This window comes from Camelus dromedarius, chromosome 13 (assembly GCF_036321535.1).
Source record: "Camelus dromedarius isolate mCamDro1 chromosome 13, mCamDro1.pat, whole genome shotgun sequence".
NCBI classification, from domain to species: Eukaryota; Metazoa; Chordata; class Mammalia; order Artiodactyla; family Camelidae; genus Camelus; species Camelus dromedarius.
Window position 1 is genome coordinate 56,054,415 of NC_087448.1, and position 1,153,433 is coordinate 57,207,847.

At 39.4% G+C, this 1,153,433-nt stretch overlaps 9 protein-coding genes, 6 long non-coding RNA genes and 1 pseudogene across 24 annotated transcripts; 7 read left to right on the top strand and 9 right to left on the bottom strand.

Moving 5' to 3' along the window:
• Window positions 1–3,246: 3,246 nt before the first annotated feature.
• On the bottom strand, window positions 3,247–76,683 carry KPNA3 (karyopherin subunit alpha 3). The gene is made up of 17 exons (XM_031466414.2): window positions 76,525–76,683; window positions 43,303–43,347; window positions 30,039–30,128; window positions 29,820–29,849; window positions 29,681–29,733; window positions 29,449–29,544; window positions 26,522–26,607; window positions 24,419–24,505; window positions 23,885–24,054; window positions 22,625–22,669; window positions 11,657–11,788; window positions 10,571–10,699; window positions 8,256–8,360; window positions 8,088–8,159; window positions 7,749–7,911; window positions 5,597–5,691; window positions 3,247–5,178 (listed from the first exon to the last, which is right to left on the bottom strand). Exons 1-17 carry the CDS (start codon window positions 76,591–76,593, stop codon window positions 5,080–5,082), a joined length of 1,566 nt encoding a protein of 521 aa, XP_031322274.2. The 5' UTR covers window positions 76,594–76,683; the 3' UTR covers window positions 3,247–5,079.
• A 46,729-nt stretch (window positions 76,684–123,412) lies between these two features.
• LOC135322745 (uncharacterized) lies at window positions 123,413–143,001 on the bottom strand. Its single transcript, XR_010383524.1, has 3 exons — window positions 142,862–143,001; window positions 140,354–140,460; window positions 123,413–123,530 (listed from the first exon to the last, which is right to left on the bottom strand). It is a non-coding gene; the product is annotated as an uncharacterized LOC135322745 (long non-coding RNA).
• Window positions 143,002–145,152: 2,151 nt separating this feature from the next.
• SPRYD7 (SPRY domain containing 7) lies at window positions 145,153–160,684 on the bottom strand. 2 transcript variants are annotated; one of them, XR_010383623.1, is made up of 6 exons: window positions 160,361–160,684; window positions 155,955–156,071; window positions 154,356–154,522; window positions 150,368–150,470; window positions 146,953–147,688; window positions 145,153–145,584 (listed from the first exon to the last, which is right to left on the bottom strand). XR_010383623.1 is itself a non-coding variant. In XM_010995180.3 (5 exons), the coding sequence occupies exons 1-5, from the start codon at window positions 160,464–160,466 to the stop codon at window positions 147,591–147,593; spliced, it is 591 nt and encodes a 196-aa protein (XP_010993482.1). In that variant the 5' UTR covers window positions 160,467–160,684; the 3' UTR covers window positions 145,153–147,590. The 2 variants fall into 2 exon arrangements, 1 of the variants encoding a protein (XP_010993482.1); XM_010995180.3 differs by having other exon boundaries at window positions 145,153–147,688.
• Window positions 160,685–164,544: 3,860 nt separating this feature from the next.
• LOC105101925 (uncharacterized) lies at window positions 164,545–227,949 on the bottom strand. 2 transcript variants are annotated; one of them, XR_010383625.1, is made up of 13 exons: window positions 226,864–227,949; window positions 225,867–225,966; window positions 225,389–225,507; window positions 225,072–225,143; window positions 211,896–212,092; window positions 209,760–209,826; window positions 191,247–191,359; window positions 183,346–183,402; window positions 180,142–180,275; window positions 179,511–179,811; window positions 170,186–170,507; window positions 165,400–165,541; window positions 164,545–164,967 (listed from the first exon to the last, which is right to left on the bottom strand). It is a non-coding gene; the product is annotated as an uncharacterized LOC105101925 (long non-coding RNA). The 2 variants fall into 2 exon arrangements; XR_010383624.1 differs by lacking the exon at window positions 226,864–227,949 and having other exon boundaries at window positions 225,867–226,857.
• LOC135322751 (uncharacterized) lies at window positions 184,569–189,194 on the bottom strand. Its single transcript, XM_064492908.1, has 4 exons — window positions 189,101–189,194; window positions 188,094–188,246; window positions 187,911–188,049; window positions 184,569–187,802 (listed from the first exon to the last, which is right to left on the bottom strand). Exons 1-4 carry the CDS (start codon window positions 189,192–189,194, stop codon window positions 186,977–186,979), a joined length of 1,212 nt encoding a protein of 403 aa, XP_064348978.1. The 3' UTR covers window positions 184,569–186,976.
• On the top strand, window positions 187,651–199,455 carry TRIM13 (tripartite motif containing 13). Of its 2 annotated transcripts, XM_031465984.2 has the most exons (3): window positions 187,651–187,773; window positions 188,329–188,441; window positions 197,822–199,455. In XM_031465984.2, exon 3 carries the CDS (start codon window positions 197,830–197,832, stop codon window positions 199,051–199,053), a length of 1,224 nt encoding a protein of 407 aa, XP_031321844.1. In that variant the 5' UTR covers window positions 187,651–187,773; window positions 188,329–188,441; window positions 197,822–197,829; the 3' UTR covers window positions 199,054–199,455. The 2 variants fall into 2 exon arrangements, with proteins under 2 accessions (XP_031321844.1, XP_031321843.1); XM_031465983.2 differs by lacking the exons at window positions 187,651–187,773; window positions 188,329–188,441 and adding an exon at window positions 191,222–191,327.
• On the top strand, window positions 199,555–205,376 carry KCNRG (potassium channel regulator). The gene is made up of 2 exons (XM_010995178.3): window positions 199,555–201,363; window positions 205,136–205,376. Exons 1-2 carry the CDS (start codon window positions 200,783–200,785, stop codon window positions 205,374–205,376), a joined length of 822 nt encoding a protein of 273 aa, XP_010993480.2. The 5' UTR covers window positions 199,555–200,782.
• Window positions 227,950–253,041: 25,092 nt separating the features above from the next.
• LOC105101921 (uncharacterized) lies at window positions 253,042–735,188 on the top strand. Its single transcript, XR_004141159.2, has 8 exons — window positions 253,042–253,587; window positions 254,143–254,193; window positions 265,372–265,495; window positions 266,182–266,283; window positions 274,702–274,791; window positions 280,956–281,018; window positions 511,996–512,118; window positions 735,041–735,188. It is a non-coding gene; the product is annotated as an uncharacterized LOC105101921 (long non-coding RNA).
• Window positions 286,388–290,342, top strand: LOC135322780 (uncharacterized). Its single transcript, XR_010383626.1, has 2 exons — window positions 286,388–286,628; window positions 290,139–290,342. It is a non-coding gene; the product is annotated as an uncharacterized LOC135322780 (long non-coding RNA).
• A 104,420-nt stretch (window positions 735,189–839,608) lies between the features above and the next one.
• Window positions 839,609–842,085, bottom strand: LOC105090980 (uncharacterized). The gene is made up of 3 exons (XR_837323.3): window positions 841,681–842,085; window positions 840,430–840,490; window positions 839,609–840,102 (listed from the first exon to the last, which is right to left on the bottom strand). It is a non-coding gene; the product is annotated as an uncharacterized LOC105090980 (long non-coding RNA).
• A 36,080-nt stretch (window positions 842,086–878,165) lies between these two features.
• Window positions 878,166–890,311, bottom strand: DLEU7 (deleted in lymphocytic leukemia 7). The gene is given in 2 exon segments (XM_010982392.2): window positions 878,166–878,372; window positions 889,853–890,311. Coding segments are annotated over 2 exon segments (666 nt in total).
• Window positions 890,312–920,985: 30,674 nt separating this feature from the next.
• On the top strand, window positions 920,986–932,676 carry LOC135322746 (uncharacterized). Of its 2 annotated transcripts, none has more exons than XR_010383525.1 (3): window positions 920,986–921,704; window positions 925,341–925,417; window positions 932,191–932,676. It is a non-coding gene; the product is annotated as an uncharacterized LOC135322746 (long non-coding RNA). The 2 variants fall into 2 exon arrangements; XR_010383526.1 differs by lacking the exon at window positions 932,191–932,676 and adding an exon at window positions 929,194–930,136.
• A 775-nt stretch (window positions 932,677–933,451) lies between these two features.
• RNASEH2B (ribonuclease H2 subunit B) lies at window positions 933,452–995,290 on the top strand. Of its 6 annotated transcripts, XM_031465974.2 has the most exons (12): window positions 933,456–933,764; window positions 949,782–949,859; window positions 955,147–955,218; window positions 957,261–957,368; window positions 959,764–959,840; window positions 963,569–963,683; window positions 973,152–973,216; window positions 974,803–974,908; window positions 977,341–977,422; window positions 979,355–979,397; window positions 981,847–981,927; window positions 984,428–984,859. In XM_031465974.2, the coding sequence occupies exons 3-12, from the start codon at window positions 955,173–955,175 to the stop codon at window positions 984,542–984,544; spliced, it is 840 nt and encodes a 279-aa protein (XP_031321834.1). In that variant the 5' UTR covers window positions 933,456–933,764; window positions 949,782–949,859; window positions 955,147–955,172; the 3' UTR covers window positions 984,545–984,859. The 6 variants fall into 6 exon arrangements, with proteins under 6 accessions (XP_031321837.2, XP_064349251.1, XP_031321838.2 ...); XM_031465977.2 differs by lacking the exons at window positions 949,782–949,859; window positions 981,847–981,927; window positions 984,428–984,859 and adding exons at window positions 992,924–993,049; window positions 994,734–995,290 and having other exon boundaries at window positions 933,452–933,764; XM_064493181.1 differs by lacking the exons at window positions 949,782–949,859; window positions 984,428–984,859 and adding an exon at window positions 994,734–995,290 and having other exon boundaries at window positions 933,454–933,764.
• Window positions 995,291–1,019,291: 24,001 nt separating this feature from the next.
• LOC105091014 (guanylate cyclase soluble subunit beta-2) lies at window positions 1,019,292–1,052,210 on the bottom strand. Its single transcript, XM_010982426.3, has 13 exons — window positions 1,052,144–1,052,210; window positions 1,041,385–1,041,545; window positions 1,039,115–1,039,214; window positions 1,038,030–1,038,226; window positions 1,036,936–1,037,047; window positions 1,035,646–1,035,749; window positions 1,033,945–1,034,161; window positions 1,030,317–1,030,637; window positions 1,027,920–1,028,068; window positions 1,027,225–1,027,371; window positions 1,024,516–1,024,670; window positions 1,021,902–1,022,053; window positions 1,019,292–1,019,503 (listed from the first exon to the last, which is right to left on the bottom strand). Exons 1-13 carry the CDS (start codon window positions 1,052,208–1,052,210, stop codon window positions 1,019,292–1,019,294), a joined length of 2,094 nt encoding a protein of 697 aa, XP_010980728.3.
• Window positions 1,052,211–1,077,259: 25,049 nt separating this feature from the next.
• C13H13orf42 (chromosome 13 C13orf42 homolog) lies at window positions 1,077,260–1,096,535 on the bottom strand. Its single transcript, XM_031465635.2, has 4 exons — window positions 1,096,057–1,096,535; window positions 1,080,290–1,080,437; window positions 1,078,335–1,078,566; window positions 1,077,260–1,077,434 (listed from the first exon to the last, which is right to left on the bottom strand). Exons 1-4 carry the CDS (start codon window positions 1,096,459–1,096,461, stop codon window positions 1,077,260–1,077,262), a joined length of 960 nt encoding a protein of 319 aa, XP_031321495.1. The 5' UTR covers window positions 1,096,462–1,096,535.
• Window positions 1,096,536–1,132,761: 36,226 nt separating this feature from the next.
• LOC105090984 (PRELI domain containing protein 3B-like) lies at window positions 1,132,762–1,133,337 on the top strand (annotated as a pseudogene).
• Window positions 1,133,338–1,153,433: the final 20,096 nt, after the last annotated feature.

A 1,153,433-nucleotide genomic window follows, 5' to 3' on the forward strand; every position in this document is an offset into this window, starting at 1 on the left:
TTCTGACTCCACATTCCTCCTGCAGGAATGTGTCCATAAAATAGCCTGCCTCAAAAACCGACTTTATCTTTAAAATGTTATGCAAAATGTGTTCTTTACTCCCTACACTTAGGCTTATATCATCATAAAACTGTTTTACTTACCATCAAGTAAAACCACCGTCCTTCAGATGTGCCTGGTTTCTCTTCCAGCTTCATGCATTCCTTGGCACACGGTCCCCATTTGGGGACCACAGATTGAAAAAAGAGAATTACTCAAGAAAGTAGATAGTAGGTCTTTAGGGTTGGCAAGAGGGATACTGTAGAAGAAATTCCCTGCAAGGAACACATCCTTTACAGCACAGCTCAGCCATACATAGATCCCCTGCTTTTAATCATTTTTAATAAACTTGTAAGTTTCCTGATGAGACCTGTCTCTCAGAATGCTTCAAATGTTTTTCCAACTATGCTGTAATTTTTGTGGTCCACCCCCAGCTTTCCCAGAGAACGTCAAGATCTTCAACTAAAAATGTTTGGAAAACACTGCTACAGGGCAGTGTTGAGAAGACAAAGGGCAATCAACACATTTAGTTGTTTCATACAACTTTTAGCCACGTGATACATTTAAGAGAATAGTTACTCCATATCCCTGCTTCTAAGTCCTTTGCAGTAGATGCGCTCAGTACCACCAGGAGTTCCCACAGGTGATTGGGGAAATGTAGTTAGCTCTAGCTCCGATTTCTCTTAAAAGTGAGAATGGAGAAAAGGCACATTTTGGTCTCCTCTTTTTATCTTACGCATCTGAAAAAAAAAAAAATGCCTGGGACCATTCATAGAACAAAAAGGCATGATTTAGGCTGTCTCATTTGAGAGGAGAAGTTTCCTACAGGAACTGATTTAGTTCAGTGGTTCACACTTGGGGCAATTTTGGTCCCCAGGAAATAGATGGCAGTGTCTTGAGACATTTTTGGTGGTCCTGAGTGAGTAGAGAGGTGCTACCCACAGTGGGCAGAGCCTATGGATGCTACTGAACACCCTACAACACGCAGGACAGCCTCCCACAACAAAGAATTACCCAGCCTAAAATGTCAATACTGAAGGGTTTGAGAAACCCTGACTTAGGTTAAAGTTAGTTGAGGAATTTCATAGGCAAATAAAGAGGCCAAGGATGTGAACAGGCTGCATCCCCACAACCCTTTTACTAAACACTTTCTCTTGATGAGAGTACTGAGCCCATCTACATACAGTTGACCCTTGAACAACGTAGGGGTGGGGCACTGACCCCTCTGCACATTCAAAACTCTGCCTATAATTCAGTCAGCCCTCCACATACGCAGTCTCTGCACACAGCAGTTCCTCCGGGTCAGCTGTTGCACATCCACAGATTCAGCCAACCTCGGTTCATGTAGTACTGTGTTGTTTGCTATTGAAAAAAATTCCCTGTATAAGTGGACCCACGTAGTTCAAACCCATGTTGTTTATGGGTCAACTGAATACAGGTATACATAATGTTTCTGAGAATCATTCTACCCAGTTTTTTAGTTATTTAACAAAGTACAACATTTATATGAAGAATATTCTCTTAAACTTACGACAGATGACTGGTGGGTTGTAGAGAGCTATATGCCTTAAGACTTATGGTGTAATATACAGAAATTATATTTTCTATCTCCAAGTAGATTTAATTAAAATCTTCGGTTCAACTAGGGTTAAGAAAATTCATAACTATCACTGTAAGACCACTGACATTCACAAATTTTTACTTGCAATAATTAAGTAATTAATCTCCTGAAAAGGACAACTGGTCTGAAGGAAAATTATGGCAAGATTATATAGCAGTACTACAATTTATTTACTTACACACCGAGTTCTTTGAAAAATAATTTGAAGTGGCAATACACAAATGTAAAAGTATTTGTATACTAAAAATTTAGCTGCTCCTTTGTTCTTCTAATTAATTCAAGATTTCATTTAGATCCAGAACTTCTAACAGGTTAAAATTGTTAGGTTTATTTCAATTACTATCTTCCATAGTTCTTGTTTTCAAGGATTAGACAGGAGTTAAATAAAGTTTGAATTTTTGCTTCATGAAAGTCATAATTACCCTACCTTCTTCAAATGACCTTTCTCTGAGATATGGTATTTAAACCTGAGATATGTAGAGAGAACACCATGTGATGATGAAGGCAGAGGTTGGAGTGATGTAGCTACAAGCTGAGGAATGCCAAGGTATGCTGATAACGACCACGAGCAGGAAGAGACAAGGATCCTCCCCTAGAGAGAACATGTCCCAGCCATCACCTTGACTTCAGACTTTTAGCCTCCAGAACTGTTTAACAAGAAGTTTCTATTGTTTTAAGCCATCTGGTTTGTGGTACTTTGTTACGGCAGTTTAGGAAATTAGCACAGATTTTCGTGCTTATTTGTGACAAGATACTCTTAAATCTAGCATTGTTATTGGTCATCCTGGTTTGTTATGGTGGAAAGGAGATATTAAAATACAATGCAAGAATAATTTATGATTCACCTCCATTGTGGCCGATGTTTGGAAAATAATTCCAAATTTAAATTTAACCACATAGAAAACAAAATGAGCAAATTAAGATACTTTCAGAAATAAGTTCTTCAATGTTTTGTCGTATTTGATAGCAGCTTTTTATTGGTTACAAAACCTAAGCCCATATACAAAATTAGGAACACATTTAGATGCCTCTTTTGAAAGAACGTTTTAGTCTTTTTAAACTGAGTTTAAAAAAAATAAAAACAATGCAATTTTTCAACACTGTTTTGAAAACTTAAAAGTGCAGCAATATACTTAGTTTCCTTTATCTACGAAATGGTGCAATTCCAATTCCAAACTGATAAGGTCACAACAAATTGAATCAAGCAAATGCATACATATGTCTGCACTACTTGATGCTAATGTTCACTTATGTTAGTTTGCACTTGAAACACAAGAGGAAATAGGAATCGGCACAGAAGAGGCCCAATTTTATCTCAATGTGTGCAAAATTTAAAAGGTAACTGTCAGTAAGTATGGAGAGTCCAGAAGAAACTAAACTGGAAGGGGTACAATTCACAATATCAAGAAGATTTGGACTTTAAGGGTTTCACTGAAGTTTGTGACCTTAATTAGCTTTGACTTTGTTATTCCTACTTTTAGTGAACACCACACAGTCTTGAAAATTTAGACTACAGTGTCTGAACAGGATGCAGTTATCCATATGAAGCTTTAACGCAAAATTTGGATAAAGAAAAAAAGGCACAATGAACTTCAACTCAATTTTATGTGCACAAGAGTTGAAAAATCTGAGCCACCTTAAAGAGAAATTGATTCTAAAATTTATAAAACCTATAAATAATCAGAGGCCAAACCACTATATTAAAACAGATTCTCTAGCAAGTAAAAATCTTGCAGTTTAAACATACGCTTGTATCCCCTTTAGATACAAGACAAAACTCACTCTTTAAAGTGGCTCCACCTTGGCAGATACATATATTTGTAATGAATGCACACCTGCTATGTGTTGTTTATCAGTGAAAACACCCCTGCTGATCCACAAAGCTCTGATGGCATCTGTCTCATCTTCATCACAGTAAATACAACCCCCCTCCCACCGCATAACTAAATTAGTTTAGATTTTCTATCCCTTCACATCAATGCATTGGGAAATTATACCCAGTAAACAACAGCAACAAAACCATTTCTGTGACAGCACAAATTATTCAGTTTAAAAATTTTCAAATCCATATTCTTTCATTAATAACTAACTGGGTCAGACAATTTTCCAAAAGCAATGACTTTACATAGTAATACCAGATTTTGCAGAATTACTTAAAGATCACTGCAAATCAGGTTTATGTTAAATAACTGCAGATTATTCCTCTACGCAGATCCTTGTCTGAATCTTTTATTATATGAATATACTTTTCGAGTAGGATCTGGATGAACTTTCCAATACTCAAAGAAAGAAGTTTTATGACACTTCTAAATAGTTGCTGGTATGTTGCCAACCACATTATCAAAAGCACTGGTTACTAAGTAAAAAATATTTTAAGACTAAATTACAGTAAACATGAAAGCTCCACAGTTTAAACCCAATATAAATCAACCATATCCAATTATCAATTTAAAACGAAAAATATTAACTCCTGAAAGCTGAAAGCAAGATTTTCTTTTTTAATATCACCAATGGGTACTTCAGACCTTTGTATTTTTTGTTTTTATTTGTTTATTTCTTTATAGTCAGGGACTCTTGCTTTCAACTTAAACAGAAGTTCAAGTCCGTAACAGGTTGCAGCTCAGGTAAAATACCATGCACAGCATTTGATTACTTCAAAACAGCAGGAACACACAGGCTGAAGTGAGTGGTCAAATAGGGCTTGCTGTTCTCAAAATTAGGTATAATGGCGAAAGCATTACCATCCATAGCTAAAGTTCTTCCTCCAACCCTGGCTTCTGAGGCAGATAATAAACACATCAATTACTGGTAGATGAAGTACAGTTTTTGTTTTTTAACTTATCTGTTTAATCAATAACCAAGTTTCTTTTTTTAAGTTACTTTTGTGTGTGTGTCAGTTCCACCAATGAAAATCATTTGGCTTGTACTTTAAAATCTATTCTTCCACATAAAGAGTATGAAAATGTTTGTGGAGGACAATGACGGAGGCTCAGATCAGACTGCACCTCTTTAAAGTCTTCCAACGTGTGTATGCGTCATACCAAAGTGTCTTGATCCACAGCGCACCATTTTCCAAAGGAGTATCAAGTGGGCAGCTGACATGCCACCACTATGGAATATTCTAAACTGGAGACTGCAGCTGTCAGCGGGCGGCACCAGGGAACAGGGAAAATTGGGGTAGTCGAGACTGTTAAGGAGAATTCTAAAACAGTTTAGGAAATCATGCATATGCATTTACAGTCCATGTGATAGTGGCTTTTGGCAACTGCAAAGTGACTGAGACATGGCTTGCTTTAGAAGCATCGAAACAAAGAGGCATGTACGTTTTGGAGCCTTTTGTAGCTGTTGTTCTTGTCATTTGGTAGCCATCTGGTGGTGCTTCATGTTGAACGTGGGAAAGATGCTGCACTCAATGGAACTTAAAAATTAAATTCTTTTGTTTGAAGGTTGGCTGTTGGATCAAAATTGTAAGTACCTCCTTGTGTTGCTTCAGGAATGAGGCTAGGATCTTCATCAATCTGTAAGGAGTAAGAGAAAAATCCTTATTATGTTAAGATACTACACATTACAGTGTAAGCAGAATTGATTTACTTCTTAGGAGAGAATTCTATATGAATGCTCTTATCACCAAAAAATATTTAAGTAAGTCAATAATAATGATATTAAGAAATTTAACAATTTAAAACTGAATAAACATATAAAAATTATCCCATTCTTAAGTTCCTGTATCTGTAGATTTATTTCACCTATTTGAACAGATACTATTTCTACAATTACTATTTCTTCCCATTTAACAAATTATAGAAGCAACAAGGTGACAGAAATACAATATAAACTTAAGTCACATTAATGATAAAAGGAAGATTCTTAGTGAACTTACTTTATGTATAGATTTTAATGTAAATGCGGACATACCATACTTAAACATATACTTACATCATCACCAGAGAAATACTGATCTATGATTTCAAATGCTAATTTATATATGTCTTCATTTTCGTGTTGCTGTAAAACTTCAATTTTCTCCAAACCTGTAAAAATAAAATAATCAAAATAATTATGCACATACTAATCAAAACTATGTTCATTTTAATCATGGAAAATACTAAGGAACTCAGAACACTCTCCCACCACCCTCCAAAGATGATAGTTTGTCTAAAAAATAGATAAAAACGTGAGCTGCTCTGGTTGGAGAGCAGCTCCCACTGATTTCTTTCTCTTTAGAAGCCCTTGAGGTACACCCTGGCCCTTGAGGCAGGCAGTTTAAAAAATACCTAAAAACTCCATTTGACAGATGAGGAAGCTGTGGCACAGAGATGTAAGGGGATTTATTTTAGGTTATGCGACAAGTTAGTGACAGAACTAGAACGCAAATTTCCCCAGGCTGCTTTAATAATAACCAGACTATTGCATATAGTAATTTTTATCTTTCTCTTTGTTTTCCAAATGTTACTATTTTTATATAGCTACTAAAATAAAATTTCAGAAACTTAATGATTGATATAAATAGAAGACAAAACTTTAAATTTTGAAGTAATTTCTTTTTAAAAAATGAATAGGGTGTTTATCTCCTATAGCCACTGAGAACTTGGGAAATATTTTTTCAGAACAGTAACTGTAGGATGCCTTTCTTTCTTTGCATTTTATTTATCTTGTTTGTGGGGTTTTTTGCTTTTGTTTTGGGGGGAAGGTAATTAGGTTTATTTATTTAGTTATTTTAATGGAGGTACTGGCGACTGAACCCAGGACCTCATGCATGCTAAGCATGTACTCTAACCACTGAGCAACATCCTCCCCCTCCCAGAATGCCTTTATTTATATTCCCAATATATTTACTTTATGTATCAGATGCACAGGTCTATTAAATCCTTAACAATAAGTATTCTTCCTTGAAATGTCTTTTTTTGCTAGGTTATTTTGAAATACTTTACTTTTTTATACAGTAATATACAAATGAGAAAAATGGGAAAATAGGTGTCAAAGATAATGGATGTAAAGTGCTTTATAAATAATAAAATCTAAGTAAATATGTATCCTAGTTATTAAGTATTTCTCTCATAGACAGAAGCAACTATATTGATAAAAAGTTGAAGAGTACCAATTCTGTAGCTCAAACTTTCTGGGTTAAGTTGTCCTGAACAGACTACAATGTTAATTTCAAATTATCTTCAAAAGTAAAATATCTTAAAAACGAAATGAACAGAGAATTAATAGTAGTACGAAGTCCAGGATTTTAATCATGCTTCTATTTCTTCTCTGACCATGGACAAGACCCCTTAACGTTTCTATTTTCCTCTTGTTATTAAGAAAATATTTCCAGGCTGAATATTCTATGATGTTATCTCATTTGTTTTCTCTTAAAAAAATAAACTGGGTAGTATAATCATACAAATTAATCATCAAAACATAAAAAATAAAACATGGTGTTAGGATAAGTTAATTTAAGGTTTGGGCAGTTTAGTACGTTCAGGCACCTCTAAAAACAGAATTATAAAATATATGCTTCATATGTCATTACCAGAGAAAATAACGATTTAGTATTTCAAATCACTGTTCTTTCTCATTAAAATTTCAAAGTAACTGCTCTAGTAGTAACTTTAGCATGCAGTTCTAGCAATCATAACACTGAAACACAATATCTAGGTGACTCTGAAATCATTAACCTTCTCTAGCAACATGGAATCGGATTTCATAAAGTGAGGGCCACAGAATCACGTGATAATAGGTATAACATGAAAAGTGTTTCACTGTCAAAGAGTTTGAGAAATGCTGAATTAAACAAAGCTTTTAAGTTTCTTTACGACAGTGGTTTTTCAGAGCTTTTCATCTGCTCTCATGCAATGTGACTTAAAGAGGAGTGTGTGCTTCCTAAAGAGCAATGTTAATCTCTAGGACGGTTATGGAGTGACTTTCACAACCAGTTATTTTCTGGAAAATCTTCTTGGAATACTAGTACAGCTAGCAACATCCTCTAATGATGTTAACAGCAATGTAACCAGACAGTTTTCTTTCTAATTAGCTGTCTTTAAAGGAACTAATGTTTCAGAGTTTCAGTGCTCAACTGTTTTTCTTCCATCAACCCTCTTACCTCCACATTCTTCTATTATTTCAGCTACTGTGCTTGCTTCGTCACCAGCCATTATCAGAATGTTTTTCAGACCATCTAGAACCACTTGAACAACTTGAGAATCTTTTACTGACAGTAAATTACAGAATGGTGGTATTACATTTTGCTGTACAAGGTATTCAACCTAGAAAACAAAAGAAAAGAAATACTCTTACTTATATAATTATCTTCCCCCAACCCCCCTCAAAAAAAAAAAAAAAAAAAAAGTACAGGTCCTAAAAACAATCAGCAACTTCTAAACCTAACAGCAGTATGTACTTTGCAATATGAACAATTATAATAGTTTTTTTCCAAACTCACTTGATCTTTTCTGCCACTTATCGTTAAGTTACTAATTGCCCAAGCAGCTTCTTTTTGTGTTCCAAAGTCACCCTGAAGGTTAAAAAACAAATGTTAAAATGAATTTTTTTTGTCCAAGAAGTCTTAGTTATAATGTATTAGCAGACATGAACTCATAATATGACTGACCTTAGCAAGTTGATGAATAATCATAGGGATTAATCCAGCATCTATTACAGCTTGAACTTGTTGCTGGTTGCCTGCTGTAATGTTAGAAAGGAACCACACTGCTTCCTAGAATTGAACAAAATAAAAGGCACTTTTATTTGAATATCTTTAATGTGTTTATATTTTTATTTTACTGTACTTTATATATACAATAACAAAATCATCTCAGTTGCATTAAGGGAAATGCATCTAAAAGGCAATCAGGTTATACAGAATCTCCCATTTTAAGCATATAATGAAACTTCTATACCTAATATCTGGGCCCATTAACTAGCACTGATCCCTTCAATAATACAGATGCCTAGGACTGCAGGCTAGGCACTATTTTAGACAATGATGATATGGCAGTGAACAAAACAGACAAAAAAATCTTTATTCATGGAGCTTACATTCTTGGTGCATGAGTTCCCTCTAAAAGACAGACGACAGAAATAAATAGAAGACTGAATTTCTTAATACTTTGTTAAAACTGCTTCTGAAAGGTGAATTGCTTTATTGTAAAAATATTTACTTGCAAGATATTTTTAGAAATTAAGCTTCTAACTAGTCTAGGATGGTCTATATAACAAATTTTATTGTAACCTTAAAGGATTTATGTCACAAACAAATAGGTTTATTGCAATTTTAAATTGTCAATGTATGTCCTCTTCCTCAAAATTGTAAATTTATTTTGCCATCCCATTGTGGTAGGATGTTAATGGCTGGTGAATTGGTGTTTAATAGAGTATATGGGTATTCACTACACTATTTTTGCATATTTCTTGTAGGTTTTAAAATTTTCAAACTAAAATGTTGAGGATAAAAGAAAAAATGACTTGGTAACTTATACCTCCAAGGAACCATAATGTAACCAAGAAGCAAACAGCACAAATACTCAAAGTGAAAAACTTCTGAAGCCAACTACCTACTTGCTGAAGCCGAGCAGGTATCCATATGAACCCTTTTCCTTTGCCCCATGATACTTTCACAGAGCATCTCGGATCACAGGCCAGACCTTGTCTCTACCCACTCTGTCCAGCTTCCTCACTTCTCTGCTCTGCTTCCAATTACAGAATACATTTAGCTGTAAAAATCACCTATGTTATTGGAATTTCTACAGTAAAAATAACTGGCCTAGAGTCTAAAAGGCACTGGCTTCTTTCCCTTCATTGGAACAAAAGTACCTATAAATGTGATTTCTGACAGCATACTTTTCTATAAGAATCCAACTGTCAAATTATAGTCAAGCAATTATATAAATATAGTTATGACACAGAAGAAATGATCAGTTCTGCTGGTTTGGGGGATGGCGGTATTTCAGTAGATGAAACTAGATTAAACTAAATGCAAATCGAAACCATGAGACACCACTTCACAGCACTAGGGTAGCTATAAAAAACAAAACAAAAACAAGGAAGTGGAACCCTCATACATCGCTTGTGGGAATGTAAAATGCTGTAGCCGCTATGGAAAAAGAGTTTGGCAGTTCCTCAAAAAGCTAACATGGAATTACCATATGACCTGAAAGTTTTACTCATAGATATATACCCAAAGGAATTGAAAGCAGAGACTCAGACACTTGTACACCAAAGTTCATAGCAGCATTATTCACAATAGCCAAAAGGGAGAAACAGTCCAAGTGTCCATCAATGAATGAATGAATGAACAAAATGTGGTATATATGCACAGTGTAATATTTATTCAGCCATAAAAAAGAATGAAGTTCCGATATGTGCTCCAACATGGATGAATCTTGAAAACATTACGCAATGTGAAATAAGCCTGACATGAAGACTGAACTTAAGCACATATTTAACAGTAAGTTTACATCTCAAGCTTAAAAATCTTTTTAAAAAGCAATTTTAATGATCCTTTAATTTAGGTACTGTATTATGTCCAACCTAATATTGTAGGGAGATTAAATTATGATCTCTCCATTTTTTAATAAAAGATGGCAGCCCTCCTCCCAAAAAACAGGTACCAGTCATCCAAAGGAAAATTTTGTATGCACTCTCACACAGTGGCTACTAATTTACTGATTGTTGCAACTGCTCAATCTACTGAAATAAAAACACTAGTTAATATAAAAATAATTTTTAATATGTGATGATCATGGCAGCACTTACAGCAAGCAGTTGTAACAAAGTAACTGCAGGGGCGATTCAAAATAATTCTCATCTTAACTGCAGTGATTTTGAAGAGAATCACAAACAAGTAGCGATAGAAACAAGGAGGCAGTTAAAAATGAGACATACAAAAAGAAAGAAATGCAGTGATGAGGCTGTTATGTGCCTTACCTTATTTATCTTCTCTTTTGGGTGTGATAAGAGATTCGGGAAGTGTGACAGGACATCGCAGTTGAGAACAACCTGGGTCTGCTCGTCGGTACCCGTCACTATGTTGCCAACCGCTCTGAGTGCTGCTGTCTGGGGTGGGGATAAAATGTTTTCCATAAATGTATCTGTTTATGATGAAACTGATGCTATGTTTTTCTCTAATCCTGAGAAAATGTAAAAATGCAAGGGGTGCATGATTAACATTTACTGCATTCTTACACAAAGCGTTCTGCAGAACTTAGAAGCAGTTCTGAATTTTAATCAACAGTCTTGTGAAAATTGGAACTGTGGAAAAATTGAGTGGAAAATTATTGGGAAAAAAGACTTAAAAATAAAGGGAAATTAAAGTAAAAAAATGTAAAGGTCCATTTTTAACAGCTATTTTTATCTGTTACTAAATTGGTACCACAGAAAGATTTTAATAAAGGCCTGGAATGGGCACACATTTCTATCTAGAAGTCACTTTGGCAGAAGTGGGATGAACAGATTTATCAGCCACCTACCCCTAATTAGGAGAACCTAGAGAGAGAGGAGGAAATGCAGTTAGGAAACTGTTGCAATTATCTGGAGAAAAGAAAATGAATCTTGAAGTAAACCAGGGGCTCTAGATATGAGAAGAAAACAGATTTGAAAGCTATATAATAAAGACTGACAGGGTTTGTAATGGAGGGGAAATAAAAGGAGGAGTTAGGGTTCCTGGCTTGGACTCTGCTGTCCACGGAGAGGGGACGTAGGAAGGGGAGCAAGTGTGTGGGAGAAGATGAGATGTTCCATTTCTGTCTGGTTGAAATGAGAATGGAGTGCTTGCAGGAGTTCTTACAGGATATGTCTAAGGATTCAAGAACAACTGGCTATATGAGTCTGAAACTCAGCAAGGAATCTGGATGAGATAAAGATTTGGAAATCCACAAAATCAGCTTCAGTAAAACAGCAGAAGAAATATTGAAGATATGTGCATATAGACAGAACTGCAGCCTGGTTGTACAAGTTAACTGGTTATAGCAAATACAATTTTATACAAATAAAAAAAAAAGCCTAAATACTTACTTGAACTTTCACTTCTTGGTGGCTCAGAAGGGGCACAAGAAATGGCACAACCCCTGAATCAATAACCATCTGTATCTGCTCATTACCTCCGTCTGTCAGATAGGACAGCGCCCAAACTGTATCTACAAGAATCTACAGGAAGTAAAAAAGAATGAACACTTTTTATGTATTTGTTTGAATGCTTAAAATACGTAACACACTTATGGGATGGTGACATAAAAAATTATTAAATTTTATGCCTTAGCTTGGTGGCTTTAGCTTGCTTGGCTGATAAATCTATTAAGTACTAGATAAAACTTTCTCAACGGCTACGTCAGGTCACTCTTCACAAAAATGAGACCAGAAGTCTGGGACAACTTCTATCCCAACTTCCACATTTATATATTAAGTAGATAAATTTAAAACAGGCAGAAAGTAATTCTCCCTCCTACCACAAATTGTATACCCAATAATCACAAGGAAACACTTTATATATAGAATGAGATCAGCAGACCAATATTTCATGCGGCTTCAAGTCTAGAAGAGACCAGAAAGATCATCTATCTATGCTGGTGATTTCAGACATGTTTATTAGCATGTTTAATTAATTTTTCAGACTATTAAACAGATTAAAAAAAATGATTTGGCATTTTAACTTTGAAAAAAAGTTAATTATTTGCAAAGTCCTTGAAAAATGTCCCCAAATGAAGAGCATGTAGTATAAACTATGCCTTACACCCATCTAATTTTGCAAATAATAGAAAAACCCCCAAAACAAGTTCAGGTTTGTTGACTCATTCAAAGTCAAAGAGCTTGTGTGTATTTTTCCTTGGTGTCTTTACTGAGGAATGTAACCACAGGTCTGATCTCATGTGAAATCCAGAGATGTTTCCTAGCAGAGTATCCAAATTAAAGACATTCTGTTGCTCTAAAGTAACAGCAGCCACCTGAATTCAAATCCCTTCATGCATCCTTCAAAAAACCATATAGATGAATAAGAAGAGCAAATAAAACCACATATAGCCCACACCTTCCACATCACTAGGACTATGAGAATACTATACATTTCAAATTTTAAGAAGATAAAAAACTGAATTCTAGCTTTTGTATGGACCTCTTGCCCTAAGTCTATGTGAGACCAGAGCGGAGAGGAGAGGCGAAAGCTTAAAGTAACACATCCCAGTAAAGCTACTCCACAGCTGTGGGACAGAGACTATGCAGCCCCCAAATCCTACAGTATTTACTGTTTGTCCTTTACAGAAAAATCTGCTGACACCTTTACTAGAGGATGAGCTTCATTCAACTAAAAGATAAGTGAGGAAATATTTCATTGTAGATCAAAGACTAGTGCAAATGTGAAGATACAAGCAGAAGAATAATTTATAAATGTTACATGTTCTGGAAAAACAGAAATATTGCAACTTCAAAATGGGAGGACAGAAGCTATGCCTGAAAGCTGCACCCATGGACCATCCCACACCCGCAGGAAGGCCTCCCTCCTGGAGGGTGTTTGCAGATGCTGTGTGTGTGAGCAAGGCTTGTCTACTACCCACGCGCAGTAACAGGTAATAAGATTTAAACAGAAATCAGAGCTTCATAATATAATACCCCAAATGTGCAGGATACAGCCAAAAATAACTCATACCAAGAATCAGGAACATCACAACTGAAAAAGGAAAAGACAGTCAACAGATGCCAATGCTGAAATGATGCAGATATTGGAATTATCTGACAAGGATTTAAAAGTAACTGTCATAAAAATACTTCAGCAAGGTACTATGAACACATTTGAAACAAATAAAATATTGGAGGTCTCGGCAAAGAAACAGGAGACATAAAAAAGAACCAAATGGAATTTAAAACAAAAAAACTCAGTACCCCAAATTTAAAACTCACTGGAAGGACTGACTCAGTAGTAGAATGGAGAGAGGAAGAAAAATCAACAAACTCAAAGATAGATCAGTACAAATCATCCAACGGTGGGGGGGGGGGGGAGGTGATTGCAAGAATGTATAGGGATGGTAACAAAAGATCTAACATTTGTATCATTAGGGTCCCAGAAAGAGAGGTGAAGCTGAAAAAACATTTGAAGAGATGATTGCAGAAAACTTTCCAAACTAGGCAAAAGACACAAACCTAGACTCAAAAATGGGAAGATGAGGTCAGAGAAGAGAGAAAATAGAATAAGCTCATCACTTGCTGTGTGGGTAAATATAGGAGTCAAAGAATACCATCAAACCTCTCAAACCAGATGGTAAAAAAGCAAAGGGCATTATAAAAGGGTTAAGTATAAAAATAACATTAGAACAAAAATAAACCTTCCCAAATACCAATCGAAATTTTAAAAGAAGAAAAGAAAGAACACTAAGTAGAAAATAAAACACACAGAAATCATAATAAAATAATAGGACAGAGTTGAAACCAAATGTACCGAACAATATGAATGGGCTTAATTCACCTATAATAAGAAAAAGATTTTCAAACTGGCTCCCAAAAGAAAACCCAACTCTATGCTGTATATAAGCGACACACCTAAAACAAAGTCATTCAGAAAGGCTAAATATAAAGGTACAAGCAAAAGTGTACCAAGTAAATGATAAGAAAGCAGAGACTTCTGTCCTGTTGGCAGACCAGCAGAATTCAGTCTACAAAGTACTACAAAGAACAAAGAAAGCTACTTTGTAAAATTCACAATTTACAATGAATATATAACTGTTATAAACATCTATTCACCAAATAACTCTGCAAACACCACTACAAAGGAGAAACTAAAAAGGTGCAAGAAAAAGAAATATACTGATGTAGATTTTTTTCACACACTACTGTCAGTATGAGAGGTCAAGTAGACAAAAAATGAGGACATAGAGTTTATGAATATACACTGAAATTTAAACCTCGATAGTAGATAATGTAACTTGTAACTTGTATATGGAGAACAAAAATATTATTAGGTCCAAAGAAATATCAAGCATATAAAGCAGAAATTATAAAACTATTATAAGACAATAAAATTAGATACAATGTAAAATATTTTATAAATATAAATAAAATATTAGATAATAAATAAATAATAAATAATATATTATATAAAAATAAAATAAATATCAAAAGGCTTTCCATATGGAAATTTAAGAGCCTTATATCAAACAACTCTTGGATGAAAAAGAAAATACAAAAAATTTTCTAGAAAGTTATAATAAAAACATCATATATCAGAATCTACAGGATTTATTCAAAGCAGTATTCAAAGGCACGTTCATAGCCTTAAAGATGTATACAACAGAATACAATAGAACTTAAAAGACTGAAAAGAAATCCCAAATAAAAAACTAGAAAAAGAACAGAGCAAATCAAAAAAAAGTAAAACAAAACAAAAACACCCCAATAAATACAAAAGTAGAAAGTAATGAGGTAAAGAACAGAAAAATCACAGATCTAATTAATAAATTGGAATCCTGGTTCGTTGAAAAACTGAAATGGAAAGAAGTCCTAGCTAACACAATTAGAGAAAGTGGTGCAGAGAACACAAATGTACAAAATAAGAAATGATGAAGAAAATGACCCTTGAAACAATAAATTAAAAACAAACAAAACAAACACACAGAGACTACTTTGCATACTTACATGCAAGCAAAGCTGAAAACCTAGGTGAAATGAACAATTTCTTATAACAACAGTTTACAAAAAACTGACCCCGTAGAGACAGCTTAAACAAGCCAATTTACATAGCAAAAACAGAAAATTATCAAGGAACTAATCCCACAAAGTATCAAGACCCAAAAGGTTTCAAGGGGCAAACTACCAAATATTCAAAGATCAGACAGACTCCATGCTATATAAATTGTTCCAGAGCTTACAAAATAAATGAAGCATAATGTTAATATTTAAACTTTCAAAATGCAATAAACATATAATATTAATACCAAATAAAGATAGCATAAAGAATAAAATTGCAAACCAGTATCACTTATATGAATAGTGATGTAAAAATTCTAAATAAATTATTAGTGATACCACACCACATCAAGAAAATAATACATGATCAGTGGGATTATTCAAGGAATGCAAGGACAGTTCAATTTTAGGAATATCAATGTATGTCATATTAATAGATTTAAGGAGAAAAATCACATGATTATCTTCATAGACAATAAAAAATTCCAACACCCATTCTTGACATCAACACTCAAAACAGAATTTTATGGATATTTCCTCAACATAAAGAAAAAAACCCAAAACCAAAACCAAAAACCTATAACTCAATACATCAAACCCAAAGAAAAGCCAAAAGACAAATTAGGAAAACATTTTAAATATGTATCACAAATAAAGAGTTAATATCCATAATACATAAAGAGATCTTAGAAGCTAAGGAAAAAAAGACCAAAACTCTGACAGAAAAATGAGCAATAGATATGAACAGGCTATTTGCAAAGGTATAAAAATGGCTCTTCAACATATGAAATCACGTTCAACTTCACTCAGAAAGGTAAAACATATATTACAAATGAGATACATTTTCTCATAGACTAGCAAAAATTAAGAATGTGACAACACATTCTATTGGCAAGGCTATGGAGAAAGTCACTTTTGTATGTTGCTGCTGGAAATGCAAAATGGCACAGCCCCTATGGCAGGGAATTTGGCAGTATATAACAAAAAACTACAATATGCTCCCTCTCTGACCTAGCAATCCTGTTTCTAGGAATTCACCCTGAAGTATATCTCCAATAATATGAAAATACACAAGATTACTTCCTGCTCCATTAATTGTATTTTCAGAATTCAGGAAACAGCCTAACTGCCTACCCAAAATAGTGTGTTTGAATAAATCATGTCCACAAAATGGAATACTGTGCAGAATGATACTGGTTGCTTTGGTCTGGGAGGTTTTAGGAGGCCACTAAATGAAACGTAACTGTTTCCATTACATAGCCTCTAATTACTAGCAGAGAATTTTTTTTTCCCCCTAACTAATATACAGGAGCCTAGAAAAATAAAATATTTAAGGTTTCTAAGCTGAGATCAGTTAATGGTTTTTGGTGGGATCTCCACGAGAACAACTGAAAGGCTGATGGAGGAAAGTAAGCTACAGGTAGGCCTCAGGCCCCCTGAAATTACAGACTCTTAAAGTCTTTTTAGTTTTGTTTTATAATATATTGGGCCTTCACTGAAAAATGTCACTTTAAAAAAGTTTTAAAATGTTGAAATTCACAGCACAAGATTATCAGGCTATTCTAGTTCCTTCTATTTTTATCAGTTTGCTTTCCTCATCTCTATTATCAGGCTAACAGTTACCCAATGTCTGATGTTTGTAATTTTACCTTTTGCTGCCTTTTCCCATCTAAGCTGATTCTCCTATGTCATACCTTCCCCCTCTACTATTCTTTTTCCTTGGTTTCCCTTTTTCTGGATTTTATGCTAAACTATGTGGCTTTTATAGCCACTAATAGTCCAAGTATACTCCTTTCCTTCCAGCTAATAATCAGATTAATCATGTGCCAATGAAGTCTTCAGCAATCCTGAGTTACTTTTTCACTAGTCATGTCTGTTTTTCTCTGCTACAAAGTGTTAAAACTTTTTACTTGAGAAATATTCCAGACAATTGATGAATGGTAGAAAGCTGATCTCTAAATACACAGTAGGAGACACATACACACATGCAAAAGACAGATAGCTCAGGTCAAGGTTTTGAACTAACAAACTCCTTGAAAACTGGCATCACATGAATCAAAGGAAAATCTCTAGCAACGCAAAGTCTTCCAACAAGAATATACTCATCTCAAAGGGCTTTACTGATTTTTATCACCTCCAGTAAATACGCTAACAAATAATGTGCTGTTAGGCACCCCTACTGAAAACTGCAATTAACATGTATAACACTTCCTAGAAGATAGATGTCTGTGGAATGTCTATGGAATGTTAACTTCACACATGCTTTAGAGACAACTAGAGCTGAACCAAGTTACTATATACTTTCAATTAATCTTTATATGTTTGGTGTGCTCAGATCCTACACATTGCAAAGAAAGGATTGGCCCTTGATCAGCTCCTTCAAGATAACCTCTGAGCCCTTGGATAATCCTGCCTGATAACACTGCATTCCTGAGACCTTGGACCAGACAGACAGCTTATGCTAACAATGTGATTCCGTGGTAAATATCTTTTTGTTTGACTAGGGCCTTGAGCCACACTCTATCAATTTGACTTCTGGGAGGGGATAGAGATCGAGCAGTTAAAAATCAGTCATGCAAGCTGTCCAAGCTTATGTGACTGACCCCTCAACAGAAACCCTGGACACCAAAGTTCAGGAGCTTTCTGGTTGGTAATACTTATGTCGCCATACATGATTGCTGGGAGAATAAAGCACTGTCCTTACCAATCTACTGGGAGAAGACAACTGGAAACTTGCACCAGGTTTCTCCTAAACTCTGCCCTATGTGCCTTTTGCCTTTGTTGATTTTAATGTTGTGAAATAAGAAATATAGTGGTCTCTGCCCCAGTTTCTAGCATAGGGCTCTAAAACCCTTACAAATTGCTAAGTGATAAGAACACTAAGATCATTTCTTGCTCCAATATTTGGTCTTTGACCCTATCCCTGACACAGGGCTCCTAAACCCTTGTAATTTCCTAAGTGATAAGAGCATTAAGATCATCTTTTGCTCTAATGAGGCAACTCTGGATGGCCTCCTGGATGAAGACTGGTTACCAGAAAGATGCAGCCATGATTAGACCCTTGGAATTTGCAGCCCTGCCCTTCAAACTCTGGAGAAGGAAGAGGGGCTAGAAGTGGAGTTAATAATTGGTCATGTCTACATTTGAAAACATCCATAAAATCCCAACAGTTGGGGGTTGACAAGCTTCCAGGCTGGTGAACATATCAACACCAGGAGGGTGAAACACCCTAACTTCAAGAGGATAAAAGTTTCTTTGTTTTGGACCCTCCCAGCCCTTGCTCTATGTATCTCTTCATCTGGCTTTCATCTGTATCCTTTATCATATCCTTTAAAAAGCTGGTAAATGTAATTGTTTCTCTGAGTTCTCTGAACTACTCTAGCAAATTAACTGAACTCAAGGAAAGGATCTTGGAAACCTCTAGTCTATAGCTAGTTGGTCAGAAGAAGAGGTGATAACCTGGGCTTGTGACTGGCATTTGAAGTGGGGCAGTGGGTAGGGGGAAGGAGGGGCTTTCATGTGGGACTGAACACCAGATCTTGAGTGTAGGATTTGACACTATCTTCAGGTAGATAGTGTCAGAATTGAATTAACTTGTAGGATACCCAGTGTCTTTTGCTGTAATAAATGTTAAGCATGAGTGTAAAAGCTTTTTCAGTGATTCCTTCCGGCAAATTACTGAACTTGAGGGTGGTTTGGGGGACCCCGAAACATTTATCACCGAGTATCACTAACAATCAAGTCTTAGCACATAACCAATCTGCTACAACTGACTAATTTCATCTGTACCAGGAGCAAAGTAAGGTAGATTTGTATCAAATGTTGGGTAACACTCAACACTGCCTGGGCATGTCAAGCCATGGATGAACAACTTCAAAAAGGATAGGTAAATCAAATGCTATGGAATCACCACAACTGCACTTTAAGCAGCACAATAACTAGAAAGCAAATGAACACAGATTGACCTGAATCAGTCCAGATTTTTTCTCTACTACTCGGGGTCAATATTTAATTTTTCTTTTAATGTCACAAAGGCATATTAAAGTCCGTAAGCTACCTAATTCTCTCCAGACTCCAACCCCATTTCTCCATCAGTCTCACTAGTCACTGTCTGATAAATGAAGTCATTCCTGCTGTTCTGTATCTCTCCTTGCTGCTATTCCTGTTTTTGGTTGTGTCCTACCCTAAGATCCAAGTTAGAAAGCCAGGTATTATTCCCATCTCCTCTTTTCTCGCACCACGCACATCAAAACCAGCAAATTTATCATCTAAACATTTCTCTAGTCTTCCCTAGTCTTTTTATTCCTAATGTCTAAGCTCTAGTACTGGTCCTAATTTTCTCTCATCCATACCGCAAAATTACCACTGATCTGTCTTCTCAACTCCACTTTCCTCTAAAATCTACACTCCACTCAGTGGAATGAACTATCAATCCATAATACAAAATCAGATCATTACTCTTTGGTTCCCTAACAGCTACAAGATCTTAAGGTGGTATACAAGACTCTGTATGATCTAGAACCTGCTAAATCTCTGCCTTATTTTTTTCCCTACTCTTTGCTTCGTAAGTTATGCTTCCTTCTTTCTTCTTAAAAAAGTAGTTGGTCCTTGGCTGGTTCTTTTTCCCTTGCTGCCACTGCTCAAATGCAGAGAATTCCACAGAATTCAATTTTTAGCCCTTCTTATGAATCTTACTCAATGTCCATATTTTCAGGAATCCCTTAAATACTGATAAATCTCAAATCTGTATTGCCTTTTCTTTCTTAAAAACATTACTATGCATGAACAGCAAGTAAATCAGAATCAATTGTCTGTCCTACAATAACCTCATCATCTTCCTAGACCAGTCTCATCCTTTTGTTTGACTCCTTCTGGTGATGGTTCATGGCATTTTCACCCATATAGACTGCCAAAGTAGAAACCAAAGTAACTTTTATTTCTCCTTCTTCTTGATCCTTTCCTATTGAAGTTCTATTCACTTTATCTCCCCTAACTGCTTCAAGTTCATGCCTTCATCAACTTCCTTAAACCTACTATGATAGCATAATAGGCCAGCCTACATTCAAACTTTCCCCGTTCCAGACCTTCCTTACCTCGTCCAAGTTATCTGACTATAACACACATAAGCACATCACTCCTCTATTTAAAAATCTTCAATGACTCTGCACTGATTAAAAGATAAAGCCCAAACTCCTTAATACAGGATTCAAAATCCTGCAGCTTAACTCCCCAGCAAGTGTGTTGGGGGTATTAACTACCCATATTCTCCACAACCCTCCATGTATTCTCTTGAGTCCTTAGTATCTTTCCTTATATACTTGAAATGACTTTTTTAACCTGACAAAATCCTGCTCATCCTATATTTTAAACCCTTAATAAATGCCAGCTATGAACATACTCATCCCTGCCACCTCTATCACCACTCCACAACCATCCTTCTCCTTATAATGATTATTTCAAATGTTACCTTTTTAGTGAAGCATTCTGGTTGCCAGAGAGAATATGTGCTTTCATAATTCTAGCATTTTGGTCATTTTCCTGTTTTACTTTTCTTGATTATTTGCAAACCATATTGTTTGTTTATGTGATCATGGTATGAAAGAGCATACAATTCTCAGCTATGGCTCTTATACATTGTATGAGTTTACTTAGGTTCTTTTACTTTACTGAGTTTCAATCTCCTTACTTATAAAATAGGACAACAAAACATATAAGGGAGCTTGTAAGATAAAAGAGATTATAGAAACAATTTCAGCACACCAAGTCATTGACAAAAGTTCCCTCCTTTCACTCTTTTTATCTGCTTCTAATGTTTAGGTCTTAGAAGGCAGAGCCTCCATGTCTTCTTCACCTTTGAGCCTACAATTCTTGGCACAATTCTGGCTTATGTGGAATAATCTGTGTTTATTAAACCTGACAGATATACTTATTACTATAGTACTTTGTCACTCTAATACCTCTAGTTTTCAAATAAATATGACCAATAGATGCTAGGAGCTTTTATTTCACCTATAATCAATTCCATAATGTCCTAGGGGAAAAGTCTTAATGGAAAAATCAGGTATTTTGCTTATTTCCCCTTTAATTATAGCTGTCAGAAAGCTTAGGACTAACTTTAGCATTCAAAAGCAACAAATACGTTTTAAAAAATAATTTGCCTCTTCCTCCTTTCTTTTAAGATATTTATTATCTTATATCTTTTGATAAATCCCTTTTATATCCATTTTGGAAATAGAACAGTATATTAACTAAACAGATTTCACTGAATTTCTATGAGTGTTTAGACTAACACATCACAAATAAAAAGTTACTTTAGTTACCTTTAAAAGATTCTTCTCTAAGAGCCTAAGGCCTAAAATTAACTAAGGAAATGTGTGGTTCAAAGTTTATATAACTATATTGCCTCTTTAGAAATGTTAGCAATGATGTATTTTCTTCATCCCAATGATAAATTACACATAATTCTGACACACATACACACACATTATGTATGTGTGTAGACAAAGATAGGATTATAAAAACACAAACATACAACAAATCAGAAAGAGATCTTAGTTAGAACATGAGAAGCCAAATCAATGCTAGATAACACCAGAATTAATTCTAAATTCAGGGAAGCTTATCCACTGTTTTACTCTGTAGAAGAATAACATTTAGCGTTGCTTGCTACATTAGGAGAATTTTTAGATTGCCCAATAACAAAGTTTGCCAGAATACATATAATAAATGTTTAACTAAATCCCATGTAATGAACAGATTATCCAAAAATGCCTTTGCATTTAAAACTATACCTGATATCCTTCAATACTGTATCTCAAAAGGCAGTAGCATGGCAGGCAGTGTAGTTTCACAGAAATTAAACAAGATCTGTCATCAGAAGATCTGTTTTAAATACCAACTTTGACCCTTACAAGCTCAACAATTTTGGGTAAGTCACTTCATCTTTCCCTAAGGCTCAATTTCTTATTCTTTAAAATGGGGACAGTAATATATAGCCTATGTATTGTAAGAATCAAATAAGATTTTTTAAAAATTAGGTGCTTTACCACTTTATAAATATTAACACTTAAAAACACTAATGATACAAATGACTAAATTAACTACCTATGTGATTTCTCTTAAGTTAACATTTTTGTTGTCTGATTTAAGATAATAAATTTAACCTTTATCCTATTTCTGAAAACTACATATATATTGTGGAAGCTTGATAAGCTAATAAGATATAAGTTGACAATTATTAAAAGCATAAGAATAAATAACCCGTTCAGTGCCATCAAGGGCAAAATCTCAAATCTAAGCTTCTGTTTTACTTACGTTTATGTCTGTATGGTATATGAGGACACATAATGCTGGCAAAATCTGAGGAAAGAAGATAAACAACAAATAACACTAGAGTTGATGAATATGTCTTTGTAAAAATGATTAACTTTGACTTTTTAAAAAGCAGTAAATACTATTTTCAGGGCAAGAAAAGTAACATTAATTTTGTTTGAATTTGTATTAGGAAAATGAAAATCTGATTAAGTTCAATCTGAAAAACCAAAAATACACTTCAGATGTCTAAAATATCCAGATAAATCTAGCAGAGATTAATGTACCTTAAAGGAAAACATTTGTTTTCAATAATCTTGTTTATGATATACAATGTTAACTGGAAAGAATGGAGATACAAGCATATAGCATAACTATTTTTAAAAAGCTATTCTTAAAACTGCCATCATTGTCTCACCTACCTGTTTAAAGTAAAAAATAAGATTTTAATTAATAAATTACTTGAGTCAAATCAAAATTTTTGACCTTAGATTTAGTAAAAAAAAAATTATGACAAGTACAAAGTATAAAGTTTGCTGCACTCAAGACATTACAGATCTTTTTTAAAATCAGGAAGGAAGGGTGAAAGGGGGGGAATCACTAAGTACCCTTTCCATAAGAGCAAGAGGTGGCAGAAGATGGTGAAAGATGTCAATTAAAAAGCTTAAAGATTCACAGTCAACATTTCTCTACACAGAAATGTTTAAATGATTAAAGATTACATAGGACTTTTAAAAACTTAAAATACTCAAACCTGTTTACAAAGCATAAACAGACAAGATTTTACTTTGTTTTAATTAGCAGATTTAACACAAAGCATGCCACATATTTAGAACATGAATTTTGTCAGGAATCAAGAGAAATTTCAATTGGACTTAACACAAAATCACTTAAGAATATTTGCATATAAGTACACTACTTTTATCTATAGCAGTCCCTTATTTTTTTAGTGCTAAACCAACAGTGCAAGGTAGTAATAAAACTTTCGAGATTTTATTTTTTTCTTTTGTATTTTTCAGTTTTCCTTTTATGAACATAGTCGTTTAAAAATAAGAGTTAGTGTGGACTGACATTCTTTTAGGTGCCCCAAGAGTCTCAACTTTCATTTCACAGGAATCAAAAATTAAATATGATATGCTACTTAAAAAAATCTCATACCTGCAATGAAATCAGAATATGCATTATTTCATTCCCTGTACATGAAAATCTAAAGCATAAACATAGGGAAAATATACCATCTGGCCTTTGCAATTCTTCATTTACCTCCTGAACTGTCTCCATAGGCGGTGGGGGGTCTTTATTCCTGCAGAGATTGACAATGACCCATGTGACGTTCCGAAGGAAGGTGATGGGAATGGAGGGATTGATGAAGGACAGAAGAGGTTTGACAACTCCCAGTGATATGACATAATCTCTACATTGAGGACCATCACCTACAGAAATGAAAATTGTATTTAAAAAAAAATTACATTCAGGATGAGAAAGTCTGAAATGTATGCAATGACTCATGTTGGGACACTGATGTTCTATGTTTCCTCACCATTAGTCAAGGGCATCAAGGGCTGCTGTTTCTCCAGATTTTGATTTGGGGAACACAAATTTAACCTACCAATCCTGATAGCAAATTGCATATCCATTTCAAAAAGGTACCATCTTACATTAGTATTTATGAGGCAAAAAGACAGTCAAGCCATGTTAAAATTAGAGGAAACATAGTGTGTAATGGCTATGCCAATGTAGGAAAAAAGTTAATTGAGATACTTAATTGGAATCTTTTCAAACCTAAATGCAACTTACCTATAATGTTTCCCAAAGCCCATACTGCTTGTTCACAAACATTCTGATGTGGTGAATGGAGAAGTCTCAGAAAAAGAGGTACGGCATCTACGATAAAGAAAAACGATTTATACTGCAAGTGTTGATGAGTTTACACATTTCAGCCTAAATAAACTGATAAAACATACAGAGCCTGGAGCACTACAGTTGCCCAATATAGTTCATTAAATGATAAATGTGGCAAATACATTTACCCTAAGAATAATAAATTTTAGTATTTTCTTCTAGTAATACTCAAATAACAGACCTACTGACAGTGTCTAAAAGTTGCTATTGTGCTATTAAAAGAAAACAGCAGCATGAAATTCTATCTAAAATGTATTAAATTAAAGTTTCTACCCTGAATGTTACATGTAAACTTAGAATATAATACTTTAGTCAATGTGATCCCAATCACTGATATGAGATTAATTAAAGAACTGATTATTCTCGTATCAGGCCTACTTTATATTTCACAATAATATATCATTATAATGCTTACTCTTTACATAACTTACACGTTAACTCAAATTCTAAAACACTGGTATCATACTGATTCTAGTAGGAAACTAAGAATAAGTTAGATCATTTTCTCTTAAATTTCAGTCAATTGTATACTACCTCTGGGATTTTTAGCTGTATCTATGCACCACCTGTATTATTTATTTAACATTTAAATTAAAATTGACTCACTTTTTAACCACTTTATTGAAATATAATTTACATGCAATATAATTTATCTGTTTAAGTGTATAATTCAATGATTTTTAGTATTTATACAGAGCTCTGTGGTCATCACCACAATCTAATTTTACAACATTTCCATCACCCCCAAAAGAAATCTCATACCCAGAACAGTCCTACTACCCACTCCCAGCCCTAGGCAACCATTTACTCTGTTTTCAGTCCTCGAGATTTTCCTATTCTGGACATTTTCATATAAATGAAATCGTATAATATGTGTTTTTTTTTGTTTAGATTGTTTCACTTAGCATAATGTTTCTGAGGTTCATCCATGTTGTAGCACATATCAGTATTTCATTCTTTTTATTTTTAAAAATTTCATTTTTTTATTGCTGAATCATATTCCATGGTATACTACATTTTGTTATCTACTCATCAGCTAATGGATATTGGGGTTATTCCTATTTGGGGAATATTATGAGTAACATTGCTGCAAACATTTCTGTACAAGGCTTTCTGTTTTTCATATCTCTTGGTTCTACATAGTAGGGGAACTGCTGGGTCATATGATAACTCTATGGTTAACCTTTCAATAGACTGTTTTTCAGAGAGGCTGCAATATTTTACATTCTCATCAGCAATATATGAGGGTTTCAATCGACTCATATTTGCATTTTAACTCATTTTATCACTTCTGTAAATAGAATCCCAGTATCACTTACCACATATAGAAAATAACCAAAAAATTTTAAATGAAAACAAAAAATTGTTATTAAATTATACCCAGTAATCTCTACTGAAAGCCCTAGTCTAGAAATCTGTTCCTCTTTTGTTACAATCAATATCTAACTGGAAACCTTCTCCCTGACATCACTGAAATATCTAAAACAAAAGAGGAAGAGAACAGTATTCTCACTCCCTGATTCAATGTAACTTATTGCTATATCATTTACTACTTAGCATCATCTTGAGTACCACCTAATGTCTGTTAAGTGCCCCACACTTCAGACTACTTAGTGACATCTTTCAAAGAGCTTTTGTCAGATTGGGTCAACACACTAATAGCCCGTCTTAAGGTAGGCAAAATTTTAAAAATACTTATGTTACAAGCTAAAAGGCCTAAGCTACTCAGCACCTTGGAGGTACCAGAAACAAAAAATTTTAAATTATTAGGAGATGATCTCTACCCAAAAAGATAAAACTCTTATTTACTTTTTAGTAACCACAATTAAAATTATTTAATGATAGATTAATGATAGTTATGGTAAAGATATCAACTATCAAAAGTAACTTATAATAGTCACAAGCTTAAAAATGTTGTAAGATAAAACTTTACACTAAAACTCCACTTCCTTCCTTAAAAAAAAAAGGCCCAACGAGTAAGGAAGTTAATGTACTTACTAGACTGTACAACAGCTTGAGTCTGTGCAGAAGTTCCTGATGCTATATTAGTTAATGCCCAAGCAGCTTCAAACTGTAATGAAGGACTGTAAAGAACAATAAAAAATCTTTAGACACATAACTACCATTTACATTTATGACCCACAGATTATCCTTTACCTTGTCTTTGAGTTTCACTTTGCTATGTCCCATGTTGGACATCTACACCTGAATGTCTCAAAGTCCACCACTGGGTCTCAAAGTCAGTCAGTAAAAACCAACTTCTTTATGTCCATCAGTAGTTGCAAAATTCAGTCAGTCTTTATTTTCCTTGACTCCTTCCTCTCCCACAGACATCTAATTAATAGGTCATGTCTATTTTACCTCATAAATATTTATTATATTTATAGCACCAACCCTAATATCACTGTGCTAGCTGAGGCCCTCACCATCTCATCTGAATCAATGCCACAACTTCTAGACTGGTCTTAAAGCTCTGATTCCACCATACCATCTGCTTTAAACACTGGAGATATTACAAGGCTTCATAATTTTGCTGAAAGAATGAGATCATTGCAATTTGGAATAGTGATGGAAGACCTCACAAAGAAAGTGAAAACTGAACTAGCTTTTCAAAGAATGATAAAGAAAAAAAGGCACTGATAGCTAGAAATACAAATAAAAGTATCATGGGTGGGATAATCATGATGTGTACAGACGACTAGGAAGAGGTCAAGAGAGCTGAAGCCAAGAAGATATGCAAAAATATAATATGGGATGCAACTGGAAGGTAGGGTATCTAAGTGTGTGAGTTGTGGAGGGGGCAGGACTCAAATCTCAGGTTTCAGAACTTGAAATTAATTCTATAGATATACTAAGTATAGAGTGCCACTGAAAAGTAAAGAAAATAAAATTGGAGTGCATGGTGTGCAGAATAGATTAAAAAAGGTTAAAGACTGATGTAGAAAAAATCTGTTAAAAGGAAATTATATTTATTAAATTAGGATATAGCTGAGAAACATAAATTCCTTTAAATAGAATACCAAAGGGGGAAGAGGTAATAGAGAGCAGAAACCAAGAAGAGTCAGGTTAGGGACTTAGAAGAAACTATAAATATCAAAGAAAGAGAGTGAGGTTGTTAATATCAAAAGGTTAGAGAGATACAAGAAGGAAAAGGTTTTATGGTGAATAAATGTCGGCAATATAGCAGGTGGTGAGGTTAAAAAGATGGCACAGAAGGGAAAATGGAGGAGCAGACAAGAACTACATGATGAATTTTGGCAAAATAAGAGGGTATCAGGGCAGAAGAGAAATAAAAGGATGATATGAGCAAAGATGAGAAAGTGTATGTTGTCCCAGATTGGAAGAAGAAAGGGTTATTAGGTTATGCTAGGTGGTTTGGCAAAATACTGAAAATGAAGGTCTTAAATGAGAAAACAAAGATGTAAAAAGTACAATTACAAAGCCAAGGAAAGTCTTCTAAGATGTCATTTGAAAAAAGAGAGAGAAGATAGAGAAAAAATAAATAATGAATGCAGTAAGTAAACAATAAATGAACATTTATTATAAACTTGGTATTGTGTAGTGTTTTTATATATATTATTTCATTCCTCACAACCACCCAAATTTTATAGATGAGGTATTTGCGGCTTAGAAACTACCTGGGTTTGGTCCACAGCAAACCCTGAATTTAAACCAAGTCTATTTGGCTCCAAAGTCTATGGTCTTTTATATTATAACACAATTTTCCATGACAAATCCATCAAGTCAGATCAAAACTACTGACAATTTTCTATTTTTACTTTGGGCGGTAGTTACACAGTTCTGTACATATTTTCGTGTACTCTTCTGTATATATGCTGTATTTCACAGACATACCCACACAAATGAGTCTATGCCAAAGACTGGAAAGTTAAAAAAAAAAGGAGAAGAAAGAAAAGCAGACCAAAAACAAAGAATGCCCTAAAGGCTGAGGTACATATAACTTTTTTTAAGAACTGAAATAACAGTTATTTTTACTTAAATAAATCATGTTACAGGAAATATATATGATAGTATAAAAACGTGTTAAGGGATTTTGGAGGGATGGTTGTGGCACACCATGGAAGCAGAAGAAAGTATTTTTAAATAATAAGAACCCTCAGTGGCAGCATTTATATACCACTATTTTTATCTAGTTAAATGAAAATCCCATAGACATTTAGCAAAATATTCCAAGTTTTAGTCTAAATGTGCCTTAAATGCAACATTAGCCTTTGTTTTAATATATTTTGGAGTTCAAACTTACATTCTCATCAGTTAATCCAAACTGATGAGGTTTAAGATACAGCACATCAAGATATCTCTAAACACTAACAGAAATGGGGCCAGTACCTCAAAAGATATCAAGTGGTGTTTTCCCCTTTCTATTTTGGAAAATTATAATCTGCCCTCTTACTTTTAGCCTATCACAAATAAAAAGCATGATGTTAGATAACTAATCACAGTTAGAGTTCTGTTAAAGACTTTGTAGAGTATCAGTGAATTAGCTGGAATACTCCCAGGGTAAGAAAGAGCTACTCAGTTCTGGAAGCCATTCATGTTGACTCAAGTCAGGAGGTTAATCTATATATAGACGCATAAGCAAAGAGTGACTCAAACACTATTTGGGTTGTTTTAAAATATTACTTTAAAAAACAACTAGCAAATAAAGACTATAAATATTTGAGATAAGTTATAATAGACAATAAATAAGCTAAAATTTTCCTGGAAAATATACACACACTTCATAAACTAAAAAGAGAAACTAGCTCTGCTGAGTATGATCAGAGAATAAGGAAATTACATTAAAATGCGTGACAAATGAGAAATGTAATAAACGCAAAACCAAACTGAACCCATTGGTTAAATAACAATCACTAATTTTCAGTTAGCTGAAAAACTGAACAGGAAGTCAAATTCATACTTACTTATCATCCCTTTCTAGACATTTGACTAGAATTGGTAAAATCCCAGATTTTATTAGGTCATCAATTGGGGGGTTTCTGTCACTGGATAGTAGCTTTCTAGAAAAACAAATATAAGAAATTAACTCTACAATGTTCAAACTGTGAACAGAAATAACAATGCACTACTTCTAGACCATCAGCTAAGACTCCCTAGGTGTGACATAATTCTTTCTGTGAACAAATTAGTATCTACCTTGCAGCCTGGACAGCACTCAACTGGACCACTGGGTTATCACTTGTGGCATTCTGCAACACCAAATGTAAATTTCAGAAATTAAAAATAAATCAATTTCAAAATACTTCGAAATGAGGCTATTAAATTAATAACATACCTGCAATATAGCTTCTAGTGTTACATTTTGCTTAAAAAGAAAAAAAAATAGTTCAGCAAAGAGTTTAATAGCAAAATTATACTTATTAAATAGTCTACTAAAGTTAAGAGTTAATATACTTTAATTATCATTGTAAAATTGGTCTTAGACTAACAATGAAGTTCTCCCGTTATTATAAAAAATATTTTAAAAACACTTTATAAGAACATGGCAACTTACTGCTTTAAAATCAGCATCAACATCTGAATCTTCTAAACTTTCTTCTTGGGGAACATTTCTTTTTTTCAGTAAATGTTCATCTCTTTTGTTCTGAAAGGCAATCAGTAAGTGGTTAAGAAGTCATGAAGGTTACTATTAGTCAAAAATCTATTAAAATTATTTCAGTTTTATCATGCAATTGTGAAACAAACATTAAATCTCTACCTAAGGATAGTATGAATTAAGTGTGTATGCTGCAAACCAATGACAGGCCACATTCTGGATTTGGTAACAAAATTAACTGGTTTAAAGACCACCTTTCATACACACACACACACACACACACACACACACACACACACACTCAATTTATTAAGCACCAACTGTTTTGACTAATACTGTGCCTCCTAATCTGCAGTGAAGATTTAAATTTGGGGATACATTATTATTATTACAAAAGTCTAACAAATGTATTTCAACTAGTATGCTAGCTTTCAACAATTTATCGCTATTGGTAGCCTAAAGCAATTCATTAAGAAGTCAGGTTAATGAGAAAAAGTTCACTGTTCAAATGTTAAGGTCTGTACGTTTGTTGGGAGTTTGGAGAATGGGAATTCATTAGCATAAATGCGACCTACTTGCCATTATCTCAGATTTAAACTCTTGCTATCTGGCTTTTACAACAAGAATTCTCTACTAGCAAAAATATTTCTACATTTTACTTGATTTCAACTCTTTGTAGTGGCAACTTGGGCCTTTTCACATAATATATAACTTTGGATAAATTACAATTTTCTCTAAGGTTTTAGTTTGTTTATAGAATTAAGTCAAAATAAATTAAAGACTAAATGATTTCTAAGATCCTTTTTTTAAACATTTTTTTACTGATTTATAATCATTTTACAATGTTGTGTCAAATTCCAGTGTAGAGCACAATTTTTCAGTTATACATGAACATATATATTCATTGTCACATTTTTTTCTCTGTGAGCTACCATAAGATCTTGTGTATATTTCCCTGTGCTATACAGTATAATCTTGTTTATCTATTCTACAATTTTGAAATCCCGTCTATCCCTTCCCACCCTCTGCCCCCTTGGCAACCACAAGTTTGTATTCTATGTCTATGAGTCTTTTTGTGTTTTGTATTTATGCTTTGTTTTTTTCTTTTTGGTTTTTTTTTTTTTTTTTAGATTCCACATATGAGCAATCTCATATGGTATTTTTCTTTCTCTTTCTGGCTTACTTCACTTAGAATGACATTCTCCAGGAGCATCCATGTTGCTGCAAATGGTGTTATGTTGTTGGTTTTTATGGCTGAGTAGTATTCCATTGTATAAATATACCACCTCTTCTTTATCCAGTCATCTGTTGATGGACATTTAGGCTGTTTCCATGTCTTAGCTATTGTAAATAGTGCTGCTATGAACATTGGGGTGCAGGTGTCATCCTGAAGTAGGGTTCCTTCTGGATATAAGCCCAGGAGTGGGATTCCTGGGTCATATGGTAAGTCTATTCCTAGTCTTTTGAGGAATCTCCACACTGTTTTCCACAGTGGCTTCACCAACCTGCATTCCCACCAGCAGCATAGGAGGGTTCCCCTTTCTCCACAGCCTCTCCAGCATTTGTCATTTGTGGATTTTTGAATGATGGCCATTCTGATTGGTGTGAGGTGATACCTCATTGTAGTTTTGATTTGCATTTCTCTGATAATTAGTGATACTGACCATTTTTTCATGTGCTTATTGATCATTTGTATGTCTTCCTTGGAGAATTGCTTGTTTAGGTCTTTTGCCCATTTTTGGATTGGGTTGTTTGGTTTTTTCTGATTAAGTCGTATGAGCTGCTTATATATTCTGGAGATCAAGCCTTTGTCAGTTTCATTTGCAAAAATTTTCTCCCATTCCGTAGGTTGTTTATTTGTTTTACTTATGGTTTCCTTTGCTGTGCAGAAGCTTGTAAGTTTAATTAGGTCCCATTTGTTTATTCTTGCTTTTATTTCTTCTAGGAGAAAATTTTTGAGATGTATGTCAGATAATGTTTTGCCTATATTTTCCTCTAGGAGGTTTATTGTATCTTGCCTTATGTTTAAGTCTTTGATCCATCTTGAGTTGATTTTTGTGTATGGTGTAAGGGAGTGTTCTAGCTTCATTGTTTTACATGTTGCTGTCCAGTTTTCCCAACACCATTTGTTAAAGAGACTGTCTTTATTCCATTGTATATTCTTGCCTCCTTGGTCAAAGATTAGTTGACCAAAAGTTTGAGGATTCATTTCTGGGCTCTCTATTCTGTTCCATTGGTCTATATGTCTGTTTTTGTACCAATACCATGCTGTCTTGATGACTGTAGCTCTATAGTATTGTCTGAAGTCTGGGAGAGTTATTCCTCCAGCCTCTTTCTTTCTCTTCAGTAATGCTTTGGCAATTCAAGATCCTTTTTGATGTAAAATTTCCAAGGGTTTACTATCTAGTCCTCAGTACAATATTTATAGAAGTGTTTGATTATAATAGAAAGTTACTGATGATGTATGAAAATTAATGTTATAATTCAGATCAAATAGAAAGTTAAAGCTAGAAATATATATCTGAAGCTTAGTGGCTTATCTACATGACATCTACTTTTGTACTATGTATAAGCAAGCATGTTTAAACAAACTGATATTTATATACATGCTAATCCTTAGGAGATTACCAATTTCCAATTATAGCACAGTATACTTCTTTAGTAACTACTTAAATAATTAATTCTACAGTATTTTTAAATTATGCATGCCACAAATATTAAAATCCATGCATTGATATTTTATAGCCTCAAGAGGCTTCCCACAAAATAGTTAATGATTTATGTTGGGAAAACTTGGCAGACAGAATCTTGACCAAGTGGCAAAGGTTATCATCAAGAGTAAAGGAAAAATTAACATTTTGTGCCTTTTGCTCTGAAGTACTGAGAAAACAATATCACTTTTGTGGTATTCCTGACTAAAATAATAGTAGTAGTAGTAATAATAACAACAAACTGAGAAAAGTCAGACAAATCCAAACCTGTCATTCTATTAAAAAACCAGTCTGTACTCTTTAGAAATACAGTCATGAAAGATAACAACTGAGGAACTGTTGGATTGAAGGAGACTTAAAAAACATGACTACTAATTGTAATGTCTAATCCTAGATCAGGTCTTGAATTTTAAAGGACATTATTGGGAAAAACTGGCAAAACATGAATGGAGTCTATGGATTTGGATAGTAGAAATCTACCCATGTGAACTTGACAAATGCACTAAGATTACATAGGAAGTTATACGCTTTTGTGAGATATAAGGGTATATAAGGGGCACCATGCTGCAGCTTCACTGGTTCAAGGGAAAAAGTGTGTGTGTGTGTGTGGATAAAACTATATATATAGTTACATATATGTAAAAATCAGAGAGACAGTGAGAATAAGACAACTATCAAAAAATGCTAAGAATCAAGGAAGCTGGGTGCTGAGTGAAAAGTGTATGGTTTTTCTTGTACTATTCTTGCAACTCTGAATCTCAAGCTGCAAGTTTGAAATTGTTTCCAAATTTAAAAAAAAACTATGTAGTTTGTGATCTGTAACAGTTAATCTTAAAATCTATTATATCATATAATAACTTTTAGCATCTCTTAGAATTTAATCCATTTAAAAAGTTTCAGCAGAATTTAAAAAGATAAAACAAAAATTATTCTAACCCTGATCCTATTCTATTTTCATGCTCTGCTCCCTCTAACTATTCCAGAGCCTGAATAATCAAGCTTCCAAAGGCCTTTTAGGGATCTTACTCCCTCTATTCCTCCTACTCTCCCAGGTATTTCAGGCTTAAAAGGAATACAAAGCATAAACACAACTAAAACCTCCTCTATACACACAAATCCAATCCAGGAATAGCATTTTGTCATTATATGCTATGTTTGCTGTCTTTTTTTGGTAAGGAAGCTCCTCTCTAATCCTAATTTGCTAAATTTAAAAAAATCTTTTTAAGCTGCAAATAGGTGTTGAATTTTATTAAATTGTGCTTTTTTTTTGCATCTATTGAAATAGGCATATAACTTTCCCCTTTCATCTATAAATGTGGTAAATTAATTGATTTTCTAATGTAAAACTCAGAACCTTGTAAGTCCTGGGATAAACCTTTCTTGGAATTAAAAATAAATATACATACACATATATATATTCATTACTGGATTATTTACTAATATTTTATTGGGGATTTTTTTCACCTATGTTTATAAATGAAACTAGCTTATAAGCATCTTTTCTCATGCTGTCCTGGTCTGGTTCTTGGTGTCATGGTTTGCTAGCCTCATAAAATGAGCTGGTTAAGTGTTCCCTCTTTACCTTCTCTGAAATCATTTAATTAGGCTGAAATTATCTGTTCCTTGAATGCTTGCTGGAGTTCCATCTGTAAGGTTACCTTTTCTTTTCAGGGGGTGGGAGAGGTTAAATTTTTAGCTACTGATATAATTTCTTTCATTATTTTAAAATTCACCTAAGTTTTCAAATTTATTGGCATAAAATTGCTCACATTCAAATTGTGGTCGATTGTTTGCAAAAATGGCTATAATTCCCTTTTCCATATCCATGCCCCTGGATAGTTGGGTCCTGCACTTATTCTAGGTTGGCTGTGTGACTTGCTTTGGCAATGGGACATCAAGTAAATGGACTTGAAAAGTGCCTACACAACCGAGCATGTCCTCTCTTGTTGCTCTTACAATTTGAGAACTACCATGTGAACAACTCTAAGTTAGTCTGCTCAAGGATGACGCTATATGAAGGACAACCAAAGTCTCAGCTGGAACATGTGAAACCATCTTAGCTCATCCAGTCACCAGCTAACCCACCAACTGACTAGAGATGAATGATGGAGCCCAGCAGAGAGAGAACTGGCCCAGGCCAGAAGAATCACTCTGCCAACCCAAAGAATTGTTAGCTGAATAAAATGGCTGTGGTGTTAAGCCACTTAGTTTTGGAGTGGTTCATCATGGAGCAAAGACTAAGTCATGTACTAATATTTTGAAACCTATGCTATATATGAGTTAATGTCTTTTATATTCCTTTCTCTCTACTCGCTATAAAGTTCTCTTGTAAAATATCACTTCAACGGTATTCCACAGCTTCTGACATGCAATATCTTCCTATTGATCCTATCTTGGCATTACTAATTTCCATTAGCATTTCTTGATGCCCAAGGTATTTAGAAGCGCTTACTTTTTTTTTTTTTCACAATTTTAAGGTTTTTGTAACTGCCTTACTCACTGATTTCTAATTTTATTTTATTGTGATAAGAGAACACAGTTTGTACAACACTCTGAAATTAGCTGACATATGCTTTATTCCAGAGTTTCCCAAACTTTCTCAGTTCATAGTGTAGGCAAAAGATAATACTAGTTTCCTTTATTGAGTAGTTAGGTCCAAACAACTAATAGTACTTTGAGGTAGAAACATATAAATGAAAAGAAAAAAAATTTATTTCACTCAGACAAAATACGTGATTGAAAAAGACAGTGCAATCTGATGTTTAAATTGTGAACTATCTCAAGGTCTAATAATTCTGTGGTATCTGAAATGTTAAGTTGTCACTGTGTTTTTGTCAAAAATTTTAGAATATCCTAAGATATCTCTTTGAGTTCATTATGGAGTGTATACAATATACGGTGCAACAAATATGGCTTTATACTATTACAAAACCAATTTTCAAATTTGTGTGGGATTTTATATGTGTTCATTAGATAATATTTGGAAATTAAATTATCTACCTTTTAATCTCCTATTAATTGGGTGTTTATTGTTGACTAAAATACCTCTCACGATGATTATGTCTTTGACAAATTTCTCCTTGTAATTCTGTCAATTTTGGCTTTGTATCTATTTGGACATATGTTATTAGGCACATACAAGTTTACTGTTATTATAGCTTCTTAGTAAATGTTTCTTATATCAAAAATTAAGTAACAACCTTTACATTTGAATTGAAAACATCCTAACATAGTCCCAAATATCCTAGGGCATGAAAGTCATACTTTTTACTCTTAATAAAATTCATTTACAAGCCAAGGAAAGATAATCAGTCTTTGGGTAGGTTTCTGGTGATTTGATTAATCATTAAAGGAGGCTTCATCGAAACCAGTAACTTCAACTTGTAATTGATAATTTAGAGATTTTTACCCTCCTAGATAATTCACAAGTTCAGCATCCAGAAAAGGTATCTTTCTCTTTTGTCAAGTGGGAGGGGAGCTCAGAGGATATGGAAACTAGCCTGGTTTCAACATCTATCTCATCTACAAACACACACATAGATTAGATCCATTTTTAAAGTTCCTTTAGAAATCTATTATTAATCTATTAACCTGTGCATATACTTAACGCTTTTTAGATCTTCTGTTTTCTGGTAATTGGTTGAACCACATGGAATTGCCACTCTGTAGATCAAAAAGGTTAATTATGGGCAATTTCTTATGACTTAACCTAATTTTTTTGAGTTAATAAATTCTGTATTATTAATCTTATATCCTGAAATTCTTCTTTTTCATTCCATTTTGGAAAAAGTGGCTTGCAATTCTATACTAAATTTGTGGAACTGATGTCAGCAGCTACTTCTTTTAAATATTATGAAAAAGATAGATAATTATTTACCAGCCACATTTCAAACCTGAAATAATTAAATCTGTTTTTACCCAGCAATATCTTCATTGTCTTAAATCTTTATCTAGTTTTAGTTCCTGTAAAATTTAAATCTTTATTTTACAGATAAGTAAATGGGGACACAGAGAATCTGGCTAAATTAAATTATATACCTAGGAAATATCAGTTAAGATTTGAACCCAGGTTGTGGCTACAGATTTTTATTTCTTAAATATATTCAATGGCTTGCTTCTTCTTAGAAGTAGCCCAATTCTGGCTGTGTCTAAATGCTTGTAAAGAGGTAGAAAAAAATGCTCAAAAGAGAGACTTTCCCCTCAATATTAACATTTATGAAGTGACACTACTGCTGGGTGGTTACATGAATATTCACCCCATGAGTTTTATATGTTATATTTACATTTGGAGCAGTCTGCTCAGTTTGTCATACTTTGAAAATTAAAAGAAAAAAACCCCCACCAAAGTATTACTTGTTCATCAATCAGGTAAAAATCTGACAACCTAACACAAATTACTTTTCCCGCAGGAACACTGAGCTGATCTTATCAAATGGCTGCTTTTCTTGGACTCTAATTTACCAATTCAGGGTTTTTTAAATGGAAACTTTTATTGAGGTAACTGTAAATCTGCATGCAGTTGTAAGAAATAATGCAGAAGTCCCTTGTACACTTTGCCCAGGATACTACCCCATGGTATCATTTTGCAACATTATAGTATAACATCACAACCAGGACAGTAACACTGATACAATTCACTGATCTTATTCAGATGTTAGGTCTTATTTGCATTCACTGTATGTGTGTTTATGTGTATTTAGTTCTATACAATTTTAACACCTGTATAGGTTCTTGTATCCACCATTATAGTCAGGATATTGAAAAGTTCCAAAACCAGGAGATGCCCTCCTGCTGCTCTTTTTATAAGCAAACCATCTCCCTCTCACTTGCCTGCTCCAACTAAACCCCTGGCAACCATTAATCTGTTCTCCCTCCATTTCTAAAATTTTATCATTTCAAAAATATTCTCTAAATGGAATTATATAATATATAATCTTTTTTATGAGCTTTTTTTGCCCAGCATAATTCTCTGGAAATTCATACAAGCTGTTGCTCCTATCAATATAGTTCCTTTTTATAGCTAGGTGTTATTTCATGAATATACCATAGTTTAACCATTTGCCCTCTAAAGGACATCAGGTTGTTTCCAGGTTTCGGCTATTATAAAATAAAGTTTTTATCAACATCTGTGTATAGGTTTTGTATGAACACCCATTTTCTTATCTCTGGGTAAATGCTTAGGAGTGTGGCTGGTGATACATATACTAGTTACATGTTTTCCAGACTGACTGTACCATTTTACATTCCCACCAGCAACATATGAGTGATTCAGTTTCTCTGCATCCTCATCAGTATTTGGTGTTACTGCTTTTTTTTTTTTTTTTTTTACAATTTTTTTTTTTTTCTTTTTCTTTTTGGAAGTACTAGGGATTGAACCCAGGACCTCATGTATGCTAAGTATGTGCTCTATCACTGCACTATACCCCAACCTCATTATCACTATTTTTTATTTAAGCTGTCCTGATATATGCTTAGTTGGTTTTAATCCATATTTCCCTGATGGCTAATGATGCATTAATCATCATCATTACCAACTGTATATCTCCTTCAATGAAATGTCTCTTTATATCTTTTGCCCATTTTCTAGTTGGATTGTTTGTTTTTTTACTGTGGAGCTTTAAGAGTTTATTACATATGCTAGATAATAGTCCTATAATGGATATATGGTTTTCTTCCAGTTTCTAGCTTATATTTTCATCCTATTCATGGGCTTTCACAGAGCAGTATTTTTTAATTTGCTATGGTTGATTTTCCTTTTATGAATTACAAGTTTATGGTGAAGTATAAGAACTCTTTGGCTCCTGGTCAGTTGCCTCCATTTTTTCTCTAAAAGTTTTATGCTGCACATTTGAGTCTAGAATCCATTTTGTGTTTTGTATAAGATGTGAAACTTAGGTTGAGGTTATTTTTTCCCTTTGTTTTGCATATGGATGTTCTAGTACCATTTGTTGAAAAGACTATCCTTCCTCCATTGAATTAGTTTTGCACCTTTGCTAAAAATCATTTGGGTGTTTTCGTGTGGGTTTATTTCTGCATTCTGTCTTTTGTCCCACAGATCTATCCTTCTGCTAATACCAGACAGTATTCATTATCCTAGCTATTCCACTAGCTTTAATATTGGCAAGAGCAATGGCTCCTATTTTATTTTTTGTCAGGATTTGTTTTAGCTCTTGCAGAGCCTGTGCCTTTCCATATACATTTTAGAATAAGACTGTCTATGTCTACAAAGAACCTTGGTGAGATTTTGGTAACAATAGATAAATTTGAGAATAGATATCTTTACTATATTAAGTCTTCTAATCCATTACCACAGTGCATGTTTCTCCCTTTACTTAAGTCTTATTTGATTTCTCTCATCAGCATTTTATAATATTCAGCATACAGATTCTATACATGTTTTGTTAAAATATACCAATGCATTTTATTTTCTTTGGAGTGACCAATGAGTGGTATCGTGCTTTTAATTTTGGTTGCTGAAAGCTCATTATTAGCATTTATAAGTGACTGACTTTTATGTGTGATCTTGCTGAAATCACTTACTAGTTCTAGAAGCTTTTTTCTTGTAGATTCTTCAGCATTTTTTACATAGATTATCACGTCATCTGCAAATAGGGACAGTTTATTTCTTCTGCTCCAAACCAATCTTTTAGTTCTTTTTCTTGACTTATGGCACTGGCTAGAACTTTCAGCACTAATGTTAAATAAGAGTGGTGAGAATGGACATCCTTGTCTTGTTCCCAGATTTAGGAGAGAAGCTTTTCATCTTTCACAATTAAATAAGATGTTAGCTATGGGTTTTTGGCAGATGCTGTTCATCAACTCTAAGTAATTTTCCCTTCTATGTATAATTTTTTGAAAGTTTTATCAAGAAAGGGTATGAAATGCTTTTTCAGCATCAACTGATATGATCATATGATTTTTCTTCTTTAGCTTGTTAACATGGGGAATTCAGGATATTTTAAAAAAGAGATATTTTACTAAAAAGTCAAACAACTAGTCTAATCTGTCCAACAGGGCATTTTGGTGGTGTTTTTCTTTATGTAAGAACTTGACTTGCTGTAACCCCAGATCTAATGACAGTAAAGCCCTATGGCATATATGACTGATCAATCATCAAGAGAATATAATATAAATGTGCTGAAGTTATAAATGCCAGTGACAGGTTTTGGACTGATTTTCAATTTATGAAGCATTATTCAGTTAAACATTTACCACTATAAATGTATGAGGCATCATAACATAATGGTTAAGAGCTCAGCTCTGACATTTTTCAGCTGTGTGACTTTAGGCAAGTTATTTAATTCCTATGTAACTCTGTTTACAGCATGATATAAAACAGAAGTTTAGACTTCTGCGTAAGTATGAATGCATAAGGGCCTAATTAAATAAGAAAGCAAGAAATCTAGGAGGTAAAGGAAGAAAAGAGAATTCAAACAAAAAGAATTTGAGGCCAGTAAAGCAGTACATATAAATAACTAGATCTCACCTTCAATTTTGATAGATCAGTATCAGTGTCATTAAGTATGGTCATTAGATTGGCTAGAAGTCCTTGAACTGTTACAAGTTTGTTACAAGATAAGGAGTTTGTGCTAGAAACCAACTGTGAAACTAAACACACCATTTAGTTCCATCATTTATTTATTTAGGAAGAAAGATCTTCTCAGTAAAGAAAGTAGTGTCTTGTTTAATATTCTGACACAAGCTCCTTAACTTGTCACATATCAGGACTTTTGAGTAGCAATATTCTATATCTAAAATGTTTTTCTTAAAATTTCAATAAATGATTTAAATTTAAGAAGAATTTTAAGCTATTATAATTCAATTAAATTCTTGGATTTGAGCATTTAATGAGTACCAACTGCATGTCAAGAATTTGAGTAGGTATTTTCAGGTGGGCTGGGAGAGAGACCTGGGATGAGGCGAGAGGTTGGGGGAAGCGTGGTTACTACCTTCGCTTTAGAAGGTTACCATCTAATAGAAAGGGGTAGAGCTCATCTAAGAAACACTGGGGACTAGTTCTCTATTCTTGTGTTTTCAAGAATCTCAATGTCAGTAATAACAATGCTATGATTTTCTCCTCAATGGAGCAGTACAGATAGCAAGGCTGGAATCAGAGGCAGACACTCTGACTATAAAGAATAGAGGAATCTTCTCTTGAAGGGCTCTCCACACTTCTGTAAACTTGCATTAAAATCAATTAAGTTTTGTCTAATGTTTAGGCTTTGTTTCAGGAAGGGTTCACTTTCTGCTATTTACTCAGGGAATTCTTAAATGTGAAATAAGGAACTGCTTAAGATTTCTTTAGTTAATTTCATTTAGATCCTCCTACAAAGATTTTCAAGAATTAATCATAGTAATTAGAAAGGAAATAATGTTATCCAGAAGGAGAAAAAAAAAGATGAGATAAAAGGTCTCTAAGGTAACCAAGATGAGTATTTAAAAAGATGTACTCTGACAAGCAAGAAATTTTAATTCTATGAATTAAATAGAAGTCAGCACAACTATGTAAGGAAGAAATCACCAAATATAAATATAAGTGAATAGCTTAGATTTATAAGCATATCAGAAGGGCTAAAGAACTTAAAACAGGGGAAGGTTCTGAAAAATACCAGGATCAGTACAAAAGTTTTAGAGTTGTATTCCAAGCACAAAAAGTTAAGGGAAAGTAAAGCGGATTTTACTGGGGATCTGGGGGTTGCTGGTGTATTTCTTCATATGTACTTCATAAAGAGATGACAAAAAAAAAAAGAATACTTACTTGCTTCCAATTTTATTCCTACTGACTCTAACAAAGAGAATGATCTTCACATGATGAATGAAAAACCAGGCACAAAAGGACACACACCAGTCTACATAAAGTGCAAAATATGCAAAATAATCTACAGTGTTAGAAATCAGGATAATGGTTACCTTTAGGGGACAGATGCACCTGGGAAGGGAACTTGGGATACAGGTAATGTTTTCTTTCTTGATATAGGAGCTGGTTACACAGATGTGTTTACTTTGTGAAAATTCATTAAGCTATACACTTAAGTTGTATTGACTTTTTTGTATGTATGCTGTATGTTAATAAAAAGTTAAAAAGGGGGAAAAAAAGAAGCTAAGTCCAAAGTGCTAAGACTGGCAAGGAGCTCACCTTACTCACTTCATTAAGCTAAGGCTTAGTTCACTTCTGCGGTCCAAATGACCTAAGGATCTGAAAAAACTTGAAATATGATTGCCAAATCACTGCTATTCATCTGTAAGTATTCACGAAGAAGTTAAGGAGTTGAAAGAACACAGGCATTAGCAAGTATCTTTTAAATTTAATAAAAAATGGGGAAGAGGGTTACAGAAGATTTCAGGAACTATATACTATACCAATGAGTATATCATCAATGCTGAACAAAAATTCCTGACACAAAGTGGGTATTAAATAAATACTTATTGAGTAAATAAATGCACAGGTTTATTTAATTCTAATGACTCACTGAGAGTGTGTGTACTTTCAGAATCAAGACCTTCCTTCTCTCTAAAACTGAAAAGTTTCAAGGCAGTAATTTAATATATGAGTTTCAGGAGTAAATCAGATCATGAAAAGGATCTAATCCAAGACAAACACTAAGATTTAGAAATGTATTTCAAATCTATTTTTTTAAATGTACATGTAAATAGAATTTATTATGCATACTTTCTTAAATGATAGTTAAAATTCGCTTAAAATGTGCTTGTATGAAAACACAATCTGATGAAGATAATTCAAAAATAATAGAAGAAAATAAAATAAATTTTAACAGCAGATGCATTCAATTGGTAAGATATAAGGCAATTCTAGGACACTATGAATTCATCTACAAACAGAAACAGACTCGCAGACTTTAGTACACAATCTTACAGTTACCGGCGAAAGTGGGTGGGAAGGGATAAATTTGGGAGTTTAGGATTTACAAATGTTAGCCACTATATATAAAAATAGACTTTTAAAAAAAGTTTCTTCTGTATAGCAGAGGGAACTATGTTCAATATCTTGCAGTAACCTCTAATGGAAAAAAAAACGTAAATGAATATATGCATTTACTGAGACATTGTGCTGTACACTAGAGATTGACACATTGTAAATGACTGTACTTCAGTTTTTAAAAATTTAAAAAAAGATATAAGGCAATTCTACTTTTATTTTTCTAAAACATCTTTAACAAGTTATGTATATACCTTTTGTATAAGGAAGGTGGAGGAATTCTGTCCAGCACATAGCCCATAGAAAGAGGATATTAAGAAAACATCTGAACTACAACAGATGTCGTGAAAATTTCAGTGATAGTGATCAAGTACTTCATACAGTACCTGGTACTTCAATAAATGGAACCTATTATAAGTCTATGCCATTATAAACTATTTAATAATACAGTTTTATGCTGTGTAGTTTTAGGGATGACCACTGATTTGCCATAGTATTTTCATTACTCAAGTTATATAAAATTTTAACTTCAGAAAAATCCAATTACTTTTTATTAAACACAAATCACTCTTACCTTTCGTAGTTCAACTGTCACTTCATTTCTGTGTCTTCGCATTGTCTGAAAAGAAAAACAAAAAATTCATAAGTATCTAAATATTGATACTGCTATATAAATTAAGGTCCTAGGCATTTAAGATTAAAAATTTTTTTAGATTGCATTCTTAAGTATTAATCAGTTTTAGACTTTAAATGATGAACTACAGGAGGTTAAAAAGCCAGAACTGTCTATTTTACTGGGTATCTGTTGGTTAGTTCTGTGAGGAGTGGGAAGTGAAGCTTGGCTGCCTCGGATCCATTCTCCTTTCTGAACTACCCTCAGGTTTCTTCAAGGATCTAATATATTCTCCACTGTGTACAGTATTGATGGAATCTCACTCTCTCCTAGCATAAGACTCAAACTTTGCCAACAGAACTCTCTCCTTTAACTCTGAACCTTGAGTAAGATGGAATGAAAAAAAAAAGCACATTAACTTCTAAAGGGAGTATTTGGACAAGGCAGTGAATTGTGCCTATGTCCTGGACTTGTATTCCCAATTAACTGGTGTCCCTACTCATTCTATGAACTTCCCCATGTTTTTCCAATAAATTATGGTTTTGCTTAAGCCAGCCAGAGCTGATCTCTGATGCCTGCCATCAGTGTATTCTATCTCAAATGATTAATTTTTTTAAAAAAGTGACTCTTTGTCATAGCCTTAAAAGTCACATAAAAATAAAAGTAAGTTTGGGATAGATACTTTTTATCAGAAGTTAAGAAGTATCTTTCTAAGTTTACTAAGAGAATCTATCTGGAGTGTCTCAACAGGAATTATTGAAATGACTAGATATCCCCTCTCCCCTTGACATACTGATATGATGCGTTATTTTATTACATATGTAAGTATGGTAAATGCTTACATTTTCAGAATACAGGCTCATAAAGGCTACATGTCATGGTCTATTATAATTTTAAAACACCGCCAGATCCAGTATGCTATGATTTTATTTAATGATTCTTTTGCTATTTGCTCATTCTGTAGAGCTTTGTCTTTCTTCACTTGAAGATCAGAATTGCACTACTGTTAAAAATCTGCCTATATGGGCATCTAATCCAATTGTTACTGGAACTAAAAAGAAAAAATATTTTTACTGCAATAACTACGACACTTAATTGTTTATAAATTGTTGTAAGATAATACATAACAAAAAAGATCCAGGCAGCCTATCCCCTCCAAAATATGATCAAGTTACTGCCACACTGCAATTCCTATTAAAATACTACTTCAGCATGGATAGAGGTGGTGAGCTAACCTCTTAAGTACTCTACATTAGGAATCTACACCTCAGAGAGGGTTAGTATTTGAAGCACCCAAATCATGAGTTTGCTCCCAATTAGTTAGTGCTTCCAATATCAACATCTGAATTTAGACACTGGTTTGTTAACTAGTATAACAGATGCTGGAAATAATTTTTTATTGCTGAAATGGAATTGTTCAAGATACATTGATTAACTAGGTGCCTTGATTCTCACCTGTTTGCAATTTAAGAATCTGGCAAACCCTGCAGTCTGTCTTCAGACAAGTTTTTGAGGCTAAGCTTCCCTTTGATCCTGTGTCCTACCCCACCTTCGAGGATTCTGTCCCCTAATCCTAGTCAGATCTTTGTGATATCTGCTTAGGTTTGAAGTTTTATTGCAAGGTGGTAGTTTGGAGTCTAAAAGGGTTAAACCCACAAAACAAGCTGTATGACTTTTTGACTGCTTGCTAATACATGTTTGTATAAATAGCGAATTCTGTCTAAAGCTTGTTTTATTATTTTATTATAATATAACTCATGGGTAGTAAAATTTCCAAATGGAAGGGATCTTTTTGCACATGCCCACATTGTTAAGATATGATGAGAGTAGACTCTCTACAACTGAAAAGAAATTTCTGGGAGAATTCCAAGAGAACAGCAAAGGAAAGAGAGGATCCAGATGAAAGTGGTTTAGTGAAACAGAACCAGATCTCAGGAAATAGGAACGAACACACACACACACACACACACACACACACACACACACACACACACACACAGTCACTTTGTTAAAAAAAAAAAAACTAAGAAGGGATCTAGAGTGGTAAAGCTAGAAAAGCTATCCTGACCGATCCCTTGCTCCAAAAAGTTTAGGAAAACCTATTATAAAATGAACAACAGAAAAGGATTAGGGTCAAATTCTATGCCATAAGACATAGGAGCAGCATGTTGCACTGAAACAGAGCAAATATTAAAATCTATAATTAAAGGGAAAAAAAATCCTGAAACTAACAGATTTGAAATGAAATACTGAAAGAGCATACCAAAAACCCAGGAAATCAACCCAGAAAAACCAATACTAAGATACATTAGTAAGACTAGTGGATTTCAAAAAAAAAAGAAGGAGAGAAGGGAAAGGAGAGGAAGAAAGGGAAGGGAAGGGAGGGAAAATGCCTCTGGACATCAGGCCAAATAAGAAGAAAATCTAATGATTTATAAGGTAGATCTAGTAAGGGAGTTCAACAAGGTCACAGGATAAAAGATAAAAATACAAAAATCAATTTGCATGTCTATGTATTAGCAATGAACACATGGGCACTGAAATTAAAAATACAGACAATGTAATTTATAATCTCTCAAAAAATAAATACTTAGGTATGAACCTAACAATACATGTAGAGGACAAATATGTTGAAAATGATACAACACTGATGAAGGAATTCAAAGATCTAAAAAATTGGAGAGGCACTGTGATTATGGATTAGTAGACTCAACTTGATGTCAGTTCTCCCCACAATGACATACAGGTTTAACACAATTCCTCTCAAAATCCCTGTAATACTTTTTGTAGATACAAAACAAAAACCAAAAACCAAACAAACAAAAACAACTACTCTAAAGTTTAAATAGAAAGTCAAAGAAATTAGAATAACTAAAATAATTTTGAAAAAAAAATAAAGTAGGAGGAACCAGTCCACCCAACTTTAAGATTTGTTATTATATAGTTACAGTAACAAACACTGTGTGATGGTGGAGGAATATATACACTGATTAATGGAACAAAACAGAGAACCCAAAATAGACCTAAACAAATATGCTCTATTGATTTTGGACAAAGGTGTGAAAGCAATTCAATAGAGGAAAGACAGCTTTTCAACAAATGGTACTGTTCAGGTAGGTACTGACAGACAAATGTACGACCCTCAACTTAAGACTCATACCTTACACAAAAAAAGACACAAAATAGATCACATTTAATGTAAAACCATAAAACTTGTAGGAAAAAATTAAGAAAAAAACCTTTGGGATTTGAAAATAGGCAGAGAATTCTTAGACTTAACCCTAAAAGTATGATACATACAAGGAATAACTTGGTAAACTGGACCTTATCAAAGGTTTAAAATTTTTGCTCTGAGAAAGCTCCCATGTGAAGAGGATGAAAAGACAAGCTAGACACTGGGGAAAAAATTGCAAACCATACATAAATATGATAAAGGACTAGTATCTAGAATATATAGAGAACTTTCAAAGCTCCATATTAGAAGAATTAACTAATCAGAAAATGGACAAAAAAAAATGAAGAGACATTTCATCAAAGAGGACATGCAAATGGCAAATAAGCATATGAAATGATGTTCAATAGTATTAGCCATTAGAGAAATGCAAATAAAAACCAAATGAGTTATTACTACACATCTGTCAGAAAAGTAAAATTAAACAACTGTGACAACACCAAATGCTGATAAAGATGTGCAGAAACTCATACATGGCTGCTGGGAATGTAAAATGGTATCTGGAAAACTTTCTTAAAAATCTAAACATGCAAATACCATAGGGCTTTAGCAATTGTACTTCTGGACATTTATCCCAGAGAAATAAAAGCTTACGTTCATAAGAAACCTGTACACAAATGTTTTATTCATAATAGCCCAAAGCTGGAAGCAACCCAGATATCCTTCACAGTTTAAACAAATGGTGGTACATCCATACCATGGAATGCTACCCAACATAAAAAGGAATGAACTATTGATACAAGCAACAACTTGGATGAATCTCCAGAGATTATGCTGAGAGAGAAAAAAAAAAAAAAGCCAATCCCCAAAGGTTATATACCATGTCATTCCTTTTATATAATACTCTTGAAATAACAAAATTATAGAAATAAAGAAGAGATGAGTGGTTGCCAGGGGTTGAGGAGGGGGCGGGATGCGAGGAAGTAAGCATGGCTACAAAATGGCAACAGGAGAGATTCCTGTGATGAAGGACATGTTTTATATCTCGACTGTATAAATATTAATATTTTACTATAATGATGCAAGATGTTACCACTGGGGGAAACTGAGTACAAGGTCTCTTTGTATTATGTTTTACAACTGCATGTGAATTGACAATTATCTGAAAATAAAGTTCATTTAAAAAAAAAAACTTGTAAAAACAGGGTATACTTTACATCAGATACCGAGAAGGAGAGGAAGAAGTTACAACCAACTTAAATAATGCACATAATAGGGCATAAAGTTTCTTTTTGTGGTAATGAAGATATTTAAAAATTGGATGTGGTAATGGTTGCACAATTCTTATGTTTAGTATGAATTTACTAAAAACCATTGAGAAGACGTGAAAATGTGTGCAAATTATATCTCAATAAAAATTTTTAAGCATATAATACCACATCCAATACAAAAATAAACTTAAAATGGCTTAAAGACTTAAACATAATTCAAGACACTATAAACCTCTTAGAAGAAAACACAAACAAAACATTTCCTGACATAAATCTTGGCAGTGTTCTCCTAGGGCAGTCTAACCAGGCAATAGAAGCAAAAGCAAAAATTAACAAGTGGGACCAAATTAAACTCATAAGCTTTTGTACAACAAAGGAAACCATAAGCACAACAAAAAGACAACCTACAGAATGGGAGAAAAATATCTGCAAATAATGCAACTGACAAGGGCTTAATTTCCAGAATATACAAACAGCTCATACAACTTAATAACCAAAAAAAAAAAAAAAAAAATCAAAAATGGGCAGAAAACCTAAACAAGCAGTTCTCCAATGAAGACATACAAATGGACAATAGGCACATGAATACGTTCAATATTGATAATTGTCAGAGAATGGGAATGTAGTTTGGTGCAGTCATGGAAAACGGTGCGGAGATTCCTCAAAAAACTAAAAACAGACTTACCACATGATCCAGCAATCCTAATCCTGGGCACATATCCGGAAGGAATTCTAATTCTAAAAGATACATGCACCCCAATGTTCATGCAGCACTGTTTACAATAGCCAAGACACGGAAGCAACCTAAATGTCCATTGAAAGATGACTGGATAAAGAAGCTGTGGTATATTTATACAATGGAATATCACTCAGCCATAAAAAGAATGAAATAATGCCATTTGCAGCAACATGGATGGAATGGAGATCATCATTTTAAGTGAAGTAAGCCAGAAAGAGAAAGAAAAATACCATATGATATTTATATGCGGAATCTAAAACACACACACACACAAATGAACTTATTAACAAAACAGAAACAGACTCATAGATATAGAAAACAGTGTTGGTTACCAGAGGGGATAGAGGGTGGGGAAGGAATAAAAAGGGAGTTCAAGATTTGCAGATACTAACTACTATACATAAAATAGATAAACAACAAGTTTATATTGTATAGCACAGGTGACTATATACAATACCATCTAATTGCCTATAATGAAAAAGAATATGAAAAGGAATATATATGTACATGCATGACTAAAACATTATGCTATACACCAGAAATTGAAACAACATTGTAAACTGACTATACTTCAAAAAAAATTTTTTTAATGCATATAATACCACATACAAACCACTCTTGGAAAATAAATGAATAAATAAAGCATACCAAGCCTCTACATTTAACAACCAATTTACAGGATATGCAGTGAACAGGACATACTAAACACCATGAGGTTGCAGCCATCAAAATTCAGGATAAAACCCCCATTTCTCTAGCAAAAACAAGCAACAAGGCAAAAAAGAAGGGGAGAAGGATGACTGGCTTGGGATGGCATAGGAGCCTATAGATTAAAAAGGATTTAAAGACATATCAATCAATCACAATATATGGACCTTATTTGGATACTGATCCAAATAAACTATAATGTGTTTTATACACAGATTGGCGTGTGTGTGTGTGTGTACTACATGTAAAAGAACACTGGGGAAATCTGAACACTCGATATTTAATAGTAAGTTACTACTATTAATTATGTTTAGCTGTAATTTTAAAAATTACTTTTAAAGATACATAATAAAATATATAAAGATTAAAGTAGAAAATAAATTCACCAATAGAACAGAGCCCCAAAATAAACCCAAACATAAATGGAAACTTGGTATGATAGAGATAGCATTGCAGACCGCTGGGAAAAAAGACCAAGTAATTATCCACGTGCCAAAAAAAAAAAAAGAAAGAAAGAAACTGGATACCTACTATATCACCCTACACAAAAATCAATTCCAAATGGTTTGAAAACTTACAAAAGCAGTACTTTAAACTTTTAAAGAAAAATATCTTTATGATCCCTTAGTGAAGAGAGAGGACACAAAATGCTAAAACGAAAAGAAAAACTCCATTAAAATTTAGAATTTCTATACTTTTAAAGATGCCACAGAGAGTGTGAAAAGACAAGCCAAACTGGAAGGATACTTGAAGTATGAGTAATAAATAACCAGAATATATAAAGCACTCACACATCAATAAGAAACGAAAACAGAAAAAACAGGAGAAAGACAGGAAAAGGCATTTCATAGAATAAAACAATAACAGCCAACAAGGAAAGGTGGTCAGCCTTAGTAATCAAGAAAATTCAAATTAAGACCACACCCAGATACCATTTTGCACTTAAGGTTGACAAAGCATTAGTAGGTATAACATCACCAAGTGTTCATAAAGATGCAGAGCAACTGGTGAAATGTCTGTTTGTCCAACCATATTTGGGGAAAAAAATTTGCCAACATCTGGTAAAGCTGAAAAATACCTATGGACACAATTCTACTCCAAGGTATAACTCCTACAGAAACTCTTGCATATATGTACTGTAAGATATATGTAAGTGGCTTCTGACATCATTGGTTTGTAATAGCAAAAAGCAAAAACAAAAATATTGAAAGCAACTCAAATATTCATTAAAAGGAGAATACATGAATTGTGAGACACTCATTACTCAGCACAACGTGGATGATTAAACTACAGCTACACGAATAAATCCAGAAATGTAACATTACATGAACGAAACAAGTCGAAAAAAAATCTTTCTGTTACAAATACAGTACAAATTTTTCAAATTATAAAAAAAACAAGCAAGTAAAACGAAAAACCATGTCATTTCAGGATACAGACATGTATAGTAAATTTAGAAAAGCAAAGTAGTAATTTACACATCCAACAGTGGATTACTTTTGGTAGGAAGCTAGGGATGGAATCAGAGGGGTAGGTTTTGTTCTAGTTCTTAAACTGAATATTGGATTCACGGATACTTGTTCTATCGTTGCTTCAAAACTTCTATCTACATTACCTATTTTTGTATAGATAGTATATAATTTTTCGTGTTTAAAGGAGAGGAAAGAACACTACTGATATTCCACCATGCATTCTGAGTTGTCAGCAGTAGTAATCCACTGACATTTTGCCATCTCACTTGTGCCCAGTAGCATCAACATACCAAGCTGCAGTCATACAAAGCATAAACTGATGCTTATAATTCCCCATCAGATTTCAATCCTCAGAGTGATCCAGAAAACACAATCCTCAGAGTGATCCAGAAAACAATGGCAATCTCAATAGCACTCTCAATTATAAAATAGTTTTATAATTTAAAACTCTCATTCACCTTCTCATGCTACACTTTGCTCTAGGTTAGTAGTTCTCAAAATTTTAGCCTGCATCAGAATAATCTGGTTTGTTAAAACACAGACTGCTGGGCTCCACTCCCAGAGTTTCTCAAGCAGCAGGTCTGGGGTAAGGGTTAAGAATTTGTTTCCAACAAGATCCCAGGTGATATTGGGTATTGATGCTGCTGGTCCAGGAACCACATTCTCAACCATTGCTCTAGGTTAACACTCACATAAAATATAAAACACAATTATCACTAAAGTAGAAGGCATTCAAAATTATGCTGAACAATTTTCCTCTAAGGTACTTACGTAAATTATTCAACACACATTGAATACACCCATATTAGACAAATTACATTAGTATGCTACCTTATAATGGCAAAACACAGTGGTTAGAAACATCAGCTTTGGTATAGGTTTAAATCCTGGCTCCCCCCACACAAACTTACTGATATTTTGGGAATGTTACTGGCATCTCAGCTTCTTTAACGAAAAATTATGATAACAATGCCTCATAGGATTATTGCAACAAATGAGTCAAATTCATGGTAAATGTTTACAACAGAGACAGTGTCTGGCACAGGAAGTTCTCAGTGAACATTAGCTATTTTCATCATCATTAATGATGCTGCCATAGTCCACGTGTCAGGGTCAAAGTCACATCTACCTCTATACCAGTTCAAGACTGCTGCTTTTACCCAGCTATGGAAAAGGCTTATACCATTTAACCGTATCACCTTGTGCCTACTCTCATTTATCACCAGCACCCTTATAATCACTGAAGACTCTAGCATTTGGCTTAGTTTTCCTGTTCAAACCAAGCCTTGATAATATCCTTGGTGTCTTCAACAACCCTTCAAACAGCCCAGTTCAAGAGGTTGGCCAGGTGCAGACTAGGGTTCTTATTTTCTAAGTTTCTAGCAACCCTTTCATTAAGAACCAGCCACAGATGTGCCAGTCCAATTGGGATAAATTTTGGGGTTTTACATTTCATTCAAAAACTAAGAAATATTCAAATTTTAATACGAAATGGGTAGGCTTTCTCTTAAACACTATGTACAGTGTTCTCTAATTTGAAGACTCTTTGACCCTAGCAGCAAAACTCCCTAGATCCAATTAAGGCATTAGACAATTTCCCATTAATTAGCCATTCGAAAGACTGACCTAGATCCACAAAGATTACTTTAGTCCCTTAGCTCGTTGATTCTCTCCCAATTTATTAACCCTTTCCTGTTTTTCTCCTTTCTTACATAGTCCTCATACCTCAACACCTCTGCCCCCCAAACTTGTATCTTGTTGCCCCAGTAAAAAGCTAACCCCGGGTCACTTCAATTCTCACTCCAAGAGCAGAGCTGCTAAGTGCTACAAGAGAAAAACCAAACAAAAACAAACAAGCAAGCAAAACCCCTCAACCTCCAATATGGGCATTATCTATCTATTCTAGGTCTCTAATCGCCATTAGGCTCTCAGTGCTTGCTATTTGGAAATCGTCCCAGTCTTCTCAGGATAGATTTTGTACAAAAAGCTACTGCTCTCAAACCCCTTTTCCATATCCTCCTTCCTCTCCGCAGAAAACCAGGCCTTGTATTTATTAAGAAAACAGAGACGATTAGATAGTAGCAATTCCCTCAACTTCCTATTATGCAGATTCAAATTTCCTCCTCGATCCCATCACCAGTAAACTGTATCCTCAAACATCCTCTTCTCCTTTCATTCTATCTCAACACCCGTGCAAGAGGGTACAAGAAGTAGCATCACATTGTGACTGTTGATGTTTAGTATCTTTTCATGAGCCTATTGGCCATCTGTGTATTTTTTTTTTTGAGAAATATCCATTTAAACCCATTGCCTATTTTTGAATCAGGTTGTCTTTTTATTATTGAGTTTTAAGAATCTCTTATATATTCTAGATACAAGTCCCTTATCAAACACGATTTGCAAATACTTTCTTTCATCCTGTGGGCTTCATTTCACTTTCTTGATGATCTCCTTTGAAGCAAAAATATACTTTAATGAAGTCCAGTTTATCTATTTTTTATGTGGTTGGCTGTATTTTTGATGTCACTAAGAAACTACTGCCCAAGACAAGGTCACAAAGATTTATACCAACTTTTTTTTTTCTCCTGGAGTTTCCTGTATGTTAGCCCTTACATTTAGGTTTTCGTTCCATTTTGAGTTAATTTTACATAGTTTGAGCCTAAGTTCATTCCTTTACATGAGGATATCCAGTTCAGTTGTCCCAACACCTTTTTGATAATAAGACAACTTCCCCTTGTTGAATTATTTTGACACCCTGTTGAAAATCAATTGGTTGTAAATGTAAAAGTTTTTTTCTATACTCTTAATTCTATTCCATTGATCTACATGCCTTTTTATGCCAGTACCACAGATGAATAAACCATTACTTTTGATTGATAAACTGTTAAAACAGTACTACTAATCATATGTGAAGACCTCATTCAAGGATAAGCCCCACAAGAAAATACCAAATTATTTTAAACTGAAGGTAAAGGGATTTTCCTCACCAGCTGATGACAGTTTATGTGCACAACTATATTTTTTAAGCTGCTACCCATGAGAAATGAATAAAATGTATGATGGGGCAGGAAGGGAGTATCTGTAAGGAAGTTTAGTTTCTGAGAAGGAAAAGCACTCAACATGGACAGTAAATTTCAGATGTCAGACTTGAATCATCCCTTCATCTGTAGCTCCCTTCGGCCAGCATCCTTTAAATAAATCACTATATTTGTAAATAAACAGATTTTGGTATATTCCACATCCAACAACCTTGGGAATTTAAGCAGCTTAAAACTTTAAGCCTAGACCTCTCTCCTGAGCTGGAGTGTCTCCTAGATCACCTCCCCAAATACCTCATCAGTTCCTTGACGTATTCAAAACTGAGTTCATCAGTTTCCTCACTGATTTCGCTTCACCTGTTTTTACCCTATCTGTAGAAAACAGTACTCTTTAAACGTAAGACATTAAACCACCTCAAAAAGTGGTTATGAAGATTACATGAGATAAACACTAACAAAAGTACCAGGCACAGTTTGCATCACAAAGTAGGTAGTTATCTTTGTTTATTTCCCTTTTCTACAGGTTGTAATCAGCATTTCTATTATTAAATCCTTCACTTCTGTCCAGAGTATTTCATGTCAATGATTTTATTTTTCATTTCTAGCTATATTAAGTCCTTTTCAAATATGCCTGATCTACTTCGGCATATTTCCCTCATGTTTCTGATTCCTTCTTTAAATGATTCAATCATTTAAAAATATTATTTTATAGTCTTTCTCTGATATCTGTATTACTGAATTTCTTAGGAGATTTAAGACTATTTTTGGTATCAGTACATTACCTATAATAGATTTATTTCCTCATTGCCTTATAATTTTGGATTATGAATCTGGGGTAAAAGGACTTTCCTGTCCTTTTTCCTGTGCTAGAGGGACTGCCCAAAATTTGAAATATTTAGCCTTTTTCTAGTAGTAATTAAAAAGCAAACAACTTAGAATTTAAAAACCAGAATTTTATATTAAATTTGTTATTTGAATTTTATCATGTCTGGAAGATAAACATTATTTTGACTTAAAAGATCTTATTAAGTATGGGAAATTAAGAATGAGTAGGGAACTCAAAACCTCCTTCCCTACTAAGTACCACCGGTCTGCTAGCTACAGTTTAAAAAATATCACAAAGGATGGAGTTTACTAGTAAACCTAGTATCAAAAAATTGAAACTTGTTTCAATTCCTCAAAAACGTCTATTCTAATTCCATTGCAAACAAATTTTCATTGCACCTGTAGTCCTAAATATCAACTAGAATTTTTTAAAATTGAGGAGAGTGAGATTTTTCACTTTACAAATAACTCTGCAATGGTATTCCTTTAAGACACAAGAAGGCTGGAAAGATAGGACTAGAAGATTGATTTTCATGTCTCAAGAATTTAAAATTTTTGAGCAATACCATGAAATAATTTAATGCAAGAAGAATGCCACCCAAAATAGAGAAAGGAGAATTGTTGCACATTATGAATATGTTCATTATCTTGACTGTGGTGATGGGTTCATGACTGTATGTGTCAAAACTTATCAAATGTGCACTTTAAACATGTACAGTTTATTGTATGTTAATTATACCTCAACAAAGCTGCTTTAAAAAAATAAGCCTTAGAGAATATGATTCAAACTGTAAAAAAAAAAAAAATTTCTATGTACCTTATTAGGTGTTAAAGCAAGAGTGATGCAATGGAAAGAGTGCATGAATGGCTTTGTCACCAACTTGTTATGTGATCCTGGACATATTACTGAAACTCACTGAACCCCAGATTCCTTTTCTAAGAAATGAAGGTACCATGATCTATCTTCCTTATTATTTCAAGTGAAAGTATGTGCAATAACAGGTCCTTAATGAATGTCTACCGAATAGGATTATTTACTGTACAAAGTGAGGTAGGTATACCTATACAAACAATTCATTCAAACTTGTGACTTATTAACTCATGAAGTTTCAATGTGAGTACCAATAGCATATATATTTAACTTATACATACATGTAAATCAAGGTCTAAAATGTACATACTTCTATTACTATTTTTCATCTTTCTACTTTTAAACTGTTCGCATCTTTGTATATAAAATACAGTTCTTGTGGATAGTATACAGTTGGGTCCTGCTTAATCCAGTCTAATAATTTCTGACTTTTAGTTGGAGTACTTTAGTCCATTTATATTTAATGTAATTGTGTAGCTGAAGTTAGGCATTTGCTGTGCTATTTTTGTTTTCTACTGTCTCAATCTATTTTCTGTGTTCCTCTATTCCCACTTGCCTGACTTCTTTTAGGTTAATCAAATTGTTTAAGTATTCTGTTTGATTGCTCTACTAGCCTTTTAGATTTGCTTTTTTATTTTTCATTTTATTAGTTTTCTCACTAGGGATTACAATTTGAAACTACCTTAAAACAATCTATGTAGAATTAATGTCCTACGACTCAACTTCCATTAAATAGCCCAGCATGTGTGTGTGTTTGTGCATGCACAGTACATGCATAGTACAGCAGATTGCCAAGCATTTGGGCAGATCTTACATGCAAATTTTAGGACATTCTTTTTTTTTTAAATTGAGATATAGCTGATTTATAATGTTGTATTAGTTTCTGGTGTACAGCATAGTGATTCAGTTATACATATATATGTATATTCTTTTTCATATTCTCTTTCATTATAGGCTATTACAAAATATTGAATATAGTTCCCTGTGCTATACAGTAGCATCTTGTTGTTGATCTGTTTTATATATAGTAGCTTGTATCTGCTAACCCCAACCTCCTAATTTATCCCTCCCTCAACCTTTCCCCTTTGGTAACCATAAGCTTGTTTTCCATGTATTTCTGTTTTGTAAATAAGTCCATTTGTGTGGTATTGTATGATATTTGTCTTTCTCTGTCTGACTTACTTCACTTAGTATGATAATCTCAAGGTCCAACCGTGTTGCTGCAAATAGCATAATTTTATTCTTTTTATGGCTGAATAGTATTCCATTGTATAAATACACCACAGCTTCTTTATCTAGTCATCTGTCAATGGACATTTAGGTTGCTTCTATGTCTTGGCTACTATAAACAGTGCTCTATGAACACTGGGGTGCATGTATCTTTTTGAGTTCCCTCCAGATATATGCCCAGGAATGGGATTGCTGGATCATATGGTAAGTCTATTTTTAGTTTTTCAAGGAACATCTATCCTGTCCTCCATAATGACTGTACCAAATCATATTCCCACCAACAATGTGGGAAGGTTCACTTTTCTCCACACTCCCTGCAGCATTATCGTTTGTGGACTTTTTAATGATGGTCATTCTGACTGGTGTGAAGTGACACCTCATTATAGTTTTGATTTGTATTTCTCTGATAATTTAAGAGTGATATTGAGCATCGTTTCATGTGCCTATTGGCCACCTGTATGTCTTCACTGGAAAATGCAGGACTCACTCTTTTTATAGCTCTTGATCTTCCAGGATTTCCACCTAAGTTTCCAGCTGTTTTGTCATCCTGGAACTCTGTACTCATACTTCAAGCCAATAAGGCTGCAGTATCCTGCCCCAAGAAGCGAGAGGATTACAGAGTGATCCTCAGACACTAACTCACAAATTTCATCAGATAGTTATGTTTTAATAATAGGCTCCCCTCCAGTTTCTGCCTACTTCTGATCACTTTCTAATACCTTTAAATGAAATATTTAATATATTTTGTCCAGAGCTGATAATTGTCCAGTAACTCAGTCTAAGGTACTACACTATTATTGAAAGACAGAACTCCATGTTACTCTTATTACACACACTTTTCCATTCTGAAAATGCCTTCAGTAGGTAAGGTAATTTGTGCTAGTATTAGGCATAATTTACCTTCTTCTATAATAACAGCTTTATTCAGATATAATTCACATATCATAAAATTCACTTCTTTGAAGTGTAAGTTTAACAGGTTTCAGTATATTCAGAGTTGTGCCACCATCACCATTATCTAATTTTAGAACATTTTCCTATAAGAAACCACATATCCTTTATCATTCATTCCCCTACCCCTACTCCACAGTCCCTGGCAATCACAAATCTACTTTCTGTATCTATAAATCTTACTGCCTGGACATTTCATTTAAAAGGAATCATAATATGTGGCCTTTTTTTTTTTTTTTTTTGTCTTGGCTTCTTTACTTAGCATAATGATTTTGAGATTAATTTATGTTGTAGCATATTTCAGTACTTCTTTTTGTTGCTGAATAGTATTCCATTGAATGGATACACTACATTTGGTAGAATTCACCAGTGAAGCCTTCTGGTCTTGGGCTTTTCTTTATGGGAAGTTTTATGATTATGAATTCAATCTCTTTACTTGCTGCAAGTCTATTCAGATTTTCTATTTCCTCTTGAGTTAGTTTCGATAATCTGTGTCTTTCTAGAAATTACTCCATTTCATCTCAGTTATATAATTTGCTGGCTTATAACTGTTCACAGTATTCCCTTATTATGTTTTATTTCTGTAATGTCATTTGAGTCTTCTTTTTTTCAGCAGTATAGCTAAAGGTTTGCCAATTTTGTTGCTACTTTAAAAGAAATAACTTCTGGTTTCATTGATTTTCTCTATTGTTTCTCTATTCTGTTTTATTTACACTGGATCTAATTTTTGTGATTTCCTTCCTCTCCTTCCTTCTGCTTGCTTTAAGTTTAGTTTATACTTCTTTTTTCAATATAGGCATTTACAGCTATAAATTTCCTGAGCACTGCTTTAGCTTCATTCAGGAAGTCCTGATATGTTGTGTTTTCATTTCCATTCATCTCAAAGTGTTTTCTAATTCCCTTGTGATTTCTTTGACCCATTTGTTATTGAGAAATGTGTTGTTTAATTTCTATGTTATTTGTGGAATTTCCTAAATTCCTTTGTTACTGATTTCTAATTTTATTACACTGTGGTCAGAGAACATATTTACTGCGATTTTAATATTTTTTAATATATTGAGACTTATTTTATGGCCAAACATATGAACTACCCTAGAATTTTCATAATATATAAACATTCTACATATGTTCCATAACATGTGGAATGTTCCATGTGAACTTGAGAAGAATGTGTATTCTGCTGTTGCTGAGTGAATGATCTACAAGTGTCTGCTATGTGGCCAAAACAATCTTGAAAGAAGGGACAAAGTTAGAAGATTTACATAAGCTGATTTCAATAAAGTTACAGCAGTAGACAGTGAGATAATGGCATAGGAATAGACATACATATCAATAAAACTGAATGGAGTTCAGAAACAGACCCAAACATATACAATCAATTGATTTTCAACAAAAGTACCAAGGTTATTCAATGAGTTCTAGATGAACATCAACCCCTATCTAAAAGTATACACAAATACTAATCCAAAATGAATTATAAACCTAAGTGTAATAGCTGAAACTAACAAACTCCAGAAGGAAACACAGGAGAAAAATGCAAACTAAAACCATAACAAGACACCACTACACGCTCACTAAAATGATAAAAATTTAAAAAACTGCCAATACTGGTGAGGATGTGGAGCAACTGGAATTCACATACTGCTGATAGAAATGTAAAATGCTACAACCACATTGGAGAAGAGTTTCAAAGTCTCTTACAAATTTAAAGACAAACTCACCATGTAATCCAGCCATTTTACTCCCAGGTATTTATCAAAGGAAACACACACACACACACACACACACACACACACACACGCCCCCCACACAAGCTTGTAAACAAGTATCATAGCAGTCTTACACATAAGTGCCCCAAACTGGCCAGAACCCATATATCCAGTAACAAGTGAATGGATAAATAAATTGTGACATATTCACACAATGGAATATGGATCAGCAATTAAAAAGAATGAACTCTAAGTAAACAAAACAATATTAATGTTACATGTTATAGTAAACAAAATGAAGCCAAACCCAAAGGAGTACATATTGTGATTATATTACATAAAATTGTTGAAAAGGCAATCTAATCTATAGTGGCAGAAAGCAGATTAGTGTTTGCCTGGAGCTGGGGGAAAGGGAGAACTGACTGCAAAGGGACATGGGGGAACTTTGAGGGGAAATAAATATTCTACATCTTGATTGTGATTGTGGTTACAAGGGAGTAATTATTTGTCAAAACTCATCAAGCTAAACACTTAAAATGGATAAATATACCTCAACAAAATTTATTAAAAGCAGTTATTACTTCCAGAAAGAGAGGTGGTAAGGGTGACATGTCTCATTTTCTCCTTTGAATTTATTCTATCAGTTGTGTATATTATCCCTGTAATTTAAAACAAGTTCGTTATTCTACTGAAAAGTACTCAAATTATTTAAAACCCTTCCTAAATTAATTTGTCTCAAAAATTAATTTTTCTATAATGTATAATTATCAATAACATTCTAATTTTTTTCTCCTACTAAAAACCGTTCTGTGCACCAGACTGGTGTTTCTTATCACCACTGTAGCAGTCAATACATATTCCCTGTAATTAAAAAAATTTGTAAGCAGTCAATAACTAACTCTTACCAGTGTTATAAATAAAACTTATAATAATGTTTATATGACACTTATTTAATACTGTGCTTATTTATTTTATGTAAAAGTGATTTTATTTACAGTACTGTTACATAGCCAAACTGACATTACTAAAGTTTACTAGGCAGAAGAGCTGACAAGAAGAGCAGGAAGATGCTAGATCTTTTCTTAAGATTCCTAAAATACCCGAGGACACCAGGTATCTTCTATTTCACTAACAAAAAACGAAACAAAACAAAAGGTAGCCATCCTCTGAAAGTTTGTAGTACCAAAACTATCCCTTTGCTACAGTCATCTGAGTCACTTTCACTGATTTAAGAGAGCTGGGACTCGAATTTCTCCTCTTCAATTTCTCCTCTTCAAACCCTCAGGGAAAGGGTTATTTCGAGCCACACTAGCCCCTCAAAATCTATAGCTATATGAATTCAACACTTGGTGGCAGTCACTAATAGGACCCTCCTGTAACACCTTGACCTGGGTGTCCAGATGTCTGGTTTCTTTCCAGTTATAAACTCAGAACTTTAAGTTTCTCTTCCGCTTCCTTCTCCTTTTTCTGCCCCTTTTCGGAAGGCAGCTCTGGACTTCCTGTCAAGCTTGTCCCTAACATAAGTATATTTGGTCAACTTCCCTTCCTCTCAAATACCTGTCCTACTAAGAAGCGTAGTTTTCTCAGAAACAGGTCCAGCACCAGAAGAAAAGCATATGGAGGGATATTTTGGTCATGTTATATTTAAAGTTTATCCATGACCCCAAACATCATATCCTCACTAAATGCCATCATGTTCACAAACACAAAACCTTAGAATTAAATTGGAAAAAACTGGTAGGGCCCAGTTTTTCCCTGGTAGTGGAGTGAAAAACCTCCAGTGCATGGAGCTAATGTCTAATTTAGTAGAAAATTCTGTCTGCACTGGTACCCAATACAATTTATCCAGAATGTGTTCTTATTATGAAAATATTCTAGCTGTTTTTCACAAAAGCTAAACAATATACTAAAGAGCTTATTACAAGAAGAGAATTATCAAGTAGTGTAAAATAGTGCTTCCCAACTTCTGTCAGATCATAGGGCACACATGAAATATTTGTACAGCACACTGACATTAAGGGCCAAGATCTCAAGGGCTCCACCACTCAGATCCCTGGCGGGCCACCCTGAGGGCTGCATACCAGATGAGAAACAGTGATCTAAGAGATCCTTGTGCTAATGCTCTGGGTCACTGCAACAAACTAGAGGGAAGGTCGTCCATACACTGTTGTCAAGCAATTAGCTTAAGAAAAAAAATTATTTCTGCTATATATATATAACTAACCTACACATCTTGTTCAAACCTTGAAACATTCCTACTTCATGTTATCTCCACAATAAAGCTTTGTCAAATCTTTAAGGCTGGAATTCCCAAACCACCTTTACTTTTATCAAACTATCATATTGTCTTATCATTACCTATAGCTGTATTATTTACTCTATTAGATTAAATCCCCCTTGAAGGCAGGGATCTCATTTCATTCATTTTTATTACCCTATGCTCCACAATATCAAAAAAAGGTAGTTTGCACAATTAATGTTAAACCTGAACTTGCAGTGAGTCACTCAGTAACAATGCTATTTGTACTTTACCATAATCACATGAACTTTCTCCTTCTGTATTCCAAAATTTCATTAATTCAACTCCTTAAATATTCCATTTTCCCAGAGTTTCAAAAGGATACACAAAAATGTTTGTTTGCATTAGTCTCACATTCATAAAACTTAGAAAACAAAAGCAAATGTCCAACAATTACAGAACTCTAACAACCAAGTATCAATTCCTTTATTCCAATCAAAAACAATGTTCCCAGATCTCAACACATAACTGAAAAACACACTGCTGCTACCAGTCATAGTCCATAACAGTAACTTTATATTGTCCAAGGGGACTGAGGAAGCATTTTAAATTATTGTCACGCCTATGAAAGGATTTTAGCCAATGAGAATTTATTTTCATACAAGAGTAAATCTGAATTAAGAATTACCAGTTTATAAACTTTCTCCATAAAATTTGTGAATACATCTGAAATTTTATTTAGAATCATGATTTATATTTTATCTTCTTCTCTTTCCCTTTAAAATATATTTAACTTTTAAATAATAGCAAATAGAATAAACAGAAGTAAAACTAGTAAGTTAATAGATAATTAACTTCCAATATGAATTAGTACACAAATTAATGTTATGCAGCACTATTTCCAAAATACTCTATCCACTTCCTATGTTTCTGTTTAAAACACCAGGTGGCATAAGTTATTAAAAAGTTACTTTGCAAAGTTAAAAAGAAAAAAAAAGCTTCAATCAATGTTCCTAATTATAAATTATTCCAAAACCAAGATACATACATATGATATTCATGGAACTAGATTCAAGTTATCAAAACTGGTTCAAATTTACAAAAAGATACCAACTGTATATAGTCCATGGTTCTCTGCTACACAGATTAACACTGTGTAACACCCAGCTTCTAGGTTAGGTATGCATAGGTGTGCACGCATCTCTACCGATAGCCTGATATTTAGTGAACATGATCCTCCTTTTCAGGTCACCTATTTAATAAGAAAACTTTTTGTTTTGTGTTTTTTTAGTCAAGGTAACAAACTGAATATATCAAGCTGTTCAAGAGACACAGTGTTTTAACATATTTCTTATAATATGTAGCATTCATTAGTCATTTTCATTTTAAAAACTGAAAAAAAATCACTATCAAAATATTATAAATATGAATAAGCCTTTATTTCCATAAATTCTCCTCATTCTATAATAATTTGTATACTATCTTTGGAAGTTAAAAATTAACTACATGTTATCAACATATTTTGAGGGAGATAGGATTATTTCTTTATTCCTTTTCTTAGTTAGAGAGTAGAGAGGGAAAAATTAAAAATACTATTTACTATGTCACATTCTAACCTTGGACAAGAAGGCTCCTTTCGGTTACAAATGTGCGGTATAATAGTGAGTATTATTACTTTGAAATTTCATATCAAGTGTTTTTAACTGCGTATTTAATATGACAATTATTATTTGGGGTGTTTAAAGTACAATAATATCATATGTCTTACTATGACACTGTGATTTACAATATGAAATACATAGTTGGTCTTTATCCACTTTATCCACTGTACCTAAAACCTTGGTAATTTCCAAAGTGTGGAGAGCAGGAAAGGTGTCTTTTGTTATGTTAATAACCCTCCTTTGACAGCCTCAGGTAACCTAAGATTGCGGGCTGGCTGTCAGGAGAACCAGATCTGTCATTAGAGGGTTGGAACTTTCAGCCCTACCCCTCAACCTCCAGGGAGAGCAGTGGAGCTGGAGTTCTATCACCAATGGCCAATAATTTAATCAATCATGCTTTCATAAAAACTTGAAAGGTCAGTTCCGGGCTAGTGAATATACGGATTATTGGAGATTAGTGCACTCTGAGAGAGGATGGAAGCTCCACTCCTTTCCCACACACCTTGTCCTATGCATCTCTTCCATCAGACTGCTCCTGAGTTGTATACTTTTATAATAAGCCAGTAATCTAGTAAGTAACATGTTTCTCTGGGTTCGTTGAGCCAAATTAATCCAACTCGAGGAGGTTTATGGCCAGTTGCTTAGAGGCGTGCAGGGGTGGGGGTGGGGTGGGGGGCAGTCTTATAGAACTGAACCCTTAACCTGTAGATTTTATGACGCTATCTCCACGTAGACAGTGTCAGAATTTAGTTGAATTGTAGGGCACCTAGCTGATGTGGTAGAATTGCTTGGTGTGAGGAAAAAACCCTCACAATGGAACTGGTGTCAGAATCAGACTTACCTCTTAGACATACATGTTAAAATACTGACATATAAGACAGGATGTCTGTAATTTGCTTCAAAACATTCCAGAGAAGGGTAAAAGTGGGTAGGGATACACATGAAACAACACTGGCTAAAAATTAAAACTGTTTTAAAATGGTACCCAGGAGTTTGATACATTATTCTCTCTACTATTGTATGTTTCAAAGGTTTCTAAAATATAGTTTTTGCTTTTAAGTGTGTTGTGTTACCCAAGTACTGGAATCAGAAAACCTGGTTAGCAACTAGGTGAGTGGACCACATTCACTACTTCTCTATGCCTTTAGTTTCTACATCTGTGGGAAAAAGGGTCTGGATTCAAGTTCTACATCTTGCTAGTTCAAATTTTTTTTTTATGATTGAACTAGGTATGATTTCTTTATATTTGTCTCAACTAACAATTCTAACTATAATCTAGAATGCATTCTTAGCTAAATCTGATACAATCAATTGAAAATTATTCACAGCTGTTACCAAAATACTACTACAGTACTGCTGGTCCTCTGCATCCCTGGATTCAAAGGGCCAACTGTATTCATCTACTATATATGCCATTTTATAAAGGGACTTGAGTATCCACAGATTCTGGTATCCAAGGGGGCTCCTGGAACCAATCTCCCACCAACACCAAGGGACGGCTTTACCAATCTCAGCTGGGTCTTCATTTCTAGATATTTTACATTCCCCTAAACACCTTTTCTTCCAGTATCACCTCTCTTAGACCCTTTATTCTCTGGAGATAACTTTGTTAAAAGAAAACAGAGGCCATCATCAGGCATAATCTGTTCCAGTTTCCCTACCCCACTGCAGCCCATCCTCACTTCTGTCTGTACTTCTCTAAGTCCTTTCCAACTGAGGCTGCTTCAAAACCCAACCACAGTGTACACGTCTTACCTCACCTGGCTAACAGCTCCCCACTACTCCAGACTCAATCATTCATTCCTTTTCTAGCCAGGTTAAGTCTCATATGCTCTAGTTTCTTCAGTTTAGCCAACACACATTAGTTAGTCCCACGAATCTCAACAAATAACAAGCAAAAAGCCTTCTTTAACGCTACTTCCTCCTCAAACTCAGCTGTGGTCCCTCCTTCCCATGGCTACCAAATTTTTAAACTGAGTTTTTACTGCCTGATCCTATCTACATCAACTCCAACTCACTCCCTACCCCACCATAATCTAGCTCCCAGCCCCCACCTCTCTCTGGGTTTTCCCCTTATCAGTGGCCTCTAACTACAATGAACAGCTTATTTCATTACTTTCACTGTTTTATCCCTCATCATACCTCTCTCCTCTGTAGCATTTGATACACAACTATTATCCCTCCTTCAGGAAGCTCTTCTCCACTAAAGTTCTGACCTACCACTATGCTGTAAGGTTCCTACAGACACATTCTTCAGGGGATTTTCTTTAGTCCCCTAAAATGATGTCGTTCCTGGGATTCTTTCCTCCCCTAGTCCTCTCTTCCTCTTATCCCTATAAGATAATTCTATATTACCATCTTAAACACTCCAATCACTGCTTGAGCTATTTTCTAAAACTTCACCACTGATGCATCATTCTAGAACAGGGGTAGGCAAACTAGGACCTATAAGCCAAATCTAGCCCTCCACCTGATTTTGTAAATAAGTTTTATTTGTTTGCCTGTTGTCTATGGCTGCTTTAATGCTCACAGCAGAGCTGAATAGTTGTGATATAAGCAGTAAGGCCCTCAAAGCCTAAAATATTTAGGCTTTTAAAACTATTGTGGCCCTTTGCAGAAAAAGATTGCTAACCTCTGTCCTAAAAGATAAAATACACCAAGTAAATAGTCCTAATAATGTCCTGCCTTTGGACCTCAATGCCAGTGCTATTAGTCAGACCACCTACCTATCTCTGAGATCCCTGAGAGTTTTCTAACTGTTCCTCCCAAGCTCCTTCCCACCCTCACCAATCCATCTCCTATAGCGCAACCAAAGCAACAGTTCTCAATGCATGAAATCCACTTCCCAATTTCAGATTTTCCCCACAGGAGAGCTTTTTCACAATCTGATCCCTACCTATCTTTTCCAACTCTCTAACCACTCCACCTGTAAAAAATACTGAGTGAATTTGGTTTCCCCAGAACATATGACGTTATTTCTTACTTCCAGGCCCACCCAAGATTTACTATCAAAGAAATAACTAAACATTTTTCTAGTTTTAGCTTAAGCACAATCAATTCCTTGAAGCCTTTCCAGATTCACCTATGCACTTCCCCTATGTGCCCACTGTACTCTCTACTAATTCCATTATAATAATTATTTGTTTGTTTTTACATCATTTCCATACTAGTCTTCCTTGAGCAGGGCCCTGAGGCAGAGTAGGAGAATGGTTACTAAAGGCACAAGTTTTTACAGCAGGAAACCTAGGACTGAATGCCAGTTTTGCCTCTTACTAGTTGTATGTTCTTAAGCAAATTATTTAATTCATTTTCTTCATCTGTATAATGGCAACTTTGTGAGGATTATTTAAGATTACTCTTTTAAGCAGAGTACCTTGGACATAGTAAGTACTCAGCAATTATTGGTTATCATTACTTTCACTGTTTTATCCCTCACACTTAGCTCAGAATTCAGATAACTGCTGAGTGAAGTAACTGAAGCAAGCTAGTTCTGCACACATTATTTTCAGCTGCATACTGGATATTTCCATCTGAATATTTGGCTCCCAAAACTCATTATCCTTATTCCTGAACTGTTTCAGTTAGAATAGAGCCTGGTTTAAGGTTTGCCCAGGACTTTCCTGGTTTGAACAAAGTCCTGTGTCCTGAGAACTCCCTCAGTCCTAAGCAAACCAGGACAATTATCACCTTAAATTAGAGTTATGTTGCAAACAATAGAAACAAATGAGTTAATTTAAGAAGCAAAGAGGGGTGGGCAGGAGAATTTACTGGAAAAATACAGAGCAATTCAGAGAACCAAAGGAAAAGCTAAAGAATCAGATCTATGAAAAAATCAGGATGAAAGCAACCATGGATCTCAGTGGCAGGAATTAATGAAATTTTTCTTCACAGTATTTCTGCCAGGATGAATCACTTAGGTTGCAGTGTCAGCTCACTCAAGATTTAAATGCCAGGGGACAGCATTTGATTAGCCTTTTTTGTGTTATCCAGAAAGGGTGAAGCACTTTAATTTAGCAAAGGAGGCCAGAGCATTTAGATTAAAAATCCCACCAAGAGGTATCCAATGGCAGAAGAGTAGCTTCCAAAGGCCAAATCGACAAGAATGCTATTTCCAAAAGAAGGGGGAATACGTGTATGGTTACCATATCAACTGTTGCTTGAACACGCCATGCCTTTAACACTCCGTGACAGTCACTGTTATTCATATTATTTATCTTTTTGTCTTGGCAAACTCCCACTCCTTCAAGACCTAGCTCAAGTGTGATCTTCTGTGTAATCTTACTCAGTTCCTGCAGATACAGTCACTCCCTTTCTCCATGCACTCAAAGTACTTTGCAAACTATGGACCTATATCATAGAACTTAATACTGTATACTAAGTATATGCTTATGTATCAGTCTCTCCCATCAACTTGAACTTCCTTAAAGCAAGGACAGTATTATTCATATTTATAATATTTGGAATGAACAATGCCTGCCTGGCCCATAGCAAATGCTAGATAAATGTTCAATATATCTGTTATCAAAGTCACTAGGATATAAACTGTATATGAAACAACAAATTAAAAGGGAATAGAAGAGCTACTACAGGTAAACGTGCTGACAATATCAAAAAGAAAGCTGACAGACTAAGAGCAAGGGAAGGACAGGCCAAAAAAAAAAAAAAATTATGATAAGCAAAACTCCACAAGCATAGAAATTAAGGCCAAAATTCTGACAAACCTAAGAAGTTGAAGGCATCACTTACATAAAAGTAACAACTGATAGCCATATGCATAATGGTGATTCTTAAAAACCAAGAGAACAACTAAACTACATTCTCTTTAAGAAGGCGAGACATGTAATAGGCATATTCAAAAACACTGGCATTCCAAAATGAAAAAAAATATGGTACATAAACAAATAAACTTATAACCCAGAAAACACAACAGTTCAGAAAGATTAATTCCAAGTAATACGTTCATGATTTATTTTACCATATTTTAATTGTTAATGTTGGTATCCTAAGCTGTGACAAAATTTTTCTTAATGGCAAAACTGCCACAAAGTATAGCTACATCCTCCTTACATGTTTAATATTGCTTTACTTTCAAAGTAAAGGAATAGAGACTTGGAAATGTGCAGATAGACAAATCTTACGCTAAAAAAACAAAAAGTCAAATTAGGAGTGCTGTCAGTCATGGAAAAAGAATGTCACTGACTCTGAAATTAGATTTTCTAGATATATTCTCTAACTCCATTTCTGGGTTCCAGGAAATCAAGTGACTTTTTCACTTCAAATGTTATTCAAGCTTTTATCACATTTCATCTAAACAACCAAAATTCATTTCACCAAATGTAGTAACTATGACATCACGACATGAAACTACTCTTTATCATCTGAACCATCTGATCAAGCTTATCATCACTATTAGGATATATTCTGAAGCACAAAGCATCACCAATTGAAGTTTTTTTTTTCTTTATCAAAACATGCTTAAACTAAAGATAAGCCTTCAAAATCAACTTCCAGTTTACAGAAAATCCAGAGGTTGCTAAGAAATAGGAGGAACAAGTTAAGCAACACCACAAAGAAAGACAAATTCAGTAATCAGGACATTCTAATAGGTTGAACCATATGAAACTGATGATATTTAGCTGTTCTAAACCTCAAAAATGACAGTTTCATGTGGTTTAATATAAGAAACCTGACATGACTTCTTCAACAAATTAATGTCATTTTAAAAATGGTGGGGGAAAATAGCCAAAAGGTGGAAGCAACCCAAGGATTTGTCAGTGGATGAATGGGTAAACCAAATGTGGTATATCCATACACTGGAATATTATTCAGCCATTAAAAGGAAGTAAATTTTGACATAAGCTGGAACATGGATAAATCTTGAAGATGCTACCAGAGTGAAAAAAAGTCAGTCACAAAAGGAAAAACACTGTGTCATTCTACTTATATGAAGTTCCTAAATTGTCAAATTCATTAAGACAGAAAGAAGAGAGGTTGCCAGGGACTGGGGAGATTGAGGAATGCAGTTATTGTTTAATGGGGACACAGTTTCAGTTGAGGAAGATGAAAAATTCTGGAGATGGATAGTGGGGATGGTTACACAACAGTGGGAATGTACTTAATGCCACAGAACTGTACACTTAAAATGGTCAAAATTTTATGTTCTGTATATTTACCACAATACATAAAAAATGGTAGGAGGAACCTGTTCTAGATTAAAGGAGACTTAAAAAACATAACTAAATGTGATCAGATCTTCTGTAATCATGGTTCTAACAACCAAATGCAAAAAAAAAAAAATTAAATTTTAAAAAAGGTAATTTAAATGTGGACTACATTAGATACTATTAGGAAATGATTAATTGTGTTGGGGTGATGTGGTATTTAAGAATGCATTCTTATTTTTTAGAGAAGTAGCCTTAAGTCTTCAGGAGTCAATTGTCATAATGTATAAGAAACTGTTAAAAATTATTTCACTATGCATGTGTCTTAATCTCCCAGTATTTTACCTATCAGAATAAAAAGCTTAGACTTGATTAGGGAAGCAGTAAGAAAAGACACTAAAAGATTAAAAGTTTCAGTTAAAAAACATACCATAGGAAAATTACTGTGCCAGTAGTACTTAGAACAGATGTACTCACTGAAGAAATATTATAGTGTCCTTTTTGTTTCAGCCACTGTACTAAGAAGTAGACAATGGAGGTATATATATGAGGAACAGGTAAAATATAATTAAAATATATTATCATAGCTACAATGAGCAAAGAAATGTTCCTAACTCAATCTAGAAGGATGAGGAAGGATTCAGAAAGATTTCTCAGAAGAGCTAAACTGAGAGTTGAGTATTTAAGAGGGGTAGGAATTAGTCAGGCAACAGGAGGCAGGGAAGGATATTCCAGTCAGCAGGGTAACCCTGAGAATAGAAATAGCACTGGCAAGCAAGGGAGGGAGGGATTCCAGATTACGTATAAGCATATAAGAAGTTCAGTGTCGCTAGAGCTTAAAAAGCCAGAGGTGAGGTGTGTGAGGGATGGACACAAAACCTGGAGAAGTAATCAGGTACAGCCTCACTGAAAAATCTCAAGAATTGGAGAAAGAACACAATTTGGAGGCAACTTTTAAACTACTAGGTGATAAATATAAGGCTGCAAGTAGGCTGGAGGCAGTGGAATAGAGAGGCAGGGCCCAAATCCAGAGACAGCAGAGATTCAAGCTACATGACTGGCATCTGACTGAATGTGGAAGATGAGGAAGGAGTCCAAGAAGCCTCTCAAGTTTCAAGTTCAGGTCACAGCAAGAGTGATGATGCCATAAACAGAAAAAAGAAAAAAACAAAGACAGGACATAGCTTTAAACACTCTGAGCCTGAGAAGCTGATGTGATGCTCACGTGATTAATTTCCACCAGATGATTAAAACAGATTTAAGTTCCTCACACTGAAATGATGGCTAAAACTAAGGGAATTGCTGATAACCGGCAAGAAAAAGTCTATAGAGAAGTGAGCAGCAGACAGAATCCCAAGACATGACTATACTCAATGGACAGAAAGAAGGGTTGGCAAAGCCAACCAAAAAGGAGTAAATCAATGAGGCAGAAGGACCAGGAGAGATCATATGCCACACTGGTGAATTCAAGATATAGTATATCTGCTATATGACATATAGATTCCTGAAAAACTTCATATTCTGCAAAATTAGGAAGAAAGAGGGAAATATATCAATATGGTTGGGGCAAGAAGCACCTTTAAGACAGAGTATTAGTTAAATGGAGCCAAGACGTGTACTCCTGGGCTTGCTTATGTTCAACTGTGTTTCTGCACTTCAATTGCTTGTGTTCAACTGCTGTTACTTGGGAGGGCTAAATGATTAATGTGCTGGTAAAAATCAAATATGAAACCAACATGAATTTTGCATGAACTAACATCATTCCTTTTCATCATTCAAGTCCGAATTAGTTCATGTTACAGAAATACGTTATACCAAAACAGATTGTCACAGGAGGTCAGGCAAGTTTCAGCACCATAAAGTCAACAACAAAAGAAATTATCAACATTTTAGAATAATATTGTACCTTTCATTCCCAAATGTAGAGTGTTTTCAATTATATCATTCAGTCTCTTAAATATTTATTAAATGCTATATACTAGTCACTAAATGACCCATCCCAGCCCAAGGTCCCTACCCTCAGTGGGCTTCTGGATAGGGAACACATGCTTTAACAGCTGCTATATACTCAGAATTTGCTGTACATCACAGCAATTTACCTCAAAGAGGTAAAGAAAAATTCACTTGGAAAAGCATTAGAGAGAAGTTAAAAAATAGGAATTGATAGTACTGAGTATGCTATTAGTCATGAAAGACCCTGTGGAGAATTTCTGAAGGGTTTTTTGAACTATAATGACATGATGCGGCAGAATTATAATCTTGGCGTTCCACAAATACATGAATGAGTCTGAGTGAAGAAAGAGTTTGCCAGAGTGAGCCCCACAAAACAGCAAAAGTATACAGGAGAACAGCATTTACAAAGGCACAGAAAGGAAATGGATTGGTTACCCCACCATGTCAGGTATTTTATCATGGATGACAATATAAAATATACAGAAAATAGAGGGAAAAGTGGTAGATGAGATAGAAAAGGCAAAGTCTTTTGTGAAATTATGTATGGCATGCTAAGGACTTTTAATTTTATCCTCAAGGCAATGGGATGATTTGCCAGGAATAACACAAAAAGATTTCAGGAAGATCAATCTGTAAGATTCACTGGGGAGGGAAGTTATAGGGAAACCAAGTGCACTGTCATACTTGTATAAGTGACAGTGACAGAGGCCTAAATTAGGGCAGGGTGGTAAGGTTGGTAAGAAAGGTAAAAATATCAGATGATTAACACAGAAAAGTGAAGAAAGGGAAGAAGGGAATCAAAGTCAAGGAAAAGGTTTTAATCTTGAACATTCAGGTAGGACCTCTTACCAACAGAGGTTCCAGAGAGAGAGAAAGAAGCAAGTTTGGTAGTGCTAGATGAATTTGTGGATAAGATTTTTATCCCTAGTGTTAGAAACTGAAGCATAAAGTTTAAGTGTTAAGGCCAAGGATATGGGGGGTTATTTTTCAGTGAAACCAATTAACTGGCTTCTTACTAATAAGGAAATTTTCCAAGAGTGAAAAAACAAACGGCAAATAAATCAAACGATAAATAAGATGTTTTTATTAGCAAGGCTTTAAAATATCAAAATAAGAATTTCTCTGATAGTCAAAATTTCTTAAATATTTTCCCCATTAATTAACTTCCAGATGTACACGATATGTCAAGTCTCAGGCACTACTAGGTGAAGAGACAGTAAAGCACAGGGAGCAAGAGTTCTGGCTTTGGCGTCATGTTGCTTCACTGCCAGTCTAGGCTCTGCCACTTAAGCCACCCTAGGACTTAGGGCTAGCTACTTAAGAGTTGTAGGCTTCAAGTTTCCTCAGCAGTAAATGTGGGTAATAATACATACTTCATGGGATTATGAAGACTAGCTAAATAATCCATATAACGTACTCGGTAGAGGTACATTGTAAATATTCAATAAATGTTAAAACATTTTAAATAGTAATTAGTTATTGTCACCGATGAAAATGTCACATCCTTGAAGTATACAGGAGCAAGAAAAAGAAAAGTTGACTGGATGGCAGTTACCTACATGTCTGATTTATAAGTATTCACTAAGTGGACCATTTCTGTTTTGTGCACTCTTCCATAAGTATATTTGAAAAGTTTTAAATACTTTTTCAAAAAGGAAAAAAGTCTAAGAACCAATGCCTTACATAAGGTCTGGTATTAAAATACACATTCCACCTCAAATAAAAGAATTAAGAGTTTCCTCTTCACTATGTATTTTCTAGTTTTAGGTACAAAATCCATTCCCCTCAGCCAAGCCCTATAGTGTGGTCTGTGATAATCACTCCCTCCCCATCTCCATCTGTAAACCTCAGGACAACCTTTATCTCTTTCTCTCCTGTGAGCTTTACAGAGAAGAGGAAGAGAAAGGAAGAGGAGGTTCAAATCTTCATTCCATGTTAGGACCACTCTCAGTCTCAATTGTTGGGAAAATTCCTCCTTGCATATGAATAACAGCACTATTCCTCTAGAATTAATTCTAGATACTATTACCAGTCACTTTTTTCCATTGCTGTAATCATGTTACACCTTCTAACTCTACGCTGGAATAAATCCCTTCAGATTTCCTCATCAAGAAGTTTCTAAGGAACTCTGCCACAGAAATACTCTCAGAATTCTCATCTCTTCACTTTTTAATCTCTTCTTTTTTACCTGGATCTTTAGTTACTAATTGCTCTTATGCCCTGTTCAAGTTTAGTACATACTTCCTATAAAATTCACCAATCTTTCTTTTGCGAAGTGATTTCCAACTGAACTGACCATGAAACTACTTTCTTCCTCAATCTTCTTCCTATTCACAATTCCCTGGTATAACTTCACACTTTTACTTTCTTTAGGAAATATGTATTTTATTCTAGCACTTGGCATCTTATTTGTGTATCAGGTGGCTATATAATTTACAATATATTTTATCTTGTATCTATCCTATATGTGAAAAGGTAGGAATGATACCTCATCAAAGTACACCTCATTGTTTCTGAAATTGCCTGATAATCACTACTACTTAGGCACAGAGCTAGGCTGCAACATAAGTCTCTAGTGTAATATGGTTTCTAATGGATAAGACTAAATTAGATAGGGTGTCTACTCATACCAAATTCCACAATAAAGGCACCTGATCAGACTTGACCCCAGCTCACCCTTTAGTCACATTTCTAGCATCCCTCTCTAGCGGTCCTACTGCATTCTCTCAGGACTCTTCAATTACTGCTCCCTCACGTCTGGAATGCCCCTTCCTTGCCCTCTCCCTTTCCCTGGCCAACTTTCTTTCATCCTTCAGGATCAACTCACTCCCATTCATCGACTAGGAATCAAACAGAACATCTCCCTTGAACGCTCAGCTCCAAGTCAGTATCTTCTCATGCATTCTGAGGATACCCTTGAACGCTCAGCTCCAAGTCAGTATCTTCTCATGCATTCTGAGGATACCCTTAGGGATGTACTGCATCATAACTAACAGTTTACTTTTCCGTCACTCCTGCTGAACTGTGAAGATAAACTCCTTGAGGCAAAGACTGAACATCGTTAGATACCCTGTAGACAACTAATGAATGAATGCTCACACCCACTCCATGACCTTGTGCAGGCTGTATAAGCACTTGTGAATTTCCTCATCTAAAATACTTTCCTCCTGTAAAGTGGGGATAATGCTACACCTAGCTCATAAAGCTGTCATTAGGATTAAAAGAGGTATCATGAAGCTCTTAGTATAGTGTCTGCCACATGGAACCACCATTTAAATGTTTGCTATTTCATGCTTTTGTTACCTTCGTGTATCCTGGGAATTGTAATGTTGTGACCAATATTTTCAGCCTGAAAGGCTTAGCAACCATGCATCTTTTTCAGGCATCTAGAAGTCATTGATTATATTCTGATCATCACCATATATTTACTATGTGTGTATTATGTTCAAGAGTCCTTAATGGGTACCACAGAGCTCCCAGAACACAGCAGAGGCAAATGATAAGCCAAAAACCTGTATCAATATCCAATAGGGGAAAGAATGTTAGTTCTTCTATACAAATATGGGTATTTTTCAAACTACATTTAGTTTTGCTTTATAATAGGGAGTAAGCTTTCAAGAACAATCACTGATGGGAAAAGTTCAAAATTAACTCCTATCATCAAGTGGACCAATAACAAGAGGCAGTTCCAAAATTTCTTGTTGCTATTTCTAAGTTTCACCCTTGCTTATAAATATTTCTCACAAAAGAAATTAAACCATTTCTTCAGGACAGAAATAGATGACCTTTATTTGTCTCAATCAAATGCGAATTCCATAGTATTTCCTTAGGTTTTTTTCCAATTGGTATTTAATGTTTTCCAAATGGTATTTAATGAAACATGGCCTGAATTTCATCTTTTTCTACAAAACAGAACGCTGAATGGTATATATTCCCCACCACCTTTTCTCTTTTAGACAGGATAAAATGCACACTTCTTAGTCACACTGGCCCCCTTAGCAAGAATGACAAAAGAGCAAATCATGTCACTTAGTATTAGAAAAGGAGGCTGTGGACTTGAAAACACTTTCCTCCTAACAAATCCAGAGATCAGACTCTCAGTGAAGTTTGTGCATTATACTACATTGCTTTCAGTAGCTGCAGAGAGACCTCTAGCGCTGCCAGGATAAGCCGAGTTTGCAAATAGTACCTGCTAATGTCACCTTAACGAGACAATGGCAACATGCTGAGTAGCAACGAACTGACTGACCACGATGAATGTTTACAGTTTTGCAACCACTTGGAAATTCTACCAGCTTAGAGCAAGAGATACACACAAGGCCGTATGAACCTATGTATCCAATTTATTCCAGTAAAACATGTCAAAGAAATGATTACCCTATGCACACCTCCACTACAAGGCTAAGAAAACACATCCTGCGAGCGGAGGTAGGAACAACGTCTCTTCCAAAGCCTCAACACAATAGATGGTAAACTATTGTCCACCTTCGGTTTGCTCCAAATGCCAGCAGTAACAAGAGTATGAGCTGGAACAGCTCAGCACGACTGGTCCAGAGAACAGCGCTGGAATATAAGAAAATGGTCCTGGCGCATCCTACCCTCCCCCATCCACCACCCTCAAACAAGTCAGTTACCCGGCTGGTCCCCACCCCCCTCTGCGGGCCGCCACCGCCCGCTTGGGCCCGGCTCGCAGAAGGTAGGCGCGGGGACCGGCAGAGCCGAGGCTCCATGTGCGGCAACGCGGGAGGCACTGAGGGGGCTGAGCCGGGCGGGAGGTTGCATAGGCAGCGGGCGCGAGCCGCGGCCGCCCCCTCCACGGGGCGGTCGACAACCCGGGGCGGTAGCATCCCTGGTCCGCGAGGCCCCGGCCCACGGACCCCGCCTCAGCTCCACATCCCTTCCTCGCCGACAGCAGGCCGCGCCCGCGTGACGGGGCCGAAAACCCCGGCATTTCCCGGTCTCTGCGTCGGCAGCTCCGGAGGGCGGCTGCAGCCCGGCCCGCGTCCCGCCGCCCGCTCCGCCCAGCCCCGGGCCGCGGTGACGGGAGGCGGCGGCCAACTCCGACCCACCGCGAGCCGGCGAGAACCAGCCCGGCGCCGGCCCCCTGCCCCTCCCCGCCGCCTCGGGGCCGGCGCGGCCAGGCGGGCGAGCCGGGCGGGCCCCAGCCGCGGAAGCACACTCACTTCCACATCTCGGCCCTTATTCTTAAAGCTCTTGATGCGGTGGTTCTCCAAGCCGGGGTTCTCGGCCATGGCTGCGCGCGGCTCCAGCGGCGGCTACTCCTGCGGCTGCGGCGGCGGCGAGTCTCGGCGCGGGAGGGGGAGGTAGAGGAGGGCGGGAGGGGAAAGGAGGGGGAGGGGGATAGGCGAGCACGTTCCGTGACGCCTCCGAGCGCGAGGTGGCAGCAGCGCCGGGGGAGGTGCAGGCCGACAGACTGGCGGGATGGGGCGGGAACCCTGAGGAGCCGCGCGCGCCTGAGGAGGCTGGCGTCACGTGACCGGAGGCGGCCTCCGGCCTGGACGCTCGCCTGGCTAGATGTGCCCTGTGGTTCTCGGGATGACCCCCGCCCCTTCCTAGCAAAGCCTCCCCACAACCCCTCAGGGCTACAAGTCCTGTGGCAGCAATAAAGCGACTTAGAGGCTTTTACTGGCCTCCCGGGACGCGGAGCTGCAGGCGGAAACTACAGTTCCCAGCATGCCACTCTCTGGCAGGGGTAACTCCTGCTCTTGACAGAACCAGGAGGATGCCGGGAACCCTAAGCGCGCGGCTTTCCACTTGGCTCGAGGTCCCGCCCCCAAGGCCGCCTCTGGGCGGGGAGTGGGAGGGGCTTCCCCGGAGATGGCACTTTGCACCCTATTGGGAGGAGGGGGCGGGGCTCCCTGGGAGGAGCAGCTCGCTTCGCATAGCCTAGAAAATTAGAAACGGACGCACGCTTTGCGGTTTGCTCCATTGCGTCTTTAGGGGGTCTCCTGAACTAGTAGCCACCCTCATTCGCTATTCCTTTGCTCTGCTTTGGTATTATAATTAACACTTATTTCCACCTGACATGTACATATATATGTATGTGATATATGTGTTTATGTATGTGTTATACCTGGCTTACTGCACCGAAATTAGCTCCAAGTAGGGACAGTGGTGGGTTCTAATGCTGAATACCTCTGTTAATACAGTGCTTGGCACGTCATGAATACTCAAGAAACACCTGAACAGATTAGCTCTGTAGCGTCCGTTTCCTTCTCATCCTCCCAAACCCGGTTCTGTGACCTGCACTCTGGCAGATTTGGCATTTCTGTACCCGCTGCGCTTCTTGTTCCACTACGACACATAATCTTCTTAGCTTTCAGGAAGTAGTCAAGTCCTGGCCCACAGACGCTCCAGAGTATAGCCTCTCCCTTTAGGGTCATCGTAGAAATGATTAAGGGAAATTTGGATCCGTAACCCTGATAGTTGCCTTCTGGAGCAGATGGGCTTCTTTGAATGTATGTGAAATAACTTAGTTTCAGAATCTATGGCAGATACATGCGATGTTATAGTACAATTCAAATGACACTGAGGTCATTTAACGGTTGGGAGAAATATAACCATAAAGAGATTAAAGAAAACATTAGTTTTATAGAGAATCCGAGGTCCAGGGGTCATTAATTTAGAAGCCTTTGCTGGCCAGGCTACGTCCAGGACATTTTGGTGAGGGGGTGGGTGAGCCTGTCAGTAAACACAGGCTCATTTAAAGGTTTCATGCCATTGTCGCTATATCAGACTATGGGCCAGTCTAGCTAAAGCTCCAGGTTTTCAAGGGAAGCCAAACAGCTGGGTTCTTTTTCTTTCATGTCTTTTTCCTTAAATGTCAATTCATGTTTTTTAATGCACTTTAGGGAGTTAGTCACTTAAGAACTGCAGGCCCTCACGTTATGTGATCCTAGTCCAACCACCCATTTGACAGGAAGAAAAAAACACCTAAAGCTTAGAATGAATAAATAGATTACTTCAACTTGTGTTCTTAAGGCGATAGAAGTTGCATGTCTACCACTCTCCCTAATTGAAGAGAAACTTTCATGCTATTGCTCAATCTCTATTACAGCTTAGCAAGGCCTTCTCTGTTTAGGCTACTTTATGCCTTTCCACCTCTCTTCTTCACCCTACTTGCTGTCATCAATCGTGTAAGTCATCGTTTTAGAGTTTTAGACATATTTAGTGAGCACATACCATGTGTTAGTTGTTGCGCTAACACTGGGATATATTTGTAAACAAGACAACCTGGTTCCTGCCTCCACACAACTTTGTGTCTATCAGAATACACAGACAATAAAATAAGTTATCACCTCCAAAGTGTGGTGGGTGTCAAGGCTCACAGCAGGGAGATCCTTACAACTTGCTGATTCCTAAGATCCTAACATATGAGGGCAGAGGTCCACATACCACATATCTAAAAGTTACAAATCAAGTTTACAAACTTAAAATATATTCTAACCTTTGACATTGACAAATGCACTTTCTTTACAACCTGGAAGTCTGGGTTTGAATGTAAATTTCCTGTTTTCTTGACTTCTGCTTTAGAATGTGGCTGTGCAAAGAAGGATGCAAGCCAGCCCCTAGCCCACTTTATGTTCCCCTTCTCTTTCATGTCCTGGCTCTTCCTCACCCTGGGACACACCTTGAAAACATGTATGCATACTCCTACCCGCGATGTTCAAGTCCTGCCACTCACTCCAAAGCTCTATTCACATCCCCTTACTCACCTCAAGAGATGCCCCCTGGCCACTGCTCAGGCCTAGAGTGTGCAAAGCAGTGGAATCAGGTGTATCCCCAGGACAGACCTAGGAAAGAGGCCTGGGAAGACCCTGGAAGCAGGCTTGGCCATTTGAGCAGGGAATCCCAGGGCCCTGGAACCCAGAGCTGTGTCTAGGAGCACAGGTTCCAGTGAGCATGAACACTGGCCCCATGGACTTCCCTTGGGTGCAGAAGAAGAAAGCCAGAGTGAGGTCTTGTAAAGGGTAGCATCCAGAGCAGGGTCCCTTCTTTCCCTGGTCTAACTTAGTCAGTTTTACTCTTTGCCATTATCCTTGGTGACTTCAACATCCACACATCTGGTACCCTGGCCCCAGAGTCACTCCACATTCTAAACTGAACCAGGTTTCTACCACTTGAAAGCCCCACCAAGCTTTGAAGTCCTTGATTTCTGGGAAATAACTATCTTCAGTGACTCAAATTTGGTGCATCTCACTGTTAGCCACCATTTCCTTTCCCTCACTCTAGATTTGTCTTTACTCTGAAACTTCTGACAACTCTTCTTTTAAATGAATTTCTTTTCCAAACATACTTTGTCCACCATCTATCAAGCATTGTATTCATCAGGCACTTACATTAAGGGGCAGGGGAGTGGGGAGCAGGGCAGAGACAGGAAGGAAGGGCCCTTTGCCTGGGTTGTCAATCAAACTCTTCTTCCTCTGACTCACCACCCACCTTCCCAGTGGACAGTCAGGTGGCAAGAGACAGAAGGCAACACAAACACAACAGATCCAAAAAGGAACTCATGATTTTCTCCCTAGGTCAGCTCCTTCTGCAAATTCACCAACTCTGTTAATGGCATAACCATTCTTTCAGGGACTCCACTCAAAGCTAAGAACCATCTTTAATCCCTGCCTCTTTCAACTCCCTCACCATGTTAATTCGCCATTCAGTACTTCTTGAATCTGACTCTTCTTCCCATGCCACCCACAAGTCTACCTCAACACCTCCTAACCAGATCCTCTGCCTCCTCCATCCTCTCCACAACACTCTGACTCACTTCTCCAGATCTTCCTGATTTTACCTCTTCTCCCATAATCCAGTACACTCCTCCCCCTCTGCCGTTGTCTGTCAAATCATTTCTAAACTCTTCAGTCTAGTGATTAAGATCATGTGGGATCCAGCCACACTGCAGTACATGTCTCTCTTTCCTGACTCACCTACGCATAACTTGTGCTTCAGCTAACATGTTTCACTCACCTTTTTCCCAAGTAGTATGCCTTAACCTTTCCAGCCTTCACATCATTTATTTTTTTTTTTGGACTCTAACTGATATGAATATATGCTATTTGCATATTTGCTATTGTTATGGCAGATACGTTTGGATCTTTTATCATCTTGTTTTATACTAACAGATTGATTTCTTTTTTTTTTCTATTGAAGTATAGTTGCTTTACAATGTTGTGTTAGTTTATGGTGTACAGGAAAGTGATTCAGATATATATATTTTTTCATATTTTTTCCATAATGGTTTATTAGAGGATATTGAATGCAGTTCCCTGTACTATACAGTAGCACCTTGTTGTTGATCTATTTTATATACAGTAGTTTGTATCTGCTAATCCCAAATTCCTAATTTGTCCCTCCCCTTACCTTTCCCCTTTGGTAACCATAAGTTTGTTCTCTATGTCTAGGAGTCTGTGTTTTATAAATAAGTTCATTTGTATCATATTTTAGATTCCACATAAAAAGGATATCATATTGTATTTGTCTTTCTCTTTTTGGCTTACTTCACTTAGTATGATAATCTCTAGGTCCATTCATGTTGCTGCAAATGACATTATTTCATTCTTTTTTATGGCCGAGTAGTATTCCATTGTGTATATATACCACATCTTTATCTGATCGTCTATTGATTGACATTTAGGTTGCTTCCATATCTTGGTTATTGTAAGTAGTGCTGCTATGAACATTGGGCTGCATATGCCCAGGAGTGGGATTGCTGGATCATATGGCAGCTCTAGTTTTAGTTTTTTAAAGGAATCTCTATACTATTTTCTATAGTGGCTACAGCAAATTACATTTCCACCAACAGCATATCTTTGCTTTCTGATTTACCTAGGAGGCCCAGGCCTATCTCTGCCTGTCAAAATCGGTCCGTTTTTAAAGACTCAGCCCAAGAGGTTGCCTTCTCCATGAAGCTTTCCCAGCATGGTACAGTGGCAGGAATTTCAGAATCTAAAAACTCAGACAGTAAGGCTGACTTCCTATCAGAGCAAGCCAGGCAAGTCACTTACCTTCCCTGAAGCATCTTCTCATCTACAAATGAGGATTCTGAATCATTGGGTTTTTATGGGAATTGAGTTCTAAAATGAATGCAGAAGAGCTTTGAAATTGCTATATTAATATTAGCTGTTACTCTTTCCAATCGGGACTGATATCTTTCTCTGATCTTCAGAAGAACTTACCTACTGTTTCATATTGCTGCAGCTTCTGCTGAGTCTTGTCTCTTATTCACCTATAAACCCTTAAAATGGCTTGTACATATTTGTATTCCCCAGCTGAGAATAACTGGATCTCACACATGTTTTGTGAATGTATAAATGAATTAACAAGTGAATGAATTAGCTCCTTCCTGCATGATCACATTTTGGCTATTTCATTTCTCTCTTAGAGCACTGGAAGCAAAAAGCAAATATAGAAAATTGCAGAAAATGACATTTAACTTCATCAATCCAACTACCTAGCACTACTCTTAAAAAGTTTGGTGGCAAAGAAATCTAAAATCATGAGTTCTCATTTACTGAAAAGCAACTACATGCCAGGCATTTATATACATCACCTCTTACCCTCCTGAGAACACTGCATGGTTGGAATAATCATCTCCATCTCTCTCTTGGGCATGTGGAGCTCCAGGCTATGGTTCCAAGGCCAAGCGAGGTTCTGTGATGCCAGCAAGAGCAAAGGGAGAACGCTGATGAAGACCTCCACCTTCCCCAAAGAACAGATACAGTCCTGGGGTCAAGGAAAGCAAAACTGCTCTCCTAGGAGCGTTCCTCCTTGAGAGGGCATCAGCCCTGGAAATAGCTGTGCCCAGGAGCACAACCATCTCATAACCCGTGACAGTTAGTAGCGGCAGATACAGCGCTGTTCTGGCCCACAACACATGGAGACACCCCCTTGATCTAGTAGAAAGTAAAGTGTTTCCACAGGACAGTGAAGTTATAGTCAATTAAAAAGAAAAAAAGAAAAAAACTCTAGACTGGTTACCAAGAAAGGAATTAAACAAGTGTGAAAAGTTAGTCTCTACTGGAAAGAGAATTTACAGTCCAGTCAGCAGAGCTAGGAGACAACCCAGCCAGACGAATCGTAAGTCCAGAGGTCAGACAAAAGGGGGGTTACCATGTAGAGTTCTATTAAGTAAGCATCTATGTTTTGTTTGCATATCACTCTTTGTAGGAGATGTAATCTGTTTATTAATATTGAGCATTAAAGGCTCTCATTTGTAAATATTCAGCTCTAAAACCACTCATGGAAAACAGGATAACTGGAGGCAGGAGACACCTGAAAATAGAAATCAAAAAAGCTTGGTTAATTACTTTGACTGTGAACATACTCCTATGTTTCTACTAATTGGGGAATTTGTGATTCTCTAGATTGGAAAATGCCTAGAGAACTGGGTCTTTCAGTAAGAATATAGTTCTAGGCAAAAATTTTTCCCAAGTTTTCAAATTGCTATGTCCCTTAACACTACCAATACATTCATAATCCCTAAGTAAAATATACAATAGAAGTTTTCCAAAAGAAGTTTTTCCTACCTAAATTTTGAGTCTCTTAACTTTGAGGTCTATCTCCCTTTAAATATTGTAATTTAAATGACTTTGCTTTAGATAAAAGGTTATTTTTTTCTCCAACTACTTGTTCACATTTGCTCTCTTCGATATCCAGATCTACTGTGCATGAGATTACAGTAGCTTGAGCGTTTATAGACCAGACAATGTGATATCCTACAGCTGTGCAGCCAGTAGCCCCATGTGGCTATAAAATTTAAATTAAGATTGATTAAAATTAAATAAAATTAAAAACTGATTTCCTCAGTTACACTAGTCTCATTTTAAGGGCTCAATAGCCACCAATATAGTGGCTACCATTTTGGACCACAATGATACAGAACAGCTATCACAGAAAGTTCCATGGGACAGCACTGCCTTAGAATGAACACAGATTTAGTTAGCAACAGACAGATCTGTGTTCAATTCCCATCTTTTACTAGGAAGTTTTTAAACCTCCAAAACTTCAGTTATTTAAATTATAAAGTAGAGCTAGAAATACCTACACCTATAGTCAGTTAATGGCCAGCACATTTTGATTGCTTAATAAAACTATGATTATTAACGCTTAGGGATAAAAAATCCAAGCTTTTGAGACTCAAATTCAAATCTTCTTCATACTATGAGGACTCAATAAATCTTGCTGGCTAGTCAAACAGATTAAATTAAATCAACAATTTAAAAACATCATAAGACATTCCTATTTTTGTTTCCTTACTTATGACATCAAAATTCTATAGGAGAAAAAGAAGTTGAATTGCCCTGGAGAAACCTAAGACGTGGGTAACTGATGAAACCCATAAATTGACCCAGGAGATTTCTGATTCCCAAACCATCCCTAAAATTTAATTCAGGAACATGTTAAGCAAATGTTTGCATTTGAACAGGAAGTCTATTGGTGATCTAAGTCTGGCTTGCAGAGCAAATGAGACAAAATTCCCACTCCCCTCTCCCCATCACCCTTTAGCTTGGGGATAAAATCCATGCAAGTTGCACATTCCAGCACTTTTGAAAGTGCTTCAATTTATCTAAGCGTCTCTCCAGCCCCACCCACTCTCCCCACTTTCAGATCAATATGGAGCCTTGTATAACAGCATCCGAAACTGAGAGAGCCAGCTGTGGACAATGTGCCCGCAGAGCTTAATCCCCGCCACTCTCACAGAGGGACACATTACAGTTAGGAATGCGAGCAGCCAGAGCCAAGATAATTCCAGACTCACAGGACAATTGTTCTATCAACCACAACTACACAAAACAACCCAAACAAAAATAACCAGGAGAAGCTATGAGTAACTTACAACTCATCATGATATGAATTGCTAACGTCACACTTACTTGGAAATTCCGGTTTTTCTAAGCTTCTCAACGAAAAAAAAAGGAGAAGCAAGATTATGCAATGAGACGATTAGACAGAGAATAATACTCTCTCCTTACATTCAAAGCTGTGTTGCAAAATAGACTAATTAAAGAAGCCTTTAGTTTGTTTCTCCTTCAACTTTAGTTGAGCTTTGCTTAGGTATTCTTTCATATCAAAGAAGAACAATGAAGGGAGTTATCTCTCTTGGAAGATTATAGCCCAGTAACTGATGGGAACACGGCTGGGGCAGATGAATACATTGAAAATACATAGAAAGGGGGAGGGTATAGCTCAAGTGATAGAGTGCATGCTTAGCATGCATGAGGTCCTGGGCTCAACCGCCAGTACCTCCTTTAAAATAGTAGTAGTAGTAATAATCATAATCATAATCATAATCATAATCATAATCATAATAATAAATAGACCTAATGAACTCCCCCCAAAAAATTTTTAAAAAATACATAGAAAAATACTGTAAGAATATTTTCTGATCCACAACATGAGCAGATTCTATTCTAGTCACTCAATGCCAAGAGAAAAATCTGAACCAAGCCAAGCCCTGCCATATGAAATAGCCATAATTCTGAAAAACTGTCTTCATTAGTAGTCATTTGTTTACTGTAGAAATGAGAATAATGACTACTAACATTGAGCACTTACCATGTTCTAAGCACTGTTTAAGTGATTCACTTGTGTTATTAACGACCCTACAAAGTAGGTAGATAATATTGTTTCCCATTTTACACACGTGTTAATGGAGTCACAGGGGAGTAAAAATGACTCAGCCAAAGTCACACAGCTGATCACTGTGAGAGCCAGGATCTAAGCTTGGGCAACCTGGATTCATTTCACACTCTTGCCTCTGTGGGCAGTTGGAACAATGACGAACTTACACAAACACCAATCCCTTACTACACAAAAACCTACGATTGTAGACCAAGACGAATATCTTATAGCTATGGTTGTTTGCAGAAATCAGCTAAAAAGAACCCCAAACATTTGATTGGAGCCTATTATTGTCATCAAACCCCCTGCTCCTTGGTTTACAAAATCCCTAGTAGGAAGAGTATCTCAGCTGGCAGTAATTTTGAAAAGTCAAGAGGTGAATCCTGGTCTCATTCTTTTAGCTCTAAAATCAAACTGCACTTAAAGTTGGAATAGTCCGTGGATCTTTCAATCTTCCTTCTTTCCTTCCTTCCTTCCTTTCTTCCTTCCTTCCTTCCTTCCTTCCTTCCTTCCTTCCTTCCTTCCTTCCTTCCTTCCTTCCTTCCTTCCTTCCTTCCTTTCTTTCTCTCTTAATTTCTTTCTTTCTTTCTCTTTCTTTTCTTTATGTGAATGAATAAATTCCCCCTTTAAGAAATCTGTTAGAGTTTTAAACAGAAAGACCCATAAACAGTACACCCTTTTGTGCAGCCACTGACCTCTCTACCCAGCCTACGGACGGTCTCAGGGGTGGCCTATAACCTCAGCCAGTCTATTCAGAGTGAATCTCAGGACTTTTGTAGGCAGGATCAGAAAAGAAGCTCTCTTTCTACTGAACTTGAACCTGGGAAGACATAAGCCTAGAGATGCTGTACTCCAGGGTGCTGGAATTCACTGTATGGAGTTCAGGGTACCAACCCAACGAAGAGAAGGTAGAGTCAAGAAATGGAAACAACCCTGTGACATCGTTTGACTCCTAAACCCTTTTCAGTGCCTTTAGCCAACAGAGTTTATTTTTTGCTTAAGTTCTATCATTAGTGATTGAAAGAGTTCAAATATACTCCTTTAAGTTTCTCAAATTTACCTTCTCTCTTTCTATGCCTTAAATCAAGCTGACATCCCTTCTTTACAGGATATTCCTGTCTATTCTTACCTTTTAAGGACCCTAACATGTAGTGGCTTAAAACAACGATATATTATTATTTTTCCTGATTCTGTGTATTGGCAATGGGCGATAGTCCAGATTTAGTAGTCAGCTTTACCACAGTAAGGATGGACTTCCTGCTCCCAGTGCTTGTAACAACCAGTGTTCCTTGCTCTGCCATCACGTCTGCCATCCCATCGGTGAAGGCTCTGCTTCTGCTCCATATGTTTTCACATTCTGGGACCAAGGCTGCAGGACCAACTCCTATTTGAGACATGCCATTCCTGTGGCAGAACAGAAAAAAGCAAGAAAGTAGGTGGAAGCATCCACAATAGCCCCTAAACCCTCAGTTCAAATGGTGTCTACACTATGTCCTTTCATACCCCATTGTCCAAAGCAAGTCCCTAGCTTTGAAGGCTCCACATAGCTGTCAGGATAAATTAGGTTAACACTCAAGGCCCTTTTGATAGGTTAAGATAAGGAGATACATAGATGCACACATGCACACAATATAGGATTATACCACTCTTGAGCCTCAACCTGAGATCCAGGACCAGGTCTTTTCTAATCAGGGGAAACTCTGGAAGCCTCTCTCCAAACAATTATCAGGCTTCTCTTGAGCCTGTTCTGATTATGGGCCTTAGTTTTAGTAACTGGGATCCTCCCCTTTTTAAAAATCATAGTAAGAAACATATAAGATGAAATTTACCACCTTACCCATTTTTCAGTGTACAGTAGTGTTACTTGTACCTTGCTGTGCAACAGATCTCCCCAACTTCTTCATCCTACATGACTGAAACTTTATACCCATTGAACAACAACTCCCCGTTTCCCTCTCCCTCTAGCCTCTTAATCCAGCCTATTGCCCCACCTGTAGGGTCATGGTAGCTCTGATGGACTTCCCTGCTCACCTGCCAGGGCTGCTGCCAAGTGATGCTCAGCTCCTTGCTGTCTTTATACAGCCTTCATCACAGAGCTTCTTCTTCAAGCCTACTACTGGGTCTGCCCCCAATTACAGCCCCACCCATGAACATCTACTTTCTGCCTCTCTTCTGGCTACAAATCAGGAACTGAGATAATAACATGGGTAATATGAGGTAATAATGGCATCTATCATTTATTGCGTATCTCCTAAATTCTAGGCATCATTCTAGATGCTTGACAGATAGGATCTCTAGCCCTTACATAACCTAGAGGTACTGCTATTCCCAGGAAAGTCTCTGTTTTCATCAGGCACCATTCTTGATGTAGATTTCAACCCTTCCTCAAGTACCACAGAGCAATTCATTAGCACTAAAAGTATTTGCAAGTAATGTGGGATGTGCTGATTCCTCCCCAGAGGAGTGCAACAGAGTTCTACACTGCACATCCAATAAAAGTAAAAAATCTTCAACAGAAGTGGCTTTTCTCTGATGTCCTCTTCTGCTGTGCTACCATTATGTCTCCTCCTTTTCTTCCCACCTCCCAGGCTTAGCCTCCTCAATTTTATATTGAACGTATATTAGAGTAACATGTAACAGAATATGCAAGTAAATATAGCTTAAACAATAAGGTTTATCATCTCTGAAGGTATCTTTTCCAGGTTTAGTTAATTCAGAGGCACAGCAATGTCATCAAGCACCCAACCGGTGCTTTCTGCCTTACCTCTGTGGATTTTCATCTTCAGAGTTGTCCTTCATGGTCACAAGATGGCTGCCAGAGCTCAAGGAATTATACCTGCAGATAACTACATCTAAAGGTAGGAAGAGAAACATTTCTCTTTACGTCCCCTGCCTCCCACCCTAAATCAGAAAGGGAAACGTTTCTCAGAAATATCTCAGAAGATTTATCTTTAAACTCATCTACTAGGGATAAGTTATAGACTCGTAGTAACAAATATTAGCATTTTTAGTCTCTGGAGTTGGAAAGTGGGTTCTGGCAGCAAAGACAAAGGGTGGAAGAGGATGGTTGTTGAGAAGAGATCCACCAGTCTTGGCTATACAAAGCAGCTTGGTGTCCTGCTCACTTCTGTGCTTTGCAGAGTAAAATGCCCAACTGTTAACAGGCCATGCTCCTGGAAGTCTAGCTCACAGACATCTAATATTACTTAGGGAGCCCCCCTGACCCTGCTGGGATTATCAAAGCAGAGGATATTAAAACTCCTCCCTAAAAGGACTTCTGGAAATACCTTTCCTGCCATCTGCATACACACAGTAATTCTGCAGACTGAGTGTTATTACCCCAACATACAGATTTGGAAACTGAGAAGCAGAGTCTTGAAGTGACTTGCCCAGAGTCCAGCAACCACCACACTGTAGATCAGTGTTTCAATCCAGGGCTGTCTGGCTCCAATGTCCTTGCTGCCAATGAAAGCAGAACAAAGAACCAAAACAAAGGGCCAAAGAAGCCAGAATGGGTTTAAAATTTACCAGAAGGCTAAATAACTTCTTGGCCCTGTAATAATTAAAAACCATCACAAGATTCTAAGGAGGGATGTAATTTCTGTCCTTGGCTATCTTTAAAAGATAAAACAGAGCAGTGCTTTTTAGCACTTGGCTGAGAACATGAAGGCGTTTTAAAGTATCTGAATGAATGAACACAAGTTGTGCTTCTGAGTTCCTGACACCCAACCCTTTAAGTGGGGCCTGGGGAGATCTTTATTCAACAGCAAAGATTCACTGAGGACCTGGCCTCTGCCCCGAAAAAGAAGGTCTGAGGCCAAGAAGCTGGGTAAATAGATATTTTTGCCTCCGTGTGGTAAGAGCTATTATGGAAGTATGAAGAGAAGGCTGTGGGAGTGCTAGTCGGGGAGAGGGGTGAGAGGGGGGATGACAGAAAAACCAAGATCATCATCGCCCTGACTGAGGTCATGCCTGTGTTCCTGGTCAGTGCAGTCACTCACATTCAAAACAAGGACCCTGAGTCATGAGGAAAGAGCTAAATTGAATTCGGAACACACCGTTACACAAGGTAGGGTGGGGGAAACGTTTTGAAAAGATTTCCTTCCAAACTGGTTTACAGGAAAACATTTTAGCCATTCTAAATGTAAATTTCAGGATTTTGTTTGTTTTGAAGCTTGGTTTATGGAACACTTCACATGGCTTATGTATGTTACTTCATGCAATGTAGTAAGTAATTTGCATATATTATCTTATTTAAAGCTTACAATAATCCTGTGAGGTAGATAGTTCTATTTTCCCACTTAAAAACATTAAAATTTTTAAAATTCTCTCTCCTATTCTTTTAGGTGCAGAAACTAAGGATCAGAGAGGTTAAGCGATTTGTCCAAGATCTCTCAGCTCCTAACTGGCAGACCTGACCTTCCCCACAACAAGACCAAGATGCCTTCCAGGAAATTCCCAGAAAACACATTATTTCATGGGAAAGGTTAGTACACTGGATCCAAATAGAGAATCGGTGTCCTGTACTTGTATTTCAGTAGAAAATCAACAGAAGTCATGATCAAGGTTGAATGATCCATCAGTGGAAGGAAGAGAACCATTTTTTTTAATGGATACTATACGATGCTCTATTCTCACATATGCTTCTGTAACTAAGTATAATAAATAAAAATTCAGTTTTAAGAACAGTTTTGTCTCCCTGATCATTTGTCTGGACTGTAGTTTCTCTAGCTTAGGCAAATTGAGAGATGCACTGCAAAATGGGAACAACACTGAATCTAAACCTTGCCACTCCCAGACTTGTCCATCCTGTAGCTGTCTTTCAGAAATGCAGATTCTTGGGCCCCTCTCCAGGCTTCCGGAATCAGGATCTGCATTTTCCCAGGATGCGCAGGTGGTCTGCGTGCACATGAAGTTTGAGTTTGCTGCTCCAGACAGAGCCCTTCCCCTGGCATTCTCCCTCCCATCTTGGATAGTGTTCTATGAGTCTATGAAAACCCAACACATAGTAGGTCATGTTTTGGGTTCTAAAAGACAATTTTTCTATCAAAACAACATTTTCTATCTTTTAAACTGTATTTGGTTTTCCTTTAACTTTATCCAGTAACTCCTTTTGAATAGATTTTTAGGGAGATCTATGGTCATACAAGAAAAATGGGGAAAATGGTGGGGAAAAAGAAGTCAGTGGGGAGGAAAGGGGGAATGCCGTGGTTTCCCAAAGGGCATAGAACCATCGTGCAAAACCCTTGTTGTGTTATTGAATTTCTGCCCAGGTCAGAGGCAAAGCCCATTACCTGATGTGCCCACTGGGTGGTCTGGATTTTGAATAATGGCCCCTCCCATCTGGAACACTTTGCTGTTTTGCAAACGTTTCAATGGCTCTGCTGAAAGCAATGAAACAACAGCTGGTGAATAATCTCATTTTATATTAATAGAGCAGTGTTGACCCATCTAGGTCCCTCAGTACTTTACAAAACAGAACATCCTTTCTTTCCGAGGGCAGAGAAGGGAAGTCCCAGCCATACTGCAGTACAGTGCAAGTAGGGGCCACTGTGGAATTAGGGGCAGAAAGAGCCCTTTTCTTCCAGACAGAACCCACTGGACTCTTTCAGATGAAAGTTAAGTTAGGCTGAGGAGGATAGGAGAGAATATCTGCATTAAATCACCAGACTTTACCTATGCTAAGAAATAGCCACAATGTAAGACGAAATTTTTTCCCCAAACCTGCCTCAGTTTTCTTTACGTGAAGTTCTTTCTGTGAAGGCACAGTAGAGATGTCAAAGTTAGGTGACGATCCTGAAAGATAAATCTGGGCTATTTTTAATACCAGGGCTAGCTGGTGGTTTAACACGGAGGAGGAGTCGAATAAAACGGAACGTGACGACACTGGCCGTTAATCAGTGCTCTTGCCTGTGCCAGCAGCACGTTCAACACGGTACAGAATTGCAAAGGAATAAAATAGAATCTGTGATTTTGAGGCACTTCATTTAGCTGGGGGATTTATTCAAGACAAACGACTAGAAGGAGGGATGTAAGGTACAAACATTAAAGATACATACCTTAGCCAATTATACTATCATTGACGCATACAGGGTGGGAAAACTAAAATGTTTTGATGAAGAAACATCTCTGGAGGTTTGGTTGAAACTTTTTTTCACCCCCAGGAGAAAAGAAATGCTTTCTTTTAACATTATTTAACATTTACTAAAGCTGAATTGGGAATTCCTCCCCAATTCTTTCAGTGTGGAATAGAAGAGAGCTGCGAGGTGGATTTTCAACATGGCACCAGAATAGGTAAGCTCTTCCAGGGCTAAGCACAGAAGTCAGGGTGGGCACTGAAGCCTGACTAGAGGGCAGGAAGGAGAACGGTGGAAATTTCTTAGAACAGTAGTTCCTAATCTCTACCCTTTGTTTGGTTCAAGGATCCTGTAATGGTTAATTTTATGCATAAACCCGGCTGGGCCACAGCGCCCAGATATGTGGTCAAACATTATTCTGGATGTTTCCATGAGGGTGATTTTGGATGAGATTAACATTTAAATAGGTGGACTTTGAGTAAAGCCAACTGTCCTCTGGAATGTGGATGAGCCTCATCCAATCAGGTGAAGACCTGACTAGAACAAGACTGTCCTCCCCTGAGCAAGAAGGAATTCTCCAGCTCAACAGCCTTTGGACTTGAACTGTGGTATCAGCTCCTCCTGAGTCCTCAGCCTGACAGCTCACCCTGAAGGTTTTAGACTTGTGTGGGCCAATTCCCTAAAATAAATTTGTCTATCTATACATGCTATGGGTTCTGTTTCTCTGGAGAACACTGAGTAATACAGACCCCTTTTTGAGTTTTTAGAGGGAATTTCTAACGAATACCTTCTATGTGCCAAACTGTAGACCCTTTTCCCAAAAACACTGCACACAAACACAAAATTTACTTACGGTCTCCAGGGAATCACCAAATCCTTGAAGCTAAAGCCCCCTGGGCCTCCAGCTAGTAAAAGGAATAGAACTGAATACTTTCCCTTCCAAATTTTCCTGTCCCGAAAGCAGTTACCACCTGGCAGGTGGAGTAAGAAGCAAACATACACGAAATTATAAAAGCACCAGGAAAGCATCCCACCGGAAATCTCCCTCTCCCTCTCCCTCCCCTCTCTGAGGGGCCAGGGACTTGTCCTGTTCGTGCTGGCATGCTGCAGTGCGGGCTGTTAATTTAACTGGAATGAGGCATTGCTGCCTCACATGGTGTGGCTGAGACTAGCTGGTTATTCCCAAACACCAGCATTGCCTCCTCAGTGCTCTGCTCCTGAACCTGTTCTCACTGACGGGCTGTGAGTGCAGGTTGTATGTGCTGCCTCCTGTCAGAGGCCATTCAGATGAAGAAGCTCTTCCCTCCCCTGCAGCAGAAAAAGCAGAAGGGTTTTTTGGAGGTGGTAACAGAGGCCCTGGATGGATGGAGCTTGAAAGAGCAAGAGGCTGGATGTCCTTTCTCTACCCCCCCTACACTGGACTGTGATGGAAGCAAGAAATAAACCTTAATTTTGTTAAATTACTGATATCTGAGAGTTGCTTGTTAGTTTATCCTAATACACATGGGAATTTTGTCATTAGGAAAAATGTATTCGTGGAAATACCAATTTTAAAAGCTAATACGATTTACACCATTACTACCTATTGACCTTAGCAGAGACTGAAGGCCGGGTCCTGATGAAATAGCCCTAGTTAGGCCTAAGGAGTCCAAACTCAGAGATGGCTTGAGGTGACCAGGCTCCGGCCAAAAGCTGTCATGCTGCACGGGTCCAGAGGGCACTGTTCACACAGGCGCTGCGGTTCCCTGGCGTCATGCAGTGTATGACCTGCCCAGCTCTTGGGGGTCTCCTCTAAGTTACTACTTACTAAGGAGAAACTGTGCTGAAGGATGACTTATTTGTTGCCCTGCAGTTAGAAAATAGGATTATTCCCATTTGTCATAGGAAATCTTTCCTGATGACTCCTCTGGACGTGCTGCTCCCTCTTTTTTATACTTTGTATTATGGGACATTTCAAAGATTACAAAACAGAAAATAATGTAATGGACCACTGCCAAGCCTCAACAGTCATCAACATGTGGAAACCCTACTTCTCTACATCCACCTGGATTATTGTGAAATTAGTCCCAGATGTCACATCATTTCACCAACACCTATTTTAGAATTGTATCTCTGAAAGATAAGGGCTCTTTAAAAAAATAACCATAACATCAGTATCATATCTAAAAACCTTAAGTTATCAAATACTCAGTGTTCAAAGGCTCCAAATTTCTCATTATTTTTAACACTTTTCTAAAATTAGTATTTTAATACAAACATGGTCCACACATTGTAGTCAGTTAATACATCTTCTACATCTTTTTTTAACTGCCTTCTTTTCGTCTTTCCTTTTAATTTGTTTTTTGGAGAAACTGGATCATTTGTCCCATAGAATTTCCCATATTCTGCATTGTGCTGATTGCATCCCTGTGGTATCATTCAACATGTTTCCCTAAGCCCTGTATTTCCTGAAAGGTACTGGTTAGATCTTTATTAGTTCAGGTTCCATTTTTTGACAAGGATACTTCATAGCTGGTGCTGTAAACTTCCTATTGCATCACATCAAGATCACATGTCTCACTGTCTCCTCTTTTGTGATGTTAGGATTGATTAGTGAATTCAGGCATTGCCAGCTTGATCGGTTCATTTAAAAGTGCCCTATAAGCTTTTCCCTTGATAGTTTTTAATAGTCACTGATGATCATCGCTTAGATCTATTATTTCATTAGGGATTGAAAAAGTATGGCATTCTAATTCTACCATTCCTCCTTCACCATTAGCTGGAAAGCTTCTGAAATAAGAACTTTTCCTCAACAACAATTCAGCTATCCTGAGATACAGTTCATATAGAAAAGACAAGACAAATGCTCAATTCTTTCCCTTTTTAAACTTGTTTTCAGAGTGATGAGTCGGTTCCCTAGCAACCTGCAAAGGTGACCTATGAGGTTTTTTTTTTCCTGGTACAATTATAAACTCATGGATTTTAATATATTTGATGAACTTCAATCCATTGCAGATGCTCAAATTATTCCATCTTTGAACATTAAGAGTCTCTTTACATTGGCTCCTAACCTATCTTTTGGACACAACCCAGGCATCTCTGAAAGCTTCTTTGCTTTCTAGTATGACAAAATGTTCATTTCCTGCTCCAGCTCTGGAATCAGTGATTATCCACGGAAGCCCTGGTTTCCTTCAGAGACCACAGTTGAAGGGAGGGACCTCATTCTGGGGACCAGGGGACATTTATTGCTCCTGGGGTTGCCATGTGAGTAGACGTTTTCAGTGGCCAGAGCCAGACTGGCCCCCGTTCTGCTCTTACCTCCTCCTACTGGCCTCATTCACTTCACCCCAGGCACGCCCTCCTCCTTGCTCACTGTGTTGCTACAAGGAACAGAGCGCGCAACTCCTGCCGAGGGCCCCGTCATCGCCCTCGCTGTTCCCCCGGCCTGTCATGCACTTCTCCAAACACCGCTGGCTCACTCCTCATGTCCTCCAGGCCTCTATTCCAATGCCACCTGCTCAGTGAGACCATCCCTGAACGCCTTATGCAACACGGAACATGGAGTCCCTTCCTTCCCCAATACCCTGCACCCCTCTTCCCTGCCTTAGTTTGCTCCCAGCACTTAGCCTGTAATACCATGTAACTTACTTGTTGCTATTTTGTTTGCCATCTGTTTACCCACTAGAATGTATCTTCTAAGAGGGCAGAGACTTTTGGTTTATTTTGTTCAGAGCTGTATCCCTGGCATTTAGAACAGGGCCTGGGACAAAGTAGCTGTTTAGAAAATAGTTGTTGAAGAAATGGATTGAGAAGAAATAAGGCTATTGTGACCGACCCTAGCCAACCTGGTCTTTCAATTATTAGATTCTTGCCAAACATTTGTAACCTCCCCAAATAAGAGTTTTGCAGGGAATGTAAGCTCACTCTGCCCCATGACTTCACTGTCAAGTCTGGATACAGGACTTGAATTCAGTCACACACACTTGATATGCTCACTGGCCACTGTAAGGACTGTGGCTTTTAGGCTGAGTGAGATGGGACATGTGAAAGACAAGAGTCAAGGATGACTCTCCAGGGTCATGTTATTTTTGTTTTTGTTTGTTTATTTGTTTGTTTGCCAAAACCAAAACTTTTAAGGTAGGGTTGCCATTTGATGAAATGGGGAAGGAAACGAGAGAAGCAGTTTTGAGGGACAAATTGATTTTGATGGGCCAGTGAGATACTGGAGCTGACGAGTGGGTAATTAGATAGAAAGGTTTCAAGTTCAGAAGAGAGGTCCTGCTGGATAGATAAATTTGGGAGTCATCAGTGCAGAGATGGTACTTAAAGTCATGAGACAACAAGATGAGAGGACATGGAAAGGAGATGAGGTCTGAGGATTGATCCCTGGGCACTTAAAGGTCTGAGAAAAGAGGAGGAACCAGCAAAGGAGGCTGAGAAAGAGTGTCCTGGAAGGCGGCCAGAAACCGTGGAGAGCGTGCTGTCCTGAAAGAGTTCCAAGGAGGACGGCATGAACAACTGCCTTAAATGCTGCTCATGGGTCAAGTAAGATGACCACTGCATTAAAGATAGTAACCAACCATCCCTAGGGGATAAATCAAAACCAGCACGCACATACATACCACCCTCCCCATGCTGACTTATCAAAGTAAACCATAAACAACATGACAAGGTTTTTCTGGGTGCTTTTTACTTGATGGAGGGCAACAACATGGCCCCATTCTGACTTGAGCCAGGGTGGGGAGCAGGCAGCCTGGTGTCTCTGATCTTCAGGGTAACACTCAGGCCACCCCAGACATTAGAGCGCCAGAGCATTCCCTTAGGCAGGGTTAGAGAAGTGCCTTTCACTCCTGGGAAACACCACTCCGTGGGAGGTCCCCTCACCTGCGTGTTAAGGGGAGGTAGGGCAGCTTCAGAGCAGGCAGGTGAGGTCGAATGAGCTGCTTTAAAGTGGTAGTGGTGGCGGGTGGCAGTGCCTTCGTGGGGTGGAGGGGTGGCTACCCTGTGTGGAATCTGCCTGCACTTAATATCTGCTCCTGTCCACTTTCCCATCCCCTTCCCACTTTCCCAACAAGGAACTGGCTCCCTCACATCTTCATTTGATCCCACTTTTCCCCAACCCCTGACTGCCTCAGGCTCTCCACAGGGAACAAAAAGGGCATAATTTAAAGGAAATTCATGATAATTGTGAACAATGATCGCTTTGATGCAGGTGAGATTGAGGCAAATCTCTCCCTTAGTGGAATACAGCTAATTCCCTGCCTGGAGAGCTTGCCCCCTTTCCCCTTGGGCATAAGTGCCTATAGGCTCCAAAACTGAGGAGACGGGGCAGCAGGAAGAGGGGACCCTGACCATTAGTCTAACGAAGTTCCATATAAAATACAAGGACAGAGTATCTTTCGTCAGAGCTGTCTCCTCGAGCCTCTTGTAAGCAATTGTTTGTTTTAATGGTTTCTAATTAAGCATTTTTGTTCTAAAGGTTTCACCTATAAACCTACTGCAAGACAGTGGCATATATTATCTGAAATCAGCTTGACTTCAACCCCAGCTAATTCATCCATAAAATGCAATGCTTTCCAGCCACAAAAACCTTTAGACAGATTTACCTGAATGGATGTGGACCCATCCTCTAGACAAACTAGGTGAAAAAAGAGTATTTATTATAAATTTTTTTCTTTTAATTATTTTTTGGGGGAGGTAATTAGATTTATATATATTTATATTAGATTTATATATATAGGCTTATATATAAAAAATATATTTTTCAAATAGTGGTATTGGGGATTGAACCTAGGATCTCGTGCATGCTAAGCACGCACTCTACCACTGAGCTCTGCCCTCCCCTCCAGAGTATTCAGTATGTTACCATTTGTGTAAAAGAAAAAAAAAAGGCTTAAATATGCACAGAACATTTCTGAATCTGTAACAGATTGGTAGAGAGAGAGAAAAGAGATTTGTATCTCGATATATACCTTTTTGTTGTTTTGTAATTTTTAGAATGCACATAAAACAGCTATTCAAAAATTAATTCTAAAAAAGCTATAGAAAGCCAAAACTATCCAACTGATAGACCTTGGCCTTCCAAGGAGGACTTGTAGATGAGAAGTGAAGAGGGGAGCTTTTAGAGGGATACACTAATCTCCTAGGGAAGGTTTCAAAGGTGTCAACAGACACCCAGAGACAACTGCTGTTGAAAGAACCTGTGAAGTACTTAAGTTCTCTGACACTTAGGAAATCACACCCTAGCTGTGATACCATTATAGATGTGAGAATGTGGTAGTTTAGAAAGCCCAGGGCAGTTACCTCTGGTTCTGGAGACTGTCCCAGGAGTCTCCTCTGCAGTCTTGAAGGATTGTGTCAACACCACGCATGTCTTCAACAACGGCTGTTTGTCTTTTCCTGGTGGAGGGTGGGGAGAAGGCACAGAGGTTCGGAGCCCAGGCAATGTGCGGAGGAGGTGGAGGCTTTGGATCCCCAGCTCTGTGACACCTCCAGTACTTGCCATCTTGGTGGGGAGTGGGGAATAGAGAGAAGCTTGGTTTATTCTCTAGGAAATGTCCTGGGACTGACCCACAGCACCAGGTTAACCTGAATTTGGGGTTTAATTCTAAAAAAATCTTATTCTGGGAAACAACTTCTCTCTAGTTGTTACTTTCTGGTTTCGTTCTAGAATTGCTTTAATCATGTCAAAACCAAGCTTGGCATTAGCTTTGAATGGAGAAGAGAGGTAAAGAGACAAGGAGGGAAAGACACTAGTTAAAGCCAAATTGCTGATGACTTATGGCCTGCCCTTCACTTTACCCCTTTATCAATAGCATTTCTAGTGAGCTGGAAGCACCCAGGGGGGAAGACCCAGGTAAGCATTCCAACTCCAGTGTTATTAGTGCAACCACCCGGAGCACACTGAATCCGCGTCCTCCTTGGGAAAGGAAGATCGTGACGGCTGCTTCAGTGTTACACTTAGGATCAGATGAGAGCCTTTGTGCAATTTAATCAGCACTTTTTGAGCAACTATCATGTGATAGGAAGAGGGATAAAGCAGTCCTTGTGCTAAAGGGCCTCAGTGACAATCTGAGAGCTAAGTGCTGAGCTGTGGATTGATTGAGGGAAAGAAAGAAGGGTGTAGATCTGCAGAGAGTTTTTTAAAAAGTCTCCATTACAGCAGTTAAAGAAGATTCCCCACACCCCTGGCGCTCTCCGCCATGTCGCCCTCATTTATCTTCTTCACATTTGTCAGTGTTTTGTTTCTATGTTACAGCCAATCCCCCGCCTCTAGAATGCGATCTGCTACAGTACCCACCTCTGCCTGGTTTCCCTGCTAGGTCGCTGGCACCTAGAGTCCTTCTCTTCTTTCCTTTCCTCTTCTTATCTTTGGAGGTGGGGGACAGAAGGGAGAGGGGTTAGTATCTTGACTGGATTTTAAGATTATGATAACTTCATAAAATGTTTTAGGGATTTTTTAGTTTTTTCCTATGGCCTGAAGTACAGTTGTCCCTCGCTATCCGCAGGAGATTGGTTCCAGGACCCGCCATGTTTACCCAAATCCGCGATGCTCAAACCCTACATATCCGTGATTCCCCATCTGCGGATTCAAGCAACGTTGAATTCTGTAATACTGTATGCATTTATCGAAAAAATCCGCATATAAGTGGCCCCCACAGTTCAAACTCGTGTCCTTCAAGGGTCAACTGTAGTTTAAACAACACAAAAATTATCCTTTTATTAAAACAGTGCTACTCAAAATGTGCATGAAAATGTAAATCAACTTTGTCACTAAGTATACTGTTTAATTCAGCTTTTTCTTTACCAGACAAAATGATATTATTTATGAAGCCATTGTGACAGCTCTGGAAGAGATAATGAGGATGGGGGTAAAGGATGTGCTATTTACAATATTTAAAACTTGAAGACATTCAAATTACTTATTGACATGAAACTGATTTTAACATTACAATACCTCCATCCAATAGAATGTAATTCAATTATTATAAATAATGTAGATCTATAATTGATATGAGAAGTTATTCACATTTGGGGGGGTAAGTACTTTATTTATTTACTTATTTTAATTTTTTTTTTTAATGTAGGTACTGAATTGAACCCAAGACCTAGTGTATGCTAAGCATGCACTCTACCACAGAGCTATACCCTCCCTTCCTGATATGGGAAGTTATTCATGTTTATAAGTTAAAAAAATTGCAAAATAGTTTGCAAAGTATTTAAGTTGGGGGAGACTAACTCTGCCTCATACCTGCACATAACCATTTATATGTGAAAATTTCCTCAAAGAATATATCCCAAAATACTAATAGTGCTTAATTCTGGGTGGCTAGATGAAAAGTGCTCTTAAAAAATACCCTCCCCTCCAAACTACAACATCAGTACAAAATAAACTGCTATACACCCATCTATTCAGCTTAGACTATAACAAGGCCATAACATATTTAATATTCAAATAAATATGCATATATGCATTTAAAAATATATTTCTCAATATATGAAAAGTTTATATTTCTCCATAGGTTCTCTTTTCTGATATTTCCTGGTACCACCAGGTTGACTTACTAAATTCAAAGGGGGTCATTTCAGGACACCAGTAATAAAATCAGTTGTTTGTTTTTTTTTTTAACAAGACTTTCGTGATGAAGGAAGCAGTACATTGATGTATATTCTAGTGTGAGCTCATTTCCCTGCAGGCCAGTAACAAATAGCTCCGATCACTGGCTACTTGCAGTAGTACTGCATCAAAGGGTAGCTAGAACCCGGATGCAAAGCCCCCTGGGCTCACTGCTTTTTCATGCTTACACTGTAATCACTCCTCTAATCTCTTCCATGGGTATTAATTGGTTTAGACTTTCTTTCCTTTTCTGGATCAATTTTGGTAAGTTATATTTTAGAAGGAAGCCATCAATTTCCTCTATTTTCAAATATATTGTTGGAGTGTTGCACATATTTTCTTATAGTTCTCTATATCTCTTCCACATCAGTCTTGATTCTTAACCGAGCAGAGGGAAGGGCAGGTAGTAAAAGACTGAGGACAAAAAGGGTCAAAAAGATTAGGGTTGAAGCAGGAGAGCTGAGTATTATGCCAGGTACTGCAGATACAGAGATATGCCAAGTCTCACGGGGCTTCACATTTTGTGTCTTTTCATTATCCTGTGTTACTTCATTACTCATTGCTACTTGGAGAAGTAGATACTGCTTTCCTTCTTCAGCTTATGGAATAGTCTAGATAGAGGGCGGCCAAGGGTTTTTCACGTTTTTGTTTGTTTTTAAATTTTTTTAATCAAAAAAAATTTAAGAAAGAACACAAACAAGGAATTTTCCTTTGCATTCAAAGGCTGACCTTAAGACTTACACAAAAAAGTCAGTGCTTATATGGTACTAACTAGTATTAATAATGTTTAAGTTTACTTACTTTACTTACATTGGACTTAAAGAGCAATTCATCGATTAGTTAATCAAGATATTAAAGTTACTCATAAGATAAATTGGTCCAATTTAAATCTGTAAACATCTTGCCAGTCTTTTAAGACACATTTCAAGTCCACTGTTTCTGTAACGTATTCCTGGGCAAGTCTAGCCTGATGAGATCTCTTTCCCTCCAGAGAACTTTCAGAACAACTATGATCCCTATTATTGATTTGTCAGTTAATTATATACCTCATGGGACCGTTCTTACTCTTTTTCACCTGTTCTGTTTTATTTAATAAACTTTGAAAAATAAACTCTATTTTTAAGGCAGTTTTAGATTTACAGAGAAATTACAAAGATAGTGCAGAGTTCCCATATACCCCCCAACTAGTTTGCCCTGTGATTAACATCTCATATAATTCTGTACATTAGTTACATTTAATGAACCGATATTGACACGTTATTATTAACTAAAGTCTATACTTCATTCATATTTCCTTAGTTTTTACCTAATGTTACTTTTCTGTTCCAGGATCCCACCTAGAGTACCACATTACGTTTACTCATCATATCTCCTCAGGCTCCTCCTGGCTGTGACAGTTTCTTAGCCTTTCCTGGTTTTTGATGACTTTGACAGTGTTGAGGAATACTGGTTAGGTATTTTGTAGAATGGCCCTCTGTTGGGATTTGTCTGATATTTTTCTCATTAGACTGGGGTTATGAGTCTTGGGGAATAAGACCACATAGGCAAAATGCTATTTCCATCACATCATTATAAAGTATACATACTATCAACACGATTTTTGACTACTGATGTTGACCTTGGTCATCTGGCTGAGGTGGTGTTTTTCAGGTGTCTCCACAATAAAGTTACTCTACCCACCCTCCTCCTTTCCATACTGTACCCTGTGGAAGAAAGTCACCATGCACAGCCCACACTTAGGAGCTGGGATTTATGTTCCACATTCTTGAGGGTGGAGCATATACAAAGATTATTTGGAATTCTACATGGGAAGTTTTTCTCTTCTCCTCGATTTTATTTACTCAATCACATGTCCTTCTATTCCTTAACAAATAACATGAAAACAACATCCCATTATTGGACAAATGCTTCTAGCCCTCTTCTGGAAGGTGCACATCCTCAGGAGCCTGCATGGTCCTGACCCACAGAGCTAGCCCTGTGGCTGGGGCAAGTAAAAGTCCTGAGACAAATTTCAGCAAAGGGTATCCCAAGAAAAGGGATACTTGTCCACGTAAAGTGAGTTTCCAATGTCTAAACTAAATGAGAAAAATTAGGATGGCGACTAGAATCCATGTAACCCAATAATCTAAGTATTATATCATCATCTTCATCTTTATTTTAACTTGGTATTTAGGAGAATAAGTCCTTTACTCAAAAATCCACCAAAGCTTCTGCCTCCAAATCCTGTGCTCTTTTGCAATCTGTCCAAATTATATCCGCTATTCATTGATTTTTTTTCCCCCCTTGGCAGCAGTTAGCAGAACTGAGTTACCTATCGCTTCTGCTTCTGGTCTGTCACTGCCTTCCCAAGTCCCTTCCTGCTCCCTTCCTGCACTGTGGGGAGTTTCTGCATGCTTGGAAAGTCTATCTCTGAAATTCCTCCTCCTTTTTTCTGGGCGTTTGTAACATCTAGAACAGCTGTATTGCAATAGAAAATTTTGCTTTTGTCACTAGGAAAAAAATCTAAAGAGTAACACTAATTTTCAGACCCTCAGCTTGCCTGTCTTCACCTTTTTAATTGATGGTACCTCCTGCGTCTTCCTCAAACTCTGTTTCTCAGTACTCTGGAGCCTCTTCATCTCTTATAAGCCATCCTCCACGGGGCCATTATCCTATGACATCTTCACCAAGGTGTTAACAGACACTCTTACAAACTCGTTACTCAGTAATGTTTCCTCCACAAGGTGTTCTATATACACAGTTGTGCTAGATAACTTTCAGATAAAAACTTCCATGTATTATTCTTTCCTGTAAAACTTCCATAAACAAGAGTCAAATCCTTTTGGGAAAAAACACAATGAAGGTAGAATTTTAGGTAACAACGAATGAGAAAAGACTCTAGAGAATAATAACAACCTTCCTAGTTCCTGAAATTATATTGATTTCCTACCAAGCATGCCTGGAAGGAGGGCCCTGGAAGCTACAGATTTTTTTTTCAATTTCTTTTTTTCTTTTAAAGATTTTATCACCCAGATTCTATTTTTATTTCCTGGGAATTGTTTTTTTTTTTTTTTAATTTTGGGGGAGGGGAAGTAATTAAATTTATTTATTTATTTTAATGGAGGTACTAGGGATTGAACCCAGGACCTTGTGCACGCTAGGCATGCACTTTACCACTGAGCTATATCCTCCCTTTTCTTTTTTTAGCTGAAGTGTAGTCAAGCATGCTACAGCTTGATGTGTCTGTTGTGCTCCAGTAGACCAAGGTCAAGACCTTCCCATTAATATAAAGTCAATTAGTTGTTTACTTTGTCAACATTAATATTCAGTATTATGTTCCTGAGTTCACCCCAGTATAAGAAGTGCATCACTTTAGGTTCTACTCCTAATTCTGCTCTTGATCACCAAGTGATTCTGGGCAAATCCCTCGGGCTCTCTGATCCTCATTAAGTCACAGCTGCAAAACTGAAGGCTCACTCTAGATGACAATAGCTCAGATTTATCAAGTGCTTACTATATGCTAAATGCTGACCTCGGTGCTTTTCGTGAATTATTTCATTTTATCTCTAAGAGGTTGGTACCAGTATTTCTTCCATTCTACAGGTGAGGAAACTGAGGCTCAGAGAGACTATAACTTGCTCAAATTTCCTGAAAAACATAGAATCTAAGTCAAGGCCAAGAGCTAATACTCTTGGGAGGTACAATTCCCGGGCAGTAAGAGTGAGGGGAAAGGGAAGCGAGGCAGGGAAGGTTGGGAAGCAAAGCCAGGTGATGTGTTACCACACTGGCTAACACTTTATCACAAGCCATGAAGCCACTCAATTGGTCTCTTGGCAGGAGCAGCTGCTTGGCCTCACAGAATACCTTCACGTTGGCTGCATGGAAAAACCATCCTGCAAGAAGGTCTGGTAGAAGGAAAAGAGGAGAGGGTTTGGTGTCAGCTCTCCCCTGTCTCACGTCTACTGTCTCAAGTTTGCTCCAAGGTGGGGTGGGGGTGAGGTCAATAACCTCACACTTCTGGGGCGTGTCACCTGGCCTCTCTGGCAGTCACTGGGGAAGCTAGATCCCAGCCCTGTGGGCTGGTACTTCATTTGAGTCTGGAAATGGTGGGAAAAGCCATAACTCCAGGTGGTAGACCTGTGTGGGCCACACGTGGTAGCTGAGGCAAACCAAGAGGCTGAAGAGATGGGTGAGGCTGGGAGGTGCATCTGATCCACGTGGACAGTATGATGTGGAAAGGTGATCTAAAGCCAGATCATCTGACTCTAGGACTAGAACACCAGAGGTCAGTATGCTATTGATCTCTGAGAGACCTCAGGTGTATTCATTTCTATGATCAAGTACATAAAGGCCCAATTCTTGTCCTCTCACTGTTCAAGTCTTAGATGACAATAGCCCCTCTCTTATTTTCCTAGTGAAACCTTATGCATTTCTCAAATCCTACTTGGGTAACAATTTTTCTCCTTCTGATTCAACCACTCTCTCCTCTAAATTTTTTGTGCCTGTTTCTATTATTGTGTATTTGGTATTTATGGGTACATACTTGCATCATACCAGGCTGTGTGTTTACTGAGGGCAGGAATCTTACTGGGTTTTCAGATCCTATACCCAAGGTCTGCCTAGACAGGGCATTCAGTGAATGCCTGTGGAACTGGCTGATACACAGTTTTACACTTGAGCAGGCTTTATTTTTAATTTTTAAATTTCAGAACTGTTTTAGATTTACAGAAACAATCTAAAGATAGTACAAAGAGTTCCCACATGGCCTGTGCCTACTGTCCCCTATTATTAATATCTAACGTCAGTACAGTACTTTTGTCACAGTTAATGAACCAATATTGACAGATTATTATTAACTAAAGTCCATACTGCATTCAGATTTTCTTTGTTTTTACCTATTGTCCTTTTTTCTGTTCTAAGATCTGACATTGCGTGTAGTTGTCACATCTCTTTAGGCTTCTCTTGGCCGTGACAATTGCTCATACTCTCTTTGTATTGAACGACCTTGACTGTTTTAAGGAGTGCTGGTCAGCTGTTTTGTAGGATGTCCCTCAACTGTGATTTGTCTGATGTTTTTCTTCTCATTAGACAGGAGTTACGGGTTTGGGGGAAGAAGACTGCAGAAATAAAGTGCTCTTCTCATCACACCACATCAAGGGTACGGACTATCAGTGTGATTTATCACTGTTGATGTTGACCTTGATCACCTGGCTGCAGGAGTGTTTGTCAGGTTTCTCCACTCTGAAGTTCCTCATTTCCCCAACCCCTTCTTTCCATATCATCCTCCTTGAAAGAAAGTCAGTATGTGCAGCCCACTTTGAAGGTGTGGGAGCTATGCTCTGCCTCCTGGAGGGTTGAGTGTCTGCATAAATTATTTGGAAATCCCCTGCATGGGGGATGTGTCTAGCCACCCCCATGTATTTATTTATTCAATCATTTATTTATATCAGTGTGGACCCCCGGATATTTATTTTGTACTTTGGGTTATAATCCAGTACTACTTTCTTTCTTTTGTTGCTCAAGTGTCCCAACTTTGGCCACTGGGGGCTCCTTTATTTGACTCCTTAGTCCCTTTCACATACTTCCCTCATTGAGCAGTTTCTTTTGTATTATTTTGTTTTATTTGTTTTATCTCTTTATTTTCTAGCCCTACAAGATGTGCCAGGCTCATCTTATGTATCTCTTGTCCTAGTCCTAGAATCAATCATTTCTCTAAGGACCCCTGGTTCTTTTTATTGAAGATGGTACTCCAAACCAAGACGTGGGCACCCGATAGGCTCATTGCTGCTGTAGTGTTGTTGCTTCCCAGTCCCCAGCTGACAGAGCAAGGAAACACATGGGTGTATACTAATTGGGAAGATTCTTTTAATCGTACAAAGCACATTAAAAAAAAAAATCAGAACAAGTTGGACTTCTCTGGCCATTCAGTTTCAGTCTCTTTTGCTTTCTGCTCCCCTGCCAGTTCCTTTGTGCCAGTCCAGACCATTTTGTCCTGCTCCCTTCCTCGCCTGCCCCTGCTCTACTTCCTGCTGCTGTGAGCTCATCCCTGAAGGCTGCATTTCCTAGGCTCCCACGTCATGGTTCTGCCAGCAGCGGGTGGAGGGCAGCACCTCCAACAACAAAGGTATCTCCTCTATGGTTCCGGCTCCTGCTGGACAGGCCCACTGTGATGCTTCTGACGTCAACTTTGTCCTCTGTCCTCCTGCCTAGAGGTGTCAGTGACGTCTGACTGTGGTCTCCCCGCCCCCTGTGGGCTGCTCTGCTTCTATCTCACATGCAACCATTTCTCTGAATAAATTTTCTGTTTAAAATATGCAGGGCTTTCTGTTTCACTCATTGAACGCTGAGGCAGACTTGTGAATAGTTTTTTTAAATAAAGTGACCCCAAGAAATGGGAGTGGGGTTTGGGTAAAAGCAGGAAGGGGGAAGAATGAATCCAAAGCTGTACTATCAAGCCAGTCACTGCTGTGGGGAACTGGGACTTTAATCCCACTGGGGACACTGAGTTGCTGGGAATAATGGACCTTAGAATTGTCAGGCTGCCTCCAGCTGCTCCTGGGTTGCACAGAGGTGGGTAATTCCCTTGTACTTCCAAGTTTTCACACATATCTGAATGGCTCAGTGGGTCCCCACAGGCTTGCGATGGGTGGTGGCAGAGAAGTCCCCACCTCCACCCCAGTGGAAACCTAGAGATTCAATAGGCAGCTGAGGGGGAGGGGCTGGGGGATATACATGCCTAACTGCTTGCCCCAGCAATGACTGAAGTTAAAAAAAAAAAGGGTGGGCCAGGAGGATGTGGCGCAGGCACACAGGTATGTGAAACACTTATCCACTTTTTAACAGGCGCTGCTCTTCATGGCTCTATTCTAGGTCCTCTTCTTCTCTCCCTCTTCCCTCTTTCCGATCAATCTCACACAAACTACCTAAACTGACGCAGAAGGATCAGAGTGTGATGTGTGCTTTAAAAATAATCTACTAGAACCACTGACTTACTTTACTTTTACCACTGCAACATTCCCTTTGCAGAGAAGAATGGCTTTTAGATACTTCTTCCAACTGATTAAGAAAATGGACAATTTTCTGTTGAATTTATACTGGTTGAATTATTTGTAACTAGATTAGTGAGGAGTACTCAGCAGGAATTTATGATGAAGCTGGTGAGCAAATTCAACCTTCTAGAAGAACCACAGTGGTGATCATTTTAAGTGAACAAGCACATTCCTTACCACAAACATTGCTAAAATGCAGTTCTCACCAACAAATATGCATAGTTTCAAGATGACGCGTCAACTGTCCTTGGAGGAAAATCGTTAAAATTAAACTCTGACTATGGCATGAATGCTCTTTTAAATAATCAGAAACCCAACTACACCATGGCCAGCTAGAGACTGAATACATATTTAACTTAAATATTATCGAAAGTACTACTTGAATATTCACTAATGTCCTCCCTTCTCACTCGAAACAGTGTAATCACTTTGAGTACTCTCAGCGATTGTCTTCATTTTTTTTTTTTTTCACTCAGAGATTCTCATTAAGGGTCAGTGAAACTTGTGGCATAAGATTCAAAACTGGGGAGAAGATTCTAGGAAGATGGTGGAATAGGAATCGCCAGGAATCTGTCTCCCCACCTAGACAACAAATGCATTGGCAGAATCCGTGTGATGTGACTATTTTGGAACTCTGGGGTGTATTGAAGGTTTGCGACTTCCAGGGGAAGGCTTAGACAGTAAATTATGGTTAATTGCAACTGATTTTGTTCACTTTGAGCTCTTAGCACAGTAGCAGTTACCCATCTTCTACCCCTCAGAACCTTTGCAGGCAGTTGTGCACATGTTCCTGGAGCAACTTGCACACACCCTGTGGGAGCCAAGGTGGGAAAAAAGGACCCCATTCTCCAAATACTGGGCATCTGTGTTCTGATCACTGATTGCTGCTTCTTATCAGAAAGATGCAGGTAAAGAGATGGGCTGTCACTGTTATTGACCTCTCCCCACCACTGTAAGTACCCCCCTCCCAGCTAAAATGATTTCTGGGGACTTAAAGGGCTGGCACCCTTTCTCACTCCCCTTCATTTTTCTTTTTCCCTTTTGGGAGCCAGACATTAAAGACTAGGACATTCAAAAGCAACTGCATATACAGGGAAAATTAGAAAGTTTTCAATTGCATAGGCTCAGGGAAAGGTGCAAGCTCACAAAAGACATAAGAATACCTTAAGTTTACACCTCAGGCTGATTCTTGGCACTGAGACACCATAAAACAATAAAAAATAAAAATAAAAACAATAACACAAAACAGCAAACCCTAAGGAAAGGTGAGAATATGTTTTCCAGAGTTACCACATTATTAGATTCACATGTCTAGTTTACCAAAAACACTCAAAAGGTATACAAGAAATAGGAAGGCATGACCCTTATAAAAGAAAAAAAAAAAAAAACCCAGAAATTGTCCCTGAAAAAAGCTTTATGGCATGATGACAGACTTCTTAGACAAAGACTTTAAATAGCTGTATTAAAGATGCTCAAGGAACTAAAAAAAGATGTGGAGAAAGCTTAGAAAATGATTTGTGAACAAAATGGAAATATCAATAAAGAGAAAACCTAAAAAAACAAAAAGAAACTATGAAGCTGAAAAGTACAATAACTGAAAGAGAAATTCACTAAAGGGAGTCAGAGATAGATTTGAGCAAGTGGAACAAAGAATCAGTGAGATTGAAAATTGAACAATGGAAATGATCGAGAATGATGAATAGAAAGAAAACAATAGAATAAAAGTGAACAGAGCTTAAGGGACCTGTGGCATATCATGAACCAGACCAACATCCTGGAAGTCCCAGAAAGAGGAGAGAGAGAAAAGGGGGCAAAGAGAATATTTGAAGAAATCATGGCTGAAAACTCCCCCAGTTTGATGAATGGTATCAATATAAACATGGAAAAAGCTCAATTAATTCAAACTAAGATGAACTCAAAGAAACCCACACCAAGACATTATAATCAAACTTTCAAAAGGCAGAGATAAAATTTTGAAAAGAGCAAGAGAAAAGCAATTTGTCCCATACAAGAGATCGTCATTAAGGTTATGTACATATTTCTTTTCAGAAAATTTGGAAGTTAGAAACAGTGGGCCAACATATTCAAAGTGCTAAAAGGGAGGAAAAAACCTGTCAATCAAGCAAGAAGCCTAAATCCAGGAAAACTGTCCTTCAAATGTGATGGAGAAATTAAGACATCCCCAGATAAACAAAAGCTGAGAGAGTTTGTTATCACTAGACTTGCCCTATAAGAAGTGCTCAAGGGGGTCATGCAGGGTGAAATGGAAGGTTCTAGACAGTAAGTTGAAGCCAGATGAAGAAATAAAGAGCTTAATAAAAGGTAAATACATGGGCAATTATAAAAGCTAATATTCTTGTAACAATGGTTTGTAACTCCACTTTTTGTATTCTATGTAATTTAAAAGACTGACACATTTTAATAAAACAATTGGTAGTCTAAAAGCTAGTATTATTTCAACTTTGGTTTGTACCTCTACATTTTGTTTTCTATATAATTTAAGAGACTGAAGCATTTAAAAAAATATTAGCTTATGTTTTGGGGCACACAACATATAAAGGTAATTTTGTTATATCAACAACCAAAAAGGGTCAAGATGAAGCTTAAAGGGGCAGAGTTTTTTAATGTTATTGAAGTTAAGCTGGCATAAATTCAAATTAGAGTGCTGTAACTTTGGGATGTTAAATGTAACCTCTATGGTAACTACAAAGGAAATAGCTAAAGAATATACACAAAAGAAGTGAGAGAGGAATTTAAATGTTTAAAAAAAGTTAAAACAAAAAACCCTAAATAGAAAGGAAGATGGTAATGCAGGAAATGAGGGACAAAAAGTTATAAAGCATATAGAAAACAAATAGCAAATGACAGAAGTAAGTCCCCGCTTATCAATAATTACTTTAAATGTAAATGAATTAAACTCTCCAATTAAAAGACGGAGATTTGCAGAATGGATAAAAAAAGCATGTCCCAAGTATGTGTTACATACAAGAGATTCACTTCAGATCAAAAGACATAAATACACTGAAAGTGACAAGATGGAAGAAGATATTTCATGCAAATAGTAACGAAAAGAAAGCAGGAGTGGCTGTACTAATAAGAGACAAAATGTACTTTAAATTTAAAAAGGGTTAAAAGAGACAAAGAAGGATACTGTATATTAATAAAGCTTTCAATATATCAAAAGATATAATAGTTATAAGCATTTACATACATAATGACTGGCCATCAAAATGTATGAAGCAAAAACTGATAGAACTGAAGGGGCAGATAGTCAGTTCTACAATAATAGTTGAAGACTTCAGTCCCTCACCCTCAATAATGGATAGAACAACCAGACAGAAGATAATTAATGAAGTAGAAGAGTTAAAAAACAATAAATCAACTAGACCTAACAGGCACTTTACCCAACAGCAGCAGAATACACATTCCTCTCAAATGCACACGGAACATTTTCAGAATAGATCATATGTTAGACCACCACACATTGTCTCAATAGATCTTAAAAGACAGATAATACACAGGATATTTTCTCTGACCACAATGGGGTGAAGTTAAAAATCAATAACAAAGAAAATTGGAAAATTCACAAGCTTGTGGAAATTAACACATTTCTAAATACCAATGGATGAAGAGGAAATCGCAAGGGAAATTATACTCAGAGACAAATGTAAACTAAAACACAATGTACCAGAATTTATGGGACACGGCAAAAGCAGTGATATGGAGGAAATTTATAGCTATAAAAGCTTACATTAAAAAATAAGAAAGAGCTCAAATTAACAAACTAACTTTACAGCTTAAAGGCCTAGAAAAAGAACAAACTAAACGCAATCATACACCTGGAAAGGGGTTAATATCCAGAGTATATAGTGAATTCCTGAAACTGAACAACAAAAAATCCTGATTTAAAAATAGACAAAGGACATGAATAGACATTCCTCCAAAGAAGATGTACAAATGGCCAAGAAACACATGAGTAGATGCTCAACATCACTAATTAGCAGGGAAATACAATAAAGTGTTGGCAAGGATGTGGAGTAATTGGAACACTTGTGCACTGTTGGCAGGGATGTAAAATGGTATGGCCACTGTGGAAAATAGCTTGGGGGTTCCTCACAAAATAATTAAAAATAGAATCACCTATGATCCAGCAATTTTACTTCTGCGTATATGTCCAGAAGTACTGAAAGGAGGGTCTAACAGAGGTATTTGTACACCCATGTTCATAGCAGCATCATGCACAACAGCTGAAACGTGGAAGCAACCCCAGCATCCACTGATGAATCAGTGTAAAAGCAAAAGTGGTGTATACATATAATGGAATAATATTCAGTCTTAAAAAGGAAGGAAATACTGTAAAGTGCCACAACATGGATGAGCCTTGAGGACATTATGCTAAGTGAAATAACATTCAGAAAAATGCACACTGTATGATTCCACTTACAGGAGCTACTTAGAGTTGTCAAAATCATGGAGACAGAAGGCAGAAGAGTTGGCTGCCAGAGGCTGGTAGGACAGGGCAATGAGGAATTATTGTTTAGTGGGTACAATTTCAGTTGTGCAAGATGTAAAGAATTCTGGAGGTGGATGGTGGTGATGACTGTACACCATGTGAATACACTACTGAACTGTGCACTTAAAAATGGTTAGGACGGCACATTTTATGTTATGGGTAATTTTGTCACAATAAAAAAATTGGGGAAAAAAATGAAAGGGCAAGAACAACGGAGAAAAAAAAAACTCAACAATGGTACTAACCTCAAATGAATCAAAGAATTTGAAAAAGGTCGCTTTACCCTTTGACAGACTCCAAATCCAGCCTTGTCTCCCAGTCCTTAAGGGTGACACTGAAGGACCACCCCCACTGGAGAAGAGAGAAAGGAGAGAAGAGAGCAGAAAACAAGAAAACAGAAGAGAGAAAAGGGCGTTGTCTCACAGAAGGGCATGAGGGTGCCAGCTTTCAACCCAGGTCCTGGACGGGCATAAACAGTGTTTGTTTTTAATTAAAGTTAATGCCCTACATTGTTTGTTTTACAAACAAAATCAAATCTCTGGTTTCTTTAGACAAACTGGAAACTCTTTCAACCCTGGGCCTGCAATCTCATGTGACAGTGGCAGAAGCTGGCCAGTAGTGGCCCCTTAAACTGGACACATACTCTCCTCTGTTCCACTGGCTCAAGTAGGCACTGCAGGTAGAGAGGGCACATCCAAACACCAGGGGCGGCCCCAAGAACAGACCAAAGGACCCAATGGCTCATCACTCACACACTCTTAAACACACACACACACACACACACACACACACACACACACAAACCCTTGCATCCTAAACTCCAGCCATGATGAAGTTCTTTAGTTCCTCTCACTCTGTCTCCTCTCAGCCTTTGCTCAAGCTGTTTTCTTGCCTGAAATGCCTTCCTCCACCCTCTCCCATTCCCTTGGCCAATTCCTACGCATCCTTCATGACTTCCTTTAGGGAGATTCCGGGCCTCCAGTAACTGGGTTCAGTGACTGTACTGATAGGCATATAGGTTCAGATGGATGTCAGAGAGACCGCAGATAACTGCGACTTAAAAAGGCAGATATTCCTTCTCTTTCTTGGGAGGGTCCCATCTGGTGGGGCCCATCTGGCTCTTCTCTAACTGCTCTGCCATCCACGGCTGACTTACCCTTCGGGCACAGCAAGCATGGTTCCCGGGGCCTGTGATGTTTTTAGGGGTTCATGAAAATGTTTAATTTTAATTTTGTTTAGAATCAGAAGAAATAATGAATATAATAGTAATGAATATATAAAAATGAGTCCAGTGATGATGACCTTATCATTATATCAATGCAGGTGTAAAATATAATTTTTAATATTTTTTTTTGGAGGAAGGGACCCGCAAAGACCAAGGTACTTAGGGATTCCCAAGTCATACTGTGGCCCTGCCATCATCCTTGGGATTGTTATGGCCGTCTGTATGGTCCACTCTGTCTCAGCAGCACGTTGAAGGGAGGGAAGAAGGAAGGAGGGAATATGACTCTTCCCTCTATGGGCGTAACATGGGAGTTGCACATATTATTTTTACAACCATTGTCCAAATCTTCATCCCATGGCCACACCCAGCCATAATAGAGGGTGAATATGCAGTCTTTATTTTGGGCTGCCTGGTGCCTAGATAAAAAGGCTTTTGTAATGTGAGACCTGAGAGCTGCTGTTGGGAGAACCAGCTCCCTCTGCTGCAGTGACCTTTCCAGGTGCTTCCCTGGATCCTTACCCAGAACATGCTGTCCACTTTGCCACAGCCCCCATCTTGTGGCCATCTCACTCACGTAGGTATTTGACCCGGCCGTTGGCATTTGAGTTTCCCACCTCTGGACTAAAGAGATTACAGTGTGTCCAGAGGCAGACAAGAAGGTCGGGTGGGCTCTCTGACACATCTCCAGTACTTAGCAGAGTCTGATGCAAAGGTGGCTGAAAAGGAGTTCGGATCGATGCTTCTTTCCTAATGTTTAATTTTAAAACTTGGCTGCCCTGCACATTTTCAGCATTCAGTCTCTGATGGCTTGGGAACCAACAGCCTAAATTTTCTGCTCTTTCTTTGCACTACATTTCTGCTTAGCTTGATTTCTTTGGTCTTCACTCTAATTATTTTTTTTATGAGACTAGATGTGAAGTGGTCTAAAATTCAACATTAAAGGTTAATTTATATCATACTAGATAGGTAATTTTCCACTTGGTTTACAATATTACAATACTGATTCATTTTAAAATACTTCTTATGAGGAAAATTTCAAACATATCCAAAAATGAAAAAATCTTAACGGAGAGAGAATGATGAATTCCACTGCACATCTATCATTTAGCTTCAACAGTTATTAACTTATAGCCAGTCTTACTTCATCTATACCTCCACCAACTTCTCCCTACCATCAGATTAGTTTTAAGTAAGTCCAAAACAGTATATCATTTTATCCATAAATATTTCAGTCTATTTGCCTGTATCAGTTATTCATCACCTTCATAACAGCCACCCCAAAACACACTGGCTTGTAACAACAATTTATTTGCTTACACTTCTGCAGTTTAGGCTGGGTTCAGCTAATTCTTCTAATGGCCTCCCCTGGGTGATTCATGCAGCCACAGTCAGAAACCACGAGACCCTGGAGGTCTTGGCTTCTGAACCCCCATGGCATCACGGCTGCCTCATGCTGTTGGTCTAAACAGTTCACAAGGTCAGACCAGAGGTCCCACGAGTGGTGGGAAAGTGAAGTCTTCCCTTGACGAGAGGGTCTGCGAAGTCCTGGGGCCAAGATTTTCAATCTACCACAGTCTCTACAAAATTAGGCCTCTAGTTTTAAAACAGAACCACAGTTGCACAGTCAATGAACAGTGCAAAAGACAAATTAACAATATAGTATAATAACTTATTACTGATTTGTAACTTCAGAATTATAAAATGAAAATAGTGTTCATACAAATACAATGGTGTTCTGGGATAGTGTTTTTGGTTTTTCTTGGTAGGTATTATTAGTGGGGATTTGAACCTGAATGGAAAAACAGTAATTTAAATCTCCAAGATTTAAATCCTAATGTGACTAACTGGCTCCTTGAAAAAGCAACTTAAAAGATTTTAACTGTTTCATGATTAAAAGAATAGGGAGCTTTTTCTAAGAAATTATGTATTTAGTTCACCGCAATTTGCTTTCTAATTTGCTGAAAAGTAATGTAAATGGACTACTAAAATCTTTATTCATGTTGCAGTTTCTGAGAGTTTAGAGTGATGGAGAGAAACAAACTGGGGCTGAATCCCCAACCTCTTCAACAATGATCCTAAATGTGCCTTTGTGATAAGCCACAGCAGCTGCAGACCCCAAAGACTGCCAGTCTGTAAGTGGCCACAAATCCCAACTGCCAGGAAGCTGGCCAGGTGCAGGCTCTGTCCAGCCAGCAGGGCTCCTTCCAGTGTCATTTTTAATTGTAGAGTCACTCAATTAACAGTCAAGGTTGAGGTCCTGGGTTCAATCCCCAGTACCTCCTCTTAAAATAATACATAAACCTAATTATCTTCCCCCGCAAAAAAACAATCAAGGTCACAATTACATAATTGGTCTTAACAACAGCAAAAAGGATTCAAAACTAATTTACAAAAAAAAATAGAGACTTTACAAAAAAAAATCTATGGAGGCTCTGAGCTCTTCAGAGAGCAGAAATTGTTAAGGAACGTGAAGGGCAGCATTGAATAGCAGGAGTTATGAGGATTAAGAGCCCCAGCTTTACAGTAGGAGGCAGCTTGGTCCCCTGTTACTGTGTGACCTTAGATAAGTTACTAAACTTCTCTGAATTTTAATGTCTCATAGTGTTGCTTTGAGAGTTATATAAGACATTGTGTATAAAGTACTTAGTTGCAAGCCTGGCACACTTAAGCATGAGATACATAACAGCTATTATTGTGAAGCACGTATCAGTCATCTTTATATGCCCGGATCCTATCAAAGTGCTCAGCGCAATGCAGATGGTCAGTCAACGTTTGTTCGATGAACGCTAATGAACTGACTGAATGTGGCTGTGCTAAAGATGCACATTATCTCCTGACCAGCACCATTCCTTCCTTGGAAAATCTGCCCCTGATCCTCCCTTAACCCATCGGGTCTCACTGCTGCTGTCTGGCCAAAACTGAGTCACCAAGAGTGGACACCAGGCTCAGACTTAGCCCATCAGATGGTATTGGGCCCTAGCCATGATGTCCTGGAGACCAGGGGTTGGCAAACCATGACCCAACCCTTGAGTCAAATCTAGCTCACTGCTTGATGTAAATAATAAAATTTTATTAGCATGTGGCCACAACCATTCACTAAGGTACTGTCCACGGCTGCTCGTGCCCTACAAAGGCAGAGTCAACTTGAATAGCTGCCAACAGAAAGCACAGAATCTGCAAAGCCTAATACATTTACTAACCTGGCCCTTTATAGACAAAGCCGACCAACTCCTGGTATAGACCAACAACTGGCAACCATTTTTGCCACTGGCAGCTTAACAAGTAAGCAGAAGAGGCCATTTGCAGAGAGAAGTGGGAAAATGGTCCAGACAACAGGGCACTTGGCCACAGAAAGCAAGAGAACAGAGAAAGGAATGGCAGAGACAAGAGAGGCTTGACAAGGGCTGGAGGGTCCACTTTCAAGGGGGCTGCTCTTGAGGTTGGCAAGCAGTGCCAGCTGAGGGCTGAAGCCTGGGTTCCTCCCTGCGTGGACGCCCCCCTTCTCCACCCCGGGGACGCCTAAGTGTCCTCAGGAGTTGCAGCTGGCTTCCCCTGGAGCAAGTGACCTAAGACAGCGTCTTTTACGACCTAACTTCAGAAGCTACACACACACCGTTGTTGCCACAGTCATGTTGGTTACTCTCAGGCCAGGCCTATTCAGTGTAGGAGGGCCGGGCACCCGGGCAGGAACACAAGGCAAGAATCACTGGAGGCTGTGTGCTGACCTTCCTTCTGTGAGGCCCCTCTGAACTCTGCCCTGGGATTCAGGGAGATTCTCCTTACTCTTCTAAGAACCGCCTCCTTTTAAAAAATTGAGATAACAAGTACTTTTACCTGGGATAACAAGTATTTTTATATCCTTGCAACCAATGAACCTTGACTGAGAAAGCCATGAAGAGAGAATGGAGGAGTGTCTGAGGTCTTGGCCTTCCAGGGCCCTTCTTGGTAGCCTCTGTCTCTTCAGTGACATGTGGCACTCCAGCCTAGCCCCTCCTCATCTAGGCCACAAGAGTGACTGTCAGGCCCTGGGGATATGGCCACGAACAAAACAGAAAAAGACTGTGCTCCCTGGAACTTACATTCCAGTGTGGGGAGACCGACACTAAAGAAATAGAGAACATACCAGGGGGAGATAAGCATTATGAAAATAATCAGAGATAAACAGTGAGTGTGTGCATGTGTACGTGTGTGTGTGTGTGTGTGTGATTTTATAAACGGTGGTCAGAGAAGGCCTCTCTGTGACGTCTGAGCAAGACCCACACGAAGAGAGAATTTTGGAGGAAAGGGGACCTGGCAGATTTGCTGGGACGCCAAGAAGTGGGCAGTGGGTTGGGATATGGGGTCGGGGAGTGTCTTTTAGGATGGGACTGGAACATGGCCAGTAGCCAAGGAGCATCTTGTGATTCCAGGACGCAGGAGACAGAGGGATGAAATCCAGAGGCTAATGAAAGGCAACGGCCTCTGACAGCTGGGCGCCTTCTCCCACTGTCACAGGAGGGAAGGTGGGATGCAGTGCAGATGGAAGCAGGATGATGATGGGATGGGAATAAGTTCAGCATGACTGCTTCTGGGATTCTCAGTAGAGGATGAAGGCTGAGTGATCGGCCATGAGGGTTCAGAAGATTTGGGGAGAAAGAGAAAGATGATGAATGAATTTCTGGTGAGCCAGAAAACAAACCACAAGGTCAGTGTTCCTGAACCTTTAACGTGGAAATGAAACACCTGGGGACTTTGTTAAACTATAGATCCTGATTCAGTAGGTCCAGGTGGGGCCTGAGCTTCTCCATGTGTAAAACCCCTCTACTGATGCCTGTGTCATTGGTCCAGGACCACGTCTGAAGTAGGAAGGGAAGTACGTAGGATCTGTGGGCAGTGTGTAGGGACCTCATGGTCTGTGGCCATGAATTACAGTGAGAACATTCACCCGGCTAGTGTTCTTTTCTCACTGCTGGGTCCAGGGATGGAGCAGGGGGTAGTTGGGTTTAATCAAGGCTGAAGAGAGAGCCAAAGAGTTAGTGGTATTTATGAGGAAGTGCTTTTAATGATGTGGCATTTAACCTAAGCTGAATCAGGCAGGAAGGGAGTGAAAAACTAAGCTATGATGGGCGATGAAAAAATGATAAGGCCAATGAATCATGGGCCTTGATGAGATCAGAGAATTGCTGGGATGGGAGTGTTAGAACTGATAAGCTAGAAAGAGAGGAAGAGGTGGTCAGGAGGTTAAGGGGCTTCAAATTGAGATTTAGAGGTGACAACAAGGTCAAGCATATGACCTCCAGAGTTAAAGATCATTCATGGGAAGAGGTCAGGAATGGAGAGGCCAAAGCATTAGATGGATCCTTCCCCAGATAGTGACGGAAGTGGTGGGTGAAAATGAAGACAGTCAGCTCAGTACTTAAGTCCTTAAGGAACAAGGAGGAGTGACAAGGGGCTGGCAGTTGAAAGCCACCAGGAGGGTGGCAGGGTTTTAGTCTGATAGCATGAACTTTGAAGGAGCTTTGTGCCAGCTCCCGGCCAGGGATATGAGACAGACACACGTCCTTCTCCTAAGTGCAGTGGGGAACCATGATGGGTTTTAGACAGGTGCTACAGACTGAATGTGTACCCCCCTAAATTCATATGTTGAAATCCTAACCCTTAATGTGACTGTACTGGGAGGCAGATCTTTCTGGAGGTGAAGTTCCAACCTCATTAATGGGATGAGAGCTCTTATAAAAGAGACCCCACAGCTCCCTTACCCCTTCCACCATATGAGGTCACAGAGGGAGGACAGTCATCTGTGGACAAGGGAGTGGGCCCTTACTACACACAGAATCTGCTGGCACCTTGATCTTGAAGTACCTAGCCTTGAGAACTGTGAGAAATAAATTTCTGTTGGACAGAAGCCACCCAGTCTATGGCATTTTGTCATCATCACCAGAACAGACTGAGAAAGCAAGGAATTGAGATTTTGTGAGGATCTCTCTGACTGCTATGCAGAGAAAGGACTGAAGGGAGGTTCAGTGGTGTCTGGAGGCTATTATTTGGTTGTCAAAGTGTGGACTCCAGCAGCATCAGCATCACCGAGAACTTGCTAGAAATACACATTCTTGGGTCCCAACCCAGACCTACTGAATCAGAAACTCTGGGGGGCAGGGCCCTACAATCTGAATTTTAACTGAAGCTCTCCCAGTGATGAGATGCAAGTTAAAGTCAGACAAAAGAAAACGGTGGTTTGGATTAGGGCAGTGGAGAGGGAGAGCGTGGAGCTATATTTTGGTGGAGGAAAGACCAGGACAGTGTGGGATGTGCGGGTGAGGGGGCAGGCTTCCAGAAGAAGGAAAAGGACAGGTGGGAGGATTGTGCACAGAAAGGGAAGGATGAGCTCATACAACTCAGTGACAAAAACACAAACAACCCAACCCAAAAATGGGCAGAAGACCTAAACGGACATTTCTTCAATGAAGACATACAGTTGGCCAATAGGCACACGAGAAGATGCTCCATATTGCTAATTATCAGAGAAATGCAAATCAAAACTACAGTGAGATATCACCTCACACCAGTCAGAATGGTCATCATTAAAAAGTTCACAAACAATAAATGTTCGAGAGGGTATGGAGAAAAGGGAACCCTCCTACACTGTTGGTAGGAATGTGATTTGGTGCAGCTACTATGGAAAACAGCATGGAGATTCCTTAAAAAACTAAAAATAGACTTACCGTATTATCTAGCAACCCCACTCCTGGGCATATACCCAAAGAAAACTCCAATTTGAAAAGATACATGCACCCTAATGTTCATAGCAGCACTATTAACAATAGCCAAGACATGGAAGCAAACTAAACATCCATTGACACATGACTGGATAAAGAAGCTGTGGTATATTTATACAATGGAATACTACTCAGCCGTAAGAAAGAATGAAATAATGCCATCTGCAGCAACATGGATGGACCTAGAGATTATCATACTAAGAAGTGAAATCAGAGAAGTACAAATGTCACATGATATCACTTGTATGTGGAATCTAAAAAAATGGTACAAATGAACTTATTTACAAAACAGAAACAGACTCACAGACATAGAAAACAAGCTATGGTTACCAAAGGAGAAATAGAGGTAGGACAGATAAATTAGGAGTTTGGGATTAGCAGATATAAACTACTGTATATAAAATAGATAAGCAACAAAGTCCTACTGTACAGCACAGGGAACTACATTCAATCTTGTAATAACCTATAATGAGAAAGAATACATATATGTATAACTGAATTGCTATGCTGTACACCAGAAACATTGTAAATCAACTATACGTCAATAAAAATAAAATTTTTAAAAAACGATAGGGAAGAATGGAGGAGGAGCCAATCTGCTGGGCAAGATCAAGAGCTCAGTTCTGTCCATGGTACAGAGAAAATACATTCTGGAGAAGGTGGCTGGGAAGTGAAGCTGAGGATAAAATTCACATTTTACATTAGCTCCCAGCATGAAATTGGGGATGTGCTCCTGCAGGAAAGCTGCACCAGCTCCCGTGGGACATGGTGTGACAGTGCCAACCGTGGCTCTCTAATGGTCTGGTTAGGTTTGTCAGTATTCCACACTCAGAACTGGGGGCATGGTGGAAGGAATGCTGAGCTTGGAATGCAGAGGAGTCAGGCTCCAGGGCTCAAGCCACTTCCTAGCAAGTCACTTCACCTCCGTGAGCTCCAGCCTCGACATCTCTTCAACATACATTCTGAGATCTGTCCTAACTGTTTAAAGGGGCGCTCTAGGGTCAAATAAGCCAGTGCAAAGAATTCATTGATGATTCTAAATCATTTTACAAATGTAAGGGAAGCAGTATTCTAAATACTCTCCTAATTATTGTTAGATTCTAGTGTCAGAACAGGTTTCTGCTTGGTAGCTGTCCCCTTGCTGGGACACGATGATACTGCAAAGATGACCAGTCCCTCCAGATACATTTTCCTTCCTGGTTACGACCTGCAGTCCACTGTATGGGGTCATTCCTTTGACTGGACTTTGTGCCCTGGCAAAATGCAGGTTCCCCCGAGGACACACTCTTTACAAAAAAGGTTTACCATTTATTGACCACATACCACATGCCGGTGTTTTACACTCATCATGTTCAGGGGTCTCAATACAGCTCCCCTTGCACACAGACAGCATTATGCCTGCAGACTTTAGTGTGGGCAGGAGAGATATGAAAGTTGCCTCGAGGCTGCAGCAGTTGATGACATCACCATGTGACTCAAGAGACTGGCAGAGTCAGAAAGGAGCCTGTGTTCCTTGTTTTACAAACACAGAAGCCAAGGGCCTTGTCGACGAGCTCAGATTGGGATTGGTTAGTGCAAGAGAGGACCAGAATTCCAGCCTCCCAGCTGTTCCTCTAATCATGCCTGTCCCCTTAAAAAGAATTGCTACAACCAAACAACAAGAAGTCCAGAAAGACTTGGCATATTTTACATGAGCATGGTCTTCATTAAAGAGAGTTTCCTGAGTATGTGCACGGTGCCAGGTCTCCCATGAGCAGTAATCTGCTGGATCATAACTGTCCTGTGGGCAGATACCTAGCAAGGTACACATCTCCATGGTTTGCATGTTGTGTGCCCAGAGCTGTTGGCAGGATGGATCGGTGGATGTATGGATGGATGGATGAGTGGATGGATGACTACAGGAAAGAGTTGGTGAATATCACCTGGACAGCCTCAGAGGACAAATTCAGTGACACAGAACATCACATTACTGTTGGCTATTTTTTCTGGCACAGGAGACTATGTCTTGGAGGAAAAACTCTGCCGTTGCCCAGCAGTGCAGACATCAGCAGTCAATTACATGCAGTTACTACTGTTGTTTTTTAGTGTGTCCTGACATCTTCAATGGAAAGGCAATAAACAAAACACTTGCTCCTCAACTGTCCTAAATAATCTTTGGAGTAGTTGTGAAAATCAACCATCCCGCAAGATAGAGAAGAGGAGAAAAGAAAAGGAATTAACCCTCAATGCCTTCACTTTCAAAATAAGTTAAAAAAAAAAATCACCAGTGGATGCAAAGAGAGGCAGAGACGCCTAGGGCTACAGAAGTAGCAGCAGGTTCCAAGGAGGAAAGACAAATATTGATAGAGACTGTTTGGGCTCTCTTGTCCCTGGGGTCTTTGGCTGGGCCCATGACTAGGTCTGCAAGTCACTTGGCCCCCTGTGGAGGGCTGGTCACTTGGGGCTTCTTCTGGCCACAAAGGAGTTTTTCTGCTTTTGGAGTCAGGCAGAGCTGGGTTCTATTCCAGTAGCTGTGTGATCCTTGTCCGGTTACTTAACCTCTCTGAGCGTTAATTTACTCATCTTTGAGAAAAACAGGACTGTCCAGAATAAGTGACACAGCACATTAGGCAACAGGGCGCGCTCAGCGAAGTGCTGGAAAGTAGGGGGCTTCCAGCTCCCCGAGTTACTGAGGGCAAGGGCCACGGGACGAAGGAGGCCAGCTGGAGGTGCGCCCTCCACGCGGCCTCAGAGCCACTCTCCGACTTCCCTCCGCCCGAGTGGCGAGCCCAGGCACGGGTTCTGAAGGCAGCGCGCCCCCTAGAGGCCGACCTCAAGAGCAACGGTTGCTTCCTAGACTGGGCTGAATGAAAAGCTTACAGGTATAGGGTGGGAAGAGGCTGACAGGACATGGCAAAGCCTTTGACTCCGTTTTCAGGGCGCCTGAAGTGAATCTTGTCGGTACCAGGCTGCACCCCAGGTGCTGAGCTGACCACAATAGGGTGAGTTGAAAAAGCTACTTGGTTTGTTCAAGCAGGAAAGACTCAGATTCAACCAACATTTACTGTGCACTGTGTTCCCATCTCTGTACTGGGTGTTTTTTGCTTATGTTGTCTCTTTTCAACTTCTCAGGTACCCTGTGAGGGAGAGTTTATCCTCTGTCTTTCATATAAGGTAACTGACGCACCCTACGAGAAGGTATTTGCACACAGCTGAAACGTGGCTACGTTGGGATTTGTATTAATTTGCTAGGGCTGCCAAAATAGAGTATCCAAAACTGGGTGGCTTAAACACCATAAATTTGTTGTTTCACAATTCTGGAGGCTAGAAGTCTCAAATAAGGTGCTGGTGGCGTTGGTGCCTCCTGAGAGGGCTGCGAGGGAGGGATCTATTCCAGGTCTTTCTCCTTGATTTGCAGATGGCTGTCCTCATGTTCACTCACTGTTCTCTCTGTATGCATGTCTGTCTCCAAATTTCCTACCCTGGTGACCTCATTTTAAGTTGATTACCTCTGCAAAGACCCTATCTCCAGATAAAGTGACGTCTGGGGCATTGTGAGTTAGAATTTCAACATACGAATTTGGGGCGGCACAATTCAACCCATAACGGGATTTAACCCAGGACTCTGATTCTAACCCTGGCACTTGCCCACCTAGTCAAGCATTGGTGTACACTGGATTTACCAGGAGAATTTTTTTTCGAAGTATGGATGTCTGGGTTATGATTTAATTGGCACAGTGTGTGTTTGGACGTTAGGATTTTAAAAACCTCCCCAGGTGGTTCTAGGAGCAACCCAGGTTAAAACCACTGGCTTAGAACACCTTTCTACCACCATTTCCAGACTTCACCTCAAGGAAGGCAGCCTCTGTCTCCTTGCTTCGTGGCCAGGGAAAGGAGGCCAGATTTGTCTGTAGTATCTCAACCTTGGCCCTATTTCTGTTCCCCTGTTTTTATGCTTTAAGTACATTTGTTCTTCGCATCTGTCAGAATCAGGGTCTGGCACAGTGCCTGACCTACAGGAGGCCTTCATAAATGTCTGAAGAGGTAGAGGAGGGAAAAGAACCACAGAAGAAAAGAAATGCAGAGGGATGGAATTGGGGAATTCTTGAAAATGAGATATTTTTGGACAAAGGAGGTTTCCTGACACCCACTGACAGAGAATGTTAGCACAAACCATGCGCAGTGGTGGGTAATCTGCCAGGGACCTGCCTCCCAGTGATACCAAACGAGAGCATCAAGTCAGATTCACAACTTTAGATTCCATAATTGTGCTTGAAATGAGGGCTAATTAACCCTGGGTAACGGCTTCCCCTTCTCCTCCGAATCCCCAGGGCTGGCAAATCACAGTCCAAGAGTCTCCTCCTCATGCTGAAGATCCCTGGAAGACAGAGAGTGAAGTCCTGACTCCATTGTTTTGTGAGGTGGGGAGTGAAGGACCCTGGTTTTCTTGTGCCCTGGCTTCTGTCCACCTCTTGGGCCTAATCCACCCTCTGCGTTAATTGGGGCTGCCTGGGAATGACCTAATTAGGACTGGCCTTCCTCTCTATGCATTACCAGGTGGAGGAGCCTAATCTTTTCAGGGGAAAATGAATTTACCCGTCAACATAATGAGAGATTTGGGAAGCACACCTACCTGGAGTTAAAAATAACAAATTACAGAATCCAAGTATACATATGAAAACAAATGAATCAATAATTTAATTTTGGCCTAATAAACATACGAAAAGAAATATATGACAATATAAACCAAAAAGAAGAAGACAAAATAAGAAATGTTAGGTGTGAAAAATGTAATAGCTGAAAAGGACACTTCAGATGGATATGACAGAATGGATAGATCTGCAGAACAAATTAGCAACTTGGGGGACCTGGTGGAGGAAATCTTTCAGAAGGAAGAAGGAAAAGGACACAGACATTGGAAATAGAAAGAAAAAGCTAGGTTATTTGGAAGACAGAAGTAGACGTACTACCACGTGGTTAATAAGAGTCCTAGAAAGAGAGGAAAAATAAAAATGAAGAGGAAGAAATGTTTGAGGAAAAATTGAGATAATTTTCTATAATTATAAAAATATGACAGATCAAAGAGATAACAGTGGAGAAATAAGGGAAAAAATCCACACCAAGGCATTTTATAGTAAAAACAAGAATTTTAAAGAAGTATAAAAAATTTTAAAAGAAAGAGATCACAAAAAGAGGACCGAAGTCAGGTTGACATCAGATTTTTCAATAGCAACAATTAAGTCAAGAAAATAGTGGAGTGGTAGTTTCAAAATATTGAAGGAACAGAAGTCAGAACCAGCCTCTATCTTTATGTCCAGTCTGCCACTCAAAAGCAAGGGCATGATAAAAAAATATTCTCCAACACAATAGTCTCCAGAAAATTTATCACACGAAGACAACACTGGAAACTGTTTTGAAAGAAGGGCTTAAATAAGGGGAGAGCAAATCTAGTAGATACTACAAGAGATACGCAAAGTAAAGTTCATCAAGTACACTCGTGAAATTTGTTGGACTTAAAAGAATAGCTATGACTAAAGGAAAAAACAAACATATCCCCAATAAGCCGGCATTAAAATGTAGATAGTAACATGAGGTGAGCATGGGGAGTAGAGATAACATGAGTGTATAGTAAAGACTCACTCTTATTAGGGGAATATATAGCTATTAATTTAAAGAAAGGATTAACAATAAATACAGAAAAAGTGGGTCAGACTGAAATAAAATATTAAGGTCGCTGAAACAGGTCCTAACATATAAATAATTGCAGTAAGATATATATAAACTAAATTAATCAGTTAAAGAAAAAGATTGACAAGTCGGATTTTTTAAAAATCCAGGTATGTGCTGTTAACAAGAGACGAACATAAAGCATAAGGAAAATGCAAAGGCTGCACGTAAATGAATGGAAAAAGATACATCAGTAAAATACTCATCAAAATCAAACTGGTTTATCTACAGTAATACTAGATAAAATACTAACCTAAATATAACCTAAAGACAACAACATTAAGATGCATAGTGTGCATACATGTAATAAACAAAAGAATGCAAAATTCATGAAACAAAAATGATGGAATGACAGACAGAAATGCATAAATTCACCACTGTAATGGACAATTTCAACAATCTTCTCTTGACTTCTGATAGGTTGAAAAGACATCCCCTTCTTCCCCAAATATATTTAAAATTCTTTGTAGAAAATACAGGTAGACACAGTTTAGACCTTGGGGCAGGGAAAGATAATGTAAAGAAGACATAAAAATGTTGACTATGGAAGAAAAGTGATAAATATTACTATATAAAGTTAAGAACTTTTGTTCATCAAAGTTACCTTAGAGAAAGTGAAAAGTTATACAGAAGATATTCCAAATACATGAAACTGGCAAAGGATTGTTATCAATATATAAAGAACTCCTACAGATAAGTAAAAGGAAAAAAAAGCATAAGAAGCCAATAGAAAAAAAAATAACTTTTTACAGAAGCAGAAACACAAAGCCAATAAATATATGGAGAGATATTTAACATAATTATTAACCAGGAAGTGTAAATCCAGACTGCAATGACATACAATCTTACACTCATTCTGTTAGTAAAAACTTAAATAGCCTGATAATACCAAGTTTTATCCCATGCTGGTGGGAGTGTACATTTTTGTAACTACTTTGGGAAATGGCTTGGCATTTTCTCCTAAATTTGGACATTTATGTACTGCTTGAATTGTGTCCCTCCAAAGGTATGTTGAAGTCCTAACTCCTGAAACCTTATCTGGACTTTGCAGATGTAATTTGCTAAGCTGTCATCATATTGGAGTAGGAGGGACCTTAAGTCCAAAATGACTGATGTTCTTGTAAGAAAAGAAGAGATAGAGGAAGAAACACTTGGAGGAGAAGGCCATGTGAAGACAGAGATAGAGATTGGACACATTTTTGTATTTCTACAGGGAAGAATACATTTTTGTTGTTTTGAGTGATGTAATTTGTCAAGGTCTTAGTTTTTGCTTTAGATGGTGAATTCATGGGTGCTTACCCATACCTATATCTATATCAGTATAATCATATCTACTGGAAGAGGACACCTAAGGACCACTGAGGAAAGTATGTCCTAACAGGATTATGATTAATCCTAATCTATATCTGTATCTGAGGCTACACTCCCCAAAACAGTTAGGTTTGTCCAGACTGGTTCATTATTCTACAAATGGGTACTTCTAACTCACTTCGATTTTCACAAAGGTCTGGAAGTTGGAACAATTTTTCCAAGCCAACTCTATGACTAGCGGTGTGGTTAACCAATCTAGATCAAACACGTGGGTCTGGCTTGCGCAGGAGTTAGTGTGCCAACTCAGTTAGAAAGCACCATTGATTAAAATAAAGATATCCAGAGACTGAAAACTCACTGAGTTCAAATGCAATCAACTCTGTAGATGGGAAAAAGAAAAAAAGAAGGGCATAAAAGTGGCTGGGACCCTCTTAGAGACGTAGAGGTAACAAATAGCTTTGGCAGGAAGTTACAGACAAAAACATGAAACCACAACTCTGAGGAAAGAAGTATTAATCAGGGAGTACTGAGGGGATAAGGACCGAAATCTCAGGTGGAAGAGAACGGGAAGATGGAATCTTCACTGCCCGTGGGTCAGAATGTAATGTTTCATGTGTGTCCTCGGCAAATATTCCTACCATCTGCTTTTGAAATGATGGAGTTGCCTTTCAGTTTTAAACACCATATATGTCAGGCACCTCAAGGACCCCATATTCTGTAGGCAAAAGTGAAGAGAGAGTCGAGAGAGCACAAATCTGTTTCATTTAACTGTATGAAAGAGTTTTCTTTTCTCCTTTCAAGGCCTGGCTGGTGCATGGCTTCGGAGCAGTACTCACGCAGGGATCTGGGAGGCTTCAGGGAAACCCACACCCAGAGGGGAGTTTGCCAGTTGAGGAGCACTGAACTGCCAAGGTGTGAATCTGCAAAAGTTGACAGCTTTAGTGATACGGTGCTGGCCTTGAGATTCAGTGCACCATGACTTTTATTTTATGGTAAGGAAAAGGATATGAGAAAAGAGAAGGGTAGTATAAGTATGTTTTTCAGATTTCTTCCCTCTTCTCCCCTATGAATAAAAGGGCAAACATATTACTGAGCAAATGTTCTTTAGAAAAATTTGATTTATTCTCATGCTTAGAAATTTTGCTACAGGGATAGTCATCGCCACTGTTTACATGAGACATTCCTACTCTGAAATCTAAACGCTGAAGTATTTACTATGCTTAGATAACTTACATATTTTCCCTTGTGAGTACAGCCTGCTCAGGTTCATACATACCACTGTGTAATTCCCCAAGCACTGTTCCCAGTTTAAAGCAAGATGTTGGATGCATTTGTGGAAATTGATGTGAAAGGTCTTTGCTCTTTAAAATACTTGCTAACCAGGCCACTTAAAAACATGCCTTTGAATTTGAAACTGAATTGGAACTGAATTTGGCTTTGGTCAGTAAAGTCTCCAGGAAAGTTTATCAAATTGGAAAAAGAGAAATCAGCTTCTTTTTCTAGAATTTGAATGGAGAGACCCAATACAGAGGATGGAAAATCTGTCATGATGGTGGCAGAATCTTAAATTAAAAAGAGAGAGAGAGAGAGAGAGAGAGAGATACAAATGAATGCATCTGAGGAATCCAGAAATATCCCTAGTTTCTGGCCCTCCTGAGGCTTTGATTCATGAAATACCCTAATATATTTCTGTAACTTTCTGCCACACTCTAAAATGTTTACAATATCTAAATAGCCCAGATAATAAGGAAAAAATTCAGTTGTGAACAGAGCCCAGAAGATGGTACAAAACATTTCTTTGCTGTTCTTAACACATCATTGTTCAGTCCTAATCCCCAACTACGTTCCATGACAAGGCCCAGAACACATCTCCCTCACTAAAGCACTGAGAATTGCATGAGTGGAGCCCTCGCAAGCTCTCTCAATGGAGAGCTCTGTGGTTCCTCTCCTTGGTAAGCCATGTGGAAGATACCATCATTGACATGGTCTCTCCAATTCCAGTGGGGATGATGGGATCTCAGAGGAGCAGAGGCAGTGGCAGCTCTTAATCACCAAAGACAAAGTGGATGCATCTACTGTCAGGGGTTATCAGAATGCCTTGGCCTGCAGAGATCTTTGATGGCTTAATTTATCCTGCTGTTCCTGCGAATGAAATAGGTAGGCAGTCTACTGGAGTATTGCTTGAGCTATATGAGAGGGGAAAACTCTAAGTAGGGTAGCCAAATTGCCAGCCTTGAGTGACCACTGTGGACAGTCATGGCCTCTTATCCAGTTTCCAGGTGTAAGTCAAGTTACAGACCAGAGCTCCTTGATTAAAGAGGAGGCAGGCACCTCTCGAGGAAGAACCCTGCTCTCTCCCACATAACCAGACACAGGGTCCAGAATCTCCCGGAACACAGGGCCCAGAATCAAGGGGTGGAACTGGGGGTGAGTCTTCTTACTATCATACCCAGTAACTCACTCACAGTTAATTTTTGCTTCTCATCCTAATAATCTTGAGTTCTGCTGGTCGGGAGGTCTTAGTCCCCGAAGAGGAAATCTCACCACCAGGGGAAACAACAATGGTTTAATTAAATCGGAAGGTGAGACTTCCACCGGGTCGTTTTGGGCTCCTTATGCCACTGAACCAACAAGCAGAAAAAGGGTTACTCTAATGGCTGAAGTGACTGATCTTAATTAGTACTAAGGGGAAACCAAGTCACTGCTACATAATGGGGACAAGGAGGACTGTGTCTGGAACACAGGGGATCTTGTAGGGTGTCTTTAGCATTAATGTTAAGAGTTAATGGAAATCACAGAAACAAACAAACACAAGGTAATTGACTGCTTGATTCTTTGGGGAATGAAGTTTTGGATTATTTCACCAGAACCCCCACCAGCGGAGGAGCTGACGGAGGGAAATTCATAATGGGCAATGAAAGAAAGAAGCTGTAGATATCAATGATGGCCTCACGGCCAGTTACAGAAGTGAAGACTGTATGGCTTCACATATTTTCTCTTTGCGTGTTCTATGTAAGTTTCTATTTTTATATGCTAACCATTTTCATCTTTATCTTTCTTCTCATTTTTATTTTATATATAAGTGGTTGGAAGTTACATTTATAACCTAGTCTTTAGGATAACCGAACAGTAAATGGAATTGGGACAACATTTGAAGCTTAGTTAATATAATCAGTGGTGGATATAGTGACTGCTTGGACCTTGCTTCTCATCATTTGGGGGATGGGTGAGAACTTCTTCACTTGTAAGGATACCTGCATCTTGTTACATAGAAATAGGAAGCTGCTTTGCTATTTTACAGAAGTTGTAATGTGTCTGGAAGGATGCAGATGGATGCTAAATAACCAAAGGAGTGGGCTGTGTAAGTTATCAATTTTTTGCCTCTCAGCTCCCAATCCATACTTCATGGCCAGCTCTAAAATCATGGAGCTGAATCTTGTAAACATTTCTCATTTGCCTGCTGACATGATGCTAAGTGTTGTCAGTTGAGGGTACTGTAGGGGACACTGGAGGAGGGAGGAGTCATGCTACCTGGTTCCAATGTGCTTCTCTCATTAGGCTCCTGCAGCAAAGGTGGCTTCTGTCAGGCTGGGCTCCTGCAGGATACAGGGGCCAGAAGCCCCCAGTTGTCAGTGCCATATGGCATGTACAACCCTGTGGGCAGCCTCCTCTGATCCCACCTTGGGCAGCTTCACAGTATAATGATGACAACATGGTATCTGCCTGTGAATAGCTTTCCTTAGCATCCCAGAGAGCAGCTTTGGGCAAGTTACAAGGCATGGTGCCTTCCTGTGCAAGGCTTACCCTAGCACCCCAAATGGCTTGTATTCAGTGAGTCTCACTAGCACAGCACCCCAGCAAACTGCTCTGTCATCCTGACAGCCACGGCCACACCTGCGTGGTGTGGATCTCAACCTTGGAGAATGGGCTTCATCTTTGGTAACCTTAAGCCCCAGGGTTAGCAACTAGTTCCTATTTCTGCTACTTCTACAGTCTTTAGAGGTTCTTTTACCTCTTACAAGTCAATCTTCTGTTCCTCCAATCCCTTATTATAGTTAATAATTATTTATATTAAACTTTCCATGTTAAAGTTACTGTGTGGTTTCAGTCTACTCATTGGACCCTGACTGATGCATAGAAAAAAATGAAAAAATGAACACTGACCTTATTATGGGTTGAACTGTGACCAAAGATATGTTGAAGTCTTAACCTCCAGTATCTCAGAATGTGACCTTATTTGGAAACAGGGTCATTGAAGAAGTAGTTAAGATAAGGTCATACAAGAGTAGATGGCCCCTAATCCAATATAACTGGTGGTGTTCTTATAAGAAGATGGCCATGTGGAGACACAGACATGGGGAGAATGTGTGATGATGAGGGCAGAGATCAGAGTAAAGTGTCTAAAAGCCAAGAAACAGCAAGAATGGTCAGAAACCACCAGAAGGTGGAAGAGGCAAGAAAGGATTCTTCCTTGGAGCCTTTGGAAAGAGAACGGCCCGGCTGGCACCTTGATCTTGGGCTTCCAGCCTCGAGAACTGTGAAACAATGACTTTCTGTTGTTCTAGGCCACCCAGTTTGCCTTCCTTTGTTATGGAAGCCCTAAGAAACTACTACAGACCTTTAGCTTAAACCATATACAAATGGATCACAGATCTAAATATAAAACCTAAAATCATGAAACGCCTAGAAGAAAATACAGAAGAAAATCTTTGTGACCCTGGAATAGGCAAAGTTTTCTTAGCTAGAACACAAAAGAAGCCATTAAAGAAATGGCTGATTAATTGGACTTTATCAAAATTTAAAGCAGTAAAGAAAAGTCATATGAAAATGCAAACCACATTTATCAGGCAAAAGATTTATACACAGAATATATAAAGTACTCTTACAACACAGTAATAAGAAGACAAACAATCCGATTAAGAAAGGGTCAAAAGATTTGAACAGAAATCTTAGAAAAAAAAAGCACACGAATGGCTACTGAATATTATTTGTCATCCAGGAACTATAAGTTAAAATCTCAGTGAAACACTACGACATACCCACTAGAATGGCTGAAATTAAAAAGACTGACTATAGCAAGTGTGCGTTAGAATATAAAGCAGCTACAATGCTCATACGCTGCCATAGGGGATAGAAAATAGTGCAATCACTTTAGAAAACAATTTGGTGGTTTCTTAAACATTTAAATACACACATCCTTATAAAGCAGCCATTCCGTTTCTAGTTTGTACCTAAGACAAAAAGTCTTTGTCCACACAGACTTGTTAGTAAATGACCATGGAACCCTTATTTGTAATGGCCCCAACCTGAAAACAACCTAAATGTCCAACAGCAAGGGAATGGATAAACAAATTGTGGTATGTCCAAGCAGTGGATCGGTACTCAGTGGGGGAAAAATGGAGAGGCACTACTGAATACGGATGAATCTCAAAAGAATTATGCTGAATGAAAGAAGCCAGAGAATAAATACATACTACATTATTCCACTTATATAAAATTCTAGAAAATACAAACTAATTATATAGAAGGAAAGCAGGTTGTCCAGGGACAGGCTGAAGGGAGGTATGAAAGGGAGGCTGAAAGAGGCATAAGAAAGAGGCATGAGAAAACTTTTGAGGGCAAAAGAGATGTTCAGCATTTTGTTTGTGGTGATGATTTCATGATGCGTATCCGACTTATCAAATGGTACTTTAAATGCATACAGTTTATTATAAGAAAAATTATGCCTCAATAAAATTGTAAAAATGGGACAGGGGAAGCAACACATGTTGGCCTGGGTCAACAGCCTGTACCATGTCTCTCCTTCTCATTTTCCAGAAGTATGTTGAGTTCGTAGATTCTGCCCTCGGTGGTAGCCTCTACAGGGACACTGGGGAGGACCCTGCACGCCTTTTGCCTTAGCAGCTCGTATCCTGTTGGCGGTGCTGGTGTGTGGAATTGCACCATCACAGCCTCCTTTTTGCCCAGCTTGGAGTTTCCTGGCAACACAGCTCTCTTTAAACCCTGCTTGACCACCTTTCAATTTCATTTTCATTTCATTTTCAATTTCATTCCATCTTTCAAATTCATTTCATTCTGAGCTACTTCAATAGCTAGGAATACTAGCAATCTTGCTGAGCCATGAGTGACAACAGGGACCCAACTTCTGCTTTTTCTCTCTCGGAAAGCTCTAGTTTTGTCAGTTTAGGTCATTTGCTATAGTTGGCACTTCAGACTAGATGGTAGGGAGGCTGAGGCTGCTAACATGCCAAGACAGGCAGTGGTGTCTCAAATCGGGGGAAGGGGGCTACTTTCATTAAATAGAGGGTTCAGTGTACAGGGAAGGGACCAGGCTTCCCCCTCCCAGGCTCCTCCCAGATGTCCTCTCCCCTGGTCAGTGCACTGCTTTTAGGAAGGGGTAGTGTGACGAAGATTTTTAAATATTTGTTTAAGATGCTCAAAGAGAAAAATTAAAGCACAATAGGTATTACAAGTAAATGAGAAAAATGGCTTATTCAGTCCTTAGTTTTTCTTATGTGACACAACTGCATGTGCTCACTAGTAGAAAAGCACCCCCAGGTTGCAAGTCTTCCCTACCTGCCAGCAGACTACTGATTTGTGTGAATGCTTATCCAGAATCCGTCAGGTTACCTATATAAGGCATTTATAAGGTGCTGTCAGTTTGGAAGTGGACTGAATTTAATTTACTTTTACTTTGTTGTCATTAATATTGCTCCTTATCTCATTTGCCCTGTCCCTAATGTTGAAAAAGAAAGTCACATTGCCACTGATAACCAAGATGCTAAATCATGATTACAACTGACTAATAACAAGATGATCTTTTTAAGAAAACAAGATTGTCTTTTTCCAAAGAGCATGCACGTATTTGGAACTGATATGAGAAATTCATCTGTACTCAAATGATATCACACAACAAACCCAGATACCTACAGATCCCATCTTCATTTCCCTGTGATTTTTACCTATGCTAACAACTTTTGTAGATTGGCTGTTTCCATACTTTGTTTTGCTGTAATGCACTTTGTAGATGCTGTGAAACATCATTTTGACTAAATCACTTGAGACTTAAATCTTTAATAAAAAGCATCAATATTCAGTAAGGTCAATCTTTTGAGTTTCTGTGACTTGGCTAGGAGCCCTTAACACTAGGGGTTAATATTAGTTTTCCCTGGGGCCTTCCACTAGGGCATTACTGTGTAATGACATGTCACATAAACTTCAAGATATATTTTGGACATTTTGTTGTTTGGTCTTTGTTTTATTGCACAGTGTGAAATCTATATCAAGTTTGGTTAACCTGTATAGAGATGGTTTATGTTGATTACAGTGTATTTAGGATTGCCTGTGCTACCTAAGTTTCTTACTGATGTGTGTGCTGGTAGGAACACATAATTTTGTATGTTTCATGTATTGAGTTGTTGCCTTTTTATTTTATAAATACTTATAACAAACAGAATTCAAATGTTTTTTGCTTCTGTGAAGATTAATTTGGAAAGGTTTTTAATGACATTCCACCAATTTCAGATTTGCCTGCGACTGACTTTAATATGCTGTTGTCCATGTTCCAAAAAAGAAAAAAGAATATGAAATTATGAAAGATAAATAGGCAGAAATTAAACAAGAACAAGTGAGTATGAAAAATAATGAATGGGAAATTAAGAATAGAGGCCTTGTGTGTAGACAGCTCTTTGAAGAAGTTTTACTATGAAGAGGAACAGAGAAATGAGGAATTAGCTAGAAAGAAATATGAATATTTTAAAAGACAAGAGATGCTGGCGTTTTTCTGCTGATGGAAATGAACACCCTGTGATTCAGCAATTCTACTCTTAGGTATAAAATCAATGAAAGGATTGCACATGTGCACCAAAAGGCATGCACAAAAATGTCATAGCAGCATTTTTGTATAGCTCTAACTGGAAACAATCCAAATGTCCGTCAACAGCAGAATGATTAAATACATTGTGAGACAGTAGGAAAAAAACTATCCAGAGACTGGACTGTCATGCTGGCTTGGTCAGATCTTTCATCTGCTAGAAAATTTTACTACCAAGGACATTCCTTCACCCTTTCAATTTAGTAAGTTCATTTATTCATTCGTTCAGTTATTTAGTTCATTGAATAAGTAGTTGTGAAGCTTCTGGGCTCTTCATCTACGCAGGCTTTTCCAAGTCCTGGGAAGGACTCTTGCAACATACTCCTATGGTTGTGTGTTTTTGTAAAATTTATAAAAATAAGACATTTTAACCACAACTGGTTAACAGCAGCTGTTGTCTGTTTCACTTCAACTTCTCCTCTGTGTCACTTCCCCTGTGCTGGGTATGCTGGAGTAGCCACAGGTCCTTGGGCTCTGGCTCAGGGGCAGTTGAGCTGGGGGATCTATTTAGTGACGGTTTCTTGGGAGGTAGCTGTGGGGGTCACGGTCATTTCACATATAGTTAAGTTACTACTAGCTGCCCAGACATGGGCATGGCTCCAGGCTCTCTCCAGCCATCCACTCTTTGGACTTCTCTGATACTGTGACACGAAGAGACAGGGCCAGAGGTCATATTGCTTCACGAACGTGTCCTGCTGTGCCTGGCACCAGAAATATGTGGGTACTGGAAGAGAAGCAAGGCTTGAACTACAGAGCCAGAAGCTAATCTGTGGAACATTCTGATCATCAAAGATGAAAACTGTGGGCAGAGAATTTAGTTCTGATGACTGGAAGGTTCTTTCCCGTGAGGAATATGCTTGATCATGCCCTGAGATCTTACGGGTCATAGGGGAAGAAACTCGATATAGGTTCTCCTCAATTGCATAACCATCTTAAATATTTATAAGGCCTTACTAGCCATAATTTGTGAAGCTGAAAGAAGCTTTCCTAATTTATCAATAATAAAAAACAAATTTCAACCAATTAGGCCAGAGAATGTGCTGAATAATCTTTCTCTTTTCTTTACGAGATAATACAAAGATTGTCATCACATAAGCAGGTGATTAAAGAGTATGCAGCCAAAAAATGTAGAGAAAAGACTATTACAGAGGTGATTTAATTATCAATTGATTAAACATATCCTTATTTTTCTTAATTGCATAATGTTTGTAATATTTGTAAACTTAAAAAATTTTGTTTCTCATTCTTAATATTCACTTTGATGCCTAATGTTGTAGTTATTTGTAGTTTCATATTTTTCTGAATGAGGGTGCCCCAGACTGAATAAGCTTTAGGCTTCATAAAGCTAGATCTGTCCCTGTTTCACCCCAAGAGTGAAAGAGAATCACTGTACAGCCAAGCAAGACAGTGACCTGATCAGGCCACAGCTGTTAAAGAAAATGCAGAAAGAACTGTAAGATCTAACAGTCTCACAGGCATCAATATTATTAATGGGATTTGCTTATTCTTTGTTTCAAGATGCATCCTTCTTAAAACCATGCAGTGAAAGGATATGTGTGTTGCTTCAGTCTGCTGAGTGGTGGGTCTGGTCCCTTCTAACGTTTGTGTATTGCTACTACTGTTATCATGGAGTGCGTACTACGTGCCAAACACTCTGCTGAGCAGATGACACACAAAATCTCATTAACTCTTCACCACAATCCAGATAAGCATTAACTTCATTTTATAAAATCAATTCATTCAAACACGTTCATTGAGCACCCATATGTGCAAGGCAGGAGGAACAGACAAAATGGACATGATCCCAGGAATCTTGGAGGCAGACATTAAGCACTAGATGATGAAATGTGCAGGAACAAGGAAATCTGACTCGTCTGAGGAGCTAGGGAAGGCACCCCCCGAGAGAGTGAGAAACTGAGACCCTGTCCAAGCAGCAGCCAGCCAGGCAAAGAGTGACAAGAGCCACCCAGGCAGAGTCATCAGCATGAGTGGAGGTAAGGACTGCAAGGCTCATTTTATTCATTCATTTGTTCAACCAGTATTTCATTCACAATATGTGCAACTATCACCACTATGAATTTCCAGAACTTTTTCATCTTTCCAAACAAATAATTCCTCATTCCTTTCTCCTCCTAGCCCCCAGTACTCTCTAGTCTGCTTTCTGCCTCTATGAATTTGCCTGTTTTGAGTACCTCAGATAAGTGGAACCATACAATAATTGTCCTTTTGAGTCTGGTTTATTTCATTTAGCATAATACCCTCAAGTTGTTCTAGCATGTGTCAGAATTTCATTACTTCTTAAGGTTGAGTAATATTCCACTGTATGTATATACCACATTTTGTTTATCTGCTCATGGGTTAATGGACATTTGGGTTGTTTCCACTTTTTGGCTATTGTGAGTAATGCTGCTGTGAACAGTGAGTCCTTGTTTTCAATGCTTTTGAATATACCTATACCTCGTAGTGGAATTACTGGATCATATGGTAATTCTACGTGATTTAACTTTCTGAGGAACTACCAAACTGTTTTCCAAAGTGGTTGAACAATTTTACATTCCCACAAACAACGCACAGAGTTCTAATTTCTACACATCCTGGCCAACACTTGCCATTTTCCAATTTTTTTGATAACAGCTGTCCTAATGAGTGTGAAGTAGAAATCCACAATTAACTGCCCTTTTCAGGTATAGATTAGTATCAGTGGGCATATGTGGCTCCATCTGAAGTCCTGTGTTACTTTCTGTTTGCATCTGCCTGAATTTTAGGGAAATCAGTGCTTTCATGGTGATAGAACTCTAAATAATGTTTTACTTAGAGCTTCTCAGTCTTGGCAGCACACTGAAATCACCTAGGGACCTTCATAAACTACAGACCCCAGGGGCCAAAGCTGGAACAATCTGAGCAATAAAATTAGTCAAGTAGCACTGGATTATAACCCAAAATATAAATAAATGTCCATGGGTCCATACTGATATAAATAGATGATTGAATAAATAGATAACTGGGGAGAATAGACAAATTGCCTATGCAGAAGAATTCCAAATAAATCATGTAGCTACTCTGTCCTCTCAGAGGTGGAGCATAACCCCCTACTCCTTAAAATGCATCCCTTCCCCTCTACAACCAAAAAAGAGGCACAACAACAAGGGGGCATCTTTGGATTTTGGAAGCAATATATTTCTCACGTGATGGTGTTATTCCAGCTCGCTGACTGACTGGCACAAAAAGCTGCTGGTTTTGACTGGGGAAGGCTCTGTAACAAGCCTGCACTGTCAGACAAGCGGTTCTGCTGCCAGGGCCACAGGGCCCAGCAGAGCTTAGAGTGTTGATGGCAAATAAAAATGCCACTTGCTGAAATGTAGCACAGGCCTTTAGGATGTTGGAGCAAAGCTCCGCCATCCTCTGCAGACAACTACTCTCCTTGTGTGAAACAGCTCATAGCCTGCCCTTGGGCCTCCGTAGAGACTGAATGTGTACTGTGGGCCCCCAAATTACCCTGCAACCTGAGCTGCCCATCAAGAACTGGGTGTTATATGACCACCAAGATGTGAAGCTGAGTATGCACAGCAGCACTCCATCATCAAATACAAGTGGTATATGTGAGAGGAATATGCAGGCCTGAAGGCTCAGGTAAGTTACAGGAGGGAGGGGCCCCAATGCAGTATAAGGATAGGGGGTTAAGAGGCACAAACTATGTATAAAATAAGCTACAAGGATATATTGTACAACACAGGGGATATAGCCAGTATTTTGTAATAACTATAAATGGAGTATAACCTTTAAAAGTTGTGAATCTCTATATTGTATGCCAGTAACTTATATAATATGGTACATCAACTATACTTCAATAAAAATTTGAAAAAATAAAGTGTAAAGTTCAATGTCTCTTCAATGTCTATTTTAGTCTATTTACAGAGTCGTGCAACCATCACCACAGTTAATTTTAGAATTTTTGCATCCCACCAGAAAGAAACCCATACCCTTTAGCCATCACCCCCATGTCCATCCAATGTCCCCAGACAACCACTAATCTACCGTCTGTCTCTGTGGATTTGCCTATTCTGGACATTTCATGTAAAGAGAATCATACAAGATGTGGTCCCTGGTGACTGACCGACTTCTTTCACTTAGCATGTTTTCAAGGTTCAGCCATGTTGCAGCATCCATCTGGACTTCATTTCCTTTTACTGCCAAATAATAGTCCATGGTACAGGTATAACTACCACACTTAATTTATTCCCTTATCAGTTTATGGGCTGCTGTGGACTGAATGCTTGTGTTCCCCCAACATTCATATGTGGAAGACTAATCTCCAATGTGATGGTGTTAGGAGGTGAGGCCTTTGGGAGGTAATAGGTTATGAAGGTGGGGCCCTCCTGATGGGATTAGTGCCTTTACAAGAAGAGACCCAAGAACTCTCAATCTTTCTCCACCCCGTGGGGATACAATGAGAAAAGGGCCATCTGCAAAGAGGCAGAGGCTCCTCACCAAAACCCAAACACACTGGCACCCTATCTTAGCCTTCCCAGCCTCAAGAACTATGAGAAATAAATTTCTCTTGTTGAAGCCATTCAGTCTATGGTAAAGGTAATTTGTAGTAGCAGTCCAAACTGACTAAGACCTTTGCGTTGTTTCCACTTTTTGGCTAATGTGAGTAATGCTGCTATGGACATTCATGTAAACTTTTGTGTGCACAAGTGTTTTTCATTTCTTTTGAATATGTACCTACAAGAGAAACTGCTGGGTCATATGTTAACTCTATGTTAACCTTCTGAGGGATTGCCATCTTTTTCCAAAGAAGTGCACCACTTCACATTCCCACCGGCAGTGTCTGAGGGCTCCACTTTCTCCGAATCTTTGTCAGCACTTGCTACAACATGTCTTTGTGATTACAGCCATCGTAGTGGGTGTGAAGTAGTATCTGGTTGTGGGTTTGATTTGCATTTCTCTGATGGCTAATTATAGCATTTTCTAATCAGAATAAAATAAGTGCTGTTTTAAAAAATATTAGTGACTGCTCTTCTTTCAGTAAGACATTATCAACGTCCCACTTTCCCTGACGTTCTGTGATTCTGCATTTCAAACTGTGTATCTGATCTTTTGAAGTCCTTGAGAATTTACTTGTGAAAATGTCTTCTACTCTCTTATTTTTTCTATAATGTCATTAACTTGTATGGAAATTTGTTTTTACTTGAGTTTATTACAGAAATGATTATCCTCAATCATGGGATTTCACTCTTTCCCTGCGAATGAATTCTCCCCCTTTCACATGTTAGAACAGCTGACAGCAGCACATTCACTTTCAGACCAACCTAACCTGCATGCCCAAGAGGACCACACTCAGAGAGGGGAGGACAGAGCTGTCCTGGTAGAAATGAGACACACCTCTGAACCCCCTGTGGACATGCTGAAGCCACTCCATCCAGACTGGCAGATTCCTAGGCATTGTGGTAAAATAACAATAATCCAAAAGCTATGTGATGTTGGCCATCTTCATTATTTCCTTTTCCTTCCTCAAACTGACATAGTGTTTCCAGACTACATAAATAATTGTCAGCCTTTTTGAGGTTAAGTCACTAAGGGTTTTGAGATATATCTGAGTCTGAAGAGCACTGAAATGAAGCTTATCTTCTAGCCTCCTTTTCAAGCTTTGTATCATATCACTTAGGATTAGAGTTACATTTGACTCCAAAATAAAAATGGCTCCTACAAGAGGGAAATTTATTTCTTCTAACGTATAGGTCTGGCAGTGAGCCGTTCAGAGCTGATATGGCAGCTCCATGGTGACAAGGACCAGGGAGACTTCTATTTTGTTGTTCTGCTGTACATAGCATGCATTCTTAAGATCACTTTGTGGTTCAAACTGGCTTCCGGGGCTCTAGCCATTGCCTTCTTCTTCTTCTAGCCACAAGAAGAAGAGAGCTAGGAAGAAGGCACACATCCCTCCTTTTAAGGGTACTTCCTGGGATTTATATGTACCACTTTTGCTTGCATCCTTTGGGCCAGAGGAACAGTGACACAGTCATATCTAGCTGTGAATGAGGCTGGGAAATATTGTCAGTATTCCCTATAGCCATGTGGTTGGCTAAAAATGGAATATTCTATTACTAAAGAAGAGTAAAACAGAGCAGATACCAGGAGGCGACCAGCAGTCTGACACTGCATCTAAGAACAATGAAATGCCATATAGTGAAGTAGTTAACAAGTGTGAGTTTGAATCCTCATTCTGCCTCCTCTTGGCCACATGAACTCAGTTTCTGTATCTATAAAATGGTGGCGATTGTACCTACCTTATAAGGTTGTTCTGAATGTGAAATGAGTGAATAGATGTAAAGTCTTACAACACTGCTGGGCGGATAGTTCATGATCAATTATTTTATCTTCTTTTGCAGTCCCTCTGAAATGCAGAAGCAAGTTATATTACTTATGCCTACAGCCAGCTTTCAATTATTTTCCTGAATAACCTGAATTCACTAGCGAGTATTTGCTAAAGTATTCCCTAGCACCCTATTCAGAAGAAAAAGAGTTCTTTGATTAGAGGCCTAGGTGATGTTGCACACTCTGTCTCCCTCTCTTGGTCACCAGCCGGTTCTCTGAAGTCCTACAGTAAATAGATGTAAAATTTCCTAAATTAGTTGGCCCTTTGAACCATTTTTGCATGATATCTAATAACATCCTGTAGAATTGGTGTTTTTTGGACACACTTGGGGAAACTCTATGTTGACTAGAAGCAGATCACAGGAAAAGCTAAACTACAGATCAGCTCAAAGTCCCAAATTGCCAATTTTTAATGGCCATTAAAATAGATTAAAATACATTTGTATTAACAGATTAGATCCATTTTTACTCCAAGGCAAATCTATCAGACCTGAATCAGTAGTCATTTTAAAATAATCAATATGTAATGAAGAGTGAAGCAATTAAATAATTAAGGCAAAGGTCGAGTTTACTCAAGCAATTGTGCTTGTATTGAGCTCCTTTTGTGGGCATTAAAACTTTATTTTTCTCTTTTTTTTTTATGTTATAAAGACTTCTGAATCATTGCTTCTCAAAAATTTAATTCTGCAGAAGGAATGAAAGAGTTCTTCAAATTAAATATTTTCTTTAGCAAACCCAATCCCCCAAACAAAGGCATGTAAAATAAATCCCAATGGTTCTAATTTACTGTTACCATGACATATTTTCACTGGGATGCTAGAAAAAACAAGTCTGTCTATTTGCGCTAATGGAGAGCTGTCACATAGATAAAGGTAGGTATTTATTTCATCATTTCTGGCACCTCTACAGGCACCAACCACCAAATAAGGGTAATCAACTGTGAATCTGTCTAATGGTCTATCCTGGCCTTTGTTCAGTCTTAGGTGGTTTTATGAGGATATGTTTTGTAGGGCTGCTAAACTATCTTTCAGATTGTCAACGTTAAAAAGATATGTTCTAAATTTCTAGCTTCTATCAAAAACCCTTTAGAAACCTTTAGAAATTGTTCATGGATTTATCTAATCTCATACGGGGCAGAATGAACTTTACACAGCACCTGACAGAGTAAGTGCTTATATTTATTTAATGAATATTGAATTACCTGGATTTTGCTGTCACCTCGGCCAAGACACCTAATCTCTCTTGGGCCACTTTCCCCATGTGGGAAGTGAGGATTCGGACAAATGGTCTCCAAGATGCCTTCTTGCTTAACAATTCAGTTTCAAAACTAAGTATCCCTATACCACCGCTGGGTGGAATAAACCTGTTCCTTACACAGCGTGAAAATAACATGGAACCATTTGCTTCAAAATATTCCTTTTTTTTTTTTTTAGTTTCAAGGGTCATTGCCTTAATTACTAGAATTCTGGAATTTGATAGCAAGTCCAAGTTCACCCTACCTGTAATGCAATAAACAAACCAAACACAGGTCAGGAAGGACACGTTTTGTGTCTTGTTTCTTACAATGGTTGATAAGATTGTCTGCTTAATTTTGAAAACCCTTCCTCATAATAGCATTTTACATATGCATTTGATTGTGACCACACACTGGATTAGAACGTCAGAGATCTTTTTCTGACCTTGAATAAGGAGACCACCATACTCATAGTTTTTACAGTTTATCCCCAAATATACAATCTCAGTTTCTTGTTCATCTCTCGTCACTTCTGTCTACTCATAGAACTGCGTGAAACCTCGTTCACCCTGTTGAACTAGCATTACGTTCCTATAAGCGATAGTATCAATTCCCCCTTTCCAGAATTAATATAAATTTTAATGTCCTAAGTCCTAGTACAGATCTCTGGAGATTCTGCCTCTCCCACTCCTTGTTTTCAATTTAACTTGTTTGGAGACTTGGCAACAGTGTAAATGAATCGCAATCAGAGAGTTTTGAAAAGTATCTAGTTCAGTTGCTAACCAGGCAGGAACCATATTTACAAGATCTCTGGGATAGTCATCCAGCCTGTGTATTAATGATGTTTCCTTATTTCCTGTGTTCTTGATGCTTTACTGGGGCCTCACTGACGGGTTAGCGAAGTCCTAGAGACTGCAAACAATTCACCCCAGGGGCCTGCCTTTCATTTGCAAATCAACCAATTCAGAGCCCCCTCTTTCTCTATCTGGTTTTTACATCCCATGTCAATCAATATTCCCCTGTCTTACTCACTGCAGGACCAGGTACCAGACAATTTGAGACAACACCTAGATCCCAAAGCCTGATAAAATTATTTAAACTAGCGAAACCAAAGGAAACCACAATAAAGGCTCATGCCCATGCCTCCCATAGCTCCTTCTGCCTCCTGACCAACCCTGATGCTTACCCGTGGGTCCCTGTGTGGCATGGTGTGCCCTCTCCACTTGGAAACTGTAACAAATCATCTTTTTCAATGGCAGTAGTCTCCTGCTCACCATACCTGAACAATAACAAAACCTACATTTTAAAAACAACTGTTAAGACAATTTCAGGGACCAGAAGTTCATTTCTTGTGAGGCAGCAATTTCAGCAGGGAACTAAATAGGAAAGTTCTTTTCCATCTTAAACGGAAATCTGCTTCCCTGTACCGTCCAATAATTCTGCCTCCAAAGCAAAAGAGAATAAATCTACCCATTTTTTTTTTTATTAAGCCATGAACCATCAGATATCTGAAACACATCTAGGATGGTCTTTCCTGAAATACATTTGTGAGAATCACACACCAACCTGTAGATTCTTTTGACTTCCAGTCTACTTTTTATATTGATTAGCATTTGGCTTCAATAGCCCAGTGGATTGAATTTTTTCCCCCAACGTTCCCAGTGTCCTCAAGGACCATTCACTCATGCATGCATGGGTTGGTCAAGCAGATGCTCGGCAGCCTGGCAGCCTTCACTAGTCTATCACTGTCCTTGATTTCCAGTGCAGGGTCCCCTGGCACTGGTCTACTCCACGCGGGGCTTCACTAGCACTTACTTCCTTGGTCTGGGGATCCGGTTTGTAGTGGTGCCAGGCACGGCATCAGCTTAAATTTCTGAATCCTTTAAAATAAGTTGCCATGAAACACATTTTATCTTGTAATTAACTAAGTTGTGATTCTACTGCAGCCTTTTAGATTTCTAGGTATGAATGTAAAATCCATCATTCTCTAGTGTACAGGGCTTCCTCCAGAGTCACTCCTTCTTTCCTCTTACTGTTTAAAATTTTTTTTTTCCCAAACAGTATGTTTATTGTAAAAAAGTGTTTATCAGATATATTTGTTAATAGAAGAGCTAGTTCCCTGTAATCTTATTCCCAAGATAATTTTTGTTGTGTATTATATATTTTTTCCTATACATAAGGCTCTAGTTTTTTTTAAATGAATCATGTACATACAAATATTTAACAACTTTTTTTTTCATTTATCAATACATCTCGGGTATTGTAGAGCCAAACTTATGAATGAATTACAATTAACAGAGTTTCTCGAGGGCAGGGACTATTGTGTTTAAGTATTTATGAAACATAACATACAAATGATTTAATTTTTGAATCACTACGTTGTAATGATTCCTATGGAACTACAGATTACACATTTCTGCCAATACTGGGACAATTTTTCCTTTAAATTTCCATAGAACCCTTGAATAGTGGGTGATTAATTTATATCACTTATTTTAACATTGTGTTTATACCCATTATTTCAATAATTTGGTCCCAGTTATTTTAAAAGAGTAGGTAGAAAGGGAGTATCATATCCTATTTGGTAAATGGAAGATTGATAGTTAATTGATTCTATTACGTTTCTACTCATTCACATGAACAGCTCAGTTAATTCCCCAAAGTATTTCCCTACTAGGTTGCATAAATAATGCAAATTAATGTAAGTGGTAGTTGATTATATTCCATTTATGAGTACTATACTTGGTTATATATGTGCACAGGGAAATTCTGCAGTTTTGATTACAGACTTTCATACAGAATCTACTGTTTTTACATTATCTAAAAGAAATCATTCATTTAATGTATTTTATCAAGATTAGTCTAAGATTTCACTGACATTTCCAGCTCTGCTTTTGCTGGTCCATATCTAGACTCACATTACTAAGTAAACATACAGTAAAAAGTAGACGTGAGCAACACTATAATACATGTGTCTGTTTTTGTCAATGATTTAGAAAAGACTTAATTCAAATTATATTTTGTACCATTCTTAAATTAACTTATAATAGTTTGTAATCCAAGTTGCAAATATATTCAAATAACCTTAACAGTGAGCCAAAGGCAGTTAAAAGCCAAATTCTCTTTTTCTGGATTATTTATGAGATTTTCATTGTTTCACATTATCTAATATTGCAAATCCCTTGCAATGTCTAAATCATTGAAATAATAACATGGATAATCAATCACTGATTAACTTTCAATGTGAGTATAAAAAGCTACAGCAATGTGAACAAATGGATTTTTGCAATAAACACAATCAAGACAGTGGACAGTCTCTTCAGCCAGGAACAAATGCAGGTTTTTGTGTGTTAAAATACAATGTTTTATGTCCCATCTACATCTTACATTTAGCTGTCACTGAATACTTAAGCCACGGGTATATACCATACTAATATTCTGTTGGCTTCAAGAAAGGCTTTGTTTCTCCTAGCTCAATGTAGTTTCTTTTTAATAGACTTTATTTTTTTTTAAGAACAGTTTAGATTTACAGAAAAATTGAGAAGATAGTACAGAGCATTCCCACATATCCCCTCTCCCAGTTTCTCCTGTTATTAACATATTACATTATTATGGTACATCTGTTGTAATTAATAAACCAATATTGATACAGCATTATTAACTAAAGCCTAGTTTATTCAGATTTGCTTAGTTTTTACCTAATGTCCTTCTTCTGCTCCTGGATCACATATGACATTGACTTGTCATGTCCCCTTGGGCTCCCCTTGGGTGTGACAGTATCTCTGATTTTCCTTGTTTCTGATGACCTTGATAGTCCGGAGTGCTGCTCAAGTATTTTGTAGGATGCCCCTCTACTGGAATTTGTCTGATATTTTTCTCAAGATTAGACTGAAGTTATAGGTAATTTTCCTAAGAGAAATTAGATACCTACAGATTAAAAACATATCTAGATATCATCAAACTGTTGCCATGGACATAACTCATGTACCATTTTTGGTACTCTTCCTAGTCTGAATGATTAGAGGTAGCAAAGATAGTCTTGAGAAAAGAATATGATGATTTAAAAAAAAGGTGGGCTTTAAAAAAACAACTAAGAGGTAGATAACATTATAAAGAGAGCAAACAGTAGTCATATTCTCTTTCCCAAGTAAGCATGTTCTTTATGAATTAAAATTACTAAGTCAGCAAGTCAGACAAAAATGCGTAAATAATGTAGTTAGTTCAAGTCTATATATCTAAAGAAGTAAATCTGGGATTTATGTAAATAAATGTTACTTAAATATATCTACGTTTTCAAAACAAACTGTCATGTTTCTGTCTACCAAATGAACAATAAATATTGTGTAGTATTCTCTTGTCTATGGGTCAAAAATAATCTTAAATCCTTAGAAAATCTATAGCAGGCAATCATTCTCAAAGAATTCTCTCCCAGGCAGTGGCTCTCAGTCTTCAGCGTGGACCAGAACCACCTGAAGGGCTTGTCCAAACACAGATTCCTGCTATTCCCAGCAGTTTCTGATTCAGTGGGTCTGGGGTGGGGCCCGAGAGCGTCTACTTCCAACAAGTTCCCAGGGGACGCTGCTGCTGCTGGTCTGAGGCCACACTATGAAAACCACTGAGCAGGGTCAACAAAGATACTACATTCATTAAGTGCCTATGGTAATGAAGGTGTCCTACCCATGTTACCTTATTTAACCAGTTACAGAATCTTACCAAGCAGGTATGATTATCCCTTTTATATCTGGGGAACCTGTGCTCAGAGAGACTGAGGAACTTGCCTGAAGAGACAAAGGGATCAAGTGGCAAAACTACAAATCAGATCTCCCTCAATCCTAAAGCCACGTTTTTCTAGTACAACACACTGCTCCCTGTTGATAGAAGAGCGAGGTGTACACGTCGCTGGCACACTCATCTGGAAAGGAGATTGTACCAAAGATATGTACAATCATTCATTCAGTTAAGTGGGGTGTTATCTAAAGAACAGGGATTCTTCCTGAAAACTAGGCAAAGGCTCAGGGTCATGGAGAGGATTCACTTATTTATGAACTTCTGAAATAATCAAGGGTGAAATGAATTTACTGTATAATTAACGAAACAGGAAGGACATATATTTAATATAGTACTGAATATTCCTTAATTACTACTATTTTATTCTTTATAGAAAAATGCATTTAAATAAAAGTCCTTAAAAGAATAATCTCATTTACATTTATGTTTAAAGCATTATACTATTCTAAACGTTTGCCGCGTACACATCACCAATCAACCACTACTTACTCAGGTATCGAAGTAAAGAGGCATGAAGGTCTTCAACAAAATGCTCTGACAATTACTACAACATTTAGCTCCTTTCACAAAGAAAATTAAAAGCAATGACATACAGACAAAATAAGCAATTAAAATGTTAAGAAAAGTGATACATTTTATAGCAAATAAATTGCCAAAAATGAAGTTGCCAATAATATATGTCACTTTGTTATACTATATTAAAAAAAGACACTGAGACACAAAATTATTGTACTATAGACTTAAAATCGTTAGTGAGGTCTAAACTTCAGAACGACCAAAAAACCCACCCCACTCTACATCTCTATCAAAACAAATATTTTACATAAGAAAGATTCCCTTTTAAATATCTATGTACATTTTTCCACTTAATACTGTTAACCAAACCCATACTTATATTTATTTAAATAAGAATTAAATAAAGTGCCCCAAATGCTGATTTCCTATCACAAAACGTTAAGTATTTTAAATCACAACTTCAGGGTGATATACTGTACACATTGGTTCCTTAGACAATATTAACAGGCATATTTTTAAGAATATATTTTCATCTATAGGTCAAATAAAGCTTTATTAAATGGTAAACACTTTAAACAGTGCAGAAATACAAGTTTCAAAAACAAATACATTCAGAAGATCTGCTGTTCAAATAGTATCTTTTCAAAACCCGGTGGAGGAGTATGATAAAATTCACTGAACTGGCAATCCAAAATTGCACTGTCATCAACTAGAGATAGAAAAAGAAAGAAAATAAATTAGAAGCAAACACCTTAATTTGAATGAATACATAATTATAAAATTAACTGTTTCATAATGTAGTAATGTTAATAGGCAAGAAGAACAAACACATCTGCTATCTGGGTTACAAAACATGATCCTATTGGGTAAAAATATCCAAACAAAGAATAAAATCTATCTAAAACACTGAAAGGAAATCAAAATATTAAAATATTACTAATAATTATTTCTAGATAATGTAAATATGGGTAATTTGAGTTTCTTCCTTATTTACCTATCTATATTTTCTCAATTTTATATATTAAGATGAATTACTTCTTAAATATTTAATTAAAAAAGTGATAGATTCACAAGAAGTAGCAAAAATAATACAGTTAGTCCTGTGTACCCTTCATCCGGCTTCCCCCAGCAGTAACATCTTATACAACGACAGAACAATACCCAAACCAGAAAACTAACGTTAATACAGTACTACTAACTAGACTGCAGGCCTTATAACCAGCATTTACCCAAGAGAAATGAATGCACAGATCCATACAAAGACTTGTACATGAATGTTCACAGCAGCTTTATTTGTAATGGCCCCAAACTGGAAACAACCTAAACATCCACTAACAGGTGAGGGAAAAAACCAATTGTGATATATCCACACCATGAGCTATATTATTCAGTAATAAAAATGAGTTACTGATTAATGCTACTATGAACACAGATGAATCTTAAAATAATTATGCTTAGTGTAAAAGCCAGACCAAAAAGAATACAAACTGCATGATTCTATTTATATAATACTCTAAAAACGCATAATCGGTAGTGACAGAAAGCAGATAGTAGCTGCCTGGGATGGGGTGGGGGGAGGTGAGCAGGAAAAATTATAAGGGAGCAGAAAGGAACTTTCAAGGGTGATTGATATGTTCATTATCTTGACTATAGTAATATGGATGTCCACTTTACAGCCATTTGTTAAACTGCACATATATGTTTAATGCACATTACTAAATATTTTATATTTCATAATAAATGCAGAAGAAAAAAGTTAAGTACTGGGTTTGACATTCATGAAGTCACTAGTGATTTTAACAACGGTGGTTTCAGTGAAGCGGTGGAAGGATCCAGGATTAGGGGTGGGATAGAGGACAAATGGAAAGGGAATCTGAACTTCATTTTCATCTTTGAGAGTATTGGACTATTAAAATATTTGATTTAATTGGACTGATTTATATCAATTTAGTTTACTATATGTAATTTACTATCTTTAACTTTATTATGTTAAAAATAATACTGAATCAAGGAAACAATTTAGAATAAAAAAACTCATTTGCTACTCTCATTTGTATAACTCATTCTACTAATTTTTATTTCATTTCTCAGGCTAAACTATTATGAATATTAAGCTACATTAAATATTAAGCTACAATAAAGATATTTCTTTTAGGCTTACCCAATATTGCAAGGAAACTATCCTGTTGCGTTTAATAATTTATTTTTATATGCAAAGACACAGAAGGGTAAGATCACTGAAAAGTAATATTTAGGAGAAAAGAAGATTAATGAAAACCTTAACTAAAAAGTGAAGCACAGGCTTTGGTTGTTATTCTGAAATTACTAAATATTTGTATTTGTTATTATATACTTTTCTGCCATCCCCAAAAAACACTGCTACTTTTCTAGTAAGTTACTACAAAAAAGTTAAGTTAGTTTTTATTATGGCTCAAGTCTAAGAACTTAAAGTAATTAAATGAGAAAATGTTTTCGATCTATTAAAACTATAGGCAGAAGAATTATACCTGTTGATTTAAAGTTGATAATATAAAAAATGAACCAGAATAGAGTGATAAAGGCCCTGAGCTTACGTATTTTTTTTATAAAGAAAGATACCTTATATTTTAGAGATACATATAAAATGATATGTCTGGCATTTGCCTCAAAATAATACAAGGAGGAGAGGTGAAGACCATGTTGGGAAGAGATGAAACCTGACTGACTACTAGCTGATAATTGTTTGAAAATGGGTGATGGGTACGTGAGGGTTCATTATTCTATTCTCTTTACTTCCATACATGTTTCAAATTTTCTGTGATAAAAATGAAAGTAAGTGGTACAGAGTCATCTCTAATAAACCCAATTTTTGGAGAGACATACTTGCATAGAAGCTACAGTACATGGTCATCAAAAGCAAAACAATCAATATGAAACCATTCTACATTATAATTTCTCTTGGAAGAGTTTTAACATTAAGGTAATTTTATAAAGGTTAATTAATGCTCAATGCTCAATATATGAAATTCCCATCCCTAATTTCAAAATATTCTTTACAGTTACATTCCCTGGTCACCTAACCCTTTCTAATAACTGGTAGAAATATCTTTGTAAATTCTGTAGTTTTTTGGAACTTTCTAGAAGGTAAGACTACATGATGTAAAAGGGAATATGATTATTACATATTTAAGTATAATCACTGTATTTAGTTAAGTTTATTTTTTAAATACATGGGGAATAAAAACCTTCCTTAGTCCTGAAAAGTGGGACTGTGATAACCTACAGAGAGTACATTCCATACACAAAGGTCCTAACTGTCCAGATTTCCAAATGATAGTTATAAAGTAAATGAAAATGCCAAGCAAAAGTTAACACATGTTTAATAATATTTAGAAATATTTTAGCTTACCATAAACAACTGGATACACGGTCCCTCGTATACCTGATGCTGGACAATGCATGTTTTTTCCATTCAAATATACATTTAATTCTACATGGTCATATGTAATACCCTAGGAAGCAAAGTAAATATTAAAAAGGGCAAAAATAGAAATGTTCCATAAAAACCAAATAGTCAGAAGGCACTGACTGGGAAGCATGGAAATACAAAAAACTAAACAAAATGTCACATTAGCTTTTACTAAGGTTTTACAACTTGGTAGAATTGTACCTGAACTGAGCCAAAAAAATTGGTGGTGATTATGTGGTGGGGGGAAAGGTAAAATCCTGAGTCCACATTAGAGGTAAAACTAATGAGATCAGTTTAAATCCTAGTATTTATATTCACATAATCTGGATTTTACATTTTAAATATTAAAATGATGTAAGTACTTCCATATTGTTAAGTAGAAAGACCTTTTAAACTTATATAGAAAACACTACTCTCTACATGCAGAATTGATCTTGAGGGGGGAAAACAATGAAGTTTTCGCCATTAGAGATTATTACCTGTCAGTGTTTTCAACTGTGACAAGTTGTCTTTATACAACTTATTTCCAAAAAGAAATAATATATTTCTGTAACTCTTTACCTTAGTTTGAAATATGCCAAGTGTATTACCAAGGTAAAGCTGGTATTCACAACTGCATAGAATTGGTAATTAGTATCAAACTGGAAAACAGAAAAACAGCTCAAAAGATTTTTAAAAAGACAATAGAATAAAAATGTATTACTTTGTACATTATTAATGGTACAAACATCACAACTGATAACAATTATTGTTATAAAAATGCTGGAAAACACTTTAATAACCTTTATTATGTACCAAGCACTATCCCAGGTGCTTCATATTTACTCATTTAATGCTCACAACAAGATAGGTATTATTATCATCCCCATTTTATCATAGATGAGGTGGCTGAAGCACAGAGAGGTTAAATAATTTACCTAAGGTTGCACAGCTAGGAAGTGAGAGAGCTGGGATCTAAACCTATGAAGTACGGTTTCAGAATACTTATTCTTAATTGCCATGCAATTCAAAACTTTTCAACTTTTAAAACTCTGCTTAAAACTTTGTACAATAGTTACTAATTGATGACAAAAGAGAGCTTTCTTTTGAAGAATTAAGAATAGGTAGTGGAGACCTTTCAATAGAGAAATCATCACAGACCAAGAAGCAACCACTTCAAGGATTTCTGACTCTGGATAAATTATATGAACTTAAAAGCTTTTAGAAATAGAAAAAGATCTTACAGATGACCTAGTCTTAACGCCCTCACTTTCCAGTTAAGACAGCAAAGGCCCAGATAAGTCAATGTGTTAAGTGCTATGAAAGAGTCTCCTCAAATCTTAGCAAAGCCAGGGTTTAGACTAAACACTGAGAAAGATAAACAGTGTGTTTGTTTCATTTCAGTTTATGTATTTAAATATAATAATAAAGCTAAATGACAGCTAGGATTAGCTTTCTTAATAAAGAAGTCTGTTTTCACTTTAAAAACAAAAACGTAATTACAGAAACTGCAAAGTGTGTTACTCTCTTTATAGGACTACAGGAAATCGAGCAGTTCAGATCAGCAGGTCGCAATCCCGTCACCCTTTCCCACCTGGTGGCAGCATAACCTATATCAGGCAAGCAAGTTTCAAACCCCAGCCTCCTGCACCAATCCCCAATCCCAAAGAAAGAAGTGAGAAAGTATGTAAGAACCCCCACCCTCCATCAGCAGAGTTTAAATTCAAGTATTTTCTAACTTAATCTGTCCTTTTACATGATCTAGAAACTAAGTTTGATTCTGTCATAATGATACCAAATATTCAACGTGTTCTAAGGGTTTATCAATAATTGTTTGCAGGTTTGGTGAACAGACTCTGAAATGCGACTGCCTGTACTGTAATCCTGGGATCATTCCAAATAAGAAGTTAATTTCCCTTTGATCTGTAAAATGGTAATAATGCTACCACCTATTTCACAGGGTCATTATGAGGAATAAACAATTTAAGGGAGCACCTGGCCCATAACAGATGCTAGAGAAGTGTTTGCTGCTGTTATTATTACATAGAATGCTTGTAAAACTTCTCTAAAATTAAACTGAAAACTGCAATTTTAAAATGTAATTCGCACTCTTCAAAACTGTATCAATAAGGGTCAAAAAAGCATAAACTGTTCCGGGTGTGTGCCCCGAGTGCTGCAGTGGGTACTGGAGAGCTGTAGGAGGTACCGTATGATTATCCTGTAATCATTCGGTTAGATGTTGAAAGCTTATTTTTCTCGATTTCTCCTCAGAGAATGGTACATGACTGAACTTCTACACATATGAGAATGTTTTTCCTGTCTTATAATCCATTCCACTTGTCTTATGCCATTGTCAGTAATTTGGTGAAATTTGTTCTCAGGTGTTTGAACTAGGCAGACAAAGTTAATATGGTAGGATAATATTTTACCTTTCAGGATCCTGCATATATTTCATCTTTTTGAGTCCTCCTTTTATTAGAATGGGCATAAAAGCTCAAAGTCTAATTTAATAATGCTGACAGACTAAAAACGACATTCTTAACTCTGTCAATTTGAGGTATCAGTCATCTCAAGGAATGAGTTAGGAGGGCAAGAACAACACACAGCAGAAGTTCAGCACATCAACAAAGAAAAACATTTGTTACTGATTATCCTTTTTTATGTTTGAATTTCATTTTTTAGTGTAAACAGGTTGATGGCACTAACTTGACTTCAAGATTCTCTTTCAAGAAATAACCATTTCAGTAAGGGTGTTCCATATTACGGACATCTGGCAATGATCTACAAATTCAGAGCCAACTATTCAAAAAGAAGAATAGGGGAAAGCAGATTTTTAAAACGGTTTATGCCTTTAGTTTCCTTGTTTTCTTTAGTTAATTTAGGAAAAACATACTTTCAATAATTTACCTAATTAAAAATTGTTCTTCACGTTTTTTAAATTGCAGAAAAGAGGAGAAAGATCAGACCATAATTAAAAATCTTCATTTTCACATCTTCCTTCACTCTGTCTCCAAAATACTGTATATTTCTTTAATTTAATAATCTGGATTTACTTTGTCTGTGTCATTTTATTATTAGGAACTCTCCCTCATTATTTAGATTCCTTTCAACTTGATACGAGAGCCAGGAAACCAAGGCTCTGTGTATAATGCACCTTTGCTAAAACGGGCCTCAAGAATCCTGTTCTCAATCAATAGCTAATGGCCTGAACTCAGTGTGTAAGGTTTTTGGATAATACCATTTGAAAGGAAGTATCTGGAAAAGACAGAAAGGGATCTCTGGATTACATTTTCAGTACGGTGGCTTCGGTAAAGACTTAAATGTACATAGTTGGGAATAAAAATAAAGAAGTCTTAATAATATGTATCCCCTCCTATCCTCTGTTTTCCAAAAAAAACTTTTCTACAATCAAGCCTTAGGATTTTGAGTCCAGTTCTTTGAAGAGTTCTGAAAGTGAAGGAAGTTTTAAAAGTTTAAGTTTAACAAGGACCAACACTCTTGATAAAATGCTGTTAATTCTTTAACAGAAGATCATAACAAGTTAAGTAGTAAATGTCAAAATTTTCTCTAAGAGGTCTCCAGCTGCAAAAATACCTAATATTTTCTAATAAAGGGTCACCAATTCTTACAATTGTGGGCCAAGATTTCTTTTATGTGAGAGAAGCAGGAAATGTTCATCAGCAGCCAACCCGTCATAATTTCTCCTAAGTGGAAATAAGGGTTCACGCTGATCTTCCTGGCCAGTGGCGGCTGGAGAAAGGAGAGGGCAGTGAGGTAAGGCAGCAGCCTCCACATCAGCGCTCTCTCTCTGGAAAATGTACTACCTCATTCGATCCAATCCCAGTGCTCTGGAATTCAAACCACAAACTCCCAGGGAAAACTAAATATACTAGAAGCAGTTCAAGTTTAATAATTTACGGTGGAAAACAAACGCCACAAGGAAACTCACCACCACATCTCCCTCCTGTGGAAGGCTGTTTGCTGGCAGCCTGTTTTTCTCCTCGTTGTTGTGGTACAGGGCGCCATCATTTCTCATCACCAGACTGTGCACATCTCGGCCAAGAGGGATCTGATTCAAGTTAACCTTCTGGGTTGCAACGCCAATACCCCAGATTCCTAAAAACACAATAGTTTAAATGTTCCCCAAATCTGAAGAATACAAATATGAAAGCAGTTGTTTTAAGAGTGTAAATTGTTTTTAATGAAAGTGGTATATTATCACTGAACTATTTTTTGTTAATCTTTAAAAAAAACATCTTTTAAAAGTAGTTTGTAAACTACACTATGTTCTCTGCAGATGTAGCACAGCCTGAGCAGTAAGAGAGTGGGCCCTGGAGTCATACTACATTGGTCTAAATGCTGACTTTGCTGTGTCACTGGGGCACGTTACTTCATCTCTCTCTGCTTCCTCACTTGTGAACTATGGATTCTAACAGTACCACCTTTCCTCCTAAGAGCTGTGCACACTGCGATATACTTTGGCACAAATGCCTGAAACTTTTATTGAGAGATGAATGCTACAAATTCCAACAATGAATTTATTTCAGAGATATCATTGAGGATACCTTCCTTTACAGAAAATCCACGTAAAAATTTGTATCAGATTTAATGCTCAAGGAAATATTTGCTTCTCTTGAGAAAGGGTATGTTATACTTGAGATCACAGTAACTGGAGACATTTCACAGCCAGTGAGTTAATTTACAAGAGAATGGAGGACAGATTCACATTTCTTTCACATACTTAAGAAAATCAGTATTTAAAATGAGTTTAAAAAACAAGCCCCAGAGGGATGTTTTATGTCATTCTCAAGTAAGAGTAAGAGTAGAATTAATTTACTCCACTCAAGTTTTCCCATTCTGTACCTGTATCATTCATGCCACTTTTCATGAGAAGTTTCTTATAATAAAGCTTAGAAAAGTTTCCCCACAGTCAACACTGCCACAAGTTAACTAATTAATAACTGTCAGTAATACTCATGTAGAATTGCCCTACAACTCAAGAAACTTCAGTTTAAAAAATTTTTGATTGAAGAAAAGTTGATTTACAGGTGTACAGATTCATAAATTTTAAGAGTCTTTATTTAGACTTCTATCAGATTTCTAAGTCTGCCAATTGCTTCCAAAAACATGGAAATCAGGGAATCTTATCAAGAGTTAAACCATAAGATTAATTTTATCCTAAGATAAAATAGCAAGAGTCTACACCATATATGCTCATCTAGCTGCCATTAATAATTAACTATATTAATAATAATGCTCACGCCTTATACTGATCCAGTATGTCCTGTCTTTAAAACGCTTTATACATATGGTTCATGTGATGCAGAAAGAGCAGCTCCTGTGATCCACTGCATAGATGAGAAAACTGAACGTAATTTAACTAAATTAACTAATTAAACCAGGATTGCACAACAGGAGGTGAAAGAAAAACATCTTCTAAGTAAGAATTTAGTGCTTTTTTATTACCTCATTAAGGTTTTTCATATATTGAAAATTAATCCTAATAGAATAATTAGGACTTATAGTAGTAAAGTACCATTATACCAACCTGTGGACTGGATTTTGAATTCAAAGTAGCTCTTGTTTTGATGTAAAGGTGCACTGGCTAAACAACCTCCTGTTCCACATATTCTTCTTCCATTTTTTACAATGACAACATCTGTTCCTGAACAAAAAATACAGACACCGTGTAAAGTTTCGTATTCTCTTATCCAACAGTCAAGGTCAATTTCTGTTTCACTTTTAATTTTTGGTCTACAAAAAATAGGGACACTATACATGCTCTGAAATACGAAAATACTGATAAATTATATAAATATTTAATTCACTTTTCCCCCGGAAGAACATTTATATTTAATATTAATTTACGGCTAGAAATTGTGTTTAATTAGGCAGTTTCAAACACACAGTGATAACTCTGAATTATACTGAATATTTAAACACTTAAAGTAGAAGTAGACTCTCTAATTTTAGCCAATGAATCAATTTGGTGATTTCATAAATCTCTTAATTAAAAACATAAAACACTTAAACTTTGGCAAACCAGTACAATTTTCAATAAAATTCAAATGAATTAAAACAATCTATTAAAAACTGACTGAATGTCTACTAGGTACAAAGCCCGACGCTAGTGCACTGGTCAAGTAAGCACTGAAGATTAGTGAGATATAGAAAGGAACATACATCCATGTTTAAAGAGCTGACATGGAAAAATGCTAATTTTTGGATCTTACAAGATAGCTGCTGTCAATCACATTGCAAATATGTAAATGAGGTTTTAACATCATTAAATGCATTTTATTCTCATGCAAAATTTTTAGTTTAGCTCAAATAACGTGATAGATGAGCGTGAGAAAAACAGTCTCTTGATGACGTGACTCCAATACCAATTCTTTTCCAATTAGGAAAGCATGTATATCAGAGAACATGAAGAAACTTAACATAATTCTAATATGCAAGAAATATCCCATAACATCAAGGCATGTGACTCCCAAGATCTTTGACCAGTATGACTTTGCTGGTGATAAGTGTACAAGTCAAGCAGATCTGGCTATGAAAACTGTAGGGAACTCCTCCAGTGGGGGTTAAATAAAACTAGAGCATAGAAACAAAAGATATTAACAGGGAGGCTGGTCTCTCATTAAGTCACTGTTGAATTCATACTTAAACAAACAAAAAATTATTTGGGACAAATACATAAGAGAAATACTAAATTTTCTGATTCCATCACAATTCTAAACTGGTTGATATAAGAGAGATACTCTCTTAAATAAGGTAAAACTAAGATCCTATTATATGATTATTAAAAATTCATTAGTATTCATTTTTTTTCTAATTACAAACGTTACACCCCAAATTCTGGGAGAGTGTCTTTATACATAATTTACATCTGGCTGTCTTATATGCCTCCAGCAGCTTCAACTGGAGAGCATCCAGGGCCCAGCTCCTCCTTGATGGCAAAGACCATGGAGTGCTTGGTATTCGGCAGATGCTCGACAAATAACTGATACAGAAAAAAATGAATATGCTCTGCTAAGCACTTTGTAGTGGACATGTAGCATCTATTTTCCCTTTCCCAACAGACTTCCCCCTGGAGATCAAAACAGTTTCAAGGAAGCTTACTCAGTCTCCGGCTTTAGGGGTACAGCTTTGACCTAAGTTAAGGCAATCAGTGCATTCCACATTTTTTGGCCACAGTGACTGAGTAAAAACCACTTATACGACCTAAACCACTACCATCACAGATAGTCTCAGGACTTTTGCAGAGAGAATGAAGGAACAGACTCACTCATTCTTGCTGGACCTGAATGAGGAAGCCTACAGCCCAGGGAGAGGCTGCAAGTTATCACGGACACCAGCCTTCAGGAATAAGTAGCAGAAAGCAGAAGAAAGAGATGAAAAGAAGCCCAGTCCTTGGCAGCGCTAGGTCTTTCCTGAAGCTAGTGCTGCCTGTGTGCTCTTTTAATTTACATGAACCAATAAATTTCCTCCATTCTTTCAACAATTTTGAGTTGCAGGTTTAACTGCTTATAACTGAAAGCATCCTAAGTGAAAGACATTTCAAAGAATTATGCCAATAAGTGGCATTTTTTTCTTACCCAGAAATGCTCTATGGTTCTCATACATAACTCTGAGATGGAACCACAGAACCAGCTCTGAATATGGTATTATTTTCTTATCTCCAAGGTATTCTGCTAGGTACTGAGATGTTTTATATAGAAAGATGGATAGATTCAGAAACCATTCTGGAATGTGTGTGAATTATTAGGGAATTATTTTAAGCTTATTCCATTTCTCTTTTTCAGTATAAATGTATCCTATACCTAGATCTATATGATTTGTGTAATTTTATTAATTATCAGTATTGCTTAGAAAGTCAAAACAAATCTGAATACAACCAAAATATATATAAACATAGCCAAAGTGTATTTTTAAAGAAATATTAGGTATTTCCAAATGAATGACATCCTTTTCAAAGTAGCTACCCTGGAAGACTTTCATTTCTAAAAAGTCAATTCACAATTACATATGGAGGTTGTGGCAAAAATGAAGATATTTATAAAAACTACGCCACAGAAAATACCAAGAGGAATTCCAAATGGTTTCAAGTTATGCAGCGTCACCCAAATAAGTGACAACTTTGAGACGTTCCTTTGGATATGAAATGAATAGACTACTTTCTTTAAAAAAAAAAGGCAATCACATTCTAAGGTTATCTAATAAAACCTTTCACATATCCAAGTACATGCATACTTGCTCACTGTGCTTCTCATATTTTCAACTTAAGATCAATTCACGCTTGAAACCTATTCCTAGCTTGGTAGCCTCTCCAATTATTCAGTTTCTAAAATCAGACTTCTGTGACTGAAGAACTTGAATTTACTGGAAGACAGGTTAAGAAAAAATTTCCATGCAGGTAGAAAACTGGGGAGTGACATTACTCTACTGAAAGATGCTGGGCAGCTTTAAAAAAGGAGAACATAGTGGAATGAGTACAGTGACCAGCTCTTCATGGAAGAAGAGATCAGAGAAAAGGTATATTTTAAAGAGCAGATTGTAGTAATTCACGAGTTTTGTAGTAGAGACAGAAAGAGCTACAGCTCCAGGAACTACATGTGGTTTTCCTTTACTGTATTCCCAGCATCGAAAACAATGCCTGCCATCTGACAGTCACTCAATAAATATCAGTTGAGTGAATGAACAGATGAAATGGAAACATTTTCTGAGGAAAGTCATAGAATTTGAACATCCGCTGTCTATAAATGATGATGAATAAAAAATAATTTAAAGAGATATACGTATACATACATATATTTACGTATTAAGGTTCTGTATTACACTTGGGAGACCTAAGAATCAAAAGTAAATACCCACGTACAAAGTGGTATACAATGATCACATCTGTGGTTTAGTACATGCTATATAAATATAATGAGCAGAGTGTTTCTAGAATTATAAAGAATCTGGGCAGAAGAGGGTTTTGCTATGAATATTAAAAATTTCCTTTGTTATTTCAATGCGCTATCCTTTAGCCAAAGGGAAATGGGAAAAACCTAAAGTGCAGATGTATATTTAGAACAGAATAATCCACAAGAACACAATATTCTGAAATAACTATAATGGAAAATCTCTCCTTCTCGAACCATACTCTAGAAGCAGGGAACTACATGGGACCAGCCTAAGAACAGAAAGAGTAATAGGGTGGTGACAGAGGCTACAGAGGGGAACAGAAATTGGAAGGAAAAAACATAGATGCCAAGGAGCAAAGTGCTGTTTTATTTTTTGCAATAGCCTGACCTGATGGGAAGAGGCCAGTCAGATGAAATTACAACACCTCGAACCGTGACTAAGGAGGAGTCGGACAATGGGAGGTTTTAGCTGAAATGACAAGTTCTGACCTGAGCTGTGACTTCAGGCTTCTGCAGTTTGCCTTGTTTTGACTCTTAAAAGGTGAGAGGAAAATCGTTTCAAATAAAATCGATAACTAATAGGCTGAGAGAAAGCTGTCAGAGCAGAAGGAGCAGCTGAGGTCAGACCTAAAACATTCTGAAAATGTGTGGGATTGGATTGGAGCAGGACAGGCACTGTAGGAGGAGCACCAGGACACTCCGCGCTCCTCTCGCCTGGGTACGTGGGACGAGTCTCAGGAGGCGGCAGCTCGGAGGAGATTCCTGTGAAAATGGGTAGGTCCACACACCCATCTCCCCAAGACAAGCGCAAACAGGGCTGAGTAGCCCTGACCACGGAACCGGGCCGAGATGGAGTCGGCCGGAGTCCTAAGGAGATAAATCCGCGAGGCTAAACCCGGTCGACGGCAGCGTCGCAGGGCGGGGAGCAGGGGCCGGAGCCGGGCAAGGCCCGGCCGCGTGTGGTCCCCGCGACCCCCGACTGCCCCTGTCCCGCCGCGCCCGACCCGGGGTGGGCCGTTGGGTCTGGGGAAGGGAGGGCCCTTACCCATGTGCTGCGTGTCCAGCTGCACGGCCGGCATCTCCTTCAGAGGGATGTGGCCCGTCCCGCCATCTCTGCAGCACCGCAGGCAGCAGAACACAGAGGCGGCCATGTCTCAGGGACCGCCGCCGCCGCCGCCGCCGCCGCCGCCGCCGCCTGCCGCCCCTGGACCGCCGCGACACCGCCTCCCACTCCTCCGCTCCGCCTCCTGCCTCCGCCCGAGCGCCGGAGGGGGTCTGGGTGGAGCGGGAGGCCGGTACAGCGACGCCCCAGGTGGGGAGGGCGCAGCGCAGGATAAGGCGAAGCCAGCCTAGACGGAAGATACGGGAGGCGGGGCGGGGCTAGGGACGGGGCGGGGCAGAGGGTGTGACGGACAGGCTGGTGGGCGGGAGACGGCGTGCGCCTGCGCGCAGGGTACTTTTTCTTTGGGTTGGCCCCGCTGGTGTATCCCAATACTGACTGGAGCGCGAGGTTGTCCCAGTCCTGCGTACGCCCGGCGGGTCCTCGGATGCTCTATTTCAAAAACTCTGCCCCCAACTTCGTCATTATCTTTAGGGATGAATTGACAGAGGCAAATCTGGCTGGGGGAGGGGAGCTTATTTAAAAGAGCCCCAAGATTTCCCCCGCGCTCCCAGGACAGAGAACTTTGCCTCGACCGAGAGCCCCCACCACACTCTCTGGCTTCTGAAGAATTTTGTCAAATCCTAAACAGACGCACAGGGCCCAGAAGTAATGGCTGTGATTGCACCATGGACGTGCACCGTGGGCTCTAAGTTGTCGGCCCTGCTGCATTTTAGGTGCAGAGATGCGCTTTCCGTGGCACTTGGTGCCGCGCCGGCGCGGGCGCGCAAAAGGCTACCCTAGAAGGGGGCCACTGGGGCGGGCCGTAAGGGCAATTCTTGACCGGCCTCTTCCAAGCTCACCCTCTTGGTGGACTGAGGGTTCTGATGAGTGTGATGGGGACCCCGGAGGCAGCGGGACGGCTGCGGGGACAACGGAGGAAAGTCCTCAGTTCCTACCGCCTGTTTCTTCCTGCTTCCACTTTAGGGGCTTCCCATGGCCGGCACCTGTACTCTCTGTGCTTACTTAGATTATCTGTCTCTGACCCATTTTTCATCTTCAGATACCACTTGGCGCTTGGAGATGGTCTGGGACGACCTGTAGAATTAACCTGGCTCAAACCTCTATTCTCAAATAAGGTTTCCACCCTGAAGAGTTCCCTACGGTTCAAGGCCCGGGAAACCGGATGCAAAATGTCCCCTTAAAATGTAATGGGTTCCTCCATATAACTTTTTAGTAACCTGAGTACAAATATCCTTTATGGAGAATTTTTCTTAGAATGAGAATTTTTTCAGGGTCCTGGGTCTCTTTGATGTTTATACAAATGGTGTTTTCATTACAGTACCTACGAAAACCTCCAAGTTTTGTACACTGATGTTTAGTTATTATAGAATTAATAACCAACGTGATTTTTAAACCCATTACTGCTTGTAAAATACTTTCTTGGTAATTATTTTACACGTGGAATTATCTTTTACTGAAAATCTTAACCATTATAGTAAGTGTTAGCGTTCTAGTTTTTTCCATTGGGAAGGAGTGGAGAGCTGAATAGAATATTCGAGAGAAAACGTTTTTCTGCCTGTTTGTGAGTTGGGCAGTTTTTCACATATTTATCTAATTGAATTCTCTAAAGTTTTCAGAGTGAATATTGTCCCTATTTTATAGACGAGGAAGTAGGCTTGGATGGATTACATAATTTGTGTAGCTTCCGATGACTAGGAAACAAATGAGGTGGGATTCAAAGCCATCAGTCTGACTCCTAAACCTGTATTTGCTCCACCAGATCATGCTGCCTCTCAAATTCTGACGTTCCAACTCTTGCAATTAATGCAACAATCTTCTTAAACTTGCTTTCAGTTCAAAATTCAGATTTGCACTTTATTTTTGTATTTTTTATTAATCTCCAAACTGGCCATAAGCTGCCATAACTCATATATAGGCAATAAAATAAAATTAGTTGTTATAAGGTAAAATATTTATTCAGAAATATTATTAAAAGTGGTACATGTTTTAAATATATAATAAACATTCAGGCCATTTAAGTTAGTCACATCTTCAATGAAAAGCCCGACTATTAGATGGCTGTGAATTGGCCTTCACTGTTGAGACAGAATTACCATAGTCTTTCCTGGCTGCAAAAGTAATTTGCTAGGGCACTGCCCAGTGCACTTTGCCCCCATTGTAGCAACTCAAGTGTACTCAGCAGTGTGAAGCAAGCAAAACCGGTTAGCTCCTGAAACAGACTTCCCTGTCTTGGCAGATGAATGCCATCCATGAACTCACAGACCTCATTCTGTCTTATGTCAGGGATTCTATTGTCCTCTCATTATTATTTTCAAAGAAATTATCCCTTCGTTTTGAAAAGCACAATGTTAGAGATATTTTGATAGTCTCTCACAGCTATCACTTTAAATAATAATCACAAGTAAAGCCTACAAAAAATTTCCCAACACTTAGTTAGAAGGTCGTTTATCTAAGTCAAAAGCAATAACAGAGAATGACTACTTGAAAAAAAAAGTCTGTCTGCTTCAGCGACATACGCCAGGAACTCAATAACTGATAGGACAATAATGTAAAGCATGTGTTTCCGAGTTGAGTTTAATATCACTCTCAGGATTGTCTTTAATGGTTTTTATGCCAGTCAGACATCTCCTGTTGGTGAACTTTACTCTCTGTATTGGGTCATACAAAATGGTTTCTTTCTTAAAAGCTCATTTATCAGTTATTAAGTCAAACTTTTTTTCTTGGAGTAATCCAAGCCACATTTGTGATCTTTTTAAAAATCATAAACATTACAAAAACCTCATACTTCTAAAAACTAAAAATGTTTCTGGGCCTTGATCTATTCATCATTATAATTTTGAGTAATAGTAACTGATATTTATGTGGTATTTACTATTGCCAGGCACTGTTTGAAGTACTTTTTCGAAACTAATTTAATCCTTGTAACAACTCCATGAGGTTAGACTGTCCTCCACTTTACAGATGAGGAAGCTGAGGCAAAGAAAAGATAAGAAACATGCCCAAAGTCACATTGTCCGTAAGGGATGAAGTTGGATACAAACCCAGACAAGTCAGGCTCTCGGGTCTATGTTCTTAGCCACTATGCAGACAGACTCCCTAGAGTGCTACATTTAAGAATAAATTCCCAATTTTCATTTGTTCCCTTCTCTCCTCTTACCTCATAAGTTGATATTAAATTTACCTGGCATTAATTGCACTCATTTAATCTGAGTTTCCAGAATTATAAGGTAAATTACCTATATTCAACAACCAAATATTAATGAGAAAAGTAACACTGAGAACCTTCTACTTCCAACATACTGACATTAGTCATCTTGCAGCTCTGCTGTTAGCAGCACCATCGAATATTTTCCAGGAGTGTCCTTCATAGGGTGTCTCTAAATGGCCCAAAGAAAAGGATATTTAGTACTTTCAATTGCTAAGACACTTAAGCTAGGTTGGAGACTTGGAAAATATAGAGATCTGGCATTAGGAAGGGAAAAGAAGATGAGGTGGAATAAAGGAATTTGATAGAGGTACAGAAAAATAAGAATAACAGAAGATAAAGCAGAACAATTTTTTTTTAATTGAAAGGAAGAAAAAGAAGCCAATAGCAATTGCTCTATAAATAAGGTCCTCAGGAATAAAAAAATGTGATTTACCAAAAACTTTCAATTTGGAAGAACTGTACCTTAATCTCCTCTTCTGTGGAAGATAAAGCAGGCTGTCACTCCCCAACCTCAAGCTCTCTTACTTAAAATGCAAGTGTCCTAGTGTACTTCTAAATACCTTTTCCTCACCAATTTAGACTCTAAGTACAACTACAATGATTAGGAAAAAGAGACATTGGGGATTTTTTTTAAAAAGGAGGCCAGCGAGGTAGGGAGAGAAGCAAGAGAGAATATCATGTCAAAAACCAAATGAAGAAAGACTTTCAAGAAGGAGGGAGTGAACAATTGTGTCATATGCTACTGAGAGGATGGATAAAGTGAGGACTGAGAATGGCCACTGGATTTAGGAACATGGATGTCATTGGCGAACCTGATGAATGATGTGACGGTAGGGACAAAAAGCCTAACTAGAGTGGGTACAACAGGAGATGGGAAGAGAGGAAGTCGACACAATAGGAATAGACAACTCTTTTTATTTTTTTAAACTGTACAAGAGAGCAGAGAAGTGGAGTGGTAGTTGGATGGAGATGTGTGGAGTCCAAAACATCGTGGGGTCTAGAATTTTTGTTTTAAAGATGGGAGCTATTACTGTTTGTTTGAATGCTGATAGGGAGGGATCCAATAGTGAAGGAAAAATTCATTATTCAAGAGAAAGAAGAATTGTTAGAACCATATCCTTGAGCAAGCTGGGGGAGGGTGGGAACTAAAATATGGATGGTGGAGTTGACCTTCAGTAAGAGCATGGACGATTCATCCTTAGAAAAGGGAAGGCAGGCGCATAGAGGTCTATACAGTTGAAGTAGCTTTTGATACCGTCACTTAATAACCTCTTCACCCATCATTGGTTTCTCAGGAATTCTGATACCAGGAAGAAGGTAACTAGGACAGCAGAAATGGGGTATTAATGATAGTGGAAGGGAATATTACATGTTGTAAATTAATAAATCGACATTCTGGTCGGTTAGTGAGTGGCTTCGTTTGAGTCCCATCAACTCTGGAACCCTGACAAAGTATTCCAAAGCAATTTAGACAGCTGACAAACTAAACACAATGTTGCCATGAATTCTTGAGGAGTTAATATTCTAAAATTTAAAAAGCTCCTAAAAATTGAGAGGAACAAGAGGAACAATTTCTAGAAAAATGGGAACAGATGTGAGCAGTCAGTTCACAGATAAAGAAAAGCCAATGGTCTTTAAACATGTGAAAAGATACTCAACCTTATTCATAAGAGATATTTAAATTACTTGGAGGAAATACTATGTTTCATATTAATGAAATTTTATACTTAAAACATTTTTCAGAATAGCTTACCAAAAAAAAATCAATATACCACTTCTTATATATTAGATTGTCAAAAGCCCAAAACTTCAATGATGCACTCTGTTGGAGAGGCAGTTATTCTCACACGCTGCTGATGTAATGACATCTCATGATGAAAAAATGGGGAAACTCTCTGAAAAAACAAAACAAGTAGAGTTACCCTGCTCCACTTTATTCATCACTTTGATTTAGTGCAGAAATAACTTATTCCAATTGAGGTTGGGAAAGGAGGTTCTTGATGCCTAATTAATGTAGTTCTGGAATTCAGGAAGAAAAACTCCCTTATCCCAGACAAATCAGACAAAACTATTCAAGTCATATGCAAGATTAAGTGTGTTGAAAATGGCCCCAAGTCTGAAAGGGCAAATCACCATCACCATTGTACTCAGTGTTTTGGAGGACCTACTATGTGCTGAGCACAGTGCTGAATTCTCTGTAGTCCTTCTCCTCAGTCCTCCCACCAATTCTATAAAGGGAGGTACTAGTATCCCCATTTACAAATAGATTTCTGAGACATCAGTGGTGTCCAAAGTCAAGCAGCTAGAGACTGGCAGTGGCAGGCTTGTAACTCTGAGGACCCCATCTCAGTGCCTCTCAATATTTCTCACACACATAAGAAAGATTGTTTTTGAGTCCCTAAAGATGAGCTGAGTCATGGTAGAAATTATGATTTGGGTTACTGACTGGGGAATTATGACAAATGCTTCATAATAATTTTCTCAAGGACTATGATGCTTTTGATCATAAGGCTTTTGGGCTTAAAACACTTTTGCCTAGAGACTGCATCTCTTTACAGGAAATACAATGTTTTGGTAAATTTGTACCTTGAGCATCCTCCAGGCTTCTGTGCAATCCCGGTTCCTAGGTAGCTCTGTATCTATATCTCTATCTGTATATGTCTATGTCTCTGTATGTCTGTATATGTCTATGTCTCTGTATATCTGTATCTACATACCACATTTTCTTTATCCATTCATCCATTGATGTACATTTAGTCATATGCAAGATTTAGGTTGCTTCCACCTCTTGACTATTGAGAACAGTGCTCCAGTGAACACAGATGTGCAAATATCTCTTTGAGATCATGCTTTAATTCTTTTGGATATATACCTAGAAGGGGATTGCTGAATCACATGGTAAGACTACATTTAATTTTTTGATGAACCTCCATATTGTTTTCTATAGGACATGCCCCATTTCAATCTCCCACCAACAGTGCACAAGGTTTCCAATTTCTCTGCATCCTCACCAACATTTGTTATTTTCTGTTTCTTTGATAGTGGCTGTCCTAATGGGTATCAGTTGATATTTCACGATTTGATCTTTATTTCCCTGATGATTAGATGTTAAGCATCTTTTCATATGCTTGTTGGTCATTTGTATATCTTCTTTGGAGAACTGTCTGTTCAAATCCTTTGCCCATTTTTAAATTGGATTGGGGTTTTTTGTTGTTGAGTTGTAGGAGTTTTTTATGTATTCTGGATATTAACACCTTATTAGATATATGGTTTGGAAATATTTTCTCCCATTCTGTAGGTTGCCTCTTCACTCTGTTGACGGTTTCTTTTACTGTACAGAAGTTTTAAAGTTTGACATAGTCCCATTTGTCTATTCTTGCTCTTGTTGCTTGTGTTTTTGATGTCACAGCCAATAAACCACTGCCAAACCCAACATCATGAAGCTTTTCCTCTGTGCTTTCTTCTAAGAGTTTCATAGTTGCAGGCTTCATATTTAAGTCTTTATTTTGAGTTAATTTTTGTATGTAGTGTAAGGTAAGGGTCCAACTTCATTGTTTTGCATGTGGACATCCAGTTTTCCCAAAAGCATTTATTGAAGATACTATCCTTTCTCTGTTATGTAGCCTTGGAATCTTTGTTGAAGATTGTTTTACTATATGTGTGAGGGATTATTTCTGGGTTCTCTATTCTGTTTCATTGACCTGTATGTCTGTCTTTTTGTCACTATCATCTTGTCTTGATTTCGATAACTTTGTAATATATTTTGAAATCAGGAAGTGTGAGGCCTCCAGTGTCCTTTTTTCCTCAAGATTGTTTTGATTCTCTTTGGGGGCTGTGAGATTTCATGGTTTTTTTTTTCTATTTCTGCAAAAAAAAATGTGCCATTTGGATTTTGATAAGGATTGCATTGAACCTGTATATTGTTTTCGATAACATGGACATTTTAACAATATTAAGTCTTCCAACCCTACAACTAACATAATATTTGATGGTAAAAAACTGGACACTTTCCTGATAAGATCAGGAACAAGGCAAAGATATCCCCTCTCACCACTGCTTCTCCACATCACACTGGAAGTTCTAGCTAATACAGTAAGACAAGAAAAGGAAATTCAGGTATATACACTGGGAAAGAAGAAATAAAGCTTATTTTTGTCCACAGATGACATGACCATCTATGTAAAAAATCCAAAAGAATCAAAAAAATAAAACTAAAAAAAAAGTTCCAGAAGGCCCTAATAAGTAATTATAGCATGATTGTAGGATATAAAGTTAATACACAAAAGTCAATCTCTTTCCTATATACCAGCAATGAACAAGTGGAATTTGAAATAAAAAAACACATTACCATTTACTCTAGCAACCAAAACAATAAAATACTTAGGTATTATATATCTAACAAAATATGTACAAGACCTGTGTTAGGAAAACTACAAAACTCTGATGAAGAAAAATCCAAGAACTAAATAAATGAAGAAATACTTTGTGTTCATGGGTAGGAAGACCTAATGTTGTCAAAATATCAGTCCTTCCCAACTTGATCTATAGATTCAATAAATCCTAATCAAAATCCCAGCAAGTTTTTTTGTGGATTTCAACAAACTGATGGAGATGCAAAAGACCCAGAATAGTCAACTCGATTTTGAAGCAGAACAAAACTGACCCTACCTGACTTTAAGACTTACTATAAAGCTACAGAAATTAAGACAGCATTGCTACTGGTGAAAGAATTGACATATTGATCAATGGATCAGAATAGAGAGCCCAGAAATGGATCCCCATAAATGTAGTCAATAAAAAGGAACAGACTGTTGATTCATGTAACAACATGGGTGAATTTTTAATGCATTTTACTAAGAAGAAGGTAATTGTTGGGGCTGGGTGATGAGTACATGGAGATTCATTCTTATTCTCTCTGCTTCTGTGTATGATTGAAAATTTTCATAACAAAAGTTTTCAAGGCTATTTTAATGACATCATAATGTCCAGGCACTACACAGATCTAAAGTTCCGTATTCTGATGCCAAAACCTGCATTTTGAAATGTTGCACAGCAAACTGCAAGTTAAATGAAGATCAAATCTGGTAATGTAAATACTTTATTATCTTAAAGCATATAGAAAGCTCTTTGAATAGTTTTCAACACACAATTTTGAGGGAAAATAAGACATATTGGCTTAACTGGTTTTAAGAATTTAATTTAAGCCTGGCTGTTAGAAAAGGTGCTGAAAGCTACCCAGAACAGCCTGGACCACAGCAGTGAGACTCAGGTCATCTGAGCTCCAGGACATTGGTCAGGGATGAGAGCAAGCTCTTTTCCTTGTATGTGTGTGTGTGTCACAGGCAAGTAGTCCTAACTTTACTAGAACCTGGCAGATAGTCTAGTCAAAGGCCAAAGTGATAATTTAATAATTCACAAAGCATTATTATATAATGGATTATTACTAAAATAATAACTAGAGCTCTTTTTTATAATAGGTTGAAGAACCTATGTTTACTATGAATATCTATTATTCATTATTTATTACATAAATAGTATTTTTTATTATTATTTACCTAATATGTAAACTACTCTATGTTTACCATTCTTCAAGATTAACTATTTTATGTTAAAGCTATATGAGAAAGCGCTGTCTCAACCTCTCTACAAGATGTGAGAAATTGTAAAATACCTATGGAAATGCAGTGTTTTGATTTATCACCAAGCACAAGACATCCATCTACCAACCCCTCCTCTCCATCCTCATTCCCACCACCACCTCCTGTGAATTAGGACAGAGAAGAGAAATATAAGTAAGACATAACGGGGTGAATTTTCCATTCAGCTCCTGCTATTACATACCAGCTGACCAGGTCATGGGAATGACATCTGTAAATTTGTTTTACACACTTTCACTCAGTTTACTTTACAAAGCTTAAATGCACTCTGTTCAAATTTGCTACAGATACATTCTTAACATTTCAGGCATGCATAAAATTAGAGGTGTTGTTTTTGTATTTTGCCAATTATATAAAATAGGGAGGTGGTGGTTGTTTTTGGCAATAGGTCTCACATTTGCTGAGAATTAGGTGAGGATTTTCAGGGTGCAGGAAGCCTGTCTAAGGGCTTCCTGTGAAGCCATTGGCTGAAAGTTTGGTTTAAACCGCAGTGTCCAGGACTGGCCTTCAGCAGGTCAGCATGCGGCCACAGTCTCAGGGCTGCACAGCCTCCTGCCTGTCCACCCCGGCACCTGTCCCACACGGCACCTGTCCCGCCCGTTAGTGGGTGTGTGTTTGTTGGGGGTGGGGGCAGGGGAGAGACTTTCACATTTTACTTATGCTCCTCTGTACTGTCCGCATATTCACACATTTACCTTTGTGTGGTGTGTGTGTGTGTGTATAAGAACATTGAAGTTCTACTTTCTTCACCTGCTTTTTTCAAAGACATGCATTTTCTTACATTGAATTGTAAATGTAAGATGGTCACCCTGGTGCAGCCCTGCTGGTGGCTACCCACACTCACCCCTTCCTCTGCTTCCCACCTCCTCTTTCACGTCTCACCTTTTGCTTTTTCTCTGCTCTCATGAGGTTCCAGTGTTGTCTTTCTTTCATCCTTTGCATAGATTTTTCTGAACTGCACCCTTTGTAGGAATTGTTTTAGAGATTCCCCCAAAGTCTTCATTTGTAATTACATCCACCTTTGGTTGCCATAATGGCTATCTTTTTAGGCCTTGCTTCCAAGACACTTTGTCCAGAGTGAGTGGCATATTTCTCCACTTTTTTTCCCCCTCACATATTTTGAAAAGAATTAAGAAAAACGTGTTCTTCCTCTTCCAGTTCTTTTTCCTCCTGGCTTATATTTTTGTTACTGGCAGAAGTTTCTCTAAAGTAAAAGGAAATCATTGTGAGAGGAGACAAAGAGTTAACTAAAGGGCACACTGAGTTGCTGGGTGTGTCCAGAGTCCGATTAGGTTTGAGAAGAGGAACAGAAAGAATTTTTGTACTTTAGAATTTGAGGAGGCCTCCTGGCCTAGTCTGAAAAACACAACCAGATGAAATTCTATTTTAAAAAAATCCAACAAGTTCTGGTTGGGAAGATAAGCTAGCATCTTATTACTAAGAGGTCTTGGTTATGTATTTTTTATGCACTTACGACTTACTAATTTATATCAAAATCCTGACCCCTGTTCTTTACCTCTGCCCCTTTCCCAGTTAAATCCTAATCTTTCTGTGCAGCCCCTCTGGCGCCCACCCTGGAGAGCCCGCTGTCAGGATTACTCCCAGGCAGCCGGGGTTCAGGGAAGCGCCAATTAGCCGTGTTGCTCCTGTGCAGGTCGTAGTTTCTTCGCACAGAGAAAATGCTAGGGTGAGTCACAGTCCTCCTTTCCTAACAAAAGGGCATTGTACTATGCTGTTTGATTGCCACTCGCGGTTGCAAACGTGTGTGACAGGAGGCTCAGCTCCAGAGACGCACCTCTCAAGCTGCATTCTAATGAGCTACTTTGGGTGTGCCCCAATAGACCGTGAGATCCTTTAAGACTGCGACGCTTTATCTTCGATCCCCAGCCCTAAGTGCACTTGCGCCTAGCTCAGGACATTGCTAAGCAAGTGTTGTTTGGTTGGAACGCTGCAGGAGAACGGCAAGGGCGAAAGTTTGTGCCTGTGCCCCAGGAGCCGGAGAGGCTCCCTTCCGAGGCCCGCTCACCCGCACAGGGCCAGCAGGGGGAGCACTTGCACAGTAGATAGAACATGTTTTCTCGGCCCCACTTGTTTACTTGAGCGTTAGTTACAATTTTGGTGAACCCGAAGGCCTGAGACCCTAGAAATTTAAACTTAAACATGAATATACACGTTAGAACATCACCTGTTGTACAGAACAAATCCGCATTATGTTTAGTTCGAAAGGCACAAGAATGGTTCAGAGTTAGCTTAAAGAGCACTAAGTCAGGAGGACATCTCACACAGTCAGATCTTAAGAGGAAAACCACCTGGTCTTCCAGGGAATTTTAATAATTTTGAAGTTGGAAGGCTCCTTATACTCCTTTGACGAACTAGTTCCTCTAATCCAACCTTCTCATTTCTCAGATGAGAAGCTGAGGTTTATAAAACCAGTCCTCTAGACTTAAGAGGATGTAGCTACAGAAAAATTACACAGTACTTTTCTCAAAACTGGGTTTTAGGCGTGTGTTGAAAACTTGGAAAGGTGGCCATTTGGAAAAATTGCACCTACAATCCTGCTTTCTCTCTCTCTTCTATTTACATATGTATATACATTATAAAAATATGTAACATTTATATATAATATAATATATATTTTATATATAATAAATATGTATTAAAGATACATACATTTTTCCCAGGCCCTTTAGAGGGTCAGCATAGCCTACTAGTTCAGCATACGGCTGTGGCCCGCTCAGACTGTCTGGGTTTGAATTCTTGGTTTTGTCACTTATTAGCTGTGTGACCTTGAGCAAGTTACTTAACCTCTCTGTGACTTAATTTCCTCCTCTATAAATGAGGTTAATAACAGTACCTGTTTCATTAGATTATTATAAGGATTAAATGAGTTAATCTTTGTAAAGCTCTTAGGACAGTACTTGGTATATTAAAAAGCACTATAGTTATTGTTAAATAAAATTCATAAAAATTTGAAAAACACTATTTTAATAATGAATTATAGATAATATTCCAAGGGCACTTTTTAAAAGATTGGAGGTTGGCCTTTAATATATTTCTTAGGGAAAACTGATTGTGTAATAAATGATAACAGTATGAGAAAAAAATGTGTGGTTAATAAATCTGCCCACCAGATTGAGAGTCTGAAGTTTACATTATGATTCCAGGCCAGGCTCTGGTTTCCAAGGTCCGGAAAAGTGATCTGACTTTTTTTTTTTCTCATTTTAGAAAGCTTAAAAGACATCAACCCCAAACTCAAATGCCCAAACCTTCAAAGAATCATGTGCTTGGAACGCTCTAAATACACCTGCCCCTCCTGTCCTCCAATTTAAGAGGAACCATGACTTCCTCTCCTAGGCTAGTTCTTAATCAGCTTCCCCCTCTTTTCCTGTGTCTTCATTTGAGGGCAGCTGGTACTTGTATTCTGCTTGTCAGTTGGGATTGCAGGGAGTGGCTGGCAGGAAGGATGAGCAAGGGTAGTCTGTCCATGCCGAGTGGATGTCGCAACTTCAGGGTCAGCTATGGGAAAAGGGATTCCCTGCCTTTCAAGAGGCCACTAGGATTCGCCTGAGGACCAGGTTGGGGCATTCAGACCCAGCTCTAAGGGGCTGTCACTGGACAGGTCAAGGCAGTTCTAAGAATGCAGAATAGGAATTAGAGGCCCTACTTGAGGAGAAACACAGCAGAAGAGCAGCCCAGGGGGAAATGCCCCAGTCCCTTGCCTGAGGACAGGAGCAGGGTGTTGAGGGGAGGTCTCCAGGAAGAGAAAAGGGTCCACAAAAGAGGCCCTGGCTGTGAGGCGGGCAGGGCAGAGGGTGTCTGGGAAGAAGAATGGCTGGTCTTTAGTTGGGTAGGGGACCCAGATCACCAATGATCAGGGAGATCAGGTGAGGCAGAAGATGCTAGCAGGAAAGTCCCTGAGGAAAGTCCCCACCAGCTGCTTTTCACCTGCTACCTGGAGGCTGCCATTGGGAGGCTTTGAAAGAAGATACCGCCTTACCCTACTCGCGCACTTGCCAAGCTGGGTGACCCATTGAGAGAAGCTGCTAATTGTAACAGAGACAAAATGTTATCTGTACTAAGTTTAAAACAGTTTTCCAGGGGGAAATGAGGGCAGGCCAATGCAGCCAAAAAAGAGTTGGGATCTGCCTTTGCAGAAAGCTGAGTTACACTGACAGAGAGGGTTGCCAGGTGTCCAGTATGGAAGCAGACAGCATGGCATTTTAGCTTCAGGTGTATTAAAATGCAGTAAATACCTGCTTTAAAAAAAATTATTATCTCAGATGTTCTTTTTCTTACATTTTGATTGACTTTTAATCAGCAGAAGTTTGTAATTTCAGCTTTTAATTATTTCTGCTAAGTATTGAATGGACAAGCACTACTTAAAGGAGCTTTATAATTTTCTTGACATGTGAGGAATCCTTTTAGGTATCTGTCTGCAAGTAAACAGTTTCAACACTAATGTTAAGCGTTCTGTTAAATAAAGTAAAAGTTTATCCCTTAGGAAGGCAGGTACACTCTACAGAAAGTTTTCCCCCCTCAGTCTCTGTGGGGTGGATATTTTTGTAATCCTAGGAAATACAGTTATCTCTAGGACGAGAAGAGCTAGCATTTATTGAGGATTCACAATGTGCCTGACATTGTGTGAGCATTCGATGTCCTCCACCCTCTTTCTCACAACCGTCCCAGGAGGGAGATGCTCTGATTATCCTCATTTTATAGAAGAGGAAACAGGCTCAGAAAGATTAAGCATTGAGGCCAAAAATGTAGACGTTATCTTCAATTCTTCTGTTTTTCTCCCACCCCTCATCCAATTTATTAACATGTTCTGTCAGCTATTAATTTCAAAATATATCCAAAAATCTGATCGTTTTTCACCCTAGCTCAGGTCCTCATTATCTTTCTTGCCTGGACGTTTCATTAGCCTCCAATTGCCCCCCTGATGCTGCTCTTACCCTGGGTACAATCTTCCTTCCACACAACAGCCAGAGTGGTCTTTTTAATCTGTAAGTCAGACCATGTACCATCTAATGACTTCCCTTCACATTTAAAATAAAATCCAAAGTCCTTACCAGGACTTACAAGGCCCTACACGATCTGGCTCCTGGTTGCCGTGCGCAAAGTCTTCATTCTGTTCAACAAAGAATTACTGAGGGCCTACTATGTGCCAGGGACTATTCCAGATGCTGGGTATACTGTTCCTGTCTAGAGCTTACATTCTAGTGGGAGGAAACAATAGTCAAGGAAATATGGAGGATTACACCTATTATCCTGTAATAACCTAGAATGGAGTATAATCTGCAAAAATACTGAATCACCAACTATGCTGTACACCTGAAACTAACACAATATTGTAAATCAACTATACTTCATTTTAAAAAAAAGAAAAGAAATGTAGGCTATCAGACGGTGGAGAGGGCTATGGAGAGAAATGAGGTAGAAAGTAAAATAGGAAGTGTGAGTGGCAGGCAGGGGCCACTGGGGTGACTGAGTGGATGACCAGGAAGGTCTCCTGAGAAGGTGACAAGGGAGCAGACACCTGAAGATGAGGAAGAAGTGAGTCAAGTGGATTCCAAGGAAGAACATTCTCGGCATTGGGAACGGCAAGTGCAAAGGCCCCAAGGAAGAGGCCTGCTTGGCATGTTTGAGTAACAGCAAGGAGGAGCAGAGAGAGTAAGTAGAGGAGTAAGTGGAGGTCAGAGAGGTCCTGGAGGTGGTCAGGGAAAGGGCAGACCATGTAGGAACTTGTAGGTCCCTCCCCTGCCCCGCAGCAGGGACTGGCCTTGGAGTGGGGGGGAGGGGGTGGCTGGGGAGGAATATGAGCAGGGCAGTGATGTGACTGTGTAGAAGGGCAGCAGTGGCTGCAGGGAGACTGGTTCAGAATCAGAGCAGGAGCAATAGGGTGGTGCTGGGCCAGGATGGTAAAACCACTGGATTTACCAAGGCGAAAGATGTAGCAATGGAGGCAGTTTCAGTGAAATGGTGGCACAAGCCTGGCTGGAGAGGGCTCAGAGAAAATGGGGTGGGGGGCGGAGACATGAAGGCAGTGAGTAAGGAATATCAGAAAGTGGGTGGTGGCTAGGGGTACAAGAGAGGTCAAGAGAAGACTTTACTAAAATGGAAGAAATTGCAGCAATTTCTTATGCTGATGGGACTGATGGAGGAGGAAGAGGAAGGCAACTTGCTGGAGCAGGAGAGAGGGGTGAGTTTGTGTACCTGTAGGAAGGCCTTCAGCTCCAGTGATGGGAGGCAAGGCAGGGATCTGGCACAGGCGAGGGTGGTTGGGTAGCTGTGGGGGTGGGAGCTTGTGGGTCTTCTCTGTTGTTTGCTTCTATTTTCTCAGTGAAATAGGAAGTTCATTAGTGAAGAGTAAGGATTGGGGAGGAAGTGTTGGAGGTTTGAGGAAAGAGAAAATGGTATGAACCTAAGAGGAGTTGAGTGTCCATGCAGGGAAGTGATTATACTAATGGACATATATCTAAGCTGGTTAAGGAGGGAAGTGAGGATGTGAGGGAGGAGAGGAACAACCAAAGGCAGTAAGACAGTAGACAGTTGAAGTTGGGGTACTACAGGGATTGGAGGATAGGAGGTGATGGTGGGAAGTGGGAGGCTTCACGTGCCACCTTCTTTCTCCTACACTCTGTGTCACCTCACCAGCCTTCACCTGTTCTTCCAACACTTCAAGTTTGTTTTTGCCTCGGGGCCTTTGCACTTCCTGTTCCCTTCATATCTTTACATGTCTTGGTCCTTCACTATACTCAGCTTTCTGCTCTGTCATCACATCCTCAGGGAGGTTTTCTCTCTTCACCGAGATAAAACGTAGTCTCTGTCTTCTGACCTTGTTTCATTTTTCTTGATGGCATATATTGCCTCCTGAAGTTACACTATATTCATTCTTATGTTTACATTCTGTGTCTCCTACTAAAATGTAAGCTCCACAATAGTCGGAACATTGTCTTGTACATTATATCCCTGGTACATAAAGGGCAATCAGTCAATCAATAAATATAAATGAATAGTGAATACATGAACTCGCCCAACTCAGCTAATAGGTGATGGAGGCTTCCACCCAGCCTCTGAATCTAGATCTTTTGCTCTTAACCACTCAACAGGGAGAAAGAACTAGAAGGAGAGAGAGAGGCTGCTGTAGCCCTCTTGGAGCTTTCAATCTCTGAGATTTTAGGAGCTTCCCTATGGATAGAGTTTGAGGAGAGGAAGGAAAATACCTCAGTACTGGAAGCTTCATCGGAAAAGGCAAATGGTAGAAAAATAATTTCCTGGATAAGAAAAATAGAAGGGCAAAAAACAAACCAGTAACGGTATATAGGTCTGAAATTGGGGTATTAATCAAAGGCCACTTAAGCCTTACATGTGGGTTTGTTTTTTTTTTTTCAAAGAGAATGCATTAGGCAGTGCTTTTGGAATTAAAAATTAAAATAAAAAATTATCCATTTTTAAAAAGAAAAAAAAACCCTTTAAAGGGAAAATTGTGGAAAATCTGGTGATAAAAGCAAAGGCTGCAATTTTTAGTCACCATTTCTGGGAGAGCAACTGATTTAGAAGATTAAGCAGTGCAGATGTAAAGCAAAGAAGCTGAACCATCCATTTTCTGGATTACACTTAAATCTTTGGTTTCATGAAGGATGACTTGGAGCAGCCACACTAGTGATGCAAAACTTATTCTCCAGTGTTATTCTCCATTTGCGAACTGGATCCATTTCAGTCAAACTTTGCCTTTGCAGACTTGGTTGCTTCTTTTTAAGTCTTCTTTCAAATTAGGTTACAGAAACAAGAGCTGAATTACACACACAACTGCAGAAACATTTCTACTATCAAATGTAAGATGAAAAATATGAATATTGAGAGAGTGCCTTTAGTGTTGAAACTGATCAACTTTCTTGGTAAAGTTCTGTTTCTTAACACAGTCAAAAATTGGTGGGTAGGGTGTCCACATGCCCTGAGGAGGCAGGCAGGCCCCTTTAAGAGCAGAAGTTGGGGTCATGCAGATGGATGTTTGAATCAGTTCTGCTCCTCATAGTGGGATGACCTTGGTCTAGTCATTTAACCCTGTTACTTTCCTCATTGCAAAATCCGTGTCCCCAGAGCTCCCTTGTGGGATGGCGTGAGAATTAATTGAAATGATGTGTGCCATGTCACAGAGTGATTTGCTTGATAAATGGACGTCATTATGTAAATTGCTGGCAGACTACTTCTTGCTCGTGGGCACCTGTGTTTTTGTTCTCACTCTGTTCATAGACAGTGCCAGGATATAATTTATCATCCACACCGGGACCCACACCAAACCAGAGAGGACTCTGGGCTCTTAGGAGTAGGTCCAGACTCTCCCCAGGCAAACCAAGACATACGGTTACCCTCCCTAAGACTGAGAGGCCCATAGCAGGGAGGTGGCTGCCACCAGGCTGCTCCCTCCTGCTGGAGGGACAAGCAAGGAGAGGGTGAAGTGGGCAAAGACGAGGCTTGCCTGTATCGGTGTGCTAGTTAAGAACTAATAGCCTAGTCTTTGAAACATTAAGAACACAAGAAGCTCTCTCCTCTTCCTCCCCCGACACCTTATAATTTGGCAAAGGATATCCCTCTTTGGGGCCCAGATAGGGCTGGAGATTAAGCCAGTATGTGCCGAGATAGCATCAAACCACAGAGGTAGGATGAGGATCCCAACATGGTTGTGAGTAGGTCTTTTGTTGTGAGCCAGACCATGGGGATTTATGCTATTGTGTTTATTTCTCTTTGTTACTTGCCTGCACAGTTATACCTAAGCCTGCAGGAATTGAAGGATAACTGGCACTCCTTTAAAATATCCATTGCCAGGCCCCCATCATAGATAGACCTGAATCCAAATCTCTTGACATTCTGTATATTTAAATTAGTGTATGGGAGCAGTTTCTGTGACACGGCAAGGTTAGGAAACACTGCCCTTGCCTTGAGAAAAGTCCTTTAAACTTTCTGGCTTTGACTTGGTTGTGCCACGGGATATTAAGAAATGCCTTTTGTCATCTCACGCTTGGGCTTCAGATATGAAAGGAAGAATGGATCTGGGGAGGCTTTGATGGAGCAAAGATAATCAGAGCAAGACTCCCAAAATAAAGACACATCTCCAGGACAGGGTTTAGGGTCTGGTGTCTCTCTGTTTCTGGCCCTACAGTCACTTTTTCAATGTCAACCTTGGAGGAATTTATATTCATTATAAAAGCAGTGATTCCATATCCGTGTACTTTATCTAGTTATTGCTCTTTCTCTTCTTTCCCAATCCTGTTTCCAGAAAGAATTGTTCATACCTCCTGTCTACACTTCCTTGGTTCCAATTCACTCCTGACTGCAGTGGAATGAAGCCTGACCTGGGAAATCTGCCCTGGGTGACCCTGAGCAGGTTAATGAACCACTCCTGCCTCAGTTTCTCTACTGTGACTTCTACACAAGGTAATGCAAGAAAAATGTCTGACATAGTTCCTGGCATGCAATAAACACTAGATCCCCTACCTACCTCTGTCCCCACCAGAGATGAAATTTCTCTTCCTAAAAGCACTGGAGACCTAATTGTAAGATTCAATGTTCTTTTTCAGGACTCAGTTTACTTTTCTTGTCAATAGTTTAGACCATTCTCAGTTCTTGAAATTCTTATTTTTTCTTATCTTTACATCACTTTTCCCAGTTTTTGCCCCCTGGTTTTTTTCTCTTTTTTTCCTTTTTTTTTTTTTTTTTTTTTTAGGGGGGTAGGTAATTAGGTTTACTTATAGAGGAGGTACTGGGGATTGAACCCAGGACCCTGCGCATGCAAAGCATGTACTCTGTCACTTGAGCTATCACTCCCCCCTTCTTTTTCCTTTACATACACCCTAGACTTAGGTGTACTAATGGAATTATGTAGCCATCACCAGAAACTAACACAACATTGTAAATGGACTATACTTCAATTTTTAAAAAAAAAGGATCACTATATAGACTATGGAAAGATGCCAAAATGATTACTTCAACATCTTAAGTAGAAATAATGCAATGTAAAATGCCACATGTTAGAAATAGATTTAAAAAAAAAAAGGTAAGGTGCTGATGGTCTCAAGATGGCATTATGGCCACATCACCCAAAGATAATAGAATTTTACCCTAGACTGTGGCCACACCCACACTCACACCCAAAATTCCCCAAGGGAGATAGATACAAAGGGAACATAGCAAATGATAATTAACATACCATTTGTTATGAGTTCCTTGGTAAGCTGTGCCTGAGCACTGCTTTGGGCTTCTCATCTGAAGACCTCCTCTATCTTCTAGGCATAAAAAAACTCTTACTTCTGCAGGAGCCACATCAGAGAGGTATTCCTGGTCCTCTGCCTGAGAGGGAGCAGATCTTGGTTTCAGCAGTGAACAAAGAGGCAGCAAAAAAGAAAAGAAATTCTCTCTTGGGTGTGCTGGAGCAGGTTCATATTGGTTTGAGAGAGCTGATTCTGATAATCTCTTCCCAGCTCTGCATTCAGTGAACTCATGTTGATAACCTAAAATCAGCCATGGTGGGAGTATTTATAATATGGAAATTGGTAAACACTACAAAGATGCCTCCCCATCCCCTAACCTTGCCCAAAGCTTAATGTTAACTGTTTATCAGGACACCCCTGGGAGAGGGCAGAAAACATGCTAGCCTCACCTACTCTGAGCTGACCGCTCTCTTTCATTATAGGAAGAGAGAGCAATGTCTAGATTCATATCTGCAAAATAATGATGGTGATGATGATAAACACTTATTGAACACTCTAGGTACTGGGGTCCCTGTACCAAGTGCTTCTGATGCGTAACATTCATTTACACTCAAATGGTGTAAACATTACCTCTGTTTTATATATGAGGAAACTGAAGATCATGGCAAGTAATCTGCCGAATGTTACACTGCTGGTGATTCTGGACTCCAATCCAGGCAAGGCCTTTCTAGAGTCTCAGCTCCGACCTCCATGATGACTCCTTCCTGGGAAAGTGGGAAGAGAGGTTGGAAACTTTCATCCCAAACTAGCAGTTGACAGCATGTATTACTATAATTATTACATTTAAAAACATGCGTTCTTGTATATTGTGATACAACTTTTATATAAGATTTTCAAACCTGCAAAATAATACTACATATTTTCATAGATATTTATATATGTGGTAAAAGTGTAAAAACATACATGGAGATAATGTGGGTACATGGCTATTTTTTATGTTACCACTTTTTTTTGTATATTTAAACTATTTCATAATAAAAATTTAATATATTCCTATAGAAGGTAATCAGACTCGTTTTATAGTGAGGTTATAGGTAGTTCTGATCATTTATTTAAAAATTTAATATTGTTGTACTATCTTTTTTATTAAAAAAGCTAAAAAAAAGTACCATGAATGTACCAGGATTAATTTAACTCGTAACTTGTTGATGGATAATTAGGATATTTCTAATTTTCCTCGGAAAGTCCCATAACAAATATACTTGGTATATAAATTGTGGTGTTTTTGATTCTTTCCCTAGAATAAATTTCTAGAAGTTGAATTAAGTGTATATATTTTGAGTGTTTTCAATACAGATTACCGAACTGTCCTCTAAAAGGTTATATCCATCTATATTGGTTTCCAGCAGTAAACTGGACGGTCTGTACCACTCAATGCTGGCCTACTTGTCCTTATAATGTTTTAAATCTCTGCCAAGTTAATGAACTAAAAAAAAAGCCAAGTTTTGCTTGGTATTTCTTTGATTATCAGTGAGACTGAAATTTTTTTCTCATGCTTATTGATCATTTGTATTTCTTCTTTTTGTGTCCTGTTTTTCATGTATTTAGCCTGTTTTTCTATCTTGTGTTTGCCTTGTTACTCATTTGGATGAGAACATAGTTATATACATTGCATATATTTGTTCTAATTCAGTTTGTCTTCTTTATTTACAAATTTATCTTTTTTTATATGTTACAAAATTAATTGATGCTCAATGTAAAAATTTAAAAAAATGTACAACATAAATACTGAAAATTTCCCAGTTCCATCTTCTCAACTTAGTAATTTGGTGTATATTCCTCCAAATGTTTTTTCCCTAGCCATATACCATGAATTACATTTCTTTTCAAGTTTGGAGTCATAGTATACATACTGTTTTTAACTTGATTTTTCACTTCCTATATCTTATACATACCTCATTGTCAATACATATTGCTCTGTAGCTTCTTAATAGTTGTATTCTATTATGACTATATTGTATTTTTAACATAAAAAATTTTACATTTTTATTTAGTCATATCATCAAGTCTTTTTTTATGGCATATTGCTTAATTTTTATGCTTAAAAAGAAAGTTTCCAATTTTTTATAGGAATTCTCTGATGGACTATTCAAGAAATTACCCTCATTTTAAGAGACAAGTGATATTATGAAAGAGAAAAGACTACCAACACATCTGTGTAAACTATAGGAGTCCGAAAAACTTTGCAAATGAAGGGGAAAAAATGTTGTTTTGACAAAATAAAATATATTAAAGTGCCTATTTCAAGTGAATAAAGTTCAGAGTACATTACCATTTCAGCTGGTCTCAACAGCTAATTTTTAGAAGTTTGAAATATACCAATAATCTTTGAGAGAATTCTTACTTCTCTAAAATACTCAAGAAAAAAGTTTATAATCACTAGGTTAGGTGCTGGGAATGCAATGATGAGAAAACACAAACACACACACAAACACACAATCTCTGCTCTTATGGACTTTACAAACATTATTAAATTATTACACAAATAAATATATAATAACAAACTGCAGTGTGTGCAATGGAAGAAGAGCATAGGATGGTATGAGATGATTAAGAGGGATCTGTCCTTGGCCTGGAACATCTTGGAAAGCTAACCTGGGATGTGCCTGTTGTGCTGTACTTGGGAGACAAGGATGGAGCTGGGATTTGGTTGCTGGTGAGGGGGTGCATTAGGGAGGGAAGAAACTACAGTAGGAGGGACCCTGAAGCTGGAAAGAACCAGAGCCTCAAGCAACACAAGGTCTAACTCAAAGGCCTACAGACAGGAAGGATTGTGCATGAGGAAGAAGCATGCCTCTGCTAAAGTATTTACATTTAAAAATGGTGTAACTACAAGCTATCAGTTAGCGATCCCTGCTTTACAGGGAATTTGAAAGTCATTAAATGATAGTTGAAGTCCTGAAAGTGTCCTGAACCTGAGTGTTCAAAGAATTCCAGGATTTAAATGCTGGGTACAAGAGAATGACCCAGCAAGTGTTCCTGAGTTGGAGAAAGAAAAGCCAGGTGTGAGCATGATGTTACTAAAGCCCTGAGAAAGGACTTCTTAAGGAGGAGGGAGTGAGCACTGCTAAGAAATCAAAGACAATGAAAATTGAAAAAATGTTCATTGAATTTCACAACACAGAGGTCAATGACCTTCACAAAATGCTAACCTTTGTGCTCATATTGTATAATGAGTCTCACGCATCTTCTGGATTGTCTGTGTCTTTTGCCCGGGACGGGTGTGGGCTGCTTTATATCCAGCACAAGGTCCCGGAGATTCAGCCACATTCTAGCAACAACCAGTATGGTGTTATAAACAAGAAGACCACTATTTTGACAAGGCATTACCACATGCTTTGATGTCAGAGAGACTCAACTAGGCTCATGTTAAAAAACAGAAGCATGCATTTCTTGTGTAATGCTGTATAGGTAGGTATCTGATAAATTTAGATGTTCAGAACCAAAGTTCTATGAGATGTACTATTGCCTTTACTTAAGACAAAGAAAGTGTGTTGAAATTACAGGAATCTACCAGCTATTGAAAACTGTAATAGAAAACTATTGTACCCTTAGTTGTAGAAGAAATGTTCTAAAAAAGGTCTCATAGAACAGGGTGAGAGTAGTTTTCTAAATTGAAATTATAAGACTTTATTGTCATAACTGACAGTTTTCAAAATAAAAATAGAGCAAATAATGATTAGTGAACTCAACAGAAACTTTCCAAAATAAACAGTTTCTACAAACCAAGTTCTCTTAAACAATTGCAAGTATTAATACACTATTAGTCTTTACCTGAATGAATCATTTCTTAAGGCCCTCATAAAGTGACTCTTCATCAAGAATAAACTTCTATATGTATGGAAAGTAAATTTAGAAAACCATTAACGGAATTGAATATAAATCATTATTAAAATATCAAAACAGAGCATTACATTTCATAGTATATGTAATGATTTTTAAAGCTCTAGTGAGGCATACTCTAAAATGTAGGTTAACAACACACTAACTTTAGTCATACAATATACTTAAGATAATTATATTAAGATAAATTATATATGATTGATATATAAATATATATACATATATAATTTTCTCTCAGAGGATTTTAGGAGAATATTTGTCATGGTTAATTCTTTCTACATTTTACTTACAAATTGAGAACTTTAATAGACAATATATTTGATATTAGGTAGTTCAATAGGACAATCATATATGCTGACTTTTATATACATTATTGCATTTTTGAAATCAGTAATTTCCAATAACCTCAAAAGTATTAAAATAAAGGAAATTTCTTCTCCCTTAAATCTTGGACCCTATTATCAGATTAGTCTTCCTAAAATTCTGCTTTTATCTAGGTAGTGCTACATACATAATTATTCCATAGCTTCCCGTTTCCTTTATTCTGACACTTCATTCTGACATTCAAAACTTTCCACAGTTTGGCCTCAAACTTTATTTCCTGTTTGAGGACTCAATATCAGTGAAGTTCATTCCCACCCTGAACTTGTGTTCTTCACCTCCAATGTTCTTCCTCTTTCTGGTCTTCAAATTCTATGATCTATAAAGGTTCTGTTTGACTCCCACCTCCCCTGTGAAATCTTCCCTGATGTTTCTGATGCCTTCCTCTGATCTTGTCTTCACTGCTCACGTTGACTCTTAAAAAACCACTATTACGTTCTATTACTGAGCTAGTTCATGCTTTTGAGGCTTGCCTCTTTGACCAAACGGGAAATTCCTTGATTAGTGTCCTTGGTGTCTAGTGCAATCCTGAGGATAAAATTATAAGCATATGCTAATATCATCTTAATTATATCTGATATTTAACTTTATTCTTATAATTTTTCTTTCCATCTACAGAAAAAGCACAACTAAAGGCCAAGTTTTCTGTTGCTTAAGGGTCTCTCATTCTCTCCCAAAGCTAACTGATCTTGGGGTTTGCTCCATTTAATGCATGATCTTCACTGTGCAACTGAAATATATGAAACCTGGAATTTTCTTCAAACCAAGGATGAATTCCTTTAATTTCATCAAGTCTTAGGTAAGTTTCTGTCTTTTGTGATAAATGAAATTTTACTGGTATTTCTTCCTTTTGATGGAATATCTTGGATGTTCAGTCAATTTCTCTGAAACTGTAGAGCTTTAAAAAAAACACTGCAAAGTCTTTCATTGAGTGAGAAGGTTTTTCCTTTTCCTCTCCTTTCCCTAAGTACAAGGAAGGAGGTACATCAGTGGAAAGATACATGCTTTTTAAAAGGCTGCCCTGGGCTGGGTGTAGAAAAGCAGAAATTATGGTATTGGCTTCACCTCATGCATAGGCAGTTTAGCTCTGCTTAAGACTATCATGCTTCAGCCTTACATTTACCAACCCATAGCAACTGTTACCCAAAACCCAGCATGGTTTTCTTGTTCCATATAGCAGTAGCAACCATTTATTAAGTACCTCCTATATGTCAGATACCATGTTGGTTGCTTTTTATGTTCCCTAATTTTCATCATGATCCCTGTTTTACAGAGGAGAAAACTGAGGCTTAGAGATGCTAAGTAACTTGAACAACTAGTAAATGGCAGAGCTAGACTTTGGGTGCAGAACTGATTCCAAAGTCTCTGATCTTTTTGCTACACCTTGCGATGTCAGTGCCTTGTATTGTCACGAATTCTCGTTGGGAAATGTTGGGGCTTGCATTCATGACTCTGGCAGCTATTGGAAGGGAAGGACAGAATAATAAAGAAATGTTCCAGTGTATCCAAGGAGGCTCACCAGCACCCCTCTCCTGCACACAATTGCTCCAGTCTTAATTATCAGATGTGTCCCACTCTGACAATTTACATTTCAGTGTACACCAAATTTGGCACTGTCCCTTTTATGGAACATGTGATCACATGTCTTGGTAAGTGGAAGGAAAGCTGGAAGATTTTACCTTTGTCAAGACTCAGAACAAAAACAACAGCATGAAATAAATCACAATTAAAATATATATATGTGTATATGTATACATATTTCAAATGTATAACATTAGAAATTCTACCTGTAAAAATATATTTGTCACAAAACACAAACTTAAGACTATGTCTCTAGTCTTACTGCTGTGCAGACATATGAATTCCAATCTTCAGCTGTTAGTTTACTTATTTGAAGAATAGTCAATAGAAGGAAATTCCAGTGTAACAAGAATTTTGACAATCCCTCAGTGTTATCTCTAATGGGATCTAGTTACATTGTGCTTTTCCAGGAAGGATGTAGCTGGTTATATAGTTTTAATCCAGCAGTTACTCTCTTTCTCTAGTCACACTGTATGTGGTGATTCCCTGGTTGCTGTTTTATTAGAATCATGGGAGGAGAGAGAGATTCTTCTTCCTTTTCTATTTTTCTACACTTAAGAGAGTTTAATATACAATGTTCTCTTAGTAGTTGATTTTTTAAAACAGTCTAGGGATTTCTATGCATATTTAATTAGTGTTTTACATTTAGTTGGGCAGTTTATTAATTAGTATCTACCACCAGCCAGATACATATAAATATGTATTACACAATTACACAAGGATAATTTGTGATTTATGAATTATTAACCTAACTTTCACTCTTGTATCATTTTAATATTAGGGTATGCAAAATGTTTCTACAAATCAGGTGTTTTTTTTACAAAATGACCCTAATTTGGTAGGAGACTGGGGTCCTGTTTTCGTTGGCACTGACAGTTACTGTGCTGTAGAAAGAATCTACACCTGGAATCTGACTTTGCAGTTTCAGCTCTGCCTCTTGTTTTTTACCTTGGAGAAATCCATTTCATCCGTTTCCTCACCTGTAAGGTGAAGATCATAATTTCCATCCCACAGTATTGTTATGAAGACAAAATGACATAAATATAGGAACTGTTCTACAAAGGCAAAATTGGGTTCAAGGGAGATGCACACAAACTGGGTTTAAGGGACCCCAGGCATGGCAAGCACCTGGACATCTCAGAAGGGGTGGGGAGAGTTTTTTGGTTTTGTTTGTAATAGGGCTTGAGCCAAGCATTATTAGTCACCAGGCCTAAGTACTATTTCTGATAGGCCTCGAATACCTTTCCTTCAAATTCTACTTCCAAAGCCCACACTTCCCCAACTGGGGGCGAACTCAACAGCAGAGCACATTCTGTGATTTTTGTCCTTGCTTCACTTTCCCCCAAATTGCAAGTTTTGGAGTAGCCATTCCTTTTCCTTTATAAGTATTCTTGGAACTGGTCATTAGTAAGTGCTTAATGAGTCTGATGTTAGACAAGGTCCCTATAGAGGTAGCTGGAAGTCAGAATAGTGAGCGTAGCGGCAGATAATTTAGAGCCACATTTAAGTTCTTTCTCACTAAAGGAACGGGCAATGGTATTTTCCTTAAAAAGAAATCTTGATTGGGTAGCCAGTGTTCAGCCTATTGGGTAGCTAGTGTTCAGCCTAAAGTCTGCAAAGAAATAGGTGCAAGGTTGCTGAGACAATAAACCTTATTTTGGTTGTGCTCTGGCTGGAGCCGTTGGCTCGAGCCCTGGCGTTGGTCCCAACACGAGTGCCCGTCCCACCCTCCCTGGATTGTGGGGTGCGGGGCAGACAGTTGTCTCCGTCCCCTCAAGCCGCTGTGGCCGGGCTTCTGGTCCAGAGAGATGCAGATGAAGCGGTGTGAAGGGTTGGGCTTTTTTTTTTGTTCCTGAAAATGCAACGAACAAAAAAAAAAGTACAACAATCCAAACCCAACCATCTCGTTGCGCGCCGACTTTCTTCCCAGGCGGCTCCACCCGGGACGACACCGCCTGCCGTTGCCCGCGCTCGGTCCAGGCCAAGCCCGCGGGTCCGCGCGATCCACATCCGCTTCCAGGCGCCGCGGGAACGGCGCTTCGCGGACGCGCGCAGCCCCTCTGAAAGTCAGAGAAGCGCGCAGCTCGAGACCCTCCCCTCTTCCAGGCGCACCGCGGGTGGTGGCGGTTGTCTGTGGCGGTTGGAGACACCGGAAGGACTCCCGCCTCCTCTCACCCACTCCCTCCCCCAGGGAAAGGGAAGAGCCGGGAGGCGGAACAAAGGCGAAGCCTGGCTGGGGAGGAGGACCGAAGTGCGGGGGGAGGAGGGCGTTGGGGCGGGGCCCGGTCGGCGCCGCGAGTCCATTTTGCAGCCGTTCCCGGCGCGTAACGCGCGGTGTCGGCGGCTGAAGGACTGGTCGTTGCGCGGCTCCGGGCGGGTCCCCTCCAGCGACCGCAGGTCCGAGATAAGTACCCGCCGCCCCGGCTCTTCAGAGGGAACCGGGGTGGGGGGGGGCACTTGCCCTGGCTGGGCAGGCACCTGCGTGGGTGGGGTGCTGGTGGAGAGCTCAGTCTGCGCTCGAGTCCCAGCAGCACAGCAGAAAGCTGCCGGGCACTGGAACAGGGGTGGGGAGGAGCGGCGCGCGGGTGGGCGGCCGGGCAGGGCGTTTAGACTCTGGCAAACCTGCTCCGCTACCGAACACGCCCGGCTCCACTGCCAGCGCCTCGGTATCGCCTACAGAAAGAAAAGGCGACCGTGAACCAGAGTCGGCACGCTACCGCTCGCTGGCATTGAACCTGGGGAGGCTGCCTGGCGCCGGAGGAGGGCGCTGTAACCGACAAGCTCCTTAGCACAGAGATCTTCAGCCTCTGCCATGATCTTGGCTTTTTCACCTGGTCCTAGCAGGCTGGCTTTTGATTTATGGGGGATGACTGAAAAAAAATTGAGGGTCAACACTAAGGGTCTTGTCCAAATGAATGCATAATACGCTCTATCTTTGTTTTTTCCTCGCAGTAGCCTCATTTGATTACCAGTCACGACTTGGAAACAAAACAAAACCGAAACCTGATTGCTTTGCTCTGGGAAATAGTAACCCTGACCAATACACCTGCTTTCAAGGGACAGAGGTAAACTACAGTACTTTTCCCTACATCCTAAGAAAAAAGAAAGCACTCTTTCTTTAGGCCCAGAACCTTTACAAATTGAACTATGTGTAGAATATGTGTTCCCACCCTCGCAGATGGTCTTTGTTCTTTTCATATTTTGTCAAAACTCAGAAAAATAGATTCTATACTTGGAAATTCTTTCTGTGGCAATTATTTGAAATATATTATAAACCAAAGATTTATATTGTAAAGGAAAAGAGGCTACAGTAGCATTTTTTTAAATAGTTTTTTTTTCCCTTCAAGCCGCCTTGCCAGGGCTTGTATAACAGGGCTTGCACAACAGGGCTTGCATTTTCTGACTCTAGAGACCCTTATGTAATAGGTATTTTAAAAGCAAAATTTCATTACATAGCCACTCCCTCTGGTAGCACTTGATAGAGCTGTTGTTGATTAACTGGTTACACTTCTGTCTTGAACAATGAGAAGATGTATTTCTTCCAGTTTGTCTATCTTTCCCTAAAAATGCCATCTTTTTTTGCATCAGCAGATGTACTAAGCTTCCCTGGCAAGTCCTTCCATAACACCAGGTTATTTTCATTCTTACATTTATTGGTTATCTGGTCTTACTTACGCTGTAGCTATTGTTCAAATATGCCCTTTTCCATCAATGTGTTTTATACCTGCTGTGATATGTAATACTTTGCCTGCCCTTGAAATTAACAGTTCAAGAGCATCCAGCTCTCTTTTAGGACCTTTCTTGGTTAGTACACTCATGCTTTTAACATAAAACTGTAAATGTGTATTTATAGTTTCACAGTATCTGTATACATACTTACTTAAACCACCTTACATTTATGTAGTTCAGCAGTTTACAAAATTGTCACACGTTACTTAATCTTTCCAAGAACACTATAAGTTAGGTACCTTAAAAATCTTCATTCGACAAAGGGCAAAACTACTGTTTGAAGCTAGGTGTTAAGACACCGGTTCAGTGCTCTGTACTCTTCACAGGAGAACCTGTTACAACCTACTTTGTAAAAATTACAGAATTTTAGAAGGCAATTAGAGAGTCCATGATTAAACTACTCCATTTGATGAATGAGGATACTGAATTCTTGACCCACTTTCTGGATAGTGCTAAGGTCTAAGAATTGGGAAACTCAGGTCGTATGCCTTTCTTGCTCTATATGATTTGTGGTGGCTTTTTTTTTCCACTTATAAAGTTAGGTGTTTAGCTAGATGATCTCTAAGATGTTTTTAAGCCCAGTACTTCTGTTTTATTTCTACCTCATAACTTTAGCACCATATAGTCTTTCTATATTGGTAATACACAGACACATACTAATATTAACTGCCTTAAATTGTTTTCTATTTTAAACTTGGGTAAGTATGGTTAAAAAAAGTATGCCTTTCTCTTGTTTTTTTTTACTAAGCTCTATAAAAGTATGGTTCTGTTGTAAGGTCAGGAACTGCATGGAGAGGTAGAGCACTCATATGTCACTGGTCAGAGTTCAGAAAGTGGTATACCCTTTCTAGAGGGAATCTTGGCAGTCTTTTCAAGAGCCTTAAAAATGTTTCTACTCTTTGACTCATTTAACAATACACTTAAAGGAATCATCTAAGGCACTAACTAGAGTGTTGGACTAAGATTTTTCTATGGGGTGTTCATTAAAATGTTATGATCCCCACAAAACAATCAATAAGGAATAGCATATCCATGAGGTAGACTTATGTTTTAGAAGAAGTTATAACAACAGGGGAAATGCATATAATAAAATAAGTGAAAAGTGGATATAAAGTTGTATTATGCTAATAGTTTTGTTAAAATATGTGTGTGCACAAACATACACACATAGAATTGGAAGAAATATACTAAAATAGTAATAGTGGCTATTCCTTGCTGATGTGATTATGGGTAATTTCTCTCTGTATTCTCTGAATTCTTTCTAATCACATTACTTTCATAATTTAGGAAAAAGAAAACCCAATTGCATGGATAACCTCCAACTTCAGTATGGTGTCAGCTTTCTATGTCCTTTTGTAAGGCATTTCTCACACCTTTTAAAGTCACAATATCTTTGTAAATATGCTACATTTCTGAATTTAGGGCAGGAATTGACTTTTGGCTTATATTTCACCTTTTTAAATATATCATTGCATTATCCATTTTTGTTGTTCATGAAAGACACTGCCATTGTCATTACCTTGGCTTGGGACTCTAGATATTAGAATGGTACTAGAAGAATAGTACTTATAACAGTTAACAAGAAAAAGGTGTCCTCTGACACACAGAATAGTTACATTCCAGTTAAGCCTTCTATAAAGCAAATTCCCATAATGTGAACTTTCTAACTCATTTCCATTGTAGATGTAGATACATTTCTAAGAAAAAGTTGAACTGAAAATTTTTGCTGATAGCTTAAATTACTGTCTTTCCTATGGCATAAGCATCACAAGTATATCCTACTTGGCAGTAGCCTGGCTCCCCACTTAAAACTCCCAGAAGAGCTCTTCCTTTCCTCCCCTGCATATGTGCAGTATTGGATATGAGCAAGGAGTGCCAACATAGTACATAGACTACAGCCGACCAAAAAAACTGATTAAAGTTTAGCATAATTAGATTTCTGCTTGCAATATTTTCTAGATCGGGTTTACTTAGAATAAAATGTGTATATAATTCTACACTGAGCAAAAGGAACTTTGTTCATACCAATTACATTTCCATCTCAAGTAAGTTCTTGTTAGTTGGTAGGTAATACTTATCAGTTATCCATTAAATACCTATTTTCACTTTCCACAGTATTACATGCTGTTTACTTCACTTACCTAGATAGATCTAGCTTGCCAGCTACGGAATGCTAGACTTTGACAGTACTTTCTGCAAGCTGGAATTAACTTCAAATGCAGGTAGGTGATGAGAACTTTTAATGGATACCAACCTGTTGGGGATAATAATTTAGGTTAATGATTGCTTAGTATATTGTTGTGAAAGAAGACAGTTTGTTCGAGGGGTAAACATTTTGCCACCTTCATTTAAACCTATTTACATTTATTTGGGAGGAAAGAAACCAGACATTTCTGGTTCATAAAAGTTTTACAGAAGTCAGTAGTTCCAATTTAAATTAATTCTAACTCTTTAAGTCAAAGATAAACAGTCTGTGTTTGGTTGGTACCAGACTAGGAAAATAATTTAGGCTATATATGTTTCATTCAAATTCAGATACTTATTTCATTCAAATTGATTTCATCTGGGTGGGGAAGAATGGGATTCAACACCATTTATTTAGTATCTTCATAGATTTCTCAGTAGTTGTAGATCAGGATATCTGATCTAACTGGAACCCCAAAACTATTGATTAATGCTGTGGATTTACAGAATTACAGAATAACATCTTGTGTGACTTATCAAGTCACTCAGGAAAAACAAAGGAGGGTAAAGAAGATAAGGAGGGAAAAGAAGATAAGGGTAAAGAGGCATGTGGGAGATAAGGAAGGAATAAGAATAAAATCAAAAGATTATATTCCTTAAAACAGTATGCGGAAGATGAGTTAAAAGACTAAAAGGAAAGAGTCAGAAAAAAAAAAACAACAAAGGAAAGAGTCAAGGCAAAATAATGGCACAGAGAAGAGACTGAAGGAAAGGGAAAAAAAATTTTTTCCTGAGTTTGTCTGGACTAGGAAGATAATATTCTAGTTTTTATGTTTTTGAGAATGTAATCTTAGTCCAAAAACTCTTTGTTAGCTTTCTCAGTAGGTGGGCCGTCCAAGCTGCTGGACCTTCTGTACTAGGTTTATTTTGTCCTCATCAGGAATCCTACTAGAAATACCTTGCGGGGAATTTAAACTACTACTTACTCTAGGATAATTCCAGAAAGGATAATTTACTTATATTTCATATGGACACATAGGTAACTTTTATATTGTGTTTGCAAGGGCCACATCACAATCAGATAACCTATTTTAGATACTATATGTGACATAGTAATTTTAATATTCCTTTTTTATCAGAAATCTTGTCTTTATTAGATCTCACTTTATCCTGTTTTGATCATGTAAGTTTTTTGGAACAGTCTCTAAAAGCCAGAATGAAGTGTTAATAACACGTTGATACAAAGTACTTAAAAACTTTGTAAATAATTTTCATATATTTAGGTTTCTTTCACAATGTTTGTACAATGAGGAGAAAAACTGTATTGTGTGTAAGTAGTTTGTCAGAGATCATAGATCGAGAGCCAAACAAGTATGTCGTTCTCCTCACAGGCTTAGATCCAGAGATTTCCAATAATACATTTTTTATTTTATAAAAGATAAAACAATAGAAGTTTAAAAAATTTTATAAAAGATAAAACAAAGAGCAAATTAAGCTCTTCTTATAGTTAGCTAATGTTTCTGAAGTTTTACTTTTTTAGCTCAATATGGTTTTCATATAATTAGTTCCCATCTTTAGTTTTTTTCCCAACTTTGTATTGTGGAAATTTTCAAATATACTGAAAAATTTAAAAAATTACTACAGTAAATATCCTTACAACCTCTACCTAGATTCAATAGTTGTTAATAGAGTCTTAGCAAGTTTCAAGAAAGCATTATTAGTGGATCTCATACTAAAGTAGAATACAGTATACTGCTTGAAAACAAGATGAACTAGTATGATGAGCAGAAATGAGGTTTTAAAAAGGTGAGCCCTTTTATTCTAAGAATTGTTCCAAGATAACGTTGATAGCTCTCTGTTTAGTAGAGCTCACGTAATTGAGTTTTGTCTGTGAATTGAGATTCAGTATTTGCTGTCTAGTTACTTGTTAGGTATTTAGATACTGCTTTGAAATTCCTGATTTCAGAATACCTCAAAGCAGGATGGAAATTTGGTTTAAATCCCTCAGATACAAAGTATAATATATTGGCTTTTCTTTCTGTCTTCTAATGGGATTAGGGGAAAAAATCATGGGTATTATTTTGAACTATATGATATTGCTATAGACTAATGAAATTCAAAGATTTAACTGGAAAGTTTCTTTTAATAAATAGGTTTTATTAAAATTAACTTTTAACAGTGAATAAAATGAGCACCTTTTGAGTTACAACCATTTGGAGTTGATCATTTAAAAACCAAAGGGCTTCCAGAAGGGAGAAGTCATAGATACTAGCTTTTACTTCTATCTTATGATTCCTTTCCTAAGTGTTGGCTTTTCCATTTTTAATATTCTAGTTGTTGGTTTTCATTTGTAGAGACTGTTGTTACTATATACTCAATCAAGGTAGGATTAATAAGTTCTTGTAGTCTTCCTTGAATGTGGATATCTGGGAAGTTTGCCTAAAAATAAATCTGTGGTGGTGTTATACAACTGTGCATTTGTCCAAACTCATAGAATGTGTACCAAAAAGAGTGAGTTATATTCCACATAAAAAGTATGGTTTAAAGTATAAATATGGTAGGAAAATTAAGTTGAAAACCCAAGAGGTGGTAGACAACTACTTTCTTTGTTGGTATAAACTTGAGGAAAGTTTTAATTGGTGGAAAAATACATTTTTATGCTTCAAAATTTAGAGTTGATATTCAGAAACACATTTGAAGGAAGAAATGAATCTTGGAAAACTTGTTTGCCTTTATGTACTTAATTTGACATTGGTTAAGTTGAAATTTTATGACTGGTGAACAATGATTTTGTTCCCATAAAGTTTCTTGACCTCTATATTGGGTAAAAACTTGTCCCCCAAAAGAGGGGATATGTACTTTAGTTTCTTCAAAGGAGTAAGCTCAATTGATTTATTTAGATTTTTATGTGTCAGCCACACTTTAAGAAAAGGATCTATAAGTTCTTTTACTGTGAAGCATACCCTTCACTTAGTGAGATAAAAACTTTATTTATTATGTATTCTCCTTTAAAACTTTTAAGGCAATGGACTTGCCGTGGTTTCTTGGGTTGTTAGGTTAATATATTTTAATTTTCCCTAAAAGTCAGCTGTGGAAGTGGTCACATAGCTTTGTCAGAGAAAGTTCTGAGTATAAAGCTAAGAAAAGAAGAGAAAAGGAAATAGTGTTTAGTTTTAAAGTAAATGAAAAATGAGAACCTTTAAATTATAAACATTAATTTGTAAGTTTATCACTAAAAATGGAACAGGATCTACCATAATTTTGATGCAATTTAAAAAAATGTCTAAATTCTCCTATATGTGACATTTTCTTTTTTAATTCTGATCATACTGGATTGCCTTAAAATTCGTGGCTCCTCTTGCAGTGTCCTTCTCAGTTCTCCTCAAAGTTTCTCTTTGCCTTGTGTGCCCCTTTCTCCTTCTCATGCCAGATACTTGGAATCCTTCGTTTTTCTTCTTATTTATTTAATGCTTGGATAGTATTCTCTGGAAATATTAACCTTGCAAGGCTGAGTAAATTAGGTTTGCTTTATTGAATGCTGCCCCCATTACTTTTGTGTTTCTACCGTTTCATCCAAAGTCTAGCCTTAGCATAGAATTCTTAGGTGAAAGATGATAGAGAGCAATGGAGGTGATGCAGTATAGAACTAGGACTGGGGATAGAGGATCATCAGAAGTGTTCCTTCTTTGTTCTAAAGGATCAGAATGTTTTAAGGCAATTCTTTTTAGCACACTGACCTCAGTCTCTATAGCCATTCTCTTCCTAGTGCTTTTCCCCCCAATCTTTTTTTGGTGGGGAGGAGGTAATTATATATGTTTGTTTATTATTTAATTTTTTAATAGCAGCACTAGGGATGAATCCAAGACCTCGTGCATGCTAAGCACACACAATACCACTGAGCTATACCCTCCCCCACAAAGTAGTTACAAGGGAATCTACATCCCAATTCTTTTTTTTTTTTAAGTAGAGGTACTAGGGGTTGAACCAGGACCTCGTGCATACTAAGCATGTGCTCTACCACTGAGCTATTTCTCTCCCCTCTCATGCTTTTCAAAGGTTGTATGATTTCTCCTGTCACAAAAGATTTCTCAGAAAAATAAGCTCATTACACGTTTTTGCCATATGACACTAAATTTGACAGAATACTCTTTGCTTTAATTCTACATATATATGTATTATACATTTATTATACATGTATCTCTCACAATGTAAAACCATAAAGTAATTAGTCCTGCAAGCTCAGCTTATCTTTTAAATACTATTTATCTTGTAGATTGTAGCTCCAATTGTGATTCTTAAAATTACTGTTAAAAATTTATTTTCTTTTGGTTATAGGATGGCTCATAGATTATTAGACCCTATTTTATTACTTTGGTGGTCATGTGATATATATACATATTTATGTATATACGTGTATATACATCCTTCAGTAAACTGAATGAGGACATATTTAGCACTATTTTGGGTTTTAAAACTTTAGGAATAAAAGTTTTAAAATGTACATTTTAAAAGAAGAAACTTGCATTGGAGAAACGGTATTCTCTAGCTCAGATCTCAAATATTTTGCTCGCAGGACCCCTTTACACTCTTAAAAATGGAGGCTCCCAAGAGCTTTTTTTATGTGTGTATTATATATATTTACTGTATTAGAAATTAAAACAGGAAATTTTAAGATAATTAATTCATTTAAAATAACAATGATAAACCTATTACATGTTATCATAATTTGTGAAAACTATTTTTCAAAACACAATTGTGAGAAGGGTGGCATTGCTTTATATATATTTGTAGATCTCTTTAATGGATTGCCTTTATCTGCCTCTGCATTACACCTGTTGCAGTAAGTTATCTGGGTTGAAATACAAAGAAAATCAAATCTGGCCTTGCCACAGATACGTAGTTGGTGAAGGGAGGAATATTTTAATAGCTTTTTCTGATAACTGTGGATCTTCTTTGATACTATACCAAAACTCTACAAGTGGTTGTTTCTTGAAAGTTAGTTGCAGGATAGAATCTGAAGTCATGTTTTTGAACATACTGGTCTTTTGATCTTTTACTCATGCATGATTTATCACATGCACTAGTGATTTGAGCCAGTTGGTTCAAATAGTGACTTACGTCATTATACAATGATCTCCCCCCTAAAAAAACCAAAATCCACATTTGTTAATATCATCACTTATTTTGTTAGAAAAGTCTTTAATTAATGGTAAGCTATCATGCTCTTAAGTGACAAAAATCCAGTTTTCACTAAAAATTCAACATTTGTCATTGGCAACAAATAGTGTCATTTGTTTTCCTTGAAGCAGTGGGCTCATTTTGTTCATTGTCAAGAAAAAGTTTGTCAGATATCTAAGTCTGAACAGCCATTGTTTGTCATTCGTTCTTTTACGTAAAGGTGGTGTTCCATGAAAAAAACAGCTGGTTCAGCTTGCAGCTCAATCACCTAACTGCTTTTCCTCCAGACAGTATCTGCTAGTATACAGTAGAAATGCTTTGTGTTTATTTCACTTTGTCACACAAAATATTAAAAAGACATGTATACAAGGATCAAGATGTAATAAAATGAACAATTTTTACTGCTTCATCAAGAACATTCTCAAATGAAACTGGCTACCCCACCCCTGCCCCACTGTGGGTGTGTGGTGGTGAAGAATACAAAGACCAGGAGTCCAGTTTGGTGCTACCTATTGCCTTGTTTGGATCCTGTTAAGGCTCCAGCAGTGTCTGCTCACCATTGCTTTTCCAATGCATTGTCAACACAGTGCTGAAAGTAAATAACAGCCCAGTGTTACTATGAAAATAGTACTGTTCTCATGGATGCCCTGGAAGAGTCTTAGGGACGCCCAGGTTTCTGCCCGCCACATCTTGGAGGACTGATTTCTCTAGATGGCACAAGATGGCTTTGATTACTGTTCCTGTGGTTTTAAAAAATACTCATTTAATTCTCTAGGGAAGAATTAATTATAACTCTCTCATTTTATGTTCTTACCTCTGATTTTAATAATTCTAATCTTGCCTTTGAAATAGGAAAAAAGCTAGTTTTTAATAAAAGTCTACATGAAAGTACACACTTGAATTTATATTTCTGTGCTTCTTTCTTTGAATAGCATACCATTTCATAATTGTGGGCCCAAACTAAAGAGCTCATTCTGTTCAGACACTGAGTAGCTTTGTTTCTGACAGCTAGTAGTCAGCTCTGTTTTAAAACAAGCAGTTGGGCCCTGCTGGCTCAACTTGCAGTCATCCTAGTCCTAACCCTGTCTCAGCCAAAGACTGTTGTTGGAAAGCCCACACAAAGGCCTTGTGTACAGGGAGCCCTGCTAATAAGGAGCATGTTCTAGCCCCAGCAGATTAAATCTGCTTTGGTTGCATTCCCTTCCCAAATTTTTCACTTGTTTCCTTTGTTTGACTGGTTATTTCAGTGAAAGATCATTTTTAATGCCTGTGAAGATAGTTTCTTCTAATTATTCCATAGTCCAAGTGGAGGGGAGTACTGGAGTAAAATAAAATGTTTCTTTTTCTCTGATAGGAGATGTGATGGAGCTGCTTGAAGAAGATCTCACGTGCCCAATTTGTTGCAGTCTGTTTGATGATCCTCGAGTTTTGCCTTGCTCACACAACTTTTGCAAAAAATGCTTAGAAGGGATCTTAGAGGGGAATGTGCGGAATTCATTGTGGAGGTCATCTCCATTCAAGTGCCCCACATGCCGGAAGGAAACTTCAGCTACTGGAGTCAATAGTCTGCAGGTTAATTACTCCCTGAAGGGTATTGTGGAAAAGTACAACAAGATCAAGGTCTCTCCCAAAATGCCAGTGTGCAAAGGACACTTGGGGCAGCCTCTCAACATTTTCTGCCTGACCGATATGCAGCTGATTTGTGGGGTCTGTGCAACTCGTGGTGACCACACCAAGCATGTCTTCTGTTCCATTGAAGAAGCCTATATTCAGGAAAGGGATGCCTTTGAGTCCCTCTTCCAGAGCTTTGAGACCTGGCGTCGGGGAGATGCTCTTTCTCGTTTGGATACCTTGGAAACTAGCAAAAGGAAATCTCTACAGTTACTGACTAAAGATTCAGATAAAGTAAAGGAGTTTTTTGAGAAGTTACAGCACACATTAGATCAAAAGAAGAATGAAATCCTGTCTGACTTTGAGACCATGAAACTTGCAGTTATGCAGGCCTATGACCCAGAGATCAACAAACTCAACACCATCTTGCAGGAACAGCGAATGGCCTTTAACATTGCTGAGGCTTTCAAAGATGTGTCAGAACCCATCATATTTCTGCAACAGATGCAGGAGTTCAGGGAGAAAATAAAAGTAATCAAGGAAACTCCTTTGCCTCCATCTAATTTGCCTACAAGCCCTTTAATGAAGAACTTTGATACCAGTCAGTGGGAAGACATAAAACTGGTAGATGTGGATAAACTTTCTTTGCCTCAAGACACTGGCACATTCATCAGCAGGATTCCTTGGAGCTTTTATCAGTTATTTGTGGTAGTCGTTCTGCTTGGCCTTCTTGTCTTCTTCAGTCCTACCATATTCCTAGAATGGTCTTTATTTGATGGAATCGCAACTTGGAAAGACAATCTTTCAAATTTCAGTTCCTATCTGACTAAATCAGCTGATTTTGTAGAACAATCAGTTTTTTACTGGGAAGAGTTGATGGATGGGTTTTTCATTTTCAGTGAAAGACTGAAGAATTTTACTTTGGTGGTGCTGAACAATGTGGCAGAATTTGTGTGCAAATATAAACTATTATAAAATCTGTTTCAAGTACATAGTTCTGTGTCTTTTGTTAGAAATTTGTTAGAATACAGCGTGATAGTTCAGATTTGGTCAAGATTCCAGTCAGATCATTTTCCTCCAAAAGTATTCCTCTCAAAAAGAATGTCCTACACATGTTGAAAATTAGGTAGCATAAAGATAAAAATGAAAATTAGGTAGCCTAAAGATAAAAATGAAAATTTATAGTTTAGTCCTGAACCTTCCTTCCTCCTTTTTAAACTGCTTTTGAAATAAGCACCCTACCCCCAATATTGGCTGTGTTTATGCTATGGAAAAAGGAGGTGGAAGAGCACATGACTTAGTATTGTATTGATGAGTTGGTGTAATAATGATTGTTCTTAAGCATGTAATAAAGACTACTCCTGTAAAGCAACTTTATTTTGAGAGTGAACATTCTTTTAAAAAGGAATAATATGTGGATAGATTGAATTTCCATCTTTTTCTGCAGAGTTGATTTCCTTTTTCAGTACAATGTATATCTCATGTATACAGAAAGGCATTTTCTTGTTCTAAACTTACATTTTTAGGAGGGTGGGGATTTCAGCTTGCCTTTTATCTGCTTAGGTTTTGTAAATGTATCACCAAAGGAATTTGGTGATAAACTATTAAGTGTTAGGTGGCTTTGCAAGCAGAGGCATGGGTAAGAAAAAATGTCTCACACATGGCAAGAGCAGAAAATGGGAAAGCCTCCTTTTTACTGGCAGCTAAGTGTTGTTCCAGAGTATCGTGGTAACTGTACAACCAACCAATCCACTTGTTTAAAAAATTTAAGAGCAGTAAGACTAATTTGACAATAGATGAAATAATCTATTAGCTATTATAAAGTACACAGTAATCAGCTAAATTCAAATGCTGTCGTATCTACTCACATGAGATAAAGATGCCCGATATCCCACAGAACAAAAATACCTAATTTTATTACCCTGTATAGAATTCAGATGAAAACAAGAAGTGGCCTTATCTTAGAACTGCTTTCAGTCGACCTCATTTCTGTCATGGGACAAGACATTCCTTTGAAAGCCAAGAGTGTCTTTACCCTAGTCCATTAATTGGTTGAGAGGAGGTAACACAAGCAGGGACAGGGAATAAAGGTGGCAACTAAACTTAAAAGTACAAAGGAATCATTCTAGCTATGAGAAGAAGAGTCGAATTAAGCTGCTAGTTGAGGTAATGGCTGCCTCATTCCCAACTGACAATTCATGACTGAACCACTAAATTGCTAAAGGGATCATAAGAAATTAAGACAATGTTTCTCTGTAAATCTTACCTCTGCCATGAGGACTTGTAGATAATAGGCCTGGGGAAGAGGAATGCTTTTCTGCTCCCAGCATTTTTTTTTTTAATACAGATTTACAAGGGGAAGTTTTCATGAAGAATTTTTTTTTAATGGGATACAGTAAAGGAATCTATTTGACACTTGTCCTCAGATGTTGGCAGTTTTCCTTAACTATCCAGTTCCTCCTCTGTTGCTTTTTCATTTTGTATACTACAAGTTCCCAAGCAACTCCCAGATTTATAAACATAGCTATGGATACACTATTTGCTTTACAGCAGTTACCTGGAAATCTAGGTCTCTGTTCTTGTTACTTTCCCCTTCCCTACATTTCTTAATCATACATAACAACATTTGCAGTTATAGGTTGATTAACAAGTGCCTAAGTCTATGGCTTATGATTTGTAGCCTCCAGTTTGAAGCAAGAGAAGAATGAGTAGTCAGGAACTGGTTACTTTGAACGTTGGAGGCAAGATATTCACCACAAGATCTTCAACCATAAAGCAGTTTCCTGCTTCTCGGCTGACACGAATGTTAGATGGCAGAGACCAGGAATTCAAGATGGTTGGTGGCCAGATTTTTGTGGACAGAGATGGTGTTTTATTTAGTTTCATCTTAGATTTTTTGAGAACTCACCAGCTTTTATTACCCACTGACTTTTCAGACTATCTCAGGCTTCAGAGAGAGGCTCTGTTCTATGAACTTGATCCTCTGGTGGATCTCTTAAACCAAGAACACCTACTACAGCCAAGACCTGCTCTTGTGGAGGTGCATTTCCTAAACCGAAACACTCAAGCTTTTTTCAGAGTGTTTGGCTCTTGCAGCAAAACAATTGAGATGCTAACTGGGAGGATTACAGTGTTTCTAGAGCAACCTTCAGCACCGACCTGGAGTAGTAACTCTTTCCCTCCTCAGGTGACCTTACTTCCACTGCCTCCACAAAGACCTTCTTACCATGACCTGGTTTTCCAGTGTGGCTCTGACAGCACTACTGATAACCTAACTGGAATCAGGTATTTTGTACTTTAAAAGCATCTCTTTTATACAAGTTTCTGATGTTTCCTCTCAAAACCAAAAGTTTCTCATGCCTGAAACTTTTGGAAAAAATGACTACTCAAAATAATTTTGAGGGGTAACCAGTAGAGTTGGGTGGAATGACCAGATTATTATTGTCCAAACTGGGATACTTTTCAGTGTGTAAGAAGGAATTGTTATTACGTGAGACAATAGAAGTAAATCAAGATTGTCCAGGGAAAACGGACTATGGCCATTCAAGTTGTAGGAGGGAATAATTTTATAGATTATGTTCCATTGCTATGGAATGAGATGCTTTTTTCTCCTTAAGAGATTCCTTTAGTGGCTGGCATGTAGTAAAGTCTCAACAGTTTGTCCTGATTTCCTTACAGTCTATGTATATTTGTTCTTTCAGTCCTGATTTGCCTACTGATTTTTCTCCATTCCACTTTATTTTTAAACACCATTAAGGCAGATATACCCCATGGCAAATTTGGTATCCTCTTACATCTTTGGCACTCTGAGAAAACTCAAAATATTGGGATAGGCTGTCAGTATATTAAGGGTAGTTGCTTCTGAATCAATTATTCACTTTCTCCCCCTGTTATTCTTGGCTGGACCCTAAGGCTGATTTCCACTCTGCTGTCATGGACACTTCTTTCCCCTGCTTAAAAATGTCTTAATGCTGTCCCACTATTATTTTACTAACTGTAAAAGCTGGCTTTAATTTTCAGAAAGAAAAAGAAGTCTGCATATGTTCTTTACTAATAGTATTTAAAGTAAAATAGACTTTTTTGAGGGTAAAGGTAGATAGACATATTTTGAGATATTTTCTTAACTTTCGCAGTAGCCATCAGGAACAATCAATGTTTGCCCCCCCTCAACATACCCCTTGGTCCTGTACATTAGCTTAAGAACACTGGGCAGTATGATAACTCTTAAGTTTTTACGAATTATAATTTCTTGCCCTTCCAAAGAGGTCTGAATGTCATTTTGGTGAAAGAAAGCCAGTTAAATTAACAGGCTAATTGTGAAGAAAACCTAAGACCCAATTTTCATCTCAGACTGTTTTAAGATACCTCTGGGCCCAACTGGTGTAGCACTAACATAAACAGAGGGGAAATTATCAGTTTTTTGTTTTTTAAAATTTGATTGAGTGGTTAAGATCTTTGAGGATCCCTTTCCAAAAAGTTAAAAACCTAAGGAAAAGTGGTGTCATAATGATTTTAAGAAGAAATGTGCAAAGTAAAAAGATATCCTGGAAATACTAAATGCTCTTTTAAAACTATGCATTTGGAGAAAATATAATCTTAAAAAAATTAGACACTTAAGTTGGGATATTCTTGTACACAGTGACTATATTTTCTCCTTTGTTATTAAGTGTTTGTGTTTTATGAATAGTACTACAATTTTTTCATCTTAATGAGAGAATGGCATTATATTTAAATTCCAAAATAGACAGTTGGAAAACTGGAAGCTATTTTTAAAATTGACTTTCTTCTTGCATCACCAAATAGTATTCTTTTCAGTTGTTTGAAGTTTAGAATTTTTTCCAGCCTATAAGTGTTTGTGATTTTTTTCTATTGTATCAGTTTCAAAGTAGAATTAAATAATTGGAATAAGGTGACATTATTAGAAGTTCAGGTGATCAGATAAAAACTCTTGATCTTAAAAGGCCCACCTGAGGTATATAACTGCCTAGCTAGCAATCTTTTTTTTTTTTTTTTTTCTTGCTCACTCCTTGGTCTGGAAAGTAGAGGATTAAGCCTAAATAGCTCCTAGAAGTCTGGTGTATCATCCAGTTGTTAATAAGTATGTTCCACTAACATGACTTACCATTCTAAGGTCTTGTTAACCTAGCAGGTTGCTCAGTTATTATCTCTTAAGTTCACAGTACTAGAAATATTTGGCTTGCATCTTGCAGAGGTACAGTCATATGATACCATATTATCAAGCTCAAGTTATAGTCTCAGGATTCCAGAGCCTCTTTGATAGCCATATTCTATCTGATCTTTCCTTTTTAAACTAGCTCAACCTTTTAAGTTTTTAAAATAAGTTTTGATTTTCTGTTTCCCATTGATTTCTTCTATCCTTTTCTTGTGCCTTGAAATCTTTCTTTTCTCAATCTGGCCTCTTAGGGAATCTAGTATTTTGGCCCAGTGTTTTCTTGAGAGTACATTCCACTTTGTTATCACCTACTATATACTATTTGCATCTTAATTTTGTGAGATGTCCTGCAACTTTTTTTCCTTTGACAAATGTTTCTAGGTTATATAATTAAGATCTGGGGCTTGGGAGTAGATGAAATGATTTACAAATGTTAAAAATTTGCTGTATCAAGCATAATAAATATTTTTTGATATTTACTTTGTAGTTTTACAATTCTTACACTTTATGATTGAATTCTTTTCTTTGCCTAGAATGAGTTTCTAAATGTGAGCTGCAGTAACCACACTCTATTTCAATCATAATTAAAAGGAGACTAGGGATGTCCCCAAGGCTCTTTTTATCCTATAAAACCACAGATAGTTTAGGTTGCTGCCTCAAACTAATTTAAGTTAGCCTTCTCTTCACATCTCACAAACACATGGTGGGAGGACACAAAGACATAAAAATATCCTGGATGGTAGATGAAGAAGGGGCAATACAGCTATTATTTGCAGACATGTTGATATTATTAAAGCAACATATCAATCTGAAAAGTTCAGGTATATTTTTCTTGAATTTTATGTATTAGTTCTACTGAGTTTTCCTGGAAATAGAAAGTTTTGTCATTTTGACTCCAGAAGCCTTTCAACCCCTCATTTTCCTCTTCAACAATGAACAGTTATTGAGTGAAAATTGACAATAAAATCTTCTTGATAAACTGGGAGTTCGAGATTTGCAGATACTGACTGGTATATATAAAATAGATAAACAAGTTTATACTGTATAGTGCAGGAAAATATATTCAATATCTTGTAGTAGCTTATGGTGAAAGAGAATATGGAAGTGAATACATGTATTTTCATGTATGAGTGAAGAGTTGTGCTGTACACCAGAAATTGACAGAACATTGTAAACTGACTATAATTCAATAAAAAAAATCATTATTTTACAACAACAACAACAAATCTTGACTTTTTTTCTTTCTTTTTTTGTAGGGGGAGGTAATTAGATTTATTTATTTATTTCTTTATGTAATGGAGGTACTAGGGATTGAACCCAGGACCTCGTGCATGCTAAAGCATGCAGTTCTACCACTGAGCTCTAATCTCCCTCCTTGACATTTAATATCTACAAAATTGCACCTGAAAAAATGTATTTGATAGGAGTAAGTCATAAAAAATTTATAATGTTGATGCTGATAATGGGTAAAATTATATCTAGGGGGAAAAATGTTAATGTATCAAATATTCATTAAAATGAATCAATTAAATTGATTAAAACAATATTTAGTAAATTGAAAACAAAAATTGGAAATAAATTACATTATATAAAAATTAAGCTAATTGTTTTATCAAATTGTTTGCTCCAGAGAATAATTTCTGAATGAAATTCATCAGTGTTAATTATATTCCTAAACAGTGGAATTAAAATGACTGGAGATCACAGTAAGGTCTCTCTTTTCAGCAGCCTAGAATTACTGATTTGGATTTATAAATTAAATCTCTAAAAAAATCTGATAAAAATGGTATGACACCTTTATTTGAGGTTATAAGTCAAATTTCTGTGTTTAGTTTTGCTAGTATAAAGGGATGCTTTGTAATTTAACATTTTTGTGTGTCCTAGGTATGTTTCTATAAAACCTGATAACCGAAAACTGGCCAATGGAACTAATGTCCTCGGCTTACTGATCGACACTTTATTAATGGAAGGCTTCCGTCTGGTCAGCACCAGAACAGTATCCTCTGAAGACAAAACTGAATGTTATAGCTTTGAAAGGATAAAAAAGGCTGAAGCTCTTGCCATGAACAAAACACTGAAACCAGAGACAACCTTCATGCCAGAGCAATCTCAGAAAAAGAAATGAGGTTCTCTGTTCTCTTTTAGAGTAAAAGGAAATTGCCATTTTGTTGTTTGGAAATTCCATTTTAGGGCATATATGTTAGTCAAATATGTACTCAGCCTAACTTTTTGGCCTTGTCTTCTACCATGCCATCTTTGGGCAACCACAACTTCAACAATGCTTAAGCCACACTAACTGCTTGCTGCTCTTTAAACAACACCGTGCACTTGGTGCTTTGGCATATGTTCCTTCTACCTTCAATGCCTCTTTCTCTTTCTCTTCTTCATAAGCACTTATAAAGCATTCAAGAATGGGCTATGAAATCAGACTGCTTGATTTCTAATCCCAATTCAATCCCTTACTAGCTGTATGACTTCAGCAAGTCATTTAACCTCTCTGTGCCTCAACTTTTTCACCTATCAAATGAGGATAATAAATATATCTCCCTTATAGGAATATGTGAGGATTAAAGGATATAAAGTACTCAACACATTGCCTGGCACACGGTAGGCACTCAGTAACTGTCTGACGAAGATGATGAAGGAGGGTGGCCCACTTTCAATTGCGCCTCTCTTGTGGTCTTGTTTTCCTCCTTTCCTAGGCATATTAGTCAGCTCTTTCCTCTATAAAGATGTATATGCCACCATAAAAACACAGTTTTCTCACTTGATGTGAGTTCGATCCACTCAACAGTTCTAACTCTGCTCTGTGTAAAGCACTGTGCTGAACACTTGGTGAGAGAAATAATACTTTTGTTACCAATTAGCATCTACTTTGGTGAAAAGCTTTTGAATAACTTCTACTGACATTTAAAATACACATTTTACTTTGACTTAGTGAGTCCTCTTGTAGGAATTCCTTATACATGTGTCATTTAAAACATCAGGATATCCCTAGTACCTCCTCCAAACATAAATAAATGAATAAACCTAACTATCTCCCCCTCATAAAACAAGCAAACAAACAAACAAACAATAAATAAAACATTAGGATAAACATGTAGGAAGGGCATCATTAAGTCAAAGAGCACCAAATACTCTGCACATTGTAGGGTTAAAAAATGTTGAGTGGAAACAGTTGAGAATCATTTTAAAAAGTATAATTCATTCATTCAAAAACATATGTTAAACATTTGTTGGACACTATACTAAGTTTTCAGAATTAAAATATGAGTAAGACAAAAAAAGTTGTAGGGAAGAAAGATTTAAAAAAAATTTTCTAATAGTACCTCAAAAGGTTATATATAATGGAAAAGTGCAAAATATTTCAATTTAATAATGTTAAGGTTAGTAACTGAAAATAATGACCCAGATAAAAAAAAAAAGCCTACAAATGAGTATTTTGTTTTTGGTGGCACTCATCCTCTCTTTACCACAGAAAAGCCAACTTAGTTGTTTTAGTCTGTCACCTTAGTTTTGGGGATGATGTGTTTGGTCTCGTTCCATTGCTAGCATCATATTCTAGGGTACAATATTTCTATTCTGCTAAGTTTTTGGCATGTTTGTGATTTAACTAGCCAGATATAGTTGGCCTGGTTATATATGTAACACTGTTTAACTCTGTATAGTGCTTCGCTGATAAGATTATTAAAAACTGATAACTGGTTAAAATAATACTGAAATAAAAAATGTTGTAACTATAGATTGCCAGGGAATAGGACAGGAAATGTTTAAACTGATATTAATGTGTTCTTAGACATTCATATTTGCCAGATACTAGTTTAAGATGAGAAATAAAATGTTCTTTTTAATGTGCTCCTAGAAACATTACCTAGGGAAACATGCAATATACATAAACTTAATTAATTAATTATGGACATTTGTGTACCAATACTATTCGAGACATGAGAGACACAGCAAGGAACAAAATAAGGCCTTCCCTTCTGGAACTTACTACAAATACAATTCATAACATTGACAATGTGTTTAAATTAAAATAACTTAAGCCTTTAATTAAACAGTTTCTCAGAAGTCATGGGTTCACAATGGAGAGGTTTCTGCAAGGAGATGGGTTACCAAAATTAAAAATATATATATTATTCATTAGAAAATGTGTGCTTTCAGAGTGGATTGAGTTTCTTATTTCAGTAAATATTTTCAAGATTATCTCATCTGGAGACACATCTGTCAAGAACATCTCAGTAAGCCTCTTGAATTCACTCCAAAATAGAATGGGACACTGTAACTGGAATATCAATACATGCAAAAAATTGAGTCTTGTTTTAGAAAGGGAGGCAGGCAAATGTAGTTGAAAGAAAACAGGGGTATGTCAGATTCACTGCAGGCAAATCAAAACCCTTGCCTGCTTTAGAAAAAAAGCATTTAACATTTTCATATGGGTACCACTTAACTCTTAACTTCTTGACTGAATTGATTTTACGAAAATTATAAGAAAATAATGGCAGAAGCTTGTCTTGGCCAACCACGCTTAAAACTTTGATCTATCAAATCATATACTCCTATCAATCCATCTCATATACACAGGTATGAATCATCACAAAGCAGGCTAGATTTGTCAGTCTTAATGATACTATCAATAGTTGGGCCTCTCCTGTTCCCCCATGTATGTTTGTTTCAGTCTCTTTCCATCACCTATAGTCTCATTTCTGATAAGGGCTTTAAAGATTTTAATTTATTCTTAAACGTCAATAATTTAACCTTGTAAGTGATTGGAAGTTATCCATACAGAGATTTTCTGAAAAGGAGCTCTAGTATTGAATATTACTCCTGAATTTAATAAACAAGTCATAATTACAAAGAATTTTTAGGTTATGTTAACATCAAAAATAATCTGGGCTGCTTTCAAAATATATCTGCAGTCAGGAGCCTGAAGTTGTATAAAATAGTCAAGGAAAAGTAGCTTGAGAAATATATGGTTTAGGGAATCATAAATTGTTTCTAATTTTTCTCATATACTGTTTACATCTGACAAACCTTGGCTTCATTTTACAAGTCTTTGTATTCGTTCTCTACCATAAATAATAGAAATGGTCACATTACCAGAGACCTCGTTAGAATAATAAAAGATTTGCTAAGACTTCTAAGTCTCCCATATTCTACTGTTATTTTCCCCTTTGTGCTGGGGAAGTTTACTCTGTAAAAGCATATTTAGCAATGTGGAAGTCACTAAGAGGAAATTTCTAAAAAGAAATTTGGGAAATTTTATTATCTTCCTGGAGCCAGTGAGCCTATGGAAAATAGCAGGATGACATCACATTTAGTGTTTTAAACAAAAGTTCAAGAAATAAAGACATGAGATGAAAATATATTACCCCAAATACTCAGATTTTCGGAATATCACCAACATCATAAAACCATAATTACTCACCAGCTTTGCCACAGAACTACACTTCATGAATTATTAGGCCTTCTATTGACTCTATTAATGATGAAAAGTTATGTACAAGTTTCACCAAAGAGTCATCATCTCATAATTATTAGGCTTAGAAAATGCCTTAATATTTATCTAAACTATGAGATAGATCCAGCCCCGAAAGTATTTTAATAGATAAAAAGCTGACACCATACATGGTAAATGGGAAATGAGTGTTAAGCATGTTACAGAATGAAAAGGGAACAAAATACAGCAAAATAGGTAAGACTTTGCTCCCCACACTGAAATGTGCCTAAGATTTATCATACAGAGCTTTCTGCACCTTCGGACTTTACACCAGTACCTCCAATCCAGAAATCATTGCTTTAAAGTGGCTTTCTTACTCTATTAGTTGAGTAAAAGACACCAACTACCAAGTGTTTCTATTTCATGCTACTTTCCTCATTTCACGCTCTGGTAAGAATTTGAATTTCTTTGGGTGCCCAAGTTGGAAGCCAGATAGGAGAGTTCTGTCTTACCCTTCATGTAGTAAGAGACCCCAAGAAAGTATGGCTGCAATGTCTGAGGTTCCATGAGTTCTTTTAAGATGAGGACTGTGGCTGTGCTTTATACTTTATATTTCCCCCCAGTGCTGGACATCTAACAGTCTTAATTAAATGGAACTGAAAAATTTGGAATACTGTAGTCTCAGTGAATGGGCACTCAGAAAAACAAGAATTATAGTAGATTCAAAGATAGATGAGGATACTTTATATAAAGAGTCTGAAAGAGTTGATTCAGTTTAAAGACTACAGAAGAAAAATCCATGGTATTTTTCTATTAGAAGCTTTGTGAGTAATCATACACAAAATGAGATGAAAGTATAGATGTCTACAGAAATATTAACTAGTTGAAAGTTATGTAAAATTATACATTTAATCAGAGTAAAACAGCGCAGCCAAAACTGGAATATACCATAATTTTCTAATTAAAATTCAGTGCTACAAGAGTGCTTAGTAATTAAAGAAATAATAAGTGAATACAAATTCAGAATGAATGTTACATGACTATAACCAATATTAAATCTTGACTTACCTCCATAATTTAGGAGTCACGAAAAGATAGTAGAAGTCATCAGACCAGGCATATGAGTCAGATGTAACTAGGATGAAAATACAGAAAAAATGTTCCCACTTTTGAGTAACCTGACTTGAAGATATAGTTACACTGAATCTGGATACACTGAATCTGGATTAATCAAATGGTTCAAGGATTTAGGTAAAATGTTCTAAAAGATCCTGTTATATTCAGAGAGTAATTTAACATATTACTGAGTTATATAAAGGTTATTTTACAAGAATAGATTAACATTTTATGTTTTCTTGCATATCGTTAAAGTAGAACATATTAAAAATTAATAATGTAGAGTAATAGTTCTGCCTCATGATAGGCATGTAATAACTAGGTAAACAGACCGAGATACTCTAACTTTCTAAATAGGAATCCTATACAAGAAGGCTTAGCACCAAAAAAACCAAAATGTTTGCTTTCAATTCATTAAAAAAAATTTTTTTTTTTTTTTTTTTTGCCTTGGTCAGTTTTTAAACCTCTGGCTACGATTTAAGCAGTACTGAATTCCTGTTTGATTTTTTTTTTTTTGGCTGACACTTCCTCAGTAGCAAACCCAATTTAGGGTGAGAAGGAGAAAAAGTTTTAGACCTCTTAGAACGTTCATTTCCTCTTAACTGTGTTTCTCCATCAAAAACATGTATTCAAATAAGAAATCTCAATTATCTAAACCTATTTTTGGCCATCTTCCGGAATTTCTTGTTATATCTCCTTTGAAATGCCACAGTTGCACTCTCGGAAAACTTGTCTTCCTGGTTTTCAAATTTCTGTTTATTATTACAACTCTTCAGCCAGAATGCCAGGTCTTTGTGCTGTACTGTTTCTTGAAACTAGAGACTAGCACATTTCCCACAATTCAATTACTTGTCTTTCCATTTGAGAAATTAAAGCCACGTCAGTTTTACAAAGTTTTAACTGACTGAATTATTTGGACGTTAAGTTCTCAATTTCATTCCCTCAGTGTAATACTGGGAAAGATCTTTGTTAATTAGAAGCAAAGGTAAGGTTCAAGAATATTAACACATTTAGTCATTCACCCTCGTAACTGATAAAAATGTAGGGATTTTCTTACAGGCATAAGCTTGAGATATGACACTCTAAGGAAAAAAATAGGAGGTTTAATTCAATTTTGGAAATGTTTATTTAAGATTACATACCCAATCAAATATTTTTTAACACAAATGTATGTGTTTATATATTCCTTTCTAAAAGAAAGGGACACATTGTCCTCAATCATTTCAGTTAGCTTGTCTGCCCTTGTTAGCTTTAAGTGGCTAACGAACAAATTCACCTCTCCAGACTGATTTTACATGGAATTCCAGTTCTGTATATTCAGTGACTTTTAATTAAAGCATTTCAAAAGGAATGTCTGGATATCATCTTAAATTCAATATTACAAAAATGGGACTCAATATCTTTCCTTCTCAAACAAGCTTCTCTTAACTGTCCTCTTTCAGTGATATTATCATTGTCTTCTAGTATAGGAAATGTATAATTTTTGACATTTCTCTTTTATCCAATTCATCATGATGTGCTACAATTTTTCCTTTGGGATATTTTAAATTTATTCTCTCATATCCATTCTCATTGCTACTATTCTGTTCAGGTTGTCTTCACTCCTAGATTACTCCTAGATAGTCACATGCCTAGTTTCCTTGACAATAGACTTTATTTCTTAGAATCCTTCTCTATATATTATAGTATTGCCACATTTAATTTCCAAAAATTCCATCACTTTGTAAATTTTCATTATTTTGTTTCAAGAGGCTATAATGCCTCCCTATTCCTTGCTATATTAAGACTAAAGTCCTCTAATTGGTAGAATTTCTAAGCAAAGACCCAATAAGTTAGTTCTAACCTAGTTATCTAAATTCATGTACCCTTTGCCTCAGGTCTTAAGGTAAAGGTCCCAAGTCACTTTTGGGGGAATCCTGCATTCTATTTTGGCTTAAATTCTCACCCGCAAGTCAGAAAAGTCCACTACTTTACACTAGGTATATCTTAATTTATAAGCATACAGTCTGCAAATTACAAAATGAAGACTTTTAAAAACTGAGTCAGCAAAGACAACTAATCCCCCTGCAGTTCCCCAAATTTACTTACAGTCTTGTACTGAGGAGATCACCTCATGGGGCATTTATTGCCCTTTACTAGAGTGAGCTGTTGTTGGCACTTTGCTCTGTACAATGTCTGTTTCTACTTCCAGTCTCCAGCCTCAGTCCTTTCCATGGTCTAGGTATCCATGGTACAGTCAGTTCTCACATTTTTTGTGGGGACAGTGGTGATGTCAAAATAAATGCCTAGAAAATAGGTCATAAAGCAAATCAGTATAGAGGGGAAACTGCTGTGCCACAGGAACCATTCTTAAATTGCTGGTTGAATTCCTGATTTCTGGCTAAATGCTAAGTATAACAAATATGTCAACTCCCTCGAAGCCAAATCAAACCCAACAGCAACAATAGACTTTTCAGAAACTGTAATGTATATATAGGTTCTGGAAATCAGACATAAATTTCCTATAGATGTTATATAAAAGCTCTAAGGGTAAATAAAAAATAAGTCCTTATCACATTATGAATATGACTAGAATGTCACAGCAGAAAACAGATGCTACATATTTGATCCACAATTTTCTTTGCGTTCTTAGATTTCTGACAGCTTTTTGGTGTGACTTGGATAGTCTCTTGTAAAATTGTCCAAGAAAGTTTATAAGAAAATCCATTTCACTCAATAAGGTAGCTCTAGTAAGCAGAATGATTCAAAAGCATGCCATTAACTTTAGAGAGTTAAAGAACTGCAGCAGATGCTCAACATGTTTATTTTTGTGATTATGGTAATGGTGTTTCTTAAAAGGTACGTTTTAATGTAAGGACTTTTCATTCTACTACCATCTCCCATCTCCTCAAAGAAACAACAAATAGAAGCCAGTAGAAAAGTTAAATTATACTTTGTTGAAAAGCTTTTAAATGGTCAATTAGATCACTAATGTATCTCAAAGCAATATCAAAATTTCACAGGCGTTCCAATTATTCATACCCCCACCCACAGGTTTCTGGTTTCGATTAATCTCTTAAAAAGACATTTTAAGGTAGCTAAGACTGGAGGCATGAATATTAATAGGTAGCACAAAATGAGAGAAGTCCTGATAAGTGAAATAGTAAAAGATGGAGAATTTCTAAATTACCAGGAAAGAGCCTGGGCATTTCTATATTTATCTAGCTGGTATTCAGTTTTTCCAGAACATATTAATTTATCACCAGGGTATTAGTGCTGATTTTCAGCAATCAATTGTCATTTATTAAGCACTCTCTGTTAGGCTTGCAGAGTATGAAATAAAAAATAAGATAGCCTCTGTCCATAAAGCAGGATGTTCTAAGTCAAGTATAGGAGCATGAAAGATAAAAATGGCATTTCTGGCTGAGGAGGAAAAGTGAACTGGGGAAACTTCATGCAGGGAATAGATAGCCTAGGAAGATTTAGACTGCTGATGATGAGGCAAAGAACATTCTAGGAATAAATAATTTGAGCTAAGCCTTGGATGCAAATTAGAAAGAGGTTTGGAAAAGGAATACATTATTTCTATTTGGCTTAATGACAGTCCTTAGGTATTAATTCACAATCATTCCCATAGTGGTAAGGTCAATCTCAACCTGGGCAAAAAACATCTCGGAAAATAGACTTTTGGCTATGCAACCCCTTCCTCTCAAGATTTCTCACTTGATTGCTGAGTTAAAGGCCAAAGATTTCCTAATGTTTAGCTTAGATTTCCTTCCAATATTTCTTACAAATTATATTTTTTTCTTCAAATCATCACATCTTGGCTTTCGAAGGGCAGTAGGCAATCAGAATATACTCTTGTTTTCTTCAATCAGAAATTAGGGCACCTTATGCAAAGGAAGGAAAACAATCTCAAAGATGGTTACACTCCTTTCGTTACCTATTATCCAATACCAATCTGTTTTCAACACTAGTATTTCTGCTTAACTCCTTCCTACTTGACCATGCCTTGGTTCATGTTTTCTGCATTCTTAAGTCTCAGATTCCTTCATTTCACTGAATTAATTCTATCTTTTCTTTAAGCCCAGCTCATTTGCTACCTCTTCTAAGAAGTCTTCCCTGTGTTGAGTCTAATCCACACTTCCTTTGAGCTTCAACTGCACTTCAAGTCAGACAGACAGACTATACTTCACTCTTTTCTAAATAATAGTTTCTTGTAAGTTAGTATATTCCCATCTAGGCTAAAGTTCTTTGCTGACAGGGGCCATCTTTTTTAGACTACAGTGAAATACTGGGCATAGAATAGGCCCTTATTAAAAAGATGATCTCACTTGAAAAATGCAAACAAGATTTTTAAGGTATTTTAAGTAGTATTTTGATAACTATTTTTGATGAGATGAAATTATACTCACTTACAGAAATTGAAACCTCAAGTTATCACCAAGTCAGATTTTCACACTATTCAAAATAGACTTGCATATGAATAAGACTGTCCTACTCTGCCACATGTACGTAACATAACCATGATCAAAACCAATAGCCATTCTTGATAATCTAATCCCTTCTCATCCAATTTCTGGCAGTGGGAGAGATTTACAAATTCATGGCCTTGCTTACAACCAGCAGACTATAACTGGAAGGTTTTTATTCAAATCCTTTAGAGTGTACACTTTTCAAGTGTGTTGTCAAATCATGAATACAATATAATTTTGTTCAGTTTGAAATAAAGTGAAATTTTGCTTAAAGGAAACAAATTCTTCAAATTAAATCATTAGTTAACTTAAAATTGTCTCTTGCACTCTACTTCAGGAAAAAAGAAGTCAATTAAAAAAATTGTAATCAAGATCCTCTGGATTTTATGGCTTAAAACACACTGAACACAACTCTTAAAAATTCTATACCTATTACATTATGCTGTGTTACATAATATTTTTTATGACTTGATAATAAGATCCTTACATAAAATTTAACAATATTCAGCATACTGTTTAAGGAAATATACTAAAATATTATAATTTTTTATTAATGTTTTAGAAAATACTGAAAGGTTTAAGATCATTGTCAACATCAGTTAACTAAATCATCTAGTACATTGTTCCATTAATTCAATTAAATGCTTTATCTGATAAACATTTAAAAATTTCTTACTTTTCATTCACAGTGAGTGCCTCTCCTCCAAGTTCCTGTGGATTGTTTTTCTTTTTATTGACCACTTCCTTATACCATCACAGTGATGGTCAGACAAAAAGGATAGGAAAAACAAATCTAAAAATTTTTTCTAGAATGGAAGACTTAAGTATACAATATCCCAAATTCTAATGTGATAATTGAGGTTTCCACATACACTTTTTCCTTTGCTTTTATGGGTATCAATGTAAAGAATTATTCATAAAATGAATATATTGGAGGCTGACTCTGTTCTAGGATTATAAAAATTCGGGACAAGACATATCCAAGTTCAACCTTATAATTTAAAACTGAGGCTTGGAGAGAAACAGGAACTTGCTTAAGGTCACACAACCATAAGCTGAGTCTATTTTTAAGTATTTGAATATGACCACATTTAACTTCTTTAGGATAGAAACAGTTTAAGCTATTTACATTGTCATTCCTCTGGCAAAGTAACCAAGCTACCTAAACATTTCTTTAAGATAATATTCACAAATATGAATTTCATTATACTGCATTATAACCTTTCATTCTGTTTCATCTTATGGTCTTCCAAACCAGTGGGAGAGCTTTAGCTTCTCTTAAATGCTCAATTGTCATCTTAATAAAATGCATTTTGGTGACATTGGAGAGACTAGTATCACAGGCAAGTGCCTCTGAACAAAGTAACTTGTTGGATGAATGAATAGTGGTACACACATTACTGAATGAGAATCGAATGCTGGAAGTTTCATTGTCTGAGGTCAAAACTGAGGACAAAATAGAAAATAACCCATGTCTAGAAACATCAAATTAATTAAGGGACATTATTATTACTTGATTTTCTACATGATTCATAATTTTTGTATGAATACTTGAAGGAATCCTAATCCTAAATTACTTCTTTAGATATGTCTATATTAGAGCAACTTCTTTTCCCTAGGAGCAGTAACAGAACTGAAAACATAGTCTAAAATATTTAATCTAAAAAATTTTTGTTTCTGTGAGAAGTTTCATCTTTTTAATTGTGAGAAATTAAATATAAAAATATTGAATATTAAACACTTTGAAAACACAGCAGAGAATGTAGGCTAGAGCTTCAGTTAATTTGGGAATATACTTGGGTCCTCCAAACAAAAGAAGAGCCCGGAGGCCAAGTGATTTCCCAATGCAGGGCAAAGCATCTGAATGCCATGGATTTAGGCAGGTAGGATTCAGAGGCTGGGTACTGTGGGTTCAAGCAGGCAGGTAAAGTTCAGTTTGGGAGATCAGCAAAAAAGAACATAAACACAGTGCTAGGAAAAAGGGTCACACTCTACGATCTCAGTGGGAAAAATGCAAGTGAAAACTCTTTCTTGATGAGGCAGAAACAGAGGCAGTTACAAACAACTGTCCTGGTTGAATTACTCACAAGTTAATATGAATTCATTGGCTTAAGCAAGGTTGACTTGGATTTTAAAGCGGTCTTAAGCAATCAATTGTAGGGCCAATCAGATGAATGAGGAAGGAAAACATGAACCAGTAAATAATTTTAATACTTTTAAAACACTTAATATATTTAAAAAACTCTAAATCTTGAGATGTCAGTAAAGCTAACTGGAATTCCTGACTTTGTAGTGCTTTCTTAAAACATCTCAGAAAGAGTATCTGGGAAACCATTTCAATCTGCTAGAGACAGTTTTCCTAAGACTTACCTGGCAAGAACTATTTCATGTTTCTCATTTCTTTCCCTCCGATCCTTCAGTGGAATTGTGATATTGGTGATCTGGATATAGATTTGATATAATTGAGTCTAGGAGAATCCCACTGAAAAGATCTAACTTCCGGTTATCTACCAAGCAAGTTGCTTTGAGTAGCCATACTAATATTGGTATCAGTGTATTCTATAATAAGGAAGGGAACTAACATAATACTGAGCGCTATGTGAGGTCATCAGCTCTATTTACTCTTTACTACATTTGTCACCAAATGAGCTGAGTTCAGATAGTCTGGGCTTAAGCCTATTAGGCTTACAAGCTAATCATAGAGAAATAAGGAAGAAAATAATCACAGCATGATGTAATATAAGTAATAATGAAACTATTATAGGGGTGATAGAATAGAAAAGGGAGTTAATTTTCTGTGTGTATGTGAAGGTTGTGGGAGGAGGTTGTCCTTCTGAGGTAGTATCTCAGGATATTTCTAAAGGCTGAGTAATAACTAGCTAACCTGCCTGGTATTGCTCTATAAGAAAGAATGAAGTTAATGATTACTAAGCCTTGTTACTAGTCCAGTTCTTTAAATTGATATGCAATACTAAGAAAATGGAATGTCTGATAGCTTAGGGATAGGTAGTCTCCAAAATAAGGTTACAATTTAAATGAACTGTATAGTTTGCAGGCTTTTAGTTACAAAAGGTCTATTTTCTTAGATTTAGATGAGCTTCCAAAGAGACATGTGAAGTGAGATGACAATGCTCCTTGATGCTTTGATGCCTTAAAAATAGTGTAATCAAGTATGACCTACAGATAATATAGACTCTGGCAGGTAGGAGAGGACAGTTTTCTCAGGGAAGGACAATGCTATTACACGAAGGGCTGACTGAATTCATATAGATGCACGTATATCTGTGGACCACACACACACAGGACACAGACACATAAATACCTAGTTACTGAACCATACTTTTAAGAGCATGCCTCCTTGCAGTGGGACAGTAGTACCATCAGAATATTTCAGAAGATAATTTGTGCTTAGTATAGTACTTCCACATACAAACCTATCTTAAAGACACTTTGGAAGGCATCACTATCATTTTGAGTATTTAGCATTAATATTTATCTCCTCTACTCTTGTTAACTGTAGGACAGAGGATGTAGATAAAATTACTAAAAGCATGAGCTCTGCAATCAAACTACCCAAGCTTGAATCCTGACTCCTTGCTTATTAGTTATGTAACACTTAGGCATGCTATTTCCCCATGACTGTTTCCTTAGCTTTCAATATGGGAATAATGATGTATCTTCCTCATAAGGTAGTTAAGAGAATTGAATGGGTTTTTAAATGTAAACTGGCAAAGGATAAACAAAATGCTAGTAGTTATTTGTCACTAATAGCACCTGAAGCTTTAGTGGTTTCCATATCCACCTATGAAAAATCATCCACAACTCAAGGGATAAGTATTTAAATGTTTTGATTTGATTGATTTGGGTCACTTTCACTAAAATAACCACTCATAATAAACAGTAAAAATTTACTGGCCTATTTCCCAGAGGGGCAAATAAACATTAACAAATATGCCAGGGCCAATGTTCCTTATTGTATTTACAAATTCTCTCCTATCAAGAATCTCATATACAAATCTGGAAAAGAGCCAGAGAAAAGTACTTGAACTGTAAAAACTAAGAAGCCTATATTAAGAGATACCATAAAAATTATCTTCTCAGCCAAACCATAACATTGTTTTATCAAGTCTCAACAATAATTCTGGCTCAAAAGACTAGTAAAGATACTACAGAATGATTTCCTTCATATTTGATGACAGAATTACTAGACAACTAGACCCCATGCCAATTTCAGAATGAGACTAATCTTTCTAGGAACATCCCACTTAGTAACTGAGCACCTATTATTTGTCTGGTAAAGTGAGAAAATGAAGCTGAATTCGCCTATATTTGACTACAGAAAGAGAATTCCAAGAGAGGTAATCCTAAACCCAAGCCATGGCCCTTCAGTCTTATTAACATCCAAGCATCCTAGAAAATAAACATAAAAGAATGTCCCATTAACATTGTGGCTCAACTTTCCTCAAATCAAAACTGTATGATTAAGAATTTTTGTAGAATTGGTTCCTTTCTGTGAGTTTATCCAAATTCTTCAACTTTATTATCCTTTGAAGTCTTAAGACGAAAATGAAAATGTAATGATCCAATTCTATACTGGATTTATCCAACAGCCTTGAAAAAGTAATCCTTCTTGAAAACAAATGCCAACTTATGAAAGTTTTTGGTATTTAAAGATTGTTCCAATATTAGTAATTCATTGTTAACATTTTCATTGTTTCATAGTTTTCAGACAAGTGACATATACTTCTTAAAACCTTGATCTTGAACTTCTTAAAGAAGTATCTTCCTTAGCTACTGTCAGTTAAGATAGTTTTCAGTAAAAATTGTCTTAAAACAATCTAGAAATTTCTCTATAGTTGCCTTTAGTCAAACATGGTTCTTTGTCAGCATGAATGTCCTTACAGTAGAATCTTGAAATTTAGATTTATGGTAAAATCAGTCAGTTAGCGATTTAGTAACACTTCAAATTTTTGTTTTCAAGGCAAGTTTATTCAAGCTGATGTACTGATTTTCTACATTTCATATGATGTCTTTAAATCTTACTTTCCCTCCTTTATTTCATCACTTTTGAGGTCACTCAAAGCAGAAAGCAGTATATTTCCATTATGCACACATCCATAGCTGGTAGAAAGCCCTTGCTTAGTTTATATTTGCATTCCTGAAACTTGATCTGCTCAGTTGTGCCCTCCAGGGCAAAACAGAATAAAGTCTCAATATTGTTCTTTCCTTTTTTCAAGCAAGCTTCTCAATAACTTCAACCACCCCTTATGACATTTGAAGACCTCTTATTTTTTCAGTTCTCTGACTGACCTCTAAAATTGGCTCACATCCATCCTCTCCATGTGGCCTGACATGAGCCATATACACCGAGACTTCAAATCACAATGGTTTGGGCGAAGAAGTGTTTAACATATAGCAAAAGTTTAGCCTAAATAAATGAAGAGTTTTCATGCTAGTTTTGAAATTTGTTGAACCTTTACCTAAAGTCCAAAAAATAAACAAACAAAAAAACTCCACTCCAAAACCAAAAAACAAACCACTCAAGACCATCTGGTATTATTAAAAATAAGAGTAAATGGAATGAATTCTTTATTTATTTATTTTTAGGAACTTGGTTTCTTAATGAATAAATTAAGTATTGTAAAATCATCACAAATTTTTGCTGAAGATTTTAACTATGAGGAAATTTCTAGAACAAATAAGTCATGAAGTTTTAAAGATGCAAATTCCAAATTTTAGAAGTAAATACGTGTGAAAATTACATTCTAATTACATTAAAAAATGGTCTGATAGCTTAAACTATTACATACTTTGGGTGTTTTCCTTATTTTTTCAAAGGATACAATGCTCATTAAAATGGTGATAAAAATGACATAACGGAGGATCTAATGTGAAATCTGTACCATAAGCTTGTTTTTGTGACAAACATCCCTCCCCTCAGATGGTCAGATTTTTAGACACTCAAATGATAGTTCTTTTACTCTATCTTAGCCAAGTTATTTTCAGATTCTAAACCTGTCTAAATTAAACTCCTGTTAAGAGTTTAGTTAAATTACAAAATATCAATGTGAGAAAACAGGTTGAGATACACTGTTTTTGCTTACATTCTAAATGGGTCACTGTAACAGGTCATACACTATGAATTCATACATTTGTGTCATGTTTACACTTTGATAACCATAGCCATGTGTTTGAACTAAAATGTCCTTAATTATCAGCAAATGTTTTTGAATATCAAATGTGAATTCCACAATTTTACAACAGCTCAGCTTTGTGATAAATTTGATGTGATTTTGGGGGCAAAAAAGAAACTCAATTTATTATACTGATTTCTTAGATTTAGATTAGATTTCTTAGATTTCTCTCTTTCAGTATATCTTGAGCAATACTTATTTTCAGTAACTGTTTTTCTTACTCTCTTGCTTAAAATTAAAACCCTTCAATGACCTCCTTTGCCTCAGAAAGGCTCTTAAACTATGGAAAAGTATCCTTGGGAATGGCATGCAGGTGTGGTAGAGAAAGCCAGAGGGTAATAAACAAGATGCATCCGCTCATATGCTCAAATTACTAAAATATCTTGAAGAAAAGAAATTAATAAAATAATTCAAGTATTTTACAGTAAAATATTACAAAACGAATGATAAAATTTATGGTATTTTTTAAGTTTACAGTTGACCCTTGAACAAGGGTGTCAGAGGCACCAACCCATCTCATAGCCGAAAATCCATGTATAATTTTATAGGTGGCCCCCCGCATCCACGGTTTTGCATCCTCAGATTCAACCAACTGTAGACCATGTAGTATTGCAGTATGTATTTATGGAAAAAAGAAACCCCGCATGTAAGTGGACTCATGCAGTTCAAACCCATGTTGTTCGGGGGTCCACTGTACATTAGATAAATGTAAAGGAAAAGCTTCTGAGCCAGAGCATAGCCCTTATCTCTTTTCTAGAGGGAGATGTTCTTTCCAGTTCCTGGCATAGTTATGAGTTAAGAAATAAATTTGCTAATCCAACTATACAACTAAAAGGGAATAATATATAGCTAATAACAGTAGTTATCACTGGATGGTAAAAATGTGACTTTTAAATAGAATTTTTTGCCTTTTTTGAGGTTTCTATGCCTATATTACTTTAATACCAGGAAAAATTAAAACAAATTTCTTTTTAAACAGAAAAATCCTTTTTCGATCTGAAAGTCAGTTTCACTGGGCCATTAAATATCCATAACTATAAAATAAACCAAGTTTGTTTTTCTTTACATAGTTTATTAATATAGCTTTAAAATTAAAATATATTTATCTACTCTTTTTCTTATACTTACCTTTTGTGGTTTGGCAGGCTAGAAGACTGGGGAAATGACAATAAAACTGTTCAACAAAGAATTCAAGACGTGATTCTTGAATTCCTTTTCAATATTCCTTTGAGGACACAGAGTAGATTGCTCCCTTTAAGCTGATTTTAAAATTATCTGATTTTTGAAATTACCTGTTCAGTTCTTCTCATGATAGTTAATTTTTCATTATCACTTCTAAAATTCTGAACCCACAGGATTTCCATTTACAGATTTCCAAAGGAGGTGAATACATATTGGTAAGTCTGCTCCAAATAATTGTTTTTATTTTTCAAGGATCTCTTTCCTTTTCAAAAAACAAATTTTCCCCCAGTCACAAAAATCATACATGCTTATTTATAATCAAGAATAAGAATTATCTCATACCCATATTAAACCAGTAATAACAACAGTTTAGCATATGTATTCTTCTAATGAGTTTGTTCACACTATTTGGTAATACTTTCTCACTTAATCATGAACAACTTTCTAGCTTATTAAATATTCATTACATCATTTAAAATAGCTGCACAGTATTCCACTCAGCATGTTATTTAATCAGCCTTTTATTATCAGACACTTTGAAAACTTCTGATCTTTTAATATTATAAACACTATAATAAACACATGGATTACTTCTTAAATGAATATATTTATTAATAGCTTTTACAATATTAGAAAATTGAAATAAAGAATCTATTATTCTTTCAATGTGCTAAAATCCTAGAAATATAACTGGTCCACATTCCACCATATGTGAGACATATATATTGTTATATACAACTGAGAAAATATCAACTATATCACTTTTCAGCATAAAATCAATTATTTGGACTTTAGGATCTTATATTTAAGCTGATGTTTTGAAGTTCTAGATATCTTAGTCCACCTGCTTTTCATTTTGTTTCTTAAACTTTAAATTTTTCTTCATATTATGAATACATTTAAAAGGTTAATACAAATGAGTAAATGAGGTACAATTCATGATTCAAATGTTATGTTCCTCAGGTGTGTTAAGTGAGAGAAAAAGGTTAAGAGCTACAGATATAAACTGTTCATAATATGGGAAGGAGGGATAATGCTGGACTGTTAAAGTCAGGAAACAACCCACAAGAGGTATGACCCACTTTTTAAAAATGTATAGGAATTAGAGAATTGGGGTGGTGAAATGGCATAACCAAGATACAGAGATAAAATAACAGATGGAGGACTAGTCTGCTTGAAGAAAAATGGAACAACTTAAGAAGGTTAGGGCAAGACCATGATGTATAAGTTAAGAAGCTTGAATTTTATCCTATAAGCAAAAGCACTGTTTTAGGAAGATTAAATTAGTGGGATATACTATAGTGGATAAAACAATTATAGACAAAGAACTCCTCAGATAAAATGCTAAGAGAATAGGAGTAGGTGAGAAATATGGCAATAATTTTAAGAATGGAGAAGTCAAAGATGATGTTCGTTCAAGTAAATGACAAACATGAACAAGTTTAGAGTGTCTCTTGGAACTATTAGCTTTAACTAGCTAAACTAAGCAAATGAAAAACAATTTCAGAGCCATCAATGCACAATTTGTAAAAACCTGATCATAACACATATTAACCAACCATTTAAACATTTTGTTTATGTTGTAAATGGTCTCAGCCAGAGGTTCTAACCTTGTGTCAGATCCATAAAAATATTCTGTTCTGTCTATACAGGTCAAATAGGCTGAGGCATATACAATTGTCAAGGTTCTCTTAAAGAAGTATGGAAAATTAAATTTGTGGATTAAGCTAAAAGCTTAAATAGACATAAGACCTGGCCCTTATAAACTTTGATACTTGAGCTATGATTCTCCCCTCTTGTACACTTGATCATAGCCACCCTGACCTCCTTGCTGCAATTTTTGGTACACACCAAAAATGTTTCAGCCTCAGGGTCTTTGTAGTTGTTATTTCAATTAACTGAAAGGCTCTTCTCCTAGATACCTAATGGTTTGGTCCCTTACCATTGTTTGTCTTTGTTCAGATGTCATCTCTGTAAGGCATTTTCTGACTATATTATTTAAAAAATGTATCTGCCTGCTTTCCAAACACCTTTTTCCCATTCCTACCTCCCTTGCTTTATTTTCCTTCATAGAACTTACCACCATCTGACATACCACTAATAGCACCTATCAGTTTTTTGTCTATTCTATTACCCTCACCTCACTCCCAAGATTGTAAGCTCCATGAGGGCTGGAATTTATCTATTTTGTTAAGTGCTGACCATCAGTGACTATATAGTAGAATAAGTAAATTTGTACCCCTCTATATATAAATGCTTCAAATCTACTTTTAATGTTCCTTGTTCTCTATACAAATGCTTCAAATAGCTTATCTGGCTATTTTTAATTAGCCAGATATTTATGGATACATAAAACAAATTAATATAAAATCTACACAGACTATGTTAAAATGTACAAATTCTCTTAAGAAATGATGTACTAGGGGGAGGGTATAGCTCAAGTGGTAGAGCACATGCTTAGCATACACAAGGCCCTGGGTTCAACCCCAGTACCTCCTCTAAAAATAAATAAATAAGTAAACCTAATCCCCCACCCCCCTGCAAAAAGAGAAATGATGCACCTAAACTTTCTCAACTTACAACTATGACACAACACTCTATTCTCCTGCTTCATGCTAAAATGGTATTTTTAAACTGATCACATAGAAACTTAAAAAAAAATTATCCTATAGTTTACTATCATCTGTGTTAAAGTCTAAACGGTGAGGGTGGGGAGGGTATACTCATTGGTAGAGTGCCTGCTTATCATGCATGAGGTCCAGGGTTCAATCCCCAGCACCTCCGTTAAAATTAATAAATGAATAAACTTAATTACTGCCCCCAAATTATAAAAAAAATAGTCCAAAGGGAAGAAAAGGTTTAGTGGTACTACAAGAATTTATATCCCTGAAAATATTACTTCCACAAGTGTAATAAGCATTCCAAAGATTATGAAATAATGAGATGTGGAAATAAGCAAACTCTGGAGTGATTTTAAAGTTTCTACCACTTCCTAAAGACATTCTTTAACAGAAAAACCCATGCTAAGTGGTTAAATTGTAAAACAAAGATGTATAGACTAACTTTAATAACAAGTTAATCAACTGAGGAAATCTTTAGTGTAAAAGTGGCTTAAAAATTTTTTTTCTCAGCACAATTTTTCAAACAAAATCTAATCCTATAGCATAAGATAAATGTAAACAATAACAAGATACTCCAGGCAGTTTACATTTTTTTAAAACACAAAAGTCTAATAACAAGAATATAATAAATACCAGATTATTCAAAATCCCACAGAATTAAGGGGGATCTGACTCATCAATATGCTAATCTAATGTATTTTTCATGAAGTTTTTGCATGAATTCCGTGTATTAACAATCAAGAAATAGACCCAAATAGAAATTATAAATGAATTTAATTTCAGTATAATAAAGACAATAAAACAGCAACTAACTTGTCACCTTGCACAGTAATTTTAACATAAAAGGTTTAAACTTGTTTTGCCATTTTCTTCATTGGATATAGCCTAAAAAAAGAAGACATAAGAAATCTGTGGGTATACTTTATAAATAAACAAGGTAAGAACATAAACTCTTAAATTATAGTGGAGAAAACTAATTCTCCATTAAAGGTGTTCAATCTATTAGTAATAAAACCTGTAAGAAATCCCTTGGTAAGAGGCAAGAAAATAAAAATGTGAGCTGTAAATGTACTGATGATGGTCTCTTATTTCTTCTCCCAGATATGCAAGTATTATGTCTAAATACTTACTAGAGCCAAAACTATCTCAAAAGTTTAGGGCATTAGTTTTTCTCCTTTTTGCTAATATTCAATGAGAAATGACACTTAGAATAAAACCTTTTCCATGGATAAGGATTAGTAATATCCACCTGCAAAACGAAAAAAAAAAAAACTGATTTAGAATGTCAACCCTTAAATATATACATTAATTTAGAGATTATAGTTCATTAAAGTATAATCCTGCTAATCCGATTATGGCTAACCTGGACATATATCAATAATCGTACTTGGTGGCTTAAAAACACCTCTAATTCTGTAACAATTAGAATGATACAAAACCGAAGAAAATCTTTAGTGTTAAATATGGCATTTGGCCTGTGACCAAATTTTCAAATCAACTATCACATATCAATATATGTGATCTTAAGAGATTTACATTTGAATATAGTATGAAAACTGAATTGTTTAACTATTAGAATAGCCCTCTCACTATCTCCTGGATACTTGCCTTTAGTCCTCTGAGTTAGCTCCAAACTCAATCCATACTCCAAGTAACAGATTTAAGATGCTCAATATTGGAATTATTTGGCATCAACTTAAAAAGAAACCTGAATGAAAAAGATTAGGATTTTTTTCCAAAGAAGATGGAAAAAATGAAAACTTAATACACACTCATATATAAGTATTTCATCTTCACAAAATAAATGGCCAAATTAAGATTAACATTAAAGGGTATAACTTTTATTTTACTATCTGCTCTTTTGAAAGTATATTAACTCTTACAGGTAAAACTTCAAGTCCTATTGAGTTACCTAAATGTATGTTTTATTAGGTATTGATAGGTTATTTCCTCTTCTCTAATAAGAGACTGAAAAGAAACTGCATACTATTATAATACATTTCAGTGTAACAGTTTTTCTATATTTTCTTACTCTCCAAATATTTCAATTTTTCTTTAATACATTCTCAAGATTAGAACAACAAAAGTTTTTATTTAGCTCCAAATGATCCTTTTCCACATTTGGAGCACCTACATATATTCACTTAGTAAATGTAAAACGCAGGTTTTCTCTCTTGTCATTTAGGAGGTAGATTAGGCTAAATATAATTTTCTAAAATCTGACTTTAAATACATTAAGGAAAACAAAACAAAAAATAGCAATTCAATTCCTGGATTGTTCTGGAAAATACTGGACAAACTATGAAATTCATTCAACAAATATTTCTAAGCTTCTATGTATTAGATCCCAAAATATTTTTAGTGGAACCAAAAATTATCATATATTTGTTACATTCTTTCATGAAATGGTTGAGATGAAATAAAGGAAACAGATTAAAAGCCTGAAGACTGATTTTTAAAAGCACCAAGGTAATATTATCTCCTTGCAAAAACTGGCATTTAATTGTAGCCAATATTGTATATTACTTCCTTATTCTGGGAAAAAATTTTTCTGAAAAAAAGCTGTTCTTAAAAATGAGAGCTTTGTCTTATATATTTTCCTTACCTTCAAATTAGAACTTAAACAGAAGATTTTTGAATACAATGCCTTAAATTATATCGGAAATACTTTTAAAGTTTCCAAAACAGACTGTTATAATTGAAAATGATTCATTAAGAACTGCTTTTATTTTGTAGATTTTCTGCTTGGTTACATGAAAGGGGTAAGATATTCCTTGTAAGAATTAAGACCAGAAGTATGGTACACTACACAAACACACTCTTCTTATCCTGAACATCAATTTTTAGTTGAATAACTTAATAAAACACCAACAAATAAGGAATAGAAGGTAAAGAAAATATTTTCCTTCAAACTGTAATTAAACGGAAAATTTTGACTGTGTTGGCATCTATAAAATTAATGACTACCATAATAATTTTTGGTCTTACTCTACTTAAATATTAGATATTTAAAAAACAAATAAGGTTTCATATTTTTTACTTTACTTTCAAACAAAAATCTTTGGCTAAGGATTTAAAAAACATTTAAATAAAAACAAGAAAAAAACAATATGATAGTATAAACTTACAAGGCATAGAGTTAAGATCCTAATCTGCATGTGTAGCAAATTTCTTAATTTTAGTTTCTGTTTCCTGAGCTACTCAACCAATAGGCTGGTCACCTGTAAGGTCTTTCCTACCTTTAAAGTTATGATTAAGTGTATTCTGAGACACAGGATTTCAGAAATTTCAGGTTTTGATACTTTCCCTTACAAGAAAATATTTAGAAATACTACTAAAAATTATCTTCTATGTTGTTTAAAATGTGTATTTTATAATGTATATTTACCTGTGAGATAAAAAAATTCTTTAAAGTAATTTCATTTTACTAGAGAAAGGAAAAATAAATACTTCTGTTCTATCTGAAGTAAAAATAAGTTTATTTGATGCTGTATGAGCTCTTCCAATAAACTCTTGATGGCATTCAATACAATTATTAAATTGCAATTACACTGTTTTAATAAACATAATACACTTAAAAGTTAGTATTAACTTATTTTTATAGAATCACACTAAAAATGACAAGATTATCAATAATACTGAAATTATCAATAAAACTGAAAATACATTGGTAATACATATATTAAAATATGACTGTAGAGTATGGCCAACCTTACTTCAGCAGCACAGTTAATACTGGAGATAATTTTAGAATCTTAACGCCAATATTTACGTGCTGCTAAGGCACTGTTGACATTGCTATCATAAGAGCTATGAATAAAAAGAAATATATTTTCTTCAGAAGATCAGACCCTTGTATTTTTGAGGCAGCACAATATGGCCTGCACTTTTTCAAAATCCACAAACCATTATGTGCTGCTACTTTACTCCAAGGTTTTTAGTTTTTAAACACACATTAGCACCTAAAGATACAAAAAAAAAATTTCTTTTAGAAAAAAAGAGGATAAATACATTAAAAACCCATGTTTAGAGTCTAACATTGACATAGTATGCATAATTAGTTATTTCTTGGAAGCTTTTGTAGCATAATAAAACATTTGTACACTGAAGATTTAAGAAAAGTCTATTATGTGCAAAGCATATTGCTATAGGTTAGAACACAAAGATGTATGAGGAAAATAAAAGCATTTTTTTCGGTGTCATCTTTAGTCAATACAGTTAGGAATTTAATCAAACTTTTGATGTATTAATATATATGAAATTATTTTTTCCTTTTATAAACAAAAAGTGAATTCATAAAATCTGGACTTTACCTTGGCAAAAGCATAATTTACAAACTCCTTGCAGTATACCATTCAAAAGACATCTTCATCAAGTAGGTAAGACTTCATGTCAAGGTAAAAACTAGAAATGAATACAAGAGCTCAGTTTCAATAAACTTAAGCTAGCAAAATGCAAATATACTTTTAAAGGAAAAAATCAGAAGTCACGTGAAATATTTTACTACTAAGGTAAAAATATTCAGAAGACCTAAAACAAACCAATTTTCTGAGATAATTTACATTAAAAAAACCCAAAAATTATTTTACCCTCACCATTAATCTATTGGAATAGTTATTCTGTTAGAGGTGGATATCACTTTGAAGTAATTTTAACATAGAAAGCCTTGGGAAAAATGAGTTAACTGTACCCAGAGATGAAAAATACAACAGGAACCCTGTGGCTCTTGATTGTCTTACTTTCTTCTTGTTCCCATTCTTCACAGGGTAAGGAAGTATACTCCTAAACAGTTTTCACATACTTAGATAGAGAGATTACTTCTCTCTCTAAAAGATATCAGAAAACTACTACTACTCTAGTTCAAGTTTGGCAACCTCTTTTGCCCCAGTTTTCTCATTGCTAAAATGGCTATGCTAAAGCTACAATACTTCTATTACAGCGTGATGTGCACCGAAGTTTGCCCCTCCTTTCTAATATCCAATTGCTTACACAAAGCTTAACTGTCACATATTCTACATTAATTTTTATGAATATTTTCCCACTAAAATATAGCTAATTTCTTACTTGAATAACCAGTTTTGTGTATTACTCTTTTATTGGCTCAAGGGTCAGCACAATTTTTAATATATAATCAAAATAGATCTGTTCATAATGATTTGAGAAACACATAATACATATTTTTATTTATTAGTTATATTACAGAACTGTCCTTTAGGCTATCCTGCCTGCTCAAGCTTACTTTCCAGACAAAAACCATACCCACTTTCCAGACAAAAATGTAAACATGACATTTTCAAATAATCTATATACATAAATGTTTTCATTTTAAAAATATTTTACTTAACACCTACTATGTGCGAAGCACTGTCCCAGTTGTTATGCTAGTTGGTACACCACTGTACCAAACAACATAATCCCTTCTCAGAATTTAAAATCATTTAAACTACAAAACACAAAATCATGAAACAAGTAATTCTTTAAGACTGCATATTGTTCTTTGCCCAAGCACAGCATACATATACATTAGATGATTATTCCAAAATCAAGTGATTATTTCAAAATCAAGAAGAATCAATTGGGTTATTTCAATTCCAATCCTTTTTTCCCTAAATTTATAATTTTAAACTAAGCCAAGTATGCCAAACTTGAAAGAAATAAATGTGAAGACTGCAAAATGTGAAGTTTTATAAACCTTAAAAAAAGAAACACTTCATAGTAAGAAAGTCTTCATTTCTTAGGTAACAAACAAATTTTGCAATTTTAGTGTATAGTTCTATGGCATTAAGTCCATTCACAATGTTGCACAACACCACGACTCATCTCCAGAACCTTTTCATCTACACCAATTGAAACTATACCCCCTAAACACTAACTGCCCTTTCCCCAATAACTGCAGACCCTGGAAAACACCATTCTACTTTCTGTCGCTATGAATCTGCCTATTCTATGTACCTCGTACAAATGGAATCATACAGTATTTGACCTTTTGTGTCTGGCTCATTTTACTTAGCGTAATTTTTTCAAGGTTCATTCAAGTCATTGTATATATCAGACTTTCCTTTTTATGGCTGAGTGGTATTCAATTGTGTGTATATACTACATTTTGTTTATCCAATTCTCAATCTATGGACATTTATTTGTTTGATCTTTTGGTTATTACAATTAATGCTAAGAACATGGTATATAAATGCTTCTGAGTCCTCATTTCAATTGTTTTGGGTATATACCCTAAAGTGGTATCACTGGATCATACAGTAATTCTATTTTTTTGAGGCCTGTATTCCATAGTGGCTATGCAAAAGTTCCAATTTCTCCACATCTTTGTAAACACTGTTGTTTTTTTTTTGATAGTATCCATCTTAATGCGAGTGAAATAGTGTTTCATCGTGGTTTTGATTTTCATTTCCCTAATGATTAGTGATGTACAGCATTTTTTCTTGTGTTTATACACTTATATATCTTCTTTGGAGAAATACCTATTTAAGACTTTTACTCATTTTATACATAGGTTTTTTGTTGTTGTTATAGGAGTTCTTGGTATATTTTGGACATTAATCCCTTACCAGATACAAGATTTGCAAATCTTTTCTCCTATTTTGTAGGCTGCCTTTTCATTCTGTTGATAGAATCCTTTGATGCACAAGTTTTAAATTTTGAAGTTCAATTTATCTTGTTTTTGCCTGTGCTTTTGGTGTCATATCAAAGAAATCCTTACTGTCATGAAGCTTTCCCCCTATGTTTTCTTCTAAGAGGTTTATCATTTTAGTTCTAACATTTAGGACTTTGATCCATTTTAAGTTAATTTTTGTATACAGTATGAGGTAAATGTCCAACATCTCTTTTGGATATCCAGTTTTCCCAACACCATTTGTTGAAAAGACTGTCCTTCCCCCATTGAATGGTCTTGGTACATTAGTCAAAAATCATCTGAACATAAATACAAGGTTTATTTCTGGGCCCTCTAGTTTATTCCACTTGGTCTATACGTCTGTCTTTCTGCCAATATCATGCTGTTTGATTACCAGAGCTTTGTATTAAGTTTTGAAATCCGAAAGTGTGAGAGCGTCAACATTGTTCTTCTTTTTCAAGATTGATTTGGCTATTTGGTGTCCCTTGAGATTCCACATGAATTTTAGGATATATTTTTCTCCTTCTAAAGAAAAAAAAAGTCATTGATACTGATAGTGATTGCATTGAATCTGCAGATCACTCTGGGTAGTAATCTTACCTTAACAATATTAAGACTCCCAATATATGAACATGGGATATATTTCCATTTATTTGTATCTTCCTTAATCTCTTCTAGCAATGTTACGTCATTTGCAGTATACAAGTCTTTCACCACTGTGGTTAATTTTACTCCAAAGCATTTTATTCTTTTTGATGCTACTTACATGGAATTGTTTCATTAATTTCTTTTTTGGATTGTTTATTAGTGCCTAGAAATGCAACTGATTCCTGAGTGCTGATTTTGTACCCTGCAACTTTGCTGAATTTGCTTATTAGTTACAAGGTTACAAGGTTTTTCTGTATATACATGCTATAGTTTCTCTCACCTTAATTTCATCTCTTATAGATGATTAATTTCTGTGATATACTGCAACTTTACCACTGATGTTTTAATAAACACCCTTAGAGAAAGGTATTTTCCTATCAATTTTTATTTCTATTTTTAACTGAGATAATTAAAAATCACTGCTTTCTATTTGAAAACCTGACAAATTTAAAATATTAGAAAACATTTATTTCCACATGGCAGAAAAATAGGAAAATTCTTGACCTAAATGTATTAATAAACTGAAAGATCCCAGTGGAGTTATTCTAGCCAGGTCGAGAAGGTACATCTCTCTTTACCTGTGTTCAACAGCAACAATAATCTTAGGCTAGTAAACTTTGATTTTTCCTTTTCACTTATAAATTATCTTCTACTTTGGAGCTGCCAAAGTAGGTTTTTTATTATGTCATCAAGAAGGGGTTATTTTAAATTCAAAATTTCTTTTGAATTTATAGATTGTTTCCATTGTCATATGATAGGAATATTCGGATGCTAATACATGGCATGAAAATATTTCTACTGCTTTGTTGTTTAGATATATCCTTTATGCGTCACTAAATTACTTTAGATTTTTCAAATATTTAATTTTACTTTTAAACTGGCATCAACACAATTTATAATAGTTATTACTTTCTTCAAGTATGGTTCAAATAATGCATATAAACCTCTGAAGAGCTGGCTGTATACAGCCCCGGGGCAAGAGAGTGACTATCCTACCATAGTACACTGGAATACTACACAAGTGGTATGATATGTACATGTTATACTTGGAGAAAATGAAAAATTAGAACATCCTTTAATACCTTTAAGCAAAGGCCTAAATTGTGGGGGTCTAACTAAACTGCTTAACAATTTCACTAAACATGGTGATTTTTTTCATTTAAAGAAATAGTTTTAGGACATGTCCATATACAAAAAATTCACAGGCAACAGATTAAAATTTGCTTTTCTTTTACTTATTTTTTGGATACAAATGCTTAGAAACAAACACTTTTATTAACTAGATAAGATACATTTAAAATTCAGTGTTAAGAACAGGCTTGAAATAATATTAAGGTATAACCCAAAAAACTTAGTTTTTGAGTTTAAGTGAATATAAAATTGTACCATTTCGACACTCCCTTGAATTTTTCTGAAGAAATTAATGACTGATTACTTAGAAACTTTGTGTGAAGTGGATTTCAATCCAGACAATTTATTCCAGAAAAGTCAGATGTGTGTGTCACACACTTCCCTCCAAAATGTTATTTTATTATTAATTTTCTAACAATAGCTTCCTTATATACAAAGTTAAACTACTTAGAAGCTAAACATTTATATTTCTTGAGCTTTTAATTTTTGATGACTTTACTCCCTAGATATGACTAAATCACAAATGTACCATAACGTCAGCCAAGAAATACAAAAGGTTTGATAAGAACATAAACATGCTATTTATATTAATTTTTTTCTTCTTAGACACATTTTTCTTTTGAATTCAAATTACAGATACTTGCCCACTGCTATTCTCTCTTTACACTAATTTTCACCTTGTGTCAATCATTCCTTGTATTCAGTTAGTCAGTAAGACCAACTGATCTTTTCTTTGAGATCTCAGTTCATCAATTTCTTTGCCATTCTTAATTTCATACCTTAAAATTAGGTCTAAGTACCTTATACCTACAATTGCATTTCAGCTTGACTTTCTATCTTTAGTCAATTAACAAAACTTCCTAAAGAATGTATCTGTAGTTAAGAATATATCTGTAGTTTCCCAAGTGGAGTCTGTACTTCTCTGTCTAGCATCAAAGTCTGTATAATCAGGACCTATGCAGTATTTCCTATTTCTCTCCAATGAAAGCACTCTACAATTCCAGTTAAAAGATCTCTTTTAAGAGCCATGACAACCAAATGCATTATGTGGACCTTTTTGAAATAATCAGAAAATTTAATAGCAACTAGATATTATTATAGTAAGGAATTACTATTAATTTTGTTAGTGTGTTCAAAGTATGGTGGTTATATATTTAGGAAAAAGGGGTACCTATAAGTTAGAGAAGCACATTAAGTATTTATGAGTGAACAAAAGATTGATCAAGTATGAAGCTACTGCGGACAGCAGATGAGTAGCAAGTAGAACCAAATACTATTACTCATCATTTGAGTAGTGACTATCCTCCCAGTAAGTGATTTTTCAAGGCTCCAGGAAGAACTGAGATGCTTATAATAAATCGTTTTCCAGTTCTCTCCTCTCCTAAGCTGTACATTCCCACCTGATCTCTGAATCTCCGAAGCTACTGCTGGAGGCTAAAATACTCACTAATCCCCTTTCCATTTATTCCTACTTTTAAGGACAATTAAGTCTATCTCCTACAGTAGATTCCTACTTCATCCTTTCTAGCTGATACTGAACTGTCCATTCATAGTAAGTTCTGAACATTGACAACTGAGTACTGTGTTGAAAAGGTACTTGGTTTCATCATTTCATACCTATCCTCCATTGAAACTGGACTAGCTATATGGCAATGCTTCCCAGTATGTACCATGCCATTTTTCCACTCTGTTATCTTTGTCCACTGGAAACATCATAGTGCCTCCATCCTTCTATACCTCCTTTAAAGTTTGCTGGCTAAAAGAAGAACCACCTTCCTTAACTAGATATGGAAAGAACCTTGATGCAGAACCGAAAAGAGAAAAAAAAGAAAAAAAAAGCTATTAAAAAAATCAGAAAACAGAACCATTCAGTTCTTGTCCTTTAATCTTTATACAGTAGTCTTAGTTCCAAGTCTGGCTGTTTATATTTTGGCCTGTGGGTTCTTATGTATCTCTACTAGCTTTTGATCTATCAACTTTTCACTTTTACAATCTTCTAAGAAAAAAACAGTCATTTTGAAAGGTGAGACAAAATAAAGTGTCTTGCTTAAGAAATCAACTTGAAAATGAATATGAGTAAATGGGAATATTTAACTACCTTAAGTTAATTTTCTTAGATTTAATTTAAAAATTTAAAATATAGTAAAAATTATACATTTAACATAAATTAGTGATTTTCCCCCTCACGTCCCTATACATAATATGCTACTTAAATTTTGTTTCCGTTAACATTTTTGTTTCGGTATAGTTACTTCTATCTTACACTATTCTAATTTCAGTTCATCTAGTTTATATAAGGCATTATTGCATTTAACAATGACATTAAAAAGTTCAAGACATGTCTCCTAAGCTCTTAAATCACCCTGAATGCAACAGAATTCACTGGTCAATTTTTGAATTTCTAACTTTATCAAAGTAATGAGCAGCAGAAATAATTTATTCGAGGTGGCAGTGATACAGAACAGTGAATCTGAAGCCAGGAGATCCAAGTTGGAATCCTGTCCCTTGTAAGTCTAGACTTTAGGTTAGTTATTTTAGTCCACAGAGCCTCAGTTTCCTCTTTATAAAATGGGCCTATTAATGCCTACCTTATAGACCTGTTGTTAAGATTGTATAATCCTAAACTTTTATGAGCACATCTAGCAGTGAACATGTATTCTATAAATGCCTGTAGGATATGAAACACACTTTTGACAAACTTAGGGTTTCAGTGGACTGTGAGTCAATATGAACTAACAGAATTGATGACAAAGAGAAAGTTACTGGAATTAGGCTGCATTAACAGAGTATCCTATTCATAAGAGATTGACTGTATTTTCTACCTCAAACCACATTGACAATACTGGGTTCAGTTCTATATACAATATTTTAAAAGGAATACTGACAAAATGTAGCAGACCAAAGTGAAATATCCAGCATACCAATGGTCTAGAATTCATACTATGAGAACCAGTGGAAGGACTTGTGTATGTTTAGCCTAGAGAAAAGATACAAAACTATTTTTAGAAGATATATCTAGGGCCAAAGATGAAGTTATATATCAAAATGAAACCTCTCTCCTACAAGAATTTTATTTGCCATCAGTTATTACTGACACAAATACAATTTTTAACACTAAGGAAAAAGTCTATTTTATTATGGTTTTAATTCTAGTATTCTGAGGGCTAAAATAAAATGAATGTAGATCAATTTAAAAACTGGCTTTTAGAAAAATTCAATGTATTTTACTGAGCTGTCTTGTTAAGGATTTGGAAGATAAAATTGCCAATTTTAAGTTCTGACTATAGGAGACCAAATACTAGAGGCATAAAGAAATAATAACCTGTAGAGTAAAATTAAGGAAAAGAAAACTGAGAAAAATTTTAATAAATTCATTATTGGATATTAACAGGAAGAATGAAATTGACAGTCTAGGCAAAACTTCAGGTGCGATTGCTGATAAGTGGATATATATTTATGCCAATCTGCATTCAATTTATTCCTGTTTTTATAGGGAGATAATTTTGAAGAATCAAATGGATAGGCAGGGGCAAAACTGAATAGAGTAGTCTGGGGTGTTATCTACTGTATTTATGCTAAGAACCTGAAATCCCTATTATACCAGAGTTCATTAGACTTGTATATTTATTTCCTATTTAAATCAGGGCCTGCGCTATCGAATTCTGCCCTGTTTTCATTTTCTTAAGAAAATATCCAAAGTAACTCTATAAATAGTAAGTTCTCTACTATTCTTTGAGTCATCTATCTTGAACCGAGAAGTTGTTCAAGGTGGGAAAACAATGAATTCAACCCCTTTCTATAATTTTGGCACTAAAATTCAAATTTTATGGTTACACTTTTGCTGAGATCAGAAACACAGCCTTAAACATTAAAGCTCATATTTAACTCAATCATCCTGTTAAATATATACATGTCAAATATATAAAACTTTGAGGACAGGAACACCTGGCATTCAATTAAGCATTGTTTAATTCTCAAAAATAGCTGTTATTTGAACAATAATTGAAAAATGGTTGTTGCATACTGTCAACTTTATTTCACAAATTATAAAACAATGTACAGCTTTAAGAGCCTGGAATTGATATGTTTACTAAATTAATATCAACTGATCATATTATTAAGTTTGCAAAGACTTCTTCACCACCAAATGCTGACAGTACCTAGCACCCTTATGAATTTTTCTGCTTTGGATTATAACACTCTTTACTATAATCCAAGTGCCAAAAGAGCAATTTGATTTTTTTCTCATTTGGCACATAGCTTTCTCTCAGAAACATTCACATTATAAAATTCTTCAAGATAATTAAAATTTCCTCAAGAGTGGCACAGGTAGACAGTAATTTACACAAGTAAATTTCCATTACAAATAAATTAAAAATAGGAGAATTTTCAGCTATATCTAGGGATTCATACCAAGAGTATTACACTTTCATTGAAAACACAACAGATTTTATATCATTTGCCATACTGATTACTTAGTGCCCTACTGATTATGACATTCTGATTTTATTTGCAATACTTTCAGTAAATCCTACTTTACACAGTAATTCAAGAACTGACAATATTTTCTAGAATGGTATGATTACATGCCATTGCTATTCTATGGCTAACTAGATAACATTTCTGAAAACTTATCTTTGATAATCAGTCCAATGTGAGAAATAGTTGTAATTTCTTTTTGGTAGCCTATATCATGGATACCAGGCAAATTTAATAACTTCCTTGAATTACAAAGTAACTTATCTCCATTACTTTTGTTTACAGGACTACTAACACTGATAGCACTGAATAGTGAAGTTTTTGCTTTACTTTTTGTTTCCTATTTATGAAGTCAATGTCTTAAAATTTTTGTTGTTGTAGATTAAAGACAAAAAAGCAATGATCTTAATGCTGACAATGAACCTAAAGATGTTATTTTATTTAGCACCAAATGATACATTTATTTTAAATTCACATAACAGAAATAAATAAAAATCAAAGCATAGCTCAAAAAAAGAAAAAAGTAGGAAAAATTATGACTATTTCTGAATATTTTATGTTAAGCAACAAAAGTTTAAGACCTTAAAACTTGAAAACAAACTTGAAAAATATTTCATCTCCACTCAATTTGTAAAAATGAACCCAAAACACTGCCATTATTTAATTTTGACAGTATCAAATATATGGAACAGTAATATTCCAGTTTCTGGGATATCCATATTCCATAAGTGAAAAATTAAAAAAAAATCCCTATCTTAAAGAAACAATGGCATAAAACAAACATTAAAAAAAAAAAGCAGAAGAGTGAACATCCACACAATCATAAAGAATCAATGAATACTCTCATTGTGTATCTATCTTTCTGGGTATTATTTAATTGCAAACATCACCATTTTAGTATCTAAAATTAAAGGTAACTCCAGGCATACTACCTAGGAGAGACAACAGAAAACATTCCAACTATGAAATACAGCAAATGATCTATGTTTAAAAGATGCTGAAGAATATCCAAAAAAGGCTGCTTGCTTGGAAATTTATAAAGGAGATGACATGAGCTTAAGAATGTGATGGTATCTGTACTTATAAATCTGTTGGGAATTAAATGATACTTTTTTTTTTTTTCCTTTGGAAAAGTGAGCTGCCCTCCAGTCTACAGTAACAGCGCAAGACCAATTGAAAAGATTTCTTTTTCTAAGAGTTAAGTTGAAGAAAAGCTGAGCTGGCTTCCAAGGGACCAATTAAGAAACCCAACCCTGGATTATATAGGATTCTTTGGGGATTTGCAAATGTTTCCATTCTAGTTTTCCACAGACAAAAATATAAAGGGAAAAAAATCAGAAAAAGAAGTGATCTGTGGCATTTGGCCACTACTCTTCAAACTGGCTCATTATTAAAAGTTTTCAATATGTAATTGATTCCTACCCGAAAAACTACTTACTGAGCTCAATGGCTGATCTATGATCATGAAGTCACTCTTGACACATACACATTATTCACTGGGTCACTAATGCAATGGTATGAGGTAATGTAACAGAAGTATCTGAAGCACTAGTTTTCATTTAAACAGCCCTATCCCTCAATATCAAGAACAGAAAGAGACGCACCTGAGTTTCTTTTATTTAGTGATATTTAGATTAGCTCAAGGAATTGATGGAAGAGAATCTTTCTTGTAACTGATTTTAGGGTCTCAAATTTAGGGAAATAAATATCTTCTGCATTTACCATGATCTTGATTTTGAGAGTTTTTCTAGGGGTATAACATCAATTTCAGGTAATCTATTAGAATTATTCCCTTAGAATTTGTAAGTTTCTCAAAAGTTAAATGAATCAGGGTAAAAATGTTTCTTATTCTAAGAAAGAGGTGTGCATGTGTATATATAAAGGAAGGAAAAGGGATTGCCTTCCTGTTTTTCCTACCTCCTGAAGTTTTAACAGCTAAATTTTAAGCACCTCACAAAGAAGTCTGCAGTATAATCTAGCAAAATGCAGAAATTATTTTTCAAGTGGGGAGAACATTTCCAATTTATAAAACCATAAAATAACTGTCAATAGCATGAATAATGATGATAATAAAAAGGACCATTACTTATTTGTAAAATTCTTTGAAGGAAAAAGGTTTACAATTATGATTCTTAGATTTAGAGATAATAGAGCCTGGCTGTAAAGTACTTTACAAACAGAAAACTTACCCAAGGCAATGGCATTATTCTTGATCTAAATTGGACTAAATAAATACCAAACTTCAATGAGTTGGAGGTAGAGGGATGTTAGAAAGTTGTGATTCTAGAATGGTAGAAAAAATTCAGAAATAAAGCAAAACATGACACTGAACTTTTTATAGCAATAGTAGGGGGACTGTGAGTTAATACTTACAAGGTAAGAACTGCTGGGCTACGTAGGGGGCTTGTTCTATTATGGTCTTCATTTTATTGTTACTAAACCTACGAAAAAGGTAAGAGTGAAGACTATAAAAATTTGATCACATTACTTAAGTTAGAAAATTTTCAACTGAGGTTGACAATTATTGTTTTCTGATTCTTACATAGCACAGAATAATCACAGATTAGAAAAACCCAGCAGCAGATTTATATATTTCAGTCCAGAGTCTATCATTAGTTTTTAAAATACACTTTTCTGTTACTATTATCTTCTTGAAGTTTAAAAATCAAATATATAAAACTCATACTTCAATGTCTAACTTGGAACACACTGAGGCTTCTGGAGGACATCATATAAGTACAGATATTTTAAGATAAATTCAAGATCATACCTCAAGATTGACCAATCTCTCTCTTACACACATACACATGTATACTACTGCAATATCTAAAAATCTATATATTGCTTCATTTCAAGAATTCTCTTATAATACAGTATAAATACAAAGCTTAAACTGAAACTCAAAATGCATGAAGAAATTTCTGAAAATAGTATGCTATGATTATGATCTATGGCCAAAAGAAAACATAGTTGTGAAATTGCCTGAATTAGAGTAAATGAAATAGTAGTGATAAAATAAGAGAAATTATTTCCATGGTTGTCCTTTACTTACAAAAGTAGGAAGGATTAAAAGCCAGTGTGCAAAGGAAAGAAACATTACAGTTCATCTTTAAAAATAAAAGAATTTAAAAATATCCTAGCAACTTAAGTTGGTTAGTTTGATTTCTGTAGGCCATGATTATAGTTGTAGTTCTTACATCAACTAATGGTTTTAAGTACTTACTACAAGACACAGAATAGAGTGAATAAACCCAATCCATGCTCTTAATGGAGTATTCCAAGTGTACATCTTATTGTAGAATATCTTCACCAAAAAAGGGACAGTACTGTTTCCCACTTACTTGAAAAGATAAAAATTTCAAATCCACAGGAAAAATCAAGAGAATAGCAAAATAAATCCCCACATCCTACTCCTGGCTTTCCAATGCATCTGCATTGAATTCTAATATTCTGCCATGCTTATTTTTTTTTTTTAAAGAAAAAAGACTATATACAAATAGTTGAGTCCCTTTTGTACCATACCCTGGATTCCATTCCCCTCTTTCCCAAGACATAATCACAATCCTGAACTTGCTATTTAATTCTTACGCATCTTTTTACATTATTATTACAAATTCAATTATTGAAAATAACATATATCATTGCTTTCAAGCTTTATATAAATGTTATACTGTAGCTAACCTTTTGCAATTTGTTTTTATTTGCTGAAGTAAGACATTCATCATCATGATACACATAGCTCTCACTTTAACAGCTGTAAAACAAACATTTTTCATCACGTGACTGTGTCACAATTTGCCACTCTCCTATTGCTTAACATTTACACTGCTTTCAATTTTTTCCTATTACAAGTAAAAATAAACAAGGCTTTTCCACAAATGCCTGAGTTTATCTAGAACATCTAGGAATGGAATTGTTGGGTCCAAGCCTATGTATATCTTCAACTGTTGTAGGATACTGCCAAATGCTCCCACAAGCAGCATATAAAAAGTTACCCTTTCTGTATTTTCTCCAATACATATTTGGAAATACATTTAAGAAAAATAGCTACTATCTAAATGAAAATTTAAAAAATTCTTAAGTGATCAATCCCTTCTGTTTTAATTATGCACAGGTCTAATAGAGGTATTGTTTCATTATGTTCCAAATAAACAGACTTAAAATTTGGTCCAAGGTACTTGCACAAAAATTAAGCTCTTATAATATAAATTTTCCTTATATGATTAAGGAAATAACAAGATTGAATCTAAAACTACTGTGGTAGAAATGATAAGATTCATAGTTAGTTAGTGAGCTTAGATTCATGATGACCAAAGAGAAAAAAATAAAAGCAGAAAGTGTGAAGAATCCTTCCCCATTTCATTTTGGAGAGTATTCTCACATGTGTTGCTTCTAAAAAAAACTCACTTAGAGCTTGTAAAAAACACAAATTCCTAAGTCTAGCTCCAGAGATTGATTCAGCAGATCTGGAAAAATACTTTATTCTAAATTATTCTGGTACAGGTGGTCCATAGACACTTTACACAGTAATTAGAAAAAAACAAGGTGTTTTCAATATATAGCATTACATAATTCACTTTTTGGTTAAGGGTAGATAATAGTAATTAATATGTTATCTGTTAAATTATATCAACATGTTAAAGAAAATATTCTAGTATTAGGGAAAAAAGACAAAAATAAACAAATAAAAAAACACCCCATAGTTTTACCTTTTTAAAAGAATGCTATTACAAATGTTGGACTGTAACTTGGGACATTAGGCTTATACACTAATAACATCATTTGCAGTTTTTCACCAAGAATGCTACAGATGAAATCAGAACTTTAATAGAAATCCAATATTCATTTCCCTTTAACTACAACCTATTGGAATTTTAATAAAAGAGGAGAAAAATATAGATATGAAGGTTATGCAAATCTGTGCGAACTCAAATTGTAAAAATAAAAAACACTCTTCTACACTATTTGAAATTACAGAGTCCTAATTCCAAAAGATTTAGGATAACCTAAACTTTCCAGATACAAAGTTCAGATATAAGACATTATTTTAATAGTGAGAAAAAAGTAAAGACTTTTAAAGAGTTTCTATCTGTAGCCTGCTTTGTCTTTATATAAGCACAAAGTAGTATAGGGTGTGTTCTTTTTAGTGACAGTGAAATCAACACAAGTTTGGCCTTGTTTAGACTGGGCTCTAAAATCATGATAATATAAGCTTAGAATTTGGTCCCAAAGTGAAAGAAACACCTCTATGTGGCCACAGTCAACTTTTCTTTCCTCAATGTATTACCTAACTTGTGTTATCGGCAACTAAGGATTAATAATTTTTTCCAATTTACCAGCTTAAAAGTGAAAAGCATGAAATATACCACATATACTTTCAGAATCAAGACTATTTTCCATTTATACAGATGGAATTAAGTGAATAAAAATTAAATAAACCAAAACTAGAGTAAATAGTAAAAAATAGTTAAGAGTCTAAGAGCTTTAAGCATCTACTGTTCTCTTTATGCTACTTTGGGAAGAAAATACTTTTTTGTCAATGACTGTATTCATTATATTATATATGGGTTCCTACCTGGTCTGTAAAAGCTGATGGGTGCCGGCTCCTTTGGCCACTATTATTGTATACTGATGCTATTCTGTACAAGCAGCAGCAATCTCCTAGTCCTTGCTCCCAACGTAAGAAGCAAGAACAAGGGCTGTGGTGATACTTGTTTTTTCACTGTTGCTGCCACTGAAGCAGCAAGCTGAGAAAAGCATATGCCACTAACACACAGATGAAAAAAATGATTCAGCTCAACCTATCCAGAAGCTCTGCTTGTATAGCTACATGATAAAATTATTTAAGAAGAAATTTTTTCTTTAAAGAGTAGGATGGGGAGATAAGAAAAGACAAAACTGGTGTTTTGATTAGAAAGGGTATCTATAATGTATCCAAGGGGAAAAAAATTAATGACACTTTAACACCTAGTTTAAATTTAGCTGTTCAGTTATCAAAATTCTCAGAAAAGTTTTAAGCAGGTTCAGGGTGAATTCATAAAGAGTATCTTCTCTACCTATTTTCCTGGAAAATAAGAAAGTATCTAAATTTCAATCAAGAAATGAAATTATATTATGCTTAGAAAAAGCCCCAGTCTCCAGGTTCCACATATCTAATCACCACCATATGTCTGACATTAGACACTACTAGCAAATAAGTAAGATTTTAGCCCAGTTTTTACAAAAGTTCCAACTAAAAATAAATTTTACTCATGTAATTTATCTACTTTGTGTAATACAAAGTTAAAAACTTACTAAGCACATAATATCAATTGATGATTAAGAAACAGAAATAGTTTTCTGTCAAACTATCTTTAATTCAGAAAAATTAAAGACAGAAAAAACTATTTTAAGTCAGAAAAATTAGGACATCTGTAAATTATTTTTAAAAATGCTAGAACTGGCCAATAAGTTTAAATAATAGCTACTCAAGAAAGCTAGGTCTGAGATTTTTAAAAAGGTGTAAAAAATAGTAATAATTAAAATTCAGATAATCTATAAAAAAACCCCCAATCTTTAATTTTTATCAAAACTGAAAAAGTAATTTTTCTGCTTACCAGCAGCTCAGTAACAAATAATGCTAATAATAAAAATGAAAAAAAAAACAAAAACCCTGAGGATCACAGGATAACAAAATCATTAAGTGTATTTGTTTGGTATGAAAGCCATACAATAAAAGAGTAAAAGCAAATATCAAAGAAGGATTTAAAAAAATTAAGACATTTAGAAACAGTAGTAAATTAATCAACTATTAGCCAGTGGGTTAATCAGCCTTAGCAACTGTATTTGAAACATGCTGTATGCTTTTCTTCCAAGTGACTTTAATCATGAAAATGGGAAAGTAAAACTAAGCCAAATCAAATGTATTAATGAAATATCAAAAGTGTGGTCTGTGGTGCTGAGAACCGAAATTCTACTTCAAAATTATATTAAGTTAAAAAAAATCACATTAATTAAATACTGCATTTTGAAAATGCTTATCAGAAAATATGAATCTGACACATTAGGTCTTATTTGAAGAAAACCAAATCGGATTCATGATGTATATATTGGTCAAAACAAACAAAAAATACCATAAAATACACATATGTACAAAACTGCTTCAAATAAACATTTGAACATTTAAACATTTTTCATTAAGAAATTGAATCTATAATGAATTATTAGCAACACCATACCCTCCATTAAAAAAAACTGTTATTACTGACAAATTGCTTAAAATATAAGTTTGTCCTTACAAACTAGAAATATACATCAATGACAAATAATGAATAATTTCAAGTCCCTTCATACGTAGATAAGTTAAATTATCTCTAGTTTATCTAAATAGTCTTTCCACTCTAAGGATAACTATTTCAATAAAACTACAACACTGACAGTATAACTGTATTTTAGGGGCAATTAGGAATTTTCCTGAAAATGAATGTTATTTTAACCCTGAAAATGCATTTAACCAAAAGTATAAATATGACAAAAATAAGATAGAAATCTATCACTGAAAAAAAGATAACACAATAAATCCTTTCCCCCAAATCCTGTCATAATGAACAACATATTAAAGCTTAGTTGGATACAGATAATCAGGTCTGTAAATTTAAAACAGCCAAAACCCTTACAAAATGTCAAATTTATTTACAAAAGGGGTAGTTAAAGGATAGCCAATCACATATAGCAGTAAAACCCCTTATTAACCCATCTCCAAAAATAACACATACTACTAATTAGGTTAAAGTTTCTCACTCCGTAAGAACTGACCAAGAAGAAAAAAAAAAAAAAGACTGTTATTATCTACATTGATTCTTTCAAATGTTAAATTATTTACTAAGCTAAAAATTTGGAAATTTATAAGCCAGTATACAGCTGTACAAGCAGGATAGTTTTATGATGCTAAATACTTGTGTCCAAACAATAAGTTTTGACAACACAAAAGATCACAATCATAAACTCTCTTAATTAGGAACAACTCTGTGGATTTATGTCTTTTTCTACAATATAAACTCAAAAACTGTCTCTCTTACCCCATTTAAGTTACTAAGGCTGTGTGTAAAGATACTTGGATTGAAAGTGATGATTTAAACCTGAATTTTTTTTTTCAGACTCAAAAACTGTATTTTTTCACTTTTCATCTTCATGTTCTCTAACCTCAAAAACACTGTTTAAGTTAAAGGGGAAAACAGTTTTCATTTTCACCCTATTCAAACTAAGCTGCTTTTTCATAACATTCTCAAATCAAAGTTATGAAGACTTTCTATACCTTGTATCTATCGCAAATCACCACCTTACAGTATAATAAACATCAATATCTGAACCTCACCCTTAATTTTATTTTAATATTTTATTTTAATATTTTACTTAACCTTAACTGTTAACAGAGTCAGATCCTGGATTATCTAATATATAACAACACAGAAATACCTAATTTTTTTTAGTATTTTAATTGTATCTCAATGTTCAAACTTTCTTAAACACACAGAGAATTTGCTTAAAATTTTTTTTTTAACACTGTTTAAAGATAAAAGTAGTTCTATGACCACAGGGATAAATACACTTCACTCTTAAGACTAAATTACACTTTTCTTATGAAAACAAACCTGTACGATTTCCTGTATCTTAAGTATATAAAGTAGTGAAAAAAATTTTAAGAAAAAATAATAAGATATTATATTTTAGTAAACCTTACTCTATTTAGCAAGTAGTGTTTTAAAAAATATTTAAATAATACTATGGTTAATACTTTATCATGTAATTAATACCTTACTACTCAAAAACTAACCAAGTAATACTTAGTTAATGCTGTTCAGTGAGTTCATTTTCATTACACCAGATTACAATTTAGAAAACAGTCAAAATTTTTTTTTAGCAAAGTATCTGAAATTTTCAACTAAAACAAAATAAATTTTATTTCAAGGAAAATAAATATGCTAGAAAGTGGTTCTGTGATACAGATTTTGGAGGTAAAGACAAATCACTAGCTGTTTTGGAATTCTGCAGTTTATTTTTGAAGAGTTTGCAACTTTTGATATGAACAATTTAAATATTTTACTCAGAGTACCTATGAGTAAGATACCAGTTTCTGCTTAAGAAAGTGGGTTTTTCAGTTTCAACCAAACTGACACTTTTGGTTAGGATAGTACTTGGAATACTTTAAATTCTCTTAAAATATTTTCATTAATCTTATCTAATTCTGTAAGCTCTGTCTACCACTATACCTATCAAAGAACAGAGTACCAAATTCCATTTGATTTAAATCTTCCATTCTATAAGATGAAAAATCCACTATTTAATTCTTTTACATATAACACTGTCATAACAACTATAGGAAGAAAAACCGAATGTAAGTATATATACTTATTTTTAGAACAGATAAATTCACTTGGAGTTGGACCTAATATAAGATGGTAAGTACATCCACTATATAAAGAAATCTAAAGTTTTAATAAAGCAAGAGAATTCGATCTTGGCCACTTCACTGGATGGTTTCTGTCTATTAATAAGTCTTTATTGATTTTAGCTCATTTAAAAGTTCCAGCTTTACCAACTGTCTAGCTCAGTTATATTACAAAGTTATAAAATTGTATGCTTTTAAAATTCATTAGTATACCTTAATCTCCTATCATGTTCCAATGCATTATATGAATGTTCAATCAAAGAAGTTAGGTTGTTCTCCAGAATTGGCTCTCTCCTAAAGGTCAAAACCTGCAATAAAAATGTCATGTATTATAGCATGAAGACACTCAACAGATTTCCGCCTCCTGCAGTTTCACAATTGATCCCTGAATGCAGAGGTAAGATTTTCAAAATGACCCCAATCTTGCCTATGTTCAAAGAAACCCTAACTAGAAAATGTTTTAAAAATAGTAATATCTTGATTAGAAACACCTGTGATATGCTTTATCATCCGAAGCCTCTACAAACAAATCAGATTAATATATTTCTGCTTTCATTTCTCTTTAGGGCATTCATTTTCAAAGCAGTGTAGATGAGTGTGTTTATGTAGGTAGTTAGAGGACTGGTAAAGTGGACTCTGTAAATAAAATATCAGAAATACAGTTTCTCTGTGTTTCTAAAACTTACAAAATCCACACAGTTTAAAAAGTTACTCAAGGAATAGAGACAAATTTTAAACTACCTTTACCCCAAATTATCATGTGTTAATGCTGACAGAAATTACCATTTTCAACCTTAGTCTTCTGCCAAGCCTGAGTGAATAATAATATTGGTATTTCCAAATATTTTAAGATATCACAGTCTAACAGAGTAAAACTTAGAATTTACTTTTTAAACAAATTAAAATATTTATAGTAATAAATGGATGACTATTGGGGCCAATAGTTTTTTAATGTGTCCAAGTAGAGGTGGTGTAATCAAATGTATGTAAGTGGCCTTTTCATTTGTTTCACTTGAATCTTAATAATTCAGTGGCAGTCAACTATATAAAATTATTAAATTGTTAAACTACCCAAAATTTATAATGTACTATATGTGAACCACAATGCTCTGAGTATTCCATTCTTATTTAAAAATAGCTTAGGAAAAGAAATGATAACCACAGAACTTTATTTCTCTGCAGCCAAATATTTGATTGTTTTATGACAAAAAACATATATAACTCACAAACACTAATCCTCAAACTATGATATTTTTAAAAATTAGAATAATTTCCATAGTTTTCCTCAAAAGATGTGGACAGTTTTCTGTATGTGAGCACTCCAAAAATTAAGATATCTAAATATTTAAAAATCATGGGACAACAGAAGAAACCAGTATGTACTTCATGCCAAATGTTAAGTTTTTAAATAGTAGAAAACAAAAAATATTAGATAATAAGGAACAAAAGAGGTTTAGATATAAGACAAATATCAAATGTGTATGATAAAAAAGTACAATAATCCTTGAAATACTAAAATTCAAATCTCAAATCTATTACAAAATACAGCTTTTTTATACTTAGAACCCAAGACATCTTTCCAGTGTATAGATTCTTTAGTGAAGTAAGACAGAATTTAACAAAAGTATATTAAACTTCTCATAATTTGTTAAATATTAAGAATAAAATTTGCACATGTATTTAGTATCAAATTCCAATATTTTAAATTTGTCTTTCTAAAAGAAAGATCCTTTAAAGCATCTTTAAGGCAGGCAAAGGAAAAAAAAGGTAAAAGAAAATCATTTCCCTACAAGAAAGCAGCATTTATAGGAAAGCTCTACAGTCACTAATCAGAAAAACATATAAACGCATATTACTAATGTGACATTCTACCACTGATGTTACTCTTATAATATTAAGACAATGACGACTTTAAAGTTCTAATACTGTCACTTATAAAAATTAAGTGCAAAAATGGCTTAATCTCATTTCGACACTTATTTGAAAGAAAGTGGTAGTTTATTACTGATTTTCTTTGGTCTTAAGAGATTTGGGGCTACCAAATTTCATCAAGTCATAGTTTGAATTCTAATTACATGCCAAAATTAGTTGCCTGGCACAGAGTGTTTCAAAGTTTGCTGAATTAAAGCAAAACAAAACAAAACTACATGTACACTAATACCCTGACAATTCTTTCTAAGATGTGTTTTCTTGTTATAAATGTGGTTTTTACTTATAATCAGACCAATATTTCTGTTTCTTCTAAAAAAGGGTTAAAAACAAATCAGTGAAGATTAGTAAGCTTTATTAAACAACAAAAAAGACAAGCCAATTTTAGGCTCGTAATATTTTAATAAGACAAATTTTTATATAATAAAATTTCAAAATCATTGGTAAATATATACTCTAATTGATTTTTTTCTTAACTGGAGAAAGCTTATGCATCATGTAGAAGAAATATCTAATATAGTCTCTGGGTATTTTTTTTTTTTCTTTTTGTAAACCAAATCCACTGATCAATACTTTGGATTGAAGTATTTTGTGACGTTCTGAATACATACTAATAAATAAACAGATAAAAATAAGTATGTCTTCACAACACAACAAACAGACAAAAGTGTAGCACACAAAGCATGATGAAACAAGGGATCCAGAACATGCAAGCTACTTTGAAATTTTCATCCTTAGATCTAGATAAACATTAAAAATGATACTAATCTTTTTTTTTTTTTAAAAAGCAGTGTTACATTCAAACACCTGAGGCTTTATTTTGTAAATGTTCAACCAAAACAATAGCATTCAAAGTCTAAAATTGCACTTTTATTTGAATTTTTAAAAAATATTATAAAGGCCAAACAAATGAAAATCAATGCTACCAGGAAGACTGATACCTCACCTTTCCTAGTTCCCTCTCCCCCACAATATGTAAACAAAGCTTTAAAAAGAGCGGAGCTACTGTAGCAACACCTTTCCCCACCATTGTTTTCCTGTGGTAATGTAAGACTTTTCTAGTCCTTACCATAGAATAGAAAATAAATCAGAATTAACAATTTCTGCGGAGACATACAGATATTATACATAATATAATAACATACATGTGCTGGAACTCATACCTACATGCCTACAAATCTAAAACCAAAGTCTTCCTCTTATCTAGCGCCACATAAAAGGGAAAAGATTCTGACTGCTGTGAATTTTATTTAGGTGCTAGTGTGTTCTCAAGCTTTAAGTGTACAATTTTAAATAAAGGAGTCCTTTCACTTCTTTTAAAAATGGCTTATTAAACAAAACAATCCTTCACCTACCACCTCCCAAAACAAACAAAAAAACCCCATAAACCAAAGCACTAAAAAAGCATGGTTAAATTTAACCAGCCTGGTGGAATTTAAAGCCTTTCCCCACCCCACCCTCAAAACTCTCTAAGTCACATAATTTGAATGATAATTAAAACACACACACACACACACACACACAGAGTAAAAAAAGCAAAACCCACTAGTTTTGGTATCTTAGGTAAAACTACATTTAAAATAAAAATGGGGTCTTCTACAATTTCATTAAAGCAAATTTTATAGAGGATAAGTAGCATCTTTTATGAAATTTTCATGAGATGATTCAAATTAACAGCTTTGAAAAAAGGTAATGAACATAGGTTGTGTCATTCTAATTCTTGTTATGAAGGCAATACAAAACAGTACGATTTATAAACTCAGCTATTCCACTTATTAATATAAGTCATATTTATAGCCCTATAGAAATTCACAAACGTCTTGGGATCCTTCCATTTGAATATTTTCTAACAATGCACATGTGACCTAATGTGAGAATACAAACTCTAAGTTTCAAAATTTCAACTACTGCTCATTAAAATGATGTAAATTTCTATTAAAAATATCTTTTAAAAAACCATCTACAGCTATCTTGTTTATCAGTAAGTTTACCGATTTTCTTTGAAAACCACACCCGCCTTTTATCAAGATGCAATTAAACGGAATGACAAGCTTGATAATAAATAGAAATATAATGACGGCTGTCTCAAGCAACATTAAAGAAAAACCAGCTGAAAATCAACCAAATAAAACACAACACACCCACACTGGTGTATGCAACGTATTTCTTTATAATGAATTTATGAATGAAATCATACACCCGCACCTGTGCTACTTACCGGTTATATTGTCTAAATGAAGCAACATAAATTTCTTGTAAATAAAGTTTTAAGTCCATCGCAATGGCTGAGTTAGCAAAACCTATACATCTTTAATTAGATGTGACAAGTTTTAAAAATGTATCTGATTTTTGTGTAAAATGTGGAAAAGCTCATTCTTAACATTAAGAAAATTAAAGTTTCTTTTCATGAAAATAAAATTCTCTCGTAATCTGTATCAAACAAATATATGTAGCTTAAGAGGAAAATTTTTTGTCAAAGGAATAAAAGCCCTAAACCCTACAGTCAGTTTTTAAATAAAGAACGGAGCAACATATAAGTCTTGTAATTTCAGCTAGAAGAATTACATTTTCTCGAAAATCGCCTTCTCTAGATTTTACTCTTAATATACATTTCAAAACCACTCGAAAATCCTTTATGAAAGAAAAAATATTAAACACCAGCATTTTTTCTTTTAAACTCCCCGTCTTAGCGTTTCATAACTATTTCCGTGGTTTTCTAAAAGTATAATTTTTGGAAAGTCGAGAATTATAGTCTTAGTGTTCAACATTCAAACCCCCCAGTCCCGCTTCCCTCCAGCCAATCAGGGGGTAACAAGTTCGGTGTTTTGGGAGCTCCGTTAGGCACAATTTGAAAAACATCACATTGCGCTCTCCTATTCTCTTCGGGGAAAGATTCTAAGTGAGGGCGGGTCCCTCAGTCTTCATAGAAATAAGAAATCAATCAATCGTTACATCAATTCCAGCGGGAAAAACTCTTTAGGCAGGCGGTCCTAAAAAGTGTGTGACTGTGGTCCCCATGAAGCGTTATTCCTCTTTTTGAACAACTGAATAGCTGCTGCAAAAACCATCTCCTGCATATTAGCAACTCAAAGCCGCGCGCCCCACACGCAAAATATCACACCAGCAAAGGGTTAATCCAAGGCGCCTTCAGCGCAGAAAAGGATTCAAGATCCACTGTATCTTCAATGACGAATTCTACAAAAGCGATTATCTATAAAGTAGTACTTAAAGTAGTCACTAGATCAAATCATTCAAGAGTTGCCGAGTAAAAATCGGTATAAACGACGAGAAAAAAAAATCACTAAAGGCAAAGACAAATAGCCCTCTTCCCTCCGCCCCAAACTCAAGAGAGTTCCCAAGAAAAGGTGGGGATTGCAAAATTACCGTTAAGTTGTCCAGTTAAAGACTTTTTGGGAGGAAAACATCAATACAGTTTCAGATTGCCTTTTTCCTTGTGACATGTTTCAAAGACTGGAGAAGGAAAAAGTCTTCTAAGAAAAGTGCGACTCAGAGAAGGAAATCGCAAGGTCGAAGCCCCATCTTTCATCTCACCCATGAACACTCCCCCGCCCCCCTCCAAGAAAGAACGACACCGTGAGAGCAAATGACAGAAATGCCGAGCAAAAAGCGAAAGTCCAGCATCTTTCCTAGGAGCCCGCTAAAACCTCAAAAGCCTGCCCCCGCCCCATCTTGCCCAAATTGGAAAAGCCAGAAGCGGTGAATGCTACCCTTGCCTGGACCTAGTCGCGCAGAGCGGGAGGGCGGCGTGGTGAAACTCACATTCCTAGGGCATCTCATGCTTTTAGCATCAAAGATGACAATATACATGGCTGGGTCCCGAGGAGGGCACTGCCCGCAGATCGGACCGGAGGCACCCGCTACTCCGGGTCCTCAATTTTCCGCCAACCTTAAGTTTCTTGTCAGGGGAAGACGGCCGTCAGCGGGCCGGGAAAACTGCGGTGAAAGACGGCTCGGTTCGGCAATGGGGGAGGGGGCGCTCGTCCCCCTCCTCCTGTCAAGGAGCCGCGGCCTGCCGAGCCCCGCCGCGCCGGGTCTCCGGCCCCGGGCGGGGGGTCCTGCTGACAGATCCACTGGGCGGCGGCCGCTCAGCCGCAGCGCGTCCGCGTCCCGCTCAAACTGCAACTCCCCTCCCCCCACGCCCCCGTCTCTCCGCGCTCCCGCCACATTCCGCCCGCCGCCGCCAGCTTAGACACCCAATTACCCCCAACCCTATCTCCTCGCATTTTTTGCGATTAAAATGAAGGCGGACTCAGGACCCACTCCTTGCAGCCGCCACCGCCTGCCGGTCCCACCACTGCCACCGCCCGCTCTACTTCTTCAGGCTCTTACCGGCTGCGCCAACCCTGCCGAAGCTCCGCCAACTGCCCTTTGCTCGAAGTAATTTTTGACGATTTTTTTAGTGATTTTTTGGCGGAGTCCTAGTGGCGCTATACTCTCGACAGGTTATCCCGTCTCTTCAGCTAGATTGATGAGACCAGGCATCACTCGAAAATGGCGCCGAAAGCGCTGAGGCTCCTCATTCAAATTCGTTAGAGCCAACCCCGTCGCCCCGGGGCATGCCGGGAACGCGGGCTGCCTCCACAGCTGTCAATACCGCCTCCTAACCCCCCCCACTCTAGCCTTCCCGACACTTCTGCTCATGCGCAAACTCCTACCCCCAACCCCCGCTCCTTGAACATGCGCAGAATCGTCGGTTGTTCGCCGCTCTCTCTCAGCTTCCTCAGTCGTAGTCCTCCTACCTCTCCTTTTGCGCGTGCGTGCAGCTCCTAGGCTCAGCCGCTGAGGTGGAGGAACCGTGGAGACTGTGGGCCCGAGGGTCCATAGATGACACATCAGTCGGTAGGCATTTGTTCTACTGTTCGAGGAAAACAAATAAGGGTGCAGCTTAGGCAAAAAGAAAAACATATTATTGCCAGTGTCTAAACTCCTAACAACGGAATGTTCTGAGACCGTGTGTATGGATACACGTGTACTTAAAACAGCTCCGCCGGTGTGTAGAGCTCTTGCTGTAAGTCAACACTTTACGGAGGGAGATACCGCCTTAAGCCTCAGAACAACTTTATGAGGTAGGTTCTATTATTAATCTCGGTTTGCAGACCAGGTAACTAAGGCTCAGAGACTTTAAGTAATTTCCCTAAGGCAGCACAGGTAGCGAGCACGTGGACGAGTCCGCATCTGTCAGAATCTGGAGCCAGGGCTGTGCGATCCAGCCTGGGCAAACACAGGAGGCGTGGTTTCCCCTGCTCCACAACTGACAGTGTGTGTGAGTGTGTATGTGTGTGTGTGTGTGTGGAGTCCGGTTCTAGGCGCTTTCATCGAATCCCAGTTTCCTTTCTTGGTTTTCCTTGTTCTTAAACATTCTGATCGGTTTGGGAGAGGTGAATGGGTTATTGGGCAGTCTTTGGGATCACAGGGTGATTTTTAAAAAATGGGTGGTAAGGGAACTTGATCTAGCAAAGACAGGTTTCTGTTGTGCGACACGTTGATAAAGTGATAACAGCTAGATACCACGTGTTGACTACTCTGGGCTGGGCATGGGGCTAAGAAAACGCTTTAAGGAATGATTATCTTTATTGCTCACAACAGCCCAATGAAGTAGGTGTTACCTTTATTTTATACAGGTGGACACCTGAGACTCTGATTAAGAAACTTGCCCCAAAGTTTTACAACTAGTAAGTAGAAGCACAAGACCTAAGCATATTTGTCAAACGTCAGAGACTGGGCGCTATGGTAGGACAATAAATGATAATAAAGTTATCAATATTTGAACACCTTCTATTAAAACTTCTTTTAATCATTCATTTGCTTGGGAGAATTATCCTACCTGATGCCAGATTATTAAGATGAAAATTTAAAACAACATAAACAAACAATAGTGCCATTGATCCTAAATGATTACATTTTAAGATTATTTTTGACTGGTTGCTTTTTTCCTGATCCCAAGTTATAATTAATTTTCTAAAGAATCCAACAGTTTAAAATCTGAGGCATTGTTACACTTTTTTCTCGTTTTTGTTGTAAAACAACTTGTGATGAATCACAACAGTCTGAGTATACAAGTACATACATCATTGTGAGGGTTAAATAAGACTGTATATAAAAGTGCCTGATTTCTAAGAAGTAAGGAAATGGAAGAAAGTTAGCATGGCTTGCATTATTGAGGTACAACTGGAAGAGAAATGGACTTTAATAATCTGACATCATCAAGAAGTAACATGGTTGAGTAGCATATGTCTTACATCTCTATGGTACTTTTGTGTACTGGTTAAGTGAGTCGATTCTGGAACCATACTGCTTGGGTTGAAGCTCAGCCCTGCTACTTACTAGCTTTGTGACCCTACACGAGTTATTTTTTCCTCAGTGTGATCTTTTGTAAAAGGATTATTGCTAGTATCTCATCCAGTTGTAAGGATGTAAATGAGCTAATATGTTAAAGACATTTGAACGGTGCTTGGTATATTAGTAAATGTTAGCTATTGTTGTGAGTCAGTCATTGACACCAATCTCTTAAAATGGTTTCTTTAGAAGGTGTTTTAAAAATCAAGCTCATTAGGAATTAGCATTTGTGTTCAAGAGGCCCTTAAAATGATAAATCAGCCCGACAAATTATTTTTGCCTAGTAATGATTTCTGTCAGATGAATAAAGATGTTAATCTGTTTTGCCATTTCATAAGAGTAACATGAAAATGTAATCGTTTTACTGCTTTTCTAATTATTAAAGTTAAAGGGAAAAAAAGGGAAAAAAGCAGGCCAGTCTAAAATATAAAGTAAAAACCATCCAAATTTCTATCATCCAGGGATAAACACATATTCTTTGTAACTTTAAAAATATAATATACCTGTGGAGAGAATCAGCTAAGTGAACTCTGGATAATTTGGGGATCTTATTTGTAAGATTGTACTAGAACATCATGAATTGGTAAATTTTTAATCTAGCCCCTTTTACGATTTATTCTGTCAAGAGAATTCTAAAGTGATGATGGTATTAATAAATAATAACATTTATTGAGTACCTACTATGTGTCAGCTATATCCATTTTCTCCTTGAATCCTCAATACAACTCATGAGGTGGATCCAACATTATCTCCATTTTGCACAGACTAAAGTTTGTATAGGGGTCACTTTTAGAAGATTTAAATCCTATTTTGTTTAAGATTCTATTTAATAAACCAACAACCCTTCATTAAAGCTTCTTGATTCACTAAAATGGGAGAAAACAAAATCAAGTAACTTGGTTCCTATGCCTGAACAGAAAAGCCCAACTGGACAAAAAAAATGTGTTTTGAAAATGAAGAATTTTATGTTTGACCACAAGGGGGTGCAAATTCCTGAGTTCAATTTTAAAGAAAAGAAGGAAAAAGCACTTTTACTTCACATCACCAGATTCACAGGTTAAAAAAAAACTAGTAAGAATACCATTCTCAAACTTTAATACTCCACACAGTGATACATTTATGAGAAGAAAAACCTGTTATTTGGGGACTCAATTGGAGCAGAAATTTTCATACTTATTTCTTCTTCAATACAGCAAAGAGTTAATCGTCCTACCCGCCCCCACCCCTTTCCACCCACCCAGTTTGTGTCTCTGCATACTCTTCTTGACTTGTCATAAGAATAAAACTGAAGTCATAATTTAAAATTTGAGGTTTTACTTGGAAACTGCAATGCAATCACCAGCAAACGAATGGTAAATATGGGTAGTGTGGAGAGCAGAGGTCTTGTAATTTTAATGCTTTTTTTTCCCCTCCTGCTGTTTCTGATGAGTAAGCTACAAATGATGGAATGTTGGCTTCAACATATTAGCTTATTTAGATAAAACTGTGAAGGCTATAGTCTGTTCATCTTTTAAGAAAGAATGAAGACTCTTAAAAGAAGAAAACATTTTGAACAGTAAGTTGAAAACTTAGTATACAGTGGTGAATATTTTAAAAAGAATGTGCATAGATGCAAACTGCATAGATGTAAAAGGTACATAAAGTAGCTTTTATTTTCCTGTTGGCCTGGTTTCTCTGAGGTGGACCTAATTTTTAAAAAACCTTTTCACTTGGAAATAATTTCAAGTTTACAAAAAATTGAAAAAATAAAAATTGTTCAGAGAACACCCATTTCATTTAGTTGTTCTTATGCAAGGTCTCTCTCTCTCCAAATATATATATATTTATAATGGTCTCTTCACCCCTAAATACTTGAGTGTATTTCCTGTCAGCTTCATATATTTACACTGAAATAACACTTCAATCTACCATCCATATTCCAACTTTGTAGGTTGGTCCTTAAGTATTTCCTCCTCCCTTACAGGAGCTAGTCTGGGATCAGGTACCACATTTAGTGGGTCTTAACCCTAGCTTCTTTTATTTTGGAACATTTCCATAGCCTCTCTTTATCTTTTATGACCTTGACATTCTTAAAGATTATAGCTTCTTTCTCTACCCTCCTTTTTGATAGAACATTGCTTATTTTGTCTTTGGTCTGATTTTTCTTCATGATTAGGTTGAGGTTTTGCATTCTCAAGTGGACCACTGCACAGGTGATATTGTGTCCTTCTCAGGGTATCCCTTCTGGAAGCACATGATACCCATATGTCCCTCACTGAGGATGTTAATTTTGATCACCTGGTCCATATGTGGCCCTACCTTTCCAATGTATGTTACTAGGTTTTATCTTCCTGGCAATTAATAGGCAATTTGTGGGGAAATAGTTGAAGATATATCCTGCTCTTCATCAAAATTCTTGTTTAAATTTAGCATCCATTATTGCTGATGTAATTTTACCATGATGGTTGCAAAATGATTCAACAAATCTAGACATTTACCAAAGTCCATAACAGAACTGGATATATAGAGATGAAAAATATGTAGTCCTTGTTAGCAAGGAGCTGAAAGTCTAACTGAAGAAAAATAAATTCTTTAAAAAATTGTGATTTGAAATGCAGAGGAAGAACATTTAACTCAGGTTAGGAATAGGTGGCTCAGGAAAGCTTTTTAGGAAGGAGTCTTGAAGGATACCTTAGTCAAGCCTTTAAGGATCGGAGTTATCCTGGTGTAAAAGAGAGCAGAAATAGGCCACAGAAAGCATTTTAAGCAGAATCGCTGGAGTGTAAGAAAACAGGGAAGTCAGAAAGAACCTGGCATGGTCAAGAATATTCAGATAATTTGTGTGATTTGTTGCCTGGGTGCCTTTGGAGGAGTTGAGACAGGTTAGCCTGATTAAGTGGATAGAGGTTAAACCATGAAGGGCCTTGCATGTCACTTTTATATTGATGCAATTGAAAAATCTTAAACCAATGAGTAATATGATCAGATTTATATTTGAGAAATTTATTTTAACAAGGGTCCTGGAGAACAGATGAGAAAATGCAAGGGTAGTGATAGAAAGTCTTGCAGAGGCTATTATAATATCTAGGCAAGAAATAAAAAGTACTTGAACCAAAGAATTAGAATGATGGTAAAATGAAGTATAAAAAAGATTGGATTTATTGATTCAGTATTAATATGTAGCTATTCCCAGGTAACTATTTAGCACTACTCTGTGTCGTGTATTGTTCAAGATACTGAGCATACACGGGTGAACAAAACAGGCACAGTTCTTCCCCTTATGGTGTAGTCTAGTGATGGAAACAAGGATTAAGTTAATAATTAAGTTAATAATCATACATTACAACTGTGATAACTGTAATAAGTACTATAGTAGAAAAATATAGGATGCCATGAAAGCATACACCATGGAGACCTAACATTGGAGAGTTAAGTAAGGCCTTTCTAAAGTGGGACACTTAAACTGAGACTTAGGAACTAGCTAGGCCAAAAAGAAAGGAAGACCATTCTAGGCAAAGGAAGAGCATACATTAATGCCAGAGCAGAGAGGACCACTAAATTCAATGCCCATACAGCTAGAGTAGAGAAAGCAAAGGTGGAGAAATTGGGAAGGTAAGACTAAAGAGGTTTAGGAGCCTTTTGCATGTGGATAGGAGAGAGAAGGAGGTGTATAGCATGACTCCTAGGTTTCTGATGTGGGCAGCTCAGTGGTTGTTGGTACCATTTCCTGAGATAGGGAAAACAGAAGAGGTTTGATGGATTTTGATATGGGAAATGTTGATTTTGATATGCCTGTGGGCTAAGTATGTCCTCCCAACCTCACTATAGAGATAACTGGATATTAGGATTGAATTTTTGATTTAGAAGTCTGGACTTTAGGGGAAAGATCTGGTTTGCATGTTGTTTGTAGATTTACCGGTTAACTGGTTGTAGATGGTGGTTTAAATTGTAGGATTAGATGAGATCACTGAGGGAGGTATGTAAAATGATGAAAGGGCTCAACATAGAGCCTTGGAGAACATTGGTAGCTACACAAAAAATGTATACACAGGAAAAAAATTTGCTATAAGCAGTAAAGACACATGAAAAACTGAAAAGTATTTTAACATATAAAGCAGATAAAGGGTTAATATACTCAATATATAGAGGCAAGTCTGTAAGAAGAATAGAAGTTAACAAATATACAGTAACAAAGGAAGAAAAACAAACACAAAAAAATGAATGAATATTTGAAGACACCTTAAAGTGAATGTAAAGAGGAGATACCTAAGTTTTCACCAACCTATCTCATTGTTATTGAATTACTGTTTAAAATCAATAATTGAGGAATGTTTTATTAAGAGACTGTAAGTGCTGAGTTTAACAGACTAATGGGCCACAGAGTTCTTACAAATCTATTTTTTAAAGTATTTGCTTCACTTGTTCCATAAAAAATTAATCCCATTTGTTAGGATGACTTTAGCATTGTGACTGTAGTCACAGAACTTCAGAAATGTGGAGAATGCAATTCAGTGATCTTAAGGTGTCCAGAGATATGCAAAACGAACAAGGTAGTAATGAAAGTTAGCTACAATCTTAGTGGTAGTTGAAGAGTTAGGTTATGTGTAATTTGAATCTGGGAGATATGTCAGTAAACTCACTCCTTTTTGGGGGCTCTGATAATTAACTTCAATGCCTGGGATGGCAACTTTGCTTGAGAAGGCAGAATTTTTACCAATGGGTCAAAGTTTTAACCCCAGGAAGATATAACATTAAATATAGAATGATTTAGTAAATCAAGCATATGCTACAATGGCTTAGGAGTGATCTATATTATTTTTTTGAGTTACCTAACTTTTATTGGTATAGATAGCCCACTATTTTTTTTATTGAGGTATAGCTGATTTATAAGATTAAATAAATTTCAGGTGTACAACATCATGATTCACAATTTTTAAAGATTATACTCTATTTATACTTGTTACAAAATTTTGGCTGTATTCCCTGTTACTGTGCAATATATTCTTATAGTGATCTATGTATTTTAAGTTCTTGTAATATTTAAGAAAATTAAGCCTGTTAGAGTATTTATCAGGTTAACCTTGAAAGGTGGAAGAGAATCTTAAACTCTGGTTGTTTAAAGTATGGGGACATTTAAAAGAATTTAACATTATCTATAAGTTTAATTTATTAGATTTAAAAGAGTTTAAGTACTTGGAGAGGTTTGATTTATTAATCAAGCTTTGAGTACATACAGAAATAAAAGTTACAGAATTCTAAATGCTAAGTATTTAAGAAACCTTAAAAACCTCCTTAGAAGTGATTGTTGTCAAAACTTACAAAGAATAACCAGATTTTCAAGTTGAATTTAAAAGTTAAGGAAGAACTAAGTTTTTTAGTTCACAACTTTGATAAGAATTTAAATGACCCCTGAATAATCTTTTCTATGCACAAAGGGTACCCTGAAAGATATTTTAAAAATCTCACACTGATGGTATGAGTGAGTAAAGGCTGGTCACAATATAAATTAAAACAGACTTTTGGAAAGTAATTTAGCAATTATAAAAAGGATTATAGAAATATTCATATCTTTCCTGTCTGAAATTCCAATTTCAGGAATCTAGTGAAATAAATTCAAAATATTGAAAAAGATCTATGCAGGAAGATGCTCATTCCAGCATTTAAAATATAATAGCAAAAAAGGGGGGTTAGGTTGAAATGTCTAATAGCAGTAAGATTATTGAGTAAACTGTGGGAAATCACTGGATTGACTATGAGCATCATCAAAAAATACCAATATGTGTTTGCATACCAATGTGGAAAAATGTTTATAAGTGCAAAATGTAAAAAAGAGATGTAATTAGGATGATTAAAACTACTAAAAACACAGAGGAAAGATACAACAAGAAAAAACTTTCAACTCATATCCAGGTTTCTGATCAAAGCTAAAAATATACACATTTTAAAAAGCCAGTCTAACATTTGACATTGTTGACACTTCCAAACTACCCTTCTGTGGAATATTGCTATTCTATGAGTTAGTCCAGTGATTCTTAAATGTTGAGAATTTGTTAAAATTTAGAGACCCTTTCTCTAGAGAAATGTGCATATGTGAACTGTTTGCATATAATTTCAGAGATGGATGATGATCAGTGGAGATCCTGAAGAAAGAGAGGAAGATGGTGGCCAGAATAATAGTTCTCCTAAAGACATCCACGTCCTAATTCCTGGAATCTCTGAATACGTTATTTTACATGCCAAGGTGGTATTCAAGTTGCAGATAGAATTAAGGTTGTTACTCAGATGACCTAAAAATAGATCATTCTTAATTATCTGAGTAGGCTCAATGTAATTCCACAGTTTTTCTAAATTTGGAAGAGGGAAGCAGAGTAGTCAGTGTCGGAGTGGTGAGATGTGGGAAAGATTGCTGGCTTTGAAGATAGAAGGGGGCCATGAGCCAAGGAATGAGGGCAACCTCTAGAAACTGGAAAAGGCAAAAAACCAAATTCTTCCTTAACATCTCCAGAAAGGAGTGCAGCTCTGCCTACACCTTGATTTTAGCCCACTTAGATCCATTTTGGACTTTTAACCTCCAGAACTATAAAATAATAAATTTCTGTTGTTTGAAGCTGCTAAAAAAATTCATGTTAATTATTATAGTAGCAGTAGGAAAGTAATATATGTCCACAGCCAATCGTACGTGTGTTCATGTGTGGCTGTGGTAGTGAATATATATATGTACATACATAGAGGTGCAGTTCCTGGTTTTTTCATAATGGCCTGGACTGGTAAATAATAGAAATGGATCTTATTCTTTACCCTTTATCAAAAGAAAATTGAAGGGTTTTAATAAACTTTTCATTGACATATATAAACTTTACATAAAAAGCGTTTAAAATTATAACTCATGGCATTCTCAGAGACTTTATTGACTTGGGATGAGCCTTGTCCTGGAAGTTGAGGAGGACAGGAATCTATTGACATTCATTTCTTACTCATTTTAGCAAACAGGAAGTAAAGTTGAGACCTTTTGGTCTCTAGGATATATGACCAAGGATATGTGATCAGTTTTCTATGACAGTTGAGCCTCATGCTACATTTCTATTCTTAATATGTAAAAAAATTATGTCTGGTAAAACAAATCTATAGGGAAATAAGAAGAATAAAATACAGCACGTTCTCTTTTGGCAAAGAAATGCTTACGTGTTTAAAACAAATTAACTTTTTAAGGCAGCTCTGAAGAAGTAATTTATTTTAAATAGGTGAACAGTTTATAGCTCTTGTGGGAACACTTTTTCCTTACTTTTCTTCATCATAGGATTAGGCCCTATGTTTTTAATTTAAGTCCTTTAATTTTTGCTGTTAACATTTAATTTACTTGATGACCCCATACTGTTAACTTTTGACCCAGTGAACTTGGGATGGTATATACAGACTATATACCTAATTTTTAGAGAAACTCTTACAGAAAAAAAAAGTTTGAAGTGAAACAGAAGATTAAATTCATTTCAGTGTTCCAAGTAGAGAGTTATCATACATAATTAAACAAATAACTTTTTTTCCCCTTTTGGGGGATGTATTTTTGTAAACATAGTGTTTTTTTTACAATTAGATGTTTATGCCATTGGCAAAATAACCCAAAGCTGATGACTTAATTGCAATACTTCTAATAAACTGCAAAACTACTAATATAGTAGATAAGAAACTTTTTCCTGACAAGAAATTTTTATAGCATGTAACTAAATCTAATTATCTCTCCGTCTATCTTCACTTACACCTAATTTCCTTTCCTTTTATATAAAATTGAAATTCCTAAATTTTAGTCCTTTAGTTGTAGAAAAGGTAGTATATACAGTTGTTAATTATTATAAAGTTCAAAGCTTCTTCTAAACTACCTGATGTAAAAATACTTTGTGCATAACTTTTATTTGCCCTTAAAACTGGACCTGTGGACTTGCTTTTGAACATTTCCCCCCAATTATAAAATAATATATGAATCCTATCATTTATTGAACTGTTTAACATGCAGCTTAATAATTATTATGGGTATCTTTAAATATGCCACATTTACTTTATTCAAAAGTGAACAGACAGTTAAGCAGTAACTGCCATATGCTATACACCATTAGGTACAAGGGTATTAACAAGTTTTCTGATCTCTGGAAACAGTGCAAGCTATACGTGTTTCTGTATAAACCTTCATGGCTTGCTAATGAGGTAACATGGTTGTTGTTTCGTAATCTAAATACTAGAGGGAATGCTATAAAATGTGCTTTAATTTTATTACCATTTTTTAAATAAATGGAAGTATTTTTGTGTGGTTTTACAGTCATGGAGGGAAATAATGAGATTTTGCACCAGGGAAGTAATGGTTAGACTAGAGATCAGGAGAAAAGTCTAGAATGACTCCCTAGTTCCTGGCTTGGTGGTAGAGTACAGTGGTAACCAAGACAGAGACAAATGGAGGAAGAATAGGGCTTTTGGGAATGTGTTTGTATGTATGGGTGTGGGATGGAAAATGGAAGGGAGAGGGAGAGGAGAAGCTCAATGAGGCCATGTTGAAGATTAAGTGCTAGTGGGATATCCATGTAGAGCAGTTCACTACAGAGCTCCACATACGCATCTGAGGCTTAGGAGAAAGGCCTGGGCTGGAAGCAGATGTCACTGAATAGGTGATCATTAAAATTATGGGGGAAATGGCCACCATTGCTCATAGAGACTGCAACAGTGAGAGCAAATGAGAACCAGCTTTATTAGTAAATGGGCAAAGTGGAGGCAGCAAAAGGAGAAGAAATAGCAGAGGGATGGAAGGAAGCACCAACTGAGCTCAGTGCTGGAGAAGCCAATGGGAGAGGAGTTTACAAGGAAAGACGTCAGGAGGGTCAGAAGATAAAGACAGGTTCAAGTAAATTAAAAAAGATCATGGGATTTGGCAGTTTTGCTATTAGTAACGTTTGCCAGAACATTTGCAATGCACTTTTCATGCACTGATGGTGGCAGAATTCTGTTTGTGTTGGGTTGAAAAGTACAGTAAAGTTGAGAAAGGTTACAATAGATTTCTATTATTTCAAGGTTCTTCATCCCTTCTTCAGAGTAGAAATAAAGGATGGTAGTTGTAGGGAGGAGGTTACAGGATAGAGAAGGAGACTCCATAGTGAAGAGAGTTTAACATGTTTATAAAATGTGGGGGAGAGTCAGCAGGGAGGAGAGATTAAAAACAGGAGGGATACAGGTAAAGCCAGACTTGTAGGAGATGAGGGAATAGATCAAGGGTGCAGGTAAAGGTACTGACTTGGCAAAAGCAGAAGGATCTTCCTCTGAGGTTAGAAAGTAGGTGGTGAAGATGGTTATAGGTATAGCTTATAAATGTAGAGAAAAAAGGTGAGGGAGATTCATAGCTGATAGTTTTGATTTTCTTCTGATAAAGGAAACATAAAAGAGGTAAGGGCACACAGGTGAAGTAGCAAGTTTGAGTTGAAGTAAACGTATCAAATACATGCTCTAAGGAATGGGAGAGGGAGTTCACCAGGGAGCAAGGTTATTAGCAAGGGATTGATGTACTGGAGACTGTAGGATATGAAATGATATGTAGCTCTGTGAGAGATTGTGGTTTGAAAGAAATGGGAATAGCTGAGGTTAAAATAAGGTAAGAAAGGAGGTGTTAAGGGAGTAATGGAGTGAAAAAACACTGGAGTGATAAGTGGCTGTGGTCAGAGATCAATATATTGGAGTCCAAGACTGTGGAGCAATTTCGTGGTATGTGGCTCTGAGTATGGATGGCTGAATGAAGTGGTTGTAAGATGGTGAAGTCAGAGTTCAAGGCTGTTGGATGGGTTGTCTGTATGGATGCTGAAGTGGCACATAGTAGCAGAACATGCAAGGGAGGTGGATACTGGAAACCAGATGCCGAAGTCCTCGATGAATAAGGGAGGGAATGACTGGGCAATTAAGTAATGGGAATGAAAGAGAGGAAGAAGGAATACAACATTTCCAAGATTGTTGATCGTGCCCTTTTTTCCCCCCTGGAAAATTAAGAGTCATGAGGGCAAAGACTATGTCTTATTGCTGCAAATATTTGCTGACTTAATGAATAAACAAATGATGACCTCATTATTTTGAATAAATATTTATTCATGTTGAATTAGTATTTCTGAAAACTTTGGGTTTTTCTATTACAAGAAATTGATATTAAAGAAAATACAAACAAGCAAGATATAGGAAAAATTAATAATCCCACACTCAGAAATAACCACTGTTAACTCACTGTTACTGAATTTTCACACCTGTTTGTTATTCATATATATTTCCTAGCAGTAAATATTCAACTATAATATACTTTAATGGCTGAATAAGTATTCTACTATAGAATATAAGGATGTACCACAGGCAATTTCTTATTTGGGAGTATTTATATTGGTTCCTACCAATTTTTTTCTACTGGTAAAAGGAACAATCTAATAGTTAAATTTTTGCCTTACTTATTTCCTTAGGATGCAGTCTTGGATGTGGATTTTCTGGTAGGGTCTTCATAACAAGCCTATTTATCTTTATTTTAGGCCTATTTCTAACAGGCTTATTTATGTGAATTCTTATTCTAACCTGGATTGGAATCAGAAAATTGGACAGTGTTGCAGGTACTGATTGATGCAGGCACACTGACAGCCACAAAAGTGAGAACTGGTAAGTAAAAGTCCTTCAAAGGAATAATGATGTTTTAAAAACTTGGAATCAAGTACACTTTTCATGGGTACAATAAGAAATGATCCATCAGCTGAGTAACAGGATATAGTGGTCAATTCAGAAATATATATTTAAATTAAATAAAAACCTCTATGAATAATCTACATTTGTTGGCAGCATCCGATTTTAGGAGAACTTTTAATAAAATAATGAATAATCACCAAAATCACTGCTCCTCAGATTTTTTCACAAAAGTATGGTTAATAGCAGAGAAGAGTGAATAATTGCCCTAGAAGCTTGGTCCCAAGATAGTTTCAAGTTTCATGTTTTGTCTTAAATTTGAAATGAATGTGCATTATATACCATAACAGTCCTATGGTTAGTATAAATATAATGCTTATATTTTTTTTCCAAAATCTCTGAGTAAAATTGGTATCTAAGAAGTGATCCATTTTTACTCAGTGGCTTTTAACACCCTGGCATACCACAAGTTCCCCTTGCCCCAAGCTGGATTTTCAGAGGCTATTTCATGGTTGGATAATACACTGCTTTTCAGTTCTCTCTTACAATTTAGCCAAGGCTATTTATAGTAGTATATGGCAGAGAGTAGTAGATTAATTGATGCTTACCCACTTTGAACCTGAGAGTATTATAGAAACTCTGAAAATTCAATATTTTGCCAACAGACTGCACTACAAGAAAGGTTAAAAAAAGTCCTTCAGACAGAAGGGAAATGATACCAGATGGACATACAGATTTATACAAAGGAATGATGAGCACTGGAAAAGGTAACTACATGGGTAAATATGTACTTTTTTTTCTATTTAGTTTTCTTTTAAGATAATCAACTGTTTAAATAAAAGTAATAACAATGAATTACAGTGTTTACAACATGCATAAGTAAAATATATGACAGCAACAGCATAATGGCCAGGAGGGGAAAAATAGAAGTATATATTTGCTGTATGTGAAGTGGTGTAATATCACTTGAAAATAGACTGTGATAACTTATATAGACTACAAACGCTAAAGCAACAAGTAGAATAACAAAACAGTATTAGGTAAAAAGCCAACAAATGAGAAAAAAATGGAATAACAAAAAAGTTCAATCCAAAAGAAGGCAAAACAAGGAAAAAACAATAAGCAGATGGAACACAGGACAGATATACCAAAGAGAAAATAGTAAGATGATGGACTTAAATCTAATCATGTCAATAATCACATTAAATGTAAATGATCTAAAAATATTTATTAACAGGCAGAGATTGTCAGATTGAGTAACAAGCAAGATCCAACACACTTTACATACAAAACACAAAAACATTAAGAGTGAAAGGATAGAAAATGATATACCACGCTGATGCTGACACCAGTCTAAAGAAAACTGGTATGGCTATATTAATATGTAGAAACAAAGTAAGATACCAGAGCAAAGAATATTACCAGAGATAAAGAAGGTCATTTCATAATAATAAAGGGGCCAGTTAATCAGGAGTTTATAACAATCTTAAATGTTTTTGCCCCAAATAACAATAGGTTCAAAATACATGAAGCAAAACCTGATAGAATGCAAGGTGAAACAGAGAAATTTACAATTATAGTTAGAGATGTCAGTACTTCTCTTTCAATAATTGCTAGAACAAGTTGAACCTTAGCAAGGATATAGTAAACTTAAACAACACTATCCACCAATATCACCTAATTGACTTTTCTAGGACACTCCACTCACAATAGTAGATACATATTGTCTTTAAAGTGTACATGAAGTATTTACCCGGAATGAGCATATTCTAGGCTATAATGAGCATATTCAACAAACTATTGCCTTAGGGCCAAATCTAGCCTGGATTTGGCCTACGAACTAAGAATAGTTTTAACATTTTTGAAAGATTTCTTTAAAAAAAATTGACAGAGATTGTGGCTCATGAAGCTGAAAATATTTGTTATCTGACCCTTTATAGAAAAAGTTTGTTGACCTCTGTTTTAGATCATAAAACATGTCTCAGTACATTTTAAATGATTCAAGTCATACAGTTTAGGTTCTGATCACAAAGGAATGAAATTTGAAATCAATAACAGAAAGCTAACTGGAAAGATCCCCAAATACTTAGAAACAAAATAACATGCTTCTATATAATACACTGATTAAAGAAGGAATCAGAAGTGAAATTAGAAAGTGTCTTGAACTGAAGGAAAATAAACGTAGAACATATCAAGTTTTGTATAAATGAAATGCCTATATTAGAAAATATAAAAAATATGAAGTCAATGACCTTAGCTTCCACCTTAAGACACTAGAAAAGGAAAGCAAATTAAACACAAACACACAAAAGCCCATGAAATAATAAAGATCAAAGTGGAAATCAATGAAATGGAAAACAAACATCAATTGAGGATATCTATGTACTCAAAACCTGGTTCTTTGAGATCAGTAAAATTGATAAATTTTCAGCCAGACTGGTCAGGAAAAAAAAAGAGAGAGAAGACACATATCAGGAAGACCAATAATCAGGAATGAGAGGGTGAATCATTACAGATTCTATATATATTTAAAGGATAATAGAATATTATGAACAAATTTAGGCAAAAAAAAAAATCAGCAACTTAGATGAAATAGCTAAATTCCATGAAATACATAAACTACTGAAGGTCACTCAAGAATAAATAGATAACCTGAATGGTCACTTATCTATTGAATTATTAGTTTAAGATATTCCCACAAAGAAAATTGGGGTCCATAGGGCTTCACTGACAAATCCTTCCAAACATTTAGGGAAAAAAATAATCCCAATTATACACAACCTCCCAGAAAAGTGAAAAGGAAGGAATCCTACCCAACTTGTTCTTTGAGGTCAGCATTACCCTGATATCCAAACTACACAAAGACATTACAAGAAAAGTCAGGCCAATCTCTCATGAACATAGATGTAGAAATTCTAAACAAAATTTTATCAAATAAAATCCAACAATATATAAAAGGGTAATATTATTATTGGGTGGGGTTTATCCCAAGAATACAGGATTAGTTTTAACATTCAAAAATCAATCAGTATAATTCACCATGTTAAGCTAAAAAAGAACACCTGATCATCTTAATAGGCGCAGAAAAAAAATTTGACAAAGTCCAATATTCATGCCTGATTTTAAAAGTCTTAGCGCACTAGGAATGGAAGGGTGCTTCTTCAGTCAGATAAAGGACATCTACAAAAAACCTACAGATAACCTCATACATACGGGTGAAAGACCACATGCTTTCCCCCTAAGATCAGGAACAACACAAGGATGTCTGCTCTGACCACTTTTCTTCAACATACTCAGATTGGAAAGAGGAAATAAAACTGACATAATCTTCCATCTATTCCACTTGGTGGAATTGACAAAAAGCTACTAGAACTATTAAGTGAGGTTAGCAAGATTGTAGGATACAAGATCAATATATAACAATCATTTATGTTCTATGTTCTAGCAGCAAACAATTAAAAATGGAAATACAAAAAATACAGAGCTTTTACAATAGCATAAAAATATGAAATACTTGTGAATAAACCTGACAAAAGGCATGAAAGACTGGTACACTGAAAACTGCAAATACTGCTAAGAGGAATTAAAGATGACTTAAACAATTGGGGAGATTTACCTGGTTCATAGGTGCATATTGTTAAGATGTCAGTTCCCCCCAAATTGATCTAAAGGTTCAATATAATCCAAATCAAAATTCCAGTAGGCTTAAAGAAAAAAAAGAAGCTGATTCTAAAATTCACATAGAAATGCAAAATATCTGGAGTAGCTCAAATAATTAACTTTTATTTGTTTACTTATTTACTGCCTTTAGGTAACTTTTGGAGGCAAAAGAGTATTAGTTTAAAAAACTGGCATTGGAATCAGATCTGAACTCAAAATCCTAGCTCTGCCCATTTACCAGCTACATTGTCTTGAAGATGTAACTTAACTTGGGCCTCAGTTTTGCCCATCTGTGAAATGGGTGAAAATACTTACCTCATGGAGTTGTTGTATTGAGGTAATCAATATTTGAGCACTTAACACAGTGTCCAACATACATTATGTACTGAATAAATGTTCCATTGCTAGCTACTATGAAGACACTTGTACATATTGTGGAAATCCAAAGCCATATTAGATTAGACAGTGATGAAATCCTAAACATAGTTTATGATATAATCTTCTGTTTACAGAAGTCATATCACATAGATTCCAAAAACTCTTAGTTCAAGGAGTGTCAAACTTGATCCTTTCCTATTTAAAGAAAGATGTAGGGTAGCACATTCTAAAATTGAACCTTCTTTAAATGTGGTTTTCTATTTATATAGTTCCATAGCCAAGATTTGCTTTGGGACTGGAAATTCATGTTGACCCTGACAGTTTTACATTAAACAAACTCTACATTTAAGGGCTGAATAGTTTGGATGACTTGTGTTAATGTATCTCTTCTGTTTTTTGAAGCCATAGCCTATATCCAAAAGTACCACAGTCGATGAAAAGTTGTAGGTATTTGTTTTGTTTGATGAATGAATGAATGATTATTGTTTCTCTCTGGCAATCCAAACCCAGAGCGACTTAAAAAAAACTACATATTTGCCTATTCCAGTAAACATCTATCCATTATCAATCTAGTTTTAAATTACTTCATTTTCCACATCCCTTAGCAATTATTTATTGTTTGTACGTGATTAATGTACTCATGTTACTTTTCACATATTCCCATACCTTTTTCTGTGTATATTGTGTTTTAAACTAAAAGATAATGCCTCTAGTGTGCAATAGTTTATGTGCTGCTCAGCAGTGCCTCAAGTGCTGCAAAAAGGTAGACTCTCAATAGATGAGCAGGCTACCTCCTTTTGAAATATATTCTCTGGGTCACTGTGATCTGCCTTGAAAGGGAGTTTAGATACACAGGTTCTGTTTTTTTGTTTTTTTGTTTTTGCTATTTCACTCATATATTGTGTGACTTTGAGTAATTCCTTCAGTATTCAGTTTAAGAATAAATTAAGAAACAATTTCCTAAAGAAAAACATTTTAAAGTTACAAAAGCATCTACATGTTGGTACCATTTCCCTAGAAATATTTAATGTAGTATGAAAGTCTGGACTGGTCAGTTTTAATCTTTTCTTGGTATTTCCATAGAAATATCCATGTAGCAGAGACTCTGAAATAGCATTATATAGAGAATGTTATTACTATAGAAAGAACCATAATTTCTTCATAGAAAAGAGTCAAAGATAATATCCTGGAGTTTTGCAATACTTAAGCTACTCCTAAGTTGTCTCACAACGGAATTAATGTAGGGGAACACATTCAAGGAATTGCTGAGGTTCAGAATAAGAGTGTACAAAGTGTAAGAGTGTTTTCTATCATGGATTTTCAAATAGTTAAATTAAGAGTCATTCACTCTCTGGCCTCTTTCTCCATTTACCCTGTCTAATGGCAACAATAAAGTTGTGCAACCTATAGTATACATAAAAGCAATTTCTAACAGTGCCAAACCAATAGCAGTTTCTGGGTCATTTCCATTCCTTCCTCCATGAAAATGTACAACATTTAGGTTATTCCACATATTTCCCCCACACCCCAAACTGTTAGGTTGCCAAAGAAAAACCAATCAGGTTTGCCTTCATGTAGTCATTCTAAATACATGTAAAATCAGACATTAACTTGAAAATATGAGGGGAAGGAAAACATCAAACCATAGAATGGAGTTTTAGTTTTACTGACATTTATATATCACACTTCCTGTTTATGATTTCAGAAGTGCAACCATGCAGAGCTTCTATTAAAAACCGAGTAACTGGGAACAGTTTGAGGATTACAACGGCAACTTACTCAAAGGAAAAAAAAACCACTGAACTTACTGCTTGTGGAATTGCTATCTTTGTTGTGTAAAAAGTTGAATATTTTTTAAACATCATTTACTAGTAGTGTAATTAAAAGGGAACTTGATGGCCTTGCGCCTTTAAAACAAGCAGCCCAGTCATGGTCTTAGTTCTGAATTTGACTAGTTGATGCGATAAGAAAAAACAAGCCAACCCCTTCCTTTCCATATATATTTATATATGTGTGTATGTGTATAATAACCTAAATGTTGTACATTTTCATGGAGGAAGGAATGGAAATGACCTAGAAACTGCTGTTGATTTGACACTGTTTAAAATAGCTTTTATGTATAGGTTGTAAAATTCATTGCTGTCCAAAGACAGGGTAGATGGTGAAAGAAGCCAGAGAGTGAATGACTCTTAATACACATATATGTACATATGTAAATAAAGGTAATTCTTGCAAACATTTGCTTTTTCCTCCCATTTTGAAATTTCAGTTGGCTGTTGTTATGCATTAATTAACAATTAGTTCTGCCTAAAGGAGGGAAAGGGTAGAGGTGAATACAATTCTTAATAAGAGGCCTTTTCTTCCACTATTAACTTGTTCTATTTGGAGCATAACTATATGAGTTAATTTAAATTTGTGACCACTTCAGAGTGTGTGTGTGTGTGTGTGTGTGTGTGTGTGTGTAGATTGAGAGCACCCAAGTGGGCATTGGCTGCTAGCTACACATCAAAAATCCATGTTCTCACTTCGTGGCCATACAGATAAAGCTTATTCCCAGCCTCCCTTGCAGTTAGCTGTGGACTTGTGACTAAGTTACAGCCAATGGAATGAGAGTGGAAGTTATATGTGCTACTTTGAGTCTCCACCCCTAGAAACTCCCCTTAATAGAGAAGACTCCCCAGGGAGACCTTGGAACTTTGGTACTGAAAACCTAGGTACTGAAAGACCTTGAAAACTAAGTATTAAACTACTTGTTTATTTTAGCAAGAAACAAACTTGAGCCATTATACATTTTGGGGTTATGGCAATTAGCCTACCCTAAATTAATTCAATATACAAAACTTACACTTGCAGTGTCCCTGTTACACTGAACTCCTTGGCACCATTGACATTGTAATGCATATAAATGGCATTTCGGAAGCACAATCAAGAGGCTACCGGTATGGATATGTATGGATGTATATAAATGTTCCCCCCAGGAGTTGTGCAACACTGCAGCTCTGCAAAAGGACCTCTAGCTTCTCCCTTGGGTTTTATTGCGTAGGAGCATCAATTTGTGCAAAGGCACTTCCCTTTTGTGTCTGTGGTAATAGATTAAGGTGGAATGGATCACTCAACCAGAATCTTAAGGGGGAACTGTATACTTAGAATCCAAATCAGATCTCTTTCTTGGATCTGTTCAATTGTGTTAGCTACATATTCTGCCTTTAACCATTACCCTCTGGCATGCATTAGGCCAACAGGGAGTGTTAGGAGTCCCTGTTCCCTCAGCCACTCAAGTTTACTGCTGTGGGTAATAGAAACTTTTTTGGGCTTCACTTTCCCTATCTGTAAAATGAGACAGCTGGATTATGTGACCCCAAAGATCCCTTCACTAAAATTCTACTATGTATGACTACAACGTCCATAGCTATTGGTAGAAATAATTGTTAATATGAATGTTCCTTTGGATTCCAAGTTGATGCTGTACAGGTGCTTAAAAGTAACTTGAAGTTTTAAGAAAGATGTTTAACTTGCACCAATTTCACAATAAAAGAGGCAGAACAGAGGTTCTACTCTTCTCCCAAGTGAAAATTATTAAATTGAAAAGATTTTTAGCTCACTCAGGATATTTTTAAAATTATAAAGCAGTGTACCACCTCTCTGATCTCTTTACTCAGTGGGTGCAGTATCAAAGCTAATGCAGAATGTGACATTTATTGAAATACCACAAAAAAGTAAAAAAGTAAATCAACAGATTGTGTAGTTGTTCACTGAATTTACCAGTTAAAAACCTTAAGTTTTACTATGCCTAATTGTATACTTATGTTCTAATGTTTCAATGTAATAACAATTAATACTACATACAACAAGTTCAGGATCATGGCAAAATCACTAAAGTCATACTTCTGTCATAGTCATAAACATATGACTTAGTGCTAAGTCACATTTTTTGTTATAGGTGACAGTAATGAATCTTTACCTGTTTGTCTGCTGGTAGAGATTTAATCTCATGGATTTCAGCTTTGGTTGAAGCTAAAAAATATACATTATCTGGACTTGATGGAGCTGGCTTTAATTCACATTCTGTTGCTTCAGGGGAGCTGCAAAAGTATGGAACTTGCTCAGGGATGAGACTGTTTTAGAAAGGAGAAAGGACAGGCTGTATATCATTGTCCAAAGTGGAGGTTTTATGTTAAGAGAAAGCCATGTATAGGCTGGGGTAGATAAGAAGAGATACAAAAAAGTCACAGTAACTTTTTTACCCACAAAAGGAGCAAGGCAGAGAGCCTGCAATAGTATTTTGAATACTAATAAACAAGTATGGATTCTAAATATCCTTAGATAATTGCAGATATTGGGAAACAACGTTTAAAATGAAAGCATAGATAAATAATTTTTAGTATATCCATATGTTGGAATGCCATGGAGATGTTAAAAACATGTTTTCAAAAATATTCAATAACATGAGAAAATAATCATTATAAACTACAAATCCTTTATTGCTATTAAACAGGAATCAGTCTTGTTGTTTCCAACCTTTACATTCTCCTCACGCTATTTCCTCCCTATCCCCAGTATAAATAGGAGCACAATGGAAGAAACATTTTAAGGAGAGTTGCATAGACAGTGAATTTTAAAGTGAAGGGATTTTAAAGTGAAGGGATTTTAGAGATTATTTAGTCAAAATCTATCATTCTGCAAAGGAAACTGACCACAAGAAAATTAAATGTCTTGCTTCTAGCATTGCCACTTGCTAAAACCTGGGTTTCCTTACTCCCCAGATTTGGCACATTTTACCTTCTACTATAACACGCTACATCTGAGACTGGGTCAGACTAGATTAGAGAGAGTACTGAAGGTCAGGCCAAAGAGTATGAACTTTATTTTAGTCTGTCTTTTTTTTTTTTTTTTGGAGGCAGTGGGTATAAGGCACAAGGGAATGACAATGATCAGAATCATAAAATATCTGTTGAGATCATCTATTTCCTAATAATCCTAAATCTGTAACTTTTTCTTACTCAGTACCACTTTAAAAATTCTTGGGAGAGTACTCAAATCATTTCTTTGTCTCACATAAATAATGCTGAGTAATAGACATGACTAGATTACAACTTATAACTATTTTATTTATTTGTTCATTTGCTTTTGTCTGTTTCTTCCACTAGAATGTTATCTTCCAGGAGGGCAGGCCTCTGTCTTTTTGTTGACTCCAGCACCTAGCAAGTATTTGACACATAAAAGATGTTCAGTATTTGGTGAGTGAATTAATAAATGACAAGCTTCTAAAAAGCAGTAATCCTTTATTTACTTTGTCTAGACTTCTTCTGGAAGTTTTCCCAAGTTTCGCGATTCCATCACCATTCTCATTTTTAATTTTAGAATTGGATGAATCTGCTTTATTCTACTTATGCTCTGCATTTCAGTCTAGCACAACTGAACTAGTAATTCTGGCACTCTTAAACTCTTGTGCCAAATTTGCTAAATTTGAGAATGACCTTGACCTGTAATTTTATTTAGATTTTTATCCTTAGATGAATGAGTACACTTACACCATGAATTAGTGGTGTATGTGTGAGATTAAACTGAAGATGAGCCAGGAGACAACACTGTTGGATGAGCGTATTTGGAAATAGGAAAAAAGAAATGGTAATACCTTGAAAAATAGAAGCATTAGGCTGAATTAAGTATACATTTGAACTTCTATCTCAGATTAAGTGTAAGTTTCAAACCTGACAAAAAAGAAGTAAATAATATTTTGAAGAGCGGATTTTTCCTTAAAGGTTATTAAAATAAAAACAAAACAAAAACACTTGAGCCTAAATTTAAATACTAATCTCAATTTTAAAAGGTAGGCTTATTTTCAATATAAATGTATACAGAGAATTAAAAGAGATTTTTTTTTTAACAACAAAATTTTTACCAGATGGAAGAAGCTTAAAAATATTGGCCTTTTAGCCCATTTCTAGGAATTTATCCTAATTTAGGAAATAATCTGAAATGCTAAAATAGATTTATGCATAAAAAAGCTCACAGCAACATTATTTATAAGAAAGTAAGGAATATAGCTTAAATGACCACTTAAGGAAACACTACTCCACACAAGGATCATTATGCAGCCATTGAAAATGTTTCTAAAGAGTTTTAAATAACTTGAGGAAACATTTCTGATAAATTGTTATGGAAAAAGGCAGTGTACTCAAGCAAACAGTTTAAACTACATAAGCTTAAAAAGCTTATGGAAATATGTCAACTGCAATAGTCAGTTACCTCTAAATAGAGGAATTATTGGTTATTTTTTCCTGCTGTCCTTTTTAAAATATCTTCTTTATTTCAGTTAAACATATTTTCAAATTTGTCTTCACTTGCATGTACTACTTTTGTAATCAGAAAAAGAAACCAATTACTTGGCATAGATACATGTTTATGTCCCAATGGTATGTTTTCTGTATCATAACATGAGTATAAAGACTGTTGACCAAAAGAAAAGTTTGATATTATTTGAATCCAAGTAATGTAGTTTCCAAAACAAACACTGATACATATCCTATAACTTGTAAAGCTGTGATGGTTTAGTACAATTTACTAATTATTTTGACATGGCAGGCTCTCAGTATGTTCACTGATGATGGAGATGGTTAGAGAAGGGATACTTCAATTAATTTACCAAGTTCCTTGAATCCGTCAGTTAGCAACTCTCTAACCAAGAGATTAATGGTATAGTCTGATGTCAAAAAGCTGTCCATAAAAATCTCCCTTAGTTCGGGTGGTACATGTTTGCAAACTATTATTTTGTACTTCAAAAAGAACAGTCTCTTACAAGCTAATTTTTTTACAAACATAAGAGGGAGAAAAGTTTTTTCTTACTTTGTTTATATTGGCAAGCTATGAGCTTCAAGTAAGATTCTCTGATCTGACACCACCAGTAAAAAAGGTTCCTTGTGGAAGTAATGGCAACTATACTTACCTTGTAGGGTTGCTGTGTTTTAGAAATCATGTATGTAAAGTGCCTAGCATAGTGCATGGTGCACAGGCATTCAGTAAACGGTGGCTATTATAATAATACATAATATTCTTATGACTTATCTGTTATGTTACTATATATATGGTGAAATGAAAAAATGTGCAGTGTAGTCTATTTAAAAACATTTATTCTAGATTTTCAGATAAAGGTGGGGAATGAAGGCAGATCACAAAATCTTTCTCCCCAAATACTTCACCAAACAGTTTACACACAACAAAGAACAGGTAAATAACTCCTTTAAAAACATCACCAAAAGTAGCCAGAAAAAGAAAATGTCTGCAACCTAAGCCAACAAAAGGCCGAAATAATACTATTATTTCAAAATAAATAAATTTGGAACAGCAAGAAATGGAATAAGCATGGCTAGGAATCAAATTCTCACCAAAAGGAAAGTCTGGCCATCCCAGCACGTTCCCTGGTCAACTCGAGTTGATTATGCCTCATCTCCTCTCTCCTAGGACTCTCGCATTTCCCGCTCCTCACTTCACACTCTCATTTTATTGATAAATAGAACCTGTCACAAAAGAAACTCATATTTCCCTTGCTGTACCTATCAACCCACCGTCATCTGTACTCATTTATACTCTCTTTTCCTTAAAAGGGTCAGCGTCCTTGCTCTTATGTAAGGCAAGCCCCTCTACTTGTGCCCTGGATCCCATCTTTTCTTGTAGAGTCAAGGATTCTGCTTCTGTGATTATCATCTCTATTTCCTGCATCCTCAGTTTCTCACTCTTTATTGGATTATTCCAATCAATAAGCATACTGTAATATTTCCCAGCCTAAAAATACCATCACCCTAGACCTCATATCCCCCTCTACTTACATGGTGAATAGGAGCCCATTTTTCTGTTCCCCTTTGTAACAGACTTTTAAAAGATTGTCTAACTTGGAGTTTCCACTTCCTCATCACCATACATTATCTTTTTAGTCCATTCCAATCAGGATTATTGTCTCCACAGCTCCACCTAAACTGCTCTAGCTGACATCACTAATTACCTTCTTGCCAGAACATTATTCTCTTCCCAAATGTTTGGAACTCCCAGATATATTCCTCACACTTTTTTTCTTCTCCATCAATATTCATTCCCTCCTAGGTCATCTCACCCAATTTTTCTGGTTTTAAATATTGCTTGTATTCTTAGAACTCCTAAGATTTTTTTTTTTATCCCTAATACCTCTTTTTGAGCTCTGACCTCATATCCAGCTGCCTGCCCAGAAACTACACTTAGATGTCTAATAAAGACCTCAGAGTTAGCTCATTCAAAATAAATATATTTATTTTCTTCTTCCCCTCAATTTCCTTCTCCCCAAGTTTCCTCCATGTCAATAAATGACATTATTTTTTACCCAGTTGCTCAAGACAAAAACCTAGAAATCATCCTTAGTTCTTCTTTGTGCCAGTTATTAAGCTGTTATCTCTTAGAATAAACTGTAATTTTAGCATAATACTATGCTCTGTGATGCTGGGACTGGGACTCTCTGCAAACTACTACTATTTCTACTTCATCAGCTGAATCCTTGCTACAGTCCGTCAATAAGGGGCATTAGAAAAAAGACTAAAGGTCAAGAAGAGGGGAAAAGAACTTGCTCCTCCTTGTTAGCTTTCTGCACCTGCCAGCACTGCCGCAGGTATGGCCCTTCACCCTGACAGCAGCGGTTTGACCCAAATTTCAACTATCTTCCACTCACCTAGAACCAGCCCCAACATATGCTCTCAGAGGTACCAGCATCAAGTGGGCAGCAGCCCCTCACCGCCCCAGGTCAGAGCTCCAGCCCTGCCAAGCCTCCTCTCCTAGCTCCTGGGTTCTAGTAACTTAGGGTCTTCCCACATTTATCCAGGACTAGGGGTAGTAGCTACTTCCTGAAGTTACTCTATTGTCTCACTGTTCCCTTTTTCCTTTTCCAGTTCAACAGCATCTGTTTGACCAATTCGTTATATTCAGTTTATTGCTGTTGAAATAGTTAGTAGCCAGAGTGAGTCCTCTAAAGCAAATACCATCTCCTTGCTCCTCATCACAGTTAGATAGAACAAAACTCAGTCTTCTCTCTAGGGCCTCCAGCTCCTTTTGTGACCTGGCCTATCTAGTTCTCTAGTCTCATCTCTTATCACTTTCTGGTTACTTATTTGGTTCTAATCATTCTTGAACACACCGCTTTTCTACTGCAGAGCAAGCCTTTGTGTTTTCTCTTCTCTATATCTGGATTGCCCAGGTCTTTGCCTAGCTCCCTGCCTAGCTTCATATATGTCTCTTCTCAAATGTCATCTTAGGCCTGCTCTCACTGCAGTATCTAAAATGGACAATTCCTTCCCCCACCCCTCCATTTCCTTACCTTAGTTTCTTCTAATTGTCACTACCTGACATTGTGGTGTTTGTTAACTTCTCCCTCCCCTATCCTCAAGTAAAAGCTTCATAGCTTCATAAAGGCAGGGATGTGATCTTATTTACCACTGCTGGCACTCAGTAAATTCCAGTTGACAAATGAATTTAATAAATAAACTGCAGTGAATGCAGAAGAAAAGTGGACCAAAGTAACTGCAAAGAAGATAATATGCAAGTGAGACAAAGACAGCATGAAACATAACCTGATTCAGCTCCCTGAGTACATGATGCAACAAATGAATCAGAAAAAGCACTTAAAGATGTAATAGAAGAGAGTTTCCACAAAATCATGAAACAACTAAGTCTGCAGAATAAAATGTTCAAAGAAAAATGGACATAATATTCAGTATCAAGGCATATACTGGTTGAGTGACAATAAAGAATGAAGGAAAATCTTCAGACCTCTGGGCAAAAAATTAAATAACTTATAAGAGGGAGGAAATCATGCTGGCCTTAGACTTCCTCTAAGCAATATTCAAAGCCAGAAAACAAAGGAAAAATGTCTGCAGTTTTAAGGCAAAGCCAGTATGATGCCACACTATTATACCTAGATAAGTGTCATTCAAAAATTGATGAAAAAGGCAAACATAGCATCTATGAATCCATGTAGGGGAAAAAAACCCTACTTAGTTAAGAGCAGATAACCAAGTGATGAATCAAAATTAATACCTAGGAATTGAGAATCAAGGTGTGTTGTGCCCGCTGGATTTTAAAATACAGATCAAGACCAAATGACTAAAGGGATTAAGGTTATAAAACAGAAACATTAAGAAAACTTTGACTTTTTAAGAATAATGATGTAACAAATAAAAAACACATTTTTTTTCATAGGAGGGTCTAATGGCATTTCTAAATTGGTAACACAGAGATTTAAAAAATCTCCAAGCTCTTAATTTTTTAAACTTTGGATATTTTAGGAAATAAGATATCTTGTGGCAAAGAAACATTTTTCTAAAAGTTTAGCAGTTCCTTCAACTTATCCTACTACTACCAAATTCAAATAATTTTAAATTTGATACTTGTTCTCCTCTTAAATAAGATTATGTTGTTTGTATAAGTGCATAGAATATGCCTACCATGATGGTCATTTAATATTGATGGTAAAATTTGGGATCTGAGGAAATTTTAATAAAACTTTCCTGTAACTTTCTATATTGTTTACATTATTTATAAATGAACATGTATTGTTTTTAGGAAACCAATAAAAATACTATCCTTAAAATACTATTATACACAACAATGTGAATATACCTAATACTATTTAACTATACATTTTTAAATGGTCAAGATGGTAGATTTTATGTTCTGTGTTTTTTATCACAATTAAAAATAAAAAAATACTGTTGCAAAACTTATGATAAAAAATAGGTCCAGCCATTATGGCTTTACAGATGAATTCTGACTATACCAAATTCTCCCCAAACCAACTTTCCAGTTACCCCTCAAATTACACCTTTTACATAATATTCTGTACTTGGCTATACCAGTATATATCTAATTTAATTTTAGAAACAGATTATTCACTGGCAGATATTATTGTTAAGTATGCAAAAAGATGAATATAAAAAGTAACTAATATGTTGTGTTACTCTATTAAATATCTTAGTGTTGTAAGAATATAAATATATTTCTATTTATATATTTGGAAGGAATCTTTTAATGATTATTTTCTGGATTGTTAAAATAGTATGAGCTCTTTTTAGAAAATATGAAAAAGGTAAAAATTACCATAATTACATAACACACTTGGGTACATTCCCCCCTACCCTTTTCCTTTGCATATAAATCAATAAGAAATAGTTTTATAACCTGAAAGATTTACCTGCACATTAAATTAAATATTAGTGTTTCTCTGTGGCATTAAATATTCTTAGTGGTTGCAAAAATTCCATTAGATTGATGTACTATGGTTTATTTAATCGCTCCTATACTGGTGAATATTTAGATTATTTCTTCTCTATAGATGCTGTAAGGACCATATGTAAATCTCTGACTTAACAGTTGATTATTTTTTTAGGATTGGTTCCTGGAAGTGGAACTACTATCTCAGAGATTTGGACATATTTAAGACTCCAGAAAGGTAATACAGTAATAGATGAGTTTGTAAATTTCATTGCATTCTTAGCAACATGAGTTATTAGCACTTATTTTCAATCTCTGTCAATCTGATGAAGTGACTTTTTCTGTAATTTAGTTTGATAAAGTTGTGTTTTTGCTCATACATTCATATTAATAACTTTACTATTTCAAGGACTTCTCCATCATGCTTAACATAGAGCCTTGCCCAATGTTGAAGAAATGTATTTTTTTATTGACTTTGACAATATTTCTTTTAAAATAAATTATATTTTGAACATATAGAAAGGTGAAGAAAAATAACATAAAGAAGGATTCAGATTACTTTACTTAATAAAAAGTAAGACTGTATTCAATTCTTAATGCAGTAGTAGACAGAGCATGATTACTATCAGCTAGCAATGTCCTATTTATTGAATTTATTGATCAAAATCATATTGAATTTATTGCTTAACGTGCCATTTTCACTATAGCACTTTCCAAAATGCTTCAAAATGCTTAGTTTATAAGGTTAAGAGAAACATTCACTAGATAACTACTTTGAAATAATTTCCTCAACCCTGCCATCATTTAAGAGGCTGAGAAACAGACTGGCCCACTTCCAACTTTCTTTCCTGTTATCTTTGCTATGAAGTCATTCTATAGATAGGGTAATAACCATTCTGGCCTACAGAGAAATAGCATCTGTAAAACTATATGGCACAGTTTGGCTGGGGTTGTTCCTCCTTCAGAACTGCATTACGTAATTTTAAAGTGTTTACTTAAGCTCCTTTGGGCTGCCTCCATGGTAGCTATGAAGTCACTGAGAATTAGAAACAGTTTGGGCCTGATAACAAAGTCTATTAGTTTAGCGTGAACCCTTTGTCAAGTTTTTTTTTTTTTTAATCACTGCTGTATAAGGAACTTTAAAAACTTTAATTTTAAAAGATATACTTAATTCATTTAACTTGCTACTTCAAAAATCATTAAGAAACACACACACACCCAAAGGGTTCATAAATGTACATTTGCTCATTACCTAGATGTATTTATTTTAAAACCTGTACTCTATAGCATGAATTCACAGTGTGATTTTTGACTCAGTATAACTGTAAATAATTATGCAAAATTGCCAAAATGTATACAGGTATTACATAGCCTTTAGGAGAGTATGAATTCTTAAAATAGCCTAAGCATCACTTCTATCTAAATCATAAAGGAAGTCTTTCTAAGAGAACATGAAAGATACATAAATTATATCAGCTTTGGGAGAATTTTAAAAGATACTAAGTTATAAGAAAAGATTATTTAATCTTGATTACACAAAGAAAGGTAGTATTTTCAGTTCCTTCAAAAGATAACTCTTGAGCCCCTTTACCAACAAATAACAATGGGTACTGGTTTTAAAGAAAAATAAAGCAATATGCATTATAAAAGTGAGAGAAGAGTCATTCAAGTTTTATATTGTAATAATCGAGTGTACTATCACCTCAAGGAAACATGCAAATTCTTAAAATCCCAACCATCACTTTAGAATTACTGAGTTTTATGAATAAACAAGCCCAAGTAGAGTCAAGATCCTGACATCTAAAAACATATAGCCCTTTTTTTAGAAATGTTATTTTGTCTTAATTATATAACATGAATGTATTATAAAATTACTTACTAGAATAATCTCCATAGCATTTTGATTTTTAACTTTAAGAAGTAAGGACATTCATTTATGGCCTTGCCAGTGATCTAGTAAGGTCCAAAGCCAGGGACAATTCAAGGGGGAGATGAAAAAAACTTTTAGGACCTGGATCATCTCCTTGGAGGTACAGCCACTGTGGGGGGTCCTACCTAGCTTGGGAGAGAGAGGTGTCTGTGTACAGGAGGCTTGACTTGGAGGGGAAGGAATGGTCAGGAAGGAGAAGTGGGGAAGATTATAAGACTGCCACTCAGATTGGCTCATGATTAGCTTTGCTGTAACAATGAAATGCTTGGGTTTTTATATTCCATTCTATGTCAAAAAGAGGATATTTATTTGGTTTCTTATGCTTAAACATTTTTCATGTAGACATATTGTTTATAAGTCTATTTAGCTGAAATTAATATGAGTGATGATTTTAAACACACTGCAAATTCTTTGACACTGTTCCCATTAAAAGGTGGAATCTAATTCCCTTTCTAGAATCTATATGGCATTATTTTTTTTAACATTTTTTATTGATTTATAATCATTTCACAATGTGTCAAATTCCATTGTAGAGCACTTTTCAATTATACATGAACATATATATATTGTCACATTTTTTTCTCTGTGAGCTACCATAAGATCTTGTGTAAATTTCCCTGTGCTTTACAGTATAATCTTGTTTATCTATTCTACAATTTTAAAATCCCGTTATATGGCATTACTGATTTGCCTCTAACTAATAGAATACGATGGATAGGCATCTCCAGTCTTCTAAGATTAGGTCATAAAGAGTGATACAGCTTCACCTGGCTGTCAGTCTTGGGATCCTTAGAACCTAGCAGCCCTGTTGTGAGGAAGCCCAGACCGTAAGGAGAGGCCACGTGCAGGTGTTCTTGTTGACAGCCCAGCTAAGGTCCCAGCCATTCATCAATACGGATTGGGAGACATGCAAGTGAACATGCCTTCAGGTGATGCAAGTCTCTAGCCTATGAGCTGTCCCAGCTGACTCCCAGTGGATTAGAAACAAGCTGTCCATGTCCTAGTACTAATTGTGGACAATTAACTGATTTGGAATTGCCATTAGGAATAAAGAAACACCATCAGGGGGCCCCATTTTAGCCAAAGTCCTTTTCCTTGAAGGCTTAATGGTTGAGCAGGGGAAAAAAGAAAGCTTGATTCCCACCATCTCTCCTTTCCTTCTTCCCTAGGTATCCCTGGTTTTTGTTTTGTTTTGTTTTTTGTTTTGTTTTAAAGAGGGGAAAGCAAGATTTAATCCTCTCCTGCCCTCATCTCCCTTCTGAATTCAATCTTTAGGATGGTACTTTTTCACTGAAAGGGTGCATAGCCTTTTCAGTCGTATATGGGGACCAAACCAGCCACATGTTTTCATTCCTTATCAAGGAAGCAAAACAGAGTTCCTCCTCCTGAACGTGAAGCCCACGCTTCCTCCTAGCCCACACCCCTGACCAGAAATCTGGGTCTGCATCCCTTGCCCTGGCCCTACACAGCCAATCCCTTTCTCATTCCACCTACTCTTTTAAATTACTTTTCTTAAATCCTTCTCTCTATCCCCACTGCCACTAGGTACACAGCAGTGATCCTAGTCTAGTCTTACTTAGATCACAGGCTGTTTGACATTCCATCCTTCAATCTCCACAACCCCAACTGGTGCAGTCTTTTCAAAGACTGGTAATCTTCTCACACCTGACCATGCATTTTCCATTAGGAACAATCCTTTCATGGTTCTCCCTTTCCTATAGGTTTTAATCCTGAGGCCAAATAGTCATTTACTCACAAAGCTGAGTAAACCCTTTGAAATTGTATGTAAAATTGTAGTAGAGGTCTAAAGGTGAACTTTTCTGCTCTTAGAAGGGTGTATGTCCCCCCAAAGACTAAAAATGTGTACATCTCAGGCTAAAGTCTAAACTCCCCAGCATGGACTACAAAGGCCTGTGTGACCTGGCCAACCATCCAGCCTCCTTTTCTCTCCTTTCTTTTCGCTCCGGTCACATCCCATCCATACTTACCTCACTGTAGTTCTTCACTACAGGCTTGTATATGCTGCTTTACTGGCTCAGCTTGGGAAGCCCTTTCCTTTCCTCTTAGCTGGCCTAACTTTTGCCCTTCCAGGAAACAGCCTTCTTTCTTTTAAGAAGTACCTCAGGCGGCCATGCAACCTACAGAAAGCTATGCAGGCTGGACAAGCTAGGTGTGAACTCTTGCCTCCCTAAGCCAGCCTAGCAATTGCTCTTTCTTTTAGCATCTACCTTCTGGATTTCCAAACTAGGATTGGGAGAAAAGAAAATAAAACCGAAAAGTAAAACCTGTAAAACAAGCAGTGGCTGATAACTGTTTGTGCAGCACTAATACATAGCAGAAGAACTCCAGGCTGTACTATACGTTTTTGTAACGCTTTCTTGGGAGGGAGAGATTGGGTGGTAAATGTGTAATTTATAGTTGCCAGCAGAGTTTTGATGATAAATACAACACACCTTCCTGTTACAGAATATCCTGTAAGAATTTTCAATATCATCCAGTTTTCCTTTCTTTTTTTTTTTTTTACACCCAGCCACCACATGGTGTTACTTGTTTAACAAATCCTGCAATTAATAAACAACAGTTCTGATATTCTGCCATCTACTAGGACTGCTGGCTCATTTATCTGAATTATTTCTCTTTGGGTCACTTGACATCACCAAAAAAAAAAAAAAAAAAAAAAAAAAAAAAAAAAGACGGTCTATCATCAACATGTATCCCTAAAATTCTCCATCTACCCTGGAAGATGTTTCATCGGTTCATCTTTCTGATGATAAACCATGTTCTAAGCCTGCTCATAAGACCTGCTGTGTCTTATAGCACAGGCTGTAAGTCAACCTTTTCCTCTTTCAAAAAAGTTGTCTTTTAATTGTTGCCTCCAAACCGAGCTCTTTGCCCTCTTTGGGCGCACAGATCTGAGCGAAGTGTATTTCCCTGCTAGTAACGCATCAACTTATAAATAGCGCTCACCGCGCTGAGTCACCAAAACCCCGAGTTTCCCCAAATAGCTTATAACGACTGCTGGAATTGCGTCCCCCAGAGCAGTGGCAAACTCCTGTCACACACCCGCGAGGCTGGATTGCAGGCCCCCGCCGCCGAGCGGGTCTCCAACCACCCGGCGTCCAGGGAACGAGGGCAAGTCTGCCTTTTCCCAACCAGGAGTTGAGCGTCGGACCTCGGGCGCGAGGATGGCGCTCTCGGGACGCGGCCGGACTTGGCCTTGACCGCTCAGGGGCCGTCCCCGCCCCCTCCGGAGCTGGGAGCCGTAGGGGGCCGGCACCAGCCTCCGCCCAGCACCGCCCGCTCACACAATGGGGCGCGTCTCGAGAGGCAGCGGCGGCTCCCGCTCTTGTCCCAGGCCCGGGACTCTGGGTGGCTAGAGAAGCAGCTAGGGGCTAGGGCCGTAAGGAAAACTCCTGTCTCCCCTCCGCCCACTCCTACACTTCGAAATGGCTGCAGCCCCCAGCTTGGGGGCTAGGGGAGCAGAAATGGGGGAGGGAACGGAAGTGCCACCCCCTGCAGTCAGGGGATGGTGACGTCACCCTACTGTCAGCCTGTAGCGGGGGCGTCTGCCCGTCACGTGACCCCAGCCCCCACCACTCCCCGCCGAATCCCGCGCGCGCGCTCCCTCCCCCAGCCCCTTCTCCCCAACTTTCGCCCTCCCCGCTCCAACACGGCTGTCAACAGCACCAGCTCCGCCCCCTCCCCCGCGCCCTGTGTAACCGCCACGGCGGCGCGGCGGGCGCTCGCTCTCAGGTCCGGGCTCCTGGAGGAGAGCGTGCCTCCTGTCCTCACCTAGCTCACAATTCCCGGCGCGCTGGGTGCGTGGGCAACGGAGCCAGGGTGCGCGGTGGCGTGCGGCGACAGCGCTTCTCCGCTCAGCCCTCCCACAGCCGCTACAGGACGAGGCGGAGACGCCAGGTCCGAGCTCGCGGGGGGGGGGGGGGCGAGTTGCACTTAATAGCCTCCTGGTCCTGGCACGTCTCCGCTGGGGGTCGGCCCCCAGGCGGGAGCGGCAGCCGGTAGCCCGCCGTCGACCGCCTGCTCGGCTGCCCGCGCCCCCGCGGCGCTCCCGCCTCCGCTCTCCCAGCCGCCTGGGCGGCGCACGCTAGTCCTGCCTGGCTTCGTCTTGGGCTGCGGCGCGGCCAGTGGCCGCACGAGGGGCCAGGCGCGGACCGTCTCTTGAGCCCCCTCGGTCACCCTACTGTGCACTGCTGGGGTTCCAGATTGGGTGGCTGTCACTGCTGCGCCTGGTTCTATTTTTTCCCTTCAATTCCCTTCTAAAAGTAGAGGCTTGGAGGAGGGAAAAGAAAACCCAGTGTAGAAAGGGGCGGTGTGGACTGACCTGTCAACGGCGGAGGAGGAAGACCCCCGTTCGGGGCGAGCTCCCGAGCCCGCGCAGGGACCGGAGCCTTGGGTTCGCGCGAAGCAGCACGGCGGCAGCAGCTGTGCCTCAGCTAGGTGTCCCCCCTCGCCGGGGCCCGCGCTGCCGCGCCCGCCCCCTCCCCCGGCGCCGCGCTCCCCGCCCCACTGCCAGGGACCAGGGAACCCCCCAGCTCGATTTTTTGTGCAGTTTCAGCAAAGCTCCGAGGAAGTTGGTCCTTTTGTTCCACTATTTATAGATTGCGTCAACATTGCGAAAAGGAGAAGGCGGATCGGTGGCCCCTCCTCCTCCCCTCCCCCCGCCGGCTCCTGGGAGAGAAAAGCCCCAGCACACGACCTAAGTACACAGCGCGCCAGCCGCCTGCCCGCCCCCGGCCTCCAGCTCGCCGCTTCCCCCTCCTCCCAGCCCGGCCCGAGCGCTGCCAACCCCGTCACGTGCCCGCCCGGGAAAACCAGCTCCCCGGGGCTCCGCGCCGCCCGCCAGGCTCCGTGGCGGCGGCGGCTGCCTCGCTCAGCTGTGCACCCAGCTCGCTGGCTCCGGCCGCGGCCCAAGCGTCGTGCACAGTGTGGACACTCGCGCCCTAGCCACCCAGCGGGGTCCGCGGCTGGTGGGTGTGCTCGCAAGCCTTCTGCGCTTCCGCCCTCCTCCCGCTTCCCGGTTTCGGGAGCGCCACCGCCCTGGTCGCGGCGTGTGTGCGCGTTCGGGCCTCGCCTCGGAACCAGGGGCCTGACTTGTCCCTTGGGCGGCCGCTTCCCAAGGCGTTGAGATGCCAGTACCCCTGGCCCCCGCACGACTGGCTGAGCGCAGGGGACTGAGGGACGCGGGGGTGGCTGGCGGCCGCTCTCAGGCTAGCCCGCGGAGCGCGGGAAGTAATGGTGCGGCTGTTCCGAGACGCGCGGAGACGCTCTCCCTCCTCCGCAGGTGCAGCGGGGCGTTGCGCGAGCTCACTTAACCGCTTCCCGGACATCTGGGGACCAAGGCGTTTGCAGACCTGAGCCGCAGTGGGGTAATACAGTTTTTGAGGAGTTACTGGAAGTTAGATTTGTCACAAAACCTTTCGAACTTTCCTTTAAAACCTGATGACGAAATGATAGGCCCCGCCATATGCCCCGAAATGAAACTGAGCTCCCTGCCGGCCTAAAGCCTCTGTTCTGAGCTCGAAGTAAACAAGGAGGGCGGTAAATAAGAGAGGAAGGCCTTATAACAAAACCAAGTGCAAGTAGCTGGTTTGAGTGTAATTTAACCTTCGCAGCTTCCGGTCATTTTCCTAAGTGATTTATTTAGATTGCAGTTTAACTTTACAGAGTTGGAATAAAATAATTTAGCCCTTCAGATCACGGGTGGAGGAAAGCTGGGGCTGAGCTGGGACGAGTGCAGGAAACACGTCGGACCTTTCCCGGCAGCTGGGCAGTGTGGTAAACAGCCTGCAAGAGTCATGCTATTTTCTAAGGAATTTGGAGTGACTGTTCCCTTGCACTCACTCTTGTTCGTGCTTAAGTGCAGGCCGGAGGAGGGGGGCTGGACTCTGCGCGGGCCGTTGCCCCGAAGCGCGCTACCTGGCCGGGTACTGGGCTCGTGCAGACCTAGGAGCGCTTTCGCACAGGCCACACGGGGCAGCAGCAGTATTGGAGAAACGTTTCCGGGTTTGGGCCCCCTTTTTTCCCCCCAAAGCGGGGAGACCTTAAGCCATGGTTCATCAATTTAGGATGTGTGTTCTTCGCTCGCCATAAACAGAGAGGCGAGATGAAGTAAAGCCAGCCTGTGCAGTGACTGCTGGATTTCCCAAGCGCGAAGCTGAGTGGACCAGCAGCAAATGGGAATGAGCATTGGTCCCCTCACACCTGATGGTGCTCAGAGCCTGGTGTGGGGACCGGATCTTACTCTCCCCGCTCTCGCGCCTTCTCTTTTGGTTTCCATCCAATTTAGTGAAAGGCCCTGGCTGCCCCTCTTCCTGCCTTTCTACCCTGCTTACTCGTCTATATTTGAAAGACACAGTCCACCTAAGAAGGCGAATTCGTTTAGGCGCCAATTTTGTTGCATCAGTATCTGCAAATCACGTTTCTTTGCATGACGAAAAGAAGCCAGGGTCTCTTGGTTCTTCCCGCCCCTGCAGGGGACAGGGGTGCCAGGCCTCAGCCTGAGCCTTTCCCTCCCACGGCCCCGCTTAAGGCCGAACCGCAGTGTCCCCACCACTTTGTCAGGACACGCGCTTTTCACCAGCGGTCCCCCCTCCCCAACTTTGTTCTTCCATAGTCTTCCCAGCTGCGGAGAGAAGGGAGCGAAAGCAAAACGAAAGCACCCGGGGCGCATCAGTCGCCGCGGCTTCCCTGAGCGCGGCCGTGGGAGGCCAAGGTCTGGGGTCCGGAGGCGAGGGTGGGCGCGGGGGCTGCGCGGAAAACGGGTGGCGGGTGGTCCCCGCAGGGACCCGGGAGCTGCCGTGAGCTCCGTCGCTCCTCCTCCCCCTGGGAAAAGCGACCTTGTGTGAGGATGTAACAGTCCTGAAGGGAAAGTTTGGCCTGGGTCTTGAGTTGAAATTCGAGACAGATTGGTACCGTGCGGAGGGGACGCGGAGGCAAAGGAGTGTGGCGCGGGGGCAAGCGTTGGCCCCCGGCGGCTGATCCAGGGGTGAGGCCTCGGCGAGCTGGAGCGCAGCGAGGGCGCGCAGAGGCCGCGGAGGACTGGAGGCCCACGGCATTGTTGCTCGGCTGAGGTGGGATGCTCCGCTGAGGTGGGATAAGCAGCCTGCTTCCCCGCAAAAACCAGAGTTCTTCGCTGTATAAAGACTTCAGGAAACTTTGGTGACATCCTTCGCGCCCGCCCTCCCCCAGCGTGGTAGTCTCTGCGGGGACAAAGGCGGCCTGCAAAGATTTCGACTAGGCGCGACCCGTGTGGGCGGCTGTAGCGGCCGCAGACTTTTTCACTTAAGAGAAGGATAAGAATGCCTTTACATGGTGAAGGTAACCCCCACAACCACCCCTCAGGGGTGACAGCCAGTCAAAAATCTGATCACCTAAAAGGTGTCCTCTTTCCCCCACTCTCCCCCGCAGTGAACCAACACTGGGAGATCGGCCTGAGAAACGCTCGCCTTGTCTCCACTACGCTTGTGTAGCCAACGCCCAAAAAGCCCCACCTTGCTCTAGTAAACATCTAACTTTCTTCTATTTAATGGCACCTGTGTTGTAGCAATATCTGTGGGTTTTGGCAAGTGTTAAAAAATCATTTCATCCTAAATGAGTAAAATGTGGAAAGTTTTTTTGTGTTTGTAGTTTGGGTCTGTGCTTTCTCTCACAGGAACCTAATGCATGTCGCAGCCCATGGCTGTTACACCTCTAGCTGTGCAGGGGCACTTTCGCACCGCGCCCTTTCGCTCTTTAAATAATGCTACTTGGAATTGTGTTCTTTAGATTCTGCATCGCTGGTTATTCAGTTCACCAAAAGGACTGAAAGAAAAAACAGCTATAATTTAAAAGATGCAAAATTGAGTTCTCGTTGGCGAACCTTGGAAGGCAGTCTTGGTTTCCTGCTAATGTTTTGCTGGTAACAGGCAGTAGTCAATCCCAGACTAGCTTTGCTCGTTTTTATTCCTCCCCTTTTCACCACAACTGCAAATACCAGACATTTCTAACTGTAAAAAACACGACCCACTCCACCCAAATTTCTATATACAATCGTGAGAGGAGACCTGCAGGTGAAATAGACCCTAGGCTATTACTTTTGGAAAGAGTCTTCTATTTCTTAAAAAGAAAAAACTTAGCAAAAGCTATTTTTGACTCAACAGGCTATTTTGCCTACTTTCACCATGCTTGCCCTTTGGTTTCGTATGTGGCCACTGTTCTCACTTTCTTGCGAGTTTTCCCCCTTGTAACTTACTTTTGTTAAACAGAGATTCCATTAGGTTATCTTGCTAAACTGGGCACCTAAAATTATGAAGTTGGTGTTTTCTCCTCCACCCCACTTAAAAAGTACACACACAGCTTTGAAAGCCGGTAGCTGTCTTTATTTCTCACCCTACTTTTTTTTTAAATCTCTACATTCGGAAATGATGCTTTGTCTGGGCTGGGTTCAGACTTCAGTCAGTATCTAAAACGTTACCTGCCTGGGCAATCCCTTAAGCCATCGAAAGCCCAACCTTGCGCGGGCCACTGGAACCCGCACAAGAAACCTCGACTTGGAGTCCAGTTTGGAAAAAAATCTGCTTTTCGCGGTGAAATGGGAACTTGCCCAAGCGATGCATCTGGCTTTAGATTTTATGGGGAATATGATCTGGAAAAGGGAACGCCTGTTTCAGGCGCGGCAACATGCCCCGCGCGGGTCCCTGGGGGCTCCCCACTGCAAAGAGCGCGCGGGGCCTCGACCCGCAGGGCCTCAGCCAATCTCTGGGCGCCCTGGTTTGGGTTAACCCCACGCCAGCGTTCTCCTTTCCCGGTCTCGCCTGGGGTCGCTCTCCGCGGCTGACGGAGCTCTTAGACTAGAGGAGAAAGTTGGAGACTGAAGATCAGATGTCCTTAAAGGGGCTGGGGAGAGGGAGAGGCTCTTCGCAGTTAGTGCCAAGAAACTCGGACGCCCGGCGCTCGCCGCGAGGCGAAGAAAACTATCCTGGGGGAGCACAAGTGTTCCTGAGACTTTGCCAAAGTTTGGAGAGTCCGGAGGCAGCGTGTCTCCCACTCCCGCCCACCACCGGGTTGTTTCATAATCCCCTCCAAGCTGCTTTAGGCGAGGACCCAGGCGGGGTGGGGTGAGGTGGGGAGGATGGCTCCTCTCTGTTTCCCGCCCCCTCCGCAGCGGAAACGTCTTAAGGGGTTAAAATGGCGCGGCGGAATGGGCGTGAGGAGTGGTGCCAGTGTTTGACCCTGAGGCGCGGGGGAAGCGCGGTGGGGTGTCGGATCCCGGAAAGGGCCGGGAAAGCCGGGACCAAGGGGAGGTGTGAGGCGAGGGTTTCTGCTGTTGGGGACTGGTTCCAAGGCAGTTGCCGGCGGTAGTGGGGGGACGGGGCCGGCAGCAGGGGAGTCAAGCACTGTTCAGTGCACGTCTTGGCCCCCTTGCACAGGGTTATGTCAGGAGAGGGCCCTGGCACCGAGCTCTGGCTCGCGGAGAAGATACTCCCTCCTCAGGCTCTCTCCGCGAGCGGGGCAGGGCGGGCGCCGAGGGGCGGGCGGTGCGCCGCGCGAGCCCAGAGAGCTGAGGTCGGCAAGTCGCCTTCGGAGCCGGCGGCGGCGCTTCTCCAGTCTACGTGGAAAAAATCATCTAAAAGAGCACCCTCCTCCGCAAACAGCCCTTTAGCCCTGGTAAAGAAGATAGAAAAGGACTCAGGGAACGAGGGAAGCTCAATACAGAACTTCCCAGAGTTTCCAGGTTTGTCCAGCGACTGGGAATCTTGACAGTTCTCGAAGAGCTGCTTCCCATTCCGTCTTCCAGAACAAAACTAGAGAAGCGTTCCTCCAGAGGAAGGCTGAAGTTCAGGCCCACGTGGAAACCGAGCAGCCCCCGCCGGCTGACCGTGGGCTTGCTTCTCCCGGGGCGGCGGGGAGCGTCCTTTCAGCGCAGCCCCGGGCGGGAAGAGCGCAACTCGGGGCGCGCTCGGCGCTGGGCCCCGCAGCGGGCCCGGACGTTAAGGCAGGAAACGCCTTGTCCCGTTTTTGGTCTCCCAGTCAAAACATTTGGCTGAATCTCGAAATAACTTTTTTGATAGTCCGGAAAAGAAACACGACAAATAGACTCACCATCAGCCTTGCGTCAGAGAACCATTTCCCCTGGACTACAGTGAGATTGGTTTTTTCATTAGTTGCAGGAACTGCATTTTTGATGATTTACCTGCCTGCTTAAGCTCCTGGGTGTATTCTCCTCCCCTCCTTTCCAGTTCATTGGTTGTCGAGTCCTTTCTCTTTTTTTTTTCTTTTTCTTTTAAAGCTCGGGATACTCAATGATTCCATCATATCCATTGTAACATATGTAGATTCTAGTCTCAGTCTCTGTCAATGGTCAGTATAAGCCACAATGTTTGCATAGTCCTCACAAAACGGGTTATGTTTTCTGTTCCTTTGATCCACGGGGACTAAAAAATTTTGCTTTGCATGTTCCCCCCCCCCCACATCGATTTCAGTGACGGTGCTTTCCTCCTAGTTACAAGTTACTTCTCCACCTTCTTTATTTTTATGGGGACCTAAAGAGTTAGGAGAAATTCAGTGTGTGCTGACTCAACTTCACTCCCCACCGACCCCCACGGGATTAACACTAAACGATGTAATCAGTTAAACCAAACAGACTTTAATATCATTAAACATGGATTTCTCCATTAACTTTGGCAATTATGTCACTTCGAAGAAGGAAGTAATAAAACCGAAATTCTTGCGAATAAAATAAAACTATGGAAGCTGTCCATTTGTGATCCGGATACAGAAGAAAAAGGGTTTAGCCTTTTTATAAAGAGCTCTTATTGATAAACAATTATTAATAGGAAATAAAATTTATAAAGCCAGCCCTAGCAGGATGTCTGCACATAGTAGGTATTCAATGAGTATTTAGTCTCCTTTTCTTCTCTCCCCATCCTTGGAAATTTTGGCAGGAGATACAGACTTCCCAGTGGCTAAGGAAATTATGCTCAAACTTCGCTTCTGGTTCATGTAATCTCCACTCAAAAAAAAACAAAAACCACAAAATTTATCCAGGGAACTTAAATAGCTTATTAAAACTTAATGGAAACAGCTAGACAAAATAAAAGGTATGGTGATTACATACATACAAATCCGTAACACACTAAATTATTTCGAACTTTTCAGTGGCTGTAGTACGTAACTTATCATTTGATTTCGTTTACCAATTTCTACAGTAAAAACGAAAATTGTGGGCTCCTGCTCACTTCTCGCGTTTCTGCTAGAGCAAGCCTTCACCCACACATTGATCTATCTCGACCTCATATTTTTCATAGTGCAAATTTATCTGGACGCTGCTCGGCTATGCAGTTTTGAGAGCTATGATTTTTTTTTTAATTTTAAAAAATAAAATGAGAAAATAAAGAGGTTGTAGCACTCAGGAGTGGAGAAACCCCACCTGCCCGCTCCCTGCTCCCCAGTCGCAGACTCGCTAGAGAAGAGAGTCTCCCGGAGCTCCCTTGCGGATCCCACCCGGTCACCTGGTCTGAGCATATTTTCTTTGGGGCCCATTAGCTGGGAGTAAACAGTCACGTCGTAGTGAATTTCCTGGCAACTTTGCACTGCTCTTTAAACAGCAGAGAATTCCCGCACGTTCGTCTCCGCTTACAGGCTCCTGCCCTAAATTGTTAAGTATTAAAAAAGTGTTCCGAGTAGCCCCTTTGCCCTTTTATCCTTCTAAATGACGAGGCTGGTCACGGCGGGTGACCTTGGCGTCTGCCACAGGTCTCAGCCTCCTGGAGCGGGGCTGCCCCGCCAGCAGAGCCGGCGAACAGGGGCACCTAATCAGTCGGTGGCTCCCGCGGAGGTAAGCGCGTGGGCACAGTGCGTGCGTCGCAAACGCACCCAAGTTTAACGCGCCGCACCTGAGGAAAACTTGGGGCACCAAAGTCTCCTCTTTAGACAAGAGCTCTTGGCGGGGGGTGGTCCGCGGAGAGACTTAGTGGCGCGGTCGTGGCTTCGGGACCAGGACTTTACTCTTTTGAGATCTTTTTATCTCGTTCTAGAAAAAGCCCCCCTGCTTGAACCTATACAGATACCTCCGCACACTCCCCTCCAGTGGTCTGCAAATCCGGGGTGTGAGTGTGAATCCTGAGTCCTGCACTGGGTTCCCGCTCGCGCAGAGCCGAGGTCACAGTAAGTTCAGAGACGTGGATCCGGTTCAGATTTGGAAAAAATATATTTCAAGTCCGGCCCGGAGCTGCTGTCTGGGGCTCAGCCTGGCTACCCCTCAAAATCCTTCCCAGAGCGCAGACGTTGAGGATTTCTATACTTCGGGCAAACTGGACGCCGCGCCTGAAGGGCCGGCGGAGTCTCTATTCGCTTGCCCTCCGTGGGCTCTTGGCATCAGTGCGACCAGGACATGTCATTATTGTTGCAAATGGAGACATGAAGCGAACCACCGTCCTTCACCACCCCCGCGTCCCGGAATAACCCCAGGGCTCTCTGGTTTGGACGTCCAGGGGGCAGATTGGCCACGGCTCCCAGGACCACTAGTGTCCCACCCGGGCCTCGCACCGAGGGGCGGGGGGCAGCGGCAACGGCATCGCGCGCAGAGCTGGGGACACCGAGGAGCGGCGGCCGAGGGCAGCCCACGCGGGCTCTGGCGCCGCCGCGAAGTCGGAGGCGCTTCCAAGCTCGGCCTGAGCGAGGGGCGCGCAGGGGAAACCGCTTCTTGAGAGTTTTGTGGCACAGGCAAGTCTGGCGGGGAAGGGATGAGGGGCAGGAAGGAACTCTCTGTCCCTGAGGGTCTCGCGGGTGAGCGGAAGCGCTAAGGGAGGGTCGCAGGAGCCCAAGAGCTCTGAGCAGCTACGCTGGGCCTGGCTTGCGCGACCCAGCGACATTTCCAGCCCAGGCAGCTCAGTGGCCTCTGCTTTCTGTGTGCTGGCCGCAGTCTGGCCACAGGTCGTTCAGTCGGGGCCGGCCTAGCCCTCAAGGAGACCTCTGCAGTTGGCCGGATGGCAGGGAACCCCCCCAGGCGCCGGCCTAGACGCGGAGAATTCACAAGCATATTTCCAGGCCCCAGCAGCTTCTGGGCAGGGGTTAGCACGGAGTCTTCTTCGACCAAAAAAAAAAAAAAAAAAAAAAAAAAAAGGCCAAAAACAAAAAACCACAAGTTTCCCAGATTTGCAGTGAACTCAAGGCTGACTGCTTTCTTAGGATCCTATAGGTATTTTTGCCTATGGAGGTGAATTTGAGCCTTTCTTTCCCTAACATGAGCTGGTCACAGACAGAAGATGGGTTACAGGCCTGGGAAGGATTCATCCCCTGTTAAGATCTGTGCTTCCTTCTTGGGTTGCTGTGTGTCCCCCATACTGCTGGGCCTGCGGGAGATCCTGCACTGTGCTGGGATGGTGGGCTTCCCTGCAGGACAGTCTGACATGGGGGTGACAGGACTACCTGGAGATGGCAGAGAGGCATGTTAGGGAGGAGACAGGGCCTGAGCTGTGTGGAGGACTGGGGGTAGTGAAAGTAGGTCTCTCCCTATGAAAAAGAGCCTTGTGGACTTTTGCTGCCTGGGCTAAGACAGGGTGGTATGCCCCATCTAAAGTGGATGGGATAAGGCCCCAGCTTCTGGAGACCAAACTAGAATTGCAGATCTGTATTTTTCTGGCTGTGTTTTCTTGTGTTTTAAGATTCTTCCCCATTTGTTTTCTGTTTACTCTTTAGTCAAGTGTTTCTGAAAATCTTGCCAGAAGGAAGTCATTCAGTTAACAAATATTAATTGAGAGCCTACAGTACACCAGAAACAGTTCCTGTCCTCACAGAGTTTACAATCCAATGTTCTCTACAGAGAAAAAACCCAGGCAATTAAAATATGCTGTGAAAAGGGGCACATGGGCATATTCGTGGTGAAGTGAACGTGACTGTTTAGGGCTGTTTACAAGAAATTCAACATTTCTGAAACACAAAGGGGAGCAGACTGGGTGGAGGAGTAGAGAGACAGCCTCAGGTGATTAGCTTGGACCAGAAGGGGAACTTAGAAGGTGAGCAGTGCATCGTGGGGCTTTCATGCTGGTGGCACAGAAAATGAAGCTCAGGGGACCACGGTGATGCCCTCTGTCATATGTCCTCTTGGTTTCCCTCCTGGTGTTAAGATTTAGAGGATTCACTTTTATTTTATTCTGTTATTCTGTGCCAGGACCTGCTGAGGCATAAATAAAACACATCTATGCCTGTTCTACCTACATGGTTAATATGTCAGACCTTGAAAAGAAAAAAATAAAAACCTAAAAACTGATTTTAAGAGAACCCATCTAGCAGAAAATTTTGTGAAAACACTGCAGTTAGAAAATTGACATTTGAGATTAAACCTTAAATAGTGAGTAAGACACAGTCCTGACCTCATGGAGTTTACAATCCAATGGAAGATACAGAGAAATAAATAATTGTTCTACCATCCTGGGATATAAAGGGCAGCAGACAGGGCAGGCTTTAAACTCAGAAAGCCGGGTCATGGGAGTGGGGCATTTAGCTCAAGGTAGCTCAGGGAAGTCCTTTGGGGAAATCTGGAGAACATTCACAGGAAAGAGAAAACTTTCGCAGGTTGACACAGCCCTTATCCTCTCTGAAATGTTGGAGCCTTCACAACATTTGTGAATCTCAGGACTGCTGTAAGCTCAGAATTGCTCTAGAGGAACAAAAGAAAGATCTTGCAACCAACTAGACCGAAAAAAAAAAGTGCTAGTTTGATGTCACAATGATTAATTATGAAAATATCTACGTGTAGTACCTTTAATTGGAGCTACTGAATCCTTTTGTAGCATTTTGGCAGTGGCAGGAGGGAATGGTTCATTGATTGCCTGCTATGTTTCATAGGCACTTCACGTGCATTGCCTTTTCGGACCCTCATAACAACGTCATGATGTTGGTGTTTATATTTCCATTGTATAGATTAGGAAACTGAGGCCCAGTGAGTGTATTATGCAGGGTCACTTGACGAGTAAGTAGCAGAACTTTCTGACTTCAAGTCTGTGTTCTCTTCGTTCTTCTCATGAGGTCTCTTCCCAACCCAGAGAGTGATGATCCTTAAAAAGAATCTTATTAAGAGAATTCACATATGAGGACTTCCAAATCCTGTGGGAAAAAATCGGGTTGGGTAAACTTATAGTATCCCTTTAAATTGTATTTTTGGGTTGCCAGTATAAAAATTAAGGCAATCACAATAGGTAGGAATGTTTTATACAGATTAAATTCACACATGATTAATTTATCTTTACCATCATTTGCTTGCTAGAAAAATTTCAGAATAAAGAGTTGCTGATGTATGAGTTTTATTATATAGAGAAACATGTATGTGTAGTTTTACATTTAAATGGAAATTCCCTTTTGGTTTCCTAATTCATAGTCTCTAGATGACTTTCCCTGGGTTGTGACTGAATATGGCATGTCATTAGTATGTAGGCCATCGGGTGTTTGTGATTGGGAGAGGGATGATGGTAATATTATAATTTCATAGATTGATAACATTTGATAAGTAAAAGGAAAAGATGTTAGTGGGTTTTTTTAATCCTAGGATTACATTTGTCAATTAATCAATTCAATAAATATCTGTTGAGCACATACTACTGCCAGATACTGTCCTGTGTGCTGAAGATACAACATTGATCAAGACAATTCCTTGCTGTGAAGAGTATGTCAGGAAGGAAGGAACACAACGTGTGCTCAGCTCCTGCAATGTGCCAAACATTCTCCTCCACTCATTTAATCCTTCACACAGGCCTGCTTTCTGTCCTTGTGTACAGAGTACATGCACAAAAATGAAGCCTCAGAAAATTTAAATAACTTGTTCAAGATCACACAGCTAGTAAATGGCAGGACTCCAATTCAAACCCAGCAATAAAGAGTATGCTTTTTTCACTACACCACACTGAATCCTTGGCTGTTCAAATACTAAAAATTGTGAGTACTTGCTAGTCATTTTGTCCCTTTTTGGCCTGGGTCCTCAACTAAAACAGCTGGATAACTGTTCTTATCCTGTTTACCTCATGAAGCACTCTGAAAACCCAAAAGCACCGTAAGAAATTAAAAAAAAAAAAGCTATTCCTAATTGTTTAGCTTAATTTAATCTTACAGGAGAAAAAGCATATGAGCTCTAATAACAAGTTTATTATTAATAATCTATTGATGGGAAAAAACCCTTCTAATCCAGTGGGATCAGAATTTGATGAATCATTGTTGTCCTTTGTTTAATTAATTAATTTAATATCAAACATTTATCAGACACAGTGGAATTGCACTGAACCTGTAGGTACAGAAATTACAGCAAGTTACTTTTCCAAAAGGGACTTCAGATATAGTGAGTGAAAGAGATATAAACAAGTAAATTATGAAAATGTGCTATGACAGATGCCCAAGGTCTCTTGAGAGCTTAAACATTCTGAGCCTCCTTTGCCAAGTTTAGAAGTTTTGTTTCCTAAGAGTGTTTGTCAAGCTAGAAGACACCTGGCTAGCTTGTTGTAAACATAGAATCCCACTTCACTCTTGTAGAAGCAGATCTTCTGGAGGTGGGACCTGACTCTCCATTTTAAACAAATTCCCCAATAGCTCTTATGAAGGCTGACTAGACCTGAATTTGGAAAAAACTTAGACCGCTTGATTATAGTCAAGTGGCCTAAAGAAAAACAGTCCCCCAGCCCCTGACAGGAATTTTGTTATACTCTACCAGCAAAGGTTAAGAATCCAAACCCACTTAGGGAATTCAGTGTGCTAAAGGGTGGAAAAGGTTGACAGGAAATTTTCAGAGCAGATATAGATGACATACAATTACAACACATTATATGGGGGTAGCGGGAGCATTTTGGCTAATAGTTTTACCCATGAGTTCATTTAAAACTGTGAGTGGATGCCACTCAACTCCAGAGCGTCTAATTGATTAAATAAGAATAGAGCAGAGAGTTCCAAATGTTCTATTTTTTTAAGACAAGAAATCTTTTATTCCAATGACACTTTAATGGAAGGCTGACATAGAAAAAAGAACTGCTGGGGCTGAAAAAAAGGATGGATGAGGAAGAGATGGCTGCCCTGGAAACCACCAGCAATGCAGCTGTGGATTCAGCAGCCTGTGAGGGCTTTGAGGGAAGGACTAGACTTGTCTACTTTGTGTTCCAGGCCTGGTGCCATGTGGACACGTAAGAAGTGCACAGTGTTTGATGACTGCTATGGACTGAACGTTTGTGCACCCCCCTGCCCCCAGATTCATACGTTGAAGCCTAATCAATGTGATGGTATTTTGGAGATGTGGCCTTTGGGAGGCGATGGATTATGATGGTGGAGCTCTTGTGAATAGGATTAGTACCCTTATAAAAGAGACCCCAGAGAACTCCCTTACTCCTTTCACCAGGTAAAGGTACAGTGAAAAGACTTCTGTCTGTGAATCAGGAAGCAGACTCACATCAGACACAGACTCTGCTGGCACCATGATCTTGGACTTCCCAGCCTCCAAAATAGTGAGAAATAAATCTCTATTGTTTATAAATTATCCAGTCTGTGTATTCTGTTCTATCAGCCCAAATGGACTAAGACAATGGCTGAGTGAATAAATGAGTGAAATGCCATCATTTCTGCTTCAAAATGTAGTTGAGAAATGCAGAACTTGCTAATATATATATATATATATATATAATATGTTTATTTATATATATATATTTAACATTAAAGACCAAAATAAATAATTCATTTAGTGGCTCATTTTCATCACTAAATTCTTTTGGCCACTTATGGTCCTTCTTGCCTTCGTTGAACATGAATTTATGAAACATTTGGTTTTCACAGTCTAATTTCCTCTAGGACTGTTTCTACTTGAATTAAGCAGGAAAAGAACCCAGATGAAGTCAGGAAAACTGGTGAAATCCAGGCTGTTTTTTGCAGGGTGGATAGTAGGACAGGACAAAAAGGGAGAAAGGAAACCATTTCTTTGTAAGAATCACACATGACTAATTTTAAAAATAATTTTTTTACCTGATTATAAAAATATTTTCATTGTAGGAAGTTTGGGAAATGCAGTAAAGCACAAAGAAGGAAATAAAATTTATGTTTCCTGTCATCACCCAGATATAATGCTGTTGTTGGTGTCTATCATTTCAGTCATATCTTTATATAGTAGTCTTTTTGTTACAAATTAGGATCACATCCTAATATGTTTTAAACTTTCTTTTATCACTAAATAATATATATGAATATTTCCTATGTTATTTAGTATTGTTCTATAGCATCATTTGAAAATTTCTACATCATAATCTATGGAAGAATGTACCACATTTTGTCAAACAAATTTCTTATTGTTGAACATTTGGGTTATTTTCAGGTTTTTTTCCCACTGTTATGAAGACTGTGACATTGAGTATCCTTTAATCTTTGTGTGTGTGTCTGTGTCTCAGCATTTATGGAATGTGTATTTTTTAAGGCTTTTGACCCCCACAGTGGCTAGACTCCTGCTGATGTTGGTTGCAAGTTCTTGCTTCTCACACCAGAACTTCACTTTTCATCTGCAGTAACAATCTGGCTATTTATGATCAGTATTGGTTACGTGACAGTGATCACATCATTTTCCTAACTTTAGGAAGGAAGAAAGGATATTAAAGCCCTAGGTGTAGATATTTTCCAGATATTTACACTTAGAAATCTATCCCAATATTTTGTTTTTTCTTAAAAAACAGCCAAGTCTGAGGAAGGCTGATTCCCTGGCTACAAGGCTGCTGCCTCATGCTTGCAGGGCATTCTGAGTGTTTTGTTCCTAACTTCAGAGCCTCATCCTTCAGCCTAAATGAGATATTACCCGAGAAGAGCCTCTGCCACCATGACCACCACCACTTCTGAACTGAGTCTGTCTTTGGCTGTAAATTTGCTTTGGGGACTTTTCTAGATTTAAATTTATTTGTGTGGAGGCTGAAACTAGTCACTTGACCACATTTGTGGTATGAGTCACATTAGAATAAAGATCTCACAGAGTAGTAAATTTTTCTGTCTAAATTGCATAAATGATGGCAGTGGTATTAGCACTTACAGCTTACAAACAATATCTTCCCCCATCCCTTCCAGTTCAGTCTGGGTTTTTTTTTGTTTTTTTTTTTTTCATAATCTGTATACAAAGTGTGTGTGCGTGTGTTATTTTGGAAATTTTGAACAAGATTTCCATATGTTGTTGTGGTATACTGCTATAACCAAGTGTTAATTCAACATAGCACACACACTTTACCCACACTTTTTTTTTTTTAATTTTTTAGGGAAAGTACGCTGACTTTCTTTTCTTTGCTCACAAAACTGAAAAATTGGCAGAATCTTTAACTTGTAACTTGGCAGTATTGCAATTTACAGGCAAGAAAGGCAAGCTAAATTGGGTGAAAATTGCTTGAGATTTTTTTTTTTTTTTGAGTCTCAGACATGAAAATCATGTAACTGAGTGTGCACATTCAGACATTTTCTGCTTGATTTTTAACCACATCCATTGGCACTGCCAGGGGCAGTTAAAGCTTCCCAGTGAAGGCGTGTGATGTCCAGGGGAAGGTGTGGTGATTTGTGACTATCCTATCTGTGCTGTTAATGTTAAAATGACTGTTCGTTTACTTATTTTGAAATACTGATTGGGGGAATGTGAAATGTGATTTTATTCGAGCTTCATAAATCCATTTAATCACAAATTATATAAACATAGACTCGGGGGTTGGGAGGTCAAAATCAGACCCGTTTGCATGCCTAAGCTTTTTCTGTGGGTTCCTGGAACATTCATGTGCTCTAGACACAACAGGAACCTGACAACTCTGAGGACAGGCTTTCTCTTTTTAATGCTGGTGGCTTTGAAACCATCTTCAGAATGAGGGAGGACTCATGAAGTAACAAAAATCTGTTTCCTTTTTAAAATATTCAGACAGCAGCACAAACATCTGGGAATTTATTTAAATACTCTGGTTCCCTGAATTACCCATTTCCTTAACATATATTTTACTTATTTTTCAAGGGGGATAAATTTGCACTTTGTGTTTTTCCCAGTTCAACTGTGTTAGGCTCCTCATTTTAGCATTTTGTTTGCTTGATATTTAAGAATACAAGGTAAAGCCCGATCATGCAAGTTATGATTTGAGGAGTGTATGTGTGTGGGGTGTTGTCAGGTGTGAGGGGCAAATGATTTTTGCGTGTGGTCAAGTTCCATTATATTATAGTTTCACTTCTTATAAATTAAATAAAGAAATAAATGGCTGAAAAAGATCTAGTGTATCTTAATAATTAAGCAATAGTATTTTACTAAATACTTTAATTAAGCAAACTGCCATTTTTTCTCCCTTTCAAAACCTAATTCCTCTTTCCAGTTTCAGAAGTCATGAGACTTCTCTCTCTTCTTTCTTTTCTTCACTCTGCGATGTCTCAGTGGTGAAAATGTATGAGTGGTGGAGGGAGGTGGGGGCACTGGTCAGAATACTCAGGAAGCTAGGATGAGAGAAACCAGCTTGATCTCTGCACTTGGAAAATAGTTTATGTCTATTTAGGAATGTGAAATCTGGTTGGATGTAAAAACTGGGACATACTTAAATATTTCAGTATGCAATATCATGATAAGACAGGGCAGCATTTATAGCTTCCTGGATTGTCAGTGTGGTTTGGTCTCTTTTTCTGTTTTACTTGTCATATTTGTAGTAGGTAAAGTCAGTATGGTTTTAAATGTTCAGGACTGGGCTATTTTTGAGTAATTGGACTGTATTGTCATACGTGGCTTGTCAGTTTGTAATCAATTAAAGTACGAGAAAAAATATGAGATCTGTTGATTAGGATGACTATGCTAAATCGAATTTATCTAGTTGATTTATTTAGTGGGCGTTTTAGAACATCATAGTTAATACTGTGAACTTCAGTGGATTATAAGCAACAGTTGTTACTGTGCAGCATTGGACATGACAGCATTGGGGTTAGTCTTAATAGATACAAATTTAGTGGTACAACCTGGCAGTTGCCTATTTTATTTTATTTCCTGCTGCCAGTGTGAATACTATTCATTTACCCTCATCTCATAAAAGTAGGTTATAGAACATGTTTTTAAAAATATTCTAGCTATATAAACTGGCTAGTTTATTTACTTTTAAAAAGTTATACAGTAGTTAATTGCATCACTTATTTTCCCCCATTGATTTAGTCTCTGCTTGCTTAAATAAATGAAGGAATATTCTGGATGTTGGCTTCTCTGTGGGAAGGTATATATTTGTACCACATTACCTGGATTCTCTTCTGTGTCTCTTTCTGGTTCAGGTGGGATTATCAATTTCATACCTAGGTCTGTTGAAATAAAAACTGAAGGAGGGGGGCCTCCCAGTCCCCCATTTTCTGGAATGTTAAGTTGCCTGACAGGAATGAATACACAGCCACACTCCGGTACCCCGCCACTGTCAGTGAATATACACACAGATCCCAACTGGGAAAAGATGCCCTGTGTGGAAAAGATAGGCCTAAGCCTCTTTAAGTTTGAGGATGTGTTGCAACAAGTCCCAGAAGTAGTTCATCATAGAAATCCAGAACTGCACATTTGACTTTGTGATACACAGAGCCAGAGCCAGGTTTTCATTAGCAGGGGTGAAAGTGCCTCATTCTGTTATATCAGACTTACTTGATTAATGAGAGGGCTGAGAGTTATGCATGTTTCTGTTTGTTTTGGGGTGTGTGTGTGTGTATGTGTGTGTGTAGAGGGTGTCTGGTGAGAGCCAGTGTGAGAACAGTTCTGTGAGTCTGATCCCTTTGGAAACAACCCCAAGTTTCTCATCTGACCCTGGTAATCTCTGAATATCACTTAGCACAATACCTGGCACTTAGAAAATGGGTCTGTTTCATAGCTGCAATAGAAATCGATCCGTCTGCCATGTCCTTGCTTCCTCGCTGTCTCCAACCCCCACCCCCAAATTTGGCCTTTCACCCTGGGATTTGGGTCACAACCTTTGTGGAAGGGTGGAAAAAAGCAGAATTGGCAATTATCCCAGTGATCTGGATTCTAATTAATTAAGGTCTACTTCTTTTCTACTTTTTTGGGGGGAATTATGCCTCTAGGCATTTTGTGGGAAGGATGCATTTCTTAATGACTAGTTCTACCTTAAGCTGTTTTTGGACCCAAGAGGGGATATAAAAAATAATTAGCTACAGGGGGCACAACTGAAAGTATAAGATTTACACTCAAGCCATGAGCTTTATTTGCATATCAAATAAATGACAGAGTCATGCTTGATGTCTCAGAATCTCTAGCTATCATAATCAGTAAAGAAAGTGAAACCAGATGTTTTCATTTAAGCTTTGACTTGTGTTACTATTAAAATAAAAATCAAGTTTCTTTAAGTATCCTTCCAGGTCCAATCTAATCATTTTTTCTAGATAGAATTCTCAGAAAGGCCAATGGCATTTTGAGAGTGAAACCTGGTGTTTTACTGGATTTAGCAGTTCTCCATGAAGTTACGTAGAAATTTCGTTCATTTGCCCTTTTGCTGTATATTTCTTAAAGTGCTATTTTTGTTGTGGTTTTAGTGATTCTCATCCAAAACATAGCAGCCTCATGTCATGGAAAAACACTGGACTGGGAGAATCAATTCTCATCTCAGTCCTTCTATTAAATAAAAAGATTTGAGCTTTTGGAAAACCACTTTAATTCTTTGGACCTCAGTTTCACCAACTGCATGTCGGTCTGCCACGCAAAGTCACTTCTTTTGCTTACCGTTTTAAGTCCTTATTAGAACAAGCACATTATAGTGAACTAAAAGGATACTTATCCGTAGAAATAGGACATCTCAAGCTTCAGAATAACACTGCTTAGCATTTAAAGTGTCAGTGTTGGCAGAGTGTGTAAGTCTCAGCATTAGGAAAGCAAATACCATTAATTTATTGAACTGACAGTTTGAAAAAATTTAAATGTATTAAGAATAGCATTTAATGTTTCTTTTTATTATGCTAGTAATCCATGTTCATTGCAGAACATTTACAAAATGTTCTGAAAAAAGGAAAATTGATCTTAATCTCGCCACTCAGAACTAGTAATATTTTGATATATTTTCATTTCTTTTGACTCTATATTTCTCTTATATTCTATGCCGTGTATGATTTATTTTTACAAAGTTTGTTATTTTTTTACATTGTTTGTGCTATTTTGTATCTTGTTTTTTACCTGAGAGAACATTGTGAATTTCTTCCCATGTCCTTATTCTGAAACATGATTTTTGAAAGATTTTATTTTTGTTTTTGGACTATAAAACAGGTATCTGCCAGATACAAAGATTTAAGCAATAACTAGTTTTATAAAGCAGAAAATTAAACTTTCTCTTTCTTTACACGCAGCCAACTCACTTTGTCTCAGTCACATTTCTTGGAGGTAACTCCATTTAGAACTTGGGGTGTAGTCTTATGGTCATTAGACATGTAAATATATAAATGTATATGTATGCCTGTATGTGTGTGTATATATGAGTTTTTTCCTTAAATAATAAGTTCATTCCACTCAAGCCACTTTATACTTTGTGGTTTTTCAGGCAGCATCACAAGTGGATAGTTAATTTGTTTTTTCTTCCAGTCTTATTGAGGTATAATTGACATACAGCACTGTATACAGCATAATGATTTGACTATGTACATTACAAAATGGTCATCACAGTAAGTTTAATGAATATTCATCATCTCACATAGATACAAAATTAAAGAAATAGAAAAAATTTTCCTTGTGATAAGAACTCTTAGGATTTACTCTCTTAAAGAACTTTCATATGTAACATACAACAGTGTTGATTATCTTTATCATGCTGTACATTACATCCCTGGTTCTTATTTTCTTATAAATAGAACTTTGTGCCTTTTGACTTCCTTCATCCAATTCTTCATCCCTCCACCCCTGTTTCTGATAACCACAAATATGATCTCTTTTTCTGTGAGTTTGTTTGTTTTTGAAGTATAATTGATCTCCATCACTATGTTAGCTCCTGTGTACATCATAGCGATTCAGTATTTCTATGCATTTCAAAATTATCAATGAGGTCATTGATCTAAGGATATCTCCTATTGCTGGACATTGTGGTTGATTTGAAATTATTTTATTTTGCTTTTAAAAGTGTTGCATAAATATCTTCTATCCAGATTTTGGGGTCATCTTCCATAGAATGAATTCCTAGATGTAAAATGACTGGGTCAAATGTTATATACTTCTGGTACGTACTGCCAATTTTCCTACAGAAGGGTCATCCTGGATTTCATTCCCCAAAGCTGTATATGAGAAACTGTGTCCTACCCTTTTCCAACTCTGAACTAGTCAAAATTTAAGGCAAAATTTTCATTGTCACTGTGCCAATTTTTACCTCAATTTTAGTTTAGGACATTCCTTTCAAAATATAGGGAAAATAAGTAATTCAAATTCTCTAGTGCCTTGATCATGTTTGATTCCTCTGGTGAGACTTTATAAAGAACGCTTGGGAATTTTAAGTTCTACTATACTGTATTTCTGTTTTTATTTAGTATGATGAACTCATAGATTAATAATTTTTATATATATATATTTTAATTTTTGAAACTGGCAGGCTTAAATTTCCTTTCCTATTAAAATATAAAATCCTTTGGGAATGAAACATATTAAAGGACATTGTCACTTATATTCCAGTAACTAGAGCCTGGTTTGATTAAGCTTCTAAAAATCTTTGTTAGTGGGAGGGAAAGAGAGCCCAAGACTGGAGGATAGGGCATCTTAGCCAGGGGAAGGGCCACTGTTGGAGGAGGGAAAGAGACCAATGGAGATTCAGTGTAATGAATGGCAGTTTAAATACATTGGAGTTAAAAATGACCGAGGTCCAAAGCTTTTTCTTAAGCATATAATAATTAAGGTAACCATATTTTATCTGCGTTGAATACCACACTTTAGCACTTTGGTTTAGCCAACTGTGACCATTAGAAACAAACCACAGTTTCATTCAGTCTTTAAAGAAAAGTCATGTGTTACATTTTAGCTGAATATTTTCCTGATCTTTAGATTTTGTGACTGGAGATGCGTTGTAGTTATTGCTATGCATTTTCCCTAGAAAGGAGAGCTCCCAAATAGGCAATGTTTTGAAATACAGCCAACTCTATTTTAATAAAGCACTATACCATGGGGGTTCAGTTTATGACAATGGAATACAGCAATAACTAAGTCACAAAGGAATTGAGGTTGTGGTGTAATGGGGAGCAGGTTCAACCCTAAGCCAGGATGGTTGTGTTCAATTTTTGGTCCCAAATTGGTTAATAGCCTGCATTAGTCTGGACAAGTAATGTAGGTCATGATGATGTAGGCATCTGAGAAACAGCAGTGTGACCAAGTAATTCAGTTAGGGCCATAACATTCCATGATATCTTTGTTAAACTGGGTGGTCAAAATACAACTGGATAAAAAGAACACCTGACCACCGAGTTCAATTTAGGCCATACAAACAGGGCTTTTCTTCCTCTTTGCCTGAGTTTCTCCAGCTGTAGCAAAATGTTGGTGCCAATAAGATATGATGTAGAATCTATAACTTTTTCTTCTATTCATTTATTCAGCAAGTGTTTATTGACCATGACCTTGTGTCAGGTCCTGTGCTACCACTTAAATTTACAGTGGTAGGAGTCAAGGGAGTCAGGCTAGAAGACACACATAAGAGCCCATGCTACATGTGGCCTCCCTGGGTTCTACATTGCAATGCAGATGCTCAGGCCTGTCAAGAATGTCACTGCTGACTCCCCAGTGGGCAGTAAGAACCTATCTTTCAGTTATTGCTGCCTGACCCTCCTTGCAGTATGGAGAGGTTGGAAGGGGGAACAAAAAAAAAAAAATCAAAATTTGGATGTTAAAAGTATCCCTGTCCTCATTGATCTTGGTTCCAGAATTTCACTGTGGTACTAATATCTTAAGTCATTTATTTCACAGATGGCAGCAATTTGTTTTTGATAAGCAGCTCAATACCTTTTCAATCAGTGAAAGATCAACTTGTCCACACAAGAGGATGATAAAATTAAAGACACGTTCCAAATACACTTTCACACACACAATTCACAAATATATGCAGGAACATGCAGCTATTAAGGCACCCTGCCTTGTTGATTCTTAAGAATAGAATTTGACCTAGAGTTGAGAAATACAAACTGAACCACACATATTTGGGGAAAAAAAATTATGCCTTAAGAAAAAAGTTCCAATGCAGAAATGTGGTATTTGAGAAACAAGAACTTGTCAAACACCTCACTTTGTCTCTGTCAAAACTGGCATTGTGGAAACGGCATCTTGCCAAAGTGCATCTAAACGGTATTTAACTTTATTGAGGCCACAAAGTAGGGAAGGTTTCATCTTCAATTTTGAAAAAACCGTTTTTCTTTTCTTTTTAAAAAAGTGTGCTGTCATCATCAAGATTAAAAAGTTTAACTTCATACATCTGAATGCACTTATTCTTGGATTCTTATTTAATAAAAATTGGAAGAAAAAGACTTGTAAAGAAAACTCTCAGTGTATTAAGTGTGGCACATTCTTTGAGGCACAGGAACCCGGGGTGCTCTAAGAAACACTTTGAGATTTTCAGGACTTTCTGTACCTAGGATTTAGATCAAAACTGCAAGGCACATCTGACCATCTCAGGACAAGGAATATTCGTCTCAGGCATTGATCATGCTCCATGTCTTGATGAAAGATTGGGATAGAGTCAAACCATGTGTCTCAGTGTGTGACTTTTAACATTTGCACTCAGCATTTATTAGCTGATGAGTTACTGGAGACTGGCATTCTTCTGGACATCTGATATTATCTAGCTATTTAATTGTGGTCTAGAGTTGTACCGAGGGGTGCCTTGGACAGCATGTTTTCCAAGTATTGGGCAAGAGTGACTTTCACAAAACTTGCAGCTGAATGTAACGTTATCCAATGGTAGTTTTGAAAATACAATGACTGTGCAAGAAATTGTGGAAAATTTAGAATGACTAAGACTTAAATTTCCAAGACTATCTTGGCTTTATGAATTAGATTCCGATATCTTTCTCCAGTGTTCTCTCTATCACCCCCTCTGACAATCCCCAGACCCTGTTTAACGATCCTCAAACCCTCTCTCTAGCCCACTTTACTGCTCTGCATCTCAGATTTCACTTCTTAGCAGTCCAGTAATTTAAAGCAAGAAGAGAATACAGAGGAAAGGAAAAAAATTGATCAAAAGTTTGGAAAAATAGGACTATATGTGGGTTACAGGAGCCAGGATTATTCAGCTTGAAAGAGAGAAACTGGTGGGAGGCTTAGTAAAACTTTTCAAGTATATGAAGGGTTATTGTATGAGACTGGTGACCAGCTGTTCTCCTTGCTGTTGAGAGAGAACAAAAGGAAATGGTCTTTAACTTCAGCAGGGAGGAGCTAGGCTGGACATAGGGAAGAATTTCCCCAAAGTGAGGTTTGCTAAACATTGGAATGGATTACTGTGGAATCTCTCTCTGGAAGTGTTTGGAAATAAGTCAGAAACTGATGTGGGAGGAATAGTTTAGATAGGTGGAGCTTTGCCTGAGTCCCTGGAGAATCAACCAGATGACCTGCCCTGTCCTGGTCCCCTGAGTCTACACCAAGCCAGCTGGACCTCAGCCTGACAAGGTATGGAAGAGTGCCAGGCTAGCTCATGCCTTCATCTGTTTTAGCAGACGCTGGGCTAGAGTTCATTCTGCCACAGGCTTGATTTTCTTGGTATCTAATTATTATTTGGTGGGAAGTAGTGATTGGGGCAGAGCTGGAAGGAAGTAAAGAATACAGCCTTGTCACAGGCTAAAATATACATCAGCCCCCTTCAAAGAATTCTGAGTGAATAAGGGTAAAGTCTGTGAAGTGTGAGGGGCCCTTATAATTTCTCTTTCTTTTTTTTTAAGCCCTCAAATACTTTTTTCCCCAGCAATATAGCTTCTATGTGTTCATGAACTCTTCCCCTTATTTTAAGCTTTTGAGATACAGCAGTATATGTATGTCTCCGAAGGAGTTTAGTTCTTGTTTATCAACTAATTAGAATTGTAGGATTTTAGGCTTGGATGGAATCTTGGAGAGACCATTTAGTTTAACACAGTGGAAGAATTTTTCTAACTTTATTAATAATCTCCAAATTGTATTGCCATGACAGTAATAAATACTGTTAATATTACAAGAATTTAAGTAAAATTACATTAACCAAAATAACTCACTGTGTTATTTTTGTTAACTAAGCTGTAAGTATAATACTTTCTACTGAATTGAACTTTTCTATTTTTTTTTGGATTTATTTCATCGTTTAGACACAGTTTAAGAGATTTGACAATATTTACTCAGTTTTAAGTACTAAAATTTTAAATACTGGCTAACAAAATATTCTTGGTTGCTTCAAACGTCATTATTGCAATAGAATTGCAAGAAGGGATTGAGTCAAGATTCACCTCTGATTATGAACACACACACACAAAGTCAAATGTAAACCCTTTGTTACTGAACAGTTAAGGTGAAAGATTATACTACTGCAATTTTTAACCTAAAGATTTTTCTCTTTCAACTATTTTAAGAAGTTGTGAGGTTAAAACTGTGTTTTAAACTTTACTTCTGACATCATTCTACAAAAATGTCATTAAAAAAATGAAAGTAACATTTTACTGTGCAGCGTCAGACTAATGAACATGGTGTATTCTTTCTCTTTTAGTCATTTCCTTTAATGCTCCATTCACAAAGATTCATAAAGAAGAAACTGCAGTGAGGACGTGCTTTGGCAGGCAAGGAAGGGACGCGCTCAATTTCCCACCCCACTGTTTAGCTTTGAACTATTAATATAAAGCCCAGAAACCTGAACTCTTACCTTTCCCTTCCCCAGTAGGGGAGTAACCAGACCTATTCATATTAACCTGGTGAATATCCAAAAAATTAATGGGTCAGTCTAATAATAGTCTTAGGGCTTCCTAAATTTTCTTTGTTCTTGCAAGATATTCAGGTCTATAAAACCTGATTTATTCTTAGGAACACCAGCAGGCTGCTTGAAGTTGGATTTTTCATCTAAATAATATAACAAATGGGGAAGTAAGGGCAAGAAGCCAGAGAGAGCTTGGTGCTTCCGGCCCAGGTAACACAGTTAAGTCAGCAAGTGTTTCAGGTTTGCTAACAGTGACAGCCTGAAGCTTGGGTTTGGTCAATAGTCTACATGTGCCCTCTCTCTAATCTGGAAGGTCATAAGTTGCAGAATATTTTTTCAGTTTTTAAAAATCTGCTGGCGGGTTATCCTGAATCTTGAAACAGTTTTTGAAAGGAGCAAACGCTAGAATATTTGATGCATCTTATGGGTCCATGGTAGACTTCAACACATGTGCACACACACACTTGTTCTTAAGACTTCTATGTGGTCAAGAGAGCTTGCTGTTCAGAACTCAAAGTTGGCCTAAGACAGCAGACTACAGTACTTGCTTTGTTTGTTCTGTTTGACTTAACTAAATGTCTTCAAGTTTCATTTTCAATTTTTATCGTAAAAACTGTGAAAGCAGGGTATTTGCTTACTGCTGGGATTTGATTCCATCTTAAAGACCTGGAGCAAAAGTTTTATACCAGTTTCAGAAAGTTGGTGTTTTATGAAGCATATATACTACAGGGTATAAAAAATGTAAAGTAACCTAGAAAGAGTAAACAACAACATAACAAAAACTAAAAAAAAACCCAAAGTTGAATACTTCGTACACCTCCCAGAATAGAAACCCAGACTTTTAAATAATTGCAGCATGCATTTAACATGAGAAATCTATGAACGTTGGTTCCCAATGGTTAAAAGATCTGATGGGGTTGTAAATTTCTGTCCTCTTATTCATGTTGGCCAGCCAGCTATTCATATAGTCAGATTCAGTGGATTCATGGGAGAATTTGTAGCAGGAGTTCTGGTTTGTCATTCTGTGTAATGGTTTCTCTGTCTGTTTTTATGATGCTCATCCTGTTGATTCCACTCATTATGGCAGAAAGGAATTATTTTGGATTATGATTTTACTATTGATATGCATTTGATACTTTGTCTAAGATAATAAAAGAATCAGGTAAAGGCAAGAACATTTTAGCTTTTTAATTAAGATATGCATTCCTCACCTGCCCAGCCTAAAAATTGCCTTGTAGGATTACAGGGATGGGGAAGGTTCCTGGGAAATCATTTTTAAAGGAAAAAAAGAATGATACATAGAGTTAAAAAGCAACATTATAAACTGCTAAAGGACTGATGTTTCAACGCAAATAACACCCAAGTTATATAAAAGCCCTGTGTATGATATGTTTATTGTTATTAGTTTTTAGGCTTTATAGTCTTTGGGGACTTGCTGGTCTGGATTTCTGGTTTAGTAGAACACACCCAGCTGCACTGTGCATTTGCGTTCTATGGAACCGTTGTGTTTCATCCCTATTTACCTCATCCTTGTGGGCAAGCATCTGCTTTTTCATCTTACTTCTTAGAATTGCAGCTGGATTTCTGGAATTCTGTGGCTGTCTGGTATTTTCTTCTGCATATTAATATGATTAAGTTGTACCAATGGTTCTCTTTTGATCCCTTCAAAATGAATTTACTCCTAATATTTTTAGATTATAAAAATAAGATAGCTTTGTTGGAAAAATATTCAAACAGTGTAGAAAAGTATAGAGGTTAACAACAAAAAAAGTCCCTGAGATAACACCGGTAATACGGTAACACATTGGTGATCATCCCTTCAGATGTCTCTCAATGTACATATAGTAACATATAAATATATATAAATACACATAAACTTTTACATAAATGAGATAATACTGTACAAACTGTCTTGTAACCTTTTCCCATACTAATAACTATAGCTCTACATCATTATGTAATGGATGCATTATGTACAGTATGTATGGAATGCTGAAGGCATTCAGTAGGCCCTCAACCAACAGTTGCTGAATGAATGAGCAGTAGCTTATTTAACCAATCTCCTATTAAGGGACATGATTTATTTCCAATTTCACTTTGTAAATTACACTGCAATGAATATTCTTTTCCATCTTCTTCGTTTGGATGTACAACGATCTGTTTAAGGAAGCTTCTTAGAAGTGGAATTGCTGGGTTTAAAGGTAGAAATATTTAACAGTTTGGCAGTGATACATTTGCTGAGTTGCTAAATTTATGCTGAAGTCATTCCAGTTTATACCAGAATCAATAGTACACAAAGGTGTCTGTCTCCACACATTCTCCCCTACACTCTGATTGTTGTTAGTCTTTTAGAATTTGCCATCCTGATAGAAACATTGCTAGACTGGTTTTATTTGCATTGCTCACATAACAAACAAAGCTGAATATCTCTGAATATTTATTGGCCATTATGCATTGCCTTTTCTTTGTCCAGCAGTTTTTCTCTTGAAACACCAGGGGCTTGTTTTATTCTGCTGACATCATTTAATTTTATAATCCTAAAATATACCCCAAACAGGTAACAAAAGACTTCCTTTAATTGGGTATACTGGGAAGTGAACATGTGGAATCCTTATTTGTCAGAGATAGCAAAGAAGAGAATTTGGAGATTTTACCTTAGCGTAGTGTCTTTGTCTGAGGACTACTACTCAAGCTTTATGAGACTTATTAAAGAGGCAATAGTCATCTGGAGTAAAGATTATGTTGTTCAATATCTGGATTCCAAAAAAGTGGGGGAGAATCAGGTCATTATTTATTACTCATATATATTAGAATGACACACTTTATTTCCAACTAATAAATACTATGTTCACCTTTCTTCTTCTTCCTCTTTTTTTTTTTTTTTTTAATTGTCAGGCTTCCAAAATTTGTGTGTGTGTGTGTGTGTGTTTAATTAGAGAGAAAGTCATTCCTAACCTCATATGTAGTGTTGGGACTGTCACTTATTTAGTGAGGCTATTTTTTTTTCAGACTCAAGTTGCTGCTGAATTCCCAATAAGAATAAATCACAGGGGTTTAGTATCTTTCCACAAAATGATAATAAAATGTCTGTTTTTAAAAGCAAGTAGGTTATGCCCAGTGGTGTTAGTTTAAATTCTTAATGTCCAGACCAAAATGCCAGGGAAGGAACCTCAGTTTTTTGGTGATGATAAGGTGAACTGGCTTCCAGCAGAGAGCTTTTGCAGCTTGCGAGGCGCCCCTGCACTTCCCTAGTCTTCAGCCCCCTTTTCCACTTGGCACACCTTGTTCAGCCCTCTAGCCTTGCGTGGAAAAACGTCCTTGTCAGTGAGTACTTGTGGGCTTAGGGTGATAAGGATTCTAAAGGAAAGAGTGAAGCTTGTTTCAATTCAGGTAGTTGGATTAGTCACAGGGGTACTTAATCCATTACAAATAGTAGAATCCTCCAGCGAGCTTCTTTGTGTCCATCTGAGTATTTTGTACTTATTTAAAGGAAAAAAATGAACAAGTGAATGCAAACCATGCAGGAACTTCCCAGCTAACAGAATTAACAGAGTTCTAATTTTCCTGATTCTAAATAGTGTAAGCATTTGGGTACTTTTAAAATTTAATTTTTAAATATAGTTTAAAATTGTGGTTAGGATATATATAACATTCAGTTTACCACTTTGACTGTTTAAGTGTTTGGTCAGTGGCATTAAATATACACACGTTGCTGTGCTGTCGTCAGCACCATCCATCTCCAGAATTCTTTTTATCTTGTAAAGCTGAAACCCTGGACCCATTAAACCATAACTCCCCATTCTCCCCGTCCCTCAGCCCCTGGCGATCACCATTCTACTTTCTGTGGAGACTTTTTTGAGGGATCTTGTATTATATCTCTTTCTTTTAAAACTAGGGTAGATGTCCATCAATCAGGGATGGTTTTAGGTGCATTCCTGTCTGGACACATAGTTAGACAGTCCTATAATTTACACATCTTCCTGAAATGCATTTTGGGTCATTTCTGCACAGCACTTTTAAAAAATACTTCATATGAGTACTGGAGGTTCTTGCATCTCTTAGCCCACTAACTTTTTGAAGCCATAAGAATATCTTATTAAGGATTATGCAAAGTAACCGCCTACAAATCCTGATATTATTACACTGCCCCAAAAAACTTCAAAGCATCAGAAAAGTTTTTTTTTTTTTTTTTTGACTAAAACCAGATTCAGCTGGCTACCCCACTTGGCTACAGAGTACTAAAGAAGAGACTGAACTCGATCCTGCTGCCCATGCATACACAACACTCCCATTGACTCTAGAGAAGACTTAAGTGCATGAAAGGATTCCAGGATCAAAAGGTTAGCTCTACAGGGAGCTGTGTCTGGCTCAAGCAATCCATTTTTTTTTTTTTCCCTATTGACAGTGAAAACATTTTATAGTTCTTTTCCAAAGTTTTTCAAACTTTTACAAAAACAGGCTACTTGTGAAAAAGTGAGAAGGCATCTAATTGAGCTATTTCCAGAGGAGATCATGGCAGAGACCAACAGGGAGGAAAAGATTTCTAAATCACAGTGATACTGGCCAAATCATTAGTATTTTAAAAATGAAGCATTTGAGGCACCAGCTGAGGGAAATTTTCATTATGAGACTCGGGCTATGAAGCAGAATGTTAGCTAAACTAAAACACAAGCTCATGAGTTTTTATCTTTGTCTGCTGATGACTTAACACTGACAGGGTTATGGGACCCTTGCATTTTATGAAATCTATGAAATAGGAAAACAATACATGCTATATCTAAATAATACAGATGTGCAGATGCTTAATCAACGTTTAATTCACTGCTGGGAAGATAAATGCCTTAAAACATTTCAAAAAAGAGAAACTTCCTTAAGAGTAATTAACAAGCAGAGTATATTGTAATAGCATTTTTGAGGAAAGTGAGATATGGTTCTACATGTGAGTTTCCTACATTTGTTGAAGCTCCTTAGTATATTTAAGAATTCATTCACTTGTCAAGCATTCTTTGGTGCACTTAATACGTGCCCAATGTTAACCTAATAGTTTTCTAAAACTTCAATTGAACAAGTACGCAAGGAAGTGGATTACATTTAGTGAAACAGGACAGCTGGGAATAGGTGTGTGTGTCTCAAGTATTTTGCATTCTCAAATCACTCTTCATTAGTACATCCACCTCAAGAATTTTCTCCAGCTTCACCTGGAATGTACAAATTTTGATTGGCAAGTGACTTCTGTGATCTGCCTCTTAGGAATAACTGTTATAATGTTTATCCTAATACATGTACCAGGACGGAGAATGCTATGTTGAACTAACTTGAAAAGCATGTTTTATAATCAGAAAACTGATTTAATGTCATTAGAGTTTTGATCTTAAGCATCCTTTCTTGTATGAGCAATGGAAAGACTTGGTGAGGAGCTTGTCTGAACAGTTCTCTTGCATTTTCACATAATTGGGCTTGACAGCTTTCTGCCATTGCACAGGATAACTGCAGTTGATGGTGTTCATGTTTTTACTTAAGGACCATTGAATTGTATTAGAAACTTTATACTACTTTCTTGTAATCCTGTAAGTCACTTTTGAGTTGCATGATTGAAAGTGAATAATAATGTACCGCAAAGCAAAAATTACTCATGCAGTTAAAGCTTTTTGTGTGTGTAGTTTTAGAAACAACCAGTCCGCAGGGAATAGGACTCACGAAAGAAATGAAAATACATGCTCATCCCCACCCACTCCTTGTTGTCTAGGCCTTTTCAGATCTGGTGAAAACATTAAGCCACTTACCTAAGTGGTATTGGATAGCTAATTTATTCGGCTTCTGGAAGGTACTGGGTTGATGCTTATAGAGGCAGGGTTTACAATTTGGGAGGATGGGGGAAGGTTCTAGTAAGTTGACTTGCTGAAGTGGATCTAGCAAAGAGCAAGGGCAGTGACTCACTGAAAAAGGGTTCTTGAGTGGGCTTTCAGAAAGTCTAGGAGGTATGGAAGGGAGTGGTTTCTCTCTCAGACTCCCAGTGTTTTCTGCTAGCCAGTTAACATCAAGGTCTGAAAATTTTCCCATTAGTGTCATTCAGGCCATTGTTCCAAGAAGGGCCCTGCTAAAATTCACATATGTCCAGGAAGAGTAAGATGATAGATATTCATAGGTGTTAACAGAAAAGGAAGAAAGGCCCTGAGAATATTATAACATCTTAGAAGGCAGGCCGGGGGTAGGCACACAGCATGGAACTTTGGCAGCTTGACCTAGCATAAACATCCTAGAATGATGGCTTTGTTGGGGTTAGGGTGATAGAAACAATGGAGTAACTCCAGTAAAGAGGGTTAAGTGTCACCTAAGACAAATGCAGCCTCTTTCCCAACCTGACTCAGGATTTGATCCTTACAGTAGTTCTTCATGGGCGATTAGAAGGCCTTAGCCTGTGTATGGGAAAAGGCTTCACCTCAAGTCTTCACTCTGCTTGACTAAAGCTGCTTGGGTTGGGGTGCTGGGTCAAGGGGAAGTTCTGAAGCCAAGTCCAGGCTCAGGGGAAGGAATTCCTTCCTTTAATGATGTCTCCCACAGGTCCAAGAGAAACGAGTGGTCTTTGCAACCTTAGATTCTGCTGCATTTTTGAGGATTAAGTAGATCAACAATGGCAGTGACAGCTCACTCCAGTCCTGGCAAGTGGGAGAAGAGCTTGAGACATCCAGCTAATGAATCTGTAAGAGTTTCAAGGCAGCCTTGTTGGGGCTAATATCTTTCTTGCACATTTGTGTTAACCTGGAAAATTGCTTCTTGAAGAGAAAAGGAAGTGATATTGTTAGACTTGGACCAGCATTTCCAGCACATCTATTGATGGGCTAGCTCCTCAGTGTTTACATGGCAATGAGATGAGCTGTTATTAGGACTGCTCACATCATGGGGTATCAGAATGTTTTTTTGCTGCAGTAGACCGGCTATACAGATGAGGAAGTTGAGTACACTGATTTATTGACATTACTGTTGACATTTTAGCTGTGATTCTTAGTTTTTTCTCTAGTGTCAGACTGTAAATTCTCATGTCCTTGAGGGAAAATTTTGGAAGACTATAAAACACTGAATCATATTTAGTGCAATGAATTTTTCCTGAGTGCTTGCTGTGTTTCTGACACTGTGCTGAGTGCTGTGGGGGATACAAATGAAGGAGGGAGTACCCTCAAGGAACATATAATTTATTAAGAGAGACAAGGTATTCCTGAAACAGTGACATAATGAGTATAAGACAGTATATGATACCTATACTTACAATGATGTAGTAGTTTAGAAAAAGGAAGGAACGGTGGGATTATTTAAAGAGCTAAAATACTCACAGGCTGCTCCTCTCATTTAGTGGTCAATGACTCCAGAACCCTGTGAGAGAAGGATGAGGAGAGTGGAAGAAGGCTTACTCATCTCTGGGTCCTGTACAGTCAATGTCTATGGAAACTTGAGGACTGATGGGAAAATTATTTTTCAGAAATGGAGATGAAGGTAGTAATTGTGGAATATTAACCAATGGTAGCTCTTGCCTTTTGTCTGTCCACCCAGACAGCCAAGTGTACATATATACTCTTCTAGGTACTGCAGTCCATTCCTGGATGGTCACAGGTCTGACCGAGGTCATAGGTACTCACTCTGATTTCTGGTTTTCCGGTCAAATGGCTGGTTCAAGCAGGGAGAGACAGAGAACCAAATATGGACTCCCCTTTTCTTCCTCATTGCTTCTTCCCTTCTCTGACCTCCCTGCCCCATTCTTTGTCTTTTTGCTGATTACCTTCTCTCCCTTACTCCTAGCCGTGCATCTGCGTTTCCCTAGCATTCCAAGTTTCTTTTTCTTTCTTTTTTTCTTTTTTTTTTTTTTTTTACAGCTGTTCATGGCTCTCTATGTGCCATTGTCTCTAACTCTGAAGAAGGAAAAAGAATAACACAAGCAAGACCCTTCCCTTTTTCCCATGTTTGAAAAACCACCCCCTGGAATATAGCTCTTGAAGTACAGGGGCTGAATTATCTTTGTTGTTCTGTGCACATCCCAGTGTGCTCAAGACAGTCTATAAAATTTAAGTGAGAGCAATAGCAGTCTCCTGTCTTATACAAGCCATCCTCGGCTTCGTCCTAGATAGGTATGCACTGCTCTCTCTCTCTCTCTCATTCATTCATTCATTCACTGAATAAAGAAGTAAGCAGAAGCCAGATCCCATTAGGCCTTCCAGGGCATAATAAAGAGTTTAGTTTTGATTCTAAGACCTGTGGGAGACCGGGGGCCTGACACAGACTGATTTCGGTTTTCAAAAGTTTCTTTCTTTCTGCAGTGTGAGAATGGATGAAAGAGGTCAAGGGCAGGATGAGAAGTTCCTCAGAGAAGCTATTGCAGATTCCAGGCTAGAGGTTATGATGGCTTAGACTAGGGTGTTTGGAGTAGCAATGGGGAGAAGTGGACCAGTTCTTGCCAAAATGTGTGCTCGTAGTCCCACCCCTATTTCTCATGCTAGCGCAGCCTTCGTTTGTGGCTGGTGGGGGCGCTGGCTTCAGCATCCATGTGCTTAGGTTGGTGTCTGAGCAGCTGGCTCAGAACCCTAGGACCTAGGGCTCGCTAAATTGGATGTAATCCTGTCTATTCATGCCTGTTGTAGGGGCCTGATGTTGCCCAAGATGTTTGATAATTTGACTATTACATTCCGTTGGTTTAAAATACTTTTTAATAAAATAGAGATGCTGGAACTGATGGTTTAATACATCACAAAAATGCTTTCTCCACCCATTTCCTACTTCATTTGCATTGTTGTGTGAGGTATTTCATCCGATCCATCTGTTGAAATGAGCATTTTAATATTTAATATTTCCAATGTGGCTTTGGAAAACACCAAAAAGCGCTGGATACAGCAGGGGTCATTTGCATAGATAATTTGCTAAGGGCTGGGTGTGTGCTAGATAAGAAAGACTCGGCCTGCTGCTTCCAAGAAGCTTGAGAAGAAGAGAAAGTAGCAAAGTTACTGAGTATCCTTCAGTTGCCGGCCTTTTGCATTCACCACTCATTCAACCTTTGCAGCACCTCCGAAGTGGGTGCTGTTCTTACCCCTTTTGTATGAGGAGGAGAGAGGTCACACTGTTGTTCTGTGCAGAGCCGTGAGCTAAGCCCAGAGCCATGGTCTCCCCCCTTCACAAGATGTCAGATGTCTCCTGTTTGGATACTGCTTCGGCTGCTTTACAGCTCCAAGTGCTTAGGGAAAGTATCTCTTACTTAGCCTCAGTTTCCTTACCTAAAAAAATATGCATAATAGTATTGACCTCAAAAGGGTATGTATGAAGCACGTATGAACACACGTTACACACAAGTACACTGTAGCCAGTGATTAAGTGTTGTGTTTCCTCTCTTTTGTGAGTCAGCTTTATGGTAAGAGGAACTGTGATGTGATTTTGTTTTCGAGCCCTAAGCAAGAAGGCAAGACGTTTTTTTCAACCTCACCACTGCTAGAAAAGCCTGCATTAGGCACTTGGGTTTAGGGGTTAGGAGAGGGTTGCAAGATTGTGGGACTGTGTCTGGGGAGAGGTATTCCCAAGCTCCCTGGACTGTCTAGCCAATTCAGGTAGCAACAGGAGGGGAAAGAGCTTTGTTTATCTAAGACATATGAATGAAGGCCTCAAATCCTGTGGTGTCAATTTTGTGTGTCCTTCGGAGCTGAAATTAATGAGTATTTCCCTTTGAAGGATCAGCTCTACAGGCAATATGAAATGGAATAAAGCGACCTCAAACTGCCTTTTTGTGGAGGATCATATTAATTTTTTCAGTCTGACGAAAACCAATTTGCCTTCCCTGAAACTAGACATGTAAGCTTTGATGAGCTGACAAGGGGGAAAAAAAGACAATAATCACAGCCTCGCAGTCTATAGCGGGCTCTTAAAAATAATGACTGGATGATAGTACTGCTAATTTTTGTACAGAGTGGCCCATTATAAGCATGTGAGGAAAATAAGAAATGACCACTTTGGGAGAAAAAAAGGCCAAAAAAAAGTTAATCTTAATTATTGGGTTGTACCGTCATGGTCTCCAAAGTTTTCTTAGAGGAGATCATGGAGGCGACGTTTGGGGGAGATTCTCAGTCTCACTGGCTGACTGTGGTTTATTAAAATCATTGAAGTGTAGATGATTGCTCGACCTTCACTCTTCCTCCCTTACTTGGTGTCCGCTTTCAACTGAGTCTTATCTGATGTACAGGGAAACCCAGGGACTTTGTTAGACTTATCAAATGTCTTCTCCATCCTTGGATTACTTCTCTTCCAACTCTGTGTTCTGTATGGTCTATTCCACACCAGCAGCCAGTCTCCAGCAATCCAATTAGGAAGACTCTGCAAGAGGTGCTACCCACGTGTCCATGGGATCATGTGTGTTTTTTAAATTTTGCAAAAACAAGCTGTTTTAAATGCAGTTACTCAGGATCACCTTTTCTTTCCCCTCTGACTTCCTTTCCATCACAATTTGTCAGCTGCCATCTGAGTGATGGGCATATTTTGGATCTGGCTAAGAGGAAGTCGAAATGGGGATCCTTGTAGTTTAGTGGGATATTTTTATGTGGTTTGCAGTCCCTTTCATGGCCATCTGCATGAGGAATGGCTTCTGGGAATACGCCATTCACCAGCATGTATGGGTGAGCCGAGGTGAGAGCCAGAGGTCCTAAGGATATGAGCCAGTCCTATGGCATGCATCACTGGAAGTACAGGGATGGTGGAGGGAAAAAGGTTTGAGAAGCTCAGTTTCTTAGAAGAAAAGTCTTACCTTCAACAGACATAAAATTGTGAGCGGAAGATTGATGCCTAGCCAAATATACTCTCTTGTCTGGAATATGCTTGATTATGCTGAATGTGCAATTATAAACTCACTATATGTATTTTCTTTTTTTCATGTGAATAGCATGGAATAGATTTTATCAGAATTCTTGGGTTTGTAGGGCACAGACTGCAGGCAGTACAGCAAGAATGTGTGAGAAGATGCATGCTTTCCATATCCCATCCTGGATCTTGTCGTGTCATACCTGTTGCATCTTATCCCAGCAAAACCTGGTGGTTTCAGGGGGAAAGATGTGCAGAATTGCCACCAGAGCAAGAGAAGCAAGTATTCTGGTGACAAAACTCTCACACATATTCATCAGTAAGCCACAGTATGTGATGTAAGGGGAATTCAATTATCTACTTAGGTAACCCTGTGCAATTTAGGAACATTTGAATTGTTCTCTTGTTTGTCTTAGTTTCAATTAATTTTGTATTTTTTCCCCAAATTGTTGCTCATACAAAAATTCAGATATGATAGGAAAGATGTATCTCTGTTGAAAGCCAGAAGTGAAAATTGAAAGAAAATATTTGTGGTATTTACCATCTTTTTAAAAATTGTGTTATTTCTTTACTCAGTTTCAATAAATAATCTTTTTTGTATAGAATTTTGTATTTTATTTTCCTTAAGGAGAGACACAACATCTGTATAAGCTTTAGGCCCCATCAGACCTGAATCTGCTCCTCTCCACACGTTCACTCTCGCAGGTGGACATATTCAGTAGCAGCTGGGAGTACCTGTGTAGAGAAGCAACATGCTGTAATGGAAGGAGAAACCTGGATTCTACCACCTGCAAGCTGTGTGGCTTCAGCAAGTTTCTTAGCCTCTCTGAACCTTAGTTTCCTCAGCTCTAAAGTTTGGATGATCCTTCTTCACAGGATAGTTGTAAGACCTAAAGGAGCACTCAGCATAGCTCTGGGCATGTGATCAGCACTTGATAAATATTAGTTCCCTTTTTGCCTCCCTCTCCCTTGAATGGTTCACAGGTTTACCTTAGGTCAGGGACCCAGGGGAGGAAATATTTTGTCTTTTTCAAAATGAATTCTGATATAAGGCTATTAAAAAGAGAGATGAGGTTTCCCCTGTGATTCTTGTCTTTAATAAGCCCTAGATAAAATGAATCACAATGGTATTTTCTCTGAGTATAAAGCAAAGAATGAAGTGCTTTCATCAGCTGTGTAGCATATTGGGCTGAAAGTTCGAATTCAGTATGTCTGCCACCACACACACACACACACACACACACACACACACACACACACATACACACGCATGCATACACACACACTCTCTCTCATGTTCATTTCTATGGCTGAAGAATTAGATAATTCTGAATCACCGAAGTTTTTCTTCAAAACTTCATCTGTCAATAAAAAAATATTGATAAGCAAAGCTCCAAGCATGTGCTAGATTCTCATGAAATGTAGGAATCTGGGAACTGGGGTTTGCTGCTCAGGGGTGTCCTTGTGCGCTGTCGTACCCTGGGACAGCACAGCCTTTCTGATAGGATTGTTTCAGCCACATACATGCAGACATAGTCTCTGTGTGGTGGGTGGTGGGAAGTGGAAACACGAAATTTGCTAACCACTGTCTTGCTCTCGGAGTATGAGTTAGTCTGCAGAGCAGACTAGCTTAATGCCTATGATGCTAGACTATGAACTCATTTCTTCAAGGGCAAGATCCAAGAATACATTTTTTTCAGTTCCTACCAGGGCTAGTATATAGTAGGTGTTTGGAATAGCTACTGAATTGATTTATAGTCTATCTACATACAGTAGGAGTAAAAAGAAAGACCTTTAAAGTGCCCAGAGGATTTTTTTTTTTTGAAAGAAAACTGCAGCTTTTGACTAATAAGCATGATTATTAGGTCCGTTGCTGTGATGTTTTAGAAGGGGAATGTTTTTCAAATGAGGAATCAGAATCAGTCTACTTCACATGCTTTGCTGATAAGCTATTCCTTCTCTGTATGAAAGAAATCAAACACAAGCAAGCCCAGGGAAGTCTGACAAGTGAGCATGCCTGCAAAGACCAAATAATCACAAGTAGACTGTCAGCTGAGTGAAGACCGGCGTGGAATCTAATCTGCAGGCAGCTAGAAAGAAAACTTGTTCTGAGACTACCTCTGTTCCCCCGTAACTGGCACACATGACTAATCTCTAATGAAGAGGAATTGTTGGTTAAATAAGGAAGAGGCTATGTAATACATGTCCTAATAGGTTATAGATTACCTGCCAATTGTTTAAGAAACCTGGGTGCATACAGCTTATCCATATTTTATTTGAGGTCATCTTGGTTAATTTTCCTGCTTTCTAAACTACTAAGTGAAATAAACTCACTCAGGTGTTATCAAAATGAACCCACCTATTTTGGTTACCATTGTGGTGTCTGGATGAGATCTCAGGATCTAGCCTATGTGGCTGCTACACACACACACACACACACACACACACACAAGCATTTAAAACTATTCATCCACGCCCATTGTGTGCCAGGGAGTGTGCCGAGGACTGAGGATGTGAGCCAGGCACCATCCTGTCCCTCCTGAAGCTTATAATGCGAAACAGATGTGCACAGCCACCATGTCTCTTATCTGGGTGTTGCAGAAGACCTAGGGCTTTTCCTAAGCTTCCAGCCGTGTTTCCAGAGGTGGCTGGGCTTGTTCTCCCAAAGTACAGGACATGTAAGTTATCACTGAGACAAACACCCCACTCATTGTCTTCTGGGCCACTTAAACCTTGATCTATTTAATTAATCATATGAAACAATAGAAAAAGTTAAAGAGATTGATAATCTCCTGAAGCCATATTTTAAATGCCAAGTCTTCCATGGAGTAGAATATTTAACAAAAGTTGATAATTTTACGGCCGTTAATAATGCCTACCGTTAATTGCAGTAGTTTTGCTTTGTACAGAGATGACTGGGATACATTTTAATTCTGGCTGGAAAATAGCATTGAAATAGTACTTACTTTATCTTGTCATATTTTTAGTGCTTGGGTATTTGGAGTCACTGAGACGTACTCTTTTCATGTTGAGGAACGTTTCAGACCGCACCATGGCTGACTACAGCAAGTTGAATAAAATTCCTGCAGTTCATCCATTCTTCTCCTACCAGCAGGTGTCATTATGGAAATATGAAAATACTGTAAATTCCAAAGCTGTAGGAACTGGCTGTGAGAAAGAGATATTAAAAAACAACAAAAAGTAATCATTTGGTGCTAACCAAAGATAGCATGTTTAATTACTAATTTGGCAGCGTTCTACAATATAATGTAACTGACACAGGATTTCAAGGCACGTGCTTAATTTAATTAGATTAAGCAAATAGTTATTAAAACCCACTCTAGGCTCATAGGAATCTCAAAAGAAAAGTAAGACATAATTCTTATCCTTAAGGAGCTGGCATGGTATCTGGGAAGAAAGGAATACATTCACAAAATAATAGTGAACAGAATGAATCAGCCCTTCTTTTTAACATGCCAGATTGAAGTGCACAGATAGTAAAAGTAGCAAAAAAAGTTCCAGCTGGAGTGGCTGTGTAATCTTGTCGATTCTGGACTATTCAAAGTATACTTTTTATATATTTAAGTAGAGAGGAGCTTCAAAATTATTTGGTAACTTGATGGCTCATTTTCTCCTTTCTTGCTAACTGCTATCACCTATTTTTCTCCATACATCTAAAGTAATTATAATAATTACATATGTATTGGTTAACCAAGGATGTAGTAATTGGTTGTAATAGTTTGCTATAATCAACTGTTAATATGATCAAGTCTTTCTAAAAACGAAGGGAAACACTACAAATAGGCATTTTTGTGAGGTGACTTACACCAGGAGTCTGGGTAAGACTGTTAGTGTACTAGATTAGGAGCCACGTTTCATCTACTCTGTTTTCCTCTCTAAACTGTGAGCTCTTCCAAGGCATGGGATGCGTGGCATTCCTCTTTGCATTCCTACCACTCTAATTCTGTGTCAGTACATGTTTTGTTGAATGGCTAGATGCATGAAAATATTACCAAAGGATAGGGTATTGGCAATCCTTCGTACATTATGTTGTTAGAATATATGTTGATATTAGACCAAGAAATCTCATATTGAATAATTCAGAAAACTGAATTGAAAAATTGATAGCATAGATCCTAAAGTTTTCTCCTTTGATTCCATTAGTCCATCTAAGGAAATTTGTCTCAGAAATTATTTCAGCATACTATATGTAGGGCGTTATAATTCATCTAAATAGAATGTTCTTAATTTTAGACTAAAGGATGTATATATGATTTATTTCATAACTTTTTCAATGGCTTGTTTCTGTGGTAGTAATCAATCTTTTTCAATGAAGACTGTTTACTGCACTAATACAAGTCATTTTTATTTGAAAGCCATTATTAATTTACCAGCTGCCACATAGTGAGGCTGATGTCCTCAGCCTCCTTTGGTAGATTGAGCTAGCTATCCTGTTTTGCATCACTTACTTAAATCTCCAGCTGCTTACTGGACTTCCCCATCTTGCTTTTCTCTTGTCACCTCCAACTTAACATGGCAAAGGGGGAAATCATCATTTTAACTTATAAACCACTTCCTTCTTTTGGCCATACCTTTTGTCTTAACGGTACCATTATTTTTCCAGTCCCAGGCTAAAAACTTTGATGTTTTCTTTTTCTTAAGCCCTTACCCTATCCAATCAACCAACAAATCATTTGTACTTCTTTTGTGACCATTTGTTATAAATTCTTTTCTTCCTATCTATTTCCATTGCCATGACCCTGGGTTAGACCAAGCATAGGTGAAATAGCCTCCAGGATCATCCTGTTATCAGTTTCTCCTCTTTCTTTTTTTTTTTAAACTCCATGAATGACTGTGAATATTCTAGCTAGAATCATTCAAACATCAGTACCAAGCCCACCCTCTATCAGAGTTGCCATGGCTCCTCATGATATGCTATCTGATAACCAACCTAGCTCAAATCTTCTACACTATTAATGCTTTGCTTCAGTCATGAGGAAAAAATGTAATTTTTCAATCTATCTGTTCTCTCTCTGACTTCTAGACTATTTTATTGTGGTGAAATATATGTAACATAAAATTTACCATTTTAACTTTTTTTTTTAAGGATACAGTTCAGTGGCATTAAGTACATTCACATCATTGTGCAACGATCACCACTACCCATCTTCAGTCCCAAACTGAAACTTTGTGTCCATTAAACACTAGTTCTCCATTTCCTGCTTCTCCAGCCCCTGACAACCACTATTCTACCTTCTGCCTTTACGCATTTGGCTACTCTAGGTATCTCATGTAAATGAAATTTTATAACATTTGTCATTTTGAGCCTGGCTTATTGAACTTAGCATTATGTCTTCAACATTAACCTATGTTGTGGCCTGTGTCAGAATTTCCTTCCTTTTTAAGGCTCAGTAATATTCCATTGTATGTACATACCACAGTTTGTTTATCCATTCATCCATCAAGGGACATTTGGATGGTTTTAACATATCCTACTAGTTACAAACAGATTAATCTACCTACACCTTTCTTTCATCATGTTATTTGACTGCTCGAAGTCTTCAGTGAGTTCCTCCTTATGGATGGGATCAGGTGCAGCTTTCACAACCTTTACCCACTGCTTTCCCTTCTCTGGGTCCTGACCTGTGTACAGAATATTACTGTCTGTTATTAATCTTCAATACTTGCTTATGAAAAACTATTTCTGAGTGTCTGCTATGTATTGGGCCCTGAGATAAGTGCTGCCCATGTAGCAGTAAATGAAATGGACCTAGTGCCGCACCTCATGGAACTAACTTCAGAATAAAGTGATTCCTTTGTTCAAGCCACTATATTCCTCTTTTTAGCCTCAGAAGCTGGCTACTTTACCCAGTATGAAATCACCAAAAGCCATTTGGTGAATGACCAACTCCTCCTCAAAAGCTACTTCTCCAGTAATCATTTGACCAAATGATGAATTTGCTGAAAAGTTGAGGTTGGTTCCTCCCTCCTCTTTCTGGTGTCATTGGTGTCATCTCTTCTCCTGGAGATATATTGGTTAACAGCTGTTTAATATCAACATTGCCTGTGTATTACATTCTAGATCCTGAGTGTTTCTAGAATATTTAGCACTTTGTATGGAATGATCAAGTTTTTTTTTTTTTTTTTTTTTTAACACTAATTGTTGTCTTAATCACTTTTACTCCATCCCTGTTGCTTTTGCTTCTGCCCCTGTGGGTCTTCTTCCATTGGCCTGGTGCAATGACTATGACAGATTTTGCCATCCAAAATATTTGTCAGATGATTGCTCAGTGAATTGGTCATTCACTGAATTAGTTATTACGGGGCTAGTCATTTGGCAAATTAGTTTCCAAAAGTTTTTTAAATGTCTTTTCTCCCTTGTAGTCAATTAAAGGGAAGCATTTCCTCTTATTTTTCAACTCTGTTCTCTCTACTTGAACCATAACATCTTTTATAGCTGTGTTGATTTGTCTTTGGCAGTAGCCTTCTTATTATCTTGTGACTAGAACCAGTAGTTGGTTAATCATAAGAAATTGATTAAGGTGGGGGAATCATAGAAAATGATACAGACACATCTTTTGAAATAAAATAGATCAATGCACATTCTATTAGCCAATCTTTTAGTGTATGGTCAAGGCTTTCCTTTGAATATTGGCCTGCTGATTCTTCATATCATCTCTCTTATATAAACCGTACTCATAATGAATCACGTATGATTTCCAGTGTCAGTTTTTTTAAATAGGAGCAAGATCTTAAAGATACTTGTGATATAATGAGTCCAGAGTCCTTGTATAGTTTTTATTCTTCTTCCCCGTCATTAACAGTTTTATCACTCATAGCCAATTTGAGTGCAGATTTTCTTAGCAACTCATCTTTACTGATTCTTTAAAATAACTTGATTTGCTTCTTAAAATATGACTCTCTTTTCATGTTTCATTAGATAACATAATATTTAATTGAATTATATAATTAGAATAAGTACAAATGGCACAACTTTACTTCTAACTGACTCTTGGAAAGCCTACTATGCAATTGGTGGGAGAAGAAGCCTGCAGGCTTGTGAGAGAGGAGCTGCTGGCCGTGAGCACTAAGGGTATGGTGGTATCAGCCCGTATGTTTTCCTGAGGACATGGGAGCACCATGTGCTTTGTATGTGTAGGACTTTAGTGCAGGTTAAATATACAGTCTTTTCAGAAGAATGGCTAGAATGTATTTTTTCATTCTTATCGCCAGTGGTGTGTACATGATTACCATCTTATAATAAAGTAGGAGTTGAGGAGGGACCTTTCAGAAACAGGTAGAATTTGTCCAGTAGAACTGCACAGAACGGGTAGATTCCCTTCAGGTTCAAATGCACAAATCCCTCCGATTCAAATAACAGGAAACTTTTACATTTGATGTAAATTTACAGTGTTGTATCAGAGACCCAGTGCCTGTGGGAATGAGGGTGGAGGGTAATGAAGAGGCAGGTCTTAGATTCTCACAATTGGTCACTTTAATTCTGGGGCAGATGAATTTTTTCACACGGACCACCTCTGCCAGAGGAACTCCACTCCTCTGCCAAGTGCTGCAGCCCCTCTGAGGGAGCCCCTCAGTGCACTTCACGTGTCTGCCCACCCTCTGGCTTGCCCTGGCCCTCCTGGGAAGGGTATGCTAGTGGCGTACTGTCAGAGTCTCCTCTGCTTACTTCTGTACGTGTGTGTGTGTGTGTGTGTGTGTGTGTGTGTGTGTGTGTGTGTGTGTAGGAATTGTGTGTAGGATGGGAGTCAGGTTGCAGGCCTTGTACCTAGGCAGTGTGTCCACCAGAAATTCCTCAACAGTCCTGACAGCAGACGCTCCCTCCTTGCTTTCCTATATTGATGCAGGAAGTCCATACATAAGCGGTTAGAAACCTGTTGTCTTTTATCCCAAAGCTCCCTCCCTCTTTACCTACAACTCTGCACTTTAGGCTCTTGCACCAGGCTGTACAATGGACATTGGTCTTTTTCCTCTGCTGTAATCAGATGATAAACTATAGGTTAGACTTTGGCAATCAGCAGTTCTTTCTTTCTCAGTGTTAGTACCATTAAGTTATTCTTCCTATTCAGATTCAAGGCAATGGAATAACAATACCAATAAGTTATTTTGTGCTGAGCTTGATGGTTTTACCGTGGTTTATGGCTTCATTCAATGAGATGAATAGCTGGATTATTTGAGAGGGATGTTTTTGGAACAAAACATTCTGAGGTAAGAAAGGAGTTGGCTTCCGCTTTCTGCTCTCCCTTTCTTGCAGTCCCCGTCTGGTACTTTTTAATGATCTGCTCTTAGCATTGTCTCATGCAGGTGTAGGTACATCAGGACATTAGCTTATCGACGCTCACTGTTACTTAATTTTTTTAAAGTAAATATAGTTTTGACAGGAAAGAAAGCTAGATCTATAAACAATGTCAAGGCGAGTAGAGACCTTAGTCTCAGTCTTGAGAACAGCTTTTGGAAAACAGTGGGATTTCCTTATCTTTGATCTTGTTTTCTAACTGCCCAAATCTGCATTGTCACAGATGGGCACGTTTTTGCTAAATCAAGGAAAAGATGAACTCTGTGGCTTTGGAACAACGGTTTCTTCAATTGCTTAACCCCAGGCAGAATACGGTCCTTTTGAGAAATGGCAACTGGGCTGCAGACATCTTTCTTCCATCAGAAGAGGAAATGGATCCTCAGTCAGCCTCACTACATACAACTCTCGCTTTATGTTAGCTCGCGTTGGAATCTTATAGACTCTGCCCTCGATCTCTGAACTCGAAAATCTCTTGTAATACTGTAAATTACCCTCATTGGCTTCCCTTTTTTAGCTCCAGTGAATAATCCAAGTGTTCTCAAGTTTCTGTTCTAAAAATGTTCCTCCGGGGATCTGCAGTGAAAATGAAGCATTGTTTTACCACTGAACACTGCGTGAACCCAGTGCCGGCTTTGATTTCGAAGCTGACCACATCTGAGGCAATTCTCCTGTCTTACAGCTATGGCTGAATTCTCCTCTTCTTTTCATTGCCTCTGGGGCTGGGGGCCTCTGACTGCGGAAAGGTGGGGTGAGAAGTGTGACCTGCCATACAGAAAGGAAAAGCTGGTGCTTACTCGCCCAGTGAACAGAGACCCTCAATAAAAAAGGCGTTGGAAACAATACCCCCTTAAGACAGTCAAACATGAGAAAAGCCCAGCAGAGTGGTGTGCACAAAGCAGATGGTCAGTCAGTATTTGTGGCATGAATAGTTGGACGCCACAGAGGGTGACGGTCGTGCTATGCCCCGCTCAGCCTCTCTGGTGGCAGCCTCCAGCTCTGTGTATCCTCTCAGATCTTAATTCTTCACCCCCTGTCCTCTCATCATGCTGTCCCATTGTTGCTCTGCCTTTTCTTCTCTAACCCAGGGGGAAGGACAAGGCTAGTCTGGGACTCACATTCTTAGGCAGGACTAGGCTGATGGCAATTTAAGAGGACATGAAATGAGGACACTTCAGAATCAGATCCCTATGCAGCCTCTCTCAAATGCAGACATAGTCACCTGCCTCTACCATGGGCTCTCTGGTCCTGATGCTTGGATAGGTGGGATGGTCATAGGTGGCCAAAGGGCTTTTATAGAAGAGTGACTGTTCAGTGTTCAAGTTGGGTTTCCAATGCTGTAAGCGAAGGGGTTTAAAATTAGCTGTGTTCACAGCACATCTTATTCCAGCAACCTCCGGATGAATCGCATGCTTCTGGACTCTGGAACTAGGAAGTGTTCTCCTCTAGCTTCTCAGCTTTTTAGAACATGGTTTGAGTCTGTTGCCATTGTCACTTTTGTCTTCCATAGGCCACAACTATCTGTTAAGTCAGTGGAAAACAGACTGTGGCTTTTCTTAAATTAAACTCTTCTGGGGCAGTGTCTGCTCTGGAGGTGGTGGCTCCTTTCCCCGCCTTTAGGATAATTTTGAGAATCTAAGGAAAAATTACTCTCTTTTGGACTTTCAGCCAAGTGTATCTGATGCTGAGACTAAACATTCAAACAGATTTCGAGTGAGTGACACTGGGTCTTCAGTTGTGGGGTCAAGTTCACCACTTTGATGTATCTTCTTTCCCATTGTTTTTTTTTCCTTCTGAATAGAATGGAATCTTATTAACTGTGTGTTTAGCTTAAACAAACACAATTAATACTTAGATAATTTTGCTCCCTACTCCAGCCAGTGAGTGTTTGCCTTGGAGCACGCAGGACAGGGCAGGAAAGAACCCGCTGTTCCCTCAGTTGTCTTAGTTTCCATGTGCTGCTCATGGTGTGAACTTTTCCTTGTGCTGAGTGTGACTTTAATATTGGTTGGTTCAACATATTGTTGTTACCACGTAGTCTCTAAACAGGAGCTAATTCTCTGGTTTCAGCCAAAGTCATGGTCATCTGTTCCACCTTTGGAGGAAAATCTGGATGCGCTGGCCTGAACAGAGGGACTGTGTGTCTCCAACATGTTGCCTTCCTTGGGGATTTTTCAAGGGTCATTTTGATCCTATGTAACTTTAGCCCTAAGTGCTGATTTAAAAATCTTTCCCCTAAGATATTACACTGTAGTAGTATCTGATTTCTCTTTGGGGCAGCTTTTGTGATGTAATTCAGGTGACATTCTGTGTTCCTTTAAAAAAAATTATGTATTTATTTTATGATATCATATTTTTAAAATTGAATTATGGTTGATGTACAGTATTACATGTTACAGGCATATAATATAACGATTCACAAATTTTTGAAGGTTATACTCCATAGTTATTATAAAATTTTGGATATAATCCCCATGTTGTACAATAAATACATCCTTGTAGCTTATTTTATACCTGATAGTTTGTACCTTTTAATCCTCCACCTTCATCTTGCCCCTCCTCCTTCCCTCTCCCCTCTGGTCATCACTAGTTCCTTCTCTATATCTGTGAGTCTGTGTCTTTTCTGTTAAATTCATTAGTTTGTTGTATTTTATTAGATTCCACATGTAAGTGATATCTTACAGTATTTGTCTTTCTCTGTCTGACTTATTTCACTTAGCATAAAGCCCTCCAAATCCATCCATGCTGAACACCAGAAACTAGTACAACATTTTAAATCAAATGTACTTCAATTAAAAAGCAAACAACCAACCAATCCATTTAAAATATGGGCAGAAGAACGGAATGGACATTTTTCCAAAAGAGGAAACGCAGATGGCCAACAGGAATGTGAAAATTTGCTCAACGTCACTGATATCGGGGAAATACAAATCAAAATCACAGTGAGACACCATCTCACACCTGCCAAAATGGCGACCATCAAAAGGGACACAAATAACAAATGCTGGCAAGGATGTGGAGAAAAGGGAACCCTTGTACACTGTTGGGTGGAATGTAAATTGGTGAAGCCACATGGAAAACAATATGGAGGTCTCTCAAAAACCTAAAAATAGAACCTCTGTGTTCCTTTTTTAATCTAAAATATTTTCTAGTTTTGGTAGGTGATGAGCATATAATTGGAGCTTCTATTTATTGCCTTCTATCCATGTGCTATATAGGGTCTATGTAAACTTTCTGTTGCTCTGGGATATTACGGAGGAAACGTATAACCATGCCTGGAGTCCAAATATTGGGCACATCCCAGGTTGCTTTTTTTAGAGTTGATTGATGGATGCCTGTGCCACAAGATACTGAGTCATAAAAATTAGCTAAGATTTCTGAAGATGAACACCAAAGCTCAATCTTTCCACTGTTCTTGATAATAACCCCACTATTTATTGTAGATCCTAAGTTATTATAATGGGAAGGGTCTGCCCTGACTAGTGGTTGGGAAATATGTTGAAATCTGAAGATAAGCTTTGTCTACATTAAATGAAACTCGCATAGAGCCAGGCCTCCTTGTATATGTCTAATCTCTTGTAAGTATGACATTCAACAAAAGTCTAACTAACTTGAGAAACCTTGAACCATAATGTGAATATTTACTCTAAGGTTTATTTTTAAGAGATTTCAGTATAGGGATTTTACATGGTGAAATCACACAGAAAGCATCCTAAAAATTCCCTTTGCACCTCTTTCCTTGTTGCCAGCTTCCTACTCAGGACAACTGCAAAAATCTCTCTCTTGTTTTGCAAAGGGTGCACTTCTGGGTGATCTCACACAGCACACACTGATCTTCTGTGGTGTATGCAGCCCTCAGGAACGTGTGCTATCTAGCTCTGGTGGGTTCTCTTATGAGCATAGGCTACCCTTGCCCCAGAATGCTGGTGAATGAAATTTCCATATCAGTATGGAAGTTTTGCTCTTATTTACTCTTTGATCTTGGCTTGAGACATATTGCTTGTTCTTATGTTGATCTGATGCATTCAGTCAAGTCTTCTAAGACCCTGTGAACCAGACCAATCTGCCTTCACTCTTTCATTAAATCAGTGGGACCACTAAGAGGGGAAGTTACAGTTACAGTATAACCAGACAGTGGGCTCAAAGCAACACAACTCACTTCCCTTCTTGGTCTCTCCTTAGAAATTATGTTGTTTAAAACAGCCTGATTCCATGAAGGTGGTAAGTTTAGATATAAATGGCCCGGACTAAATGTGGCAGCTCTGAATATGGTGGTAAAGTGGGGCCCGTGGCTAGTTCCTTTTTAGTCTGGGTGTGACTTCTACCCCACATCATTCTTTGAGTTGCTGCAAGAGCAGGACATGTGGCTGTGGGTCTGGGGAGAGAAAAACAACTAAGGCTACTTGATATATCCTTATCTTTTACACAAGTTTGCTATAAAATTTATAGAAGCATCTGTATTAGGATTCTGCAAAGAAACAGAACCAATAGGATGTGTGTGTGTGTATGGAATATATATACATATATATATTTGGCTCATGTGACTATGAAGGCTTGCAAGTCCCATGATCTGCAAGGTGGGTTTGCAAACTGGAGATCCAGGTGAGCTGATGATGTAGTTTTAGTCTGAAGGCTGGCAGGCTTGAGATGATATTTTAGTTCATGCCTGGAGAGAGGGGGAAAAAACTGATATCTCAGCTTGAAGGCAGTCAGGCAGAAGGAATTCTCTCTTACTCATCCCTTTTGCTCTATTCTGGCCTTCAACTAATTGGATGCCCCCCCCCCCCCACACACAGGAGGGATGGCATCTGCTTTACTCAGTCCACCCATTCAAATGTTAATCTCATCCAGGGACACCCTCTCAGACACACTCAGAATAATGTTTGATCAAATATCAGGGCACTCTGTGGCCCAGTCACGCTGACATATGGATTTATCCATCACGGTATCCACGAGATTGCAGGAGTACGTAATTTACAATTCAATTTCCATTCATATATATATGGGTATTACTTGATGGAATATGATCATGCTTTTAGAATTCAGTGGAAGGAAAGGCATGGGAAAGTTGTAATGAAATTATTTATTTCTGGTGTTTTTCTCAAAGAGTTATATTAATCCATAGATCTCCTTTCCTCTACTTCATTTAACAATTTAGGATATATACCTTATATTACTGTCCTTGGCACCAGGAAATGAGATGGTTCTTCTCTATTCTATGGAAAGATGAGGTTCTTTTTCTCTCTAGAAGGTGACATCCATCCACTCCATGAAGTCTCTAAATGGTTTACCCAACTCAAAAGGAATAGTTAAGCGAGAGTTTCTGCCTGAATGCTAGCTTAAAGAAATCCTGTGGGTTTTTTTTTTTTTTTTTTTTTCCATTAGCTTCATTTAACTTGGGTTGTCTCAGAGAAGCCTGCTTGAGCTGACTCACCTCAATACGATGATACCTTTTGGGTTTTGTGTTGTCAGCTTTCTTCATCTGAGAATTTGACTGATAGAGAAATCTGTCAACAGATTATAGCCTGATCCAGTTGGTGGACTTATTTGGACCACAGCACAGGGAAATACCTGTTGGGTGGGACGGGTTTTCTGAATGTGGGGGTCTTTCTTTCAGAGGTGGCTAGTACAAGAGCTCATAACTTTCTTAATCCAATTACCTGGGAGGCAAAATATGCTGTAGCGGTGGTATTTCTGTGGTAAAACTTCTTAAAGATCTTTGGTCTAGTAACTGGCCCAAAAGAAAGACTCAGGAGAAAGACTGGCATTACTTGCAGTCTGTGGTCATACTTATTGCTCTCCTTTGTGCCTTCAAACCAGACTCCCTACTTGGTCACGCGATCCCTCTCCCAACCAGGTTCCTTCCTCAGGGTGGTTTGTGGCTGGTACAAATATGACCTCTTTGTTAAACAGACTTGGGCTGTTCTTTGCTCCCATCCAACCAATATCTCAAACTTGACCATTGTTTTGTCTTTGCAGCTTTGTGCTTTCGCCTTTGGGTTGATGCCCCTTTTCAGCTTCTTCCAGTCCCTGACTCTTCTCTAACTCTTCTCATTTCTAGGTCCTTGAAATAAATACCTCTTCCAACCCCACTCTGGGCACTGGGGCCTCACCCTGTGCTTACTTACCCAGGCCATGGTGGGAGGGGCAAAGGAGGAGAAATCCAACAAATACTCTATGAAATCCAATTTTCAAAAATCCTGCACTTAACCACAGCTAACTTTAGAAATTTCAAGTTCATTTTATAGTGATTTGGATTAAATTTATATATCACATAAGTCTATATAAATAAATAAATACAGATACGTATTTATTTTGTTTTAAGATTATTTTCTTTCCAGACTTGTGTTTGCTCAGATTAGAATTTTGCTCCTCTAGGATGTTAATAGTAAAACCACTAAGGAGAATGTAAAATCTACTAATTATAAACAGCCTCTAACATGGATAGGGTAGAAGGCCAAGCCAAAGGGAGAAAAATAGGAAATTTGAGAAATAAGAGCAACATCTATTTTGGAATGGATAATTTTTAGATTACATGTCTATCTAATAAAGTCCCAGCATTTTCAGGGGCAAACAAGAGTTTGATGACAAAAGCTTTAGGTGGTTAAAACATACAGGAAGCCAGTCCTAGTGATTAGCCCTGTTTGGGTATCACAGTGCCACTTTGCTCAGGGACTCAAACAAAAAGTCTATCTTTACAACTTTTCTAAATATAAACATTGTTATAATTGAGTAAAATTTCTCTACTGCAAGAAAACTCTTCGTCAGAAGGAGTTAAGAATTAATTATCCTCATATAATTGGACTTGGTTTTTCTCATTAACAGTAAAAAATGGTCGCTGCTTGCATTGTTTTTACCCGGGGGCTTACTGGTCATAAAGCACTCTAAAAACAAGTTAATTTGTAGAGTTTATTTTGACAAGAAGTAAATACAAAGGTAAAGTGTAGTTTGTATAGTTCTGTTATCATGGCACTCTTGGGCATAATTTATATATAAGGAAAATAAAAGAGCAAACATAACTTTCAAGCTGATTGCCTGTAAAGAACTTAATTGAAAACAGTTTTCTCCTTTTAAAAAGTGATTTATTTTTAAGTGTGCTTTTAAAAACAAAGGTCTTATTGATAACCATTTTAAGTATATTATCTCAACGTGGGATTTAAGTAAAAGGTCAAATCTTGTAGAAGTATTTTTGGTATGACTCAGTTCTGATCACAGACACACTTTATCAAGAAAATGAAATTAGTTAACATTTTCAGGTCTGAGCATTTGTTTAAAGAGGGAGCAACTTTTTTTTTCTTCCTTCCCACAAATAGAGACTTTAAGGAGAGAACTTTGAGAAACATGGAAAACAAAGAATTCAAAATGCTGTTGTGTTCTTTGAACAAGTTGCACAAGTTAATTCTACATGAGAGAGGAAAAGCATTGGCTATGTTGCACGAAGGAACTTAATTCACATGCGTAAACTTTCCAGTATGGACAGATGAATCTCAGATCTTTTTTGCTTGAAATTATTTGCATTTATTCAACTTGTTCAATTAAAGAGGCTACATTTTATGTCGGAAAATCTAATGTGGAACTGTTAATTTAACATTTAATTCCTGTCTAGTAGTTAGTCTTTCATCCACCCTAGCCCCTATCCTGAGCATCTGTGACTTGCCTTTTTCCTGGATCTAGTGTGATTCCTACAATTAGTTAATTGGCCCATGATAGACAGTCAGGCACCCAGTCACCCTGGGGCAGGCTCCGTTTGCTGATGGAGCCACTCAGTGCTCACAGATGTTTAGTCATTCAGCCCCTTTCCCCAGGAATAAGCCCCAACAATTTAAGTAATTAACCTTTGCTGGTCTAGAGGTTGATCAGAGTCAGGGAAGGAAGGACCTTTTTGCTTTCCCTTTCAGTCTTGCTGCCCTCCTCAGCTTTGTGAGTGACACCTGAAGTGTGTACTCAGCAAAGACTAAGTGGACTCAAGCCCTTAGAGAGCACTGCTTGGCAAAAGCTCTGAGCATCCTGAAGTAGTAAACAACAGGAGTCTATTATTCCCTAATTTTCCCTGATAGGGAAACCTCTTTGATATTGGACTTCATTGTCTTTACCCCATTTCCTGCTCCTGAAGCAGCTAAAAGGAAATGGCTTCGTCCAGGAGTCTGAGGGGACTACTGCTTGGCCCGCCAAGCCCTCCAGGCCTCCCTTCTGTCTGTGCCCTTAATAACCTCTGATTAGATATGAGAGACACTGCCAGGCTCTTCTTGCATTTCCATCCTATTCTCTGGCAAGCAAATGCCAAATCTTGGCTCTTTTCCATTTAAAATAGTTCTTCCACTTTGCTGTGTGAATTGGGGTTAGAAATACTGACTTATGTCATGCCAGACTTGCTTCCAGCTTGCCCACTCTCCATTACCCCCTTCTTCCTTGCTAACAGAACCTTGATTTTGTTCATTATTGGCAGCAACACATCCAACCTCGGGCAGTGGATCTTGACTGGTCTCAGCCAATTAGAATATCTTTCCCCAGTCTCCCCTGCAGTTCAGGTGGCAGAGTAATCTAGTTCTGGCCAGTAAGACTTAAGCAGCATAAGTCCACAGGGAGGAAGCTAGTAGGGAGGGGCAAAGGAAGGCAGATTCCTGGGAAAGTTTTTGTGCTCCTGATAAAAGCATACAGAAACTGCTGGGCCTTTTGCCTCTTTACCTTGGCTTGAATGTAAATGTAGTGCCTGGAGCTGGTACAGCCATTTTGTGACCCTGAAGTATAAACCTGACTCCTTGTTATGTGAGAATAATAAACCTCCTCCCACATAAGCTACTGTCATTGGAGGATTCCATTACTGGGTGCAGAATTTTTTTTTTTTTAATTTACTGATTTTATTTATTTATTTAACATTTTTTATTGATTTATAATCATTTTACAATGTTGTGTCAAATTCCAGTGTAGAGACAATTTTTCAGTTATACATGAACATATATATTCATTGTCACATTTTTTTCTCTGTGAGCTACCGTAAGATCTTGTGTATATTTCCCTGTGCTATACAGTATAATCTTGTTTATCTATTCTACAATTTTGAAATCCTAGTCTATCTCTTCCCACCCCCTACCCCCTTGGCAACCACAAGTTTGTATTCTATGTCTGTGAGTCTATTTCTGTTTTGTATTTATGCTTTGTTTGTTTGTTTGTTTGTTTGTTTGTTTGTTTAGATTCCACATATGAGCGATCTCATATGGTATTTTTCTTTCTCTTTCTGGCTTACTTCACTTAGAATGACATTCTCCAGGTGCATCCATGTTGCTGCAAATGGTGTTATGTTGTTGGTTTTTATGGCTGAGCAGTATTCCATTGTATAAATATACCACCTCTTCTTTATCCAGTCATCCGTTGATGGACATTTAGGCTGTTTCCATGTCTTGGCTGTTGTAAATAGTGCTGCTATGAACATTGGGGTGCAGGTGTCATCCTGAAGTAGGGTTCCTTCTGGATATATGCCCAGGAGCAGGATTCCTGGGTCATATGGTAAGTCTATTCCTAGTCTTTTGAGGAATCTCCATACTGTTTTCCACAGTGGCTGCACCAAACTGCATTCCCACCAGCAGTGAAGGAAGGTTCCCTTTTCTCTGGGTGCAGAATTTTTAATTGACACACACTAAAAGGTAGATGTGTAGAGAAAATACAGTTCCTTTAATTTTTTTTTTTTTTTTTACAATTGAGTTCATCTTCTTCCCCAGCTTCAGTTTGGAAATGATAGTGGTGGAGGTAGTAGTAGACACTGACATTTATCAGTTAATGTTATTTTAATTTATTTTGGGTAAATGACCCAGTTGTTTGATTTTCCTTCCACTTCCCTTGTATCTCTCCAAGATGATATTTGGAGATAATGGGTAGGGTTTCTTGAGCAGTGGCATGCTCTAGCTCACTTGCACTGGCTTACCAGAACTGATGGTTAAATTTGGGGGAATTTTTCAAGTCAGTTTTTAAATACAATCTTCAACAATTAAGTTATACAAACTGACAATTAAATAATACTGAAAATAGAGGTAATACTCAAGACTCATCACTTCCTAATTATTTGACTGTATTTTACTGTTATCTATGCTCTTAAAGTTATGTCTGTTGTATCTGTAAGTGGAAATACTATATAATTGTATGCCTCTATAAACCTCGTCTCCTCCCACCCTCTGAGTTCAATGGTGTAACACTGGTAGTTGAAGTCTGCTTTGGTGGAAGTATTGATGCCAAGGAAGCCCCTAATGCCACAAAACAGGGCTTTTCCTCTCTGGATGGTTTGTTGTTAATCATTTATTGGAGCACCACTGGCATTAAGTCATCTCGAGGTCTGTGCAGAGACTCAGGCCTTTGTGCTGCCCTGTGTTCTCCACGCCAGTGGAGAAGTGTCTCTGCAGGTCGCTGACCATATGCTGCTATCTGCTTCTGATGAACCCGGGTCTCTCTCTCGTTCTGGCTGGACTCTCCCCATTGGTTGGTTGGTCTTCCCTAGATAACCTGACCCACCTCATCTCTTGCTGGCACCAGACATGCTCCTGAGGTCTGTTGGGATTCTCATTTGTTCCCAGACTGGGTGGTTTGTTCTGTGTTCCTTGGCCACAGGCTCTTTTTGCTGCTGCCCTGGCAACCTTCTGGGAAATCCAACAGGAAGTCCTCCACGGGGCACATGGGAATTTCTACACCCCTTCCATGCCACAAGGAGCTGAGGGAGACTGAGGTGCCACTCAAACCTTCTTTCTTCTAATGATTCCATTTTTCCTTTTCTGAGGCTCCACCGTATTGGTGAGGAAGTTATTCTGGGATGAGGTTTCTTTTGGAGTTCCAACAGGAAGTGGAGGCAGAAACCCTTCCACTTTTGACTTTTCCCTCAGCTTTTACCTAACAACCACTTACTTTGAGATTTAAGCCCAACACAAAGAAATCATGCCACACATGTATCCCTGCTTATGTCTGTTTTTTTGAAGTCACCGTCATTGGAAAGTTGTCTTTAATTTCCTTTTCTGGTTGGTAGGAAATATTTCTAAGTCATGTCCTCCTTCCTGAGGAAGGAGTTGCTTTTTCCCCTCCTCTGAGGGCAACATGATGGAGAGGCTGCAGAAAACCTGATTTATAGGAAAGAATGAATTAAAAATACAACTTAACATATATAAAAAATTTATCCCCATCATGTTTGTCCATATGAGTCATCTTGCCAAGCCTTTCACTCTTCAGAACTCCATTAACTGAGAGTAAGGACTGAGGTGAGGAATAATCGACAGCCCTTTGTCACTGCAAAAGCACCAGAATTAATAAAATCTTTGAATCCTTTTGGGTACTAGAAATAAAAGTAGGTGTGAAAAAGAATAAAATGGGCTTTAAGGGGTTTAAATACACTGTTGCAGGGGCAGATTAGGAACTAGGCAAAGACTATTGCCATTGCTTTGCTGTCCCCACTTGTAACAGTTCTTTCAGTGCCCCGGCATCTCGGTGACTTCAACTGAGTCCCAGCCATCTGTCAAGCAACCTCTCCCTTTGTTAATTGTTAATGGCTTAAGATGTCACCACCTCCTTAATTGCATTTAAAAGCTTAAGTATATTTTTATTCTTTCTGGTTATAAATAGCAATTCATGGTCATTTTAGGAAATATCGATAAACATAATAAAAGTCACATACAACCATTGTCTAGGGACAACCGCTATTAATACCTTGGTGCACATCCTTTATTAACTGTTCTTATTCAAATCACTTTAAATGGCTTCAGAGTATAGATCACATTAATTTTTTATCAGTTATAAATAACAACTTATTTGTTATTTAACGATCACTTCAAAATCATTAACTGATACTTAGAACCTATCGACAAGTCATGGGGAAGGTAATTTTGTCATAGAGGTCTTCCTGGTGTTCCTTAAATCACTCCATGCCTTTGTTGTTTTTCTTCTCAAACTTGGAAATCTTTCCTCCCTCTTTTACATCTATTAAAATCCTCCCATCTTTAGGGCCCACTGACGTTTTATCTGTTTCACCTCCTTCCAATATCCTGCTCACAGTATTTTTCCCTTTCCGCGAATCCTTCATTGCATGTGGTGTTCATTTAGCACTCATTTGTACATTTTTTCAAATTGTTGCCAAACTATTTAATGTCTCATAGAAGTGTTTCGGGCTAGCAATGACTTTCATGATCACCCAGTTTATTTAAGAAGTAAGACCCAGAGATCTTGTTATTACAAAGATTCTATAGCTGGGATTAAATCCCTGTTCCCCTGACTCCCAGACAGCTTTTCACTGTCTCAGACTGCACCTCTCCATTGACTAAACTAGCTAATAAGCCTTAAATGCTAGGAGCTACTATTAGCACATTCTCCATCGTAGGGAGAAGAAAATTGATGTGCAGATAAGTTGAGTAATTCAACTCAAGGTCAAACAGTTTGTAATTGGACGGAAACCAACTGCACCCAGACCACTGCCTCCAGGATTCCTGCTTTTTACCTCACTTGGTATCACCTCACGGCCATGCTCTAACTTCAGAAAGGAGAGTTGGATGAGAACTGAAGACTGGGTTTGACAAATAGGAAGTTTTTACTTTTGCCAGGAAAACTTCAATATGGGAGTAGGATTGGGAGCTAAATTACAACAAGCTGAGAAATGAATGGGAGGTGAGGCAGCTGAGAATATGAGGACCACACAGAGGCTTGATGGTGAATGGAAGGGCACTCAGGGTGGTGCTTTGAGGAATAGGTGGAGTTGAAAGAAGGCTGCCATTATTGATTGATTGGTTGGATGAAGAAGACTCAAGAACCGTCGAAACATCTTAGAAGAGGAAGACAAGGATGAGATCAAAATGCAGGAGTGACTGGTCCTGAGAAGGAGCAGGATACTTTTATTTCTGGACAAGAAAGATGTGGGGAAGATGAGTGGAAATAAAATGTGAAATGTGGAAGGGATGGAAGCTGTGGACGACTGTTTCGTTTGGAAGGTAGGGGCTAGTGCTGGGGTAGGGCACTCAAAGAACATAAAACAGCTTTGGAAGTGCTGCTGTAGAGAAATACAACAGAGGAATTCTTAGGGCAGAGCTGAGATTGGAGCTATTACATTTGTAATTTAGGTAATCAACATGGTTTTGAAATTCTCTCCAATAGTACCAGAACACTCAGAATTAGGGAAATCAGAGAGTTGCTGGGGATGGTCAGGGAGGTGGGACAGGTCAGGACAACAGGGCAAGAGATTGGAAATGTTGATTAGAATGTTATTGTTGTGACTGACCAAGTGTTACTGTCTGTATTATTTTTGACCAAGAGTTCAGAACTAGTTGTGGAGCTATATACTTTTACATCTTTGATATGCCCAAGGACAAAGAGCATTCAGGCATAAAGATGCTTTCGCACTGAACGACAAAAGTGTATTTGCTTCTCAACTCCCCCTGCAAACCTTGGTCCTGGAGAAGAGGGAAGGGGGATCCCTGTTGCAGAGTGCATCTTACCATCCCAAAGTAGTGAGTATATGTTGATGGAAGATAAAGGGAGTGAGAATCTCCTCCAGCCACTTGTGGGACCCCTAGAGTGCTAAGTGACTGTCTTCAGGATGGAGAGTGACAGCATGTCTATCAGTGGATGCCAGCAGTGACATCATGGTGAGAGAGTGCTTCTGCTAGGACAAGAGCCCCAAGAGGAAGTGCAGGACCTCATTTTTATGAGGCTAACCGGGAGTAGCCACGGTGCTTATCAGTTGCCACTTGCCATCAGCTGTTTTCTTTCTGCTTGGTCCCAACCAATCTAACATACTTACTAAAAGTTCAAACCAGCACTTACATCACCATCATAACATAGCTTACAACTGTAGGCCTAGAGGATTTTACTGATTTGATCAGTAGTCTGATGATCAAAGGAAGGGGGTTCATTATGTGGGCATTGAGCCAAGAAACAATCTCATGAGGGGTTTTCCTGGCATTTCTCTGGCCACAGGTATGGAAGAAAGTGTCAGGAAGGGCTGATTAATAGGAGTAAAGGCAGGGATCCAGGGGTTGGATGTTTGGCGGGGCGGACGAAGAGGTTTGATGGGAGAGGCAGCAAGGGAAGAGTGTATGCGCAGAGAGCAGGGTATTCAGGTTTATGTTTTAGATGCATTCTGAGCCAGTGCTGTAAAGAGGAGAGCATGAACTTGAGAGTCCGACCAGCGTGGTTTAGGGTCCCCCGCCCCTGCTGTCTCTAAGTAGGGGTGCTATAGCCGAGCTTTTGGTTTGTTGGGAGGGTTATAGATAATGATGTGAAGTTACTGGTATAGTGCCTGGCCTTCGCTCAGTACCTGGAACATCTGATTGGCCAAGTCATCAAGGAGAGCACTGGAGTTACCCAGATGCTGTGCCGGCGGAGGCTTCCACTTCACAGTGCATGCTGTGTTTTGTTTCTCATCATTGAGTTGCTCTGTGAGAGAAGCATGTGTGTGTACACATGCGTATGTGAAATTCTTACAGCTGCCCTATTGGTTGAGGAATAAAACTGAGAACCAGCACGAGCTCAGATTTATATTCTGAAACCACCGCCAGTCTGATAGAGCCATCCTTTGATTCCGTCACAGCTTTTTTGCAGTCAGGCACTGATACACTTTACTTCTCCCTTACTGAAGTGAAAAGGCACAGGCAGATTAAGAATTCATGGTAAAAAAAAAACTACTGGAGGCGTGATACTCACTAGAATTTCACACATTCAAGTTTGTTATTTTTACTTTCTTGCATCTATTATTACATGATAGATAGCATATGCTTCAAAGGAAGAGGCTCTTAAGGAAAGACAGAACAGCAATGGTTTGGAAAAGACAGTGAAGAGAAGGGGAGGCCTTTTCATGGGGTGGGCCTGGAGGAGTGAGCCACCTCCATGTCACTCAAGGCTTTTCTACTGTAAACCCCCGAGGCCAATTCAGAGGTTCATTCTGCCTCTCAATTGTTTTTCCTTCTCTGCTGCAGGCTCCTGGGATAGAATCTTCTTTTCTTTCCTTTTAGCAATTGCTAACACTCCTTTAGGTTTCTAATCTCAAAATTAGCCACGGAGTGGGACACATCCCACTGGTTACCTTTCTCTTTATTGACCCTGAAGATCAGCAAATACCATTACAATTGTTTTGAATTGTGGCAAAACACATATAACATAAAATTTAGCGCCTTAACCGTGTTAAGTGACCAGTTCCCTGGCATTAAGTACACTCACATTGTTGTGCTACTGTCACCACCATCCACCTCCAGAACTCTTTTCATCTTGCAAAACTGAAACTGTGTAGCCATTAAACAACAACTCCTCATTCCCCGTTCTCCCAGCCCTTGGCAACCACCATTCTACTTTTTGTCTCTAGGAATCAGCAAATACCATTTTTGTTTTAAGGACTTCAGAGCTCTTCACTGCAGAGCAGCAAAGAGAGCGAGAACAACAAAGGTGGAAATGAGCAGTGTAACTCCTGTGTGGCAGGAGCTCCACCTTTCTTCTCTCTCCGGGTTGTTCATCGTCAGTCTGTTGTAGGTGGGAAACGTCAGGAAGCTCTGGCTTGATGTCTCTTCTTCCTGCGGGTGGGGTGTCTTGGCTGCTGCAGGATTGTGGGTGCCCCCACCATCTGCCCCCTGCAGCTAGTGAGACCCAGGTCTCCAGCTCTACTCCACAGAGCTGCCTGTTCTTCAGGCCTGTCCTTGCCATGGATGGAGAACCCCGCCGAATGATGATATGGGGACCATCGCCCCTTTTCTCTACGACCTTCTTCCTTGGTGGTCTTCCTCAGGCAAAGCCCACCCAGGACCATTATGGATTTGGGAGGCAGATTTACCTGCTCAGTGTAGATGAAAGAGCAAAGGTTGTGACTGGATCCAACTTACTCATTGCCTCAATCCCCAGGGATAGTTTCTTTGGGAGAACACACGCTGCTCCTCTTGACTACGGCAGGTGTCCCATCCCACTGCTTCCCTTTCTTTCTCCCACTGAACCCTTTTCTCCTCCTCCAGCCCCTCTTTCAATTTCCCTGTGCTGGTGACCTACATTTTCCCCTAGGAAGTGCTGCTTGCATCCTCTGGAGGGAGAGTCAGCACTCTCACCCCTTTTTGTTTGTTACACACTTCAGCTCCTTAGGCTTGCCAGCAGCTACGGGAGCACCCTTACTGGGGAAGGGGTAGGCTCTGGGTCTTGTTGCAGGCAGGAGACTTGCAAGCTCTAGAAGTGGGGAACTCAACAGTCCCTTCTCGCTTGGGGCTGGGTGGGCTTGGCTGAGCACGACTTCAAGGAGAACTAGGGCAGCTCTCAGGCTGTCCCTCGGAAGGCTGAGCAGGCTCTGTGCCGGCGGAGGCTTCCACTTCACAGTGCATGCTGTGTTTTGTTTCTCATCATTGAGTTGCTCTGTGAGAGAAGCATGTGTGTGTACACATGCGTATGTGAAATTCTTACAGCTGCCCTATTGGTTGAGGAATAAAACTGAGAACCAGCACGAGCTCAGATTTATATTCTGAAACCACCGCCAGTCTGATAGAGCCATCCTTTGATTCCGTCACAGCTTTTTTGCAGTCAGGCACTGATACACTTTACTTCTCCCTTACTGAAGTGGAAAGGCACAGGCAGATTAAGAATTCATGGTAAAAAAAAACTACTGGAGGCGTGATACTCACTAGAATTTCACACATTCAAGTTTGTTATTTTTACTTTCTTGCATCAGGACTTTTAAATCTTGCAAGGAGAGCAGACATTTGGGATTTTTCTTTCTTCTGTTCTGTTTGGAAATAAATTCCTTTAGTGTGACAGTTCAGAAAAGCTGTTTGGACTGCCACTCTGGAATGCTCCAGAGGTGGGCAGGGAGGAGGCCTCGTGAGTCCATGGTTAAGGAGTGACTGCGCTGGGAGCTCCACTCAGCCATCTCCAGTGAGATGCAGTGAGAAGACACGGTTGGAATCTGACCCATAAGGAATAGCCGGCGTTCTCAAGTCAAAGTCATGTTTTTAGGTTTGCTTAGTTATTTAAACTTGGTTCCCAAGGCAGGCCTCTGGTCGTCATTCCCAGGTATCATTCGAGTGGGACTTGGGTACCTGGGATCCGCAGGTATGCCTGGTGCCTCTGGAAGGCAGGGCCTGTACTGATGTCTGCTTTGGGTATCTAAGTGGAAACATTTGCTGTATCTCAACTGGGCTGGCAGATTTTTCCATTTACTACTGTATGTTTTTGCCGAAATAATAATAATACATCACATAAGAGGTTTCCCTGCCTAGGACAGTGGTTAGAGCAGGAGCCTGTGGGGTTGGCCTGCCTGGGTCTGGATGCTGGTTTCACTCCCTGTTAGGCAAATTACTTAGGCTTTAGGTGCCTCTGTTTTTCCACTTATGAAAGAGTTATGATGGCACCCACTTTTTAGGATTGCTGTAAAGATGAAATGAGTTAATGCCTAAAAAGTGTTCAGGGTAGTGGCTGGGATATTGAATGAAAATGCTCAGTAAAGCTGCCATTACCATGACATCTAAAGGCACTTTAGGGACAAAGCTTTTACTAAGGTTTTATTTCTGTGTGGGCAAAATGGGTGGACAGGCTAAGTGTGATCTCAAGTTCTTTTAGACTGGCTGTCTTTTGTTACCCTGTTCTCCATGGCATCTCTCCCCCACCTTCCAACCTGCGGTATTGGCATTCTTCTTCTTGTAACTCAGCAGCTCTCAGGAGAGGCCCACTGCCCCGAGCTGCACATTTCCCAGGGACACATCCATCTTAACAAAATACAAACAGATGAATGGAGTTGAGAAGTTTGGGGGACTGGTTAATGACCTCCTAGGTCCCTGACTGGAAGTCACAACCTTTGAGAAGTGGGGAATGGGAACGACTGAGGGAATCTGAGCCATCAAGTCATACCCAACATGTACCTTCCTGAAGTTATTTGCCCTACACATTCTGCCAAGTAAGATTGTTTGGTTTACAAACTCCTCAAACCTGTGCACATCTTACATACATGCTTGTGTAAATTAATTTAGATATTCCAATTGCTTTCTTCTGAAAATCTAGTAGAGATTTGATTCTGAAGGCCTAGGAGTTTTGTTTGGGGAGCAAGGGGGAAGAAGGAAGGTGCATTTTGGAATGTGGGAGGAGGGGTGGCTTGGGTAGGGTGCTGCAGTGGGGGTTAGGACCAGAGGCAGCAGGTGGACCTTGTGTCTCTGAGGGCCAAAAAGAGGTAACAGGGAGACAGGTTAGGGCTCAGAAGAGCAGTGAAAACCTGCCCAAAGTAGCGCAGGATGGAATGACTGTGTTTGAACAGGCCTGGGTCATAACTCACATCTTTCACCTAAGAGCTCTGCAGGCAAGTTATTTCATTCCCTAATCATGGGGGTTTTTCTCTTTGGGGCCCTAATCAACTATCTGATGCTATGCCTTAATTCTGTGGTTTAACATTTTGTATTGCCAAAAAGCAAGATCTTGGAAATCAAATCTCTTTTATTTTTTGGTGTTTCAGACTTTTTTCTTTCTGAGGTTAAACGTGGGTGGAGAGGTTTATTGGTTTGCTAGGGCTGCTGTAACCAAGTGCCACAAACTGGGGGGCTTAGAACAGAAATGTATTGTCTCTCAGTTCTAGAGGCCAGAAGTCTGAGGTCAGAGGATGTTGCACAGTTGGTTCCTTCTGATGGCTGTTGAGGGAGAAATTTGTGCCTCTGTCTGAGCTTCTGGTGGTTGTCTTCTCCCTGCATCTCTTCAGGTTGTCTTCCCTCTGTGCATGTCTGTCTCTTTGGAAAGTGTCCAAATTTCTCCCCCTTTATGTGGATACTAGTCGTATTGGATTAAGGGCTGATTCTGCTCCAGTATGACCTCATCCTAACTTAACTAATTACATCTGCAGTGACCCTGTTTCTAAATAAAGTCACTTTCTGAGATATTGGGGATTAGAACTCCAGCATATGGATTTGGGGGGACAAAATTCAACTCATAGCAGGAGGTTTGAAAGTAGTCTCTGTGCATCTGAGCTCATACAGCAAGGACCAGTTTTCTCTAGATTCTGTTCCTTTGTTGAAGTGATATCAGCTTATCATATGTTTCCATCCTAACCTCCAAAGTGTCTGCATATCTCAGCACTGTTTGGTAATCTTTTCATCTTCATATGTTTTGAGTATGGAATGGCTATGATAATTTTCTGACACTAAGGTCTTATCTAGTGAAGGCTGTAAGAATTATTTCTCCGTGGGTCATTCCTCTTGGGGTAGCTGTATAATTTGAAGCAGAAAATTTCTTGCCTAATTTGCAAATATAATTTAATATTGCTAAGTGTCAGATGGCAGGATAAATTCTGAATGTCTTTACTAGCTTCTCCATTGCATGGGCAAGTGCAGCCTGTATCAAGTGAGTCTTAACGCTACCCTAGTGCTCCATAAGCAGCCATTTCTTTCCCAGATATTTGACTTTGCCATTCCTGGGCCCATCTGCATGCACAATTGTACACTCAAAATAAGGACATTAAGCAGACTATGGTAGAAGGAACAGCTTTTTAGTTCACCCAGTTGTTTCCAGTTTTCTGAGCATCTGATGACTCTCAAAAGGAAGGCATCTTATTGGAGTAAATGTCACCCTGCTCACTAGACTTATGATTTGAAAAGGATGGTTGGTGCCCACAAGAAACTGAAAGAAGCCAAAGAAAACCCAGAACCCCTAGAAAATGTTGGTAAGTTTAAGGAGGCATGCTACAGAAAAGAACAATGAAGAATCATTTGCAAATTTATCTCATTTAATCTTACTATAAACTTGTTTCCACTGAGGAACTCCTTCTAGTGAATAGAACACAACAAATTTTGAGGAGCTTTTTAAGCTTCTTTGACTGAAGAATTGTTCTTGGAATTTATCCCAAGGATATGATCGGACAAGTAAATATTGATTTTTATATAAAGACATTCATTTCTGTGTTCTCTATAATAATCAAAACTAGAAATCATTTAAACACCCAATAGTAGGGGACTAATTAAATACATTATGATGGTATGTCCGTTTACTGGACTGTTACATAGTTATTTTTCTTTTTTTTTTGTAATGTTATATAGTTATTTGATGATGTAGAATTTATTGACATTGACACATATTTATAATACATAGCTAAGGTTACAAAATAAAATGTCTATGTGAAACATTTTTATAGGGAAAAATGTTTTCATAAGCCTAAAAAAAGTATAGAAGGATATATAGTAAAATACTAATAGTAATTATCCTAGAAGATTGAGTTATTAATTGCCTTCTATTAAAATATTTTCCCACATTTTCTGAATTTTTTGCAATAAGGATGCATTACTTTTATAATAAAATTAACAATGAATCAATATGAAAATTGTCTTTGGAGGTTCTGGATGGCCACTTAATATCTGGAAGTTTTGCTTTTCCCTACTTTATAGTTCTTGATCAGTTGGCCCCCAATTAAATTCTGACATTATAAACCTCCACACGTTTGATCAAAAGGCTTATATTTAATAAAGCCACTGAGCAACTTTTTGCCACCAAAACAGTTAAAAACCCATTCTACCCGGAGGAGCTCTGATCTTCCCTGGATTGCTGACCTTGATTAACCTCATGCGTCTGAGCTCATCTGGGTAAGTCCAGAGCAGAGTCTACCCAGTTTTCAAAAAAGATCAATACCTCACCATATGCTTGTGGGGGTTTTGATCTGAGCATATGGCTCAGCTCAGAGCATCAGCATTCCAGGCCTGCAAGAGCATGCCTTCTCAAATTGTCTGCTCTTCATCACTTTCATCAAAGCCTGGCTGAGAGAAGTGATATTTACGGAGGATGGTTTAGAATTCATCTTTTCCTTTAGATGCTACAAGTCCTGTGCTTGAATCAAGCCAAACCAACATTAACTTCTATGCTTGGAATATATTTTCTATATATTTCTATATATTTGCTTCTCATGAAATTATATTCATTTAAATATTATCCTAGAAAAATAGGAAGCTTATTAAAAGGCCACAGTGCTGTTCTCACAGAACTTTCTGGAAGAATTCTCCCAGGCCTTAGGGAGGACTAGGAAGAAAATGAAAGATCAGAAAGAGTCTTACCTGCACTTCTAGTTTCTGCTTCTTACTGTGTCAGTTTTGTTCTTTCCTTTCTTTGTGGACCCAGCCTTCTGAGCATCTCTGACCCAGGAACCCACACGTGCATGAGCAGAATAAAGAAGGTGGCTTGAGTGCCACCTCATCCCCAAGAGTGGAGGAGACTGGTCAGGGTTGGGGAGGGGAGCAGCTAGGGGAACTGGGTATAGTTTTCAGAGAAAACACATCTATTTCATTCTAAAATTTTTAAAGAAAAAAAGTATTGTCATGTTTTCCTCATTTATAGAGCATAGACTATGACATAAAATCTTACTTTCTTCTATTTTATTGCTTCTGTTTTATCTACTTCTACTCCAAACTGCCTTTGGAGGTAGTCTGTATTTCTATTACTTAGAATTCCCTTTGCTAGAAGTTCTTGCTCTGGAGATAACTATTCTTACACCCTAGACTTTTTAAATTGAAGAATATGACAAGAAATAGGTATAGCAAATAATTTAGTGCATTTTTTGGTAGGAATGGTGTCAAGGTAACTGTCAGGGACATCACTGCATCATCTCAAAGTTTCAAATGATAATATTGCTTTAGCATCATTGTGCTAAATATTAGATTAGAAAATTAAGTATAATTGATTGTTACTTTTCTGTGTGGCTCAGAGACACATATAAAGCTCAGCTTTAGCTATTATCCTAGGCTCCTATGCTGTGTATTTGTGTTTTCCTTTTTATTGGTCTGAAACCCCCACTTTTATTTATATTCTCCCTGGTCCTGATGCTCTTCTTATTATTTAGTTTTATCAATTATTGCATGTATTTTTATTGGAAGCACCTCAAAATCTTTAGGAGGGAGGTCATTCATAAAGAAAGATCAAACTGTTAATATTCAATAAGAGCTTAATTCCTACCTCACCCCACCATGTACCCTTCCATCTGTCTACTTAAGTGAGTTTTATAATTGCTGCTTCTTATAATCTAAAGAAGTTATTAATGGAAGTATCATGCAGGGATAGACACAAGGAGAGGTGTAGGGGAAACTTTTCTATCACCCTGTATATATAACATTATGTAGCAATTCCCGAGAATGTCTTATCCATAAGGTTGGTGTCTAGTATACTTCTGTGCATGCTTTTTGCATATAGAACTTTGAGTCAACAGACGAAAGTTGTCTCATGTTAACAAGAGTCCGCTTGCGCATGTGATGAAATCTATTTGATACTCTTTGTTAATTCATATGATGCCCTTTTAATGCTTCTATTATTTTAATATAAAACACAAATTATGGTTGTGTATCTGTGTCATATGTACACCTATAATAGTTGTGTTATATGTATATAGTGAATAGATATGAGTCAGATATAATACCTGTGCCCATAAAGAGATACCTAAACATGGTATCTCACCCCCATTAATACTCATCAGATGCTCTTTTGTTATTTTATTAGAAAATGTTTAGACTTCCAGAAAAGTTGAAAAAATTTTGTAGGGAACAACCATATGCTCACCATTCAGATTCCATAATCAGCATTTTACTATACTTGCTTCATGATGCGTAGATACCTACGTACCTGTCCCTCTGTCCATTCACCAGTACATCTTATTTTGGGGGATATATTTCAAAGGAAGTTGCAGACATCAAAACACGTCATCCCCAAACACTTCAGCACGCATATCTTTAGCTAGACTTAAACATTTTCTATGATTTTTCCCTCTTTGAGGTAGAAATCCACATTCAGTAAAATGCACGTACCACTGGAAGTTCTGATAAATGCATACAGCTGTGTGACCCAAACCACTATTAAGATATAGGACATAACTATCATTCCAGAAACTTTCCTTCATGCTCCTTTCCAGTCATTCTCCCTGCCCAAACCCCTCAGGCAAAAATAGTCCTGATTTTTCCTATCATAGATTTGTTCTCTCTTCTACAATTTACAACTTGAATTAGACAACTGCGTTTGAGAATAAAAAGGAGTTTTTCTTTTATTGTTAACACTATTTAAATTTCTGGGCTGAAGAAACGTGGCCTTCAGGGTCCTAAAGCACAGAGTCTCATAGACTATTACCAGTGGGGGATCATCCAGGGCAGAGCAGTACTTTACCCCTGGATCTGGTTGACAAGAGATAGCTTTGAACTATGTTCTTGTGCAAGTCACTTCCATTAAATTTCCTCCTTTGTGGCCTGAAAAAGTGAAAAGCTTTTGGAAGGGAACCTAGTGAGCAATTATACAGAAGTCTGCAGGTGTCTGGCTAAAGATTATTTCTTAGCTCAAAGCTAGGAGACACTCCGCTGGCCGGCTGCCCCCTGGGAAGGGGACACATCCTGCCAAGAGGCCCCCAGTTGGAATGGCAGGCAGGGGAAGAACAGAGAACCCCACGGAGGAGTGGGCAGTCCAAGTCTCGGCCACTTCACCCCAGGCATTCTTTGTGTTTTTTTTTTTTTTTTTCCTTCTCTTTTTCTCCTGTTGCCTTCTCTGTCCTCTTGACCTTCAATTTCCTTTCTTTTCTTTCTCTTCCTTTTCTGCCACTCCCCCGTAGCAGCCCAGCATTCTGATCCCTGCGCTCGCTCCCAGCGTCGGCCAGACGCCCCTCGGGGTGTTCCTTCTCACAGGCTTTGGGGAGCGTAGCGACAATTCCTCCACACCCACCGCCTTGCTCCGCTCCGTGTCCCACAGAGCAGGGCTGGGGAAGAGGGAGCCGCTACCCGCCGAGGCTGTGAGTCAGCACTTCTCCCCGTGGACGCGGGCCTGGGGAGAGACCCTGGGAGAGGATGTGGAGGAGGCGCTTTCCTTTCCCAGACCCGAGCTCAGACATCCCCAGGGGCCAGGGCGGGGGTGGTGGGGATGAGCGGTGAGGGGGTGGGGGTCCGGAGCACGATTGTAGTGTTCCTGTGCGTGTGCACGTCACCGAGTTTCTTTGTGTGAACTAGTGTCACAATTCTAAGATCTGTTCTGAAAGTCTTTGGCGCTTAAAAAATATTACTTGAAAACGAATTTTACATAGGTCTTAGAAGTTTGAGAAAATATACCTAAGTGTAAGAGGGAACAGATAAATACGAACTAGTTAAATTACATTATCATGTCTGAAAAGTATAATGCGATTTTCAAAACATGCTAAATGGTTTTAAAAATCCTTGAGGGTTTTTTTTTCCCTTAACTTTTCCCCTTATATGAAAATTTTCAGTTTGATGTTTACATAAAACAGGCACACAATAGGTATTCAGTAAGTGTTTGTTGGTCACAGGAAGTGCAATAAATTAGAGAGCATAAGAGATTACTCTGTATTTAAGGGATTGAGATTTTCTGCTATTTTTAGCCAAAGAACAATGTGTACTTTAGAATTCAAAGATTTCTTATTAATGATTGGGAGTTTGACTGTTTTGCAAAAACTGGTAATTACATCATGTTTTATGACAGTGTGATGTCTTTCTAAGTCTAGGCTTGATATATAGTGAATTATGTGAACTTACTCCAATTTTGAATAAATACACTGTAAAAAAAAAACTTTGGTTTAATTATCTTCATGTAGCTTGCCTCACAAAGTTTATCTCAGTAGTCACTTAAAAACTAAATTCCCGAATTGTCGCATTGTATAGAAATATCCCAGGAACCCTTTCTGGGCTGGACAAGACTTTTATATCAGTTCCTGACACATAGTGATACATTCTTGAAGTTGGTTGTGGCTATAGCCAGTTTGCATTTCTGGATACGATGATATGGTTTTTAATTAGTCACAGCCACTGGTGCAGACAGTTGACTAATTTAAAAAATGCTAGGCAAACACTTGGGCATTGTATCCTGCTCACAGTCTCCACAGATAATTCCTTTTGTCTAACCTAGATGTCTCCTGATGAGGTTTAGACTCATTTCCTCTTGTTCTGCCCTGAGTGGTGACTAAGGCCAGCTGTGCTCCAGCCTCTAAATGCTGCGGGAATTTCGAAGGAGTTGTTCTTCCAGGGGACCTAACTTACCTTGGAGATCCCTGGTCCCTGTGTCCTTATCTCCTCTATGGAGAATGTGGAATTACTCCTCAGAGTTGGTTGTAGTTTAAGCCATACCGCATCTCAGTGCTGTGATGTGTGATTCATCAGGCCTCTGGTGAGAAAGGTAGACTTTCAGGAATGAGTAGCAAACATTTTGGCGTGTCTTTTGGTACCAAGCACACAAGGTGGTGGTGTACTTCACACATCCTAGAGAACCACATGTGCTCTATATAGAGCACAATTATTAATTAATGCCATATGAAGAGGATGTCTGTGGGAACAATTTCTCTCTCCCATGCCAGGATTTTCTCAGTTTAACATGAGTGTAGGTGTTAAGAGACCTATTATTAAAGTGTCCTGAGACTAGTGGGTCTGTTTGTATAACTGAAAGAGTTTACATCTAGAATGAGGAAATAAACGATGACTAAAGCCATAAATCCAGGAATCTTTGTTCTAAAATGAAACATTGCCCAGTTACAAAGAGTCCATTTTATTTTAGAGCAATATGAGACTGAGGAAATTCTTCTTCTGCAAATCTCCTTGGAAATTAGGATGGGGTTCAGCCTTAGTAAAGTGTTGCTCAGAGATTTCCAGGGGGAGTAAAGGAAAATTTCAGCATGGTATATGGTACAATGATCCTTCAACTGTCCTGCAGAACACTGGTATTCTTTAGGCAGGACCAAGTAGTTTTGCCACTAAAATAATGGAAAAAATGAATGCCTTTTCTTGATTAAAAGAACGAATTTTCCCAGCATTATGTTTTTTATCCTGATACTATTTTAAGCTTTGATACCTGGTCTGTGCCAGAATCTAGTGTAAGAGAGTATTTGATTAAGCATAGCACACTAACTTTTAAAAATATATCAGTATTTCATGATGTTTTTCTCGTGTTATGGAAGTACTATTACTTTCATGTAACCCACCACCTGAAAAACTTTAAGAACTGTGGATATGATATAAAGAACACTGAACTAAGTGTCAGGAGTACCAAATTCTAATTCCAGCTCTGCTATTAACTAGCTAGGCGTCCTTGGGTGAGTCACAGGAAGCTGCATGAAGGCGGAAAGATTTGAATAGGGCTTTGAAAAAGTCAGATTTTGAATAGGCAGAGATGGGTAGGAGAAGTTACTCCAAGGGAAAGAGGAGAAAGGAAAGGGGAGCAAAGGCTAGAGAAGGATGAAGTGTATGTGGGTGATAAGAGGGTACATCTGATTCTCACAGGTTTTTTTGAGTTCGTTTAGGCTCAAATGCTGGCCTCGTGTCTCTGTTCTCTACTGTGATCTTATGAGGGAATGTATGTCAGTTTATGTATATATGTCAGTTCACCATGCTGTGCTGGATTAAGCACAGACAGAGGGGAGCCCTGAGACCACAGAGACTTATGTTATGAGCACATACTACATTGTAATTATCCTACATAACAATAGACATATAGATCAATGGAACAGAATTGAGAGTCCAGAAATAAATACATACATTTATGGTCAATTGACTTTTGACAGGGTTGCCAAGACAATTCAACAGGGGAAACAATAGTGATTTCAACAAATGGTGCTGAGACAATTGTATGTCAACATGCAAAGGAATGAGGTCAAACCCCTACCTTGTACTATACATAAAAAAAAAAATATATATATATGAAGTATATATATATTTAAAAATATATATATATTAAAAAGTATATATATTAAAAGCTATATATATTTATCGTAGTATACTATATATACTAAGAAATTATCAAAAACTCAAATGTGAGAACTAAAAATATAAAACTCTTGGAAAAAATAACTGTAAATCTTTGTGACCTTGGATTTGGCAATGGTTTCTTTGTTGTGACACACAAAGAACAAGCAAACAAAGAAAAACTAAATAAGTTGGGTACCTTCAAAATAGAAAACTGAACTTCAAAGGACAATATCAAGAAAGTGAAAGTAAAGTCACACAATGGGAAAAATATTTCCCAATTATACATCTGACAAAGGTGTAGCTAGAATAAGAAGAACTGTTACAACTCAACAATAAACAGACAACAAGCCCAATTAAAAATGGGTAAAACATTTGAATAGACATTTTCCCAAAGAAGTACATAAATGGCCTATAAGCACATGCAAAGATGTTTAACATCCTTAGACATTAGGAAAATGTACATCAAAACTACAATGTGATATCACCTAACACCCAATAGAGTGATTAAAATAAAAAAGATGGACAAGAAGTATTGGTGAGAAATGTGTAGAAATCGGAACATTGTATACATTGATGATGGGAATGTAAATGTTGTAGCTGCTTTGGAAAACAGTTTGGTAGTTCCTCAGAAATTTAAACTGAGTTATTATGTACAGCCCAGTGATTCCAATCCTAGGCGTAGACCCAGGAGAATTGAAAGCAGATGTCCACACAAAAGTTTATACATTAATATTCATATGAGTATTATTCATAAGCTAAAAAGTAGAAACAACCCAAATGTCCATCAACTGATGAATAGATAAGGAAAATGTTGTATATGCATGCAATGAAATACTATGCAGCTATAAAAAGGATTTAAGTACTAATACATGGGTGAACCTTTAATAACTTATGCTAAATGAAAGAAATCAGATACAAAAGGCCACATATTGTATGATCCCATTTATATGAAATGTCCAGAATAGGCAAATCCATAGAGACAGAAAGTAGATTAGTGGTTGGCTGGGACCAGGGGGAGGGGAAAATGGGAAGTAGCTGCTAATGGGTACTAGCTTTCTTTTTAGGGTGATGAAAATGTTCTGGAATTAGATAGTGGTGATAGTTATACAACTTTATGAATGAACTAAAACCACTGAATTGTACTCTGTCTATGAAAGGATAGATTTTATGGTATGTGAGTCATAGCTCAATTTAAGAAAATGCCAATTGAGAGACAGTATACAAAATACCTGTTCAGTAATCCTCAAAGCTGTCAAGATCATCGAAAACAAGGAAAGTCTGAGAAGTTGTCATACTAAGAGGAGCCTAAGGACACCTGACTACTAAATGTAATGTAGTATCCTGGATGGGCTCTTGGGTTGGAAAAAGGACATTACAGAAAAATTTAGGAAATTTGAGTGAAGTATGGACTTTAGTTAATAATAATGTATACATATTGACCCATTAATTGTGAAAAATATACCATGCTAGTAGAAGATGATAGTAATAGGAGAAACTGGGTGTGAAGAAGAATATGAGAATTCACAATAATCTTAAAAGTATTCTAAAATTAAAAAGGTCTTTAAGAAAAAACTAACAGGGGGAAAATGTAATTATAAGCCTATTGAATTATTAGACATTAACTCCTAGAGATAAATAAAATCTTGAGGTTTCTTCTGACTTTAGAAATGTGATTTCCTGTGCAACTTGGCTAGTTGGGTTTTGGGCTGTAAGTTTCACTAGTCAGCTTCTCAGTCAGACTTGGCTTAGTCATATGTTTGTAGATTCCAGGGAGACAGAAGCACTGAGGGAAGAGCGTTCCCATCTGTGGAAAGCTCCCTCAGACCAGCTCCTCAACCTGGCTTGTGTGCAACTTCAGTTGTTCTTTTGAACTGTCATCATATCACATAAAGGTGATGCACTCTTGTTGTGGCAGGTATTTGCTGAGTGCCTATTACAGTAGGCATCTGGGAGAGACCAAGGTGAACACAGGCACAGAACCACACATATGAAGCTAACTGCACATTATATCACAAGTATATTGTGACAATGAGCATGATGAACAGGGTGCTTTGAGATCTTATAACATATCTCACCTGGTTGGCAACTAGAGAAGATTATGGAGGAAATGCGGTTGAGCTGAGAAGAAGGACCATAGGAGTGCTTCAGATGAGGAGGTGGGAGGGCATTTCTGGCAGAGGGAATGGCACTGGGAAATGTCTTAAGGGGACAAGGATTCCAGAGGAACTGAAAGAAGATTCCTGTAGCCCTGAGGTGTGGGGGCAGGTGCTGGGGCAGGGAGTAGAAGGGGAAAATTGGGATGAGATTAAACCGGAGAAGTAGGAAGGGGGCATTGAGAGTCACTGAAAGCTTTTTAAGTCCCGAGGTGTCTTGGTCAGATGTGTATTAAAAAAACAATACTCTGAGTACAGTGTCTAGAATGGACTGGGGAGCAGCAGTGGAGGAGGGGGGCCTCCTAGCTGGAGGCTAATACTGAAGGCAATGGTTACAGCAGCTTAGACGGGGAGGCTGTGGTGAAAAGAAGTCACCCTGAGTTGAAAAAAAAATAGGAGGTGAAACAACAAAAAAGTTTATGGAGTGATAAATAGCATAATTTATACATACAGATAACATAGATACACAGATCATTTTATTTAAAAATATCAACACAAAGTATTTGTTAAAAAGCAAGAGACAGAACAACAGCCCAACTAACAAACACATCCAAGGATAAATTAAAACCAAGGGCTTGATCTGAGAAACCAAAAGGCCAGATATAATAATGAAATGCCTGGTATTTTTAAAAGCACAATTATTCTTTCAAAATAGCCACTGCAGTGTTTTTCAAAAAAGTTGGCTTGCTCTTTATCAAATTATATAAATTTGTCACATGTGATTTGTGTCTGTTTTCCACTTTGCCAGTGGTTTGGGGAGTAGTGATGTGTCTTAAAGTTAGACTGGAGAGAGTGTTGATTTGAGAGGAACTCTCTGAGGCATGCCTGGCTCAGTTCTCAGTGCCCAGTGAGATGGATTCAGGACCCTGTCCCCGTGAGGGTGTTCAGTAACAAGGCAGGCCAGGGGCAGGGTCAGCTGTGACTCTGCAGACAGACTCACACCCACAGCGTCTACAATACACACAGCTGCCGCCTGGCTGCATTACAAAGGTGTCTCGGCAGAAGCATTTTGGCTGTCTGAAATATGGCCTTCACACAATCCTTAGACTATATTTTACAAGTTCATTTTCTAACACACAGGCACGCTTTTATGGCATCTGGAGCATTTTGCTGAATGACTTGGTAGTGCACTGCTGACCAGACAGCACATTTCCAGATTTAGATTATAAGAGAAAAACAGCAAGTGGTAAGTTCAGCTGCAGGTCAATGGATGCTTGTACTACAATTCCCTCCCCAAGGGCTGGGCTGCTTTATCCCACGGGGACCGGTACCGTAAAGCACGTTTGACAGAGATGGCCCTAGGTGTTTGCTTTTATGACTGTTGGCTACACTCACACTGGGACTGAGCTGTTATCACATTGTAAACATTATTCTTAATATCAGAAAGAAAATTGGGGGGAGTGTCAAGAATGGGCATGCAAAGACTGTGATAGAATTGCCCATGTCTTACTATTTTCTGAGCATTCATGAGCAGCAGGAGGTAAGTGCAGCTTGTGAAAAACGGAGGTAGTGAGAGACATTAACCAATGTTTATTGATTTTTCTTCAAATTGTGTGCATCCTACATTTTTTAGATTCTTGGTGAAGCTTGGATAATTTGGAGGGGACAAATGATGTTCACTGACAAATAGTGTTTTGAAAGAGTCAAGAGTTCATACATTATTCCACATAGATCAAAGACTCCCAGAGCTTTTCAAATTATAATCACATTTACCATTTAAAGTTTTTTTTCCTCAATTGGTCCAATTTGACTTTTAAAAATGAGGGAGGATTATATGTCAATTATATCTCAATTTAAAAAAAAAGAATGAAGATTAAAAATCATAGTAGTATTAAATATATGAAACCTTAACTTTTAATGGTGGCTGTTAGCAAGTTTGCCCCCAGTGAGAACAAAAATTTAAAAACATTTGTACTGGAGATGCCAGACATTGCTTGTCCACCCCTAGTCCCTTAATAATTGTCTTTTTTTTAACTGAAGTATAGTCAATTTACAATGTTGTGTCAATTTCTGGTGTACAGCATAATGTTTCAGTCATACATATATATACATATATTCCTTTTCATATTCTTTTTCATTATAGGTTGTTACAAGATATTGAATATAGCTTTCTGTGCTACATAGAATAAACTTGTTGTTTATCTATTTTATATGTATTAGCTAGTATCTGCAAATCTCAAACTCCCAATTTATCCCTTCCCACCTACTTCTCTCCCTGGTAACCATAAGTTTGTTTTCTATGTCTGTGAGTCTGCTTCTATTTTGTAAATAAGTTCATTTGTGTCTTTTTTTTTTTTTATTTAGATTCCACATTTGAGTGATATCATATGGTATTTTTCTCTCTTTCTAGCTTACTTTACTTAGAATGATGATCTCCAGGTCCATCCATGTGGTTGCAAATGACATTATTTTATTCTTTTTATGGCTGAGTAGTATTCCGTTGTATAAGTATACCACAATTTCTTTATCCAGTCATCTATTGATGGACATTTAGGCTGTTTACATGTCTTGGCTATTGTAAATAGTGCTGCTATGAACATTGGGGTACATGTATCTTTTTGAATTAATAGTCTCTGACAGCTGTGTGTCCAGGAGTGGGATTGCTGGATCATATGGTAAGTCTATTTTTAGTTTTTTGAGGAATCCTTATACTGTTTTCCATAATGGCTGCACAATAATTATCTTTTATGGTACCCAATTTCACCGTGTCTTTCTAGACCTTGGTGGGCTCTTGACTTCACATTCAGGGATATCTCTTGCCTAGACTGACCAGTTACCAGGACCTACATACACTGGCCTACAAAGATAATATACGTCCTTCAGAATCAGAAGATGGGAAACAGAAGTCTTGGCCAGCTCACTAAAAAGATCACTTGGTAGATTTAGCTCCAAGGAAGCTATTTTGGTCAGATGCAAGCTGAAGTCACAAGGAATCTGGTTGGTAAAGGGAAAAGAATGAAACTAACATGTGGAGAGGGAGAGATGTGGTTAAAGAGAGAAGGAAGAGTGATCCTTCCTATGATCCTGATATTTTCTGAGCCAGATCTAGCCCATTTACCTTTTTTTTTTTTCAGGAGGAGGTAATTAGGTTTGTTTGTTTGTTTGCTTATTTGATGGAAGTACTGGGGATTGAACCCAGGACCGCGTGCATACTAAGCATGTGCTCTACCAATTGAGCTATACCCTCCCCCACCATTTACCTTGAAAATAAATCCAATTTTAACTTGAGGTAATTTGAATGAAGTCCAATTTTTATGGTAAAAGAGAAATTATTCTTACCAATGACATCTGCCTGTATGGTTGGCGAACACTTAAAATTAGCAGCAGGAAGGACAAATACCACTGGGAATCAAATTAACTATGAAATTTGCTTATAAATCACAGAATATTTTAAAGATTGCTACTTCCTTGTTCAATCCAGGCTGTTTTAGAGGCAATCATCATTATTTCCAATTATCCAAGGCATACTTGCCTATATATAAGTTTTATCTCATGTTTGGTGGTTTCCTTAGAAGAAAATTCTGTGACCATTATGGCTTACTCTTTGGCTTTCACAAAACAGCAACTACACAAAACCTACCTGTGTCCTCTGAGGTTGGACTGAAACAAAGGGGGAGGTTGTGAAACCCTGTCAGGGCCGTGGCCATGTGCTTGATGACTAAGATGGAACCCATGTAGGAGTTAAGTCAGTAATAACATGCCTCTTGCTGCAGCTCAAGTTGCCTGCAAACCCCCCACGCTTTTTAGCAAATATTATTTTGAATGTCAGAGTGCACAGAGCTGTTCTCCAGGGTTGGGCTAAATTTGACTCTGTGGGAGAATAAACCTAGAATTCCAAATGTGGTGATCCCAACAGTGTATGTGATGCGAGACCAATTTTCCACTTGTGCCGGGTGGGTTTGTTCAAATCTCACACAGAAATGAGAGATGCCAGACAGAGTGTTGACTTGCCCCAAACATAAGGTAGTAATTTAGGTTTTATTTTAAATAGGCATTAGAGTCTGGGTAATCCAAAATTTTAATTTAGGAAGGAGCCTGAGAGAATAGCAGAGGACAGGAGCTAGGTGGCCCTCCGATGAGGGGTGGGGAGTAGAGTGAGGCCTCATGTGCTTCCGTCCATTTTCTAGAAGAGTTATTTTGTGATAAACTAAAGACAAAGTCTAAGTCTGTGCCTTAACATGATGCTGTAGCCAGATCTAAAGGAGACTCTGGGTGTTGTGTCTTGGAGTAGTAGTTTCTTTCTTAACATGCAGATGATAGAATCAACCTTAATGATTAAAGCATTTTAAGCGGGCTGTGATGTTTAAACACTGACCCAGTTTCAGCAGTGACCTAATCAGGGTGGCCTGTGAGAAGGGGGGTTCAGGGAGCAACTTGGAAGAAATAGGTCAGAAGGATTTCTCCCGGTTCTTCTCAGGCAGACACAATGGGGTTTGCATTCTTTAAGCAAAGACCAGGGATTGTGTGAAGAATTCTTGTCCAAAATGCTCCTCTAAGCAACTTACTTTTGGTTAAAGTTGATGCTTGTGATGCTGGCTCATTCTCAGTTTGTGGAGGATGTACAGTATATTCATTCAATAAATAAATTGTACCCGAGCACCATGCAGATGGCTGAGAATAAAGCAGTGAATAAAACAAAGCCTCTGTTCTGATGGAGCTTCCTTATCAGTGCAGAAAAAGCCTGAGTTCAAATCCTGACTGTGTCAGTGATTAGCTTGTTGGGTTACTTAGCCTTGATTAAGTTAGCATCTCTGTGCCTCTGGTTTCCGTATCTGTAAAATGGGCTGACCCTACTTCAGGATGACACCTGCACCCCGATGTTCATAGCAGCACTATTTACAATAGCCAAGACATGGAGACAGCCTAAATGTCCATCAACGGATGGCTGGATAAAGAAGATATGGTATATTTATACAATGAAATACTGCTCAGCCATAAAAACCGACAATATAACACCATTTGCAGCAACATGGGTGCTCCTGGAGACTGTCATTCTAAGTGAAGTAAGCCAGAAAGAGAAAGAAAAATACTGTATGGGATCGCTCATATGTGGAATCTAAAAAAACAAACAAACAAAGCATAAATACAAAACAGAAATAGACTCATAGACATAGAATACAAACTTGTGGTTGCCAAGGGGGTGGAGGATGGGAAGGGATAGACTGGGATTTCAAAATTGTAGAATAGATAAACAAGATTATACTGTATAGCACAGGGAAATATACACAAGATCTTATGGTAGCTCACAGAGAAAAAAATGTGACAATGAATATACATATGCTCATGTATAACTGAAAAATTGTGCTCTACACTGGAATTTGACACAACATTGTAAAATGATTATAAATCAATAAAAAATGTTAGAAAAAATGGAATGACAAAACTGTCTTTACCTCATAAGGTTGTTTTGAGGATTAAATGATGTAATACGTGTAAGAGGTTTACAAGAATGGATGCCTCGTAGTAAGGACTAAATGTTAACAATTACACATCAAATAAACTTCAGCTGCTGTCCAAGGACAGGGAAGAGCAGAAAAACATTCATGCACTTGTTAGTACAGAGCAAGTGTTTAAATGAGGCCTCTGCTGAATGTGGCTTTTGGGTGTGGAGTTCAAAACTTGTGAAAAGCAAAGGGACTCAGACATTAGCCTTTGAAACAGCTTCAGCAAACATTAGCCTTTGAAAAAGAAGCCTAAACGGAAATGTAGTACAGACAATTGATTGACTAGTCTTTCCACAGGGCTTCAGCTGTCACATTTATAGTCGAGATCTTGCTTGGAATTAGTAGGTAATATTAAAAGTTTGGGCCCCTTTAGGAAGGAAAGGCTCCCCAGTCCCAGTGGAAGACTTGTTATGTGGATTTGCTGATGGGCCACCTGGTGTTCTGAAACACTGAACACTACTTTGCATGGGGGAGAAAGATTTGGTAACTAAATTTTTATATGAAATCTTGAGAATTCAGTGATTTTGAATCCTGCTGTTAACATAAATCAGGCTGTTTGAGCTCACTTGTCACTCCACTACCTCCTAGCTCAATATCTTTATCTGCAAAACAAAGGAAATTGAAAGAGAACCTTTGGTTAAAGCATTAGGACCTCAGGAATCAGTTCTATGTGAATATATGCCCCCATGGCTAGGATACCTGTGATATTGTGTAGCAGGTGGCAAAGCACATGTATCTTGCTTCAAGGCAGTACATACTCATACCTGGAATAGATTCTGACGGGCAATGTTGGTTCTGTTACGTTTAGAGACATGACACTCTTTAAATAGAAAGCCAGTTGTTCATCCCAGATGCTTCTAGTTTGTTATGGTCTGCTCCTTTGAAATTTCCAAATATGGTCCTGGGGAAAATGGGTACAAGTTCTTTCTTTTTGGAGCAAAGGCTTTTTGGAACAAGGGCTGTAATACTGATGAAAATGTTATATTGGGTCTCATGGCAATTCATTTATTGCTTTCTTGACCCTGTGTCATCTAGGGAGTGTCAAAAACCACATGGTGCTTCTGAGCCCTACAATTTTTGCAGTTAGGTCTCTGATTTAGCTGACAGATGTTAAAACACAGACACAGCCAGATAACTCCCCAGTGACAACACAGATGCAAAAACTGAAAAATGTAGTTATTCCAGCTTGGGGAGGGATTATACTGATGCTCCAAAATTTCTCTACTGATAGCCCTTATATATTTTTTTCCTGGTAGCCTAATATGGCTTAGGTTAGAGAAAACTGAGTCTCTTTCCTTTTTGTTGTTTCAATCTCCCACCCACACCCCAAGGAAAATGTGCAGATCTGGAGTGCAGAAGACCAGGGGAATATTAGCAATAATGATGGGCTTGTGTCTCTTTTATGGCCAGCCCAGCTCTGACGGAGCAAGTTTTGTCTCTGAATAGAAGGAAAAAAAAAAAAAAGAGAGATCATAGATCTGGAGGGAACTTTCTTTGGTGCTCACCCAGTCATTCTATGGATTAGGAAATGTGAGATCCACAGTGACTTTCTCTGGGTCACAGATGGAACCAGCAGAACCAGAAGCAGAGCCAGATCTCCTAAACTCCAGTCGGGTCTCTTCCCATTGGGTCTTGCCCTTTCCTGCATCCTCTGCTTGTCTTCCAGCTCACACTTCAGGTGTCCTCTTGAGATTGGTGTTGGGGACCAGGTGCACAGTGGAGGTTGGGGTAGGGCCTCTAGCTCTGCCCCGTATTGGGTGTGTCTCATCACAGCCCATTTCCTTTTGGGAAATACCAGCCACAAACATGGTTAGTTTTGGTTTTTTTTTTTTTTTTTTTTGACTATTGAGCTAGTTTAAACCTGTGAGTTGATAAACGAAGAAACTGAGGCTCAAAGATGGGGTGTAACTTACTCAAAGTTCCACAGTTTGTCAGGAAAACAATTAACAAATATTTGTGGAGCACTTCCGATGGACCAGGCCTGTGGAATGTGTGGGGGATTTGACTGAGAAGAACACAAATGTAGTTCTTGCTCTGGAAGAATGTACTGTCTGGTAATAAGGCAGAGAACCAACAGCCACAGATGGGAGGACTTTTTTGAAGAGAAGGTGGTCTCTCAGAATGTCAGTGGAGAGTTAAAAAACAGGGAAAGATACCTTTGAGGTGATCTGCTTTCTTACCCTAATTATATATTTGGATCAATTAAAAAAAAAATCTCTTTCGTGTAAGGTTGTTCTGGCAACTTTCAGACCCTTTCTATCATTACCCATTATTTACTACACTGAAGCATCTGTTCAAATTATGGCCTCACCCCAGGCCACCCGAAGAGAAACTGAGGTTGGGGTGGGATGTTTTGCAGGGCTCATAGGGGAGCTGAGGCCAAGGACACCCCTGAGGAAGCTCCTGTCTCCATGGCTTCTGGTTGCCTCTAGAAAACAAATGTTCAACTTCACTCATAGGCTTGTGACATTTGCCAATTGCCTGCATTTGCCTGGGCTGCTATCATGTATCCTGTTTCATTTCTCAAACTTTGCAACTTTCTACCTGACAGCCATTTTTCTCTTGCACCATCCCTATCTCTGAGCCATGCTCCTTCACTCCCTTCTGCTCAGAGCCCACCTTTTCCTGATCAGCTCCACCCCTTCCTCCATCAGCCACCCACAGCCCTTGTGTACCAGCTGCAACTGGTTTTGTATATGGTTATGTATTTAAAACAATTTGTGTTCCTGTCTGTTTTCGTTATGTGCATCCTTTCTTCTCCTCTGGATTACAAGTGTTCTGAGAAGAGGGTTTGGGGCTCCCATTTCCTTTAGGGTTTAGATTACCAAGAGAGCAGTGGCTGATGGCTAGGCAGACTGGATCCCGCTACTTCAAAGGCAAGGCAGGAGAGCAGAAGTCGGAGGACCCGTGCCAGGAGTGCAGTGAATAAGAGCAGTTGTCTGAGGCAGGACAGCAGGATGAGACACTGATTTGCTGTATGACTTTAGACTGGGTTTCAGCTTCCTTGTCTGTAAATGCGTGTAAGCGCAGCGCCTCCTCCCTTCGGGATCTAGTGATGTGATGCCTGGGAGGGTGCCCTCAGCAATGTAAAGTGTTAGGACTGGGTCATAACCTCCTGCTCTAAGACCCTGCTAAGTATGTGGAAGACCAGGAAGTGTCACGCAGGCTTTTTTGAGTTGGGTCTGCACCCAATCTAGTCCTTGCCAGAGGGATGGACAATGCTTGGTGACCCAGATATAACAGGCAAGTTGGCTGTGGGCACTGGCAAGAAGGAAGCCCCTCAGATAAGAAAACAATGTCTTGAAAAAGTTTTAGACTTCAATATATCTGTAATAGTTGATTTGCACACGTGTGTGTGTGTGTGTGTGTGTATCGTCATCACTTGGTATCTACAGGGAATTGGTCCAGGACCTCTATGGGTAATAAAATCCTTGGATGCTCAAGTTCCTTATATAAAATGGTATTTGCATATAACCTATGAACACCCCCATGTACTTGAAATCCTCTCTAGATTACTTATACTACCTAATACAGATGAGAAACCCTCAGATATTGAGGTTGATATATATGATAGGAAACACCAAAACAGTGGAATTTCATTATACTCATTTTAGGATCTAAACCTTAAAATTGCAATTTTAATTACAGTTGAGGAGTGGGCATAATAATTCCTTCAGTGCTCAAAGCCTCTGAAGCTCTTAAATTGCTGATGTGGGAACTGACCCTCTAACCCAGAGTGCCAGAGTCGTGCCTGCCACCCCTTCTGGTTTGCTCCCACCTTCTGTTTTCCATGTCGGTGGAAACACATAAATGACTCAGCTCAAGCCCAGTATCCAGGCCAAGAGAGGCTCTTTATACTTTCTGCATTCAAGACAGGATGCTGCCAGACTTGGGAAGGGAATGCTACTCTGTCGGGGTGGAGTGCCTCAAGTCTTACCCGGTTTGTTGTTTGTTGACAGCAGAGCCAATTATCACCATCTTTTATGGGCATTTAAAAGGCCAAAGGCAGAAAACCCATTTCTGGGTATGTACCCTTTCAAAGAATTGAAAGCAGCGTTTCAAACAGAGATTTGTTACCGACCTCCCAAGTCGGTCCCCAACAAGGGCCCTCCTGCCCGGTGTTGTTCTAGCCAATAGAACAAGACTGAGTTTGGTTCAGAAGCAAAGGGAAACTCTATTCTTTGACCAAAGAATGGAGAGGTGCAAGCTCACTGCAGAACAGCTCTCCCCGCCAGGCTGTGGTCAGGGCTGTTTATAGGGCTCCCATCAGTGGAGGGAGGGGCGGGGTTCTCACAGCGAGTGCACAGGCGTGCTGCTCCCCGCTGGGACAGCGCTGTCGGGCTCACTGCCTGCGCACCACCTGCCGCCGCCGCCGCCATCTTGAATGCTTCTGCTTATAGCCGGGCGCGCTGAGGAGTCGGCGCAGCCGTTTGGCACCAGGAACTCTGGTTTGAGGTGCAAGTTACAAAGCTACTGCACGCAGCACCCTATGGGCAAGTGAAACCAGACTAAGCACAAAGGAAAAAAGGTTAGACTTATTAAATTACGGAGATTTTAGTTTTACTTCCCAGGAATTATTACCAGGCCTTGCTGGTGACAGATTTGCAGACATGTTCATAGCGGCATTATTCACAATAGCCAGGAGGTGGAAACAATCCTAGTGTCCATCGAGGGGTGAATGGATAATTAAAATGTGGTATATACATATCATGGAATATTATTCAGCCTGTAACATTGATGAACCTCAGGGACATTATATTGAATGAAAATAAGCTTGTCACAAAAAGATGAACACCTTATGACTCCTCTTACGTGAGGTACATAGCATAGTCAAAATTATAAAGACAGAAAGTAGAATGTTGGTTGCTGGGGGCTGGTGGAGGGAAGAATGAGGAGTTACTGTTTTGTAGGTGGAGAATTTCAGTTTTGCAAGATGAAAGGAATTCTAGAGATTGGTTGCACACAATCTAATCATAATTAACACTCCTGGATCATATGCTTAAAAATAGTTAAGATGGTAAATTTTATATTAAGTGTATTTTACCACATTAAAAAAAAAAACCTTAAATGCACAGGCTGTTTTGCAGACCAGTCAAATCAGAATCTCTGTGAGTGAACCTCAGGTTTCTGTATTTTATTTTATTTTACTTATTTAATTTTTTTTTAATTTGGATTTTAAAAACATACCACTTATGCTTTCCCCCAAAAAAGCACTAAACTTTTTTTTATTATGTATGTTATACTTGATTATTGACATATCCTTTACACATTTAATATGTGACAGACCCTATTTTAAGGATTATACATATATTAATTTCTTTAATCCTTGTAACCATCTTGTGATACAGGTTTTATTACTATCCTCAATGTACAAAAAGGAAACTGTTACATGGACAAGTTAAGTAATCTCCATAGCTTACATAGCCTCTAAGTAAAAGAGCCAGGATTTGGAGCCAAGCTGTTTAGCTTCAAAATCTTTATTTTTAATAACTATGTTATGTTGCCTTTCAACTATGAATATCAAATATTTAAATGTAAAAAAAGGTGTTTCCAGGCTTTTAGCTTTCTTCGCCTCTTAACATGATGAAATGTAAATAAGGAATGTAATCTGATCTTAATATCACCCTCCATACAATATTATAATGAGGATATGATTTGAAATTTTTTTAAAAAGAGCCCCAATGCAATACAAATTATTGAGAATGAAATGGGGATTATTTTTTCTATTATCAGTTCCATATCCTACTTCTAGAAAATGGAAAATAACTATCCACTGAATTAAGGGTTTCCGTATTTTAAAGCCTTCTCCAGGGTTAAACCAAGTTGGAGAACCTCTGGACTCAAGGCAGGTAATCTAACCCCCGGGTCGCTGCTATAATCCAGGGTGCAATGGAAAGACATAGAGTCATGGGATAAAACAAATTGCACGGTTTGAAGGGAGAAATGTCAGCGTTTAGTGATAGATTAGATATAGGGAAAGACAAAGAGTGCATCAAAGAGGTTCCCAACATCTTAGATTAAATTGTGGATTTGTGGAAAAACTGAATATTTCTGGGGAAGTGTTTGGGGAGGTTTTGGGGGGGGTGATGATTTAAATTTGATGATTTGGTAATGTACTTGGGTAGAAATTTCTTAGTGGCAGCTGGAAATGTTCATGCTTTAAGTAATTCATCCGTTTTCCCCATAGAAGTCAGAGTTTCATTTTTACATTAAAAATTAATTTTTTATTAAGGAAAAAAGACCAAAGACAGAAAAACTGCCAGGTGGCTATAATATCTCCAGGAGCCAATGATACGCCTCTTACTTCAGAGCTCCTTTTGACACAGCTGTGAAGTTGGAGAGCTGTGTCTGAGGTGGTCCTTCCCTTGCTCTTTTCCTCCTGCCTCTGAATGTTCTTCCTCCACAGCTTCTTTCTGAGGACCCTGTTTAAGTGTAGTTGCCTGGTTCCTCCCACATTTCTAGAAAGCTCATAGTAATCAAATTCACATTAAGGTGATAGAAGCTTCCTGCAGTAGTTTTTCTAACAACACTCATATTTTTCAAAACAGTCTGAATGAAGAGAACCATGTTTAACAAAAAAAGAATAAAACTTGAATGATAACATTTCAGGAAGGAGAAATTTTGTATAAGAAATTTTGATATTCTCGAGTCTCTGGAAAGTACCTCCCCAAACAGTCCTGGTTAGATGTTCATACTGAGGTGAGTGGGTGGGGGATTCAGTGAATCACATGCACCCAGAAAGGTGGATGTGCACTGGGAAGAGGTTACCAAGTACCTAGGTTGTCTAGCCATAGAGATGATAGGAAAAAAAAAATCAGTGGGACATTAAATAGATCATCTTCCTGTATCACAGAATCATGGTTTCTCAGCAGAACAGAGTCATGCCTCTGTTTACCCTGGTCTTTAGTAGACTGAGGATTCGAGGAATGTCTCAGAAACTTTCCCCAAGTGAACTTTGAGATGCCTTCAGCACAGTGCCCACAATGGCATGCTATGACTTCAAGCTGTTGCCGTGTTTATTTTGGACAGTTTAAGGAGGAAAGCCCAGGCTACCCCTGGAAACGGAGTAGAAGAAAGAAAAGAGTCAGACAAAACTCCTGGAGAAGCTTGCAGAGTTGATGAGGTTTTATCTCTTTCTAGTTCAGTGTCTGGCACACATAGGTAACAAATAGACCCTTGTTGAATGAATGAAAGAATAGTAGAAATCGTTTCTGTGTGATGAATTTTATGGCTGTAATTACTGTGCTGACTATGTGTGGGTGGCATGTGGAAGGAAAACCCAGAGGGCCTGGATTCCAGTTCCAGTTGTGTCACTAATTAATTCTGTGATTTCGTCCCAGACACTGACTTCTCTGAGCTCATTTCCCTTGTAAAAAGGGGACAGTGAAGCTGTCTTTCTCACTCGCCTGGATGTTCTCAGCCATTAAATGAGATAAAGGGCATGAAAGTGATTGAAAACCCTAAGGTACTTTACAAATATAGAGTACAATCATTTTGAAAGCACTTGACTTTGTAGAGGATTGTGTGAATTAATGTGTATTGATCGAAATATGCATTAGGTAAAAACTGAAAGTAAAACTCATATATTTTAGGATGTGAAAATAAACTCAGCAACTTGTGTAACACTAATTTCAAGAAGTAGTATGTTAACTTCAAGTAAGAAATTAGTGAAAAAACATAAAAACAAAACCGAGATGTGAAAAATATTCAAAACCTGTTGTCTCTGACTTATTCTCTAAGTCCAACATTTTAACAATTCTCCTTAAGAAATTCACATTAGGGTTAATATCTATCAGTATCCGTGAACAAATACCGAAGTCCTGCCACGTGCCAGGCACTGTCAGGGTTGTTATTTCTACAGCTATTCTTAGAGCAATCACTGGTTTATTTGGCCAATGGTTGCTAGTCTTCCCTGGTATGTGTGTGTGTGTGTGTGCTATCACAACAGTTTCATTAGCTTGGCAAAAGTGCTGTGTACATTAATATGACTAACGTCTTTTTGTTGTGTTAACAACCTTAAAAGGTTGAGGGGCACCAGGAGCTGTGCATATATTGTCATTTATCTAATCTTAGTCTTAAGTATATTCTTAGAAAGCCATTGAACATAAATTTAACATTAGCTGGACAAATAAAGTATTAGTTACTGTGTTTTCTTCAAAATAAACATAACCTTGTTATAGCACAGAAAGGTGAGCTGAACTTTTATTTGACTTTGGCTAAAATGAACTATGCCTAAACATTTTGTAGTGGTTTACACAGTTGGGTTTCTCTATAGTATATTAAAGGATTTATTTAAATATTGACTATAAATTTGGTGAAAGTGACAAAGCATCTAGCACTTTTTGATGATCATTTTTTCCCCCAATACAGCTAAAGCTTTATCCATCATAATGAGAGTTAGAAAGGTCAAATGGCTACCTCTTTTTAAAACCAATATGTCCTTGCACAGCAGTTTTCTTTTTTACATTTTGCAAGTGCCATAATCTGGGCAAAGGTAATGATAAAACTCAGATACATTGTAAGAAAGAATGAGTAAATATACTAATGACGGTACTCGCATGTTATATACATCTGGTGCTTATGCACTTAAACTAAACAGGAAAATCTTACTCATCTCGGTAGAAAAACAGGGTAAAGATTACAACCTGGGGACTTCGTGATATTTTGTCTGTGTGCAGTTTGTCAAAAGGCAATTTATCTAAAGCTGGAAAAGGATATGGTTTGGCTGACTAAACTGTGGAGCGATACGAGTGATACGTAACGATAAAAACGCTTAGGGGAATTTTCGGGGCGCTCGAGTCAAGTACACAGTACTGTGTGGGTGTAAAGAGCAGGCTTCTCTCTCTGCCTCTCTTTTTGCACTGTGTTCAAAACTGTGAAAGTTGCTGACATTTTATACCACATGCTGGACCGTTAAATCACAATTTTCGTGGTCACTTGTAAATGTGCCTGGTGGTGGAGGGAAAGCTTGTTTGTGCACACTTGGACGTGTTTTCCTTCTCATGTGCCTCTTCCCCTTTCAGATCGCACTGGATACTTTTGTTTTGGAATCCAGGGCTCTCTAATCTGAGAGTGATTTGGGTGAGAACTCTGGAACTAACTTACTTTCGTAGGTGCTCCGTGAAGGAAGGTTTGAAGAGTAATTCAGAAAAGCGAGTCTCCTAATCCTCAAACAAAAATTCTCTTTCTGACTGGCTTGCCACAATGCCTAAAATTCCTCCCCAACACTGAGATTTAGAAGTCCCTAGTATATCTTAGTGGGGCTATTTATTTAAATTTTTCAGTCACATTAGTAAAATGGGGCTACTGATAGTTACTGATAAATGATCAGTAATTGGTAAAATGATCGGTGTTTTTAAAAACGATACTAATACTTAAAATGAGGCTACTGACTTTCACTAAAGGGGGTTTTTGTGGAGAGCAAATGAAACAATGCAGGTCAAACGCTTGCTACAATGCTTAATAGTAATAGCTGTAGTCATTACTGTTTTTCTTTTTGTTGGAAGGAAGGAAGAGGAGAAGGAATAGGCCATTAACATAGTAGGGGAATTTTTCTCTTCCCATCTGCACCCTGGGAGATTACAGAAGTGGTGCTACAACCCCACCTTGCTAGTAACATAAATAGTTTACTATTGAATTTCAAGACTACTTTTCGAAAGAAGAGTCTGATTTGTTTGCATATGACTTTAAAATTCATTCATTAATCAAACCAATGTCGGCAAGCACTCTACTAGTTCTTATTTGATGATTTATGGCTTGATGTGGGATCTACATTATTGAATGTTTTCCTTGGTATGTGATTTCTATCCTATTTCTGGGTCCCTTTACTATCTCTTCAGATACCATTAATAATGAGAGCTTGGCCTCAACGTAAAAACTCTCCCTCTGTTGGTTTACCCCATTCTTGAATCCTCTGTTGGTTTACCCTAATCTTGAATGATTAAATAGGATGAGATAATCAGAACATCCTTTGGAGAACTAACTGAAGTTTTTAATGCAATTTGAAATGCAGCGTGAGACAATACAAAGCTGAAAAGGTTTGTTTTGAAAAATATTAAATGTGATGATACATGTAAAGTATTTCTGCTGAACCATTAAAAGAGTTCTAGATTTTATAGTATAGAGAATTCCAATAAGGTGGAGGTGGAGGGTGGTGTAGTAAAAAATGTAGAATAAAGTCAAGGTCTGGTTCTGCCACTTTCTAGCCATGAGTACTTGGGTAGGTTACACAACCTGTTTGTGCCCCCATTTCTTCATCAGTAGCATGGGGATAATAATATTTATCTTGCAGAATTGTTACAAGGTCTCTGTGAAGGCACCTAAAATACTCAGCTCAGTGCCTGGCACATAACAAAGGCTCAATCAACGTTAGCTGTTCTTAATATTAGGGTAGAGAGCATGGGATTTTGATAGCTCAAAAAAAGTATTTTAATTTGCTATAATATTTGAATTGGAATCTACAAAAAGACAAGTCTTTTGAGATGAAGTAGGACCAACAAATACAATTAGCCACAGCTTTGTTGATCTAGAGATTCCATGAGGTCAATATGAACAGAGAAAAAAAGTTATGTAGCAAACATCTACCCTGTTGCTGTAATTCTCATCATATCAGGGAAGTCAGGGAAGCCCAGGATTCTTCAGAGAAGTGAGTTTTGGAAGAGGCAGGACCTGCTGAAGTGTAGACAGGCAGTATGCATGGTGGTTAAGAGCGCAGACTCTGGAGCATTCTGAACCCCAACTATATTTGGTAGCTGTGTGACCTTGGGCAAGTTACCTAACCTCTCTGTGTACAATTTCCTCATCTGTAAAAGAGAATAATAAGAGCCACTGTCTCTTGGGTTGTTGTGAGGATTAAATGAAATAATTGTAAAGTGTCCAGAATAGTGATGTCCTGTGGATCTCAGTAAAATTATTTACTCTGTTTACCTTAATAGGATGTAAGCTCCTTGACAGCAGGGTTTTTTTTTTTTTTTCCCCATTTTCTTTCTTCTTTTCACTCATACATCTCCAGTACTTGAAAAGTACCTGACATGGCTGTTGCTCAGTAAATACTTCTTGAATGAAAAAATATATGAACCCTCTTTTAGTCAAATAAGAGGATGAAAAGCTGGGCTAACAGGATAAGATGATTCTTTTTACTTTGTGTATGACTGAGAAGTTTTATAATAAAAGTTAAAAAAAAGAGACTAGACTGATGCAATAATTGGAGACAACCAGGCTTTAAAAAAATCTTTCTATCCCTTTTTGTAACAGTTTAAGAAAGTCAAAAGACAATTTATATTACAAAATACTTCTATCCTGCTAGAGACCAGGGAAACTTGTCCCCAAAAGACATTTGTTTCTCTTTTAAGGACTCTAATGGCAAGTAAGAATCTCAATAAAAATGAACAGAGCTGATCTTCCAGTCGGCACTGGTATTCTTTATCATCACCCTGTCATCATACATCCAAGGGGCTGAAAGGAACCTTGAAGATTTGTCCACCTCCCTTGGAGGTTACTTAGATAGCCGACCACCTTGTTAACTTCCTGTCAGCACTTTAGCAGCTCCCTTTCCTCTCGGCCTGAGGTCACCATCTCCACCTTTGACTTCTCAGGAGACTTATGGTACTGACACAGTCATCCCTCCAGATCCTGCCTTCCCATCTTCCCTTTGAACCTCTGCCCAGATCACTTTCTGAGCCTCTTGGTTCTCCTCTTGACTCTCCCTTCTCATCTTGCCCCATTCAGGTGTGATAACCTGTCTATGCAGTGCACACCTTAGTACTGACGTGGCTTCGTGTAGGACACAGCCTCTGGGAGCTGCCCACATTCCTCATGACAGCTCTGGCTAGAGGGCTTCCCTGAGTAGGAAACCCTGTTCAGCCCGCCAGATTTGCTGGCCAGGACTTTATGCCTCTTGGGAAGCATCATCTGATAATCAGGGTAAAAAAAACTCCCCATTTTAATTGTGCTAAGTAAGGTAGGGTCTAAGGAAAAAGAAGTCCATAGTCATAGTTGTTGAGTTTTCAGAGTGGGAAGCACAGAACCCTGGAGAGAATTTGTGGTAACATATGAGCTTATTTTAAACGTATAAAGTTGATTCTCATTATTCATGGGAGCTCTGTGCTATAAAGTCACTTTGAATGCTGAACTAGTGAATATTGAACCATTACTTTTAGGAGAAATAAGGGATTTAGTTTCTACCAGCCTGTGGTTACAACATTTTTGTCACTGATCAATACAAAACCTTGTTTTAGGTGTGTTTCTGTTTAGATGCCTTATTTAATATATCCATTAACATTGAACTCACAGCCACCAGCGCTGCAACTGATGCCTGAACAACTTATCTAACACAGGTGTATCCCCTGGGAGGCACATCACAGTCGTCTCGCCCTTAGAGACACTAGACAGGATTTCGGCTCTATGTTTGGGACCATTTTGAAGAGTGAAATTACCAACAAAAAGCACAACGACATGAAAAATGTGGAACTTAGTTGACCTTGAAAAGCACACTTATTTATCTGATAGAAGTTGAAACAAGAAGGCAGTGTTGCCTTGTTTGACCCCGGCTGGGAATGTGCACATCAGGCGATTCAAAATTTTCACCACTCCTCATGTCTTCAAATGACTATGAAAGTGCTGTGAATATTGCTTTTGGGCTTACAAGTAAATTTTAGCAAGTAGGGGAATTTGCAAATATGGAATCTGTGAAGAATGAGGTTGCACAGTGTGTCACTATGTTTAATAAAACAAAATGTGCAATTTACTACATGTATGTTACAAAATATTACATGTAGTGATGTAAAATCATGGTTCTTAATTCCGTATCTTTGATCCAGGAAATCTGAAATGAGAAAATTATAAGGTTAGCTATAAAATTTTAAAATGTATGATCTCTTAAGCTTTAAACCTTTAGGCAATAGATATTTTTTATATATTTATATACATTTTATGCATATATTATATCATGTCATATTTTATCAAGTGATAGTTCACAATCTTAAAGTTTCCTTTATTGCTGGAAAAAGTGGAACTGAGACAATTTTCAGTGATTACCTGAAATATCATGTTTATGCCTAAAGAATATATTAAAATGTATTTTTTATTGAAGTATAGTTGATTTACAATGTTACATTAGTTTCAGGTGTACAACGTGGTGATTCAATATTTTTATAGATTATACTCCATTTAAAGTTATTATAAAATATTGACTCTATTCTCTATGCTTTTCAGTATATCCTTGTAGCTTATTTATTTTATACATAGTAGCTTGTACTAAACATTGTAAGTCTAACCTGAAATATTTAAAAAATTTTCTCCTTCACCTTGGTGAAGTATCATTAGTCAGAGATATCTGTTATTATTATCACCCCATAAAAACATTTTCAAATTTATGTCTCTAATATCTTCAAAGGGCAAAGAACTTTTACATTTACAATGTTATGAAGGCAAAGTTGCCTTAGATTTAAGTGGAAAATTAACCATTCCAAAGGCAATGATCATGTAGAATACATCATTAGGAGCTTTCACTGAGAAGCAAAGGAGAGTTTTGTCTTACTGGATTAGCAAATCAAGGGATAGGAAGTGGAGTTTTCAGACTAGGAAGGCATCCTTAACCCTGTGCAGCTAGAGATTTCCCAGGTGTGTCATCTTCATGGATGTAGCATGATGATGGAATTTGGGGAATGACTAGACATTTTCAGTGCATGTTGATCATGAGAAGGGTGCTTTTTAGAATCCACTGGTGCTTGATGCAGTGCTAGAAAAAGCTATCCAGGAAGATAAATGAGAATAGTATATAATCTTTTACCCCCAGGATCCAAATTGTTCCTGAATACCACACCAACAAAGCAAATAAAAGATTGAATGTCTATTCAGACACCAAAAGTAGGGAGAGATGTCATAAAACACACCACAGTTAACCCAGAAATGGAGTGAGTAAACTCGCTCCAGGCATGGAGTCCTTTAGCCTGTTGGCTTTAACTTCATCTGGGGATGTGTTACAGGAAATATGGTCTAGTGGATTTAATTGGAACCCTCTCACTGAAGTGTGGCATTCTGTGTGAACTTGTTTTTACCGATGGAGAATGAGGAAGTGATTTATGAAACAGTTAAACCCAAGGTGTGTGATTCTTCAAGTGTACACAGTCACCATGGAATGAAGAAACACAGGGAATGCTGGGGCAAGGAGAAGGAAGCATAGAAATAAGACCAAGATTGGATATGGGAGCCTGATTCACTCCCAGTGGAGTCATTTGGCATGTTGCAGACATTAATCACAGCATATTATTTCTCAATTGGGTGCTGGGCATGAAAACTGCTGGGAGCTAGACCACGGTTCCCTCAGTGATATATCTTCTCTCAGCCCCCAGTGTGTGGTCAGACTCACTGCTCACAAATTCTGCTGAAAATAGTCTTTCTTTTTCACACTTAAACATTCTTTCCAAACAAGTGTTTCCTTTTAACATTCCCAAAGCAGACTGACTTTTTGAGCTTCGTGTTGCTTCCAAGTCTGTCAATGTCAGAAGCCTCAAATTAATTCCAACATCTCATTACTGTTTTCCCTTAAGGAGTCCTGATGGTACTCACTCGCTTTGGGTTCAGTCTGCTCATGCCTATTGGAATGTCCACTCGACCAGCATTTCCACCACTCTGTCCCATTGGTCTTGGTTCCAGAAATGCTTGTGATTAGCACAGGGGTCTTGATAGTCATCCTCTATCACCTTTACTTCAACCCATCGGTTATGAAACAGTTATATCCAGTTAAAAGAAGAAAATATATGGAGAGAAGTGTGCAGGGGTGGGGGGAGGCATTGGATATTATTAGCGCCTTGAGGAATGAAGGCCACTGAGTGAAAACCTGTGCATTTTAAGTTGCTCAGCCTAGTAGAAGCCACAGGAAACAGCAGCAGACTGTTATAGAAAATTCTTTTGAGCTGTCCTCAGCCCATTCTCTCCCACTTCTGTTGGTGCCTCCACACACAGGCTCACACATGCCCTGCCCTGACTTCTGACTTGGTTTTACTCCTGGACATCAGGTTCTAGGCCATCTTCACATCTTCTGATGTGAAGGTTCATGCCCAATTGCTGATTGCATGTCCTTTTTATCAGCCAGTAAGGAAAAGAGCTAGAGAAGGCTTTCCTGACCGTACCAGATGAGGCAGTGCCCATTCTCCCACCTTCCCTCCTGCACTCAAATGCATCATTTTACTTTATTTCTCTGTCTAACACTTACTACTCTCTAGTGTAGTCGTTAGTAGGCTGGTTTATTTTCTGTCTCTCCTAATTTGAATGTAATTCTGGGAAGGAAGGACTCTGTCTTATTCAGTGTGATGTGATCTCTAAGGCATAGAACTGTCCTTGGCACATAAGAGCCCCCCAGGAAATATTTATTTTCTCACTGACTATGAAATGATGAGAGGATAACTTTGCATCATGTGTCATGAGTGTATGCACAACACCCAGCAAAGTGACTGGCATGTAGCAGGCGTTCACAGTGACCCTCCCTCCCCCGATGCTCACTTTAACACTCGCCCTCAGTTATAGGCCAACAGGTAATAGGATCACTGTATTGCAGATTCTACATTTAACTCCCTTGGTTCTGTTTCAGACTTAGTTTCAGGCTTTGGGCCAGGAGAGTTCAGTGAAAACAAATGTACCTGACTACTGGAAGCAGGGATCTTGGGTTGCAATCTTGGTTTCAGCTCTGACTCACTGTGTGAGACGTGGGCAACCTACTTAACCTCTCTGATTCTGTTTTCATCCATAGAATGAAGAAGTTGGTTAGAGGATGCTTAAGGTCCCTTGCAGTTCTTGCATTTTACAATGTTACCTCTTTACCTTTCTTTGGATGTGAACACAGACCACTCTCTTCATACGAGAGTAAACACACTTACAATGTGTCCTGCAACCCTTAGAGAAATGCTGAAAACACTCAGAGTGTAGTATCGCTATGAATATGCACCGCTCTCCTGTTTGTTTCATCAAAGATCTCAGATCACATGTTTCTGTGCCACCTACTTTAGGAGTCTTTGTACTTGAAGTGGATTTGACAAATCACCCTTTATATTTATATAGCATTTCCAACTGAGTGTATCAAGATTTACATACAACTTACCATGACGTGCTGTTGTTTATAAGGAAGCAAAAGGATGAACTGCTTGAGTTCATACGAGTCATCTATACGTTAGATTCTGTCACTGCTACACATTAGAAGTCCAGGGTTACAAAATACACTTTATCTTTAATGCACTACAGAATCCCATCATAAGCACCTACTTATTACATGAGTTAAGAATATCACTTACCAAAATGTTATCCCACATATAACTGGGTCTACTGAGTGTGCTTCCTGAGACCTTTATTTACTCTTCAATCTACTGCAGTTTCAATCTGCTCCTCCTTGGTTCCCTGAATCTGCTCTTGCTTTGTAGTGGTTGCTCCCATCTAAAATTCAAACCTATGGTTACTTGTTAATTGTATCTTATTTGATAGATCCAGGGTAGGTTTCCATTTGCCCTCTTATTATGTCCCACCTCGTTCTTGCACCGAATCACACATCCATTCTTTGTACACCCTCTTTTCTGACTGGAGTGTTCCTAACTTCACCTGTCTGGCAAAGTCATGGTCATTTTTGAAGATGTGGCTCAAACATGTCCCATCCTCTTTGAAGCCTTTCTGATTTACTCTCCCTATTCTGGGAAGAACTGACTTCTCTCTTCTTTGTACCAACATTATGCCAATATACCAAAATCAGAGTATTTATTCTATGTCACATTTTTTGCATGTCTGTATCACTGATACCTCATTGTTGATAAGGATTTTGTCTTTTTCAGTTATGATACTCTTAGGCATAGTGTAGTGCTTTCAGTAAATGTTGAATGAATGGAATGAATGAATATATAGAATTTAATTTCTGGCACCAACACCAAAGTTATAAAAAGATTTTGATTTGTGTATATGAAATACTCTCTGAAATGGCTTTCTGGGTAGTAATGGGATTGGAAGGTAAGTTCAGAGGCTTTTATGAATCTTATAAAGAATGTCTGTAGTTAAACATGGTATGAATCAAGTTGTGTTTTAGTTTAAATTAATTCATCCAATTAAGAGATGTTAATTAGATCAACCTGCCAGCAAGGGGATTAGAACTGGTATTATGATGACTGGTTTCTTCTCCATCATAAAATGTCTCTAGACACACTAATGAAGTGAAATTTGTGCAGCAGGCTGTGAATTGATTGAATTGGCAAAACTTCAAATACGTTAAAAAATATGGCTCTCATAACTTTTTACTACTTTATAATTTTTAATTGAAAAAATGATTTAATATACAAATTAAAGAAAGACTTAATAGAGAAAATAAAATCACTGATAATATCTGTCATCCTAAGCAACAGATATTTTCCTTGTTCCATGTTGCTTTCGCATGTATTCTTATTTTCAGATAGTTGCAATCATGGGATATTTTTCATTTTTCCACAGACTTTCTATATGTGATCATTTAAAATGGATATACAGCAACATTTACCAAGGGATATTTTTACAAATGCTAGTTTCATGGGATTTTAGCTGGTGTTACTTGGGGAAAATAAAACATCTCTGAGGCCAAATAAGTTTGTAAAATTGTTAAAAGTAAATACATTCTTTTACTGTAGGATTTCCCAAAGCCTGTAATATTGTCATAGGCATTAAAAAAAGAGATGATGATGTATTTTCTTCAAATTAATTTTAACATGAAACTTAAAAAGAAATATACAATAAACCATCTGTTCTACAGAAAAGTGCTTAGAACACACTCCGGAAATCAGGGAGGGATAGTATTCTGAGGTGTTGCTATCACATAATTTACTAACCCATTCCTCTACTGTTGGATAACAATTTCAGTCACACTGGGGATAAAGCCCAATTTCCTTAACATGGCCTGCAAACCCATATGATCTGGTCCCTCTTGGCTTATCTCCCACCAGTCTCCAGCTTGACCACTCTGCTCCTGCCACTCTGGTTTCCTTCCCTTCCTGGAACTCGCTAAGCTCTCTCCCATTGCAGGTAGGGCTTTCATACGTGCTACCTTTTGAACTTTTATATATAACAGCACATTTATCCTATATCCTTTCATTGGGTTATTTACTAATATACTACCCATATTTTCAGGAAATAGAATTAGTAACTTAAAGAAATAGAGTATGATTTGTTTCATCTTCAACCAGCACTGTGCTGCATGACATTTCTCTGGCTTTCCAGGAAAAGCAAACCATGTATCACTATTATGGGTGTTTGCCTAGCAAAACCAAAAGAGAAAGGTGCATGATAGAACACAATGCCACATATCAGTGACTTTCAGATGAGTTATTTTATTTCCTTGGTTGGTGCGATTTTTTTCTTTCAAGGATTTGCAGAATACGTGTTTCACATTGTCACCCACTGTAGCTCACAAGGACCTTGCTCAGTGTGACAAGGAAGTGGCAATTTGCTCTTTCCACACTCTCGAAGGTCTTTGGTGCTCTAAAGGAAGTGAGGGATGACAGTTGACCTACTTAAAGCAGCCTCCCAAGAATGCAAAACGAGACCTGGGGTACACACATGCTCCTCTGTACTTCGCTTCTAGTCAGTAATTTTATCATTAAATAGGATGAAAGCACAGAAGAAATATTTATCAAAAGTGCAAATGACTCCAAAGAATAGAACAAGGTTTTGGTCCAACCCACTGATTTTACAGAGGAACAAAGGCAGATCCTGAACTTGGGCTACTGCATGACTTCAGAAGGTGACCTTCATATAGACTGTGATGTGAATGAGGTTTCTGGAGTTGTTCAACTTGGCAGCCCTGTTCAGAGAAGTCAAGAGACTTGCTCAAGGTCACTTTGTGGTCTCAGGCTGCCACTCTTACATGTTTGATGGTAGAATCAAGAATTAAACATTTTTGACAGGCGTAAGAGATGGTGAAATCAATGTAAAGCATAAAGTATAAAGTATCCAATTTAGATTTTGAAATCAATGGATGCAGTCCAGGCTATGGAAAACCTGACTTCAGGGTGTTGAAACCAAAGAGGTCTTAGAGACAGGTTGGCTAACTAACCACAAGCACTATGTTCAGCAACTCAAAGGCTGTAGCTGTGAAATGATCTAGTGGACTCCTAGGCTAAAGTAATAGGGATAGAGTATCCTAAACTCCTGTATTGGTCAGAACACAGCAGGAATATTGTGTTCAGTTCTAGGAGTCCTATTTTTCAAACGGATACTAACAAGTCTCTGATCCACAGAGTCACATGTATGGTACCTAATAGCAACTCAGTATTCAATTCAGCTGTTGCTGCACCAACTATACTGTGTGCAAAGCACCTGGTACATCGTAGGTGCTCAGTCAGGTTAGTTTCCCCTCTCTCTTTGTAGTCAGAATGCTATAGGTCCTGGAAAACATGCTGACTAAAAACCCTTTCAAGGAATTGGGAGTTTTTCTGAATCTTTGAGTCTTCAAAAACTGAGAGTCTGATTCCCCACTTTTGCAATGTTTATTGTGATTCCCTGCAGACATATAGGGTTGTTATTATTAAGACTTTGTTGGAATTGTAGAAATGTCAACCACTCAGATTTCCTTCCCTCCCTCCCTCCCTTCCTTCCTTCATTTATTGAGAGCCCTGGCAATATGCTAGGCTCCAGGAATTAAAAAAATGAATACTTTATGATTTCTTTGAGGAGACTTACTGTGAAGGGAAGTGGATAGACATGCACATAAATAAATTACAAAGTAGTGTGATGGTTGTAGCAATAGAAGTGTGCAGAGGGCACAGACATAACAATTCGATTCAATAAATACTGGCTTTGAGGACTTTCTATTTACCAGATGCTGTGTTAAGCCCTGGGGGATACAGATAAAACAAGGGACACACATCTCTTGTGAAGATTAACTAAGAACTACATGTGTGTAAGTATTCTGGAAGGGAAGGCACAGACTACCGTGAGAGTGAGAGTCAGGCAAAAAGAAAGGGTTTGAGCTGAGGCTGAGTGAAGGGTGTGAGTTGGCCAAGCATGAAGAGAGGGAAAGAGCAGTCCAGGTAAATGTCACAGGTGAGCTGAGTGTTGTTGGATTTTCCTTAAAATTTAATATCTTTCATAATAGGTAATATTCTTTTGCAAAAGTTAAGTGTGATGATCATTTCAAGTTGCTTTCATATTTGCTGGAAAGAAATAACCCAAGAAGCACACACACTTAGCAAACTTGGAAAGTCATGTTTGTTCTGGCAGTGTTGGCCTTACTTCTAGGCAGAGTACAAGGTCTTGTCTGTTGCTGTGAATTAAAGGATTTGGAGCAGATCCTCCATTCTTATATGAAGACTCATTTCTTAGGGTAGCAATTTCTCTCAAGGGCCTCTTGTAAAATTTACATCCACTAACAAGATATAACACGTTTGTGGGAATGAGTACAGTAGATTACTTTTTGAAGAAAGAAAAAGGGGAGAATGGGCAAAAAGCTTGTTGGGTTGGGGAGAATGAACAGGAATTAAGAAGAATGAAGATGTTTAAGGATGTTGTGAGTCCATAGGAAGGGGAGGTCTTAGAGGTGAATGGCAAAGTCTTCCATACTCAAACTGTCTAGAGATGACTTGGAGGGTTTGGTTAAAAGAAAATATTAAAAACTTAAATAATTTGCATGAATTCTCTGAATATAGGAATGGTCTTTGAGGAAGTAAGAATAAAGATCTTCCTTGCAAAACTCACTCAGTGAGACTTCTCTGACCATCCCAACCTGAATGGGGTTAATCACCTTTTCTTCTGTATTTTGTAAATATCTCTATGTTTGCAGACATTACATACTGTATTACATGGGTTTTTTTTTGCATGTCCTTATCTCCTGTACTTCTCTGAACTACTTATTCAGGCTTATTCTTTCAGGATTCTCAGTGCATATCTCTATACCTGGGATTTGGCACTTTCTTTGGATAAATTAAGGAATAATTTTGAGGGAATGGAAAAGTGAAGAATGACTTAGAGGTTGTATGAAAGATAAAAAAAAAATGTGGTGGAAAACAGATAGGGAAAGAAGTGTTAAGTAAGAAGAGCTCTGATAGCATCTAAAGGGGGCCTGACCGGTTTTGGACATCACAGGAGTTCCCTGGGGGAGTGATGTTGAGTTGAGGTCTGAAAGATAGACAGGCATTAACTAAAAAGAGAGACGAAGCTTGACGGAGCAACCTAGGCACAACTACTGTGATGGTGATGGAAAAGACTTAAGAGATAGACAGCAGGTAAAATCAATAGGACTTTATTATTTCACTAGACAAATATTAAATTCCAGACATACCTCTCTAGCTCTGGAGACATGCTGGTGAATGGGAGCGATTCCAACTTTCAAAGGGCTTACATTGTAGTGGAAAGAGACAGATCACAAACACACATGCAAACAGATCATTTGTTGATGGTGCCAGAAACGGAAGTGACAAGGATGCCCTCCAGTCTCTAGGTTGTGTAACTGGATGGATGCTGGTGCCATTCACCAAGACAAGGAATGCTGAGGGAGGACCAGATTTGTCCAGGAAGAGTGTGGGTTCATTTTTGGACATGCTATTTGAAGTGCCTTTGGGATGAACAGGTGGATCTCAAGTACTCAGTTGTACATGTGGGTTTGAGTTTCAGCCTTGTCTGGGTCTGAGACAAACATTCTGTAGTCTGTAATGTATGTATGGTAATTAAAGCCACAGGAGTGGAGGGAACTGCCCTTATGACCACACAGGCCATGCATTGGTTACACAGACCATAGTGTACATAGTGTTTTTGTGGAATTGTGCAGAATGGTGGCCATAGATGACTTAGGGGAGGAATATGGAGGGAGAAGGAAGCTGACCTTTTAGGAGCAAATGTTGAGTAACTTCAACATTTAAAGGCCAGGCAGAGAGGGAGAAGCTGTTTAAGGAAGAGCGAGAAGGAACAGTAAAGAACTGGGAGGAAAACCTGGAGAGTGATACCAGTGAAACCAGAGAAAGAGAGGGCTTTGAGGGAGGAGTGGTCACTAGAGTCAGTTGCTGCTGACTGACAGGGTCTGGACACATGGCCGTTTTAGGTATTGGTGGCCTTAGTAAAAGCTGTTTTGGTGGAGTAATAATGCCAGATTGATATGGGGAATGAGTAGGAGGTGAAGAAATGTAGACAACTGATGTGTCCTATGATGTGACATTTGAACAATGTCTCACCCAGTCATGCAGGATGAGCCCCGACTTGAGGTTATTCAGCTCCGAGGTAGCTGGTAACTTTGCAAGAACCCTAATTTGGAGATGTTGGGCTTGGTAGTGGTTAGGTTTCTGAGCAGTCGTTTTTCTTCTTCCTCTTCCTCTGCCATTTGATTGTCTGGAATATGACATTGATTACAATGGCAGTGTCTGAGGTGATGACAAGAGAGTGCTTTTGGAAAGGCGGCTGGAATTTCCAGCACACACATTGAGTTGATTCTACTGTTATATTTGAACAGCACTAATAAATTGGGAAAGCATGGTACAGACCACACATGACTTTTGGGAGGCTCTCCACTGATGTAAGGAGCATATTCCTCCCCCACCCCCATCTTTTGTTTAAATATATCCTCCCACTCTGCCCAGTCTATCCATTGCCCTTTAAGGGGTATCAGTCTTCTGATCGCTTGCAGCTTATGATGTTTCTCAGCCTCTTCAATAGAAACACAAGTGGAACTAGGGTTCTGTAGGTGAGAATTAATTTGGGGGAAGAATCCGGAGAGCTCAGTGGCTTTAAGACACACTTGTTGGGACTGGCAGGTCCCCCTCTTGCTTGTTCTCAAGGTTTCTGCGTATTGCCTCTGCCTTTCCGGAGGGTCATCTCAGGATCTGCTCTTTGAATGTACAGCATGGAGCTGCCCTCCAGAATGCTCTTTAAAGAATTGGGATTTATGCAAGTTCAGAAAATGATCTTTCAAGTCCATTTTAAGAGGCACTTCCCAAGAAATTAAAGAATTTCTTATAGAAAAAAAATGGTTTTGCTGTTCACGTAGGCGTTAAGATAGCCCGTTGTCAAAATGTGGTGCCTGTTGCAATGTAATTCACTGGAAGGAAAATATGCTAGCAACAGTATTTCCAGCAGGGAGCCTGGCACTAATTATTGCCTTCTTCTTTATGCCTGTGTCTGCCAGATCTAACATGTTTTAACCTTATACAGCATAGCTGTGACCCTGAACGTTACTCTCATTCACACAAAACTTGTGAACTCAGGAGTTCACCACTAAGTACATCCAAGCCATATTAAAAGAGTGGACTCTTCTAATATAACTATGCACACATGAAGAGTTGATAACCTGAAAAAGTAAAGAAGATATAAAAATGGTAATGTGAAACAAAAAAATTCAAGCTAAAGGCGGTATTGTTTTATTGTTCAAAAGGAGAGTAAGAATCAACAGAATCTTTTAGTTTCACCCACAAGTTCTCTGGAGACAGCTCTGTCCAGCTAACACTCCTTCAGTTTGCAACAAATTAGTGTTTAGAAAAGCCATGATGGGGGATGCCTTCTGACTCTGGGAACAACCGGGAAGCTAATGAGAAAGAGATAGGTCTTGTCTTGAGTCCTATTGACAATATGCCTAATAGAATAAAGGTCAACCTATGTTTATTTATTTCTCAGACTCTGAATATTTAAGTCTATTCTGGATTGTGTCTTCCTATTTGCATTCTTTATTTTTGGAATGAAAATCTCTCAAGAGCAGAATATTTTTCAAAGAAAGTAGCATAACAACCAACATGGTGGACTCATTCTTGTTCTGTTACTTTCCCCACTTGCTTCTCTTGTATTCTCTCTTTGATTGATCTAATGCTAAACACTGCAAGAGTTTCTAGGTAGGAAGACTTAGTCTGCTAAGTCAGTGACATGCTGTCAGTCTGCTGAACCTGGGGCAACTATTACCAGTTTCTGCTGTTGCAATACTTTGGGGATGGCATCCTAGTGATACCTCTAAACAATGTCACAACCATTGGAAGTCTCTCAAGTGCTGATATTGTCATCAAGGAATTCACTGACCTGCATGTTTGGAACAATTAAGAGATTTTTAAGCAATCCTACAGAGTTGAGAAGTTAAAGAAGCAAACAAAGAAGGCCCATTCAATATTTACAAATTTTTAAAATAAAAGTGATTATAAAAGTGATATTTGCTTATTGCAGACAACTTGGAAAAGACCATTTAGTATTAAGAAGAAATATTTCCTTTTATGGAGACTATGTCTTTTATGATTTGCATGTGTTTTGGGGACTTGGCTTCATGTTGATATAGGGCAATATTATCTCACACCACTGCCCTCTCTGCTTTGCACCTCTGCTCCAGTTTTCTTTCCTTTCACAACATGATAAACAAAACCACATGTTATTTGTGTGGTCAAGTTGAAAGAAAGACTATCTCACCAAAATAAAAGAACTGCAAGGGAAATATAACAAACCCAGTCTTACGGTTTTTCTTTTCTAAGTTTTTCATAGCAAGCTTGAAGTAGCCAATATGAGCCTGTGGTCATATTTCTAGCCATCTGTTCTCTCTGTGGGCTGCCCCCAGGGCTGGCTTTCAATCCACTGGAGAAATTTTATCCCAAATGACAGGATTTTTTATTTTTCAAGTTCCTTTTCAACTTCAGCTTGACTTTATTGATATTGAATATATTTATTCATTGTGTTTGCACTGGTGTTGGAGCTGTCTATGTGAACAGACTTCACCAGGTTATAAATTATACATTATTCATTCTCCACAATTTCTCTTGACAGCTATTTTCTCTTTCTCAATACAGTTTATAGAATGCAGATGTACTCAGCAACATCACCTGTCTTTAGATATATTCAAATCTCTCCTGTGTTACACACGTACACGTAACACACACACACACACACACACGCACCTTCTTAGAAGAACACTTTAGCTAATGTCGTTCATGTTTCCTTCTTGGAATGTGACAGAATAAAGGTTATTAATATAAGAACACTTGTAGTTTTTAAACCTGTCTCTTTTCTTGAGCAGGAACTTGTAATTTTTAAGCCTGTCTCTGTTCCTGAGCAGAATCCTGCTTTTCTGGACCTGGGGGAAGGAAGGTGGACTACCTAAGGGTCACCTGGGAGCAAGATGCTGGAAGAGTCTTGGGGTTAAGTACTGAGAAGAGAGGTTTGGAAGCAGTTTTAATATGTGAAGACAATAGAGAAAGAAGGAAGAAGGTGATATTAAGAAGTATAAATGGGATCTGTGTATGCTCTTCATCTTGTTTACATTATTTTGAAATTATTTTTGGTTACATGAATCAGGATTCAAACACAAGGATGGTGGTCTTACATGCCTTATAGAGATACATGTTGCATCTGCCCTTGATGTTCGTTTTAACTGCATTGCACAGTGTAAATATTATGGTGCTGGTGGGAATGAGTGGAGTGGAAGGCTCACATGGGCCATGCCTTGAACTTTGATCCTCCAGGTCTGTATTCACCACCGCAGACCCTGCAGCCATACCTCCATGTTTACTCTCATGCTTTGGCCTCTGCCCCCTCCAGAATTCCACAGAATTGTGCTAGTGCTATGAGAATAATACTGATGTACATTTCCCACCCCTCTAAGCTGTGTGCTGTAACAGTTGACCACTGTGTGAGTGGAGGGGAGCCATCTCCTCACTATATGTTTACATGTTCTGAATGCAGATTCAGCTTGCCTGACACAGGGGCTGGAACCACGATCTTGAAAAGCTCTCACTGAAGAATCCAATTAGGCACCATTCTTGCCTTCCTGGAGTTCATAGTCAGCCTCTCTAAACTGTGATCCAAGGTGGCCCCCAAATAGAAGTCATCCCAGCCATTTCTGCTGATTCTTAAGTCACTCTGCCATCACCGTCAAGATTTCAGAGAAACCAGTGATTGTCCTTAGGTGGCAGCCTCTTCTATCCTTGCATCCTTTGCAGTACCTCTCCCTTTTCTACCATGCCCATTTGGTGCGGCATGCTTGGTTAGCTGTTTAGAGGAAGAAATTACAAGATTTCCTACGGTTTCTTGCAATATCTAGTGATTGACATATATGGCACATAAATACATGACATAGTATATACAGATGGCCCCCGACTTAAAATGGTTCGACATATGATTTTTGACTTTATTAAGGTGTGAAAGTGCTGTACATTCAAGAGAAACTGTAGTTCACATTTTGATCTTTTACTGGGCTAGTGATATGTGGTGTGATACCCTTTTGTGTTGCAGCCACAGCTCCCAGTCAGCCACGCGATCATGATGGTACACAACTGATATACTTATAGCCATTCTGGACCCATACAACCATTCTGTTTTCCACTTTTGGTACAGTATTCAATAAATTACATGAAATATTCAACACTTTATTATAAAATAGGCTTCGAGTCAATGGTTTTGCTCAACTGTAGACTAATGTAAGTGTTCTGAGCACAGTTAAGGTAGGCTAGGCTAAGCTAGGATGTTCAGTAGGTTAGATGCATTAAATTCATTTGATTTATATTTTCAACTTATGATACATTTATAGGGATGTAACCCCATCGTAAGTTGAAGAAAATGAAAATCTGTGTGTGTGTGTGTGTGTATGTGCATATACACACCCCATATTTTTTGGTGCATAGAGTAGGAAGAAATGTTTCACATATATATTTATATATATTCATATATGTGTTTATATATTGGCATTTTATATATCAATATATTTAAATATTTATATTTATCATTATATTTATAAATAAACTTTCTTATGTTTTCTTACCTTTTTCCATCTTTGTTTTTTGGTTGTACTTTCCAGTAGATTTCTTGAATTTTTAACTTCTAGCCCTTTTAATGAGTTTTTCATTTCTGCTATCATGTTTTTAAGTTTCTAAGACTTTAATTTTCTGAATACACTAAAATTTCAGGGTTCTTTTTTTTTTTTTAAGTGCAATAGTCTCCCATATCTCTCTAAAGTCATTACTGATAGATTGTTTTTTGAAGCTTTCTTTTTCCTGCATAGTCTGTTTCCTCCAGAGTGCTTTTTTTGGTTTATTTTCTATTTTTCTTTCAAAATAGAAGTTCTCCAATATTTCATATCTTTAATTGCCTGCTCATATGTAAAAATGGGACATCAGAAGCAGATTGGAAACCCCTGTATGTGTGTGTGTGTGTGTGTGTGTGTGTGTGTGCGCGCGCGCGCACGTTGGGCTGTTTGTGGGGTGAATTTCTGATGTTAATGACTTTATGTTTTTTCTCTTGGGCTGATTGCAGGAGGCTCTTCCAAGCTCCTGCCGGAGGGTGTAAGCCTCACTGCTAGTGTTACGGGAGTTGAGTGAGAGAAGAGCCTGGGAGTCTCAACATCTTCCTGATTTTACTTCATCTTCTGTTGTCAGTATGACACACTCACCCCCAGTGGTGCCTATTGTCTCGAAATCCAGAGACCTGATTTTCCTCTTCTGGAGAATGAGCGTTTATCATCTAGGGGTAGGGTGGGGGATGTGAGGACTTTCAAAGAAACCTACTTGTAGCCTGTCTTTCTTCCCTGTTTCCAGAGGTACCGAAGTCTCCTGGAGGTTCTGAAGTATACATTGAGTTGCTTCTGGGCTTCCCCAAATGCCAGATAAGGACTCAGCTTTCTTTGTTCCGTGATGTCAATTACCATTTTTTTCCTCCACTTTCTAGCTTCCAAGTTTTTTTATTTTTTGTTTTTGTTTTTTGCTGTTATCACCCCTCCCATCTTCACACTTATCCTTAGGAGCTTTACTGTTCTTTTGGTAGGGTTTTGGGATGGAGCAGTATAAGTCCAGCCCATTATTTTTAACAAAAATCCTTTGACAGGGATTTTATTTGTGTTTCCTCCTCCTGGCTTTTTTTTTTTTTTTTTTTTTTTTGCTAGGTTGACACCGTGCTCTACCCTTTAAGAGGGGACATTGATGTTGGACCAAGCTCATGCGAATGTTTTCACCTCAGGGTGAATTATTTTCAACTGATTTTTCACTTCAGTCCCTGAAACCAATGCCTTCTAGTTGACTTGCTCCACTTAGTTTTCAGATAAGACCCCCCCTAAAGTCTGAATTATAGCCATAGAAACAGCTTAGTCCCCAAGTGGAACCCCTTTCTCTCATCATAGCCTTCTCTCTTGCTAGAGGAGTCAGGGGTGGGTTATTCAAATAGGTCATGGTGTTATGTTTTTGGCTCATTAACAGTAGTACATTTTCCCTGTGTGAACATTACTAGCTATGGGGGCAATGTACAGGTTTTGCATGTGCTGGCGCTCATTGGTTGAGAACCTGGTTGGAGACATTCTGATTTTCTAGAATATTTGTTTGAAATGATACGTTGTTAATGACAGGGATGTTACACTAAATACTGAGTTATATTCTACAGTTATAAATACAGTTATTTTCTGTATTATATTTCCAAAGAAACGTACTTGTTGACATGAACTTTTCTTTTTGCCTTGGATGGCTGGTGATATAAGAAAACAAATGATATAAAATCCGGAGAGGTCTGTATAAAAAAGTTAGGACTATCAACTCCAGTACTTATAACCTGCATAAATCTTGGTCCTTTGCATGACATAAAGTTATCAAAAAGATATCCAGAAATGTTGCATCTTAACGTATTCACACATACATCAAAAGAATAAGAATACTTCCAAGATGTTAGTTTGTTTCATTGAATTTCACAGCTTTGCGTTTTGAGTTGGGAAGCTGTAGTGGAGTTGTGCTGATACACCAGCGCTGAATGCCAGCACATGCATATGCTGACACATATGCTAAACGAGGAGTCAAGACTCTATCACTCAGATGCATCCCATCCAAGAGTTTTCTCATCTAAATTCAGAGCCAGGGTAGCCCTTGCAGGTCTTCCCTAAATGTTCCCTCTGGCTATGATTCAAGGCTAATCCTTTTACAATCTCAGGTTAATAGCACTGTCCTTGTATTTGAAACGTGAAACTTGATACATTTACCAAGCCTAAGGCTGTAGTCTTTATTGCCAGGGTAGTAAACCATGGTAGGTAGTTATTGTGGTGGGCAAGGTTTTGTCTGTCTGACATCTCTGTGGGTACCATTCCTTTGCAGTTCTCAGGCTTTTCGTTTCTGATAGGGCTGACTCTCAACCTCTGGACCCACATAACCCACACTTGGGCCATCAAAGAACTCTCATCACCTGTAGTCATGGCACAAGAGTGGACACTTGGTTCAGCTCACCTGTCTGAAGCTGTCCTGGAGCTCTTGCTGGAGCTGCCGGGGGAGAAGTGTAGGCTTTTTTTGCGGGCTCATTAGCTGGAAGGACAGTAGAAGTCTAAAGCTGCCAGTGGCCCGCTTTGCTACTCTTGGGGAGAGACAGACTGATACAGGAGTCAACACAGAGGAAGCAGGGCTGAGAGATGGAGGAATTGAGGCAGATTCCCAGTGATATTATCTGTACTTCAGTAATGCTCCTGGACGTTCTAATTATGGGGTTCTAATGTGTTCTCCTTTTAAAAGTGCTTGTTTAATAGGATTTCTATACCTGCAATGGAAAGAGTCATGACTAATATGGTTAATTGGTCTCTACCAACTGTACTTTTTCTGCCAAGCTGCATCCCTCTGGTCAGATTGCAGATGGCGATCGATCTGAATTACCTGGTTGGGCTGTACTGATTCACTGAACTTGATATTTACTAACTCTCCGGTTTGTACTGTATGGACACCTGTGAACCAGCAGTAATGAACTGACATTCTAGTGGCAAATGATTCACTTTGGCAAACTGTCTACCTCCCAGGGCTTAGAGCCCTTACCTGTAAAATGATAATGAAATTACCCAGTTCATAGAGGCCCTGGGGTACTTCACATAAGTTTTTAGTCCTCCTGATTATATTTAATTATAGTAGCAAAAGTGATTTTACCATCATTATAAGATGCCTGTTAATCTCTCAGTTGATTAGAATGTAGTAAGAATTTCCCCAAACTGTATCTGATTCTGAAATGATATATCAAAATAGGTTTTTTAGGATAAAATCTGAGAAAAACCCACAGAGTTTTACTCTTTTGTGCCCTCAGGTTTCAAATATGACCTATTTATGGAATGTTGATAGCTAATATTCTAGAGTTTTGGTGTAGCAATTCTTAAAATATTTAAAGAAGACAGTTTAAAAAATAATCTCAATAATAAACGATGTAACATAACACATTGTTAATGCAAGTTGTTAGGGTCTCCAGAGTATGCATACAAGCAAATCAAATATATTTCAGGTATTTACTGATTCGCCAAATTCTCTTCCAACCTCTGTCTCTGTGTAATGTATACTAAAACTCTTCCTTAGCTACCTTAATTTGGTCCTCTGTTCTTCCACCTTATTATTATTTTAAAAAATAACTATTGAGATATAACTCACATACCATAAAATTCACCTGCATAAGTATACAATTCAGTGGTTTCAACCCCATTACTGTTACACAGAAAATAAACTGTACTATTTGTTTCCTTTACACACACTTATCAAAATTTGTCATTACCTATTCACGTGTTTGTTTACCGTTTATGTAACATGATCCCAATTTTGTGAGAAAAAATAACGTGTGCCTTGGAAAGGCAAAAACCAATAGAAACACAGGATTATGATATGTTTTACTTTCTTCCTCGAATTTTTTGTGTTTTCTAAAGTTTCTACGATAAGCATGAATTTTTTTTTTTGTTATCAGAAAATGGGGGTCACTTTAAAAACAGTCTTCAGTGCAACAATATGCATGAATCTTAGCCATGTAATATTTAGCTAAAAAGAAGTTCCAAAAGAGAATAAGCAACATGATGTAGTTATAATAATATAAACAATAACCAAAGTAAAAATATAATTTTTGTGAAGAGTATAAAGCAATGAAACTATTCAAAAAGAAGTAAGGGAGTGCTGAATGTGGATTTAGAATGATAGTTGTTTCAGGTGGGTGAAGACTATGGGATGGAATGGGGAATTGGTATAGTTAGAGGCTATTGTTGAGAATCTAGCTTTTGAATATAAAAATGAATATATGTATGTATATGCATGACTGAGGCATTGTGCTGTACACCAGAAATTGACACATTACAAATGACTGTATTTCACTTAAAAAATAATAAAAAAAAAGGAAAAAAAAAGAATCTAGCTTTTGTTTGTTTTGTGGGCACTTATAATGTTATTATAATAAAGAGAGAGAGAATGGATGGATAGATATATAGACAGATATAGGCCATATTTTAAAAAGAGTCTTCAGTCTCTTTATTCAAGCTGCCTATCTTGCAGATCACAACACTTCACAAGTAGATTCTGTCACTAGGAAGTGCTGAGGTCACCAGAGACAGAATTAAAGGCCTTGCACCACCCAACCATGCCTCTGTGTCCTCCTTCTGAGAAGAGCTAGAACAGGAATATGGGGGGAAACAGGGCACAGCTGACACTCAGCTGGGACACACCTGTGTGGCAGGCCAGCCTGTGTCTGTGCTGTTAATTGTGTGCTGTTCTGATTGGTTGGCACCCTATGCAGGTTGTTGAGCATTTTCGGCATCTCTCCTGGTGTGGGAAAAGCTGCCCAAGCTCATTTATTGACAGGCTAATCAACCACATTCCCATATAGTAGCACAACCATGATCAACTTATACTTGGGCTGATAATTACAAAGAAAGGGAGGAAAGGAGATAATTGTAAGTTCAAAGAGATTATAGTTTTTATTGTGGCTGGTTAGATCTGTATGTGAAGTGAAGAATTTTAAGTCAGAAAGTGGCTCCACATTTCATGGTCCCTCAATGTCTGCTCAGCTCTCTTTTCACCATATTTCCCAGTGCAAGATGTGTCATCACCTCTTGTCTCTGCTCCTCATTTTATATATATACTTCAGATGAAAAATATTTCTGAAGAAAGGAAGAAGAAAGACGACAAAATGCCCTTTAATAAGTTCTTCCAAATATAGAACCAGGAGCCTGGAGTGGTCCTCAGAGAGCTACCCACTCAGTGAACCTCATAGGACAGACATTAAGACTCAGGCTCTGAGGGCCTCAGAGCTCTGCCGGCAGTGACCAGCTCCCAGGTCTCCCACCTTCCATCCCAAGATGCTTTTCACTGTGCCATATAGTTTATAACATTTTGCGTGTAGAGAAACATGATTTGCAAATTTTCTAATTACTATCTATTTCATGAGTTTTACATTGTCTAATTCTAAAAAGAATTTCAAACAGTTTACAAAGTTATCATACCCTAAAATATAAGGGAAAAAAGATGAAGAGGTTGGGAACCATTTGGAGATAAGAATTTGGGATGAACTGGCTTCTGTGATGGAAACTGGGTGTATGGGGCATAGAGGTAACCTGGTATCCAAACAAGTAAAAGTTTGGGAGAGTCTTCATATGTGTGTCAAAAAATGGTAAAAACATGCAGAAACACAAACATAATAAAGGCTTACTTTACCTAACAGAAATAATACTGAAAAATTGTCTGAATGGCAAAACAAATTCAGTTTTATATTGGATATATATCCAGGATCTGCACATTTGAGAGAAGTCCTATTTAATTTCTTGAAAACTTTGCAGTCCTGGGGGCCAGAGTGCTGGGGAATTGGACAGGGAAGTTCTTGTCATGGAGATTGTAAGGTAGAATGAAGTAAAATCCCTTTCCCTTTTATAGATTAGTACTAGTGGAACCATTGCCATACCTCCCTTCCCTGTTATTGAGACTCACTGCAAACCTGGAAAAGAAGGACAGAAACTGGGAGGAAACACATACTTGGAATTAACCATATTAAACCATGACACGAACTGGTCTAGAAATCAACTACAAGGAAAAACTGAAAAAAAATGAAGATAAAGGAGCTAAACAATATGCTACTAAACAGCCAATGGTCACTGAAGTAATTAAAGAGGAAATTTAAAAATATCTAGAGATAAATGAATACAATGATACAAGAATCCAATATCTATGGGATGCAGCAAAGAAATTCTAAAGGGGAAGTTTACAGTGATACAGGCCTACCACAGGAAACAAGAAAAATCTCAAACAAGCTAACCTTTCATCTAAAAAAACTAGAAAAGGAAAAAACAAAGCCTAAAGTGAGTGGAAGGAAAGAAATCATAAAGATCAAAATAGAAATAAATGAAATAGACTAACAAAGCAATTGAAGAGATCAATGAAACTAAGAACTGGTTCTTTGAAGAGGTAAGCAAAATTGATAAATATTTAGCCAGACTCATCAAGGAAAAAAAAAAAAAAAAGAGGGTCCAAATAAATAAAATTGAAAAATGAAAGTGGAGAAGTTAAAACTAACACCACAGAAATACAATGGATTATAAGAGATTATTGTGAACAATTATGCACCAATAAAATGGACAACCTTGAAGAAATGTATTAATTCCTAGAAATGTACAATCTTCCAAGATTGATCAGGAAGAAATAGAAAATATGAATATACTGATTACCAGTAATAAAACTGAGTCAGCAATTCAAAAAAAAAAACTCCCCCTAAAACAAAAGTTCAGGACCAGGTGTCTTCATAGGTGAATTCTACCGGACATTTAAAGACGTAACACCTATCCTTTTCAAACTATTCCAAAAAATTGAAGAAGAAGGAACACTTCTGCAGTCATTCAGTGAGGGCAGCATCACCTTGATACCAAAAACCAGACAAAGAAAAAAAGAAAGAAAATAAAGAAAATTAGAGGCCAATATCACTGATGAACATAGATGCAAAAATCCTTAACAAAATATTAGCAAACTGAATTCAACAAAACATTAAAAGGATCATAAACCATGATTAAGTGGGATTTATTCCAGGGATGCAAGAATGCAAATCAGTCAATGTGATACACCACATTAAGATACTGAAGAATAAAAACCATATGATCATCTCATTACATGCAGGAAAAGCTTTTGACAAAATTCAGCATCCATTTACGATAAAGGCAAAGTGGGTAGAGAGGGACTGTACCTCAACATAATAAAGTCCATAGATGACAAACCTACAGCCAACATCCCACTCAATGATAAAAAGCTGAAAGCATTTCCTCTAAGATTAGGAACAAGATAAGGATGTCCACTTTCACCACTTTTGTTTAACATAGTATTGGAAACCCTACCTACAATAAGCAGATAAGAAAAAGAAAGAAAGGGAATCCAAATTGTAAAGGGAGAAGTAGAACTGTTACTGCTTGCAGATGACATAATACCATAAGGGATACCTAAAGATGCCACCACAAACTATTAGAACTCATCAATGAATTCAGTAAAGTTGCAGGATACAAAATCAATATACAGAAATCTCTTGCATTTCTATACATTAACAAGGAACTATTAGAGAAATTAAGAAAACAATATCACTTACAATTCCATCAAAAATAAAACACCTAGGAATAAATTTAACTAAGGAGGTGAAAGACACTATACACTAAAAACTATAAGACAATGATGAAAGAAATTGAAGAAGATACAAATAAATGGGGAGATATAGCATGCTCATGGATTAAGAATTAATATTGTTAAAATGACCACACTTTTTTTTTAAACCATTTAACTTGTTTTAATGTTTCTGCACAAATGGTGAAAATTCTAAAGTACAGACAAGGAATAATCATAATGTTGTGGTCAACATTATAAATATGGAATTATAAATTTAAAACACTTTCTGGTTGAAAGGCAATCTACAGATTTAATGAAATTCCTATCAAAATACCAATGATATTTTTTATAGAACTATATAACAAATAGTACTAAATTTGTGCAGAAATATGAAAGAACCCAAATAGCCAAAATGATTTTGAGAAAGAACAAAGTTGGAGGTATCATACTTCCTGATTTCAAACTATACTATAAAGCTGCAATAATAAAACAGTATGGTACTGGCACAAAAAACAAACATATAGATCAATGGAACAGAATAGAGAGCCCAGAAATAAACCCACACCTAAATGATCAGTTAATTTATGGCAAAAGAGGCAAGAATATACAATGGGGAAAAGACAGTCTCTTTAATAAATGGTATTTGGAAAACTGGACAGCTACATACAAAAGAATAAAATTGGACTACTTCCCCACACCATATACAAAAATAAATTCAAAATGGATTAAAGACTTATATATAAAGCCAGAAACAATAAATCTCCTATAAGAAAACTCAGGCAGTATGCTCTTTGACATCAGTCTTAACAATATTTTTTTGAGATGTATATCAGATAATGTTTTGCCTATATTTTCTTCTAGGAGGTTTATTGTATCTTGTCTTATGTTTAAGTCTTTGATCCATTCTGAGTTTATTTTTGTGTATGGTGTAAGGGAGTGTTCTAGCTTCATTGATTTACATGCTGCTGTCCAATTTTCCCAACACCATTTGCTGAAGAGACTGTCTTTATTCCATTGTATCTTCTTGCCTCCATTGTCAAAGATGAGTTGACCAAAAGTTTGTGGGTTCATTTCTGGGCTCTCTATTCTGTTCCATTGGTCTATATGTCTGTTTTTGTACCTAGATCAGTCTACCCAAGCAATAGAAATAAAAGCAAGAATAAACAAATGGGACCTAATGAAACTTACAAGCTTCTGCACAGCAAAGAAACCATAAGTAAAACAAAAACAACCAACGGAATGGGAGAAAATTTTTGCAAATGAAACCAACAAAGGCTTGATCTCCAGAATGTATAAGCAGCTCATACGACTTAATAAGAAAAAAACAAACAACCCAATCCAAAAATGGGCAGAAGACTTAAACAAATAATTCTCCAAGGAAGAAATACAAATGATCAATAGACACATGAAAAAATGTTCAATATCACTAATTATCAGAGAAATGCAAATCAAAACTACAATGAGGTTATCACCTCACACCAGTCAGAATGGCCATCATTCAAAAATCCACAAATGACAAATGCTGGAGAGGCTGTGGAGAAAAGGGAACCCTCCTCCACTGCTGGTGGGAATGCAGTTTGGTGCAGCCACTGTGGAAAACAGTATGGAGATTCCTCAAAAGACTAGGAATAGACTTACCATATGACCCGGGAATCCCTCTCCTGGGCATATATCCAGAAGGAACCCTACTTCAGGATGACACCTGCACCCCAATGTTCATAGCAGCACTATTTACAATAGCCAAAACATGGAAACAGCCTAAATGTCCATCAACAGATGACTGGATAAAGAAGAGGTGGTATATTTATACAATGGAATACTACTTAGCCATAAAAACCGACAACGTAACGCCATTTGCAGCAACATGGATGCACCTGGAGAATGTCATTCTAAGTGAAGTAAGCCAGAAAGGGAAAGAAAAATACCATATGAGATTGCTCTTATATGAAATCTAAAAAACAAACAAACAAACAAACAAAGCATAAATACAAAACAGAAATAGACTCATAGACATAGAATACAAACTTGTGGTTGCCAAGGGGGTTGGGGGTGGGAAGGGATAGACTGAGATTTCAAAATGTAGAATAGATAAACAAGATTATAGTGTATAGCACAGGGAAATAAATACAAGATCTTATGGTAGCTCACAGAGAAAAAAAATGTGACAATGAATTATATATATGCTCATGTATAACTGAAAAATTGTGCTCTACGCTGAAATTTGACACAACACTGTAAAATGATTATAAATCATTAAAAAATGTTAAAAAAGATCATTTTATCTGTGAAAAAAACCAATTCTTTTTGTATCTGTCTTAGACAAGGGAAACAATGGCAAAAATAAGCAAACTGGGACTACATCAAACTAAAAAGCTTCTGCACAGTGAAAGAAACTAACAAGATTAAAAGTCAGTCTCTGAATGGGAGAAAATATTTGCAAATGATATATCTGATAAAGGGTTAATATCCTAAATATACAGAGAACTCATAGAACTCAACATCAAAAAAGCAAACAACTTGATTAAAAAATGGGAAGAGGACCTGAATAGACATTCTTCCAAAGAAGACAATGCAGATGGTCAACAGACACATGGAAGATGCTCAGCATCACTAATCATCAGGGAAATGAAATCAGAATCACAATGAGACATATCACTTCAAAACTTTCAGACTGGCTATTATCAAAAACACAACAAATAACAAGTGTTGGTGATGATGTAGAGAAGAGGGAACCCTCATGCACTACCAGTAGGAATGTAAATTGGTGCAGCCACTATGAAAGACATTATGGAGGCTCCTCAAAAGATAAAAAATAGAGCTACCATATGATCCAGCAATTCCATCTCTGGGCATTTATCTGAAGGAAATGAAAACACTAATTCAAAAAGATAAATGCACCCCTATGTTCATTGCAGCAGCATTTGCAGTAACCAAATGTAGAAGCAACCGAAGCAGTCATTGATAGATGAATGGATAAAAAAGATATATATAAATGTTACTCAGCCATTAAAAAAAGGATAAAGTCTTGACATTAGTGACATCATGTATGGACCTAGAGTGTATTATGATAACTGAAATAAGTCAGACAGAGAAAGACAAATTTCTACTGTATAGAATCTGAAAAACAAACAAACAAACAAATATAACAAAACAGAAACAGACTCATAGATACGGAGAACAAACTGGAGATTGCCAGAGGCAGGGCGTGGGGGGACGGGTGAAATAGGTGTGAAAGATTAAGACATACTTCTTATTATAAAATAATTAAGTTACAGGGGTATAATATACAGCATAGGAAACATAGTGAATGGTATTGTAATAATTTTGCATGTGGACAGATGGTAACTTGAATTATTGTAGTGATCATTTTGTAATGTGTAAAAATATTGAATCACTATGTTGTATACCTTAAACTAATATAATATTGTAAGTCAATTATACTTCAATAAAAAAATGAATGAAGTACTGACACAGGCTACAACATCGATGAACCTTGAAAACATTGTGCTAGTGAAAGAAGCCAGACACAAAAGACCACATACTGTATGGTTTCATTTATATGAAATAGCCAGAATGTACAAATCTATATAGACAGGAAGTAGATTACTGGTTGCTTACAGCTGAAGAGGGGATGGGAGAATAAGAGGTGATAGTTAAAGGGTATGTGGTTTCTTTTTTGGGTGATGAAAATATTCTAAAATTGGTTGTGGTGCTGGTTGCACAACTTTGTAAATATGCTAAAAATCATTGAATTGTACACTTTAAATGGTTGAATTGTATGGTATGTGAATTATATCTCAAAAAAGCTGTTAGCAAGACAACACATGCACACACACACACACGCACACACACTCACACACACACACACACGACAGTAGGGCTGCACTAGACCTGATTAGTAGTGAAGTCTTTTACACTGAATCCTGGGAATCATTGTGTCTCTTCCCTGCTTAGTACTGTGAGCCATTCTAATAAACTTTTTGACCTGTGGTGTTTATAGATGGCATTAGTTCTTTGGTTTAATTCTCCAAGATAATGTTTACACCTTAAAAGGAATCTTTGAGAGTTTTATTCTGAAGGGGAAAGTGATATGGGAATTTCAGGCTGTTCAGGAGATCGGCAGAAATTTTTTGTGGATAAGGGACTTTCAAGCCACACCAAGTTCTTGGCTTCTACTTTGCAGAAAGCATTCTTGGGGGAGAGGGGGCCGACGGTGCATGCTCTTGCATAAGGTGATCTTTATTGCTCAGAACACAGGAATTCCCCTTACTTTCTGTGTTCCTTAATGACCATAATTTTAGGTTAATGGAATCTTTTTGTACATTTTCAGAAATCTCCAAGTTTTGGATTATGTCAGGGTGTCAGCCTTTTTACAGGCTGAAGCTGAGCTAGGGTTGGGAGATGGCCCTGAAACAGTATCATTATCTCTGTTAGCACCAGGCTGTCAGTCTCCAGATCCACTGTTCACAGCCACATTGATCATGGAGAAAGTTCACAGCTTAGCATGGTTTGGTGGCCCAGTCTGGGCTTCCACTGAGTCCTACGCACTGATTCTTGCAGTGTGTCTGAGGTGTACTCCCTTAAGAGGCCCTGGACTTGCAGAAATTATTTTTGCAGCCAGAGGATTTATAATTTGCTACATATGGCCAGTCATTTTTAGCAGCTTTCCTTCTTTCTTTTGCATTTTCCCACACCCACTCCTACTTACTGTTGGCTGCCCTCCCAGTACCTTCTCACCACTAGGGACTTATATTAATAGGCAGATTTCTGTAGGCTCTGAGAGAGAGCCTGCAATTGCATTATTTGCTTCTTGTTCTCTTTTAATTATTATTTTTCACATTACTGCTCCTTTATGCTTATAGATTATACATTACATAGAAGTCAAGGATACAGTCACTGGGCCTGGAAGAGGAATCTGCATGTCTTGACTGCTATAGGATGGGCAGTGGACAGAGCAGCACGAGAAGGGTGAAGGTTGCAGTCTTTGCCTTCTACAGAGAGGTGGTGTGGAATGGAGGGCTGAGGTGAGAGGCTGAGTGGTAGAGATGAGAGAGCATGGTGTTTTGGAGTTGCACAGACCTTAGCTGCAATGCTAACTCGTCCACTGATTGGCCATGTGGTTTGGGACAAGTTATCTAACATCTCCAAACTTCAGTTACCTTTACCTTATCTGTCAGATGAACTTGCAAGGTTGTTATGACAATCAAACCGGATGATGGATATGAATGTACCTAGTGGCACATATAAAGCACTTCATAAATATTATTTTCTTCTTCCTTTCATTATGAGGGAATGAGAAAAAAAAAAAAAGCCAAAGACATGAAAATCCCCATGTTCTATTAATAACAGCTCCCATTTTTCTTTTCCATATTTTCATAATGCTTTAAACCATGTGGGTAATTGTTTCAACATTTAATTTTTCCACTGAATTATTTAATTACATTTATGACAAGCACATATTTATTTTGAGTATGTCAGTGGAACCATTAATTTATTCTAATGGATTTACAACATGGCCAGATATTTTTCACCATTAACTTTGTGGTGATAGAAAACTATGCAGCCTCCCCTAGATTTATCTTGCTTCAATCATTCGTGAATCAAAATGAATTCCTGAAAAGTCTAGATAAGGGTCCCCCTAGAGGAAAGGAATAAGATTTTCTCCGAAAACTGTATTAAAGCCTGATAGTTTATCAGTCCGGATGACTCCCACTTTTGTCCTCAAGTGTTAGCAGAGAAAGCTTGGTGGGCATTTTATATTGGGAGGGGGCATAGTGGTGGAAAAGAAGTAATGAGATAAGAGATTTCTTTTTCTAAAGAAAATGGTCATTTTGCACATCTGGAGAGTGGTCCCATCGTTTGTTTGGTTCCCAGATGCTTCTGCAGCACATGCTTCTGTGAAGATTCTCTGTCTGGCATGTCTTCATTGCCTTCAAAGGGATTTCTTTCTGAGCAAAGTAATAGGGTTCATTTCCACAGCCTTCCCTGATTAATGCGTCAAGACTGGACGGCCTGTCCTGATGGGCAGACAAGTACTGAATTCTCTGTTTAGCACTCTCAGGTTTTAAACATTCAAAATGACAGTACATAAAACGCATGCCTTTCATCACCTTTATTTTCCCATCAGCTGGTGTCTTGACGGTTTAGGTTAACCTTTCAGTTATAACCAGAGTTTGAAACCAACAATGAAAGCTTCCTAACAGTTCTTTCTTGCAACTTGTTCCTTATTAAATTTAAAAAATTTTCTTTATTTATTGGTAGGGGGTAGGATGCACTGAGGCTTGGTCATGAACAGTAGTCGCAACAGAGGATTGTAAGCACAGGTAGTTGCAGATTTAAAAATACGTTAGCAATTAGTGTTTTCCACCTAATTGTTTAAAACTGAACAACGACAACAAAATCTTCAGCTGCCAAAAGATTACAAAGTAAGGACAGACTGACAATCTTGCATTAAAAAAAATCTCTTTCTGGGAAAAGCTTTGCCCTTCTCATTCTTAGCAATAATTAGGATGAGACAATAACCCCTTAAATTCATGTGCAGAATGATACAAATTTCTCCATGAAAAATTTAGAAAAGCTGCTAAATAAACACATGGAGAGCTATAAGAACCCTAACCTGAGCTATTAAACACACAATTTAGACTTACCTATTGTATAAATCAAACATTGCTCAGAAGGAACAGTGACATCTACATTTAGAGCCTGAACTGGGCCTGTTTATGTTAGGATAAAATAAAGACTGACATTAAAAGGTTATTTATTAACATTCATTGCCCTTTGTATGGACTTCACCTAAGAATGGTTTGGTGCTTAAAATTTGAGGAGGTAATTTGAATGGTGCTAGTTTCCTTTGGATAATTATTAATACTTTGTCACTAATGTTTCATTTCTTTAAATAAACAATTTCAAATGGTTTGTTGTATCCTTTATCTATATGTCTCATGTACAAGATGTTTATTTTATGAGAATGTAACTTCATGAAAATCAAGGATAAATATGGCTTAACTTATAGAAATTTGCTTTTCCCCCAATAGCTTTGAGTTATACTTCTCTGAATGTTTTATTCACACCCAACTAGGGTGGGAGAATGAAGGAAAAAAAAACCTGGCCTTTTGTGTTCTTGAAGATCAAAGCTACCACTTGTGTGACAGTTTTCTCCCCACTCAAGTGAGGTGAGACTCCAACAGCAAAGGCCCAGGGCACTGTTGTCAGCCCATTACCCTTCTGTGGTTCTGCCATGTGGCTACAGCTGGAAGAAAGCCCGAGGGCACACTAACCCCGTCCACCCAGCGTGTCCTGGTCAGACAGCTGGCGGCCCCAAGCCTCCAGGGCAAAATCCCAGGGGATCCATGGTGAAACCACAGGCTGGGAGGCAAGACCACACCCAACATGCAAAATGATCTTCCAAGATCTTATATATCCACACATCTGAACGCTGAGGGAGAGAACAAAACAAAAGGCAAGCACACAGGCAGTTTTCATCAAGCTAAAGCCTCCATATGTAGTCCAAGTCAGTCTGAGCTATCAAAGAGACTAGGCCACTAAAACAATTTATGTTTTCATAGGAGTTTTTTTTTTTTTAGAGCAAAATTTCTAAATCTGTGCCAAAGACAGTCTAGTGAGTCTAATGATTCCCTCAACAAATTGTAAAACACTGCAGGCAGTCAGTGTAAGTGTGTACAACAAAGTGTTGTTTGAATTATATCTGGCTTTTAAAAAGCAAAATTTTCTTGGGGGGGGGTGCGGTCAGGGGATGGAGGACCAAAATGTTCTTCCATTTTTTTTCAGTGGGTAAGGAAAGGAGAAATGTTGGCCCGAGATGCCTAAGGATAGAAGAAAAGGGGGAGGGGACGGCTAAGGACATGGAAGTGCAGCTGCCTTGAGGAAAGGGAAATAATATATTAATTATTATAATAATTATAGGTATTATATTATGACAATATAATATTAGATATTAAATGCAATAAGACAATAACATAATATGATAATAAATAATAAAAACGTAGTATTATTACATATAAATCTTTGTATGATTTTCTCCCATATACACCTATTTCCAGAAATGATTTGAGATGGACTGTCTTTAGCCAGGCCAGTCTTGGAGTAGGGTAGGACATGGATGACCAACAGGGGTCACAGTTTGATGCTGTTCTTTTCTGCCCCGAGACCAATAATTGGGCTAAATGATGAGTCCAGGCCTAAGGTGGGGGTGGAGGCAAGAATGGGGAGGAGGAGGAGATGATACCATCTGCTGGTGCTAAAGGTGCTCAATTACTAGCCCTATAAGATGGGGTGGCTGGTGGTAACCAGCTTCCTCCTTCTCTCCCTCCACACATTCTTCTGGGGCTTTGGATTGGCATTTTTGATAGTGGCCCACCTTTGTTCTTCCTATTGTAGAACAGCTCTTCCTTCTGTTTCTTGTTTGCTCTGGTTAAACTTTTGGCTCCATTGAATGAGATTGGTCTTAATGTTCATTCACAAGAGATTTTACCTGTATTTGCTTATGTGTGTATGTTTGGAGGGATACACTCATACGTGTGCACTTGTGTTGGGCAAAGACACCTACTGATTTTCTCTGTGTTTTATACCCCTTAGAAAGAATGCTGACTGTTTCCTAGCTTAAATTAGCAGAGACACAAAATGGGCTTTCTATGGGTTTAGACAAGGTATTTGACCAAATAGATGTTGTTTTCTCCTTTATAACATGCCATCAATCCTCTCTTATTAGCAGGTGAAATAAGTCATGAGACCATTCTTTTCTTGCAGTACCAATAAAGGGAGACATAACAAAAATTCTAGCATTAATTTATATACTATTTTACATTCAGTAGAGATCTTGGAGAATCTCATACCTTAATCCAGAGGAATAACTCTTATAGTGGAAAAGTTAGGCTTAAGTGGGGAGGCTTTCAGCATTCTTCAAATCACACATAGTGGTTATCACCTGCTGGCCCCAAGAAACTGATGTGACTTTTTTTGAGAGAATGGTTGTCATGTTGAATTTGAGTTTTCTGTGAGACATTCAGATGAATATGTGGATGGATAATTAGAGGTATAGTTTTGGAACTTGAGGGCCAGAGGTGTGAAATTTGGGAGTCACTGGTCTGTGAGTGGTAGTTGAAATTGTGGATATATGTAAGAACACTGAAGGAGAAATGAAAAAAGAAGTTTTCTAGGACAAGCTACAATAGAAGTATGAGCTGCACTAATATGTGGGCCTTGTAATCTCAGACTGATAGCACATATGTAAGAACCAACTGCCTAACACTGCAAGTTTAAGGATGAAGTTTAGTGGAAAGTAAGGCAGTCTGTTTAAATGTTGCTGAATATAAATTGATCAGACTGTCTCATGCAAACATGGAAGTTAATAAAATTCAGCCTACCAAAGATTTACTAACTGTAAAGAACTATGATCCATGCCAACAGATGAATTAGAACAGTTCTTACTCTCAAGAAGTGAGGGAGACAGAGGAGGAAATACCTAACTAACATAAGGATGAATAAAATAAGGGTTATAATAGCTGAAGTGGGAACTTAACAGAAAGAGCAATTAATTTCAAAGCTGGATTTGAGGGACATTTCACAGAAGAAGGAGGGCTGAGACTACAGTAGGCAAAGAAGTGAGGAGAGACTCTCAGTGTGACTGCCCCTCTCATGTCCAGGCAGGAGGCACCACAGGGCTGAGCTGGGCTGAACTTGCTGGTCAAACACTGAATATTAGGGCCTTGTCTGGTCACTCTCTACATGCAAACTTTCTAACCTCTACATCCCAGACCCTACATGATTAGAGTCTCCAAAATGCAAAGCCCTCTTCCTAACCAGCGGTTAGTGGTGCCGTCCAAGAAGAACCCCCTCAATGATACTCTCAAACAATAAAAATGGGTACTTCACTGTTCTTTACACATTGTAGAGCTCCAGAACAAACAGTGCGCTTTACATAATATTCCTATTGAAATACAGTGGGAATCACTTTAATAGCACTGAAAAAATTTCAGCAAGACATAGCCTGTTTAAAAGATACAAAGTATTACTTTATTGTTACCGACCCTCCCAAGTCAGGCCCCAACAAGGGTCCTTCTGCCCGGTGTCGCTTAAGCCAATGGAATGAGGCGGAATTCGGTTCAGAATCAAAAGGAAGCTTTATTCTTGGATCCGAGAATGAACAGGGGTGAGTTCGCTCCGGAACTCGGAACTCGCTATTCCCGTGGGCCGGGCTGCTCTATAAGGATCGCCTCAGTGAAGGGGGCGTGGCTCTTGCTGGGCGGGCGCAGCTGTGCTGCTCGCGCCTCCAGCTCCCGTGCCAGGCGCCGTAGCGTCTCTGCGCACGGCCCGCCGCCGCCATCTTGAATCGTGGTGTCGCCCTGGATGTTCTGCATACGCCCCGCCCAGCTGAGGTGTCACCGCAGCCATTTTGCACCAGAAACGCTGTTCTGAAGGCCTTGGTCTTCCACACGCTGCCTCCTGCAGGCAAGTAAGGTTAGACCTTCTCTTACTACCTAGATTCCGTCGTATTTTTCCCGGAGACCCTAGTGGGCTTTGCCGGTGATGTTAGTATCTGAAAAAGAACCGAGGGATAACGGACCAGAGCGGACCAGTTTGCCGGGGGTTTATTCTGGTGGAGACAGTGCCTAGAGGCCATAGTCACTCCGTTTTTGAAGGAGAAAGAACAAAAATGAGAGAGGAGGGTGCTCTTTTTCTCACTTAAGTCTTAATCTGGTATGCACAGTGTTGTTGGTGCATTTTTGAGGTCTTCATGTTTGAAGAACTTCAGAGGGTGGATGCCGAAGTTTAGCCTTTACTTCATCTATTTATTATGTGAGATTTATTTTAATAGCTTCTGTCAGTCTTGTATATGGTTTCCCCCTTTGCATCACGTTTCCTTAGTACTTGCGCTACGTTGGACGTCCACCTCAGCAAGCGCTTGCTTCATTTTCATGCTCTCTCCACAGAAGTGAAGTGCTAATTCGTTTGCTGACACAACCAAAGAAGCACTCGTGTGCTTTAAAGTGTGATTTAAATATAAGTAGAATATCCTTTCCTCTCAGATGATTTCCTTGGCTAGCTTAGACTTAATACCTCCTGCCTTTTTACTCCTTCTTAGTCCATTTGGGCTGCTGTAACAAAATACGGCAGACTGGGTGGCTTATAAACAAAGGAAATTTATTTCTCCTAGTTCCGGTGTCTGGAAGTCTGAAATCATGGTGCCAACCCGGTTGGGTGGGGGCCCAGGTCACAAACATCTTGTATCTTCACATAGGAGAAGAGGTGAACTAGCTCTCTGGGGCCTGTTTTATAAGGGCACTAATCTTGTCGTGAGGTCTCTGTCTGCCCCTCTGACCTAATCTCATCCCTAAGGACCCAGCTCCTAATAATGTCACCTTGGATATTAGGTTTTTAACATGAATTTTAGAGACACAAACATTCAGATCATAATCTGCACCTTCTAATTACAAGTATTATAAATCACGATGGATAATACGAATTCAGTTATTGACATTGTTGTCTCCTCCATTGGACTGTGAGTAACAGGTCAGAAACAGTCTTGTTAATAGTGTCAGCACCCGGCATGGTGCCATGTGGGTTCGTCACCAGTTGTAGGTTCTGGCCAGCAGAAGTCCCACTGAGACGGAATGAATTACTCAAGACTCTGGGGAAAAGTCAAGAGAGCGAGAGGGAGTCGGGAGCCAACTCCATGAGCCTCTCAAATCTCTCATACTTATTGAGTACAGTTGAAGCAGGAATTGAGGGAAGTACGGTGGGATCACAATGAGTACAAAGGCTTTGTTTATTGTTGATGTTTGGCTCAAGGTTAGAAGACCCTTTTTGGTGAATCATAATCGTGTTGAGCCTTACAGCTTATCAGGGTGGAACCTATGGGAATCAGCTGCTTGACAAGATTTTCTTGGACTCAGGCGACTGTGCCTGTCTTAGGTTGCCCCCTCAGGGGGTCTTACCCTTCAGCTGCATGGTGTACCTGCTTCCTATAGCTGGGGAATCTGTTCTCCATGCCAGTAACTGCTCAGTCTACTTCAAATTTATTTTCTAGCTGCATATTTTCCAATAAACTATCTTTTAAAATGATTAATGGGTGTTTTCTAAGAAAACTACTTTACCCAAGCATTCATCTAATGGAATTATTTGTTTTACTATGCTGAGGTTCCAGTGGTCTCCAATCTTGGCTTTATTTAATTTTAATGTCTATATGTTCTCTAAATTTTAAAAACTCCCACCAGAACAAGTCTGTACATCAGACAAGAAGAGATGTAACAAATATTTGAGATTCAACAAAGATTTAATCAGTACTTATTGTATGCTGGACCCTGTTTTGGAGGTTGGGAATAGAGCAGAGAAGGTAACAGCATCCCTGATCTTGTACAGCCTACGGTCTAGTGAGTGGAGACAGACAATAAGCTAATAAATGAATATGTAGTAATTTAGTAAACACATAAGTAAGTGTGATAATTTTGGGTACAGGTAAGTGCTAAGTAGAAGGTTAAATTGGGTCTTATGGTAGAAGGTGACTGGAGGTGGCTTTAGCTTGATGGTCTGAACAGGCCTCTCTGAGGAGGTGACTTCTGAATTGAGAACTAAATGATTCACTATGTAAGTTTAGAATTTTTGTTTCAGTGAACTGTGAAAACAATTTAATAGTTGTTCAAAGAGGAATGGTAGTCATTCTCAATGAAAACAAACATGTCTCCAGAAGGCATCAATCCTGTCCTCTGTGGATGGAGTCTCAGGCTGGTTCCACTCCAGGGCATTTCTGTGTTCAGTGGCAAGTTCTGCTTTAGTTCACTTTGTCATCAAGGCAGTTGGCCTCATTTATGTGCCCCATATGGGGAGCACTTTATTAGGAGTTGCTTGTAGTTTTAGAGGAAGTAGAAATTACAAAGCCAGTTTCTCCGATTTACTGGAGAAGGACAAAAGAAAGGAGAAAGGTAAATAAAACCACAAACCACAGAAACACAGGCATCACCAACTACAGCGGTACGTGCCCAAGGGCCACAAGAGTTGCTGGAGTTACTGGGACCAGATGGGATTAGTCTCCAAGTACACTGACTTTTCTTACACTGTTTCAAGCTAACCTTTTCCCCAGCATCTCCATTTCAGAACCCCAGTTCTTTCCCTTCTTTAGGTTGGATGGATGTAGTAGCAAAATTTTAGGTCTTCCCATAGCTCTATGTTATTAAACTTTTCCGTGGAAAATGAAAGAGTTTGGGGATTAGAGATAAAAGAGGAGGAAGCATCTGCCTTTACGTGGTGGCCATGTTACCATAATGGTTTTTTCCTTGAATGATCAGTTTTCACAGTGAGACAAGCTTTGGTGAGACTTATGAGCATTTGCAAATTGTTGCAGAATTCCAGCCCTCTAACCTGCTAGATTTTGTTTTCCTTTTTAGTTTTTTTTGTAGCTTTGTGACAGAATTATAAGGAAGTTGAAGTTAGTTTTTGCTTTTGAAAAAAGAAATAGTTTTATTCACATGTGCACACATTTGAAAACCTTAGTGTGGAGGACCTGACTAGGATACTTAATGTCAAACTGTTAAGAGTGTTAATGGAATTAAATGGGAGGGTGCCCCTGTTTTATAAGAGGTGCTGGAAAATGAACTCTGTCAGCAATATGGGATGCTCAGAGATGACAGGAGGGTAAAAGAGTTGTGGTGTGTATTATGAACAGGAGATTTTTATTCTGGAGAAAGAATATAGAGCATATCAGGAGTTTTATTTGTGTTATCTTTGATGGGGGACCTCACCAGGTAAAGCCAAATGTCTCAGAGACTTGCAGAGATGATCTTTAAGGTGTACAAAACCAACATTTTCTTGCTCTGGTCTCAGAAGAATGAAAGGTGAGAACAGTCACCTCTGAGAGTTACTTGGACTTTAGGTTTCTCCTTTCTATCAGTTTATGGTGACATGAAAAAAAATTAGAGGTAACTTATCAGTAATAAAAAAAGAGAAAGATGTCCTGCATGTTTTCTTTAAGGACTGGTTTCTACTTCTGTTTTTCTGCTCATTAGGACAAGGGTGATGAACAGTGGTTTCCAGATATATTTCTGAAAAAGATAAATAATAAAGAGCTGTGTTTGATTGACCCTCTATTCTTGGGGCCAGGTGACTGAATGGGAAGTAGAGCGAGTTGTGGGTCTTAGCAAGTGCAATGTGAACTATGCTTTCCCGTCCTTGGGTTGCATGTATCTGTGCTTGTAAGTGTGTCTAACCTAGGATAACTGTGCTGAACCTAGGATTTAATCTTGTGGAATTTCAAAATTAAACCTTCAGCAGTGCATATGAATAAGCCATCCTTCAAATGAGTTTTTTTACTTACAAATACTAAGTTTGCTCTCTTTGGCTTTCTAGCTGGACTGTTCTACCCCAGATGCAGATCTAACCTTGTTACTTCCCTGATTATGGTCCTGTTGTGGCCAGTCCCCAAGCTCCTAAGCAATAGGATCTGAATCCATTACGTGCTGCCTTCTCTCTGTCTCCCCAGCCTCATTTCCTGCCCCTCCCTGCTTCACACTTGACCTTTTATACTTTGACACTCTGATATACTTTGATCCCTTGACACTCTGTGTGGCCATACGTTTCACAACAATCTTTCTCTCTGGGATACCCTTCCTGTTTTTCCTCATTTGACTGACTCTTACTGGATAAGCCATCATTCTCTCTAGAAATTCTTCCCTTAAACTAAGGGCCCTTCTTTAGATTCTGTGGCTTCTGGCTTACTACTGAATATATTTGAATTTTTGTTCATGTGTAATATGACCTTTTAGACTATAAATATATTATGGAAGGAGACTATGCCTTATTCACTTTTGCCTGTGTTGAATGCAGTGCCAAACACATAACACGTGCTTAGTGTTTCCCAGCAACTTCTGAATATTAAACATTCACTCAACTAATATTTCAGTTACTTCCTATTTGGTAGTAAGGTTGAAGTGAAAAAAACACAAAGTTTCATAATGCTAAGTGGTTAATAGCAGTTATATCAGGAAGTGAGTAACATCATTTTTTTCTCTTAGTGGTAAGGTTACGGTATTTTTAACGAGTTTAGATCAATCCACTGCCCATGTAAAGTATATATGTACATGAAGCATGTGCAGTCGGGATCACATAATACCCAGAATTAAGGGCTGTGAGAATTGGGAAAGGTCCTTAGTTGTCTTTCAGGCCAAAAGAATCCTTTTATAATGTTTTTGACAAATAATCATGTAATTTCCATCTAAACACCTTTGGTAATGCCCCTTCTCCCTGTTTTTATCTTACTAGGCAGCTCATTCTTTTGCTGGATTTTCAGAAATCCAAATTTTCAGAATGCTCTATACTAACTCAAGTCTACTTCCTATAATATCTATCTACTGGTCCTAAATCTTCCTCTTCCAGAAGAAGAAGCTACAATAAATCTATTCTCTCATCTTCCTTTATAGATATTGGTGAAAAATCAAGTGTCTCACAGAACTTCTTCTCTCCAGGTGCAAGTTCCTTAAGTCTGGCAATTGTTCTTTATATTTTTTGGATTCTGTTCTCCTCACTATGCCAGTCACTTCACTTGGCTGTGCTTCAGTTTTTCCAGAAGTGAGCATGTCAGTTCAGGTTCCCTTATCATTACAAATTTTAGCAGGACTCTGGCAGACATTAAGCTGAACACTGTATTTTGATTCCTGAGATTGCATTAGCTTTTTTGGTAACCATGATATTTTGCTGACACATACTTTCAATCAGTGAAATTCTTCAGGATTGTTACTCTCATCCTGTTGCTAAGCATTCCTGCAAACTAGTCTTCTGAATGATGCTTATGTCTTCTGAATGATGCTACCCAAGAAACCTTCAAATCCATAAACGGTGATAATACATGTGGACCAAAACCGGGATGGGACAATGTCCATACCCAAATGTCTAGAAAGTACTTTCTAATAGCTTTTGTCTTATTTACTTATTTTTCTTTAGGCATGGAGACAATGAGATTGTGAAGTCATCAAACCATTTAAAAACTAAGATTTCCAGAATTTATCTATTCAAATCAGTATTGCTCCTTAAATCAGTGACCTTGCAAGATTATATGCTTAGTCCAATGATGCCTCATTTTTTGTTATTAGAACAATAAAATATTTTTTGATTGCTTACTCTGAGCTTAGTGCTCAAATACTTTTAAAACTTCTACCTTTGAATTGTCTTTAAAGCCAGTGAATGAAACACAGAAAAATTATTCTATTTTCAGTGGAGCTTTTTATTTTTAATCCCAAAGTTCTAGTTCAGTGGACTTGGCTCCACATGGCCTTTAATTATCTCCAAAAATCGAATATGTCCTCAATAATAGTAATTTCTTCCTTTGAGGAGATTAACAAACGTCTCCATTCAGGAGAGCAACTGACCACTGGGATGGCCAGACAGCTTCTTCACCAAGGCTTTGTCTGCATGATTTCTATTTAAAAACAGGATTCCTAGAAATTTTGTCTGGAGGTCCCAGCTCCTGCCAAAAAAGATTTGTTTCCTTCTCTATTCTAAGACCAATAACCAAATAAAGTACTGTATGGAGAACCCACATGAAATATTTCTCTACCCAGTTGGTCAGAAAAGTAATTAAATCAACCTGCTGTGCTGAGTAGGCCTGCGGCAATGTAACAGTTACGGCAACTGCAGTACATGCAGACTCAGATAAAAGCTGGTGTTAGACAGGTCTGTGCATTTCACAACCACAGTTCTTAGCAGTGGTAGCAGTGGGGCCTTGTCTGAGATTCAGAAAGGCAGCTCATAGCCCTTGTGAGTATGGTGTGAGCTAACATTACAAAGCAAAAATTTTAAAAAGCATGTGTTGAGTATGCTTGTCAGTATGGCTGGTGATAGTTGTTCCTAAAATTCAAACATGTTTAAGTTTAATCCTAACTGGATCTAGGATTCGTTTGCTCTTAAGAGTTGCAGTGACACGAACACAACCTTTGTTTGACTAAAGGTAGCCTTTACTTAGCCACCCCTTCTAGGCTTTGTTAGCATCCTCAAGTTCAGAAAGTATATGGCTTCTATTTATTTATTTATTTTTATTGAAGTACAGTCAGTTACAACGTGTCAGTTTCTGGTGTACAGCATAATGTCCCAGTCATGCATATATATGTGTATGTTCATTTTCATGTTCTTTTTCATTAAAGATTATTACACGATATTGAATATAGTTGCCTGTGCTATACAGAAGAAATTTTTTAAATCAATTTTTATACATAGTGCTTAACTTTTGCAAATCTCAAATTCCAAAATTTATCCCTTCCCAGTCCCTTTCCCCTATGGCTTCTCTTAATACTAAAAATCACTGTAACCTGTAACCTACAGTCAACATTCAGGGAAGTCTGAATTTCTGTAATTTCTTTGTACTTACCGGATTTTGCTGGAATTCTGAAAAACTATAGAATATCTTCAGTGTTTGAAAAATGAAGCAACACACATTTGTTTCAAATGGCCTGTTGAACAAATTAGATATAACTCATCGTCCTATGACACTGCATAAAACTTGGTTAAAAAAATCTGTTCAATCCTTCTCGGATTATCAGGAATAAACAAAAAAAAAAAAAAAAAAAAAAAGGAAGAAGAAACGTCAACATGCCTTGCTTAAAAAAGGAACATATTTCATTTAGGTAATACTACTACTACTACTGCTGCTGCTGTAGTACATTATATTGCAGCATAATGAGACCATGAATTTCTTTAGCTGGGAAAATTGGCTGTAGACCAGCAGTGCTTAAGAATTTAGTCTGAGTAACATAATTTTAGAAACGAGTGAAGCAAGAATTTTAACGCTTTCAAAAAGAGTAATACTAATACCTTGTACGCACATAGCACTGTGAAATTTATAAAGCATTTTCACATTTCATTGAAGGATTTTGCAGAGGAGGTGGCAGAACTCAGATGTTTAAGTGGAAAGACCTAGGTTTGCTGTTCTGTGTGCTACCCATCATTGATTCAGTAAAGCTCAGTTAGTCAGTCCAAATCTTCCTAATTTAATGGATTTATGAAAGCCTGGGTATTGTGTTCATTTGCAGCATGTAGACTCTTGATCCTAATGGTGACAAAAGTATTTGTAATGTAGATGACATATTAAGCTTTTTTTCAGGTGTATTTCCATCTGTTGTAAATCTTGATATTTTGGGGGTTTCCTACTTATTGGCATAATTGGCTCGGTAAATCAATGAAAGAGACTTTTAAAAAAAATATCTGCAGCCTATAAAGAATATGATCTGGAGGACTCAGATCATTCAGTTTCTTCCTGAAGTGTTCAGAACATTCCTGCTCTGCCTCTGCAGGCCAAGCCAAGGGTCTTGCTGCCCTTGGGTAGAAGGAAGACATGATGTAGAGAGCAATATGCAAAGTTTGTCCTTCTGATCTGGGAAGATTATGGAAATAAGGAGAAGTCAGATGTCCGGGTCTTTGTTTGTCTTCTTTCAGGGTCCACTGTGGGATAGGGAAGGGGGTTTGGCTTTAGAAAGTGTCATTCATATTCGAATGGGGGAACCAAAGAAACCTTTGCTCCTTTGGGTTAGTGTGGTGAAGACTGAAGCCCTGCAGGAAAATTGCAGCTATTGGCTTGAAACCATGGCCTGTACGGCATACGAGCAAATGTAGGTGGTGTTGGAAACCCATGCCAGCCATTCTGGATCCCCTGCCTGTGCATGGTACATAGAGGACTTTTCAGTTACTTCATGCCTCAGGGAGGGGAGGTGGAGATGCTGAGGGTCCTGGTGAACTAGCAGAGGCCCTGATACAGGACAGAGTTCATTTTGGGTGAAGACTTAAAGATGAAAATAAATAGTTTAAATCATGGATTCCAACAGTGAGGGCTAGCACATGACCTCAAAAGGCCAGGCGGGCACATTTGCACCTCTGTGGTCACCAGTTCAGGGAGAAGCTCATTCCAGCCACTCTGCAGAATCCAGATGACCCCCTTTCTTTCTCTGTCACACCATCCACATCATCATGTATGATCATTGCTATCCTATCCAGGCAGCCACCATCTTGGAGGATGGGGAGGGAGAGGAGATTTTACCCAAATAGATGAAGCAGTTAACTAAAGGAACTGCAGTAATTGTTGGATGAGATCAAGTTTGCTAGATTAGGAAGGCCTCTCATTTTTTTTCTCCAGGCTAGCTCTAGAGGCTAGGGGCTTATGAGGATGATCACATGGGTCATGGAAAGAGAGTAGAAATTCTTGTATTTTATCAAAACTAGAAGACCATTGATTAATAAAAGGACCATTATTTTATGAATTACTAAGAAAAAATGAAGCTAATATATCAGTCAGTGTTCAACTAGAGAGACAGAACTAGTAGGAGATCTATATTAAGAGATTTATTGCAAGGAATTGGCATATGTGATTGTGGGTGCCAGTTAGGCAAGTTTGAAATACTTAGAGCAGGTTGTTAGGTACAGCAGGGTGCAAATCTTGGACATAAACTGAAGGTGCTGTGCACGGGCAAAATCTTTTCTTCATCAGGGAAGTCTCAGCTTTGTTCTTAAGGCCTTTCAACAGATTGAATCAGTCCTACTCAGTTTATCTAGAACAATCTCCTTAAAATGAACTTATGTACTTCAATTACACCTATAAAATGCCTTATAGTAACACCCAGATTAGTGTTTGACTGAATAGCTGGGGATTGTAGCCTAGTCAAGTTGACACATAAAACTGACCATTACAGCTACCAATTAAACTATGGTATATTACGGTAAGATGTATCTCAGTTGTAGAGATGTTAAAATAGAAAGAAAGTACATTTTAGATTCTGAAATACAGTACGTTTTCTGGATGTGGTATAAGTAAATTTAGAACTCTGCTATATAACTTCATTCAGTAATTCTGGAAATTCGTGGTGATTCTGTAACACTGTAATGATTTGTAATTCTAGAGATTAGTAGTGATTTTGACTACTCCATTTGCAAACAGGAAGTCTGACATACAAAGAAAAGGAAGTCATTTCCTTAGGGTCATTTCAGGCAGAGCTAGAATCAGGAACCAGTTTTCCCCATCACTGTCTTTGAGTCTTGATCTCACCATTTCATTAGAATCACATTCAGAACAGATTGGTGAAATGTGAATTCTGATTCCCAAACTGGTGTCCCCAATCACCTGAGGATTCCAAAACATATAAAAACAATTTTAAGGAGCCTAATTGAAAGTGTACATTTAATCTGAGGCAAAGCTTCATGGACTAAATAAGATGTGAAGTTACTTTACTTTTGGCCAGAGTTCTGTCTAGTCTCTTGGGTCATTTTGTTGTCACATACTGACCAGAAGCTCTGTTTACCAGTTAAGTGGCTTTGTGTGGGCCACTTAACTGCACTCAAATCCATTGTCCACCTTTCCTTGTTCTGCTCTATATCAAAGGGAATTATATTTACCACGTATACTTCAAACTTGCTTCTGAGTAGGTTCAGTTAATGGGAGGCATCAGAGGAAGACTAGAGGGTGGAAAATGGGGAGAAACCAGTAATCTCTCTCTTCTCTGCCTTGGACTGTGCCTCCTTCATTGGCTGTGTTTTCTCATGGCTCTGACTTCCACTGGACAGTCCTTCCCTTTATGGTCCCATCCCACTAGGCAGCCTTCATTGTGGTTCTGGGTCCTGCTGGATGGGCCCAGCCTTGAACTCTGACAGCAACATCTCCTCATTGTTTCTTCAGCCATAGGAATGCAATGGCTTCCTGCTCCTGCTATGTTCTGGGTTGTCTCACCATTCCCTAGGTGCTCTTCCAGCTCTCCTGTCATCTGCGCAATAAATTCTTCATGTCAAATCCTGTCTGTTTGGAATATCTAGGGTGTTTTCTGTTTTCCACACTGGACCCTAACTGATACATATTTTTTAAAAAATTATTAATTATGATGGAAAAAATAAATCATTATTATCCAAGGGATACAAATTTGGGTAAATCCATCATTCTAAAGGTGACTTCCAAGAGAAAAAATATGAGAAAGAGGAAAAGGTCCTTGGTAGTGCAAGGGTTGGGAACCCCTTCACAGTGGGGGCATATAAGGTAGTTCAGAAGGATGCCTTGGGAGCCACCAATTCCGTATGCGGAAAACAAGTTCCAGAGAAACAGGGGGACTTGTCCGTGGTCACTCAGCTAGTTAGTAAATGAAAAACCAGGATCAGCACTCAGTTGCTTCTAAACACATTTTGCATAGTAGAGTTGGAAGGGCATTTGCAATTAGAAAAGATCCATTTAGAATCCCAGCTCTACTGTTCATTTGCTCTGTGACTTTGGGCAAGTCACTTAACTATCTCTGAAGCTCAGTCTTCTCATCTCTAAAATGGAGAAGAACTTCACAGGGTTTGTGAAACTGAAAACAGTTACGGTAAACATACTTGTCAGTGCTTGGGCAAAGTGGTCACTAAATATACCTTTCCTTCCTCCCAAGCATGATTTTTTCTATAACACTATCCAGGAATAATGAAAATTTCCAAGGTGATGTTCCTTTTTTTTTTTTTTTTAACTTTCTTAAACTTTCTCTTTTTCTTTTACTGACTTACAACCAAATGAAATAAAGGAGCCAACAAAATGCTTCAATAATGTAACCCAATGCTTTACAAAAACACTTGCAGTTGTTCTCTAAACATCCTTCTCTGTGCTATCTGTAGTTGCCATTTTGCCCCTTAAGACATCAGAGTGAGAACTACATCTGTATGACGTTACGTATGCAGAGGACCTGTTCTATGACACTTGGCAATCAGTAATCACTTAGGCCTGCTTTCCTCCATTTTTCTGATTGGTTACAGACTTAAAATAAATCTTGTTAACCCAAAAATGATTCCTTCAGAGGTCTGCTCCTATGAACCCTGTGGTCTAGAAGCTCCAGGCCTTTGACCCAATTGGAAAGCTGAGTAGCAAGAAACAATGTCAACCTTGTTCGTAAGTGTTGCAGCCCCAGTCCAGTTATATACTGCCATAGGGTGTAAAGAGGGAGTTATTTATACTCCTAAGCTCTTTCCCTTTTGAGACCCTACTGGACTGGAGAAGATCTGAAAAAACAAGGTTGTTTTTGCTCTCAGGAGGCCAGTGCCTGGCGCACAGGGAGCCACCTCCTCTTCCACCACTCCTGCTCCCATCACCAACCTGATGCTTGGGAGACTGTGTTGCACTTATCCTTTAATGATTGCCTTTGAATATTGTTGTCATTCACCTATTGCACCTTGATATTCTTGGCTGCATTTAGAGAACTTCTTCACTTTGAAGAGAGATTGGATTTAGAAGTTTCCTGTTCTTCTCACGATTTCCTTTCAGGTTGTTCCCTAATGTGTGACCACGGTGCAAAGCAGGCAGTGAGCTGGCTTAAAGCTTTAGAATGGAGCAGAGCTATGGAAACAGATTTTCCCCTGGATGATGCTGTGGGTTGGCTTTTGTTGAATAAGTGGGTGAAATAGGCTGAGGAGGGTAGGTTATGGAGTCTGCACTTGCCTAGCCAAGGCCTCTAGAAAAGCTGGTGGATATGGTTATGTTTAGAGGGCCAAACAGAGGGGTTTAAATTCTGTGCAGACTGCATTTTAACTCTGCATTTAAAAATGCTCTTTAATTTTTTGCTCACAGAGTACCAGAAACAGGGGCCTCAGGAGAGCAGTTCTATGCATGACCTGGGGTGATGGGACACCTCTATTTATGGCAAATGGCTTTGACTTCTGTGGGATTGGGTCATATTGTTACAGCTGCAAGACTGAAAAGGATTTGAATGATTATATTTTGACTAGAATTCTTCCTACATTTTTAAGAAACAGGGAAACTTTAGTTTCTCTCCTTCTCTCACTCAATCTTTCTTTACTTTCCCTCATTCCATCTCTCTTCCACTTCCTCCAAAACCCTTTTTTGGAGACTGTGTTGCACTAATCTTTCTTAATTGTCATGGAATATGGTGTGCCACTCATAGTGGACACCTTGGTATTCTTTCCATTACCTTATTTAACCCTTGCAATAATACTTTGAGATAAGAATTTATACTAGTCTATGGGACATAGATCAAGTGCTTTGCACACAGGCACACACAAACACATACATACAGGGATACATGTGTGCCCAAGCTCCTGTTGGAATTTTTAAATTTAAATAACTGGGATGGCATTGAAATAGCCCCAATTTTCAGCCTTTTAAACTGCTAAGGAATTTGGTCCTGGCATGACAAAGTAACTCATCTCTCAATACAACTGTCTGTCTCGCTCATTACAACTATAAACACTGGACAAAATAAAAACAAAACAAAACACAGTTTGAGGTCTCTGAACACCAAATCAAAGCAGGCATATTGTTGAAGAGGGACAATGCTTTCACAAGTCACCACGTGGTGGTAAGATTCCCCTTTCCCCTCTTCTTTCTTACAGCATTACCCCAAGGATGGGTGCCCTTATGTAAGGGAGCAGTAAGGAAGCGATGGTAGCATGGGCAGATAAAACCCTAACAGAAAACCAGTCCTTCTGGCTAGAGAAATCAGGAATGGAGCCTTCGGGGTCTGGAGACTGAGAGGAAAATGCCAGGGTAGAGAGAACTGGAAAAGGGAATCCTAATTCTGTGTATGAATCTTTCCATATCTCAGATTCATTCTTGAAGTAGAGATTGGAGTGACAGACTCAACCAGCACAGCACAGGCTTTGACCACTAAACTGAAATTTGCACCAGTACCCACAGATAGCAAGATAGAACTTGTAATTTGAACCTAAACAGTTGACTGCCACTAAAGCAAAAACATCAACATTCTCCAGAGGATAATAGGACTCAGTGTTCACAAAATGTAACACTTATGATGTCCAGATACATTTCAAGAGTTACCTGACATATTTTAAAAAACCAAGAAGACGTGTCCACATCTTTACCCCAACAACAACAACAAAAACCAATCAACATATGCCAAAGCCAATATGACGTAGGTGTCATCAGCTATTAGACTTGAAAGCAGCTATTATAACTGTGTGCCATGAGGTAAGGAAAACATGCTTGAAATGTATGGAAAGATAGGAGCTCTTAGCAGGGAAATAGAAAACCAAATGGGTATTTTAGAACTAAAAAATAATATAATAGAAAATTTAGAACTGAAAAAATACAGTATCTGAAAACTGGATGGGCTCAATAGCAAAATGGAAGTGATGGAAAAAAGAGTCAGTGAGCTTGAGGATAGATCCACAGAAGTTATCGAATCTGAAGAACTGAGAAAAAAATTGGAAAAAAAAAAGAACACAAACTTACATATCTGTAGGACAATATCTGTATGTGTGATTGGAGTCCCAGAAGGCAAGGATAAAGAGACTAAGACAGAAAAAATTTTGATGTAATAATGGCCAAAATATTCCCCCAATTTGGTGAAAATATAGTTTATAGATTCAAGAAGTTCAGTGAACCCTAAACAGGATAAAAATTTTAAAAAATTGTAAGCCTAGAACTCAAAATCAAACTTATAAAAACCAATGATAAATAAAAATCTTGAAAGAAGCTAGAGAAAAATAGCACATTATGGACAGGAGAATATCAATTCAAGTGACTGTAGACTTCTAATCAGCAGCTAAGGGAGGCCAGAAGATACTGGAACAGCATAAATTGCTCAAAGAAGACAACTGTTAACCTGGAATTCAACACCCAGGAAAAATGTCTTTCAGGAATGAAAGCAAAATAAAGGCATTCTCAAACGAAGAAGATTTGAGAGAATTTATTCCCAGGCGATAAGCATTTCAAGAAATGCTAAGATAAGCCCTTCAAGCTGAGGGAAATGATACCAGAGGGAAGCTTGGCTCTTTAAGAATGAAATAAGAGCAACAGGAATGGTTAATATTTTTCTTCCTTGTACTTCTTTATGATCACTGAAAACAAAAGTGCATTTTTGAAGAGTTATATATATGATATATGGCAAGTATAAAGGTCAGTTAAGGTGGTAGAAGGGCATTTGTGGTTGTGAGACTTGTGCATTTTACATTAGTGGTGGCATATTGACTCTGTAGAATGTGAAGATCAGGTGTGTATATTGTAATTATTGGATAAATCACTAAGAACAAAAAACAATAACAATAAAAATTCCACAACAAACAAAGATAAAGCCAAAAAATCAAAAACATTAAAATGGAATACTAAAAAATATTCAAATAATCCAAAGGTGGCAAAAAACCCTAAAGGAGTAGATTAAGAAAACTGCCACAATAATAACAACAGAGACAAACAGGAAACTCGTTTTAAAATGGTAGATCTAAATTCAACTATAGCAATAATTATATTAAGTATCAATGATCTTAATACTCCATTAAAAGACAGAGATTGACAGAGTGAACAAAAAAGCAAGACTTTTTTTTATATGCTGCCTCTAAGAAATACGCTTAAATGTAAGGACACAAAAAGGTTGAAAGTAAACACATGAAAAAAGATACAAGATACAAACAGTAAACATTAGAAGATTTGAGTGGCTATTTTAGTATCAGAAAAAATAAGCTTCAAGACAAAGAGTATTTCTAGAGATAAAGTAGGGGGGCATATCACAATGATAAAAAAGGTTTTTTCATCAGGAAGACTTTTCAATTATATGCAGTAAAGATTGACCAGATTTTAGGGAGAAATAGAAATTCCACAATTGTGATAGAAAATTTTAATATTCTCTCAGCATTTGATAGAACAAATACAGAAAAAAAATCAGTAAAGATATAGATGCTTTTAACAACACTATCAACATTTCTGACTTAATTGACACTTATAAAACGCTACATCCAACAGTTACAATTCTGAAAAGCAATTACACATTGCTTTCAAGTGCACATAACATTCACCAAGATTAAGTGATAATGGCCAAAAACCAGGTTATGGGTCATAAAACAGGTCTCAGAAACTTACAAATTATATTCCCTGACTGTAACAGAATTAAGTTAGAAATCAATTGCAAGGCACCTCAAGAATCCTGTATTGGAGAGCATAATTCCTAATATTTCATAAGTCAAAGACAAAATGACAAGAGAAGTTAGAAAATATTTTAACTAAATGATGATGCAAATACACAAATTTTGTGAGGTAAAGCTAACATAGTACTTAGAGTGAAAACTATGGCTTTAAATGCTTATGTGAGAAAAGAAGAAAGATTTAAAGTCAGTGACCTAAGGTCCCACCTTAGTAAACTAAACAAAGAAGAGCAAAGCAAACCCAAAGCAGAACGAAGTGAATAATAAAGGTATGAACAGAAATACATACATACATACATACATACATACATACATACATACATACATACCAGACAGACAATTGAGACAATCAATAAAGCTGAAATCTGGCTTCCTGAAAAGATGAACAAAATGGACAAACCTCTAGCTGGACTGGCCAAGGAAAAAAGAGAGACAAAACAAATCACCATTATCAGAAATAAAAGGGTTCTAACCACAGATCCTACAGATAATAATAGAGTAGTAAGAGAATACTATGAATAACTTTATATAGCCACCAAATTTGACAAGTTAAATCAACTAGACAAATTTCTTGAGAAATACAACTTACCAAAATCGATGCAAGAAGAAATAAAAAATTCTAAATGGTGCTATATCTATTAAAGAAATTGATTTTGTTACAAGAAAATCTCAAAAGAAAGTGTAGAGGTCTTGGTCATCTTTTGTAAGATTTAGTCATAGACATTTTATGGCATGGTATGACTGTGAATGGTTTTGATTATTTATTTGTTTAAAATAAAAATTTCCAGCTTTAATGAAATGATATAATTGATACTTAACATTGTGTAAGTTTAATGTGTACAGTATAATGATTCCTCTCTCTTTCATGATTACCACAAGAATCTTAGTTACCATATCCATCATATATATAGTTACAATTTTGTTTGTCTGTTGTGAGAACTTTAAAAGTCTGCTCTCTTAGTAACTTTCAAATACACTGTACAGTATTGTTAACTATAGTTACCATGTTATTCGTTACACCCCCAGAACTTACTCATTTTGTATCTGGAAATTTTTACCTTTGATCGTCTTCACCTATTTCCCCCACCCTCCACGCCTACTCCTAACAACCACCAATCTAGTCTATATTTCTGTGAATTAAGATTTTTTAGATTCTGCATGTAAGTGAGATCATACAGTATTTGTCTTTCACTGCCTGACTTATCTCGCTTAGTATAATGCCCTCAAGTTTCATTCTACGTTGTCTCAAATGGCAGGATTTCCTTCTTTATAATGGCTGAATATTTTTCTTCCTTCCTTCCTTCCCTCCTTCCCTCCTTCCTTCCTTCCTTTCTTTCTTTCTTTCTCTCTCTATTTATCTATCTACCTATTTAATATATATTATATACAATATGACGCTATATATCACATTTTCTTTATCCATTTGTCTGTTGATGTACACTTAGGATGTTTCCATATCTTGGCTATTGTAAATAATGCTACAGTGTACTGCTGTTTATTTTTCCCTTTATGTCTGTTAATATTTGCTCCTATGTTGGGTGCATAAATATTTACAATTGTTATATCCTCTTGTTGGATTGACCACTTTATCATTATATAATGATTTTCTTTGTCTTTTATTACAATCTTTGTCTTAAAGTACATTTTATTTATTATAAGTATAGCTACCCCAGCTTTCTCTTGGTTTCCATTTGCATTGAAAATCTTTTTTCATTCTTTCATTTTCAGTCTGTGTGTGTTCTTAAAGCTGAAGTGATTCTCTTCTTAAAGAGGGAGGGGCAATATACAGTTGGGAAAAAAGGGGTATTATGGGATTATATGAAATCATGTGTGTGAAATTTTTGAAAACTCTAAAACACTATAGAATTTAAAGAATCCTTCATTTAATTATAAAAACCTCTTCTTTTCTTTAACTTTTGACTATTTAATTGTAAAATGTCTTGGTATGGGTCTCTTTAGATTCATTGTGTTTGGAACTTTCTGGGCTTCCTGGATCTGAATGTCTGTTTCCTTTCATTAGGTGAGCTTAGGGAAGTTTTCAGCCATTATTTCTTCAAATAAGTTTTCTACCCTCCTTTCTCTCTTCTTCTGGGACCACCCCGATAGATGGTCAGAGTTGTTGCCATCCCTCAGTGCCTGCAGGCTTGTCCTAATCAATTTCTTAAGGCTGCTCTTCTATGACTCAGGGAGGCCAGTGAGACTTGAGCTTTTCTATAAACAAGAGGCCAGGGAGGGGAGGGTATGGGGTCCTGCTCCCTTTCAGAACTATGAATACACATGACAACATAGATGTGTCTAAAAATCATTATGGTGAAGCTATAGGGAACAAACTAGAGGTTATCAGTGGGAAGAGGGAAGGCGGGAGGGGCAAGATTAGGGGCAGGCAATTAAGAAATACAGCATACTGTGTATAAAATAAATAAGCAGCAAGGGTGTTGCACAACACGGAAATATAGCCATTGTTTCATAACAATTTTAAATGGAGTATAATTATAAAAATATTGAATTACTGTGTTGTACACCTAAAACTAATATAGTATTATAAATCAACTAAATTCCAGTAAAAAAATCATTATGGTGAGTGAAAGAATCTAAGCACAGAAGAGTGTATTCTAATGAGTCCATTTATATAGAATCCTGGAAAATGTAAGCTAATCTGTAGTGACAGAGTAGATCAATGGTTGTCTGGAAGAGGGAGGGAGGGATTACAAAAGGACAGGGCAAAACTTTTAGGGTGATAAAATATTATCTTTGTGGTGATTGTTTTACAAGTATGTTTGTCAAAACTAATCAAATTATACACTGTAAATATGTGCAGTTTACTGTATTTCAGTAGACCTCAACAAAATAAAAAAGGCTATTGGAGAAATACTGCAGCAAAGGGTAAACAAAAATATGTTGCTCTTCTAGACTATTCTTGAATCTAAATTCAACATTTGAATTTTAATTCTTTTTATATCTTTCATGTTAAATTCAAGTTTTCTGTAACACATCCAAGTGCAGAAGTTGGGATAGAGAAGTCTAAGCTAGAGGTAGGGTATTGGATTTCAAGTAGGAAATAACCTTAAAAATCTAAGGAGTGGATGTATTGCCTAAGGAATGTGTGAGACAGAGAGAAAGTCTAGGGCTGAGTGTTAAGAAACATCAACAATTTAAAGATAAGAAAAAACGTGGAGTCAGCAAAGGAGGCTGAGAAGGAGCAGCTAATGGGGTTGAAGGAAATCCAGGTGAGTGTATAGTCAGGCAAGTCAAGAGAGAGAAGTGCTTCAGAAAGGAAGGAGGAGTCACCTATGCCCAATCCTAGTGAAAGCTGAGTTAAACTGAGTATAAAATAGTATTCAGGGACAATGGGAATTTGAATTTGGAATCAGAAAAAATAACACAAGCAGAGCTATGTGAAAACTTGCTAACATGTAACACATTTTGCCTGGCTTATTCCTGAGTTAATGGGTTTCCCACTTCAAGGAATACAGAATTGAAAATAACTCATTAAAATTAAAAATAAATTTAAAAAGACTAAAAAATAAAAAGACTAGTTTACTATAGACTATTTTGATGTATCACTGGGTCTAGAGATGTCAAATTATATGATCACCTTTTAACTCTTTGATAGTCACCATCTTTACTGCTCCAGAAATTTTTATTGTAAATCATTATTTGTCTTGTTATCACCATTTTTAACGTTCATAGCTAAAGGATTTCTGAGATTTGCAGCTGACCCATATGATGAAGTTGTGAAACATTCTTATATTATCAAAATGGAAAAACCATGGCAAACTCTTCCAACAATTGAGTTACACAAATTAGTTATAAATGACTTACGGTGTTTACTTTTCATGTGAACCATCAGTCCTTCACTGGGAAATGTTAAATTGAAAAAGTAGTGTAATTCCATTTTGATTTGTATAGAGAAGGATTTAAATAGTAATGTAGTGTAAACAACCTTGACAGTAATCTTGATTTATAAGTTCTTGAGAGGTTCAACTAGGAACCTTTCAGGGCATGAGGGACGTAAAGAGAACTTGGCAAGAGCTAGAGCTGAGGAAGGCAAGAGACTAGACACAGGATATTTCCCCCCCTTTTCCCTCACAGGAGGAGGACATCCATGGGAGGAAAAAAAATTCATGGAAGCAAAAGTTGCCAAAGAAAGTTGCTAAAACAAAAATTATAGGGGAATTTGGGGCAATGACAATTATTCATTAGGAAGGTGGACTCTTAACTGGTTGAATGTACAATGCTATCCTTTCTGAAAAGCAGGATATATCTGCTGAGAGACAGCTAGGAATGAACTAAGCTTCAGCCTACAATCTTTTTTGCTGACATTTTGCCATATTTTCAGTGATGCATGAGGAATGATGTACTGAAATCATATAGTCGTGTAACCATCGTATCCATCCAAATGATGAGAGTGCTTGGCCCCCCCACGCTGAGAATTTAACACCTCCTGAGCATGCAGACCCATTTTGGCCATAACAGAGAAAACTGGCATCATAGTCATCCCCGGGGTACAGTACTGTTCATGATGGAGGTCCATCAGGTAACATGCTGGAGGAAGTTAGGATAAAGGAGATAGCCCTGCCAGAAAGTGCTTAAAGGCTCTGGCTCATCTGCATAGACAGCACTCTTCATTTACCTTCTCAAGGCAGAGATGGACTGTCCTGGCTTCCCTCACGTGTAGATCCTGCTTGTCCTTTGTGGTTTCTTTTTCTCTATGCAGTTGCCTTCAATCAAGTTTATTTTAATTGGTTTCACAGTCATTGAACAAAGGAGAATGCAAGGTTGTAATAAGGCTGAAGGGTGAGAAATAGGGGTGGAAAAAGAGCTGAGTAGAAGGAGGTGGGTGATTTTCTCCACCCTGCTCTGGATCCAGACCCCTTTTAGCAGGATCTCTTCTGGACAGTCCTGGGCACCATTGAAGTCTGTCCGCTTTAAGCCACAGTGACTTCAGACCTTGGAGACACAAAAGTAACAGCCACTCTTAATACTATGACCTGCTTTTTAGTTGAGAGCCTACAGGGCATGAGTTAACTTCAAGTAGGTAAGAGATGTGACAGTGAAGAGCAATGACTTATGAGTCAGGAGATCTGAGCTCACTGTTTACTGGTATAATGATTCTGGGCCAGTTACTTAAGTCTCTCTGTATCAGCTTCTCATGTAAAATGGGAAAAATAATACTCATCTTGTCTCTTTAAAGAATCATCCTAAGGATCTGAAGGTGATGTACATGACAGTCCCCACAGGACTATAAAAATTCATTAAAAAGTTAAGTATAAAACTTTTTAAAAGTTGCATTTAAATTAGAATATTTTAAATTAGAGTTTGAACTCCTTTAGGGGAGTTTCATTTTGAAATCTCTTTGTGATTCTTGTGTGGTATGAAGGTGAGTCCAAATGTGCCCTCTACAAAGAGAACTCAGTAAAATGGAGCATCTAGGCAGTGGAACTCTGAGGGATGATACCAGATGGATAAAGAGAGAAAGGTTGTTTTGACTGCAGGAACTGTAATGTGATTATAGTGAGGAAGAGCTTAGATTCACTAAATATATCTTCAGTGATTGTAAATTTTTGAATGATTATAAAATGTTTGAAAGAAGTTAATCATTTGCTGGTGCAAAGTTTCTCATTGCTGGTGACCAAGAATTCTAAAGAGATCATGGTTTAAAAAGCCTGTGTCTGAAAGTACATGAAATTAATTTATGCCTAAGACCTTATATGAAAAAGTTATGTTCAAAGGAGCAAACTTAGACTTCCCATTAAAAATCTGAAAAGATCTTTTCTGGAAGTTTTAAATATTTCAGCACTTACTATCTTCCCTAATACTTGTACTTTATTTCAAAATCATAAATATATAATATAAAGAAACTGTAAGAATTTCCTCCAGGTCTCCTCCAGTTTACCCCATTTGCCATTTTATCTGAGTGCCATGACGTGACAATGTTGGAAAGCAGTAATTTAAAGAACAGTGCACTGCATAGTTACTGGCTACCTACCTTGTCATTGATTTTCCAGTGAGCTGGCTAGTGTCTTACCTTCATCAGCTTAACCCATTGCCAGGAGTTCTCTATATCTCTCCTTTGTATTATGAACAGATTTTGCCCTAAAGCTCTTAAGTACGTGTAAATCAAAGTAGGTGTTAGGGTGTATGGATACAGAGATTGTGGATAGCAAATGTGAATTTCTTTTTTTTTTTTAATTAATTTTTATTGAAGTACAGTCAGTTTACAATGTTGTGGCAATTTCTGCTGTACAGCACAATACTTCAGTAACAAAGGAACATTCATACATTCGTTCTCATATGCTTCTTCACCATAGGTTACTACAAGATACTGAATATAGTTCCCTATGCTATACAGTATAAACTTGTTGTTTACCGGATTTTGTGAGAATCCTCTTATATTTCAAAATGAGAGACACTCTGCCAGAGTTCAGTAGATGTTCTGTGCGATTCAGTGGGTTTGTAGATGTAATTCTTGGTGTATTTGTGGGAGAGAGCTGTGAGTCTCTCTACTCTGCCATCTTGGCTCTGTCCACAAATGTGAATTTATTAATTCACTCCAGCCTCAATTCTACCCCTGGGAAAACAGCCTAAGCCACATGGCCCTTAGGGTGAAAGATCATTGTTGATCAAAAACAAGAAGTTTCTCCCTCTAAGCTGTTTTTTAAGAAGCTTCTCTTGATTTTGTAGGAAATGAAAGTGGTTGCCTTGCAACCAAAATGCAAGGCTCTCCCGGCCCTGAAAGAGATGGTAATTGGCTGGTAGGCAAAGTTACTGGAGTGAGGAGTTCCTGCAGTGAGGAAACCCTTCTGCTGTCCTTGGGACTGGAGAAGTTTTATGGTGGAAATTCCAGGAATCTTTCTGCCTGGAGTAAATTGCTTCATACTTGGTTCAAGTTTTTAGGCCCAACTTTTTCAGGTTTTAAAATTGGTAAAGGTAAATTTAATAAATTATTCTTTTCTTATGAACAAGAAACATTCAACCCTGGATGGCACAGTTTTATGATGACCTTCACTCTGGCACAATGATACAACAAAAAGAAGTCAGCCTTTAGAATCAGGCAAGCTTAAGTTCACATTCCTAACTCTGTCAGTAGTTGGCCTTAACCTCCCTGACTCTCAATTTCCCCACCTGTGTTTTGGAAAAGTACTTCATAACTCATGGAATTGTGATAAGAATTAAAATGGAAAACATATGACCAGCACCTAGTTTAATGCCTGGCACTTAGTTAGTATTCAGTAAATTATGAGTATTATTATTCTTGTTATTATTATTCCACAATTACATTAAAAAGGACAAACATTCAGGCAAAGATTGCTAGCAGCTTGAGTGAGGGATAGTTCATTTAATGTTTGTTTGCATTTCACACTTAAATATTTGTTACATCATCTCAGAACTAAGTGAGAACTGTTTCTTTCACCTCTCACCCTTGGGTGGGGATGGGGGCATTTCACTAACTTTCTGTGGGTTAAAAACTAAATGATTTAAAACATGAAGATGCTAATAATGCTTCTCTCTGCTAGTAGAATCTCAGGTACTTTTTTTCTTTCTTCTTCTTCTTCTTTTTTTTTGTATTATTCTGAAGTCTAAAAATATTAAGCTGTTTTCATTTTGTAAACATAATCCAGAACAACCAAAGTAAATGAGTTTTACAAAGTGAAGACTTCTTTTCTTCCACTGAAAACTTGCACTGGCAGCTGGACATGTCTCACGCCACTCCACTCTCCCCTACTAGGAGCTCTCCCTTACTGGGAGTTGTGAGCTGTTGTGGTCTCCATCATCCCTCCATCCCTTGCTCCTTTCGGGCAGCAGCTGGAGCAACCCTGGTGCTGGGAAAGTTTTCTCTTTATCCTCCAGGCAGGAGGGAGCATGATCTACATGGCAGGCAATCGTTGAAAAGCAGCTGCAAAGTAATATGGTTAATGTTAAAACACAAAGCAAACCAAAAGACCTAGTGCAGGTTTAAAAATCTGAGAGACCAACTAGAAAGTAAAGGAAAGGAAGCGGGGAGTGGGGAGCAGGATGGATAAAACTACAGTTACAACAAGAAGGAAATGGAAAATAAATAAAGGAAATTCCTTAACCCAAACTAAGCCCCTTGAGGGAGTTTTGTTAGAGTGGATGGTGGGGGGTGGGTGAAATTCATATAGAACTGTATAATTTGTGGGGGATTCCTCTAACATTGATTAAAGAAGAACAGCCTAGAAGAATTCAGATAGGACTCATTTGGATTTACTATCCTCTGGCAGTCTACACTTTCTGAATGTGTGGATATATGAGTTTTAGATCATTTGTTTCCAGTCCCACTGAGGTAAATAGCTCAGCGCAGTTGGTGCATTTATGATTGCTGTACGAAGGGATGCAGCTGATGAGTTACTTCCTTTTATTGGTCTTTTGACCAGAAAAATGTATAGTTTTCTAGCAATTTGACTTTTAATCTGTAACATTTTTCTCCTCAATTTCATCGCAGGTGTAGTACAGCTGGTTCTGATCCAGGAATGTACAATAGTCTGGTAAGGTGACCCAGAGGTTAGATCTGTGTCATGCAGTATGGTAGCCACTAGCCACATGGGCTATTGGAACTTGACATGTGGCTAGTCCAAATTGAGACGTGCTAGAAGAGCACACTGGATTTTGGAGACTGAAAAAAGGAATGTAAAGTATCTCATTAATAATTTTCATATTGATTTACATACTAATATTTTGGGTCCATTGGGACTAATAAAATATGCTATTATGATTAATTTCATTGTTTCATCTTATCTCTTACTTTTTAAATGTGGCTACAAGAAAACTTAAAATTACATATATGGCTGACATTTGTGGCTTGCAATTATATTTCTGTTGGATGATGTTGAACTAAGGAAGGGAGCTTAGGGAGTTTAAGTCTTGGCACTGCCATTTCCTGCCTCGTGACCTTGGATACATTATTAAAAATTCCTAAGCTTCAATTTCCCATCCTCTGTTAAATGGAGATAATAATACGTATCTCACAGGGTTGTTGGGAGTATTAACGGAAATAATTTCTGTAATACCTGGCACATGGCACTAACAAATGTTACTTCCCTTCTTTGGACATCTTATTTACTGCTAGTTAATGTAAATATGTTGTTTATAAAGAACTGTTTGGGATTAGGAGAAAATAGCCTGTACCTGTGTGATACTTTTCATCTGAAGGGTTAAAGTGCTTGACGAATGTCAATCACACGAGGTCTGAAAAGGGAAGACCCCATTTTTCGCTTGATGGAGAATGAGTCTGTGGCTGAGCTTTGTTCCTGCTGGCATCTCCATATCATTCAGGCTGACCACTGTGATTGTTAGATACTTGGAGGCACTGGTTAATGTTTTTTAAGCTGCTGAAGTGTCTAGGGTTCTATTTTAAAGCCCCCAAATAAGTTTCTGATCTTGCTGAAAGGGCACACCTTCAGCTTCCAGTGCTAACAAGTAGAGTATTCCTGCAGGCATTTTAAAGCACACAATTAAGAAACAGGACTGATCTTTTCATTACCCCTATTTCTCTTTCTCCTTCTTATTCATGTTCAGCCTTTGAGGAGTATAAAGGAGGGAGTTGGTTTGCCTTTTTAAGCACTAAATTACTGTAACCCTTGGTTATAGGTTATCTTCAGGGCTGGTACTTTGTTGAGAATCAACCCCCATCAAGCACTTGTAAAAATGCACCCTTCTGTACTGACTACCTGGCCTTCTCTGCTTTCAAGCTATCTGACCCCCAAATGCTAGAATCATGAAATGTGCCTTTTTGGTGGCCCCCAAGGTGATTTTTGCCCACAAAGGCAATTCAAGGGACTTTGATTTTAAAACTAATAATTCAGTTTTTAAAGTTGCATTTGAAAACCTAGGTCTTTCTTTAGTTTTTAAACTTAGCTTACAGATCTCATCACTATTTATTTCAATAAATTTTAAGAATTACTCATAAGATGGACTTTGAATAAGGTTTTAATTTACAAACTTAAACTCTTCCCTATATTTACTTATTTTTAAAATTAACTATCTTGATTTTTATAAGTATGTCAGTTGTCTGACTTGAAACTTTTCTGAAGATTTAAATAATGCTTATAAATCTGTAAAATAACTTCTAAGTACACTGTTTCTTAAGTTCTCTTAAATATTCCTAGAATGTACATAATTATAGTAAAATTTATATTTAAAAATCACATCTATATCAGTTACTCAAGTGACAATTTTAAATTGGTGTAACAAGGCTGACCTATTGCTCCTTTAGACTAGAACTGCTTACACACTGTGAGAATGTTCAAAGTCCTCCTAACTATATTGAGGAAATGACATAGAGGTTACAACAAGATAGACACATAAATGAGATATATTCCGAATTTAAAGGGGTATCATTTTAATGTCCATTCAAGTTGCATGGTCCTAAGATATAGGGAATATATGAAAAGAATTTAGGAGTACTTCAAGATTCTTGAAATGGAAAATATATTTATATATCTTACAAGATTATCTCATGGACATTAAAAGGATAATAAAGGAATACTATAAGCAACTCTATACCCACAAATTTGATACCTCAGAGGAAATTAAAACCAATTATTTGAAAGAGACTGACTATCCAAACTCACAAAAGGAGAAGCAGATAACCTAAGTAGTCCTACATTTAGTAAAGAAATTGAATCAACAATGACTAACCTCCCCAAAAAGGAAGCACCAGGCCCAGTGAATTCTACCAAATACTTAGAGAAGAAGTGATACCAATTCTCCATAATCAGAAAAATAGAAGCATAGGGAACACTTCCTAGTTCATTCCATGAAACCAGCTTTACCTTAATGCCAAAACCAGGTAATGACGTTACAAGAAAAAAAAAAACTACTTATCAATATTGCTTATGAACATAGACGTAAAAATCCTCAAAAAATGTTAGCAAAAAAAATCCCAGAAAACTATTTTGTAGGCATCAACAAGTTGATTCTAAAATTTATATGGAAAGGCAAAAGACCAAAGTAGCAAAAATACTACTAAAGAACAAATTTGGAGGACTTCCACTGTCTGACTTCAAGGCTTATTGTACTGCCACAATAATCAAGACGAGACATCATGGCACTGGCAAGAGGACAGATACGGAGCAGAGAAGAGAATTCAGAAATAGACCTATACAAATAGAGTCAACTAATCTTTGACAAAGGAATTAAGGCAATTCAGAGGATAAAGGACAGTCTTTATCGTTTCAGCAAGTGGTGCTGGGACAGTCAGAAATTCATATGTTATAAAAGTAAACCAAGAAACAGATCTTACATCTTTGAGTAGTTGATTTTGAGCTTTGATTTTTTTGTTTTAACTTGAAGTTTTAATTAGTTTATATATAGTATTGGAACATTTAAGAGAACTTAGGATTCACCATATTTATGAATTTAATTTATCAGATTTATCAGAATTACTTAAAGTTCATAGGATAATTTGTTGGTTAAATAAAATTGAAATACTTCAAAAAGTATATTAAATTTGTAAATTTAATTTTAAATATTTGAACATTAAACTTCAATATCGAAAAATTCTTAAAAGTGAATACTAAAATTTGTTAGAGTTACAAATATAGAAATAATATTTGTAAGCTAAACTTAAGAGTTTATGGAATAATGAAGTTTATGTATTTTTTTAAATCAAATGACTATCAGATGCTTCACATTGGGTCAGTTGGAATCTTTGGCTCATGACACATTCTCATCACTGGTCCATGTCTGGTGTTTATTTGGTTGGTAATGTTAATAAATTTAACACATTTAATAATAGTTTTTAAAACTATTATAAAACCTCTGAATAGTCTGTTCTTCATTCCAAAACTTTCTGTGAGCACGCATTCATAGGATAGGTGTGGGTTGTGTGAAGTGTCTAAGATGTGTTTTTATGTATAAAAATGACTATTCAGAAATAGTAGCATTTAACTTGTTTGTTAAAGGCAGGACATTTGTGCAATTAAAAAAAAAAACTAGATAAAATGGGAAAACACTCTCCAGATGGGGTCTCTATTGTGAAAGGCCAAAGGATAAGAAATTTAAAATAAAGACTCCTATACCTGGAATTAGATGAATAACTGAATTTAATGGGGTGGTTCCTGACATATAGGAACACTCAGATGTTATTGCTGAAGGTTTGGTGAGTTAGATTAGTGAGAAATGAGTTTGGGCATCTAAGTGAAAACATCCAGTAGACAAATATAGACTTAGTGCCAGTGCTCTTTGAGACATTGGGATTGAGACGAACAACGTAGGAACCTCCACTTTAGAGCCAAGAACTGAAGCTCTGAGGATAGTGCAGGCGTCCCTGACAGGAATATGGACTGAGAGGAGTGCAGACTAGAAGAAAAGTGTTTTCTTCCAATGCTTCTGCCCTTTGTATCACCCCCTTGCTTCCCTTCCCTCTCTCTTTCTGGACTGGGGTGGAGGTGGCTTCTTTTGGTTTATACAATCACCCAGAGACCGCAAGCCACTTTGTAGAGGATGTAGAGAGCTTTCCTTCAGAACCCCAAAACTATCAGAAACACACCCAGAAGACAGCACACCTGCGTAACAATACAGACTCAAGGGCAGTTTACTGTAAGATCAGTTTTTAGGACCAACTTTTCATCTGTTAGTGAATGCATAGGGCCAGACCAAGGGGGAAAAAGAGAGAATGAAAGTGAGAACTTTCAGGGCTGGGAGGAGAGACTGAATGGGGATGTCCCAGATGGAATTAGGGCACTCTGAGGTGGGGCTGGCCAGGAGCTACCTCAGAGTTGCTGCTCTAAGTCTTATGCAGATTTTCCTACGCTGACAAATTGCATGACGTAGTAACTTCACTGCTGCTTTTAAAACTCTCCCTGAAAGATTCATAGGTGAAAAATGGCCAAAACTCAGGAAACAGCAGTAGTATAGGGGCATTTCTGAAAACATTTCCTCCACATTTTCAGCCTCTCAGTTGTTTGTCTTTCCTCTTGATCTCTGACCCAGAAAAACATTCTCAAACCAGAGTGCCAGTTTTTTGGTTAAAAATGATGTCTTAGTCAGTTAGGGCTGCCCTCACAAAATACCACAGAGTAGGCAGCTTAAAGAATAGGACTGTATTTTCTCACAGTTCTGGAGGCTGGAAGTCCAAGATCAAAAGTGTCAGTAGGTCTGGTTTCTCCTGGAGCTTCCTTCTTGCCTTTTTCTCACATGGCTTTTTCTCTGTGTGGGCACTCCTGGTGTCTCTTCCTCTTTTTATAAGGACACCAGTCATTGGGGGCCCATCCTTATGATGTCATGTAACCTTATTTATCTCTTTAGACGTTCTGTCTCCAAATACAGTCACATTGGAGGTTTGATTTTCAGCATTTGAATTTTGGGGAGACACAATTCAGTCCATAGCAAATGGTAAGCTGAGACTTGTTAACTGCAGGCTCCCTGATGCACAGTTTAAGTACTTAACAAATGTTTGTAGAATGAATGATGGTTGTGACTAGGTAACTAATTTATAAATGTGTCACCATATTTTGTTAATTCTCATAAGTCTCAAACAGGTGTTGGGAAAATAAAATAAATCTGTCTTTGACATGGGCTCTAGAGGGTCAGATCAAACCACAGTGCAAGACCATAGTAGAGTCAGTGCCTTTTCTTTACCAAAGTGTTGTAATTGCACACCACTGCAGTGAAGGTTCAAGATTCAATACTGAAAATCAGATGATTGTGACAACTTTCAGGATGATGTGTTAAAAGTCTTGAAAGTCAAGCATCTTGCTCCTTTTTAACAGAGAGAAACAGAGATTGAAGCAGTTAAATAACTTGTCCAAGATCTCATAGCAGGTTAGTGGAGAGCTGGGATTAAAACTCAGACTCATGTGACTCCAGAGTACAAGTTTTTGATGCATTTCTTGTTTAGCACACTTAGTCAGTGAATGTGAAGATCCAAGGAGAAAAGGCTTTTCATTCCAATATGTAAGCAACTAGATTCTCTCTTGAGGAAATCTGTTCAGGTGAGTTCAGGTGGATTTGATGAATTGATTGTGGATGGAGTCCAATAATTACATTGTATTTATGAAATCTACCATATTATGCATTTTTAGTTTACAGATTAAAAAAGCATATCATTCACATGTAAAATTTAATCTTTGCTAGTACACCAGTACAGCCTGAAAATCTAGAACCACACAGGTGCTTAACTGATATTATAAATCAAGTAGCTTGCCCAAAGGAAAGAATTTAGGGACAAATTCAGCCAACAGTGATATGTTTAGGTCCGATGATCTACAGTAACGTCTATATTTTATAACTACAAATAAAGCAATTTGTACAACAGGTAGCACTTTCAGTGAACCCAGTCTACACTAGTTAATGATTTTCATCATTTTTCAGTGAGGTCAATGTCAGTGTTATCTTAATTTTGCGCACACCACTGGAATCCCGCAGGGTTCTTAAATGATTCCTTGTACCTGTCTAAGTGCTGTGGTGGATGAGGTAGAATTGATGATATTTTGCTGAATCTACAAATAATTTTTTGTTGAAGGGACATATTTTCTTTTAACAGCTTTATGGAGGTATAATTAACATACAGTAAGCTGCATATAGGTATAGTGTACAATTTGGTAATATGTATATGTGTGTATGTTAAAACTATCACCACAATCAAGATAATGAATTCACTATCCTCAAAAATTTTCTTGCACTCTTTTGTAATCTCTCCTTTAGTCCTGTCATTCTCCAGCTAACTGATGATCTTTATGTCACTAAGTATTAATTTGCACTTGCTAGAATTTTATATAAATTGAAACACACAGTATGTGTTTTTTTTAATCCACTTTCTTTCACTCAGAATAATTTTGAGATTTATTGATGCTGTTGAAATATAAATAATTAACTCCTTTTTATTGGTGAGTAGTCTTCCATTTTATGGTTATATTACAATTTGTGTATCCATTCACTTGTTGATGGACATTTGGGTTCTTCCCAGTTTTTGGCTATTACCAAAAAAAGCAGCTATGAACATTTGTGTACAAGTCTCTGTATGGACATATGCTTTTTTTTCCTCTGGGGCAAATATCTATGAGTAGAATTTTTGGTTAATATGGTAGGTGTATGTTTAACTTTTAAGGAATTGCCAAACCATTTTCTAAGCGTGATTGTACCATTTTACATCTGTACAAACAGTGTGTGAGAGTTCCAGTAGCTTCACTTCCTTGCCAACTCTGGGTATGGTCAGTCTTTTAAATTTTAGCCATTCTAATAGGTGTGACATGGTACCTCACTGCAATTTTATGTTACTGTATTTATTTATTTTTTTACCTCATTGCAATTTTAATTTGCATTTTCCAGAGACTAATGATGTTGAACATATTTATACGTGCTTTTTTGCCAGCTGTATATCTTATTTTGTGAAGTGTCTGTTCAAATCTTTTGCCCATTTTTAAACTGGGGTTTTTGTTTTCTTATTATTGAGTTTTTATATGTTCTTTATCAGATGTGTGATTTACAAATATTCTCTCCCAGTTTGTAGCTTATCTTTTCATTCTCTTCAGAGTCTTTTAAGAGCAGAAGTTTTAAACTTTTAATGAGTTTTATTTTATCATTTTTTTCTTTATGGATTGTGCATTTGGTGTTACATTTAAGAAATCTTTGCCTAACTTAGTATCTCAAAGATTTTCTCCAGTGTTACTTTTAGGCTTTACATTTAAGTCTGTGTTTCATTTTGAGTTAGTGTATACGATGCAAAGTATAGATAAAAGTTTATGTTTTTGCATATGGCTATCCAGTTGTTCCAGCACCATTTGTGGAAAAGTCTAGCATTAAAAATTACTCCATTAATTTGCTTTTGTAGCTTTGTCAATAACCAATTGTTCATGTATGTGTGGATCTATTTCTGGACTCTCCAGTGATTTATCTGTTCTAGTGATTTATCTGCCTGTATTTATGCCAATACCACACTGTGCTGATAACTGTGACTTTATAATAAGTCTTGAAATCAAGGAATGGAAGTCCTCTAACACTGTTCTTCTTTTTCAGAGTTGCTTTAGCTATTCCAAATCCTTTGCATTTTCCATATGCATTTTAGAATTAGATTCTCAATTTCTACAGAAAAGTTTTCTGTCAGCTCTTACAAAAAAATTGGGTTTTGATTGAAATTGTATTGAATCTATAGGTCAATTAGGAGAAAACTGGCATCTTAACAATTGCATCTTCTAGGGTTGCTCACAAATCTACTTGATTAGACACCGTAACAGAGAATGCCACTGCCAAACCCTCTGGGTTGTGGAACTCCCACTCTTCCCTTGGGCGACATGTGGCATCTGATATTCAGACTGAGTAAGATGTCGTGCTGATTTGTATAATAAATTCAACCTAGTACCAGTAAAGCTTAATCCTTGCCTCTTAAATAATAAAAATAAATTAGTGAGTTAAAAATCAAGTTTTAATACTTTCTTCCCATACCTCCACGCATCAATAATGTGAACCATGTTCCCTGATTAGGAGAATGCTGGTAAAATGGCTTTCTATCTCTGAAATGCTACAAAAGAATAAAACATTGCACCATGTTCATTCCAGTGATCAAAATTAGATTATTTTCTGTGATTACCGAATCTGGTCTCCATGCTGGCAACCACAGTGTCTTACCTCTTACTCTCTGTGACTCGGGGGGACAGAAGAGTGGGCAGACAGCATTGGCAGCCTATCTTGGCATAGGGAAGACATAGCTGTTACTTCTTAGCCATATTGCTCTGATTGCTGTTTGTTGATGAAAGCTGTGGGGAGAAATGGCAATGCATATAAACAGGAGAAATTTAGTCATAATTTATGCTTCTTTAGAAAATGCCAGCAGCCAAAAATCACTTCCAGAATATTCCAGCCACCTATGACTAATCACACTAATCACAGGATGACCTCTGTTACCCTTGTGAGGTGGTAATCAAGCACGTTAAAGACATTCCTCCTAATTTTCAGCATTTTAAAGGAATACGACGCCATGATTCAGATTTTCTAGTGCAGGTGTCCTCAGTGTTCCCAAGATTATGATGTTTTAGAGCCTGCACATTTTTCCCTCTAGGCATTGATGGCACACACTAAGTAGAAATAGCAAAGTGGGGCCTTGGGTTGCTAGGCAATCCTCAGAGTCATCCCTGGCCAGACCCCTTTTGGGTTTGCTGCAGCAGTTGTTCCAAACCTTTACATTCATTAACATCCAATAAATTTTGACTGCAGCCTTCTTTGTAGCAGGCACTGTATCCCCACCTTCCATCCAGGTTTTCTTCATTCTTAGCAGATAAATAAAAATTTCAACTTTTCAACGAAACTTCCTCTTTATTTCCAGATGTGTCCATTTCCTCACATCTTTACCTCTGCCTGTCCTATCTCTCAGGAAGAGGCATCGTTTCCATATTTATCCTTGCCCCTACTCTCATCCCGGCGATCTTCCTCCATCACGTGGAACTTTGTCCAGATATCCTGCTTCTGTCTTGAATCACTTCAGCTGGACCCATCTTGCCAGAAGGCGAATCTCATGATGTCTCTTTGCCTGCCTCCTGACTCCCAAATACTTAAAACATCTCAGGGGGCCACTGTTACTCTTAGGATATCCTAAGACAAAGACTCTTCAATGTGACCTCCAAAGCCTGGCTTCTGCCTACCTCTCCATTCTCAGCTTTCACTCACTCTTTTTCTTGACATACTGGATTTTCAACCCCTCAAACACATCTTGGGCTTTCTCTGACTGTAAAACCTTGCAGGAGCTCTTTCCTCTTCTTTCCTCATCTCTGCCATCTTAGTTCAAGCATCATTTCTGTAGGGGAACCTTCCCTGACGAGGTCCAGTTCTTCTACTGTAGACTTCTATGGCCTGGCATGTCTTTTTCTTGGCCCTTATTATATAATTGCTATTTTACATTTAGTTTGTATGATTATTTGATTAATGTCTGTCTCCCTCACTAAGCTACATCCGTGAAGGCAGGAGCCTGTATGATTTTGCTCACCATTTAGTACTAGAGGCTGACTCAGTGTCTGGTTCGTCAGAGATGCTCAGAAAGTACTTGTTGGGTGAAGAGAAGCAGCATTTCCCATTTCAGAGGTCATCTGTGACCTTCAAATGTCACATTTGACACTTCTCCTTTTCCTGATCTTATCCTATTTGAACTCTGCATATTGGACACTGATAACCCCCTATTCTTGAAATTCCTTCTTTCTTTGTGACTTAAGTCATTTTTTTCTCTCATTACTCTTCTTTTTTGTCTCTTTTACTGTCTTTTCTTTCTTTCTATTTACAGCTTCATTGTAGATAATAAATGATACTTGTTGGAGGAATGAATAAAATGTTAGTTTTCCTTACAATTCTTCCTTTGGGCTTTTTCTCTTTTTCTCCTGCCCTCTTTTCCTTGGTGGTATTATCCAACACCATGGCTTCACGGTCATCCATCTGCTGGTCCAGGCCTGTTATTTCTAACTGGTTATCTTCATGGAGTTATCCTAGAATATTTTAAGATCAACCCAATCCAAACCAAAGTGGTTCTCAACCTAATGTTCCTCTCCTGTAACCTGCCTTCAGTAAAGTTCCCCACTACCCAGTTTAGGTGGGTCTAAGCCCAAGACCTAAGACCATTCTTTACTCCTTTCTTCCTTTGCCATTAATACCAAATTCTACTACTGTAAGTCAGATGTCCCTCCATGCTATGTAATTTATACGTTCCTAGCCAGCATTGCTTACTTTTGTAGTTCTCAAAATTTTTTTTTTTTCAGAAAGAGAACCCTTTTAAAAGGTGACCTCTTATATAAAGAAGTATTATATAAGGTAAATGAAGAAGAGCTGCATTAGTTGAAGGTGAGGGAAGGGATCTTGTAGCAACCCCCTTACCCAGTGAGGTGATACCAGATGATGCTATGGTTTGAAAAAACACTACCCTATGTGATTGTAACAGCCTTTAAAAATGCTTTAAAATGTAAAACACAGAAATAATACTTTCCCAAGAGAGTTATTAAAATTAAATTTTATGAAAATTAGGTTAAATATAAAGCCATGGCATATGGTACACACTCAGCAAGTGATAGCAGTAATTATTATTATTCCGTATAATCTTTCTTCAAACTAACTTCTTACTTAGACTTTACTATTTTTCCTAGACAATTGATCACTCAGTCTGGACACTAAATATATTTTTTCTTTTTTTATTGAAGTATAGTTGATTTACAATATTTGTGTTAGTTTTAGGTATACAGCAAAGTGATTCCATTATAGATATATTTGAATATATCTATGTTCTTTTTAAAAATTATTTTCCATTATAGTTTATTACAAGATACTGAATATTGTTCCCTGTGCTATACACTAAATTCTTGTTGTCTATTTTCTTTATATATGGTAGTGTACATCTGTTAATCCCATACTCCCAATTTATCCCTCCCCACTTCCCTTTTGGTAACTATAAGTTTATTTTCTGTCTGTGAGTCTGTTTATGTTCTATAAATGAGTTCACTTTTACCATTTTTTAGATTCCACATATAAATGATATCATATAATATTTGTCTATCTCACTTAATTTAGTATGATAATCTCTAGGTCCATCCGTGTTGCTGCAAATGGCATTATTTCATTCTTTTTTTATGGCTGAGTAGTATTCCATTGTGTATATGTATATATATATATATATACACACACATACACACCACATCTTTTTTATCCAGTCATGTGTCGATGGACACTTAGGTTGTTTCCATGTCTTCACTATTGCAAATAGTGCTGCTATAAACATTGGGGTGCACGTATCTTTTTGAAATAGATCTTCTTTTCTGGGTATATGCCCATGAGTGGGATTGCTGGATCATTTGGTAAGTCTATTTTTAGTTTTTTAAGGAACCTCTGTACTATTTTCCATAGTGGCTGTGCCAGTTTACATTCCCACTAACAGTGTAAGAGGGTTCCCTTTTTCTCCATACCCTCTCCAGCATTTATTATTTGTAGACTTTTTGGTGGCCATTCGGACCCGTGTGAGGTGATACCTCATTGTAGTTTTGATTTGTATTTCTCTAATAATGAGTGATACTGAGCATCTTTTCATGACCATTTTTCTGTCTTCATTGGAGAAATGTCTATTTAGGTCTTCTGCCCATTTTTGATTTTATTTGTTTGTTTGTTTGTTATTGTACGAGCTATTTGGTATTTTGGAAATGAATCCCTTGTCAGTCACATTGTTTGCAGATATTTTCTCCTAGTCCATAGACTGTCTTTTCATTTTGTTTGTGGTTTCCTTTGCTTTGCAAATCTTCTAAATTTGGTTAGGTCCCATTTGTTTATTTTTGCTTTTATTTCTGTGGTATCAGGAGACTTCTTAATATTTTCTCTCTTTTCACTTTCATTCTCACCTTTTCAGTCCAGGCTCTCATGGCCTTACTGCCTTATGACCAAACTATCTCTTAATTGGCACTCATTCCTCACATCAGTCCTCCTGTAGCTCATCTGCACTAGTCCCAGGTCAAATATATTTCTTGGCTCTACCTTATTACAGGGCCAAGTTCAAACACCTTAGCTTGGTAACTACCATGATCCGTGATTGATCCTTACTTTTATGCCAGCATTTTCTCCTTTTACTCTCTCACATAAACCCTCTGCTGAAGGCAAGCTAGGTTCGTCATTGCTCTGGAACACACCAGGCATATTCCTGCTGCCACTCCATGTTTCTCTCTCATTTACAGTAGAAGAAGCATTCTGCTCCTTTAAGTCCTAGGTGTCATTAAAGGCCTATTATACTGTCTATTCTGTCTCACCAGTTCCTGAAAGACTCCTACTGGGTCCATTTTTCCCTGCTTGGAGCTTTCTTAAATGCATACCAAACCCCAAACAGTTAGGAATCAATTTATTAATTGATCTACTCATTTATTTAATAGGTAGTTATGAAACACATATTATGGATTGGGCATTGTAGTAGGTGCGGGGACTACAATGGTGATCAAGATAAATGCACCCCTGCCCTCAAGGAGATTATATCTACCAGGGATGGCAGAGGAAAAAAGCAGTTATGACAAGTAAAAGTAAGTGCTCTGATGGAGGATGTAAGGAGCTGTGGGAATATATAGGAGAAGATCTAATGTAGTGCAGGGGCATGTGGGGGTGTGTCAAAGATGGTTTCCTGCAGAGAGAGACTATTAGACTGGGATCTGAAGGATAAGTGGAGTTGAGTGATGAAGAGAAGGGAAGGTGTTCTAGGCAGAGGAGATATCGCTGTTGGTTTTCTTAGGGAAGGTCAGTTACTAGGAGGTAGAAGAGCAGGAAGGATTCCTGGCAGGGTTTATCTTTGGCTTAAAAAGAACCAGGGAAACTCTGGAGAGTCTGGTTCAGGGTGTAATGCTTTCTCCATCCTTTCCTTGGCCTCTCCCACCTTCCCTGCCCCCCAGTGCACACACACCTCCTTCTTTCAGATTTAATCCTCTTGGGGGTTAGTTCCTCACTTCTAAGCTTGAAGCCAATCATTTGATCTGAAGCAAATGACTTTCAGCAAACCACCAGGAGCCTGTCCTTTCCCCACCTCCATGTGATAACCCAAAATAATTCAGAGACACCGAAACCACCTAAACCCCGCCCAGAGGCCTCATAACTCTTTTTAAAAATCTTCCTCAAACAGAGGAGTTTTGTGGGTTTGTTTGATCTTTTTATGTTGCTGTTTTCAGGATGTAACTTTTCTCTTTTCCTCTCAAGCCTGGGCTCCAGGCAGTTATCCAAGAGAGGAGAGGTTTGGAGTCCTGGGCTGGTCCCAGGGCACACATCAAGGCAGAGATGAAAATATAGGCAAATGGTCTAGGATGTCTTTATGAACACCACTCAGATGACTTGGCTGAAATCTTCCTCTTACATCAGAACTCAAATGGTTTTAACAACATGGTTTGATAAAAACATTTTCTTTAACAGTCGTGTTATAGTCATTAAGATATAACCTTGGGAACTTATACATGATTTAATTCCTTTTTGAACTAATTTCTCTAGCTTTATAGACATGTACTGGGTTTCTTTCCAGGTACAAAAGGAGTTCTTTAAATGACTGTCATGTGGATTCCCTGCTCTGCTAGTTTTTGAGTATCCTTACCTAGAGATTATTATTAGACACAAAGCCAAATAAATAAATATTAATTTGAGATTGAACCACTTTCCAGATTTAAAATGGAGGTAATAATACACATATGCAAGTTCTTGTCTGAAATTTTTGGGTCCAGATACATTTAAGAATTCAACTTATGGGGTTGGAAAGTAAATTTTTGGTGGTGAGTATGTTTTAGGGTTCGCAGAAGTAGAAATGTAATCTTGTACTCATGAACCTTATATAATTTTATAAATTAGTTACCTCGATAAAATTTTTTTAAATACAAAGTTTTGCAGATATTACGGAAATAATATAGTGGCTGTATTGTATAGTATTCTAGTCAAGGTCTGGGGCAGCACCTTCTAATCAAGCATGATATTTCTAATGTGAGACATCTCAGTACTTAAACTATGTGGGATAGCCTCCTGTTAGTTCAAATGAGTCTTTAGTGCAAAACTTAGGAAATAGATGTTTTGTTTTCAGAGCATTTTGGATTTTAGAATTACTGATAAGGAATTCTTCATCTTGTTTCACTGAAAGAGTTCTATCAAATGTGGTGTTAATCAGAAAAATGTTGTTTCAATGTAAAATATTATTTTAGAGCCTAGCTATTGAGCATTGGAGTATCTTTGTCCTTTTTGACAGAAATGTTTTTGCAAAATCCTTTTTGGTTATAAATAAATAATTTCTGTATCTGGAAGTTCCATATACAATTCTCTCATCTTATTCATTATTTTACTATCTATTACTCTTTGCTGAGCTGGTTAGCTTTCCAATATATATTTCCTTTGCTACAAATTGCAAGGTTGCTCTTTCTAGATGTTCTGTTGAGCACAGCCTTTGTGTCTCTACCATCTGTTTTGAGAACCTTTTGGTGAAGTTGTTTAGTTGACTGTGTTGGTCTGGTGGGCATCTCAGATATATTTGTCTAGAAACCATGCTACTTGGGGGAATGGAAAAAGTAAAGTAAGAATACTCAGAACCCCTGGAATTTCACTTTATTTCTGCTTCTTTCCAGCCATGGTGATGATGGCACACAATTCACATAACTTGTCTGAGTTTTAATTTCTCAACTTCAAAATGGGGATAGTAAGTGCCTTTGATACGTGTTATTCTTCATATACCTTCTCAGGCATGGTGGGAGGTTGAAATGAGATGTTGGTGCAAGCAAGAAGATCCACTAAAATTCAGATTCAAGGAGAGGGAACTATCTAAATTCAAGGTCTGTACATACCTAAGTCAATGTCTATAGTTAAGTGTTGGATTATGTGGCTTTATTCCTGTTCAGATATGGATACAGACCATTTATTGAATATCTGCTGTACCAGGAACTGTGAGAAGCATTCTTACATAATCCTAACAACACCTCTTTGAGGTGGCTGCCATCATTCTTCATTTGAGAGATGACAGAGATTTGGCCGAGGTCACGCCACTATCTAGTGTGTGAGCCAGACTGAAAACCAGATTTGTTTGATGGTTAAGTCAGCACCCCTTCTAGCTATAAAGATTATGTTGCAACAGCGAATGTTTTGTGGTTATTGTTTTGTGTTTTGCAAATTAAGAGCGAGATGGGATTCATAAAAATTTAGATAATTCTTTTCTCTTGAATGTGAATTCCAGACGGTATCAATAAGTCACACACTTTGGAAGCTCAAGGGAAATTAGTCATTATTTGATGCCTTGGAAAATCTTCATTTTTCTCTTCATTCACTCATTCTTTGTGGTAGAATTTATTCTCATCATGCAATCCTTATAAACAAGCAGAAATATTTTATTAGTTTAAAAAATATTTATCAATCCGTTCTTCCCTTATAAGTCTCAGAAGCAGTAAAACGTCGTTTTTCTTTGCTTTCCTCTTGGCCTAGTTGTTTGCTTGCCCTGAATGAATTGTTGAATTGAGAAACCCAGATGAGCCTCCCAGAGCATACTTCTTTCTTATTTCCAGTAAGTGGTCCAATCCACAATGCTCTCTTAGCCGTCACTGACTGCATTTACCACGACCCTGGGTGTAGTCACTCAGAGATGAGGAAGCCCCGGAGAGAAGATGCATTAGAGGTGGGAGACTGACTAGTCAGCACCGTGGAGTCTCTTTATTTTAGTCTCTCTCATTTAAGATGATCAGAGCAAGTCTTGCCAGCTGGGAGAGACACAGCGCAGGGGATGTCAGAACGCCTACAACCCACAAAGACCAGCTCTCACCCATCACTTTGCCAACTGGGGTTTCATTCTAGAGAGTAAGGGCTTCTTCACAGATTCAGACGCCTCCTGGCTGCATCTAGCCAAGTGTTAATTAATGTCTAAGTGTCAGCGGCTCTAATTAGGTAAAATATCTACAAGGAATTAGTCTTTGTGAAAAGGATTGAAGTGAGGATGAATTTGAGGAAAAGAGAACAAAAGGTGGATTCCAGTTTTCATATGATTTCCTTCTGGGTGGTGACTGTGGGGACAGGGAAGTAGGGTGTGAGATAACTAAGAACTTTACTGGCAAATGTCACATTCTCTTAGAGGCTCCCGTGACCTCAGATGTCCTTGATTTTTTTTTCTGTCTTCTTCATAATCAATTAAAAAAATTACTGAGCACCTCATATGTGCCCAGGCACACTGTGTCCCAGACCATACTCGTGATCAAGCGTGCAGGTAGCCCTTGCTCTCCTGGAATTCTTAGTCTAGTGGGGGAGGTGGATGTTAATCATATAACTACACAAAATATTGTAAAATTGTGACTGAGGAAGATGTTTATGGTGCTGTTAGAGAAGATTTCTTTTTTGTGTGATGGATTCATCAATGGTGGGATTGCTATACCTTATTTTCTTGTAAATATCAGAAGCCTTTTATTATGATTTAGATACTTTTATTAGGTATTAAAAGGAATATCCTAGTTTTAAAAAATGATTAATCATGTAGTCTGTAAATGGACTGCTGGATTGAACTAATTTTTAAACACACACAAAATGTTTATGTATGTGTATGTATATACGTACACATATATAAATATGACTTTTATATATTTATAATTTTTTTTTAACTAGCATCTTTCCCTGATTATAAAAGCAATGTAAAGTTATCATAGAGAGTTTGGAAAATCATAAAAAGTATAAAAAAAAATTAAAATTCCCCAGAAAAAAATCAGTGTTAACATTTTGATATGTATCTTTCCAGTCCTTTTGCTAGACATACATATGTTTAAAAATATAATTTGGATCATTTTGCCAAAACAATTTTCACATTTTAAGAAGATTTTTTTATTGAATCATAAGCATTTCTCATACCATTTATTTACTGCATTATATTCTGTTTGTACCATAATTTATTTTATTAGTCCTTTATTGCACACAGTGGTGTATCCCATTTTGCTACTGTAAATAATACTGTGAAGTAGATTTTTATAATTTATGACAATTTTCTCAGGCTAGATTTTGAGAAGAAAAAAAAAACCAACAGAGTCAAAGGGGTAAAGTTTTAAGGTTTGTGATGTGTACTGTGAAATTGCTTTCCAGATAGAGAATATAAATCTAGTTCCCATTAGCAAAGTATGAGAGTGATTATATTACTGGTTACTTTTATGTCACTGAATATGATCATCATTATAAATAGTTGAAAAACATTATTTTCTTTTAATTTTCTGTTTTGGTCTACTAATGGAATTAATTCTTTTTAATAATTATATGTCATTTATGAATCTCAGTTCATATTCTTTGCTCATATTTTTATTGTGGTTTTTGGTGTTTTTCTTATTGTTTGGTAAGAGTTTTTTATTTATTAAGGATACCAATCTTTTGTCATATGCAGAAATTTCCAAGTCTTTTTAACAGAAGTTTCTAAGTTTTATGTAGTCAGATCTACTGGTTTTTTCTTCTTGGTTTTTTTGCTTTTATGCTCAGAAAGTTTTTCCCTGTCTTATTTATCAGACAACATTTTGTTTCTGGGTTTTAAATCTTGATGAGTTTTCATTGTGGTGCTCATAAGATACTCCACCAAACTCGTGCATTGCCTAACATGGCACTTCTGAATATGAGGTATAGTCACCTCATGTTTGGCCGATAGTTTGGTCTCAGTAGACGTTGGTTATTGGGGCAGTTCATTAAGCCACATTTTGAAAGAGGTGGAAGTATAAGTATTACCCAGTCAAACAAAAGGGAGAAGGATCATGAAAGATGGGAATTCATCACAAGGTTTTAAGCAGGAGAGAGACATTGATCAAATTGACAATGGGAAATTTAGGTAGCTTATTCTAATTTACTCTAAGCTGCAGAGAAGAGTATTAGAGAAGATAAGATTTGAATCTGGCAATCCATTAGGAAAGAAAACATTACCTTTATCAACAATATTTAAGAAATGGGGGAGGTAGTATCATTTGGGCTAGAGAGAAACAGACTCAAGAAATACTTAGATGGTAGAATTTGTCCACTCCACCTCTGGCCTTTTTTGACCTTGAATATGGACAAAGAAGTCAGTACAACATAGAGGAAATACATTCTGGTTTGGGAATGAGGGCTCTGACCACCACCAGCAACATCATCTTGACTAGTTACTTCTTCTACTGCTTTATCACTGTTAAGTGCTTTCTGGACTAGCTGATATTTAAAGGCTTTAAAAATTCTCTGTTCTCATAATTTTAGGTACCAGTCTAGTATTTTGAAACTACAGAGTAGCCTGAGAAGTCTTACGAAAATAGGAACTTGTACTTTTCTAGGATTTTTGACTTCCTGTTTTTTAAAAAATTTGAGCTAGAGAAGACACTAAGAAATGTCAGAATGAGCCCCTGCCTGCTGCTTGGTCAGCTGAACAGAGAAGGTTTCCGATGCCCAGAGGTGAGGCTTGTTTAAGGGGAATTGACAGCAGAAACATAGCCCTCTTACCTCTCCAGTGTGTCTTATAGTCGGCATCATCATTGTATCTTGCTGTCTTGTGACCAAAAACCAAAAAAGGAAGACATGCTCAGAAATGACGGCCGTGTAGCAAACCAGATACAACATCAGAAACTCAAAAACCATGGTTCAAATGGTTGGCATTTTAGGTAAAGTTTGGGGTTTGGTTCACTCAATTTGAAAATGCTTGCTCAGTTCTGTGGCTGAAACAGTTTAGCTTACAGTCATTTTAGTCTTTAGTAGGGGCAGAAAAACTGAAGGGTGTCAAAGAGAAACACCTTGCATTTCAGGAGTTCCTTGCTCTTTGGTATTTGGTTTGCTGTTTTCTGACATTTTTGTGTTGAGGTATTAGAATTGGGTCTACATTCTGCTGTCTGCTTTGCAGTCTTATCTAAGGAATCTATAAGCAGCTTAACCTTGTCAAGGGGAGATTATAGTAAGATGGCCCCTTCAGGAAGCACCAGAATTCCATTCCTCAGGCCATTAGCTGTGTCTTGCTTACATGAAGCTTATCATGCTGCCCTCAGAAAATTTCCATCTTATCATGGGCTGCATCGTGAATAATGGAAAAGACTGTCTGAAGTGGTCTGAGTGTTTTCCTAGATTATTTGGAAATTTCCAGCCTCGTGTACTTGACAGAAGACCTCTGACCTTGGGGATGACAGCATGAAGAGGAGATATGGCTCCTCCTAGTCAGCCAAGGGGAGCCCATAATTACTCTGCAGATGCTTTCTATTATTTTTGTCGTGAAATTTCTGAGTATGGTCACCAAGTGCATGGGAAATGAATTCACTTTAGGAAAAAAAGCCTAGCAGAGAGAATTCATTCCTCAAATGGAAAACTTTCAAAAGCTTTTTATTTATCTGCCTGTAATCTTAAGAAGGAGTTTTAAATTAAATATTGTTATTGAAAATTTATTAGTTTTCTTTTTGAAAGCAATTTTAGGGAAGGCTTAGTTTAATATCTAATTCTTTATGTACTTGAAATTTTTCTTGGTAAATTTAAAAAGACAAAGTTTATATTAGTTATTACAAGTTGCTGAAAGCTTAAAAATGGAATTTTCTGTCTTCTCACTTTTTGTTTCTAAAACTTTTTGCACACGATAATAATCTTTATGTATTATGAAATCAAGTTCTCAATCTTTGCTTTCTGGTCTAAAACAGGAGCAAAATGATAAGTTACTCATAGCCATGCACTTTTGTTTCTCCTCTATTGTGTTCATTCTGTCATCCAACCTGAGAGGTCCTTTCCTCTCAATTTCTGACTGTAAAAATTGTATTTGTCTTTTAAGATTCAGACCAGTTGTTGCCTTCCTGTCTCCTAGGACAGATTTCTGAGCAGCAAAAAGTCTGTGAACTTTTAGGAAAGGAAGCAGATCACTGGTAGCCTGTATGGATTTTTGATAAAGAAGTCATTACACACTATCCTCATCTCATATTTAGCTTTATTACTCATCTGATAAAGGAAATGCAACAGACATGGTATATTTGGACTTGAGTAAGTCTTTGATAAGTCTCTCTTGATAGTCTTGTGGTCCATGTAATAGTACAATTAGGTGGAAGAGCAACTGGTTAAATGGCTGAAGCCAAAATTACTGATTAGTGGCTGTTGGCCTGTGAAATGCTTCCTGTGAAATGCTGCCAGGCTTTGTCCTTGGCACTATTGTAGAGAAAAAATTTTATTAATGATGAGTCATTTGGGATGGGTTTTAGGACATGCTGTAGTTACAAACAACCCCCCAAATTTAGTGGCTGAAAATAATAAAGGTTGATTTCTCTCTCATACTACAAGTCTCACACTACAAGGCACTTCTCCTTGTGCCTGCAAGGAGAGATCCACAATACTTGTGAACACCCCTAATGGCCGCCACACTGATTGGACAAACAAAAACTTGAAATATCGATGGGTGATATGACATTGGAGGTATGGTGAATGGGATTTCTGGTCAGAAGGCCTGGTAGCAGGTTGTAAACTCTTCTACTTATTATTTGTATGACCTTGGGCAAATCACTTAACTTTCCTAAGTCTGTTTCCTTATCTATAAAATAAGACCATCAATGATGTCAACATCCCGGGATTATTGTGAGGTGTACTAGTGTCTAGTACTGGCTGTGACTGGTGTCTCTAGTTTGGAGTCAGCTTTATATATTGGTGCTTTATTCTTGGATGTATGGAATATTTCTACTGCAAAATATTATCCATGATAATATTATTATTATCCATTTAAAACTTTTGCATCTTTTAAAATTTAATGTAATTTGGTTTGAATTGCATCTTGCATTTGTTTACCTTGCCAATCTTAAAAAATAATATATAGAATCTCTTATAGATAGCTCATTATTACTTACCTAGTCTGAAAGCTCCCTTTTTTTGTACAGGCATTTGATCCATTTACATTTATTCCCACAAATTTTAAAGAAAAATTTTCTTTCAGATATAGTGATCTATACTTTCTGTTTCTATATTTCCCTTTTATTCTTACTAGTGCCGTATATACTATTTGCTTTGCTTTTTCCTTTTTGAATGTAAACTTCCTGTTTTTCATTCTCTTAATTTATACCTTAAAGAAACAAAACCCAACTCTATAAAGTTTTTTTTTGAAATACCAAAATCAAGAACAAAATAATTATTTATGACTCCAAACTTTGAACATTGGTCTTTCTTTTCCTCTGTGTTTGTACTTTAGAATATTTTCACCTGCTCAGATTTATTTCTCTATACTTATCCTATGAAGGACCAATCTTTAAGTACAGACAAGAAATGGGAGTTACCCAGTGGTACATAGCCTCACCTAGGTAAGATACAAAGGGTCCTCTTTGGGGTTAGATTAAAAGACTGAAAAGGACACATGGGAGGTGCTGCATTGACAACCAAGTAGTCGTGGTGCTGGAAAAGGTGGCTGCTGCTCTGGGACTTCATTTCATGGAAACTACTCCTGAGCCCTCTGGCACAGATTCCAATGACTCCTGGGAGAAAAGACTCACTGTTATGCCTCCAGTCAACATATAACAGTTTCCTGGACCCACAAGCAAACTGGATCCCTTGGGAATGGGCAGTAACAAATGCATAGGTAGAAGGAAGTCAATATAAATGTAGTTTCCTGTGGCAATGTGGAAACAAAATGGTCTCAGGGTAGCACAGGATGTAAGACCCACTCCAGAGCCAGAAGCACTGAAGTAGAATAAACACAGATGCTGGTCGCCTGCCATGGATTAAGGAGGATTATTTAATTTTGTATTGGAATCCAGAGAGTTGTAATTTGTAAGGTTTTATGTTATTGCATGGATGGTTTTTCTTATTTCATATTTTCTTTGTTCATGTAGATGATTTTGGTGGGAAGATTTTTCAGACTGTTCTCTCATTTCTTAGCCAGAAGCCCAAAGGGATTTCTTTATCCCAGAGGACAGAGCACCAACTCAAAGAACTTTTGCTTAGGAATTTCAGGTATCAATTGTCAGACAGGAGCGTATGTCAACTCTCAAATCTAAATTCAGGATGGATCTAAGAAGCCATTTAAGACACAAACTTAGGTGAGATCTCCGGGCAAGTTTCTGAGAAAGGATTGGGCAGACAGACTCAATTCCTGCAGCTGTGCAAAATGTTTGCAAAATTCAAGCACTTTAGTGAAACATAAATATACATTATGTAGCTAACAGAATTGGGATGGGTCTTGTGGAGCTAAGGCATTACCAAAAAAAACCCCCCAAAACAAAAAAAACAAAACCCAGGATTCTAATAGCTAGGCACAAACAGCTTCAGGATCTGCAAGCAGCAGCTGCAGTGTTTAAATAAACACCCAGCCTCTGCACGTGCACGTGTGGCAAGGCCTGTCAGTATCACTTTTCAACCACACCTGCTCTCCCAGATGGTGACCACTGCCAGCAGCCTCGGCTCCTCAAGGAAGGACGACAGTCCTGGATTGTTTCACAGAGGTTTACTGATGGGAAAATAACTACCCATCACCTCAGGCCAACACTGGGAACATTCTTTTGCATTTCCTTTATCATGCATTAGAAAAGGTCCCACTTTTTTTTTTCTTTTTCTTTTTTCTCCCTAAAAGACACCCGTTCTGAGAACTTCAAGTCTTTTGCAGCAAGTCTGGAACACAAGCCCATTCATTGGTATTAAAGTGGATTTGCACAGGCTCCATGAAAATTGCCAGGGGCTAGGTGGGATTCTGCTGACCCAGAGCAGAGCCACTGAACCAGAGCTGGCTCTGGGATTTGAACTTACAGCCACTCAGCACACTGTTTGGGCTAAAACTGAAATGTAGCTCAGCTGCCTGTGTTCTTTGACTTCTGGAAACTCTCTTCTCTCATGGCTTTCCCAGCACAGTCCATCTGTTTTACCTCCTCTCTCTGTATTCTTTCTTAGTCTCCTCGATGCTTTCTCTTCTCTGTTCCTGAAATGTTACTGTCTTCAGAGCCACGTGCTTGGCCTTCATCCTTTCCTCCTCTGCATGTTGTCGGTGGGTCATCCAGATTCCTGATTTCAGCTCATACCCACAAGGCCAGCCCGCTCTGGGACTTCCTCTACAGGGTCTTTGTGAGTTCCTTTAACTTCCCTCGTCCTGTGTTCTGTGTCTTGGTTACTAAGTGCCCCCGCCCCTTCTGAAATGACCTACCTTTCCACACACCAGTCTTGTCCTCTCTCTCTGCTTTCTCATTTGGAAAAATCTTTGTTTAAAAAAATCCTTTTCATAGGCTAAAACCTCTGTGGAAATTTACCCAACCTTCATCCCTCTCTGCTGGAATTAATTGCCGCCTTCATTGGTAAAACAAACATTACTGAGGACCTGCTGGGCTTGAGGCACCAGGCAGGCACTAGGGGACCTCAGGAGTCTAGTGTGGGAAGATAGACTGTAGTCAGTTAGCATTTGAAGTGGTGCAATAAAGATATGTGCTAAGTGTTGTGGGAGCACAAGCGAGGGGGTCACTAACACTCCATTTTCAGAAATCCCCAAGGTAGGGAGCTGGGAGCAGCGTCTTGCATGCCTAGAGTACTCCCAAGCAGACAGCTAGACTTGCTGGGGGGTTTCTTCCTGACTATCCTTCCTAGCCTCCAACCTGTCTTTCTCTTCCAAACTCATCTAGTCTCTTATTACTCCCATTGGGAAGCTGCACAGAGTGAAGACAGTTTCATTTTCCCCTTTTCCTCTTTCCAGATCTCAGAGTGAACTCATGACTTTAATGTCTTTCACTCCTTCAATATGAGATGGTGATGTTGGCAGAAATACACTCGAAAACTAGAAGCAAATCTTAAATGGTGCGTACTCATGGTAAACCTCCAGGGTCTGCTCTCTTTAAAGCCTTCTCATCATAGATCATCCCCTGCCCTGTTGCCTGTTCATCTCTTCCCTGTGAGCTTTCTTGTTTGACTCATGCTGTTCTGATCAAGCTGTCCTTTTTTTCTGGTGAAAATGATCCTGGAGATGCTGTGTGTGTAGCACATTACTATATTATGCTTCATGGTTTAACATGTCCTATCAAATTGTTATTCTAGATGAGTGGAGAGACCAGGCCCCATTTTGGAGCTAGGATGTCAAGGGGAACTAGGTGTCTTAGTCACTGCTCCATCCTATGGAATCTGGCAGGCTAATATGTAGGATGAGCCCAGGATGACAAATTTGAGAGACAGAAGGGAGCTTAGCATTTATTTAGTGGAACATGCTTATTTTATAAAGGACAGAATGGAAGCTGGGAGAGGTAAAGTAATGTGTCTGTGGTTCACAGAGAATTAGTGGCCAGTTTGTCTAATGTCCTGTCCAGTGGTGCTCTTTCTGCTTTACTCATCCCTGGACACAGTGCTGCAGTTGCTTGTAGCTGTAAGCCTTAACCTCATTATAATAGGTAGGTCCCATGGTTGCACATCTGGTCTTCTGTTACCCTCAGAACAGCTGAGTTTTCCTATGTCCCATGGAAGGTGTGGAAGTTGGCTGAGGGAAAGAGGAAGGATGAGACTAAATAGCACCAGAAAGCAGGAGGGCCAGTGGAACTGAATGGGTCTTAGGATCCTACCTACCTACCTACCTACCTACCTACCTACCTACCTACCTACCTAGGGTCTTTGCAGCAGAAGTTAATACTGGTCCCAGTCAAAGGCAAGATAGGTACAGACATCTTGGTAGTGCCATCCTGGAAAGATGGCACACATGGAAACCAGCTGAGACTGAACAACTCAGGTACCCTGGGGAGGAGAAAGGCCAGTCCCAGAACAAAAACACCCCTGTCCCCAATGCTGACACTGAGGCATTCTATAAGCCCTCTGAAATTCAGGTCAGTCTAAGGGAGAAAGAGAAGAGGATGGAAAGAAGAAATCTGGAAATGACTTAAGAAAAGTGGCAGTGATTAAGAAAATCCCAAAGGTCTGAGTTTAGCTAGAGTCAGTTAAATTAAGTTCACCAATCTGCTATTGGAGAACTGGAGTTTGAGATAGAAAACATTATTGGGCAGACATTATTATTAGGAAGGTATCAGTGATGTCCTGGGCAGGAGGACCACACAGCTAAATAGTTTCATCTCTGAACCACTTCTCTGGTGATGAGAACAAGGCAGTCCTCTGCTTTCTGGAGATGCATCCAGCTGTGGGGCATACGACCTTATACAGCTGGTAAGTGGAGATACACAAGACTGAGAAGTGTGATGAAAACCATAGTCAGGAGAACACCAGCATCCCTGATACATAGTGGAACTGCTGGAGGCACCTGGACAGCCATGTGAGAGTCCATTCCTTTTTTTCTTGACATTTCATATTTAAAACAATTGAAAAAAATAAAGACCTTTCCAGAATAGCAGTTGCAAGCTGGATATTGACAATGTCTATTACTCCTAGTCATGGATTTGAAGGACTGATTAATGGATGATCTACACAGCTCTGGCAAACTAATACATTTTAGAGATGCTTAGCGTCACCTGCAGTTTTCCATCAGTTTCTATTGTTCTTCGAGATTCAGTTTTCCCCAAAGCATAGAGGTTCAATGAGGAGACAGCCTAGTAGAAAGTTGCATCCTGATAAGAGAAACGATAAAGATTTAGCTTTGGGCCTTTGCCAAATACTCACAGTTAAGCACTACCCATGAAGAGAAGCTAATGTGGTAAAAAGAAAAATAGTAGGACCAGTAACTATTTCTAACTCTTATTTTCTCTATTTATATGTACACACAGACACATACTCACAGACATACACACACTCTGGGCCAGTTCCTTTTCAACACAGCCCTGGGTATGTGAGAAAACTTGAGAACACAGGCTGTCTAGTTGTATGCTGTACTACATTAGCCTGGAGTCTGAAGGAGTGTGGTGTGTGTGTTGAGGGGTGGAAATGAGGTGAATTTAGAGTTAGGTATAAGACATGAAAGTACATCCTGGGATTTTGGTAAGGCTGATTGTTTTTCTGAGGCTGAATCTGGTCTATGCTAAAGTGGAAATGGGAGTCAGGCATAGTCCAGACCACACTGAAGTAGATTAATGTCCCCTTATGAATAAGGCTTAGAGGATCTGTTCACCTGGGAGACCTTCAGACTGAGGGTGAGCAGGTATGAGAGATATCTTCAAGGACGCCACTGAAATGCATACTTGGTGTGATTCCACCTTGAGTGGGGAAGCTGAGGAGCCAGAGTCATGCTAAGTCTTCTATGACGAGGTGCCTGGACCCAACCAACAAAGCCTACACCTGTGCTTGGGGCATTGGGAGGCTTAATCATAGCTCTGCAGTTAGCCTTTTGGATGGAATCTCAACCAGTTCTTTCACCTTTTTGTGCCCCAATTTCTCATCATGGACATGAGATCATTTAATAGTGAGTTCCCACCATCCTAGGGGATTCACTGAAAATGGGATCCTAAACATTTTCACACATCAGATGCTTCATGAATGCTTAAGAACACTGTTATCTCAGTGGCATTTCATCTCTAAATGTTAGTTTAATATATACTCTCTCTATTGGCCATGATAATTCTTAAGATAATTGTGTGGTAGGTTTAATGCAATGGAAAAATAGTGTCAGCTTGTGTTTGGACTTCTGAGGCTAGGTAAGCATATGTCAAAGAATCAGACACAAAGAATTAAGTCAGTCATCTAGAGTCTGGTTTCTTGATACTGTGTAGACAAATTTTCCAGGTGATGAAATTGTGTCTCTCTCAACATCATGTTCTGGGATGTGTCTGTGTGTGTACGTTTGTGGTTTGTGTTGTGTTTTCATCAAGAGTGAGTTGCTAATTATATATGAGCTAAATTGTTCTTCTTGGAGATGTGTTCAGGCTCAAAGCTCAGCTTTGTGGCAAGTTCTGGTTTCCTTGCTTGTGTTCCAGGTGCTGATTTCTGTTTCTAGTTTCCTTCTCTGATGCCTCATCTCTTTCTGTTCTTGTGCCTCTCACCATGTGGCTGAAGGCTAGTGATTAGGCCCACAGACCCCTGAGCACCAGGCCTGCTTCAGCAGCATCTAATACCCCTTTATTTCTTGTTTCTCTCAACTTCAAATCATGCGCTTTTACTCATCTGCCATCTGGCAGCCACCCTACATTCCATTCCATCACCATGGGGATGAGGCCAGGGACAAGCCAGAAATGGCAGTTGCCTTGGTTGATAGACCAACTTTCCAGGAAGCCACGGCCCAGAAACTAAGGCGATGGTGCAGCCAGGAAAGCAGGTCAGCTGTGAATCACTGGGCCAAGTCTAGATATCTAGAAAGTAGCTTTTTTCTGTGCCCTGCCACTAAATTCCACTCATCTTGATTAATATTCACATAAGAATGTGCAACTTAAAAAAGTATGGTAAAATACACATAACACAAAATTTACAATTTTAATAATTTTTAGTGGTACAGTTTGGTGGCATTCAGTACATTCACAGTTGTTGTGCAGTCGTTACCATCATTCAGAACTCTTTTCATCTTGTAAAACTGAAACTCTATACTGTTAAATACTAGTGATTTCTTTTTTTTTGTACCCATTCACTCTTCTCCTAGGCCCTGGCAACCACCTTTCTACTTTCTGTCTCTATAGATTTGACTACTCTAGGTACCTCGCGTAAGTGGAGTCAGGCAGTATTTGTCTTTTTGTGACTGGCTTGCTTCACTTGGCATAATGTCCTCAAGATTCATCCATATTATAGCATGTGACAGGATTTTCTTTCCTTTTAAGGCTGAAAACCTTAAATAGACCATCTTTTGTTTATCCAGCCATCCATCAGTGGACATTTGGGCTAAGGACGTGTGTCTTGTATGTGAGTGCAAGATTAGGGGAGCCAGTGTGTATTGGAGGTAGTTTAAAACACCATGAACTTTGTGGTCAGACAGACCTGGGGTCTCACTTTACTCTGTTCCTTTTTAGTGGCTCTGTTCCTTTTTAGTATGACCATGAAAAAGTTACTTATCGTCTCCCTAAAAAAGTACTTTTAAAAGTTTAAAGTATATCTTACATGTAGAAAAGGGTGTAACTTACACGTCCAGTTTGAAAAACAATAATATAATATATAATATGATAGTAATACAAAAATAGAGTAAGCAGCCATATACTAGCCACACAAGCTATTACCAAAACCTATGAAACTCTTCAGGGCCCCTCCGGCGTCCCTTCACACCTCTATCTTGAACTGAAAACTTGTTCATGTTGTTCCTTTGTTTTTCTTTCTTTATTATATATGTAGATCTCTAAACTATGTATTATTTAGTTTTGGTGTGATTGTTGAGCTTTATGTAAGTGAAATTCCACTGATTTTTTTTTCCTGCAAGCTTTACGTTTTGAGATTCATTTATGTTGAAGTGTGTTGCTGTGATTGATTCATTTCCAATGTCATAAAAGTATTCCACTTCCATTTATGGACATTGGATTTCTTCCTTCATTTCCTTCCATCCTTCCTTCACCAGCATCTGGCAATTCCATTTAAAAATGTTGTCAGTTTGGTAGGTGTGAAATGGTCTCACACTTTCTTTTCAAACACTTAATCTCACTATCTTTATTGAGCCTTCTGCGGTGATAAGTGCAGTGTATATGGTGCACAAATGAGAATTATTTTAAAACAAGACTGTTCTTCCATGAATGTGAACCTTGCCGAACAGCATAGATACTTGCTAACTATATGTCAAGATGACCTATTGTTGCTGGGAATTGATACTGATATAAGTATTGATTAATCCCTAAGTTGACTTCTTGCCCTCCTCCAAGGAGGAACGGAGACTTTTTCCTGGCCCCCAGCTCGGAACCATTGTGTTTGTCATCCAGAAATATCTATCGGGTTTCAATGAGGGACATAACAAACCATGTAGAAAATACAGCTCTTAATTTAATAATAAAGGGGAAGAGAAACACAAGGATCTGCTGAGTTCCAGGTAGAGTCATAGGTACTTTCCTATATGTTAATCCCCTACAATATACTCTTCAAAATGGGTGTAACATCTGAGTTCTTACAGATGGGGAACTAGACCCAGAGGACTGTCAGTCAACTAAAAATATATTTTAGTTCTGAGTATGTTCCAAACACTGTCCTTGAATACAAAATGAATATAAAAGGTTCCTGCTTTCAAGAATTTTGTACCCAGCCTGGCAAGGAAAACAGATGTGAATAAGTCTGCAATTGCATTTTCATGTGTTAAGAGGTATTATGGAGAGGCATAGTCTAGATACAGTGAAGGCTTCTCAGGGAAGAATACACTTGAACTAAGATCTGAAGGGTTATTGAGAGCTGGTCAGGTAGCAAGAACGGACACTCCAAGTAGAGAGGACAGCATGAGCAAAGTAATGGATGTGAGAAACAGCATCCCCTTTTTCAGGAAAGTGCAAGGAGGGCAGTATCTGATGTAAGGAGATTACAGGGGGTGGTAGCCAGATCAGAAGGAGGATTTTTGGAGACACAGGCCAGGGTTAGATCTTGTGGGACTTGTAGGAGCCCTATGAAAGGAGTTTGAACTCCATGTAAACCTTCAGTCAAGCAGGGAAGTAACATGGTTGGATTTTGTTTCAAGAAAAATCACTTGGATGGATTGGTGTACAGAGCTGGGGTCAGGGAGATTAGGATATAGTAATGATAATTGAAGTAGGAGATGAAGAAGGTAGAGGCAACAAAGGTACATTTTGATTCTGCTCAGGTTTTAGTGACTAGTGGACATAGTAGCTAAGAGAGCTGTCGATGTTTAGGCATCATTCATCAAGATGTTGAATAAAAGGTGAACAGGTTTGGGGTGGGATGTGACAATGATTTCACGGATGGACATGTTCAATTTGTGGTTCCTGTAGGACATTCAAGTAGAAATGTCTAGAAGGTGCTTCGAGTTTCTAGGGTGACTGACTCATTCTGGTTTGCCTGAGAATTTCTCAGTCTTAAAACTGAAAGTTTCAAGTCTCAAGAAATCCTTTGGTCCCAAGGAAACTGGGATGGCCTAAAACTCAGTAGAGTTTGGGCTATAAAAGCTGATTTGGAATTTTTGAAAGCCAGATGCACCGAGGAGCATCCATAGGGAATGTGGAGAGTGAGAAGAGAGGGTGGCCAAAGATGGCTCTGGAGCAAACCAACTTCTGATGGGCAGCAGAGGAAGAGGAATTCATGAAGGAGCTCAGAAGGAAACCCCAGAGAGGCAGGCAGAGATCTGAGGGGGTGAGGTTGTGAAACCCAAGGGAAAAAAAAAAAATTCGTAAATGAAGTGGTCAGTTGTGTTGAAGACGGCAGAAAACTGACTATTGGATTGGCTTTTAGAAGTAGTCAGGACTCTTTCTAAGAACAGATTCATTTTGTAATAGGAATTAAATCAGCAGAGGGCTGACTAGCAGGTAAGGAAGGGGGTACAGACTTTTAAGAAACTATATGTGAAGTGACAAAGGGAAAAGAGCTACCTAGGATAGCTCAACCCTGTGTCCTTGAAGGACAGCTGAGAAAAAATGAGAGAGAGGAGCCTGTTCATATAAGAGAAAGAAGTTTAGTGGAGAAAGAGATTGAAGTTTCAAGGGAGGATAATTGTTAGAGTAAGTAGGAAGGATGGGGTCAAGAAATGGATTGTACCAGAGCAGACTTCTCTTTTGAGACCAGAGGTATCAGTGTGTGTGTGGGGAGTTTGTAGCAAGGTCATGTAGCCACTTAGCCACAGAGTTGGGATTTGAATCAATGTGTGCCAGACTTCAAAAGCCATATCATTTCCACCTCATCATAGAAAAATACATTTAAGCTCAATAAAAAATGTCTACACATATGCATAATCACTTAGTGCTCCACACAGATACGTGCTCTGGGTGAAATTGGGGAAGTGATTAGAGCGATTGGAACCAGGTGTAGTTTGTCTGGGGCTCCTAACAGGAAAGGTGAACTTTGAATGGAATTCTTGGAGAATAGAATATGGTGAGGCAAGAATTAGTTTACATTTAAAAAAAAATTTAAGTTCAACTCATACTTCCTTTTAAGAAACTTGGTTTGACAAAATAAGAAAGTTGCTTCTTGTGCTTACTGATATGTAGATTCTCAATACATGAAGTGGATGAAAAATGTAGCCCATGTAGCAGCAGGATCACTAGTCCCCACTTCTCCCATTTCCACTTTTTCTCTCCTTCCATAGTAATAAAAATCTTTAAGTGAGATCATGGCTACTCAGCTAACCAATACATTTCCTAACATTACTTACTAACATCCTTGACCAAATTCTGGCCAATTGGATGTGTTCAGAAAGTGACAACTCCTGGTTGTGTCTTTAAAGGGAGAGATGTGTCTTTCTTGTACTTCTCTCTACATCTTACTACCTGGAATGCAGAGTAGTAATGGAGAGCCATTTTGGACCATTGCAGATGAGGGCAACATCCCAGGGATGGTGGAACAGCAATGTAAGTGGAGTTGGGTCCTTAACACTGATAAGCTACCATATATAAGCCATTGGTAATTTGGATTTATGTTACAGCGTTTGAACTATATATCTCATTGTTAGTAATAAGACTAATATAAAGTTGCTTATTTTCTATTCAGGATTCACACACATTTACAATATGATACTGATGTCTGAATTCTTTGCCTGTTTCTGTTCTATATTAAAGGCTTCCAGAGAGACCATCCCTAAGAATTTAAATTCTCTTGCCTGAAGACTAGCTTAAAGTGATACGTATGTACAAAAGCACCGACTAGGAAGGATGGGACAGGCTCATTGTTGGTCCAGATCATCCCTGTTCACCATTTTTATCCTTGGTCATCATGTGTAACATGTTATTTTCTTCTTCGTCTACCTCATGTTTTTAGGAAGTTGCTGAGGAGTTGGTTTATTGATTAGCATTGCAGATAGCTGTGAATAACAGAAAACCTGACTAGACAGTGGCTTAAACAAGTTAGGGTTTTAATCTTTTTTGTGGAACAAGAAGGCTGGAAGTAGGTAGTCCAGTGCTTCATGATGCGCTCAAGGACCCCTTAGGCTACCTCTGTTTTACTGTCCAGCAATCTTTAGCATGTGATTTTTGTTCTCATGCTTGTCCCTTTGTGGTTCCACTTTAGGCATCACATCTGTGCTTCAGGCAGGAAAAGGGGGAAGGGTGAAGGGAAAAGTGCAAGCCAAATAGGTTGGCTCCCTCTTTTTCATAAAAACTTTATAGTGACATACATACGGAAAAGATCACAAATCACAAGTAGAGATAGCTTGGTGAATTTTTACAAAGTGAACATATCAGTGTGACTGGCACCCAGAACAAAAGCCAGAACATTCTTCAGGACTTCAGAATCCACCTTATTTCCCCAGAAGTTCATCTTGTATACCCAAAAGAACAGCATAGATTATTTTTGCCTGATTTTGTACTTTATGGAGGTGTATAGCACGTACTCTTTTGTGTCTGCTTTCCTGTATTTAAAATGATATTTGTGGGATATTATTGCATGTAATTGTAAAACATTTTTTCTCACTGCTGTATTATTCCAATGTGTGAATGTAAATTTTAAAACATCCATTCTAGTATCGGTGGGCATTTGGATAGCTTGCAGGTTTTAGCTATTATACTTAGTACTTCAGTGACTGTTCCAGTACAAGTCTTCTGGTGAACAAATGTCTTCATTTCTGTGGACATATTCCTAGATGAAGAATCTCTGAGTTACAGATACACTTATGTTTAGGTATGACACTGCCAAACAATTTCCCAGAGTGTTTGTACCGATTTACTATTCCATATCACCATGTAAAAGTTTCAGTTGCTCCACATCCTAGTCAATAATTGGAATTATCTGTCTCTTCCATTTTAGCCATTCTGGTGGGTGTGTAATAGTCTCATACTGTGTTTTTAGTTTTGTTTCCCTGATAACTAGTGAATCAACTAAAGTTGAGCAACTTTTCATGTATATGTGTTTACTGGCTATTTGAATATTCTCTTTTGTGAAACACTTGTTCATCTTTTCTGTTCTATTCTCATTGTGTTTGTCATTTTCATATTGTTTCATAGAGTTGTCTACGTCTTATGGATAGGAGTCTTGTATTAATTTGCCAGGGCTACAACAACAAAATACCATGGTCTGGTTGGGTTCACCAACAGAATTTTATTTTCTCACAGTTCTGGAGCCTAGACGTGCAAGGTCAAGATGTCAGCAGCACTGGTTTTTCCTAAGGCCTCTCTTTTTGGCTTGCAGATGGCCGCTCTCTTGCTACCTCTTCACATTTTTGTCCCTTGGTGCACAGGTGCTGTCTCTCTCTGTCTTATTCTCCTCTTCTTCTAAGGACACCCAGTCATACAGGATTAGGGTCCCCCCAGTGGCCTTGTTTTAACTTAATTGCTGCTTAAAGGCTCTATCTCTAAATACAGTCATACTCTGAGATACTAGGGGTTAGTGCTTCAACACATGAATTTTATGGGGACACACTTTGGTCCATAACAAGTCCTTTGTTGGGTGTATGTATTAAAAAAAAATTCCCCCAGTTTTGTTGGTTGCCTTTTAGTTCTCTTAATGATGTCTTTCAATAAGCAGAAGTTCTCAGTATTTTTAAATTTATCAGTTTTTTCATTATGGCTAGAACTTTTGGGGGCCTATTTAAAACACTCTTGTCATTCCAAGGGTACGAAGATGTTTGTTCTCTTGTTTTTTTCCTAAAAGCTTTATTGTTCTACCTTTTACATTTGAATGTGTAATGTATCTGGAATTAGTTTTTATATATGGTGTGAGGTAGCAGTCAAGGTTTATTTTTTTTTTCCATGCAGACCTGCCACTGTTTATTGAAAAAACCATCCTTTCCCTATAGCATTGCAGTGTATTGTTGTTGTAAATTAGACATCCATATTTGTGTGGATCTATTTTTGGACTCTATTCTGTGTCTATTCCATTGTTCTATTTGTGTTTTCTGGATTCAATATCACATTGTGTTATTTAATAAAATGAATCTTGACAGCTAGTTCTCTATAACCTCAGTGGTACTTGTTATCGCTTGTATTTTGATGATAGCCATTCTAACAGGTAAGAGGTGATATCTTATTGTAGTTTAATTTGCATTTCCCCAATAATTAGTGATGTTGAGCACTTTTTCATGTACCTTTTGGCCATTTGAATATATTCTTTGGAAAAATGTCTGTTTAGTTCCTCTGCTTATTTTTAATCACTTTTTGTTGTTGAGCTGTATGAATTCTTTATATATTTCAGGTATTAACCCCTTATCTAATATATGGCTTGCAAATACCTTCTCCCATTCTGTAGGCTGCCTTTCCATTTTGTTGATTCTTCCTTTTGCTATGCAGAAGCTTTTTTGTTTGATGATTTTAGAACTTAGAATCAACTTATCATTTTCCATATGCAAAACCCTGTAGTTGACTATCTTTTAAAGAGGTTTCCTGTAATCCCCAACCAGTGATTTCTCATTAAATCTTACTGGCTAGAACTATGTCACATGACCATCTCTAGCTGCAAGAATGACTAGAAAATGTAGTATTTTGGGCTGGACATATTGTACCCCGAACAAAATTGAGATTTTCTTCATAAGAAAAAAGGGGAGAATGGACATCAGGTAGGCAACTACCAAGTTCTGAATCAGTTGCTAATCCTTCCAAAACTAGAGGAAATGATACCTTCCCCACTTACCAGATGAGCAGAGTTCCACAGCTTTTGCTGTCTCAGGTGGAGTAACATTGGTGCAGCTCAGGGGAGTTAATGGTTCCTGTTACTCCCTTGTCTGCTAGAATTGGGTTGAATAGGGATGAAAGTCCCAGCAACTCTTCTATTGAGATCATCTGTTCCTTACTCCACTGGTTTCATATGTTTCCTTCAGACTGGGACCCAGTTTAGCAGAAAGTAACGAGCCTATGTTTATATCCTAAGACCTCAGCATTCCCATATTTATTCAAAAGGGCCAAGAATGAAGAATCAAGCTGTGTTAGTCTGGTTTCTCTGAGAAGCAGACACCAGGATGGATTAAATGTGCAAGGATTTTACTAGGCAGAATGTCTGTGTGAGAGAGAGTGGAGGAGGAGCTGCAAGAGCTGTTAGACTATGATGCAAGCCTAACCACAACTGAAAGAAAGAAGGAGGGAAAGTTGGGTGGAAGTGTCCTTAACTGCTGTGCAGCCTAAAAGTTTCAGCATAGCTACTGGGGAATCCTTGAGCCAATGTTGGCCATCAGAGTTTATTTCCCTGGAACAGGACTACCTGCCACACTTAGGCACTGGGTGGGAGTGGCCTGGGGCAAGTGTCACCTTGGTACAGATTTGACAGTGGTTATTCAAAGTATAACAGCTAGAGACCTTGATTAATGACATTCCTGTAGTTGGAGGTCTGTAAAGCATGGTCTCACAGCAGCCTCAAAACCTTTTATAAGCTTTTGCTAGAAATTAAAGAGAGTGCTGGATGCCCTTTACTTTTGTGAAATATAGAAATCCACACTGGTCAACATTTGTTGACATGAATTACTTTAGGAAAAGGATGAAATAGTGGTGAATCAAAAGAGAAGGGATAAAGTATATTGGATGTCCCCAGAAGTCTGTACTAGTAGAACTCAGTGATTTATGAATTATTTTCTTTTTAAGTTCTATTGGGTCTTCTTGATTAGGTGCTGTGAATAGCTTTCTTAAAAATTTAAAAAAAAACTTTTCAAATAGGTTGACTTCCTCAGGTTCAAAAACATCTGCACCAGACATTTGGTGTGTAGTGATAGAGCAAAACAAATAGAGGGCAAGGCCTCTGACCTATGACTTGTTGACAGATTCACAGATGAGAGTGCTTTTGTTTTAAAAACAGACAACCTGGGCATATAAGCAAGATATTAGACATCTGAGAATCAACTTTTCACTACTAGCTTTATTTTTATTTTTCACACTATCATGTTGTAGAATGGGCAAGTGCAAGAAAGCACCAACACTAAGATCACCAAAACATCTCCCAGACGGGCATGGGACATCTACAGCCAAAGGGTCTTCAAACCTGATTTATTCGTCTGTCTTCTCTCTAAATCACAGTTTGTGCTGATAAGGTGACCTAATTTATTTAAAAGTGAAATGGAGAAGCTCAATGAAAATTGAGTGAATCCCAGGTTTATGTGCTGAACATCTCCATTAGCAGAAGGGCCATAGGCAAAAAGGGTGGGGGAAATGCAGCCAGAAACAGGTTTCCACTCTGAACAAGATTAAGAGATGAGAAGGCACATGAGATAATCTCACTTAACTCACCATTTTGCTGCCTGAAAGGCCTGGAAAAGGAGGAAGAGGATGTTCTCAGTAACCTGTTTTCTGACTCTCTTTCTTTATGATAAATGGTTTAGTTGATGGCTTTCCTGCCACTTCCCTCAGGGACATAATCCTAAAAAAAAAAAAAAAAAAAAAAAAAAGAACCATCAGTATGAACCAGTTTTCTCAGATGACTTTCTTTTTTTTCAGATGATTTTCTTATCACATTAATCTTCCTAGAACAACCCTGAAATTCTTTTTGTCCTTGCATTCACTCTCCAGAGATACCTATGAACTGCTATTCATCATTTTAGCCTTCCCATCACCTGGCTTTGGCTCTTTCTTTTCTGACATGTAGGCTCATTGATTTGCTACACATATAATTTTGTCAATAGCTGTTGGTCTCTTCTGTTTTTCATTTAGCTCTGGAGGGGTCCCACAGCCTGTGACCAAATGACACATTTTAGTGATCTCTTCCTAAAGGAACTTGCTCAAATGCAACAGAATTTCCTTGCATATTTGAGCCTTTTCTTGCACCAGTTTGAAGCTGTGAGCCTCAGCTCTTTGAAATGGACAGTTAGATATCATCATAGTCTGTAAGACTTGGAAATATTGCAGGACATTTGATAAATTAAAAAGCAGTCGTGGGACTCCGTTCAGCATACAGGGGAAGTTTCAACACATTTTACAAGGGGAGAAGGTAATACAAAGAAGGAGTAATTTCAGTCTTCTCCTCTGATTATCCCTCTCAGAACTCTCCCTCCCCTCCCTCCAAGTGGGTTAGGAAGGGCAGCTGGTTGCAGGGCTGCAGCTGTTCTTAATTGTTGATTTTAGCTTTGCAGTGGTCCCTGGTGGGAAAAGATGCCATATCTGACCCCTGGAATGGACTTACAGGTGTTTGAGAAATGTTTTCTTTCCTACGGGTTACTTGACACTCTAACAGACAAGCTATTATGATATACAGGCTGACATGGGGGAGATGTGGGCTTAAATAGCTTCTATCTTCTCCTTCCCCCATTCCTCTTGCATATAAACCTGCTGAAAAGATCTGCTTTCTGCACATTTCCCAGTCATTCTCCTCTCCCTGCAAATGGCGGGATACATCAACAGCAAAAGAGAACATCAAGTGTAAGGTCTTTACAAACTTGCTCCAAAAAACAGGCCTGGATTAAAATGAGTTCCAAGTTGAAACGCCACGTTTTGAAAAAATGAGTATATGAAAAATATTAGATTTTTAAATAATAAAAATGCTGCTTGGGTAAAAACAAACCTAGTTTTATTTTTGTTTTGTTTTCTAAGAATGACTATGCTAAAACTTGGGTTATAAATTAAGACTGGTTATGCCTTCATGCTGGTTCTGTTGATGTCATGACAGAGTTTCATTAGCTGCCTATGGATGTCTCATGTGCAGATAGTAGCATATTGAATGCATTACTTTGAATGTATTAATACTAGCACAACAGTTGCCTCTCCTTCCTCATTTAGGTTTTCGGCATCTGGGGCTCCTTCCCTGGACCCCATGCCTGCTCCAGCCTACCTCTGACCAATCCTTCACCCCTATTCCTGACAAACCACTTCTAGACTATGCTCTGAGACCAGCATCTAGACTTCTGTGTCTACTCTGGTGTGCACGCACCTAGGTCTGAAGAGTGACTATATTTGGAGGTGGAATGATGTGGGGCAGAGCCTGCACATGCTGGCTGGATTGTCCACATGCAAGTTATCAGTGCTGTTCAGGTGCACCTCTGAGCTGGGTGAGCAAAGAATGGGGAACCTTGTGCCTGGTGTCCTCACGTGTTCTTGCCTGGACCTTACACATATCAAGGTTGCCTGCACACTACCTCTCCTGTCGGCTTGTGCAATACTTCAGAAAAGGCAAACAAACATGGGTTTTAATTTTAAAAATAGGTTAAATTTCTTGTTCATTCTAGATCTAAAGGCAAGTGCACAGGAGATTAGTCTCAATGGAAACAGAAAGTGAAACTGACCAGTTTGGATCCCCTTTTTAAGATACCTGAATTGCTTCCTTCAGCAGACAATGCATGATTCCACTGTTGATTTGAAGGTTTGAAAATTACTGGTATTTTGGTAAAGTACATCCAAAGGATCAATAGTAACATTTTGTTGCAGTGCAGTAAATGTTGAACAGTATCTTAAAAACCCACAAATTGTGCCAGGGTCTTGGAGGCTCCTCAGGGTCAGAGTTATCATAATAAGCATAACCACAACTCTGAGTTCTATTAGTTCAGTCAAACACCTGGACTATTCAACCAAGTAAAAGCATCCACAAATTTATTTTAGTGCCCAGCCTAGTAAGAGCTCAGTAAATATTTACTGTATTTTAAAAACTGACCCAATGTTGGAAAATATTTGGTTGCAGCAGTTTGTGCAATAGTCCGAGATAGAGTCAGCCTAAATCTCTTCGTGTTTCCATGGCACTGAAAGCCAATTCTAGCTTCCAAGGTCAACAGCTTTGGTGACTGGTCATAGGTACTTTAAAGTGAGAAAGTGGAGCTAATTTTCCATTTACTGTCGAGTAGATACAAGAGTGCACTCACCTCGATGTGATTTGACTCATATTCAGAAACTTTCCCCACTTCAGTCTCAGCTGCATAATGGTTTCAATCCATTCACTGGTCATTGTCCCTTTGATCTTTGAAGTGGTCTAAGTTAAACAGCGCACAGTGATTTCCTTTGGGTTCTATCCAGGAGGGTATATTATCTTTCTGTGATTGTGGATGAGCTTGGGGATGGGTAAATAGAGGAGTTTTGTAGTCAAGAAGATTGATAGGCTCTGATGAGGGTGTCCCCTGGGAGCCCGAGATAATTCATGAACTGATCTCAGACTCCAACTTCCTGGCCCCCACTTTGCCTTAAAGCATCGTGGGTTTTCCCCTCTAAGGATCCTATTTCCTTACCTTGAACACCTTAATTTGTGTTTTATCTGTTACATTCCTAAATGGGTTTAAATACCAGTATTTTTCAAATGATGACTCTTGACCCATTAGTGGTTGTTAAATTAATGGGTCAAACCAGCACTGAAAAATGAACTATGATGAAACAGAGTAGAAACTATCAGAGCACATCTTAGGCAGGAGGGAGAGTATTGGTTTTGTAAAACTTTTGTTTCAGTTATGTGTATAGGAGACAGTACTGAATGGTGCTGTAAAACGTATTCTTTACATGGGTTGTAATGAGAAAAATGTGAAAAGCACTGACTTAAGCTAAGTTGTTTGATTTTTAGGCACATGGCAAGCATTAGGAAGGAGAGAGAGGTATAGGGGCAGGAGACTTTCCGTGCATAACTTCCACCATTCCATGTAGGCAGCCAGCCTCCCGGTTTGCCTGCTCATTCAGCTCATACCTTTTGATGTTGCTCCTTTATCCTTGCTTTGTAGAGGACCATCATGGAATCAAAAATCTTCTTCAGTGAATATTTTTTGGCTTGTAAGGTGCTTTTGTCCATGGTAGCCCACTTGATTATGGATTCTAGATTCCAAAAGCTAGGTTCATCCCAGAGGGGAGGCCAGGTTCAACTTCCTGCCTCTGAGAATCCTCCAGCAGGATATTCTCTAGCACAGTGACTATTTGATGATTCAGTTTTAATGTGGCCACCTCCTGGAAGAGGATGCATTTATCCAGAAGTATTTCCTGTGTCTGATTAACTTTTAACCTTTGAAGTTATGTTGCTATTACTTGACTTAAGTGAGATATGATAGGCCTTATGACATCTCCACTAACCAAGAGGTGATATTAGAAGGGAGTGAAACAAGCAAGTGACACTGGTTTTCAAGCATGAAGAAGGTAACAGGTAGAAGAAGATGTCCTGGCTGTCCATGGAGGCAAGGATGGCCAAGCATCTTATTACTTACTGGCTTGTGGAGGACTCCACTGAGAGTCACAGATAGACTCAGGCAGCCAGCTGTTTTTCAGGTGGACTGTTTTGTTATAGTGTTATCCCACCACCATTCTGGGGGCCCAACTATTCCACTCTGGGGACCTGCTATTGCTAACAATTCCATTTACTCCAAATCGGTTGATATTTATTAAAAGCAAAAGCCTACTAGTACTGTTTCCCTGGGGATCTATACACACAGGGTAGAACTATGGGATGAAAAGATAGGGGCTTACCTCTAGGGCATTTGGTTAGTACAACCTATTTATTTTCCAGCCTTTTCCATCAAGTAACACTGGCTGATGCCAAGGAGAGTGGGAGTCATATTAGCTTTGTGTCTCCATTGAAAGCTCCTCACATTCACCAAAAAAGAAAATGCCTCGGAGACATCTTAAGCCCAGAAGGAGTTAAGCTGTGTGTCGGCACAGTGCGGCTTTGTTCTGGCAACATCCCATCAGTTTAGGTCATTTCTGATGACTTCACTCTCCTGGTGACATCAGCCTCTAATCTCCTGAAGGTGAATTCATGTGCGATTGCTTCAAAATACTCACTCTCCGAGTTCCATGCCATTCCCGTTGATATATGGACAGAGCTTGCCTTTCCCAGGCCGCAGTCTGGTCTGTGCGCCGCATTTGTGCTTACGTATCATATTACCCTGTGGACATTATGTCACTTACTGGCACAGCCCTGCTCAAAAGCGAAATGTGCTTTTGCAAGCGAAAAACCAAGAACTAACAGCACCTCTCCCTGTGCCCTACCCCAGGTATAAAATAAAAAGAAGGATGGCTCGACTGTATTTTGGTTGGATATTTTTCTAACTGCACCCTCTATGTGGTCTTAGTGTTGGTTATGATACCCACTAACTCTCGAAAATGTTTTGTTACTAATGGCACAAATTGAAACTAAGACCTTGAAATAGTTTAGCCTTGCTTTAAAATATCAAGTCTGGAAGTGAAAGTAGCCTGCTTACCTTCTAAGACTGTTTCCTTTCCTTTGCCTTTCAAATGTCATGAAAGAATAAAGAGTTGGCAGGAAAGCAGCCCAGGCTTTATTGCATGGATGCCGAGAGTCCACTTTCAACCAAGATGGTGTAGCCGTGCACTTGCCCAAAGCTGACAGGACGCGTGATGCCTCTGGGGATTGTGGGTCATGGCCTCGAAGGGTCCCCAGAGTTTGCCTAGTCTTAGGCCAGTGTAAGCACACGTTATGCCCCTTTCTGCCGTTCTCCTGTTATCAGCAGTTTGTGGTGCCCAGTTATGTCACCAGGGATTCAGGACACCACAGAGTCTCCCTGAGCCTGAGCCCTGCTGTCCTGCCATGTCTCCCATCACTGTGAGGAAGGAATGTGGTCTGTTTGGGGGGTCTGTGTCCTCAGATGGGACCTGGACCAAAATGGGGCAGATGAAGGAGCCTGTCTGCAGAGAAGCAGAGTCCCCACACCACTTCCAGGGCCCTGTGCATCCATTTCTTCTTCTGATTAATGGCTCATGGTAGTCGACAGTGCCTTCTGGTGTACAGAGCTAGCAGGGTACACAGTGGGGTTTAAAATCATGTCAGGAAAATTTCATACTAACACAGTACTTTTAAGAGGAGAGCCTGATGTTTAAACAAGCCAATACAAGGCCACTCTCACTGTTTATCTTCATTTCATATTGAAGGAAAAGAAAGAAAAGAATAGAGGAGTTCACTGTTACAAGGGTAACAGTGCAGTTTTCAAATAGTCATGACCACATGTATTTGGTTTTGGAGTCAGTCCACAGACTACAGGGGTAGTGCAAAGATACTCTTTTGTTTTTTTCTTTACCTCTTCACAAAATAAATTTAGAGGTGGTTTTGTTTTTTTTTTTTTAGGAAGGACATAAAATTCCCTGGATGACTTGTAAATGTATTTTTAAATGCAGGGATAGTTAGACTGAGTTTCAGATCTGTTTTAGTTGAGGATAAGGGTGGGAGTCTGACTACATCAGAGGAAACTGGTGGAATCTTAGTCCAGGATGCTAGTATGATCACCATTCACATCTGCTCAGCATATACAAAGATACTGGACTTTGTAAAGGTCTACTGTGAAGTAAACCAACTTTCTTTCTCCTCCTGCTGCATCTCCAAGGAGCTGGAAATATTAGCAAAGCCTCTTTACAAACACACCTTCAGTGCCATTCTCTTTCTTGGTTCATATAGAGAAGAAAATAGAAACAAGAATAAAGAAAAAAAATCTTAAATTAAAATTCATTTTTTGTGCCCTAAGTCTTACTTGTTCTCTTCTAGCAGCATGACTGCTGTACGTGCACACAGCTTGTACGTGCACATGTTTATACAAGCCCGTGCTTACTCCCTTCTGCCCAAGTCAATACTCTCGAGGAATTGGAATTTCCCACTTCCCTGCTCCCTGCAAGCTCCTTGAGAATAAGAAGGTGAAGCCTTCTTATTTGGCTGAGAAGACAGAAGAACTCCTTCTTTCTAGTGGTAAAATGCTTCATGTGGACAGCTGGGCTGTGGTCTCATTTGAGGATGAAAGTAGTGGTAGGTGTCTGCCTATTTAGGTGGGAGGGGGAGGGTAGGTTTTAATAAGGAGCCCTATATGAGCTGAGCTCTGTATCTTTCCCACAGGCACTACTGGGGTGGTCTCTGGAGAGGAAATGCTTCCTTTCTGTTTCTGAGGAGCTCGAGAGATGTTTGCTTTGCACTTGGAGAGGAAAGGCTGGCAGTGTCAAGCTTGATAGTTTGCCCACAGTATCATTACTTTGGTGATGGCATAAATCACCAAACCTGCAAGCTAGGAGGTTCTTTGATGTGCATGCCTTGCCATCAGTTTGCCGAGCACTTATCCTCTGGTTTGAATCGCTAAGCCACCAAAGGGTCACCCTTTCCCCCAGTTTGGGATCAGAAGTTGACTGCATAGTGTCCATTGTCTCAAGAAGTCCCTCTGCACCCCAATGGGGAAAGCCTCTCATTCCCTACCTCCCTCGTGGAGTCTTCTGCTTAGATTAAACTCACACCATGCTCAGGACCAGAAGCACCATCAGTTAGATGCAGATTTGGAAAGATGCTGGGGGCTGGAGGTATAGGGGAGAGGCTGGCCCCCAAAGACTGATGTACACGTGTACTTCCACCAAAGGATGTGATGGATGCACTCACATCAGCAGACTTTTCATTGAAGCTCAGCCATCTACTCTGAGCAAGAACCATAGTCCCATACAAGATACTTGTCATTTGTCCTGGGACTCTGGTTCAGAAGGGAGAAAGTTCTTGCTGGAGCCATCAGCACCTGTAGCCACTGGGGTGATGAACACTGATGTAACTGTTGCTCACTAAGTATTGGTTTAATTAATGAAAGAGCCAATATGGTCAAATTTTTTTTTTTTTTTGAGAAACAATCTAGAAGCCAGCTAAGGGACTCCTGATAATGTGTGCACAGGCATTTCCTGACTTGCCCCCCACCCCCACCTTTGAGTTTCTGATCTGATATGAGGCTAGGCACATCATCTGATGTGACATTCCCACTCTGGAATGGTGACCTCAGGAGGACCTCGTGTTAGCCCCAGTCGTCACCAAAGCCTGTATGATCCTTGAGTTCTGGGTCACCCATGTCTCAATATGGCACCTCCACCTTTGTTTCCTGTGCCAAGGACAGAGCCTGGCACACACAGGCACTTGGGGATTACTTGATGAGTTGAATTGTTGAAATCAATTAGAAATTTGCTTTGTACAATAAACTCTGAACATAAAGACAGAGGCTATAGATAAAACATTAAGTTTCAGTGATCCCAAGGATGCAAAACATGTAGTCCTTTGAAAGGACCCATCTTGATGTACGTATACAAATCCACCTACTTTTCTTCCATTTGACATGTTTTAACAGTGTGGTTATGGAATGGGCTTCCAAAAAGGGTTGAATCTAAGGATGGTAATTCACAATTTTCTCCAAAAGGAGGATCTTAATCTACTGTATTGTTGGTCTGCTGTTTAACTTTTCTGTTAAGGAATTCAAAGAGGTACCTTCCATAGTGGTGGCTTCTCAGATGATCTTTTCTCTATAATATGATCACCCATTCTTGACAAAGAAGCAGTAGCACTTATTGTTCAGTCCACACAGTTTTTAACATTAACTTTGCTTATTCTCTCCTTTGTCCCTCTACTCTCTTTCCCACCCCCACCACCCAGCACAACGTTGGGAGAGCTCCATGAGGACAGTGATCATGCCTGACTGTTCTCTGAAACCTCAGCACCTTGTCCAGCACGTGGACCACAGAAGATGCTTAATATTGTTGTGTTTAATGAATGAATTGGTAGGAGTGAATGATGACTAGTGAAAACACAGGGGTTCCTGTCCTGGGTTGGTTTATTGCACTGGATCCTGACCACTATCAGCACACCTGAAAAAGAATTTGGTCAATTTTCCAGTGACTCTAATTTTGGCAGTGCGTGATAGGTGTTTGGCCAACAACTTCTCACTGTAGGCATTACTCACACACAAGCCTTAGAAGCTTGCCCAGAGAAGTCTCGAGTTTTTGTTGTTATTAATTTAGCATTGTAAAAATTGTGGAATATTACATGCATAAGAAACTGCACATGACAAATATGTACAGCTTAATAATTTATCACAAAGCAAATAATGAAGAACTACCACCCAAGTCAAGAAATAGAGCATCACCAGCATCCTGGAAGGCCCCTTCATGCCCCTTCTCAATCACCGACTTCTTTCTCCCTACAAAGGCTAATACTATCCTAACTTTCATTGTAATAACATCCTGTTTTTCTTTATAATATGCCACCTGAAAATGTTTCTATACCTAAATGCTAAACTTTAGTTTGGCTTATTTTTTTGTTGTTGGACATTATATAAACAGAATCATATAGGATGTGTTTTTTTGTACGTGTGTCTGTCTTCTTTGGCATACCATTATATTTTTAGAGTCATTTGTGTTGTTGTGAATAGTTATAGTTCATTTATTTTTATTGTTGTGTTGTATTCCATTATGACATAAGTTTACCACATTTATTTATCTATTCTTCTACTTGATTTTCCCCATTTTTCTATGTTATAAACAATATTTCTATAACATTCTTCTTAACATTTTTGCATGTGTATCTTGGTGGAATTGTTGTGCCACGGGACATGAGTATCTTCAGTTTTAGTAGATAATGGCAAACTATTTTCCAAGATGGTTGTACTAAATATTTTTCCCATCAGACATATACAGTTACCATTGGCCTACATATTTGCCAGTATTGGTGTTGTCAGTCTTTTTAAGCTTAGCCATTCTGTTGAGTATTTCATTGTGATCTTATTTTGTATGCCCTGATTACGTATTAGCCATCCAGTAGAGTATTTTTTCATATGTAATATTAACTTTGGGAGATGCCTTTTCAAGTTTCTTCCTCATTTTTTTTCCATTCGGATATTTGTCTTTTTCTTATTGATTTGTGGGAGTTGTTTATATATGCTAGATACAAGCTCTTTGTTAAATATATATGCCAATATCTTCTCCTACTCTATAACTTCTTTATGGTATTTTTTGATGAACAAGAGTTCTTAATTTTATCAAAATCAATTTTGATTTGTGTTTTCCTTTACAGTCAATGCTTTTTGTGTTCTGTTTAGGAAGTCTTTCTCTACCTAGAGGTTGTGAATATATTTGCCAATATTATCTTTTTTTAAACATTTTTTTATTAAGTAATAGTCATTTTACAATGTTGTGTCAAATTCTAGTGTAGAGCACAATTTTTCAGTTATACATGAACATATATATATATTCATTGTCACATTTTTTTTTCGCTATGAGCTACCACAAGATCTTGTATGTATTTCCCTGTGCTGTACAGTATAATCTTGTTTATCTATTCTGCATTTTAAAATCCCAGTCTGTCCCTTCCCACCCCCTGCCCCCTTGGCAACCACAAGTTTGTATTCTATGTTTATGAGTCTGTTTCTGTTTTGTATGTATGTATTTATTTATTTATTTATTTTTAGATTCCTCATATAAGTGATCTCATATGGTAGTTTTCTTTCTCTTTCTGGCTTACTTCACTTAGAATGACATTCTCCAGGAACATCCATGTTGCTGCAAATGGCATTATGTTGTCAGTTTTTATGGCTGAGTAGTATTCCAGTGTATAAATATACCACCTCTTCTTTATCCAGTCATCTGTTGACGGACATTTAGGCTGTTTCCATGTCTTGGCTATTGTAAATAGTGCTGCTATGAACATTGGAGTGCAGGTGTCATTTTGAAGAAGGTTTCCTTCTGGATATATGCCCAGGAGTGGGATTCCTGGGTCATATGGTAAGTCTATTCCTAGTCTTTTGAGGAATCTCCATACTGTTTTCCACAGTGGCTTTCCTTGCTTCCCTTTCCCACTCTTAATGATTTCGATGTCTTCTTTTACAATTTTGTGTTTATTCTTTTTGTAATTCATGGCAGTTATCTCCTTTCCAGTTATGAGTTTCTCATTTTTGTAGCATCTTGCTTCTTTTCTATTTAGAGTAGACCTGTCAATATTTCTTTTAGCATGGGTTTAGTGTTGCTGAACTCTTTTAGTTTTTGCTTGTCTGTGAAGTTCTTTATCTCTTCTTCTATTCTACAGGATAGCCTTGCTGGATAGAGTATCCTAGGCTGCATCTTTTTTTCATTCAGGACTTGGAATATATCTTTCCACTCCCTTCTGGCCTGTAGTGTTTGTGTAGAGAAATCAGCTGAGAACCTTATGGGGGTTCCCTTGTAACTCACTCTTTGTTTTTCTCTTGCTGCCTTTAGGATCATTTCTTTATTCTTGACTCTGGCCATCTTGATTATAATATGTCTCAGTGTGGGTCTGTTTGGGTTCTTCCTGTTTGAGACCCTCTGAGCCTCCTGTAGTTGGATATCTGATTCCATTAGGTTTGGGAAGTTTTCAGTCATGATTTCTTCAAATACCTTTTCAATCCCCTTTGTTCTTTCTTCCCCTTTTGGAACCCCTATTATGCGTAGATTGGCATGCTTTATATTATCGCATAGGTCCCTTGTATTGTTTTCATTTGTTTTTCTCTCAGCTATTCTGATTGGGTGCTTTCTGTTGTCCTGTCTTCTAGGTCACTTATTCGTGCCTCTGCATTATCTAGCCTGCTTTGTACAGCCTTTAGGTCAGCTCTCATCTCAGCAAATGAGTTTACTAATTCTACTTGGTTCTTCTTTGTAGCTTCTATTTCATTTTTGACATATTTTATATCTCTAAACACTATTTCTTTTAGTTCCTTCAGTACTTTGATCAGTCCTTTTTTGAAATCTTGATCTAGTAGGCCATCAATGTCTATTTCCTTGATCGTGCTTTCAGGGGATTTTTCTTGATCTTTTAATTGGGAGTGGTTCCTCTGCTTCTTCATCTTGCTCATATCTCTTTGGCACTGTAGCTTAAGGAGTATCAGTCCTCTAGCTCTCCTGGAGACGGTGTGCTCTTAATGATTTTATCAAGAGGTCTTTGTGTCTTCACCCTGTTTCGTGAACTCAGCTTGCTGTTTCCAGAGGCCCTCTGTTGGCGCCCTCGTCTGTGCTGCTCCCAGTTGCTGTTGGCTAGCAGATCGCGCCCCCTCCCAACACTGGGTCAGGTGTTGAGCTCTTACCTGGTGGGTGGGTGGGTCACTCCCTCTCCTGATGCCTCAGTCAGATGCTGCGCTCGGGCAAGGAAGGTAGGCGGATTGCACCCCCACCCAGCACTGTGGTCAGGTGCTGCGTTCCTGCCAGGAAAGCAAGTTGCCACCTGCCCTCTCCCGGTGCTGGTCACTCCGCTGCTCTGTGCAGCTGCCCGCTCTGCCTCGATTTGGCACTCCAAAGGCGGACTCAGGGAAGACCGCAGAACGGTCCTGCCCCTGCTCCGTGCCAAATCTCAGCTCCTTGTTTGTCTTGGCACAAGTTCTCTGAGGTGCCAGGGCAGAAAGATCCTATCTGCCTCGGGCTGTAAACAAGTCTCAGTCCTGCCTAGGACATTGCGGAACCTCTGGGTGTGGAGCCCCTGGGTGCAGATTCAGTACTTGGCCACGCCCCTGCCAGGGCACTGTGCACAGGAGGAGATGGCAGCTGTGGTTGCCCCCTGCTTCCCTTCTAGCGAGAAGCACCAGTAATGGTGTGCAGGTCTGAGGAGGCAAAAGCTACAGCGCCCCTCCCCCAGGGCACACCAGCCGTGTTGCTCTGCTTTTTTCACAATTTATGTGGGACCAAGGTTGTTCTGCTCCATGTCCCCTCCCAGCCACGGCACGTGGCACCCTGCAGTCCCCTGGGGCTGCCTCAGTGCAGCTGCCCCAGTCCTCCGCCCAGCTCCGGCGGCCTGTCCAGGTCCCAGCTGCTGGCTCGCGTCTCGGGCTGGGTGTTGTGGGGACCCTTTGTGCCGGTTTAACTCAGTTCTGTTGGTCAAGGGGTGCTTGGGTCAGATCTGAGCCTTGGAGGCTCCCCCTCCGTCCAGCTGGCCTCTCCATTGGAGAGGGGTGACCCAGCGAACGAGTGGCAGCCCTCCTTTGCTGCTCCCTCCCTGCGGGATCGGTCCCGCACTGTTTTGCTTTTTCTTCTTTGTTTTTTCCTTTTCTCCTACCAGATTCGTGGCGTCTTTGTTTTTCGAAGAGGGCGATGTTCTGTTGGAGTTTGGCAGGTGCTCTGGTTGGCTGAGTAGGTCCGTATTTGGTGTATTTGTGGGAGAGAGTGAGCTACAAGCATCATTCTACTCTGCCATCTTGCTTCTCTACCCCAATATTATCTTCTTCCTTTTTGAAAGGGAGTTGACTTTCAGTTATTTTCCATATGGATCTCCTATTCTGTCTTTCTGGATTCTTCCATTTGTTTCATTAGTCAAGTTGTTTATTCTTGGGCTAATATTACACTATCTTATTGTGTTTTTTAGCTAGTCTTGATAATAAGTATATGGAGTCTTCCAAAATTTTTCTTTCTTTTTTTTTTTTAACAGTGTCTTTCCTATTAGTAGGACTTTGCATTTATCTACAAATATTGAAATCAGCTTATCAAGTCTCTCACTGTCAAAGCTGAGATACTGATGAGGATTTCATAGAATCTATAGATCAGTTTACAGAGAACTTTTCTCTTTACTGTATGAAGTCTTTTAAATCTAAGACTAAGTTCCCTCTTGTCTTTTTTACTTTTAGTTTTTCAATAATATTAGAATTTTCTGAGTTAATTTTTATATATGGTGTAAGTTATGTATCGAAGTTCATTTTTTTGCATGTAGATATCTAATTTCTGCACAATTTGTTAAAAAGGCTATCGTTTCTCCATTGAGTTGATTTTGCACCTTTGCAAATCAGTTGTCCATTAAGATTATGTATTGCAGCTATAGATCAGCTTAGCACAATTTGACATCTTAAAAATAGAGTCCTTCAATTCATGAGCAAGGTATATCACTCCATTTTTTTGATTTTAAATTCTTTCAGCAATGTTTTCTTATTTTCCTAAGTATTTCATAATTTTTGATGTTATCATTCATGGTTTTTTTTTTTTAAATTTCATACTCTGATTGTTCATTGCTTATATGTAGAAATACAATTAATTTTCATATATTGGTATTGTATTACTGCAACCTTGCTGTGTTGGCTCACTTATTATTTCTAGTAGCTTCTTTATACAGTCCATCAGATTTTCCACCAAGATGATCATGTCATCTTCTTCATTTTACTTCTTGCTTTCCAATCTTTATGTCTCTAATTTCTATTTCTTACCTTACTGCACTGGTTATAATCTTCAATATAATGTTGAATAAAAATGGTAAGAATATATATCCTTGCCTTGTTCCTGATCTTAGAGGGAATTGTGATGTTGACTCTAGGTTTTTTTGTAGGTATCCTTTGTCTATTTGAAGACGTTCCCTTCTATTCCTAGTTTGCTGAGAGTTTTTATCAGAATGGAGTTTGGAATTTGTCATATACTTTTTATACATGCATTGAAATGATATATTGCTTTTCTTTTTTGTTTGTTAATATGGTGAATTACATGGATTGATTTTTGGAAGTTAGATCTACCTTGCATTCCTGGGACAAATGCCACTTGGTTATGGTGTTTTATCCTTTTTATATATCGTTGGATCCAATTTGCTAAAATTGTATTTAGAATTTTGCATCTTTATTTATGAGGAATATTATAGTTTTCTTTTCTTGTAATGTTTTTGGTTTTGTTATCAGTGTAATGATGGCCTTGCTGAATGAATTGGGGAATAGTCTGTCTTCTTTAACTTTCTGGAAGAGTTTGTGTAGAAATGGTATTATTTCTTCCTTAAATGCTTAGTTGAATTTTCTGATGAAGTCTTTTGGACTAGAATTGTCTTTGTAGGAAGGGTTTTAACTATGAATTTAATATTTTTGGAAATAAAGGACTACTCAGGTAATCTATTTTTGTGTGGAGTTGTGGTAATGTGTGTCTTTCAAAGAATTTTTCCATTTCACTTAAGTTACCAGATTTATTGGCATAAGGTTTTAACAATATTTTGTTCTTTTCCTTTTATATCTATAGAATCTGTAATGATGTTACCTCTTTCCTTGCCAATACTTATAAACTGCATTTGCTCTCTTTTTCCTTTTTAATGTAGGTAGAGATTTGTCAATTTTATTGAACATCTTTTGGTTTCATTAATTTCCTTTTTTTTTTTTTTTGCTATTGATTTCTCCTCTTATATTTTTTACTTCCTAACTTTTGTAGTTTCTTAAGCTGGAAGCTTTATCCCGTTGATTTGATTCCTTCTTTTCTGATGTAGGTGTTAGGGCTATAGATTTCCCTTTAAATTATTGCTTTAGCAGCATCTCACACATTTTGATATGTTGCATGTTTGTTTTCATTCAATTCAGTTTTGAATCTATAGGATATAGAAGATTTGAAAAACACAATCAACCAACTTGATCTAATTGATGTATGGAACACTCCATCCAAGAACAGCAAATACACTTTTTTTTTTCAGCTTCTCGCTGACCATTATGAAAATAGACCATATTCTTAACTGTAAAAGAAGTCTCAATAAGTTTAGAAAGATGCAGGTCATACAAAGTATGGAATTAAATTAGAAGTCAATAACAGAATTGTGGGTACTCCAATTACATGTATATTAGACTGAAGTTGTAGTATAGCTAACACACTGTTATTTTTTTAGCTTTTTTCCTCATTGTATTTTATTTATATTAGTGGTATTTTCTTCTGCAATGTCTTATCTGCTGTTCATTCCCTCCAGTGGTGTTTTCATCTCTAGAATTTTGGTTTGAGTCTTTTTATAATATTTTCCCTCTCTCTACTTAACTTTTTGAATGTATGGAATACAGTTAGAACATGTTTTAAAATGCCCCTGTCTGTTAATTTTAACATCTATGTTAAGTTTTGGGTTGGTTTTGACTGGTTGATTTTTCTCCTCAGTATTTTCCTGTTTCTCTGCATGCCCAATAATATTTGATGCAATAATGGCCATTGTAAATTTTACATTGTTGGGTTCTGAGTTTTTTTTATTCTTATAAATTTTTTGAGCTTTGTTCTGGGCTGGAATGTAGCTAAGTTACTTAGAAATTGTTTGATGCTTTTAAATCTCACCTTTAATATTTGTTAGGTGGGAGTAGAACACTGTTTAGTCTAGGGCTGATTGTTTCCCACAACTGAGGCAAGAACTTTCTGAGTACTCAACTCAATTCTCTGTAAATTATGAGGTTTTCCAATCTGGCTGGGGGAGCAGTCACTTTTCCTGTCCTTGTGTGAGCTCCAGAAACTCTTCTCTGTAATTCTTTTAGATAGCTCTTCCCTGGCCTCTGCTAATTTCCTCCCATGTATGCACTGATCAGTTCTCTGCTGAATGCACAAGGGTCTTTCCACCGATATTCAGTTCTCTTTCCCTGCAGCTCTTTCTTTCCCCTCTATCCTGCCGATTTTTAACCATGTTGGTCTTTTCAAACTCTTAGCTGCATCTCTTTACCACAGGGAGTCTGCTGAACTACATCCCACTTCCTGTGTCATGGCATGGAAGCTATTTCATGGCAGTAAGCTGGTGCTGTTGTACGGCTCTTCTCTTTCTTTTTCTGTCCTATGCTTTCTCTTGGATTCTGTTCCGGTAATTATTCACTATCACTTTTACCTTCTTATTCTATCAAACATATGGTTTTAATATTTTATCTAGGTTTTTCTTTCTGTATTCTTTTGTAAAAGGTTTGGTAGTAATTACTGTCTGCAGTTGTTGGAAGAAGTTAGCCCCAAACCTTTTAATTTCAACCAAGTATTTTTCAGAGGAGTGAGCAGTTATTTCAGGTCTGGTGGGGTCCCCAGGTAGAGTCTAAGTGGGATTCAGAGCTGGTCATCTGGCATGTCTAACAGTTCTTTTGGAAGAGCTACTGGAGGCCTCTTCTCTGATGGGGATTGAGGAGATGCTTGAGAGGGTGCTGGTCCTGAGGGGAGAAAGAACCAGACAGGATGAACTCACCTAAGAATGGAATTTTGGTTATCAGAGAGGAGGAGGAGTGAGTATGAGCAGTCATTCGTATTTCTTTTCTGTGCAGCTTCCACTGGGTATATGAAGAGTTGCATAGAGACAGTTGACTGTGTTAAAACAGAAATGACACTTTTACTCAATATTCTGCCAAGGAGAAAAAAAAAAAAAGTCCAGAAGTCCTCCATCAGCAGCTGGAGCAAGAACCAGTGAAATTTGAGTTATTACGGTTAATATGACCCTTTAAGAACACCCTGGCTGGTAAAGCTTGGAGAAATCAGGTTACACAGGGGCCAGGTTAGCCTGGAGTCAGCTGAAACTTTATGAAGCTTTGTTAATAAAAAGGGTCTTTGGCACAAACCTATTGTCCATCAGAGACTAGCCTGAGGCCAGAAACTCATTTTACCTTGGCCCCAGAATGTCCATCAGATGGTGAGGCTCTTTCCTGGGACTGACATTTTTCTAGGCTGGTACTAAGAGAGATTGACTTAAGGTCCTTGAAATTTTGTAGCGAGTCATACATGGGGCCAGGTTTGCTGAAACTTAGTGTGGCAATTTGTTGGTAACCTGTAAGCATTGTGAAGATATGAAACTAAGCTGAAAAACAGGTAGTGGAAGTGGGGCATGGGGAAAACTATTTCCAGTGAACGTAGCTCTAGTTCATAAGATGAAATCTGTATTTCACTCAGCAGAAGGTACAAATCTGTATCGCATTAACTCTGCAATTCTAACCAAAACAAAGACAGGATGGCAAATACTTAAACAGTGATTAAAACATTGCCCAGGCAATCGGAAATGTCTGCTCTTGTCAACTGTTTGCTTGGACAAAATAAAATAAATGAGGGGCACACAAACCATGTCTTCCTGGTTGCTCTCAGGGACCCTTCTCTGGCACAGGGGCAGCCCCCTTTGTCATTAACTTGAGTTCTATGGATCCCACTGGAAAGATCCTAACAAGAAAGAATCCTGAAATCTGTTAATGGCTAAAAGGGTGCCTGATATATATTTTTCTTTTAACATATTTTACGTATGTAAATGGAAGGATACAATCAGAGCAGATTTCCCTACCAGAAGTTTGAATGCTTAATTCAAAACAAACCCATATTTGATTTGGTAGTATAATTCTCCCCTGCTCCCCAGTTTGGCTCTTTGCCAGTTGTTAGTCTAATTGCAGGGGTGGCAGCCTAAGATTCTACAGCCCTCAAGGGCAACTTGAAGAAAATGTTGCCATTACTAATTATGATGATGCTGTGATTGAAAGCAATACTCTGCTTTTGAAAGACCTAAAATGATAGGGCAGCACCTAAGTATGCACCGCAAATCTATGTTCTATTAAAGTTCAGCCTTGTATTCATGCTATAAGTGACACTTGAACAGCCTCACTCCAGCTTTTAGTCAGGATGACCACAACTTTAATCAAATCCCACTCAGCGTCTTCTCTAGTCATCTTGAAAGTGAAGCCGTTTGGTGTGTTGGCATAAAGCAGTCACGGTGCTCCCGTGCTCTTTTGCAGATAGGCAGATGGCCTGGTGACTTAATTCACATTGGTAAGTAGCATTCACTGTCCTATTCTCAGCACTGGACTAAATACTGCAGGTGAGCAGCCAAGGAAGAGGCAGTGTTACGAGTTGAATTGTCTCCTCTCTTTCCAAAAAGAATGTTGAAATCCTAACTCCAGTACCTCAGAATGTGATCTTATTTGGAAATAACATCATTGCAGATAAAATTAGTTAAGATGCAGTGACAGTGGAGTAGAGTAGGCTCCTAATCCGGTATAACTGTGTCTTTATAAGAAGATTACCATGTGACAGCAGAGACACACAGGGAGAATGCCATGTAATGATAAAGGCAGAGATTGGACTTACGCAGTTGCAAACCAAAGACTGCCAAAGAATGCCCCCAAGCCACCAGAAGCCAGGAGAGGGAAAAAGGAAGGATTCTCACCTACAGATTTCGGCAGGAATGTGGCCCTGCTGATACTTTGATTTTGGACTTCTAGCCTCCAGAACTGTAGACAATAAATTTCTATTGTTTTAAGCCACTTGGTTTGTTGTACTTTGTTCCAACTGCCCTAGGAAACTGCTACAGTGTGGAATGCCTTGTGTCTTTAGGCAGCATGGAACCTGGTGATGGATCTGTTGCATACACACTATGTAGTGAGGATGACATGTAGAATGGACAAAGGACCAGTGGAAACAAGGTTACTAGAGGAGGTAGATTCTAAGCTGTTTCAGAGTGTCATGATGAGAGTCCTCAAACTCATTTGAAGTGATTCTTCTCCCCTCCCCCTCCCAATGTACAGTTTGGACCCAAGAGAAGGCAATCTGTAATCTGGGCCAAAAGGGCCAAATCTTTCTCCTCCCACCACACAGAGTGCACTCATTCAAACAACATGAACTCACCCCAGCTTAATAGACACCCTCTTTATTACTAGTGGGACAACAAAAGTATAGGGTAGCCTAATTATATAGTTAAAAATGAATTTGGAATGTGGAATGTTAAAACCAAGGGTCCAATGGCTAATTATTCCACATCCAATATAGCTATCCTATCCCAAGTAGCTATTCTAAAACCCAAATGACTAGAACCCTAACAAAATTTCCTTTTAAAGTACTAGAACAGAGATGCAGACTCTGAATTTGCTGGTTTAGTGCAGATTTGGATCCAGCGCCAGTTTAGCAGCTCATTCCAGACTTCATGGCATGAAAGCAGATCGCCTGGTTCCATGCCCATGGTGGTGGGGGCACTCCGAGAAGCTCTGGCGCTCCTAGCTGGCTTCCTGCCATACCAGAGCCATGTCCACTCTCTAAAATGGATATTTCACCATGTCACTTCCTACATATGACCTTCTGGTGTCTCTGCCTCTGGATCAAATCTAAGCGCGATGTTGTAAAAAGCCTCTATGATCTATCCCCGCTCTGGATTCCTCTCCTTTCATATCCTCCCTTTAATTTTACATCTAGCTTTACAAAATTACTTGTTGTTTTCACAGTGCATCCTTATGGGTCCTGGTCCTGCAGCTTTAACTTACTCTCCTCTAAGCATACAATGCTATGTCCTTCTTTTTCTACTGAGAAAACCTTAGTTAATCTTTAAAACCTTGTAAGGGACACGTTCCTATGAAAGCCTTTCTTGACCACTGCCTCCAAATAGACTTAGTAACTTCTTTCTTTGTATTATTTTTACATTCTTATTTGTGGTGCATCTCACACTGTATTTAATGTTTTGTTTATAAATAATCTCCCAATTAAACTGTGAGGGAAGGAACTATGTCTTACTTATATCAGGATGTGCAGCAGTAAGCACAGTGCCTGCAGAGGTGATTAGTAACTATTTAAATGCATTTGTAGGTACTAACTACTATATATAAAATAGATAAAGAACAGGTTTCTACTGTATAGCACAGGGAACTATATTCAGTATCTTGTAGTAATCTATGATGAAAAAGAACATGAAAAGGAATATATGTATGTACATGTATGACTGAAGCTTTATGCTGTACACCATAAACTGCCACAGCATTGCAAACTGACTATACTTCAATAAAAACTGCGTTTGTTCACTCAGCAAGTATTTATTGAGGCATTTAATGTACCAGTCATTGTCCCGGGCCTTGTAGTAAATAAGACAGATAAAGAGCTTGCCTCCATAGAACTCAAATTCTGGTAAAGAAGATGGGTAAACAGGTAAACAAACAGAAATGACATATACTTTCAGGTAATGATACATGCTATGAAGAAGAACAAAGAAATGTTAAGAGGCTGTTGGTCAATGGAAATTTTCTTAGATTCAAAAGTCAAGAGATAGTCAAATGAAACTTACCAAAAAAGGCAGAGACTTCTCTCTAATCGACCTTGATTATTGATAGCTTTCCTATCCAAGTCAGCTTAATGTGCCGTTAGAATCGGGGTGGAGGGCGGGGCGCATTCGAGACAAGCTGGGCCAGGAGCTTTACATACATTATCTCATTGGATTTTATAACACCCTTGAGATAGGTGCTGTTACAGATGAATGATAATTTGAGCTTCAGGGATGTCAAATAATGTGTCCATAGTGTAGTGTCTGTGTGTGTGAATCAAAATTTAAATCCGGGTAGTGCTGGACCACTTGGTTAACACCAGTTCTACAGTTAGATTCAATAAACAAACACAATGAAGGGCTGACTTTGTACTAACCCCTGTTCTAAGGTGCTTGGCATAGACCAGTGAATAGAAAGAGAAATCTCTGTCTTTTTAGAGCATAATAAATGTTGGTGAGGATGTGGAGAAATATGAACTCTTGTGCACTGCTGGTAAGAATGTGAAATGGTGCAGCTACTATGAAAAACTGTATGGCATTTCCTCAAAAAAATTAAAAACATAATTAGTGTATGATCCAGCAACTCCACTTCTGGGTATATGCCCCAAAGAATTGAAAGCAGGGTCTCAAAGAGATATTTGTACAGCCACGTTCACAGCAGCACTATTCACAGTTGTCTAAAGATGGAAGCACCCCACGTGTCCGTCAGCAGGTGAATGGATAAACAAAATGTGGTATATAGTGCAATGGAATATTATTCAACCTTAAAAAAGGAAATTCTGACACAGCTACAACATGAATGAACCTTGAGGACATTATGCAAAATGAAATAGGCCAGTCACAAAAAAAAACAAGTAATGTATGAGTCCTTTTATATGAGGTGCCTCGAGTAGTCAAATCCATAGGGACAGAAAGTAGAATAGTGGTTGCCAGGGGCTGGAGGGGAGAGAGAATGGGGAGTTATTATGGATTCGGTGTTTCAGTTGGGGAAGATGAAAAGAGTCCTGTGGATGGATGGTGGTGATGATTGTACCACAGTGTGAACGTACTTAATGTTACTGCACTGTACACTTAAAAGTGATTAAGATGATAAATGTTATGTGTATTTTGCTACAATTAAACAAAACTCCTGCCATTGTGGGGCTCATGTTCTACTTGGGGGAGACAGATAATGAACAGTAAACAGATTAAAGGTGTATATTATGAACTTTTGCTGGGAAGAGATGAGTGATATAGGACAAAACAGAGAAAGTTTAAGACGATTGGGAGGGTTGGGGGCAGGGAGGGAATGTTTCCAGTATTTTGAAAAGGTAGATAGCTCTATGTTTTTTTTTTCAGCTAAAGTTAATACGTTGTCTGGTGTGTCAGCCACGAAACTGTGATATCTTCCTTGGTGGGTACGTTTTGCCCAGAAATTTTTGGCTTGTTGGGGATTTTGAGTGGGATTTTAAAGTCTCCAGAAATAACTTAAACACCATTGGAAGAGCTCCTGTTGGAGTCTCGCATGGAAACACCTGGAAGGGCTTGTTTTCAAATTTGTGAGGGAGACAGCCAGGAGGGGCTTGCAACATAAGGGCATAATACTCAGTAAGAAGGAGAGGTGGATGGTGGGATGGGTAGTTTTGGGCAGGGCAAGGGGCTCTGAAACCGGGAGGCTAGATGATGGTAAGTAAGCACAGGGTTTTTACTTTAAGTGTTTATTCATCTCATCCAGTGACTCCTTCAGAAACAGTTCTGAGAGCAACGTCTGCATGTGCTTCTGGGCTAGTGCCTGTGGATTGGGATAGAAAGAGTGGTTGCCCTCAGGGAATGCATAATCTGGTAGGAATGTCAAAACATATGCCCATTGTGAATAGTTAAAAACACTGGCAATCCTTTTATGATGAAGTACCCAGTTGATTGAATAGAAACTGTAAGTGCTGTAGACAAGAATGGCAGTCAAAATATTCAACAATTGAAAAAAAAATTTAACAACTGGTACTGCACAGGCATCATACAGGCTTGGAATGGATGGGACCCAATCAGAACATACTCTAGGAGTGAACAATTCATGACCAGGAGTATCAATCCTGGTTATGGGAGCTCTGAGGAGCAAGGGATAGGGGCCACCTCAAGACATTTCAGGGAGGAGATGGATCTCAGACTGAGCCTGGAGTGGTGGGAAGGGAGCAAGGAGCAGGAGTAATTAAGTTAGTTTCATGATGTAAGTGGGATTCTTGGAAGATTATTCTGACAGCTGCGTGTGGGATGGAGTCACGTGGGAAGAATGAAGGAAGAAAACTGGTGAGGAGGCTGTTCTAGGAACTGAGGTGTGAGGTGAGGAGAGTGGAAGACGTGATATTGGTTAGAGAAAGTCTCACCCATGAGAGGGAGAACTGTGGGGTGGAGAGTAAGTAACTCTATATCATACTGCCAAGGGCCAAAGCATTTCTTTCTTGCAATGAATTGTTCAGATGTGACTAGGAAGTGTAATAAAAGCATAATAAAGTGTGAACTTAAGCCGCTGACACAGCTCCCACTCTCCTCCCTGAAATTCCTGTCTTATGATACAACAGGGGAGTTGGAAAATAATGTTTGTGAAGACGGCTTGCAGGATAGAGTTGGGTCCCCCACAGGAGGAGCTTTGTCAGCAGGAATTACTCTGGGGGTCTGCAGTATTTGAGGGCACAGAGGTGGGCGTTTCAACCTCAGCCTCTGGCTTGTGTCTGGAAGAACATTTTAAGTTCTGTGAAGCCTCCAAACACTGGAAACTATCCCGGTTAAGTCCCACCTTTGAAGCTCAATTTACATATCCAGAACCATGGGAAGTGTCCTGACCTGTTGTACCAGCAAAACCCAAGCTTTTCTTTTTGTCAAAACTGGGCTTTGGGCATGCAGCTCTGCAGCTCTCCAGCTCTCCACCTAGACAAGCTTTATGCAGAATTCAGGAGCCTCTTAAGAGTTGTAGGGGTTCCCTTCTGTAGTTAAATTAGAGTGTTAGTCAAAAACTCTTCAGGCAAGTGGTAATGTTTATACAGATCTCTTTGAAAAGAAGAAGAGGAAGATATATAATTGAATGTATTTCAACTTCCAGAAGAACTACTTAAAGAGGATGAGGAATAAAAAGGAATAGAGGGTGGGTCGGGTAGCAGATCAGTTGGAGCTCAGGAGTTTTAGCTAAGATGACCTCACAAAATTCCTAGATACAGTGTATCAATCATTTGAGTTAACCTGCTTCTGGATTATAATGTTAAACCTAAGCACCGTCACATTTTATTATGACTTGCTGTATAGTTAGGAAAGTCAACTGGGATCAGCAATTCAGGGAATTGACTTCACTGGGCAGAGAAGGTGGGAATAGGAAGTAAGAGGATGAGGAGAGAGGAGGGCTTTGGAAGCTGTGAGCTGCAGAGAGCAATTTAAGTAGGCGAGATGCAGGCAGGAGGGAGTGCCTGAACGGTGAGAGGGTAACATGGAATGTCTCTGTAAAGTCACAGGAGTTTTTAAAATTAAGCTTTTAATTTTGAGATAATTGCAGATTTATATGCAGTTGTAAAAAAAATAATACACAGAAACCTCGGTTCCCAACAACAGCAACATCTTGTAAAACTGTAGTACAGTTTCCACAACAGCAGTAACATCTACACAACTGAACGATTTTATTCAGATTTTCCCAGTTTTATTTGTACTCATTTGTCTGTGTTACGTGTTTGTATTTAATTCCATAGAGTATTACCACACATTTTGTGTTTAATTTGTGTATGCACCACCACAATCAAGATACAGAGCAGTTCCATCACCACGAGGACCTTTCATATTTCTCTTTTATAATCACTGCCACTTCCCTCCTGCCCCACTTTCCCCAGCTCCGACCCCAGGCAGTCACTAATCTGCTCTTCATTTCTATAATGTTGTCATTTAATGAATATTACATATGTGGAATCATACAGTTTGTAACCTTTTGGGTTTGGCTTTTCTCATGGCACATAATTCTCTGGAGATTCATTCATTCACTCATTCATTCATTCAGGTTGTTACATGTATTTATACTTTGTTCCTTTTTATTGCTGAGTAGTAGTCTATTGTATAGATGTACCATAGCTTTTTAAACTCATTGAAGGACATCTAGGCTGTTTTAGATTTTGGCGATTATAAATAAAGCTTTTATGAACATCCATGTGCACAGTTTTGTATGAACATAAGTCTGGGATGGGATGAATGCCCAGGAATGCAATTGCTGGGTCATTTGGCAAAACATGTTTAGTTTTATGAGAAACTGATGAACTTTTCCAGGGTGGCTGTGTCATTATATGTGTGTGTGTGTGTGTGTGTGTGTGTGTGTGTGTGTAAATATATATAATGTATAATATCAATAATTAAAAGGTAGGCGACCCTAGAGAATTAGCAAAGGGCAAGAACAAGTAGTTCACAGAAAAATAAGTACAAATGGCTGTTTAACATGAAAATATACTTAATTTCACTCACAATATGGTATATAAAAAAATAAAATTATGATAGATACCATTTTTTTAACTCACCAAACTTATCAAGGACAAAAAGTTTGAGAACACGTTTGGTGTTTGGGGAAACAGGTAATTACATACGTTATTGATGGGGATATAAGCTAATAAAGCTGTATAAAGAACAATTTAACAATATTTATGAAAATTTTTAATGGTAATACTATTTGACTCAGCAATTTTACCTCTGGGAATCTTTTCAATAGGTATAGTGATATATGTGTGAAATTTATTGATTCACTCAACAAGTATTTATGTGCCAGTCACTGTTCTAGCTGCTTAGGATATATCAGTGAATAAAACAAAGATCCCTGCCCTTGTTGAGGCTATATTCTAATAAGGGCAGACAGATAATATATAATAAACATAATAAATAAGTGATACAATAGATAGAAAATAATAGGTACTCTGGAGAAACAGAGCAGGATAAAGGAGATTGGGTGTGCTGAAGACAATTATGGGTTGCAATTTTATTTTATTTTTTAATATAATTTATTTTTTCTTCTAGTTTTATTGAGATATAATTGACATAGAGCTGTGTATAAGTTTAAGGTGTATAGCATAATGATTTCATTTGCATGCATAATGAAGTGATTATTATCACAATAAGTTTAGTGAACATCCATCATCTCATGTAGATACAAAGTTAAAGAAATAAGAAAAAACTTTTTTCCTTGTGAAATTAGAATTTACTTTCTTACCAGCTTTCATATATAACATATATACAACAGTGTTAATTATATTTATCCTGTTGTACATTATATCCCTACTACTTATTTATCTTATAATTGGAAGTTTGTACCTTTTGATCACCTTCATTCAAGTCTCCCTCCCCTCCCCCATCTCTCTCACCACAAATCTGATTTCTTTATGTATGTTTGTTTTTGAAGTATCATTGACCTACAACACTGTTAGTTCTTGTTATACAATATAATGATTCGATATTTTTATACATTTCAAACTGATCACCAGGAGAAGTCTAGTTATAATATGTCACCATACAAAGGTATTACATAAATATTGACTATGTTCCCTTCACTGTACATTTCATACCCATGCTTCATTTATTTTGCAGCTGGAAGTTTGTACCTCTTAATATCACTCACCTATTTCTTTCCTCCTCCTAATCCCCTCCCTTCTGGTAACCACTGGTTTGTTCTCTGTTATCTATGAGTCTATTTCTGTTTTGTTATGTTTGTTCATATGTTTTATGTTTTTAAGTTCCATATGTAAGTAAAACCATACAGTATCTGGCTTTCTCTGTCTGACTTGTTTCGCTTAGCATTAATACCCTCTAGTTCCATCCATGTCACAAATGGCAAGATTTCATTCTTTCCTATTGCTGAGTAATGTTCCATTGTGTGTGTATATATATATATATGGCAGCATATGCATGGGTCTTGTTTTTGTGTCCATTCAGCCGCTCTGTGTCTTTTGATTGGAGCATTTAGTCCGTTTACGTTTAAAGTCATTATTGATAGGTATGTGCTTATTGCCATTTTGTTAATAGTTTTGGGGTTTTTTTTGTAGTTCTTTTTGTTTCTTCTTCTTTCATTGTCTTCCCTTGTGACTTGATGATTATCTTTAGTGTTATGTTTAGATTCATTTCTCTTTTTTTGTGTGTATTTATTATAGATTTTTGGTTTGTGGTTACCATGGGGTTTATATATAGCAATCTCTATGTATGTGATTACTTTAGGTTCCCCATCTTTTGAGTTCGAATGCATGTTAACAAACCTGCATTTTCACTCCCCTCCTTCTGTGTTTACTATTTTTGACAACATATTTTACATCTTTTTGTTTTGCATATCCCTTAACTACCTATTTTGGATATAGATGATTTAACTCCTTTTGTTGTTTAAACTTCCTACTAGCTTTGTATGTGGTTGATTTACTACCTTTGGTGTATACTTGCCTTTACCAATGAGATTTTTGCTTTCATAATTTTCATGTTTCTTGTTGTGTTCTTTTCATTTTCACTTAGAGAAGTCCCTTTAACATTTCTTATAAAATTAGTTTGCTGGTGCTAAACTCTTTTAGCTTTTACTTGTCTGTAAACCTTTTGGTCTCTTCATCAAATCTGAATGAAAGCCTTGCTGGGTAGAGTATTCTTGGTTGTAGGTTTTTCCCTTTCATCACTTTAAATATATCATGCCACTCCCTTCCGGCTTGCAGAGTTTCTGCTGAAAAGTCAGCTGATAGCCTTATGGGAGTTCCCTTATGTGTAACTTCTTGGTTTTTCCTTGCTGCTTTTTAATATTCTTTCTTTTTCTCTTTAAGTTTTGCCATTTTAATTACAATGTATCTTGGTGTAGCCTGCTTTGGGTTGATCCTGTTTGGAACTCTCTACCTGGATGTCTGTTTCCCTTCCCAGATTAGGGAAGTTTTCAGCTTTTATGTCTTCAGATATGTTCTCTGCCTCTTTCTCTCTCTCTTCTCCTTCTAGGACTCCTGTAATGAGAATGTTAGTACGCTTTATGCTGTCTCAGAGGTCCCTTAAACTGTCCTCATTTCTTTTTATTCTTTTTTCTTTTTTCTGTATAGCTTCAGTGGTTTCCACTACTATGTCTTCCAGCTTACTGATCTGTTCCTCTGAATCATCTAATCTACTGTTGATACCTTGTAGTGTATTTTTTATGTTAGTTATTGTATACATCATCTCTGTTTGGTTCTTCTTTATATTTTCTAACTCCTTGTTAAAAAATTCTAACTTCTCACTCTGTTCATCTAACTTTTCCTGAGCTCTTTGAACATCTTTATGATCATTACTTTGAACTCTGTATCAGGTAGACCGGCTATCTCCATTTCACTTTATTCTTCTGGGGTTTATCTTATTCCTTTGCTTGGAACATATTTCTTTGTTGCTTCATTTTGCCTAATTTGATGTTTTTCTTTCTATGTATTTGGTGAATTGGTCACATTTCCTGACCATGGAAAGGTGGCATTTTGTAGAAGATACCCTATGTGTCCCAGCAGCACACTCCCTCTGATCACCAGAGCTATATGCTCTAGGTGTGCACCTTATTTGGGCTGTGTGGGTCCTTCTGTTGTGGTGGGCTGACTACTGTGGGCAGTCTGGCAGGTGTGGCTGACCCTCCATTTGGTTGGTTGCCAGGCCCTGCCTTGTGTGGAGGCTGCCTGCAGCTGGTTGGCGGGGCTGGGTCATGAGGAGGCTGAAGATCTTTTCTGCTAGTGTTCCAGTCTTTCTCATTAATAGCTTCTTTGTATATAGCTGTAATTTTGGTGTGCCCATGGGAGGAGGTGAGCTCAGGGTCTTCCTATTCTGCAATATTGGCTCCTCCTGGGTTGCATTTTTAAATGTATGATTGGGGTTAGCTTCATTGAGATGATTTGTGAGCAACAACCAGGAGGAGTTCCAGCAGGGATGTTTAGTGGTTACAAATATTGTGCTTTCCTGCATTTCCCAGATTCATGCAATTAGGCAGGCCCTGTGACTAGCTTTGATCAATAGGCTATAATTGTAAATAATTTGGGCAGAAGTGTTTGAGAATTGGTACGTGACCCCCTTTTCCCTTTCCTGACATGGCACCGGCAGCAGCCTTATTTGATGATAGAAAATAGAAGCCCTAAGATAGAAGCAGTCCCAACTATTTGGCTACCACTTGAAAGAATGCTGCCCTTATGAACAGTCTGCATAGGACTGTTGTGTGTTTAAACCACTGAGATTTTGAGGTTTGTTTGTAGTTGTAGTATAGCCAAGCCTTACAAACTTAGGAGGTGAGGGAGTTAGCCATGTGGATATTTTAGGCAGAGGGAACAGCCAGAGCAAAGGCCTCAAGATAGGAGGATGGCTGGATGATCTAGCAGTCTATATACAAGTTTATTTATGAAGCCTTGTTTTAGTAGCAGAAGATTGGAAACAAACTAAATGTTCTTTGAGAGGGGACTTTTAAGTAATTAGGGCATATCCATTCAAGGAAATACTAGAAAACTAATATTACAGTGTAGCTTTGAGCTAATTAACAATATAATAACATAATTTGTAACTAACTTTACAAATAATTAGGTGGCCCTTATTCAATGATATGTAATAATCCCTAAGCTATATAATTAAGTAAAAAGTGCAAGACTAGAATAGTCTGAATAGCATGATATGGATTTAAACAAATGCTCTACTTATTTAAAAAATGGGTGTACACATCAGTATATGCTTGTTTAGAAACAAGGTTATGAATGTTAGAAATTCACCCCATGGAAATATTAAGATGTGTCACATGCAAGGAGTGGAACAGTGTCAGGGTTCTCAGCTGGGGATGATTTTGCCTCCCCAAGGTCTGGTGACATTTTTGGTTGTCCTGACTAGAGAGGAGGATACTACTGGCATGCTGCTAACGTCTTACAGTGCACAAGGGCATCTCTCACAACAGAGAAATACCTACCCACCGAAGTCAGCAGTGCTGAGGCTGTGAAACCTTGGTTTAGGGAGCCTTGAGTAAAAGGTTTCAACTGGGCTACCCTGAAATGGTAACATGAACTAGTGTGTATTACCAGTGCTTCAAAGTGTCTACTTTATTTTCATCTGTAGCATATGAGCTAAGGTCTTCCTAGGAGCCAGCCGCTGGACAAAGAACAATCGAACAAGAAATTCTCATCAGCATCTTTTAACCAAATCCTTTTTTCCTCTTCCTGGTTAGAAAAAAATAGCTTTCTATTTTCCACCCAAAACTCCATCTGTATTTGAATATACTCTTATGGTTATAACAAATAATGTGCTTCAACAAATGGAAAAAGTATTATAAATGGCAACAGATGTAGCTTAGTGCTGACTTTAGATGATGGCAAAACCTCCTATAGGATGAGTGATGCTGTGTCCTTCCCATTCAGAGCCATCAAATACATCGCTTACAAGTTAGAAAGTAATGGTCTTTGCTTTGCTTGTTATGATCAGCCAGAAAAACTGGCTTCAGCTTATTGAGTCTATTATTGAGCCCTAATTAGCTGTGGTGTTTGGACATTCTGAGGCCTATGGTAAGATAAATAATATTTATGGTTTCTTCAATGTATCAAATCATTGTTTATGAAATGCAGTGTAGGATAAAATACTCTCCTCTCTCAGAGTTGAGACCACAGAGTGACCAGACGCTCATTCTGGGGTTGTGATTGAACTACTGGAGCCCAGCATGGGTAATCTTCACGTAGACACTCTAACCACACAGTGCTCAGCAGTATCTCAGGCCCATGCAGACTCCTCGACGGGTCTTTAACCAATACCCTTAACATGGCCATGTGAGCTTTGGGTGGAATTGAGGAAGGATAGCATTAAATACACTGAGTAATCTGAAAATGAAGGGTGAGGGAATTAAAAACAAGTTCAGTTGGGTTCAAAGAAAATTTCTGAGAATGTCAGCATTTTCCATTTTGGGGGGAAAAAAGGATGTCTTTAAAAACTGTTCTGTAGGAGAATCTAGAATCTCATCAGTGCATATATGAACTGAAATAGTGTGGAGAAAAAAGTAAACAAAAAAGTAGAGTCTTGAAGACCCAAAATAAAATACCAGGATGGTATCAGTGAAGACAAACAGACCTCAGTTTCCTTGTCTGTAAAACAGGGAGAAACAATTTTATATTCTTGGAGCCAGATGAGTTTCAGAATTCAGCATGTTTAATATTCTATAAAAGTAATGAAGTAAACATGCCATTTATTGTATGGAACCCTGAGGGGGTTATGGGCCCTATCCCCTAATGAAATACATTAATATTTCTGTAGTGAAATGTGTACCAAATGGGTTAACTAAAGACTATAAGCTGCCTCACATTAGGTCAGGTCAGCTTTTGCTGCCAAGTAAATTTGCTCTAGACTTACAAAAAAAAAAAAACAAAAAACCTGAGGTTTTAGAACTTTTGGATTTATGAATTACAGATGAGGTGGAATAATAATAAAATGCTTTAAGGGATAAACTGTGTATAAACTATATAGTGCTGGCATAGAGTAAGCATGCAGTAATAGTGGCTATTGTTATTATTAGGTTGAGTCATATGAAATTTCTGTTTTTATAGGTAAAAAATACTCAGATACTTTAATTATAATATTATTGTCACTATTAGAATTCTTTGGGTTAATATATGTTTGGCTGTATTACTATTCTATTTCTTTTCTTTCCTTCCTTTCCATACTCCCCCCACCCCCATCCCATTCCTACCTTAAAATCCTTGCATATAAAAAGTGATGTGAGTCATATTTTTGGTTGGGTTACTAAACAGGCTCTGAAAGCTTCATCTACTTGTATGGGGGTCAAAGGCCTTTGCTTAAAGAGGATCAAAGCCAAAACAAAAATAGTAAAACAAGCAACAGGCATTTTCCTTGTCTTAGATTTCCATGCCCTTCCTTCTCAGCAAGTCCTAAGTGTTCTAACCACAGTGATTCTGAAGACTGGGAATTCCAGAGCTGGTAGCCTGGGCTGAGTCAGAGGGATTTGGGTTGGATCAACACAGAGCCAAGGCCAAAGACATGGTGAACCAGCATGGAAACACACACACACACACACACACACACACACACACACACACACACACACACACATACACACACACACAGCACAAAACACAAAGCAGCCAGCTGCCAACCACCTCAGAATTATACCTAAGTGACTTGTTGTTCATAACCCCATTTCTCTTCATTTCTGTCTGACTGTCCACCTTGGTCACCCTCTCAGGTCATTCTTGATCTTAAATAATGTTATAGACCATCCACATGGGCAGAAAACCCAACAAACTCACTAACTACATTCTGCTTACAAGTTCATTTCCAAAGCTGATTATTTATTTGTTAGATTAAGAATTTCTGCATCCGTAGGAAGAGTTTAGTAATTGAAAGCTACTTTTATTTTACTAGTATGTCTAATAGCTCCTAATTTTATCATAGGAATGAATCTAGGCTTGTTAAATATTTTCATAGTGATTCCTCTGAAAAAGTAGAATATCTTAATTAACCAAATAATGTATGATGAATATAAAGGCATAGAAAAGTGGAATAAATATCATTGTTAATTGTTCTTTCCTTCTGGAAGATAGGTCTGTAGCAGTATTTCTTAAACAGGGTCCCATGGTTAACTGATATTAGTAGGTGTTTAGGGGAAAAAAAAAGATTCTGTGCTCAAATAACTTTGGGAAACTTTGCTTTGAACAAAATTAAGAAGGCATTATTACTGTAGAAACCATTATAGCTTTTAATCTACTAATTTATATTGTGAATCTTTAAGAGGAGACTAAGTTTGTAGGAACTCCTAAGACTATTTGAACGTGGAAATTTTCCTTTTGCCGACAAACTTAAACACCAGTGTTGCAGGCAGTACAGTGTTTGAAATATTGAACCTGGCCTATACTGGTAGGTCAGTTGTGATGCCTTGATAACCACAGATTTAACTGAGCAGTTAATAAGCCATTGATCACAAGCAGCCATAATTTGACCTTTCCTCTCCTCATGGCTTTTTGGGTAGAAGTGGACACCTGATCCCAGGTGTCTGGGACTGGCCAGAACTGAGAAGCACGAAAAGGGCCAGCCACTTTATTAGACACAGAAAGAGGCTGCCGTGAGCAATTAGGGTCCTTGAGGGTTCCTGAGTAAGTCGTAGTTATGCGTAGGCAGATGTTTTGAAAAAGAGGCAGGAAAGATAAGCAGAGTGGAGGGTGAGGCGGTTGATGCGCTGTGTCAAGAGCTGTGGAGGCAGAGACAGAGCATGTGAATTATCAAAGAGTAGATGGATTTTGACCATCTGCTCTAAGGGGGCAAGAAGGTAACCCCATTCCTAGATCAACTCTGGGACCTTCCAATTTTTTTTGCCAGACTGGGATGTGCCACTTCTTGGATTCCTCAAGATAGTCCTGTTCTTGTTTATAGACTTCTGGTTATAAAATTCCTCATTACTCAATGTATTGTCATAAGAAATTCCATCATAATTTGAAGTAGCCTGACAACTCTGTCCCTTTGAGCTTAAAAAACTCCAATGAACACTTCCGGTTGATTCTGAAGACTGTTTTTTTCTATTAAAAATAACTTTTTTCTTCCTGCAAAATTGCTGTGTAGAAAAATTATAGAAAAATTGAAAGTCCAATTAATTGCAAAGCATACAATAAAAATTACCTATAATCCCCCCAACTTGGATAATCACTAAAATTTTGATATATATCAATTTAGCACTTTCTCTTTCTGATTGCAAAAGTGGGAGCACTCTGTTTATGCAGTTTTGTGTTTTTTTCACTTAACTATTGTGAATATCTTTTCTTTTTAATCACAACATGTTTAATGGTTAAACCATATTCTGTTGTGTGTGCGAAGTTTAATTTTTTAATTTTTTATTTAATCTATTTAATGTCTAATGTTGGACATTTTTGTTTATTTTTTGCTACTATAAACACTTCTGTGAGAAATAACTTTGTAGCTAAATGTTTGCACACGTGATTATCTCTCAGGATGAAGTCTTAGAAGTGGATTTACATGATCAAAGTGTAAGCACAGTTTTAAGGATTTTGATTCTTATGGACAAATTACCCTCCAGAAAGTCTGTGCTAATTTACATGTCAATCCAGAATCTCTGACAGTCAAGCTTTCTTTTCTGTGGCTTCTCTCTGGGAGCTTTTCACTGCTTCTCCATCGAAATTGCTTGTCCTAAACTTGTCAGCGCTGGCTTTGGCCTCTTTGTCTCAGAATACTATCGCAATCTTCTCTTTCTTTTTCTGCCACTGGATCTCCCTCTATGAAATTGCCTATTGAGCAGTAGAGGAGGAGAAAAGTGAACCCAGTGGGGGTTTTTTTGTACCCCATCCAGCCTGGGGGAGGCAGCAGTAGCTGCAAATTAAACTTGAACCTTGGAAGATTTGCTTTCTACTGGGAAATGAAAGACCCACAAGGTTCAGGGAGCCCATTAGTGGCAAGAAAATTAAGAGCATAAACCCAGAGAATGCCCACAGCTTGCAGTTTGGCATTACATGGTTGCTTATGATTCATATAACCTCTCATTGCTGAAATGGGTTTAAAGACAATGACAACTCTGATTACGTTCTTGATATACTAGCTAGGGCCAACCACCTGTGGCCCTATTGTCAACAAAGACGTTGTGACAAATGCTGCAAGAGACAATAACAGAGGGGAATAAAAACATCAGTGCTTTTTTTTTTTTTTTTTTTTTTTTTTTATTCTGTGACTTTTCATCATGAGTGTTTAGGAGAACAGGGACTGAGACTCCTATTTGTGGGCTGTAAGACTCTTTCTGTGCTCTTGGTGGTCAAAAGGGCATTTGGGGAATTTTTCTGTTAGTTGGCAATTGTGTAGCAAGCGAAGGCAGGCTGAAGAGAGTTATTTTTACCTCCTGTTTGCCTCTCTGGTAAGAACTTCTGAAAACTCAGAGAAGTTTGAGGCTACCTACTAAAATGTTTATGTTGGGATTTTGTCGTTTATCTATTTTAGAGTCATGATGGCATTCCTCCTCCTGACCATGATGTGCGGCTGTATGCAGAGTATTGCCCACCAGGGAAGCCCGCCCGAGCCTTTGGTGTCCAGACTTTTAGTGGCTCTTGTTTACACACTGCCTGTGTGACTGTCTTTTAGTCTCCGGGCCCCCTCAGAGGTTCAGGCTAATACCTTTAGTCTCTAGTTTCTCTGGACGTGGAAGTTTATACATTTCTCAAAGTGTCCATTATAAATCACATTGTTAGACCATTCAGTGGCCTAAGTCCCCTGATACGGGCAAAAAAAACCCCCCCACAAAGACACTTTTCATCAGGTAAAATACTCCAGGGGCCTACAGCTCACTTCCTAGTGACCAAGAGGTGAAAGCCAGACCTCCCTCTGGGTGAGGTCAGTCCTTCACTACACAATTACATTGATGAGCTATTTCTAGAAACTCATTGGCTAATCTGAATCTAACTAACTGGGTCCACTCTCAACCTTTTCTGTTACGGTTTTCAAGGTTCTTTTTTTCTCTGGACCCTTTTAATATCTCTCTTTTACCTCATTTCTGTATGTATATGCTATTTTTGTCAGACTGCCCTTAGAAATGCAAAATTCTCACCTTACTGTGAGGAACAATCCATCTCTCCTGGACTTGCCCCAGTACAACTGGATTGAGCCCAGGAGGCCTCCCCTTTCTTGTCCTAAAGGCCTACCAACCCATGAATGTCTTTTCCTCAACAAAATAACCATCTATTCCTGATTCATGCCACTCCTTTAGAAGGAAAATATTGAACAAAAAATAACCAGCAACCATAGATTTCTAACCCCAGGGAAACTATCTTTAGAAATAGAGTTAAGGCTATTGCAAACAAACAAAAACTTCATTACCAAAAGTCCCTTACTAAAGGGACTTTCAAAGGAAGTACCTTAGGAAGAAGGGAAGTGGCCCCAGAAGGAACATCTGAGGTACAGGGAAAAAATTGAGTAAGCAGACAACAACAAAAAAAGGTAAATATGTGGGTTAATATATTTTTTTAAATGAGCCGCCTTTAGTTTTTATATAAAGTAAGAATTTCCTCCCCCTAATGCATGTTCTACTTTTACGGTTACATTGCAGAGAATCCTCAATTTAAATACTGTTGGTGACCTTTTTGTAATTATTGACCCACAAAGAAAGTCTCTTTTCCTTAGAAACATTTTCAAACCATCCAATCCTATTACTTTAGTCATCAAATCAAGTGTTTATTATTTTTCAACTGATGAAGAAGAGTAACAGGTCATTTATTAATTTAGTAGCTATAGTAGAATGGTACAAATCTGAGATTATTTTTGTTGAACAGAAACGATTTACAAAATCTCTATCCAGCTGGGGCATTCTGTTAAATATTTCTCATTAATGGATTCCTACTGTGACTGCTTAAACTTTAAGTTCAAGAGAACAAGTATGGATGGTAAACTGGACTAGGTAGTGTAGTTTAGTAAATGAACAAACAAGATTACAGAGATCAGCGTCTACTTAGAGTTCAGTGCTCTGGAGCTGAAAGATTCTTCAGAGCTTTTCTACACCCAGTAGAAAAAAACAGAGAATCAGGAAAGTATAACAGAGCAGTTGTGTTTTAATGTAAGAGAGATGGGGCCTTTCAAAAGCTCTGACCAGCCCCCCTGACTGGCAGAGGACTGGAGAGCATTTCAAACAGGCAGAGCTGAACCATTCTTGTCCACCTCATACTTCTCCACTGGGGGACTTTTGTGAAGGCCTCTTTTATTTAAGTGCATGGTTCTCGCTGCCAGTGACAGCTGTGCCGCTGTTTTCATTTCCAGCTAGAATACTTTTCTCCTCCAGAAAGTTTTGTGATCAGGTACCAATCATATCTGGACAAAAGCATGTGGGGAAACTTGAATCCAAGACAAATTCATCTAAGATTGTTGTTGTTGCTTTTAAACAAGTGGCCAGCTTTGCAAGTTTATGGATTAGCTCCCAATGTTTGTGCTCTCTGACTGCGTTTTCTTGACAGGTTATTAATGAAGAAGAGAGACAAAGGTTACACTCCCAGGAAGAAGAGCCACGGGGGTGTTAGGAGATTGAGAGGGGTGTGTATGTGTGTGTGGTGGGGTGGGTGGCTGTTACTGGAGAAAGATGATCAAGTGTATATTTGGTAGCAGTATCAAAACTTCTATGTAGAGATTGCTGTGTCTGGGCATAACTGGGAGAAACCTCAGAGCTGAGTGCCTTAGACCAAATTCTATTTCTTTCAAGAGAATGCCTGTATAGGTAGGGTAAGTGGCCTCTGGCTGTTCATGAATATAGATGTACTTTGTCTTTCTTCTCTTCCTGGGGCTGGAACTCAGCCTGAGCATGGGCTTGGCCATGGTTGTGGGTGGATGGTGCAGGGTTTGTGCTGATACAAGACCTTCTGACAATCCAACCTCTGCCATTTCCAAAGTGTTCACATGTACTGTATACTCTTTGTTGCAGAATAGTTACTGTCATTTGTAGCTAGTGGTGTATCTGCACAGGTGGAAGGTCCCAGACCCTCACCTGTCACTGCTTACTGGTGAGCTTTTCTAGGGCTTGTGTCTCTCTCCCTCTCCTGGGTGCCCAAGGTGTGAATTGTGTGGGGTTCAATGGAGATGTTTTACTGACACAGAGGGTTTTACTTCATTAGCCTCTATTTGGAAATGGGGATTTCGGAGGTCTTTTCTTATTGTTTGGTGTTATAAACTTACGCTGCTGAGGAAGAGCAGAGGAAAGCACTCCCTGGAACTTAAACAGGGTGGACAAATTCCTAAAATGTCAGCTCTGTGGTTCCATCTCATAAGCCAAGTCTCACTGGCTGAGACAAAACCAAAAGAACACTAGGAATTTAATTAGAGGAATGAGTGAATGAGTAAAGAAATGAATGAATAATAAAACCTGAACACCTCTGAACATTTAGAGACTTCTGGAATTGAAACATATCTTAGAAATAGTTTTTTCTAACTCAGTGTCTTGCAGATGAGCAAATAGAATGAAGATGTCCCAACATTTAGCCTGCCTTGTAGATTAGGGCACATTGTTAGATAGTCTGGGAACTTGGCCTTCAATCTAGGGCCCTTGATCTGGGGTTTGTTTAGGAGCCTCCAGCTTTGTGCTCCTGCCTTGGGGCTCTTCATTCAACATCACTGAGGGTGTTCTTCTCCCCAGAGAGGAGCTGCCCACATTCTCTGCTCAGATGATCCCAGTGAGAATTTCTCATCCCTATGATGTCTAACTTTTTACATAATTAAAACTTTTTAGTGTGTATTTTTGCATTGACTATTTTGTTGTAGTGATTTAAGTTCCTCTTCATTTTTTTTCTTTTGAATTCTTTCCCAGTATAGTACTATCTTCTCTTTTTTTCTCACTTATATTTCATGTTTCCTGTTTCAACATTTGCTTTCCAATATCTGTTTAATGTGCCAATAGTACAGAACAGTTGCATAGCAAATGCTGTGTACCAAGCACTGTTCTAAGTGCTTATATATGTAACACAGGGAATCCTATTGTTTTAAAGATGTACCTGTACTCGAACATTTTATTTTGATTAAAATAGATTTTAATTCTGATTGTTATTCAGTTTTTTTGCACCCCAAATTTTAGTTTCTATCAAATTTATCATTCTTAAACTTTTATTGCTAAAATTCTTTCTATTTTAAGCTCTACTGTCCATTATTTTCCACTTTTCTCTTATTTTTGTATTTTACTTGCTGAATTACATTTAATAATTATTTCTTTTCTTTTTTTTTTTGCTGCCTGAGGTTTGATATTATTTGTATATTTTAGGTCATCTTTTAAAAATTCTTCCTTGCATACTGATGGAAGTGAGACTAAAGATGGGGATGAGACTATCCCAGACTAAATACAAGAGACCAGAGAGAATTAACCAAATATAACTTGTGAACCTTGATTAGAAGCTAGTTCTAGAACAACAACAACAACAAAAAAACATAGCTAACAAAGACATTCTTAGGACAATCGTGGAAATTTGAATATGGACTGGAATGATTGCTCATTTTGTTATTGATATTAATGATTGATAATGGTATGAGAGTTATGTAGGAGAATACCCTATTCACCTCCTAGGAACTTGCAAAATCCTTTGTTAGTATATTCCAAATTCACTTAAAAATAGCCTTATTTTTCATAAAGCTGCTCCATCGTGATGCTATATGGGTTTATCCAGATTATTAAAAACCATGTTCACTTTTTAAATTATAAAAGTAATGCATGAGTATTTGCTTATTGTAAAAAAAAAAAAAGTACATTTTTTTCCTCCTGTGAATCTGCCACTTGGAATTCTGGTTCTAACTCTACTCTTTGTATGATCTCCTTGAACATGTTCCTTTATTCTTTTGGGTCCCTCAAAGCAGCTCTATTATCTCTAGCTAAAAGGATTGAAAGGAAAGATAGGACCCCAACACAGAATATTTGAAGTGGTTACTCACCAGGCCTGCATATGCATATTAAAATTCTCTGAGTTGTCATAGAAGCTTTTGCAACTGAAAATAATTCAGCAGACAGGATCATTTTCTGTGTAGCTTACAGGCTCAGGAACAGTCCAGAAGCATTGGTATTTGAGTTACCCTAACCTGCTCAGCCAATCTCCACATGTCACAGGCTGGTAATTTGATCTACAGCTCCCTTGAAGTGAGTTTGTACTAAACACAGAAAGCTCTTATTTTTTCTCCTTTTTTGCCAAACATTAAACGGACTTTTATGTGTGTCCTTTTTTTTTCCCTTACAAAATCGTGATTTGATTCAACAAAAATATTACACACCTTCTTCCTGAGGGTTTCGGATCCTTTTCTTGGACTCATAGCCACAGATTTTCAGCAGCTGCCTGCCCTTCCATTCACCAGAAGGCCTTGGTACCTAAGACGGGGAAAGACCAGCTTTGAATTTAGCTGGGCCTAAGAAAACACAGACGGCAGTGAGAAAAACATCTTCCAATGACCTTTCCTTTCAAGACTCAGGAAGTCTGCTGCTTCTCAGTGCTCTTATCGTTGCTGCAAAGTTTTGACTTTTCCAATCTCCCGTGGTGGTTTTCCAGGCGAATTAGAACAGAAGCTGAAAGAGTCTCCTGTATTTAGGGAGTAGGAGGAGCCCTCCTCAGGATGGAAGCAGCCCCACCTGGCCCCTTCTGACCACCTCCCAGTGGTCAGAGCCCCAGCGTGTGTCTCATGATGGAGACACTGGAACCACTTCAGCAGTGGAAGCTGACGCCGTGTTTAATCCATCTGCTGATATGTAGATTGTGGTGGGTACAGCAGAAGGCCTGATGATGCCATGGACACACCACCATGCAACAGGTAGCCTGCTTTCCAGCTACTTTGCATGATATCCAGACTTCTTGGCAGTGAGGCTGATGGGTCACAGAGCCTGAGGCAGCACCTCTGAGAGTGCTTACAGTTTATAATGATACCCTAACCAGTGGTTGAAATACCTAAGATAATAGCAGCCACAGTAATGTGCTATTTTGGGTTACTGAAAACTGAAATATTTGTTTTTTGCTGAAGATAGTTTGTCAGTTTAGTCATTTTTATATCAGTAATACTAGGAGTCCTGTCTATCTAATCAGCCAGTTTTACTATAAGGAAAGATTAAATATCTGTCTTCAGAGTCGCTGAGTTCTTATAACATTTTAAGTTAAAATCCAATACTTTCTTCCCTAGAGACATCTGAACTTAACTTGATTCAAGTTCGGGGATGCCAAAAGCCATTGTGGTTTAGATGATACCTGTTTATGATTGACACAAATAGTCACAAGTGTACAGAATCTTGAGTTGTGGGATCTTGCCGTCCATCTGAGAGGCCATTGCACAAATTATTGCACAAAAGAGAAATCTATGCTTGTCTGGGACACCCAAAGGGAGGGAAGTGGGGGTTCAGATTAGAATGGATAACTGCAGGATTCAAACCATGTACATATTATACCCCAATAAACAAAAGTATCAATTACTGCAGCCTACTTCTAGATTTTCAGAACAGAGATTGATTATGAAGAAGAAAAAAAAAAAAAAAAAAAAGAGAGAAAGAAAGAAAAAAAAAATCAACTCAGAAAATGAACCAAACAAAAAAACCCTACCAGATATTTGATTATAACATGATGCTTATAATCATTTTTATGGGAGTGAGTGAGAGGTTCTGGGTTCTGACTCTGGAACAGACAGGTCTCTGGCTTCAACCCAACTCTGCAAGATGATGTCCCCCAGAAGGCCTTGCTTGTGCCTTGACACTGAGCAGTAGGTCGCTCTGCATCTTTCCGAGGACAGGTATTGGAGGCGAGGCTCAGTGGTCCAGCCTTGCTCCTGCCCTTACCCAAAGGAAGAAGACAGATTACAGGCTCCCCTAAACACTTAATGGAATCTGGGGACAAAATATTTAAAAGGTTAAAAAGCCTTTATAAGGGAGAAACTTCTGGTCTCCCTGTGGAAGATGACCAAATACTATTAAAATATTTCTATTTCTGGTAGCCAATCAATCCCCAAATATTTATAGCATGCCTTCCATGGTTAAAATCTGGATCCAGAATTGTTCATTACAACAATTTCATCTGCACAAAGAACTTGCCTACATCAAATGGCAAGGTTGTAACCACATGCAAGGGCAAACTGCACAGCCCTTGTTTAGCAACACTCCCTTTTGCAGCTTGCTGTGGGAGGGAGTATCTTCCAATCCAGACTCTATACTAAGGAATTAGGTAATTCAATGACAATAGTAATTTTAGCTGCAGCTTGAGGGAAGTTTACAGCTTTAAAACAGGAAATGGAAAACAATAAGTAAGAAACTATAAAATAAATTGAGCACACAGCTTTCTGTTACATTTTATACCCAGTGGTACATAGCCTTTACTTTAGGAAATGACAGGCTTATTTAGAAGGCCAGCAACTCCTGGAGTCTCTCTCTCTCTCTCTCTTTTTTTTTTTAAATCAAAATGGAAGTGGGAGCAATGTTGGATACACTTAAGGCTTAGTTTTTAATTTTTTTTTTCAAGTTCTAATTAGGGGGCTTTAATGTGTGTCTAAAACAGTCCTCTCCCCTTTAATGTTTATAGGCTATCTTATAGCAAAACAAATCTTTACTGTGAATTTGAGTCTGGGTATTATTAGCTGCATTTTATTAAGTGATTACAGGGAGCCAGGCCCTGTATCAAGCACTATAATGCTTTAGCTTATTTAATTAATTTAACTTTGTAATGTAGGTACTATTATTATCCCCATTTTATGGATGAGGAAACTGAGGCTCTGAAAAGTTATGTAGCTTGCCTGGAACACAGCTACTAGCAAGTGTTACACCAGGGACTCAGATCTTCTTGTCCCCAGAGCCTGAGATCTTAATCTGTTCTGCTGACTTACATTCCAAATCATGAGTTTCACAATCTGAAGTTTGGGGACTCCTAGGAAGCCATGAGATAATGTTTAAGGAATATTTAAGTGTTCTGTACATACTACAACTGCCATAAATTTATTTTAAATAAAGTTTCTTTAAAATAAATACAAGAGGGGTCTCTGACTAATAAACTCAGGTCCTTAAACTGGCTGAAATTGTCATGTGCTATTTCTCCAACATTTGGGTTTTAACAGGCAACTAACTGTGAGTGACCACGCCCTTCCCTGGCTTTCAAGACACTAAAAATTTCCTGCCTGCCTGCAAAGTTAGAGAACTTTGAATTTCAGCATTGGTGGTGTGTGTTATCTGAATTGTAAGGGTCAGGATTTAGGGAGAAGATGACAGGATTTGTAGTCTAAAGAAGATCAGGGAATCCTAGTGACCTCATTTCTTTAGAGTCTCAGTATTCTCACCTTTAATGGAACCGCTATCAATACCTATTAAATCAGTGTTGTTAGCATTCAATTAGACAATGCATGTGAGTGAAATTTATGAGTTATTATTTTTAGAGACATTGGAGGTCTCCACTGTTCGACAACATGTGGGACTGTACTTTGCCATCCTCTGTTTTTTAAGACCTGTTAAAGTCATTTTTTTTTTTTTTCCCTGTGAGTGTTCTATCCATCAGGATCCTGGCAGGAAACAGATGGTGCACTCATGCTGGGAAGAGTTTAATAAAAGGATTGTTTACAAAGGTGTATGCTGGATTTAGGAAAAGCACAAGGGATGTTGCAAGTACCCCAGGGCAGGGGTCGAGGGTGGGAAGTGTGGGCATTACCAACAGTAAGTCTAAAGGGGCAAGCAGAGGGAGTGTTTATCAGAATCTAGAGTTTTTGGAAAGAACCGCCTGAAGGGAACTGTGGCCTTTGGTGGAGGGATGAAGTCAACCCACTGAAACCAACCAGGGAGATATCTTGGGGGAAAAAAATTTCCTGACCTCACTTTCTTCCCTCCCTTTGATCTCCTGCAGATGCTCACCATGGCTGAATCCCCATGGAAGCCAGGGGGAAGGTAGCTCGGATGCAGTCCACACAGTCGGCCCCGAGGGCAGAGAGCAGGTGAAGAATGGAAGGTGGATTTGGACAAGCAGAAGGTATGGAGCACAGCCTCATATTAATATGTTAATAATCTTTATCACTTTTGTCAAATTGGCTAAATCAACTGTAATACAAAATTTTGTTGTCTTTGATGGCTCTGCCTCCTCTTCTGTGTTTTCTCCACTTCACTCCCAGGCTGTCCTGTGTTCTTTTACTCCTCTAAGTCTTCTTGTGAAAAAAGTTAACACAAGAAGTTAATTCACACACTTAAATATCGTATGCCTAATTGTTGTTTTTAAAAACATGTACTGATTTTTCCTCCTGGGATGGCTAAGTTGCTACTGGATTGCGCGCAGATGAAAAACACTAAGAACTACCTGAAGGCACTGGAAAGTGAATAAATGCAAGGAGATTACGGAGGGTGGTTGGCACTTGAAGAAAGAACAAGACAAGAAATGCCTTCTCTTACTTATGGTTTTTTTAGCTTAAGAGTAGGCTATAGGCAATGCTCGTAGTCTTCTGGCCTGAAGAACTAGAGGAAAGAGTTGAGAGCAGATGCAACCAGTGAGAAGTGGCCGGGTAGGGATGAGGGGGTGGTGGATCTCTAAAAGGAGAGAACCAGAGAAGGGAGCCGTAAATTCTGTGTATAAACTCCCCAAATTCCTGGCTGATTCCTGAACTATAAATGTATGTGGCAGACTACAAGTAGCTCAGTAAAGGGTAAATGAACTGAACTGACATATAAGCTATTGCCTGAAAAGCAGAGGACTTTTTAATTTTTTTACAGTTTTGCCAAAACAAAAATATCATACTCTTTGGGAGAAATATAATAGAATTTAGAGACCTCACAAGAAACCATCCACAATGTCCAAGATATCATTCAGAGTTACTCGACACACAAAGAGCAAGAATGGGGTTCTTGACCTATTCTTGAGAAAAAATATAATCAATGTAGATCAATCCTGAGGTGGCTCAGATATTGGAATGATCAGATCTGGATTTTAAGGCAACTATTTTAACAGTAATTAGGGGGAGATTCATATCTTTAAGGACTTATGTTAGAAAAGAAATTAATGAACTAAGGTACTACCTTAGAAACCTGGAAAGATTAGAGCAAATTAAACCCCAATTCAGTAAAAAGATGAAACTACATAAGAACAGAAATCGGTGAAACTACATTGGTTACAAGAGATACACTCTAAATATAAAGACAGATGTAAAGTTGACTTTTGAAAAGATAGAGAAAATTTATAGATCCATAGCTAGACTGATCAAGAAAAAATGAGAGAACACAAAATACTGATGTCAGGAATGAAAAAGAGAACATAACTACAGACCCCATGGAGATATAATAAGACAAACGCTGACTGCTCTTTGCCCCTGTGATTCCTGGGCTCTGAGAGGCCAGCGTGCTCTGTCAACAGTCATAACTTACAGTTCAATGGGACTCTTCTGTGTCTTCTACTTAGAATGTGCCCTTCAAGGGCCAAGGCCTCCAACTCTGCAGAACCCAGAATTGTGGGGACAGGAAGGACAAAATCCCCCAGTAGGTCATTGGAAGTGATGGCGAGTGGGGTCTCTCTGATTTCCTCCCTTGGTTACACATTTGGAACACTGAGATGTTTCAGAGCTTTTAGGTGGATATTTGGCTACAAGAATACTGTCCTTGAGAATGCTTCTCTGGAAATTCCTTCTGTAAATACTGGTCCATCTCCCTCATCACTGTGACCAGATTTCCACCTTCTTTTTTTCACCCCCGTCGATGTAACACACCTCAAAGCAGACCCTTTGCTGAAATAGTTTATTTACTTGCTCCCCTACCACTTCTGGAAGCGGGAAAGGGAGTAGAGTCGGGGAAAGAACTGGGTTTATCTGCAGTAATATGCTTAATGTTCACGACATGCTTGCTCCCCTGTATTGCCTAGTCATCTCGGCCACATGATTAGTTCTGCTCAATGGACTATAGGTGAATCTTCCGAGCTGAGGCAGTTGAGAGTCAGTGTACTTCCTCCATGGTGTTCTGGCCCTGGTATGACAACCTTAGGGGCCACATGCGAGAGAGAGTGTAGCTAGCTATGAGATGAAGGAAGCCTACCCGACACATATCAACTAACCTTTATTGTGCTAAGCCTCCGAGATTCTGGTTTATTTGTTGCGGTTGCCAAGTGCAAACTACCTTGATTAATAAATCTATTCTTGTCACACCCACCAATTAGTAAACGGCATTTTAGGACCCTAATTGTAAAAGTATTTACACTTGGAAAAAGATTGGTCAGTCAAGGCTTCATTGTGTATTACGTAGACCTAGCATTATGGTGGGTGTTTCACTCTTGGGTGCCCGTCTGGGTAGGTGAAACCCTCTTTCCTGGTGCCTACACAGAGGTTAAGATATTTTAAAAGCATGCCAGGTCAGCTTTATTCAGTTCTTACGAGGGCTTGGAGAAGGCTACAGGCTGCCCAGAGATGTAGAGAACACACAGTGCTACATACTCAGGTTTCTTCTCTGGCTGACTTGCTAATCCCTTCTAAGTCTCATTCCCTAAACTGGAACATCACCAGTTATTCTCTTAATGTAGGTACGTGCAGCAGATTCTTACTGTATATTCTCTGTCTAGCCATGGGTATTAATGCTGCTGCCACAACAGCACCTCATTTGGTTATTGGAGTCTTGGGGTTAATTTACACGCAGATCCTACTGCTGTGGTTGTTGGTTCCTTCTTCCATCTCTATCTTATCAGCTCAGATGTCTTTTGCTTTGAACCCACACTTTGTTGCTTCATCCTTATAACCCCTCTATTTTCCTCTTTATCCTTTTACTAAATAAAACTTAATAACCCTATAATCAGACCAGTAGAATTGAGCAGCAGGCACAAATGTTGGGTGGTTTACATGTGTGATTTTGTGTTCAACTCTGTGAAGTAGGTTTTGTTTTTTTTCAATTTCCTCTTCACTGAAGAGAAAATGGAAGCTCAGTGAGGACACAAGACAGATGTTAGTGATGTGTTTCTCTTAGATACAGTCTAGGTAAAGAAATAATATGGACATGAGAGAAGTTTTTAATAATAGCAATATCTGTATACTGTAAACAACTAAATCTTGCTAAGAGAAATTAAAGAAGATTTAAATAAATGTGGAGATACACTGAATTCTTAGATTGGGAAACTCAATATTTTAAAGTTGTTAATTTCCCCAAACTGATCTATAGATTCAAAGCAGACTTGATTTTTTTATAAAGATGCAAAGCATTCCGTGGAGAAAGGTTAGTCTTTTCAACAATTGGTACTGGAACAAGTGGACATCCATATGCAAAAAAAGAAAAAAAACTTTGATCTGAACCTTGGAGCATATACAGACCAAAAAAGGATCATGGACTTAAATTTAAAATCTAAAAGTATAAAATTTCTAGAAGGAAACATAAAAGAAAATTTTGGCACTCTGGCATTAAGCAAAATTTTCTTAAATTTCATATCAAAAGCATGAGCCATAAAAGAAAACATACATAAGTTTAACTTCACCAAAATTAAGAATTACTCTTTACAAGAGGCTGTTAGGAGAATGAAAATACTAGCTATATATATTTTGGAAGAAAATATTTACAGATCACGTATCTAATAAGAGACTTGCAAACAGATATCTAAAGAACTCCTGAAACTCAGTAATAAGAGAACAAATAATTCAATTAAAATTAGGCAAAAGATTTGAGCTGGCACTTTACCAGAGAAAACATACAGGTGGCAAATAAATATATTAAAAATGCTCAATATGATTATTTGTTACGGGAAAATTAAAACCATAATAAGATGATGTTACACACCTATTAGAATGAAGATAAACTATGGCAAGTTGAGGAAATGGAGCAACCGGGAACCCTCCTACACTGCTGGTGGATGTGTAAATTGTGCAACCACTTTGGAAAATAATTCAGCAGTTTCTTAGAAAGCTAAACATACACCTACCATATGACCCAGCCATTTTACTCCTGGGTATTTACTGGAGAGAAATAAAAATATTTATCTATACAAACACTTGTATGTGATTATTCATAGCAGCTTTATTGTAACAGTCAAAAAAAGAGACAACTCAAATGTCCATCACTAGGTGAATGGATAAATATGGCATATCTATACAACAGAATACTTAGCAATAGAAAGAAATGAACTATTGACATACAACAGTATTAATAAAATTTGAAGTAAGCATGCTGATAGAAACAGATAAAAATGAGTCATACTGTGTGATTCTATTTATATAAAAATCTAGAAAATTCAGGCTGTTCCATAGTCACAGAAGGCAGATACATAGTTGCCTGGGGATGGGGCATGTGGGGAGTGGTGGTGGGGGGATTATCATGAGGCTTGAAGAAACTCTTGGGGTGATGGGTATGTCCATAGTCTTGATTATGGTGACAGTTTTACAGGTACATAGTATGTCAAAACTTATCATATTGTACATCTTAAATATGTGCAGTTTATTGTACATCAATTATACTTCAATAAAAGTGTTAAAATAACAATAATAATAGGGATTATTTGTTGGGAGGTGGGAAATGATAGTGTAGAGACTGAGTTCTTGAGCCAGAATGCCTGAGGTGCCAGTTCTAGCTTTTCCACTTACTAGTTGTATGACTTTGGTTGGGTTAGCTTCTATGAAGTGGAGAAAATTTCTACCTCAGTGAGTTGTTGTTGAGTGTTAGTTTATTGATATAAAACCCTTATGATATTCCCTGGCATATAGGATCTAATCCTCTAGTCTTATACTCTCATTTTACTGATGTTGAAGCTGAGCCCTAGAGTCAAACAGAGAGCTCTGCAAAGTGTGGTCCTCAGACTGGTGCCTGTCTGAGGACCACTTACTACTGGTTGGTGGCAATATACGTACAGAAAGTGAAACTAAGGAGCATTTAGTTAAAATAAATAAGCTACAAGGATATGTTGTACAGTATAGGGAATATAGCCAATATTTTATAATAACTTTAAATGGAGTATAATCTTATATAAAAATTTTGAATTACTATATTGTATATCTGAATATTATAAATTTACTATACCTAAATTATAAAGAAAGAAAGAAAAAAATAGAATAAAACATTTAGAAACTTTTATGGTAATTTGACAGAGAAAATTTAAGTCAATAATAATAATAATAATTTAACTAATTTAATAATAATAATAAAGAAACTAGGCTATGTATGCTTCTTAAAAATTCGTGTACATTTAATTCATTTTATTTTTTAGAAAAATTTTAGTTTTACAGGAATATTGAGATGATAGTACAGAGAATTCCCATATCCTATGTACCAATTTTCCCTTTTTAATTAATATATTGCATTAATATGGTCCATTCATTACAATTAATGAACTCATACTGATACATAATTAACTAATGTTCGTATTTAATTATGTATATTTCCTTAGTTTTTAACCGAACGTCCTTTTTCTATCCCAGGATCCCGTCTAAGATCCACATTACCTTTTTTGTCATGTCTCCTTAAGCTCCTTTTGGTTGTGACAATTTCTCAGACATTTGTTGGTTTGGTGACTTTGACAGCTTAGAGGAGTAGTAGTGAGGAGTTTTGTAGAGTATCCTTCAATTGGGATTTGTCTGGTATTTTCTCATGATTATATTGGGTGTATAGGTTTTTGGGAGGAAGACCAGAGAGATAAAGGGCATTTTCATCACATCATTTCAAGGGTACATATTTTCAGCGTGACTTATTACTGTTGATGTTGACCTTGATCATGTGGCTGAGGTGGCATTTGTCAGTTTTCTCCACTGTAAAGTTATCTTCCCACATCTCACTTCCATAGTGTACTTTTTCGAAGGAAGTCACTATGTGCAGCCCACACTTCAGGAGTGGCGACTTGTAATTTATTTTATTGTACTTTATAAAAATATAGCTTGTGATATATATCAAATATATATAGTGTGATATAAAAATGTAGTTGGTTTGTAATAGATTGAAAATGAAAAAGGTCTTTCACCACTGATCATTTGAGAAGCACTGCTCTAAAAACCTGCTTAAGGGCACACAGAAGAAGCGCTGGAACCGAGCCCAAGACTTGTTGGCTACAATCCCAGCTCTTTTCATTCCCTAGAGCTCGACTTGAGTATCCATCTTATTGTGGAGCCAAGAGCCAAGCTGACTCTGTAACGCCATAGACTACTCTGTCACTATTTCCGTGGATCTTAAAGAAGGCTTCAGGTCTTGGTGGGAGTTTCTGGAATATCAGTCTCACCGAGCCTTGAAATGTTAGCCTCTCTGGGCTATCGTGTTAGGTCATGTAGCAAACAGATACTGAGATGGAGATTTGTACTCAGGATATTTATTAGAAGTGAGGGGAAGGAGATTGGGCAGAGGAGAACAGTTAAAGAGCAGTAAGTCCATACAAAGGCTCCCATCAGCCCTGTGGGGAGCACTGGACCTGGGATGCCCGTTCAGAATTACCCTGAATTCACCCAGAGAGATTAGGCTTTGAACACCCTACACTGACCAGGTATTGACTGCTGTCTGTCTCTGGGAAGTAGGTGTAACTTTGGGAGAAGAGGCTCCCTTAGCCTAAGGACATAACCTAGAAAGTGACATACCTATACTTCTGGCAGCTGGGGGAATGAGCTAATGGGGAGATCTGGATGGCACCCCAGGGCATTTGTTATAGATACTATTAGTATTTTTTTTTAAATTTCTTTTGCTTTTGTTTTGTGTCTAGATTCTAGGAATCAGAAGGTGGTTTGCTATACACCTCCATGCATTGTTAACTGTCTCTAGTGCCTGAGTGTACTGATTGCACCTTGGGTATGGATGAGATAATCAAGGAAAGGAATACTGGGAAGAGAAGCCATATGAGAAGGTTAGTGTGGGTGTAAGACATAATGCAGAGGATTTGTATTTGTGCAATCTGCCTGCTTCTATGATTCATCTGGGTCTGTGCATCCTCATAGTCAGCAGGCTCTGGTGAACTAAGCGTTGTTTTCTAAAGAAAAAGGAAAGCTGGAACTTCAGCAAGGAGGAAGGTGTATGCCCAATAGTAACACGTGCAGACAAGCACACCACACCAGGAAAACCACGTAGAATAAAGCTGCAGGAAGATTTTTATAATTTTTTTTTTTCAGGAGAAAGGATGTAAGAGACAGAATTGTTTTAATTGGTCAAGAATTTGTCTTTCTAGACAGTTGTCTCTCATAGGATCTCAAGCTTGCTCTTTCCCACCCCTTTTGGTTGGGAGTGAGACTAGGGATTTTAATTACAGGGCAAAAGATGGAATTTGAAAGCAGAGAAGATTTGTCAAAAGTAAATTCTTTTGTAAAAACATGCTTCCTGTATTTGGTGTCTTGTTTTTCTGACTCTGCCTTATATTCATCTCTCTATTCCTTGCAGTTTGAATTCAGACATGCACTTTCCTTTCAGCTTTACCCTGGACAGAAGGATGCTTGGCATGAAGGAGCTCATCCTGGTTGACAGGAGAATCTTACACCTTAGACAAAGAGGCTCAAAAGAAATAAAGCCCTTTCCACTCAATGGGTCTTTTCAACCAGCAGCCTCAGGACATGGTATGCACCATTTGGATTATATGTAGCTGTGGGGCAGGAAAGGGTTAAAGGATTTAGAAAGCATTGAAAAGGGGTTCCTTTTCCTTTTGAGATGGCAGAATGTGAACCACCATTTTTGCATAATAACCACAGACATATATAATAATAGCTAACTGAGTGATTTCAAAGTGCTAGGCATTGTGCTAAGCACTTTATAGGCATCATCTATAAAGTTTTTATGTTCATAATGATGTGAATATTTTTATGAACCTCTCAAGACAGATGACGAAACTGAGATTGGAGAGGTTAGGTAGGTTGCTTAAATGTGGAGATGGAATTCAAATCCAGGTGCCGGATGCCAGATACCTTTGCATCACTTCCTATACTGCTTCAGTAGCTATAAAATTGGGAAGGGGGAGTGGTTTGAATAGGAAAACAGGAATTGTGCTCAGAATGGCTTTCTAGGAAAAAAGCCTTCTGAGGAACATCTTACTGTAAGTTCCTTCTTATAGCACAGGCCATTTTCTTTTACTCTTAAAAGGAGAGACCAAAGGACAGTTCAGGTCTGAGAATCAGGACCTTAAGACTGAATCTGGAAACTCTGATACTGACCTGGAAGTTTGTGACATGAAGGTGGCGCTGGAAGCCATAGGTGTGGGTAAGATTGTCTAAGGAGAGAGGGTGCAATGAAGAGTTTAAGGGCTCAGACTGGATTCCTAGAGACCAGTATTAAGGGGAGTATAGAGGAGGACAAGCCAATAGGAAGGTCCAAAAGGAAGATTCAGTTTTGGTGCAGTCATCTAGGACAGGCTGGTGTGTGGTCATCTAGGAGAGAGTAGAGTGTGGTCATCCAGCAGAGGCTGGAATATAGTCATCCAGGACAGAGTGGTGTGTGGTCATCCAGGGGAGGGTGGGGTATAGTCATCCAGGAGAGGGTGGTATGAGGTCATCCAGAAAAGAGTGGGGTGTGGTGCGGTCATCCAGGAGAAGGGCACCATCAGAATGGAATGATGCAGAACTGTCAATTTAGGTGACATCTCTTCCTCTAAGAGAGGAGAGAAGGAAGAGGTGATGGGGGAAAGACAGATACACTAGAAAGTGTAGAGAAGACAAAGTTAAGGAAGATATGTCAAGGCCCATATATTTTTAAGGAAGTAGAATATTCTTTGGGTTTTTCTGGCTTAATTCCTTCCTTCCCAAAGTATCATGTTAGTAGTTTCTCTCATGCTGTGCATGAGCAGGAGCACTTCAACCCCAGGGTAACCCAGCTGCAGACCTGCCAATATCACGATGCCTTACCAGGGAGAAATGCATCTGAGCCTGTGCTAGGCCACTGGTGATAGACTGGTTGGACCACTGTCAGTGTTCACGTGGCCCTGTTGGGTGGTTTTCATCCCTGATGATATTCTCCAAACTTTCTTAGAAAGAGAGCTGATTGATTTCACCTTTTGTTTGTTGTTTTGGATAGAGCTCATTTCTAGCCAAGTTTGTATCCAAGTATTTGGTGGCTGCCTCCTGACAGTGGAGCATCCAGGGACAGGTGGCATGAAGACACTCAGCTGACTCCTCTTTTAGCTGAGAACTTGTGCCAAAGGCAACTTTTATGAATGCTAACGTGGTCAAGAGTTGGCAAATTCGTGGTAAACACTGTCTAAGATTAGATTCCTGTGAGGCATTTGAGATCTGGGCTTCCTGAATGCTTACCTCTCAGGAAGGTTTTCCTTGCTCTTCAGTGCTCTGGTGCCTACCACAGCTTTCCTGCTTCATTTATGTAACTGTTAGTTAAATATTCTGTACTTTGAAAAGACATGAAACCCACAAATCAGTGTAGTAAATCACTCATTCTGTGGAGAAAGACTGAGGCCTAGAGAGAATTGAACTGCCCAAAGTTACATAGTTGGGATTTGAACCCAGATCTTTTGGTTTCTAGTCCAGTGTTTTTTGCATACTGTAACTTCATCATGCAGTAAAGGGTAGCTCAGAAATACAGAAATACAAGGGGAAAGAATGGTTGCCTCTCTTCTTTCTCATAATTTTCACCACATTTGTATCTCTTGCTCCCAGTAATTCAGGATATAATTGAACTTGTCTCTCCAGGGAAGGGTACTTATAGCTCCATACCCATAGCTAAAACCAATTCAATTCCCTGAGTTTGCTCTATTCACAATGTACTTCTTGGAGTTTTAAAATTAGTGAAAAAGCTCTTTTTTTTTTTTTTTCACAGCTAGAGATACACCCATAAGACAACTGTCCTGGAGAAATTTGGCTTAAATTTAAACCAAATTATGAAACATCAATATAAGATGTTTTCCTGGGAGCAGATATTTAGTGGAGGTGGGAAGAAAATATGATAGTGGCTCAATGTTAGTTATTTTGCACATTCTGACATTATAACAATAGTAGGCATTGTTCCATTTTACTGCACAGGAAACTAGGTCACAAAGAAGTTAAGAAATTAACCCAGGTCCCCTAAGGTTAATTACGTTAATTAAGTGGCAGTGCTGGATTTCAGATCTTGGTTTATCTGCCTGCAGCGCCTGTGCTCTTTGTACCACCAAATAGCTCTTTAACTTGACATAAAAGTTTCCTGAGAAAATTGTTTAAAAAGCAGATTCCACCGTATCTAGGGATTCTAATTCAGCAAGACTGGAGTATGGTCAGGAATCTGTATTTTAAAAAGTTCCCTCAGTGATTTTGGTGTACAGCTTGTTGGGAAATACTAGAAGGGAAACAAGAAAGAGGGGCAATTAGGAAACACGGTGGGCTCCCCTCTCTGATAGTCTGGGGCAAGGCCACCAATGCCCTGAGGCTCACAGCTCTCTAGACCTAACCGGAGTTCTCCGTCTCAAAGGAGGGGATTCTGCACAAGCTCTGCTAGAGGAACTTGCACTAAGGCAGGGCTTCTGAGCACATAGGTCCAAAGCTGGTCCAGAAGTTTCCAAGTTTTAGGAATGTAGTTCCAGTTGTCTTCTTCCAAAGGAAGGAGCGCTTACAACTGTACTCTAAGTGCAGAGATGAGATCTTCCTTGTCTCTGTGTACTTGGTTTCAGGCACAAGTGTCTGGCGTGTGGTGTGTGCTCAGTGTACACTGGATCATGTAGGGTGGTGGGCATGCTTGTGTCCAGTCCTGGTGGGTAGGGCTGAGGGCTTACATTTTAAAGTATCTCCTGTTTGGAAGCTCCACTCTGTTTTGGGGGCCACCTCTCTGGCACATAGCTCTGAGGAAGGCATAGCTGAGAGTCAAGATGTAGCCAGTCTTCTAAGGTACACCTGATGCGTGTGTGATAGCTTTTTTCCCTTCATAATGTTTTATAAATTTAATCTCATTTACTTGTGGGAAAGTCCTATGGAGATAAAATTTTTAATCTAGTCAGCCTGTAATTATTTTATTACTTCAGCCGATTACTGATACTTCAGGCGGCTCCCTCCCCAATTCAGAGTCAGCAGCGAGTATCATTAACTTGCCTTCTAGTATTTCTCCCAAATCATTAGTATGAGATGGACAATCAGGAGATTCCACAAACCTGAAGCTTAATCAAAGAATCGTGTCTTCTGGTTTGGAGTTAGTGTCACATGTTCCAGGGCTCTAATTTCCCATGCCTGCAAGCCTCGAGAGCGCAAGTGAAGGTCTTTGATAGTTTTCAATAATGCAATTCCATGTTTTATAGGATTCCATGCCTGCCCCCTTCCTCCAGCTGTACTCTGCAGTTAAAGTAAACCACTCATGCAGAGGAGTCATGAGTTCATCCACCAACCTAATGTTCTATACTTTATCATTTATATGAACTCCAGGTTTTCCTCCTAGCCTACGTTGTCCAGAGAGCTGAAAATGGTCCAGGCACAAATTAGTGAAGGAGTTGGATGGAAGACATCAGGAAGTTGTAGCAGCTATAGTGAACTGGCAGGGCCCCCAAAGAAGGCAGTAGTAATGTTTTAGCAAAGTGGGGGCTCCAAGGAGACTGAACATCTGTCTTCCTCCCTCTCTCCTCCCCTTCCTTCTTTCTTTCCCTCCCCCTTTTTGTTTCTTCCTTCCTTCCTCTCACAAATACTTCTTAAGTTACCCCCCTCCGTAATCCAGCCACTGTACTAGGCTGAGAATACAAAGAGGCAGATGACTGTTTTTTTGCATTTTGAGAGCTTACAGCTCACTAGAGCTAATCGTTTGTCCAGGTGGAGCTATGAATGGAGCCCAAGTTTTCTGGGCCATCATTTCTGCTTTCTTGACCCCTGATAGTTTACAAAGCCTGGAGGCTGTTCTGACACAGAATCAAATGAGAGGAGGTGCTTGAGTGCTGGGCTTCTGTGTCACATTTCTCCAGCCCTCCAGGCCTCCCTTCTATCCAAACATTTCCTCATTTAGATAGGAACTGATTCTTGGCTTGTGGAGTGTGGCAGAGGGGAGGGAGTTCAGAAAGGTCTCATTTCAGAGTAACTTTTCCCATGATTGCTGTACAGTCAAAACAACTACAACTCTGAGTGGTCATGGGTTGGAGGATTTATCACTGCTGATTCTGTAACTTGACTGCTGGTAGCTGGTGGTGATAAGAACAAAGAGAGAAGAAACCTTCGTGTTGGAGAAATGCAGTATTTATAATGAACAAAACCTTATAACATTTCTATGGAATATTCAGATAAGTAGAATATTCAGTAAACCCTGAGCTAATTTGGTCCACACAGTGCCCATTTGTTCATTCATTCATCCAGTCACCCATCCATCATGGTGGTCACTGGGTTTGGAGCTGGGTTTGCAGCAGCCCTCCTTAGTCTGGTGACTGGGAAACCAGTGTTTTCAAACACTGGATCTGAGTATCTTGGCATCATGAAGAAAAGGACTTGTGGCTGCAGATGTCTGGTGGGTAGAGTAGAGGGCTCTTGGCACTTAATCTATATTAAGAACATTTTCCAGTATCATTTTACCAGCACCTCAGAGCTGTAAAAGACCTTATGAAGTTAAAAGAGAAAAATCAGGGAAGCAACTATTAAAATGTAGAATATTTTAGCTGAAAAACTTGGATGTAAAAAAACACAAAATTTTAAACTTGGGACCAGTTTTGTCTCAAAAGGGGGTTTAAAAAAATCTTAAAAATAAAAGGAGCTTCAAAGTAAGTGGTCACTTATTATGTGCAGGGCTAAGGGAAGCTTAAACTTACAATGTTGAGTAATTTTTAAAAGTTCAGCTAAGAGACATTATTTTGGGATAGAAAAAGAAAGTCTGTTTGTTCCTCAACTCCAGTTCCTCCAAAGCGGGGGGTGGATTTTGCTCCCATCTTCCAATGCAAGTGAGTTTCCATTGGGTTGAGACCAAGCATGGACAATTTCAGCCTGAAATGATTGCTTTCTGGAAATTTTCAGTGAGTGGAAATACTCATGTAGAGGTGTAGATCCTGCTACCTGGATCAATAACTTTAGCTAGTTAAGATTCCTGCCAAGAAAAGGCAAGGAAGATCAAATTTCATAGACCTAACAAACCACTGGAAACTTCTTGCATGCGTGTGTTCAAGGATCACCTTTTATGATTTATAGAAACCAAAGCACTCATTGGAATACAAATAACAGCTAACATTTATTTGTCATTTATTATGCTGGCCACTATGCCAAGTACTTTATATACATTGAGTCATTTAATCCTACTGACAACCCCACCAGCAGGTACTATTATTTTTCCTACTTTACAGATGAGAACACTGAGGCACAAAAAAGCCTAAATTACAAAGTAGAATCAATGCATCATTCATTTAGAAAATGAGTTGCTTTTGCAGGGTGTGTTCTTGGGGGCCTTTATCTTTCTCTCCAAACACCATTTACATTTCCTTTTCAAATAAGAGGTTACAAAGCTCAACAAATTGACTCATTTCCCAAGTGATTGACACATTACCTACTCTTATAAGTCTAAGCTTTCAGCAGTTGCCTAATGCTTAGGTTACATGAGATGTCATTTTCTCCTCCTGCAATGTCTGGCCTTCCACACTGTGGCTTCCCACAACTCATTCCCAGTGATGCTTTGGTACCAGTTCTCTCCTATGTTAGAAAGTTTTCTTGGCTGCTCTTTGAACTTCAGCTGATGTCTTAGCTCTGGTCATTTCCCCTGGTGTTCGCCTCACATCTACCTTATGGAGCACTCTCCTGAATGACTCCAGAATTTTGCTGTTAATCACTGAACTTTATTGCTGAATCATTTGTGGCCACAGGTGTTCCAGTCAGAATGCCCTGAGAGCCTGGACTTGCAAGAAAAAGTCTGTGAAGCCTTTGGCTTTGGCACCAAGCCACGGAATCTTGCTGAATCACACAGCTTCTCTGAGGCTCAGGGAACCCACTTTGTAAATTGTAAGGCATTAACCAAATGACAGGAGAGTGTCAAGGATTCTAGTCTACACTTACAGGCAGGTGTCTTACTTGGTCGTGATTGACAACCCCCAGATAGCCATCTTCCCTAGGGGAAACATGCTTGAGGTACACGTCCCTTGACATGCTTGGGCCTTAGGGAACATGTGTCCAAAGCGAGTTTAAACAGTGTCATCTGGGCAAACACGTTTCAGTGAGTGGCTAAGGCTGTTGGAAGTTACCACTCTGTTACATTTCACTTTAAACTCCTTCCCTTGTAAAGAAGTATAGTCAGGGCAGAGAATTGGATGGATTTGCCCTTGGCCACAGGATCAAGCAGTAAACGGAAGGGGAATAATCGTATGTGTTAAAGACCGTTAGCTTTTGCCAAACCATGGACTTTTAAAATATATATACATATATTGCACAAAGAATTTGGCATTATAAAATGGATCTTGTAAGTACCATAGTCTTTTATCCAGAATGTTATTAAGATCTTTCTATTAAAAATTAAGATGCCTTAGAAACCACATAAAATTTTAAGAGGCTTTTCAAGGGCACCTCAGGAGAGATGGAAGAATTCTCAAACAGTTGGAGAGCTCTGCAGAGGGACACTCCACTCAGCCAATTTGCCTCCACACTGGCCCAGGGCTGCCATTCACCACCTTGTTTTTGGTTGTTTAGCTGCTGTTAGGCGTTCTCCTTCATGAGCACCTGCACCATAGCAGGCAGAACGTGGTGTGCTCATGTAAGCTGGGGCTGTGGGCTCTGCAGCCCCTTGTGTGCCTTTCTCTGATCTCAGTGAGCTTCCTGAAGTTCTCTGGATTTTGTGTGAATTCTCCCTAGACTGTGAGCTTAAGTACAGGATCAACCTCATATTTATTCATCAGTGCAGTTTTCTTTGTTCAACTCAACTTAGCACAAAAGGGGTCTCTTCATTTTGTGGGTCTCAAGCAGTCTGCCCTCTTTTTCTCTTCTTTGCTTGCCCTCCTTTTCTTATCTGTTAACATAGGGATGGTCTTTCTAAGTTTTTTTCTGGACCAAGAGACCCTTTTTATAGCCAAGAGACCCTTTGCCATTCTAGGGTGCTGTAATTTGGCTAATACAGCATATGTCCCTCCCCACCCTTGCTCATCCCACGTACTCCCTTCATGGTTCCCTCACCTTGATCCTGTCCTTTCAGCTTGTGCTTTTTGGAGTGAAGAGCACCTGCTGTTTTGTCTGCTACTTGCTATGACCACTTACTCCCTTCTCATGGGTGCTCTTCCGTATCTCTTTTGTATTTCTCTAATTCTAGCAGCAAGCTTGCAGCTCAGGTTGTAAAAGCATATGTTGCCCTCCTTCATTTCCATGTGATCAGTTGGATTTTGCCTTACCCTCAGCTCTTTTGGTTGAGGACCTGAAAACTTTGAGTTTGCCCTTTCCTGAGAGTCTCTTTTCTGCTTATGGAGAACCAGTAGACGCTCTGAACCACTCTGTGCACAGTCAGGAATTTTCCGGCCTCCTGCTATTTCCTCTTTCATGCAGGAAATATTTGCAGAGTCCCTTCTTCATGCAAGACAACATCCTCGGTGCTGGGGATACAGAGGCCTTGTCCAGAAGGCCTTGCAGGCTGCTGTGAAAGACAGACATAATGACACATCCTATCATCTATTAGATATCAGTATGCTGGGGTAGAGTTGGAGGAAGGTTATATGGGATGCTCCATCTCACACAGAGAATGCACTACCTAATTCAGCAAGGGAAGGGGTGTCAGGGAAAGTGTCACCCAAAGGTCCTAGTGAAACTGAGTTCTGAAGCAAGATGAGGTGTTCACCAGGCAGTGTCAGCCAGGACTTTCATGGTGGAGGGAGTGACACAGACAAAGGCTCAGAGTATGAAAGAGGATTGATGATGTCCAGTCTGTGAGCCTTGTCAAATGTTCATCTAGTCTGGCCTTTATGCATTTCTTGCCAGCCCTACAAGCAGAATGTGCTTTGAGTGGGTTATCAGGAAAGGTCAAAGCCTATATAGCTGATGTGAGGGGCTGGGGTAGGGAAGGGTGAGTCACTTGAAAGTTTTGTATGCTGAGGCAAAGCTCTTAAAGGAGCCCTGGAGTTTTTGTAGAGGAGAAAGTGCTAAAAAGCAGATTATGCAGCCAGCGGTGAGCCAGTAAATGGTTTCACTGGGGCCAATACTGGGACATTTTGGCAGCCCTCTTTATTGGGCTTGGGGCTCTTTGGCTACCCAATACCTTTGTGACTCTCCTTTCAAATGCTCATGAGGGGTTAGGGTGAAAATATAGGGCTTTTGAGCATTTTAATGTGATTTCAATTACTTTTTAATTTTTAATAAAACTTTTAATAAAGTTCTGCTTTAAGAGCCACTGGGATCAAAAGATTCCATTTAACAGGGAGTCCAATATTATAGTATTGGGAGATAGATGGGTTTAACAAGACTGTGGTACATCTCTTTCAAATAAATGTAATAAATGGTTCTGTTGGAATGGGAAAAAGGGAGGGTGCCTACATACATGCATATATCTTTTTATTTTTCTGTGTAGCCAGTAATTTCACTCTTTGGAAGTAATTGCTGAGTTTCTGGCATCTTTGACTAATACCCTTCTCGTATGATAGTACATAGCTCCAAAGACAATACAGACATCTGAGCCAAACATTTTTCTCATTTGTTTGCAAGAAATTGAACTGACAGATATACCTGTCTCTTTTGGTTCCAAGAAAATGTCTTGTTAGAAATGTGTGAAAATATATCACTGAAAATGTTTCAGATGCAGCAATAAATTGATTGTGGTTTTGGGACCAGATGTGCACCATGTTTAGAATTTATTGTGCGTCTCCATATTCTAGCTCAGTGCTTAAGTAAACAGAAAGAAGTATTGTGCTTTTGAGTAAAACTCCGTGTGTGAATGGATGGCATTTTTTTCTCATTTAGTGATAGGCGATGATAGGAATCATGCAAATTGGAAATACTCACTCTTCTTACACCCACTGTAAATTAAGGGCCTGTTGTTTTGTTCTGACTCCTGAGGTTAACAGTGAGACTTAACCAGCAAATACCCATAGCTTAACTGTGTAGCATTTTTGAGCTCACACACAAACTAAAGAAATGTTCTTCCTATCTTACTGTAGTCTTTTAGATCCCTGTCTTGTGATTTAATGTATGATAGGACCTAATCAGAACTCAGTTAGAAAGGCTGAGAGAGACACCTTTTTACTATATATCCCTGCAAGACTCAAGGCAGCCTCTGTTCAAGGTTTAGAGACAGGACGTTTGATTTTCTATGTGTGTTCCTTAAAATATCTTTCTCAGTATGCAGATGGTCTGTGTGTTGTGACTGGACTCCTGTTTTATGCTATCTCATTTTCCACCACAATTCTAGCGGCACATTGTCTCGAATGGTTACAGGTCTGTCTCATTTCCTTCCAACTGAGATTGTGTTTCTAGCTTTTTGTTAATTCAGTCTCTTCAACAATTGCAGCTGATCATGTCCCGAGTCACCATGCTAGGCATTCAGTGGACCTGGTAACCAGCATAGGATATGGTCCTGCTCTCTGGAAAGGTGTGAGAGAGTTCATGAAGGGCAGGAAGGCTGAGAGCTTCACATTTGGGACCTCATTTAATGCATGGCAATCCTCACCTTTGCAAGAGGGTGTTTATTTCTTCATTTTTCAAATAATAAAACTGAGCCTCATGTAGCTCAGAAATTATGATCCAGAGCCAACAGCTCCTTGATTTCAGAGCCTACACCCTCCCTCCAGCTCACTGGCTGGCTGGTTGGAGGGTCAAGACATAACAGTGAATACCAGGCTAGAAAAATTCTGAATAAAGGCTAACATAGGTGCTATAGCATTAAAATACCAGATGGATTACAGAAGGCTCACTGAGCACCCCATAGGCAGTGAAGGCTTCCTAGTGGCGCATCCAAGCTGTGGTTGGAAGCCTGGAAAAATGAGGGCAGAAATCACAGATGCAAAGATATTGAGGGGATGAGCTTGCCATGGTGTTGACAGGCTACATCGGATTGCCAGATTGCCGTAAAGCTGGGGTGCAGTGAGCAAGCAGGAAAGGTGTAGGGTGAGGCCAGTTGATGAAGGACCCTGAATGCAGAATTGAGGTGTTTAGACCCTTGTGAGAAACTCTGTGTCTGTGTGTGTGTACATGTGCATGCCAGAGAAGGTTTTAAAATGTGGAGGAAAAGTGTCATTTAACTAAAAGTTTCAGCATTTGGGGGCTGTATGATGTTGAATTTTCCCGTAGCAGCAAGAAAAAGTAGTATTTTAATAATGAGGAGAAAGTCACGTTTCTTTTTTCCCACCAGGGAATAAAATAATTCAACCTCTTTGCTGAACTAAAAGTGTCTGAGGATTTTTGGCAAAATGAACAATTTTTTTTGGCGTCTCAGTGAGAGAAGGAGGAAACGGGACGAGGGGTCAATGGGGCATGTGAGGAGGACAAGACTGCTAGACCACCGCAGCCTGGCAGTTCTTACGACGTTCTGGAGATGCCTGGACTCTAGGAGGCAGGTGGAAATATAAAAGAAAGAAAATCCAGAGGGAAAGGCTGATGAGCCCAGGGAGCAGCAGGGAGCATGTGGGTCTGCTCTTTGGACCTGGAGGAAGAACTGGAATTTGGGAGAGATTACCTGCTCTCCCAGAGAATATAAGTTTTAAAATGTTTCCAACAAATGTATTTTATGCCAGGCACTGCAGTATAAAGCCTTTTTTCCTTTTTTATAGAGAGATACAGAGCAGTATTTTGTACAATTTTAAAAGTGGCTATGACATGTGATAAGGACATGTGACTTTATAATTGGGCAGAAGAAAAAAAATCTAAGATGTAAAAGGTGACTTAAGAATCCCATTGTGGTAATCAAAGATGCCTATCTACTGGTGAGAGCCGCATTTCAAACATGAAATCTAAATTTAGGAGAAAGGGGCTTACTGAATTCATACCTGCATTTTTCTGGTTTGAAAGAAAGTGAGGGAGTTTTGTCAAATGTTGGAAAACTTGTTATGAAATTTTCAGTGCATACATGATCATTTATGTGGTGGAAGATGGGCTAGATGCTAGGGATACATAGAGGAAGTCCAAGGAGCTTGCAGTCTATTGAAGGAGGCAGAGATATGTGTAATACAAAGTGATTGGTGCTACCATATACAAAAGAGTGGTGGGAATAAAGAAGAGGAGTGCTTCACACAGGCTGGGTAGATCAGGGAAGGCAGAGTAGATCAGAAAGTGACAGCTGATTGGGTTTTGCAGTATTGATAGGAATTCAGATGAAGAGAAAGGTGAAATAAAGGAGAATGGTGAGAAGCATCATAGGCAGAGAAATATACAAATAAAAAACTCAAGCATGTTAAAGTGTACTATCTACTTAGAGGACTAACAATAAGGCAACAACGGTGGTACATGATGGAGGGGAAGGAAGGAGTGATAAGAAATGGAGTTGCAAGGAAGTAGATTAGAGACAGATGACAACAGCCAAACTCCTTGCTAAGGAGTTTGAACTTTATTCCTTAGACAAGTGCATCCCAAGGTTTTTTGTTTGTTTCCTTATTTGGTTTTGTTTTTTCACATGGGGTTTCTTTTCTTTCCTTTTTTCTTCCTTCCTTCCTTCCTTCCTTCCTTCCTTCCTTCCTTCCTTCCTTCCTTCCTTCCTTCCTTCCTTCCTTCTCTCCCTCCCTCCCTCCTTCCTTCCTTCCTTCCTTCCTTCCTTCCTTCCTTTTTTTCAACATTAGTCCTGCAAGATGCCCTGAAAGAAAAATGTTCTATGGTCATAAGTTTGGGAGAGATGCTGTAAATATGCATCTTTACTCTTGGATATACACAATGTTTTCGCTACACTAATGCATTTTAGCATTGCTAAAAACTAAATAAGCTTAAATAACAAGCCCTGAGAATTCCTGAAAAAATAACACAACCAAATGGTCTAACTTTGTTTTACCTGTTACTTCCCATTTATATTACCTCAAGGTCCCCTTTTCATGTAATGCCTTCTCAGAATCTCTGAAACTAATGTTCCCGTAAAGTAGACTGGGAAATGCCATTGGGGAGCCACTGAGATTTTTTAGCAAGAGGGGGATTTAATCTGAAATGCACTGGAGGAAGGGAGTTGGTGCCAGTATGGAGGCTGGAAGGGTGGCGAACCCAGCACAGGGACATAACACAGAAAACTGAACTAATACTAGTAAGTTCTCTGTCCTGAGAACTTACTTTGTGTTGCAATTTCCATCTCTTCCTCCCTCTGACTTCCTTGTGTTAGTTATTTTAAATTCCATGCAAATATATGTTGAAAGAGTCAAGGGAAGAGTGAGCTACTGTAGTTGTTAAGAGATGCTGCTGAAGGTATGAGCTTCTTAGGGAAGCTTAGAAAAGGTGAGATACTTTGAGGCTAGAAAATAAGAAAACTCAAACTAAGTCAAGTTTAGACACAGCTCTCAGTCTTGATATTGACTCTGATAAAGCAGTATGACTTTTTAAAAAATTTTTATTAAATGTAGTATTCCATGTGGATGTATTTTCTGTAAACCACCAGTAAGTTCTTTTGTCCGCATTGAAATGTTTTTCGTACTCTTGTGAGATTAATAAAATATAAAAGGGAAAGTATTATTTAATATATTTATGATGATGGAGGAGTATGTTAAGGAGGATAAATTACCTTTTGGTGTGGACTGACTGTTATTTTAGCAGATAAAAGACAAGTTTCTTAATGTTTATCACCGTTTTTATAGAAAAGGTGAAATAAGGGAATTGGGTAAATCTCCATTTACAATTTACTTTCTCCCAGATTTCACAGTGTGAGGCAAATCTTGAAAACGAGTTAAATGGATCATCTTACATCATCACCATCATCACACTTGAAATGGCAGAATCACAGAGCCATCAACTTAGCTAAAGGTTGGAGGTACCCCACTGCAGCTTGGCCAGCATCCTCTAGAGGAAAGGGACCATGAAATCAAGGCCAGAACAAAGCTTTGTGAGACTATTGTAGAGTCCTGATGCACTGTAGTGGGGCAATGTTTTGAATTTTGAAATTTTGAAATTTGAATTTTGAAGTCAACTGAGGATTTTTCTAGTATTTCCTTGAGTTGTTTGGTTCTGACTTCCATTTAATAAACTAGGTCTGTCTAGTTTTACTGCCTTTGGGAAAGTAGGTCATACAGCAAGCACAAGATATGAGGTCAGTCTTGGCTTTTGGGTCCTAAAACCCTAGCTCCCTCAGGAGAGAGGAGAACCTCAGGGCATGAACAGTAGGTGAACTAGAATATCACAGGACGGGGGGCCAGCTGCCCTCCCGGAGCAGGACAAGAGCCTATGGAGCAGGACCATCAGGGAGTTGTAGGGGCACATTTGGAAGCTTTGGTGTGTATAGTCCCTGAGAAAGAGGACTGGTGCCCAGTTCTTACCTGGGTCAAGCCCTGGGAAGGTGTGACTACAGAGCCCCCAGACAGATCCATGGGAATTGGATGCACACAGGATGTGCACCGTGCTGGTGGTGCTCAGATAAGAAATGACTGTATGGGGATGAAGAGCCTTAGCATCAGGTTCCCATGGCCCAGTGTGGTGGGAAAAATGATTCTCTGAGCCAGGTAGATGGGTTCTTAAATGGCCTCACAGTTTCTCTCAGCCCAGCATGGCATGGGCGGTAAATGAATTCCTGGACACCAGAGAGGAGCATACGAGAAGCAAAAGCAAAGGTATAGATGGGAATGTGGGCTGGGCAGCAGTGAACTTGTTCGATGATAACCAGGGCCAGAGAGTGGTCCAGGGGGCATCTCAGAAGACACCACTGTGGATAGTAATGACAATGACTAGGAACTCAGTGTCCACCAACCCTACCCTGCCTCCTTGTTACCACTCAACCCTCCCCCAGAATCTTGAAATGAGTGGACTAAGCTTCTCCCACCCCTTCAGCAAGTACTCTCAAATTAGAAATTCAATTGTAGTATTGAAAAATAAAGTCTTATTTCTTACACACATGAATCTGGGGAGCTAGATCTAAGCCTTTCCCATATCTCTTTATTCCTTGCTTTGCCTATCCCCTGAGCCTAGGCAGTCTCTGATGGCCCTGCCCCAGGTCTCCTGCCTGTTCAGTCACCCCATCAAAGAGGCTCCTTCACAGTTCAGTGTCCACACAGCAAGAATCTGATTGGCTGTCTTTGGTCAGGTGTCTACTGTTAGTCCAGTCACTGGCTGGCTGTTGGTGAAGAATCGCAAAACACATTTAGAGCTTCAGGGGCAGGGATACCGATTCAGATGTTCATGGTGATCAGAAGGAGGTTGCTTTGTCAACTTGGGTGGTTCCTGGTTAAAAAAGAGGCTTAGAGGATGTACTTTGATGTTCAAGAGACTGTGTTCACATCTCAGCTCAGCTTATAAAATGTGATGTTGGTCAAGTTACTTGATTTGTCTAAGTCTTCATCAGTAAGTGGGGAGTGGGGGTGATCATTTCTATCCTACAGCGATTCTTTTAGGGATTACAGGATTCAATGCATTTAAGGAATTTAGGCCAGTGTCCGTTGCTTCACAAGTACCCCATAAGTGCCAGATGTCATCAATTCTATTATTAGTGATAATAGACCATATAAATTATGCAGTCATGAAATATTGACTCATTCTATGAAGCATTTATTTATCTGCATTCAAGGTAATTACTGTGTGTTTGGTTAAGGTCTGTGTAGTTAAAATCAGAATCATGTTTTACCAAAATTGATGCAGATAATAATTAACAACAATTACAGTGATATTGGTGATGATGAAGAAATAAACCTCGATAAAATTTTGTCTCCGGCTTGTGTGGGGTAGGTATGCATATATGTACTATATCTGATTTTGATTTTATTTAAAAATCTTTGTCCTAATAACTTTTTTCCTTATCATCTTGACCCTGTTGTCACATTTAGCAAGATGTGATTTTTTTTTCAAGCTACATGTTTCATAAACAAAATATATGTTTATATCTGACTATACCCAAGCTGCTAATTATAGGCATCTCTTTCTATAGCTCATTATTAATCACTCATGTCTTTGGGGTTATATAGAGAACAATTTATGTTACAAAATAAAATCCTCCCTCAAAAATGTTTGCCCTGGGAGTGGGGAGGGAGGAAATCACAAACTGTTATTATTTTCCCTTAGATGGATCTAAATATTAACATTCCCTTAGCTTTAAAGATTATTTTTATGCCGCTCCTTTATAAACAGTTGAAGTACACTAACTCTTCTGTTGTCTCGGGTTCTGTCTACAGCATACCCAAACAACCAAGCTGAAAAAATGAGAAAATCACTTCAACAGGTTATTTGGCATTGCAAGCAGAAAATAAAAATGTTTGAGTAGCTTAAAACATTTAAGAAAGTACAGCATATAGTAAATTGATTTGATGTTAAACACTGCCTAAGGATTCCTCACACAGTGAAGGGGGTTGTTTTTAGGTTTCACTGCAGCAGTATTAACTCTCCAGCTTCCAGGCGGACAGCATCAGCAGTATTAGGAAGAATTGGAGAAGGAGGAGGAGAAGGAGGAAGAGGAGGAGGAGGAGGAGGAAGAGGAAGCTAGTATGATAACAACAACAGAAGCAGTTGTAGTAGTAGTAGTAGTTGTAATAATAGTAGTTAACACTAAGTGCAGACAGTGTTCTACGCACTTAGTATCTGGTAACATTTAATCTTTAGAACAACCTTAAGGGATAGCACTGTTATTTCCCCAGGTTATGAAAGAGAAAACTGGGACATCAAGGAGTGAAATGCCTAGTGGAGGAACCAGCATTTGAAGAACAATAACAATGGCTGACGCTGATGGAGTGTGTCATATTCTCAGCTATTGATGTGCTTTACCCCACTGAATTCTCACAGCAATTCTAGGAAGTGGGCTTCTTTATTATGCCCAGTGAACACAGGAGGAAACTGAATCTTGGAGACTTGACTAATTAAATGGCAGACAGGGGGCTTAGACCAGGGAGTCAAAGCCACAACTGTAACTTTGCCTTTCAGTTTGGGGTTTAGAAGACGAATAAGAGTCCTGTTGGTTCTGCTTGAGCTGCTTTGTTGAGAGAGGAGAGTCCTCTGCTTAGAAATTCCCTCAAGGGCACCACTCTCCCTGATAACAGGCTCTCCTTGAGCTGCTCTCTCCTGCTGCCTAACTTGGAAAGCAGTTGCTCTTCTTCTGAGGGACCCTACTGGGGATGAGGCAGTAGGGTAAGGCGACTGAGGCACGTGCCTGGGGTACAGAGCTTAAGGGGACACCAAAACTTCAATAATTGAGATAATATTTTAATGTATTAAAATATATAAATATTAAATATTTATGATAAGCATTTTTGAAAAAAATCCATATCTGAACAAATTATCAACATTTAAAATAAGGCAGGGTCTCTGTGGTCCTGGATCATCTGCTACCAGGTCCCTGAATGGAGACCAGACAGGAGTGTGAGCCTGATGCTGGCCCTCTGCTCATGGCCACCCCCGCTGTCCTCACCTGCAAAGGGCCTTCTTGGGCCCTTCATAATGTTTTGGCCCCTCAGCCCGCTTTGCTACACCAGTGCACCCATAGGCCCCTTGCATGGTGGCACTACGGAGGAGAGGGGACGGTGTGCTGGTGCTTCTGCAGGCATCACCAAAACAATATGTCCTCATTCAGCGCTATTTTTAAGACGTGAGGATGGCATTTTCCAATGATTTGCTAAAAAAAGTTAAGCCTCTTCTCTCCCACCTTTTCTCTCCAAAGCTCAACTAAGGAGCTGTTTTAAAAAGAGACAGTTGATGCCTTTCCAATTTTAGGTCTGTGTATTGGGCTACTCTTGGTTTCTCTTTTCTTATTTACTACTTGGGGTGTCAACTTAAGAAAACACTGGCTCTCCTGCCGGCATGTCAGCTGGGACACATATGTCCTGCTGATTTCTTCTGAAGGCACTGAGGAATCGTCAGGTCCCAGTGGCCTTGGGCTTTGAGGACTCACCACAGCACTCATGCTTTTGAATACGAATATGACTGCTTCCCACTCCAAAAGACATTTTATTTATTATTTTAAAAATATTTTCTTTGGGCTTCTTTAATCCTAGGGGACATTTGCTTGATGGATAGCAAATAAGTTCCCTAACCAGACTGTTGTTATAAATATCCATGGCATTAATTCAAACCATTTGCATCGGAAACTTTTTTTTTTATGGAGGAAAAAAGGGTGGCTGACTTAACCTCAACATTTGGGACATGATTTTCCCTAAAATAACCACAACATCCATCATTTTTTTTTCCTGCTGGTGTGTCAATTTTTTAATGAGAGGCCGGGTCCCTCCAGTACCTTAGTCTCCTTAGTAACAATTCCATGTGTTTATTCTGGCTTACTGAAATAAAACACCGAGTAAAAGGTCAGTGACTCATTTTTGATTGGAGGTTACTCTAATTAAAGGATGATTACTTAAAAATTGATCACTAACTTAAAGATACTATGTGTTTAAAAATAAAATCCCTGGCAAGCATTTTAAATGACAAATTGTAAAACTTTTATACAGTCAGCTGTTTCCAAACTCTGGCTGTTTCTTCACAGGTGCAGGTGTTTTCGAAATTATTATTGTTTCATCCATGTATAACCAACCTTGACTTCCTGCCATTCCCTCTTGGTACCAGGATCTGAGTAATGCATTAAGTAATGGATTAAAGTGTCCAGAATGACGAATGCAGTTATAGAAGTCTATTTGGACCAATGGTATATGCATCTGAGATGAGCTGAATCAATACAATAAAGTCTTTCTGAGGAGAGGCAGAAACATTGTCTGAGTCCCAATCTTCCCGCTTTTTTATTCACAGAGCATCTCATGAGTTTAGTGTTTTCCAGAACACCTCTTGGGAAACAGTGCTTTAGAAAATGCAGTTTGATTGGTCCTGTGTTGTGCACTTCTGAAGAGTAGTGTGTCCTTGAAGAGAAATGTTGCAGGTAAGGCATTTCCCTTTGTTGGCTATCCTAGATGTCTGAATGTCTGGCTCATCTTCTAGGTCTCAGGCATCTCCCTGATTCTGTGAGACCAAGAACCCACCTCCACCCCTACTTGTGAATGTTACTGCAGAGAAAACTGAAAGTAGCCCCCCAAACAAAGCAAAGCAAAACAAAAACAAAAACAACTGGTGTTTGATGGCAAACATGTTAGGAGATTCCATTTTAAAGGTTAATGCAAAATAGATAGATATAAATCAGGTTTGTTTCTAAAGTTTACAAAAGTTTAAAATGACATAGGATTTTTTTTGGGCAAGTATTGTATGTGCCAAAAATGTACTGTGCTTCTCTTTTTCATCCTTAGACCACTGTAGTTCTTAAAGTATTTCTAAAAATTTAAAACAAACATGCAATTCTTCTTTGCTTGAAATATTGTAGGTGCAAAGGGCATTCACTTGCCTATCCACTGAGCTTTCGTATCCATCAGAGAGATTGCAGTAGCCTGAGTCAAGTTTGTTGCTCTGTGGAATCTGGGTGCTAATCATCTGTTGCCAAGTTTGAGGCCTGGAATCTTGGTAATAGATCTGAAATTAAAATGTGATGTATTAGGAACTGATTTCAGTGAGGTTTTTTGAAAAAAATTTTTTTATTCCTTAAAAATATTGAGAATTATGTCCAAAAGACCATGTCCATACATATGCAGATGGATGACCAAGTGGTTCTATTAGGGGACACCTCTCCCGCCTCCTGCTTCTCCTGTGGTCAATATAACACTGCACCTAATCGCTAACTTATTAAAAGTAAGGGATACCCAGCTACTGGGTAGAATTTAGGAGGTGGAAGTGCTTCAGAATAGCCAATTTTGCCTCATGAGTTTCAGGTATATTTTAGAAGAAGATGCTTCTGTGCAGCTCAAGGCACTCAGCAGCCGTAAGTCCAAGAGAGATTCCTGTGATGGGGCCCCCTTCCTCTGCTCGAGTCCCCACTGCTTCCCCACTTGCTTCTTTCTGTACCTTCCTCAGAGCAAACTCTCTTCCCAACATTTGTTGGCTGTCCTATTTTTGGGCTCCTCCTTCAAATGTGGAAATAGTTTTTCAACATTAATGTGTATCGGAATCAGTTGCAGAGATTTTTTTAAAAATGGGAGTGTTGCAACCTTTAGGTTAATCAATAAGAGTAAAGGATATATGACTAAAAAGCAGTGCTGCTGTTCACCACTTAGTAATAGTAATACTCATGTTTGGAAAGTACTTTACAACGCCCACGAACAACGTTTTTGTACAATCTGAATGTTTCCCTATTCCAGCGTCCATGGGCTGCTCATGCCTTATGTGCCTGTTGGGTTATTACACCTAATACCGTAAACTTCATCACCCACCCCGCTTCTTTAATGACAAGAAATTATATTGAATAAATTATCCTTTTCCTACCTCTGGCTTCTTTTTTACTCAAGTCCTTCCTCCCCATAGTTTCTGCTTATTTATTCATTCATTTCTTCATTCAGCCAGTCAGAAAACACTTATTGTCTGCAAAATATCAATCCCTCTGCTAGGTATTCTATTCTCTTGAAATCTCACAAAACTCTGAAAGGTAGATATTTTTACAGATTAAAGCAGTGAGATTGAGAGATTGAAGCTTTGCACGACTGGACTGTGGTAGAGCCAGGATTTGAACTCCACACACAAAAAAACCTCTTTGGTTTGTGGGCTTCTCGCTAGCTAGAGAAGCGTTTTCTCGTGTCACTGTCAACCTTGTCCTGGAGCAGTAACTCTGAACATTTACTGGTGCCCCAGAGACAAAAGAGGGGGGAAGAAAGCACAGAGGAAACACCCAACTTTATGAACTAATAAAAGCTGAAAATAACCTTGGAGTGTTTGATGTGGAAAACCTGTTTTTGATAAGTGATAGAGCACTTGAGGTGACTTTTATTTTCATCTTGCTGAATTTGCATACAAAACAAAGAGACTGTCCACCCTGCCTGACTGAAGATAAGAAATGATAAGGCCTCTAAGAAGATGAAGTCCGTGTTGGATTTTAAGTGATTTGGGCAGTTTTTGTCAAAGTTTTAAGTGCGCCAAAAGTCACTAAGGGTTTTGTTTAAAAAAAATTTCTGATTTTGTAGTTCTGGGGAGGAGCCTGAGAATCTGTATTTCCAACAAGCTCCTGGGTGATGCCCTGGACCACACTTTGAGTGCTAGGATGTAATGTGCTGGGAACTAACTGCACCCTGACACAGACTGGGTTGTGGGGTGCTGACAGCTGTGGTTCCAGGGTAACTACATGTAGAGTTAAGAGAGTTGGAATCTAAGCCAACTCTCATCAGTTTGTAGCTTGAAGCAAGACACTTAAACTTTCTGAGCCTTTTCTCTTCCTTTAGAAGAAGCTCTCATCTTACTGAGATAATTGAGAAGATCAAAATGAGATGTTATGGGAAAGCACTTTGCAAACTATGAAGTATTAGGTTATAACCTGGATTAGTCTGTGACTCAGTTGTCCTTGTGTAATGTTGGGAGTACGCTGTTACTGAACGTGGGCTTGACAATTAATTCCTTAAATTTGAGAAAAAGCATTGAAGGATCTCTGTAATATGGAAGGGGAAGGAAAGAGGGGTGGACCTGAGTGAGTGCCAGTGTGGGAAGGGAAGGAGTATTCATGAGAACTGTGGCACTTTGGAAAACAGGGATGTTTTGGTGAGCTTGGAGGCAGGACTGGGTACGGCTTTTTTTTTTTTTTTTTTTTTTTTTTGCACATATTGAAGTAAAGTGACCCTAGGTAAGTAAAACTAGGGAAAGAATGTGGAGTAGAATTCCTTTATCCCTTAAAAGCATATTAAAAATAAATGTAGTTCTATTTTCAGTAACACTAGCAAATCAGATAACCTGAAGCCCTCCAGCTAAAAAAACCCAAAAAACAAAAAAACACTTGGAAATGCTGGATAAAATATAACAAGCATTCCTTTTAAATGCATACTTGAGCTCTCAAGAAAGTAAAGGAAATACCTACGGATATAAAACAAAGAGGGATCTGAAAATTAGAACGGTGACAAGTGGCTATTGTTTTAGCTACCTTTTATTTTGTAAACTTGTTTTAGTAATTGGAGAGTTTGGGTTTAATAGTCTTGCAGGGCCTGAGATAAGACATGAAGTTGTCCAGAGGTGGGTTGTTGAAACTGAGATCCCTCCCTGAGCAAGCCTGAAGCTGAGACCCTCAAGTTCCTGTTCCCAATTCCCCAATAACTCTGACCCTCACTCTGCTTTCCCCCATTCTGTAGTTTATTCAATAAATATTTATTCGAGTCTCCTCTGTGTTGGACACACTGTGCTGGGTACTAAAGAGAAGATTCTGGTTATTCTCAGGTCACACTGGATGATTCAATGTACTAATGCATAAAAAAGTGTTTTTGAGACTGTGAATTGCCATACCCACGTGTCTTTACGATCCTATGAGAGTCACGGGGAGGAAATGCTGGTCTCAGCCCTGCTAGCCCTGGGTGAGGCCTTGGGGGCACTTTCTTCACCTCTGCAGTTTCCTCCCCTGTAATCACTCCAGCAGGAGCTTGCTCAGTTCAGGACATTAGGCACACCCTTCTCAGCCCTAGGAAACAGTCGTTTTAACTCCCTCCGTGGATCTTAGCATTCACCCTTCCACCCTGAGGTCAGCGTGCAAAGCTGTGGAGACCCAGGCAGAGAGGGTGGGCTTTCCACAGAGGTTGGCTGCTGGGCTTCCAGCCACGCTGTCGCACTCTCTCGGAATGGCACCCTCCATCTGCTCCAGGGGCTGGTGGATATCACCGAGAGCTTCCAGAAAACTACCCAAGAACAATACTTCCCATAAAACTGGAGGTAGAATGAAGCCATGAGACAAAGGGAAGGGTGGTGGAGGAGAGAATACCGTGAGCCACAGTGTTTGCACAGCCACCCCCCGGGCGATGGTTAGTAGTCCCCAGGTTGAGGCTTTGCTAGAGGAAGACAGTGGCACTCACACCCTCCCACTGCTGAAAGTCCCGAATACAATCCAGGGTTTGCTGGCTGGGGTCCCAAGTGCCTGCTGTGCTTTGAGACGGGGTGAAGAACCAGGAACTTCAGGGAGCAGCTCACAGACCCTCCCCCCTGGGGGATGAAGTTTCTCCCATAGAAGCCTTGCTGTTGGATTCTCAGGCCTGCAAACAAATTCTATTTTCTGAGTCATTTAATTGGTAACTGTAAATTCACTGAAAGCTGTACCCAAGGCCAAATTTTCCCTCTGATGTAATTATTCAAGAGCCACCATGTGCTGGCAAAAGTATAAAGGGCAGAGCTTACCTCTGTCTACAGCCTGCTTTCAAAGTTTAGGAAACTGAGCTGGTTGATAGGCTAGTTGGAGTCTGGGTCCCTGGGGAGCTATTGTTGACAACTATTTACTGTCCAGTCAAGAATATGTTTTCAGGTCATTTGTTCACCAATGTTGATCCCCTTTGAGGCACAGGCTACTTTAAAAGTTGACAGGAAAGTTCACTTCCCTTTAAAGACTGGCATCCTCCCTTTTTTTTTAGAGGTAGCTTAGATTTGGGTGCCAGAGAGACGTGGCTCTCTAAATCTGGGCATTACGACTAATTAGTTATATGAACATTGACATGCCCGTTAAACTTACAGAGACTCAATTACCTCACTCTGAAATGGAAATGCTTGGCTTGCTCCGGGAGAAATCAGATGTGTTGGGATTTTGGTTTTGTGTGTGTGTGCTTTTTAGGACATTTTTGTAAAGAGTGCAAAATCTGGCTTACCTTTAGTCCTTTGCTCATCTCTGCTTACACACAGAGAGAGAAAGTTCAAAGGTGGGCAAGGATCCTCGAGCCTGTGCCATGAGACTGGGGGGAGTTTGCCCTAGAGAATCCTGACTGTTGGGAATCCACACTCAGAGCTTGTCTTAGAGACACTGACCACTGATAACGTTCATAGCACCTAGAAAGTAGTTAGTTAAGTGATCAGAAGTAAAACGTAAATTTGGTTTGATAGTATAAAAGCAATATTTATCAGTATCAGCACTCGTTATCACCTATAAATTACTAGCTAAAGCAATGTTCAATGCAAACTTGGAGTGAATGAATACTGGTGAGGCACAGCCAAGGGCTCATTCATTCACTCAGTCATCAGATTTTTGCTAAGCCACTGCCAGGTGCCAGGCAAGGCTTTCAGAGGTTGGGGTGTGTTAGTGAAGCCAGCAAAGTGCTACCCTCTCAGAGCAAATTCCAGTCTGACAAACAACAGATTAAGAAATGAAAATGTGACACAAAGTTAAGTAGTAACAAGGTATTTGAAAAAAAAAAAATAAAGCAAGGAGAGGAGATAGAATCAGTTTTCAATAGTGAGATCAAGACCTCTCTGAGGAGATGATGTTTAATCAGAGAACTGAGTCAAGTGAGGGCATGAACCATAGGGATATTGGGGGAAGCACCTCATTACCATAAACCAACATTGTCCCAGAAGACCTAAAACCTTCGGTTACGTTATAGGCCCCGGTGAGGACTTTGGATTTTACTCTAAGTGTGAAGAGAAGCCATCAGGGAGAGACATGATCTGATTTTTGTTCTAAAAAGATCACTTTGGCTGTCCTATGAAGGTGGATCAGAGGAAGGCAAGAGTGGAAACAGTTGGGAGGCCATTGCAAAAGCCCACCTGGGAGATGACAGCTCATTTTTACATAGGGGTGGTTTACAAAAATTTTATTTGACTCCACCCTGAACTCATCCTGAGTGTTCAGCCCTCTCGTTTCTTCATGGACAGAATCACTTGCTCTTGATATTAAGGAAATCAGGAAGATCAGTGATCCTCATTATCTCCCTTCCGAGGATGGTGCTAGGCTGGTAGATCTTTGCAGATTCTTCCTCCAGTGTTTCACTGTCCTCCCTCCTTTGTCCTTCCCAGGGAGAGTGGAGATACCAATCCCTCTTTTTGCTCATTTCTTTCATAGGTTTTTTTTTTTTTGGTTCCAGAACTGAACGTCCTTTCCTCCTTTTCATGTTCCATCTTTGAATCAAAAATTTCCATTAGTTCTCCGAAGTAATTTTGAGCACACACCAACTGCATCCATAAACAGTCTCATTTAGGGACATTTTGTATTTCATTGAAGTTAGTCCAAAGGTTATGATATATGAATTTGGAATTGTCAATAAAACTTGGAAAAGTTTTATTAGGTACATAGTGGACCTGGGAAAATGTGTTGGAACTTGTATGTTATGTAATTCTAATAGCTTAATTGCTAGAATGCTTGGGACTCTGACCAATGACTTCATTTCTCCTCAATGTGGGTTTCATGCATCTGGTTGCTTGGCTGTTTTCAGAAAGTAGGGGTAATAGTCACATTAACATATCATCTTTTCCATGATTAGTAAAGAAACCTGAGAATGCTTTCCTAGCAAATATGTAGACACAGTTTCCTCCAACACCTGTTCTCTCAAGTCATGAGATGTTTGAAAATAACCACACAAGCTCCTGTGTCTGATCCACTCTTTTGAATACCAACTAGGGCAACTTAAAAATTTTGCTAATGTGAACAAATGTCAGCATGCCCCCTCGCACACACCTCTGCCCATGGATTCAAGTAAATGCCTATTGATTTGGAATCACCCAATGGATGGGTTATTTTGGTTCCATGTAATTAATCAGCAGAGGAGAAAAACATGCTTTTTACAAGTAAAATGCCTAATTTCATACTGCTATTAAATTAAGGAGCTGGAATTCCATATTCCAAATATTCATTCACCCTACTTTACTCTGAAAAGTTTTAAAATTATGCAAAAATGCATTCTTATTGTGAAAAAATTAGGAAACACAAGTGGATTTAAAAAATGAACCTCAGATAACCTATAGAATGGGAGGAAATATTTGTAAATGATGAGACTGACAAAGGCTTAATTTCCAGAATAAACAAACAGCTCAAATAACTTAAAAACAACAACAGCAACAACAACCCATCAAAAAATAGGCAGAAGACCTAAACAGACATTTCTCCAAATGAGGACGTACAGATGGCCAATAGGCACATAAAAAGATGTTTAGTATCGTTAATTATCAGAGAAATGCAAATCAAAATGTATTGCCTTACATCAGTCTGAATGGCCATCATTAAAAGTCTACAAATGATAAATGCTAGAGAAGATGTGAAGAAAAGAGAACCCTCCTATACTGTGGTGGGAATGTAATTTGGTGCAGCCACTATGGAAAATAGTATGGAGAATCCTTAAAAAAACTAAAAACAGACTTAGCCTATGATCCAGCAATCCCACTACTGGGCATATATCTGGAGGAAACTCTAACTTGACAAGATACATGCACCCCATTGTTCATAGCAGCGCCATTTACAATAGCCAAGACATGGAAGCAACCTAAATGTCCATTGACAGATGATTGGATAAAGAAGTTGTGGTGTATCTATGTAATGGAACACAAACTCAGCCATAAAAAAGAATGAAATAATGCCATTTGCAGCAACATGGATGGACCTAGAGATTATCATAGCAAGTGAAGTAAGCCAGAAAGAGAACGACAAATATCACATGATATCACTTATATGTGAGATCTAATAAAAAGTAAGATACAAATGAATTTATTTGCAAAACAGACTCAGACGTAGAAAACAAACATGGTTACTAAGGGGATAAAGAGGGGAAGGGATAAATTGGGAGTTTGAGATTTGTAGATATGAACTACTGTATATATAAAATGGATAAACAACAAGGTCCTACAGTATAGCACAGGGAACTATATTCAGTATCTTGTAGTAACCTGTAATGAAAAAGAATATATGAGTGTGTGTGTGTGTGTGTGTGTGTGTGTGTGTGTGTGTGTAAGTAACTGAATCACCATGCTGTACATCACAGACTAACACAACACTGTAAATCAACAATACTTCAATAATAAAAAAAAAGAACCTCAAAAAAATTTCCACCATTCAGAGATAATCACTGCAAACATTTTGGTTCACTCCTTTCCAGACATTTTTCTACGCGAATATAATTACAAATATCTTTTCAAAGATGAATAATGCTTTACAACTTCATTTCTGCTAATAATATCTTGTGTTTTGTTAATGTCTTTCTATGTTATGAGTATAGATCTGCATTCTCATTTTTAAAACTTGCATTGTTTTCCATTCCAGGATGCTAGTACTACTTATTAAATATTTTAGTGTTTTTTCCTCCTCTAAGTTGGACTATTACTTGATTAACCAATCCCTCCTGTTTTAGGACATTTATTGAGTGCTAATGATATTCTTAACTTACACTAGCACTTTACATATGCTACTTCATTTATTTAACTTGATTACAATTTCTTGATATTCCTGACAATGCTTATTCTTTACATACATTTCTGTATGATTATGCAGGGGTTATTTAAAGGTTTTTCTTAAATATTGCCAAAGTATCCTTCAGAAAGGTTCTAACAGTTTATACTGACAGAGCATTGAAAGTGTTTAATTCTTCACATCCACACAACTAGTGGGTGTTATCAATTTTTAAAATCTTTCCTAGTTTTGTAGGGAAAAATGCCATCTCATTTTAGTTTGGATTATGTGATCACTAGAGAAGCAAAATATTTTTCTATTGGTGTATTCATCTTTTTCCTGAAAATACTTAAATCTAACATATTTTAAAATAATATATATTTTATTTATATATGTCCACATATACATAATTTTGTCAAATGCGTACCTTTGAAATTATGAAGTGCTCTTTTTGCTGCAAGTTTTTCTTTTTCTTTTTTGTTTCACTATCCTCCTTCCTTTCACAACAGCCTATTTCTCAAGTAGCCCTAAAACAGCATCAAATCCATCTTTTTCTGCATATTTTATCTATCCTCCATATAATCTTCAGATAATGTGTAATACACATGCATACGCACAATATCATATAACAAGTTCTGTTTTATGTGTTTTTTAATGAAGGTAGGATCATATATTACATGCTTTTCTGCATCTTGCTTTTCTCATTCAACAATAGCTCATTTGAAAATCCTCCAAGTCATCTGGTAGAGCTCCAACTCATTATTTTTAATGACTAGAATTTTTAAAAAGCCATTTTTCTATTGATAGGCATTGCTTTTGTTTCTAGTTTTTTTTCTACCACGACTAACAATGCTGCAATCAGTATCTTTTTACACACATCTTTATATATAAATTATTTTATTTTATTGGAATATCCACGAATGTTATTGCTGTATGGGTCTAAGTGTGAGTATATGTTTTAATTATAATACGTGATGCCTGATTGCTTTCCCCAAAGGCTGTGACACTTCATATTCCTACCAGCAATATATGAGAGTATCCTTTCATTACATCCCAGCCAGCAATAGATGTTGTGGCTCTTTTTAATTTTTGTCAGTCTGATGAATATAAAGTGATAATCATGTAAGTACTGTAATTTGCATATTCATGGTTACCCCTTAAGAATTTGTGCATCTTTTCATTTGTAACTTACCACAGGATTTATTCATCTGTGAATTGTCTTTGCCCATTATTTTATTGGGTTACTAGTCTCTTGCCTATTTGTAAGAGATTTTTGCATATTATTAATTTAAACTTCTAAATCATCATGGTACAAATGTTTTTTCCACATCTATTGTTTATCCATTATATTTGTTTATGAGATTTGTTGTCATTACAAAAGCTTTTAAATTTTCTTTAGTCAAATTCATCTAGCTTTAGCTTCTGGATTTTTAGTCAGAGTTAAGTCACAAATTCTAGACAGTACTAGATTGTGAGATCTCAGATTTTCTTATAGGTTCTTAATTTTGTTACTTAGAACTTTAATCCATCTGGAAGTTATTTCTGTTTGTTATAAGAGACATGTTTATTGTCTTCCAGATACATATCTAGGATATTAGTACCAATTATTTTTTCTTCCAGCTTTATTGAGATAGAATTGACATACAGTGCTGTATAAGTTTAAGGTGTACAGCATAATGATTTGACTTACATAATCATGGAATGATTATCATGATAAATTAGTGAACATCATCTCATATATGTATATTATTAAAATTTTTTTCCCTTGTGGTGAGAACTCAGAATTTACTCTCTTGACAGCTTTCATATGTAACACACAGCAGTGCTAATGATGTTAATCATATTGTACATTATATCCCTAGTGCTTATTTATTTTATAACTAGAAGTTTGTACCTTTTGACCACCTTCATCTAATTCCCTGTCTCCCCCATCTTTACCTCTGGTAGCCAAAAATCTGATCTCTTTTTCTATGAGATATTAGTAACTTGTATACTAATATTAGGATATTAGTACCAGTTATTAAACAATCTGTAATTTTTCCTGTTGAAAATATACCACATGTATAATATATTGAGCTCTCATCTACACTGGGATTTATTTCTGGAATGTCTATCCTGTTTCACTGCTCCATTTACTTGTTTGTATTTGATTATAATGACTTTGTAATATATTCTGGCTAATCTTCCCATATCTTTTTTTATACTTTTCTTGAATACATTTTCTTTCACATATAATTTTAAAATAATGTATGATATAAAAAATTTAGTGGGATACCAATGGAAATTGCATTAATTAGTACATTAATTTTTGGAGAATCGACATTTTTTGATTTATTATTGCCTTCTAAGAGCATGGAATGCATTTTTATATTTTTCATGTATTATATATTTTAATAAGATCCTGTACATCCTGTTTTTTTATTAAATTATTTTAAAAGTAGTTTATAGTTTTTGTCTGTATTGCAAAAAGATTTGATTTTTCATTTCTCAATCCTAATTGCCAGAGAAAAGCTGTTAGTTTAAAAAAATTTTTTTAATTCAGAAATTAGAACAAATTATTTTATTTGTTTAGAATTTTTTATATTAGAATTTCTTGAGTTTTCTCTGTATGCAAGTGTAGAGTCATGTAATCAGCAAAAACCAATTTTTTTCTTTTTTACAATTCTTTTTGCCAATTGTTTCATTTTCTTCTTTTAATATTTATTATAATACCCATAACAATGTTAAAATAATGTGAAATAGGCCATCTTTGTCTGGTTCTGATTTTAGAATTTTCTGCTAGTTTTTGGAAAGTTTTTATTGATTTAAATATTTCTTTCTAGTGCTGTTTTTAATTAGGACTGACTATTGAATTTTGTCAAATGTCTTTTAAGTATTCGTAAGACATGGGCTTTTATATTTTACATTTTTGCTGTACTGGATAAAATGGATATCTTTCCTGATATTAAGCACTTTTTAAATGACAGATTCTTGACCATCTTATGGATTATTTGGTAATTTTGATGAAAATTATCCACTTCTTGTTGGATTGGTTTTGTAATTGGTATTTTGCTAGGAAATAATTCATTCCTCTGAGTTTTCAAATCTTTTGTCATGGAGTTGCGTTTAATATTTTTATGTCATTATTCAGTCTCTCCTGACTCAATGGCTGTGTTTCTTTTCTCGTTCTTAAATTGTGTTTCCTTTGTAATTTTTGTTTATTTTATCAGGCTTACGTGCCTTTTAGTTATTTCGGTGGTCCTTTCAATGGATCAGCTTTTGGGTTTTTTAATTATCCTTTCTACTATTTTGTTGTTTTTTAAATCATTTTATGAATTTTACCTTTTATCTTTATAAATGCTATCTTCCCAGCTTATTTTTTGCTAATTTTGTTATTTTTTTCTTATTTACCAATACCAAGTTCCTTTATTCTCTGCCTTTTAAAACAAACTAAGGCATATAAAACTGTATATTTTGCCTTGAGTATAGCTTTTATGTCCTCTAGGTGGTTTTACTATGAAGTGTTCCTTTTATTGCCTTCAGTGATTTTCTAATAGTATATATTCCTTCATTTCTTAGTAAACATCTTTGATCACTTTTTAGTTTTTTTCTTATTTTTTGTTTTTAATTTTAGTTTTATTTTTTTAATTGAAGTATAATTGACATACAATATTGTATTTGTTTCAGGTGTGCAACATAGTGATTCAATATTTGTATATATTACAAAATTATCACCAGAATAAGTATAGTTAACATCCATACCATTCAGTTACACATTTTTTTCTTCTGATGATAACTTTTAAAATGGTCTCTCAGCAACTTTCAAACATGCAGTATTATTAACTATAGTCACCATGCTGTATATTACATCCCCATGACTCATTTATTTTATAACTGGAAGATTATATCTTTTGATTTCCTTCACTTATTTCACCTACTCCCAACCTCCGCCTCTGGCAACCACCAATCTATTCTCTTTATCTATGTACTTGTTTACTTTTTTTTTTCCCCAAGATTCCACATGTAAGTGAGATCATGTGGTATTTGTCTTTCTCAGTCTGACTTACTTCACTTAGCATGATACCTTCAAAGTCCATCCATATTGTGGTAAATGGCAAGATTTCGTTCTTTTTGTTAATGGAGGAATAATATTCCATTGTATATATAAACATTTTCTTTAACTATTGATGAACACTTCGATTGTTTCCATATCTTGGCTATTGTAAATAATGCTGCAGTGAACGTGGGGGTGCTTATATCTTTTTGAGTTAGTGCTTTCATTTTCTTTAGATATATACCCAGAAGTGGAATTGTTGGATCTTATGGTAGTTCTATTTTTAATTTCTTGAGGAAACATAGTAACTTTTCCAATAGTGGCTGCACCAATTTACATTCCTACCAACAGTACACAAGAGTTCCCCTTTTCTTCATGTCCTCGCCAATACTTACTTCTTTTTGATAATAGCCATTCTAACGGGTGTGAGGTGATATCTCATTGTGGTTTTGATTTGCATTTCCCTGGTGATTAGTGTTGATGAGCATCTTTTCATGTGTATGTTGGTCTTCTTTGGAAAAATACCTGTTCAGACTTTCTGCCCATTTTTTAACGGGATTCTTTTTTTTTTTTTTTTTTTGCTATTGCCTGGTACGAGTTCTTTATATATTTTGGATATTAACCCCTTATCAGATATATGATTTGCAAATATTTTTTTCCCATTGTATTTATTCTTAGTTATATTATCTTGTGATCAGAGAAAGTAGCCTATGAAATCTCTCCTTTAAGATTTTATTTTTAAAGTTTGTTGTATGGTCAAGTACATAGTAGACTTTCAAAAATGTTTTAAATATACATCTATTTGGTAACATTTTATATATCTTCTAGGGATTGTAAGAGGTTCTATATATGAGGTTTTATATATGTATGTGTACATATGTATGTGTGTGTACGTATGTGTGTTCATATACTCTTTAATTGAAGGCATTTCTTTTTTTTTATTTTTCCAGCTTTATTGAGATACAATTGACATTTAACATTGTGTAAATTTAAGATGTACAATGTGATGATTTGATACACGTGTATTGTGAAATATTTACCACATAAAGGCTAGTTAAAGGGATTTCTTAATTTCTTATTATTGTTTATTTTTTGTCCTCTAAATCTCTCCATTTTGGAGGGTTGTCTTCTACTATAGCTAAACGTTTATCAAGTCCTTTCTGAATTTTGGATACTTTTAAAAAATATGTGTTAAACTACTATAGTGTTTGGGAATAAGTCAGTTTATGAGTGTCATAGATTGTTTTAAAATGGAATCTTTTATACTTCTCTATATATTTTTAATATTATTTGTTACATTTATTCTTAAATGTTACTTTGTCTGAAATTAGTATTTTTATTCCTACATTCTTTTTGTTTTCATTTGCCCAGTACCTCTTTGGTCACTTGGAAAAAATTTTTAAAACTTCTTCCTTACTACTGTGTTTTAAGTGTGCTTCTTATAAAATAGCATATGCCCAGATTTTATTTCTTAGCCTAGTTTGATTCTTCTTAAGGGGAAAAGTTCAGCCCTTTTACAATTAGTAGGGCCATGATATGTCTCATTTCTTTTATCTGATTAATTTTTATTATTAGCACATTTGCCCTCTTATTTCTTTTTCTTATTTTTGTTAATTTGATTCAGTTGCTAGTTATTCTGTTTTATTCTAATGAATTTGGAAATTATGCTGCTGTACTTTCCCTTCCATTAAACGTTACTGTCCTTTTCTTTTTTCTTATATTAGACACTACTCTGATATCACATGGAAATAAGTGCCCCATTTCCCTACAAACATACATGGTTTTTCTTAACAAGATGCTCTATCTCTTGCCTACTGCCTTCCAGACCTGTATAATGAGGCCTGAGAATAGTCTATACCCACCTCTCTACTACCTTCTTCAGAGGAGCCTTGAAAATGCTGTAACTTCCTTCCCACCTTCCAGTTCCTATGCTTTGCTGACATAGTTTAATATGTATTAAAATTTCTTTTATTTGGGTCTTGAGGTATCATAATTTAGATTTAGCGATGTAATAGATATGTTTTTGATGTATACAATCTTATATAAATAATTACAGTTTTACTTCTTGCTTTTTAGTTCCTTTTGAATTTATTTTTTTCTTGCTTTAGAGCAGAGGGTGAAGTCAGCAGAAAACTACTGAATTAAAAAAAATGTAATAATGGGCATCCCTTTAAGGAAAAACTTTCAACATTTTACCATTTAGTATGATATTTTATATAGCTTTTTGATAGGTGATCTTTATCAGACTAAGAAAGTTTCTATTCTAAGGTTACTAAGAGGTTTAGATAAATTATCACAAATGTTTATTTTTAATAATGCTTTGTCTATATCTATTGAAAGTATAATTTCATTAATTGGTTTTCCATTGTTAATACAACCTTATACTCCTGGGATAAATTGATTTTTATTACAATATATTATTCTTTATATAATTCTGAATTTATTTAGCTAGTATTGGCTTAGGATTTTTTGCATCTGTATTTTAGAATGAGTTTTTTGGATTTTCCTTTCTTGAATTATCCTAGTTGGGTTTTGTTATCAGAGCTATGATAGTCTGATGAAATAAATTATACAAATTTATGCAATGCTGGAATTATGTCATCCTTGAATGTTTGATAGAACTCACTGGTAATGTTCAGTCTTCCCCAAAAGAGTCATTTCTTAAATAGTTATATGACTATTCAGATTCTTTATTTTTTCTTGAGTTAATTTCTGTAAATTTAATTTTTCTAGGAATTTAAAAATTTCATTTAATTTCATTTTCACATGTAATTAGCAAAAGTTGTACATTGTACCCTTTAGTCTTTTTAATGTCTGTAACATCTGTAGTGATGTTGCCTTTTCTTACCTGGAAATTAATAATTTATTTTGATTCTCTCAATGTACTCTAATAATGGATTTTTCTATTTTTTCTTGTTTTATTTCTTTAGTCAAATTTATCTTGTATATTTAAATACTATATATTTAGTACATATAAATTTAAAATGATTCTATTTTCCTGCTGAATTGAACCTTTTTTCATAAAGAAATATCTCTCTTTAGCTCTAGCAAGTCTTTTAAATATAAAACCCCAGCCTTCCTTTTGTTAATATTTGTAGGATATTCAGTTTTTTCATTCTTCTGCTCTTTGCCTTACTATCTCTTTATATTTTAGATGTTTCTTGAAAACTCTTTATAGTTAAATCTTTTTCATCCAGTTTGATAATATTTTCCTCTTAAATGGAGCCAATTTAATTTTAGGGTAATTATCACTAGGATTTACATCTTACCATCATATGTTATGCTGTTTGTTCCTCTTTTTCCCATATGCCTACTTTTAGAATTTTTTTCTGATTCTATTTTCTTCTACTTGTTTGCAAGTTAAATACTCTTCCTATTATTTTAGTAATTATCAAAAAATTACCATGTTTACTGAACTTGTCAAGGTTTAAAGTTGATCAACACCTTTACCCTCCTGCCGAGAAATACAAAGACCTTAGAATATTTTAACTCAATTTACCCTCTCTCAACTTACATGTTATTGTTTTTCTTTTTATTATATCTTGCTTTAGAAAAAACTCACAAGATACTATTACGATTGTTGTTATTATTATAACACCACTACAACTACTACTATCATTAGTAGTCTTATACTGTACTCAATGGTTGTTTGGAATTATCCACATATTAATTTCTTTGCTCTTCATTCTTTCTTGCATCTCAGGACTGCTTTCCTTCTGTTTAAAACACATCTTTCAGAATTTTCTTTAGTGAAGATGATAATGCTAAACTTTCTTAGCTTTTTTTTCTTCCTTCCTGATAATGTCTATTTCACAATAATTTTTAAAGGATATTTTTACTAAGCTTAGGATTTAGGGCAACTAATTTCCTTTAGCTCATCAAAGATACCTTTTCACTGGCCTCTGACTTCCTTTGGGTCTTACTTTTAAGCAACTGAGAAGTTAGCTGATAGTCTAGTCCCCCTTTAATACTCAGTATTTTCTCTTTACGTGCCATGTTCTGAAGTTTCCTTATGCTTGTCTTCCAGTATCCTAATAGTGTCTTTCAAAAAGAAGTTTTTAATTTTGATGAAGTCCATTTTATAATTTTTGTTTCATGAAGCATTCCTTTGGTGTTTTATCTCAGAAACCTATACCTAATGTAAAATCATGTATTTTCTCCTATTTCATCCAGATGTTTTCGTTTTAGGCTTTATATAATTAGGACTATGACCCATTTTGAGTTTTTTTTAATGTGGTTTGAGGTATAAATCAGTTTTTTTGTTTTGTTCTTGTGTATGGATATCCAATTCTTATGGCACCATTTATTGAAAAGACTATTCTTCATTTGTTGTATTGCCTTTTTACCTTTGTTGAAAATCAGCCATCCATATACTTGTGAGACTATTTCTGAATTTTCTGTTTGATTCTATTGATCTATAAGTCTATTTTTGTGCCCAAATCATGCTGTTTTGTCACTGGAACTTTACAATAAGTCTTGAAACTTCGTAGGATCAGTTCTCTAATTTTGTTCTTTTTTAAAGCTTCATTTCCATATGACTTTTAGAATCTGCTTGTCAATTTCTACCAAAAAAGCCTGCTGGAAAGTTGATTGGGATTACATTGATCCTATAGACCAGTCTGGGGAAAACTGACATATTAATAATATTGAGCCTTCCAACCTATGGACATAGTATATCTTTCCAGTTATGTAGGTAATTTTTATCTTTAACTTTCCTCAGCAATGTTTTATAGTTTTTGTGAACAGATCTTGTACATCCTTTGTCAGACTTATCCCTATGTATTTCATATATTTTGATGCCAATATAAGTTATATTAAAACTTTGGGTTTTGTTGCTATATAGAAATGTAATTGATTTTTTTTGGTAAATTCATCTTGTACCCTACAGTCTTGCTAAATTTGCTTATTAGTTCTAGTAGGTTTTGTTTTGTTTTTTTTTTTTGTAGATTCAATTGGATTATGTACATAGATGACCATGTCATCTACAAATAATAGCTGGTTTACTTTCTTTCCAATCTGAATGTCTTTTCTGGAAGAGTTTGTGTTGAATTTACATTTTTCTTCTTAAATGTTTGTAGAATTTACCAGTAAAAGCATCTGGGCCAGTAATTTACTTTGTGGGAAGGTTTTAAACTACAAATTCAACTTTTGATATAGATATAGAACTATTCAGGTTGTCTTTTTTGTTTTCTTGAGTGAACTTTAGTAATTTGTATGTTTCATGGAATTTTTCCTTTTTACCCATGTTGAATTTATTGGCATAGAATTATTGAATATTCCCATATTATCATTTTAATAGCTGTTAAATCTCTAGCAAGATCACTTTTCTCATTCCTGGTATTGTTAATTTGCTAAAGTATATTTCTTGTAAGCAGTGTGTAGTTGGGTTATTTTGTCCAATATGACAATCTCTGCTTTTTAATTAGGGTGTTTAGCCCATTTACTTTTAATGTAATTATTGATACAGTTAGATGTATATCTGTCATATTGCTGTTTGTTTTCTGTTTGTCCCATCTGTTTTTTTTCCTCTCTTTCCCCTCATTTTGATCATTACGATACTTCCAGGCTTTAAAGTCCTGCTCAGGCAAAATCAAAACTTCAATTTTATGTTGAATCCAAAGCTTCTCCCCTCACCCTGCCCAGGTCTGAGGGCCTTTTTCTGTTCTTTGTTGCTCTTTTACTTCTCTTCCCTTGCTCTTTCTGATACTTTTGCCCCTTTCCAGGGTAGAGGTAGGATGAAACTAGATTAGAGTAAAAAGACCATAAGTCTTTTCATTCAACAGAAGCAACAGCAACCAGAATCTTTGTTTTTATCTTATTTGTGGAAGTCTCAAGTGTTTGGCCTGTAGAAAGTTATAGATACTGAAAAGCAGACCCTGGTATTATTCCACTTGCAACTTTTGCAAGCCTATTGGATTTAAATGCAGGAGACAGTGTCTCTTGGAGCTTGGCATACGGTTGTTTACCTTAAATGGATTAGTTATTAGTAACTTAATTACTAATTAAGTCTTATGATTCTGAACTAAGATAGGATGTTTGTTAAGGCAATGTAAGCTACATTTTTTTTGGCAACAAAAATATCTTAATAAAGCTTTATTTTATCATCTATGTAATATCTAAATTTGGTTCCCTTCCAAAAGACAAGTATCTTCTAAGTAGTGATTCAGGGCTCTCTCTATTTGTGGCTCTGCCACTTTGACATATGTCTTCTAAGGTTGCCACACCCATTTACATCAAGCTGGCATTGTTTGGGGAGATATTTTTATAGGCTAAAGCCTAGAGGTCCATTACACTTACCTGCAAGAGTGGCTAGAAATATAGTACAGTTGTGTGCCAGATGAGAACAGAAAAGTTTTGGTAAAGAGCTAGCTAGTTTATGTGTGGGATAAGTTTCCTTGTTACAAGTGGTCCATATATTTAAATATGAAATTAAAGCTCAGTGAACATGGCTCTCTTTCCTGTTTTCTGTGGCAATATGTTGACATAATATAGCCGGGTCACTCACCTCTAACTCAGCCCTCAACAGGACATTTCTTTGTAGGAGGAAAAAAAGATTACTCATCACACTAACACCAAAGCTCCCATAAGTTGCTAAACTTGAATTTTTAAGAAAATGTTTTAGAGAGACTAGGCCTTTATAATGATCATTTTAAATAGAACACTGATTAAAGTCAAGCAGTGATGACTTCATACTTCATCCTGAGAAGATTTTTTTTTTTAAGAAACTTTTGAATCTCTTTCTAGAGATATTTTTTTCATTTAAAAGTAAGAACTTAAAGTTCTGTTTTCCAAAGTTTTGATTTCAGACAAAAAGGCATTTGTATAAAGAATCTTGTAGAGTGTTTATACATGTCTCTGTGTTTAGTATTTTCTTACAAATCCCAATCCTCTGGAGTCATGGGGTGCTCTGGGTCCAGGGACTGCAGTTGGACATTAGTTTAATGGTTTTGACCCCTGCTCTGAAGTGGATTTATACAGAGGAGTCATGCCTTGCATGTCCTGAAGTCATTAACTTGGCATGAAATGGCCCTGCTGCTTGTGTTGTCTTATACAGGATTATTTCTGAGTTGGGCTTCTGTAAAATGACCATGTCTATTTGAAGCCTTGAATAATTTGAAGAGCAAGCTGCTTGTGGAGATGACAGCATTTGAGGGCCAGTGACTCTCTGATAATACATGTAGGGATAACTCTTTTTACTTGTTTAGTTACCTAGGCACTAATCACTTAATAATTTGAGTGACCTCTTTATAAGAATGGTAAGTTTTTCCCAGCATGGCCATTGAAATGGTTCTGTATGTTGGCTAAACCAGCTCTGAATAATCTTTTGGGAACTTAGTATACTTATTATTGAATATGCTGCTCATGAATTTGGGGTCCTAAGTGTGTCTCAGTTTTTTTTTTAATATGTGGTCTTCAGTTGTGATATTTGCCTCAACTCATATCCTGGGAGTCAAGGCTTGTAGTTTCATTAATTTGACAATGATTTGTTAAATGCTTACTGTGTGCCAGGTGTCTGGAATCACTTGGTATCTGTCATTTGATAGAAAGGACAAGATGACCACATTCAGGCCAAAAAGGAGGATTTAAACTAAATAAGAAAATTCAGTAGCATGTTAGAAGTTGGTAAGTGCCATGGAGAAAAATAAATGGAGATGGGAAGTTTGAGGGTGGTGGATATTGCACTTTTAAATAGGGTACTCAGTGAAGGTGACATTAATTATGTCATTAATTAATACTTGAATGAAAATTTGAAGGAACTGAGGGAGGAGCATTCTAGGTAGAAGAGATAGGAGAAATCCTTCTAAACTGATATATTTAAGGAGAGGCAAAGAAGCCAACTTGTGCAGCGGTTGAGAGTGAATGAGGGGAACATGATAGGAGAGGAGGTCAGGGAAGGTGAGTTCAGGGATGGGGTAGGGAGGAGGAAGCAGAGGAGAGTAGGCACTGGTCAGGAGCAGAATCCGAATTATGTGGCATTCTGGAGGCCAAGTGAAGAAAGCACATCGAAGAGGGAGTGATGAACTGTGCCCAAAGATGCTGGTGGGTCATGTAAGGTACCATTCGAAAACTGACCCTGGGATTAATATTTGCATAGAGTAGTTGTAGTGAGATCACAGTGAATGAGAGGAGAGGAAGTATACATATCTATTTAGAGGAGTTTTGCTGCAGTGGGGTGGTAGATATGAGATGCAGAATATTTTTTCTTATTTTTAAGAAGAGAGAAATGATAGCATGTTTGTATGCTGAAGAAAATAATCCAAGAGAGAGGGGGAAATGGATGACATAAGAGTGAGAAGAAAGAACTGATGCAGATGAGAGGGAGGGGATCTAGAGCAAAAGTAGAGAGGTTAATCTTCAATCAAATCATGGTCAGTGCATCCATGGGGGAGGGCAGAATAAAAATGGGCACACTTGCTGGTAGCAGGGGAAATAGAGAGGTGGGACTATGTGGAGCTCTCTTTTAATTGCTGCTGTTTTCTCAGTACAGTATGGAGCAAGGTTATCATCTGGGAGAGGAATTTTGGAGCTTTGAGGAGGTAAGTTTTGATGTAATTATCTAGGAGAGAAGGGGATGAAATGGAGCAAGGAAGGGTACTGTAATTGCTGGGTAGCATTTTATTGTCTTAGATACAGAAGACTTGAGAGATAAGAATTGGGGTCTGGGAGATGAGTCGGGGTCAGATCTAGTAGAGCCTTGCAGGCTTTAATAATGACCTTGGGTTTTGTTCTAAGCAAGATGCACAGCCATTGGAGGAGTGTCATGTCACTATCTGACTTAGCATTTAAAAGGATCGCTTTGATTACTCTGTGAAGAATATTCTGCAGAAGCAGGAAGAGGTTTATTCAACAGTCTAAGTAAAAGATTCTAGTGGCTTGAACTATGGTGGAAGTGGTGAAGGTGAAGAGAAGGGGCGAGATTTGAGTTATAATTTTGATGGCAAAGCTGAAAGAATTTTCCAATTAAATATAGAGTATGAAAAAAGGCATCAAGGATGAATTTAAGGTTTAATTCTGAGCAGGGCATGGATGCTAGAGCCAATTAGATAATCAGCTTTCTCAGCCCCAAATAAACATACAAGATCAATATTAACTTTACTGACATCTTCAGCCAAACAGCAAAATGAGCTCCATGTAGACTGAGACAACATTCCCAGTTAGGTTACCGTTGCTAATAGCGTCACATTTCAGACAAAAAGGAGGCAAATTTCGGCATGAACACACCACACTGGAGGTCTAAAATATGTAGTTTTTCTAAGTATTTTAGCATGTTTTCTTTTAATCTTGTAATTCCAAGATTAAGTAGATACCAATTTAACATACCTTCTGGAAATATGCTGAAAATTTCTTCTTTCAAAAATGACAGAATTAAGTTAGCAGCCTGGAGCTTGTTAGAGATTTCCAAACAATAAAACAAAGTGAATTTATAATGGGAAGCTCTGCTCTGTCCATTCAGTGTTTTAATATTTCTACTTTCTCCTTCTTTAAAACTGAAGTAAAACTATGAAAGTCTGAAAAATGAATATGCCATCAACTTAAAAAAAAAAAGACACTTTCCTCCTCCCTTTTAAAGAGCAGCTTGTCTCAGTTTTCCCAGTCAACATTTTTGTTTGTTGTTTGTTTTTGTTTTTGTTTTAAAATTTTACTAGCTTTTTGACGAGGTCAGCCTCATTTCATACCCTCTTGCTACTTCACCTACTTCATTGCTTTTTCATTAGCTCATCAGCATACTTTCTGATAACTGAGAAATAACTATCTTCCTTTCGTCTTCAAAAGTGTCCATAACTGCTCACTAACCAGAGAAAACCAAACTAAAGGATGCTAAGATATTTCCCCCAAAAGTGCAGTTCAGTCATTTTCTTTATTGTGTTTGCAAATGGTGCCACTGGGACGGAGGGAGGAAATTAATGTATTACATAGGAATCTTTGTTCTGTGATTTGGGGAGATCAAGAAGAAAAATCGTACCTGGATCTTTTAGTCTTGTTTTCAGTTTGTTTCTTTTGGTCTTCTTGTTGGGTGAGTGGTCAATTTCCCCCAAAGGTGAAAGGGAGCAAGTCCTTTAGAGCTTTTCCCCATAATCAGGGAACTTGATGGCTCCAGTTGTCAGTGCCTTGAAGTGCAAACAGCTGTCAGGTCTGTGGATTAGTGCTGGGGTGGGAAGTCCACAGATATTTCAGAGGAAAAAAGCAATGTTGATAGTTGGGGCTCTGGAGTTTGACTCAGGTACAGTTTTTGGTGTCACCACTCTGTAGCTGGTTAGGTCACTTAGCCTCTCTGAGGCTCAACTTACTCATATGTATAATAGGGGTAAAAATACTTGCAGAGTAGTTGTGAAGATTAAAATAAGTGATGTGTCTTATGCATTTATCATAGTACTCCGCATATAATAATACTCAATTGTTGGTAGCTATTATTATTTTTCAGTTTTATTAATTTGTAGTTTAAGGGGTATAGTAAGATAAGATTATTATAACTATTTTATTATGTATTTTATATATATGCTTATACTATTATATATACATATGTCTATATATTAAGAAAAGGTTCAGATTAGTGAAAATACTGTTTTCTCCAAGCACCCCTGAAGATCTAGACCAAATAGTTATTAAAATGTAGTCTCCAGACCAATGGCATCAACTTCACCTGGGAACTTGTTAGAAATTCAATTTTTTGAGCCCCACTCTAGAAACTCAGGGAGGAGGGCTCAACGATCTGTGTTTCAGTGAGTCTTCCCAGTAATCCTGATGCCCTGTAAAGTTTGAGAACCACTGGAATAGACACATTACCGTTCTATGTTAATGATCTTCAATCTAAAATGTAATTTGGTTTAGCTGGTGTCTTGTTTCATATAGTAACTTTGAAGCAACCTGTAAATGCTCAACTAAAATCAAATGGTAATGTTAAAAACACGAATATTTTGTTCAGCAAATGTTTACTGAGCATTTACTAGGTGCAAGATGTTATTCTAGCATGCTTTAATGTACATTTAGTATGACTGCGTTTGGCGCAGTGGGCAAATATAAGACCCAGCAGTACCACTTCTTTCCTTGTTGTTTGAAGGGTTGCGTGGTCAGACATTCTCCCTCACACATCAAGTGATTGATTGAAAATATTTGGGGCCAGCCCTGTCTGATTCCCTAAGATTCAAGGAATGGGACAAAAAACTGATGATGATGTCAATCCTGCTGGGCATTTACTATTTGGACAGCAAAGGGACACAGGGGCATATTGGTTCTCCAACTGCTTAGTGGCTTCCTGTATGACCTCACCAGGTTGCAGAATGACCCCCTCCCAACAAAAAAACCTTAACTCAGTGAATGTAAAACTTTTATGACCTCCTGGGAAGAGTTAGTTCTGTATCATTTTTTGTGGTGTGACTAAAATTACTAATGTTCTTCTTGTGGCATCTGTGAGATTAAACAATGACTGCATATGTGAATGGAATATTTAAAGTAAAATTAAAAGCATAGAGAAAATAATGAATAAATAAAAAGGTCCCATATAGTCACTATGTAGATTTAACAAACATTAATGTTTTGCCATTGTATTAGTCAGCTCAGGTTGCTGTAACAAAACGTCATCAACTATTTGGCTTAAGAAGAGAAGTCTATTTTTTCACAGTTCTGGAGGCTAGAAGTCCCAAATCAACGGGCAAGTTGATTGGTTCCTGGTGAGAGCTCTCTCTTTCTGGCTTGCAGACTTCTTGCTCTGTTCTCACCTGGCCTTTCCTTAATTTGTGTGCATGAAGAGAGAGCGAGATCTCTAGTGTCTCTTCTTATAAGGACACTAATCCTGTTGGGTAGGGCTCCAACCTTATGAGTCATTTAATCTTCATTACTTCCTTAGAGGCCCTTTCCCAAAATACAGCCACACTGGGGATTAGGGCTTCAAGCCATGAATCTTGGGGGGACACATTTCAGTTTATAACAGCCAGATACCTGGTTTTACCCTCCTTGACCCCAGTCCCCCTCCTTTCTCTCCAGAGGTAGATTTTTCTGAAGTTAGCATGTGTTCTTCCTCTCCTTATGTTGTACGTTTACTGTACACATACATGCACATATTTATTTCTATAAGCACTGTATTACTTCATATAATGTACTTCACATTTGAATGACACTTGCTTTTTGCTTTCATCATTTTGTTTCTGACATATAACCATGTTGATGCTTGAGAATCTAGTTAATTTATTTTAATTGCTTTTTGATGCATTATTGAATGAATCTATCATGATGTACTTATCTATCCTGTAGTAACAGGCATTAAGAATAGTTTCCATTTTTTTCAGTGTCATAAATGATTCTGCATTGAGTATCCTTGTGCATGATTCCATGTGAATATGAGCTAGAGTCTCTTCAGGGGATATACCTGGGCTTGGAATTCCTGGGTGGTAGGGTATATACACCATCAGTTTTACTAGATATTGCCAATTTACTCTATTAATAAACATTCATAAAAATTTTAACTTCCACCAGTAGAGTTTTAATTTTTTATACATCCTTTGTAATTCTTGTCAGACTTCGTAATTTTTGTTTGTCTCATGGGTATAAATCACTATTTTATTGTTAATTTAAATGTACATGTCCCTGATTATACATGAGGTTAGTAATCTTTCATATATGTATTTGTCAGTCAGATGGTTCCTTGTGAATTGACTTTTCATTTCTTTATCTACTTTCTATTGGGTTGCTTGTCTTTATCTTTATGTAAGTTATTTATATAATTTTTTAATTAAAATTTTATTATTTATAGTGATTGCAACTACCTCTTCTTGTCTGTATCTTGATTTTTCACTTCTAAAAAATAATGTTCTAATTAAGTAGAAGGTTTTTATTTTAACATAGTTGAATGTACCATTTTTTTTTCTTTTGTGGTTTGGGTTAATTATGTCTTACTTAAGAAACTATTTCCTACTCAAGGTCATAAACATATTTTCTTTGACAAGTTTTAGTTTCTGAGCTCTCCATTCTTTCCTATTGGTCTGTCGATCTTTTTGCAGATTGTTTTAATTATTACAGCTTTACAGTAGCCTTGGTATCTGATGGCACAAATCCCTATTCTTTAATCTCTTCTAAAGAGATCTTGGTCATTTTTTACTTTTTTTCATCCAAATAAAATTCAGGAAAAACATGCCAACTTTCATGACAAGGTACAATATTATTTGAGATTTCCTTGAATCTGCAGTTTAGTCTGAGAAGAATTGACATCTTTATGATATTGAGAGCATTCTGGTAAATGAATATGGCATATCTTTCCATTTATTTGAGTGTTCCTTTATATCTTTCATTAAAGTTCTATGATTTCATTTCTTCAGGTAATATACAACTTTTATTAGATTTAGTTACAAGACATTTACAGATTAAAAACAATTCCATCTATTATGGAATGAGTATTTTTATCGTCATCTACTTTCTAATTGGTTGTTTCTTGTGCATGGAAATGCCATTGGTTTCTTAAAAACTAATTGATCTTGTATTCAGTAACCTTACTGAACTCTCGTATTATTCTAATAGTTTGTGAATTCTTTCGGATTTTCAGTGACAAAAATATATTCTAAAATTAATGCCAATTTTGAACCCTTTTCTTCTTTCCTCTTATTTCTATTTCCTGTCTTATTGGATTGGCAAGGACCTCCAGTTACAAGTTGAATAGTTGTGTCAAAAACAGACATGTTCATTCTTTTCCTGACTTTATTGCAGGTGCTTCCATCATTGGTCACAAAGTAAGAGGCTCATTATTTTGTGGATACTTTTCTAGCTGAAAGAAGTTTTTTCTTATTCCTAGTTTGCTAAAACTCTGTTTTATAGGAATGTTAACTTTTTTCATCATGTAATTTTCTGTATCTATTGTGATGTTTTCCTTACTATGTTAATACAATATTTACATGAATAAATTTTACATCCATTAAATCATCCTTATATTCCTGTTTAAAGCTTGCTTGGTTTGCTAACATTAGAATTCAGAGCTTTTACATCTATAATCTATAATCATAAAAGTGATTGAGGCTATAATTTTACTTTCTTATACTGTTTTTTGGTTTCATTTTGATATTAAGGTTTTGCTAGCCTCATAAAAGGAATTGGACAGCTTTTCCCTCTTTTTTGGCCTCTGGAATAGTTTGAATAAGAATGAGGTTATATAATATTTAAAGATATGGTAATATGCCTCAAAACCTATCTGGTTTGTATGCTTTGATGCTTCTTTATGGGATAGTTTTTTATTCCCAATGACTGATTTACTTTCTTTAATGGATATGTTTTTCTTCAGATTTTCTGTTACTTCTTAAGTCAGTTTTGGGAAATTGCAATATGTTTTCCAAGAAGTTGCCCATTATATTTAAGTTTTTAAAATTTATTGACTAATTTGGTATTCTTTTATATTTTTATAAATTTTTACTGTAGCTCTATTTTGTCTCTCTTTTCATTTCTAATATTGTGCATTCTGTACATACACTCTTCCTGTATTATACTCTCACTTGCCAAAGATTTATCTATTCAAAGAGTGTTTGATTTTGTTGATACTATTTTTTCTTTATTTTCTATTTAATTAATTTCTTCTCTTACTGATATTTTCTTCCTTTTTATCCCTCTCTGGGTTTACTCCATAGCTTTTTAAATAATGTATTGAGTTGAATGCATTAATTATTAAATTTCAAAATTTCTTTTCCAAATTTGAATTTAAGTCCATATGCTTCTCTGTATCACTTTAGCTGCATACTATAAATGCATTGTTTAATTCTAAACATTTCATAATTTCCATCGCAATTCTGCTTTGACCTTTGAATTCTTTAGAAGTATATTTTTAGTTTTAAAAAACATGAATTAATTTTTTATTGATTCCTTATTTAATTACCTTATGGTTAGAGAATGTGGTCTATATAATATCATATCTTTGGTATTTGTTGAGACATCCTTAATTTGCTTCAATAATATTTTTGGAATTGTTTCATGTGTACTCAAAAAGAATGTCATTCTCCATGCTCATGCTCATTAGATCAAGCTTGCTTTTTCTGTTTTTTGAATCTTCTATAACTTTACTTGCTTTTTTCCAATCTGTTTTAATAATGTTAAAATCTTTCATGTAGGTGTTATTTGTAAGATTCTCCTTATAATTCATCAATGTATGGTTTATATATTTTGAAATTATCTAATTGTTAAGTGAATATAGCCAAGTGTCTATAGAGATGGGTATAGAAGTAGAGCATAAAGATTTGGCAGATGTCAAATACTGGAGATAAAAACCAGAGGATCTGGATAAGAAAAGCTTTTTTTTTCTCAAACTCCAAGCCAAGAGTTGACACAAAAGAAGTGCCAGGTTATATCTGCCAAGTTCATGGGAAAAAGACTCATATCAGGGACCATGTGCTGGATGAGGAGTGAAAGCATAAGATGGGGCTCCAAGATGAAGTCAGCTGGATGTAACTCACAGCCAACTGTTTTTAACTGCTGCCATACCTGTGTATTTGTTTGAAAGAAGTTAGAATTAAAGGTTGCTACCTATCACTGAATCCTGGCAGAAAGAAATTTTTTTTTTTAGCTGAGCAGAGCAACTTCTAACATTTAATCAATTCCACCCACTTTTATTTTGGAAGGATATTCCTGACTTTTGTGTACGTCTTTTTAAAATCTTAATATCACATTTCATATTACCCTTTGTGTTTTGAACTCCAGGAGGATGAATTATTCCAATCGTCTTACTTAACTGTTATTGTCTGGTGGAAACTTTACTGAATTCAGTTTACCTTGTAGCCTTTCCCTCTGAGATTTTATTTCTGGTAGACTTCACCACTGAGCAGAATACCCCTGTTACAGCACTCAGTTTATCTGTAGATGAAAACCTTTGCATATGAATAAAACACTCAGCTAGTGGGGTCATGTTTGGCTCTGTTTCTCTTCATCAGTGCTTCTGAGTCTGTTTGCCAAGTCTGAGATCCTGGACTCAGACTTCTTGGAGAAACAGTAAGGGTAAAGATGCTTTTCATTGAATGTGAAAAATGGCATTTTACTTTAGGCTATTTTGTGCAATTGCCCCAAAGTAATTTACCTTGGGGAGTAGAGACCAAGACTGAAACATTCAAGACTAAAAGGAGAATATATATTTTTAAAGTACTTATAGTTATGAGCAATCAACAAAGGGGAGTTTATGATAAAAATTGTTCTTCAACCGTGACAGTGACATCCTCCATGGTAAAAGATTCAACTCTCTCATAAACATAAGTAATATGTAACCCCTCTCCTCTCATTCCTTTATTACTTTCAGGTCTTTTAATTTTGGGTGAAGAAAACAAGCAAATTTATTGTGAGATTTATTTTAATAAAACAGACAGCTACCCAGATGAATCAAGATTCTGCCCTTCCCTAACTCCATGTAAACATTTATCTCCCATATTTAGTTTATGCAAATGAAAGAGTCGCTGGGGATAGGGAGGGTGTGCCAAATACCATATAACTGCACAGTTTAAAATTTTAGTTTCTTAGTACAGTTCGGCATCTAAGATGGTGTAACATTTTCAGTCTCCAAAAAAACCTTATAACAAGCTTTATAAATTCTGTAGTTGAGTCTGAGCATTTTCTTCTTTGGTCATTTTCATGCTATCGGATTATACTGCTCCAAATTCTGCATGGTAGGTCTGGCACCAGATCCCTTCCATGAATAACTACTACTTTTCCAAATTTGAAAATATAAAAACAAACTAGCTACAATAAACAGTAAATGATCCGAGAGTTAATTTTTTAGGAGAGAAAAGAACAATAGCCCAATTAGACAGTATTCACTTTAGGACTAATGCTTACACCAGTTCCAGAATAATCTAACTCAGTTGTAGCCTCCAGACTTTGATTATGTCTCTTTGCTAAATTACTTAGAATTCATTTAAACTCAGTTCCTTTCCAGGGTAGATACTAAATGTTGGGGCTTCAGTCCAACTTGCTGTTAAAATTCCCTTCACATGACTTTTTAATTTTAATCTTACTAGCAACTTTTGTCCTTCCCAGCTCATGGTGGTATAATTACCCTGCTTATGCTGGTAGAGTGTGGACCTACTTAGATTCTTAGCTTGTCTGTGTACACTCACTAGGGAAAAGCCATGCTGCTTCTCTACCACTTCTCCTTTGGACAGAAGGTGAAAGATCCCACAAGCGCCATAAACTGACAGTGGACATCTCTACCTGACTAGAGATTGCCCGGGTAGAAGGAAGTCCTTGTCCATTACAACCACAAAGAAGAAAAATCTGTGCCACACTTCTTTTCCCAACAACCATGAAATTGAAAGCAAGACATTTATACAAAAATAGAGGTTGAAAACATTTTGTTCAGTCTAAAGATACTATAAATATTTCAAAAATTGTTCAAATCCTATAGTTTGCATGGCATGTTGCTCAGCAATATGTGTGATTTCACTTTTTACAAATTAGGAGGTGAGATGAGCATGTATACTAGCAACTATAATTTGAAGTAGTTACAGAACAAGGATCCTATGTATAATACAAACAATATGTTTACATAGTGATCCTTTCTGGCCAGGAAAGTCTTCTGGAGAAAGTTGTGTTTGTACTGGGCCATAGAGATGGGTAGGAATTATTAATGGGCAGACATATTTCAGTGGTACTAGGACTGGTTTAAATGGAGCATGATTATGAGTACAACAAACTGCATGAATGAGAACAAGGAATAAGAAAGAATAACTCATGCTCAAAGACAAGGAAACCCAATTATGTTGGGTAGAAAGGGGCATAAAGTAGCATGAGGGTATAAAGGTGGTATCAGACTGTATAAAGGTGGGAGAATGATAGAAGACCCAAAATGTAAGTGTAGGTCAGGTTATGAAGAGTCATCAGTGACTGGGCTTTGTAGGTAACACGAATCACTGAATTTAGGCAGGGAAGTAATATGATGACAGTAGTGTTCGCAGAATTCTTCCATGATGGTTGTGGTAAGGATTCAAACCAGCAGCCTGCAGGTGAGGAAATCAGGTAGAAAACTTTTGCATTAGTCTGGGTGTTAAGAGCCTTGAACTGAGACTCAAAGCACATTTCTACCTATTCCATGAAAGACAGATCCAGGTTTGGTGGAGAGTAAAGCTTATCTGATTTGGGGGAATCCTCTTTACGAAAAGTAAAACAAATTTATAAGTAAAAAATTGCTATGCTTCTTCCTGGCCTTGAGGACATGCAAACGAGGGACGCTGAGCCCAACTTTATGGTAAATCCACCTCTGGGTGAAAACCGTGAGAGCTTCTGAGTTAGAATGATTTGCCCTTGTCGTTATTGTTAAATGCATCTGCTTGTTCCAGAGAACAAGGTTTTATGACATTGGCTCATATAGACAAATGAAACAGTTCAGCCCATTAGCAAATTGTCTATTTGTACAAAACTTGGGTCAAGTGGAAAAAATTTGCTTATTGCATTTTTACCAATTTTTAAGTCAATCATTTTCAACACCCAAACCAGTTCTAAAATTTAAGAACCTTTGCACTGTTGAGAGCATAAAATAGGGATTTGCCATGCAGAGGATTGGGTTCAAATACTGTGTCATCCATTTCACTATGAAAAATGCTTAGAACAGTACCTGGCATGTAGTAAGTGCTCATTAATTATATATATATATATATATATATATATATATATATATATATATATATATATATATATATATATATATATATATATATATATATATATATATATGTTTATCAATGGGGAGTTTAAAAATAAAATTAATGAAAATGTGTCCAAAACAGATGAGTGTTAATTGCTTTTAAACAGATCACTTGCCTATGGTGATTATTACCATTGTCATCTATATTTAGATTTGCAAATTAATTCCCAGAGAAGTTCTTTATTTCCTAGTGGTTTTAGATTTAGGTGGTTCACAGCTGTCTGCATATTAAATTACCTGGGACACTTTTAATTCCTAGTTCTGCCAGGGCCTCAGCATAGCCAATTTGATCAAAACCTCGTCTGTGAGTGTGGGCATCAGAGTGTCTTACAGGCTCTATGACAACTTTGTTAGACAGCAGAGTCAGAGCTGGGAGTCAAGGTATGTGGCCTCCCAGTGTTTTGGGATAACCCAGCTGTTAGGTCCAGAGCAACCTGACTTCACCCACAGGTGAGATTACCTGAGGAAGGTTCAGATTTTCTTTGCCCCATGTTATTATTCTATCAAAATAAACCATAACTCATTACAAAAATAGATAAATGTTGAACAATGAAGAAGATAATTCCAAGAGTAAATTTAAAAAGTCCTTCATACTCATTCTTAACTATGTCAATTTTTTCCAAAGCCTAATCGCCTCACAAATATTCATTACAATGTTTCTTGTTACCCATTGCTGTTTCTTTTAACTTAAAGATAAAGGACGTTCCTGGACCATTCATAGAAACAGTCGTCCTTACACTGGTAATCACATACCGAACACTTTCTAGGGATTGGGCCCTGTGTTAGTTCTGTATGTGTATTATCTCTATGTCCTTATGACCCTCTGTATGTGGCAGGCACAATTATCATGCCCATTTTACAGATGGGAAATGAATTTCCTTGGTTATACACCTGATATAAAGAAGAGTTTAAGGGCATGTGTTCTAGAAGGGAGGCAGAACAGCAGAACAGAATAGTGGCTGAGAGCCCTACGTAGGAGGTCTGACAGACCTGGCAGGTTGTCAGCCTTTGCTCTCTGTTTTGGTTTCCTCATCTGTAAAATGGGATAGAAACACTTTGTAGATTCATCATAGTTATTTTGAGGATAATAACCACAGAAGTACTCAGAGGTGGCAGCTATTAATGATCTAATGAATTAGGTGTGCTGCTGTGAGAGAGTCCTATATTTTAAGTACACTCTAGGTTTTTAATAAGTTTAAACTTCTATTGTTATTTATTATTTCACAAAGAAATGCATGTGATTGTAAAAGAACAGGAAATCAGGCAAGCAAAAGCTTTAAAAAAAAAAAAGTCACCATTAATTCTACAACCGAGAGAGAACTTATTTAATTTTTTTTCTATCCTCTGAATTTTTTCTATACATTCACACACATTATTTAGAATGGGATGGTGTACATGATTGTTCTTTAAATGCCTTTTCATTCCGTAATGTTTGTTTTCTGTTTTGCTATATAGTCTCACTGTCATGCTTGTAGCTGGATGCTTATGCCTGTAGATGTTTAATACCATTAAAGATAAACCAGGCCTTTGCCACAGGATCATACATGATTCGAGGACTTGCTGTTTTATATAAGATAATTCGCTTGTTTTCTTGTAGGCAAGGCTGGTTCTCCTGACTTTACACAGGGTGGAATCAGGGCAAAGGGGCCAGAAGAGGCTTGCCTGGAGGAAGTCTGTCAGACATTCTCTTGGCCCAGTTGTGAAGGCCAGAAGTTGAGGATGTTGGGAGACATTAAGGAGTTCTAGGTGGGAGGTTCCGGAGATGCTCACACTGCAAGGAGGAGCTAATGTTGGATGGAGTCCGAGGGCCAGGACAGATCTGAATCTTAGACTTGTGAGAGGCTAAATATACAAATGGACAATTGCTGGACCATATATAAGAACAGAACTCTGACCCACAACCTGCAGCAACCAGCCCAGGGGGCCAACCCCTTATTACAGTAAATAGCCCAGAAAGCCAGCCTTCTAGATGTCAGGCTTGCAGGAAGCAATCCAGGAAGCTAAACAATTCGCACCAAGGACTTGATTAATAGTTGACAGCTCCCTGTATTTTGTCCCTATTTCCAACTTAGGACCAACCAAAGAAATTCAAACATGCACCCTAACCAGTCACATCAGATGACCCACTTCTAGTTAAACCACCTCCAGCTTCCCCAGGCCAACAGCCTCCAACCAGGGCTCATCTTAAGGCTTCCCTTTATCCCACTATCAAGCTTCCTCACTCTGCCTGCTTTGAGTCTCTACCGAAACACAAGTGATGGTAGCGGACAACCTTGCTAGAGCAAGCTCTGAGTAAATAGCCTTTGCTTTTCTCATTTGCTTGGTCTTTGTTTATTTCCACACTTGCTTGATGTCCAAGGCAGGCTGCTCACTTGTGACAACTGTCAGAAAGGGCCCTTTGTCTTTGATGGAGCTTCACTTGATCTCTTCTTGTGAGCTACAGGCTATTTTTCTGAAAGGCAGAGATCATCACCTGTTCATCTCAGTGTTCGTAATGTCCAGCACTGCCTGGCTTATAATAAAGACTGCTAAAAAGAGAGGAAATGAGGTCCCACTCACAAGGATTAGGTCCTTTCTCTTCCAATATGGAGCCAGGAAAGCCCAGGGTGACTAGTCTGTTTTGTTTTGATAGAATGAAATGTCATTCCCAATTCCAGCCTAAATGTAAACCAAACTGGAATCGACCTGGGGATGAGGGGAATTTCACAGCCTGAGGGATTTTGAAAAATCTCTAGAGAACTATTTTTAAATGTTTTTGGCAAAACTTTCCCCTTTTTTGTTTAACACCTTCTAAACCCACGTGAATTTTGAGGGAAATTTAATTAAAAAGATGTTTTTCCTTAGCTAAATGGAAGCAGGTGCTATTCAGACAGTAAAGAGAACCATGGCTAAGTTAGTTTGGCTTGCTGGTTATCCGTTTCCCAAGAAGATAACTGACATGTGACCTGTGGCCTGTTAATTGTCATTGAGATCAAGTTTCATAAGGTTTCTTCACTGATTCATATTACACCAGGAACTTGACCAGAAGCCCCACGTCTCAATTACGGCCCCTGTCAGCTCCAGGCTCCCTCTTTCAGAACAGAAATACCTGTCTAGCATTGGGGCCTGGAATACTACACTTGACCTTGACGGGTGTGTTCTTCCAGAAGACTCTCCAAATTCAAACACTGAAGCAATTTTACTGTGTACCTACAACTTCTTCACATGTGGGAACAAAGTCCAAAGGTGATTTAACACTGGAGCAATTCATTTCCAGAAATTCCACACAGATCTCAGGGCTGTAATGGTATTACTTTCTGTGTTAAACGTCTTTCTAGAATGCGTCACTAGACTGCAAGCTCTACGAGAGCAGGTACCACGTCTGTCTTATTTATTTCTGTCTCTTGTCCTTGACATATAATAGCACCTGACAGGATTTTGTTCACTGTGTGCTGGGATCTTGGAATTCACAGAAGGTGCTGAAATAGAGCAGACACAGCAGAGACAGAGAGCAAAGACCCTGTTGTAAAATACATGCAAACACCAACAACATTACAGCAACTCTAACTGCAGAAGGAAGGCTATTTTGGATAGATGTTTATTAGTAAATAGACAGTTTTCTATTTGTAGAGCCCTCTTCCTGTAGAACCTTTGGTGAGTCTGGAAGTTCTGCCCAATAGGATTAAGCAGATCTCAGGATGAGTAATTTGATTGCCTCATTCAGAAGAGAAGACTTAAAATAATGCCAGTGACCCTAGGTTGGCTTGTGAATAGGCATATAATAGAGTGGCATAATGAGCTCAGACCACCAGTGGGAGGAAGGCGTGTCCCCTGAGGGTCCTGAGGAGAACAAAGCTTTTTCTTAAATTTTGCTGGCTAATGGAGAGGAAGTTTCCTCAACTTTGTTGTAACCTCTCCTCCTAAGCAGCCTAGTGTAAACAGCCATGCCAGTTCTGAGCCATCTATTTGTACAAACAAATCCTCACTGCATTTATCACCTAGTTTTCCCACAACTCTCTCAGCAGTCTTGGTGGGTGGGGGGGAGAAGGGCTTGTGAAGAAGGTGAATCTCTTTGTATTGACTTACGTGGTGGGGTATGAGGGGTTGTCACAACATCCGTGTCAGTCTCCTTCTGCCGTGCCCCTCTACACGGCAGGGGCTGAAGAGCTAAAACTTACATTTCCAGACACCCTCGCAGTCTGAATTATGAGCTGAATTTAGATGCTCTTTTATTTAGAAGGCAGAAGTGACGCAGAAGTATTTCTTCTGCGGCAGGGATGACTGGGAGCATGTGGTTTCCCAGTAGCCGGTATTAACAAAGTCCCCAGAACCCGGCCACTCGTGTTGTGGGTATTGAGAGTCGGGGCAGAGGCACCCATATTGCCAGTGCAGATGGTCTCCTGATGGAGTCCTGAAACCGGCAGCAAGAGTAGGGCTTGTGGAAGTCTCTTCCTCATGGCAGTAGGGTGTGTTTGTAGACCAGCTTCCCAACCAGCAGGCAGCAACCTGGGTGGCCTGGTTCTGCTGTGTGGCTTGGGAGTTATTTCTAGAAGAACCTAGAGTTTGTTTCAATAGCCCTCCCAAGGCCCTGTAAACCATCAAGCACACTAATAAACCCGGATCTGCTTAAACGAGCCAGATTGAATCTTTTCTCTGCAGTGGAACCCTGACCACTGAGGGGCTGAATCAAGCTTTCTGAGTTAGGTATTATGGAGGGCTGCCCTCCCCCATTGCTGTTGCCTTGGTTTTAGACAAGTATTTGCAAGACCACTGATGTATCACTTTTTGTTCCTCAATTCCAAGCTATTGTGCATTTGCCCACTATAGTCTAGTAAGTGGGAAGCAATTAGAAATCCAGGGTTATAGGCTTTATTATGTTTAATAAAATACCGAAACTGTTACATACTAAATTCTGATTTGTTCAGAAAAATATTGAGCCTACTAACTTATCCATCTAGGACATGAGCTTAGAATTCCCTTGTCTGTTCTTAATGAGCCTTTGCTTCTGGTGTCTCAGAAAACTCTGGATGATGTAAAATATGAAAGCAATACCAATAACCATTATAACAAAGCATTATGTTTGTGTCATTCTTTTAACGATTTTTGAAAATACTATATAGAGTTATGGGAAAGTATTATGTCAGAGTTAAGGGAAGTTATTGCGAAAAAGAAAAGTAAGTTTCTGAGATGTATGATAATTTGTTGGGAGTCACAAGGTTCGTTAGAAAATAGCAGAATCAAGCCCATACCAGGTCAAAACAGCTTATCTTTGACAACAAGAAAAGTAACTGCCTGATGTAACAGGTTTCCTCCAATAACTAGCCAAGAATAGTCTGAGATGGCCAAGGGAGCTAGCTCCCCTTTAAAAAAAAAATTAACTGAAAAAGTTCATTGGATGGTACAAAATGGCTAGTGCCTTTAGAACTGTCACTTTGGGTGCAAAGGACTGTGGCATTGACTGTGGGGAGTAAAGGGCAAGAGACAGGCGTCAAGCTGAAGTAGTTCCTTGCGATATGCATTAGTGCCCAGACAAGTGTGGGTAACAGCTTTATTCCATCAAACAAGGACGTGAAAGCAGCCTTAAGGAAAAGACATTAGGGTGGGTCGAGGCAGGAGAGGAGGAGTGCAGGGGGACTTGTGGAGGAGAACAGACTACCTGCTGGGCTTAGTACCTCGGTTAACACTTCTTTGTTTTGTTTTGTTCTTGCCGTTAATTCCTATTTTTAAGAGTCCTTCAAAAGACCCTTGTAGGTTTGAAACAGAAAGAGAGTAAAACATTCTTTTCCACCAGATATCTCTTCGTTCCTTCTGGCTAAGACTTTCCTGGACTTAGTTTTAGCGTTACTGGTACATGAGGATTTTTTTTTTTCTTCTGTGGAAGGATTTACATGTAGCCAAATGTTTCATGGTCCTATCTGTAATGTCCTTTAAAGCCGTTTCTGAAAGTGAAATTTATTTAAAGGAAAGGCTGTTTCCTACCAGTTGGAACAACGTCTAGAAGTGTGACTCATGCAGCAGGTCCCAAGGGTTTTGATAGTAGAAACTTGCCGCAGAGCAAGTGGAAAGATGTTAACCTTTATAATGCTGCAGATCTGTCTTTGTTGGCCTGGCCACTAGGAACCTAAGCATTTCCAGTGCCTTCTGTTATTTTGCTTCCATTGGGAGGACAAGGCAACTGATGGATAATAGTAACTAAAGCCTGTTGGGGCTATTACCATAGGAGGTAAATTGATGATTGGGAGAAAGATGACGTGGAGGCTCAGCTCTCTGGTCTCAGGGCTTACCTCAGAAACCCTGTCTGGTCCATGTATGGAATCCAGGCTGGAAAGGGGCTCTTGCCATGTCCTTATATCATGGAAACTGGATGGGCTTTGCACACAGACAGTCCTGGGCCTGAGTAACTTTACTAGCTGTTTGGTTTTCGGCAAATTACATAATCTCTCTCAGTCTGGGTTTCCTCATTTATAAAATAAAGATGATGTGACCATCAAAAAGCTGTTGGGAGCACTAAAAAAAGTGCTTTAAAGGCACAAACCACAGTGCCTCCTGGCACATGATAGGTACTGAACAAATGGCAAATGACCATTCTGATTATACTTACGTTATGTGCTGGTTATTTCCGTAACCAGTGCTTAGTTTCTCTTAACTGCTCAGGTTTCTAAGTTTCTCAGTTTTCCACTCAAATCTGTTCTTCCCTATTTCTCTATATGTTATGAATGTGAGATTTACATGTAGTGTTTTTATTTCTGTATCTCAGAACCCTTATTTATACATGTGTAAATATATATGTATATACACACACACATACATCTTTGTAATAGCCTGGCAAAGTGGACAGCCAGGAAGGTATGTGTTCTTATTTCAGAGATGGATGGAAATAATGAGTTAAGAGACACTAGAGAAAAATGGTAAAGAGAGAATAAGCAGGAGTACTTAATCTTGGGTTTATGGGCTTTAACTCCTTGAAAATGAATGCAAAACAGTTTTTGATGCATTTTGATTGCGAGGAGGTCTGTAGCTTTCATTGGATTCTCAGAGGGGTCTGGGATTCCCTCACAAAGCTTATGAACCACTGTGGTTGGAGACATCTTAGAAGCTACCCAGGGGACTCTAAATCGAAGTGGTACTCCGGCCACATACTGCCATTTTAGACTTGGATGTAACGCAGGCAGGTTCCTTGCCCCGGCTCAGACCTGCAAAATCAGAGTCTCAGGAACTGGAGCTGGAGAACCTGATGGTTGAACAAGTTCTCCAGGTGATTTTTATGACTGCTAATGTGTGAAAATCCACTGATGTGGTAATAAAACCTGCCTTAGGAGTCAGATCCCCATGTGTGGACTCACCACATACGGCTGTAGGAACCTGGGCTTGTTACTTCAGTCTCCTCATCTGCATTATGGGGTGAATAACCATACCTCCATCATAAAACATTCGTGGACATTGAAACAGATGATGCCTGTGCAGTGTGGAATTAAGGGCTTACTATGATAATTACACAATAAATGTTAGCTGAACTGATAATAATGATCATTATGAGTGTTGTTATTATCGGTACTATTATTAGGAAGGAAGGAGCAAATTGAAGGTCCTGATTCTGTGGGAAGTCAATGGATGGAGCCAACTGAGTGTTTACTTCAGTTGCTTTTGTGAGTTGCCTGGCTCACACCTAGTACTTATGAGTAATCAGTTCTGTATTATGAAGACTACTGAAATGAACAAATCAGTTAGATTATAGATAATGGGAAATTTCCTTTCCTTCTTTCTCTTTAGTTTCCAGTTTTCTACTATAAGTATATATGATTTAAAAAAGAACCCCTTTATTTCAAAAGAGACCCTTTCGTACAACTTACTGAAAAACAATTTATAGTTTATTATCTGTCACATTGTGGTAAATTCTTCGGTTGGTCAGGAATCTCACCCCCTCTATTATGTTGCTTGAAAAAATTAAATTGTACTTAAATTGCTTTGGCTTAAAGAGTCTTTTCCTTAGGAACTGAAACACATTCTCGGTAAGAGGACTGTCTGGGGAGGTGTGGCATTCTTGTTACAGGTATTAGAGTTCTAGAGGGTGCTGTCTAATGTTGGAATTGTTGCCTATCTTCATGAAAGACTGGAAAATTTGATAGTCTCCTGAAAGCTCTTACATAGTGACTGAGAAAATCTAATGAAATACTCTCACTTGTCTTCAGAAGGGCAAACAATACTTTCCATATATGTTAGCCTTATTGATACAACATTGTAAAATGACTATAACTCAGTAAAAAAATATTAAAAATAAACAAATAAACTAAAAAAAATATAAATGAATTTTGAAAAAAGAACTGGTATATATAACATAGCATTAAGATTACGTATCTATATATCATATGTACAAATATTTGGATTATAGGTTGAAAATCACACAATTCAAATCAAGACCATGAGCCAGGCCAAATATTAATAATGCTACCATCCAGCATTGAACCTTGGGCTTGGTACTGGTTGCTACATTTTTTAACGAGTTGCCAACGAGAGGAACAAGTGGCAAAGTCCTCTGGTGACAGTAAACTACTCAGGTGAGAAAGACACGTAGCAAAGGACAGTAAAACCAAGGGACATAAGCCAACTGGGAGGAGCAGCATGCAATTTAAATTCAAAGCAATTTCACAAATCTCACAAGGAATATTTTAAGGAAACACGACCATGAGAGTGAATTAGTTTGTGGTAACTGGTGAGGAAAAATAAAAGATAGTTTGAAATGTGCAGATACTAGTTAATATATATAAAATAGATAAACAACAAGTTTCTACTGTATAGCACAGGAAACTATATTCAGTGTCTTGTGGTAATCTATAATGAAAAAATATGAAAAGGAATATATATATGTACATGTATGACTAAAACATTATGCTGTTTCAGAAATTGACACAACATTGTGAACTGACTATGCTTATAATAATAGAAAAAGATAGTCAAGTGGTAACAAAAGTCTTCTGAGAAAAGTCTCCCTTTCTTTTTTCCCTTTCATCTTCTCCTGGACAAAGAATTGTCTTCAGGTTGCCCTTCAGCAACTTGTCAAGTATGCTCTTGGCTCTGTGCTCTTGGCTGGATTTCACTGCAGCTGGAACTCATTCTTCAAATCATACTCTGGCACTGTGAGGTTGTGTGTCATCTCCAGACACTGTCATGGCCCCATCCATTCCAGGAACGACTCAGCAGTGTGATTGGGTGTGGAGGAAACACCCGGAGTGTGACATAAAGGGGTTTAGGTGACTTGGGCCTGTGAGGTGGTGAGTCAGCATGGTCCAGCTGTGCACGTTGATAGAGCCACTGTGTCCTCCAATCATTTTCTCATGCAAAGCTCCAAACTACCATGGGTTTTTCAATGAACAAGAAAATGTCTGCATTGAGTCTGCAATCAAGCCAGGCTGGTCCGTGGTCAACTGAGAAGAAAATGGCCTAATTGGAAGCCCCATTCAGATCTAATGTCAGTCACCAGAATATCCCCTGGGCCTTGACCTCAGGGAATTTCCTCTGCTCTGTGTGTGCCCAAAGTCCTCAGAGACCTCCCTTCTCTCTCTAATTTGTGAGTTCAGCAGTAGCAGCCAATCTTCACATTGTGAGGCATTCTGTACTCTCTGTGTCCAGCCCTGTTCTCATCTTCAGCTCCTACCCTTCAGGAGTAGGACTGGAAAATTGCTTCGTTGCTTTACTCAGGTAAATCTCTAAAAAAAGGTTGCCTCCACAAGTCAGGCTCGCTCTCTTATGACATCTCATTCTCTGGGTCTCTGTCTCTGAATCTGCCTCTCACACATACACATTTATAATGTATGCATTCCATGTTTTCTCTGGCATTGCTCTCTCCTTGTTCTTATAGGCTTCCTCCTGTCTTTACATAAAAGGTTCCTGCTAACTGTAATTTTTTCCTTTGTGTTAAAAATAACTTTTATTGTGGGTCCTGTTCCCATGATCATCTTCTTTCATTGCCTCAATCCTTTTTCAACCTTACTGAAATTATATATATTTATATACACATTATATGTGTTTCACTGTATACATATGAAATTAAAAGGGAGAGCACCTTCTCTTGTGAATCAGATGTCTGTGGAAACCTTTACCTTCCTCAGCTGTCTTGTGATAACGTCCCTCAGTCCTGGGCAAACAGTAATTGACGTGGACTTAGATAATTGGTAAACTTTGTGGTTATCCTGCTAGCTCTTAAATGATGTACAAACTGTATTAAAAAAAGAATCGAAGTCTTGTGAGGAATATTTCCAGGCATTGGAGCATTTTCTTTTGACATAGCTCGAGAGTCTCCTTGAGAAACGATGAGGTGGGCTGGCACCTGAGGAGAGAATGGTCAGGAGCCCCTTTCATCAAGGCTCCTGCCTCCCACAACTCTGGTCATCAGGCTGGCTTTCCAGGCGCAGAGACAGGCATGGGAGTTTTCCACTGAGCCTGAATAAATCAAATAAGGAAATGGATGAAGGTATTGGTTTCCAGCACTTAATTTCTCCTGTGGGCTAATAGGCAAAGCCAGGGGACCATTTCAGATTTTAGTTTCTGCAGCACAGCAGGGTTGCATGAATAAAAGTAACAGTTAAAAGTTGGCAGCTTCACTCATGGGCAATCAATCTAACATCTCAAGGGAATTGTTTGGCAAAGTGGATCCAAAAGTTGGAATGAAGTTCATGGGCTAAGATTTTGGTCTTCTTCCAGGCTTACTAGTAGTATGCTATGTGACTGGGTCTGTGCCTCTCTCTCTTAATACTATGGAAGACACCACCACATCAGCTGAGCTGGTATAAGAATTTACTAACATATGTGAGGCGATTTATAACCCTCAGATTGATAAGTAGTAGCATGTGATCATCTCCCATTGTTGTGCACCAGCCATATCTGATACAATGTATTCTAGTCTATCAGCTTTTCATAGTTATTACCAAAATATGATTGTATTCACTCTGTGTTTAGCTCTTATTGACAACATCTGCATTGCCTTGTGCTATTTTAACCTATATATTTTCTTTGAAGTATGTCTTCAACTTGATTAATTACGTGTGGTTCTCCTCTTAGATTATTTCTATGGTGTTTTCCTCTACTCCTTTCCAAGCGTTCTCTTTTCTTAAATGTTCTTTCTGTGTCTTTTTCACCCTAGAATTTTGCCTTAGTCCTGGGATTCATTGGACCTCTTCTCCAGTGCTTCATTAGCATTTCATCCATGGCGTCTCAGGATTCCTTCACAGCCATTTTTATACTTCTTAAAACTTTTAAATCTTTGATTAAATAAACACATGTGCTAAAACACATAAAAATTCTTTGACTAGGTTGAAAAGAAACCTCTCAGAATACAATTCTTACAAACATGTTTATGCACCACATTAAGTTTAAAATAGTGTGTTTAACATTGCACGTGGTACAGATTCTAAGTTTAATTTCTAAAAGGTTCAGTAAATATACACTCTGAAATGCCTACAATTCTTATAAACAGTTCCTATCTACCTGTCAACTGTCAGTATTAACATTTATAAGTCAACAGATGACATGCTTTGACACAATCACTGAAACCTTGTCTGTTTATTTCTTGGGAGTGATCGTGTGAAAGTCACATCCAGTTGAACCTTGGAAAAACATACAAATTTTACACAGAAAGAACACAGAGAAAATAGAGGTTTTGCAACAGTGTACCTGTCTAGAACTCTTAGGGGCTTTATCCATGTCCAACTAGGACAGTCTCACTTCTTATGGCCAGTCCTGTGCTTTGGAGGTAGTGGTGTTTGATAAAGGATTTGGTTGCCAAAATATTTCTACTAAACACTGCCCGTAGGTCACCTGAAACCTTGCGCCCCCCCCTCCCCCCGAGAAGCAAATAGAAAGCAAAAGTCACTCCAGATCTCACCATACAGAGATAGCCACCTAAATTAAAATTTTGCTGAATGTGTTTAAAGTTATTTCTCTGCAGGTTTGTATATAACCACACACAGAGAATTTCTATAAAATTAAATCTTACTATACATGCTGCTCTGCAGTTTTCCTTTTTAATCAATAATACTTCATTGACATTTCTCCATGTCAACAAATATTGGCCTGTTTCATCAATTTTAATGACTACATAGTGTTCCATTATATAGACATATTGACATTTATTTAGTTATTCCTTTATTGATGTAGGCTGTTTTCATTTTTTTAATTAACAAAGAATGCTGCCTTAAACATCCTTTGTGTTTAAATCTTTCCAATTATTTCCTTAGGATAAATTCTTAGAAATAGTTTGGGTGGGTAAATATATTTATATCTTTTATGTCATGTTTCATTTATGAGTTATAATATAACTTTGAAAACACGAGAGCTGGAGGAGATGGGTCTTTTGTTGTAGATGACAAGGTAAAGACTGAAGAAGCTGTGGTCTTGAGGGAAAGAAAAATGATGGAGAGATTTTGAGTAAAACTATCAAGCCTATTGGTTGTCCAAGAGTAACCAGAGTGGGGGTAGCATTGGGGAGAATGGAGATTTGGAGTCATTACTGTGGAGAATGAAGTATGTGTCAGAAAGAGATGGTAACAACAATAACAATTCCTAAGCCTTTGCCATATAGATGTACAGTCCTATAAACTTACAGTGTGCATTCTTACAGTTTTGAAGCCTTTATTTGGGTTTGGGGGGGCATTGAGTAGAGGCCAGCAATATTTGGGAGGATGAGTTGAGGACATTTTTATTTGGAAAGATGATGAGGATAAGGCAACTTTATTTAAGGGGAATGGTGAAGGGAAGGCACCCAGTTCTAGGGACTGGAAAAGAAAAAGCAAGCTGAAGGTGAAGGCTCTTGGGTGGCAGAGAAGTCCCCTTTGAACAACTGACCGTGTGCTCCAGGTCAAGAAGGAAGACAGAGAAAAGGCTGCCTGAAATTGGGAGACTGCCTCCGTGGAACATGGCTGGTAGAATCAGTCTTACGAAGGACCAAGGACATAGAAGGGTCAGAAATTGTGGCCAGACAGGAAATATGTGCCTTGCATGGTTATTCTCTTCTGTTCTTGGTGTTCCTTCTATATTCTGTTGAAGAAAGAGCTTTATCCCATTATTCTGTTGTTACATGTCTTTCTCCCCATCAGCCTGCCAGTTATTTGAGGGAATGGACTATGTCTTTAATTTTTAAATCTCTTGAACCTGGCACTCAAAAGGTACTTAATTCATTTTAATTGAATAAAAAAGTGTCATAGTTCAGTTAAAAATCAGCTCAATACAAGACGAGGGATACTGAAATGACAGCACTTACTCCCAGGAAAAGGCCCTGGGCGTAAATGGTTGAACATGGAGTGAGAGAATGTGCTGGAAGGTTTACTGGGGCAGTAATCTCAGTTGCACCACCCAATGTTAGTAAAAAGGAGAAAATGAGAGGGCACTCTTACATAGATACACAAAAATTACAAGCAAAATATTACCAAAGTGAACTCAACAACATATTTTTAAAATACATCATGACTTAAGTATGATTTTTTTTCCCAGAAATGTAAGGATTATTTGTTGTCAAAAAAAAAAAAAAAATCCATCAATGCCATCGATGTAATTCAAAATCTTAACAAAGTAAAAAAGATAAAGTATATCTCATTTGATGTAGAAAGAAAGGAATAAATAAAATTAGGTGCACTCATGATTTTTTTTTAAATGGGCTTTAAAATTGTATCGGTTTCCTATGGCTTCCATGACAAATTATTTGCAAACTTAGTAGCCTGAATCAGCATGAATTTATCCCCTTACAGTTCTGGAGGCCAGAAATCCAAAAATAGTTTTAAGGGGCTAAAACTAAGGTATTGTCAGGTCTGGTTCCTCCTGGAGACTTTAGGGGAGACTCTGTTTTCTTGCCGTGTGTAGTTTCTAGAATTTGTATGCATTCCTTGGCTTGTGACCTCTTCCTTGCACCAAATCATCTTTCTCCCCTTGCTTCCCTCATCACATTGCTTTTTTTCTTTTTCTTTTTTAAAAATTTCCATAGTCGAGTCTCCCTCTACCTCTCTGTACCTTAATCACTTCTATAAAGCCTCTTTTGCCATAAAGGTAACATTCACAGATTCTAGAGATTAGGATCAGGATTCTTTTGGGGGCCCTTAATCAGCTATAGAAAGTTGATTTGGAGTATAAATTGGTCTGCTACTTGTAGCATCTTATAACGCTGAAAGTACACCTATCTGTGAGCTGAAATTTTTACTTTTGGCACATGTGCAAAGGAGACATAGCCAAAGATGTTCATTGTAGCATTGCTTATGTTATAATAATAACCCCATAATATTGTTATAATAGAGGGGCAGTGAAGTGCAGTGCTGGAGTTAGAATATAGTCTTTGGAGCCAGCCAGACTTAGATTTGAGTCCTGGTGCTGTCACTTACTAACTAGATGATTTCAGGCAAATTAGTTAACCTCTCTGGTTTACTTTCCTTATCTGTAAAATGGAGAATGTAGCAATAGCCACATCACTGGGTTATGGTGAGAAGTAAATAAGTAAATCCATGTAAAATGCTTAATTACACAGTGGTTAACACATGATACACTCTAAAAAGGTGTATAACACCACCACCAACAACAATAGTAATACAGTTGAGGGGTTGACCTAGCTGATGGTGGAACATTAAATACTTAGGGAATTGGAGAAAATGTCCTCTTTATACTACGTTTCTCCAGAAGACAGACCCAGGACCTGAGTGGATATTAGAGGCTGACATATTTGGAATAAAGTAAGAAAGAGTCTTCCAACCATTACAGCTCTCCAATTATAGATCAGGCAGTCGAGCAAAAATATGAGAACTCCCTGTCTCTGGATGTTTTCAAACAGTATAAAAGGCCATCTGGCAGAGATATTGCCAAGGAGATTCCTGTTTGAGCAGGAGTTGGAATAAATACATTTTAAGGTTTCTTCCAGGTCTAATAATGTAATTATCTTTTATTTATTTAAAATGTTTAATTGGATTTTTTCTTTGAAACTAGCATTCTTGTAACAAGCCAAACCGCAAAGCAACACAACAACGTGGTTGTGTGGCCAGTCTCCATACCAAGCCCCATCCTTCTGGGGTAACTGACACTGACAACTTGGTTTGTGTTTTTTGCTGCATTTTTCTTTATACTCATACAAACTTAAACAAACACACACGTACACCACTCCTCCATTCCCTTTCCCCTGACCCAGTGTTCTCTGTTTTTCAGGCCATCAGGTCATATTATATATGCTGTTCAGCACCTTGACCTTTTTTACTAAATATATCATGGCTATAACTGATTTTAAAGTTCATATAGAAGAAAAGGTGTGCTTTAAGCACTAAGACAATTTTGAAAACTGTCTTATCAGATACTAAAATTGATGATGAAGATACTGAATCAAAACTGTGTGGTATTAGCACAAAAATAGATAAATCAAAGTAGGGAGTCCAGGAATAATTCTAAATTCATATGGGCATTTGGCCTGTTCAATTAGTAAGAAAATGATTCCCACACACCCATCTATGTAGATGATTACTATTCACCATATATATGAATATAAATATAAATACAAAAGTGAATTTAAGGAATTAAATGTAAAATGTTAAAAATACTGGAAGGCCACTTAGGATGTCCTTTGTATAACTGTGGATGTGTGTGTGTGTGTGTGTATTGAGGTAGATTTCTAAACAATGTAAGAAATCCAGAAGCCAAAAAAAAAAAAATTGACAAATTTAACTGTATGAAAAACTTTTTTTGGAAAAAGACAATAGACAAAGTGAAAGTGGAAACAAATCATGTAGGGAGAAAATATTCGTAACATATGTAATAGTCAAGGGGTTAATGTCCTAATGTTCTTCTTATATTTAAAAAACCCCTACAAACTGATAAGGAAAAGTTAAGTAACCCAGTTTTAAACTGGACAAAGACTATCAACAGGTAATTGAAGAGGAAACAGATGGGCAATACACAAATGAAAAGATGCAAACATCACATGTTGTGAGGGAAATGCAAATTAAAGCAACAACAAGCTGTCATTCTCATGCGTGATACTGGCAAAAATGTAAAAGATTTATAAAATCTAGAAATAAAAAGAATGTGGGGAAATAGCCTTCATAAATTGCTGCTGGGAATGTGAAGTGTCTTCTTTGGAAAGTGATCTGGCAGATTTAAGTAAAAACGAATCATATTCTGTGGCTGATTGGTTCTGCCTTTAAGAATCTCTCCTATAGAAATGAAGTCATTAGAGTGTAACACTGTATATTCAGGGATTCTTATTATGCCCTCACTTAATGGATGAGGAAAACTGAAACTCAGAGAGTTCCAGATTTTTGAAGTGGCAAAAATCTGGAAAAATCAATGTGTATAATTAGGGCATTCGATGAATAAATAATGATTTGTTTGCACATATTTTAAAAGACATATTGACTTAGTGGGAAGATCATAATTTGATTAACAAGAAACATTTTTAAATCATAGAAGTAGCACATAGTCAGTATAGAAAATTCAGAAAATAAATATGAAACTATAAACTTTTAATTTATGTTTCTTAGAGTTATGTTTTGGCCAGTTTTTCAGTTCTCTCTGTGCATGTGTGTGTGTGTGTATGTGTATGTGCACGTGTACACATATATACACAATTTACATGTATATACTTATACTTATTTCTACTTACATTTGAATTTCTAAACTTAGCATTAATTGGTATTTTCTTCGCATAAAGATGTATTAAATACTATTTTAAATGCCCTAATATTAGTACATTCTGAGGCTATATAGCGTTATTTGTTTTTGCCACTAGAAATTGAGGTGGTTTACTGTTTTCAGTGTTTAAAATAATACAATGGGTTACTCATACATTGCTGGTGGAAATGTAAAATAGTACAGACACTTTGGAAAACATTTTGGCAACTCCTTAAAAAACTAAAAATGCACGACCATACAGCCCAGCAATTGAGCTCTTGGGTATTCCTCTCAGAGAAATAAAAACTTATATTCACAAAAAAACCTGTGTATAAGTGCTCATAGCAACTTTATCCATAAGAGTCTCAAACTGGAGACAACCCATGTATCCTTCATTGGGTACATGGGACATCTATTCCAGGGACTACACTCAGCAAGAAAAAGGAATGAACTACTGAGACATGCAAACCTGGATGAATCTCCAGGGAATTATGTTGTGTAAAACAAGCCAGTCTCAAAGATTTCATACTGTCTGCTTCCAGTGATGTAACATTCTTGAAACGACAACACTATAGAAATGTAGAACACACTATTGATTGCCAGGGGTTAAGGAGGAGGTGGGAGAAAGTAGGAAGGAGGTAGGTGTGGCTATAAAGGGCAACCTGGGAAATCCTTGTGATGGAAATGTTCAGTGTCTTGGCTTTATCAATGTCAATATCCTAGCTTTAATAATGTATCATAGTTTTTGTAAGATGTTATCATTAGGGAAAATTGGAGAGAGGGTACACAGAATCTCTCTATACTGTTTCATACAACTGCATGTGAATCTACAATTATCTGAAAATTAAAAGTTCACATGAAAAAAAAATCAATGCAATGAACATTCCTTTGCATGTGAGTCTCCATCTTGTTTCTTTAGGCTGTATTCCTGGAGGTGAAATTTCTGCTGCAAATTGCACTAACACTTTTAAGGTTTTTGAAGCACATAGTTAAATTGCTTTTCCTGAAGGTTTGTACAGTTCGTGTAAGCCTGTATTTTCAGATAAGGTAGGTTGTGGCTACAGTTTTTCTATATAAATAGCCACACATTATCGAAATCTTGCCATTTGTGGGGCACTATGTCAAGCACTTTGTCTTTCATTTGACTCCCCAGAAGGCCCATGGGGCAAGCCCGATTTTGCCCTCACTTAATGGATGAGGAAAACTGAAACTCAGAGAGTTGGGGAACCTGTCCAAGGCTCCCTGCTGGCAAGTGGCATGGTGGAGACTCATACAAGGTTCGTTTAATGCCAAAACCAGTGTGTTGACCACTGTTTTATTATATGCTCTTATTTATTACACTACCTGTTAGTTTCCAGGCATGCAATCTAGGGATGAAGAGAATATTGTGCAGAGATAGGAAAAATAATTTCTGTCTGAATAGTGCCTAGACTTTAGAAGACCTAGCATTGTGGGACACAGATGACCCTTCTGGATTCAGTATTCACTGAAGTCAGGCTTTTCTGTGGCCTCTGGCTCTTCGGAGTTCTGTAGAACTAAGTGGTGTGCATAAGGGTCTCATAATGTTTTCTTCCCAAAGAAATACTCTGCTTCCTTTTAAATCATAGAAGTAAGGATGGTTGCCTGTTGCTGGTGCATTTCTGTTAAAGACAGTCCTAATTTTCTAAACACTACATTTATAACACGTGCAGTTTTGTTCCCAGCTCATTTACAGGCCATGAGGAATGTTAAAACAGGGAAAGGGACATTACACACGGTGCGGTATATACTCCATCTTCGTGAGGCCGCTCATCCTAATTCTCATAAATGTGCCAAAGCTTTCATCCTTCAGTTGTTCTCAGTAGGGAGTTAATCTTCTTTATTAAGTTTTTCCCGGAAAGTGTAAAGCTCCTTTTTTGTTGTATGATTTTCAGGTTTCATTTTATGTGCTGGATTGAGTCTTCCAGGAAAATGACATTTTCATGGCGGTCCTTTGTTTATGTAGGGCCATGTTTCACTTGAAACTTTTTAACTTGATCTATTTGTATAGTTTATTAAAGTATAGTTGATAACATTTAAATTAGAGGTTGACAGTTTTTCTAGTACAGAAAAAGTCAGAAACTAGTTTGTTTTGCTAGTCTTTGAAGACCTGGAATTTTGTATGATTTTATATTCAAAATCATTACCTTTAATTCAGTTTAAATAAATACTTTAAATCAGTTAATAAAAATTAGGTTAAAATTTTATTGTCATAATTGTGACTATAAAAACTACTAGGTTTTTATTAAAGTGATTTGGTTAATTTGTATAGCATGCCATTCATTCATTCATTCATTCATTCATTCGTTTTATTCATTTTATTCCCCCTTGCACATTATTTCACATTTCTCTAATTACTCTGAAGTACTGTCTTCCTTTTCCAAAAACAAAGTTCCAGGCTTTTCAGTTCCTCTCTGTGTGAGAATTCTTGCTCTGTCTTGCTTTTTTATTGCTCTTTTGTGGAATTTTGTCCCTTTTGGGAGAAAATGACCCTAAATGATAAAAGATAAGTCATGGATGATTTATGAAATGGAATAATAATATACCCCATATCCCCATATTTTTTCCAAATCCTTTTACTTCTGCCTTTTTTTTTTTTTTTTTTTTTTGGATTACCACTGTGTACTGAGCATACATCTTCATCGAGCTGTCCAGAAAGACGACTAAGTCTTTTTACAGGTCTGGAAGCTCTCCATGTCTTCCTCAGGGCCAATGTTAAGAAGGATTGTAAATTGCCAAGAAAGCAAAAATAAAAATTCAGATGTAATGAACATCTTATGACAGAGGTGATTGAGTTTTTGGAAGTGAAAAGTAATTGGATCTAATTGTGAAGCCCAATTGTTTATAGCAGGAACATGTGTAGAATTTATGAGTTTGGATAGTCTACTCCACATTGAATGTAACTAGTGTTAGCCCCAAGTAACTGCATAAATAAAGTGTATTACTTCAAGTCATGCTCCTTATTGGGCAAACCAGATGACAGTAATGCTGTTCCAACAATGTTTCAGGCTCTTCCACTAAAAGGAGGTCTGGAGCAAGAGTGCCCCGTGGTGGTTCTCAGCACTTTTTTAATGACTTCATGCCATTCGTGTGTGTAATGTACACCTCTCACTAATTGTTCTCCTAGTTGTTCATTTCAGTGATTCTCAACAATGGCAGGGCAAAGAGTGAGTGGTGGTAGGGTGCACTGGGCACGTCTGACAGAATGTTGGGGCATGCGCTCTAGAGATGCTCCCAGGAGATTATGATCCACTGTTCCTCCTAGTGCTACTACTCCTGTTGAGAATAACATTGCAAGGGCTATAAGGAAATACTACATTAAACTCTATGCCAATAAAATGGAAATATCCAGTGTACTGTTTTCTTAGAAAATTACGAATTATCAAGATTGACTCTAAAAGGAAAAAATAATATATAGGAAAATATCATGAAAAAATTTTAATGTCAGAGATTTATATCCAAAAATGTTTAGAACCATAGGTAAGGTCTTTCAAAACTTTCAAGGAGCAAATAATTCTAATCATATAAATAAGCTGTTCCTGTATAACCATGTATATGATTCCCCTATTTTTTAAACCAAATGCATATGCATGCGATTATTTGTAGGAAAAAAAGACATCGGAAACAAAGACTTCTAAATATTAAAGGCATTTATATCTGTTTGGTGGGATTTGTGGCTTTATATTTTTCTTCACACTTTATTTTCCAAATCCTCCATATTGAGTGTGGAATATTTTTAAAACTTTGTCTTTATAATTTTATAATTCAAAATCTGTGCCATCAACCTTTCTTGAAGAAAGGAAGTAGACATGACTACAGTGAGTGATAGGCCACTTGAACAAGATGTACAAAGTCTGTGACAAATGTCCACCTTGCATTGAAGGGGGTCTCTAGGGAGCAACTTTTGCCATGGTCGCTAATAGATCTTGAGTGATTCCCCTTGCCTGGTGGCCCTTCACCCTGGCTGTACATTAGAATAATCTGAGAAGCTTTGAAAATTATCTCCCAGACACGGGTATATCTTCTTAAAGCTCCCCAGGGGAGTCTAACACACAGCCAGGTTCCAACCATTGTCAGAGGCTCACCCTGTGCGTGTGAGAATTTCTGATGTTTTGGTTCATTTCAGCAGCTGAGGAAACAGAAGCCAGAGGCTTCTCTGGCAGGATGAGCTGAGGCAAGGGAAAGCCCATCCCCACCCTCTAGTCTGCTTTTCGGCCCTTTGAACGAAGGGGCAGAGCCCGCACTTCACCATTGTGTTTGCCAGGCATCCAGTCAGAATATCTGTCCTTCACGGAGATGCAATTTGGGGTAATAGCTCTCTAGTGAAAATTGCTCACTATGAGGCTATTGTTTATATGAACTCTTCAGTTCAACCCTTCTTAGGGAATGAGAGGTTTAGTTTAGTTCCTAGTGATGTGCAGTTCCAAGAATTTCCATTATACCTGGCATGGTTGTCAATTCTATTTCTTATCACTCAATAAAACAATTTATTAGGAAAATAAGATTTAAAAGTGCCAGACTACATACAATATGGCCCTTGGAAATCATAAATGTCCTAAATCTTGTTGGACAGGAGGAGAGGCAACTAAGATACGTCTTTCCTTACAGCTCCTGGCTGGGAGCTGGGTCTTGAGGTCTGCACTGGGCTGGGGGATGAGACTGTGCAGATGGTTGGAAGCCAAGTGAGAAGGGCCTGGACAAAGCCTACTGGCTCCAGTCTGAAATCTGGCTATGGGCTTTGGGCTTGTCCACCTTAGATACACTTGGTTATTATCACAAATAGGAAGCCCAGTTTCTTGGCAGTAGCCAAGAATAAGGAGCCAGGTGGGCTTAAGGAATGTGACGTGAGACAGGGCTCTATTATGCAGTTCTTGGTTTTTCCATTGAACTATAAAGGTGGGGGCAGTAATGATAAAATGATTGGGGAAAGAATGGAGAGCAGAAATTTTTCTGTCTTTCCCAAACATTCTCTAATTCCTTTTATATCCCTGCCCATTTTAGATGATTTATCTTTAAAATCTAAAGTCCTCTAGAGCAGCAGGAAAAACATTACTGTACCCATCTAGTTGCAGGAACATTTAAAGCTTTCATAAAGCCCAATCTTTCGTCCTGCTTGCCCTCATCATCCAGTGAATCACAAAGATTTTGTAGATGCAAGTATTTTCCATCAAGCTTATGAATAACCACTTGGCAGAAGACCCTGAACAAAGAACCAGACTGCAATGTTTTGTAGTGACTTTACATACAATGTGCCTTAATTACTGGCAAGCCTGTCAAGAGCTTATTCCCACATGTGTCAACACTTTCTTAATACACTGTAATTCATCATGTTAGCATGGCAGAAACCAGGTACTCTATGTTCTTGTGCTCATCTTTCTCCAAGTGCTGGTCTTGAACTGTGTATCCCACTGCATGTCTTCGTCTGATGAACAGAGAACAGACTATGGCGTTTAAACAGTAAGATCCCTGGAGTCCGTCAACGTCGTACATCACCAAGCACTTCTGCCTGTGCTCACAGCACTCTGCATCCAAGAAGCACTGCTTTACTGTCAAAAGGATGTTAGCTTAATAACAGCAGTAAATCCTAAAAGGCAGTCTAATTTTAGACAGAAAGCTTGGCTAAGAGGGAATCCTATCATTTACCCCTTTTGACAATTTTATTCATTGGGTTCATTTTCATGCTAGTTGTGTGATTAAATTAATATAGAATTTATTTCTTTTTATTACAGAAAAAAGAATGCTTTTTGAATTGGGGAAGGAAGGCAAGGTGGGGAAAAAAGAATTCTAAATAATGAACACTACATTTCAATTGGAAATAGAGTAATTTGAAATGCTGTGTTATGTTTTCTTAACCCTTTGGCTTTTTTGAATGAGTTTAGAAGTGGTCTCTGAGCCTGATTTTAGATGGTTTGAGGAAGAAGTGGTGAATCTGAGTCCTGTTTCAGGAGAAAATTGGCCTTGAAATCCAAAGCAACTTTGCTTTTAATAGTTATTCAGGTTACTTATTTAACTCCAGCATTTCATTTTTTTATATATTAATGTCATGATATTTATTAGAAATAATTATTAAATATGTTTTTATTTCCTGCATCAAATTACTTACTTGTGCCACTCATACTCTCTCTTAGTTAGTTAGGGGATTATTAATCTCTCAACATCTGCGATTCTTCAAATTACATCCCCCCTCTTTTTTTTTTTTTTTTTCAAACTAGACAAAGTCTCATGGAGACTATGAGAGTGGTCAAAGTGGTCTTAGGGCCTGGGGCCAATGAATATTGGTGTCATATCCTAAAGGATAAGCCATTGCTTATTTCTGGGCTAAGCTGCTCTACTTAACCCCTTGGAAATAAACAGTCTTTTCATTATAAAATGAAAATAGCCACTCTTTGGGAGAACTTTAAGGTTGCCCTTTTCCATGGTTATATCCCTGGAATGACCAAGGACAGATGTGCTGTAAAATACATATACTTATTTGATTTTACTCCTTAACCATATGGATATTATTACTAATATAGAATATACTATCTTATTTTAAAATAAAATATTTATTACTTTAAAATACAAATAGCAAAGCTTTACTAGGTGCTTACTCTGTGCCAAGTTATACGTTAAACACTCTGCAAGTATCATCTCATTTAGCCCTCATTTCAGCCCTGAGGTAGATACTCTTATTATCCACTTTCTGATTGCAGAAGCTGAGACACACAAAGATAAGGAACTTCCCCTTGGACAGAATCAGTATTTGAACCAGACACTTAGAATCTAGAGCTCATGCATTTTGCTGCAATGTTAAATTTATCATTTAAAGACTATTTTTTGTGATTTTTCCCTACTAAGTTTGAGGGGAGTTGCTTTTGTGCAAAGTTCTCTAGGCCTGGAGCCACAACAAACTTTTTAGACCTTGCCCTAGGGCTGGGAGCTTCGTGAAGAAAGTGAAGGCAAACTATCTGAAATAGTAGCATTTCCAGGAAGGTGGGTGAGGCAATAGTAGAATTAGGCAGTACCTGAATGTCATGTGAACATAACATGATATAGAAACATGTAGATCTCTAGGGAAGAAAATTCCAGAATCTCTCTTGGGAACACAGTTCTGCAATGGTTCCGCTATGTTCGAATTGCTCTTTTGTTTAAAACATAGGCAGTCTTTTCCTAGAGATATTTTTGGAATCAATAAAATTATCTCCTAATTTAATATAGCAATGTTAAAACCATGGGTATTACATACTTCTTTCTCCCAAATATTAGAGCTACAAAGTATTAATATTCTCACAAATATTGTAACTATGTAGAGCTTTCCTCGAACAGCCAAAGCAGTGTTTTGTAGGTCTCTCTCTCTCTCTCTTTTTTCTTTCTCTTTCTTCTTTTTTGTTTTCTTATGGTTTGGTAACTAGAGAAGGTCCTTTAACATTTTGTTGTAAAGCTGGTTTGGTGGTGCTAAAATCTTTTATCTTTTGTTTAACTGTGAAGATTTTGATTTCTCCATCAAGTCTGAACAAGTGCCTTGCTGGATAGAGTATTCTTGGTTGTAAGTTTCCCCCTTTCATCACTTTAAATATATCGTGCCACTCCCTTCTAGCCTGTAGTTTCTGCTGAAAAATCAGCTGATAACCTTATGGGAGTTCCCTTGTATGTTATTTGTTGCTTTACTCTTGCAAATTTTAATATTTTCTCCTTATCCTTAATTGTTGTCAATTTGATGACTATGTGCCTTGGTGTGTTCCTCTTAGAGTTGATTCTGTGTGGTACTCTCTGTGTTTCCTGGACTTGGGTGACTGTTTCCTTTCCCAAGTTGGGGAAGTTTCAGGTGATTATCTCTCCAAAAATTTTCTCAGGTCCTTTCTCTCTTCTGTTTCTGGGACCCCTATAATGTGAATATTAGTGCACTTCATGTTGTCCCAGAGTTCTCTTAAATTATCCTCATTCCTTTTCATTCTTTTTTCTGTTTTATGTCCTAAAGTAGTGATTTCCACTAATCTGTCTTCTAGCTTACTGATCCATTCTTCTGCCTCATTTGTTCTATTCTTGGTTCCTTCTAGTGTACTGTTCATTTCAGTGATTTTATTCTTCAACTCTGGGTGTTCTTTATATTTTCCAACTCTTTGCTAAAAACTTCACTCTGTGCATCTATACTCTCTTGAGTTCTCTGAACATCTTGGCTATCATTACTTTAAACTCTTTCTCAGATAAGTTGCCTATCTCCTCATCACTTATTTCTTCTTCTGGGATTTTATCTTGTTCATTGGCCTGGGAGATATTCCTTTGCCGCTTCATATTGTCCATCTTTCTGTGTGTTTGTGGTTTCATTCCACAGGCTTTGGGATTACTGTTTTCTTATTTTCAGTATCTGTTCCTGGTGGATGAGGCTGGACTAGAGGCTTATGCAGGTTTCCTGGCAGGAGGAGCCAGTTCCTGCCCACTGCTGGGTGAAGCTTGGTCTTGGACCTCTGGGCAGGGCTGTGTCTAGAGGCCTTTGTGGCTTTGGAGTCTGTTGATGGGGGAGTTGTGTTCCCACCCTGTATGTTGTTTGGCCTCAGGCTTCCCTACAGGCTGTTGGGTGGGGCTAGGTCTTGGTGCTAATGATCCAATCAAGATGTCAGCCTCTAGGAAAGCTCATGTAGATTAACACTCCTGGAATATCTTCCACCAGCTTTTATGTCCCCTGAGTGAGCCACACAGCAGTCCGCCACATCCCCCAGGAGACCCTCCAAATCCTGCAGGCAGGTCTGGCCCAGGTTCCTATAAAATCACTGCCTCTGCCCTTGGACCTGGTGCCTGTGAGTTTCTGTGTACACTTCCTAAGCGAATGGAGTCTCCGTTTCCCCTAGTCCCGTGAGGCTCCCAGAGCCAAGCCCCTCTCGCCTTTAGAACCAGATGTCCTGGGGTCTCCTTCTCTTCCCAGTGCTGGAACCTGAGCTGGGGAGTGTGGTGTCGGGCTTAGAGCTCTCACTCTTGTGGGAGGGCCTCTGCAACTTAACAAATCTTCAGCTTGTGGGTTGCCCACCCAAGGGGTATGGAGTCCAACTAAATTGGGAGCATGCCCCTCCTACCATCCTGCTGTGGTTTTCTCTTTATGTTTCCAGTTGCAGAAGATCTTTTTTGCTAGGTTACAGTCTTTTTTTTGATGATTGTTTAGCATTCAGTTGTGGTTTCATTGTAGTCACAAGGAGAGGCAAGCTCATGGTCCTAACACTCTGCCATCTTGACCAGAAATCTCTGCATTTCATTTTTATAGTTTAGGAGAGAGAAGACAAATTTATCTACCTAAAATTTCAGATTTCTTGAGCTATGCGTCATATAATCTCTTGGGTAATAGAAGAATTTTAGAGAGTTCTGAAGAAGGGTATGAGGAACTGAGTATGTGAAGCAGAAACTTTCTTTCTGGCACTGCTAAGGCTTCAAGGAAAGTTCTTTCTGTGTGTCCACCTTGCTATTTTTTAAAAATTATTGTTATATTATTTTTAAAATATATTTTTATTGAAGTATAGTCAGTTTACAATGTTGTGTCAATTTCTGGTGTACAGCACAATACTTTAGTCATGTAGGAATATACGTATATTCGTTTTCATATACTCTTTCACTGTAAGTTACTACAAGACATTGAATATAGTTCCCTGTGCTATACAGTATAAACTTATTTATCTATTTTTTATATATTAATTAGTATCTGTAAATCTCAGACTCCCAATTTATCCCTTCCCACCTCCTCCTCCCTGGTAATCGTAAGTCTGTGAGTCTGTTTCTGTTTTGTAAATAAGTTTATTTATCTTTTTTTTTTTTTTTAAATTCCACATGTAATTGACCATATGGTATTTTTCTTTCTCTTTCTGGCTTACTTGGCTTAGAATGGCATTCTCCATCCATCCATGTTACTGCAAATGGCATTATTTTATTATTTTTATGGCTGAGTAGTATTCCACTGTCTATAAGTAAACCACAGCTTCTTTATCCAGTCATCTATTGATGGACATTTAGGTTGTTTCTGTGCCTTGGCTATTGTAAATAGTGCTGCTATGAACATTAGGATGCATGTGTCTTTTTGAGTATATTAATATATGCCCAGGAGTGGGATTGCTGGATCATATGGTAAGTCTATTTTTAGTTTTTTGAGAAATCTCCGTACTGTTTTGCATAATGGCTTCACTGATTCTTTGATTACCATTCCTTACCCTCAACTGTTGAAATACATGAGTGGGATTAATGGTGGCATCTTGGTCAACAATGGAGAAACCACCTGTTTTGCATCAATCTTTTATATTATGCTACATTGATATTTTTCAATAATTGGAGCAAATTACATGTGGTAGAGCTATATGTCCTTAAATTTTAATGTTTGTCAAATATGGAGCATAAAAATGCCACAGTACGAAACATATGAATAATAAACAAATCCCCATCATAGCAAATCTCTCTCTCCATGCATATAATCATGACACAATTATGATGATGATGTTAAAGCATAAAAGGAGGCATACATTTTTCTGTCTTCTAGAGACTTGCAGTTCAGGTGTGTGGTTTGTGTATGGTTAAGTGCCCATAGGAGATATCCTGATGGTAAATGTAAAGGCTGTAGAGGAAGGGATATGGGATGGTTAGTTTAAGTTCTAGGGAGAAATTGCCTCTGGAGTTAGGCCCTGACTGATAATAGACCTTATCAGAGCAGAAGAGAGAGCAAATTCCAGGAAAATAGGAAAACAACAAACAACTTTTTTGAAGATGCAGTGCAGACATCTCGAAAAGAAGCTTTCTAATTTTCTAGAGACATGTAGCATGTTACAATATACATTGAATGACTTGACATGAAGATAAAGCTTAATATATAGGTTTTTCCTTCACAACTTGTTTCTTTTCTTGTATTCCTTTGTGTATTCATGGAACCAACATTCTGTCTGTTTTCTAGGTTCTAAATCTCAAAAGGATCTTTGCTCCTTCTCTTTCATCTTTGCCTGCATCTGAGTGTGCACCAAAAAATCCTGTTGATTTTCTGTAGTAGTGCTGCAAGCCCTTTCCCCTTTTGCTACTCCCTTATCCCTGATCTCAGACTAGCAATAACTTCTCCCCTGAGCTCTCAGCCTCCAGTCTCCCTGCCTAATTTATTATGCTTTAGCTGCAGGTTAGGCTTTTTTGGAAGCACAGTCTTACACTCTCCTTCTCAAAACCTTTCAGTAATGCTCACTGCTTATAGAAAAGTTTACAAATTCCCTTTCCTACATGCAAGAATCTCTCCATTTTGGCTCTATAGACCTTTTTATCCTGTATAATTTTGTTAAGCAAACACTACTCCGTACTTTTCTTCCTTTCTTGATTGTTCTTTGTACTTTGAACTCAGTCCCTAGGGTCAGTACTTAAAACATGTTTTGTTGAATAAGGATATTGGAGTTTTGAACAGGAAAAGTTAATTTATTGGAGGCTTTCATGAATTGGTAAATGAAATAGTATTAATAGGAGTTAGGGATTAGATATTTATAGAACTATTTCTATCCATATGTTAAGACAAACATTTTCAAATATTCCTTCCATTTACATTAAATCAATGGTCCTTTCAGTTACTGGTAGAATTAGAAATCCTTTGACTGTCTTCCTTCCCAATAATATTTGATTCTGATAACCAAAAGTCCAGATACAAGATTATAGCAAGCAGAGAAATAGAAAGAAGAGGAAGATCAATGTACTAGAGTAATATTATGTTATTGTGTTACATTGCACTAATTAGATAAAAGCCTACATTCCCCTGATTTGATAGAACAAAGGCTCATTTCTCACCACATAAAGCCCAGTGCAGGTCAGGTAACCCTTGAGAGCATTTCTCCTCGAGGCAGAGGCTTTGGGGTTCAGGCTTCCTCCATCATATGATTACTACCATCTCAAGACACGGATGCATAAGCACAAGGGTGCTTATTTTCACACATTTTTTCTCTCATATTCCATCAATTGTAACTAGTCATATGGCCTTCCCTAAGCAAGGGATGTCAGAGGAGTATTGGAACATTTGGTGAGTACTACCATCTTTGCCATAGAAAAGAAAGAGTTAGTGAGAAGTATGCTGGTGGAGCCCTATTAACATAGAAGATAGTCATTTGGCTAGTACTAGCTGTGTGACTCTTGGCAGTTTGTTGAGCCCTCTGTGCCTCAGTTTTCATATAAGTGTAAAATGTATATAATAATAATATTAATAATAATAATAATAATAACAATGCTGATCTCATAGGGTTGTAGAGTTTATAATTCCTGTAAAGCAGTTGGAAGTGTGCCTGGAACATTTTAAGTTTCAGTTGATGTTAGTTATTATTATTATTAATATGGAAAACTTGGGATAAGAGGCAAAGAGAACCATGACTTGCAATAAAGGCCTTAAGAATAAGCTTAACGGGAGAAATAAAGGTATCTTTAAGCCTTGACAAGCGTTGGGGAAATAATCACAGTGGCCAAGTGTTCTATCAGGTAATTTTTTTGAGGATTTGGGATAAAGAAGAAATATGGTTGTTTTGTGTTATTATTATTCTTTTAAGGGAATCTGTCTGAAAATTATGCTCAGAAGACTAGATTTTAAACTTATGGCATAGATAAAGATGCTTCAGTTGACAAGATGAGCTTTTTAATCATCAGACAGTAGAATGAACTGAAGGATGATCTTTATACTCTTGGCAACAGGAGACGGTAGAAGCATTCGTATGTGAGGAAAAACTATGCCTGTGGTTTCCAGATGTGCCAAACAGACAGTAGAGCCTGTTGATGCAGTGTAGAGGCATGGTTGGGTGCAACATGCTCCTTGGAGCTGGGCTTTGGGGCTTCCAAGTCCTGAATCTGCCTCTTTCTAACTGTGCTGCCTTAATCCTCCTGTGCCTCAACTTCACTTTCTATAAAATGGAAATAGTAATTGTACCCAGCCTCCCAGTACACTCATTGTGAGGATTAAAGACAATAGGTCTTTAATAATAGTATGTCAAAATGCTAGCTCCACAGTAAATGCTCATTAATTATTAGCTGTTGTTATTATCTAGCTGAGGACAATGAAGAAATGTAAATCATGGTGAAGATGCTCAGGAGAGTAGGACTAAATGTCATGATGGAAAATGGAGAAACATGTGCTCAGCAAATACGACAGTGAAGTATATGAAGTTGTGGAACAGGGTCCCCAAGGATGATGTGGAATCTCTGCAGTTGAAGTCATGTAAGCTCAGGCAAAACACAGGCAGAGTATGCCACAGAAAGTATTCTTATGCTTGTCAGCTTATGGACAAGATGCCCTAATAAAGTATCTTTCACTTTGCATTTTTCTGGTAGCTTGGTTAGGAAGCTGGAGAGACTTTTTTTCAGAGAGGGAACTACTTTAAGCATCTCTGCCAGCTAAGTCTGTGCTGAGTTAGTCACAGAGGTCATTCTGAGCTTGGTGCTGACGTGCATCATCACTTCTAAAGGTGGGGGCTCTTCAGGCTCCAAAGTCCAGTGTAGAATGGAGTCAACCACCTGGCTAATTTGGGCCAAAATGCCACAGCAAAATGATGGGAAGGAAGCTTTTGAATTTAATTATCTGGAAAATTACTTTAATTCCCACCATCATTTTGCATGTTATAAACATCCCTTACTTCTAGATATTTTGGAAAACAAGTCTGTGGGTTGCAGGTTTTGACATGCCTTAGTAAAGAATGTTTAATGTATTTTGATATGTCTTGGTATCACTTTTCATGTGTCAGGCTAAACACAGATGCCAGGTACATATTCACAGAAGTAGTCTCTACTTTTTATTTTATTTTTTCTTAGTCAGGAGGAGGAAACTTAGGCTCATTGGTAGAAGTAATGGAGGAGAATCTTAGCATTCCCCACAAAGTCGTAACAGTATATGGGGTTCATGGCATAGTGTGCCTTTAGAAAATTATTTCTAATATTATATTATTTACATTTGAAAATAAATAAAAACTTTCATTTTCTTAATATGAGCTACCTAAAGATTATAAAAAACAGAGCTGGTATAAAGAAGATGCAATGATTCTTAGTGGTTTTCAAGAAGGGATATCATAATATATTAAAGGAAGGACTATGTGTGGTATGGGTGTATACATGAATACACACACACATACATATGCACTCATCTTTTAATGAACCAAGTTCACCATCTCAACAGGGGGAAGACCAAACTTTTTGACTGAGACAGTCTCAGTTTATGCACATAGAAGGAAAAGCAAGATGGTGCAGTAGAAGAGTTCTGGGTCAGAAATGCTGGGCTCCTGTCAAGTTGAGGTTCCAATTCTGAAACCTTGAGCAAGTCACTTAACCTCATCAAGCCTGTCTCCTCATCTGCAAAATGGGAGTAATAATAACATTCCTTTATGAGTTTTAGAGTTCAAATATACATATAATAAATTTCAAAATATGTTGCCAATTGTAAAGTGCTAAAATGTGAAGATGCTATTATTATTATGATACCATCACTGCCATACCTGAACTTATCTTAAAGTATACAACGAAGACCCACTTACTGTCAATACACTCACACACACACACACACACACACACACACACTCTTAAATATGCCATAATTTTTCCATTTGGGGCTCAAGTATTCTTTTCTTCCTCCCTTCCTCCCTTCCTTCCTTCCTCCCTCCCTCCCTCCTTCCTTTCTTCCTTCCTTCCTTTCTCTCTCTCTTTCTCTCTCTCTTTCTTTCTCTCTTTCTCTCTCTCTCTTTCTTTCTCTCTCTCTCTCTCTCTTTCTTTCTTTCTTTCTTTCTTTCTTTCTTTCTCTCTCTCTCTCTCTCTCTTTCTTTCTTTCTTTCTTTCTTTCTTTCTTTCTTTCTTTCTTTCTTTCTTTCTTTCTTTCTTTCTTTCTTTCTTTCTTTCTTTCTTTCTTTCTTTCACAAGTGTTCTTTCTATCCTCATTTTGGGAGGACAAGAGGTACTTTAAAACTAGATGAAGGCGGTCACAATAACCATTTCCTTTATTCTGAGTTTATCCAGCCACCTGTGCTTGATAGTGAGTGATCTGTGCAGGAATATACTTTTGAGAACATAAAGAATTATTTTAACTTTAGCCTCTTCTCTAGGGGAATAGGGATATTCAATGTTCAGGTCTCCAACAATTATTTCTCTGAAAATAACATTCTTCTTATTATTCAAACTTCCTCCTCGTGCTTCTGATGTCTTTTTGGCATGAAACAGACAGCTGGAAATGCCAAACCTTCCAGGATCTTGTCTTCTCTCTTGAGAATTCATGATTGGACTCTTGACCTTTGACCTTCTCCATGTTGCTCTAATGGAGAGCCCTCATTCTGACAGTCCTGGTGCATGAAGGCAGAGATAATTATAGAACATCAAGTTATTGTACCAGCTTATGTCCTTATGGTTAAATACTGGGTTTCTGCCTCCAAATTAGTAGTTTACTATGTTTTCTTAAGTGCTGGAAATTTATGGAGTTATCATAGTTGAATTCTTGTTTCTAAAACAAAAACAAAGGAAAATAGCACTTGCTGATTTCTTCCTATTTTTATGTCTTTGGATAGCTTATATTGCCCTGCAGTAGCAATCAAGAATGTTACAGAGTTGCTTTCCTCAGAACCAAATTGGTTTTTTGGGAGGTACTTCATGTATATCTTTTAATAATGATGCTGTCCTCAGACCCAGGAAATCACTAATAGAGAGAGTGGTGTTTGCATTATGTTAAACTGTTAGCCATTTCTTTGACTGTCTAATATTTTATCTCACAATAGAGGTAATTGGTGAAATGTGAAATCTGCATGTATACTGACAGTTACCTAGGAGACTTTGAAAATATTTCAAATCATTTAAAACTAGGAACAAAATCTGTGGAGGGGATGAGATTCCTAAAACTAATTTACAGTATCATAAAAACTCAAATTAAAAAGTACTTTGGGCCCAAAGGACCTAGAAAATTAACTCACAGTTCTTACAAGTACTGGTGCAAAGCATGTTTTATTTAAATTTTTATTATCTCCCAAGTTTTTATTATGCCTTAGATGCCCCATGGGTGTAGGGATGAGATGAGATATAATCTGTGTAGAAAAAAGAAGAATGATATGATTTTAAAATTTTGTTCCATAAGATATTAGGGAAGCAAGAATTCTTGGAACATGGCAGCAGTGGCAATATAGTGTAAGACAATCCCTGAATCCTCTAGTAAACACAGGCAGAGCAGCAAAGCAAAACTGCAAAGATGAAGTCTACAATAAAACAGTAAAAAACATCTCCCTAATAAATGTGCATTTGGGTACAAAACCCTGATGGCAAAAAAATGTGTGGTATCACCAAAACTATGCAAGCAACCAAGGGAAGGAATTGAGACCTATAACGGACCTGATTGCTAGAGACCCACATCACCAGTGCTACTCACTGGAAGGCTCAGTGGTCTCCTCTGAGAAGGACAACTGATTCTGGGAAGAGGCTTCACAGAATTCAGTTCATTGGTGAGTGCAAAGAGGCTGTGGTAACTGAGCAGAATGGGGACAATGGAAACAAAGAAAGAGTAAGTCCCCACAACAATGATGCAAATGAGGAAAGATCTCACGGAGTATGAGGCCATATTCTGAAATACTTCAGGGAGGAAAAAAATAGAAGAGATGTTTTAGAGTGTAAATTAAGGCTCTTGTTACTGCTCTCAAGTATAAGAACACTCAACATCAACACGAGAAATGGAAAAGGACTACAGACTAATCCCATATACAGTTACTGTAAGAAAAAAGAGAGATGGAGTAGAATAGTGTCTCTCCAGACAATGAAGGCACTCCAGAAAGATAGGCCCCAAAAGCAGATAAAAACTGTAACCTAATATTTCAAAAGGAGCCAAAAGAAATTGAGAAAACTCTAATAGATATGAAAGAAGAACACAAATCTGAATTAGAAAAGTTTAGAGATGAGATGATTGAAAGAAATAATATTTGGAAAGAGGGATGACAGAACTTAGGAAAATTTGATAATAAAATATAAAATATCAATTTCAGTAGAAGAAACCTAAGAACAAATAAATACCTTAAGAAAACAAGATAAAGGAAAGAAAAAAAACTTAAAATATAAAAATGAATGAAGAGATTAAAAGGATTGAGGAGAAGGTAACAGCTATACAAAAAGGCCAAGTAAATCCAACACATATATAATAGGAGTCCCCAAGGAACAAATCAGAGCAATAGAAGAGAACAAGTACTCAAAATTATGATTCAAAAGAATTTCCTGACTTGAAAATACTTTTTTAAAAACATTTTTAATTGAGTTATAGTCATTTTACAATGTTGTGTCAAATTCCAGTGTAGAGCACAATTTTTCATTTATACATGAACATACGTATATTATTGTCACATTTTTTTTTTCGCTCTGAGCTACCACAAGATCTTGTATATATTTCCCTGTGCTATACAGTATAATCTTGTTTATCTATTCTACATATGCCTGTGAGTATCTACAAATTTTGAAATCCAAGTCTGTCCTTTCCCACCCCCCACCCCCTTGGCAACCACAAGTTTGTATTCTATGTCTATAAGTCTTTCTGTTTTGTATTTATGTTCTTTTTTTTTTTTTTTTTTTTTTTTTTTTAGATTCCTCATATGAGCGATCTCATATGGTATTTTTCTTTCTCTTTCTGGCTTAATTCACTTAGAATGACATTCTCCAGGGACATCCATGTTGCTGCAAATGGCGTTATGTTGCCGGTTTTTATGGCTGAATAGTATTCCATTGTATAAATACACCACCTCTTTATCCAGTCATTTGTCGATGGACATTTAGGTTGTTTCTGTGTCTTGTCTATTGTAAATAGTGCTGCTATGAACACTGGGGTGCAGGTGTCTTTTTGAAGTAGGGATCCTTCTGGATATGTGCCCAGGAGGGGGATTCCTGGGTCATATGGTAAGTCTATTCCTAGTCTTTTGAGGAATCTCCATACTGTTTTCCACAGTGGCTGCACCAAACTGCATTCCCACCAGCAGTGAAGGAGGGTTCCCCTTTCTCCACAGCCTCTCCAGCATTTGTCATTTGTGGACTTTTGAATGGTGGCCATTCTGACTGGTGTGAGGTGATACTTCATCATAGTTTTGATTTGCATTTCTCTGATAATTAGTGATATTGAGCACTTTTTCATATGCCTATTGATCATTTGTATTTCTTCCTTGGAGAATTGCTTGTTTAGATCTTCTGCCCATTTTTGGATTGGATTGTTTGTTTTTTTCTTATTATGTTGTATGAGCTGCTTATATATTCTGGAGATCAAGCCTTTGTTGGTTTCATCGTTTGCAAAAATTTTCTCCCATTCGTTAGGTTGTTGTTTTGTTTTACGTATGGTTTCCTTTTTGTGCAGAAGCTTGTAAATTTAATTAGGTCCCATTTGTTCATTCTTGCTTTTATTTCTATTGCTTGGGTAGACTGCCCTATGAGAACATTTTTGAGATGTATGTGAGATAATGTTTTGCCTATATTTTCTTCTGAAAGGTTTATTGTATCTTGTCTTATGTTTAAGTCTTTGATCTATTTTGAATTTATTTTTGTGTATGGTGTAAGGGAGTGTTCTAGCTTCATTGATTTACACGCTGCTGTCCAGTTTCCCCAACACCATTTGCTGAAGAGACTGTCTTTATTCCATTGTATATTCTTCCATCCTTTGTCAAAGATTAGTTGACCAAAAGTTTGTGGGTTCATTTCTGGGCTCTCTATACTGTTCCATTGGTCCATATGTCGTACCAATACCATGCTGTCTTGATGACTGTAGCTCTGTAGTATTGTCTGAAGTCTGGGAGAGTTATTCCTCTAGCCTCTTTCTTTTTCTTTTGGCAATTCTAGGTCTTTTGTGGTTCCATATAAATTTTATTATGATTTGTTCTAGTTCTGTGAAATATGTCCTGGGTAATTGGATAGGGATTCCATTAAATCTGTAGATTGCCTTGGGCAGTATGACCATTTTAACAATATTGATTCTTCCAATCCAGGAGCATGGGATATCTTTCCATTTTTTAAGTCTTCTTTAATTTCCTTCCTCAGTGGTTTATAGTTTTCCATGTATTAATCTTTCACCTCCTTGGTTAGATTTATTCTTAGGTATTTTATTACTTTGGGTGCTATTTTAAAGGGAATTGTTTCTTTACTTTCTTTTTCTGTTGATTCATCATTAGTGTAAAGAAATGCAACTGATTTTTGAACTGGCAATACTTATTAAAAGGTATTACTGCAAACCTGGTAAAATTGACTTAGGAGATATTCCACTAAAACTGTGGACTGTAAAGGAAAGAAAACAATCCTTTGGTCATTCAAGCAAAATATTGAAGTCATTGATAAGAGGAAGGAAATCAGATTGTATAAGACTTCTCAACACTGAAACTTTTATTGCAAGACATTTAAGAAAACTAAGAATTGAAATATGAGCCAAAGATATTGTAACTTGTGAAACTGACATTTAATTATAAAGATCATAGACAAACATTTTACTATGCAAAAACTCTTGGAATATTGCTTCCCTGAGACTTTCTGAAGACTGCACTAAAAAAAAAACCAAGATTCAGACAACTAAAATGATTGGAGGGACTGGATTGAGAGCTTTAAATATATATTTATATGAAGAATTAAGATTACATAATATTTATAAGGGAGAAATTTTATAATATATATTGGCTATATGCTCTGAAAATGTAAATAAACAGAATTTAAAAGAATTTGGGAGATAATTAGGAAATTATTAATATAAGTAAAGTAAGTTCACTTATTGCCTTATAGGTAAAATTGGGAATATGAGGACATTATTTCAAATTAGATACTAGAGAAGGGAAAGAATGGGAGAAGTATTTAGTGGCTAATTTCAATCATGCCCATAATAGGGACCCAATAGACAACAGCAAAATGAAAACAAACAAACAAAAACAGTTGAGGGAAAACTAAAGAGGGAAGATTTTCAAATCTATTTTTTAAATGAGATAATATTGACCACCAAACCAGGTCAAAGGCTGCACCAAAAAGAGAAAATTACAGAATAGTCTCAAATATGAGTAGTGATTAAAAATTTTTAAAATAGAATATTAACAGCATATTAAAAAAATTACACATCATTACCATGTGGGATTTACTCTAGGAATACAAAGTTCAATCAATATTGGAAATCCAGAGAATTAAGGAAAAGATTATAATTAGCTCTGTATGATTAGAAAAGGCATGCAACAGAATTCAGTGTCCTTTTATGCTACAAAAGAGTCAAGAAAACAGGACTCATGGATGTTTTTAAAACATGACAATATACCTCAGTGTTAAAGTGGAAAATTATTGGTGTGTTTCCTTCTAAAGTCACATTCAGGAACAAGACAAGGAAGTCCATTATCTCTACCACCATTTAACATTTTGTTGAAGGTATCAGCCAATGCAGTTAGAGGAAAGAAGGCAATTAGCAGTAAGGAATTGGGAAGGAAAAAGTAAATTATCTTTATTTATATACTATGTTAGATTAAATATCTGGAAATCTCAATGATATCAACTGAAAAACTACTATAAATAATAAAAGAATTTCACAGAGTGTTAGATTATAAAATCAGCATATAAAATAAGCAGATTTTATACATAAAAACAAAAACTACTCAATATATATAATGAAAAAAAGACTCAGCAAATAAAATAATGTAAAATGAAGTGAAAATAAATGAAATATTTCAAAAAGACACATTTAAAAACTATTTGAAGAAAACTGTAAACCTTTCCCCAAAATACAAAAATAAACTTGAACAAATAGAAAGGAATACTATATTCTTGGATAGGATGATTCAGCATTAAAAAGTTTTCAGTCCTCCTTATATTAGTTAGCCCATTTAATGCCATCAGGTTTTTAAATTTTTATAATCAGTTAGACAAGTTGATTAAAAAGTTTACCTGAAATAACAAAGAAGGAAGAACAGTTAGGAAAAGAACAAAAGTAGAGAATGGAGCAAGTACAAGCTGATAATAAGACACATTATAACGTCTATATAATGAAAAGAAAGTAGCTTGTGTACATGAATCAACAGTCAGACCAATGCATCAGAATAGAAAATCCAGAAATAGATCAATTACTAATGGAACTCAGTGGGAAAAGAGATGGACTTTCAAAAAGTGTTGTTGGGAAAACTGGATGGCCCTATGCAAAAATATAAAATTGGATTCATTCTGTGAACCCTGCACATCAAGATAAATCTCAAATGTATCAGAGATTTAAAGGTAAAAACTGACAGCTTAGAAGTGCCAGAAGAAAGTACAGTGGAGAAAACTTTTCTATAACTCAAAAATCAGAAGCAGTAATAGAAAAGATGGATACACTTGATGATACAAATGCAAACAAAATTTTCATGGCAGGAAAAATCTACCATAAGAAAAACAAGAAGACAAACGATAAACATGGAAAAAATATTTGCAATTTGTATCATGGATAAAGGGTTATATCCTTTACATAAAATGAGCTTCTGAAAACAGAAGAGTAAACGATAATCAGCCTACAGGAAGATCAGCTAGAGATGAGACAATTCACAGAAAAAGAAATACAAATAACCTTGGCCATATGAAGAGATAGATACTCAGTCTCCTGTATAGTAAGAGAATCACAGGTTAAAATTACATTGAGATATCACTTAATCAGCAGATTGATTGTGTCGTTAAGAGCCAGAATTTTTGCCTAGGGAAAGGACTTAAAAATATAAGGTGAAGGAGGTTAAGTAAAAATGCAGTACTCTTAAATAAAACTTATTTTATCTCAAAAAATACCCAACATACTAAAAAAATACCACCATCTTTTCAATGCGAAGAAATAAAAACAATCACTAATTCAGTGGTAATGAATACCTGTAGGATTTAGATTGTGTTCTTTAAATCTCAGCTACCAATAAAAGGAATCAGGACTCTGGAGAAATGACTCGTTCTTGGTCTGGATCAGGAAATGTATACTGTTAGCCTGGACTACCTTGTCATAAAGAAAGCAAGGAAGCTTTGAGATTATTGAGAGCTGTGCAAAGGTAACTGTTTTGAAGTTGTTCCCACTGGCTAAATTTTGAGTATCAAAAAGGACAGAAATGTCGGTGAGTTGTGACACATCAAATATATTTAAATCTACGAATTCTAATTATAAAAACATCTAGTTATAAAAACATCACTTTGTATTTTATAATAACTACAAATGAAGTATAATCTTTAAGTTATGAATCACTATATTGTATGCACATAACCTATAATATTGTATATCAACTATACTTCAATAAAAAAGAAACAACAAAAAAATCACTTTGGTCACCTTTGGAAGACTTAGGGAACCATTCAATATTTTGAGGAATAGAAAAGAAATACCAGCATTTATCCTTCCTTTCCTATATTAAAACTATGTCAGGGTAAACCAACAACTGATGAAGAGAAGTTTCTCTTAGCAATGGATTCTTGGTAATACATGGAAGAGAAATAAGAGAATTGAAGTATCACCATTTTGCAGCCATAGTGAACAAATGAATGTAGGCAATAATCCTCAATAGCTGCTCACATCACCAAAAGAGAGACAACTAGACATTATATGTCCTTCCTGATCAAATTTCACATTCCCACTATGAAGTATTCTGGCCAAAAAAATTGAACCTAAATCCAATCATTTCTAAATCTAATCGCCATCTTACAGGATCAGAAGGGCCAGCAGAACACATTCAGTGAGGCCATGGGAGTGCAATTGGCAAAACCTGGATTGAGGAAATCTCTGTAGGAAAGTCAGTCTGGTATTCTCAACAAGAGCAGAAAGTGGCAAAGGAAAAAGGTAGGGAAGAAACCAGCATTAAAGAAGCACGTCAACCTGTAACAACATACGGACCTTATTTGAATCTCAATTAAGAAAACAAAACTCTAAATATTAACAAGATATTTGGTACTACTAAGAAATCAGTGTTAAATTAATTTTTTAGGCACGATAATGGTACTGCATTTTTGTTTTAAAAACTTTGTCTTTTATCTAAGAATTCTTAGAAATATTTATGGGTGAAATTATGTTTTCTTGGATGGGCTTCAAATAATCCGGGAATAGGGGAGTGGGGTACAGGTGAAACAAAACTGGCGGTGAACTGATAGCTGTTGAAACTGAGTATTGGAGACTTGGGGATTTATTATACTCTTCTATGTTTGAATATATTTGAAACTTTCTGTGATAAGTGGTTTTAGAAAAATTAGGGAATGTCTCTTTTTTTAAAAACAAGGGTAGACTTTAGGTGTAGAAAGTGTTAACTGAGCATGTAAGAACTTCTTGAAAATACTTTTTGGAATCGCTGGAGTCCTAAACACTATGCCAAATACTTTCCCTATTATTTGACATATCATTTGTATTTTAAAAGTAATTTAATTTAGATGTTTCTACTTAGCTCATTCAAATATTATTGTATGAGAACAATTTGATGTTCAGTTTCTACTCATCCAGATAAACAAAAACAAAAACCCCAGACCAAAAACAAACAACAAATGCTTATCTTTTGTGTTCTATTTAAAATTTGAAGCTGTTGTTTTGCCAAAATAGACCAAAAAAAAAAAAAAATAGACAAAAGATACAAAAAAAGCAGATGCTGCCAAATTTTCTTAATGTCTTGAGCTCGGAAGTCCCAGAACATTCTTCCGTATTCTATTGGTTAAAGCTGTCACGGGCCAGCCAAATTCAAGTAAAGGAGGAAATATACTCCATCTCTTGATGAGAAGAGCAACATGTGTATATATGGGAGATTGGGACTCTTTGGGGCTGTGGAGACGAGTTACCACAATTAGTTTATGTGCAAAGTCAGAACATTCCTACTTATCAGAGCCTGCCTCCCGTCATCCGAGATGATGTATATATTTCATATCTCTCTACAGGTATAATGCAATATATAAAATACAGTGTATGTTGTAAATGTATATATACAACAAATAAAATAAGCTTTGGTGTCAGCTCAGCCAGGTGGGCCCACATAAATGACGCATAGCCCCATTTTTGCCTGAAAGGGAAAACTACATAGTATGGGAAGAATGTGTAAGGACCTAAATGGGAGTTTAAGAAAGCCTACAAGTTATATTTTAGACCTGTTCAATCCACTACATACCGCACAGATATGGGTACAATTTCTAAGTCAGCTACTGTCTTGTGACTGATGTGATACATGGCTCTTCTTGGGGGAAAATGCTGTGTCTTTGCTTTAAACATTCCTTCTCTGATTTGCCTTTTCAGTTGTGGGGACTATGTTTTTAAACCCACAAAATGCAAGGAAACAATGGACGTCTTTCTTAGCTACTTGTAAAAGGTCATATGGAAAATGCGCCTGGGCAGAGTGGTTCCAACTAGACGTGCAAGCACATGTGTAAATGAACACACTTAGAACATTGTTTGTTAGGGTTAACCCTTTGCTTATGCAGAAAAAAAGGAGACTGTATTCCTGTATTTCAGATGGTTTTAAACAGAATTTGCGTGAAGTAGAAAACAGAGGTGAATCACTGAAACTTTTACTTGATCTGTTAATGCTAGAGCTCTGGGATGACCCAGTATGGAGGTGGTGCCTGAGTCCTGGAAGAGATAGGTCGCTCAGGACCTTTCCTCTCTGGTCTATTGTTAGGACAATAAGCAGACCAGAGCTGCAGGAAAACTTTCAAAGGCCTCTAGTACTATAAAGATTATGCCCCTCCAACACAAGTCAAAAGAAAACTAGCAAGAAACTGTAATTAAGTAAAAGGTAGTAGAAGATATAAATAAGATATTCTGACCTTTATTCTTATTTTTCCATGTGATTAATAATTTTTGTAAAAAAAGTATCACATTCTTACAAAGGTTTTTTGTTTTTTTTTTTTCCCATGGTATAGTGTTCTTGCTTTATTATTGGGGCCTAAATACTTGCATCATTTTTGGGCAATACAGCACTGGCTCAGATCCATCTTTTCAGGAAGCACAGGTAATACTTGTCAGGAAACGTGGTAGGATGGTCAGTTTGCCATTGTAGTTTATTGACTGATACTTTTGCACTGATCTAAGAGTACTGTTTACTTTTGGTTGGATTATGGCTCTTTGGGGAGAAACTGGTGAGGTTAGGTCATCCTCAGATTTCTGGAAAATATTTTATTATAATAGATCTAGCCATACAAAGGAGGATTATAATACCTCATGGATCATCTAGAAGAAGAAAACCCCTGGTCTTCAATGCCACTATTTCCAACAGGAAACAAAAATACTTCAGTCCATTTCCCACAATGTAGGATTCTAAATTTGTAAAATTTGGCATTTTGATTGCTACACATAAACAAGAAGGGACTTAAATATATGCAACGCTGTAAGAAACTCTTCTGTAAAGCAATGCAACTAACAGTTTTAGACAAATGTTTTTGGTAGTGATATTGAGCACACATGCAAAAATGAAGGTGGGCTTCTCCAGTAAGAGATACAGGAAAAGCATGTGTGAGATGCACACATGAGAATAAACAGTAGTCATAAAATGTTCTCAGAAATCCAGCTTGTCTTTCTATAAAGATGGAGCAACAGAGTAAATACCCATTGTGTATCAGTAATGTCTGAAAGCCCAAGAACTTGTGTGATCTGCACTAAATTCTGTGAATATAGTGCATGCAATTGATGATTTCATTTTGAGTGCACAAGTCATTTTTCTGCTAATATTTTTTTCTGCTCTCTTCTTTCCTTCCCTCCCTCCTGTCCTAGCACCCCTCCTCCTCTCTACTTCTAAAAGAAGAGAGCACTGTTCCCAGAACTCTCTCAGGCTTTCTTAATTGAAAGCAATGGTTCTGAGTCACTTCTTTATATTAAGTGAAACACTTTTGCATGAATCTCCAGGGAAGAAGTGATTAGCACAGCAAGAAGCCAGTGGACTCCGGTTGTCCCTGCAAGTGGTGGAAAGAATTAAATACAATTTTGCAAAGATAACACTGAAAGAATGGTATTTTCTTTCAAAACATGTCCCTCTCTGAAACATCAGTGCAGACATATGTCGAGATAGAAACTAGATCGTATTTCTAACAGTTGAAGACTCAGATTTCATCAAACAAGGCTGTTTGTTCTCATGCCCAAACTGTATCCTATACTGTCCCCTTGTCTGGACTATAATGGAATATAACATTAACTTTGGACAGTGGGGGTTGAGTTGGTGCCAACCTTGCTAATGAACATGTGGTTTCAATAATAATGTGGCTACTTGCGTGTTAGGTGGCAAGGTGCCAGGTACTTAATGTCGAGGGGGCAACCAATGTAAAAAGGACCATCTCCTGATATGATTGCATTTACAAAAATGCTCTGTGCTCAGATCGAGACTCAGCAAATCAGGAGGTGTCACTTGGTATGAGGGAGTTAAAGGCATTGACAGATGAGGAGGAGGCCTGCAGATCTTTCTGCGAACCTGAAGCATCCCACAGTGTTGGTGATAATGAAATGGATAACACTGCAGTGTGGAAAAACTCAGCCTGCCCCAGGAGAGGGGTGGGAGGGGAAAGGATTAGGATCACTCCCTGCTTCAAGTTCCTGGTGTTCTGGACTCTGGGACTTGAGGGTCTGAAAGCTAGAAGACAGTGAAATGAATTACAGTTTAATGATATTCCCACTACACTGACAAAATGGATTCAATTACATAATGGTAGCATTAAATGTTATTAAGAAGGGATCCAGAGTCTTGAGGCCAGACTCTTAGAAAATCACGATAAGCTGCTTAAAACAGCTGAAATAGCACATTTATAGGCTTTCCAGTCCTCGGTTTGTTGAAGAGGAAAAGAGCTACATTTGCTCAAACATTCTGCAGTGCTTGTCTTGTTACATGGTGAGGTAAATCATGTTAAATCTGATTTAATTATTCTATTTTAAAATTCACCCCCCCCCCAAATGCTTTGTGAAGTGCAGAGCTAAATGTCTTGCCTGAGGCCTTGGTGGCTTGGGATGACTTGAGAGGGCAATGATTTTTCTTGGAGGCAGGACCCCTTCTGTAAGGGGACCAGATTTATATGGACGGTTTTTCTTCAATTGTGTCTTCTCCTTTGGAATGAAAGACCTTTTATTTTTGTTTTACTTTTAAATTTGCATAATGTAAAATTCACTCTTTGTGTTGTACAGTTTTGACAAATACATAGAGTTGTCTATCTACTACCATAATCAATAGTGTTCCATCACATCAAAAGATGTCTTATGTAGTCAGTTTTCCTCCTCACCTCCAATCCCTGGCAACCCCTGACCTGTTCTCCACCTAAGGTTTTGCCTTTTCCTGAGTATCACATAAAGGGAATCTGCAGTATGAAGTCTTTTGGGTCTGACTTGTTTCACTTAGCAAGATTCATTTGAGATTCATCCATGTTCATGTATCACTGGATTATTCCTTTTTATTTCTGAGTAGTATCCCATTGTATGGCTGTACCATAGCTTATCTTTTCTCCTGTGGGACATTTGTGCTGTTTCCAGTTTTTGGTGATTATGAAATAAGCAGCTATAAACATTTGCATACAGGCTTTTTGTATGAACATAGGTTTTTATTTAGGTAAAATCTTAGGAGTGAGATTGCTGGATCATATATGGTAAATAAAGGTTTAACTGTATAATAAAAGGGTAAGTTGTTTTTCAAAGGCGCTATTAATAGTTTGTTCCCACCAGGAAAGTATGAGAGTTTTAGCTCCTCTCTATCCTCACCAACTCATGACATTGTCAGTTTGTTTCTTTAAATCATTGCAGCACATTGTGATTTTAATACACATTTTCCTAATGATTATGGATGTTGAATATCTTTTCCTGTGCTTATTTGCCATCTGTGTATGTTTTTTGGTGAAGTGTCTCTTCCAGTCTTTTATCCATTTTTAAACTGAGTTGTTTTCTTATTATTAAGCTTTGAAGGTTCTTTATATATTCTAGACACAATCACTGGTCAGATATGCTAATTGTAAATATTTTCTCTCAATTTCTGATTTGTCTTTTGATTTCCTTACAGTATCTTTTGCAGAGTTAAAGTTCTTAATTTTGATAGAGCATAACAATCAATATTTTCTTTTGTAGATTATTCTTTGATGTTATGTCTGAGATTTCATTGGTTAACACAAGATCACAAAGACTTATCCCGTTTTCTTCTATGAATTTTCTAGTTTTATATTTTACATTAGGTCTATGATCAATTTTGAGTTATTTTTTGAGTAGTGGGTAAGCTGTGGGTTGAAATTCTTTTTGTATGTGTGTATATATGCAATTTTTTGAAAAGACTATTCTTTATCCATGGAATTGCCTTTGCAACTTTGTCAAAAGTTAGTTGACTGTATTTGCATATGTTTTTTTCTGGACTCTATTCTGTTTCATTCATCTGTGTGCCTGTACACACATAGAACGTGTTCTTTTTACTGTGGATTTATAATAAATCTTGAGAACGGATAGTGTGAGTCCTCCAACTTTGTTCTTTTTTTATCCCAAATTGTTTTGACTATTCTATTCGATAATTATTTTAAAAGTTCCTTTTGAGATATTGACTGAGTTTGCATGGAATTTATAGATCAATTTAGGGGAAATTGACATCTTAACAATATTTAATCTTCCAGTTATGAACATGGTATATCTATACTTATCTAAGACTTTTTTTAAATCAGTATTTATAGTTTATAGCATATATATTCTGCATGTATTTTTTTCAGTTTATAACTATTTTTTAGTGCTGTAAGCAGTGCTATTTGTATATTTTGAATTCCACTAACAATTGTGTTTCTATATTGCTGTTATATAAAAATACAATTGATTTTTGTACACTGACTTTTTATTTTACAACCTTGCTAAACTCACTTATTAGTTGTAGGAGCATTGTGTGTATGGTACAGATTCTGTGTATCTCCTTAGAAAGGCATTTGATCTGTAACTAGAGACAGTTTCACTTCTTCCTTTCCAACTCATATACCTTTCCTTTATTTCTTTTTCCGTCCTTATTGCATCAGCTAGGATTTACAGTATGATGTTGAATATGAGTAGTGAGACAAGACACCCTTGCCTTGTTCTTGAGCATTTGAGAAAAATATTCAGTCTTTTACTTTTTTTTTTTTAAATTGAATCATCGGTTTACAATGTTGTATTAATTTCTGGTGTACAGCATAGTGATTCAGTTATACATACATACTTTTTTTCATATTCTTTTATATTATAGGCTATTATAATGTATTGAATATAGTTACCTGTGCTATACAGTAGGTCCTTGTTGTTTATTTTATATATAGTTGTATCTTTGAATCCCAAACTCCAACTTATTCCTCCTCACCCCTCCCCTTTCCTTCCTGGTAACCATAGTTTGTTTTCTATGTCTGTAAGTCCATTTCTATTTTGTAATAAGTTTGTTTGTGTCACTGTTTTTTAGATTCCACATATAACTGATATCATATGGTATTTTTCTTACTCTTTCTGGCTAATTTCACTTAGTATGACAATCTCTAGGTCCATCCATGTTGCTGAAAACAGCATTATTTTATTCATTTTTTGACTAAGTAGTATTCCGTTGTATATGTATACCACATCTTTTTTATCCATTCATTTGTTGATGGACACTTAAGTTGCTTCTATGTCTTGGCTATTGTAAACAGCACTGCTATGAACATTGAGGTGCATGTATCTTTTCAAATTAGAGTTTTCTCCTGGTATGTGCTCAGGAGTGGGATTGCTGGATCATGGGGTAAGTCTATTTTTAGTTTTTCAAGGAATCTGCGTACTGTTTTCCACAGTGGCTGCACCAAATTGCATTCCCAGCAACAGTGTAGGAGGGTTCCCTTTTCTCCACACCCTCTTCAGCATTTATCGTTTATAAACTTTTTAATGACAGCCATTCTGACTGGTGTGAGGTCGTACCTCATTGTAGTTTCAGTTTGCATTTCTCTGATAATTAGCGATACTGAGAATTTTTTCACGTGCTTATTGGCCATTCGTGTGTCTTCACTGGAGAGATGTTTGTTTAGGTCTTCTGCCAGTTTTTTGATTGGGTTGTTTGGTTTTTTGTTATTGAGATATATGAGATGTTTGCATATCCTGGAAATTAAACCCTTGTCAGTTGCATCGTTTGCAAATATTTCTCCCATTCCATAGATGTCTTTTCATTTTGTTTCTAGTTTCCTTTGCTGTGCAAAAGCTTGTAAATTTAATTAGGCCCTATTTGTTTATTTTATTTCTATCGTCTTGCTAGATTGCCCTAAGAGAACATTGCTAAGATTTATGTCAGAGAATGTTTTGCCTATTATTTATTTTACTACGGTACATGTTACAATTAGTGACCCAATACTGATAAATTACTATTAACTAAAGTCCATACATAATTCAGATTTTATTAATTTTTACCTGATGTCCCTTTTTGTGTTCTAGAATCTCATCTAGAATATCACATTCCTTATACTCCTCTTGTCTGTGACAGTTTTTCAGATTTTCTTTGTTTTTGATGATCTTGATAGTTTTGAAGAGGACTGGTGAGGTGTTTTTAGAATTTCCCTCAATTTGTATCTATCTGATGTTTTTCTTATAATTAGATTGGAGTTACAGGTTTTTGAGAGCAAGAACATTTAAGATAAAGTGCTATTCTCATCACATCATATGAAGACTACATGCCATCAACATGACTTATCTCTGTTGATGTTTACCTTGATCATCTGACTGATTTAGTGTTTTTCAGGTTTCTCCCTGTTAATTTCTTCTTCTTCTGTCCTCTTTGGAAGGAAGTGAATATGCACCGCTCATGCTTAAGGAGTAGGGAATTATGCTCCACATCTTTGAAGGTGGAGTATCTTCATATTTTATTCGGAATTCTTCTGCAAAGGAGATTGGTCTCTTTTCCCCCAATGATTAATTTATTCAGTCATTTATTTATATCAGTATAAAAATGCATCTTTTATTTTTATCTGCCTTCAAAATTTTCTCCTCCTTTCTTTGTCTTTTTAGCAGTTTGCATAAATTGTGTCTAGAGTTTGTTTTGTATTGTGTGTATCCTCCTTGATGTTCTTTGTGGTTCTTGGATCTGTAGTTTGATATATATCGATAGTTTTGGAAAATTCTTGGCTGTTATATCTTCAAATGATTCTTCTGCCATGTTCCTTCTCTCTTCTTGCAGGATTCCAATTAAACATTTTTATAGATGGATGTTCCATTCTGCTTTTCCCCCTCTTTTTATCTTCTGTGTTTCAATCTGGTTAATTTATATTGAACTCTATTCGGGTTTCCTGATTCTTTTCTTGATTATGTCGAATCTACTCAATGACATCCTTCATCTCCCTTACTGTGTCTTTTGTTTCTAGCATTTCTACTTAATCTCCTTTGTAGTTTCTATCTATCTGCTGAAATTACTTGTCTGATTCTGCATGTTGTCCCCCTTTCCCATTAAAGCATTTACCATATTAATTATAGTTATTTTAAAATTTCCTGTCTTACAGTTTCAATAGTTGTGTCATATGTGAGTCTGATTCTGTTTATTTCCTCTTGACAGTGTGTTGTTTGTTTTTCCTTGCTTTATTTTTGTATGCTTTGTAACATTTTGTTGAAAGCTGGACACCTTCTGTAGGACAGTAGATACTAAAGTATGTGTTTTATTTGTGGAAATAGGCACATTTCTTTCTGCTAGGACTTAGTATGGATTATTGAGTCAGTCTAGTTAGGAATTGAGCTAAAACTGGGGAATTTTATTATTGCCATAGTTACTCATAATGCTTTATAAACCTCTGATTCTTCTAGTGTTCCTTTGTGCTTTGTGTGGAGACTGGTGGCAAGAAGGCTTTTCTTGATGTCCATTCTCTGATTTTGGTCTTTAATTTGCACTATGCCCCAGAGAGTCTCTTTCCACACTCATCTAATTCTCCTAGCACTCCTCCACTGTTGCTTGCTGCTTACTACTTTTAGCCCGGTGATGTAGAGTCAGGAGGACGTTCTCTGTTGTTCTCATGAAGCCTGCCTTGGGCTAGTACTGGGTCCCTGCAGACTTTTTTCTACATATTTTTAATTTGTTACTTTAAAGAGTATGGTATTTATTCTTAAGGATCTGGGGAGGAGTAAGGAGGTGTCCTGACGCAGTTTAATGCAAAGAACGTATCTGAGCACCAACTGTATGCCAGACATGTTGCTAAATGCTTGAGATGCAAACGTGACTGTAGCTTGGCTCATCCATGCAGAGAACCACAAGCTGGTAAATATCACAACCTAGGGTGTTTTGTGATAGGAGTGGACTCTGTGTGTTTTGAAACCCAGCAGAGGGCCTTTTAGCTTTAGCTTGGTTGAGGGTAAAGTTCAGGGTAGTCTTCCTGAGTGAAACTGGGCAGATCATCATCTCTTTAGGACATCTTAATTTTGTACTTCTTTAGTCAAGTGACAGTGGATTTGGGATGAGAGAGAGAAAGGCCTGAGGATCTGAAGTAAGGATACAGGAGGCAGATGAGGAAACTGGAGAAATACAGTACCTGCTCAAAGTCATAGTCTTTGCATTACTTCAGTTACCTTCATGGTGTCATTTCTAGAAAAATCGAGCTTTTGATTCAGACAAATCTGGGTTTGAAATCTGGCTTTCTCACCTACAAGCTGAGGAACCTTGGGAAAATTACTTCCCCAAGGTTCAATTTCCTCATATATAAAATGGTGAAGGTGTTTCCTATCTCACAGGATTATTGTTGACATTATGGGAAGCACCAGACATCTAGAAGAGGGTCCATAATGAGTAGCTGTTGTGACTCTTGTTGTTGTTGTTGTTGTTTGGAGCCATTAAATTTATTTTAAAATTAAAATTCTTTAGGTACTCAGTGATGAACTCAACCCGAGGTCTTCTTGGGAGGCCACTTGGAAATGAGAAGCATCTGTCCTTCCTGTAGAAGCTCTTTCCAGAGTGGTTGGTTCTATGCTAATGGTGAAGAAGCAGCTTGCAAATAAGATCCCATAAAGGTATATCTAAAAACTCAGCTCCTGTGGTCACCTCTTCCAAAAGCTTAAGTCTCAAGAGTTTTTTTTTCCAGCGAGCCTATAGGTGCCATAGGGTTCATAACCCTGCAGTGTCTTTGCCTTGTGTACCCATCTGGTACATTCAGCCACCAAACTGGAATATGATATTGCGTTTTCTGGACAGGATTAAGAGTGAGTTCTTTTGGGCTCAAATGACCCCTGCAATCAGGGGCAAGAGGGCTGTAATTGAAATGTCACTCAACGAACATGCCAAAAATAATAGAAATGGAGATGAATACCTTGCCTTGTGGTGAGTGCCCTCCTTTTGGGGCAATATTTAGCAATATGGTCAGAGGATGAACAGATGGCAGCACTACATGTCTAGCCCTGCTTCTTCCTTTAGCATATAATCTAGTTTGTTTTAGAAACTGGACACCAGTGATGTGGCTATGACAACTTCTTCCTTAGAAAACCAATATTTGTCTTCACAAATAGAGACTCCAGTTAAGATTATGGGAGCTGGGTGGATGAGGAATGCTTCTGTGCCAGTCTTAATTCCTTCATTTATTCATTCATCAGAAAATAAAGGCCAGTGTATTAACTGGAGCACTTGGTCTTAGAAAAGAGAAGAGCTAATTCTATTCTAACAGAAAGAGGAGAGGAAGAACATAGATGTCAGGACTTCATTGTGGAAACTCCTGTCTTGTGGCTTTTTGTGTGTTTGTGTGCAGTTGGAAGTGAGGGAAGAATGAGAGGGAAGGTGGAGGACAAAAGGGCAATATAGAGATCTGAGAAGAGTAGAGGAAGTTTGAAATACGCTCTAGAAATGTGGGAGAGAGAAGTGATTTAGATGCACATAGGAGTCTTGCTGGGATGTGTTGAGGACACATTGGTTTTGGTATTCGTGACTTCACAATGATGCCAGTCTGCTCTGTGTGTCACTTTCTCCAGCTATACTTGTGTATTTGGGCTCAGGCACAAGATGAAAGGATAATGGGGTTCAGGTAACATTGGCATTTTGTTAGCAGCTGCTGATATAAATAAATAAAAAAGAGTCTAGGGCACTGGCAAATACATTATTAAAATTATGTACCATGGAGTTCAAGTTTGGAAAGGAGGGATTTGAAAAAGAGGCTGATGGATTGGGAGGAAGTAAAAGAGTCAGTAGAATGGAGGTCTTAAAAGAGCTGAAGAACATTTGTAATCTGAGGAGTCAGCTAGTAAGCCGGATGGAGAGGAGTCAGTAGGATCATGATTTAATTATTTTGGTGATAGAGAGGTTTGGAGTCATGACAAGCTCCAAGGTAGCACTGGGAGAAAATTCTCCATGAGTGTTTCTGTATTCCTGCACTTTCTGGGCTTTCTGAGCAAGAATGCTGGCAAACTTGGTTAAAGGATGATTGAATAGCAAATATGCCTTAGAAAGTAGTGATAGTGTATATTGCTCCAGAGAGATTTAGAGACTTACTTCTCATAGAGTCACGTATTTCCATTTCTAGGTGGTAAAAACCTAGGGACCTTCCCCTCAAATTCCCAGAGAGGATTTGTTTCCATTCCAGGGTATTCTGCTGTGTGGTGTACTGGTGGTTACTGCATCATGGACCTCCCCCAAGATTCCACCTCTTGATAAGGGAGCATACAAGGAGGAAAGGGGTTGATGGTGGCCATTTGGAGACAGGTACTCTAGTCTCCCCTCAGGCTACAACAATTCACCTCTCTCCATGTGGAAAATACACTAGTCCTCTCCTAAGACTGCCCCAAAGCCTCATCCTGTCATAGTAAAAGGCTCAAGTTAAAGTCCAGGATCTCACTAGCCTGGCTACAGATAAGGTACAACTTTCTTAGATGCGACTTCTTGTAAGTGGTTCCTCTCAGTCTGAAGATCTGTTAACTAAAGAGACAAGTTATGTGGCCCCCACACTTAAGGTACAATAACAAAAGACATAGGATAACACAAAAAAGGTGAGAACTGGAGCCAGATAACAGTTACTATTCCATGGCAACTCTGATCTCAGCCAGGCATACAATGCCGGTTGCTGTTTTAGAGCCCTGTCTTGCTATCTGAAAATGTTTCTCCATGGCACTTTTCATGGCTTTCTGAGTTATTTTTCCTTGTCCATAAAAAATTATCTTTATTTGCAACTGAGTGGCTACCTCAGTCTGCTTCCCAGCTATAGAACGTTGGGGCCCCCAGGAGCTCTTTTATTTTGAACTCTCTTTATTCCTTTTGGTCCAAGCCAGTGATCCTCTTTCTCTAAGCATCATTCTTTTAATTTTGCATATTGTCTATAAATCTTTTTGGGGCTCATTTAAGTGGACAAAAGCAGCATTCATAAATCTCTAAGAGATTAAATAAAATTAAAAATTAAAACTTATGTGTACGTATAACATGTATGTGTAGTACACTTTCATATACGTGTATTACATTTCACAAACTGTCTTACAGCTACATGTTTTATTTTTATCCTGAGGCCAGTTATTACTTTGAGTGAGACTCTTTCCCTGGATGGACAGATTATCTTAGTGCCTCTATAGTTTCTTTAAATTCTGTTTAAAAACTGAACAGTTTTGTTGCTGTCTTATCTCTTTTATCTGTCCATTATCAAATGTTGCTGAAAGAAACTATTTGGCACTTCCAGTGTCCTGCCTGGAATTCTCTATCCAAATTCACATATTCATTAGGAATATTATCTATTTTTCCTCACATTATCAAGGGTGATATATGGTTAAACTTTTCACCACCACATAACATTAGTCGTCCTTCTTTCAGCCTGCAGTAACATTATCCTCATTGTCCTTTCAACTTTAAGAGTCCTCTCAAGGCCTCTGGCCTCTGTCCGTTGCCCGGTTCAAAGTCAATGTCACACTCTTTGGATTTTGTTATGGTGGCACTATAGTTCCAAGTACTAGTTTCTTTTGTGACTATCTGTGGCTGCAAAACCATCTACTCAAAAACTTAGTAACTTAAAACGACTATTTTGTCTCTAACAGTTCTGTGGGTTGACTGAGCTTGGCTGTGTGGTTCTCATTTGAAGTCACTCAAGAGGTTGCAGTCAGACGGTGGCTGGGACTGAGCTGAATATCTAAGATGACTTCTTCATTTACATGGTTTCGGTGCCTCAGACAGGAGGACTGGAACAGCTTGAGACTAGCTGAACGTTTCTTTGCCTCTCCATGGCCTCTCCATTTAGGTACCTTGGGATTTCTTGTAGCAGGAAGGTCTCAGGGTGCCTGGACTTCTTGTATAGCAACCAGCTTCCCTCAGAGTATGTGTTCCCAATGACCAAAGTGGAATCTTCAAAGCTTCTTAAGAGCAGCTTTGGATATTATACAACATCATTTTACTGCATTTTATTGGACATGCGTGCCAGCCTTGTTTCAATGTGGGACGGGTCTAGATAAGAGCATGAATCCCAGGGGGTATGGTTCATTGAGGGGGCCATATTTGCAGACTAGTTACCATATGTGGGTATACCATAACTTATTCAACCATTCCTCTATTGGTTAAAATAACTTTAGGTTACTTAAATTTGCTATTCTTGTAAACCTTGCTGCAGAGAACACCCTTTTCATATGTTTTTATCAGTCCTTCTCAGAAGTATATACAAATGTAATGTTATTTAATTGAACATAAGTAAGGATTTTTTAGGGAACTCTAAAGATTTATTATAAAACTTTATGGAAGAAAAGGTATATGAAACTTGCCAATAAATTTTTGAAAAAGAATAGTAAAAAGACAAAATTTCCCAGACATTTCAGCATATTCTAAAGCTACTGTAATAAAAACAATATGGTACTTGCAGAGGAAAACAAAAGTAAAACAGTGTAACAGAGTCTAGAAACAGACTCAAGCATATATGTAAGTTTAAGTTCTGATGATGGCATTTCAAATCAGAAGGATAATAATGTATCATTTTTTATTTTATAATTTGTGATTTTACTAGATATATAATTTAATGCTATCGCATTCCACCTGGTTATGCTGCAGATGACCACAATTCAGCCATGCTAGTTTGTCTCTTCTTCCTTACCCAGGGGTATCTCTGCCTCTTCATGTTCCCACCTCCCAGTCTGTGGTATTATTGTCGTGTCTATAACACCAGCTGCAGTTGAGCATAAACTCAGAAAACACGAGCCTATTTCTGTTTCTCCTTGGTTCAATAAGTGATCGTGCCATTATTACTGACTACCTTGTATGTACCAGGCACCTACTGTGAAGAGCAAAACAGACAAGATGGAAAGAAATAGTTAGATTCAGGTTGTATTTTAATAGTATAGTTGAGAGGACTTGTTGAAGGACTGGATGTAGAGTTTGAGCAAAAGATGGGCAAAGATGATCCCAAGGCTTTTGCCAATGGGCCACTGGAGCAAGGAGCTGCCATATACTGGGATGAGACAGACAAAGAAGAAGAAGGTTTGGGAGGTAGAGAGCAAGAGATCAGTTTTTGGAAGTATTAAGCTTGATATGCCATGAGACATCCAAATGGAGATGTATGGGTCCAAGTGGAGATTATGGGGCTAGAGCTCAGGAGAGAGATCCAGGCTGGGGATTTGTCAACAAAGAGATGATGAGATCACCAAGTAATCAGGGTACCTAGAAAAGTGAAGAGAATAAAAGACTAAGCCCTGGGACCTGTCACTGGGACGCTATTTAGCTGGCATGGATGAGAATAAACAAAGGAGGCTGAAAGCAGCAATCAGTGAGGTAGGAGGAAATCCAGATGGTTTTCTGAAAGCCAAGTGAAGAACGTTTATCAAGCAGGAAAGAGTGATCAACTGAGTTAAAAGTTGTTGGTGAGTTAGGCAAGATATAGGCTGAGAATTGACAAATAGAGCAAAATGGGGATTATGGGAGATTTTGACAAGAAACATTTCAGTAGAGGGGTGAAGGCAAAAGTCTGAAAGGGGTGGGTTCAGGAGAGAATGGGAGGAGAAATTGGGACAGTCAGAATGCACTCTCCATTATGGACGCTATGCACAGGTGGCCATTGGGTATCTGAAATGTGGTTACTCTGAATTGAAATTTGCTGTAAGGATGACATACACATCAGATTAGAATTAAAAAAAAGTGTAACGTCTCAATAATTTTTGTTAACAGTTACATGTTGAAATGACACTATTTTGGATATGTTGGGTTAACTAAAATATAAAATTAACTTCATTTGTTTCTCTACTTTTTTCATGTGGCTATGAGAAAAATTAAAATTATAGATGTTGCCTCTTACATTTCTACTGAACAGCACTGGTATAAACAGTGCTTTCAAATAGTTTTACTGTAAAGGGTAACAGATAAATGGGGTGGTAGCTGGGGGTGAAGTGGGGTTAAGAGGAATCCACTCCATGGGGTATGGATTATTCATATAGCGTTTAACTGAAGGGAAGTAATGGTCTGGAAGTGGAAAGGTGGGTATTTATGGAAGTTCCTCTTCTGTATTCTTAGTGACATAGGAAGTCAATCTTCAGCTGAGAAAGAAGATGGGAAAGGAGGTCTTTTCTGATACACACTGTAGACCAGAGAGTTTGACAAAAGCTACTTGACAGTAGGTTGCTTAGAAGAGAAGGAAGGGAGATTACAAGGGTGCTTTCTGGGTTCATTGGTAGTTCATTACTGAAGGCATAAAATGAAATAACCCCTTGGAGAACTCATCCCACTTGGTCATCTTTTCTCTTTTATTTCTTGGATTCAATTTCTTTTTATCAAAGCAGAAAATGAAAAATTGACCTTAAACCCCCTCAATTTGCTCAGTCTTCAACATAGTGTCTCCTGCTGCAGGCAGCTTGTTTTTGTTTGTTTTGTTTTTGTTTTTGTTTTTTTAACAATTTAAGTGCTGCAGAAATATTTGAATCCAGAGCCTTAAAATCTCCAGCTCATCCTTTTGTGTTTCTTGTTTCCCTACTTCGTTTTTTGCCTTCAAGAAAGAAGAGGACAACCCTGCCTGTCTCGGCCACTCTGAGGAGGCTGCATGGGCTAGGGAGGCAGCTTCCCTCTCTGAATGTGGCCATTCCTGGCCTATAGCAGCCAGGCTTCAAAGAGAAACCACCACTTCCTCCCCTAGCCCCAACACCAGCTTCATAGGCAGCTGGGCTGATGAAACACTTAAGTTTCACTTTGAGCTACTTTAAACATTTGCTTTATTCCAAAAAGCTAAACTGGGAATTATTTTCAGGTATCCCATTGGGATATAGGCCATTTTTTATGCCCCAGTACATTGCTTGGTTTTGAAATGTTTCTTCATAGTTGCAACACCCAAAGGTTAACAAAAAGGTTTAAGTAAAAGCCTTACACTGACCTCTGTGTTCCCTGGATGGGACACTGGTCAGTGTGAAGACAGCTGGACAACCAGCCAAGCCAATTTGGTACAAGAGTACCAAATTGTGACTCTTTGAGTTGTCAAAGATTATGTTCTGGTGGAGAGGAAAGAGAAAAGGGCTGAAGTGACCAGTCTAAGACTCAGATTTGGTTTGAGTTTTGGCTGGGATCAAAACTTAAAAATGGTTTTGATAGTATGCTGAATTCTTTTGTCTTCCCTTGCTGACTTGGGGCAAGGATCACATAAAAATTCTCTGAGTTTATTTTCTGTGAAATAGTTGCAGTTCACCTTGAGTTGTTGAGCATCTGCACCTAAAAGACTGTAAAAAATGGAAGAGTTTACAAGACACTGTGAGTTGGCACAACCCAGCAGGGGAGGAGAAAGCACTTAGGAAGAGTAAATATTTTACAGCATCTGCATTTTCAGACTGCATTTGATTTAAAGGACAGCCTCCTCTCTCTCTCCCAGCTCTCCACTCCCTTCCCTTTCCTTTGGCTTGTTTTCTTTCTGTCATTCTTTCATTTTTTTCCTCTTTCTCAAAATTAATTATTCCATTTAATTCTACCTGCTTCCTCCAGTAGTTACCTTGTTAATTAGCCATTTAAATATTTTATAAATTTCTTTGAACTTGTCATAGCTGTTTTCTTGGCCGACCATCTGGAGTCATTCCATGTCAGGAGACAGTCTGAACTAGAAAGACTCAAACTTTAGGGTGGGTTGAGTTGGGTTACCCCTGCTGTGACAAAGCCAGTCTTTATGAAAACAAAAAGAAAAACGTGCAAAACAAAAGGAAAGACCACAGACAGCCAGCCTTAGTAAGCTACATGCCTCTTTCTCTACCTGTTGCCCTTGTTTTTGTGCATGAGATTTGCCTGGGTTTTTGAAGGGATACTTCACTTTACAGCTGCCACTGCCCTCACTGAATTAGTTTTTGGTGCAATAAATCATACCCAGAGGGGCCTCCTAAGTCAGAGAGGATGGTTTCTTTTGGCTCTAAGGAGCATGTGAATTTTGACAGCAGTTTGTTCCAAGTAAATGCTCATCTTAAGTTTGAAAGGTATAACGGAACAGAATATGTTTCTAGACAATGTTAGTTTTTGTTTTTAGTTTAGGGTTGGGTGTTAGGCTTAGTTAAATGTTTTTGCAAATGAATGAATTTGCAAAAATTCTCAATTTTTGTAATGCTGAAAAATTAATGACCAGATGGCAGAATACTCTGACTGTGGGCATTATGTAAAGCATTGAAGGACACTGCCTAATGGAGACAGACGAGGTTTTCCTCTGACTCCATAAAGGAGTTAGATTTTAAAATGCAGTTGGGCTTAATATTTCATTTTAATCAGCATTCCATGGCATGATGTCAATTTACCATAAAAATTAGAGAGTTTCTATTGGTTAGGGAAAAAAAAAGAAAGTAGAGATGTGATTGCTCTGTTGAAAAGATTAATCAAGTTTATGAGGGAATAAAAATATTTTGTACGTATATGGCAAATCTTCTTACGTGAGGCTCTCACATCTGCCAAAGGGTGTAAATCAGTTATGATGAAGTCGTATCAGACAAGAGTGAGAGCTCTGCCCTGGGACAAGAAGAAGGGGTTTTCTTTGCACTCCTTGCAAGAGGCTTAGTTTTTCTAGAGCCTGACACACAGGTCTGAGGGCAATTAAGAAAAGGTGCAAATGTGATCATCAGAAAGCTAATTCCCAATGTTTAGTGAATATTAGATTGAACTTTTCCTCGTTTAATTCTTAAATGAGGGTAAGGGAAATTAAAAGTGGTGGTGGTTCGGGCAGTTGTCTGAATATTTATTAGAAGTTTCAGTTATGCATAATGAGTAAGTTCTGGAAATCTAATGTACAGCATGGTGACAGTAGGCAACAATACTATATTGTTACTCGAAATTTGCTATGAGGGTAGAACTTAAGTGTTCTGACCACCAAAAAAAAAAAAAAAGAAAAGAATAAAGAAAATGGTAACCATGTAAGGTGGTGGATATTTTCATTAGCTGGATTGTGGTGATCATTTAATGTATATATATCAAAATGTCAAGTTATATACCTTACATATACACAATTTAAAGTTATCTATTATATCTCAATAAAAAGAGAGGTATGACGATTAAAAAATACAAAAAACAAAAACAAAAAACCAATAAAAAACTCATTGCCAAACCCAAGATCACCTAGAATTTCTGTTACGTTATCTTGCAGAAGTTTCATAGTTTTGCATTTTACATTAAGGCCTATGACACATTTTGAGTACATTTTTATGAAAAATGAAAAAGAGAAGTGAGATTTTAAGTAAAGAACAAATCTTAAAAAAAAAAAAAAAAAGAGCAGATAGTCCATTGCAGCTGTGGGGCCTCATATTAGGCTGTGGCCCACTGTCCCTATCTCAAGCTCCTGGGGGCTTTACCAGGTATGACAGGGAACTGGGCTATTCAGGCAGTCAGCTCACCTACATTGCTTGATTGTTTCCATGATGTGGGCTGAAATTCACCCTAAGTTGACGTCTTTGCAATTATTTCACTTGCGTCATATTGTGGGCTGTCATGATCTAGCACTTCAGATGGCCCCCTAGACTCCCCATTTTGGTCTCACTCTGGTGGGAGTTTTTAACATGAATCTGGATTGGTGATGCCAACTCTGGAATTTTTTGCAATTATTTTTTATTGTGGTAAAAAGTGTATAACATGAAATTTACCGTCTTAACCATTTCTAAGTGTAAGTGTTAAGTACATTCACATTGTTATATAGCCAATTTCCATAACTTCCCCAGCTTGCAAAATTGCAGCTTTATACCCAGTGAACAATAGCTCCCCATTCTCCCTTATTCCAGCCCCTGGAAACCATTCTACTTTCTGTTTCTATAAATTTGAGTATTCTAGATAACTTATATAGGTGGAATCATACAGTATTTGTCTTTCTGTGACTAACTTATCTCACTTAGTGTAATGTTCTCAAGGTTCATCCACGTTGTAGCATGTGTCAAATTTTCTTCATTTTTAAGGCTGCATAATATTCCATGGTGACAATAGACCATGCTTTGTGTATTCATTCAATACCTCAATGAACACTTGGGGTACTTCTACCTCTGAATCTGTATTTCTTAGAATTCAACATAATTTGAGTGTCAGTGCTGTTCTGTTAATATGTATACAACCATCTGTCCCAAGGCCTCAATTGTCTTACTATATGAAACACCTCTTCCCCAAAAAGCACTTTACTGGTGCTAAGACGAAGTTTCAACTTGGAATAAGGCAAAAGGATGGCTGCATGTTCTTTCACTGTCTTCCTGGAGCATTTTCTAACAGGTCCATGCAAGGATTATCTGATTATCTAAGGGAATGCACCTTTTTTGACATACTGTTTGCCATTGGTTAAGTCTCAGACCCTAGGAAATGTTGATTTGTAGATTTTTTCAGTAGTGATGTGAGCGATTTGGATCCAGTAGCAAAGAGGACCCTGTAGGCTGTTCTTTTATAGCTGTGTGTAGCATTAACCAGTGTGCTATCTTACCAAGCTGTCTCCTTCAAACATTCATTCTTCACTGCATATATATATATATATATTCAGCCCCTCAAATGCTCTTTGCACCAGCTTTACCATTCTTCTTCCCTTTTCATTAATGAATTAAGTGAATCTTTGCCATATGCTCGTGTTATGTTTATATGTAAGCCATATTTATAACTTGAAAAATTTACAATTTAAATTTTTTTCCTGCCAGGGCAGCTAGTGTAAATGACCACTACACTAGCTTAACAAAAAAAGTGAAGTTTTTGTTAAGAAGCTATAGAGAAGCCCAGTTGTGTCAGAAGAGTAAGCATGAGACCCATTCTAGGATAAAGTTAGAAAATGGCTTTCTGCTAAATATAATTATAAATGGACTTTCCTTTCTTTTTAAAGAAAGCTGGCCAACAATACAACAAATTTAGCCTATAAATATGCCCGAGTGTTTTTATCTAATATAAGGACAAAATAAGCCTACATGTCGATGCTTGGGCAAAGAACTACCAGGCTTCTTCCGTCCATTGCAACTCAACTATGCAATGGGAGTCAGGAGGCTGAAGAGGCCTCAAGGTATGTTTCCCAAGTCAGAATAGGAAGGCTGGCTAAGCTTACAGGTTTCAACAAAGATATTAAAAGTAAATAAATGAAAGGCGAAGTTTCCACAAACTCTGCATTCTCATACCCACCTGCAGCAAAGCTCCCTAATTTGGAGATGTGGCGCCCCCCCCCTTTTTTTTCGCAGGGTTTACTGTTATAGTTGCACTTTACATAGGCAAAGAGCAAATAACTGGAAAACAGGCCAGAGACACAGTCCGCCCCTGCTGATTCCTTTTCCTTTCTACGTGTGTGTGTGTGTGTGTGTGTGTGTGTGTGTGTGTGTGTGTGTGTGTGTGTGTGTGTGGTTGCTCCATAACACACACAGCATGGAATTTTAAGTGTTCCAGAGGTACATTTATTTGACATTTAGTGAAGAACTAGTGGCTCATTTTAAATGTATATCCCTAAAGATCAGGGACTTACTCTCAAGATGGAGGTAATATATTGGTTGCCTTCCTTTTTTAATATCCGGTACCTAGAAGAGAGACCAGCATGAATTAATCAATGCCTTATTGAATTCTGAAATCTTGCTTCTTCTTTTGCCCCATGTGAGACAGAATACTAAGATAAACGGTAATTTCTAGACTAAGATTCAAGGAGGATTAGAAAAGCAAATGATATATTTCAACTACTTAGTACCAGGCCATAGTGAACTCTTTTAAAAGCCTCTCCTACCATTTAATCATTGTCACATTGCAAACTCTAACTTGATAAAAAGAAAAATTTTAAACTATGGCCTTCCTCAATTTTTTCCATCTCTGTGTGGGAGCTCTCCCCTGTGAGATCTTCTGTTTGAATTTGACTCTAAATTATTCAATCAGCCAATGTTCCATTCTGGTTTGGTAGCCCTTTGGCTAAAATGGAAGGGTTGGTGGTCTCGCCCTGGGAATATACAGATACCTCCCTGGCATAGTGACTTCACCCTGTGGAGTCAACAAGTGACAGACAGATTTCTCTGTTGAAGCTAATGAGGCTCTGTCCATTTCTAGAAAATCTTTCTTAATTCTGGATTTATAATTTTATGAACCCCTGCTTTACAAGCAATACTTCTGTTTTGTGTTATTTCAGACTTTTAAGCAAAACTGGTATCCAGCTTTTTTTTTTGTGGTGGTATTTTGCATTCTTACTTTGATGTCATAATATTTCAGGAATAACCACAAATGATTCTGTAATTCTTCCAGACATTTTATTTTTAACCTGAAGAAACCATGGTCAGTGTCAATAAACGTTTATTGAGTGTCAGTTGGGTATGAGCCCTGTCCCTGGCCCTTAAACAAGTCTGTTCCAAGTAGTCTGGGTTTCCAAGATGGTCCATTGTCTGATTTAGGAGTCATATATTTCCCCAAAGGGGTCTTTGGAGTTTCCTAAGTTTTAAAACTAAGTTCCCAATTTTTAAAGACAGTATCTGTAAGATAAGAGTGTCCAGCAGTTTTCATTTGTTAAGTGCTTACTATGGGCCAGAAATGGTTTTACAATATATTTCCTAATCTTAATCCCCACAAAAACCCACTGAGTAGAGGGGTGACTCTTATGATTCCCATATTAGAGGTGAGAACACTAAGGCTTAGTGAGAACGTGTCATTTGTTTCAGGTTGTACAGCAAGCCTGAAATTCAGTTTGAGTCCAGGTCTGTCTGATTCCACAGCCTCTCTGCTACACTAATGTCCAGTTTGATATTTGGTAAACTTCTGTAAATTCTCATTTGGTGCCATAATATGTCAGAAATTATGAGTCATTTGGTTATACGTTTTAAATCTTAGGAACCTAGGTCTGCATCAGTGCATGTTTACCAACTGCTGAGTGACTCCGTACTTAACATGGTGCATGACTTTTTTGCATCGTCTGGATTTCCAAGTTATTTCATTAACTGATTATTTCGGTTAGATGTGTTTCAGAAGGGGACTTTGAGAGTGAAACTTACTTTAAATTCCCAATTATCCAGGATATTTTGTCTGAAGATGCGAACAGCTGGCAGTTTTAATTCCCAAAGTGTTGAAATACTGTGGAAAAGAGAAACCCCAAACCAGCTTGTTAACAAATGGCTTAGTGAATGAATCAGCAGGATTGAGCGCTCTCTGGTTCTTTTTGGATGTTTTCTATGTGTCCGCACAATCTGGGTGTAGTGTGATGAGCTGTTCTGCTGAGAAACCAGAGTTGAAAGAATAAACAGGGTTGACAGAATAAACAGAGTAAACCCTGATTGTGGGGGAAGGTTTACAAGTCAGCTTCCTTCTGTGCTTTAACTCACATTTCTGGCCTTTAGGGAATACACCAGAGCTTTCCCTTTGTGAACGAGTGGAAATGGCTTAGTGCCTCTGATTTGTTTGGTTTCTCATTGACTAGTGCAGGGTCCTAGACAGGCCCCAGCAGATGGATGCTGCCATTGGAGGAGCCCAGAAATCTGGACATCACTCAGTGAACAAACACATGCACGGGTGTGCTGAGGAAAGAGAGGGAGAGAATGGGATACAGCACAGTGCCTGCGCGCGCACACAGACAATTACTTAACAGAAAACCAATGCCTTTATTGATGTTGACCCTTGTGGCTGATACCTCAAATTAAATGTCACATTTGTCTAAAAAATTTTGCAGTTTATATTTGTCAAGTGCTCTCCCCTTAGGAGCTTTAAAAGCACACATCACTCCATAAGAGCTGATCAACTAGCACTGTTAAATGAGCAAGTTGGGTGGAGGATGGGCAGGAAAGGGACATTGAAGAGGGAGTTGAAAAGAAAAGGGAAGAACAAACCTCAGGCGCCACCCGTGGTCACTCAGCTTTGGGAATAATGACAGGAGGCGCCCACAGCAGAGCTCCCTGTATCAGCAGGGCTCTGTGGGTATGTCTGGGACCTGGACACATTTCCTTGCTGAGAAGAGCTGTTATCTGGGAGTGAGTTCTTAAGGCTTAAAATCCTTGTCTGTGCAGTCCTGTGCTTTGAGCACGTTTCAGATGTTTTCAAGAAAGTTGTAGAACTTGTTCATAATTTGTATAGCAGAACAGCTGCACTTTGGAACCTAGGTGGTGATGTCCCAGAGGTGGGCCCGAGGGAGAACAGGGGCCTGGTGGTCGGTGACAAGGATGCATGTTTCCTGTGCTGCTTTGGACATCTCAGGACTGACTCCCAGTGACACCAGCCCCCAACCACAGGCCAGCAGTGTGCACTTGTAACATGAGCTCAGGCAGATCTGTTGACCTCCAGGACAGCTGCAGCTTGAGTTAATAGCACATAATTCAGCCCCTCACTGAGGCTTTCCTAGAAATCCAACCATGAACTCTATATGGAGTCAGTCCAGGAACTCCTTTTCTATTTCAGAAAGCAAAAATGCATCTTTTGGCATTTGATCATTTGCAGCAGTTGGATGAAGCCTCAGTCACCAGCGTCTCTTTTTCTTCTTCTTTTTGTCCCATGTGTCCCCAGTGCTCTTTTCAGAGTGCTGTTTGTGACACATAGTAGGGACATCCAGTCACATTCAGGATCTTTAGCAGTAGGAGTTTCCTGGTGATGTAGAGAAGACATTCCTGATTTCCAGTCCCCAGGAAACAGAGGCACAGCTGAGACACAGTGAAATTTGAAGATCATGATTTGGGGGAAAAAAATGGAGCAGCAAGTTGAAACCTGGCTGACTAAGAGTTCTTCTCTTTAGGTGTACACATTCTTTTGATCATATCTCCCTCCAAAAGCACAAGCCTTTCAAGGTGACATTTGTTTCCTTGGCACTGAAACCCAGCATATTGAATGTGATGCTACTTACTAACCGAAGCTCCTGAACTGAAGATGTCTTCTGTACACAGAGTGCGTGGAAATGGAGAGGAACAGGACAGGAGGAGCTGCTTTTTGCATCTTTTAGAAATAGCTTCATATTTTCCCTACATTCTTATTCCCTTAATAATGTGCTTTGCTCTTTGAAGCCGAGCCCCCCTTTTCCATCTGAAGGCAGTATTTCCTTCTGTCTTTATGATAGCCTCAGAAAAGTTCTCCTGCAGTAAGTAGATGGATTTCACATTTTGAAAGGAGAAAGGAACGCCACTCCAGAACACCGTAGAATGGCCAGGGCACTATTTATTTACTTTAGAGGTGGTGGCAGCTAGGGAGGAAGGTTCAAAAGACATGGAGTTGTATATGAATTATGATGTGATACGTTCACTTTGAGCTCACCACCGGGCAGACCTTCAAAGTTAGTTTTCAGTGGGCTTTTCTCAGGGGGCCACACCATCATCTTCCAAATGTGACTCTGAGGATGCTTCCCATCTTACATCACTCACAAATAACTGCCAGAGCAACAAGAAACAAAAACTATACAATTTATAGTTCACCCTCTTTGATGTGACGTGGCATGGGGGACGCAGGGCAAGGGCCTCTGAGTAGATGGCCACAGAGAGCAAACTCTTATTTCCTTAAGAAAGCAAACTGCACTAGCACATTAAAATTATTAGAAAGCCTTTACTCAGATTAAATTGAGCTTGATCTGGGTCAAGGTGGGGGAGGGGGAGAGGAAAGAAACCAAACAGCATGGGCCAAGGATTTGCTGAACATGTTTAAAAAAAAAAATGCTGATGGGCATTAAATTAAGTAACAACTGAAGATTACACAAGAGTAAACACTGCTGCTAATGTTTGATTAAAAGCTAACTGAGGGCTCGAAGTGACTCTGGTTAATTTACAGATCATGCCAATAGCAGCCCCAGTTCAGCCCCAGGAAACGGGGGCTGCTAAGGGTAGGGGAGAAGTTTTATATGCAGAAGCCACATTTTTAAATGTAGAAAAAGAAAACTAGAGCTGAAGGAACTGCTTTATAAACTTCAGGGAAGGAGAGAAGAGAGAGAGAGAGTGAGAGAGAGGGAGGAGAGGGGGTGGGGGGGAAGAAAGGGGAATTGTGTCTGTGTTTGCTGGGCTTGGGGTAATAAAAAAAAAGGGGGGGGGAGACGTGTAACTTTTAAATAACTCTTCTAGGAGGAGAGAGTGTGCTAGGATCAAAGAGTTAACTGTTCCTGTGGGACAGAAGTCTTAATAAATTCTAGACTGTGCCAGGGGTTCCATCTACCCCAAATGAAAGAGTGTAAATTCCCCCGTGTGATCAAATAAAATTGATTTAACTTTGCAACATTTAGCTTCAGGTTTAAATTTAAATGTACAGTCAAACAGTAAATGATTTTAAAATTATAGTCCCTCTCCAGCACAACCTCTTTTGATACAGTTTTAAATGCTTTTATAATGGGATGTGTCGTTTATTTAGTAACATAGCAGTTGATATCCTTAGATTGGGGTTTCATCATGTACTTTAATTTTCTAGGGCATAGGGGATTGACCATAATTGCTGAACAATTCAGTGGAATGGAATGGGCTAATTCAGCACTTTTTTTTTCTGCATTTTTCCACAGAATATCTAAAATCTTCTTTCTCCTCCATCATAGTATGTTTATGAAAGCAAGGCATTTAACCCTCATATTTCCTGGGCTTGAATAGTTTTCTTAATAAGACATAAAACATTTGCAAGTTCGTCCCATTTACATTAGCATGTTGTTATGGAGGAGACAGTGTTGGTCAGTGTGTCAGGGCTGGATCCTGTCTGCCTGGTGTTTGGCTACCCTCAGAAGATACTCAAGGAAATCCAGTCTCTCCAAAGACCCTTCTTTCTTTTCAAGTTTCTGTCTTCTCTCAGACAAAAGCAAAAATATCTGCTGTGCTAGGCCAGTCTTTAGTTTAATCTTGGAGTCTGGAAAACAAACAGTGGTATGGTCTGGATAACATTGATACACATTTCTGTGTTTGCCCAGATGAAACTTTAAAAATGCTAAAAGCCACCAGAATCTCTGCTCTTTCCCTTAATTGCCCTGGATTATCAGGCTGGGGAAATAGAATGGGTGGGTATGTTCCAGTGCTATTAAATCTTGTGCTCACTTTACTGATACCGGCGGCCTCGTCTGCTTTCCAGCATTCTCCAGGGACCCTCCCAGGATGTCAGAAACCAAACACCCTGTCTGCAGGGACAGGGCCGATGCCAGAACTTGTGTTCTGTGAGAGAGGCTAGAAGAGAAAAATCATGCTGTCTCATTCCTTCTGCACTGTCAGTTGACTCCCTTTATGACTTTTATTGCCAGATCCAAAACCTGATGGCTGACCTAAGGTCACCAGCCCCACAAAGATATTTTTAAAATTGAAAATCACTTGGCATTTTCAGTTCTTGCCATTTATGAGTTTGCTCCAATATTCTGATGAGCAATGCCAAACTTGAAGGCGTGTGTGCCAAACCATAGCAAAACTGAAAGTGACACTTCAGAGTGACTGGAATTAGTAGACATTGGTTTGGAACCCCTTGTCCCCCCTACTTGACCTTAAAAACAAGACTAGCATCACCCATGTCTACTGGGTCAGTTTATTAAAAAAAAAATTGAGGAAGGTCTAAGGGGGACTGGGTTTTCATGTACAGAGATGTTTTGAAACTCAAGCTATTCACTGTAATTTGTAAGAAGTTTGAGATGAAGGGACGATTGTAGATATTGTCACACTGTATGAACAAACAGCTAGATTGTGACGGTGTGGCATTTCCTTTCCTTGTCTTTAACAGAAGATATGACATTAGGTTGCATTTATCTGGCAGTTTCACTCTTCTACTTTAACCTAAAAAATTCATGTAATTTCTCAGAACTTCAAATCACAAAGCTGGGGAATGGCAAACGGTATCATAATAACAATCATAGCTGAAATTTATTGTGTATCTTCTCTGTGCACCGCTCTAATAAACAGCCCTGTAGAGCAGAAACTATTGTTCTTCTATTGCAAAGTTTAGAAAGGGAGGACAAAGAGATAAGCCAGGTGCCCATGGTCACCCAGCAGGTGGTGGGGGAGCCTGGATTCAGCCACAACTGTCTTCATCCAATCTTGGGCTCCATCAGGGACAGGAGACATCATCACTCTGCATTCCCAGGCATCCACGTGCATACACTCACCATTTTGGTTCCACTGGACCCCGTCATTAACCTGTCTTGGCATGTCAGACCCTTCACACTGGAATAGGGGAAGAGGAATTGGATTTCTTGAAGCTCCATTCTCCATTATGCCTAAAAAGTCCATCCCTTCCCACAGTTTAAAACACACATTTCATTTTTTAAAGAGTGGGCTATTTTATTGGAAAAGAATAATAGCTACATATAGTCTACTACACATCAGATATTATTCAAATTATATTTCTTACTCATTTTATTCTCACAATAGGTTGAGGTAGATAGTACTTTTAAAACCATTCTACAGATGAGTAAACTGAAGCACAGACAGGTCCATGTCACTTGCTTAAAGCTGCCCTAGTTAGGGGGATGCAGAGATGGACTCACACCCAGCAGGTTGGTCACATGGTTCGTGGTCTTAACACTACCTTCTCTCTCTCCAGTGAACTGAGGACTAACCAGGCAGTGTAAGGGCTAGCAATGAAATGACTTCTGTCAGATAATTTGGGCTGAGTTCTGTCACAGCTGATTGTGGAATTCATCACTAATGAGAGCAGCACTGCGCGTGTTCCTGTGACTGATACAGCAGCACATTCCAGAAGGAGGACGCTGGGAGGATCTACAGAGACCTGGATTACTTTCCCAGCAGCTCAGACTGGACCATTTCCAAGTCTTGCTCTCCATGCCTTGGTTCTCTCTCCTTCAGCACACAGGCCTAACAACAAACAATAGCCTCTTTTATTGGTGCAGATCTCCAGTGTTCAAAGCAATTCCTTGCAGTTTTCCTTGTGTGATGTGAGGCTCACTATGGTTTTATAAGATGTAATTATGCAGTGAGGGGCTTCAGGAAACTGTAGCTCAGAGACACTGAAGGCCACAAAACTGGTCAAAAATGGCGAGACATAAGACCTGGCTTTCTCATTCTAAGACAAAATGTGTTTCAGCCAGATCCCCAGTTCTTTCTGCAGTAGAAACAACCTCTTAGAGCTAGTTTCCCATCACATGGCAGTATCAGTGCGTGATCTCATAAAACCCTCTCCTTGTTCCTTAAAGCAAGTCTCTGACGTGGTCCAACCAGCCACTCAGACTGGCTGAAGACCATCACATGCTGCTCGCACTGTTTTTTGTGCTTGAATCCACTGGCCACGGTAGATATCTTTCAATGGTAAATGAGAATATTAGAACAAGTTATGTTTATGAAAACGGGTTGGGGTGGAGCCCACAGATCGGGCAACAAGGTCACCAACCACGCAGAGGTGGGAAATGTGCTTAAAATATGCTGGGCTTCGGGTTCCAGCCTCATGATTGTGGGGAAGTGTTGCTTTATCTTAAAGAAATGAACAAGACCTGTTGTCAGTGAGTAGGGGTGCCAGTCCCCCATGCTTCCCTTCCTCCTCCACTCCGTTGAGCATGGCATGCCGGCACAGGGAGGAGTGGGTGGTTGGCCTACTTATTCATGGCAGTTTGCATAGCTTAACTGGAGGATGGGTCCTGGAACCTCAGCTCAGAATTTCAGAACAGTTGGGCAGTTTCCACAGATCTGAATCTGGAACCTGGAAGCAGGCTCTTACAATGTGTTCTCAGATAGTATGACTGGATGGCTCATAAAATGTTCCTAAGAAAGCTGAAATCCTCTGCTCCAACCAGTGGAGGGAGGAAAAGAGAGGAACCTGGAGAGAAAAAGGCAAAAAATTTAAAAATTAAAAAATAAAGACTTGTAGAAGGAAAACTCACAAAGCCCCTCTCCTAAGAAGCCTTTAAGCGGGAGCCGACCAGCAAGGCACAAGCAGACACATATGGGCAGGTTAATGTCCCTGAAATCAAGCGGGAGCCAGTAGTAACAGGGTCAGGCAAATAGAAAGTTCCAGCTGGTAAGGAAGTCTGTGCAGCTCCATGCCATTACCCACAGAAATTACTCTAGATACGGGACTAGCTCCCCAGCTCCGGGCACACACACTGGGGCCGGAGAAACGGGCCCTGCTTATCATAAAGCAGCTGCCTCTCGCTGGGACAGATCCCTGGAGAATTAGGAAGGCTTCACAGTGAAATCAAGCATTATCTCGGCCGGGTTCTGGAGGCCAGGTTAGAAGCGGCCTGCATGATTATTACTTGAAGCTGGGATGGTCTTTGTGGGCAGGGGCCTGGGTGGAGGAGGGAGAGGGCTGTGTATGTGTGTATATGTGTGCGTGTGTGTGCTGTGACTTTGCAAGTTGTGTGGCAGCTGTGAGATACAGCGGTGTTTGCTGCTGTGACTGGGGCCCTGACTTGCTGATCGTTTGTTGCCCCTTGCCATCCTTGCGTGGTGTGGGTATGCACTTCTTTAGGGGAACAAACTGAACATGACAAGTTTCTGAGGCCGGCAGCAGCTGCCAATCGCTTGCTTGTGTGTTGCCCAGCTCTTTCTTTGTCTAAAGCAGCAGAGTGCCAGCTTCTGTTTCACTGGTTTCTGTTTCTGTGAAAAACATTTCAGAACCACTTTCCTCATCATTCCCACTAAAGATCAACCTTCCCTTCTCTTCTGTGCTGGAAGAACTGACCCACATTCACCCGATCCATTCCCTCCTCCACCGCTTCCAGCGCCAGATGGGTTGCTGCCATCAGATGATGCCCTGCCCTGGCCAGGGGAACCCATACCATGTTCCTAAATAAGTTCTAGATAAAGTAAATAAATAAACATTAAATAAAGTTTAAAAAAAAAGGAATAATAGAAGTGATGGTAAATATTCATCAGTTCCCATTCTATGGAAACACTTTTTAAGCAAAAAGAAGAATCTATGAAAAGATCAATTTTCTGGTATAAAATGAAAAGCTTTTACATATCAAAACTTATGACTAAATAAAGCATAAAGAAATCTGGACAAATGGCAAAATACTAGACAAAGGTAAACATGGTTAGTACATGAAGAGTGTCTAGAAATCAATAATTAGAAGATAAATATTCTAAGTAGAAAAATAGTCAATGTTCACAGAAAAGCACTTTGTACAAGCAGAAAAAAATTAGACAACTCATGGAAAAATTTCAAACTTACAATTAATTTAAAAATAACTAAAGGAAGACTAGTTTTTGCCTGTCAAACTTGCAAATGTTTTAAACAAAACAAATAATTTCATATTTGGGGAAAAGTTTAAGAAAAAGTATCATACAGTGCTGGGGGAAGTTAAAGATTTTTCAAGTTTTCTGGTTGTAAATGTGGCAACATGTATCCAAAGACAAATTTGTGGACAATATTTGATTATAATTCCTCTTCTAGGAATCCATCCTTAGAAGATACTTTTAAGAAATATAAAAATTTAAGTTCAAGCATGATTATTGCAGTGTTATTTATAACAGGAAAACATTCTAAAAATAGGTTTAATTAATTTACAGTGCATCTGTAAGCACTGAAAATTACATCCTCAAAAATATTGAAGGCTTTTTAAAATGTAAAAAATAGGATGCAAAGCTGCATGTACAACTTGCTTTTGATTTTTGTAAAAAATGTGGGTTTGGTTTTATATATGTGTGTGTATGTGTATATATATATATATATATATATATACACAGAAAAAAGACTGGAAGGATTTGTACAAATGAAAGGTTAATAGTGATTCTCAGGATAGTGTAGTTATCAGTGGTTTTAAAATTATTTTATTTGGTATTTCTGCAGGTTTTCTGCAAAAAGAATACTAACTTTATGATCAGAAGCATAAATATTTTTGTAATTTTCTTTGCTATCAAGGGCTCCCCCTGCTGCTCATCTAAAAAATTATGGAGGCTTGGCCTCCTATTTATTTCTCATTTTCCTGATCTTCTAAAACCTCTGTTCTTGATCTTAATGACCGCTCTCTACTTCTTTTTCTCCTTAGAAGCAAACTCTGCTCATTTGAATACTTGGAAAGGTGTGTCAAGTTCTAGACTTTTTTTTTTTCAAAAATTGAGATATAATTCACATACACTAGTCATTCATTTAAATTGTATGATTCAGTGGGTTGTTTTTTTTTTTTAGTATAATATTGGGCAACTGTCACTAATATCTAATTCCAGAACATTTTCATCACCCCAAAAGAAACCTTGTTCTCATTAGCAGTCACTTCCTGATACCACTAAGCTACTTTCTGTGTCTACAGATTTGCCTGTTTTGGATATATCATATAAATGGAATCACACCATATGTGGTCTCTTGCCTCTGGCTTCTTTCACTTAGCGTAATGCTTGCAAAGTTCGTCTACATGGTAGCGTGTGTCAGGGCTTCATTCCTTTTATGACTGGATAGTATTCCGTTGTTTAATATTCCATGTTTCATTTATCTATTCATCTGTTAATGGCTATTTGTGTTAGTTCCACTTTGGAGCCATCATAGTTAACACTGCTATTCCCTTTTTTGTGAAGATATGTTTTCAGTTCTCTTGGGTATACACTTGGAAGTGGACTTGCTGAGTCGTATTATAACTCTATGTTTAACTTTTTGAGGAGCTGCGCAACTTATTTTCAAAGTGACTGTGTTATTCTGTGTTCCCACTAGCATTACATGAGGGTTCCAATCTCTCTTTATCTTCACCAATGCGTATATATTGTGTTTCTAATTAAAGCCACTTTAGTGAGTGTAAAGTATCATCTCATTCTGGTTTTGACTTGTATTTCTCTAACAACTAATGATGTTGAGCATCTTTCCATGTGCTTGCTTGTTATTTGTACATCTTCTTTGGAGAAATGGCTGTTCAGATTCTCTGTCTGTTTTTTAGTTGGGTAATTTGTTTTTTTATTGTTTGGTTGCGGTAGTTTTTATATATGTTCTGGATACTAGGTCCTTATCAGATACATGGTTTGCAAATGTTTTCTGCCATTCTGCAGTCTGACTTTTCACTTTCTTGATGATACCCTTTGAAACACAAGCAGTTTTTGTTTTGATGAAGTCCAGTATATCTATTTTTTCTTTTATTGCTTGTGTTTTTGGTGTTATATTTAGAAAATAGACCTAATCCAAAGTTGTTAATTTTACAGCTATGATTTGTTCTAAGAGCTTTGTAGTTCTAGCTTTAAAACTTTTAAATGTACCTTTAAATCTTTGGTATTTGTTTGTTTGTTTTGTTGGTATATAGTGTGAAGCCGGGGTCTGACTATTCTTTTGCATGTGGATATCTAGTTGTTGTAGCACCATTTGTTTAAAAGACTATTGTTTCCCCCATTGAATTGTCTTGATACTCATGTCAAAACTCAATTGACCATAAATGTATTGGTTAATTTTTAGACTCTCAGTCCTGTTTGCAATAATCTGTATAACTATCCTTATGCCACTAGCACACAGTCTTGATTGCTGTAACTTTGTGCTGTAGCTTTCAAATAGGGAAGTGTGAACGTCCCAAGTTCTTCTTTTCAGGTTGTTTTGGTTATTCTAAATCCCTTGAATTTCCATATGAACTTTAGGATTAGCTTATCAATTTTTGTCATAAAAAGGCATTTGAAATTTTGATATAGTATGGAATCTACAGATTAATCCAGGGAGTATTCTTTTTTTTTTTTAATATTTTTTATTGGTTTATAACCATTTTACAATGTTGTGTCAAATTCCAGTGTAGAGCACAATTTTTCAGTTATACATGAACATATATATATATATATATTCATTGTCACGTTTTTTTCTCTGTGAGCTACCATAAGATCTTGTATATATTTCCCTGTGCTATACAGTTTAATCTTGTTTATCTATTATACAATTTTGAAATCCCAGTCTATATCTTCCCACCCCTTGCCCCCTTGGCAACCACAAGTTTATATTCTATGTCTGTGAGTCTATTTCTGTTTTGTATTTATGCTTTGTTTGTTTGTTTGTTTGTTTGTTTTTTAGATTCCACATATGAGCGATCTCATATGGTATTTTTCTTTCTCTTTCTGGCTTACTTCACTTAGAGTGACATTCTCCAGGAGCATCTGTGTTGCTGCAAATGGCGTTATGTTGTCGGTTTTTATGGCTGAGTAGTATTCCATTGTATAAATATACCACCTCTTCTTTATCCAGTCATCTGTTGATGGACATTTAGGCTGTTTCCAGGGAGTATTCTGATTTAAATAGTTTTAGGTTTCCAATCCATGAACACTAGATGTATTTCCAGTTATTAAGATCTTTTAAAATTTCTTTCAGTGCTGTTTTGTGTTTTTCACTGTACAAGTCTGACACATTTTTTGTTAAATTTATTCCCGAGTATTTTATTCTTTTTAATACTGTTATAAATTAGATTTTCTTTATTTCATTTTCTGATTGTTCAATAGAAATTTAACTGATTTTTCTAGATTGATTTTATATTCTGTAATTTGCTGATCTGGCTTATTATCTCTAATAGATATTTCTGGATTCCTTAGAGTTTTCTGTTTACAAGATCATGTCGTCCGCAAATAGAGATATATTTACTTCCTCCTTTCCAATCTGGATACTTTTTTTTTCTTTACTAATTGTCCTGGTTAGAACGTCCAGTACAATGTTGAGTAGAAGTGGCTAGAAAGAACATTGTTTTCCTAGTCTTAGTGGGAAAACTATCAGGCTTTCAGCATTAAATATGATGTTAGCTGTGGGTTTTTCTTAGATGCTGTTTATAAGCTTGAGGAAGCTCCTTTCCATCACAGTTTGTTGTGTTCTAACATGATAGCATTTTCATCATGGATTTGGTTAAATGCTTCTTCTGTGTCTATTGGGATGATTCTGTGATATTTATTCTTTTTTTCTGTTAATATGGTGTATGACAAAGATTAATTTTGGTATGTTGAATCAACCTTGCATTTCAGAGATAAATTCCTGCTCATTATTTTGTATAATTCCCCCCTCCTTTTCTTTTTCTGTTGCTAAATTAACTATGTTAGTACCTTGTTGAGAATTTTTACAAATGCATTTATAAGGCGTGGAGGTCTGTAGTTTTCTTGTGATGTCTTTGTCTGGTTTTGGTATCAGCATGACACTGATCTCATAGAATGAGTTGGAAATATTACCTCTTATTCTATTTTTTGAAAGAGTTTGTGAAGGATTGATGTTAAATCTTCTTTAAACATTTGGTTGCATTTATCACTGAAGCCATCTGGTCCTGGGCTTTTCTTTTGTGGGGAGTTTTTTGATTACTAGTTCAGTCTCTTTACTTGTAAAGGTTTATTGATGTTTTCTATTTCTACCTGAGTCAATTTCTGTAATTTGTGTCTTCCCAGAAATTTGTCTGTTTCATCTAGGTTACATTTTTTTGTTATACATTTATTAAAATAGTCCCTTTTAGTCCTTTTTATTTTCTATGTAAATAAAAAATCCTTTATTTTCTTTCTGTAAGGTTAGTAGCAATGTCCCCTCTTTTGTTTCTGATCTTAGTGATCAAAGTCGTCTCTCTTTTTTCATAATTCTAGCTGAAGTTTTGTTAATTTTGTTCATCTTTTCAAAGAACCAACTTTTAATTTCATTGATTTTTCTCTATTGTTTCTCTCTTTTCTATTTCATTTATTTCCACTCATATATATATTATTTCTTAACTTCTTCTATTTGGGGGTTTATTTTGCTCTTATTTTTCTAGTTTCTTACAGTGTGAGCTGAGTTTATCGATTTTAATTTTTTTTTTCATAAAAGGTACTTACAACTGTAGGTTTCTCTCTGATTGCTACTTTAGCTACATCTCATGAGTTTTTATATGTTATCTTTTCATTTTCATTCATGTCAAAGTATTCTGATTTCCCCTGTGATTTCTTCTTTGATTAACTTATTACTTAAGAACATGTTGCTTAATTTCTATATATCTGTGAATTCCCCAAATTTCTTTCTGTAGTTGATTTCTAATTTCATTCCATTGTGGTTGGAGAACATACTTGTTATGATTTTAATTCTTGTAAATTTATTAAGATTTGTTTTATGGCCTAACATATGGTGTATCCTGAAAACCTTAACATGTGCATTTGAAAAGAATATGTATTCTACTGTTATTATGTGGAGTGTTCAATAGAAAGTTAATAGATGTCTGCTAGGTTTAGTTGTCTGTTAGATTCATAGTGTTTTTAAAGTTTCTATTTCCTTATTTATCTTCTGTCTAGTTGTTTTCTGTATTATTGAAAGTGGGTTTTGAAACCTCCAACAGTATTGTTGAATTGTCTATTTCTTCCTTCAGTTCTGTTTTTGGTTTGTGTACTTTTGGACTCTGTTATTAGATTCATATACATTTATAAGTGCTATGTTTCTTTATAGACTGGCCTTAAAATGTCTTCCTTTGTGTCTAGTAACAATTTTTGTGTTAAAGTCTACTTTGTCTCCTGTTAGTATAGAAAGTCCAGCTATCTTTTGTTTACCGTTTGCTTGGTATATCTTTTTCCATCTTTTAACTTTCAATCTTTTGTGTCTTTGACTCCAAAGTGTGCCTTTGGAGACAGCATATAATTGGATCTTTTTCTTTTTCTTTTATTTTTTGTCCATTCTGCTAATATCACCTTTTGATTTGAACATCACCTTTTGATTTGAATGTTCACGCATTTACACTTAATGTAATTACTGATAAGGTAGGATTCACATCTGTCATTTTGCTGTTTGGTTTCTATAAGTTTTATGTCTTTTTTTGTTCCTCTGTTCTTCCATTACTGCCTTCACCTCCTCCCCTTAACAGAAGTAATGGGGATGGGGATCGAACCCAGGACCTTGTGCATCCCCCGCACTAGCTCTACCACTGAGCTATACCCCCCACCGCATTACTGCCTATTTTGTATTGAATAGATGTTTTCTAGTGATCATTACTTTTACAGTATTTTGTTGAGTTATTTTCTTAGTGATTACTCAGGGGGTTACAATTAACATCTTAATTTGTAACAGTCTTGTTTAGGTTAATACAAATTTTAATGTAAAATTGATAGTGTAATTTTAAAGAAAATTTTTTATTGAGTTATAGTTGATGTAAAGATTAATACAAATTTAGTTTTAATAGTATATAAAAACTTTGTCCTCATATAGCTCCATTCCTGCTTGTCTCCTTTGTGCTGATATTGTCAACAAATTACATATTTATACATTGTATGCTCATTGACACAGGTTCATAAGTATTACTTTATAAACTTTTAAGAATAATTTAAGAGAAAAAAGAGAGTTACGAACAAAAATATATTTACACCATGTTGTAATTACCTTTACAATGCTTTTTATTTTCCTCATATAAATTTGTGTTATTGTCTAGCATCCTTTTATTTTAGTCTAAAGGACTCACTTTAATATTTCTTGTAGAGTTGTCTGTGACAGATTATCTCAGTTGCTTATTAGGAATATCCTAGTTTCTCCTCTACTTTTTGAAGGATAGTTTTGCTGTATATAGAATTCTCCGTTTGTAAACATTTTTCCTCAGTCCTTTGAATATGTAATTCAACTGCTTTTGGCCTCTGCAGTTTCTGATGGGAAAACAGCCATTAATCTAATAAGATTAGAACATCCTCCAATAGAAGATAAACTGTACCTGATAAGTTGCTTCTCTCTTGTTGATTCCAGATTCTCTATCTGTAGTTCAGCAGTTTTGTGTGGTTCTCTTTGACTTTATCCTGCTTTGAATTTGTTGAGCTTTTTGGATGTACAGACTAACATTTTTCATCAAGTTTGGGAAGTCTTGAGTCATTATTTCTCAAATACTCTTTCTGCTCCTTTCTCTCCTCTGCTTCTGGGTTTCCATTTATGCATATATTGATATGCTTGATGCTCTCTGAGTCTCTGTTTACTTTTTTTACTTCTTTCTAATTTCTGTATGGTGACTGAGTACTCTCAGTTGATCTGTCTTAAAGTTCACTGATTCTTTCTCCTGCTTGTTAAATTCTGCTGTTGAGTCCCTAGCCCCAGTGAACTTAAATTTTTTTAGTTCCGGAATTTCTATTTAATTTATTTTTTATAATTTTTATTTCCTTATTGATATTCTTTATTTATTGTGATGTCATTCTCATACTTACCTTGAGTTCTTTAAATATGATTCCTTAGTTCTTTGCCCATATTTAAAAGAGCTGATTTAAAGTCTATGTCTTATATGTCTAATGTCTGATCTTCCTCAGGGACAAATTCTCCTGGCTATGTGTTTTCTCCCTATATATGGCCTTTACTTTCTTTTATCTTTGTATGTCTTTTAAGATTTTGTTGAAAATTGAATATTCTTTTATCTTTGTATGTTTTTAAGATTTTGTTGAAAATTGAATATTTAAAATAATGTAGCCACTCTGGAAATCAGATTCTCCCTCCTCCTAGGGTTTGGTGGTGATAGTGGTTTAGTGATGTTTCTAAACAAATTATGTAAAGTCTGTTTGTTTGTCTTTATTGTGTTATAACCACTGAAGTCTCTGCTATGGTCAGATAATGATTAGAAAGAGATTTTTGTTAGATGCCTGGAACCAGTAAGTCTCCCAATTTTTGCTGAGGGACTCTGTGTACATATTAGAGTACACCTTCAACACTCAGGAAGAACTTGACTATTCTACCTGAGCCTTAATTTCCTGCATGTACAGAGCCTCACTTTTAATTGGAGGTGAGAACTTTGGGCCCTCTCTGATCTTCCCTGAGCATGTGCAAAGTCAAGAGCTTGCACACAGTTCCATACATGCATATGGCCTTCTAGATTCCCAGAAATATGTTGGAGCTTTTCAAAGTCACCTATGGACATTTCATCTTTTCCTTTAAAGTCACTTACCTCTGATGGTTTTTGACAAATGCCCCTGAATAAAAGGCTGTTTGCAGTAGGTGACCTGTGAATCAGGTCAAATAAAGACAGTTTTGGAAGTAGGATTTTCCATAGTACCTCCAGATAGGTCAAATAATGACAATTGTCTGGAAGTAGATATTTGAAGAAACTCTAACCTCTTTCTGTTCCCCCCAGTGGCTACAACACTGCTGTTTTTCAACATGATTGAGGGCTGTTAGTTTTGAAGGCAACCATGGATCTGGGGAAGGTTAGGTAGAGGAATAATTGGAAGAGGACAAGTTAAAATGACACAAAGCTCTCTACACTTACTGAGATTTAGCCATTTTTATGAACAAACACTCCTCAAATTGCTGCAAGCTTTTCATTCATTTCTAGAGTTCTGAAAAAGTTAATTCTGATAATTTGTTGCCAGTTTTCTCATTGCTTATATTGTAGTAGAGGATTTTCAGAGGGCCATACTCCCATTTTTGTTGACATCACCTCAAGTTCTAGACTTTTAATGAAATAAATATTTTTGGAGAATTATCAAAATTCTTCTTAATCATGCCTAAATAGCCCACTTTTTTTTTCTTTTTTTTTTTTTTTTTTTAGTTTACATTATCTTAATAAGGATAGAGTTCAGTTTAGCTCCCCTGGCAACCTTGGTGAAATGCAGAATCAACTGAGACATTACTCTTTCCCTAAATAATGCCAATTGAATGCAATGTCACTTGGATAGACATTGAAGTCGAAAAAATGTTTGATACTATATAGGTGTCTGTATTTGATCCTATGCTGGGTGCTGAATAGGTAGAGTGTTAAAGTTCCTGACTCTCAGCCAACAAACATATGAAAAGATACTTAACATCACTAATCATAAGAGAAAAACAAAGCAAACCCACAGTGAGATATCTCCTGACACCCATTAGGATGATTGTTATCAAAAGAACAGAAAACAATCAGTGTTGACAAGGATATGGAGCAATTGGAACTCTTGCACCATTGATGGGAATGCAAAATGCAAAATGTAGCCACTATGTAATATAGTATGGAGGTTCTTCAAAAAATTAAATAGAATTACATATGATCCAGCTATCCAAATTCTGGGTATATATACAAAAGAATTCAAAACAGGATCTCAAAGGGATATTTGCACATCCATGTTCATTGCAGCATTGTTCATGATAGCCAAGAGCTAGAAGCTACTCAAATGTCTATCCATTGAGAGGTGGATGGATTAAAAAAAAAGGTGATATAGACATGCAATGGTATATTATGCAGCCATAAAAAAGAAGGAAATCCTGTCATATGCTTCAATGTGAATAAAGCTTGAGAACATTATGCTGAGTGGAATAAGTCAGCCACAAAAGGACAAATACTGTATTATTCCACTCACATGAAGTATTTGAAATAGTCAAATTCATTTAAACAGAAAGTAGAAAGACAGTTAGCAAGGATAGAGAAGGGGGGAGAGGAATTAGTGTTTAGTGGGTACAGAGTTTCAATTTGGCAAGATGAAAGTGTATGGCGATCTGTTGCACAAATATGTAAATATACTATTTAACTGTACATTGAAAAAAAGAAAAATTGCCAGTATTTCAGGAGAAAAACTGCCAAATGTGTATGGGAAAGTGGATCATAGGATTACTGTTCTTATGACAAAATTTTTAGAAAATTTTAAAAAATCATAATTAAAAAAAAAATCTTGACTCTCAAGTTTGGTGGTATTATTTCTCTGTTTCTGACCAGACACTGAGTTCTTCTTACAAATCTGGGCTGTGTGGATGACATCTTATATTCAGTAGATTGTTAATGCTTGTATTTTGCGTTTTAGGGGAGGACACTTTAAGACTGCATAATTTCTGGGTTTTCAATCTTGGATCCTTTTAGAGATGAAAAGATTCTTATGTATTACCTGGCTTATCATGTATGAAAGGTGTGCTAGAAGTGTCAATAGGTGCTAAAGGACAATTCTGTGAACAAATGCCTTGGGGAAGTCCTGCTGAAACAAAGTTAAACAGGTTTGTTTACTGCTAGAGTTTTCATAGCCTTCAACATACTATTTTGCACTGTAAATTTCTAGAAGGGGGATACAGTCTGCTGCATTTCCCAAATTAATTGGAGAATGGCCTTCTTAAAAATTTTATTAAGAAGTATCTTCTATTAACATATGATCTAGCAATCCCACTTCTGGGCATATATCCTGAGGGAACTCTAAGTTGAAAAGATACATGCACCTTAATGTTCATAGCAGCACTATATACAATAGCCAAGATGTGGAAGCAACCTCAATGTCCATTGACAGATGACTGGATGAAGAAGTTGTGATATATTTATACAATATATACAATTATACAATAAAATACTAGTCAGCCATAAAAATTAATAAAATAATGCCATTTGCAGCAACATGGGTGGACCTGGAGATCATCATTCTAAGTAAAGTAAGCCAGAAAGAGAAAGAAAAATACCATATGATATCAGTCATATATGGAATCTAAAAAAAGAAAAAAGAAGACACTAATGAACTCATCTACAAAACAGAAATAGAATTGCAGACATAGTAAACAGTCTTATGGTTACTAGGTGAAAGAGAGTGGAAAGGGATAAATTTGGGAGTTAGAGATTTGCAAATATTAACTACTATATATAAAAACAGCTAAAAATCAGATTTCTTTTGTATAGCACAGGAAACTATATTTGATATATTGTGATAACCTTTTACAAAAATGAATATATGTACATATATGTATGACTGCGACATTATGAAGTATACCACTAATTGACACATTATAACTATCTATAATTTAATTTTTTAAAAAAGTATCTTCTAGAAATAGTGTTCTGCAGGGTTAGGGAAACGCTGGCTTAATCCAATGCAGTTATTTTACCTATGAGGTTCAGACAGGTTAAATCAAGGCTGCCAGATTTAACGAATTAAAATGCAGGCTACCCAATTCAATCTGAATTTCATATAAATAATGAATAACTTTTTAGCATTTACATGAGACATACTTATACAACAAATTTGTTTTTTATCCGAAACTCGCATTTAACTAGGCATCTTGTGTTTTACCTGGCAGCCTTAATAACTGACTTGCCCAAAGCCACACAGCAAGTTCATTGGAAGAACTGGGGGTAAAATTAAAGTTTTCTCAGTCTTGTTCAGTTATTTTATTCTCTAAGGCACATAAGCATGGTTGATAATCTAATGACATTCTGATGTACTAAGGAGATACTGTCATACCTAATCTGAACCACTTCACTCTTCTGTGATTCTCCTTTAATGAGTCTACGTGACATACTAGCAGGATAATACTATAACTAGTACCTCTGTAATTTATTAGTGATAATGATGGCTAACCTTTATTAGTTGCTTACTACATACCAAATTCTGCTTCTTGAGGAGTCTATCTTTTATTGTTTAAAAAGCCCTATGGGGTAGGGGCTATGACTATCCCGTGTTACAAATGAAGAAACTGAGGTGCAGGAGGTTAAACAACTTACCCAAGATCTCTTCCAGCAAGTAAGTGGCAAAGCGGAGAAAGAAATGATCCTCATTCATTATGGGAGGCGGGGGTTGGTAAAAGCTAATGTTCCCTTTGACCAGATACTCTGGCTTAAATGAGGATGGAATGAAATCACTTACAAGATATAAAACCTTCAAGAGATAGGTAAATATTTTTATTGCAAAATAAGTTTTTATCATACAGATCTCTGCTGGGTCGGGGTGTCTCTTTTTAGAGGAAAGTTTAAGGCAGAAAAACAGGTCTAAGACTTGGAGCTGCAAACAGCAACAGGTCCTCCCTAATGGTATGTGCATTTGTAAACGGAGGACAGAAGCCTTGTCTTCTTATTCTACTTTCCTCCACAGAGTACCCTGCAGATAGAATGAACTCAATGAAGATTTGTTAAGTTGAATGGGAATGAAAGGGAGTATTTATGGGTATATATCAGGGTCAAGGACACTCGCTGATCCTTTGAGTCAGAGCTACACATTCATAGTGCTGCCACCAAAACCTTCTTTTTCCATGTGAAAGACATTGTTGTGTGTGAGAATGCCTACAGACACCCTTTTGCCAGTGGAACGTGGCGTACTTGTGGATTAAGGCCCCAACTAGGTCTCAGATTCCTTGACTGCAAAGCTGCCTTGAAGAGTTAAGAAAATTGAGACTTCCAGAAAATTGAGGTGAGGAGGCACAAGCCTCTCAAAGTTATCATATTAAAGTCATTATGTTGACCTTCATCTCCAGAAGATTTAGCCTACAGAGAAGGAGAAGGTGGACTTGGGCACAGAGGAATGTGATTTAATCTCAGTGATTAGTTGGAGTCTCTGTGTATGGATTTCCTCATTCATGTGGCTTTCCTCAATGATAGCCAGCCCTTGTTTGCCAAGTCTCTTTGGCCTTAAAGGAGCTGCCTTGCTAGCTACATGATGAATTATTTGGATCTGATGCTCATTGAATGAATCCTTAGCTTTCCTTCCTCCCTCGAACTGGTGCAGACACTCCCTCTTGGGCTCTTGACAAAGTCATTTTAATCATTATAGATTTATGGCCCACAAATCTGAGAAATTATACACTGGTATCTTAAAATGGCAACCAGACCCCTATATTGTCTCTCTATGACTACAGCTAATATAAATAATAACTGTTATGTACTGAGAGCCTGCTGTGTTCCATGTACTCTATTAAGCACTTCACATACATTAACTATTGATCAAATAGATTCTATTATTTCCCTGGAGGAATAAACTGACGATCAGAGAGGTTAAGTAACTTGCCTGAGGTTCCACAGGGAGTTAATGGTCTGGGAATAAATGTGCACTAAAGGATTGCAATAAAAATTTACTATTTCAGACTAATGGAGGCGAGACAACCTGAATTTGTGAGACACATGCTTTAATAAACTATTTTTAAAGCTGAAGAGTTTATTGCCTTCTTAGACTCTGAGTAACTTAAACTGTATATGGAAAGAGAGCAGTTGCCTCCTAGGGGGTCTTGGAAGACCTACAGATAGGCATTATTTATAATTAGCATGTCAGTTATTTATAGTGGAAGAAGTACTTCTAGATCATTTAAAAAGGATTTTAAGAAACAGTGTATCTTAAGCTATTTAAATTGTAATTCTTTACATCCTTGATTTGCTTAGGATTTGCTTAGCAAACCTCAGGCCAGTCTTGTAACTGACTCTGAATTGATGGGAGTGTGGACTAATGCAGTTCAATGTAGAGGATTGTAGCCATCCTTGGTTGCCTTTCTTATTTAAAATACATGCCTTAATGACGAGGACTGGCTGTTTGGGTATCTGTGAGATTCATTCTTTGTAATGATAATACAATCAAAGCCTGTAAGGAATTGGGTTTCGTTCTGAGAACCTGGAGTCTTCCTTTGAAGTGACCCTTTAAAAATATTAGCAAGTATCAGCCTTAATATCCAACTTGTATGCCTCACCAAGTTTTCGTGAGATTAGAAGCCATTACTAGTTCTTTGTCTGGCAGTTGAAATGAAAAGCAAAAAGTTGCAGTGGGCTGAGTGAACACTTCTGTTTCATGTCCCCATGCCTGTTTTTGTCCAAATGACTCAGATACAGTACTACAGCTGTTTCAGCATTCTTGGGTTTTGTTTGCCAGCTCTATTGGAGACTAACGCTTATATAAGTAATATAAAACCTCAGCATTTACAACATAAAGGCACCACAAGAACTCTCAGACATTAAGCTTTGGTAGGATTTTATTTGGAGGAATTTTATTTTAAAATGTAATATCCTTTTCCTTTCTTTGGCAAAATAGAATCAGGAGAACTTGGATGGAACTCTACTGCTTATGAAAAGTCTCACCCTGTTCATATAAGCAAGTCTGTCACCCTTGATTGGAAAGTAATAATTCATAAAGCTTAATGTTATTATCATCCCTCTGCCTGGAGTGATAGATATTCTTGAGGCCTTTTAAATAAAAAGTTTAAAATTGAATTTGCAACTCAAAAGATTGGTGGGTTCAGATGTTAGTTTCCTGCTGAGTAACTGGGAAAACAATTCTAAAGTAGCCAGTAGTGTGTTAGGCATGGCAGTTTTATTAAATGTCTTGATGGAGTGCAATGAAAACACACTTTTGGTGTCTTTACGCAGCCTTTCCCTCTACAAAAGTAATAGTTTTCTTATAGACGTTAGTGTTTGCCTTCACTCTACTTATTTGGTTATTCTCTCAGTTCAGGTTTTCTGCAAATTTTTCAATAAGAAGATGAGATTTGGTTTTAGTAGTAGCAGACCAAAAAAATTCTTACGTATGAACTAGTTGTCTGACACTGCTCAGAGATTACTGATTTGCATTTCATTGTAATTTTGTAGAACGACAAATCTTAAACAATCCTTTTGGTCTAAAATAGTGCCACTAAGTATTATGTTCTCATGGTAATGTGCCGTCCAACATTGCAGATCTTGAATGAAGTCCTTGAAGGAACTGGGTCTTGCTGGAAGGAAGAGAACTATCCAGATGTGGGAAGGCTCCTCTCTCCCAATAGAAAACCGGCAAGTTCATTTAAAAAGGTATCTTTCAATTACGAAAACTGGCAGGCATCAAAGGACATTTGGCAGTTGAACTTTGCAAAAACATTTGCACTGGCGGCTGAAGAGGACCTTCTCTTCTTTTGCTGGTTTGATGAAAAAAAAAATGAAACATTTTGCAGTTTCACCTCAGTTTCCTCTCTCCTTTTTTCCACAAAAACAAAAGGTAATTTTTCAAGGTCCTGTATCAGCCTTATTTGACATCCTCATGTGGGTTTGACCAAATAACCAAGCAAACCCCTGAGGATGAAAATTGGAAATCTGTTATGATTTCCACCCCTCACCCCCAGTCCTGTCTCCCAGTCAATGGCAAATTGTCTCTTTTCCCAGTTTCTTTATTTTTCCCCCTATGGGCAAAAAACACTGCTGCTATAAAAATAAAAACAGTGAAATTCCAGCCTTGACTAAATCTGGGAATTCTCATACACATGAAAAAAATCTTTGTTTCTCCTTGGGAAATTGGCAAAGTGAAAATTGACAGCTTAGCTTTTCTCACATTGGCACTTACGGTAACTGCAGGAATTGGATTTTTAAATGATTTTAAACATAATTTTAGGTAAAAACCAAAATGCTACTACGTGTAAGTGTGGCTTATGTTTATCTACACCACCAAATGTCTTGTATGGAGATCCTTATAATCAGACCTGGAGCATCCCTTTCTTCTTGGGCAAGAGTGTAGCTTTGTATGAATGGAGGCCTCTTCCTCACTAATCCTTGAGTCAAGACATTGTCTATTCTTGCTTGGATTATTAGGGATAGTGGTGGGTAAGGAAGCCTCAGGCTGCCAAGTGGCTGGCGAGTTAAGTGCATCTTTGAGTCTCTGGCAAGACATCAACAAAGCCCTCACATCAGCAGACTTTGGGTCCCCTGTGCCTAAAAGTAGTTGCCTATGATATAAAATAACTCTGGTTAATCTTATCTGTATCATTCAATGCACTAGTGGTTCAAGTCCTACTCTGTAATTTGTGTGTACATGTATGTGTGTTTTCTTCAATGTTTATCCTGAACAGAGTGAAATATTTGCTCTAAAATCCTATGCATAAACATAGGTATAACAACTGGTGAAGAGAGAAAGAGCAACCCACTCAGATTTTAAACCCCCAAATTTAACTCTCTTCTTTCCGACACGTCTTTTTTTTTTTTTTTTTGTAATTTTGTTTCTAATATCCAAATTACAAAATAAATTTAGTTGTCTGTTGCAATTTTGGTGAAACTTTTGGTTCCACCTGTAAGTCATGGAGGAATTGTCTTGCATTCTGCACTTAAATGTGCCTGTTGGGAGCGTTAACCCGTTCAGCTATGAAGGGAAAATGGCTAGCTGGTGGAATTGGCAGGGAGAAATCTTTGCTGTTGCTTGTGAAGAGATCAAGCCATCTTGATTAGTTTGAGGCATGAAGAAGAAAAAGGTTTCCATTCTCCTGCAGTGAGCCTTAGTGTCAACTGTTGGTTTAAGAAAAGTGAAGGAAAAAGTGTGCAATTTTTTTGTTTCATGAGCACATCAGTGCTTTGCCTTTGGCCGCAGCCATGGCTGTCTTGCCATTTTCAGATGTGGGAGATGATTCATTCCCCTCTTCCCTTCCCACCTCTATCCTCTACCCTCCTGTGGCAGGCTGTAAAAGGGCCTCCCAAAGATGTCTAGGTCCTAATCCTCAGAACGTACAAATACGTTACCTTATGTGGCATAAAGGACTTTGCAGATGTGATTAAGATTTCTGAGATAGGCTTATAATTCCAGGGTATCCAAGTGATGAATATCATCAGAAGGGTCTTGTATAAAGAAGGATGCAGGAAAGTAAGACAGGGGAGAAGGCAATGTGACTAGAGAAGCAAACATTGGAGTGATGGGGCCATAAGCCAGGGCAATTTCTAGAAGCTGGAAAGGCAATGAACAGATTCTCCCCTAAGAGCCTCCAGAAGGAACCAGCCCTGCTGACACTTTGATTTTAGCCCCTTTAAACTCTTTTTGGACTTCTGACCTCCATAACTGTAAGAGAATACATTTGCGATGTTCTGAGCCACAAGTTTGTGTAATTTTTATAGCAGCTGCTTATCCTCCCCTCGCCTCCTTCTCAGAATCTGACTTCGCTTCCATCTTCACTTTTGCTTTTACTCAAGTTTCTCATCTCTGTCCCAGTTCTCTTGACCAAGGATTTGTCTACTCTTCCTTTAATTAACCATCCTCCATACCTAGATTCTTGAACAGCCAAGGAACTAGTCAGTCTTACCCTTCAATAAGGGCCTGTGGTTACAGAGCCAGAGTACCATTTCTCAAAAGGTGCTCCATGACGTATAGGTCCTTGAATATGTGAACACAGGGTATATAGTAAGGAAATGTTGCTTATCTTAGCCCCCTCTTAGAGACTTATACTCCATATTAGCATGTTAATAAGCTTGATAATTCTACAATTTTGTTCAATGCTGTATTTTCCAAATTTATGTAGCTACAGAACATTTTTCCCATAACAACAAGTATGACTATGTCCCAGAAATGGTGTTCTGAGGAGCTGGCTTGGGAACAAGCTGTCCTGGGGTATACCCAGGGTCTTTGGGTTGGTAATATCCTTCCCCATGCCCTGAAGCAAATGTCTGGCCTCTGGATGTGAAAGGAAAGCCAGCTTCCATCAACCAGGGGCTGGGCTCTGTGGATTTCCCCTGCATTAGATGAGGGGTATAAGAAAATCAGTTGATCGAACAGGCTCTGTGTATTTATGGCAGTTTCCTACTTGGCTTCTTGGGAAATGGGTTTGAAAGTCACATGGACAGATTTGACTCGTGTTTTGTAGATCTGCAGTGGCAGGGGGCCTTTAGTATACAGATCCAGTAGGTTTTCCGGGCAATGGCCTGATCATGGACTATGTAAACTCTTCTAAGATACGTGTGTAAGATCTGAAGAAGATGATAATCTATGAGAACCTCCCAAACAGCCCAACCTTCCTGGTTCCCAAATCCAGAAAGGATACTTACTGGCCTCCTTAGGGTCAGGTGCCTCCTCTAGACCCCAGCACTGACTAGGACACAGGCTGAGTGTATGATATGAATACCTGGTGTCAGAATTGTATCATATGCTTGCCAGTCTGTTATACTCATCTCTCCCTCATAACTGATCCTCTCACCAGTCTGTTTTGGGAGAATCATGACTGTCAGTTGGTGTCTGATCTTCTTGAAGAAAGAAGTTATATTCTGCTGCTTGAAAAACTATGCTGAGTTTAGTTATTGTTCTTTCTTGAATAATTTTCTTAAGTTTTTTCCTATCACAAAAGTAAATACATATTTATTTTAGAAAAGAAAGCTAAGCAAAAGTAAGAAAAAAATTTAAATCACCAATAATTCTAGAAGATAATTGCTATTAACCTTTTGATGTTAATATTGTTTCTATTTTTTTTTACTCTATGTTCTCTACATATGCTTTCATACTGTGTTTTTTTTACTTTATATGTTTTCTCCAAATGGTAATACTCTAAAATGCAGTTTTTTGAAAATTGCTTCCTTTTATTTGGTATATCTTGGACAATTCTCATGCACTAAATATTCTACAACTTTTTTTTAAAAATGACTGCATGATGATGTGGCATATTTAAGTTGTTTCCATTTTTGTTTCTGATTGTTGTTAAACAATGTTGCAATGAACATGTTTGAGATATGTTTTAGACTCATGATTAATAGTCAATCTTGATGGCAACGTTTTGGATCTCTTGAAAGTCCGTTGCATTGAATTACAAAGGGAGAAAACTGATTCATTCAATTTACTTCTACTGGCCAGTGCCCAGAAATAAAATTAGGTGATAACTAAATGAAAACTTGTTGACAAGGATGAATAGAATCTAAAGCAGTTGCTTCCTTTCCAGGTAGACTTCACGCCAGCAGTCTAGAAAGTAGGATCCATGAGAATAGCTGGGTCTCACGCAGCAGGTGACTGGCATGGAGGCTCATGTGGCCTCACCCTCACTCATACCTTGTTTCATATGAATCATGACCTTCCCAATATTCTAGAGCGAATAGGACACTTTTGGAGCATTGTTAAACTTAGTTTTTCAGATATGCCTCCCTCCCCTGACCCTTACCAGGGCTTTGTTTTTCCCTTGGAAATAAATTATGTTGCTGAGCCCAAGTCGTGGTATTTTTAGCTCATTTGCTGACAAATGATCTTCTAAAGTTACTAGTAATTATTTTTCCCTAGAGGTTTAAATTCTGAAATTTTTCATTGTTATGAAAATCTGTATATTAAAATCACTTTTTTACAGTGGAATATCATGCAGCCATCCATAAGGATATGTTAGATCTGTGTTTTGACATGAAAATATACACATAATAGGATATTCCATTCATACTAAACAAATATATGTATGTACATATGTTCATATGTGCCCAGAAAAATCAATGAGCATATAAGGACTGTTAACAGTTGTTACCACTAATGGGTGCTTTTACTGTCTACTTTTCTCTCAAAGTGTTATTTGAATTTTCATAATAAGCAGGAGTTTTCTTTCATAGGAATCAAAACAATAAATGATGTTTTAGAAAGACAAACAATTTTTTGAATGCCGCCTGTATTATTGTTTATAATGATAAGGAGATAGATTTAATTTATATTTTGAACTCAGCTTTTATGATTTAGGGGCCATAATATGTGCTCCCAGAATTTATAATACAGTCTTTTAAAAAATACGTTTTGGTTAAAGAAGTAGACTCTATATTGCATATAATGCCATGTTTTTCTCATAACTTCTTATAAATGTGTGTTCCTTAAGTATATCAAAAGTATTTTGCTGGTGCATTAACTTATTAATTCACTCATTCATTCCTTCAACAGGCATTCATTGAATGTTTTATGTTTCTTGCACTGGGCCACACAGGGCATACAGTTGTAAGCCCACAGACCAGGTCCTGCACAAAACATAATTCATTCATTCCAAGTGAAAATTGATTTTTCACAAGATAATGGATTCTGGACTAGGTAGCATTTCACTAGTATGCCTCGTTTAGGACACAATTAACTTTTCATGATGAAAAGAAATCGGAAGGAATCAAGTACTTAATTTATTGAACAAGTCACATCGAATGCAAGTTTGTCAAATCTTTCACAATAGACTGTTAATTAGAACACTTGATATTATACGCATTCTTTAATTTCCACAGTCTTGAAGAAGATATTCTTCCCTCCTCCGGGAATTCTGAATGATGCTGGCAGGAGTAGAGGGTGGCCTGATGTTCTCCTTTCTCCCATTCTGTTCTTTCTATGTTTGTTACTGGTACGAGGGGATTACTACCAGGTAGGCATTTGGGGGACTTCCAGTTCTAAAACCAGTAGAGTCCAAGGCAAACTGGGACAAGCTGGTCACCCTGAGTAGAAGGGAGGCTGTAGGCTTCTGTGAGCAGTGAAGAATGTCCTGAAATGAGATTCCAGGTCTGCCTATATTTACTATAATTTCAGAAGAAAGATGATATTTCTAAGTCCTTTATGACAGCAACCTAAGATGTTCTTTCTCTTTTAATATTTACCCAATTTTCTTACACTTAAGAAGTATACATTTTATGTAAATTGTAACTCAAAAGTTTCAAGTTGCAAGCTGGGAAAAATATTTACAACATATATATAAGCAATGAAGAATTAACATCCATACGTTTGAAAGAACTTTTACAAATCAGTTTTAAAAATGTACAGACCAGTAGAAAACTAAAGCCATGCACAGACAAATTTAGAAAAGAAAAATACACACGGTAAATTAAAACAAATAGTTACACAATTTTCCACATTTTCCTTTCTTACCTTCTCGTCGAGCCTAGAGAAGCATCAGATGTAAACAACAATGAGAGAACTTCAGGTCAGAAAACTAGTGAGCTCTAGACTAATGGAAGCCATGTGTCCCTGGCAGGAGAGCCACTTCCAGGGGCTCCAGTCAGTGGCCACTGCCTGCCCACAGGGGCCAGGACCCCTGTGACAGCACACCCTCAAGAGTTTTTTGAACAAGAGCTTTCCAAAAACAACACCACAAAGTGCATCCCTCATCGTCTCTTTGTGATGGTCTGTGGAGTGGCCAAGGGTAGACTTGGGTAGCAAGCGTATAATCACTTTTTTTATTTTTGGAAGCAGAAAGCATGTCTACTTATTGGCAGCTAAAACGCTGGCATGGGCCAGAGGGAAAAGTTTAGATTACACTGCTTCCTAGTGCCCTTGTTTATCTAAACCAACCCCTGGGGCAATGGCTTTGGCAAATCTCTAAGTGGTTGCCTTTGAGGAAATCTACCAGAAGTCTTATTCTTTTGTTTTGAAATGTGGATATCACTTGTGAAAAATGAAACAGAAACGAAATAAAACAAAATAATCCTTTCAGTGACCCTGAGCTTTGTCCCTGTTCCCTTACTGCCCCATCCTGCACTCTTGCTGCTGTGGCTCTGAGAAGTGGGGGTGGAGGTGCCCTCCATTCCCTGAAACTGAATGCCAGCCTCTCTCAGCCAGGCCTGATCCAGCAGGACCCACAACTGGTTATGTAGTCTTTTTGTCTAGATTTGGGTTTCCGTAAGGAGTAGTTGATAATTGTCACGGTGACGTGGAGAAATCAACCTAGCTTCGGCTGTGGGTGTAAGGGATTGACACAGGGAAGCTCCGTTTTGCCAGAGGGAGCCATAAAAAGTTTACTTGGAGATTATTTAGTGGAAATGCATTTGAATTCAGATAATAAAAAGTGATAGCTCCTGGAATGAGTGGAAAGATCACTGACGATCAAAAGATTGGCTTCCAGTTGTAGCTGTGCTGCTGTCCACCCTGTGAGCTCGGCCAGTCCCGTCAGTCAGCTCTCTGGACTTTAGTTTTCCTACCTAGTGAGTGAGAATAGTAGGTGGTGTCATCATCTCCACACATTAGTTAATTTGGAATATTGTACTCATTGACCATTCAATGATCCAAACTTTATTGTCATCTTTCAAGCATAAAATAAGTAAACACTATTAATTACTCCATTACTTAAATCAACATTAATCAGTGTTTATTATGCTCCAGGCACTGAAAAATGGGGAGACAAGGATGTATTGCCTGAACCTTTAACAAGGAAACTGGTATAAGAAACAAATTTGTCACTTATGGTATTATCCTTCACAGTTTCCTTTAAATCTTATCACTATTTCTATGTACATTTTAAATGTCATCTCCTCCATATGCCTCCAGTTTCTTTTATGCTACTTTGGACCATTTTATGTATCTCTTGTAGTCTTTTAAATATATTTCCTTGCATTCTTAATTACTTGTATTTCTATCCAGTCTGCTCTTTCCTCAAGCCTATTAAATTTGAAGACAGGTACTGAAGTGGGTTTCAGTGTTTTCTATCTCCAGTGGCACAGTGAGCACACAGTAGGTGCTCAGGACATGTTTGTTCAATTGCATCAACTGATGGAGTCCTAATTAATGGCTTTTTATTATCTGTGTCCACTTGCCTTCTGTCAATGGTGCTCTCTTTGTGTCCTAATGACACCCACCTCCCCACCCCACCCGCCCACACCAGGCTCCTTTCAGGGGATGTTCAGCTGGAAACCAGAAAGAAACCTTTCAGGAATGGAAGATTGTTTTTCCTTGAAGACAGGGAAACTCACATTATTAACCTCGGGATTTAAAGAAGAGCTTTTGCGAACATGAAGTAGTTTGGATTATGGCACAGGTGTCGTGGCACCCCTGTCACATCAACACCAGGAATATTCATTGCTAGCAGCTGTAGGTTTGAATTTCCCTTAAACCAGCTGTAAGTCTGGATGGAGGTGAGAATTTGCTAAGGGCCACAGGGTACCCTCTGAATTCCACAGCCGAAAGGTCAAGGGGAGGCATTCTTACTACCTGCTAATGCAGCTCAGGAAACAGATACGATCTGGGCTTATTGTATTGCACTTAGATGCAATAACTTGATACAGACTGTATTTAATGGGTTCACTTTAAGAAGTGGCAGTCAGTACACTCTGTTGAGTGTTCACCTGTTGTTTGAAAGTCTGCAAAGTAGTATTTCCTATTTACGGAGTGCTTCCAATGTGCCAGGTTCTCATCCCGTGTTCTATTCCACTGAATCCTCACAATGAGAGTGTCAGATTGGTAGGTGGTATACAGAGGAAGGGTCAGTCGGTGCCTTACTCGTGAGTAGGGGGTGGTTGAAATAGAACTAATTCATGCAATCAGACAGTGATTTCAAGCAAAACTGTGTAGGTACAACAGTTATTTGCTCCAGGATTGTCATCCAGATCATCTAGGATATCTTTATATTGATTTCCAGAAGATTTTGATAGCAGTAACCCCATACTCCCACACCCCTCAAAAAAAGGAAATCTTGGTAGAGAACTGTGGACTCCTGGGAATATACATATTCACTTTCATGGTTCATTAGATCCATGCTTGAGAAACTATCTTACTAAAGCTTGCAAATCAACCAGAGCAAGATTAGCTTTTAAAAGAAATATTTCAAGCCTCAGAGCTCCTAGTTGCGTTCCTGATAAAGGACTCTGGGTCTTTGCTTCTCCGCTGTCAGCATCTCGAGGTGAGAATTTACCTGGGCTCATAATCAGGTTTTCAGCAAAGCCTATGGACATGGGAGAGCCAGAAGGAGATGTCTCAGCATGATTCACCCATCTCCAAATGATGGCTTTGTATTTACACTGAAATCAGACTTTCATCCCAAATGTGCCACTGCAGTTGGTTTACTCTTGGCAAAGCAAGACTTCCTGTTTTTCAGAACAGACTTAAAGAGGCTTAGACAAGAGGCTTGAGAGCTTTCTCACACACCAATCAGTTCTTGCAAAATAGCATTTTAATTATTTAAGTGCAAGTGAATCAGTAACATCTGAATTAGATTTTCTGGAAAAAAATACAATTGGCTTTTGAAACTAAAGGGAAAAGTGCTTGGCTGGCTAAAAACAATTTAGGTATTGTGGTAACTCCAAAGTGTTTGAAAAACAATTTACATATTTGATGAGCTCAAAATGTCTCTGGATTAGGCCTTGTTCCCAGGATAAAATACACAATAAATATGGACATTTTAAATAGGGGTCACATTGGGTTCCATTTCACAGGGTCTCAAATTTGGTAATCAAAGGTTGAAGAAGCCTGTCCTTAATTTTTACATGGTACATTTTCAAAACCATTAACACTCTTTTAAAAAATTATTCAAATAATGAAAACATCTTATGAACTAGGCTCTTCATGGTGTCAGAGCAGAATAACCTGTCAAGGTATTTAATAACATTTTTATAGCTACTTTTAACTGAGCCTATCTTGTACAAAGAAGAAATTATTTCAGGTAAAGTCTAAGAGTATTTAGGTTCTCAGAGAGTCTGAGACCACAACACATTTTCCTGAAAAATTAGCCATCAAGATAATTTTAGAACTTAGATTTAGCTGTATTCATGGGAGGTTCACACCAAATTGGGTTGATTGTGCTTATTAATCAATTTATGCTGCCCTTGCATTTTCTTAGAAAGCTCCTATTTAACCAGTATAGATGTTTTCTGGTTGACAGTTATAAACCCAGTCACAAGAGTGTGTGAATCACCAGTGGTGAAGTTTAGGTGAAAACCAAAAACCAAGAGATGTCCACTGGGAAACATGAGAACCTACTGATTAAAACTTGCTATGAACTGACAATGTGGTTGGCAATTTAGTGGACTTAAAGCTAGAAAATTTTGTTTTCTCTTCAAACATGTCAGTGGCAGGCAAATTGTTTAGCCTCTATCCTCTGGTCTATGAATGCCCTGCCTGATTCAGGCTAATAGAGAAAGAAGGGGCAGCTTGACATTGGGTTCTCAGATACTGGCAAGGTAAAATTCTTCCTGGACTTTCATATTGGTTTGGAGTCTCTAACAGCATGTTGACTTGATTAAGTTTCTGCTACTTCTATAAAATATTGATAAGGTATGTGCAGAGTCTTTTGCTTGAAGTCTAAGCTTACTTCCTTTCCTTAATAAGTGCTTGTCAAATTGGATTGATTTTATATAATCAGTCCATACTTTTACATTGGAATGATGTGTCTCATTCACTCCTGTATCATTTCTCTTCGAGCATCTGTTGTAAGGGACATGATGAATGAAACAGGCAAGTTACTGTCCTTATGCCGGGTACTCTGTAAGGCACTGTAGACTTAGAGATGATAAAATCAATCCTGGACCTCAGGAAACTATGGTGCAGAGGGAAGATAGATTGAAAAAAAGTAATTGTAATTCACAATGTGGGCTGTTGTCAGAAGCTACAGTTACCTACCCCGACATCTGCTTTCCCACTTCTCCTTAGAAATCAACCCATTTATATCTGGGTATGTGATCTCCAAGCATAATCAGTTCTATTCCTTGATTTGCTTTGCTGCTAGGTGTGGTCTGGGGAGATGTAAAGGGAGATATATTATGTGGCCTTTCCAAGAGAAATACTTACAGGAAGCTAACTTAGCAGGAGGGGTCCTTTTTCACAGTTGCCTTTCCTTCTGCTTCTGGCCTGAAACTCCAGCAGCTGTCTTGAAACATGAAGTAAACACAATATGGAATAGAGAGGTGAATAGATGATAGCAAGCAGCAGCTTTACCAACCATGGAATGCTTGCTCCTAATTTGCTTTGTTTTTAGCACAAGAAATAAATTCCTGCCTTGCTTAAGCCACTGTTTTTCTGGAGTTTTCTATTTATGCAGCCAAGCTAAAATCTAACAGATGCAGCAGACATTGGGGGATTTCTATAAAGTAACATGAGCGTCCAGAGCAGGATGACCTCACTGTACGCTGGGAGACAGGTAAGTCTCTCTAGGGAAGGAAATCCTTGAATGAACCCTGAAGATAAGGTTCCTATCATAAGATAGGAAGATAAGGTTGGGCAGGACAGAGATGATATTCTAGGTAAAGGGAAGATGGCTGTGTGCTGAAGTAGTGGTCAGAATGGGGGCATCCTGCAGCCTTGGGAGGGAAAGTACCGTATTTCCAGGGCAAGGTAATTGCAAAAGGTCAAAAGAAAGAATCCCAAAGTCGCCAGGTGCTACCTCCCTTTCTACCCTTATACCCTCCAACCAATTATCTTTAGTATCAAAATATTGAAGAAACTTTAAGATGGCCAAAATCAATTAAATCATTCTTGCTCTGAGAGGGCTTCCATTCTAAGGGAGAGAAGAGCAACAAACATCTGTGAACATAATAAAAAAGTAAACACAGGAAGGGGATGGGAAAGTGTAGAGGGTAGGTGGAAGGGAGGTGACTATTACCCTCAAGGTTCCAACTGGGAACTTTGGTGTTACCCTGAGGCTGCTTTAAAATCCCATCCTACCCAGGGTTTGGGAACAGAAATTGGTGAAGTGAGATGGTTTTGTGAGAACTTTGAAGACCACCCAGTAGCACAGTGGATGGTGGCCTGGCCCTTAGGGAAATCAACAGGTAAGCATTGAAGACATTTTTTGTGGAAGCATCCTATGGTGGACAGACTTAGCCATAGCTAGAGGATGCTTCTTCTGGGAAGGAGAAGGTGCTTTGTGCAACAGAAATGTAGAAAGACATTTGAGAGAGTTCCAGATTAGAATATGAAGCAAACACACTGGGGATTCACAGGCTGTGACTTGCAGCTTGGAGTGGTCTGAGTAATCGTGAAGTCATCTGGCCGTATCTCCCCAAAATACTCCTGGTATTTGCTTTTTGTGGTCCAAGAGGCTGCAAACTCAACAGGGAACAAGGTCAGAAGAAGAAAACCTTAGAATTTGTAGCCTATTAGGGGATCAATTTGAGTAACTGGTATATTGTTTAAGAAGCCCAGGTATAGGAAAAACTGAGAGCATCTATGCAGGGGCTGGGATACTAATTTCAGGAAGTGACTTATCTGAAAGTTTGTAGGAAGTGAAACCAAAATTTGAATTTTCTTTAAGCCCTGGGGAAAGGGTAGAGAAAAAGATGATAAAAAGTGCATATCTGCTTTGTTTCATATGCCAGGACATAGCACTGTGTGCTTAGGGCAAGAAGTACTGTACTGAGCGTCATTGTGGTTGGGGGGTATGGGTGGGGGCAGGGAATAGAGAACAAAATGAAGCTAAATATACCAACATAACAGTTCCAGAACAATTTCACCTCCCAAGAAGAATGTGACACTCTGGGTCCCTCCTCCTCTGCAGAAATAATAGATAAAGAAATCTGTTGCTTAGTGAAATAGGTCATGTGAATGGATTGTTCTAGGGAAGACAGAGATTTGGAGCATAATTTCGAAAAGAGATGGGGCTTCAAAGCCATTCATTAGTGATCCAAAGAGCCTTTGTGGTGTCCGTAGAGTCCCTGTGTTTTGGGCTCATGTCTAGCCTTGGAATGCCCTTGTCTGAAAGAGCACAGATGCCAGCATGGGACCTATTTGGACAGACACCCACCTCCAACTTGTCCAAGGGTGTTAATGCAAACCACCCACAGGGCTGCAAGTCAGAGAAAAACACTGCTGGCATTTTGCTGTTGCCCCGCCTGTCTTTTGTCTGTTAACATGGCATGGCATGGCATGGACTCTGGAACTAGTCTGCCTGGGACCTGCCACTTATTAACTGTGTGACATGGTCAAATTAGTTAGCTTTTCTCAGTCTCCTCTTCAAAATTGCCTACGTGAAAGGTGCTCTCTCTCTCTCTCTCTCTGTGTGTGTGTGTGTGTGTGTAGGTTTTAAGAGTATTTCTAGTTAACTTGTGAGAATTTCTTGTGTAACAAGAATACTAGCAGAAAAAGCATTTGATAAAATTCAACACCCATTTATGGTAAAAACTCTCCCCAAAGTGGGTATAGAGGGAACATATCTCAACATAATAAAAGCTATATATGACAGACCTACAGCCAGCATAGTACTCAATGGTGAAAAACTCAAAAGCTTCTCACTAAAATCTGGAACAAGACAAGGATGCCCACTGTCAACACTTCTATTCAACATAGTCCTGGAAGTCCTAGCCACATCAGTCAGGCAAGAAAGAGAAATAAAAGGGATCCAAATTGCAAAAGGAGAGGTAAAAGTATCACTATGTGCTGATGACATGTTACTATATATAGAAAACCCTAAAAGGTCCAGACAAAAACTACTAGAGCTGATCAAAGAATTCAGCAAGGGAGCAGGTTACAAGATTAACGTTCAAAAATCAGTGGCATTTCTTTACAATAACGATGAATCAACAGAAAAAGAAAGTAAAGAAACAATCCCTTTTAAAATAGCACCCAAAGTAATAAAGTACCTAGGAATAAATCTAACCGAGGAGGTGAAAGAATTATACACAGAAAACTATAAACCATTGATGAAGAAAATTAAAGAAGACTTTAAAAAATGAAAAGATATCCCATGCTCTTGGATTGGAAGAATCAATATTGTTAAAATGGTCATACTACCCAAGGCAATCTACAGATTTAATATAATCCCTATCAAATTACCCAGGACATATTTCACAGAACTAGAACAAATCATAATAAACTTTATATGGAACCATCAAAGACCTAGAATTGCCAAAGCATTACTGAAGAAAAAGATAGAGGCTAGAGGAATAACTCTCCCAAACTTCTGACAATACTATGGAGCTACAGTCATCAAGACAGCATGGTACTGGTACAAAAACAGACATATGGACCAATGGAACAGAACAGAGAGCCCAGAAATGAACCCACAAACTTTTGGTCAACTCATCTTCGACAAAGGAGGCAAGAATATATAATGGAATAAAGACAGTCTCTTTAGCAAATGGTGTTGGGAAAACTGGACAGCAGCATGTAAGTCAGTGAAGCTAGAACACTCCCTTACACCATACACAAAAATAAACTCAAAATGGCTCAAAGACTTAAACATAAGACAAGATACAATAAACCTCCTAGAGGAAAATATAGGCAAAACATTATCTGACATACATCTCAAAAATGTTCTCCTAGAACAGTCCACTCAAGCAATAGAAATAAAAGCAAGAATAAACAAATGGGACCTAATGAAAATTACAAGCTTCTGCACAGCAAAGGAAACAGTAAGTAAAACAAAAAGACAACCTATGGAATAGGAGAAAATTTTTGCAAGTGAAACCGACAAAGGCTTGATCTCTGGAATATATAAACAGCTCATACAACTTAGTAAGCAAAAAACCAACAACCCAGTCCAAAAATGGGCAGAAGACCTAAACAAGCAATTCTCCAGGGAAGACATACAAATGATCAATAGGCACATGAAAAATGCTCCATATCACTAATTATCAGAGAAATGCAAATCAAAACTACAATGAGGTATCACCTCACACCAGTCAGAATGGCCATCATTCAAAAATCCACAAATGACAAATGCTGGAGAGGCTGTGGAGAAAAGGGAACCCTTCTCCACTGCTGGTGGGAATGCAGTTTGGTGCAGCCACTGTGGAAAACAGTATGGAGATTCCTCAAAAGACTAGGAACAGACTTACCGTATGACCCAGGAATCCCGCTCCTGGGTATATATCCAGAAGGAACCCTACTTCAAGATGACACCTGCACCCCAATGTTCATAGCAGCACTATTTACAATAGCCAAGACATGGAAACAGCCTAAATGTCCATCAACAGATGACTAGATAAAGAAGAGGTGGTATATTTATACAATGAAATACTATTCAGCCATAAAAACCGAAAACACAATGCCATTTGCAGCAACATGGATGCTCCTGGAGAATGTCATTCTAAGTGAATTAAGCCAGAAAGAGAAAGAAAAATACCATATGAGATCACTCATATGTGGAATCTAAAAAAAAAAAAAAAAAAAAAAGGCATAAATACAAAACAGAAACAGACTCATAGACATAGAATCATAGAATACAAACTTGTGGTTGCTAAGGGAGTAGGGGTGGGAAGGGATAGACTGGGATTTCAAAATTGTAGAATAGATAAACAAAATGTGACAATGAATATATATATATGTTCATGTATGACTGAAAAGTTGTGCTCTACACTGGAATTTGACCCAACATTGTAAAATGATTATAAATCAATAAAAAATGTTTAAAAAAAAGAACTAAAAAAAATAAGAATGCTAATATATTATCTTCCAGGGAGAGTATGATTTTTTTTAGATTTTTTTTCTACCATTTAGTTATTTGTTGATGATATTTTTTAGTTAAAGGCATTTTAACATCGTAAAATAAACCAGGTTTTACTGCTTGATTTATACAATTGTTTTTGCTTAGATTTTTCTCGTCCCAATAGACACAGTTGTATGCCAAATTTATTATACCAGTTTTACAATTAATTTTGGAATCCATTTAGAAGTTATTTTTAGACAGTGTATAAATGTAATTCTGAGTAATTTTTTAATCTAAAGATTCAGCCAATTTTCTAAACACTATTGAATAATTCAGTATTTATTAATGTGTGTTCCTTTATTGGATGTTAAATTCTTATATATAACATAGTCTGGTTTTAGCCTCGTGATTCTTGCCAATACCACACTGTTTAACTAAAGTAGTACTATAATATATTTTAATACTCAGTCATACAAGTCTTCTGGATTAGTTTACCTTTATAAAATCTTCTTACATGTTTCGTTTGTTTGTTTGTTTATGTATCCAAATTAACTTTAAGTCATTTTATTTCTAAGAAAATTTCTACTGAAAAAAAGAAATAATTTTAAAATACTCAGTCTCCCAAATAAAGACATGATCTTTTCTTATTACATATTATGGTTTTCTTCATATGGGTCATGCACATTTGAGATTAGACAGTCCACAAATATTTCACAGTTGTCCACTATAAGAGTCTGTAAGATTTTTTCACTTTTGTGTCTGTGCACACACACACACACACACAGAGGAAAATTAGCATCTAATATAAATTGCTGCTTTTTAAAAATTATTATTCTGGCCTTTGTAACCAGGTATATGGCTCTCCTTCATTCGGCGAAAGCATCCCTCTTAATGTCTCTTTGTAGATGGTATTTTAATCTCAACATCCTTGAGCACTTGCAGTGATGTCAAGATGGCAATGGCAACAGTGAATCCCAAACTTTCCTAATAGATAACTTCACTACCCTTCTAACTAAGGAGTAAATGGTCAAGTGTCATTTTATGAGTGGCAGCCTTCTCATTCTGTAGAAACAATACAATAGACTGAGACAATAAATAATCATTGCTGGGATCTTTGAACTAAATAAATACCACCCTGTTCCCTGCTGGATTTACAAACCAACTGATAAATAAAACATGAGTCAGCAGATGGAGTGCTGCAGTGTGGTAACTGGACGATAGAGCAAAACTGAATCCCCCAGCACAAGCTCCCACTGGTTCAGCTACAGAAAGAAGGAGAAAGAAAGGACAGGTCTTTTCCCTAGAATTTTGATAGATGATCTCAACCCAGAACAGTGAGAGACTGGCTAATACCTTAACCAAATTAACACTCTTACCCTTTGGTGGCAGGAGTAAGAGGGTGTTTGGAAAAAAATTGTTTTTTGTGTGTGAAAACCAGGAGGGAAAAGAGATAGTGCCTCTTAAAAATCAAGGCTTTGTGTGTGCTCTCAGCCCAAGAAATAGGCTTACTTTCTTTTTATTGGTCCAATTACTTTTTTTCTCAGGACATATTTCTGTGTCCACCCTGCACCAGACATAGTTCTGGGGTCAGCCCTGAAGACTGAAAACCCCTGCTTTCTTGGAGCTTGCAGGCTGGAAGAGGAAATATAGACCAGAAACAAAACGAAGAGAAATAAATAAATGGTGATAGGCCATGAACAATAAAACAGGACAATGGGACCAGACGGGGATGGGCATGGAGCTTGAATCTGCACGAGTCTCTGAGGAGATGATACTGAGCTAAGGCTCAAATGATATGGAGTAAAAATCAGTCACTTGAAGATCTGGAAGATTAGGGCTCCTGGAAGAGGCAGCAGCTGAGTCCCCAGGGCAAGAACAACCTCAAATTGTCCCTGAACCTACATCTTGTGTTCTTGTGAACCTGTAGCCATGGCACAGAGAGGGAGCTTAGAGGGTCTGTGACAAATTGCTGTGGCCCTCAGAGGCTGGGGTGCGCTAAATCTTTACTTGTTTAAAGAACATGTAATTGAAATGATTACCTTTACTCTTGGTAAATCCTTATGAGGGAAAGCAAACCCACTTGATCTGGAGGGTTGAGAATGAATACAAACTGAGACCAAAGTCTAAACTCTTAACATTCCTCACACCTGTGACTGGTGGTGTAGGACAGAGACGTCTCTAGCGGCCCAGAGCAGGTACTCCTACCACCATGTGTACGAGGCACTGGGAATAAAGATGTGAGCAAGCTTGGTTCCTACCTCAGTCAGGAGTCTTATGGGGATGATAGGTGCTTAGAATATTAAACAGAGCATTGAATTTTCCTGGTTGGGGTTGCTGCTAGGTATTTTATTGTTGTGTGGCCTAAGTGAATAAAATGATTTCCCCCATTCTGTATTTTAACTGGTTATTGCTAGTTGTAGTGGTTTGCAGGGGCTGCCATAACAAAATACCACAGACTAGGTATCTATTTTCTCACAGCCGCAGAAGCAGGAAGTCAAGAGCAAGGTGTTGGCAGGTCTAGTTTCTTCAGAGGCTTCTCTCCTTGGCTTGTAGATAGTCGTCTTGCTCTGCCCACACAGGGGCTTTGCTCTGCACACAAACATGTATGAGTCTCTCCTTGTATTCAGATTTCCTCTTCTAATAAGGACACTGTCAGATTGGATTAAGACCGGCCCTAAGGGCCTCATTTTCACTTAATCTCCTTTTTAAAGGCTCCATTTTCAAATGTAGTCACATTCTGAGATTCTCTGGGGGTTAGGGCTTCAACACACGAATTTGGAAGTATACAATTCAGCTCATAACACTTGTAGATAGGGAAATTATTTATTTTTTATAAATTTAAGGAAAATTATATATATATGTATATATATATTTGGCTACTTTATTGAACTGTTTTACTGATTCTAAAATGATTCTATTTTATTCCTTTTGAGTTTTCTGGGTACAAAGACATACCATCCTATAAATAATAGAAAATTTTTTTCTTTAAGTAATTAGAACCCTTATTTTTGTTTAATATCTAGTTGTATTGGGCAGAACTTTCAGAACAAAATGATAAATAGTGGTCATGAAAGAAAATCTCATTTTAAAACTGATTTTAATGTTAGCATTTCCCCATTAGTATTAATTCAGCAAATATTTATTGAGCTCCTATTATGTTTCAGGCTTAGTTCTAGGTGCTGAGGATACAGAGGTGAACAAAATAGAAATTCCTGCCTGCATGGGGCTTACATTTCAGTTGGGAGAGACAGACACTAAACAACATTACTAAGAAAGACACATAGTACATTAGAAGGTGGTAAGCCCTGTAGAGATGAAAAAAGCAGGGAATGGGAGTGAAAAACACTGAAGTGGGTTGAAATTTTTGTGAGTGATTAGGGAAGGCTAAGCTGACATTGTGCAAGTCAGAGAGTGGATAACCAGGGAATATGTATCGAAGGCAGAGGGAACAGCAAGTACAAAGGCCCTGTGGTGGAAATATGCCTGATATGTTTGAGGAATAGGCTGGAAACTAAATGTTGCTGTTGTGACAGGGAGAGTGGTAGGAGATGAGGTAAGAGAGAAAATAAGGGGCTGGACTGTGTAAGATCTAGGAGGCCATTAAATTTTTTTCTTAGTGAAATCAGGAGTCATAGAAAAAAGCTTGAGCAGAAAAGAGACATGATCCTGTAGTATTTTAACAGGGTCACTCTGGATGTTGTGTTGAGAATTGATTACAAAGAAGGAAAAAAGAAGCAAATAGGCTAGTTAGAAGGCTGTTGCAGTTACACAAGCAAAAAATAATGACATGGACCAGGATGACAGCAGTAGAGGGAAGCAAAGAGAGTCTGAATATGTGTTGGGGATAGGATCAAATTGTGTGGGTGGCATAAGATAAAGAAAAGAAATGAGAATTAAACCTTCTCGAAGGTTTCTGGTTTGAAAAACTGAGTAAGGGGAATTGCCATTGTGAATATATGGCATTGTGGGAGGAAAAGTTTTATGGGGGAAGCTAACAGATCCTAATCTTGATATGTCTAATAGACATCTAAATAGAGATGTTGAGTAGGAATTTTATTTGAAATCTGGAGTTCAGGGGAAAGCTCTATGCTAAAGATATCAACATAGGTGTTGATACGTAGTTGACCACAGGAGTGGATGATAGCACAAAAGGTATGAGTATAGGTACAGTAGACTAGAGGTCCAAGGACTGAGCCCTGGTATACTTCAGCATTTAGGGATTGAGAAGGGATGAAGAGCCAGCAGCTAAGAAGCAACTACTATGATAGGAGGAAAATCATGGAATGTAGTATCCTGGAAGACAAAGTGTCTCAAGAGGATGGAATAATCAATGATGTGGAATATAGATGATGGGTCATAAAAGAAAGAATTGGTTTTGCAAAAGGACTTAGCAAAGGGGAAGTCATTAGTGACTTTGACCAGAATAATTTTACTGTGATGGTATAGGTGAAAGCCTGATTGGAACAGGCTTAAGAGAGAATAGGAGGGAAATTAGAGAAACTAGTGTGAATAATGCTTTCAAAGAATTTATTTAGAGAAATAGAGCAGTACCTGAAATGATAACTGAAGAGAGTATCTTAAGAGCTTTTACAAAAATCGATTTTCCTGACGTGTAATTTGTATACTATAAAGGTACCTATTTTGAATGTTCATTTTGATGAGTTTTGACAAACTTATATACCTATGAAACCACACCATAACTTAAGTAGAGAACATTTATATCATTCCCCTAAAGTTCCCCTCTGTCCCTCCCCAGTCAATCCCTCCACTGCTGACCCAGGCAACCACGAATCTACTTTCTGTCACTACAGATTATATTTGCCTTTTATAGAATTTCATTTAAATGGAATCATACAGTATGTACTCCTTTGTGTATGGAATTTTTTACCCAATAATAATTTTTTTAAAAAGATTTGTCCATGTTGTTGAGTGTTTATCCCTTTTATTTCTGGTTAGTATTCTTTTGTCTGTATATATTACAATCTGTTTATCCATTCACCTGATGATGGACTTTTTATTCTTTCCAGTTTTGGATGATTATGAATTGATGCGCTGTAATTATTTGTTTTCACCTATGTGTTCATTTCTATTATATAAATCTTTTAGAAATGGAGTTGCTAGGTGAAATGGTAAACGTCTGTGCAACTTTATAAGAAAACTGCCAGCTTGTTTTCTACAGTAACTCTATGATTTTCATACCAGAGGTATAAGAGTTCCAGTTGCTCCAAATTCTTCTAACATTTGGGATTATCAATCTTTTAAATTTTAGTTAGTCTAGTGGGTATGTAGTGGGTGTCTTGTGGTTTTCTATTTCTTCATAAGGCAGTTTTGGCAATGTGGAATTTGCAAGGAATTTGTTTACTTCATTGAAGTTGTCAAATGTATTGTTCTAATGTTATTCATAATGTGCACTTACTTTGCTTCTAATGCCTGTGTGATCTGAGGTGATGCCTTTGCTCTCATTCCTGATACTGATATTTTGTTGTTGTCAATGATTAGTTTAGGTAGGGTCTCATCAAATGTGTTTAGTATTTTTAAAGAACTAACTTAAAAAATTTTGAGATATAATTGATGTATAACATTATGTTTGTTTCAGGTATACAATCAACTTGATCCTCTGTATCTATGAATTTGATTTTGGTGGGGTTTTTTTGGTTTGTTTTTCATTTGGTTTTCTTTCAGGCTCCATATAAATGAAATCAGATGATATTGGTCTTTCTCTGTCTGATTTATTTCACTTAGGTTAATGCCTTCAAAGTCATCCATATTATCACAAATGGCAAGTTTTTCTTCTCTTTATGTCTGAATAATATTCCATCCTCAGCTTTGTTTATCTCAAAAAGTTCTTATTTTACCTTAATTTGAAAAGCTATTTTTACTGTGTGTAGAATTATTGGAATTACAGATCCCCTCACTCCTTTAAAAATACAATTACATTGTCTTCTGTCTTGCATAGTTTCTGATGAGAATTTGTGTGTTATCTTTGTTCCTCTGTGCAAAGGTCTTTATTATTTGGTTGCATTTAAGATGTTCTCTTTATCATTGATTTTTATCTGTTTGATTATTACATGCCTTTGAATGTTTTGTGTATATATGTGTGTGGATGTATTCTGCTTGAGATTTGTTTTGTTTTTTGAGTCAGTGGGCTTAAAGTTTTAGTCAAATTTGGAAAAATTTCAGCCATTATTATTTTCATTCCTTCTGATACTACAATTACAAAGGTATTAGACTATTTAATATTACTCCAGAGATCACTGAAGCTCTGGTAATTTTATTTTCAGCCTCATATCTCTTAGTGTTTTGTTTTGGATAAATTCTGTTGTAGTGCCTTCAAGTCTATTGACCTTTTCCTTTGCAGTGTCTAATCCAGTGTTCATCCCATTCAGTAAAATTCTCATTTCAAATATTGTAGTTTTTAATCTCTAGACATTTCCTTAGGTTCATTTAAATAGCTTCCATTTCTTTCTTCATTACATTAATATTTTCCTATAAATATTTGCACATAATCTCAATAGTGCTTTAACACCATTGTCTACAGTTCCATCACCTCTGTTATTTCTGGGTTAGTGTCAATTCACAGATTTTCCCCCAGTTATCTGTCACATTGCCTTCCCCTTAGCATATCCATTTTTCATTTTTAAGATCTCTAACTGCTTTCTTTACAGAGTGTTTTTTCTTAATTCATATATATGATACCTTCTCTGTTCCTTTGAGAATATTACCTTTTATAAAAGGTTCTTATTTGTTTATTCTATTAACTGTGTATCTTCAAGTGTTAACTCTCCTATTTGTTGAGTTTGTATTTTATCTGGGTGTTTGTGATTCTGTGTTTATGCTTCTCTCAGATTCCTTCCTCTTTTTATATGGTTGCTACTGTACATTGCAGTTACTTTCAGTTATTTTAGGGGAGAGGTAAATTGTTTAGCAGCTGGGCAGCATGTGCCAGTAGCTCATCTTCTGGGTAAGTGGAATTACCTCTTCCCCCAGGATATAACTAGACTCCCATGGGACCTCCCTGTGTTTTGCACCTAAACATTTGCATTTCTTACTGCAACCTCAGAAGCAAAAGTCTACTGCTTATATCTTGCCCCAAGTTAGGGATGAATGGGTAGATAGGAAAAAACTACTGTCATGGATGCTCTCTGAGTCTAGTGATCAGCTGACTCATCCTCTAGATACTGTTCCTGATGTACACTGCTTCTGCATTTGAAGTTTTCTAGACCCACTTCCAACTTACACAACGTCTTCTCATGTATTATTACAGAGTGGTGTTTACTTCCATTAATTCATTCCTTTTTGCTTTATATCTTTAAAGGACTTCTGAACAAATTTGTTCTACAATAGAATTTTCTTATTTTCTGGAGTGATTATTAAGATTTTCTTAATTTTTCTGTCATTTCATAATCAGTATTTGAATTTCTTCTGTATTTTTATTATCACTTCTTCAGATTTATTTATTTGTTTGTTTTATTACTTCTGTTTTCTTAGTAAAAATTTGCCAGAATTTTATGTTCCATATAGTTGATTTCAAATAACTAATTTCTATAATTGTTAATTTTTTTGATTTATGTTTTCCAGTTATCCTGATTTCCTTAAGTTTTTTCTAAATATCTTGTTTATTTCCATTCTATTTTATTTAATAATAAAGATATTGAAATCAGTAATTTTGCTTGTATTTCAGTTTTAGCATATCTTAAATTTTGATTTCTAACATTTCTTAACAATTATTTTCTAAATTATTTGTTTTGAAAATTTGACTATTAAGTCAAAGATGAAATGGTAGGGCTTTGTAATTTGTAATTACTAAGGTTTTAAAAAAGCTTTTTTTTTTCTGTAAGTCTCAGCAAATATCTCATCATATATCATTGATTCTGATTGTTTGTGCTCATCCTTATTTCAAGTTCTGAACTCATCTCAGTATTAATTATTAGGGTCAGAATGATGAGAAATAAGACTTCTGGCTTGACATTATGCAAGTGATTGATAATGGGAGACAGTTGGTTCCCCAAAGACTATCTAGAGTGCTACGTGAATGGGGAAAGAGAGGTATGGATTCTGGATGGCAACCAAAAATATCCACTAGAGTAGACTGATTTTCCTTTTTTATTCTATTAAGAATGTCATAATGGCTGCAACATTATCTTAGCAAACACTATTAATAATACAGAAGTGAATAACAAAAACAACAATTTTATGTTTGCCTGTTAACTCATTTTTAAAACTCATTTTCTCCTCACACCATCCATGTGAAATAAATTAGGATTTATATTATTGTTCTTATGTTGCAGATGTGGAAAATGAGGCTCATAGAGATGAAATAATTTCTCCAATGTTCCACACTTATTCTGGTGGTAGTTATTTCTCAGGCTAGCCAAGACAGTACACTTTCCAACTGCAAATTCAACTAAACATCCTTTGTCTTCTTTACCTTTACTCCAATGAAGTTTTCTCATTTTAAAATTGCCATATAATTTTTGGTACCAATTACCCTATTTTGAATTGCTACCAAAAAACCTATCATTTTCACCATATGATTACTTTTTTTTTAGGGGTAAATTATAGATAGTCTTAACCTCATAATTCTGGTTAGGCTGATGTGGGTAAATAATATGATATTCTTTTCAATAGCATATTTGAAAATGGTGTCACATTGTTTATTGCATTTCTTTTGTGCTATTCTCCGTGTTCTAGGTTTAATGGTTTAAAAATCTTATAATTTTGTAAACCAATTTATAAAGATTGCTTTTATATTTGCTAAAATAGTGCTTTCTATAATCTCACAATTTGGTAACAGTATTCAGTCTTTTAAATTATGACTCCCTAGTTTTTTACCATTTAGTAGGGTCAAGAATTTTTTCAGTTGAAATTTTCAAGCAAGATGCATGCTTGGTTTTTAATACTTTGATGCTGTAGTGACAGGACCATTTTCATTAAGAATAAATGCTTTAACTCTATTCCTTAGGATTTAATTTTATTTCTTGCACTTATATACATTGCCATATATAGTAGTAAAAATTTCCAGTAGCTTGACAAACTGTTTTGCAGTTGGCATAAAAGTGCAAATCATTCATCACAAAGATTCATGATATGATGATCATGTTTTAGCTTAACACCATGATCAGGATCATTTACTTTTCTATTTCTATTTTTAGCCAAACTCAGCAACAACTAAGTCAATGCCTTGGATATAGGTCCTACTTTATCATACAATTCCTTATCATATGAGACTCTCTTCTTCCTCTGAGAAATATCAGCATGTATTTTATTTTATCTGACTCAGAATATCAATATTTGAAGTGTCACAAACTTATAAAATCCTTAATAATACAGAATAAGTTGGGAATATGGAGCTGAGCTTTAATCTTGAAAAATGACTCATACTCAATTTTTAAATTTTATTAGAAAAGATGTCTATTTCTTAATGTTTATATATGTAAAAAGAGCAAAATGACAGAATTGAAAGTTAGCTGGCTTTGGGTTTGGAAGGTTCTAGCTCTGGCGTGGGCTCTAGCATGAGGTAGCTGGGAAACACTGAGCTGGATACTTGGGTCTCTGAGCTTGTTTTCTCATGTATTTATGAGAATAATAACATTTGTCTGATCCCGAAGAGTAGCTGAGAGGCTCAAATGAGATCATATATACAGAAGGGAACTGCCAAAATGTAATGCAGCATGGTGGCCATGTTAGCTTGTGTACGCGTCGGGTTTCAGGCCTGAATGTAAACAATGCTCCACCAGCCCATGTTGGAAGGGAGAAGGAGAAGAACCTATGAGGGAAGGGCCCCTTTATTTTAAAAAATTCTGAATTTGATTGGTCAAGACATGCCCTCTTCTACACTGCAGAGGACAGCAGCATCGTGGCTACATCGTGTTCACTCTGGTATTGTCACTCTTGCTTCCAGGGAGGGATATTTTAGGAATTCTCAAGTGCTTCCTCATGACTCTGACACTCTATTAAATGGTAGTCCATCTTCTGGATCTTTTAATTGTGATTGCTAAACATACACTGTAGCTCTTACGCTGATTTTTGAAGCATTTAAAATATCTTTTCTCTTACGGTTTTATTTTATATTTGTGACTATTTTTAATAGGCATATCAATTATTTTCGTCAAACTGTCATCATTCAGATGATTCATTCAGATTAATTATCCTAGTAACTTCATTATGGAAACATCTATGTAACACTTAAGATATAGATTGCTTCTGGGTGCAGAGAATACTAAATCAAATAAGATACGGTCTTATTCCAGCAACTTTGTATTCAAATTAGGAAAATGCAGACCCAAACAGCTAACTCTAATAGAATGTGATAAGAGCTACATGAAATGACATAAATAGAGTGATAAATAGAGCTCTAGCTTGGCCTGGACACCAATGTACATGTTTAAAAAAATTAGGTGGTTTAAAAAAATTTCAGGTAGAGTGCAAAGCTCTGACATTTAAATACATCAAGTAATTCTGTTTATCTAGGGTAGAGTCCACAAATTGGTGGCTGCAGGCTAGATTTGCTTGCATATGTGTTCATTTTGGCTCATAGAATATTTTTAAAAATTTGAACCAACACAAAAACATTACGAGGTTTCATACAAAAGTCCAAATTTCTCAGTTTCTCTTGAAATTTTTTTTAAAGATTTGCCATTAGTCCTTAACTAATGTCTATAACATTAGTCATATTTTGTACATGACGACAGATGAATAGACTCTACCTGCCTTAAAAAAGGCCAAGTTCTCTCAAGTTCACCATTAGCTGTGCCATTCCACACTCCCCTCTGCTTGTCATTTCTGCAACACCCACGTTGGCTCCCATCTCATGGCCTCTGCATTTGCTGGTCTCTTCTTCCCCCTCCATTCATTCAGGGCTCTGGTGAAAGGTCACCTTATTCATAGAGGCTTTCCCTGACCTCCCACCCTAAAAGGACACACTTACCTCATCACTGTCCCTTTATCCTACTTAATGTTCTTTGAGATACTTACTGCCATATGGGATATTATGTATTTTTTAAATGTTTATTTATTTATTAAATATGCCCCTCTGATGGAACACACGCTTTATGAGATCTGGGCCTTTGTTTTGTTAACCGTGTTTTTCTTGCCACCTATCCAAGTGTGTAGCACAGAACAGCCAATAAACATGTGTTGAGTGAATGCTGCTGAATGTATACACAATGTGTGTACAATGTACATTACATCTGAGACATACAAAAATGTTAACATCTACAGTATGTATTGTAATGACCACAGAAACTGTTCTCAGAGTCTGATTACCTGAATAGTGATAAAAGAACCCTGTTTGATCATGAATGCTACAAATTCAAGAGGCTGTGGAATGCACATGATTTGGGACATACCGTGCCATTTGGATCAAGCTGAAATTCTGAGCATTTCATAATTTCTCCCTAACACTTGACAATATAACTCTCCCACCAGTGTATTGTAGTTTTATTTCAGATCATATGAAAACCACAGTTACGGAGGTGAAGGGGATGTAGAAAATAACACATTTTATGGCTTTTGTTTATGAATTCTCGTACTCCCTGTAGAGCTCTGCATTGGAAGTAAAAATTTGTCCGGGAGAATCAAGACAAAGAATTGAAGAAATGTTTGACAGGATAGATGAGAAGGAAATGGGGGAGGGAACATGTTGAGTCCAGATAAGTTATACCACAATGTAAGAGTAAGCTCCCATAATCCCCCTGCCCTCATTGTGCCCTCAACAAATGACACAAATATGGAAAGATTTATGTAATTCAGTGAGTCTCACACTGTTAGGAAGAAATATGGGACTGAGGGAGTGAGTGTCGCTGTGAAACCCTGACTGTGAACTTGGCTTTTCACTAGCCTGACTGTGTGGTACGTGTGTGTGTGTGTGTGTGTGTGTGTGTGTGTGTGTGTGTGTGTGTACTCCCCAAACAATTAAGAAATATTTCGTTTTGCTCCGTAGCAGATATGCCTCATTCCCATGTATTACCACCAACTCTTCTTTCTTCTTACAACTCAAAGAAAAAGGATAAACTCCCTATCCATGATTTCTTACCCATCTGTGACTTAATGGCTCCCCAACTGTGCTATTCTCTCTGCTTTATAATTGTAAGGCATTCTCATTTATCCAGAAAATGTTTATCGAGTGCCTACTAGTTCTAAGCACTAGGGATATACCATGGAACAACAGATAAAGCTTTCTGAACACTTTCCATGATCTGAGTAAGCTCTGTGGAGAATTTTTACAGATACTGGTTGAAAAATGCATCAAAGAAGGATGTTGAGAAAAAGTAAACAAATGATATTCCTTTCCTGCAAAAGATAGACACTTAATCCTGGTGTTCAGTGGAAAATCTCACTGTAAGATGTATAGGGAGGTATGTATGCCAGTGGTTCTCTATCAAAATAAGTACAAATTCTAACACCAAGAAGAATGTCTCAGAAGAAGCTAGGACCAGATGTTTTAAGACATGTGCATAAACGGCACACAGGAATGTGCTTATATATTTTATCAGTCTTATATCTTCAGGCTGAGATGCCTAACCCTGAGAAATAAGAGGAGTATGCTAACATTGTATAGAAAGTCCTCAGCCCCTCTTGCTGCTTAAAGAAGGAAATAAAAACATTATTTTGGAAACCAGCTGAGTAGGTGGTTCCCTGAGTATGATGGACATCTTTTTTTAGGGACATTTTAATCAGCAAATTATTGAGATGACATCATGTATTGTTTTTAGCTGAATTCTGTTGCAGAAAGTGTGTAGGAAGAAGCCACAGTCCTGTAGAAAAGTTAATGTCATTCAATATTTCCTATATTCTTTTAAACCAAGATGGGAGCAGCAGTTTTGGTAGCAGAAATATTTGGTTTTTAGAGTTTTCTTTGCTCCCCCATTGGCACTCATTTTTCATGAGAGTTGTGAATGTGGAAGTTATAAACGCACTGCTACGTTGTGCTACCCATTTGCCGGCAGGTGTTGGGGATGTTCAGAAAAGTTCTTGGGAGCACAGGGGTAAGGTAGCTCTTTCTGCCTACTCAGTTGAGGCTCTGGACAACTGGGATGGTTGGAGAAAGGGAAGTTCTGACATTGGATTTTCTGATTAACTCTGTTACTAAGAAGACTCCTGTTTGTTTCCATTCTTTCCAAGAAGTCTGCTTACCTTTATTAGTAAATACTGTTTACAAACTATAATGGAGTCTTTGCTCAAGGTTGAGGATCTTGCACCATCGGGCACCTACGGTGGGGATTATAACTGTGGTCTAGTTGTAGAGGAGAGGACATTCCATAGATGCTGGATTTTGGACTATATCTCTAACGAAGATTTGTGTGCTGCCTTTCTTAGAGCTAGTAAGATTCTGGGTAGCTGTGTGTGCCTGTGCTGCAGCCTTCCGGCCACAAGCATTTTGAGAAGAAAGAGACTCTTGGGGGTTTATTTCCAAAAGTTATATGACTAGTAAGTGACAAGGGAGTGATTCAAACCCAAAGCCTTAAATATTAACAATGTAAAACAATCTCAGTTTATAAATAACTAAGTGACACCCAGAGAAGTAGGGGAATCATTCAAGGCCACAGAACAGGTTAAAAGCAGAGACAGGCCAGGCGTCTGTCTCCCAGGCTGGTCTTCCAACCACACCATACATCTCTATGTATGTACAGCCAACTAGGGTCTCAAGAGAAGTCTTGGGACAAAGGGAATCCTTACCACATCAGCTATAGCACAAACAGAACCTAGGCACTCTTTTGGGAAAGTCTTTTTGCTCCTAGCTATCATTTATTTGACCCCCTACTATACGGCCAAACTCTACGAGGTAATTTACTTCTATGATCCTCTCAACAACTCTATGAGATGGCAGTAGTATTATGTTTACTTTACAGATTAGTAAACTGAGCCTCAGTTCCATTAAGGAACTTGCTCAAGGTTGCACAGGTAAAAAGAAACTGAGCTGGGATCCAGACCTTGGTCAGTGGGACTTGAACTTGTTCTCTTTCCACAACACACAGTATCCTTCTCTGTTGCTCCTGGGGATGAGGGGGGAAGGTGCCCTGTGCAAACATCTCCTCCTGCCCAGCCCCAGAGATCACTGCCATGCTTGGCCAGGTGCCTGGCACCTGTGAGCTTGGAGCCAGCTGCAGCTAGACTTTGCAGGCATCAGAGGCTAGGCTGGGTGGGCATGTCACTCCCAACTGTGTGAATGAATGTTTGATTTGCCTTAGCTCACCATTGGGTGGAGTCCACTTTGGGCAGAACACTTAGTGGCTGAATAAACACTCAGAGCATCTTGGAAAGGCTGCATGGGCTGGTGGTTTGACATTGATTTGGGTGTTTGGAGAAGCGCCACTGAAAGCCAGCTTTGACCACTGGTGTGTATTGAGAGACCTTGCCTTCTTAGCCTCTCACTGTCCTAGTTTCCTTGGAGGTCAACTGAGGACAAAAAAATCCTGTTATTTCTGCTGAGTTTCTCTTCTCCAGACTGTGGACAGAGGCAGGAGACACCTCGGAAATTCTGGACAAAATAAACAAAATGCTGCCAAAATGGAAGAGGCTGCTTCAGAACCTCACACCTGGGAGGGTGATAAAGATGTGTAACTTGGGCACAGATGGAAGAAACTTTTTTATATTCTCAGAGCCCCTTGGAGCTAGCCTGTTAGCAGAGCTGTTTCTTTTTATCACCTCAAGGACTGGGTTAGAGGCTTTGGGGAGCCTATGCTGTGACTTGGACCTCAGAAGGACATGATTGCTATGGCCATGAGGCTGAGAAAAGTGCAAAAGAGTGGGAGTTAGTATGTGACTGTGAATGCTGCTGCACTGTTGCTGGAGACACATGGACAGGAAGAGTGTTCCCATTGCGCCAAGACAGCCCATTACACGGAGGAAGTGGGGAAGCTCTGCTGTGAATTATTCAAACTTAAAGCTAGAGCATGAACACTGGGGACAAATTCATTGCATTTTTTTCCTGTGGCCCATATAAAGATCTAATCTATGCACATATGAAAACTCACAGGAGATCCCAAAACTAAGCTAGAAAAATGTCTTTGATATAGGAAATGTTCTTTGACTATGTAAAATTAATTTTTCCTTGACTGATTGAAATGAGGCACTTGGAGATTCAAGACGGTTGATGGGATAATAAAGTGCCATTGTGTCTTCAAAGAAGTAATGAGCAAGAGTCAAAGAGAATAAAGCCATCTATGACGGATATTATGAAATGGATATACCTGCTACAAATATCCCAAAGGAGAGCCATCTCTGGAGCTCGAGACCTGAACCGCTGACTTTCAAAATAGTGTTTTTTCTATCCCCTGTCGATCTCTACCCAAATAAAATGATCACACTTGAGTAAATTATTTCTCACACTGTGTCTCACGGAGAACACTGCAATTATTGTGCAGCTGAAAAATTACTGACAGGCATAAGGGATGTGTTACTCTAAGTAGCCTGGAAAGGTGTCTAAACAGTTCAGTAACTTCGTGTGATTAATGACCGTGTGAGAGTCAATAGTAGGGGCGGAGCTCTGAGTTCAATTTCTAGTCCTTAATGCTAATGAGCAGGGAATTGGGACTGGCTTAGATTTAGGAAGTTGAATGAGAATCTGAATAATTTAGAATCATGATAATATAGCTCTAAATAAGGGTTTTGTCACCTTCAACTGTATGCCAACTTGAGCCTTTTTTATTGAATGACTCTTCGGTGGCATAAGGGAAAAATAGCATTAAAAAATGTTGAAGACATCTCAGAAAATCAAAACCAGATATTTCAGGAGAAGACAGCTGCCTCTTTCTTATCTCCCAAGGGTTCAACTTAAATAACTATAAATAATCATTCTCTCTGCCAAGAGGCTTTCTTTAACTTGTCTAAAATGTTAGACACTCGTCTTACAATTTCATAGCTCCTTGGACTTTTCTTTTTGTTATATTAATCACAATTGTAAATCTGTAGTAACTTTGTAATTATTTGTTAAATCTCTCTCTCAAGACCATGAAGGTAGAGGCTGTGTCCATTGTCTTAAATTCCTTGTTTCCATCTCCTATCACTAAAGCTGGCACATAGTAGGAATTTAATAATCTATGTAGAATAAATGAGTGAATGAAAAACTCCTTCACAACTACTACTAAATTTTGTTGTTATAATCTCATTCTATACACATTTCGATTCTTTGAAGCATTCAGAGAGATACGGGTCTGATCAATTCAGTATCTTTGGAAGGCTAGGAATTCTCGAGATGAGCTGTTGAAACTAAGCATACATTTTTCCAAAATGAATTCTGATTTCAAGTGATAGCACTTACAGCTGTTTTGCAGCATCGAGCAACTCCGTTATCCTGGGTTCGTATTTTTGGAGGGGAATTCCCATATCGAAATGGGATTCTTCTCTCTCTTGTCAACAAGGCTCTGTATTTCCTCATGACCAAGAGTTATGGAAATACTATTGGGGAGGATTATCAGAGACATGGACACCAAAGAATGATGGTTATTAGGTCTGTCTTGCAGGCCATGACTAATGAATCTTCACTGCAGTTCAAGGTGTAGGCCATTTCCATGCCTCTGACTGCCTGTAAGCAGGAGTCTTGGTTCTTAACGTGGGCACCAAATCTATAGAGTGAAAAGTTTTCTCGGAATTTTTAAACTTTTTTTTTCCTGATGATTTAAGGGGAAATTTCCAGAATAAACTTCAAAGAGCCATGAATCAACAAAGAAGAAAGTCATAAAATTGATAAACTGGAGAAAAATGTGCTTTCCCTCCCTGCTCTCTTTCAGGACATTGAAAACGAGGTTTTGAAGGCAAGTTGTTAAAATCAAGTGAGGGTGCAAACTTTGACCTTTGTTATGGCCTTTGAGCCTAACTCTGCTTTTTCTCAAAAAGCATTTCTGACTCCACAGAGCCAGCATGAGCTAGAGGAAGATGCTGAGAGCTGCACAAAATGCCTCTGGGAGCCTGTGCCTCGTGTAGCTCATGCTGGGCCACCACCAGGGGCAGCGTTCATTCCATGCCGACTCCAGTGAAGCGTTCTTCCATACCTGAGATGACAGCAGAATGTTGCTGTGAAAATAAGCTGATAGGTTTTCACTTCTGTTTCTATCTGGTTGACTTTGAAACGTCAGTTTTCCGGTCAGAAAGCTGCTCACTCTACAGTGGTGGACGTGCGTGGATCCCTTCCACACAGCAATGAAACGCTTCGTTGTTGTGAGTAATTCACATCATGAAGTGAGTTAGGACACAGTAGCCTGGCACTGGGACTTGTCCTGGGTCCTAGTTTCGGTTTTGACACTATTTCATCCTATTCTCTGAATTTTGAGTAAAAATCTTGTTAAGCTGTAGTTTACATATCTGCGAAAATGGTTAAACTGAATAGATCATCTAGTCTGATCTTTAGAAGCTAGTATTGTATGAGTCCTCGATGGTCAGGCGAGCCACGTCACTCTTTTCTACATGTGGCTAAAAATACTAGATCACCCTTGCCAAGGCCTGTCCGTTTTAGCTGTGTTATCAGGGCCTTTCCTTTCATACGCTTTCTCCAACTCTGTTCTCAATCATACTCTGCATCAATAAGAAGTACAAAGAAGGAAAAATATTTGGGGCACAAGAATACATACAGTTTGCTTACATCTGCACTAGTATGTCTCAAACAGTACTTCTTCGTACCACTTAGACAATTTAGATACTGGGCAGCAACTTTGATAATTCTAGACGTTTCACCATGTAAGCACATTTTTCAATATCCAACCAGTTTCTTTTTCTTAGCTTGACTCTTCTGTTAGACTTTTTAAAAATTACTGATTTGCACACAACTGTTTCTAAATTACAATATTGACTCCTACTAATAATGTGATAATTGCAAATAGTTGTAGAATGTTTTGCAGTTTATTTTTGTCCTTAGAACACATCCCACTTAGAGGTATCCCAGAAAATTACTGTTTCTTTCTAAATTTGAAAAACAATAGGGAAACATGAATGTTGTTTTGATGAAAAGGGGGCAGATCTTTAGTCACCAGTATCTCTTACTTTGGAAATATCCACTTTGTTATTTGCATTCATTTGGAAATCAAAATTCAAATTTGGTTGAGCCCCAAGATGGTGCTTCTAAAGACTCAGAATCTGATCTTGCACAGTAGATTCATCATTTAAAGACAGAGAAAGAAAGCTGTTAATTCTACAGAGGTAGAAGTGTATAGATCCCCTCTTTCATACAGAAAGCAGAGAAGGCTGCCTCACAGAGAGCAGAAAGGACCATACTTGCCCCCGAAGTAGTCCCATTCTTTGACCCAAGCAAGCACCTGAGTCTCCTCTAAGGGCTTCCAAGACTATCACTCCTCAATGACAAGTGGCCCCACCAATAAGTGACCTCTCTTGTGGTGTCCACTTGATGTAGTGACATCATACCCTGCCCAGGGTGAGAGAACAACACTTCTTGTGTGAATACAACCACTCTCACCACTCTGTCCATAGGCTCTTCTTATCCTCCGTATTGGTGGTAGTGTGTGAAAGGCAGGGGTGTGGCCAATAAAGAAAAAGTTCCCACTGAAGGAGTACAGAGCTTACAGCCTAAAGAATATAGGAGACAACATGATTGGAAGACGTGTTGTTCTATATTTATACTGCAAAATCTGAATGGTTAATTTAACATGACCAGAAAGCAAAGTGTTGTCCACATTAGCCTATGTGATCTGGGTAAGACTTGTATTTGTGGTCATTTTCCATGAACCAGTAACAACCTTGGAAAGAGTAATTGGAAACCAAGATTCGCATGACTACGATGTAATTAGCATAAAAAAAATGTAGGGGCATGAGCTATCATGTTTCAATATATACAGCTTCTGAAGAGCCATGGTCTTGTGAGTAAAGCAGTGTCGCTATGTTTTGTCTCATGGTGGAATACATGAAACTAGCCAGCATAATTGGCAATAAAAAACCTAAAAAGATGGTTCCTAGACTTGAAAGGAGAAGGTAGCACCTGGATTCCATATGAGCTGTCGGACAACAAAGTAGTGCGAAAGTAATGCTTCTCTGTTTATTACCTCAAATCTTTCTTGATAAATCACTATATCTCACATGGGGCTATGATTTTGTAATTTTTTAACTGGAGATTAAGTTCACATAACATAAAATTAACTATTTTAAAGTGTATCATTCAGTGGCATTTAGTACTTTCACATGTACAACCATCACCTCTATCTAGTTCTAAAGTATTTTTATGACACCAAAAGGAAACACTGCTTGTAATTATCCAACCAGAATCTAACTCGAATGTATATAATTATCTGAACTTAGAACCTAAACTAAAATATATGTACACACAAATTTTTCTTATAGTTTTAATAAATATAAGACTTTTAAATGTAAGTGCTTCTACTGTGTATATTGAAGGAAGATAGTTCTTTGTTTCATTCAGCACTTAACCAAATATTGTTTTGGAAAATGGCTTCACTGATGTTGATACTGAACCTTGTGTTTGAGTCTTCATTAATCAGTCTGATTTTCTAACTGCCATATTTGTAATAATTCCACATATAGGTATGGTAAAGGATACTTTTTGAAAGTGCTTGTAATGATGACTTTCATTCAGCTGTAAAATGAGCTTGTGTGATGGTTAATTTCAACATGATTATTTTCTTTTAATTTTACTTTATATTATAACTAGAGGAATGTATTAATTATTTTAAAAGTATGTGTTCAGATAAATTATATTATCTATGGAGTTCATTTTAGAATGCTAGATGAGATGTTAGGAAATATTTGTTACAAAAAAGGGACATTAAGTCTGTTACAGTTGAGGGCCACTGGACAAAACAATCTTTAAGGCTTCTTCCAACTTTGCAATCCTGGCTGACACCTTGATTTCAAAACATCTAATTTTATTTTATTTTTTTTCATAATTCTACTAAATTAATTTATTGTTTAAAAATTTTTTATTGATTTATAATCATTTTACAATGTTGTGTCAAATTCCAGTGTAGAGCACACTTTTTCAGTTATACATGAACATACATATATTCATTGTCACATTTTTTTTCTCTGTGAGCTACCATAAGATCTTGTGTATATCTCCCTGTGCTATACAGTATAATCTTGTTTATCTATTCTACAATTTTGAAATCCCGTCTATCTCTTCCCACCCTCCACCCCTTTGGCAACCACAAGTTTGTATTCTGTGTCTATGAGTCTATTTCTGTTTTGTACTTATGCTTTTTTTTTTTTTTTTTTTTAGATTCCACATACGAGCGATCTCTTATGGCATTTTTCTTTCTCTTTCTGGCTTAATTCACTTAGAATGACATTCTCCAGGAGCATCCATGTTGCTGCAAATGGCATTATGTTTTCGGTTTTTATGGCTGAGTAGTATTCCATTGTATAAATATACCACCTCTTCTTTATCCAGTCATCTGTTGATGGACATTTAGGCTGTTTCCATGTCTTGGCTATTGTAAATAGTGCTGCTATGAACATTGGGGTGCAGGTGTCATCTTGAAGTAGGGTTCCTTCTGGATATATACCCAGGAGCGGGATTCCTGGGTCATACGGTAAGTCTGTTCCTAGTCTTTTGAGGAATCTCCATACTGTTTTCCACAGTGGCTGCACCAAACTGCATTCCCACCAGCAGTGGAGAAGGGTTCCCTTTTCTCCACAGCCTCTCCAGCATTTGTCATTTGTGGATTTTTGAATGATGGCCATTCTGACTGGTGTGAGGTGATACCTCATTGTAGTTTTGATTTGCATTTCTCTGATAATTAGTGATATGGAGCATTTTTCATGTGCCTATTGATCATTTGTATGTCTTCCCTGGAGAATTGCTTGTTTAGGTCTTCTGCCCATTTTTGGACTGGGTTGTTGGTTTTTTGCTTACTAAGTTGTATGAGCTGTTTATATATTCCAGAGATCAAGCCTTTGTCGGTTTCACTTGCAAAAATTTTCTCCCATTCCATAGGTTGTCTTTTTGTTTTACTTACTGTTTCCTTTGCTGTGCAGAAGCTTGTAATTTTCATTAGGTCCCATTTGTTCATTCTTGCTTTTATTTCTATTGCTTGAGTGGACTGTTCTAGGAGAACATTTTTGAGATGTATGTCAGATAATGTTTTGCCTATATTTTCCTCTAGGAGGTTTATTGTATCTTGTCTTATGTTTAAGTCTTTGAGCCATTTTGAGTTTATTTTTGTGTATGGTGTAAGGGAGTGTTCTAGCTTCACTGACTTACATGCTGCTGTCCAGTTTACCCAACACCACTTGCTAAAGAGACCATCTTATTCCATTGTATATTCTTGCCTCCTTTGTCGAAGATGAGTTCACCAAAAGTTTGTGGGTTCATTTCTGGGTTCTCTGTTCTGTTCCATTGGTCCATATGTCTGTTTTTGTACCAATACCATGCTGTCTTGATGACTGTAGCTCTATAGTATTGTCTGAAGTCTGGGAGAGTTATTCCTCCAGCCTCTTTCTTTCTCTTCAGTAATGCTTTAGCAATTCTAGGTCTTTGATGGTTCCATATAAATTTTATTATGATTTGTTCTAGTTCTGTGAAATATGTCCTGGGTAATTTGATAGGGATTATATTAAATCTGTAGATTGCCTTGGGCAGTGTGACCATTTTAACAATATTGATTCTTCCAATCCAGGAGCATGAGATATCTTTCCATTTTTTAAAGTCTTCTTTAATTTTCTTCATCAATGGTTTATAGTTTTCTGTGTATAATTCTTTCACCTCCTTGGTTAGGTTTATTCCTACGTATTTTATTACTTTAGGTGCTATTTTAAAGGGAATTGTTTCTTTACTTTCTTTTTCTGTTGATTCATCGTTAGTGTAAAGAAATGCCACTGATTTTTGAACGTTAATCTTGTAACCTGCTCCCTTGCTGAATTCTTCGATCAGCTCTAGTAGTTTTTGTGTGGACCTTTTAGAGTTTTCTATATATGGTAACTTGTCGTTGGCATATAGTGACACTTTTACCTCTTCTTTTCCAATTTGGATCCCTTTTATTTCTCTGTCTTGCCTGATTGCTGTGGCTAGGACTTCCAAGACTATGTTGAATAGGAGTGGTGATAGTGGGCATCCTTGTCTTGTCCCAGATTTTAGTGGGAAGCTTTTGAGTTTTTCACTGTTGAGTACTATGCTGGCTGTAGGTTTGTCATATATAGCTTTTATTATGTTGAGATATGTTCCCTCTATACCCACTTTGGGGAGAGTTTTTATCATAAATGGGTGTTGAATTTTATCAAATGCTTTTTCTGCATTGATTGAGTTGATCATGTGGTTTTTGTCCTTTCTCTTGTTGATGTGATGTATTACATTGATTGATTTGCGTATGTTGAAGCACCCTTGTGTCCCTGGGATGAACTCCTATTGGTCATGATGTATAATCTTTTTTATGTGTTGTTGGATTCTATTTACTAATATTTTGGTGAGGATTTTGGCGTCTTAGTTCATCAGTGATATTGGCCTATAATTCTCTTTTTTGGTTGTGTCTTTGCCTGGTTTTGGTATCAGTGTGGTGGTGGCTTCATAGAATGAGTTTGGGAGTATTCCCTCCTTTTCAGTCTTCTGGAAGAGTTTGAGAAGGACTGGTATGAGTTCTTCTTTGTATGTTTGGTAGAATTCCCCAGTGAAGCCGTCTGGTCCTGAACTTTTATTTGTAGGGAGGATTTTTATTGCTATTTTGATTTCATTTCTAGTGATTGGTTTGTTCAAGAGGTCAGTTTCTTCTTGATTCAGTCTTGGTGGACAGTATGTTTCCAGAAACTTGTCCATCTCCTCTAGGTTATCCAGTTTGGTTCCATATAGTTTTTCATAATATTCTCGTATGATATTCTGTATTTCTATTTTATTTGTTGTAATTTCTCCATTAGCCTTTCTTATTTTGCTAATTTGTGCTCTCTCTTTTTTCTTCTTTGTGAGTTTGGCCAGAGGTTTGTTGATTTTATTTACTTTTTCAGAAAACCAGCTTTTGGTTTGACTGATTTTTTTCTATGGTATTTTTAACCTGTATTGTATTTATTTCCTCCCTAATCTTCATAATTTTCTTCCTTCTGCTGCCTTTGGGGGATTTTTGTTCTTCTTTTTCTAGTTCATTTAGCTGGTGGGTTAAATTGTTTATTTGAGATTGTTCTTCTTTTTTGAGGAAGGCCTGTATTGCTATAAACTTCCCTCTTAGCACTGCCTTTGCTGTGTCCCATAAATTTTGTGTGGTTGTGCTTTCATTTTCATTTGTCTCAAGTTATTTTTTAATTTTAGCTTTGATTTCCTCATTGACCCATTGGTTTTTTAATAACATATTGTTTAATCTCCATGCCTTCCTTTTGTTCTCCTTTGTTTCTCTGTTGTTGATTTCCAGTTTCATGGCTTTGTGGTCAGTAAAGATGCTTGAGATAATTTCTATCTTCTTAAAATTGCTGAGGTTTCTTTTGTGCCCAAGTCTATGATCAATCCTGGAAAATGTTCCATGTGCACTTGAAAAGAATGTATATCCTATTTTTGGGGGGTGTAATGCTCTGAAAATATCCACCAAGTCTAATTTTTCTATTGTAGTATTTAATTTCTCTGTTGCCTTATTTATTTTCTGTCTAGAAGATCTGTCTAGTGATGTTAATGCGGTGTTGAAATCTCCAACTATGATTGTATTCCCATCAATATCCCCCTTTATCTCTGGTAGTAATTGTTTTTTGTACTTAGGTGCTCCTATATTGGGTGCATGTATATGAATGAGTGTAATATCCTCATGTTGTATCACTCCTTAAATCATTATAAAATGTCCTTTATCTTTCTTTATGGCCTTTGTTTTAAAGTCTATTTTGTCTGAAATCAGTACTGCAACACCTGCTTTTTTGGCTTTTCCATTTGCATGGAATATTCTTTTCCATCCTTTCACTCTCAGTCTATATGTGTCCTTCTCCCTAAAGTGGGTCTCTTGTATGCGGCATATTGAAGGTTCTTGCTTTGTTATCCTCAAAACATCTAATTTTAAACTGGTTTTGGTGCTATTTTTGCATTGCAATTCTCACCTCATAAACCCCAACTTTCAGTAAAAGTCTCTTGCCTTGGGGAGAAATGAAATGGGGAGGATGCCCAGTATAGGGTCAGAAAAGGGCCAGGCTGCTTCAGGGGTAAGAAAGAGACAGTAGAGAGGGAATTTAGGAGCAGAAAATTAGGACCAGAAGTGGCATCAAGACCTAAGCTCCCCACCCAGGAAACTCCAGAGATAGCACAAAGGATGCTGGAATTTCCATAAGCCGGTTTACTCATTAAAGAACAGGGTGCCCCAACCTATTGGAAGACTTCACAACTCCAGGAGGATGGCAAGCATATATATATATCTACCTGCATGGAAGGGACAGAGCAAAACTTTCTAACAGAGGGCATACATTTGGCTCAATAAACTGGGTTTAGGGCAGAAATAATAGAAGACAGAGAACAGAGACTTGGGAAAGAAGCAGTGAGTAAAGAATGCAGGTGAAGGACAGTGGGAAAGCCAGTTGAGTCCTTTATGTATTCCAGAGAACTATTCTGGTGTCAGGTTGTAGCTTTTTCATGTCAATATTTTATGATTTACCAAAAATCTAATTCATTCTTTGGGTTTTATTTATATTAGGTGCTTCCTGAGTGCAGGAAGATGAGCTAGGCTCTTCATGAGTAAACGTCAGCAGAGCCTGATCTGGTTTTATTTCCACACGGTATGACTATTTCTTAGTTGAAGGATTTACTTGCACTTCTGTGAAGCTGCAGAGTGCTTTATCTTGGCAGATGTGTTGAGTCTGCATCAGCTGTGTCAGCAGATGTCCCTAAGACGGTACTGCTCCCCTGGGACTCCAGGCAGGGATTTTCTTCTTTAAACCTCTCCCCCTCCCTTTTATTTAAGTGCTGGCAATAGAGTTATAATGAGGAACGTATCTCAAAACCATTTTCTCCGTCCCTATCTATTTCTGCAATCTTTATTTCAGTAAATAAAACCCAGGGTCCAAGTCCTGTTTTCCCAGAACAATTTCATCTCTCACACAATAGTGTGTTTCTAAAATACTAAATCAAGAGCTGTTGGGAGCATCCTCAGAGCACAGAACAGCACGAGCTGATGCAAACATTTTCTTTACAGGGCCCTTCATCTGTGTCCTTCCACAGCTATACCAAGGGAACTGTGCAAAATGTTGCATTTTTCTTCACACAGACCTCAGGCTTTCTGACATCTGGAAAAAGTGGTTTGCTATTGGGACCTTCCAGCAAAGTTCTCTTTCGGTTGGATTCACATAAGACAATATTGCTCCGTTGTAGTTTGGATGACAGTGACACCTCTCTTTTCACTTGGCAGTGCTAGAAGCTATTTGGATAGAAATGAAAGCCCTTGAAAAAGCATTAAGGAAGTTGCCATACTCCTGTTGTAAAGGGGTGACAGACTTGCTCAGTCTCCTGACCAGACCTGGAGAGGTCTCTAAGCTCACCTGAATTATTGCGGCCCTTTGAATGGGCGTCTAAACTCCTGATGTTAAGAGTTTGGCATCTTTAAAGTTTAGTACTGGGGTACCAGGTGGCAGAGCTGCAGGGAAGCCAGGTCTGCAGAGGATAACCTGAAATGAAAACCCCTTTGGTTGGCTTGTAAGGGCCTGGGTGATGCATACCAATTGTCGACCCCACTCATAGTCCCAAGCCATCAGTCAGCACCTCCCTTCCCTTATCCTAGAAAGAGTTTCCCATAGAAGAGGATTTTGCGGATCTGAGCGGGGCTTGGAAAAAGAATCACAAAGAGAATGGCAAGAAGCAGGAGAGAAAAATCATCAAGATGAAAAATGAACAAGATTTATGAGGGCAGCCTGTTCCCCACCTGCTGCACAGCTCCGTTTCCCGAGATATATTTTCCAGCCCCTCATACAGACTGGTTTCAAATGAGGCAAATTAGCGGGCTGCCGTCACTTTCTTTGAGAAACTGTCAACAGATTAATAGATCTTCCCAATATAGTAACTGCCCTCAAAGTGAGCCTATATTTTCCATCATATCACTGAATTTATGTTTTCCTTGGAGTAGCCTAAGCCTTTGTTTATGCCCTTTGACTGCTTGTTTCATATCCACCGCTATTATATTTCCTTTTAGCAATGTGATCTCTTGGCCAGGTTATACAGAGTTAAGCCTTTAGAGTAAATCCTTCCAACCATAACTATTTTCATGGCGCTCTTCACATTTCCTCTGTGTATCATTGTCTTCTTGTGCTTTGGAGCTCTACCCTGTGCAAGGATAGTGGTAAAGTGGCCGTGCTTGAACCCTGGTACCTGGAGCAGAGTTCAGTACTTGGAGGGCTTCAGCTCTTTCTGGCATCCACTCTTGCTTTATGACAAGTTATTAAACTTCTGGAAGTCTAAAATTTCTTACTAGTGACAAGAGTAATTTTTGCCTCTTCCCTCAAGTCTTGGCCACTGAGTTCCTTTTCATACTCTGCTAACCTCTACACCCAAGTTTGGAGGTGTCTCATTCTCAGAGTAATTTGTCCCCACCATGTCCTATGACCCTTTTGAATGTGGAGACTAAGGACACAGAGGTGAGAAGAGAAAGGACAGGTCTTTGGTAATTCTCCCACAAGGGGAAAGAGAATGAAGAAATACAAATTGCCTTGTAGAATATAGACAGAATTTGATGGAGGTAGAGTGAGAATTTGAATTTCTTGGAACAAAAGTGTTAACTAAATACAGTGTTTGCATCATAACTTACAGTCTCAAGACGCTGCACACAAGATCACCTTACTTTATCAGGTTCAGTTGTTGCCTCATTTGCTCTCATCAGCTTGATTTTCTGCTGCTGTGTTCTTGATTTTTTTTTTCTTTCACCAAATTTCAGGCTTTTTGTAGTATTTTTCTCCCACGTGTACTTAAATTAAAAAAAAAATTCATCTGTGTCCTTTGGTTTTTTAGAAAGGTCTTGACAAAAACCTGAAAACCATTAGGACTTCGAAAGGCTGCTTGATTAAGATGCCACCCCCTCCTCCAACCCCGCAACTCCTTCATTTAAAAAGAAAAGTTCTTCAAAGTCGTACAGCTATGAAGAACACATTTTTAGGTTCCTTGCGGTTACTTTAATGTCTGACCTTTCTTTGACATTGCATTTGTGAAAGACAGGGGATATCTCCAGAGATAACAGTTGGATCTACCATCTCAGCCAATGCCAAGTCCCAAACAGCTAACCGATTCATCTTGTTAGAGTCAAATGCTCCCCTTCTTTTGCTCACACCCCTTGAGTGGAGCATCACTCAGACCTTTTGGTGCCTGCTTCCCGTCCTCTTCCCACGTCCTCCCAGTTCATGGAAACAAAAGTTTTTCCGTCACCAAGGAAGTCAGCAATGCTGACCAGGTGCTGCACTTTGCTGCCTGTAACCATGATTTACCCACTATCTGCTCTTCAGTATAAATGACATGGGCATGAAGTCTGGCCTGGGACCCACTCTTGGCAGGGCTCCTCTGGGCTCCCCTCTGCCTGCAGCTGCCCCCCAGGTACAGGGTCCATGTGTGCACACCCTCTCCTAGACTGTCCCTAGAGAGCTGGGACCTGGGACCCTTGATGACTGAACAACAGCCCCAAGCCCCCTTCCAGGGCCCGTGTGCAATCTGGCATTGAGGAGGAGCCAGTGGGGGGCTGTGTGGGCGCTGAGGGCAGAGCTTGGAAGTGAGGGCTGCGATGTCAACTCTCTGTGATGTTGGACAGAACCGGGGGGAAAGGGCAGTAGGATGGGTCACAGGCTGGGAGCTGGGTGACCGGGTCCAGCTTTCCCTAAGCCCTGGTGTTCTGAGGAGTCTGTGGATTCTCAATGAGTACTAGGCCTTCTGGCTGTAGACACATTTAATGGAGCAGACACATTTAATGGTTCGTTGGCTTGCTGTATAACTTGTGAATAGCTAGACCTACACGAAGCGCCCCTCCCTTTGTAGTCTTTGCCCTGGGCCTGCTAGCACACATGTTAGGAGCAGGCCTGCTCAGGACTGCAGCGTGGAGCAGTCTGATTTTGTTGCTCAGGGTGAAAACCATCAGAAATGGGTGCTTTCTGCTGAATGAAAGAGGAGGCTAGAGACTGAATCCTGGGCCCAGCCTCCTGAGAGTTCCCAGAGTTTTTCCATCTGTTTGTCTCCTCAAGGGAATGTGGCTCTCTGGGGAAAGAGCTGTGATAGTTCCAGAATCCGCCGGCCATAGGGAGCTGGCTTTGGCATGTGCTCTCCTAATGACACATCAGCGACCCTGCAAAGCTGACTTCGGGGTGGGGTGGGGAGCTGCTCCCTTTTATTACAATCACCACTCACACTGAACCAAACGTGTGGCTTTACACCGGTACAGGTCTGTAGGGAACCAAAATGCCTTTCTCTCTTTGGCACAGACATTGGCACTATTGGATTCCCAAAGCACTGTTCATCTAAAGTCCAAGTCACTTGCATCCTTTGAGGAAAGGGTTAAATATTAAATATCACTGTGCTCTTTTCCCTAAGTGAATAAAATAGTAACATCTTCAAAATGGTGATTTCTTTTTTTAAGTCCCCCAAATAATATTATTAAACATTTTCACGCTGATGAAATAAACTTTTCAAAGTAATATGGAAAAAATGATTTCATTTAAACACCTTTTAGCCAAAAAAACATATGCTGCTGGTTAAGCAGTGCAGGAGTGGAGACTTTTGCAGGGCTTGCCTGCACATCCTGAGGTCTGTGGTTCGGCCACTGGCCCCACCACTGACTCGGGACTCGACCGGAGTGGAACCCAGCAAACAGGCAGGCCCATGTGTCCTGGTGGGTCCCCAGAATGCAGGCAGGTTTGCAGAGGCAGGCAGGGAAGTGACTTGAGTGAACATGTGCATGACTGTGCAAACTTCTCTGCAGAAGCAGCCTGCCAAGTCATGCTGCAGGCTTTGAAGTCTTCAGGTGTCCAGAGCTCTGACCGATTTATGACTAACGCATGCATTTTTGAGTTCAGGCTATCCACAGATTCAGGATCTTAAGTAACTGCCAAAGAAGAAGACTCTTCTCTCTTCTCAGTAATTGCTTTATTTTACAGTGTCAGGAAATCTCATTATAGGTAAGCAGTATGCTTGAAACTTTAGCATTAGCTATGCTCTTCTGCAGATAAACAAGAGAAAGTAAAAATACAAACTCTTTCCAGCAACCCTGGATAGGACTCCCTGAGAAAAAGTTATGCATTCATATAATAAATATTTATCATGAGCCTATACTATGTGCAATCAGTCAAGGCAAAAGGTATGAACCAGAGGGATCAGAAGCATAGGCTGAGCAGGGACATAGGGAATGCTGGCCTCTTGCCCTGGTTTTGTAACATATTGACTCACCAAGTAACTGTCTTGGTGAAAGTTACTTATATCCTCCTGCTTCTGTTTCCACCAACACACTCATGTAGTTTAAGTGTGCTCAGTGCCATTGATTCTGAACAATGACAATAAGGCTCAACAAAGTTTAACACACTTTATTTTGTTTAACAAACACTTACACAGCTCTTTCCAAGCACTGTTCTAAGAACTTTACAAATACTCATTTAATCTTCATAACAACCCCGTGGGGCAGGTACTATTATTATTTCCATCTTAAGCATGGAGAATCCAAGGCAGAGTAGCTTAATACCTTGCTCAAGGTCAGACAGCGAAGCAGTGGTGGAACTGGGATTGAAACCTAAGGAGGCTGACCAGTCACCCTGATTTGTCCGGTACTGAGGGATCTCCCAGGACATGGAACTTTCAGTGTTAAAACTGAGACAGCCCCAGGACAGAGATAGATGGTCACCTGAGGAGTCCAGCCTCAAAGTCTGTGTCAGTTGTTAGAACTCATTACTTCCTTAATTCTTTTGAAGTCATTGGCTAATGGTGAACTTCATTCAAAAACTCTCATCCGGTTCCTTTCCTGGCGGGTGGGTACATGAGACTGGGAGATGCCTGGCCTGTTGAGGTTCCTGGAAGGTAGAGATGCTGTGTATTTTGGAGCTGACACTGATTTCATCAGTTTTTCCCACATCAGTGGGTCCAGACCTCTGTCACATACTTGATCCTGAGAAAAGTGTCTGTGTTGTTCTACTTTGTTTCTCTCAATCATGGAACAAAGGGAATAGTGACTAAACAGACAGATCCAATTGGTACTGGTCAGTTTTGATGAATTTCAAACTGTACTTTCAAGTGTACAGTACTTGAGACCAGAAGTGATTCTTTCCAGAGATAGAGCCAGCTTGGGCTCCATAACAGGCAGAAATAAATAATAATTATTTCTCATAGTTCTGGAGGCTGGGAAGTCCAAGATCAAGGGGCTAGCAGATCTGGTGTCTGGTGAGGACCCTCTTCCTGGCTTGCAGCTGGTCATCTTCTTGTTGTATCCTTACATGGAGGAGAGCAGATAGAGGAAGTAAACTCTCTCATGTCTCTTCTTATACAGGCACTAAACTCATCATGAGGAATCCATCCCCATAACCTCATCTAAACCTAATTACCTCCCTAAGACTCCCATCTCCATATACCATCACACTGGGGATTGGGGTTTCAACATGTGAATTTTGAGGGGACAAGCACATTCAGTCCATAGCAACTTTCTGCCTCTTCTTCCCCAGCCAGTGCTTGTGAGCGGTCTGGAGCAGAGGACAGTGCATTCTCCCGACTAGACTGTTTGTCCACTGTGGATGAGCATGTTCACACTGGACTCCACAGGGCTTCAGCTCTGTGTGATGGAGGAGCTCCCCTCCCAGGCCACTCCCAAGACACAGACCCCCTTGCTCTGCAGGCTTTGCTGCTGTTGTATCATTAGCAATACCCAGAGGAGTCAGAGCAGAGCAGAATTTCAAACATCCCTAATACTGTGTTCAAGAAAAGAATCATCATCTGGTCATAAATTTCACATATGTTTGCAATAGATAACCACCTACTTCTCATTTTCCAATGTTCTTTTGTGCCATAGAACTCAGACTCAGGCAGCTTTGGGTATGAATCCCAGCTCTCTGATTTTCTGTTGTGTAGTTCTAACTGAAACTTGGTTTACTCTTCTCTAAAATGGGTATATTCATGCCTACCTCACATGATCAGCTATAATCTGAGTGATGCACTTAGCTTAGTGCCTGGCCCATACCTGGTACTTAATACATGGTGCCATGAGGAACTTCCATATAAGGATAAAGCCTGAGCATCCATTGGTAACCCATACACACATTATGTTTAGCAATTAAAATGTGAATGTTTTTATTTGCTCTGAATTGGTGATATTTATACATAGGAGAGATATGAAAACATATACAGTGAAGTCTCTCTCTACCCATAGTTCCTAAACTCCCCTTAGATCCTCTCTCCCGAAATAAATGTAGTCTTTTCGTAGCCACCTTTGGCTTACATAAGGAAGTACGCACAGTAATCGTCCTTATCCACGGTTTTGCTTTCTGTGGTTTCAGCTACACGTGGTCAACAGAGTTCTGAAAATCTTAGATGGAAAATTCCAGAAATGAACAATTCATAAGTTTTGAATTGTACGCCATCCTAAGTAGTGTGATGAAATCTTGCTCCTACCCTGTCTGTCCTGCCCGGGATGTGAATCACCCCTTTGTCCAGCATAACTTGCCTGTTAGTCACTTAGTAGCTGTCTAGGTTATCGAGTCAACTGTCTTGGTATTACAGAGCTTGTGTTCAAGTAACTCTTATTTTACTTAATAATGGCGCAAAGCACAAGAGCACACTGGCAATTCAGATATGTCAAAGAGAAGCCATTAAGTGGTTCCTTTAAATGAAATGGTGAAAGTTCTTGACTTAATAAGGAAAGAGAAAAAAAAATATGCTGAGGTTGCTAAGATTTATAGTAAGAACAAATCTTCAATCCATGAAATTGGTGAAGAGGGGAAAGAAATTCATGTTCGTTTTACTGTTGCACCTCACACTGCAAACATTGCCACAGTGTGTGACAAGTGTTTAGTTAAGATGGAAAAGTATTAAATTTGTACAATAAGGCGTTTTGAGAGAGAGACCACATTCATGTAACTTTTATTACATTATATTGTAATAATTGTTCTATTTTATTATTAGCTATTGTAAATTTCTTACTGTGCCTAATCTATAAATTAAACTTATTTAGGAAAAAAAAGTATATATAGGGTTTGGCACTATCCGCGGTTTCAGGCATCCACTGGCAGGGCTTGGAAGGTATCCCCTGCAGATAAGGAGGAAACAACTGTATACTCTTTACTCTTCCCCCCGCTTTGTACACACATGTAGTTGTTTTAAACTTAGTATATCTTGGAGATTGTTGAGTTCAGAAACTGTTTCATTTATTCACAACTTAAGGTATTCCATTGTATGGATGAACATGTCTATAATCTCCTGTCTGTAATTTCTAACTTAAAAAACAAAACTCTGAAATCAAAAGTTTTCCTCAGTTTGTGGCAAACTCATTTGGTGGCAAACATAACTTGGATTGACATGAGTTGTATTTCTCCCACTTTGTATGAATATTCATAGTTTCTCCACAGAAATATTAATGGATTTGATTACTGGGTGTTGCCCCAGAACCCTCTGGGATGTTACACAACATATAGAACATGCACTATATTAGCCTTCTAAATTTCAAAAAGTAATGACATGTAAACCACATCAAACCCCAGGGTTTCAGATAAAGAATTGTGGAGCTGTACCATAATTCATTTAACTAGTCCCCTGTTGACTGCCATTTGGATTTTAAAAATACTTTTTGCTATCACAGTGTGATAGTAAATAACTTTGTACCTATGTTATTTCACATGTATAAAATAATACACATAGGGCAAATTCCTAGAATTGTGATTGCTGGGTCAAAGAATTTGCAGTTTTGACAGATTTGGCTAAATTGTCCTCTGTAGAGGTTGTATACCTTTTTATCCCCATCAGCCTATTTGGCTGTCTTGCCCCAATGTAGAATTATTCTTTTTCATTTTTCCCCATTTGAATGAGAGTAAAGATCTTCTCATACTAAATATTCAGGGCCATATTTAGTTCCTTTTCTGTAACTGTCCATCTATTTTGCTTATTTTTTACATTATTGTTGGAATTTTTCTTACTGATTAGTTGGAGCTCTTTATATATGAAGAACATGAACCTTTTCTGATGTAATTCACAATTTTTTTCTAGATTCTTTTGGTCTTTTTGACTTTCCTTGCAGTAGCTTTTGCTCTAGAGTTTGTTTATTTGTGTCTTTATTCACTTATTTATACTCTCCTTCCACAAACAACTTTCCTTCAAGCTATGTGTTTTAATTCTGTATTTTGCATAATATATCCCATTTTTTTTTTCATCAGAAGGGAAAATAGAAAAGATGTAGGGTGAAAAGCTATCCATATGACCCAGATCTTTGGAGAATCAGAAAATTCATAGGAAACACTGAACATTCAATTCAGCATTTAAAATAAGAGTTTTGTTTTAATTTTTTTGTATCTGCTATAGCAATAGCAACTTTCATCAGTGCATAATAAAATATATTTTATTTTTGAAAACAAATATTTGTCTCAGTAAGAAAGCACAGCTGTGTGAACACCCTCTAACCATGTCTGTCATCTGGCCCCTGCTTTCCTTTCTCAAAGCATATTCTGCTTGTGTGTGTGCATGTGTGCATGTGTTTTGTTTTAAAGAATTTTGCTCCTGTCCTCATTTGCCTTTTGCAAAAGTCATTAAAGAGCAAGCTTGATTGGTTATCCATGTATTTTATAAATATATCAGGTATTGAAGGACACTTACGGTATTTTCAAAGAAGAGATGGGTATTTGAAGTAAGTACTTGAAGATGAATGAGACTTCCATTGAAGTCACTGACTTAACTTTCAACTGTTCAAATCAAAACATTAAAATCAAGCATGGTTAACCGCCTGACATTATTGCTACACATACTGTAGTAAAGACATAAAACTGAAATTTAAGAGGGAATAGATCCTACTATTAGCTTACAGAGGTGCCTATTTTATTAGGGCTCTGTCTCATGCTCATCATGCAGTTCAACTTGCATACTCTTTGGGCTTGTGCAGCCGTCATCTTCTCTTTCACTTTAAGCCTGTGGTTAACTTTCAAGTGAGAGGGCCCGGGGCGGTGAGGCCTGAGAAGGGCTAGGGGCGGTCAGGAAGGGGCCCCTGCAGAAGGCAGGCCTCTGTTTATTCATGGCGCAGGTGCAGGGAGGGTGGCGGGCAGGCCGTGCCCCTGGGGTTTCCCCCAATCAATCACCCCAGCTGGGCCACTGGTTGTCCCCTTGGGGCTGCTGTGCACAAAGTGTAGCCTTTCTCTGTAACATCCCAAACAGGCAGAGGGGCCAAAGTTCACGGAGAGCAGGGCTTTTACTACTTGGCTGTTTTTAAGATTTAGTCCAAAAGTTAAATTGGGGATAGGGTCCCAAGTGGTCAAAATCTAAATAGTCTCTCTTTCCTCTCCACTCTCTCCTCTCCCTGGAGCTGTTCTGACAGTACCTTCCATTTCCTGCCTTGAGCCTCCCCACTCCATTTGACGAGATCACTGTTGTTTTTTCCCTCCTGTGAAACTCCCACTTAGCTTCCAGCCTTTGGAAGAAGTACTTAATATTTTCAGCGGCAAAAACCTGTCTTTGCAAGCTTCAAAAATAGAACTTTCCTTTAGGACAAGAGACGTGAGACCATAGCCTATTCTGAAGCTAACAGCCTCTACCTCGATAGATGTTAGAGGAAGAAGAGGTGAGGAACTTGGTAATGTACTTCACGAAACCAAGTAAGCTCTGAAAAATTATTAATTATACTCTTCCTCAGGGTAAAACACTGTATGAAGGATAGGGCAGGGAGATGAAGACATAGAGAAACAGTTTCTATACTTTGGCTTACAGTCTAGTTGGAGAGATAAAATAATGGCACATTAAAACAGGAGACAATGAATCAGGTAACTCATGGTTTAAATCCTAGCGTTCTTAGTGAATAGCTGTGTGACCTTGGCAGATTGCTAAACCTCTCTGAGCTTCTATTCCTCATCAGTAAATTGAGGATAATCATAGCATCTATCTCAAAGGGTTGTCCTGACAATTAAATGGGATAATGTATTTAAAACACATCACTTGGCCTTTAGCAAGCCATGATGAATGTGAATGTTCATTAGTACAAACCAAATATATGCCAACAGAGTAGGGCAGGAGTTCAGAAACAAGTAACACCCCACTGTGGACAGGAGGATTAGAGAGAAGTCTTCATGAGGAAAGAAAGATTTGGCTAGAGCCTTGAAAGAAGTGAAAAACTTATATATATGGAGAGAAGTGGGATGAAAACTTTCGCTTGGGGAGCGCAGGCGAGTGGGTGGTGTTAGGGCTCCCAGTGAGGGAGTGGGGGTGGGAGGGCTCTCAATTTTATGTGAACAAGAAGAGCTCCACTATTAACATTGTATGTACTGGGGAGCTGGGTCTTCCAAATAAGGTTTTGTTTGAAGTAAGGATTCTGTTCATTAAAAAACAAATTGAAAACCAATGACTCAATGAAAGGCACTTGGTTAGTGAGACAAAACCAGTGTCTGAAAGGTCATTTATATTCTCTAATATTTGTTTGTTTGAAGAGTCATTCAATAAACATTTACTGAGCACCTGCATGTGCTGGGTAAGGAGAAGACACAGAGGTAACTGATGTACTAGTGGGTCCTGCTCCCAGTTTCTGCTCACAAGGCAGATAGAGCCAACAGACAGACAGCCTGCATGAATTAAGTGACAGCACCATAAGCAAAGGGCTACTGCAGCCATCAAATCTGCCTGGAATACAATGGAAAGGTCCAGACTGAAGGATCTGGAAAGGCTTCATAGTTGGGGGAAGTGACGTGTGAGCTGTGTGGCTGAGCCATGCATGCTGTCTCGTTACACTTGATCTTAGCCAAAAGGCCGAGAAGCGATCCTGCTGTCTCTTTATGTTTCAGGACAGCAAGGGGTGCCTTGCCCCCTCCAAAGATATACTTAGGGATGCTTCCCTCCATAGAAGAGAGAAGGTAGGCAGTGTGTGGGAGAAGGAGGGGAAAAGCTGAGCTCAGGCAATGCAGCTGCCAGTGTGAGCCCTTGGCAGAGCCTTGCTCAGAGCCTGGACCTGCAAAGGTGAAAGTGCATTTGGGCCCTGACTGAGCCTGGGGTGGGAAAGCAGGACAAGGCCCTTTGGGAAGATTTGAGTTAGTGACTATTTTCTAGACTTGCTGTGACTTAACCTTTCTGCTTCTGCCTCCCCCTTTCTGCTTTAACAGCCATTTCTTAAGTCCTTGTGTTAGAAGGAATAGTCCTTTATGTGCAGGATCATAGGGCTCTACTGATCAGATGAGGAGACTCAACAATGTGAATGAAATGAGGCCACCTAATTCCTTTTAGGGACCCTTAACTTTTCATTTTCGTATAGCTGCACAAGGGCATGCCTAGTATTATCTTTGGAGCTCAGGGTGCTTTGTGGAAAATGGATGCATAATATACATTTGTACCATGGAATGAAACAAAGCCAAATGGGGCACAGCTTCCTAATTAAATTTACAGATGAAACCTGATAGAGATAGGATCTGAGAACACCAGTGACAATTGAGAAACTGCCCCAAAGGGATGGAAGGGAAAGGGACTAGCTGCATGGGCAGGAAATAACAACTGGAGGTTTGACCTTGAACAATGGCAGGGTAATTCACCTAGGGTGACATAATTGAAAACACAGATACTCAGCCTAGAAAAGGCACATTGAAATCTAAGACGTTGATAAGAACTTGGAGAGGCTAAGTAGTGAGTTGGATTGCAGATTAAATCAGGACAAGGCTGCAAAGGCTGAACTCCTGTGAGGGGTCTGCCAGACTTGTAGCCCAGTTTGGCTCCGCTGTGGACACTGTTGGCTAGTGCAGGCAGTAGAAAGACCGGGATATCATAAAGTAGGAACAAGGGGCTCCCAAGATCAGCGTTATAAACGCGTATAGTAAGGCAGGCAAGGGCTCATATCTGGGAGGCCCCTGGTTGGTGAAGGTCTGAGCGTGATAAAGACTACATCTCTCTTGGCTTCAATAAAGTGGGGAACAACATTTTGTCCCATTGATGTGTTGGGACGAGGTTGGGTGGGGAGGCTTCAGAGAGGAGGCTGGTGGAGGTGCTGATATAGGTGAAGGGGAAATTGATCAGGAAAGGCTCTCCTTCACATTGAGCAGAGAACGTGGCACCTGCTAGCCCCAGTCGGAGTTAAAATGAATCTGAGTTTATTTCAACCACTGCTCCCAGAATAAATAATTCTGACGGCTCTCCAGTGGAGATGTTAGGCATCTTGGGGTTCTCCAGGTGGTCCCAAGCTGGCACATTGTGTGCTTTTTTTTTTTTTTTTAAGGTTTTCAGTGTCCAAGTCTTTTGCTTTCAGTATGAGTTAACTTTTTAGAGTTTTATGTCTTTTCATTAAGTCTCGTAAAAGTGGCCTCATTTTTTTATGGAGATTAAATAGCATCTTTGGGCCCACTTAAATGTTGAAACAATCTGAGAACCAACACTTTAGAAAGTGTCAGTGATTCAGTTTAGAGGCTAATTTAGCATTTTTTTAATCCTCCCAGCTACACAGGCATGAAAGGACTATTGGATTTCTATCCCTTCCTTTTGCCACTCATGTTGGTGTTTCGGTCCAGTGGATTCTGTCTCCTTAAATATCTTTGCAGCTGTCCCCTTCTCTCCATCCCACAGCACTGACCTGCTTCACCTGAGGCGGTGCAGTAGCTTCATCCTTGCTCTCCCCATCTCCTCTTCCCCTGTCCTCTGCCATCTGAAACTGGGCCTTAACTGGGTCTCTCCCCTTCTCAAAAATCTTCAATGACTTCTCATTGCTTTTTTAGGTATTCTCAAATCCTGCTCTGCTATTCAAGGCGCCCAACACTTGCCCCTCCTACCTCTGCAACTTCCTCATCACTCCACCTCCCGTACCTGAGATGACGCCTTCCTCCCCAGGTCCTGGGCTTTCCCCAGCGATGTCTTTTCCCCAGGCTTCCTTCTCTCTAGCAGATCTTCCCTGTCCTACCTCTGTCCCCCCTCTCCCATATCCTCAGGTCTAAAACCTACTAATCTTTCAAGGTGCAGCTTGGACACATAAGCCTTCCTAGTTCCTCCAGCTTGAAGTTCTGTCTCCCTCCTCTGGGCTCCAGTGACACTTGGCCCTTATCTGACCATCTCATGGGGGATAGATGCACCAGAATCATTGTGTTGTTATGTAACAAGCACATACTTTAGAGTTCAAAACCTTGCTCGGTCTCTTACTAACCATGTAACTTCTCTGAGTTTGAGCTTCCCTGCCTGTGAAACGTGTGACGTGCCTGGCAAGGTGGCCGCGATGATCAGCAAGAATGCGTGGCACAGGGTGAGGGATCACTAAGCGACAGCTATCACTACCACATACTAACTATCCTAAAAATAAAATGTTAGTTTATTATATTCATCCATGTTCATGTCTCATCTTAAGCCTTTCCTTCGAGGCAGAGCCCCTGACTAACTCATCCCTGTTCCTTCTGCAGCACCTAGCACATCACTTCCCATCAACTAGGTCCTCAAAGAGTGCTTACTGATGGCATTGATGACCAAATAAACAGAAACACAGTCAATGGCACGACGTGGAACACTCTCTTGAGGCAATCATCTTGTCATTTGACTCAGCCTGACCTTTGCAGTTGAACTGAAGTGACTGCAAATTTCAGGCATTTACAGGCGCCCTGGTGGAAGCAGAAAGCATTCTGATGAGCAGGTTACAACCTGAGGCATTGCCTGCTTGGGTTATACAGTGAACTAACTGACTTCCATGCCTTATTTCCTTTCTCTATTTGACTAATCCGAACCTACCCAGCAGCCAACACTGCAACAGAGTCCTGGAAATGCAGGCAGGTTTCCTTCTTTGGGTCCCCTGGGAGCTTCACTACCACAACCATTATTAACTGGCCGGAAACAATTTAGCATCTGGCTCCCAAGAGGTAGAAATGTACAGAATAGGGAAAGGGGTGAACGTACATCCCATCCTGTTGTTTAAACAATATTCTGGCTCTGAAAGGAATAAATCTAAACATATTTTTTCCAAGAAAATATTATAATAGTTATTCTTCTTGAAAAAGCCCAATGTTTCTAGACTTTTGATAACAAAGACTGGGTCTAAAGGGGAGGCATCATTGCACACAACAAGGTCTGTCTGGAAGAATTTTGTGGGAGGCTTTCCTTCTGAACTGATTTTTTTTCCCCACTTCCTCCCCTTAGTATGTACCCCCATGACCTTCTGGTACCACCCTTGGAACTTAGTTCTTGTTTTCTCCCCTGGGCCAGGCATGCCCTGGGTTGATGCCCTGGGCCCTTCTCCTGGGGCTGGGTCCTGTAGTCTGACCCTTTCCACTTCTCCTCTCGCCTTACTTTCGGCCACATCTTCTCCCAAACTAGTCTGAGGTGCTCACCTGTTACTGTTCCGTGAAACATCAATGCTTTTTAATTTTGTGTGTGTGTGTGTGCGCGCGTGCGAGTGCGCGTGCACGTGCAGGCTTTTGGGGTGAAATAAGTTTTCAAATCCATTGGGGAAATACCTTGGGGCACAACTGGTGGGTCATATTATAAGACTATGTTCAGCTTTATAAGAAGCTTCCAGCTGTCTACCCAAGTAGCTGTGCCATTTTGCATTCCCATTGGCAAGGAAAGAGAGTTTCTATTCCCCAGCATCCTCGCCAACAATTGGTATGGTCAGCTTTTGGATTTTAGCCATTCGAATGTGTGGAGTGGTACTTCATTGCTTCAGTTTACGGTTCCCTGAAGACAAATGATGCTGGTTATTCACAATCTGCACATCTTCTTTGATGAGATAATCTGTTTCTGATCTTTTGCTCATTTTAAAATTATGTTGTTTGTTTTCCTATTTTTGAGCTTTAAGAGTTCTTTGTGTTTTTTGGATATAAGTCCTTTATCAGTCTGTGACTTATCTTTTGATTTTCCTCACAGTGTCTTTTACAGAGCAAAAGATTTTAATTTCAATAAAGTCCAACTTAGCTATGTTTCATTTCAAGGATCATGCTTTTGGTGTTATAGGCAAAAACTCACCACCAAATGCAAGGCGACACAGAATTTCTAGTGTTTTCTTCTAGAAACTTAAAAGTTTTTTTTTTATTGTTGTTTTGTTTTGTTCTTATTATGAGGCTATCTTCTTATTAAGAAAAAGGTTTGGCATTTTACATTTAGGTATTTGATCCATTTTGAGTTCTTTCTTGCTTGGGTGTGAGGTCTGTGTCTAGGTTGATTTGTTGTGTTTTGTTTTGTTTGCATACAAATACCTATCAAAGAGTGCTTCTAATGGCAGAAAGAATTGGTTCCAGTCTAATCTACCTTCACTCAGTGCCAGGCCTGGAAACTATGGCTGTTTCTATGTATCTTCATTTTCTTTCAAGTAATCTTTCCCTAACCTGCCAGGGAAAGAGTTACAACAAAAACTAAACTGAGTAATCATACATGAAAATTCATATTGGGGCATTTTCATCAAAGTGACACCATATTTAAATATCATATTGGAGAATGGTTTGCTTTCAGGGAAAATTATTTCCTACTGGTTTGTAAGTACAATTTGAAGATTTTAAACCTTAGAAAAAAGAATTAAGGCCCAGACTCCCTTCCTCCATCCATTCTGATCTGAAACACTTTCCAAAGTTCTGCAAAAACACAGAATAGGTCTATTGTTTGTACAAGAGGGAAAGATGATTGCTCATAAGTTGTTCTCAAGCTTCACATGGAGCAAAAAGCCTAGTAAGGGGCAAATGTTTTAATCGTCAGGATTCTGAAGCCTTTTCAAAATAAGATGAAAAGACAAAACAAGATTGAAGTGAGAGACAGTTTAAATAAGGAAAATATAATGCCAAGAAAGGAGAGCAGGAACTCAATGAAAACAAGGATAGTTAACACCATCAGGACTTTTTGAAGTAAGGAAACAAACAAACAAATAAACAAAAAAACCACTGACAGTATGGAAGTGTATCCTTCTAGAGAAAAACTCCTGTTTCAAAGAAAACCTGAGCTATGATACACTCTACCTGTTGTGTTTAGATGAAGAAATGAAATTGGTGTCCCATGAAGATGCAATCCATGACGTCTAAAATGGCAGGAGTTAATTTGGATTTTAATTGTATGCAGTATTATATACAATTACAGAATATAATAATATATTTTACAAAATTTATAACAAGCATTTCCCTCTTTCAATAAATATTCTTCTAAGGCATGCATTTCATGGCTGTGCAGTATTTTATTATATAGCTATAGTATAATGTATTTAATCATTTATTTAATCCAATCTCCATCAGACTGTCTCCACTTTTTTTCACTGTTATAAATAAAGCCACAATAACTATCCATGCATGTATTTCTTCTTCTCTGGTTCAAAAGAATAATTTGAGGTTACCTCAAACCATGGATTTCACAAGGCATATAGCTATGAACAGATTTTCCAGTGGTATTTGCCAACTGCTATTTTCTTTTACATATTCCTAAGACCTTCACTGCTTGCCAGGATGCTCCACCATTATTCTCTCTGGATATCTCAGTATATTAAGATTGGAGGCCAACCATGGTGGTACTGGAAGCGCTGTAGCAAATGCATGAGGATGGAGGGATATGAGCCAACACCTGTATTTCAAATAACAGCAGCAGCTACTTAAAGTTCTGCCTGTAACTGAGACTCTTATCTTACCCTCTCAAAGAGCTGAGCCAGCCATAACTAATACAAGACATCATAATTATTTTTATTGGGACATATAAAGTGCCTATGTTCTTTATTTCTCTTACTATCTTATCAATCGCTACTTTTGCAACCGGTTCCAAGTGGTGTCTCTGAATCTCTTGGCATTTTGCATTTCATGGATGAAATGGAAATGAAGATGATATCAGCAGTGATGGAATGGAATGAACTTTTCATCCAGCTGAAAAATCACCCTGAGCTACTGAAATATAACAGCATACATCATAGTCAAGTTGTCAAAGGGGGATATTTCACAGCTATGACCTCACAGCCATAAAACATAAGCCGTGTAATGTGTAAGGAAACCCAAGACAACTTTTCCAGATTTTTTTAACTAATAAGATTACCATATGGAAAATAACTTTAACTAGTTATAGTAATCTAATTAAAAGAATACTTGGAAATTGTATAGACTTTTCCATTTTCAAGGGCTTAAATTTCATATTTATTATCTACACAGTACAAAGTTATATTGTCTGTTCTCATATCACATGCTCAGCCCCAGAGTATCCAGGGAAGGGACTGAGTCTTTTTGCACCTATCATGTTTGAAGTCCATCCCTGCCTGCCTTATCCTCCATTACTAACTGGACCACAGCAGCAGGTGGGATCTGGTGAGTTAACTCCCAGTCGACAGTAGAGCTTTGCAAGCAGCTGTCAAAATCAGTCTGGGGCAGGCTTTAACAAAAACTATCCTTTTGACCTTTCCCCACACAGAACTCACATCCAACTCGAACAATTCATCAAGGACTTTTGATGGCAGTTCTGCAAGTTTCTGAGGTTACTTTAGATATCCCTTTGTTTCCTTTTATTTAAGTGTCTTTGTATTTTTTCAGAGTAAATTTGATGACACTTTTTTTCCTTCTTTGCATCTCAGCTTTCTTATTTATGATTAACAAGGCTTATGGCAAAATCAACAGTGCTGGAAGCATTTGATGATTTATGTAAACACTCTTTCTGATCTTTATCGGGATTCCCACTACTCCTGGATGAGTATCCTGTTTCTTCCCCATTTTGGAAAAGCACAAGCTGATTTAGGTGACCACTAGAGGGGAGAGACAAGGGTGAACATTATCTAGAGATTATTGTACAAGAAATGTCAAAGCGTCAGTGAAATTTCAATCGGCAGGCTGTTTCTACCTATGGTGTTGCAACATAGACATTTACTGGTGACATTCTGTCCTGAGGATAGATCATCACCATTTCAGACCTTATGAAAAGTCCAGCACTCACACCAAAAATTTGTACGAGTGTCCAAAGGGTGTACATCTCATGATCACATTTGACTCCAACTTCCAGTCTTCACTGCATCTTGTTTTCTGTTCTGTCTTATGGCTGTTGCTTAGTCTCTGCCTTTTCCGTTGGCTCCAACATAGAACGTATCCTTTTCCATGGTTTCCTTTCAAAACAAAAACCAACACAGGAACTTACTTATGTAAAACTTTCCTGAATGTTTGGGGAAGTGAAAAGGGCTTATGTTGCAACAGTGACTGGCATTCCTAGTGATAACAGTCCCCTGGTTCTTTCACCTTTCTTCTTAATTCTGGTCTTTGCTCTCTCTTTCTCCGGAACATTCACCCTATTCCTGCTCACCAACTTCTCCATCTTCTTATGCAGGGTCATTGGCGTCCCTCCAGTTCTTCCACAGATTATGCTGAGCCAGGTGGATCTCTCAGCCCATTCAAGGATTTCACTGACTCTTTGACACTCTTGTACAAACAGTTTCTACATAATATTCATCCTTGTCCCCATGCACTCTCTGGAGAAAGGGGGGAACAGAGCTGTAGTCTCAGTCAGGAGACACATTTCATGAGAGTCAACACTGAAGACCTATTAAATATTTACTTCACAAATTTTGCTTTGCTTTTTAGAATTTTTGTCTCTGTCCCCCACAGTTTCTTCTTCTGTTAGTCCAGTCCCTCATAGATAATAACTCATCAAATATTGAGCCCAAATCCCTTTCCAGATTAGTAGACATGAGTATCCTCAGTAGATGTATTGGATACTGAGCTGGATACACTGGTGCAGATTAAATCACTGCACGGCTCCCCAGCAGTGATCTCATCAGTTCAGCGACAAAATGATTGATGGAGTCCGACAGGAAAACGTGCATTTTTGCTGTCCAGCAAAATAATATATAAAAATACATCACTTCTTAATGGACATAGGGGAGGTGAACAATTCAATCTGGTTAACATATAAAAGCAGCAAACTTTTACATGTAATCATGAAGTTACTGCTTTTGAAAATGATCTATTGGCCTGCTCTTACCACCAAATTGAAAAGGAATGAGGACAAGCTTTGTGAGCTGTAGCTGGAGTTTGGGAAGAGTGGAAAGGAGGGGGAAGCGGACAACAGGAGATGGAAGTCTCATCTACAGGAAAAGCCCAGCAGTGCTATTTAGCATCCCTGTAATTACTGCTAACATCTACTGAGCTCTGCCTATGGACTCCACATGCAATGGCTCACTTAATCTCAAATCTGTCCATAAGGGAGGCTCTATATTTTTCATAGGAAAGTCAAGTAACTGGTGCCCATGTGCACCCAGCCAGTAAGAGCAGAGTCTGACTCCAGAGTTGGTGTCCTTGACCTTCACATATATTGCTTCTCTGGAAGGTCCAAGAGGGCATTTACTTTCCCCACATAAATGCATGTAAGGATTCCAGTGGCTATGAATAGTAGGATACTTTTTGTGGCCCCCAGAGCGTCATCTCACCTTACTGAGGATACATGGAGAAGTGCCGTGGACAGTGTTGTTAGTACTCTTGTCACCACGCATGTCGTTTCAGTTCTTAAGGCTGCTTTCTTTATCTTGACACCCACTGCACTCCGATAAGGTAGGCAAGGAAGGTATTACTGAACCAATTTCACAGATGATGAGAGCGAACATTCCAGAAGTCTTTGCATCTTAAAAAGAAAGGAGCTTTGGAGCAATTCAGTCCTTTATTCATGTACTAGGCTGCACCATTAACTGGCTGTGGTGCTTTGGGCAAGTCATGTACCCTTAATGGGGCTCATTTTTTCATTTATAAAGAGAAATGCTAATGCCTCCCTCTAAGGCTATGGTGAGCATTAGAAGTAATGAGTGTAAAACACCTGTCCCAGTGTCAGGCACATAGTGGGCTTGTTCTTTGTGCCCAAAAGATGAAGTGTTTTCTTCCTCTTGGGTTTGAGGGAAAGTGGGGTCCCTAATTTCCTATTCTAACCCTTGAACCTAACTCTGAACGTTAAGCATATAATTGTGTAGGACAGCATGCTAGGAGGAGAGGGTGGCACCTCTGAGACAACAACCAAAAATTAAGTTTCCAAGAAAACTCACATCAAATGGGCGCCCAGGTCACTATATACTCTGGATCCTAAGATACCAGCAACAACAGCCTCCATGGGGCACGTTCTCTTTTTCAAAGCACTTTCAAACAAAGAATCTCACTTCATGGTCACAGCAAGTCCATGCAGTGTGCCAGCCAGGTGACAGTATGCCCACCTGGCAAAGACAAAACAGGGATCAGCATAAATGGAGTAATAGCCACAAATCTTGGATACTTTGGTAAATATTTCTAAGTCATCCTGTAGGTTGAAAATCAGCACAACTATCATGAAATAGCTCAGAGTTGGAAATTAGACTTGTAGGTTAAAATGCTCCCCATTTGGCAGATACGTCACCAAACCTTCACTTTGTGCTACGTGGGTGGTTTATGTACAAACATGAATAAATCAAGAGTACTTATTGACCATTTCTGTGACTTCAGTATTCAATACACGTTTTTGAATGTTTGAGGTTGATTCAAAAATATCTATTGGCGTCCCCTTATGCAAGACATGGCCAGGTGCTTGGGACACAAGCCCTTCAGTGAGCTCCCAGTCTCGTGGGGAACAGCATACGGCATAGTCAAGGTTGTGCTACCATTATCATCAAGCAGGGAGTGACCGAGACTGCCTCAGGGGTCTAGGAGAAGTCTCACCTAGGAGCTGACGTGTGAACTAGACCTTGAGGGAGTGGAGAGGAGCCAGGAAGTGGGCGCATATGTAAGGTATTGGCTTTTTCATTCCCACCTGTGCCTGACCAGCGTGCAGACACATCAGCATGCTGAGAAACGAGAATTTGCACCCCATCCCCATGCATCCCAAGCCAGAGAAAGGACCATTAGATCCCTGTCGTTATGCACTGTTATTTAGGGCACCCTTCATTTCTCTGCCTGGAATGTTCTCCCCTACTCAGTGATTCTTCTGATTTTTCTTCTTTTAACCTCTCACTCCTCCTTAAAAGCCAAGCTGAAAGGTGAGCCATGAAGTGAATTCTTTCTGCACTAACCCTCCAGTGCATGTTTAACTGTTTCTTCCTCTCCCTGCACATTGGAGAGGGTCAAGACCTCAATATGGCAGCCCCACCATGTGCCTCCTCCACAAGACTGTAAACTCCTGGAAGCCAGGATTTTATTCACACCTGTTTCCCCAGAGCCCAGAATGGTGCCCAGCCCAGAGCAAGTGCCCAGCAGATACTTGTGGAAGGACTAGAGAAATGCAGGCAACGGAGAACTCCTGCCTGTTTCAAACAGACAGTAGCCACCTCAGCATATTGACTGGGAGAGGATTTTCTTTGGCTTAAGGGTCTATTATTTGGAATTTAAGATAAATTGTTTTAAGTGTGTGCCCATGGACCTTTTTATTCCCACTCTTAGGCTTTCTGGAAAAATCTAAGTTTCAGAGAAATGGTTTGATTTACCCAAAGTCACTTTGCACACAGTGCTTGGGAGCCTCTCCTAACTTTTAGAGGGTGGAGCTGAGTCAGCACTGGGACCCAGGTCCCCTGCCTGGCCAAGTGTTCTCGCCCTGACTCGGTACTCCTCCTTCTAAAAGCTTGCTGCATATGCAAATTACACACCAGATTTTGAAGACTTAGTGTATCAAAAGAGTGTAAAATAACTCATTATACTTTTATATTTTTATATGTCAAAAATGACAATATTTTGGACATATTGGGTTAAGTAAAATATATTATTAAAATTCATTTCACTGATTTATTTTTGCTTTTTTGTTGTGAATACTAGAAAATTTATAATGGCATCTGTGACTCACATTTTATTTTATTAGAACAATGTTGCTTTATAGTATTCAACCTAAGTAGATTTGTTCTCACCTATAGAAGTGACAAAAGCGTTCTCTAAAATGTGATTGCAGCTAATTTTAGAGGAAGCGAAAGACTGTTAAGTTAGAAATGATCCTAATGATAATATTAATAATGAACAACAGCAACATCAGCCAGTGTTGGCCAAGGGGTTCTTGGTGCTGTGCACTGTACCGAACATATATTATGTATATTATATCTGCATATATTAACATGCTTAAAATTCATGACAAGCTATGGAGTGGGTCCTATCATTATCCCCATTATACAGACAAAGAAACTGAGGTACAGGCAGAAATGATACATTATCCCTCATGGTGCAGTGGAGCTGGGATTCAAACTCAATGCCTTTTGGCCCCAGAGCCCACATCATTAACTGATGTTGGTCTGACTGGGACTCACCCTGTAGAATCAAATGCCTCACAAGTCTCTGAAAATATGGCCGGGGATAGAGACTCTCACTTCGAAGGAACTTTGTCTTGCATGACACTGTTCCAAGTGGCCCGTGAAGCCTTTCTGGTTCATGGGTGAGAAAAGTTCACTGTTAATGTAGCGTTGACTCCAGGGCCGATCATGGTGGCTTTTACAAGTCAGAACGAGAGCTGGGCATTTCCTCACATGTCACGTGGAGACAGGACTGTGAACTTCTCAGCTCAACGAACCACACAGTTAGCACCCAGCACTCAGGGCAAACAAAAGGAGAAAACACAGAGAGGAGGGAGGGAATGTTCCTCCAGTCAGGCTGATGGGAAACTGAGCTAATACACGTGAAGGTCCTGAACACAGTGCCCAGAATAACTTAAGTGCTTAATACATAGCTGTTCCTTTCCTTTCTGCTTTCCTCGCTAAAATCTAAAATTCAGGGTCCTCTGCTACAGTTATTTAGTAAACATTACGTGAGTCACATTCACTGTCAATGTAAACTGACCATTCATGCATCCGCTAAGAGTTTAGTTGAAGCCCCCCAAAATCAGATGAAGAGCTACGCATTGTGACTTTCTAAGAATGTCCACACCTTTTCTCAAAAACAGTATTGCTACAAGAAGTGCCATCATCGTCACAGTTTCCCACAGTAAAAAAAAAAACAAAAAAACAAAAAACCCTGTTTTTATGTGTTTTTTTCTCCTTTTATTACTGAATTCAGGTTCAGCTGCTTGCTACTTGAAAGCTAATACTCGAGAGACAAGTGTTGGTAGGAAAGGAGATTGCTTTATTTAGGAGGCCAGCAACCTGGGGAGAAGGTGGAAAATGTGAAAAGCCAACTCCCAACTGGTGATTAGGGGGCAAGAGCTTTTAAAGGACAGTTTCAGAGGTGTATAGTTAAAGGGAGGGGTTTGCGTGCGGAACAGCCCCATCAGCTCCGCAGTCATCTTGAAATTGGTCGTGCAGGGTCTGAGCAGTGTCGTCTGGATTGTTTTAAGTACAGTTAATTTTCAGTTCCAGGACTGGTTTGTTCTCGTTTCCTTGAGGCTAGTTCTTGGACTTGTGCAAGATGCAGCAGCTTATGTCATGGCTACAGTCTGGTCATCACGTAGTTAACGTCGTCCACCTGGTGGGGGTTTCAGTATCTGCAAAACAGCTCAAAAGACATAGCTCAGAACATTATCCATAGTCCTGGAGGAGGAACTAAAGGTCCTTGACTTGACTTAATAGCTAAACTATTATTCTGTCTTGTTTGACTGTTTTCCTTTGTTTCTGCATTTTCTCATTTCTCTGATTGAATTAATTTTTTGGCTGAAGTTTTTCTACAGACATAGGCAGGGGGTGAGGGCAGTCTGTCCTGGAAAGACCCCATAGGGTCTTGCTCTGTTACATTGTGATTCCCATTTGCTCTTTTTTCTTTCTGGAATAATTTGAAGCAAATCCCAGACAGTTATACATTTCACTTATAAATAGTTCATTATGAATTACTAACAGATAAGGACTTTAAAAAAAATCCACAATACTACTATTTTACTCAGAAAATTAGTAACAGTCTCTTAGTATAATACCCATTTTCTAGTTCCCTCACTTGTCTCAAAATGTCTTCTTAGAGTTGTCTCACTCGGGATACATTCTTTAAAAATTTCATTTCTCTCGTTCTCTCTCCTTCCCTATTCCAGAAAATATTTAAATGATCTTTCAAAGATACAAATGGGACGGTGAAACAGACTAATTCCAAAGTAAGTGACAAAATATGGCAAAGGGGTGAATACAAGTAGATAAGACAGATGGAGCCAAGGCTGGGTGAGGACCCACAACACCAGCTGTGAAGTTGCACGTGCCCTTTCCCCGGGAGCCACCCAATTCCTGCTGCGTTTTCTAGCAGGCGCTGCAAAGTTGGCACATGTGCATTTGTAGGACTCAGATTTGATAACACACAATAAAATTGCTTAGGAGAAGCAGGAGCTGAGAGAGATTTTCCTGTGGATCTCAATAAAGGGAGCATTTGGTAATCTGGAAAACCACGTTCTCCATAGACATCCATGCTCGCTTGAAATACAAGAGCTATGAGTTTCATAGGGATTTTAAAAAATCGCATCCTGAGTATCCTAATGATGTGCCTGAGAATCAATTTCTTTAAAGCATAAACATTCCTTAGGGTTCAGTCATGACCATGCCCAGATCCCTCTGACAACTGCCTTGCCGACTTTTCCTGGAGTGGCGCCCCATCTCACCCAGCCCAGCCTGTCTGGCCTGCAGGCCCTCCAGGCTAACCTTCCTAAGAGACCACTTTAAACCTGCTGCTCCCTTGCTCAAGGCTCTCCAGCTGTTCCTTATTGTCCACTACTGCATGTTCAAGTCCAAGTTTCTCTACTGCAGCGATGTTTCTCAACTTACTCTGCTAGTATCTCAGATGCTGAGTGAGGAGAGAATTTGAAGAAGGCAGGTTTGCTTAAGACTTTTAAAAGCTTCAGAGAGGCTGAGGAAAATAAGGACTTAGAAAGGCATATGGATTTGGTCACTAGTTGTTTATGGAGTGATCTTTTAGAGAGCATTTTCTGAAAAATGGCTGGAGGCGAAATGAGACCTAGATTTAAAACCACAATGTTTAGCATTTAAACGCTCTTTTCTTGTTTCATATGGGCTTAAACTTTGTGTTCTCAGTGCCTGGATTCTAGTCCCAGACATATCAGTGCTTTGAAAAAATGACCTAATCTGGCTGTGCCTCAGTTTTCTCATCTGTAAAATGAGGATAAGGTAATAATATGTCTCTGGGTATTATTAGAACATACTGCTGGGGAGACCGAGTAAGCCACACAGAGGAAGCGCTATGTAAGTGTTAGCTGTCATTCCCCCGGATTGAGAGCCACGCTTCTTTGTACCAAGTGCAGCAATTCATTTTTTTAATTTATTTTTTAAATTTAAAAAATTATTGAAGTATAGTTGCTGTACAATACTGTAAGTTACAAGTTTACAATATGTTGATTCATAATTTTAAAAGATTATATTCTACTTATAATTATTGTAAAACTTTGGTTATATTCCCCATGTAATATATCTTTGTAGTTTATTTTATACTTAATAGTTTGTACCTCTTAATCCCCTACCCCTAAATTGCCCCTCCCCACTTTTCTCTCCCCACTGGTAACCACTCGTTTGTTCTCTGTATCTGTGAGTCTGCTTCTTTTTTGTTATATTCACTAGTGGGTTGTATTTTTTGGATTCCACATGTAAGTGATATCCTACAGTATTTGTCTTTCTGTGATTTATTTCACTAAGCATAATGCCCTCCAAGTCCATCCTTGTTGCTGCAAATGGCAAAATTTCACTCCTTTTGTGCCTGAGTAGTATCTCATTGTGTGTGTGTGTGTGTGTGTGTGTGTGTGTGTGTGTGTGTGTGTATACACCACATCTTCTTTATCCATTGGTGGACACTTAGGTTGCTTCCATATCTTACCTATTGTAAATAATGTTGCTATGAACATGGGGGTATATGAATCTTTTCGAATTAAGTGTTCTTGTTATTTTTTTTAATATATACCCAGGAGTGGAATTGCTGGGTTATATGATAGTTCTAGTTTTAGCTTTTTGAGAAACCTCTATACTTTTTCCCACAGTGGCTGCACCAGTTTACATTCTCACCAACAGGGTATGGGGGTTCTCTTTTCTCCACGTCCTCAGTCGCATTTGTTATTTGTGTTCTTTTTGATGATAGCCATTCTGACAGGTGTGAGGTGATCATTGTGGTTTTGATTTGCATTTCCCTGATGATTAGTGGTGTTGAGCATTTCTTTCACGTGTCTGCTGGTCATCTGCATTCCCTCTTTGGAAAGATGTCCGTTTATCTCTTTTGCCCATTTTTCAGTCGGGCTATTTGTTTCTCAGTGTTGAATTGTATGAGCTGTTTATGTATGTTGGATATTAACCCCTGTCTGGTCATACCACTTGCAGATATTTTCTCCTGCTCTGTGGGTTGTTTTTGTTTTGTTTTGTTTTGTCTTGGTTTCCTTTGCAAAAGCTTTTAAGTTTAATTAGGTTCCATTTGTTTATTTTTGCTTTTATCTCCTTTGCTTTAGGAGACGTATCCAAAAAAATTGCTATGATTTATGTCAAAGAGCAACTCTTAATATTTACTATAGCCTGCATTCCCTTTATTTTCTAAACATTTTCTCCTATCTCTTGTCAATAATCTCTGAAAAAAACATTTTTAAAGAGTAAAACAAGAGAAAAAATTGTTAAGGTTAGTTTCTCAAGTTGAAAACTATAATAAGTAGTTACTAGGGGTTGAGGATAGAGGAGTGGGGGACTTAGTGCTTAATGTCCTGGATGGTGGAAAGTTCTGGAGATGGGTAGTGGCAGTGGCTGCACAACTATCTGAGTGCACTTCATACACTGAACTGTACACTCAGAAAGAGTCAGAATGGTAAATGCTATGTGTATTTTATAACAATACAAGTATCCTAGGTAATACAGGCTAAGAAAGAATTATGTTTAATTAAATTTAATAGAAATCCTAAAAAAGTCATAAAGAATCACACAACTACAAAGTTTAGATTTGCAGATACTAACTAATATATATAAAACAAATAAACAACAAATTTATACTGTAGAGCACAGGAAACTGCATTCAATATCATATAGTAACTTATGGTTAAAAAGAATATGAAAACGAATACATGTATGTTCCTATGTGACTGAAGTACTGTACTGTATGCCAGAAATTGACGCAACGTTGTAAACTGACTGTCCTTCAATAAAGATATATAAAAAATAAAATAATCACAAAAGACAAAAAAATAAAGATCACTGGTTCACTGACTCTCCTGAGAAACCATTCGGTCAGTGTTATTCAAGAATGAGGAACTTTTTATAAAGTAGTCACACGCCTTGTTTTGAGCTGCAGTTAAAAGGTGCGATAAAAACCCCACCTCACACCAGCAGATGGGCCCTCTGGTACCACTGTCAGATGTGGACATACCACTGGTTTGAACATACTGGAAATTCTCCAACTTTATTGTCTAAAATTCTATTTGCATTCAGCCAGGTTTCCATGAGATCATCTTTCATCAGATCATATTATTTATGAAATCCAATTTTAGAAGAAATGGCTCCAGAATCATTCTTTGGCTGCATTAAGGTCTTCGGTGGGATGGCAGAGTCACAGCATCTGGCCCCACTTTTCTTTTTAAAATCCACTGAACACAACTTAAATATTTCTTGAGAATTAGAAAAGAAAATATCCATGAAACTTGAAAACAGCCCAACTACTGATTAGTGCAGTCAGGTTGGGCTTGGTTAAGAGAGGAGGTTGGAAGAAGAGTCATGACTCTCAGAGCTCAGGAGACACAGAACCTGCCTGAAATGGGCTGAGCATCTGAAAGAAGAGATCCTTGGCTTCAGTGAACAGCGAGGTCTTGATAGGAGGGCAAACTTGGGGGCAGCCCTGAGCCTTGTGAGAGGATGCAGAACTTAAAGAGGAAAGGAAGAGACATGACATCTTTGCTAAAAGGCAGCGTGGAAGAGTGGGTGATGACCATGAAGCTCTGTGTTGACCATTCTGGCTGGCCAAGCCTACCTCCTGTCAGATGGGAGACAAAACCCACAGGGCAGAGAGAAATCCAGGAAGGTGACTGACCCAGCTCACTTCACTGTACTCTTTGCCATATCATATATTAGGAAATAGTTCACCTATAAAAAACAGTCCACATGAATTAATGAGTACTCTCATGAAAATATAAGTCATAATACAAGAGGAGTTTGTGTGGAACATGATGCAGATATACTGCAAGAAAAATAAATGAGAGGGACATGGCAAAGGGCAGACTCACATTCCCGAAAATTATGCTATAATGTAGATAAAAATTGTAGAGAAACACATTTCCATTAAAAATGTTTAAATATGGCTTTTCTGAAGCAGTAGTTCAAAGAAGAGTTATACTGGCTTAAGTAAGAAATAGTTAAATAACAGAAAATGATTAAAAAATAGAAACTATAAGTTTCTGGAAAGAAATAAAGAGTAGATTTGTAAAAATAAAGGGAAATAAGTAGGAAAGAATATTTAAACATTTAAAATGATTATTGAGAAAATGCTAGTTGTAGAATGCGGAAAAGGAATTTCAGCTTTCCCATGAATGGTGTCTCTAATAAAGGAAACAGAACAAACATTCAGATATAATAGAGTAAATATTTCCTGAAATAAATAAGACCTGAATCCATAGTTTGAAATAGGTCCAGCTGTGCCAGGAAAAAAAAAAAAAACAACGAAAAAAAAGAAAAATCAGCAAAATCAACACTGAGACATGGCTTAGTAAACCTACTGGACTTCAAAGATAGAGGAAAGAATCCAGGCCTTAAAAAAAAAGAGTCAGCCAGAAAGAGAAGGAAAAATTTAACTTTGTTTTCAGACTATTTCTTAGCAATATTAACTACTAGAAGATGAAAAAAAAAAAGTGGAAAATATATGACCCAAGAATTTTTTACCTAGTCAGTTTGTTGTTTGATATTTCCAAGCATGCAAGAATGCTAGGAAAAAAAAGAAAAAAAATTCTGTGTCCTTTTTTTAAAAAAGAATTACTTGAAGATGCCAATCAGAAGATGAGGGAATAGCTGTGGTGGTGAGGAGAGAAAGCGCTGAATTTATGGAATAAAGGCATAAGGCTAAGCAACTGTAGGAATTATGATTACAGAATACAATGTAACGTAGAAATAGTAGTACTAGCAGTAGTAACCAAGCCAAAAATGAGAGGTAGAGAGAGGAAAAAGCAGTGTAAGCCTGAGTTCCTCATGTTTTGTAGTATGATTTCCAAACTTACCATTTAAAATGATAACCCAGCTGATGGAGGTGTCAGTGCGTTACTTAAAAGTGTAAAGATAACAACCAGAAGCGTTAATGAAAATAATAATCTAATAAACCAAAACTGGGCAGGAGTAGGATAGGCAAGATGGAGTAAGTGTAAGTGTAATTTGCAGCGGTGAATCATCAGATGCCATGTAAGAATTTGAAAATATGATAATAATACATAAAATTGTAAAGGTAACCACTAAAAGATCCTAGAACAGACTATAAACCTTTAAAATGATCAAAATGAAAACACACACAATAAATAAACCAAGGACCAAATAGGAAAAATATATGTGTGTGTTTTTAATTTGTGTGCGTACAACATTATAAAGGAAAACTGCAGCTAAGGGTGATGGAACTGTGACCAAATATTTCTCTCATATCAAGAAATGTAAACCTACAGAAAGAAAAAAAACTCTAAGCTTAGATCACAAAGCACAGTCCAAATATATGCTGTATACAGACGAAGGCAGCTAAAATCATGCCAGGCAAATGCAGCGAAAGAAGCAGGGCTCCTGATACTAATGTTACTTCAGGGTGAATTAAGACAAAATTATTAAAGAGAAAGAAGAACATCTTAAAATGAAAAAAGGTTACAATCCATAATGAAGCTCTCATTTTCATGAATCTTCATATATCAAATACCTAGGCATAAAAATTCATAAAGCAAAAGCTACTAGAAATATAAAGAGAAGTAAGGAGGAACTTACTGATAGAGGAGTCTGGATTCTCTTCTCTCATCCCATGAGAGTTAAAAAAAAAAAAAAGAGTAAGTCAGGCTTGAACAACATAATTAATAAGGTAGATCTAAGCAGTAGACATACACGTCTCTTTTTTCTAATTGTATCACCAAAGTGAAAAATACTTCTTCTTTTAACTCCACATTTAAAAAAACGACAATAAAGGAATCTTCAGTAAACCCCACAAGTTGAAAGGTGTTGAACTAACTACATTCTCGTAGCTTAATGAAAAAAAAGCATAAATTAATGACAAAAATAGACAACAAAACCTCTTCTCTCCAGAAATTTTAAAGCCAAACAGAAAGAACAGAATCTCCCGTGGAAAAAGTATGAATAAAAAGCATTACTCACCTCATGCCAGTGAGTTGTCATACCCCTTGCTGAGCTTGCTACTCCATTAACTGAGCTTTTTTTTTCCTTCAAAAAAGGCAAGGATAAAATTGATTTCTTCAACGCACTTTTAAACTAGAGATTTCCTAGTAAACATGTACAGCTGCTCTACTGTATTCATCCTAGTTCCTTACATAGGTGTGTTAAATTTATTAGGATTTAATTGCACTTGCCACGTATTATAAGAGAACAAACTATTTAAAAATTCTTGGGGGGAGGGTATAGCTCAGGTGGCAGAATGCTTCCTTAGCATGCATGAGGTCCTTGGTTCAATCCCCAGTACCTCCTCTAAAAGTAAGTTAAACCTAGTTACCTCCCCTATCCAAATTAAATAATTAAATAATAAATAAAACATAAAGCTAAAAAAAAAAAAAAGAAGATATTTGTAGGACTAAAGACTACATTTAATATCATTAGCAACTTGGATGTCATATGCTCCTTAATATTACAAAATATAAATGAAAACCATGAGATATACAGCAAAAAAAACCCAAAAAAACCAAAATCACAGCATGTTAGCAAAACAGGATGCATACTGAGTCAAAATACAAAAAAAAATTCTTTATTTGAATTACTGCCTTGGTTTCAAATAAACAAGCTTATTTCCTTGTGTACTAAGACACTGCAAGTAGCCGATTGGAGCAGCCTGACTCAGGAAGAGACAAGATGAGGCTGTCATCCCAAGGTGGCTTTGGAATCTGAGGACAGAACTCCTGGATGAGCCTGTCCACATTCTTTTCCGTACCTGGCCTGCCTTGGCTGCGTGCTGATGAAATTTCTGCACTCCCTTGCTGCCCTGCAGCGGGATAGTCTTTCTTTTCACCTCTAGGCTGTGTTCTGCTTTTCCCACGCCTGGGATCTGAAAGCCTGGGGAGCTTGAAAACTACAGATCGCCCACTCCCATTTTCTTGCTGGATAGCTAGCACCTGGCCCGCACAACAGCCTGCCAGATGACCAAGCTGTCACCAATCTGTGCTTTCCTGACTCACTCAATGCTTTGCCCCCTCACTTCTCTGAAAGGGTGCTGGTACATGTTGGCAGAGCTAAATAAGTCTGACTGTGACCCAGAGACACTGTCCAGATTATCTGCTCCAGGAATCTTCATCTAGTATTTAATAATTATCCTCTTCTTGTGCAGCCTGGTTTTTGCACACACTACTCAGTTTTTATATTAATTTCTTTTCATCTTTGTTTGTATGTAAATAATTGGTAAGAAAATAATACCTGATTGAGAAAAAAAAAAAAGCAAACAAGTAAGCACATGGCCACTGACAACTCGCCTCGTTTCTGTACAGTGAACTTGCTCCCTATTCCTTTGTCAAAACCTGAAGTTGGGGAGGAGATTGGAGCACAATCTATGATAAAATTTATAGTGTTTACCACAATATTCAAACAGGCTTTCAAAGTTTGGGGGCAAGTTGTTTGTAGCAAAAGCATCGTGATGCAGTATTATGTGTGTTAATGATGATAGTCTACTTTCTTTACAAAGGCAATGGATCTTGAAGTTTTCTTCGACTATCAGGGGCACCATCAGTGCAAATTGATTCACGTATGTCAAGCATTGACTTATACTTTGAAAAAGCAGGCACTGACAGTACTGAACTCATCAACTCCTTTGTAGTTGTTTGCAGTGGTTCACAGAACAAGACTTCTTTGATCTGTCTCTCCTTTCTGTACATCACAAACATGGGCGCTCACTACAGCCTTCAGCCTCAGATAACTCAGATGAATAGCTACTTTGAGAGGGCAAGTGTGGTTATCTTCTAAAACTTGCTCTTTAGTGAATTCTAGAAGAGACAACATCATTTTCTCAGGAACCTACTGAGGATTCTTTTCTGCATTTGCTTCCAGTACTATTTTTGGGGGGAATCCCTTTCAACACACACGATGTCACTAATTTTTCAACTATTGTATGAAATTTTCTTCTCTTGCCACACACATATGCAAAAGGACAGGAAACTCAGAATAAACAAGGGCTTCTCAGGTGCCAAACCCAAACATTTCAAGACATTTCTAGAAACAGTCTCATGTCCAGCTGCACAGCCTTCTTTTGTTGAAAGTTTGGACAGTTCTAATGGTTTGGATGTGAAACAAATAAATTGCACAAACACACTGAAGTTTATAGCCATTGCAGAATGAGCCTCTAAGGAATATGTTTCTGCTCCCATTTGTGTTTCTTTAACGTGGCTCACTCCCAAATATATGGGTATTTCCCTGAGATGATGTCAAGTTTTGCTGAGTGAATTAGCCTCGGCACTATCTATATTACCTGTGTAAATGTTGTGATAGCAGCTAACGTTTAACAAGCAGTTTCTATGTTGTAGGTTCTGTGCTTTCCAAGTATTATTGCATATAATCCTCACAACAACCAAGTGTGGGTAAGAATATTATCATCATTTTATAGAAACAGAAGTTGATGCTTAAGTATGGTTAAAAGAATAGGTTTTTCAAATCCCATTTCCCACTAAAAGGAACCCTGGTGGTATTGGAGAAATAGCTAATTCCAGGTCTGGAGAGGAAATGTACGTGCTGAGCCTAGAATGCCTTGTCTTACCACAGAATACTGGAGCTAGCAAAGACTAGTGAGGTTAGGGTGACCAGCCCCCTCCAATTTGCCCAGCACTCTCCCCATTATCAGACTGAAAGTTGTGTCACAGGAACCTCTCTGGCTCCCAGGTAGACTGGGACAGTGGTCATGTCAAAAGGACATAAGAGCCAACTTCAGTAGCCTCCATGGGACAAAGAAGAATAATTTGAGCATAAACAAAAATAATAACTACAGTATATTGAAATATGTCAAATACGTATAAATACACGAATTTATAATGATACTAAAAAACCTAACAGAAACACAACTAATTGGTTACTGTTGGAGAGAACCAACTCACTATTTGAAAATCAAGCATTTATCTGGCCTTTCTAAAATAAACAGTATTCTTGAATATTAAGATTTGTAGGTGAGGAGACGTTTCTATCGATGTATTCCAGCTAATACATGGGGAAGAAAAAAAATTAGAATATTACCATTTTGCAACCCCTAAAGAATCTAGGCATTGAACATAAACAAAAAGAGAGACAACCAAATATTATATACTACCTGTTGGAAGAACTAACACTACCTATGCAGAATTCTTCTAGATCTAATTACAGGAAACTCAGAGGACACAGGGCCATGTTAAACAATACCCAGGAATGCAATCAGCAAAATACAGACTGTGGGAATTTCTACAGGGCAAATGACCGGTTTTCTTCAGGCAATAATTACATGGGAAAAAGGTGAAAGCAGAATGTAAAAATTAAAAGAGACTTAAGAGATGTGTCAACTAATTCAATGTGTGGACAATGGAAAATAATTTAAACTGATAAACTATAAAAAATTAGAAATTTTGAGGTAATTGTAAATTTAAACACTGCATAGTTGATGATGTTAAAGAATTATTTTAATTTTTAAGGGTGCTAATGGTAGCCTGGTTTTATTTGTTTTAAAACAATATTTATATTTTAAAGATATATACTGAAATGTTATGAATAAAGTGGTATGACATGTTATCTGGGATGTGCCTCAAAATAATACACTGTAGAGGTGGGGGAATGGGTTGCAATGTTAATGAAACAAGATTGGCTGAATTAATAATTGTTGCAATCAGGTGAGAGATACATGAGGATCATCTACCCTTGAATCTATTCTTGTACATTTTAAGAATTCTTCATAATAAAAAGGAGAGAGACAGATGAGATTAAGGTTTTAATGTCACATAGCTAGGAAGTAGATGAGCCAGGATTTGAACAAAGAAAATTTTAGTCTAGAATTGAATTTCTTAAGTTCTCTACTACCTCAAAAAAATCTTGAAAGGTGGATACTAATTAAACAATGACAGAGAGCTGAACAAAAGCAACTTAACCACTTCTCATCTCCCTAGTGATAGTCATTTCAGTCTAAAATGGCAACGTGAATTGAATTTTAGAAAACTGAGCTTTTTCTACATGTTTTGGTTGAGCTACCATAATGCTTCTATATTTATTTTTTCTGCAATTTCTCTTTCTCCAAGGAAGAACATCTTATTTCCCTAGAGGATGCATAGATTACTGGTAAAGAATCTCTCACAAGACTTAATAATTATTTTCAAAGGAAAGTCAGCCGCAAGCCTTTACTTTTCCTAAAAGATGAAACTTAATGTTAGTTATTTCATGCTTCTGTGTTTTACTTAAGGATTTTCTAAGTCAGTTCGTGGTTGACCTGTTGACTTCCTTCCTGCTTCTCAATGGAAGTGTATCAAAAGTCTTCGTGCCTCAAGCCATCAGGGCATGGGGGAGGGGACAGGAACGATGTCTAGTCTTTGTTTGCCATCTATCTATCCATGGGGAATCTGCTACTATATCCTTAGCCATATTGGTGTCCAGGCATTGGTGGATATACACATGTAAAAGAGCTCTATTCCCCCATCTAGTGTCTGTCCAAAGTCCAATCAGATCATTCTACATCCCACTTGGTCCCATGATAGGGGTTCTTCAGGTCCACTGACTCCCACTAGACATAGCTCTCTTGAATGCTCGTCTTTACCACTGAAGCTGTCTCAGGACCCATTGCCCAGACTGACTGGACTGCCCAGTCTAGCCAAGTGCTGTTCCACCACTCAGGATAGGGAAGAGACCTGCATCCTTATTGCTCTTCTAGGTTCCACTCAGGAAGTGAGACACAGATTTCCTCCACCCTGATTTCCTCAAATTTACAAACAGTTCCACTGTTTTCTGCGTTGTAGATTTTGACCTCAGGAGAGTGTAGTATCCCTTACCAGACTCCTTTAGTACTACTTTCCTTTTACTCTTTCTTCCTCCCCAAGCCCAAGGAGTTTTTATCTAGTATCCAGTGGGCAGAAAATTCACTCTGTCTGCTCATGGAATTTTCCAACTCTTTTGCCTCACATCTGGACCTCAGATTTTGAAGCTCAAAAGCTAAGAATTAACGTTTTATTTTTGTTCCGTACAGTCAGCTATGACCTTCGTATAGGCAATAGATTCTCATATCTAACTGGCTAAATGGGGCAGGGTCATGGGTTAACAGGGAATACATGAAAAAGACCATAGCTGTTGACACATTAAAACACTGTCTTGTCACAAGGGGATAGTAATTGTACTGAATGGGCTGCAGCAGAAGTCCATACAATCTGGAATGCTTTCTCTTACATACCTACTTTTGAAGGAAAGTGGTTTCAGTTGGTTCTTTCTAGCATAAGCTGCTATGACATGCCATTTTCTTTTTAAGTGAAACTAAGCCTCCCAATCTAGGTATAGCTGATTAGACCAAAGAGCAATTTTTTGGACACAGGCTACCACTTGTATGAATACCAGGGAAGCTGTCTTTGAAGTAGCTGGGCAAGGTATTTGAGCAGTAAGTTCAAATACTGGCCAAATATTCAACCTGTACTAGATGGGTACAAATGGACCCAACCAAATCCTCCCCTTTAGGATTAGCAATTGCTAGAAAAATTAAAAGAACACAGTTCCTTTGAGCTAAGGTAGCCATCCCACAGAATACTGAGTAACTTGTTGGTAACCGTAACTCACACTGTATACTGTAGCATTGGGAATCAGGAGATACAGAAATGATTGTGTGGCTGAGAGGGTTAACTTTAGGGTCTTATGTTCTTTCAGATTCAGTTAGGGAGGTAGGTAAGATAACCCTTCTCAATCTGGGGAATCCTCCCCACTGGAGCACTCAGCAGCTGGGGGTTCCCCAGGCTATGGGAAACGGGGCATGTTTCTACGATATGTGATTTTAAAACTTTTTCTATATTTAAGCATTCATGGACAACTTATGACATATAATGAAAAATCTACACGAATAAGGGCAAGACATGGGGCCCCAAAGAAAATCCCTAGTTGTAGTCAGCTGTCATGGGGACTGCTCTTTCCTCTCATCCTTGTTTACAATGTAAAGCACTGGGCAGAAACATCCTGCCAGGTTCCCTCCAACGTTAAAAATGGTGAGGACATGGCAGTGTTCATTCCAAGTACATCTGTCTCTCCATTTAGGCAGTGGGTAAGTTTCTGAAAAGGGGTGGGAAATTTTAAATGTCCAAGTCAATAAGTATATTTTAGTAGGGCAGACCTTCCAAATCAGTCATACCCTACCATATTGTATTAATTAGAAAATTATACTTTCAACAGATACTTGTAGAGTGTCAGCTCAAGAAGGAGTGAAGCAGGAGGCAAGGCACAAGAGAGTCAAGTGAGGTCTGAGGAGGAAGTGTGCTTGGAGGTCAGTGCACCTGTATTGAGGCAGGGGAGGGTATTAGGAAACGATATGGGACCAGAACCAGGTTCTGCCTGGGCTCCACCCTGGACAAGTTCAAACCTAATTGGTAGGGGTGGTACAGGCATATATGTTACTTAAAGCTCCCTAGATGACTTAGATGCCCACTGGGAGTTGAGAATCACTGATGTGGGGGCCTTGTTGGTTTTTTCTCTGAGTAGAGTGGAAAGCCATCAGTCTTTTAAAAATAAATTTCATTGTGGTAAAATACAAATAATATAAAATTTACCATCTTAACAGTTTTTTGTGTACAATTCAGAGGTTTGCACATATTCATAATATTGTATAACTGTAACCACGATCCATCTCCATGACTCTTTCATACTGTAAAACTGAAACTCTGTACCCATTAAATGATAACTCCTCATTCTCCTTCCCCCCTCAAATCCCTTGCAACCACCATTGTGCTTTCTGTTTCTATGACTTTGACTAATCCAGGCATCTCAAAGTGGAATCATACAGTATTTATCTTCTTGTGACTGGCTTGTTTCATGTAGCATAATTTTCTTAAGGTTCATCCATGTGATAGCATGTGTCAGAATTTCCTTCTTTCTCAGGCCAAATAATATTCCACTGTATGTATATACCACATTTTACTTAACCATTCATCTGTCTATGCCACTTGAGTTGCTTCCACTATTGTGAATAATGCTGTTATGAATAAGAGTGTACATGGTGTACAGACTCTGCTTTCAGTTATTTTGGGCATATACCAAGAAGTAGAATTGCTGTACCATACAGTAATTTATCAAGGATCACTTGTATGTGACAGATTCCTTCTTTCTTGCTTCTTTCAAGAGTCTCTCTATTTGATTATATTGAGTCCCAGTGTGGATTTCTTTGAGCTCATCTTACTTGGAATTCATGTAGCTTCTTGGGTATTTATATTCATGTCTTTGCTCAAATTTGGGAAGCCTTCAACCATTGTTTATTCAAATATTCTCTCTGCCCCTTTCTCTCTCTCTCTGTTTCTCTCTCCCTTCCTTCCACAGGACATATGCTGGTCCACATAATGATGTTCCATAGGTCCCTTAGGCTCTGTTTGCTTTTCTTCATTGTTTTTTCTTTCTGCTCTTCAGACTCAATAGTTTACATTGTCCTATCTTCAAGTTCACCAATTCTTTCTTCTGCCTGATTAAATCTGCCTTTGAGTCCCTCTAGTGAAATTTTCATTTCACTTGTACTTTTCAGCTCCCAGACTTTCTTTTTTGTTCTTTTTAGATTTTCTCTTTACTGATATTCTATTTTGTTCAAAAATAGTTTTATTGAGTTTCCTCACATCTTTCTTTCATCCTTTGAAAACCTGTAAGATGATTATTTTGAAGTCTTTGTCTGATTCAGCTGCCATCAGGTCTTTTTCAAGGATTTATTGTTTTCCTTTGAATGGGCCATACTTTTCTGTGTCAATGTATACCTTCTGGGTTTTTTTTTTTTTTTGCTGTTGTTGAAAACTGGACATTTGAATCTAATTATGTGGTAACTCTGGAAATCAGATTATCTCCCTTCTCTAGAGTTTGCTGGTCTTGGTTATTGTTTCCTGTTTTGTTTTGTTTTTTAAATTGTTGTAATCTGTCTCTGTGCCAAGGAACTGGCTTAAACTTAAAATCATCTCAGGTCCTCTGAGCCTGTGACTTTCCCTGGACATGTGTGATTACTTTCTAATTTTCCCCATATATGCAATTCTTTTTGAATGTCCTGGTCTTTAATGTCTGACTCCTAAAAAGGGGAAAAGAAAAATAAAGAAGGAGGAGGGTGTGCCAGTTCTTAAAATCCCCTGTAAGTTACTTTAGCCATGAGAGGAGGGACTTGCAACAATGTGGGGAGGTGCAACAATAATGGTTGCCCTCCTATTTGTTGGCACCTCTGTAATCAGAAGCAGCAGCCAGCTATTAGAGCACAGATCACTGATACTTGGTGGACAGGGTACTTTTTGCCCACCTTGGCTCCTACAAGTTGTGTGCAAGCTTGTCCACAAACACATGCACAGCTGCCTCCCATGCAGCTGGGAGTAGGGGATGGGTAGCTCCTACTCTAGTATGGGTTAAAACTGACCAAAAGTAACCACAATGTACTGTCCATGCTGTCCTCTGGAAGTTGTGAGCTTTCAATAGACTCTAGAGTTCCAAATAGTTGCATCAGACAGATTCTACCAGTGAAATTGTTGTTTAGATGGGGAGACAGATTCCTGGTACTTCTTATTACCCCATCTTCCCCAAATCCTCTCCTAGTGGTGAATTTTTTAACAGAGCTCCTCTATGTCTGTAAATCACTCTGGATGCTGCATTGGGAACAAACCACAGGGAGGCCAAGGTGGGTGAATGGGGGCCTAAGAGGAGACTACTACAGTAATCCAGGTGAGAGTAATCATGCCTGACCACCATAGGGTTGTCATGGTGATAAATACGGGAATCTGGATATAATTTGAAGTCAGAGTTGCCACGATTTGCTGCTTAATGAGAGACAAATAAAATTTTATGGATAAAAAGTAAATATAAGAGATATTTGAAATATAAGAAATATATTTGAAAAGAACAAAAATAGTTACTGAATTGTCCCAGGAAGCTCCAAAGAGCATTAGCTTTTGACTATTAGCTCTGACATTCCCTATCTTCTTCATTTTGATAATCCTTACCATGATTTTTGGTCATGGCCACTGAAATTGCAGACACAGCCCTTACTCTCCTCTGAGCTGCATTGGCATCACTTGGTCTTACCATGTATTCTCATGGATAAAACCTGTGACTTCCCTTTTCAATGGGCTTGAAAACATCCATTTTGGCTCCAAAGATGAAAACTGTTTGCTGATTCTCAACTGGGGGCCTCCCAGAGATGATAGCTGATATTTTTGCAATGATAGCTTTATTTTGGACACACATAAAACCACCTGGAAAAATAAGTATAGTCTATTTGTAGCTCTCCTGAACTATTCTGCTAACATCAGATCCTCCAAAATTTTAGCAAGTGATTTAAGTTGTATAATTCTGAAATTAGTATGTCTTTCCAAAAAGGATTTGGCCTACACTCTTAAAGACTGTAATAGGTGACAGTAAAACACATCACTCATCTGCTTTTTCAATTTCTGGTACTCTCTACCAGGGGGTAGTTTATCCTTGAGAACCAAAAACATGTCTTTGAGATCCTTCAAATCAATGAGAGGCACTGGGGAGAGGGGAGAAATTCCTCACATGTGACAGACATTTTAGGCGATGTAGTTATAATCAGTCTTGTCTTCTCGGACTCCCAAAAGTGCAGCTCAGTCAACATTGTGAATCACAGAATCCTCTCATTGGTAAGCCCCGTTTCAAGGGTGTTAAATGTCTCGCTTGGCACTTTGTTTTATTTAGCTAACTTTTCAGCCTATTTTAACACGTGGAACCTCCTGAAACATGAGCCAGAGAGCCTACGGCTCTAGCTCCATTTCGTTCTGGTCTGTCACTTTGGTGTTAGCATTTTCCTCACTCTTGTTTCCAGTTTGAGTTATGAAACCATTTCAGTTCAGTTTTAATAACCTCCCTGGCATGGCAAGCTCTACAAGGCTGCCAAACTTAATACGTTGACTCCCTGTGAAGAGGGCAGCAGCTCTGGCCAGGGAAGGATGGGAGGTGGATTTTCTATAAACGCATCCGTTTTCCATTACAGCTCGTTCTGATTTGGTAGCCGACTGCCAGGTGCAGCTGGCTTCCTCTTCTATACACAATCACTTTTGACTTTGGTTTCTGAATTTCCTTGTCTCCTGACTCACCCATGATCCTCTGACAAAATAAACTACCTTGTGATCAATCTTCCTGCTCACAGAGTAGGTCCCAGGGCTCAGCGGCTATGAGAGGGCTAGCTTCACCCTGCAGGACAAGACTCTGAGCAGTGACTTCCATGTCTGCTTGTGGAGACTTCCATGACCACTATGGGGAAACAGCTGCTCTGGTGCAGAGAGAGCGCTGTCTTTGTGGAGTGAAAGCAGGATTCTTTTCTGCAGATGGATTTCCAAGTGAGCTGCAAGCACACCACTGAAGATGTCAAAACTCTCTGAGTCTCCACCAGTGAGAACTCCCCACCAGCCACTCCTCTGAAACAAAACAAAGGTTAGGGTAGGAGTCCAGGTCCCTATTCTTCAGTTTCACCCTTTCCTTAGATTCTGTTTTTATTTAAGACACAGATGCTCTCATCTCATTGACTAGAGGACATGGAAATTTTTATTTCTTACACAATGTTCAATAGACTATAGATTTCATGGCTGGTTTACAATATAGATACCCTGCTTTAAGCCAATGAAATGCAGGAAATTCCAAGTTTATAAACAAATAGAAAGGTTAAGGCAGTATGCAACTACTTGCTTTACAGGAAGAATGGCCATAAGAAATTCTAAGTAGCTATTCTCTATCAGGACAATGATAGACTATCATTTCTTTATTCAACCAAGGTGAGCTATTCCTGTCACAAGAATATTTAGTAGAAAAATAGGTCAGGGGCCAATCCAAAAGGCTGCCCAAAACTGGTGTGTAAATTCCCATTTGGGAGTGTGGCCACCTATAATTTCCTTTGGAACCTCAGCTTAATCTTACTACATTTCCACTGAAATTCTCTAGGGGAATTAAGTGGTGGGGGTTGGAGAGGTAGAGTTTCCTTGGGTTTTAGCTGCTCATGTGTGTTTGTGGCCTCTGGAAACAGAGGGCTCAGAGCAGAAACCTCAGAGATGCAAACTCACAGTGTGGAGAGAGGTCAGGCATCTGGGCATCTCATCACCGGGCAGTTCTCAGTCTTTTCTTCTGCTACCGCCTGTGATGGGTGATGACTTATCCCTGTGGGCATGGACTGCAGGCTGCTTCATCGAGAAGAGAGACCATGAGTGAAGTGCAGTTCTGCAGGTGGTGGCTGAAATCCCCCCACCTTCTCCCCTGCTCAGGAAAGTGCCTTAGGATGCAAGTGAACAAAAGATTCAGCATTATCACAGGGGGAACTTGGGATGTCCTCTCACTGTTTTTATGTTTATCATCCATAAACTTTGGTACCTTCTAACTCTTTAGTAACAGTTTGCTTGTTATAAACCTCTTGTTTCTGTTGCCAGTAGTCTTCAAAGCACAGCCCTTTTCTGAAACACAACAAAACCTTCTAATTAACAGTCTCTGGCCATGAAGAGTTGCAGCTTGTTTTATGTGTCCTAAAAAAAGCTAGGCAAGTTTTTAAACCCAAAGTTTGATTCAGAGACATATCCTTAATTTATTGATAACCAAGTTAAATGAGCACAAATTCTTCTGTAATATTGAAAATTATTTTTAAATTTAACAAAAGTATTCACTGAACTACTTTTTTCCTTACAGGAAAAAGAAAATGTCATAGCAACAAAAGGGGACCTTAAAAAAATGAAAAATCTGTTGTTATTCCAGCTTTTCTTCTTTGCCCTCCCCTGACCCCTGGGGCACCTACAGAATTCAGCTTCCTTGAAGGGGAACTATTCTGGAACCTAGTGTGGAATATAGGGGTGGCCACTTAGATTCATCAAGGCTATGTGTTAGTTAGAACAAATGGAAAAAGAGAATGACCTCATTATCCTGGGAGTATTCTCAAGAAAGGAAAGTCAATGGGAGGACAGGGGCTTCTAAATCTGGCTTTGTGGGGTCCCTTAGTGGGTATGGTGTGAAAAGTGGAGAGGGAAGGTGCTATAGATTGAATGTTTGTGCTCCCCCAAAATCATACGTTGAAGCTCTTAAGTTCCAGTGTTGCCGTTTTTGGAAGTAGGGCCTTTGGGAGGTAATTAGTTAGAGGTCAAGAGGGTGGAGCCTCCGTGATGGGATTACTGTCCTCAAAGGAACAGAAGAGACCAGAGCTCTCTCTTTCTCTCCACCAGATACAGCAAGAAGAAAGTTACATGCAAACCAGAAAGAGGACTCTCACCAGACACTGACTCTGCTGGCACCTTGATCTTGGACTTCCCAGCCTCCAGAACTGTAAGAAATGAATGTTTATTGTTTAAACCATATGATAACTTGCTATAGCAGCCTGAGGTGACCAAGACAGGAGGAGAAAAGGTTGAACAGAGCAAGTTCAGGTTTTTTTCCTCCAACCTGAGAAGCTCTACTTTTGGGAAAAGAGGAATTATCTTTTTTCATTCAAACAACCATGTGGGTATACACGTATAGACATTCTCCAGGCTTATTATTTGATACCAATGTTCTATTGTCATTTAATGCCAAGTACAATTTAAAATTTGGCAGGGGGAAATCAATATACTCTAAAAAATTGCCAAAATTTCCTGTCTCCTAAGATTACTTACTGCAGAGCAGGGAGCAGAGGAAAAAAAAATGGATTAAAAAATTACAAGTAATGATGAAAGAAAATTCTGCCTTTTTTTTTTTTTTTTTTGTATGGGCAACTGCATTTGCTATTGTGAAACTGAATGATATATACCTCCCAGAGCTGTTCCAGAAAGAGCTACTCAGTAAGGGGAAATTCATCATTAGTGCGTTCAGAAATTACAGCTCCAGTATGTGTTTTGGATGACCAGATACAAAAGATCATCCATAGTCATGAAAACTAAAGAACAGCAAAGTTAATGAGTATATTTAGAAATGTGTATTCCTATCCTATCAAAGAATCTCTCTCTACATGAATGGCAGCTGTGTCCTTGATTTGGGTAACTGTTTCTGCTAATCAAACAAAACTCAAGCTAATGGACCCATATATCTTATCAGTACAGACAATCCTGTACTAGAATGCAAAGAGATGTTCTTGGAAGTTTGATTGTTAGTGATGCCCATTAGTGTCTTTCAAGTAGATAAATAGTGTAGCATGTAATCATAAATGTAGATTACAATGGCATGCAGTGTTCTCATTTTGAAAAGAGAGGATTAGACCAGGGAATCTCTTCCCTAAGCTTGACACTGTTCCTCAAAATGCATATAGTCTACTAATTGAGGAGATATGGCTTCTATAATAAATAAGGTACCTTGTAATACAAAATCTGTGCCAAATAGCCGTTTGTTCCTGGTCACTAAGACAGATACCAGCAGTAAGAGGCTCAGAGTTAGGGTGATGGTAGGAACATGGGCTTTGGAATTTGATTTGCCCAGATCCAAGTCCCAGCTGTCAGCAGAGTCATCTAAGCAAATTAGATGACTCTGAATCTTGTTTTCTTCCTTTGTAAAATGGGAACAAAATTACACATCTCACAAGGTCAACTGAATATGAAAATTGTCTAGTATAAAAGTGCCTTGCCTACAGCAGCCACTCATATATACTGGGTTTCTTTATTTTTCTTACAGACTGCCTGAGAAAGGATGTGTTAACTTATCAGGGGTCAGGCATCTTGAGGGATTCAGCTAGGTCTCCCTTGGTGATGGTTTTTTCTGCGTGGTCCAGAATGCAAGGCCAGTACCTGGAGAGGTGCATGGTCATGTCCAGGTAGAATACTGATGATGGGGGCTGCATGGATGTTGTTCTGAATTGCTCAGATTCACTGGCATCCGTCTGAGCTTCCCATCTTTAGATTCTGCTGAAGTGCATGTGGTACCTAGATGTTAACCTGCCTAGCAATGGCTCTGCCCAGCAGCACTGATGAGACATTTGGTTGAAGAAGCTTTCAGAAATCCTTTGAACTTCATTTCTTTTGGAGATGAAGTAGGGAAAAATTAGTTTTCTTGGAAATTCTTGCAATCTGGCAAGTATTTTGAAAATTGATCAAGGCATTGAAATTGGCTTGGAATTATCAAGAGGCTCCACTGTGTTTTAAATATTAGGCTTCCTGATGAGATTTCATTGAAGAAAGATTTCTGCCCCAAAGAATTTGTAAACCACTGACAGTAGCACAAGAGAGCTGTACCCTAAGAATGAAGTGCCTCAGACTGAGTTGTGTCGCTCGTTTGCTGTGGGATGCTCTACTTTTGTGTGTCACTGTCTTCAGAGTTAGAATATGGAAAAGATAATGTATTTGGGGCATGATAGTAGCTTTTTAAAGTTATATATAAAGTATATGCATCACAGAGATCATCTGAACACTGGAAGTTCACTTTGTTCTCAATAGAAGGTTTGCTGTTGTTTAAATTATCTCAATATCATAATTGCTTTGATGGGCCATCTCAAAACACAGCTGAAATTAATTAGTTCAGCGTGGAAGAAACAGAATATCTTTTTGTTTTCTTATGCTTTTTAAACATCAAGCATTAAGAAGTTTGCTAGTCCTTCTAGTTAGAGAAAGGACATCTATTTTTGTGTAAGTTTGTTTTCTCATCAATCCCAAAAAATCTTTTCATGGAGCAAATCCCAAGAATAGAAAAAAATTTCCCCCAGTTCCAACTAATCAGTGTTTCCTGTGAGTTCCTCAGTCCATTTCAATTAAGGGTGAAAACCATCTCTGTTCAATTAAAGTATGTAGAACACTATGTCACTTTGCACCTGCTTTTCGAGCACATAATGTGCAAACATTAGGCAAGACAGGCATTGTAAAATTACACTGTGAAAACATGTATCTAAATAGTCTCACAACATGAAATGTTTTCCAGAGCAGTGCTTTATAATTAATGAGGGTGCTTGTGAGCATCCATAAGACATTGTGCAATAAAAATAATGTCTGATTCCTTAAAAAATGTAAATGTGATACGAAATGTAAGTAACAAATACTGATTTAAAAGCTGACGTTAACTGCCAATTGAAACTTAATCATGAGCTATTTACCATAACATCTGGGAGTCCTGATTAAAATTCCAGTAACCCAAAGAATTGTAACCTATTACACTCAATTTAGAAAAAAGGAAACAGTGACCATTTTAATTGTAAGCTTTTGTCTTGATCACCATGCACAGCTCTTACCAAATGCAGTCATACAATGAGATACCTTTCCTATTTTTGAAAAATTGTGGATAGAATGCAGTGTACAGCAGGTTTCTAGAGAAGCAAAATTTGGAGCTGAAAGGCATGTGGAAGTTTCATAAAGATATAATTTGTGTCATTTATATTTTTATTGAAATGAAGATTTGGTTCAGGAAAAATTTTTAACCAGTTGGGCTGAAGAATCCGGTCATGGGAGCTCTAAAATGAGTTCCAGTGTTTTTTAGGGAGGAGATAAGGAGGAAGGAAAATCACTTTCCTCTGTTCTTCATCCTATAAAGGGGCTTTCGCACTCTGGCCACTTGGAGACCTCCTTAAACACTTGCCATTACAGAAGGAGTCACTAATCTGATTGATCAGCTTGAAATTAATCAGACCACATTAGCAGGGGGCAAGTTCTGCAAACGGGCCCCCCTCCTGCTGTTCTGCCTGTGCCCAGCTGGGTCACTAGCCTCCAAGTCTGCCCCGGAGGAACAGGCATGGTGCCTCTCTCCCTCTCTCTGGAGGACACCTCACCATAGGGAATCGAAGATTGAGAGTCAAGGTAGAAAGCCTCACATTTGCTTTCATTCTAAGTCCCATTTTCCTATCCGGTTTACCTGAAGTCTCGCCTTTCCTAGTTTTCTGTGACTTACCTACATGAATAAGTTGGTATCTCATGTTTCATTTCTCTAGTTGTCATTGTTTGCTCTGTGAGAACCTGCGGGGGAAGAGAGGCTAGTAATAGGAAGTACTGGGGGTGCAGGAGGGAGGGACATAGGGTACTTAGAGGGAGTCTTCTGTTCTCAGAGCAAATAAAACACACAGAGAACAAGGCCGAGCAAGCCAAGGAGGGACATCCTGGAAGGATGTTTTCTCTTCCTCCATCCCATCTCTTCTGCACTAACCACCTGCTGCTGTCTACATGAAGACCTTCTGGAGGTCTTGACAATTGACAGAATCAGAACTGCATCTAGTGCCTGAACCATTACACGCTCAGAGACAAAAAGCAGGCTACCAGCGGATGAATAACTAGGAAGGATATATTGAATACAATGTTCTGCTTTTCAAAATAAGATTTTTTCCTGATTTGATGTGTAAATAGACACTCACATGTGGAAAATAGAAAATACATAAAATGGGAAACAAATATCATCTGCATCCTACCAGCCAGGAATAGTACTTTCTTTCTCTGTTTCTGAGTTCCCCTCAGCCACCTCTAAGCTGTTGGCTGTCCCACCTGGTTCTGCTTAGGCTCAGCTGCTGGTTGGAGCACAGGTGTTAAAGACCTCATTAGCACAGTTTTGCTACTCACTTGGAGAACTAAATACTCTCCAGTGACTCTTAAGTTCTCCCAGCACAATCCGTTTCTCCAGCTGGCAAGTCCAGAGTTTTAGAAGTTTGTTGTGTTGCTGCTGCCTTCTCTTGAGCTGCTCTGATTTGTCTTTCAAAAAGGACACACGTAACTGCACTGTGTTAGGCCCAGCTGTTCCTGATTTCCTGGCTCCGGGTTACTTCCGCACACCATATTACTGGTTTCATTTTATTTGCAGGGCAGGGGGGTATGATCATTTTTATTTCTTTCCCACAAATGAACACAGAAACAAAGCAAGAAGCAATGGTTTAAACCCATTTCTTCACAACTTCATTCTAAATTGTCCAAGGAAATTAAGTCCCCATATGACAGGGAATTGTGCAACTTCTTACGTCATAGTACTGGCTGGAATGCTAGTAGAAGACAGTGCCCTTCTAACTGTTGAATATAGGGTGCAGAGAAGCGAAAATCCTAAGCATGGTATTGGATCCAACGTGCTCCAATATGCATGTTCCCATGGGTGTAGCAAACATGTCTGCTCTTCAAAAATCAGGGTGAGATCTGGGGAACACAGTTCAAAGTAACAGAGAATAATTTTTTCACAAATGTTTTTCTTCCAACATTTTAAGCAATAGATCACATCAAGTTATGTTTTTTTCTGACCATTCTTTTTCTGTTTTCTTGTCAGCTTCCTCTTTCTCCTCCCAAGTATCAATGTCTCCAGGGTTCTGTTCTTGAATTTTTGTCCTTCTCTTTTTTCAGACTCTCTCAGGGACGTTCTAGCTCACCTCAGCTTCAGTTACCACTGCTTCGCAAAGGGCTCCTAGACCCTTCCTGAACTTTTCTGAAAACAGTCTAAAAAAGTTAAGAGTCTGCATTTTCAAGTCCCAGAGCCACACATCATTGCTGTGTGCCTTTGAAAAAGTTTTTCAGTCTCTGGGTCTCCATTTCTTCAGCCATACAGTGGTGAGCAAAGCATGAGATGGTATCTGGAGGCATTTAAGTATTAGTAAAGGTGTGTTGGTCGTAAATTATCTCAGGAGCATTTGTTTGTTTGTTTGAAAATGTCTCTATTTCATTTTGATTAAAACCCAACTTGAGTTCCCTTTATCTTTTGAAAAAATTATATATTCACATAGGAATTTCAAAATGTACCGCAGGATATGCATACATGTAAATCTCCCTTAACTTTCATCCCTCAGCCACCTTCCAGCAGCAACTACTTTTTCATGCCTCACTTCTAGCTGCTAGGAAAATTCTCTTGTAAGAGCTCTTGAAATATCTTGTTGGATATACAGCAACTTATTATTCATTATACGGTTTGTAGATTTCAGTCTAATTCCAATTACATTATTAAAATCAATGGTGGACAGGCTTGAATATAATTGAACTGATATTGATGGGTCAAAGGATATATGCATATTTTGTGATTAGGTTTTTTGAGCTATAAATTACACACAATAAAATTAAGACTTTCAAGTGTACAGATCTGTAAGTTTTGAAAGATGCATAAGATGCATACAGTTGTACACCACCACCAAGACCAAGATGTGGAGCGCTTCCATCACCTCAGAAACTTCCCTTGTGCCTAGTGGTGTGTTGGAGCCAGCAGATTGTTAAGCTTTAAGGAATTTTTGAAGACAGTTGTTTAAAAAAGCCATTATTTAGAATTAACATACAGACTTTTGTGTGAATATTAGGTTTTTTTGTCTTGAGTAAATACCTAGGAGTGAGATTGTTGGTTCATACAAGAAGTGTATATTTTACCTTATGAGAAACTGTCGAACTGTTTTCCAATGTGGCCGTACCATTTTCCATCTTGACAGTAAATGTGTAAGAGTTCTAGTTGCTCTTCATCCTTGATAACATTCATTTTTGTTAGTTTTTAAATTTTAGACATTCTAATAGGTTTTTAGTGGCATCTTGTTGCTGCAGGAGCATTGGTCTATTACAAGGTTCTTAAAAGTAGAAATCCTTTACTTTAGTTTTTGAAGACTATTTCCACAAAATACGTAATTTATAAGTTGACTATAATTTTCTTTAAGAACTTTGAAGAATTATTCCATTGGTTTTTCACTTTTAATCTTTCTGTTGTGAAGTTTACATTCAGTCTTACAATTGTTCCTTTAAAGGTTATATGCCATTTTTTCTGTATCTGTTTAAGAGTTTGTTTTTTGTCTTTGATTCTCAGAAGTTTTATTATTATGTGCTTCTATGTGGTTTGTTTGTGTCTTTATCCTGTTCAGGGTTGGTTGAATTTCTTGTATCAGTGGCTTTGTGTCTTTCATCATTTAAAAAAAACTCATAGCCATTATCTTTTCAAATATTACTCCTTCCAAGACTTTTTTCTTTTCTTTTCTTCTTTTTTCTTTTCTTTTTTTTTTTTTTTTTTTTTGCAGAGAACCTGGCTAATGGACTTACCAGGAGGAATTCATGGGGCTGAATAGCCACTCTTTTTCTTTTGAAATTGAAGTATAGTCAATTTACAATGTTGTGTTAATTTCTGGTGTACAGCATAGTGATTCAGTTATATATATATGTATCTCCTTTTCATATTCTTTTTCAATATAGGTTATTACAAGATACTGAATATAGTCCCCTGTGCTATACAGTATGACCTTGTTATTTATCTATTTTATTAGAAGACTTTTTCTTTTATTCATTCTTTATATTCCTTTTTAAGTTTTACATTTTCATTTACTACACTTAACAGTTACGTGTCTTCTACCCCAGTTTATAAGGCTTACTAAGAGCTGTTTGCTGCTTTAAAGGCAGGACGAGGTCTTCTGAGATATTCTGTCTGTCTGAAGTTCCACTTATTTTCCTTCAATATACCTCCCATTTCTTCCTCTTCCGTCCTGCCACTGCCCTATACCCAGTCATTAAGGCTGTGAGCTCCTTGAAGGAAGGATCTGACACAGGTGCTTAAATAATGGTCATTGAGTTGAATTAAATGAAACATTTTTTCAAAAATAAAGTTTCATGAAAATAAAACTGCCTCAGGAAACTGAAGCCTTATTTGATCAACCTTGATTAAATTCAGTCCATACCTACCTGAACTAGTAGAGAGAAAATATCTTTCTCGCTGTAAATGAAAATAGTGCTCAGTTCCTACTCTGCTGAGTACCCATTTACTCTGTACTGTCTTTCCTCGAGATGTTATAATATTAGCTAGCATTACTTCGTGCCTGACATGTGCCAGGCATAATGCTATCTTTTGCCATGTGTTTTCCAATTTTGTCCTCACAGTAATTCCACATGGTAGATGCTGTTGTTATTAAGGCTGGGAGCTGCTAGGCAATCTTACCAAGATCACATATCTGGTGAGTGGCTGACCCAGGACACAAACCAGGGTATATCTAACCTTAAAACCCATGCTTGTGTAACACTGTACTAAACATTAGTAGGAAAAGCATGGCTCTACACCTGGGTTCAGACCTCATTTCTGTGACTAACAGTGTATCATAGGATGAACTACCTAAGTTTTCAGATCCTCAGTTTCCTCCTCTAAAACAACTGAATTCAATTCCTCCCTGAAAAGTTCTAAGGAAAGAGTGTCAGATGTATTATAGGTGCTTGATAAATATGATTACTCTCTTACACACACACACACACACACACTTTGCGCATTTCTTTCTTTTATTGTTTTCTTATTTTTCATAGCATCCGTTATTTGACTATATCTACCTTAGTTATTTATGCATTCTTTTTCTATACTCCAGGAGGTGCTAGCATGGTTTTAACTAACTTCATATGAACTACTTACTTACCATTAATGACATATTTACTATCAATTGCACAATTGCTTTACAGAGCTCTAGTAAAACATTACTTCAAGTATAAAATATGTCTAGTTAAGAACAAATTACCCATGCTAATAAACAAATTTGACACAAGCCATTATTTGCTGAGCTTAAAGCTGTATTTTTTGAAAAGCTTCAAGTCATTTCATTTTTGCTGAGGACTCATATTTAAGTAATTGTGTAATATAGTCATTCATTACTGCCAAGCTATACGTCTCTCTGCCTTTACAACAAAGAATGCAGTCCAGCATTTAGTGCATATTCTACAGAATTATTTCTCATTGGGAAAAAAACAGAGAGATTTCTAACAATCTTGGATGAAGGGAACAAGTAATGGATTAGTACTGTTCAATACATTATTTCATAAAGTGGTCATATTTTAGCACACTTGCTTTTAGTTTGTCTGCCTAGCTTTCTCTCATCACTTTGATAAAAATAAAACAAAATACAAAGACTACACTGATGCTAGTTTCCTTGGTTATTTTGAATATCAAAATCTGTTTTAACAACTGCTTTCTGCACATCCAATTGGTTCCCTCTGCGAGATGTCCATCTGTGACACTGAAGTAGGTGAGGACACCTGCAGGCCATTTGTAAGACTGGCCAGAGAGAGGGCTATAGTGAAGGGCTTGGTTTCTTAAACATTTCTGGTAAGAATTACCTTGGGCTCTTGGTGAAATGGACTTGGCCTTCCTAGTCCTAGCTCGTAGCGATTCTGATCCAGTCACTTGAAAAATCCAAAAGAAAGCCCAGATAACTTTCCAAACTTATCCTCAGGTACATTTGGAAAACACCGTTACAAAGGTTGTATGAGCCTTTAAAATGCTACCTTTTTATTTGATGGGATACAGCAGCATCCCTTGACACAGCACTCGTGGCCCAAACTCCGACAAGCCATTTCCTGGGAGGATTCGGCACTGAAATGGCTGCCCCCAAACAGTTGCTACATTTGAAAACAAAGTAGCATTCTGTTTTTTTCTATAAATGGTTCTTGCTACCCTGGCTCCAGCTGTCTGCACCAGGGATCGGTGAGGAAACCAAGAGCAGCCACACGTGCGCTAGGCACGTGAGAAGCCCTTTGCAGAGGCTTGGTGAGAGTTTGTCTAGTAGTAACAATTCCTATTGGATAGAGGTATACCAATCCAGCGAAAACCCCTTTTGGAGCAAATGCCAAGGTACAAAGGGAAGGCAAGACTTTCAAATGTAGGTTGTATACTGAGTGACACTTGCCAGCTGTCCTTGTTTCAGCTATGGTCACTGAAACCCTGAGTGACCATAGCTACTGAGATCACTTATGACACCACAATTCCATGAAATTTTGACATTGAAGTTTTTCCCCAAAGCAATCTGTTCATGTACCTTTCTTGCAAGCCTAAATAGCCAAGTAATATAAGCACACACTGTCCACCTGAGCACTGACCCCATGTCAGTCAGCAACCACAGAGAGCTGTGGGTCCTGGGAAGTTCAGGATATAGCATAAATTAGCTACATTGCCTTAAATCCAGAAACCTGACTCTACTGGTGAAGGTTTATGTAATTTTCAGTTTATATAATGACCAATACATTGTGGTACCATCTAACCAGAACGGATGCTGGCTATCAAATACCAACTTTGTTCAGGGTCCTTAGCTGAGAACACACAATCTACTCTAACTAGTTTAAGCAGGAAAGGATTTATTTAGAGGTGCTGAAAGTTCATATAGTCATTGTGAGGGCTAAAGGAATAGACTCTGATCTCAGTTTTCAGGTTATGTCTCAGAACAACGATGCGGAACTAGAAAGTCAAGGGAGCTGCTACCTCTGACTTGATCAAAAGCTGAAGAGTCAGGAAATGGCTGCTATGGCTCCTCGCTCCAGAGCAATACCGCCCTCACTGCAGTCCACACAGGCAAACAGAGGCTTTGTGATCTACCTCTCTCCCTGCATGTAGCAAATGCTGTAGTGTGTCACCCAGACTCTTTAGGCTCTAAGGCATGGTCCTAGTGTGGTCCCCCAGATGCTAGGAATGTTGGCTGCAACTCAGAACTGAGAATTCCTCTTGGCCATAGGAAGCTGCCTAGCCCCAAGTCTGCATTCCACACCACTGACTGGCTGCTGCAGGGCAGAGACCAGCCTCCTTTCTTCAGTTGGGACAGCTCTGAAGAGCCATCCTAGCTACAGAGCATCCTACAGGATCAGCAGAGGTCTCTGTTGCTATTATATCTCAGTTAGCCTCTTCTTCACATTGGAAGCAAGTGGGTGTAATGATTGTTATGAGTGGTCTGAGTGGAGCCAGACCAGTGGTCTGAGTGGTCAGGAAGCCTGACTCAGAGAGAGCCATGGGGGTGATAAGTGGGACATGGCATTCCAAGGGGCAAGAGAGGTAGGCAGCCAACAAGGGTATTTCTCAATCTATACAATCAAAAGAAATTAAAAATGGATGATTAGGGGACTAAGGGCAGCAACCTCACTAAGTAGTTCGTAGACTTGAGCTGGCTCTCAGATATGAAATCCATTAACTGAAAAAGAAGCTGGGCCTCAGGACAGGGGACCCTGGAGCAGCATGGTAATTGTGTCTGGTGATGATCCCCTCTACCCCTCCCCAGAGGGATCTACAGCCAGCTGCTTGGGTAACTATAAACTTGAGAAAGGAAAATACTCCAACATTTTGAGGACAAGAGGACGTGGACTCCAAGCTGACTGTGATAGCTGGGGGCCTGGAGCAGCAAGGCCCCTCTGTTGGATATGGGAGCTAGGTAATACATGGAGTTCTGGCCCAGATCTGGCTCATAGTAGATTGCTGGGTCCAGAGACCCACCCACTGGTCATTTCAATGATCCCTGAGTGTATATTTTGAATGAACAAGCTTAGTAGTTGGCAAATCTTCCACACTGGTTTCTTGGCCTGGGAGGTTAGAGCTTTCGTAGTGGAGAATGGCAAGTGGAAGGCTTTGAAACTATCTCCCTCTTCCTGCCATGATTGTAAATGAAAAATAGTATCACATCTTGGGGCCGGTGACAGAGATAAATGCCAAAACAAATACTTCGGAGGCTTTGGTAAGTCTGTGAGCTTCATGGGACAGGAGGTGACCCTATGAATTTCAGAGGCCTCCGCATCAGTATAGGTTTTAAGGTCTGGATGTCTCAGGGCATGGATTCCCGAGTTAAGGACAAATTATTGTACCTCATACACCCCATCACTAAGAAGGAAGCACACGTAAGATAGACCTCTGAGTTTTGGATGCAGCAAATTCCATACTTGGGAGTATTTCTCCAGTCCATTTATCAGGTGACAAGGAAGCCTGCCTGCTGGGGGAGGTAGAGGTGGAGCGAGAAGGGCAGAGCGGCAGAGCAGGAAGGGGTTGTGCAGCAGGAGCAGGCTTCTGTAGAAGCGGCCTGGCCACTTGGGCAGTGGTCGGGTACTAGGATAGAGACATCTTTGGTGGAAACAGATGCCCTGTGGAGTTATGGCAAGTTTATCCCTAGAATCACAACACAGACACCTAGCAAGGCAGTTGATATCTGCAGCATAAAATTATATTCCATATGAAAAACAGTTCTTAGTATAGCCCACAGGGCCCTGACCATGGGGTTTCAAGTGGCCATCTGGTCAGAGCTGCCCATCTGTCATGTGCACCAAGTCCTAGGGCTGGTGGCCCAGCTGCAGTCTATTGTAAGATGGAAGTGGTGCATCTGGGATTGGCACAAATTAGCTGCACAAGCAGGTAACCCCAATCCTTGTGTCATCTGCCACTGGCACTGGTGTTTCTCAGTGCACACATGTAGCCACATGGTGAGTCTCCTATTGCCAGATGAGAAAAGAGGGAGAAGGTTATGCTTCATTCGCAGGTGGGATGCTGTCCTCTAGGACACAATACACTCAAATCCAACCAACATTATATGGTGCTGTGCTCCCAGGAGGTAGAATGCATGTGCCTAGGAACTAAGGGGTACAAATATGAGTAGCCCAAATTATCACGCTCGCAGTGAACCCCCCCTCCCCCAGGGGAATTCGTGCTTTCTATCCCTGCACCTTTAGGCACTATGGCTCGTCACGCCAAAAGACCAAGGGGAGGAGTCACCCTGCGGGTGGGAATAATTGTCCTTGATAACCTGCAGTGGTAGGGAGCACAAAAGATACAACAAACTATAATTCTGGCATTTTGGTGATTGACTGGAATTGACAGCTTTTTGTTTGACCCTGTGCAATTTTGGTGATTAGTGGACAGGTGCAGTAGCCACAGCCTGAAAAGAGCATGCTGACCAGGCTTTCAGACCTTCAGGGAGGAGGATTTGGTCACTGCACCAGGGAAGCATCTAGCCCGGAAGTGATAGCTAGGGTGAAAGGAATCTAGAACAAGCAGTAGAGAAAGGAGACAGTGAGTATCAGTCATGACCTTAAAACCAACTGCATCAGTGGAGGCTGTAGTTCATTGACCAATCTCTTTTATAAGTTTTCTCTGGAAATGAAGCCAACCAAAATCCCAGTGAAGCTGTTTGCAGAAGGGGTATATATAGCATAAGCAAGTCGGTCTGAGCAGCACAGTGGGTGCTCAGTAGTGGACTTCAGGGGTCTGCGCCGGGCCGTCCGCATTCCCCCTTCAAAACCCAGGCACTCATTCTCCCAGCTGCCAGGAGAGTTGACTGCTGATGGCTGTGTCCATCTTTGAAAAGCTCTCTTGACTGTTGGGGGATGCCTTGCCCAAGGTGTACCTTGTCCTTGGGGGCAGCCCACGTCCATTGACATACAGATGCAAGATGGGCTATACTGGTCCCATCTGCCTCGACGGGGGACACCAATGAATGGCCTTCCCAGTGCAGAGTAGCCATGGGATTGGTTGAAATCTCTCTTGCAACTACACTGCAGTTCAGCTTTTCCAAACTCAGTCCAGTCCTGCTTCCCTTTTTCCTCTGGGTGTTGTTCCTGAAGACAGTCCCTAATAAACCTTCTGTATACAAATATTTATCTAGGAATCTGTTTTCAGGGATTCCAAACTAACATACCGTATAAATTGATTTTAAATCTAATGGTGCATCTGATTACTGCAATCTACTTCAGATATGAAATGCTAATTGTAAAGGGTCTGAGAAATGCAGTAGTTAGTGTTGCAAACTCTGAACTACTGGAAGACATGCCCGAATGGGGACTGTGTGCAAAGGGAGTTGATTTGTGGTATCCACCCTGGAAACCCATAAAGATATGTCTTAGGAGCCTGTCCAGCATGCCGACCTGCCTTCAGTCGTAGGAAATGGTGGCTGGAAATTATTTCATGGAGCAGGGAGAAAGCTTGCTTCTACCTCAATGCCTTTGTACCCCTAATCATCAGCACAGAGTGGTTTTTCCTTTGGCGTTGACTCCTCACTACCAACAGTCTAAGTAGCAAACTGTTCAAATATATGCCTAGAATGATTGTCAGTCACATGTGCTTGAGAGACTTGTGAAGGACATTGATACTCATGGGTGATTTAGTTTGTGCCAGGCATGGTGTGAGGTGAGTTCTTGGTGGATTTAGGAACAGTGACTCAATGTTTGGATATTACCATCTAGAAAACTAGAAACAGAAACTGGGGAGTTAAATTGGTATTTTGTTGAATTTTGTTCTGTTTTTGCATCATAGTGGCAGTTGTGGGATTTGAACTTTCCTCTGACTCCGAAGCCCGTTCTCTTTCCACAATACTGTGATGTCTGTTGAGTAGCAGGGAGAAAGTCTTCCTTTTCAACCAGAGTCTAATTGAGCTGCTTGCTCCATGGGGCTGATGGAACAAAGGGTCCTGGTTTTATATTTCCCCCAAAGATGTGTCTGTCATGTGTGGTCTCACTGCCATGGAGCATATCCGGGACAGCAGCCCATCCCACGTGCCCATGGACACAGCGGGAGTCAGTCCAGATAGACTCAGGAGGCTGGCCACGGCTCCAACACCATCCCTGTGAAAACAGCCTGGAGGTCAGGGCCTGCTAAAAGCAGGGCAGAAGGGGTGCTTTTGTGTCTTAAAAGCAGTGCACAGTCATTCCAGTGTTCTGTGGAGAAGATGAGCTTAAAGCAGAAATATGCAGCTGCAGCATCTCAAGCATCTTTATCGTGCCAAAGGACAAGTGGTCAAAACCTTTGCTGGCAAATTTGAAGGCAATTTGGACTTTGTCAATTACTTACCTGAACATACGGAAAGAATTTTTCCCATCTCTGCTTAATCTAGTATGAGAATTGCATTTATGGGAAAGGAAGCAACATTTACTAAGTGACCACTGTGCATTGGGCACTGAATTCCCTCAGTTACACTATGAGTTTGGGTGGTGTTAGCCAATGTTTATGGATTAAAAAATTAAGACTTGGCGAAATTTCGTAAATCACCCAACATCCCTACACTGAGGAATACCTGCCTGAAATGCTAATCCAGTCTGTTTGGCCTGAAGCCCACACTTTGTCTAATACACTGTTTGGGGGAAAAGCTGGACAAGGTGAGTACTGCTGAGCTAGTTCCCTCACAACTCCTTTGCTGAAGTGCATTTGCTTCGTCTATCTTAGCAGTCAAAGGTGGTTTTGCAGCATCTCTGGAAGGGATGTGTTCACAGATGGTGCATAGATTTCTCAGCCAAGAGCTCTTAAATATTATGTGACTATATTCTCCTGAGGAATTCCCCGAACACACTGGGTCTCCGTGCCTTCGACTACTTGGACACCTGCACACACAAAACTTACACTCTGCCCTCCACGTTCTTCCACACAGATGCACATTTTCTCCCGTTCTCTCACACACTCCCTCTCTCACAGCACACCTGTTACTGCCTCTCAACAAAGGCAGTTTTGTGCTGTGAAAGCACCAATTCAGAAGGAAAACGTAAACCATATGGAGGGAATGGCAGAAGGGAAGTTCTTAAGCAAATAAATAACATAACTTGTCTCATGAATTTTCCCATTTTCCCTTGGGGTGAAGATGAAGTAAAGGGAACTAGTGCCCACCTGCCCTAGTGTTCTTGCCAACTGCAGTTTGTTTCCAATTTTAATGGAGAAAAGTAGCTCTTTCCTAGGACTAACCAGTAGTGACTGGGGGAGGCGGAGCCTAGGAGTGTCAGTTGCTAGAGGAGCTGAATATGATGCAGCAGATTGCAGAATATCGAGGGAAATTAGTATATTCCTGTACTGAGATTAGCTCCAAGTCCCAGATGACCAGGAGAAGATGGAATTTGGTACCAATTCCTATAATTTTCCAATGGTAGTCCAACTAAACTGTATGTACCCATAAATGTACAAGTTGGCAGGTCAATAAAATACATATATAAATATTTTTTTCACTATCACACTGAGTAGAAAACACCATGTTGAATCTTGCAAGAAGTTTTCTAAGTTGTTCTTTACAAAAAGGTCCTGAAAAATCCAAGTGCTGGATGTGAGATGCAATTCAAAATTGAACAGTTATAGGATTTCCTCCCATTTCCTTTTGTCTATCCCTTCTCATCAGGGAGAAAGAAAACCTTAGCAAAATAAATAAAAGCAGATAAAGTGGCCTGTGGAGAAGTAAGAATCATGGGGTTGATGGAAATGAGTTTTTAGTGATCATTTTCCCAGTTTCCTCATTCTACAAATAAAGACACAAGAGGCCCAGAAAGGTCCCCAAGATAGCTCTCCAGGATGAACAGTTGGCAAAGGGGGAGCAGGGCAGGGCTCTGACCCCACATCCAGGGTTGTTTTCCACTATTACCCTGCCCAGAGGGAGAACGCTGGGGAGTAAAAGGGAAGCCTGGAATTTTCCCCACAGGTGTAATCTGTGCATAAGACAACATGAAAAACAATTGTTAAGTTGATGCCATCTTCAAAATGATCCCTGTGTCCCAGGATTTATGCAGTACGACTATTTTGGAATAAATGTAGAGAAACATTACTTCGCTCCCTCCAGTGCTCTGAAGTGGGTTGGATGGTGCAAGTTTTTGGCTCTTACATGGTTCCTAATCCAAGTCCAGGGAGTGTCTTGGGCACCAAGAGGGCTGGAAGCCAACATTTGGTATTTCTGTCTTAAATTACACTTGCAGGGCCCACGAACATCTCATTTTCTAATTCCGTTTCTCACAAAACTAGCCAACATCTGCCTTTTGTTATTTCTAATCCTTGTTGTCTCTGAAACAGTCATAGTACGTTTTGAGTAAAACTGCCTTTACAGAAACTGCCTGGCAGGGCCTGTGCACAGTCATACCCTTGGCAGAAGGCTCACACCCTCCTCCTCCCCTTGTCACCAACACTCAGGGTGTTTCCTGAGGTCACCTGGGCCTTGCCCAAAAGGTGGGACTTCAAGATGGAAAAAAAAAAAAAAAAAAGCGAACCAGGCAATTTGTGGAGAGGGGTCTTACAGGATTAGGTGGGGACAAAGGCAAGAGCCTTCTTCCCTTTCCTAGCCACATGTGGCCAATTTTGTTACCACTCTTGACCCCCCCCCCCATTTTTTGTAAGAGGCCTGTGAGAAGAGACAAAAGAAAAGCTATTTTCAGGTATATTTTGCAGGCAGGTCCGAAAAGGAAAGTAAAGCTTAAGTTCGTCACAGACAATCTGGAACACGTTCTCCCACATCTTACTGCTACATGGAGGACAGAAGGGGATGCGTAAAGGAAGTAGAGAAGAAGGGGGGAGGTATAGCTCAAGTGGTAGAGCACATGCTTAGCATGCACGAGGTCCCAGATTCAACCCCCAGCACCTCCTCTAAAAATAATTTATAAGCAAATAAACCTAATTTCCTCCCCCAACCAAAAAAGAAGGAGAAGAAGGAGGAGAAGGAGGAGGAGGAGGGAGAGGAAGAAGAAGAAGAAGAAGAAGGATTTGTGCTGCTTCGGTCATGTGGAAATGGAGGAGGGATTTAGGCGTTTGGAAGAGGGCCTTGGGGACGAGGGCTCCCAGTCATGATTCTGCATCAAGATGTTGATGAGTCTTTGTAAGATACAGCCCAGTGGCCCCATTATGAAGGAGATCATTTAGGTCACATTTTTGATCTATCTTTTATTCACTGGAACCAGTCCATTTTCCTTTGAAACAAGTGAGTCACAGTTGCTGGCTGGAGTCACAGAAAAACTGAAGCTTTGGAGTACCCGTGGCATAAGCAAAGACACCCCCGTACAAGGAATTGTATAAAGTTCCTTCTTAAAAGTCTCATTGCTTTTAAGTTCCACTGAATTCAGGATACATGACGATAAAGGGTAGTACATACAAAAGGAAGTGAGAAGTGAAATTTTGAGTGATTATTTGAATTAAAATTCTGCCTCTGCATGGCCATCATTAAAAAGTCCACAAACAGTAAATGCTGGAGAGGGTGTGAAGGAAAGGGATCTATACTGGGAATGTAGTTTGGTGCAGCCACTGGAAAATAGTATGGAGATTCCTTACAAAACTAAAATTAACGTTATCGTTTGATCCAACAATCCCACTCCTGGGCATATATCCAGAGAAAACTCTAATTCAAAAAGAAACATGTACCCTAATGTTCACAGCAGCACTATTTACAATAGCTAAGACCTGGAAGCAACCTAAATGTCCATCAACAGATGACTAGATAAAGAAGATTGGATAAAGACATATGATTGGAATACTACTCAGCCATAAGAAAGAATGAAATAATGCCATTTGCAGCAATATGGATAGACCCAGAGATTATCATACTAAGTGAAGTAAGACAGAGAAAGACAAATATCATATGATATCACTTATATGTGGAATCTAAAAAAAGAAGAATGATACAAATAAACTTATTTACGAAACAGAAATAGACTCAGAAAGAGAAAACAAACCTATGGTTACCAAAGGGGAAAGGGGGGAGGGGTAAATTAGGAGTTTGGGACTAGCAGGTAGAAACTACTATACATAAAGTAGATAAACAAGGTCCTAACATATAGCACAGGGAACTACATTCAATATTTTGTAGTAATCTATAGTGGAAAAGAATGTATATGTATATGTATAACTGAATCAGTGTGCTGTGCACAAGAAACTAACTCAACATTGTAAATCAACTCTACAGAAAAAAAAAAATTCTGCCTGTGCTGGTTTCTGACTGGGTGATCTTCTTTGAGTGGCCTGAGTTCTCTGAGCCTCAGTTTCCTCAACCATAGATTAGAGAGAATTTGTGGGATTTAGTTGAAAATCAAATAATGTCTGATGAAAGCACTGTGAAGATGCTGTAAAGACAATTCAAATGAGGGAGGTGGTCATCAATGCCCATCTAGTTGCTGACCGCTCCTCAGGGGTCCGTTCTTCCCCAGGAAAAAAATAGAGGCCTTGCAATGAGTTTTTAGACTTTATAAAACATGACCTCATTGTGAAATCTTGCACAAACAGAAGCTTTTCCATTATTTTAATTGAAAACATTGCTAAAATGTTCACTTGGCCCATTTTCTTGCCTTATGAAGTAGCACATAAAGGACAGAACAGAGTCTTGATTTCAGCACTTTCAGAAGCCCAGCTTCACCAGCTGGCGCTAGAGATGTGAACGTGGAAGAGGAGATTTCTCTGGGAAGGAAGCAGAGAAGAAACTGGGGTTCGGGGAGGGTGAGGGCACATCCTCCACTTCATGTCTGTCCATGACGGAGCCTGAACCAGCTAGACTGTGCCGAGGGCCTGATCTTCTGCCTGCTAAACCTGCTCCTCCTGCAGCTGGTCCTCTCACACTCAGTCCTTGGCGGCTCCATCTTCCATTTGCTCAGGTCCAGACCTCTGAATCCTACTTGACTCCTCTCTCACACCTTCCACGTTCACTCCATCTGCAGACCCCGGGGGCTTGCTGTCACATTACTAGACTCCCACTGTTCTTCACCACTTCCCGCTACCGCTCCAGTCCAGGCATCGTTTCTCCGTAGATGATTTCAGAAGCCTTCTTGCCTCTGCTCCAGTCTCAGCATGGCAGCCAGTGGGAGCCAATCTCAGCATGGCAGCCAGATTATGTCACTCATCCATGTAAACTCTCCAATGGCTCCCCAACTTTACCTAGATAAAAGCCAAAGTCCTTGTGGTGATCTAGAAGACCCTGCATGTTGTGACTCCTCATTTTCTCTCTGCTTCATCTCAATACTCTTCTTTCTCTCTTTCCTGGCCTCTTCATTGTTCCTTAAATACACCAGGCACTCTCTTGCCCCAGGGCCTTTGCACTTGCTCTTCTCTTCCTTGGAATGTGCTTCCCCTGGACACTTGCAAGGCTGGCTCTCTCATCTCCTTTTGGTCTGTGTTCAAATGACACTTTTTCATTGAAAACTTTCCTGATCACCCTGCCTAAAAAGGTAACTTCCTCTCTGTCTCCCTCCCCCTAAACTTTCTATAACTCCTTTGTTGCTTTATTTTTCTATTAGCACTTATGATTATCTAATATATTACCTACCAGACTTATTATTTTATTTTTCTCCCCAAATAAAATGTAAGTTTCATGAAGTTTTGGAGATTACATTTTGTCTAGAGCAATGCCTAGCACAAAGTAAGTACTCAATAAATAATTTTTGAATAGATAAATAAAGTGACCACAAAAAAAAAAAAAAAACAAAACCCTAACCACAGTAGGTTAAACAGAGAACAGAAATATTACACAATAGAAATTCCAATCAGGCAGACTAGGGCTCTATAACGATGTCATCAGGGACCCAGTTTCTTTCCACTTTTCCATTTCACCATCCTTAACCCATATGTCTTTATCTGCAAAAGAACTGTGGTTGCCTCATGGTTGCAAAATGGTTGCTGCACCACCAGACAACACATTATCTTTACAAAGCAGAAAGAAAATGAAGTAGAAATAGGAAATGGCAGTATTAGGAAAGTGACAACTTTCCCAGAAGTCCTCAGTTCATATATCATTAGCCAGGACTTCATTCCATCGCCATCCCTAGCTGCAACATTAAACAAAAACTTGGGTTTTGTTAGTGAGGAAGAGAGGGGAATGGATGCCGGGCAGGCAGCTCACAACATTTGCCATTAAGCTTAAGTCTGTAACCTCAACACCAGCTCATGCTTCTCTGCTTGGACAGGATGGGAAGGCGCTTATGAGACCTCAAGGCAAGCAGAAGGACGTGGGGAAGCCTTATATCAGACTGTTGCTGAAGAAGAAGCTTCAGTCCTAATCTGGAAGAGGAGCTCTGGAGTGGAACACTTAAAACACTTCAGCAGCATGTCCCCAGCTTGGGGATGAAGCTGACCAGAAAGGATAATGGAAAAGTACAGAAAAAAAAAAAAAAAAAAAAGATGCAAGCAATCAAGGGAGAAAGTCCCAGCGGCCTTCAAGTCTTTGCTTGCAGGTGTTAGGGGGCCTCGCTACAGGGCTTTCTAGTGTGGTGATGGTGAAACTTTTATTGTGTGCCTTGATGTAAATGAAAGACAGGTCAGTTTAGACTTGGCTCACTGTCCCACCTATAAACCAGCAGTTCTCACAAAGGGAGAGCCAGCTGAGGAGGTTTGGCAACTTATACTGTGTGTGCCCGTCCACACGCCCCCACAGCAAGAGAGGACACATGGGAATCTGCAGTGCAAACCCTCTTCTTTTCCCCCAAGCCATGAATATTTTCAAACACCTCCCCAGATGATCCCGATACCCAGCCTCCCTTGAACAGTGGGGTCCCTCTGTTCTAAACCCAAGGCAGAAGATTTGGTGCAGAGAAGCAAGGTCATCTGTGTGAAGAGCCTAATGGGGTCCCTGCCCCTGGAGTGATGCGGATTCCCTATGCGATGAGCCATGTAGAAAGCATGCTGTTACATCTGAGCCTCCTCATAGCCTGCATGCAAATAGGCCCGACGCTGCCTGGGGGAGGGGAGTGAGGAAAGTGATGAGAGAGAGATCTGTCCGGCTCCTTATTTCTCCGAAAGCCAGGGTCAGGAACCTGGGCTGTGGCCCACTTACGGTGAAGGGTCAGTGTTCACTCCCACGTCACCGCCAGTCACCACCCTGTCCCAGCTCCGAGGCCAAGCCCTGTCCTGCAGCTGTGCGTTGCCTGTAAGGCTGAGGGCCTCCGGGGAATGGGATGTGTGCTGTTGGAGGACCCTGAAGGCTAGTGCTCTGTGCAGAGCCCAGGATGGGGAAGCAGTCGCTAGGCTTGTTTATTCAGCTCCTTTTTCTTTGCCGAATGGCCAGAATCCTGGACTGAGAGACAGACTGATCCCTTCAGCACTCTGGTAAGAAGGGCTCACAGTCCTTCTGTGGAGAAGAGAGGTTTCTGCCGCGATTCTGCTATAATCATGATGACAGGACGCACTGGGAACCTCAGGCTCCTTCCCCAGAGTGTCCTGACAAGGCTGAGGAGGGAGGATGGAACCCCAATTTCTCCACCACCTCAGAGACATTGACCAGGCTGCCCTGGGAGAATTCCTGCCTTTGCAGCTATGAGTAGGTTATGGGCAAGAGAAGCTGTGTGTGTGTGCGTGTGTGTTGGTTTCGTGGGATGGCAGAGGGGGAGGACCTACACGCTGTCATTAAAAAGCACCATGACATCTAGAAATCTTGAGAATGATCTAAAAATCTGTTACAAAAGGGCTGGTGGGAAGGTCTGGAAGTCTGACCTTGAGAGAAAAGATTTGGGACATCTGATAGGAGATTTCACATATTTGAAGGAAAAATTAGGTATGTTCTTCAAAATGTCAGTGGGAAAAGCAAGAGAGACATTGCAATAAGTTACAAGAGTTCTTCCTGTTTTTATCAGCAAGTAACTCAATGGGACAAGCTTCTTCTGGAGGTAGTAAGCTTCCTGTCTCTGGATGTATTCAAGCACAGACTGCATGGTCATCTAGCAGGCACGTTGCTGAGTGGACTTCTCTGTGGGTGGAGGCATAGCCTAGATGGCTCTGCCAAAGTTGAGAGCCTTTAAACCTGTGATATCCCCTTCCTCCTTGTGATTCAATGCCTGAACGTCCACAGATGGCAGGTCTCTCTCTTTCTCAAATTACTCTTGAGGGAACAGGCACTAACAATTCTCACTGGAGTGTTAATGCCTCAAAAGCTTTTCTCCTCTGACAGCCGCCATGACTAGGCTGGAGCTTGGCTGGGCTTCCGTTTACTCCTAATTCAGTCAGCTCTTACAGGTTAGCCACCAGTCTCAGTAGAGCCAGCATGGTTACTCTGCAGGGAAGCTTCAAGATAAATTCTCTAGCTCTTAAAAAAGCAGATTCCCAAGGCCTCTGATGCAAATCTGAGGTAGGATTATAAAAGTGTTTCTAGCTGATTCTTGTGGTTAGTCTAGATTTGGGAACACTTTCCTAAGCTTTGCCTCAGCCGAATCCCCAAGGATCAACTGGGAAGGATTATTTTGACCTTCCTTTATCTAGCATGTAGATTTCTATGGGATGTCCTTATTCTGATCCATGTGCTTTCGCAGCCCTAAAAAGCTGCTTCTGTCTTCTGCTCCAACAATCCCCAGACCCCCTGGCCGCTGGCATTGAACTTTTGTGTGGCCTTTGATCCCAACCACGCTCCTCCCTCACTTCTCCAACCTGTATCTTTTTAGACTACTCACTTTAACAGGCGTTATGACCACCATAAAGATGGCTAAAGTTTTTCAACTATTTGTGCATAATGTTCATCCCAGATGGAACCTGATGTACATGTTTCACTGTGTAGTCCTGGTTTGTTTGTGTATCCTCTCCCCAGACCCTACCATCCTCTAGTTCCTCAAGAGCCAGGACTGTGCCTTTCTTCTTAGGACTTCCTGAATGTCTCGCAGAATGAGGCACATTCTCAGTGTGCTCAGTATTTGAGGAGGGAAAGTAGGAAGAAGAGCAGGAAGGATACACTTGTCCCAAGACTTACGTCTAGTTCCAACAAAAACTGCTTGAGTGTTGTGCAAAAATGCTAGTAGGGAGTAGGGCAGTGTGTGTGTGTGTGTGTGTGTGTGTGTGTGTGTGTGTGTGTGTGTGAAGTGCTCAGGGATTCAGGACTCGAGAGTTACTGTTTTTTTCTATGTCTTAACCAGTCATAAGGCATCATTAGACTGAGAGCACAACTCACCACTCTCAACCTGCCCTCGGCCTCTTCCAGCAGAAGTCTCCAAGCTGTTATCCTGCTCCTCATAAAGATAGCCAGTGATCCTGACGGCAGAGTTTTCTAAAGTCATTCACTGACACTTTTTTTTTTTTTAGCAAAAACTGTGAATACCTTGAGATGAATACAGTATGGAGACAACTGTCATCACAACCACATGTGGTATTATTTACTCACGTCAGTTTGAGTGATTAATGTGGAAAAGTGGCTGGGCGGCTAATAAGATTGAAGGCCGTGTAGGACAGTTTCTGTGTGATTTTAAACAATGCCCACAGTGTCTGTGGCAAGTCGCAGAGACGTGAATCACTGGACGGCTGCCCCTACTCTCTGCTGACTCCCTTTCTCGGCTGGGTCCTCCCCTGGCACCTCCCACCCCTAGAGACTCCAGATTTCCCAGCTGCAGCCAAGGAAGGGAACGCAAGGACACTTTCCATTTCAGCGCCTGGGTTTGTGAGTGGTGGCAGCTGTGTGGCTGACGTCGTCCTTGACTCCTCAGGCAGCAGAGACAGAGGAGCCTCGTGGGGCCGTGCAAGAGTCCAGGACTGCTGGCAGGTCTTTGCCCCCTTTAATGAGTGGCTACAAAGATATCGTTAAAAACCAAATAATGGTTCATTCTCTAGAGAACTGTCATTGAACTGGAAGAGTCTGAGAGAGAATGAGATGCTACAAAAAGTCTGGGGTCTGTTCTGTAGGCCTGTCAGGTCTGTAAATGTCCAGAATTCTGCTTTAAAAAGTCCTGGTTTGATGTACAGCCCCAGGGAATAAGAATTTTCTGTGTTCTTTCCTTTGTGGAACACCTGAGGGACAGCACGATAAGACAGTTATCAGCATCTGTCTTGACTACTTGTCCTGTGATTATTACTATCACCTCCACTTCACTGAGAGCTCAGCGCTGAGCACTTGCTAGAACCATACTAAATGCCTTAGTGTGTTGCCTTGTTTAAATCTCAAAGGTGGTGTGGAAAATTGAGGCTCAAGGAGTTGAAATAAGCTACTCAGGGTCAAGCAGTGGTAAGTGACCAGTTGGGACTGGAATCCAGTGCTGTGTGACTCCAAAAGTTGAGTTTGTCACACATCCACCTTGTGTGTCTTCTGTTTTCATTCCATTCCTTTGGTTTTTGTGGTGTGTGTGGGAGGACGGGGCTTAGTATCATGAGAAGGAAGTAGAGGAAGTGGCAGAGTCCAGCGCCCTCCAGACCGCCTACCACATGGCGATGAGCAGCCCTTGGGTGGGATGTGGGGATGCTGGGGCTGGGGTTGAGGTGATAGGCAAGCCGGCACCAAACAGAGGAGACAATGAGAAGAAACTGGCTTTCTCCTCCTGGGTTATAAATCACGGTGCCAAACTTGGCAATGTTGCTTGAGGAGTATTCTTTTCAATGACGTCACCTCAGCTGTGAGGCAAGAGTTGTCAGTGCGTAAGATACAAGGTAGATTCAGCAGAAACTGAAAACTGTGAGTGTCTCTTAGACGTGTTACTTGTAGCTCTGACCCTTGTTGAGAAGTTTGCTAACCCTTTAGAAGGAGGAACCTTGAGGCACACAATTTACACATTTACATGAGGCTGTGCATCTCCTGGGGCCCTTGGTCCTGCTACAGCATTCAGGTGGTTATCAAACTTCTCATCACCCCTGCAGGCTAACCCTTGTGAATGAAGCTCGGGGACACAGTGAGAGGCTGTCTGTGGAGTGCTGACACCACCGGCCCTTGTGCGTGTGGTTTGTGATACTAACATCAGACAAGACCTGAAATCTGAATCAGTAGCTTATTTTCCTGTTATTTAAAAAAAGCTACATTTTTCATACATGCAGACAGCAAGAGACAAAAAGACTCTTTTTCTGCCTGAGAAGTTTATAAAAATGTTCAGGCAGAGGTACCAAAAAAACCAGAATGAAGTGGCAATGTTAAATCTAAACATTTCATCTCTTTATCACTAAGGATACTAAATCATATTATTAATTTCTTTTACTTTGGAGTCTTTTAAAAAATTCCTATTTCCTTCCTGTTTTGATTTTGGATCCAGCGTTAGTCATGTTTGACTCAGCACTATCTTACCACCACCATTGCGTCAGTGTTTTCCTATCTTCATCCTGCTTTAGAAGATAGGTCTGGGAATAAATTTATGTTAAAAAATTATTTTGTAATTATTCCTTTTCACTAAAATGTCTGGATAACACTACCTGGTGTGACATACATACATACATATATATCTAGATGGTAACCAATAGAAGCATAGTCATCCACTGGAGCCTTCAAAGTACCAGTCATGGCATCAGTTGCGCCAGCTTCCCAGACACTTCACTCTGTGCAGTTTTGGACAATGTTTTCATTAATAATGTGACTATACCTATTAATGTCAATGATCCATTTTGACTGATAGGAGAGCTCCTTTCAAACTAATGATGCCACTATATCTTATACCCATGATTTGGATGCCATGTTTCTCAAAAGATGTTCCTGGAAGAGAATTGCCCAGAGTGATGGTGAAAACTTACTTAGTAAGACCCTCTGGAGGTGAGCCCAGGAACGTGCATTTAAAAAGTAAGCCCTGTGGATGATTCTTGTGTGTACTGGAATCAAAAACCACTGGTTTAGAGCTCAGGTAACTTAAGCAACACTTTTGTAGTTCTGCATGGTCAGCATTAGTGATGAGGGAAGGTTCAGAAGTCCTGAGAATTGGCATTCATCTATTCATTCATTCAGTGAGCCTTTATTGCATACCTCTGGTAGTCAGTCGTGGACTGAGAAAATGAATGTGGATTCTATAGAAGTTCATTCTCCTTGCCTTTGAAACGGAAACATGGGTCTAAAGTAGTGATTCTCAAACCTGCATGTATATCAACATAATGGGGAGCTTGATAAAAATGCATATTCTCTCCCTACACAGACACACACACACACACACACAAATATACACCACCCACATACACATACACATATATACATACACAGATACAAACACACATTCTACAGAAACATGCCCTCCCCCCCCACTGGTTACACTTTGTATCCTTTCTAGAATAAGATAAAATGTTAGGTTGATGGCCCATATTTTAACTAATCACCCCACTACTGTTGTTCAAGGTGATCGAATTCAATTCTTAGTTTCATAAAGAGTACATACCATGTTGATTTTTTCCCCTGATTTCAGCATTTCCTTAGGACAGACATCTAGAAATGAATACTTCATTTGGTGACTTCTCTGAACTTGGCTCAGTTCTGCTTTGCCCACTCTCAATGCCAAAGCAAGACTATGACCCTGAGAAAACATAGATGGGTCTATAAGCTGGTCTCTGACCTCAAACCACATGCTTGTTAGGGTAGGGGTGAGCTGCTATTACAAAGAGATCCCATAGTACTCTGATGTCAACCAGATGGAAACTTAACTTCACTCTCACTTTACTGCTCAGATAAGAATGTTTCAGGGCTGGTGAGGAGTCTCTGATGTTCTTAACACATGGCTTCCATTTCTGGATTCACAGTGACTATTCTCCTCAGCGTTTCACAGACAATGAGAAGGAGGCAATAATCTGGGAGAAGTACACAAGTTACTTCAAAGGCAAAATCCAAAAGTGGCACACATCATTTCAGTTTACATCCTATTGGTGGGGACTCAATCACTGGTTTCACATAACTGCAAGGAAGGACAGAAAATCAAGCAGTTTCCTGGACAGCCACATGCTCAGCTGAAAGTGGGAGAAGAGATTTGGACACACAAGTAGCAGTCACGCTTCCCCACTGAGGTCTTGGAATCCAGAAGGTGAAGAATTCAGAAGGGCTTTGTGTAATTGGTCCTTTATTCTATGATCCCTGTCTTGCTCAACTTTGAGCCTTTGAGATAAAAGCATTAGAAACCTTAGAGTCAGATAGTGAAACTTTTGCTGATCTGACAAGGAATCAAGGTTCATTAAACTCCTAAATGTGGCATTTTTATAGAGTATGGATAGATGAGTTGGCTAAGTGCAGACGTCATTAGCTACAGATTCATTTGAACTCCACAGTGCATTTTCTTCTCCCCCTCCCCATTCTCCACATTTCCTTTCTATTTTGGAAGTCTCCTTTTTGCTATTGATAGGTGCACAAGGAGAAAATCCAGGGTTTCAGTGGCAAAAAAACAAGTTTTAAAGTAGAATTTTCAACGAGACGCCCAATGAACAATGGCCTATTCGCAAAGCTGAAAGCTCTACTCACAAACCTCTTTCTCTTTTAGATTTGTGAGGAACAAGGGGTTATAGACTCTGCATGGGATTTTGCTTCTGGGCTAGGGTTGACTGCAAGTTTATTGGAATGAGCACTATGTTTTGTTTTGTTTTTACCATCAGGGACTTCTGCAAAGAGCCCCAGTGCTCGTCATGTGTTCTGAGGAAAATGGAGAGAGTTTGCAGAACGTTCTTTCCCTTCATTCAAAATTAGGTTCAAGCTGAGAACCACTGGTGATTTTTCAAGTCTTGTTTTGGATGGAATAAGCAGACATATTTGAATTAATTAACATCGTAAGGTGACTCTTAGCTCTGAGACCGAGCTAACCTGATAGAAGCAGCGCTGAGCCAGCAATCGCAAAGCCCCGCCCTAACCTTGGCCTTGCCACAAACTCGTTGTAGGACTGTGGGCAAGTCACCAGCACCTCTGTGCCTTGGTCCCCCAGTTGCATAAATTCAGAACTACTTCACTATTTTAGAAGAAGAATGATCATAGATACTCTTGTCTGACTTTCTTACGGTAAAGCAGAAGACTGAGGTGGTGAGCCCTTGCTGACCAGCCTCCCCTCCGTGAACCAGGTAGAATGGACTGTCCCCTGCTTGGAGACCCCCATACCCTAGCACTCTATATTCCACACTATAAATCTTACAAGACTGAGTGGCTTACATTTTATTTATGGGGCTGCTTTCCCATGACCCTCTTGGAAACAGAGCCCATTCCTACCTACCTGTGTTGTCCCTGTAGGGCCTAGTATTGGGTTAGCTCATAAGTAGATGCTTGATGTTGGATAAATGAATAAAAGAAAGCACATCCAAAGTCAGATGGCTGGTCAGGGCCAAGTCCAGTCTTATTATTCCCAGGCCAGTCTTTTTCATATTCAACCTCTCAGTACCCTCAAGAATAAAGGTAAAATGTGACATCCAGTGTAAGATGTGCTTGAGCACTGGCGCTTCTGGGACAGGACATGAGTGATTTCCTCTGCTCAGGCTTGATCTGCGGCTTAGTCTGTTTGTCCTTAATGATGATTTGTTGTCATAACATACTTCTCTCTTCCTTTCTCCTCTAGAACCTCTGTTTAAGGTGGTTGGGTAGAGGTGCCTCAGGCCAAAGCAAGGAGAAAGATATTGCAGTAGGGCCCACAGCATTTCATAGGAGCTTTTGATGTCAAAATCGGAAGTCCGCAATATCCATTATCTGAGATGAGGGCTGACTCTCCACGATGCGGCTTGCGGGAGCTGCCCTAAGGAAGGCAGAGCGCCTCACACCTTGGGAATCGGGCGCAAGACCAAGAGGCCTACGCCTGGAGCTATCACCCAGGTCTCCACCTGAGCCTGGTCGGCCTGTTTAAGAATGGGGTCCATGCTGTCCCGGTCGTCAGAATAACCACTCGGTGGGGGAGGACATAACCAAGCATCTCAGGAAGCCCTGACAGGGGTTGCTGTTAGCACATGGAGGGAATAAGACAACCAAAGCTACAGCAACAGGCTGAGGAGGAAGGAAGGCAGCTTGGAGTCACTGGGAGAAGCACTTCCTGCCATTGTCTGGCTACACGGAGGGGAGTGAAAATAAAAATAGGTGGGACTCGAAGACTGCTTGTGTGCCTTTGGAGCCAGATCCATGCTGTATTTGTGAGCCATGGAGAAACAACCCAGGGCATCACTGCCCTGTGAGTATGGGATGTGGAGGTCAGAGACCCAAGGAGAGAGGTTGATAAGCCCTAACCAGGCTGTAAGCCTTTTAGAGAAGAGGTTCTCAGCCTGTGATTGATAGAACAGAGAATTGTGCAATACAAAACACTGAAGTCTGATGTAACATTCAGGGCAAAGCACAGAGTGACAAAGTACTGTTTCATAAATGCTAAACAAAAGCTGAAAGCCAGGTTTGCAAGCCTGCTTAGATTCTCACCTTGTTTCCCTAAGATTTGTAGATAGTCCAAGAAGGGCTATCTGGGGACCTTGTATTCTTCTCTGGCCCCTCAGACCTATGCATCCCCTATGCAGAGAGAAAACCAAGGCCAACTTACCATGCGAGGAAAGGAACGCTGATGCTTGGCCCTTTCGTTTCCACTCTAGAGTAATGTAGCAAACATTTGGTATGCCAGGAGCAGAGAGGGCAACCCCCAAATTGGAGGCAAGCACACTGGCAACATAAAGAGAAAGTAACTGACAAATCCCAAATTCTGGAAGATACCCAGAGAGGCTGGGCCTGGAGCCAGGAGCTTAACAAGTTTCCATTGTTATTGGCAGCCTACAAATTTAGAAGCAGACAGGGGACTTTCTTATCATGGGGAATTTTGTTAGCTGAGGCTGTATACATTTAAAAAGCACAATCAACCTGTAGTGAGCTAAGGGATTAAACATGATTTTTCTCAACTTGAATGACCCCTCTCCCTAAATTAAGCTGCCTATTTAGCGCCCTTAATAAATACATAGATAATTTAAACCATGTGGCAGCAAATTGAAAGCACGGGCTTTTTGAACTATGTATTTTCTTTCTCATGTTGGAACATTTCCCTCGAGAAAATCTCAGGTCTCATGATTATGGAAAAGAAAGATCTGTATATCTTTCTGATTAAGTGTTTCATGATACACACATACACATTGATCAAGTTTTTTTTTCTTTTTTCTTGGCTAAAGTGAAGCATATGCTTCTGAGAAAAGTGTTCCATCGACGCTTCTCTGTCGGCTGCCTAGTGTATTTGTCAACAAAACAAAATGTGAAAGGATTATATTTCCATAAAAGTAATTGCATTTCAAAGTAGCTTGTTATTATATACCATGTGGCATTACATGGAACCAGGATGCTGTTTTCTGCCTGATTCTTAGAAGTAACGATCTGTATTCACAAGTCAGTAAAATATTCAAATATATATTTTCTCTTTTGCTTCATTGGGAAAATAATACTCCCTGCTGGAATGCCTGGAGGTCTGGACTGAATGATTTGACACGCCGGTTTTCAGATATCTGTATAGATCTTCTGATTTAAAATACACCTATACACATTCACACAGTATTTATTGTAATGTTAGGAATCTTGATTTGGATCAAAAATATTGTGTTTTTTTTTTATAGTTTCTGTATGATTTCCCCTTTTCCTTGAATTAATGAGTCACATCAAAGAGTATCTCAGCTTTTAGAAGCTTTGTTACAATTTGCCTTGGTGTCTTTCATGTATGTCCAAAAAATGGTCCATAAACAGTTTTCCGTGCTCGTGGGCCCATGGGACTCATCTGGTCTCCTTATCTTCTCTACGGTCAGAGTACTTACTGAGACAGTTTTCACCACAAATTCTCTAGAGATAATTATAGTCTGCGGCTTCCCTTCTGATTCCAAGATTGTAACCCTCCGCATTATCAAGCAAAGAGTCTTAGACAAAATTAAACAATAGGACAAATCTTGAAATTCCAGTTTAAATCTGGACTGGCTTTCTCCTGCTACAAAGATGGCAAATGTATCTTAGCAGTAGACCTTTTGCGGCTTCTGCAGACCCCAAGGATATTTTAGGAAGAGGAGAATCAGCCACCCCAAAACCAGGGAACTGTTCACATAGGCAAATTTCGTCTGGTTAAAATTTTTTGTTTTCTCTTGAAAGACGGACATCGAAAGACAAGCCTTCAAGGCCAGACTTTATCAGGACAAGAAAGCCTGATTGTCTGGTAAAGCATGTGAGGAGACACGAGCATTAGCCTTTTGAGCCCATTACGCATTAGCATGCCATGGAGCTAGCACCACCTCGCTTTGAGTTAGTTCTCTGAACGTCCTCTGCCTGACTTCTTTGTGGCCGACTGTCTGATGTTGGTGATCAATGGTATCATTTGACAGAGCCAGTGTTTCAGATTGAAGCATGAAAGCATCTTAGGAAGCCTTTATACTGTATTGATTTGTAAATCTAAATATTGCATACAGCTCTTGGTTCAACAATGCTCCTCTTTTTCTAATAATTTACTGAAACTAATTGGATACAGGACACAGCTAGCTGGTGGGCAAGTTGAGATATTTCAGTTGGCTTCTGTGACAATACATGGCAGAAGAAAGCAGAACTCCCTGACCTTTACAAATTATTTAGAGGTTATACTTAGAAATAAATAATTTGTATTTCTTTTAGAGATCAGCTGAATAGTTAAAAATTAAGAAGACACAGAAGGATTATAGATAGCTACTATACATTCTCATGTCTTTACTTTCTTACCAGGATTAGACAAGATAGATTTATTCAAAGCAAAATGACTATTTGTGATAGCTTCTATGCTGAATCTAGTGTTACTTGTGTAATCAAAAATAGAGATGCTTTTTCTCTTCATTATCTCATATTGAACTCCTGGTATTTGTAAAATGTATACTATGCAATGCTATAATAAGTGGTACATTTTGGTAGTTTAGGCATGAGACCAAATCCTAGTAGAGGATGGTGTAACAAGCCTAGTGAATTTAATTTATCTAGACCAGCTCTCTAAAACTCTGCTGTCCAATATGATACCGACTAGCCACCTGTACTTATTTATATGAAAATTTAAACTGAAAACTCAGTTTTTGAGTTGTGCTAGTCATATTTCAAGTGCTTAATAGATACTGTATTAGACATTTCCATCATTACAGGAAGTTCTTTTAGAACGTGCTGCTCTGAAGAATCCTGAATTCACTGGGTAGTTACCCCATGTGTGCACTTAATCTCCGTATTCCCTCAACTGGGAAATAAGAGGGGGCTATTACATGGCCTTTAGTATCCTCTCATTTCTGAGAGTCTCATCCCGAGCACCTTCTTGATACCTGGGGGTCAGTTCTGCATGACAGCTCTCAGAAAGGCCACAGTGAGAAAGGCAGCAGTGTTGTGGGGAAAACATCTTGGATCGACCTCGACTTTAGTGACTCCCAGCACCATCCATTCCAGCTACATAACTCAGGAAAAACCACTGTTACTCTGAATCATTCATCAAATGAAGGCACTGGGCCGAATGATTTCTAAGGCCTGTGTTGCTCCAAAATTCTAAAATATTACTGACTTTTAAAAATACTCCTTGCTTATGAGGTTGAATCAACCAGATTTTAGTATTGTGTAGTCCAGGCTATTTTCTTTGAAAACATTCTGAATTCTCACAACACCCATTTAAGGAAGTGGGAACTTATTACCATTTTCCTTTCCATGAAAGGTTTGCAGCAATGGAGTCCTCCCTGCACGCAACATTTGGAAGATGTGTGGAAAATGGCCAGTCAAGCAGCTGGTTTCAATATAAAGATTCTTGGCATACATATGCAGGGTATCAGAATGATCAAAGTTTTCACTTTTCTCCAAAAATTTGGGTGTCTTGTAGACTTACCATGTGAAAAATACTTAGTTTAGTATTTTAATTTGATCTTAGCTAGTACATTATGGACTTTAATTTTTAATATGATAAGCAATATAGAAAAAAATGTTTAGGCATTTCATTTAGAGGTTTTGGCATAAATGTTTCTGTAAGTGTGGTGTTTGTTCACTTGACGTTAAATGATTAATCATGGAATATTTTCATTTATCTAGAACTTTAGAGGACCAAAGCCAAAATTAAGGAGAAGGACCTATAAATGTATTCAAATGATATTTAATGACCACTTTCTATGTGGCACGCACTATTCTAGATGGTTAATACTCAGCAATAAACAAGAGAAACAAAAAGCTCTCCTCTAAAGGGCCTCTATTCCAGAGAGGGGCCTCTATTCCAGAGAGGAGCCTCTGGTACAGTTTCTAAAGCATATTCCGTGGAAATAGATTTGCTGAGATATTAACAGAGATTGCACAGGCAAACAAAGACTATGCTCAAAGAAGGGGAGGAAATTGTGTTCTAAACAAAATTAAAATTTGTTTATCGCTATGGGATTTCCAGAGTTTTTTCATTGCTAAGAACATTGTGAATTTTAGGCAGTGTGAAATAAATTCTTTTGATCACTGAACCCTTTTCCCCTCATAGAATACTTCAAGAAAATGATTAAAGCTCTGTTGAAAAGGAACAGCTTGGTAGAAAACCTTTATAGCTGTATGATGGGCTAAGTCATTAAGACGGAAACCTATTACATTCCCTAAACAGAGTCCAGCCAATACTTTCAATCAACTAGTCTCCTCACGGTGGGGTTTAGCCCTAGACACCATTCCAGGCACATGAAATAGTTGGGCAGGCCACTGAATGCACAGCTGGTGCTTGGTCATCCTCAACAACCAAAAGATGCCTGAGATAGATCATAGGGGATGCCGGGGAGCTTGCTTTTCAAGTCAGAGCTGTAACACATCACACTGACCTTGGGGGATACCCAAAGTCCTTGGGCTTTAGACTCAGAAGGACTAGGTTGGCATCCCAACACTACCTCTTATTTGCTGAACACCCTTGGATGAACTGCTTACTTCTCTGAGCCTGTTGCCCTGCTTGTAAGAAAGAAGATATGACAGCCACTCCTTGGGCTCATGATGAGCCTGAGATGAGATCTTGTGTGTGAGTGTAATTCATAGTCTTGGCTCTGACTACAGAGCAGGCCACACTGGCATGAGCTACATGGTCATACCCCTCATCCAAATGGGTATTTTGGCAAAGCAGGGAGCTGAGATCCACACTGTCTTCTTATATACCTATATGACAGAACATGGCCCTTCCCCTGCTTATAAAGATTCTTGCTCCAGCCTAAACACTCAGCATTGAAGACTCAATAATAGATCCAAGTCACATTCTGATTTATATAATTTGAGTACAAAAAGTATGCCTATGTTTCCAGTACACTGTTAAATATGGCATTGTTTGTAAGTCATTCTTTAAAAAAAGAGAGAGAGAGAACATGCTTATTTTTGTTTTAATTATGCTAGCAAGCTGATTCTTCTCAGATAGACCAGTGCAATGCAGAAAGGATTGCAGGGAAAAAAAATTTTCAACCAAGATTGTCATTTGATTATTGAGAAAACTGGACTTTCCTTGGATTATTCTACGGAATTTACCATCTTCCGACTACTATTACAATTCTGTGGTCAGCATCCTCTCTTTCCCCAGTGGAGAGGCCAAGAAGAAACTGTTGAGTAAAATTCTCCACCCACCCTAAGTGGTCAGGGTTGACATGTAGGGTCCTCTGGTGAAGAAATAGTTCTCCCCCATCAACATCTTTGAGAAGGAAAAGAACAAAAGCATGCTGTCTCCAAAAAAAGGCATTAGTGATGGTTGAAAGGTCTAAGGGGAGAGATTTGCTGACTTGACAAACCATGATTACTTTTTACAGCTCATGAAACTGTCTTCTGAAGAGACATGCTCTACAGCCTTAAGTTTATTGCACTCATGATTTTAGAAATGTCATCCTTCAGAAACATGAGAAGTCCTCAATGAGAAAAAACAATAATGGCATAGCTTTGTCATGATGCTAAGCATCTTAGCATTTGTTGCCAAACAGGAAAAAGAATGCAGAACCAGTCTTCAGAGGCCCACAGGCTGGGGAGCTGTGTCATCCCTCAGCACAGATAAGCACCCAACCCCACTTCATTCCTTAATAATAAGTTGTGCTAGTCTGCATTATTTTATAGACTGATAGTAAACAGCCCAGATTGAATTACTCCTTAATAGGTGGTGACCAGGAGCACATCACTTATTAACCTCTGTGAGTCTTGATTCCTTCTTGTGTTAAAAAATGAGGATAGTAACAGGCACCTCTTTGAGTGTTGGGATGATCGGCAGCTAAGGGACCCTGTTGAAATGTAAGTTACATAATTCACTCATCTACTCAAAATCCTCAAAGGCTGCCCATGTCACTCCAAGTAAAAACTAAAATCCTGACAGTGGCTCACAAGAAAGACCCCTTAGGATCTGCTGCCCCATCCTCCTCTCTGATCTCTTTCCCTGTTAACCTCCCCTCTAGCCATGCTGATCTTCTTGTTATTGCTTACAAAAGCCAGACTCATGTCTGGCATATGCTATTTCCCCCACCTGGAGTGCTCTTCCTCAGATGTTGGCATGGCCTGGATCCTTAACTTGTATGGTCTTTACTCAAATGTCTTATTCTCAGAAATCCTATTCAAAATTACAGATGTTCCTCCTTTACTGCCTCAACTTCTTTTCTCTTTTTCTACCTAATTTTTTTCCATAGCACTTATCAACACTTAACATATATATTTTACTCATTTATTATGTTACCTGCTTTTCTCCTCCTGAATGAAGTTTATGAAGTTGGGATTCTTGTCTGTTCACTGCTGGAACAGTGTCTGACACATAGTAGACACTAAATAAATAGGTGTTGGATGAATGAATATTAAATTATACCACCATTAAAGCACCTAGCACTGTGCTTTTGGTTTAAAACAAACAAAAAGATGTGAAGAGGTAGGGAGGGAAACATTGACTTGAATGTGCAGTATGTTCAAAATTTTATTCCACTGTCTTGTAGCAAATGTCAAAAAATCAGCCCACAGATGACTTGAGAGTCACAAAGGAAACACATGTTAAAAATAAACTTTAAAAAAGGGAAGAATTTTTATAGACTAATACTGTCGACTGAAATAAAATGCACAACCTAAAAGTTGAGAGTTATGTTTTATTTGGCTGATTTCTTGAGGACTTGAGCCCAGGACATAGCATCTCAGATCTCTCTAAGAGTCTGTTCTAAAGTGGCAAGGGAAAAGCCAGGGTATATGAGGTTTTGCAACAAAGACCAGGTAGTCGGAATATCAAAAGATTACTGTTAATTAAAGAAAACCAGACATCTCAAGTTAAGGAATTTAGCACTTTTCTGTGTAGGAGAATGTGCAAAGGTCTAGGCTCATTGAAATCATTCCTTTGATATGCACCCAGCTGTCTAGGGCCAGTATCCTGTTCCTTCACATCCTGAGTTCCCTCAGGGTGCACCGTTGGGGATGGCTGCAGAGGCCAGGCTGCCTGCTTGTCTGCATCCTGAGCTCTCTCTGCTCACTGTCCGGGAGGGAGGTGGAGGTGGCAGCAGCAGCTAAGGACTTAATGGCCACAGCGTTCTTTGTTTACTTATGATATGGCTGGCAATATTTTTCATTCACAATACCATCTAATAAATGTTGAAGGAATGATAGAATTAAAGAATCACCATTTCACAGCCCCTAGTGAAAGAATTCATTTCAACATAGATCATCAATGGGTATTAAAACTGTGAGATGAGAGAGGGCTGGGGAAGTGGGTAGCTGAGTGGGCCTAAAATAGCAACCCACAGATTTCTTGCTAGTCACGTAGGTAGACATATTTTTAAAACCCAGTTATTCTGTGGGCTTCATTTGCTGTGTCAGGAGCCTCAGGAGACAAGAGGAGTGCAAGGAGGGAGGTGTGCGTTTCTGCATGAACACTTCCACCCGCCCCAGAGCCCCAGACCCAAAGCTCGGAGCTTGTTCAGGACCAGGCCTGTGACACATGGCATCATGGCCCAGAGTGTCCTATGCTGGTGTGTGTAGCAGCCTGCAATCTTTAACCTCACCAATGGGGCTTATAAGCGAGTTACATTCACTAATGAAAACAGCTTTATACGGAGCTTCATTTTCCAAGCATACCCTATTTTTACTTGTACTTCTCCTTTCACTCTTAGACAGTTCGATTCAAATTCTACTTACATTTAAAAAAAAAAAAAGGAGAAGCAACGAATGTCAGTGGTCTCTTCTAGTCCCCACTGTTCCTTCTCACTGTCACCATATGACGGATCAGTGGTCTGGGCTCTGCAGAAACCACTGTGAGGAGAGAACTTCACCAGCCCGGTCTGTCTACCCACCTTCTCTGTAACTTGTCACGGGGAGAGACTGGAGCATGGATTAATATTGCTGACAGCTGTAAAACTACCCAGGGCCTAGGTTTCTGCAAAGAGGAAGAAGACAGCATTCAGTTATAAAATGACTCCAGAGGAAACCAGGAATTCGGCGCCTGGAATGGAGTCATCTGGCCCCAGGCGCCCTGATGACTAAGCATTCTGCAAGGAGGGCTCTCCCAGCCCAGTCTCTCTTTTCCTCTTCTCCTTTGTTCTGTTTATTCCTTTTGAAAGGAAAAACAAAAATACCTTTCTGTCCTCAGTGGAGAGTTTATCTGGGGAAATAAGATGTCAACAAGTCTTGAGAGTAGCTGGGCCCTAGACAGCATGGGGACTTGCTTGTAAACGATACCATTTTAAAAACCAATGTAAGACTTCACAGGAAAGCAGTGTAACATCCAAGAGCAGAGGCAAGAGAAGGGCTGCTGGGCCCCAGAACAGGGGGGCCTCACAAATCATGTTTCTTCTTCCTCAGCCCAGCCTTGGGAATCCCCTCTCCTGGGTTTGGCAGCCTGGCTTTTGATTAGGAAGTTTACATGGAACTTAAAGAAGAATGCAGTTGCTGTTTGGGTTTTAGTTTACTGGTGTTAGAGAACACAGGTCAAGTGTGGAGTTGGTGTTTCTGATTATGTCACAGCCAGAAGGCAATTCTGTGGTGGTCCTGCTAGATCCCCTAGCCTCCAGCTCATTGTCTGCTTTTGCTCTCTGAGAGTGGGCTCCCAGTTTTTATCTCCATGGACTCCATACTTTAAAAGTTGATTTTTAAGAGTGCACTGTGTCTTAAGTAATAGTCCAGATGGCCTTAAGGTTTTCATTTAGCTTTATAAAATAGCCCTATCTGATATTCCACCTGTCTGGATGGGTTGGGAAGTCCAATTGGTGAGGTCCTGAGGGCTAGTCTGAGCCCAGTCAGAGGTGGGGTGGAAGAATCTATCACGTTTCCTTTGACATTCCACTATCAGAATCAAGGCCCAGAACTAGGAGACGTCAACAGGGTAGTCAAGAGGATCAGCCCAGAAGAGGCAGCTATGAGGTCTGAGCATGAAATGAACAGTCAGAGTGGAAGGGCTAGTGAGACCTGGAGAAATTCCTTGGACCATGGTTTGTCTTCCTTTGTGGGATTTGGCGGGCTGGTGTGACCTGACATCTTTCACAAGGGAGGGTAACCTTTAACTCCTCGTGCTTACATGACTTCGGGCACAAAGGGAGTCACAGAGGGCATGATCAGCTCGTGAACGATTTTCTGATTGGTTGATGTTGAGGTAACAAGGAAGGGACGGAGTCATGAAAGAGTAAGGCTGGGGATTTTGGTAGCGGGTTGTGACTGGTCCTGGCTCTGGGCATAGTAAGGTTGATTATTGTCTTGAGTAGTTAGTTCAGCTAAGACAGGTACGTATTAAGAAAGGAATGTTCTTTGTTATCTTTAAAGGGCAGCGGCTAGACTAAGGGGCCTTGGAGCAGGAATCTGCCAGATGTCTGTGGACCCCACATCTTCCAGAGGCTCTTTAATGCATTACCCACTGCCTCAAGCATTATTGGGTGAATAATGGAAGAAGCTAAGGAAACCAAACATCTCGAGGCACTCAATACCAGTTTTGGAGACCTGCCTCAGTCCAGGGGAACATGCAAATAGACAATGCAACCCATACATGCCTATGGAGCAGCAGTTGGCCCAGAATGAAGGACCTGGCCAATGACTGTCAGCTTCTCTGTATTTTGGCCCCCATTTCCAACTCAGGACCAATCGGAGAAAATCAAACACGCTCCCCAAACCTATCACATAAGATGCACTGCTTCTAGTTAGCCTGCCTCCAGGTTTGCCAACAACCTCTAATCAGCATACCTGAAATCTTTTCTTTTTTCACTCTGCAGCTTTCCCACTCCTCTGCCTGCCTGTGAATCTCAGCCACAGGCTGGTGATGAGGGCTGACTCCCTCTACAGCAAGCTGAATAAATAGCCCATGTGTTCCCCTTTGGGTAGTTTGTGTTATTTCCACAGACCTATAATAGACATATGAAGATTCATTATTTAAACAAGCAGCTCAGAACCTGCACATCTAAGTAGTGCTGCCCTTAATTCTCCAAAGTAGTCTCTTTGAAGAATTAAGATCTTTTTCTGTTACCATCATTATTCAGTGTATTTTTGGCACTCCTTTTTTCAGCATTGAATTTAGAGCCAAGACAGGGTTACAGGGTTGTATAGGGAGGCTCTCTGTCCATCTCATACTTTCACAGTTTCATTCCCTCTCTCTCATACATACACACACACACCTCAGTATGTTTCATTTCTGTTCTACAGTATGCCCTCTGCCATGTTAATGTTAACCTTACTCACCAATCTTATCTCCAGAATGATTTTAAACTGTTTCCCTAATTGACCCACTCCCCAGAAGAGTGTTATTTACCAAAATGATATTCCAAAGAGTGACTCAAGGTGTTGCCATCTATTTGAGAGGTTTGTCTCAGACTCTTCCTGTCTTTGCATTTTGCAGTTCCAGTGGGTAAGGGCAAATATTTAATTAATTTTACCTTGTCCCAAATCCTCCCTAAGTCCATTCTGCACTATGTCCTTCCTCAGATAGGAGACACCATCAGTGTGCAGACCAGAGTGGGGAGGGTAGACCCTCTCTCACTAGTAAAGCAGATGGTGCGTTTTCATTCCCTAGACACATGCGCAGGACAAACTGTTTTGTGTCTGCTCTTGTCATGCCCTGGAAACAGTACACCAGCATCTGTAGGAGAGATCAGTTGGTTTTGGAGAATTGTAAAATACCTGAACAAATGTGGATTGCGAGCAGTCGCTTGGGCTCTCGTCCTCGTTGTGAATTCCTACGGTGAATGGTACTTGTCCCTGTGCATCACTGTTTTCGCTCATAAGGTTCAAACGGCAGAACTCCTGCCAAGTGCCTCTTTCAGTCTGGGTGGGCTTATAATGATTCTGGCTTTTGTGAAGCAACGGAACAAAGCAGCCCCGGGTCAGCAGTGTTCATCTCGTTGAAGTCTGGAGTGTACAGATACAAACGTTAGAGACGTGCTGGATTGTTTACGATGCACTCAGGCCGTGGAGCTGAAAGCCCGCTGAAGGACAATTACTGGAAGTGGCCTATAAACAATTCATAATAAGCATATTCAAAATGGGCACCTGGCTTTGAAATGATAAAAATCACTTGAATTGTTTGGAATGCCCACATTGATACTTTGAAATTCTTCAGACATTCCTCCTGTGGAATGCTATGAGGCTGGGGAATGACTGGGAGGATATTTCAGCAGTTTCTTTCTAATTTTTCACCGTATGCCAGCTGTTGGGGGGGTAGGAAGGAAGTCTTCCCAATCCTTCTTTTCTCATTCTTGCAGCTCAAGAAATTTCCTGTCCTTGTTGGCCCTTCTAAAACATTAATTACTACTCAGGGTTATGTATATTGGCACTCCCATCCTGTCTGCACAAATGACCTTGGGGGCTGACAGGAAAATCCAGGGGACTCAGAGTCTGGTGGTTGCCTCTCTGCACATTGTCGCCTCACTGGGACACCAAGATAGTGAGGGAAGGGCGCTTCTCCGCCCACCTGTGGTTCCTGATTCAGGAGCAGCAGTTTTCAGGAGCCCAGGCAGCCCCTGTCACCCCCCGCCCTAACCTGGGATTAGACTCCTCTCCGCTCTCCCCGACAGCGCTCTGTGCTGGTCTCCGTCTTAACACGTCTCTCTAATTGCTCACGTAGGCCTTACCTCCCGAGAGACTGCACGTTCCTCAGGGCAGGACTGCATCTTAGAGCTCATGTGTTTGTTACCTGCTGAATCAAATAAGCAATAGTGAAAAGTAACCAACATCAGAACTCAGTGCTGAACATTTCAGACAATCTGGGAATTACTTGTAGAAATAAGAAATGTATCTATGTAAAATTAATCACAGTTAAAGTATGTCATAAGACTATATGATCATGTCCAACTGACTTCTTGTGAGACCCAAAGCACTTAACAGATGTAAAAATCACTTTTAAAAAATCACTTTAAAAATCATGTTAAAAAAACCCATAAAACTTTCAGGCCATAGGTAATACATTATTAATACAATAATTAATATAATATTTAAACACCTCAGCATATTTCTCTCAGCAACAGGAGAGTTCAGGCAGCAGAACTCTAGCAGGAGAACTTTCTATTACTTCAGAAAATCTAATGTTTGAATAAATGTCTAACTTGGCTAACCATATTTAGGCTGTTTTGTCTGTCTGGGTTTGATCTTCGCATCAACCTGTAACTCACTTGATTTCTCTACGTATCATTTGGATTAGACTGCAAGTTTTCTTGCAGCTCTGAAATAGTACACTTTATTTATCTGTATTGGCTTCCTTTCTCTCATAGATAGGTAGATAGATAGATAATGCAGATATAAATATATAGCCAATATCATGACATGTTTGTCATAAATACTTCATCATGCATTTCCTTGGAATAAGAGATTCTGCTACATAATGATATTTTCTTTATCACAGTCAAGAAACATAAGCATATATCATATAAGATCAGGCCCTATTTAACTTTCCCAATTTTCCCAAAAATGACTTTCTAATTTTATTTCTCTGATCCAGGATCCAATCAAGATTCACACATTTTACTACAGTACAGTTCTCATTTCTCCTACCTTTGCTTTTTTTTTTTTTTTAATGGCACACATCTTTCTGAAGAGTTCAGGGAAATTGTCTTCCAGAATATCCCACTGTCTTCTTTTGTATATTTGCTTCTTCATGATGGGATTCAGGTTAAACTACTTCACAAGAATACCATATAAGAATACTACATAAGTGATATTGTGCATAAGTGAAATAATTTTCATTAAAGTACTTTGTAATCATAGATACTAAAAACTATAGCAGAAAATTATAAAATAGGAAAGGAAAGGAAGCCACCGATAATCTCACTGTCCTAACTCATACAGTAACGTTTTGATGTGTTTCCAACCTTTTCCCTGTTATTCTTCTTAGCATAGTTTTAATTGTACTGTGGATGTAACTTTGTAGTCTGGTCGTTTTTGGTATAACATCACATGATAAGCATTTTCACTAGAAATAATGGCAATGATACTGACAATACCAACTACCACTTATTGAGTTGAGTGAGCATTTATCCAGTTGCAGACGGCACCAAGCACTCTTTCTATACTATTTCTTTAAAAATTATGACAACACTGAAGTAGTTTTTTTTCATTATTCCCATTTTAGAGGTGAGCAAACTGAGACTTCATCCCACAGATGGTAAGGGATTAAGAAGAGATTTGAACCCGAGTGTATGTAACTCCATTGCACCATCTGTCTCCTGTCATTTTTACTGAATGTGGTTTGATGTTTTCATTTCATGTAAACACGCTAGTAGACATTATCGATTTAGACTGCCCTGCTTTTAAGAGTATTTCCCAAGCCCTGGCTTTTTTTGACCACCTTCTTTCGATTGTGGGCATAGCCTCAGACTGGTTTCAGAAACTAGTGCTTTCTATTTCTTGTCCAAAGAACTTAATCTAAACCAAATTTGGTTTTCCCAGTCTATTTTCATTTATCAAGGAGGCAGTGCAATTTATAGGTAAATGACAAAATCGAGATACCAAAAGGGATGAGTGAACAAAATAAACCAAAAGAGACAACTTCTAGAGGCCAAAGTCTCAAGTATCCCAGGCCACCTTGAGCTTTCCTAAGGGTTGTTAGGATGTGGCAGGGTTCTGTCCCTGAACCCTGGAGGCCCCTCTTACAAGGATATTGCCACTGACAGCAACATGGCTGTGGGGCATCTGTCTTCTCTTCGGTTCTACCAGGAGACTCCAGAATTTAAGCTGCACAGAATTATTCTGTTGTTAAGGGCCTCTGATCTAAACACACCCTACTGATTAGACATGTGCTCGATGTCAAAACCCTGATAAACACAAATTCCAATACTTCTAAATGCACTTGAATATGGGTTAAATGCCTACATTTGTCTCACAGCCCACAGGGCCAGCTGGAGAAGAGGCAGCAGTAGCAGCAACACTGCCAGCCCAGCCTTTGGGAAGGCTCCGAGCACAGCAGGAAGGAGCTGAATGCATTTCAACTGCAGCCAAGTTAGCGGTTCAAACTTCATAAACATGTCTTAAATGTTATGACTCTTATCTTTATGCCATGACATTCCTTACCTCAAAGAATAGCTATTAAAAATAAAACACACAATTCAGCAAATAGTTCTAAGAACTTTGATTTAAAAAAAAAAAAAAAGAGAGAGTTGATTCATCATTGTTGGTTGCTTGTCTTTCTTTTGACCTTTTCCTCTAGATCCATCTCCATATCACAGTCAGGGTGCTCAATCATTTACCAAAAGGGTTAAGATGTTATAAATACCTGGTGATTAAAAATAAAAATGAAGTGAAATGGAATTCCCCATAGTTTTACAGTTTTACTTGACTCAGGGATTGGAAGTGGTGAATAGGACTTAGTAGCATTTCTCTTATAAATTTTTTTCTTTAATGCTTGATATTGAGAATAAAGAGAAAAAAACAAGTTTCAGATTAAGCCATGAAACTAGCAACATCTGATTAAAGAATGTCCTAGCCCTGGTCAGTTATTGCATGATGCTGTTTGTAAAGAGTTTAAAGAGACTATGTATTACCCAGATGCATTGGTTATCTATTGCCACAATGACTCTGTGTAACAAACAAACATAAGACTTCAATGGTGTACAGTAATAAGCATTTCTAGCACCTGCATTTGGAATGGTTGTCCACACAGCTGGTTATGCTGATCTTAGCTGTGCGCGTTCACATATCTGGGGGTCAGTTTGCTGTCAGATGTTCTTGGCTGCTCTTGCCTAGGATGACTAGGGCAACCTGGTTTTGCTACACATATCTCTCATTGTCTAGCGAGTATATTCTCAAGGCAATAGCAAAAGCATGAGAAAGCAAGTCCCATTGTGCAAGATCATTTCAAGTCTTTATGTCGTATCTGCTAAATTCCATGGGACAAAGGTCGTCACATGGTTAACCATAGCTTCAAAGGTAGAGCAGGTTACCCTATCCACAATAGGAGGCCACTTCAAGATCACATGGCAAAGACATGGTTAAAGGGTGGGATAAAAACTTAGACCCATAATTTCAAAATACCATAGCAAGTAATTCTGTGCCCTGTAGGGTTAAAGTCATTATGAATGGTCTGCCAATAGCTAATATCCAGTGCGGATTCACTTATGAGGCCAAATTGTATAAGAATAGTATAATTGGATGGCTGGCCTCATAATCCAAGGTAGAAGAAATGATTTGGCATCAAAAGATGGCCAGAAAGATTCAATATTGTTAAGATGTCAGTCTTTCTTAAACGGATCTGTAGATTCAATATAATCCCAATGGAAAATCCAGCAATCCTGTTTTTATAGAAATCACTAAGATAATGCTTAAATTTATATGGGAAAGCAAAGGAAATGATAGTGAAAACAATTTTGAAAAGCAACAAGATTATTGAAAAATAATCAATAAAATTTTGATTTCAAGACGTACATGAAACTACAATAATCAAGTGTGTGTATCAATGAAAGGATAACGTACAAACAAACCAGTGGGATAAAATAGAATCAGATGCATAAATACATGGCAACTTTGTTCATAATCTTCAAAAACTAAAGAAGCAAGGAAATTCAATAGAAATAGTTTTTCAGCAGATTGTTTTGGAATTTGGACATCCATATGTAAAATTAAGGACCTTGACCCATACCTTGCAAAAAATCATATATGTAAAAATCAATTCAAAATGAAACATAGACCCACATGTAAAACCTAACAATATGAAATTTTTAGAGGAAAATATTGGAAAAAATGTATTTACAACCAGAGATAAGGCAAAGATTTCTCACGTGTGACACAAAAATGATGAATTATGAAAGAAAAAAATGATAAGTGGGACTTCGTCAAAATTAAAAACACCAGCTCTTTAAAAGGCCCTGTTAAGAAAAGGAAAGTGAGCAACACTATTTACAATGGCCAAGACATGGACGCAACCTAAATGTCCACTGACAGATGACTGGATAAAGAAGTTGTGGTATATATGTATACAATAGAATATTACTCAACCATAAAAAAATGGGATAATGCCATTTGCAGCAGCATGGATGGACCTAGAGATTATCATACTGAGTGAAGTAAATCAGACAGAGAAAGACAAATGTCATAGAATATCACTTGTATGTGGAATCTTAAAAAAAAATGACACAAATGAACTTACTTACAAAACAGAAAGAGACCTACAGACATAGAAAACAAATGTATGATTACCAGAGAAGAAGAGGGCAGGAGGGATAGATTAGGAATTTGAGATTGTCAGATACAAACTACTATATACAAAATAGATAAACAGTAGGTCCTACTGTATAGCACAAAGAAGTACATTTAATATCTTATAATAACCTATAATGAAAAAGAATATATAAAATATATATATGTATGACTGAATTGCTACGCTGTGCACCAGAAACTAGCACAACATTGTAAATCAACTATACTTCAATTAAAAAAAAAAAAGGAAAATGAATAGGCAAGCCACAGACTGGGGGAAAATATTTGCTAAGTACATTTATTATAAAAGACTTGTATCCAGAATACCTAAAGAACTCTGAGAAATAATAAAAGCAAACAACCCAGCAAAAATGAGAAAATATTTGGATATTTCACCCAAGAAGCTATATGGATGGCAAAGGAACAAATGAAAAGATACTCAACATTATTAGTCATTAGAGAAGTGCAAATTAAAACCACAATAAAGTACCAACACTCATCTCTTGATGACTAAAATTTAAAAACCAACAAGATCAAGAAGAGATGAGAATATGGAGCAATTGGAACCCTCGTACAAAATGGTGCAGCCACTATGGAAAACTGCTTGACAGTTCCTTGTAAAGTTAAATGTCACTTATAATGACTGAGCATTTGGGTATTCACTCAAGAGAAATGAAAATACATGCCCACACCAAAAGCTGTATGTCAATGTTTATAGCAGCTTTGTTCATAATCTCCAAAAACTAGAAACACCCCAAATAACCACCACCTGGTGAATGGATAAACAAACTCTGGTACGTTGGTACAATAGAATAAATAGGAAAGAACTGATGATAGAGGTAACAATGTGGATACTCGAATGCATTATGCTAAGTGAAAAAAGTCAGACTTAAAAAAACTACCTGTTCTATCATTCCATTTAAATAACATGCTGGAAAAAGAAAAACTATGGGAACAGAGGAGTGGTTGCCTGGAGCTAGGGATGGGATGACAGGACTGAACACAAAGGTGCATGAGAGAACTTTTTGGGTGATAGAAAATGTTCTGTATATTGATTGTGGTGGTGCTTACACAACTGAATGTATTTTTCAGAATTCATAAAGCTCTACACTGAAACAGAATTTTACTGTATGTGAATTATACCTCAAAAAAAAAAAAAATCCTGACTTAAAAAAAGTGGGAGCTGGGAAAGCAAAATACAGAACCATTGACGTCATAACTCAGTAGATGTGTGGCTGAAGCCTTAGATCCGACCACAGAGAGAGGCCAGTATGTGTTCATCTTTTCTAGTCTTTTCAGTCAAGAACTATTGTTAGAAGAACCAAAAGCTTAAAAAATTTTAGTACTTCATGACCCACCTTCATTTCTAGGAATATATCCTAAGGAAAGAATCATAAATTATTTTCCTAAAAGGGAATTATTGGCCACAAAGTTCAAAATTCTAAAAAATTGGAAATAACGTTAATGCCACCAATACCGCTGGCAGTGGGAGGGTTGAGGGTGGAAATATTAAATAAGCTTTGGCACGTCCATGCAGTGGAACACTGTCCTGCTATAAAAGAATATTCAACGATCTGGAAATGTGGTCTCTATAGAGTAAGCTTTAAAAATCAGATTAAAAAAAAGTATTTATGGCATGATCCCTCTTTTTTTTTAATGAGAGTTGAGGATTTTTATTTTTAGTTGACGTATAGTTGAATTACAATGTTGTGCTAGTTTTAGGTATACAGCAAAGTGAGTCACTTATGCATATGCATATATATATTCTTTTTCAGATTCTTTTCCATTATAGGTTATTATGAGATATTGAAGATAGTTCCCTGTGCTATATAGTAGGTGCTTGTTGTTTGTCTATTTTTTAAAATTGATTCATTTATTTAATTGAAGTATAGTCAATTTACAATGTTGTGTTAGTTTCTGGTGTACAGCAAAGTGATATATATACACACACACATACATACACACATACATTCCTTTTCATATTCTTTCTCATTAGAAGTTACTACAAGATACTGAATATAGTTCCCTGCACTATACAGTAAGTCCTTGTTGTTTATCTGTTTTATATATAGAATTAGTATCTGCAAATCCCAAACTCCCAATTTATCCCTCCCCACCCTCTTCCCTCCCTGCCACCCTGGTAACCATAAGTTTGTTTTCTATGTGTGCGAGTCTGTCTCTGTGTTGTAAATAAGTTCATTTGCATCATTTTTTTCTTTAGATTCCACATATAAGTGATATCATATGGTATTTTTCTTTCTCTTTCTGGCTTGCTTGATTGCTTTATTTATTTATTTATTTATTATTTATTTTATTTTATTTATTTATTTTTGGCTTACTTTATTTAGTATGATGATCTCCAGGTCCATCCTTGTTGCAAATGGCATTATTTTATTCTTTTTATGGCTGTGTAGTATTCCATTGCATATATATACCGTGACTTCTTTATCGGGTCATTTGTCAATGGACAGTTAGGTTGCTTCCGTGTCTTGGCTATTGTCAATAGTGCTGCTATGAACATTGGAATGCATGTGTCTTTTTTAGTTGTATTTTCCTCTGGGCATATGCCCAGGAATGGGATTGCTGGCTCTTATGGTAAGTCTATTTTTAGTTTTTTAAGGAACCTCCATACTGTCCTCCATAGTGGCTGCACCAATGTACATGCCCACTAACAGTGTAAGAGGGTTCCTTTTTCTCCACTCCCTCTCCAGTACTTATCGTTTGTAGACTATTTCGTGATGGCCACTCTGGCTGGTGTGAGGGGCTGCATTACAGGTTGCAGCTGTCCTCACACCACACTCTCCTCACTCCTGCAGATACTTTCTTTGTGGCCCTATCCCTTTAGGTTAAAGTAGCATCAAATAAGGCTGTAGACAATGGTAGCATGATGGAAGAAATTGGCCCTCTACCTTAAATAGTTTCCCTTATATTTTGTATAAGAATTGTGCTATAATTTTCAAAATATCTGAAAATTTTTTGTTAATAATAGTATTTGATTTTTCTGAAGTAAATGTGATAGTTGTTCTGGAATGAGATTCAGCTTTCTGTTTTCTGGGTCTTTGGGCATGGTCCACAGCTTCTGCACAGCTGTTCTGAAACAAGCAGGAATCCACCCTACCTAAGCTGGCTCTCCCAGAGGTGGCCCTGGGGTTGGAGCTGGGTTATCTCAGGTATGTGCCTTTAATCAGTGAAATGCAGCTTCTTGCTATCTTTTCCAGTGGTGCCAAGGGGTCATTTCAGGTTGTCTCTGGAAATCAACTGTGCTGGCTGAATGACTGATGGGCTGGAGCCTTTAAAGAAGCCAGTCCTTACCATTTCCCTGGATCTACATCTGGCCCTGTGAGCTGCACTCAAGTTGTCAGCCTGATCTCAGTGGTAGGTATGGACATTTGTAACCCTGGGATAAGCTTAGAAACTACTGTGGCCAGAGCTCAGGTTGATCCAAAGAGAAGACTATGATCTGTTCATGGTTTCTCTCTGTCAGTGCCTTAGGACTGGAGTGTGGTAAATTCTGGAAGGTGCTGAAAGTTGGACTAGTAAGGGCAGGGGAGGAGGGACATGGCTGAAGCACTGACAGCATCTGCTATAGCCCATCCAGGCTCCACTCAAATCCACTCACCTTCCATTTAAGTCCATTCTGTCTTGCCACTGATTCTTAAGGGTGTAGTTCTTGACCGTTTTAAAAAGGGACAGAATTACATCAGAAGGGTTAGTGGGCTAAGCTGTAGTCCCTACTCAGAAGCTGGTCCCTAGGTCATAATTATATTAATGACCCCAGAACTTCATATCTGAGGGGCCTGACGCCCCCGAGTTACTTCATCTGAAGGATCCAAAGAGACAAGCTGAATCTTATTCCAGAATAGCCACCCCAAGGTTTCTGCAGTTGCCCATTCAGTTATTACCAGGTATGGAAGCACCTAGAGACATCTCAGTAAATCCCTCTAAGATCCAGGCATGCTCCCTTGTGCCTTTATAATATAGCAATAGACCTGTGGGGCTGAATTGTTAACCTTGACTTAATATGTGTAAGACTAATTGCCAAGGGAAGTGGGATTTTGCTTGGCTGTGACCCTGAGTGCTAGAAATAGGAAGAATGAGTGGAAATTACAGAGAAGCAGGCCTTGATCCAAAATAAGAAAACATTTTCTTATTCAAAGATAGAAAAATATTTAAAGTAAAGGAGATCCAGGCATCAGATGGATGAGATGTTAGACTTTATATCTCCCTTCCAATCCTGAACTTCTTTGAATCAAAACCACTGTTTTCTTCATTAAGGTTGCAGTTCTAGCTAGATTAGACATTGAGAGTGAGTCTTTTGGTTTCACTTACTGTGTCATGCATAGCACATGTGTGTCTCTTCTCATCTATAACTGTAGGATGTTATTGGGATGTCTTTTCCAAAGGAAAATGTTCCTAAGACTATTTATTACTATTTTATACTTCCTATCTCATGAGCTTGCCTTGCCCTAAGCTGGCCTATGTTTCCTCAAATCTACCCAGCGAGGCTCAACTTTGCTTAGCTGTGTCTTTGCTGGTATTATTTTTTGTGGAAATGAATGCACACGAACTCTAATAATTTACACATATTCAGAAGTAACCATAAGGAGACACCAACAGTTTTTTATATATATATATACCAACAGTTTTATATATATATATATATATATATATATATATATATATATATATATATATATATAACATAAATATACAATATTTATAATATATGTGTAATTATAAATATATAAATATGACTATATAAATATATTAAATTATATAATATATATAGATATAAATAAGTTATATATATATATATATATATATATATATATATATATATAGCTATATATTATATAGCTATAAATCTGGGGTCTAGAAATGAATAGTTTCTCTTCCTCTGAACACATTTGCCACGATTGGTGTTTTCTGCACTCTTGAAAGCACTGGATTATATCAATATAACACTGAAACATGTGAACATTTAAGTAAAAACAATTTGGCCAGTTAAACCAGATACATCAGTTAACTCAATGACAAATAAGTCAAACACTTACTTAGCTTTGGCTTCACATGAAGGCATTCAAGACACCATCGTCTGTTTTATTTTTGACAGCTGCATCTGGTCCTCATATATCCATCTAACACTTTCAGTAGATCTTGACCTCAGTTTGAAACTTGCCCATGTCTTCAGATCTACAAAGGACAGATTTTTTAACCATTATTCTGAAAATGCTTTCCCTTCTATAAAAAATGAAGAAGAATTAATTAAAAAAACAAAGAAAGAAAGACTGTTTTACATTAAACTGTTTATTTTAGCCATGAAGATAAGTCCTAGCCATTCTCAGATGCTGAAATATTCTGGTTTGGAACATCTTTACTGCTTGCTTCTTGGCCTGGAGCCTCATCATGCTAAAGAATGTGTTTGAATATTCTATTTTTCAAGTTGTTTGTTTGCAAAAAGTCCAATCTGGGGTGTGGAACCAATGTTATTATTAAGGACCTTTTATGTTCAAGACTTGTGCCAGGCATTTAACATGTATTATCTCATTTAATCCTCGTGAGTCGTTACCCAGTGGATGTGAGCATCGTTACTCACATAAGAAAGTAGGCTCAGTGATGGGATCAGACCTGGTATAAGGGGCTCGGGTCAGCTCACTCCAAGGTTCATACATTTTCTTCAACATCACAGGGAAGTGATGGGGAAAAGGGAAAGAGAAACCCACTATGAATTTAGGTAATCCAAAGTTAAAATTCAGGAAATCATTTCTGAAACTATCTCCTTGAGTCGTAATTCAGTTGCCCATTAAATTAACCTATAGGGAGACGTGAGTACAGACATCTGTTGATTAGCCTTAAAGTGAATCTGTGAGATAGAAAGTCACTAAAGTCTTTGCATAACAGATTGCACTTGCTTCTGACTTGGAACTGTTAGGTTTATCATTAGCAAATAACTTAGGGGCCATGTGCCCTATCAGCCTTGAGTGAACTTCAGAACTTCTCTTTCCCCTGATTTACACAACTTGTGTATGCCTGCTCTGGTAACCCCTACCATGCTCAAAGTGTGCCCACCTTAAGGTCGATACCCTCCTTCTGTATTTATTTTCTCCTTGATGTTTAAACAGTATGTGGAGTCAACATTTCCCCCAGAGCTTTTTTAGCGCTTTCCACTAAAGAGTTATAGTGAGAGCTGCATTCAGTTCAACTTTCTCTCCCTGTTTCTTTCCCTTCTCTGGTTTAGTGTGTTGAAAAATCCTTTCACATCAGCATTTATGCAGCATCTATTTTTTTTCACTCTCATCCAAAGGCACATTTGGATTTACTATTTCACTTGAACAGTTGGTGTTCACTGGCAGCAACAAGAACAAAATTTATAGCAGCAAATGGAAGCTGAACTTGCATGCTGGCTCTGCACCGAAGCGCTTTGTGTTTGCCATTTCCTGATTGTGAAAACAATATGTCCAAGGTTTTGCAGTCATCAGCATTCTAATGTAACGATTTCCATCTGGTCAAAGGAAGAGATTCAGAACCTCTATCTCCTTGAATTTAATTCCTGTCCAATGCGAAGGTAACTGGCTTAGAAGAATGTGGGGAAGACAGGAGAAATTCAGACGAAATATGTTCTGAAAAGTGTCTGTAACGTCTGCTTACCCGCGGGATAATTTTCCTGAAGAACAAACAAGGGTAGGGAAAAAGTTTGCCATGATCTTCCTAATGGAAGCGGCTCTAACTGGAGCAAGATGACAGGATTACTTGGAGGTGAGAGAGGATGAAGAAGGCAGAATGATTTGTGGGGCGTTCCAATTGGAGGTAATAAGGAGTCCGAGATCCATAGAGACGAAGCAGTTGGAGAATAATACCGAGGCAATCAAGGCCAACAACGTGGTAATAAGAAGAGGTTTAACCTCCCATCTCATCCCATCTGGCATTAAGAATTTGGCACCGGTCGTTGAAATGTGAAACTCATGATGGCCCTCACACTCCTCCAGTGACCTCCCTTGCTCATTAGTGTGGACTTGAAACCAAAAGAAATGTAGCATAGTATTTCAAATGCTTGGTTTGCATCTTTCCGTGTTCATTGATTCAACAAATGTTTATCAGGCGCTCCACTGTATGTCAGGAATGGCATTAGGTGCTGAGGATACGGACCGTAAACATCACTTGGCTGTCTGTTATAGATAATTAAATGAGAAACATAAAATACACCTAGAATGATCTTTTTGAGGTGTTTCAGCTGAAACAACCCACAGGAAAGACTTTTCTACATATTAATCTTTTTCTTTGTACTTGATATTCATCCTTTTCTTCCTGAAGTGAGTATGAAAAGGAAATAGGATTCTAGAAATTACCCTACAGTTGCCTTTGACTGTATAGAATAAGTGAGCTCTTGCAGGAAGAGGATTCTCTCCATGATCTCACGATTCCTAAAAACAGCACCAGCATCACAAACACATCAACCTCCAGATTGGAGGCCATAGCCCAGCACGTGGTAGGCATTCGATGAGTAGGTATCAACTGGCCAAACAGAGGAAGCTTGAATAGATTGGTCGAGTCTGTTAAATCCTAGCTCCAACATGATCTTTAAGGGCAGCAGCATGGGACGGAAACTGTGAGGAAGTTGCCTCCCACCTGCCTCCTTCCTCAGATACACATCAATCTGCAGATGTGCAGGTTTTGCCCAGTATATGGCCCTCAGTACAGGGCAGTGGCGTCCCACAGGTCCTACCCCCTACCCACCCACAGGCCATGGATGTTGCCACAGAACTGCCACTCTGTCTCCTGCTTCCTTCATCCTCATGCTTTTGGAACTTCAAGCTGTGCAATCATAAAACTCAGAGAGGAAGGGGTCAACTATTGTACTTACTTATGCTACAAAGCTCTGGTTCATTCCATTCTTGCAGGCTCTTGTAGGAAGATGTAAGCATTACACTTCCCTGTGAGTCATTCCCCATCCAGAACCACCAAACTCTAACTCCTGTGTCCTCCTGCTGCTGCTTCTGACTTGGGTCCCACCAAGCCCAAAGTCTAGGGCTAGAAGCTGTGTTTCCATCCACGCTAACTCTGGTCTTGGGCAACTTGGATTTTTTTTCTGTCTTGTTTCTCTTCCCATTCTGGCAATGAATTCTCCCTGGGATCTCATCTCCTTCTCCTGTTACCCTTCTTTAAAAGCCACCCCAGTCTATCCAAAATGTTTCCAGAAGGTTAAACCGGAGAGGGAAGGAAACTCTGCTGATATGTTCCTGTAACAGGATATTAAAATAAGACTTTCCTGTTGTCTTAGTGTTAGCTGTGGCTCTAGGGCTAAGAACAAATGTTGGTAAATACTCATCTGTTCTAAAGAGATGTAATTTGTTAAGAGGTGTCTTAAAAATGGTCCAGGAATCCTTAGCCCTTCCTCCAATCTCAGATCTATAGAGGAAAGCAAGGATTGATGGATGAGGAAAGCAAGGATTTCAACAGAGACAATTTTTAGGCTGCTAAAATGTTTCCTCTGCCCTTGCCAGAGTTTCCTTCTGATTAAGATAAGCAAGTGAGAGGGGGCTTCTGAAACGCACTTAAAGAACTGACCAGTGTAGAGTGTATTTGTTTCCTGTTGCTGCCCTAATAAATTACCACAAACTTAACAGCTTACAACAGCACATTCATTATCTCACAGTTCTGCAGGCCAGAAGTCCAGTGGGCTCAGCTGGTTTCTCTACTTTGAGCCTCACAGGGCTCAAATCAAGGTGTTGGCTGGGCTGCATTTTCTTCAGGAGGCTCTAGGGGAGATTCTGTTTCCACACTCATTCAGGTTGTTGGCAGAGTTCAGTTCCATTCGGCTGTTGGACTGAGGTCCCTGTTTCCTTGCTGGTTGTCGGCTGGGGACCGCCCTTGGCTCCTGGGGCCTCTTTCTGGTTTTTGCACAAGGGCTCCTACATCTCAGAGCCAGCCAGAGCATGTGGAGTCTTTCTCATGCTGCCCTATCTCTCTGACTTCAGCCAGGAAATGTTCTCTGCTTTTAAAAGCTCATGTAATTATACTGATCCCCACCTCAATAATCCAGGATAATCTCCTCATCTCAAAATCCGTAACCTGAATCACATGTGCAAAATCCCTTTCACCACGTAGTGTAAACTGTTCACAGGTTATGGGGATTACACTGTGGAGATCTTTGCGAGGGACATTATTCAGCCTACCACATTGAGAACGGGACCTGCAAAAGTCAGAGGGTGAGAAGCTAGACAGAGCAGGCTGTGGCAGCTGAGTGAGAGAGGCAGCAGTCACTGAAATCCGGTGTACTTCCACTGATGAGACAGCTTGTTCCCTGGGGGACTCCAGGGAGGGACCTGGACTTGGCTAGCCTTCGATGGTGCTCCAGCCACAGGTACGCAGCAGAATGAAGTTAGAGGTGGACTAGTGGGAGCCAGGGCATAAGGGGAAGTAACAGTAGCCAGCTGGAGGAGACACCTGTGCTGGGAAGCCGCACTGGGCGTTCCCCAGTGCCCAGTGGGGGTGTGTCTGAGGAGTGCTAAAGGCGCCCCATAAGAGAGAGTACAAGCCTTCAGATAACTCCTCGTGCAGAAAGCTCTCTCATATGACAAGCTTGCCTTTCCTCCCTGCTGCTGTTCCGATGCTAGAGGGTCCAAAGGCAGCAAAGAATCCAGAGGAGTAGAAAGCAAGGTGGGGAGAGGTGAGCCTACCCACGCCCTGCTTCCTCCACTCTGGTTTCGAGGCAGGTCTGAGCTGGAGGAGGGAGGGAACTCTCAATGGAGTGAGCAACTGAAGCTTCTGTATTAGACCAAACTGGGATTTCAACATCTCAAAACAGGAAGTGTTTAATACCTGAGAGTGACATAAATGTTATGGAACTGTCTAGGGTCCCAAAATGGGAAAACAGTTTCATCAGTCAGTTGTAACAAAGAATAATTTTGCTTTCTGCTTGCTCCTTTTTGTTTAATAGATCAGCTCCATGAACTGCTCAGCCCTTCTCTAGCAACCTCTAAGATCTGATTACCAAGAGCTGTCTCAGGGGAGGAACCACACATCTCCACTGACAGGAACTCAGACCCTTGTTGAGTTAAAATGTTTGGTTACAGCTTAATCAATATAATTGAATAACTGTTCTAGAGCTGGGTCTTCTGCTAACTACATACGTGTGAGCGCATGATTTCACCTCCTTGAGTGTCAGTTCCTTTGCGTGTAAATTAGTTAACAGGAATGGCTGGCCTGCCCACCTCATGATACTGTAAGGAGAATCAAACGTCGTAATCATCATGAAAACATATTTCTAAACTTTAATCTGTATAGATAAGGTGTTATTAGTAACTGAGGATTTCTATATATTCCGTAATAGATAGTAATACATTGTTAAAGAAATCTGAGATTGCTTAATGGACTATTAATAGTCCACTGTGTAACAGTCTATGCTTAATGGACTATTTCTGGAAGGACACATAAGAAACTGCTAATAGTAGTTGTCTTCAGGTGGAGGCTCAACTGGTGGGGAGGGGAGACTTGTTTTTCACTCTATTCCTTTTGGTATCTTTTGAATTAATACCATGTGTATACATTATGCATTCAAACAAATAAAACTTAACAATAATTTGAAAAATTGAAGAAAGAAGACATTTATTCTTAGTAATAAACTGAATATAATCTAATTCTTCTGTAACAGGACATTTTAGGATCTGTAATGCTTCAGGATTAAATGAGATGATTTCGTTAATGCAAACAGCACAGAACTTGGCACATAGTAGGTGTTCAGAAAGTGGTCGTGCCCTTTATCTTGAGGTCATTCTTATGACTGTCAACTCCTGGTGAATTAGCTATATACAAAGACATAGCTAACGGGATGCTGGATATTAGAAAGTTTATTGGATTTTACTAGGATGTTGGACACAGATGGTAAGTAAGAATGCCAGAAAGTTGATGAATCATCTGGTAAACTAGTGGAAAAGGTGAGTGGAGCCAGAAACAGGCCAGAGAGGGCAAGGAAACAAACAGATCTAGAGAAAGGCAGCTTCACTCATTATATCATGTAGCTTGCTTTTCAGTTGCTGATGTTTACAGAATATTAAAATGCATTTTACAAATTGGAGTTATTCTAATCTTCATGGTATTAAATGCTCATTAAATAACAAATAGCTTGAAATCTCATTAGACTGTAAAACTTCTTTCCTTTGAATTTATTTTTTCTCCTTTTTTATGATGAGCAGTGAGTCTATAAATCAGAACGCTTTATGGGGAGCTGTAACGCCTAGCCCTAACGCCAAGACTGAGAATCTGATAGCACAGCTATTAGAAATGAAGACTCCTGAAAGACTGCAGTTCCTGCTGGCAGGAATGCCCAAAGCAGCCAGACACTATGTCTCCCTTTTTGTTTTAATGTAGTTGCATCATTTCTGCTCTTCTGTTATAAAGCAAGCACCCAGGATGGCACTTAGGAAGTGGGCAAAATGAAAACAAAACTTGGGATAAAAATTATCCCATACGGAAATTGCCACCGATGCTAAGGCATTATCGGTATTGTTGAGGTGTCTGTGGAACGGTTTGGAGTCTTGCTGTGTGGGGGAGCTCGTTCCCAACACGGACTCTCAGGCCCTCCCCCAGGACCTACCAAATCAGAATCTCGAGTTCCACGAGGTCCCAAGGTGATTTCTATAAACATGAAGATTTGAGAAGCACTGATTTAAATGTGTCAATATGTTGTAGGTTAAAAAAAAAAAAAAGATACTAATTGAAATGCAGCATTCATTTTATCTCAGAAAGGAGAAATGGTCAACTTTGAATTATTCCATGAGCCTAAATAATTAGTAAACAAAGTCAGCCAAAAATATAACTTTTCCAAGGAAAGGCTTTGGGACAGTGGAATCATTTGGAGGCCATGAGAATTGAAAGAAGGAAACAGGTAGGAAAAGAATAAGCTCAAAGGTAGAGGCTCTAAGTTTTGGCAAATGACTGAATGTAGAGTCCATCTCCACACTGGTGACTAAGAGAATGAGGAGGCTGTTCGTTGAATAACTAGTGAGAAGCCAAGGAAACAAAACTCCCATTTACAATTAAGGACATTTAAAACCCTAGATATTTTCTGTATTGGATTGTCCATTCTTTGAGTCGGTGATTCTGTTTGACACCAAGCATCGCTTTTACTGCTTTCCCTTCCAAATGGATGCTTTATCTTTCACTCTCCATTTGTTAAGTAAGAATATGCCCCCCACTTTTATTCATAAAATTGCTGTTGACCAGTGTGAGAGAATGTATGTTCCCCTTAGGGTTGCTATGATTTCTGATAAAAACAAAGAAACTTGATGACTTAATTGGTGTATAAAGTTTCCCATATATGATTTTGATTGGAAAAAAAAATGCAAGAGTTCACCCTAAGTGTGACCATTAGTAAAGATTCCTGTGGCTGCAGGGAGAGGAGAAGAATGGAGGACAACGTGGGGGCAAAATTAAGAGGAAGTTTTACTGTTTCTGCCATGAGCACTTCCCATTAAAGAACTCAGTCAAAGGAAACAAGGATGAACATATATACCTGGGAATGCTCAGACCTGTCCCACTTACACACAAACTGCAAAGACAGTAGACATCAGCACCCGGCTGGTGACTCTTAATTTTGACTCTTGGTAATAATAAATGAATGGGAAAAACTTAAACACCACTTCCAATGTGGAAGACCCTCATCGTTCTAATTGTAGGGGACCAAGTTATAATCTATTACAGTGAACCATTGATCTTGGAAAGTACCTATGTAATAAACCAGACTATCAGGACACTAACCAGCTTTAGGTTAAATTTTTGATGATTTAGGGAATTTGTTACAATAGATGGTATTTCTGATAGTGGAAATTTACTTGCATGTAGCCAAAGTCTTGACCTCTTGAATAATCTTCAGATTATTCAATCTTGGGAGAAATGGAAAGTTTTCTCTAGCTTTGAAATGTACAGATTTTCAGTAAGGCTTTCAATTAACAAAAACTAATAAACTTTCTTTTAAAATTTTTTTAAAAATTAAAGTGTAGTTGATTTACAATGTTAGTTTTAGGTATACAGCAAAGCGATTCAGCTATACATATACATACATGTATACATACATATATTTTCACATTCTTTTCCATTATAGCTTACTAGAAAAAAACTGAATATAGTTCCCTGTGCTATACAGTAGGTTCTTGTTGTTTATCTGTTTTCAATATAGTAATGTCTGTCTGTTAATCTCAAACTCCCAATTTATTCCTCCCTTCCTGTTTCCTCTTTGGTAAGGAAATTCTTTCTTAATGGGGTAGCTTTTAAAGGTACGCTAATTATATAAAAGAGCATTTTGTGTGGGCAAGTTTGGAGAATAGTGTAGCAGCTGATAAGTGTGGGTGATTATTGGGTCCCAGCTTGCGCAGACAGAGAACGACTTTTTAAGTCTCTGTTATATGTGTAAGTCTAGGTGAAGTCATCTCAGATTTGAGTCATGCTTGTGGGTTTCCATGTGTTACAAGGCCTGGGTGAATATGCCACCATGGTTCAGTGCTAATAGGAATTAGTATGCGGTTTAGTTAGCAGTTAAAACTGTTTCACATTAGACAGGACTTCACAGCAGACAGTTTTATAAGGAGAATGGAATGAACTGAATACAGTCACTTGAATTAGAACATCTTTTATATTCTCTGTGGTCCCTTGGAGCTGATGACAAACCTAGAGAAGCATGCTAGAACAAGCAGACCAGAAAATTAAATTCTTCTCCTTCTTGCTTTGTGCAGTAGTGTCAGAGTGTTAGCCTCAAATATTTTTCTGTGTATTTTGTGTTTTCTTTTCTTCCTTTCCTTCTTTATAAGTCAGCTAAACTTGGTAAGATCATTAAAATGGTACTTTTGCAAACCTAATGATGAAATCAGGGAAACATTGAGCTGGAAAGATCCTCTGAGTGAGTCAGGTCCAGTGCTTTGTCTCCTGGTGTCTGACATCTCAGGGCTGTGGGAATCCAGAGTGATGATGTGTATGAGAGCACCACCAAAATATAGCAGGCAAGCTTGTGCAGATACACGGCGTTATTTTTGTGAGTATGGACCCAGACCATCCACGATGATTAGCAAGTTTTGTTGTTTAAAATAAATTCTATTTCCATATCCACCCTAAATTTATCCTTTAAACATATTGAACCATTCCCTCATTTATTTCTTAACAGAGAGGGAGAAGAGTGGTCATAGTCCTCTCTATATAGTGAAACCTACTTAATTTGACCCAAGGAATTTTTTTAAATGAAGAAAAGCACCTCTCTAAAAAAGAAAAAAAAAAAACCTAGAAAAAATGAGCAAACAATTGCATGAACCAGGATAGGGAAGCCTTTTCTAAGTAACATAATGCCAAAGGTAGGAACCTTAAAAGAAAAGATTCATAGATTGGTTGTGTATAAATTTTACACATTTGTATATTAAAGACCACTATAGAAGAAAACAAAATGCAAGTTATAAACTAGGGAATAATAATGTTTGTAACTCATATGGACAGATTTTTTAAATGATGTTATTTGTTATAGTTACATTGTTTACGTTACAAAATGAAGTTAAAGGAATAAAAATAATACAAAATTACACAGAAAACAAAAGAGGAGACAGTAGCAGACAAGGGATAGCAACAAATCTTTGAACGATGGAAGAGCAAATGGAAAGCTAAACAATTTCTGCCCTAAATATCTGTAGAGGAAATGCCTGCAAAGGAAATGAGATGTGAGCCAATCCCTGCAAAGCAACATTAGGAAGTTCAGGGGTGGAAAGTACCGGTTAGCGCAGAAAGCAGAATAATTTACAAGAGAAATATAATATCCAATAGTCCGATCACTGCTTTCAAAACCACTAGAAAAGACATGCAAATTTAAAGAGAGATTAATATCAGACAGAAAGGCTGAAAATACACTATTCAGCATTTGTTCATTCATTCATGAAACATATCCCAGGAGCCTAAACTATACCCCTGATACTCTTCTGGGTCTTCCAGATGAAGTAACAAATGAAACGGAGTCCCACTGCAGGAGTGCAGACCAACGCTGTAGGGAGATCAGTGAGTGAGGGACTGGGGAGAGGCGGAAAGGTCAGCAGGACCCAGGCTTTTCTTTCTCTTTCACTCTTGATTTCTGTGAGTTTCCCTCTTCAGAAGTAAAGGGTATTACTCGTCCTTTGCTGTGTGATAATGTGGGGTATGCTGCAAGCCCTGACGCCCAGCGGGGTGAGCCAGAATGGGACTGACCCAGCACAAGAATGGAGACCCAAAGTGGTGGTGATTAAGGTGCCATAATTGGGCATTTTGAGTACAGAACGAGCGAGCTTATTCAAGAGCATCCTTTAATTGAAGAGAAAAAGAGAAGACAGATCTTATATCTGAGTGGGAGGAGATGTCAAGTGGTTACAGATGCTAGTTAAAGAAAGAAACAGGGATTCCTGTTTTCTGTGCTGTGGTCATGGGAGGCCTCTTCCTTCAAGCAGAAGAGACCTGAGGAGGTGGAGAGCTTCCCCCTTGGCTTTCCGAGAGAAAAACCCTCCAGACAGAAGGAGTAACAGGTGCAAAGACGCTGAGCAGGGAGAATGGCTGGCTTGTCGAAGAGCAGTAAGCAGGCCTGTGTCCCTGGGGCCATGAGATGTGGGAAAGAGTGGTGAGAAATAAAATCAGAGAGGCAGCCAAGGAGGCCGTAAACATTCAGAGTGTTTTGAGGAGGGAAATGATGGCATCTGACTTGCATTTGACAAGGATCACTGACCTCTATGTGGGATGTGGATTTGGGGGAGCAAGGACAAGAGTGGGGAGACCAGTTTGGAGACTATTGACATAATCCAGGCAAAGAAGACCACGATAGGTGTGTAAAGTAGTAGAGGAGGTGGAAGAGGTAAGAAGTGGTCAGATTCTGGATATATTTTAAAAGTTGGGCCAAAAGGACTTGAAGATGGATTGGGTGCGATGTGGGAGAGAAAGACTTGAGTCAAGGATAATTACAAGATTCAAAGCCCGAGCAACTAGAAAGATGGAGTTGCCGTGTACTCAAATAAGAAGATTGTGGGCAGAGTGTGTAGGGTTTGTGTTGTTGTGGTTGTGGTTGTTGCTATGAGATGCAGAATCAAGACTTTGATTTTGGTCTTATTGATTTTGCGATGCCTATCATACGTCTGAGAAGAGATGCTGGTTAGGCAGTCTGGGGTTCAGAAGGTAAGTCAGGACTAGACAAATCAATTTGCTCATCAGCTGCAGAAGATGCTTATTTTGAGCCATGGCACTGGACAGGCTTACTCAAGAGTGAGGGTAAATCGAGGTCCGACCTAGTGAGCACTCAAGCACTTAGAGTTCCTACAAGTTAGGAATATAAGGATGTAGCTGCGAAGACTGGAAGGGACCAGCCAGTAGAATCAAGAGTGAAGAGAAAGACAGCCAGAAAAGGAAAACCAAGAGAGGAGTGTTCCAAAGGCAAAGTAAGAAAAAAAAATTTTTTTTGAGGCAGAGGGAGTGAGCAATTATGCCAGGAGCTGCTGATAGCTTAGGTAAGATGAGGACCAGGACTTGAGCACTGGGTTGGGCAAAGTAGAAGTCTTTGAAAGAGCAGGTTTAGTGCAGTGGTGGGGAAAGAAGCTTGATCACATTGGATTCAAGAAAAATATGAATGGAAGAAGTAGAGATAGCAAGTAAAGACAATTGGTTGGAGGAGTTTTGCTGAAAGGACCCATTTACATTTCTTTACCAGAGAAAGGTGATGATAACTGGAGAAGACAGGGTGCTGGCAGATTGTGGTGATGGTCCCGTATCTTCACTCCTCCTTATGTCTATGCCCTTTGCCATGTAACTCTGCGTTATCCTCTCTACATGTGTGGGGTGACCTGCCCCACCTTTGATTCTTATCTTACATGTGACATACTTTGGCCCAAAGAAAAAAGAATGAGGTGGAAGTGGTGATGTTCCAGTTCTGAACCTAAACCTGGGTTTGCAGTGCTGCTGTCACCATGACAACATGCCAGGACTCACCTGTGAGTCCCAGAAGGTGGGGCGGATGGGAGCATTCAGGTAGATGCCCACAAAAATGTTACCAATCTTTCTAAACCATTTTATAACCTGCTTGTTTTTTAACTTTCTTAACAAATCCCCAAGTCAATAAATATTCTTCTACAATATATATATTTGGAGATTCTTATATATATATTGCAATACTTCGATGAAATAAATGAACAAATCACAAGTACATTTCCTCTGTATGATTTTCCTGCTAATTGATAGAAAATAAAAGAATATCTTTTCTGAAATGAAGGAATGCTGTAATGTAGAGTGGGTTGGGAAGTGGAATTACTTTTCCAAAATACAATTTTCATCTACTTAAAGTACACTAATGACTTGCCTCACAGAATTCTGTACAATATTGATCCATTACTTAAGTATTCTGAAATAAGAACTCATATCCAAATACTATTATCCTCCATAAATCATTCCCACTATTTTTTTTGTTTTTAAATTAAATTTATTTGGAGAAAATTATAGATTTATATGTAGTTGTAAGAAATAACATAGAGAAATTCTGCATACCCTTTACTCAGTTTCCCCAAAGAGTGACATCTAGCAAAATTATATTCTACACAGCATCCAGGATGCTGGCAGTGATACAATCCACTGATCTTATTCAAATAAGAATAGTAATTCTTAATGAATAAGTGAAACCTGGCAGGAAAAATCTTATGTAATAATTAGATTTTAATAATACTTCCCAATATTATATATTAATACCCCCAATTTTAAAAAGAAACACTCCTGACCTCTGTATCTGTTAGCTCTCATTGCATAACATACCATCCTTCAGTAACTTTCAACAATAAATGTATATTTTTATATATTTATATTATAATTATTCTTTAAAATATATATATTGTTTAAAACATATATGTGTGTGTGTGTGTGTGTGTGTGTGTGTGTGTGTGTGTGTGTGTAAATATTCTGTGTGGGCTGCCGTAACAGAAATATCATAGATTGGCTGGCTTAAACAGCAGAAATTTATTTTCTCACAATCTGGGGGCTGGAAGTCTAAGATCAGGGGGCCAAGATTTGGTGAGAATCATCTTCCTAGCTTGCAAATATTCATCTTCTTGCTGTATCCTCACATGGCAGAGAGAGAGAGAAAGTAAGCACTCTAGTGTCTCTTCTTATAGGAGCACTAATTGCATGATGGGAGCCCCACCTCATGACCTCATCTAAACCTAATTACCACACGAAGGCCCCACTTCCACATACCATCATATCAGGAGTTAGGACTTCAACACGTGAATTTTGGGAGGATATAATTAAGTCTGTAACTCTATATATTTAAAAGTCTCCACTGTCATGTTACAAAATGGTGAATGGTTATTTTCTGGGTGGCAGAAATACAGGAAATTCTAGAACTTTTTCCTTGTGTTTCTTTGCATATTCCCAAGTTTTATTCACTGATCATACACTATACTTGTGCTTACGAAATACCCAGTTTTCCAAAAAAGGAATGCTTTATATTATGAGGTACAGATGGTGGATTGACACACTTAATAACAAAAATTGGGGTGACACATAACCCATCAGTAACTGAAGAAATGGCTTTGAATCATTCTTTTAAATAAACTAATGAAAAACAGATGAAATTCCACTGTACATGATAGTCACCATCATTCCCCATCTATTGTTTTTCGAAATAATTATCGAAACTTTCATCTCTTTTCCAACAGTGTCGTATTTCTTAATTTATCTTGCAAAATTATTTTTTTCTTTTTTCTGAATGCATGCCACACTTCTTTATGCTTTATCCTTGAAACTCCAAGGTGAGCTCATGGAATGCTTCCAGCAATCTCAGTTTTTGTTAAGAAGCCATCAGAGGGGCAGCGGGAAAAAACAGTGTCACAGCCTCCTACTGGGGAAATCTGACAGGAACAAAAAACAACAGCAACAAAAGCTTAAAGATTTACCTTGATAGAGCAAAAGTACATTGGAGGGAAAGTTGGTATAGTGTTAGGGAAGAGAGAGGTGGAGTTAAGAGTTGACTGGCTTGGAAATGATACTGGAGGTTCTATCAACCAGATTATGTTAGATTTTGCTGCGGTATCGAATAACCTCCAAATCCTAGTAGTCTATTCCACACTCACTCATGCTAAGCCCGTAATACAGGGCATATATTCTGTTCACTATAAGCACTTAGGAACCCAGACTGCAGGGAGAAAGCATTGCTCGTTGCCAGCTAGAAGGAAACAGGGTCACATGCCAGCGTTAAGTGTTCTGGTATAGAAGTGACATACACCATTTCTACTTGTTACATAATTGATTAAAACTATTTATTTGACCCCACTCTCCCAGTCAACAATAAAGGGGCAGAGGATCATCCTACCACAGGCCTTAAAAAAAAAAAAGACCTGGAAATATTTTCCAAACAGCACTCATATCTACAAACAGGATGGTCTGGGCTGACTGTGTGTATATAAGCCTAAGTCTATTTAACAGAATCCCCAGCTCCCCCATTTGCAATGCCTTTAAGTCTCTGCCTGGTGCCAGCAGTGGCCTGCCTTGCCTCCAGTGCCCCTAAATATGAAGCATGTGCAAAGAGAAATAGAACCAGGGAGGAGGAAATCTGGGTCCCAGCCTCAGCTAGCCAGCCACGTAGGCTTGGGCAGGTCACACACCATCTCACCGGCTGTGATTTCCTCTCATATCTCTTTCTGCTCTGACTTGCTTTGATTCCTAGGGATGTGCACTTGTGTACCAGTTTGCCAGATTCTAGGGAAAGTGAGCGGCTATGCGCTACTTCCAATCCAAGGTTTGGTTTCTCCCTTCTTTAGCCAAGATGGACACTGGAGGCAGGCAGCTGCTGCCCTGAGGCGGGATCTCAGCCACAAGCTTGGGCAGTGACTGCTCCAAAACCCAAGGTTTTTAAGTGCAAAGGGATTATCCTTCCATGAAATTCAGAATAAAAAGTCAACCCCTATAGAGAAGGAAGGGAGGCCAGCAGTGAATCAGAAGGAGGGGGCAGTGAAAGGTCTACCCAGGTCTAAGCAGCGCGGCTGGTTCAGTTGCTGGAACTGATCCAAATAGATTGAGGTGAACAACGTTTGACTCCGCTTTTCTATTTTCTATGTATTTTTATATATTTTTTCTGTGCTACATTGACCAGTAGGTTTATTTCATTTCACCGAGTCAGTTATTTTACCAGTTTGGCGTGAAGCCTGTAAATGTTAGCAAGTGACCCTAATCATTACGGTCTTTGTCTAGGCTTGTTAGTTTTGGGTGGTTTCGACTGGAAATGCATTCTTTTTCTCATTTATTTATCATGTATTCGCTAAGCATTTTCTTAGCGTCAAGTATGTGCTAAGCATTATCTAGGCCCTAAGGATACAAAGATCAATACTGTGTGACACCTGACTTCAAGGGGCCTATTGCCTTATAGGACAAGGAACCAAAAAATGGAGGCCGCAAGCAGCCTGATGGTGAGCACGCTCCCTGCTCCTGTCCTGAGGCCTGGAGTTAGGTGGCATGGCCCTGCCAGCCCCCTGGGTGCTTTTAAACTTGTGGGGTCCGGGCCCAGCTTGCCCTCCCCAGCTCAGCGTGCTCTTCATTTGCCTCCGTTTACCATTCCCCTGGGCAACATTCCCACCCCTTTCCGTACTCTTCTAACACCCCCCAGCCGAGACAATCCACCTCTCCAGCAGCTTTTCCCGAATCTATCTGGGAATCAGCCAGCAGTGCTCCCAGTACTTTTCCCCTTCCTCTTTGTAGATAGCAAAGGCTTCTATTTAATAGAAAGACATGTTTTTTTACTTAAATTTCCCTTGAAAATACACAAAGGTTTAAGTTAAGGGTAAAAATTGCATTTTCAAATCACAAAAGTTTTTGCCAAAATCCAAAATGTTTGAAAAAAAAAAAAAAGGTCAAGAGGCTTTCCTAAAGCATCAGGTTTTCCCATCTGTGGTTAGATTTGTGGATCACATGTGAGGCTCTTTCATGTGTGGATGTCATCATTCCAAAAGCCCTCTGGCTGGGCCTTTTATTTCTCCAGGCCAGGAGTACTGCACCACGGGGGTGCACTTGGGGGTGGGCTGAGTACCTGTGAGTCCAGGCAGCAGTTCCTAACAAAGCTGTGACATTGAACATATTCTCTAATAACTCCCTGGGTCTCAGTAAATGAGGATGGCACCAGCTTAGCCCATAACTGAGCCTGGAGACTTCATGTCTGAAGGTACACTGAGATTCTTGGATGAAATGTGGACCCCCCCATTCATCTTTTCTTATTAGTAATGGAGGAGGAGATATGGGAGGTTGCATTATCTGTAGCCTTAATTTTATAGGCAGATTCAAACACTGAACAGTGTTTTGCAAGACAATGCTTTCAGCACTGTACATTCTGAATATCTGCTGTAGATGCCCAACAATGCGGGGCAAAATTTATAGCAGGTATTAGAATCAAGGCCTTCCTCTTTTGAACTATAGAATGAAGGGCTATGTCCTCTGAATGCAGGGGATTGGAATTGTTGCTATGCTGAAGACTATAATCTTACAAATTCTGTGATTTTTTTCCATTAATATTTTAATATGTGCTAAGTGCTTTCTGAGGAGAGTAAGTTTTGTATATGTGCGAGTATGAGTCTGTGTGTGCCCACGTGTGTGTGTGTGTGCTTACTTGGGTTGAATGTATGAAGTTGGAGAGATTAAGAAATGCTTTTGTTATAATTCACAAATACCAAGTCTAGGTATTTTTTCCTCTTCTCTTAAGTGAGTATATATGTCTGTGTATGTGTATGAAAGCTGAAGGATTAACAAAAGCCTCAACTAGATACCAAGTTAATTTGAAAGTAATTCAAGCTGAGGCAGGATTTCACATCTGTTGTGGAGTCAGTATTTCCTTTTCTACTCAGTTGTTCATCTGGGAGACAGAGGTCATCGATGTCCACCTGCTCTTGGGTTCCACACCACGAAGAGCTGCTTAGATGTTCTTGCGGGACTCTAACAAGGAGCCACCTGCCAGTTCTGAGCTGCCGGGACCCGTAGGACCCCTGTGTCTGTTGGCCTCAGTTCCCTAGGCCAGTTCTCCTTTCACTTACCTGAAAAAATTTGAAGTTACCCCTTGACTTTTCTTCAGTTCCACTCCTACAGCAGCCCCCCTCCTCAAATGCACAGAGCCATGCTCCAACCTGGGCTCCAGTTTGTGAACTTAGCGTCAGAGCTGGCCATGCTGGCCACACCACTGGCCATGGTCCACTCTGTTCTAAGACCAAGTCTCTTCTCTGTGGTTTGAATCCACTGAGCTACGCTCACTGCAACGAGCTTTCCACCAAACTCCTTAAACTTTAGCCTGCTTGTAAAGCACCATGGGAATCTTGTTAAAATGAAGATTCTCTTTCTGTAGGTATGTTGTGGGACCCGAGATGCTGCATTTCTAATAAGCTCCCAGGTGAGATGGATGCTGGCTGGCCTGGGACCACACTTTGAGAGCAAGCCTTCAAAGTACACCTGAGGCTTCAGCTCTAGTACCTGGCAGGGCCGTCCCATTGGCCTCTAAGCAGCCCTGGCCACAGGCACACTTCTCAAGAGATGAGAAGAGGCTAGTCCTCGGGTTGGAAAGGAATCATATTAGGCTAAGCTTTGGGAAGAAAAAAAAAAAAAAACAGGAAAATGCAGCTTTTTCCAATTACAGATAAGAAACTAGTTATTTTAAAGAGAAATGAGAAATGTAATAGACTAAAATTGCAGTTCCCTGGGTATATTCTAGGAAATATTGGTCCTGTGGGATGTTAACAGGAGTCATGGGCAAAAGAAGTTTCTATGCTCAAATGAGTTCTAGAATCTAGAATGTAAACACCAGGTTAAACAAAGTTTAATAGGTTTTTTTACCGCAGAACTTTTCAGAGGCTTTTATAAGTTAATGTGCATTGTAGATCTCCAAGAAGGACATAAAGCATGCACCATTCCCCAAAAGTATTTTCCAAGGAAATCCCTATTTTTTTTTCAGGGAGGCTAATACACTAAATCTCCATGGAATGCTCTTTGGGAAAGGGTAGCATAAGCTCTTGCCCAGAGTCAACTTCATCGACCTTCTCACCTCTTCCTTCGCCTGCCCCAGAGATTACAAAATGGAAAAGCGTTTGTTTTCTCAGACTGATTTGCTGATAATTTAGTCACTTTTTAGGGTGTTCATGGGTCCGTAAACATCTGGCCATTATTTAATTTTTTTAAACAAATGTCACACATTTCTTTCAAGTGCTAAGGCTGTAATGTAAAAATCATGACTGTTGATGGTGACTGTTCATCTCCACATTATAACAGGACTGAGAGGTGCTCCTTCCCCACTGCTTCCCCTCCTTACTATGTGACAGAAGGGTTGGGAGTGGGAGCAGAAGAAAGGTCAGAGGAAGAGTATTTTCTTATTACCTGTACTTAGAAAAGCCTAGAAGGTTGATTTGGTTAAACATGTTTGAGTAAGCTTTAGACTTTCTCTTTGAGATTCAAGAGTTTGTCTGGGTGGCTAGCAGGAAACTATAGAATAAGTAGACCTGGAAAGCAATGCCTCCTTCAGGTTTTGCTGAGTGGTCTTCATCCTGGTGAGTATTTAGTTGCACATAAAGGCTGAGATACCCTCTAGGGGTCTCCTCTTTTTTAAGAGTGAGGCCGGGAACTGGAATGTCTGTGTTTCTGTTGCAAGCAGGCAGGAGAGGCGTTTCACATGGTTACAGCCACAAACCAGGATGCAGAGAGGGTATCCAGTTCACTTCATGGCTGCATCCTCAACCAGAATTCTCTTAATCTCTGGGGGAAATTAAATAGAAGAGATAGAGCAAGTGAAGGGTGTGAGTGGGTGAGGATGTATGTGTCTGAAGTGGTAGGTAGCTGGGATTGGAGATGGGTGGATTTATGAATTAAATAAAACAATAAATATTGGGCTTAAAAACAGGAAAAGTGGAAAATCAGCCCTCCACGGTGATAGCGCTCTCCTCTCCCCTGGGAAGGTGCTGGACACATCAGAGCTGGCCGGGTAGAGCCTGTGTTGTTGAGGTTGCTATGGTGACTGCAATACGTGAGCTTTCCTCCAAAAATATCACTGGCCCAAGAACAAGCCCAGGCAAGCCCACAATTCAGCAGTTTACGAGCACCTTCTTATTCTAAAATACTGCGATCATGATTGCTAAGAATTATAAATGGAAAAACGGAAGGCTATTTGCGCTTGTCTTTTCTTCCTACTTAGCGCCTTTCCTCACATAATACCCTTCCCCTAATTATCTGCACTCCTATACACAAGTTACTTCAATTACAAAGCCAATGTCGGTTTTCCAAAATTAAGGGGGAAAAAAGATTGCCAACTTGAACATATAAACTTTTAGGCATCTAAGTGAAACAGTTAAAAATCTACTTACAGTATTTAATTTATTAATTTCCATATATGTATATGAATTGCATAAAACTGAAAAGAAACTTACATTCACTCATATTAATATTCACTCATATTGCTTTGCTCTGACACTTCATGAAGCAATCTGATTCAAATGTGTCATGTGTATGTTGGCTGTCAGGAAGTTTGCCATCACTAGAAATCCTCTTTGATTTTTTTAAACAATTTTCCCAAACACGCTATCTTCTCTGCCACCCAAGTTTTGACAACAGTCATTTTTAACTCCAGATGTGAAGCTATCACAGGAAATTTTACCCCAGACCACAGGTACCCATTTCCACAATATTAAGACAGACTTTTCTTTTTGTAATTCATCATTTAATGGGTTAGTGATCTGTGTGATATAGCGACTTAGTGTATTGCCTTTATAAAAAGCTTGTTTACAATGACATACAAGACATGAAAGGATGAGGCTGAACCCCCTAAAGGAAAGATGATTGCACTCTGTTAAATGTCTTTGACTTCTTTTTAATCAATTTTAACTTAATTCTACTAGATGAACTAACAGAACAGTTTTAGTAACACTGATAGCTAACGCTTCCTGAGCCCTTAGCATTTGCCAGGCACTGTTTAAACAAGTTATACACTGTAACTTGTGCAAGGGTTTCAGAGGGTGGCACATAAGCCTTCCTGAGCAGACACAGCTGTGGACCAGGTGAAAGTGTCACTCACTCTGAGTGTGGAAAGCATCACTCACAAACCATATTGAATGGTTTCCACTTGTGTGTGCATTACTGCTGTGTAGTCACCCGGTTGCCAAACACACACATACACACACACGTACACGGAAAATGGCCATCCTCTCCTTTCCCCACAGGGAAAAAGACAACATATTCACAGCATGTCCTTGTTTTAGATTAGTGGTTCTCAACCCTGTCTACACATTAAATCATCTGAGAAGCTTTTTAAAAAACTGTTGATGCCCACGCCTCACCCCAGGACAAATAAAGCAGAATCTCTGGGATAGAATCAGAGCATCAAAAAAAAAAAAAAAAAAAATCTTTAAAGCACTACAGCTGATTCTAATTTATAGCCAGATTGCGAACCGAAGTTTTAGATTGTTAGACATAAACCAAATGTCCTCATATCTCTATCGAGGAAGTTGGAAGTACTCACTATACTCTTTCAGTATTCTGAAGATTTGCGAAAGTTCTGCTTTATATAAACACCTGATTGCACTTTGTTCTTCCGTTCTGTGCTTCCATCATTCTTTTGTCCCATCCTTTAAAACATCCACCTCACCTGTGCACTTAGAGCATAACCAAGTTCTCCTGAACTAATAGTGCCACCCAGAGACTGGTAAAGAAATTTCTCTCCCCACCAGCTCCTTCCCACTTCCTAGGGGGTACACCCCAACTCAGCTCTGTCCCCTGCTTGCCTACACTTCACACACACATTTCCTATCTCATCTTCCAAGCTTCAGTTGTTAACACTTAGAGACATTCTCTTTCCGATGTAACAACTTTCCTTCCATATTTTTCTACTAAAGCTCACATGACAAAATAATAATAATAATAACTTCCTTTTTGAGCTTAATATACATCATACATTATACTAAGCACTACATAGCCTGACATTTATGCCTGACAACAAACCTAGGAAAGACTCATTTTCCAGATAAGGACACTAATGTTTGGAGAGAAAAGTAACCTGTTCAAGACCACCCAGGTAGCAAGGAGTGGATCTGGGATTCAAATTCTGATATATCTGACGAGAAGTTCTCAGCTCTTCCATTACCATACGCTCCAGCTTCATTGACATGCAACTTGTACAGTTACACAGGGCCCTGTGCTCACAGGGCGTGGTGCTTGCTTTCGTGCTTGCTTTCGTGCTCTCTGTCACTGTCTTGAAATTCTTAATAATGTCTGAAGAAGGAACCCCACATTTTCATTTTGCACTGGGCCCCACAAATTAGATAGCTAGTCCTGTTCCCAGGTCCTGCCAAAAATAAAAAGCAGTCACTCAACTTCCTTTGGTAACCAAAACATACTCAAATTATGATCATTTAGGGGGAAAAAATCCATATTTAAAATAAATCTGTGAACTTTAAGATAGATTAAAATTACCCAATCTAAAGGATGGGGTGTGGGGATAAAAAAAAAAGGAGGAAGAAAAAGAAGAAGATGAAGAACAACAGAATAGCAGCAACAATGTCTCAGGGACCTGTGCTCCAAATCAGAAGATCCAGCACACATGTCTGGGATTCCAGAAGGATAGAAAAGAATGGAGTAAAACAATTACTTGAAGAAACAATATGCAAAAATGTATAGAATTTGGTAAAAGATGCACATTTACAAATTAAAGAAGTTCAATAAACTCCAACTAGGATGAATATAAAGAATATGACACCTCTAATTACAAGAGATAAACCTTAGATCGGAAGACATAGGTAGACTGAAAGTAAGTGGATAGGAAAATATATGTCATGCAAACAGTAAATAAACCTAAGAAAGTTGGAGTGGCTATGTTAATATCTGTTGAAGTAGATTTTAAGACAAAGAGTTACCAAAGTAAAGAGGGATATTTCATGATAATAAAATACCGAATTAATCAGTAAGATTTTTAGATATGAATGTGTATGTGTCTAGTAACAGAGCATCAAAATACATGAAACAAATACTGACAGAATTCAAAGGAAAAATAGACAATCCTACAATCATAGTTAGAGAGTTTAACACCCCTTTCCCAGATATTGATAGACCAATTAGACAAAACAGCTCAGTAAAGACATAAAATATGAGAATAACATTGTTAGCCACTGTTGATATGTTGACCTAATTGATATTTGTAGACCATTTTATTTTAAATAGAATAGAAGAGACATTCCTTTCAAGAGCGTATGTTCCAAGAGAGACCATCTGCTTGGCCATAAAGCAAGTCTCAATAACTTAAACATTTAAAAATCACACAGAGTATATTTTTTGATTACTGTGGAATTCAAATTAGAGATTAGAAATCAATAACAATAAAATATCTAGAAAACCCCTAAATTATTAGAAATTAGACACTTCTAAATAATTTATGAATCAGAAGATAAATTTTAGGAAATACCTGAAACTGAACAAATATAAAGATATGCTATGTTGAAATTTTTGAAATTCATCTAAAGCAGTTCTTAGAGGAAAATTTATAGCTTTGAGTATTTATATTGCCAAAGAAGAATGGTCTAGTATTTATGACCTAAGATTCTACTTCAAGAAGACAGAAAATAAGAGCAGAATAAACCCAAAATAAGTAGAAGAAAGGAAATAATAAAGATAAGAACAGAAATAAGAACATTAAAAAGCAGACCAATAATGAAATATAACAATACCAAAAATTGAAAAATGCCAACAAAATTGTTAAACAGTTAGATTAAGGAGGGGTGGGGGGAAGAGAAAAAGATAAAGAGAGAGTGAGAGATAGAGAACTCAAATTATTAATATCAAGAATGGAGGAGGGGTTATCACTACAGGTTCCACAATTATCAAATGGATAATGTAACTAATAAATGGATAATGCCAAAAATTTAACAACTTAGATGAGGTGGACAAATTCCTTGAAAAATACATCTTACTAAATCTGACACAAGAATAAATTGAATTTTTGAATAACCAAATACCCAGTTTAAAATTTGAATTTGTTATTAAAAATATTCCCACGAAGAAAACTTCAAGATCAGATGGAAAAGCCTGTTAAATATTTAAGAGGTGTGCGTGGTGGGGGGTGGGGTGGGGAATGTCAACATTACATAAAATCTCTCAGATAATAGAGGAGGAGGGATCACTTCCCAATGCATTTTATGAGACCAGGAAAACCTCAATACAAAAACCTACCAAAGATATTTACAAGTAACAATGAGTGATAGACCAATATCCCTCATACTCATAAAGCAGAAATACTCATCAGAATATTAGCAAACTGCAATCATCCAAATATAAAGAAGATAATATATTCTGACCAAATGGGGTTTATCCTAGGAACTCAAAGTTTTCTTTAACATTCAAAATTGAATCAATGCAATTCACTACGTGAACAGAATAAAGGAGAAAATCCATATGCTCAATTTATTAGAGGCAGAAAGACATTTCACAGAATTCAGCACTCATTCATGATAAGAATTCTCATCAAACTTAAAAATAGATGGAAATTTCCACAATCTGATAAAGGTAATCTCTAAAAAACCTACAACTAACATCATACTTAATGGTGAAGTGTTTATTTATTTTTCCTCTCTAGTATCAGGAATAAAGAAAGAATGCCCACTCTCACAACCTCTATTCAGCGTTGTGTGAGAGGCCCTAGTCAGTGAAATAAGTTAAGAAAAATAAAAAGAAGGCACAAAAACTGGAAGGGCAGCAGTAAAACTGTCTGTTTGCAGAGAACATGGTTGTTTGTCTAGAACATCTTAAGGACTCTGAGAAATGACTGCTAGAACTAATACATTAATTTAACAAGTTTTTAGGATAAAACATTAATGTATAAAGACAATTGTATTTTTAAAAACTAGCAGCAAAACTTTGGAAAGTAAAACAAAAACCATTCCATTTGCAATAACATCAAAAAATTGTGGAGTAAATGTCACAAAACAGCTGTAAGACCATACATTAAAACTATAAATACTCTATTTCTAAGAGAAATTAAATAAAGTCTAAATGTAAATGGAAAAATATCATGTTCAAACATTGGGGCACTCAATATTAAATTGTTAATGCTCCCCAAATTGATCTATAGTTTCAATGTAAACTCATTCATGATTTCAGCAAGATTTGTTGTAGAAATAAACTTATTCTAAAATTTACATGGAAGTAAAAGCACTTGGAATGCTCAAAACAACCTTTCTATAAAAGGACAAAATTGGAGGATTTATACTACTTGACTTAAAGATTACTAAAAGCTACTGTAGGATTGGCATAATGATTAATAAACAGAGGGGGTAAGGGGAGGGAAAGAATCTCCATCTCTACCTCACACTATGCACAAAAACTAATTTGACATAATCATAGACTTCAACATAAAAGCTAAAAACACAAAGCTTTTTGAAACAAACATAAGAAAATATCTTCATGACTTGAAGATAGGCAAAGAGTTCTTAGAAAAGACAAACAAAATGGTAACCATTAAAGAAAAAATTGATCAATTAGGCATCATTGAATGAAAAGTTATGTCCCATTTAAAGACACCATTTAAAAATGAATAGGCCAGCCACAGACTGGCAGAAAATATTTTCAAATGTATGTCTAGCAAATGATTAATATACAGGAAATATATCTATCTGCTATAACACAGTAGTAAAAGAGACAAGCAATCCAATAAAAATGGGTAAAGGATTTGCACAGACACCACATAAAAGAAGTTATATGAAGGACCAATAAGCACATGAGAAAGTATTTAGCATCATTAGTCATAAGGGAAATTCAAATTAAAGCCACAGTACTGCTACAAACTCACTAGAAACTAAAATTAAAACAACAACAACTGAAAGCAGCAAACATTGGCAAGAACATGGAGCAGATGGTACTCTTACACATTGTTGACGAGACAGTAAAAAGGAACAAAGAGGTACAGCCACTTGGGGAAAAAAATCTTACTGCTTCTAAGAAACCAAAACACATACCTACACGACAACCAGTAATTCTTCTTGTGGGCATTTTCCCCAAGGAAAGTGAAAATATAAATCCCCAAGACAACTTGTACATGGAAGTTAACCACAATTGTGTTCATAACAGCCATAACCCAGGAAGTAACAGGGGTGTCCATTTTAAATAGGAGAATGGATAAACTGTGGTGTGTTTATACAAAGGAATACTACTAAACTGGATGCTCAGAAAAACAACAGATTTCAGAAAAACTGCAGGTAAATGCAACTATGTAGTTGAATCTGAAACATGTTATGCTGAGAGAGAGAAGCCTTATACTCAGAGTCTGTACTGTATGATTCCATTTGTATGAAGTTCTGGAGTAGACAAGACTGATGTGTTGTGAAGAATATCAGAACAGAAGTTACCTCTGGAGAGATGGGACGGGGGATTGCCTGGGAAGGGGCATAGAAGAACTGGTTGAGATAATGGTCGTTTTCTGTATCTTGATGGCGGTCTGGCTTACACAGGTGTGTGTTCATTTGTTATAACTTACCAAATAGTGCCCTTAGGATTGATGCATTTCATGCTATGCAAATTTTACCTCAAAAGAAAAAAAATAGCTTTAAACAAATTCCAAACTCCTTTAAATAAGAATAACTCATACTGATTATGATTCTCATACTGAAATATTTAGGGGGCAGTGTACTCAGGAATGTATCTTACTCTGAAATCCAAAAACTGATCGATGGGTAAATGGGAGGATTGATGGATGGATAGATACAGATTTAGATGAAGCAATGTAGCATGTTAATTTTAGAATCTAGATGATGAATTTTTGCTGTAAAATCTTTTCAGCTTTTCTATGGATCTGACATTTTTCATAATAAAATGTTGGGGAAAAACCCTCAGTGGTAACCACAACAATTGTTTAGAACCTGGGCCCACAAAAGATTCTTTTAGGGAGGAGTATTTTATCACTGACATTATTTAGAATTGCCAGCACATGGTGATAATAAAAAGCAGACTGACTTTCAGCTGGGTTTATTTTGTTTTTTAAATTCCTAACAGCAATGCACACCCTCACTGCCTGCACCCAGGGTGGACCCTTCTACTACCCGGCCCTGGGTACATGGTTAGTGTCATACAATTGGAAAAGCACAGTGACAGGAATCAAAGCCAGATCTGCCTGATTCTAAAGCTCCTTCCATGCCAGTAAACCTTCTACATTGTCCTGCTAGCTTTGCTGCAAATTATACAGAAATGAAAAAGCTGTAATTCTGGCCTACAAGGAGATCATAGTGTAGTGGAGACAGATCTATACTTATTTCTAATACAAGATGATATTATAGATTTTCAAATAAGATGCTGGAGGAAAATGGGAAAGCTGCTTTAGTAGTGTCTGACGTGTATTTTGCTCCCAACTTAAACCTATTTGGTGTCACCCCATAGTTCATAAGCTCAACTCTAAAACCTTTAACATGGTCTACATGATCCTACATGATCTGGACCCTTTCTACTTCTCTGTCCTCATCTTGGGCACTTCCCAGTAGGCACATCTCCAAAAATAACACACACACACGCGCACGCGACTCTGGCCACACTGGCCTGCTTTCTGTCCTCTTCATCATGTTCCATCCTGCCTCGTGGCCTTACCTAGGCAATGCCTTTTTCCTGGAGTGCTCTTCCCTTATCCCCTCCCTTCTTCACACTTACAACTTCACTGAGACCAATCCTATTCATTCTTCAGGGCTAAGATAAAAGGCTGCTTTCTCAGTAAAGCCTCTGATTGCTCAGGTAGAGTGGCCTGCCCTTTTCCTTTGAGACACAGGACACAGTTGTAGTTATACCATGTCTTGTGTAAATTTGGATGTGTTCTAGATTCTAAGATCAGTGTAATCTGGAACCATATTTGACTTGTTTCAATAAATACTTGTGAATAAAACTGAATGACTCCTTAGGTGAATCCATGAACAGATGACAGGCAGGACATTGACACCCAGTGATAGGATGGAGAGGAACAGCATTCAGAGAGAGACAAACCTTGAGCCAAGTTCCAGAGTGAAGAGATGCAAAGACATGGGTGTTGGGTAATTTCTGAGATTTTTAAAAATGGAATTAAAAAAACCCAACCCTCAAGAGGCTCCTGTGCTTGTCCTGGCCAGGGATCAGACATAAATCACATTTTGTAAGAAGCAGGTAGAATAGAGGCTTTAGGGAGAGCCTGAAAATTGTCTCACCATCCCCGTCTGTAATTAGAGTTTCTAGGAATTTTTTCTTTTCTGCTATATCTTGTAACTCCGAAGAGATAAAAACCAGGACATGATCAGATCCCTGGGAATTCCCACTCATTTATGTAATCCAATCCTGCCTATTGTCTTTTGGCTAAATGCTGTATGAGATATGATATGATGTATGGTGACAGCAGATTCTCTCTTCAGGGCATGTGAAGCTTCCCAAACAAATGATTCTAAATGCCTAGAATTTCTTATTAAATCAGCAACTGGCTAATGGAAGGGTGTATAGAAAGATGGCGTGTAGAGAGGTGAATTCTGCCTTGTTACTAAGACTGCACTGATTTCTCATTGATTTCTGCTCTGTTTTAGACCTGACAGGAACGTGAAGGTGTATGCAACAATTTAAATGTTTCTAAAGGCTTGAAAATGTATGAAGAGCTTTATTCCCAAAGATGCTCACGCAATTTTTCCTGCACTATTTAGACTTCCATTTATTGATCTGATCCGTTGGTAGGTTCCATTCTAATGATGCGCAAATAGGTAAAGGATGGAAGCTACAACAGTACACACAGCAACCTCCAACCATAATAACAACAGTAAATTCTTTTCTCAACGTCTGGAAGCAACCTTACTGTAGGCAACTTTCCTAATAAAGGAAACCAAGAAGTCATTTTAAATCCATGTCCACACGAAAATTTACACACCATAGACTTATTTTTCTCAATCCTTTCTGAGGTTTCTCTGTGACTAAATCTGAATTTCAAATACTTGGTGTGTGTAAAGTTAGGCCATTAGACTAATGGAGTTTTGCCTACTCTTGTAACAGACAGAACAGACGTTGCTAATCACTCACAGAATCCTTTGCAACCCAGTATACCAGGCAGTCACTACCAGTCAACTGGAGATTGCACATGAGTTGAATTTTATTCACTGTCCTGCAACTGGGAGATCTCTTAGACTTCCTGTAGCATCTCCGAAAGCTGTCATTCTAAAGCATGCTTACACGAAAAAGTAGTCCCAAATGCAGAAGCACATCAATTTACAAACTTTCAGCTCAGGAACTTTCATAGATATAAACAAATGAACCAAAGCAAAAACGTATTGATTCTATTGAGGCCCTTATAGTATTACTTTGATCTTCTGAGTAAATGGACACCCCCAACCTTTTTCGGACCTTATCTGCTCGTAAATGGAGACGCTTATATACACCACATTTTTTATTTCCATTTTCCTCCCCACCTCCTCAATTCTTCCTGAAGGTGTAGAAAAATTTAGAATAGCCTTATCCACTTTGGGTTCTTCACCTCTCTGCACTCTGGGCAGCCATGTCTCTAGCACCACCTGTTTCCCCATCAAAATCTCTCTTGGAGGAGATCTGTCTCTCAGGGAGGTTACGCAAACTGAGAGATAGATGATGGCTAAGGTCCAAATGATCTTCTCCTCCTAACGTATCTGTACTTTGTTAAGGATAATATTCCAAGCCAAAGGAATGCATTTCCAGTTGTAAACTGTCTTTTGTTTTTCAGTTCGAAAGATTATAAAGTTATTTGGGAGAAGCAGCCAGGGGAAGGGTCTTATCAGTTGCCCTAAATTGTCAGGTTGCCTAATCCTCCTCCTCAAATGCTAGCTTTTGCTTCCATCTGCATTCATTCTTGAAAGTACCTGAAGATAAGGTTTATAAGCCACCTATGAGAAAACCATGGATATTGGTAAGTATTCAGATGATTGACCTCTATCCCTGAACTAAAAATCAGAATCTTTTAGGGCGAGCCTCAGAAATGAGGAGGCCATCAAGTTCGCCTTCCCGACCAGGGGAATTCTTACAGTTAAATAAACTTGAGGACAACTGTTTCAAAGCAAAGCCTTGACAAATCAGGCTACACCAACATTTATACTTTCCCTCTTTTACTGCTATTTCTTAGCAAGGTTATAAACTGCCTGAGAATAAAGACTATATCCCATGCCTTAAAAAAATTCCCCAGAGCTTCTCTTAACTCATATTTTTAATGATTTTATTTTTTGAGCAATGCTCTCCTAATTAATATCTTAAAAGAAATAGCATTATCTCATTAGAGACCAGGAGAATTCAATGATATCAGATATTTAAATTATTCATGAATTAAGCAAGCATCCCAAAACACAGTAACTCATTGTCCTTTGTCCATTTTATGAACTTTTCCTTACACTGTTTGCATGGGAGAGCCACGTGCACAGTACATGTGAATCATCAAACGTAGCATGCTCTTTGGTGCATTACTGTGATTTTATTGTATATTGGAGCCAAAATTATTCTCTCCAAAATTGGAAATCATGATCTCACACATAGATGTTTACTTTCCGCACAATTTCATGGGTACATCTACTTAACTAAGTGAATCTAAGCACTGTTTACTTTGCCCTAAAATGTTCAAAGAAATGTACTTAATATACTCAGAATGTATGTATTTTCTCAGAATCTTCATTTTCTTCATCAATAAAATGGACAATGCAATGCTTGTCCCTTTGTAGGGTTGATAAAAACTGATAAAAGAGCAAGATTAAAAATAATTCACCTTGTGTGTGTGTGTGTAAAAGTATTTGGTGGAAAGTTTATCATTCTCCTGTGTGAACAATCCTCTTTGAAATGGAAGACTTTGGTCCTTGCTTTTTTCCCCTATTTTAAAGTTTAAAGAAACCCTAAAATGACTTAAATAATCACCCCAGGTCCTTTAAAGATCAGGCAACACCTTTAGCTTGCCCAAGGAGTGCGTATTTCTTGGAGAGGGGAACACCATTTTAAGGCTAACACAGGAAGCCGTACTCAGGATTCAAAGTCTAGGGTTAGCATTTAGTGTGGTTTGCAGCCTGTTTTCCTTACGTGGTGATGACTGAAGAGAAACTCCCAAGCCCAAGGCACGGAGGTGGAGCAGCTGCACATACTGATGAGGTAGGCAGGAGATCAGCTTGGTCACTGGTACTCAGACCAGGGGCCAGCACGCTTTCTGTAAAGCGTCAGGTAGGAAATATACTGGGCTTTGTGGGTCAGTCTCTGTTGCAACAAGTCAACTCTGCTGTGTGTGAAGCAGCCGCAGACAATAAGTGAAAGGATAAGTCAAACTACGTCCCAGTGAAATGTTACTTACAAAAAAGGAGACACAGAGGCTCAAGTTTACCATCCATCAGTAGAGACTAGGAAACCTTTCTCCTGGGATGGGAAAAAAAAAAAAAAAAAAAACCAGCACTGGCAGAACCTGTATTTGGAGCTTCAGAGTAGTCCAGGATGCACCCCTTTATTCTGTAAAAGGTGGCTGAAATCTCCTACCTAAAGGGCTGCAAAGCAACCAGTTCAGTTGTTTTTCTTAGGGTCTAATTATTTCTTTCCTTTAAATATTCCTCTGGCTGAAATTTGTTAAAGAGAGAAAGATGGGGAGAGAGAGAGAGGAGAAAGAAGGACAGGAAGCACAAAGGAAACTGGATTATGCAAGGAAATTGACCGCCCATGTGAGGTCAGAGCAGGTTTGCTGACAGGGCAGCTAAGACAGAAAAGAAGGTTAAAGAATGGCCCAGTAGGGGTCTTTAAAAACAACAGACAAACCTTGTGAAAGTCTGTGTGTGTGAGGTTTGTGGTTAATAGTACAGCCTTTGGAAACAAACAGACCTAAGTTTTAAATTCTGGTCCTATTATTTACTAGGTGTCTGATCTTTAGCATATGTCTTAATTCCCAAGGCTTAGTTTTCTCATCTGTAAAATGGGAATAAGGACATCTTAACTTGCAGGATGTCTGAAAAGAATAAAAAGTATGTTGAACCTTTAACACAATGTAAGTGCCCAGTAAATGGAAATTATTGTAATAAATGAGGTTTTGATCAGGAAATTCATATTGACAGCAACTAAAAATTACAATGTGATTAATGTCCCAGGGGAGTGAAAAACAAAGCAGTAAACTCAAACATTGCACTTCTCTTCTAGAATTCTGTTTTCTAGGTCCATCGTTTTTTTATTCAGCAAATATTTCTCACCATTTATTATGTATCCCTGGCACTGTGCTGATTTCTGGGGTTACAAAAATGAACAAAGATTCCTCATGTCTGACAACAGAAAGCTGAAAGAACTTAGTGGCTGTATTTGTTCTTAAGTTATTGTCTTGGAGCTATAAACCCACCATTCTGTATTCTCCTTAGGGATACTGGGGGTGACATTCTGGAAACCACTTCTCACTTTTGCCAGTTGCTCCCTCTTAGACTCTGCCAATGGGTATTTTAGAGGCAGATGGAAATTTGTTGGAAGGAGAAGGGATACATGCTTTCCCCCCATTTGCTTGGTGTCATGTCAGCATCATCACCACAAGGCTTCTTCACCCTGGCAGCAACAACTCATTTGCAGTGTTTCCACACTCCTAGACCTGGCTTCACCACCGCTCCTCCAGCAGGGATCTGGGTCAGCCTCACAAGCCCCTCCTCCCACATGCTAAATTTTAATAATCCCAGCCTCTTCCTTTTCCCATGCAGTCCACAGAGATAGTAATTGCAGGTAGCTACTTCCTGCAATTACTATCTCTGTGTTATGTCAGTTTTCCCCTTTTGCATTTATAGTTCTCCAACACCTGCTTAATTGTTCACCATAGTAAATTCACTCTGTTATGGCCATTGGTGTGGTTTCTGTTTCCTGACTGGATCGTAACTCTGTATGCTGATCCAAATCTAGCTCACAAAGACCTATTAACAATTTCACAAATTGTATATCATCCAAGGAATAGGCTCAGTAAACATACTTCCATGGGTAAAAAGCTTTAGGCAAGGAAGAAAACTTTTTAAAATACAACACTGTAAGAATGAAAAGCCGATTCAGACAAATACAAAGTGAAAAGCAATTCATGGAATGGGAGGAAATATTTGTAAATCATATAGCTGATAAGGGATTAATATCCAGAGTATCTAAAGAACTCCTATAACTCAACAACAATAGTAACAAGCAAACCAATTTAAAAATGGGCAAAAGATATGAGTAGACATTTCTTCAAAGAAGATGTGCAAATGGTCAGTAAGCATATGAAAAGATGCTCAGTGTCACTAATCATTAAGACAATACAAATTTAAACCACAATGAGATACCACGTCAAGTCCATGAGGAAGACTACTATCCAAAAGTAGGGAACAACAAATGTTGGCAAGAGTATGGAGAAACTGAAACCCTGTGCACTGTTGGTAGGAATGTAAAATGATGCAACTGCTTTGGAAAACAGTATGGAGTTTCCTCCAAAAGGTAAAAATAAAATTACCATATGATCCAGAAATTCTGGAGATACACTTAAAAGAACTGAAAGGAGGGACTCAAACATGTACACCCAGGTTCATAGCAGTATTATTCATGAGAGTCAAAATGTGGAAACAACCTGAGTGTCCATCAATAGATGAATAGATAAACAAAATGCAGTCTATACATACAATGGAATATTATTCAGCCTTGAAAAGGAAGGTAATCCTGAAACATGCTCTAACATGGATGAAACTCGAGGACATTATGCCAAGTGAAATAAGCCAATCGCAAAAGGACAAATACTGTACCATTCCACTTACATGAGGCACCTGGAGTAGTCAGATTCATAGAGACAGGGAGTAGAATGGTGGTTGTCAGGGGCTAAATATTTATGAGCATCTGGTTGGTGCTCTCTGAAAAGCAGTGAATTTCCTGGTCCTCTCAGTATAATTCATAGGTAATCAAGTATACGTAATTGAGAGGAATTAGAACTGGAAACCAAAACTTTAATTGTAGTTACAGCATGGCAAATTTTGCAAAGGAAATTAAACTGAAGCAATTTACTATGTATTTGAAAACCATGACAAAGCCAACTCTAATATATATTTAGAGATTGGTACTGCTTAATAACAGTCTTCCATGCCAAGTTCTATAACAAGAAGGCAATGTCCATCAAGTCATTACTGATCTGCAGGCTTCAGTTTCCATGTCTATACAGTATAGATACTAACAGTAAATACCTCTCAAGTTCTGTAGGAGAATCAAGCTCTTGGATAGTACCTGGCACACACAACTGTGTAAGTGTTATTTAAACAAACATTTGTTAATTTAATGGCAATTAACATTGGTTAAGTATTTCGTTTTACAACCCAATTTCATGTCCATTAACTCACTTGATTCTTTTTTTTTGATCTATATATCTTTTATTTTTACATTTTTTATTGAGTAATGGTCATTTTACAATGTTGTGTCAAATTCTAGTGTAGAGCACAATTTTTCAGTTATACATGAACATATATATATTCATTATCACATTTTTTTCTCTATGAGCTACCACAAGATCTTGTATATATTTCCCTGTGCTATACAGTATAATCTTGTTTATCTATTCTACAGTTTTGAAATCCCAGTCTGTCCCTTCCCACCCCCCACCCCCTTGGCAACCACAAGTTTGTATTCTACGTCTATGAGTCTGTTTCTGTTTTGGATTTCTGGGGTTTTTTGTTTTTGTTTTTGTTTTTTTTAGATTCCTCATATGAGCAATCTCATACGGTATTTTTCTTTCTCTTTCTGGCTTACTTCTCTTAGAATGACATTCTCCAGGAGCATCCATGTTGCTGAAGATGGCATTATGTTGTCGGTTTTTGTGGCTGAATAGTATTCCATCGTATAAATATACCACATCTTCTTTATTCAGTCATCCGTTGATAGACATTCAGGCTGTTTCCATGTCTTGGCTATTGTAAATAGTGCTGCTATGAACATTGGGGTGCAGGTGTCATTTTGAAGTAGGGTTCCTTCTGGATATATTCCCAGAAGCAGGATTCCTGGGTCATATGGTAAGTCTATTCCTAGCCTTTTGAGGAATCTCCATACTGTTTTCCACAGTGGCTTTCCTTGCTTCACTCTCCCACTCTTAACAATTTAGGTGCCTTCTTTTACAATTTTGTGTTTATTCTTTTTGTAATTCATGGCAGTTATCTCCTTTCCAGTTATGAGTTTCTCATTTTTGTAGCATCTTGCTTCTTTTCTATTTAGAGTAGACCTGTCAATATTTCTTTTAGCATGGGTTTAGTGTTGCTAAACTCTTTTAGTTTTTGCTTGTCTGTGAAGTTCTTTATCTCTCCTATTCTACAGGATAGCCTTGCTGGATAGAGTATTCTAGGCTGCATCTTTTTTTCATTCAGGACTTGGAATATATCTTTCCACTCCCTTCTGGCCTGTAGTGTTTGTGTAGAGAAATCAGCTGAGAACCTTATGGGGGTTCCTTTGTAACTCACTCTTTGTTTTTCTCTTGCTGCCTGTAGGATCATTTCTTTATCCTTGACTCTGGCCATCTTGATTATGATATGTCTTGGTGTGGGTCTGTTTGGGTTCTTCCTGTTTGGGACCCTCTGAGCTTCCTGTACTTGGATATCTGATTCCTTTAGGTTTGGGAAGTTTTCAGTCATGATTCTTCAAATATCTTTTCAATCCCCTTTGTTCTTTCTTCCCCTTCTAGAACCCCTATTATGCATAGGTTGGCACACTTTATATTATCCCATAGGTCCCTTATATTGTTTTCATTGTTTTCTATTTGTTTTTCTCTCAGCTGTTCTGATTGGGTGCTTTCTGTTGTCCTGTCTTCTAGGTCACTTATTCGTGCCTCTGCGTTATCTAGCCTGATTTGTACAGCCTTTAGGTCAGCTCTCATCTCAGCAAATGACTTTACTAATTCTACTTGGTTCTTCTTTATAGCTTCTATTCCATTTTTGACATATTTTATATCTCTAAACACTATTTCTTTTAGTTCCTTCAGTACTTTGATCAGTCCTTTTTTGAAATCTTGATCTAGTAGGCCATCAATGTCTATTTCCTTGATAGTGCTTTCAGGGGATTTCTCTTGCTCTTTTAATTGGGAGTGGTTCCTCTGCTTCTTCATCTTGCTCATATCTCTTTGGCACTGTGGCTTAAGGAGTATTAGTTCTCTAGTTCTCCTGGAGACGGTGTGCTCTTAATGATTTTATTGAGAGGTCTTTGTGTCTTCACCCTGTTTGGCGAACTCAGCTTGCTGTTTCCAGAGGCCCTCTGTTGGCGCCCTCATCTGTACTGCTCCCAGTTGCTGTCGGCTAGCAGATTGCACCCCCTCCCAATACTGGGTCAGGTGCTGAGCTCTTATCTGGTGGGTGGGCAGGTCACTCCCCTTCTCGAAGCCACAGTCAGACACTGCGCTTGGGCGAGGCAGGTGGGCTGATTGCGCCCCCTCCCAGCACCATGGTCAGGTGCTACATTCCTGCCAGGAAGGTGGGTGGCCGCCCGCCCTCTCCCGGTGCCAGTCGCTCCACTGCTCTGTGCAGCTGCCCGCTCTGCCTCCGATCGGCACTCTGAAGGTGGGCTTGGGGAAGACCGCGGAACGGCCCTGCCCCTGCTCCGTGCTAAATCTCAGCTCCTTGTCTGTCTTGGCAGTGCGAGTTCTCAGATTTTTGGTGTCTTTGTCTTTCAAAGAGGGTGATGTTCTGTTGGAGTTCAGCAGGTGCTCTGGTTGTCTGAGTAGATCCGTAGATGTGAGTTTTGGTGTATTTGTGGGAGAGGGTGAGCTACAAGCGTCCTTCTGCTCCACCATCTTGCTTCTCCCCTACCCACTTGATTCTTAAATAACCCCACAATGAAAGAAGATTAACCCCCCCAAATGCTAAAAATAAAAGTCACACAGGGAAAGCAGTGTGGCTTTGTTGGCCTCTTTGTGAGTTACTTTCTTTTGCCTCCAAACCAGCTATAATGTGGCCTTATTCCTTCATTGTGGGTGTCAGGGGATAAATTTGGTTTCTTGATACAACATGCAAGCTTTCAAAATTCAGTAATTTTATTTATATAGTTAGCTTAATCAATAAAATAGAGATAAAAATTATTAACCTTTTACATGTCCTTCCCTCTCTAGATATGGTGACTTTTCAGTATTACACACAGAGATACACACAGCCCTTTAATCAGTGTAGTTTTACTGTTTCTAGAAGAGTTCTGTTTGGGCCCACCAAATTTTCTAGTGGGTTTATCTATTTACAAGTACACCTGCCTGCTCCCACCCTGATTTCCAGGGCCTTCCAAGTAAAGACTGTCAGGAGGAAGAAAAGAGGCCACCTAGTAGATAGGAAAAGAATGAATTTTAACATGAAAAGGATCTATTTTCAAACAGGCTTTGCCACTTAGCTGTAAGACTTTGGTAGAATTACCTAGCCTGTCTTGATGTGAACACATTCAGCACAGTATATACTCAGCAATATAAATATAAATATAATATAAATATTTATATTAAGTGTTAATATTTAACTTTTGTAAGCATCTACTTGTGGAATATAAACTTTGGAATGCCCCCAGGAAAAAATTTCCAAGTAATGTGACCAACAGGAAATGATAACAAAACCCAGAATGCATTAAAGGTAGCACTGTAACTATTTCAAAGCAGGTGGATGACAATCATTACTGCTAAGAAAAGTAATCATATGTGATTAAATCAATGCTTTCTGAGGTTAATTCTCAAACTACTGTAGCTGTACTGTTTGCAGGTTGGGCAACTGTATTAAGGAATGAGGTTGATTTTGTCTAGACATCTCATAAAAATGGGTAGCATTCCATTTATGCTCTCAAACCAATGAACATGAAAAAATAAATACAGCTGTATGTATGTATGTGCCTGGGCATATAACATGGATGCATCAGCATAGAGAGTGTGCTTTAGAATCACAGAACTTGGAGGCTGAGAGGGACCCTATAGATGCTCTCTCTCACCATCTCATTTTATAGATGAAGAAAAGCCCAAAATGTCACACACAAGTTCAAATCAAACATCTAGTTGGTGCCGGATGGTCACACAACGCAGGTTTTCATTGCCCTTACTCCACTGCCCATCTGTCTCCCTCTCTGCTGTCCTTGCAAGTCACTGGAACAGCTTGGCCTGCGAGCCTGTGCTGTGATTCTGTGAGCGATAATTTTCCGTTCACACTTCCCAGGCCTGTTCCAGCTGGAAAGATGGGAGTGGTAAACTTTGACTTATGCAGTTGAATGAGACATTGTTTGATGGAAGTGTGTGGGCGGGGAAGCCAACAAACCCCAATTGCCAACTCTTGAAGCAAACATGCTCCTTTTATCCCCCAGTGTAGTTTTTGACGTAACAAGCATGGCTTCCAATTTTCCTTGCAAATCAGCACACTGGTGACCATGGCAACTGGCATGCTCAAAAGATGCTCTGTCAAGGGACTCTGAAAGGCCTGCAGACATACAGACATTTGTATTAGGTGGGTGCAGCCACTAGGGCCAGTGCTTAACAAACACCCAGCTGGACTGTGCTTCTCAAAATGAAGCACACAAACATTTGTATTTCATTAAACAGAAATTAATAAGACTCCTATAGAAAGAAGCAAAGGGGACTGTTTTTTTGTGTGTATACAGCTGTATTACAGAGGATGCTTGTATGAATAATGATTGCACATGTGTGTTCAATTTATTTCTTTTATTTTTTACATGGTCTCCTTCAACTTTTTTTTTTTTCTATAGGTTTTCAAAACTCGATCACACATTTCACAGCTGGCCAGGACAGGGGTCTTGAATGCTCCTTTTCCACAACAGGACCCCCATAGCATTTCTGTATTTAAAAGCCAGCCTGGGTCATTAGTAAGGTATACTCCTGGAAAATGAAAATGTTCTCTCTTCCTGGATGACCAAGGACGTGAGTCTGCTGCTTTGACTGTCTTAGAGAGGAAAATAAATGTTGAAGTCTATGTCTAGAAATAATAAGCCTCTAAATTTAAAAAATAGTATAGATTTGGTTTTTAGCACAGTGAAAGAAAGACTCACAAGAGAGGCAGTGTTTTGGAGGGGTTGTTTGTGTTTCCATGTAACAAAGGAGGCTGGTGCAGGAGGCTAGTAAATGGAGGGAAGAGAGAGGGGGAAGGAGAAGGAGCAGGAGGGGGAAGAGAGAAGAAAGAGAAATAAAAGAACAAGGAGATATGGAGAAATTTCTCAATATGCTGATTGTATTTGCCTTTTGAGGCTGTGGGGGTCTCTTTCATTTATTCAGGCAGATGCATCTAAATGCTTTTCTTAAAAGGCATTATCAACCCCAAAAAGCAGGCATGGGGGAACTAACTGGGTCTTGAACCCAGCACCCAGGTATAAATGAGCTGTTCTTTAGTCACAGGAACCTTGAAGTCAGTGAGTCTTCACTGGTCACAGCTTTTCTTGACTTCTCTTCTTCTAATCTGACATTCCAGGTTCACTGACAGACATCCACCATGATCACAGCCCCTTCTTATTTTGACTACATGGCCTTTGGAATTTCCCCACCTGCTCAACCTCAACATATAACTTTACTTTCCAAACTCAAGAGCTCGCACCTTTAGGGCAGCTCTGTTTCGTTCTGGCCTGTGATTTGCTTTTCTGGGCACAGCAAGCAGCTTCTATTTTCCTCTAAACCTCCATCTTTCAGGCTGAATTTGATCAGAGGCTGGGTGAGTTGGAGATAGACCGTGAAAATACTTATCTTTCTAGATGTAATTATAAAATAGGAATTTTTATACCTTGTGCAGGCAAATCTCTGCAAATAAGTAATGTGATGTCAGCAAAAGTGCAGGAGCTCCCTGAGCACTTTCCAGGACTGACCAGTTTGGGGGGAGGGGCCCGTGGAAAGAAGAGTAGTACTCTGGCCCAGATGGTCATTCACATTTAATCATACCAGTTCCACCACGTCTTCAAAACAGTTTTAGATTTTGCACCCAAGTATGATAAGTTGCTGAAATAATTTACAACTGACTTGGTCCTCCAGTGTCTTTCCTCATTATCAAGATGTATTTTTAATCACAACTGGGGGTAAGCAACACATTTAAGGGGATAAATGGATAAGCTTTTCAACTTTGTGATTTGCAGGCTTATTGTTAACACTGCTAAGAAAAAGTTAAAATCATTTCAAGGTTCATCTTCAACACTGTGATAGACATTGATTGAAGTGAGAAAATAATTAGTTAACTAAGAGTTCTTTTTGTCCTTATTTCACTCTTATATTCATTACCTGTTGCTGCATAACAAATTGCCCAAAACTCAACAGTTTAAAACAGCCTTTATTTTGTCGCAGTTTCTCTGATTCAGGGAGCCTTTGGTTCAAGTGCTTCCATGAGGCTGTAGTCAAGCTGTCAGTAGGGCTGTGGTCTCATCTGCAGACTCCAGAGGGGAGGGTCCATTTCCAAGCCCACTTGCCTGGTGGTAGCTAGGCCTCAGTTGCTTGTGGGCAGTTAGACTAAGGGCCTCTGTTTCCTACTGGCTATTAGCTGAAGGCCTCCCTCAGTTCCCTGCCACACAAACCTCCCTGCAGGGCTGACTAGACACGCAGCAGCTAGCTTCCTCCAGAGTGAGTGATGAGAGGGAGGAGAGAGAACACTCAAGACAGAAGCCAGAGTCTTTTCATAACTTAATCTCAGAAGTAACACTCCATGACTTCTGTTGTTTTCTATTCATTGGAAGTGAGTCGCTAAGTCCAGCCCACACTCAAAGAACATTACACAAAAAGGCAGGGATGATTGGAGACCATCTTAGAGTCTGCCTACCATAGTCTTTATTTTTGAATATTATACTGTGTAACCCATCATGGAGAATGTCTTGGAGCACATGTCTTGTGCTAGGGCACTGAGACTCATGCAATAATTAGATGCCACAAGCAAATCTGAGTTCCTTTGGAAATTTATTGTATCAGAGGAGCTCAACCAACTTGCAAACACATGCTTTTAGACAATGGTCAATTTATTCCCCATCTGCCCTCCTCTCTTTTCTCACTTCCCCTCTATATACACATTTTCCATTTAAAATCCATTGTTTTAAATTGATTTAGCATTAATAGGAAGTAAAAAATAGCCAACCAACTAAGCAAAAAACCTGACTGACTTTATCCCAACTAGCTGTACCACTTTGGTGAAATCATTCAACTGCTGAGACTCTCAATCCCTTCATTTGCTGAAAGAATGGTTTAAATCCAGTGATCTCTCAGGCTTCTCAAATCTTTACCAGTATATGAGATTATGGTTCCACATGTGCAAACTTGTAAAATAAAACGTGTGACAGAAATAAGGACTTAAGAGGTCTGTACTGAAGGTTAAATGGATGAGGTCTGGGGATTTTATAAAGCACACTGTAAAGTGCCATACATGTGTAAAGGCTTATTATTATTTAGCCTTTATCATAAAGAGGTCAGGGTGGGACAGACAGCAATAAAAATAGTCTTACTATTCAGCCAGTCAGTTGGTCTCAGGTGTTACTCCTTACATCCATTTTTCATGGTGGAGAAACACCAGCATCGGTAAGGGATTAAGAGGGGGAAAAGGTGACCCGCCTCCTTCCCTCACACTGAAGACTCTTCCTTTAGTTCAGTATATCACATTCACAGTGTGCTAGGCACTCGGGAGGGTTCCCTGACTTGTCCAGCTTGCCCCTGTTCACCATCTGTGTTTCTCTGGCTGCCTCAGCCACAGCGGAAACTTCTCTCCTGGGCCCTCTCCTGCAGATTCCCTCTCTCCTCAACCATCTCTTTACTGTGCCTTTTGTCCTTTGGACACCCTCTCTCTGAGATCTGACTATCCCCTTGGGTGGTGACTCATTAGTCAGTGTCAGCTCCACCTTGTCCCACAGCAAATCGCTAAATATGAAGGCTTTTAAATGCCCTTGAGTGTAGATTTCATGCTGGCTGAAGATAGGGAGACAGATCAGGAGACGGCTGCATGCTTTTCTGTAAGACATGGTGAGGGCCAGTGTCAGAAATTACACACATGCAGATGGAAGAAGAAAATGAATAATGCTTTTAGGAGACAAACATCAAAAGAAGAGCAATTCTGTGGGTGAAGAAAGAATTTTCAGAGTCAGGAATTAGAGGATGATACCAGTGCCCTGTATAGCACATTCAGCCTCTGTATTGAAATGAAATGCTCAGCTGGCCATATTGCCCTCCCTGCCCTAGTCCCTTTGACCTGCCTTTCAGCAATCTGAGCTCCCTAATCTGCCCTGCAGGCTCCCCCGCGATGTGCTCTATGGCCCATCTTTCTTCTAGAATCAGCTCAGACACCAACAAAAAGAGCCAGTCCCATCATCACTCCAGATGTCAGGATCCACGTCCATAAACTGTAAACAGTTAACACTGCTCCTTTCCGGGGTTGCTGTGAGCACGTGAGACAATGTCTGTGAAAGTACCTAAGTGTCTGCAGATCACCATCCAGATGTGAGGTGTTGTTATTGATGAAAGCGGAATGAGAAAGTGAGGAATGCAAGGGGAGACGGGGAAGAGGGGAGGGAGCAATGCCTGCCGCCGGCCACTGTGCACAGTACTGCAGCAAGGAATTAAGGACAGACCGTGCTTATAGCCCTGCAGTGAGCTTTAAGCACTGCAGATGGAGTGTGCTGGAAAGCACGTGGGCTTGGACTTGGCCAGGCTTGGGTTTGAATCTTAGCTTCACCACTGTCTAGCTCTATGGCCTTGAGCAAGTTACCTAATCTCTCTGAGCCCCAGTTACTTTATCTGTAGTGTTGAGGTAATACCTCCTCCCTTACAGTGTTTTTATGAGAATTGAACAAGTTAACACCTAGAAGTTGGGTAGCATATAGAAGGGGTTCAAAAATGTTGATTTTCTCCTTCCACTCCTACTTTCTTTCTTCCTGAGAAATAAAATAGTTCCAGGAGAAGCTCAGCTTTTATGAGGGCTGCTTTCAGAAAGGAAAATATGCTGGCCTGTATTTTCATGTGCCAGGAGTGGTTAGCGATCAACCAGCAAAATCTCCAGCTCGGCCAAGGGCCTAGATTATTCAGAAACATGTGAACCGCTGATGAGAGCACAGTAAGTCAAGAGAATAATGGACTTGAGTGAATCAAGGGTCTCCATGTGTCACTTAAAATACATATATGTAAACCCATGATCTCAGTCATTTCTGGCACAGTTGTTATCTATAACATTTGTTCATTGTTCCATAGAAGATCTGGCAAGTTTAGCTTATGGAAGGGACTTTGGTCAAATCTCTTGAGTCCTCAGGACATCAGACAATCTGCCAAAGTGGATGGGATATAATAATTTTTCATAAAGTTAGTTCATCACTACTTAAAAATATGGAAGGACTAGCTATATTACGTGAACGATGCTGTGTCTTAGAATGAAGTTGTGCTTTCTAGAGTTCTTTTTACCCAAATCTAAGAATCACCAAAGATGTGAGAGTAACAGGAAGTGAAAAATAGCTTTTATTCCTATTACTTGAATAGTGCTGCATTCTTCACATTAAATGTTTCAACATAGAGGACTTGGGATGCAGAGAGAGAATCCCAAGGGTTGCAGAGAGGGGATGGGAAAAGGAGGGGAGATGGAAGACCAGAGAAGGGACTGGAGGAATTCACTTCCTTCACCCCCCAGTTCCCAACTTGGTCCTCTTCTGGGCATAATTGGGCCCTGGAGGAGAAAGGAGAACAAACAGGAGGAGGAAGAAAGAGAAGGAGAAAGAGAGGAAGAAGAAGAGGAAGTAAGGAAGAGATAGGAAAAAAAGAGGAGAAATCTGGAAAGAAGAAAAAAGGAATGTAGGAGACATTAGGAAAAATGTGTGTCAAATTGATGCGAGACTCAAAGTTAAGCTTAATTAAGTTTCAGAAATGTATTGACCCCCAGTGTGTGCCAGGCAGCGTGCTGGGAACTAGGAACACAGAGGCAGAGCCCTGGTCACTGTCCCAGAGGCACTCCCGGGAAAGAATCAAGGTTGGGAAGAAACCAAGTGAAGGCCACGAAAACTTGGCATTGCATTAACTGTTAGGAGGCTCAAAAGGGGTCAAGTGCTTTTTCTCTAAGCACTTTTGGTGATGAATTCCCTTTCATCTAATGTGGTTTCTATTGACATTAGCTTTCCGACTCTTTCTAAAGATGTCTTAAATGTACTGTTTAGTAGGGCGGCTGGGGGAGGAGGGGCGTGCAGTGACTCTGCATCTCGGCAAGTTTCACTCTCCCATCCAAACAGATGTTGTCTGGCTAGAGCCCCATGGCATAAAACATGACTACTGGATCTGGCCAAAAATGAACCAGTTAACCTTTGCCGACTGAGTCCTGTAAAAGTAGCAGGACTGCACTACCACTGGATGCTGTTTAAAGAAGAACAGTGTCAGCCAAATGGCTCATCACCTGTCGTGGTCATCATCACATTCCGTGCGGCTGCACAGCCGCGCTCCGCCTGCGGCTCACCGTCCCCTCGCTCGGGCTGGAGCCCTGCTGGCCTGTGCTTGGCTCTTACTGGGCTTCAAACATGAAACTCTCAAGATGAACCCGACTCAGCTGTTCCAAACTTTGGAAATTTCTCCTTTTTTAATCACTCTCTCCTTCTTTTCTCATACCTTTCCACTTATTCAACACCCTCTCTATATGCTGGTGAAGGCACAGGGGTTCCCACACTTTTTAGGCCTAGGGCAGTGGTTCTCTAAGTGTTCCTAAGAAATCTGGGAAAGCTAGTTAAAAACTCGGGCAGGCAGGCCCCACTCCTTATGATTCTTATTATATAAGTTTGAGGTGTGGCCTGAAAATCAACACGTTTGGCCCCCCGTCCTCCCAGGTGATTTGGACACAGATGGTGTGTAGCCAGAACACTGGAAGCACCTGAGCACAGCAGGTACGCACAGGTTGGGAGAGCTGGGTGGAGATGACACCAGCATCCCACTTTTCCTCTGACCTGTCTGACCCCTCTCTCTGCTCTGCCTCCTCTTCCTGGGCCCAGGGGGATCCCCAGGGTTTTATTCTCAGTCTACTTCTCTTACTCTGCGCACCCTTCCTGATCGGTATGATTGGAAGCACCTATACACGAAAGACTGAAATGTTTATTTCTAGCCCGAATCTTGCTTCAAAACTCCGGACAGATATGTCTGCCTGGAAATATTCCACAAGTGCCTCAGCTTAACATGCACACTCCCTCCCCCTGACTCTCTCACTGAATGTAGCTGAAAAACCTGGACCAGCTATCTGAGGACTCTGAAAAGTGGCAGGTCGACTCGGAACAAGAGCAGAGTTCAAAATACGGACCGCTGAATGGGTGGTGACATTTCCATTTTTCCTCCTGTGTCCCCCAACCTGAAACCTAGAAGTGGGGACCAGCTGCACAGAAGGTGCTCTGGCAGACACCCCTGGCCCCGGTGTGGCCCTGGCTAGGAGAGTGGGGAAGGGAGCTCCTGGGAGAACATCTCCCATTGCTTCTCTTCTCCCTGTGCCCTGGCACCCAGCCCCAGGCTGTCCCTCCAGTGGGGTGGCCGTGAGGACTGTGTCAGCAGGTCCCACAGGGGCGAGTGCTTCCTGCCATTCTGTGACTTACTTTTATTTTCCTAATGGTGTGTTTTCAAGGACAGGTGTTCGTTTTGACAAAGTCCCATGTATTTTTCATGTTTACTCAAATATTTATCATTTTGAATGTTCTTCATTGCTTCCCGTAGCTCTGAATTTCCGTCTGGTACTGTTTTTCCTCAGCCTGAAGAACATCTTTGAGAATTTCTTATAGTGTGGGTCTGCTGGCAACAAATTCTTTCAGCTTTTGTGTATCTAAAAACCTCTTTATTTCACTTGCATTAAAAAAATTTTGTTGTTGTTGTGTATAGAATTTTGAGTTGGCACTGTTTTTTCCATCACTTTAAATGAACAGTTCCATGTCTTCTAGCCCCATTTTTTTCTTATGAAAGGTAGCCATCATTCATAGAATTATTCTCTTTTATATAATGTATTTTCTTTCTTTGGATACTTTTAAGATTTGCTCTTCATCTTTGATTTTCAGCAGTTTGTCTGTAATGTGGTTAGTTCTATGTTTTCATTTGCACTTATCCTGCTTGGGGCTTTCTGAGCTCCGTGGATGTCTGGGTTGCTACTTTGAGTCAAATTTAGAATATTTTCAACCAATATAATTGCAGTGTTTTCCTGCCCCATTTTCTAGCTCCTCTCTTTCTTACATGTGTCCTAGACTTAAGACAGTCCCACAGCTCAGTGAAGCACTGCTCATTTTAAAAAATCTCTTTCTCTCTGTTTTCAGCTTCGATAATTTCTGTTGACCTGTCTTCATGGTCACTACTTCTTTCTCTCTCTCTGCTTAATATACTGTCAGTCATAGGAAATGAATTTTTTTCAGATATTGTGTTTTTCAGTTCTTGGAATTAAATCTGATGCTTTTTTCAATGTACATATTACTCCTGACAGTTCTCCATCTCTTCACCCATTATACTCATGCATTCCTGTAAACTCATTAACATATTTACCATAATTATGTTAAAATCCTTGCCCATTAATTTCAACATCTGATTGGTCTGTGGGTCTCTTTCTATAACTGCCTTTTCTGTTGTCTCTGTGTCACACTTTCCTGTATCTTTGCAGACTATTAATTTTTATTTTATAGTAGATGTTGTGGATGAAACTTTGTAGAGACTCTGAATTCCTTCCCTTCTGAAAAGCATTGACTTTTATTTTAAGAGGTAGTGGAATCACTGGAAGATGACCTTGATTTATGAAGGCTTGGATTTAGGCTTGTAAGGGTGGCTCTATTTCAGTTTTGCAATTGGCATAGGGTGAATCCCCTAGTCCGAAGTCCTAAGGAATTGCTCCTGGGTTTTAATTTAAGAAGCTTGAGGCATTTTTTCAAATCTGTCTAACTTGGCAAGACTTGAATTCCAAATTATGTCTGTAATAGGCAACTGTTGAAATCTCTGCTCAGTTCTTTCAACTTTCTTGCTCTTGTTTATTCCTGGGCATTTTGGAATCTCATCTTATGTAGGTGTAGCCTAGGAATCAGCTAAAGATTTGAGTTGAGTGTCTACATAGATTTGGGGGCTTCCCCACCTAGAATTCACCACCCAATCTCCTTCAATTTTAGGCCTCTCTGGCAGTCTCAAACTCCATCTTCTCATTCCTCACTCTCGTAAGACTGCCACCTGCTTCAGCTCTATCTGCCGCACTCTTATGTACCTGGGAGTACCCTAAGGTAGGGGAAAGAACATATAAATGTGGATCTCACTCAGTAAGGCTCAAATCTTCACCAGTTTCTGCCAGCTTTTGTTCATCTCCCACTTGTTTGTTCATTCCCCACCCCCCAGCATTTATAATTGTTATTGGCAGGAAAGTATCCAAACTTTCTACCCTGCCATTACTCTCCTATCCATAATATTCATCTGTTTTCTCTGTGTGTTATGGTCTGGATAATTTCATCATACGTATCTTTTCATGCATTAAATTTCTCTCTGGCTTTATTTCAGTGGCTATTTAATCTGTCAACTGAGTTTTTAATTTCAGTGACTGTGTTTTTCATTTACAGAAATTCTATCTTTTTCACATCAGCCTTTTTTTCCCAAGGGCCTTGTTCTTTTCTTATGTTTTTAATTCCTTTTTAAGTTCCTCGTCATTTCAACCACACTTATTTTATAATCTCCATCTGAGAGCTGTATTATCTGCATATCCTGGAGGACCAAGTCAAATTACTTATTTGGTTAGTTAACTTCTATTCGTGGTGGATTGTATCATTATATGTTTGAGTTTTTGACTCAAATTTGGATTTTAAGTTTATGTTCAACTGAATTTTATCTGTAGAAATGATCTGTGATCCTTGGTGAAGGGTAAAGTTGTACAAAGGAGTTTTCATTGAATTGCCAAATATTCCAGTGCTATCACTGGTCCAGTTACACTTTTCAACTAATTTCTTAATGTCAGGGTTCATGTACCTTAGCAAACTTCTTCCAACCAGAGTCCAGATTAAAATAGATAATTTTTCTTAACAAATCCTTATGCTGATGAGTAGATATATTTATAGTTCTCCCTTTTAATGAGGAATTAGTCACTTTAAAATACTGACCTTTTATAGAAGGTTTTTGAGCCTCTTCTGAGTCCCAGATCTTAACATCTCAATTCCTGTTCCTAAATGAGCATTAAAACTCCAGCCTCTTCACTTCACATCCATTAGAGTGGCTATAATAAAAAAAAAACAGAAAAAACAAAACAGAAAAGAAAACAAGAGTGGTCACATGCATGGGGGAAACTGGGACCCTTGTGCACTGCTGATGGGAATGTAAAAAATGTAAAATAATGCAGCCACTGTGGAAATAGGATGGCAGTTCCTTAAAAAATTAAAAATAGACTTACTGTTTAATTCAGTGGCTCCAACTCTCAGTATATACCCAAAGAAATGAAAGCAGGGCGCTGCAATGATATTTGTATACCCACATTCGTTCATAGCAGCAATATTCACAATAGCCAAAACGGTGAAGACAATCCAAACATCCATTGATGAATGGGTGGATGGATAAATAAACTGGGATTTTATATATATATATAAATATAAGCTATAAGTAAAATGTGATTATTATATGTAAGATATTAAAATATATATAATATTATTGTCTCAAAAAGGGGATAAAATTCTGATACATGCTACAACGTGGATGAACCTTGAAGATGTTATGCTAAAATATAAGCCAGTCACAAAAGAACAGATACTGTATGATTCCACTTATGTGAGCTATCTGGAGCAGTCAAACTTACAGAGACAGAATATAGAACGGTGTTTGCCAGGGGCCGGGGGTGTGGGAGGAGTGGGGATTCGTTTAGTGCGTGCAGAGCTTCAGTCTGGGATGATGAAAGAATTCTAGAGGTGGGCAGTGGGGAGAGTTGTGTAACAATGTGCTTGTACTTGACATACTGAATTACACATTCAAAAATGCCTAAGATGGTAAATAATATGTTATTTCTATTTTTCCCAATAAAGAATTAAATGAAACAAAGCAAAATCCAAGCACCCCCGGACGCAGGGAAGGCACACTGTCAGCTCACATGCTCACTAAGAATTTTTCTTACACTTTGAAGAGGCTAACTATATATTTAAACATTATTTTTTAACATTTTATTTACAATTACTAGACGTTTTGTTAAGAAAGGGTTTCTGTTATTTCTATGATTGTTTATAAGTAGCTTAATCAAGTGAAGATTTTTAAACAGAGGTTGCAAATTTGCGGCTTACACATTTTACATGTTTGTTTCTTAATAGGGATATTTCATGCAAAAATCGATTCCCATCTTCTCTTGAAAATTTTGAATCTTGACTGATACTGGGGCACCTTACACCTGGCAGTGGAAGGTTCAGCGGAATACTCGCTTCCCCTTTGAGGTGGAATAAATGCTGTGGCACCTGCCACAGTCATCAGAGCACCAGCAGACCCAAACCTGACCTGCCTAGGCAGTGAAATTATTAAAAGTTTGCAATCACGAAGCTAATAGGATTCTATCAGGTTTTCATGTGCAAATGATTTCTTTAGGTTTTTATGTGGATAAAAAATAAAGCCTTTTTAAAATTCAAACCCATAATCCACTCTTTACAGTGCTCTCTTCCTCTTGTTACCAAACAGAATTAGAAGTCTGACTGAAGGCATCCCTAAGAAGCAATGAGATGTCACTACGTTTTGGGAAAGGGAGCAGCTTTAGTCTGTAAAACCTTCATCATTTCCATAGACCTACCTTCACTCTTCTAATCTTTTCCATCTCATGTATTAAACAATATTGTATTTGCTTTCATTAGAAGAGGTATGGGAAAGTAGACAGAACACTGTACTGGCAGTCAGAACACCTGCATTCTGTTTCCAGACCTGCCTTTTAATAGCTGAGTACATTGCTCCCAGAAAGACCAAGTGGCAGATCTAAACTCTCAGTCTCCATTTCTGACTTCATCTGTCTGCTGCTGCTTCCTCTTCTTTCCATCCCACGAGTATGCTGGGTCATACTTCGATTAGTCTAATGTGCTTCTTTCAAGGGCGCAATTGCATTTGGGGGAACTTAAAACATCAGAAAAACTAACTAAATAACCAGTGTCCCTTGTGAAGAATAATTCTAGGCATTAAAAAGCAAACAAACCAACAAAAATTAGTCTTCACGTCAGAGAATAGCATAATTACCTCGGCTCTTAGTTGCCACTTCTTTTAAGGTAAAAATCTCCCAGTTTTGCAAGTGTTGTCAACTAACTTACTTAAATAAAACTCTGTGTGGGCAAAATAAAATATACCTATGGACCCAGTTTGGCTTATGAGCCACTAATTTAGAGAAGGAAATTCTAGATAATGGAAAAGTTGCTTTATGATTTATGTGTTTAATAAGTTTGATATAGTTAACCTGAAAAGTAGCACTTAATTTTATATCATTTTACATTTCCTAATGATTTCCTACATAAATCTCCAGCCTCTTGTTAGTCCCCAGGGGAAATCAAGCCATTGACTGATTTGTATTTCCACATGAGGGCCTAGCAGGATGTGAGATAAAGAACATATGCTTAGTCCAGCCAATATGTTCATGAAAGTGTAAATTTAGGAAGTACCTCTAGACCTTCTGACCCAGAGATGGCAAATGACATGGCATGTATACAGCCACCGGTCCCCATCCTCGTGAGACATTGCCTGGCACAGTACCTGGAATTCCCACGCTTAGAGTTTATATTCCCTTGGATTAGGGTCTAGAATCTCATCAAGTCCTCTTTATGAAGAATAGCATTTCCAAACTTGTCTTCCTTGAACCACTAGTTTTAATGGGATAGCCTTAGGTATTCAGTAGTTTCTCTGGTTGTAGCACTCAGGGTTTAATGGCAACCTGCATTCACTCTAGCTAGCTTAAGGAATAAGAGAATTATTATTATTATTATTATTATTATTATTATTATTATTATTATTATTATTATCATCATCATCATCATCATCATCATCATCATCATTATCATTATTGTATTTATTATTATACTTTGGGAGGCCAGACTTGTATGTTACTCAGCTGGAAACAATGCAGCCAGGGCCACCAACAGGCAGAGAACTCTGCCCTACCTCACTGCTTTTCTAGTAGAAACACCACTGCTTGAGAATGGACACCAGGCACGTCACTTCAGGAATAGCACACACTTCCGGCACCACGCGTGTCAAGAGAAGCAATTTTCCCCTAGCGTACTGACTTCCTGTACCAGGTATCCCTGGGTGTAAATCTGATTGGTTGCATCTAGGTCATGTGCCTGACCTCTAAGGCTGTCCTGGGAAATGTAATTTTTAGAAAATGGAAGCACACACACTATAAGGGGTGGGGGGTGGAATGGCTGGAACAGGAGGTGAGTGAGCCAACCCACAGTATCTGCCACCCGATCAAATTAGTTTAAGCTTAACTGCTATCTTTGCTGAAAGCCTTCTCAGAGTTTTAAAAATGCTAATGTTATTCTGACTCTCCGAAGAGGGTTTATTTAAAGTTATGTTACCATGAAATACTTTCCAGAACTAGTGTGTTCTGTGGAACACAAGTTGAAGACTGCTACATTGTGCCACTTGTATATCAACTGTTAGTTTGTTATTGATGGTAGCAAGCCCCTCCCTGCAAAAGCCCAAGTAAATTTTGAAGGACAGCTAACAGAGGGGCTAGAAGGTCAGAGTCTTCAAGAGGGTAGACTTAGGCATGCAGCCATGGTGGGGACCCAAAGCTGCTCTGGGCCACCCAGGAGAGGGTGACCTAGTTGTGTGTCCTGGGAGTAAAGAACCACTCTGTCTGCAACTTCCTCCAGTGCAGTTGTCTCCACCGACAGATTACTACATTGTATGGATTAGTGAGCTGAGCCCACCAAATGTGTTTCAACAGGGGCCTTTTGATTTAAAACCTGGATTTAACAGCATTCCCAAATGTGAAAGGTCATTATCTCTTTTACTAATGACTGACTTATTGAGAGCAAGCATTCGTTTGCAGATTACTGAAAAGAACATTTACTAGTAATTTGCAGCACATTATCATGTAGGGATTGGATTACAGCTAAGGATTCCCTCATAAAACAAGCTTTAACATTTACTACTCTTCTGGAGAAATATATGTGTTCTTTGCCTCTGTAAGGATGCAGTCATAAGTCTTATATGGATTCGGGGTCGAGGGAGAACACCATCTTGATTCTTCATGATTGCTGAGAATTAAACTCAGTGCAGAAGGTAGAATTAGCATCGGTCCTTGCCCAAAAGGATTCCTGCAGAAATGAGATAAACCGCAAGGCAAGGGGAGGATGAGAAGGCATTTAGCTGATCTCATGGAAATGGAATCTGTGGGCCTGCAGAAGGAGCCATGAGAGTCTGTGGTTGAGCAGAGACTAGCAAGGGAGTCAGTAAACGCAGTGCCCTGGTCTCCTCTCCTCTCTGGCTATTTCATTTTCTTACTGAAGGATCTTCATTTCTTCCACCCCAAGTTAGCACCTATGGTGATTAATTTTATGTGTCAATTTGACTGGGCCATAGGGTGTCCAGTATTTGGTTAAACATTATTCTGTGTGCGTCTGTGATGGTGTTTCTGGATGAGATTAACATTTGAATCAGTGACTGAGTAAAGTAGATTGCTCTCCCCAATGTGGTGGGCTTTGTCCAATCCATGGAAGGCTCGAGTAGAGCCAAAAGGATGAGTAAGGAAGAATTCTCCCTCTCTCTCTCACTCTCTCTCTTTTTCCCTCTCTCTCCTCCACCCCTCATTCTGTTGGTTCTGTTTCTATGGAGAACCCTGACTAAAAGAGCACCCAAAACTGGTTTTCTTCAAATGAGTTCCCAGACCATCCTTCTTTCTGTCTTTGGGTTTGTCAATCAATCATTCTCTGATTTTTCTGCCTTAGTTTTCTCGTCCATTATAATAAGAGTGATTCTTCCTGTTTTTCTTAATTCAAATTCCTTGGCTAATTTTCCAAATCAAATCAATAAATAGCTACAAAACAGTGGTCCTCAAACTTCAAGGATCCCAAAGAGCTTTTGTTCATGTGGGTCATACCAAACAATATTTTCTATATTGTCTATATACCACTTTAGAAATTAATTAGAAATAAGAAGAAAATGTTTAAAACACAAGAATGAAAAAGCATTTGTTACCAGTCACTCTAGAAATTGTCATCACACATCATTTAGCTTCTGGAAAACTCCACTGCATAGCAGTGACAGAACAAAAGGGACAAGGCAAATACCATCTTAATATTACTATGAGAGTAGCTTTGACCTCACAGACTTCCACAAAGGTCTTGGGGACCCTCAGGACCTCAAGTCACTGTGAAAATCATTGCTCTAGAGCACCTGTTAATGGTCTTCCTGCCTCCTTCCCTGGATCCCTTGCTCCTCACATCACCGCCTCATCCATCTTCCTAGACACACACTTGATTGTGACACTATTCTACGTAGAGCACTTTTTGTAGCTTCTTATCACCTGTAGGATGAATTATAAACCTAAGCATGGCACACAACCACCACCATGATCTGGGCCATACGTAGCCTTGCCTGAAAAACTCCTATTCACCATTTAGTCTCAGCTCAATTAACTAGGGAATTGTGATAATTTTAACATACGATTTACCTTAGATAAAACAGAATAAATAAAAAAATTTCTACCAAATTGTCTTATGTACACATATTTTGAGGATGAGAAATGGCTTTAATGTAAAGATTTTATTAGGGGTCAGAAATTTTTGAAATTTGAGGCTAAGTGTCCATTACACACTTTAAGGCTCTGTAAGTTATTACTGCTCTTTAACATTTGGTTAAATCCTTCTCTATATACATACAAACTGTGGTTGAATTTATATACATAGGGATTGCCTTTTAGAATAAAAGTACATTATCTATAATTTAATTAAAAAAACCACTCAAATATCATCTTAAACCTTCCTTACCACTCCGTCTCTCCTCACAGAGGTGCTCCCATGAGCTCCTAGCATACCTGGATGTTCACCTCCTTCACAAAGAGTCTGTGAGCTCCATTCCCATCTGCCCATGGGTTTCTGTTCAACTTGGACTCAGAGAAGTTTCAAACATGCTCTGGAGCTGCCGTGGGCCAGGAGACGTTAATCAAACACCCACTTGAAGTGCTTTGGAAGCGTCTCTGTTTTTTGGCTTCTTGATGTGCTCATGTTGAGTGAAGATATATTTCTGGTCCAATCATGAGTTCATTTCAAGATTTATTAAAGAAGAATTTTTCCTAACTGCTGACTTCAGAATATCAGACCCTAGAGACCAGGTGCTTTTCACAGCTCCTCAGAGGTCTATAACGAGTAATGGGAAAATGCAGCCAGGCATCTCACATGTAAGTCAGACATACTGGAATTCCACTTGCATGTCTGCCTTAATGTAGCTGGTTATTTATTCTCCTGGGGAGCCCACTTCACACTTTCACACATCTCCCTTGTTTCCATCTCAAAGAAGGAGGAGCACTGGGCATTTCTGAGCATATTTTCTTTCAGAAAGACGTGTGTGCTCCAACTAAGTAATGGGCATTTCCTTCTGTGGAGCCCTGTATGCTCTGGAGAAGTGTTCAGGTACATTTCCCTAAGGGCACAAATGGCAACCTGTCTTGGAGACCCTCACAGATAAATTAGATCATCATTGCATTTGAGATCCTGAACCCCAGCCCCGACTTGCCACATCTCCCTAGCAGTGACCCCAGACAAGCCATTTGAATTGTCCGGGCCTCCTTTCTCTGATCTGCAGTAGGGAATCAGTCTAGCCATTCAGCCTCCTCCCCTGGATCCCTGCCATGTAACCCCGTCCCTGGGTCTGTGTAAACAGTTAAGTGCTTAATAAAAATAAGTGATTCATATTCCTACCTGTCCTCAGCTCTGGGTGAACTGTTCCTCCCTAGAGCTGTCAGTCACCAGCATGAAACCGGCAGAATCCAGACGTACAAGTGAGCACTTCCCTAGTGGAGGACACTTTGTTCTCCAGATTTAACATGATTGTGCTTCTACTTAGACTCGTTATGGGAGGAGAAGGAATGATTCCTCAGTTAACGTCACGCACTGCATAAGTACCATGACTGTTGTCACTGAGACACCGGTTCACTGCAGCCAAAGTCTGCCACCTCTGCCAGGTGTCCAATGTCAACATTCCTCCTTACTGATTCAAGCTGAAGAGTAATTCACATAGCCATGATATGGCATTATTTGGAGGGAACCCAAATTCAGCAGGCACCTTGAGTTGGAACAAGTGAGACACAGAGATGGATGCACCAGGAATCAGGAATGAGCCCAGGCGCTCACTAGTATTCCAGTCCTTTAACATCTTGAAGCATTTTAACTTGAATCAGAAGATGCAACAATTAATAACAATATAGTATTATGTTATCATTTCTTTAAATTTTATTAATTTTCTAGTGGGTGGGGAGGTGGATAGAAAAGTTTCCTCCCAGAGTTTTGCTGTGTTAGAAGCCAAATATGTTAGTAGATGCTGGAGTCAACATAACCCACTGGAAATTGGAAGCTGGAATGTGGCATTTGGAGCACTGAGTAGTTGTTACAGTGCCATGGCCAACTATAGAAAGATTATCCAAGGCGACTTGGCCAGTGACTGGGGGATTAAGAGCCTGCAGAGCTAAATGGCAAATTAGGCATCACCGTCACTGTTGGACAGGCTGGGTGGAGAACATGCCTGGAGCATCACTTCCTTCCTCTCTGGGATGCAGGTGAATTTCCTGGCTTTGGAGTTCAACTGGTCATCCACAAAATGGAGGTAAACACTTCCAAGTGTAGTGGGAAGAACCTGTTTTCTCCAAGAGCAGAACATTTATCACCAACGTTTATCACTTGCTGAATGTTCTCAGCAAACAGAGCTGGTGGTACAGGTGTGGCCAAAGCTATCCCAGTTGCTTTATGCTGTGATTTTATCACCTAAAGAAAGAGACATAGCAAAACAATAACAGAAACATACTGACAGCTGAAATAGAAGGAAATCACCCATTCTAATTGCTTGGAAAGGTTCTAGCATAAAGGACCAACATTAAGATTAGAATTGGGTTTGGAAACTGAAGCTAACTGTGGCATGATTTTGAAGCAAAGCATGGATGATGAAGATTTGGCAGAGGGGAGCCTTCATATAACATCATTCTGCATGTCCCGCTTTACAAATATGAATTACATGGCCCAAGGTTCTGGAAGAAAACCATTTTCTGCAATTTACATTGGCCCTAACCCCATCATCAAAGAGTGTGATTTTACCTCTTCTGATTCCTCCCTCTGCTTGAGGGAAGTACAGTTGCTTCCCCAGATGCACGGACAGCTGTAGACTCCAACAGAAAGGACACAGCAAGTTATATGAATGCCCAGAACACTGTTAGCCTGGTTTTTTAGAGCCTGGACATATGGACAAGGGCTTATTTTTAAGCTTGTACTATAAAACATGAAAACAATTTACAATGAAAAGATTAATACAGAATCTGCTACAAAATAACAATTCAGTATATATTTGTTAAATTAAATACATAACCCTCGGTAGGAGTGAATATAGAGACTTTTCTAGAACCAGACTACCTAGTTTGAATCCAGGCTCTACCCCTGAGAGATACAAAGGATCTCTTTGATCTTAAGCCAAGTCCCATGACTTCTCTGTGCCTCAGTTTATCCTTCTATAAAATCAGGGTAATAATTTTTAAAATGTAATTTTAAATAATTTTTAAATCATGTATTTTTAACTCATTAGTTAAAGACATAACTAATAAGATTTTATGATCAATTCAAAGAGCATCTGAGAAGCTAGGATATTTATAGGCAATTTAACAAAGAACTATTAGGGTAGGATTGTTGGATTAGATATAACCTGGTTAATATCTAACATAAATTATTGGGATTATGTGTTTCACTCATGAGAAATTATTTGTAAATCTCCTGGATCAAAGTCTTTAAATTAACAAGTGACTTCTCTAAGTCTGGGAACTTTCATCAAGATTAAGCAATGAGGCAAACCAAGGACATTCCTTGAGAAAATCCTTGGGTAGCCTTTGCCCTCTTAACACTGAAAGGACCTGCTGTCCACCTTCTTGCCTTTATCCTAAATTTTGGATAATTTTTCTGACAGTACCTATCTTATTGGGTTATTGTGAAAGCTCAGTAAGTTATAATACATGTGAAGTCCTTAAAACAATGCCTAGCATTTACTTAGTTAATGCTATTAAAATTATTCTGGCTATGAGTATGTCCACTTAAAAAGGCCCAGAAGGGATTTAGAGCAAAAATTTTAAATGTTACTACTAGCAGCATTGCCTTCACTTCTCTACTCTGGAGAGACTTCCCACTGTTAAATGAGTAAGACTATCTGTTGTTGTAATTACCAACGTTAAAATTAGCATTCGAAGCGTGAGTAAAATGGACATCAGTGGGTACTGAGCGAGGCAAACACAGGGAATCAAAGGGCCGAGCCTTCGCCCGCCACACTCAATAGGCACCCAGAACCCTGGAGAAGTCTTGACCCACCTCCTTCTCCCCATTTGCTCCGACTCTTTGTCTCCTGCCCAGAGTGTTGAAGTTTCTCACTGGACGCCCTCCCTCCTGCTGTTTCTCCTCTGGCCTCCCTTCATCCTCCACAACAGTCACCAGCTGCCTATAACGTGGACCCAATCATGTCACTCCCCTGCCCCCAGCCTCCAGCAGTGACCTACTCCCTGGGTGATTCCCCTCCCCCTGTTCTCAACAGACCAGTTCCACCCCCTGTCTCCCCCAGCTGGCTCTGCAGCCTCCCTCCACCCCCGGCACTGACGTTGGATCACCTGCCACCCCTGGCTAGGCTTAGGGGCTTCCTCTCTCATACCCACTGTCCCTTTCTCGCCCTCCCAAAGCCACACTCACCCTTCACAGACTCAAAGTAACCTATGCTGTGAAACCTTCCCTAAGTCCAGAAGACAGGCCTGTGTCCTCCCCACGCCCCAGTCCCCCCACCTCACCCCCAGTCTCTGCCTTCTCTGTTCACAGGACCAGCAGGGACTCCCCACTGTGCTGGGTCACATCCCTTAGAGGAACTGATCCCCAACTCTGCCTCTCAGCTCTGAGTTTCACTTCACCCTGTACTTCCCGCCTCCGGCCCAGTGCACACGGGGTCACCGGCAGTAAATATTCATTTATCCAGCGGCCTAGCCTTGCTGCAACAGTCTTCCCGAGGCAGAGCCAGAGCGGGTGCTTAGCAAACCTATTTCCCCATCTCTCAGGGCACATGACTAGACTTCCCTCCTCGGCCAATTCCAGGCTGGCCCCGGGCATCTCCCATACATACCCCAGCCCAAGGCCCTTTGTGTGTGTGAGAACACTGAAAAATAATACCAACACGGTGAAGAAAAGGGTGAAGGCAAGAAAAGCAATTCCTGGCATTTAACAGAAAGAATCTCATTGTCAAGTACACTCTAAATTTTTAGGCTTCACCATCAAGCTGCTTTCCCCTCTTCAGCGCTAACACATCCCTTCCAACGCAGGACTGCTCTGTTCTCTGTTTCCTGGAGCGAAGCGCAGAGCGGAACTGTATCATTTTTCAAGGGGTCAAGAAGTGAAAATATTATAAGGGAAGAAATATTTCCTGAGAGGAAAATAATGTGAAGGGCCCTAGCCTGGGATTCTCAGACGTGGAGACGATACATGGGGAAGTACCTCATGCGAGGATTATAAGAAACCTGGGCCTCTGACTTTTAATCAGACTGGAGACTTGTTCTTGCTCCTCGTGCAAGAGCTGTGAGGAAGGAGGATGTCAGGGTTCTCACCGAGGGACCAAGCACAGGGAGCAACATGAGGAAGCAGACGTCTCCCTTCCTGGGGGACACCCCCCACTTCACACCCCTGGGGGTTTGTGGATGCCGCCACTCTGCCAACCCGGCCTGATTTCCAGCCATAAACAGAGAGGGGGAGCCTGGGTTCTAGCAAAGGAGAGAGCAGCTACTAAGAAGTCTACAGCAGAGGGAGGTTTATTTTCCCTTTGTATGTCTGTAAATAAATGGTTTTAATTTGGGGAAACATACATCTGGAGTGCCGTTGTATTGCCAAACAGACAGAGCCTCGTCGCCATATGACAGCAGCATCCAGAAGGCTGTCTGCTTTTCGGGAAATGTTGCCTGGAGGGGGCGTGGTGCCTCAGAGCTCCGCGTTCGCTGGTCGCCCATCACGCGGGCGCGTTAACGCGTTAATTCTCGGGAAGAATTAACGAGGGCAGGACGCCTGCGGCTCACGGGTCAGAGTGTGGGCCTGGAGTGTGCAGAGTTCTTGCCTCGGTCCTGCCGCTGCCCTTACTTCTCAGCAGCCCCAGTTAGCTTCTCTGAGCCTCGGTGCGATCTTCTGGAGAATGAGCTTCGGTGCAGTGTAAGCACCCAGGATTAATGCACCTCCTTTACGAAAACGGAACATGACTTACTAGATGAACAAGCTCTGCTGAAACCTCCATCGTGGGAGTCTTGAAGGCCAAAGACTCCAGGGTACATATATAAAATGGTTGTTGGTCCGTTTAAAAAATACGCTTTTCCTCCACATTTTCAAGAACACAGTTGTTTCCTATAGGAAAGTATTTTTCTGAGTTATATGCCCTGTTGCTCCTTCATGGATGCCTGTTGACTTGATCTCAAGGCACTTAAAAAATATAAAACCAAAGAAATGTTACCTAAATGCCAAAATATTGTCAACATCATTAGTATGAAATCATAGAAAGTTGGCCCCCAAAAACGACCTTGGAGATCCTTTTGTTTTATCTGTTCACATTGCAGCTAAGAAAACTTAAACCTGGTGAGATACGTTACTGGCCATTTCTAATATTTCAAAATATGTCCCCCATATAAAATGCTTCATAATGTTACTTCAGGTGCTGATGAGGTAAATTGAAACATCTCAGAAGGAAATAGCAGGTAATTCTGCAAGTCTCTGTTTCCCAGAGTTATCTAGTCACCATTTGTGTGTCCTTTGCCATTAATGTCTTTTTCTTTGTTTTGTTGAAGAAAAAAAAAGAAAAAGAGAGAGAGAAGATCTGAAGGGGAAGAGTAGGAGTTGTGTGGGAGAGAAGTTTGTTTTTCTTCTTTCAGATCCTTTTCTGATTCTTTTCATGACACAACTTTGAGATTCCCTCTTAGGCACACGAGGATCTCATGTGAACCAAAATAACGCTCCCCGTTTAAGGAGACCCCTGTTGCTTTTTCTTGTTGTCTTTAAGATATTTGCCATGAAGTCTGACCGTCAGACTTACTCAGAGACAGCTTGGAGAAGTTCTTGGTTTCTCAGACACTAGTGAGGAGGAAACATGTTTCGGGAAAATTTGGAGTGGCCGGGAGTGTGAATGGCCAGGCTGTGGTGATTAGGCTGGTGTGGTGGTTGTGGGGACGCAAGACCTACTCGGGGAGGAAGAGGACTCTGCCCCCAAGCTGTTGAGCCAAAGATGCGGATGTTATCATTAGCCCCATTTTACAGATGAGGCAGTAACAGCAGAGGGGCTTCCGCTACAGATTAGCCATGGAAGCTGGTCCCACTGCATTCTGGAAGGAACAACCAGGACTAACTGTCTGTCTTCATTTGAAAAAAAAAGTCACCTCCTCAAGTTAAAAAAAAAAGATACATATATGTGTTTAGTGTATTATTAGCCAAACTGGATAAACGTACTTGGGCTATTCTCAAGGAAAAGCCGTAGAGTCGGGGAGGAGATGGCACCATTACCCCTTCCTCCATCTGAATTGGTGACTCTGCACAGTGGCCCTGAGTGGAAGAGGAGTGGGAGACCGGAAGGGTGTAAGGACACAACAGCGGAGTCAAGAGAGCTCTGATTCTGGAGCTTCAGTGATGAAAGTCACCGTAAATGTACCCAACCTGTGGTTCCATGAATCACACTCTTTATTAAATCAGCATATGCATCCCATCAGGATTCAGGAGAATTACTGTTGCATAGATGCACCCCCTGGGCTTGGCCACGCTCCTCCCTGAGCTGTTTGCAGAGCCAGGCAGGGCCCTGGGACACCGACACTCTCTCCCACTCACATCCCCAGCACTTGCCCAGGGCTTCCTACCCCACTCCAGGCCCCCACAGGAGGTGACCACATGGGGTTCAGGAAATGTGGGCCATGAGACTTGCGTCTCCAGAAGGAGCAACAGCAGGGCCACCTGAGGAGTAGCCGGGGGACAGGGTTGAGCAGGGAACACGTGCGTGTGCAGTGAGTGTGTGTACTTGCTCTTGGCCACTCCAGGAACACCTGCGTCTCCCCCTCATCTCCCTGTGGGCCAGTTGCAGAGGCGGGTTCAAATTTTGTGGAGCCTAAAATTTACACAGTTATGGAGCTCTCTTAAAGAAAAAAAATTACAAAATTATAAATACCAGCTTGTGTGAAAATATTTATTTAGTATGAAAAAAGAAACTACAACAAATGACAATTTTAAAGATCTGACAAATACCAGAAACATCACAAAGTCTAGAAACATATTTTTATTTGTTAACAGCCTGACACCTTTATATGTTTTCCACGTTTTCTTGGCTGCTCTTTGACCCACTTTTCCTCTGACGACAGTATTGTAATAGCATTTTCTAGAGCGAGAATGGAAAGATAGTTCAATTTCAGTCTTTGCTTTCTAGCTGAAAACTTTCAGCTTTACAATTTCTTATTGGCAATGTTTTACTCTTTTTTTTTAAGAATTGTTGTCAAATGTGGGGAAGCCTCTGTCAAGTTTCTTTCATATATGAACTCTAGGATTTGAGGTTATTTTGAGTTTTCTTGCACAGTGACTAATCCTAGATATTCTGTAAATTGATAACACTCATCAGCCAGAGCATCATATATCGCCTTGTAGTGGTGAATATAAGTTTCCTGTTTTCTTCACTGAAGTCAATATTTTATGTCAAATTGGCAGGAAATTAAAACCGTTTCAATGTGTTCAACAAATCATACCAATGATTTACTCTTCCTCTTTCACTGAATTATCAAGTAATCCAAGAATCAGCCCATCAGACCTCATTTTACTGAATTCACTTTATTCTTTATTGCACTTCGCAGATACAGTGTGTTTTAAAAATTGAGGGTTTGTGGCAACCCTGCATTGAGCAAATCTATCCGTGCCATTTTTCTCACAGCGTTTGCTCACTTTGTGTCTCTGTTATTCCATTTTGGTAATTCTAGCAATATTTCAAACTTTTTCATTATTATTATGCTTGTTATCATGATCTGTGATAAGTGACTTTTGATGTTACTACTCCGACTCACCAAAGGCTCAGATGGTAGCATTTTCTAGCAATAAACTATTTTTAATTAGGCTATGTAAACTGATCTTTTTTTTTTTTTTTTTAGATATAATGCTATTGCACACTGGAAAGACTATAGTGTAAATATAACTTATATATGCACTGGGAACCCCCCCAAAATTGTGTGACTCACTTTATTGTATCATTTGCTTTATTGTGGTGGTCTAGAACCAAACCCACAATATCTCTGAGATATGCCCAAACTTCTGTTTCTGGGAGATATCGCTACACACAAAAATGTATTAGCTCAATAACTATACAGAGAAGCGTCTGTGTGTCATGTATATACCTCATTAAACCCCGAGTAATTACATCCCCAGTGCAGCTTCCCTTTAGCTGCTACCAAAAATGTCCTCAGCCACTCCCAACACCACTCAGCACAGGGTGATGAAGAGGAAGGCAGATTGGAAATAGACAGCAGTCTTAACTGATTGCAACAGAAATATCTGTCTTTTGCATATTTTACTAAAACATATGGACCATGTGAACACATTTCCTTCTCCCAGGATCTTGGAAATGCTCTTTGTATGGAGGGCCCTGAACTGCAAGCTTCCCTGGCTTCCTGGTGAGCCTGCCCCTGGCTAGCATGTAAGCAGTGTAAATGATGGAGCGGGCGCCCTTGGGCGATGCGTCACCTCAACAATCCAGATAACCAGAGGAAGAAAGGGAGGGGTGAAGGAAGCTTTCTTGAAACTAAGCTCACATTCCTCCCTGGGCTTTGGAAGTTGTAGAGCCTGTTTAAACTGAAGTTCCACCCAGGCTCTAACCATGGAAGATAATTTTTCAACAGGGTGAATTTAATGCCAACACTTGTCTTCTTCTAGTATATGGTGATGAAACACAGTAAAATTATTCGGTGAAAGCTAGGCTGACATCTCTAACTAAGAATTAAGTACTCTGTCATCCATGGTCTGGCTTCAGAAACCATATAAAAGGATCCCAAGCTGTGAAGTCCTTGGCTTGCTTAGTGAATTACAGTTACTAACCAAAAGTTGGGGATGTACTAACTCATATCACCTGTAGGAAATCAATATGTGCTTTCCTAGAGTAGGAGGCTGACCTGAGAAAAACAGCCTCTGGTCAGTGGGTTAAACATTTCTTAAATCAAACAGATCCTTCTGGACTAGGGGCCACAGTGACTTAAAAGAAGCAAATTTACCCTGAAGCATGCCCAGGCCACCAATAGCCATCCACTGCTGTCCAGTACCTTGCCTACTCTCTGTCAGCAAATACAGCTTGACAGTAAAGGTGGGTAGAAGAGTAGCCGCTCACCTTTGTTATGCCTGCTCCAGCTATCAGTTCTATTCCTTGGAAGAGGTGATGAAGATGATGTTGAAGAAGTGGGTTGAAGCTAGATTGGGAAGGAACATGGCATTTATCCTATTTTTGTTTAGTATTTCTCAACTCAAATGATAGTTAAAATATTAACATTCTCCATTTTGAAATATTCAGTACTGTATGTGTGTTACACATATTGGGGGTTCTATTGAATTTGTTAATAAATGGCAAATGTTACTTGAATATTCTTTCAGCAATCTCAGTGTTTCTATCAGCAATCTAAAATGGTAACCCACACTGAAATTATTTTAAAGCAAACTGCAGAACTGAGATCAGGTACATAAACTGGAAAATGAAAATAATTCGTTATGATTATGATGATTGACCTCTGCTCACTCATTTCTCAGTTCTTATAGTTAGAAAAGAAGTGACTGCAAGTAACAGCTAGGCTAGATCATGTGGCCTGACCTAGTTAGGGTGGTATAATCTCTTGTGAGTAATAGACACTTATGGCCTGAAAGCTTTGAGAACTATGGATCTTCAGTAGTGCAAGTTGAACAGTTATGACTCAGCTTATTGGTGCTCACCAACATGTGTTCTTGCTTCTCTCTCAGCAGACTATCAGATTGTACTTTCCAGGTAGGCCTGGTTCTGTAACTGGGTTCTGGTCGGGAACTGTGAATGGAAGTGCGGAGCGCCACACCAGGCCACACCAGGCCTGGTGAAAACGTCTGGTGTCCGTCTAGTTGACTGATGAGGTCTATGAAGCCCTAGAGCAGGGCAGGGTCACTGGATGGAAGGGAAGTGGGTCCCTGAGAGACGACGTGGGGCAGACCCCCCACTCTGCTTCTGACATGCATTACACTGTGTCATGAGCAAGAAGTAGAACTCTGTGTTAAGTCACTTCACATCTTAAATGGGTTGTTAAAGTAGTTAGCCTATCCTAATACTTGGAACAAAACATGACCGGCAAAAGGAAAATTCTGCAATAGAAAACGGGGATCCATTACAGGGTTTGGAACAGACTTGGTACATGATCAGGTTGGAGAGGATGTAAGACCTGAGCATGGAGCATATTGGATGGAGTCGGTTGTTCTGGGATAAGCAGGCAGGCATATGGGTCCAGAGAGTAGGTCTAGAGCTGGATTCAGCCCAAGGGAAGCAGCTGGCATTCAAAAGGGTGCTGGGATTCATCCTCCCAGAAATGGGCTCAGTGGTCAGAATCCCAACCTAGAGTCCAACCCAGAAAGCTCAGTCACTGTGGGTGTGAGACATGAGGGAGGAAACTCAACCAAAGTCAATATTGAGAGAAATCTAACCCTTTCCTTAAATATGCTAATATAACAAGGGTTCCAGACACAGGGACCTTGTATCCCGCTTTTAAGGCCCTAATCACTGAGCAACACTTAAGGAAGCATTCTTTTTTTCTTTGCAAGTTTTTGCATTTTAATAAAGAATCAGAAAGAGTTTTGATGTAGGAATGGGAAATGGAAAAAGAGTGGGTGTTTGTTTCTTCTTTTTTAGTACCTAAAAAAGCATTTATGTGTTTTCTTAGCTCTTGAGTTCATTAGCAATTGTTTACTCTCAGAGCAGGGAAAGATATGAAAACATTAAAACATTGAGGGGCTTGTCCTGCTCAGACCTTTAGACACACAACTGAGAAAAATTCAGACAGATGTAGATTCACTTTCCTTTGGAAAATGCTGAGGAAACTGAACATCTCTCTGATGTCACATATTTTATATTATTATTATTATTATTGTTATTATTATCATTATTATTATTATTAATCAGTAGTAGCAGCAGCAGTAGCAGTAGTTCATTTGCTTGGTGAGTATTGAGCCCTAATTCTGTGCCTCCAAATCTGCCAGATCTGAGGGGGACACAAAAGAATTGTAAGATTCAATCACTGTCCCCTACCATTAGGAGCATTCTTGAACTCATTTAATGAATATTTATTGAGCCTCTCTCCTGGGTCACACTGTTTGGGCTTAGGAAAATAGAATGACTAAGGAGTTCACGGTGCAACAGATGAGTACACGAAGAATTAAGCAATTGTACAAAACAACAAAATTCACAAACCTTACTGCAAACTCAATGGTTCCCCAAATAAATTTTTTTATATTCTTAGTTACTCACTTTATAAACTGAGTCCCCTTTTGGCTAAACTGGGCATAAATTGAAACCTAGGCAATTCTTGACTCCACATAAGTTCAGGGCAGGGCAGAGTGGGCCAGGGGGATTCCTGCAGTGCCAGGGCTCTCGGTGGGCATCTGGTTCTTCATCATCACCTAATGATGCTGGCTGCCACTGAGATGGCCATCCTGTTTGGTTCTCAGCCCACAATCCCTTGATCATGTGTGCAAGGCCTCATCCGGCCTGGGGCCTCCTTGTGTGGGCCATTCTTCAGCCCATAAGAAATTATTTGGCTGCTGCCAGGTTGCATAAAGTCATGAAAAACTCTCAGAGGCTGACGAGGTCCCATCTCTACTCCAAGCCATGACAGAACTTCTAAGCAGGACAGTTTTACTGGTCATTCCCTACATCAGAGGACTAGGAACTCCGTGGATCTGTCAAAGCACTGGAGCCATGCCGCTGTTGCTTCTCTGGAGTCTTCCTGCATACTAGGGCCCTGGGTCAGCCTTTGCACCTGGATCCCACACTCCTGTGTGGGCATCCCTCCCACCTCACGCCACCTTCAGAAAAAATACACCCCCATTTGTAAGCTCTCCTCACTTCCCCTCCAACTCTTCCCTTTCACCCAAACTGAGAAAGCTTTATCTTTCTCCGAGGAAGCTGGAACCTCTGCTTTTAATTTTCTCTGCTTTTTTTCTGGGCTTTGGTTTTGGAAACTCAAAAGCCAGAAGAGGGTCCCCTTTCTCTGCTTTTGGTTAACACATCCTTTCCCTGAGTCAGTAAACCACAAACAGTCAATGAGCTTTGTCTGGTTGGGGGCAGGGCAGCAGACAAGTCAAGATGTCACAATACTGTTCAACTGCGCACGTGTGCACACATACGCAGACTCCAGCCTCCACATTACAGAGAGACTCACTAAGTGCCCCGCTTCACTAATGCACTCACAAAGTTTACAGCACAAATGGCCATGGAGAGCACCTTAGCCTTGTCCCTGTCTGAATTCTTGCATTTGGTTTTACAATTTTGTATTATTTCCTGATGCTGTTCTCTAGTCCTCTCTGGTCCATGTCCCAGCTTAACCTAGATTTCAGGTTAGTTTCTATCAGAGTGATTTTATTAACTTCAGAGAATTCTGCCTGCAATTTTTAAAAAGTTCTTCTGCTCTGATTATAGTTTAGATTCTAAACTTGAGATTCTTTAACAACTACATTTCTGTAGCACCAGCTATTTCCATTCATAGATAAAACTGCGCACTAAAAATAAACTTACCATGTGATCCAGCAATCCCACTCCTGGGCATACACCCGGAGAAAAATACAGCTCGAAAAGACACCTGCACCCAGTGTTCACAGGAGCACTATTTACAACAGCCAAGACATGGAAACAGCCTAAATGTCCATCGACAGATGACTGGATAAAGAAATTGTGGTATATGTATACAATGGAATTCTACTCAGCCATAAAGGAGAATAAAATAATGCCATTTGTAGCAACATGGATGGACCTGGAGATCATCATTCTAAGTGAACTAAGCCAGAAAGAGAAGGAAAAATACCATATGGTATCACTCATATGTGAAATCTGAAGGAAAAAAAAAAAGCCGCAAATGAACTTATTTACAAAATAGAAACAGACTCACAGACGTAGAGAACAAACTTAACAGTTACCAGGGACTAAAGGGTTGGGAAGGGATAAATTAGGAGTTCAAAATTTGCAGATACTAACTACTATATATAAAATAGATAAACAACTTTCTTCTGTGTAGCACAGGGAACTATATTCAATATCTTGTAGTAACCTATAATGAAAAAGAATATGAAAATGAATACATGTACGTAAATGTATGACTGAAGCATTATGCTGTACACCAGAAATTGACACAACATTGTAAACTAACTATACTTCAATAAAAAAAAAAAAAAGAACGCAAAAAAAAAAAAACTGCACAGATCTGGGCAAATGCAGAAACTTAAGGAGACTTCGGTCTTCTCTAAAAGGGACTCTGTAAAGTGACTTCTACAAACTGCCTTCTCCTCTCTGCACTACTGTGGAGGGGAGTGGTATTATAGACCCCTCTGATTTGGAGACAGCTATCTGTTTAGAAGCTATCTAGAAAAGCTATCTCCTCTTTTCTCCATTTATTTGAAGTAATTTACTCTGTGATTACTGCCTGTATTGCATTGTCTTCATTCTCCCAATGGCAACAACAGGGGGTTTTGATGACCTCTCTCCTGCATTACTGAAGTTTTTCTGTTTAACTATTTGAAGTCCACATAGATGTGTGTATACACTATCAAAATATATGCAATTCTCTGGGGAGGGATGGAGCAGGGAATGATTAATTTTGTCGGGGCAAAAAAGGATTGCAACGCAGGGGGCATTGAAGTCCTTATGCAAAAGGTGACATTGGAGTTAGGTTTGAAGAATGAACAGAATTTCACCATTCGGGAAAGATGCCTATCTTGGGATTGGCCGGTGGTAGAGAACACAAGCAAAGAAGTGTGACAACAGAAGGTAGCATGGGTGAGGGCATGGGAGCATGCCAGGCTGTGGTATGAAAAGAGCAGTGGCAGTTTCTGGTAACTAAAGCACATGGTACTTGTATAAGAAGACAAATACCTATTGTCAGTGCTCAGCCCTCCTTGACTGACTGTAAAAAAGAAACTGAAAGTCTCCCAAAAGTAAACACCAAAATGTAAAGAAGAATACCAAACTCAGAAACCAAGAAAGCAGTCCTTCCCTTTCTATTTCAAAAATTGTCCTTTGCTTATCGGAGCCTTGTACAGGAATCATCCGCTCTGAGGAATACAAAGAGCATGATTCTAAGTTACTAATTGCTACCTACACCCCCAGGCATTAACAGACACAGAGAGCTGCCATCCACCCGCCTTAGCTACCCTTTGATGATGGAAAATAAGCATCTGAAAATGTAACCACTACCCACGAGGATGTTTAATCCATATAAAGTGGGGCTTTCCTGCACATTCAGCCTTCTGCCCATCTCCCACTCCAGCTGAGTGAACCTTCAACAGCTTAAGTATTTAATTTGCACAAATATTCCACTCACTTCTTTACACCCTCAAAGCCTCAAATTATGGAGAGAAAACTTGTGGGCCACAAAGGAGGAGAGAAGAGAGGTGAGGTGAGGAGACACTAGAGCTATGAATGGCCTCTTGGAGTTTTCTGTTGCTGGAGGCTGGTGGTTAGTGAGGGGTTAGCACACCACAGGCTCCTCCCTCGGACTCTAAATTTCTCCGTGTGCAGTATCTAGAGAGTAATGAGGGTGGCCCCCCCAGGGAGTGGCCACCAGCGAGCCAGCAGTGGGCTTGACTCCCTGTTTGGCAAGAACGTTTGAGGAGGCTTTTCAAATGTCATAGAAATAAGGACAGTGACCCTGAGAAACATATTGCCTGCAAATTTACTCTTGGGAAGCAACTTCCAGCCTCTACTCGTTCTTAAAACTCATTTAGATAATGAAGAGACCAGCATGCTCCCTTTGGATCCCAGAACCTCTCAGCAGAGAGGACTTTGGGGAAGCAGTCAGTTTAAAAGACAGGACCAGCTCTTGGTAGCAGAAGCTGTATGTACACCCGGGCACCCCTCCACCCACCTTCTTACTATGCAGTACCCCACGCATTAGTTTGCTCCAAAAGTTACCAGCCACTCCAAGCAATCATCCTTGGGCACCATGGAACAGCTGTTTACACTTCGAACTGTGTCCTGGCACCACACTTTTCATCTTTGAGTGTCCTTCCTCTGTCTCTCTTTTATGAACAAGGACCTGTCTACTGTGGTAGCTTCTGCGTCCAGTTAACACGAGAGATCAGTGACTCAACACTGACCTCCACTGGTTGGCGTAGAAATACCTAATCCCTTTCTCTCCAATCCTTGCACATTTCCACAGTCTGGGCAGAGAGCCCGCCAGTGCCTTGCTTGGACACGCCAGCATTTCACTGGTGATTGAAATTTTGAATGATTATAAATCCACCTCCCAGGGTTACATATGTAGATTCTGGAAAACTCTGGCCCGACATTGAACTGTGGGACCAGAGAACTTGGAGTGCCTCAGGGCCCCCGCACTGCCACACACCAAGCAGGATGCAGCACCATTTTGCTTAACAGATTTGGATGCTCAAGGTTGAATTCACAGGGATCTGAGAAATCTAGGTCAGTCTATCTCCCCACCCCAATACGAGTGACTATTCAGTTGCCAACTCATTTATTATTATCTTTTAAATGGCTTAAACTCATGTTGGCAATTGCAACCCCATTTTCAATTGGTATCATAACCTCACATACAGACTCAAACTGTGCCAGATACCATGTTACCAGTGCCTTCATTGTCTTCCAGGAGGTGGGCAAGGAAGGCCCATTGGGATCAGTGCCACCAAGGGTGGGCTGTGATTCTCTTCATGAGAGTCGTCAGGATTCGGAACCAGCCAGGGTTTTCCAGAGAGATGGAAGGCAAAGTTGACAAGGGGGCCTCTGGATCCTGAAAACATGCAAACCCGTTTTTTTTTCTGGAAATATTTACCATTTACCCTTTAAATCCAGAGCAGCCCCTCAGGAATTCAGGCCCTTGCTGACTATGATGGAAGTCTAATTGAGGCCTCCCTGACTCAGGAGCTTACAATAGGATTAAGGGAGCATTTGGAAGAGGAGATTCTTATTTGGAAATAACTGCCATTTGGTCCCACTGAACAGAGGCGGTCAGAAAGGTCTAAGCGAACAATGTGTAACAGGTGTTCCTCACTGTCAAGGAAACCAGAGCCAAGAACAAAACTTTCAGAGAGCAGACCTGTGTTATTTGGGTTGGTGCCTGCATTTGGAACAGGATGTTGCCTTAACACCACTATTTTAAGAAGTTTTAAAATATACACGTGCAATAGATATGAAAAGTTGAGTGAAATAGCCTCAGTGAGTATCCTTGTTGCTTCAATCCCCTTTAATATATTTAAATATTTCATATAAATTTTGAATAAATAATACATACTTGGTACTAAATTAAAAGGCATAAAAGGATATACAGTAAAAAGCAACTCTCTTATCCTTGTCCCCGAGTCAACCAGTTCCTCTTCCCATGGACAATTTCTATTACTAACTATTTATGGATCCTCCCAGACACACCCAATATGTCTGCACTTACGCATACTATGTATAGGTACATAAAATTTTTGTAGAGGTGGACCTAGACTATTTATACTTGTCCGTGGCTTGCCTTTTTTTCCCCCACATAACAATACAGCCTGAATAGCCTCTCACGGCATTACAGTAACTAGCACCTTATTAGTTTTATTGCACAGTATTTTATTATATAGTGTTCCATAATTTATTTACCTTGTACTCCATTCATAAAGATTTAGGCAGTTTCCAAATTTTTACATTTATAAGCAATATTTCAATAAATCACTGGCACATAACCAATTTCTCATACTTGCAAGTATAGCTCTAAGAAAATTTCTTGAAACTGGAGTTGCTAGGTCAACGGTATGTGTATTGGTCATTTTGATATATGTTACCAATTTCTTTCCACTGAGACTGTACCAATTTATACTCTTACTATTAGGATATGAGATGACTGAATCTCATCTTCGTCATGGACTCAGCATGTTATAAAATTTGTTGACTTTTGCCAATCTGAGATGAAATAATATTTTCTTACAGCTTAACTTGAAATTCTCTAATTTTAGTGAATTTATTACATTTGTCCCTTTTAATTGTTAGACTTTTCCTTATTGATTTATGAGAACTCTTTCTATATTAAAATATTCTGTATTAAGGAAATTAACTCATTAAAGTGCTGTCAGATGTGATAACCACCACCTACATGTGGCTCTTGAGCATTTGAAATGTGGCTTATCCAAATTGTGGTGCCCAATAAGTATAAAATACAAACCAGATCTCTTAGTACCAAAAAGAGAATGAAACTATCTCATTTATAATATTTTATATTAATTACTTATTGAAAAGAAAATATTTTGGATATGTCAAGTTAAATAAAATAAATTATTAAAATTAATTTCACCCATTTATTTTTACTTTTTTAATGTAACTAGCAGAAAATTTAGGATTACAATTGCATCTTACATTATATTTATATTGGATAATGCCAGTTTATATTATGAATTGCAAACTTTTTGGTCAGTTATATTTTTATATTATCAGATTTATAAATTTTTTTATGGCTTCTGAGTTTCATGACATACTTAGGTATTCTCCACTACAGTACTTTAACTTTCTTATAGAGTGCTCTAGTATTTTTATATTTTTATTATTTATGTAGAAATCTTTGATTCATCAGGAAATTATTTTGATGTAAGATGTGAGATTAGAACTCAGTATTTCATTTTTCCAGAAGGCAACTCAATAGAATGACTGGGCCAAAATAAGCAACATTTATTATTTAATTTCAACTTTTTTTCCATTAATTTGAAATGCCACACTTACTTATCATATTCTAAATATTTTAACATCTGGTAGGGTTAGTACCACATATTTTCTTTTCTTTTCTTTTTTCCCCCTGAATTTTCCTGGTTATTTTTGCGTGTTTATTTTTCTATATAAACTTTAGAATCATGTAGACTCCAAAATTCCATTGATACATATATTAACTATCTTTATTAAATGTTTACATTAATTTGGAGAGAACTGAAAGCTGCATGATACTGAGTTTCACTTGCCAAGAATATAGAATATTTTTACATTTATATGAGTACTTTTTTCTGTCCATGAGTAGCATTGTAAAGATTCCTTCATACAGATCTATTATATCTGATAAATTTATTTCTAAATATTTCTAGTCATATTGTTATTAAGAATAAAGTATTCTCTGGGGTGGATGGTACAGCTCTGTGGCAGAGTGTGTGCCGAGCATGCATGGGGTCCCATGTTGAATCCCCAGTACCTCCATTAAAGATAAATAAATAAAAAGCTAATTACCTCCCCCCAAAAAACAAAACAAAATAAATAAATAAAAATAAAGTGTTTTCTATTAATACATCTTTTAATATATGAGGGATGATGGTTTTATAGATTAATCTTGTAACCAAGGGCCTAACTAAATTCCACTATTATTTGTAATGTTTTTTCAGTTGGATTACTTTTTTATATTCATTCAGTATTAAATCTTATAATCTACAAAGAAATATGATTTGTCTTTTTTTCCTAAGTTGTCTACATTTTATTGCTTTCTCTTGGATAACTGAATTGACCAGGATCTCTAGATGAATGTATATTAGTAGTAGTGATAGTAGACATCCTTGTCTTATTCATGACTTTACTGTGAATAGTTCTCAGTTTCGCCCTAAGAAAATGATGCTAGATTTTAGATTGAGATAAATATAATTATGTTAATGAAGTATCTGTTGCTATTTTATTGATAAAGCTAACAAATAAGAATGGATGTTGAGTTTTAACAAGTGCTTCTCAGCATCTAGCAAACATGACTTTTAATCTATTAGTGTGATGAAAATAAATTAACAGATTTCCTAATATTGAACCATCCTTGCATTCCTGGAATAAATAACACTTGGTCTTGGTGTGTTAGTTTTTAATATGTTACTGGATTCTGTTTGATAGTGTTTTATATTGATTATTTTTGTGTAATATTCCTAAGAGTGATCTTACAATTCAAATTTTCTTCTTCAGTGTCATCAGTTATGCATATGTTTAATTTATTTTGTATATATCCATATCTATCATGTAATCTTTTTAAGCTTCTTGTCTGTTTATTCTTTACACTCCCTTTTTCCTGATCGTGTCTTTCACATTCCTCACTGTGTTTTCAGCAGTGCCCAATCTTTGTGCAGCTTCCAAGCTGCACTTTGACCTCCATTTCTGTTTTTGGGTTTTTTTTAGTCTTTTTTCATATCTTCCCTTAATTCTGCCAGCACATGCTTGAGCTACTTCTGTTCTTTCATTATTGTTTCCTGTGAAATTGCATATAAGTGATTAATAATTCATTTTAAAAAGCTCAGGAATGTATTTGGTCATCAATTTTCATCTACCATATTAGACATTTTCTGGTGAATATTTCTTGACTACCATTTAGTTTTCCCCTTTCTGTCCTCCTTTTTATTTCACCTTCTCTTAATATCTCTTCATAGATCCTGAGTTGATTTCTTTCTGATTGATCACAGAATAAGACAAGTTTTTCCTACCCAGCTTTTTAAAAAAGGCTTCTATGAGAGAGCAGTATAGGCCATGTTCCAGCTAGTAGGGGTTTTTCTTATGAGAAAGTCAGTTATTTTAGTCTTTAACTTTCTCCTGGCAAGTGATACCAGCAGCTTTGGGCTACACATAAAGCAAAGTCAGTTTCCTCCTCATGGGCACACTGGTAGACTGCTTCCAACAAGTATGGTATTTTTATACTGCTTTTCATTTAGCTTTATCTCCTCTCCTTTTTCCAAAAATCTCATCAGTTTGAAATCAAGAGAATCTCTCACGCAATCTGGTACACCCTTATTACTATCGAACAACAGTCAGCAAGCCACAGTCCACAGGCCAGCTGCCTGTTTTTATAGTTTTCTTACAACACAGCCACGCCCATTTGTTTACAAACTGTATATGGCTATTAGAGGTCTACAGTGGCAGAGCTGAGTACTTGCAAAGAAGACCATATTGTCCACAAAGCCTAAAAATTTACAGTCTGGCTATTTAAGAAAAAGTTTGCTGGCCCTTGTTGTAAAAAGCTGGGTTTACATTTAGTATGTGTCACTTAAGACTCTTACAACTTATTCCCAGCTCAGCATCCATGGGCATCTTCACTGTGGCGATTCCTATGTCCTTGTTCGACTGATTTTGGAAGTCTTTTTTTCTTATTTTTTATTTTGGGGTCTCTGTTGTTTCTTAGTTTACAAAGGATAGGCTTTGCATCTCTATTTCCCCTGTTTTCCTTTCTGCTTTTGGGTGGCTTTTCTGAAAAGTGAATGAGAAAATGCTGACTTCATTCTGCATGTTAAAATTAGAAGTCCTCAGATGATATTCCAAGAAACTGGGTTTTGTTTGTTTCTTTGGTTGGCTGTTCTTTGGACATTGGAGAGAGATCCTAGCATACTGAATATCTTCGTCCTAGATATAGGTAGATGTTTTCTCCTTGGTTTAATAATTTTTATGATTTTTTTTATAGTTCTCTTAGGTACGATTTAGTTCTCAATGGAGAACATAAACATAAAATAAAAAACGTATAGTTTTTTAGTAAGAAAAATTACAGTTTTGTATTTTTTATTGCCCTAAATCCTGACTCAATTAAGGTAGACAGTTCAAAGTGATATTTAGCATTTGAAACTTCAGAAGTAACTGTAAGTAAACCCTGCTATAAATATTTTAAAATAGGTGGAAAAAATACGCATTTAAACACTCCTAACTTCACCCTTAACCTCTTTTGCTATCTAAGTCTTATTTAGTTATGTATCAGGCTTATTTTAAATTAAACCAGTTTTTTAGAACTTTAATGTATTTGCATATTTACCAAAACCATTGTGTCCAAATAGTTTCACAAAATTTATTTTCATTTTTACTCAGAAGTATAATTTTTTAAATGAACTGAAATTTTAGTGATAATTACACTATTTCATTGTTTTCTTTCTGCTTCTCTGCCTTTTATTTTTAAAAGTAGTCTTTTTCTGCAAACTTTAGTGAAGTATTAAATGGTGTTAAGATATATGTCTTAAAACAAAATGTCAATTTAAATTATATAAAATGTATATATTCTCTAATTGTTCTTAGTTTTCAATGAACTTTAGTATGTGAGCAGAAATGTCAGAGATAGAAATGATATAATACCAGCTTCCTTCAAAAGTTTTTTATTACTTCTTAGAATCCTACTTTATTCTCTTTCTTGAATTCACGTGTGGCACTTATAATCTTTTAAAGATAGTTGTCAAAAACAGATAGAAGAAAATAATAATTTGGTGGAATTTGACATCTTTCTTCCCTCCTCTTGCTTCTGGGCACCAAATTTCAGGTAACATCCCCTACAAAGCGTTCTCCCAGATGCAAGTTATTTTTTTAGTATTCAGTAATAAAAAAGCCAAAGAAATACATTACTCTTCCCAAGAGTAGTAACATTTTGATGGGGAAATCTTGAAGTCAGATTCACCTTAAATGCACAGGAATTCTTTAATGGACATTTCAGGAACTTTGATAGGCTAAAATAAGGAGAAAAAGTGGGGAAATATGTTTCAGTAGAGGGCCTTCTCACCATATATTCATACGGCCAACTTGGGCATCACATTTACCCTGCATCTAAGTGTTCTCTAGTTTGGGAGGAGAAGTGCTGACAGTACTTCTGACATAGAGAGAAAATACCATCTAGCCCAGCCTGAGGAAGTTGGTGAAGTCTTCCAAAAGGAGAAAATGCCCAATGGAACGGACTTTCTTTCTAAGGAAAGGGACCAGCGTGTGCAAAGTCTAGGAGGTACTGAGACCGAAAAGTGGGTCATGGCATTAAGAAGTTAACTGCTGACCTCCCAGAGAAGGCTTCCCACTGAATGGGAGGGAGATCTATTCTATTAGGGATCAAACTGTGGATGGGTCAACTTTGTAGATTTACTAGAAATGCTGAAGATCAAGAAGACAGGATCACACAGTGAACAGAGGACTATCAGAAACAAAGAAAAACATGTTTCCATCATCCTAGCTGAAACCTTTGGTCAGCCAGTTCTCAGTGTGCACCAAGGCAAAGAAGACTCGCCAGGCATGGAGAGTTTTTATTGCACATTGCTCATCTGAATCCAAAAGAAGCAGCTTCCAAGCATCTAACCTTCTCAGATGGGACCATAGCACTCCCAACCCATTTCAAGTTGTTCAGCACATCCCCTTCTGTCCAACAAGTATCTGGGGCAACTAAAAGAAACTGGGCCATGCTTGTGAGAACATCCATTTTATGTCTTAAATATGTATCAAAATATATTATACATATTGAAATATATAAATGTATTTTTGAGGTTGGGAAGATCCATGAAAAGAGACAGTGTGTTGGAAGAAATGTACTAGAATGTAATTGCTATGAAAACAGTTCCGTCTCTGTCTTGTACATGACTGTATTGCCACTACCTAGAGCGGTGTGTGGCACTTGGTAGGTACCCAGTGTATATGTGTAGAGTGATAGATGGAAAGGAGACCCTCTGACTGCAAGACTTCTTCTGTTCTCTTGCTGTTGAGTAGATAGGGATGCCCCAAAAAATGAGACAAGAACTTCAGGAAGAGGCTCATTTCGGGATGGGTAAGGGTGAAAAGGAGGACTGATTTACACATGGGGTTCAGGAGTCAAAGTTAAGCTTCAGCAACTGGGAACAGCATAAGATGTTCAAATGAGAAATTTCTGATGTTCTTGCAAAACTGAGCTTTTCTATAAAATCGTGAGATTGACAATCATCCTTTATTTCAAAAGAAAAATTAGAAAAGTCAACAGGAATAACCAGAGAATTAAAAAAAAAAAGCACAAAAAGAAACTTACTATGATGTCCTGGGGTGCATTTTAAATTAGAAGCCACTTCAGCGAAAACCTATGTGCTGAAGACTTTTTAAAAATGGGATCAATTCCCAGTTTCCCAGGCAATTCACTGTCAAGAAGCTTGTCTGTGTGACTGACCCAAGCATGAAAATGATAATAGCAACTTGATAAACTGTCAGATAAAGCCTGGCGACTTTTCCTCACCAGCCACTGGCCCCACAGGAAATATTCATCACTGCAGTTTTTACCTTGTACCAGATATTTAAAAAATAAAACCTAGGAAATTCATTTCCATGTGTTCAAGCAGGAAAAAAAAAAAAGAGAGAGAGGTTTCACTCAATCTATTTCAGAAATTATAGCCATCTTGGGACTAAACATTTCTTTCAGCCTTAGCCCAAAGGCAATCACATTAGGGACATTGTATGCATTTGGGGTGATAAAAATTGAGCTGTAGTCTAACCTATTGCATAATTTTCATTCTAAAATTACTTTGCTCTGGACATAGTGACCCCATCAGTCAATCTATCATCTGGCTGGTTAAATGAAGTAAGAAAATAATCCCAGCTGGTCTCAGAGGAGTAGGAATTCAGCTGCCTGAGGAGGCTGAGATTTCCTGAGAGTTTGTTCTAGATCTGTTGGGCCGACCAGCAGCTGCTCTCACCTTCAGCCTCCACAGCGAAGGCCCTTCAAGCCAGGCGAGAAGCCACTTTAGATGAAGCCTGTAACCAGCCCAGGATGGAAACACTTAACAGGGCCTAATGTTTTTGTTTTTGTTTTTTTCTTTTTGGTGGATCTAATGCACAGTGATTGTTCCTAATTAGGCGGTCTTCCTTGAAAAGTCCTCCCCAAATGCCAGAAGAGAGCTCTCCTTAAGTGTCTTTGAAACAAAGATACATTGGGCTAGAAAGTCAGTTTGCATTTAAGGACTCACAGCTGCGTAAACAATGTTTGTTCACTACAAGAAGAAAATTTATAGCATTCATCAGGAAAATGTAAGCACATCGAGGACTCTGTTTGTGACACAGTGTCATACTTCATGAGCCTTTGAGCCAGCAGGCACAAGAGTAGATCAACAGCAGAGGCAGCTTGCACATCACGTTGCCCTATTTCTGTTTCACATCTCAAGAGGACCTTGCATTCAGGGCGTCTCAACCTCCATGAATGCTGGGAAAAGAGAGTAAAGTAGGGTGAGGAATCCTTCACCATCCTCATTCTCTATACTTTCCGGAAGAGAAGTTCTTAAAAAAAAGCTAATGCCTGGTTGCAGGCATTCATTCCCGGTCTTGGGATTTGACGCAACCTTAGAGCAATGTTTTCCTGACTTTAAATTTCATGTAGAGTTAAAATTGGTTTTAAAACCAATGCAGTTTCCATCTTTTAATTTTATAAAGAAAGGTCATTTAAACAAAACAGAATATGTCTATCATCCACTATTACCCTCGCTTTCTGTAAGAAATGAACATTTTAATACCAAAAGAGAAAGGCAAGAAAAGCAAAGATAAAAATCTCAAAATAGAGGACAGAGCCTGCCATTGAATATGTTTAGCTGTAGGAGACGGGGCACACTATTTTCCTGGCCTTTCTCATTTCACTCCTGAATTTGAAGACTATGTTAACAACTGGCCCTGGCCCACAACTGGCATTTGGAAATCACTCCATTAGGGGAAAGACCACAGAGAACTTCAGGTGCCAGGATCTACAGAAGGGGGAGGTGTTTCATTGCATGCCATCCATGCAGGGCCCTTTCGCAGTCATCCGTCATGACCCACATCTGAGCAATCTGTAAGTGTTTTAAAGGGACCTTCGGGGGGAGTCAACTGTTGTGAATTTTTTAGTTTATTTAAAAGTTTGGCAAAATTTATATTAAACACCGTGAGTATCTTAAATCTTTAAAACCCAGTGGAATTTCAAAGAGCTTAATGATGTTTTCTTTTTAATGACCTTGACCCTAGAAATTAATTTTTAAAAGTTGTGTTACTGTAGAAGGGGTTCTGAAAATGTTCAGGACAACGTGTGGTACCAATGAAAACACATAGACTTCCTGGTGGTTTCATGCCGGAAGGGGTGTGTGTGTGTGTGTGTGCGCGCAGCAGCTGGAAGCACCTGCCAGGAACCCAGAAACTTGTTGCTGTGATCCCAATAAACAAACTCCATACTTTTGGTCCTTTATAGGGGGCTTCTAAACAGGAGGAAAAAAAGGCAAATTAGAAGAGTGTAGACAGAAACTAAATGTTAAGGACCCAGAGGAAGCATTTAAAAAGGAAGCAACCAGAGAGGTGCGAGGGGGAGGCACATGGAGGGGAGGCAGTGCCGGGTCAGGCTCCTCGCAGGGAGTCCTCGGGCCTTTGCAGACGCCTGGCAGGACCGAGCGGAGCCTCCCAAGCTCTCTCCTTTACTCCGACTCCTTCCTGCTTAACAGGACTGCATACCATTGCCTGGAAACTTCTATCCCAGAAATGATGATAACAATTGGGGTTCATGAGAAGGAAATCTGCTCTCCTGTGAAAAGTTCCTGGCAGGGATTTTCGTGGTTAGGCCCATGTAGAAAAGGACCCATCCCGTGGGTTAAGCACTGACGCTCCCTCACCCACCCTTCACCGTCCCTTCCACCCGGAGCCTGGGAATGCGGAGCTGAGGAGGGAAAGATTAGCTGCTGCAGCAGGCTGACGTGCTTAAGTTGTAAGCTCTAACAGAAGGAAGGCTGAATTAGGAGTCGGCAGAGCTGGGTCAGTGTCTGAAATAGTGGGAAAGTCTCCCCACTTCTCTAGCTTCATATTTAAAAACCTGTAAGATGAAGTAAGTTGGTGTTTATCAGTCTTTTTTCGGTTTTGTTCCTTATTCATTTATTTACAGGATTTTTTTTAACTTTTGTTTTCAGCAGCAGAACTCTTGTTTTCCATAGAGATGCTATTTGAAAATTGATGTAAGTAAATCAGGCCCTTTACTGTAGGGGAGAGCATGGGTGAACGTGTGCCTGAACTCAGACCTGAGGCACACCACTTGGGCTGGCCGGTCCCACCTGCTCTGAGAAACCGCTGGTGAAACCACAGGGTAGGTGGGATTCCACATCCTTCCAGCCCTCACAGCTGCTGACTGTATGCTAGAGCTATAGAAAGCCTATTTGGGTGTATATATGTGGTTACTGTTTTCAAACATGAGTTTTAGTCTGTGCATAGAGATGTAGGGTAAAGAAAGGCTATGTCAGGGTAAACAGTTCTAAGCACAAGAAAAGCAGCTATGAAGGGCCTAAGGCCTAACACAGGCCACTATCATCAACCTCGTCAGCAGAAAGGCATAAACTTTAGTCTATGGAATAAAAACAAATGCCTTTCAGTCACTCACAGTTGGGATTCGGGGTGTAGCTTGTTGATATATGTGAATAGTTGTGTGTAGTTTTATATGTATAAATCCAGTTCACAGATGAAGAGATATTTAAAGTAATGGAGGAAAATCTTGACACGGACATAGCAAAAGGTGTAGAATGAATGGATAAAAATACATATGCCTTCAAATTAAAACTTCCGTTCAGAGTTTGATTTGAGCTGTTGTTACATGTGAAAAACCAAATGCTCTGAAAAGATAAAAAAAAAACTAAATAAATTATTTTATTCTCTGAGTAATCTGCAGATCTTAAAACTCTTCACCTATCAGTATGATAGCTACGTCATGTGAAATGTACCCTTAAGTTGATGCATCCGAGTTTTACCAAAAATGCTGTAAGCCTTGGGGCGAAGGACAGATGAGAGTTTACATAGCCTCCCTTTAATAACTGAAAAATCTCCATAATTTCTTCAAAATTTTTATATCCAATACATAAAAACACTTTAAGGTAAACTGTAGAGGTCTTCGATTTAAATATTAAAGTGATGATCTTGGATTTACTGTAAAGCAAAGAAGTGCTCTGTTTTATGACTCAGCTAACTTAGGAGACAGGTATTACTCTGTATAAGTTCTGTTTATTTTCCATGATATACTTCTTTTATGTGAATTATAACATTTCTCTCTAGTTAGATTGAAATAGGAATTCTAGGAGGTATTTCTTTTTATGGATTTTTATCCATTAAAAAATGTATTTTTATCCATTTTAAAATGAAATAGCAAATGCCATATTTTTATTGAAATGTAGTTGATTTACAGTGCTGTGTTACTTTTAGGTATACAGCAAAGTGATTCAGTTCTACATATACATATATATGTATATTCTTTTTCAGATTTTTTTCATTATAGTTCATTATAAGATATTGAGTATAGTTTCCTATACTATACTGTAGGATCTTGTTATTTATCTATTTTATATATAATAATGTGTATCTGTTAATCCCAGACTCCTAATTTATCCCTCCTCACCACTCCTTTGCCCTTTGGTAACCATAGTTTGTTTTCTGTGTCTGAGTGTCTATTTCTGGTTTGTAAATAAGTTCATTTGTATCTTTTTTTTTTTAGATTCCACATATAAGTGGTATCATACAATATTTGTCTTTCTCTGTCTGACCTACTTCACTTAATATGATAATCTCTAGATCCATCCATGTTGTTGAAAATGGCATTATTTCATCCTTTTTACAGCTGAGTAATATTCCATTATATATATAATATATGTCACATCCTCTTTATCCATTCATCTGTTCATGGACATTTAGGTTGCTTCCATATCTTGACTATTGTAATAGTGCTGATATGAACATTGGAGTGCATAAATCTTTTCAAATTAGATTTTTTTTGCAGATATATGCCCAAGAGTGGATTGCTGGATTATATGGTTATCTGTTTTTACTTTTTTAAGGAACCTCCATGCTGTCCTCCACAGTGGCTGAACAAATTTACATTCCCACCAACAGTGTAGGAGGATTCCTTTTTTTCCACACCCTCTCCAGCATTTGATGATGGCCATTCTGACTGGTGTGAGGTGATACCTCACTGTGGTTTTGATTTGCATTTCTCTAATAATTAGTGACGTTGAGCATCTTTTCATGTGCCTGTTGGCCATCTGTATGTCTTCTTTGGAGAAATGCCTATTTAAATATTCTGCTCATTTTTTGATTGGTTCGTTTGGGGTTTTTTGATATTGAGCTGTATGAGCTGTTTGTATATTTTGGAAATGAATCCCTTGTCATTTGCACTATTTGCAAATATTTTCTCCCATTCCATAGGCTGTCTTTTCATTTTGTTTATGGTTTCCTTTGCTGTGCAAAAGCTTTTAAGTTTAATTAGGTCCCATTTGTTATTTTTGCTTTTATTTCCATTACTATAGGAGCTACTTTGAAAAAAATATTGCTGTGGTTTATGTCAAAGACTGTTCTGCCTTTGTTTTCCTCTGGGAGTTTTGGAGTATTTGGTCTTACATTTAAGTCTTTAATCTGTTTTGAGTTTATTTTTGTATATGGTGTTAGAGAATGTTCTAATTTCATTCCTTTACATGTAGTTGTCCAGTTTTCCCAGCACCATTTATTGAAGAGACTGTCTTTTCTCCATTGAATATTCTAACCTGCTTTGTTGTAGATTAATTGACTATAAGTGTGTGGGTTTCTTTCTGGGCTTTTTATCCTGTTCCATTGATCATGTGTCTGTTTTTGTGCCAGTGCCATGCTGTTTTTGGTTACTGTAGCTTTGTAGTATAGTCTGAAGTCAAGGACCATTTGATGAATTAAAGTGTCAAGAGTGAGCATCCTTGTCTTGTTATGCCCACTTTCTGAGAATTTTTATCATAAATGGATGTTGAATTTTATCATATTGGCAAATGCCATATTTTGATGTTGGAAATAAATAACCAGTTTATATTAAAGAGCCTGAACTTCCATATTTAATGTCTAAAATGACAAAAAAGAAAACATAAAAATGGCATTTTAAGCAATATGTATTTTTTAAATTGGATTGAACTTCAACATGGAAAGTTTTTAAATTAGCAAAGTATGACCAGACATACCTGATAGAAGAGCAAATGAGCAATATTTTACAGTCTAGTTTAAACTACAGAAAAATACATTAGATATGGGACAGACTGGCTCTGAATCTATTTGAGTGAGGTCATTGTCACCACTATACTATTTTAAGGGCTATCTTGTGAAGTGAAAATATGGGAAGTTATGTAAAGAGACAAAGACACACTTGGAAATATTTAGCTCTTGATTCTGTCATATGGGTTTGGGATAGTCCACATGTGGAAATTTATTATATCAGCGCAACATAAGAGAATCCTTTCACTTTAATGATTCTGATGAAGATTTTCTTGGTAGTCATTTTTGTCACCTAGAGCTTACCAACTCAGCAGAATTTCCAGATATGAACACTGAATGGGTTTTGCAAAACTCTTTTGTTTAGAAAGTGAATTTTGAAAATAAGAAAGTGAAACAAATAGCAGTTGACTCCATGAGTTCCTAGATCTATGTGATTCAGCCTAGTTTCTGCCTACATGAAGCCAGGACCAACACTGATGGACCACTGAGCAACCCAGACCATCCACCCATCCATCATCCATCCATCCATCCATATAGTCATCCACTCATAATTTTTGGAAAACCAATATAGTTCCTGCAAGTAAATCGAGCTTTGATTTATTCATATAAATTATGTTGTTTGTTTATCTATTTATTTTTTCATATAAATGAGTGTTTATTGATATGTTCCTTGGAGTGATGCAACAGTTCTGTGTCTTGATTTTAGAGGTGGTTACAGAAATCTATACATGGAATTGAATTGCACAGAAGTGCTAACACATACCCTAGTACATGTAAAAACTAATGAAAACTGAATAAGATCTGTAATCTAGTTAGCACTGTTGTACCAACGTCAGTTTCCTGGTTTTGCTATTGTACTATAGTCTTATGAAATACCATCACTGGGGAAAGCTGGGTGAAGAGTTTATGAGACCACATGCACTGTATTTTGCAACTTCCTATCAACATATAATCTTTGAATAATCTATGAATATATAATTATTTCAAAATAAAAGGTTAAAAATAAATACATGCATAGATAACAAGTTTTCTTGATAAATATAAAAATGCCTGTGTCTTTTATTTGGCAAACTCTGTTCTTCACTAGTGATACTGTTTTGCTAAGGGCCACCTTAATTTTCCCAGGAACTCATTTTACTTGTTATGAATAGTTTTAAAACCTATAACTACAACACCTCTTGGAAATTACGATGTAATAATTAGTACTCAAAAAGTTCATTTGGGAACATGTTAGATATGTAATCATTTTTTAGAACTGGGTATCATTATGGAATTTCTCATTTTTGTGGATTCCCATTGTAAATAGAAAAATCTCTCCACTCAAAGATATTTTCAACTTGTTGGTTTTAATCTACTGAAATGGGTAAAGGAAAATGAAAGGGAGCACCTGGAAGTCAGATGTTTATTGATACAGGAACTTACACACACACTCCTGTTGAGTTGACTGAATTTGTTGTCAATTCTGTTTCCATTATTTCCATACTAATTAGATCAACTATTGAGCAGGTTCAGCAGTCAAAACACCCATAAACAATGGACAACTGTATCCTACGTCTAGAATAGATGCTGGTTTGCACTAGAGTTAGGCCCAAGTTGTGTAGGAATGTGTGTTTACTGATGCTGCGGGTAAATTTGGAGTAAATCAGCCTGTGGGCCCACTTAGGCTGCACCTAAGTCTGTCAGTGTTTGTGACTTGATGTTGCAATACTTGTCCCAGAAGATGCAAAGCCCGAAAACAGGAGCAGAACAGCATTCAGTGCAACCTTATGGCAGTGATTCCAACCCCATTAACTGCAGGGCTCCTGATAGTGAAAAAAAACCAGCAAAGCTACTTATCTTTTTAAGGAAAAATTCAAAAATTAAACTTCAAAAACAGGAGATATTCTTGAAGTGGCTACAAAAAATGCAAAATTTCATAATACAGGATAATATAGGTGTTGTATCAACCATTCATATTTAATTAAGCAAAAGTGTTAGGGAAATTACATCAACAAAGTTTATCCCATTCTTTTTGTCTTTCAGTCAAAATTGCCAAGAGACAGGAAAATGGATAGAAGAGATTTATTCACATTCCATCTGGGTACAGCTGTTCATCCAATGTGAGTGTAAATGGTATTCCTACAATATGCACATTTAGTTCAAGTCTGAGTTACACAGGAAATAGGTTTCTAAATAGGTTTCTGAGACTGTAAGAGAGGCAAGGAAACATATGAAAAATTGAGGGAAAAGAACCAAAGACCAATATCTGTTAACTTTACTTATACATAAGAGAATGCTTAGATACAAGAGAAAGCATAACGCAGTTGATAGCCTTATGAATGCCTTTGCCCCTCAAATTCTATGCAGATTGGTCCAAGACTTGGAGAGAGGCTGAGACATGAGGGGTGTGGAGACAGATGTTGAGGACTGAATGAGATTGTATAAAGCAGCTGTCTTAGTATTATTATCGAATGGCATGAAAAGCTTCATGTGTGAGAAGCACTATATTTTTCATTTGAGCAAATCAATAACGCAGTCAGATCCATCTGATGGACTCTTCAAGGTGAGTCTGTGGGAATCCCCAAGGGGATTCATTTTTTCAAATTGTCCCACTGCTTTCTTCATGTTTAGGGTTATAACACCTGGGTCAGGTGTACTTCCTCCCCTGACCTCCCTACCTCTGGCCCAGACACACATACACACACACACACACACACACACACAGTGTTCCAAGTATACGCTACACCCCTGGACTCCTCGGTTACATTTAAAGCTAGAGTGACACATGCAGGACAGGGAAAGAGGTCTATGCAACCTCCTTTCCTCTCTTTGTGCCAACTTCAGCCAACACTGTCTTCCACGACTCATTTCTAGGATCACTGTGAATTTATTTTCCCACCAGATGCCCCCCCCCCAACTCTACAGACATTTTGTAATGCTTTTTTAAGGAAAAAGAAAATGAAGCCTTGATGATATAAAAGCCTTCATCAAGGCAAGAGGCACAAATTAATGTTACTTCTCTGCTGGGAAAGATTTCTGTCAACCTTGACAGTGTCTCCTGACTTATGATTATAAGCATGGAGCAAATATGAGCTTGTCTACAAGAAAAATGTATAAACCATGGCTCAGCTTTAAATATCACATCTACTGAGCATAGCAGTAAACAAAGGTAAGCTCTCTGGTAACATATGCCAGGACCACAACAGCCTAGATCTTTGGTTCTGCTATGAGCTAAGTGAAACCAGGACTGTGGTAATTTTTTGGCTGAAGAATGGAACACTGGGATCCCTGCTGAGGATACCCAGATTACACAGAACACTTCTTATTCGAAGTTCTGAATTTAATGGGTCTTGAAACTCATGGATCCACAGAATTTATACTCCTCTCAGACAGGTTTACTCCATAAGTGTCTGGCACTGGAGCGTGAAGAACAATGGATAATGGGGCCAACTGTTGCAGGGAATTTTTAGATGTGAAAAACGTGATTCTTGTAGTCCTGTGTTCTGTGCGGAACAAGTATCTGAATGGTCTTCTACCCTCCAAAGGCCTTCATTTAAACCAAGGAAACTAATCCACTTTGGGGAGAAGCTATAAGAAGAGAAAGAGCAGTTAAATGAGGGAAGAGGACTGATTCTGAAGAGGCAAAAGAAAATGAGACACACCCAAGGGACTCACAGATATAAGGCATGCAGTCAAAAGGATGTAGGATCCGGCCAGTCTGGGAGCTCACAGCACTTCCAGAGAAGTGGAGAAGAGTGAGGAGAGACGGTGTGTCTTGTCTGGTCTTGTCACTTGCCTTCCCAGCTCTGCTTAGGAAGTCCTCTGCATGGCCCCTATTTTTATTCCATAAGCAAATGTAACTCCACCTTCCAGAAGTTGTTCCCAAGCACACCAACGTAAGAGATCAAGGGAGTGGGAGGGTTAAATATCTAAGGAAATCCAACACAGAAATTATCAGATGGCTCAAGTTTTTCTCAGCATTATGAAGAGACACACTCTCTTTGCAAGTGTCACAGACTGCTCAAGGTACTACATGGTCATAAATTAAAAAACCACAGGCTGGCTCCAAGATGACCAAATCCCGCCAGACATTGTGGTGTCACAAAAAAATGTAGGAATTTTTTTATTAAGATTGTTGCTGCTGATGATGATAATATGGCTGAAGAAGAAAACAGCCCATGATAATAAAGTTTTAAAATGTGCTTTTTAAAGGTACATTTATGCAGTCTGTGAGGTAAGGGAGAAGAGAAGAATCCCACTGTGCAGAGGGGCCTGGCAGGCCCAGTCCTTATTACAGTGATCATCACGGCTATTCACCACTTACTGAATGGTAGCTACGTGATTGCTTTCAACCCCACTCCTGACCAGAATGTACTGATTAATGTAACCCTTAGAATTGTCCTTTGAACTTTTTTCTTTGAGTTTAGATATTTACCAAAAGTGATATAACGCTTGGGGAACTTGTGGAGAAATCAAATCCGTTAGTAAAAAAACAAACAAAACAGCTTAAATAATTAACCCCGACTTGTATGTCTTCATTTATCAAGTATTTATCTAGCTGCCACTCTACACCAGGCCTTGCTGCAGGACCAGGGATACAGCCATGGACAACGTCCTGGTGCTTTCATCCTAGTGAGGAAAAGCAGGTGCATTCATCTCTTACGGCTGCTGCAACAAATTATCCCAAACTGGGTGCCTTAAAACAACAAAACAGTTTATTCCCACAGTTCTGGAGACCAGGTGTCAACAAGGCAGCTCTCCCTCTGAAGGCTGGAAGGGAGAATCCGTTCTTTGCCTCTTCCAGCTTCTGATAGCTGTCTGCATCCTTTAACTTGTGGACACATCACTCCAACCTGTGTCTCTGTCACATTGCCACCTCCTCTTTTGCCTATACTCTCTCCCTTTGCCTCTTTCTTACGGGATCTAGGGGCCACCTAGATAATCTCAAATAATCTCACCTCAATATCCCCAATATAATCGCATCTGTTGCCATCCAAGAACATATTCACTTTTTGCCATATAAAGTAATATTCACAAGTTTCATTGATTAGGACATGGAAATAGCCTTTGGGGGCCACCAGTCAACCCAGTTACAAGTCAGTAAACATATAAATAAATTCAGGCCATTATGAGTTAAGAAGAGAACAAAGCAGGGAGAAGGGATAAGAGAGTGACCGGGGGTGGTATTTTCAATAAGAAGATTAGAAGAGCCTCTTTCATGAGATGGCATTGGAGTCAACTTACCTTAAACTAGATGAGAGGAAAGTCCTTCGAGCAGAATGAAAAGCAACGGCAAGGCCCTGAGACTAGTTGTGTTTGAAGAGATGAGAGTGGCAAAAAGATCGACATTGTTAGAACAGGAGTGTGGTAAGAGATGGATCAGAGGCAGAACTGAGATTTTATTATGAGTAAAACAGGCAGTCATTGGTGGGTTTAGAGCAGAGGACTAATGGGTCTGACACAGCACTGTGGCTGATGTGTAAAGAACAGATAATGGGGAGAGGGCCATGAAGCAGTCGGACCAGTTAGGAAGATACTGCAACATTCCAGGCAGAAGAGAATAGTGGCTGTGGAAGTGTTGTGAACTGATCCGATCTGAGATGTATTTTGAAGTTGGAGCCAATAGGATTTGCTGACTGAGTGGCTGGAGGTGAGAGTAACAGAGGAGTCAAGGATGGCTTCAGCGTTTTTCTTCTTGCCTGTGTGACTGCCAGGATGAGAGCCTCTGCCAAATGAAAGTTAGAGGATGGGGGAGAAGCGGTTTGGGGATCAAGAATTCTATCTTGGCATTTGAAATGCCTTATAGACATTCAAATAAAGACATTTTTTAGTCAGTTGCTACAGGAGTCTGGAGTTCGGGGTGAAAGACATGTATCTGATGCCATTGGAGAATAGCTCGTATTTAAAATCACCATGAAGTAAGTGCAGATAGAGAAGAGGACCAAGACTGAACTCTGAGGCACTCCAAAATTAAGAAGTCAGGGAGATGGGGAAGAACCAGGAAAAAGTTCTGTGAAATAAGCTAGTGAAAAAGTAAAACCATGGAAGTCTGTTGAGCTGGAAACCAAATTAAGAAAGTGATGCAAGGAGAGAGTCATCAATTGTATCAAAAGCTTCTGGTAGCTAGATCAAATAAGATGAGCACCGAGAAATTTACCATTGAGTTTATCCAAGAGGCAGTCGTTAGGGATCTTGACAAGAGCAGTTTTAGCAGAGTTGTGGGCACAAAATCCACTTGGAGTGAGTTCAAAAGGGAATCAGAGACGAGGGATTGTAGATGATTAATTTAGACATTTACAATGAGTTTTGCTCTTAAGGAGAGGAGAAAAATAAAGTCATTGCTGGAGAAATTGTTTTTGTTTTTAAAGATTGGAGATACTATAACATAATATCATGCGGATGGAAATGTTCCCATTAAAAAGAAAAAATTGCTGGGACATCATGCCGTACACCAGAAATGGACACGTTGTAACTGACTGTACTCAATTAAAAATTATTTTTAAAAAAAGAAGCAAAAATTGATAATGCGGACAAAGGAATGGGTGCAAGAGGATGGTCCTCAAGCAAGCGAGAGAAGACAGGGTCCAGTGCCCGAGTGGTCGATCAGCTTTGGTTAGGAGCAGGGCAGGTCCTCCTCACAGCAAAAGGGAACTCAAGAGTCTATGGTAGATCTGTTAGTGTGGAGATGAACATGCTCTTCTGAGGGCTTTTGTTTTTTTCTGTGCAATCAGAAGCCAGGTCACTAGCTGAGAATGAGAAGAGTGAAGAAGAATCAAGTCTGAGAAGGTTTGGACCAAACTCCTCAGTAATTGTGAAGGACAGCATTGCATTTTCCAGTGAATTTTCTAGGACAGCACTACCCCACAGAAATACAATGCAAGACACAAATGAAATTCAAATTTTCCAGTAGCCACCTTAAAGAGGAAAAACAAAACTGGTCAAATTAATTTTAAGAATGTATTTTATCTCACCAAATATATTTAAAATATTATCATTGCAGGAGGTATCTGTATAAAAATTACTGAGGTCTTTTACATTCTTTGTTTTTAGTGGTAAGGTTTTAAAAGCCGTTGTGCATTACATTGTCAGCACATCTTAACTCAGACTACCCATATTCAAGTGCTCAAGAGTCACATGTGGCCAGTGGCTGCCACACTGGACAACACGGTCCTAGGAAATGAAGTGGCAGTAATGGAGAACACGAGGGCCCCTTGAGATTGTGAACCATAGATTGAGGTGATATTGGCATGGCTGTGTGTTGTTCTCAGGCCATATTCAGAACTCATGTGCAGACATGGAGTAGGCAGAGAGTTGGTCTTGACCAGGAATGAGTTTTGCCAGCAGCATTCAACCAAAGGGAAAAAAATTTAAAAGAAAAGAGTTAGTGGCATGTACAACCAAATGATTATACAGACTGAGCAAAGAACATAAGCCACAGAAGTAAGGATGGAAATGTGTGTGTAAAAAAGTGGTAAAGGCTGTGGAAGTTCTGGTAGAGTCAAGGAACTTTTAGAACTATAGCTGCTATGCAATATATAAAGATGTCTGGAATAATCTTTGCCCTCAGCAAGCTGAGTTTGATGGTAGATATGCCAGTAGCTGTGCTATAAGATGGTGTGTGACAAATCCCTGTGCAGTAACAAAAATGTGTTTTACTGAGGTCAGAAGATGAAGAGCCCATGTCCTACTGGGATGATCTGGAAAGGTCCGTGAAAGAAGTGGTGAATAAATCAGGCCTTGAAGGATGAATGGAATTTTCATTGGTCTGTGGGAAGCACGTTGCAAAGTGAGGAAACAGTACAAATATAAACAGAAAAGCAAAAATATCTGATATTTCTTGAGGTAGGAGTTTTAAAAAACCTTTAATATTAATATTTATTGGGAGACCTATTGATTACAATAGGGAAGGCAGCTATAGTAATGATAAGTCATTAGAGTGGAATCCTAGAATAATTTCCCTGGGGAAAGACTGCACCATAAAGTACAGTAATACCCCCAGAATACAATATTTCCTAGAACTGTGAGAACAAAGTGCCAAAGATTGTTCCTAAGAAATGAATGCCTTTCCTTTCTGGCTCATCCATCCTCCTTATACACACATGCACCTGCATAAACAACACACTTCCCATCTTTCATTTAAAATTCAGTCTCATAGAAAGAAGAACAGAGCTGGAGGAATCATAGTCCCTGACATTAGACTATACTACAAAGCTACAGTAATTGAAACAGAATGGTACTGGCAAAAAAAAACCAGACACATGGATCAGTGGAACAGGATAAAAAACCCAGAAAGAAACCCACGCACTTATAGTCAATCTACAACAAAGCAGGCTAGAACATACGATGGAGAAAAGACAGTCTCTTTAATAAGTGGTGATGGGAAAATTGGACAGCTACATGTAAAATAATGAAATTAGAACATTCTCTAACACCATATGCAAAAATAAACTCAAAATGGATTAAAGACCTAAATGTAAGACCAGATGCTCCAAAACTCCTAGAGGAAAAGATAGGGGGATCACTCTTTGATATAAATTGCAGCAATATTTTTTTTCCAAAGCAGCTCCTAGAGTAATGAAATAAAGGCAAAAATAACAAATAGAATCCAATTAAACTTAAAAGCTTTTGCACAGCAAAGGAAACCATAAACAAAATGAAAAGACAGCCTATGGAATGGGAGAAAATATTTGTAAATACTGTAATGGACAAGGGATTAATTTCCAAAATATACAAACAGCTCATACAGCTCAATATCAAAAACAAACAAATAAACAAACAACCCAATCAAAAATTGGGAAAAACACCTAAATAGGTATTTCTCCAAAGAAGACATACAGATGGCCAACAGGCACATGAAAAGATGCTCAACGTCACTAATTATTAGAGAAATGCAAATCAAAACCACAATGAGGTATCACCTCACACCAGTCAGGATGGCCATCATCAAAAAGTCTATAAATAATAAATACAAGGGAGGTTGTGGGAAAAAAGGAACCTTCCTGCACTCTTGGTAGGAATGTAAATTCATGCAGCCACTGTGGAGGACAGTATTGAGGTTCCTTAAAAAACTGAAAATAGACTTACCATATGATCGAGCAATCCCACTCCTGGGCATATATCTGGAGAAAACTCTAATTTGAAAACACATGCACCCCAGTGTTCATAGCAGCACTATTTATAGTAGCCAAGATGCAGAAGCAACCTAAATATCCGTTGACAGATGACTGAATAAAGAAGATGTGGTGTATACATATACAATGGAATATTACTCAGCCATGAAAAAGGATGAAATAATGCCATTTGCAGCAACATGGATAGACCTAGAGATTATCATACTAAGTGAAGTCAGACAAAGGTAAATATCATATGATATCACTTATATGTGGAATCTCAAAAAAATGATAGAAATGAATTTATTTACAAACCAGAAATAGACTCATAGTCATAGAAAACAAACTTATTTACCAAAGGGGAAAGGGAGGGGGATAAATTTGGAATTTGGGATTAACATATATACACTACTATATATAAAATAGATAACAGCAAAGACCTACTGTATAGCACAGGGAAATATATTCAATATCTTGTAATAACCTATAATGGAAAACAATCTGAAAAAGAATATGTGTGTGTGTGTATAACTGAATCACTTTACTGTACAGCTGAAGCACTATAAATCAACTATATTTCAATTTAAAAGTTAAAACAAAATTCAGTCTCATAAATTTAATTCTCTTCTATGAAAATGGTCAGTTATATCTAAAGGGAAGCAATATATTTACTTTTTACCCTAAGATTGTGGAAGAAAATACTTGGAACCAACTGGGATTGGAATATGTGAGATTAAAAACGCTTTAATTATAATTAGCACTTAATTTCTTTATAATAGATATATTCTTGCCATACAGACTCAGTTAATTATTCCTTCAGAAAACAAGCTACATGTATACCGTATGCTCTTTTTATTCCCCCCTAAATCTGATGCCACTGCTACTAAAACTTTAAGGGAAAAGCAGCATTTCAGTTTACTTTGGTTCCCAACACAGTCATCATTAGACAGCAGGAAATTTCATTTTTCCTAAGCATGTGCAGATTGTTGTTGCAAAAAAAGTCACCCTCTCTTTTCCTAGCTCTAAATGTTTAGGGAAACCTGCCAGTGTATCCACTCCCTCCTTTTTTTTCCCAAGAATTTTCTACTTCAATGAGAATATTTAGGAAAAGTACAAAGAGCTAGATGTTTCCACATGAGACTTTAATAATACTATACTTTGTATTTACATATCATATATCTTGGTACTTCATAGCCCATTATCATTTTAAATTTACAAATCAGTATATGAAAGCACAAGGTTTAGAAGCAGCTCTTCTGCTGAACAGCAAGTTATTAATGCCAGGATCAGAACTCATAATTACTGACACATGTGGTTGTGGTCCTGCAGCTAAAGATCATTCTCATAACATAAAATGAAGTGCTCAGTAAGTAGAACATATCAATTATCAAATATCCCTCTTATTCAAGATAATTTTAAGAACCATGGAGCTTTAATCATACAAATAACCATATTAAACCTCACAGGCCTACATTAATATGAATGTAGGTTGAGGTGTCATTCAATTAAAATTAATACTTAATATAGATTAATAAATGTGTCACAGGGTGGAATATATTTCAATCAAAAAGTCAGCAAATATGTCAGTACATTTAAAAATGTGAACTACTGCTTTAAAACTTTTTCACCAACATGCTGTAATTCCAAATGGTACAGATGCCACGGGTCAGATTGCTATATATGCTATCAAGTCTCTCCTTACTGGGAATGAAAACATCCCTTGTCTGCTGATTCAATTAGAAATTTAAGGTACCCAGTTCTCTTAGCAGTGCTCACTGTGGTTTTAGTTCCAGTGTCTTGAACACTCATACGTCTGGGAGATTCTGTAAGATCTCTCTCAAGGAAGCACAGGCTACCATGTGGGCTTCTGAAGGAAGATTAGCAAGTGACTGAATCAGCTTCTTGACTATCATCTTCAAACACTGGTGGGCAGCATTCAAATCTCTGTCAAACTGCTGTCCTTCACTCTGTAGAGCCAGATGACTGCAGATGTTCCTAAACTCAACACTGCCCTGCAGTGAAGAGCAAACACAAACAAGCAATGAGCGAGGCTGTGGAGGACATCTGTTGTGCTTTGTGTACCCAAGTTTCCATTCCCGTCCTTTCTGATGTCAGGATCTTGATTTTTCTCTCAGAGAACTGCTCTCCTCCATTCTCGGTCTATGTGGTTTGACCAAAGCTGACCCCACTCCACAACTCCAGGGACCAGGCCAATCAGAGCCATCATCTCTCAGCCACTTAGATTGGCCAGGGATGGACAGATCACGTAAGGCAGGCCGATAAGCCACATCTCAGGATATTTGCTAGACTGGGAAAGAGAAGCTCTGTTTAACTGGGGCTGTTGGAAAACATCTCACCACCATAAGGAGAGAATCCAAATTAAAGTGAAGCCAACACAGAAAAAAAGTAGAACCCAGCGATTAAAAGAGACTGATTCTAATTACACTTTCTGAGCATGTCAATCTAGCTGTACTTAAACAATAAATCCCAGGATTTTTTAGTTCTCTGAATCAATAAATATTTCTTTTTACTTAAGCCATTTGGAACTGAATTTCTCTTATTTGTCCCTAGAAGAGCTTTGATGAATACACAAATAAACTCTGTTCCTGTTACTCCATACTCACTGTCTTCAAGATTCCAGTACAAGATTTGGTATTTAATGAACATAGTCCCAATAAATTTCCAATGCAAATTTGGAAAGAATAGTTCACAGACAGTTTTAAAGAATGAGCTAATTAAATAGATTTTTAATCTGTAGATGTGTCATATTCTAAAATCCACTGCATGTAAATAGTACACTGAAATTATTCCACATCAGAGATAATGTTGAATATAAATTTCATTTTAAATACGGTTACCTCAAACAACAGAAGTTTGAATTGTACAGGTTCAATTATATGCAGATTTTTTCCAATAAATATTTACTACAGTACTGCGCTATTTGCAGTTGGTTGAATCCATGGATTTGGAACTCTGGATACAGAGGGCCAACTATAAAGTTATATGCAGATTTTTGACTCCATGGTGGGGTCAGCATCCAAAATTCTCCCACCCTTCAAGATTCCAATGTACATGAAAATGACCTCCCCCAGACTTTTGGTTCTAGCAACTTAGCACATGTAGTTTCCCCATAATTCCTCGCTACTAAATTCTAAATAATACAGAACAAACATCCTTTCTGAGTTTGCAAGAAAGTAACAGAAATCCCCAAGAGCCAGAAAAAAAAAAAGAAAAGTAGCTTACTTTAGCTGCCTGCCAATACCCATCAAGAAAAGAAAGTTGGTCTCTCTTGAGCTGGATTTCAGGTGGAAGGTGAAGTTGCCCTATGAATGTGCAACCGTGGACCTATAGTACACACTAGTTCAAGTTTGTGGTTGTCCTCTATACCATATATATGTTTTTGGAACACGCTTGCAAAGAAATTAACTTAAATATTTGAACTGATCTGAAATATCCATGGACACATGGTAAAAGCAAACAAAAGCCTATTCCACAGGAACATGCCCACCACCCACGCCCCCGCAGCAGTCGTCCCATAAAGCACTGCTACGACAGACTCAGCATATGACATTTAAAGTGGGAGCCACCATGATATAGTAGATGCAATGCAGGGCAGGATTAAACTCCGAGGATTTCAGGTATAAACTTATAAAATATATTCATAATGATTAAAGATATAAAAGAAGGAATCCGGGAAAAAATGTTTTAAGAAAAAACAGGCTTGAAAAAGAACTCAGTACCACTCCTAGAAACGACAGCTATCATGACAAATTAAAAACTCAATGGACAGTTTAAACATCTGAATAAATACACCTGAATAAATGCATCTGAAATGAGGATTAGTAAACTGGATAGTAATTTTGAAAAAATTCCCAGAATGCAAAATAAAAAGTGGAAGCCATGGGAAATAATAAATGAGACATTAAGAGACATGGATGAGAGAATAACAAAGTACAACAAATACATATCCAGGAGAGACAAGAAGGAGAATAGAGGGGAGGCAGTAGTCAAAGAGAATAACGGATAAAATTACCCCAAGTTGATTCAGAAAGTGAATCCTTAAGATTCAGGGAGATTTGAGCAGGAAAAGCTAAGTGAGATCCAAATCTATACTCATCAAGGTAAAACTACTCTTAAAAGCAACCAGAAAGGAAAACGACAGATAAGGTTCAGTCTGGATGACCAGACAGACAGCCAGCTTCTAAGCCACAACAATTGATGATAGAATAGAATAGTATAGAATAATATTTTCACTTAACTGTCAACCAAGATTTTTTTAATCCCCCTAAACTACCATTTAAACATCAGGGCAGCTCCCTGGTGGTCTAGTGGCTAGGATTCGGCGCTTTCACCATTTAAACACCAGGGCAAAGTAAATATACCACAAGAAGAAATTACCACAAACAGACCCTCACTGTCAGATCTTCTTAAAGCTATAATTCAGAAAGAGAAAATTCAACTCAGAAAGAAAGAGATGTAAGAAGTTACAGTAAGGAAAGAAACTTAAAAACATGGAGTAAATCTAAAGATTTGATTATTCAAAACAAAAATTATAACTAACGTGGGGTTTACAAAAGCAAGATGGTTCCAAAGTGCTGAGGAGCAGTAGCCTGTGGGATGCAGTGGCATTCTGAGTCCCTGTATCATTCAAGACAAAGGTGGCGAAACTGACAAAGTTTCAGGCTTGTTAAGTATTCACAAGTGAGAAAGTACGCGAGTGAGAAATGTAATGACCATCATTAAAAACAGAGAAATAATACATAAAACTTCAAAATCAGCAGAGGGAAATGTTTATCAAAACTTTTTTGATCCTACTGATAGAAGGTAAAAACAGAGAAATAAAGATTCAAACACAAAGCAAGGTGAATAGAAAGCACCAAATCAGACACCTTTTGAAATACAGTGGTTATCAGGTTGGATTTTCAAAATCTATCTATATGCATGCTGCTTACAAGCAACACATTATAAACTAAAAACACCCAAAGATTGAAGGTAAACAGGTACTCAGATATATCCCAAGCAAAGAGAAGCCAAAATAAACCCCCCCAAAATCATTATTTGGGACAAAATAAACTGCAATTAATAACAGGCACTATTGCACAAGAAAATCTAACGATTTTGTACTTGTGTGTGTCTAACATGGTAACCTCAATTTATATTCAATCCACAGACATAAAGACTGATTTTAACCCATCTTTTTCAGAAACTGTTCAAACAACAGGACGATCAGCCTAGAGAGAAAAGATAAAAATCTTTTCTAATCACAAGCTTGGTCTAATGGAGATAAGCAAATATACATTATTCTCAAACATCTATGGATTACTTACGAAAGATAACTTTTATTTTAATGCCACAAAGCAAATCTCAACTAACATCAAAAAGTCTATATCACACAAATCAATGAAAATAAATGAAAAATCAGTAATACAGATAACCTTGCCAAAACATGTATGACTTAAAAATCTACTTTGAAATAATTCATGGGTCAGTGAAAAACTAACTGAAATTTTAAAATGCTCTATACTGAACAGTTATGGAAATACTATATCACAATTTGTGAGACATAGTTACCTAAATGCTTGTATAAGGAAAGAATAATCACTGAAAATCCATGAGCTAAGAATTGAACTCAGTAAACTAGGAAAAGAAGAACAGATAATGCAAAAGAAAACAAAAAGAAAAATAAAGAGTTGAACCCAAGTTTGACGAGGAACTAGTTTTTCTTTCTAATTCTGTATAGAAAGAGAAGCTATTCTTCTCCCTAATAAAAACTCTTGTCATTTGGGTGAGACGGACCTGGTGAGATGGAAAAGTGTTTATTTATTAGAAAAACATCCTCCAAGAAACAAAACAAACATCCATTTGTTCAATTCAGCAAACAACGGCGGGACCCAGTGTGACTAACATGCAAATAGTCCCCTTACTCGAATATTCACAGGCTACCATCCTTCTTGGTTTTTTCCCTCTTTAAAGCATTCTTGCTTCCCTGCTTTTGTGTGTTGTTCATTTCTGCTCAGAGGGTATCAAGAGGCTACTTAAATAATCTATCCCACGGTTTATGGGGTAACCTATATTGCTGGAGCATGTTGCTTGGGAATGAGAAAGTAAGGGAAAAAATGACTCTGGACTACTTTCCCAAGATCCACATCAAGGGGAGTTGTCTGCTTGCTTTATAGAAGTAATCCAACTCTAAGTACAAAGTGGAAGGATCAAAGACAACATGCAAAAGGAAATTTAAAATAGAAGGAACCACTGAAATGTGTGCTGACGTGTGCCTATTAGCCGGTCTGCAAAGGCATTCATCACCCAAAGAAGATTAAAATGCCTTTAAAAATACATTTGTGGGCCTAAATTCTGAAGGCAATTTCACATTTGCTGTAAAGAATCAAAGAAGATATCTTTTGGGGAAGTTATACATACAATAAAATTCCACTGCTGGACTGTACTGGTCCCTGAGGCCCTGGGTAAACTTCAGATCTCTGGCGAGCTTTGCAAAGTCTCTTTATTTTACTATTTTAGTACAGTATTTCCATTTAATCCTTTCTCAAATATATTAACAGTCAAAGAAAACAAATTAATAGGAATAGGCTTTCCATGGGACTCTTAAGCCAAGGAAGGGAAAAATAAAACAGGTGGTTGCTTCTCTTCCTTTCTGGAAGGTCTGAAAGCCAACTATGGATCCAAAAATCAAGGTCTTCAACCCAGCCTCTACTGATTCTGCTGCAGAAGGTAGGGGCCACCAGTGACAGCCTGAAGGTGACAGCATGTTAAATGGCTCATGGGCTTTCGGTAGAAACTCACATGATCAATATTGGTGATGATTTCACTTACGGTGCTTTCCATTCAATAACAGGGTGTATCCTCCCAGCAGCTTTTATTTAGCAAGTCCCAGATACTTCCAGAAATGATGTAATATCCTACATGGTGCTTTGAGCCCTTTGCCAGAATTAGAACATGATGGTGGCTGAGCAATCTAAAATCAGGTTTTGGGGCTTTTAAAGCCTTGAGTAATCTCAGACTTTGGATATGAAATGTATTGAGTGCTACAGTGGTCCAAATCGATGGCCAACTTTTATATTTTAGAGTGAGTTGAGATAACTACCCATGACTCGACTAATCTATTGGGATAATGGCCTTGGCCTATTTGATTCAATTAATAAATCAGTTAAATTTATTTCAAATGTGTATCAAGTCTCCGCTACATGACTGACTACACTGAATAAAAGGCAATAAGACACGGTACCTGATCGCTAAAGAGCTTATAACTTAGGCGTGGAAAATGAGACACATACAGCATATCTCCAAATGACATGTGAAGAAGGCTATGGTAAAACACAAAAACCCAATCCTAAAGAAGAACAGGCATTTAAAGACTCATAGTCTGAGCCCTGCTCAGAGTTCATACAGATTTTGTTCAGGTGGGTGAATACATAAAGAAAATGTGGTCTATACATGCAATGGAATACTATTCAGCCTTAAAAAGAAAGAAAATTCTGACACATGCTACAGCATGGATGAACCTTAAGGACATCTTAAGTGAGTGAAACAGGCTAGTCACAAAAGGACAGAGACTCTGTGATTCTCCATATATGCAGCACCTAGAGTATTTAAACTCATAAAAAAAAACTAGAATGGTGGTTTCCAGGGGCTGGAGGGAGGGGGAAAAATGAGGATTTTTGTTTGTTTAATGGGTATAGAGTTTCCAGATTTGCAAGATGAAAAAGTTAGGGAGATTATTTGCACAGAAATGTGAATGTACTTAACATTACTGAACTATACCCTTAAAGTAGTAAGTTTTGTTTTGCATTTTTTACCATAAAAAAAGGGATGGTTGATACCATCAGATTACTGCCAGCTTTATAGGAGGGAAAGGAAATTTGGATGAGGCATCAGAGAAGTAGTAGGTGAGAAGCTGCTGTAAGAGACGCGGTGTTGGCAAAAGCAGTATTTGACTCATGGGGAAAAGAGACGGCTTTACAATTAGAATGAATGATACCAGCAAAGGCATGGAGACAAGTAGGGACAGGGACTGGAGGAGATCAGTCTGAAAAGAAAAGAGCCTCGTGTTGCATATCAGGATAAGCTAGTGCAGAAAGCCTTGAATGCCACAGTAAAGTCTGTGGAACTTCTGAGCAAGGGAGGAACTCGGCAAACCAGTGTTGAAGAACACGCATCTGGCCTAGGTGCCATTCTCCCGTGAATGGGAGATAGAAAGAAAGGTGGCTTGCAGAGATTAAATGATGTCCCTAAATTGCACAGCAGTAAGTGGCAGAGCCGGAGTGAACCTCTCTTCCAAAACTCAAATGCTCATCAAAGATCCACCCCAAATCAGGAACCGGGCCAGGTGCCAGGATGACACAGAGAGAGCAGAGCTCGCCGTCCAGTGCAGGAGACAGACTAGCAACAGGGAGTACCGAGCTGTAGATGACGCGGTGGGGTGAACGCGGACAACCATGGGAGCAAGCAGAGAGGCACCCAACTAGCTTTGGGGGTGAAACAAAAATGTCTACATGTGAATTGTTTCATGTTTCTTTTTGACTATATTCATGCTGTTTTTCTTAAGGCTAACGAAATGTTATGAAGTTCAAATTGGCAATGGTCACATCCAAATTGAAGACTCTTCTCTTGGTCCATCCCTCTTCAGTGCAGCATTTGAGAGGGCTTGGCGATCTGGAAGAGATTCAAGGCACGGAACCTTCTACACCCCATGTAACGACAGCCCCTAGCTAATCAGGGACCTCCTAGATGGAGCTCTCCCTTCCTCCGCTCTGTTCTCTCCTACTCAGTGTAACGGAGGTCACTTACAAAATCCACCCCACTTGCACCCTTGCGCACTGTGTGTTGTGTTTCTTAGCAATGTGCACATCTGGAATCCCTGAACAACTGAAAATGCACCTGCAAAGTCCGAAAAGGGAAGAAAAGTTAAGCCTGTTTTTAGCTTCTTTTTGAAAATAAACACTTCCATGAAAACTGAAGGCTTGAAAGCAAAAAGAATCTGGCAGCGGGAGTCAGTTTCAAAGCTTTGTTTTCTGAAACCAACATGAATGGATAATAAAGTCAAAAATACAATATGGCTTTATAGGCTCTAAAATGCAGATACCTTTTAAACAATAAACAAAGTCTTTGTTTTTTTTCCTGCAACGTCACTTTAAAGTCACTTCTAGATCTACACAAACTATCAATCAGTTCATATTCCTTTCACTGCTGGCCTTAAAATAACTTAGTATTTTCCAAAAGTTATGTCTTGAGCTATATTCTCTTACAATGGCCTCCACAAACTTGCCTCTTCTCACATTTTTCCCTCTCACTCTCCCTGAATGCCTAACACCCTCTACAAAGAGTATTAACGAAAGAAAGAGTTTTTCCCCAGCTTTCTATGATGAAGCCTGACCTTAAGGAACTTCAGCCTGGCCAGCAGACCACTCTCCACTAAAGCTGCCCAGGGCTGGGCACTACAGGGGAACACAAATCCCCTCCCTAGACCCATCACAACCCTCCACACTGGATGTGTACATAAAATGGCGTTGTGTTTCTCTGTTTTAGAGGGATATTGTAAAAACCATATTATCAGGAATGGCATATGACAGATTGGCCCAACTTTACTTCATTCATCAACATCTGGCTTTGAACGACAAATTCACAGGGCCCAGAGCAGTCACCAGTTATCTAAACTCAATATCAATCTCAAATAGATATGCAACCATGTATTAATAAAACACCCAATGAAGAAGCACAGTATTTGCAAGTAACTAAAAAGTCTATTGTCCACAGGAAATTAAACATTTTTCTTTGTGGTGTACCCGTGTAAACGCTCACAAGTAACTCACGTTCCTTATGCACTTGGCTTTGGGTACAGTACCATTTCCATTAGGAATGTCCAGTGAAAAGCACTTTGTGATGGATACAAGCACTCAATTCAGGTACACTCACAAGGCGAACTCCCAAATTATAAAACAAAGCACAACAGCATTTCCACCAAGACGTTAAACATTTTAGGACCTTCCTGCAATATCTTTCCCCAAATGTTCATTTCAGAAAGCTTATATATACTGGTTTTCATATCATTCACCTTACAAGGAATGACTAAACTATAATTAAGCTACTTCTAAAGCAGTCACTGTGCCTTTGCCTAACATAAAAGAACAATTTTGCCCCAAATAAAGAGCAACCCACTGGCTGTAGCTACTAATAATATAACCGTGATAACTTATTTGTTCAACACAATATTAGTAATTTTTAAAGACAAAATTCCCAAATTTGCAGAAACTGGCTTCACTAACTAATGTTGTTGGGGTTGTGGGAGGGAGAAGCACTCAGCATCAGTGTCGTCCTCGGAGTAACGTGATGTTCACACGTGCAATTTGCAAGAGCCTTGGCAATGACTGTGAAGCCAAAACCAGCGGTTTTACAACTGCTGCTCTTGCTCTGTAGAATGAGAAAACCAGCACAGACTACTGAACATGATGGAATTATTGGTACCAGAATTAGCTAACTGAAATGGGTGAGCTCACTAGCAAGTTTTATCTGCAATGGCAAGAAAGTTCTTCTCTCTCCTAAAGTTGGCATCGGCCATAGTTTCCATGAAACTTACTTCAGAACAGAACTCTTGGAAACTAGAGATGTTTTTAACTATTAAAGGAAGACAAAACCCAATCTGAGTGACTTCATGATTGGCTTAGTTAATGGTCTCTATGGCAGTTGTTCATTTTTAACCTTTTTTAAAATCCTACACTTGCTTCCTTCTGATGTTCTGCACATTTCCCTGCTCCCTTTGGGTGACAAATATTAAAGCATCTTTGCTAGTGTTACTAGTTTGATAATAATTTCCTACATTTACCTGGTGCTTTTTGTCACTATATAAGGTCACTATCACTTAAGGAGACACAGATCACCCCATGTTAAGGACTGAACTGTGTTCTGCCAAAATTCCTAGGTTGAAAACGTAATGTGCAATTTGACTGTATTTGGAGATAGGACCTTGAGGGAGGTGATTAAAGTTAAATTAGGTCATTAGGGTGGGGCCCTAATCCAATAGGATTGGTGTCCTTACAAGATAAGGAAGACACATGCAAGATCTCTCTTTCCACGTACACAGAGGAAAGGCCACTGAGGACACAGTAAGACAGTGGCAGTTTATAAGGCAGGAAGAGAGCCCTTACCAGAAACCAGATTTGCTTTTGGACTTCCTAGCCTCCAGAACAGTGAGGAAATAAATGTCTGTCGTTTAAGTCACCCAGCCTGTGGCATTTTGCTATGGCAACCCAAGCTGACTAAGATACTCCGTCTACAACTTGACTGTTACAGCCCTAACAGACTGCAGTGCATGGGCTGCCCTGTCAACTGTGCCCTGTCACTGTGCACTCTCATGTACTTTATCTCAGTGTGATGTTCACAATACCCTATGAGCTAGCACTGTGATTGGTAGAAAGAGTCAGACAAAACTGTTTGAATCATGGGCCACTACTTCCCAACAGCGAGATCTTCAGCAAAGTTCTAAATGTTTAGGACAAAAAGTCAAGTAGAGAGGGTTAAAAAGATTACCAAGGAGAAGTGGCAGCTACACTAACCTCAAGTGGCATGATTTGTAATGCAGATCAGAGGGCACCACTGCTACTGAGCTGGGTCAGGCCTTCTGACCTGACTTTGCCTCTGTGATTTATCGGGGTCCTTGCCTCACTCAGTTCAATAGCTGTCTTCTGGCTGCAAGACAATCCAAGGTCCTTAGCATGACCCGGAGGCCTTTTGCCACCTGACCCCACTCCAGCATCTTTTTTTTTTTTTTGCCTTCTACCATACTGAACTAATTTTAGTTTCCTCCAAGCTCCAGGCCCTTTCATTGCTTCTAGGCCTTCAGTCCCACGGTTCCTCTGAGATGCTTTTTCCCTTTAATGCCTGGAGAGCAAACATTCTTTTTTAAAAGGTTACCTCCTCCAAGAAGCCTTCCAGGATCACCTAAAGTAAAACTGATCACTCGTCTCTCCTTTTGACAAACTACCTGAGCCTTGTATATTTTCCTAAGATCACATAGCCTTTCATATTTCATCAGTTCTAAAATGCGCATTTTTCACATTTCAAAAATCTCTGACATTAGGATGTATCTTAGACCAATAGTGTCAGTTTAATTGGTAGGATTTTTTATTTCTTGTTCTACAAAAATGGTGCATCTTATACTCAAGATCATTGATGAAATGCAGCTTCATTTTTTCTTTTTACCTTTTTAAGGTGAGTGAAGCAGTGCTCCACATCTGGAGGTGATTTTGTTTCCCCTCCCACCACACACATTTATCAATTTTTGGTTGTACAAATTGGTAGGGAGGGTATGCTGCTGGCATCTACTGGATGGAGGCCACAGAAGCCACTAAACATCCTATAATGCACAGGACAACCCCCCTACAACAATCATCCAATCCAAAATGTCAACAGTGTGGAGGCTGAGAAACCCTAATGTATGTAGAGTAACAATATCTATTTGGCTGTATGCTATGCTTTATTATGTTTGATTGTAAATTAATCTTTTACAATATTTAGTGCAACCTAATACATAGCAATTTTTTCCAAACTTTGGCTTTTGGAGGAAGCATAGCAACTCTTGAGAAATGCTCTAAGCTTTCTTCATTACCTCTCCTTCATTTCCTTCTGCCAGAGTCCCCAGGGGAATGAATGAAGCAAAGCTCCAGATCGAAATGGGAAAGCTGGAAGATCTCAGAGAGAGTTGCGACCTTAAGCCAATCAGGTTAGTTGATGGCACGGCCAAGACTGGATCCCACACCCCCGGACTTCCGTGATCCCACTCAGCCTGGGAGGCAGCGGCTCTGCTCCCTGGCTAAAGCGGCTAACACAGTTTGGTACCCTAAGAGGAAACTGTGCCCTACAAGTATGAGCTGCGTGCCTTAGCAGGAGTTTAGCATGAGTATTCACGCTTCAACACCCGGAACCCACCCGCTTTCATGCTACTTTATAAGAATTTAGGTTGACTCTTTAAGACCCCAGAGCTCTATGGGGAATTGGATTTATGCAAAAATAACTGCAATTCATAAGTGTGAAAGAACTTTAAATAAATGTAGGTGATTTTCATCATACAAAAGGCAGAGAGGACTTAATATGTATATTTAAGACTCTAGAGGAACTGTTATTAACTTGGAAGGGCAGTTAGGGGAGCCATCCTCCATCCCTAGAAGTTGCACGTGTACAAACGGCCTTCAGCTGGAGCAGGAAGCTGATTTGTGTGACAGAGGAAGGAGTTCCAGAGGAAGGTTTTGGCGAGGCCTTTCTGCATTTCTGTTCTGCAGTCAGGTGGGCCCCAGGTGGACTGAGTTCCCTGCCCCAAGTGCCGAATCCCCGTAGTGTCACCTCCCTTCTTCCCTCTTCCGGGGTGCGGGGTGCTGAATCTCTGGGGAAAGCTTCACTTTGGAACCTTCGGCTCAGCCACCTCTCTGTCCTGGCTGGCTGCCCGGCTCTGTGGAGATCCTAAGCCACGGAGGGGCAGACTCACCTTCTAGTGGATGGGGAAGGACCGCTCCTGCTGGAGGGGGCCCAGCAGCGTCCGCTCCACGTTGACCAGCTTCGAGGTCGAGTCCACCACGCGGGCCAGCGTGCTGCGCACGGCCATCCGGGCCAGGGTGCAGGGCCTGCGACCCCCTGGTAAGGGCAGCAGTTCCATGCCTCCCTTGACGCCTAGCACCACTTCCACCTCGGGGGAGCTCGCCTGCGCCCCGGACTCCGGATTCTTGGCGCCCCTGCCTCCATCCCCCTCTTCTCGCCCTGACCCCTGCCCGGCCACCTGCTGGCCTGAGCGACGCGCTGGGGCGGTGGATACGTGGTCCAAGTCGCGCGGACGTCCTGGAGTGCCTGGACCGTCCCCCCAGCCCCACTCCGGCTGCAGAAGCTGCAGGGTATGCAAAGCCACCATTTGGTGGCTGATGGAGGCCACCAAGGGCGCGGGGCTAGCCATTGCCTCCACCAGCGCACGGGGCGTTCCGCGGGCAGGTGCAGCAGCAGCAAGCGAGGGAAGTGTGGGCGTTTGGGGTTGCCAGGGTCACATTTCCTAGCCCTCGGCTCCTCGACCTCCTGGCTTCTCGTCGTGTGGGGCCGGCCCCACCCCCGGCCTGCAGTCAGTGACCTGTGCTGGCCCCTGCATTTCCTTCAGGTCTGAATGGGCTTGTTCCATCTCAAGGCAGCCTGAAACGCTGCTGCCCGTTGAAAATCAGCCAAATGCTGAGCGCTGGATCTTCCTCCTCTCCAGGGCTTTGCAGGGAAAATGTGCAGCTTTGTGCAGATGCATCTATCTGCAAGGATACGCAGCCCCCATACCCTCTGAAGGATGCCTGTCAGTGACCATTCACACCTCGGGGGCTAGGGACGCGGGGTGGGGGTGGAGGTGGGGGTGGGGGGCAGCACACATGGGTAAAAGATCCCCTAGGAAGTGAAAAGTGTGAGGAGAAAAGCTCACAAAAGGAAGGCTGTTGATTCTCCTCCCTCCCTTTACCAGCCCTTGGGGAATTTCAGGCACTTCTTGGAGTAGCTGTCAAGGCTTCTGTCCCCCACACAATAGAAGGGGACTTATGTATCCTCTTTGTTTGCTCCAAGCCACATGTGGTGGGAGGGCCTGACTGCCAAAGCCGAAGTGAGGTCAAGACTCAGCCTTGGCGGTCTGCTCCTGAAGCGACTTGGGACGCAAGGGCCTGGCACTGCCCAGATGAGGAGCCTAAATGGTTTTTGTGAAACTCCCGAAGGACTTAGGCAGCAGAGTTTGAAGCTAAATCCTTTTACGAGCCATGAACCCAGGGACAGCTGTACAAATAGTTGCTGGTTTTAATTAAACCTAGCTTCACTACTTCCTTGACTTGGGAAAAGGGGGCTGGCAAATTTATGCTTTGATAGATTGAAAACTATTGGTGTGTGATTACACTTTAAAAAAAAAAAAAAGTATTTGAGGGGAATGTTATGGAGGACAGTCCCAGAGCAGCATGGTTTCCACTTTTTTCCTGCATGGGAAACCTTTTAGATAACCCACAACACCGCAGAGCAGAAGACAAGGGTGCGGGCCCATGGCAGACAAGTAGACACTAGCACACCCGGAGGATGGGATTTCATTCTTCCTTTAGAAGGGAGAGTCCACCCTTGGTGCTGTGCAGTAAGATCTGGTGAGGCCTTTGCATGGGAAGGCTGCTCCAGTGAGTTTATTAGCCTAGAAGTGCGGTCATCAGAGATACGGGGCGGGATTTGAGGTCCTTCAAGGTCTCTTTAACTCTGGGATAATATGACCCAATATAATCCTCCCAACTCTCCAGTGAAGGTTTCTTCTCATTCTCAGTGTTCTCGCCTATGAAAACAGATCTCAATGCCAAGGTAAAGAAAACCTTTCTGAAACAAAAACGAGTATGTTCACACTAATTATAACTAAGTAAAAATGCATGTCTTTGCATTGACAGAGAGGAAATTACTTTGGAGGGAAGTAAATAGTGTCATGTTGATTAGATTCTCTTGATGACGTTACCTAAGTTCATAATGAAAAAGAGAGAAATTATTCTTTATGTGTGTGTATGTGTTTTTTTTTTTTTTTTAGTCCTCAAACACTGAAATACATTAGGTTCAGCAGAAACTAACTGAGAATAGGGAAAACTAACCCCTAATTTTCACAGAGCATGTCAGATCTCAAGGGGTGCTCCTCTTTCCAGATACGCAGGAAATCCTAGTGGGCCAACACTTCCACTATCAAATGACTGACTGCAAAAGCTTCTTGACAGATGGAATTCCAGCCAACTGCAGAATTGAAATCACTAGATGCAGGCTGACCTGAGGCCTCACTGTGCTACATACCAGGCTAACTCTGAGAGCCATGAGACCAACTAGACTGCAGGAGGTAAGAGAGAAGGGGGCCTGTGGGATGGCACATGAGGCTCTTCAATAGCTGCTTCGGTTTTCTAGTATCCTTTAGAGAGCACTAGATTGTGCAGCAACTCAAGGCTTTGCCTGTCCTTTGTCATGACCTTGAAGTGGCTGATGTTCCAAAGCTGGAGACATGAGGCCCTAACTAAGGAAAAGTATTCATAGACTATTGAGATGAGTCAATAACATAGCAGATGTACCTTTGATCTGAAACACCTCCAAAGCTACATATGCTGGGCTACCAGACCAAGTGACGAATTACACGGTCCCTATACTGACAGTTTGTGGCCCCTGGATAATAAAAGGCACATTCAAAAGGATGAAGTACTGGACACCTGATATTTTTGCTTCACAGTATCTATTTCACTATTTTATAAAAACCTACCCTAATTTCACAGTAGCTATTCCTTCTCCTCTGTGCTCAGTCCATGTCATCCAGTGGGATGAACCCATCCCACTGCGGAAGTGGACTGGAGCATCTAGGCTGAGGCCAGTCACACATCACATTCCCACTGTGAATGGTCAGGAATGAGCACATGACCCCACTAGAGCTAATGACATCATCTAGGAAACTGTCTGCTGAATGTACTGTGTGAGAGAAAATAATGGACCTAGAAGAAAGTGTAGAGCAAAGATGAAATGGCAAAAAAGATGAATTTCTTCTTAACAAGAAAACTTCACATAAAATAGAATTAATCAATAAGAATAAGTTATTGTCTCAGATCTTGAGGTAGGATGGCTCCAGGGTTGGTTAATCTTCGGGAGTGTCGGTTTCCAGGAGGGCTTCTCTTTCCAGAAACACTTCATGAGTCTAAACCTCCTGCTGTCAGATGGCTGACTGCAGTGACCCCTTGTGGATGTGAAACTGAGACGATGTAAGTTCTAGAGCTTCTGCAGCCATCTTATGAGTCTGAGGGAAGAGCTTGCCTAAGAATGAGCCGACACTAGAGAAAGAAAAGCGAAGAGATCTATAGAGAGATGCCAGTGGTCACGTAGCACCATCTGAGCCTCATGTTGTGCTGCACAAGAAGACAGCCCCATCTCTGAGCTTTTCAGTTATACAAACCACTAAAATCTCTTTTTGTTTGAGTTTAGTTTAGGTTGACTTTACTGCCTCTTTGAGCAGAAAGTCACAACTGAAGCAAACTGCTTGACATATGTTATAGGACAGATGAGTTAGTGGAGTGACCCTGTGGTTCAGTGCCCCTCGGGCAAAACACTGCTAAAAGGTCCCTTCAGCCATTTCCAACAATGCTCCTGTTCCTTACATCATCTTTCTACTATTTCAACAGCTATGAGAAAAGATCTGTGAGCAACTCTGGCTATTCCTAAAGACTGACGGGGTCATTAGAAAATGACCAACAGAGACATTCCTGATGCTGAGTGATGTGGGATGGAAAAGAGAAGAGGATAGAAAACTCAGTAAAGTGAGAAGCAATTGTCTACCTGTTAATAGACGAGGCAGAGTGTTGCTAGGTTAACAAGGATTCTGGTGCTTCTATTAATCCAAAGGTTGTTTTCCTACATGAGCAGAAGATATGAACCCCGACATGGAATTGTGAAGAAGCCGGGCACAGTGAGAACAGAAGGGAGCTGGAAGGAGGTGCAGCTATGTGGAGCCTTTCTCAAAGGCCTTGGCAGAGCCCACATACATTTGAGCCCTCTTTATATACTTTGGCACTTTTCTTCAAAAGGGATCCAAGAAAATTCCAGAAATGGAGCCGTTAACCTTCAACACACCCTGGTGAAGTTCATAGGTAGGGGCAAAACAAAATATGTCCAAAGAGACCAAAGAGTTATTATTCTTGAATGAAAATTATTATTGAGGAGAAGCAGATGCTGAAGAGATATACCAAGATATGAAAATGTACTGTAAAAGAGAAAACAATGGAACTAGGGAAAAATGGAAGCCCAAAAAAGAAACAGCAAAAAAGATCAAATTCCCTTTTTAAACACACAATTGTAATGTTTGAATATGCCAAGTCATAAAAATGCACATGCAATTCTAACTTTGGCCTAAACATTTGATTTTCAGAAAAAAAAAAAAAATGCAGTCCTGCCACGAAACCTCTGAATTGCCAAAAACAATTGTTTACATAGGGCAATGTGTTTTCAGGCCATCATACATGCGTTGCCTGCCCAGACTCTGTTAAGCTGGTGAAGCTAAGTGAAGCCTAATAAAACTAAGTGTAGAAAAATAGGGAAGTCTAGTAAAGGGAGGAAAAAGAAAAGTTAAAAACGTTGAACCCCACCTGCTTGTGCTGACATAATCTGATGTGCAATTCACCTGCTCAATATAAAATGCAATTTTTTCTTAACATATGCTTCATTTTACTTGATTCTGTCTTAAAAATAAGTTTATTTCCAGGAAGAATTTTTGATGTTGGCAAAAAAAATCAAAAGTGAATTTTAAAAGAGTAGATACAATTTTTCCTAATTCTTGTAGCTCTGGTAGGTGATTTCATGCTTAAGAATGAGAGAATGGGTATGGGTTCTCATGCTGCCTACACATGATTTCAGCAGGACAGCCTTGCTGGGTTTCTCCCTTCATTTCCAATTATAAGATGTAACCCCTGGAGAATCCTTTCCCTCGGTTGGAAAATTTAAAAACTGCTTGAGTTCCTGCCCTGTTTCTGTTATATATGTAGATATGGCTCATAATATTGAAATTAGGGGAGTAAAGGGTAATTGTAATAAAAACGGAGACAGGATAAATGTAGGAAGTGTTTAGATCCAACTAAATTCCAGGTTCTTTAATCCTAATGGAAAAAAAAAAAAGTATCCACCCTCATCACTCTCCGTGATCACTCTGTATTTTCAAGTTCTGATACGTACCCTTTTAATGTGATGGGGGAAAAATGCTTGACTTGGATTGATGTATTTTTAAAAATTTACTCTTCCCTGTCCCTTTCCTTATATTCATCTTTACTGCCGTCTGCATTTTTTTTTCTCTAAGAGATTATCTACTCTTGTTCCCCAATGTCTTTTCTGTTGGGCTTTATGGTTGAACGACATTGGGGTTTTATCCACCCTCTTATTTCCTCCTTTCTCCCTTCTGTTTTCCCAGTAATTCTTTTCCTATGGTAATTATAATGAAAAAAGAGAGTGGAGAGGAGGGTTTGGGGGCACATGGATTTTTCCCTTTAGCTTTTGCTACAATATCACTATGCCTGTGTTTCCATGAAGTCAAAACTTCACACTGGAAGATTCAATTCTCCAACTCCTAAATCCTGAGTGTGGCAAGGGAGAACTAAACCAGTTTTGAGAACTGGATTAGTGCCTTCCCACAGTGGCTCTCTGTGCTGGGGAAACAAGAGAGGCCAACAGTGCTGCTTGCTTTATTTGTTAGGTCATTTCAATCATTTTGTTTCAAAATATTATTGAGGTGGTCAGAAAAGTTGAAATAAGGTAAAAATCATTTTAAAAATAAAGATCTGTTGAACATGATTGAAGTGACCCATTTTTTTTCTCTTGGAGGAAAAAAGTATAAAACACTTTAAAAGTTACGTTTATGTAATAATATGACATATACTTTAGCATAAAGGCAATATATTTTTTAATTCTCATCATCTGGTTCTCTCACTGCTCACTGTTAATTAGCAAGTAGGTTCTTATAGATGCTAATCTGACCATAAAACTCGAATGTTCCATAGAACTGATCAAATTTCAAACATTTGTTCAAAACAATTGTATGTAAATTTAATTTGGTCTGTACCTCCCATTTGAAAATTGAAACCACATTCAATAGGATCTTTGATACCTCTGTTCAAATATCTAAGCTTTCTCAAAAGCTTAAATTGTAGCCTTTGATGGATCATTGGTAGATAATAGTAGACAGTTTGTTAAAGAAGCATTAAAGGAATTCCTAGTGTCCTATTCATTTTAGCTAAGAATAAAATATAACGTTTAAGTGAATGTTAATTTTACACAATGCTTTTTAACAGTGCCTTACGATTTCTAAAAAAGTTTAAGTGACAATTATTACAAAGCCAGGGTAGAATATAAAATATATATTATGAGTGAGAAGTATACCTTGAAATCTCTTATTTGTCACAATTTACACTATGTTTCAAATTAAAAGTTTTTTAACTGTCTTAAATTTCCATGCTAATGTTTTAAATTTCCAAATTTAACCCTCACAGGGGAAGCAATGTAGTATGGAAGGTAACAGGTTGGGCTCTTATGGATGATAGAAACATCTGCCTGGAGAATTCAAAAAAGTAAACTGAAAAATTCTAAGAAGAAATGAGAATTTACAGATAAATACAGCCAACATACAAAAACATTAGCTTTCATATGTGCCAAAATAACTGATTAGAAATGTCAGAGAAAAAATGGTCCAATTCATGATGATAACAAACCTACAAAATAACTGGAAATCTACTAAACATAAACATTTTCAAGACTTCTGAAAAAACTACATGTAAAACAAAATTACTACAAACTATAAAAGAAGATCTAAATAAATGGGAGAAAATATGCCATTTCTGATCGAACAGTCCATATTTATAAAGCTATCAATTTTCTCTAAATTAACCTAGAAACCCAATGCAATCCCAATAAAACCTCAGTAGGATCTTTATGAAACTAAGCAAGCTCATTCCAAATTGATCTTTTCAAGCTGATCTAGAAGACAAAGGATCTAAATAGCCAAGAAATTTTTGAAATGTCTTTTAACCTTTCCATTCTTGAAAAGCTCTTCTCTCATGGCTTCTGCTACTTTTATCTGTGGAGGTTCTCCCAAATCTTTGATCAGTCCTTCCCAGTGTTTGTGTGATCTTTTTTCTCTTTGGCTCCTAAATGTCAGTCATCCTCTGGCTTCAGTCATTGGTCTTCCTGCCTCTCAGCTTCAATAATACAACATCTCAGAGAAGTCCTTCCTGAGGACTTCTGAACACCTGGTCTAAAACACGTGGTCATTTTCTTCTCTTCATAATATTTATTTTCTTTTTAGCACTAGAACTATCTGAAAATCTTATTTATTGACATGTTTACTTGTTTATTGTCTGTCCTCAGAGGTTCCTCCCCCCCGCCCCAGACTGTAACTTCAGAGACTGAAAGATCTTGCATCTCATTGCTTTTTCCCCAGTGCTGAATGACCAGTTTGATGAATGAATGATCTCTATACATTTTTCCTGAGCCATTCGTTTATTTCAAGCATTACTTACATCTTCATGATAGTACTTCCCACCAAGCAGTTAAGGAATATATAATAGCAATTCTATACAAATTTTTCTAGAAAATCAAAAAGTACAGATTACTTTCTAATACATTCTAATAGGCAAGTATTATCCTAATACAAAACCTGGAAAAGACAATACAGTGAAACTACAGACCCATATCCTTCAAAAACAAGCCCCTAAAATGCTAATAAAATTTTAAGAAATTAAATCCAACAGTATATTAAAATTGTAATACATCATGGCCAATTTAGGTTTATTCAGGAATGAACAGTTGATTTAATATTTGAAAATTGTTCAGTGAAACACACCATACTTACAGCCTAGAAAAGAAAAACTATATCATCTATCAATAGGTACAGAAAAGCATTTTACAAAATCCAGCATCTATTTCTGATAAAAACTTACACCAAACTAAGAATGAAAAGAAACTTGCCCAATCTAAAAAAATGCATCCTTGGAAAACATACAGCTATACCATACAAATGGTAAAAGACTGAATGCTTTCCCCCTAAGATCCGGGACAAGGAAAGAATGTTCACTACCACCATTTCTATTCAACATTGTTCTAGGAGATTCTAGCCAGTAAGATAAGGCAAGAAAAATAAGCCAGGCATCCAGATTAGAAAGAAAAAAGTAGAACTATTTTTTTTTCTGCATTCAACATGATTATCTATGTAGAAAATCCAATGGGAATCTATTTAAAAATCACTAGAACTAGCAAATATAGCATGCTTACAGGAGGTCAGTATTCAAAAATCAATTGTATTTCTATATGTTAGTAATAAACAATTAAAAATGAAACTTTAAAAAATGCCATTTATAACACATCAAAAAGCCCGAAATAATTAGGGATATATTTGACAAAATATGTTTAATACTTGAATGCTGAGAATAATAAAAATTGCTAAAAGAAATTAATGATCAGAATGAATGGAGAGATATACCACATTCATTGATCAGAAGCATTAAATCTTAAGATGTCAGTTCTTCCTAAATGGATATACAGATTTAATATTATCTCATTCAAAGTTTTAACAGACTTTTTTGTATAAGTTGACAAGTTGACAATAAAATTCCTGTGAAAATGCAAACGCCTGAAATAGCCAAAACAACTCTGAAGAAGAACAAAGTTGATTTCAAGACTTTTTATAAGCCGCAGTAATCAAGACAGTGTGGTGTTGGTATAAGCAAAGCAAATAGATCAATAAAGCAGAATAGAGTCTAGACCACCCCCATATATATATGATTAATTGATTTTTGACAAAATTGCTAAGGCAATTAACTAGGGAAAAAATTATTTCAGCAAATGGTGCTGGAATACTTGCGAAAGATTTAGAATAGAGAATTATTCTGAAAAATAAGAATGGAACTAGAGAACTTACTATATGTATTAAAAAATATATATATATATATAGAGAGAGAGGGGTGGTTTTTGATAAAAATCAACCAATGGGGAAAAGGAATGTCTTTTTAATAAATGATGCTAGAATAAACTAGATCTCCATATTTTAAAAATAAACTTCAACTCCCATGTTGCTCTGTAGAGGAAAATTAATTTAAGATGTGTCATAGCCTTAAATGTAAACAATCTATAATCATACAGCTTTTAGAAAAAAAAAATAGATATTCTTAGACAAGATTCCACAAACACTAACAAACAATAGGAAAAATAATGACAGAATAGACTTCATCAAAATTAAATGTTCTGCTGTTCAAGAGCCATTATTGAGAAAATGACTTGGCAAGTCACGGACTGAAGAATGTATTTACAATAAATGTCTGACAAAGGACTGTGTCCTAATACATACAAATTGATAATTGAAAAATCATATTTTTTAAATGGACACAAAATTTGAACAGACATTTCACAAAAGAAGTCATATGAATAGCCAACAAACACAAGAAAAGTAGCTGAACATCATTAGTCATCTGGAAAAGGCAAATTAAAACCACAGTGTGCTGCAATTTCACACTCACTGGAATGATTTTTTTAAAAAAACAGGGAAGATGTTGAGCAGTTGAAACTCTCATACATCACTAGTGGGAGGGAAAAAAATGGTACAAGCTACTTGGAGAGCTACTTGGCAGCTTCTTATAAAATTAAACATATATGTCCCCCATGACTAAGCAATTACATTCCTGTACTTAACAAGAGACACTGAAACACATGTTAACTAAAGGACTTGTAAAATCACATTCATAAGATTCTAACTCACAATAGCCAAAAACTGGAAAAACACACAGCAGTCAACCAAGAAAACGGGTAAACTATGATATAGTCACAGAATGAAATACTTCTCAAGAAAAAGTTTAAAACTATTAATAATAATAACAAAATATGCCTGAAACTTACAAGATATTAATCTGACTGCAGCAAATCAACAACAACAACAAAAGGTGGCAAAATTTTGACCCCATGACACTTTCTTTGGTCATGTTGCTATACCTGTGAATATGTTACATTACATGGCAAAGAGGGCCTCTGCAGATGTAATTAGGGTTACTTATCACTTGACCTTAACATAGGGAGATTATTCAGGATTATCCTGTGAGGTCCAATTAATCATATGAATCCTTGAAAGCAATGGGAGGGGGGAAGTGAGAGATATTTGAAGCTTGAGAAGAACTCAGACTAGCTTGAAGATGGAGTCCATGTGGCAAATGTGAGAAGGAAATGGATTCTGCCAACAACCAGTGCTTGGAAGATGACCGTGAGCTGTAGATGAGAACCTCCCTTCAGCCAACACCTTGATTTTGGTCTCGTGAGATCATGAGCAGAGAATTAAGCCATGCTGTGCCAGATTTCTGATTTATGGAAACTGTGAGATAATAGATGTCTGCCTGTATAAAAGGAGAGAACTAACTGAAAGGGGCACAAGGGAATTTTTTTTCCTGTTGTAATAGAAATGTTTTATATGTTGTTTTACATAATGATTACATGATTTATAAAATCATCAGAATTCATTAAATTTTATATCTCCATCAAAAACGAACACAATGAGACACCACAACATGCCCAATAAAATGGCAAAAATTTTAACAGACTGACGTAAGTGTTGGCTAGGATGTGGAGCAACTAGAACTCTCATGCATTTCTCGTGAAAGTATAAAATGGAATAACAAATTTGGAGATGTGTTTGGCAACTTCTTATAAAGTTAAACATATGTTTTCCCAATAACCCAGAAATTCCACTAATTTATCTCAGAAAAATATCTAAGAAAAATGAAAACTACGTTCACAAAAAGACTTGGGTAATAATGTTCACAGCAGCCTTATTCATAATGGCCACAAATTGAAAAAATAACCTAACGTATATCAAGAGAAGAATGGAAAAACAAACTGTGGCATATCTATACAATAATACAATGTATACTCAGTGGTAAAAAGGAATGAATGATACCGCAACATGGATGAATCTTAAAAATATTATGTTAAGCAAAATAATTGCTGCGCAAAAGAATGCATGCTGTGGATTCAATTTATATGAAGTTCATGAACAGTACAAACTAACTATGCTGATAAAAATCAGGAAGTGGTTGCCTCTGGGTTTAGGAGATGGGTAATTAATTGGAAAGGGCCAAGAAAAAACTTTCTGGGGTGATGGAAGTATTCTATAATTTGTTTCAGGTGGTGATGACATAGAAGTAATAGTCAAAACTTGTTCAACTGAATATTAGAGTTCTGTGCATTATATTATATATAAATCATATCTTATTAAAAAAGAAAAACAAATCCTAAGAAAGTAGGAATAGTATTTATTTAGTCAGCATTTACCCTCTTAATGTAGTTAATTGAGTGCCTGCTATGTGCCCAGCCCTGAGCTGAGCCCTCACACTGAAAGATCATGTTGTTTTGACATTCTCTGTTATCTTGACAGCTGTGCTTCAAACCAGTCATATTCTCTTCCTTGATGACAAGTTTCATCATTTCAAATGGGTCTTTATTATATTAAAAGTGGAAAGTTGCATACAGTCCACAGATGCTCAATTCCCTTATGTAGATGGCTTACTATTTGCATATAACCTACACACATACTCCCTTAAGTCATCTCTAGATTACCTATAGTACTGACAACAATGTAAATGCAATATAAATAGTTGTAAATGTTATGTAAATAGTTGCCAGAGTGTGGCAAATTCAAGTTTTGCTTTTTGGAACTTTCTGGAATTTTTTTCTTGAATATTTTTGATCTATGGTTGGTTGAATCTGTGGATGCAGAACCCAAGGATAAGGAGGAGTAACTGCCTTATAATTACACTCTCAGCCTAAAACAGTTGTACTTCCAGCAACTGCAGTATGAAACACAACATAGCTTATTTTCATAGTAAGTGGAAAATTGTGTCTAGGGAATGATTTGACTTAGAATTCTGAGTTCACCCAAGCCTTATGGTTTTGAAAGCTTTGAGATTAAACTGAAAGAAGATATTGAGATTTACATTCCTTTTTCACTTGTTTCTATTCTGGCAGCCTTTGTCTGCCATGGATTATTTATTCATTGTTTTCGTTATTGCTGATACCATCCAAGATATGTTTTTTTTTTTTAACATTTTTTATTGATTTATAATCATTTTACAATGTTGTGTCAAATTCCAGTGTTCAGCACAATTTTTTAGTTATTCATGGACATATACACACTCATTGTCACATTTTTTTCTCTGTGAGTTATCATAACATTTTGTGTATATTTCCCTGTGCTATACAGTGTAGTCTATTCTACAATTTTGAAATCCCAGTCTATCCCTTCCCACCCTCCACCCCCCTGGTAACCACAAGTCTGTATTCTCTGTCTGTGAGTCTATTTCTGTCCTTTATTTACACTTTGTTTTTGTTTGTTTTTTTGTTTTTGTTTTTGTTTTTTAGATTCCACATATGAGCGATCTCATATGGTATTTTTCTTTCTCTTTCTGGCTTACTTCACTTAGAATGACATTCTCCAGGAGCATCCATGTTGCTGCAAATGGCATTATGTTGTCAGTTTTTATGGCCGAGTAGTATTCCATTGTATAAATATACCACCTCTTCTTTATCCAGTCACCTGTTGATGGACATTTAGGCTGTTTCCATGTTTTGGCTATTGTAAATAGTGCTACTATGAACATTGGGGTGCAGGTGTCATCCTGAAGTAGGGTTCCTTCTGGATATAAGCCCAGGAGTGGGATTCCTGGGTCATATGGTAAGTCTATTCCTAGTCTTTTGAGGAATCTCCACACTGTTTTCCATAGTGGCTGCACCAAACTGCATTCCCACCAGCAGTGGAGGAGGGTTCCCTTTTCTCCACAGCCTCTCCAGCATTTGTCATTTGTGGATTTTTGAATGACGGCCATTCTGACTGGTGTGAAGTGATACCTCATTGTAGTTTTGATTTGCATTTCTCTGATAATTAGTGATATTGAGCATTTTTTCATGTGCTTTTTGATCATTTGTATGTCTTCCTTGGAGAATTGCTTGTTTAGGTCTTCTGCCCATTTTTGGATTGGGTTGTTTATTTTTTTCTTATTGAGTCGTATGAGCTGCTTTTATATTCTGGAGATCAAGCCTTTGACAGTTTCACTTGCAAAAATTTTCTCCCATTCCGTAGGTTTTCTTCTTGTTTTATTTCTGGTTTCCTTTGCTGTGCAGAAGCTTGTAAGTTTCATTAGGTCCCATTTGTTTATTCTTGCTTTTATTTCTTCTAGGAGAAAAATTTTTAAATGTATGTCAGATAATGTTTTGCCTATGTTTTCCTCTAGGAGGTTTATTGTATCTTGTCTTATGTTTAAGTCTTTAATCCATTTTGAGTTGATTTTTGTATATGGTGTAAGGGAGTGTTCTAGCTTTATTGTTTTATGTGCTGCTGTCCAGTTTTCCCAACACCATTTGCTGAAGAGACTGTCTTTATTCCATTGTATATTCTTGCCTCCTTTGTCAAAGATGAGTTGACCAAAAGTTTGTGGGTTCATTTCTGGGCTCTCTATTCTGTTCCATTGGTCTATATGTCTGTTTTGGTACCAATACCATGCTGTCTTGATGACTGTAGCTCTATAGTATTGTCTGAAGTCTGGGAGAGTTATTCCTCCAGCCTCTTTCTTTCTCTTCAGTAATGCTTTGGCAATTCTAGGTCTTTGATGGTTCCATATGAATTTTATTATGATTTTTTCTAGTTCTGTGAAATATGTCCTGGGTAATTGGATAGGGATTGCATTGAATCTGTAGATTGCCTTCGGCAGTGTGACCATTTTAACAATATTGATTCTTCCAATCCAGGAGCATGGAATATCTTTCCATTTTTTAAAGTCTTCTTTAATTTCCTTCATCAATGGTTTATAGTTTTCTGTGTATAATTCTTTCACCTCCTTGGTTAGATTTATTCCCAGATATTTTATTACTTTGGGTGCTATTTTAAAGGGGATTGTTTCTTTACTTTCTTCTTCTGTTGATTTATCGTTAGTGTAAAGAAATGCAACTGATTTTTGAATGTTAATTTTGTAACCTGCTACCTTGCTGAATTCTTCAATCAGCTCTAGTAGCTTTTGTGTGGACCTTTTAGGGTTTTCTATATATAGTAACATGTCATCAGCATATAATGACACTTTTACCTCTTCTTTTCCAATTTGGATCCCTTTTATTTCTTTCTCTTGCCTGACTGCTGTGGCTAGGACTTCCAGGACTATGTTGAATAGGAGTGGTGATAGTGGGCATCCTTGTCTTGTCCCAGATTTTAGTGGGAAGCTTTTGAGTTTTTCACCGTTGAGTACTATGCTGGCTGTAGGTTTGTCATATATAGCTTTTATTATGTTGAGATATGTTCCCTCTATACCCACTTTGGCGAGAGTTTTTATCATAAATGGGTGTTGAATTTTATCAAATGCTTTTTCTGCATCAATTGAGGTGATCATGTGGTTTTTGTCCTTTCTCTGGTTGATGTGATGTATTACACTGATTGATTTGCGTATGTTGAACCAGCCTTGTGTCCCTGGGATGAACCCCACTTGGTCATGATGTGTAATCTTTTTTATGTGTTGTTGGATTCTATTTGCTAAAATTTTGGTGAGGATTTTGGCATCTATGTTCATCAGTGATATTGGCCTATAATTCTCTTTTTTTGTAGTGTCTTTGCCTGGTTTTGGTATCAGGGTGATGGTGGCTTCATAGAATGAGTTTGGGAGTATTCCCTCCTTTTCAATCGTCTGGAAGAGTTTGAGAAGGACTGGTATGAGTTCTTCCTTGTTTGTTTGGTAGAATTCCCCGGTGAAGCCGTCCGGTCCTGGACTTTTATTTGTAGGGAGGTTTTTAATTGCTATTTCTATTTCCTTTCTAGTGATCGGATTGTTCAAGTGTTCAGATTCTTCTTGATTCAGTTTTGGTGGACAGTATGTTTCCAGAAACTTATCCATCTCCTCTAGGTTATCCAGTTTGGTTCCATATAGTTTTTCATAATATTCTCGTATGATACTCTGTATTTCTATTTTGTTTGTTGTAATTTCTCCATTTTCCTTTCTTATTTTGCTAATTTGTGCTCTCTCTTTTTCCTTCTTTGTGAGTTTGGCCAGAGGTTTGTCGATTTTATTTACTTTTTCAAAAAAAACAGCTTTTGGTTTGGTTGATTTTTTCTATGGTCTTGTTAATCTCTATTGTATTTAATTCCTCTCTGATCTTTATTATTTCCTTCCTTCTGCTGCTTTTTGGGGCTTTTTGTTCTTCTTTTTCTAATTCATTCAGGTGGTGGGTTAAATTGTTTATTTGAGATTGTTCTTCTTTTTTGAGGAAGGCCTGTATCGCTATAAACTTCCCTCTTAGCACTGCCTTTGCTGTGTCCCATAGGTTTTGAGTGGTTGTGCTTTCATTATCATTTGTCTCAAGGTATTTTTTAATTTCAGCTTTGATTTCCTCATTGATCCATTGTTTTTTCAATAACATATTGTTTAATCTCCATGCTTTCCTTTTTTTCTCCTTTGTTTCTCTGTTGTTGATTTCCAGTTTCATGGCATTGTGGTCAGTAAAGATGCTTGAGATAATTTCTATCTTCTTAAAATTGTTGAGGTTTCTTTTGTGCCCAAGTACATGATCGATCCTGGAAAATGTTCCATGTGCACTTGAAAAGAATGTATATCCTATTTTTGGGGGGTGTAATGCTCTGAAAATATCCACCAAATCTAATTTTTCTATTGTAGTATTTAATTTCTCTGTTGCCTTGTTTATTTTCTGTCTGGAAGATCTGTCTAGTGATGTTAATGCAGTGTTAAAATCTCCAACTATGATTGTATTCCCATCAATATCCCCCTTTATCTCTGTTAGTAATTCTTGTATGTACTTAGGTGCTCCTATATTGGGTGCATATATATTAGCGAGTGTAATATCCTCATCTTGTATCACTCCTTTAATCATTATCAAATGTCCTTCTTTATCTTTCTTTATGGCCTTTGTTTTAAAGTCTATTTTGTCTGAAATCAGTACTGCAACACCTGCTTTTTTGGCTTTTCCATTTGCATGGAATATCCTTTTCCATCCTTTCACTCTCAATCTATATGTGTCCTTCTCCCTAAAGTGGGTCTCTTGTATGCAGCATATTGAAGGTTCTTGCTTTATTATCCAGTCTGCCACTCTGTGTCTTTTGACTGGAGCATTTAGTCCATTAACATTTACAGTAATTAATGATAGATGTGTGTTTATTGCCATTTTGAACTTATCTTTGCAGTTGAATTGGTATATCCTCTTTGTTCCTTTCTTCTTCCTTTTGTGGTTTGGTAATTTTCCTTTGTATTATCATGGATTTTATTTACTTTTTGTGAGTCCTTTGTAAATTTTTGGCTTGTGGTTACCCTTTTTTGTAAATCTATCAACCCATTACTATAACTGTTTTTATTAAACTGATAGTAACATGATCTCAAACCCATCCTACTGTTAAAAAATTTTAAAAAAGAAAGAAAAAATATTCTATATTTCCCTGCCTCCCTCTCCCACTCTCAGTGATTTGTATGTCTTCTTTTATAATTTCATGTTTACTTTATTTGTAATTCATGAGTTATCACCTTTCCAGTTGTGTGTTTCTCATTTCTGTAGCATCCTGCTGCTTTTCTATTTAGAATAGCCCTTTCAATATTTCTTTTAGCATGGGTTTAGTGTTGCTAAACTCCTGCAGCTTTTTTTTTGTCTGTGAAACTCTTTATTTCTCCTTCTATCCTCAAGGATAGCCTTGCTGGATAAAGGATCCTAGGCTGCATCTTTTTTTCATTCAGGGCTTTGAATATATCTTGCCACTCCCTTCTGGCCTGTAGTGTTTGTGTAGAGAAATCAGCTGAGAGCCTTATGGGGGTTCCCTTGTAACTTACTCTTTGCTTTTCTCTTGCTGCCTTTAGAATCATTTCTTTATCCTTGACTCTGGCCATCTTGATTATGATATGTCTTGGTGTGGGTCTATTTGGGTTCTTCCTGTTTGGGACCCTCTGAGCTTCCTGTACTTGGATATCTGATTCCTTCTTTAAGTTTGGGAAGTTTTCAGTCATGATTTCTTCAAAAACCTTTTCAATCCCGTTTGATCTTTCTTCTCCTTCTGGGACCCCTATTATGCGAAGATTGGGACGCTTTATATTATCCCATAGGTCCCTTATGCTATTTTCATTATTTTTTATTTGCTTCTCTTGTAGTTCTTCTGAATGGGTGCTTTCTATTGCCCTGTCTTCTAGATCACTAATTCGTTCCTCTGCATTATCTAGTCAGCTTTGCACAGCTATTAGATCATTCTTCATCTCTGTCAATGAGTTTACCCATTCTACTTGGCTCTTCTTTATAGCTCCAATTTCATTTTTGACATATTTTATATCTCTAAACACTATCTCTTTTAATTCCTTCAGCAATTCGATCACTCCTTTTTTGAAATCTTGATCTAGTAGGCTATCGATGTCTATTTCGTTGATCTTTCTTTCAGGGGATTTCTCTTGTTCTTTTAATTGGGAAAGGTTTTTCTGCTTCTTCATCTTGCTCATACCTCTTTGGCACTGTGGTTTATGGAGTATCAGTTGTTTATTTTGGTCCTTAAGGATTTTATCTATCTGATGCCTATTTAGGAATAGAACTTAGGAAAAAAAGAAAAAAAAATAAGAGAGAGAAAGAAAGAATTTTAAAAGAAGGGAGAAAGAGGGTTTGAAAACAGTGTATAATGAATAATAGAAGAGTGAGTTGAAGCAGAGTATTAATCGGGTTGAGATGTCCTTTTGAAACATTTACAAAAAAGGGGGGGGGGAGATGAATAGATGTATTTGAAACCTGTGTCTAATCAATAGCAGGACATCAAAACCCAAGAGAAATAGAAATGAATTAAGAAGTAAAGATTAAGAGAGTAATAGGAAAATAGAACAGGTAAAAACAGATTTAAAAAAAAAGGGGGGGGGGGTTGTCAGTGTTCTCCTGGAGTCTGTGTGCTTTTAATGTGAAGTCTTTCTGTCTTCGTCCTGTTTTGGAAGCTCAGCTTGCTGTTTTCAGAGGCCCTCCGTTGGAGCCCTCTTCTGTGCTGCTCCCAGCACCTGTCGGCAAGCAGATCGCGCCTCCTCCTAACACTGGGTCAGGTGCAGCTCTCCTCTGCTGTGGGCGGGCGGGTCGCTGCCCCTCCGGATGCCGCAGTCAGATGTTGCAGACTGGCCGGATAGGAGGGCGGGTCGTGCCCCCTCCCAGCACCTCGGTCAGGGGCTGTGTTCCGGCCCCAAAGGCGGGGGGCCGCTCTCGCTCTACCTGCACCGGCTGCCGGTAGCTCCGCTGCTCTGTGCGGCTCCGCCCTGGTCGGCGCTCCGCCCTGGTCGGTGCTCCGCGGGTGGGCTCGGGGAAGACCGAGGGACAGCCCTGTCCCTGCTCCGAGCCAAAACCCAGCTCCTTGTTTGTCTTTGTGGAGCAAGTTCTCTGAGGGACCAGGATGGAAGGATCCTATCTGCCCCGGGCTGCAGGCCAGTCTCAGTCTGGCCTTTGAGGCTGCTAAGCCCTTCGGTGCGGATGCAGGTTTCGCCCCCGCCCCCGCCTGAGTGCTCAGCGCGGAGGACATGGCGGCTGTGCCTGAGCCCCGCCTCTCTTCCCGGAAAACTTTCCTCGGGTTTTCAGAGATGGGGGTGAGCACCCTTCCCCCGAGAGCACATCAACCTTGCTGTTTTATGGAGGGCCCAGGTTGTTCTGCCCTGTGCACCCACAGCCACGGCGCGCAGCCCCTTGCGTTCCCCCGGGGCTGCCTCCGTGCAGCCACTTCCGTCCTCCGCCCTGCTTGTGCAGCCTGGCCCTGCCCGCCGCTGCCGGCCCGCGTCTCAGGCTGGGTGTCGGGGGGACGCTCTGTGCCCGTTTAACTTAGTTCTGTTAGTCAAGGGCTGCGCTGTACAGATCCGAGCCTCGGAGGCTCCCCCTCCGTCCCGCTGGCCTCTCAGTTGGAGAGGGGAGACCCAGCGAGCGAGCGCCAGTCCTCCTTTGCCGCTCCCTCCCCGCGGGACCCATCCCGCGCCGCTTTGCCTTTTGTTCTTTCTTTTTTCCTTTTCTCCTACCAGATTTTTGGCGTCTTTATCTTTTGAAGAGGGCGATGTTCTGTCGGAGTTCCGCAGGTGCTCTGGTTGGCTGAGTGGGTCTGTAGATGTGGGTCTTGGTGTATTTGTGGGAGAGGGTGACCTGCGAGCGTCCTTCTACTCCGCCATCTTCTCCATCTCCTCTCCAAGATATGTTTTTAATATTATACTGTGATGATTCTGAAGACTGGAAAGTTTAAAGACGTAAAGTTTATTTAAAATTTTCATTTCGCCTTTGCAGAGCATTTTGCTTCAAAATGTAAAGCATTTCACAAAAGGAGAAATCCAAATGATTAGTAAACATATGACAGAAGTTAAGCCATTCTAATAATAAAAGAAAAAATACAAATTAGTTACTATGCCTTTACCTCTCAAATTATCAAAGATTTATAGAAGTGACATTATCCAGGTTTGGCTGGGATGTGTCATAGGTTGCTGGTGGACATGTAAACTGATACAGTTTTTGGAAGAGCAGTGTAGCCACATGCATCAGTATCCTTACAAATACAGGCAACCCTCTCTTTGCATGGTGCCATGTTTAACTCAATCATATAAGAACCATGCAAAGTGAGGAGCATCTGTATTGCTTTAGATACAATAATTCCACCTCCAGGAATCTATTTTGAGGTAATAAATAGGAATGCATGAAAAGATTAACATATAAGTATATTTATTGCAGCATTATTTATAATAAAAATGGGAAATAATCCACATATCCAGCAGTAAGGAATTGATTAAATAAATTTTGGTGCTTCCATATAGTGGAACACTATGCTTCCATAAAAATCATGTTTTCAAACAATAGCTGAAGACATTTGGAAATGCTTATGATATAATGTTCAATAAAAAAGCAGGATGCAAAGATTATGTACAGAATGAGTTCAATTTTATGTGGATCTGTGAAGCCATGCTCCCAAGAATATCCACACATGATACTAGTTTAAATTGAACCAAAATGTTAAGAAAGCTCTTTCTGAGTGATGAGATTATGGGTATCTGTAATTTTTCTTCAATGTTTCTATACTTCCCCAATCTTTGTTATGAAGCTGCATGTTTTTATTTTTGTTTTAATATTTAAAATAAACATATTTTGTAGTACATTTTTAAAATCAGAAACTACATAGAAGAAAAAGATAGTTCCCAGTCTCTTTCCCTATACAAAGGCGACCATCTAAACCGTTTTCTATACACTTGCATAATTATAAAGGTATATATCCATATTAAAAAATGACTTCATTGAGAATTAAGTTACATACAATAAACCACGTCCATTTAAAGTGTACAATTTAATGAATTTGACAGGTGTACTTCCCTGTTACACTGACACCATAATCAGACCATAGGACATGCCCATCACCCCCAAAAGTTTGTTCATGTCACTTGGCAGTTCAACACGCCCTCCACTAATCAATCTTTTGTTGCCATAGATTAATTTTCTTATTCTAGAACTTGATATAAATGAGATTATATAGAATATAGTCCTTTCTATTTAGCTTCTTTTGCTCATGAGTATAGTTTTGAGATTCATCCATGTGGTTGTGTATATAAGAAGTTCCTTTTTTATTGTTGAGTAGTATTTAATTGTATAGATATACTATATTCTGTTTACATATTCACCTGCAAATATTTGGCTTATTTCTAGTCTTTTACTATTATAGCTAAATCTGCTATTGTCATTTGTGTACAGTAGTTGTACAGATATATTTTTCATTTTTCTTGGGTAAACGCCTAGGAGTGTGTATTAGTCTGGGTTCTCCAGAGAAAAAGAACCAATCAAATATATGTAATAAATATCTATCTAGCTACATTTATAGATAGATAGACAGATAGACAGATACATAGATACAGAGAGAGAGAGATAGAAAGGATTTATGGTAAGAAATTGGCTCACTTGATTACGGAGGCTGAGAAGTCTTAAAAATCTGCAGTTGGCAAACTGGAGACTCAGGACAACTATTGGTACAGTTCTAGTCTGAGTCCAAGTCTGAGGGTAGAAGACCAATGTTCTAACTCCAAGGCTGTTGGGAGAGAGAGTGAGTTCATCCTTTCTCAGCCTTTCTGCTCTATTCAGGCCCTCAACAGATTGGGTAAGGCCCACCCTCAGCGGGGAGGGCAATCCACTTAACCAGATTCAAACATTCATCTCATCCAGAAACATCCTCACAGACACACCCAGAATAATATTTAACCAAATATCTGTGCACCCAGTGACCCAATCAAGGTGACACATGCAATTAACCATCACAGAGTGGAGTGAATAAGTCATATAGTAAATGTATGTTTACCTTTTCAAAAAACTGTCAGAAGTTTTCCAAAGTGGTTGTACCATCTTACATAGTTGCATTTACTCCACATCCTCCCCAGCACTGATACAATCAGCCTTTTTAATTTTAGCCATTCTAGTACGTGTTATCCCATTACGGTTTTAATTTGCATTTCCAGATGATGTAAAACATCTTTTCATGTGCTTATTTGCCATGTATAAACGTTCTTTGGTTAAGTGTTTAAATTTTTTGCCCAATTTTTAATTAGGCTGTCTCTTTCCTTATTATTGAGTTTTGAAAGTTCTTTATATATTCTGGGTACTAGTCCTTTATCAGACATATACTTTGGAAATACTTTTTCCCAGTCTGTGGCCTCTTATTTCATTTTCTTAACGGTGTCTTTCCAAGAGCAGAAGTTTTTGACTTTGATGTAGTGCAATTCATCAATTTTTTCTTTTGTGGATTATGCTTTTTGTATTGCACCTAAGACCTTTGTTAGCCTAAGGTAACAAAGATTTTCTCCTATGTTTTTTCCAGAAGATTTATAGTTTTACATTTTACATTTATGTATATGATTCATTTTGAGTTGATTTTTGTATATGATGTGAAGTGTGGATCAAAGTTCTTTTTACTTTAATGCACCACTGATGCAAAGACTTGCCTTTGCACCTCTGTTAAAAATCAGTTGTTCATCTGTGTGAGAGTCTGTTAGTGGACTATCTAATCTGTGTCATTATCTCTTTGTCTATATTTATGCCAAAACTATCTGTCTCAATTAATGCAGCTTTATACTCAACTTTGAAATAAGTGGTGCTAATCTTCCAACTTTGTACTTGTTTTTCAAAGATAATTTGGCTATTTTAGATTCTTTACATTCTTATATGCTCTTTAAAATTAACATTCCATTTCCTACCAAAGAACCTTTGGAGATTTCAACTGGAACTGTGATGGATCTGTAGATCAGTCTGGAGACAGCTGACATCTTATTATTGAATCTTTCATCTCTGAACATGGTCTCAATATTTATCTATGTCTATCCATCTATCTAACCTAAACATTGTTAAAACTATCAAACATTGCTAATATGTGTATTAGCAGTGGGTATACACAAATATACCCACAAAATATTCTTAAAAGTACTAAACAGTGCTGAGATATATATCAAATTCTATGCTGATTTTTTCTTTACTTTCCACTCCATGAAGTTGTTACTCTATTGTCTTCTGGCTTCCTTCTTTTTCTTTTCTTTCTTTTTTTTTTTTTTTTTTTTTTTTTTTTTGCTAAAGAAGAGTAGTCATCATTCTTACTGATGTTCTAAAGGTAATGTGTGCTTTCTCTTGGGATGCTTTTAGGCTTTTTTTACCTTTGGTTTTCAGCAGTTGACTATAATGTGTCTGATATATAATGTTGTTGTTGTTGTTGTTGTTATTGTTTGTATTAAGCCCTCTTGGTATTGACTGAGCTTATTCGGTGTGTGACTTGGTGTTTTTCAATAATTTTGATAATTCCTGGCCATTCTTTTTCAAATATTTTTTTCTGCTCCATTTTCTCTCTCACCTTTCTTCCAGGCCACTAACTACATGTATATTAGATGATTTGGTATTGTCCCATGGGTGTTTTTTAAAAAATCTTTTTTTAAAAAATCAGTTTAGGTTACAAAACAGTTGCAAAGTTACTGCAGTTGCCATGCACCCCATAGCTAGTTTCCCGTGTTGTTAAGATTTGGGCCATTGATGGATCTGCTTCTAATGACATTATCTTCTCTGGACTATGAGTCACATTGTCCTACTCTTCTTTGTATCTCAACTGTTGCGGTTGTATTCTGGCCATGGAGCTTAAGAGAACGTAGAGATGGGGGAATAATATCTACTCCTGTCAAAGAGCCAGCCCTTGCTCTGTAAGTCCTCCATGTTGGAGGACTGGCCATCCTGATCTGTAGTTGGGCTGGTTCTGAGCTTCGTCACAGGTTATTTAGATTCAGTTCCTGGCTGGTTTTGTGAGTTTTAAGACTGGCATCAGGACTTTCCTTTGTATATCTTGGAATCCTAGAGCTTGCACGACTCTGGAAATTTCTCCCAGCTTCACAGGCCAGCCCTCAGCTTCCTAAACGGTGGGCAACTTCTTTGTGCTTTGTAACCCAGCCAGGAACTTCTGGGGGTTTCTGTGGCATTTTCTTTGCTCTGCAACTCTGCCTCCGCATTATAGAAGCTTGAGAAGTCTCCTTCCCCTCTGGTGCCCTGCCCCTGGCTTTCAGTAGGCAGCTTCAACGCACTCGGTAAAGGTCTGGTGTGCCGTGGGGTCGCGGGCCTTTCTCTCAGTTCTCCTGCTTTGCTCACAGCTTCACAGGCTGCTTCCTTGCACTAGGGGAAAGCCCATGCTCTTAGGAAAGGACTGCTCTCAGCTCTGCTGCCTCGTACCCAACCTTCGCTGGCCCACTGCCTTACAATTAGTGGAAGTCATATCCCTGGGAGATTCTCTCCCACCTCACCAGCCTTGCTTCCACATCAGCCGGCCACTTTCTTACACTTGGGGAAGGCTTGGCATACCTCTGGAGTGTATCTCTCAGCTCTCCTGCCCTGGCACCAGCTTTTCAGTGTACTACGCCCATGCACCCAGTGCAGGCTGAGCAGGTACATACTAGCTTTGTTACTGGGCACCGCGTGATTCCAATCTACTTCGCCAGCCCAAATACAATCACTGAAAGTTTGTTTGAAGATAGGCTGGCTTCTCCCTTCTCTTCTAGGATCCTTCTGACATGTCCCTGGGGATGAAAGCAGCTGTGGGACTCCTCTTCTAGGAAGGGGTTGATTCTTTCTAAAATTTAGCTAATTTAGGATTTGTTTTATTTTATTTTGTTTTGTTTGCCTCATGGGTTCTCTGTCGGGCATAAAGCAAGTAAACAAAAACAAAAACAAATCAGACTACGAATCTGTACTGTTTCTGGCCTGTTCTTGTTAGGGTAAGAGTGACAGACCCTTATAACTTTCTTCATTTTAGATGGAAATTAAGTCTTACCCTCTCATTAGGTGTTGTGCGTTGTCCTCAGGGTCTGGGTTATATACCTGTCACAAAGTTACCTTAAATGCACACACACACACACACACACACACACACACACACACACACACACACACACACTCCTTTTAAATACAGCTAAGCAATGCTGTAAAGCCTCAAAGTTCAACATCCGTACTCAATGTGAAGGAACCTAAACTTTTCTTCAAAAATGCCCTCTAGGATCTCCGTATTCCTGATGGAGTTTGCATAATAAATCTTTTCAGCAAATATTTATTGTGTACCTTCTATGAGCTAACTAAGGACTGTTTCGGGGCCTGGAGATACAGGATAGAAGTCCCATGGCGTTTAGATTCTAGTGGCCTTAAGGAAAAACAGAAGGATGGCGATTTAGATGTGAGTACTCTCACGATATGCAAGTTCACCACAGTCTACATTTGAAACAGCTATTTCAGGAGTCAAATTATTAAGGATAATTTATTCCAGATCTCTCCTGGAATAAACAATGCTTCTGAGTTCTGTGCAGATGTGTACCCAGCAGCAAGCTGCCTGACTACATCAGTTTCTAGACATCTTTCATCAAAGTCAGAGCTCCACAAGGAAAGCTGAGTCCTGGGGAGCCTCTGTGCATTTCTAGGCACACCCTGGGGCCTCAGTCTAATGAAGGGATTACATTCTTCTCTGTGTATAATTTTTTCATTGGTGACAAATTTAATGTGGATAATAATGCTCACTTAATAAGCAGTACAGTATAATTTAACAGAAGTTACTAATTCAAGTTAAATGGATCTTCATCTACAATTTTAACAGTTTCATGTGTGTGACAATGAGGAAGAGTGGGTGAAGTAACATCCTGAATTATGTGTTAGTGTATTCATTTCTTTTACTTAAACAACCGAGACTATGAAAAGCAAAAAAATGCATTTCATGATAGACACGGTTTGGGTATAATATTAAGAAGCTTAAACCAAAAGATTGTTCTATTCACTGAAGGTATCATAAGACATGAAATCATGTTGACTTACACAGGTTTAGCCAATCAACTGAACCGGCATTGGTAAACATTTTCTTGAATGGTCCAGATAGTGAGTTGTTTAGGCTAAGCCGACTGTATATTTTCTGTCACAACTACCTAACAACTCTGCCTTTGCAGCATGAACGTAGTCGTAGACAATAAGTAAATAAATGAGCATGACTGTGTTTTAATAAAACTTTATTTACAAAGACATGTGGCAGGCTCAACTTGGCCAACCCCTAAACAAAAGAGTGTGGGAGCACTGGAGTTGAAATCAATTCGACTCTCCAGAAAAAAATGACAAGTTATGCACGAAATGTGTTGATACGTGGCTGGCTACAGGCTGTGTGTTATGCATTAATTATGACTCAGTCATGCAGATATTTCTAGGCACAGATAATGGGATTTCTGAGTGAGTATCATATCAATGCATCATGACCCTTCTTCCTCAGAGTGGTCAGGGAGATTCTCAGTAGACTGATTTAGTAGCTTTCTACTGGGTGGGAAAGTTAGATTAAGATCGTTTAGGTTATAGATGTTTTCAACACCATTCATTCATTCAGCCAGCACTATGTTGTTCATACCATGCTAGGATCTGGGGATATAAAGATAAATAGAAAATAATATCTGCTCCCAAGGGCTCATAGGCTAGTGGCAGAAAGTATTGAAAAACAAATAATTAGAGGGATTTAATAAATTCCACAGTAAAACCGTGAACAAAGGACTCTGATATGGGGGAAAGGAGGCTCTCAACTTTTCCTGACGATATTGAGGAAGACTATATAAAATAACGTGTCATTTATTTGGTCGTTAAAGACTAAGCATTTGCCAGGCAGACAAATGGGGGAGATAATTCTAGGCAGATGGGCAATTTCATTTCACTTTCTTCACCTTCTTACCTCTTGTCATCTGGCTTCTGTCTCCACCGCTTAAACTAGTCTTTCCTGGAGGACAGACACCATCGCATCATTTGTTTCTCAGGCTGCCTTTTCTCCTTGACTAGTCTGCCTCATTTCACATTGTTAATCACTGTCTTCTTCTCTTTCATTCTTTTTTCCTTGTTTTTCTTTTTCTTTTTAAATAGATTCATGCTTTTAGAAGGTCACTTATCTTGGAAGTATGGAAAGTAGATGTTTACAGGGAAACGGGTTACAATCTTCTTGTGTTAATTGCAGTAAGAAGTGATAGGGCCTGACCTAGGTCTTGGAGTGCTAATTGAGAGAGAGGAAAAATTCTAGAGTTGCTAGAAAAACTGACTCCAGTGACTAGGGACCCACTGGCTATGGCATTGTGGGAGGTGTATGAGGTATGACCCCCACCAGACTAGACTTGGTGTCAGAACCTTGACAAAGCAATTGACTCCTCTCTCAGAAATGCTTTCACCCCTGAACACATAAAACAGATCTAAAGATAATTTTGCTCATTTCTTTAAATTATTTTTTAAATTATCTTAAAATACACAGAACAAACTTTACCACTTTCACCATTTTTAAGTGCACAGTTCAGTGGCATTAAATACATCACATTGTTGCGCAACCATCACCATTGTCCATTTCCAGAACTATTTTCATCTTTTGTGAAACTGAAAGTCTGTATCCATTAAACAAAACTCCCCATTTTCTTCCACCTGCATCGCTGGCAACCACCACTTATATTCTGTCTCTATGGATATGATTACTCTAGGTATCTCATACAAGTGGAATTATACAGTATCTGTCTTTTGATGACTGGCTTATATTACTTGGCACCGTGTCCTCAAAGTTTATCCATGTTGTAACATATGTCAGAATTTCCTTTTTAAAGCTGAATAATATTCTATTGTGTGTATCTACCACATTTTGTTTATCCATTCAACCATTGATGGATACTTGTGTTGCTTCCACCTTTGGGATATTTACTTACTTTCCAAAGCTTAAAATAACATTTGTAAGATGGCTGCACTATTTCAAACTAAAAATCTCTGCAAATTCTTAATATTTTAAAAAGTGTGTAAATTTGTTATTTTTTTACTAATTAGCTTAATGGGAAAAAAAGAGAGAGAAAAGCACCAAACTGATCTCAACCAGCACAGATTTCTCAAAATCTTCCATCTTCTATTTACTCTTTATGTGATTTTCTGTGCCTTTCCCTTTCTTGCTTTTATGCTATAGTTAAGAAGAAATTGGCTGTTAAATAACCCTTAGAATAGCCAGTGTGTGATGATTATTGTGTGACAATCAGTGCTGTTTTGTTTTACTTGCATCTTTGTCAAATAAAGCAAAGATGCATTGCTTCTTACATCCCAACTCTCTCCACTGATTTCTGCGTTCTTCTTCCTGAAGAACATCATTCAGCAGCTCTTTCAGCAAGGATCTAGTCAATTTCTCAGGCTTTGCTGCTCTGAAAGTCTATTTCACCCTCACTCTTGGATGAAAATAAGACCACAGTTAGACACATCACAGTGAAACTTAGGAACGCCAAAGATAAAGAAGTGTACAAACTTAAGAACTTATACATAGACATCTGGCATATGACAGAAGCAGCATTACAATTAGTAGTCTTAGGGAAGTTGGTTATTCAGGTAGATGAAAAACCTAAAATTAAAAAATGCAATATTGTAAAAGTTTGGAAGAAAATAGAAAATAATGTCTTTATGGTATTGAAGTAAAGAAGTAGTTACTGTATAAAATTCAAGAACATAAGCCATAAAAAGATAATAAATTTAAATAACTTAAACTTTAACAAAAATCCTCCACACAATGCCATATACAAACTAGAAGAGCAAGGCTCATACTAGGATATTTGCATAGCACATAACACACAATTACTATTGTGTAAAGAATTCCAACGAATCAATAAGAAAAAGTGATAACCCGATAGGAAAAGTGGGTGAAGAATGTGAATAGGTAATTTATAGAAGCATAAACTTGAATAAACTATAAACATATGAAAAGATGATTAATCTCACCAGTAGTCAGAGAAATTAAAAATAAAGAAACATTGAGATGGCCCTCTACACTCGTTGACCTGGCAAAGGAAATATTTGAATCTGACCACACAGAATATTGGTGATGATACGGAGAAAAAGAACTCTTAAAAATAATTAGAGAGCAGATTGCTACAATCACTTTGAAAAACTTAGTACTGCTTAATAAATTTGAAGGCCCACATAACCCACAGCCTGGCAGTTCCACGTCTGGGTATAGACCCTAAAGAACCTCTTCAACATCTCAAAATGGCCACAGACGCAGGCATGCATTGCAGCACTCTGCATGGAGAGACTAACAACTCCGTGGTGAATAAATAGAGAATAGTTTACATGGACTAGAACACCATGTAGCAGTTAGAGTAAATGCACTGGAAACATATCAACCTAGATAAAGCTTTAGAATATGATAGATGTCAAAATTAGTTGTAGATTCCTATAGCTCAGATACTCTGGAGAGAGAGGTCCTGCCCCTGTGCAATAGCATACAGGAAGTTTGGGGGCAGGGGGAGGGCCCTCCAAATCAACACCTGTAAGGGAGTCAGGGAAGCAGGACAGGCAGAGAGAGAAGCTGAACCACAACTCAGTTGCAGCAGAGGCCTCAGTTAATTCCACGAGGAGCACTGGAGATAGGATCTCCCCTTAGACTCGTCCTGCATTGAGGCAAGAAGGCCAGCTCTTTTCACTGGCTCTCCTCCGCCATGCAACAGCCAGTGGATGCTCCCAGGAAGGGGATGTGACTTTGGACAAATTAGCCCCCGTCAGGCAATGGAAATTCCCAGTGAGGGATTCAACTGTGGCCAACACTCCCACATGGGAGAAAAAGTACCCTGTCCTGAAGGTCTGGGATGACCACACCCTTGTAGCCACAACACAGAACAAACTGAATAGTATAATATTTATATCGTTTATAAAAACACAAAAAGCTGTTTGTTGCTTATGTATATAAATATATGTTAAAATTACAAACATCATTGCCCATTCTCCAGTTAGGTTACCGGAGCCAGTAAATGTTCCTCATGGCTTCAGCTAGTTTCTGATTGAGTTTCTGTCACTTGCAGCCAAAAGAACCCTGAGTAATACAGAGTAGTGCTTCCTTGTGAGCTGTCCCAAGTGTTTTTTGGAAATAGACAGGAGAAATAACAAATAAAATAAAACTATTTATTTAAAATTTTATTTGCTTATCCATTGGTTTATTTCAAATAGCTGTTGTCTTTTCAGGGTAGATTCAGTATCTTGAATAAATGTTGTAGATTACAACTCTATCAGAAGACTTTGTTTTTCTTTATAAAGCCACTGAGGCAGTTCTTCAGTTTCTTTATAAAGGAAAGTAGAACACACTCATGCATTTGAGGGGTCCAGCAGTTTGAGAGGCCGCTGGGTGGATGTACTGCTTAGCAAGGGACCTCAGAGCAGGACCCCCTGACTAGCAGACAATAAGGTGTGGGATAAAGCGTTCCAGACCTGGGCTTAACAGGAGTCCATGAAGGTTCTTAACTTCCTTATACTAAGTTTAATTATTTATAAAATGAGGATAATAATAATACCGATTCTATTCTCCCTGTCTCCCAAGGTTACAGTGAAGAGCAAAAGAAGCAGCATGTGTAAAGATGCCTGGTAAGTGTGAAATGAGTACTCTGTAATAGTACAAAAAGCTTTCCATTTGGGGTCATCATGGTAATCTTGGTGACTAAAAATCTGTTTTGTTTTTTCTAAAAATATGTCATGACTGTTTCAGCCTTCACGCCTTCCCTTGCCTGGAATGCCTCCCTCCTTTCCCTCCATATGGTGAAATCCTCAGTGTCCTCCAGGCATGCTTCCTCCATTCAGGTGCCTTCTTTTCAAGCTTTTCTCTGAGTCCCTCAGTGGAGTTTGTGGATCACTATTGTATAAGGCCTCTCTCTGGTCATTGCTTTGGGTCTCTTTCTCCCTTTTCAAGGACTTTATTTTATCTGAATGTTGACTGAAAAAAATTGCACAACCTAAAAGTTGAGAATTATTTGACTTCTATGACACCTGGGTACAAATACATCATAGTTAACGTTGATGACTCTGAAGACATGTCTATATTAATTAAATCAGCAAACTTTAATTTGAGGTATTTACTCAGTACTGAATATTCCCCAGTTCACGTGAACCTGAAATCCATTCTGGCCAGTTTCCTTTTATATTTCGGAGAATTTATATAAGCACTTAATTTCCTTTAAGCCAATGAAGTAGAGCTCATTTATAAATTAATGTGGTAATACCATCCAAAGGTAAAGACATCTATAACATACACATAGACATATAGGCAGACACATCCAGAGATCTCATAGGTTCATTTTCTAAACATAGTCATGAATCAGGTATCACAATACAAAACTCACTACTTTAAAAATAACAGTTGGAATAAGTTAAATTTAAAAAGCCCCCCCCCCCCCCAGTCTTAGGAATGAGAGATGGTCTAGGTAGGATGAGTGTCCCTGAGAGCCCTGGTCTCACGGCACAGGAAGAGAAACGCAAGTTCTCCTAGAAGGGCTTGTTCCCTCAGGGTCAGAATTATGAAGACTTTTTTTTTTTCTCTTTTCAGACTAGCTTTCTTTAACAACTGGGTAGGTAATAAAAGAGCCCATTTTGGTCATTTTCAGGGCAAAATTTTCCTTTAATTCCCAATTAAGTAAGTACTTTCAAATATATGTACTGTATGTACATAAACCTGGCTGGGGTGTTAGCCAGAGGCTGGCTTTCTGACACCCCTTGATTCTGTATGAGAGGCTCTGTTTCGCATTTTAAAATGGAGTTTGTCGGGGATGAAATTGACTGATGAAATTGTGTGGTGGGCCAGTGTGCTGCTCGTGAGTTTAACTCCTCCAGGCGTCACCCTGGAGTCGTTTCAGCCCTCTCGCGTGGCTCCGTTTCTCCCTTCGGTGGTCTTAGACCACCGTGAGCACCCAGAGCCCTGAACGGCCAATGCTTATGTGTGACCCCTGGATGAGTAACTCTTTTCATTAATGAGTGGGTTTCCCTATGGAACCACCGCACGGTATGCAGATTGTGCCTCCACCACTACTGTAAATTTCTCAGTTGCCTGAGAAAGCCGTAAGGAGCCGGGAGTGTCCTGGGCAGAGGAGCGCGGTGCAGGGGGCGGTCTCACTGTCTCCGGCTCTTCCTGACGGTGAGAGGGTGCTCAGCTGCAGTCATAGGACACGACATTCTCTCGGAGCATCTCTCTCTATGAAAGAAAAAAGAGTAAAGGAGGGGGAAGGCAAGCAAGGAGCTGGAAGAGAAAGCCAGTAAGAGGATGAATTAGACGGGCTGTGGTTTTGAAACATGAAGCCTAGATAACAGCAAATGGAAACAGAATAAAGGACTAAAAACTTTAAAGCTATGGAACAAAGTAGTACGAGAAATCTTAAATCTGAAAAAAAAAAAAGATGTTTGAAGAAAACAAATCCCAGGAGACTTAAGAAAGTCCCTAAATTTCCTTGATTGTCCTAAACAGAGAACTGGACCAAAGTGAGGTAAGTACAACCGCTTTCTTCGAGTTCTTTGCCGTAGTCAGTGGACTTTTCCGATTCTTTGAGACCATCATAATCCCAGCCACCCTTGGGATCCACTCCCTTTAGAGTGTTGGTACCAAAAAGCCTTACAAATGCTGTTTGTGTAGAGAAATCAGTGATGTTAAAGAAAGCCATCATTCATGAGGAAAGTTCCAAAGGGAGCAGTAACATAAAATGATGCAAATGCCAAAGATATGAAAAATAAACACAATTGTTACAAGACACAATAGCTCTGAATGTTTGCTTTTATGTGACAGATGTTTTTAACCGAAGCTCAACATTGGCAGTTTGAGTCCACTTATGATTTTAATCTTTGTCCTATCCCCTTTTCATATAGATGCCTACTGACAGCATCTGCAAAGGCGCTGTAACCTGAATTTGACAGGGGAAAGTGAACAGACGGCCTTTGGAGTGTTTCCATTAAGTCTATGTAACAGACTGTTAACAGAAATCTGAAATAGCTATCCTAATCATCAACAGCAATCTTACACAAATTAAATTAGACCCAAAGGGCCTGATTAACTTTAAAATGCCTTATAGGCATGTAACATAAGTTTAACTCTTTTTTCCTTTGGGGTAGAATAGGATTGTTCGGTGTGAGTCTGATGCACAGTTTGTTTTTTGTTTTTTAATGTGAGCATGCATGTTGGACTCATAATGACAGGGAGACAGAGTTTCACTTTCTTTATCAGGAAACCACACTTCTGTGCATAGAAATTCAGTTAGGCCGCAGCCAAGCTCCCTGTTTACATGCAAAGTAGATGCTTCGAAAGAGGGAACATACCTCATCTAATAAACTCAAGGAGGTCTTCTTGGTAAAGAAAGGAGGCATACAGCAACAGGTATTAACATTACAATGATGCTGTCAGCAGAGGTAAAAGCTGAGCTAGAACTTCTGCAGTTCAGACCCACCTATCAAGTAATTAGCTGGATTTATGGTTTCAAGTATAATCATATCATAAATCAAGAAAAAAAAAAACATTGTTAAAAATATCTTCCATTCTCTGTTTTAGCCAGATCCCCAGAGGCCTGTCCAAACGCACTTCTTGAATTTTCATTTATCCCGAATCCCAGCCAGCAGGCCCGTCATTTGTACATTTTGGTATATAGTCTCCAATCCTTGTACACATGTGAAAACTTGTCAAAGGCAACTTCCTTCCAGCTGCATGGAACATGTAATTTCCACCCAAATCAACAGCAGTAGACGAGAAACCCAACTCATGTTAAAGAATATTAACCATTAAAATTATCAACACTACATTTTGGACATTTAAGGAACGTTTGTCCTTTCAGTTCTTACAATGCTATCACAGACACCCAAACTTGTCAACACCTCTCTGTTTTGGTGCCCAGCAGTAAGATTTTTCACCCAGGAGGAGACGTTCTTGTCTCCACATCTCCCCAGACACTAGATCAGAGTCGTGAAAGATGTTCACTGCCTGCAGAGTATTCCTCACCTTACAGAACCAAAGTGCTTTCCAGAGGAGGGAAGCTATAGCTCAAGTGGTAGAGCGCATGCTTTGCAGACACAAAGTCCTGGGTTAAATCTTCAGTATCTCCTCTAAAAATACACAAGTATACCTATGACCTCCCCCCAAAAAACAAACAAAAAAAGGGACACGCAAAGTGCTTTTCAGAAACGTACCCTTCCTCCACACATCTCAGGGGATTTGATGACAGTCTGGATCACCAAGGATAGAACCCAATTCATTCAAGTCAATGGCAGTGCCCCGGTCACTGTCAGTAGGCCAGGGATGGGCACGTACTCTGAGATGCTATCGGCAGAAAAAAAAAAAAAAGGACTTATCTTTCATGCTTCAGTGTGAACCAGAAAGCATATAGCTCCCACTGCCACTGGCAGCCAGATTGTGAGTGAGCATGAAGAGAACCGGTCTTAGGATGAAAATAATGCTGCTCTCCCTTTGGAATCTGGATATAACATTAAATGTACTGATGGTTTATGCCAGCTTGAGTCAGGGATTTTTACTCCCTGCAGCTGAAAATACTCAACTGACTTTAGGGATCTTCTGAGCAATTTGTACTCCAGTGTCTATGAGCTTTTCCTAGAATTCAACCACCAGTTCACGGAGGCTGGGCCAAGAGGCTCTAAATTGTAGAGAATATACCCCATAGTGTCTCCATCCTCCAGGGCTAGACCCCTGGTTTTGAACCAAGTGTGTGTTTAGCTCTCTGAGAATAGCTGCATTCTCTCCTGCAACTAGACTCTTCCTACCCGCCTGCCAAGTATGCTCAGTTACACCTAAAATATGTCAGGCTAGGCCCAAACTAGAACCCCTGGTACATAAATAAAGGTATTTTTGTACATTTGAGCTAAAAAATAGATATTTTTTAATTTATCCATCTTCACTCCCCCTTCCCCTCAGCAATTTTACATGAAATCTGGACTGGAGACATGGCCAGACTAAGGAGAACAACTGAGGAGAGCTTGAGCTGGGACTGAGCCCACATCCCTGCCCTGAATTCAGCACTCGGCCCACTGCTCTGAGCACAGAGCCTTCCAGTGTAACCCTAATGCCCCTTCCCAATGGCCTGGGCGCATTACACACTATGTTGGGGATTTGGAATAAAGCTGTTAAAATTCTATATTTAAGAAGTCTGAATTTTTCATACCTGCCAAATTAGCTGTTAATACCATTATTGCTCTTTTCTTAGAAATAGTGCTAAATGCAGTGAAAATCTAAAGAAGAACAAACCACTGGCAAAGGGTTCTAAGGTCCAGGTTAAGGCTCGGCAGACGCTGTCTGATGATAAAGTCAGTCCAGTTATACCCTGGGCTTCTTCCCACCCATGTGACTGAGTGGTCATCTAACCACCACCACAACAACAACACTTCTATATTTTAATATAAAAAAGAAACAGAAAAGGCATGCAGACGTTTTATTTTATACCTAATCCTTACGAAATACTTAATTTGCGTGAACTGCTGCCAAACATGGTTTTCAGTATATTCCTGCCTACTCAGAAACACACACTGGCTTCTCTCCCCCCTCCCTCTTCAAGTCTAGAATTCTCTGGCTGGTTTTCAAAGCACTCTGTGACCACACACCACTAATCAACTATTTTACTTCATCACCTCCTGTGCTCTCTGAAACATCTGCACCATAGCCAGACCCCTCCGTTTAACAACATTCTCTGATATTCAGGAATAGTCCTCCCTCAGGTTTTAGCCCACATTTTGCCAGCGTCTGAAATGCCCTCCACCCTTCCGTGACTGTCAGGTTCTATCCCACAGGACTCCTCATAATCCCCTCTTCACTGACAGTGAGCCCAGTCCACAGCCTTCCCTTACTACCCAAGTGCTCGGCCTTGATTATCAATTGCTGTGTTATGTTTTTCTAATTATTTCATATGTGTGGGTCTTTTCAAATCTGATTGTACACTTTTTAAGAATAAGCAATGATGAGGGGGACAGTATAGCTCAAGTGGTAGAGCACATGCTTAGCACGCACAAAGCTCTGGGTTCAATCCCCAGTACCTCCTCCAAGAATAAATAAACCTAATTACCACCTCCCACAGACAACAAAAACAAAACAAGAGTAAGCAATGATGTTATTCTTTCCTGTATTCATTCTGCAGAGTGCCCTGCAGTGTGGAACTCGAATGCTCCTCTACAAATGCCTGTTGATGATGGTGAGAAGTAACCTGGAGAACAGGTGAGGCAGCGCCTGACCCTGCATCACTGGCCCCCCTAGGTCCTGCTCAGGTACCACTGCCTTCTCGTATTAGGATAAGCTCTTACGAAGACCGAGAGCCAAGCTTTCTTGTTCTCTTCCACAGTGCCCTCTCTTTCTTGCTGTAGATTCTGAGTAGAACAGTTGAGATCTTCAGATCTATAGACTTGGTGGATGGAATCTCAAATTTCAAGGACTTTTGAGGGGGTGGGTAACGAGGTTTATTTATTTTTCTTAATGGAGGTACTGGGGATTGAACCCAGGACCTCATGCATGCTAAGCAAATGCTCTACCACTGAGCTACACCCTCCCCCTCAGAATCTCAAATTTCAAAGGACGTCTATGGCATTGATAATCCCTTCTAGTTCCAAGTAGGCTAGGATCTAAGCTGTTGCAGCAAAGCTCTTGTTCTCAAAATCCCCAGGCAGTCTTGAATGTCTTGCAGAGATATGAGGTTATTTCTAATGTCTAATCTAAATCTCTTTGGCTGCATGTCAAGGCAGTTCCCTTTATCACAACCCTAAGTAGAAACAGGGACTAGGGCTTTCTTTGCTGAAAACCATGTCCACACCATATAACTGATTTTTTTTTTAATGTACTTACCAGACTATCTTCTTTGCAAATTAAGGATGTGGTGTTGTGTTTTATATCCAGTCTCAGTTTTAAAGTAAATGGCTATCTATAGCACTGACTATAATAAGGCAAGTCCTTTAAATTTTCAAATATTGGGAGAGTACAGGGAAATTTTTTCATATTTGCTTTAAATATTTTATTTTAAAAAGTAAGATATGATGGATGCAGTTGATGCTCCTTTTGTACCATTGCCTCTTTCTTCTCTGGAAGGGTAAGGACTATACTGAAGCTGAGTGTATATTCTTCCTGTCCAGTTTTAAAATCATATATAATATATGTATATATCATGTACATATATCACACATTCATGTGTACGTATATAGGGGTATGTATCAGTCATTTCCTCATGACTATCTTCCAGCTCACCCCTTCTCTATTTGATTGTGTCCAGTCTAGAACTTACTCAAGCATTTATTTCAATTGACTGTATTTGTTTTTTTTTTTTAACGTACCCTTGTTCTTCCTTTACTTCTACCACTTTTTATTTTATAATATCTTGTCATTTCTTAGGAGGGCGTCCCTTTATCTCTTTGGGGTGCTAAGACATTTATTTTAACATCAGATTTGTATCAGGTTTCAGATTGCTGTGTTATTTTTATATCATCTTGCCCTTCTTCCTCTTCTTCACATATGTGGCTCCTTTCCTTCGGGGTCTCGATGAAAATGTCGTATCCTCTGAGAATCTTCTCCCCACCTGCCGTGATTCTCTGGTCCGGCTCAGAGCCCTAACTGAAGGTGCTATCACAAATTTCTCTGCTTTTGGTTACTTTAGACAGTCTGTCATCCTAATGAGACTATAAGCTGCATGAGGACAGAGAGCCTGTCTGTCCTGTTCAGTCATCTTTGCTGTCACTTGCCAGCACCAAGCACAATGCCTGGCTCACAGACGGAACTCAAAAAACATTTGCCAGATGAGTGAGTGAAATAGTAAACCAAGAATAGGAGACCTAAGAAATGAGTAGGCTTTAGCCGGGAAAGGAGGGCATGAGAGGAGTGTCGGGTGGGAGTGGATGGAGCTTTCCTGGCAGAGGGAACACCCTGTGTCAGATTTTTGAGGATGGAAGGAGCACGGGAGCAGAAAGAAGAGCCAGGAGGTTGGAGTCTCAGTGACATAGTGGTGAGCAGGGGTCAGCTCATCTGGGCTTTCAATGCCAAACTGAGGATTTTAAGTTTTATTTGAAAGGTTATTGGAAGCCGTTGGAGGGATTTAAGCAAGGCAATGACGTGTCCAGCTTTTCACACCATCCACGTTTCAAATGCTCAAAAGTCGCAAGTGGCGAGTGGCTACCTTAACAGAGCTAGAGAGCATTTCCATCCCTGCAGGAAGACCCACCGGTTAGCACTCTGGAAAAAATTGGACACTCTCGCTGTACAAGGGAGTTGGAGGGGACATTTCCAGTATACTATAAAACTTGAACCTATCCAATGGCAAATCTAGGAACTTTTTGCAGTGGCAAAAAATATATATTTTTAAAAGTATAATCTAGTTTTGAGATGAATTCTGAGTTTTGAAAGGGCAATTTAACGGTTCAGAAAAGCACTAGTACTTGCATACTCATAAAAACAAGCTGTTCTCAAACATTTTGAGAAACTCTCAAAACATTTTGAGATCTAGTTCTAAAATTTGCACTGTTTTCTAAAAACAAATATATCTAAAGATCGGTCTGGAGATAATGAACAGAAATCTATCAGCAAATTTACTAATTAGGGTCATGTCTACGCTTTTATGGAAACATTAAACATTTGTTTATTTGAAGTAAACTCTTTTAAGTCAAATACCATAAATATTGGCTGCCTGTCAGAAACGATGTACCAGAATTTCTCATGTTTTGTATTTCCTAATAGTGACCCAGCCCACACGATATTTTTATATGACGACAGCTGTCACGAAAGCAGAGTATCTTATATATACATTAGCTTTTGATTAATGAGCTAATGGTAGTTCTCTGTTTTAAAGTCTTTAGGGCCTGTGTGTGTTTAGCCAAAGCTCACTCAGAGTTGACAACGATGTTGATTATGTCGTCCACATGTTAGGGTGTAGCCCAGATAGTCACATTACCGATGAATGTACATCACAGCCGTACATCACAATCCATTACTAGGTTGTGAAATCAATTTACTCCATGTTATCAGTGTTGAATAAAGAAAAGAAACTTAATAGACTGGAATTAGAGTACACTGAACATGATGCATTTAAGTATTAGTTTGTGAAACCTTTGTTTCAATTGTGTGTGTGTCTTTTGTGTGATGTCTGGGTCATGCTACAAAATGTATTTCTCACTGTAGATTACAGTGAAAATATTGAGCAACACTGGGCTTCTTTCACGTTTTTAGTTGCAACTACTCTTGGTTGTTCTATTTTTTTTCCCTCAGTTGCTTATTGATCAAAGTCCTTTTTTTATACTTTATTGCACTCTTGGCGCTCTGTGTGGTCAGCCCGCTGGGGAATCCCATTTTACCCCCTCCAATGGCAGGCAAGGTCCTTACTTCTCCAGCTGCATCTCCTACCACCTCCTCCCCTTGCTCACTCCAGCAGAAGAGGCTGTCCTCGAAAGTGCTAGAAAAGCTGCAGCGCAGAGCCTTTGCACGGGCTGTTCCTAACACCCTTCTCTCAGATATGTACACGCCTAACTCCCTTTCTCCGTTCAAGTCTTTGCTCAAACGTTACCTTCTTCGTGAGGCCCATCCTGACTGCTTTATTTAAAATTGCAACCCTCCTCATCACGAACCCGCTTCTCCTGTTGTATTTCCTTCCTCTTGGGAACTAGCCACCTTCTATATGGAATGTATTTATGTGTGTTGCTTGTTCTGTCTCCCTCTACAAGATTAAACTCCAGGAGGGCAGCTATTTTTGTGTATTTTATTGACTGATATAGCCCAAGCAACCAGAACAGTGTCTGGCACCGAGTAGGTGTCAGTAATGTTGTAGAATTAATTTAGATTGGCCCACGTGGAGAGAAGGGGAGAGAGACAGAGAGAGAGGCAAAGAGAGAATGAAGGGGCCAAGCATCACATTCAAGGCAACCGGGAGACTGTTAGTGCATTCTTAGGTCATTTCCTGCCTTTTATCAAAAACTTTAAATTCTTCTTAGAAGCAGACATTGTTTTATGTTTTCTCCTTCTAGGACCCATTCCTCATCTGGCTCTACCAGACATTAGAGCAAGAACTCCCACTAACTTCTCGGAATCCATCCCAGCGGAGTGTAGCACAAGTTAGAAAGCTGAGCCTCTGGTTACAAGGTATAGGTTTAAGACAGCTGATGTAGGAAAAATCATCAAACCATGGTCCTCTGCTGAACTTATTTATTTATCCATCATGCAACATGAAATAGTAAAGGAGGTCAGAAAGTAAATTATGGGGTCAGTTGGTTTACAACATAAAACTTAAGGAAAAAAGTAGCAGGATCAATGTGATAGGGAGTTTTGTGATCCTGAAATTTTGTTTCTGGAGCCACCCAGTTGAGGTAATAAAGTCCTCCAGTGGAGCTGGCCCTGCCACCCAGGCAGGAGGGTTTTGTACTTGGCACATTTCATTTATTTCCTGCCTCAAAATTTCCAATTTAGACGGCGAGGCTACTGCTTGCTTCTGATGAAGTCAGCAACGCATTTCTGTACCTATTCCCCAAAAGGTACCTTGCTCTACTCATTGTCATAAGGGCCGTTTATGAAGTAGTTTCCTTTTTTAAAAAGCCAGATCGTTGTGAAATAAATAATTTCTGGAAGAAATACGACTTTTGAATTGTACATGATTGCTACAGGGATGCCATTTATAAGCTGGCTCACAGAAGACATAGCTAATGTTAGAAATAATAAAACGAGGGGCCTTCAAATAGATTGACATCGTATAAATAGCAAAAACCAAGCCAAAGCAGAACCCTAAAAAAAACCTCACAGAAACTCAGCAAGAGATGCCTAAAGATTTGGCCACTTCTTTTAATCATCGTCTTAATCTGTGCTTATTTCATCTTAATCTGTTTGAATTATGTGAGAAACTGAAAGCAATATCTTTCTTTTGTCTCCAAATTTATGCCTCCCTCATCCCAATCTGTACTTAAACATCTGAGCAATTTGAATATAAATTCAACTGTAAAGCTCTCTTCTATCTCAGTGTTTAACTCTGAAGCCAGAAGTACTGCACCATATCTTGTTCATACTTAATATTTTCTTAAATCTCAAGCCACATTTTAAATAAATGGAAACATTCTGGACAGTTCCCATCTACAAGAAAAATGATAGAAGCTGTTAGTCAATTTACAATTATTGCCAAAGCTATGAAATAAATAAACGGTAGTCTTTAAGATCAGGGCAATTGTTTTACATTTTAAATCAATATTAAATCTTTTAAAAGTCTCTCTGGTTTTTTTCCCCCTAACTCCAGAACAAGGAGTACTTAATTTGTTTGTAAATTCTTCTCCTCTTGTATGATCTTGATAAGAAATACATGGGACTCGTTTGCTCTGTCTAGAGGTTCTGATAGAGAAATTTTTTAAAGTGTGTTTCATATTTAGGCTGAAAAGTAGAGAAAGTGTAAGCACTTTTAAGGACAATCCTTTTAGCAAGTTCTTAAAGAATTAGGAATATTGAATAAACGAAGAAGACCCTAAGTTTTCAGGAATTTACATAGTCAGTGTAATTACAAAAGTCAACATGAAATTGAATATTATTCTGTAGAAGATGCAGCAGTTCCTCTTTATAGCTTTGCTTTGCTTTTTGCAGCAGTTCCTCTTTAAATAGTCAATCATGACTTACTTTTGCTGTTGCCATAACTGCCTATCTAACCACATACATGTTTATTCAAAAAATATTTGCGGAGTACACGCTATGTGCCCATAAGCTTTGTCCTAGGCACTGGGACACTAGGGAAGGAGGGAGAAAAGGTTAAGAGCCGGGTCTCTGGGTTGGAATTCCTGCTCTGCCACTGGCTGCTTGTGCATGCTGGGTAATCAGTTGATCTCTCAAAATTTACCTTCTTCCTCTGTAAAATGTGAGGAGCATCATAATACTTCCCCTTCAGACTGTTGGGAGAAATGAAAGAATGAGAGTTATGTGTTCAGTGCACTGCTTGTCACAATTAGTACATAGTGAAAGCCATCGTTATTTTTTGAGGATAAACTGGTGAATTATTAGATGCTGTCCGTCCCCAAGGAACTGACTGAAAATCAGGCTCACTCCCTGGTGAGATTACTGGGAAGACTGGAGGTATCTCACAGATTCAGGGGGAGGGTGCTGGGAGACAGGAAGAGGAGTGCTAACAAGAAGGCATTGTCTCAGTGGGCCTGATGGAGGAGGAAAAGTTGTCCAGGTGGAGTGGAGGTTGAGAGAGAGAAGGCGGAGGAATGAGGCTGGTTGAGAGCATCGTAGTCCCAGTATTAGGAACACAATGTCAAGTGCTGGATGTGACAGAGGGCAGTTCCTCATGGCCAAAATGTGGTCAAGGTGGAGATGGAGGTGATAGAAACTGGCTGGAGGGGCAAGTGAAGACCATATCTCAAGGGCCATGTGTTCCAAGCATAGTACTTGAGACTTCACCCTGAGGACAATAGGAATCTGGAGTCAATCTCCAACATCACTGCTGGCCGCCTTCCAAGAAGGTACTTAAATAATTTTTTTAAGTGGTTAAGGAAAATTGCATAGAGATGTTTGTTGCAGCGCATTAAAAACAAACAAACAAACATATTTTCATCCTTGGGCCTACTGTCAAGAGAATTAATTATACTCTCATTCATAGGACATAGTGACAGTTGTCCACATGGGTCCTGGCCCCTCTTATTTCATTTTTCTTGCCTCCTTATTCCTTATCCATCCCTTAACCCATGTCCCTTCCTTTTAAAGACACCCATTTATGTTTTTGATACATGGCCTTAAATGTGCATGTATTCTTGTGAAAGATATGTTGTTTTATGTGTGTTTTTAATTTATCTATATGGTTTTCTGCCATAAATCTCTTTCTGCTTCTAACTTTCCCCCTTAACATAAAGCATTCATGTTGCTATATGTACAATCTAGTTCATTATATGTGTACCTCTAGTTCATGGCTTCCAACTACCGCATAGTCCATATATAGTATACATTGTAGTACTTTTAGAATAACAGTTTGAAATAACCTAAATATTGCACACTAGGGAATGGTCAAGTAACCCTGGTACATGTCTCCAATGATACGTCTGAATGCCATGGGAAATATGTTTACAACGTTAAGAGAGAAAAGCAGGCAAAACTGTCTTTGCACTGTGAAAACAACCACATGAAAACATGTATTCAAACAGCCAACGGCTGGAAAGGATCAGAGGAAGATGAAAACAGCTCCAGAGCAACACCAGTCTGCTGCCTGCCCCAGAATTGGCATCTGGGTGCCCCGCCTCAACCTGAAAGGCTTCCTCTCTGCCAGGTGTGTCCTGCAGTCAACTTCAACTGCATTTGTCTCCCCTCATGGGAAACAGGACTGAAATAAACAATCTTTTCACAAGGTAGGTCTAGTGGTACCCAATTTAACTATCTTCAAGACTAAGCAAAAAAAGTTAAGTGCATTAAGTTATGTATATTACTCTTCAATTTGTGCGAAAAATAAGACACATGAACTTGTTTGGGAATGGAAAAATCTTGGAAGAATAGACAAGAAACTGTTAACAGTAATGGCTCCTGGGGGGGGGGGGGGAGGACTGGGGACCTGAGGTGGCAGGGTGTCCTACTTTCCTTTCACGTATGGGACAGATATTTATCTTCTTTTTTAAGACTATGTACAATTAACATTTTATTTTTACAAGTTCAAATCCCCAAATTTCATGACCCTCACTTTTTAAACATCAGTTTTTAAATGTCTTAATTTTTATCTCATTACAAGTTAATGTCTTCCAAACAACAAATGCATGTTTTGAGCCTCAAATTGTGCATCTCTTTTTAGTAATGAGGACTAACCTCAATTTGAGGGCTGCTTTACAAGCGTTATGAATCACAAAGGACACCATATCCTGGCATTAATTCCAAAGCAGAATGCAAACGATAATCAAAATACGTTGACAAGGAAGAGTGGCATTAGGGTTCGGATGTGAGAGCTGTCCTCCTTAATATGGATTTGCCCCAGGCTTTTCCTCCTGCTAGGTGTGTGCGAGCCCGCCAGCCCTCTGGGGTGGCAGGCGCCAGCCCTCCAGGGGCCCCACTCTCCGGGGACTCGGCCTCGCCCCGCTCTGCGACTTAGGAGCCTCTCGGCCGCGCCCTGCCTCCCGGGGAGGCCGCTGGCTGCGGTGACCCGGCGCCCGGGGCCGAGGCGACCCCTCCCGCCGCCACCGCCGCCACCCTCGCCCTGGGTCGCCGCCCCGCGCGCCGCGTCACTGGGCGCCGCAAGTGAGCGCCTATCACTGGCCGAGCCGCGGAGGGGAGAGGCCGCGACCCTTCCCCGCCCGCGGGCGACGAGCCAGCGCGCTGGCGGCCTGGGCCTGGCGCTCAATTTAAACACTTAACCCGAGGGGCGGGCTGGGTCCGGAAACGAAACTTAATTCGTCCCGCGGGCCGCCCGCAGGCCCGGCCAGTCCCTCCGCGCGCCGCGCTCCCCCGAATAGGCCCTGCTCCCTCCGTCTGCCGCCCGGCTCTCGCCGGGCCCGCGCTCGGAGGGCTGAGGCCTGCGGCGGCCACGGCATGGCTGGTGGCATGGACGGCGGAGACGGGGCTCGCGCCCGGCAGCACGTGTTCTTGGTCCCAGGTAAATACGCCCGCCCCGGGGCGGCGGCGCGCCCGGCCCGGCCTCCCGCCCCGCGCGGCCCGGCCGGGGAGCGCGCAGAGCGGCCGGCGGGGGTGGCGGCGGCGGCGGCAGGGCGCGCCCCCTCCGGCCCGCGGCTCCCTTCGCCCTCGCGCGCGCGCCCTAGTGGGCTCAGTGCCCGCGGTGGTGCCGAGGCGCCACCAGCTCTGGCTCTGCTCTCCTCTGGGCCGCGCGTGCGGGACCCGAGCCTCCCCCGGAACATGTGATTACTCATCTTGGTCACACGTACCAGCAGCTGCGCTTTTCAAAACCAAAGCCGGAAGCACCAAAACGGACCGAGCGGATTTTCCCCGTTTGGGTTCTTTGTGGATCGGGTGGGCTGGAGAGAGCGGCCCAAGCCTGCGGAGAGCGACATGGTTTCAGGGCCTCGGAGCCTGCTGCGGAACCCGGGGGGTTTGCTACTGGGTTGTAATTTGGTATCCCCCCACCCAGCAGCCGGCCCAGCGCCTGAACTCTACTGGATCGGAACCTCGGATCCGGTAGTCCCGCAGTGGCCTAGGAGGCCGCAGTCTTTGCAAGACCCCTGCCCAGGGACAGGTCTTGTTTGGCGAGGCAGGAGGGAAGCTGGGTGGTGACAGGGGTCAGGACGAGGGTAGCAAAGAGATTCAGGCAGCTAATGACAAGTGTGTTGGAGCCAGGCTTTTCAGCCTCCCTTGGGGTGATGACCAGCTGTCCAGGGCCTGCAGGGGCTGGGATGATGGAGCGAGTCGTTACCACACATGATGGCATGAAATGGCAGAATGAATGGAATTGGGGACCAGGGAGTGCAAGTCAGAAAGTTTTGGCGCTTTTATCGGATGATGCATTGATTTGATGGCATAACATTGGAAATAAGGGAAACTCATTGCTTTCTGTATCAAATTGTGAGATTTTAGCTCAGCAAATGCACTATTTTTGCAATAAATGATACTCTGATGATGAAACATAGTTGCCCAGTAATCTAGATTTTTATGGTGAAAATTTATATTGAAAATTGTTACATGACAATTTGTCTAGAATATTTTTTGTTTTATGTTTTATTTTTTTTTTATAAAGAAGCGTAACATACATACATAGTACAGTGTGCAAATTTAAGTGTGCAACTCAGTGGAACTTTTCCTATGTATACACCCCTGTAACTATTCCCCAGGTCAAGGCCTAGAACTTTTCCAGTAAGCTCCTCTTGCCTGTTGCTAGATAGCCCCAGTAACTTCTGTGCTGACCTCTGTCACCGCAGTTTCGTTCTGCCCGTTTGGAAAAGTATGTGTTCCTTTGTGCCTGCCTTTGACTCAGCATTGCATCTATGAGGTTCATCCATATTCTGTATAGCAGTAGTCTGATTTGTTGGTTGGCTTGTGTTTTCCTTGTGTATATTTTATCGTATGCATATTAATATTTATCTCTACTACTGTGGATGGACATTTGGATTATTTCCAGTTTGTAACTATTACAAGTTTCATTTCTAAGAACACTCTTTTATGAGGCTTTTGGTAGCTGGAAGTGCTCATTTCCCTGCCGTGTAGACCCAGGAGTGGAAATGCTGATCCTGGTTATGCTATGTTCAGTTTTGGAAGATGCTGCTCAGCGGTCTTCCGAGCGGTTGTACCGATTACACTCCCACCAGCCGTGTGTGAGTTCCTGTTGCTCCACATCCTAACTAGAGATGTTTGTAGTTTGAATGGGAAAAGTTAATGCAAAATTCCAGGTTTCCACAGAATCTAGCAAAGGGCTACCTGATACTTGCTTTCCAGTAGAAGAATTCTCTTCTCACCATTGTCACATTAATTCAAAGAGATTTTAATGGGAACTCTATACATTCAGAATCAAGTGCATTGTTTTTATTTAGATACACACTGGCTAAGAATAATTTGAGTTTCTTATCTCGTTCTATTCAGTTAGTAATGGCATGTTCATTCTTAAGGTTTGCTTGTATCCTCATCGTATTAAACACAAAAACCTTTGAGATAATTCAATATTGATTGCATCCCTGAAAATTGTAGGTTTTAATATGTCTACTGCCAGGTGGCGAAAAGAATTTCAGGCCAGTTCCTGTTCAAAGCTGCAATGTACTATGACCTTTGAACTCACTGGAGGAGGCTGAGCCAGCTGTTAAGGAACAGAACAGTGTGGTCAGGCAGGCTGGTTCTGTAACACTAGAAACTCGAGCGACTAGTGCCTGTAATTCTTCCAGCTGGCCTTTACTGCCACCTGCAGGCCCTGCGGGTATAGGCCCTGGTGGTTTGACAGTTAACTGCTGTGCAACAGTGCTTCTCAAACTTGAGGGCATCAGTCACCTGGGGAGCTGGGCCCCACCCCCAGAATTTCTGATTCAGCAGGTCTGGGATGGGGCCTGAGAACATGCATTTCTAACCAGTTCCCCAGGGATGTTGATGCTGCTGGTCGGAGGACACCACGAGGAACCCTGCAGCAGGACCATCCTGGAGATAGAAGGGGCCAGCCTCAGGGTTAGCTGTCTTTATGGTGGGCCAGAATTTCTGCCGCCAGGAGAGTGCAGGGTATGAGGCCCATCTTCACAGACCTGTCTATTGTTTTTTCCAGCCAATAGGAAGTAAACCCCATTAAGTTATGCATTTGAGAGGGGACTGTACCCTACCATAGCACTGTGTTATGTCTTGAAGGATGTAGTAAAGGACATATTAAAAAGTACTAGTTAGGTCTCTTTGCCCCTCATTTTCAATTTGTCTGGAGAAGTCGATTATCCTGGAAAAACAAAAGCTGAAACTTGGAAGGAATGCTTGTGAGGTAGATGTGGGACCTTGATTTTCATAGGCCGGTGGAGACAGAGCTGTCTCTGTTTCCTCAAGGTAAGCATTTCTTGCAGTTTGGGATGGTCTTAAACGTTTCTCCTGCATGGCCTGGGGACACTAGGCTATTTGCAGATTTAGTTACCATAAGAGACCAATGAACATCCCTACTTTTTGGAATAAGGTAGAAATTTCCTTTCTCTTTGCTATCCTAAAAGCACATGTTTGAGTCATACTTTTAATATTTTTTTCTAGTCCCAGTTTTATATGCTTGTTATTTCTACTAAGTTGGAGTGGATGCCAATGTGGAAGGCCAGCCGGGAACAGAGTCACTGAACGTAGGAGAGAGGGCTGCATTGCTGGCTGAACCCTGTTACTTTGCCGTCTCCAGGGGAATGTTAAAACAGTGGGAATCCCTAACGTTATGTGAGGGGAAAAAGGAAGGACAAAAATGATCTCAGGATCCATTTAGACTGAAACATCCTTCAGCCAGCCCCCTGATTAAAAAGCCTCCAGGTCAAACTGGACTTCAGATCGCATCTTCAGCTGTAGACAAGTTTTGCAATAAAGTTATTCCCTTTTATTTCATGAAAAGACACATTAAAAAGTATTTTAGGAAGAGTTCTATTTGTTATTTATTTCTCTACAGATAGCATAAGCAATGGCAGTTTTTTTTGGGCATAAAGGACCGGTTGCTCTCAGGGAAATAATAATCTCAGACCTGCCTCCCTGCCTCAGACATTCCAAATGCAGTAGTGACCTTTTTATAGTATCAGATTTGTCTCTCCAAAAGGAAAACAATAATAGATTTGAAAGGATTGTATGACTGCAAGCTTTAGAACTATATTCTAATTAAAGAATTAAAAAAGAAATCAAACATAAAGGAAAAACTAATTTTCCTATTTAATGATGGAGAAAATTTATATTATTTCTGATTAGAGACTTGTAGCTTTTAAGTGAGCCCACAAGAAACACTTCTTGTTTGAAAAGTAGGAGTTTGAAGTAGATGGCAAAGAAAGAATTACTATAGACCCAAATGACTTTTCAGTGACCCTAAAAAAAAAAAAAAAAAACCCTTTTTTTTCCTATTTTACCTAAGGGCCTGTGGTTAGTCTCAGAAGAAAAATGTAAGCAGGTTTTTTGTTCTTTGTCAACCCTGTTTCCCTGTCTGTTTCTTTGTGTTTAGAAACACACCTGTGGGTTGAAAGCTTCCTCACTTTCATAGGAGCGTGTTCAGTGGGAGGAACCTGCACTTACCTTGGCCAGCAGTCGGGAACCTGCCGGGTCCAAGCATTGACTTTAGGTAAAGCTCGGCTTCTCGGAAGGTTTGTCATTTACTGAATAGTGTCCTGCAGGCTGTCAGCAGTGAGGGGGGTCTCTTAAGTTTCCCAGCACAGAGTGTGTTTAACATTTTCCACACAAACCCCCAAATCTGGCTTTGTCTTTATGAAACGTTTGTCTGGCAGGAGCCCGACTGGCCTCCCTCAGATGGCCGCTCGCTGAGTCCCAGCACGTTCTGAAGCTGACGTGCTGAATCGGTTGCTGGTTGGTACAATCAGGCTGTTTCCAGAGCTTGACCTTGTCCTGCTAGTAACTGTTCCAAAAGGCCTGGGACATTGAAAGTCAGAACTCATACTTATCTTCCAGGGCAGAAAAAAAATTCATAAAAGGAAAATAAGAGATGTTCGTGATTTTTTTTCACTTGAATAGCAGAATAGGGGCTGTGTGGGTTTCCCCCGTATCCTCTGAACTTTAACCATGATATTAAGAAACAAACAACTCATCAATGTTCTTGAGAGCCTGGCAAGCCTGAAAGTAGACTTATGCTATTTATAAGCTCCTTGGAAAATTGCATCCTCATTGTAAAGCCTCAGTTTCCTCATCTCTGTAGTGGGGAGAACAGTACTGGACTCACGGGGTTGTCCTCTGTTGGTCTGAATTACACGTCAGCGCTTCCTGGTACCCCAAGCTCTCAGCGTCCTGGCCTGGGGCAGAAGGGGCCTTCAGTAAACATTTACTGCAAGAACGAACGGCTCACATTCCAGTTCTCCCTGCAGTCTTTGTCTCTGCACATGCGTCCTTTTCCCTCCCTTTCCACTTTGATCCAAATTCTATCCTTTCTTCAAGGCTTGGTTCAACTTTAGTTTCCATGAAGCTAAGCCATTTGTATGTATCACAAAATGATTCCAGTGTTCTTTTTTCTATTTCTGCCTTTATTTCACTATTTACTCTTACAACCTGTCTACTGGAGCACCCGCTAAAATGCTTAGGGATATTGGGGTTATACAACTTATTTCAATGCCCGTGACTGTGTGTCTACCTAGACCCCTGCCTGATCTTTTCTATGATCTCTGCTTGGCAAATGCCTACTTACAGTTTAAACCCAGTGCAAGTGTCACCTCCTCCAGGAAACCTTCCCTCTGAGCCTCTCCCCCTGTTAAAGTGCAAGTTAGTGGTACCTCTTCAACCACCTACACATTTCATCATGGTTATTCAGTTCACTTATCATTTTTGTGTAAAAATATATTGGATGCCCAGTACAGAACCCAGGCACGTTCTTCTGAGTGGCCCCTATGGCATCTCAGTGATGGGCATTTTGGCCTTAAGCTTCAGAGCCCAACCTTCCCCAGTGCTTCTGAAAGCAGGCAGGCCACTTAGGACTTTCAGCCTTTTTGTTCAGAGGTCCTTTATATTTGCTTTTAAAATATCTTTAAAAGGTGACTTGCTAAATTGGAATGGGCTATCTGGTGAAAGGCTCTGATCTGCTCTGAGCCTGTTTCATTACCTGCCTCTGAAACAGCTAGAATCCTGGCCGGCCAAGGGCTCTCCAGCCAGAGCTGATTTCCCTGCGAGGGCCTAACGTCTTGACAACATTTGGCGAGGCTCTGTGCTGAGATCAGTTGCTCTTTTAATCTCAGTTTTGACCATTTAACTCTTTTTCTCCAAATGGTTTTTTCCAATAAGTTTTTATTAGAACAGTGCATACCCAGTGTAGAAATTTTAGTAATGCAGAAAAACATGCAGAAGAAAAGCATTTGTCCATCATCCTGCCACTCAAAAATAATAATTTTGGAAATATTTTTTCTAGTCTTTTTATGTTGTATGTATCATAAAATGAATTTCAGTGTTCTTAAATTTTTCTCATTTTTCTATTTCTGCCTCTATTTCACTATTTACTCTTCTTATTTGCTGGAACACTCACTAAAACACTCAAGGAGATTACACAAGGGTACTACCTGGCTCTGTTTACTATACTTCTATGTAGAACTAGAGAAAGATGTTAGATGGATTTAATGGCGAGCTAGGGAGCTGAAAATTTTTTCTCTTAATTTTGGTAAAGACAGAAACTCAGACAGTGACATGAATAAACCTGACAAAGAGAATCTGTAGGTCATACTTTTTGCATTGAAGAGGCTTGTTACGAGTTTATTTATATTGTAACAAATATACCAAGTAAGAAGTACTTCCTCACAGGATAGGCAGTACATATATGAAATGGATTATTTTTAAGAGTGGCTAAAGACTGAAAATGCAATCAGATCCAAGAGAGGTGAGGATAAATTCCCAGAACCATAATGAACACGTTGGCAAGCTAGGATATTTTGAAAGTCGTTTGAGGTTGAATTTTTGAGGACAAGCCTGACTTCTGCAGACGACCTTGGTGTGTTTGCCGTAAATGGGATGCCACTTTGAATGGACCTTGAAGACCATGAGTCTACCTTAGTATGGAAATTACTGTTTCTTTAGTGTGAGGGTAGGGAGGGGGAGGCAACACATCTTGATTGTGTTAGAAAACCTGACTGATGCTTCTTTAGGACTTCCTTAGCGGGGCCACAGATTCCTAGCAAGTGCCAGCTGTGTTGGGGGCAGGGTGGTGGGGTGGCGGAGAGCTTCAGGACACCTGGAACAGGGTGTTGCAGCACCAGGAGGTCTAGAGTTTCTGCCTCTCTGAGCGTTAACTTCCTCTTCTCAAACCGACTTCCTCTGCTTGGTGTGAAACGGGCTACATACACCCTGCACCCTCAAACCTCCTGGCACTGCAGGGAGGAGCTGCCCCTCTTCTCTTCGTTCTTAGTTTAAAGTTTCCAGGGCAGCTTTCTGCCCGGCCGCCCGTGATGACTTCTAAGCCCAGCCATCACCCTCTGTGAGTGGTAGCCAAGGAGGGGTGGGCTCCCTCCAGGCACAGGTGGGAGGGGGGCCGCCAGAGGGTGCTGGGGTGCGGAGTGCTTCGTCCAGGAGAAGGAAAAGGTGCAGGATAGACGGCTCCAGAGCTCATCACTGCCTTCACTCACCAGTAAGCCTGAGCGCTGGAGGGAGTCAGCCGCACGTGGCCGGCCCGGCCCGTCTCTGTCAAGTTCTGAGTTTCCAGTTGCTGGAGGTCTCTGACTGAGTGGCGCAGGGACCTGGCAGAGGCCTGTATGGAGAATTGGGGTTTGGCTGTAACTTATACTGTCCTTCCTTCAGCCAAGGTTTATGTAATTTGGGGGAAGCCCATCTCCGAGGCTTACATCTTCCATCTCATACCATTGTAATACACTCTGATGTCTGTTACTGTATTTGACCCTCACAATGACCTTGAGAAGTAGTCAACACAAGCTTTATTATCACCATTTTACACGACTTGGAGAAGTCAAATAATCTGCCCAACACTCTGTAGGAATTAAGTGGCAGAGACCATCAGCACTCCGGAGTCCCCCAGGGCCCCTGCCGTGAGCCCAAGGCCATTCTGCTGGCTGAACGATGGTCACGCCACCCTGGGAGGGGTGGGAGGACCAGGCACCAGGCACACCTCCTCTCAGTGAGCCAGCGCTGTTGTTATTGGTCATCCTAGTCAGGCCTGTCCCATCTGCCTCTCCAGAGTTTCCCTGCTTCTCAGATATTTCAGGGCCTCAGCTCCATCTCTAGATGCTCCTGTTCTTTGTGGCTCTGAGTTGGTTACAAACGTGAAGTTTTGCATCAGTTTCTTCTTCAGGGCACATGCCGTTCCTAGAAATATGGCCGTTGATAGGTCGGCCCTAAAAGAATGGAGATGTTATCTTCTGTGGTTTTGGTGAACGCTAGTTTTTTCTTTTTTCTAACTTCAGAATGAAAAGTTACTCTTAGAAGAACCCGTTACTTGGAAATTATTTTCATAGTGCATGCCAGCTTTCTTGGTTTGCCTCCTGTAGTGTTTGAGGAAGCTGAGAGCTTCAAAGCCAGGAGAATGACCCCAGATCTCTTTGATGACAGTGCTAACAACTTGGGAGGGGAAGGCAAATAGTTGTTACTGAAATTGGTATTCCTGAAAGCGGCAAGTAACTTGAAAATTATGCTGATTTGTCTTGTACGCGTTGTGTTTGTGTCCTAGCAAAAAATCCCAAGGAGGTTTCTCTGGCAATCAGGCAGAAGGGAACCAGGGGATCTGAATATATTCTAATGGTTGAAGTCTAAAGAAAATGAACTAGGACCTATTTAGGACATAGTATTGCATGAGCATGAGAGTGATAATCTCATTTTTTTTTCTCCTATTGGATCTTCTTAAGAAACCTGAATAGCCTTGATATGGTATCTAAAAATAAAATGAGTGGTGCTTTGATGTCTGTTCTTTCTTCTCCGTGTAACAGTGGGTGTGTGTTTCTCAGCTTATCTGCCATGTGCCAAAAACCAGACAGGGTCACGAACAAATGCCTGTTGCTTCCAAGTCATAAGAACACTTGGCAAAAAAAGTGGCTCTCTCTCCTGTCTCGTGTCTTTGAACTTTAAATGATACGAAGAAACTTGTCTTAACCAAGAGAGGGAGAAGAAAGAGCTGCCAAGTTTAAAAACTAGTTGATAAATAACTTCATATCAAGTGTACAACAACCCACATACTACATAATCTGCAGATGAAAAATAATGTTCCATTTTGGCTTGTACAATACTTCATGAGTAACTTTTCAAAATTACTGAATGGTTAAGTCTCTGCACTGATACGTGCTGTGTACTCTAATTTTTAAGCATTAAAATGTCACAGATAAGTGGGGGCAGAGGGCATGTGCAGCTATGCATAGGATATTGTCATTACTAGTAAGATCAGTTTTCTTTTTTTTGCCATTGGTCAAACTTGACTTTATCTGTTTTTATCACCAGATGTTTCTTGTATCCCACAACAAATTTCTAGCATCCTTCTTTTGTGTATTTTTTGATCCTGCCTTTTTTTCTGTCTCACTTTCCTTGGCTCCCCCCTTTGCTCTTCCTTCTGTTGCCTCCCTGGCAGTGTGGGAAACTGGCTGGACTGGAGTGGGGGCAGCTGATGAGAAAACTCTGGTCTTTGACGCTGAGGAGGACAGGACAGGAAGGGGACAGATGAGTCTGAGCTGTTTGTGTCACAGGAAAACAGTTACACCAAGATAATTATTGGGTTTCAGAGCCGCAGTTTGTGTTTCCTGAGTTAAGAAGGATGGGACTTCAGATTAAGAGTTTCTCCAGGGTCATAGTTTAAAACATTTGTTGCCTGATTTAAATCTTGGCTCTCTGTGTAGTTGAATAGCTCCATGACCTCGGACAGCTTTCTTACTTTAGCAAATTTCTCATCTAAAAAGGTAGAAATTAAAATGGTACCCTACCTCACAGAGATACTTACTATGAGGATTATATTACATAATTTACATAAAGGATGCTGTCTGGTCTATAGTAAGTGCCGCACACATATTAGCTGTTATTTGTTATTTTACATTCACTGGCCACAATTGTCTCTTTGTCATTGGTATGTTTTCTTTAAAGTTCAAATGTCAGGAAAGTAGCAATCAGAGTTTCCTTTTGTTGAGGTATTTAGATCGGTATGGTAAACAGATGGAAGATTTGCTGCAAGAGTTAATGGTGACCAGTGGGACATAAAACCGGATCTTTATACAGAACTCAGAGACCATAAGAAAACTGTGTGGAATTGGTTAGACATAAACTCAAGTGGCAGGGCTTGAGAAATTTGGGAAGTTTAAGATATTATTGAATCTGTAATGGCCAAAAGGACTGAGTACCTGCTTCTGATTTGTCTGAATTTTTTGTTTTTGTAGAAACACTCTTTTAGCCAGCATGGCTTATGTCATCTCTTATATAAGAGACAACAGTCAGGAAAAGAAAGTATAGAGCTTACTCTTTAAAAACCATAATGTGAAAAGGTCTTATTTTATTCAGCATGGTTTTGGAAGAAGGTGTTGCATGTGAATAAATTTTCTAGATGAGTGAAGTTTGGCTCATTAAGTATGAAAACTTGTTTTACCGTTTTTTACTGAGCTTTTGCTAAAATCAAGCAACAAATTCATGTAACACTTATCAAGCATATTCCATGTGCCAGGAACTCCTGGGTACTTCACTTACGTCATCTTAATTTTTGCACATAAAATGCACTGTGTTCAGGCTTCTTAGAAAGAATATACAGGCATAATTTTATTGTGCTTTGCAAATACTGTGTTGTTTTTTTTTTTTTAACAAATCAACAAGTCTGTGGCAACTGCATTGGGTAAGTCTATTGGCACCATTTTTTCCAACAGCATTTGTTCACTTCGTGTCTCTGTGTCACATTTGGTAATTCTTGGCATATTTCAGTTTTTTCATTATTATTATATTTGTTATGTTATCAGTGATCTTTGATGTTACTGTTACAAAAAAGATTACAGCTCGGTGAAGGATCAAATGATAGCGTTTTTTAGCAATAAAATATTTTAAATTGAAATATGTACTTTTTTTTAGGCATAATGCTATTACACACTTAGTAGACTATAGTATCGTATAAACATAACTTTTATATGCACTGGGAAACCAAACAATTTGTGTGACTCACTTTATTGTGATACTTGCTTTATTGCAGTGGTCTGGAACTGAACCAGCAGTATCTCTGCAGTATGCCTGTACTGGTCCTAATTTAATCTCCTCTTGGAAAGCTAATTGTTAGACCCTTTGGCAGTTATGTGCTTAGAATTCTTAGCTTTTGTATTTTTATCTTAATATTCCCTACATGTTCTTAACGTTTCCATGCTGAGAGCAAGGGAACTGATTTTTAATTAAGTATTTATTGCATGTTGTAGGCACTTCGACATATATTACATTTAAGCCTAACAAAACTGTGAAATAATTATTATGCCCATTTTGTAAATGAGATGAGTGAGAGACGGAGAGGTTGAATTTCTTGCCCAAAGTCACTGCTGAGTAAGAAGAGGAGCTGGGATTGGATTATGGACCTGACTCCAGATCTTGTGTTCTATGCTGAGATTATCAAAGAAATAGGCATCAGTTAAAAATAGGTTTATAGAGGAAAATCCTTCTCTATACTCGCACTCCTACTTTTCCGATTCCTTCCCATTATTCTAAAAGCACATTTTTCTTCCCTAATTAATTTAGCTATCCTTCAGCTGTGCTAGATACAGGTAAAAGTTAGATTAGAAAAAAGATGGAGCTTCTAAGCTTGGTGGGTGAGCAACTGGCCCATGGGATGACCCAGAATTTTCCACATTCAAATGAAGGTAAAAGAACTCTTTATCTTTGACAGAGCCTTTAGTTTAAAGTCAAAAGTAATTTTAACAAGAAGTTTATACTGTATAGCACAGGGAACTATATTCAATATCTTGTAGTAACCTATGGTGAAAAAGAACATGAAAACAAATGTAAGTATGTTCCTATATGACTGAAGTATTGTGCTGTACACCAGAAGTTGACACAACATTGTAAACTGACTATACTTCAATTAAAAATATTTTTTTAAGTGATGTTATATGCCTAAGGCACACACAAAATTATTGACTAAGGAATGTATTAGAAGTATTAAAGCGATACGAGTTATTTTTATATAAGCCTTCAAAATCTGGTGGGGGTAAATCCACCACTCCATAAAAGCAATGAAAACATTGGCAAAGATGGCCAAAATCAACTTTTTCAGAACTCTTCGGAATTAGCCAAAGGCTTCCAACAATCTGAGGAGTGTTTATTCAGGAAAAACTGCTGAATCTCATTGAACAGGGTTTGTGGCATTGCAACTTGAACTGCTCCCGTCTCCATTTACTCAGATCTGCAGTAACCTTGAAAACCAGCAGCCTAGCAGCCACTGGATGGGCAGGCCTTGTTTGGAGCTCCTCAAAAAAAAAAAAAAAAAAAAAAAAAAAAAAAAAAAAGGAAAAAAAATCTGATTCCCAGAGCATTGTCCCTGTGTGACCTGTCTTGCAGCTCCCTGGAAAAAACCTGTTCACAGGGCATTGTCATTTGACCTGATTGGAGCTCAGAACTCGCTCTGCAGGAAAACCCTATCCTAAGGCCTTTGTCAAAACAGTTAGTAGCAGTTTAACATATCACCTGCTGAGGGGGCATTATCAATGGGGCAAATAAGAACCTGGCCAAAAACTTAAAAGGAAGATATGGGAATAAGAGCTCCATAAAAGGCTTTGAAAAGCTCTTGACATATTCCTAGGGAGTTAGAGGGCTGTGTGCCTGCCTAGGAGATACCTGAGAGGGCCCTAATCTCTCACCTTGGACTGACCTTGAGGCCCTAGGCAAGCATTATTAAAAGCTAAGGCAGAAGTTTAAATTGCCTGAGTGTTGGTGTGGTGCCTTAACACATGCAGACGCCCGCAGCAAACATTGAGAGACTTTTTGATTCAAAACATTTAAGGAAATCTCAGACCAATCATTAGCTAACCACTAAGCTAACTGAGGTATCAGTGGTTGCACTACAGGGAATAGAGATTACAGGATTAGGCCAGAAAAGTCACTAAACAAACAAATTGTAACAACTGCAATGATGACCGAAAGGAGCAACAACAGTAAATCTTAGAGAAGTATTGAAAGGGAGTCTGATTTCCGGAATTGTCACTTCTATTATTATATTATCTAAAATGTTCATCTTTCAATAAAAAGATATGAGACGCATAAAGATACAAGAAAGTATGGCTCATACACAGGGGAAAAAGTAATCTATACATACTGCCCCTGAGGGGGCCAAATGTTGGACTTATTCTGCAAAGACTTTAATCTGCTATTATTAATATACTTAAAGAACTAAAGCAAAGTATGTCTAAAGAAATAAAGTATGACAATGGAGTCTCACAAAATAGAGTGTATCAATAAAGAGAGAGAAAAATTACAAAAGAATATGTAAATTCTGCTATTGAAAAGTACAGTAACTGAAAAGAAAATGTCATTAGCAGGCTCAGCAGCAGATTTGAGCTAGAAGAGGAAAGAAACAGCAAACTTGAAGACAGATCAATTGAGATTATCCAGCCTGAGGAACAGAAAGAAAAAAGAATTCAGAAAACTGAACACAGTCTCAGAAACCTGTAGTACACCATCAAGGAAATCAATATATTTATAATGGGAGTCCCAGAGAAGAGAAAGAGAAAGTGGGGGAAAGAATATTTAAATAATTATGGTGAAACACTTCCCAAATTTGATGAAAAGTAATCTACAAATTCAAGAAGTTCGGTAAACTGCAAGGGGATAAATTAAAAGAGATCCACACCTATTCACATCATAGTCAAACTGTCAAAAGACAAAGATGAAGAAAGAATCTTGAAATCAAGAGAAGATGACCTATCAAGTACAAGGATCCTCAATAAGATTAACAGCTAACTTCTCATTAGAAACCATAGAGGCCATAAGTTAATGAGATGACACATTCAAGATGCTGAAAGAAAAATGCTCAACCAAGAATTCTCTATCTGACAAAACTCCTTCAAAACTGAGGGAGAAACTAAGGCATTCCTAGATAAAGAAAAACTGAAAGAATTCACCACTACTACACCTGTCTCCAGCAATCATACAGGGTGTCCTTCAGATTGAAAAAAGTGCACTTGACAGTAACTTGAATCCACATGAAGAATGTAGATCACATAGATAAATGTAAAAAACAGTACAAGTGTATTTTTGTTTGTAACTCTTTCTACTCTCTGGTTTAAAATACAGCTTTATAAGGCAATAATTATAAAACTATTGATTGGCTTATATAAAGATGTAATTTGTATGATAATAATACAAAGGAGGGGGAAGGAAAAGTACTACACTGCAGGAAAATTTCTATATGTTATTACAGTTTTCAAGTCAGTATTAATCTGAACTACATTCTTGTAAGTTAAGGTGCTGAAGGTAATTCCCAGGACAGCCACTAAGAATATAGTAAAAGAAACAACAAGGGAATTAAAATTGTGCACTGGAAAATATCTGTTTAACAGGAAAGAAGTTAGTAATAGAGGAATAAAGGAACAAAAACATAAGACATAGAGAAAACAAAGAGTTAAATGGCAGATATAAATCTTACTTCATCAGTAATTACATTAAATATAAATGCATTAAAAATTCCTATTGGAAGGTAGAGATTGGCAGAATGGAGGTGGGGTGGCGAACATGATTCAACTATATACTATCTACGGGATACATACTTTAAAATCACAGACGCGCTTTAGAGTCACAGATGCAAATAGGTTGAAAATGAACGATGGAAAAAGACATAACCATGCAAAGAGTAATAACCAAGGGAGAGCTGAAGTGGTTATACTAATATCAGATGAAATAGACTATAAGACAAAAATCGTTACCTGACACAAGAGGGGCATATTATAATGATAACAAGTTTAGTCTATTAGGAAAATATAACAGTTAGAAACTTATATGCGTGTAATGGCAGAGCCCCAAAATGCATGAACCAGAAGCTGACAGAATTGAAGGATGATAATAGACAATTGAACAATAATAGTGGGAGATTTCAATAACCCATTTCAATATGGATAAAACAACTAGGAGGAAGATCATCAGGGAAACAGAAGACTTGAACGACTCTATAAACAAGCAAGACCTAAGAAGCATCTGTAGAACATTCCACCCAACTGTGATACACAGTCTTCCCAAGTGAACATAAAACATTCTGCAGCGTAGGCTGTACCATAGGTCATAAAGCAAACATCAATAAATGTAAAAGGACTGAAATTATACAAAATACGTTCTCTAAAAATAGTGAAATGAATTTTCACTAATAGTGAAAGACAATTAATAGAAGGAAATTTAAGGGATTCACGGATATGGAAATCAAACCACATACTCCTAAATAACCGATGGATCAAAGAAGAAATTATAAGGGAAACTAGAAAGTACTTTGAAATGAAGGAAAATGAAACCCAGTATATCAAAAACATAAGAAATGCAAGTAAGCAGAGTTTAGAGTAAAATATATAGCTGTACATGCCTATATATATTTTAAAATCTCAAATCAATAACCTAATCATAAAAAAGACGTGATCTTTCACCTTAAGAAACTAGAAAAAGAAGAACAAATCAAACCCAAAGCAAACAGAGGGAGGGAAATAAAAATTAGAGAAGAAATAAAGTAGAGAATAGTAAAACGAGAAAAATCAGTGAAACCAAAAATGGCCCCTGGAAAAGATCAACAAAATTGACAAATCTTTAGCTAGACTAACCAAGGAAAAAAAGATTCAGATTACTAAGATTAGGAATGAAATAGAGGGCATTATTACTGACCTTACAGAAATGAAAAAAAAGATCATAAAGGAATCCTATAAACAACCGTATGCCAACAAAATAGAGAATGTAGATGAAATGGACAAATCCCTAGAAAGGTATAAATTACAAAAAAGTGACTCAAGAAGAAACAGGCAATCTGAACAGACCTATAGCAGGTAATGAGATTAAATCAGTAAATTAAAACCTTCCCATAAAGCCTAGTCCCAGATAGCTTCACTGGTAAAAATCTTTAAACACTGAACAAATTAACACCAATTTTTTTTATAAACTTTCCCCAATAATGGAAAAAGAATACTTCCCAACTCATTGTATGAGGGCTGTATTACTCTTATACCAAAACCAGACAAAGATGTCATAAGAAAATTACAGACCAATATCTCTTATGAACACAGATGCAAAGACCCTCAAGAACTAGCGAACCAAATCCAGGAGCGTGTAAAAAGGATTATACACCATGACCAAGTGGGATTTATCCTAGGAAGGATAACAAACACTCAAAAAATCAGTAATAAGAAACTTTCTTAATCTGATAAAAGGCATCTATGAAAAACCCACAGCTGACATCGTGTTAACACATTTCATGTTTTTAATATATTGAAATGAAAATATTTGAGATACACTGGGTTAAATAAAATATATTGTTGAAAACTAATTTTACCTATTTTTATTGTGGCTCCTAGAAAATTTTAAATTACCTATGTGGCTCACATTTATGAAATGCATTTTATTTCTGTTTTAACAGTGCGGTTCTGGACACAGGGCCTCTAGGTTCTGGCAGATCTGAGTCCTCTTCCCTGCCCTGGGACTGGATGGTTGAGAGGTGAGGGCCCAGCATGAGGATGGAGGGACTGGGATGGAGAAGTAAGACAGGGGAAGGTGAAGGCGTGTATTGAATACAGTCTCTGTGAGCACGGGGGCTTTGTCTTTTTCATAGCTATATCCTCAGTGCCTGGAATAGTAAAACTGGTCATAGAAATCAGTTTCAATAAGAGGACAGTGTTTAATACTAAATGGCTATTTATTCAGCACCTGATATATGCAGTGGGTACATGGAATCTAGAAAATGAGAATGCAGTTAAGTGAGGACAGATGTGGCGTTCAACAGTCATCCAGCCATGCGATGAGTGCACAGATGCCTTGGAGGACTAAGGGTAGACAGTGGTAGTTGCCATTTGACAAAATAAATTTGTTGCTACCAGGTGTTTTGATTGTGCAAGGCAAAATCTTTTCCTAATAATTTTTTTCATATTTAGGGAAAATATATCTGACATCTGTACTTTATGTAAAATCACCTGATTTCCAAATATTAGCACCTAATTCAAATTTTTTTAAAAAAATATGCATATCAAGCAAAGCCCTCTTGTGGACTGCTTTGGCCCAGGAGCCAACTAAATATTTAGCTGGTAAAGTAAATGCATTATTTCCTTTGACTCCTTAGCCATCAAAGCAAAGAACTCAACCAGTGCTAGACACAGGAAGCCTTCCCAGACCTCCTTGTCTGTGTTATAGTCTCTATCATAAGGTCTCATATTCCATGTATTTTTTTTTCTTAACAGTTGTTATATTTGCAGTCTACAGTTATGTGATTATTTGATTCAATATCTGTCTCTTCCATGGAATATCCAAAAGTTCCCCATGGCCCATCGGTAGGGGCTGGGTCTATTTATACTAATCAGTAATTAACGAATGAATGAATGAAGTTGGCAGGAGAGATTAATTTTGAAATGCATTCTATAGTTAAAGAGTATAGCATCCCACTTGGAATTCTGTGTTGAAAAACCGAGACCAACAGCAAGCTCAATATTCTCATATTGTTGGCTCAATATGAGAAAAGATACTTTTTTTCCCTACTGCATAAACATTTCAGTGTTATCTACACTAATATATCTCAAAGCATATTTCAGAGAACACTGGCATTTGCAGCAGAACACATTAATGTCAGTATTTATTTGTACTTAGTAATTCCAAAGTTCTTATAGTTTGACATTTTAGGCTATAGCTAATCCTCTGGACTTACTGCCCTTCCTGGGAAAAATAGAAACACTGCTTTCCTTGAATAATTATTAAAAATATGTTTTCCTAGATTCTAGTTATTTGTAAAATTCGGTTATTTTAAGTTTCAGAGGAATGGGAAAGCTGAAGGAGTACTGGCAAGAATCACTAGAACCAAAATTTTCTGTTAAAAAAAATCAGTAATAATTCACCAAGTTACAGTTGAAAGATTTACTGTCATACAGAAATAAAATAAAGGCTGTATTGCTGAAAAAGAGAGAAGTCACCTTTTCTATGCTTTGAGACATAATGAAGAAATGTGATGCTGGAAAAGTGAGAAACAGCAGGCGGGGAAAGGAGAGAAAACCACAACCTGTTTTAGTTTTGTGGAAGGTTTTTAACAGTGCTAAACTTTACCCTTTACATTTTTATAAGTTGCAGAAAGGAAAATCTTAAAAGACTTCTTAAAATTGAATCGGTATGGTTCCATTTATATAACGTTCTCAAAATGACAACATTTTAGAGATGGAGAACAGATTAGTGGTTGCCAGAGTGAAAGAAGGGGCAGAGGGTTCTGTCCATTTTTACTTTGTATATCTTGAAGCTCTGTGTTTGTGATCATAAACATTTAGGATTATTTCCTCATGATCATTCTATCATTATGAAATGACCTTCTTTATCCCTGATAGTATTCTTTGTTATTAGCAAAAGCATTTCATCCTTCTTTTAATTAGTGTTAGCATGTTAAGCACACTCTATCTTCTTCCTTTTACTTTTAATCTACTTGCGTCTTTATGTAGAAAATGTGTTTCTTACAGCAGCATGTAATTTTTTCTTTCTTTTTTATCCAGTCTGACAATTTCCACCTTTTGCACTGAATATGGTTTTTGATCTGGTTAGGTTTGAGTCTGTCTTCTTGCTGTTTGTTTTCCATTTGTCTCCTCTGTTCTTTGTCCTTCTTTCACTCCCTTTCTGCCTTCTTTTGAATTGTGAATCGAGTATTTTTTATGATTCTATTTCATCTCCTTTGTTGTCTTATTAGTGACAGCATTTTTTGTTTGTTTTATAGTTTTACTGGATGCTTTAGGGTTTACTGCACATATTTAAATGACTGCGTCTGTCTTCAAGTGATCTAACACCACTCCACATAGAGTATGAGAACCTTACAGTGGAATGTTTTCATTTCTCCCTTCTTGGCCTTCATGCTGCTGTGGTCATATATTTTATTTATGCGTATGTTACAAACCCTGCGCTAAGTTGTTGTTATTTTTGTTGTTCTTTTTATAATTATTTTATAAATAATTGTTGTTATTTTGTCAGTGATCTTTAAAGAGATTTAAATAATAGGAAAAATTCTTATTTACCCCTGCAGTCACCATTACCAGTATTCCTCATTCCTTCGTTTAGATTCATATTTTCATAGGGTATCATATTCCTTTGACCAGAAGGACTTCCCTTAGCGTTCTTTGTCATGAGGGTCCGTTAGTGATTATTTCTTTCAGCCCTTGTGTGTCTAAAAGGGCCTATTGATCACCTTCATTTTTTGGGAGTATTTTCTACAGCTTCATCATGTTTTCTTTCTTTTCTTTTAAAGATGTGTTAATTCTTTTTTTACCTCTATTTTTTCATTTTAGATAGTTTCTATTGCTGTGTCTTCAAGTTCATTCATCTTTTCTTCTACCATTAATCATATCTGATGTATTTTTTTAAATCTCAACTTGGGTCTTTTTAAAAAATCTTCTATGTGTCTGCTTAACTTTTTGTACTTTACAAAAGAAGAATACGGTTTTTAATCCCCTTGCCTATTCATATAACATCTATGTCTAATATCAATACTCCTCTCTCAGTAATTGGTTTATTTTTCTCATTATGGATTATATTTTTTTGCTTCTTTGAATGCCTAGTAATATTTGATTAGATTCCAGACATTTTGAATTTTACCTTTTTGGAGGATGAATATTTTTGTATTTCTGTAAATAATCTTGAACTTCATTCTGGGACACAGCGGAGGTAAATGGAAACAGTTTGATCCTTTTAGGTCTTTGTTTTAAAATTAGTTTGGTGAGACCAGAGCAATATTTAGTCTAGGGCTGTTTGTTCCTTACTGCTGAGCCAAGACCCTTTGGAGTTCTCTACCCAATGCCCCCTGAATTATGACGTTTTCCAGTCTGTCTAGGAATAGGCCCCATCCAGGGCCCTGAGTGAATGTGGATACTGTTCCCTCTAATCTGTCCAGCAGTTTTTCTCCTAGCCCTTAGGTGGTTATATCATACGCATGCACTATGCACTGATCAGGACTATGTTGAATACTCAAGCAGTACCCTTTGCAGATCTCTGAGCTTTTCTTTCTATGTAGCTCTCTCCTTTCCTGTGTGCTGACCTGTGAACTCTAGCCATGGTGTTTTGAGAACTCTCCCATCTCTTCAACTCAGGGAGTCTGCCAGGCTTCACCTGGGCTCTCTCATTCTGCACCATGGCCTGGAAACTCTCTCAGGGCAGTAAGCTGGGCAATTGCAGGGCTCACCTCATTTGTTTCCCATCTCGGAGATCACTGTCCTGCGTGCTCCACCTCCAGTGTCTTGAAAATAGTTGTTTCGCATATTTTGTCTTTTTTGTTTTTGTTTTTTGGTTGTTTCAGGTAGGAGGGTAAGTTGGGTTTCTGTTACTCCATTTGGTTGCATGTGGAGACCTCAAAATTAGGGTTTTGTTTTCTTAATATAGTTAATGTCCCTGTTAAGAAAAATTTATACTTATATCATGTAAGAGTAAGCCTATTTCTAAACATGCTGGTTTTATTTACATTTATGAAGATCTGGTAAAGGGAGTAGGGCTGTAGAAATAAAAGTGACTAAAACATTTCCTTCCCCAAAGCTTTCTGATCTGCTCTTGGTAGGTTGTTGCTCTGCTCCCTTATTAAACAGAATCCCATGGTTCCTTTTGGAGAGAAATTCTTTAAATGGGTTCTATGAATATGCCAGTCAAAATGTATGAGGATGTTATAAATGAAATTGTCATGGTTTTTATGTTTTAATCTACATGATTAAAACTTTGACAGTAGAATATTGTAGAGGAAACATAATGAGAGGACCTAACTCGCCAGATGTTAAAATGTATTTTAAAGCTACAGTAATTAAAATATTGAAGTCCTAATGCTAATATAGCCGCAGATTAGAGGGTCAAAATTCAACACCTATAGACAGACTCCTAAATGTGTTTTAAACATGTAGCCTAGGTTATTCAGTAGATGGCCTTGAGATAGCTGGACAACTCACTGAAAAAGAAATAAAGTTGGATGTCTCCTCATATCTTATACATAGATGTGTTCCAAAAAGGTTAAATATAATGTAAAAATGTTAGAAGAAAATATGGGCAATTCATGTAATCTTAAAGAAGAAAAGGCCTTTCTAAGTGTGACACAAATGGTACAGCCATGAAGGGACATGTTGATGGGATTACACAAAGATTTTTATATTTTCCAAGTGGCAAAATAATCATTAAAAACAGCATCGATAAGATATCCTTACTGTGCAAAGACTCCATAAACTGGTGAAAGGAAGATGAATGCCCTACCGGGGAAATGCGCGGAGGACATGAGTAGACAATGATACTTAGGGGCGAAAAATGTAAATGTCCAATAAGTACTTATTTTTAAAGTGTTCTATTTCATAATAATAATAACAATAAAAATAATAATAGTAGTAAGTGCTGTCATTTATGTGTTTCTGTTTGTCTGAATGTGTTAAGAACGTTCACAGATTAGCTAATTGAATCCTTTGGAAGGCAAGTATATATGTCGTCATCTTCATTTGATAAGTGTGATGACCAAGACAGGACATGAGAACCTTGCCTGGGGTGACAAAGCTACCAGGTAGTTGGGCCAAGGTTACAACCCAGGCACCTGAGTCCTGCTCCTCGTCACTTCTCAAAGAAGCAAATTAAAACTGCCTAAAATTCCACTACACCTTATAGATAATTTGCACAAGATCACACAGCTTGAAAGCGACAGAGTTAAAATTTTTGAAAAGAAAAATCATATAAATAGAGGAAAGGAAAACAGTAAACTGAGCAACAAAGCAAGTATCTTTTAATTTTACAAACTCATCGTTTCTTTCCAGAATATTTAAAAGATGCTGCAGAGAAGATGAAAACTGGGCTTATGTTTGTGAAATTGGTTAACCCATGTTCAGGTAAGCTCTCCTCCCCTCCGCTCTCCTCTGATGATGGTAACTTGGGCACTTTTTTAAACATCATGACTGAAAGTGTGTATATTTATTTGTCTTTGTATGTTTTGTCTTTACTGAATAGCTTTTAAACATAAGATGGCATCACATGGTGACAAAAGCAAGTGAATGACATTACCAGTCTTCTAAGATAATTCACTCGACCTAAGTGTTTTTTATTTCTTCTTAATTTTAATCCATAGACTTGTTCATTCATCAGAAATGCTGGCAAAACAAAAAAAAGGTAGCGTGTTTGGTTTCTCTTTGAAAGCAGATTAATTTTCCTTGGCCTTCTTAAGCCAACTTTTCTTAGCCTCCATTTATATTCATTATATGTTACAAAGTAAAATAAATAATCAGAGTTTAAAAAAACAGGAATGCTTTTACTGGACACGCCAAGATTTTGAGTGGTTTCATTTTTAGCTGTACTTTTCTTATTTTGCCCTGTCAAAAAAATAGTATATTTTTTTTCCTGCAGGGGGTGATTTTTTTGCTTTACAAACATTGTATTTTGAAGAGATGCATATTTTATCAGGAATAATTTTAACTTTATAGTCAGTGTATTTTGTTTTGTCTTACAATTTTTAGTTAAAAATACTAAAATACACTCTAAGTATATAGTAATATTGGCGATATTTTTTATCTCTGTGTAGAATTGTTTCCGCATTAGTTTATTTTATAAGATTTGTGTTATAAGATTATTATTAATTCGATAAGGTTTTGAGTAGATATCTGACACTTAGCAAATTGGCGCATTCTCCTGGCGACTGTCATCCTGAGGAGTGAAAGCAAGAGTAATCCAGTGGGTGGTGCCTTGTTGTTGTTATTGTTGGGAAGACACATAAATAGAAGCCACAAGAGAGGCAAAAATTCTGGCTTCTTCCAGTGTTTTCTTCCTCAAAATGAAATGGAATGTCATTGGTCAGCTGTCGTACTTGGAACTCCTTGGTGCACATAAGGCTAAGCTGTGAGAAATGTGCTTTCAGGAGAAGTTTCAGGTAGTAGTAAAGGTTCTAAAGCATCTAACAAAAGTAAAGGGACCAAAAAAGCCAGGCTTCTTGTTAAATTTGTTTCATCTAAATGTCTGTGGACAACATTTTGCTCTACTGACTATGGAAAAATAAAGGCTAGCCTTGGCTGAGCACTTACTCATGTGCCAGGTACTGTATTAGGAACTTTATGTGTACGTATTCTGTCTTCTTAATCCTTATAAAAACCTTAGAGGGTAGGTTCGGTATTGCTTCCATTTTACAGATGTGGAAACGGAAGTACCGAAAGGGTTACATAGCTTCCCCAAAGGCACACACCCAGCATGTGGCTGAGATAGATTCAAACTCAGGGTCCTTGATTGTGCTGCGTTTAGGAAAAAAATTTGTGCATTGAAGGGATTCATTCAGATTCATGGAGATGTGCACAGCCTCCATCCCCTTACAGCCTTTTTAAACATTTTTTATGTATTTATTTTTTATCTTGAGAAAGAAAGGGAAATTTTCATCCAGTTGAGTGTGGCTTTCCTCACTCCTCACAGCTTACAGTGGAAGGCCCTGGCCTCTCAGCTGTGCAGGCCTGTGGGGTGTCTCCGTCCCTCCGTGTTGGTGGCGCACGCTGCCCTGGAGACTGGCCCACAGGCCAGCGCAGTCCATCTGGCTGAGCCAGTAGGTTTGGGTAGTTTAAGAATGGGTTTTCCTTCCTGATCTGATGGAGGACTCAGTGAGAGGCTTTATGGCAGTTGATAAATGATCTACACTTTCGTATTTATTGGTCTAAGTTCAATGAGGATGATGGAGCTGGAAAAGAAGCATCTGTATGTAATAGCTACAAGCCTTCCTGGACTCACTTTGTAGAGACTGTATCTCTGTATCTTTATGTTCATATTAGGAACATTCCTCAGAACTATTAGGTAGTCTTTTGAGAGAGAGAGAGAGAGAGAGAGAGAGTGTGTGTGTGTGTGTGTGTGTGTGTGTGTGTGTGTGAAAACTTACAAATAAAAAACAGATTTGTCTCAACAGGGGAAGGAGCCATTTACTTGTTCAATATGTGTCTACCGCAGCTGTTTGAAGTAAAAGTTTTCAAGGAAAAAAACCATTCTTGGTTTATAAATGAATCAGTTCAATCAGGTAAGTGACTAGTGTATATATTTCCATTAACTAAACACACCCCCTAGCTTTTCCAGCCTTCGTGCATGGGAGTCTCGGTCTAATCTCCTGGTTTGGAGTCTGGTCCGTGGTTCTTTCTTCATTGGCATCAGAGCAGGGTTTAATCAAGGAGAAAGGAAGGATCATTTGAGAAAGTTTAGATCAATACCTTTGTGTTGTAGATGGTAGGAAATTTTTAACTACCAACTCTGATTTGTCTCCTAAAACACTGACACATCCCAAGTAAGAAGTTAGATGACTTTGTTTCATGGAGGGCACATTGTGTTGACTGGAAACTCTTTGCTCTTCTGTCAGCCACTTCTGAGGATCTTCAGGTTTTTAACATCTTATTTCCTTGCAAACAGAAGGCAACATGCTCACTCTTATACCACCAATGCATTTCCTTGCAGATTTGATACTGACAAAGCTTCTAAAATAGAATAGAGTAGAAAAAGATATTTTTGAATGCTTTTTCATATAAATTACTACTGCCACCCCCCAACACACACACACACACACACACACACACACACACACACACACACACACTCACAACCCCAACACCCAATTTCTGTTTCTTTTGGAGTTCCTTGATTTGGAGGCAGCATTGACTGGGAAGGAAGAATACCACGTGTAGCCCTGACAGTTGTGGGAGAGAGTCGGGGAGTCATGGGATGGTTGAGGCACTCTGAGTTCCCTCTGCCTGGTCTCTCATTGTTTCCAGTGAGTACTTTCTATTGCTTTCTAAGCTCTCCGCTTTCTTTTGATTGTCTGTGTCGCCACGTAGTGCTAAGGTAGAAAGGCCACTTTGCCTTTCTTCTAAGGCGTTCAGAAGACAGGTTTATTGCCTGTGATGAATTTCATATACCTGTGTGCAGGAGATGATGTGAAGTGGTTTTCAGTTGCCAAAATGCAATGGTAGTCTGTTTATATATATAGCCTGGTAGGTGCCAAGTACACATTCCTTTTTCTTGTTCCCTTTTATTATTTTTCTTTTGGCAATATATGAGAGTTCCAACTTCTAACATAATATGCTTGCCTTTCGGTTTCGCTGGGTAGACACAGTAATATCCAGATGAAACTGGAAAATACTGGGAGGCAGTGATTGATCATCTCTTCTGGACTGTCTGACTTGGTACCTGCTTTTTTTTTTAATAGACTTTATATTTTATAGTTTTTGGTTCACAGCAAAGGTACCTGCTTTTTTCATCATTATCTTCTTTTTAAACTTAACCTTGAAGAAAGAGCTGTTTTTAGGAATGGCCACCAGGATATTGTCTTCAGACTGAGAAACCTGTTTCTAATTTCTGAATACAATGGATGCCATGTATAAACTGAACTTAGAGCTTCTGATAGGTTGTTTTCATAAACTTCTACTTTTAAAAAAATAATCAACTAATGTCATCATATAAAATTATATCCTTAATTTTTTTTACATACTATGAGATGGATTCATATATGTAATTTAGGGTTAGAATTTCTTGGCTGTATAGGTAGGTTGCTCTGTTAGAGACTAAAAGTAAATACATGTTTTCTGAAACCATGTTAATAAGTATGGAGATAAATGAATTGTTTATTATTCTTTTGATGAAGTACCTTTTCTGGTTCACTTTCATGGAAGAAGGACTCTGGGATGCTTGGAGTGGAGAATAGTAAAGAAAAGTGAGGAGCACATGGCTGGGGTGGTTTGAGTTGCCTTTTTATCCTTTCAGCCTGGAGACCTCCACTAATCTTACTGCAGTTTCCAGTTTCTTACGCTCAGTCTTGTTATTAGACTCCTACCCTCTTGCATTTTGGGGGGGATGGGGGACAAGGCAGGGTCTAGAATGGGTAACAACCTCTGAGCTTTGAGTCATTGGCAGTTCAGAGCTGTGAGCCCAGAGTCCACAGAAGGAGCCATCCACAGAAGGAATAATATTGGTTTCCCATGGCTTCATCCTCAAAAGCACAGGAAATTACACTTCACTGCAGCTTTGTAGATGGACTTACACAGGTTTCCTGATATTTGCCTGGTTCACGTTCTGTCTCTATTCCCCCCAGCCCTGCTTTTTTTTTTTTTTTTGGTGGGGGGTGGGAGAGAGGGGAGAGGAGGGCCTCTGTTAAAAATGATTTCTAAAGAAGAAATGGAAAGTTAAAGATCTAGTTCAGTGTCTTGGCTCTCCTCCATGGAAAGCAGGTTTGAAGCTCTTTGGAGTAAAATCTCATGGGCCATATTCTGTCTTTTGAGAGAATCACAAAGGATCTTGGGCCCATGTAAGAGGAACTTCCGAGTTTGAAATTTCACATATATTTTTCAATGAATGATTTCCACATTGGGATTAAGCTGAAATAACTAAGTTGTCTTTCCAAGACATCAGATTCTCTTTTTAATCTATAGGAGGTCTTCTTCACTTTGCCACACCCATGGACCCTCTGTTCCTGCTTCTCTACTACCTTGTAAAGGCTGATAAAGAGGTGAGTTTCTCAGGTTGAGACATTAACACTGGGGAAACAGTACAGATCGTTTTAACTTGATCTCCTCTCTCTCCTCGTAGTGATCCGAATGTAGATTCCTCACAGATCTCAGATTTAACTTGGTTGGTGTAGAGCGCGTGTACCGTGTGGGCTGGTATGGATGAGAGCGCTGGCTCGCACACCTGAGCCCGGCTTGACGTGGGGCTAGTTTACCGATGACTTCTGAGAACTGCCTGACCCTTCATGCTGCTGCCCGACTTGTTTGACAAAGCCCAACAATGAAAATTTTATTACGTCCTCATTAGTTTTGAAATTCAGTACAAATGTTAAGAAATTGACCTCAGGCCTTAAGAGAAGAAAAATTTATCATCTTTCAAATGCCCCTTTGTGAGAGACTGTGAAATAGGTAAGCTGGGGTGTGTCCAGCAAAAATTCATTAATGGGGAAGCTGTAGCTGTGACTTAAGGAATCCCGGATGGAGTAAAATTCACCTTTGCAATACAAAGACAGAGTTTGTTAATAGTAATAGGTCCAGCCAGAGGTTCTGAAGCATTTTCGTCTCAGGACACCTTTACACTCATGAAAATTATTAAGGATCCCAAAGAGCTCTTGTTTCCTGTGGGTTTTAGCTATCAACATTTACAACATTGGAAACTAAAACTGAGAAGTTTAAGAACAGTTTTATTAATTTACTTTTAAAATAAAAATTAAAAGCCTGTAATATGTTAGCATATAACATGTTTTTAATGAAACAAACAGTGAAAGTCAGTGAGGAGTCTGGCACTGTTTTAGGTTTTTGCAAATCTCTTTGATGTCTGGCTGGAGAGGAGACAACTGGATTTTCACATCTGGTTCTGCATTCAGCCTGGTTCCATACATTGCTTCAGTGGAAGAGTATGAAGAATATGCAGCCTTACGCATATGAGGTCAGAAAAGGGAGGCGTCGTATGTTAGCCTTTTGACAGTCGTGGCTACTCTGCTTTGATACTACTCCAAAAACCAACAAGCGGTAGTTTCTTAAAAGTTAGTTGCAGTGTGACATCTGAAACCCTGTCAATGAACTTCCCATGCTCTTGTTAAAAAAAAAAAAATTCAGATGAGTACACTTTAAAGACCTTAATGGCTTTATTCAGTGATTCATGAATTGGGCGGAATCTGTTCTTGCAGGTAGAAAGGCGCTCCAGGGAACTGTACAAAACGAAAGATTTTCACAGCCAGAGGGAACAGGAACAGGGCAGTCAGATTGGACTAAACGTGGCTGGGTTGTGCAGGGATGGTGGGGTCTGTCAGGGAAATGACCGGGCTAGTGCTGATTAGGAGGTGACGGATCGACTGGTTTAAGGTTCCATTTCTGGGAGAGCTGAAACTAATTAAGTAAGTCTCTGTTTGGGCTTAGCACAAATGACTCCATTTTGGGCCTGTTGTCTTGTTTTTAACATGTTGTTGCATTAAAATCTATTGGTGCCCTGAGAATGGATCTTCCACCCTTATTACTTTGCAATATCATGCATTGTTCATTTGGAAAATACTGTTTCACTGAATTATGAGGTCTTCCAGATGTCGTCACAATTCGTTTTACACACACACACACCCCTTTGTTAACTTAGTGTCACCACTGATCTCTTTAGAAAACTCGAGTATTGAGGAGCTTCTCATAGTGGCAGCTACAGATTGTCTACAACTCTAATTTTGCCCTAAGGTTCAAGTTTAATCAGTGGCTACAAGTACTGTCAGTCTTTCCCTTGAAGTGACAGGCTCACTTCATTTATGTTCTGCCAAATACTCAAGTCTGAATAACCCCATAGTTCATGGTGGTTTTTTCCCAGGTGAAAAATTGAGAAGAAGGCAGCTAGTTCTGCTCGCAAGGCGGGCAGTCACACAGTGCCTCTCCCTAAGATGGTCCCGAAGCCTTGGTGGTGACAAAAGTGCTTTAGCCACACTTGACCGTCATCACACAGAGCATTTAACCAACTTGCACTCAAGACTCAAGATTTAAATAAAAGTAGTTGCTTCTGCTCCTTAATCAAGGATATCCTTAAGTGAAAATGGCATTTTTTTTAACTGCTGGTCCAGGGCAGGGAAGAATGCAGTGGCTGCCGGGCAGTGTGCTGGCACCACCCTGACTGGTGCTAAGGAGCCAGAGGCTTTACCTGCCTTTGCGTTGGAATCATCAAGTGCAAATGTCAACACGGTGAAAATGAAAATAGCATCTTATTATTATTATGAAAATAGTTTGGAGCTTGTGGACTGAATACCTGAAAGGGTACTGGGGACTCCCAGGGATCCACCAACCACAGCTTGGAAACCTTTGAAATAACGACTTTAAGGAATGCGTTATTTAAGCACTTAGAAGACTCCTATTTGGTACTCTCATGTTTGCAAATAGTTTAAGTGCTTATGGGTTCTCATTGAGTGCTTAGACCAAATTTCCAAAATTCCCATTTTGCATTTATATAAATTTAATTTGCTCTAAATACTGAAAGTAATAAAGCTAACTTAACCCCTTGTCATACTGTCTCCTGATGCAGTGTGTCTTCTCTCATTGTCCTCCTTTCCCACATCCTCTGTTCTTCAGTGTGGATGAGTAAAGTTTTATTCCTTGGTTTAATCATATTTCCACTTATCTGGAAGCTACTATGGTAGCCAGTATGATTAGAGCCTGCAAGCAGTGAGGCTGGGAAGTCACGTGTCTCTAAGGAACAGAAATGGTTCTAGTCACCACCAGGAAGGCCCTGGAAGTATTCAGGGAAGGAGATGGGAACTTCAGGTGGCTCCCATTTGCAGTGTTTCCTCGGATGCTCTAACAGGAGGAAGCCACCAGCCAGCCTCCTTACCTGTACTGGTGTGTCTTTAAAGGCCCTCCCACAACCTGGGGCGCTCTTTGCCTCTTTCCCATTAAGACCAGGTGAGTTATCCTCACCCTGGCCCTCTGGGAGGCAGTGGGGGTGCTACGGCTGGTTCAGGTTGACACATGTAGAATGAAGCTCAAGGCAGTGGTTCGCATTCATTTTAAACCACCTTTCTCTTAAGTACTTGAAGTGACCCTTAAAATAACCCGTGAGGCATTCAGATATTTCCCACCATACACTTTAGATGTGACCTTTTCCTATTTAATTTTAAAAAATGTTAGTATGTACTTTTGAAATGTTGACCTGTTTTTTTTAAACTATCGTTTTATTTTAACGTCAGTACGTCTGTCTAGCTATCCCAACTGTTACTAAGTTTTTACTCAAACAAGTTGCTTATTCCAAAACCTTATGTATATATGGTAAAGGAAACAAGAATGAAGCAGTTTATTATGAAATTATTATATCATGACTGTGTGGTAATCTATTACATGCAAGTCGAATATTGTTTTACAGTAGTTAAATATTTAACATACTGGTTGATCATGAAAGAATATAGATTAAGGTAGAAATCTGAAGACAGTCAGATCTGGGAAACCTGTGAATTATTCTTACTATCGAAGGAAAAAGAGAACATTTAAACTGAGGCATTTCTTGCCACTGGTTGGAACCCCAGTGCCTTCCAGAGCTTCCTGAGGGGACCGGGAGTCGGTTCTAAAGCCTGTCCCAGGTGAGGGGTTCCTTAGGTGGAACAAGTGGCCTTGAACTTGGTTTAAAGGTCCAGCTATGAGGTAATACATCGTCTTCTCTCTCTTTTTTTTTTAAATATATGAGTTTGTTGACTGGAGTGCCTGCAGCCTGACTGCCTAGAGTCTTTTTCAGGGCAAGTTTCAGCCCCTTGATCAAGTTGTGATGGACGACGCGTTTCCAAATTGCGTCTTGTTGCTGAGACTTCCTGAGCTTGAGAAGTTACTTCAACACGTGACAGAGGAAAAAGGTACAGTGTATGGCCCTTGAAAGCAGGCTTGCGGCTGCTGGAAAGGCTGCGCCTCTGTGTGGAAGTGCAGCGGCTAGCGGGCCCCCGGGACACGATGCTGGCACTCGCGGGCCCCCAGGACACTGCTGGTTCTGTGTGGGTCGTAGACAGGGAAGCTGCCATTCAGGCTCGCCCCTGGAGGCTCCTCCCACCCCCCCACCCCCGGTTGCCAGTAGTCATCCTACTGCACTGGCTTGTCCAGTCTGCGAAATTCATCCCGTGAAGGGTGGTGGCCTGTTTCCTACAGGGCCTGGGCTCAGGCTGTAGTCTCAGTTCTTCTCTGAACTAGTCTGTGACTTTAGGTAAGTCACTGGCTTTCTGCCCCAGGTCTCTCATTTGTAAAACTGCATAAAATCTATGCCTTTATTGATTCAGGAAACATTTATTGAGCACCTGCTAAGAAGCATATGTTGAGCACAAGAACCAGGCCCTGGGGATAGTTATAAATAAAATATTATCCTTTCCCTCACTTTGCTTCGACTCTGATGGAGGTGAATGACAAATAGGGCAGTGACAGTAGGGAGTAAGGGAAGTGTGGGGGGTGGGGAGGGCGGGTAGGTGGGAAGTGCGTTGCTCTCCTGTGGGAAATAACCTCTAAGTGGAGGATGTCAGAGCAGCAGTGTGGACATATGGAAAAGTCTGTCATGCTTAGCAGGTTCCAAGAAGTTCAAGGATACATTCAGGTTTTAAGGAAAGGTTGGGTGAGAGTGCTGGGCAGGGGTTCAGGTGGTGAAGGGCCTAATATGTGTCTGGACTTGACCTAATGGTAGTGAGTGTCAGCAGAGTTTTAAGAGGACAGTGCTATTGTGTGTGAAGCTAAGGCTGATTCACGGGGATGCTGCAGTGGTCTGGGCTGGAGAGGAGAGTTGCCTGAGCTCAGGAGAGGGAAGTAGCAAGCTCATGTGTTGATTGGACGATGGTCGAGGAGGAAAAATCAAGGATGACTTCTGGGTTTGTGCCTTGACCCACGGATGTGTCAAGGTGGCCTCCTGGAGACAGGGGACATGGGTGGGAGGGGAAGACAGGGGTAACAGAGATGAATTTTAGATCCTATACACTTGAACTTTGAGGGGAGGAAGTGAGGCAATGTGTGACTATGTTTTGACCGGTTAGAAATACCATACAGACTTAGCATCAGTGTCTCAAAAAATCATCCAGGTAGTTTCAGGGTTAATATGGAAACAGTGTGAGAACCAAAACAACAGGCTAAGTTGTGGTTACTTGGGGTTAGAGCTGGTTTGGCCGACTATGGCAGTTCTTCTGCGACCATGAAAGTGGTGATTCCAAGAAATGTAAGCTTATGGTGGGAAAGGGGGTAACCTCATTCACTGCATTTCACATTTGGAGGGTCTACTAAATTCATACTTGGCCGGACTTAGAGCTCTGTTTTGGATCAGAGGGGTGTGTGGTGCCCAGGTTTTTATCAAAGCAGTCCCATTAAAGACATTCCCTGATTCTGAGCTCAGCAGGGGACAGTAATCTTTTTGTGGGTGACAGGTGAAGTTGCTCATAACCATTTCTGAAAGCCAACGCAGTGAGGAATAATTACAAGTCATTTTAATTTTGCCAGGTTAACAGAAGTTGAAAATGCAATTAACTCATGATTTAAAATTCTAATAACTGTATAAGAACAGTTATCTTAAACCAAAACCCAGAAACTCAGAATCTGAAATAGTAATACCATTCAGAAATAATATTACCACGCTGGCATTTGTTTGCTTGCAGCCTGGGTTTCAAAGCCAGAGCTTCCCACTCTCCCATTCCTTCCTCCTTGCTCACTAACCCCTGACCATTTGTTGAATCATCATCTGAACTCCTGTCCTAATCTCTTTCACCTCTCAACGTTGCCTGACTTGTGCAAGTTCTGCTGTAATAGAAAGTGCATGCCCTACACTTGTCTTGCTTGACCAGCTCTAAATAACCACTTATGAACTTCAAAATACCGTGCATTTACCTGTGGATCTTCACGGAAAATGATGTCTGTCTTAGTATGCTGTCCTTGTACACAGAATTGACATAAAGAAAAATATTTCATATATTTGTATTCTGCATCAAGGGGTGAAGCAAGTAACGTGGAATTGCTTATGTCTATTTTGATGAAGAGGCCTTCTTGACGGTTGAGGAATGAGAGATCTTATTATTTCTTGTTTTTAAATCTTCCATTATTTTAAGATTTACAGAATGTAGATCATTAGGGGAAAAATTAAATTATAAAGAAAGTACCAAGACTTCTAAAGAACTGCTTACATCTTTTACCATGTGTAATGTAACCTGTTACTTCGTTCTGCCTTACTATCACTGAAAAAGAAAGAAAGAAAAATTTGAGGCGTAGAGTTTTTAGAAACCTAGTAGGTATAAAGGTCGATAATATATCTGCTTTGAAAAGGAAAGTACACGGGCAGGTGAAGCCGTTTTTTTTAAATTAAGAAATTTAAAGGTACAGAAAAACTCAAGAGTCAAAAACTGCAAATATTATTTGTCCCCAACCACAATAACCAACCACTGTTAATATTTTGTTATATTTGCTTCATATCTCTTTCAGGGAAGGAACTTCTTTATGAACAATTTGGTAATCTGATCTCAGGATCTGATGGCCTACAAGAAAAATTTTAACTGTGTTTGCTTCATAGTTTCTAGCAAATCAAACTTTTTAGCATCCTTGATCTGTAAGATGAAGAGTTTGAAGGCTTAAGTGTATCCCTCATATTCTGCCATCCATTGTAGTTAGTCCTCTGCAAGGTTGTTCTAAATCAGAAAGTAAAGCTTTCCTTCTCTTAGCTTTACAATGTTGCGATCTCTAAATGACCAGCATATGAACATTATTCAAGTATTGCAGCTAATGTAACTAGGAACTACCACCAAGAGATGCTTCAGAAATTAAATGAAATAATACAAGTAAATCAATGCCCAGAAAGTGCTGGCTGTAGTGTAAGTGCTCAGTAAATGTTAGTACCATTAAGGCTTCTGAGCTGGAGATTTTTAATTCTTTGCTGATGTTTCAGTACTAGGTACACAGTAAGTAACCAATACGCATTTGTTTGATGGTCCATTGATTAATATATGCTCAAGAGGTTTAAGCAGGAGAATGAGGATAATCAGATAATAATAAAAATATCTACCATATATTGATAATTATTATATATCATCTCTATGCATGTTGTTCTACATATGTTACTGAATTCTTGGAGTAATTCCCTTTCATTGTTATTAGAGCCTGAATTTTTACAAATGAAGGAATTGAGGCTCAAAGAGTTTAAGCACACTGAGTAACATCATAGAACTTGAAGTGGCAGAATCAAGATTCGAACCCGTGTCCGTCCGACAGCAAACTCTTTCCTTTCCTCTTACGTCTGTCTGTAATACTTCCAAGAGACTGTTAGAGTTTTTAGGTGGTGTCTCCTGTAAAATTAAAAACTTACTTTAAAAAAAAAATCTTGTATATCCGCTCTTAACAATTTCTCTTTGCTAGGCAAAGAGAGAGACAGGACAGGAGGCAGCGGGAGCTTCTGCAGCTGAAGGAAAAGACGGTCCGTGTCCTGCCTGTGAGCTTTCTGTTTTCTGGGCACCCTCTTTTAGCGATTGCCTTGGGTCCTGGCTGCTTATTTGAATTTAGATTTTTGTTCCTTTTTAAGTTAGTGTTTGGTTCTATTCTCTGTATTTTATTGCTAGGGTTTTTAAATAAGGAACATATAGAAGACTGCTGAAGAGTGATCAGGTACTACCCATGCCAGGGAATGAAGAGAAAGATGGAAGCTGGTGTTTTTTCACTTCATCCTCTCCACAGGCACTGTGCAGACAGAGCAAAAACCTGAAATGTTCAAATTCCCCAGCCAGCTATTTTGATATTAGATTCCAGATGCTGTGTCAAAAGTCTGTGGCATTAAAGATCTGGCTAAGTCTGCTAGCTTTATGAGAACCTTCCCCCTGCCTTCTCCCTGCCGAATAAACCCAGCCCCAGTTGTTCGCATCCTAAATGATGGTGACCTTAGTTAGTTAGCACTGCCTGCTTTATGCTTTATTAGTGAAGGAAACGATGTGTCTCCGTTTGCTAGCTCTGGGGCTCAGCACGTTTCTTGCCAAAAAAGCTCCCATTCAGTGGAGAGATGACAAGGGAAAGGACTAATAAAGGGTTATGAACCTCGTCTTGAGTGTAACACTCTGTTTCATATTGCAAGCAAAAGCTGCACTGCGCTGTCCGATTTGATTAACAGAAAGAGCTGGGAAAACTTACCTGATTAAAATACCCCAAGTACAGTTGCCAAGTTTCTATCCCCAGGAGGCGGGGGGGGTGGGGGAGGGACCATATGAATTTCTCAGTTGTGGAAAACATTTAGAAAGGAGATGTGAAAATGTGCTGCAGGCAGTTTGTTCAACAATACATCAGGGAAATTCAAGTTTGTGAACTGATTACCCAATTGCTGAACATGTTATTTAATTGTGGACTCCTTTTTATTCCATCTTTATTTTGTAAACTCAATCTTTCCAGATGTTTGAGACCAGTTTTATAGGCACCAGACACATTAGGGAAAGAAAACTTTCTAGCATGTGCACATATTATCTAACTCACAAACTCTTGCAAATATTAAATTCAGGGCACAATTGAACATGTTACGGTATTTTTCATAATTGTAGGTAATCTGTGGCCTTTGTGAATATATAAACCACCTTGCTTATCAGAATGTGTAAATTTTAAAATTAAGCAGTAGTTTATGCACTTGTTTCTTGTATAGCATTTTGGGATAGTCAAGCTGGATATTTCTTAGTGATCATCTTGTCCAGGGAACGTTTAGTCAGAAATAAATTTGTAATTTAAAAACTTCCTAAGAAAAAAACTCCAGGCCCAGCTGGCTTCAGTGGTGAATTCTACTATACTTTAAGGATAAAAAAATCAATTTTATTTCTATATATTAGCAGTGAACAATTGGACAATGGAATAAAAGCATACCATTTATAATATTAAAAAATCATGATGTTCTAGGGATAAATGTAACAATATATACAAGACAAGTACACTGAACATTATAAAACACTGCAGAGAGAAATTAAAGAATTAAGTAAATAAAGATATATACCATGTTCATGAATTGGAAGACTCAGTATTGTTAAAATGTCCATTCTCTCCAGAGTGATCTATAGATTTAATAGAATGCCTATCAGGCTTTTTTTTTTTTTAATAGAAATTGATAAGCTGATTCTAGAATTTATATGACTATGCAAAGGACCTGCAATAACCAAAATAATTTTGAAAAAGAAGAACAAAATTGGGGAACTTAACACAACCTGATTTCAAGACTTACTGTAAAGCTACAGTGATCAAGAAAGTATGGTATGGGTATAAGGATAAATAAATAGATAAATGGAACAAAACAGAGAGAACAGAAGTGGACCCACATTTATATATCCAATTGTTTTTTTCCCAGTGGTGTCAGAATAATTCAATGGGAGAAAGAATAATCTTTTCAACAAATGACCTGGAAAAATTGGATATCCATATGAAAAACAATTAACTTTGACCCTCTTCTCAGAGTCATACAGAAAAATTAACTTGAAATGGATCAATAACTTAAATGCAAAAATGAAAACTATTGAATTTCTGGGAGAAGACATAGAAGGAAAACTTTGTGACCTCAGATAGCAAAGATTTTGTAGAACGCAAAAACCACTAACCATAAAAAAAATTTTGTTGACGTTTCATCAAAATTAGTATCTTCTGTTTTCTGAAAGATACCATTAAGAAAATAAAGAAGCTAAGCTACAGTTGGAATAAAGTATTTACAAGACATATATCTGATAAAAGATATATATATACCAAATATATAAAGAACTCTTTTAACACAAAAATAAGATAATATACAACCCAGTAAAAAAAAAAAAATCAGCAAAATGTTTGAGCAGACACTTCACTAAAGTAGATTTATGAATATGGCACATGAAAAGATGTTCAGTATCATTAGTCACCAGAGAAATATAAATTAAAACCACAAGGAAATATCATTAATATCCATCAGAGTCACTGAAATAAAACAGACAGACAACACCAATAAGTTATGGAACAACTAGAACTCATCTGCCTGGCTAGTGGAAGCGTAAAATTGTATATAACCACCTGACGCTTTCTTACGACACAGTAATTCTACTCCTAGGTGTTTACCCAAGACTTAAGGAAGATAAGTGTCTCAAAGATTTGTGCAAGAATGTTCAGAGCAGCCTTTTGGTTTCATAGCAACTTTTTCAAAATAGCCTCAAACTGGAAACAACCTAAATGCCCCTCAGTAGGTGTGTGGGGTATCGGTACGCAGGGCACTACTCCATAGCACGATGGAAGGAGCTATTGCAAGAAACAGCAGCATGGAAGCATCTCACAGAAACCATGTTGAGTAAAAGAAGAGCATCACAAAAAAGTACTTACTGCATCTGATTCCATTTCTGTGATGTTCTAGAATACAGTAAAAACTAATCTGTAATCACAGCAGATCAGTGGTACCTGAGGTCTGTGTGGGGATAAGAGAGTTGTCTGCAAGCTCAGGGGCACTTTTTGCGGTGATGGTTACATGACTGTATGTAGACATTTGTCCATACTCCTCAGATGGTACACTTCAAATGGATGTGTTAATCATGTGAACACCATTCCTAAGTTGTTTTTTAAAAATAATAATAATAAAATAATTGCTTATCCAGCACAAGGAGTTAAGCGTTCGATTTCAGGCAGCGTTTTTGTTTTGGGGTTTGTTTTGGTTTGGTTTTGGTTTTTGCTTTTTCCTCTCTCGTTGTTCCCTGCAAGATAATGTTGGCTCCTTCCCGTCTCCCGTGGAATGCAGTGATGGAATGTAGGAAGCAAAGCAGGAGTGACTGGAGCCTGAGTGACCAGGAGGGTGGTTTGGGAGGAAGAGCCTCAGCCCAGGGCTTCCTGGATGAGTTTGCTTATTCTTTCTGAGACGGGATGAAGTCACCCCTGGAGAAAGATACAAGTTAGCGTCCACGGAGGGTGCAGTGGAGCTGGAAAAGAATCAGAGGAAAAGGTATTAGAAAGACCAAGAGAAAGGTTTTACAGAACCGTGGTGGAGTGTTTTCCCACAAAGAAAGGGTCAGAAGTACTGAGGAGGGTGAGGGCTAATTGATCTCAGCAAAGTGAACAGCAGACCCATGGCTCTGAAGGTAGCTTGAGAAGGGATTGGATGCTCCCGCTCACCAGCTCCGTGGCTTTGAACAATTTCTTTACCCTCACTCAAACCTTAGTCTTTTGAGACAGGGACGAATAGTAGTTTTCACCTGAGATTCATTCTGAGCATTCAATGTGTGTATGAAGAAATGTGTATAAAGAATTTAGCACAGGCCTGAATTTACACTAGTTTCTGATGTTACTGTTAACATCAAGTTATCATTTCATTTTTTCTTCACTAATGTTACGTATGTGCTGTGTGCCAGCTGTTGTGCATCATTATCATTCAGTAGGTGACTTCCCGAGGTGACATCGTGTGCTGGGTGTGTGGGAGCCCCAGCAATACAGCTCAGAGCCCAGTCCTCCTTCTTCTGAAAGAGCCATTTCTAGAGGAAAAGGAGGGGCCTGCAAGGGGTTCAGGGAGTGAGCGAGAGGAAGGGAAGCTGTGGCAGATTGTGGAACATCCTTTCAGGAAATTTGGAGGTAGAGGCAAGAGAAAAGAGAGTGGCAGAGTCAGGGTAGGATTCTTAGGAGAGACATGACCACTGAGCTGTGGAGATTGTCCCAGGCAATGATCAGAACATCTGAGGCTCATTCAGCAGTGTGCGTGTATTGAGTGATTGCTGTATGCTCTCAGAATTTCCTCTATTTTTGTGCAAAGAAATATTACATCAACTCCGGAGAGGCTGAGTCCAGTCTCTAGTGCCTTGGTTCCTTAGCAGGCTGTTTGCCAGGCCGTCCTGGCTCCAGGAGAGCAGGCACTGTGCCTTCGAATTCTCAAACTCCTGCATTTTCATTATTTCATTTTCATTATTCCAGTGACACATCCTGAGGAGATGGGTGCAAGGGTCCAGCCCAACTCCATCCGCCTCCTGTTGCCCGCAGTTTTGACAACCACAGGCTGAAACGGGGAGGAAATGTACAAGAGCCCCGGCCAGCCCCTCCCCAGACAAACCTTCAGTGAAACTCAAGCAGTTTAACAGACTGCAGAAAATGATCCCTCAATAAGCGGTTTCCGTTTCCCACCATGATTACGGAGGAAAGAGAAAGCGTCGTCCTGTGTAACTCCAGCAGAGTCACATGTGGCGAGTTTGCATCTGGCCGTGGGAATTCCAGGGGTCACAGAAATAACTCCTGCATGGAGGCAGGAGGCTGGGAGTGGAAGTGCTGCCTCTGCTGCTTGCACAGAAAGCAAGAAACCCCATGAATGAAGTGTTACCAAGGAAATAATGGCTTAATGTCATAGACCACATATGACATTAAGCTGTTATTTATATGTGCGTGTGTGTATATATATACAATATATAATGTATATAAAGCTAGCTGGATTGTGAGGAGAGGAAGTATAATTTATAAGAGATGAAACTTTTATCCCCATAAATTGAGCCTATCATAAATCTAAATTCCCCTGAAATGGCTATGGATATACTGGTAATACATTAAAAGATAGACAGATCTTTTCTTCTTTCTCCGGTAATCCCACCAGAACAGTACTAAGTAGTTAACAAGATTCTTTTCCTGAATGTATGCAGTAACTTCATAGGCATCTGCATTTAGCTTCAGTTTTCTTTCTTGAGATTTCCTTTTTTATTTAGAAAAGAAGTCTTTCATTGAAAATTGAGGTGAGCTTAAAGTTACTCACAAAAATGAAGGTTGCTTGCTATGTTAATCGGCTGAGTTTTAAAAATTACCTTTTCAGGCATAACTAGACTTATTGTGGCGACCATTTCAGAATGTACATGAATATCAAATCACTATGCTGCACACCTGAAACTAATATGATATTATATGTCAATTACACTTCAATTGAAAGATTACCTTTCCTCCAGATTTATTTGTATAATTGTTTTCAGTCTTCCTGAGAAATAATTGACATACATCACTGTGTAGGTTTAATTTGTACAGCATCATGGTTTGATTTACATATATTGTGAAATGATTGTCTCAAGTAGGTTTAGTTAACATCCACCGTCTCATATAGATACAATAAAAAGAAGATAAAAAAAATTTTCCTTGTGATGAGAACTACTGTATCACTTGATAATGTTCTTAAATTCCTACTCATCTAATAGTTGGATGAAACCAGGGGTACCCCAGTTCTGTTCAGAGCCTTTTTTTTAATGTCTCAAGTATGTTCTCAGGGTTATAAATTGAGTTTTTCAAGAATATAAAATATTATAAAATATTTTAAAATTGTTATCTTGTGTATGATATTAATGTTATGAGTTTATTTTTTGTTTAATCCACTGCATTTTTTTAATTTAATACAGAAATAGACAAAAAGAAATATTACAAGTACAGCAAAGAGAAGACATTAAAATGGCTGGAAAAAAAGGTACAGTACCTCTTTAGTGCCTTGTGGCAGACAGAGTTTAATGCTCCTTTTTAAACATCTTTAGAGAAGGTGTTAAGTCTGAACCCAAACACCATCTTGTACATCCAACTACAAGAGAGAAGCTGTAACAAAGACCGCCAAGTGTGAGAAGGACTTTTCATTCTCCCTAACTCATGTCTCTCTGGACTTAGCTTGATGTATTCCTTTGACCTGCATCCTCACTTCCCCGCTATCCTCACCACTGAGTGAAGAGTTTCTTGCTATTTGCTGGTGAAGATTTGAGCCTTCCAAGCCGGCTCATCCCAGGGCTACGTGCCTTTGCTGCGGTCAGCCCTGCAGGTGTCTCAGAGGTTGATGCTGCTCACACACGGCCTGCCAGGGGACCAGGCAGACGGGATTCAGGCCAAGAGGAAGTGTCTGGTTGCTGATGGGGGTCATCTTCCAGGCAAACCCTGTATTTTAGTGATCCTAAGAATTAGACCTAATATAAGGGCATGGGCAGTGTTTTTCAAGTCAATTTAGTAGATCACAACTAGTAATTCTCATGGAATGGGATAGGACAGGATAGGATATACTTAAAGATAGCACAGAGTAAGGACAAGTAATAAGTATGGCTCTGTGAAACATATTTATATATGTTTTTGGGTATTGGGTTGCTGTGTGTTTCTTACTGTGGATATAGTAAACAAAAAGCCACTGGTCTAAAGATACTGTGAACTTTCACAGTGATTCAGAATCTCACCAGACCAGATCTTTTAATGACAAAGTTTTTGCAAGTTCAATGGATACCAGCTATAGACTGATTCCTAAGATTCTCTTCTGTCTTGTATATGAAAAACATGTTTGTCATGTCATGTTCCTGGGCACACTGGAAACCTGGGAACATGGAAATGAACCTTGCAGAATTAATCAGGCTCCTATGTACAAAACAGTGAAAAGATGTGAAAAGTGGCTGTGTTTCTCTTTTTATTTGCACTAATAGTATTTCCACTAGTAGAATTCTATGTAGGTGAAGAATGAGGATAAGTGCAGAGCAGAATTTTGGCATTTAGTTTTTGCTCTTAGCAAATGGTAATAACGTGAAGTTTATATTTATTGTGTTTCCTTTCTTAAATTCCTAGGAAGTGAGAAACTCATATTATTTTATTCTGTTTAGAAAATCATTACATGTAAGCTTTGTACCATGTTTTTTTCTAAGGGCTCAACATATGTTAACTCATTTAATGCTCACAACAGTCCTGTGAGGTACTGTCTTGATCCCCATTTCATAGATAGAGGCACAGAGAGGGTAAGTGACTAGCCTATGGTCACAGAGCAAACCCAAGCAGCCTGCCTTCAGAGTCAGTGCTCTCACACCATGTAGGCCTCAGAAAGCCCATGTATTGAGCTCAGCTCACAGTGCTGTCACTACTGCTCACCTTTCTCCAGTGTGCAGCCATCTCTCATCTTCTGGTGTCTGGTGAAGGTATTTCTGGGTCCTCAAATACTTCTTCCTGGATATTCAGTGGATTGAGGAACATCTGGAAAGTCATAGGTTTCTAAAGTTAGATGAAAATACAGTTATTCCCCTTTTGGTTATTTCATAGGTTAATCAGACTGTGGCAGCGTTAAAAACCAACAACATAAATGTCAGTGCCCGGGTGCAGTCCACTGCATTTTTCTCCGGTGATCAGGTTTCCAGTGACAAGGAAGGTAAGTAAATCGTTTCATCAGAAATTATTTTTTCTGGAGTAAGTTGCTGATGTGTAAGTGCCTGTCTGACAATTTAAAATCTTAATGTCTCAGACGCTTCACATTCTTGCCGATACATTCTCATAGATCTCGTGGCAGGTGCTTCTTTTATTTCAGACTCAAGTTGTATTTCTGCCCTAGATCATTCCTATCACTAATTGATACTTAAATCATTCATTCAACAAACATGTATTTTGCACTGATAGTAACAATAATACTTACAACTCTGGCTGTCATTTATTGCAGGCGTGTTGTGTGCCGAGCCTTTTACTATCGCCAGTGTGCACACATTGTCTCATCTGACCCTCCCTCTAAGCCTCATTTTACAGTGAGAGTCCCGACTGTCTGCAGTCACACAGCTGGTACCTGGTAGAGCGGGGCTAACGGAGCTTGACTGACTCTTAAGCCCGCGCTCATCACCTTTTGTTGTATGTTCGTTTGGCACAAGGGTTTCCTGTGAGCTGCATCTGTTTGCATCTTACTCTCAAGAAGCATAGGTCCAACCATAGGTCTCAATATTTTGATTTTAGGCGAAAATTTATTCACTTGGCAATTTTTTCTTTTAGATTATTACGGTACATTATTTTGCTTTTTCCAGTGTAGTGTCCCCTTGTTTTTATATATGTGGTTGAATAAAAGCAGCTATATAACGCCATTAACGTTCTGTAATGGTAGGGCGGAAATGATTCTTACTTCAAGCTCCAATTTAGTGTTCCTTGTTCTAGGTATACAACTCTAAAACATCTGAGTTTATTTATTAAAAAATAAAAATAAAACTAGGACCAGTGGCCTGTTGGTAATTGATGCTAATTCAGTCAGTCTTTGATTTGCAGAAATCTGCTTTATAACACCTTGCACATACAGATGATAGCTGGCTCCTGCCATTCTGAAGTGGTGGGCTTGCCCTTGACATCTGAGTTTACCAGATGTCAGTGTCTCTGATGGGCTTTAACAACAGAAGAGAAAGGACTGATACAGATGGATGGATGGATGGATGGATGGACGGACAGAGATAAATGAATGGTTTGACGGATGTATGGATGGATAAAACTGTAGATTTTTGTTAAAGTAGAAGAAGGGGTGTTAGAGGTTATTTAGACAGATCTTCTAATTTTAAAAATGAAAAACCAGGATCTCAGAGAAGTAAATGACTTATCCAAGATGATCCATCCTAGCTAGCAGGCCAGGTCTTCTGCTCTGAGTCCAGTGTTTGTACCAGCCTCTAAATACAAGGATCTGGGCTTGGCGATATTGCCATTGAGGGTCCCAGCCATTAAGTAAGCTTTATACTCTTTACACGCTTTCCTTTTTTAGATCTCTAGCTTGAGATGCTACCAGCAGAAGCAAACAGATGATATGTTGGTTTTCTGAAAATAACTTTATTTGTCTATTCATGAATCATTGGATAATTAATAACTCAAAACCATGAACAGATTTTTAAGAAGGGTCTAGTGATAACTTTCAGTTCTATGTTGGCAATGAAAATCTCTTACTGACGACTTTTTGAGATCAGGTGGTCCAGGCAGCAGCCACTTTCTAACTAATACTGAGGCAAATTGTTATCCTAGCGTTGATGGTAGAAGAGAAAGGGGAAAAAAAGAAGAAACTGAATATCCCGGCAACAAACCTGGGATATTGCGTTTGGTAGTTTATATCCCCATGTGATTATGCCATCTATTAAATTTGATTAACCCCCAGTATTCTGCAAAAAATACTGAATTAAGCAACAGGGCTTTAAAACAGATTTTCTCTTATGTAACTGTATTTAACTGATACCAGAGCTTCATTTTAATATGGAGAATCCAAATGCTTTAGAAGTAATGAATATACACTGTGCTGAGTTTTGTTTTTTACATTTTTTAAGGATTTTATTGGTTTGGAAGTATATATAGTGTTCAGGACTCTTATAATGCAAGTACTTAATAGGGATATATCACATGTTATTTCTCTTAAATAAGTGTTCTCATTACTGTTCAATAATTAGGTTTATTTTGTGTTGAAATGGACCCAGAAAAGATTAATCTTTTAAAAAGACATGAATATTTCATATTGTTACAGCTGATTTTGGAACTTTATTTGTATTCAAGGACCTCAACTAAGAAAAGAACTCTGAATTCCTAACCATAGTTGAGAGGGCAGCTACTGTACTATATATACTTTATTATTTCATCGTGTCTTTGGTATCATCCTGCATGATACCTCATCTGTCACGTCACCCCACTACTCTGACAGACAGATGTGAGCATCCCCATTTCACAAATAAGAAAACTGAGACTAACAACTTAAGTGACTCTGAGGCTAGACAGCGCCAAAACTTGAACCCTCATCAATTTAGCTGTAAAACTGCCATAATTATTACTAATTTTTTTTCTTTCACTCTCTGTTTCTTTCAGAGGATTATATTCGTTATGCTTATGGTCTGATATCAGATTACATCCCTAAAGAATTAAGTGATGCCTTATCTAAATATTTAAAGTAAGTATGGTTCATCTTCAGTCATAATTAAGCATAGCTGTGCTTCTTGGTTTCCTAGAAATAGGATTTCTTTATGGCTTTTCATATCACTTTTTCTGATAAGAGATTATTCTCTTTTTTTAATTGTAGTAATAGTTGATTTACAAGGTTGTGTTAGTTTCTGGTATACAGCAAAGTGATTCCGATATATGTTCATATATATATTCTTTTACATCATAGGTTATTAGAAGATATTGAATGTAGTTCCCTGTGTTATACAGTAGGACTCCTTGTTTATCCGTTTTGTATGTAGTAGTTTGTATCTGCTAATCCAAAATTCCTAATTTATCTCTCCCCGGCTTTCCCTTTTGGTAACCATAAGTTTGTTTTCTATGTCTGTGAGCCTATTTCTGTTTTGTAAATAAGTTCATTTGTATCATATTTTAAATTCCACATGTAAATGATATCATATGACATTTGTCTTTGTGTGACTTACTTCACTTGGTATGAAATCTCTAGGACCATCCATGTTACTGCAGGTGACATTATTTCATTCTTTTTTATGGCTGAGTAGTAGTCTGTTGTGTGTATATACACCACAACTTCTTTTTCCAGTCATCTGTTGATGGACATTTAGGTTGTTTCCATGTCTTGGCTATTGTAAATAGTGCTGCTATGAACATTGGGGTGCATTATGATATGAGATTATTCTTGAGTTATATCATAAGCTCTGTGGTTTGGAGGTGATTTTTAATGGACATTTTTTTTTTGATTGGAACAAATTAATTTAATGGATACTTGTTGAGGAACGGAAACTCCTGAGTGTTACAATTGGAATCATGGGTTGTATGATTTTAGACGGTAAACTATTAAAATTTTATCACCAGTCAGACTTAACCAGTTTGGTTCCTAGTGATCATTTTAAGAGAAATAAAGGTGAAGAGGAAAGAGTAGATGGCATGTAGAATATTTTTGAAAGTTATGTTTAAAGGTTTTGAAAGTTACGTTTAAATTTTATTGTTATTAGGTGTTCACTAAGGATTTTTTTTTTTATGCCCAACACTTGGAATTCAAAGAAAGAAGAAACACAATCTGTGTCTTTGAGGGGGAAGAAGTGTTTGAGAATGACTTGATTTGTGTTCCTTCCTTCATAGAGACCTTTAATAAAATATAAAGACTTAACCTGAAAAAAAAAATGTTTATTTTCTGTATTTTAGCAACTGTTGTTAAGATTTTCTGTGTGATGATTTAATAGCTTTTCCTGATTCCTATAATAACTTTCTCCTCTGATACATGAAGATAAAATGACTTTTTAATGTATATAGTTGCTATTTTTAGCAAAGTGCATTTTGGGTCCTATTTTAAAAAACAATTAGTGGAAACTGGTTCCTATAGTAGTATAGTAATACAGTATATTGAAAGCCTGCTTTGAATAGATAAACATATCCTTCTGTTTAATATTTTCCTGGATTCTTTGTACCTGCTTGTTAAAGACTTTATGTCCATATTCCATTTTTTTTTTAAGATTCTTTTCTTTCTGCTGAAATTTTTAAGGTTTGTTTAAAGACTTAAGGAAAAAGATACATCAATTAAACTTCTCTTTAATAGAAGAAAAGTAAGACTTGTGTGACTTTTTGTCAACAGTTAAAACAATTTTCACCTTTAAATGTATGCTAGATTCATCATTTATGATGAAAAAATACAATACCAAGATGCAAATGTATCGAGGCTAAAGAAAAGCAATTCCTTTTCAACAAACGAGTTCTAATTTTATTTTTTAGCTCAGATGATTCCAATACAGAGAATTAAATAGCTAAATGAAGATTTAGTCACTTAGAGAAGTTTCACTCTATTAGATGAAAGTAGGACTTACTAAGTCTTAGGTTGATCCAGTCTATCTGTTTGCTTGTCTATGAAAAACCATGACTATGCTTTTTATTGTTCGTTCCTCAGCCTTCCAGAACCTCCAGCTGCAGTACCAAACCCTCCATCAAAGGTAAGAAGCTGTGACGAAGATATATTTGGAGGACTTGGGAAAATATTACACTTTTGCCACATAGATTCAGTATATTCTAGTATATTTTAAAGCACACTTAATCCACTGTGCATGGAGTGATATTATGTGGAATGATATTATGTGGGCTCTCCATCAATATTTTTATTTTTGTGGATTTTACCTGAATGACAAAGTGCTATGAAAATAAAATGAGTTGGTTTTAGGCAGATATCTATGTCAAAATATTAGAGATATATAATTAAAATGAAATCTCCTTGAGTGAGCTAGATCCTATAATTAATCACCAGGAATATTCTGTATATAACTAAAACTCATTTTGCCAAGTCTAATTGTCAAGGGCACAGAGGTGCACAGAGCATCATTTTTGCAGCACAGAGAATCCACTGAGCAAGGATGACCAGACTTTATTCTCTGTGCTCGAAATGAGCAGTGCAATTTGTGTGTAATCTTTATCTGTCAGTGGAAAACCTCTCTTCTTCCAGATGTTCTCAGACTGCTACCCACAACTCCTCTGCACCGTGGGCTGCGGCTTGCGTTTGTCTCCCAGATACAGAGAATAGAGAGGCCAGTCATAAACCACACCTGTCGGCAAACAGTAGCATCCCTCAGTCCAGGCCTGCTTGCAGACCAATGAGCGCTGCTCAGACACAGGGAGGTAAACACATGCTCCACTTGTCAGTGTTCCAGTAAAACTTCATTTAGGAAAACAGACGTCTGGCTGGACTTGGCCCATGGGCAGGACTTGGCCAAGCGCAGATTTAGATCTCAGCATCTCATTTCTCCTACATCTCAGCTTCAACTCCTGAATTATTTCAGTTGCTCTCTGAGGTTTCCTGCTCCACTGCGTCTTCCTGGGGCTCCGGCGTGCGCCTTACAGACTCCACTGGATGGTGTACCATAGTTCAACCCAGTGTAGAACAACCTCTTCTGCTAGTTTTCCTGTCTGTGTCCAGCATTTGGTTGAATTTTACAGTAATAAAGTTGATTGTTTGCAGGAAGTGACGTTCCAGTGCTGTCAGGTATCTTTGCATCTGTGTTGTAATCCGTAGCACGGAGCCCATCTTCCGTAACACGTGTTGCATTATTTTCTTGCTCTCATGTTTGCCTACGTTGAAGCGCGGCTTCCAGTCCTCACCCACTTCCATCTTTTGAGTTTATCACCATCAGCTAGTGGAGCAGAATGCAGTCAGTGGATGTGGGGATGTTCCTGCGTTCCTTCTTTGCAAATCATTTGTAAGAATAAGACCAATCTCAGCATTAATGTCAGTGTGCTCTGTGGTCTGCCCTTCTTTTTCCAGAACTTACCCATTTAGTCAGACCTTTTGTTACCCCCTTTCTGAGCCACTTTTCTATTTCTTCTTGAAACATCCCCCAAAATCCATAGTAAGTCACTCTTTTAAATAATAAATATTTAAGTAATGTAACAATTATGTTTTTTTCCCAACATATTCAACAGCATGCTGGGAATAACGTAAAAACTAGTTAAGTGCAGAGGCTCCCACAGTTTTTTTCTTTTTCATAAGCACCTGTAACTAGTGTCTTGTTTAATAGTGAACCATCCAAACACTCCAACAAGTCAGTCATCATCGTAGTGAACATTTTTTATTTATAAGGAAGTGCCTTCTGTCATAAGCTCTTGCTGTGAACATTTTTTATTTGACTCATCAGTGAGGGGTGAATATATTCATAGCTTTCCTCATGGTTACCTGTGAGCTCTGCTCTCCTGGTTGAAGGTACTTTTCTAGTAAAAATATGCATCACCTAATACCCCTTGCTGTCTTAATTTAAGTAGAAACATGTATTCTGAAGAAAGTTGCTTGCATATAAGCAGTTTGTCTGGTAATAGCTCATACATGATAAACTAGTATTTTTCTTTCTCTGTTTCCTAGGGCAGGTCCATGTTGGGCCTTGTCAACCCAGTGTCTCCACAAAGGGCTTGAAAATCTGTAAAAATCCAAGTTGTGATCCCTGTGTGGGCAATTCTCCACATTAAATATCAAGACTTATCTGCCCTTCTCTGGGCCTTTTACATAATAAATGTGTCACAGTTCCTAGTGTAATGTGCACATGAAGGCCATGGTCTAGCTCTTGACAAGATTCTCACATTCATTGATTGGTGCAAAATGCTCACATGAAAAGGTGAAAGCATGAGGTGAAGGTTGGCTTAGGTGCATTGGGGCCGATGGAAGGAGCACTTGTACAAAAGTTGCAGTCTCACCCCAAGTCCTCTGCTAGGATGGAAGGGACATCTGGGTTTATTCTTAGATAATTGGCAAAAAATTAAGGGGTTGTAAAAAGTAAGCCCTTTGCAGGATCTGCTGCTCCATTTGGCTTCGATATGGGTCCAGGTTGCATATGTTGTTTTTTAACGGATTGATGTAAGTGTCAAGGTGGCGTTTGACACCACTTCACTGCTCTAACGTTGCAGAGATTAAAGTTATCAGATGAGCCTGTAGAAGCAAAAGAAGATTACACTAAGTTTAACACTAAAGATTTGAAGACTGTAAAGGTACGTGTGTCCGAGTGCAGCCGCACACTGTCGATTTCCACAGCTGATGCTGTGTGCAGACATCCAGGAACAACTGCATGCTTGATTGCGATTTTGTCATTTAACCATGAAGAATTATTAACTTGTGTTTCTGTGACTTAAGAATTTTAATTCAAAATTGTGAATGACAATAAAAATGTCAAGCAACGAAGACTTTTTACAAGTAAAGAAGGGCAGTATTCCTACTAGCAGGGGTGTGCCTAAACTTTGCCACGTATTCAGAGTGATGGGGTGGGGCAGAGGGAGGGGCTCCAAAGATCATTTTTTTGTCAACTCTACTGCTTAGTAGCTTCCCAGAAATTATTATGATAGGGACAAAAATTATTAATAACCCCATAATTCAGTAAGCACCCCAGCAAATATTTTTGTAACATTTCTTACTAAGCTTTATCTTCTACATCATTATAAGTACATGCATAGCTTTTAAAAAATTGGCATATATATAGTTTCGGGTTCTGCCCTTTTTATTTAGCACTATATTGTGAAAATGTTCATGTTGTTAATCTTTTTTGAAAAATTATGAATGGTTTCATGGTATTCAGTCATTAGTGTTATTTCACGATATGGAATATAATCTATTTAATCATTCCTCTGTTTTGGATACATAGGTTAATTCTGCCTTTTTTATTTTTTGTTTTAATGCAGTGATAAACATTCTTAGTTATAGTCTGCATCTCTGATTATTTCATTAGACACAATTTAAAACTCAGGGCAAACGCTTTGAAAACAAGAGCCCTTTTCATGATTACTGAGATACATGTGTATATCTGAAATGCTTTCCAAAAATGTAGCAGAAATTTATACTTCCAACCATTATTGCTGATAAGTATTCATCTCACATTTTGGGGAAGGAGTAATTAGGTTTATTTATTTTCAGAGGAGGTACTGGGGGCTGAACCTGGGACCTCGTGCATGCTAAGCTTGCACTCCACTGCTGGAGCTATACCCTCCCCTGAGTCTCACATTCTTGACAACACTGAGTATTATTTTCATTCTTAAAAATTTTGCCTCTCTAACGAGGCTACATTTCTTTAGCTAGAAAGGTTGGTGGTTCTTTCAAATGCTTATTACCCATCTGCATTTTTGTGAAGTGTCAGTTCATGCCCCACGCCTGTTTCTGTATTGGGATAGTAATATTTTTCTTGTTCATTTGTAACAGCTCATTCTAAATTAAGACTGTTAACACTTTTCATGATATATAGGGCACAGATAATTTAGTTATTTGGTAGGTTTAGTGTTTTTATTTGACTTTTTAACTATTTTAAGGTTTTCTGAGGATTAAATATAGAAATTGTTTTTCTCTATGATTTTCTTATTATTTTTATGCTTAGAAAAACCTTGCCTGTCCCAAGATAGGTTAACTTCCACCTAGATTTTAATACTTGCTCCCCTTAGAGTTAATGTTTTTAAAGAACTGTTTTCTTTAACCTACATGTCATTTATCTGGGCATGGAAATCTCTTGGCTTTCTGTAGGCAGGGACATTTCTGAGTTTCTCTGTGAGGAGTACTGTCCCCTCTTCTACGTGCCGCTTCCCATTGTATCTGCTTGAGCGCAGCACAGTGAGACGAGAGTTTGGACCAGGATGCCAGTTAAATGCAGGGGATAGAGGATGACTTGTCTCAAGACTGTCACTTTTCTCCATCGCCAAAAAATAAGCCTGCTAAATTATGTGACAGAATGTAAAAAGCAGGTTTTTAGGGATCATATGCTGACTGTGCCCTTAAAAGGTACTTTGGCAATGACTTTGACTCACAGTTCCTGGGGAGAAAGATGATTTTTTTCCTTACTGATTCCCATCATTTATGCTTGAACACGTAGAGATGCACTGAAGTAAAATCTGCTGCTATTTACCTTCTGCCAGTGCTAGCAAAACAAAACAAAAACAGTAACCAGGAAGAGAGAGAATTTTAAAAGGCAGAGTAACTTGGAGTCAGCTTTTTGGAAAGTATTTTTTTGTTGGAGGAAAAGTGGAGCAGCTCTCCTGCTGGTCCTGGATGCTTCAAGGTACAGGTTATCTTTTGCATATAATAGCCTTGTCCTTGGTTTCCCATAGAGCCTATGAATAAAATCAGACGGTAGATTGTTGTGAATTATTCATTGTGTGGCGATACAAGGCTGTAATTCCTCCCTCTGACAAATGCTGCCTCTGTCAGTTCCATTGTTTGTGTTACTGTCCTCAGTGCACCCTCCAGAATTATTTCCCCTAAAGTAAACCATTGGTTGTGACATTCCACTCCTTTAGAAGGCGGCAGTTTTGTCTCCTGTCTCTTTTAACATATTTTGTCTCTTAGGTCTGAATTCTGAATAGAAATCAGAACTTTTAAAAATAATCACTCTTTAAGAAGCAAGTGCTTACCTCCACTAATGAACCTTGAGGCATGCAATGGTCTTGCTTGATTTGCATGTGTGATTTATAAATGTTACATTCGTAACAATTTTTCTCTCATTTTCATTAACAGAAAAATAGCAAAATGACTGCAGCTCAGAAGGCTTTGGCTAAAGTTGACAAGAGTGGAATGAAAAGTATTGATTCCTTTTTTGGTGCAAAACATGTTAAAAAAATTGGAAAGATTTGAAACTTTGAATATGAAATCTAGCAAAAATATTTGCCTTCTACATGTTTTATTTTCATCCTTCCTCCATGCCACTGTACTCCCTCACCTTTAATTACCACCTTTGGAAAAAAAGTAGAGGTGAGGGGCAATTTTCAGATTCACTTAAACATTTCTTTGAACTTGATTTTTGTGTTCCTGAACAAAATATGGGAAAGTAATTTTGTAACTTCATGGCTTGTGGCCTTTGGAGTTTTGTTTGACATCATGAAAAGTAATCAAGTGGATAGAATTAATCTCTAGCATCACATTTCCTCAATAAACTGACATGTGACAATATCTGAGTGTATGCCTGTTATTTAATGCAACTTTGCACATGGTAGCTGTAGCAATGCGGTTTTCAGTAATACTGAGAGAAGTCAGATAACACAACTATCTACTTTTTAAAAGCCTTTAGTTTTTGATAAATCTTTTAATTAATGTATTTTCTGTTTTATGAATACATGTTCTTTATACAAAATAGAGAAAAGTATAAAACAAAAATTATAATCTCCTAGCTTTTCCTTACCCAGAGATAATATAGTGTATTTTCTTTTATAATGATTTTTAAAGGAATTATAATAGTAATTTTATAAACTTTTTCTTGATGTCATTTTGTGATCATTTTCCCAGGCTACTAAAGTATTCTTCATAAATATGATTTTTTTAATAACAGTAATTTAAAATTTTTTGAATGCTTGATTATTTAATGACCATGACCCTATTTTGGACATTTATATTATTTTCAAATATTTGCTGTTGGAAGAATTAGATTATATGTAAATATTCACATCTTTTATAATTTCCTTAGAATGGATTTTTAGATGTGGGCTTACTGATTCATAACTAAGTTTTCCAAATACGTACTTCTGGGAATGTATTTCACCGAGAGGTTATAGGAACATACTGTCTAACAAATGATGGTATGAGTTCTTATCTTATTCAGTGCCATCTTGTTAGCTTTGACTGTTATCTTTGAAAATAAGTGGAAAAAAGGCACTTTATTGTGGTTTTAATTCACATTTTCCTGATAATTAATGTCAACTGAAAAAAAAAATCTAACCTAAATCTTGAGAATTCTGCTTTGTTCAGGGAACTTAATGAGGAGTATAGCTGGGAGACAGTTGCCTCTCAGATGGCTTTGAGGAACTGTTCTAAAGAAGTAAGGGAGGAGCCAGGATATACAGGAATTTTTCCCAGGGCGGGGGGGGAATATATATATATAGTCAAACATCAAAAGATTACTGCTAATCACACACAGAAAACATCAGACATTTCAAGTTAATGATTTTAGTGCTTTTCTGTGTATGGTAAGATGCAAGAGTCTGGGTTCATTGAAATTACTCATTTGATATGCACCTTAAAAATCTAGGACCAGTATCCTGTATTTTTCCATCCTGAATCCCCTCAGGGCACACCTTAGGGGGCAGCTGATGGCTCGATAGTGGGTAACATTTATCATGTACTGAAATGCAGGTGACGTTTTTTTGTCCACAGTAATAATATTGTTTGTTTTTTTCACAATTTACCTACCACTTACCATTTTATAGAGAATTATTTGTTTATGTCCTCTATTAAATTATTGGAGTGTCAGTATATTTCTCATTTATTCTAAAAGTATTCTGTAACTTAAGGACATTATTTTTTTGTCCACCATGTTTATTGTAAATTTTTTTTTAGTTTGTAATTTGTCTTTAATTTTGTATATTTTTCTGTCATGGACATATTTTAGTTTTTACGTAGACATACACAGGAACTTCTCCTTTACATAGATGTTATACTTAGAAAGTTGTTTCCCTTTATAGGAAAGGTTAACTAGTCACTTATGTTCTTGTATTTTTTTTAAGTGAAGTATAGTTGATTTACAATATTATGTTAGTTTCTGGTGTACAGCATAGTGATTCAGTTATACATATATATTCTTTTTCATATTCTTTCTCTTTATAGGTTATTACAAGTTATTGAATACAGTTCCCTGTGCTATACAGTGGGACCTTGTTTATCTATTTTAAATATAGTAGTTTGTATCTGCTAATCCCAAACTCCCAATTTATCCCTCCATTCCCCTTTGGTAACCATCAGTTTGTTTTCTTCTAATTTTTAATAGTTAATTTTTTTGTTTTATATTGAATTACTTTAATCATCTAAAAAATTTCTATTTAAATATGCTGCGGGATAAAGCTCTAATATGATTATTATCTTACTTCTTTATTTTTTCCATTAGATTTGTAGGATTATTTTGCCAGATTTTAAGAGTAAATTCTAATGGGATTTTTATTGAGATTTTTGTTAGACCCATGAATTATTTTGAGAAAAACACATCTTTACAAAATTCAGTGTTCTTATTCATTAATATAATATTTCTCTACATTTCCTAAAATCTTAAACATATCTTTTGCCAGCATTTGGTTCTTCACCTTCATGTAGGTTCTAGATACCTCTTTTAGGAGTATCTCTAGGTATTTTTGTTGCTATTAAAGAAATCTTTTGTTTCAGTTATATCTTCTAACTGGCTATTTTGTGGTAAGTTTTTACATTTTCATATATTTGTATCTTAAATAACTAGTAAACTATTAATTTAATTTTTAATTTTATTCATATTGGATTTTCAACACATAGTAAGGTACATAATCTTACTTTTTAAAAATTTGTGTGCAATTCTTTATGATAGGTGTACCTCTTTTAGATCATATCTTATGAGTGAGACTATCTAGAACAGTATTGAAGAGTATATGTGATAGTAGTTATCTTTGTCTAATTCGTGATTTTATTAATGTGCGTTACCATTAATTCTGACACTAGCTGTTGTTAATGTGATAAAGAATATCTATCTTTGGTATTTCCTCTTATACTTACTTTCCATAAAGTTTTAATTAGTAATTGGTGTTGGTTGTTATCAGATCTCATTTTGGCACCTCTTGAGATGACTGTGGAGTTTTTATCACAGTTAAACTCTGCCTGAGTCCGTACACTAAACCCCACCTGGCTGTAGGTAAAGGAGAGCATAGTGGATGCCCCATCTCTGGTTTAACTATTGTCAAATCTAGTTCTCAGATAGGTTTTCTAGGCTTTTATTTAGAATTTTTGCATCTGTATTCAAAAGCAATATTGCTATTAGGTTTTAGTGTTAGAATTATGCTAGCTTTCAACCTTTCCCAATGTTCTGGAAGGAATAATTTTGCATAATAATACTCTATTTCTGGAAAATTTTAGAGAACATCAGTGGTAAAACTGTCCAGCACTGAGCCTTCTTTTATTGTCTTCTTTATTCTGGAAGAATTACTCACCTGTTTCTTGTCTTACTTGACACTTTTGAAGAGTGCAGACTGGTTATTTAGTAGAATGTTCCTCACTTTGAGTTTGCCTAATGTTTCCTCTTGATTTGATCCAAGTTTTAGCGTTTGGGCACCCACAGAAGTAATAATGTGTCTTTCTCAGTGCACCATGTCAGGAGTCACATGATCCAATACCAGGGATGTTCACTTTGATCACTTGATTAAGGTGGTGTCCACCAGGTTTATCCACCGTAGAGTTATTATTTTTCTCTTTATAATTAATAAGTAATTTGTGGGCAAGTACTCTGGGACTTGTAAGTATCCTACTCCTCATCCAACATTCACCCACAGGTTTTAAAATGAAACTACTGATGATTTTTCCAACTCCATCACTTCTTCTATATTTATTTCTTTCACATTTAGTTGGCTTTTTTCTAGAAGGAAGAGTTTTCCCTTCTCTACTTATTTATTTATTTATGAGCTTATATCAGTATAGACTTGTAGACTATTTTATCCAGTGAGTAAATTACATTATTCTGTTCCTCATATGGTCCCTTGCCAGTGGGAGTCCCTGCAAGCTGGCTGCTGTTATCTTTTTGGTATGTTTCCATTATTTTTTTATAATACTTCATTACTTCTTCTACAAGAAGGTATTCCAGGCTCTTTGTGTACTTTCCCTGCCAAGCCCTGGAATGAGCCTTTTCCCCCCAAGAGGCCAGGGTTTCTTTTAGAGGAGAATGGCATTTAGAAACCAAGATCCAGGCAAGAGGTGTGATCGTTGCTACTAGTGACCTCTGCGCGTGGGTATCTGTACATTTCCTGTATCAGGCTGAAGAGGTTCTCTTCTCAGTTCACTGTGAGTTTTAATCATGAAAGGGTATTGAATTTTGTCAAATAATTTTTCTTTATCTATTGAGATGACCTCACAGTTTTCCTTTAGTACAGGAATATCTTTTAGTATGTGAAATATAATGATTGATTTTTGAATGTTAAACTTTACATTCCTAGGATAAACCCTGCTTGCTTTTTTTGTATATATAATTGTGTTTTATTTCCTAACATTTTGTTAAGGATTTGTGTATTTCCATTCATGAGGGATATTGGTGTATAGTTTTCCTTATTTGTTGATTTTGTCTAGTTTTGGCATCCGAGTGAAACTGGCCTTATAAAATGAATTGAGCAAAGTTCACCTGTTTTCTGAAAGAATTTTTGTGAGATTATTTTTTCCTTTTATGTTGGACAGATTCACCAGAATTTTTTCCTTTTATGTTTTATGGGCCTGGAATTTTTTTTTTTCTGGGAAGTTTTTAACCACTAATTCAATTTCTATAATAGATAGAGAGCTAGTCTAATTTTCTCCTTTTTCTTGTGTCAGTTATAGTAATTTATGTCTTTCAAGAAATGCGTCTGTTTGATCTAGTTGTCAGACTTACTGGCGTAAGTTGTTTCTTATATATTAGCCTATTTGTGTCTGCGAATCTATGGTGATATTCCTTCCTTCATACCTGAGTTAGTCATTTGTGTCCCTTTTTTGTTGTTTTGGTTATTTTCATCAAATTTAGAACATTTCTGGTCAGTAGTTCTTTAAATATTTTTCTGTTCTCCCCCCCACCCCTTGTCCCATCCCTTTGACTTCCAGGACTCCAATTACATGTATGCTAAACCACTTGATGTCCCACGGGCCCGTTTAACTGAGTTTCTATTCTTCTTCTTTATTTTCAATTTTATTTTGTCTTGTATTTTCTTCTTATATTTTCAATTGCACTTTGTCTTTTATCTCAGTTAGTGAATTTTTATTTCATATGTTGGAATTTTCAGGTCTAGATGTTCCATTCAGTTGTTTTTTATATCTTCCCATTTCTCTCATCATTTGTGTTTTTCTTTAAATAGTTCATTATAGTTACAATAGCTGCTTAAATGTTCCTATCTGCTAATTCCAACATCTCTGACATTTCTGTGCCTATTTCTTTTCTTTTGTCTTTACTGTTTTGTTTTGAATTAGATTTAGGGGAAAGATGCAAAAACAGTAGAGTGTTTACATATACCCTTCACCCAGTTTCCTCTAACCTTAACACCTTACAAAACCAGGACATTTACAGTAATACAGTACTATTAACTAATCTACTCCCTTATTTGAGTTTCACCTATTTTTACACTATTGTTTTTCTATTCCAGTATCCAGTCCATCCTTCCACATTGCATTTAGTTGGCATATCACCTCTGCTTTTTTCTAATGTGTCTCTCAGTCTGTCTTTGTCTTTCAGTGACCTTGATATTTTGAGAGTACTGGTCAATTATTTTGTAAAATATCCCTCAAGTTTTGAGATACCTTGAAATTATGTTAATATCCTGTTTCTTGTGATCATTTCATAATACTTATAACTAATGATCCTAATAACAACAAACACTGTACAGCATCTATGTGTTTGGCACTGTTCTGAGCACTTCACACATAACCACCCATTTAATCCCCACAACAGCTGTAGTTGTAGGGCAGGCTGCCATGGGAGCCAGGATACTGACACTCAACCCAAAGGGCAAAGAAAGGCTTCTTCAACCCCTGAATTATCATCCCTATTGAAGGTAAGCTCCTTAACAGCAGGAACTCTGTACTGTTCAGGTTTGTGTCTTGCACAGTGCTGGGCACAGAGTATGCGATTGGTAGATGTTGAGTACATGACAGGTGGATGGGCTGAATAATCTAACCAGTGTCCTCACTAGTTGAGACGTGAGGTAATCAATTGATCAATCAATTAATCAGTCTGTACTGGACAGCTCAGACAAGTGTTCCGCAGTGCAGTACTGGGGTCCTTGACACCTTATGGCTGAACTTTGAAATTCAAGGTTCATTCTGAGCGGGTTTTCTCTGGTGCTCTTGAATCTGAATTCCATGGACACATTCATAAAGTCCTTGTAGAGGTTTAATAGAAATAAATAGATATAATATTTAATCTATAGATAAAAGGCTGTGAGTTTTCTTGTCAGTTGATTAAACTGTACTTACTGTAGTCATTTTGTGTCACAACATTTGAAGTTAGAATACATTGTTTACATCTGTGCTAATGTTAATAAGTTGCTTTTATATGGCATTTAGAGATTATTTATATCAAACCTGCAACCTAAATTATTGAAGTTTGAAAACATATGTGATGTTTATAAACTTCTTGTCTTCCCACAAGCTTTTATTTTTTTTCCAGTTTTACTGAGGTATAATTGGCTAATAACAAATTTCAAGTATATAGTACAGTATTATTAACTGTAATCACCATGCTATACGTTAGATCCCAGGAGCTTTAAGTAGGAGCAACATCATGACTTAGCCAGAGATTAAATGGAAATTTGGGAAATCATCAATTTTGTTTTCTTCCACATTTGACTTGACTTTTGATGTCAAAATGAAGATTCTAATCTTCTTCGCAATGTGCAGTGTTAACTAGGAGTTGGATAGTAATTGAAGAATGAAACACTAAAGGTGTTACGCATGCCAAGTGCTGTTTTGGGGAATAGTATTAGGAACAAATCAGTGTGGGCTTATTTAATACACACGTATACACAAATAGACACACATATACACACACACCTATATACAAATAGACACATGCACATATACACATAAGCACCCACAAACGTATATACATATACACACACTTACGCATATATGTCCTATCCTTCTTTCAAATTCTTTAAAGAATTTCAAACAAGAGACTTTTAAGACTTTATTACAGCAAACCTTGGGCTCCTTTACCTTACTCAAATCCTGTGGCCCTTTGCTTCTCTTACTCACATCATTTATCTTTTTGATTAATGTACTGAGTTTGGGGAAAGCTTCGAAAAATTTCTGCAAACTCTAAAACCACTTGTGTACACACACAAGAGCCTCCATAGTTTTCATCAAACCACACGTTTTTCTGAACCTGATCTCAGATTCCCAGTGTTCTTTCCTTTATTGTGTCTGGTTTGTCTTCCATTTAAACTTTCCTCGTACTCTGGCTCCCCGGCTCTTCCATCTTCCAGGTTTGTGCTTCTCTGGTTCTGACTCCCAGGGAGATTCCCCTCCAGCAGGTTTAACGTGGGTGTCAAGGGGAACCGCCGTCCCTTAGTTCAGGTCTGTTTTGAACGTGCCGCCGACCGTTCCCGGGATCCTGTTTCTCTTACTTGGGGCCTTAGCCAGACACAAAGGCAGTTTGGAAGTGAGAAGCTAAAATGTACCCATTTACTACCTAAATGTACAGTGTTTATACTACATGCAAACTTACGACTATAACAGTAAACAGATACCATAGTCTTTAAAAATGTAAATGAAGAGAAAAATGGGCAACCATGTTTCCAAGTAAACTAAAAAGTTTATTTTTAAAACTGACACAAATGAACTTACGTACAAAACAGGAACAGACTCACAGACATAGAAAACAAACTTACAGTTACCAAAGGGGAAAGGGTAGGGGAGGGATAAATTAGGAGTTTGGGATCAACAGATACAAACTACTATATGCAAAATAGATAAACAACAAGGTCCTACAATATAGCACAGGGAACTATATACAATGGCTTGTAGTAAACTGTAATGAAAAATCTGAAAAAGAATACATGTATGTATAATTGAATCACTGTGCTGTCCACCAGAAGCTAACACAACATTGTAAATCAACTATAATTCAATTTTTAAAAATTTTTTTTAAGTTTACCTTTGAAAAAAGTAAAATAATTGGTCTAAAAAGACCAATTAATTTAAAGGAGCTGGATGTATCCTTGGCTGCAGTCCCAGTCTTGCTTTAACTGACCCATGGACAAACCACCAGCATGGCTGGCCACAGTTGTGAGATGAGACTAGATCGTCGAGACATTTGATGTCCTTCCGTCCCTGCAGTTGCTGTGCTCAAGGAGCCTCATCTCCTTCACACTCGTGAGGCACATTCATTCCCTTTCCCCAGAGGCCGAACTTTGACTTTTGTTACGCACTAGGAAGTCATCCCTTCACCAGATTGGGAAGACAACGTCTTCGCATAGGTTCAGATTGACTTTCTCTGTTCTCAAAGTTGATCTAACTTGACCAGCTGCCTTATGTCACTTTTTTTTTTTTCCCAAACAGCCTTTCTCTGGGACTAATTTAAAATCTCGAACATCTCCAGAGTTAGCTGCATTATACAGTCAAACCTCTTGGTGGAAGACAAGGAGCTCAGGGTCGTGGAAGACAAGGAGCTCAGGATCTAGGAAGGCAAGTGACAGGCTGTTTTCTTAGTGTCCTTGGAAGGTGTCCACAGGCTTTGACCTTGTCTGAATAAGGAAGAAATTATTAGATTCATACACTTTTTTATACACAGATTTTATACACTCCTCCAGTTTATACACTCCTCAGGGTCATTAGATTGATGAAAAGTGCCTCATGTTTAATAGCACATTTCAGTTTTTACAGCAATCCCATGTCCGTAGTTAATCTTTACAACAACCCTCTAAGGTGGACCAGAAGGGGGTGTATCCCTGTTTTAAAGACGGTCAAAGTCAGGTCGCCCAGACTGTAAGTGGCCCAGCCCCAGGCTGCCCTTCCACCCTCAAGCCCGGCCCTCTCTCCTTTTTGCCTCCCCGAGGTTCTTATCCTCATCACCATGTGTATATCTTCTGGAGTCTGTTTTAATTGTGAATGTTATCTTAAGAAAGGAAAAATCAGATTTATTCTGCTTAGTCTTCTTGCTCTATTCGTAATGAATTCTGCCGGTCAATTTATCTCACTCAGCCGTGAGGCACAGCTTCTACTCAGCTGGTGCATTTGCATGTCAAGTCTTTCATTCAGCTGTCAGCTTTTTCGCATCTACTGTACTTTCGTTAATAAATGTTATTTTGATGGTCTCACACTAATCAAGCCCATTTGAGATGGGGAGGGGGTGGAGGGAAGCACCAAATGTGATTTAGAGAAGAATCAGCTTCGTGGACGTTAAAAGAATGATTACCTTACCCATGTGTTTCAATCAGAACGTGTAAAATTAAAGTTAGTCAAGTTATTAGTTCTTTCAAAAGAAAAAAGGCAGCAAAGGATAAGTTTAGATTCATTTATTCTTTCAAGAACATACACTGAGCACCTGCTATGTGCCAAATGTTGATCTGGGCACTAGAAAGGCAGGTGTCTGGGTGGCAAACAAAAATACCTGCCCTCCAGAAGTTTCTGCTCTAGGGGGCAGATAGGCTGGGCTGTCAGGTATTGCCAGGGGCTATGGATAAAGCCAAGCAGGAGCTGGACAGGGTCCCGGGTGGTCGGGGAAGGTCTAACCTCTGTCACAGCTTACCCACGTTAGGGCAGAGAAGTCTGATTTCCATCAACATCTCTTTCGATAACTTATAGCTCCAGAATAAATTATGTTTGACTTTGTACTCAGTAAGAAACCAGCTTTTAGTAATTAAACTTGTTCAGTGGCATTCTTCAGGATATTAAGGACTACTATCACCAGCAAGTCTATCTTTATCTCTTTTTTTACACAATGGATCTACATAAGGAAACGAAAAGAAAAAGTGGTTTAAGAATTATTCATCTTAGAAACTTTTCTGTGTGTTTCATGCATTTCCTTTTTTTTTTTATTTTCCTAGAATGAGGGTGTTTATTCCATAAGTTTGGGCAACCTTAGCATTATTTTGTAGTTCAGTCCTTGGAACACTGGAAGAAGAATATGTATCTCCCCCAACACACACACTCTCTCCAGGGGTATTAGCCCTAGAATGAGGTCGCCCCGACGGAAACCCCTTCCTTTGCCTGAGGTCTTCTCTTAGAAGCAGAAGTGCACAGCTGCTGATCTCAGGACTAAACCAGCCAGCCTTGCTTTTCTGTTCTAGAAGCTGCAGGTGGTCCTTGGAATTTCAGGTAACTGCTTCTCTACACCAGGACAAAACATCTGTTTTCCTTTTCTCTCTAGGTGGCAGCACAAAGACAGAAAAGGGACAAGTGACAGCAGGTCCACACAAGGCTTGGCTGCTCCTCATGTAATTTAAGACACTCCCAAAGGGCTACAACTTTTTCTTCTGCACTTTCTAGAAAAATCACGAAGTGCCAAAAGATGTATTTCAAAGGACTAACCATAAAAGCTGTGTTTGTTTGACCAGTACCCCTGGTCTGTTCAGCAGCCACAGTTTCCCCTGGAGGTGCCACTGTCCTGGAGCTAGAAAGCACCCCAAGTGCGAGCTGCCCTGAGGAATTCAAGCCACATCACCCCTGCCGACCGACTGTAAAGGTGTGGATTCTTACAGTCTAGTGCTTCAGATTTCCAAAAGTTGGGAGGAGAAGGCTCATTGTGGAATTTGGGTTATTTCTTAAGCCTGACCACGGTGGCTGGGTGTGCTTGCCTGGGACTGGGAGAGTGTGGTGACTGTAAGTACACCATTCCACACCAGGAGCTTTTCTACTCTTACTTAAAAAAAAAAAAAAAAAAAAAGCCTGACCTTTCTTTACTCCTTATCAGTTTGGCAGCTTCTAGTTCATAACAATACCTGAACATGTGCATTTTATGATCTGCTGGAGTTGTAACCATTGCTTCATTTTTAAAAGCTTTGTCCAATATGTGTGTTATTATTATTTTTTAGAGTGGAGGCATTAGATATGGGGGGGAAGTTAGAAGTAGATGCCAAAAAGTAATTTAGTGGGAATTCTGGTGCATAGTGACTCTGTTTTAGGGGCAGTGGGAGGTTTTGTGCACATATATCCAGGCATCTGGGCTGTCTCGTCAGCTTGACCTGCAAGAGGATGAGGGGGGACGGCGCTCAGGTCACCTTCCTGCATTCAAGACAGGACCCCAGACCTCTTCTTCGGGAAACTATTATGTTTCTGATTCTCTGACTCCATCAGGTAAGTAGGTTCTGCAAAGTACACTGTAATGTTGTTACATAGCTCCTTTCACACCTAGAAACTTTTAACATTCCCGCGCGCCTGTGGTTGATCGTCTTGGGTAGTTGTAGTGAGTCCTCGTCCCCAAAAACCCAATTCTAGGAAGTCAGTTAAGGAATTCGGGATGTATTACAGGTTTACAAATTACCTGTTTGAAATCTAGGCCATATGAGTAAGAACCAAGACCCTGGGAGAGTTCAGCACACAGTTGTGGAGTTAAAATCCAGCTTTTTCTGCCCATTCCTTGCATAATCCCAAACACTGTCCTTGGAGGTCAGTACACGTATATTTTGGCCCAAAGCAGCTGCCAACCCTGGAGTTTCCTGTGGAGGATGTTGTGTGTCCTTGAGCAAATCAGTTCTCCTTTCAGGACCACATCTCAAGGCAGGAGAGCCACTAGGGTGATGGCTGTCCCCTCCCTCCCCTACTGCAGGGGGACCGCCCCCTCGGGAACTTCTGTGTGGGCTCTGTGCTCCCACTTGTGGGACGCTCCCCCAGCGTGAGAATGACTTGTTGGGATGGTCCTGTGCCTTCTCCTGGCTCCACTTATCAGCTATGTTCCCAGCCCTCTGCTCCACCCCTGCCTACCCCGTCAACAAACACACACACACACACACACACACACACACACACACACATGCATTGCTTGGAATTTAATCCACCCCTTGATGGCCACAGCCACTGGATACTGATGACACCTAAGTTGTCACTAGTAGCCCACTCTCACCAGTACCCAACCTTGTAGTCCACCAGCCTCTGAATTGGGAAGAGCTACTAACATTTTAAATGCGACACACCTAAAATTACAAAAATTCATTATTTCAGAGGGGAAGGTATAGCTCAGTGGTAAAGCGTGTGCTTAGCACGCACAAGGTCCTAGGTTCGATCCCCAGCACCTCCGTTAGTAAATAAGTAAATAAACCTATTTAAACCACCCCAAAAAAGTATTATTCTTTTTCTTCACACAAGTAATTCATGATGCTTCCTCCAAAAGTTAAAAAGACAGAGAAAGCAAAAGCAGTCCCCACCCCACAGGCTCCTCTAGGTAACTGTATCCTTGGCTCCAAATGAGGTCATTTACTTTGTTACCTGATTTTCAATATCCAGTTTATCCTTTTTCTAGCTGGCAGCTCCCTAGTCACTTTTCATGCAGTTGACTCGTGGTTTTACCTAAGAATCAAACCCTATAGATTCCTCCTTCAGAAATGCTTCCCGGGAGAGAAGTGCTTCCCGGCACCCTCACAGAAGCCCCCTCCTCCCCATGCCCGCTGTCCCCCGTGAGCGCAAGGCCACGTGCCACCTGACTGTCCGCTGTCATGAGGGCAGGCACCACGTGGTCCAGGTCTCCCCGCCCAGAGCTGAGCGTGTTCAGTCTGTTCTACACTCAGCGTAAGAGTCACTGATGCACAGATAAAATGAGGTGCTCCTTGCCTATTAAACTGTCCAGGACTTATAGAAACTGTCGTGCTGAGAGCCGGAGCAGGCGCGGGAGATGGGCACCAGGAAGGGTGCAGCTTCGGGGAGGCCAGATTGGAAACAAATGTCAAAAGCTTTCAGTGTTTGCACTCCCTCCTTTCCCCTCTCCCCTCTATCTCCGCCTTGACAATCACAGTTAACAAAGTGCAGGCCCCCACTCAAAGCCAATTTATTCTTATTTTTGGAAGGCTTGGTAAAATGTCTGTTTTCTGGTTTCCTAGTTCACAGCCAATAGGCAGGCACATCAATCAAAAGAAGAAATAACACTTTATCTCAACAGCATGGAAGGGCAGCCTCTGGGACAAGCAGGGGGAACCCAAAACCATGAAAATCAGGGTGATTTCAGAGCTGGTCAGGACTAAGAACATCCCCCTAGTACAGCACAGTCATTCCTGAGAATGTTTCCCACAATGATCAGCCGTCTACCCCACCACTCAGCTGTCCCCTCTCCCCCATGCATGCTCCACTTGACGTATAAAATGAAGTTAATGATTTTACTTTGAATATTTGGTAAGCGCTCATGAGCAGTGTTGACGGTGCACGTGTCATTTACTGTCTTGGGGACGCTCCCTCCTCCAGTAAGTGTAAACCCATCCAGTGCCGCCTCTGAACTGCTCTCTGGGGAAGACAGCGGGCTCCGAGGCACATCGCGTTAATTGGCAGGGCTGTGATTTCTCTCCTTCGTAGCGCCGAGCAGGGCTGCTCAGGGAATCCGGGGGCAGTGGGTAATAACTGGGTGAGGAAGGTCATCCCGGTCTTGAAAGTCAGCAGAGGAGTTTGGCTTTGAAGTGGATGGAAATGTAGATTCTCAAACAGAAGGGAGGAGCCGTGAAAAGAAGGAGAATTCCGTGGAGAACGCGGGCCTGGGCGGAGGGTTGGATTTCTGCAGGTGTGCTCCCAAAGGAGCAAAGAGAATTAACAACGCGTTTCCTGGTTCGGGGAATCCCTTTGGGATGTGATTTCACTTTTTCTCTTGATGCTGTGGCCTAAAGGTGGCAGTGGACGTGCCGAGGTGGTAGGGGACATGCCGCCCCACGGAGAGCGCACGAAGGCTCTGGGGTCGTGGCCTATCCAGAGCCTTGGCTGGCGTGGGGCAGGCCTGGGCCGGCAGGAGTGGGGTCAGCAGACCTCACTGACGCAGGTGCTAACACAGGCGTTAGCCTTCAAAGCCCTAGAGTGGGTTTTACATTGTTAACAAGCCGGGCAGAGGTGACTAATCACTGAACGGGCACTAATCACTTGGCGGCTCATTTATCTTCCCCATGAATGCTTTTCAACACAAGCGTTTACATTTCCAAAGAATAAAGACTTGTAAAAAGGCTGGTGGAGTTTATGGTGGCAGGAAACTGGTTCCCAGTTTGCTCTGCTGACAGGTTTATAAGGCCAGGGAAGTTCATACGGTAAAATGAATTTCTAAGCAAATGTATTTTTAGGAAATAAATTGTTCACTTAAAAAAAATACCAAGGTTATTTGCACTGATTTCACTAGTGCACAATGAAAAACTGTCAAAAGGCAGTAACTTATTTTTTTTAATGTGAACAGAAGCACCAGTGTTTTTGTTTGTCTTGTTTTTAAGGAATGATCTGGGTAAAAGACGCCTTGGGCCTTCGAAGAAATCTAATTGGTCTACTTTTTAAATGGATGATTTGCCTAAATAATTTTATTAAAGTGTTTGTTAGTAAATGAATACCACGTTGTTTAGAGTGTAGTGTCCAGAGCTCTAGCCTGGGTGGACAGAATGCAGTTACCTTAACACAGCCTGGATGTGGTCACCGGGGGACTGAGAGCAGAGGGGATGCAGGAATTCGGGTTGCATTCATGATGAGAGACTAAATCAGTTTCTATTAAAAATATTAAAAGGCCTGGTTTGTAAATAACCACCATGGAGATGGGAAGGGAGGCAGTGGCAGGGCGCTGGGACAGGAACTGTTACCCCGGCCCGCACATGTCAGGCAGGACAAGCCTACACGCCTGTGAGAGTTGCTCTGGGAAGAACGTTCAGCTCCAAAACCAGGAAGGCCAGGATTTCAGCCCGGGCTCTGCCACCCAGAGTAAGTTACTAAGCCCTTGTGCCCATTTTCCATGCCTCTAAAATGGAGCTGGTCATAGTACCTGCTCCCAGGAATATTAACACACGTCGAGTTCTGAGCACAGAGCCGGGACTGCAATGACTTCTCTCTGCGAGTTAGTTCTCTGCTTTTCACCTGAGGGCCCCAAACTGCACTCCTATCCAAGGAGCCTCGAGCCTGGATTCCTCCACCAGTGATCTGTTTCTTGGAGTTAAGCCTTGGGTTGTCCACCCTGTCTTAAGGCTTTAGAGAGCCTTTCCCCTCATTGGAAAAATGAGGTCCAGAGAGATAAAATGACTTGCCCAAATGATAAACTGAAAAAAAAAAAAAAAAAACCCGAATACTTTACATCTGAAACTGTGGGTTATCATCAGCTTAATCCATTTCACCTATAACTTGTCTTCACGCATCAAGGTTGTTTTAATTGTTGCTACAAAAGACCTGCATGTCCTCCAGGAAGCACGGAGCCCAAGCACGATGTTTGCCTGAGTTGTTTTCCAGAAACTTGGCATCACCTGTGTCTAGTTAAAGCTGAGCCAGTTAAGATTGGATGGACTATACTTCAATAAAAATATATTAAGAAAAAAAAAGACTGCATGGGACCACCGACCCTCCAGCTGGGCAGGCACGAGTGTCCTCTAGGTAACCTTTTGACATCAAAGGGCCGGGAACACCACCCTCAGATCAGGCCAATTGCCTCCTTTTTTGAGTGCGCAGAGGACTGTAGCTTAGTTACGCCTGCACAGAACGACAATTAACCCCACCTTTTCCCAGTCACTCTCCCCGAGCTCTGCACGCTCCGCGCGCCCATCCCATAAATACCCGCGCCCCTTGCCTTCAGGGACACGATGCTGGGGCCTCTTTGCTTGGCTGCGGCTCGTCGCTGCTAAACCTCAGTGTCTCAGCGTGTTTGGCCTGCTGAGCGTGAGGGCAAGATGATCCTGGTTCAGGAACAGATCCACTCAAGACTTTAAGCTACCTCTATGCTCTGGAAAATGAATTTTTTTTTTTTAAGACTTTAGAAATTAGCTGCTTCAATCCTTTAGGCTTTTCATGTTGAAACTTGAAATATTAGCACCTAGGTAGTTCTCTGTCCTGAAGATAGTGACAGGTCTGCCTGTCCTCTTTTCTTCTTCTTTGAAGTTGATGAAGAGAAAACCAGAAATGAAAATAAGATTTCCATTTTCAGCAAGACTGGGAGGAAGTTAAAACTGAGAATTGATGGAAGAGGTGGAAGGGCTGCAAACAGCAGGGGAGCTATAGGAGGAAAAAGAGGGGACAGTCGGGAGGGCAGAGATCAGAACGAGTCAGTAAAACGCACCTGTAAGAGGGGCGACAGGGTGAGGGCCAGAATCTAGGTACAAACGGGGCAGCAAGAACTCTCCTGGACCCAGTTTCGCTGTGCAAGGTAGAGGTGATGGGGTTTAAAAAAAAAAAAAAAACACATTTGTAGGGAAGGTCCTATCTACAAGCAGCAGGAAGGAAGAGGTGCTTTTTGAAATACCTCACAGCTGCCTGTCTTTATTGGCTGGGGAGAGGGTACCTGTAACCAGCACAAGACCTGGTTCCTCTCAAAAGTTCCCCCATAAACTCTGCTGCAGCTTCTCTCTGAAGCATCCAGATAGTAATATCTCGCGTGTATAGTTCCTGCGTCTTTCAGATACTTAAAACCACCACCAAAGGGAAGAAACTAACTACTTAATGATGGAGAACATGTAGCCCCCAGACCTTCTGGCGCCTAGGGGTTGAGCGTGTTGACCGCCCTGTGACGGCAACATCAATCAGAATTGAGCACAGCTGAGCACATACCCTGAAACCCCCCGCCCCTCCCTTACCTGGCCTTTAAATGTGCTTTGCTGAAACCCTTCGGGGAGTTCGGGGTTGGGGGAGCACCCTGTCCTTGCTCAGCCCTGCATGAAACATTTCTCTGCCCCAAACTCTGACATTTCAGTTTGGCCTCAGCGTGCAGTGGGTACACAAACTTGCCTTTGGTAACAATAACAAGACAATAGTGTGTGAGCTGGGGAGGTCCGGGGTAGAAATGGGAGGAGGAAAAAGAAACTATCAAAGAAGTAAGGATGAACTGAAAGGGAAAAAAGACCCTAAAAGCTTAAGTAAGGCACTTAGAGGGTCAAACTGAGAAAACCAAACAAAATGAAATGGGTACGAGTATAGGAAAGATTACACAGGGCACACGAAGTGAGCATAATACTGATACAAAAGCCTGGTAATAACTATACGATTAAGAAAAACAAACTTTAAAATACTGACGCAAAAACACAAAACAAAATCTTACCAAAAAGACTCAAGCAACTCATTAAAAGAATAATGCAATGTGACAAGGTGGCGTTCATTCAGCATGAAGATAGTTCAACATTAGGAAGTCTACTTATGGGACTTCACCATATTAATGATCAAAGAAAAAACACGCATTTATCTCTAGATGCTTAAAAGATGTCCAAAAGTAAAATTCAATTTCCATTATTGATCTAAAAAATTCAGTGAATTAGGAACAGATGTGTACTTCCCTAACCAACCAAATTGAAAGTCAACATGTTCAAGGGAGAAATACCAATAGCATGTTTATTAAAGTCAGAAATAAGATAAAAATCTTAGAAAACTAATTAGATATAAAACTGAAAAGTAAAGTTATCATAATTTGTATACTTGGATAACCTAAGAGGACTATCTGAAAAAGACGAAAATGAGATTTCAGTGAAGTGGCTTAATGCAAAATCTGTATGTAATTTTCAAAAGCTTTCATGCGTTTAAACAGCAATGTGTTAGAAGATGTAATGCAGGACAAGACCTTTTTACACTTAGAGCACAACAAAAAAAAAAGCTGAAGTAGCCAGGAGTAAACCTAAGAAATGTTCAGATCTCTATGAAAAGAATTTAAATTGATTCTGAAAGACACAAAAGCAGTCTTAAAGGCAAAGGTAGACCATATTCTTAGCTAAAAGCAGTGAATTTTATAAAGATGTCAAATCTTCCCAAATTACATGTCCCTGTGTATAATTCCACTTAATATACTACTGAGATAATTTTGTAATTAGTAACTTATATGCATCAGGACAAATTCCAAATAGATCACAGATTAAATGTTAAAAGATATAAGTTATAAACTTTGGGAAACTTAAATAAAATTCTTTATAGCAAAAATCAACATGAGCAAACTCCAGTGACAAGGGGGGGAAATATTTGTGCTTCATATCATAAAGAACTACTTTTTTTAGAAACTGAGAAGTAAAACAACAAGCCAATAGAAAAGCAGGCAAGGAAATACTTTTTAAATGAGTGGAAATAAACCAGACTGCAAATGCATTCATTCTTTGACTCACTAATTCCAGTTCTGGGAACTTACATACCTGCAGCTGTGTAACAAACCATTTAAAATACAATTTTAGAGTTTAGAACAATACAGAGTTTATCCCTCTCTGTTCTGTGGGTTGACTGGGCTCAGCTGGGCGCTGCTCATGGAGTTGCAGTCAGATGGGGGTTGGGCCGGAATCATCTGCCGTCTCCTGTCTTCATTGCCATGTCTGGGGTGCAGGCCAGCAGGACTGGAATAGCTGGGGACCAGTTGTGCGTCTCTCTGCGTAGCTAGCTTGGGCTCCCTCACAGCATGGTGGTCTCAGGGGAATCAGACCTCTCCCCAAGTACTTGGCCCCCCGGGGGGAGCATCCTGAGCGAGAGGATGTAGGAACAGCCAACTTCTTCGTGCCTGACCCACAAACACAGCCTCACTTGCCCTGTATTCTGTTGGCCAAACACGTCACTAAGGTCACCACATCTTCAAGAATCCACCTCTTAACGGAAAGAGGAGCAAAGAATTTGGGGCCATCTTTAACGTGCCACATGATGAAAACATGTGTGGTGGTTTGAGGGGGGAAAAATGAGGCTACTCTATTCTGACATAGAAAAACTCCAGGTTTTATTGTTAAGTAAAAAAAACGCTGAGTGGAGAACAGTATAAATAGTATCTTTTGAGTAACACGGGAAGGAGTGGGGAATGAACACCTATGTGTGACTTCTATTTTCTTAAAATATAAACAAATCAAAATGTCAATGACAGCAATGGGTGTACAGGTGTAGAGTTCGGAGAAAGATCTCTTAATGTATGCCTCTTAGTATTTAATTTTTAAAGTGAATAGAAAAAATACTCAAACTGTCATACCTGTGCTGGCCTGAGAGGGGTGTTATTTTTCCTTCACTGTCAAACCCAAATTACCATTTAAAATACAACTTAAAATGTTGAAATTGTCTTTGAAGAAGATAGCCAGGGGTGTGCTGGCTCATGAAAGCCAACTGTTATATATTTATGAGTTTTGCAAACCATTTGTTAAACCACTGATAACTTAAAATCAACATGGTCGCTCATTCCAGTACATAAACATTAATTTCAGGTTGCAATGAGGGCAGAGAGGGAACTGGCAGGGGTGTTTTCTTATATAAGGCAATCAGGCACAATGTGGCACATGAAAGTAATATTGACTTCATCAGCGAGACAAGATTTCCACTTTTCCTATTTCTGTAAGAAACCATACAGACAGTGAGTGTATAAGGATGTTTTAATATTTATTGCACAATTAATGTGCAAGGCACCATCTCACTAATCATCCTAACAACTTCCTGAAGTAGGTACTATAGTGACTGCCACTCTACAGAGAGGAAATTGAGAATCCAGAGGTGGAAAGCGATTTGCCCAAGGCAATGAGCTGCAAGGCCAGACTCCAAATCTGGTGACTTGTCTCCAGTGCCCACTCGTTGAAACATCATGCTGGACACCCATTACATTATTATTTGGAAAACTCAGAAACACATGAAGGAGACGAATAAAGTCACCCATAATTCTAGCTCCTGAAGATGACCACTATTGACACGTTGATCTAAATTGGAGGCTTTCAACTGTTTCTCCAACCTGGTCCATCTGAGGACTGTGACTCACTTGTATGAGTAACTGGGGCTCAGTCTGAAAAGATTTTTCTCAAGGTATGAAGGCTGTAATCTGAAAAATCCCACATGTGGTTTTTATATGGCTTCTCATTTCTCTTAATAAAGGGAACGGTTTCTCAAAGGTCACATTGCCCATGATCAAATGTGAAGAAGTTTGATGTTTTTATTGGAATTTCCTGCCCTGTTGCTCCCCTATTGATCTATCCCTACCCTGTTTAGCCAGCGACTTGCTCTGCTAAGGTGCTTAGGAATTATGCAGATAGCTACAGAGTCACAATGCATGTTACCTGAGAGTCTGGTTAATATTCAAATATACATGCAAACCCAAGCACACATTTTTTGAAAGAGCTGGGTCAAAATCAGTTCTGATTTTGCCAATCACAGTCACTTTGAAAACATCACAAACACAAGATTATAATGATAATATTTTCAAATGTTTTTTTTAAAAAGAAGAAAAAGAAAACCAATTCCCTTTCAATCAGTTTTTTTGTTTTGTTTTGTTTTTTATGTTTTGTATCGTAAGATGATGGCCACAAAGACTTTGGATGGTTTTCTAAATGTGTTTATTTGGGAAGCTAAAACGGCTAATGATTGTGTGAGTGTATTTCTGATGCTCGTCAGTCACAGGCAAATCAGTTGACAGCTCAGGTTTCATTATCTCTGCAGATTTGGGCATCTTGAACTTTCAGAATGGCATTGGTTGAATCTGGGAAAATGTTAAAGATTTCTCCATAAACTGGTTTTTTGGGGGGGTGAGTGGGAGTTAAATGCTTAATTTAAAAAACTTTTTGATGTGAAGAACTTATAATGAAGACAGATCTCTTTGTGAAAAGATTATGCTTAATTACTGATCGTGGACGATAACCAGTTAAATCACATTAGCTATGACATATTTCGAGGCTTTTAACCTCCATTTTAGTTCTTCATTTAAAAAGTTTTAAATTTCTGACTTTTCATTGGTTTGTCCCATATTCTTTGCTCTGATTTTTCCCTTTTAGGTCATTAGTTCTCGGTCTCTGTGGAAGGAGACTTGCTGTGATGGTGGGTGCTTCAGTCTGGCTGGTCTGGCCCCCGGGATGATATTCTTGCTGCTTTGAGTTCCTGAGTGATCCATTTTTGAGTGACTTGTGATTTCAGTCTCTCTTGTGCTGATCACTACTGTTCTCGATCTTTTTAATTGAGGTCTTTATTGAAGAAGATATTTTAATGATATTTTTCATTTCTGCAATGCAAGTTGATTCGAATATTTGCAAACAAATGTATTCAGTAGAGATGAAAAAAGTCAAACTCATTTTTCTGTAAGCAGAGATTTAATTCTTAAGAGAAAGCTGATGCTTTAAAAAATGTTAAATTTCCTTAAGTTTTTCCACCCTTGAATAAGATAAAACAAACACCAGCCCAACCAGAACTTATCAGTCACTAGCAAATTAGTAGAAGCTGTGTCTCCTGACACCCTGCTTTGTTTAATATATTCTCTCTATAGTGGGGCCTCATTGGCCCTTGTTGATCCGAAAAGGCATTAGAGCCTTTTTTATTTTATCATATGCTTAGTTTAAAAAAATACTCTTTCTGAGAAATGAAATGTCTTCCCTTTTTCTCAGTTCCAATTGGCATCAGCTTTAGCCTAGTCCAAGGCAGTGGCACAGCGGGGAAATTCAGGGGCTGCCGGAGTCCGGGGCCAGGACTACAGCCTGCTCTGACTAGTTTTCCCCATGAGAGAAAAGGGCAGTGGGCAAGATTTGGGGGGCACTTTACTTTTTGGTAACATAGGTTCATTTCAGCCTGGTTTGGGACACCTTGGGTGATTAAATCTTACTGTGTATTTCAGACTCCAAACTAACTGGATATTTTAGGGTGAAAATTCATTTTTAACTTTTTAGATCTCTCCTGTTTAGTTCACTCCAATGATACTCATCTGATGGAAGGTGCTTTACCAGGGCACATGAGCAAGAGTGTATCCCTTGTCCTACTATCTGCTGGAATATTAGGAGGGTGCAACCCAGTGGCCAAGAGCTAAGACCAGAGTCCAGCAGGGCCAGACCTGAAGCCCAGTTCTTACCTCTGTGCCCATTTCTCTGTCTGGAATTGTGGATAATCATGGTGTCTATGTACACTTCCAGGACCAGGGCATGTGGCTGGTGCTTGGCACATAAGTACTCGACCAGCAGCAGCCACAATGATATTATCACCATAGCTCCCAGCATGAGGATCTATGTATCCAACACAGTGTTGACAGGAAGATGTTCCATCAGGTAGACACCAGGCTACAACCAGCCCCTCTTCTAAAGGCAACTGGAGCCCCCCTGTGTGGGGGAAGTGAAACAAGAAAATACTGAGACTTTGCATTTGGAAACTGGAAGACAGATGCGCTGAGCAGCGCCTGCCTCTGTGAATTGCACATTGTGATGGCTTTTCTGATGCCGCCCCTACAAGGATGAGTTAAGCGATTCGTTGACATATCATTATCACGTTTTGGAATTAAACAGCCCAGGAGCTATGAACCCTCATCATGCAGTTAATTATTCCTGGATTTCTCTGTGCTCTTGAAACATGTTCTATTTATTTCACCGTCCCCTGGGAGCTCTGGCTGCCCGCATCCCCATGACACAGCCAGTGGTGTAAAACCTCTGCATCTGTCAGATTTCTCCATGTGGAGCATAATTGCCTGATTTCCATTTGAAAGTACAGCCCTGACATTACAGCTACATAGACCCACCAGTGATCACAATGATGTCCTGACACCTACAAGCGGGCGGGGAGAGGGGGGCCTGATGCTATAATAAATGTGCACCAGATGAACACTTGCCTCAGATGGACCAGGTCTGAGTTTACAGCTGCAGATGAAGTGTTCCTTGGGAACAAAAAAAAAGAAAAAGAAAGAAAAGAAAAAGAAACTAACAGATTAGCATCAGTGTGAGTCTGGTGGAGCCAGATGGCTCTCTGTGGAAACGGAGCTTTCCCGCTTTCTTCCAGTAACCCCGACCAGCAGACAGCCAGCGTGCTAAGAGGGGAGGAAAAATGATCTCATGCCTCAGCCAGGCACGTGATTCACCTCCTTTCTCTCACATACAGCTCGAGCTGAAGGAAAGTTGGAAAAGAAGAAGGGGTGGAAAAGAAAGGACTGTGGGGGAGTCAGGTTGTTGTAAAGAGGGAGCCGGCCACAGCCTGGAGGAGGGTGAGACTCCAGCCCCTGGCCGGCCCGGGCTCTGGGAAGCCAGGCTTAGATGCCCGGGATGGGGAGAGCCACGCAGAGGTGGGGGGAGGGCGGACAGGGCCCCTGGCACGTGTGAGCCCCTCAGCCCACATCCACCAGTTTATCCCCGGGGAGAGGCCAGGAGGTGGGCTTGTAGAATCCATAGGATAAAGCTCTGCACTCCCTCGGGGAAGAATGGTGGGCAGTGTTTTCAGACTCTTGTTGATGAAAATGTCCGCCTCTCCCCATGGGCTGGAGGCCGGAGAGTATGTAATCGCCTTTGGCCTGCTGGACCAGGTCGGGAGCCGGACCGGCCATCTGCTTGGATCCCAGTCTGCCATGCCCCTGGGCTGTGCCCTGGGGGAAGAGGCTGGAGCCCGACAGGGTCACCAGTAAAATGAACCTAACAGGTTGTGGGTGTGGGAGGAGGCTTATCCTGGAGTCGCTCTGCCTTCCCTGCTGAGCAGAGCATTCCAGGCTCGTAAACAAAAGTCTGTTATCCGGAGTGACAGCCAGACGTTTGACTGATGGACATCAGGCAAGACCACCAGATGTAGGTGTCAGCGCGTGGTGCTGGCGGAGGCCCTCAGGGTGCGGGCGTCCCACAAGCTAACCTGCTCTCCCTCCGCCCCAACACTCAGCTTGGCAGGGGGGGCTCCCGAGGATTCCAGCCCAGAGAGGTGCATCCAAGAAAGAATGCTCCCTTGGAGTGCCAGGGGCTCACGGAGCTCATTGTCTGCCTGGCTGGGTTTCCCTGGGCACCTGAAGTTTGTCTCCACCAGTGTTTACTCCAAGGAATAAATAGAAGCCCCCAGGGGGATGTCAAATGCAGGATACAGCCATTCAGTTACAGCTGGAAAAGATTATTTCGGTCATAACAAACATGGAACAAAATCCTCTCCGTTTTCCACACGGGCTGGGGCACCTGCTCCACAGCTCCCAGCAGCCTCAGGTAGAGCTGAGCGTTAAACCGGCCGCTCCATCGGGTCCAAGGCAGCAAAGCAAGCCGCCAGGTGGGAGCCAGAGCCACAGGTCCCGCTTTTCTCCTTCCAAAAACAAAGCAAAACGCCACTCCTCCACCAGCGACAACCGTGTTACCCTTAGTCTCTCGGGCAGTGCCGTCACCTAACAGCGTCATAGTTCTGGCTTCTGAACTAAAGGACTGGGGGTGGGGGGAGGAGGGAAGCACACAGGAAAAGTAGCAAGTATCATCTTTCTTTAGCCCCACTTTAGCGGGATGACCACTTAACAGAAGCATTTACAGAAGGGTTATTAAATGTCAGTCACTCTAAGTGCTTTGTGTATGTCATGTAATCATCATGACACCCTTATGAGGCAGGTCCTCCTGATTATCCCCATTTACAAAGGGAATACTCAGGCACAGAGCTGTTAAGCAACTTTCCCCAACACACACAGCTGCCAAGTGGTAGAGCCAGGATTCAGACTGGGCTCTACCTGGCTCCAGGGTCCACACATCCAGGCTCTCCTGCCTTTTTCGATATTGTAACATTGAACAGCGTGTGTCCTGCTTAGGCTGGTCCCCAGCACCAGCGGCGTGATCTCTGGCTACTCAGTCTCCCTGAGTTTGTTTCCTTATCTGTCAATTAGGGACTGAAAGAGATGTCTCTTTAGGGGTTGCTGCCAGAAGCAGAAATAACATGTGTGTCACATACGTGTGAGGCCAGTGCCCAGCATTTGGTTGATGATCTTTGTATGTTAGTAGTTATTGTGACTATCACAGGCATCTTGTACTTCACTGAATCCTCACTTGCAACACCTATGAGGTAGGTGGGGTGCTGGGGTGCTGTCACTAACCCCACTTTACAGGTGGTGAAACTGAGGTAGCAAGACATCCAGGAGTGGAGTCTGGACAAGAGCCCACAACTCTTGAGCCTGCATTTGTCTAATCCTGGCTGCTCTGGCCCTTCTGAACCTCGGGCCACACCACCTATTTCTAGACACAAGACACAGCTGCCATCTAGAAGGACACAGCGGGGCAAGGGATTCAACTCTTGTCGCCTTCCCTTCCCCTCCTGCTCCTGGGATTGGCTGCAGACAGAGGCCAGTCCTGCCCTCCTGACAGTTAACGCCCCTTGGGACAAGCAAGATCCTAGCAAGAATGAATCTCAAAACTGTGTGCCCTTCAGATTTTGTCGATTAGAAAAAAAAAACTTACTTTTTGTACCGTCACCAAGGGCAGATACAAAGCCCCCAGACCACTTCTCCACCTCCCTCGCCCCTACCCCATGGCTCTGAGAGTGTTTCCAGCGCTTTCCACTGCACAAGATGTCCCCATGCCCATGCCAAGGAGCAGGAGAAGGAGCTTCCCAGGTCCTGAAGGCCGCGGGCCAAGCCGCACTCTGCCTTATTTCCCTGTCTTTCCTAACTCTGCCCTTCCGCTGATTTTCTCCTTTTTCTCTTTCATTTCTCCATTTTCAGAAAATCTCTGGGGAATGCAGCTTTTGTTCTATTGCTTCACATAATTCCCAGGACTGGGGATGAAAATGCTTTCCTTTCACAGCTCCTGGCTGAGTGCCTCGCACATCCTGGCTGCGCTCTGGCGTGATTTATAAACTGCGGGATCTGGGGCCTTTCCTCCGCCCCCATCATTTAGAGCAAGACATTGCCCACAACCGGCTCCGAGGTCAGGGCGTCCTCTGAACTCGGCCACTGGGGCTTTTGCTCAGAGGCAGAGACTCAGCAGAACCAGTGACGGGAACAGGAGGGCCGTCCATCCCTGTTAGGAGAACACAGGGCGAGGAGGCCCACACTGCTTGTCCCCGAGAACACACAAGACCCAAAGTCTCAAAGTGTCGGCGTTGGCTTTGAACTGAGAATGTGAAAGCACATTTTCCAAACCTGTCAGGATTGTGTTTCATTTCTAGACATTTATTCTCAATGGGACAACGAGGAAGAGACACAGCTTAAGAAATCTTGAGCTGAGAAATGAAGTTACTTTTCTTTGCTGCCATTAAACTGAGTAGGGGGAAAGCTAAGCCGAGGGGTTCACATCTCCTCTTGTTAGAACAAAGCACAGAAACCAGATGGCAGAGTGTGGTTAGCAGAGTGACGTGTCTTTGTCTGATCTGAAGACCACTGTCCGCCAGCTGCCTCTACCGACTCCTGTCCCATCACTGGACTCCCTTTGGGTGCCGATTGGTCAGAAGCTGAAACAAGACAAAGCGAAGAGCCAAAGAGTCAGGCCTCATGGGTCCTCGGTCAGGGGTTCTGACTGAGCCCAGCCCCGGGGAACAGAGTTTTTACTTTTCTACCTCCTGAGCAGGAGAACATCTTCACAGCTGAGGCCAAGGCCCATTCAGACCTCTGCCTTGTTCCTGGATCATACCTTTTGTCCAACACTGCATTGTCTTATTGGTCACGTACCAAAATCTTTACTCGTGTATCACTCTCATAAGAGCACCAAGCCTCCAGACTCGCTGCCCCGCGCCAGTATTCGAGGCCCAAGCATCAGGGCACGCTGGCTTCAGACCCAGGGCCACCGCTGCTCATGACTGACCTCTCAGGGCCGCATTTTTCCTCCTCTGAAAAGTGGGGAAATGACACTTCCCTCCTAGGGTTATTCTGATAATGAAATTAGATGCCTTATGTAAAGTAAGTACACAATGCCCCACACAGAGCTCAGACTCAGAGATGCCAAAGTGCCTGGGACTGTGAGCTCGGCAAGGAGGGAGGGCAAGGCCTTGGAGGAGAAATGGAAACAAGAAGGCTGGTGGAGACGCCGTCTCCATCTCCTCCTGCTCTCCCTGCAGCTTCATTTGGAAAGATCTGCGTGTAAGATTTTAAAGTCATTTATCATTCCCATTTGTTTCTACACTGATCATTGTTCCAGAGACATTCAAGTTCAGAGAGGCTCTTGTACTGGATTTGAGACTGTGTTCTAGAAGTCAGGAAATGCAGGAGGGGCTTCTGTCTTCAGCCTTGTGTTCCCAAATTAATGAGTGACTTCCTTCACCATTAGGGCCTCATTTCCTCCTGAACCTGGATCAGCAGTTACCTCTGTTTCAACATCTTATAAGCAATGGGTAATTTTCAACACAAACAATCAGACAGAGGCAAGTTCAGTTTGCTAAAGGGCTGGTCATTAATGAACACAAGTGATGACACACACGTGGAATGATGTGGGCGCCTGGCCCTGTCCCCAGGCCCTCCCCAGGCTTGGGCCCAGCATGAGGTGAGAATTTGGCAGATCCAGAACCGTGTCACTGGGGCAACTCTGGGTGATGATTCACACGCAGTATTTGGCTCATGTAGAAGTTGGGGCTAATCTGACAAGGAATCAAGGTTCATAAACTCCTCAAATGTGGCATTTTTATAAGGCATGGTTTTAAACCAGAGCTGGCTAAGTGGAGCTGTCATTAACTACAGGTTCGTTTGAGCCTCGTAACATGTCCCTCCCACCCTCTCCCCCTCACATGCAGGAGACAGATTCATGTTCAGCAATAGTTTATCCTCTTTGGAAATTAATTATTCCAATAGGGGATGGGATTTTGGTTTTGTGTTTTATAATTCTCTACTAGTCTTATTATTCCAAGTACGCTTTATCCCTTTCACTTCGACTTCCAGAATTTATTGCAGTATTGTTTTTCTCAGAGATGTAAGCACTATTATAATTTTAAAAGGAATTGGATTTTTCAAAAATGAAATATGCAGGATAAATGATAAGGACAGTGGGTTTGAAGAGTGTCAGTTTTGTTTTGGCATCATCCCAAATCAGGGGAAATGGAACTGATTACAGATAGAAATGTGATGTTTCTTTGCCTACTGAGAAAACATGGCTCCCTGCCTCCAGGCTGCCTGTCAGCACTAGGAGGCGACTGAACTCTCCCCAGCTCCATCTTCCTGCGCCTCGGCTTCTGCAGGTGTAACAGGATGCTCGCTGGACTGCACATCTGTGTCTCAACTCACAGACAAGTTGTAAGAACCTTTGAGAGAGAATCTCCACCAAGTAGTACTGTGATCACAGAACTTATTTGTTTGAGTCTTTGCAATTGTATCCAAAGTAGGGGTTACCCTAACAACAATAAAAACTGAACAAGGAGTTACTAAATAAAAATTGCTGTCTCTTTACCAACTAACCGTCAGGCTGTTTCTGACGCTCCTGCTTCCAGGAGGCACCACCATTTCTTTGTAACCAAGATGAATAAACAATTTCTGGCTTAACCATCCCCACAAAATTTTGGACGTGTAAACTGAGCACGAGGAAGTAATACTTCACAGATCTTTCAGTCTCCTCTTCAACACTTTTTCAGGTTCTTCTAATTTCTCTTCTCAAAAAAATTTTCAACATAGCTTTTCCCCGCTGACCCACGTCTTGTATCCACAGCACATTTTCCTCGCTTCCAACCTGGCTGTTTCTCATTTTCTCACTTGTTTCTCAACTGGTCCTCCTCCTAATTTCTACCCTCAGTTCCTTTGCACTTCTCTGAAACTCCTTCCCTCCCACCCTGCTTTCTCTCCTTGAGAAATTCCCCAGTCAACAGTGAGACAAGACGACCAGCTACGATTGTCTGAGAACCAAGACGGCCCACTGAAAGCTGGGCGCAGGCCGACCAGGTCTCCATCAATATGAGTTGGTGCTGCCATCAATTCAAATGAGACTTAGCATGAAATCACCAGAGTCTCTTGGAATAGAGACTCTGTAGAAATATATATTTCTACACATATATATTTGACACTTTACTGCAATCCAATTCCACAATCCACATGATAGAAGAACATCCTTGTTTACTTGAGAGAGATACTCATCCATCATCTCATGAGACCACTGCTCACAGCCCTCAGGACTGCCTATTAGGAACATTATCTTGCTACAGTTTAATGCCCATTATTATGTAGAGTTGGGAAACATAGCCTTCTGATTAATTACCTTTTCTGATTGAGAATTACAATGTACCTCTTCTGTGGATTACTAATATCTAGACACGAGGAATAATCTCAACACCAAAGCTTAATTGAACTCTGTTAGTCTTCCTTGGAAAATTCAGAGGCAGCTTCAGGACTCACAGAATATCAGGTCATCACACATGTGTCGCAGATGTGCAGAAGTACGAGATAATTGGGGTTTCCACTTGATACAACGTAATGTGGCTTTTGGTTTGTCACAGCACAAGTCTCATGGGATACAAGTGTCCCCTGTCCAGCAAGTTCAGTCTTTTTTAAAATTTGAAATGTGTTTAAATGTTCAAAGGAGAGAAGGTCATGACCTGCCAAATTATAATACAGGGTATGTGTGATGATGCCAATTTCCTAAGGAAAAGTATGTATAATATACACTCACACACACAAGTTCGGGAAGATAGGTACCAAAATTTTAGCAGTAGTCCCTCTGGGTGATGAAACTACAGAGTTTTGTTGCCTTTTGTTTTATCTGCACTTTCTGGTTGTAAAAACTAATAATTAAATATTCCTTCTATAATGTAAATACATTAAAAAAAAGTTCCCTACTTGAGCAAACCAACACAGCCTAATAAATAATTAAAAGGAGCACGGAAACACATTTCAGTGTAGACTAAGAATGAATTAAACAGAAAGAATGGTAGCAATAGAAAACTTTCTCTGGGAAACAAGCATCCCATGAGCCATACTGTGAACCTGGAGGCGGGAGGCTGTGGTGCTGGGTCTAACAACGTGGAACTTGGGGCAGTGCTGTTGGGGAATACACGTGGGATTTGGGTCACTGCCTGGTCGTTACAGGCAGGGCTCTGTGACCCATAAAGGATATGACTTGGAGTGACAAGAAGAGATTCTTATACTTGCAATTAAAATAATTCCTTGCCTGCATTTCTGCATCTGTTTCTAACCTCCTAGCTAGAATCAGATAAGGAAAACCACATCTTGGTTTCAATACTGATTCTCCATGACTGGGACGGGGGTTTAGCTTGAGCCTGAAGTCAGACCCTCAGTCGGGGCTTCTCAGTGCCCCGTCCTGGCCCTCCCAGCACAGGGGCAGTTGCTGGCTGGTTACTCTGCGGGGTCTCCACGTGTGTGGAGCACTTTAGCTCCTCCCACTTGGTTCTACTGGGGTTAATTTTCCAATAAATCCACCTGTTCTAGCAGAAGAGCAGGCTGACCACCCGATTCATACGTGTGAACAGAGGAAGGAGCCACGATTTCTAGAAAACTTTGTGGAGGGAAATGCCATTAGTGAGAATTTTATCCTAGTAATAAAAAGGGCTCAACAGAGTCTCCACTCTTGGGGGCGGGGGGTCGCTGTTCTAGAATCGCCCACCTCCTTTCTTGCCATTTCTCTCCATGGGCAAGAGGTCACGCCCTGGAGGAACCAGATCTCCAGCTTCCAGAAGCCCCTGCATTCTCCGGGAAGCAGAGCAGAAGCCACATGAGGCTTCCAAGTCCTCGGTGTGTATCCAGCCCCCCTGCCCTTGCTCTCAGCCCCGCCACCCCTTGCACGGGGCTGGGGTCTGACCTCTGTGGCTCTCTTGCCCCCTGAGCTAAAGCTCCCTGGGTGCAGCAGCTCATTCTTACTTTTTAACCCCTGTAGTTCCTCCTACAGTTTTGTGCCAAGACTCACATTTGCTAAGTGAGTGAATTCCCAACAAGAGGGTCTGTCAGTGACTTAGCAGTTGGCACACGTGACCTGTCTTCAGCACAGTATGGTTTTCACATGATACACAGTATCTCATAGTCCTCAAAGCGACCCTATAACACAGGCACGCTGTTGCCCCTGCTTTCTGGATGAGAAAAACCCGCGCGAAGGGACTCACCTAAAGCAACACAGCTGATTATGGGTGTCAGGACCTGGATGCAGGCCCAGGAATTCTGATTAAGAGCTAATGCTCTTCCACTGTGACAGTGGGGCCCAAGCCTGGTGGCTCCTCCAACTGCCCTGCGGAGACGGTTAACGAACCAGAGACTGGACTCGCTGAGTCACTCTCAGGGTGAGGCCCCCCATCTCTCCTGTCAACCACGGGTGATTTGATCCCCTCCCTCCCTCCCTCCCAGCGCCTCCCCACACCCACAGCTCTGAGGCCACATCCCGGTGCCTGATACCAAAGCTGACAACCAGCTACCCTACAGGCTGGCCCTGACCAGGAAAGTCGTGTGTCCCTCCGCGAATCATCTCCTTATTTGTAAAGAACCTGCCAGGATCTTTCTCTGTAGAACACTGCTGGTTAAATAGCTCAACTTCTAGAAAGCTTGAGGTTTAAGAAATGGCTACGCCGCTCATCCTTCCCACGCAGAAGAGGTCAGGAAAGTTGACAGCCGTGCTTATGAAGGCCTCAGAAAAGCTGCTGAAAAGCCTCGGGGCCGAGCGTAAGGGCCCTGGTTCGTTGGACCTGTCTGGGAAAGGCAGTTGCCTTGTCAAGATTCTGGAATAGCTGAGTGCAAAGACCCTGGCAATTAAGTGACCACAAACTCATCCAAGAATTATCCATGTGGGTGGGGGGTTTGCACATGGCGGGGAATGTCCTTCCCGCTAAGAAGAGTGAGTCAAATTTGAAGGGAGTTGCAGATGCTCCAAGGCATTCTGCTTCATCTACACTCATGCAGGAGAGAGACCCTCCCTCACCCCGAAGTTTCCCAGAACGATTAGGAGCTGATGTAAGAGGTCCTCTAAGCTGACTTAACCCGCCATGAACCCCGCAAGTGGACGCCGTCAGACTGTGATTTACAGGGAGGGGTCCCCTCCAGAGACTGGCCTGGGCCACTTGCCTAAGTGCCGTCTGCAGGTCAGCCTGGAACCCATTATCATAACGGTCGGGTGAATCAGCTAGGAGACAAGTTGAAGCAAGCTGAAATTTGAAAAACACATTAACAGGGGTCTGAAGAGATGCCAGAAGAGCCTGCCAGCAGGGACAGCTGGAAGGCCAATTTTTTAGTCAATACTGAAAGGTGGTTGCTTCAATATCCGAGTCAAACACTGATTTCTCTCCGGCTCAGTACTCCCGTTTAATTGCGCTAGGGAGTCTCTCCACCGGCACATCTAACACCCAAATCCAGAGTGGAGTGAAAGGAAAGCACATCATTGAAGTGCAAATGAGGTCCTGGCTGCAGCCAGGCAGCCTGGGTCCTGCTGGAGTGTCTCCTGCCCTGGCAGCCAGGCTGAGACACCAGCGGCCATCACATCTCGGCCACCCCCAGAGAGGGGACTATGGGGTGTGCTCCTTGCCTCTGCAGCCCTGTGGGCTGCCCCGGCCCTGGGAGAGTTTTGGGGAGAGTTCTCATCAGGGAGCGCAGTTGGGGCGGGGCAGAGAGGTGAATGCGTGTCCCTGGAGAGCAATCCTATGCTTGACAACCTGGTGAGGCTGACGGCATCCTTGACTGGCATCCTGAGGTTGGAAACAGCCTCTGAGGTAGTGAGATCCAACAGTCTGACCTTCCGAGAGAGAGCTGACAGGCTTGGCTAATGACAGAAACGCTTTCCCGTGTGATGATGCCCACAGAGGGGCCAGGGAACAGCCCTGGGGATGGAGGCCAGAGCAGAGGCAGCCTTCGACCTCAGAGCCAAGCAGGATGTTATCAGATGTAGCCGGAAACCCAGGAGAACTGGGACCCAAATCAGGATGAGAAGGAAAAGGCAGGTCCTGGGGGAGGTGACACGAATCCCCTTTGTCTCCTGACAACCATCAGAGACAAGAAGCCTGGGGAGCTCACACTCCGAGCACCTGCAGAAGCTGTTAGAAGCACCTCCTGACTCAGGAGGGCTGGGCTGGGGTAGCTCATGGAGGCCTGTGGCCCAGCTGGCTTTGTCCTCACAGCTCCAAGCCTCTGGCCCACACGGCGCTGTTTCCCACTCGCCCCCAGCGTGTGAGGGATTCCTTAGCCACACCTCTGCTAACCACACCCAACGGTCAGAAATCTGTTCAGGTGGGGCCCAGAGGATCTGATCAAGACATGGCTGGGCCATCCTGAAGCCAAGGAGTTCCAGTGCAGCTCCACCGCTGGGGGAAACCATGGAATGGATTTGGTCTGTTACTGAAGGAGGGCTCACGGGGACACAGGCCGCCCCCGACAGACAGCAGGGAGAGCGAGGCCTGCGTCTTCCACCTGCTAGTGGTGGGACCTTATATATCAGATAACCTTTCTGGAGTCAGACGTGCTACCGTTGCGCCATGAGGTCGGCCTCAGGTAACCTTTCTGAACTTCAAGTTTCCTACTTCTTATGGGACCAGTCATGTGATGGATGTAACACGTGACTTGGACCAAATGCCATCCTGTGGGTAAACTCCCAGCACAAAGCAGTTGCCCAACAAATGCCAGTTCTCTCGCCTTCCAGTTGACCCCCCAAATCTGAGGTGGCCTGTATTTCCTTCTCTAGTTGTTGGTGTTGGTTTTTGTCCAGGAAAGCAACAGTTAGAAGAGGTTGAGAAATGTCTGTCTCCCAGCTCTAAGTGAGATGTCCAGCCCTGCTGGCTTCCCCTGTGGAGGGACCTCCCATGCAGCAGCAGTTTGACAAATGAATCGCTTCACCTTCCTGGAACAGGAGCTCTTAGACCTGCCCCTCTGAGCTGTTTTGCAGAAGCCATTTCCGGATACAAATGACCGAGGTCTTCTTGCTTTGGCTGTTCCCGTGTTGACCCAGCAGCTCCTCAGCTTGCCCCGTACTTCCTGTGTGGACAGGGAGGCGCGCAGCCAGACTGTCCAAGGCCCACCTCCCCGACCTCCCCCGCTCCCGCTCCCTTCCCCTCCCCTCCCACCCCTCTCTGGACATGCTGGCCTCCTGGTTCTCCTTTGAACTTGCCAGGCTGGTGTCCGCTTTAGAGCGTGGCACTGCCTGGAAGCCCCTACCTGGACAGCCACGCGGCTCCTTCCCTTCATGCTCATTTCAGCTTGAATGCTGCCCCCTCCAGGAAGCCTTCACTGGCCCTCTTTTCCATTACCCACTTTTATTTTCTTAACCAGAAATGATCTCATTCATTTTGTGACAGGTTGTCTGTCTCCCTCTACTAAAACCCAAGCTGCGTGAAGGCAGAAACCTCCTGTGTTCAGTTCAAGGAACACCTCAGATCCCACGATAGTGCCTGGCCTCAACCAACTGTATTCCTGGGGCATCTGGAAATGCTGTTGAACCAATCTATGAACGTTACATTCCAAACTGTATTAGCATTGGTGACTCCTCAGGGCTTGAACAGTGTCAGAAACATGCAACTGTAAGCAGGCAGGGAGCGAGGAGGGGGAGGGAAATGCCTCTGGGTGATGGCAGGAAGTCTACTTTGAGCTTCTCATGCCCGAATCCAAGATGCCACCTGCCCCCGGATCAGAGAGAGGCAAGTTTTGCTTTGTCTCCTCTCAGTGGAGTTGAACAGAAGCGTGCTGGTCATTCCCTCAACCTCATTCTGGGGTCAAACTAGAGGGACGTCTACAGGCATTGGGGCAGGGCCCAGTGCCAACGGCTCAAAGCCAGGAAGGGAGAAGGGGAGGGTTCAGTCTGCGGGCCATCCCTGTCCTTCTGCACTGCTCTGTGACCCCGAACTCAAACCTAGGGCTGTGTCAGTCCTGACTTGGGCTCCCAAGGAAGCTGAGCGGCTCACCAGAACGTTGGAGTGTAAGTGTGACCTGAGAGGAACCCTCACCCCTGCCATCTTTCTGGACAGAGCAGAGAAGATGGCACTGAGCCCTGCTTTGCGGTGGTGTCAATGCCCTGAGGTCAGTGCTAGGCAGCACCAGGTGATGGGGACGGGGCTGGGGATCTCCAGCACCCCTCACCAACAGGCAGCATGCTCCTGAGGGCACCATGTCCAGAGAAATGTCGGTTTGAGGGTTCATGGAGACTAAGTGTTTCTGAGACTTAGAGGTTCTCTGGGAGGGGGGCAGAGAGGGCCCTCTCAGAATGAGGGATCCCTTGGGGCACTTGGGGTGGGGAGGTGGGTAGGTTAGGGGAGCATTAAAAAAAAAACTCCTCAAAACATAGAGCAACCATTAAAGGGCCCCAAACTCCGCCTGAGCCGCCCCTCTCTGGCTCTTCCCCAACCCCCTAGGAGCCCAGCTGCAGTGCTGGGGGTTTCCATCACATCCGGGGTACTCACCGCTGGCTGTGTCACTCTTGGGGGGCAGCTGCCAGCTGTCTGTGTACCTCATGATGGCCAGAGTTTTGCTGTCTTGACTTTCTTGACTTTCCTGAGCACTTACTTCTGAAAAAAAAAAAAATGAGGGGAAGGCCTGTGAGCAGGTGTCAGGTGGGGCCTTTCTCTGAATGTTGGCAACCCCTGGGGCTCTCAACCTGCAGGGCACCGGGAACACAGGAAGGACACTGCTCAGGCCCCCTCTCCCCGCACTGCCATGGTCAGACAGGTCTCACGCTGGCTTCACACTGCAGTCCCCTCAAGTTCAACCTCTTGGCCTCCCCCCCACACCCCCACAAGTTGTGCCCAGTGTCAGCACGTGTCCCTGGGAGCTGATACAAGGGGACAGCTGATTTGGGAAGAGTTCCTTCCCCTTCACCGTGGGCTCTGAGAGCCCATCTGGCTCGTGGGGAAAGTTTCATTGCCCCTAGAGGTTCACGGGATCACATCCTCCAGCCCCTCAGTCACTTAGGGAGCAGGGTCAGCATGGGGTCTCTCCTGAGGGATCCTGGCCTTCCTGTTCCTGCTGGAGCTGTGCCCCGGTGGGGACAGGAGGGGCAGGCACAGACAGGCAGATGCCCCCTTCCCCAGAGCCTGACACCCAAGGCTCAACGTCAGAAATCCTAGGCTGATGGGGAAAAGATGAGGGAAATGTAGAGAAGCATGGGGAAAAAAAAAGGTGGGACCCCCCACCTTCTGGGTTCCACACACAGGGTTGTGTTTCTCTGCACATTGACACTGGCCAGGAGTGGGGCTGGGGGCTGGCATCCACCCAGAGGAAGGGGTGACCTTATTATAAGCCATGCTCAAGGGGCTGCCTACCCGCAAAGGGTGCCTTTACCCACTTTGCACCAAGGTAGTGTTTAGGGCCTGAGAGGGGCTGTCCCCTCCCTCCTTTCTCGGGGTCCAGATTGAGATCTTCAACCGAGACACCCTCACTCATTTCCTGCTCTCCGTTGTTTCTGTTTATTTACAGCTCAGAACTGAAAGTGGGTTAGGTTCTACCAGCCCAGACCGTGTTCTAGAATCCCATTTCTCCAATTTCCAGTTTGTGAAAACCCCTCTGCAGAGGAAATGGGAGGAAGCAGTCTTGCGTTTGAGGCAGGTGCACCTTCCGTGCAAGATTCTGCCCGGTCCTGGCGCTAAAGCCTCTAGCTCCATCTTCCTCTCTCCCACCGTCAGGTGGCAAAAGACACCCCACCCCTTCCCCAACCTTTGTCTATTTCTGACAAAGAAAAGGGAAACGTTTATCCCTCTGTAGCAGCCCTCAGTCCTGGGGACGATGTGCTGGTGAGAGGGAGGAGGTGATGGGATGGGGAGGGGGGTGAGATGCCCAGAGCCTAGAAATTCAGAAACTCAAAAGAGGGTGCCTCCTGGTCTTTATTAGCCGAAGTTATTTCACTTTTTAATTTAAACTTTCTATCCAGTGCCTCCAACAATAAAATGTAGCCAAAACCAATCACAGCCCACAGGGATACTAAGGGGAGCAAATATTAGAACAAAAATGTCACCAAAACAATTTTACAGGTTCTTCAAATTTCCACCTCTTCACTGGTATAGCCTCAGTTTAAAAACAGTAACCATAATTTGTGCATCCCAAAGAGACATCCTGTGTCTATCAGCTACACACACCAGGAGCCTCTAGACTTAGATGCTTCCTTTGCAGGCCCAGGAGCGGCTAAGGATTAGCTCCTGTCAGAATGAATCCACTTCCTTCTCCAGTTTGCTTCAGAGGTTCAGGAAGGTTTCCCTGCTGCTACTGGGTCTCCCCTTCGGGTCAGCGTTTCCCAGCGGTGACCCAGGCGGTTGTTCAGGAGCCCTGACCATGTCGGCGGAGAGGGGGGGTCTGCCCTGCAGCTGGAGGAGGCCGCCTTGCTCCTTGGTGGATTCCAGCTGCTGCCTTTGCTTTTTCCTTTTTTTTTTTTTTTTCTTTTTGAGCATCGTGACCCAAATGGTGATCCCTGGTCTGGCTTAGCCCTGGGTTGTTTTAACCTCATCTCACTCTCTTGTCATTCCTGGAGCCAAGTGAGTCATGGATTTTGTCCTGCTTCCCAGTTTTTGAAGCCAGCAGACAATGAGGAAGGGAAGGTGGAAGTTTCCAAGGTGTGAAGGAAGCCTGTTCTGGAGCCTTCCCTGAGGCTGAGGAGCAGAGGGAGGCTCTGAAATCATCCCCCAGCAGCAGGAGAGGCTGATGGACAAAGCCCCTTTCTTGGACAGGGAGAACCTCAAACAAATGCACAAGAGACCCAGCAGGCAGGTCCATCAGCCCAGATCAAGGAATATCGGAATATTCTGGATGCAAGAGAAGACCGTTCAGGGCAAACTGGTTACCGAAAGTGGCAGCTTGGGGGTGGACGGGGAGGATGCCCACGCTGGCCCTCAAACCCCGGGACCTCACTGAACACAGTTGAAGTTGTTGGTGGAAAAAATATTCAGCACCAACAACGAGGCTTCTCCCTTTGCTTACCCGCAGGGCCAGTCCTAGTCAGAGGTCTCCCCATGACCTCATCCTCCGAGGCATTCAGGTTCTGGATCAGAAAGTATGTGGTCATTTTCCCTTTCCCTTTCACATCGATTTCACCCCTTTCAATGATTTCAAACCCCTGATTTTCCAGGGCTCTGCACAGAGAAAAGAAAAATGCACAGATATCAAAGGTCGCATGCTGTCACTTGAGAGTTGGCCACCTTGGGAAGGCTGCTGTGAGAGGTAGGGTCTGGGAATAAGAAGAAGGGCACAGGGAGGGGCCCAGGAAAGGGACAGAGCTGCAGAAGAAGGTGGCTTGTTCATTTATTTACTGGCCGCCGAGGGATGTTGGAGAAAAACCACAGAACAGGGCAGGCTAGCGATGTTTCACATTCACGGTCAGCTGCCTCAGCCAAGGCTCAGCACTCAGCCACCCTCCCTTGTCCTTGGCCGTGGAGATTTCAGACCTTCGCCTCGCGTATCATGTTCCCCCACTGGGCACCCGCTCTCCTCACCCTCACACTGCTGACCGCGCCTCCTACTCTGACCTGATTCAGCCACTAGAGGTGAGACCCTGCAACTTCTCATCCCATTGACCACACCTACCCTTTTCCTCCCAACCTCAGAGGCTGTCTTGTCCAAGGGTGCCCCACCCAGGCTCCCTTCCCACCTCCTCAGGGCCTGGTCCATCAGTCATCTCTCCATCTGCATCCTTCCCTCAGCCTTACCAGCATGCTAAGCTCGCTTCCATCCTAAATAGAAGTAAAATCCATCTCACTTGATCACCCCCCACTTTAGTCCCATATAAATGCTCTCTTCTTTTTATCTTTCAACCCACAACCCAGTGCCTGTCCCTTCCCCCCATCCTACCACAACCACTTCTAATAATGTCCCAAACCTCCGGTGAATATTTTTCAATCCTTGTCACTACAGTTGACATTTTTGTTCAATTCTTCCTCCATAAAAACATCTACAAGGGTGCTTCTCACCCTGAATTCTGTTCCTCCCGCCTCTTCCACAGGCTTCTCCTCCGTCTGCCACTTAAATGTTAGTTCTTTCCACTATTCTTCTTACATGGCATCCCTCCCCAGGGATCTCATCAACTTTTGTGGCTTAATTACTGCCTGTATGTTATTACTGCAGGTCTGGGTCCCAGCCAACAGCCTGACTCCAAATTTCATCCATCCATGTAATGGCACCTCTCCCTAGAAGCTCCCCAGCTCCTTTGATTTCAACACTTCCCAACCTGAACTTGTTGTCTGCCCCTCTGAACTGGAAGCCTCTTCCTTGTCCCATCTCAGATGGTGAGATTCAGGCCCCACTGGCCCAGAATGAACTGGGAGGCATTCAGCTCCTCCCTCTTTTTCTCATCCCCCATTTCTAGCAATTACCAAGTTTAGCTGATTTTACTCTCCCCCAGATTCCCACCAACAAATGTTCTAGTTCAAACCGAACTCCTAACGGTCTTCTCCTTCCCGTTTCCTGATGCTCAGACCTGCCCTTATCTGCGGCCTAGCGTGGTCGGTGTCAAACAGGACCCTGACCTTGCCGTGGTCTTGGATCTCACGCCCCTCAGGGGCCCCGCTTCACCTACAGAGTAAGCCCCTGCCCTTCGGTGAGGCACACACAGCTTTCTCCACTATCTTCCACCCCAGCAAAACTAAGTTGTTCGTAGTTCTCTGCACTTCCTCTCCACCTGTGTTGGTACTGGTTGTTTTTCACTCCCAAGGCCCCAGTTTTGGCTAAATTCTGCTCTGGAACCCCTTGCTCAAAGATTCAGCTCAGGATCCTCCCTCCTCCACACAGAATCTCTTTCCTGGGTTCAGCTCCCTCACCCCAGGCTCCACAACACACGGGAGTTCCCTCAGGCATGAGAATGGGGTGCTTAATGCCTGACCCTCTGGGTTGTAACCAGGCTGTTTCCCTTCCTAGCCTTCCTGTGACCTGAGGCGAGTGATTAACCTTTTTGTGCCTGATTTTTCTCCCTCATCTGTAGATAATAAGCATATATCTTCATAGTTGTTGCAGCAGTAGACAAGCTAACGTACGTTAAAGAACTTAGAAGAGAGTGGGACCTCTTGTAAGTTCTCGAGGAACCACATTGTTTCACGCATATCTTTATCATTGTACTTATCACACATTAAAAATAATTATCTGTAAATATTTCTTTCTTCCACTGGACCCAAAGGTCAGCAAACTTTTTTCGTAAAAGACCAGATAGAAAATATTTTCAGCTTTGGGGACCACATAATCTCTGTCACAACTACTCAACCCTGCTGTTGTAGCATGAACGCAGCCACGGACAACACTTAAATAAAGATTATGGCTGTGTTTCAATAAAACTTTATTTACAAAAACAAGCAGCAGGCTAGCCACTATGGTCTGTGGCTAAAACTTTCCAACTCCTGCACTGGACCATATGCTCCTTGAGAACAAACACTGTCTTACAGCAAAGACTCAACAATATTTATTGTCTGTCACAATGTCTTCTGGAAGACAGTGTGGCAAGGAAGAAAAGGCATGGGTTTCCTCCATTACCCCCATCTGGGGGAGGCTAGGCACTGTATGTTCTAGAAGGGGAAGAGACCAAGAAAGGCACGAAAAAATGAATGGCTACCTGTAGGCTGTGGGGCTGAGGTGCACTTTGTTGGGGAGCCCGTGACTTTCCATCCTGGAAGCTGTGTTCACAGTGTCACCAAACAAGCAGTACCGCGGCATCTTGTCCCCCACGACACCTGCCAAGACTGGTCCCGTGTGGATGCCCACTCTGATCTGTACAGAGAGAACCTCGTTGAAAAGTGATCATTGAATACTCTTGCTTTTATTTTTAAATTGAGGTATAATTTACATAAAAACATTAAGATCTGTCTTCTTTATCTCCATAAGTTTTGGCCAAGTGCAAATATCCCTGTAACTATCATCCGAAATAAAACACAGACTCGTTCCTTTACCTTGCGAAGTTTTCTTGTGCCCTTTTCCAGTTACGTTCTATCCCTCCCTGCAGAGGTTAACCACTTTTTTATTTCTTCTAACTGGATTAGTACCCACCCTAACAGCCTGCTTTTAACCTGATCATCTCTTTAAAGGCTCTGTCTCTGTATATAGTCACATTCTGAAGTACCAGGGGTTAAAGCATCAGCATATGAATTTCAAAAGGAACACAATTTAGCCTAAACCATTGAAGTTTATCATTTTTCTTTCCTTCATAGTGATTTGTGACCCATCTAAGAAATCATTGCTTACTTCAAAGTCTTGGCGCTATTCTTCTGTATTTCAAGATTTATAGTTCTAGCATTTACGTTTGGGTCTGTAATATATTTCAAATTAATTTTTATAAATGGAGTGAGGTAGGACTGAGGTTCATTTTTCTTCCCAAATGGACATTCAATTGTAACAGAACCACTTCTTAAGAAGATTCCTTCCTCATTCGATTGATTTGGAACCTAGGTCAAAACTCAGTTGTCCTTAAATATAGTCAATTTCGGCTCCAATCTATTTGTGTGTACTTCTGCCAATTCCACTGTCTTTATTACTGTAGCTTTAAAATTAGTCTAGAAATTAATGTAAGTCCTCCAATTTTGTTATTTTTCAAGATTTAAAACTAAGTTTAAACAGTCTATTTCATTTTCCAATTTTTTAAATCCTTAGTGTATAGAAATTGAACTAATTTTTATATACTGTTCTTGTATCCTGTGATCTTACTGAACTTACTAGATCCCATAGTTTACTGTGGTTTGTGTAGGGTTTTCTAGGTGCATCTTTATTTGGTCTACAAATAATGATCATTTTACTTCTTCCTTTCCAATACTTATGTCATCTCTCTTTTTCTTGCCTTATGGCACTAGGGTGGGGTCTTTGGTATATTAGACTAGAAGTGCTTGTCTTTGTATTCACTCAGTTTGGATTTGCTTAGCTCGTGGAATCTGTGAGTTGACATTCTTCACCTCAAGGATATTCTCAACCATTGTCTCTTGAAATATTTCCTCTGACCCTGTCTCACTCTACTCCTGCGAGGGCTCCAGTGCCCGTATGGTAGTCCATATGACATTATCCGACACAGATCCAGGATGCTCTGTTCCACTTTTCTCACCCTGTTTTCTTCTTTCTGTTTCAGTTTAAATCATTTCTATTGCTCTTCTGATCCTTTCCTCTACTATGTCTAGTCTCTTTTAAGCTCATAAATTGAATTTTTGATTTCTGATTTCTGATATGGTTTTCCTGTCCATGGGATGGATAGGTAGTGCATATGTGTATATTTCTCCCTTATTACCTCCCATCTTGTTTTTGTTTTGTTTGTTTGTTTTTTAATTTACTGCATTGGGGATTTTAGTCAACAGCTGTATCTGTATGCTTACAATGCACCAGTTTCATGGACATGATACGTGGCCAGTATTTACTCCAAAGACTGCCGTGGAGTCCTGCAGTATTTCTCAGCTTCTAAATCTTTGTGGTGAGGGTGAGTGTGGTGCATTTTCAGAATTCCCTGCATAGCGGGTTATCATTTGGGAAAATCTTATTCCATCTTATAACTGACTTAATTTTTTTTAGTTGGCTGTTTATTTTGCAGAACTGACTGACAGGAATAGGGAAGGGATCTAGATTTTAAAGGACAGAGGCACTGCTCTAAACCATCTCGGGGAGGTTAGGATCAACTGAGCAGACAGAAGATGCCATTTACTTTTCATCACCAAATGTGTCCAGCGTTTATAGTGTGAACAAACTTTTGTACTTGGAAGAGAAGCTTCCTGCGTTCCTGTGAGAAAGGCGAGCAGATGTCTCATTAGTGGCCACGTGGTGGAAGGAAAGCGATTCTGAATATCTAATGGCACCACGGTGTCTGGCCCGCTGGCTGGAGGCAGTTTCACACCTCAGCCCGAGTTCCGAACCTGTCAGACGGCATGTTGGATACACAACTTCCCCCGGCGAAGGAAAGCTGGCTGTTTAGTAAATCTGAACCACTTGTTGAAATGTTTACACAAAAAGGCAGGGATAAGAAATGAGCTGGCTGTCTATGGACTGAGCCCCACAAAGTGAATGAGGAGATGTGTTCAGCACTGTCCTCAGTTATGGACAAAGGAAGGTGACAGTGAGTCACATCATAGTCCCCGATTCCAAAACCTCTCCTGAAATTTGAGAGAAGGTGGGACAATAACATCCTAACTAGCATCTCTGTTACTTAGGAACATAGGCAGAGAAGAGTGGGGAGACAGGACCCATTTTAATTATTGTCACATACCCAGCAACTATCTGAGCAGACTAAAACAGAAGTCCACCTTTTGTGTGTGAGAGGGGCTGGTGTTAAGCAGAGTACTCAGTTGCTGTCTACCTGGATGGGTTCTCCAGTAACAGGATTCATCACTTCCTTTGTAGAAATCCTCATCCCCAAGGCAAAGTTAGCTACTCTTTGAGCATGGCTTCCAATAGGCACGGGTACACCCCCTACCACCATGTAAGCATCTCCTATGGTTTCCACCTGTAAGGGGGAAAGAGAAACCATTCGGGGGCTTTCTTAATACACTAAACTTAGGACTAAATATTTTTGGCATTTTCCATATAGCGACAGAAGGACCGTATTAAAGCTGGAGATATGAGGAGGATGAGGGAGGAGGTGAGAAGAAAAATGACTCAGGAAAGAACGAGGAGGGAGCCAAAAGGTCCTTCTGCTTTTGGTTCAGACAAGTCCCAGAGAAGACGAAGCCCCTGGGGTAGTCGTATGATGCTGTGCATTAGATAGACACACGTCACTTAGGTTAGACTTTCTCTTGCAGTGAAGGAGCAGTATTCTCTGGGAAGACAGTGTGCCCCTCAAGGGCAACCTTAGCATTGGGTATTATGAGAAGATGCCTAAAAAAACCTAAAATCCTAAGGCACCTCCAATCGTTTTAGCTCTTCCTCCTCTCCCCACTCGCATCTACACTGAACCCCACACCAGTGAGGAGAGAGGGAAAGGAAGAGCCCCCACTGGCCACCTGCCCTGCCTGAGCACACAGGGACACACGCCCCACCACCCCTCACGCTTACTTTGTAGACCTTGTGGAAACTGGCTAACCTGTCAAACTTGGAGTACATCGAATTCAGCATATTCGCTATTTGGATAGGTTCACAGGCAGCGCAGATGTTGGTAAAGGTCACCACGTTGCTGAAGAGAATTGTGCAGGTTTTAAATTCTCCTGCAACGTAAATCAATGTCAGTGATAGCCAAGGATGTAGACTATGAATTCTATTAAGTCTGGATTCAAGTGCCCTTTTGGGAACCAAATCTGACTGTGCCTTGGAGAAAAGGAGCCAGAAGCCAATCAGCATTCACTGCCCCCTCACCAGACATTTATCGAGTGCTGTGAGCTAGTTGTCGTGCTGGGAGAATCTTAAATGTGAAGCAGACAGGGTCCCTGCCCATAAGGAGCACCTGGTCTAGTGAAAGAGACAGGGTGCAAACAAATGTTCAGTAAGACATGCAGAGCTCTCGGGGAGACAGGATGACTGGCTGGGCGCTGGCTTACAGAGTTGCCCCTGGCCAGGTGGGCTAAGGCAGGGTCTGAACTCCGGGAGACCCAGGCTTAGGGCTGATGGGGAACTCACCACTTCATGGCGACCAGTCTCCATCTCCATATGTCAGGGGAGCTGCCGTAGCCTCAACACCTCCTACCAACTCATCGGCTGCTTCTGCTCTTGCCCTGGCTCTCGCTCATTTCCACAGAGCACCCAGATGTTCGTCAGGTCCCTGACTCCTCGGCCCCAAACCTGCCATGACTTCCAGTACACTTAGAGTAAAACACTTCATCCTTTCCATGGACCATAAGGTCCCCTCTGACCTCATGGCTCCCTGCTTTCTCTCTTGCTCACTCTGCATGGGCCACACTGGTCTCCTGAGGGTTTCCCCTGCTTAGGGCCTTTGCACCTGCTGTTTCCTGCGCCTGACGTGCTATTTTCCTAAATATCCTCAGGCTGTCTCACAACGCAGATGTAAGCACCCCAGGGAGAAACTTCTTGACAGAATAACAATCCCTAGGCTCTCTGTCCTTAGTCTGATTGCTGTCCCCCACCCATAAGACTTATGTGGCATGGTATCTTACGTGGGGTTGTTATTTGGTTATTATCTGTCTCCCCCAGTGGAATACAAGGTCCACGAGATGAGAGACTGATCTCTGCTGTATCCCCTATACCCAGAGCAGGACCTGGGACATCAATAAAGACCTGTGGAATGACTCCTTGAACACAGCTGGACGCCTTCTGTGTTGTTGCTGCCTCTGGCAATGATCTCCCCGTCTTGTAACTTTCTCTTCCCTTTGGCTGCTGGCCTGCATCCTCTCTTCTTATTCATCCTACCTTTCCGATCTCCGTTTTATATGTTTCATTGGCTTTTCTTCCTTCTGAAAGAATGTGTCCCCTAAGCTTCAATACTCAACCGTCTTTCTTCCCACTTCACACCTCCCTAGAGGAACTTATCCATCATTCAGAGTCTATGATTAATCACCAATCACACTGCAGTAACTCCCAGATCTAGAGCTCTCCCTACAATTCCCGCTGCCTGTAGGTGGTCATGCGATGTGGAGTTTCCCATGGGCCTTTCAAACATATCAGTTCTCAAACTGACCTTGTCATTCTGCCCTCAAACCTGCTCTTCTTTCTGCTTCTGCCTTAGGATAAAGCATTACATCTTTCCACATGAGAAACCTCACACTCATCCCTGACTCCCATGTCTTACCTGCCCGCATCTCCTCAGTTATGAATCCTGCTGATTCCTACTCGTGCTGCCTTAATTCAGGCCTTTCCCCATCACTCACCTGCACTGCGATGGGCTTCCAGTCCACCTCCCTCTCATGCGCTTACTACACTGCAGCCAAAATTATCTTCGTAAAACTAATCATGTCACTTCCATTAAAAACAAAAAAACTTTAATAAATCCGCCACATCTGAAATAGGCCATTTCTTTCCCCACGATAATCCAGATTCATCACTTACCAGCGAAGTCTCATCCTACCTGCCCAGCCTCAGCAGGCGCCACTCTGCCATGTACCCCCACGTTCTAGGGACAACGCCTGCAGTATTGACCTTCACGCTGCCTGACCTTCGCCCTCACTACTTCATTCTCCTAAAACACCTTTCCCTTCTCTTTCTGCTGAAATTCAGCCTCAAGGCCCAACCCAAGTGCCACACTGTTCATATCAGCCCTTGCCCCAACTGCTAACCTCTTTTTCTCTTCTGCAGTCTGTTTATTGTTCATTCTGGTGTCCTCTGTTTCCACAGTAACTTAAGTGGTGGGAAAAAGGATGCATTTGGGAGTTCAATGGACTTCTGATTGGTTTCCAGCTCTTTTACTCATAAACTGGAGTGAGTGTAAATTTGCTCCGCTGTTATGTAACCCTGAAGGGCACTGCCTCCCGCCCTGGTCCCCGTGAAGGGCCGGGACACCCTCACCTGCAGCGACCTTTCTGCCCTCCTCCAGCTGGTTGGCCACGTGCTCCGGCAGCATGGCGTACAGCAAGATCTCCGTTTTCTTCTTCTCGATGGCCAAGTCCTTGGAGAGGATCTGCAGCTCCTCCTTCTTCCTCTCCAGCTGGTTGGACAGCTCCATCTCCGCCAGGCGCTGCTGGTTCAGGAGGATGAGGTCCCTGGTGCTGTCGTGGGGGGCGATGTCCGACAGGTGCATCCGGCGCGCCTCCAGCTCGCGCAGGCTGCGCAGCTGCGGCGAGCACACGTACATCATGCAGCGCGTGGCCTCCATCCAGATCATCTGGCCTGCCCGCCCGGGAGAGAGGCGGGACAGCGCAGCGCGTCAGCACGCGGCACCGGGCCCGCAGCCGCTCCACGCGCCCTGCTGTCCCCGCGCAGCCCCACGCCCTCCTTTCAGCCAGGCGGCGCGGACGTTTCCTCCACTTCCCTCCTCCGCGCGCTCCTCTCCCCGTCTCCACCGCGGCTCTCTCCGTGGCTGCTGCTCTCACCGCCAGGTGACTCGGGTCCCTGTCCCACTGCCTCCCTGCACAAGCCTGGCAGCCTTTCCCTCACTGGCCCTTCTGCTGCTCCAGCGTGTTAAGCGGACCCTCCTTCCTTGGAATCTGGCTGCCGGGGGCCCACCCCGACACTGATTTCACTCGGAGATTTCCCTACTTCTTTCAAGTTTTCCTTTAGAACTTTGACTATTCCTTGATGTTGGGGTTCCCTGGGGTTCCGTCTCCGCGTTCTCCTTCAGCGCTCCCCACCGCACCCCACACCTGCTGACGGTGAATCTGAATTTACAGTTGAATCTGTTTCCTGGACTCAAGATACCTGCTACTTTTAAAAATAGATGTTTATGCTCTTATTCTAAAAGCAGTAGACATTCACTGCAGAAGATGAAAAAAGTGGGAGAAAGTAATAGAAATCACCCATAGTCATACCACACAGAGTTACTGTTAATATTTTAGGGTTTATCTTTTTATAATCCAAAAGTGGAATTATCAGCCATCTTCCTTGGTAATCTCAATTTTTCACTTAAAATATATAACAGGGATTCTTCCAAAGCATTACACATGGATATGCATCATAGTTTTGGCTGGCTACATTGATTATACTGTATTTTACTTGAGCAATAAGCTAGCATGGATTTTTATGTCTGTTTTATCGTTCTACAAACAAGATTGCAATGAACAAGCTTGAGGTATGTCTTTGTGCATAATTGTGGCTATTTTGTTAAAGGATGTAGTCTTTGACACTGAATTACTTGACCAAAAAAACTCCTTTTCAAGACTTTGCTACATATTGCCAAATTGCCCTGTAAGTTGTGACAATTTACACTCCCAGAAGTGATTTGTTAGAATTATTATCTAGTAGGTATTTCTACATGGATGCCTGCAACTGAACTTGCCTTCAATCCCCTCTACAAATCTCTTTTTTATTAATTCTTTCATCACGTACATTTTTAGTTCCTCCAGGAGCCAGGCACACTGTTTGAGGCGTGGAGGATACAGCAGTGATACAAACTAACAAACCTGCCCTCAAGTGTTCACATCACGTCTTTTCTCAATCACACCTTCATGACCCAGTTACCTAAGCAAAAAAAGCTAACGATTATCCTAAATATTCCCTCTTTTTCAAGCCCTACCTCCAGTCACCAATTTCTGCCTTAACTATCTTGATTCCCCAGTCACGTTCCGGAGCCCCTGCCTGACTGCATTCGGCACTCAAAGCTGCTCACCTGCTCTCCAGAGGCGGCCTCCTCCTGGCCTCCATCTTCTCTACACTCTGGTCCATCCTTCTCATGCCTCCATAATGATCACTCTAAATCTCCAATCTGATTGTGGAAGATACTTAAAAATGCTCCCCACTGCATGACTGAGCTCAAACTGTCATCCTGCTAGCCTCGTCTCCCAACCCTGACTCTACAACTCACTCAGGGTCCCCAGAACATTTCATTTTCCTCTCAGACGTCTCCATGGCTCTGCCTGTGTTTATGCCTAGAACACCTAATCATCAGTCTAACAGAAAGCTCAAAACATGTGTCCCCTTAGACTACATAAAAAATTAACTCAATGGATCAAAGACTTAAATGTAAAAGCTAAAACTATAAAACTCTTAGAAGAAAACATAGGAGAAAAGCTTCAAGACATTGGATTTGCCAGTGATTTGGGGGATGTGACACTGAAACCACAGGCAACAAACACAAACAGGTAAACTGGACTACATCAAAATTACAAGCTTCTGTGCATCAAAGGACACAATCAAGAGTGAAAAGACAACCCACAGAGGGGGAGAAAATATTTGCACATCAAAAGGGGTTAATATGCAGACTATATGAAGAACTCCTACAACACAACAACAAAAAAATACAAACAACCTGATTTTAAAATGGGCAAAGGATTTGAATAGACATTTCTTCAAAGAAGATATACAAATGGCCAATAAGCACATGAAAAATGCTCAACATCACTAATCATTAGGGAAATGCAAATTAAAACCACCGTGAGATACCACTTCATACCCATTAGGGTACCTATGATCAAAAAATCCCCCAAAACAATAACAGGATAACAAACGTTCATGAGGATGTGGAGAAACTTGAAACCCTTGTGCACTACTGATGGGAAGGTAAAATGGTGCGGCAGCTGTGGAAAACTGTATGGCCGTTCCTCAAAAAATTAAAAATAGAATTACCATACAATCCAGCAGCTCTACTTTTGGGTATATACTAAAAGGAATTGAAAGTAAGGATTCAATGAAACATTTGTACTCCCATGTTCATAGCAGCATTAGTCACAACAGCCAAAAAGCGGAAGCCACCCAAGCGTCATTGACAGATGAATGGAGAAGTAGAATGTAGTCTATACATATAATGGAATAACAGAATAATAATTCAGCCTTAGAGGGGAAGGGGATTTTGATCTGTGCTACAATATGGATGAACCCTAAAGACATTATAATAAGTGAAAAAGAGAAGGACAAATACTGGATGATTCCACTTACATGAGGTACCTAAATTAATCAGGTTCATAGAGTTGGAAAGTAGAGTGGTGGTTCCCAGGGGCTGGGGAGGGGAAGGGGAAAACAAGGAGTTGGTGTTTAACGGCCAGAGTTTCAGTTTTGCAGGAGTGTGAAAGTTCTAGAGATGAAAGGTGGTGATGGCTGCACAGCAATGTGAATGTACTTACTGAATGGTACACTCAAAAGTGGTTAAAATGGTGAAATTTATGTTATATAAATTTTACAATGGAAACAAAACCGAAACAAAACATGTGCCCTATTAACAGGAGGTCAGATGATCAGGTTGCTATATAAAAACATCAGACCATTACATGCATACTTGGAGTATCGCCTGCTTTCTAAAAATTTTGGTAATAGAGTCTAGAATTTTATAATTATACACAGATCGAGTTCATTTTTGTCTAAACCAAAAATGGCTGAGGAAATGAATATATTGTTTCCAGATCAAGCCAAATGGAAAGAAATACCAGTTCTCAATGTAGTCCCCGACTTTTTACCCAACTTTTGGGAGGAAATTAGAAAACTGCTTCCCCCCTTTCTGTCCAGGCTCCCAGCAGCAGGGAGGAACGGGGAAGGGGTGAGCTCCTACCTCGGAGTGTGAGCGTGGGCTGACCTCTCCACGCTGCGGGCAGCTTCTCTCTTCGCGCCTTCAGGACAAATTGGCTGTTGATAAATTTGCAGATGCTGAAAATGTTGAAGGTAACTTGGGGATGGACGATGGAGAAATGTTCGTCTAATCGAACCTTCGGGGTTTGGAGCCCTGGGACGTACTTCTGAATATTCACTCCAGCTTGTCTGACCTGCAGCTATCCACAGAGGATGCGTGTGAGACTACAGAAGGGACGGCACCCTGCACCCTGAACTTTCCCCTAGAAATAGCATTCTGGTCGGGCTTTGTCACTTGCAGAGGAGAGAGGGGTCAGGAATGGAATAAATACCATGGAAATAATGAATATTATTTTAAAAGTCAAATCTCTAGCTAATCTGTGAAAGAGCAATGAATAATAGCATGGGAGTGCCCCAAAGCGAAGTATTTTCCTAACAAGAAGCAGGGGTTAAAGCTCTCAGTGGGGTGATAGTTCTTCCTTTGCTGGAGTCCTCTCTGTCTTTGTCTCTGTCTCTGTCTCTCTTTGGAATTAATTAAAAAAGAAACTAGAAAATTCTGTAACTTGGATCTGATGCCAAGGCCTGAGTGGAGAAGCCTTTCACTGAGGTGGGGAGACACCTGTCACTGCTATCTCCTGGGAACACACAGGAGGACAAAAACAAAATGAGCGTCTTTTATAGAAAAAGTCCAATGCCAACACAGGCTGTCCAGGAATAATGAACTTCACTCTGTCAGGCTATAGAAATTAACTAACTTTATGGAATAAGTGTCATTAAATTTTCTGTTTCTATGCCCAAAACTTAAAGGGATTTTTTAAAGTAGATCAGAATTTTAAATATTAATAGTAATAATAATAGTATCCCCATGGCATTAGGGAGAAGCCGCAGTGCACGGCTTTATAATTCCTTAGTTGCTTCATACGGAGTGTTTGTCCTCAGTTAGATCATAAATTCTTTGCGAGCAGAGATGACCTTCAGATGAATAAATGTCATAGACTGTGTCCAGCAGTCCCCTGCTGGGTGATGATTCAACATGTCTATACATTCACATAGATATCAGAGAAAGTTGGAGTGGCTGAAGGCATTTTAACTGAATTTTTGGACCACATTTAATTTGCCTAATTGCCCTTAAATTGATTCATGGTCAACTTAATTGACATATTCTGTCCAAGGACGCTGGTAACAACCACACGTAAGTGGTCAGCATCCATCATACCACCCCCAGAACAGTGGCAGGAGTGGGCACAGGACTCTCCTCCACCTTCAAGGTGCAGAAAGGGAAGCCTGGTGGAACTGAGCCACCCAAGGTGGCCACAAGGACGGGGAGTGTTGGCACCTCGAAGTCCACTCTGCCGTTGCTCCTGTGCTCTTTTGGCTCTTAGTGTAGCCGTCTAGTGCCACTTCCTTTTTCTCCAGTGGCAAACATGCTCATGCGCTCACTAGTTCAAACCCCTTGGCACTGCCCTCTTCTGTACCAATCAAGAAGATGCTACCTTCTGGTTTCCTTAGTGAAAGGATACCTCAATGAAAAGGAAGTCAGGGGTCCTTCCAGGCTAAATCCTAGTCTCCCAAACAGTGGGTACTTCTCAGGGATTTAAGTCCCCACCAAGGTAAAAGACTATAGGACATACTCCCCTCCCCAGCCTATCCCCACTTCAAGCTACAGAGAGAAAAGCCCTCTTACTGATTCATCAAATACAACGTGGAAGGGAAAAGCAGTGCAGAATGTCTTCTCTTCAATCCAGAGCCGCTCAGGATAAATCGGTTCAAAGGTGTCCCTGAGATGCCCTGATGGAGAAAAAGAGGGTCCTATTCACAGGCTACTCAGGCCACCAACCCAAGAGAGCATCTCGAATGTTTCCCCGGGCCAAGTACAGTCCCCGCTCTTCGGCATGAGCTCCCTCGGTGTCTCCAGATGGCCACGGTAATTCTTCTTCCAAATTAAAACAAACAGAAAACTTGCTACCAGGTTGAGAAGCCCCCCTGCCCCCTGCCAAGTTTCTGCCCGCCGCTGAAGAGTTTCTGGGCCAATTGAGTGCGTCTCGCCATGAAAACAGGGCCGGCATTGAAGCGGTGACAGGCTGACAATCAGCCAGCAGAGCAGCACACGCCGCCCAGCACCAGGGACATTTGCCGGGGCGCTTTTGAGACTGACAGTTTTGGGTGGCATGTGAAAATTTAACCAACAGCCCTATTTGGCAGTGGGTAGAGATTCGAAATGGAGCCTTTTTGATATGAAAATCTCCTAGACAAAGGATGTCAATTGCATGTTTGACTCGCTTGCCATGGTTTGAGGGACTCAAAATGCAGCCCTTTGAGCCCCGCAGACCTTCTCCCAGACGCATGTCTCCATGACCCATCAGGGCAGGACCAGGAGTCTCTGGCTCCCTCCCTGATGGGCTGGAGCCCCTGTTCAGATTCAGGTCTTAGGTGCTGATCACGAGACCAGCTCAGAGCCACCAGGGGCAACTTTGAGAGCCTGAAGCCTTCATTTTCCAGATGGAAGATGGAGGACTTTGTTCGAGATCATAGGCTCCTTAGGGACAGAGCCAGAAATCTGCTTTCCTGGCTCATGATCCAGTGTCCTTCGCACTCCTGGACACCACGATCACCATCATTCACAGACTCCCAGGCCACACAGGCACCCCAGTCGGGAAGGCCTGAGAAAATTCATTGTTCTTGATAGTACGTCATCACTCATCCTCTTTCTTGAACTTCAACACAGGCACCAGTCGGGGCTGAGTCCCTTCCCCTCTCCAGAGCTTTCCCTGACTTCAGGGGAGGCTGTGCCTCCGTCAGCCCCAGCACACACAAAAGGGGCAAAGGAAGCAAATTTTAAAGTTCAAAACCATGCCTGCCAGATCCAAGCTCTGCAGAAACCAGTGACATCACAATCAGAGAGGACTCTGCCATCTGCGTGCACGAAGTACTTATCCTGCTCGGCGAGCCAGGGTTGGGAGACGGGTCTACTCACCTTTTCCAAACAGGACTGTGCTTCTCACAACTTCCCAGCCAGACTTTTTCACAGGATAAACAGAGATGCTCAAGTATCTCTCTTTCATCCTAAGGAAAGCTGCCTCCAGGGCCTGTAGTCAGCAGAGAGAGAAGCATGTAGTCTGGTCATGTGACTGGTCACATGACTGGAGATGCAGGAACCCTACTTGCTGTGATGGGGCCAGAGGAACTGTGAGGCCTCGCAAGGTCAATTTTAGCAAGATTTCATAGACCTCAAGGTGGTTATCTAATTAATCCTCATGCAGTTTCTCCACCAAAGGCAGCAAGAACTTTTTACAAAATCTCAAGAAAAGACTGGCAGGAAAATCACACATGAACATCTTCCCTTCCTGTGGTTGCAGATTCTGCAGTGAACAGACTCTGACGTGGGCTTCAAATGCTCTAAGATATAAACACTGTGTGCTCCAGGAATCACAGACTTCTCTGGATATCTTTACGAGCTCTGTGGACACAAAGCTACGTACCTAATAGACGTGGTACCTAAACAGAGAACGATCACTCTACAAACTACAGTTGAGGCAGTCAACCACAGGCTCATGACTTGACCCCAGACCCAGGACTGGCCCCAGCTGTCAAGGTGGGCACTCAGGACTTGAAAGGTCAATATTACATCATGAGAATTGCAACTTTCAAGGCCCTTCTATTAGTGTTTTTAATAGGTAAAAATGTTCTAGGCTTAAGACCATTCCAGAGAGCATCCCAATGTTTATCCAAATGAACTTAACCCAGTGGTTCTCAACCAGTAGTGATTTTTGTCCCCTACCCCCAGCCTGGGGACACTTGGCAATGCCTGGAGACATTTTTGATTGCCATAACTTGGGGTGCTCCTAGCGTCTAGTGAGTAGACAGAGGAAGCTGCTAAACATCTTCAGGACAGCCTGTTGTATCAAAGAGTATCTGGTTCAAAATGTCAACAGAAGTGAGATTGAGAAGCCCTTCCCTGACTCCACTTTTAGAAGGTCCAGCTGATTCTGTTCTTTGCATAGATTGTGCCGAGACTGGTAGCTCCACTAAGAGGAACTGTGCTTTCTGAAGTCACAGCAGACCCGGTACCTCTGAGTCTCTCTGGATGTCCTGACTGTCTTGTAAACCCTTTGGCTTCGCCCTGCTCATCTGTCTGTGTGACTTCTGCTCGATCAGAAACACGACATGTTCCTTCTTCCCTGTCCTCTCCTCCTCCTGACTCATATCGAGGATATCCATAGTCACATCGATGTCGAAGAAGTCTTTGGCCACAGCCTCAATGATCCCTGCAGCAGAAGGACACCTATTGGTGAGGGATGGCAGAAGGCCGTTGCATCAGCAAAAATCATGAAATCGTTCTTATGCAACTTTTGAGTTCACCAAGCCCAGGCCCTGTGTCAAGACGGGCAACATATGACAGATTAATAAATTAAAAAAACAGTAACTTAAAGGCAGAGACCTACATGACTGGATACTATCTATCTCTATCCATGTATCTATATCTATATCTGTATCTATATCCCTGCCACTCTGATTTCTAGTTTAGCATCTATTCATTTGTTTGTTTTTTTAGGAAGGTGCTCAATTCATTAAACAAACTTTGGAGATAATGTAAGCAAAATTCAATTGTAAAAGCATGAAGGATCATGTTTTTGAAAGTGTTCCTCTGGGAATCTATCCCAGGGTTCTAATATAAAACATGGGAAAAGCACGCATGGAGATGAGCATCGCAGCACCGTTTGCAATAGCGAAAGAGCAGTATCTCCTAAAAGTTCCACGACAGGGGACTAGTTCATTACAATATGGAATATGATTCAGCCATCGAAGACGGTGGGTTTGAAGACTATGTGAAAACATGAAAGGATGCTTTTTTCTATCATACTGAATACAAAAAAAAAAAAGGATACAAAATAGTACATGCAGAATTATCGCAACTAGGTAAAAACCCACATAATTTAAAATGTTGAAATAAAAAATGAAATTATTCCTTCTTTCGGCACTTTGGAAATTTATTTTAAGGGTCAACACTTTGGGGAAAATGGTTGGAGTACACAAGAGATGGAACTTTAACTTCCTCCCCACAGCTGGCTGTCAGTCATCCTGGGGAATTTGTGGGGAAAGACATCCTTACTCCGGAGACCTCAGAAATCTGGGTCGTTAAGCCAGCCCCATACCTGGTACGATGTGGCACAGACCTCTTCTATCTGAGTAGTAATGGAGAAGCATCTTCCCATCTGCTCCTTGCTCCACACGAAACGATGGTGCGTTCATCTCCTAATTAAAGACAGCATATTTTCCCCAGTGGATGCAAGTTGTTTATTAAATTATGCTTTTGAGGCTTGTGAAACAACAGTACTTATTACATCACACAGAACTGTATCCCAAGCCCCCCTCCAATCACATAAAAATAAAATCTAAAATGGTTTCTGCCTCTAAGTCAGGAATTGTATGTTATACCGAATCCCCTCCCCAGCTCTATGTGGTAAGCACTAGCTCCATTGTAAGGAGGCGGAAACTGAGGCTGAGGGAAGTTAAGGCTGGATTCACAGGAGAGCAACATCTTAACCCTCAGTCGAGCCTTTTCCACTCTGCAGAGCTGCTTCTACATTCACTCCAACGGGTGGCTGGCTGCTGGGCTTGGCCTGTGACCAAGGGACCACCAGCATCTTCACTCTGAAAGATCAGGGGCTTGGAGGAATTGGCAGGTGGAGAAAAGTTCATTTTTCTTCTGGAAGGTTAATACCATCTGTGGCGCACAGTTGCATATTTGGAAAATCAAGGATACATCAAAAGGGACCATCTTTCTCCAGGAATAAATGTTGACATCCAAGTATGTCCCAGCTCATATGTCCAGGAATCAGGATAAAGTCTTTGCCTTGGGGAATCCCTGAGAGAAGCAATTTTCTCCCCCGGCTTGATTAGCAAGCTGCCCAGCTCCCTGGCTCACAGCTCTCGGTCTGAGTGAGGGAAGAGGTTAGCAAGGTGGCTTCCTTCTGAGACTGTCTGTTCTCTTCCAAGGTGGTGGTAGTTAGTAGTTGAGGGTGGAGAAGGGGTGCTAGTTAAGATGAGGGTTTTTCCCCCAAGTATTTATTTTATCCTTCCAAAAGCATATACAGAGAGAAAGTATGTATTTCTGTATTTCCATTTTGACTAAAGAAGATTTGAGGCAGGACATATAAAAAGCTTACGATAAAGCAGAAAATTAAAAGTTATTTCAAAAAATTATATCTGAAAAAATTACTCAAAAAGTTTTCAAAATAATACCAACAGAGTACAAAAGGGCTAAAATGAAAATCTACAAGCTTTTGCTGCCATGTCCACCCTCACTCCACCCCCTAGCCCAGGCCCCTTCCCAGCTCAGAGTCTACGCTTTTCATCCTTCTGGTCAGTGTCTCCTACTCTCTAAAGAATAAGATTATACAATGCATCTGGGACTTCAGAGCCTCATTCCTCTCGTCTTGCTGAGTAGTGCACATAATAACAACAGGACAGACCTGACTACTCATCCTACTTGATGTCAGTTAAGTCTCCAAGCCTCTTGTTCCTTATCTGAAAAATGGAGAAGACAACCATTCTCCTGCTTAACACCTCTAAGGGTCAGCGTGGTTCATGAGGCACTTTCACATGCATTATCCCATTTTCTCCTCATGACAACCCTTCAAGGGTCGTTACGCACATTCAATACAGAAATGGTGGGGAAAGAGATTAGCAAACTGTCAAGGGCCCTAAAAATACGTATCAACTATTTTATATAAAATAATAAACTATTAAGATATGTGCAAATGCCACTTTTCCTTTTCAATAAAGCATTTTCTTTTTAAGAAAAAAGAAAAGGGAGTCTGCCCATTTAAATTTCCAATGATCTCTTCAAACAAGAAAACCGAGGACTGAACTCCAGAAGGACAGACCCCACTAGGGAAATGAGTTTCTTAGCACCTCCGGCAGCCACTCTGTGGGTTAATCAGAGTTGGATGGTTTCCGATGCCGGCTCTTGGCCCTGTCAAGTCTCTCCTGATACATGAATAAACGGATCTGGCTGCAGAAGCTATTTATCAGCTCCTTCCAGGCCAGGAAACCTGAGGAGAGATTTTGCAAATCCACTGAAACCTGACTGGCCCCAGCCTTTGTCCTGTTGTGACCCATCTTCTGGATCAAACATCAAACCCACCCCAGAACGCTATCAGAACAGGCCATCCTCCAGCACAGAGCTGACGTCTCCAGCCAGCTCTTCTTTGTTGTGGCCGGCCAGCTTATGAAAGTGGCTAACAGGTTTTCATTTTCCATTTCTTGCTCCAGAGAACTCCTCCACCCACTGACACTGTGTCCCAGGGCTTCCACAGGCCCCTGGCAAATGCACCCTCTTGAGGGGTGGGTGCTGGCCTTGAACTGCTAGAGGCATTTGCTTCCTCTCAGGGCCCCCAAGTTCAGACCCAGATCGGCTTACCTGATAAGACAGGGCCAGGTAACTGTGGAGGGCATCTAGGTTTTCAATAAACTCTGTGAGATCTCCTCCCAGGGTCCGCAACATCCTGTCATAGCCAGATGCCTTACAGAATTGGAAGAAATGTTCCCCAAAGAGTTTCAGAATGGCTTCCATGGAGACACCTGCGGAACCCAAAATCAAAGCACCTGCCATGTGTGTGTTCTCACTGGGGCCGTCTTCACTCATTTCCAAAGGGTTCCAGTCCCCGCTGTGTGATACAGGACTGAATTCTCTCGAAGCCTTCACTTTCCTCATCAGTACATGCCAATAATATTGATGTCATGGGGCCACTGTCAGAAGCCCTGTACAGCCCTGGCACCTGGCAGGCGCTCATGAAATTGGAGAGTCCCCCCAGTCCTACCCGACTCCTTTCTGTGGCTCCCGTGTCAGAAATTTCTCTAGAATCCACAAGGGGGTTCAAAGCTATCATATTCCTGTGACAATCTCACTTTCCACCACTAGACATCTTTAAGTACAATGCCCTTTAAGCGGACTAAAAAGCTACCACTGAGAAATAATTAGTACTGCAACTAAAAAACAATACTGGCAAATTTCTATCATATTGATTGACCCCCAAAGAGGATGCCAAATGTTTGCAGAGGCTTCCCTTTTCTCTCTTGTCTTCTCTGCACCCTAGTTTTCTTTCCAGGGGCAGTTTCTACATCACATCCTCCATAAAGACTTCTCTGAATACCCCCTGTCACACTGTCCTCTCTGTAAGAGCTACACTTTTCTCTTCTCCCTCGCTATGCTAGTTCCGGAGGGCAGTGACCTCGCTCTACACATTTTCTCTGCTGGACACAAAGTAGGTGCTTAATCAATCCCTGGGGGTAGATTTGCGGCATGAGTGGGACTCCTGCCCCAACTGCTCCTCTGGACGAGACAGCGGGCCATTGTTTGCTTGATGGACGGGCCGTGAGTGTGTTTTAAGAATATTTGACAGTTCCTGAAACACTTGTGAATGAGTGTTATTTTACTCTGCCTGCCAAATCTTGTAAGATACGTCATCTTATCATGTTCCCCTTTGTACAGGTGAGCCCACTGAGGCTGAGAGTCACCTTTGTGAATTGACCCAAATCACCCAGAGTGGAAGAGGCTCTAACTCCAAATTGGGTGCTTTCTGTGCCACATCTCACAGCTCTGGAGCAGCGGAGAGGCAAGCGGCTCTCCCCCAAGGTGTAGGATGCTAACAGGCTTTCATTACTGACACAGGAGACAGTGCATCTATCAATGCTGGCGCCCTGATGCATCTGTGAGAGAACATTCCCATATTTTTGATGGTGTGGTGACTCCTGGGAGGTCCTGGGGGGTGGGAGAAAGTCTGGCGCACCCAGGTTGGCGGGACACCTGCCAGATTTGCAATCACCGGGATCCCTGGCTGACCCCCGTGATGCTCAGGATGGGTCTGGAATTCACAGCAAGTGGCTTTCCAGGCCTCTTGCGCTTTTCAGGGCCAATTCCTACAGGGAAGGCGAGGGATCCGAGGAGGTCTGGGCACTTTCCAGCCTCTACTTGCTTCCTTAGATGGTCTGAGCAGCAGATTTCCCACAGCTCATTGTCCACAAACAGAATACTGGGCAGATCATTGTTCTGTAAACTGAGCAGAATACAGCCCCTACTGAATTGGCCTGGTCTTATCAGAGATGAGTTATTTATCCATCCCCAAAATGTATTAGCTAGGACTTCTGGTTCCAGACAGAGCTTGTACCGGTAGGGTGGGAGGTGGTAAGGGTTTGTGTTAATTGCCTCTGTTGGGCTCACTGCTTGTGGGTCCATCCCTAGCTGGATGCAGACAGGTTTGTCTGTAACAGCAACAAGAGCCACCTGCTAAGCCCCAAGGCAGCCAAAATAATAAATTCTACTCAAGTCTTTCTCAATTTTGATGAGTCCCCGGGAGAGGGACTCCTGATCAGTGCGTGGCCAGGTGTGGAATTGTTCCTTCCTCTTTCCTCCGTCTACCCCTCCTTTCCTGCAAAACCTGCTTGTTCAAGCTCAGGAAAAAAAAAGCTGTGTTGTGGGTCCCCTAGGCTGGAGCTCTGGGCAAGTGTATCCTATTACCTGCTGGCAAAGCCTAACCCCAGAGACCTCGCCCTCCAAGGGACCTCCCTCAGGAGGACTGGGCTGTCCACAAGCCAAGCCAAGTTATAGTAAAGTTTCGCAGCCTTGCGCAGAAAGACTGTCAGCTTGACTTTTAGGTCTATAAACCTGCAGAAATCCATGAGGCTGCTTGCTCCAGAGACTGATTATTTTGTTTCTAGGCACCCAGTTCTGTTAATAAGAAAGGACACCTGGCCGAGGGGTGGACTGTTCCTTGAACGAGGATCTCAAGTCTGGGTGCGGTATTTTCCATCCATGCTGGGTTTGGGGCTTCCTCTAGGATTCGTAGCTGAGAATACTTGTCTAGCAGAGGACGAAGGTCACTTTTTAAAACCAGCACCTGGATTGTGTTGTTATATAGTTTCCCCTCAGTGAACCTGGGATTCCACGAGGTCCCTAAGTCCCAGGGGGACAGGGATATAGAAGAAATGACAAGAAAATGCAAGAGAGAACTAAACACAAGTCATAGGTGCCTAAGCATACTTTTTTGGATCATGTAAAGGAGAGTCTATAGCCTGCTTAGTACCCTGTCTTTTGTAGAGCAAAAAGGGGGGAATAAGGAAATATGCATGAACCTGCTCATTTGTGCCAAAACAAACACCAGAGACTACTGAGATGGGTTACCTCCGCAGCATTGGGAATGGGGTGGAAATGTTAGAACAACTGTGGAGTGTGTGCGTGGTGGGGGGTGGATACTTCTCTGAGCATCAGTTTTTGCACAGCTCTGATTTGGGGAATCATGTTCATGATTCACACGCTTAAAGAAAATAAGTAAGATCGAGAAGTATAGGGAAGACACTAAGATGGAATACAAACAAACAAATTAACAGAACAGTGTTTCAACAGAACAGTTCTGAATACAATAATTGCCCAGAAAAAAAATAATAACACAGTAAAATTTGAACATAATATTTAGACTCTTTCTTCTTAGGCTAAAGACAAAATGAACTTTAAACAAATATTTGACTGTAGTGAGTAGGCTTCCTTCCCACAGCCGTGTGGGTCAGCAGTGCTGAAACGCCTTTCTGAACATTCGAGGATTAAACCTGTAAATAAGTACACGGTGGGTGACGGGAACCAGGTTTCTCGCTGTGTGAGAAAGAAGAGCAGAATGAAGCCTGTGGGACAGATTAGGAAATCTACCCTAAGAAGACCACAGACCCGATCACAGTTTCAGATAGATGGGTGGACAGAAAGATGGAGAGATAGGTAAACAGACAGGTGGATGGTGTGTGTGTGTTCAGATGGCAGATTTCAGGGTTGGGGCAGGAAAATGATGAGTTTATAACATCTTGAAACATCAGAGAATAAAGAAGTGATCAAAGAATGATGGAGATGTGTCAAAAGGACACAAGGGCCAGCCTGGGGAGGGTGGGGGGCTCTCACTGGCTAAATCTTGGACAATTTGAGCATCAAAATAATGCAAGTGAAGGATTACACCCTATTTAAAAAAGTAAGAATCAAGAGTTCATATTGGGATAGATAGATAAATGGAGAAAATTCTTCCATATAGTAGAAATTCAACTAATAAATATAAAAGGATGATATGCTTAGAAAATCACCATTTGACCACCATCATAATTATTACTTCAGACGAGAATCACCAATGAGTACAGTAAGGAAGGAGGAGTTTGAGAAGCAACAAGATATACACAAAGATGGAAGTCTCTTCTTACCAGATACTCATTTCAAAGGGAAAAAATTACAGTGGAGAAACCTGGCAGGCCACCTTAACCACATCATCAACGCTAACACCAGTGATGGGACAAGTCAACATAAGATGCCTCCTCATACGATGAACTGGAAAGGACGAAACATCACTCTGCAGTCTTCCCGCAAAGAAAGCATAACCCGAATAGAAACACAAGAAGACAGCAGATAATCCTGAATTGGGGGGACATGCTACAAAATAGCTGATCAGAACTTTCCAAAGATATCAATGTTCTAAGACTCAAAGAAAGACTCAGGGACTGTTTCAGACTACAGAAAACCAAAAATATAAATAAGTTTTTTTTAAAAAGTGACAACTGACATGAGCCAGAGTTTTCTTTTGTCCTAAAGGACATCACTGGGACAACTAGAAAAATTTCAGTCAAATCTGTGGGTTAATAATAGCACCATATCAATGTTCACTTCCTGGGTTTGATAGTCGTACTGTAGTTTCAGGGAAGAGAACTTTTAGGGATAAAGAGACATCGTGTTTGTAACACACCAACAATTTAGGAAAAGATTATATGGAGAGAAGGATAGAGCCAACATGGTAAAATGTTAACATTTGGGGAATATGGAGGAAGACTCTCTGGGGATGCTTCGTACTATTCTTACAAACCTTCTGTGAGCTTGAAATTATGTCAAAGTAAAAGGTTTTTACTGACTGTCCTGAAAAGACCTTAGGAAATCTAAGAAAACCACAGAGACCGCATGTATCCACAGCCGCTGAGATACAGCGGGGTCCTGGCCTCTGTGATGGTCTGAATTTTGTTAGGGATAATCAGAGCATTATGATTGTGCTTTAAAACGTCTTCATCTTGTTAGAGACTCACGCTGGCATAGGTATGGGAGCAGTTGTGGGAAACCAGAGATGCGCTTTAAGACACTCCAGTGAAAACAAAATCAGAAAAAAGGGTGGAGGAGCCAGAGAGGTGAAGTGAGGTTGGCAGAGTATTAATAATGATTGAGGCTGGGTGAAGGGCGTGTGCGCTTCCACGTACACCTCTCTTGACTTTCGTGTGTGTGTGAAAAGATCTATTAAAAAGCATTTGTTTTTAGATAGAAGGCTTCTTTGATGGTAGGAAAATAACTGTCACCAAGTGTCTGTGCCTGGCTTCCCAGGAGAGGGGCAGAGCCTTCCGAGGAGCTTCTCAATTAGAATGAAGTAGGAACTCAAACTTCTGACTTAACAAGGTTGGCTCTTCAGGGTCAGCAGGAAAGGTTTGCCTCTTGCTGGGCGACAGCTCAAGGGACTGCAGAGACGGAGGGGGCTGTGCACGGCCAGGGGAAGACACACCTGCAAAAGGCCCGGTGAGGCCGGCAGAGCCACCGCCACCCACCCTGGGCCTTGTGGGTAAAGGGCCTGCTCGGGGCTGCACTGTCGCCAACCCCTGGCCACCCCCCTCACCCAGACACAGGCGACAAGAGCTGCTCCTCCCGGTGACCCACCTGAGGCACCCAGAAAAGCACGTCTCTTCCACAAGACAGGGAAGTGAATGCCATCCATTTTAGACACTTTTCCATTGGAAGTAGGTATTTTTCCCCTAAAGCTTTGGTACCCAAGGGAATAAGCGTCAGACCTGGAAAGAACCACTCGTCTAGATTTCTCTCCTGCTCCTGAGATCACTCCAGTCAGGCATGTGAGAGAACGGGTGGGGACATCTTTTGTGAGTAGGACACAGAGGTGTTTAAGTCAAGGGGAGGAACAGCTACCCATGCTGGTACTGTAGATTGCAAGGAGCGGGGCTGGGGTCCAGGTGCAGCAGTAAGTTTATCAGGTGCTAGAGACACAGACGCTGGGAGACAGATGCAGGCAGCTCGGGCGGGAGGCCCTCTGCTGGCAGGACGCAGCCTCACTTAAGCCTGGCACAAGATGCCTGCTTCCCAGTGAACTCTGGAACAGAGAAGTCAGCCCAACGAGGGGTCTGCTGGGTGGGCTCAGCTTTGTTGAGGACCCACTCTGTGTTGGGCACTTCACTCACGTTGTTGGACTTGATCTTTAGGATAACCATCTGAGGTAGGGGCTGCAGGTATCAGCGATGTTCCCCAATGGGGAATGTGCCCTGGGTTACACCATTAGGCTCACCCAGGTCTGTCTGATTCCAAAGCGCTTGCGGGGGATCTTGTGCCCACCCAGCCAACTGCTCCTCCAGCCCGTGGGCTGCAGTCAGGACACCTGAGTTGCATCTCCATTTTCTGGTTGTTTGCATGGCCAGGGTGGCTTATCCCACCTCAGAGGGTCACAGTAAAGATCAAATATTAAAATGCCCGATTTCAGGACTTTGTAAATTTTGCACTGTTACTCTTATTTTTAAAGAGGTAGGTGCAGAGAAGGCTTGTTGGCATTTGCTGATAGCTAACTGTTGAAATGCGTTTGACTATTGGTCTCTCAGCGAGCGAAGTCTAGACCGACACAGCTGTGCCAAATGGCTGTTGTGTGTTGTTTTGAATTTTGTCACTTCAGATCACTAATAACCCACTTACACACTAAGTAGGCACTTACTCATACACAGAACAATTCTTACGCAAGGCTCAGCCTGCCATCTGGTCCCATCCTGAATTATGCTAATTAGAAGCACAGAGCTCCGCAGGCAGAGTGGTCTGGAAAAGTCCCAACAATTGCTTAAAGGTAGAGAAACGGCATCCTGGAGCCCTCTTGGAAGGCAAAGCACTAACGAGGGGTAATGAGCAGGCTTTCCTCTTTGTCTAGGGGAGGAGTTTGTCTCAATTGACTACAGTATTTTGTTAAACAGTGAAATGTCCTTCCTGCAGCCTTCCCGCTGGCAGGGGCTTGCTCGCTCTGATCCACGGGAGATGGATGGATGGATGGATGGGTAGGTGGATGGATAGACAGACAGACAGACAGACAGACAGTTGCACAACCAGGGTACTCCCCTAGGTCTTTGGTACCTATATTGATTGATTAATCAACTGCTCAATAGATGAAAAGAGAAAGAAGCCTCCCAGCCCACGCTCCCCAGGGCCGTCCTGATTCCGAGTCCCATGCATATGTTTACACGATTCTGAATCCCAGTTGATTTGAAAACTGCGCTCACCACACTTATATACCTTTCAGGGATAGGCCAACAGATGTTATTGAGATAAACAAGAAGAAAACACCCTTCTGATTTTCAGAGCTAGACAGAGAGAAGTCACAGCGACAGACTTTGGCCTTTGTTAAAAACGGTGATGGAGGACTTGTTGCTGCCTCTGAACGTGCTGGTTGTTTTGGAACAGTGACCGCCTTAGGGGAATGTGGGATGGGACCCCTCTGCTACAGGTACTGTCACTCCGCAGTGTCCACGATCATCCGTAGTTACAAAAATGGCCCAGGTGTGATATTAGGTGTATGTAGTATTTCTGGACATCTAAAACCTTATTCAAACTCCTGGACTGGTCTGCTAGGGCTGCCTTAGCAACATATGTAGATGGGTGGGTGGCTTAAACAACAGATTTATTTTCTCACTGTTTTGGAAGATAAAAAATCCAAAACGCTCTCTGTGAGCCCCTTTGGAAAGGGCAGTGGGCAGGGGGGAGGGCAGTGGGTGGGTGGGGGCGTGCCCAGCTGTGGCTGCTGTCTGCCAACTGCCCGTGTCTTCTGTCAAAGGGTCACTGAGAAGGGAGGCTGGGCACTGGCTCTGGAAGGTGTCAGGAGATGTTGCTGTTCTTGGAGCCCAAATTCAAGAAGCTGAAGGATCAGATGAATGTTTCACTCCCTGCACCTCATTTCCAGTCTCAGAAGCAATCTTACCGGGTTCTCTTAGGAGATGCAGGTGGCAAGTGAGCTAACACATCTGGTTGGAAGTTAATGACCAGTTGGGGTCCCGGACTCCACCTCACTCCAATCACCATCATCTTGCCAGCCCTCGTCAGCACTTCTGGCCCCTGCTTGGCTCAGACGGCCTGACGAGCCGCTGAGCAGCAGGTGAGAGCGGTTGGCGGGGGCAGCTCTCCTCATCACACACCGGCAGCAACCTAGGCCCCAGCGACTCCCCTCCAGGCTCTGCAGATACTTCTGGCTTCTCCCAGATGCAGATGCACAAAAGGTTGTCTGCATCCAGGAGATGACCAGAGATGTGAGAAGAGACGCAGCTGTCAGTCAGATTGCCATGTAAAAATCAAGGGGAAAACCCTCTTTTCCATTGGCTCCAGATGCATGAGGTTAACGCTGGCACATTTATTTTTGAATCAGACAATTCTTCTGAGAGTCAAAGGAAAGGGAAATAAACACACTGCCTCACCTGACACAAGCACATTACATGTCACGGCCACATCCCAGAGAAGCCACCTGTCCCTGTGGGCTTAAGGTTCGCCAGCTGCCTGGGTGTGTTCTCAAGCACACCTGCCGGGCTGGTTATGCTGTGTCTGGTGGGGCCAGCTTTAGCCTCAAAAGAGTTCCCAGGGACCGCAGGCCAATTTGCTGGGCCCTCAGAAGCACCATGAAACAAGCTGGAAACCACACCCTGCCTCCTGATCCTCTGGGGGCTGCACAGGAACCAGCTTGAAGGCCCTGAGCTCCCAGGCCTCGCCTACATTTCCAACAAATCTGCCCCAATGTCTCAGGTGCCAGGCAAGGACGCTGATGCTGTGTGCACTTGCGATAAATCCCTAAATGCTATCTCATCACGACCCACAGCCACGCTGTGAAGGATGGGCAAGGAAGCCTCAACTGGCACTGAAGGAGGGGTGTTACCAACGAGCCTGGAAGTGCTTCCTCTGCTTCCTGCATGCAGCCCCCAACCCTCCTTCCCCTCCAGGCCCCAGCTCATCGTGTGCTCAGTGCAGGTGAGAAGGAAGGATAAGGAAAGGACAGTGTACTGGGATGAATAGTGTCCCCCCCAAATCTATGTCCTTCTTTAGAACCTGCGGATGTCACCTTCTTTAGAAATGAGGTCTTTGCAGACATAACTAGTTAAATGAAGATGAGGCCAGGCTGGATTAGGGTGGGCCCCAGATCCAGTGGTAGGTCCTTTATAAGAAGGCGCTATGAGGACAGACAGGGAGGAAAGCCACCTCTGTAGATGGAGGCAGAGATTGGAGTGATGTGCCTATGAGCCAAAAATTGCTAGCAACCAACAGAAGCTGGGAGGGAGGCATGGGGCCGGTTCTCCCCCAGGGGCCTCCAGAAGGAATCAACCCTGCCGACACCTTGATTTTGGACTTCTGGCCTCCACAACTATGAGAGAACAAATTTCTGTTGTTTGACACTTCCCCAATCTGTGGTACTTTGTTATGGCAGCCCTAGGAAATTAATACAGAGGGGAAAAGGGAGGACATGTTTTTTGAGGCCTTGTTGTAAGCCAGACACCACATTTAGTGCATTGATGTACATGATCTCATTTAATCCTCAAAACAACTCCGAGGGGTAGATCTTATCACTGTTCTCACTTGAACAATGAGAAAGCTGTGACTGAGTAAGCTGCCCTGGATCATTAAACTAGAAAGAGATAGAGCCAACTCCTCCCTTTGTCCTGTTCCTCTGCCCCCAGAGCAAGGGGAGTAAGCAAGTTCACATAATAAACCATCCTCTGCTAACATATCCATGGGAGAAATGTGTAGTTGCACATTGTAAGTAGGGCCATCCACACATGGTCCCCCAAGATGACCCTGTCAGTGGCATTTTAATGTTCAGGCAAATGGGAAGATGTCCCATGGCTGAGCAGATGGGGGAGAAGGGGCCTCAGCACCCCACAAAACACACCATGTCCATTTCCAGATAACTACGATAGGATTCTCAATGCCGTTCCTCCTGACACTCAGAAGTCATTGTGATGATCTGTTTCCAAGATATTACAACATCAATCAAAGCCAACACCAAGGCTGAATATGACAGTGGTGATGTGGATGATGAAACTCAGCGTTGCTCACAAGGTTTGTCTGTAAGAAGCCTAAGGTTACTGAAACAGAAAGGATGGATTACCAGGTTAGGGTGGGCCTGAAATCCAACGTGACTGCAGCCCTTATGGTGAGAGGGACATTTGGACATACAGCCAGACACACAGGGGAGAGGGGGCCACATGCAGATGGAAGCAGACATTGGAGTTATGCTGTCACAAGGGACGCTTGGGGTCACCAGAACCCAGAGGAGGAAGGACCCTTTTCTAGAGCCTTCAGAGGGCGCCAGTCACCTGCTGGCAATTTGACTTCAGACTTCCGGCCCCTGAGCTATGGTAGAACAAAGTGCTATTGTTTAAGCCACCCAGCACGTACTACAGTTAATCTTCATTATTTGCAGATTCTGTATTTGCAAATTTACATGCTCCAAAAAGTGTGTTTGTCACCCTCTAGATCAACACTCACAGAGCTTTCGCGGTCATGCATGGACATGTACAGAGCAGGGACAAAGTGCAGTCACCCAACAAGCATGTTTCCAGCTAAGGCTGAGCAGGGCAATGCTCTGCATTCTGGTTTCGGTTCTCAGACTATAAACAAGTGTCCTTTCAGCAGCCTATTTAGTGCACATTTTTGCATTTTTGTACTTTTTGTTGGTGGTTCTGCATTTAAAATGCCCCCAAACACAGTGCTGAAGTGCTGTCTAGTGTTCCCAAGCACAAGGAAGTTGTGATGTGCCTTACAGAAAAATACCTGCATTAGAAAAACACATGCATTCTGGTATGAGTTACAGTGCTGTTGGCTGTGAGTTCAAGGGTAATGAATCAACAATACATATGAAATAAGATGTCTTAAAAAAGAAACACATACAACATATGTTTTATTAGTTATGAAAATAGAAATGTTGTGGCCAGAGGATCTCAGGAAACTAACCCTGTATTTCCTCAAAGAACAATGGCTTGGTATTTGCTAACTCGGGGTGTGCAGAGACTTGATAGACCAGGACTACCACAAGTGATGAGAATTGACTGTGCTTTGCTATGGCAGCCCCAGGAGACCAAAAAGCCCTCTTCAGACTTACCCAGAACCTTGCAGGCCTCTTGGATGAGCTTGATGGTAATGGTGTCTTCATACACTGTGTAAGTCATGAAGGCATCTTGCACTTCTGCAGAAGTTCTGAAAGATAAATCAAGGTGCAATGAAAACCCAGCAACGGGAGCTTTGCCCTAGGAGTATATCCACCAACCCAGCAAGCTAGAACAAGAACACTCTGGGAAGCACTGGAGTGTTTGGGTGTCAGGTCTCCAAAGAAGCCTTCCCTGGACCTCATTTTGAGCCAAGAGCTCCCCTCTCAAGTACCCACAGAAGGCTGTGTGTTTCCCCAACTTATTAAGATTATTGGCTTCACCCTCTAGACTGGGTTCCTTGAGGTGACTTATTGTGACTTATCTTTGAAGCCCCTGCAGATGACACTGTGCTCAGCACGTGTTAAGAACCGAATACGTGGTGGTGAACTTGAAACTCAGTGGTCGTGGAGCCTCGTTCTCTGAAGCAGGTAGAGCAGCTGCTGGAGAACCTCACTGTTTTGCAGTGTGATTGGCTGTGTTGTAGGGGCTACTGGTGGCCTTAGGTCTTGCAACGGCCAACCAGGCCTGGTGAAAAGAAGCTTAATCTTGCACTATTGGCTTGGTCCTCGTGTGAACACTAAAGTGTAGTTAGCAATTCAGTCAATTTAGGGGAAAGGAGGCTGGTCAGGGAATGCTTCCCTGAGAAAGGGAGGTTTCATTTAAACAGAAGAATGAGTAGGCAAAGAGGGGCATTCTGGACAGAGAGATTACTCTTGGAGGCAGCAGAGAGCATGTTTGAAGAACAGAGAAGAGCAAAGAACATTTGAGTTTATCCCAGAACACATCACAGAATCTTGGAATTGGGAGAGGTGAGAAATGGCCTCATTGTCCAATTTCCCACCTTATATAACTCAGTTTCTTTCTAACAAAAAGCTGACCCCTCTGCAAGGCAGACTGCTCTCTCTGATAGAAAGTCCTTTCTTACGTTGAGTTGAAACCTTCTTCTGGGCCCTATGCATACCTTCTATTTGCTAAGCTTCTGCTTTCGGCCAGAGACAACAGGTTATTTCTAATCATCCCTCATACTGCTGAGAAAACTGATGCTCAGAGAAGTTGTGTCTTGCCAGGATCACACACTTGACAAGTGGAGGAGCTTGGCTCTGAGCTCTGATATCTTTCCTCTAGGGATAATGGATCTGCTGCTGCAGCCAGCCTTAGTTCTGCCCTTTGGGGAGATGCAGACTGGGCTGGTCCCACCTCCAGGTGCCAAGCCTTCTATATTTGAAGATCCTTATTCATTCCTGAATCTTTCAGTTTTTCTGGGCTAAACACTCCTTTATCTCTCTGGAATTTATCTTCCTCACTGTCAAGTGGGGTCATAACACCTGTCCCGCATTTCTGACAGGAGTACTGATGAGGATAAAATAGGGTGACCAAAGGGAAAGAGCCTGGGGCAAAGGAAGCCCCGTCACATGTGCAAGGAGGGGCTGCAGTAATGAGGACACAGAGGTGGCCTGGAGCCCCGCAGGGGGGCTGGGGCCGGAGGCAGGAGACTGTTCACACAATCCCTGACACAAATGAGCCCTGAGTGGAAGTCACTTCCCCTCTCTGGGCCTCGATCTCCTTATCTGTAAAATAGAGGAGGTGGTCGGTGAAAGCAGCCTTCCTCAATCTGTTTTAGATCCAGGTTCCCCCAAGGGCACGCTCACTGGGAGTCCTCAGACAGCCCCAGGGGGCTGTCCCCGAAGCTGCACAGCATGGATCTAGAAGCTCCCTCAGTTTCCCTCCATTTGTAAGATTTCCTGCTTGGGTCCACGTCCGGACAGTGGTCTCTAAGCATCATCTGATGAAGCTTTCCGAGGAGCTGGATGTGGGGCCTGGGGCCTATAGGGGATCTAAAGCACTGTCACTCCTTAAAGCAGGGTGCTCTCTGCTGCACAGCCATCATCCCCAGCTCCTCCCTGGGGCCCATGCACCTTTGTGAAAACTTGTGCCTTGCTTCTGTGTCTGTGAGCAAACAGAAACAGGATGGGTAAGACCCAAATTTAACCTTGACCTGTTGTCGTAGTTTGTTCCAAAGGCCCCAGAAGGATGACGTCATCTCCAGGACCCTTGGGAACGGGGCACACTCTGTGGCATTCTCCCAGCCTTTGGCGGGACCACCCGTGCGTCCCTGTCTGGGTCTGGCAGCCTCCTCCTTCCTGGAGGCTGAGCTGATAATACTTCAGTGTCAAAGATGGATGTGGTTCGTGTATATGTCGCACGTTTCTGGAATGCCAGACGCCCCCAGACCGTTACAATTACACAGAGATTGTCAGCCTTGTTTACGGGTCCCCACGGGCTTGCCTCTAATGCTGCCCACGGAGTCAGCGCACACCTGCACAGAGTCATTCGAAGTGCTTTAGTGAAACAATATGTTCACCAGGAATTAAAAAATAGACAATATAAACCATCGATATCTTTCTAATGAGATGGCAAAGCCTCTGGGAAGAAGAAAAGGAGTGAAATGTCCATCAGAAAGCATTCTGAAGAGACTGGGGATTGTAAAACCAACGAGCATGGAAAATGAAGTAAGAGGTCAACGTTCCTAGCCCAAAAACAGAAGAGAGCATTTCCTGTGCCATGAAAAATGCCAGCCACGTAGGTGGTCACACAGTCACATCAGGAGATCTGTTGAGTCAATATTTAACTAAGATCGTCAGCCATTAAATGTATGTTCCTCTTTAGTTGGTTCCAACTAGCAGTACCCAAAATATCTGGGCAGGAAACCAGGGCCAGTCAGTCTGTTCCAGGATTACTTGGGGAGCAAAATAAATATACAGACTCCTGGGCCCTGGAGGTGGTGTCTGGAAATCCGTATTTTTTTGAACCACTTGTCTCTGATGACTCTCCAGGTTTGGACACCACTGCTCAGAAACACTTTCTAGGATTCAGTCTGGCAAGGCAAAGGATTACAAATGATAGATCTTACATGGTTCGACATTACTTAACTGATGTAATGGTTTCTAAGAGTCCGGAGTGAGCTGTAAAGCCCACAGGAAAAATAAATAGCACTTTGTAGCAAGTTTCAGGCCAAGAAAATGGGATTACTCCTAAAGCATGGGAAATTGTTCTTTCAAGAGTTCCCTTATGGTGGATGGGGAATTCATGGGGCAAGTTTGAGTGTCACTGTGAGACCCGAGGTGTAGCTGGGAGAGGTGAGGCGCCGAGAATCAGGAGGCTTGTCCTGGTGCCCTGACCATGTGGTATTTGGAAGAAGCACCAGCCCGTTCCCACAGCCAGTCCTCCAGCAGGTGACCACAGCTCCCCAAGGCTTTCACGATGAGTCCAGACTTCCAGGGTTGACACAGACAGTCCTCCATAACCTAACCCCTGAACCTCACCCTCCTCTCCTCCAACCTCTCCCCTGCCCACTCCTCTAGTCATTCAAAGCTCCAGCCATGCCTGCTCCTCCCTCCCCACCTTCCCATGGACTCTCCCTCCAGGGACAGGGCCCTCGCTCCCTCGTCTCTGTCTACCTTTTGTTCCTCCTTCTCAACTCAGCCCAAGAATCACCAACTCTGCTGGTCCTGAGCAGCAGTCAGATGCAGGCGTTCCTCCTCTGAGCCCCAAGACTCGCCGTGTTTTACCCATCTTACCACCAGCTGCACGTGCAAGCTTTGACTGACAGGTCCACATGCCCCCTAGACTACAGAGTCCCAACGGGCAGGGAGATGTCATTTGACTGCATGTCTTCAACACCTGCCCTTGCTGGCACACAATAGGGGCATGTTGGCTCTTTATAAGACATTGAGGAGACATGAGAGACCTAACTTGACAGAAGCTTACACATTCACTGTCTGTGAGTCAGGAGACCCGGGAGCTAATCCTGGCTCTACCACAGTTCAGCTGGATAACTTGGAACAAATCTCACTATGTCTCCATTTCTTCGTCTTTACAACAATAGTTTCAGTCAATGTTTCCATGAAGATTTTGATGTACATCCCTCCCATCTCCTGCCCTCACTCTTCCCAGACAACACATGATGTGCTTCACTGAGAAAAACTCTGGCATTTAAACCAGGAGTTCTCAGGCTGTGTTCCATGGAACCCCTGTGGGTTGCTAAGATACTTTCAGGGGGTCCATGAGGTCAAAGCCATTTCCATACTAGAATCAAGGCATTATTTGCCCTTTTCACTGGTTGATATTTGTGCTAATGGTGCAAAAGCATTAGCGGGCAAACCATTGGTGCCTTAGCATGAATAACGCTGGCATTAGTCAGTACTAAGCAGACACTGTATTTCTCATTCCACACATTCATGGTTTAAAGAAGGAAGAGAAAATGCCACTCTCACTTCGGATCATCCTTAATGACACAATTTTTAAAAATCAGTTTTATTACATCTTGGCCCTGAGGACACATCTTCTGAACACTGGTGACAAAGTGGGAATTGCATGTACACGTAACACACCTGTGCTGTACACAGACGTGTAGAGGGTCACCTCCAGAAATTAGCTAATTTTTGTTTTTGTGAACCGAATTAGCCACTTTTTTCATGGAACATCACTGCTGCTTGAAAGAACCACTGACAGACGAGTAACTCAGACTTGGATATTTGGCAGACATTTTCTTAAAAAAAGAACAAAGTTAGCTTGTCATTTCAAGGGAAATAACTGACAGAATTTGTTGCCAATGATAAAAACTCCAGCTTTCAAGTGAAAATTGGAATTTTGGAAACCTTGCATCTGCTACTGGGAGCTCATTAGCTCCCCAATTCTAAGAGGCTTTCATGAGATTGTAGCGATATTGACGAATGTGGTTTTGAGATTGTATAATGTGCCACATCATGTCACCTTTCATAAGAGCCGCATAACTCGGTGAGCTATTTTCCAAATGACTAATGCATGACAGGGCAAAAATGATGGTTAAAAGATTTATTTCAAAGTGTAACACAGGCCACGGGACTTTCACATAATAGGGTCCGAGAAAGGTCATTGGTGTGGTTTCGCACTCAATGTCATAACTCATCTTTGAGAAACGACCACTTGTGGAGCTTTGGAGAAGTTTAAAAGAATCTCTAAAAATATCTGAAAAGAGAACTAAAGTATTTCCTCCTATATTCTCTGTATGTGGATCAACCAAAGCCACAGATCACAGCAGACAGGATGGAGAAGAGAATATTCAGCTATCTTCTAGCAATTCAAACATTAGAGTGATCTGCAAAAATGTAAAAAGAGTGATAGTTCACTCTTCTCACTAATTGTTTATTTGGATAATGCAGTTATTTTTCATGAACATGTTAGTTATGCTGATGCGTAATAGGTTCATTATTGCTATTTTTAGGTGAATAGCTACCTTTAAAAGTTTCTCAGCTTAAATTTCTGATATAGTGAATACCAATAAATAAACAAAAGCTCTTGGGGTTTTCGATGATTTTTAAGAGTAAAAAGGCTCCCTAAGACCAAAATGTTTGAGAATTTCTCATTCACACCCAGAGAGAATCAAATTTACTTTGGAGTCCAGTGAGGCTGAAGCTTCTGGGGAGGAATCAGCCCTGCCCAGCCCCCTCAAGCTTGGAGCCATCCCAGCCTGGGAAGGGGGAGCCCTGTATGCCCTGATGGTGGTCCTGGGTGTCTGGGAGGGACTGTAGGCCACCAAGCCCCCAGGGCCACCTCCCCTTAAAAGACTCAAAAAGCATCCAGCCCTTAATGTGGCCCCCAAAACAGGCATCCAAAGGAAAGGCCACAATTCGCTCACCGGGGAACACCTCATCCCAGACCACTTGGCAGCAGGTGGGGGGAGGCAGGTGAGACAGAGATGAAGGCTGGTGTTCCTCCGGGACTTGCCACCAGGAAAGAATCACGCCTTTATGAGAAACTGCTGAGAAAAGGTATCGATGCACAGAGAGAAATTTGTCTAAGCTGACAATAAAAATACAATATGATAAAAAACAATTTCTAGCCAGCATGTTTAGAGGAATGTTCATTCTCTATATGGAAAATGATGTTATTAAATTACTGTCATATGAATGAGCAAACCAAAAGCAGCCAAAGGTACAGGTAAAAAAAAATAACAAAAGTGGGTCCATAGTTAATTAATGATACTGATAATAAGTAACTATTACTTTGGGGGCTTTTGATATTTGGTTATCTGTCAGCTTTTAATATTTTTTTCTCATTCTACCTAAGTACTTTTGTAACTAAATTTTTATTTGTAATTTTATATTCTCTTTTAAAGGAGAGAATGTCATTCTCCAAATGACAGAAGCTTCAAGTCTTAACTGTTTCTTCTCCTGCTAACTTTATCTGCCATTTCTTCCCACTAAACAATATTTCTCAAGTTTTATTTTCAATGGTCTTTATTAGAAAAACAATTTCTGGTCTCTATATATAGCATAATAGTAAATATGTATTTTTAAATTTTCTAAGCCCTTGGATAGTCTGAGATAATCTTTCAGGGATTAAGTCCCTCAGTTGAGATCTCCTGACCAAAGTGACTTCTCAGGGCCCTTCTAGTTCTCAGCACCTATGATTTCAGGCAACCAAACAAACCAATAAACGTGTTGATGGCCAGAAAAGGAGTATGAGTTGTGAGACAGGTAGCATTCCTCGATAAAAGTTAAAAAAAAAAATAAGAAACTCTCGGCTTTCAGCTACTTTTAAACTGGACTTTATTTATGGGAAAAGGAGGGAACGTGGAGGGAGCAGGGGCTCTCGCCTCTTAGGAAGTAGTAAGAGGCTTGGTGAGTCAGTGGAACAGACGAGGTACAGGTGGAAACCTCCTGATTGTTTCTGACTCAGATAGTTTCTTAGTGTATTTGAAGGGATGCTTTTCAAGATGCCAGAATGTTAGGAGCCTTTCTTATTTAGTAAGAACAAAAGTCCAAGAACGTGTAGGTGGGAAGCCTTGAACTTTTTAGGTCAGAGAGCTCTTGGAGAGTCTGATGAATACCATGGGTCCTCTTCCCAGAAAATACAAGTAGACACATGCACACATTTTCATAGATGATTTCAGAGGTTTTCAGACCCTCCCAAGGCCATCCATGACCCCTCCTCAAGCCCGTCCTGACACAGAGAGAAGACATGTCATCCCATCCAGATTGCTTTGGGCTTGGCTGTCATCACCCATCTACCATTCATCTCTTCACCGCCCCTTCCTGCATACATAAAGCATCCATCCGTTCATCCCTTCTCCACGCCCTGTTTACACAGTGAAGAAGACATGCCAGTCACAGTGGCTCTACTCACCACTTCTTCTTAGGGACCCTACCCTCCAAAGGACCTGATTGGGCTTGGTGTGGGCACCTGACCAAGGCTGGCCCATCAAAACCTGTCTGGGGCATCTGGAATTGAGACACTGAGAAACTGAGTCAATTGGATGATGGTGACCTCTTGAATTGCAAAGGCACATAGAAAAGTGTGAAAGAAACAGAAATTAAGAGACTTGCGGACAGAGCTGGGAAAGGAGAATAAATATGACGAGAGCTACAGAAGCAGAGAAAGTCCTTCTGCTCTTTCATTTCCTCTGAGGTCTCTCTGTGTTTCCTGCAACTGGACTGTGTGAGTCCCTTGAATCCTTTAACTCCTGTAAACTTCAGGAGTAACTAACGACTGATCCTTACAAGCAAAATCCTGGACTCAGTTCCACAACCAAAGTGCCAGACACCTCCCCTATGTTAGGCAACCCAGTCCTCACAAGGGCACAAGTCAGCACAATGGTTTACCCCCATCACAAGCGAGAACACCAAGGCTCAGGGACCTCTGTAACCTACTGCAAGAATACAGTTTCAACTCCTTTCTGTCTCCTCTCCCTTATATTGTCTGATCCTTAGCAACTTCTTCATTTTCGTCTCCTACCAGACTCTCACACCAGCCACATTGACTTTTCTTCTGAGTCTCAAATTCACCAAACTCAGTCCCACTTCAGGGCCTTTGCACTTGCTGTGCTCGCTGCCTGGAACACACATAGCTCCCTGACTCAAACTGGCTCCTTCCTGCCTTTCAGCTCAAATTTCACCTTTGCTGGGAGGCCTTTTCTAATCACTTCAGGGAAACTGGCAACTTCTCTCCTGGGTCACTAGCAAGTACCCTATTCATTTGTAGCAGTTAGCCCAATCTAAAAGGTTTCTTTTATTTATTTTTATTTACTTGTTTATAGTCTGCCACTCCACACTGGAATACAGAGAACAGAGTGCTCATCTGTTTCCTTCATCACTATTCCCAGTGCTGGGAATTCTGGTTGGCACGTACTAGTTGCTGAAGAAATACTCATAGAGCAAATAAACTTGCTCAAGTCAAACAGCGAGTAAATGATCCCAGCAAAATGTAAAAGTTTCTCTGACTCCAGGGGCTTTATTCTTCTTAATCTGTAAGTTAGTTGCTTCTCACTGTTAAGTCTTGACAAAGGATTTAGCCAGGAGGTTATAAAAGAGTGGTCATAATTAGAAATCTATAAATCGAGGTTGTATGAGAGAGAAATAAATAATGCAGGCAAAGGAGGAGAAACATCTGTTTCTGATTATTTCATATAAAATAAAATGTATGTAAAAGTCTGGAGACATACTCCATTTGACCTAATTGTTTCTTCATAAAATTTGTATAGAAATTGATGGGATTTTCTTTCCCAGGTAAAATTCTATTTTAGAAGCACCAGGGAACTTGTTATTTAAATGCAGCCTGAAGGGAATCTTTTTGCACACCAATAACCTTGCCTTAATTTGCATTTTATAAGTTGAGTTGTCTGCACTGCAGGCTCTTTTTTTTTTTAATGACTGCTAATATGGTGCAATTTTTATAGCTGGTTGAGCTGGTTAGGCCTTTTGCTTTTGGTTTAAAGATGCATTTCCAGTGCCACCACATAGGTGTCTAGTGTTCTGTATACAAACATATCCTTTGAGACTCAGTTAAGCAGAGAATTGGTAGAAAGAGGTGAAACCTAGTGACACAGACTGGGGATACGGCCCCACCATGTTCTCTGTCCCTGGACATGTTTCTCTGATTCCCTCACACCTTCCCTGCACCCCTTGTTCAAATGTCCTTATCACCATGGAGTCTCTGTGGATGCCAGGGCTCACTGTTTGGCGGTGCTATGAGAAATACCCGTCTGGGGCAGGAAGAGAAAATGGGCCATTCCTTTCAGTGAGGTCACCCCAAGGGCCCCAAATGGAAAAAGCTTCTTCCAGCTACTTACATATGGGAAGCTGGGTTTTCCCTAGATTTGCAAAGGTATGTTGAACATCTCCACCTGTCAAGGCCCCGGGAGCCATTCATGCTATGTCTGCTCCATATGGAAGGGACAGTGAGGGGTCTGTCACAGGCAGACTGAACACCTTGTTGCTTTACCTCCACTCATATCTAAATGCTCCAGCTACTTCTGGTTATTTCCAGAGCCCTGACCTCTCTCCTAGTCAGGACGGACTCTTCTGGGTCATCAGCTAAGCCAAGGTTCAAGGTCCTAACCAAGAGTTCAGATGTGCAAGGTTCATAAGTCAAAAATCAGTCAACAAATGTCTGTCCACCCCCTTCCTCTCCCGGCTGGTCACTAGTGTTTATGGGTGTCCTTAGTGCAGGTCTGGACTGATCTGTATCAGGGGGATCAGTCTGAAAAGAGGAGCAGAGGCAACGTCATCCACCAAACGATGCTAATCTGAGGAAGCCAGGTCTCCTCTGAGCAAAGAGGACACCCTAGAGGAACACCTGCCTCTTCACAATGGAAGGCACAGTTGTCTGCCCGGCAGCAAAGGTGGTGCCTATTAATGTCAAATGTAATCTAATCCCAAGGCTGCACGTGGATATCAGAGAGGGAATGACACTGGGCACCTACTATGTACTCCAGGGCACCCAGAAAGACAGATGAGTTTTTCCCCTTTCATCAGTGAGGGAACAGAGCTTCGGAGGGGTGAAATGGCCAGTCCCATGCAGCAGAGCCAGGACTCAAGTCCAGTCCAGTGGGAGCAAGGCCCACTGCCCCTCGAATGCTCCCCAGCCCCCTGAGCACTCACACCTGGAAAAGGGTGAGCACCAGTTTCACCCACACAGCTTACATCTGTTCAGGGTGCATGCTCACCAGGCATCTTTTCCCCCAAGTGTCTTGTTAGTGTTATTTAGCACTTGCAACGACCCCATGCAGTTAGCTGCTTTTATTCTTGTATGTTGAAACACCCGGGTCACATCTGGGTGCATCTGGGCTTCATCTGTTGTAGCTCCAGAGTCCCTTCTGAAACCAACCATGACTTCCTAAGGACACATGGCTGTGTCCGGTGCCCCTCAGAGTGCAAACACCCTGTTCCCTAAGTGGGTTTCCACTCTACCCCACCGCGCAATGTCCACCCAACAGCCTCTGTGCTCGCCACCTCTCCCATCCTCCTCCTCCTCTTAAGATTGCCCACACCCTGGTGGGCGCAGCTAACCCTCTGGCAGGTGGAGGGGGCCGGGCTGTGGCTGACCTGCTCCCATCCAGCCTGTGGCAAAGCCAGTGATGCCAGTTTCCCATCTGATGTGGGCCCTTGGCGCCAGTTCCTGTGTATACAGGGAATGTATACAGGGAATGTTTCTACAGATTACAAAACCACCTGGGCAAAATGGCTTATGTGATTCGTTAATGCTCCAAAGGTTTTCCCAGCACCAGGCAGACCACAGGAGCTCAAGACATTTCGGCTTAGAGAGACAGTGGCTCTTTTCCCCCAGAGACTCAGTATGAATGGAAATTCATTGCGTTACCAGTCGCTCTTCCTTCCCCCACAAGCAGGTGGCCTTTTAGAAAGAGGAGCCTTTGCAGTCACAGGTCTGGGTTCGAGTCCCAGCCCTGGAACTTAACCTTGTGGCCTTCAGCAAGGTCTTCTGTGGGGCTCAGTTTCCCTCTGGGTGAAATGAGACTGAAACCTGTCTTGTAGTATTCTTACTGGGCTTAATCAGATCATTATGGAAGTGGCCTGGCCCAAAGCAAGTGCTCCACCTGAGACCGTCCTTTCCCTTGCCCTTCTTACTGACTTTACCCTTTACAATGTAATAGCCATTAAAAAAAGAAGTCTTCAAATGCTTCTGTTCCCAAGGCAGCTTAGGGGACTGAACAGGAGCACTTCAAGATACTGACATTGTTGACCACTTGCTGTGCAGCCTTGGGCAAGTCTCCTAACCTCTCTGGGCCTTAGTTTTCTCTCACCTGTAAAACGAGGAGATCTGGGCAGGGTGATCTCTCAAGGGCCCACTGGTCCAAACTTTCTCTGGTTGCAATTATCCAGCGTTTCTCCTTGAAACACTTGGAAATGTGTATTATTTGCCTGGATGAGGCCAGAGCTCCTTTTTCCCACCCAAACCTGCAGCATATCTAACTGAATTACCCCAGGGATGCCGTGGAAGCTGCCTGGGATGCCTCTCCCGAGGCAGGGCTCTGGGCCCACGCGTGTGGGAAGCTGGCTGCTGTCTCGGGGAGCAGGGGCTGAGGCTGTGGGAACCTCTTGGCTCCTCCTCAGCTCAGTATCAGGCTTACAAGTCTCCAGAACTCTCAGCTCTAATTATTCTATTTTTCAGATGGCGGTGGGGGGATGAGGGAAGTTTGCTCTAAGCACCTTAAACTGTTTTTACATTACAAAAGCAATGAAAACATACAGGTATTAGAGGGGAAAGTCAGTCATCCAGTATTTTATCTTTCTAATTCAATTACTATGAATCATTATTTTAGTCTTTCTCTTTTTCCCCTTTGTGTAGTTTACCCAGTAGCTATGTAAGTCTGTGTCTTATTTGGGAGAGGCTTTTTGTTCGTTTATTTGTTGGTTTTTTTACTTATATTGTCATAAAATTTTACAGATTGCTTCATGATCTTTGCAATCCTCTGAATAATGGCACACATTTCTTTTGATATTCCATTTGTTTGGTTGCTTTTAAACATTTAAAGACAACTTTTTCTTATTACCCATAAACGTAAGGTTACATCTTTTTGCATATATGTATAGACATACATACATGTTGTATAAAAGTATATGTGTTTCTAAGGGAATCAATACTGAAGAATGAAATTACAGAGGGTTTCACCATTTTCATAGTTTTTGGTGCACGTTATCAAGTCGCTTTCCAAAAGGGCTGCACTAATTCACAATGTCAGCAGCAATTACCCATTTTACTGCATCTTAACCAGAATTGGTTATTATCATTTAAATTTTTTGGAGATTTAATAAGGCAAAGCAGAGCCTAATTGTTTTCATTTGCATGTCATTGATTAACTGAGGAAGCTAATCATTTTCCCATATTTTTCAGTTCCTACCCCTTCATAGGATCAGGAGGTTTCTGAGACCCCCTTCAGCCCTATCCCTCAACATTTCAAGGCCAGGAAACCTCAAAGGAGGCAGAGGGACAGCACAGGATTAGAAAAATCAGACAGGAGACTCTGATGTAAACAACAGCGTTAAGGGTTTACCAGACAGAGGCAGAGAGGAAAAACTGGTCATGGTTAACTAAGGAACACCTACGGAGGGATTCTGACTAAATTTAGAAGGAATATCCCTCTTCCCTGGGATTTTAACAGCTTCATTTACATGCCATGAAAATAATGCAGTTGCTTTCTCTTCTGTGATTAAAAAGAACAAATAAACACTCACTCGTGAAATAAAAAGTAGAATAGTATTGGTATTATTTACATGGGAACCCTGTTTTAAGGCTGGTTTTAAGAATTGAGACTGACACCTTCCATAAAGACTTATGAAATAGCAGGCTTTTTCTGTATTTACTTGGTATGTTCAAGAACTGTAATTGATCTCTGTAGTCACAACTAACTGGTTTAATCAGAAAGTTAGTAAAAACCCCCATAACCTGCAAAACACGGGAGGCTGACCAACTGTACCAGAGTATCTTCATCTTTCCTTTAATATACTTACTTCAGTTTTTCCCATGTCTCTTCACCAAATTTCTCTATCACAAGGGATTGCAGACAGGTGTTGATGAATCCGTACTGCAACACAAAACGAAAGGAGAAACGTGGATAAGGAAGCACAGAATCTCTGGTCAGAGACATCTGCGTAATCGCTTGCAGGAAATGAGCAATGCATCCTCCTGGGAAATGAATTACACCTTTTCCCTGTTCCTCGTGGGTTTCCTTGTTTAGTGGCTGTGCCCATTCCCCAGCTAGGGAAGAGTCATTTCCATAAAGAAAGCATTGAAATCGGGTTAGAACTAGAAGAGGTTCATTGCCATCATCCTTGAAATGGAGAATCCTTTGGTTAGAATAAGTTCAGAGACACAAGGGTGGCAAAGGGAGGGCTTAGCGGGACCAGGACAGGCACCCACCCCCTGTCATATCAAAAAGGCAGGGAAAGAACGATTTTCTTTTCTTTCTAAAAATGAACCTCGGACTGGATGTGTTTGTGGAGGAAGACATAAAAAGTGGAGGAAAGTAAAAGGAGACAGAGACCCACCATAAGGAGCAAGCACTGGAATTAACAAAAAGAATTTTCTGCTAGGTTTGCTCATTCAAACCTGCCTTCTTTCCTCCTTCAGATTAAAAAAAAAATTTTTTTTTTTTAAATAAAAAAAAGGCCCATGAATGCCTCTGCTGAGTGAGGGACAAAGCGACCCACATAGGACGCCCACTGTCCCCGACGCAAGGCTCCTAACCTGGGGCCTGTGGAGGAGAGGTTCTGTTTGAGAGCACCCAGGGAGCTCTGTTTTAAAAAGTGAAGACTCCTCCGGCTCACAGATGTCAGCCTCGAGGTTTATCTTATAAGTTCGACTTTTCATCCATGGGGATTTCGTAAAGGGAACGGGGCCAATGCCACCAGAAAGGAGGGGCTCTGACCCCCAGCAGCTCTTTTCTGGGAACAGAATGTGCGTCCTACTTGGCTGTGTTTCCAGCTCCCCACCACAATGCGGCCTCTCCCCTTCCTCCCTCCGTCCTTCCCCGGCTCTGCCTGCCCCGTGTGTGACCACAGCCCCACCTGGCCTTCAGAGCACCCTCTGGAACTGTCTTAATGGAACATACATCATTGCCTATTCCTATGACCTTGGGCTCACCCCAAGTGCTTCCCGCCCTCCCCAAGCAGACGGCACTGCTCTGATGGTCTTTTCTCCCCTTTGCTCTGCCACCTTGTCGCTGGGACCGTTCCCAGTCCCTGCACTGGACACTGGCCGGCCTTCCATGTGTCCCCTCTGTGTCCTCATCACCAGGAGACTGTCTTGTTGAAACATCAGCTGCACACACACACATTGCCTATCTATCTGTACCATCTACCTACCTGTCTATCAAAACACACAAAACATTATGTGTGTATGTATATGTACATATACACTATTTTTCCCCTTCTCCTTTGCTAAATTGCAAGCTCCTTGGGACCAGGAAGTAGATATAATTTATCTATATTTGGACTAAAGTGCCAAGACAGTCCCCGGGACATAGAAAATATTTAATAAATACTTACTGAATAAATCAATACTGAACTGAAGCCTCATATCTGAACCCTTGAAAATCACTAAATACCTCCAGGCATTTAAAATCAATCCAACGTTAACAAAGATAGTAACTCTTCACCCTAGTAATCTTTGCGAAAAAGAGTCCAGCGAAAACACCGTGCCTAAGTCTCCTAGTGTGTGAGGAAGAAAACCCAGGCACGGGGGTATCCAGCCGCCCACTGCTGGTTGTAACCCCATGGGATTTTGGGGGGCTATCTGGGTGGTAACTAGGACATTCTTGAGAAACTTTAGTATTCAAAAGAAGCAATTTGCTTCTTTTTATTTAAAGTCCAAAAAGAGTAAGGTTTAGCTACATCTGATGACTTTGCACATTCCCCATTGCATTTACTGCGCCTGCTGGACAAATGGAAGCTGAGGGGAAGTCAGGACAGATGCTGAGAGCAGCTTACCATGTCTCCACCCAGCGATCGCGACACCCCGTCTGCGTCTGCCCGCTGCAGTTCGGGAGAATCCCTAACACCTGCGGAAGCCTGTCTTGTAGAGGTGCGGCGGCCCCCGGGGAATTCAGAGCTGATCCCCGGCCTCCAGGCCAGAAGCTAACGATGGGGCCCTTATTTGTATAGGGGGTAAAAAGTAAAGCTGCCCCACCCCCTCCACACTCGGGGGCGAATGCTCTAGGTGACATCACACATCCAAGGCTGACCTTGAACTTCTTCCTGAGGGGCCGACACTACAGCGGAGCCTTTTCTGCAGGTGCGGAGCACGAGGGCCTGGACCCCAGAGACCCACAGAGCACCAAGCACTGAGCAGCGGGGAGGTGGTCCCGGCCGATTGCTGCCCCTGGTGGGAGAAGGCTTGGAGGACCAGCACATGGTGACTGCACCGGACCCTGGAATTTATGATCGCTTCCCACTTAATCTCTGCAAATTCAGAAACTCACTTTGCCCACATCCTGATACATTCCTGCTGGGACAGGCTGTTGGCTGACTCTCTACGAAGCCCTGTATCCTGGATTGGCTTAAGTGGGAGGCCAGGATTCCTGGACCACCAGAGGCTTTTACAAAGTCATTCATCCTTTCTTTGGGCAGACCTACCTGTGTGAGGGCACCATGGTGAGTGCCAGCAGGTACAGGCTGTGCTCTCAGGTGGCCAGTCATTGGGCCCATGGCCTCAGAGCACGCCCAGAACCCCGAACTTGACTTTGAGGATGCCCCTGGGATCCTGCTGGAAGACTGCCTTGTAGATGAGGTTGTCTATTGAGAGATCTTTTTAGTTCCTCTTTAATTAAATCTCCTTGGATGTGGTCCAGGAAAGGCCTGCCTTGGCCTGAACTTGACTCTATAATGTTATGATGTGAAATTCCCTGGCGCCTTACTCTTGTCCTCCCCGCCCACGCCACCCCCACGCCACCCCCCTGCTGCTCCATCTCAGGCTCTGGTAGCCCATTTGCTCGAGGCCTATTTCCTGAGTATTGTGATCAGAGGTGAGAAACCCAGCCACTAACCACGTCCAGTGGAAGCTGCCTGCAGCAGTTCCAGCAGACATGTCAGCTTTGATGTAAAAACCAGGGTGAAAATAAATAATTACAGTAAAATCAAGGGGTAAGGTAAGCCCTGCAGGCGGCGGCGCTCTGCGGAGGTACGGAAAGGACACACGCATGTGACTCATACCAAGGCAGCATCTCATGAAGCCAGTGACGCTGGAGACGGAAGCATTCCCCGGAAATAAACGCCAGAACATCTGACCCACCTCCTGGAAGTACTGAGCACCTTCATCTTTGTATCCTCAACATCCAACACTTACAGTACAATTGCAAACAACGTTGAGAGATCTCTCCCTTAGCGCTGGGCACCACTCCACCGCCCCCATCAGATCCCTCTCCCATCTTGCCTCCGGGCCTCCCGCATCTCCGCGCAGGAAGCCCGCCTCGCCTCCGCACCCATTAAGCCCTTTGGCCGTCCCGTCTGTCCCCCTCCTGTCTCGATCCGCTGCCCCTCCGCGGAGACACTGAACACTCCGAGAGGCTGGTGCTTGTTTAAGCTCCCTCTCCTTCCTTTCTGAAACAGACTTTGCTTATTCTCGAAAGCTGGCGTCTCTACATGCTGTTCCTATGCGGAAGGAACATGTGGTCAGGGGGAGAATAAAAGGCTCCGGAATAGGTGATTTCCATAATTATGCTCCCCAAGCCTTTGCCACCATTCAGCTGACAGTCTTCTTTCTTCCCTGCCAAGTGGCCCACTCCGGCTCGCTCCTACACCCCTCCCCCCTCAACCCGGCCCCCAGCCCTGCTTTTTCAAACACACTAGCACTCTTACATTTCACAATAAGTAAATGGTTAAAAAAAAAAAAAAAAAAAACATTTTCTTTCTCGTGCGGCAGATGGCAGGTCTCAGGAACTTGGTGGAAATGAGGCTTTCTGATTTTCTAATAAATTTCAGCATCTCACACAAAAAAGCACAAGCTCATTTTGATTATGATGTTAAGTACCATATGGCATATCATTCGTGAGCTGTGGCAGCTTCATCCTCAGGGTAGCAAGGAAGGGGGGGTCTTTCCTAGAACAACGAGGTTGAGCTGGTGGGGACCAATTGGATTCCTTGGCGAATTCCGTTTGATAATAATATTGTATATGACAGTGGGGCAATTATCTCTCTTTTATGGTATGTGTTAATTTTCGCTGCCAGTTTTCCTAATTACAACTGCCACCCAGAGGACTACTTTCCGTAAATACTCTGTAAACATTTGAAAAGACATAGGCCTTGTGAGCTTCAAGACGAACGTCCTTGGATTTTGAAACTGTCTGGAAAATTGGCTGACGTTTTCTGTGTTGTTCCGCGGCGTAGACAGCCTGGTGAGAACTTGCGGTGTATGGAAACTCCCTCTCTCGTCCGTGACATAAGGGCCCTCCTGCCCTCGCTGTGATTGTGGCTCTGAGGACATTTTTCACTGCTACCTCCCTTGACCTTCAGTGTGTGGTCCCATGCACTCTGACAAACTCTTCGTCTGTGTACTCTGCGTGACTCACTCTCTAGTAAAAGCGACAAAGCCTCCATCCTGACCGAAGGTCCCCCCCCAACCCCCAACCCCCGCTGTTCTGATTACTGTCTATAGATCAGTGGCCCTTGCTCTTGAACTTCATGTGAATTGAATCATAGAGTATGTTTCTCTTCTGTGTCTGGCCTCTTAACTTTTAACTCACGATCAGTACACTGAAGAGTTCAGACCTCATTCCCCAAATTAGACGTGTGTCTGTAAACACGCAGCCTCGCGTGATACCCAGTCAATGATACGTAATGAGATCCTGCAGGGCACCTCTCCTCTCCTGTGGACTGTGTCCCGTGTGAGTGAGAAGCAGGAACCTTCTCTTTTCCACAGGACAAGGCGTGGAGGGGGAGGTACCGGAGGGAGGTTGAGCGGTGGGGGGTGGTAAATCTCTATAGTCTGAGGAAAGAGATGAAAAGGAGAGTGCAAGGAAAGAGCATCTGGGAAGAAAACTTTCTCGGATGAAATAGAACCATTCTCGGGTTTTCTTTGCCTGTTTTGGAGTTCCTAGGACCAGAGCGGCCACCCTCTTGATGGGGACGCCAGGAGTCAGTCTGTGGCTCCCAGTCCACCTCCGGCTCCCTACCAGGGCCTGAAGCAGCAGGACCATGAAGTGGGAAGTGGCCAAGCCCCTGGGCTCCCAGAGGCCCCCCTGATGGAAAATACAACCCACCCGCGGGCCTGTGGGGTATCTGAAAGGCTCACTTTGAGCTACAGCTTTGGAAACTCTGCCAAAGTGAAAACAGTACCTATTCCCTGGGCTAATGGGATCGGCCAGTGTTCCCCGGGCATCCTAAGAGGAAATGAGACAGAGAAGAGAGAAACTCAGATGTGTGTGCATGGGAGGGGCTGAGAGAGACGTTTCAATACCAGTCGCAGGCGTGGAGTGCCCTCCTGGAGAGGCGAGCTCTGCAGGGGAGAGCACGGGGGCCCGGATGCTGGAGGAGATGAGCGCTCAGCTCCACTCAGAGAACAGGTGGTGCCATGCGGCCCTGCTCTTCAACTTTGGTGGGACTAGGACCTCCCTGAAGGAAGGCTTTAGGTAGAAATGGTTTGGCTAAAGGCATAGCTCTCACGCATAGATTTCTTTCAGGCATATTTTCATGTAGGAACTCTAGCCCTTGGAAACACGGTCACCTACTAGTAAGAATCTTCAGGAAAAAACTTCCAGAAGACAAAGTGGTTTCTTTTCTAAATGTTCACAGTAAGTGCTGATTGTACTCTTGGCCCGCCAGCCAGGATGATCACCGCTCACTGCCACCAAGCCTCATTCTACACCTGGCAGGAGGCACTGCAGGACGAGCCACATGAAATTGCTGCTCTTGTGGGTTGAAGACCGTTGGATATTGGCAATTTCATTTGGTTCCCCTTATTTCCTTCTTACCAGGATACTATAAAGTAGGATTTTAAAGATGACACCATTGAGGCACAGAGAAGTTAAGTAGCTTCCTGTTGGCTCCAAAACTAGTTACTGTCAGAACTGGTGTTCAAACTCAGACCCATGTACTATGAAGCCTCCGAGAAAAAATTAAAATGACAAATAACAATGTCTTTCTCTGTGTCAGGTGGTATCTTTTAAAAAGATCTCTTTTTCCAGGAAAGTCAAAACTCTGGCTCAGGAGGGCCCACTTCCCTTCAGGCACCACACAGGTAGATGACATTCCACTTAGTACATGGAGCTGGTGCAACGTTGTGAAAAACACCTGGAAAATGGGCTTTGGATGTGGAATTCTGGGTCCTTTGATTTCAAACCAGAGGCTTCCCCTTAGTTCTAAGGAAACCAGCAAGAACAGAGGCTTTTCCTCAGTTATTGAACCCAGCTCACCTCCACTCCCTGACAGCCCCTGGCTCGCTGGCAATGGGAGCTGTGCTGTTTTGAGAAAGGACACGCCTCTTCCCCTTTCCGTTTGAATTTCAAATCTTCTGAGAGACAGTAAGAGAAGTAACTGAATTGTTAGGCTTGAAGCGCCACCGTGTGGCCAAATGACCACATACCAACAGGCTGCAGAGTAATTAATCCTTCCATCAGAGGGGAGACCACTCTACTCGGCTTTGAATGCCTGTAAATCCTGCTTAGGTGGAGGAACACCGCTCAGAGGACTAGGACTCAAGTTTGAGTCCACGCTCTGGGACCCGAGGTAATATGCGCTAATATGGGTGGTCAGTAATACCTCAGGAATAAATGAATGATTTCTCAAACGTGCTGTACTCCCTCCAGCCTGAGTTTGCTGGGCATTTCCTCAGCCTGAATCTCTCTGCAGCTCCTCCCTTTGCATTTTGGTAATTAGGTTTAGTTATTTATGAAAAAAAATTTTTTTAAATGAAGGCTCTGGGAATTGAACCCAGGACCTTGTGCGTGCTAAGGATGCACTCTACAACTAAGCTATACCGTCCCCCCTCCTCCCTTTACATTTTGATGCCTTCTTTTCCCTTCCAGATCTCAGCTTGTGGTCACTTCACCCATTTATGCAATCTGTCCATCAGTCATTCAGTCAACAAACGGTTGTTAGTGCAGGCACTGGTCTCAGCGCTGGGGGCAGAGCACAAACAGAACAGATCATACTACTGCCTTGGCGGGGCTCACAGTCTAATGGGGGATGTGGACGTGCATGTGTGTAATTGTGTGTTGGCTCACAGTAGACACAGTGCAGCCAGCTTAACCACGGTAGGGCTTAAGAGCAGTGATAGTTGAGATAGGGTAGGGTCAGGAAATGCCTCTCTGAGGAGGTGACAGTCGAGGATTTGAGTGTGACAGATGCAGCCATGCTGAATCTGAAAAGTCCTCTCCAAGCCACGCTGCCCTGACTAGCTCGAACCCCTTCTGACAAGTTCCCCGTGACCCTGTGGGCCTTCTTCACGGCCCTTACTTACCACGATTCATGGGAATCAGTGTAATCCTTTGACTCACGTGTGTATCTCCCAGCAGTCTGACATTTCCGTGAGAGGCTCTGTTTATATCATTTCCCCAGACATAGGGCTGGGACGAAGTACATGCTCAACATTCTTTGTTAAATGACAAATAAATGGATAAACAAACATGGGCAAGTCCCCCCAGAGAATGTCCAGCAGACTTTGGCATCTTCTGTGGTCTGAGGTCAACCAACATGGCTGCATAAATTGATTGACAAAGTTTATCTGCCCAAACTTCCCTCACTGCCACCCCACACCCCCTCTCCTTCCAAGGAATGCTGCCCAGACCCCGGATGCTGATGAAGAACTAGGGATCTGGGGGACCCTGTTTGACACCTGGAGCAGCTGGAAGCAGCTCTCACCTGCGGGCGATATGGTTGACCTACACAGGACCTTGGGCAAAGTCAGCCGCCAGAGTCTGATCTGGGGTCCGAGAGCTTCTCTTCCTGAGGATATGGGAAGCTTGGGCTAATTTAATCCCACAGCATTTCAGGGGCTACCCCCCACAACTACACTTTGTCTTCCAAGGGCTCTGGGTTTTTTTCACATTTTTTCATATTGAAGTATAGTTGATTTACAATATTGTGTTAGTTTCAGGTGTACAGCAAAGTGATTCAGTTATATATTTTTTCAGATTCTTTTCCATTATAGGTTATTACATGATATTGAATATAGTTCTCTGTGCTGCACAGTCACTGATCTATTTTAATTGTAGTAGTTTATATCTGCTAATACTGTACTCATAATTTATCACCCCCCTCCCCCTGCTTTCCCTTTTGCTAACCATACATTTGTTTTCTGTGTCTGGGAGTCTGTTTCCATCCTATATATAGATTCATTTGTTATTTTTTAGGTTCCACATATAACTGATATCATATAACAATTAGTCTTTCTCTGTCTGACTGACTTCACTTAGGATGATAATCTCTAGGTCTATCGATGTTGCTGCAGATGGCAATATTTCATTTTTCATGGCTGAGTAGTATTCCATCACATATATATACACATCTTCTTAAGCCAGTCATCTGTTGTTGGGCACTTGGGCTGCTTTCCTGTCTTGGCTGTTGTGACTAGTGCTGCTGTGAACTTCGGGGATTCAGGTATCTTTGGAAATTAGAGTTTTTGTGTGCTTGATTATTAATCTCCGTCTGATCAACTCTCCACTCCTCTTTGACTTCCTCCAATCTACCCAACCTGACTTTCCATGGCTACTCAATAGAAATCTTGCCCTTTGGCGCATGGCATCCCCTTAACATGACTATCCCGATGACCGTCCTCTTGCATGCTGTCCCCCCTCGTGGGATGCCAGCCTTCAGCAGCGCTAAGTGAAGCAGCAGACGCTCAGCACAATTTCTTCTGAGTTCATCCCATCTTCCCCCTTTTGGATGCAAATTGCCAAAGGGCAGAAGGTGCGTCTTGTACTATTTTGCTTGGTGCATAGCCATTGCTTAATTGAGACTTGACAGATTGATTGAAGGAAAACATCACTCTTAACCAGCAGCAGTGTTTCTGCAGAACTGCTACCCACTCCTCATCCTTTCAGGACCACTGTTTTTCCACTCGGGAATTTGGTACCATTGAAAACCCTTTCTGAAACAGGAACCTGTCAGACCAGGCAGAAATTCACTTTAACAGAATTACAGGGTAGCTGCTAGAATCAAAGGAATTTGGAAATACAAGCTAAGTCAAAGTTCGCCACAGATACCAGGCTGTTGTAACCAAACTTAAAAGCAAATCGGGCCAGATGAATCAGAACCAGAACATCCTGTGATACTATGTGTGGTAGGCTGAATAGTGGCCTCCTAGAGATGCCAGCATCCTAACCCTCAGGACCTGTGAATGTTACCTTATTAGGCAAAAGAGGATTTGCAGATCTGATTAAGTGGAGGGTCTGGAGCTGGGGAGGTGATTGTGGATTATCCAGGTGGGTGATGTAATCAGAAAGGTCCTTATAAGAGGGAAGCAGGAAGCCAGAGTGAGTAGTTGGAGATGTAACAACAGAAGCAGAAAGGTTGGGGGGATGCAAGTAACGCGTCACAAGCCCAGGAATGTAGGCAGCCTCTGGCAGCAGAAAAGGCAAGGACACGGACTCTCCCCTCAAAACCTCTGAAAGAAACCAACTCTGCCCACACCTTGATTTCTTGCAGTGAGACTGATTTGGCTCTTCTGACCTCCAGACCGTAAGTGAAGCCCCTAAATTTGTGGTAATCTGTTACAGCAGCAACAGGGAGCCAACCCACTAAGAAAAGGCCACCAGTGATGAGGCGACTACACTTTCCTGCTAGAACCACTGTGGCCTCTAAGACTGGGCACCAAAAAAGCCTTGTCTGGGCAGCCGTGCTCTCAGTTGCCTAGCAACCAGCCAAAGGGTTGGATGTACAAGAGTCACACTCAAGGCTCCCCTGTATCTTCCTCCATGAGGGAGAAGACATGCTATGGTGGGAGCTAGAAACCAGAGCTAAAGAACAAGCCAGATGCCCGGGGGTTCATATGCTCTGTTTGGACATTCTGTCTAAGCATACTTAGATGTTCACATACCCAAACTGAGACAGTCCTGGGAAAGGCGAGGCCACTAACACAGCACCCCAAAAATGAGCTGATCACATAACTAGTTGATTCCAGGGGAGAAATGAATCAACTACATCAGCTGGTTACTGAATTGACTTTTATTGCCTCAAATTTCACTTATCTCAAGATGCCAGCAGACACCCTCTCACGATTCCCCAGGCAGGGCCCAGATCCTGGGGTTTATCACCAATTCAAAAGACCTAAAATCATCCCCAAACAAGCCAGCCTGATGTTTCTGAATCATGGAATTTTCAGGCAGTCTGTGTATAGTCTCATTAAAGACAAAAAATATACAAAATATGAAGCAAAAGAGAAACACAGCTTCATGTCCCATAAGCAATAAATGCTTAAAAAAATAACTCAAGATGCTAAACATCCTCTGTCCTGTTTATTTTTTTCTTATCTATAAAAGCAAAATATATACAACATCTTCTTCATGTCAGGGCTGATGGATGAGGAACTGTAGTTTGATCAGAGGCAGAGTAAAGAGACCTTTATTCTGAGTCTGTCCTGAGCAGTGAACGCTCATCTGAGCAGGGCCTCAAAACAAAGCCACGTTTGGGGAGAAGAAAGATACTTGGTATTGGAACTGGGTTCGCGTTAATGCAGTTTATGAAACAAATGTCCCAAACATTTCTTCTTCAGTCAAGCTTCTGGCTATAGTGGGCTTAGCATAAGAAACAAAATGAAAGAAAAGTCCTAAACACTGACATTGGCACTCAGAAGATAAAGAAGGCTAGCACTGAAACATTTCCAACATATGTTCATTCTGAAAACGTGTTGCGATAAACTCTCTTGCCCCGTTTCGCGCCTCTTGTGTTTTCACCTTTCAACACTCAAACCTCTAAGTCATGGATTCTCACAGTGCCCACCCCAGACCAGCAGAATCGGCATCCCCTGGGAACATTTTTCTTTTTTAATTTATTTAAACTAGCGAAAAAGAAATGTTAAGAACACCACAATAGTTTTAGGGCTTTCTATTTTTTTCTCGTAGGAGTTACAAATGCTCAGATAGTCAGGTTCACATGAACAAAAGGTTCTTTCTAAAAAAAAAAAAACCTGGACAATAAGAACATCAGCCCCTGGGCCTGGCAGATGGGATGCTTTATTCAGTTCTCAGGGTGACCTTAGCCTAAAGCAGCCCTGGCTTAATTTGGGTGATTGACTGGGTTTTCCTGGTCTGTCTCCCGCGCTGATTCCCAGTAACGCTCTTGCACTTTGCCCCCAGGTGACATCTTTTTAAAAAAACAAACACAAGAAAATGCCAGCAGAAATAGGTAAGGATGGACAAAGTGCAGTGTATTCTCTAAACCAGTGGTGCTCAAACTTGCGTGGTCACAATTATATGCAAAAGTGCAAAAAGAATATGTTATGTGAGAAATGCAAAGAATAAGTTGAATCTGTAACCCTGATTCAGACAGTTATGGAAATCGGAGATCCCTTCGACTCCAAAAGGCGCTGCTTGCCCTCCTGACTGGGGGCAGGGAGGGACGCAGCCCGGCATAAAGCCGCTGCAGGGGTGTCTACAAGGATTTCTGGTGAGAATTAGGAGAAAAGCACCCATCACCTCCCTCCTTCCCCAGCCCACATCTGCAGGAAGTGGAGCTGAGTTTGGGGGCTTGGGGGAGAATGTGGTCCCCAGGCAGGGCCCTGTCACACCCCTCCCCCCAGCCCACCGTCAGGGCATCGGCCTCATCTTCAGCCTGATTTAGCAGAAGTTTCCAGAACACTGTGAGCAGGGTTAGGGTGAAAAAAAGCTGCTTCCTGAACTGCATTCTGCACAAAAGAAGGCAACCTGAGCATATGACCAGAGCGGTTTCTGAGCCCCGTAGAGGGAGGAGCTGCCTCTGTGAAAACTTTGGCCCAGAGATCCGTGGGCGGGCACGTTTCCCGGTTTCCTGTACCAAGCACGATGCTAGCAGCCACCTGGACAGATGCGTGGAGAGCCGGTGACAGGCCAGGGGAGGCCGAGGAGGGAGCCTGGCCCTTCTGTGGCTTCTGCTCTTGAAGGCCAGCCTGGCGTCATGCCAGGCTAACACGCCGGTGCAGGGAAAGCCAGGCTCCACGGCTCTCCTCAGGCGGCGCCCCCCAGAGGCCACGGGTGCGTTTGGCACTGACCAGGCACTGGTAGGCAGTGTACTCGTGGGTCTGACTTTGTTAGAATTTCCATCTTTAACTCTACCGACCACCTCAAGCCGCTGACTGCAGACGCCTTCTCGGGGACCCAGCCTGAATCAGGGCACAGTCCGCTCCCAGAGTCGCTCTCGAAGCAGCCACTGCCCTCTGGGGTTCTCTGTCTCATAGGAGTCCTCCCCTTGAGACGCCAGGGGCTCCAGCGCAAAGAGCGCCAAATCCCAGTCCATGTCTTCTCCCGAGAAGTTGAAGAGGACCTGTCTGCGGCTCCCAAGGCTGGAAGGGAGGAATGAGGCAGAAGGTTTACGTCTGGATCGACCGGCTGCACAGAGAGAGGATGCTCTGGCTGGAAGGCACCCCTCCCCGTCCACCCAGTGCTGGATCTCATGCAGGACAAAGCAGTGTCATCACAGGGGCTGCGGATGGGCCTGAGCTGGCCCTCGGACTGGCCTTCGAGGGGAAGGAGGGGTGCTGAGGGCTGGGTCCTGGTTTTCATGTGTCCAGTACAGGGTCCATTATTATGGGACGAAAACGCTACTTAGAAAAGCCCTGAATCCATCTGAGTGGGAGGGCCCTTGCAGAAACAAGGACAGAAGGGTGCACGAGCCCAGACAGATGAGAGCTGCGCTCCCTGCACATACTTCTCCGAATTCCAAAGTCACGGTGACCTGGGGCTTAGACATGGCAACTCGTCTTGGGAGAAGAGGATCTGCAGGAAGAGGGGCCAAGAGACGGAGGCAAGAGTGCCAGGAGGGGCCCAGCCCGCACGACGCTCCCGTCTGGGCCTGGCCGGTGCCCATCCGAGGCAGGGCCATCTGCTTGCTTTAGCATTGGTTCCCTCCTGCTGCTATGCCCTGTTCAACCTCAAACTCTCACTAAAAATCTGTAGCACACAGTGTGTCAGTAGCACATGGGGAGAAAAGTGAGAAGGGGTGGCTAAGGCCAGAAAGGAAGGCGGGAGGTCCAGGGCTTGAGGGACAGCGGGGACAGAAGTGAACTAAGCTAGAGTGGGAGTACCAGCTATCAAAACGTTTTATAAACTAGGACCTCCCTTCCCGCCAAATACCCAGGAATAATTTTTCCACACAGGATGAGGCTTCAAGGCCCCTAAGAGGCACCCTGGCGTCTAGTGGGCATGAGAACACCTTGGTTATGCTGTGTGGCCCAGGCACTTACTCTCTTTTGCAGGCTTTGGGCTTAAATTTCAAAGTGTTGAATGCCCCCTCCACAGCCTTGGGCAAGTAAATGGGGTGCCTCTCGAGTCTCCTCTGGGTGCCCACGGTCCTGCGTTCTGCATTCCTCCGGAGCTGGCCGTCCGTCGTGTGCACGGCGAGGTCCTCGGAGCGGCGGCGTGGGGCTCGCAGGATCCAGTTGGAGTGCAGGCTGTGCTCCCGGGAGCTGGTGGCCACTGGAAGAGAGAAGCAGGGCCCCCGGGAGGGGAGGACTCACCGTGGGGAGGAGCAGAAGGTGACGGAGAGGGCAGATCGGGCTGAGGACTCGCAATAAATACACACATCAAACAGGACATTCTGAGGAAGGTCTGGAGAGCCAAGCAAAGCGGATGGTTTGACTCTGCAGTGGTTGTGGAGAGACAATGGAACGTCGTGTGTCCATTAAAAATAAGCACATAGATCTATATTTACTGACTTGGGAAGACACCCATGATGTATTATAAACTGCTAAGTGAAAAGAGTAGATAGCAAATAGCAAAGAGATCCTATTTTTGTTTTTAAAAAATAGTGACGTGAGTCTGTGTGTTTATAACCTTTTCAAAAGGACACACGCCCAGACGTCAGGAGTGATGGCTATCTCTGGGTGGTAGAATGACAGGGCAAATTCTTCATTTTCTTCTTTATACTTCGGTGTGTTGTTTGATTCATTTGGTTTACAATGAACATATGTTACTGTTGTTATTGGAGAAAACACATTGTTATTTCCATGAGCCAGTTCTAAGTGTGAAGATGACACTTTGGCGTCATCAATGGATCTTTGTGGCCTTTGACCAACGTCCCGGATCTCCCAGGTTCTACTTCTGAGGGGGGGGCTGTTCTTTGTCAGCAGGGACTGAGGGTCTGCAGGAGGGCAGGCCGGCCCCCCACAGGGTACAACGTGCTCGGGGAGGGGGAGCCTCCTTCTGTGAAATTCCTCAGAACCCAGTGAGAACCAAGATCTCACAGATACACATCGATCGAGGCCAGAACAACGCACCACAAGGATGTAATCTTTTGAGCATTAGAGAAAACGCTCAAGAATTAATTCGTATTGGTACCAAAAGCTGTTACCTCAATAACCAGGGGCCAGTCACCCCTAAATTAAATCATCATGAATGACATCATGGGGGGCAAGTCAAAGATGAAAGAAACTGACAATTGAGTAATGGAATTTGAAAGTGGGCTGGACCTGTGAAGGTGATTATTTGCTCTCCATCAGGAGTGAGCCACTCCGTCCTCACCTCACTCTCCCTCCAACAGTCCGGGCTGGAGCAAGCACCCTGGCCCTCTCCTGCCCTGCAGCTCCTTGTGGAGGGGTGGCCCATGAGGCCCACAGGGGACGTGCTGGGGGCGGGTCAGAGGAGGGCCCAGCAGACAGTGCTGCTCAGGGCCAAGCCAGCTCAGGTAGGGCCACAAGCCCAATTTTTAAATGTAATTTGTCTATTCCCTTTTCTTCTTCTTCTTTTTAAAATTGTGGCAAAATACACATAACACGAAATTTGCCGTCTTAGCCATCTTGCAGTGTGCAGTTCCGCAGTGTCGAGTCTGTTCACTTCGTGGTATGACAGATCTCCAGAACTGTCATCTTGCAAAACTGAAACTCTGTCTGCACATCCATTCAACAACGCCCCATCCATCCCAGTCTTTAATTGTGGCCCTATTGTTCTTCCTCACGGAAACTTACAAAATTCCACCCTGTCGCAGCTGTAGTCGATGGACCACAGGGAAGGGGTTCTTGTCCAGGGGTGGAAGGGGCAGCCTGGAGGGGCGCCAGCAGGGACCACTAAAGCAAGGGGACCCAAGGAGTAGAGCAAACTCAGGGCCAGGCTCTGGCTTGCAGGCATGAGTCTCCCCCTAATCAGGAGAAGTCCGCTCCAGAGACCCCAGCCCGCCCACCTTCCACAGCGGGGCAACACTCACCATCGAAGTCCACGTCTTCATTCTGCGGGTCTGCCTCCAAGGCCCGCGGCCGTCTCTCCATGTCCAGCTCCGCGATGATGGAGTCAAAGAAGGCGATGGCCTCGGCCACATCCGCGCTGAACTGCGAGTACTTCTTCGGGGCTGCTTTCTGCTAGAGGAGAGGAGCAGAGGGCCGGGGACAGCTGCCTGAGCCAGCGTTCTCGTGCCCTCACCCAAGCCATGCCAGAAAGGACTAAATGCCGCTGAAACTAAACGAATGTGAACTTAGGAATTTGCATGGTGTGAAAGGTAAATATGAGTAAGTGCCCTGCGGGAGGGAGGCAGCTACCCCGGCTCCGTAACTGTTGTGGGTCAGCGGCTTCCCGATGATCTTCAGGAGGGGGCACGGAAGGCGGGAAAGATCTGTGATCCACCATAAGACAAAATTAGTCTTTCTGTGACCTGTTCTCTGCCGATAAACCCAACTAGGAGACTGTGCAGCTACTTAGGTAGGTGATGCAATGCTTACAGCAGCAAAGAGGGGACCAGATATGTCAAAGATAAAATACTCCGGAGGAGTTGTCAATACCTAAAGTGGCCAAATTTGGGTTCAATCACGGAATAAACTGAAGACAAATCGGTATGATTGTTTCAAAAGTGTAAGGAAAAACTAGTTTTTTAAAAACCTACTGAGAGCCCAACTGGGTTTCAGATACTGTCCTGACTCTTTCCCTCATGGCGTCATCATCATCGTCACCTTCATAACACACACAGTCGGTCACCAGTGACTCACATCACAGAAGTCCAAGCACCACGGCGGATTCTGAAGGAGAACTTGTGATCAAAGGCACAGGATCCACCGGGGAACCAATAACAGGCTCCCTGAGGCATTTAGGAAATGAGAGAACTCAGGGAGAAAAGAGAGACAGTATGTATTCACCTGGGGTATTTTGACCAAATGTAGAGTTCTTTTTATTTTGTGTGTGTGTGTGTGTTGAAAGGGGGGTGATATTAAATGAAAGTGATCTAATTACAGATTTGCATGTTAGGAAACTGAAGGATGACGTCTCCATGTATGCATAAAATTTTAATGATTGCATTTTAAATAGAGGATGGTTTCATTTTATATTTGTAAGGAGCATTCTTAGAGAAAATTGTGAAGAAACACATCTATACTGAACCTTTTCTGTTAAAAGTAGAAAACTATTCACAGGTAGTTATCTTGCCCCCTTCAAAGAGCCCATGGAAATAGAAGTGGGTGGGGGAGCCGAAACTCAACGACAAAGAGAACAAGAGAGAGGTCACCAGTGAGAGAGATTTCCAAGAGCTCCTGGCAGCATGAAAGCAGTTGAAGAGGGGAAATTGATGTATCAGAGCAGAGGGACCAGCCTCCCAGAGCACCATGGGTGGGGGAAGCAGCTGAGAAGGGGGAAAGTTTGACCCTTTGGGAACTAGAAATACTCCAGACATGGCAACACCAGCTGCACCAAGGGTTGGGATGAAAACCTGAGGGGCTGGTTGAAAGTCTATGAGTGCAGCAGGCCAGGCCACCGTGAGGCATCCTTCCCGCAGGCAGATGACAGGAAGGTGCATCTCTGGAGGCAAGTCCATATTCTACTCTTTCATCCTCCCTGTGTTTTCTCTTGCTGGTCCCTCTGCCTTGAATGCCTCACCTGGCTGACTCCTGTCTGTCCATCAAGATGTGGCTGAGACACCTCTTTCTCCAGCAAGGCCACCGTCCCCTGGGCTGTTTCCTCCACCAGGATCCGTGGTCCTCAGTACCTAACCTAATTCCATGATGACACATTATCATTTTAGAGATTGTTTTTGTGAAATGGGAGAGATAGAAACAAAGAATGGAGAAAGTCATTCCACTTGGACTGAGCCCCAAAGGATGGGTGAATATTATTCAGTAGGAACAGAAGGTCTGTCAGTTTTCCCATCTCAAAACTAATCTCCGCATAGAAGGGACATTTCTAAGTCTCTGGCAGCAATTTCTGTCAATGTTTAGCTTGATGCAAGAGTCTCAACCTTGCTTGTGAGCACCACGTTCTTTTCCATTTGGGTCACCCTACGATTTGATCTACACTGTTCATTCCTCAGTGTCCCCAGGAGATAGACTTTGTCCTGAAGCTCTGAGCAGCCTGGATTAGTTGCTTTCACTTACTAAAAGGCTCAAAAGAGAGTTAACTTTGGGGTCTTAGCTATTCAAGGCTAAGAAAATGGCAATGAGCACACTGCCAGTAGTGAGGTTAACACAAGCCCTTGACTGTGGCCTTTTACAAATCTCTCCAATCTCCTCTGAGACTAACAATTGGAAAATAAAAAAATAAACTACCACCATATACATCACCACCTCAGCCACTGTATTCTCTGTCCATCAAAACTAGTAGACAAAATATCGACAGATAACTGGATAAAGAAATTGTGGTATACACACACACACACACACACACACACACATATACATACAATGGAATACTACTCAGCCATAAAAAAGAATAAAATAATGGCATCTGCAGCAACATGGATGGACCTAGAGAATGTCATTCTAAGTGAAGTAATTCAGAAAGAGAAAGAAAAATACCATATGATATGCTAAGATGTGGAATCTTTAAAAAAAATGACACAAATGAACTTATCTACAAAACAGAAACAGAATCACAGACATAGAGAACAAACTTATGGTTACCAAGGGAGAAAGGGGATGGGAAGGGGTAAATTGGGAATTCAAAATTTACACCTCTTGGGGAGTGATGGAAATGTTAGCTATCTTGATTGTGGTGGTAGTTTCAGTGGTATATACATCTATAAAAATTCATCAAATTGTACATCTGAAACATATGTAGCTTACTGTATAGGAATCATATCATAATAAAAGTGTTAAAAAAAAAAAAACTAGTGGACAAAGTTCCTTTCAGCTGCATACCAGTTGGTTATTCCAAATATTCAAACGTGTTTCTTGTTTGCAAAACTTCAAGCTCCAGGATTTAAAACTGACCCCCCCACCATACCTCACCCTTTCTACTATGCTCAGCAGAGACTGCCTTCCTGCCACAGACACAGTCCCTAGATGTGACCTAAACCACTGCCTGGGGGGGCACTCCCTCTGCTCATATCTGTGCAGTTTTGTTTGCTTCCTGGGTTTAATGTTTGGCATTTATCTCTGCTAGACCTCACTGTGGCTAGATGTCGAGCTTTTTGTTTATCTCTCCATCATTTCTTTTTGAAAATATAAGCAAATGTGTTTTAACCCACTCTTTTATAAAAAAAAGTCAGCATCCAATATCCACCTGTGAATTGCTTTGTTCACTCAGTGTTATTCTAAGGATAATAACTTCATCGCAATAAATAGAGATCCTTCTCTGCCCTTTAAACAGCTGGAGGTTCTCCACTGTACAGACGCCGTGGGGACCAAGTACAGTCCCCTACTGTGAGAGCTCTGGGTTGTTTGCAATCTTTTGCTGTTACAATTAGTGCTTACACATGCATCAATCATTTTGCACTTTGCCAATAATATCCTAGTCTGGGATAGACAGCTAGTTGTAAATATTCAGCTGGTTATACATATGCTTTACAGAGAGAATGGTGAGTGTCAAATGATCTGGCAAGTCACTATGCGTTGGTTAACAGAGCTTCTCTTGTACTTTCTGAAGTGTACTTTAAATGTCTCCAAGTGAATTTTGTGATGGTTTTTCTGAGTACCAATGAAACTGTGGGTGATCTTCACTTACATCCATCTCACCTGTAACCTGCCTTCACTAATCATATTGTTGCTACAAAAACTTGGATGCCCTCCAAGCAGCACGTGGAGTAAAGAATAAAATGTTTGCCTGAGTCTTCCAGGAATGTGGAGTCCGATGTGTCTAGTAAACCCTGAGCCAGTTAAGGCAGGATGGGACCACCGACTCTCCAACTGGGCAGCCTGGTGACCTTCCACGTCAGAGGGCTGAGATCTCCGCAAGCACACTGTGCTAAGTGCCTGCATTTTTTAACGTGCAGAGGCCTGTACCTTAGTTACTCCTTTACAGAACAATTACTGCACCTTCTTATTTCCAATCGCCTTTCCCCACACTCCCCGTGCCCCAGACCAGCCTGCTTCTTTATCCCATAAATACCTGAGCCCCTTGCCTCCTCGCTTGGCTGCCTCGGGAATAAACCCTCTCTTTGTTGCAAACCTTGGCTTGCTGGGCATCAGGCAAACGAGACTGGTTGGGTGACACCGAGGCTAAGCTACAAGTCCAGACTCCCTGGCCCTTTTCAAGTTTAAACTCAGGCTGGTTCTGGCTTCTCCTGCCTTTCCTGCAAACATCTTATTCTTTACTCTGGAGTTTGGTTTGGAAAAATGCAAGGGTTCCATCTGGAAAAAGTCATCTGAAAAAAAGCCAAGATTGGGAGGCAGACAATCCACCTTTACTTGGAGTTATGAGTGCAAAGAGGGAGGACTGTTCTGGGTCCCTCCCAGGAGTGTCGATGAATCACGTCCCATCCTGTATAATCTTGGCTTTTTTCTAGCCTAGAACTTTTAAACTACTTTGGAAAGGCTGCACCTGGTCCTGCCTGAGTTCACAGAGCTCGTGTTCCCTCACCAGCTGCCCCAGGGGAAGGCGTTTTCTCTGAAAGCATCTGTATTGTGTTGCCGACTCCACTCAAGTCTGCCTTTCACATTCAATCTTCGGTGGCCTTAAGGTTATCATTTTCCAAGCCGCCCTGGCCCACCTTCTCACCACAGGGCTGGGTCTCAGATGACTTTCCCCAGATGCAACCCTTGCGGAGTTTTCCAAGCCAAACTCCGCCGTATTTCTCATTTTACCTTTTGAGTCCCCCAAGGCAGTTTTTTTTTCTGTATTTCATATCCACCTCCATCCTACCTGGGTTCCACCTGCCCTCTGAGTACCTGAGCTTCTCCAACCTATTTGCTTTCTTCTGGGATCTGTTAGTATTTGTCTGCAAGAGATCTGGACTCTACAAAATGAGCTTCCAGTAGTAGACAGCAATATTTTGTCAGAGGTTAGGGGAGCGGGACTTTCTAAACCCACTCAAAGCCAAGAGGACCACAGTTAAACATTTAGCCTCCTCCTCACCTCTCCTGCTTGGCATCTTCCTTACCTCGACTCTGAAGCTTTCACTCATCGCAGCAGACAGACCCAAGCATATCTTTTTCTACGCTCATGTTCTGCCTTGTGTGGACAGCAAAGCTGTGCTCTACCCTCATAGCCCCACACTAGACCCGTGATCCTTAACCTCTTCTTCGAGGTAGGGTTGGCAAATAATGCTGGCAGATAAGACTGTCTTTGGATAGATGCTCGCTGCCAGCCACTGCCTACATGAGACAGGTTGTACACCCAACTCCCAATATTCTGGTTGTCATTCTTCTTGTTTCTCTTCCAAGGAGCGTCAACACACCAGTGTGGTTCAGGCAGTGATGCTGAGAGTTGCAACTTCAGACTGCATGCTCCATCAGGGCAGACAGACTGGCTTTCTGTCCATGAAGGTTGGGCACCTATGTCAATGCCTGACACAGAGTAGTAACTGTTTGTTGAGTGAATGAATGTGTGCTACATACATGCTATTAACCTACTGCTTATATTCTCCAACCAGTTCGCATGTTGCTAAAGTGTAATTTTGCATTTGCCTTGGCAAATTTTAAGAACTCTGTATTTCTTATTTTTATGGAGTACTGATAATATACTCTTGAGCTAATAATACCTGGGAATTGAAATGTCAATACACTCTGATGAAATTTCCAAGGTCAAATGTGGAACTGGTCTGACTTGGAGAGGTCATTTTCCCTTGGATCATTCAGCTGGGTGAAATTAAATGCAAAACAGCTCAAATTTATCCACAAGTAATTTAATGTTCCCAAAAGAACCTTTTCAGGGTAAACCTTAAAAGCTCTAATAAATCCTCTTTGCTTCTGCCATCCTTGGAATGGATGTTCAAGACCAAGTCCAAGGTTATCTGATCCCTTTTATATTACCACACCTAAAGAAACGTGGATCCATCACTGAAGAGGAGTTCGTGAGAAAAGAATGAGAGTGTAAGAAACAACTAGGAAAAAGGTATAATCACTGAAATTTTAAATTCACATGTACTTACACCCACATCCAAATTTTCAACAGATGAGCTGAATGGTAGACTTGCCAGAGCTGAAGAAAAAAATAGTGACAGACAAAACAGAGCTGAGAAACTCAGCCCAAACAGATAAGGGGTGAGGTTTGTCACGACCTGTCATAGAACTAAACCTTGGAGTTACCCGTCGTAAGTGACACGACAATTGTTTGGGAAGCACCGCTGCACGCCTTCTGTCTTTGGTATCAGAGGCTGTGGACGCACAGTCCAAAAGGCATAGACCTCTTTCTCCAGCTTTCTCCTCTTAAGCCCATGATAACTCCTCCCCTCAATGTCACCTAAATGATCATTTCACTTTAGCAAAACACTAAGAGAAAAATTTTTGCTCACGTATATCAAACTGTTAGAAGCCTAAAGAATAGAATTGAATTAATATCCTTGAAACAGTATAAAATCTTCACATACGTTAAATGAAACATCACAATCCAATGAAAGAAGGGATGAATTTGTCAAAAATGGTGTTGGGAAACTACTATTTGGGAAGATTTCCAGTGGGGTTCTCAATTCCTACTGCATGTGAAAATAAGTTGCTGATAGACGAAAGAGTTGGGCTTTAAAAAATGGAACTATAAAAAAAGGAGAAAAATGGCAAATACACAATTGACCTTGAGACATAGGACGTTCTAAGCAGAAAAGCAACGGAAAAAGTGTCAAAGACAAAAATAGACATATTTGACTACGTGAAAATCAGTAATATTTGTAATGATTAATTGTACTGCAGGTAAAATTAAAAGATAACTTAGAGAAAATATTTTTAACACACATGGCACATAATATGCTCGTATCTTCAATATAAGAGAAATCCATATAAATGAATAACAAATCTTTAATAGAGCCAAAAGGAAAAACTAAAAAGAATGAATGGGCAATCCCTTAAGCAAGAAGTAGACATTGGCTTGATAAAAGGGTCATTCTTTGCTGAAGCAATAATAAAGAAAACACTCCATGAAATAATGCAGTTTAATCTATTACATCTGTAAAGTTTTTAAATACATGACAATACTTGGTGCTGAGAAAGGGCAATAGGGCTTTCTAACTCACTGTTGATGAAAGTGCAAATTATATAATATTCCTGGAAAGCAATATGTAGAAGAATCTTTAAAAATAAATGACCTTTAACCTTTGAGCCATTAATCACACTTTTAGAAATCACTGCTAAAAAATGCCCTATAGACGTAGAGTAAGATGAATTTATTTATAACTTTTAACAATTGTTTGAAGAATGTGAGTTGTTAAACTTCTTGCCATGAAAACTTTAGTTTTCAAAAACTAGTTAATGAGATAGGAAAGAACTCACAATATAAATTATAAAAAAGTATATTTTAGTAAATTTATACAGATACACACATTAGGGTTGCCAAATTTAGCAAATAAAAATACAGAACAGCAGTTACCTTTTAATTTTTACATAAATAATGAATAAAATTTTAGTATAAATATATACCAAATATTGCATGGATGTAATTATACTAAAAAGAAATCCATTGTTTATCTGAAATTCAAATTTAAATAGACATCATTTATTTTATCTGGCAACCCTAATCTACAATATCTATATATCCTGTGTATCTGTAAATACACAGGAAATAAATGATTGAAAGAAAATTTAATTAAACATTTTATAGTGATTATCTCTGGATGATAGGACCTAAGTTATTTTTATTTTCTTCCTTATAGTTTTTTGTGTTTTATAAATTTCACCTAATGAGCAAATACAACAATAATCAGAAAAAATGTTTACCTAAAAAAGTGTCCTTTTGGTGGTAAACTGTGATCCATTACACGCAGGATGTTTTAATTATTAGGATATCATTCCATATGAATATACCCAAACTACATTCTAGTCCATGAAAAACAAAAAATAATTTTCCAGTCACTGAAAACCACAACTACCTATAACTTTTCCAGATCTTCTATCAAACTTTGTAACAGTTTTCTTCTTAAATTACAATTGGAATTTCTCGGGTTATTAGCTTATTGAGCGTTTACTACATGCCCGGAGCCACATTAGAGGTGGGAGATAAAAAGAGGAATAACGCATGGTGCCCCCACTCAGTGAGCTCATGGTCAGCAGCAGACATGGCAAATGAACAGACAGTTCTGGTGCCGAGTCCTGGGTGCTGAGATAAGGGTGAGACCCAAGGAGGAGGGAAATCCACGCATTAGATTGTGGATGTGAGAAATGGCTTCCTGGGGCAGTGCTTTCTCTGCTGTCTTAAAAGACAAGAAGTTAGCCAGGTGAACAGGGTGTGATGGAGAGGGAAAAAGGGGAGAGGAGGTATCGTTTCTATGCTGAGCGAACTGCACGTGTCTGGAAGACAGATCTGGGAATATAATTACCCATCTTGTGGTCTGACTGCGAGGGGCTGCAGGAACTGCATGCTCTGTTATCAATCATTATTTTACTGTCTGCCGTCTTCAGGGGGAGGTCTGGAAAGTGTAATGGAATATTCTTTGCAGCTCATATTGAATGTTTACTGCCCTTCAACTCTGCAAGCCAGATACCAGCCAAGTAACGGAGACCTCCCAGTAACCGATGCTCACAGGAAACCTGCACTTACTGAAGTAAAGATACTAATCACTGTGTTTGCAGAAAGTCTCCCCAACAGATCTGAAACATAATTCCCAACGGTGTGAAACAGATCCAGAACCTGCTTCCCACTGCATATGCAATTTATATGCGGATGAATTGGATTCCGATCCTTCTATCACAGGGGAGGAAAAAATCTTCCATTTGCTGTTGACATGGTCGTATTTCATGAACCAGGATTGAATGGCTGCAATAGAAAATTGATTCTGAAAGCTAACTATTGTCGGAACAAAACTACTTTAAATGAAAATCAATCATTTTTGGCAGGCATTCTCCAGAATTCCATTGGTTCTGTTTAAATCATTCTTGTAGCAGGTGAATTTCTTCAGTTGGGGTGGGGTGGGAGGCAAGGTGGTGCAGGGACAGCCGTACCTTTTGCAGCTTGTTCATCCAGGCAGACATATCAGGAATCCAAGCTGTTCAGAACTAGATGATCTGCAGGAGGATTAATGAAATATCTTCTGGCTGTAGTGGGTGACCAGAAACCCTGGCCTTGGACAATGTCCAGCCCAAACCACCTGGGCAGTGTTCAGTGGGGCACTGCAGCCAATCCCAAACTGCCTCTCCGGCCAGCCAGGCTCTGTGGCCAGCATCCCAGAGGCTCTTCTCTGTGGTCCACCCAAGACCCAGTTCCACTAGGTGGCTCAGTTCTCAGAGTGATGCTGGCTGTTTACCTGCTCACCCAGCCCTAAGAGTATGGGGAGCTATCCTCAGTGAGGACCCCAAAAGCTGACGGGCACTCAGGGCAGAATCAGAGCATAATTTCCAACTTTTCCTCCTCACGTCCCATCAAAAGCCAAGCTCATCAGCTGTAAAAAGGAAGGAAGTTCTGACATAAGGCCACAATGTGGATGAACCTTGAAAACATTATGCTGAGAGAAAGAAGCCAGTCACAGAAGGACAAATACTGTATGATTCCACTTATATGAGGTTCCTAGAATAGGCAAAGAGATACAGTCGAATGCTGGTTACCAGAAGTGGGGGTGGGGGAGAATGGGGAGTCACTGCTTAATTGATACAGACTTTCTGTCTGGGGTGATGAAAAAGTTCTGGGGATGGACAGTAGTGGGCTAAACGCCAGTGAGTCGTACACTTAAAAATGGTTCAAGTGATAAATTTAAAAAATTTAAGTATTTTATTTAAAAGACTTATATTTTAAGAAATAAATGATAAATGTCAAACCTTCTATAAATACACTCCCCTGATTCCTAAATGAAGTATTTTTAGAGCCTCCATGACCTCTTAAGGAATTCATTTTCTGGTGTCCTATGTGCTTTTGAAAAATATTTTAAAAAGATATTAATTAGGGCTTAATAGACTTTTGGATGTATTGTTATGAGTTTATATAAATGACCATATGGAAAAGTTCACAAAAGTCTAGTGTAAAGAAATCTGATTACTGTCTGGCAATTAACAATCTGAAAGATACCTGTATGACACATTTTTCTTTAAGAGAAATTTATATAATATCAGTCAAAGAAAAGCACTTAATTTCTTAATTCATGAACTGCGACGGTCTTCATTACCCATAATCTGGGGACACTACAGAGCACTCATTTAAGGTACAATGACGCGCCATGTTGAAAATGGTAAATGTTATGTTTGCTTTACCACCTCCCCTACCCTCCCCCAAAAGAGCCAGGCTGAGAGAAGCAAAGTTTGAGGATGAGTGAAGAGAGAAAAGTGAAATAACTCAGAGCTCTCCCAGCAGAAATTACCACGGGAACGAGGTGAGGAGGGAAATACACAGAGGCCGGGTCCAGCCCTAACCCAGACAAGACCCCAGAACGGGTTGAAAGGGAGAAAGTTGCTTTCCAAGATGCTGGGATGAAGGGGAAAATAGCAAAAATCGTGACAGAGCAGCTTTTTACTTTTCCCAGGCATTTTCCTCTAAAAGTGTGCCACATTCTCAGAGGACTTTGACAATGGTTTTTGGGAGTTGTGTGTGGCCCTTCTGGGCCTCGGGCATCTGAATCCTCCTCTGGGTCCCAAAGGGGCCGGCAGAAGTCAGGTACCAGGTGCCTTTCCCTAGGCCACCTCTAAGATGTGTGCAGTGCCACGCCCTGGGCTGTCCCCGCAGGAGCTCTGAGAGATGCCTCCAAGAATCTGTGTCCTGGGTCCCTGCCTGGCTTTCATACAAGAGCGATCGTGCTTGTGGAACAAGAATAGGAACTTTGACCTGCTTTACCAGCACCTAGAAGACTTCCTGATGCATAGTATGTGCTCAGTAAATGTATGTTGATGAGGGAAGGAAGGATATACCTCTTGATGTACTGTTACTAAAATATTAGGGCATTAACAAACCACAGCATGCATGGAAATTTGGGAATTTAAAGCTGGGCAAAGTCTTGCTTTTTCTAAGCAACGGGTATGGTTCTAATTCTCAGACAGTCAGAATTCTGAAATGAGTCCAGCTCTTTTTACGCTGTAGCTTCCAGGAGGTGCAGAGCCAAGTCCAGCTGTCGGATCTGCAGGGTTTTTCGTTTGTTTGTTTTAATGGTCTTGATTTTCTGTGGATGCTTTTTCTCTCCCCACTTTCCAATTTCTGTTGCTACCTTCTGCTGCGGGTGTGTGGCTCAGCCCAGACACTCCGTAGAATGAGTTAGGAAGTAAGAAGTACTTCCATTGAAATGATTTGAAGACACAGTACCTACCCATCATGTAGTTCCTTTTGTAGCTATGCTCACAGTTTCCCCAGCTTCTCCCTCATGCAAAAGCTGGTAATACAAACTCAACATTTCAGTGCTTGAGAGGCGCAGAGGAAAAAGGGAATCGGAGGGTAGCCATGTGAAAAGCAGGTGTCAAGTCTGAGGGGGATTCTGCTCCTGGATTGTGGAGGGGAGGGAGCTTAAAGTATGCCTCCTGATCATGCATCTGGTCCAAAAGACCCACTCCAAACATGCTGGCCTTCTGCCGCATGAATTTTGGCCCTGTGTCATCCATTCTAAGATTTGAGCATCCCAACACCGATGCAAGTCCTCAGATATGGGTTTTTTTGTTTTGATTTTTAAATGTTGTAAAAAGTACATCCCATTCATTTTTATAATGACCTTGTATTTTGAGGAAGGAACAGATTCTCCCAGGACCTGGCCAGGACCCCCACCTTGCTGGGGCTCTGGGGGGCTTCCCACACCCACCTCAGACTGGTTGCATCTCTGCCCTCCCATCCACCCACATGGTGCCCTTCCAGGCTCTCAGTATCCCTCGGGTGGTCTGGGACAACAGACCATTTGGCACCCTGGTCTGTAGACACCACTAACATTTCAATGGGGCCTATTGGAGTGCCTCACTCCAGGGCATGAGAAATTGTGAGTCTGGACCATCAGTGGCTTGTGAAATATATTTAGTATATCACAACCAACATTTAAAAAATAGTATGGAATACTTTGAAAATCATCAGAGTACCAAACAGAGAACAGGAATAAGTCAATCTCATGAATCTTTTGTTCTGGTTGTGTATTTGGGTAAACTGGGTCAATATCTAAAATATATTTCTAACGTTTTTTTTTTAAAGAGTTTAAAAGTCATTACCTTTTCCCCCAGAGAGAGACAGACAGGGGAACTTGGGTTCTGTGGCCAGGCCAGGGGCTGGTATCTGTCGGAGGGGATGGCCTCCAGGGGTACCCCGGGAACCCCACTCACTCCCTACGTGAAGGCCAGTTCCCTGATCTATGGCACAAGAGACGTCAGGCTTTAAAGTTAATGAAGCATCCATAAGTGACCAGTAAATACTCACTGCTACGCTCTGGGGATAGAAAAATGACAAAGATACTGTCTCAGCTTTGTCACACTTACCAAGCTCACTGCAGCCCACCAGCGGAGACACACACGTTGAAGAACCACATAGGATGTGATAAATGCTACAACAGAGATGTGCTTAGACTAAGGCTGGAGAAGAGAAAAGGCTAATTCTCTGGAGGGGTGCATTCAGTTCCTGGGGCCGCCATAACAAAGTACCACAAACTGGGCCGCTTAGTGCCACAGAAGTTTATTCTCTCACAGTTCTGGAGGCCAGAAGTCTGAGATCAGGGTGTCCGCAGGGCCATGCTCTCTTTGAAAGCACTAGGGAAGCATGTGTTCCAGGCCCCCTGCACCACGCCCCCACCAGGTTCTGGTAGTTTCTTGGCTTCCATAACTCCAGCCTTCACATGGCGTTAACCCCAGGTGCGTGCACGTGTCCCAAAGTCTCCTGCTTGGGAAGGTCCCAGTGATGCTAGATTCGGGGCCCACCCTAATAACCTGCGATCACTCTAATTAACTAATTACATCTGTAATCACCCTACTTCCAAATAAGGTCACCTTCTGGGGTACTGGGGATTAGGACTGAAACAGGATTTGGGGGAGACACAACGCACCACATGACAAGGGGTCAGGGGAGAGAGTGGTGTTTGCCCGAAATCTGAACATCAGCAAGTATTTTCTGCCAACAAAGGATAGTGATGATGTTCCAGAAGGAAGGGGCTCTCCTGTTCCCCTGCCCCTGCCACGCACAGAGAGCTGGGGAGGCCACCTTGCTAGCTACGGAGATGGGGCCCCACTGTTTTTCAGGCCACCCAGCCTACAGCTCTTTCTGTAGGAGAGCAGCCTGTCTCGAGGCTCGGACGAGCCACCTGCAGCTTACATTCCAGAGCAGTGAACGCTGGACTACCTAGTGTGCTCCGGGTCCTGTCACAGGCCAGCTCCGCCTTCCTCCTCACAACGTGTATGCTTATTTCCACGCAGTTGCTCCAGAAACAGAGGCCCAGAGAGGGAAAGTCGCCTTGACAAAGGCACACAGCTGGTGAATACAGAGCTGAATTTCAGGCCTTGGTCTGACTGACTTCAAAGCTGTTTTAAAACTCTTTCCTGACTTAGTTCACCAAGCATCTCATCCACATGGCTGCAAGTGGCAGTATTTCATTCTCTTTTATGACTGACTCATCTTCTGAATCCAATCATCTGTCGATGGACATTTGGGTTGCTTCCATGTCTTGCTATTGTAAATAGTGCTGCTGTGAACACTGGGGTGCAGGTGTCTTTTTGAATCAGTGTTTTCATTTTTTTCAGATATATACACAGGAGTGGGATTGCTGGATCATACGGTAGTTCCATTTTTTATTTTTTAAGGAACCTCCATACGGTTTTCCACAGTGGCTGCACCAAGTTACATTCCCACCAACAGTGTAGGAGGGTTCCCTTTTCTCCTAGAGAATACGATGCTTAGTGAAATAAGTCATACAAAGAAGGACAAATACTATATGATATCACTTATAGGTAGAATCTAAAAAATGATACAAATGAATGTGTGTGCTAAACAGAAACAGTCTCACAAATACAGAAAACAAAAGGGGTCACTAAAGGGGAGAGGGGAGGGGAGAGGGACAAATTAGAGGTATGGGATTAACAGATACAAACTACTCTATTTAAAATAGATAAGCAACAAGGATTTACTGTACAGCTTAGGGAATTATATCCATTATCTTGTGATAACCTATAATGGAATAAAATCGGCAAAAATACTGAATCACTGTGCTGTACACCTGAAACTAACACAACATTGTAAATCAACTATACTTCAGTAAAACACAAACAAATCAAAAATCTCTTTCCTGTTACATTACAGTAAGAGGCATCTCCTGAGGAAATCTGTCCGCCACATCGCGCCTGGGCCCCTCACCACAGCCAGCCCTGCTGGGCCACAGCCAGAGCAGGCACTTTGCCTCGGACCCCTCCCTCTGTCTTCAGATGCTGAACTAGGAAGGAAGCAGGGAAGAAGACGACTAGGTTCTGCAAAAAGAGGACTCCATGTTACAGGAAAGTGTAGTGTCCAGAGGGAACCCAACCAGAGCTGAGAGCGCCAGGCTACTCAGGCTGGAAGGGAGTCCAAAAGCCACTGCAATCTCCTCTGTCCTCAGAGGTGGCCCCAAAGGAGGGGTGACTAGCCCAGAGATCTCCAGCTGGCTGGCTGCAGGGTCAGTACCAGGACCTGAGAGCACTCTGTATGGGCCACAACACTGACATACGTCTGGAGTTAAGATGATGACTGAAACTGCTCCCATCTGGCATGAAACGCAGACAGTTGAAACCAGTTGGGTGAGGCCAAGCCCTAGAGATCTGATAGCAGGCCGGTCATTCAGCGTTAATGGGATTTGCACGGCCTGCAGGACACGCCAGGGAGGCAGCCAGGATGTGGGACAGACAGGCTGCTTGGAATACCTTAGAGCCCGGTCATTGGAAAAACGATTGATGAGAATTTAAAACAAAACAGCCTCAAACCTCAGACTTTTTTTCTTTTTAATTGAGGAAACCAAGGAATGAGTAACAATGAGTTGCGGAGGTGGGGGGGGGGGGATCTCATCAGAATCCAGTCCCAGCTTGCTGTCCTGAGATACAGAGGGGCTGTCTCCCACCTCCTCTTTGGGCATGATTGGAATTATCTCAAAGAGAGGCAGTGTGTGCAAACACTGTGACGAGTATAACGACAAGTTAAGTGCAGCTTCTTTCTCTCACTCATTTCCTGCTGGTGGGGGGGGGCCTGGGCTGGAAGCCTGCAACGCCCAGCAGAGCTGTCATTCAATCTTCTGCGAGTCACAGACTCCTTCTAAGGCAGTGTTTGCCGGGGGAGGGGGCCAAATACATGGGCCCACGGTCCGGAGGCAGCAAACCCTCCCCAGGTTTACTTTTCACCGGGACTTTTAGAGGTGCTCGTAACAATAAAAAGAGCAACGACCATTTGTTGAGAAGTGATTTGCCGTCACCCAAATGCCATACAAGCCTTCTCTCTCCCAGGAAGTGGGCAGACGTGCCCTGCAAACAGTCTGCCTGACGCCAAGCCCAGGCCCTCCCCGCAGCTGCTCTGCGGAAGCCAGGAGCTCCTGGTCCCCCGTGGCCCCCGCGGGGCAGCTCGGCACGCGACAGGCCACCCTTCCCAGGCGGGGGGGGGGGGTGCGGGGGGGGGACGGCCGGGGAGAGTCTCCTCGACGGCCGGAGCCGCTGCCCCGCACGCGCGGATGGGCTAGGCTGTGTGTGCCAGCGCCGCTGGCGCTGCTGGGAAACCAGCCCGAGCGTACTTCTCCGCGGCGCTTACCTTTATTTCTTCGGAGGTGGACTTTTTCCCTCCCCTGGAGGATTTGGAGGAGGTGGAGGAGACGCCCCGGGCGCGGCTGGGCTTCAGGGCGCCGAGACCGCTGAGGTATTTTTTGCGCAAGGCCAGCAGCTCCTGAAGGTACTGCAGGCAGTCCTGGGTGCGGGAGAACAGCCACGCCCGGTCCCCCTCCTGCTGCAGGCGGTGCAGGCTGGTGTCCACGCTGCCGGCGCTCTTGTATTTCTTCAAGGACTCGCTGAACTTCTCCCCGTGGTCCCCGACCACGTACATGGAGCTGCTGCGGATCAGCCTGACCGCGGGGCTGGCTCGGTCGCAGTAAGGGCTCTCCGCCACCTCCGCCTGCCTCTGCGGGCCCGAGTTAAAGATGGAGTGGAGCTTTCTGAACATGGTGCTCGGTTTCTCTCCGTGGGCGCCTTCCAGCCGCCTGAGCAGCACCACTTGATCTAGCTGTGGACACAGGAGCCAACGGGCCAGGCTGTCGCCATCCGCCTTGCAGGAGGCCTCTGGTCCCTGGAATCCCAGCGAGGGTGGGTTCGGTCAGGCGGGCGACCTGGGCATCTCTCATGGGGGGAACCTTTACATCCAATAACCACGATGCCATAAACCACCTGAGGGTGTGAGGAAGTGCACTGTGAGCTTAAAACCTCTCTCCCTGACTGGCTTTATGCACCATTTAGAGCAAATACCTTCCCAGCTCTTCCATCGAAGGCTCCAGCTGGATGGGGAAAGCATGACATCGCATTTCCTGCTCAGCTATTTCTTTCCTTTTCCGTTTCTGGATGTGGGCTCACTGGATCCGACTTGCTCTTGGTGTGCCTGTTTATGTTTCCACCTCGGCTGAGCTGGCCCTGGTCCTGAACTCCCTGTCTCCAAATGAAATCCTGCTTTGCAAAGACACCGCTAAGCCAAGTACAGCGTGTTGCTTGAGGTTAAAATCCAGTCCCCCGAGATGGACCCGGGTGGACACAGCCAGGGCCGCTGGCAGGAGGCTCACAGATCCCGGTTAAGCTGGACTCTGAGCAGCATCCGAGCGCCCTGGAGGCGCCTCTCCCTGCCGTAACTGGACCTCGCTGCCGTTACCGGATAGCAGTCCATTGTGGAGAGGGGAGGATTCAGATATCCGGACCACACTTTCTGCACAAAAGCCTCAGGGAGCTGAGGGTGACCACCCATGTGGGGCAGATTCGTTAGCGTGAGCATATTTTCATTCCAATAGACTCACTGTAATCAGACACAAATTATTTTTTCAAGAGCATCCTTTGAGTACATTAGAATTTCAGGGATGGTCCCGCTAGGATTTTTCCCAGGGAAATGCGAAACATCATTATTGCACTCATTTTGCTGCACAGTCCCTTTCTCTCCCAGACTTCACTCAGAAAGCTGAAGCCTGAAAATCTCCAGCCATAGGCATTTTCTTAAGCTGAGAGGCAACAATGAGCCCCGAGAAACTGTAGTAAAATGTTATGAGATGTATGTATTACTATGGTTTACGTTTGCTGGTTGATTTTTGTTTGAGAAAGAAAGTGTGATTTTATCAGATATTCAAAGAGATCTGTGATACAAAAAAAATTTTAATGTTTCTATCTTGATCTAGAATAATAATCATGCCTTTTAAAACATAGCTAGAAAAGGACATTATAAATGTCTTCTGGTTGAATGCATCCTCTGCGTGAGACATTCTCCGGGGCACAGTGGTGAGATGGCCCCCGGTGTGTAGAAGTGTTTACGCTTTACATTTGCAGAGCGCTTTAGGGCTGATGAAGCGGTTCCACGTATGTTAACTTACTGAATCCTTGGGTTGAGAGAGAAGCATCATTTTCATCATCATCATTATTGGTCCTCAATTTACAAATGAGAAGGCGAGCCTGGAGAAGCTGGCAGTCTTGTCTAAGGTCTATATTGGGTAAGTGAGAAACCAGTCCTCAGACCCAGTGCTCTGGCTTTGAGCCCGGCAGGCTGGTCCCACTGCCCCTCATGCTCTGGCAGCATAGTCACCTGCTCTGAAGTCTCCTGCAGTGGGGGTGAGGGTAGAAGGGGGTCTCTGTTTCTCTGGCTTCAGCCCATCTCTCTGGCTTCACACAGACACAGTATCAAAGCACCCAGAATGAACGAGGGCTGATAGAATTTCTTCCCTGAGGCATCTAGGATCTGAGACCACACAGCCTTTCTTAGTAGCCTGTGCCAGTGGGCTTATGTCTATTCCACATGAATTGAGAAACAGTTTAAATAGATAAAAAATGAAGTCTAACAGCGCATCCAGAAGGTCACAAGAGTCTAACCTCTATTCTCACGTATAGCCTCCTCCCCTCTTTGCTGACCAGCAGGGTGCTGGATTCCTCCTGAGGGCCAGACTTGGGAGGAAATTTGAGAGAAAGTCATAGTGACATCACTTGCCCAGCGCGTCATGAATGCTGAGGAGCAGGACGGTGGCAGCAGCTGCCACAGCCCAGTCCGCTGACTCTCCTACCTCCCGTCCCAGACCAGCCCCCGAAGCCACCCTCTCTGCGCTCCCACCGATGAGGTCCCTGCAAAACCACTTGTCATCTCTGCTCAGGAAAATGCATCCCAAGTGGGAACCACCTTTGTACCATGTGGAGATTTTCTTATGGCCTCACTAGAAGGAATGGGTGGGAAATCACCTTGTGGTCTAAAAAGTGTGTTTTGAGGACATGACAAATGCCCATCAAATCCCAAATTAGGCCCCGCAGACCTGACTCCTCGCTTGCATCGTGGGGAACACAGGGCCTGCATCCTCGCCCCCAGCCCGGCCCGTCTACACCAGCCCGGCTTTAGCCTGGGCAGGAGCTGGCTACTATTGGAGCTGGGCTCCTCACCCAGCACAGACCCTACCTGTTCTTTGCAAAGCTAGCAAGAACCTTAAGGCTTGACCAGCACCCTGGACACTCAGCCTAAGGTGACTCTCCATAACAAAACTTGATTCATTCCAGAATTTTTCAAACCCAGAGGGCAGAATCCCAGGGCAGAGCACAGCAGTCCAGAGGATGCGCCCCGTAGCAATGCCAGGAGATGGCAGCTGTGGGGGAGCCTGGAGGAGAAGGCTTAAGCTTCTGTCTGCTCCCAGGCGAGCCCCGCCTGTGCTGCTGGAGCTGCAGTGATGCTCACGGCCCGGTGTGGGGAAGAATGAGACCGTGGACCTCACTCACTTGGGGACTGCGTCCCAGGTCTGCCACCTAGCAGCCTGAGAAAGTTACCTAAACTCTGAGCTCCGTCAAGCTCATCAGTAAAAGTAGGCGTTACCTGTTTTACAGAGTTTTTGTCGTGATTAAATTATATAATACAAAGGAGCACTTAACGGGTCAGATCTGCTCAATTAAAAGTAGCAATTATTACTTTCATAATAATATAAAAATATTACTATGACTACTTCTATTTTGCAGCTCCCAGTTGCCAAACTATTGTCCCAGGCAAATATTTTGCATCCAGGCCTCTTATGTTTCAATGTTTGTAGAGATCAGAGGCTCAGGTGGACCAGCCTTAATAGCGATGAGCTTAGACATCACTAGGTTTTCCCGCTGCCCTGAATGAGGCTGAGCTTCCCTGAGATGCTAGCTGCCCTGAGCAGCCCACTTGCTTGGAGGGCACATGGCCAGGCCTGCTGTCCCCTTCCAGCATGCAGTCGGGTGAGCCAGCCCATAACCACTTCCCTGCCCCATAGGTGGGCACGGTGACTACTGGCGGCATAACCAGGGATGCTCTTGGTGAGACGCGCATCTCAACGTAGTTGCTACTTCAGCCCTGCCAGGCTGCAACTGCACTTTCTAGAAAGAACCCAGAGTCAAAGAGAGCAATCTATGCACTCGCCCTGTGTCTAGAAATCCCCTTGGCTGTGTCCCTGACAGGAAAGCGACTCTGAGTCTGCACTTCCCAGAAGGCAGGTAAAGTGGAGAAGAGGCATGAAGGGAGGGGTGGGGGAGGGGATGCAGAGGAAGAAGGGGGAAGCTGAGAAAAGGAAGAGATCGAATCGTCTGTGCTAAATATTTAATGGAGGGTTAGATTACAAAATTCGACAACGTGTATCCCGTGTCACGCTGGTCCATTTGCACAGCGTACTGGAACATTCCGCCTTCTGGTGGTGCTGCAAACTGTGAGGAAAAGAGTTTTCCCTGGAGTCTGGGTTCTCTGGCTCAGATGCAGTGTCCTATGTCCCTGGACCTTTGTCCAATGGAGCAGAGTTCTCCCCAGGAGCAGAGCAACTCCTGTCTCCTTGGCTTGGTCCTCCATGCAGGGAGAAGGAACTGGAATAACAGCAGATGGCTTCACCATTCCTTCTTACTTTATCATGCTTAGAAATCCCTAAAAAGTGTGCCTGTAAGTAAACATCAGCTCCTCTGAGGTTTACAAGACTAAAAACATCCTGGCGCCAGAGGACACAGAGAGGTGGCTGCCCTCGAAGTCACAGCCCTGGTCTGATGGAAGGCACAATGGGCGTGTTGGAGGGCGGGAGGTAGGGTGACTCAGCTGGGCTGAGACTGGAACTGAGTAATGCGAGACTAGGGTGGGGAAAGTTGGAGGCGTGAGTCAAGGTGGTATCAGGAAGTTAAAGGAGGCTTGGAAGCTAGGTCAACATCTTTGGACTTGATTTGACTGAATATTCTCTGTCAGAGGCATAGTCACATGATTCAGAAATCATGCCCCTCTAAGCCAGGCAAGCAGTCCTCACTGGCTCCTTCAGTGGGGTACCCTGGTGCAGTGCACAACACATGCAACTGTATATGACAACCCTGACAGGTTAAGAACTTACAGCAGAAGTTAGTGTGGCAAAGGGGATTGTGAGAAAATTCTATTTAGAAACCTTAAGTAGGATCTCTGTCAGATTTAGGGAAAGTTAGTAATAGATAAAAGTAGAAAAGCTTCATTTATCTATGATTATGCAGAAGACATCCCAAGACTCAGTGGCTTAAAACAGCAGTCATTTTATTTACTCACAATACCACAATTTAGCTGGACTTTTGATGGCCATGTCAGTGGTACTCCTGTGCCTGCATTCAACCAGGGGCAGGCTGGGGCCGGGCTCAGCTTGGGGGCTGGGACACATGGCCTCTCCTCCACACGGTCCCTCCAGCAGGGGAGCCAGAATTCCTACCTGGCTGCTCAGGGTTTCCAACAGTGCGGAGGCAGAAACTGCCACGCTTTAAGTCTCAAGACAGGAAAAAGCACCATGTTTTTCCACCACATTCTATTGATTCAGTCAAATTTCAGGACCAGCTCAGATTAAGGGGAGGGACCCCACCAGGGGATGAGTACCAGAAGGCATGGCTCACTGGGGCCACCTGCGTAATAAACCACCAGGCTGCTAGGGAGCTGTAGTGACTAACCAGGTAGAGAGGGTGAGATCTCACTGGTGGGCAAACAGTGAATCATTCCTCTTAAGAAAAATCTCCAAATCATTGCTATTTGACTTGGGGTGTATTATATATACCAATCAGTTTATCTTTCTAAGTACCTTCAGCTAAGATTAATGGCAAAATATGTTACATTAGCTCAAATCAAACCTCATAAATCACAATAGGAGTAGGTCTCACTTTTTCCAAAATATGGAATGTGGATAATTAGGGGTGAATTATATAATGCTTGGAAAGATAAATGTAGGGACACAATCTTATTCTTAATTATTTTCATGGTGACATACTGCAGCACATATCAGGACTCAAGAAAAGGCAGTCTTCTCACAAAGGTTGATGTTTCTCTAGCAAACGTACGTGACCATCAACAAAAAAGTTGGGTGTGATTTTGCAAAGCCCTAGTGGAAGGCTAAGCCTGACAGTGCTTTGGGGGTTGGAATGAGGCAAAATACCTGCCTGTCCAGTTTTTTCCATCTTCTCCTGCACCTCATCTTCTACTGTCTTCCTTCCCCATGCTCGCCTCTTTCCTCTTATTTTTTTTCTCCTTCCCTTTTCTCTGTGATTGGAGGGTATTATACTACAGGATCAGTTTGGCTTCCATAAGAGAGAAAATACATCCATTTCTCTCCCTCGTGTATCAGCGTGGAGGAAGGTGATCCCAGGCAGGTGACTCTGCTCCACGTGACCATTCGGGGGCCCAGGTTCCTTCCATCTTGCTGTTCCTCGCTCCCTAGGGCCATTGCACTTGCCTGCATTGGTGAAGATGACGCAAAGTAAGATGTCTTCATTTTAGCCAACAGGAAAGTGGGAAAGAAAAGGACATTAAAATCCTTTCACTTTTACTCACCTCCCATTGAGCAGACTTTACTCACACGGCTGTCTGTAGCTATACGGGAGGCTGAGCAGTGTGGGTTTTTGACGCAGTGGACTTGAGTCCTGCTCTAGCATCTGCTGCCAGAGCAGTGGTAGGGGGACAACAAGCAATCTCTGCGTGAGTGGCTTGGTTTCATTTGTGTTGTTAGGGAAGGAGACAAGAAAAGTAGATGAAGAAGAAAATTTCTCCTTCCTGTACTCAGGTAGAGATGTAGCCTGGGATAAAAATGACTTTCCAGGTTTTGGCAAGAAGATGAAGGTATTTCTGACTTTTCCTCCCCAGACACCCTCTAGCTGCCTCTTCCATGACAATCCTGCAGCAGAAGCCAGGAGAGCACACAGCAGCCCCCACCTCATGCTCCCCACCCCTCCCGCCCCGGGGCTGATTGCATCACGGGGCTACGAGAGAACGCCAGTAGGCGTTCATGGTTGGAAGCCCCTCAGCGATTCTCTCCCAGGAGCAGCAGTGAGCCTAGACAAGGACAAAACAATGCGGGTGCCCTAAAGAATCGCTCAAGGCTGTCATTCAGGGTGGCCTTAGATGTATGTTCGTGTTGGCCAGAAGTAGTAACTCTCTTCTTAAGGCAGTAAGATACTCAGAAAATACTTAGGTGACACTACCCCTGCACATAGGGTGACTGTATATCCAGTTTGGCTACCACTTGGCTCTGGTATAAAATAAACAGCTCCCCAAAGAGAGAGTCTCGTAGGCTCGCAAAGCCACTGCAGAGGCTAGGATGCTACAGCCACTGCCGACAGCTTTTAATTCTCATGGCCACACGAAGGGCATGTCCGGTGGCTCCCATGTGTGGAGGGCAGAGCCCCCAGCCATCAAGGGGAGTGTGAAACAGTTCTCAGAGACTTTTCCATCAATAGCACCTGTGTGCACTGGGAGACAATTGGGAACTAAATGCCCTTCATTCAACCCGGTGAATGACTGTCTTCGCAGATGAGGTCAACAGGTGCAAAATGCTCAAAAAGAGTCTGTGTCTGATTGCTCGCCCTTGCACAGCCAGAAGTGGACTCTTGCCTGCTGCTCTGGTGCATGGAGTCAGATGGAAAACAGCCAAAAGATGGAAACAACCCAAATGTCCATCAACAGATGGATGGGAAAAACAAAATAGTATATAAATGCAGTGGAATATTAAGTTTAAAAAGGAATGCTGTTCTGACACGTGTTACAGCATGGACAGACCTTGAGGACATCATGCCAAGTAAGATAAGCCAGTCACAAAAATACAAATATTGTGTGATCCCACTCATGTGAATCACCTAGAGCAGTCAAATCCAGAGACAGAAAGTAGAATGGTGGTTGCCAGGGGCCGGGGGAGGGGGGCCTGGGGAGTTTGTGTTTAATGGGTACAGAGTTCTGATTTGGGAAGATGGAAAAGTTTTAGAGACAGCTGGTGATGATGGCCGCACAGCAACGTGAATGTACCTAACATCACCAGTCACGACTGGAAAGAGATCCTTGGGACCTTGAGCATCTCTACTCTGATGACTTCTTTCTTTCAGTGCTGCCCCTGTTTCTGATGATCATTTTGAAAACAATTTTTTAAAGACCTCTTTCTTACATGATCCTCACCATCTTGGATCCATCAGTTCATTGTCATCCAAAGTCAAATCACAGGGAGGGGGGCTGCACTGCTGAACACAGCGGGGGGAGGTCTGTTCTGAGGTCTGTTTTGTTCACTGCTGTGTCCCCCTCACTAATCAGAGAGTGAGCTGAATGACAGCCCCCTGAGGGGAACGATCAGTGTGTCAGACCATCCAGAACAGGCAATCCTTCTCCCGGCTGCCCTTGCACAACCTACTGCACTCACTCACACGTCACGTGTCATCACGGGCTGGTTTCGCTGTGGCAATAATCCCCAAACCCTCACTGGCTCGTCGCACAGATTTTGCTCTGAATCACACTGCAAGTCCATCTGAGGTTGCCTGGGAGCTCTGCCCGTCTGAGTCTCTCGGGGACTCAGGCTGTCAGAAGCTCCATCCGAACAAGTCCCCCACGGCCGGTGAGAGGTGCCTCATTCCTAACCCTTCCCGGGGCAGCTCACACGCTCCCCTTCTGCTCTCACTTCATTGACCAAAGCAAGTTGCACCGTGTCTCCTAGCTTTTGAGCAGCTGGGGTGGGGGGAGGGGGTGGAGTACAATCCTAGCATGTGCCTGGAGGAGAGCCGGACGCTGGCAAACAGCCCGAATAACTTCTGTGCATCCTAACGCTTTGCTGATAGCTCCAGCCTCCCCTTTCAGTGCAATGGGAGAAAGAATCTATTCTCCTACAGAGTTAAATCTGCCTCCATCCCCTAACCCGGTGCCTGGCACATAGAAAGTGTTTGCTATTGGTGGAATGAATTAATAAATAATTTGTCTCACATAATGAGGAAGTAAATCTAGGAATCTGGGGCTTTTAGGCTTATGTTTTGTTGCGAGTTGTCACTTTTGTGATACCACTGTCACTTTTTAGTGGACCTTCCTTTCGTGGAATCCCCTTCCTTGTATGATTCAGACTTAGTTTTCTAACGAGAGAAACTTGCCTGAGCTTTGGGAGGTGGAGGTGAGGAGGGCAGGCATCCTTGGGACGCCCTGGGGGGACAGATCAGACACAAGGTTCACAGTGGTTTCTAGGCTTCTCAGCAAGCACCATGTTCAGTGGGAGATTTCCCAGAGATTCCTGAGAACTGTAGCAGTTTCCCACCAAACCTTAGAGAAGAACCTACTTAGAGATTCCAGGCTGCCTTCCAGCTCTTTCCATGACCCCCCAGCTTTTCTCACTTCCTGCGAACCCGAATTCCTATATCAAACCTCTGTTCCTCTTAACAGGGCCTTCCTTTTGTTCCCTTAGAGTTACATGAGAATTTTTCCTTTTAATCATACTCCGAAGAAACCTGTTACTTTTGCTCTGTAGGAAAACCCTCTGTGTAAGCTTTGCTGTTTTTTTCCTCCTCAAGTCTTCACTGGAAAGAGGGCTGAAGAATTGCTTCAGACTCTGAAGAGGGCCCGCTAGCAGCCTGCCTTGTCTCTGCATTCGGTGACTGCCTCTCTCCCAGGCAGAGGTGCCAGTCTTCTTTGTGACAAGTAAATTAGGAACAGGTGTAGCTTAGAGGCAGGCCATCTTTCAAGGTTTGCAAGAAGATGGGCCAACGTGCCAGGGACCTGTGCGTCCTGACCTATAATTGCATTATCTTCTGACTAAATTCTCAGCTCCCCGACCTGCCCCTTCCTGCAAAGCATGTCATTTCCCTTTTCTTGGAATCGGAGTGAAACTGTGACTGTGCGTCAAATATTGATGCCTGGTTGAACTGAGGTTCCCGGGGCCAAGACTGCACTGGTCAAGAATGCATATTTCATCTCTAAACCCTTTAACTCCCTTTGAGTGGAAAATGACTGGCTACTCAATGCTGTAACTCAGAGAGCTGACGGAGAGGCGCCTCTCACCTCTGCCACAGTGCTGGGGGGATTAAGCGATTACTGGAAGTGAATATTGAAAAATGTCCAGATTCAGCAGGATTCTTGGTGCTTGTGCGGAGTTAGTCAGGTCACGCAGGTTGCCGACACTGAACCCCACCCCCATCGGTCTCCATACAGCCTCCAGGCTTATCTTTTTAATCAATCAACAAATATTTACTGGTACTCTGTACTCATCACTGTCCGAGGTCCCATGGGGGTTCTCCTGGGGCTGCTCCTCCGCTGTCTCCTTCATGGTTTCCTCTTCCTCTGTCAGTCATTAAATAAATACAGCCACAGCACGATTAGCTAATACTTACTGAGCTCTTAAAAGGTGGTGACTGTGATTTCTTTCATTTGGGGATCATGCACATCTTATAACTCCCACCAGAGGGCAGCACCTGCACACACTCAGCCCCAGATCTGGGCAGCTGGATGGCAAAGCAAGAATGATCCACATGTTGCAACCAAAGACAGCATACGTTGTAGGGAAAAGGAAACGTGTCCGAATTAGTGAGTGTGTCCAAGTCTCATGTGTGTGACTGTATGTCTATGTGTATTAATGGCTGGAGCTACAAGTGTATATTTATATCTTGTAAACTGCAGCAAAGTCATGTCACTGTTAAGTAGCCACCATATGCCAGAAACTGTGTTTCTTGCTTTGATTTTTTTCCCTTTAATAAGGAGTAATTTGTAACTAGTACTTTACATGAAGACCAGTGCCAATGAAATGCATTGTTTTAACACATAAATAAGCATTTCCCTCTAGTCTTGTTGACCCCCATTGAATTGGCTCATAAAGCATCTTTACAGTTAATAATAACATAAAAAATAGAGCAATTGCATTCAGGAAAAACCCTACTTCAGTGACCTGGTGATGAGAGAGGAATCCAGGAGAGACTATTCAAATTATTTATTGACGTTAAGATATCTCTGAATTGAGCTACGAATTTAAAAAGCATTAGCTCTGATCCATTTGTTAAATTGTCCATATGCACCCATGGTTCTGTGAGGCTTTATTTACAAACAGCAACGTATTTGCAAATGGGGGTTGCTGTGCAAAAAGGAAGCCCTTCACAAAGGCTAACCTAGAGACATGAGAGAGCACTGACTTCATTGTCCTGACCTGGGAAGTGGCTTCCAGGGGACAGAGGACCAGGAAGACAGGAGTGGATTGCCAAGGGGGTTCCCACTCAAGACTGGGGTTGGTGGTTGCTGGGTTTTCTTGATGGACAAAGTCCAAGGCCAGACCTGATGGTTGTGACAAATGAGGAATTCTGTAGGGGGGGGGGAGTGCTAGTGTCTGAGGATTTTACAGGTGAGACGGGAGGAAAAGGCGAGGGCAGGGAATTGTAGACATACCTTGGAGGAATAACAACCAGCAGCTACAGAGGTCTAACCACCCCCAGGCACTCTTCTTTTATCTCATGTAATCCTCACAACCCCCCTGGGTGTACTATTTTCATTCTACTTATGGGGAGACATAGGTAACACCCCACTTCCAAGTAATAGGCAAGGGGAGTGCAAATCAATCTGGATCCGGAACCCAAGCTGGATGTGTCCTCCACAGAACCCAGCCGCTTCTCGCTGGTCTTGGAACTCCCAGAACCCTAAACTCCATAAGAAGTTATTGAACTAATCAGATTCAGAGTCGTTAGGCCCTGGGAGTGAGGGACTTGGTCAGTTCTCTTCCTGAGAGCTGTCAGATGATGCGAAACAGTGAAACACCGCTTCCCATAAGGGCTACATCCTGCAGAAGCTGCCAGTCACAGAGCGGGTTCCAGGGCCTCACTCTCCAGTGTTTGACAAACTCCCCAAACGAGCATCCCAGAGTTGGTACCCACTGAGGGGGAGAACCACCCAGAGGGAAAAGGGCACACAAGACAGACCTCCTCACTGGCCCTGGGGAGGGACGGTGACACCAGGAGAGGTGTGAGGCCAGGAGGGTGGCCGAGGAGGGACTGGGCCCCCAGGGGCCAAGATAGAGCCAGACGTGTTGAGGACACACCTCCTGTAGTTCTTAAGGTTGACTTAACGTTGGTCCAAGGACCTACCTTTTCTCAGGTCACTGGATATTTTTCTTTAACTTCACTTTTAATGGTTACATAATATTCTATGGCATAGAAGTACAAGGATTTATGTAATCAACAGTGTCCCTGACCCCCTGGCACCCCAAGCCCTCCTCCTCCCTGCTCTCTGTCCCCATTCTTTAGGGTGTAAGGAAGCCGAGGGAGGGCAGGCCCTGGGGAGGAGGAGGCAGGGACACTTTGACTCAAGCTTCACATTCACAAAAGGTCTCAGAATAAAGATGGGGTGTACCCAGTGCTGTGGACCAAGCTATGTTTCCCCAAAGTTCATACACTGAAACCATAACCCCCACTGCGATGGCATTAGGAGATGGGGCCTTTGGGAGGCAATTAGGTCATGAGGTAGGAGCCTTCATGGTGAGATTAATGTCTGCATAAGAGACACCAGAGATCTCTCCCCCCGCCCCAACCCCGATGTGAGGACTCAAGTCTGCAGGCCAGGAAGAGAGCTCTCGTCAGGGACCGAATTAGCCAGTGCTTTGATCTTGGATTTCCAGACTCCAGAACTTAGAATGAAATGTCCATTGTTTAAGCCACTCTGCCAGTGTTGTTTTGTCATAGCAGCCCAAGCTGGCTAAGATGCCCAGGCGTGGAGTGTCACCTACACGATGGAATGACACTACACAACCTGAAACTCACAGCCCGTTGTCAGACCACACCACTCGCAGGGTGTTATGATTTCACAAGTTCATAAACCCTATGATTGCCTTGTGAACAGTGCAATTCTCTTGCATTACACATTGGGTGTGTGTTAAAAAGCATTTGTTTGTTAAACGTAAACGTGTAAAATGTACCCTGATTTGTTCTCTCGTTTTGGAATTTCTACATGGTTTATGTAATAGGTGTTCCTCGTTTGACACCCCGAACATCTAATAAGTGGGTGTCTGAAGCAAGAACTGTCACCATCGCCATCTGAGTCAACACAGGACACTGACTTGTGCATCGAAGGATTTCCCACCCCCTTCTACATCCATGAGCTATGTTCCATCTAAACCAAACAAGCCTCCGGTTTGTCCCTCAAATAGAAACAAAGTTGTCCCTTGCCAAGGACTCTGGGTTTCTGCTTAATCTCAGTGACTGTCTGGCTATAACCATTGCCAGGGGCCCCCAGAGAGGAGTCCTCACTGGCCTTTTCTGCAGCCTGCCTCCCGGCCCCTGGACTCAGGCCAGTCCCTCCTTCATGCAGACGGTCCCTGCCCGGCGAGGAGGTAACAAATGCAGGAACCTCTTGAATTATGTGATGAGCCCACTAAGCAAACCGACAGGGCGCCGGGCAGAGAACAGTGGCACCTGCGGGTGGTAGAGGCTGCTGGACACAGCAGTGACGGTCCCCCCGGGGAGGTGACATTTAAGCTGGGAGCTATAAGCTAAAAGGGAGGCAGGCGTGTGATGGGCCAGGAGACTCACCAGTGGACGACAGGCCACATATCTCACCCGGGGCCCTGCGGGGCTGTGAGATGGCCGCTGAGGGACGAGGTCTGTAGCGGGTGAGAAGGACGGAAAGGTTTCTCTCCGCCACGTGGCGGGGCTGCTGGCTTATTGGCAGGCATCCACTCCCACGGGGTGAGGAGTGAAGCCCCGTCACCAGCCACGGGCACAAATTCCCCTAGACCTCAAACACAAAGGCTCCATCTCAGTGAGCTCCTGCCTGGGGCTCTGGCCGGACCGGCCCTGGCTGCCCCAGCGGGCACGGCCATGCTGTAGCTGCCCCACACTGCGGCTCTGGGTTTCCAGAATCTTCCAAAGGCCTGGGTCCTCTGCAGGCTGACTGCTCCTGACTCCCTTTACTCTGGAGCAGGGCACAGAGAGCATCTTCCATGCCTCGCGGAGGGAGCCTCTTTTCCTTCCCTTGACAAAGTGTTTTCTGGACTGGCCACTCCTGCCCCACAGGCTCCCAGGGGAAGGCTGGTATCTCTGCGCCTGGGGATCCAGGCCTCCTCGGGCTCCACAGGAAAAGTGGGCGGGAATTTTAGCCATCCTGCAAATTTCATTCAATAACTGCAGTGGCCGCTTCCTATTTCCCCACTAGATGGGGTCCTGGACCTCTGCAGCTCGCAGTTCCAATCCTCTCATTTGGCTCTGAAGGCTGCTTAGAAATTCGTTTAAGGCAGAGAGAGATCTTCTTTTATAGGAAGTGGCCATGGGCTGAAATCGGAGAAGGCTTTGGAAACTGGTTTCATCTATATCTTCCTTAATTAGCAGAGGTGATAAGGGTGAAGATAGCTGCAAAAGAAATCTAACAAATCTGAAATATGGGTACAAACGGAGTCAGCTAGATTCCTAGAAATACAGAGCCATTGTGGAAAATGCTCCCACTGGCTCTGCCTCTTGAGATAGGCCAGAGGCATTAACTCTGGACAATCAGGCTGAAAAAAAATCCTGTGGCCTGGTTATTTAAGTGCACTACATAACATTCTGAATGAAGTAGAAGTCGGAATTTTGGATAATAGGGATGGAGAAAAGAGGAACCCATTCTGTTGACCATGTTCTGCAGGAGGGAGAGGAAAATGCACATATGTAATGAATGTAACACACGATGCACTACAGTCCTGTACCAGCCCTGAGGATGCACTGAGCAGATAGTGCCTTCTCTGCTTGGCAAGTCAAGGAAGGCTTCCTGGAGGAGGGGAGATGAGCCTAGAAGGCTGATAGGAGGAGGTTGTATGGCTCCAAGTTCATGTGGCCCCAGAGCCTTTCATTCAGCTGTCTTTGGGGACACAAGTGTTGAAAGGGGAAGCATTTTATTGTCCAGATCGCTCTAGACCCTTGATCCTCAAAGTGGGGTCTAGGGACCAGGAGGGTCAGCGTCACTGGGAGCTTGTTAGAAATGTGGAATCTCTGCCCTACTGAGTCAGCATCTTCATTCTAACAAGATTCCCCAGGTGACCTGTACCTGTATTACAATATGAGAGTCACTGCCCTCAATAACCGTGTTCTCATGATCACCACCCAGTGTGGAGAGAACAGAGACGGGGTTCCAGAAATTGCTCACATATATGGACCTGATGGAAAGGACAGAACAGCACCGATTGCACAGAATGGTGCTCAGAATGGCGCGCTCCTAGCTTATGTCCTTCTCAGCATTTAAACAGACACCCCACACCACGCCGTGTAGACACCATTGGGTTTCTCCCACCCGAAGAGAGGGAGGTGGTACCATGAGCCCACCACATGCTTGGGGTGCCTCCCTATTCATTCTACAGGAGGGGAGGCAGAGAGCAAACGTGGTTTAGCTGGACCTAAACATTTTACTTTATATCTCAGAAAATCGCAGGATTTGGGCCCTTCCACTTTTGGGAGATTGTGTCATTCAACAGAAAAATTGCTAGTACATTTGTAGCTCTTACTATGTCCTAAGTGCTGTCCATAGATTAACCCACAACAACCCTGTGATATAGCGCTCCCAGGATTATCCCCATTTCTGCAGATGAGGACATTAGGCACAGAGAGGTCGAGGAACTCCCCCAAGCTAACACAGCGAGGAAACGCAAAGCTGGGACTTAAAACCCAGGCACTCTTATCTGCAGAGCTCTGCTCCTTCACCAAAAGGCCAGACAGGCCAGGGTTAAAATCCTGCTCCACTACTTTCTGTTATAAGATCCCTCTAAACTTTGAATTCAGTTGTAAAATGGAACAAAAGATACCTACCGGATTAGGAGATTGGAAAGACTAGGGCAAAAAAAAAAAAAAATAGGAGTATCTATACTTAGCTCAAAATAGGTACTTGATCAAAGGTAGTTATCACAGTTGTTCGGGAACAAGAGAGGATCTGAAGGCACTCAGCTCCCTGCACGTCTGGTGATGAGGGTGTGTTCTCAATCTCCACCATGTCATTACCTCCCTGGGCCAACTCCCATCTAGGCTGGTAACTCTGCTGGGACGGAATAATCAACCTGTTACCCGCTGCCAAAGGTGGGTCTGTTTGATTAAGATTTAAATTTTCCTTCCTTGAGATGGAACACACATACAGTAAAGGGCACCCTCGTAGGCAGACAGTTATGTGTGCAAATGCCTAGATCGGGGGATGGAGCACTCCAGCTCCCCAAAGGCTCTCGCTGTTCCTTCCCCATCAGTTCCCACCCCTAGAGGTAGCCACTGGTCTGACTTCTATTGTCTTAGATTAGTTTTACCTGTTCTTGAACTTCATAGAAATGGGATTTCTGGATTTTGACTGCCAGCATTTTCATGGGTACACCTTGCCTTCTCCAGGCAGCTGGGGGACCGATGGGCATTTTAAGAGTGTAGAATGAATAAGGCAGGCTTAGTAGAGGCCTCAGTATGTCATACACTAGTAAATGTTCTCTAAAACTGAGACAGGCAGTTAATATTGACACCTGTGTTATGCCTCTCACAAAGACCTCGCCAAGGCTTTGTAAGTGGCAAGGACTAGGGAAAAGAAAAGCTTGTAGCCATCATAGGAGTTTAAGGAATCTTATGTCACTACTTTGACTAATATTACTAAGGATAATGGTTTAGAAAAAGCCCAGCCTTTTCCACATTTATAGTACCCCAGCCTTTATGCAATGAACTTGGTATATACATTGCTTCAATGAACAGATATTGTCCCCATTTTGCAGATGGGAAAATGGAAATTCAGAAAAGTTATGTAAATGTCCCAAGGTCTCACAGTAAGCAGAAGTGCCAGGATTTGAACCTATCTCTGTCAGGCTCCAGAAGCTGCGCTGTCAGCCACCATGCTATACGTAGATGAGAGGGGGGCAGGTGGTCTCCTGAAAAGAAAGGCAGCTCTGGAAACAGCCAGAGGTGGGTTCAGATCCTGCCTCTGCCTCTCACTGCCGGCGCATCAAGTAAATGACGTCTCTAAAACCCTCAAGCCAGAAAAGATCCAGGAGGGATGGCAATTCCTACCTTACTGGTTTGTTAAAAGATAAGTAATAATATTTGTAAATATTGTTTGTAAAGTGCCACCCAAGACCCTCAGCAAGGGTGGTTGTGTGCAGGCGATTCGCCGTCGTGGTAAACGGAGGCAAACTGCCCGCTGCGATGAGGGTGGCGGTACGTGGCCCCACCGCCACCCCCGCCCACATCCTTTGTCGGCGGCCTTGCCCTTTGTAGGCTTTCCGGTGGGGTCTGCCTGGGCCTGAAGCTCCCATAAGACACTTTTCAGACATGGCAGCAACTGAGCACTGAAGCCAACAGATGCATCTGAAGGACTTGAAGTCACCCGTCAATTCAGTGAAGCAACTGTTATTGATTTCTGGGCTTTCTGCTCCCCACGGGTTGTTTAAGTGAATTGATGGGGGGTTGGGTGGAATTGATTGCACCAGCCAGTCCTTTCAGTGTGATAGAGACAAAATGATAGCGTTCCCCAGAAAATGAACGAATCTGCTCGTTAAAGAGAATGTTCGAGCAAATCATTTTTTTCCTGTGACAGCAGCTTTCCTACTTGGCTCCTTCTGCACAGGGAATTAGGAAGTATTGAAGGAGGCCCTCATTGCCTGTCAATAGGCTGATAAGCTGGCCCCCTTTCCATTTTCTTACCATTCCCAGGGACTGATTAGATGCCAAAATGAATCCACCAATCTCTCTCTCCCCACACACAGACTTTTGCCAGTTCTGAGTCACTGAAACCCTTGTGTTTTATAAATCCTGCCCCCATCTCCTGAATCATACACATAAAAGCTGATTTTCAGCATTAAATGAAAATACAGGCGCTCATGCAAGTCAACAGTGTGCCAGCGCTTGGGGGTGATGATTCACACACCTATGATTTATATTTTCTTCCCCGGAGCGTGTCTTTTTTGTGAATTTCAGATAGCACCACACTAGTTTTCACTGACAGTGATGAAAAAAAACAGATGTCAGGATGAGGAGTGGAAGGGTGAAGGGGGTGGGCTTGGGGGTGTAGAATGACAAGAAGTGAAAGAGAGCTGAATCCAGAGGATTCTGAAACCCTTCTTTGAGTCACTGAGCTCTTAAGCTTCCTTCAGCTGCAGGGAGGGACCAGCTAGCTGACCCCCTTTTAGGAAATAGGTTATAGCTGAATTTTTATTGACTCTCAAAAAAAATCAATCTCTCTCTCTCTCTCTCTGAGTCTTTGCTGCTGTCATTAAACCTATTGTGGTGCCAAGAGCTCAGGGTAATTGTAATTAGCGGCACAACTGAAATTCTCACATATAATAAAAGAGAAAAAGATCCAAAGGACCCGGGGCTCGCTCACCAGACAGCTCCATAAGTCAGCTGTCTTGGAATATGCAGTGGAAATTTTGCATTTTTATGGATTTTTATACAGCATGGATGTCTCACTCCTGGCAACTCATCTGTAATACGGCGTGAGATGAAGATTGGGTCGACACAATGCCAATTTTGAAAAATTTGATTTGCCCCTTCATATTGACATACTTTACGGTGCACAAAAGATAAGGCAGGAAATGAGCCCCCGTCATCGAAAACTAACGCGAATTGTGAATTCGAGTGTGAGGCACTGGAAAGCAGATGATTTCTCAACAGTGTTAGAAGAGCATCTCTCAAAATGGCAGCTGTAAAATGCGTGGGAACACCCAAAAATGATTTAAAAAAAAAAAAAAAAAAAAAAACCTCTTAGCAAACTAGAAATAGAGAGGAAATTCCTTAACCTGATTTTTTTTAAGTATCTACTAAAATCCCACAAAGAATGATGTTTGTATTGATAATCACTAAAGGTATTCTCTCTGAAATAAGATACAGGGCATGCAAGGCTATGGCCAACACTTCTAGTCAACATTGTATTGAGGGTCCTGCCAGCATAGTAAGAAAAAGAAAAGAAAATCTGCAAGGATTGGGAACAAAGAAACAAACTGTCAGTTTTCACAGTTAATATGATTGTCCAAAAAGAAGAATCAAAAGATAATCTGTAAGTAAGTAGAATTAACAAGCAGGTTCCACACTGCCATTTAATATCAAAATCAATATGCCAATATCAGTTAGCTCCTTATATCCAACTCATTTAGCCAACAAATACTCATTTAGCACTTTCTAGGTGCCCCTGTTTCATGAATAAAACAAAGAGTCCCACCTTCTTGAACTTGCCAGACAGATCCACTTAAATAATGTAGTTGAAATAAAATGAGGAGACGTGGGAAGACTGGTCAACAAAGGGGTGGCGCCTCGTCATTAGGGTTCTGATCCCTGGTAGTTCACTGCATGGTATTACTTACCAAATTGTGCACCTGCTCTGGGGTCATCAATGACCAGGTAGAGTAGAGAGAACTCAGACCAGGACAACAAGAGCCAAGTTTGGCCTTTGTCTAGCAGACAAAATGTTTTTTTTTTAAATCACACCCCTAAAATTTAATATGTTCTCAATCATATCAATTATTAAGAAGTCCATATTCAAATTTCCCTAAATGTCCCAATAAAAGTTCCTTATTGCTGATTTTTGAAAACCTAGGATCCCATGAATGCTCACACTTTCTTCTGTTTGTCATATTCTGTTTGTCTTGTCTCCTTTAATCCAGAACAATCCTCCCACCTGTCCTCCCCCCGTATCAGAGGCCATGGCTTCCCTCAGTTCAGCTACCCTCTAAGGGTTCTAGTAACCAGCCTTGCTTCTAGCCCCTCAGGATCCCCACTGTTTCTGAGTCCAGAATATTAGATTATTGATTGTTGGTATTCCTAAACTGTGTTCACATCTTCATAAAAAGCCCCATTATTAAACTCTCCTCAAATTACCAAAATCTTTCCTGTCTGAACCCTGACCAAGAAGAGAATGCAGATAGAGAAGAGACCCACGGGCTGGGAGCTGGGACCAGGGACAGTCAACTTAGTAGGTTGGAAAGAAGAAATAAGCAAAGAAGACCAAGAAGGGGCAACCAGTGAGGACTGAGAAAACTCTGGAAAGTGCGGGCATCCGGTGAAGAAAGCATTCTAGGGAGAATGACCAGCTGCATCGCTGGTGCTGATAAATCACATGAGGCGAGGACTGACTGCGGCTGTGCATTGGTTGAGCATCACGGAAGTCACTGATCACCTTGGCAAGAGTGATTTCACTGGAATGCAGGTGGAATGGTTCCACGTAGAGTGGCCACAGATAGAAAATGAGAGTAGAGACTGCTGATCTCTTCCTGATGGCAATAAGTAATCACAGTTTCTGAAAAATTAGATATAAAAACCAGATATGTAAGCCATGTTTTCTTTTTTATGGAGGTACCTGGGATTGAACCCAGGACCTCGTGCATGCTAAGCATGCACTCTACCAGTGAGCTATAGCCACCCTCCAAGCCATGTTTTTAATCAGCACAGAACTATGCAAATGTAGAGACTCCCAAATTAATAATGATGGTCACTATTAAGCAAGCACTAAGAGCCAGGTGCTTTGCATTTATATTGTCTTATTTCATCTTCATAATAATCCCTTGAGATTGAATTATTATTCCCATTTAACCAATTCATCCAACAGATATTTATTGAAAACATACTATGCACCAAGTACTGTTCTAGCTAAAGGGGATCATAATCAAAACAAAAAGACACATCTGCTCTAATAAAACTCACATTCTGGTGGCAGAGTTCAAATAAGGGATTGTGACACTGAGAAGTTACTTCATTTTTCCAAGTTCAGAAAGCCAGGAAATAGAGGAGCTGAAATTAAAAAAAATAAAAACATTATTCTTTCCAGCACATTTTTTGACTTCAAAATAGCAAACAATTAATTGACAATTAAAAAGTTTGTTTAAAAAAACAAGCATGACTTTAAACTTTCTAAATGATAAGCAGGATTGCCACAGCAAGCCTCATTCTATATTCACAAATGAAACATTCAGTTGTCCAATATTTGTCAAGGACTAAGATAAAAATCTCAAATAGCAAGTAATTCTCCTTCAGAAACCCACCAGGAGTTTGTTGCATTTGAACCCCAAAGGTAGTACAAACACATACACACACACACGCACTCTCTCTCTCTCTTTCTTCTCTCTCTCTCATACATACACGTGCTTTCACATCTGCCTCCCTGGGAGGGTGGGGGAGACACCCACCTGTGATTACATGTCTTTGGGTAAGACAGGGGAGGCAGTGGATTTCTAGAAGAAAGTATATTGAACCACCTTCTAAAGCTGAAAAGCTCTGTTTAGATTCTTGTTTAGTGGCAATAGTTATAAAACCCATGACTCTAGGATTCTCCAGATCTCTCCCCGAAACAGAGCCTCAGAAGTTAGCCACTGAAGACCTGAGCCTTCCCTTCCAGCAATGGCAGGGGGCCCAGCTTGCTGGACAGGATGGAGAAATAAACAGGCTTGCCCGTGGGGACTGCAAGTCTCTTCATGACACAAAATGACAGGAAAGTGACAAATGGCCTTTAAATTCAATTTTCATGATTAGAAAAGTCTCAATGCTTCATTTGTTTATTTTTAGTCTTCTGGGTGGATATCTCTCATATAGGCATAAATGCCTGATCGGGCCCCTAATCAAGCCTCGGGGTCTGATTCCACCCAGGTATGTTGGACAATAACACACTTTTCTAACTCCATTACCAGGCTTTGGATGTACTGCACATCCTGCTGCCTTATGGCTTTTATTTTTCATCTCTGTGAGCTCTGTATACTCAGAGAGATGCTTTCAAAATCATTTATCTTCAGCTCTCCAGCTGCTGACTCTCAGTGTATGTGTCCAGCCAGAAGACTAAATTCCTATGAACAAATCAAATCTGGGTTCTAAACCTTCTGCTGGCTATACAATACAGCCATCCTGATAGAATTTCCAGAGTTTTGTATTTTCTAGAAAGGGGGAAAAGGGACCCTTTATTGTTGACCTACTATGTACCAGATGCTCTAAAAGACACCATATAAACATCAATCACCATTTGTTATCTTTATTTCATAGAGGAGAAAACACACCTGTGGGAGGTACAGTTAGTAAGAGGCAAAGATAAGATGAGTTTAGATTATCAGTTGCTTAAATCAGATGGGCAGTTTACTGATGCCTGGTAAAGCATTACATGCCAGCAATTCCTAGTTATCCCTCAGTAACCATTCTCCTTTCTCTTGCAATTTTAGCTGAACAAATTGTTTCCCAAAGTCAAGGTTACATCTCTCAGCCTTCCTTGCAACACAGCGTGGTCATGTAACAAAGTTCTGAGGCATGAGAAGTAAATGGAAGTGATGTGAGCTTCTTCTAGGTTGCTCTATTAAAAGAAAAGGGCTTTTCTTTGGTCTATATGTCTGCCTTTATTCCAGTACCATACTGTTTTGATTGCTGTAGCTTCATAATATATTTTGAAATAGGGACGTGTGATGCCTCCAGGTTTGTTCTTTTTTCTTAGGATTGATTTGACTACTCATGGTCTTTTGTGGTTTCATATGAATTGTAGAATTCTTTTTTATTTCTGTAAAAAAAAAAAAGTCTTTGGAATTTTTACAGGGATTGCATTGACTTTGTAGATAGCTTTGGGTAGTATGGACATTTTAACAATACTAAGTTTTCCAATCCATGAATACAAGATAGCATTCCATTTGTTGCTGTCTTTAATTTTTCACCAATGTTTTGCAGTTTTCAGTATATAATTTTTTCACCTCCTTGGTTAAGCTTATTTCTGTGGAACAGAATAGAGAGCCCATAAATAAATCCACACATATATGGTCAACTAATATTCAACAAGGGTGCCAAGAATGCACAATGGGGAAAGGATAGTCTCTTCAACAAAGAGTGTTGGAAAACCTGGATATCCACATATAACAGAATTAAGTTGGACCCATATCTTATACCATACACAAGAATCAACTTAAAGTGGTTTAAAGACTTAAATGTGAGACCTGAAACCGTAAAATTCCTAGAAGAAAACATGGGGTTGGTGGTAAGTTTTATATTATTGGTCTTGGCAATAATTTCATTGATATGATGCCAAAAGTACAGGCAACAAAAACAAAGGTAAACAAGTGGGACCACATAAAACTAAAAGGCTTTTGCACAGCAAAGGAAACAATCAGCAGAGTGAAAAGGCAGCCTACAGAATGGGAGAAAACATTTGCAAGCTATACATCACATAAGGGTTAATATCCAAAATATATAAAGAATTCATACAACTCAATATCAAAAAAAAAAAAAAACCCAAGCAATTAAATTTAAAAACTTCCCATCACTAGTCCATATCTCTTTTCTGCTCTTATCCTGAATTTTGACCAGAGTCCACCCCTTAGCACCCCCAAGATTCTAGAACTCCCACAAAATGATACTCACTTGCCTTGACTTCTTAATTAAATTCCAGGTGATAGGCTGAGTAATGTGATTTCCTCCAGTTCACTGCTGGCTCCCTTGCTGAACAGCAGATAATGAAAGGGTAGTCAAAGGGACTGAAGCACCTTCACTGCTCATTGAAAAAGAGACAAAACATTTAGGAAAAATGCCTCTGATCTAAGGAGTCTATTTTACCATCTCTTTGTCCTGACCACTTCTTGGTGATGTAGTCAAAACTCCCCAGAATTCCTAGGTAGAAATGTGTGTCTTTGGGGGGAAAGTCAGGTTTCTGATGCAGCCTTTGATTTACTGAGTTCCTACACCTGGCCAAACAGCACACAGACCGCAGATCCAATCCAAAGACCACCTACAGTTTCATTCAAATGCAACGGACCCACCTCCGGAATAACATAATAAGACACACATCAGCATCCTGAAATCAAACAGCTATGTGTTGTGTCTGAAGGTGAGTTGCCTTCTCCATCACTTCTCCAAATGTTCCCTTCACAAGCTGTGAACTTCAGCCCCTAGAACTGAATTCCCATGCCTTGAATGATGCTGGGCTTTCAAAATTCCTTGCACTCTCTGCTTCCACAAGGCCAGCCATCTGTCTTGGCTGATAAATTCTGCATTCACAAGGGATGCATTAAGCTTGAGGCATTCCATTTCCAGGGACATATGCTACATTCTTTCTTTGTCTTTTGTATAAATTTTCCTAGATAAATAAAGCGGACATTTAATTCTAGCTCCATCTGGAAGGTCAGGTAACTCTACCCTCACTGAGCTCACTTCTTCTCTTCATACCCAGGAAGGTCCTTGGCCCCAGAAGTCAGTGTGGCTCGGTGGGGAAAAAAAAAATGGGTTTTGGAGCCCGCACACCTGGGGTTGAATCCCAGTTCTCCAAACTAGCTGTGTGACTTTGGGCAAATTATTAATCTTTCCTGAACCTTTGTTTCACCATCTGTAAAATGGGGGTGGGGGGGGGAGCTGGTTAACACCAATTTGCCAAATTAGTAACAATGCATATATAATATCTCATACTTGATATTAATTCAGTAAATAGATGCTGGTATTATTTATCCTGACAAAATACAGAAGTAGTTAAAAACTTGAGACAGACCTAGCTTAGTATTCACATCAGTACTATGATTTTGGAAAACGTGTTTAACTCAGTTTGTTTCTCTGTCTAGAAAGTATTAGTGAAAACGAATGTACTTCTTGTTGAGAGAATTAGAGGTGATTTTTGTAAAACACTTAGCACTTAGAATGCGCTTAATATATGGTAACGTATCATCCTTAATGTTGCTGTTATTATTTTTATCAGGTACCTTCCCAAACACTGGCTCAGAATGCTCCTTCTCTCAGTAGAATGATCTACCAAGTCAGTTGGAAAGATGACTCCATGCCCTGGAGCCGATGTTTCCATTTTGCCCACCCTGCACCTGACCCCTGGGTGTTTCCACTTCCTGATGTTTTAATTCAGCAAGGACTTCTGTAGCCTCTCTGAAAAAAGTCTCGATTACCACACTGTCTTCAGAGTGACCAAGAAAGCTGGCAGCCATGGTGATTCTCTGTTCATGGGTGGGAGAGGGGCCCACGGGAACTTTGAGCCTGAGGCTACGGAGGCTTATAAGGCTGAAAGCCCAGAAAAAATTCAATGCTATCTACTTTTAAGGGAACCAGAAAAGTTTATTATTGTTACTCAGGCAATAAGATTGCCTGACAAATGGGTTAGCAAGAGGGTGGTCTGAGTAATAGTGAATCAAAAGAGGAATCGTGAAAGGTCCAGCCAGTGGCTCTCATACCACCTGTGAAATGTGTGACAGGTGCCTGAGACTCCCACAAGAGATGTTCATTCAGAAACACTCCCTCCAACGTCACCAGTGACCTTCTTATCACTAAATCTAAGGGACATTTTTCCATACTTGACTGAACTCTCAGCAAAATTTGACATTCGTTGGGAAAACTCTCTCCACTGGGCTTCCATGGCACCGTGCTCTCTGGTTCCTTTCTTCCTCTCTGGCCAAGTCTCTCAGTCTCCTTTGCCATCTCCTCCCACACTGCTCATCCTTTAAGTGTTGATGTTCCTTGAAGCTCACTTCTCTTCTCTTCTTACTTCACAGACTCTCTGAACACTGCAATATCTTCAATTACTGTATGCATGCCAAGGGCTTCCACAGATATATCTTCAGTTTTAGTCCTGTCCTCTGAACTCCTGGCATACAGTAATTGATTCATAAATGCCCATCAAAATTAATAAATGAATAAATTATCAACATGGCCAAAATGTAGAATTGCTTTCACTTTGTACTTTTGATGAATAACTTCTTGGTGACATGGAAATCATCTTTATCTCATAATCAGTGTCTCAAATTCATTCCCTTTCCGCAGCTTTATTGAGATGTAACTGACATACAAATTTGTGTAAGTTTAAGGTGTACAATGTGATGATATGATACATGTATACATTTCAAAATGTTTCCCACAGTAATGTTAGCTCACACATTCTTTACCTCATAAATTACCATTTTGTTGTTGTGGTGGTGAGAATAGGAAAGCTCTACTCTCATAACAACTTTCAAAGATACAAATAATTGACTCTTTATATATTCAGTAAATCCCACACAGGTTGGAAATTTGGGATAAACTTTAATACAAAGGTTTCTCTTGGAAGATCTGTCTTCATATTGACTTGTGAATTAGTCACCTCACATGTTGTTTATCCTGCAATCTTATAGTAATTTACAGAGCAAAAGTGTTCAGTGAAGATTTATTTGTTGTGCATTTTATTTATTCCTTACTTTCCCTAGAAGAGGCCAAAACTGAAATCTAAGGTGTTTCCATTTGATATAATCTGATGTAATTCTGTATGGATTGATCCCACATAACAATATCTCTAAACTTTTACATTTTTGCTTTGGATTATTAAGTCTTTTGACTATATTCTTTGTAGAAATTTAAAATATCACAAATGATGTTTTAAATATATTTTTATTGAAGTATAGTCAGTTTACAATGTTGTGTCAATTGCTGGTGTACAACACAATGCTTCAGTCATATAGGAACATACATATATTTGTTTTGATTCACAAGTGATTTTTGTAGGAAGAGGAAAGTGTATAGTTTTGATGAGCCTAGTAACTGAAATCAAGCAATTAGAAACTGTCAAAATTGCCCAGAAATTGTATATAAAACAATATCTACATAATCAATGTTTTTGAATGAATATTTAAATACAAAATGCATTTGTTTTATTATGTATCTTACTCTGCTCCTTAATTCATCTCATTTCTTCCAGCAATAATATTCTCTTGGTGCTTTGTAGAGAGTAATTCAGAAAAAGATATCTTTTCTTTAATAATGTTGAACTGTAAAGATCTCCCCAAGAACTACCTCCAATCCACAATCACACCTATTGCTACATATTTTTATCTGTATTAGGAGAAGCATAATTCCAAAATAAGATATAGAAAATTTAGACTGACTGGTAAAATAGGAATGAACCCAAAGTATTTCAGATTTCTACTTTCTCCCTTTACTCTCAGTGCAGATGTTTGGACTGGCATCAGAAGGAGGAGACTGTATAGATTCCTTCTTTATTTTTTTCTAAAATAGAGACTGCCCTAGGTTAGTAGGATCAAAATTTTACAGAAATTACTGAGATGTGTAAGAAAACATAGCTTCTCTCTCTTATATAATTTGTTTATCTATCTCCTGAGCCCTAATGAATGGAGAAGTATGGGTGAAAATGAGCTTCATGAGAGACATAGGGACTTAAACCTGCCTTGGAAGTGATGTGCTCTCATCTGTTTTAAATAAGTCTCTTTCAATATTTTGATCGCCTTTGAAGTAGATCAGTTTCTTCCTATGTGTCTTTTCCAAATGACATCTTGCTGCAGTTTGCTTTTACTTGATAGGGCCAACAAAATACTTCAGCTCAGAAATGAGGTAATAGGACTCAGGAAAGAAAGAAAAATAAAATAAAAGTTCATTTCTGAAATCAAGACTGAAATAGAAGGAACACAAAGCAAATAAACACAACAAAAATGATGGATTAAGAGAAACAAGGTGAAAAAGAGGAAATATTTTTTAATTAAAAACAAATGTAGAGATAAAAAGAACTCAAGAACATGTGACACATATTGAAATGGACAAAGGTGATTCTTTATATCGTTGCAGGAACCCCAAAAGAAGAAACCTAAAACAAGCAAACAGAATAAACACTTAAAAATTTAATTCAAGGAAACTTTCCTGAAATTAAGAAAAAAAGTTTTTTGAAAGTACCTATTGTAAGAGTATATCCTATAGCTGAGAATGAGGACCCAGAATGATCACCACTAAGTCATATTCTAGTAAATTAGTAGGCTTTAAAGAAAAAGGAAAAATCCTACGGTCACCTAAGCAAAGCCAGTAAGCAATACTTAAGGGAAATAAAAGTATATTGTCATTAGAATTTTGAACATCAATGCTTGCGGCAGAAGAAAGGGGAGTAACATTTTAGATACTCAAGGAAAACTGTGAAGCAATAATTACATAACCAGCTAAACTGACTTTCTAATATAAAGGCAACAGACAAACTGACATGGCAAAACTTGGGTAACATTGTTTGCATGTGCCTTTACTGCAAAATATGTGGAAAAATGAACTTCAAGTGATCAGAGAAATATCAAAATAAGGAGAGGTGAATATTAAATACACATCTACTTGTGGAACTAAATTAGGAATAAAAGGGAGAGAGAATAGCGTACATTATCTATATTTTCAGATATTGTAGACATGATACAATTGCAAAAAAAGTATAGAAGAATGGTGAGCACATACACAAAAGAAAATTAAACTGGTGATGGAAGTATTACTTAGACTGTTATGTGTATAATGCGGGAAAAAGAAAATAAGTACTTATGAAATTTTTTAATTCTATCATTCCTCAGGTCCTTGAGAAGCAAGATTCGTGGATTCTTAGTGTGGAAAAATGAGAATTAGAAGTAATATAAAATATTTTTAATACTTTTTAGATTTGAATTTGAATTAAAAATCAATATGAACTCATGTCTCACCACAAGAAAAAAATGTTTATGACTATGTATGGTGATGGATGTTAACTAGACTTACTGTGATCATTCTGCAATATATACAAGTATCAAATCTTACTGTACACCTGACACTGTTATAATGTTACATGTCAAATATGCTGCAAGAAATAAATGATCAAATAGAAACAGGTAATTTTTAAAGTCAGTATGAACTCATGTGATTATGTAGCATATAGTATACAGAGCTTCGTATTGATTCTGCCTACTAAAAGTCTAGAAAGAAGTAACACCCAGAGTATGGTCATAAATACCCTTGCTGCCAAAACAGCCTAAAATTTATTGGGGAAAATGACTGATTCCAGGTCTAGAGTAGGAAACAGAAAAGATGAGTCTGGAATACCAGATAACAAGGAAGCTCCCAAAGGCTACCTGGGTCATGTCAGAAATACTCAGAAACCAACTTGAAGAGGCTCTCAGCAGCCAAAGAGGAACAGTCTGAGATTCAAAAGGATAATTACAATTGACTAAGTCCATTATATCAATGGGTTCGTAACAGTGTTTTAAAAATCTAATTGTTCACCTTCAAAGAATGATAGGAAACCAACTTATCATTTAAAAATCAAGTAAAGGGAAAGAGAAAAATTTTCATCCTGCCTTTCTGCATGAACTGTGTCACTAAATCACTAAATCATAGGTGAGTGAAATGTCTCTTTATAAAGAGTTCTACAATAAATACATCACAAGAAAGGATAAAACAAAAATATCAACTGCTTCCAAATCTTAGTGAATTAATGGATCTAGGCATTGAGCCTCCTCAGCTGCTGACATGGCAAAAAGAAATGACCAGACAGAACACAGCACCACCCCAAAAGTACAAACTTCCACTTACAAGATGAATAATTTTCGAGGATCTAATGTACAGCATAGTGATTATAGTTAATAATACTGTATCATACACTTCAAAGTTGCTAAGAGGGTAGATCTTAAATGTTCTTAACCACAAAAAAGAAATGGTAATTATTTGATGTGATGTAGGCATTTGACCAAGGTTATGGTGCTAATCATTTTGCCATAATTAAGTGTATCAAATCAACACATTGTACACCTTAAATGTACACAGTGATGTATGTCAATTATATTTCAGCTAGCTGGGGGGAAAAGAACACAGCACCACCCATAATCCTGCTGAGAGAACTAAACATGTGTCTGATCAAGACTTTGGATCCAACCACCAATTTGCAGAAAATACAAAGGACAAAGGAACATGTTGAAGTGAGTCAATATCCAGTACTTTTCCCTTTCTAGCACTCGCTTTCCTCCCTCCCTCCAGCCCCCAGGTTAAACATGAGTCTGATCACGTTTATACATGATCTATAAAACTATAAGAGCCGCAAGAGTGCAGGAAACCTGGGCATGGGGCTCCCTCAACAGTGAGACGACCCCATGTCTGCACTGATCCGCTTGCAGCTGCCAGGTGCGCCATTCCCTGGGGAAAAGTGGGCGTGGGAGGGAGTAGGTGCTTTTTCTGGTTTTGGCCTCTTGCTTACACCATCACAGCCGGTGATGAAAGGCTTCACTCTCAGTTTCATTTTGGCTTGTTGCTTTCATCAACTACTCTAAAACCTGACAGCTCAGCTCTCTAGCGCTCAGCTGATTTCCTGACAAAACACACAATCATGATAATCATGCTTTAAAGATATTTGAGGTTAATTTTAGATCCAAGATCACGCATCACTATGAAATATGTCTTCACTTAATAATAAATGCTTTCATGCTTGTTAAATCTCCTAAGAAGTCCCACTGCCGCCAGATAACTTTATTTTCTAATACAGGTTACTCTAGCCTTGATAGCTTGTCTGAAGTCCACTAGCAAGAGATATAAATCTTACTATGCACACATGGACACATATGTTAACTTGAGACTCTTCTGTTGTTTACATGTCTCATCCATTAAATTTCCCTGAGTCCCTTCCAGATACTTCTCTTCTTGTCCTTGACAGCACCCCCGGGGGTCCCATCTCACCTACCATTCAAGCTAGACCTGGAATGGAGGGGAAATACATTATCAATCTGCCTATCACCTCTTTCTCCAGGGGAAATGTCCTTCTTACACTCAAGGTTGTTAAGGTGGAAACAATGCTGACCATACTTCAGTCACAGAGATGGACATGTGACCCATTCGAGGCCAGTAGAGGGCTTCACTGTGGCCACAATGATGTTTCAAAGATGGGTGGAATCACAACCTTCCCAAGGGTGTTTCTGCCATGGAAATGGGGAAAGGTTCTTTTTCTTCCACAGGGATCCTGAGTCCTAAAGTCTATTAAGTTCAAATTGCTCTGAGACACCTTCCTTGACTGGAAAAAACTGTCTGCAATAGGAATGAATAAGGCAAACACTCAAAAGGAAACAGAAGAAGATACAGACTAAAAATAAAATTTTACAGAATTTATACAGAATAAAAATTGATTTCTATGGGTCCAATTGTACCCAAAGTGTACCTCAATTTTATAGTTGCATGTATCAGTTCATTCTCCTTTGTTTTAAATCGGTGTGAGTTTAGTTTGTCACTTGCAAACACAAAAATTCTGATTAATACATACAGTACATCACAGTTGTGTGTTTAACATAATGCTTTCCTGGATAATTGTGTTAATGAGAAAAGATCTGAAATTAAAACTGTAAAGTGAAGATAACAGCATTCAATTAATTTGGTCACATATTCATTTATTCAACTGTCATTATGGAGGGTAAGATTTGAGAGGGAGGATAAGAAATTCTTTATAGCATGAAGCTCTGGTATCTGGATCGCAAAATTCTAATCCCTATAAGATGAATGTAATATGGCTATTTTTGCTTGAGAAATGAGTGGTTTCTGCCTAATTTGGAATTTGTGCCTTATTGTGTGCTCTGAATCAGTACTTCTATGACAGGAAAATATTAATTCTCATCAGAACTCATTTGAATTCTGACAATAGTTGTGATTTGTATTTGCATCTAATTACGTTTTACTAAAAGGGGCAAAATTGGACGTAGCAGAGACTGAATCCTGTTGAGTCCCAAAGAGATACAAGAGTCTACAAAAATTGGAGGAAGAGTCCAGTGAAGTCGGAAGAGAGCAGGTGATTGAGGACCATCACATTTTCACCACCTGAATGTAGCTCAAGATGTGACACTCAGGCTGGATGTCAGCATTTCTTGGCCCTGGGCTCCTAGTGCATACACACACACACACACACACACGCTTTCAAACACAACATTCACACACATACACACCCAGGTTCTCTCTCTCTCTCCTTAAATACCTAGAAGTTACTGGCCACATTTATTATCCAAACAATTAAAAATATGATCAATGAAGCTACAAATATGTTCGTGTGTCTGTAGGTCCTCTGTGATCCAGTCCAGCCTTCAACACCTATACAACAAATGGTGTACAATTTATTAAACACATACCACCCCACCCCAAATTTTTGTTGACTGCTTTAAATATTTTATATAAACATCTACAATATTGTTTTCCACATGCTTCTGGGGGAAAATGGTTTGATTTGAAGAAGCTCATGACTGTGCCGATTCCTCTGTTTCTTGCATTAATTAGGTTCCAATAAGTTTTTCAATAGATTTGGTTCTGGAAGCTTGCTGCCTATCAGTATTTCCTGGGGAGACTTCTTGGGAGTCCAAGTGTGGAAACCTCTGCTCTACAGCCTTCTCACCTACAGTGTGGTCTGAGGACAAGCAGCACTGGCATCACCTGGGAGCTTTTGAGCAATGCAGACTCTCCTGCTCCACTGCAGACATAATGACTCAAACTCTGCAGCAAAGATCCTTACATGATTCAATGCACAGTAGTGTCTCAGAAGCATCTACAGAACATGGTCAATAGAACTCGTTCCTCTTCTCTCCATTTCTATTATTCAAAATTCCAACTTCTTCTACTTCATTAAGAATGCTATGTAGTGCACTTGAATTTGATTTGTTCTTCATCTGTACTTTGCTCCAATAAAATTTATATCCTACCTTCAACCGCAGGTAAGAATAAGGCTTTAAACTTGTAAAGACCTCTTTGATGTCTCATTTTATTTTATTTTCAGAAGCATATTCCCCACAGACCTGCACCACTAAATCATCGTGAGATTTTTCCTCCTCTATTTCTTGACCTTTGCTTCCCATGTAGGTCTTACTTCCAAGGCTATTTCATCTTAGCTGTGACCTTGTCATTCATCTCTTGCTGCCTAAATTTTCAAAATCTTTCCTTTGACAGGCTTCCCCGGCTCTTGTCTGCCTTTCATCTTTTGGGCCAGCTTTAATTTGGGACTAGTCTAGAGACCCATTTTCTGTAGGCTCTCAGGCTAGATGCAATGACCTATTCCAACTTCAAATTTCATTTCTAGGAAATCATCTGCCAATATCCACTTTCTGTCTATTTCTACTTGACTTCAAAATGTCTTGATAAAGGTGATTCGTTAATCACCTTGACATTTTATCTTCCCACTGCTGGATGCTTGGTGTTACCCAAACCATCTTGAGGATCCTCAGTTTTTCACTTTCTATCTGGACATTTTGATGTTATATAGATGTAATAAGTGGAAAACACACAAAAACAGTGACTGGTTTGATATAATGATAGCAGTAGGGAGTAAGCCATGATAATCGGAGTGCGAGGGGTGTTATGAATGAGTTCTGACTCAGTGTCTTCACTTCCTCACTTCCAAAGACCTGCACTGCCATACCTTTTCAGTTGCCTCTCCCGTGGTCAGACCCTGACCTAAGCCAACATCAGGGATTGCCCATTCCTGATGCAATGTCAACTTCCCACTGTCTGAGCAAAAATCTTTTGTCTGTCAGACTTGTGTTTCCTCATCCAGGCTGAAATCAACTGAAAGATGAACTCAGCCTTTCAGTAGTTTTCACTGGAAATCAAATTACTTAATTACTATGCATGTCATCACATCTGAGGTTATCACTGAAGATTTTATGGAATCACACAAAAAGGTGGCGTATGGTAAAATATTAGGGTACAGTATTACTGTTCTCAAAAATCCAGACCTCCCCAAAGAGGGTTCTACCCTTCCCACTCCCAGGGCTTAACCCACAGACCCCTCTCTCTGATCTCCACTCCTCTCCTACACAAGACTTCACTCAAGTTCTCCCATCTCTTGTGCAGGGAAAGTCTGTTCTGCTCCCAGCTCCTACTCCCCAAAAGCCAGAGTATCCACTGAAATCAGTATCAGTGTTGAGTATGCTGCAGAATTTCAGGAACGTGAGACAGGAAACCATATTGGTAAGGGATGAGACCAAACAGCCAAGAATATGAAACAATGAAGGAGTTCAGAGGGAAGGGAGTTGTGAATGAGTCCTCTTGAAATCAAGGTGTGTATGCACCCTTTATACCTCATGTTGACCTAAGTTTTTGCATTACTGGTCCCCAGTGTATGCAAAGTATATGACTTCACTACAATTGAAGTATTACTGTGGTCAGATGTCCATCCATTAGGACTGACAGCATAGAGGTTAGATGCAAGGGCCCTGGAGTCCAACTGCTTCCTTACTAACTGAACAAGTTCCTTACCTCCTCCATGCCTCATCTCTAAAATGAGGATAATAAAAGTGCCTGCTCCCAAGGGTGTGGTGAGGGTTATATGACATCATCTCTGCAGAGTACTTAGCACAGAGTCAGGCCCCAAGTAAGCACTAAATGCATTTCAGTTATAGTAAGGATCAGCGTTGGTTATAAACCCTTTTTCTGAAGGACTTACATTAAAAAGCATTTTAATGGAAACAACCTAAATATCTACCTACAGATGACTGGATAAAGAAGTTATGGTGTATATATATATACACCATAACTTCTTTATATATATATGGAATGGAATACTACTCAGCCAACAAGAATAAAATAATACCATTTGCAGCAATATGGATGGATCTGGAGATTGTCACACTAAGTGAAGTAAGCCAGAAAGAGAAAGAAAAATGCTAGGTGAGATCATTTATATGTGAAACCTAAAAAAAAAAAATGACACAAATGAACTAATTTACAAAACAGAAACAGACTCACAGACATAGAAAACAAACTTACGGTTACTGGTGGGGGAAAAGGGGTGGGAAGGGATAAACTGGGAGTTCAAGATTTGCAGACACTGACTACTATATATAAAATAGATAAACAACCAGTTTATACTGTACGGCACAGGGAACTATATTCAATATCTTGTAGTAACCTATAATGAAAAAGAATATGAAAATGAATATATGTATATATAATATATATATATGACTGGAACATTATGCTATATACCAGAAATTGACACAGCATTGTAAACTGACTATAATTTAAAAAACAACAAAAAAACTCCCAGCATTTTATTTTGATAATTTCATGTTTGTCTTTTATTTTGACATAGCTTCCATGTGGACCAAAAGATAAAAGAAATAAAGAGACAGAGTGAGGAGGAGGTGGCAGGGATCACTAGACTTTTAAACAAAAGTGATGAAAAGGAATATAATTCCTCTGCCCTGATGAATTATTGCAGAAACAGACTCCAGAATTAAATCAATATTGTCAAGGAAAATGAAAGGTCATCTACTTTACTCTCCTGTCTTCACTCAGGCCCACATCCAACTCATCCCTAGGAGACAAAAGTAAGCTTATTTTCAAAGAACTTCTTCGCAGAGATTTGCATTTTCTCTGAGTAACCAATTCCTTTCCTTCTGACTGTGAGACAGGAAAACGCAGGCCCTTTTATTCTGGAAATGGATGTATGTACTGAACAAATATGAGTGGTGAGAGGACATGGAGTTGACAAAGGTTCCTGTTCTTATTCACAGTCCTGTTTTCTAACTGCCCACATGATGTGCAATGAATAGGAAATAATTGCCCCAAATGCTTTATTTTCACTCAAATATTCTTGGCAAAAGTGTGCTTTGTTCCCTCAGTTTGTAAAACGAGCATAGTCACGAGGATAGTCTTGTTCATCTAAATTTGTAAAGATGATGTTAATAAGCACTAAACTACGACGGCAACTTCAAAATGAGGCAGTCAGCCATCACCCGAGGGCGGTAAGAAGATCACTCTCGCCCTGAACAGAGGCAGGGCCTCCTGGAGGACACAGAAGAAGGGCTAGAGTCAGGAAGACCAGCTCTGAGGCCCTGGGGTAATGTGGCTGAGAAACATTGCGAGCCCGGGCTAGGCAGTGCGGTGGGGATGGGCAGGGGGGAGGCTGGGGAACAATAAGGAAGTCGGGAGACAGGACATGATGACAAATTCTTTCTGGGTAAATTTTTTCATTTATTATATTAGTCTTTAGTGAAAAAAGGAAACAACTTCCCATGTTTATGTCTGGCAATACATCATACATATACAGAGCTTCAGGAGAAGAAGAGAAGTAATATTTCCTGAATCTCTGTTGGGTCTTTGGGCCTCCTCTCTATCTGTATCTACTCCCTGGGCGATTTCAACCAGTCTCACATCTGTAAATATATGTATACACTGAGGGCTCCGAACGTTCTATGTCCAGCTTTAACCTCCTCCCTGAACTCCAGCTTACAGACGCAGCTGCCTTCTCAAGTTCTCCACCTGCGTGCTTATCAGGGGCCTTAACATGTCCCTAAATACGGTCCTGGCCCTTCCTCCAGCCTGCTGCCTCTTCAGTCCTTTGCATCACAGCTATTGTCTTCTCCGTTCTTAAAAACTCCTGTCAAAAACCTTTCAGTCATCCTTGACTCCCCTTTCTGTTACATACCTCTCCCACTCAGTCAGAAAGTCCTACAAGGTTTACCTTCAAAATGCATCCAGTAACACTGGGCTGTCTTATTCAAACCAACCCTAACAACAAAAAATTTTGGACAAAATATATTCTTTTAAATCTAAGAGCCGACAAGACAATAGGTGATTACAAAAACTGAAGAGAAAATTGTAATTCAGGAATAAAAAAGGGCAAAAACAAAGAGAGATCTTCACCCTGAGGACATGTGGCTGTTCCAGAACATTTTCCTGTGAATGTAAACACCATGGGATCTAACAAGAAACTCTCCCCAACAATAAGTTAGGACCTTAACGGGTCTACAGAGTAAGGCTGGTCCAGGAATGGATCAGACCTCACTTGGAATTACACTTGAACTTTTTTTCTGGGGGATCTGGTGAATCTCAAGCCTTGAACTTGATTCAAGTTGATCCCAAGCTGGTAGCATCCCCATGCCTGGCAGAAGCAATGACAAATCCTGTCTGGATGAGGTTTCCTTCACTAATTATAAGTCTCAAATTATTCCTACTTTTTAAAAAATTGAAATATCCGGTATGCGGTCAGAAATGACGAGACACAAGGAAGCTGGAAAGAACCAACAGAAGCAGCACAGATTCACAGGCTTAGACACAGGAATTACTGAAGCGTCTTTAATCATGCCTCCTATGCTTGAATAAATAAAAGACAAACTTGAGAGCCTCTGCAGGAACAGAAAAAATATAAAAAATGATAAAGCAGACAAAATAGAATTTTATAAAAATAAAAACACAATAAAATTTAAAACTACACAGATGGGTTGAACAGCAGATTAGACATAATTGAAGAGAATGCGTGAACTGGAGGATATGTCATTAAAAAGCATAGGGGTAGCGGGCTGCAATGGCAGGGGGAGTGGGGAGGTGGGGGCAGGTGGTGCCTCTTTGCCCTGTTGTCCCCTAGCCCCACCCAGACATCAGGCAGGTCACCACCACCATGAGGATCTGGACTTTAGAGCTTGTCTTTTACTACCCATGGGAAACTGCTACAACAGTTTATACACAGCAGATATACTCAAACCCTAGGAACCCAAGTACAGCTGGGGCTGATGTGGGACAGACAAATAGATCCCCCTGCAAAGCTACACAGCCGTTGACTTCTCAGCATAAAATGGGAACTGTCTTCCGTTCTGAATTCACTTATTGGTGCAGTAAGAACCAAAACATGCATGCAGTATGTAGTTGATCCTATAAAAGAAAATAATGAAACTTAAATCTACTAATACTTCATTTACAAATATGGTTTCAGTAGTTGGGAGACATATAAAAACCACATCCTCAAGACCGAGGAAAAACTATTCTGACTCACAAAGTCACAATGACTGAAAGGAGTCAGTCCCGGCAGCCACGTAGAAGGACTTACGGCAGGTACAGTACCTTCAAATGCTAACAAGGGCTGAGATGCAATGGGATGGGTAATGCATCAATTAAATGCAGAGACTGAAGAGTTGACAGCTTCAGCAAGAAGGAGATAAGGACCCCCACGGCAGCTGCAGCATGTGTAGAGAAATAATCATGAAAATTGTTATTTAACATCGAGTCCCCCAGGTGTATTTAAGCTGACAATGTATTTATTTGTTATTTTAAAAATAGAACTTCATTTTAGGTAGAATTTTTTTTAATAACCTATAGAAAGGCTATGTAACTTCTGACCAAAAGAAAGAGGTGCAGGCCTTTTACATAAAAGGGGTCATCCAAAATTAGTATCGTTTAAAATATTCAACTCATTTTGAGGTTTCCAGGACCCATGTGAAAATTTAACAATTTTTGAAAAAGTATTTTGAAATTGGTTTTAGCATATTTAATCTCCTTAAGGTAGGGTTTTAAAGCTTTTCCCACATTGACACTCTGTCTGGCCTTGGACCAACCTCATAACAAAGCAGAACCACTTCTTACATGCACACAATTGCCTTACTGTGGTTAACTTCAACAGCTTGCTTGAAGGAACTGGCTTTAAAAGGAGAAATTGTATAGTTTTAGAGACATATTAGTTTGTGTAAAATAATCTTCTCTGCTATAAGCCACCAATGAAAACCACAGTGTTTTGGCTTGGTATGGTACTCAGATATTTTTGGAGTGAAAATTACCACTAAATATGGTTTTACTATATTCATAAAGACTGTACTCATGTGCCAGAGTTTTGTAGCCTAATAAAGTTACTACCTTCCTTCAATTTGTACTTCCAAAACTCTGTATGATTTGATCTACTGTACTGTGGGCTAGTTATGTTAACTGAAAATTCAGTCGTTACCTGAAAAGAAAAAGTGTCACATAGAAAGTAACAGGAAAGGTCTATCCATTAAATATGCCACATATATTAAATCAGAGTCCAAGAAAGAGTGAGAGAGTGAGGAAAAAGCAATACTTGGTGAGATAGTGACCATTTTGTAGAACTACAGAAGGACACCAGTCACGTGTTTAAGAAGCTCAGTGGATGCCAAGCAGGAAAATAGAACGTTCGCCACACCTAGATACACTGTGGTGAAACTTCAGAAAACCAAATACAAGGAGGATGTCTGAAAAGCAATTAAAGAAACATGAGAGTTGTGGGTTAAGTTTTATTTGGGCCAAAATGAGGACTATAGCCCAGGAGACAGCATCTCAGAGAGCTCTGAGGAACTGCTGGGAAGAGGCAGGGGGAACTCAGTATCATATATGATTTCAGTGAATGGGGGACATGCAGTCAGGCACACATTCAGACAGAGGCTTGCTGCTAGTCACCAGATGTCACCGCTAAGTATTTCAGTGCTTTTCTAGATATTAGGAGATGCAAGAATTTGAGCTCATAAAATCTTCTCCTGAAAATATCTAACTAACTGAAGTCAGATAACAACCTGTTCTGCCACTTTCCCCAGAGCAGAGCGCCCCCGTTCCTGATCTCTGCCCTGGGCTCCTTCAGAGAGGGTGGGAGGTCAGCGGCTGCAGCAGCTGGTAATTCAATCCAAGCAGAGGGAGATGGCAGGTGCCAACGTGGTTCAGTCCTTGTCAAGGCAGATGGCAAGTGCCAATTTTTAGTTGGCAATCTATAAGGATCTGACTGTCAGCAATCCTTCTCAAGAACGATGAAAGTCAGAATGTAATGAAGTTACTGTCTTGGTGAGTTTCTAAAAATCTAGAAGTCTATGTCTAGCTAAAATATCCATAAAAAAATAAAGATATGTTCAAACAAACAAAAATTGAGTTTTCCACTAGCAGACCTGTGCTAAAGGAAATTCTGAAGGGAGTATTTCAGGAAGAAGGAAAATGGTCCCAAATGGAAGGTTTAAGATGCAAGAAAAACTGAAAAACAAAGACAGTTGCAAATAGGAGCACAACTTCAAATTAATGTTAATTAGGTACATCAATAGTGATTATAATTTCTTATGGTTTAATATATATAATATTGAATTAAAACACACAGAACACAATGACAGCATATAAATCAGAAGGGGTGTGAATGGATTTAAAGTATTCTAATGCCCTTATATCAGCCAAGAGGAGACTTAAAGTATTTAACCATATTAGACTTTGATAACATAACAATGCAGGCAATCACTGAAGGAAAAGAAATGTCATGTATCACCTCCAAACCATTCCAAAACTAACAAAATAAAACTAATAAATGTGGCAGAAAGAAAACAATAAATAGCATAAATTAAAGACATTAAAAACAATTATACAATAAAAAAAAATCAACAAACCCAAATACTTCTAGTTGAATTGATACTTCTCATAAGAAAGATGAGGAAACACACAAAGAACCGATACCAGGAATGCAAGAGGGAACATCACAAAGCCTGCAGTAGCTAAAAAGGTGATAAGAAGTTAAGAACCGTTTTAGGCCAATACATTTGAAAATGTAGTTGAAATAGACTAGTTGATAAAAACATAAGCAATCAAATGGCATTCAAAAACAAAAATAGAAAATCTGCATACCTTATCATCATTTAAAAAAATGGAGTCAGTAATACAAAAATCTTCTCACCAAGCTTCTAGACCCAGATGACTTCACTGGAGAATTCTTAAAATCAGTCAAGAAAGAAATAATTCCAATCTTTCTCATCCAACAAACTCATCCAGGCAATAAAAAGAAATCCATTTTGTGAGGCTAGCATGCCCTTGACACAAAAATCTTTCTTAGACATACATGAAAGAAAATCACAGGCCAATCTTTCTAATAAGCACAGATGCAAAATTCCTAATCAGAATATTAATAAATGGAGTTCAAAGATGAATAAAACATGTAATACATCCCAATCAAATATGGTTTATTCCAAAAATGAAAGGTTGGTTTGCATTAGATAATCTATGAAATGTACCACATAAACAGCATAAAGAAGAAAAACCATATGGTTATCTCAAGAGATCCAGAAAGACTTTTTGATAAAATTGAATATTATTACAAAAACTCTTAGTAAACTAGGACAGAAGAGAATTGCCTTAATCTGATGACAAGTATCTACCAACATCACATCTACCATGAAACACTGAAAGTATACTTTGAAATAAAGACTAAGACAAGAATGCCTACTAGTACCATTTCTATCAACATTTTACTAGAGATTGTAGCAAGTGCAGGGAAGCAAATAAATTGAGTTATACAGATTAGATGGGAAGAACAAAAACTATCATTATTTGAAAATGTGACTGTGTGTAAAAAGTCTCAAGTTAATTGCATTCAGACATCTTGCTATGTCAAAACGCAAAGAATCACTCACAGACTAATCAAAGCAGCACAGAGGGAGGCAGGAGCCAGCTTGAAGAGGCTTCCACTGACCAAAATTGGACACAACTTGAACATTGAAAAAAATAATAACTGTAATGAACTATAAAGTATTTAATAAATAAAACTCTGTGAGTACAGCATGTAGGGGCAGGGGGGTGGTGGTGGTGTGGAGAGAGGAGATTCAGCTGGGGCACTGGTGGAACTTGCTGGACAGCCCCTGGGTGGTGCTGCTGGACACACTGGGAAATTGTCCTCGGGGCTGCAGCTGAAACTTGCTGGGGTGTGAACACTACTGGGTGTCCTGCATGAGCAATAGAGAAGCAAGAAGAGAAGAAAGCCCGCTGGAAACAGGAAAAAAAGACCCTGGCTTCTGCACTGTCCATCCACTGTCAAGGCCTAACATCCTGCCACCTGGCAAAGGAGAAGTGTTTATAGGATCTGACTACAGCACCATAAAGCAGAGCAAGGAAAGGTGAACTTGGAGCTGAGAGGCAATAAATACATACTTACATATACGCCAATACACAAGTGTGTAACGCAAACACACACAAAATACAGTTTCATGCGGATAAAGTTAACTATATTTAAAACTGAAGTTGAAAGCTCTATATGTGTATGTATTTTGAAACATGGGCATATAAAGATAGATTAAGATTAATTTTTATAGTTTGACAAAAATGAACCTTTTCAATAGGTCAGAAAAAGATAGATCTTTAAGTGTACATTCTTTTTCCCCAGCTTTATTGAGATGTGACTGGCATAACATTGTGTAGGTTGGATGTGTTGTTTTGTGTACCATGTACAAAACACTGTGTACACAGTTTACGGTGTATTGTTTTGATACACTTACACATTGTAAAATGATTACCACCATACCATCCCGTCACATAATTACTATTTCTTTTTTGTGGTGAGGGCATTTAAGACCTACTTAAGTCTCTTAGCCACTTTTAAGTGTATAATACAGTATTGTTAACTATTGTCTCCATGCTGTGCATTAAGTCCTCAGAATTTATCCATCTTATAACTGGAAGTTTATACTCTTCGATCACCATCTCCCCACTCCCCCTCCCACTCTCCACCCAGGCGCTGGTAACCATTGTTCTAGTCTCTGTTTCTGTGAGTTCAGCTTTTTTACATTCCACATATTTAGTGATACCACACAACAGTTGTCTTTCTCTGCCTGACTTAATTTCACTTAGCTTGGTTCCCTCAAGGTCCACTCATGCTGTAAATATACATTTTAAATATACATTCGTTGGGCCTTTGACAATGCAACTACTTTTAACAGATTTTCTTATTTATGAGAAAAGTTGTTAGTAATCACTGTTTCTTATTGCTTTTCCCTTTTAATACAGTGCCTTTGATCATTGCTTGCCTTTGGATAATTGTGACTTACACTCATGTCTGACAACTCTTCATTTCTGCCTTACCTAAATTTAAGCTTGAATTCAGAATAAAAATATTAGCATGCTTATATACATAAACTATCTTCAGATTTTGGGGGATAGTCTTCGGGTAACTCAAAGATATGTTTCTTCACCTTATAAAATAAAGGATCATAGAAATAATTGGGTTTATTTGGCATTCTCCAAATTTTAGATAACACACAACTTTAGATAAATGTGTTTCCGTGACTATGGGTTTTTCTTTTCAAGTTAAAAGAAATATACTCTTGTTCAAGCACAAATATTGGCACGATAAATGTCTATAATAGGTGGGAAAGAATAGTCTCCTTAATAAATTGTCAGGGAATAGTTGGATATCCAAATGTAAATTGGATAGCAACTTTCAAAAATTGTTTAGGATGATCTACTAAAGTTGAAAATACTCTTTAAATTATTATTATCAGGCAATTAAGAAAAGTTGGTTATGGTGATTGAGGACAAGATCTACTGCCAACACTCCTGGCAGTTCAGGTCGGTGAGAGGAACACCTGGCATTTCCCTTGGGGCAGTGGGCAGTGGCCAGGGGACTGGGCTGAGAGGACAGGTCTTGATGCGCGGGAGACCAGGGCACCTGCAGGTCCTCTAACATCTCTATAAAAGTGGTGGGATTGACTTGATTACATTAAGGTCATTTTTCATTCTAGAATGTTGTGATTCATCCTTGATTCACTGATCAATATTTTTAAATACCCCAGTTCATTGGGAGAAGCAATTTATCTTTCCTGGTATTGATCTGAAGGGAGAGTTTGTCACGGAGTTCTTGACTTAAGGCACATGGAGTAACTTGGTTGATAATTTGCTCACTATCATTTTGCAAAGGATACAGAAATGCATGTTGAGTAAGCTTTTCTCCTCTCTCTAAAATTTAAGGACAAAAATGAAGATAAACTCAGCATTTCCTAAAGTTTGTGTCATTAGACCTGCAAAATACAACTTTAAAAAAATTTTAAAGCTTTTTGGCATTAAAAAGAAGGGAAGTTCATAAGGCATATTAGCTTACCAATGTTCTATAAAGATAGGTACAAAGACTTTTTTGAATCTACGTTTCTCCTATCTTTTCATTTGTATTAAAACGAGTAATGTCTAATCTGCAACAAACCAAATGTTTGTGTCCCCCCAGATTCATATGTTGAAATCCTAACCTCGCTGTGATGGTATTAGAAAGTGGGCCTTTGGGAGGTGATTAGGTCATGAGAGTGCAGCCCTCATGGTGGGATTAGTTCCATGATAAAAGGGACCCCAGAGAGGTCTCCCCTCCCTTACCCGTATGAGGATACAATGAGAACAAGGCAGTCTGCAACCTGCAAAATGCTCTCACCAGAACCCGACCACACTGGCACCCTGATCTCGGACTTCCAGCCTCCAGAGCTATGAGATAGAAATTTCTGTTATTTACAAGCCACCCAGTGTACAGGATTATGTCACAGCCACCTGAATGGACCAAGCCATAACAGAGCTCGTGTTCTGAAGAACTTGCTATAGAAAATATAAATGCTCCATCTGTCTTTTCTCCCTGCCAGCAAAAATGTTCAAGAGATGCAACCATAGATGCTGCCTCCTCCTCTTCGCTTCCCACTCTAGTGGAACTCTCAGGTTCTCCACTCCAGCAAAAGGACTCTTGTCAACATCAGCGAGAACCCTCATGCTCTCAACCCAATGGACCCGTGTCCGGCCCCATCTTCCTCTGCCCGTCAGCTGAGTTCAGCAGGTAGCTGTTCCTGCATCCTGAAAGCCGTCTCTTCCATGAGATTTGTCATGTTGTGCTTTGTAGGTTCCTCTTCTGTCCATGCCCTCCTTCCCAACCTCCCCTTCTGTTTCGCCCAGCAGACTTGGAAATAGGGCTTCCTCTGTGCGCTGGTTCTCCTCGTCTCTGACGCAGCTACACTGTCTGATTGCCTTCTCCTCCCCGCAGTGTGGCATGCCACCACCTCTGTGCTGGTGGCCCCACAATGTTACCTCCACCCGGCCTTCCTATTGTCTTGCTTCCTCTTTCACACTTTGCCCCCAGAACACACTTCCCTCTTTCCTCCCTTGGGGACTTTAGATTCACTGTGTCCTGTTTCTAAGACACTTTTCCCATGGCTTTTCCTATCCCTTCATTTGTCATCTTAAAAGTCACTTCTTCAGAAAGCCTGTCTCTGTCCACCCTAACACAAGCTCCCTGCCAATCATTCTCAGTCATAGGCCTTAGTTACTGTCTTTTTTAGCATTTGTTACAAGGTATCAATAGTTTGCTTATTTATTTGTTACTTTGTTGTTTGTCTCCTTCATTGTAACCCAAGCATGGGAAGGGCAGGACCATATCTGTTCTCCCCAGTACCTGTCCCAAGAGCAGGTGCCTGATACATTTTTGTTGAGTGAATGAATGAATGGGTGGATGATACGGTTCTTCTGGTTTCTTAAGCTAATAGAGCCCCTCACATTGTTTTCTGGTGGCATAGCCTAGAACACCTGGCATCTAGAACACCTAAAGAACACGGACCTTCACAGAGTTCTTGGATGTCCCTCTGAAGGATCAAAGCTTCAAGGGAGGTTTGGGGAAAAGCTGGATGGGAGTCACTCCCAGTCTGCTTCTCTGCAGAATGCCCTAAAAGACAAGTCTGATACGTTATAATTTCCAAACATGGCCACAAAAACACCTCCCAGCCTACATTTATACTCTTCTTAAAATGTGATTTTGACACTCCCCCCTGTGGAAAGATAGGGTCTGTATTCTTCCCCCGGAATCTGGGTGAGCTTATAACTTTAGCAGAAAGGGCATCGTGCCTTATAAGTTCCCTTTAAAACAGAGACAATTAAGAAACAAGGTGACACGATGAAAGGCAGGAGAGATTTCACCTGGTTCTCTTGGGACACTTGCTCTGGGAACCTGGCTGCTGCTCCATGAGAATGCCCAAGTAGCCACGTGGGGAGGCCACGCGTAGGTGTTCCGGCCAATCGCCCCAGCTGCCATGACAGATGAAAGCCGGTATCAGCCACCAGACCTGTGGCTGAGGAGGCCTTCTAGGTGATGCCAACCCTCCGGTTACCAAGTGAACCCAGCCTTTGCCTCTTCCTAATTGAGTCTCCCGTCATTGAGCAGAGAAAACTCATTCCCAGATCTCCAAATTCCTGACCCACAAAATCTGTGAGCATAATAAAAGTTTTTGGAAGCCACGTTTTGGGGTTTGGTTAGCAGTGAGAGTAACTGGAACATCAATGTTCTTCATTGTTAATTATAAAATGACTCCTATCCTCTCAATATCAGCTGGACAGAAATGAATAGTTGTCTTACTTCTGTATAAAGTTAACGTGCCGCGGCGGGCTGGGCCAGCTCACGCTGGCATTCCCAATGTGGACTTCTCTGCCCAACCAGCCATGGTGGAAGTATTTACACCCTGAGAACTGGCAAACACTACAAAACAGGACTCTCTTCTCCCCTTTCCAGGGGACTGGCTTATCTGCCTACCACTGGGAATGCATGGCTTCACTTCTTGATAATAATCATTCTGCCCTATTACCCTTAAAAGAGAAAAAAGTTTGACTTGATTGGCAGTTTTTCCTCCCAGGCTCATTCAAGGCCAGTCTGTGATATTCCACAAACTGCTCATTGGCCTAAGACTTGCCAGGTGGCGCCCTCCCCAGCCTCCGCTCTAATATTCTCTCCTTCCAGGATCCCTTGTGGGCTGTCCCGTTCCTGCTGTGACCCCGACACCCAGTTACAGGCAGAGATGGAGCCAGCCCAGATGTTCTGGGAGGGGCTGAGTGCCCACCCCCACCTCCGATTCCCTAAAAGAGAGGGGTTTTCCTTTCTCCACCTAATGTGTGTCCATAGAAAGCCATCCTGCTGGCCACCGCTGGGCCACTAAAAGCACATCCAGCAAGCCCGGCACTGCTGCCTTTTCAGATGGGAAGTCACGGCAGGCATCCTCCATTGTCTTCTCTGCTGGGGCTGAGGACCACGCCTGTGACCCTGACGTGCACAAAAGGATGCAGCAGGCCCATGAATTGAGCCACTAATAAAGGCTGTGGAATTGCATTATGGAGTCAATTCTCCCAGCGCATAAGTAGTACGTTCTGGTACTACTTTAATAAATTACATCTCTGGTGTATTTGCATAGCTATTAACCACCTTCATTATTAGAACAGGAAATTGGGCAGCAAGGGATGAAGTATCAAGCCTCGTGTTCAACTAACACAGTGGGAAATGCTAGACATAAAACCAAGATTTGCATTCATTCGAACTAGAGTTTGAGCAAGAAAGACTTTATATTCTCAGGTTATGTACTCTCATACACTCAGATCAGCAGTTCTGCTTCTAACAACTTACCCTACAGACATAGCTACACATCAACAAATAAAAAAACAGATATCAGAAGGATGTTCACCCAGGTATTATTTGGGTTCATCAATAAGTTACTAGGTCAAAATGTGGCCACTCGTGCAATGAAATATTAAAAAAGTCTTTTTTAAAAGAAGGCAGGCCTATATGTATTCACATGGGAACATTCTTAAAATACATTAAGTGGAAAAAATCAAGGCAATGCAGCCTGTAATATTGCAAATTGGTCAAAAAGAATATAGTCATACATGTGAGTATGTACATGGAAAATGTTGGAAAGGAAACAGGAAAGACTCTTGCAGGCAGTTAGGTTGAAAGGACAGAAAATGTGGAGTGGAGAAGAGCCCCATTTTTCATTGTAAATGGTTTTGTTCTATTTGAAAATTTTTACCATATACATATTTTTTTTCTAATGGTATCATTTACTCAATTGTATCATTTTTTTATTGATTTATAATCATTTTAATTGTATCATTTTTTAAATTGTGGTAACATTGGTTTATAACACTATATAATTTTCATGTGCACAAGATCACATCACTAACTCAGTAACTTAATACAATTTAACAAAATAACTTAATTTGTGTTAAGATGCCTGAAATCCTTTCAATTTTGTCCTCTTCCGTTTCATTGTTCCCGAGAAGATCTTTTGCTACTCAACCATGCCCTTGTAAATTCACTGCGAACCCAAGCAACTCCCCAAAAATGTCTGTTGTGTTTATCACTATATCTTCAGCACTAGGACAGTACCTGGTGCACAGTGGGGGCAAATAAACAATGAAAATAAATAGTTTGGAAGATGGCGGCTGGTGCTGTGAAAAAAATTCAGTAGAGGGGTGAAGTACAGTTTTTTTTTAAGTGATTAGGGAACGTTTTATTGATAAGTTGTTATTTGAGTAAAGACTTAAAGGATTTAGTAAAGCAAGGGATGAGGCTATTAGGAATAAGAGATTTCCAGGTAGAAGAACAGCAAGTGCAAAGGCCCTGAGGGGGGCATGTGTTGATCAAATAACATGCTGAATTCTTTTAAACTTCGCACTTCAAACATACATGGATCATTCCTGAACTTAACACAGAAATGTGAACACAGCAGATGCTATCTACTTTATCGTTCCTTCAATTCCCAGGGTTAAAGACACGAACCAAGTGAACAGTTTTATTATTTCAAGCAAACAGAGATTACTGTTCTAAGGGAACTAACTGGAGCTGAGGTTACAACCCAAGAGAATTGAGGTGACTCTTCCAAGACAGCTTGGGTGACTTCCTCTGACAGTCAAAGTTGCTTTTTAACAAGTTGTAGATCTGCAGGGCAATTTTGCAAATAACCCTGAGCCATTAGATTTGAGTCCCCTTTTTTGGACATTATCCCAGTAAGGACACCAGCCCACACCTGCTTAATGGAATCATCTCTTAGCTCATACACCTGGGTTCAGGTTCACATTGCCTAATTCTCAACTTGGGTCTGGTTTGAGTCTGCAAGTCCCGTGACCTGGAATAACAAACCTCCCTGCCACCTGGTTCTCCGCATGTCTGACTGTGAGCCACGGGATCTCCATCACTGCAATGATTCCTTGTTTCACTTTTCTGTAAGGTTTTCTGATTCTCAGCACCTTCTTCATGGATCTCGTCCTACTTAACCTCTGCATAATATTTGAGGCTCTTGATGACTAAGCCCCTTCCCCAAACTCTGACCTCCAGCTTCCATAACATAGTTTCCCACTGATCTAGGACCCTTCCTAGTCTACACCTTCCTGTGCCTCTCCCTTCATCAGCGATATTCCCAGGGTCTGCTTTGACTTCTCTCTCCCCCTGGCACTGGCTCTCGTTTAAATGCTCTTAACATTCTTCCTACATTAATCCGTACGGAGAAGTGAGGCAATTTCCAACCCCCGTCTCCATCCCCATCGTCACTGTAATGTGTAAGTAATGTCACCTGCTAAGTATTAAACAGAAAACCAGTGGCACAGTGGATAATGTTAATCGTATATAAAAGAAAACAAAGAGATTGTGTAGAAATATAAAACGGATCCTAATTGTGTCTGTCCAAGCCCAGTCAAGCTGGCTTGAGAGTACCTTCTTTACTAAGAGGCCAGACGGGAGTGGGGTATTTAGCTAAGAAAGCTGAAATCTGAACAACTGTATTTTGCTTTTCCTGAAGAAAGACTCAAATAAAGGACATGGTCGGCAGGTGGCCTAGAGAAAGAGCAACCAGACAGTGTCCACCTCACAGACCAGAAGGGAGGGGACCGCGTGTTCTGACCTGAGAGCTCGCCTCCATGCTTCACACTCTGTGCGCAACGCTCCCCCACTACCCAGCCCTCCCCTATGGTTTGCCTGAAGTAAGAGGTCTGTAGTCCGGGTACTTAAGAAAAGGATCCCATTTTTTGGTATCTGAGTAAGAAAGGAAAAATGGAAAAGACACTAATGTTCCAGCCCCTCTACAACCCTGGTCCTCGGGTGAAACCCCTCTGAGGATTCAGGCACAGGTCTTCTCAAGCTGATTGTGCCTAACCCCAGACCTGATGCTGTCACCTCTTCCAGGACCATGATCATCAGTTAAGGACTCTCACTTCCACGAAGAGCAAAAGAAAGAGGTTGGATTCTTGAGATCATGATCTCAGGAATCACACCAGCTGGGTTCAAATCCCCGCTCAGCCGCTTACTGGTTATGTGCCTTCAGTGAGTTCCCTGCCTCCCCGTACAATTTTCTTATCTGCAAATTGGGGATAAATAGAGCATACAATTCACAGAGTTTTAAGTACTTAATGGGTTAATACACTCAGTGAACCTGGACAGCCCTGGCTCAGAGTTAAATTCTCAGCAGCATCCTAAAGGGCAGGAAGGAGCGGGAACAATACCACAGGTCTCAGATCTGAGTAAGTTCCCTGTGCCTCTCCCAGTTTCTGCTCATTAGAGCAAAGCTCGCTTCTCACAGATTCTTTTCCCCCAAGGCAACTGCATCAGAAGCATGGTGCTTATCTCTCTCTCTGGTTATTTTCTTTCTATGACCTGAGCAGAAGGAGGGAATCAAATGACTATTCGCTAAACTGCTTTATCTTGCTCAGGGCAAAAAGTTTAATAAATTAGAACATTCTTCTGGCTGGTTCCTATGGGGAGTCCAAAGTTACCTTTCAAATTACGATCTATTTTGAGCTAAATGCTTCTTCCTAAATCCTAAATGTGTCCATAGCCTTTTGTTTTCCTCTGATTATTTGTTTACCTTTTTTTCTTTTAATGAAAAAGCAAAAACCATTTGTAGAAAATAATTCTCGTAGGTAAATAAAAACAGCTCCTTTGTTTTTAATCCCAGCCTCAAGTTTAGCCATACACAGACAGAACTTTAAGACACAGCCTCAACGGTATCTGAAAACATGAATATTCTGGACCAAGAATTCAGTAAGAATCATTCATCTCACTTCCCTACCTTGGACGTTAGGCTCACCGAGCAGCCTGCTGATTATCATTTGTCTTACTGGCAGAGAAGGTAGTGAGTGGTGACCTTAAGTCTTGGGGAGAATTTGGTATTTCTGTTTCTTACTCTGAATTAATGAATTGGCATGGTGACATCAATCTCTTGTGACTTAGGTGTATACAAAACAGCCCTAAAAACACCGATTAGTTCTGGGGCCCCAGCAAATTCGAGTTCTCCACCCTCTAAAGCCTCTAGAATTCTATGGCCACACCCAGGTGTGGCTGCCCTTTCGTGAGCCCTGACTGGACCCTCTAGTCTACCTTTATAGTATCTCCACTTGGTTCCTAGTTACAGCAGCAACTACTATCGTCCCATCCCCTACTATGAGGTCTATCTGCAACTGCCCAGCAGACACTAACTGAATGTCCCACGGGCATTTCAAACTCAACATTTCTAAGACATATTTCATAGGCTTAGCCCTGCAAGCCCATTCTTCCTGCTGCTCCCACAGGTGGTGGGGAATCTCAGGAGAGCTTTAAGCACAGTCGTAATACAATCTGGTTTGCATTTCTATAAAAATTCTCTACCTGGTGGAGAGAATAAAAGGTTAGAGGCAGGAGTGGATACAGGGAGACCAGCTAGGAGGTTATTATAATCATCTAGATCAGCGGTGATATTGGCTTGGACCAAAGGGTGACATTGGAGATGGAGAGAATGGGTAATTTAAGAGATATATATGAGGTGTATTTTTGATGATTGGATGTGAAAGGTGGGACAGATGGAGATATTAAGGATGACCCTGGTGGATGGTGGGATCATTCACTGTGAAAAGGTAGCAGGTTCGGGAGGAAGAGCATAATTTGTTTTTGGACATGTGGAATTTGACACATCTCTGAGGCATCCATGTGAACATTCCGCATAGGGAACTGGACTTAGCGTTGGAGTTCAGCTGGAAGAAATAGGTCACAGATACAAATTCAGACGTCACAGCATATTGATAGTACTTGTACTTATGAGCATAGGGTCATCAAGGAAATGATTAGAGAATGAGAAGAGAGAGAGAGGAACTAGAACAGAGTCCAATAAAGAGTCAGACTGATGTGTAGGATCTGGCAAAAGAATCTGAGAAGCAGAATCCAGAGATGTGGGAGGGGAGCCCGCAGGGGTGATGACAAGGGAAGGGGGTGCTCTAGGGAGGAGGGCGTGGCCATCTGTGTGGCCTGCGGCTGAGCGCTCAAGCTGAAATGCCTACAGCCTTTCTCTTGGGAAAAATTCCATGATAGAATTGGAAAATGTACATTACAAAAAACAAACAATAAACAAAAAGAACAATAACAACAATAAAAACAACTCTCTGGACAGACACAGGTTGTGGCTGAAATGCAATGTGAATCCTAGTTACATTTAATAAAGAAACTTTTCAAAAATGATTTATGCAGCACCAAAAATAAGGAATTTTTAAAAACCCACATAATTGTTCATCTGGAAAGTTTGTGACTGCAATGTCAGACATTTGAATGTTTCCAAATATCTCAATGTTTGGCATCATGCAAACGAAATGGGCAGACGTTCGGCTGTCTTTTTTTTTTTTTTCCATGAATCATCCTGATATTTAGCATTAGGCGCAAAACAACCTAAAACTTTCCACAGCTCACTGACCCACATTCCCACCTTTCTAACAGAAAGCTAGTGGTTGCACCTTGATCTTTTTGTTTTATGTGCTGTTGGTTTCTTAAATCACTTAGAACACCATTTGTCAGTGTTCCCTGACTCACAGATAAAATATCACATGCTTTCCCTCCCCACCATGAAGCCAAATCCAGATAAATTTTGAGTCAGTAGCATAAGCCCTCCAAGAGCCTCACATCGAGCTTTGCTTGTTTCCTAGGTGACGAAGCTGTGCAGCTAGTTACTATTCCAAAGCACACAGCCAGATTCCCACCACGATGATATATTCCATTTTCTATTCAATTTCATCCCCAGGAGGAAACTCAGGGGTTATATAGAATTGCACATTTAGACTTGCCCTTCTGTCAAACATTAATAGGATCATGGAATCATAATGCAGAGGGAGACTGGGGAACTCATGGAATCATTTCACTCCCCATCAGCAGGAGGATGTTTAACCTAACCCTGAGGAGCTAAGGAATCTTCGTCTCTAAAAGACAGCTCCTTTCCCCTCCAGAAGAGAAGGTTCTACAACCTCCAGCAAACAGTTCTCAGTGCTTAGCAACCTCTACCCTGTGAGAATCCGGGGTGACAGGACATCCACCCCATCACAGTAGGAGATTGCTAGTTCAAAGATAGACTGGGGAGAAAATGATCTAATTCACTTACAGTTGATTCAGATATAATATTTTGAATTCTGGAAAATATTGTGGAAAAGTGAAAGCATCAAAACACAGCCAGTTCACAATCTAATGTTTTCCACATTAGATGACTAACGCCAGGAAGAGTCCAGAGGTCACTTGGGTCAATTCTCAAAGGGTTGTGGGAATTAACCATTCAGTGTACCCTTTTCTCATGCTTCTTCCAGTAAATAAATCTCCCAGTGAATGAAACTTAATTATCTGAACTGTATCTGCTCTGTTACATAGTCTGCCTTGCCCATGATGAATGCTTTAATAAAACGATGTCTTTTTTTAAAAAAACTTGTTGTTTAGAGTGAACATCTTTGAATTTTTTTTTCCTAGTTTCCTCCAAGGCATTAGAGAAAGCATCAGAACATTCACAGCCCATGTGTTCAGTCACCCTTTCAGCAATGTTGGGAGAATGCCTACTGTGTGCTAGGCTCAGTACTGAACACTAGGCACGGACGCATGTGTTGTAATGACATCATGTATCAATCACTATGATCATGTATCAATCTATGATAATGGCGAGTGGAATCATCTGGTCTTCATGAAACTTATCACTTAGAGGTGGAAAGAGGGAATGATCAAAGTATCACACAAACAAGTATAAAATGACCACTTTGTTATGATCCTCTGAAAGCATAAATGAGGGGATATATCTAGTCAGGGAGGAAATAATGACTGAGAAGTGATCTGGTGACTAAGTGGACCAAGTGAAAACTGTCCCAGATAGAGAAACTGGAATGGCGAGGGCCCTGTGGCTGGAGAGGAAGTGCCGTTGATCATTTGAGGAACTAAAAAGGCCAATGTAGTTGAGCACAGAGGATGCAGAGAGAATGGGGGTGGGAGGGGACTGTGATGGCACATGGCTGGAGGTCTGGTACAACTCTGATCTCCATCCTAAGCGCAACGGGAAGCCACAGCAATCCTTTAGGCTGTAAAGGGGATGCCACAGATCTGTCTTTCAGGAAGAGCACTCTGACTACAGTACAGTGACTGGATGAGATGGGCAGGAATGAATGTGGGGAGCCATTCAAAAGATTAGGGTAATACACTAGCCTGGACAGAAGGGAGACATGGACGAGGATGATGGCAGTGGAGCTGAAAACAAGAGAAAATTTCAGGGCACATCTAGCAGGCAGAAATGGCAGGAATTGGTGATGAACTGATGAATGGCTAAGGGAAAGGGGAGTTTTCAAGGATGAAACTTCTGGCTTGCATATTAGGACAGATGACAGTACTACTTACTGAGATGAGAAACAGAGAGGAGAATCCTGGCAGGGTGAGAGGGAGGAGAGGATGGGAGGGGTGATCGTGAGTTCAGTTTTGTATGACTTTAATTGGAAGTGCCTTTGAGATACCCAAGAAAAGATGTCAAGGATATAGTAAAATTGACAGGTCTGAGGTATAGAGGAAATGTCACAGCTGGAGATTCACGGGAGTCATGTGTGCATCAGTTGAAATCAAGGGCCAAGGGAGAGAGTGCAAAGTAAGCAGAGAGCCTGGGCACAGACTCTTAGGGTCCAGTCCATGAAGACTGTAGAGGACGCTGCATGAGGGACGAAGTAGATGTGATCAGAGGGATAGGGAGAAACCCAGGGAGTGTCACACTGTGGAAACCAAGGGAAGAGACTGTCCTGAGAAGAAGCGAGGTGTTAGTGTCTAAGGAGTCTGAAGCCTATCTGGAATGGAAGGAAACGGAAATGACGAATATGGACAGTGCTTTTAAGAAATGTGCTGTGGGCAGTTGATGAAAGAGGATGTAGGCTTTAAAAGTTTTTATTTTTTTTCTTGTTCAACATGAGAGAGATGACTATTTAAATGTTGATGGGAGAGACCCTGGGAGAGGTTGAAGATACAACAGAGAGAAGGGTAAGGGGGAAAGCAGCATGGTAAAGTTTCTGAGAAGGCTGGATGGGATCAGAGCCCTTAGGTGGAGAGATTTTATTTTGAAGGTGAACATTGTAGGTATTGACAACCCACACAACTGCCAGAGCAAGTAAGCACTATTGCTGACATAAGGGTTCCAAAGACAATGTCAGTAGCCCTTCTGGTCACCCTGAGTCTAGTTAGGGCACTGCCTACTGGTCGACCAGGTACAGTGGTCCTCTGAGCCTAAGGCTTCACTCTATGCCCCCAGCCCGCCCGCCCACCCAGTAGGGCAACTGCATCATTAATATGATAAATAGGTGACCCAGCCACAGTTCCCAGAAGGCACATCCATCCTCTGGGGTGGGGGACAGTGTCCTGAGTTTCCTCATGTTCGTTCAGTTTCCATAGCACTTTTCCAGAGGACTTTTGTGTTCCCATACCATTTTTTGCCAGCCACTAGGCAGCAGGAAGGGTAACCATGGACATGTGGGATGTCTGGCCTCAGACTCTAGATCTATCCCATAAAATGCAGGCTGAGCTCTTGGGGAGGCTCCAAGGGAGGACCACTCTCTCTGCTCTCCACTAGCCAAGTGGAGTCATTCATATTTCAATAAGATTATTTTCCAACTCAACAGTTTATCTTTAGTTTCATTTATCCCTTTGCCATCTGGTCCCCTTATGCTTGCATGTAAGGCTAGTGGCTTTCTTTGTCTAAGTGGATTTGTCAATAGTTTATAATTTTTCTTGTCATGATCATAATATTTATTTTTCACATCAGACAAACTCTTCTGGAGACTTGGAAGAAAGAGATTTTTTCCCCATGTCTCTCTTTAACCTGAAAGTTTTGTTTCTGAGAAATGTATTTTTTAAAATAAAGAATTAAATAAAAATGAAGAACATTTCCCAAACCAGCATATCTTCCAGTTCGATTTGCTACTGGATGTCCTAAGCTAGTATTTCATTAAAGAACTATATAAGATCAGACTGGCCTTACAGTAAATGGTCCAGAAGGTTCAGACTCATGCAATGAAGCGGCCCAACTTCCCGCTAACTTGAAACTCAAGCCGAAGCAAATCCCATGCCCAGGAGATTTTTATTTTTATCTGTTTTCAATCTGTAGCCCTTAAATTTCTTATCTTAAAGCTATTTACTTTTTATTGTGTAAAACCTTTGGTCCCCTCCCAATTACTTTTGGCTTTCTTGGTTAGTAATCTATCTCTTTAACCAGCAAATGGACATCCTTTATTTACCGTGAGATTATTTTGAATTTTTCCCTCCAATAAAGGGCTTCGCTATACCAGTTCTGCTCTAATGGCCGATGGCACCTCTTCTCTAAGGAGTCTCAGCTTGGTGGACAGGCCAGCCCTGCCCATGGGGTCTGGAACATGATAACCTCCCCTCTCCTGACCTCAAATTCTCCACCAGGCCAGTCACGGCCTCTCACTTGTTCCCCGAGGGATCCCCTGGCGCCCGGCCGCTGCCTGGCACACAGGGAGGGCTCAAGAAAAAAGTGAACGGATGTCTTGTTTTCTAACCACCAACCCATACAACAGCATGCAGAGACTGAAATGAGCATTCCAGGTGAACTACAACACGAGGGCGTATTCAGATCTGCCTGAGAAAAAGTGATTCGAAAATTAGTGACATTTTGTATTTGTATGCCTCACATTTCCTAGAGGGCTTCAAGTCTCCCATGAGATTTCTGCCAACAACCCCATTTTAAGGACTATGGAAGCCCCACATATAGAAGGTTTACACAAGGATTCAAGAGACAACGTACATGAGGCCCCAGCTGCAATGCCTGACATGAAGTGAGAGCTTTTAAAGCAGCTGATGGTCCACCCTCTTCCTCCAGTGACATGACAGATTCTGGTCCAGAAATCAGGCTTCACATTTCCTGGCGTGTCACACCATTCCTCAGTGTTCCTGCCACACTGTCCTCAGGATCTGGTGGCAACAGCTTCACGGCAACAGGCAGGCACTCTAAGCGGACTAGTGACACTCCTCTGCCCCCCTCTTATGGCGGGAGGGTGTTGCACCCCTGCAGTTTAAGTGCATAATGTTAAATGACTGGAAGTAGAGCCCAGGAACAACGTAAAGGCTACGGGCAGGATACCCTACAGCGACCCCTACAAGGTCCTCGTGCGGGTTACCTATTGACAGCTCTTTTACCAAAAAATAAAAAAGTGATGATCCTAAGAGGACTTTGGTGGGAGTCCACGAACACCTGGATGTGTGCTCAGAGGGACAGTGATGACCGTTTAAGCTTCTCTTCCCAATAATAAATGCATCACCAAGTCACCGTCAGAGGCTGTGCCAATGATAAATGATAACACTCGTGTCCCCTGTGGCTAAGGGGACCTGAATCAATGCATCATTTTGAGATATGGCCCAGGTATTTTGTCTCTTCTGACCTTTCTCTGGCTATTTGAGAAAGACAAATAATTTAAGCAGCATCTCATTTTCTAAGGGCCATGCTCATTTCACTCTTTCTTCTCTGCCCGTTTCCTTAGTGCCATCTTCCTGAGGGTGCGACTGGCTCACCCATTAGCCCTCCAGGTAGATGACAAGGACTCCATCCACGTTAAACGGGCCACCTGGCCCCTCCACTCACTCACTGGGTGGCCTGGGGCAAGGCATTTGAATGCACTAACCTACCTCCCAGACCCTTGTGGAGGATTAACTGAGGTGATAAATACGAATTGTCCCTACACACGATAGGCGAAGGCAGGTCCCTCCTGGCTGTGAGGATAACAAGATGCAGGATGTTCACCTCACTTCCCTGCTTGGCCGCTTTCATCACTCCCTTTAGTCCCGTTTCATTGACATTATTTGTCCTTCTCTTTTCAAATAGGCCGTAACGGTCTATTGGTTTTCTGGGGATGTTACATTTGTGCAGAAATGCCTTATTGTCATCTTTGCCATTTTGGGTTCTTCTGGCCCCCAGCCTTCCTGCCTTCCCTCTCTAATCAAAGGCTCAGTGCCCTGTCCTGCCTCACACGTGCTGGTCTCTCCGCCAGGATAGCTCTCCTCACTCCCCTGTCCACGCTGGGGCTGCTTCCCTTTCATTCACTCAACACAAAGTTATTGTTTCAGAGACTATTCCAGGTGCTGGGGATACAGCAGTGAGCAAAACAGAGTCCCTGCTCTCCCAGAGCTGGCATTCTAGGGGTAGGGTTGGGGAGGAAAGAGCAGGCGATTAGTAAATAAACCTCTAATATGTCAGGCGCTGGTGGAGTTGTAAGAAAGAACAGAGCAGGGTAAGGGGATATTGTGATGTAGGTTCAGCTGGGAAGGGCTCTCTGATGAGGGCCATTTGAACAGAGCCCTGAAAGACATCTGGCAGGAGTCTTGCAGAAAATCTAGAAGTTATTCCCGGGAGAAGAAACAGCAAGTGCAAAGGCCCTGTGGCAGAAGAGGGCTAAATATCCCTTCCTGAGAGAGCATTCCCTGACATCTCAACTTGAATTACATTCTCTCTCAGAGCACACTATTCT

Coding starts and splice junctions, on each gene's coding strand:
- TRIM13 (XM_031465983.2), top strand. CDS start 191,276: ATGCTAGACTTTGACAGTACTTTCTGCAAGCTGGAATTAACTTCAAAT. Junction 191,328..197,821: donor GGAATTAACTTCAAATGCAG/GTAGGTGATGAG, acceptor TTTCTCTGATAG/GAGATGTGATGGAGCTGCTT.
- LOC105091014 (XM_010982426.3), bottom strand. CDS start 1,052,210: ATGACTTACACAGTGTATGAAGACACCATTACCATCAAGCTCATCCAA. Junction 1,037,048..1,038,029: donor ACATCCAGAGAGACTCAGAG/GTACCGGGTCTG, acceptor TGCTGACTACAG/GCCCTGGAGGCAGCTTTCCT. Junction 1,022,054..1,024,515: donor CTCAGCCCCACAGCCTACAG/GTAGCCATTCAT, acceptor TTCTCTGTGCAG/AGCCCTGGAAAATCAGGGGT.
- RNASEH2B (XM_031465973.2), top strand. CDS start 933,701: ATGGCTGGTGGCATGGACGGCGGAGACGGGGCTCGCGCCCGGCAGCAC. Junction 963,684..973,151: donor ACACGTGACAGAGGAAAAAG/GTACAGTGTATG, acceptor AATTTAATACAG/AAATAGACAAAAAGAAATAT. Junction 973,217..974,802: donor TAAAATGGCTGGAAAAAAAG/GTACAGTACCTC, acceptor GTTATTTCATAG/GTTAATCAGACTGTGGCAGC.
- C13H13orf42 (XM_031465635.2), bottom strand. CDS start 1,096,461: ATGTTCAGAAAGCTCCACTCCATCTTTAACTCGGGCCCGCAGAGGCAG. Junction 1,080,438..1,096,056: donor CCACCTCCGAAGAAATAAAG/GTAAGCGCCGCG, acceptor CTCCTCTAGCAG/AAAGCAGCCCCGAAGAAGTA. Junction 1,077,435..1,078,334: donor CCCAAAGCCTGCAAAAGAGA/GTAAGTGCCTGG, acceptor CCTCCCTTCCAG/CCTTGGGAGCCGCAGACAGG.
- SPRYD7 (XM_010995180.3), bottom strand. CDS start 160,466: ATGGCCGCCTCTGTGTTCTGCTGCCTGCGGTGCTGCAGAGATGGCGGG. Junction 156,072..160,360: donor GCTGGACACGCAGCACATGG/GTAAGGGCCCTC, acceptor TTTTTTGTTCAG/GAACAGATGTTGTCATTGTA. Junction 150,471..154,355: donor CACAGGAGGGAGATGTGGTG/GTGAGTTTCCTT, acceptor TTTGCTTCCTAG/GGTATTACATATGACCATGT.
- LOC135322751 (XM_064492908.1), bottom strand. CDS start 189,194: ATGAGTGTACTAACCAAGAAAGGTCCTAAAAGAGAGCTGGATGCTCTT. Junction 188,247..189,100: donor AGTATTACATATCACAGCAG/GTATAAAACACA, acceptor ATTTTTTTTCAG/TCATCCCCCATAAATCAAAA. Junction 187,803..187,910: donor GTGCCCGGCAGCTTTCTGCT/GTGCTGCTGGGA, acceptor TTCCCTCTGAAG/AGCCGGGGCGGCGGGTACTT.
- KCNRG (XM_010995178.3), top strand. CDS start 200,783: ATGAGTAGTCAGGAACTGGTTACTTTGAACGTTGGAGGCAAGATATTC. Junction 201,364..205,135: donor GATAACCTAACTGGAATCAG/GTATTTTGTACT, acceptor TGTGTGTCCTAG/GTATGTTTCTATAAAACCTG.
- KPNA3 (XM_031466414.2), bottom strand. CDS start 76,593: ATGGCCGAGAACCCCGGCTTGGAGAACCACCGCATCAAGAGCTTTAAG. Junction 26,608..29,448: donor TGTCTAGAAAGGGATGATAA/GTAAGTATGAAT, acceptor TGTTCTTTACAG/TCCTTCATTACAGTTTGAAG. Junction 5,179..5,596: donor AGTATTTCTCTGGTGATGAT/GTAAGTATATGT, acceptor TACTCCTTACAG/ATTGATGAAGATCCTAGCCT.